At 36.7% G+C, this 1125506-nt stretch overlaps 2 protein-coding genes across 5 annotated transcripts; one reads left to right on the forward strand and one right to left on the reverse strand.

Moving 5' to 3' along the window:
- Window positions 1-232974: 232974 nt before the first annotated feature.
- IL1RAPL1 (interleukin 1 receptor accessory protein like 1) lies at window positions 232975-903380 on the forward strand. 4 transcript variants are annotated; one of them, XM_058043156.1, is made up of 11 exons: window positions 232975-233169; window positions 318122-318227; window positions 592718-592997; window positions 643883-644069; window positions 645153-645306; window positions 741912-741986; window positions 874105-874237; window positions 876240-876385; window positions 887977-888120; window positions 897485-897655; window positions 898954-903380. In XM_058043156.1, exons 2-11 carry the CDS (start codon window positions 318146-318148, stop codon window positions 899670-899672), a joined length of 2091 nt encoding a protein of 696 aa, XP_057899139.1. In that variant the 5' UTR covers window positions 232975-233169; window positions 318122-318145; the 3' UTR covers window positions 899673-903380. The 4 variants fall into 4 exon arrangements, with proteins under 4 accessions (XP_057899139.1, XP_057899150.1, XP_057899161.1 ...); XM_058043167.1 differs by lacking the exon at window positions 232975-233169 and adding an exon at window positions 233176-233321; XM_058043178.1 differs by lacking the exon at window positions 232975-233169 and adding an exon at window positions 364040-364110 and having other exon boundaries at window positions 318148-318227.
- Window positions 903381-1032770: 129390 nt separating this feature from the next.
- NR0B1 (nuclear receptor subfamily 0 group B member 1) lies at window positions 1032771-1035284 on the reverse strand. Its single transcript, XM_058045584.1, has 2 exons — window positions 1034711-1035284; window positions 1032771-1033167 (listed from the first exon to the last, which is right to left on the reverse strand). The coding sequence occupies exons 1-2, from the start codon at window positions 1035282-1035284 to the stop codon at window positions 1032923-1032925; spliced, it is 819 nt and encodes a 272-aa protein (XP_057901567.1). The 3' UTR covers window positions 1032771-1032922.
- Window positions 1035285-1125506: the final 90222 nt, after the last annotated feature.

Here is a 1125506-nt window from a genome sequence, read left to right on the forward strand (position 1 = left end):
AAAATGAAAGATATGAATAAGTGGCCATGTTTCCATTTGAAATGACACTACTTTTGTGTGTGTGTCTAACAGCTGATTACAAGCCCATGACCAGATAGTATACTGCTTTCTAGATAAATTAATAAATGCAAAAAATGAGAGCAGTGATGAACTATCGTCTTTTTATCATCATGCTCAAGAGCAAGTCTCTGAAATTGTTTTGGTGGTACCTTTTCTCTCATTGTCAAGAAAAGCTATGCCATTTAGCAGTGTAGTAGGAGTTAGTAGTTAAGTGATATCTGAAACCTGGGTAGACTGCCTTTATGATACTTGTTGATTAATTCGAACAAGAAGAAATTTATATGGAATAATTAAAATTAAATCCTTAATAAATAAGGCAAATTTTATTTCACAGGTTTCACATTAATAGAAAAATCAGTTATTTTTGGGGAGACAATGGTAGCAGTTTAAAGAGGAATTGAAGTATAAGTTTCAATGAAACATAGAATTGTATCTGAAAACTGAGTAATAACAAGCCAAAACAAAAATATTTTGATGAATTGATTAAATAGGAAGATCCAATTTCTTTATAATTGGACACTTTGCTGGGCTATCACATGTAACAAAAATGATCACCTCACAAATGCTACTTTTCTTCCATGTTGTGTCTTACCTCTCAAAACAGAACAAAACAAAACAAACCAACCAACCAAACAAACAAATCTAAAAAGAAAAAAACCCCAAAACACTGAAAATCCAAAACAAACAGAAAATCCCTAACCCCCCAAAAGCACACATAAACAAAAAAACCAAAACCAAAAACAAACACTCCAAGAGTGTTGTGCAATATTTTTCATGTGGTATAGAAGAGTTAGAAAGATTCATAAATACTTGCTGTAAGCTTTTTCTCAGGATATATTCTTCCTTTGTCCAAAATATTCATACTGTGTTTGTACTCAAAATTTCTGATATCTGCTACCAACATTTCAAATTATGAAGTTGTGAAAAGTAAAATCTTCAGAAAAGAGATAAAAATTTTCAAATTAAGAAGTAGGTTGTTACAAATTTATTTTGCTTTAGAGTGGAACACAGATTCTTGGCTTTTTGTTCTTTCAATCACTTCTGCTGGAAGAGAAAAGAAGAAGGAAAGGAAAGGAAAGGAAAGGAAAGGAAAGGAAAGGAAAGGAAAGGAAAGGAAAGGAAAGGAAAGGAAAGGAAAGGAAAGGAAAGGAAAGGAAAGGAAAGGAAAGGAAAGGAAAGGAAAGGAAAGGAAAGGAAAGGAAAGGAAAGGAAAGGAAAGGAAAGGAAAGGAAAGGAAAGGAAAGGAAAGGAAAGAAAAGAAACCAAGAAAATGTTACTGAAAGGCTAATTAAGTAGTTACCAGAGATATTATTTGGCTGATTACATTAGATCTACACTGGCTAATCCAAAATATAGGTTATGTCCCTATTCAACACTGTACACATTTAATTGCATTATATCACAGCTGATTTCACTCCACTTCTATGTTATATACCCCCCCCCCCCCAAAAAAAAAAGAGAAAGGAGATGATCTTTCCCCAGGAATGACACTAAACTTTGATCTATGACCTTAATTGAAAGTGTTAATTAACACTCATGAAATGGTTTTTCTGTGCCTCAAATCCAGAGGTCTTTTAGTACACCTTAAGCCTGTCAGAATAGATAGGCCAAATTTCTCTTGTGGTCAATATATGGTACAACCAAGGAAAAAGGCAGGATTAATAATTATAAATATTATCAAAAAAAGGCAAGAAAACAAAAGAGGATGAAATTGAACTTGTCACCTATTTTTTAAATATGGATTTTCAGGTCACATTGAACTATTCATCCTCTCCCCTCCCTCCCAAAAAAAAAAAAAAAAAAAAAAAGCCATTTAAGATATTTGAATATCCTTGTAGAGGATCCTTAGAACACTGAGCACTGCACTAGGTTCTTATCCCAGAAACAATAATTTTGAATGAAATGTTATGTTATGTACATAACATGCAAATGTGCTACAAAAAAAAAACCGTGAATTTTTGTATATCTGCAGGAATATCATTCCACAGAGAATGTAGAAAAGGGTATATGAGAAATCTTCAGGTTTAGCAGCAAAACTGAGCTACATTTCAAACTGTAGACTTCTGCTGAGTTAAAAAGAAAGAAAGAAGAAATAATCTTCTTCAACACTGGGAAAATGTGGGGAATGGTGTCCCAAACATGGATGGACCTTCTTTATATTCCACTGCTGAAGAGGAAGGGTTGGTCCCAGAACAGATGGTTTCATTGACCTCATCCTGTGGAGGGATCAGTGCCCTCATGTCCATTTAAAATCAGTTCAGGCAATCAGACCTCTGCTGGAGTCAGCCCTCAAATGGCTGTTTCCATTTGGTGTTTCAGATAAAATATGAGATGGGGTCATGGGCACATTCCCTCCTTGCAATGACCTGTGGAACTGAAACAACAGTGGATGGCCTTGCAGAAAGCAGAAATTGCATCTTCTTTCTTTCTTTCTCACTCTTCTCAGGAAGTGCCATAAAAAGAAACAGCACCAGTGACTTCATAAAAGCTCAGAGGAAAGTTTGTTGTTGTCATTTACTTTCTCACGAAAATCTTCACATATATTGTTTGTGGATGACAGCAGAAGAGCTCAGGACAGAATGACTGATACATAGCTGCTATAAAAGTTCTGTCTGCATCAGCAAGAATTCCTCATGACACTTGAAGAAGTGGAATTTTTGCACATTTTTGTGGATATTGCCATAAAATAATCTTCATTTTATATTTTACTCCTGTTATTCAAGAGACAGTAGAGAGATGCACTGTAATGAAAAGAACATGGTATATTTGATACTGTTTTTCTACACTGATATTTTTGTTACATATATTATAGAATACAATATATGGAATAAAATATATTATAAAGAATACATATATTCTTTATCTTTCTAAAATGGCCCCTTTTTGGAGAAGCATGTAATGCTTATATTTAATGTTCAAGTCCTATGTCACATTACATGATTTTCTGGTTATTCTGTTTTGCTTACATATGACATTGAAACCCAGACTGCTCTTTGCTCCTCTGATGTCTAGTTAGCATATATTATAAATACTTGAAAGATCTACACCATTTGCATTTTAGTTTGATATTTTATATCCACATTTACTTAACTAAAGGTCCTATTAATATTTAAAATCTCAAAGATTTAGACAATTGGAACAGTTTCATAATACCCACAGATTTATCTTGAATCTTTTCAGTGAAGAACTCAGCTACCATTTTGATATTATTTGCCCATATTCAGAGCTGTTCTGTCAAAATTTACTGATCTACTGATATAAGCCAGTCTATTCAGACATGATGCTTTTAAATAACAGTAAATGCAGGTTCAGGAATTGTTTGTATATTGGCCTAATATGATAAGAAAATTGCATAAAATCTGTGTAATTATTACCATGTCTTTCAATAACAAGAAATGCAAAGCATCCAGGTTTAGACGAAGATTATTTGCTAAAGGATTTTAGAGAATGTTTATAGGAGCATGCTGAGCAATCACTTTCTGGTTGCAAATGTTTTAGCTCAAATCAACAGATGCCCAAAATCAACAGACACAAACCCAGACAGAAAATTCAAAGAACTTGGAAAAAAGTCTTGAGAAGCATGATTTCATGGAATCATGTAATGGTTTGTGTTGGGAGGGACCATAAAAAGTCTCTTTAGTCCTCCTGTCAAAGTCAAGGACAGCTTTGTCCAGATCTTTGAACATGACCAGGATTCAAGGGCCCATCTCGTATTCAGCCTCTCATCCATCAGCTCTCCCAAGTTATTCTTCCAGGGCTGTTCTCCATCTGTTCACTGTCACAGACATCTTTTGTGAAAAATCCTTTCTTTAGGATTTTTCTCTCTCCTGAGAAGCTGTGGCTGCAGCAACAAAATGTAAACAATGGTTATCTGCTGCTGTGGAATGCAACAGGTGCATCCGTGATTGGTCTCTTGTAGATGCTTGGATTTACTGACCACTCATGGTAGAGCTGGGTCTCGCTTTTTGCTAAGACACAGACTTTTGTTAATAATTTTTTTTTTTATTCTTAACTTAGCTAGCCTTCTGAGAACTTTTCCTTTTATTTCTTTTTATTATAGTCATAATGTAATATATATATGTCATAAAATAATAAATCAAGCCTTCTGAACATGAGGTCAACATTCTCTCCTCTCTCTTCACCCTGAAGACCCTTGTGACCACTGTCACAGTTCACCTCCCAGTGCAGCCTCATCCATAAGAAACTGGTTTTCTGTTTAATGACTCTTTAGCATATCATGTAGATTTCCATCCATGCTGAAAAAAGTAAAAGTGTATGTACAAAAAAGATACTTCATACTTGGAACTAACATAGGAGAAGTTGAGTCATTTTTGACGAAAACTGCAGTTATATTACCTACATCCATAAGTTGTTGGAAGACCACTGCCTTTTAAAAAAATTATTTAGCTTGTTCCAAAAAATAAAAATCCAATAAGAGTTGCTAACTCACTTAAATATAGAGTGTTTCAGGTTTTTTCAAGGCACATTTGGAGACCCCAGTGATAGGCCCAGAGTTATAATCCAATATTTTATATTGGAATTAAAGTTTACTAAGAATGAACTTGACTTCTATATTTCTTGCCTACAGTGATTTTTCAGTTATAAAAGAAGACATCCTGCAAATGCAACTTGTTTGATTTTGCTTTCTTTCTATTTATGTTTTTAAACAGCTCTAGTGCCAAAACAATTATAAGCAGAAAGTTGAAGTTTGACCTTCATTGAGAAATACCTTTGCTCTTGTGAAAATTGATTTTGCTTTGACAAAGGGTTTCTACAAATTGCAGTTCTGATGAGTGAGCAGTTCTTTATGTAAAACTTTAATATTTTTTGTCTGACATTCGTAGTTAAACAAATTAATGACAATTATGACATGAAGCTTTCTGAGATAAAAGAGTGATGCATTTTCATGTAGCCTTCTCTATTTCAGCCTGTGGTTTCATTGACAGTTTTCTTACAATTCTAGAATCAGACAGTTTTTTCTGTTTCTCTATGGCACAAATATAAAATGAAGATACCAGTTGCTCTCACCTTTGATCTAGAGATTTCTAGTCATGCAAGAAAGGTAGAATTTTAGATCTGAAATGTACTACACAAAGTTCCATACAGGTTTTGAATTTCAAAGAGAGTTTCAAAGACTGTTGCAAGGCTATTCATAACTACCACTTACACAGGAGTTCAGTACAAATGTACAAAATAAAAATATCTTATTCTCTAAATTACATAATTTTCTAAAAATTACTTTATTTATCTTTTAATTAATTCAATTCATTATCTGCTCCATGAGTAGCAACAAAAATACCTCTGTGAATAAGGAAGAAATGCCTTCTGGCCTTCTGTTCTTTCATAGGGGTGTAATTGTCATAATAACTAATGCTTTAATGAGCGCCAAAGAGAATACAGATCTATCTGGGTCTGAATGGTCATATAATTTTCAGTTGTAAATTTGATATTGAACACTGGTATAGAGAATGTGTTCATAGAAACAAATGCCATGTATAAATAATAATGAAGAATAGTTCAGCATGAACAGTAGAAAACAAAATTCACCCTACCTGCCTTTCTCCCTGATTGACACTAAGAAAGGAGAGCTACAATATTGAAATAGGCTGTTGGAAAGAATAAGGTGTCTTTATTTTACTTAAAACAGTGGAAAAAAAACAGCAAAAGAAAAAGAGGCAAATACCTGAACATTGTATTTCAATGAGCTTCACTAAATAATTTTAGTGAATGAAGACTTTACCTGCTTGTTGAGGCTCTACTTATTCAAAGAATCATAGAACCATTGAAGTTGGAAAAAACTTTTAAGATAATGTAGTACAACTATTAATCCAGCACTACCATGTTCACTACTAAACCAAGTCCCCAAGTTTAACATCCACACATCTTTTGAATGCTTCCAGGAATGGTGAATCTGCCACTTCCCTGGACAGCCCATTCACACAGCATCCTTTCAGTGAAGAAGTGTTTACTAAGATCCAATCTAAACCTCCCCTGTCACTTGTTAGCTGGGAGAAGAGACCAACCCCCACCTGGCCACATCCTCCTTTCAGGTAATTGTAGAGAATGATAAGGTCTCTTCTCATCCTCCTTTTCTCTTAGTTAAAAATCCCATCTCCATCAGCTGTTCCTCTTAGTGCTTCTGCTCTAGACTCTTCTCCAGCTCCATTGTCCTCTTCTGGACATCCTCCAGCCCCTCAATGCCTTTCTTGTGGTGAGGGACCAAAAACTGAACACAGGATTTGAGGTGTGGCCTCCCCAGTGCCAAGTACAAGAGGTCAAGTTTTGATTTTCAACTACAAAGATGAGTTTTGATCTTCTGAATAGCTATTCTAATTTGCAAGAAACAAGTCAGCTCAAGATCCTAAGCCCCACACATGGTAGGTTTGATCATCAGTGGTTTGGATTAGATTGAAACAGATAATCATGCAAGAGAAACATATAGCAAAAGCTAGATAATTTCAGTGTGTGTAAGTTGTACTTTTGATTTTTCACAGTTTGATGCCCTTATCTTGCCTACATGTATTTTCCAAAAGCAACTTCCTCAGAATCTGATATGGATGTTTATTTAAACAGCTGATAATCTATTTTGCTCAACAAAAGAACAGACACAGCAGCCTCCAAAAGAAGTTGATTAATTTTTAATGACGTGTCAGGAGAAAGTAAAATTCAGTAATAATGCCTGGATATGACTAATACTTGTCTAAGAGATATTATTGCAGGATGTTATTCTAAAATACTCTGAATAGCACCACTGACACTACTACTCAGCACTGAGAGCTCAATCAGCTGATGATGGAATAGTAATTCCTTTGATCTGATTAGCACTTAGAGATGTATCTTCCCACTTATGTTTACAATTAACTCCCTTCTTTTTCATTGATGGGGAGATAAGTCAAACAGCTAGCTGAAGAACATAGTGGAAAATGCTGCTGGAAGAGAGAAAAGGATCATGAACTGGCTGACTTTGGATGTTCAGACTTCAGCAATTAATTGTGTCCTATTGGACACATGTTTTTTACAAAAAGCCTTGAATACCTGTGTCCAAATATGCACAGTTTAATATTATACAAACTTCCCAGAGCTATTTACTCCATGTGTAGAGAAAAAATCTTCATTTCTTAATCAATCAACCCACTGAGACAACATGAAAAATTATCAATTGACTTGTTATGTTATATAACAAATTTTTCAAGGTACATAAAACACAGATTTTGCTTTTTAAAAAGTTTAGAGACCAGGATGAATTTAGGACAATCAGTTCTAAACAGTAGTGGAGATATTCCCAAAAGCAAAAATGTTCTCCCATATTCAAGGCTTCACATCCTATTATCTTCAAACTTGGAAATAATGTTTCCTGAGGACAGAAACCATGTGCAATCATTAGAAAATAAAAAATCACATTGCAAGTGAAAAAGAAAAAATATTATTTGTTGATTTTCTGCCACAGCCTTTCACAGAATTAAGGCTTCAGGGGCTATGGGTCTTTATAGGAACTTCTTTTAGACAAGGAAGGCCATTTTTGAAAGTTTAAATTAGAGAATAAAATAACCAAAAGAAGAAAAATAAAATAATTTTTAAAAGGCTACACCCACTCCCCTCCAAAAAAAAAAGAAAAAACCAACCAAACAACAAAACACCAGATTAGATATTTAATATTTTATAAATCTTATACAGACTTCTTCTCTTAGTTCATCAAGGTATTTTTCTGTCTAAAAATCAATTTGCAAACACTAAAACTGCTCCAATGGGATTTCCTGTGGCTTATCTTTCTGATTTGTTGGAATCCAGCAAACTTTGAATTGGAATGTTCCCTTTGAGGCGTCTCCCTGTGCAACACTAGAGCTGCTTGCTCAAGCAACCCTGGCAGATTTCTCTTAGAGCAATGCAAATTCCCATTGCAAATTCCTTCTTCAATTGGTGCAAAGGGAAAGGACACTGGTCCTGTGATTTCCTTACAGTCCTTATGGAAGGCTGGGTCATATCACACAAGATTTACTTACAATATCAAGCAATCACTTGCACTATCAAACAATTACTTGCACTATCAAACAATAAATTCACAGCCTCAAGAGTACAAACGTCCATTGAATGGTGCAGACTTGGTCAACACATAATTCTGTGGAGGGATGCCACAGGAAATCGTTGTGATAAGGGTAGGAAACCTAACTTTTTGTGATTTACAATAAATTATTGCTGTTTTTCACTAAATCTTGGAGTGTTTCCAAAAAAAAATATATTTTCACAATTCTAGCATTTAAATGTCACAGTCCTGAAAACTCTCTGAATTATTTTAGACATGCAGATTTACCTGAGAATACCAGATGCACCCTGAGAAGCTTTTTAACAGCAGCACAGACTTTGTGACTGTTTCAAAACTAACTTCAGAAAATCCATATGCGTATCACTGTACTGATAATTTGTGTCCCATCCTTGCTTTTTCAACCTTTTCATTCTTTGAGATCTGTGTATCCCAGTCAAATATAGTGAAATATCTAGTCATATATATATATATGTACTTTCCTTTTTGAGATTAATTTGGTTTCTACAGGATGAATGACTAAAAGAATGACTAATCTGTCCTTTTTCTCTATTATAATGCAATATTTTTCTCTCTTAATATGAATTTCTTTGTGATTATTCCATATTTTTGTCAATGTAATGGACAGCTACAATTCGTCCAAGACACATAGTTTTTTTGGTTTTTTTAACAAATCCTTTTTAATACTTCTAGTCTTTAAAACTACACCAGCATTTCTCCCTATTTCTCTCTCTCTCTCTATTTTATTAAAGCATCCGCATTTTTAATAAGCTTTCTGCAGACTTAACTACCTCTTCCCCCAGGAAATAATTCCTGTTCTTATGCCCCAGTGATTTATTTTAGTGTTTCCATGGAATAATCTTGTAGACATTTATTCATGGCCAGTGAAGTCAGTAATGTGTTTTTAACTGCTCCATCCACCCCCATATCAGTGCAGAATATTATTAACACCTGTATTTCTAGTTATGTACATATTTCTTCCACATCAGTTCCACTGCATTGCTCCCTTAGGAGCAGATTAATAAAGGTAGAGTAGTGTTTACAAATTCTAAGAAGCTTTTCTCATATGAGCTTCTTAGTGATAAGCTAAATAATAAATGAGCATGACCTTTATGAATTTGACTTGGCTGCATTTCCTGAAGAACTCCTATGCTCTTTATTGTGTCCTGATTCCTCATGTCACTCCAATCTGAGCTGCAGCAGATAAAGCAAAGTCCTATGAACTACAAGAGCAGCACCAGATATTGCCTTTCTTACAAATGCCACACCAGTGAAGGTGAGTGAGGTTAAAGCCTCCAACTACAGATTTGAATGAGGCCTTTTGAATAACCTTGAGTCTGTGATGAACAGCTTGTGGAATTATTCTTTATTTCTTTGGAAGAAATTTTGATGCAAATCAGAAGGGAAACTTGAAATTTTTGTATTGCAATTTTTCACTCTAGAGAATTCATAAAAATCAGACTACAAACCATTGGCTCAGTTGTGATCTTTGCTACAAGTCTAGCTCACAGTCCCTTATTCCCCACAAAGTTTTGTACATGTGTGGTGAATTAATAAATGCAATCCCACCATGCATACAATTCTATATCTATCTCTATATCTATCTTACTAAAAACTATAAACTGTTTTTAACCAACATCTATGTATAAAGATAGTTTCGACTTATATAATTTCTGTCTACCATATGTTTCATCTTGGCAGTCCTGTTATTGAATTTTAGAGTGTATAATTTCATAGTTACTGACAAGAAATTATACATATACTTCTTTTTGTCTATTTGTTTTCCAAACACACATATATATATATATAGTAGAAAACCAACAAAAATATTATTAATTTGCCTTACCTTTGTGATATTTCTGACAGATAAGAACTTGGGTAGCTGTAACCCAGATTCTGTCCATATAATACCATCACATTGGGAGAAGTCAGCATTTTGTGAAGACTGGTGTACCTCTCAGGGAAGTGACTGACAGACTGTAAACTGGTTTTTTATTATTTAACATACTATACCCTAGTAGACACATGTCATGTAACAAAATATGCTATGCCTTTAACTTCCATCAACAACGGGTCATACACCAAAAATGCCTTTGTTCCTATCTACATTTTATTAAGCTAAAATCCGTTTATCTACAACCACCTGAGGATTATTAAAACCCCACAGAATTAGCCAATAGTCCTTAAAATAAAAGAAGTCCTAAATAACTTTTTCTTAGTTTTTTTAGTAGCTGATGCAGTGCTGTGTTTTGAACTTAATACAAGAATGATGTCAACAACCCATTGATGTTTTAGCTGTAGCTGAACAATGCTTACCCTCAGCCAAGGACTTCTCAGTTTCCCATCTCTGCCCATGCACAGGAAGGCAGGACAGAGCACAGCCAGGAGAGGGGACCTTGTCGGTTTCTCGGCTGTTTAGGTGGCCTGGAAAGGCCCGGGGTGGCCTTGGACAGCCCGCGTTTCAAAGGACGAGAAGAGGCTTCAGATCTTTTCTCGGTCTCGGTGTTTATTAATTGTTTATCTAAAAGATTTTCTCTTGGCCCGACAGAGGTCTGCACAGCAAGTCAGCCATGAGCACACTGCGAGCCCCCGAGGCGGTCACTTATCTTTATACTCGAAATTACATATACAATATTTATCATTTTTTCCCCAAAACCTTTTACCCTTATTAACCAGTGCAATTTTAGTAATAACCAATCCCAAAGTGCCAACATCACCACAGAAGATGGAGGCCAAGAAGAAGAAGAAGAAGAAGGACAGGACACGCCCCAATTCCTCCATCTTACTTCTTTAGACGCCCCTGTACAGAAATCTTAAACCCTGTGTTTCACTCTAACTAACTTATCCCTTCACCATTCACCCCAGTGAAATCCTCCCATCCTCATACAGGTGTCATCTCCTGTGTAGAATCAAAGTCCAGCCACCAGACACTTCTGGCAACATTCCAGGACTCCCGAGCCCCCCAAGGGTGGTCTCGGTCACTCTGCACCTCAGTCCTGAAGCGCTGAGATCCCACAGACCTGGGCTGGCCAAAGGGACATTGCACACCACAGAACGTCAGGGTCACCACACACCCTGGCAGGATTCTCTGGGGTGCTCAGAGATGGGCTGGGGGTTGCTCAGCAAGTGGTGAGCAGCTGCTTCTCTTTGTGTTTATCCACCATCGCCACCTTTTCATTACAATTTGTATTATTACTATTGTTATTTTGTTGTTTCATCGGGGTTTTTTGCTTTGTTTTTGTTTTTCTCATCATTACTGTTAGAAATATTATCTTTATATTTTATGTTATCATTATATTGTGTTTTAAAAATATTATTAACCACTCTTATTAACTCATCAAGCCATGAGTTTGAATTCTTCTTCTCCAATTCTCCTCCTGTAATTAATTGCTGGCTCAAATTAAGCCATAAAAATCTTGATTAGGCTAAGAAAGTAAATTGATGATTGAAGAAAAATGAGGAAAATGCAAGTGAAATATTCACTTTAAGGCTTTTTTCCTCTTTTGCATGGTTTGATACAGAACTGCAAAAGAATAGCAATAAATGAGGAAATAAATAAATGAAAGATTCTCTGTGTTTTCTTACTTTCCTCCATGTACTCCCTGATAATGCAGTTTTATGCCCTCTTCTCACAAATAGTAGTTCTTAAACCACCTAGGTTTCTAAGTTCAGGCATGATGTCTGTACAATCAAGCTTGACTCAGAAAATAAAGTCCAGATGACATTAAACATTATATATTATGACATATACATTATATATTATTTATGACATATATATATGACATAAACATTATATATTAAAAATTGCACTAAGTAATATTTTAAAGAAAAAGTTCTTTAGAAGGCAGCATTAAGAGAAATTATCTCAACTGACAGCTTCCATGAAAGTTTTCAAAATTTGATCAATTACTAGACTGAAAAAAAATCACTGAAAATTGTTTTCTCTTTGATATATATATTGTGATTTGAGGAAAATAAATGATTTTTCTAAAATTTCAAATTTGAATTAAAAAATATTTACAACTAATTAACTCATTTGAATTAGTACTACAATGTGTTATTATTAAAAGTAATTTATTACTACAAGAAGTTCTGAAATGGGCACGGGGTCAAAAAGAACTGCTGTTATCTCTCAGTGACTGGTTTGAGGCTTGTAATAGCATAGACACCTTTTAGTTGCCTCCCTGTTCATATAAATCAAGGTAAAAGTACTGATGACAGCAGTTATATATGGACTTGTAGATGCTGTACATCCATGCTTTTTGCAATCAGAGAAGGCAATACATTAAAAAAAGATGTTCTGAACAGTACAAGTCATAGAACATCATAATTGTGGTGGTTACCTCAGCAATTTACTTGGGGTCCCTCTTTTAAGATGTCATCACATTCAGTCTCATTCTATTTTGTTCCATCCTTTCTGTCCCCTTCTGTTCTGGATGTTTTCAGTCTGAAAATGCATAAAATACCACATACCTGGAATACTGTTCAGTCCTGATCTGGATCAGTATTTTTTTTCTGGTGACTACTTATTTCTCAGTGTAAACTTCACCAATGAGTTTTCAGTCCCTTTCCTGCTGTTTCTACACAAATTGTAGAAACTAAAAACATTTTTTACACTCCAGGAGGTTGTCTCAGTTTAAAGCTAGTATTTTTACTGAAAATCAAACCTTGGAAAAAGCTTATCACCAAAACAAATATTCTTGCTGGTTCTTTTTGTATGGCAAGACCCTCTGTGATGCAGTTAAAACAGCAAAAGAATGCTTTTGTCAGAACTCAGTGTCAATCTCTTAAAAGTTAATGTACATACATCATATTAATTCCTTTTACCAACATGCACATAATATCACATTCTACTACCCCAAATGCAGCAAAAAGTCTCTCTTGTAACAAGTGTAACAAGAACTTGAATAAACTAGAAAACTTTTCCTTCTAATGCATGTTGGCAGAGAGGCAATGCTCTGACAAGAAGTTCTTTTTTGTGCCAGAAATTTTCAGGAAGAAAATGTGACATTTAGCTACAGAATAATAACTATGAAAATAAAAACTGCATTCACAATTGCATTGCTACTAGCAACTGATTTTCAAAATTATTATAATGTAAAAATAAAGCTAAAACAATAACCAGCAATTTTATGCACTATGTCAGCATTCATCAAATATTTCACAACAATGAATTATTTAAGTTTAACTTAAATAATTAAAACTTTAAGTTTAATACTTAAAGTTTCTACAGACTTTTTTGGAGAATAATAGAAAATTATTCAATAACAGAAAGTTGTTAAATGCAATAGTGAAAGAGATTGCAAATCCCAAGAAAAGTTGAAGAATAATTATAGTTCCAATAAATATTAATTGTGGTGTTTTTCCTTTAATCAATTAACAACTGGATATCAACTTACAATTCTAGGACACGGAAAAAATATTTTAGGCCTTTAAAAACAGAAATAATTTTTGATAGAATTACATAATTTCAAGATGCTTACTACGGAAAATAAGTGCCTAAATAACTGCTAACTTTGAATGTCTCCATTTTTCCTAATTTCTTTTCCTAAATCCATCTTAAACCAGCAAAAATTAGAAATCTGAGTTCCACCATCATAATGTCTCAACTCCTTCCTTCTGCTGTGTTACTGAGAACAGAAAGTTCACACCTAATTTCTGATTTTCCTTCCACTCATCTTACAAATTAATTCCAATTACAGCTCTGGAGAAGAGATTGCAACCCATGACTGATAAATTCAAAAGGTTCTGGCAGGTCAACAGAGACATGTAAGTGATGCTTCTTTTTACAAAAGTGACCCACATGCACGTGCATAATAAAACAACAATAAGATTGTAAATGATACAAAGAATAGCAGAAACATTTTTCAAAATGACATTTTATCTTTACCATGTTTATCTCCATGACAGCTCAGTAGTCTGTCACATTAATTGTGTTGATGACCCTTGGGCAAATGCCCCCATTGTATTTAACAGATTGGTTCCCCAAAAAACAACTTGAGGTCAGAGATGTCTTTTCATATACTACAAACCCGCTCTTGAATTTGTATTTAATTATAATTTTCATGGCCAAAACCACAGGACAAATAATGGAGATTAAATTGAAGCAAGTACTTTAATAAAAACAGCATTATCTCAACAGTATTTATACAAACTGTGAGTGCCTATGAATAATTAACATGTTTTTGAAATGCAGTCTAACCAAAACCAAAACAAATCAGCACGAACTACATTACAGTTCAAGAACATTTGGGGTGTAATCTTTTGGGACTCTGCTCTGTTCCAGACCACTTTAAACTCTGTTACCTTCGTTCTTTCCTGCTGAGGATGAATCTGATCTCTGACACCAACAGCTGCTCAAAACATTTTGAGCTCATTATTTGCCAGTTTAATCAGTAACATCAATGCACCACTGGACCCCGTGCAGCCCCACATGCCACCATCCTTTCTTTGTCCCAGCCCGAGTCTCTCTAAGTGATGCCTTCATCTTCTTTGTGCAATTTTACCACAGGGCTCAATGGGTACAGAGGTGCTCACCCTGGCCTGCACAGCACAGACAAATGCTGCCTCAAGGATTAAGGCATTTTTCACAGCAGACTGTTAAGCATTGTCATTCTTTAACCTTCAATCTCTTTTCATGCTTACTCTTCAACTTTTTAGAGCAGTAGGTCATAAAAAAGCTTGAAGCTGAAATGCTGCCTTAAGCTGTTTAATTGTGATATTAATGGGTCATTGTGTTTTTAAATTTGCCATGTACATAGACTAAAAAAATGAAGAAAAAAGTTCTAGAAATCTCTTATAAAAAAAGTTTAGTTTTTCATAGGAGGCTATGGTTGGAAAATCTAGCTAGAGAATGGTGTGAAGGAAATGGCTGGGGGAGTGAAAGACAAAAATGCTTCAATTGGCATAAAGGGTGCCTTTACTCTGGAGAGCACAAGTGGCTCACAGGGGGAACTTTTCTAGAGGAAGAAGAGTGGTTGTTGTCCTGAGCAGAGGATTTTTACATAGTCCTATCAAGAAGCCAAGTTGCTTATATTCTGCTAAGTTGTTACTATGCATCTTGAATAAATTATTCTTTAAAGCAAGGAAAGGTATCCCTTGATGCTGTTACACAACTCAGAGCTTTTTTCCTGCTATTTCAAAGAAAGCCCTATGAGTCACATGAAACCACATTTTTCCAGCTTATTAAGGCTTCATATAAAGAAAATACTGCAGAACAAGTAGCCGAAAATAGTTAATCTGAAATGAGTTACAGGATAAAAGATACATTTATATGCCTTTAAGTAATGAGTTCTTCAAGTCTTTACACATTCATCTCAGCAAAAAATATTGTTTTCAATTCCACATTTCTCATAAAAAATCCATCTAACCAAAACATTTAAATTTCTTCTTTAGCTCTTAATGTTTTAATATATTTATTTAAAAACATTTATTTAAATGTATTTCTGTGTATAGAAATTGTTTTAGTAATGTTCTCCATTCCCATTAATACTTGTGTAATGACAGTACAGCAAGGAAATTATAAGAAAGAAAAAGGGAGGGGGGGTTCTTTTCAGATCAATTTATCACCCAGTCCAAGAAGCAGGAGTTTGGCGTGTAGCCTCAATTTCTGTAGAGCCTCTTGGATTTACACATTTTTCTGTGAATACAGAAAATATTTCATTATTCTAGATAAAACAATCTTTTTCCCAGAAAGAGGAAGGTTATCTGTTGGAAATAAACAAAATAATTAACTTGTTTTAATTATTAAAAGGTGAATGTTACATATTTTTACCCACAAAAACGTATTAATATGCATCATAGGTTTTTTTTTTCTCTTACTATAATATAATTTGATATGGATTGCAGCAAAAAGCCTCACGTTATACTATATGGTGTTATTCCAGATTGAGGATGAGTACAACTCCAAAGGAGAGTCAAAATTATATACTGGAATCAAAATTTGCCTTTTTGGCATTCACAGCTGGATGGATCTTGAAAAGCTTTCACAGCCGACTGAATTCAAGGGCATCCTAACACATGCAGACACACAAACTTTTTTTTAAGGGAAATGTTTAGTAACTAATTCTGTAGGTTAAATCAATCTCCCTCTGCTGGACACACTGCGTGATCCTGTTTGGACACTGCATTATGACCCTGGTGCTCTTTTGCCTTTATTGAATGAAATAAGCTTCAGTTTTCAAGAGCTGTCACTTTCTCTCTCTCCCCCTTCCTCTTTCCCTCCCTCTCTTTCCATCTTTTCCTTTTGTTCTTATCCAAACAAGCATAATAAGAACGTTGGTCCCTCTGAACACTCCCTATATTTTGTTGAACTTCTCTTGTAAATATCAAATCCTTTTGTCTTTCTCTGTGGGGATTCCTTTGCCTCCAAATTTCTTTATGCAGTATAAAGTGGTCAAATTATTTTGCAGAAAAATTTTGCCAATGTGCTCTCCCAGTTTACATATCAAAGGTAAAATACTATTCCTTTATTCTATGCAAATTGTTTGAAGAATCTATTTTGAGATAAAAAAAATCCAAGTGAGTGACATATTGTCTCCAAAACAAAGAAGTAAGAAAATATCTAAAAGATCTTTATAACCATTCTTGTAGTACTAGATTCTCTACATAAATTGGTGTCCTGAAATTTTAGCTGAAGAAACACAAAAATAAAAGCAACTCTCCATACAGAAGAGATCAAGTCTACATACCAGAAGGACAACACAAAATATCTTGGCATGCTTTCCTTTTTAAACACATCTACTCAGGAGAGACAGAGAAAAAAATTCCACTTCTTTTAAAGAGAATTTACAAAATAATGCATGGAGATCCCTGGAAGTTTCCCAGGCTAGATTGGATGGGATTTAGAGCAAACTGACTGAGTGGAAGATGTCTCTGCCCATGGCAGAGAGGCTTGAATTAGATGATCTGTGTTCTTTAAGATCCCATCAAACCCAAATCATCCTATAATTCCATTATCAGTGGTAAAGGAACTTAAAGGAACTGGTTTGTGCAAAACTATGTGTAAGAGGTGTCCTCAAAAATTTAAATTCTAGAAGACACACAGGTGTTTCACAAATAAGAAAGAGCAATAGAAATGCTTTGGTGTATTTGGATAACGGCAGTTGATTCTGTAAGAACTAAAACGAAAGTTAAATTTTGTATGATAAACAGTATATTAGAAAGTAAAAATACAGAAGACAACATCAAACAGTGAAGTCTGATGGATATGTATAGAATTAGCATGGTACTTTTCAGGATGTCAGAATCTGTCTTCTAGAGTCTCTTCCACTTGGGTCAGGTTTAACAAAGGATTAAATAGATCTTGATTTTATGACCTCCTGACCACAATTTTGTTATGAATCTTTTTATGATATTTCTGAGGTTTTGTTTGGTTGATCAGTTTGTTGGATTCTTCTGCCATCCTACAAGATTGCTTCTGTCTTTCAGTTTCTTCTTCCAAACTTCCTACTTTCCACAACAAAGTCACAGTCTGCCACTTCTGATCAGATTTGTTTTCAATACATTTCTTTTTGTTCTCCAGCACTCAGGCTTGTCCTTCTAAATGTTAACCAGTTTGATCCTGTGTCTTTTTCTTGTCTGATTCTTTGCCTGGAATGTTCAATTCCATTTAAACTATTACCTTCCTGGTCAGTCCAATTGTTTATTATAGGTCAAAACTATAAACTGGTGGATGGAAAGTTGTACTGGTGCTTTTATGCCAGCAACCATGAGTCCATTAAGAAGACCTTAACATTAAAAATTAGGCTAAGTAAGAAAGTGCAAGTTTCTGAAGTGGATATGATGATTTTAGCATTTGACTCAGAAAATTTAACAGAAAATATAATAGAAATATTTCCTCAATTTTGTATAAAAAAAAAAATCATTATCTCTATATAATGGGAGATCCAGCCTCCAAATGGAACTAATAGTTCTTTCATCAATGTTTCTGTGACACCTGCAAGAAATTACCCAAGCTATAATGGCTTGGTGCAGAAACTGCAAGAAAAAGTCTGATAGCTATATATCAACAAAATATAAAAGGTGTATAAATAACTCACTGTTTTCTGTCATTACAGTGAATGGTAGAAAAGCATAAACTTATTTTTTAATTAATTTTTTTTTGTTTTTCATGGTTTTGTTGGTATGTGGAATACAATTCCAAGATTTCAGTGCAATTTTGTTTTAGTAAATTTTATGAAAACTGTTAGCAATTTTTTTTGCCTAAACGATTACATTCTAAAGCCATTGGGAAAATGTCTGTTCATATTCATTCAAAAATGTGACATTGTTTAATTTTCTGCTACAAAGAACAGAAAAAAAGGCTTCTGTTTGCTCCAGTAATAATCAAAAAATAAATTCAATAGGGAACTTGTCTGCTGATGCTGTAAGCATGCTACAGACTCCCCATCCACGAGAAAGAAAGGCAATAAAAATGCCTTTCACTAGGTCAACACCTTTAACACAAAACAGATAAACACATTCAGTTTCTGTCTATCACAGAGCATTTTCTGATGGATCTTTAAAACACTGGCATGTAACACCTTCGTGTCCTTAAAATTGTTGGACATTTGGCAGCATTCTATTAGCCCTGTACATACCAAAAATAAACCTTGTTCTTTCCTTCCTGCTTTCATGCTCACATATTTCAAACACCCAAAGCATATGTAATAATGTTGCAAAGGGTTAGAGTTTAACATAGGGTATGATTGTTAGCATTCTTCCTTGTATGTATTCTTTTCCTCATTTTGCATCCTAAATACAGCAAGAGATGGGTGTGCATTCTGAAAGAACAAAAAAATTACAAAGTTAGAACCAAGTAATGTTTTATGTTGCTCTTTGGTGACATTTTTCTGTATAAGAACCTAAAGCTTCACACTGAAAATGGGCATATGCATTTATTTTTTGTTTTTCCTCTCCATATTTTAGTCTGTATGAGCACTGCTCAGCAATAACTAAAACATCCCTGGATTCCCAACACTGTTTTTGTCACAAACCCAAACCATAGCCCCATACAAAGTACCGCAAAGAAAATTAACTCTATAATAGTCAACATCAAACAATGGTGTTAGTCAAATTTTAATAATTATTCAGTAATGTTGCTTTGCTCTGACCCAGACCACAGGGAGTGCAAACAAGTCATTGAAGCACTCTTGCAGACCAATGGACTATGGGACACTTCAATGCTGAGGACAGTGTACAAGCATGGTATCTTTACGTACTTTCTGAGATCATCTCTATAAAACCTCTGTTCAGATAGGAGAATCTGCTGCCAGGCTGTTTATTTTCCCACCTTGGAAATTAGGCCTGAGATTTATTTATATTTTTCAGACATTGAAAGAAAATGCTCAAGAAACTAATTGAGAATATTTGCTACCCCTTGCAACATATTAGGATATTGTTTGATCATGCACAAATAATTATTTATCAAGGTAAAAGCTAGTAAATCGGCCTTCTTAGCATGAGTGTTGGCAGCAAAACTACTTCAACATTTACATTTAATTTTCATTTTTATTTCTATTGCCTCTAATTATGGTGAGCTGGTAACAAAAGAGAAAAAAAATTATTAGTTGTAAAATCAATGCCGTAGAAAATGGATTTTAAAGGACAATCCAAATGCAGTTTTAGATGCAGTTAACATTTGAATGCTGAAATTGCTAAGTGTGATAAAAGTGTGTTAGCTCATCCTATTCCATACATAATTAGACTAGCGGTTCATTAAGAAATTGTACAAATAAATCTTGTCTTCCATATTTTTAAGCTATTGCACTTTAAGCATAATCTGTCACTTGGTGAGTCTTTCAGTTGTGTAGAATATCCTGATAATCTTGCTATTCTATTCCATATACCTTTGTCATAAATGTCCATGTGTGCCTGTGCTTATGACAGACCAGAGCATCTTCATTTTTACATACCTGATAATCCCAGATTGTTAATGGTGTGGAACTGCTTTGCATATCTCCTTGTAGTTTGTAGTTTCCATATTCTCCACATGTAGTCAGTTGGTTCCTTACTCATCTGCTACACATTTCACATAAAAGGTGAGAGATTACTAGAGGGAGCACAGCCTTCTCAATTTGCTTTCAGATGTGTTTGCAACAAAATCCTTGCAAAAATGATCAGGTCTAATATTGACTCCTATCAACATCAAACAAGGAAGCGCTATTAGAGAGAATTATGTGTGTGTTTATTATGGAGCAAGTATTCTAAGACATTAACAAGTCTATAAAACATATAAGGTAGGAATTTTATAGTTGTAAAGAAAAGATTGCGTGTACATTTAGAATGGAAAATCACAGACCTCATGTTTAGGAGAAGGACATACCCAGGTAGCACTGCCACCTCTTGACTCAGTTCCTCATTTGTTTGTTGAAGCTTGAAGTTGTTTATCCTTAGTTAATGAGGTGATGTCTGTACAGCATCTTAAACAACTTTCCAGACATGACTAAGAGTGAGTTGGGAATAAGGATGTACGGTAAAACTGGATTTAGACACATTTTTGTTGGGTCTTTTCTTTGTTGGTTTTGTGTTTGTTTTGTTGTTTTGAGATTTTTTCATTTGCTTAGTAATAAAAAGAGCAAAGCAAGCCATCATTAATATTACACATAAATGTTGAAAACTGATCTGAGACAGGTTACATTAATACATTAGCAATAAAAATATCCACATTTAGGACATTTCCTGAAGGGAGATAGATGACCAAAATAGAAAATAAGTGGATACTGTGCAGACAATGTTAATCAATAAGAAGTTAACCAGAGCAGGACCATGATCATACAAAGTCAAATTCAGTAATATAAAAAAAAAATAATATAATCATAAAATAATCTCTTCTTGTGATACAGCACATCCTTTAAAATTGAATCCTGAATTTTTATAAACATGGGAGGTGAGAAGGTGTCAAAAACAGTAAAGGAGTTTGATGTTGTGGGCTGATGTTGGCCACATATCAGGCAGTGGATATCACCAAGATGTTCTATAATTCAGCAGGAAAATGGGAGCGAAGAAAATAAGAAAAGAACACAGCTCTCATAGGTGAAGATAAAGACAGTTTTAAAAACAAAAAGAAAAGGTCATGCATGGAAGGAAAGGAAAATTCTCTACCTCCCATCAGCAGGCATTGCCCAGCCACATCTTGAGAAGCAGAACTTGAGCTGTGTAGCAATTGCTACAGAAGGCAAATATCATTGCAGCAAATTTGCACCCCTCTCCTCCTCTTTTTCTCAGCATTTGTATCTGAGCAGACATCACATGGTATGGAACACCTCTTTGGTCAGACTGGGCCAGTTTTCCTGGCTGTGTCCACTCCTAGGACCTTTCCCACCCTCAGGTTACTGATGAGGGGGAATTTTGGGGATTCTTGGTGCTGTGTGAGCCCGGCCCAGCAGTAACCCGAGCTCTGCTATGTTATCAACAACTTTCCAGCAAAGCACAGACTCTGAGGGCTGCTGTGGGGAAAGTCAAGTCCATCCCAGACAGACTCAGAACAGATGCACCCTAAATTTAAAAATTATTTTTGTATACATAATGAAGACATTTTCTGTTAAGAGAATGAAGACTCAGAGAAGTAAAGCAAAATTCTGAGATGTGTTCCCCTCCCAGTTTACAGCTCTGAAACATCTTAGCATAACAATGCCTCATAACAATGTTATCAGAATGAAGTAGAGAATTGTTAGAGAAGTAGTTGAGAGAAATTTGCTCTGAATGCTTTTCGTAGGCAGGTGTTCCTTCTCCGCCCTGTAGAGACAGAAAGAAAACAAACAAGAAAACTTTAAATGAAATCCAAACACGATAATGATTACTTCTTAGCTGCTGTTTACTCATCCTGCAGATAGATTCTTCTATATCCAAAGTCATTCAGTCCTCATGAGATAATAACAATTAACATTCTTACAGCAGATTAAAAATTTAATTAAATTTTTTTGAAAAGCTGAAATGGTCAAATGGAAAAAGCAAGCTGAACACAAGTGCTAAGGACTACTTTCTATGATTCTAACTTAGACCTACTGTTTGCCAGTCTTTGTTGCTGTGAGATTTGTGGAAAAAAATGCATGACTGTTTACTTTCTAAATTCACTGTAATTCAATAATTGCCTGCATTAAATGTCTTTTTCTATCACTACTTTATTTGAAGATCAAAATATGCATAATTTTTATGTAAGAAAAACAGTGAAAGCCCTTAAAGTTTTCATCTCTGTAAGTTAAAATACTTTCAAAAATATTAATCTTATTCTATCTTTACAAAATAAACAAATATGTGATATCTAATGTATGTTTTACTTTTTATTTTCTGTACACAAATGAACCAGAAATAAAGTGCAGTTTATTAGGTGTGTTATTTGTTTTTCTTCTTTTTCTCATAATTATTTCCTTTATAATGCTGAGAATAATTTGTAATAATGACATGAATCTCTTGTTTGTGTTGTTCTCCTTTCATCTAACCATTTATGCATTTCTTTTTTATGAGTGGATAATGAGAAATAACAAGTAAAGATTTGCAAAGATGTGCAAATACATGAAACACTGTACTGTCTCATGAAACACTGTAGTGTCTCAGCCTGCTCAGATGCAAGAGGAGCATTTTCAAAATTGTAGCTGAAAATATCCAATTTATAATTTCGTATCTGCACAAAAAATTTGCACATTTTCTTAAGCAGAAATATTTTTTTAAAAGAAATTTTGGAGATGAGCACAAAATTGATATACCTTTAGGTACTCTGCATGCTCAGCTGCTGAAGAATTCTGTGACTGAAGGGTGTTGAGGATTTGAGTGATCAGGTGTGAAGTATGCATGTTTAATTTTGAGGGAAATGTTTATGCTTCTGGGATTTTTTTCTAGTTTTCCTTACTCCACTGTGTTAAGCAAGAACTTATTTACAGTTTGTCCATCAGGTATGTTGAATAATTTTCAAATAAGGAAAAAATTAAATAAAAATGCTACATTTCTTTTTCAAAGTGTCCCATCATTGCCATCTTTGAGATTTGCAGATGCTCCTCAGGTTACAGAACTTGTATGTAAAGCTCTGTGGGAAAAATCAGAATATCACAAAAAATATTTTGTATATGTTTTTAGCGGTGGTAAGTTTAGTTTTTTCATGATATCTGTTTTGGTGCTGTGTTTTGTGAAATTAAGAGGAACATCAATAAGACTCTTATATTAGACTTCCAGAGAGCAGATTTTGGCCTATTCAGAGAGTTAATCAGAGAGTTCCTAGGGAAGCAGCCCTTGAAACCAAGGAGTCCAGGAAAGGTGGTTGTTCTTCAAAACAGAGATCCTGAGGGCACAGGAACAGACTGTCCCTGAGTGCCAAAAGATGAATCAACAAAGCAAACGTCCAGCCTGGATGGGCAACAAGGTTCTGAAGGGTCAGGTCTCTCAGGAAATATTTAATGTTTCTAGGGTATAAAGGAAAAAAACTTGGGAGGCCAAAGCTCAATTTGAACTTAATTTGGCAACTTCTGTGAAGGATAATAAAAAATGTTTTTGCAAATCCATTAATGGCTAATGGAAGGGTAAGACCAACTTTAGCTCCTATTGAGTGCAGGAGGGAATTCAGTACCTGCAGATGAGGAGAAGGCAGAGGGCTTAACATCTTCTTAGCCTCAGTGTTTAGTGGGAACATGGCTTGTCCTCAGGACAGCTGTCCTCCTGGGTTGGTAGAGGGCGTCAGGTCCCTTTTATCTCTGTGATTCTGTGCTTATAATTTAATAACATGGATGTTTTAGGTTCTGCTCAGCAGTGCTCATACAGGGTCAAGGCCTTTTTCACTTTTCACACCACCCACAAGTGACCTGGGAGTGCCCAGGAAGCTGGGAGGGAGCAGAGCCAGGAGAGCTGACCCAGCTGCCCCGCAGGATGTCCCAGACCATTCGGCATCATGCTCAGTGATTAAAACCGGGAGATGGAGAAGAAAGAGGGAGACACATTTGGAATGATGGTGTTTGTCTTGCCAAGTCACTGTTTTGCAGGATGGAACCCAACTTTCCTGGATATTGTTGAACTCCCTGCATTTGGGAAGTGGTGAATGAATTGCTGATTTTTCTTTGCTTGTATGCACAGCTTTTGCTTTTTCTATTAATCTGTCTTTAACGCCACTCATGAATTTTCTCACTTTAATATTTTCTCTCCTCATCCCACTGAAGAGCAAGCATTGAGCAGCTCTACTGTGGGGCTGAGCTCCCCATCTGGGTTTAAACTACAAAATACAATAGGTAAAAATGGCCATTTCAGAGAGGACTCCAGAAAAAAAATTAAGTACATTTTTGAAATTTTAAGTAAAACTTGAGTGTTCCTTTTGGGTACGTATAGATTTTTTTAATTTAGCTTTGATGGAAAGTTTAGTGATCATAAAATGCCTTATCTGTTTTTTAATTCTCTGTTCTTTTTTTCTAAAGGAGAAGCCAAATCTCTCAAACTGTTCCTTTATGCCTGATCTCTTTTGACTTTTTCCAGCTATTTCCTGACATTGATTCTCGTGATTAATATCTTTGTCAGGAACATCACTGCTGTTTTTCTTTGTGTTGCCATCCCTTTCAGCTTCGGCTGTTTATTCTCAACATGCCCCCACTGATGTGGGGCTCTGAGGAGGCACTCGTATCCAATGTCTGGAAGTTGCTGAGGTGCAAGTGACCTTATCAGTGAGTCAGACTTCACTTGGGAAGTGTTAGGCACCACACTGATTTTTAAAACAGATGTTCAATCACACAGGCATGTCGACTGAGATGGAAGATGGGATTGATAATAAGTGGCTGCCTACCCCCATGGCATTTCCACTGTGAGAAGATGGTCTGCTTTCAACAATATACTGTCTGTACCAGAGCATGATGAAACCAAGAGCACTGAGACACACTCCTATGGTAAAGCTTTACAACTGTTTAAGCCAGAACTTGCCTTTGTAACACACTATTGAATTTGTATGTACTTAAACACACAGATGACAGAGGCAGAAGGAAATAGGAAACATAGAATAGAAGAAAATATAACAGGCCACAAAGAAAGCAAAAGCTGAGGATTTTTGCTCCAGGTATCTCCTTGGTTTTGTTTTGATATATGATAGGAAGAAGAGAGCTTCAGAGCAGAGGAGGGTTGGGGACGGACAACTCTTGAGAGTTTTGTGTGGTTACTGTCTGCAGGAGCAACAGACCTTGTCTCATTTTTGGCACTGAGGGCAGAAGGGAATATCAGTGACTCAGGACTGTGCACCCTTATGTAGGTTCTTGCCCTCCTCACCTGTGTGACCCACAAAGGGTCTGCAGCCCCAGCCTGCTCAGGGAGATTCACTCAGGAGGCCAGTCTGACTGTGCCGGGTCTACTGTCCAAGATATGCTGAGGGAGGCAGCATGGACATGCCTAACAGTGCTTTGCTCCTACTTTATTAGTATCTATAAGAAGATTCCAAGGGCAACCACACTATGAATCATTAATTAATCAGTTATGTCTATGGTAGATGTGCTTGTCTGCAAACTATGAGGATTGCATGAAATCCACTGAGATAATGGCATTCATGAATTTCTCACACACACACACTGCCCTTACATACCTTGAGAAGAACTGTATTAGTAACTTCAATTTATTTCTCAGAAATGTTAATTTCTTTCTCTCTGATTTACAATATTGCCTCAGAGATTGGTCACAGTAAGTTTTATACTTCTGTGAAATTCCATGGAGAGAGATTAATTGGAGGAGACTTATTCCAATATATTCTCCTGAGAAGAAGCAGACGGATATTTTATTGTAACAACAGAGTATTCTGCTTTTTCCAAAATACAGGTCAGCTGAATATGTGGCTATTTATTATTTCCTCCATGCAATGTATCAGTTAAATTGTACCATTGGTACTTTCCAAGTGTAATGTCTAAGTTCAACAAGAAAAACTCACAGCTTTTCAGAAAAGCCCAGCATGAGGAACAACCACTTCCAAAAACCTGGAGCAGTTTTCCTGTCCTGGTTTGAGAGTGATGGCGAAGTGTACTCTGAGTGCTCGTGTAAGAAGCTCAGGTTAGATGTCACCTCTGGTGTTACCCCAAGGAGACTTTCAAATGGTTACTAACCAGATCTAGTTGACTTGTGACTTCACTTCAAAAATTTAGGGTAAATGAAAGACAGGATCAAGAATTTGGAGCTAGAGGAATCATTATAGGAAATTAAAGAAAAATGTTACAAGATCATTTGGATCTTGCTGTCACACGAATGTAAGCAAAATTCTTATGCCAAACACATTAATTTATATAAAGAAAAAAAGATGACATAATAAGATAATAGTGGTAAATGAGAGGCAAAACCAAGTTAAGAGGCAAGCAAAGATTTTAAGTAAGATAGTACAATGCCATCTTCAGTTAATCAGTAATATTTCAAATCTGGGAACATTTTTTTTATGATTCAAAGGGAGAAAGACAAAGTGGAGCTCTATTAAATTTGCATGTTTTAATTACCTGGTAAATATAACCTTGACTATACCAGTGCATGAATAGCATCATTATACCAGAACCCAAATCACACAATTTTATTTTTTTTAAAAAACATTTCACTTATTTCAGGAAACCAAATTCTGATTTCAGATATAACACTGTGAGTTCAGCAGCTTACCCAAAATAAAAAAATAAATTTTTAAAAAGAAGATATACTTCTTTCTTATTATTCTTTAGCTATGACATACTAGTCATTGCAGGTTGATGATTTATATTAAATTAATCAGATATGCTTTATCAGTACTTTTATACTTTTTACCTGGGGCTCTAAATATTCTCAGCAGTTAAGGCCAAGCAATGGCCTCCTTGAAAGTCAAAATGTTCTTGCTCCAACTCTTTGTAAGGATGATATCATATGATATTAAATGTTCCTTTGGCTAGTTTGGGTTATTTCTCCCAGCTATGTTTCCTGCCAACCTTTTACCTACTCATGCTTGATAGGCAGGGAGAAGAGTAAGGAAAAGAGAAAGCCTTGACACTGTGTAAGTACTGTTTGCAAGCATCAAAACATTGATGTGTTACCAACACAGCTTTAGCCACAAATCCAAAGCATCATAGAGGCTGTAAAGAAAGACAATGAGCCCAGCCAGACATAGACCAAGTGTTTCAGATCCAACAGATTTAATTAAAAATCAATTCATTTTCCATTAATTTATTCAGCTTTAGTGCTCATTTGGCTTTGAGTTTTATATTTTGACTCATATCTTTCCATGGATGTAACAAGCCTCTTCTAAATAGGGTTTATGCAAAGTCATCAAAGTGTATGCTTTGAAGGCTCCTTTCAGTTAAAACTAGTCTCATACTAAAAAAAGATGTGTTTAAAGATTTTGGGTTTATCACCAGTTTTTAGAAGGCTCCAAGTACAGCAAGTTGATATGAAGCTTGTCTCTTGGTTATCTAATGGCTGTACTAGCAGAATGTTTAATAAGTACAATTACATCACATAATTGCATAAGAATAGCTGTGTGGGATTAGACAAAATCTTATATCAGAAACAATACTGAAATGAATAGAATGGAAATAATATTCTATTCTTGCCATATATCCATGCGGGACAAAGAAGGGTTATTAAAAATGTGGCAATAATTATATGGCATTATTATCTTTCTACTTGTGTGAGCATAATCTTACCAATGTACCCTGCTTAACCAGCATAAGGCAAAAGAATAATGAAGTTTTGTGGATTAATGTGCAGTGTAATCACGGCAATCAACATGAGGTTCTGTTTGTAACTCATTGCTACTGTCACCATAGTTTCCAGTTTTCTGCTTCAGAAGGCAAGTTATTAATATTTTTCCATTGTGACTGACACAACAATATGTAAATCACATGATTGCTGCAGAATATGTTTCAAAAATATATTTTAAAATTACCTTTTCTGAATCAAATGGACCTGAATATGGCATTGAGGGTGAATTTTTGTTCGTGTATAAATGCAAACCCCACAGAAACATGAGCAAATTGCAGCTATGACTTTGATAGCTGTGGGATAGTGCAGGGCTAGATATTCCTCAATTAAATAAATTTTGTTTCCTCTTGTTTAGTAGGAAACACTGCAGGTGCATTGTATGCAGTAATGTGGATTTATGCTGATACTTTTTCTTCTAAATGCAAATGTTTCATTTGAGGGGTTCCACTCAAAATAGCCTTTCACCTTTCTCCAGATTCCCAAACCCAGATTTTAGTCTCCTCTGATTTAATGTTTAAAGGCAAACATATCTTCTACAGTCTCCAAACAAACAAACAAACAAAGAAATGAACAAACAACTATTGTCATATATAAATTGCTCATTTTCTTTTTTTTTTTCTTGAGGAGCTAACATCTGCTTGAAAGATCCTGCAAAAATACCTGCATGGGGTGTTCCCTTTTATTTATAAAATTAATCTGTCATTCATTGAACTGGGAGAAAGAGGCAGTAGTGCTCCTCAGTGTTATTTCAATAGCATTGAATAGTATTTTTGGCTTTCTAAATTTGGAAAGTAGCATGATGCTGCAGTGAATAAACCATTAGCAAAAGGTGCCTAAAAGTAGACAGGCATAGGTGATTTGGCAATTCAGTGTTGACAACTCTGATTTATGTGTTGCTGTAGAAGCCTGAGGAGGCTAGATATCTCTTTTGAAATCAGAAAAAGGAAATACAAAGGTAGCTGACATTTCAGGATGTTATCTAAAGAGATATAATATTTCCTCTTAATTTCCTATAGGGATTATCTTTCCAAATCAGATCTTGCTGCACAAGATCCCATGCTTAAACTACTAGCATAAGATGATTCAAACCAGAGGGAGAGCATAACTGAGAAAACCTTCTTACATATGAAGCTTGACTTAAACTGGATAAAATCTATTCTTCTGAACATAATTTAATGACTTTTAATTATTTCTTCCACCTAAATATTTCTCAATTTTCATATCCTGTCTGAACTACTTGTGAGCTACTGGCTTCAATAGCACATTCAGTTAAAAATAATGTAAAGTTGTATTTATTTTCACAGCTTTTATTTTTCTGGGTTTTTTTTCTTTTGGTTTCAGAACTGCAGAATGAAAGAGGGATTTTTAAATCCATTTTAAAAATCTGTGCCTGTATTTTGAACTGTGTAAATTGTTTTTAAAGTGCCCTGATACTTTCTATATTTCTAACATTTATCATCAAACTTTTGATCTCATCCACTGCGATATAAAGGCATTCTTATAATTGCATCCATCATTAGAAAGGTGTGGTTGTTAATTTTATTTTTTTCTTATATAATCTAACATGGATTATTTCCTAATCACTGATGGTGTCTGGTTTACACTGATAACAGTATGGACTTGATAATTTCCCCTATTTGATCAGGTAATTTAACAAGATCAATGTTTACAGGTTTTTTATGTCATCTCTTGCTATGTATGCTGCTGTGGTTTTGCCCCTAGAGAATTTTGACTACCATCCTATTTATATCTGATTACCATTAGGTCCCCTAGGAGTCTTCACAGCTCTCTGTGACTAATGTATATTTTTGTGATATGCCATTTTGTCAACTCTTTTTCTAGTTGTATATTCAACACAATTCTAGCAATCCTATGTAAGTCTTCTCCTAAGAAAAGATTTACTGACTGATGTTTGGGGCTTAGGCGCTGCTCTGCTTAATAAAGCCAGAAGAATTCTCACTGTCAGTCATCCCAAGTTTCCAGACTAAGTGAAAACCTCTGGAGGCCCTTCCAAAAGGCTCTAACTCGCCTGTTTGCTGCTTGTCTGCAGCTCTGTGTGAAGTATAACACTTTCAGGTCTGAGACATATTCCTTGGCAGCATTCCAGTGACAATTCCATTCCCTACATTTCCATTCACAAGACCAGAAGCAGCAAGTCCTTGCACACCCTATATAAACACATACACCCAGTGTGGGGGGAGCATCACAGCATTAATTATAAGACTGGCCATGGCACCAGACCTTAGAAACCAATTTCATTGCTTCATGTGACCAAAGCACTGAAAAAGAACTTGTTCTTGAAAAAATAATGGGCTAGAAAGGGATTTTAATTTTGTCCAAACTTTTTTACTCAAAAAAAATTTCAGCCTTAGCAAACATCAATTATAATTGAAGACAGACGTGAAATCAAATGCGAGGGTGCAAGGTGTTGCTAAAATGAGTTTCTTGCATTTAATGAATGATATAGGAAGAACTGCTGTAAGAACCCAAATCACTAAATGCAAATGACTGTTCTTGACTGAATATACTGTAATTTAACTGTAGTCTGATTTCAGTGTTAGCTAAAAAGAATCATGAATATGTTGGTGTGTACATTTTCAACACCCCCATCAATATAAATATGAATGAAGAAAAGCTATGCAATGCCTGTGAAAATATTTTACTTATTTTACATTCTTCAAAATCCATATTTTCCTCCTATTTCTTATTTGCACATTTCTTGCTTCTGATATAATCCACTGATTTCTTTATTATATGAGTGTCTCCAGACAGTTATTTCTATTCTGAGTCTGCCTCCACTGTTTCAAGAGACATTCACTCTTTTTTTTTTTGCTGTTCTGCAAGGGTTTTTTCCTCCTTTTTTTCCCTGCCATCAGTGTATTTGGGGATGTCTTAGTTTCATTTAGAAAACATTTTTTTCTTATTTAAAAAATATCAGATTGGATCAGAACCCTCTAATTATTTTTCTTTGCTTTTACTTCCTTCCTATTTTATTTTTTGTTTAAGCATATGCAATTCTGTTCCAACTTAATTTTTTCTATATACATCTTTAATTAGCTGGTGTTCCAAGTCCAAGAAATTAAATTACCTCATGTTTCATTAAGAAATTTTAATTTGCATTGTTACTTGCCATTCATTATCTTGTGTTGTTTTAAATTGCCCTTTGGAATTGCTTTCTCACAAAGTTAAATTTTGCCATGTCTTGCCTCCATACAACACTGAACTTGATACTCAAACCCAGTATTTGACTACATATTCCATAAACCTATGTAACTTATATTTAAGGACACTTTCTTTTATGTTCTAAATTATGGTAATTCAAGAGGCCTAAGAAAACTGATCCATGAAGCCTACTATTCTGTGTATTCTTAAAAATGAAAAGAATAGTAGGCAAAGTAAATTGGTTGTGTACATAAGTGGAATGAAAAGGATACAAATAAAAATATAATATGAAAATTTTGAAAAGGAATATGAACAATCAGAATTTGTCTTCTACATGACAGAGCAAATCTTTTTCTATCTTCACATTATACTTACTCTTGTAATTGTTCTTCTATATAAAATAGATCAGTCCCACACCCTTCTATGGACAAAAAAAAGGTTCTTTCCTGTTTTCAATTTTTTAGTAAAACAAAATTAATTGTTAAGCACAAGCACTTTTTTTTAAGGTTTCAAGGAAAATAATATAGCTTATACATTTTCATCCTATCTATTTTAACATAAAAACATCTCCGTTTTTTACAAACACTTTTACTTTTCTTACCTTGAGGGCAACTAAGCTGATTATTAGCTAAGTAAATCTTTCACTTTATTCAAAACAGCATTTGATTACACTGAGTTTCTTTTTATAATATTGAATTTTTATCACTTGACTTCTGTATGTTTTTCTGATTTTAAAAATACTTTCTCATTACTTACTTTTAAGCAGATACACACTAGTAATAATTTAATGGCTACTGCAGCATTATTGTAACATTAAAGTTGCTGGTATTCACATCAATGCATGGAAATTGAGATTAAATCTTGTGTTCCCAAATAATCACAGAGACTTCCCGAGATTTCTGACAGAGCCTAATCTGAAATATGCAAAGCTGGTGTCAAAACAGCTCAGTTACACAGTTTCAAGTTTCCATCATATAAAACCTGAGTCACTTCAAAAATATTAAAACACACCCATGGTTTCCCTGTGCTTTAACCTGGACTAAGAGTGGTCAGCATCTTCAAAAGTGAAGCCATAATAGATGGCCAGATAAATATTTCTGATTATATTGGCTATATGCATTATATATAATCAGTATATTGATTATATTGCTGATATGCATTCTGAAATACTATCGTCACTGCTGGTGCACATCAGGACTTCTGCCTTTCCTTCAGTATATCTTGAGACAGAAATATGATCATTTCAGATAACATGAAGTGAAACTTGACCTGGCTATTAAGACATCTTTTACAAGTGTTATGCACCTACATTTCTCCTTTCAACTCCTGTGTGCAAGTTCCAGCGAGATCAAAAAAACCTGAGGAAAATCACTATGAAATAAATGTACCATATACTTACCTTCCCAGTTTTTCTTGGACATTTTATAAATATCTTAGCATTACCTGAGCAAATGATTATCTGAATTTTTGTTTATTTGAAATTTTTATTTGTCAAATTTAAAAATTTTTAACAAATCAAAGCAAAAATCCAAACCAAAGAAGGCTGCAAATCCTATTTTTCCTATTTCTTTCCACCAAGGTTATCAATAATAGATACTCTGAGAAGCTAAAACTGAGAACATTAACACTGATACCCACATCACTCTGTGAAATGTCATTATCACAGAAAGAATCGAAAGACAAATTTGAATAGCTGTGTAAGTGAACTCCCTCTTCAGTAAATGTAGAGCCCAAAGTGTGTTTCCGTGTTCAGAAGATAAACACCACAGGATTTCACATTTCATAAGTAGTTTTACTGCATTCATTAGTATAAATACATGTAGGGTTGAATTCTCTAACATAAACATTACATTTTTTCATAGATTTCATCATCCATTGCTCATGTATGTAGTCTTAGCAACATCACTTAATTAATTGCCTGTATAAACACCCATATGCCCAGCTCTAAACAATTCTCAATGCTCAAAAGAAATGCTTCTACATGAAATGATTTCGATATTGATTTTAAAAAATACAAAAGATTTTTCACAAAAATAAAGATCTGCTATTAAACAGACAAATTTTTCTGCTGTTATTTATTTCATATCAAGTTTATTAGCTGTCAAAACTGAATCAATTACCCCACAATATCTCTATAAGTCTTTTATTGATATTCTAGAATCTGAACAGGGTTTAATAAATGGACCAGAATATATCCAGTAAAAGAAATTAACTTTATTTAATTAAATAATAAAAATGTTTACACTTATTATGCCTTTTGTAAAATCTCATACATTTTATTCATTCAAATGGAAAAGAAAATCAATATGAATGGGAAATATTTCTAAGTTATTTATTAATATATTTTTTTCTATTTTACATAACATAATATTCTCCTAGAAGATATGCCAATCCATTACAGAGTACTCCTAATATTAAGGAAGGTTAAACCCTATATAAATCAGCAGAATGTCAAGGGATGCTCTGGAGTCTCTATGACTGGTTTTTAAGAATACCTTTGACAAACTTGTTAGGAACAGTTTAGGCAGAATTTAGCTTGCCTTAGAGCAGAAGTTAGGATGAGATGATCCCTTGAATTTCCTTCCAGTCCTATTTTTGGTGACTCCTAGCCAATTCAGCAATATTATTTCTTGCAACAGTAAGTATATTCCAGGAAGTGGAATGACCTATATCAACGATTTCCAAGATCCTTTCCAAAGCCTTTTCTGTTCACTAAGATTTCATTTGCTTGGAGCTGCAGCAAATTAATTTGAATAGCAGATTTATTACATATGCACATATGCTTGTGTAGTTGTTGGCATTGAATTTATTGTTCTCTATGCATTTAGTCTTCCCCTTTGTCTTTCAGGTGTGCGGAGGACCCACTAGAAAAGAATGTCCACTTACCCTCCTGTGACTTTTCTATGCTCTGGTGCTCAGAGTGAAGGTCTGCTTACACTGGGGGTGAATTTTGGTGAGACAGACCCAGTCCCAAGGAGGGAGGCAGCTGGCACATGGCTCGGTGGCCGCTGTTCCTCCCAGGATGTGCTGTTTGAGCCTCAGCCATCGGCCTCTCCCCCGCTCTGTGGCCCTGACCCCCATGCAGGGCCTCTCATTGCCTGCAGCTGCAGCACCTCCCCAGCACCCAAAATGCCAGGTCATTTATTTTATTTTTCACGCAGTGCAGAGAAGTGGGAGGGGAGAAGAAGCTCTTAACTCCATTATCTTACTGTTCACATAAAAGTCCCAGCACAGTTTGCTGCTCGGTGACAGATTTCTAATCAACCAGAAACTTCAACTGCTCCATTTCTTTTCTATTTTATTCTACACTAGCATGTTCTTCTCTTGATCTGCCTTACAGAAATATTTTAATGACACGTTTTCAGTCTAAACATTTCAGACTCACAGAAGTCTACTTTCAACTCAAATGTGGTCTCCCCCTCCCTTTTCTTTTTTTTTTTTAATTCATTCCTCTATCAATTAAATGATAACTTTGAAACTCATGAGTGGTACTTAGTCACTAAGCTCCACTGACTTTTAATTAAAGGTGGGTGTCTAATTGCCCAGAGTGCAACTGAAAATTGCCCAGAAGCCTTTCTTATATGTAATCATTCCTTTATCAATCTCAAATGCCTTCTTCTTGTACTGTAAGTTCGGAACATAATTTTCTCTGTAAAATCCTTAATAATTTTCATCAAAACTAAACAAAAGGCACAAGAGCAGAGAGGTCAATGAGACCTTCACACCTCTCCAAATTTCTCTGTCAGTGTAGCATGACACTCATAGAGGAGGTGTGCTCTGCTCATGTAGATACCATTGAAAATACTCATTTTATTTGAATAACATATATTCAGTCCCATAAAGGGTATAAATCCTCTCAGAAATTATAATAATAATAATGACTTCAATAGGTTTTTTTCCTACTAGCTATCTCAGATCTTCTATGAACTTTATTAGAAGTACTGTATTTTTATTAAGAGGAAGAAGTGGACCTAAACTCATCATGGATTTTTGAGAAATTATGATCATTTCTGCCTTACAGATGACCTTGGGGATATACACTTATTAGTATAGACATGAAATGACACAAACAAGTTTGGATGAACAGAAAATGGGCTAAATTCCTACAAAAAAGAGAAGAAACTAATTTTCTGTGCAAAGCTTGAAGGTGCATAGGATATTATAAAATCCTAGAAGCATTTAGGTTGAAAAACACCTTTAGATCCAACCATTGATAAAAGACTATCAAGTCCACCACTAAACTACATCCCTAAAGTGCCACATCTACAAGTTTTTAAAATACCTCCAGGGTGGTGACTCCAACACTTCTCTGGGCCGCCTCTTCCACTTTGGTGAACAACATTTTTCCTATTATCCAGTCTAAACTTCCCCTGCTGCAATGTGGGGACATTTTTACTCATCCTATCTCTTGCTCCTTGGGAGAAAAGGCCTTCATCCACCTCACAATAACCTCATTTCAAGTAGTTGTAGAGAACAATTTTTCCTTTTTTCCTCACCTCTCTCAGTGACCCCTCACAGGACTTCTTCTCTAAATACTTCACCAATTTCATTTCTCTTCTTTGGATACAACGATAGACCACAGAAAATGAAATTCTTTATCAGCAAGGATTCACTACATGTTTGGAAAAGATCACTGACAGCTTCTGCAGAGAGCTCCTCTGGTCTTTGAAGAAACCTGCTGTTTTCTAATTGTGTCCAAAATAAAGCTGGATTAGCAATGAAATTCTCAGTGGTCTCTGAGTTCTTTCAGTGACACCAACCAATTCTTCTGTCAGTTCTTTGCTTCATATAACTATGATGAAGCATAGTTACTGCAGGTAAGAATAAGGAAATAAATGCCATGAAGGAAAGGAAGGAAGACTTAAACAGAAAAATCAACAAGTGTTCCGTAAATTCAAGATTTAAGATGTCTTGAAAAGAAATAAACACAACTGCAATCCCAACCCTCCCCCCCCCCAAAAAAAACCAAAAAAACCAAACTACTCAAAACACCACAGGTGCAGTGCTGGAAGTTTATTTATTAGATAATTATTTTTTGCCTAAAATTATTGCAAGAAGCTAATACCACACTAAGCAGTATTAATGTTTATTTAGGAGCTGTTGTTAGGAAACTTATCTTTACTATCATATATTAGCTTCTCTGCTGCAAGTTGTTGATTTTCAATGAGGAAAAAAAGGGTTTTTATTAAATTGAGACAGTGGAGGAAAAAATTGAATGTCAAAGAGAAGCAGTAATTGGGAAGACTAAATGATCAAAACAGTCCAAATGTATTAGTGCTTTAATTTTTCTGACTATAGTTTTTCAATTGGAATATTTGCCAAATTTCAAATTGTCACATATAAGCTTGTTAACTTAATATTGCAGAAGTTGTGGAAGTTTGTGAGGGAAAACTGATTTTTGAAAATTTCGAATTCTGTTTTTATTATAGTTAAAATAGTGGAAGACCATTGAAAAATCCAATTAGTATTAGAAGAACCCAAGATACCTCCTGATCTGTGATTTTCATATCGTGGGTTTTACAAGGCATTTATTAATTCTATTCTTCCTTTGATTTCCATCTCATCTTATATAAAAATGATGATTTCTTCATTAACTATTCATTTTTTATTTTTATTTTTAAAAAATGTAGCTTGATAGGTTAAAACAATTGCGATGATCAACTTGAGAATTTCACTAACCACATCACTTCCATTGCTAATTTCTTCAGGGTCTACAGAATTCCTGCTTTAATACTGCTTCCTAAAGCACAAACTCCTTACTTTGTTTTACTGTACCAGTGATGATTTTTTTTTGTTTATTGCACCAAAAGTAATGTCTTTTGCAAACTAAAGGATGAAAAAAAAGTCAACTGACAGACCTGCTTTCTTTTGGTGAACAATTTTGTTTGAAACATCTATTTTCCTATAATGTTACTGTGAAAACTTACTTCAGTCTAGATAAATATTTATAAAGTAATCAATCCCTACATTCTATAGAATGTAAAATTAATGGAAAAATCTTACATATTTAAGGGTTTCCTATAACTTTTACACTAATATTAAAATGAGATGAATTAAAGTTTAAAATTTTTGCTGTCATTTAATTGTTTCCAACTGCCTGGGATTTAACCTTGGTAGGCAGCTCAGCCTCACACCACTCACTCCCTTATGTTTAGACTGGGGAGAGTATTAGAAGCACAAATTTGAGAAAACTTGTGGTTTGAGATAAAGACAGTTTATTACGTAAAGCAAACGCTGCATGCACAAGCAAAGCAAAGCAGGGATTCATTCTTGCTTCCCATGGGCAGGCAGATGTGCAGCCATTTCCAGGGAAGCCAGGATCCCTCACTTATAACTTGGCAAGACAAAACACTGTAACTCTGAACGTGCCCCTTTTATATTTCCCCCAGCTTTTATTGTGGAGCATGAGGCCAAGGGGTATGGGGTGTCCCTTTGGTCAGCATCAGCTGTCTCAAATGTGTCCCCTCCCAGCCTCTTCTCTGATGGGTGGGGTGAGGATCAGAAAAGGCTTTGACTGTACAAGAACTTTTCAGCAAAAACTGAAACATCCCTGTGTGGTCAACACATCAACACAAACCCAAAACGTAGCACCTCATCAGCTACTGTTGAAGAAATAAACTCCTTTTTAGCCGTAACATGTACTGCAGCAAATGCAAATATGAATTTTAGCAATTTGTTATCTATTCAGACCTTCCAAAGTTATTTATTTCTTACTGAAATTAATATATTTCCCTGTAGATCTCATAATTTAAAAGTACCACTGTGTGCTTTTCACTATCCTGTTTTTATTATGGTGTTGAGCAACACAAACTGACCACCTTCTATTTTGAGTACATAATTAAATCCCAGACCAGGTAGTTATGCAGGGTGTTTATGCACCATAAACTTTTCTGCTTATCACTCTATTGGGCCAAAATTGTATTGTGGTGCACATTTTATTTTGCTTTGAAAACTTGTGTTTTTAAGTTTCTACTAACATCCATAAGGTGATGACCCAGCATATGATATTGGTGTATACTCTTAAGAACATAAATTGTGATATTTCTTTAAATTTGCCTTTATCTTAAATAATTAAATTACTAAATACAGTTTTAAATTTCTTTTTAGAGCTCCTCTTTACCATCCCACTGTATTGGCTCTGTTTCTACTGCACTTGCCCCTTCCTCCATCTTTTTATTAATTTGAAAAGGAGAAAAGGCTCACTAAAGGTGGAAGTCAGTAGAGCTGTGCCATCTTTCAAAACTTTCTATTTCTGATTGCAACAGGTCTAATTAAGAAACAGTAAATCTGCAAAGAAACAATTACTGCTGTTGTTATTGTCTATAATGCCTCACATGGATCTGGTTTTAACTGATAGCTCTTGACATCCCTGCTTTCACTCCTAATTAGTGTTCCAGATATAATTGAAATGTTTCATTTCTCTATCAGTATGATATGGAGTGGTTATTATAAATAAAAATACTGTTAAATATATTATTGTGTATAATTTACATTATCTTTTTTCTTAGGGCTTACTGGCAGATTATTTTTTATTCCATTCCTCAATTCTAACGTGCGGAGTGAGATTAACAAAAATCTAATCTAACACACTGGAGTGGATCAGAAAAAAATACAAAAATACCTCTATGGGTTTGGTTCTGCTTTCCTCTGCTGGACCCACATCCTGATTCATCTTTTCAGAACACAGGAAAAGTAAAAATCCCAGTATGAGCTGGGATTTTTAACACGCATACTTTTAAGAAAGCCAAAGTTGCTGCTGACAACTTCATCATGCTTTGTATATTGATGATACCTGCTTGTACTAGGAGTGTGAAATTATTTTTCAATTCATAGTGCCAAAGCAATTCATAGTGCCAAAGCAACACAGATGTTCTGTTCAGGAGTCTGGGCTTAATTTATTTTTTTTTTTTCAGAGAAGTACAGTGTTAATTCCAGTTTATACAATGAAGAGGAAGCATCTGTCATATAACACATTTATTTTAAAGTATTTGCTGCATTTTTTCTTAATGTGTTTCCTATAGAACTTGAAATCCAAGGTTTAAGAGAATATATACAAATAAATTTATTGGGTAAGGGTAACATAATAATTTCCTATAGATGAATCCCTAAACATAACTCCTTCCAAAATTTACGTGGTTATGGGAGGTACAAGTTTTCTTACTGGTATCTTAACACATTCATGTGCACTTTTTTTTTTTTTAATATCACTGCTTTAACATATTACTACTGTTTTTCTACTATCATATTTGAAATTTCATTCCCCATTTTCAATACTATTAATAGTTCCTGATATAATTATTACCTTATTTCTAAGTGCTGAATTGCCTGTACCTGTTGCAGGTATTAGAATTACTTATGACTGTTGTTTTCAAGGGAGACACCTTATTGGTCAATATTGCCTAAATGGCCTGCTATCTCTGGGTCTTAATCTTTTTTTTTTTTTTTTGGTAAGGGGCACTGTGTAAGTAAGAGGACCATTAAAGTTAAAGCACCATTAGGTGGACCTTCTCATGATGTGCTGAGGATGTCTGTTAGTTGGAGTGCATCTTAGAAAGGAAATAAATAACTTGACCTGACTATTCTGACCAATTTCATGCCTGACAGTCTTGACATCTGGGAAAGGTTTCTGTTTCTGAATGAGACTGCTAACAAAACACTACAAAACACAATCTGTCTGTTGGAAATATTCCAATCTCCTTGACTTTTGTCCGTCTGTGTTGACCCAGTAACTCTTCACTCATTCTGGTTTTCCTCAAAATAAACATTGAACATAAGCTAGAATGTAATTTGATCTACCGAGAAACTTTGATGTCAACGACTCTCAGGCACTGCTGATAATCTTTAGTGCTTTAGTATGAGTAACAGCTGTGTTACCAAGACTTTGTCTTTTCTTGGGCTCTTCAAGAGGCTGGGAAATAATCAGAACAGATTCTTTTCCACAAGGCAGAGCAGCTTCTTTAAAAAAATTATCAGCTTTTTTGTACAATGTTTTTAGGCAGAATAGCTCACAGGAATAGTGTAAAACATGAGTTTATTCTACAGTGCTGCTGTTTCATCTATTGTTTCCTCTGGCTTCAATGGCTGGGGATGATATAGCTGTCAAAAAGTGGCTATGAAAGAAAAGCTATTACCAAGCAGCTCAATAGGAAAAGTAATAGTGATCATTTTAACTAAATGACAATTGTTGACCATTAGTTACCAAAGTCTACAGTGAGAAAGGATGATATTGATTTAAAATGTATTAAATTACAGGAGTTCAAAGTGTTTCTTTTCATGTCTGCACTTTGTTCTCCTTGATGTTCTTTGCTCTCTATTATTTTTTTTCGCTTTAAGAAAATCTGAGCTTCCTTTTCACAGAAAGAATGGTAGGGATGGACATAGACCCATTTAATGAGGTAGGTGTTATAGTCCATGACATAGTAAGTGTATGAGCACTGGAATGCTGTGAATTGCATTTGCTTTTTCTCATTTTCCACACAGCTATCAAACTGAAAACCTTTGATGCCTCAAAGTTTATTCTTTTCCAGTCTGATATAATTAGAGACCCAATTGTTGGAGGTTCAGGGGGAGAGAATCTTTTCAGGAGAGTCATCCTCTGCAAATTGCTTTCATATTTTTAGTGTGGTTTTGCTGATATTTGGGTTCCTGTCTCTTTGGGAAGAGGAGTACTCAAATGTGGGCGCATGAATTTTCCTGCACTAGAGTATTTATCAGGCAGTCAGCTGTGGCACAACATGACTTTGATTCCTTTATCTGGGATATTACAATTCAAAAAGCTCGTAATGCAGCAGTCTGCTTTTTAAGGTGTGCTGGTTCTTGGGATCCTGTGATGCAACCTGAAATAGATGGGATCTCCTTTCACTGCAATTTCCATACAGACAGGTTCCATCAAATAGTCTGGCACCCTTTTACCTCCACTTTGTTCTCTTTTGTGCTAACAAAAGCAGATGCTAGTAGACAAATTAATGTAGTTTTGAGGAAAACCTATTTATCAGGAGAACTTTTTTTTCTCAGCATTTTTTTTGATCAAAAGTTTTATTATATACAAACATATCTCTCTACTCCTCAAAATCTGAGAAACAGCAGGACAATAAACTGAAAAATATGGTTCAGCAATTTACAAAAAAAAAAGTAGGAAGAAAAAAGAAAAGTATTTTTTCTATCAATCAAACACATTACGAAGAATTTAATTAGTTAATCTGGCATCTTTCAGCTTTCACATATCTCTCTATATTTATTATGACTAAAATGCTTATTTTCTGCCAAATGATTCATAGCAAGTTTAGAGAACAAGTTCTGTCATTTTTAATATAAAATGTTTAGAGAGAAAGTACTGAAGAAGTACTAAAAGAATATAAAGGAACGTGATTTTTTGGAGATTTATTTAACTAATGAAAGAATCATGTTATAAATTGGCAGTTGAAAGAAGCACAAAACATATTGCAGATCTTCACTGTTCCCAGAAATTTATATTTCTGAGGTAAAACCTTTACATTTACTTTACTTCTTTCCCTACATTTGAAACCCACACAGGCATATTCGAGATGACCTCAGGAGACTCCCGTCATGCTGCAGGCCAGAGGATCCTTGCTAATGCCACATCATAAGGGTTTGGCACTGTCTGACAACTCAGCCAAGCCATATCTGCCTCCCAGATGGGCAGCCACTATAAAGGGTGACATCCTTACCTGGTTTACTGAAATCTGGGAGTTCATTTCTAATCAGAGTTGACAAAAGCTTGACACAATCAGCAGCGCTGGGGACCGAAATGCAGTTTCTTGAGCATAACAAAGCCTCCAGTTCTTTCCTTTTAACATCATTAAGAGCCCTGAGGATAAATACAGAATATGAGGGAAGGATAATATGATCAAAAAGATGGAATCCTCTGCCATCTTTTTCTCTGGCATGAACCAGGTTTTAACAAAAGTAAATTTCATTCACTGATGCAGTAACAGTAGTAATGAGTACAGTTTCATAAAACTGAGAAAATTAACAAAACAGGATGTTCCAAATACAGTCTTCTATTTTAAAAAAAGACTAATTTTTAAAATATTTTAGAAACATAATAGAGAGAAATCAACACATCGTTGCAGTTTGGATGAAGCAAATATAAAATTTCTTTAGAATTATTCATTAAAAAAATGCAAAATATTCCGACAGTCGTGTATTTATGATAGGTGTAAATTTTCAGTCAACTTTTCTAGGGCTTTGGCTTAGTGCTGCTAAATGAAATACTTTTTCATCAGTACTTTTTAAATGAAAATTACTGTGCCAACAATGTCCTTGTCAGTAGGCACTGGCTGACCCTGCTTGAGCAGAAGATTGGAGTAGATGATCTCAAAAGATGCCTTCTAGCCTCAGCAATTCTGCAAATAAATTAACAAGTGCAGAGAGAGGAGATCAGGGAGTTAAAGAACTAATCCTTAAACTTAGCATTATGCCTCTGGATTTATCTAAAATGAAGATGCATTTGATATTCACATACTTGTACTGCTGCCCATGGAGCAAAACCAAGAGACACAGCTGAATGCATAATGAGCATGTGGTATTTTGCTTCTCCTGACAGGACTAGAAGCAGTCAGTGGTTGAAGCTTTCTGGAGAGCTCTATGTGGATTGATAAGAAAGCTGAAGGAAAGGTCAGGACATGTCATGGGCTCACTGCCAGGAGTATGCAAATGGATGTGCTTGTTACTAGCGGTGTTTTAGTACTGGAGCCCAAAGATTTCAAGATGTCACTAGTAATCTGAAAAAGCACTTGAGTCAAGTTTATTGCCAGTAAGGATATGATGGAGTAGGGAAGAAATGGCTGGAAGACATTGCCAAGCTAGTACTCTTTGGTACTTGTGTCAAGGTACAGGTGATTTAACCTGGTGCTATCTCTAAATGCATAGACAGAAGTTTGAGGTAAACCTGTTTGATGTGTCCTACAGGGTACTCTTGCTGCACTACAACCTAACAAAATTAATGTGCATTGGCTTGGGAAAATGATGCAATTTAAAAAGGAAATTAAATATTCTTAAAAATAAGCAATTTTCATTTACACCTGTGTGACATGACCAAAAGTCAGATATGAGGCACATGCTCCCAATCACATTGTATATGCAGTTCAATATAGGATTGGAGAAGAAAACATAGGCCAGAAGAAACTCTTGAACATTAAAGTTAAGTCTCTGTAATAGCAAGCAGCTATAAAATATACATCAATTCAGAATGGTCTATGGTACTGTATTACTTGTGGGGTTTTTTCAGACATGTCTTCTGTATTATTCACAGACCAGAACAATTAGTTCAGTGTTTGGATTGATGCAGTGAGAAGTAAAGTTTTTGACATCCTCAGTGAAAGACTTTTACCTCTGGAGTCCTTTGCTGAAGGGAAACAGAAGCTATTCTCTAAGCACAACTCCAAACATTCTTTTTTTGCAGCAGGCAAAAATACAACCATTTAACAGATGGATATAGTAACCATAATAGGATTTACTCCATGGAGAAAGCAGAATGTCCTATTCTGCCAGCCAATTAGTCTATCTTCACTTATTCTGTGTCTCAGAGGAAGACTGTTGATTCAGGAATCCCGTTCCCACTTGAGTTTATTTAACTTCAGACCATTTTCTAAGGTTTGACCATTCCATCCTTTAAGACTAACTAATGTTATAGGATTATATACCATTGTGGGAAATTTATTATTTCTATCTGTGCACAATTGATCTATTCCAACTGTAAATGTACTTCATGACAGTAAAAAAACCCAAAAACCAAAAACCTAAACCCAAAGCATTTTGCAATGCATGGAAAGTGAATGCAATGTTTCTCTAACCAACTGGAGGGAAAAAAAGCCCCAAAAAACTCACATTGTTATGGTTTTGAATTTGTGAAAACAGAGGAAATAGCTTAGGAGAGAGGGTGGGAACATGAGGGAGTTTATGATAATAGAATAAAGGCGCCTCACCAAAATACCCCACCCCCCACCACAGTGCTTCACTTTCCAGCTTGGCATCTTAGCACTGGCTCTTGCCAAGATTCTCTTCTCCTGCTCCATTTTAATCCTTTATCTGGAAGCTCTAGCCTTGCCTAGAATTTACCCTTGTAAATGTCTTTGATGTATGTATTTAGGGTTAACAAATCTTTGCAGAACCTTCATAATGACAACTTAGATTTTCAGATTGTGGCTCCTTTTTCAGAAGTAAATGGAATATTTTTTCCCCCAGAAAATACATTTTCAAGGTCAAAATATGAATGCAGAACCATATGTGTTCTAAAAAGCCCCCAAAATTAACAAACCACAAATGAAAAATATGTGGTAGTGTTTTTATTTATAAGAAATGGTGTGATGCCATTCAAATGAGGGCATAATATTTTTTGAATATCCTTTAATTGGAAAATGTTTGTGACTTCTCCAGTACATTAAATATTTTGTCATTCCACAAAATTCATCATAATAAGTTATTAATTTTTTCCAACATACAAGCTGCTTGGAATTGTAGGCACTTAGAAGATAAAAGGAGAGATTAACTATTAATACAATGTGTCATCAATATTTGACACCCTACTTAGCATGACTATTATCTACTACAATCTACAGAAAATATTCTCCATGCTCCCACTGCATTGCTCGAGTGCCATATGGCCATGCTTGTTTTTCTTCAAATAATTTTTACATAAACAGCTGGTGAGCTGTTTTCTTTGTAACATGGCACATATTTTTCAAGACAGTTCGGAAGGACTGATGTAACACCAGTGTCTGCAGTGCTTTTTGTGTCAGGGTTGTAAGGAACCTCCTATTTATTATTCAAAAATTCTGAGCTCATTCTGTGTTTTGGTTGCTTTGGGGGGAGCCTTTTTTTTAAGTGACTGCTGGGTAATTTCCTACATTTCCTACTTTCTTCTGATATAATCTTGGAAAGAAGACTGAGTGTAAATGAATGCTTAATCACACAACAGACAGACAAATTATAAAGTCTTATAGAAGCTCTTTAATATCCATTTAATTAAAAGTGGTGTTCAGCTAACCTAGAGTTTGACCTCTGTCACCCTAGATAAAGGTAAATCTGAGCTGACTGGCAGCACTGGGATTATTTCATTTACATGGTACTCAATTTATTCAATTTACTGTTTTATCCTATGCAATTCTGAGGGAACAGTATTATATAAACAATAACAGAAAATGAGTAAAAGATGGATTTTAAATCTTTCCCTTAGATATCAGTGATGCTTTTTCAAGACTATTCATCAAAGTCTGTTTTACTCTGTGATATTAGGTTGCAACAAGCTTTATGTGATATTTAATTTTCCCAACGTGTTCTCTTGAAAAGCTTTTAAGTAATCCTTCCTTTCACTTGTAAAGACAAAATATAAGAGTTTATCTTTTATAAGAACATGTATATATAAAAGGAAAATCAAAAATTTTAGAGGCAGGACTAAAGGATAAGAAAATGCCTTACAGATTTTCTTCTAAAGCTTTTCTGTTGTTTTCACAAATATAAGGAGTGATAAATATTTTATATGTTTTACTTGTGGCCAAAGCAACCATTTGTGAAGAAAACACCACGTGGTATTTGACAACTGTTGAAAACACCTTAGTGAGATTTGTGGCGAATATAAAATTTCAGGTGACTCAGCTGCTGTCAGAAAGGAAGGGTTGGTTTCCCTGCCTCATGTCACAATGTCACAGTGGTGCAACGGCACCACAAAGATTTCTGGAGGATTACAGAGGGGTAGAACTACTCTGAAATGGTTACTCGATGGCAGGGGAGCAAATTAGCTCCTGACAGCAAGAACCTGCAATAAATTCTTCCATTTGAGGATCTGGTACTTGATTTAGCACTTGTCGTAGATTATCCTACATGTTTCAAAATACATTATCTGCAAATTAAAGCAGTAAACTGATGGATAAATTTGCATGCTCCCAAATTTTACAAGGAATTGCAAACACTCCAGAAAATTAGATAAAATGCTTACCAATAGCAAACAGTTAAAATAAAAAAAAAAAAAGGTACGTTTTGTGGAATGCTCAGAAATTCTTGTTGGGCTTATCTTTGGGGTTCTTTTCTTGTTTTCTTGGCTGGTAGATTTTTTGGGATGCTTTGGGGAGAGGGTAGGTTGGTTTGGTTTGGCTTGGTTTTGGTTTGGGGTTTTTTCTTTCCTATGGACAAGCTATAGCTCTTAATTAAAGCAATTTCAATAAAAATATAAATTTAATTCAAGAATTAAAGGTTAATTAGTTAATTTTACTTAAATTCAATCATTTTTAGGTATCATAAATGACAAATTTAAAATGTGTCAGACCTGTTTAGGCAGATATTCAGCAGCTAGAAGTTACTATTAGGCAGAAGTTATTCAACAGCTAGCTAAAATGAATGAAAGAATGACAATTTATCATTTCCAGAGAGGAAAAATAAATGTCCCCACTGCTATTCTTATTCATCCTGCTCCAAATCCAACAGTCCCTGGTAAGTGCTGCTGCACAGAGATCTATATCACTTTTTGCTTATCAAAGAAACTGATTTTCTCTAGACTGGGGCGTGAAGCAGTCTACTATCTCTGCCGCCAGATGCTGAACAACTGGTGCACAAAAAGAAGAAAATCTCCTGTATTTCTGTCAGAAAAGAATTCTACCAAATAAAAGGCAAAACTGGGTCTATAAATGGCTCACCTCTCCAACTGCATGCATTCCCAAGCAAGCAGAGGAATGGGCACCAGGGAAGACAGAGAATGTCACCGTCAGGCTGTGACACAGACCCAAATGCACCTTCTGCTCAATGGGTGAGTGTTTGCAAGTTCAGAGCATAAGGGGGTCAAAGATGCCAACTGCATACTCAACACACATGTTCCAATTTTCTGTATTGGTGCAGAACATTGTCATAACCACTCAGTGTAATTATTTTGTCCCATAAAACCAAATATATTTGGTAATCTGTTGGCCTATTTCCTTCCCCCCCCAAATTACTTATTACATATTTACTATATTTTCTTATTGAAATTGTGCAGTAATACTGCCTTAGAGTAGTAATAATGTTTATATGGGAGACCACTTTGCATTGTTGAAATTGCTTTTTATGAGACTGTAACCATTTTAATCTGGTATTTATATTCTGCTGTTTAACTTGTGTTTGTACAACATAGCAGTTTATACCCTATCAGTTATAAAAGGCTTACCACTCAAGGGATGAAAAGAATGTCAAACTCTATTATAGCAGTAATAATAATAATAATAATAACAATAACAATAATAATAATAATCTTACAATATTTTTTAAGTAATGGAAAATTATTACAAGAAATATTTGTTGAGGGAATTAGTGAATACAGGAGCACTGAAGTCTCTAAATACTGAGTTTTAGACTGGATGTGATTTGCATCCCCATAAATAAATTTATTTTGGAAAATAAAGGATATTTAAACTTTGAATATCTGCTGCATGTGTAAAAGGTGTTATACATTGACAGTTAAGAAGTATTTTGTTTCCTTGAGTCTTTTAGTGAAAACCTAGTTACTCCTGTAAAAAGTAGAAAAAGAATAGGGAGTGATCGTTTAGCTTCAGTTTTAATCAGGGAATATATATTTTAAATGAAGCTTTAAATGTACTACTCTCACAAGCCTGTAAACATCCACCTTCTAAACAAGATGTATTCACTTGAATAAATATTTTGACACATCAGTCAGACATTGATTAAATTAGTTCTCTAAATCATCATCTAAACACTTCATTGAAACAGGGTAAAGTGATTACATCTTCCACACAGTAAATTCTCATTTAGTTCCAATACTAAAGGGAACAAAAAAAGTCTTTGGGCTGCAGAATTTGAAGTTAAGGTAAAGATTAAAGGGCTGATCACTGAGCTAATCTTCTCTAACCTCACACTGGCAGGCATTGGAATTGACACTATTTAATATTGTGTGAAAAGAGCTCTGGCTTTGATAAGGAACAGCCCATGGTTGTGAGAAAAAAATATATTTTTTCAGAAACAAATAAAAAGGTTTCCTCAAAATATCATTGAAACATTTATCAGCATTTTTTGTTGTGTCAAAACTTCAGGACAAATAGAAGTGCATGTGGACACAAACACAAAGGTATATATAAATTCCTCTTTCATTTTATGATCAATTTAAATAATAATATTAAATCACATGACTCAAGATGTCTCACTATTTGGCTTCTAAGAATCTTTCATGAAAGTAATTTATAGTTTCCTTGATATTCATTTTTTTGTCACAGGCCTTTACACTTGGTCAAAGGTCAAAATAAGTCTCTGAAGGAACATGTCCCATGTCCCTAAGACATTTGAGAACATCTAAGACACATGATTCCCTCTAAGAGGGCTTTTCAGATCTGATCTTGATAGGAGAATTCTCCTGTCCAGTATTTTCACAAAGGAATTAATAAATATTTAATATAATTGAATTTCTATTTTAAGGAAAACTGAAGTTGAAAAATTTTTTTTTATTCTAAAAAAATGATATCAGATTTAATAATTTAAATCCAAATTTAAATGTTGCTGATGCTCAAAAAAATGAGTTAACCAATTTTGCCTCAGAAATGTTTCAATCTGTGCATGTTTTATTACACCATATGTTTTTGTAGCTGAGAGATATTCAAAATTTAATCAATGTTATAACAGAAAATGAAGTTCTACCAGCTTATTAGGCAGTAGGATGTCGAGTTTCTAAAATCTACTCAAAGAAAAGTTTCACATTAAAAAGGTCATATCATGCTATTTGGCTACATTAAATAGAAATTCACTCTTGTGTGATAAAGGGAAAATCATCGGGCGTGCTAAACTTTGCAGAAGTGAGGATTTGACAAAGTCATGGAAGTAATAGCGCAGGAAGATTCTCTGATCTATTGTGTAAAAAATGGGATGCTCATTTTTTCTTACTCCTTGATGAAAACATTTTTTTATCCACAGTTTCTACTGCAGCAGAGGGTTGTTTGCTGTCTTTTGTGCAGACCACACCAAAGAGGTCCCAGGTTTAGCACACACCTTCAGGTGTCACAGGTACCTGTGACGGCCACTTTGGCTCTCTGAGCTGCCTGGTGGGCTGGAGGAGCAGCTCTGAGGTCAGGGCTCTGTGCACTCTGCAGCCTGCACCAGGAGTGAACATCCCCAGGCTTCCTGAAGGAAAAATAATGACAAAAACCCACATGGAAATGCTAGAATGTTCTTTTCTATGAACATCTGACACTTGCAAGGGGATTATGAGCATAGACATTGTTGACATTGGTGGTAGAAGTAGGCAGCTCTCTTTATCTCAAGATAAAGAGAGGATCTTTGAAAATTAGATGAAATAGGCAAGTTACACCTTGTGATAGGCTTGTGAAAAACAAGAGAAGAAAGTCACTTTTTCTTCTTGAGTAGCATTCCTCCTCAGTCACTTTGTGAGCAGGATGTGTGGAAAGAAAGGCTTGATGGATCAGCTCAGGGTGCCATTATGTGGAGACAGGTAGGAGTGGCCCATCTATGCTACTATGGCTTTCACAGATTTCTGTAAAATCTTATTTTTAATTTACTCTGTTAGTACATGTGTATAAAATAGTTTAGGGAGGCAGTCTCTGAATTTGGGGATTTTATGTTTGCAAGGTCGTCTCATCAGTGTATTCAAGAGTCAAAATAGCTGGATAAGCTTTTCTTTATGAGTATTGATCCAACTGAATTAAAACAGTCAAAGAAGATGAAAACTGCAGCAGAAACCAACAGAAATTATATGATTAGTGCTATTTTGGACACAAATTATTCCCTTTTCACAGACCTGCAATACTTCCAGAGAGTGTTTTGGGACAATTCCATAGGGCTAACTGTAGAAAAAGCAACATCAAACTATATTTCATTTATTTACACAGTTTAAGTCTAGAGCAATATATCAGTTGATTTAAGTCTATATGAGAATCTAGAATAATGCTGTGGTTTTATATTGGACAAAGGAAGTATTTAATTTTAAAAATCATCTCAGAATTAGCATATCAAAACAACAACCAAAAAATTAAAGACCAGGAATTAAATGAATAAAAATTAAAAATTAAAATACAAGACAGTATAAATTGTATAAGAATAGAAATTACAGAATCAACTAGGTTGGAAAAGAGCTTTGAGATCGAGTCCAACCTGTGAAGTCATTTAGCTGTCCTAGAAGGAGAAATAAAGTTTTGAACTAAAATGTCAAATTTATTTTTATTGTTAATATCAGTTTATATTTTGTGAATAGTGGAATTTTTTATTTCCATCTCCAAATATTTTGAGTTCCTTCACAGACAACTAAGAAAAATAACGAAAGTTAAGCAGCAGGCTTTTACAAAAAACAAGATGTCATATAGAAATATATTTTTAGGGTAATCCTTCATATTCAGAATAAAACAGACATCAACTGATTGTCATCTATTCTTTTTGAAGTTATCAGGAGTTTTGTTGTTTTTCCTCTGGTCAAAGCCTTGCCAATAGTTGAACTTCTTGTGCAGAAGATGTTTAGAAGAATGGAGCATCTTTCTTATGAGGAAGAGAGCTGGGGAGGTTGCTCATCCTGGAACATAAAGGAGAGTCTCTTCAAGGAGACTTTATTGCTTCTTCCTTTATTGCTTCTACCTAAAGGGTCCACAAGTGAGCTGGAGAGGGACTTCTTCCAAGGGCATTGGTGACAGGACAAAGAACAATGGCTTTAAACTGAAGGAAGTCAGGCTTAGATTAGGTGAAGTTTTTACAATAAGGGTGGTAAAACACTGGAACAGGTTGTCCAGAGAGCTGGTGGATGCCCTGTGCCATGAAACATGCAAGGTCAGGCTGGACAGGGCTCCAAGCAATCTGAGCTGGCTGAAGATGCAGCGATGCTCATTGCAGGGGTGGTGGTGTACTGAGTGACCTTTAAAGGTCCCTTCCAATCCAAACTCTTCCATGATTCTATGATTGGTGGAAGCATTCTCAAGGGTAGTGAGTTAAACATATAAAAACTGGTTTTGTTGTGGCTGAAAGGGAAGCTCTATCTTCTTCCTCTTTTCTCTCTTTCGGAAACATGACATATGGAAAGTAATTAATCTAATTGTGAATGTCTACAGAGAGATGCTCAGTTTTGAACCAGATACCTCAGCTCTGTTATCCATCCTTTAAAAGTCAATGGAGACACAATACTTTTACAGCACAAAACACACAGAGTAATTTAAATATTTATTTCAGATTAAAATAGTCATGTATTATGTCTTTCCACTGCTTACAAAGGGAACTTGAGTAGATTCTTGTAGGTCTTACCCCCACTTGCTCAAATTAGATCAATTTAATTATGTGCTAAGTGTGTGCATATGAATTAACATCTTCATGAAGAAACTTTATGGGTCAAAAGAAAACACCAAGTTTTTATTTTCTTTGAAATGATTCAAACAACTCAGTAGTGTATATTAGTTATGACATCAAGAACTTTAATTAACCTGAATTGTCTTCACTTACCGATGAATATAAATGTTCTTAGACACTGAAGTTGAAATATCACTGTTACTTGCTGGGGCAGTAGGAAGAGATGGTGTAACATGAAATGGGGCGTCCTACTGAGGTAGCAGGAAGAGAATGTGATCCCTGCTGATACCACAGACCAGGATGGTGTGTACGCAACAGATACAAGAGGGAACAGGAGAGACCCCAGCTGAGTGCTTCCTGTTTCTCTTTTAAGACTGTGCTTAATTTTTTCCATTTTCCCTATATCTTTTCCCTTTTTTTTTTTTTTTATAAGTACATAAATAAGTTTAGCTCTAGGTTAAAAGTAGTCACCACAAAGCTGTTGGAGGGGTCTATGAATAAACCAAGAGAATTGTAGGGGTATGGCAAGAGTTCCTGCTGAAACAGGGGGAACATATTTTATTTTTTGACATGCTGAAACCCTCACAGAAACAAGACGAGCAGAAAAATATCTTCATTCTGACTTTAGCTCATGGGTCAGGGGCACAAACTACCTAACAACTGCTCTAGGGAAAAAGAATACTCTAACTGCAGCAGAATGTCATGCAATACATATGCAAATACTTCAATGCTTCCAAAAACCATCATCATCTGTGCCAGTTTCTGTCACTATTCTGTATTACATGCATTTACATTGCCAACACTGCCCCAGGCATCAATGAAAAAACCTTTATTTTGTATGGATTTGTTAGGGCAAGCTTACCTATAAATAGCTAACTTGTAACCGCAGAGAATGCATACAGCAGTAAATATATATTTTTGTGTTCTACGATTCAGATAGTTTTTAGTTTCTATTGAAAATCTGAGTAATGTTATTCAGAATAAATGTTGTATCTCTTTAACATAAACATGTATACACAGACTGATGGATCCCCTTTAATTTAAAGATTGGCACAAGTTGTATTTTCCACCAAGAAGAAAGTTTAAAGTTCTGGGTAGGTTTTGACCCACCACTCACTCAGAGTGGCAAAAAGCCATGTAGACTTGTAGAAAACATGTAGAATATTAGGATCTACATAGAACAAATATTTTGCCACGACCAGGGAGGTGGGAATGTATGATGAATAATTAACTTATTCATAGTTTCTTATCAAATACAAACACCTTTTTATAATTAGAACAGTAGAAGGCAAGATAAAGTTTTCAGATCATTTTTCATGTTGGATGGGAACTGAATGAGTAGAATTTGACCACAAAGTGAACAACAGCAAAAAAGAAATATCAGAGTTATAACTAAAACTGTGTGAATTGTTTTCCTAAGACAATAAACAACTTCTCCTACAGGTGTGGGAAAAGGGAATATTTCATGCTGACTCTTAGCAATGACAGACTATCCATAAAGCTCAAGGAAATCTTGAGTGGGAGAAATGTGTCTGAAATAAAGGTTTTGGTGCTTTAGGAGGACAAAATTGCTCTTCAGGGAAAAGAAATTTCAGGCAGGACTTCGTGACAGTTGCTTCTTTGCCAAAGGTGGGATATTGGTTTTGTTGCCCAAATTGCAGGGTGACTTTTGTTGTTGTTGCTTACAACATCCTCTAAAAATTCACCTTCTCCTTTCAAGTGTTGAATCTGGAAAAATCTGCAGAAATAGATATGTTTGCCACAAGATACTTTTGATACTCCAGGATTTGGCTGACAATACCATGGAGATGTCAGTGGTGATCTTTGCAGGTCTACTGCAGTTGGCACACAGGGGCCCTTTGCTATTAATGGGATTGAGACACAAATCAATGCCTAGAAATGCTGCCAGTGAAATTACAAAAGAAGGAGAAAAGCTTAGATCCAGAAACCCTTACAGAGAGGTGGATTGCTATTTACCACAAACGATCTGGTAATGGAGAGATTTCCAGGAGAAAGGCCGAGCCACCACTTAAAACTGACATTTGTGTTTAGTTTATATAGTCTGAAGGAAGGGAGGGGTGGCCAGCACTTTGCATAATTAGATGTATTTCAAATAGCCCATCTGCACTCTTTTATAACTGTGAGAAATATTTGTGCACACAGTCAGCTTCTGATGAATTTCAAACTGAAATATTTGTTCTTGGGAAAACCACTGTGCTCCTATCTTGGCAATTTATCTGATACAGGCTCTTTGCAATTCATCCATGTAATCACAGTATAACAGGTGAGAATTAGTGGATCAAAGCAAAATGTTCAGGAGCACACAACCTATCTTTTGAGAGAAATAAAAACAAATTGCCTCTCAGCTTAGCATTAGCAGAGATAGCTGCTCTTTATTTACTGCCCAGTGAACCACATGCAGTATTTAGCAAAGAAAATAAGTTTTTAAAAAATCTCGTTCTTTGAAGCATTAATTGACTATTGTTTGATTTTAATTTCCTGAAATAAATAGCAATTAAATCTTGAAAAATTCTTACCAGTTTCTGCTGATGTCTTTGTAGCGCTAGATTAAAAAAAAAAAAAAAGAAAGAATATTTTCCTGGAGTGAATTTTGCATCAAATATGCTACATAAAAATGCACTTCTAGAAAATGAATGTCTCATAGATTTTCTATTGAGAGATGGACTTTATCTCCAAATAGAACCCCAATCCCCAAAACCTAAACAAAGAGCAAAACAAATCTACATACAAAAACCCAACCCAAACCAAAATAACCAACCCTCATTTTAATTAAAGACAGGAAAAGAAAGCAATCCTAAGTCATTTATCTGTTGATGAAAAAGGAAAAGTAAATTATTCAAAATATCATTTAGAGTTTCAAGTATATGTTCAGTATATATTCAGTATCTGATTTATGGTTTAAATGTTTAATGGGGTATAGTAAGAGTCAAGAGAAAGCTCTGACAACTTGAACATATTTTCAGAGTCTGTGCAGGTATATAAAATAGTATGCACTTTCACATAAAAATATTTGACATTTTCTATGAATTACGTTGATAATTAAGTGTAGTCTTTATTCCTGGGAACAGATGTTTTAAATCGCTGTCCTTTTAGCTTCAAACCAGCTCTTTATGTTAACAAACGCTAGTGGCTTTTAAAAGTGCAAGTTGTAACACTGGATAGAAAATATGTATTTGAAAATTCTCTGGTAGAAAATACCCTGCTTGAAAACTGAAATATTTCAGAGAAAAGAAAAAAATTATCAATTTGAAATGAGAAACATCTTGAAAATTACAATACTTCCTGTAAGGAGTACATTTTTGTCCTATTAAATAATATAATAAAAGCATGTAACTGCATAAATGAAGCAGAGAAATATTCCTTCTCCTGCCCACAGTCTTCGCCAAAAACAGAACTCCTTTTCCTAACATTTGAAATACAAATCAGGAAAAATTGATTTTTAAGTCCATCAAGAAGATTTTGGCCAAACCACACTAAGTTAACTATCACATACATGACCTCTCCTTTGCTTTTCTTTAATTCTTTTGTGCTGAAATTAAGAAAGGAATACATCATAATGCTATCTTAAATTAAAAGCTCAAACAATAATAAATTTTTTTAAAAGTTACAAATTACCCCTGTAACCCCCATTTTTTTGCTATGGATTCAGGAAGTGTGTCAACTCATGTATAGATTTCCTATTCCTTCTACTTATCCCCCTTCCCCGCTGTGCAGCCTCACAGATACAACTTCATCAACTGCTGCTTGCTGGGATCTCTAGCTGGTCACTGTGACCCCGAGAAAAGTTGGAAAGTCTCTTTTCCCAGCCCGGCACTTGAAGAAGGAGTCAGAGTTCTCCATTTCTCGGTCTCAAGGTTGTTTATTGTATCTTATCTATAAAAAATTTTCTCCTGCCCTGACGAGGTCAGCGCAGCAGGACAGTCCAGGCACTCTGCCTGCCCCCAGGGTGGTGTTATGTCTTTATACTAAAAATTACATATGCAATGTTTACAATTACTTTCCAATACCTATCACCTATGTTAGACAGTGAGCTTCTGCTCTAAACCAATCTGCAGGTGCCAACATCACAGCAGAAGATGGAGGCCAAGAAGAAGAAGGAGAAAGGCTGGACACACCCAGATCCCTCCATCTTGCCTCCTGAACCCCCATACCAAAAACCATAAAATCTACTTTTCCAACCTGTGATAGCTTCACTAATATTCTACTTAAACTTTTGTGTCTTGCTGATCTTCATCTAAGGTTGGTAATTTGCTCCACGGGTCATAATCAAAACCACAGGCATTTTGGGCTCTGTTCCAGGGTCTCTGAGCCCCCTGGCAGGGGTCTTGGCGGCTCAGGACAGCCAGAGGGATGTCCTGGGTCCTGACACTGCTTACACCCAAGCTTCTTTCAGAATGCTTCTTTCAATACTACTAAATCAGAAAGATGAGGAAAAATACACGCAGAGGGCTTCATGGCATAAAAGTGTAATGATGGAGTCATGCTCAACACCCAATGTAAGAAAGGCTCAGGAATTCTCTTCTTCCTTCATAGCTGTCACTGGAGGTGATATTAGCTCCTAGAAAGACATTTCCTCTCTGATTTAAACACTTGAGAAAGTGAGGGTCTATTCAACTAGCCAGCATTCCAATCTCACATTGCTAGATTTAAGGTTAAACTCAAGTTTTCCCTGTCATCTCATCCTATACTCAATATACAGAATCCTGTTATTTCTCTACTTGTATAGGATCGTGTCAAACCATCAGCCATAAGTGCAAAATACTGGAGAGGAGAATATAATTTTAAGAGGAGATTGATCTTTTTCTTTTCTTCTATCAAAATATCAGAAAGGTCCTGATGGCTTTGCCCTAGAAAGAAATAGTCTCATACTGGTATCATGACTAGGAGACCATCACCTCCAAATCCTATATACATGAAATGTATTCAGGCTTCACTAATTCCATCCTGCATCTCACCAGTACTTATTTTCTGAATTTCTTCTGAAATTGCCTGGTTTTGCATCTGCACCGTACTAAAGGGCAGAGGAAGGAATACTTGCTATTTCAATGGACTGCAGCTATTATCATGCGCTGTTGCAAGGTATACAATAAAATCCTATTTTGGTGGAGCCCATGGATGTCCTTATGATATAATGGAAGGTGCCAAATGTGTACCTTTAATCCTAATGACTTCTATTCTTGGTAAAGAACTAACACGTTCTTTAAAGAAGAGATAAAGAGGTAAAGAGATATTAGAATGTTACATGAAAAGGAAACAAAGAAGTAAAAAGGCTTGGTGCAACTTTGCATTAGTATTCAATGCAGCAGTAAATTATAAAAACAAATTAAGATTATTTAGTTACTTTCAAAATATAAGAAATCGTTAGATATTGAGAAAAAATTTGCAGTATCTTCACCTGAAACTTAAGAAACTACAGAACATTTAAAATTAATGAACTGTTTAAATTTTCTGTGCATTCGTGTGGAAATCATTACAGTGCTATTTTTGTAACGCAAGACAGTAGAAATTAAGGAAAAGAATTTAAATACAGAAAGAAAATTCAACTAATGCAATTAAACATAAAAATAGTTCAAGAGAACATCCCACATTAGCGTAAAATCAAAGTATGTTTGCTAATTATTAGAAATATAAAGAAGGTGGGATTCATTTATATCTTGGTTTATATCTAGGTTTTTATTTGTTCTTCTTACACTCTACACTGAGCTAGCAATTAGCACCAGAAGTCAATAAAAGTGCTTGAAAACCTACTCATGTAAACTAAAAATAGAAACTGCAACTTTGCGTCTTTAGTGATATTTAGAAGTTTCTGGTATCAATTCTAGCAGCTGGGATAGAGAATGAAAATTCATAGGGGAAAAAGTAAATTGAGAAGAAAATAGGAAGGACACAATTAATCTTAAAATAATGCTGTAATGATGTTGATGTGAGAATGAGAGGGTTTTTTTCCCTTATTGCTTTCTCCATGCAAAAAATCTACTCCTATCCTTTCTGAAAAACTGATTAAAATAATCAGCCTCGGATGTTAATTCCAATTAATTCTGAAGTCAAAACTTTGTCATTGCCTGTTATTAAAAATCTTGGCTGATTTTTGCAGAATTCGGGTTCTTCTAGTCCTCACTACACCTACAAGAATCTAAGTGCATGAAATCCACAATGCTTGCTCATTCTGAAGTGACCTTACTTTTTCACAGGATAGATAGATAGATAGATAGATAGATAGATAGATAGATAGATAGATAGATAGATAGATAGATGGATGTATATCTTAGGTATAAAAATACCATGGGTATCAGTTTTTTTCTCTCTCCTCTCTCTCCTGAGATAGCCTAGCATCAAGAATTTTGGTGCCTGTATTTGACAAAGCAGTTCAATGGCTCTTTTAGACTTTAAAATAGGTTTTATATTTCATTAATCTTGGGGAAATGAGTTTCTGTCCTCCTTATTCCTAAAATCTGACCAAATCTCCATGCCTCTCTTCTGAGGTAACACTCATCCTCTCCTAAGGAAGCATAACAGGTATGGGAAAAAAAGGATATTTCAAACGAATGAGTCTGACTCTATCCCAGCTCTCAACATAATTACTTATGCTGAATTCTGCATCTGTGCTAATAGCTAGATAGTTGCATGCATTTTAAACGTCTTTTTTTTTTAAAGAAAAAAATCTATTATGCTCGGTTTGAATTATGAGCAGAATTAGGTAAGTCAGGTAGGTGGGGAGAAATATTTCCCAGGACAGAATGGGTTTTATGAATGTAGTTTCCAATTTACACAAATGTGGGATGCAAGAGTTTCCAGCCCATAGATTTTAGTGAGAGATTTCAGTCTTACTATCTTTTTTTTAATCTTTATTGCCTAAAAATTAATAATCACTTTTCTAAAAAATTGTAATTATTTACAAATGTAAGGAATTAAAGAGTTTATCTTATGTTCCACTGTTTCAGGTTATGTATATTTAATGCTGAAAAAAGGTGAGTAAAAAATGCTATTAAAAATATTTTTTCGGTGATTTGTATCAATTTATTTCTGAAAGGAAACTGTATTTTAATTAGTACTGCGGAAAAATAATCTAATATTTGATTGCTGATTATTTCAATAGAATTTAAAAATACTGTATATAAATGAAATGCAAAATACATGTTTTCAAAAAACCTGGAGCACTTAAAATAAAATATTAATGAACTAATTTCTTTTTGAGGTAGATGGGTTAGTTCCAGTTTTATCAACACGTAATTCTACAAACATCATGTCTCAGCATTTCTAACCTACTTCTTATTCATGGATCAGGAAAGGAAAGCAAGCTTTCATATTTTGTTTCTTAACAAGATGATTTAAAGCTGAAAGGAAGCAAAGATCATGTCTTTATCAGAAGAACAGTCTACAGCTTTCAAAGACTGGGTTGTGTAGTCAATGATATTCTTAATTTACACAGTTTATTTTTTCAAAACTAGAGTGGCTTAAATGAATTTCTTGAATAATTTTTTTGTTCAATTTAAAATTTTACCAAGGACATTAGAATAATTTTATACCAAAATACATTTGGTTCGTCATTTCCTTTTTATCCTGACATTTTTGGGTTGTTTTTTTTAAACAAAAAAGTGTGTGTTTCATCAAATTTATAAAAAAAAAATGCAGAGGAGTTTATTTTTATTCCTCTCCACTGTGTATATTTCAAACTTTTAATTAGGAACATTCGCATCGATGAACATGCTACCTTTACATTCTATTGTCTTCACTTTTCCATTGTAAAACTGTTCTGTGAATCATTTTCTATTGAATGGAAATTATAGAAAAAAATTCCAGAGAATAAAGCATGAATTTACCTCCTTGTGTAATAAAGAAAATACCCTGAATTTGCAGAAATACATTTGCTATTTCGTCACAGCAGTGAATAACCCTATTTTCTCTGAAAATATGGCGTCTGTATCAAAATAAATGAATGTAGGTTAAAAAAAAATGTATAAAATTATAGACACTGTGTAAATCCATATTGCATCCGAGTGCCAGCCTGGCTATAAATGTGGAGATGGGTAACAGTGGAGAAGCTCAGGTTTGAGCCCTGCTGCTCAGTACCAAGCCCTGCCATCTGCGCTGCAAATGCTGGAGTGAAGAGTGCACGGCTCCTCCTGGATGTGCAGAGATGCAGCTGAACGTGGGAGCAGCTCACAGAGATGTGGTCCAACTCTGTGACAGGATGGGTGCCAAAGCACTCCCCACACCACGGAGCAGCAAGCCACACACGAGGGCTGGAGCAGCTTCAGAGCTGCACACAGGTTTTATCTACCACGTTCTGCATGTTGGAGCTTTCTAAGATATTGAAATGCTTTTGACCACTTTCACATCTTCAGTTTTCAGACAGAACATGCGCTACCACCAATAGCTCCAGAAACAAATCCATTTCTAAGTATTGTGAAAAAGAAGAATCAGAAATGTTTCCCTTTGCATACTTTCGAGATAGCACAGGTGAATTATCAGCTAAGCCTGAGTCCTGTGCTTAACTAACATTAAAATGTCAGGGATTCATGGAAACGCCAGTGTTCTTTGCTCTATTCTTCAGTGACACAGTGCTTAAAACATCCTTCTTGCTTTCACACAAAGGATCATGTGTCTCGACAACAAAAAGATGTAGAAAGGTGGTGAGGTCCTGGAATGGGCATTCCAAAGTCTATCCAGGTCGGTACAGGACTAAAAAACTCTTGGTGGTTTGTGCTCTGCAATATCCGTATGCAGGCCCCACGAATGTACCCATGAAAATACACTTAGTGTCTTAATGTGTCATAGTCATGTTCAGGGAGAACAACAGGACAGTGCAGACCCTCATTTAATTAGTCTTCAAAAGTAGAATGTTATTTCTACAGAAAGTTATAAAATGACTGCAATTTTTGCATCCCACTCTTTTTAATTCGCAGGACTGTCATTTGAATGAAGGTTGATTAGTTCTGGCAATTTAATTGCAGAAGCACCTTTGGCCAGAAAAAAAATTAGGCAAATACTTACTTGTTTGGCTTTGTTTTTTACCTCCTCCAACTCCTGTAATGCCTTTAATGGATAAAAATATAAAATACAGGTATGTAGTAAATAGTTCTAATAAATCTCATCAGTGAGTAACAGGAATTTAATGTCTTTATAGTGGAATAATTTTTTTCTACTATTATAATAAATCACTTGGAATTATAATGATGGTTTCATTAGCATGGCTATAGTTTAGATCTGTCAGTTTTTCCATTTAATAAATAAGTATATATTCATACACATATCCCTATTTTTACCATGGGCTTAATTGTATTCTACAATTAAGCCCATGAAAATAACTTCAGACAGAAATTTCAGCTGAGTTTTTTTCCTCTATCATATTGCTGCTCTTGAAATTTCATCATTATGAGCTTACTTTCAGACATTCTGGCCATTTCTATTATGAATAATATGGTCTTGAAATTAAACTAAAACCTCCACATTTTCATTCTGTTCAAATGATTGTGTCATTCCAGAATGGTTTTTTTTAAGCTAATTAATAGTAAGTAATTTTATCAAAAAAGTATTTTCTCATTCTATTAAAAACTTGGTATCAAAAAGTAAATTCACTCCAAGCGATCAGCACATTACTTCGTTTTGAAAACTTTGTCATGATTATTAGTGAATAGACGAATGCTTGTGGGTAACACTGACCTTGACAGAACAGAGATGTCATTGCAGGACCATAAAGAATAGAAAAAAGTCCCTTATTTGGATAAACATCCAAAGACACTTAGTTATTATTGCATGAGAAAGAAAAAGCCCAAATAGTGAATCAAAATTTTAAAAAACACCTCAAATAAAAAAAAAAAAAACCATTACTAAGAGTATTCTTGAAATCGTTGTTCACTAGTAGTGTCAGTCATCACTGTCAGAGAATGTACAAGGTTTTTCACATGACATCACTGGGCAAAATCATTTGCTGAAATAGAAGTAAATATAATGGATTCTGCAATCCAGAAAGGAGATTCCTCCTTAAATTTAAGGTAAAATAAAATCTGATAATAAAAACATCTTCTTTTTTTATTATTTTTTTTAATTTGGAAGCAGAGAAGTGTCTTGAGAAAATCTTATATTCAGCACTTCTCTGATATATATTATGAAAGGTGACAACCTCAAAAACTGTAGGTGGAATATAATTAGGCTTTATTATCCCCATTTTACAGATGGCAGTCTGAGACATATAGCAATCAGAAGCTACATAATGCAGAGATTGTAAGACAGAACCTTTTTTTTTCTTTTTTTCCTGGCATAAAAGAGCTTCCCGTGATTTTATTAAACATTATTTGTATCTCACTGGGGAAAAAAAAAAAAAACCCAAAAAAAAAAAAAAAAACCACAAAAAAAACCCCCAACCAAACAAAAAGAATTCTCAATTTTCCCAGTCCTCAGTCCTACACTAAATCCTCCAGCATTTTATACTGCTTTCAGGTAAGTGGCCTTTTTGCAACCAAACCAATGTTAAAGACAATTTTCAGGGGTTTTCTGTGTTACACCATAAATGAGGCGATCAGCGGGGGTTCCCTCTGGGGTCTGGGTATCCCACAGAGCTGAATTCCTGAGGAGTGAATAATTCCAAGCTCTTTTCTGTCTGGAGAATCTGGGTGTGAGAAAAGGCAGCTGAAGTGCTTTGTGGTTCAGTCAGTAGGGGCAGATTTGTTCTGCAACCACAATGAGCCCAATAAGGAGGTCTGAAAAGGATGAGGGGGCATTTCCAGCTGCATTTTCAAGGAAAGAGGGTGCTAGAGAACACATTGAACACGAAGTTGTACTAGACAGCTGTACATAGCAGGATTTTGGTTTGAACAGGGTCTACTTGTTTAAAAATGCCAACAAATTAAACACGTTTAAAATTCTGGAGGATGCATCTGTGATTATTAACACCTAAATCTGGTATTTTGAATGGGTAAGAAAGAATTCTAAAAATATTTGGATTATCTTTCTTAGAATTTCATTGCTTAAGATTTGTGTGCATCCACCCATAGTTTTCCTTGTTGTCCAAAATACATATTTTTTAGGGTCTTTACAGGAAGAAGAAAAAAAACTACATACAAACGCTAAATCTGGCATATGGAAATTATCTACTTTTGTGAAGCTGCAGAAGACACTAAGTGTTGGAGATGCTGCTCAAAAGTTTATTTCTATATTCTTCTGACATTCTATCTCCCTAGATTTTGGATGTTTTTTGGTTTTACAATGAAATGTTTCCCACTTTATACAATATATTGTGGGCAGACAATTACTCTTCTTTGCTCTGTTTCACCCAGAAATATAAATTTGTGCCTGAGCCGTCATCAGAAAGTGTTGCACCCATTAAAAGCACACTTCAATGCTCTGTAGTAAATATGTTTTTTGCGTAATTCTTTAGAGTTACAGTCCCCATAAATGATATTTCCTATGTAAATTAAGTGTAATAACAAGATCTCTTAATTCACCTCTGAAATGCAACCACTCTTAGAAGGGAGATGTGGTTCAGCAGCTCACAGCAGAACAGTCCCCACCAGCTGGAGTTCAAGGTAGGCTGTGTGTTGTTACTTGCACTGAAATTTGGCAGACACTGACCCCCTACACCTTTGTTCTGTAGGATCCACATTATGAACAGTACCTGAAGATAATACTAGCACTTCTTTCTTCTTATTGCTAAAAAAACAACAAACAAACAAACAAACAAAAAAATAAACCAACAAACAAAAAATCCCCAAATAAATAAAAAAAAAACCAAACCCAACCCAAACCCAAGAGCCACTAAACTCTTGTTACTCATACCATAAATTGCCCAATGCAAGACAAAGCATACTTCTGGATGCAGCAGGTCTCTGGTCTGCAGAACTGCCTCAGAAATTCTTGTATTAACATTGCTCAGTCATAACACTTATGGGAAGAAATACTTTGTTACTATTGGATTATTCTTGAGAAAGTTTTGAGAAAATGAGAAGTGTTTAATGGCAGTTACCTAAAAATGTCTTTTTTGTGCAGTCACACTCAAATCAGTCTGGATCAACTAATTTTAATTATTAGCAAATTATTAGTGGATGACTAAAATTTTAAGGAAGTTTTAAAATCGTATCTGAAATTTTCCTTTCCTTCTAGATTTACTCAAACCTTTACTAGGTATTTCATTTAAATGACATTAATTCAGTCTTCTTACAGTAAGGTAGGTGAGCCTACATGTCTGAAGAGGATTGTTCAATTCCTAACTCAAAGATTTAGGTGTGCTCCTACATTTTGGGGGTGCTCAGACAGAAGGTCTAATCCACTATTCCAGGTGTTTTTCTCTTTTGCTCTCAAAGTTGTCTTCCCATCTTTTTTCCTAATTCATCTTTATAAATTCCTAGTGCCAGGTTGGCCCTTTTCCAACTTATCCAGCAGAGCCTTTGGGGCTAACACGGCCCTTACAGTTTTCCCTCAGGCTCAACATCCCACTCAGTGATGTCAAGCTGAATGTCAAATCTGAACAGGTTTTGGCTATTTTGGGTCCTCCCATGAAAATTTTAGATGATGGCAAGTATATGTCCACAGCCATCCACAGTGCCACAGTGATTGTCCCTTAAACTGGCATTTGTTGTCTGAAAGACTATTGCCTTGTATGCTGAAGAAAAAAAAACTTCTCTCTTTTCCCCTGCCCAACTTATGCCTGCATATACTTTATTCTTCCTTCTCAAAAAAAAAAAAAAAAAGGAAAAAAAGAAGCTTTGCTTATTTCAGCATTTTTCTTGGTTTCTTATAATCATTTGTATGTACATTATATAACACAGTATTAGCTAAAATTAAATTTTAGTATTGCTAGCAAATTCCCACAAAGAAAAATATGTAGATATACATTTCTTCTTAGGTGTGTTTAAAAATAAAATTAATTATCCTTTTCTGTGTATGAGCATTATTGTAGTGTCATCAATGGCAGCACAATTCAGAACCAGTGCTGCCAAAATCTGGTGCTACCCTGCACAGATGATGAGACTTCTGTAAGGATTAAACATTTTATGGAAAATACAGGTAAGTAAAGAAATTTTAGAGAGAAGCTTCCAGCATCTTTTGTGATTCATAATGCCAGTTTGTATAATTTCAATTCCAATGATTGCTGTTTTTAATGGATTAGTTTAAAATATAGTTCAGTATGTGGATATAGAATTTAATTAAAATTTGGTAAACACTCATGAACTAATAAACTCAAGGAAAAAAATTACCTCACTTTTCATTGGTTTTAAAAAATCTCACTTTACTTTCTTTTTTAAATTCAAATTGGTCATCCTTAAAGTTTGCCTGTTGTATTATTGCTCGAATTTTCCAAGTGGAGTAATTGCTCCTATGGTGTCATTTTTTTACATTCATTTTCTACCAATGGTAATAAACTGATTTTCATCCCTCATATATCAGTCCAATTTCTATTTTAAATTTGGTCTTCACAGTTTCCAGCTGGCTTAATTCAGGACCTTAAATAGATCACAAATTAAACTATGCAACTATAAAAATTACCTTTGTTTACTCTATGAATATCTCTGTGACTAATCAAGCACCTGATTAAGCCTGATTTAAGACTAACTGCGTTCTGCAGTCCCTGGACAAGGAATGCTATGTCTGTCTTGTATGTTGCTTGCTTTCAGAATTGCCTCTTTTTCCATTTGAAACCCTGCTGGTTTTATGTATTTAAGGTTCCTGCCACAGTTATTCTTCAAAACTAAAACAAAGAAAATAAGTAATATTATATTATATATGTAATTGACTTATGTCAATAATATTAATGTTATTATCAATATGTTAATATTAATATGTTCACAATATTATTAGGTTCTTGTTAACAAATTTTAACAAATGTTGAGTTTCCAATATGAATTGTGATTTTGGGAAATAGAACAGATAATATCCTGTTACTAGATTATATGAACAATGTCCAAAGGAATCTGTTCTACCAAAATTTCTTTCTTTCATTGGTTTTTCTAGCTCAATAGGATTAAAAAATATTAGTCAATGAAATCCAATAGTTCCTTCAAAGCTTTTTTTTTCTGTTTCATGAATAAACTGAGACTGTCAGGATATATAAATGCTGAAGAAAGGTGCCCAAATACATCAGTATGATGCTGAAAGAAGGTATCCTTTTGTATTGGTTTTGATGGGGTCAGGAAAAACCTTTGGAAGTTTCTTCAAATATTCTTACGACAAGAAATTGAAAAATAAAGTGATTGATGAACACTACGATGTCAATGATCATGTCAACAGTTATTTTTGGTGAAGTATCTAAGGCTATAAATGATATGTTAGATACTTGAACTGGAGTTAAAGACAAGAGAGAGAAACCTACAGAGGATTTTCTCTCCATTGTAATACATTTTAGATCAAGAACCCACAGCTGACTGGCACCAGCTTTTGGAGAGCAGGGTGCTCCTTGAGGACTGTCTGCAGTATTCATCACAGAGTCCTTGAGACACTCCTCCAAGTATTTTGTTACAATACTTTGCCTTGAACAGCTTATCTACTCTTTTTTTTGGTGATGCCTCTTCCACATTGAATTCTTTTTTCTCTGGAAGTAATTTATAGCATTCTGTCAATTTGCTGTCAGACATGATGAAAATGTATTTATTGAGTGTGAACCAAGCTCTACAGACACTACTCTTCAGCAGTCATGTTCATACTGCTCTGAGGTCTTTGACTGGAAAACAAATTGCGGCTATGGAATCCAAATAGATATATGTGGAAAAGTGTATTACTGCAACACAGATATTTGGATTAATTTTTGTAGCATTTTAAAAATAAACATCAGTTTGCTGATACAATATTGAGTAAAGATTTTTAAACTTCAAGTTAATGGAGAATTATAAATAAAGAGGTGCTTGCATTTTAATTTGAGATGAGGCAAAATTTCAAATTACATTATCATATTTCTGATACACATGCAAAATTAATATAAGATAATTGGGCACAGAAGTAAACAGATTTAGAATAAAACTCTGCTGAGTTTGAGAGGTTGATGTATTGTTTTAATTGCCAGAGTATTTTTTTCAGATTCAAAAACAATAAATCACAATCCATATATTAAAATAAAGAAACAAAGAGACCAACAATTCAGTTGAAAAGGTACAATCAGGGTAACAATTCCTTTATTCCTTTATACAGGATCCACAAAAATGAATGGAGCTACATTTTGTGACTTCAGGCATCTTACTTGACTTCTTTTGATATTCTTCAGTTTATCTGTAGCCCAGTGTAACAAGACTGCAATAGCAAAAAAGATGCTTTATCCCCATTATCATTCATGGATAAAGAAAATTAAAATGTGTGAATGGTAATGATTATTGTTTAAATATGAAAGTGCTACACTAAAACCTCACTGTATTGATGTATGTAATGCTTATATAAGCATTAAGGACTATTTACTCAAACTAATGGCAGATAAGCTTCGTGCCATCAAGGACATAAAGGAATTTTTAGCCATTCCAAAATTAAAAAGACCAATCCAAAAAATATTTTCATGAGAGTTCCAGGAATCCTGTGTAAGAATTTCCAAATAATGATTTTTATATTAATAGGAAAATTAATTGTGAATATTGTGAGAAACTTTGTCCTTTCATTGAAGCAGTTAATGAGACAATTAGAGCTGTTAAAAAAATCACATAAGATTAACCTCAGAAGAGCAGCATCCCGAATATCAGGTAGAAAGAATAGAAAACATAAGGTACTCTTAGGAACAATTTTAGTTACCTCTTTAAATATCAGATTAGGTCTCCTGTCACCATAGTTCCTGCATTAACTGCTACTTAGTGAGCACATCAATAATTGAACCAACTCACAGTTTAAAATTCTGAAATACCACTTATATATGTTGTCAATAGTATTTCATAATATTTATATTTTGGATAAATACTTAATTTGCTTATTTAATATTTCCAAAACACAATGAATATATGAATTTTATCTTGTTTTCTTTTTCATTTTGCTGATATTTTTGTGCTGCAGAGAAATTTCTCTTTATTAGATCTGATAATCTTTATAATCATACCTGAAGTAGTGACTACAGAAAAGAATGATGGACTATGTAGTGTGTCTTACTCAGTAAATTTGCATAATTTTTGGCTCTGAGACTGGGACTACTGGCCCTGATGTTTAGGATGACATTTAGCACCTTGTCTGGAACTGAAAATTGCTGGGTTTTTAATCCAAGACCTGTTAAACCTCTATTTACCCCGTCTCAACCCACATAGTCTTTTTGTATTGGGACATTTCATTTTCTGGCCAGATGAGCACCATGGTGCATATTTAAGTGAAATCTTGGTTAAATGCATCATGTCAGGAAGCAGTGGAGGTTGGCTGCCCCACATGACAAGGGGAGATGGGTGCCAGGCAAGACATCAAGCAGCAGCCTCAGAGGCTCAATCATAAATATGTCATTCACCATGAGGTGAGAGAACACGTTCATGATGGCAAACTCATGCAGGTTTGAGCCAGAACTTTAGTCAGCTCCAGTATGATGGCACCAGGCCAAGGACCCTCTGAGAAGTCAGCCTGTGCTCTGGGTCCAATCACACTCTGTTTCAGGTACTGTATTTCCAGCTCTGTGTGAGCCATCGCAGCTGTGGATTTTCCTTTTGGAAGAGTTCTCCAGAGGGTGTTTACCAGGCAAACCTGAAGGAAAATGTTTACTCAGCAGTGAGTCATGGAAAGAGGACAGATACACACAGAAATAAATATTTTCTGTAAAAACAGTCACTATGCTGATTTCATGTTTAATTTCTACTCTTTATGATTAGAAAAAAAACTTCTTTGTTTTCAGGACTTCTTCATCCCATTCCAATTTTTTAGAAACTCTAAATGCAAGACTAAATTATATCCTTCCCCCTATTGGTGAAGAGGATGCTCTCAAAGAGGATATTTCTAATGATTGTTGTTCCTACTAGCTTTTAAAGAACTGGTTTCTGCTGACTCTGACCTGTCAAGGATTCTCAAAGCAGCTGAATAAATGTGATTAACTGCCTTTATTATTATTTTAAAATCAAGTTCATACTTGAGCTAACACCCCAAAGCACCCAATCAAATGTGACGTTCATAAGATATATCTAGAGCTACCTATTATATATTCTTACCTATTTTAAGACATATCCACTTTAAAGTAAGCACCAAGTACTCACCTTACACCCACTTAGCAGAAGTGAGTTCTTGCAGTGAGCATACTGTGTACTGTATAAAATTTTAGTGTAAAAAGTCCTATTTTATGTTGTTGTTGTAGAAATTCAGTTATTTTCTCAGTGTGAGTGTACTAGATATGAAATGTATGCATCAACTGTAAAATGCTAACAAATTAAGCTAATAATCACTTTGGCTAGTCCTGAAAACATTATGTACATTTATTTTTCCTCCTAAATGTAGGCTATTACTGTAAACAGTAATGACCATCTTTTTAGCATTCTGTTATCAATGTAAGCTATCTAATGAGTACAAATCCACTAGTCATATTACATTAAATGGAGCCTGTGACTTTATAGCTTCTAAGAATACACAAATAATTCAATCGAAAATCAAGATATACGCCTGATTTTTAAACTCCTGGAAATTTGAGGTTTTTAATAAAATTCCCAATAAGGACAGCACACAAAGGCTGAGAAAAGTGTTGGACAGGTGCCACAAAACATCCAGGGCTACTACACTACCTAGTTAAAGAACCAGAGTTTACAACCAGAAGTTTAAGCAAGGTCTAGTTTGCATATATTTTAGAAGTTGTACCCAGATGCTGCTTGGAGTACAGAGCACAATATTAACACAGTGTGTTCCAGCTACAGAACTTAGAAGCCTGCTTATCAGTTTGAAACAGACCCTTCTGTAGAAAAGTGAATGCACAAATGTTTCTGGTACCTAGCTTATTAGAATTATAATAAAACTAGTCTGTCAGTATTTAATAAGAAAATGTTTATTTAAAATTCCTATCTTCAAATGCTACAAGTACAGACCAGTGAATCTTCATGAATCTTATGATACAGCTAGTTAAGCATGACTACTATCTTTTATGACTCAAGTAATGCTGCTGGTGAAATTCAGTGCCTTGACATGGGCCGCCCCAAAAGAATCAGTATTGGAGCTGATGAGATTAAAAATGCTCCCTTGGCTTTGTTCATGCTTCAGAACAATTTTGTGCTTCCCTTGTCATTGTTTTCTAACAATTTTTTACCCATGTCTAGCTGAAAGCATGATTTCTGTATAGCTGCTGCTTGACTTGCAGTGTTCTATATCCAAATACCATCCTGGGTGAAGAGAGAGTGGCAAAATCTCTGCATGGGAGCACTCTCACAGAAACACTGTATTTTCCTTTTGTTGTGGTCTGGGACCAAGTTCTATAAACATGTCTTTTCGCTCTGTCATGAGAGACTATAAGTCTCTGACAGACTTTTTATTCTTTAGTGGCTGACGGATGTTGCATGTATCATGGCCAAAGGGAAAGAGCTTACACAATCCTTTATTAAACTGGGAATGCCAAATTTTCAAAAGTACACAGAAGCAAAATATAGTTTTCTTGGGTAAGTATTTATTTGGTTTGGAAGAGGTATATTTCAGCATCCAGTAAAGAAGCACGTTCTGGAAAATACAATCCTTTGCTTGTATTGATTTATTTCATGAAGTCTGAGAACAGACTTAAAAATGACTTGATGCTGTTGACTGAAATAAGTAACTTGCAACTGGTACTACAAATACTGGTGGAACTCAGAAAAATGAAATAGCACTGAGGAATCATAAATATGTCATTCAGCCAGGGATGGATATTTCTGGAATTGTTTTGAGTGGGGGTTGCTTCATCGTAAAGCAAAATGGTTCCTTTTGGAACGCTGCCCAGACTTACCTAACTCTATTAACTCCAAGCAGATATCACTGCATAAATGTCAAGGCAAAATGAGCAATGGTAGACTAGACAGGCCTCTGAGACAACTGTTTTACATAAGAAGTGTTTCTATACCACCACCAAATCTGACTTAAGAGAGAAAATTAAATACTAGGATATCACAAGAAAAAATTTTCATAAATAAAAGTTTGATCAGAAGCATTGTCTTATGTGATTTATAAAAAGGAGCAAGATTGTCCTTCCAAAAATGGATATTTCAATGAGCTTTTGAAAACATGCATATCCAATTTAAAATATTAGAAATGTTTTGGAATTTGAATGTCCTGTTTTAAAGTAACTTATGATATATTTTTGACAGAGAGCATAAACAATGTACAGTAAATATGGTTTTCGTTTGGGATCTTTTTGTGTTAAATCTGATGGAATGTATCATTCAATTGCAAGGTAGTGAGGATAGACTTTGCTGCAAAAATCATTATTCTAATAGATGTCTTCTAATAATGGAAATCTTTCACACCAATTCCTTCCACAGGGTTTTCCTTGGGTGATATTTTATGTAGTTTTATTTATCATAGGAAAAGCAGTGTTCTAGCTGGACTTCATCTCTGTTCCACTCCATATTCAGGACTGATACAAATATACAATGTAAGTTAATCTTGCTTCAGATGCTTCCATTGACGCAAAGCTGCACTTTTTGATTCAGGTACAGGAATAGAAATCTATGCTTTTGAACACATTTTGGTTTAATAAAGATTTTAACATAATTTCTCCTATTTTTTGTTTGTTGTCATAGTTTAACCCCATCCAGCCCCAAAATACCATGCAGCCACTTTCTCACTCCCCCATCAGCAGGATCAAGAACTAAAAGAGTAAAAGCTGGAAAACTTGTGGGTTGAGATAAAGACAGCTCAGTAGGAAAAGAAATAGCTACACACACAAGCAAACCAAAACAAGAAATTCAGTCAGCGCTTCCCATGGGCTGACAGGTGTTCAGCCATCTCCAGGAAAGCCAGGATCCAACTGTGCAACAGTGACTTGGAAAGACAAAACACCACCCACTCCAAAATCCTCCCCTTGCCTCCTTCTTTCCCCCACTTTATACACTGAGCATGATGGTCTGGAATGTCCCTTTGGTCACTGGGGATCACCTGTCCCAGCTGTGTCTCCTCCCAGTTTCCCACCAGTGTGGCAGTACAAAAAACAGGAAAGGCCTTGGCTTGGTGTAAGCCCTGCTCAGAAGCAACAAAACTATCTCAAATCATCAACCCTGTGTATTACGTGTACTATCAAAAATCCAAAACACACCCCCATGCCTGACACTGGAAGAAAATTAAGTCTACCCCAGCCAAAACCAGCACTATTTCATATAGAAAAAGCAGTTCCATAAAAAGATAAATAGTAAAAGTAAACAATTTTTTTCAATTTTTTTTTCTTAGCTATCTTTTGTTTTCCCTTTTTTTCCTAATTTCAAATGAAGGTTGGAATACACACACAAAAAAAAAACCAAACCAAAAAAAAAAAAAACCAAAACCAAATCTTTCTGTGTGCATGTATACCTAATTTTTATCTTTTTTTCTATGTGATATGTACTCTATTACTACAAAAGACAGAAACCTCCTTCAACCTTTATAAACTTATGTAAAGTAGCAGATCTATATTTTTATATTACATGCCACACCTATTGCAAATATGGAAAATTAGCCACTTAAATGGATTTATTCAATATAATATTCTGAAGTTTAGAAAGTAGTGAGATGTCTATTTTTAGGATTGATTTATTAAATATGTCATACATTTCCATGAAACATAGACTGAATCTTTAGCACCTTAATCTAAAATACAAAGGACACATCAAAAGGAGAGAACATACTGCATAACTATTCATGTGTGTGAAGAAAAATTATTAGTGAAAGTATTTCTACAGGAGACTGTTCTAAGAATAGAAGAAAAAGGTTTATCAGAGCAGAAGCAAAGATCTGAATGTGAAAGTTGAAAACTACCATAAAACTTCTGAGAATTAGAACAAGTAAAAGATGTGAGAAAACATTGCATGCAGGGGAAATAAATGCAAAAAGAATGGAGGGACAGATTGATTTATGTCTCTGATGATCAAAAAGCTTGCAAGGCAAGAAACCAATTTAATGAATGATGTAGGACTGACAAAGAGAAAATTCTCATATAACAGTAACTAATGATAAAACCCTTCTGAAAGAGGAAAAGTTGGTATTCAAGGGGAAACTGAAGGCAATGTTGTTTTCTTTTCAATTGAATCTTAAACTGAAGACATTTTCCAGCAGCAATCCCTAACTTATCCTTCAGCTTAGCTATAAACTAAAGCATTTCTGGCCAATTTGTTTGGTAATCAATAAGTACAAACCACAAATAAGTAAATCCCCTGAACTGCCAGATATTGTTGGTACTAACCACTACTTGTACACTGTGTTTTGCCATATACCCTCAGGTCATTGACTCAAACAGGAGCTTTCATCAAACCTTGGACGTTCCAGTCATGTTGAAGAATTTCCAAGTATTTTAACATTGCTGAAACATTTCCCAAAACCCCAGTTTAAATAGTCTTGTCTAAAACTACTTATAACTCATTCTCCAAGATATAGAAAGGAGTTTTGTTGATCTCTGGGAATAGAACTCTTCTGCAAGCATAGAAAACAAGGCTTTTTTTCCTGACTAGTATCTCTTGGTGGTTTCACCAAGAGCTCTACGTGACTAATGGTCTCATCACCAGTCACACCAGTAGCCAAGAGCACAAACCAATGAAAGGAACACTCATATTATTTTCTCTGTCAAACAGTGCATGCCAGGGTACAATAATAAGACATAGTGAGAAGTTACACTACTCAGATAACAATTAAATTATATCTCTGCAACTTAGGAAAAATAATAAAATAAAACAAAATAAATAAGAAAAGTAACAAAAGTAAGTGGTTTGTAACTACAGAATAGGTCTACTGACCTCAAAGCTGAGGAGAAGCCAGATGTGGATTCCAGTGAGACATCTGGATCAAGTGAACCTATCCCATGGTACTCCACCAGCAGTAAAAGGTGAGGGATTATAGTGGGTGACTCCCTGCTGCAAGGCACAGAGGAACCTGTCTGCCAGCCTGACCTGCTGTCTGAAGTTTGCTGCTTATGGATGCCTGGATCCAAGATGTTGCAGAGGGACTGCTGAAGTGCCTCACTCTGAATATTATCCCCAGAAGTTCTCCCTTGTGGGCAACAATGGAAAAATCTGGAAAGCATCCACAGTGACTGCAGAGCTCTAGAGGTCTAGGTGGTGTTCTCAATCCTGAGGCTTAAGGGGCAAAGCTGATACTGTATGCCAAAAATTTTTTGCAGAGTTGATGCCAGAAGCAGGGTTTAGTTTTTATGACTCCAGAAATTATTTAAGAATGGGCATCTGCTCAGGATAAAAATCATTTTGTGGCACATAAAGCACAAGAAGGTCATCAGGAGTAGTCAACTTAGCATCATCAGGGGAAGTCATGACTGACCAAGCTGAGAAACTTCAACAATGAAATGCCTTGGTGAATATCAGGAGAGCAGTGGATTTATTTATGTTGAGTTCAGTAAGAAATTTGGCACTGTCTCCAAGAAGACCCTCATAGAAAGCCTGTTGACATATTGACTGGCCAAAAAGGCAGTGAGGTGGATTGGAAATTAATGGTAGGGCCTAGAGAGTGATGTTCAGTGGCACTAAGTCCAGTTGGAGGCCATAAATTATCAATATAGACCATAGTTCAATCTGGTTCAACATCTTCCTGAATGATCTGGGAGAGGGCCAGAGTGCACCTGCAGTGTGTTTGCTGCAGACCTAAACAGGGAGGAGTAGCTGATATGTCAGAGGGTTGTGCTGCCATCAGAGGGACCTTGACAGCCTGGAGAAATGAGCTGGGCTGTTGGGAACCTCATGCCATTCAACATGGGGAAGTGTAGAGTCCCAAATCTGGGAATAAAAGAACCCATACACCAGTACATGCTGGAGGCCAACCAGCTGGAAAGAAATTTTGCACTCCTTTTAACTCTCCTGACTGTTAGTTTTTGTATCTCAGATAAAGAGTATCTAGTAAATTTTAGAAGTACCAAGTCCAATACACATTTTGAGTTCTAAATATCATGTATGTGGGTCTCTCAATGGCAGTTATAGTGTCACAGTAGATCTGTGATTATTTGTAATGCAAAATTTTATTATTGTTCAGTATTTGAGAAACAAGCTTGTAGGCTTGAGAAGTGACTTGCAGAATTTCTATAGAACTATACATACTACTTTCTTCTGTCTTTGCCCTGTCAGCGCTCAGTTGTCATGGCTGGATAACCCAAATCTAAATGGGAAGCTCCTTCAATGCTCTTGAAAGTGTGACCTGCCAGGCTCTCTTCTGCCTGTTCTATCTCTGTCAGTAACAGATGAGCATGAAGACAATACACAGACAGGAAACTTTACTGTATCTCTGCTTCTTTGACCTAAGAAAGAGATCTGATACCCTTTGGACCTCGTTCCTATGTCTGAGTAAGTAAATCTCTATCACTGTGGGCTGTGTCTTCAGTACAGCACTTGCAAATGTAGTATCTGATTGCTGAATTTCTCTGCAGAAATCTCATTCAGATCCTTCTTTATGATTCATTTCTGCATACTCACAGTTATAGAACTGCTGTAATTATTCAGGGTGGGCTCTGGGATTTCTGGGGACAGGTGTCACCGTTCAGCTACCCTCATCCACTCTGGTGGTTACACTGTGAAGAGCCGTGGGAAAATGTGCCAGTGATTCCAGACCCACAGACAAATCTGCACTGAAATGCTCTCACTGCCTCTGTGTGCAACCTCCCCCAAGCTTCCAGTTTTCAAAAGCCGAGTTTTTGATAACCGCTACTTCCAAGAAATTTTATCACAATCTTCCTCTTCAGTTAAGCTTTGCACTTAACAACTTTCATGTAACTGCAATCTGAAAATTGTAACACATCTACTCTAATTCAGTTTATGAATGTTTTTCAATGCTTGGCATAACTTATGCTATGCCAAGAGGCAGCAATCCTCTTTTTTATTTTTCTTTTGTTTTAAATCAAAACTAGGATTTTTACCCTAGAACTAAGACATTTTACTGTAAGAGAGGAAAAGCACTGTCTTTTTATCCCCTTTCCCCTCAGTCTAGCTAAGGTGTCACTTGTGTCTGCGTAGAGTGACAACAAATTCACTTCATCATACAGCAAGGGTAGCTGCCTTTCTCTATGTTGTGCTATCAGTTTCTGTTAGACACTTGGAATTAGATTCAGTTTCCTAACTAAAAGCACCTGGTGTCATTTTTGGTGTCCTATGACCTTCATTTACTGGTTTAGAAATATTATACTATCTAGAAAATAGTATTTTGTGGGTGTTCTGTGTCCCAAACAGCAGCTACATGCACATGTCCCAGGCATTTTGTAGCTTTCAAAATATCAATTGATATTTTGTATTTAGGGAACAAGATACTGCCCAATGAGTCATACTCGTGACATGGCAGGAGATCTCACTCATGGAATTTGTCTTTATGGACCTCTTGAAATTCCCAATTTCTTTTTAAGTATGGTTACACAGAATTTCATCTTCAGTAAAACAAAATTTAAAATTACTAGCCTTGCTTTGCTGGTATGAGTGTGTAATTCCATGAAATATATATTTAACTCCACAGAGTTTTAATTTATTTTTTTTTAAATATTTTTCATACTGTTTCCTCCCTACTCATTGAATCGAATATGACAGTGACAAGTTGGTACATGTCTTAAGCTGTAGTTGTTTGCAAAATGCTTTAAACTAAAATTCTAAACTTTTCTGTTCTGTTCTAATATTATTTGCTTCAGTATAACCCTTCTAGGAAAAAAATCCACCTACAAACAAGCAATAATAGAAAACCCCAAAAAAACACACAATCTCCCCTATTTTGTATGTACAGTATTATGTTTAGTTCTGATATCCTTTAGTAAAGAGCTTTTTGGAAGGTGCAAATGAAATTGGCAAATAGGCATGTTGCAGTTAATAAAAACAAAGCCACCATGTTCTGCTACAGGCTGACATTGACTTGCTGCTCATTGATTGCATGTATACAATCCCATTTCAGTACCACTCAAAATATCTCTACTGTTCACTTATCCTTTTAATGGCTAAAATTACCTTCATTTTGCTGGTTTTGTATACATTATCCACTTCAGCTGGTCTCCTCATTTGAGTTGGTTTTGTGGGTAGGGAGCATGTTCTCTCTCTCACACATCTGGCACTCTCAATGCTTAAGCAGGAGAAGTTTATTCTTGAAAATAGTATAAATATACACAATTTTAAAAACATTTTTCTTCACTGCATAGTTTTTCACTGTTTTGTGAGGTTGGTCAAAGTCATTTTTTATGACATTTGTCATATGAAACAAATTTCTTGATATTCAGTAGATTAATGAAGTCTAGTTTTCTATTAACTTTTCTTTGATTCTCTGCCTGTTCTCCTTCTATGCACAGCCACAACACAGCACAAGACATGAGCCAAGGCTAATCCAGGCTGCAAGTCTGTGACTGACAAACATTGAAAATGAACTATCTTGCACATGTTGGTTCTCATCTTGTTTCATGGCTGAAGAGTTTTGCACTAATTCTTACCCACAGATGCCTGTCAGTCTAAAATATATATTAGCATATTTTTAATCAGATTAACAGAAATTCTAGACTGATCAAGACCTTTATTAGTCATATCTTGCACTTTCAGATCTTCCTTTGAGGGTTAAGAAACACCAATAATGTCTGCTTTCTCCAAACACCAGCAGATATTGATGCAAAGGCATTCACAGAGTTTCTGAACCACCTCCTCCAGCTTCATGTTGTCTAAATATTGCAAGATTATTTTGTGACATAGGTGGTAAAAAAAATCAATTCCCTTATTTCCATGATAAATCACAGTTATTTAAGCAACAATTACATCTAGCTTTAAAGACTGCAAAAGTTAGCTTTTGGTGTTTTTAAACAAGGCTTTGTCAATCAGAACTGGCTTAGGTGAGAACTCTCCCACATAAAACAAGTCTATACGTAATAATAATAAAAAAGAAAGAAATGTTCATAATTTCATAAATAAGACAGCTGTTAAAATCTTTCCTGGATATCAGTCTTTTAACCATAATTATTCTTATCAGAGCTATCTGTCTATCTACTGTAAGTGTCTATTGCCTCAAGAACAAAGCATCCATACTTCTTCCTTGATATGGGAGCTGTCCAAAGTTCTCACATATAGGCTGAGTGAGGGACCTTCTGTATATTACCTGTGATGTCTGAGTCCATCAGCATGTCTGTATATAAATATATATCTATTCTTCCTCCCCTGTATGGCTCAGGATGTTGAAGCCCCACTGTGTCCTGTAAACTTATAGGAGTTAATTTCCAGACTGTCTCAATAGAAGATTGGTCAAGAGCTGGAAGGTCTGACTGAAAGGGATGATATACAATGTCTGAAAACCTTTATACTTGAATTGAACAAATGCAAATAACAGAGGATCAGGAAAGAGCACTCACTGGTTTTGGAGCTCCATAGGACAGCTGAGGGCAATGCATGTGGGTTTTTTTATCCCCCCACGGCAGAGTTACCTTATATATTTTCTATACTCATCCATGGAGGATGACAATGATGAAATCATATCACTGAGATGCTGGCCTGGAGCCAGTGAGGCTTATAACTAAAATACAGAAAATAATAGGAGCAGGAATTACAAAGGGGAAATGTTTGGTAGCATATAAGAACCAGATAATAATTTTATTCTCAGTTGAGCACTAGGCTTAGCTCCCCCAGTCCTTACCTAGGCCAAAAACTGAACCTGCAATATGTGGAAGAGGAATAGGCACTTTGTTTGAGTGTAAAGATGATCGAAGAAATTTGCAGATCTTTTTCTATAAAGATCTCTGTAAAGAGCTCTACCCAAGATACAAGGAAATTTTTATCAGAACTGAATGTCCCAGACACCATGGTGGGGTGGCTTCCATGAATATGATGGAGAGAAACCCCTCTATGTGCAAGAAGGCAGTGAGAGATGAAGAAATGTGAGAGAGAGATGAAGAGGCCTTGTGGGCAGAGGCTCATGGAGAGCTGTGCCATGGAATGAGTTGAAGACAGAAAAAGTGTGAAAAAACCCAAGTGGGATGGACTTTGCAGAGTTTATGTGGATGGTGTCAGATAGATCTGTCACTTCATAGAAGTCACAGTAACACTCCCTGCAAATTTATTTTGGGGGAGTTCAGAGGTCCTTTCTTGCACAGCTTCATGCAGTGATTCTGCTCAGTATGTGCATTTATGTTGATAAGAAAACTGGTACCTAGGTGTAAGGTAATGTGATGAAAGTCTGATCCCTGTACACACCAGGGCATAAAGGGTAGCCCCAATCACATGTGGGATTATGGATCCTCAGCAACCTCACCTCAGCTAGGCTGCCAGATCTGGCAGCTCCTGACACTGAGAAGCTGCAGCTGACTCTTATGTGTCCAATTATTAATTTTATTTCAGCAACTGATGATGATGAGATCTACTTTTGGGAATAGCAAGGACAATAGGATAAAGCATTATCACCAATACTGCAAGTAATTAAACATCTCAGGATCTCAGATTTTGATAAAATTTTGTAGAATATTGACCTCAAACATTAACACCTTATCTTTGAAACCACTGTCAATCCAAAAGACATTGTAGCCAGCACTGGAAAGACCAAATGGACACTACTGACTGACAAAATACTGAAGCCCAGTAGAGTGCAGCCTATAAAGCCATTTAAAATCAAAAAATTGCTGGCCTCCTCCTGTATATAATGTATTGATGGTTTTAAAGTGAATTTACTGAGGCTAAACCTTTGTCTCACAAACCTGTAAATGTCTAATGAATCTGGCTTTCAGAAGGCACTGATTGTTCTTTCCAAGACTACAATAAGGTAACAGAAAGAAGTGCACTGCCCTGCTTGAGCCTGTTCTACCTCTCACACCTGACTTCATCTGCCCTTCTACACCCTGAAATTAATTGTAGGCTGTGGCTCATCTCACCTTGGTCAAAAACAAGTACAAGCTGTTTTTCATGACCTGAACTGTGAAGGCATGTCAGTCTAAGCTGTGTGTCAGCAGCATCCCACAACTTGGCAAAGAACCCACTAAAATGTTGAAGAATAGAGAAGTGCTACTTTTTATTATGGCAATACTAGTGACAATTGGTAGAAGAGTATGATGAGCAAGGCAAAAAATTAATTAGAAGGTTCTATTTGCCAGATTTACTTTCTTCACCAGTGTTCCTTTTCCCCATCTTCCTATTTTCTCAACCTTGTGAGGTTTTTCAAGGACACTGACATATGGGGCCCATTTTGAAGGACTGTGTGTCAAAGCTAAAAGCATAAATGAAATAAGAATTCTGTCAAGTAAATCTTCCAGCTCAGCTAAGGCAGTGGGAAAGCCTCTTGTGGACATTTCTGAATGCTCCAGCATGAGGAAGCAGTTTTATGGAGCACACAGATAAGATCATGAGATTTCTAAAGCTATAGTCTGTGATATTAGGCAATTAAATTTGCTAAAAGCTGACAGTTTCACAAGCTATGAATAAGAAATTCCACTTGCCCACACTGCCACAATATCTGAACAGCCTGTTCTATATATTTCTTGAGTCCTTTGTACTACCAGATGCCATACATATATTATTTTTTTTAATGCGTTCTTTTTATAGAGGTGTTTCCCATATTCTGAGTTAATTGCAACACAGCATTCATCATTTATTTAGAACTTGGTTTAATGTGTTTCCATGCTTTTTATGTATATTGGTTGCTGATTTTTTTAAGGTGTGATAAAGTCTGGGAATATTTTCTTTCTTTGTCATGTTAGCTTTAGTACTTTTATTTCTGTATGTATGCAATTAACATGAGATTTAACATATTTTCTTATGCAATGGTTATAACAGACAATGCATGTATCAGCAGAACTAAAATAAGTTTCTATGAAAAGATCTCATAAAATAATAGCATGATGTGGTAAAAAGTATTCAAAGGTATTGGAAATAGGACGCACTTACCAACCTTTTATTTAAATGCTCCACAAAGGAGGATCCTGTAGCTTAAGAGATGATATATTTTTTAATATCTTCCCTTGACTCATTTAACCAGATTTTTTGCTCTTATACAAAGGTTTAATTTTACTCTTCCTGTGTTGACGTAGATATACATTTTCCACCATGCTGCCTCAATTGAGTCAATAGAAATTTTATTAATCTGTTTTAAGTATAACATTTTTGCCTTTCAACAGCTTTTCCTACAAAAGTATTTATTTTCCCATATAGCACAATTTCATAATTTGATATATGTTAATTGCAGCTTCCCCAATTAATTTCTTGGCAGGAATGTGATTTAAGCTAGCAGCATCCATTTCCACTTTATATCTGTGCCATAAAGTATAGAATTAATTCAAGAAAAAGCTGTAGACAATGCACAAGTATTTGTATAAAAACAGTTACAATTTTCTAACATTCACACTCATAGAGCTATTTCAATGTAATTTTCCTAGAATAATAAAACCAATATTAATAAATTGAATAGTATAATAAATTTCAAGTTTTAGAAGGATGGAAGTTTAATATAAAATATTAGTATAATATTTAGTATACTATTTATTAATTTGCAGTTAATGATTTGATGAATCATGGAAAAGGCGACACAACGTTTTTCTAATTTAAGTGATTATATATTTTTACATTTAAGAAACTAAAATGATAGCATTAAAATAATACTGTAACTTATTTTTACATTTAAGGTCTTGAAAACTTCTAATTTGACTCAATTTGATGTTTTTTGCTTATTTTTTCCCATGACTTAGACATGCAGACTGAATTCCTAATAAGGCAATATTATCCAACCAGTAGAACAGAAATACTAAATACAAATGTTACTGAGATCTGGTGACTGAACCAACCACTATTTTTGGAGAATGGAGCCAAGTTCAGTGTTGCCCAGTGACAGAATGAGAGGAAATAGACTGAAACAAAAACAAAAAACCAAACCTGAATATAAGCAAAATAAATAAATTGAAATAAACACAGGAGGCTCCACCTGAACATCAGGAAACTCTCTCTGATTGTGAGAGTGACCAAGCCCTGGCACAGATTGCCCAAGAAGACTGTGAAAGTTGTGGATACCCAAAGATTTTGGGGTATCAAAAGATTTTGGGGTATCAAAGGTATCTGGACATGACTGTGACCTGCTGTTAGGTAGCCTGGCTTGGTCTGGGTGGTTGCACACCACGACCTCCAGGGATGCCTTTCAAACTCAGCTCTTCTGTGAATCTGTATGTTCACAGGACATTTTCTTCAAGTGAGATGCAGCATTAGCTTGCATTTGGAGATTGGTGCCCTCAGACCCTACTTTTCTTCCTCTAAAATTGCCTCAAATGTTTTTCTAAAGGAGACAAACTGAATAGAATTAATTTGTAATGGACAAGTCTAATTTAAGAAGTCATTGTGTCTGTCATCAGTGTTAAGGACAGAAAAGGGTAAGGTAAAAGCCAGGTGGCTTCTTCTACCTGCAGAGTGCTACATCGCTGTTAAAACCTACATTTCAAAAAGACTAAACTAGTACTGACAAAAAACCACTTAATACCAATATTAAGGCAAAATTTTCGAGTGTCTAGCTTTACTGTCTTTTTTGTCCCTTCCTTCTTCTCCTATGGTAAAGCTCAAGGTTTCAATATTTTGTTACATAGCCAAGGGAATTGAAGGTTTTTTGAAGTTATAGGATGCTTCATAAATTCTTAGCCTAAAAATCAGTTCCATGTTTCTGTGAGCAACTCAGTAAAGAGGGGGCTAGGATGAATTAGTCACAGCCACTTATGTGACTTTCTGTCCTTCAGCACTTTGCAAACTGAGGTAGATCTTAAAACCATCCATCAGCTGACATATCCCAAATGTCTCAGTGCTTCCAGGTACTTATCCACTTGCCTTTGCTTTATTATTCATCATCCTAGCTTTACTGCTTCCCCTTGCTCTCTTTCCTTGTCAGAAATTTCCTGCTAACAATGCAAACATATTGCTGTAGTTTCTTGCCTTTCTCCAAAACATTTAATGGTTATTTCTATATTTGAAAGTTTTAAAGAATCATTTATAAAACCTTCTGTTTAGCTGAAATCAATTTCATTTGATCTACTTTGTTTATGTCAAGCTTATATCATTTACATTTTCCAGGAAAAGGTGATACTTTGGCTTTTTTTTTTTTTTTTTTTTTTAATATATATATTCAAAAACCTTTGAAAGGAATGAAGTTTTCCTCAATCAAAAGTTTTCAGGAAAAAAAGTATGATGTAGGGTACACCATGCCTGACACACAATGGATCTGGAGTCAGTCTGTAGAGGTTCAATTCTACACATTTGTGCACATCTTTTATTTAGCTTTTTGTTATACTAAGGACTTGGTGACACAGTAAGCTGTTAAGTTGGCCTTTTCACGCTCATATGAGACGTGAACAAAATTCTCTCTAAATAACTGCAAGAAAAGTTGAGAAACTAAATAGAAGTTCCAGTGCATGACAGAGGACAGCAAGCTTTTTTGAAGCAATGGAGGGAGACAATGTTATTAACAGAATTCTGTTTAAAGAAAAGGCATTGACAAAGATTGAGTCTCCATCAGTGGGAACAATGGGAAATCTCCACAAGGGGGGAAACTAATCAGAACTCCCTGCAAATCATAGACTTCATGAAAAAAAAATGTAGCACAGACAACTATTTCAGATGATGGGCTAATATGAAATAATCTTAAACCCATAGGTTTAAGGAAAAAAAGAGGTGTTGAATTAGCATGTAATGGTCCTCTAGAACTGGGTAAAATCACTGAGTGAAACCTCTGAATTCAGTTTTGTCCAACTTGAGACTTAGACTACCCATACAACATTCATTTACTCCCTTGGAGCCTTTATACCTTATTAGTCAGGCACATCATTTGACATAAGAGCCATAGCAGTATTAGCTCCCTTTTTTCCCTGGTTATAATGACAAGAATATGTGTTAATTGGTGTTAGAGTTTTATTTAAGCTTCATATGTTTTAAGATGTCAGTAGAGCCAGTAGTGTTCAAACAAACCCATTATTTTAGAATAATTACCTTCTGTGGTCTCCTATTTGAGATAAAACAGAAGAGAGCACAGCAGGTTATTTTGGGTTTGCAGTGCTTATGTTAAACAATTAGCTGTTATTGTTGATTGCCCCCTTAGAAATAGTCAGGTACTGTTATCTTATGACACATTTCTACAGTTGTTTTCATGTAGACTACACCCCCATGGCTTTACACCTTGGATAGAGAAAACCTGTTTTTCTACCTGCTCCGATCGCATTCCTATTTCAGACTGCAATAGAGCTGCAGTGTGACAGTGTTCACAGGGGTCTTAGGATGAGGGAAGAGATGAGGATCTGACTCCATATTTCAAAAGGCTTGATTTATTATTTTATTATATGTATTACATTAAAACTATACTAAAAGAATAGAAGAAAAAGTTTCATCAGAAGGGTAGTTAAGCTAAGAATAGAAAGGAAAGAAGAATAACAAAGGTTTGTGTCTCGGCTCTCTGTCCAAGCCAGCTGACTGTGATTGGCCATTAATTAGAAACAACCACATGGGACCAATCACAGATGCACCTGTTGCATTCCACAGCAGCAGATAATCAATGTTTACATTTTGTTCCTGAGGTCTCTCAGCTTCTCAGGAGGAAAAATCCTAAGGAAAGGATTTTTCATAAAAAGATGACCAAAACACCAACATGTACCAATACTTGTTGTTGTGATGAGCTCTGGAGCACAGTTTGTGCATGCCTTCAGGGGCTGGAAGATGTAGACATGTGGAGTCAAGAGCCAAAAATTCTCTCCTGAATCCTCAGAAGCTGAGGCTTCTGGTGCCATAAGGTACCAGGTACATATAATTGTGGAAATGTTTTCCAAACCTCTCTTTTGTTACCAATGAACAGCAGTAAATCTTCACTAAATCATCACAAAATACTGTGGGTCTGTCTAGAAGCTCTTAAATGGCAAAAAAAGGAAAAGCTATATATTCACTGAAATTGTGGTAATATATTCAAATAACAAGACAGATCAGAATGCCTTGCACATAAAATCAAGTAATTATGTTTATTTGAGGTGGAAAAGGGAAATCTGAAGATTACTTTGAAAATTTCTGTATACTAAAGATTTTCCATCACTCTGTGATGAGCTTGGGCCTCCTGTGAGGACTCCTGTCCCCTGCAAAATAACATACATTGTCCATATATATATGGAGACACTAATAGAGTTATAGTTACAAAATTAACAAATAATGAAATAATAGACTTTTACTTTCATCAGTTTCTCTGAAATGGTCACTGTTATTGTTTTTAATGCAGAAAGCTTTATGCTTATGTATATAAATATGTAAATATTTTTTGGTTGTTTCATGTCTCTACAGGAATCTCTGTGGTAGTAACTACCATAGTATCTGACTCTATCATATTTAATAACAGGTATATTAATTACTACTTTCAATGAAAATCATGAAAATCAAGAAAATTTCCCATTTTAAAAATTTATTTTTGTAAAATGTACTTTGAACAAAATAATTGTTTATTTAAAACAGACGGTAACTACTTTTTTCCTGAAAATAAATGCTGAAAAAGAAAACACTTTCAGACTTCTCAATAAATGTCCTAAGATTCTCAATACATGCCCTAAAAAATAAAAAAAAAATCTATATATGAAAAACCAAAAGGGTTAAAATAATGAAATTTTTAGAAATCCCAACTGGGTCTAGGCTGGTTCTCCTTTCACTTTTGCTCAGAGTCACAGAAGAAGTTCTGGTAATAGTTAAATTGATTTCCAGGTAAATCTGAATAGAGAATTTATTTTGCTACTGTTTTTAATTCTGAATGCTGACCTCAGTAAGAATAACACTTACTCTGAGTAGCAGTTTCAAGTGGTGCTTTCCAGAAGTGAAAGCCTTACACTCAACCAAGGACATATGACACACCTTATTGAAAAACATTTCTGTTTTTGTTTGCTTGCTTTCAGCATTTTAACATTCCACATATCTGACAGTTTATGTTGGCTTTAGTCCTGCCATGTATTGTCAGAGGAAGACAAACTATTAGAAGCAGAAGACAGATTTCTTCCTCAGATAAGAAGAAAAAAGAGAAACTAAGAGAAGAAAGATGAAATGCAGAATTTGCATTTGAATGTTTAATATTTGACAAATTAAAAATCAGCTTTTTCTTGACTTCTGCCATTTTCCTTCAGTTAAGGTTGAAAGGTTTCTTCTTATTCCCTGCCTCAGGTTACTTGTATAGATTTTCTTTTAAATGATTGGTAGAATCATTTAATACCACTTAATTTATTTGCTTTGGAAAAAAGAAAAACACAACAAAAAACCAAAAAGGAATAAAACACATTATTTTACTAAAAATAAAGAAAAGCCATTCCAATGTTATGCCAATTTATTATGCTTTATTACTTTCCCAGCATTTTAATCTCTGTTATACTTTATGAAAACACACAGCACATCTCTGCATTTCCTTCTGAGTGACTGAGTCAATTACAATCTCTCTGCTGACCTCACTTGTGAAAGCTGTAACATTCTTTCCTAGTGATCACTCTTATGGGATAAAGAACTTCAATTAAAAATCAAGAGCAGAGGAACAAAATAGCAAACACAAACTTTGATTACTAAAGAACTCAAGCTGAAAGGTTCAGAATTTCACGGTCATTTAGAACAGCTTTGGTTCTGTCATAAAACAATTGCTCAGTAAATTTGAAACTATTTTTCTCTTAATATGGATCACATAAAAGGTTAGTTGTGGTTTATTTCCTCTTTCTATTTCAAAATGACATTTTTAAAAAAATTTGCATATTTTGAAAACAAATGTCACGCTTCCTCTCTGTCACTTTCTCTCTTTTTCTGTCACAATAAATATTTTATAATCACACAAGACATTATTGTATTTCCTGGCGTGTTACTGTCACTGCTGGAGTTATTCTCATTTGTCCTTATAAATTCTACTTACAAAGTCAGAACAACTGAGAAAAACTTTTATTAATACTGCATAATCTTTACAAATTTTAGTATGAAACTAATTTTAAAATTTGATTAAGAATCAATTGAAATACTCATGGTAGGATTGTTCACTTGAAGTGGTTATTTTTGAGCCAATGTGTGGAAGTTCCATTTTCTAGCCTAGGGCTACCACATATATCTGGCTGAAGCCAGAAAGCAGGACACTTACTTATGCCTTTAGTTATTTCAAGATTGATGATTCATCCATTTACGTAAAAAAACTGGAAAGAAGAAAAGTCTGTTTTCATTTTGTGTTGGTCCTATCAAGAAGTGACTTCTGAGAAATCAAAATGCCACCAAGTAATGTAATGGTGTTATAGCTGACTAGTATGAATAATAGAATTTTTAAAATGTTATTTCCAGAAGGCTGATATTTCACAAGTAATTTCCACAGGAGTTCATGTTGTCACAGAGTGAGCTCTAAAATCCATTCTACAAGTGAAAACGCACCAGTGATTTCCAGGAGTGGTAGGTCAGCCACCACCCTTCATGATAATTCCTTGACCGAGTAATGACTTGTGTACACACTCTTCTTGCGCATAAAAAAATAATAATTTAAATTTCTAAACAACAGCAGGACTTTTTTCTAGCTTTGTTCCATGTCTCCATGTCAAGAAAATGTCTCCTTTTTTCCATATTCAAATTTAATTTGGGATACTATGGAGCATTACAATCCTCTCTGTACTGTGAAAACATTATCCTTTTTCTTTTTAACAGGCATAAAAAGAAAATAAAATTCTTCCATTATTGTTGCTGTAGCCAACACGCACCTCACTTGTTTCCCTAAAACTTCTCTAGTTTATTGAGTATTTCAAAGACTTTCAATTTGGTTTAATTGATGCCTTGGAATGGGTACCTAGAACAGAGGCTAGACAGAGAATAAAGTAGATATTTATTAAAGGCCTTCCATAGATTCACCTGGGCAGTGCAAAAGCCTCACAAGGGCTACACCCATAGTGGGGGACAGTCACGAGTTTTTCAGACAGATACAAGTTTGGTCTATTTGCATATCAGGGGTTATTGTCCAACTACAGCTTTAGGTAATGCAGTCACATTCTCACAGTTTGCTCTTCCCCCCATTCACTTTTGTTTATACTTTTCAGGGCCTGAGGCCAAGAATGTCCTTGGTTCTCAGGCTTAGAAGGGTTGTTTAGTCTGAGCAAACTGTGAAGAGACCTCACTAACACTCTATGGAGTTCAGAGCTATACACTAATGCAGTACAGGATCTGAAAAGTAAAAAGCTAAAAACTTAACGCATCATTTTCAAATTTTAGGTTTGTAGTAAAACATTGTAACACCTGTATTCCATGTTTGTGATCTTTCGTCCCTCCAATTCTTTTAATACCAACCACAGGAAAATTGTAAAATAGCGCCTATGTGTCTGTCCTACACTTTAGCAAGTGGGCCACCACAAAACCACCACTAACAAGTACTTCTGTGATTATATTGATCTATATCAAGCTATTACAAATTAATATGGCAATCAATTATATAGTCTCAATCAATATTATTTAGTAATGAGCAACAACAAAATCAAGGAGGTATGGACATTTCTACGACAGTAAAACCCAGAAGGTATATCACAGGTTACTACAAACTTATAATTTGTGAATCCACTTTATCACCAATATAACAGCACATATCCTCATCTGTGTGCAGCATGGGAAGTTCCCAGAGCCAGAGGCTCAACTTTGGATAAAAATTTAGTCCATTTTCAAGTCGTTGATATACAACATGGCATGGAACATCACCACTTTGGACAGTCAATATTTGCTATTTATTTTTATTTTACACCTGTCATGATGTTTTTTATTCTTTCAGGCCCATTTTATATTTCCAGATTATTTCCACCTTTTCAGAAAACAAGTTGGCATTACAATTCCTTGATTTTGCAATTTCAGTGGTATCTGAGGAAATCTCTGGTTTCTAGGTTACCCAGCTGTACTTCAGAGAGGCCACCTGTACTTTTCAAGTTTCCAGCTCTCAGGCCTAGCCCTGGGCTCACAGCTTCCAGGCTGGGAAATCCCTTCTCTGTCACTGTTTCTCAGTTTACAGTTCCTTCTGTCCAGTATATTTGTCCTTCTAACAAGCCAAATTTAAGGCTATTTACATCCATCTTATTTTACATATTTAGTGACATCTTCCTATAAGTACATAATTGACCTTCAGTTCAACATTTTAATTAGCATTTTTCACTTCCATGACCTAACACGCAACCTTAAAAAGTCTTGGCAAATAGCGCAAAAAAACTATTAGTTGAAAATGCAGACACAAATTTAATTTCTAAAGAGTATAATTTATGGGGTTTTTTTGGTACAGAAATCTAATTTTTAAAATAAACCATTTCGAAACATATTCTAAGAAGTTTTAATACCTTGTTGTGCAAAAGAGTAATGTGATTCATTCAGTGTATTCCTTCCTGGTATTTGAAGGGTAGGAGGTTGATTACTTGTTTAATGGATCTTCAATCATTCTGCATAGAAAACTTGAAGACATGTTCAGTTTGTTGCTCTATTAATGTCTTTCAAATGCATCTAGTGCTTGTTCTGCATACACCTCCTCCCCGTTCCTTTCAACAAAATTCTGGGTAAACAGGAATTGTTGAGTATATACAGCCTGTAGCATATTAAATGTAAAACGTCTTTCACTGGATGTGAGTGAAAAGGTTCCTCAGAATACCTGAATAATAAGTTTGCTATATTCTATATTCTAGTAAATGTGCATGACAGCTTATAACTTCAATTTTTGGTGGAACAATGACTCATGCCAATGATTATTCTATATTCTCCTCTAACATGTGTTAATGATAAGAAATGTGATAAGTACCAACATAAAATATTACCCTTCTATTTTTAATTAGATGACAGAGAAAATAGGTTGGGATTATAGCCACAGACAGAAAAAAATTTGCATTTGGGACAGGAGAAAAAAAAGCTGTCTGGATTAGCAGCAGGGTTAGGATGAAGCAAAGTCTCTACTTTTAAATGTCTACACCTTTCAGCAGCTGAGGTTTTATGAGGACTACTTGTACCAGTACGTGGTGGCTTGTCTCCAAACAGCATGAATGGTTGAAATGTTTTTGTTATGAAGAGAGCTCAGAGAAGCAGGCTGCCAGAGTATCCATGCTCAAGGGTTTTGAATTATGAAGTCAAGAAACACCTGCATCAGGTTCACCTCAAAGACCACGAACTGGGACAATGTAAAGTCAGACAAGGACAGGAAGAAGAAGACACCCCAATTAGTGACAATTAATCAATCCTGTGAATTAGAAACAACAAGAACTTGAATTCAGCTCTCATAAAGGAGTGATTTTACAATTTTAAGATATTGTTCTCTGGAATTCCTGTCCAGGTTTGACCAGAAATCCTATTCCTTTAAAGAAAACACTCCTATTAGCAGTGTCAAGCAGACATGCTTGTTGTCAGCAGCTTCTCTTTTGAAAAGACAACACAATCTTTAAAAGAGACATTTCTGTTTTCAAATATCAATAAACTCCCCACAACTTTCCCTGAAACAAAAGGGAGAATGCAAAATTACAGGGAATGAATGCTCAAGATGGCAGTGTGGTTTTCTTTTCTGAAGAATTTTTTCCTCCAGTAGTCACTGAGAATGATGTGGAACATATTTCTCACGAAGTCTACCTGATAATTATACTGCATCCATAACAGTACACACAAATGGTATTGCATTATTCATGTGAAAAGCACATTTCTTGTCTTGCAGAGTACTAGCATTTATTTAAAAATACTATTATTTCAATTATTTATGCCCTGTTGTTGTGCTTCATACTTATTAGCCCACAGAAATAAACCCAAGAATTGCCAGTGACAGCAGTAACACAGCAGCTGAAGAGCAAGGAGATTCATTTTTGATTCAAAAGTCTCACGTCAAACTACTGAATCAATGGAAAAAAAAGTCCATCTTTTCATTAATGTCCCTGTTGAACAGAAGGTACCTTGGAACTGAAATTATCCGGCTAAAATTTGACATAAACCTGTGAGAAGACATTTCTTTCAGGATTTAAGATCACTAACTAATCTTTTTCCTGCTGAGTCTGGCCCTAATCTTGTATTCTAGGGATGATGAGGAAGACTGATACTCTGCATGTCCTCTCTGGGCAAGTTTTCTTACACTCTGTAGTTGCCTAAGAAGTTAATAGCATGTTGTGCTCTGTCCCAGAGCTGATGCAGAAATTTAACTCTCAGTCACTTGGATCAGAATCCTATCTGCAGTAATTCAGCACATTTTAATTGCATTCAAGCAACATTTTATGAGCTATTGATCCAGCATGGTATAGCTAGGTGTCAAGAAAGAGTGTTCACGCAGAATTAGCCTCTTTACGCTACACATTGGCAGTCTGAGCTAAACAGATTTATTTATTCTTCTTTTCTATATTACATTTTCCTCTCTGAAATTTTCACACGTGCACTTTACACTGAGAAACTTCAGTTAGCCCACTGATGAGAATTTTGCAAGCTTTGATTTCTGCCTGCTATGAAATAAATAATAAGGTTATTACCTGATTCTTATCAGTCTTTTTCTTTTCTTAAGAGATAAAAACCTCCCACATTTCCTATCTCATTCATAAAATATATATATATATGTCAAAATTCCCACAAAAATTATCAAAAATATTCTTGCATTTGAAAGAAAAAGATAAAGAAAGCAAAACCTAGCAATGGGAGTAGCATGAAAGACCAATGAACACTTTCTCTGATATTTTGCCCTTTAGAGTTACCTGAGTAAAAGCTAAGAAAAACTTTAAAATTTTATTTCTTTAGTTGATCTTTGTTTCATTAGAGCATGAATTCCAAAATGGCTGAAGATGACAGTGAGACCATAAGATGTGTTATTGCATTATACAGTTAGGGATAATTACAAATTTTGTTCCCTTAAAGTTGATTGTACCCAGGAAGAAAACTTAGAAGGGCATATTTGGTGCATCTGCCATGTAATTATGGCTACAACAAACTGCTGTTTTATGGGCGATGTTTTTAAAAGCTATTTCTGTCAATTTAGACAGTACTTCTGAAAACCAGAAGTTTTTAATTAGAGCTGGAAATGCTCTAAATGAGAAAGGTTCATCTTAGTATTTTGTCTTGTATCAAATGTACTATTTAAAGCAAATCTCTTGGATTTAACACTCATCTGTTTTTACTACACATCACCGAGTAGACTCAGAATGCAGTTTGGATTTCCTTGGGATGCAAGTAAATCAGATGTTTTCCAACAGCCCACAAAGAGCAACTCCACTACTCCGATCTATCAAAAGAAGACTAGAAACAGCAGTAGTAAAACACTGTAATTCTGATTACATGAATGTCATGTCATTAACACTAACATTTTGTTCTCCAGAAAGTTTTATTGGTTGGCACTAATTTTCCTCATTGCCAGATCAGAAGTAAAGCAGACATGCAATTTTTTAATGGATCAGTCTAACTTCAAGGGAAGAACTGTTTTATATGAATACATGTAAGTTTTAGCTATGACCATCTCCCAGCAACACAATGGGAAATGCTGATCACTTTTTTTTTCTCTTTATCAGAAATTTGTATATTTGAATAATAGAGTACTTTGAAATGACTCCCCATGTTTACTCCAGTGGACTAACGCCCTTTCATATAATGAAGCAACATTATTTCCGAAAAAAAACCCAAACCAAAAAAACAAGCCAACTGTTATAGGTAAAAGTTAAGTTAAGTTAAAATAGGATATAGTTCAATTATATTGTATTAATTATATTATTTGTATTATTTTAAAGCGGGGGCTTATAAGAATGTGCTAGAAGGGTCCAGGGTTTGGTGAAACAGGGGTCTGATGGGGCAAGGCAAGGTCGAAGAGAGATTGGATGAAACATCTGACCAATCATTCAAAGCCCTGCAGAAACGATTGGTCCAGAATGAACGGCAGTAAAGACCAATGAGAAGCCTGGAAATGGACCAATCATCATGAGGATCCAAAATGCACCAATCCTGGACTCCAGGGGGACTATAAATATGGGGAGTTCGTTTGGGTCAGAGTTCTTCTTCTTTTGGGGTACTTGTTGTTTGGGAGAACCCAGTGCACTTGGGGTGAGCGCACTGTTTTCATTTTTGGCTCGCTGTGTGGGTGCCTGGGCTTATCCTGGGCACTCCGTTCCTTGTAGCTATTTTAAAAAATGAGAACTTCTTTCTCTGGAGAAAGTTTGGCCTCGTTCATATCCGTAACAAACAAGAATAGTGGTATTGCTATTACTGGAAGAAATTATTTTTGCTTCTGTATTCGTTATTCAAACATGTTCATGTACTGGCCAAATTCCTGAAATTCCATGCTGATTGTGTGTATAAGCATTTCTTTTTTTTTTTTTTTTTTTTTTTTTTTTCTTTTTTTGGAGAAGGGAAAGGTTTGTATTGGATTGAGCTGGTCTGGGTTTTTTGCTTGCCTTTCTCTTTTTTGTAATTTTTATTTTCTTGATTTTTATTCTGATTGCTCCATGAATATTCTGTTCTCTGTTTTGTTATGAAAATATACCTGAAGTCAGTAGCCACTGTCAAAGACTGGCATGTCTTTATTTTTAAAAATACTATTTCTGAGTCCTTTATACTGCTGAGCACAAATGCATCCATCCTTTTGTGCAAACCTTTTATCACTCACACAGTTTCATACAAAGCCTGGCTAATCCTATAATGTATCTTCCAGTGCTAAACCTAACCTTCTCAAGTTGTAAAAATAATAGTGTTTACTTCTTTGTAGAATGACACTTGAAACAGTTTGTTATCCTTAAGAAATTACGTTTTCCAAAATATCTATTTTGTTGTTACTTAAAAGAACTCGAGGTCTATTTTTCAGTAATCAAATGCTATTCACACAGAACTGACTTTGAAGTGTTTGACAGAAAGATAATTGTAAGCGTTTGGCCCACTTGACACCTTGCAGTAATCTGGGCTCTTTTTTTTGAGGCTGTACTTAATCCAGTCAAAATCCTCTTTGTGTTTTTCAAAATCAAGAAAGAAACATGGAGAAGTCTTTCTCAGGTTTTTCATCACTCAGAGAATGAGGTTTTCTTCTCAGTAGAAGAGAAGCAATAGCAGATTACTAGCACAAATGGAAGAATGCTTAAAGAAATGTCTTTTCATCAAAATATGCTGATAAAATATTGAGGTTTGAAAACATGATCCTCAACAAGGTTTAAGAGAGAAAGTGTCTGAGGGCCAAGTCAAACCCCCTATGTCACTTCTCATGAAAGAACTGAGTGAAAACACTGGGGTTTTGGTTGTTTGCTTTTATTAATCTGGAGGTGTACACTTCAAATTTATTCCATTTTATGAAATATAGCAAAGTTAGTTTGTGTTGGTTTAGTTTATTTTGTGGGGAGGGCAGGAATCAAAACAAAACAAAATATAAAAAAGCTTCAAACCACAAAAGCATCTCACTTTCTTAGAATGGTGAAAGGAAACCGAGTTTTCATTCTCTTGTCAATTCTAATATATGTAATTTATTTACTGTTGTTTTTGATCCACAAATGAAATTTCCATATGAGGATTAGACCATTGGATCAGTTTAGATTGCTATCATTTCTTATTCTGCTCCTTAAAATCAGCCATCCTTCACATTAAAAAAAAAAGTTTTAGGAGAAAACCAGAGCCTACAGCTGTCCAAAAAAATACAGCAGAGCAAAGCTGAATAACAGACTAAATACAAAGGATGGTTATATTTCCTTTTTCTTTCAGACCTTTAGAAATAAATAAGCATAGTGCTGGAGACAATTGCACTGTGATGATTTCATCTCTGTAGCAGACATTTAAGGTTGATATTGCAACAGTAACTCAAAAGATTTAACTCTAATATGATATGGCTGATATGTTATTGCTTTTCTTAAGAAAAGGAAAAATGGTATTGCTTGCTAATAAATATACTTAACAATCACGGCAATAGAAATGGTCAGAGTAAATAAAAACGAGATTATCTTTCAACAGATGTAACAACAGACAAACACATAAAGCACAGTTCATTGGAGAAAATTACATTTTTTTCATTGCCAAATCACCTGCAAAACCACAACACATATTTTAAAACAGTTTGTTGGGTTTTTTTTTTCCTGGGAAAATTATGATAGCTACTTCTACACCAGCTGTTTGATACCTTCCCTTCTTGCAAATTGATTTAACTACTCATATGGCAAAAGACTTCCCTTTCCAAAATTTACATATGCAAATGATGAACTTCCCACCCTCAAGTGGCATCTCTATTTACTTATTATTGTCTTTATAGCATCCAGAGATTGACACAAAATTGAAGACTCTTCCAGATTTGGTTTTGTAGCAATAAAAAGAAAATATTTTTTCTGCTTCAAAGGGCACAGCAACACATGTTGGAAGAACAGAAAGGAATAAAATAAGAGCAGGTATGAACAGGGAATTGCACTGGCTGTGTAATCATGTGGATTTTTGTTGGCTACTTAAACACACATCCATACATATATATATATACTTATATATGTGTCCTTATGTATGTATATACATAAATACATATATATATATATGTAGGTATATGTACATATTTCACTCTTTTTTTGTGGCAACTATAATTACATATCATTCATAAGGGTCAAGCATGAGCAGAATAATGAGTGGAGATCTCTCTGCAGAGAGTGTTTCATGCAAAATTCACTTTGGACTGAGGAGGTAAGATCGAGTGATTCAGGCTGACAGCATTCACCAGAACATCAATTGTAATAAATATATTTAGTAGACCACATAAAATAACATTAGAAATAGAGTTATGATAGATAATACTCGACAAGAAAATAGTAGAAGCCAAGTTTGTGTAAACCTGTATCTAAGGTTAGCAGGAAAATAGAAGATATAAGTTAAGAATACTGTGTCCAATTCTGGACAGGAAAGGCATTGAGGGGCTGGGACATGTCCAGAGCAGGGCAGCAGAGCTGGGGAAGGGTTTGGAGCACAGGACTGATGAGGAGCAGTAGAGGGAGCTGGGGGTGTTCATTGTGGAGAAAAGGAGACTCGGGGGAGACCTTATTGCCTTCTACAACTGCCTAAAAAGAGGCTGTGGAGAGATTGGCTTCTCCTTCCAGAGACAGAACAAGGGGAAATGGTCTCATGGTAAGCCAGTGGAGGTTTAGGTTGGATATATGGAAAACATTCTACCCTGAAAGAGTGGTTAAGTTTTGGAACAGGCTGCCCATGGTGGTGGTGGAGCCACCATCGCTGGAAGTGTTAAAAAAATGAGTAGACATGACACTTCATTATATGGTTTAGTGGGTATGGTGGTATTCAATCAAAAGTTTAACTTAATGATCTTGGAGGTCTTTTCCAGTCTCATTAATTCTGTGTGGACAGTTGGGAATTGTTCACGTGGCTATTATTGTTTACTCCAAATAAAAAAATTCATCCTGCAGAATTACTGTCTTCATGGCATTCAGGACTTCTGAAGAGTGTGTGTGAACCAATGGAGCAGGAGCCAAAGAGATGGATTATCAGGGAAAATTATGGTGTCAGTAAAGACAAAAGGTACCCTACAAAAATGTAAACTGATAACTTTTTCTAATAAATACCATCAGTGGTTTCTTTTTCTCAATGTTAAATTTAACTTCCTGAAGAAGTCTCCAGGAGTGGATGTGAAAAGGGAAGGGATAGTTGGGAGGTTTGAGGTTAGGAAGCTAGAGGATTGGGAGAATTGAAAAGCTGTAGAAACATGATTGAAAATTACGATCACAACCATATTACCATTCTCCTAGCATCAGAGAGAAAGACTGGAAGGAGGACTGACATCAGACATGCAAATGAGATACATATATTAATTAATTAGTACTTTCCTTTTATTAATGAAAATAAAATTATGACCTACAGTTGCATTAAGGCAGAAACTACTTCTGATGCAGACTATGTGAGATCCTCTACTGTGAAACCTAAGGTTTACACTATCTTGTGTGTGTATCCAAGAATGTACACAGGCATGTGTGCTTCCTTAGTGATCCCATCAATATTTTTCAACTCGAATTTAAGAGTTAGAATGCATGCATTGGCATTTACAGCTGACTGGTTGAAATTACCTGAGATAATTCTAATTTTATTTTGTTTTAATAACACTTCAGACATGACCTGGCTGTAAAAAATTTATTCAATTACTTTTACATCAGCACATCCTAGTCGAAAAATGAACACATGAAGCAATTGTAATTAGTAGTTTCCCATTCCACTTGGCATAAAAATCTTCAGACAGCTGTATCAGTCAAAAATTATTTATGGAAGATGTCATTTATTGCCAGTTAAGTATTCTAGGCCTTGTAAAATATTTAGAAGAGCACAGTAGATGCACTGCAGCATTCACCCACCAGGTCCCTTTCCTTCAAGCATGCCGAGAGAAGCTTCCCAAGCAGAGAATACCTAAGTAAGAGCACACAAAAATACACAGAGCTAATGAGACACAAAGCTAAGGATTAATACTGTGTCCCACTGCCAGTGAGATTGCCATGGAGCCTTTGGCAGCCAGGAAGTCAGCTGGGTGGGAAAGAATTCCCCTTGAGTGCAGAGACTTGCTGATGATAAATTGCCAACTTTGAATTCTACCTAATTTTTCCACAATATATTTTCTGTCTGTATTTTTCCTCTCAAATCTGAAAGGACCTAAATACCTTCTCAGCAACTGTATGTATTTATGTTTCTGTGTTTTTCTATTATGCCAGGCTTCAGCCTGCACATCTCACTGCAACTATAATGTTATCACCAAAACGTAGCCAAGGTCAAAGAGCTATATGGCAACAAACAAAACCTTTAATCACCAGGATCTGAATTATGGGGATACAGATTGCATCCATTTTTAGACATCCAGAAAATTTTTGCTGAAACCAATATTTTCTTAAAAAAGAAATTTCCTTTTGTCATACTCTTTGGTTTTTTTACTCAGATTCCAAGAAAAACTCACTAATTTCCCACTCCTCTCTAAGCATCAGCTTCTCCATCTCTCAAAAGTTTACCACATAAATTTGGAGCACTTTAGCAAGAAACAAGTGAAGAAAAGTCAGTGTTTTTCTGTAGCATCAATTTCTTTCTGCCTGATAGAAAACTTTTACAATTTCCAATCTTTTCCTCCATTGTTAAATTTTACTAATGTATTTTAAATCCATTAAATTCCATCATATTCCATATTATGATTAGATTTATGATCTCTTCTACTTTTAATTCTGATTGTTCAGTTCTAAGCAGCACATGATGAACATTTAGACAACAATTAGACAAACCTGTCCACAATTATACTTTCCTAAACAGGTTAAATGAACTTATGGGATACTTCCTGTTATTTCAGTACCTATCTAGACATTTCTGGTCTCTTCTAGCAAAGTTCTTCTGCTTTAATTCCAATTAACTTTGCTTTATTTCAAATGCTTTTCCCTGGAGTTGTGTGTTCTACTCTTCAAAAAAAAAAAAACAAACCAACAACAAAACCTCATCTCCCCCAAAAAACTCCAACAAACCAAAACCAAGAAAAAAAAAAAAAAACCAAACAAAGACAAGAAAAAAAGATCATTTCTGTGTTCCATGTTAGCTAAATAAAAATATAAAGTTATGTGCACTGCTGGGTAAATAAACAAAAAAACAAGAAAACCACATAATAAAGTAACTTTGGGATATATACGTGGAATAATGCCAAAGTAGAAACTCTTCTTCACTAAAAAATGAGGAAAAAAAAGGTAATAAAAAGTATAAAAAGTAATATAAAAAGTATCTTTACAGCTTCTTTATCAGTAGCAAGTGGTGAGATAAGAGAAACAGGAAATAGTTACCACGTGGGTCTGTGTGTTTTGCCTTCCAGGTTATGTGAGTAAATGATCTGAAGGAGCAGTTTGTTACCTCTTGCTGCTTCCCTCCTGCAGAGAATTGCATTTCAGCAACAAGTGGACAGTCACAAGGACAACTCATTGAAATATCCCAGGGGAATTTTAAGAAGACTATGACTTCCACAATGACAAGAATCAGAAGCAGTAGAGAAGGAAATGGGGCTCCTGAAAATTACAATAGAGCAACCAGATCTGATTTGTCCAAGTAAGGAAGAATAATGAACTGCTCTCCGCCACTTTTCTAGAAATATTCTTTCAAATACATAGAGTTTCATAGTCAAAGCATTTGTTCTTTTAGTATTATAAATTTCTTTTTGTATTAGTTTTTTGGGAGGGTTTTTTACCATCCTATATCCCAAAAGATGATGGAAAACAAACAGAAAATTACGTAATGCAAAGGAGCTTTAGTACCTATGCCAGCTGGAATTATACCACTTTCTCATAAGAAGTTATTCTTCCATCAATTTCAGTTCCAAAACTAATCTTCAAGATGCCTTGAGCTATGCTATTAAAATAGTATAAATTATGTCTTGTATCAATACATGCACTTTAGGAGTAAAAATGAAATTATACAAATGGGACACATCATAATATTCAAAATATTTCCAGACTGAGACTTTGAGGGGCACTTAGGAATGCCTTCCTACTGCTTTGTGACCACAAACTGGGATGGAGTGAATTGCGTTAAATCTCACAGTGCCAAATGCCCCAGTAACTTCTGGCTATCTTACAGACAGGCATCTTATACACAGACATGAAAAGTGCTTTGCATATACCCTGCATGTCTGCTGCCTTATTTAGATTTAATTCAGTTTCATTAAATTGAATTAAACACAAATTGCTTACTTTATAACTGCTAATTTATAAGTTGGCTTGAGGATGGCATGAAATGGAAAAGGATCTGTAGGAGAAAAGGAAACAGGAGGAAAATCAGAACATTCTACAGGATTTTTGCTTATCAAAAATTGGCTGTTGGAGACATAATTGCGTTCTTTCTTTGTATCCTACCTGCAAGAAGAAAAGAAAATATGTTTTATTCAAGGTAATTTCCACAATGCTATCTAAAAAAATATTTTATCACAAGTATATTTTACAGGTTGGTGTGAGTTAGAACATATTTCATTTATCAAAAATAAATCTCAAGGGAATACACTTGCCCACTTTATTCTTGTTTTAAAGTTGCATTGTTTTTGGGGTTTTTATTTGTTGGTGGTGGGTGTGAGGGTTTTTTCTTTCTTTTCATATTATTTTGGCATGGTTTGTATTGTAAAAAAAAACATTAAAATTAATCTTATATACTCTCAATTCTTTTTCTTGCACAAAATGCATTATTAGCACTGTGCAAACTGAGTGTTTCCAGCTCTGTCAGTTATGTGAAGAATGCAGGTGCATGTAAACAACTCTGGGCTCATTGAAGAGTTAGTGTCTCTCTTCACCTGTGTGTTGGATTGCAGGCTGAATAATGGATGTGCTGTGTTTTATTGGTGTTCCAAAAGTGGTGTTTGCTACAGAACTACAAAGGAATTTTAGAGAAACCACATATCTTTGTTACAAGACTTACTAAGTCCATTGATTGCTTTAGTTTGATTGTGTGTATGCAGCTTAAATTTTTAAATATATTGTTGAGCAGAACAGCAGTTCAGAGACATTACATATCATACTTGTTCAGTTTGAAAATGATTTAGTGCTTGCAGGTCTTGTAAGAGGTAGCCAATGCTCTTGAACTCTGCTTGGCAGGGGAGAAAACAAAAAACTGTAATTCAATTGTGTTATATTTAGACATTAACTCAATAAGAGCACCTCCCAAAAGACTCTTTTAATGTCTGTGTTCAGGTAGCCCCAGCAGAGAAAACTGCATTGAGAGAGATATAGTCATTTGAACATTGCCTTAAAGGTTATTCCTGCTTTTACAGAGTCTCATGGTATCTCTGAGTCTTCAAAAGTGTTCCTTTCCCTTATTATTGCAATTAAACAGCAAAGGGTACATTTTAGATTTAGACAGTAAATTTGGAGAAAAGGTAAAATTGTTTGCCTGTATTGAAATGTGAGTGGGACGTGCACAGGCTGTCATGGGTACCTGCCATTGCAGCTGTCCAACATCTGCTCACACCACCCAGCCTGAAATCCTTCTGGCACACTCACATGCTCTCCTCAAAATGCAAATCTGCAGGTAATTTTAAAAAGCAAGGTTCATTATGACAGATTTCTTGTCCTGGTTTGTCACTGGATCTCACAAAATCAGGTATTTCCATGTGCCAGAATTAATTTTCAGTACAGATAGTGAGTTTGAATATTGCAATTTTCAAATGTTTACAAAAGATATCTGGAAAAAAATTGGTTTCATTTTCAGGAATATTTAGATTTAAAAAAGCAAAATTTTATGGCTTATTTCCTTAAGACCTTGGAAACTTAAGCAAGTCTCCAAGACCCAACATAGGAACAAAATTTTCCTGTCTTTTCCTCTGCTTTATATAATCATTATATTATTATTATTTTATAATATTTCATAGTATAAATTGCTTAACTTAGTGACTTTTGATATAGACAAAATTTGAGGACAGTTCTTATCACATGGAGCGAAATAAATCAGTATTAAGCTATTGTCACGTGACTTATTAATGATGGCAGAGAGATTTTGCAAAAATTTATTACTTAGAAAGATTGAGTTGTTTATAAAAAATAATTTTCTAATATAAATATGCATATTTACATTCCTAAAGGCAGTTCTACCTGGGTATTTTCAAATTTTCACAACTTTAAACATATCTTTTCTGTGAGGTGGCCAGTTTTTTGTAAAAGATAGCATAGATCATGAACATCATCTTTATAAACCTAGTTTAAAAGTTGAACAATATTCATGACTTGCTTCCAATATTTCACATTTATAGAAACAAAGCAATTTGCCAAACTTACTTACTTCTAAACACCTACCTTCCAAATGACTCCTGTAGTCAAATCAGTCACATTTTGTTTTCTATGGAAAAGCATTATGGGAGAGGAAAAAATCATCAGGATTACAGGAATAAGAGCAGGATAAGATAAAAGACCCTTTCCAAATTCTGTAGGCTTCCAGTAGCATACTTAATTAGATTAAATTATTTTTTAGAAGACAATAATTGTTTCTGGAAACCTGATTACCTATTATGCATAATGAGTTTTACATTTTTCTGCCCAGTGTCCAGTCACTAAAACATGGGGACATTTGCTGTGGCTTGCTACTCCTGGCAGTATAAGGGGCCATATAAAGCTATAAAGAACCACATAAATCAAAATGTGTTTTAACATCAGGCCATTAAAAAATAAATTCCCTTTTTTTCCTTGCGTATTCTTAAGTAGCTTGTGAGAGAAATAATCAGCTGTTAGAGTATTACTTTGTTGAAGCTAGCTCTGAATTGTCTTATTTATTTGATTTGAGCATGGTTAAAATAGCATCATTTAAAAATTAGGATCCGGTATACACAGATTTATAGCTGTCTTCTAATAAATGCACAATTTGCATACAAGATTGTGTATTCTCTAAGCAACTGAGATTCATATTCACTCAGACAAGAACTAAAATACCAGCCTCTTTAAATATGCCACATTAAAAGAAAATGCTGTTGACAGCAATTCCTTCTGTAGCTCAGTATGTGAAGTTGTGAAGAATGACAAGAAAATTATCTCTATGGTGGGAAAAAAATAAATAAAATGAAATTACATTAAAAAAATAAATCCAAGGGAATATTTTTAATGAATGTCCTATGAAAACACCAGATCTCTCTTCCTTCAATTACATAAAAAGTTTATCTATTTATGTCTGAGCAATTCTGCAATCACTGAAAACAAATGGTTTGGCTAATAAAACAATCACCCTTTCCAGATGAGATTTATTCAGCAGTTGTCACATAATCTGCAAATAAAGCTCCTAGATAGTTATGACATGTTGTATCCAGTGATATTGAATTACTTCAATAATGATTTTTAGCTCCAGATCCTTACAGATATTAAAGCTCTTCTCTTTAAACCTTCTCTCCATCATTAGGGGAATAAAACTGTGACTGTGATAGTGCACTTTTCAAACTGGGAGCAAACCATTCAAATATTATTTTGTTGAAATTGTTCAACATTCTGGTTTAGATAACAATAGATTTGTTTAAAGTGGCTCTTTTCCAAAGTGTAGTTTGGTGATGAGACTCCAACAAAATCATGGTCACACTATGATTTAGAACGAGGTAGCGAAGGATAGTTAATTTATTTTCAGATTTTCTTCTCTGATGCTGGGACCAGTTGCATTTTATTGACATCAAGAGTCATTGCGCATTTGGTGGGTGGGTTTGTTTTTATTTTTGGTTTGTTTTTTGGGGGTTGTTGTTTTTGGTGTTTTGTTTGGTTGGTTTGTTGGTTGTTTTATTCAGAAGGGAGGTTAATAAACTTTGCACAGCCAGGGTTGAGGGGACTACAATAATTTTCTTCTCAATCAGTTTACTAAGTTTCTGCACCCTGAGTTTAGGTTTCTGGGTGGAACTGTCCTGCATGTCTATCCTCTCCTTACTCCCAGTGGAGTTCTAATCATGGTTGTCAACAGACCCTAGAGGAAAATATTCATCTATATACAGGTGGATACCTGAAAAGCCACTGAACCAAAATGCCTTTTGGATAAAGTGAGTACCTCTTTCACTGATAGTATCAGAGGCATAAAGACTGTACCCACTTGTACCCACACCCACAGTGATGACACCAGAATCCAACTTTCCACCAGTGAAGGTGAAAGTCAAAGATTAAACAACTCTGTAATCAGATAAACCCTTACTCACTGGAACACCTGAACATCCACAAAGTTTCCGCATTACTATTCTAGTGATGGTGCCAGTTAGGATGGTACTTCAGTTTTCAGTGGCATTTACAACATTAAGCCTTGCAGAAGCAATTTAAAACAAAATTTTATTTGCTACATGTATCTAGAGTGTATTATTATGCAATAAGTTATTACACTCCACACACAGCAAATTATTTAAAACATTTATCAGTGTATCATTCACTGTTAAACAAACGAAAAGTATTTGAAGATGAAAACACTCATCACATGATCCATGTTTCACATCTGTCATAGTCATTGATCTTTTATTTCCAGTAAAAGATATGTATTTCTTTTTATGCTTTAATACATGGTGGTAATTATCTTTATAGTCTAGGCGGTTAATTCCCATACATATTTTCATTCAAATGAATTATGTTGATTTACATTTAGATAATTTCTTTACTTTGGCTGCAATAAACTTTCAATCTAAATTTCAGCATTCTAAATTCTGTTTTGGCAAGTGATAATGATCTAACACACAGTTTGGTCTGATATTTTTTAATCAAGTAATTTAGGACTAAAAATGTAAACATTTATAGATAAACTGCTAGTTAATATGTGTTCTTCACAGATGTAGCTTCAATAGAGGAGATATTTAATACTTAGGTTTTTCCCTGAATTTCAGAGCAAGTACTAGAGATTGTTTTTTATTATACAAGTGCATCTATTGCTTTGATACAAGTGTAACAAATTTAATGAAAATTGATGTATCTTTACCTAGTATATATTTTTTATTCTTAATAATAAATTGAAAGGATCTTGGAAAGGTTGCAGTCAAAGAAAACGTCACCGATTTTTTGATGCTGATGTGGAATAAATAAATCTTTATTTTCAAATAAAGATTTATTGAAATCTATTTTCAAAAAATCTTCAATATGAAGTTGAGATCAGGCTGGAATACAATTTCCTGAAGAACTGTTTTAAGACTTGAAAACTTTTGTCTAGAAAAAAAAAGAATTCTGTTCATATAAATTATGTGTAATCCTGGAATAGTAGAGGAGATCATAGAAGTAATTTATGTTAACTTAACTCTGCATTTGGTGTACATGAGGAAAGGAAAAAAAAATTTAATAATTTCATAAAGTTATTATAGAGGGTTTTCTTGCCTGTATTTATTAACAGCTTTGAATAACCAAGGTTTTTCTTAAAATATGGTTTCAACAGGTTTTTAAAAGTAGATATCAAAATAATCTGCTGGCTTCAATTTAAAAGTTACACAAATGGATTCCTTTCTATACCTAATCAATTAAAGTTTCATATGTCATGCGGCTCACCTCTTTAATTCTCTGCAAACCTCATTATTTTCAACATCTTGCTTTGACACCTTATATAGTCAATACATGAGTTCCATTTTTAGTAGCAATGCATGGTCTACCTTAAAAAAATGAAGGAAAAGTATATATGTTAATATTTATTTTTAAACATTCAAAGTATTACCTTTGACCATATTCTGAAAATGCCATTCCTGATCAGCCTTATTTAGCCATGAAGATGTGAAAATTTTGATAGTAATTTATAGCTGATTTTGTCAGAATCTTATTTGCTTTTCACTTGTTTTGTGCATTGAGAGAATCCATTGTTCATACAAAGGTGCTTTAAGTCTGTTTTGCTTCATTTCACATTTGCCTTATGAAAGTCATAAACTTAGGTTTCCATGTGCATGGGCCAGAAGAATATGTACTATGTAGTCCTGCAAATAATTTAATCTCATGACCAATATTAGAAGGAAATGTAATATTTACCTGAAACTATTATGAATCTTGTGTGTGTGTATGTGTGTGTGTGTGAGATTATTTTAATATTCTATTTAAAACTAAAGGTAAGTGTTAAAAGACAAAATATGTTGGGATTTTCAATTAATTTTAGGGCTAGTACATGGTAGAAAGGGCTTCTGTTAATACTTAAAATGAAAAGACATCACCTTGAGATATCTATCTTTTCAGTAAGTACTCAATTGCAAGCATTTCTGTTCTACACCAGAAAATCATAAGTGATATACATATATATTAGAAGAAATACACATTTTTATTTCTACTTTTATTGAACAGAATGCATGCCAGTTTTTGCTCTTGAATACCTCACATTTATGCATAAGTCTACTGAATTTTTGAAATTTCTGTATTACATATTCTTATTCTAATATGGCTTCAGATAGAGGAGGATATAATACATTTCTTTTCCCTGATGACATGCTTCACCCAAATGACCAGGCTTTTCAGGCAGTATTTTGGTGCCTGACTGAAGTTAACACCTTTTCTTATTCACCACTGGAAGAGATTCAGATGCAATACAAACTACTTTGGTTATACTTCGTTGACTATATTGACTTTTCCTTCACCATCCTGTGCAAACGAGAGTTTAATTTCTAAACAGGAATATTAAATTTGCATTGTAAAATTCTCTGTTTAACAAAAAAAAACATGTGTCTCCTTCCTAATCTACAGATTATTAACATAAATCTTCTCTATAAACTACTTCTTAGGTATTTCTATTTCTGCTGGAGTTAACTGTTTTCATAAACCTGTCTGAATATTTTCTTAAATCCAAATTCCTAAGACATGGGTATACAGTCAATATTTTAAATCTTAAATACCACTTGCATCTTTTTTAAATTACATGTTTTTCTCCTTTTTTAGCAAGCTGTTGCAGATCTACCAAGCTCTTTGAAAATAGCCTATTGCCCTTTGTACTGATCACGGATATGAAAGAAAAAAATAAAACCTAAACTCCCTCAGTTAGTTATGTAAATTCAGATCCCTAGACATGTCAAGCTGATTTAGATAATTATGAAAGTTGATCCCACTTGAGTCACTCAAATATGGTGTAACATTTCAAATTATAAAGCATATGTGAAATATAGTTTATTAAAACAAGTTATACTGTATCTTTCTTTCTAATTATGTTTTCCCTGAGATAAAAATACGACTGCAAGTTTATACCAAGTATTTGCTCTTGGTTTTACAAAGCCATAAGCTTCTGTTTCAAACTTATATCACTTGTCTGTACTTCCATCCAATTATACTTCTAAAATAAATGCATAAGGCAGTAGGTTACTTTTTCACACAGCTCTAGCTGATATAGCTCTGAGAATAGGAATAGACTTGATGTTAGGAAGATTTTCTTACTGTGGGGTTGGTGAGGCTCTGGAACAGTTTTCCCAGAGAAGCTGTGAACGCCCCATTCCTGGAAGTGTTTGAGGCCAGGTTGGATGGGGCTCTGAGCAAGCTGGACTGATGGAAAATTCCTCTGTCCACGTCAGGGCAGTTGAAATTAGATGATCTGGAAGGTCCCTTCCAACCCAAACCATTCTGTGACTCTAACACAGTGGAATTTTTTTATAGACTTTTTTCAACACTGAACTCATTTGAACAGAAACCGATGCAAGGAGCGAAGGAGCTGAGGCTCTCTCAGCTGGGTGCTCCCAGCTCTTGCCCCATCCAGCAGGTCTGAGTTTATTTGTCTCTGTTTTAAGCATCTTATGATGCTTATGATGAGAAGCACTTTCATCTGTGAAACTCCTTTCATCAGGATGCTCCTAGTCCCTTTCCTCCCAATGATCTCTCTCTGGGAAAGAGTCAGTATAATCATAGACCCATTAAGGTTTGAAAACCCATCTAGGAACATCAAATCCAGCCATCAATGTAGTATCACTGACATCTTCACCACTAAATCATGTTCCCAAGTGCCATATTCAAACATTCTTTGAACACTTTCAGGAATGGTGACCCAACCACTTCTCTGAGCAGAGTGTTCCCATGCTTAACTCTTTTAGTGAAGAAATTGTCCCTGATATCCAACCTGAATATCCTGTAGCACCCCTTGAAAACCTTTTGGCTTACTTTAAGAGATTTGCACATGATTTGGTGTTGTAGTGTGTTCATTAAGTTCATTTAATTCCTCCCCCATTTTATGTTAAATGGTTCTGCCCTCCTCAGTTTTCCCGCCACAGCCCTGCCAGTTCTATTGTCAATCTGTTAGGTTATATAATTCCTCCTCCCCTTTTTCCCTTATATGTATGCTTTTTCTCCTCCCTGGGCCAAGTCAATCACCCCCCCACTCCACCTAGCACTCCAGAAGCTTCTCCTCTTTGGGGGTTGCGGTTGGCTGTGGTCCCGGGACCCCTCCCATACCTGGTACCTATTGGGCTCTCCACTATGTCATTTGTGTTAAGTTCATCCCCTCTTCTCCCCCCATTGGTCTTCTGTAAACCGCTCCCGGGTCCACTCCTTCCCTTTATAACTCCTAAGCACCCTTTGTTCTTGGTCGTTCGCTGGGACATCGTGGGCTTCTCAATAAAGTTTAGCCCCCCTGGCAAGTGTCCAGCTCCTTCCTTCTTGTCATTTAGCAGTGATCCAGTCCGCAACCAGCACAGCCTGAGGCCTTACGATGCTGAGGGGTGCTGGCAGGATATGCAGCTGGGTGTCGGCCTTAACCTCAGCTAGCCGGACTCTGACCTTCTCTGCTCTAGAAGGCTAAACACACGTCGCTGGCATTTGGTTATTGAATCTAAGTTTAATAAGGTTCACATTAACGACAAAACCATCCTCCTATCCACAACAATAACCACATTTGCTTAGCTCTAATTTCTATTAGCTTATGCAGGGTGCAGAAGGGGGTGGCTTATCACACAACATCCAGCTGGCAAAAGTCAGTTATGTCATGGTCAAAACAAATGTGAGTGTTGCAGTCGAGACTGAGAAGAGAATGCCAGTAAAATTGTTGAGCCCTGTTCTAAAAGGCTACCAATGGAAAATTCTGTTAAACATCATTGTAGCAGATAGACCTCACTCTTCTGACTGTGACAGCTTTGGGTCTCAGAAATCAACTTTCCACTGGGAGCTCACAAATGACTTGTAGCCAGGGTGCCTGTCTTTGTAAGGACACTGGCAGGCTGCGTTCTGGGCAGCTTGAGCCCACATTGACCCTTGAAGTCTCTGCATTAAATGTTGCTTCAAGAGACTCAGTGGAGAAAATCAGTCATACTTACTAATGAAAATATTACTGTGACAGTTACTGTTGGAGATGTGAAATAATAAGGTAGGGCAAGGTACATAATCAGAGTATGCCCAAAACTAGCATTTCAGCATATCTCTTCAGTCAAGTTTTCCTTATAGTTTCTCAGAATATGTTTTCCTTTTTGCTCGCTCAGCATAGCATTTATTGCTCTCCTTCCTAACTTTCAGTCATATACATATATTAAGAAACTGATAGCTAGTAATTTTCAAAATGGCTTTATTTGGTAAATAATAGCCCTATATTGGAAAATAAATAAAATTATTCATTTTGCATAAAAAAGTTGGTGTCGATGGAGATGAGTAGTAAACAATATGTGGGTATTACAGCTATTAAGCTTTAAAAATAAAAGTTTCACATTTTAATTTTATAAAACCTACCCCCCCATATATATAAATGTAGGAATTTATGTATGTATTGCATTGCTGTAATAGTCATTCAACACATAGTTTCTATCTTTTTGTTTTCTGCATCTCCCCTTTCTCTTTGCACTGAAAACTATATTAATAGATTTGTTAATTATTTGTTGTATATACTAAAGTGAACAAGGTACTATTATCAGCACTACTACTATAATGACTAAAACATATAAACTTGTAAGATACTTTTTAAACTAGGGTGTTAAATTTTATCTACTAAACAGATTATTAAGTTAAGTTCTATTATTTATTCATTCTTATTTTTGTTATATCTTCTTTGAATAGTTGCATGCATTTATAAATAGATTCTGAGTGATTAGAATGTTTAGTGATTAGATGGCTGACTTCTTTCAGAAACTCAAACAAAAACAGGTCTAGAGGAAAGATTGTGTTGCAGTGAAGAGGGAGGTCAACTGAAAGAGGAACTGCAGATTGGTGAACTCAAGATGACCTTGATAGCATTTGTATGTCTACTTTATCAAGTACACCACATTGAAGCAGCTAAATGAAACACAATTTTTCAAAGTAATGCCAGCTGTAAGAAAGACCTCTCTAGGCAGTGTAAGTTTCCATACACACATCTCTCAAAACAGTGTTGTTGCTAAGCTCTTCACATATATTACAGTTTTTTTTGTTCTCAGTAAATATGCTTGAGGACACAGTGAAGTGTTTTCATTCCTTGATTATATATAATATAGAAAAACTGTTAAGAAAAAGAAGAGGAGAGGAGAGGAGAGGAGAGGAGAGGAGAGGAGAGGAGAGGAGAGGAGAGGAGAGGAGAGGAGAGGAGAGGAGAGGAGAGGAGAGGAGAGGAGAGGAGAGGAGAGGAGAGGAGAGGAGAGGAGAGGAGAGGAGAGGAGAGGAGAGGAGAGGAGAGGAGAGGAGAGGAGAGGAGAGGAGAGGAGAGGAGAGGAGAGGAGAGGAGAGGAGAGGAGAGGAGAGGAGAGGAGAGGAGAGGAGAGGAGAGGAGAGGAGAGGAGAGGAGAGGAGAGGAGAGGAGAGGAGAGGAGAGGAGAGGAGAGGAGAGGAGAGGAGAGGAGAGGAGAGGAGAGGAGAGGGAGATAGTTAAATTTAGATATTTCAGGAAGTGGACAGCAAGTTCAAACTGATTGTCTTGAAAATACCTTGTGTCATATCTCCTACTTTTGAAGATCCCGAAAGCCACATTTTTTTTCACTTTCGTACTTTCAAAAAAAAAAAAAAGTTTTGCTTTTGCTTTTCAGTTAGGATAAAAGAACTTCAGATTTGATAAATTATAGCTACACACAGATCCTCAAGGATGTTTCGAGGTGCGTGATTAGAAATCGGTGGATTTCAATCTTTTTATACTTTCAGTTAAATTCAAGTAATCCTGACAGCCACATTCATCATCCTGCAGTGTTTGTCTGCAAATTAAGTACATGGGAATGCTTTGTGGTAAAGTTTCAGTGTTAGGTACACATTTTTGTAACCCAGAAATCATATGCCTACATTAGTGTGTTCTGCCAAATAATCATGCCCTGGTTTTTCCTGCTGCAAAATTTTCAAACCAAGTCCAGTTTGGATCCAGGCAGAGCAATCTCAAATATTTGCACTGCTTCTATATGGAAGCAACTAAGATAATGCTTGTATACAAATGTCCCTAGTAGAACACATTCCCCAACATAAAAGAGCCCTTACACTCCATATTAAAGAAATGCAAAACTCTGAGGAGCAAACCATGAAATCCCTGAATATTAAACTTGAAGCTGAAAGATGTGTATGTGAAATCTTTCAGCTATTCCCCAGATTTACTGTTAATTGACATTGAGGATAATGGGCTAATATTTTAGCCATTACACTGTTTTCTAAGGCTGTCTTGGATTTCTTTTTCTTCCAGAAATATCTTAAATAGACTGAAATCTCATGTTGCTGGAAAGAAACTGCGCAGGTGTTTTTCACAAGACGCACCTTGAGTGACACAAGCAAAAGTTGGCTGAGGAAGAATCAGATTTAGGTCTGAGTTTGCCCATCCTGTCTGCTGTCAGTTATCCTGCTGCCTTTCAGTCTTGATGCTCTTTTGGACTGATTTAGCATTTGGTAACTGAGTTTATGTTCCAGTTCTGTTTTTCTGTCACCTGATTTTTAGCTTTGTCCTCTGTTTCTTGATCTTTTTTCCCTGTGTAATTATCTTTGCAAACTTCTGAGCAATCCTTTCCTGTATGACTCCAATATTTTGACAATATTTGTTTCCTCTGAGGATTTCTTGATGGTTTCAATATAGCAAGGAAAAAAGCAGCCTATGTTACCACACCAGTAGTCTTGCAATCTGCACCATAAAGCTCCTGCAACAATTGTACCATTGGAAAACTCAAATGTGAAGTCCTAAGTTTTCCTTCTAAATAATCAAAGGATATGGACATAAGTGAAAGAATGATGACCACAGAATTTATTTTTGGGTGTAGCATTCTAATTTTAATCAGAATTTTTAAATAGAAATAAAAGAGGGGGGGAAAAAAGATAAATAGAGGAATCCTTTATTGATTTGAACTTCTACTCCCCATAAATGTTATCTGCAATAATTTCTAGTTGATCCTTGTGACGTTTTCTCCAAGGTCATTAAAACACTGACAAAAATAATTTACATGTGTGACTACAGTGGAGTATCTCGTTGCTCCCACCACTATTAGATGAATGCTCTTTATCTCATATTAAACCCGATAAACAAAAAAAATTTCCAAGTTACTAATTTTTTCCATGTCAAGGACCTTATATTTGTGATTTTATGGGGAAATGCATCAACTGACCCCTACATGGTTCTTGTGCAAAGAGGGTATTACTTACCATCTATATGACTACTACTGTTAATGTCTGAGACTGTTGCAGCCTTAAAAATGCACAGTTCATTCTGCAGATGGTGATAGCTCTACTAACACTTCTATTGTTAGTTTGAAAGTCAAGTGATGATATGTGTAGGCGTATGTGTGGGAGCAGTGCAAAGAATTACAAGGATTTTCTCCCACACTAACGATCCACATGGAAAAGAGGGCCTTATGAAACAATGTTCTGTTCCCCTGGTATTTTTAATCAGTCTGATATTTTGTTAGAATAGCATTTTATTACACAGCTTGTCATTTTTCTATCTATGGACTATCTTTTTAAATTAAAAAAAAAATCCTGTATGGTTTTTCTTCACACTTTCATATGTCACGATTTAAAAAAAAAATAAGCTGTGTCAAAGCAGAAAAAATAGCTGGAAAATTAATGATTTATTCTGACACACATGTAATTTACTCTTCTAGGTTTTTTTCATAATTATGCATTTGTTGTACCTGCTAGTAATTGGAATTTCCTTAAAAGACAGTGGCTGTCAGTTTTGCCATCTTTGCAAATTCAGTGGTGGCTGCAAAAGAGGAAATACATCAGTATTTGATTGTAAACACATCCTTCATGGTGCAGTCAGATGAGGATAAGGCACCTGACCTGGATAACCCAGATACACACTTTAGCCCCCACAGCCTGATTCCCACAGCTCAGTTCCATTTGATTCCTACAGCTCATCCAGGATATTTTTGTGTCCTGTTTGGATTCTTATTGTTTCTGATTACACACCCAAATTACCTGTTCACTCTCAGGAAAAACCATTTTCTTCAAGTAGGATATGAATTTCTTCTGCACCATTGTCTTTTTTGTTTTGGCTTTGGGTTTTTTGTTTTGTTTTGATTTTGATTTGTTTTCTTTTAGTTTTGGTCTGTTTTGAGTTTTTTTTTTTTTTTTGGTTTTATACACATGTAGATAAACATATGTGTGAGTATATATTTATAAATATATAAACAAATATTTTGTTACACAGACAAGCATAGCCATGCATATTCATATATACATCTAAATTTTGCATAGTTTTTGGCTCTTCTTCAGACATTATATAAACTCAGGTAACAGAAAAAACTACTCCATCCAAATATTTCCTTGTCTTCCTTCTCTACTTCATTCTTCTACTTTCATTCCTGGATTAGGCTATTTTTTCTCAATGCTCAGAAAAAACCACCTTATCTGTGCATTTTGAATAATGAAGGCCCAGAAAAATCAGCCTTGGCTTATCTGCAGTACTCTAATTATTTTGTTCTTTTGATGGCAACTGTGATTATACCTGCTGATAAATGTCCAACAAAAACTTATGCTCTATTAGAATTAAATAATCCAGCTACATACTTCCATCTAACTGTATCTGTTTTAGATTTATTGAGTCTTTGGTTGAAAGGCTTAGTTAAAGTCCATTCAAAATAGTCTTGCCCACACCCTGAGATGAAATATGTACTTTACTGTTTTATATGGGAATGTCTTTTGGTTTTATTTTTTTCTGAAATTAACATTCTGTCATTAAAAATAATTTTCTTTACATTGATATTTCTGTTGGTAAACTTTCTTTAGGAAATGCATTGTTCATTTAACCACAAACTTTAAAAATGTACACAACTTGCAAATTGTCTTTTATTTGAATGGCCAGAACCTGCACAGGGTAGGGATCCTCTCCTGGTGCACACATTGTTAAGTGGCACAAAGTGACACAGCACTTAAAAATGATAATATACCTCTGACTAACTCACTGTATATTGCATATCCACCCATTTTGTAGACTTGAATGAGTCAGGGTTCTCCTGGTACAAAGAGATTCTTGGGAATTATGAATGTGATAAGGGAATTATTTCTCATAAGGGAATTATTTCATTTATTGTATATAATTTTATTTCCCTACTTGTCTCATTCAGTAGAACTCAATGTCTTTGCATTTTCATAATTAATTAACTACATAATAAAATATATCTGCAAGGATCTATATCTTTTCTGGCTGAAAGAATTAAACATAATCTTCATTTGATTTTACCAACTATAACTTCTAACTTTGCATTTAAATTTACAGTTTGAGTCTTATTTTTCATCATTATTTTTTGTACTGCTATGGACTCGGTGGATAGATTTGGGAAGGGCTTAGGAAAAAAAAACTGATAGGAAAGAATTTTGGGTAGAAAATTAATAATGTATATATATAAATGATCTGTAGAGAATATGTGAAGACAAGGTAAAATGTGGTCCTACCTGACTATGAGATTGGAATTATATCTAGGCATAGGGTTTGTGGCTTCAAGGGGTTTTTGTGCATGGTTTATTGGATTTTTTTTTTTAATTATTATTGTGAGGGGGAATTTTTAAAATGTTTTGCGGGGTTTTTTGTGTGGTGGATTTTTGGGGTTTTTTTTTAGTATTTCATTGTAAGGAAAGGAGTGCAGTAGAAAAAACCAGTAGAATTAAATCTAAGTTGAATAATATTTATCAGTTAAATTTGTATTAAAAAGAGTTTCTAAGGGTGCCTGCTCTTCAACAGTGCTCTTGTCAGTAATGTGAAACCAACCCAGCCTGCATGCTTTGTCTTTTACTGCACAGTGCTGTATGTTTACAAAGGGTGACAAGAGAATAATAACTATTGTGTTTTCTAATCACTTTTGAGGTTTTGATTGCCTTTCTCTGTTTTCCCCTTTTTTCAATCTGAAAGTAAAGGCCTTCAGGGAATGAGGATCAAAGGAGAATGGTGTATGTTCTGAGACACAGACAAAATGAGAATAATTTTATGATTGTCTTCAATCTCCCAATAGTCTACAACTCAAGTGATGTAAATAACACATTTTAATAAGTATTGAGTCATATTTAGTGTTACGTTTTAGGGAGAAATAAAAACAAGCAAGTGAAAATTGAAAAATAGTTTTAAGAAATATAAAATAAAAGTCATCTGACAAAAAAGATCAATATTCAGGAATATGATTTCTTAATACATCAGAATTCCCTGACAACTAGCATCTTGATTTCTTATTCATTATACATGTACTTTAGAGATTCTATTGAGATTCTGTCTCCTGGCACTAAGCACTACGTAAATGCACAGTAATATTACATTGATTTCTCAGTCTGAAGGTGAGAGTTTAGTCCTCTTCATGTACCTGGCTAGAGAGGTGAGAGATGGAAAACATCATCCCCTTCTGCCACTTGCCAGCTGCATCCGAGACTGAAGTGAGAGAGAAGCCACTCACAGGCAGTAAACAAACAAAGGGAAGAACAGGCAATAGCCCAGTTGTCCTCGTTTAGAGCAAATTTGGGAGAGAATCCCCAAAGGGGCTCTGGTAGGAAAGCAAATTCAATCGGCCCCTCCCCTCAGCTGGTCCGGGAGAAAATACCTCCTTAGAGAAAAGTGGAAAAAAACTGTTTATTAAACAATAAAACTAAAACAATATTAATCAATAAAACCCCTTGCTGCTCCAAAAGAGATGACAAACTGAGAAAGTCCCTCCCTGGGTTTGCAGCTCGCTCAGTCTCTGATCAGTCCCTCAGTGCTGGAATTGTCGCAGGCCCGGCCCGGCCCGGTGGGCCACAGGTGCAGCTGCCGGTGCTCCCCTGGGTGTTCAGGCCAGAGCAGGTTTAAACAGGTCCAAAGAAAAGGGAAAAAACCACAGTCCAGGGAACTTCTTTGCCTCAGCTAGCTAAAACTAACTAAAAGCAAAAGAGAGCTCTGTCCCGCTGTCTGTCCATCCGCAGACAACACAGTCCAGGAGCAGGAATGTGTAGGAGTGAGAGCAGTGTCTGAAAACAAACCTGTGCACTTCTCTCCCCCCTTCACTCTCTGGAACAAGTCTTAAAGGTGCAAAACTTATTATTCAGCATAACAGAACGAGACTATTGGGAATAAAAATAGTCAACCCAGGACACCAGTGAAGGGTCAGACACTCTGTTTGAAGGCCTAACCTACATCAGGTAATGGTCTGAGACAGACAATTCAGAATAGCAGAGAGGAATGTGACTGATGCTAGTAAAACTGTTGTTTATCCCTCTGTCAGACCTAGGTGCAAAAGCCAGAATGCAAACGCTGAAACATGATCCAGACAAAACTGGGGAAATATAGTTATCTCCTATTTTTCCCACAGGGAAGCAAAGCTTTCTGAGTGTGGGGATTTGAGTAAAAGAAGCATGTGACACCTCTGAAAAAGTTCAACTACAAGACATTAAATTATTTTTATGCCTGAACTTTGAAGTGTTTTACATCTCCTCTGGCTTCAGATGTTTGTCATCTTGTCAGAAATCACAGAACCTTGCAGATAAGCAAAAAGTGTATAATGTTCATCGGATACTTGCTTATCCTATCTTACTGTGTCTGAATTATTTCCAGCTAATATTATACCATTTCTGCAAAAATTTTTATTGATATGCATATTTGCAACTTACAAGTAGTTGGAAATGAGCTCAGAAAGAAATTACAGGGTTCAGCAAAGTGGCTCAGAAATTCTTGCCAGAAGCATGTCGGCTTTATTTTGTTTTTCTTTGGTTTGATATTCACATGTTCTGCAGGTAAAGCAGAACCCAGTTTCATCTCCATTCTTGTGTTTTATGTTTCTTTGTATCGGTTACAGTTGTTACTTGCTGCTCCTTTGTGAAATGAGAGGGAGTTCTAATACAACAACTTACAGATGATGAAACTGTAAACGCTTAAAACATCAGTTATGAAATACTGCCCTTGATCACAGTTCATTGAAGTTCTCTGATTCTTGCTTTTTAGGAGAAAAAAAATTGTAGAAGAAATTTCACTATTGAATTCTCAGTGATTTTTGTGATCTGAGTAAAATCAAGTTCTGCTGGTGATCATGTTGCCTTCGTTTTTGCTTTGCAAATTAGAATCTAATTGCATCCTTCTACATTATTCAGTATGATGAGAAAGACAATTTTAATGCTTCCACCACCCCATGACTCTGTGTGTAACCTTTGCTAATCCTGCCCTTGGCTGCAATGCAGAGAAGTAAGCTGGGGCCATTGTTAGCATGATTTAATAATTCTGCACTGGCAAATGAGATAGGCAGAGACTTGGTTTTTCTGTGAGACTTGTTTTGTTTCTACAGTTCTAAGAGGAATGAGAAGATTAAAACACTTACATTTATTCTCAGTTGTGAAAAAGTTGGATCTTTTGATAATAAAATAATGTGGTGTTTTCATGATTTAGTAAGAATTGCCTTGTGAGATTTAATGCAGGATGCCAGTTGGAGATAAAGGTGCAGATGTTCCTATGCTTTTATTCGGTGTTTGTGTCAGGTTTAGGGATTACTTTGGTGAGAGAGGACCTCAAGTAACAAAAAAATTACAGCAAATGATTAAAATGTGAACAGGTCTAGAAGTGCAGTGAACAGAGTGAGTGTGTGGATAATGAAGCTAAGATTCTTCCAGTATTTGATCTCCAGATGAGGTCTGTTTTCTTTTCATTAGAGATACAGTCAACTTTCATTTCTTTATAATATTTTAATATTTTTTGTACTGTATGTCCACATTATAATACTTTCAGGACTTAATAGGTAGATACTATAATATAGTTTGATTTTATTTAAATAAATTTGACCTGCTCAAGATAACCATTAATCAAAGCAAAAATTTCATGAATGGTTCCATTTGGACATGCTGTGACTAGACTGAAAATATTAGGGTTGCAAATCATATTCATGCATGTGTATTTGAGATCTTTGTGCCAATAGTTACATTTAGAAATAATTATAGCAAGTGGTAAAAGGTAAAAAAGACACCAAAGATCACTCTTTGATCTTTTTCTTGAATAATAATTACTTATTCTAACAAAGTTCTCAATTTTCTTCCAACTTACAGAGGAAATTAAGAGAGCTACCCAGGTAAAATACTGATAAATTTTCTGCCTACTGGAATATCTAGACTACTTGCTGCTGTAGGTATTACACATTTTTTTTCAATTTATTCCCTTATATTAATTAAATTTATGCTTTTAAAAATTAAATATTTACAATTATACAAATCTCTGGTTTATTATTAATATTCTTGGACATCCAATAAGTCAAGAAGTAAAGTTTGAGATTTTTTCTAAGTTGAAATCTATACCAAAATTCCTCTTGTTAGATCCAAGTCTATAAAAATATTCAGGACATTCTAGGTAATAGGGACAGAACCAATCTTATTCCCCTGTGGCATATTAAATTACAAATCTATTAAACTGCAAACTACCTCCCAAATTCATAGCAAATTAACTCTCAATGATATGTCCACTTGCCAACACAAAGGGCATATTTGCAAGTTAAATGAGACTTTCAAAATATGTTTTTATTTTTTTGTGATGTTGCTTCTCTTATAGACATGATTAGCATCATTTGGCAAAAACATTGCATAGTCAGTTCAGGAGAGAAAATAGGATACTGAGATGCTAAGTGGAAAGAGGTCAACAAATTCTCGACTAGTACAAAAAAACCTGGTACTTTTCACTACTACATAATTTGCAGTTTCTTGAGATTTTTTCCCCCTTCTCCTGAAGCATTACTCTAAGTTTTAACTGGATTTAAAAAAAATTAAAAAACAACAAAACCAAACAAATAATAGTATAAAAAAACCCTGACCCTGAGTTCTTGTTGAAATGAGAAAATAAAGTATAGTCTTAAATTAGTTCAAATGCTTAAGAGAACAAATTTTGACAAGATGAAAGGTCTATTTTCTGTCTTCCTCAGGCAAGTCAAGGATAATTCCACAAGTGTTAACCAGTATGTATACAGTGTGAGAGAAAAGCAAGTGCCTAATCTCCTAAAGGTTCCTGTGAGATTATGAATATAATTTTCTTTAGCCACTACATTTTGTCCCACCCACTAGCTGAGTTCTCTGTGGAACTGAGTATGAGGTCCATTTACTCCCCAGTGTATAATTTTAGATGGTTAGTTTACTCAGGAAAAATATTCAGAAGAAATCTCAATTTATTTTAGGCAATCAGAGGGGAAAAAAGCTAGAAAGACCAGACAGAATATGAGATATTAGCAGATGATACAACCAGGTCATTTTCCCCCAATCTTTGGAAATGATCTTTGAAGCTAATTTTAATTGTGGACACCTTTTTTTCACAACTCTGCTCTTACTGAAGTGCAACAGGCCCTTTCCTTAATGGCTGACATAAACATGGGTTTCTGTCTGATTGGTACAAACACTGTCTGCCTTTTGCTGCACTCAACACATGCATTTTCTTTCTTCCTGAGAATAATACACGCTGCCCACAACATTTTCATACTGCCTTGCTTCACATAAATACTACTAATTTTATACATTACCACTAATCTCATCTAACAATACATTTTAAAATTTTTGATTGTTTATTTAAATTGTATGGCTACACTTCTGGTGTTGATTAAAACACACCTGTTCTCAAAAAAGGCAGAGAATTGTAATTACATTTTGCATTGGCAGCGCCTCAGCTAAGCCTCACCAAACAGGCCTAGAAGGGAGATTATGCTGTATTTTACCTCCTTTCAGCCAAAAGGTATAGAAGTATTTTGGCATTAGAAAAATGGGATTTTAATCATTCAAGTACTGGAATAGTCTTTTAATTAAAATGGTAGGAGCAAGGCATTAAATACATTTTAAGATGTAGCTTGGCAAAGTCAGGGAGAACAGTGCAGATACTTTAAAAGAGATTGTCTGAAGGTGAGATATTTCTACTGTGTTGTTACCTTGGACTATTCCTTAAGTAGTCTCCATTGATTTCATAAATTACTCAAATTATTCTGTTCCTCAGGTTTTTTTTGTTGCCTTCTGACAAAGAAGGATTCCTCCTATTCTCAATACATGGTGAGGTTTCTCTTGATTTTTTTTTCTTTTTTTTTTAAACTCTTCTTTTTTTTTTAAACTCTTCTTAGACCTTCACGGTTGACTACATCTATATAAGCTGTGAACAGTTACTTCTAAAGGGGGTAATTCTCATTAGATCACTTCCATCCTGCTCACAAATTTGAATTGGAAGCTAATACCAAATTTGTAGAGTTGAGGTGGACCTTTTTCCTCTTGTCATATTGTTGTCACATATCAGGTTTTTTCCATCCTTAGGGCATTAAAAATTACCCTTCTCCTAGAAAATATACATGTGGAAATTTTTGGGTTTTCATCTTTTCAATGACACTTGTGCCTTTTATAGGTGTGGGGTATTTTTGTCTTATATTGGCTATTTTACCTAACTGCTGGTTCTAGAATTCAGTTGTGCATGCTTCAGCTATTTTTACTGCCGAGAATGTTGTATCAAAAACATACTATGAGCTATATAGTAAAAATAAACAAAACACTCGATTTTGAACCTATCATCTTACTTTTTTCCTTCTAATTCCATATTTAGGAGCAAAAGCTTTTTTTTTTTTTTCCAAGAAAGTTAGTTATATGGCTGCGAATGTAAACCTTCACAGAGTGGTGAGAACCTACCACGTTAGCATCAATAGTTATTGCATAAAAGCTTTCAATTTAATTTGAAATGGGACTGCAAAGTGGCTCATATGCTGACATATCCAAATGAATAATTTATTACTCAGTAGGAGAAAGTATTTCAATGGTAGGATGCCAACATTCTGGTATTCACCCAGGAGTTCTTTAGCTTAAACAGTAGATATGTTTAGGCAGGTAAAAAATTATTAATGCGCTTGTAGGAGATAGAATCCTAGAAATTCTTCTTACATTATGCATTTACTTCCAATGGAAGAATTAGAAAGTTTTTTTCAGACCTAAAATAAAGATGGTGAACAAAGAGCATCAGAAATTCCATTGTATTCCTCTAGCAAAATCAACATATCCTTCATAAAATCTTCTATGCTTTCTCCCATTTGCAGTGCCTTGAATGACACAGCCAAACAGTAGGATTTCAAAACATGTCCAAAATGTAGAAAGCTTTTTTATGTTGGTGTTAATTAGAAATTTTATAAACACACTTGCATTTGGAATGGAGTGGCATGGAGTGGAATGGAATGGAATGGAATGGAATGGAATGGAATAGAATAGAATAGAATAGAATAGAATAGAATAGAATAGAATAGAATAGAATAGAATAGAATAGAATAGAATAGAATAGAATAGCTCAGCTGGAAGGGGCCTAACAAAACATCTATTCTAACTATCCAAGCACATCAGGGCAGACCAAAAGTTAATGCATGTTGATGACATTGTCCAAATGTCTCTTAATTACTGAGAACCCTGGGGCATAAAACACCTTCACCAGGAAGCCTGTCACTATTTGCCCACTCTCTTCTTGGTAAAGAAATCCTTCCTAATGTCCAGTCTAAACATCCTCTGATGATGCAGCTGTGAACTGTTCCCACATATTCCATCTCTGGAACCCAGGGGGAATAAATCAGCATCTCACTCTCCCCTTCTCCTCCTCAGAAAGCTGTAGAGAGCAATGAGGTTCCCTCTCAGCCTCCTTTTCCCAAAACTACGCAACCCCAAAGTCCTTAGCCACGTCTTCAGCAGCTTAATTCTTTCCCTCCCTGGCTGGGGAGGACCTTTACATCCTTTTTAAGTGGTGGGGCCCAGAATTGCACAAAAAAACCACTCAAGGTGAGGCCACACCAGTGCTGAATACAGCAGAATGATCTCTTTTGAGCCAGCTGTCAAACAGCACCCACACATCCCTTTTGCAAACTGGAAAAAAAATTAGTTCTTCTTATCTTAATAGGTTTGTATCTTCTTAACCTGTATGTGTTAAAACTAAGCAAATAAGCTAATTCTGATTATCTAACATCACTTTTGGTTAATAATTCAATCTGTTTGTTGTCAGGATAGAAAGTTCAGATGGGGTTTGCATTTAAAGTTCTGCTACCTTTTTTCCCTTCATGTTGCTTAATAAGCTCCAAATTCAAAAAGAAGCCTTATCTGGAATTAGTGGCCTTTGTGGTTTAAAAATAATCCCACTGCACTGAGGGTAGTCTATTGATTGCCTTAAGGGAAGATGGAGTGTCTGTGCACAGTATAGTCAGATCACTGCACCAAAAGACATGGTTCTTCAGGTCAGGCATACTGGACTGGGAAAGCTTAGAAAGATATGGAATTAACACCAGGAAATCTTTCAGAAACTATAAAGCACTCTGAAATCAAACAGTACCTTCATCTTGTCAGATCCTCATATCTCAACACAAAAGCTGCCATACTAAACTGGTCAGAAAGTTCATTTAAAACTACAAAGAGCTGAAGTAACTGTTTAGAAAAAGAAGATGGAAATGTTATTGTCCTTCTTGTGTACTACAGCCTGTAAGAAAGCCTGACTACATTTTCCCTGGTTTTCATGATTTTATATGTAGCTCTATCCTATGATAGTCCTTTATTTTGTAAACTAAAGAGCTCTTATCTGTTTTGTCTCTTCTCAGTCAAAACCCATTTCACACTTGATTCTCTTTCCTGTACTGTGTCTAGCTGTACTATATCCTTCCTGATATAGAAGAATAATAGAGGCCTGGAGAAGAACTGCACAAGGAATGTGATGAATGGATTTATACAGTGAGACATATCATGGTGGCTTTTATTCTTTCATTTCCTATTCATTTTAGAGCATCTATCTGTTATTTTGCAAATCTAAGCACAACTGTTCAAATCTTTCCCCATGCCAGTAGCTAGTATAGAACCTCTGATTTCACATTATTTTAATTACTTCAGGCATTTCATCCCTCACTCAATCACTATTATACTATCTTTAATAAGCTTTCATACTGAATTATTGTTCCTGCTTCCTTGAAAAACACTGTGTCAGTTAACTGGGTAACCATACTTTTTCCCAGATTACTCAGGGATATGTTGAATAGCATCAACTCCCAAGGATCTCTCAATAATGGCAAAGCAATCATCTTTTCCAACAGTTTATTTTTCTTCTTTAACCACATATTAATGACTACAGGAAGACTGTATCTCTTCTACCACAGCACCCTCTTTTACAGAGATGCTTTTTCAAAATTATTTTTGAAAACCAAGTAGGTATATCAACAGTTATCTCTATCTACTTTATCACCTTCATTATCTAAATTTGCGCTATATTTGTGCAGCAGAACTACAGAATCAGTGTTGATTTTCTGCTACATCATATTTAGTCATTTATTCTCTATTGCAAGTTCAACAGTTTGCTGAGTGCAGATATAGACTTTCCATTTTATAGTCCTCCAAAGCCCTTTTAAAAAATTTGTATCGCATTTGCCATTTTCTACTCCTCCAGTACAAAGGACATTTTAAGTGATAAATTACACTCTATAGTTAATAACTCAGCACTTTCATATTTCATTTTCCTTAGAACCCTATGTGAATACCATCTGGTTTCTGGAAGTTTGCTGGTATTAATTTTATTAATTTATTTGAAAACTCTTTTTATTAACATTTCATATGAGACGGTTTCTGAGCAGTGACTTTTGCTGCAATAAATTTTAATGTGTGATGTTCCTAAACTTTTTTACAGTAAAGAGATTAATTCATTTTAGTTTTGTCCTATGGCTTCTTTTTACTCAAAAATCCTTTGTATCAATCTATGGCCATACAGAATCTTGGAAGACTTCTTGGTTTTGGTATTGGAATTTCTTTGAATACATTATTATAGGGGTTAAATATTTTCCTAGGACATAATGTTTCAAAAGCCTCATTTTCCCTGTTTTAATAAAACACATTTTAGAGTTAAGTTATGGTTACAATATTTGTATCCAGTTTCTTTTGCTTAAATAAGCCTTTGTATTTTCAAATGGTCTTTCTCAAATTTGTTTGGGCATGACAGCTTTTTGGTGTCATTTATAAAAATTTTTTTCAAGAAGAAATACAATTTTAGAATAAAATTCTCATACAGGAGTAGTATTTTCAATACAAGAATTTTATTTCACTAGAATTTGATTCTTCTGGCTGCTTGTTCTACTTTCTTCAGCTTTACAAGCCTACTGTTTTTAACATGTTCTTGTATTTCATTTTTTTACCCCTGCTTTTAACCTCTTTATTCATTCACATATACTGAATACATGATGGTATTTTCTCAGTTTAGCTTTTTGCTAATTATTAACTTCTGAGGCATATAAATAATATGTAAGTAAATAAGTAAATAATATGTAAATAAATAAGTAAAAAAAAGTAATAATTGAGTGTTGATTCAATACAAGCAAAACAAAGGAGAAAAAAAGCTTACAGAAAGCAAAGACATGTTAGAAAAGACAAACACCCACAAGGATGAAAACAAAGCCAAAATAGAAAGAGATAAACTGCTCCCACACCGTAGTCCCAGCCCACCAGGATGCTGTGTCTCATAAATTCCTTAACTTAGTGCTTGTCATGCCACATCTGGGATGCAGTGCTCAGTTTTGGTCCCCATTATACAAAGGAGATGCGGACAGGCTGCAGAGGGTTCAGAGAAAGGCCCCAAAGATCCTTGTAACAACGTTATACATATTTTCTAATATCCCTTTGTATGCTGCCATTGTGATAGCTTCATTTACATGACAATTTTATTTTTTTAAATACATTTTTCATGTAAATATGGCATTGAATCACTCATCTGGGAAGCATCCTAGTCTTGCTTGTAATTCAATAAATTCAGTACAGTAACTACAACATAGACAAAGAACAAACAGCAATCAATAAAGATTCTCACAAAATTAATAAAAGCAGTAATCTACTTCTTTTCCTAAACTTTTTCTGTGACTTTATTTGTCACATTTCCTGAAAAGATCACAGACAATAAAATGCTTTATGCATACAAAATTTGGAGACAATGTGAAATAATATTTTAATTTCAACAAAATTAACCTAAAATAAAACATAACATAGCTGTAAGATGAAGCACTCACATATTCAGATCTGAAAGACTGCTGAACTGAGATTGAGCTTTGTGCCCTAGTTCCTACTTATATATATATATTAAAAAATATATAGGAAGTTTAATGAATTGCAGACCTCTATGAATATGACATCTACAGTCTTATCTTACCAAGTAATTCAGCATTTTCAAAATTAGAAATATGAAACATGAGTTTTACAGGCTTTTAGCATTGTTTGTGTTGGTACTTTATTACTTAAAAATCTTCAGAAATTTTATTAGACTGCACTTTTAAGAGTTGGAAAAAACATTGAATTCAAAGTCTTCATTTCTATATTCCTTAATTTTTTCATTATATTATTTTAATTATGTTTATTTATTTCGATTACATTATTTTTGCTGGGGTCCACGGTGCAGGACAAAATGTTTGACCACACTGTTTCATGTACTTGCATACAAAAGTATTCAGATTACTGGTAAAAATAAATGACAAAGTCTGAGTCTCCAGCAGTTCATACAGCAGCTGATGCTGGCCTGTCTTTATCTGCTCAGTCTTTGTGACACTTGGTTAGCTTCTTCTTACTCTTTCATACCAAAATATATTTAAATATCACAATTTAAATACTGCACTATTTGAACCTCCTGTCTCAAGCATTCAGTCTTCTGACATTTCTTGCCATTCATGTTTCCAAGGCTGCATCTGTGTCAAAGCTTTCATCCTCTAAGAGAAAAACAAGCATGTCTTTTGCAATGCCGTGAAGTTCAAGTGCCTTCAGAAGCTATTCATGAAGATCTACATTTTGTAGTGCCTTACAATATCATACTTTTTCCCTTTCTTTCTAAACACCTACAAAAAAATCTATATGTCCCAAAATATACATTACCAAATACACATTTTTAAAAGAGAACTGCTTTATACATTTGTTTCTGTAAGGTAAAGAAATACGTTTTGTTTGCAAAATGTCATCCCTTTAAAGTATTTGCAACTGTACTTGGAGGCAAAACAAATGTAACACTGTCCCTACAAGATTCTTGAATTTGAAAGAGGAAAAATATGCTATTTTTAGGGCAAAGAAATTACATTGCACCATGAAATGTACTATTCTGCTTGCTACCTAGTAGGGTGCCTTTGTAAATGCTGATAAAATGTATTTATTCCAAACTTTACTGTTAACAGCTCATTGCCTAACTGAAAATAGTTTCCCTCAATAGGTGTCTTTCTGCCCAAATTAAATTCAAGCAATTCATCTGATAAATTCAAAGATAGTACTCTAACCACCTCATGCTAAATTGTATATCAAAGCTGTAAGTAGTCTGAATCCATAATGTGCAAGCTGTGAATACTTAATAAAATTATTAGAAGTGAGGAAAGTTAAACTGCCTTTAACTCATCACCTGATAAGTTATTTGCTATTAAAAAAAAAAAATCATAATTACAAGCTAATTAGGGCATTCTTCTTAAATCTGAATGGCCATTGACACATCACAAGAATATTTTGGTGGTAGCAGTAGGAATCCAAAATTGTGCAAGTTGTTATACTGATTATATTATTGTATGAAGGACTCTGTTCTGCAATCTAATTATTTTCAACTAAATTTATCTACTTATGAAGGAAATAGACAAAAACAACCTCATGATTTTTTCAACAGTACCACTAGGTTTTAAATTTTTATTGCTTTTTTATTGTATTTTGTTAAAGAAAAAAAAAGTGTTTTATAAAGCCACAGACTCGTTTCTTCTACTAAAAACTTACAGTTCTATGGCATGTAATGCAGTTGCTAAGTACATATTCCTTACCAGGCTATGTGATTGAAATGTATTTTGTTTTTTTTCCATAGAACTTATCTGCCAAAAAATGCTGAACTAAATGTCACATGCTCCAAAGGATGAAGGGTGATAGATTTTCCTGGAAATATAAATGGTATATGGAAGACACGTACAAGTCTTAAAAGTGAGTTACAGCTTTGACACTGTCATGTCTATGAGACTGAATATTTTGTTAGACTTCTGACAAGCAGAGATATCCTTTCTTGGAAATACAAATTGAGAAGCAGTTGCCACATCAAGTCCCATGGTGCTAATTTTTGTAAGCAGCAAATGTCTGGGAATGTGTTCTTTGATCTTTGGTCTTGGCTTTTTTCTTTTTTCTTTTTTTTTTTTTTTTTTTTTTATTTTATTGTCATTATTACTTATTAACTGTGTCACCATTTCAGAAATATATGAAGTTGGTAAAAACTCTGAGACCTCATGTTGGAGTCATAGGTGCCTCCACAGCTCTGAGCTCTTGATGAAGTTGTGAAGAGCTACTCAGCGAATTTATAGTCTGCAGCATATTTCAGCTCACACTAAAGGAGATAGCTGGGTCTGATCTACAATAAAATTATCTGTTTACTGCATCAAAAATATCTCCATTGAACTCTATAGGACCTAGACTTCATGAAGACTCTCAGATTGCAAATTAGCTGCCCAGAAGAATTTAATGTTTTCTGAAAGGCCCTTGGGAGTCCAAGAACTTAATGTGACCCTGACTGGTATGACTCAGACACTGAATGAATTGTACTCTGCTCTGGGGGTAGCTGAATTAGGATGTGTGGAAAAGGCCAGCAGGCACATGAGGACCACACATGCATGAAAGCACATGCAGACACCTTGATCTGAGATCTGCTAAACCTAAGCTGTGCCTTCCAGTACCACTCTAGATGCCTTAGATTCTCCCACCTTATTTCCACATGCACACCAAAACCAGGTGAAACACTTGGTGATCTGCTAGTGGCTCTATTATCTCCATGAAAGTGCCTTGGACAGCGATGGACTGGGAGTCTCCCTCCAGGCAGGATCAGATCATTGCTGTCCATGCCTGTGTGCACATACAGTGTGGGCTGATTCCCTCTCTACATTCTAGCACCAAGTTCTCCTTATTTTCTCCTTTACTATAACGGGGTTGAACAGCTTCTGAAAGAATAACTTGTTGGAGAATCTCCTTCACATTAAATATGTATACAAAAAACTCAAAAAACTTTGCTTTTTAATTACTCCTGTTATCTAGGTTTTTTTTTTTTTTCCCAAAATTGACCAAAGTCACATTTAGAAATATTTTCTCACTTTTTCAGAAGAAGTCAATAACTACAGCATGTGAACACTCTTCAAGTATGCATTTACAGCATGCTAGGAGAAGTCCCTTCAAGTACATACCCCTATGCTTTTTCAACTTTTTCCTAAACAAAATAGACTGGCTCATTCCCAAGTTGATTTCTCTGTCCTGCGCTGGCTGATGCAGGTTCCTGGCTGCATAACTGTAGCTAACAGCAGCCGACCTCTCTGCAGAGTCTGAGCTCTAGAGATAGAAACCTGAACAGATTTATGTACCTCATCTTGGTTTCTATGCTGAACTGAAATGTTCATCTTCCATACATTTTCATCCAAAATCAGTGCATTAACTAATAATAAAAAAATTGAATGGCTAAGACTCTCAGACCTGTTTGAGAAACTTCCATGAAAGTGTAAAAGATTAAATTCTATATTTTGAACATTAGATTTATAGAATAATATTTAAGGTCTCCTTTTACAAATCATGTGAAAACACTTGTGTGATCCTTTCCTACAAGAAGCAGAGGAGAAATGCTTTTGAGGTAATCTGTGAGTGGGACAGTCTAGTATGCAGAAAATTCTGCTGTGGAGCAGAACGTCTCTGTACTACTCACTAAATGGCAGACAGAATTCCACTGGTTTTGAGTTACGTTTTTCCATTTAGCTACTTAAGAGAGAAACAAATAAGCACAAAACCAAAAGGCAACAAAAATAAAATATTGACTTCATTTCAGTTCTCTAGCTAGGAAAAACAAAAAAAAAGGGTTATCCAAAGCAATGAAGCCACACTGCAGATATTTGGACACATCCTGCATGATGTGAAGAAGTGGCTCTGCAACAGTGGGAATTCCTGGAGTCTTTCCTATTTATTCTGCCAACATTCCTCTAGGACTAATGAGGTAGGACGCAGCAGAGCATGGAATGCTAAGCAGTCTGAGGTATCCATTCATAAGAGAAATACTAAGAGAAATACTTAGACTCTGCAGGCTACATAAACAATAGCTCTGCTTCTAGACAAAGTGTAAACTCCATAAATAATTGAGACTGCTCTGAAGAACTCTAAGCAGTGCAGGACAGGCGCTACACATATATATATATTATTTTTGAAATAATAAGTCTTCCTGTCTCATGAGTGTGACACATATCTGGCAGGACCTGAAGCATGGAGAATGAAAAAGACCTGGCCAAAATCCATGACACAGACCAAATGTACTACAAAGTAGCTAAATGCCATCCTAAAATTTTATTTTCCCTCAATGATGAAAAATATTCTCCCTCACCCTTTTTCTCATGAGGACTTTAATACCCTTTGCTGATAATTGCTAAAATGAGCCTTTTGATGTGGTATTTTAGGTATCTTTGTCTTTTGGGGAAGGTTTGGGATTTGGTGGTTCTGATAGTTTTTGGGGTTTTTTTAAATTTCTCTTGAAGCCTGTCCTGCATATGACCATTCACTAAGTCAAAGAGTATCTGGCTTTCAGTGTGAGCTTTGATTTAGGTGGCCAGAGCAACAGGGAACACTGTGCACCTAAATAAATAGCTTATAAGCCATACTACTTTCATTCATCTGTCTGTAAGTGCTATGCATCCATTGTTGATGTAGATTATCATGTTAAATGCTACAAGAGGCTTTTTCAGAGTATGAACTGATCTTCTGCACAAAAGAAATGCTATTCTTTTGATGACCATTGCCACCAAAAATTTCCTTTTACATAATCCTCCAGAAAGAATAAAAACCTCTATCATGTTATTTTACAGAATAAGTTTGGTGACAGTTTTGCTGTGTGGTAACTTGCAATGACCTTGCCTCTAATCAAGCTTAAAAATTTATAACAGTGTTGTGATAAACACTGAAACATTTTCTAAATGCCCCATGCATAGTTTGAGTGAATAGAATTATTCAAGACTCCTGCTTAGAAGCTTTCAATCTCAAATTACTCCCTAATTTAGGCTATCACAGGAAAACAATACTTTACTATTCATGCAATTGAATAATCATTAATTAACTGCTCTAAACCACTAATATTTCAGCTAATCCACAAAGCAGCTTATATTGTGTGTGGGCTGTTACCAGAGATGAACTGGGAATGTCAGTCAAGTTTAGAAAAACCTACAAAGCTGAATAACCTGCAACAACTCCTTATTTTTCATGTTTAATATCATGTAGGCAACATTCTTTTGCAAGATGTTCTCTACTCAGAGATTGACTACAGCCTAAGTACAGCACTAAAAGAAACCTGCAGAGGATTGTCCATCTATTGTAAAACCCTGACACCATAAAGTAGAATGGCTAGAATCTACATGCTGTTATAAGTGTATAGTTAAATACTATGATACTCCTTTATTTTTAGTATCATTTTATAATAATACCTTTAGCAACATGTCATAGAAAAAGGAAATAAATTGTAGCTTATGAGTGGTTCTAAACAAAATTATTCTGGGAATTAATTGGGACACAAATATTCAGATCCAAGAGAACACAATCCTCTGGATGCTTTACTGCTTTCATCTCTCTATCCCTTGAAAGTATATCTTGCTCTTATCAGGCAAGGATCTTACCTTTTTTCTTCTTCCTTAGAAGGTGATGGGTTTTCACCTCAAGAATGGAGGAACTGACCTCTTCTTTATGAAAAAAAAATGGAAAAAGAAATTATAAGAATCCATCTCTTGAAAGACACATTTTAAGGCTCACTGTATTCTTACTACGGCAAGTTATTTTGTCTCGGTCTGCAACTCCCCTTTGAAACATTTTATTGGTGTAAGAAGAGCTATTGGTTAGCATAGTTCAATGGAATTGAAAGGTTCCTTCCTGAAAACACAAATTAAGTTATTAATTAGCTTCACACAGAAACAGGGAATCCTTGGAAAACATTTCTGAGAACATCAAGTCCAGCCTATGACCAGATACCAACCTGTTAACTAGACCATGGCTCTGAGTGCTGCATCAGCCTTTCCTTAAACACCTCCAGGGATGGCGACTCCATCACCTCCCTGGCAGCTCAATCCAGTGTCTAAACCACCCTTTCTGTGAAGGAAATTTTTCTAACATCCAACCTAAAATTTGGAGATTATGTTGTGTTTCTGCTTGTCTGGGAGTATAAACCAACCCCCACCTGGCTGGAACTTCCTGTTAGGGAGCTGTAGAGAGTGACAATGTCTCCCTGGAACTGTCTTTGTTCCAGGCTAAATAAACCCAGCCTCTACAGCCACTCCTCGCAGGACTTGTGGTCAAGAATCTTCATCAGCCTCATCATCCTTCTCTAGACTCCAACCCTCCAATATCCAGAATTCGCGGAATTCGGGGACCCAGAACTGGACACAGGGCTCCAGGTGTGGCCTCAGCAGTACCGAGTACAGGGGGGTGAATCACTTCTGATACCAAACCTGCTACATTTGGAATAATAGCATATTTTCTCCTTTTCTTAAAAAAAAAACCAAAAAAACAACAAAAAACAACAACAAAAAAAAAAAAAAAAAAAAAAAAAAAAAAAAAAAAAAAAACCAAACTAGATGACTATAAGCATGATCAGACTTTTATTTTAGTATTTTAGTAGTACTTAATTTTCTTCTTTCTTCAACAATCACTCTGTTGCAGATAATGATGAAAATTTCCAGCCCAAATTACTCAAAAAATTAATAATTGAATTGTATTCTAAATGTGCATACAGACTAAGAATAAAATTTAGAATAGACCACAGTTCAGTTTTGTTCTATTTATTTTGTGATTCTCAGATGATCCATTAACTTGTTTTTCCTCCTCCAGCAGAGTTTCTCCTAACATAAATTCCCAGCTAACAAAAGGTGATTGGAGTGGGCACCATGCCACAGAGTCTTCTGCAAGATATGTGCTGTAAATCAAGAAGGGTGTCACTGGCTCTCCACTGAACCTATTTTCAGTTGCAAAGCTGGTCCCATTTCCTCTAATAAACCAGAGCTATGCTAAATCTTGATTGAGGACGCCTCGTCTCAAGCTGCACACCACAGACATTGTCTGCAGTTCCGCATCTGGACAATTGTCTCAATACTTACAGCCCCAGGGAAATGTAAATTTAAAATGCAGTCCTGAAATGGTGAAAATGTTAAATGTCCTGCAGGAAATTATTACCATTTCTACAGGCATTGCAATGTATTTTGCCAGGGAGGACATGCCAGGTCAAATAAATAGGAAGGCAATACAGTAGAATAGAATCAGAGAAATACAATGAAAGTATAATTGTAAAGGTTCACAGGATTTGTTTTGTTTTGGCTTTTTTTTCATTTATCTGAACGAGATGGTTGGATGTCATTTGCTTGCTTGTTTGTTTCCTGCCATCCTCCAACATTTGAGATGTGACTATTTGCAAAGTATAAATTCAAAATTATTTCTTTATGCACAACTGTATATTTTAGATACATTTCATTAAAGCTACTGTTCTTAGTTTATTGTATCCAAGTGTCATTTTTTATTAGATTTCACTGACTTTAGAATTGTTTTTATAGCATAAGTTTATTCCAAGTATGCCACAAATTATACAATTATTTAAATGTTTGGCAAAAAGCTCTGCTGCCATAAGTATTTTGATGTTTTTGCTCAAGCATATTTGACACAAGAACTTTTTTTACATAGTAGAGGAAAATAGTTTAAGGCACCTTCTGAGGTAAGAGATAAATTAAACCATTCAAAAGCTCCAGAATTGAAATAAGTATGGAAATTTAGTAACCCAGGGTCAACTGATCCATTGTTTTATCAGACAGAAAGAGGGTAAATCATTTGTTAGGAAGAAAAATTAAATGTACATACAGTTGACAAAAATGATAGTGAGATGGATTGTTATTAAAGTGATCCCTTTTAGCCCAATGACATCTTCTAAGGTATTAAATAGTTTAGAACTCCTTCTGAGATCAGGCTGATATAAAATATTCAACATCTGTCCACTTCATGCCAAAAATATTTCACTATAATTAGAGTCAGACATATTTAAAATAATTGGTAATATCAGCTTTGCACAGGAAGGCAAGAGGCCTGGGAGATTTAATAATACTTTCATTGATCTTTGCATATGAGAGTAATCCTCTTTGGAAATGAGGTTGCTAATGCAGGAATGAGCTTTCCTTTTTTCTGGCTGTACACAGATTAACGATCAAATGCTTCTTCACAAAGTACTTCTGGTAAAGAAGAAACTTATGCACTGTGTATGAGTGAGGTAAAAAGAAGCTATCTAGTTCAAAATAAATCCCAGGTATATCTGAGCACTCATGGGAAAATGCCTATTCCATATGCCTTTTTAATTTTTTTAATTATTTAATGGCACAGGAAAGTTAGTTCTGACAATGTTAGAATTCAAGAAACAGCTGAAAACAGTAATTTCTGAATGAACAAAGTATTCTGGAAAAACAATTGAAATAAAATCAAACTTCGTTTAAGAAAAAATGCCATTGAAAAGATCTTGGCACTTTCTACATGAATTCTTGAAACTGTCAGAGATTGACATTGTCTTTTTTAGACAATTAAAACTCATGAGATGCTAAGTAGTGTTTGAAAGACATCAGACATTCAGTATTTCTTCAAGCAGTATTTCTAAACCCTGCCAAGATGGTGTCTGACTATTTAAAATGTTATGTTTGTAAAAGTGTAATTTATGAACAAACAACACATCTTGATCTGAGAAATGACAGCACTTCATACACTCACACAAAGACTTGCAGAAAAGCAATTTCAGAATCCAAATGGTGCCGTTGAATAATCACAGACTCATAGAACGTTTTGGGCTGAATGGAGCCTTAAAGATCATTTATTCCAACCTCCCCGCTATGGGCAGGGACACCTTTCACTAAATCAGGTTGCTCAGGCCCCTGTAACCTGGCCTTGAGCACTTCCAGGCATGGGGCATCAGCCACATCTCTGGGCAACCTGTGCCAGTGTCTCACCACCCTTATAAACTAAGATTTCCTTTCTAACATTTAACATTAACCTGCCCCCTCCCAGTTCAGAGCCATTCCCCCTTGTCCTGTCACTACATGCCCTTGCAAACAATCCCTCTCCAGCCTTTTTGGAAGATCCCTTGTTACTGTAAGGCTGCTAAGAAATCTTCCTGGAGCCTTCTCTTTTCCAGGCTGAGCAAGCCCAAGAGTCCCAAATTTACAGGAGAGGTGCTCCAGCCCCCAGAATGTCTTCATGGCCCTTCTCTGGACTTGCTGCAATAATTCCACATCCTTCTTGTGTTGATAACTCCAATCATATTAGCCAAATATACCAAGGGATCAATAGGACCCTAGAGTTTGCAGGAGTCCAACTAGATATGTGGATTCCCATGCATTTACTGCACTCACTTTTTTTTTTTTTTTTTTTAATCTACTGGCAAACACAGTGCAGAGTATCAACATGTGTATTTTGGAATGCGGTCTAAACTGTATTTTAATCTTAACTCCTTGAGAGTTGTAGTTTCCTATCTGTGCTTAAATCAATAGTATTTCAATAGGCTGAATAAAGGAAGAAGTGGAAATTTTGGTGTGAAACTTGGCTAGCAAAGTGAGAGATTGAAATTGAAAAGAAAACCAACCAAGACAAACAAACAAACAAACAAAAAACCTGAAAATTAATAACAAAAAAACTTATGTATGGAGGTGAAAAGATAAAAATGGTCATAGTTTCAGAAGACACAGACTTTAAAAAAAAATGCCAAGCTGACCTGAAATCTGATCAAAGAAATAAGATTTTGCACTGGCAAAAGTATGGAAGAAGAGAAAAGGGAATTTTCCACAGCAGTGAAGTTTTTATACTGGCTATGGTTTAGTCATACTGATTTGGATCTGAAGTTCATTACACTCATTGAATATATATTTTCTGAACTTTAAACAGTTTTAATAGAGTTTAAAGTAACTTTTCCATAATTAAATGAAATTTAAAGAAACAAGCAAGCACTGACATACTCAAGCATTGTTCAGCAAATGCAAAAAAAAATCAATAAACATAATGTAAAAATTCCTGAGGCAGAGGAGGGGGGAAAAACAAAAGTGAAAGAAAACCAATGCTTAATGGAGTTAAGAAAAACCAAAATGCATTTTCAGAGGGAATAAAATCAAATGGAGATTTGGTCCTGTTAGAGAACTGGCAAATTGTAGATCATAAAATTGAAAGAAGTAAAGCAAAAATCCCTCACTTGCAGTTGAATGAAAATATGCGTATACATCCATTACGGATGACATAATGAATTACATTACATGATGGAAATCTCCTTAGGAAAATGTTAAACATCTCTTCTCCATTGAGATTAAAAAAGAGGTTCTGTTCCAAATGAGGCAGTATTGTTCCAAAATTTATTGCAATTTTTTAAAGACTTAATATTACAATTATTTAAACTATTTAGAATTAATATTAATTACTTCCAATTTAAACATAGCTAAACCAATAAAGTATTGTATTATCTAAACTTATATAGATATGTTGCATAGTCTAGGGCTTTTTAGCTTTTGTAATGGCAAATCTGTACAACTATATGTCAAATGTTTTTAGTACATAGGAAAAATTTTATAAAACAATCAGAAAATTTTGAAAATAGTGGTTGAAAGGCTAAGAATATAAAGCTTGAGATGTCAGATTTAAGAAAATCAACTTATTCTGACTATTTGAGGGAATATTTGAAGGTGATTTCTTTGTGAAAATTACACCTACTTATGAGAAAAATATTCAACCTTTCTGACAAATGCATAGAAATATCTGAACACTGAAATTAGATTAATTGGTCTTGAAAATAAGGCTTATTATCTTCTTAGCATGGGAAATTTTCTTTACAACCATGTTATTAGAGTATCTTTTAATTATGACAATTTAAGTTGGCAAGATTTTTTTAACTATATCTTTCCAGTATATACATATGTGATTCAGCCCAGCAGTGAGATACTTATCTTCAGTTCACCACCAGCAATATCCTGATCTTTAGCACATGTACTCATTTTGCCAATTCTATATTTGTTATATAATAAATTACTACATATAAAGCTGCTCTGTCACTCCCCTCCTCAGCTGGACATGGATAAGAAAATATATTGAAAGAACCATAGGTTGAGATAAGGACAGGGAGAGATCACTCACCAGTTACTGTCACAGGCAGAGCAGGCCTGATTTAGAGATATGAGTATATAACCAACCAAAGCCACAGCAAGATAATGAGAATGAAAACAAATATTATAGCCATTCGCCCCATCTCTCCCTCTTTCCCAGCTCTACCTCATCCCCCAGCAGTGCAGGGAGATGGGAATGGGGGTTATGGTTGGTTCATCACAGTTGTTCCACTGCCCAAGGAGAGGGGTTCTTCCTCTTCCCCAGCATGGGGTCCCTCCCATGGTTCTCCATGAACTTCTCCAGCATGAATCCTTCCCATGAGCTACAGTTCCTCATAAGCAGCCCCAGCTTGGGTCCCTTCCACAGGGTCATTAGTCCTAGCAAGAAACCTGCTCCAGCGTGGGCTTCTCTCTCCACAGGTCTGCGGATCCCTCTCAGGAGCCTGCTCCAGCATGAGTTCCACATGGATTCATAGCCTTCGTTCAGGCACGCATGTGCTCCTGCATGGATCTCCTCCATGGGCTGCCTGTGGATGTCTGCTTCCCTGTGGAACTCCGTGGGCTTCAGGGGCAGCTGCTTCACCCTATCCTTCTCCACGGCCTGCAAGGAAATCTCTCTCCTGGGCCTGGACCCCTCCTTGGTGACTGACCTTGGTGCCTGCAGAGTTGATTCTCTCATATATTCTCACTCCACTCTTCTCCGGATGCAATCACATCTGCACAATAATTTTTTCACCTTCTTAAATATAATATTGCAGAGGGGTTACCACCATTTCTGACTGGTCCAGTGTTGGCAGCAGCAGGCTGGTCCATCCTGGATTCATCATTGGCTTTGTCCAACACAGAGGAAGATTTTGGCAGCTGCTTACAGAAGCCACCCCTGTTGTCCCCCTCCTGCTACCAAAAACCTGCCACACAAACCCTATGCACAGTGTAGGAATAAAACTGATGTTTGGATTAGAAGAAGGTAATAGCTTTGTTGCTGGCTACCTTGGAATGCTTTCTCTCCATGAGCAGCAGAGACATGATCTGTGCAGATCACCAACCGGAATAATCCGTGCACACCTTATCTCATTTCTTCCTTCTCTGTTCTGGTGCCTTTTATGATTGCAACACTTTATTCTCATCTGTGCTTCAGAAGATAAAATTTTTATCTTCTCAAAGGCTTTGATTTAACCTAAATTATCATGGATAGCACTGTTATGGGATAAAGAATTCTGTTATGTGATAAAGAATTGCCATACAAACAAAGCAGGCAGAAGTTTGAGGGTAACCTGTCTCAGCCACAGAAAGTGATCAGCACCACAGCCAGGATGGACACCCATTACCATGAGGCCAGAGGAAGACTTGCAGATACCTTTGGGATTTAGAGTGGCTGGAGAAGGAACAAGGGAATTAGAAAGATAAGGGGATGAAGGAGGTTAGCTGTGTAAGCAGCAGCTGGTTACAGTGCTTGAATGGCTGTGCCCTGTGCTGGATCTGCCATTTCTTCCATCAAACATTAAAAAAGGTCTTCTCCTGACATTTCAGTCTGTCATTTCTTCCCATTAAACTTAATTTCTGACTATTTTTCTGGATAATACAGGGTCTCTTCCTGTGTGCACAAGACCATGGGAATTTCTGAGCGAAAGCAGCCAGAGTAGTGCCCGAGCTCATGAGGGCTGTGTGTGAGGATGCAAGATCTAGCTAGTCTCATTCCTAGAGAGAAACATTTCCCAAAAGAAATTGAGATAATTTGTCATCAGTCATTCAGTTTGGTGAAAAATTGTTGATTGTTATGTATAGGTTCTGTATTTTGCTGAATTAGGACCTTCAAGAGAAATGGCTCATGTTTAAAAAAATGTCCTTGATGGAAATAAGAGAACAGTATTTGTATTGCCTGCATAAGTTATCAGGCATGGTACAGATGGTGAGGGACTTTGCACTGCAGATGGGAATGATTCAGAAGATGATAAAAGTGCTAAATCCAAACCCTAACTCCATCACGGTCTAGGGATACACATTGTTACAGGAAAGTTTACATATAAAGTTTACTTTCAGCAAATATGCATACTTGTGGGAGTGAAAGTTAGAGGACAAGAAAATGAAAGCTTTTCCAATGGTAATGGGAATCTTTCTGGTACTAAAATAATAAGTAAGTTAAACATAGTATACAGTTCTTGAGATACTGTGAAGATGATGATATCAGCAAATGAAACTGCTTTGGGGAACTTTAACCTCAGTTAAAGTAATTAAGTGAGCAGTGAGTAATTTAAGGACATCAGGATGAAACTCTATTCAGATCACTAACATCTAAAATCTTCCCAACCTCTACTGAACTGGACAAATCTGCAAGCAAAACAAAAAGGTATAATAGAGGCACTTCTGTGGCAACAGGTATAGCATGTAAAATAATCCTCAAAACAACTAGCAAACTAATACCATCACTTACCTGCAGTTTATCAACTGTTTGATTTCTATGACAGTTTATATGAAGTAAAACAACCATGCATATTTCACGCCAGCAATGTCTTCCAAGAAGGCATGTTATTGAAAAAAGCAATACATCTATCCAATGAATCTTTTCTTTTCCAAAATCATAATAGGATCCTTATACAGAGAAGGAAAATATTGCTCTTTCTTAGGTATTTTTTAGCCAAGACATACAGCTGCTCTAAGAGAACTAGAAACTTGTAGTAACAAAAATACTTTCCTAATTTAATTTCCTTTTCTAAATTTTTTTTCCCAGAGGTATTGTAATAGTACTAAATTTTGGAAAGTTGTGATGACCATTTTGAATAGTGAAGGTGAAAAATAGGCCAAATGTCTTTTCTGGTAAATTTAGTTTTCTTTGGGATGTTCTAAAAAGTCAAGAAGTAAATGTGGCAGATTTTTGATAGCACTGTATTCTGCAAGGGGATAATAAGAGTGAGTACATTTTCACTATTTTTCTTGAACTTGGAAGCGTGATATGTCATAGAATTTCTGTTTTATGCACAATTTAAAATTTCCTTGGGTTCTAGTTGATATTTTATTTTGTGGACAAGTCTACACTTAAAAAAGGAAAAGCATTTAATTTTCTGGAAATAGGCTTGCAGGGTTTTCTAAATAGTATTCATGTCTAGACAAGAATTTTGCCAAGTTTCTCATGAGGTTAAAGATTCAGCACTGTGCTGCTTTTGGCTGGGGTAGAGTTAATTTTCTTCCCAGTGGCTGGTGGGGGGCTGTGTATTGGATTTGTGTTGAACAAAGGGTTGATCATGCAGAGATGTTTTTGTTATTGCTGAGTGGGGCTTACACAGAGCCAAGGCCTTTTCTGCTTTTCCTGCAGCCACACTGATGAGGAGACTGGTGTGGTTGGGAGGAGACAGAGCTGGGACAGGGGACCCCAGCTGACCACAGGGATATTCCAGACATCATGCTCAATATTTAAAGTGGTAAGAAGAAGGAGGAAGGGGATAATGCTTGGAGTGATGGTGTTTGTCTTCCCAGGTTACTGTCAGGTGTGATGGGGTTCTGCTCTCCTCAGGAGGCTGAAACCCTTCCTGCCCTTGGGAAGCAGTGAATGAATTCCTTGTTTTGCTTTGCTAGTGAGCACAGGTTTTTCTTTCTCTATTAAGATGTCTTTATCTCAACCCACAAGTTTTCCAGCTTTTACCCTTCTGATTCTGTCCCTGATCCTGCTGGAGGGGAGTGAGTGAGCAGCTGCCTGGGACTTGGCTGCTGGTTGGGGTTTAAACTACAACAAACACCACAAAGTGCTTCTTATAAAACCTCTCTGCTATTATGGATAAAAATGTTCTGCAGTCAAAACTATCAGTTCTTACAGTAGAATGTCTCCTAGTATTTTTTTTTATTTTCTCTGTCAAGTTGCTTAGAACTTATGGTGCACAAATATCTACTTCTTTCTGGGAACAAGGAGCTATCCCTAAAATTTATTACTTCTGGCTCATATAATTAATCTCATTTTGAGTTATTGAGAAGTGAGAACTAGATATGCAAGCAGACAATTAACATAACAAGTAACATTCAACTATAGCATTCCAGGGACTAACACAAAATGTTTTTTCTTAGAAGCAAATTGTTTTCTATTTATGGAGATACTTAGAAATCTCTTAAGACGGGAGTTTACATAATCAAAGAGGCTACTTACACAGGCTTAAGTGTATTTACCACTTACTCATATTCAAAGTGCTTTGAAACATCAAGTAAAAAGCATAGAAAATAGTCCCATGAAATAAAGACACCATTTACAGCACAGAACTGCAAAAAAGTGGTGTGTAAGGTCACTTGATGGGCAGAAATTTAACAAAGTCTTTGAAACCTTTTGTTTGTGTATCCTGCCCATGCAGACTCTGTACAAAGCTTTACATAGTCAAGATACAGAGAGAAATCCAAGAGTCACATTTTTTGAACACATTTTGAATTCAGAAAGATTTCAAACACCTTTTAGTTTCATGCTCTTGAAACTTACACGTTTCTTACAAGGGTATAGGTGAAAGCCAAAGATTGTGTTAGATTCTTACTCTGTTCATGTAACCCCATGGAAACCCATGACTGCATAATGTGAAACTGAGAATGGCTGTTCTGTGTTCCTACCCATAAACACCTTATGAGAAGGCACCGAGGAGCAGAATAAATGAGCTTGCAGAGATTTGTGCCGGGCAGGTCTGTGGGATTGCCTCGCTGGGACATGTAAGAACCATTGATAATTCACTGGGGGTTTAGCAGCTCACTCTAAGCCAAGAACTTTTCCACGCCTCATGCTCAGCCAGTGAGGAGCTGCATGAGCAGCTGGGGGGAAGGAGCAGGAGCAGGGCAGGTGACCCAAACTGGCCAAAGGGATATTCCACACCACAGAACATGATGCCAAATCAATCAACAGGGGGAAGTTGGCCGGGAGGGGTTGATGGCTGCTAGGAAATTGGCTGAGCATCAGTCAGTGGTGAGCAATTGCATTGTTCACCACATTTTTCATGGGGTTTTTATGGGTTTTATTCCTTTCTCTTTATCTTTTCCATTACAATTATAACTTAACATAAAATAATAATTATAATTATTATATTGTAGTTCATTTCAACTATTAAACTGCTCTTAATTGAAGCCATGAGTATTTACTTTAATTTCCACTCAGGACTGGGAGTGACTGAGTGGTATCTAGTTGCTGGGTGGGGTTAAACCAACAATGAAGTTGGCCCTCTTTGGTGCAGGTTGATGTTTACCTGGTCTTTTTTTGGCAAAACTAATTCTTAGTCAGTGTGCCTTGGCTTGTACTGGTGAATGAGGATATTTATCCTATTGAGCTTTGCATTCTCCTTTGCTTGTATTTTTTATGCCTTTTTATTTTTTTTTTTAATTATTATTTATTTTGTTGATGTCACTTCAGGTAGCAATGAACCACTTCCCCCATTTTGATATGATCTGTGAGCTGGGTGAGGGTGCACACCATTCCATCACCAAGGTTGTTAACAAACAGTATTTGCTGCAATGCATATCCATGAATGGCTGCCATTTGGACATTGAACCAATGATGAAAATAAGCTTTCAACCTGATAGTTTAGCCAGTTTTGCACCCATTTATCAGCCTGTGTGAATGCTAGTGAAGATCATGCTGAAACCTGGCTAAAGGCCTTTTGGTACAGAGTTCTCAGGCAAGGCCTCGGGAGAAAAAGCTTATTATAATAATATAGATAATAGTGACCCTGACTGTCCTTCACTGGAATTGATCTTTATAAAATGATGTATATGTATTGTGGGCAGAACACCTTCATTGTGGAAAATAAATAGAAAATGCATACAAGGATACTTACAATGATAAAAATAAATACTTCCAGTATCACAAACTGCACAAGAGCCTCCTGTTCATAGCTATGACAAATTACTATCTAAGAAACAATATACTTGACTATACAAAGCAAAAATAGAAGCCTTATTACACTTCTTTGCTTACAGTATTGATTCAAAGCTAGAATATATGTTGATAATCTGCTGTTAGAAATTTCATCGGTCAAAAATATTCTCAAAGGGTTAAAGACAACAATTTGTAGCTATTCTGCAATGTTATAGTCATAAAGAGGAGAGAAGGCAGAACAGAATATATATTTCCATAAAAAATGTTTAAGACATTAAGTGTTAAGTATGTAGCCCACATCTTTTCTCTGTAATCACACTATTTTATGTCTGCTACATGAAAAACACAGTGGCAAATGTACTAAATGTCTTTATATTCCAAGGTAAATGGTCTGCTTTGTAAGTGAAAATGAGTGTTCATGCTTCACTTACTTCAAAATACTATGCCAGTAGAAAATGAAAAAGGAAATGAAAGAGAAAAGAAATAAAAAATACAGAGAAAAATCATAGACCTTATGTTGATGAAATAGTCCTGCTAGTTCAAGTTAACACTATCTTTATGACTGGCAACTTAATAGAAGCAATCAACTAAAAAAACCTTAAATAATATTTTATTGCGTATAATTCATTATCAATGAAACTTTCCATTTTCATTAAAAAAAAAATTGGGGCCCCTCTTTGGACTACTGCAAACTCTACATTTTCATTTATGGAGCCTGTATACATGGAAATAGGTCAATTTATCTCAGTTAGAAATTTCCTTCACATACCTTTAGATTGTTTTGTTCTCCTCCCCCCAAAAAAGACAAAACAGTTGGACATGAACCCAGAATAAATAGGAAACAAAATCTGTTTGGTTTTTTGGTTTTTTTTTCCAAAATTGAATTTTCCATGGTTACATTAATAATAGAGAATAAATATAAATTATATAAATATAGTTACAGGTCATCTTTGCATTATTTCTCATTGAAAAATAAATTAATACTTTGAAATAAAACACCTAGTAAAAGTTTTGACGTAAATCACTCAAATAGCCTGACTCAAGACAAGAAAGATTACACTGGCATGAAAAGCTTGAGTAAAGCCTGACATTTTTCCCAAAATGGAATTTGTGACAGCCAAAGAAAGAAAAACCATTAGAGCAAGCAAAAAGAGCTCCACAACATCATATGAGAGCAAATAAAGACAGGACATGTAAACAGAAGAACTTGTCTGATAAATCTGAAAAAGAAAAAAAACAACAAACCAACAAACTACATCAGTTTATAGTCAGACTGAAATTTGATTATGGCATATATCAAGTAAGACTGCCCATCATAATCTGTATACAGAACCCAAATTAAAAGCTTGCATGAAACCAAACTTAGAAAAAAATAAAATATAGTATCTCTGACTCTGAAAATCTCTTAAGGCTTTTCTTTTTTTAATATAGAAAGCAACTAATGAGCTAGGAAACTAAGCAGTTGAAACAGTAAAATGCATTTGTTTAATGTTCAGACTGTCACTGAGAAAACAGAAATTACAAAGCTTATCTGGGATCTCTGTGTGTGTAACCCAGGTAATATCAGAAATTGTTCAGAAGACCTTTTCAGATTTTAAAAGGGGATATACAGAATGGAGACAGATTAGAAAACCTTGTAAAAGACAGCTGGCACAAGGAATTAGACAAAAACTAATGGGAAACACTTTTTCTGCCTCCAAGTGAGCATTAAATAAGGCAAGTTCCAAAATGTAACTCTTGCAATGGACTGGAAACCATTTGCATTGATTCTACAATAAACTGGGAGCATCTAAAAGCCTGTAGTGTTTTGATGATTGTCAGAGGGTTTTACAGAAAAGTGTTTAATCACAGGTTTGATCAATGGATAGGCCCCTCAAATTCACCATTGCAAGTAGCCATAATGGGCAAATTCAAAACAGAGTTTATAAAAGAACGAGTTCAATTGAACTAAGAAAAAGCATTTTTGTGTTTGGGTCACCAGTCTAGGAGTGGAAAGAATTCCTGACCTGCTTGGCTTCCTTTTGTGACCCTACCAAACTCATTCAGACCAAATCCATGCGAGGCTATGGGTAGAACTTAGGCGTCAAAAGTTTAAATTCTCAAAAACTCTGTTTATTTGATGGCCAAAGACACAAGAAATTAACATAAAATACACTTGAATATCAAAGCTATTCCCTTTTACCTCTGGTTACACTCCAAAGTCTCTTAGCTTGGAGAATATTTGAGATATTTCAGGTACTTAAAATATTTCCTGCTGGAATAAAAAAATTCTAAGGATGACAATACAAACAAAAAGGGGGCTTATGAAGTGTTAGGAATGAGCAATAATGCAATATGGCAGACACTGAGACTTTTATTAAAAAAGCATTACATTACATGAAATTCATGCTTGTGCAATGTAACCTTTTATTTATGCTACCCATTCAGCAGATAAACATGAGAAGTCAATGTACAATGGCATTAAATAGTTAATATTTTTCAAGGAAAATAAATGAAGTACATATGTTGTACCTCACATCTCACCTCTGAAGACAATTAGAAAATTCACATACAGCACAGAAAAATGGTCTGGTGTTAGTGGTCTTTATGCCAACACATTACCAGAAATAACATCAAAAGTTAAAGACATTTCCAAAGTGAAATTGTAGAGAAGTAGGAAGAACTACTGAGTTATCCAGTCTGCTTCTGTTTCAGGACCTTGAATTCCCAACTTTATTTTACCTTCAGAAGGCATCTGCTGCTTGTATGACACATTTATAATAGCAAGAACTTAGCATATCTATTAATCAGTGTCATTTTTTACCAAGAAAACTTATCAATGTGTACCATGAATCATCGTGATCAGAAACTATTCTAACAACATCCAGCTATTAAGCAAGATTTAAAGTTATATATATACGTGTGTGTATATATATAAATATATATCTCACATATATATATATATATATATATATATACATATCTTGCATATATTTGCACATATATAGAGATAGGCATAGAATGTCAAGGAGATCAATGATAATTAATTTCTACAGTCTAGGAAATTATATCTATCTACCTCAGGCAATCAAAGATTTCTTTAATAATTGCCCTGGAACCTGTTTTTCAAGCAATTAGAATTTAGTTGCCAGCAAACATCTTAGATTAAAAGAAATGGCATTTTAAAATTACATGAATAAAAATTAAGTGGAAATTAAGACTACCGTTGTCTAATAGGCAATCAGAAACACAGGAAGAGACAAATTCCCAGGACTACTAGAATAAGTTTAGTTCTGTATTTCACAAGTTTTTCAGTAATTTGAAGTGATATCATGGGAGTGATCTTGTATGTACTGATTACCAAGAGTTCCAGTGCCTTCAGTAGGAATTCTGCATGTCCTGTACCAAGGGAGGTAAATCTATGGGACAAAAAGTTTCCTGTCAATTCCTAGAAGTGTACAAACCAGAGAACAGACACAAAATCTTTTTCATTCTGATGTTATTTGCTGCTGAGGACTTGCAATCCTAGTTGTCAATGTTGGAAATCTATAACGTGCTGCAATATGCTATCAACGGGTAATTGAGCTTGAATATTATTTATTGATAATTAAACCTGACAGTCAAAAGGATAGGCCTCAGATATTATGTTTAATACATGGTCCCATAGGATGCTTTGAATATTTTTTTAAAAATTTAATGTGCTGTTATTATCAATGCAGCAGACATAAAATTAATAAAAAATCCTAATGAGAATTGGGTGGGTTTAGATAATTCTCCAATGGATTTATTATCTCAGAAAAGTGGTGTTCTAAGGCATTTTGATGACTCAAGGGATCATCAACAAAACGGAGTTTCTCTCGTATCTTGGTTTCCAAACCATTTCATGTTAGTGCCTGAAGTTAGCATACAATGACTATTTAAGGCCCATAAGAACTGAGCAGTATCCTTGACCCCATTTGAAAAAATTACAGAATATTAGAAATTTAAGAGTTAGTCTGAGCTCTCAATGAACTATAGTGTTCTGAGGAGAAATCTGACTGACAAAAACCAGTCAAGTGATAAGGCAGTTTGATTTTCCCAGGCTTTAGTTCCTCTAGATAGCCATTGTCCTGCTGCAGGATTTCATTATGAATTAAATTAATTCTGACATTGGATAGACTGATGTTCATTAAGCTTTTATATTTCTATGATCCCCAGTTATGGATTAGAATCCGTATGGAAAAAAAGGCAAAGCACTATACATGTTGTAGAAACAAGAAAATTTATTTCCTGCTTTTAGAAGAACTGAAAATTTTACATTATGCTGAAGACTTATGCATGTGGCTAAGTGCAAACACAAAAGAATTAGTCACGCACTTAAAAGTTTAGCTGTGAAAAATGGTTTCCATTGGTGTAGATGGGAAAATAAGTAATTCACAAAGATTTAAAGGAGAAAAAAATAAAAGTCCTTTATAGATAAGATTGAGATTTTTTTTTATAGATATAGATATTATAGACATTTTTATGCTAAAGATCAAGTAAGAATCCATCAGTTACAGCTACTGGTCCTGCTCTGAGAGCTGGTTATAAAGGACTTGGACTAATGCTTACACATTGATTATAGCTGTGTATGATGATTCATAGTAAAGTCTTCAGACTATTATAGATGCATTTCATTTGTAAACTCAAAGTATCTAACTGCATTTTTGGGGAACAAGACAGGAAGTGAAAGAAGGAAATGCAGGAGGATGCATTTGCAGGGATATGAGTAGAAGATAAACTATATTTTTTTTTTAACTAAGACCATATAGAAAATGAAATTGTATCAGGTTAAGCCATTTGACCTTAGGTCAGTAATATGAGAGAAACCACAGGGTTTCTTACAATGAGATTAAGTGGAGTTTTTTTAAAATACATTTCTAGGACATACTATTCACTAGAAGGTGTTACAGTTCAGGAAAAGCAAGAAATAAATTCAAAAGATGATAAATAACACTAATAAATATTTTCTTATACACATAGTTTATCTGGTCAGTCATAAATTTTCTGGAAGCAAATTTTGTTTCTTCTCTACTAGCAGAATGATTAATGTTGAACACTCATGGCTACTCATGTCCCATCTCAGCTGATTCAGAATACCTTTTGCTATGAATTTAATAAATAACACTTTGAGTCCCTTAAATTTTAATTGTGATTTATACAAACCATCACCAAATCCATGATTTTTCCATTAAATAGATTTGTGACAATATCCTTCTTTCTGATAATATGTTAAAAAAGCCAATATAGTCTGTAGATGATCTGTGTCTTGCACCTTGGAAAAATAAGCCTTTCTTTCTAATGGTTTGGAGGTTAAATATTGACTTATAAAAAGTTAATTCCACAACACCTTTCCTGTTGGGAAAAAAGCAGTCTCTTTCAAAATGCCAGTAAGAATTTTCCCTAACATGTGCATCAACATGACTCGTCTGAAAGTGACTGGCAAACCTGATTTCAGGAAAAGACTTTCAGACAGTTTTTGAGAACATGAAAACAACCCACAAGCAAACCAACCAACCAAAAACAACCCAGAAACTATAACTCACATGTTTATGAATCATCTGAAGCATTCTGTTCACCTGTTTTATTTATTTATTTAATTTTTTATCTCTCAGGAAACAAGTATGGCTCAATAGGTGCTAAAATGATCTAGCAGGCCAACATTTACACTGCTTGAGCACTGATGGAAGAGATTTGTGCCACGATAAACTTAAATACCAAATAAAATTTAAAAGTCTCCCTCAGCATGGAAGGAAGTAGACCAAGTGGTTGTTGTGATTAGATGGTTTGAGAGCAATATTTAACTTGAAATCTGCTCAGAGATCGAAAGCAAAATCTAACTGCTTATGAATTTAGAGTGGAGCTTGGAGGGATAGGAGACTGTCAGTACGAGTCTCAAGCAGCAAAGTTATAAAAGCTGGTGGAATGCATTTTTTTCAAAGGATTCATTTTGAGGACTTTTGTCACATAGTTTAATATTGGGAAAATGGAAGGTTTTAATATTCTACTTAGCTTGATGGAGAATGGGGGCACTAACAAGGAGCAGTAAAGACTATTCTAAGATGAGCACTGCACAAATATCATGCTATCAAATTTCATGGTGCTCTTCATTTGTTTCACATGTGATAAGCAGAAGAATTGACAAGAAAAATGAAGACACCCACAAAACTGCTGCTCGGAGATACATTGTGGAATTGTTAATATAACACCAAAACCAGAGAGAAATCAAAGAGAAATCAGAAAGAAACATTTTCTCAGGAATATGTGCAATAAAATATTAAATGTACTTACTGTGTCACCATAATACTTTCTCTAGGACTCCCTCAGAACAATTAATTTTTGTCAAAAACTACAACATAAATAGTGAGCTAAATCAAGTATTTGGTGAAGCACAACAGCAAATGCTGAATACATGTATTGACAATGTTCATGCTTTGCTTCTTTACAGCTACCTTAGCTGCGAGAGATATTTATAACCATAAAAATTAAAACATTTATTGTGAGGGGTGAGGTCAAAGTGATTGCACTGAGTCCAGAAAACACCCCAGGGAGCGTTCCAGGGGAAACCAGGAGAGGGGACAGCATTGCTTTCCTTGGTGTCACTTCCCTTGATTGACTGATGTCTCAACCATTCCTGGAACTGTAACAAGAGAAGGCTCCTGAAGTCTGAGACCTTCATCATCAAGTGCTAATGTCTTCATGTCCTCTTGCAACTCCAGCTATTGTCAGGATACCTCTTTTCACATTCTGCTGACTGGGATTTATGTGCTCTGGTAACCCTTAAAAGCTTTTTTGGTTATCTTTGGTTTTTGTTTTTTTTTTCCAGGACAAATACATAAAAGCAGCTGTCTCAGTAGCAGAATATTTTCAGAATACAGGCTAAATGAGAATATCATTTTTAGACTGTTGGTAACATTTTGTGATTTACTCTGCATCCAGCCTGCCAGTGCTCTCTTAGAGAATGACAAGTGATTACACCATTACCTTTCTGAAAACAATATTCCATTTTGTTTCTCTCTGAACAGCATAATGCCTTATCTGATGAGAAGGGAAAGTTTAAATGAAGATATTGGTCCTAATTTGAGAGTTTAGAGATTCTAGATCCATAACTGGTAATATATCCCCACACAGATAGGGCACACTGCCAACATCTCTTTTGACAGCCTTCAGATTTTGCTCAGTCCAGGGTAGACATTTATTTCCATCTTCTTATCTTCAAATACTGTCACAACCATCCATGTTCCTGGCTATAGACAGGCAGTCTTATGAATCAGATTGACATCATTCAGGTCTGCACCTTCCTTATTAGTCATGAGACCATTGGCCCAGCTGTTTCCAGGTACTATGTTCAATTCTTAGAGGCAGAATGAAAAATTCAGTATAAATTATTCAAGTTCTTTTTTTTTTTTTTTTAATATAAAACACTGATTGATTACTTGCAGATCACAGACCCCTTTCACACCTGTATACTGACAATAGCTCCAAACCAAGCTGAGGTAAGCTTTGCATTTCTAAGTAGCCATTTCTTTTTATGAATTATATTTAATCATGCTTCAGGGTATCATTTTCACCTCTTACTGCTTTCTCTATTGTTCTATTTTTTCATGTCACTCTCTCTCTTGTTCTTCCATTTTCCTTCCATTTAGTTTTTTGCTACATTGTTTATTATTAGCTTGAAGAACTTTAACAAAATTTTTTTCTCTCCCCTTCATATATAGTCTCATTTCCTTGTATCGTTTCTTATTTGCAATAGTCTAGATGGTGACAGACAAACAAATGTGATTAGCATTACATTAATGGCTGAGAAGAAGTGTGCTCATATAAAATCTGTGGAGTCCAGTGTATAGATTATTTCATTAGAAAGACAGCATTTACAGAAGGTATTTATTACAAGATTTGTCTTTACTCTTCCCATTGTCAATAGCATGATACAGGAACTCAGGGCAAATCATCTTACTGATGCCATGAACTACCATGTATTTTTCATTAGCCAGAAATGGCCTGAATTCAAATCATAGTCCTTAAACATGAAATGATCCCATTTAGAAGTCCAGATGGACTCTGCCCGCTGCCTTCATGGAAACACTGCTGCTGGCTGATGCAAATGTTCAGCAAGATCCCTGGACTGGCTATTGAAAATCTGATATTGCACATGAGATCTTCTGTGCCCAAAGTGTTCCTACTGCAAACACAGAAAACATAGCCCTATGGGTTATTTGTAGAAATGTCTCATATCTTGTTAAAGATACTGGTATAGACCGTGCAGAGCTCTTAAAAATTGTCCTTTTTACCTACTTCTGTTTCTATTTATTTTCTTATTTCTTGTCTTTTTCTATTTCTCCAGCAGACCTTCTTTTTGGTTCTTCATTGTCATATTGTTTCTTTCTCTCATTGTCTCCACGTCTGAACTTAAATTGTGTTTTTTTAACAATCATTGCACAGATTTTTAGAAGAATGAGATTGATGGAGACATATCACTGTAAGCACAACATTAGTTTCTCTCATGTCATTGTCTGGCTATGTCCTTTTTTCCTAAGTCAGCCAGAAAACTCAGCCTGGTGAAAAGAGGGGGCAAGAAATAAATGAGGTCTTTAAGCAAAAAGCATGTTCATATTTAGAAAGAATTTGCCTAGCTCCTGGAATAAATACCAATGTTATTCTAAATATTTGCATTGTTCTCATAGGAAATAATTCTAAAATTACCAAATTAAACGAATTATTTTTTGCATTACAAAAATTTTCCCTCCCTCCCTCCCTCCCTTTTTCCTTTTCCCTTTTCCCTTTTCCTTTCTCCTTTCCCCTAAATTTTTCCTTATTTGTCTCTCTTCCCTCCTCTTCTCTTCTTTTCCTCATTGTTCCACATCCAGTCGATTCCATTTTTTATACCTTTACCCTTATGCAAAGTTTACAGTGTTGTTCTGTGAGCAGCAGAGCAAATACACTCACATTTTATCTGGTATTTCCCTTAGCTCTGTGCTAACCTTGCAGTGGGTGAGTTGTGCATCTGATCTAACAAGTGCTCCACACTATTGATGTCTTTCCTTTGTTGTCCTCATGCCCTGTTTGATATCGTGGCTTCATGGGGAGTGCGGCTCTGCTTGAATCTTTGCATTTTTCTGCTGGTGATGTTTTGTTAAATGTTGTTCAATGATTTTTAGAATTGCTTTGATTTTGATGATATTCTGAGTGTATCCCTCTCCTTGACCTAGCTGAAAGTTCAGTTTCTTTTTCACCTGCTTTTTCACTTAAACTTATCACAAGGTTCTGTTTCACTGTTCATCTTTCTTCTTAATTTTTCCTTTTTCTACTGTTGTCAAACATTTTGTCTAAATTGTGAGTTTTCTGCCAGTTGATCTGTGGCCCTCATATGCTCAGTGTTAGCTTGGACTCTGTGGCCTGCAGCATTTGTCAGTGGGTATATTTTCAGTTCTTAATTGTCTGACTGTTTTCACTTGGCAAACTGAGAAGATTTTGGGCAAAGCCTGAGGAGAGGTTTTAGTCCCAGAGAGAGCATCTTGGTAGCAGAAAAAAGAATGAGAAGATTCTGAACTATTCTAAACAGATTAAGTGCAGGGAAACATTATGATGATGATGATGATGATGGTTATGGTTGTGATAGATAAAGAGATAGTAGGAAGTCAAGCAACACCCTATTCTGAGAAAATAATTTTGATAACAATGTATGTCTAATGAACAAGAAAAATATTTTATGAGGTTCAGAGGGTGGAGATATTGGGTGGGATAAACATGGAATTTCCTGCTCCTTTTGGTATAATCTCTGCTGCAACACCTGAATTCATCTTTTGTGGGTTACTGGGCAACAACTTGGCCTCTTCAGTACTAAGACACTCCAAAGCACCAAGATTGCAATGTATTTTCTCACCAGACCAGATTCACTGGGCAAAAGATTTTGGATAGGTCCATTCTGTTTACTGCCCAGGAACAGACTCCACCATGAGTAGTATAAATTTCTGACCTCACCAGAACCTTGTATAAATCTGACAGGAATCTGTCAATTTATTCAATTCCACCATAAATTCAAAATATTTTCCCTTTTTACTCCCTTTAAAATTGTGGAAATACTCTGCAGCCACCAGTTGCTGTGGAAATAGATTCTTTTCTATAGAATTTATACACACCAAAAATATTGTCTAGATGGTTTATCAGAAGCTGCTGGGTGACTGCATGGGTGGTTTTAACTTTCAGCTACTGTTACACTTCACAGAACCACTGCACTTTTTCTCATGGGTTGTATCTATTAGCCATTATGTATTATTCAGTCTTTCAGTGATTATCTCTCCAGGTATTAAAAAAATCCATTTTTCCAGGTGCCAAACTCCACAACTCCTACTTTTTAAAACAGAACAATCACAGTATCTGTGTTTTGTAGCTTCCTTTTACTGTCTGTGTCATTAAATCACCTTTCTGTAGTTCCTTCTGTTTCACAATTCTGGCGAATGTCTTACTCTCCTATCTTACTTTTTCATGCCCTTTGGAGAAAAAAAAATATGCTAATAACCCTGTTTAAGGTTGGACAGAGTGGAACCTAAACCATTACAAACCTCACTGACCATCTATCTCAGAACTTAGAGAGCAAAATAGGAATCACAATTTCATAAAGAAATGCTAAAAATGTCATCAGCAGTCCATGAAAGTACATATTTTCCAAAGTTACTGTGCTTTGATTTGAAAGAGGTGTTTAAAGCATTAGGTTACATGCATTACATAACTGCACTGTAGGAACAAATACATATTACTGGGTTTTTTTTAAACCTGTTTAATAGAACAAAAAGAAAACCATCAAATAGAAATGAAACAGTTATTGATGCAACTCATTATGATGGTGTTGGCAATTGGTGCACTTACAAGAAATCTTAGTGCTCACCATGTTCTACAGATAAACACAAAAAAGTCACATCCATTGGCTGCAAATCAGGTGAGATGACAAAGGTTTGTTAGGGGAAGAGATACCCTAGGGGCAGTATGGAAGTGAAAAATCTTCAGCACCAAAGTGCTCAGACGTTCTCCCAAGAGCACAGCCCTTTTGTATTCATCCCTCTACAAAACAAGGTGAACACTGCCTGTGCTCTGGAATATAAGACTAGGCACTACAAGAAGGGTACAAATTGTTGAGAAGAAGCAGGCCAAGAATTCAACTAAATATTGGTGGTTTGTTATGTACATGAGTCTAAATCATCTGTACAGGGCAAGTAAATGAAACAATATGCCACACCCCTTAGTCTGAGTCTAAACTTATGCAGTTGGTGTGTCAAAAAGGCAAGAACCAGACAAGATTACTTGAAAAGCTATTACTTAGAAAAGGGGAAATTTGCATCAATGGTGCAAATGTAACTCCAGACATCAGAATATAATGGCACTATTAATAAGAAGATTTAGGTGGAAAGAATATCTTTAAGAATCTGATTGGAGGGTGATTTCTTTGATTTCACCTTTTTAAGTAATTTTATTTATTCATTGGTTATTTTTTGTGTAATTATTTATTGGTTCTGTAGAGAATGTTTTGGGACTTTTTTTCATTGGTTTTGTATTATCTTGGGCTGCTGCTTGCAGATGCCACAATATAAAGTCTGGATGGATTTTGCTTTATGGGCCAGGAGGAAATTGATGGTGGTTAGCTAAATCATGCTATAGTAGTTGTCAGTGTGCAACATCACTCCATAGCCATTCAATTTCAGATTTCTAGATACAAGGTTACTGTATGAATGTTTGGTAAAGAGCTGTTATCACAAAGACAGCATTATAATGAAAGTCAGATACTATCATTCATCTTTCACTGGCAGTGTAGTGTAACTACTACACTTTTTACTTTGGGAAGAAGTGAGAAGATATTTAATCTTCCTCAATATGTAAAACTGACATGAGTTCAAATGTTACATCCCTGCAACTGAGATACAAACTGCAGCAATGGTAACAGGGTAATTTGTCTTAGCTTATTTTTTTCTTTAAATTGTTTTCTTTTAGGTTTTGCTTTCTTTTATTTTTTGTTTTCATCTTTTTTAAAGCTGATGCTAAAAGGTCTTCCAAAAATGAGTTCACTGAACTTATTTTACATGATTACTTTATTACTTGCTTTAAGTATAGGCACAAGTTTGCAAAATGTTTCAGCTTCTTAATAGATATTTATTTAAATAAAGCACTACAGAGATGGCTGCAAATTTAAAAAGAAGTCATAACTTTGCACATCACATTGGAAAGGTGAACTTGATTTTATTATGATTGAACAACCCATTAGGCATGGAGTATGCTAGCTAGCTAGTAATCCAAAAAGAAACTGAATATTTGTACATGCTTCATTAAGAAATTATCATTGCAATTTATTTTAATTTTTAAGGGAGAAAGGATTTTTCGGGAGCAATGTTTACTTAGAAAGTATACAATTATGTCATGTAAAATAGATGGTTCTACCACTGTGTAATGTTACGTTTTTAAATCAATAACATTTATTAATTGACTAATCATATTTGCTCAGCCTTTTAGTCTGCATTTAATTATTTAAGGCCATGAAAAATGTCAATCCTCATAAACTGTTTTTCAAGTGATACGTGTAACAAGTATAATAATTAGCCTTCTATTTTTTTTCTTTTAACTTTTCCTTTTTCTTTCCCCTTCTTTTAGTTGAAATTACATTCTATAGTATACGTAGCAGTAAAGTTGTAAGACAAAAGACATTTTGAAACAAGAAAAAAAATTTACACCTCTCATATTTAATGCTTAATCATTTCTCAATGACAATTTGATGGACAGTAGTTTGAGTCTCCAAAATTATTGTTTTATTAATAGCAGAGGATCAGTTTGGATTCTTTCTTTCACTGAATTTTGAAAATTTGATCTTTTTAATCAAAAGTCTTTTTACAGTTGGTGGGAGAAGAATCAAGTCTTTTCATTTTCTTTCCTTTTTTTTTTTTAATTACAAGCAATGTTTTTATAATCTTTTTAGAATTATCTGAAGAGTTTGATGACAAGTGATACCCCATAGTCATTCCTTTTCTTCCTGCCTGTTTTTTTAACCAGGTTTCCACTGTTTAATAATAGATCTATGTAGTAAATGCAGTAACCATTTCTAACTAATTTTATAAATATTAAATTTTATTGGGAAATGTCCCAAAATGTGACAGAAAAGACAAAAAAATATTATCTTCCTTTGCTGGAGAAAAGTAATTTTTAGAGCTAAACATAAATTTGAGTTTCTTCCATAATGATTTTTGTATTTGCTTCTTGACAGCTTGTTTCTAATTTTGCTGGCAACATTATCATTGCTAGTTTTGATTGATGATCATGCTTTGGGAAGACATTTACAATTTATGTAATGTCCTGTAAGAGAGTACCTTACTGCCAGCACAAAATTGCTGTAATTTAAGACATATCACTTTCAACAACACATAAGGGTTAAGTACATATAATAAATACTTAATACCTCCTTAGTCACACTATTGTAAATGCTTTAAATGGTATTAATCTGACATTTTCTTTAAACATGAAAAAGCATGAATCCAGATTGGTGCATGACTGCAGACTATGTCTAAAAGAAAGGTTATTCTTTACACTTACAAAACATAGTTGTGACTTCTGGAAGTCACCAATGGCTTCTGAAAGACTTGACAGAGCCCATAAGAGGGTTAGTTCAGCTTCTGTGAAAAGGTGGGAATTCAATTGAAGCCATACACAAAGAAAAAAAAAAAGGAAAAAAAATAGTGGGGTAAAATGTAGTCTTTGATGGAAGTAAAATAAGGTTTTGAACCAGCACTATTTGACAAATCACTCAAGTGTGCTCAGAAAAGATGACAATTCCTTTTTTTTTTTTTTTTACTTTGGTGTAGTGAAAAAGAATAGATTAAGGAAAATAAAATGCAATACAGTACAATGTGGAGGTATAAGAGGCAATTGTAGCAGATAGAAAATAAAAAAGAAGAACCATTCTACCTGTGAAAAATAAAACGTACCTTTTGATTCCATAGCAGTAAAGCTGCTTGCCATTTGTGAGTAATGTGAAAAAGCAAGTGATCAGTGAGAGTGTCAATGAAACAAAGGGAAAAGTCAGACTGGATGGGTAACCTCTGTGGTTAAACACCTGCTGCCAAGCACCACACCCACAGGCTGGGGGAGAGAACCAGAGCAGTGAGAGTGAGGAAACCTGTGGGTTATGTAAGGGCAGTTTAATGGGGAAAGCCAAAGCTGAGCACACGAGCAACGCAAAACAAGGAATTCATTCACCTCTTGCCAAGGGCAGGCAGGTGTTCAGCCATTGCCAGGAGAGCAGGGCCCCACCTGGCAATGGTGACTTGGGAAGGAGAGCACCACACTTGGAATGTTTGCTCTTCCTCCTTCTTCCCTCCACATACTGAGCATGGTGGCACATGTTCTGGGATATCCCCTTTGTCACTTGGGGTCACTGGACCTGTGTCCTCTCCCAGCTTTTTGTGCACCTGCCGCCTCCTCACCCGTGGTGTGGCACAAGGAGCAGAAGGGGCCTTGCTTCTGTGCAAGTAGTGCCCAGCAAGAACAGAAATACACCTGTTATCAACACTGTTTTCAGAAAAAATTCAAACCACTGCCCCCATACTGGGCACTGTGAAAAAAACACTGCTCCAAGTCATAATCAGCATAATTGAGTGGCCCACACAAATTACATGAATATCATCATGGCAAGTAAAACTGGCATAGACATGCCACATGATTCATATTGGAAAGAATACTTGACTGAAAACTGTCGGTAAACATAAAATAGAGAAATACAAGAGTCTTCAGCATGAATCTAGAAGTTTGTTTAAAATTACTCTGCATATCTAGAAGAAAATATGACAGTACTGTCACAATAAAAAAGACAGATGTGGAAGAAAATATAAATTAATAGTAAAAGTAGTACAAGCTTTTCCATGATGAGACATCTGCATCTGAAATTGACTGCTTGGTTCTCATTCTATTTATGGAAAAGAAGGTAGATATTAAATTAAAAGGTTTTAGGATTTTGTGCCATGAATAAAGGCACAGAGGATCTCCAGAAAATGGGAAGACTGATATTTTGACCACAGAGAGGTGCTGATGCCGGTTATGTTTGAATTAGCTGTTCACTAAAATCTTTTCCTCCTGATTAAACAGGAGCAGATCATTAGGTAAAATAGACGGTTCTGTTGTTCCATATTTTTCTGTTGTACGTGGTTCATGGAGTTTACATTAGATAAATCTGGATACTTGGGTGAAATGTGCCTATATACATATGGTTTCAAGTTCTCTGATGAAAGCTTACTCAGTAAACCTTTGTTTCTTTGGCTACACACACTTCCACATATCTGCTTAGCAATCACAGTTTCGTTTCATCTATTTTATGTGGATAATTAGCAGATTGCATTTGTGTGTCCTACCGCCTTTACCTTTATATCCATATAAGAATAAAATATAATTTATATTCATTATGTTGCTGCTGCTAAACCATATTTCAAAATTACATTGTGTGGTGGCTGCTGCCCAACCAACTGTTCTTTTTGTTTTCTCAATGTCCACAGAAAGTGTCAGAGTGAAGTGTTCATCATTTGACTGCAGCAAGTAATACAGTACACTGGATTGCCAGTTCTGTTATACTCCAGTTTGAAAAGTAAACCAGTATTTGCCAGTTCTTCCTTTCGAGTGATTTTATTGAAGAACTGTCCCAGTTTATGCAGAAATGTTTAGTGGCGAGGGAACAGCTCAGGTGCCCTGCCATGAGCTGTTTTTTGCCCTCCTCCCTTCCTAGTTTCTAAGGCTACATTCATCTTCGAATCGAGAGTGGGGGAGAGCTGCTCTTCAGGTGAATTTTGCAGCCCATGACTTATCATTAAGTGGCAATCAGATCTGAGTGGGCAAAACTCTCTCGGTTCAAGTGATGACCAAGGTCTCTGAGATGGAAGAGCAGTTCCAGGCTTATGAGCAGAAGCCTAGAAGATGCTGAGTGCGGTGCTTGCCCCTTTTATGACACACAAGGACCACTTCAGGCGGTCAGAGCAGCTCAAGAGCCTTGTTGTCGGCATGTGAACAGAGTCTGTGTCATGGTACCCATTGGCTGCGTGACCATGACCCAATTCACAGCTTGATGCCCCCTTGGAACAGGAGAGAATATTTGGGTCTTGTGGTGAGATTCCTGACAGGCTTTTTCACTAGGGAACATGTGCAAAAGAGAAAAGCTGCTCTGCCAAAACAGTCTGCAAACCAAATGCAGAAAAGGGGCATAAGGGCAGAATTATCTTCAAAACCCTAGTATTGCCTCATTTTAAATTGTTACTGTAGAGATGCCTATAAAGCTATAGAGATTCAGAAATTACAGGTAAATCTGAATCTAGTTCTTTTAACCTTTGTCATTATACAATGAAAAAAAATTAGTGTAAATGGAAATTGATACATTAAAAACTCATTGTCTTGAGATATAATTGAGGCCAAGAGCTTAGCAAGATTCAGTGAAGGATTAGACACATGTGGATAATAAGAACATTCACTGTTATTTCACATATATTAATTTTCTTTTTCTTAAGACAGTATTTACACTTTAAAAATTCTAATAACTGATAGGGATTATGAAAAGTAACCTCTAGGAAGATTATTTTATTCCTGGGCACTACAGAGTTTATTTTTCTCATTCCTTTTATGATTGACAGACAGAATTGGGGGTTTGCCTGGTTACGCATGCAGCACAGTAAGAGAGTTGATATTCTAACATGCACTTTACTGCCCCAAGGTAACTGTGTCAAGTTTATCAATACTGAAAATTTTGATTGCAAACTGTAACTAAGTTTTGAGACAGATAGAATAAGATGTGAACCTTGCTGTCAATATTCTGAAACAATTTTTGTATTAGTCCTCTTTCTTCCTCACCATCTCAGTAACATATAAATTAGCCCTGTGGACAAAGCAAAAAAAAAGAATGAAAATGTTACAGTTTCTAACCCTGCAGAGATTGCATTAGCAGGGAATAAATTTCTACCAAATGCTTTGCAGCAGCTTTAAAAACCCTTTTTTGTTTTTTTTTTAGAGATCTCTTGATTTTGGTGTGCATATTTCTCTACCTGAGATACTTTTAAGTCAGCTCCCTGAAAGCTATACTGCTGTTATATTTATATATATATTTTATATCCACAGATTGGTTTAATCTATGGAAAAAATTTGTAAATTTAATGTTGTAATGAAATGGGCCTCCAGAGCAGCAAATTAATGTAGTTAAATGGGTTTAAGTTGGTCATAATTTGAGATTTTTTCTTTAGAATGATTGGTCAGGCATATTCTAATTAATTCAATGGTATTCTACAGGTGCAGTCTCTTGTGTATACCTTTTCCAGCTTTTTATTCCTGAATGAAAGAGCATAGCAGCATTAGAATGATGTTTCATCATGACTATCAAAGGAGTGAGCTATAAACAAGGGTTAGAAGGGAAGAACTTGACACTATCTAAAAATTAAAGAGCACAGGGAGAGAAAATGAGTCTCTTTTTTCCTTCTTTTGTGGGGATAAGAAACAATAAACTAAGTTTAGGTTTGTTTTTTTTTTCCTTGGTGTAGTTTTTTGTTTTATTTTTTGGGGGTATTTTTGCCCCAAGTGGAAAAAAAAAACCCAAAAGCATTGTGTTGTATTTAAGGTGGTAACCTGAAGTGATTTTTTTCTCTCAGTTTTCATCAGGAATTTTCTAGTTTCCCCAATGTCTGCTTCAGGATACTGACTATCTGGAGAGTGGGGACATGTTTTTTAAAAGTCAGGTTTTGGAGGTTGGAGCATGGAGACAATTTCAAGGATTTACACACTAACATAGCTCTATATATACTTCTTGGTGGATCTTGAGTTTTGAGAGCTTGGGAATCAAAACAGTAAATAGATGTCTGGTGATTTTCTTGTTATACTTCTATTTGATGAGTCACTCTGTCTTCTTTATGCTACATCACTGCAAAGCCTTTTCATTCATTGAAAATGTGTAGTTTGATCTAGTGAAAATGAGTATACATTATTGGACAGGACAATGCACAGGTGAAAATTCTGCTTCTGAATTTTTCCATTAACCCAGGAATGTGAGAAGTTAGTTGCACAGAATGTCAGAAAACAAAAGCTTATTATGTGATGAAAAACTGGAACACACAGTGAACCTACTCATATTAAACAATTATTGACAAATATTATCAGCAACTTATACTAGGTTTTGTGCGTGAATTTGCTTAGGAGGTACCTTAATTTAAAAAATGTATGATATCAAATGTAGTCTGAAAGATTACAATTCATTATTTTAGCTTAAGAAATAAGGAGAGCAGACAAGTTTTGGGGTTGAGGGTTTAGTTGTTTGTGGTTTTTAAATTAAATGTTAAGGTTTTATTACATAAACCAAAGTAGACATTCACAGTATGTCAAAAGTCACATATCTCTGTAAACCTTGAAATCAGACAAGATGTTTCTGCCTAGAACATTAAGATTTTAATATTAAGGATCTCTAAATAAAATCTTTTAAGTTTCAAGTTAGATTATTAAATTGTGAACATTGACTCTGGAACTCAACTGTTGATTAATCCTGAATGCAATCTCATTTAATCCAGTTTTTTGAAGGTTTTCCATCTGGTGTAAGTTTTTTAATCAGGTAATTGTTGCCTCAAAGGTTGGTTATTACCCTCCTAAAGCAGTTTAAATGAAATACTGACTGGGTTACCTAGGTAGTTTCTTAATCCTAAAGAACTTGCCTAGCATCACCCAATACAGGAATGACAAAGTAAGGATTTTAAGATTCTCTAAGTTTTAGGCTGTTCTTATACATTTAATGGAAACTTTTCTCTTTTTTTTTAATGCTGCTAGCTGTATAATTACTTAGATACACATACATTTTTCTGAAATTGGTCTTAACTTTGAAAGGATTTGTCACCTTTTTTCCCTCATCCAGTGTTATTGTGATTTTTTATGTATTTTGGTTGAGTAATTGCAATTTGGTGAAATTTATGGGTATTTTTATAAGAATTGGAGGAGTTATTTTGTGTTTGTAAAGTGAATTTATGATTATTGAATAGGTTTTGAAGTATTGTCCAACAATCCAGTGCATTAGTTTCGCCACACACAGAAAGTAATTTAGAGTTGATAGGTTTTCCTTGGGGTTTATATTTGGGGTTTTTTGGTGTTGATTGTTTTGTCGTTGCTTGTTTGCTATCTTTAATTATAAAAAAGGCACATTTTCAAAATTTTCTGGTGCAGGACTAGCTACTATATTGTCTGATATATCTGAATGTCCTTCAAGACTTTATCATTAAGAAAAAATGCTTAATAAAAACCTATATTTCTGGTATCTTTCCAAGTTGAACTTGTGGGCCACAGCTTATCCATCTTTCATCAACCAAAAAAATAAAGGTTTTTGTAATAAAATTTCAATTAGTAAGCAAAACTATGTCTGACTTAGAAAATATGCATAGTCATAGATGCTTCTTTCATAATGATTTCCCAAAAAATAATGAAACATATGCAATGAGATTTTCTGGAATTGTTCAATATTTTGTTACCAGGTGTTTGGACTTGTACTTTAATTGCCTTTTTACTATAGTACTTTTAAGATAATTCTTTTGCTTGACACAGGGAACCATTGAATCTTTTAGACTACTCCTATTGTTTATTTACATACAAAACCATCAGTATATTCATGCTTTAGAAAAGATATATAAAATCTAAATCACTTCCTTTAAAGGTGTATAATCTATGGAAGATTGCCATGCTATCTGTACTGTAAAACTCCCATTGATTTTTTTGAGGATCATTAGGTGCTTTTGAGAATATCATCCAATAGCTGCAGTTTCAAGGTACTGGATATTTAGTTGACTAAAAGCAAAGTTTTGTATCTCTTGTGCTTGTATCATTAATTTTATACTATCCTATTTTCAATTATCTACTCCTCTTTCTGCAGGAACTTTCATAATGATTAAATGTCCCGAGTAAAACATGTCAGATCTTATTATAGGAGAAGAATTTATGGTGAGGGAAATAAAATTACAATGTGTAAGAAAATAACATAAATTATGCCAATGGACTTAAATAATCGAAAATCTTATTGAATTTTGGTGTTGCCTCTTAATCAAGACACTAATCTGTAACCAGTTTCCACCATCATCACTATCAAAAGGTACTAGAGTTTATTATTATTATTATTATTATTATTGTTATTTCTGTGTAATGATCACTACAAAAAATGGAACAGATGCAATTGTTCTTCTGATGTAATTTTGGCTTACACTTGAGCAAAAAAGCAGAGAAACTGCTAAACAGCATATCAATAAATAATCCATCAACATAAATAACAATCTAGAATATAGTTTTGCCAAAAAAGTGCACAAAATGAGATGGAAAAAAAGAGTTTGCTGTACCCATCTGTGACTCTTTAATTTCTTAACTTCTCAGGATCTAACTGCAAAACTGGACACTTAGACTGCTTAAATGTTTTGGGAAACTGCTTTCTATCATTCGGGGCTCCGTCATAGTTCTTTTTGTAGTATAATCCATCTTTAATTGCAGCACTAAATGTGATGTAGGTATGTGGGAAGGAGTGCACAGCACAAAGAAACACAGACAAAATTAGTGAGGCAAAATGAATTAATGTAAAGAGGGAGAAGCTCAGAGATATCAGAATGTGTTCATCATATTGTCTCTAGCTGAGAACTTATTTAAGAGAGAGGCCAATCTGTAAATGTAATCAACATTATTAATTAATGATGATGATGATGATGATAATAATAGTAGCAATAAAAAGGATTATCCCTGAATGCATAACTGCAATTTTTATTTATACACTATATAATACATTTAAGGGAAATAGAATACATGACAACATGAAAAAGACTTTTGGAAGCACATTACTATAAAATATCCTTTAGTTATAAATAAACCCATATTTCCTGAAGAATTGCGTAATCATTAACATCTCTTTTATACTCAAACATGAAAACTGGATAATATTTTTTTTTTATTTCTGCAGTTGCATTTGGAAAAAAAGAAGATATTGGAAAATTTTCAAAATGCATTTGAAAGCATGGCTTTGGTGCATTCATGTAGGTCTGCATGCATTGAATATACAGAACTTGTTTTGTTCTTTGGTGTAATGCTGTGACTTACAGTTGCTAGGGAATAGAAAGCTCAAAATCAAAACAAGATTGGCACAGGCTGTTTTGCAAACACATTATTCAGATCTTAGTTTCTGATTTGTCTCTCTTTAATGATTGACAGACTTCTTTCAAATGTGGAATGTACTGGCTGTCGTGTGTACAAACTATTCATCACAGGAAGCATAAAAGAAAGAATGCATCCATGTATTGTAATAGTTTACTCAATGCTATTTGACATGTTGGTTTGTGTTCCCCTGATTCAGTGGTCAAAGAAGAGGAACATATCAAATTGTGCCAAAGAGCGTCACACTAGCAATAGTTGTCTTGTGTCAGCTTGATGAGACTCCATCACAGTGACATCAAATCAAGATATAGATTAGAGTAAAATCAAAAAGCTAGTGTGTTGCAAAATGTCCAGTAAGCAAAAAAACACAATGCTCTATAAAAAAATGAATTACAGTTGAAGTATACATATCTGAATTCTAATATGGCTGTGCCTTTCTACATTGCTCTTGTTTAGGATATGCTGCTGGAAAAAGGTCATGTAAACTGAAAATAGTTGCAAATCTGGGCATCCTAATCATTCAGTGTGGTCTAATTAGTGCAGGATCTAACAAAAAAAATCCGTAATGAAAGAAACTGTGGTAGTTTAGTCTGGAGAAGAGGAATTACAACATGGATATGATAAAAACAGTTGTAAAGAAAAAAGAAAGAAACCACTGCCCATGAGCCCTTCTGAATAGGGCAAGAAGTAGCCACCATATTTAAGCCAAGAAAGATTTTGAATGTAACATAACGAAATGTTTTTAAGAGTAAAAATTTAAGCACTTTAATATACTGGCCAAGGCAGTCCACAGAATTTCTTTCAGAAGCTCCAAACACAATTAGTCAAGTGCCAGATCTGCCCATATGTCTCAATGATTCCTTGATACAGTTCTTAAACACAAATTTTGATTTCTATATAATTATATTATGCATTATAAGCTTGAGTTATTTCACCATAAATGGGTGTTGATATCAAATAAATAGTTTCTAACCATCTGCATTTTTGGTGACTGTTACTTGTGACCAGTTTAGGCAAAAGCAAAAAAGATTGGCTGTCATAAATGTAGTACAATGACACATTTTATTCTGGTCTAAATTTGTCTTAGAATTCCATTTATCTGACATCCTTCTGTTTACTTAGGCTCAGTAGATGCTAGCTTTTTGGAATAAAATTGTACATGATTTCTATGACTAGTGAAGTGTGTGAATAAACAGCAGTACAAGTTTCACTGAAATTCTGTTCAAATTCAGCAGATTGTTGGAACTGACCCTTTTTCCCCCTTGCAAAAGTAAATTGTTCAGCTAGATTAAAATCAGACCAGCAAATCCTCAAGGTCAAAGTGTATATCTGCTATGTGTCTTTGACAGATGAAATATCTCAGGCAAGAGAATCATAGACTCATAGAATATGCTGAGTGGGAAAGGACCCAAGGGATCATGGAGTCCCACTCCTGGCCCTGCACAGGACATCCCGAGAGTCACACCATGTGCCCAAGAGTGCTGTCCAAACAGTTCTTGAACTCAGAGTTGGTGCTGTGACCACTGCACTGGGGAGCCTGCTCCAGTGCTTGATCCTCATTTGGGTGAGAAACTTTTCCTGATACCTAACCTAAATCTGCCCTTGAGGCCATTGCCTCAAGTCCTGTCACCGGCCACAAGAGTGATGAGATCAGTATCTACCCTTCAGCTTCTCCTCATGAGGATGTTGAAGACCACAATGAGGTCTCGCCTCAGTCTCCTCTTCCTCAGGCTGAACAAGCCAAATGTCCTCAGATGCTCCTCATGAGGAGGACACAGTCGGCCCTCCTGGCTGCCAGGGCATTGCTGACTCACCTTTAGCTTGCCATTGACCAGAATCTCTTGGTACCTTTCCACTTTCCAGCCTCCCATTCCCCATCCTCACACACATCCAGGGCTGCCCCATCCAAGGTACAAAATTCAGCACTTTCCCCTGTTAAACTTCACAGAGTTGCTGATTTCCCATCTCTCTTATTTGTCAAGGTCTCTCTTCAGGGCCTCTCTGCCCTCAAGGACAGCTTCTCCCAATTTAGTGCTGTTGGCAAATTCAATATTTTTTCAAGTCGTGTGTCCAGGTCATTAATGAAAACTATTGAACAGAAATGGGCCAAGGATGGAGCTCTGCAGAGCCCCACAAGTGACTGGACACCAGCCTGATGTCATTCATTGCCACTCTGTGCCTGATCCATGATTCAGTTGCTCACACATCACGTAACAAAGTTATCCAGCTGTGTGCAGGACATTTGTTCCCGAAGGATCCTGTGAGAGACAGTACCAAAAGCTTTGCTGAAGTCCAAAAAGATCACATCTACTGGCTTTCCTAGATCAGCTAGGTGGGTTACATTGTTGGAGAAGAAAATCACATTCCACAAGCAGGTCTCCCCTCACATGCAGCTGTGCTGGTTGTAACCAGTGACTGCATTTTTTTTCTTTTTGGTAACATTTACCAGGGATAAACCAGCATGAAATGAATAAAAGATTATTAATGAAATGTTTATTTCTTAGAGGAAGGAAAAAATATTCTTTTTTGTATTTAGTGAAAAGCTAAATATTCTTTTTTGTATTTAGTGGGATATTAGGGAAATTATTTTTTGTATTCAGTGAAAAGCTCTCCTAATGCAACACTCTGATTCTAAATGACTCTGCTATTATAAATACATTTCTGTCCTCTTAGATTAATTTTTAAGCTTTTTTTTCAGGCAGTGTCCAGCTTTGAAAGGGGAACTAACTGCAGGTGAGTTTAGCATGCACTCATGTAAATAATCTGTCAATATTCTGAGTGAACTTTACTCAGCTGCCAGAACAACATTGTCTCCCGTGGCATCCCCTCCTGTGCTGGGGTCGTGACAGGCAGAGGACATTTCTGCCAGTGCAGGCTGTTGCCTTCTTGGGCAGCCCCATGGGAGTGCTCTGTAGGTGGTGTCACTGGCTGAGTCCAAGGGCTGGACTGAATGGGGAAAGACACTCAGAAAAATCATTCTGAATCAGTTATTTAAGTCATATGAGTAATTTGTGCTGAACCCCTGATTGGACTGTCTCACAGAAAACTGTAATGACCTTAATTTGATTTGGCTTGATTTACTTTGGAAGCAATTTGAACTCATTGAATTAAACCATAGTTAATTTTCATTATAGCTTTCACACAGGGATTTTATGCAGTTTAACTAAACCACCCGTTATTTACTCAGTATGTTAACTGGAATTAACTATCTTGAATTACCTTGTGTAGGAGATATGTAAGTGAAACCAGGAAAAATTATAAGAATTACTTTATTCATTATTTCAGATACTGATTTTACACATGACTTTCCCACCTCTCCCCATCAAATCATCACACATATTTACTTGCTTAGAGTTACCTAAAAACTGTTGGGTTGCTTTTGGACCGACAGTTTTATTAAAAGAATTCTTCAGAATTTAACAAAACAATTCAATAAAAAACATTTCCAAATTTCGCAAAAATATTGTTTTTGTTTAAACCTTATTCACAAATTCCTGTTCTTGAGAAAGTTTGTAAGTTTTAATTACTAGGAAGGAAAGTAATGCAAGTTAATAATAAAGTGAGCATATACATGTTTTTACCTAAGCCTCGCCTCTCCTCTCCTCTCCTCTCCTCTCCTCTCCTCTCCTCTCCTCTCCTCTCCTCTCCTCTCCTCTCCTCTCCTCTCCTCTCCTCTCCTCTCCTCTCCTCTCCTCTCCTCTCCTCTCCTCTCCTCTCCTCTCCTCTCCTCTCCTCTCCTCTCCTCTCCTCTCCTCTCCTCTCCTCTCCTCTCCTCTCCTCTCCTCTCCTCTCCTCTCCTCTCCTCTCCTCTCCTCTCCTCTCCTCTCCTCTCCTCTCCTCTCCTCTCCTCTCCTCTCCTCTCCCATACATCAATCTCATATCCTTCAGTTTGTGGTTTTCTGGAAGCTCTCTTGTTTTTCCTTGTCAATGGCCAAATTTTGTGTGCTTTTTCTCCTTCCAGAACCAACCAATGCCTGGAATCACACTATCCAGTATTGTCTCTGGATGGACAATAGGAAAGGAGCTTCCTGGCTCAAGCACCTCCAGATATTTAAGGATCCAGAGGATCAGGGTTTCTGCATGACCAGGTTTCTGAGGCTTTGACACTTGGCTCTCCTGAAACCTGGAGCTCTGAATCAGTGATAAGTGCTGAAAATGAACTCTAACACCAAAGGCAGTGTGCTGCCTTTCTAAAATCCTACCTCAAAGGAAGATCTGGAATCTGTTCTTAAGTCTCAGATTATATTTGCATATGCTTTACTAAATCTATAAGATATTGGCAGAGCAGAGTTATTAGACTTTCTACTGGACTCTTATACATCTATATCATGGATAAATATTTCTCAGAAGTTCTGCTTTGTGCCCATGTCATTACTTGCACCATCAGATCGTGCTTACAAAGAAAGTGTTTTAAACCCACGTACTTACTATAATCTGGGTTACTTTGTGAGCTTTGGGGACTTTCTTCCACTTAAATAAGGCTTTTGTTAAATGGCAAAATTATTGGTCCTGAAATTGTGCGTGGCAGTGCCTGAAAAGAGGTAATGAAACTGAGATCTTTTGAGGTGTTGTTAATCACAGAAAAGCACTATTATTGTATGATTTATGAGTAGCACTTTCGCATGAAGTTCTGACTTTAATGCAGAATACATTAAAATCTACCATTCAAAGGATAACTTAAACACTGGTTTGTGGAAAAATATCAGGAAGTTTGCACAAGGTATCAATACTCTCTGCTGGCTGTATTTTTACTCATAAGTGCACCCTTGATAATGACCATCCTTCACATCACTCATGGAGTGTTTACAGCAAAGATTTAACATTGAGAAACCCAGTGGTATCATAGCCACTTATAGTTATCTTTGCTAGTTAAAACTGCACAAGGCACACACATTTGGACAGGTATCTTCTTTTTGGATTTAAAAATATTTTTGCAAGGACCGCAGGTTTAGTCTAACAGACAAGAGGGCCTGATGCTTGCAGACCTACACCCTCACTGGGGAAGGGCTGTAAAGATTTTCTGTCACTTGCACTTCCACTCATGAAGGAGAGGAACTTTCACACTTGGTCATTGTAGGAAGCCTTCAACTCCCACATTGGAAGAGTTTATTTATGCAGCAAGAAACATAATGTTTATGGATATCCCTGCCAGATGATCTGTTCCAGGGGTTAGAAATAGACAAAGCAATTCAGATTCCTACTGAAAAGATGAGAATGCATCAGTATATAAGAAGTTTCCATGGGATCAGGAAGAAGATCCTAAGTAGAAAATACATTAAAATGGAATATTGGAGTTAAAGAATATGTTGTTTTGACAGTTTTGATCTTTTTTTTTTTTTCAGTTAGGGAATTGAAATATACTGACACAGGAAAATTTAAGCTATGTACACCTCTGAAGTGTTAATTTGTTGAAACACATCTTCCCCCCAGTTCCGTGATTTTATTCAGCAGAATACAGAGGAAATAGACTTATCACACAAAGAAAGAGTGGGACTAAGATGAGTTTTATGATCCTTTATGGGTCAGGAATATAACTAAGTTTTCTTGACCATTTTTTGCTAGGTTGACCCTGGCCAGGTGCAGCCGGGTGCCCACCAAAGCCACTCTGTCACTTTGTGTCTCAGCTGGATGGGAAGGAGAAAACAAAACAACAGGTTTGGGGATCAGCATAAGAACAGGGAGAGATCACTCACCATGTACCATCATAGGCAAAACAAACCCAGCTTGGGGAAATTAATTTAATTTATCCAAAATGAAATCAGAGTAGGATAATGAGAAATAAACCCAAATCTTAAAAACACCTTCCTCCCATCCCTCTCTCCCTCCCTCTTCCCCAGGCTTAACTTTATTCCCTATTTCTTCGGTCAGCTCATCACACATTTTCCCTGTCTCTTCTTCCTCCTCAGGGGGAGAGCTCCTCACACTCTTCCCCTGCTCCCACCCACCACCAAACTCCAAAGCCTTGCCACATCAACCTAATACATAACTTATTTTGCATAACACAGGGTTGTTTGGAAATGGAAGATACTTTGCTCCTGCAACAGTCTCTGAGCAGATTATTGCTAGAGAAAGGAGGGTCCTTCTAGCCTGGGGACCTCACAGCTGCTCATCACACACAGCTATTTGGGTTCTCAGGCTGGGAAATGGGATTGTAAAAAGAAGTAGCTGCCTTTTGGGAATAAATCTTACCAGCATTTCAACTTAAACTCTTTTAGTAACTCTCTTTACCTAGAAAGATGATTTCATGTTTGGTGTTTTGACTACCTCGTATTGCCTATTTAAAACAAAATGTGATAGTTTATTATATTATACTGCATTATATTATGTAGGAAAGATAACAATATAGCAGTTGAACTCATGGGAAAATGGAACATTACAATGAATTGTGATCTTGAACTGTATTATGATTTTATTTTTAAGAGTTGATGAATATCAAACCACTTGATTTATCTGAAATGAAGTATATGCTAATGTACCAAAACATTCATGAGAACATCTGTAACAGCATATCTCTGCTAGGTATATTGTTCTTGATGACTAGCAAATGAAGATTGTAGAGAGTTGAGATCAAAAAGAAAAGTTATTTGTATGATATAACTTCCCCTTTCATTAAACCATTCCAAGTGTAATGCTTCTAATTATATTTGCATATTATGACTAAAGAGCAAGATTCATAAATATAATGAGTCAGAGAAAGTTCCTGAAGTGAAGAAGTTATTTTGATTTACACCAGCTTAAGTTGGGCCAGAGGTGCAATTTGCAAAAATCATTGATTACTTTCATCCTACCACCTTAACTGTTGCATATTTTATTGTACTTCTTACTGTAACTAGAGTATTAAATTAGAATTTCAACATTATGATCCATGAAATTTTGTGTATATAAATCAGGAAACTAAACTGGAAGTTTAACAGAAAGATTTATATACTCACATACTAAATCAGAACTCTAAAATTTAAGATTTTTAAATAAGTTTTATATGCAGCATACATAAATCAGCACAATATATCTGATTCTGAAAGTAAATGTGCACAAATCAAAATTCTGACAGTATATAATAATGAATGTATATATTAATGAATCATGGTAAATAAGTTATACTTAGAAAAGCAATTTAGAACTTTATTTCACAGCAGATAGGCTTGCTTGAAGCATTCCTTTCCCTTTTACATTTTTGATGCAACAAAAATACCAACTGTGCTCATCATTCAAGAGAAGAAACTAGCAGTCAAAAAACTAAAACACCAGGCATGGACCAAATGTGTCATACACCCAGATTGTCACCTAAACATAAAATCAACTAACATAAAATCAAGGATATGTAGCAACTGGAGGCCAAGTACCTAGTCCAGCTTAATACAGTTTATACTGCATATAGACACTCTTGGTAGTGTTTCCTTTAGCTAGGTAATTTTAAAGGCTTGGAAACACCCAGTTAGAAAATGGGATGACTGAGTCTTAGTCAATATTCAGTTCTGTGTTTATTGTTCAGTGTTTTGTTTATTGTTGCCGCTTGCAAGCCTTTCCCACAGCATGAGCCAAGGAGTAAAACTGTGATAATTTCTCTGTCCACTGAGAATCGACATCAGTATAATCTGTTTTGGTGAAATAATGAACCTGCACCTAAGTTGGAAGACAGCTTAATATTTTTTTCAGAGATAACATCCTTTAGGACAACATATTATTGCTTTTATTTCAGATTTATACCAACATACCAGTCAGAACAGAACCTGGCAATGATCAGCTATGCAGCCTTGTCACTGGGTGGCTGCTGCTTCATCATCACCAACACCAAGGACACTTCCCTTCCATGCATTGTTCTAAATTCTTTGCTCTGACATTCATATATGCATCCTTTCACTCTCAATTTCCCCATCTCAATCCAGTCAAACTTTGCAAGATAGAGAACTCTACATTCCTACATACACTCATTTTACCCTATTTTGAATTATTATTCACACTTATGTATCACACAAAATTGTTGAGCCCAGTTTAGGATTTAAAATAGGAATTGTATGTCATTAAAATTCTATGAGGGAAAGACCCTGTTCATTGTCATTTTTGGTAGAATTTTGTCCTCACTGGGGATGTAGTGAGCATCACAAAAAAGTTTTGCATTCACTCTACCCTCTGAGCACAAGGTCATAGAAAGTGTAACAAAGCTTCTTGTCAAGAAAATTCAGTCCCTATGGAAACTTTGCTCACCTTAACACTACTCAAGACAAATATAGAACCTGAGCCTTGTTTTGAAAATCATGGATTTACTTCACAACTACTTACACTCTGTGACCGTCAACACATGGTAGTTGTCATGAGTGTCACTTCTTATCAGATGTGTTCTTTCACCCTTTCTGCATCCCTTGCTCTGTTTTCTTCTTTGACATGAAAAAATACAAATCCTGGAATATTTACACAGCAGTGTCAGTAGAAATCTAAGTAGTAATCAAGTATAAACTCAAGATATATGGGGCAGTTATTTGTAACCCCAAAAATCGTTGATTACAGTGTGAATTCTATACCCACACAATTTTGTAAATCTGATCCTTTGGCCCATGGTGGAAAGCAGATACCACATGGTTCTTTTTGCAGATGGATCATATAAACTGTGCATCTGTGAATAAGTGTCACAGAGGTATTTCAGCTTCCTTTTGCCAGCTGACAAACAGAAATCAAACGCAGATGTTTCAGCGGGAAGAGGGAAAGAGAGGGAGAGAAGTCAATTCTCAAGGAATACATGGAGCCAGCCTAACCCTCTGGGGCATGCGTTAGAAAAGCAGGCATATGTGTAACTGGGGAATTTTTCCAGACTGATTTAAAAAGATGTGATGAGCTCCATATTGTCAGCAGGAAGTTGAATCCTTCTGTGTATAGCACTGGAGCTTGCAGCATCGGAGGAGCATTCATGGAGCACAGTGAATATGAATAGCTTACACAAGAGATTTTTTTTCATACATAATTTCATATTTTCTCTAAACCTTCAAGGTAGTAGAGTATTTCTACAGAGTAGGGGAAATGTGCAGCATTACATTACTTGTTTTAATTTCTGTTACTCTTTGGTCTTTCCACTATATGAAATCAAATTGGAAAACAGCAAAAGAAAACCATTAAAGAGGAGGTTGAGTTCATAAAAGGGTGATTCACCTGTGTTAATGACCAGAGACAAACATGTCATGTTTGCATGAATATTCATATCTATGTAACATCTAGAAAAAAAACACAGTAAAATGTGTTAAATAAATATATTCAACAGGGAAAGTCAAGAATTTTGGTGTCTTTTTAAAGGAGAAACAGTGGAAGGTGTCTTCATATATTTTTGCCTCCGGCAAGAAAAATAGGAAGCATATTCTAGGTCATACAGTCTTTTATCTTACATGTGGGGGAATAATTCTTTTTACATTGCTGTTTCATATTCAATGCAGCAATACAATTCATTTTGAAAGTGAGCACAAAGAAAATGAGACAGACAGGGAGACAGGGAGGAAGGCCATAATTCCTTTACTGGGAGCATATGAGACTGCTGAGCTGGCTGATATTTCCTAGGACATCTTAAGTGACTTCCTACTGCACAAAAATGATTTCTCTCTCAGTAAGGGATAAAAGTAGGTACACACTCATGAAGGAATGGTGAAAATGTTAAAGCTATATTCTTTAATTTTTGTGGTATCTTTGTGTTTAGATTTACTAATAAATTCCCAACCCCGTTGAACTACCTTTCAGATCTCAGTGACTCAGAACAGGGTAAGCCTCAACTCTACTCTGATACCACCTTTCCTTTGTTTTCCTTGTTACCAAAAGTTGTGTCACCTCCACACCAGTTCCTGGGAATCCATGTGCACCTGTACATTCCTTTTCCATACTTAGCCCTCAACAGTAACTGTGGAACACTGAAAGGTGTTTGGGGAACCATCTCTACAGACCCATTCTGAGAAAATGTTGTCCTTGATTAAGTTGAAGGCATCTACTGCTGAAATCAAAGCACATATGGGTTAATAAGATAAATTTCTAGCAACTTCTGGTCAGAAGAAGAGATAGAAACATGTTCCCTGTAAGCCAAGTCATCGTGATAGAAGTTACCATCTCGCAATGGAGAGACTAGTACATGTGACACAAGTAATGCACAGAAGGAAGCAAAAAAGAAAAACGATAACTACTGTGCTGAGGGAAATATGTACATGGGCCATACAAAAAACTATCTCTTGAACCACTTTTGCCTGAATTTCCTGTAAAATTCTGATTGCATTACACATATTGAATGCCACATCAGCTATTAATTTCTCTTCTGCAAAATGTATGTAAATTCTTTTCCCCAGCTATTTCCAAGGTAAGGCCAAGGAAAGTGGATTAACCTGTATTATCATACAACTGCTTGTATCATAACTTTCTTTGGCTTATTTGCTTTCTTTGATAATTCCAACAAAGTAGCTCTTACATTTTGATTAAATTAATGTGAATGTGAGGGAAGCAATGTAAGAGCAGCATGTGCAACACAGTATTGTTTTACAAGAGGGTATTATGGACTAGGCCATAGCCCACCAATTTAAATATTTAATATTTCTATGCTAGTGTGATAATAAAGTTTGCTTCTTTGCATAAAATAAATTGAATGGGACAGACACAGTTGCACTTTCTTTTACATAGAAAACTAAATAGCATTCATCATGTTTTTTGTGCATGTTAACCACAATGAAAATCAACATGAATGGATGATAAAATATGTTTAGAAATTACAATATGCATAAGATGTATAAATTTTATTCATATGAATGTTCTTTTCTTGAACACAGTTAGCTGAGTGATCAAATGTTTGCTTCCACTTTAAAGCCTTTTATTAATTTTTAACCATTTTTTGTTGTATTCTACTCAAGGGATTTTGTAATTAAAAACAAACAAACAAACAAACAAGACCCCAATATCCAATAATATCCATTACCTCACTCCAATACATCTATCTCTTGTACTGGGGAGCCCAGCACTGAATACAGATCTCCAGATGTGTCTCACCAGGGCTAAGACACCCTTGCAAGGTCACTGTGACTCAGGTCCCAGCCCCAGCCCCTGGATTCTGCCTCCCCTGTCCCCATTTCCCAGCTTCAGACAAGCGGAGAAATCAAAGCAGCACATCCAGAGCAGTTTGTGTGTCTGTAGAAATTTCAGAAATACTGTAATAAATGGCAGTCAAATGCTAAACAAAGCTTGATGGGGGACACAGCCTCTTGCAGGATCCAGCCATGTTCGCTAAAAATCCAGGAGCACCCTGATCCCTGCTGAGAATAAAGCCTGCTACTGCAGATGAAACAGCACAGATTCAACAGTATGTATGGCAATTAGCAGGTGCAGCAAACATCAGCTGGTATTTCAACCAGTCCCCTGTGGCTTCAGATTTGGAAGCAACGAGACAAATCTTATTTGTACATCAGTGTTTTGCTCTTTGGGGCACTAAGTTTGATTTTATATTCTTGTGATGTTTTTACTGTGGAATCATTTGTCCTTTACTCTTGTGAAGAATGGTGGCTCTGATATTTTGTCAAATTTTAGTAAAACTTTTATAAACATCAAAATATGATGAGATTTAGGCCTCAGGAAATTAAATATGTTTTGAATCTGGCTACTGTGATGAAAATGAATGAAAAAAAAAGATTCCAGAGAATAGTTATTTACCAAAAGAAAAACAAAGTAGCTGCATATCTTTCACTTTAATCAGCACATGTTATCTAATTAACATATTCCTTTGTTCTTTAGTCTCTGTAATTTTAAAAGCAGATTTAGATGTACAATCAAGCTCTATAAAATGCACACCACTGTTTATGCCCTACCTCTTCAATGTGCTTCCCCCACTTCAACCCCAGTCTCCATACTCCAGCATGGCAATTAATGGCAATTAATATGCAGAGTAAGACTCAAACCACCTTTTTCCTGTATCTCAGTCAAACTCCCTTCTCCCCTGGAATATATGAGAGAGTGAAAGTGTCAAAACATGTGAAATACTGTAACCTTCAGATCAAACCTTGACAAGCTTGAGGTGTGGGCCCATGAAGGCCAAACTCAAGGTCCTGCTTCTGGGCCAGGGCAGTCCCTGATACCAACACAGACTGGGGAAAAATGGGTTTAGACCAGCCCTGCAGAGAAGGACTTGGGGGATTCTGGTGGGTGGAAAACTGGAGATGAACTAGCAGTATGTGCTGGCAGCCCATCCCAGACTGCATAAAAAGAAGTGTGACCAGAGTCAAGAGAAATAATCTACCTCCTCTCCTCTCAAAACCCACATCCAGAGTACTGACTCCAATACATGCGCTCCCAGTAAAATAATATCACTAATCTGTAAAGGGGAGGCCAGAGGAGGGCCGCAAAATTGATTTTGGAAATTGATTTTTGATGGGAATCTCTCCTTTGGAGACAGGCAGAGAGAGCTGTGGTTGTTCAGCACAGAGAAGGCTTTGGGGAGACCTTATTGTGGCCTTTCAATATATAAAGATATATTTCAATATATAAGAGAGGTGGAGTAGCTTTTTACCAAGGCCTGTAGTAACAGTACAAGGATTAATGGGGTTAGACTAAAAAGGGTAGCTAAAAATGTATTAGAGAGTGGATATAAGGAAGAATTTTTTTTCTGTGGGGAAGGTGAGGCCCTGGCACACATTAGCCAGAGAAGTTGTCAGTGCTCCATCCCTGGAAATGTTGAAGGCCAGGTGGGGCTTTGAGCAACCTGGTCTAGTGGAATGTATCCATGCCCATGTCAGGGAGGTTAGAACTAAATGACTTTTATGGTCCTTTCCAACCCAAACCATTCTGTGATTCAGACACAGGAGGCTCTAGCTCTTGGTTTAGAGGTGGATAGTTACCCATTACGATGAACAGGGAATTTCCTAGGAAGAAACAAAGATGATCTTGAGAAAAATAGATATAAAACAGATAAAACAGATATAAAACACCATGATACCTCTTAAACTGGAATAAGGCAAGCACTGGTTCACAATTGGTCATGATTCTAGTTGAATTATGAAAGACTATGGGTAAATGTGTTAGTACTCAAGTTTTACCTCTGGCATCACTAAAAATCCAAAGAGAAGAGGACTATCACATTTTGGAATAAATTAGATGGAGCAAATAGAACTAGGATTTAAAGGTAAACTACAGTGTCAAATTTAAGCTAAACATGAATAAAATAATCTTCTTAACAATAAGAACTTTAAGACAGTAGAATGTTCTCCTGGGAAAAGTGATGGAAAGCCTCTCACTTCAGCAATGCACACGGAAAGGGGTTTTAAATGTTGTTTGATCTGTGATAGAAAGAAATTGGTGAGTCATTACAATGTACTTTGAAGTCCTACAGAAAAAGATTTTTAAAAAATCGATGCCTTCCAGTCAAGTGTTGTAGCTGCCTCACTGCTCAGTTCTTGATATGGAGATAACCACAAGCATTTTAAGAACTGATTTTTATGTGATGCCAGTTACCACTAGGATCTGAAACAAAATGTTATGGACAGATGAACAGATTCATGTGGTTTTCCTACCAGCTACCTAAAGAGCCCACCAGGCAGTATAAATTACTCAATCCCACAGCTGCATTTGACCTCCTTTCTGCAATGAAATTGCTCTGGATACGTCTGTTCTGAATGCAGGAAAAAAGCAGCAAGTTAGGTATATATCAACTACCCACAGTGGTTATTTAAATAACCTGGCCCAGAACTGCTAGGGGTGAGCACAAACCAATACAGGCTGCAATAACAGCTGAGGCATTCAGACTCCAGAGAGTCTCTGCAGCCCCTTCAGAAGTCCCAGCTGCCCCGTGTCCCCTCCCTGTGGAACACATACTGACTAGGTTGCAACCAGGTATTGCTGGTCTTCCTGCAAGCTCTTGTTCTGGCTCCATGCTAAAATTGACTTGAGAGCCAGTCACAAAATTTTTCCCCCTGAATTGTCTTGAAATTAAAAAAAAAAAAAAAATGTATTCTTGAATCTTTTGCTGAAATTTGGGGTGACTTGGTGAAAAGAAGAGAAACAGGCAGGGGTAAAAAATATTCTTTTTATCCTGAGAAGAATAAAAGAGATGAAAATTCTGGTTTCAAAAGAAATATTTTAACTAATTCACAATTTTATCTACTTTACTTGTGGCCACAAATGTCCATGCTGGTAACCTCAGCACAGTGTGAGAAGTCACACCCTGTTCCTGTGGTGATCAATGCAGAGGTGCCTGTACAACCCACTTTTGGCAAATTATCTGTTCTGGTGAGAATGTGAGAGTGTGAGTACTGGGGATGTGTGAGTGTGTGTGTTTTTGTGGATGTGTTGAATACAGAAACCTGGTTTTTAGAATCTTCCCCCAAAACTGATCATGCTCAAGAAGAAAATGATTGTCAGCTGGATTAAATAGTAATGGGGGAATTATAAAGAGGATTTGACACAAAGAAGCAGTCACTGGGAATTGTATAAAGAAGCATAAAAATTCATAACCAGAGGGAAAGACTGCAGTGAAAAGGACAGAAATGAAACCTGGTTTGGCAGTGATAGAAGTTGCCCTGGTCCATCTCAGCCCCTGTCCAGCCCAGAGGGATGTCCCTATCCCTGTCCCTGTCCCTGCCCTATGCTGGGAGTGTCCTGACCTGGTGAGCAGCTGCTCCTGCAGGTGGTACCCATTTTTGGTGTGTGCCAACAACCTCTTTGAGCCTTTCCCATCAGTGTCAGGTTCCTGGGGCTTCCACCTCTCTACAGGAGGAGAATGCAGGCAGGGCAGCCCCCGTCTATGTGGGTGGGGGTTACTGGTTACACCCCTGTCTTGGTGAGGGGTGTGAGCATATTGCATGGGTGCATGTGTGGTATGAAGATTTTGGGACTAGTTACAGAAGAATGTTTAGGATGTTTGTTTTATCATTATTATCATTATTGGCATTTTTGTCAGTATCTGTTATTTCTTTTGAAAATGTGTAATATTGCAGATTATCTACTGTATCAGACATGACTCCTGGATGTATTGTTTGTCAATTGGCAATTATTTACATGTTGTTCAAAAATCAACTGCTTTGATTCTTTGATTTAATTTAGACTTTGTGAAACGAAGAGTTTTTCCCTTTGTCTATCAGAAAGCATTCAAATAATTTCTACTGGCCAAAGGAAAACCTAAAAAAAAACTTTGGAAAACCTGCCAGAAGGAGGATCTGGAGAACATAGATGCCAATCAGCCCAACCCCAGGGTCCAACAAGGTTATGGATCAGATCATCTTGAGTGTGATCACACAGCACATACAGGACCAGCAAGTGATCAAGCCCAGTCACATGGATTCAGGAAAGGCAGGTCCTGCCTGAACAGCCTGATCTCCTTTTATGACCAGGTGACCTTCCTGGTGGATGAAAGACTATGAGTTTTGTCTAGCCAGGCCTCAGCAAAGCCTTTGGTGCTGTCTCCCACAGCATTGTCCTGAAAAGGCTGTCGGCCCACAGCTTGGACAGGTGGACCCTTCACTGGGATGAGAGCTGTCTGGATGACCAGATCCAGGTAGTGGTGGGAATTTGTGTTGCATCCAGTCAGTGGCCAGTCCCCAGTGGTGGTTTCCAGGGCTCAGTATTGGGTCCAGTGCTGCTCAGTGATTTTATTGATGGTCTGGATAAGAGGATTGAGCAAACCCTCAGTAAATTCACAGAGGGGACAGAGCTTGGTGGGATTGTTGATTTGCTGGAGGGTAGGAAGGCTCTGCAGAGGAACCTGGACAGGCTGAACAGAGGAAATGAGAGCTCTGTGGTGTTCAAGAAGACCAGGTGCCGAGTCCTACACTTTAGCCACAATAAACCCCTACAGTGCTACAGGCTGCGGGAAGAGGGGCTGGAAAACTGCAAAGAGGAAAAGGAGCTGGGGATGCTAGGTGACAGCTGAACATGATCCAGGTGTGCCCAGGGGGCCAGGGAGGCCAATGGCACCTGGCCTGGATCAGCAATAGTGTGGCAGCAGGACCAGGGCAGGGATTGTCCCCCTGTGCTCGGCACTGGTGAGGCCACACCTCAAATCCTGTGTCCAGTTTGGGGCCTCTCACTGCAGGAAAGGCATTGAGGGGCTGGAGGGAGTGCAGAGCAGGGCAGCAGAGCTGGGGAAGGGTCTGGAGCACAGGACTGATGAGGAGCAGCTGAGGGAGCTGGGGGTGTTTGGCCTGGAGAAAAGGAGGCTCCAGAGGGACCTTATTGATCTCTACAACTGCCTCAAGCTGCGCTAGGGGTGGTTCAGGCTGGAGGAATTGCTTCTTGGAAAGGATTGTTAAGGAAAGGGTTGTTAAACACTGGAATGGGCTTTCTGGGGAGGTGGTGGAGTCACCACCCCTGGAGGTGCTCACGAAACTATGGGATGTGTCACTTGGTGCCATGGTCTGGTTGACAAGTCCAAAGGTTGGACTCAATCTCAAAGGTGTTTTCCAATCTAAATGATTCCATGAAAAATTGAAGATTTTAAAAATACTTTCTTAATGGCATAAATATTCATTTATATCTCTTTACTTCTTCTTCAAAACATGGTGTTGGATGCATAGGCTAAATTTACACTATTTTCCCTTTAAAGGTTTTTGAGAATTTTTCATAGGAGATACTGACTTTTGTGAAGGTAAAAACAATCCATCAGATTTTGGCAAAGATACATGTTTACCCACAGACACAACATGAGACATGTGGTGTTAAAAAACTTCAATATTCTATTTTATGCATTAAGATCAATTCCTCCCTAAATCAAATGCCAGAGCTGGAAAATTAATTTAAATTCTGTCCTCACAAAAAAAAAATAGATATTTTCTTTCAAAATTTTTCATTATAGATTTTTTCAGAGTGAAAGTGTAAATCATAATGCTTACAAGAGGATACATGTATTTACAAGAAGCCTCTGGACAGTTTCAATAAGTCTAAATTGGCACTTATTAAATGAAATCTAGTGTCAGTTCACAACATCTTGTGAAGTTTTATGCCAAGACTTTGTATGACAAATTGCAACAATATGAAATAATACTTCTAAGTAATTCCACTGGGAAATTCACTTTTCTGTTTTCTCTGGCTTTTGACTGTAGGTAGTTATTTTAGAAGATTCTGGTTTACTAATGATATAGGAGATATGTTTGGAAGGCATTTTCATACAAAAGAGAAGAAGAAGGAGCTCAAATGTCTGTAGAAATCTGTGTGAAATCCCTTCACAAACTGGAAGCACTATCACATCCTCAGGCAATTGTCTTAGGAGCACCACAGTTCTGGTGTGGAAATTAGATATTTACTTGCAAATGACTCAGGAAGGGAGGTTTCCATGAAAATCATACTCTGTAAAAAAAGCCCACCACACCAACCCTCCCAAAAAACCTCAACAAACTTAAAATTTCTAAAAGACTTGCGAGAAGTAATCATCAAGATATCATTTCAATGCCATCTGTCTAACTTTCCAATACCTGCTGCATGCCTGGTATGAATGAGCTCAAGGTTTATCATCTCAAAAATTTGCGCATTTTCTACACCCATTGTTCAATTTGATATTTTTTTGTTTTCCAACTGTGACAAAGTCTATGAAATCTATCAAATAATTTTAAATATTATCAATTTCTACTGGGCAGCTGAATGCTACTGTGTGAACAAACAAGAAAAACAAAAAAGATTAAAAGAAAAACCACTTATCTTCATTCAAAGATTCAGTATGCTTATATTGGAAAGCTGAGGCTTGTTCCACTTCACTAAGAATATTTGGTTCACTGAGATTTATGAATTCAACTGCTTTCAAAAAAAAACAAATTCAAAATTTCATTTTGTGCAAATGCATATGTTGAAGCACAAATTCTCAATGAAGGCACTTATATTTTTAGTAAAATAAGAACCTGGTAAACAGCCAGAACATGCAGAGGCACCAAATTGTAAGAGTCTGATACTGTCTCAGATTATTCATGATCAGCTCAGTGTGTATTAATCTAACTGCAAAACAAGAATCCAATAAGATGTTCAGAGGTTTTAGTAAGCAGTCAGAAACTAGAACTGAACAAAACAATTTTTTTCTTCAGTATTGTTTTAATTAAAAAAAAGCAAAATTTTGTTCCATTTTTTATTAGAATATAAAGCTTTGTTGAAGTTTTTTGGAGATTAAAGCCAAAATTAATTTCTATTTCCGTTATGGGGTGGGGACATATGTGCATATAAGTATGTTTTAAATATCTTCTCTTCTGTTTTTCGCTTTTAATGTGGTCCCTTTTTATGGCACATCTTAAAGTTATGTAATAAATCAGATGGGAAGAGCTTTCTAGTCCAGGCCTGTGTTCACAGCATTGTTAGGCATAAGATCAGACCAGACCTCCTGGACTTTTTCTTGAAAGACCTACAAGAATGGTGACTGCCCAAATTCCCTGGATCATGGTTTACTTCTTAACTACTCGGACGAACCTGGACATCTGTTGTTATCTTATTGCAAAGGTTCCATACCTTCTTGGTGATTTCTCATGTGCAGCTTCTCACAGCACTGACGCCTTCTCCCTCACAGCACAGCCAACAAACTCCAACTCTCCTCAGCCTGCTGACCCACTCTTTTATAGCACTTGTCTTCTTAGTGGACATAGCTGCGGCCTATTAAGGGCAGGCTTGTTTCTAATCTTCCGTGATAAGCACAGTTGCAACTCCTCAGGTGTGAGACTACCTTCTGCACTATCTTTATTTTCTTACATTCTATCCCTCCACAGACCTCCAGTGTTTCCTGCCCACTGTTCCTGATGAGAAATGCTGATGTCCTTGGCCTGGATAGAGGCAGGTGGCTGTTGGGACCCTGCAACAAGCCCAGCTTCCCTGGCACCTTCTCGCACAGCCACTGCTCCCATCCTGACCACCCTGAGGGTCCTCCTGGACTTGTCTTGGTTGATCAAAGTCTGCTTTTTACTGGCAGAGCCAACTGGATGCAGGACTCCAGGTGGAGGGATGGGATGGTGTTGCGGTGTGATGTAATAGCCTGTTTCAGTCATCCTGGTTCTTTCCCCAGGTGTGCCAATCACCTCTCCTTTCCCCTCTCCTTGCCCCCTGCTGAGGGCTGTCTGTCAGTCCTGGCTTTCCAGCAAGGGCATCGTGTGATTGGCAGAGTTCAAAAGATGCCTCTCAGCCCTGGGGACATTGGGCCATCCAGGTGCCATTTGTCCCCTGAGACTCTCCCCCCTTACCTGGTTGGTGGGATCCCTGCCCCTTCCCTCCCCTCTCCCTGGGGTTAAAAGACACAGCAACCATGGGGTCTGGGGTTCTGTTGGGGCTGTTGCTGCCTTCAGAGGCCTGTGGGCCAGGAATAAAGCTCTGGATTGAAACCCTCCAGCAGAACCCGACTCCTTTTTCCTTCACCTCACCTAAAGCCTTTCCACCAGAGGTAAACCTGAGCTCCTGCCTGCCTGGACTTGTCCCAAGCACCCAGCTGCAGCATCCAGCCAGCCAAAGGTGTCTCTGAGGTGAAACCACCACAGCTGCCGCCTCTGGTCAAGCAGCAAGGCCCAGACGAGCCCAGGCATGTTCCATCCGGTTATATTGGTATTAAATTCCAGTAGGATGGTCCCTTCCCTCAGTCTGAAGGTGGTGGTGCTGCTAAAGCAGCCCAGGGAGCTGCCACATCATGCCCAGTGTCCCAGGGGTGCCAGCTGGGACCCCAGAGCCTTTCCCACAGAGCAGCTCCCAAGCCTGCAGGTCCTTCACCCCTAGGGCAGGACTTGGCATTCCTGGTTGAATTGCCTAAGGCCTTTGTGTTCTCCTCCCTCTCACCTGGAGCTTTCTCTGAGCAGAAATCCTGCCCTTGAATTTATCCACTCTTCCTACTGCTCCCTCCTGTTGGATGTCATCTGCAAATCTGACGTGTGTCCTTTAAGCCACCATCAAGATTGTTGACAGAAATATTAAGCCAGACAGATCCATTCTTGTTCCTTGGTTTTTTGTTGCACTTTTTAAAAAGTGTTTCCTTAAATATTTAAATGAGGGGAAAAAAGACTAATTTTCACCCTTACAATGCTTATGGGGTTTTAGCCTTTTTTTTGGTTAATTTTTTTTCCCATTTTTTTTCATTTGTAGTAAAAGGTGAAAATTAGAATACATGGTAAAAGGGGAAAAAAACCCTAAAAAGAAAATCTTGACTTGAAAAATCAAGGTTATTTTCAAAAATATTTACAATGTAAAATACAAGTTGATAGGAGAAGAAACCTTGCAAAATAGAATAGATTTTGCTTTTTAAAAATAATTTTTAAATTACTATTCTTATTTCTTCCAAAATAACATCCCCCTCTGAAAACTGCATTTAAATGACACAATTTTAAAAATGCTAGGTTTATACTTACACAGAGTTGATTAAATTGAGCAAGGAACCAGCCACATCCAGAAGAACTGGACACAATTATTCTGAATCTATGATTGTGATAAAGACAGAAAATCATAATCTGACTAATGAAATACCCTTGATATATTTGTTGGATGAAAATTGCTTTTCATACTGTACAGATTGGGGATATGGTCCTGTTGTCATTGCCAAAGAATTAGCATAGAATCAAATAATTAGCCAGGCAAGAATGTTACTAAACCTTTTGCAATCAGGGAATGTGCAAGCAATTATTTTATCTCAGTGTGACAAGAGAAAATTACATTTAAACTGTGCTGCCAATAAACACAGCAACTTTCGCTTTTCCAGGATTGGTGCCTCAAGCAAGACCCGAGTGATTCAGACTGGAAAAGTTTCTGAGCGTTTAAAAAATTCATTAATCCTGATTATCTGACACCTCCCCTGATAGATAAAAGCCCTAAAAGGATTCCTTAAACCTTTTCTCTGCCACAGCTTTACTTTGAGCTCTGGAATCATAGAACAGGACAGTGAGGATACTGAAAAACACCTGGTCTGGTTGTTTGGTGAAAGCAGGGACTTAAATGAGATTATCTGTGACCCTGGCAAGACAAGAACAGGCATTTCTGGTGAAGGGAACCACACCAGTTCTCTGTGTAATTTATTCAAATGTTTAATTGTTCCCACCATGAAGATTTCTTTCATGTAGCAGGACAGAATTTGCCCCTGTGCCCACAGCATCTTGACCCTTGTTTCCTTGTGCAGGAAGTAGCTTCTCTTCTCTGTTGCTACTTTTGAGGTATTGAAAGGCTGTGATTACATCCCCCTCCTGAGTTTTCCCTAGGCTGGATGGTCACAACTTTTTCAAACTTTGTGTGCTTCACTCATCTTGGGGACTCTGTTTTGTTTTTTTTTTTCCTTTTGAATGGAGGGTGGACCAAAACTGAGCACTCTATTTCATGTCTGGCCTAAATAAACACACCTTATCACCTGCTGAATATATTCTTACTGATCCATGCAGCAAAACCAGAGTTTTCTTCAAGGGTTCAACTTGCTCCTCACAGCCCTCTAGGTCTTTTCCAAAATATCTGCATCCTAGACATCCATCCCCAGCTGTTATTGCTGCTTGGGATTATTTCAGTCCAGGTTTCCATTTCTCTTTGTTAAACATCATGCATTAAATGGTTTGCAGATCTTTCACCTTGTCAACATATCCCTATATGGTAGCTCTTCCATCTCTACTGTCTGCTTCAAAACCCAGTTTGGTACCTACCTACCCAGTCACTGAACAGAAGTCAAGCGTTTCCACCTACCCAACATAGTTCAGATTAGAAAATCTAAAGAAAAAAAATATAATAAAATTTTTCAATCAGGAAAATACAAGTAAAAAGAATAAATAACAACTGTACAATATGTTTGAAGACACAGCATGAAAGTATATGAAGACTATGTGGAAGGATCAGACAGAATTTTAGAGCTATGCAATCCGTTCTTCTATGTAAACAATAATGGTTGATTAATAATACAGAAAATAGAATAAAGACACTGTTGACACATAGAACTCATATTTGTATTCTGTTAAAATACTGTTATGGCAATTAGCCTACCTCAGAAAAATGTACTTACAGAAAACAGGTAATAAATAGGCCATAAAATTAAAGAGAAGGAGAAATGGAGATGCCATGCTTCCTCCAGTTGGTGAAGAAATGTCTGTAAAAATGCCTCTGGCCTTGGGTATGACTGAAGTGTTCATGAGAGCTGGTTGCATTAACTGTGCAAGGCTACCACCCATAACTTTGCTGATGGAAGATGAAGGAATTCACACCAAAGCAAAGCTCTGAGTTCCTGCCTCTGAGCTGGAGAAGTTCACGGTGCCTGGATCAAACGGATGCTCAAGCAGCTGATGCTCAACAGATGCTGTAACATGTTCTATTTGGAATCAGGACCTTCAGCAGTGCCCTTGGGATGCCACACTGTCAAAACAGGCTTTGTTTTAAAATTATTTGCACCTTTATCTTTCAATAATTTGGATTCTATGACCTTTATTAGCCAAGAGTATTGTCTCACTGAAATATGGCAGCTAAGAATATAGTCCAGCATACAGGAGTTAGAAGTCTAAAATTTAGATATTCTGTTGATACTCCAAAATTCCTTCATCTTTGAAAGTTTCTACCTTCTTTCTCAAATGTTTTAAGAGTTTCTTTTATTTTTCCCCCTCTAAAAAATAGATAACAAGCTCAGTAATATATTTATATATATTTAAAAACTCCAAATTTAAACCAAAATAATTTAATTGCTTCTCATGAAACATTCAGACATAAAAGCCTTTCAATTTCTTAGACACTTGCACCTCTTCACTAAATTTCTGCAGGTGTTTCTGGATGTTTTTCTTTATTTGAACATTTTCTCTACACCTCTAGTACTGTTACAACTATGTTGAGAAATGTATTTGGAATGACAAGTGTAAACACAGCCAAATTGTTTATAAATTTCACTTCTTAATTCTCTTCATCATACATTTCCATTCACTTACTTAGCATTTAATTTCCAGTCAGAGAAAACTTTAATAAGATTAATTCATTAATTTCTCAGTCTGTCGCTGCCTCACTTTGCCTGGCCTCTCAGACACATAAAAAATATTAACAAGAATTTGCTGATTACAGAATCTTAATATTGGTCAATTAATATACCAGTAGTAACCATACCACCCAGAGTTTACTTCTCAAAATTGCAATTTTTCATTGGGACAGACTTACTACTTCCATGTTCTCTCTACACAGGTAACTAGCAATTTTCTATGTTAATGTGAATAAATAGATGCACTTCTAAATAAATAGATGTACGTCTTGTCTTTTTCAGGCAAGTGCATTACCCACTGAGAACTGTTTTGGTTGGACATAGAGCTGGTCAAACACAATTTCTAGTTTATTAACTGTAAATCAAAATATATTATGGCTGTGTACGACAATCCAGGAAAAAAAAGAAAAAAAGAATGCATAGAATTACTTACCTTAGTATCTTTTCTCTCTTTCCTGACAGATATTAAGAAAAAGGGAGCTCTAGAACTAAGAATACAATTTGATAAATATCCTATACTAATTGATTTAATGATTTCATGTTATTGCTGCTCTTCTTTTTAATCAGTAAAGAAAAGAACATTTTATGGATTATTATCTCTGGGGGAAATTTTGTTACATGATCCAATAAAGAAAGAAAACTACACCACTACAGAAAATATTGTTTGGTTGTCATCAATAAACATTCTAAAAAACCTTTGCCATATCTTTTGATTTTCTCATATCGCACGACTATAATTTTTATCTTCAGAGAGATACATCAGAGGGTTATGTTAGCACAGAATGACAGCCATCCTGGGACTCAGGAAACAAAGATTTTGCTCAACTAAGCCAAAAATATTATTCACATGAAAAAATTCCCAAAGCAATGAAGACAAATCCTTGTCTGGAGACAGTGTGTAGTTCAACAGCAGCACACTTTGCGATCAGAAAACACAAAGTGTCGATCCTCTAAAAATTCCTGCTCAGCAGTTGTACAGTCAGAAACTATGCTTAAGCTGTCTTTGGTGAAATGAAATGATGGAGAAATTTGAAAGCTCAAAATGTCCCACAATTTAGTAAATAAGCCCTTCTGAAAGTATCCACTCGCAGTTCAGCGCTGGTGGCAATTCACCCAGAAGGAATGGTGTGGGGATGCCAAGGAAAGGCTGCTCTCAAGGATGTCCCTGAGCCCCTGGGGGGAGTCACATGCCAGTGGTGTCTGTGTGCCAGAGGTGGGGAGGGACACTGAACCATGCTCACATTGTTTTAAGTAAACAAAACAATTATTTTAACAAATGTGAAGGAAATTGAAACACAGGCACAGGGATGGATTTAAAAGTGCAATGTTTCAGTATTTAACTTTTCATTTTATTAGAGAAAATCAGAGTGGCTCATCCTGCCAAGATTTATGTAGAACCTTGTGGCATTTGTAGTTAGACTAAGCACACAGCACAACCTGTGGAGAAATAATTTTAATAATTTTTGAAATTTTAAGGTTTTTGAAAACACACCTTTTAGCGACTTACAGAGACTTACTGATGTTATAGATAATGCTGCAACTCAGAAGATCTCTGAGGATTTTCAGATTTTGTGTGTCACAGGTGTGAATAGCAATAAATGAATAATGCAACATTGTTCAGTAGAAAGACTCTGAAGTAATGAGTCAGCTTAATCTAGGAGATGCTGTTCCCTGGTTTCTCTACAGGGAAAGGAAATGACACTAGAAAATGCAAAAGGGCAAAAAAAGGAAAGAAATGTGCATGACGGGTCAGAGACCCAAGGGCCTGGCAGAGTAAGACAGGAAGCTTTGGGCAGTGAAGGAGTCTGCACAAGTTTGCAGTGATTAACCGCGACAGTGCCTTCACCTCTGGGCTTGGATGTGTTTTTCTGTTGTTGGTTCCAGGGACAAACCCTGTCTGTGTCTGCTCCCACTGCAGGGACAAAGTCTAGCACCTTGCCTCCTCTCTTCACACTCTGCTCTGCATAAGGGAACTCCTCTCTTCCTGCAGGCTTGCAGTGGCCACAAGGTGCTGTCAGGGGCAGTGGAGCCCAGGATCCCAGGCTGAGCAGTGACTCTCACATCCAGGCAATGCCACCTGAGGAGCCACCTGCCAGGAGAAGATGGTGCAGCACTGAGACAGGCTGCAGGCTCAGTGGTTACATTGGAAACAAAACCAAGCTGAATGCTGGGGGCTGATCATCCCTACAGCCTAATTTCTAACACATCCACAAGGCACAATTGTGGCTGAAGCAAACTAGATTTCTGTGACGGTGGTCACAAGGGTTTTCAGGGTGAAGAGAGAGAAGAGAATGTTGACCTCATGTTCAGCAGGCTTGATTTATTATTTTATTATATATATATTACTTCATAACTATACTAAAAAGAAATAGAAGGAAAAGTTCTCAGAAGGCTAGCTAAGCTAAGAGTAGAAAAGAATGAATAACAAAGGTCTGTGTCTCAGCACAGAGTGAGACCCAGCTCTGCTGTGAGTGGTCAGTAAATCCAAACATCCACGAGGAGACCAATCACGGATGCACCTGTTGCATTCCACAGCAGCAGATAACCATTGTTTATATTTTGTTGCTGAGGCCACAGAAGGGAGAAAAATCCTAAAGAAAGGATTTTAATGAAAAGATGTCTGTGACAGATTTCTGCTGGACAATTCCTGGCCACGATCCAGACAAGAGCATGCACCATTAGGGGCCAGTGAACTCCACAGGCACAGGGAAAAATGTGCACCAGCTTTGTTTCTCTTTAGTGTATGAGGTCCTCTAATCATATCTGGTATCTCAGCACACAACTGCATTCCCACCTTTTGTTTCAACACTCTGCTAAGCTGTGACATTTTGCCCACATTATTGCAGGTATTTTGGACTGAACAAACTACTCACAGAAATTATTTATGTATTAGAGCCACAGAGCAGCATGTGGGGCATTGCCTTACAGTTGAACACCATGCACTGTGGACATGTATTACCATGTGTTATCATTCATCTCAGAAAAGAACAGAATCCCTTTATTTAGGAGTACAACTCCATCCAATGATTCAGGTGTTGTAGGTCTCAACACAGTTAATGCTGGGAAAGTGATTATGATTGAAGATTCTTTGTGGCAGTGGTCACAGGGGTTCTTGGATGAGGGAAGAGACGAAAATGTTGACTCCATGTCCAGAAGGCTTGATTTATTATTTTAGGATATATATATTACATTATAACTATACCAAAAGGAATAGAAATAAAGGTTTCCTCTCAGAAGGCTAGCTAAGAATAGCATAGAAAAGAATGACAACAAAAGGCAGCTCTCTTGGACTCAGTCTGAGATAGCTTGGCCTTGATTGGCCATTAATTATAAACATCCAAGATGGGTCAATCAAAAATCCACCTGTTGCATTCCACAGCAGCAGATAACCATTGTTTACATTTTGTTTCTGAGGCCTCAGCTTCTCAGAAGGGGACAAAACCCTAAGAAAGGATTTTCACAAAAAGATGTCTACTACAATTCTTTTTAGGTTGTGAGCCTGTTCCTAAACCATAAATCAGAACATCCTCATGGATGCAATCTACATAAGCAACATTAACTACAGTGAGCTGAGTACAGCAAGGCAGCATGCTCCACACAAGCCTGAGGAGTCAGCCCTGGAGTCGCATTGTCATAAAGGGATCAGAAAAATAAAGTTCACATCTAGGAATGGAGCCAGAGGAACTGCTTACTGATCTAGGCAAACACACTGAGATTCAGTGTATAAGGGCCTGATTCATCAGCTTGTTAAAAATCCAACAGCTTTTACCAGATTGCAAACTTTCAGTTCAATTCCTGCTGCTGAATAACTGGGGATAGGCTTTGATGACAAAAGGCAATACAAATAAATATATAAATAAAACCACTGGAAATCTTATAGATGCTGCTTTCATAGAATTCTTCCCTGAGTCTGGAATCTCAACATTGGCCAGTGCTGTCACATAGCAAAAATGTCACAGTATTTTCCAAAAGAAGGGCAGTAAGGCAGCTCCTCAGTTTAAGAGAGCTTCCTACTCAGAAAGATGTCTAAGGGTTGTACAGTTTCCCCCCAGCAGAACTAGTGGCAACAGGAAAAGGTGAGAAAAACTTTTTCCTCTCACCATCTGATATTCAAATAGGATCTTCTTTAGTGTTTTGTATGGAATGGGGGCTGAGGTATAAGGAAAAGGCTGAGAGGCCATTTCCTTTAACACACACACACACAAAATTCTCAAGTTCCTTTTCCTTACTGGCATATCTCTCCTGAAAATATAGCAATTGTGTTCACTTTTGTGATAAGTCAGAAGCCTGGTAAAATAAATTACCCTTCTTAGACTTTACTCTATATATACATATATATATATGCCCAGTATACTGGATATACTTTCAAAATATAGAAATTGTTGCACAAGCTTAACATTATACCCATGTCAGCACACTCCATCTTTCAAATCCCAATACAGGGAAAAAAAAATCAGTTATTCATGCACCACATTCAGCATTCAGAAGCTAAGAAATCTTTCTTGAAGTCAGCCATTACATGGCTCTTCTTTATTCAGTTCTCAAGAGGAAAGAAAGGCCTGTGAGGACAGCAACAATATGTGTTATGCTGTGTTGAAATTTGGAATTCCTTTGTAGTGCTGTATTAAGTGCAACCATAAGGAAAGATGAGGTCAAGGGGAAAAAAGTCCTGCAGGATTCCATAAGGCCACAGCTTCCACTGAAGTGCTGAAGCTCCGATTGTCACTGTGAAAAAGCTGTTAGATAAATACACAAAGGGCATTTTAAAATCATTTTAATAATAAAATATATGTCAGAACCATACTGAAAACTAGACTTCAGCTCAGTGAACTGTGTTTTCATGCATTATACAATGCCAATTGCCATGCAAATAGCTATGAAATAGAGCTAAATATAATTTAGGAGGTCTGTGTTTCATCAAGTAAGTGTCAGAATGCACTTGGTGCATTACATTAAAAAAATATGACAATTAAAGTGGGCAAGTACAGAAAGGCTGGGGAACAGAAGAGACCACTAAAAGTCCATTTTGAATTATGGGGCAGAGATTGCCTTCACCTCAAAGATTACCTTCAATTTAAAAAAATTCTTTGGGATTAAAGACACACCTGAATCTTTAAGAACTCCTTAAGACTCTAAGGAGTGAAACACACTAAAGATGTGGAGACTCTTTGCCATAACAACAGAATATTAAAGCTTATGTTTTTAGGTACGAAGTACTTTTTTATCTGTTTAAATGCAATAGAGATTTCATCTTTCAGGATAAAAATATAGTATGACTTTTCTCCTCAAAGTAGCTATATCATGATTGTCCAGTCATGCACACTATCTGTCTGACATTGTGCTTGGCCTCTGCTTTAACTTACACCAGTAACTTCACTTGGCAGAGGAACCTGCACATGGTGGAGAGACTAATCTACCCTTTGGGTGGCATGAACCTGACTGAAGCAGGCCTGGCACCAACTTTGCTGTGACCAAGTTTTTCTAAAGACATTTCAGCAGATCTTTGCCCTTAGATATGCCTCAAGGATCAGTATTTCTGCTCTACACCTCTGTCTCTAAAAAGACAAAAAGAGCGGAGGACCTGTGTCCACTAAGTGTGAAGATGCTGGAAAGGACTCTCTTGTCAGACAGTTCCAGTGATATGAGCCTGCCTAATGCCTTCTGCTAGCAAGGAAACCAGTTATTACAGGTACCAAGACTTTTTTTTCAGTTGATTCAAAGATGCAAAAATTTGTTGCAAGTATTTTATGAAGTAGTAAAACAATGCTACCAGTGCAGTGACCACAGAATGACAGAACATGCTGAATTAGAGGGGAATCATCAGGATCACTGAGTCCAACTCTTGGCCCTGCACAGGGCACCTCAAGAACTATACCATGTGCCCAAGAGCATTCTCCAAATGCTTCCTGAACCCAGTCAGGCTTGGTGCTGTGACCACTGCCCTGGGGAGCCTGTCCCAGTGGCCAACCGCCCTCAGGGTGAAGAACCTTTCCCTGATACCCAACCTAAACCTCCCTGACTCAGCTTCAGGTGCTGTCACTGTCACCACAGAGCAGAGATCAGTGCCTGCCCCTTCTCTTCCCCCCATGAGGAAGCTGTGACTGCAGTGAGGTCTCCCCTCAGTCTCCTCCAGGCTGAACAGATCAAGTGCCCTCAGCCCCTCCTCACACGGCTTCCCCTCCAAACCCTTCACCTTCCTCATGGCCTCCTTTGGATGCTCTCTGAGAGCTGAATGTCTTTTTGGTATTATGGTAACCAAAAGTGCACACAGGACTCGAGGTGAGCCACACCAGTGCAGAGCAGAGCAGGACGTGATGTGTTAATGAAATAATAACTGGTTGCATACACATCTGCAGTTCTTCTCCTCCTTCCTTGAAAGAGGCTTCTACAGCACTAACTATATCTCTAAGTACAAGTGCACAGTTTTTGCTGCTTGGTTTGGGGATTTGTTTTTTGGTTTTTGTTTTTTGTTTTTTTTTTTTATTATATTATCCACAGAGTTTATCTAAAAGAAGAGAGGCAGAGCTAAAGGTCACAACTGAATAGGAAAAAAAAAAAGCAATGGTACAACTCCTCTCCTTCCTTAAACTCATGGGTCCTAGCAGTCATCAATGGAAAAACACATTCTTGTCTTTTCAGATGCCTTTAGAGGCAAACCATTAGTCAGGATTGTAGCAAGGTAAGGTGAGTGACAAGGTGTGTCTCCTGGCACTTGACAAAGGCTGATGTGGCACACACCAGCCCCGGGGAGAATTGCAGCTTTGGGCTGCTTTTTGGGGTATAATGGGCACTCAGTGTGCTAGGAAAGAGTGTTCAAGAAGTTCCTGCTTGCCTGTTTTTCAGGCAAAGTTCAGTCTCCACTGAATACTGAGTGAAGCCAGAAACATCTGCTAAAGCTGCCATGGGAACTCTAGTTTGAGTAATGTGTGCTGAGAGAGGAGAGAAATGGATGTTCAACAGGTGCCTCGTGGAGGCTGTTTCAACATCTAAAAAAAAAAACCAAAACTTTCTGAAGACAAGTTAAGGACAGGAGATTGTGTGATCCCAGAAACACTTACTTAAAACAGTTCTAATAGAGCAAAAGTTATTACATAAAGAAGAAATTTCATATGTTAGAGGTCTTAGGGGAAATGGATCAAAAATACTTTAAGATCACAGAGACATGTATTTCAAAGGCAAAGTTCAGGTAAAAACAAAGTCAATTACAGGCTTGAATGACACAATGGATGGTGTTAGAAACACCCAACATTTTCAGAATTCGGATTATAAAGATGACAGAAATATTTTGACTTACAGGAAGTCTAAGAATCATCAATATGATGGTAAAAGTTATAGAATAGGGTCAGTCATATATCTCAATCAGATAATAAGTTATGAAAGAGCCATTGGAGCTTCTTGTACAGAAGAAATAAAGAAATTAAATTAAATAGAACAAGATATACAATTATATTAGAGGATGGATATATACTGCTGAGTATAGCTCTATTTGCAAGAATAGAATATTGTAAAACTTCAACTTTTTTAAAGTTTAAAAGGACACAATTAAAATAATTAACCTGGAAATGGAATTAAATTTTTAAATGTGGAAAATGTCACAGGCAAAATGAGGAACTGGAACAAAAATCCCTGAAGTTTTGAGGAGCGTGTAGTTGTATTTGCAGAAACTAGATCTCCAAATTTAATTGAAAATTTTACAGTAAAGAAGTATATGTCTTGGCCTAAATCTGGAAATATACCTGGTTTTGCCTTCCAACATCCTTAAAGCTCTAATTTTAACTAAGCCATTAGCTGGTGTGGCAGTTTCTGTCAGACAAAATCGTTTCTTCAGTCTTCATTGCTACGCATCATCAGTACTACACAACAAAGAATATTAGTGTCACAGATGAATAACTATGAAATAATTTAAAGATACCAATCTTTAAATGCCAGATATTACTACTGTAAGCAAAGGGCAAGAGATATCTAACAGAAAAGTGGGTTGGTAAGTAACAAACCCCCTGGTTGCACCCTCTGATAACAAGATAGCAGCACAGCCTGTATTTAAAGAAAGCAAATTCCTTCTCACCTTCTTTTTCTGTGAAAAAAATTAAGCAAAAAAAAAAAAAGTTTGTGCTACTTCTTTCTCTATTCACACTCAAGCTGAAAATAAGCAGCATTTTAAAAACACCCAGGCAGTGCATTTTTATTTCTGTTCAGCAGATAAGCCATTCTGTGTGAAAGTTTCACTCTGGAAATTGTTATTGCATTCTGCATATGTTACTCTACAATTTCAGAGGAAAAGATAAACTTATCACCTTAGTTTTTGTTAAGTTTTTTTTTCTACATTAGGATGCCTATATGTCTCCATCCTGCTTCTTGTCTGTAAACAGTTTCACTGCATTAAATAAGAAAGGACAGGAGAATAAATAATTTTTTCTGGGAGAATAAATAAAATTTTCTCTGCCCTTGAAATCATACTGCTTTTAACCTAAAGGAGTCTGGGTGTTTCCACTCTGCCCTGAGCAGCTTTAAAAGTGATAGTGGAAGGTGACAACATAAACTGTTACAATAATTCTCTTAGGAGCTGCCTTGCTGCAGATGGATTTGATAGTAATGTGTTTGTCAGGCTGTAGCACATCAGCTAAGGACAGTCCTGGGTGAGTGTCGTGAGTGCTGTGCAGAGCAATTGCACCAGTGAACTTTCTCATCTGGCCAAATGGGCATGAATGGGTTTTATTGCTTAATGAAGAGATTATGTTATTAAATACTCTGGCAAGTTTTATTTTTCTGTTTTATTTTTATTTTCTCTATTAATGTGAATGGAAAGTATTCACTGTGTCTGAAAAAATGAGGTAATTGCAAAAGGCCAAGGCCACATCATGATCTCAAATTGAACAATTCTGTTACTACAGATTAGATGCCTGGAAATTATTTGATGTTGAGTAAGAAGCAATATCTTTTTCCTCCTGCCCCCTAGTACAAAATATTGAATAAAAAACATTTAATTAAGGCTATCCTCCAGGCTACTGAATTGTTTCCATTAAATGTCCACCTTTCTGACTTCTGCTCATTTTGGGAAATTAATTGAAAGCAATTATGTCTTAGAACTGTTTTGTCTTTTTGCTTTAATCAGTCGACTCCTATGCAGGTCTCCTACCTCTTAATGATGATATTTTATCTTGTAATCAGTGTATGAGATGTTCTTTATATTGATATGCACTTCAAGCTGTGTCTATTTGTTAGCTTTGTGCAAAGTTAAAGAGCATCCTATTTCAATCGGAGCCAGACTCTAAATGAAATATAGAAATGGAATGTGAGCATTTTGCAGAAGAACTAGCAGAGGTATTATTTGTCTTTATTTAAACATAGTCCAATTTTAGGGGTTTTTTTGGGGGTGTGTGTGTATATATACATATATGCATATATATAAAAATAATGTGTGTGCAGGTGGAGAGGAGTTGAGTGAGAACATCGTGGTTAACCTGTGCCACCCAGGAAAGGACACAATACATTGGTAGTATGTTATGTTCTGGAGAGGGGTAATACCTACACTTTAGATTTGGTCATTGAAAAATGGCAGAGATCTTACTTCTAGTTTCAGATACCAATTTTTCCCCAAAAACTGAATAACAAAAAAAAAACTGAATAACAACCATATCAGCATTGGATTTTAATATCTTTGTATATTAACATATCATATCTCAAAACCAAGACTCTTTTCACAGAAAGGTCCTCGGAGAAAAGGAATATTTCCTTTGGCAAAGTATTAAGTGTCACATCTTTGAGAACACACAGTCTTAATGACTGCACTGGAATCTCTGAGTTGTACATTTAGATTCAAAACTCAAAAATGCTCTGAAAGTAAGTAATCTTATCAGGCTAGTATTTGAAAGCCTCAGGTGCTCTACCAAGCCTTATCTTTACTTATATTGTAGTATTTTTTTAGTTGTAAGGACTGGAAAAAATCCCTTTTAAAATATAAAATGAAAGTGAGTGTTAAAAAATATCAGCAAGATTCTAAAGTACAGTGAGACAGGAAAATAGACCTGGCAGCTGAGAACTCTCTCAGATGTTTTAACTGTAGTGCCGAACAATCACTCAGGTGCAATACACTCTTTTTTTATGATGAAAAGAGATCACTACATTGGGAAAAATATCCCAGATTTAACACCCTAAAGGATTTAAGGATAGATAACACACCAGATGAAGGTTTACTGAATGTCCACCCCAAGTACAAATATATGCATAAACCATTATAAGATTAATATTTCCTTTGTGATTCAATGCACATCCCAGCTTAACCTTTGCTTAATTTTTGCAGTGTATTTAAGTACATTGCTGAATCAGTGCCTCAAGTAGAATAATTACATTGATGGCATTGGATCAGCTGGATGCCTGGAGGTTCAGTTTTCCCCAATACCACCCTTTGAAGCAGTTGTACAGACTTGTTACTGCTAGAGGTACCCAGACCCAGGGGATTTCAGGACATAGCAGGTATTCCCCACCCCATCTGATTGTTCATATAGGATTCTCAAAAGAGCAGCTGAGAGAAAAAGCCCCTTCTAGCAGTTTTGATGGACATGCAGCATCTAAGAGTAAATTTGGCTGCTGGATCTGATATCAAATGACTGCATTTAACTGTTATTCTGAGAGAAACTGAAGTCTTTGTAGCTTTCTGCTTCACTCTAAATCAAGTGCACACTCACACAGAGGACTCTGTGGTCTCTCACCTGCACCACAGCCAGTGGCTGCCCCTGGAGCTGCACATCTGCAGCAGCTGGCCTGGGCCCCACAGTCCCTTCAACCTCGTGCCTCTCTTGTAGACTGGCACTTGGCATAACCTCAGGCCCCTCAGCCGAGCTGCCTTGCTGTTCATCTGTGCTCTTGCACACAGATCACTAACACAGAGTGCACACACAGTTAAAGCAATTAGAAATAGGATTCAGTGAGAGGATAGGATAAACTGTACTGCCAGTAACCTGTTTGGGTATCACTAGCTCCTTTTAATCTCCTTTTCCTTTTATTTTCTCATATTTGTGCCTCTTGTACCTGCTTAGCTCCTTCCCCCAAACAATCTTTAAAACCCGCCACAAAAGGTTTTACACAAGGCCAAAATGCCCTTCCATCCTGGATCCTATAGAGAGGAGTCTAGTTTACATGACAATGAAAAGACAGTTTTGTTCTCTGAGTCATGTCATCAACCAGATTCAGCAGTCCTGTCCTCCTTCTTTGATAGCTTTAAGGACAGCTGGTTCAGTGTTCTGTAATTTTTACCATTAGATTTTCACTACATGAAAATCTAGATGAGGCTACTACAAGCCCTCCACCTGTCACTGCTCCCCTGGTCCTTGTGGGGTCTCTCTGATCTGCACAGTTTTTCTTTAGAAAACCCAGGAGTCACGATCCTTTCCTTCAGTTTCCTTTCCTTCAGTTTCGGGCCTGGCGGGGGAAGGACTCTTGTACCAGAGGCAAACCTTTGCACTTCCTATTTTCACCCACGTGTTTCAGTCAGGACTATGATTTCTAAAACATTTTATGGAGTGACTGGAAGGAGGTGACCTCAGAAGATAACTCCATGCTGGTTAAAGATGAAGATTCTACTTAGCTGATCTTTATGCTCGGCCTTTTGTAGCTGGGGGCATGGTTTGCTCTGTCCACTGTATGTAGGAAGTGTTTTAGGAACCCGTGTCAGGCAACAGAGTTAGTAGTGCACATGTACTTACTCCCAGAACTAGAAAAGTTCAATAAAAGATACAGGAATCTCAGAAAAACAAATAGCAGTACAATAATAGCAATTTTTGGTCGCTGGCCTTGCCTAATATCACATATTTTGGCTTCTGTCTGACATCAGTTACATTTCCTATATACACTCAATCTGGGCACACATATTGTGAGCACTACTTGTGAACTTCAGGAAGGATTTAGGTCAGAGATTAATGTACTTTTGGAAGAAAAGTAATGTTAATCCTTGTGGTATTGTCTATTGATAATATGTTAATCCTCACAGTATTGTCTGTGGATAATTTAAAGCAACCAAGAAAAATGAATATATTTTGCTCTAGGGAGAAAAGCATATAACGACAGCTTCTTTTGTCAGCCACCAACCTACTGGGCTGATGCTGCAACAGTAGAAAACAAAAAAATATTCTCACTGACCTAGAATGTTAAGAAATATATTCCATTTCACTTTGAGATGGTAGCAGCATCACAGTGCTACCAGTGAAAAAAATGCTCTAAAAGTATTTAAGGAGAATATTTGAAGAGATCTATTGTGTGATAGAAATACAAAGGATTTTTTCACTGGATAAGATACACCAGAGCATTTTTAGAGCTTCCACTTGTAATTCTGCAGAGGATTAAATTATATTCTTTTTGATTTTATTTTTTTAAGCAATAGAGAATGTGCTGCATAGACATGTAAGGGAAAAGCACTGGGTCTGCACTGTTTTTGTTTCCATATTTGCATGGGTAAGACCTTAGAAACTGAGAGCTGTTGGACTGCAGGAGAAACCAGATCTACAAAAGAAAACTGTGGCTTTTAAGCACTTTTCAAATACAACCTGGAAGTCACAGACTACAATGCTAATGATATTCCAATGCAACTCTAATGATAACCAATGCTGTGCTGGCTCTTATTGAGAACTCTTTCCCCCTGCAGTTACTAATATAACAGGAAGGTATTTGAGAAACTAAGGCAACAGAGTCACTGCAAGCTGCTGTGATGCAGAGAGCAGCTGAAAGCCACCAAAAAAACCATCAGAAATAACAATAACACCATCAGATTCTAGAGATGAGGAAGGGTTGACAGTACAGCATTAAGCTATGGGATAACTATTCTGTCATGCAATAGTCCTTTGAATTTATGAGCATTAGAGCACCAGGTTTACCTTTATAAACTTTAAATGTTCATCCATACAAGGGTTTGTTTTTCAGTTCAACCTGCTTCATAGACTGGAAGAACCTGATTTGGGCTTACTGAGAACTACTTTAAGTTGTGACAATTTATCCTGGAAGCATTTTTTTTTTTTTTTTGCAACAGTTTGTTAGTAGAAAAAAAAAATGTTTTGAACATTTACCTAAACTGATAATTTATCCTTTGTTCAGTAGTATGTGTGTGCACATGTACAAGTTTACCCCAGTAAACTTGTTTAGGTATTTTTATTAGCACATTTTTTTCCTGATTTGTATGCCTACATTGCATTTTTTTTAAACTACGTTTACCATTAAATGTAAATAATACTCTTTTTAAAAACTTTGAGCTTTAAAAAAGTGAACAATTCCTTCCTCTTATAAATCTCTACTTTGTAACCCAACATGATGTAGGGCTTAGATGTTTGCCTTAAGAATGAACACAGGATATCTACAGATCAAATTTTTTATGGTTGTAATCAACTCTGATTCAATGTGAAGTAGAAATTTTCAAAGACTTCAGTTGCTCTGAGTGTAATAGTTGAATGCAATTATTTTCCATTAGATGCAAGCTGCCAAGTTCACTCTTAGGAGGCTCTGTACGCCTCAAATAAAATCTGCTAAAAGGACCCTTTCCTCTCTGCTGCTGCACTGTTCTGGGATTTCTAGATGAACCAATACATGACAAAAGGTTGTTCACTCAGTGTTAGCACATGTAGCCCAGTGCACCCAAAAGGCAGTAGATTAAATCTTAGAATTCCAGTCAGAAGTAAAAAACAGCTGAAACGACTTCAGCTTTGAAACTCATTATGTGTGATCCTTCAAGCAGTGTCCATAGTGAGGAGGGTTTCCTAGTCCCAGCCACTACCACAGCTGATGGGAACAAAAGGAACAATATCTGACTTGAACTGCATTCTTTTACACAGAGCCTGCAGTGGAGGTGTTGCTCTGCCACCTCCTGTGAACGTAACTGTGAGCACCATCAAAAGTGATCAATGGCACGAATACAGAGTAATAAAAAGACAGAAAGAAGAAGCAGTGCACAACCTCATCCATTTTACAACAATCTAACATTTCTGACTGCCAGGGATTGATTTTTTTGTTGTCACATTAACACAGGACAACATGTATCAGCTAACTCATTTCCAGTTTTCTGCTATTAAAACCAGGAATTCTTTCTTGGAATCTATTAGTAAATCTGGCTTCAGTGAGCCAAAAAGGCTCAGCTGAAAAATTTTACTGGAATTAGATTTTTGAAACTGTGGGGCATAAGGTATTCTCTTCCTCTTGAATTCCCAGTTTAATTACATTATAATAGGCATGCTGACAACAGAAAAAACATCTTTTCAATAAATGCTTTAAATCCGTACAAAACAGAGTAGCTGTGGAGAGCTCTGTGGGGCCATAGCCTTTTACACAGTCTTTTAAGGTTACTCCTGTTCATTAGAAAAAACCACAAATGAATAATTAAGGAAAAATGGAAAGAGAATCTAGCCTTCTGTATCCTAGCTGAACACACCAATGCTTTTTGTTGGCGTGTAGTAACCACTGCCTACTGCAATGGATATTTTAGAAATCTGAGTATGTACTTCTGTCATTTGTTGAGTCAGACAGCCAGAATAGATTTTTGAGTTTAGTTTTGACAAAAACTAAACTAACTTCATCAGTTTGTCAGGCAACTATACTTATTCAGTCTTATTTAGGCTGATTTTCATCAGGAGAGCTCTCTGTGCTTTGCTAAAATGAGAAAGCAAATCATCAAGTGCAAAAATGAATATGGAAAATGGGAATTTTTTTGCTCTTTAAGCAGGGGCATTAGACATTAAGACTGGAGTAGGAAAAGTATAGATTATAAGATCTCTGTACTGCTCAGTCAGAGTTACTCTTGAGTGCAGGGGACAAGGACCCTTCCTCTCTTTAAGTAGCAAATTGACTTAATTAAAGCTCCATGGAGGCAGACCAGAGCAATTCAACTTAGCGAATTTATCACTCAGAATGTGCACTATATTGCCCCAAACTTTGCAAAAGTACTACATTTGATAAATTGTGCTATCAGAAATCTGTGTTGCAGAAGCTGTTGCAGAAGAGAGGAGGCTGCTAATGCAAGCTAGGCTGAGTTTACAGATCCTTTACATCTGGAGAACAGAAACGTGAATCTGTGGCACCAACAGGCATCGGCGTGACGTGCAACACTTTGGTACCACAAGGGAGGAAGTGACTTTTGGCAGTCATCCTGATGCATTCAAGCTTTCAGCAAAATTTCTAGATATATCAGTTTCTGCTTCTGCACGAGCCTGGAAGTATGATTCAGCCTTTACAGATGATGACATGTCCCAATCTAGTTCATTCTCAATTCATTTTGGGTTTGCTAAATTAAGTTTTCCCTCTGCAGCCCCTTCAGAGCTCAGTTCAGGAAGATTCTTCCACTTGTTCTTCTTACAAAAGCAGAAAAAGCAGAAAGTGTTTCTATTTTCCTGGCTATCAAGCTTCATTTGATCACCTATCTGTTACAGAAAAAAAAATCTTGACATTATATATTAATGGCAGAACAGCTAGTGATGTGAGACATATAGGAACTTCATTCTGTTATTTTTTTATTTTTCCTTTTTTTCATTTTGAATAAATATTTTAGTCCTCAATCAAAACCTTTTTGTGCTGACAGATGGACCTGATTTTTCCCCAGTTCACAGCAGGTTAAATGAGGTGAAAAAATAATTATACACTGATTGAGAAGAGTGCAGATTAGATTGAAAGGAGACTTAATCACATAATTTTGAAGAGGTAGTTCCCTTGATGTAGCACCTGTGGAGGGGGTCTCCTTTCCTGTTTTTTTCTCTTTTTTAGGCTTCTTTGGATTTTTCCTATTGGTTTCATATTAAGGTTTTAAAATCAAGTAATTTGAGATTTTTTTTCCTCTTCGTCTGAGCTCATATTTAATTAATACATGCTCAAAAACTAAGACTTTGCATAATTTACCCTCACTGAATGCCAGCTTAGACTTTCTTAAAGCAGCAGATATTGCTTAAAGGTGGACATGTAGTTTTGCCCTTTTTTGTCAGAAAGGAGTATAGAATACTTCCTTGACTTAGAGAGATGGATTAAAAAATAGGTGCATCTTATTGTGATTCTGAAATAAAAGTCTGCTTTGCTGCAGGATACTAGAATACATATGAGAGAGCATTTTCTTGTAATAAAAGCTGGCAGCTGAGCTTTCATTACCTAGTCACAAAAAATGACATCTGGACTGAGACAAAGTCAGACACATAGATGAAGAGAGGTTAAAAATCACTAGATCAGAGATAAAAATTGAGGTAAAACCATGACCAAGAGGTGACAAATGCCAAAGACAAGGGGAGTAAATTTCCCTGCCAAGGGATATAACCCTGAATAGCAAAGAATTCAGAATTCTAAGGCCTACAGATAATCTGTTTTCTGTATGAGACTAATCATAAATTTATCTGTGTCAAAATGGATAAAAATATGTGCATCCAAGTCTCAGAGCTCCTGCAGTTACACAATGGAGTTCTGCAGTGCCCAGGGGAAACTTTCAGGCCAATATTGCTTGAGGCTAAAATGAAATTAGCAGCATGGGCCTGATAGATCTCCTCCTAAAATAAAGTGGAAGCTTTCCATTCACATTTATGAGAGCTAGATTAGGTCTGATATTTATTTCTGAGATCCAGTACACTGACCATCCTCAATATGGCTCTTTTGGTTCAAATCAAATTCATACCTGAGCTTTTAATTTACAGATAGCATGACTCCCAAAGCTACCATGAAAAAAGGGTTTCTAGACTTTTTTCTACTCTTTTCTATCCAGCCTCATGGATCCCAGGTACAAATTGCTTGAAGTTATTCAGAAATTAATATTCTGTGTCTTCTTTGTCTTTTTCTCTGTCAAATATTGTAGAAATTTATTTTGCAAAGAGGTGCATAATAATAAATTTAAACATTGCACCTTTTAAACTGAATTACACAGTGAGTAATGTGGTTTGAGATATAATACAAAGGGAACTGGGGATTAGAGGGAATGATTTTGGATTTTTAAGTAAACATTTTAGCATGTCACTTTAAGTATCAGACCATCCAACAGTTGTATTTATTGCTGTATTTTTTTATCTAAGTATGAAAACACATTAATATTGACACTTTATGGACAGAAGAGGCTCCTGTTCCTGCCAAATGTTGCACAAATTATTAATGTTTGTTAGGGGTGGTATTGTACAAAGACCCTGTGTATATTGTCTTTATTCACATAAATTAGCATTTTACATCCAATAGCAGCCTCTTAACATCTAACCCAATGAATGCTGGAAAGGGAGCAGATTGCAACTCTTGAGTTTAATGTTTTATTTTAAGGTCTAGTAAAACATTTCTAATGTATTTTTAAAACTCATTGGTATTCTCCTCCTCACAATCAGTGAAACAGTCTGTTGCTAATGTGGAATGAAGTACTGTTTTACCTGCAAAAAAGATGTCATTGCTTTAAACAGGCTGGGCCAAATCAGCTTCTTAAATCTTAACTGTGCAAGGCAAAAGGCTGAGAGATAGTTTATCACTGTCTGCAACAGGTGTGCTTCCAGCCACTGCCATTCCTGTCGGGCTGGCATTCACAAATTATCTGCAATAATGCAAAGAGAATCTTACTTAATTTGTAGTCCAACTAATTGTTTCATGGCTTATGAGCTCAGCATTTCAACAAACAGGAACAAAGCCAAATTCTGTTCAGAAGCTACCTGCCTGAAAATAGATATTGTAAGGGATTCAACATTCTGTTTTCTATTTAATTAAAACCAGGAGCATTATTTCTAATATCCCAATTAAACCTTTTTCTGCCTTAAAATCGTCGGGTGGAAAAAGTTGCAAAAATAATGTTTTGAAAACATTAGCAGGTATCTGCAAATCTTATTGTGAAAATGTTGCTTTCTAAAAGAAACTAGAGACAAGATGGTGCCTTTCAGAGGATCAGAAAGGAAGTGTTCTTAAGATAAAACTGGGCCAGTTTCATTGACTTATTCACCCAAAGCCTTCAGTGATTGTTTCTAATATCATGTTGCAGTGTCTCTCATCTGCCAGTGAATGCTCTGCTGCATTCAATCACCATAATTCAGGTTGACTCAAATGCAGTTGCCAGGTTCAGAACCTGGAACATCCTCTTGAAAGGCAGGGGTTTATTTTTCTTCCATTTTTAAATGCCATCCAAAAAATGTTCAGGGTAGCTATTTCACTTAAATTCTTCAGAAATGTAAGGACAAACACAGTAATGAAGGGATCAGGAGGTACATGTGTGATCAGTGCAGAATGATCCACTTTTATTTGCTATAGAAAGAATGAACCTGAAAGAGGTTTACAGATTTCTCTGGAACTGTTGGGATAACAAGAGGCCAAAGCACAGAAGCAAGGAAGGGTGGGTGCAGTTAGGACTGCCATTTTTGAAAGCCTTTAAGCAAAGCTGATGGTACAAGAAAAAGAGTAACTGCAAGTGTAACTACAAGTGTAACTGCACTTTGTGATTCAGGGCTCACCTCTTGTGGAAAGAGAACATTTCTGATTCAGACCTTCTCCAAAACACAAGTAAATAAGGCTACAAAATATATTAGTGAGGATTACAACACAGGCTTGTGTCTCATACTTCCACCAAGTGAAAGTCCTTCAAAAAACAGTAAATACAAACCTATTAAGGGGAAACCTCTGGGGGAAAAAAGTCAGTGTGGCTGTTTGAAAGCTAAACACAAAAACCATATTTCAATATTGCAAAAGTGATTAGGTTAATGACATTTAGACAGAATATAGCTAATATTTTTTCTTAGCTTAGGAAATTGAGACACAGATGATTTCCTTATTTGCATATAAATTACATTAAAAATTGTTTAACCAAGACTTTTGGCCCCATAGAACATGAAATTGAATTAAAGGGGTTTTTTGTGGGTTTGTGGGTTTTTAAACATAGAAGAAGAAATCTCTTGGGGTTTTGTTGTTGTATTTGTTTCTGGATAACAACTTAGACTTCATTAGAAGTCTGAAGATTCAATATTAGTAAGACACAAAATTATATGAATTATTAATTCAGGTCCTCTGTCTCAAGTTATCCACTTTGGATGTCTGCATCTTTCTACAAGCATCCTTTGCTGCTTAAGCCACACTCAGGTGGGTGAGAGAAACTGTGAATTAAAGGCAGACTTCCCTATGAGAGGATTAGAACCCCTGAATGTGGAGGTGGTCCTTATTAAACAAGCTCAAATTAAGCTCTACAGGGCTGAGTGCACAAAATGGAAGAAATGGGGTTTTTAATCTGCCTTTTGTATGGGAGTTAGCCAATGGCAATGGCAAATGCCTACACACATCTGGCTAGGGAGGGTGTAACACCTTTGCTTACCATTGCTGTATGCCTGTGTACCTGTTCAGCAGAGACACAGCAGTCTTGACTCTATGATCATATCTTGCCATTGTTTGAAAGGACATAACATTTCAATTAGATCATGATTTAATACTTTAAATTATTTGCTTCAGTCAAACTATTTGCAATTTTGTTGTGTAGCTTTTGGAGCATTGATACACGGTGGCAATAATGGATTCAAACAGACATATCGGTATTGGAAATAGCATCCTGTTGCAGCTATTATGCCATGGATTTAAAAAAGCATTTAGCATCTTTTCCAACCATTATGAAAATTCAGCAACACATTTTCAAGCATAAGACTGCTTTTCAAAAATTGTGCAGTTAGTGCTTTGTAATCTCTTATGTGAATATTTCTCTACACAGCTCTCTTCTTCTTGGTTTCACGTCACTTTCTAATCTATTCACAGTAAATGTGCTTTCTTTGTCAAGTAATAGTCTGCATTATTGTATACCAGTGTGTACTAGAGATGCAGAATAGAGCCACGGAGAGCCACATAAAATTTATTCCCAGTGCAGTTCTGCATCCTTTTCCCGCAGTAGAATTCCACGCTGTCATAACAAAGACCTCCTGGGCAGTGGAACAGTATTGCCCAAATCTGAAATCTTTTTAAAATAAAAATAAAAAAAAAATTCTAATAGCTTTAATGATCTCAAACCTGAGGGGGAAAGTAATTTCACTAAAGGATTCAAAAACTTGTATTTTTTATTTTGACTTCTAACTTCTTTGTATTAGTCTCTGTAGTGGAACTGCAGAAAATTTAAAATGGCTCTTTGAAATTAATTTGAAACTATTTTTTATGCTGGCCCCTTGCTTGAATATTAGGTTTCAATCTAGAAAATACTTAAGTATCCTCACCCTGATTAACTGTACCTAGTGTCAAGGGAACTCATTAAACTAAACACTGAAATGTTAGTAATGTTTTTATAAATTTAGCTGACACAATTGTAAAAGAAACCCCAAAACCCTCCTTTGGACAGAAAGCTCTTTTTTTCAGGTCTACTAAACATGTGTGCAAGGCTTTTTTAACATTATAATTATTTGTCATTTAGTCAATTCTCACTCTTTTAAAATTAGAATAGCTTTTTCTGTCTACAGTAATTAAGTCCCTCTCTGACTTAGCACTTCAGATGGTTTTGCTTATACCATCAAAACAGGTATTTCAGATTGTTTGGAATATTGAGCATTAACAAGAGAAGAGTCTTGATTTCCTCTTCATTTGTGCTCCCAGGGCTTTTTCTGTCTTTTTTTTTTTTCTAATATTGTTTCCCTGTCCTTGACACTTTCACAGTTTTTCAATACTCTACTTCCAAGGGAAATGCAGTAGATATGGTCTTAGTATGTTGGACTTTTTTTTGTTTTTTGGGTTTTTTTCCCAAATATTAATGCTGCACCATGCTAAATAGCTTACACAATAGTTTCCTCCAAAACTATATCAAGCACTAGAGGGATTAATTCCATTAAACATATTGCAGTAGAACAATTATTAATTTTCTCCTCATCTGTAATAAAAAAAAAAACTGGCTTATGTTGACCTACACGCAAACATGACAAGGGAGTTTATGGGGACATTTATGTAGAAAAACATATTGCTATTATTTCGCATTGGTTAAAAAAATTGACAACACTTCAGTCTCTTCCTCCCTTTAGAAAAATTTAAATCACCTTCAAATAACATGAAGAAGGATACTTTAAAGAAATGTTTTAAATTTTGTATTGTCCTTCACTCTCACGGACTTGTTTTCTCCAAAGATAAAAGGTTCCATATAAAAGTAAGGTTGGAAATAGATTTCCCATTCCTAGTGAAGTCTTGAGAGTAAGAAATGGCTAATAAAGATGTGATTTTTTTTTTCTTTTCTTTCACTTTTGAGATACCCTGAAAATTTTTTCAAGAACAATGTCTACTAAAAATCAAGTAAAACAAAATTATGCAAGCTACCCATTCACTCATGTACTGGGGATGTTATTAGAACTAAAGATAACTATTTTTTCCCATTCTCACATTTACAGAGTTTCTGAAAATGTGCACATGCTACAGGCAAAATGTTAACCTTAAGAAGGTGTTGAGACAACAAGAGAGTGAAAAAAGATAATTCTGCAGCAATTCTAGTACGACACTGGTGTACCTTTCTTTCTCCCAGTTAATAGACAAAGAGGTTGGGAAGATGCCATGAAAACTCTGAGTTTAACAAGAACCCTTCCTTCTTCTTCTATTTTTTACAACTCATTGTATTCACTGGTAAGCAAGAAACAAGGTAAAAGGAGAGAATAAAACAGGCACATTCCAGCATCTTCCTGGTTCTGAGCCTTGCTGGGACTTCAGTTGTGCTGCTGAAGATGAGGCTGCAGAGCATTTCCATGGGATCTCTTTTTCTTGTCTACAATAATTCATTAAATGCAGAAATCCTGCTGTCATTTAATAGAGTAGATTTGGATGTTTCAAGAAACAAATTTCTTTATATTTTGTAATAATAGAGAAGGTATATGAAAAACATTTGTAAACTGTGTGATTATGAAAAGAAATGTAAGATTTTAATTTTAAAATATTTCCTCTCTTTCCATTTTATAGCCTCAAAAAAATGTTTTGTGTGACTTATTCACACAAACAGTGAAGGTGTATAAACTTTTAAGAGGTACCAAACTGAGGTGCAATAAGAATACTTAAGGGCTAGAGGTTTTCAGCTTCCTGCAGATAGCCTGAAGTATTTTTTAGTGATATGTTCAAGCTTGATATTTGCAAATAAGTTTATTTCAATATGTTATAATTTTAATTGCAGCCTGCTAAACCTGACAGTGAGGTAGATTTCCCGAACACATATACAAAGATGTTGCACTAACTTTATTATTTTTTCCTTCCACTCTTTTTTTTTTCCTTAAATTATTCAATTTATAAGGGCAAACATGGTTACTTTTGCCCAGTGCTATCTATGACATAGACACTCAATGAGATCCCAGCGATGACTGATCTTGAATAAAGTTTAATTTCTTAAAGTAGGTATTGGATTGGCATTATTATTATTATTATTATTATTATTATTATTATTATTATTATTATTATTATTATATGATTATTATTATTGTTGTTTTGTTGTTGTTGTTGTTGTTGATGATGATGACGATGATGTTGTTGTTGTTTTGTAGTTACGATTCTATTCCATGTGTCTAAATTGATTACATTCTCTATACATTTTTAATTGATTACATTCAAATCTTCAGCATTCTAGATATGTAGCAATCATCCTGTTACCCTGTGAGGGTGACTGGGCCCTGGACCAGGCTGCTCAGCAGAGATTGTGGAGTCTCTGTCATTGGAGATATTCAAAATTCTCTTAGCACTGTCCTGGGTAACCAGCTCTAAGTGGCCCTGCTTGAGCAGGTGCAGGAGAATGTAACCTCCAGGAGCCAATTTTGTACTTAGATTTGCTCATTATTTTAACCAAAGTTTTTAAACTGTATTGTTTTTTTAAAGAGTTAAAGAATTTGAAGTTTATATATTTGACCTGAGGGAATTATGATTGGATAATTCACAATGAAAGAAGTTCAAGTTAGTTAATGGATTTCTGTAGCAGAGCACTTCTTGCTCCCATACATGCAGAAACTCTGCTGTGGTGAAAAATGGGGAAAGATGAGCAGGGTAGATACAACAATATTATAAAAGGGAGAAGAAAAATCATGAAGGCAAAGTAATTTACAGAAAGAGTCTGCACTATCACAAAGCAGCAGAGATACTGTATACCCACAATAATGCTTTTGCAATAAATCTGGAGTTCCAGACTAGGCTGACAAATTTTGCAGCTATTATACAATGGTAAAGTCATAGAATGGTTTGGGTTGGAAGAAACTTTAAAGATCATCTAGCTCCAACCTCCCTGCCATGAGCAGGAAGAACTGTCACTAGACCAGGCTACTCTGATTCCCATCCAACCTGGCCTTGAACACTTTAAGGGTGTTACTAGTTCTTGGATTATAATGGTATTAACTAATTCTTGGGTTTAGTGTTGATGTGGCAACAATTTCCAATGAAACAAAGAAGTGAAACGCAACAACAAAAAAAAAAAAAAGTAGAAATGAGCCTTGGTTAAAGGTTCTTAAGAACATGGGGGCAACATTGAGATTTTTTAAGGAAAATCACTTAGGGGTGGTTGTTTCCTTTATCAGAGTGGGCAGAATGGCCAATGAAACTAAAAACCAAAGTCTAAACTAACAACCTCAGATTGCCTTTAAAGAGACAAGGAAAATGCATGTCCAGTAAATTGTCCAATAAAGAAGCATCTATGAATTTCTGTGAATTTCTGTATTCAGAAATAAAATTTAAGTGCCCAGTATATGAATAGATGGTCTAAAATTAAACAAATCACAGAACGTGCTGAGCTGGAATTGACCCCACAAGGATCCAAGTCCAGCTGCTGGCCCTGCACAGACACCCCAAGGGTCACACCCTGGTCCAAGCACGTCCTGAACCCAGGCTTGGTGCTGTGATCACTGCCCTGGGAGCCTGTTCCAGGGCCCAGCCACCCTCAGGATGAAGAACCTTTTCCTGATGCCCAACCTAAACCTCTCCTGACACAGCTTCATACCATAAAAATATACCAGTTAGACTAAAAACATGGTCTGAAAGCAAACCTTCTTTGTCCAAGGGGGGCTTCAAGTTATTTTGGATATTCAGTATAATACTTGAGAATGCAAGGACCAGAAGAGAGCATTAATAAGCTCACCCTTCAAAAATATGTTTATGTACTAAGCAGAAATAATATTTTAAGTACTTGGTCTGTTAAAAAAATTATAGTCATGACATTTTTTCTCTTTTTTCCATAACCCCCAACATAAATCACACTGTTCCAATGAAAACACACAGAAAGCAGCAGAGCAGTATCCTTGCTAGCATGTCACAATCCACTAACTGCAAGATTTTCTGCATTTTATCTGACAACAATATGCATTCTCTTTCTTTTATTTTCAGCTTTACTAAATCAAGAGTCTTTTTAGAATAAAGAACATGGAATGAGAATTATAAACAAAAGCTGATATTAGATTCTGAGCATAGTTGGATGTTTATACAATGTGACTTGCTGACCAATTGGCAACTAATATTTAACAGTGAGGTGGAATGTAGAATCTGTTTCATTTTTCTGTTTTATCTCCTGTTATGTTTCTGTTATTTTTTTTTCCAGCAGAAATGGTTTCTAGAAACACATTGTTGATACAAAAGACCAGAATTTTTTTCCATTGGAATATACCCTCATCAGGTAAATATTCATATGACTCAATTAAAGCTAATTTCTTCTTGCTCTATGTATAGACCAAATTGAGATTTCTTAGAAAAAAATTAATTTAGAAACTAACAGTAGACATCCTAAAGTAAAGGATTTGTATGCAGTTTTAATATTCTCCATCTGTCACAATGGCATGAGGAAAACAATACCAAATCTCCCTCTTTTTGCCTTTCTCATTCTTTTCATTCAAGGATAGCTGAATAAGGAAATATGAAAAGTTGACTACAAATTTACAATTCTTTGGGCTACCATGTAAAGACTTACAGAATTTTCCATCTGTCCTAACAGCTGGAGACTTAGTCAGATCCCTGGCAGGAACTGTAATCTTTCCTTTCTAATTTTTTTTCCTTTGGTGGAAGATTGAAGAGGTCCATAATTTACCATGATTGCTTTAAGAAACGATGCTATGTAATGAAACATTCTGGCATATTATTCTTTAAACATGGAAGGAATGGGAAATATGGAGGGCTAACTTGACTAAATGAGAAATAGTATATAATGACAGATCTGAAAATTGCTCCAAGAAATATTTCAGAAAAACAGAATTATCATATTTTTATGCTAAACATATATGTATATAAGTAAATAACTATATTTCTGTTTTCTCTTGTTCATTTATGCCTTGATACAAACAAAAAGCACAGTAATTTCATTAACTTCAAGCTGGAAGCTGAATGTTGTTTATGGGGCAAGGGGGTGGAATATCAGGCCACAGAAAATACTGCATTTCTCAAAAATGAAAACATATAACAATTGTCTTTGATTTTTTACATTGGAAATGTATAATTAAGTAATCAAAACTTTCTTTCTATATTTTATGGAATTATTTTATGTTTTCTCTCTTTCAAGTTAAATAAGAAAGATGAAAAATACCACTTGTGAACACTGTGATATTTTGTACCTAAAGTTGCATACCCTCTTATGCACTTTGAGTTTCTAAAACCTCTATTCCCTGAAATAATGTTGGCCATTATATAATTTCACCAAATTTACAAAAATGGTTTTTTGAGTAAATATTCAGCCACGTGAAGGCAGCCAAATCTTGCCTTTTGTAGTTTCCTTTCAGCACGTATATTTGAGAGGCTATTTTGAACATTAGCAATATAAATGTTTTATGGAAATTTTGAGAGAATAGGGGTTCCAACCATTCTTGAAGAAACAATCTGATGAATAAAGAACCAGAGATGCAATTTTTTTCATAACTAGAGCAGCATTGTTTTCAAGTTGATAAAAGCACTGGAATACGTAAATGGTCTATTGCTTGTCAGGATACTTTGTGCTATACACTTCTACTAAATATAGTTAAACACACCAATTAAAAATCCAGGTTAGTGAGGGCAAAGTTTATCTACCTTTCTGCTAAAAACTATTTATCTTATACTCACTAAATGTTTTATTTTTCTTCCTAAAAGCTTGAGAATGTGATTTATTGTATTTAAAAACATACAGCAAATACAGGAAGGATCCTACTACTTTAGCTGGGAGAAAATATGACATGACAGGCAAGCAATAATACTTCTAATTTTTCCCCCCCTTTTTTCTTTTACTTTCCTTGCTTACAAAAGGAGGGGATAAGCTTGTGTATATATACAAACATATATACATATAACCCTAAAAAGACAATTTTTTTAATCTTTACTGCTTATGTAATAATAATTTTAGTAAAGAACATCTCTTTGTGACTATTTTTGAAAACCTTCCGCAATTTTTTAAAAAATTTTCTTCCTAATGTGAGTGAGGAAAAGCCTTTATATCCATGGATTAAACTTCAGGGATTTAGTATCTCCATTCAGATTGCAGCCTAATTTCATTTAAAATATAACTTCATATATCTTTAAGAAAAAAATGGTGCAGAAATACAAAAATATATTTTATTATGTTCTTAAGAAAAAAAATAGTGAAATATTAACCACATATGAACAAATTTAGTGGTATTTCCCCAACCACAAACATTTTTCCCTCAATATTGTTTGCTTCTGCTATTAGCAAAAAATAAACTCAGATTTTTTTTATAGAGGAAACCACTAAAACCACTGGTGTACACTGAATAACCAGGGTCTCGTAGTACTGAATTTAAGAGCACCACAGCCAAGATTTGTAATCATGTATAATTCCCAACAGTGCATTGTACAAGGTGTGTATGTATATGCAGTGACAAACAGACATTTTAATTGGGCTAATTCTAATTAATTTGACCAGTCAGAAAAAAGACATTTTTTGGTTACTGTTTTACATCTCTGACAGGCAGCACAACTGACATGCATAAATTCAGTGTTATGTCATTTTGGAAAACAGCTCAATGTCTAACAGGAGACAAAAAAATAAAGGCATCTAGTATTCCATTCTATGCATTTTTTGGCCTATTTTCAGACTTTACTTCAACCCTTTAACATTAAGCCCATATAATTTCATTTCAAGAAGCATTAGAACTAGATTTGCCTTTGGATATTGGGTGTCCTGTAACTTCAAGGATTCAATATTTGATTAAAAAACCCCAACAAAACAACAAATACATATGCCAAAAAACAAAACAAAAAAAAAAAAAAAAACACACAAAATCAAGCCAAAACCCAAAGCAAGAAAACCTTTAAAAGAACAGCTAAGTCTGTATAGGCTTGCTTTGATGTTTTCTTTATCTTAAATACATTTATAAACCTGGGGGAAGATGTTTTATCATAGAAGAGCCCTGAGATAATAAATAGACAGTCCAGCATACCAAACTTTCATTGTTACATAAAGATTTGTTTACAGTACTTTAAAAATAGTTAAAATTTCTCCATTAAAAACAAATTAAAATCATTAGGCATTATAACAGAGTAATGAATTAAAACCCAAGCAAAGGTCTTCTCTGACAATTTCATATAGATTAAAGAAGTGCATTTACATTTCTTAACATTTACTTAATACTTTACCCTGAAGTAAAAATTTTGATTTTTCAGTCAGGATAAGTTGTTACTTTCCCCATTTGCAGTCAGATGAACAATAACAAAAGGTAAATAATTCAGCAAACAGATATTTTATTGAAGATACAGAGCTGAATAAAGCTATTACTTGGATTTGTGGACACCATGGACTACAGGATATTGTTCTTCAATACCTTTGGTGGCACAAAAACTTTTGTGAGTAGTTCAGACAAAATCAAGCAAAAGCATCAAAATAGCTATTTGGTATAAAAAGCTTAGCTGCCTGGTTTCATGTAAATGAGGTTATAAACTGCTCCTGTGCTCCTTCTCCCATCGCAGCTGAGGATGATAGGCATATGGATGGTGTTAAAGACTTTAACTGAAGCAGCTGTTTGCAAAATGAGCACCTGCTAATGGCAAAAGGGTAGGTTCTCACCTTCATTGTTTTGAAATGTAGAGAGACATGGCTAAACGTTTTCAGCGTGCAATGAAAGCCATAAATCTTTAAGTTCTGCTTTTGCCTCAAACGTGCAAACATTGCCACAGCTTTTTGACTTCATCCACAGACTCATGGTGGAATAAAAACATTTAAAAGTAAATCAAGTCATTGATTCTATCACAGGTTTTATGGTTCTTTGTGCATTTGTATCACAAGTAACAATGCAGCATGAGGGAAGCCAAGTGCAAAAATGTCACTGGACTTGGGATGTCTTTCAGCTTTTTATTCACTCAAATTACAGGGCCCAATTCATTTTTGCTGTCCTATCCCGTTTTCCTCTGAAGCTGAATTTGCAGCTTTCCATCTGTGTTGAAAAGAGATCTTCCAGGTACTTTGTTTCTGTCAGGTGACAATGCTCAGTCCACGAACTCTCCAGTGTAATTGACATCCCCACAAAGTTAAAAAGGCCAAAATGAACCCGAAGGAACACTAAAGTGTGATGCTGTGGGCCATGCAGTCTTCCAGATGCAAACAGACTGTGCTGCAGAGCAGGATAAGAGGTGATTATGGAAGACAAATTATTGAAAATCTTTCTTCACACAGAAACACAGCACTAGAATTTATCAGAAGACTCAAGAACCCCTGCCTTTTGCATTCACAGGTAAAGGTCCAAGATCTAGTCAAAAAAAAAAAACAAACAAACCATTTCTCAGCTTCCACTGAATTTTACACTTCAGACAGCGTTAAATTTCAGCATTTATAGCAAAAGACAGCAAGTGAGCTCTCCTTCTCAGTCTTGAATAAAACTGCTCAGTCGATACCTACGGTGTCAAACATAGGTTTAAAGTTCAAGTGATATAAAATTCTACCTAAATAACATCTTAGAGAGGACACTGCAGGCTTTCTTGTCATAAGGAATAACAGATAAGGAAAGAAGAGATGTGAAGACCTGGATCCGCCTCCATTCCTGGCCTTGCTACAAACTATCTGACCACTGGTGAAATGCTTAAACATTCTACAAAATAGGGATAAACTGTTTTACCTCCTAAGGACTAGGAGAAGATAGGCTCTTGCATTCCCTAGCCTTAAAAATATGCCATACTGAAAGAAAATTTTGACCCACAGTAATTGATTTGCTCTGTACATACATGTGTATATAGAGAGAAATGCATGCACAAGTGTATTAAGCTAACTTCTGAAATATATCCAACTTTTTGGTTTTCAAGTATCTTTGGGCTTTTAGAAAGAAACTCCCTTTTTTGTTTTGTTTTGGTTTTTTGGGGTTTTTTTGTTTTTTTTTTTTGTTTTTTTTTTTTTTTTTTTTTGTGGGAGGGTATTCTTGCTTGTTTATAACAGGAGAAATTGAACATGAATGTCACAGTAGGCATACATCGCAATTGCTACTCAGGCTTTAAGGTATAGCCATGCTTTTTTACACCCCCTATGATATGTGTTTGTGTGTTACATGATGACCTGTAGCATTCACAAGAGCTGAAGCCAGAATAATAAGTCTAAACATAAAGAACATTTACAATTGAATGTGGTGAAGTTATTGTGCCCAACAACATTATTTTTTCAAAATTTGTTGCACATTTTTAATGACTACGCATCCCAATAATCTCAGTTTCTGTATCTTATCAGTTTTAAAACAATGGCTGCTCCAAAACCAAACTTCATTTTCTGCTCTTCTGGTTTCAGTGCTAAGCCAGAGGGAAGACTGCCACCTAATGATCTGTAGGTGAGTGCAGGTTACAGCTGGTAACTTTTGGTTCCAAGTTTTTGCATCCTCCACTGCTGGTGGCCTTAATAGACATCCAGGGGTGGACAGTCACTTTTATGGTTGGTTGTATTTGCAAACGTAACTGTGGAGCTGCTTGAATTAAAAAATGGAATGGGGAACAGTGAGCAGCTTTCCATTTGGCTTTCTAACAATAAACAAGCTTGAAAGCATCTCAGCCTTCCTCTGAAAGGTTTTTGAGTGCAGCAGTAAGGCAAAGTCATCATGGGGAAAAAAATGAAAATCCTGAAGTATCCTAGTTTGCTTTGCTAAATTCATGGAGTTAGGCAATAAAATTATGACAGAAAGGAAGAGCAAATGAATTAGGAAAATATCACAATCTAATTGTAGGTTTACAGAGAAAACTTCTCCCATCACAAACCTGAGAATTACTTGGTGGAAAGAAAAGATAAATACTTTCATGGTACATTTGAAAAAATTGCATGTAAATTGCAAAGTTGTATTCAGTAGGAGTCTTATTTCAACGTATTGAGACATTGCAGGGGGTGTCAGCCACATTAATACATGCCTCGGGTGGTTGAACGTTCAAGCATCCCTTGTCTCCCATTGCACCAGAGGAATGTGTTAATGAGCCCATAGAACATAATCCTGCCATATTTTAATGCTATGTTAATTTGAACGGCTGAGGAACAAATCCTGGGGCTAGGAAGATCCATAGCATGGAGCCAACTGAAGCCATGCATTTTGTCTTCATCCTCTGGTCACACAGACCTGGTTCTTGTGATGAGAAGTTTCCAAAGACATCTTGAGGGAGGGGGAGTTTCTGTGTAGCTGCCTTACTCTCAGCTCTGCTGTCCTCAGGGATCAGTGATAATAAGACTGCTCTACTGAGGATTATTTGGGGGTGGATTGAGTATGAATTTTTGGCAATCCTGCTGCTTCACAGAAAAGTTGAAGGATTTTTTATATCTCCTCTTTGTTGTGTGTTCTTAGCTAACAATTCTAAGGGAAAAAATGAGGAAAAAAGTATTAAAAGGCCTTTGCTGCTCAGCAGTTCAAATACAGCCTTTTAACAAATGTTACAACTCCTCTTTTCAAAATGTAGTTTATTTTAAATATTGTAAGAATGAGAAGACCCATTCTGGCTTCAGCCTTCCCCCAGATCTAGGGCAGGCATGACTGCTTAACTGGGCCAAGAATATCCTAAGTTACCCTGTGCTGGCTGAAGACTGATAAGGATTTGGCTGAATCCTTTTCTTATAAGCAGAGGTTGCCTGCTCAGAGCTTACCTGACATGGGGAATACTTGGTTCTACATTGGTGACATCAAATTCTTTCATTATTTCGGGTGTAGATAAAAGGATACAGGTGTCATCCCCCAGCCCTCCTCCTACTCAGAAGCTCCCAAGGGAGTTGTAAGCAAATTGAGTGAAACATAGGGGGTCTTTGAACAAATTTCAGCTCCATTTTAAATACAGAGAGCCAAACATGGGAATTTCTGAACAGCACACAGTAATTGTGAAAAAATACCAAAGCAGGAGAGACGCAAATCATATGATATGTCCTTAAGGATATGAAAATTTCAGCATTCTCACGACTCCCAAAGTCAGCTGGAAATTTAGATATCATAGCAATTTGAAGGTTCAGCAGCCTGAGAAGGGAATGGACACAAATATATCTACTCTAAATACAATTAATGGGGAAGACCAAATTGCAAAATTGTGGTCACTTTGTCTCAGTTGTCATGTCCTTTCTTCATTCAACAAGTTGGAAGAAGACCTTACAAAACATTTTCTGAAATAGACCTTGTACTTTTTTCAACATGATTCCTGTTATGTTCCTTAGAGACCATGTGCTCTGAGAAGTAATTGATAGACATTGCAAGCAGATGACCTGTACCCTCACCATAACCCTATCTCATTGTCCTGTTTCACCTCCAATTTCCTATCAGCTTCTCACACAAAAAAAAAAAAAAAAAAAAAAAAAAAAGTGCAGGTCCTCCTAAAAGTGTCCTTTCTACCACTAATTGGTGAAAAATCAGATTGGATTAATATGGAGAAAGAATGTTTGTGTGTATGTGTGTGTGTGTTTGTTTGTTCAGAGTTCCAACTGTAAGGAGGAAGTTCTAATTTATAAAAATTTCAAATGTGAACTGGGAATTTCCTTAATTTCTTTCTGTCTTTCTAAACCACTTCTCCTGGTAATGAGCACATATCTTTTCCAAAAAGTCATTGTTTCTCTGCTGTCTCAAGTAAAACTGAAGAGCCTCTCTCTCTGTCTTAGGCTAAACTTGCTTCATTTACAGTCAAGTTATAATTAACCAACCTTTAAAAAATCAATTAATGATCAAATAGTTGTAACCACATAAAATAGAAGTGTATTTGTAAGAGAAAAGGACATTGATTACAATTCAAAGATATCTTAAGCACTTTCAACCACTGCTTGACAAAACAAATGAGCTACAACCTTAGCTCTGATGTTTTTTTGCTTCAGTGTCCATTAAATTGGAATTTTATTGGCAGACTATAGCTTAGTTAAGAATTTATTCATGCTATGTCATGCTGTCCTTTTGGCAAGGAGAGAAATTTGGAGAAAGATTTTTAATTAAGTTTGGGGATTTTTTTCCTTTTGGCTTTAATGGACAAAGGTGACATTCCCCCTAAAAACTGAGTTCTTTTCTCTGATATTTACCTGTAAAAACATCCAAAAGTATGGCAGCAGGTACAAATGTCAAAATCAATAACCTCAAGCAATAAAACTGCTTCAAAAATTGCTGCTTTTTTCACAATTAAACAGTAGCCATATATGCCTTTAGATGCCATTTTATGGAAGTATAATCTCCTGTATCATTACTTGTTTATATGGGTAGATTTTTATAAGCCAGTGACACCCTTATTGCCTGATAACATCAAGCAGTGTTAATCTTTGAGGCTAAATAAATGTTATGAGTGCAAGCCAAAGTCCAGTCTGGAAAAGAGGAAAAAGTGACTTGATAAATATTCCATACTGTTGAAACCTTCCAATTTTGTTCTCTTGAGCAACTGAAAATTGCAGCACCTTGCCAGTTAGAAGAGAGAAAGAAATTTAATCTGGTTATGAATGATTAAAAAAAAAAACTAGCTAAAGTGGCATAACCCTGGGGAAAAGTAATACTTTTTGGAGGGTTTTTTTTGGATTATGTCCTGGGAAGCAAGCATAGGAGATGCATAAGTTTTTCTCCAGTTCTGGGTCTATTTTCTATCCTCTCTGACAAAAAATCACTCATAAAAGTTAAAATAACTTAAGTTGCAAATTTAGAGGAAATGAGTTGAAGTCTCCAAGGAATAATCCCATGCAAAACCAGATATATGTAGTATTTAATACCTACTTTCTGATGTAAACCATGTATCATGTGCTTTATCATCCTTGGCCACAGGTAACCTGAAGAAACCAGTGAAACAATATCAAAAAGCTTGGTCTTGAAAAGAGAGGGACTTCACTTGTTTCTCTCCATTTGGAGATGCAGTATTCACTGAAAAAGAAAAGTGACATTGTTTACCTGAGTTTTACTGATGATCACTGACACAGCACAATGGATGCTGGAGCACATTTCAACAGTGACTTTCCTTAGAAACTTTATCATAACCTTCACTTTATTCTCATTTTTAAAGAAATAAATAGGTTCCTTCTATAAGGCTTTGATCACCAAGTCAGATGCAAGCAGAAAGTACAAGAAGGGATCTATTTGTGGGTTACAAAGAAGTGCCTTTAGGTTTATTTTTAGAGCTGATGGCTATTAGTCACAATTCCATAATTGCTCTTCAGGTGTTTAGAGATTTCAGGATATTAGCACTGAGTTCCTATTCTGAAATAGTCACTGAGTGTGTGTATAAGTACTCTATTATGAACCATCACAAAAACCCAACAAAAATATGGTTTTCTATTTCAATGTTCCTAGCTATGTAAAAACCTATTCCTGCAAGTGAGCAGGATTTTCTAGCAACCCCTTGGAATCCTTGTATTGCATTCATAGCAACAAAGATAGAGTAATTTTTTTTAATATTCTGCAGAAATTTTACTAAAATTTTACTTGCAAACACTATTGTAACCATTGTAAAATCACTTTTTTTGTGCAATGTTGTACTTTCTAAATTTAGAAACTCACTTCTGCTTATTATTTTATATCCTCTTTACATATTAATGACAGGAATAACCTCATGCAGACTTAGGCATCTGTCATATACCTTCTATTTCCAAGCTTTTAATCCACTTTCCTGTCTAGTTGAGAGAATGAAATAGATCCTTCAAAGGTGAGAATCACTTAAGATGTCTACACTAGAATGAGCTGAATCATTCTAATGCAGTTTCTGTTTCTCCCCCATGACTAGAAAGGTTCTCTGGAGCTCAGGATGATGATGATACTCTGATGATGATGATGAGAGCCTAAAGTTATGGAAGATTAGTTCTGCCCTAATTACCAGAGTTAGCATCACAAATTGCAGTAGCAGAAGATTTGTTTTAATTTGTTACAATACATTGCCAAGTTGTCTTGGTATTGATTCAGACAAATCTTTGAAACCCAATATAAGTATTCAATTTGTGATCCTCTGACAGAGATCAATGTTTCCACAGTCAACAATGATAGTCAGACCTCTATTTAAAACCAAAGACTAGATTAAGAATGTTTTACTTTTCCTCTTAAGGGACTTTCCGACATATATATATATATATATATATATATATATATATATATATATATATATATATATATACACACACACATACATACATATACATATATATACACATACATACATATACATATATATATATACGTATATATATACATATACATATATATATGCACCCTTGTGGAAACACCTGAAACTGTTTCCATAATTGATGATATCACTAAATCAGATTTTGATTCGTATAGAAGTTAAAGTTTGGCTTGGTTAGGTATTTGGTTTTCAGGAGGTTTTTGGCTTTTTTTTCCAGTCTTTATCTGGGAATTTTACTATAAGTATTTCCATTTTAAAAATTCATAAATATGCAGTCAGACATAAGCCACAGATCTAGAATAATCTGACAGTTACATACTGGTCATTTATTTCAGTGGGATATTTTAAATTTAATGTCAAGCCACACAAAATAAATATGTAAGAGAGAGGCCATTGTGGGGAAGAAATGCAGGGAAATGAAACAGGAGAGAGGAAACAAATTACCTAAAAAAACCTCTCCATCTGTAATCCTTCAATTAAGTTTAAATCTGTCACTGTTTTATCTGTCTGTAACAGCAGGAAGATGCCCCTACTACAAAGCATGAAAATGTGTGCGATATAGTGCAAAACTAGTGACCAGAGAGAGTAAAATTATTGCAAATTTACAGAGTATTCACGGACCCATGAATTCCAAATCCCTGTCTCCTGAGAAAATACATTGCTCATTAATAGCTTGTAATACCAAACCCTAATAATACATGAAGTTATAAAAGAGAAGTACAATTTTTCATATGTGATTTATGTTGGTTTTTTTTTTTAATGGGGCATTGCTAGTAAGTGTTTTCAGCCTGGTTTGGAATTTTAATTGTCCATAAAATACATTGATGTAGAAAACATAACAGCAAATAATTCAAAGACATTCTGCCTTTGAATTTGTTCTTCTACCTGTCAGGTATTCTGTTCAGAACTGAAAATGTGAATTTTCAAATAAACTTGATCTAACTTATGATTTTGCTTGTTTTTTCTCTGTACTTTCCCTATCTTCATAATATGGTTGGCAACAAAGATTTTAATTTCCTAATTATCCTAATAGATTAGTGTTGAATTAACATCATCAGCCTCTTTTGCAATTTTTACCTTTTGCTCAGACTGGGTGTGATCAGATTAAGATGTGATAGCAGTGACAGTACCGTGACACACTGATCTTTGCATGGGAGCAGATGAAGGTGAGGTTGGGCAGTTATAATTTCTTCTAGAGCAAATTTGTGCTTCTCAGTGGAATACTTAGTTTTGAATTTTATTCCTCAGAAGATGAGAAGTCCAGATTCAATGCACCTCCACAAATCCATGTTACCACACGGTCAGCAGAAAACCTGGATTTCTGAGGCTCTAACATGGCAAAGCAGGAAGCAAGTTTACAGCCATTTTATAGTACCCACAAGTCTGATGTTCCTGGCAACTGCCTACCACCTAACAATTTTGTTTGAGATGTCCTAGCAATTTTGCATCCTCAGCAGTCATATTTATTTTCTGTAACTGTACATGGGCAAATTTAAACAACCTTTTCTTTTTAGTGGTGAAATAACAGTATACACACAGATATACATCAAGGTAACAAACCTGCTTTGATTCAAGCATCTCAATAAATCACAGTGGATTCAAGACCTACTGAATTTCAAGGAAGCCTTCCAGGAGTGCCTTTAAAAATTCTAATAAAACTGTTCTGCATACTACTTGCTGTTAAATATTCAACAATAATAAAATGTGCTTTACCTTTATGAAGAGCTACAGAAGTATTAACTAACTAAACCTCATGACTCCTGTATTTAATTCAGATAAATGTATAATTTAATTTTACTCTTCTTAGTCAAATTAGCTACAATAGTGAACAAGCCTTTTACTAAAGAGTGAAGGATTTGAGAAAGGACCTTGGCTTCCTTGATTTTCTTCACTGATCCCAGAGAAATCACAATTTCCCTCTAGCTGTACTATAAAGAGGGAAAAACTACAAAGCTTCTTATGCACTGGCTTTAAAAAGTCATTATACAGAAGGACAATAAAGCCAGTACTACCTCAGATACAACATAAAATTTAGATTTTTTTTTTAATCTCAAGGCACAGTTTTGTTGTCTGTATATTGCATACTTCACATTTACTTCACATACTTCATATGACAACACATTTAGGTCCATGTTATACATATACTGATATCCGCCACTATAGGCTGTTCTACACTGCAAAAAAGTATTTTCTGGGAGAATACACACTGTTCTGAGCCTCAGCAGCAGCTGATTCTTTGAAAGGAACTGCCATCAAAACCAATGGCTTGATGGCTGGAGAGTGACATTTTCCCCAATGCATGTGTTGAAGCAAGAATTTAAGTTGATCTCCTGTATCTATGTCTTAGGTTGGAAATGCAAGATGTGGCTGGGGGTGTGAATTCTATTCCCATCTGTCAGAAGTGAGGCAATTTTCTTCTGCTAATAGAGCCACCTGTTAAAACCAGGCGGGGAGGTTTTCTTCATCTCTTCCACAAGCAATCCTCCCTCTGGGAAATATTTTCTGTTAATGGCCCACTGAGTCTCACTGCATGACTGATAAAATTACATCATCCCATTGTGAGATGCTCCACCCTGAGGGAGGAGCCAAGCATTCCTACCTGGATATAATCTGAGGTTTGGAACAGCACAGCCAGCCTTTTCCCACTGGATTCCCAGTGGGAAGACTTCTCCACTGGATTCCCAGAGGAAGACCAGGCCCATCTATACCACCACTGGACCTTCAGAGAAAAACTCCACCCTTCTACAGGATCACTGCTCCAACAGAGCCACACCTGTCACTGCAGGAGGGCTGCAGCCACCGTTTAATGGGACTGCTACCAACCAACAAGTTGTCAAGTCATATTCTGACTCTGTCAGTGTTTTATATCACTGTATCTTTATTTTTATTTTTCCTAATAAAGAACTCTTATTCCTACTCCCATATCTTTGCCTGAGAGCCCTTTAATTCAAAATATCAAAATTATAATAATTCAGAGGGAGGGGTTTTACATTTTCCTGCCTTCTTTAGCAGACACCTATCTTTTCAAACCAAGACAGTCTACTATTAAAAGTGAGGGTTTTTTGATTTTTAAAGTTTGGCAAACTTCTATTTTCAAACATAATATGTCTGCTTTTTTTTTTGTTGTTTTGTTTTAAAAACCAGGATTTCCTGTGAGTACAGATATCCAACACAGAACTATGTTACATTATGAATACACATAAATGACATATAAGTAAAATACCTGAATATTTAACTATACCGTATGCCCTGCAGAGTGGGTGTGAATTGTGAGTACTCAAGGACCTCCTGTATTTGTAATCAGCCTAAATTACTCAGAGAAGCATCCTCAAACCTTGATATAGTCTAGTTACATGGACTGAAGGGTTGCAAAAGTGGGGGAGACTGTTGAGCCCTTCCCTTAGCAACTATATTTCACAGGGCTGCATCACAACCACTGATTGTGAATCCTGTTTGTTCCAGTTTTGTGATATAAAAAGAGTGCAAGAGCGTGTCAACAGGACAGATTTTACCCACTGGAAATGAGAGAGCGAGAGCGCGACAGAGAGAGATCTTTCATCTTGTCAATGCCTCTTCATCAACATTCAGATCACATTGCCTTCATTTCAGACCTCGCCACTATCCTCTGCCTTCATTCTTTTTTCTTATTCGGATTCCTCTCTCTTCATGGCTGAAAACAAAACTTTCTCCTTTGCTTTGACAGTTGTCTCTCTTCTTTCACAAAATGCTATACCATCAATGTTGCTCTCATAAGGAGCAGCTTGTTGTCCCATTAGAAGAAAGAATCCTGGTCTTAGGAAAAAAATAGCATTTTAAGATCAAGCAAGGCAAAACTACACATTGAAATGGAAGTTACATTTTTTCAAGGTCTCTTGAAAAAAGTAATACTGGATTGTTCTTTTAAATCTTGCCAATTGCCAATCCTTCATTTTTCATTGTCTGCAGCTTGCTTTCTGTGCTGTCACAGACCTTCTGTAACAATCATGCTAACATTGTAGCATTTATTTTTGCTGTTTATTTCAAGAGAATATTTAATGCAAAAAATAAAGCCAGAAGATGAAAATGTTGGACGTGGGAAATATGAATTTTACACTATGGATAACAAAAGTTAGAATTGTTTACAGATTCACATCAGGAAAGGCTGGCACTCTTACTGAGCTGTGTGAGACTTCAAATCTGTTTGTGCTGTAAAGTTTTCCTGTAGCTACACAGCATTTCAGGAGGGTACAATACTCTCCTACCAAGGCTCTCTTCTTCTTGTACAGACTTGAAGAAAGATTCAGAGAGAAACAGAACCCCCACACAGCCATAATAAAGCCCATTTCCTTTAACCCCTTTGCTTCCAATAATACAAAGGTCCTGCCATGCTGCCATCACCCACAAACACATTTTAGTCTCTCCAGATTTCAGGGGATGTTAGGAAGGTTTCTGTCCTATGAACATATTTTTTAACCTTCCTCAATTACTAGAAGCTTTATTAGTAAAGTTACAGGTTGTCGGCCCTGAATAAATTGATTTAAAAAAAACCCCCAAAAAATATGTAAAAGTGAGGGAGTTTGTACCATTTTGAAGGGAGTGGTATAGTTAATATGGCTGAATATCTTTATTAACAGTGCTTCACAGGCAGAAGTAAAATTGAGCCTGAATTTCCTGCTTTTTCAGGATGTCTCATCTTTCTTCCTATTGCATCATAATGTCTGCTTACTTATACCTGTAACATGAGCATTGAATGAATTTAGGAATTCTTACCTGGTAGCAGATTTTACTCCCTTTTTATGTAGAAGTAAACACCCATGGAAAATGAGATTTCTGTACATTAACCCAGGCAAATGACATTCCTTGCCATTTGTTTCCAGATTCTGTGTTGTGTTAACTGTGCATAATATGCATTAACTCTTTCAATAATGCAAACTTTCAAGTTCCATATACCATAAAAGAGAAAACAAAAAACATATCCATGGGGATTCAGCACAAAGACCCAGCTAGCCCAATGTAACATCTCTAAAAATGACTGGTAAAAGAAACCTAGGCAAAGGGTGAAAGAAACAAGTGAAGCAGACTGTCTTTTTCTGGTGTGCCCTTCTGCCTTGGCTGCACACAGTTTAGGCATTTTCTGACTGGGAACTTGTAGTCAGATTATTGTTTAATACAAGAGAGAAGCCTCTCCAACAAGAATGTACTTAATCTTTCAAAACTGATTTATAGTTTGGCCTTCAACATGTCCTGAGGCAATGAATGAATTATACAATTTACTTGTTTGTTATGCATCTGTTTTAAAAATGTCATAGCATAATTTCACTGGCTGCCTCCTCATTCTTATGTACTGAAAACAGTGGTCCTTACAGTGTAAATTTACAGATCTCACATATTTCTCCTTGTATCATCTTTTGCAAAACAAATGGGCCTGCTCTGTTCAGTCATGCTCCCCTTTTCTGAGCAAACATGTTCCATTTGACTACTCCCTTGCTAGCTACTTTGCTTAATACTAATGACCAATCAAGACATTTTTTTGAGACAGGGTGACCCAGTCGTGCACCATATTACAGAACAAAGTTCACTATGGATTGATACTGTGGTATAATGCTTCTTTTCAATTTTGTTTTCATTTCTAGTCCAAATAATTCTTGATGTTTTGATTGATTATTGGAAATTGTTTAATATTAATCTGACATTTTTGAGAAACTTTGATAGTGATATTGATAGTTTCCTTTGTGAGTACTACAAGATTTTTGTGAAACCAAAAATACTTTAAACTATGGTAGCAATAATAATTTTAACACCCTTAGATGCTAAAACATCTCCTATGTACTAGAACAATATCTATAAATTGACTCTTTTTTGACTTGTTATTGCTCTATTGACTGGAGGTTTTTTTTCTGCTAATTCTCATCCTACTGAATCATCTGCTATTATCAATGATGGCAAACTTCATCTTGAAATGAGTTTGAAAATATTTTTTCTCTATGTTATATGCTGTTAGGGGGTTGATTCTCAACATTTTTATCAGGGCTGAGTTGCTATAGCTTTACATTTAATTTACTATATAAAATTTCCAATTATTTGGCTGTGATTTTCATGTTAGGAAGAAGGGGCTTATTTTAATCTCCAAAAGACTCTTTACTATTTTTCAGGATCAAGCTAGCCCTTTTACATGGATCTGATAGGCTCTTTCACTTGACTGTAACATGATGTCTGAACAGCATCCTTTGCACCAGCTAATATTTTGCTGTTTGGAGTGAATTTTTTAAAGTAACTTCCATTATATTTACATATTGCATCTCTTTACAGTAAAACAATATTTCAGTAAGGGAAGGTGAGATTATTTTGATTTGCTTCAGGAATATGCATACCTCACAATGATTATTGCACAGTGGTACTTAAATAATTGGCTCTTGAACTGGGTCTTGTGCACTGTTAAAAGGTAAAGACATGCTTCTTGCTTAGTTGTTCCAAAGAGTAAGTGTTTATTATGTCCTAAACTTTAATCACCATGTTCCACCATAACACCCAAGGTGAGGTTTGGTATTCCTATCATCTTTAATTTTTTTTTGCTTGCCTGCAAAATCTTTCTAATCTCCTTTACAGTCATTTTCCCCACCTTAGTTAGGGGATCCACAGTACACCTGTATTGATACATTCTTCTCAGCCAGGTTTTGCAATCAAGACCTGTCATACAAGTAATAAAGATGCTGATTTTTCCCTCTCCCTTTCCCCTGCCTGCCCTCAGTAAGTTATTCCCCAGGTGCAGCCCAGGTCTGTGTGCAGAGGACTTTATCTCCCCATGGCATCCAAACAGCAAAATGAAGCTACAAAACATTGACTGCAGATGACTCTAATCGCTTATATTAATAGCTGGGACAAACCTTTGCAGCTGCTAAATTGATGCATTGGTAAGCACAAAATCAAGTTCCTTGCTATGCACACGTGTGTGTGTGTATAGTGGGGAGGCAGAAAATCAACAACACTGAATAATAAACATTTCTTAGGTTAATTAATTTTGACGTATAGCTTTATATGTAATTGATTCACGAGCTCTGTGAGGTAGATAATTCACACATCTTTGATTTCAGCAATCTCTTATTCTGCTTCATAACTTTCTAAAGGATATTTTTACTCAGGAACATTAAACCACTTAAATTTTAGTCTGTTCCTGTCAAAGTGGTTTACATCTACACAGGCAATTTCTGGACTTCATTTTGTTTTTGTCAGTCATGCTCTTTGATATATGAAAGTTTAGTACTTAATGTGCATCAGGATGAAAGTAGCCATGGTTGTTTGGGAGCTTGCTCATATGGAGCTGTATCTGAGTTAGCACATTATTGCTCCTGGCAGTCCCACTGCTCCCCTGGCCTGCATGACTCCACATTTTGGCTGGCCAACCTGCACCAAGGCTGCAGAAGTAATTTCAGTGGTGAGGGAGTGAATGATTCAACAAATGACTTTGCAGTCAAAGGAAAAAAAAATTGTATTACGCACCCATTAATGACATGATGACCACAGACACCCCATTTATGCAAACAGGACTGATACCACATCTCAGAGCAAGAATGGGCAGGTGCTGACAGACATCCAGGAGTGCACAGAAATGATATTTATTAAATTGTGTATAGTATCCACATGGATGGATAGGACAGATGTGCTGGGGAAGGTCCCTGATGCCTGGCCCTGCCACTGCCAGCCATGGCTTGCCCACAGGTAGCCGGGAGGCCATGGAAACATCCCTGTCCTGCTGAGAAAAGCTTTCAGCAACACAAGGGTTGAGTGGCTGGAGTGGGCTGGGAAGGAGGAGCTGGGCAGGGGGAGCAGCACAGCAGGGAGGGGGTGGCAGCCCATGGGAGCTGCTTGTCACAGACATCTTTTATGGAAAATCCTTTCCTTAGGATTTTTCCTCCTGAGAAGCTGGGAGGCCTCAGGAACAAAATGTAAACAATGGTTATCTGCTGCTGTGGAATGCAACAGGTGCATCTGGGATTGGTCTCATGTGGTTGTTTCTAATTAATGGCCAATCACAGTGAGCTGGCTTGGACTCTGTCCAAGACACAAGCTTTTGTTATTATTCTTTCTGATTCTATTCTTACCTAGCCTTCTGATGAAATTCTTTCTTCTATTCTTTTAGTATAGTTTTAATGTAATATATATAATAAAATAATAAATCAAGGCTTCTGAAACATGGAGTCAGATCCTCCTCTCTTCCCCAATCCGAAAACCCCTGTGAATGCCGTCACAGCTGCTCTTTTCCCACCTTCTGGCAATTTTAGAATGAAAAAAATAAACAAAAATTAATAGATTTTTTTTTCACAAATAGCTGTTTGACTCAACAAAGTTTTGCTTGTGGTCTTGCTTTTTCCTTTAGGGTTTGGGTGTTGGGTTGTTTGGGGTTTTTTTCAGATCAATTTGTCTCTTAAGTACTAACACTTTTCACATTCTTGACTAGCATTTTCTCATGATGAAAAGTGAAAATCCCTGTACTGGCAGCTGTCAGAAGTTGGGAGGGCATTACATGAGAATTGCTTTTGGTTGGCAGCAGCCCTGCCTTTTTCACCTGCAGCCATCCAGCCCTGGCCACTGCTGGGACACATCACTGCCTAAAGGAATACTCTGATAATTTGGGTCACTTGTTCTTGTGCAACTTTTTTCTGAATAATTCTTGTATTTAAAATCTCCAGTTTGTGATCTTTGGTTAGACAACAGTAGTGCAAGACTACTGTAACACCTACTGAAGCAATAGGAGTCTTTCTATAGACTTTATAGGAATTGGATGATATTTATAATACTGAATACTTTAAAACTAAACAGATCTGCAAAGAAAAATAATCCCTTTATTGCTGCCTTCTGTTAGTTCCTTAGGGGAAAAAAAATAAAGCAACTCTGAACTGAAACATACAGATTTTTTTAAATGCATGAATGCACCCTATCATTTTACTTTTCTCATCCTGTGATAGAGTACTGTTTAATTAAATAGATGAGGTATATGTTCTAAGCAGCTTATGGATGGGCATTATCTTCATTTGAGATACTCTAATGAGAGACTAGGGGAACAACAAGTAACCATTTATTCTGCAAAATGAAAAATGGGAAAGAGATGAACATTTAATTACCTTGACATTATCTTTTGCTATATTAGGTTAAAGCATTAAGTTGAAGGACAACAAAGCTAATAAGTATTTTTTAAAATATTATATTTATATTTATATATGTATACATATAGATATGAGATAGAGATGTTCCCACCATTCCTGATGGGCTCAGCCTTGGCCAGCTGTGGGTCCATCCTGGAGCTGGCATTGGCTCTGCTGGACGTGGAGGAAGCTTCCAGAAGCTTCTCACCCCTGTAGCTCTTTCCCCTGCTACCGAAATCTGAGCATGCAAACCCAACAGCGGCTCAGGAAAAGAAAAATATAATGGCAATTACAACTATAAGCAAGAATTTTTGTGATTAAATCTCTTCATTATTAGATGAGTATTATTCCCTGACTAGATATGTACTCGTTAGAATCAGGCTCCTCTGTAAAGGAAATTGCTTTCAAAATTTTCACATGACACAGAATTAGGGATTATTCTTTCTAAAATATCTTCTTTCTTGAACACTCTTGCCTAAATTTATGAAAAGGATATATATACATGTATATACAATATATAAAGCACTCAACAAATAAAATGCAATTATATATAACATAAAATATACAAAATTTAAAAATATAAAATATACACAAGAACCCAAGAACTAGGAAGTTAATCACATGGCAGATTTCATGTTTTCTTTTGTTCTCTCTGAAGCTTTCAAGGCCACTTAGTCTGCCAAAACTGGGCAAAAGGGAACCTGTTTCTAATAAGATCAATGCAATTGTGTTTTGAAAAGGGGAAAAGAAAAAAGCTAGACAAAATGCTGATCTTTTTTCTTTGCTGAAACTGTTTAGTGATTACATTGAGAATGCAGTTTACATGATCAAAGGGCTTGGAAGCAGATTTTTACATGAGCAGGGGTTCTGTTTGGTGTTTTTATTGGGGGAGTGAAGGCATATTTTGGAAACTGTGATTTCATTACTTTTTAAATCTAAAAATCTATGCTTGTTTTTCATGCTGTCAGATTCATATCATGTCATAGTTCTATTGTATATGCACACTCAGCAAGAGAATGTGCAAGTGCTGGTGTTTTGTGTTACCCTGTTTCTCCCTGCATTTGCTAAGAAGTGGAAAATAAATACTCAAATGGAAACAATATTTACTACCTAAAATCCACAGGCAGGTAGCAAGAAATCAAGACCTGCCAGTCTCTGGACCCTCAGGACAGATTTGCTGGGTAAGCATGAGGCCATGAAGTTGTGTAGAACCCCTGGCAGCTAAGGGGGTTGTGGATATCAGCTCCTGGGCAGTACCCATCCAAGCAATTTGGATTTACCAACCAAGAGCATTCTGCATGAAGTTAACGTCCTTCAGACCCACATACCCTGTCAGCCCTTTCATTTTAGATACGTATTACTTTTAGAAAAGGAAGCTTACTTTGGCTGCACTGTTTCACTTAACACACACTAAATGTGATGATCCTTTTAAGGACACACACTGAGGTATATATGGGGATGTGGTTTGTGCCTCTTCCTTCTTTCAACGGACTCAAGGCATCAAGATCACACACATGGTTCAGGTACAAGATACACTACTCATTCATATTAAACATTTCAGCATGCACTGAATGCCATGGAATTAAAACAGACAAGATTATGCTCTTCTCTTTGGTGAAATTTCTTGAAAACACAAGTCAGGATGAGGACAAAGGGGAGATCCCCTTCTATATCCTAAAAACCATACTTATTAAGGGGAGGATGAAGCCAATTAGAGATTAAGTATGTGGCAGAGAAAAAAAAAAATAAAATCTCTTATGCTTGTATCCATACACCTACATTGCTCCTCATAGCAATTCAGTAACTGAGAAATGAACAGAATCTAGTTTCTTTAACCCTGGGATAAATTTAACTCAAGAACACAGGTGGTTTGTATTCTGCACATGTGAATGGTCTACAGTTTTCTGTGTTATTAGTCTGATTTCAGCCATTTTAGCAATTCCATTGTATTTTGCTCACAGCTTTTGGCTTCCACCCTTTTTCATTTTCCGTTTCTTCTGCCAGACCCTTAATCAGCCTCTCTGGGAACTTATGTAGCTCCCATGACCACTGTGTAAGAACACCTAACAAACATTAATGCCTTTTTATCTTCACTGCACCCTTATGAGCAGGAACAGTGTTAATTCACATTATACAGAGAAGGAACAAAAGGATGGAGACATAAAATGGCTTGGCTATCAGTGGAAGAGAAATCTGTGAAGCATCAGGAACTGAAGGCAAATTGGGTTAGGGCTAGCCCAAGCATCTCCTTCCTACTCTCTGCCCTTTGCAGACTATGAGCAGCCTCAAGCATCTGTCGCTCTGTCAAGGCACAAGGAAGACTCTTGGAATTCCCGTGATGGAGGTGCCTGTGCTGGGAGTCTGTTGTCACATCCCCATGGTGAGAAAGCAGCTCTCCCAAAGGATAATGGTGAGAACCAAAGTTGGGAACCCCTCTGTCTTTCCCTCTCACTTTGTCAAACAGCTAGGATGCCCAGGCTTCTAAATCAAGCACCCAAACCTGCTCTCTAAAGTATACGGTATGAGTCACTTAGCTAACATAAAATGCCCTATACTGATCCACAAAGAGAATCCCATAAAGTTTCTCATGTCTCTTTTACCTGCCCATGCATATGGATCAATCATCATAGTAGTATCTGAATGCATGGTTTAACGAGTCACATTAATTTTTTTGTTTTAACATTGGATTCTGACTACTGGTTGCTGCACTCATTTCTAGTTTCATCTATTTTTTTATCTGACATGAAGAACGCCATTCTGTTATAAGGCGAGGTGGGGTGGGGTGTGAGCAAGTTCCACAAATTCTGCAACAGCTCCCACCCCTCCTGCAACCCACTGACTCTACATGCCATGTTATCTGCTATTGATAATCCTTTATTCATATTCCATAACATAATCATATTCTTCCATGGGCTGCTTTTTCTTTCCTCCCTTCTCTTGTAAGATATTGGGGGTTTAATAACTGCAGCAGTTTGGATTCCTCTCTGTGACCCTACAAGGAGCCAGGATGGATGAAGAGGTAAGTAAACATTGTCTAGTCTCTTTGTCCCGGTTTGGGAGAGTGTTATTTACAATGAAATAAACAGATACGTAACTGTACACACTTATCTCATATTGCTCAGCTATTTCCTGCTCCTCCACACTCCCACCCCATGCAATGGGTTGTAAGAGTTCAAAATGCCTCCCATCCAACCCTGTACCTATGCAACTCCATCTCTTCCCTGTGTGTGTGCACCTGGAAGGTAAATGTAATGGAAGAAAGGGTGCCTCCTCCCCTGCACCTTTGTGCAGGAATGGGAACAAATGTATTGAGGGGACTGTCAGAATTTGAGTTATGTTTTATAGAACATTTGTTTAGTATAATAAACATCCGCAAATGACAATTTATTTCATGAAGTAATTAACATTCCTAATTAGATGCACCTTGCAGCTGCTGTTAACCTTAATTGGCAACAATGCAGTTACATTTTGATACATATCTTCAGAAGAGTTGCAGAAGAGAAGGGGGGAAAAAAAATAAAGACAAAAATCTGAAGGGAAGGAAATAAAACTGTTCCCACACAGTTCAGAGAGTTCGCACAAAGAAGATCCCATGGCAACAGCGAGGCCCACAGTTTGCCTTATAAAAATCCAAGAATAGATAATGTATCATCTCTCCTAAAACACTTCGCTTGGGAAACCGGAGGGGAAGAGGGGGGGAGAAAAATAAAACGGAGCACAGGAGGTGAAGTGAAGCCGGGTGACCCCCGCGCGTGTTGCGCGTCCGGCCGTGCCCCCGCCGCTGCCCCGGCGGAGCGGAGCGGAGCCGAACCGAGCGGAGCGGAGCGGCCCCGGCGCTGCGGACCGAGGCGGCGCGGGGAGGCGGGCGGCGCCGGGGCGGAGGGAGAGCAGAGCAGAGAAGAGCAGAGCAGAGCAGGAGGGAGGCCCCGCTCGCCAGGAGTTTCTCCAGGATCCCTCCGGCAGGGCCCTCCCCGGCGGCTCCCCCCGCAGCGGCGCGGCGAGCGAGTGCGGCGCCGTCCATCGGGGGGCAGTGCCGGCCCCTTCCTGCCGGCCCGGCGGAGGGCGCGTTCCGCCGAGCGAGCGAGCGAGCGAGCGAGCCCGTCTCGTAGGAGCACAGGGATCGTTTATGCACTGCAGTTTCTCTCGCCTCTCTCCCTCCCTCTCTTCCTCTGCTCCCGAGGATATTTTGGGTGGATTGTGGTTATCAATCAAGACCTCCTCTTCTTCTTTGCTGATCACTTGTCATTTTCACCGGGAATTAGTATCGTTCGGGGCAAGCGGACAACTGATTTTTTTTTTTTTCCTTCCTTCTTTTCCATTTGGAGAATTTCCCCCCAAACCTCCCCCCTCATTTTTTTTTTTTCATTCCTTTTTTTTTTTTTTTTTTTTTGGCGCTGCGGTGCGGGTGCTAGGACCCGTCAGGCACCCTCCCCCGGCCCCCCCCCGGAGCGTTTTCCCCACATTCGCCCAGCGCCAGGAAAGGAGCCCCCCCTCCGGATCGTCGCTCGCCGGATACTTGTGCGGGCAGCCGGGATCGGGCGCGCTGGGCGCGGAGCTGCCCGCGGGCGGCGCGGGGGCCCCAGGCCGGCCGCCCCTTTCCCCCCGCCCCCCCTCGCCGCACCTGGATGGTACCTCCCGCCGGCGACGCGGGCACTTTCTGAACTAGGAAGGAAGGGGCGACTCGGGGGGGGGTGGGGGGCGCCGAAGTCTGTATGGAATTACCTGCGCCCCCGGCGGAGCTGGCAGCGGTGGATGGATGGGCGCCGCGTCCGCGGCACTCGCGGCCAGCTGAGCCCCAGGAGTAAACACGGGGCTCCTCCGGCCGAGTGCGCAGTGTGGTGACCGGCACTCGCCTCGCTGACTGATCGCACCGGAGGAATATTTCGGGAGACTCCTGTGGGTAAGGTCATTTTATCCAGGCAAAAGCCCGGCATTGCTAAACTTGGTGGAGGGTGACTGAAATGGGCACTTTCGGGATTGCTGCATTACCCTGATGCGAGGGGCTCCAGCCGCTATTGGCAGTTGAGTGGAATAACTGCAGTGGGTCTTCTGGTGAGTGCTTTTTGCGATAAATTGAAAAAAATCTCCCCCCTCTGTATTTATGCACCCTCTGGATTTGGGAGAGTACTGTCAGAGCAAGGAGTCTTTAATTTTACCTCTTTTAATTTTTTATTTCCTTGGTTGTAATATATTTGACTGGAAAGGTTATGTGACAGCAAAGAAGCTCTCTGTGATGGAATCTAATTAATATGAGGTCGGATCCTATCCTCTGGTTAAATAGATCTTTCCAACTCTGTGCAGCGTTCTGCTGCATTTCATAGCTGCAATGGAGGTAGAGAAAATCTGCTTTTCAAGTTGTTAAACTTTAAGGTGGTGATCCTTATTGATCGTGGTACAGTGCACTGGTGCTAAAGGGGTTAAATGCCATTGGTAATTTGGGATTACAATGTTCCTGTAAATCCTGCAAGGAAATTATAAACTGAGAGGTGCTAAGGACAGAATCCCCTCAGCTTCATAGTAGAGAAAGACCATAAATGTCACTAGCCTGAAAATATCTCATCCAGCTGCTCTTACAAAATATCTTTTTTACCCAATAACTTACCTACTGAAACCTCGGACCACGTGTATGGGAGTTGGAAGATGTGCAAACAGAGATGCTATCTTCGGTATTTCATACATACATGCATCTGGCTGAGGGACTGTGTGGGAATTCATTCCTGTTACTTGTGGTGTGAAACGAGACGAGAGAAAAAGGAAAGATCATCTTCTTAAGAACAGAAGCGAGTGAGGGAAGCACTTCAGCCTTTAAAGATTTAAAGGGATCCGAGCAATGCACATTGGTAATCTCTCTCTGCAAAATCAGTTCTGATAAGAGGGAATGGGAGAAGGTTGAGGGAATCGATAGTGATGACGTTGTGCAGTGCAATGCACTGCAATGCTAAAGTTACACAGTGTGTGCGAAAATATGTACCCTCATGTACTGCTGGTGAGTTCATGCATAATGGATGCAAGAAGATATGCAGATCTGTCTGTAGGAAGATGGATGTATTTGTGCAAAGACGGCGATTATGTAACTTGATTACATCAGTGGCATCAGTCGCCGATAGTGGAATAATATTCTCCTATAGCGTATCGATCACTTGGCTTAACTTTGTAGCGCTCCCGGCAGCGAGGGATGGAGACCTGGGCAGAGGAGGGGAGATCCTTGCTCAGCTCCCGACGCGGGGTTTGCCTCTTGCAGGCTGCCTTTGCATCAGCGTGCTGCTGGCGGAGTTTCCCCGGGACAGGGAGTTCACGGAGGACGAGGAGGAGGAGGAGGAGGGGGAGGCTGCCGAGGGCTGGCTCAGCCACACCCGGGAGAGGCTCCCGAGGAGCCCCGGCCGGGCTGCACAATGCTCCCACTGAGCGGCCCCGGCTCCCTCGCAAGGTCACACCGCAACCTGGGCTCGGGTGCGTGGCAACAGCTGAGCGGAGGAGGAACAAAACCGAAATTAAAATTGATCCTCCTCCTCCTCCTGTCCCTGGCCATCGGCTGGCTCCAGCACGGCGTTCTGCTGACCCCTGTGCTCCGGGCAGAGCCGGAGCCGCTTTGCCCGGGTGTGTGCGGCGCTGGGAGCCGTGAGCTGAGCCTCTCTCGGTGCGAGCAGCCGCTGCTCTCAGCTTTGGCAGGGTGCTGCTGCACGGTGTTACAATACAGCCTGGCTGACGGGGGAAAAGTATTGTCAGATACAACAGCTTCGTGCACCTGTTACATTTGCAGGAACCCAAAGGTGGTCTGTTATTGCATTTCAAATACCACAGAAGTGAGTGGAAGAGCAAAGGTGTAACAGGAGTCCCATTGGTTTAACTCAGACTTTTTTAGCAAATTGTCCTCAAAGATAGCAGTATCAGGATATGCCTTAATGCCCCTTTTAGAATCCTGAATCACTTTTCCTATCTGTTCAGGGAGAGGAGGGGGAAGAGCACTCCTTGGAGACAGATAAGCTCACAAAGGCACTGCTGAGGGCCCATACCTCTAACACATGCATTTTCTGAAAAATGTAAGCCTGATGAAATCTTAACTCAGCTGAAATGAGTGATCTTATCATCACTGACCTGTGTCCTTCCCCACTTCACTCTGAATCCATTCCAGCAAAATGTCACTGAAATACTTTTCAGTTAAGAAGAGGTGAGGGCAGAGTGGGTTTTACATCTCTTGATAAACATGATCTTCACATACCTACTAGATTTAATGCACTATCAAACTCACAGTAATTTTACCCTACAGCAGCCTGAAAAATCATTTTTTCCTGCTTCCCTGAAAACATCAGTATTTTAAAGTAGATTCACCATTAGTTCATGACTATATTCATATTTCTGGAGGATAGGTCTGGGCAAGCACTAAAATATCCTGCTAATGCAGTTTAGAGTTTGACATTCATAGAGTATACTGAGTAAATTGGGAAAAAAAGGATAAGAAGTTAACTCTGTTTCCATCCTTCAGGGGTCAGAATAACACTATGGCAACTCCTATGCATTGCTACAGCTCTTATAATATTCAGAAATGTCCATTGCATATTCTCCCCCACACAAAATTACAGGCATGCTCCTTTCACTGATTGCTTACAGGACCCCTTGTGACACACAGGCCACACACCTGTACCACCCATCTCAAAGGAGAGCACAATTGTCTCCTGAAGGTGTTATAAAACTGCTGCTGTAGAGGAGTAGGCACTGACAGTGTGGGAATGCATCACATGGTACATGTAAAGTGGCATGCAGCATGCAAGGATTTGCAAATTCAGGACAATAGAGAATGGTAAGCAACCGAGTTTTATTTATAGATTAATTTTATTGGTGTAGTTAGCCATGCCCACTAGGTAAAAATAGAGGGTTTCAGCTCCAATGCAACATCTCTTCAGTTTGCACCAAATGTAGCTTTTTTGAGAGGAAACTTTCCTTGCTGAAGTAAAGCTGTAAATCACTCGGACAAATGAAGAGAAAATGTGAAGAGAAATATTTACATAAAACATTCCCAGGCTCCGAATCTCAGACCACTGAAAGCAGTGAGATTTTGGCCACCCACTCCTCGCTATTGCTGGAGAGCTGGCTTTTAAAGAAAACAGCAGTGCATGAAGAATAATCTCAGTGCCTTCCTCTGAAAGAGGAGGCTTCTTCTGGCTGTCATTGTCACAGAAAACAGCAGACTTGTTTTAGTGCTGATAGGAAAATTTGAAACAGGGCAGATCTTAATGAAACTTTTTTTACTGTTCAGTGATATTCTTGTAATGTATTCAGAGTACTTTCTGTGGCCATTATGTTGAACTCATGTATTAGGAAAAAACAAAAAAAAATGGATAATTAACTGAGGCTTTCCTTCAGTGTATTTGCACTTACAGAGAAGTGTTTGAATATACTTCTGTGTTTCATAACAGCTGTGATATTTAGCGGCTGGGAATCTTTTTATTTTTATAGTTCACACTGCATGATAATATATGGCAATTGAAACATGAAGCTCTGATTAATATGATTAAAAAGTAGCAACTTATCTAGTGGTGCTGAAGTTGTAAAGTTTAATTATAGAAGCACCATTTGCACAGCTATAGGTAAGGTTGTGTCAGCCTTTCTATTATAAAACTCTGTCCTGTTTCCATCCATTGTGTCAGGGGTCTATGAAATAAGAATTCACAGTAGAGACCATGATGGCTGTTTAGGTTACTGATATGGCCTGTCAGGTCAGTAATCCATGTGTTTCTTTAAGTCCTTATATGAATATCTACAGCAGCACCAAAGCAGCCATTATGCTTTATCAATTCAAGTATATTCTTTTATTTTAAAATGTAATTAAATATGCAGTGATGGACCACAGTGACCTTAGTGACTCAGGAGGGAGCATTTAACATGTAATTTTTAATGTACTTTCATGTAGTTTTCATACTCCTAAAACAAAAACAGATTAAGTGCAGCAATTAATTCTTTTTGTGACAGTTTAAAATTAATTTGCATTTAGGTGAAAACTCTTTTGGGGGGGGGGGAGGAAGGAGAAAACGATGAAGATGAAAATTTGTTGGTTTTGAATGCTAATATTCAAGCTTTGCATATTCCCCTGAGGGTGTCACACGTGGAACTCCATCCTGCAGAAGGGGAAAGTACTGTGTCATTTGCCACAGCTCTGTAAGACCTGGGCAATCAAGGAAATCAGGTAGTGCTGGCTCTCTGTTTTAACACTGAGCACTCCGTTTTTCTAGGTCTCAGTGTACCTGTGTGTTATAGGCACTCCTAGGTCAGTTCAGGGTGTTACACAGCACACTATTTATGCCTCAATAACTGGGTCTGAACAAATGAACCAAGGACATCACTCATTACTGCTGTATGTGCTTTAAAGTTTCATGTTTGTAGGAACAGCACACAGACATAAGGATGATCCTTAAACAGCTGTAGCATCAACTGCAGCATTACTCACAAAGACTTTTCAATTGGGAATGAAGAAAAAGAAAGGGAGAACATGAAATCATTTAGATTTTTGCCACTGCAGTAGATATTGTTTCCATTTTATTTTTTACTTCTGGGAATAATTTAGGAAATGCTTAGTGTAGCTTATGAAAAGAACTACAGAAAGCTAATTCATGTGTTAAGAAGACCAATACCATCTATACAAATCTATACAATCAGCAGGCAGACAAGGGGTGGTGGTGTCACAAAGTTTTCTGTTCTCTGGTCCTTTACAGCTGAGCATGGTGAATAGAGCATTGTGAAAGAGGAAGAAGATGGAGACTGCAGAATGGGTTAATAAAAGCGGGGCAAAAAAGCTTGTAAATGTACAGACAGTGGTGGGGTATCTTCTCTGTCTTATGAGATGGAATATATTTCTGTATTCCTCTTGTCTGCTCTTTACTAGGGATATCTAGCTGCTTAAAGTTATTGCAGTTCCCAACACCCACTGCTCTTTTTTTTTTTTTTTTTTTGGAAAATCCTTAAAATCTTCAGGACAAGGGCCATCAACTTTTCGGTTTCATGTTTTCATGCCTGTTTCCAGTCACGCAATGAGACGGTGATCTCTCATTTGAGGTAACTTGAGGTCTTTCTCCACAAAATAATAAATTAATGTCAGGAATATGACAGAAATAATGTTTTCTGTTAAATGGAAAGACTGAAAAGGTCTATAATTTTAGAAAAGGCTGATAATTTGGAGAAATCAGACTTTGTTCTGACAAAGTACAAACCTTTGAATTTCCAACCAGGATTTCACAATACTCCTGCAAGACTGACACCAAGGTAGTGCAGCTGCTGTTCTTGGAGTGTCAGTAGCAATTTCTTTTCAATCCCAACCAAAAGTTTAGACTGTTTCAGGGAAAATGAAGTCATAGTGATGTGCATCCATTGTCATGTGCAGGGAAAGGCTTCTGCTGCTGGTTAGGAGTGGGCTTAACCACTCTGAGTTCCCAGTGGGCTTAACCAGCTCTGACCTGTCTGAGTTCCCAGACCATTTGCACCTGACTGAGAATTGCTGGGCCTGAATGGTGCAAGGAACCTGAGAGTATGTCTGTGCCCTGCCTACATCCATTCGACAGTGCACCTTTGCTGGATTTGACTCTGAGCTCAGATCATATGCCTCAGAGATAATTCCTACACCAGGATCTGTTGGTATGATGGAAACCTTGGGATAGAGCCACATTGTCTGCACAGGAATGTGTTTGGCCAGGATGCTTTTGTGTGGCATTGATCCCTGGCAGCAGTTTTAGCCCTGTGTCTGTCAGGTTGCTGCTCAGTGCACAGACTTTCAGGATGGCAGCAGAGCACAGCTGTTACCATACAGCACCTTGGCATTCTGCATCTTCCATTTTCCTTTAATGCTTTCTGTCTCTTCCCACATTAAATCTTTTTTCTCCCTCCCCCCTCCACCTCCCTCCCCTCCCCCCCCCCCCCCAAACTCTTTTGCTTATTTTAGAGTAATATAACTGGAAATGCATGGCATTTCCTTTTCAGCAAGTTGTGACTGTGATGGAGATACATATGCTTGTGCACCTATCTGTCAATAAGATCTGCATGTTCAGTATCCACAGAGCTTTTTAATTCAACATCTCCTAAGAACAGACAGGGCCTGTGAACTTTCTCTTAGACATTTCTTTGGGGAATCCCATAGCTGAAAGTGGTGTGCTTGCACCAATGTTAAATCAGGCTGGCTGATTGGCACTGTCTCTCTGCACATACATGTATATTTATTTATCATAAAATCAATAGAATATGCTGAATTGAAACAGACCCATCAGGATCATTCGGTCCAACTCATTGGCCCTGCACAGGACACCCCAAAAGTCACACCAGGTATCTGAGAACATTGTCCAAACGCTTTTTGGTCTCAGTCAGGCTTGGTGCTGTGACCACTTCCCTGAGGAGCGCGTTCCAGTGACTGACAACCCTCTGGGTGAAAAATGTTTTCCTGATATCCAACCTAAACTTCCTTTTACACAGCTCTAGGCCATTTCCTTGAGTCCTGTCACTGGTCATGAGAGTGAAGAGATCATCACTGTCTCCTCCACTTCTCCTCAGGGGGAATTTGTCACTGCACTGAGGTCTCCCCTCAGTCTCCTCCTGGCTGAACAGACCCAGTGCCCTCAGCTGCTCCTCACAAGAATTCCCCTCCTGACCCTTCCCCATCCTTGTAGCCCTACTGTGGATGTCTCTAATACCTTAATGTACACTTTAAGGGATCATTTCTGTAGCTGGTCACTAGAGGAGAGTTATGCACATGTACACAGGCACAGATACAGGTACCTGTGTGTGCCTGTGCAGGCACATGCCTTTACCTGTGCACTCACTCGTATACCCAAAGGAAGACTGAGAGCAAGACATGAAGAGGAAATACTGTAGTTATTCCTTATAAAGGAAAACAAGCATCATTCAAACAAGCCATGAGGCAGTAGCTGGTTTTTAGGGTTGATTTAGTATTTATTTTTTAATGATCTGTAAACGCGGCATATTTGAAGACAACACAAATGTATTTTGGAATGTCAAAGCAGAAACATACTTTGAAAGGACTATTGAAGGGCTATATGGTATCAAATGTAATTTTAGAAATCTACATGGAAAAACTTTGAAAGATACAATCTAAATGTTTCCTGTAGATCTCTCCTAACAGAACAGGATACCATCAAAAAATCTTACCCCTTGTTGTGAAGAAACTCTAGAAGGGTATTTTCTCAGTTCATAGTAGAAGAAAGTTTCATATGTATTATAAAAGAAATGTAAGACTTTGTGTAGTTTTTCTTGTGTAACACTTAGGAACTCTTCACTGTCATACTCATTATGAGTAATCCATCTGCCTTTGGTAACTTCTTATCCAGAAACCTATTAAGTAGGAAGAAAAGACCAGAGAATCACAGCCAAAAAAAAAAAGTCTTCCATATGAAAAGATTCCCATGTGAAGAAAGAGGTGAAGGTTTTATTTATTCAAAGAAAAAAAGAAGATACAGTATGGAAGAACAGGTGATGCAGGGAATATTGAAGGCTATGGAAAGATCTTTGGCTTATTTTATATATAGTTTTCCTGATGACCAGTAAAATTTAATTGTGGAAAATGTAAAATAAGTTAAGGAGAACACTCCTTTACATAGTTCATTCAAATCCTTTGTCTCATATGGACAAGGATACACTGAAGAGAAAACTCTAGTAAAATAGAATGGCTAGATAAAGACAGAATTTTGAAATGTTGCATTGCAATAGATACCTAGGTAAGAAGATTATCAAGCTACGTAACAGTGGGCTCTCACCTTGTGTACCCCAGTTGTGGTGTAGCCAGTGAATGTATTTGTCTGTCATTTCTGAAGTGTTAAAGGATGCTTCTTCTTCTTCCAAAGGATTTCGTATTGGCTTCCCTTGGAGATGTCCTGTCTGAGATGGACTGTGTGTTCTGGAGACTTCACTCTCTGTTCATTTTACAAACCCAGCAATTGTACTACTGCTTAATAAAGATTTATTAATGTTGACTGAACAGCCTAATTTTGCTGTTTAAGTCTTCATTACTAAAGTCTTGGTCCAAAACACAGTGATGGAAATGGAACGAGGCCTACTGCACTCTGTAGGTATTGGATCAGTCTCCAACTTTATCATCTAATTTCCTAATTTTTGTTATTTTCTGTGGGAAAACCCCCTCATTCTGCTTATGTTTAGTAGGTTAACATTGATTACAAAAAGAAAATCTTGTAAACTTTAACAGAATCCAATAAAGCTTATATTAAAGCTATATTATTGACAGTATAAATGGTCTTAGTAATTTCCATCATTAAGGGATATGCAACCCCCATATTTTGGTCAGTCACTGAAAGGAATATCTCATTTCTTAAAAGGTTGTTACACCATCCCTGGTCTCTGGTACTTTCAGTTGCTGTGATGGAAAACTCAGATCTTTAAAATCAATCCCTAAAAATATATGCAGCGTTAGTGTACATCCTGAGCTAGTTCTTTCTAAAAAATTGTCAGGTTAATCAAAATACAAATAGGTTTCAGTCTTTAGTTAGTTTAACTTATCCTCCTTCGTACTGATTCTTCACTACTTTATATGTATAATGATGTATAATATATTCTTTATATATAATAATGTAAATTCTGTCAAAGGACAGTCACATGGCTCAATGGACAGACACTACATCTGACTGTTCAGTTACAAGGGACCTTCCTTAATTACTGTTTTCTCTGGATTTTGTCCATCTGTAGTATCAATGCTCAAGACTTCTATATTAGCTAATGCAGTGTATGTCTTTTATTTCTTTGGTGTCTGAAATCAGGCTCTTTCACTAGTTCCAAATATTGCTTCTCTGTAAAATTTTGCTAAATTTGTCCATACTTCAGTTTCTTGTCTCTGAAGACTGAAAGACATAAACACATTCTGCCTTCATGTCTTTTTAAGTGTTTTATCTATTTATAATATAAACTCTTTGCTTAATATTTCCATTTTATTATCTATGAAGTAGGGCTAGAGAAAAAGTTAATGCCAATATCTTCTTCCTGCCTCTGTGGAAATGAAATTTTTTGCCAGCCCTTGGAAATCATAGAAAGTATTTCCATTCTTCTGGCCTCCAGAAAAAAAGTAATTTCCATTTTGGTTGGAGGGTGGATTTTTAAATATTTTTTATTTATTTAGCACTTCGATTTTGGGAGGATTGAATCAAAAGAGGCCACTTTAGACATAAAAATTTATTGAAAACGTTTTTTGCTCAGCAGAAAATTAATCAGGGAAGATATTTTCAGAGTACTTAATGCAAGTTCTTAGCAGAACAGGACTCTCAGCTAAGGTCTTTACATGCTAAATAATACAAATATGAAAATAGTATTGTGAGTCATACTACTGGGGGTGGCTGGGTCAGCTGCCTGTTTCCTAAATATTAATCAATCTTTTTTAATTTGAGATTACTTCACTATTCATCTTCTAATTTTTCCCCTGTTGCCTGAATTAATTATAAATAAAATATGGATGGTCACGAATCAAATGCAGCTCGTGGCTTTCCTTTCTGCCAAGGTTCAGGTGTAACCCACCTGGTTAACAGAACAAAAATGTTGATGGTGATGGGGCTTTCTGATGCTGAACTTCGGCTCTGTGTTGGCTCTTACTCATCAAGTCTTAATCCAGTGCCCGGGGTGCTGTGGGAAGGGCTGCTGGGTGTGGAGCGAATTAGATTTGGGAATTTTCACTCCTAGCAGCGAGGCTGTGTTGCTGCCTGCAGCTCGGCTGCCGGCGCGGAGCCATCACCTGCTGCCTGCCCGCAGGTACCGCGGAGAGTTTTCCATGCGGAATAACGGGACCGCCGGAGCGGGGCCGCTCCTGCTCCTCCGGGAGCAAATCCCAGCGGTGAGGGCATCTCGGGTTTCGTGCATGAAACCTCTGCTGTTTCTTTCATGTCTTGTTACTGGAATGGACGAGCCGTGCTCGGTGCCATGCTCTGGGCTAATTCCAGCCGATTCCCGGCTGCGCAGCGCTCCGCGGTGATGCGGGCGGCATTTCCCCATCCCGGCAGGAATGCCCAGCCCGCGGGCTCCGCGCCCGCCGCAACCTGTGCCTGCACACTTGTGGTTTCCATAGCCCTGTTTAATGGAAGACATTTTTGTCTGCTCTGAAGATGCTCGTGCTCGCTGGTTTGGAATAATATTAAGTGAAGCAAGGGTAAACCGATTTCACACAGAATCTCCTGTCAGAGCTCCGTTCCGTCAAGAATAATGTTAGAGTAACTCCAGTGAAGCTGTTTCATTCGGCTTGCCAGATTGAGTACAATGTGAACCTTCAACATAGATATTATTGCATTAATTTTAATGAATAAAGATCACAGACTTATTTAATTAACATAGCAAAAACCATTGTCAACAAGCAAAGAAGTTATACTGCACAGCCACTCTAATGCAATCACAAGAGTATACTTTATGGCTATGAGAATATAATTTTCTTGTTAAAGACCTTTGATGTTTCTTTAAATATATAAAAATACAGGAAATGTGTAAAATAAGGCTTGCCAGCCATCTCGAATGCCTCGTGTTAAAATTAATCTTTTAGCTTTAATTTGTGTTCGTTTAGACGGGTTTCAGATAATACTGGTGTATATATACAAGCATATATATAAATATAAGTAGAGGTATGCATGTACATACATAACTTTTGTTATGAAATCATAGGTGTTAATATTGAAAACACAACTATTATGTCAATTTGCATATGTTATTTTTTCCATTCTTTTTATCATTTTATTTGTTAAGGACTGTTTGACCACTAGAGTTTTACCTTCCTTGTGCTTTCCTGCCTGGTCCAACTACATAGGAAATGCTCCTTTAATTTGTTCTTGGGGAATTCAAGAGCACTCTGTTGGAGGTTTGCCTCCTCCACCAAGACCCACTGTGCAGTCCCACCTGCACGTCTGGTTCAGACCTACACACGTTCGTCTATCCAAGCTCCCTCATGCATTGCCACAGGAGCTGGTTCAATGTTTCTGGAAGTCAAGGAGTCAAGGAGCCACCAGCCACCTGAATGGCAGTACCTTGTCATGTGAATGGCAGCATCTTGTCTCTGTGCTAGTCCTGGATTCATAACTCAGAGGGAGTCTGTGTTTCGTAATAGGGGAAGCTGTGGGCAGTGCGTCTCATAGTTTGGCAGGAGCTGCTTGCTGTGTAGATGGCTTTAGATTACTGTTGGTGTCAAGATTTCAACATATATTTGGTATGTTTAATCCCACACTGAGACAGAGTATGAAAACCATTGCTTGAAAGCAATATGTATGTGTATAAATATAAGCCAGACTCTAGCTTATCTAATAATGAAACCTGAATGCAGGAATGCAAATGTTTAATGTCGCCCAAAGTGTATCAGGCTGTATCAGTGCCACCTGAAATATGTAAATAAGAGACTTTATTGCTTATTTGGCAGGGACTGTGGTTCTACAGTCCTCACTTTTACTATCATTTTTATTGACCTCTCAGAATGCTCTCAAAAGAGCTTGCAACCTTATGCTTTGTTTTGATGAATGAATGTTCAACTAGAGACAGTTTACTATAGAATTATCTTGTATTTTTTTCTACCAAGATTGGCACAATATTCTTAGCTTAAGAAAAAAGGTTTTTTTCTTTATTATTCTTTTACTGGAAATTTATACTATATATTTATACTATATATTGTAGGATAGAGGAAAAATACAGTAAAAATATAATACAGTAAGACTGTGTTCATATAATAGCAATTTTTTGCACCCATAAACTTTATAGTTTGTTTTGAGGATTATCTATTAAGGCTCTAAATAAAAAGAAAAAAATAACTTGCATAACTTCCATTCAGAAAATTTAGAGAGGACACACTAGAAAAAAAAATTTTTTTTTGTAATTAAATTTAGATACCCATTTAAGTCCATAATTTGTTTTAAAGTACAAATTGTCTTTCTGCTTATCTTAGAGGACAGACAGACCCTCTTACTATTTAAAGCTTATTTTAAAAATAGCTTCATTATCAAGGGGCACAATTTTTGCTCAGTCCTTATCAAAGAATAAAATTAAACAAAAATATGCTGTCAACAAACACTCACTTTCCTGTAGATGGTCAGAAATAAAGCAGAGAACCATCACTGATCTCACTATCAAAATAGTATATTTTGATATACTGTTCTCCTAGGAGTTTCCATAAAATTTAGCTTATGGAACTCAAAGGTTTTATAACAAGTGTTATGGGAGTTTTACATATGGAATAACTGATTTTAGCAGGAGGTTTTGTTTTGTTGATGCCAGGAATTCTAGCTCACTTTTTCTGTTACATGGTGTGTAACATACACTTGGTGAATACATGGAACATGGTGAATACACACATGAAACAGGAACTAATTTATCAGTTCCCATGAGTGAATGGCTCTGCATACCTCTTTTATTAGGGAAAACTAAATTGCATTTGAAAACAAAGACATAGAGGAGAAAATATCCTTAAATGGTCCTTTATTTTATATGCTGTGATACACAAATAAATCCATGAGTTACCTTCAGCAATGTGGAATTTATTTATCAGATGAGACGTTCTGGCTGTCACCAGTCACCGACAGTGATTGTGACACCCTGCTGCACACACTGCTTACACTGTACAAAAATTCTCTATTTGTGTAGCACCTTGTTCCTGAGATTTCATACCACAGGTGAACAATTAGCTGCATACCTGCCAGTTAAGATAACTGAGCTCTGCAATTCGATTGTGTGACAGGTTTTGATGAAGTTCTGCCTCGTTCCAGAGGCAGGATGTGAGCTGGCAGGGAGGGTGTGGGGTGCCCCAGGTGAGCAGGCACAGGGTGTGCAGGCAGTGCAGCAAGAAGGGGGCTTGGAAGGGCACAGCAGTGGTCAGCAGAGAGCTGCCTCCCCATTTGTGCAGCCCTGTGGTTACCACATGTCCTGTGCAGCAACTGGCAGGCATGGGGAAGGCTGCTCTTAGGATGGGTATTAAAGAAAAGCTATGAATAGTGAAGACAGAGAAATGTTTGGTGTTGGTCAGTGTCCTCTGGCATGACTTTGGTTTGATCACATCTTTTCTGTTGCATACATCATGACTAAGGAGAGATTCGGCCTCCTTGGCCAGTGTCATCCCTTGGTTTCACATCAGCTCCCAAGTGAAGGAGAGCTGGGCTGGGAGGTTGTCCCCCCACTGCTGTACTCTGGGGCTGGCTGGCTGGGTGGCAGGAAGGGAGACCAACTTGTGCTGGTTTTGGCTGCAATACAGATAATTTTCTGCAAGTGATGGAGAGCAGTTCATAGCCACACTGGCTGATGCCCATACCCTCTCAAACAGATTGCCTGGGACTACAGTATTTGTCATTTGGCTTTGGGTTCCTTCTCAGCCACCTGTGATGGACTCCTTGTCTTAGTTATTACTCTTAGAGTTGGTTTTTTAATGTAGGTTTATGGAGTTATTTTTAGTTTTGTTTGTGTGAAGTGCAGCCTCCCCTGCCTTGTCGTTTTGTCAGGCACAAAACTGGTAGCTGTTGTGTCCTAGGCTACGTGCAGGGCTCAGCTTAGGGATAGGATGGAATCAGAGGACTGAATGTTCAGTACAGACCAAAGCTACTTGTTACCTTGGTGTTAGAGGCAATCTGTGGAGTGAGCTGCCTTCCCTCACCTGTTGACTCCAGTGAACTCACACCCTGCAGTGTGGATGCTCCCTGTGAGGAGTTTACTCAAGGGCTGAGCTGCTTGGCAGTGCAGACGTGTTGCCTGACGTGGATTCCCAGGAGCAGAACGGGGTGATAGCGTTTCTCACCTCCCTGGCACACTGAGGGAACAGACACATTAGAGACTGTGAGATGTGAAGATATGGTAAGATGTGGTGTTTTGTGGTGTGATGAGGGCGCAAATGACAGACTCCTGTCTGAGAAGATGGATGAGTTCCCTTCAGTAAAGCATTAATATGTGCTGTATGCTCTGAAATGTGAGCTGTTTGTCACAGGCTCTGCAGTTGTTCCTGGGGATTTTGTTATGCAGATGGTACTTTCTGATTATCACATTTTAAGACTCACGCACACATGAAAGGGAATAGTGAAATGGAGAGGGGTAATCTTACTGAATAAGAAAAGCATTTTTATAAACAGATTTTTTTCCCCTGAGATAAATCAGCTCACTCTCGGCCTTACATCCTGAAGCTCAGTCTGGCTATATCTGAGCTTATGAGATAACTATGCATCTTTTTTATTACTGCCCTTTGAAACGCCCAGAACATGGCTGTCATCACTGACATGCTGTGGAGACAGGTCTGTGCAGAGCTCAGTACCATTCCCCTGCCTGTTTCTCTCCATCAGGCTGGTTGGTGTGTGCCTGCTGCTCTCTGAATCAGGACTGGGAAGGCAAATGGGTCTCCAATGCAGGTCCCATGCAGGGCATCACTCTGTAACACAGATACTCTTCAGAAGTAAGCTACAAAGCTTCTTGGTCTTGTACACTCCTTTCCACAGACTGCCCTGCCAAAAAAGGGCTGGTGAAACAAAGGTTTGGTGAAATAATCCCATTTGACACAGCCATACTTTCCATTTGTAGGAGAACTTGCACTGCATTCAGCACTCAGCAGATCATGTTTGTTCAGCAGATTTCAATTAAAGGTGTTAGTGCTTTTAGAGGCTGAGCTGGACTTCTTCCAGAGCAGATTTTTTATTTTCCACTCCATACACAGTTCCATAAAAGATCTTTGTATAGACAAAATGTGCATCTCCCTATACCCTTAGAAAGCTTTTGTGATTAAATTGTGGAAGAAATTCTTTTACCTTGCCCTGTCTGAATTGGAAATAGTGTCGGCATGTGGGAGGAAGCAGACATTGTAGTTCAGGTTTGGATGGGAATTGGGATCTTAATGTTGGTGAAGGAATTACTGTGACTTCTTTCTATTAAAGAATTGCCCATAATCACCCAGTTCCATTTCTCTGTGTGTTGTGCATGCTCAGAACCCATGCCATGGGGTTTACAAGGGAGAGAAATTGGATTGGGGCAGCTGGGGAGCACGAGGTAATAACAAAACCATATTGGCAGCACTCTTGACAGTTGCCATCAGCTTCCTTCCTTCTCAATTTTTCACAGACATCATAGTGGAGAAGGGATTTGAAGGAACAGAGAATGGAGTTCATTGTCTTTTTAGTCTGCTCAAATGATTGAGGAAGGCTATAAAAAGCCACCTCAGGCCTAATTTCGTAGTAGCCAATTCTCACAAATTGTCTGTCTGTAGGAAGAGCACAAAGCTTCAGCAATGCCAGGCCACCTGCAGATTTCACTTAAGAAGAACACAGCCCAGATTTCATTGGACTATCAAAACAATTAACTTGCTCAAAATTATGATGGTTCTGTGAGTTGATTTTAGCTACAGAAGAATAAATTTCTGCAAAAATCTCTATGAGCCTTTCAGAATTCTGTATCATAAATTACACCCCCATCGGTGAAATCTCAGTTTAGAAAATAGAAAACTAAGCTATCACTAATGAGGAGTTAAACATAATTTTATACTGCACAGTATTGAGCATATTTAAAATATTTGGGCTCTTAGTTTGAATTTGGACTTCTGACCTCATATTAATAAGCAAGATTTAATTTGAAGGGTTTTTAATTTTTAATGTAGTTTGTGTCATTTTACTTCCTTAATAATCAGAAGGTCACATGGTACCAAATGAAACACCTTATGACAATCTAAATTGATTATATAATCATTATTACCTTTATCAGTCAGAAATAATTAATTGAATAGTGTGTATTGCTCATAGATCATGATGTCTGCTTCTGAAAAATGCATTGACCTGTAAATTGTCCTCCAGTAGCCCTCCCCAGACTAGACAGGAGTTGCCAGAAGAAATTTGTAGAAAGATGTCTTCTGAATGATGGGTGTTTGCACAGTAAAGCTGAGTAAGAAGGCAGCTACTCAGAGCCTCTTTTTAAAGGTTTCCTGTTAGATCCTTTTTTAAAAAATACAGTTTTCTATTTCTAGCATGAATTAACATAAATCACATATGAGATATATTTAATTTTTTTATTTCTGTCTAGTTATTTCCATGTAAGACAGGACACAGTTGGAAGATAATACTAACCACCATATGAATTTATAGCTACATGTTCCTGGTGCCACATTAAGTTTTACCCAAATACAGTAAAATTGTTCAGCAGATAATTCCTGCAACAGCTTATCTTTGTATTTATTTTTAAAGGTTTATTTTACAGTGAGCCATAAACTTTAATTTCCAACTGTTTATCATTTGTTTCTCGGGATATACTCCAGTTTTTATTATATACACCCATTCTTAGGAATAGAGGACAGGGCCTTATTGTTATGCAGTGCCTACTCTCCCTTAAAACAGCTTCCTTTTAGGCTTGTCCTTCTAATCTGTTTTCTGCTTTCAAGGCCAAAATCCTTGCTGGACAGCTCAGATTCAATGCCCTTTAATTGACATGACTTTTCCTCTGTCTCATGTCTGTTCTCTGATGGTATACAGAAGGAAATCATAACTTCTCTGATATTTATCACAATAAGAAAGCTAAAATATTCTACTCCAATTAGACTTCTGTTCCCCTTGCATGCTTTAACAGCTGCCTTTGCATTTGTGGTCTGAGTTCTCTTGGAGAACACTGACCAGAAGCCTCTACATTGTGCTAGATGAGGTCTGGCTGGTGCTGGTGCCGTTTGCAGTAGTTCTCCCACACACCTGCCTTCAAAGGCAGATGCTAAATTTGCAACTTTTCGGTACTTTGTCATTCTGATTTGTCACTTAGGGTACTGTACTCACTGCAGGCATGTTTTCTGACAGCCGTGCTTTGCTCTCAGTCTGTGGCTGCCCCAGCTTGTGATGCTTTACCACTTAGTGCTGAGAACCTACCTAGAATCTGAACAGCAGCAAAAAGTATTGCCCTCTCTGCTCTGGTGAGTTGTCCTTACGGGTGGGCTTTCTTCTGGCAATGTGAGGAATGCAATTAATTGTTCATAAATTGGCTTTAAAATTCATCCTAATACCAGAAGGATGGGATATTTCAGTGCTATTTCATAGCATATATTGTGTAGGATATCATGGCAGCTTCTAGCACACAGGTGTGTAAGATTGAACAGGTCATTCTTGCTCATGGAATCTGAGTACATTCACTGGATCACCAGAAGTAGTGGTATGTGTGAAGCTCAGACCTCACTGAATGTATCTTATTTTCCCATAACAAGGCACTATATTTCTCATTGCTTCCTATAGTTACCAGATACTATTTAAAAATCCCCTCCTCTCAGCTCCAAAACCATGCCAGAGAATCTGGCATTTTAATGCAAGTCACAAATTCAGCTAAGAAAAAATGTATTCCTTTTTTTACTTCAGACCTGCAGAAACTTCACATGGCATATGCTTAGAGATGCAATACTCAGATACTTCATTATTAAAAAGTCAAGAAAGGGAAGAACAATCCACTTGGCATAGGAGGAGTACTAGCCTCCAAAAAAAAAGGGATTCTAGGAAAGTCAAGTGGTGGTAAAGTGTAATATCAGCATAATTTCAAGTAATAAACCCCCAGGATTTGGCTAAGTTTATTTGGGAGTAATGTAAATGAGCCTTTGTAGAGCATTTGCATGTTTAGAGCAATGGTAGAGCAAATCCTGTGTTTAATGTCCTAAATACTTTGTTTGTGGCTCCTCAGCCTTATGGCCTCATCATATACCAAATTTTTGTGAAAAAACACTTCAACTTACATGCAATTAAGCTTTACTGAGGATGTAAAATTACAGTATAGCCAGTGTGAAATGGGATCATCAATGATGGTGACATCTGTCAGACACAAGAATAAAACTGCATTATGAACCCCCAGCCATGATTGTATCATCTCATTTGCATAACCAGTGTTAAAAAATCCAGTTTATGTTAGGCACTTAGCATTTCAGAATGGCCTTTAAGCACAGGAGTGAGGCTAGGAGGGGGCACCAGATAATTTTAAATTGTAGGATTAAGATGCCAGAAACCATCTGGATAAGCAGCCATGCATGCAGTGGTGAATACAGCAGATCCATGGACCACTTCAGTCCCCCCCTCAAGATATAGCTGTGCCAGGGAGAGCACTAGCAGGGAAATGGCTGCAGATCCAGCATTTGAGCTTTCTTCCTGGCTTTATTTTCTTTTTTACTGGTGCAGCCAGGGAGTCTAACTGACTGCAAAAATGTAATACACAGTTGGTTTAAAAAGGACTTCAGAGCACCAACCCCACACCACTTACACACAAAAAGTTCCAAGCTAATAACTCCCAACATCCTATAATTAATTAGAATAAAAAAAGCCCTAGAAATTACAATGTGCCACAGAAAGACAGCAGGAGAAATCAAGGGCATTGAGGGTGTCCTAGTATATATATGGTGCAATGGTGAGAGTACGGACATAAAATCCTTTATTAAAGTAAATTAAGAAGTTTAAAAGAAGAAATTACTAAAGCTATAATATAGGAACAAGTCCCATGTTGCATAAAAATGGTATAATTTTTCTTCATTACTGTGTAAGATGGGAAAGGACAGATAGGAAAAAGCAGTCCAGAAACAATATGTTATTAGCTACATCAGACAAAGGAGAGCCAAATGAGGCACATCTAGGTGGGGAGCAGCTTCACAGGCTCTTCTGCCTCACCACTGGGCATGTAGTGAGAATTGCTTTTCTTACTAATCTCAGGTATATTTAATCAGCTAGGAAAAGGTGTATTCACCCTGGCACAAGATGTAATGATTGCCCAAGGAAGCAGCAGGAGGAGGAAGGATTGCTTTAAGGCAGTTGCAGAAGTCTGGAGGAGCTAGCCAGGGGTGAAACATTATTTCCAGAAGAGCAAGGCCACTGATTGTTCAGGCTTGTGTCTTCTCCCCATCACCTTAGGTAAAACTGCTTGGCACTTATTAGTAGTAATATACCCACATCAAATGAATCTCTCCAGACACCACCTGAAGAAAAATGACAGGAAAGAAATAGATGCTTGTTAAACTTTATTTTGGTTTGATTTTACTTTGCATTGCAGAAATTAGTATTGTGCATTTAGTGGAGTTAATAAATGTGAGGTTGATGTATTCAAAACATTTACACATAATTTTGAATATTTTCAAGGTAAACAGAGTACACATTTCTGTATCACTAGAGGAAACAAACTACAAGTAGAACACAGGAAATTAGTATGTTTCCCCAAGCAGTAATTTTACAATATTTCTTTTCCAGTTTCTAAAAAGAGAGGATTTATATTGCTCCATGAAGTAAAGTTTAAACCACTCTTGTATACAAAAAAAAGTGAAATGTTAAATTTTTGATGAAGTATGATGTTCTTTTTACATGAGATTCCAAAGAGAATTCATGCACTTTTCTCTCAAATAATTTATCCAAAATTCATATAAACAAAGAACAGAAGAACAACGGAAAAATATCTGAAGAACAACTAAACAAACCCAACAAAAACCCCCAAACCTATTTAGTTTTGTGCTGGGTTGGCCCTGGCTTGATGCCAAAGCTGCTCTCTCACTGCCCTCCTGAGCTGGACAGGGAAAATCAAATGAAAGGCACATGGCTTGAGAGATAAGGACAGGGAGAGATCACTCACACGTTACTGTCATGGGCAAAACAGACTCAGCTTGTGGAAATTAATTGGATTTACTACTAGGTGAATCAGAGTAGGATGTTGAGCAATAAAACCAAATCCTAGAAAACACCTTCCCCTCACCCCTCTCTTCTTCCTGGGCTCAACTTCATTCCTGATTTCTCTGCCTCCTTTTGCCAGTGGCAGGAGGGGACAGAGAGTGGGACCTGCGGTCTCTGTTGGTCCTTCCTCCTCAAGCTCTGATCCTATTCCAATGTGGGTCCCTCCCACAAGAGGCCGTCCTCAATCAGCTTCTGTAATGTGAGTCCTCCCCATGGGCTGAGTTCTTCACAAACCTCTCCCCTGTTGGTCTGCTCCAAGGGGCGCAGTCCTTCAGGAAAGGGCTGCTCCATTGTGGGCTTTTCTCTCCGTGGGCCCTGCTTGGGGCCTGCTCCAGCACGGGCTTCCCTGAGGGTCACAGTCTCCCTGGGGCATCCCCCTGCTCCAGTGTGGGGTCCCTCAGTGGGCTGCAGGTGGGTCTTGGCTCCCAAGGGACCTCCATGGGCTGCAGGGGCACAGCTGCCTCACCGTGTTCTTCCCCACAGGCTGCAGGGAATCGCTGCTCCAGCACCTGGAGCACCTCCTGCCCCTTCTTCTTCACTGACCTTGGTGCCTGCAGGGATATTGCTCTCGCATATTCTCATTCCTCTCTTTGGCTGTTGTTACACAGCATATTGGGGTTTTTTCCCCTTTTCTTAAATGTTATCCCAGAGGTGCTGCTGCTGTCACTGGTTGCCTTGGCCAGCAGTGGGTCTGTCTGCCTTTAGCTGGCTGGCTTTGGCCCTGGCAGCTTGTCAGAGAAGCCACCCCTGTGTCCCCCCCACTACCAAAACCCTGCCACATAAACCCAGTACATCTGGGTCAGAGTGAATGTTGCTCTGGGCTGAATGGTAATTAAGCTGAGTGTTGGAGAATGTTCTCAGTTACATGAGTTGCAGTGGGCTCTGTCTGCCTTTGCATTTTGGTTTGAAGCAGTAGCACAGTCTTGAAGGAAATCCCTTGGTTGTTCCCACTTCCCACATGTCAGCTCAGTTTCCACGGCAGCTTTTGTATGATGTGAAACAGGTGGCCCATAGAGCAGAGCACTGTGGGCAGCTCCTTTCCCCTCTGCAGCAGCAGATTTCTGATCCCCATCAGGCATGTGAGGGTAAAAGCCCCAGGCTGAACTTCCCAGCAGCCTGGAGCTGGTTCCAGGGACAAGATAAAACCTATTCTGAAGTGCAGTCAACTTCACAGTGCAGAAATCAGGGCTTTCATGGCGCGTGATCTCATTATTGTTTCACTCTCTTCGCCAGGAATTTAATTAGCAGATAATATGGAAGGGGTTTGGTTTGGTTTTTTGGGTTATTTTTAGTTGTTGCTGTTAAAAAGGAGGAGGGAAAGACCAATGATATGAAACCAGAATAAATGAAGAAAAAGTATTTTATGTGGGTACTGGTAAATGCATGAAGGGTATCACATGCAGACCTGTAAAAAAAGTTAATTGAGGTGAATAAGAAGCACCTTTACCTTTCTGGAAGAAATTAGCTTCCTAGTAAAAACTGAAAATGAGTAAATAAGTAAATTTCAACAAGATACTGCCATGTGGGCTAATCTTTTTTAAATGTTCAGCCCAATTTTTATTTTTTTTTCTAGAGCTGCCATTGCTCCTGTTAAAACAGGAGCATCAGCTGTGGGCATGCACGTTCCAGCCTCCCCATCCAGCCCTTCCAGGTTAAAAGAGATTTCTGCTCCTTCAGATGATCTGTAAATCTGACAACCAAATTTTCTTAAGCAGAGTTTGGTTTAGGAATTTGACCCAGTTTTGCAAATAGTCTTAAAAGAGCTGAAATGACATTTTGGCTCAAGAAGAAAAGAAAGGAAAAAAAACCCCTGAAAATAGGAAGAGGAGATTTACACATTTCATAGCACTATTTTGTCAGGTTTTGTAAGAAATGCATTATATAATTCAGCCCTGTAATCCATAACAAGATTAAAAGTAATTGTTTTCCCATGTTCTGCTTTCCTCTGAGGCTGGTTCAGTACATATCCCATTGTTTGTGTAGTATTGCATTATTTAGTAAAATCCTCAGATATTGAACAGCTGTTTGTTGGATTTGACCTGCAACATTGGAGTTGTGGTACTACAAAGACAACAGATTTTGGCAGCTGTAATTTCTGTACAGCTGAACTATGATATTTGCAATAATATGTTGCTGGCAAAATTGTGTCTGCTTATTTTTTGTTTCTGACTGTTTTTAAAGTAGCACCATTTATTAGACCTAAGAAATTTTGGAGATGTGTACATCATTATTATAATGAATTTGCATTTATTGCATTATACATTTCATATCCAAATCTAAATTTGGAGTTCTAAATTGCTCTGTAGAATTTAAGAACTAGTTGATACTCAGTGCTGTCTTAATAGCAAATGCTGTCTTCATAGTAAAATTACAATGCAGATGTTAAATTTTACATTTTCTTCTGTAAATGTGTATTACATTACTTTTTCAAGTGGCACTTGTCCCTGTTATTTTAATTGCAGTAATTGCAAAGTAGAGTCCAGATAGAGGACTATAATTTAATGCTAGGAATTTATTGACATAAATTCTGTTCTCTGCTTAACTCTGAACTGTAATTTGTCCTAATGAGGTTAGTTGATGGTCATTCCTTTACTGAAGGGAGGAGATGTTATATTATGAGCTGGAGGATGGCGACTTGAGGAAACTTCCCCAGCTGTATGACAAACAAGGCTTGCTTTATCATTGCCTTAATAACAGCTATTGAGCCCTGAGTACGAGCAGCTCCTGGCACCTCCTTCCCAGTGTGCAGGGCTCCCACTAAGTGGTCTGCTCGGTTACCCTTCATTTCTCCAGCCCGTTTCCCATTGCCTTCCAGCCATCCTCTACTCTCACTAAACAGGTTCCCAAGCGACTGCAATAAAACTCTTCCAAAATATAAAAACCATCCAGGAGGAGGGTGCTGCTCCATTGGATTGGCTTGCAGTGCAGCAGGAAAGGGGCACCCAGCCTGGTGAGGGAGCTGGCAGGAGCTTCTGTGAGGTTTAACACTCCATGGCCTCTTATTGGAAGTGAAATTTGCACTCCCATGGAATAGCTCCAGGAGCTAAAAAGTCTGCAAGATTGGTTCTTCATGTATTTCTTTTTATCTAGTTTCTAAAGAAGATTTTGTATTAGCTAAACTGTGTTTTCATTACCCCCAAAAATAAGTAAATTTACCTGTATCATAAACTCTTCACCTTTTTTATATTGTCTTGATATATTGCTTAGTACTGTCAGAATCTTGACACCCTGGTATGATGTATTTCCAAAGAGAAATTTTAACCATGACAACTATTTTAATTACTTAAAGAATGCTAATTCATGGTAAACAAAAAGAAATATTTAAAAAAACCCCTATTTTGTACAAAAGTAAGGAACAAAATTTAACCTCATGACAGTCTTGTAAAATAAGAGTGAGAACGTATTTGAGTATTACACAAAATATTCAAAATAGTTCTAATGAATAGGTTTTTTAGTCTTGTTCACAAATGAAAAATATATCATCTGTGCTTAACTATTTAATAGCCATTCAGAGAACTCTGCACTTGATCAATATTCCAGACGAAGGTTGATTAATATTCATTGTGTTTCACAATAAGCAATCTAGAAAGAGGTGATGAATCAGTTTGCAGTCCTGGAACAAAAGATAACACTGTAGCAGTCTGAACTTCGCCAGCCTGTCTCGGTTCATAATTCCTAGTTAACTCTTTTTGATTTTTAGCTGTAACTGAGGTTGATTGTAACTGTTGAGTAGAACAAGGGATTGTGTTGTTGTTCTGGCATGTGAAATGATTCAACAGGTTGCCAAGTGCTCTGGCACTCATGCAACAAAGCACATGCTCAAGTCCTTAAATGCCTTCACTCAAGCCTTCAGTTGTTCTTGCTGGTTTGAGTTAGGCAGATGAAGAACATTTTTGCTGGAGATATAAATAAATCATCCTAGCATGTTTCTCTGTAAATTAGTGTGCCGGATTAAGCTTGTTTTATTTACTTCGTTGCCTTAGGGTGAGCCATTTGATAGAATCACTGTAGTTTCTTTGATTTTGATTAATCAAGGGTGGGGATATTTTTGGTGGTTCCCTGTTACTATCACAAAACAGAGCAAGTGTTTTGTGATCCTGGAGAGTATTATTTTTTTTCAGTATTCACATTGGAAAGAGCTTGTAGAAGACATTCTCAAGTATGTCGTACTCAAGTTGCATTTAATGTCAAAAATTTTTCAAATATATTATTTTACAAGGTTTTTTTATTTGTATAGCTTATGGGAAATGCAATACATGTCCCTTAATGATTGATATAAAAACTATTGGACATTTAAGTTCTACAGAACTGCAAAGTTTATTTTAAATTTTGTTTCCAGACCTCAAAAAGGTACAATTTTCCTGATTTAATCTGCTATGATTTTTTTTCCTCTATGCCTTGAAATAGCCCCAATTATCCTGTTATTAAAAATCTTGAATGACACCTGCAGTTAGTTGTTCTTGCTGGTTTTATCATCTCTGTGCTGCAATAGTTTGCCATACATTTAAGTCTGACCAGATGTGTATATGTATATATATATATATATATATGTATGTATATATGTGTATATGTAAATATATATATATGTGTGTGTGTATATACAAATACACATATATAAGTATCTACATTTCCTATTGCTTTTTCAATGTAGATCTATCTCTTTCCAGAGATAGTGAGGCAGTGAAACAAGGTAATGGAAAGCCAAACATGAGGTGAAGAAGTGAGGACCATGCTGTGTGTGCCTCCTTCACTCCACTTGACAGTGTGAGAGAGGAAGGGCTAAGGGCAAAGCAGTGCTGTGATCTGAGCTGGAGGGAGACCAGGCTCTCTCCTCCTCCCACCCAGGCAGGAGCATCCCCAGGAATCCCCAGAGCTCGCTTGTAGCATGACAGATGATGTAGGAAAAGACAGCTTTAATTAAAACAAAAGAGAGTGTCTGTCAGATGCATCTATTTATGGATTAGGTAAATATGTTCATCTTTTCTTTGACGTCTTTGAAGAACTGTAAGGATCGTTACTATTAACATATGAATATCAGCTTGGCTTTCATGTGTTGGCTTGGAGCCAGTTCTGTGAGTTTTTAATGATGCTGCCAAGTTTATAAGGTTCTCTCATGTAACTGAGGTTGTTCATGTGGATAAGTGGTTATAGGGTCAAGGAAAAGAGGCTCAATGGCAGAACTCTCAGACAGTGCCTCCAGCCTGACTGCTTTAACAGTTATTGGTGTAGCTGATAGTGTTTGATTGATAATGGCACTTAGTAAGTGAGAGATTCCGTTTTTTTCATGCAGAAAGAAAATAATATTCAGTTTTTGTATTCAGTGAGTTTCTGTCTACCTTTCATCAGTGGTAAAAGAAAAAATATAAAGAAAAGAAACAAAAAAAGATAGCTGTTCCTTCCTCCTAGTCATTTAACTGGGTTACAAGAATTAGTGCAACAGTATGGCAGAGAGTTTGTTTGTTTGTTTGTTTTTATTGTAGGCTAGGTTCACAAAATGGATTAATTGAAATTCAGTGCAAGTTAGGTTTCTTTTGTGTGGGCCTAAGTTGGTAATGCTCAGACTGAAAGGTATCTGAGGATGAGGACAAACTGTAGAGAGCCTGTCATGATGGTGCACCTACACTAACTATGCAAATAATAATATTTAAAGAAAGAGGATGTTTTCATGTATGTTTTTACTAATGTTTTCTTATTGGTATTTTGGAAAATAGGAAAATATATTTTTAAAAAATCAAACAATTAATTGAGATGCTCAAGCACTCAAATATGCTAATTTAAAATTTCAAACAAGAAGATGGAAGGGGTCTTCAAAATTTTCTTCCTATTATTTTTATTTTACAGCAGATATTTATAGTTTTTTAAATGAAAATTTATAGCAAAAAAAAAAAAACAGAACAGGTCAAGATATCTGTGCTGCAACAGAGAAATTCTAGTAACATGCACTAAAATATTAATGAGTCATTATGCTTCATTGGTTCCAAATTTATTGTAAAGCTGCTTAGTAGTTTCTGCTGTCCAGGAATATGCATATTTATCCTACCTTATCTACAAGTTCATGTAAAACTTGATCAATATTTAGCAACTGATTTAAAATATGTGCAGGGTTTCATGCACAACAAGGGGCTTCAGCTTTAAAAGGCATGCCATCATGTAACTTCTACAGGGTACCATACAGACAATTTTGAAGTAACCAATCTCATAATATTTTCCTTGATGTTTATTGATGTTTAGATAAACCTCTTTATTATTCCCACACTTGGATATTAATGCTTAAGTTTTCAAAGCATCCAGTGTGAAATTTCTGGAAGTTTATGAAAGGCTGGTCCTTCATGACTAACAGGTCTCCTTCTATGATACGGTGATGCTTGGAGAATGAGGGAAAGGCTGTGGGTGTCTAACCTAGCCTGTGTAGTCTAGCCTAACTAGGCATCAGTAAAGCATTTAAAAAGTGTGTCCCACAGCATTGTCCTGGAGGATCTGTCTGTTCATGGCTTGGTTGTATTCACTGTTGGGTAAGGAAATGGTTGGATGGTAGATCACAGAGATTGGTGGGGAATGGAATTACATCCAGCTGGGGTCGGTTCCCCAGGGCTCGGCGCTCGGGCCACTCCTGTTTAACATCTTTATCAATGATCTGGACAAGGGGATTGGGACCACCCTCAGTCAGTTTGCAGATAACCCCACGCTAGGCAGGAGTGTGGATCTGCTGGAGGGCAGGAAGGCTCTGAAGAGGGATCTGCACAGGCTGGATTGATTGGCCAAGGCAAATTGCGTGAGGTTCAACACTTGAACTGCACTTGGATGACAAACCCATGAAATATTGCAGGTTTGGGGAAGAGTGGCTGAGAAACTGCCCATTGGAAAATAACCTGGGGGAGGCTGGTCAGGAGCTGACTGATTGTGAGCTGGAAGGCTGCCCAGGGGCCAAGAAGGGCAGTGGCATCCTGGCCTGAAACAGTCTGGCCAGCAGCACCAGGGCAGGGACCATCTCCTTGTACTCAGCACTCTTCAGGCTGTTAATCAAATGCTGTGTTCAGTTTTGAGTCCTTCTCTACAAGGAGTTTTATCATCTCTATGCTGCAATAGTTTGCCATACATTTAAGTCTGACAGATGCAATGTAAGTATTGGAGGACATGGAGGTGCTGGACTGGGTCCAGAGAAGGGCAGCAGAGCTGGGGTAGGGTCTGGAGCACAGGACTGATGAGGAGCAGCTGGAGGACTTGGAGGGGTTTAGCCAGGAGAAAAGGAGGCTCAAGGGGACCTTATCACTCTGTAGAACTACCTGAAAAGTGGGTTTAATGAGGTAGAGATTGTCTCTTCTCCCACATAACAAGGGGCAGGACAAGAAGAAATGGCCTCAGACTGCACCCATGAATTTTGGATTGGATTATAGGAAATACTTCTTTAAAAGAGTTGTCAAGCATTGGAACAGATGTCCAGGGAAGTGGCTGAGACACTTCAAGAGCGTGTTCAAGAGGTATCTGGATGTGACACTCAGGGACCTGATTTAGTGATGGATTTGGCAGTGCTGAGTTACCAGTTAGGCTTGACAGATCTTAAGTTTTTTCCAACCTAAGTGATTCTGTGAAATATTACAGGCTAGAGTTCCTTTTAATATAAAGGAATCTTACATACCAAGCCAAAGTATCACGAAATTGAAGATGCAAAGGTTTGGAAAGAGGGAGATGTGTCTTCTGTAAGTGACCTAGCTCCTAGAGTGGTACTTCAGCTGGAACATATGGCATGTAGTTTATCAGAATTTAGATATCCTCTGCTGTTCTGTTACCATGATGTAAATTTTTTAATAGGCTCTGGAGTCAAAGAAGGTTTCCCACATATTCCTAGAAAATGCCAGAAAATGAAGCCGGCACTCCTAGGTACTGATTGATATTATATTTATAGAAATAGTACAATTAATAGCAGAGATTTGTTCCCCACAGTAGCAAGATAAGACTTTCCTCCAGGTTTGAGGAATTTTAGAAATAAAAGTGGATTCTCAAAGTGCTGTGGTTACACAGATCACATCAAACTCAAAATAATACAGAACCCTGAGATGTTTCTCCCCATGCTGAGAGATGCTTACGTAAGGTGGGAATTAACCTCTCCCAAATGCAAACATTTGTAGGCTGTTTTTTTAGGAGATAATGTAAATTTTATTATTTGCTTACACCTTGTGCATATAGGGGTTGATTTTTGATGTTTGTTTCCATCTCTCACCACTTTTTTAATCAGCTTGCTGTTTATTTTGGGCTTTCTAATTATTTCCCTTATGAAAAATATGTACTTTTCCATGCCAGAACATGACAATTGCAAATATTGAACTATCTTCTTCCAGATAAAACTTCTATTTCAGCATATGTTAACATTTTCCTGTCTGCCATACTCTATGGCTCATTTTGGTTTCAAGATACTAAAATGCCCTACTTGATGTTTTACACAGGGCAAATATGATTTTTTAATGTGGAGACATCAGGATTTCAGTACAATTTCGATTGTTTGCTTTAAGGTCTGAGGCTTCATAGAAATATCAGACCTGACTGTGGGTGTGGAAGAGCCAGTGAACCACACACTCCTGTAGGGAACAGCAGCTCTCTAAGGACAGGGTCCCCAGAGTTTGGCAAACATCTTAGAGTATCCTCACAGCTGTCATCCTCACAGCCATTAGGGCTTGAACTTACATACATAAAAAAATTTATTACAACTGTAGGTAAAAACTCCACTTTGAGAGCTGGCAAGGAGAACATTTTTTTTCCCCTCTATTGATCAAAGAGCTTTTATCAGAAAGGCTTATTTCCATCTAGAAGAGTCATGGCTAGGATCCAGAAAAGTTTATGCTTAGCTTTCTTTGCATTCTGGATCAACACTGGCATATATGTGAGAGTAAATGTGGGTGTAGATAGATGGTAAAACTAAAATTATGTAAAAATCAATATATACGCATAGTGTTTGCAGAGACAACATTTGGGAGACAGGTAAAATCCTTACAAACTCCATTTTAGCACAGAGTTATAGAGTGGTGTGTGTTGTAAGAGAACTTCTGGGGTTTTCTAGGGCAATGTCATAGGCAGGCATCTTTAACCTGTCTAAGTTGCTCAAAGCCCACCCAGCCTCACTTCAAGTCATAGAGTATCCACAATTTCTCTGGGAAAACTGTCAATGTCTCACTACTCTCATTGTAAAAAAAAAAAAAAACAAAAACAAAAATCATCCTTGCGATCTAAATGTACTCACTTTTGGTTTACAGTTTTTGCCCTTTGCATCCTTTGTTCTAAGAAATACAGAATGGTTGAGGTTGGAAGAGAGTTCTGGAGGTCATCTGGTCCAAGCTCTTGCTAAAGCAGATTCTGCTTCCTTATACACTGCAAAAAATTGAATCTTCTGTAACAGGCCTGACCTTTGTGTTTATGTGTGTCACCTCTGTTGAGTTCTCTGAGATAATTTTGGCTACTTGTCACTTCTGCTGGCACTAAAGGTTCAGTACAATTCAGGCAAAGCCACGTGGTTCCACTCTAAGCCCCTCAAATTAACGTCAGGATAAGGTGCTGTTACTGCAAAAGATAGTAAGTAAGGGAAGGAAAAATTTATCTATATTTTGATGATCATAAAGAGATGAGGAGGAGAGGAACAGACTGACTTGCATATTCAAGAATGTATCTGCATAGCTGGCAATTCAAAATCTTATTTCTAGTTTAAATCCAAGAGGCTTTGACCTGAGCCTATAATAGGAAAACTGTAATAATATCACAATATTTAAATAACTTTTTGGACTAGAAGTAGCTTTTAAGTTATGCATACAAGCAGCTAATACCTAGTTACAAAAAATTAGAATAAAAGGTAAACTTCATCTGAGCTGATAGGGATGTTCCTCTATTCCCATGGCTACACCTTTCCATGCAGAGTTCCAAGGTTTGGTTTAAAGGTGACTCATCTGACTTATGGCCTTCATTATTTTACTTTTCCATGCATTAGTTGACTTATCTTTAAAACATGCAAAGTTCAACTTCTCTGAGTTCTCTCAATAGGAATAGTAGTGATGATATCAGTCATTCCCACTTGCAGAGTTTTTTAGAACCTGAGTTTGAGAGGAACTTGCTAGCCGGGGTTCCAGTATTTTCTCATAACATTTACCTTTTATTGAATAAAATACACATTTTGAGTGGAAAAATTGTCATTGCATCCCCAGGTACTTCCTGCAGTGATTTCCATTGACTGGAGTACATGAGCTTGTGAAAACAGAGATGATCGACTGCACTGAGTCAACAACACACTCATTATACTACCAGATGCTTTTATTTTCACATAGCAAGAGGAGCATTATGGACCACTGTTTTCTTTTTCTCCCAGAAGGATTTTTCAGTGTACTTATAATTCCAGAAATGAATGCTCTATTGCATATTTAAAGAAATTCCTGTCAAGACCTTCAGAAATACAGGCTGTGCTACATAGACACATTCTTTATGAAGGTACCAAACTCTCAGCATTTGTTTTAAGAGGTAATTCTGGGGAAAACCACCAACAACATCAACAACAAACAAACAACACCCCCTCCACACCTTCTTATCTCATGACAATAATATATTACCTGATTACTGCTTTTGTACTCCATCATCCCTCATGTCTCTCTGTATGAACACAAATAACACTACCTGAACCTCACCCCTGAGAGGTGATTTCTGTGCTTTCTCTGTGTTTACAAACAAAGTGTACTGTTTTCCCTCACACATATGTTATTATCTTTCTCTAAGTACCTGTTACAAATCGACTGTAATTTATCAAGTGCCTGTAATGGATGTTGCGTATTTGGGTATAGTTGGATTTCTAAAGGTCATGTTTATTACATCTTTGGGAAGCCTATTGTAAAAGTTTATCAAAGCCTTTCAGACCTGCTGGTGGGTGTGGGAATATCAGCAGATTACTAATGCATTCTGCTTCTGCTGGTCTAGTCAGCAAATGAGAAATGTAATAAACCTCTGGTACTTTGTACTTCAGCTTGAAGCTAAAGCAAGAAGTACAGAATGAACATGTTCCGAAAAATAGGCTGTGCTCTTCTGAATGCTAAGAAGCAAACACATGGATTGAAAAGTTACTGTTTGAATAAAGATATAATATCTTTTTTCTTTTTTTACAAATAAATCGAAAATTTTTTGTGATGTCACACATAAACTTTTAAATGTTTACTCATTATTCTTACTATCCTGGATTAAATTCAGCTTTAGTACAAGAAATGCCATCACATTAAACTAAGGAAGACAGGGAGAAATATAGATTTCCACATCTGTTAGAGAATTTATAGAAGTCATTAGAGCTGTAATAACATATAATTATATAGTTCTGACTGCAGTCAGAATCAAGACAAGTAAATGCTGGTATGCTAATAGCATTTCCAAAAAAAAAAAAAAAAAGAAAAAAGAGAAAAAAGAATGCTAGTCTTTTATTCCTCCATGCTCATCAAACAGGTCAGACAGTCATGGATGGATGCAACCACAGATGGAGGTGTGAAAGGTCCCTTTTTGCAGAGTAGCCAAAAAACTTGTCTGTGACACTGTTCACTTGGAAGGAAGTGTGAATGTTTGTAGTATTTGCTAGGAAAGGAACGAAATACAAAATATGAGCATGAAAAGTACTTTTTATAATGTTTAACCAGAAAGAATGAAGTGTCACTATCTTCTTTACCTGTAGAAAGGTCTCAGATTTCTGTACTTATTCCCACCAAACTGGAGGCATTTTGGTCTTACACACTGCTGTGTTTCTTGGAGCGCTTCAGAGTGGGCTCTGAGACTGGCTGCTTGTGATAGAGGATAAACTATTCACAGTTATGTTCTTTCTGCTTGGATCTGAGCTTAATATTGCAGATACACACATGAACTAGTGTGAGAACTAAGAGCACTAAGAGCAGAGCAGTTATTGCACACCACACAGAAGGCAAGTATATTTTAACGTCTTTTTCATGCATCATTTAGTGCTCAAGTCTTTAATTTTGCATATCTCTTCAGTAATCAAGGTGTAAAGATAGAAGGGAATTAAGAAATAAATAAAAGGAGGCTATGAAAGAAAGAATGAAAAGCAAGCATGAAGGAAAACATTAAGTTAGGTGAAGTACCAGTTGGAACATGTCACTCTCTTGCACTCGTGTCATGTATCCTTGAGTTTCAGACATAATTTGTGTATCTTGTAATGAGAGGGGAGCAGAAAACACAGCAGGCAATTACATTCAATCCTTGGGAATTCCAGCTTCTGCCAGTTAACAAGTTAACTGGTATGTGAAAGGATTTCTAAGACAGAAAAGCTCACTGGAGGAAGGATCACAGTCAGGTCTGCAGCTGCCTTCCATGGCCCTGGGGGTGCCATGCCCTTTCACTGCCTACAGAATGACCAAAGCAGTAGTGCCTTTATTCCTTACAGCAGTCTTGATAAAAAATTAATCTTAAATCTCCACTGTAATTTTAAGGTGCTGTTTAATACAGAAATGCAATACTCTAGTATGACATCATTAGCACTGGCTGTTGTCATCAAACACAAATCTCTTCTGGACTGAGCACATCAGACCAGAGAATAGATAAATGTAATAGGGACATCATCTGTCTGACCACTGCAATATGTTAAATAGTCCTTTGTTTTGTGTTATGTCTCAGAAAGGATCTTTGAAGGTAAAATCCATTTTCCATGGATTTTTAAAAATAAATTTTCTCATCTGTACTTCAGTTGTGGAGACTGAGTTCTAATAAATATATCTGATTTCTGTGTCATTCATTTTGGAATAAATACACTAAACTCATATATATAAAACTACCATATTAAACCTCTCATTGCATCATTGCATATTTTTAAGATTTTTCAAAACATTAACCTAGTTGTGAGAAATTGAAAATAGCACAATACTTTGGAAAAAACAAATTATCTTGAAGCTTACGTTCCTGCCATGGAAACCTGGTGTCAAAATTCAAAATACAGACACTTCACCTCAACTGTAGAGAAAGCAAATTTGATGGTAAGAAATCACAGAAGCACAGAAGGCTGTTTGGAAGAGACTGGTGGATGTCAGCTGCTGGATCTTTGCTCCAGCAGGGTGAGTTGGAGCCATGTCCAGATGGCTGTTTAGTACCTCCAAGGCTGAAGATGCCACAGCCTCCCTGGTCAGGCTGTGCCAGAGCTTAGTCACCCTCAGAGTGAAAGGGTTTGGGAGAACCTCCTGTGTTTCATCTTGCTCCTGTTGCATGCCCCTTAAGCAGAACATGACTCACCCAGACACCAACATTCAGGAGATGTATATGCTGAGTTTCTTCATGCTGTGCTTCAGGCATTCATACAGAACTAACATTTCATGTTCCTTCTGCATAGATAAAGGAGCAGGTACTGTGGAGCCAGTGGCTGAACTTGATCACTCATATCCTGAATGGTTTCCTGCATTGCAGGGTATTCTGAGTAATAATTCCTTAGTAGTACCTCTTGAATTTAATCTCCACTGGATAAAATACTGACGTATTCCTTGTAACAAAACCTGAAATTCTGGACTTGTAGATGTGTACTGTGGTTAAAAATATTATCCATCCTGCCCAGTGTGTTGTAAATGGTATATTTTAAACAGTATGAGAATATTGTAGGGGAAAATTGTCAAGAAACACCACAGTTTGGTGATTAAACCAATCATGTAGCAGGACAGGGATGTAAATTCAGTGTTCTCCAGCTTACGCAGAGATGGGGTCAAAGCCTGGTTCTTGCCAGTTTTTAACTGCAGCTTCCATATTTCAACTTTAAAATCTTATCTTAGTTGTGGTCCCTAAATCCAAGAGAAGACTAAGAGTAATATCCTCTTACCTTATCCCGCCTGCAAGGCTTAAGATTCAGGAAGTATCTTCTTGCATTCATGAGGAACCTGTTCAGTTAAATCAGGTGTGCAGACACTGCTAGGCCAGAGGTGGCCAGGTGGGAAACTCTAAAAAACTTGGTTTGCAGTGACTGAATATCTTTGTTGACTGGGCCTTTTTATCCTATTTGGTTCTGCCTTTTGGTATGGCACCATCTACCCTCTCTCCAAATAACAGTGCTAAAAGCCTTTCCAGCTCTTAACACCTTCCAGGTCATACCAGCCCAACCTTCTAGATACCAGCTCCAACCTCCTGAACAAAGCATTTGCCAACAATGCAATGTGTACCTTGCTTAGTCCCCCTTAGATGTAGGGTTTGATATGAACAATGAGCTGACATATATGTGTATAGACTCTCTTGTATGTTCTTGTTTCTGCTTTATGTCACCTTTATGGTCTTTTGTCAGAGTTGGCACGGTTATTGGTGATATGTTGGTGTAGTTGTGTAGAAGTATGTACTGGATCTAGAAATTAATGGAAACACATTCCTTTATCTACAAATCACCTACAGTATGGCAATGTCAAATTTTAGAGACACCTGCATTTAAATTTATATTTATGAGATATGATTTTGAGGTTAAACAACTTAGATTGTTATGACAGGAAATATTTATTAATGGGCTAACTTTTTGAAAACTTTCAAAAAATCTTGTGACCTTCATGGCCACGGATAGTTGCGATGTCAGAGCCCTTTCCTTTCCCTCCTTACACCACTCCCATCAATATAAGACCTGTTAGAAGCCAGCAAAAAAAAAAAGGTAATGTGTATGGGATTCAACTCCAAACTTAGATTTAAATACTACATACAAAGCTCTTCTCCAATTAATGTCCCAGTAGAAATGCTGCTAGACCATTACTGAATTTAGAAATTAAGTGGAGCATTGTCCTCTCTGGTCTTCCATACTTATTCATTCTTACAACTTTCTTTGGGAACACTGTCAACTCTTTCCTTCACACTATTTAACATTTGGAAGAGAACATTTTCCTAATGACAAAAATGAAAATTGTCTTACCATCTATTCAAGAGATGTAACTTCCATAGAAAATGATGGTATCTTTTTTTCTGTATAGACATTGCCTCATGCAGCCTATACTTAAGTAAAGGAGCTATGCAATCATGAGAAATATAAGTACAAGGTAAAACAAAAAAGTAGAACTAGTCTTCGTTATTCCTCAGCTATGAAGCTTGCTCTGTAGTCTTCTCATTAATGTCAAGGCTGCAAACTAGAGAAAAGCTGAGTAACAAGAAAGCTATTTAATTTGTTTTGACTGAAAACAGTTCTTTAAATTATTTAATTTCATCCAAGCTGTTTAAGCACTAGTGGAAACAAACATGCTAAGAAAAGCTTCATAATGTTTCAGTTCAGATTAGACAGTAAGGAAGCATCTTCTTCCTTTAAATATGGATATATCAGAGGTGGAACACAGGGGGTGGAAACAAAGATCCTGCATTACAAATTTGTTGGGATTAATCGTGCCTTTCCTGTGAAAATGTTTTAATATAGTTAAATGTGAACCAGTTTCAAGCAATTTTGTAGCTATATGGTTTATGTTAGATAATAAATAAATGATTGTAATTAATGGAGGACTTAACATTTCAGCACATGTACCTGAGGGCTAACAGTCTGAAATATAAAAATACTCCCCCAGTTTTGTAGGTCAAGGTGTATTCAATCAATCCAGTAACAGCCCTGGATATTTTTTTATAACTGTATAATCCTGAGAAATGATCAGCAATCTCTAGGTTGGGGGCATTATCTAACATTTTACAAGCATATAATGCATTTTGTACTTTCAATTGCCTTTGATAAGCACTATTTATGTTGTGGCAAAAATAAATAGTGGCACTATTTATGTAGTGGCTTCTGATGATCTTGCTGTTGTCTCTACTGCTAAGGAGCCATAATGTAATAATTTCTATTGAAACTATGAGGGTTCTTTTAAAAATTTAAAGTGAAGACTATTCCAAGCCACTATTAAAAAATGGTCCTGGCCTAAATTTGGAAACCTGGAAAACAAATACAGATTCTAAATGGGATTTTTTTTGTAAGGTAGTCTTTGAAGTTATTGTAGAAGTGCTATGGTTTTGAAATGCTTTTTTTTTTTTTTTTTTTTTTGCTTCAAATAACTAAGAGTACTTGTGTTTAGCACATAATGTATCTACATCCTGAAATAGTGTTTTTTTAAAAAAAAAGAAGTCATGAAAGAGAAACTGATTGAAAACCAAGGTCACATGTCCAATATTTAAATTTGAGTACTATAGGAGTTTCACTAGGATAAGAAAAAAACTTTTTTCTTTTTCTGTTGATATTATCTTATTGGGTGAATAAGTTTAGCAAAGAAAAGATTGAACTTTCCAGTGCTTAAAGGATGGGTAAGGTTCTTGGGGCTTAGAGGAATAGGGACAGAAAGGTTCAGTAGGTGGCACTCTTTCCTTTGAATATTTTCAGCACCAAAACCTCTTAAGTTGCTTTTTAAAGCTGATACCTTTTAAAACGACCTTACAATAAAGATGTGCCCTCAAGTGGTTGTTCTACATTGGATGGGAAGCTTTAGACAAACCATGCTTGCCCTAAACAATTATTATATCATAAAATTATACTCTATTGACTTCCATTTCCTCAGTTGTGTCAGTTGGTTGTGGTTCCTTTTCCAAAATATGGAGAATCATTGTTCTTCTTGAAAATATGGCATTCTCTCTCAACAGTTATTGCAAGGAATTTAAGAAAATGCAGGTCCTTGTAACACTATAGTCATGTACTGGTTGTTTTTTAGTATCACTGAAGAATGAGTGGATTACAAAAGCTGAGTGGTTTTTTTGCCTGGATAGGACTTGAACAACCTAGATTCACCCTTTCCTAGGAAAAAAAAATCACATTTTCTTAGGAAAACATTGTGTTTACCTCGAAGTAATCAAAATGATCTGACATTTAAGAGCTGACAAACACTTCTCAAAACTATCAAAAATTCAGGCTTTTTTCACAGACCTGAACACTTGGTAGACAGTTGTATTTTTATTTAACTAGACAAGCTGTAAAAGGCTGTATGGGTATAATAAACAGAAGATGCTTGGGACTGGTCAAATCAAAGACACAAAACTTTAGTGCTGATGCATGTGTTCTCAGAAATCAGTGCACATTTACACACACACAGCTTTGAAATACTGCCCATTGCATTTTGTTTTCTCTTGTCTGTTCATCTCAGTTGTTTTACTTGTCATGTATTTACTGGTGCTGTAAGAAACAAGAAACATACAGCTTTCCTGCACTGGTGCACACTGGGATGAGGTGGAGTGCTCTAGGAGGAGCCCAGAAAGAGGTCCCAAGGTAGATGAAATGTCAGTACAAACCATGATCAAGTTTCCAGCAGGCTCTTGTGTAACTCCCAGTCTAGCTCTTCTGGTATCTGGTAGCATTCACAGACAAAATGTTGGGCTTATCCATCCATGAGAAATCTTTGTGCAGATTTGCCATTTCATTCCCTTTTGGTGTTCTTGTGGCTTAACTGAATTACAACTCCAATACTAATAGTGCTGGAGTGAGAATGAGATTTATTATACAGACACTTCTCTTTTACTCCTCTAGGCATTGACATAATTTCTCTATTGAAGAGCACTTTTTTTTTAAAATTCATATTTGGAAAATGTCTTATTACTATGATTTGCAGTCTTATAGTTTTATTTCAAGGATAAATGCACACTTTTGTTCAGGCTAATTTTCCAGAGACAATGTGCTTCAAAGTGAGATTTATTCCTTCTCTTATACAATTAGTCTTACTTAACTAAGTTTCCATTTTAAGACCTATTTTCTTCCCTTCATATGAAGGTTTAAGAGAAGTGAAGGATTAATGAATTGAGTAAATGTAGGAGCTGGGCTAGTCTGTTTTCACTCCTAGCAGTTGTTTTACTAGCAGAAAATACCCACTATATGGTCAGTGAGGTAGTGAAGGAAAATAGTCACTTTCATGCTGAAAGAATTCAGTTCAATATACTTGTAGTGCCTTTCTCTCTTTTCTGTACAAAGTGATTAGATACCATCTTGGCACTGTCTGGGAAATAGAAAAAGTCAAGAATACAACTGGCCAGTTTCTAAGGTCTGCTTCATACAATGCTGTGGAGCTTTCTCTGATGGATGATTACATTTTGGATAGAGGCTGGGGTGCTGACCTTGGCCTACAGAACCTGATATAATTTAGGGCCTGGATTGGTGGTGCAATCACAGCTGAAATTATTTCTCCTTCTTAAGAAAGGGTAAGTTGGTGTCAAGTCATCTTTATTTGTTAATCATTATTTTTTGAGGGTAAGGAAGAAAACCTAAAACGGGCAAGTTGACATGTTGATTATCACTCATCTGTTACGAGTTTTGAAATACAACAAAGATGGGTAAAAATACAGATAGCACATTTATTTGTTTTGGAAAAAAAATTGACTTGACTTCTGTGCTGTGTGTGATGCTGTCCAGTCACTGAATATTCACAGAGATGATTTACTCATGTAGGAATAAATGTTGAATTCAAAATGGTCCAATAAGAAATAAGAATCCATATAAAGTTTTGCACCACAGGACACTTTGCTGTCTGATCCCATAAATGCTCCTTTTGCTGGCATTCTCAACCTTCAAATCCGTAAGTAGAAAAACATGAGATATTACATAAGGCTAAGCAGGTGACAAGTACTAGGAGTATAGAATTCTAACAGTTAGTATCACACTTCCCAAGTTAAAATACATTCCTATAAAATGTTTAGATTCCAATTTTCAATGCATTGAAAATATGATGGTGTTTTGTTTACCCCTCAATTTTTTAATATATTATAAAAATATTTCTTTTACCTAGGAGTTTCATAAATGGGAATTAACCAAGATCAAGCATCAGAGCACTGTCTGTGTTTGCTCTTAAAAGAGATTTCAATTCATTGCCTTCAGAACATTGGTCTTTGAGTTTGTCATGAGGAATAGCTGGGTTATTATTATTAAATACTGCTGTTTGTCACAGAAAAAAGAAAGCTGGACTTACCTCATTCTTTCTGTAGATGTTTCAAAGGTTTGAAATGGTAGATTCCTTGGGAATGAAGTAGTATGTGAAGCATTTCACACTTCTTAAAGCTGCCCTCAGTGATTTGGAGAAGCTGGTTATAGTCAAGTCTGCTTTCCTTGCATTCACTGTGCATTCATTTAACACTCACTATTTTACAATCTACCTGCACAGCACCACAAGTGCCAACAATGTTGAATAGTTGTCTTATGTTAGATTTAACAGAAACTTAACCTTAACTTCTGCTATTACCCCTGACACCTAAAATGAGCGCCTGCTTGAATCTGTTTGATCTGAACAGGTATTCAAGAGTACATGTGTTTGAACCTGGAGAAAATAGAGAAATTATTATGAAATGAAGACGTGATGTCTTCATTGATGAAATTATTATGAAATGAAGATGTCAAACATCTGACATATCATGCCACCAGCTGGATAGAAAAAAAAACTTCGTCTGTTTCTGAGGTATTTTGCTTCGCATCAGTCAAACAGCAAAGAAAGCAACCTTTCATTTGGAATCAGCAAAGTTCTGTATCATCACTAAGATTTCCAGGCTCAATGATGAGCTGATCAGCAATGCAGCCAAGTCACTGAGAAGCCCTCTTGAATAGCTGGCACCAGACCAGAGGAGACACAGAGTTTGGGGAGTTCTGAGTTACTGGAGTGTTTTAACTAGAAAAACGAAGTAACAAAAAGGCGAAATCTGAAAATCAGAATCCAGACTACTGCTTAAAGTGCACTAATCCATATTTTGTTCATGCTTCAAGTTATCCACGTATAACAAATCTACATGAGAGCTAGCTAAGATTTCCCTTTCTGCAGCTACTTATTTCAGGAACTAAATATTATTTAAAACTTAAAAATATAACTTACTTTAAATTCAGAATTTTCAATATTCCTGCATGAAAGAGTGAATTATTCTGGTTTATATAAATTGAGATATTGTGCAAGAAGTGACAAACTATTCCAGATGGGATACTTGATAAGAAAGAGCACTTAGTATTCTTTTTTTTAAATAATCCTTCTAATATCTGAGTATTCTTTAGTCAGTTGTTTTGAAGTTAAATGTAGAAATTAGCACACAGAGGTTTTACTTCAGAAAACACAAATTCAGCTTTTAATTTAGGTCAGTTTATCTCCGCTTCCTTCCTGTGTGCTCACTTCCAGAAGACTGGAACATAATGTGACTCAGCTTGACTCTCTGGCAGTATCTCCTCAACAGAGGTTCAGTGTTCAGAGTGTTAAGACATTAGCAGGTCAGAGCTGATGAGCACTGATGGGGCATGGCAAGCATTAGTGTGTCTATCTGCTCAAAGTCAGAGTTATTAGTGCTTTGCTTTTTATTAGGATAAGTTCATTCTTCTTCCTGTTTATCTGTTGTTCCAGTAATTAACTTATAGTGATACTTCTATTTGCTAAATGACCCTTTTTTTGACCTAATTCTAAGTATTGCTGCAAACATTGCCCCTTAGCCTGTGTTCCAGATTAGCACCTAAAAGAATTTCTGCAGCTTCCTGCTTTAACACTTTACCAGTCAAATGATTATTTCTGCTTTTAACTGGATTTTTATCCTCAAAGTGGGTCAGAGTCATCTGCCAGCCTAAACTGGTTATATGCAAACATGCATGCACAAATGCAGGTGCATTTCCATGTCTCTGACTTAGCTGTGGAGCAAAGCATTTGGATAATAAAATTGATTCAGAGAGCCTGCTTTTCAGTAGCAGGGATTTAAGCAAATATCCAGCATGTCACTTCTCACAGGCCTTCTCTTCTTCACTTTTCTGACATGTGCCTGAAGGAGTGATCAAGAGACAAGTGTCTCTTTGAGGAGAATAGTAGTAAAATGACATAAGTGAGAAGAGGAAAAGAGACATCAGATGATACTTCAAATAGAAGCAGAAAAGCTGCACAGACTGCAGCAGCACGAAACAACGTCAGTACATGGTCGCCCTACACTGAAAAAAAGAAAGCTTCAATAGAGCAGTGTCAGCATGAAGTAACAAAACAGAGTTTGCCCAGTAAAGATTTTATTATTTCTTTTCACCTTGTCTCAGGGACAGGAGAGAGCACTCTCCAGCTTTTCAAAACTGAGGCTTTGCATCATAAAGAACACTTTTTTATATTAGTTAATTTTTTCATTCTGGAAGATAATGTCAACTAGATTTTTATTTTTAAAATTTTCTTTATTTATTCTTTCTTTATTTTCTTTTTCTGTTGTCTTTTTATTACTTAAAAAAAAACCAAAACAACAAAACTGATTGTAAAGTTGAAACTCATCTTACCTAAATGCCAAAACTTCACCAATAAAAGCATATTCATACCAGCACATGTAAAATAATTCAAATTTCTCTGAGTAAAGCTTTGAGCTTTAATCAAGTTATAATACTTTGCTTTTTCGTTGGGATTGATCCACTAGCTGATTTTTTATATTTCCTGTGTTTTTACATATTATCAGAAGATCTACCCAGTTACATATTGCATATTACATGGCTTATCTGCATGTTCCTTTACATCTGGGCAGCAGGGACACAATGTAAAGAATAATACATGGCCTAAAATACCCTTCTGTAAAAATTCATCAAATTTCTATAAAGTACCTGTGGAGTTCTACCAGCTGAGAGTCAGCACAGTGAACCTGCTCACTGAAAGCTGCTGCCCTGGGCTTTTATAGCACTGCCTCTCTTCACTGACAATTCACTTCTCAAGATTTCTACTATGTTCACACTATTACTCATTGTTGTCACTCGCATGTCACTGTTACCTGAAAGCTATCCTTCCTATATTTGTAAAGCAAATTATATTTTCTACAGGTCTTATTCTTGATTTCGTTTTTCACCTTGTAGTTCCATAATTAGGATCTCTGTGTTTGTAGAATGCAATGTAAACTGTTTTCATTAAGCCTCTGGTTTTGAAACCAAAATGGGCTATGGTTGTCTCCAAATATATTTGTGTGCTAATTAAAACTGTTGAAATGCAAAGTTCTGAAGTCATAGAATAATAGAGTAGTTTGGGTTGGAAGGGACCTTTAAAGATCATCTGGTTCCACTCCCCTTCACTTTCAAACACTTCCACTGGACCAGGTTGCTCTAAGCCCCATCTAGCCTGGCCTGGGCTGCAAGGCCACATTGCTGGTTCATGTTGAACTTCTTGAACATTACCAAAGAATCCCCGTGTAATGTTTTAAGTTCATTTACTAAAAAATTAAATATATTAAGTTCATTTGCTATGATAAATTGAAGGAGTATTTTGATAACCTTCCCCCTGCAGACTGTGGATATATCCATGTAACCACAGTGCTGCTGAAGGGTACTTCAAACTGCAGTACAAAGTCAGCATCACACAAAACATTGTTTAAAAGAGAAGAAAATTCTAAAACATACGTGCAGCCTTATTTCAACTGCTTAAGGTTTAAAGGTTTATTGTGTACTTTCTTCTATGTTCAATCAATTTTATTCCAGCAGAGAATCTAAGAGGTGAGAAAAGCACAGGGAGAAGCTTCTTCACAATCCCTCCTATAGCAATAGTCGCCTGAAATTGGGCTGGAAAAGAAAATGATATCCTTAATCCTTGAGCTATGAACATAAATTAAAGAGGAGCTAGGGAGGAAAAGGTATTTTTTTTACATCCTTTCATTCCTTTATACTTACGAGACTCATTTTTGGAAATAGGCCTTCAAAGACTCTGTTTGCAAGAACAGTAACTGTAGTTTTTAAGGATATTATACCTTTTTAGATAGGCAAGGTATATCTCATTTCTTTTGAGCTGAAAGTACAGCTTGCAGAGGTCTTTGCAAAAATTTAGTCTCAATTTCTTCATGAACAATTTGCAGCTGTTAGTTTTCTGAAAGACTTAATTTGGAGAAGGTATTTCCCTACCACTTTCTGCTTGCAAGTGCTTAAACCATGTTACTTTCAGAACGTTTAAAATGCTGGCATAGAAACAGCTGAACTTCTAAGTGTTTCACTGAAACTTACTCCACACCCCTCATTGCCTGGAGGATGTTGTTCAAGTTCAAATTAATTATACTTTAATGTTAAAATAGCTCCTACTCTTACTCTACTTTCCCCCAAGCTGACTTAAAGATAATTTGCATATGAAGGTTTTATAGACAGTATAGTAAGATTTGCATCCTGGTAAGAGGTTGTATTTATTGATGGTTGTGCTCAACGTGTTTGGTATATTCTCTTTGGAGTTTTTTAATGTATGTGATAGGTGTATATTGGTGTTTGGTTTTTCAGTGCTTTGCTCTTGTGCAGATGCAATGGAAGCCCATGATTTTCACACTGAATTTTAGCTTTTTAAGCAGAAGTAAAGATGAAGGGTCTAATTGCTTCAGCACTGTAATTAAGTCTTTCTGGTAGGCATGGATACCTCTCAATCATAATTCATTGTAAATACATGGATTTGTGTTTGATTATTTGTTTGTTTGTTTTTCCTGGTCAGTTAATATATGTAATAAAGAGGAACAGTTTCAAAATATTTAGTTTAGCCAGTCTGAAAGGACGAGCAAATAAACATTTGATTAGAAGATTGAGGAAAATCCACATTTCTATATGACTAGCTTTAAGTCTTCATGGCCATTGACTCAGACAATCAAACATTGAATGACACAAACTAAGGTGTGACTGTTGCAGTCAGAAACTTTATGATCATATGCATGTAGCCAAGCAGTCATGTGTCTTATGGAATGACCATAAATGATTAATAGAGCTGAAAAGCTGGGCCAAATGTCTCCGCAGATTTGTTTCCTCTCCTCTACTTTCAGCCAGCAAATCCACTGCTCAGTTTTTCAACATTTTATTCTATTGTGTCTCAGCTCATAAATCTATCACTGGATCTCTTACTTGTGAGGGCTGACCATTTGCTACTTACCTGAAATACACTGTATGCATAGACAGACATTGTGCTTGGACAACATTAATTTTTTATTTCCTTGTGTTTAGTAAGTTCAATTGTTCAATACACATTTTGAAGAGTTGGTTTTCTTTTTTGTGTTTTTTTTTTTCTTAATCCATATCTGATAGATGAAGTTCATTTACTAAATTTACTCAGCCACAGTATTTTCCAATTTTGGCACACTAGTTTAGTACTTCCAGACATATTTACAATCTATTCATTGAGTGCTTGGCACATTCTCCTGATGAATCCTTGTCACGAAGCACAGTTCCTACCTTGCTCAACTGGATTGCTGACTAGGTTAGAAACTATGGCACCAATCTAATCCATCCAGAGCAATCCAGAAACTTTCTTTTCCATTCCACTTAATTCCAAGTTTTTCCCTGTGAGGCTGGGGAGGCCCTGGCACAGGTTGCCCAGAGAAGCTGTGGCTGCCCCATCCCTGGAAGTGTCCCATGCAGGATGGATGGGGCTTGGAGCAACCTGGTCAAGTGGAAGGTGTCCCTGCCTGTGTCAGGGGGGTGGATGATCTTTAAGGTCCATTCCAACCCAAACCATCCTGGGATTTAATTACTCTGTCAAAGAGCAGATTCAGGGATGCCTCAAGGATGCTATCAGAGCCACACATGTGCTTGAGCTTCCAGCCCCGGGGGACCCAGCCCTTGGGCAGACTCCATGTGGGAGAGTGTAGGGTGATACAGTATGAATAAATAAAGGTAGTATAGAATATAATCTTACCCCCTAAAGAGTTGCAGCTCAGCCAATTATTAAGGATTAGGAGCAGGCCTGATGTTAACAGGCCACACCTGTAGCAAATCAGAAGCGTTTTATAAAAGAGTGGATGGGTTGGTTCAGGGAATTGGAGTCAGTTGGCTGCTGTGAGGACAAGGAAGAGTCAGTGCCTAGAGGAGATGCCTGCAAGAAACATCAAGGGGGTGTGAAACTCTGGCAATATGGAACCCTTGCACTATAATGACAACAGGAGAGAGCACCCAGCCCTGCTCCCTGCCTCAGCCTGGGACCCCAGTGCAGCTGGAAAATGCAGGCATTTACATCTTGAAACTGTTATTGTTTTTGTCAAAGAATTTGGAATTCCATTCTAGTAAGCTTTTAAATTTTCCTGAATCCATGGAATATCTGTGTCAATTGTAGGCAGCAAATACTGATGTTGGTCCTGTCATCCGATGAAGGAGTGATCCCACCAGCTACATAGCCACATCACTACTTATGTTAAAGGAACAAGAGGGTGTGGGGATTGGTTGGTTTGCTTGTTTGTGTTCTGTTTTTAATTCAGTTCTTTCTACCAAGGTAACCCTCCTGTTAAATGGAGAAAAACATCTCTGATTCACTTTGCTTACTGTTGGCCTTTTATGAGAACATCATGATTTTTAGAAATTTAGTCCAGCATGACCTGAAATTCCTCCCTCAAGTCTGACTTCTGTTACACATAATACTATTATTTTATGATAGCACTACTATATTGGCTATGTTTTCTTGTTATCATCACTCATAGCTCTGGTCACTCTGAGGTGACAGTGTATGCCTGTGCAAGAGCTGTATTCTGCAGGAACTGCCCTAGTGAGGTAACACTACCAGGCACTAGTGTGGGTGGTGGTGAAGAGTTTCCTAACTGCTTTCCACCTCGAAAATCAGGTGTTTAATTTGCATCGTGAAGGAGGTGGGGTTTATCCACTGAGCAGTGTGAGCCTGTTCCTGCATAAGTGCTGCTGTGCTGGCTCCTCAAAGTTGACTTCGTCTTTCCTATTTTACTTTCTCCTCCTCCAGAATTACTCTGACTGCAGCAGCAAGCCCAGCCTTTCTCCCAGGATGCTTACTGGAGATCTGACATACAAACAGATTAAAGGACAGAACTGTGTTTGAGTTCTGTAGGAAGCAGAACAGAACATCAGAGCTCTGGGGTCACCAAACCCCAATTCCTGATTGTAACTGCAACCAAGTCAATGAAAGATGAGCAGTAGTCTAAAGCAGTTTTGAATCATTGACATAATTTACTGAGGATCTATAGAAGTAAGAAATGGATGTGGACTCCCCTAGCCATATCATTCTGGAAAACAGAGCCTTGCAGCTTCAAGATGTTGGTCAATTTCCCTTCCTGTAGGTAACTCTCCCCATACTCTCTCTGTGTCCTATTTATTTATTTTTAGCCCTTCCATTGACTGCAAATCTCTAACCATAATATGACATCTGGTCTCTTCATGTTACACTATATAGGAATGTCTCAAAGCCTGCCAATAGAGAAGATTCGTGTGTCTGGTTTTATGGCAAATTTTAAAGAGATTTTTGTCAACTCTTCTTGCAACACATTATTGTATTTGTCTTTTATTCTTCTGGCTGTTTTCCTTTTCAAACCCTAAGCAACTGCAATTCACCCTGACTCTCCACATGCTTGACTAGTCACTTTTTTCTTCTTGGTGGTTGTCATCCTGCCAGCGCCCAGGGAGAGCTCTGAACCAGATCCCTACCTGCATTTGCTCAGCACCTTATTCCCCATCTGGTGTTGTGAATTCCTGTTTATTTTCTGGCCTGCTAGTTGGGACAGAAAAGTGTACCTTCACACCCTGAGGAGGTGTGATTTGACTGCTTGACAAATAGCCATCCCAGTAAAGGTTTGGAAACATAGGTGAGGAAAATATGGTTGGTTATACACCATGTGATTTCACTGTGCTAAATTGTAATTGTTGTCAACAAAAATCACAATGGCAACTTCTAAACTGCCATTGGAAGAATATCCTTCTAGTATCCTGACCAGCTGAATCTCGGTTACAGTGCTGACCAAGCCAGAGAGGTTTGAAAGCCTTGTTCCCAGGGTCTTACAGTGTCAAATGAAACTGGTCCTACTGATGGTCATGATCTCCATATTCCCCAAGGCACTGTGCTGTCAGCTGCTGTGACAGGGCTGACCCTGACATTAACCCCAGTGAAATACTGCCACATACCAGCAGTTTGCTTATCCTCATGCAATTATCACTACAGAGGCTTACATCTGTAACATCTCCTAAAGAAATAAAAGTAGCATTAGTAGCCATGCTGCAAACATATGGTGCCTCAGAGCAGCTGGGAAAACACGGTGCTCCAGCTTTCTTGATGGAAAGCACTTTTCCTCTGCCAACTGCATTTTGTAAAACAGTTCAAAGCCTTTTACCAGCTTTCAGGGAGCTGCTTGCCACAGGGAAATGCTTGTGAAAGGAGTGGGCAGGCAGGCACCCAAACAGCAGAAGTCATAAGCTGCCTTGCTACCTCTCCCCATCTTCCAGTTTCTACACAGAGTGCTCGGATTATCTGCTGAGAGGAAAAATTACAAAAGGTATTTGGATACAAGTAAGCCTCCTACATCTGTAGGATGGCCAATTCAGATAATCAGATTAACTGAGCATTGGCCTTTCAAACATGCATTCTCTAGGAATGGTATTGCTAAATCAACGTCTTCCTGCCTTCTTTTGCTGTGCCTCATTGAAATTCTGTGTCTTTTTAGCCCACCTTTCTTCTCTGTGGTCAAATATCTCCTGATCCAGTGTCTTGACCAGTTTGTTTTCATACTGCTAACTTTAGATCTAACACTTTTGCAAATGCAACCCCATGGTAGGTCCTAAAGATCTGATGGACTAAGAGCCTCCTTTCACCTTCTCCTCAAAGGCATTTCTGTATTAGGTTCTATCAAATACTGATCTGATCTCCAGGTAGTGGCACTGTCTGTTCAACTTCTTGTTCAGCTTATTGCACTTCTCCTTCAGACTTAGACCCTCAAAACCATAGATCAGCCCAGGTCAGAAAGTCCTCAGAAGTTCATCTGGTCCCACCTTCTGTAGGAAAGAAAACCTACAAAGAAAGGAAGACGTAAGAAGGGAAGGATATTATGAATATCAAGTCCATCTGTAGAAGACATCCTACAGTAGATAGGGAAAATAGGAATCATTGGAAAAATATTTTCTTAGGTCTACTCAATATAAAATCCTCTCATGGGATGGCCACAACACATTTTATTTTCCCAGCTCAGAACATTAGCATCATATGGCAGCTGCTCCTGAAAGAGCAGAATAACCAGAGGAAATATAGAATTACTCATAGGAATTATATGTTCTTTGTGTATCCTTAGTTACTATGTTCCCATTCAGGATGGGGATCCATATTACATATTCTGAAATCTTCCTGAACAGTTTTCCTTCAAATTAAATGAATATATCTCATGACAATAAAGCATCATTCTAAAGCATTTCAGTGAGAACAGCATCTTTGATAAAAATTCCTCTTCTCTCTCAAAATACTAAAGAAAAGAAGATAAAATAAAGGAAAAGGTAGAGACACAGGTTCTAAGAAATTCAAGGAAGGAAAGCTTTCCTTATTAAAGCAACATAGATTTGTGATGCAACCTAATGAGTGATTACCAAGTAATTACTTGAACCATTGGGTGTACCTTCTACGTCTCTTCTTTCAAGGTTTTAATAAATGTTTAGTATATATTCTACACATCCTGTAGCTGCAGTTTAATTATCACAAAGTGTACTTATGGTATTTGGTATATATAATCTTTATAATATATGCCTCATAGACTTCTGTAAAACAGACATCCTCCCTAGATAGAAACATTTTCAACAATTCTTTAATGTGTTATTCAACTCAAAAATAAGTAAGAGCAATTGAAAGCAGACCTCTCTTGGTGTTTCAGAGCAGTAAATGTTAACAGATGAAATACTTAAAATACAGTGAGGCTCCTGTTAGTACCTGTGGACCTGGGCAGAAAGGAGCCCATGCTGGAGCAGGTTTGCTGGCAGGGCTTATGACCTTGCAGGGGTCCCACACTGGAACAGCCTCTTCCTGAAGGAGTGTGTCCTCTCTTAGAGCAGTTTCTGAAGAACTGCAGCCTGTGGGATGGACCCAGCTCGGGGCAGTGCCAGAAGATCTGCCTTCCATTAGTGGAAGCCCATGCTGGAGCAGGGAAGGGTTGGAGGAGGAAGGAGTGCAGAGACAATGTGCAATGGACTGACCTCAGCCCCCATTCCCTTTGCCCCTGCACTGCTGCTTGGGGAAGGAGATGAAGACATTGGGAGTGAAGCTGAGCCCTAGAAAAAAAGTAGGTGTTTTTACCTTGATTCTTATTATCATTATCAATGAATTACACCATTATCAATGAATTACATCATTATTATTCATTCTATTAATTTCTCCCAGCTGAGTTTTTCCTATGGTGGTACTCGATAAGTAATACCCCAGTCCCTGTATTAACTCACAAGCTTATTGTTGAATTTTCTCCCTTGGTTTTGTTGGGTGTGGTGTGATATTTTAGCTTGGTGGACCCTTGTCAGTTAGGCAAGGTTGACCTGCCACACAGCAAAGAGTGACTTCACAGGAAGTAGGCGAATGTAGGGAGTTTGGACTCCTTTTGTTGTATATTTCAAGTAATTCACCTTGCAGAGTCAGTCACAGTAAAGTGTATGTAAATAGAGTATCAAACTTAACTTTTGCATGTCCAAAAAATGATAGACCATTACTTCAGTTCCCATGACCGTCATGCAAGAGTTGGAAGGGAAACTTATTATTTTAAACTGCTGTTCAAATCAGTCAGTGTTCAACATACATTTAAGCAAGGAGGTTAAAAAAAACCATGTTCATTTATAATAATTTAGAGCTATTCAAATTCTACAGTTTATCTTACTGCAATAAATCAGTGGGATTCCCAACAGAAATAGTATTCAGGGTTAATACAGCATAATGAGGAAAAGGTTACTTGACACAAGCTAGTAGACATCTCCAGGCAGTTTTCAAAGATGTTCCTAGTCACCCTGTTAATTACATTCAGCCTTGCTAAACTGTCTCTTGGTTTCAGTCATTTAGTGTTTTTTCTCTTGACGAAGTTACTTTCTTTCCTCTGTTCCTTAAAATACATATGAGCAACAGATTGAGTTAAATTGCATTGTCACAAAAAACAAGCCTGAAAAATTACCTTCTGAATTCCGGTGAATTTCGGATATCATTCATTGTAAAACTGCTAGAAAATTTGAATTCAGGTTTTCAGTTTTCAAATTTTCTCAGAAATTTATGAAGGATGATACTTTACCAAGCTGTTATACTTGTGAACTAAATGGTACACATGTGGATCTTAATTCAGGGTTTAAAATTAAGCACATGGAACAAATATTGCACATCTGGATGCAGCATGGAAAGGAGGAGAAAAGCAATTGTCTTAGGTAGATGACTATAAAATATTACTGTATAGGAATCATGAGTAATGGTCATGACTATGCAGTGATCTTATGTTAGAATAACTGATTTTTGCAATAAAACCTGAGTCTTTGAGGAAAAGGAGAATGGACAGCAGATTCATAGTTTTCTCTGGATGTTTTGTTCACTGTGAAAAGAATTCTTGCCTATTTGCAGACTTATGGTTTGTTTTACAGATTAGTTGCTCTGGGATTCTTCTCATGTCAACATAACAACTACTTATTGGAATAAAAATAGAAAGTTCTTTGCTGTGGTATTTGGAAATTTTGGTGACGAATGACGTATACTAAAAAGAGATAATACCTGACTCAAAGAGAAAAGTATGGGGAAATAATTACAGCAATCAGGTTCCTGGAAGAAAAATGGTGATCAAGAAATCTCTAACGATTGACAAAGATAGATGAGGAACATTCAGAATGCAAAAAAAGTTGCAGCAACTGCTTTGGGAGTCACCCATGTATACAGAATTTCACTGGAATGAAACATTTGCAGCGTTACCCTTAAGTGCAGTAGAGTGGAAGGAATAAGTATCCATGGACCACGTTGTTCCACCCCTCTCCCAAAGGCAGGATATAATTGAGGTGAAGAGGTGCAAAATTAACTGAGACTTGTGTTTAACAAAGCTTTTGTGTGTGTGTGTGTGTGGATGTGAGGGGTCTGGAGCACAAGAGCTGAGGGGTCTGGGGTTGTTTCACCTGGACAAAAGGAGGTTCATTACCAGTCCTTATCACTCCCTTCAACTGCACAAAGGGAAGTGTAGAGAGGTGCAGGGAGGTCTCATCTCCCAACAAGCAAGAGCACAAGAGGAAAATGCCTCAGATTGAGCCAGGAGAGGTTAGGAGTGGGCATTAGGAAAAACCTCTTCAGAGAAAGTGTTACCACGCATTGAAAAGAGGCTTCCCAGGGAAGTGGTTGCCTCACCCTCCCTGGAGGTATTTAAAAGATGTGTAGATGAGGCCTTAGGGATGTGTTAGTGGTGGATTTGGCAGTGCTGTGTACCAATTGGCCTGCATGATCTTAGAGGTCAGTTCTAACCCAAATGATTCCATGTGCATATGAAAAGTTACCAAAGGCGCAGGAGACCATAGGCAGAATGAATGTGGACTTTAAAAAGCACTGATACAATTCTGCCCAAAAGGCTTGTGTGCCAGGTATCATATCAAGGATGATATATACCTAGGATAACTTCATGGAGATATATTTCATTCATAGTTCTGAATAAAAACTTTAATGCATAGCACATGAAAAGAAATGCAGATTGGCTGATGAAATTACAGAAGAATTAATATTAGGGTTATCATTTACCCTTTATAAGAAAGGCAAGGAAAGATGTATCTGTTACCTTGGTTTTTTAATATTTTCTAAGCTTTCTGATGTTGACATTCTTGTACTGAACTTTCTCACACACTTTTTGTAAATAACTCATTGTTTTGCATTTTTTTTATAGAAGAGGAGAGAGTTGATAGACTGTTGGTTTGACTAGTGTCATTGAAGAGGTGTCACTGTCACCCTCCAATCCACTGTCACTTGGAAAACTATAAATGTTAGAGTCAGAAAATAAACTTCCCTTTTTTCCTTTCACCTTGAGAACAGTGGTGTGCTTGCATTCTTTCGTGTCCTTCAGTGACCTGTATCTTTCAGCAAGAAAACTTTGTACTTGAGAATGGGTAAACAAGCATGGTCAGCAACTGAAATGCAGGTTAGGCTTGGTTATATTCACATCTTAACTCATATGGATATGGAGGGCTCATTTCTGGGTTTCAGGCTTGTCCCCAGTGGGATCACAACTAAGAAAAAGAAAGTTAGTCTTAGAGTTATTCTTTCAAAGGATTAGTATATTCCAGGATTTGAGTGTAATTTAAGCTTCTTACCCATGCATATGTATTCAGCAGATTATAAAAAACAAAACTAAATTTCCATTGTCACTATAAGCTATTAATTATATATTGCAATTCTTCTCACACAGCAGTGGGTATGAGTGAAGTTGTCTCTGGAGCAGTTTTATCATAGACTGTTCAAAAATGTAATGGATGGAGAAGGAGAAGTGGGAGGGAAAGCGATAGGTATGTCACAGGGCAAGGAGGTGATAAAAGAGGTGTATATAGAAGAATAATTAATATAAAAAATAAGCCTGCATGGGGAGGGAAAGGAATGAACTGTTGTGGACAGCACACATTTCAACAGCAAGATGAATTGCAGCATTTCTAACCATTGGAGTTGGATTCAAATGAAAGCTACAGTGATTAGTTTGCTTTATGGATTGGTTTTTTTTTGGTTCATTGGAGTTTTGTTTTTTTTATGTAAACAAAACATTAAAGAAATGTTTGAAGCAATAAATTGAGATTTATAGGAACATATAGCTGTAGACAAGAGAAAAAAAATAAGCCTAAAGTTCATAGATGTCCTATTGATAGAAAGTTTAGACAAGAAATTATTGCATAGGAATAAAAAGCCCATTAATAGCTACATGTAGCTCAAATTGTTTTATCAGAAAACCAAACATGTCTACTGCTGCAACTGACTGGCTGTGAATAATTCCCTCACTCTTTGGTTTCAGCTGATGGCACCTTGGCAATTCCATGTTTATGAAATCAGATACATAATCATTATTAAAAGATTTTGACATTCGTATGCAATCATAAAACATCACTGATGAATGTGCTGTTTATTGTAAAAACAGCATAATAATGGTTTTGGACTGACTGGCATGATGCTATTTGGAGAACACTTTACTTCTCAGCAAAAACATTTTCCAGTCCTTAAGCTTCTGGGAGGTTCTGAGAATTCAATATTAACAGTAGCTCCAGTCAAGAGACAGATGAGCTCAGTACCTGTCAGGATTAAGCCTCGTTTGCATTTCAAAATTCAAGGTTGGACAAGGTTACTTTTTGTTTTTCTTTTCTTTTCCCTATAACAATAGGGAATAACAATGTAGCACTTCTGAAAGTGTCTCCAAGAAATATGAATTAATCTGTTCTGCCTCTGTGAAGACTTTCTCTACATGTGTCATATACTGATAACATTACTCAAGTAATTATCATTATCTCTGAGCAAGTGTTTTCAAACATTTGATATCTTTTAATAAGGAAAACACAGTGCATTTTGCATAGAAAAGCTGGCAAGATCCAGGTGATATGGTTACCCAGGAAGATAACTAGGGGAACAGGAGATATATTGGGGATAAAAAAAAAAAAAAAAAGGCAAAAAAGGAAAAAAAAAAAAGCAGAAATTGAATACATAAAAGAATACTGCTCCTGCACAGCATTATTGGTTAATAAACATCATGATGTCTCACAGGGGTACTGAAGGGATTTAGCAGTGGGCTGTAGTTGCCCATTGGATGTAACAGTAAAACAGTTCACAGAACTGTAAACCACAGTTCACAGAGTGGAACACGTCACTGAATTAACAAAATACCCAATTCACTGTATATATGCATGGCACCTTTTTAAACTTGTTTACTTCACAAAAGCACTGCAACTGTTTACTTTAATTACTTCATTTTCACTTTCAGCATAATTTAAGTTCAACACTCCAGCTGCAAGAATGATTAATGAACCTGCAATTAATTACCATAATGGTGTTAAATAATAATGTATAAAATAGTGTGAAAGCACCACAGTGCTTTTTACCATATTCCAAAGATGTCACACTTTCTTGGGAAACATTTTACATCGTTGAGAGTTAAATATAAGTTAATTTGTCTTCCTTTGCCTTTTCCAAAGCCAACTAAAAAGTTAGATGTGCTGTTACAGAACTGTTATTTAGAATTATATAAAGGAGTGTAGCAATCTTCTGATCTCTCTTTTTCTTCAAAACTATTCGCTGAAATAGCTGCAATTTAATTAGAAGAAGAGAATAGTATAGTTTTTTTACCTGTTTATAATCAGGACGCAGTGAAAATTTTACTGTCATTAACAAAAAACAATGATTGTTTTTTTTCGCTACTATGAGTCATCATGCCACTTCCATAATTAAATAACTGATTGGTTTTTTCAGTCTCTGGGAAGAAAAATAGGGTATTGTTTCTATTTCTTCTGTTTCTTCAGCATTGTTGCTACCTAAATAGCAGTGGGGTGGATGGTACCCCAGCAATGAACACATTCCATTCACTTTAGCTTTAAAATTTTGGTTGAGCAAGGCGTTCATTGAAGGATCTCTTTTCCCTTTTGTTGTGCATAATAATAGCAAGTTTGTAAACAAGCCTATCCCATGCCAGCTGTGTCATTGCAAGCAAAATCCATTCCTTCAGGCTGGGTGTCAGCCTGAAAACCTGCTGAGAGTTTCTAGTTTCATCAAACGCTGGTGAAATCCATAAGGATCCTGCAGTCCTTCCATTGCCTCTGAAAATTTGCTGTGGACTTGCTCCCAGCTGCAAGCAGTGCTCTGTTTCCCTCAAAAGTGTCCCAGGGAAAGGGAGGCAGCAGTGCACACAAGGTTTTATTTTAGATCCTGAAGCCCTTCAGTACTGTCTAAATCTTCAATGCAGGCCACCTGCTCATTGTACCTTCCAAGCAGATTTCTCCAAAGGGAGGAGGCAAAGTTGCTCTCAGCGAAGCAAACTCTCCTCTCTGGTGCTGGAGCAGAGTGGAAGGAGCAAACCAACAGCAGCTGTGCTGCTATTTGCATCTTTTTGTGTAGAATTAAACATGCAGTAGAGGTACAAGGAGCTGTGAGCAGGCAGGTTGTTACAGCAGTCGCTGTACCAGCTGATCTAGATTAAATGACCAGCTCAGTAATGCTGGTTGATAAATCACATCTGAATTTGACATTCCCACTGCATCTTATGAGACCTGAAATATCCATGACGCTGTGCAGGTCTGACTTCACCTTTCTCAGAGTGGGCAGGTCCAGGAGCTGACAGCACTGCAGCATTTACCAGGCTCCATTGTGAGCTTACCAGGTTTCCCTGCATAATTGCTTGGAGAACATGTGGAACTTAGTTTTTTATATTCCTACTGGGGTGTGTGTCTTAAATTATGAGAAGGTACTTCAAAAGTTAGTGTTTCAGTGGGAATTGTGTGCTCTGCTCTTGCTCTATTATGTTGAATAATATGTTCAGAGACTTTCTGGGCTCCTGCTCTTCTTTCTGAATATCAGAAACAAAGAAGATATCAGGCAGGTGAAAATCACTGGGAGAGAAGGTAAAGGTTGAGGAAGTGCAATGACTCAGGCCTTTCAGAGGCAGGGGAAGGAAAGAATGCATTTCTTCACCTTTATGAATACTTGCTGGATGAAAGAAATCTGACAGATAATAACAAGCCTTCTCCCTGCTTGTCTTTAGCATATCTCTGTGTAAGCTCCCCCTCTCATAACCATTTTGTATTCAATCACAGGAATGATTTAGTGATGAACAAAGGCTGCACCGCTGCTGTCACTGTCTGCTGATCCTTGTCATCCTCCTGCAGTGTGTGCTGAGCTGCCACGGTTTAAGATAAAGCTCTATTATTCTAAATCACTGAAATGAGAGTGACACTGTACAGCAGGAAAATGCACAAGGCGAAATTGTTTTAAACAAGCCTTATGGTTGGCCCTATGCCCTTTGGTTGTCAATGAGGAGCTGGGCAGACTGTAATAACCTTCAGGCTTAGTTAAACAAAACAAAAAAAAAAAAAAAAAAAAAAAAAAAAAAAAAAAAAAGAAAGCATTGAAATAGCAGTAAAATAAGGAGACAATATGCTCTCCTTCAGGGAATAAAGCTGTCTATAAAGCTGTCTAGAAAACCATTGGTGAATTATGAACTGGTGACTGAGAAAATTCATGATTCCTGACTGACCTGGACAGAAGGCATTGCTTTTGAATTATCTGCTTTACATTTTCTTCCTTCTTCTCTCCCATCCAGCTCTTACACCCCCAACCGAGTATGTGGAACTGAAAAAAAAGGCAAAACAGTCAAAATGTAATTTCAGAGTTCACTGATTTAGCTTCAGTTGGACCTCTGACACTTGAAATATTTAGAGGCTCTGGAAGGAGAAAACAGTCTGGAGAGAGTAGACATGATACTCAAAGGGACAGGATTTGTAAAGTCTAAATGGAAGTCAAACGGTGTGTATGAAAATGTGATAATAGCCTCTTAAGCTGTAAGGAAAGAAAACTCATTTTCTTTTCCATAAACTTATCCTTAAAGTGTTACCAGTCTGTATGTCGATGGCTTCTTATACAGTACACAGATTTTATGTCCATAAGCAATGTGTTTTATATATATATGAATTCAATTATTTCTGTTTCCATCAACCACTGCAGGTCAATGCTTTCAGATTCTATGATTCTATATTTTGAGCTGTGGCATGAAAGATGCTAAAGAAAATGCTTAGAGCTCATGCACCTCTACCTCTACAAAAATTGGTTTTGCTTCCAGAAACGGAGTAAAATCATAATACTTTGTATTGCTTTGATCTCTCTGATGCTGCTCATATTAAAGGACAGGAAGCTCTGTAGATTTACTATATATTAAAAGACTATGTTTGGAAAAAGGTTCACAATGTAAAACATTAAAGAATTGCTGATACTGTTTGCATGTTGCTGCTGAATGTGGTTGCTTAGTTAGTGAAACTTTTATCTACAATTTCTCCTATAGAGTCATATCTGAGAGCCTGGATACAAATAGTTATAAAATTACTTAGATTATCTTGGCAATGAACATCACTTTTAGTAAGGTTGTGCAACAGTCAGTTAAAAGAAAAAAGCTAAGAATTGCCTGTGTTTTTAAATTTTATAGTATCTCCATGCTTTGCAAGATGAATCTGTAGTTCAGTGTGTGCTTTTTCTTATATATAGCATATCCTATGTGAAAATGCATATTAGGTTTAATCAGTCTGCATATGCTGCAAATCTGCTCATGTTTATAGAGCATTTCTATTCTGACCTCACATGGCTTCTGACTGCAGGAACTGAACAGGAATTCCTTGCAGATCTTCCCCCCAGGAGGTTTTGCAATGCTTGAAGGTATAGGCAAAGACATTTATGGTCACACAGAAACCCTGTAATTGTGTAGTGCCAGAGGGAAGGGAAGAGATATGAACAGTATGGTGGATGGAGAAAGAAATAAGACCTGCAGCAAGTTGTTTTGGGAAGATAATCAAAAGTAAAGAAGACTAAGGAGCACAGATGACACAGACTAAGCAGGAACTATGGATGTCAGAAAAGGTTAGAGGAGAGGGAAACTATTCTATAAATAATAAAGCACTGATCCTTGCAAGTAATGGAAATGTGGAGTTGTGAATAGTTTCATTAAAGAGCTGTCATATATACTGGTAAAACTCATGTTGCCACTCCAGTAAATCTCTATTAGGGAAGTCAGCAACTCTCTACTGCTATCTGCTACTGCCTTTTTGACATAAAGTCCACTGACCTGATTATTCAAGGTTAGGATGTTTCTGTGTTAACAAAGTCAACATTTCTTCTTCATTTCGCTTAAAACAGAGAAAAAGGAATGTAAGTTCTATGGCCCTGAGTCTTTTTAAAGAACATTAGGGTTTTGGTTTTTTTTACCATGAATAACTAAAATCTTACACCGCTCAAGAATATAGCCAAATGCTCAATCTTCACTTATCTCTAGTACCTATATTCATCATGAAAAACTAATTCTGTTACCTGTTTCCAAATGGTTTTTGGATAAGAGGTAGCATTGGTTTTGCAAGTTCCATTGACACAGATTTGGAGAGCCTTGCTGCTGAGGTAAGAGGGCCAAGTGTTGCGTGTGGAGTCTCTAACCTGCCTCCCTGCTCCAGGGCTCTGCAGGGAGCACTCACAGGGAGCTCAGGTGGGAGCTGGAAGGGAGCTGTAGGGAGGCCAGAGAGCTGCAAGTGCTGCTGCTGAAGGTGTATCCTTAGGACACAGAAAACATAATTAGGCTTTACTGGGTTTCTCAGGCAGTCATAGATCATCTCTGGCAAATTTAGAGAGTGCTAAGTTTGAATTCAAGTCCCCCCATCACACACGCTCACCTGCAAGATCAAGGGACATCACAACACTGTGGGTGGTTTTGTTTCTCAGCTGCTCCAAGCTGTTGCAGGAGGTGCTGTGGAGGCATGTTTTCTGAGGGGATATGAGAGTGGAGGAGGTCTTGGGAAATGATGGATCATACAGACATGAAGCATAGAATATGAATTTAAAATTCTTGTAGTTGTCTGGAGATAGATTTTTTTCCAGTGTTTGTCAGAATTCATGCAGGAGATATTTTTTATTTGCTTTTTGTGCCTGTCAGGGAGAATTGGGGTAAGTACTTTTGTTCTTTGTGATGTTCCTGGTCACAGGAAGCAACAGCTGTCATGAATAGAAAAATATTTTTCTTCCTTTGCCTTTGTAGAATTGCTTCATGAAAAATATTTACCTCGGAGGAAAGACGCAAATTGTTCATCATGAATCTTAAAAAGAAGCAAAGGCAAACTTTATTTCTCAACACATCAGAGAAAATGAGAATTTTGGGAAAACACTGGAAAATATGAGAGTTCTACCACAGCACATGTTCCTTTTAGTTCTTATTCTTCTGTCTGACTAAAATGATTCTTATTTTTCACCTTTCTGTATACTCACCTTGTATTGCTGTTTCAAGGTGAGGGATTTATTTTCTGTTGAATGCTATATAGCTTTTCCCAGTGAAGGCATTAATTTATTCCACACTAGGGAGACATTGTCTCTTTAGTTTAATTTTCATTGAAATCTTTCACTGTGTTATCTACATTAATCTGAAAGCTGAGTAAAATCAATGTACACAGAAAATGAAATGATTTATTCAGCGCTTGTTCAATCTTATCAGTCATGTAAAGATTCTAACATACAAAGCAGATCTATATCTATTTCTTTCTCCTGTTTCCTTTCAAAAACTTTATTCCTGTCTCCTTGATACTATCATTTCATGCCTACAGGATGCAGAAGAACATGTTTTGTGCTGGTTTATATACTCTGCATTCTCACTGAAATAGGTGGAATTCTGGAGATATTAAATTTGTATCAAAACCTTTTGTATCACTGAAGTGTCAGAGAATATTTATAACACGCTTGAAAATAATTCTCAGTGATACAGTTTTTGATAACATGATAATTTATTACAATTTTGTGATAATTTCCTTTTGTCTTTAGCACACCCTCAGTGTTGCAAAATAAAAACCTATAGTCTGCTTCTGTATGCAAGAGACACGGTCCCAGTTCTGTTCCAGAAACGTGTACACTTCAAAGAATGCACATACTGGGGCTGACTTACCGATGCTTATCCACTCGTATAATCTTTACTTGCACAAACAGTCCTGTTGAAGCTAAAACTCCCAGATACAACACAATTACTCACATGCTTTAAGGTTGCATGGATCTTGACAATTGTATTCTGCCCTCCAGCTAAAGGTTTGCCTTAGCTTCATCTGATAAAGCCTTCTAGCTGAGTGCTCCCTGCTGTGAATATACATTCTGAAAGCTGGCAAGTCTATGGCTTAAGAAGTAGAGAGCCAATTATTAACTGCCACACATTTTTTTATGGAAAAACAAGTCTATCTAGCTTTTAATATTATAGCTCTCTTTTCAATGCTGTTGAGCTTTGCTGTTTACCTCACTTTACAGCATTTTTTCTCAAGGAAGAAATGTCTGATTCTAGATTTCTTGCTGATGGCAGGAGAAGGAAGAAAGAAGATGCGAACATTTTCAATAACAGTCTTAACAATGACTTTCGTTGTTGGGGCAAGAACTGAGGTCATATTTGGCACTTAGCCCCAGACTGTTCTGCAACAGTGCTCTGTCCCAGAGTAGACCTTACCAAAGAATTCTGCTCTCAAAACTGGAGGCAACTATTTGCAAAACAGCAGTGCCAAAGCTGAATTTTCTAGTCTCTCAAGGACAATAGTAGGCTGGCTGCATTCTGGGTTATATTGTGTCGTGGCTGCTGGGTACCCACTGCACTTATACAAACAGGCTGTACACAGAATTTGTCTTCCCTATGATGCTAATAATGATAAAGCTTTCAAAGTGAATGGTGCACAGTCTAGTGCATTATCTGGCTTGGCTTTGCTATGATAGCTGTCATAAATTGATTTTACATGTCAATAGTGGCTATTAGCTAATTGCATAATCTGGCTTTTGGATGTGCTTCACATGCAGCCTTACATTTAAACAAAGCTGCCAGTTGAAGAAGGAATGTAATTTCCTGTTTTAGTTCCCCTCCTTTGAATTACTTAACTACATAACCATATCCTTATCTTCCACTGAATGTAATTAAATGATTCTTAGAAAATATTAAGTCAAGGAGTCTTTGGAAAACAGTTACACTTGTGAATGAGTGAGTGCATGTGTGTGTGAAGCAAAAAGGGAGTGATGCTGGGAGTGGGGGTGTCTTCGTTGTGATTTGAACAAACTGAGTTAATGAGTGTTTTCCTGCAAATACCCAGCTCTACAAAGCATTTCCCCTCAGAGTATTACTGTAATAAGCATTGTCCTTCGGGAGCTCCAATTCTCCATGCTGAATTTCTCTCCACGGTACAGTGGGATTTTTGGCAGGAGCTGCAAGTAGCATATGGGATCTCAGTATTAGACAGAGATCTACTGCTGATGGAGAAAACCATTGCCCTTACCTTGCAAAGATATGTTATCATGCATGAGAATTATGTTGGGGTATTGGAACATCATTCCTGGTTTAATCAGTTCCAAAAGAACAACACTGAAGTACATCAGTCAAAATGTTGTAGAACTAGAAAAATTAAGTCTACTATCTATTTATATTCTGTAAAGTCAGCCTATAAAAGACTTGTGGTATTTGCATGGCCATTTGAATCAAATGTGTATTTTTCGCCGTAAAATGAGCATGTACCTCTGCTCACACTCTGCCACAGGAGTTTCCAGAGCTCCGTGCAAGTGAGCGAAATAGGGCAAATTTATACCAGTAACACTGTGACCCAAATACTAGCTAAGCTTGTACGTGTCACCTCATTAGATGCAAACTTGCTACTGTGGATTTTTAATATCAGCTGGCTGCAGCATTTTTCCAGCTGTTTAGCCCATGTGTCTGTTTAGCAGGCTGTATAATTCCTGCTGTATGTGTAAAGACAGGTGATAAGATCTTGTTCTAGGGTGATAAGATTTTGTTCCCCTACTCCATTTCCCATACAAGGAAAACAAAAGAGCAACTTGATGTTACTTCTTTTACACTGGTGCATATTTACAGCAACCTTCCTAAGGTGAAATTGCCAGTTTACAGATAAGGGCAATGGTGAAAAAATTGCCCTCGTCCATGTCACGTGTAACACTGCCAATCTTCTCTTCTCTTTTGCAGTTCTACCCACAAAACTAACTTAGCATTCTTGGTGTGATAAAGCCCATCTGAATTACTATAGTTGCAATGTACTTTCCTCTGTGATTTAGACATGTTTTATTGCTCCAAACACTTTTTTTGAAAATAAATTGACAAATAAATGAAAACCTTCTAGCTGCTTATTTACTTCATGAAGAGTTCATTTTAATAGTCAGAAAATTGACTATAACATGGGATGAAATACTGTATGGAGATAGTTCAGTGACATTGTTTACATACTTCAGGTCTCATTCACCTGGATTAATTCATTTGTTCAATATGAATCCTTTATATGCATTAAAAATAATTTGACACAACTTTTCTGTCTCATCTGCATTAGACAGCTTGTAGAACATAATTTGCAGAGCACTGTGGCCAGCAGAATTTCTTAAGCAGTCTTAGCATATTTCTTTTAAAATAAAAGCCAGCCACAAACTTCACCTAAATAGTAGTCTTGTTTTTGTAATGGTTGTGAGATTGAGTTCTCTTTGCCTTTAAAACTTCAGTAAATGCCATAAGCCTGAAGGAATAATTGAGAAAGATTATTTACCTTTACCCTATTATTCTTTCTCTATTTGTATTTTTTAAAAGAAGATAGGTAGGGCTACTAAATAGTCCTTCTCAGTGCTTTCAGAAGGCATGGATAGAAAAGAAAGTAATGTAACTTTGAAAATAATGTAATTTTCCATGTTTCTACTAAGAAAAAATAACATCTCATTAGAGATCTCAGAATATCAGCGTATTTGATGATAAGTAATTGAAAGAAAATGTTACATTTTCCAGACTGGGCTTCATTATGGACAGGATGTTAACTTGTGAATGTCTGACATGTTGGACAGAGACATGTGGCACTGGACAAAGGGCTGAAATAGCTTAAATTCTTGATTCTGTTCCTGATGAAGCTTTTCTCAACTAAATACCAGACAGTTAAATACAATTTATAAGCCTTCAACCTCTATGAAAAGTGTATCCCTTCTGAAGGGATTTTACTCTTTTGGTCCATTTCTATTACACATCAGTATTTCATGGAGCAGCATGAATATTTTACACTTACCTATGGGATATATATTACCAGGGATATCAGTCTGGGAATGGAAATATTTGGGGAGTACAGGAACAATTGTATTTCATAGAAACAAGTTCTAAGTAACATAGCCAGAAATGAAGAAGACAGCTGCTAGCCCAGGAACTGGGAAGCAGCTCTTCATTTGCAAAGATCCACTGGAAATGTGTATGGTTTATTCCTCTAGGTTAGGAACCAACAAAGTTGCTGCAGAATCTCATATTCTATTGACCTTCAAAAATACTCAATTCCCATTAAAAAGTTTCAGTTTTTTAAAAGCAGGCAGGGAGGTCTATTTCAACACTATTTTAATTTTCTTGTCTCCTGGGGACAAATACACAGGTAGAAGAGAAAGGGAATCTTTCTCATTGAATTCTCAAGTAAATGAAGGAAAAAGGAAAACACTCAAGAAATTTACTCTAGGGCGTTATTTAGAGGAATATATTTCTGTTGGTGCCTTACCTAGAAGAATGTATTATCCAGAGGTCACCCAAGAGGTGTCATTGGTGAAACTGCTGTGCCACACCAACCTCAGTGTAATAAGGGCACGGTTTTTTGCTACTTTTAATCTGCTGCAGGGGTGTAGGGACATAATGAGCTTCTTTAGGAAAGAAAAAAAAGAAGAATTAACAAAATCAGATTGCCTAGAAACTATTTGTTCTTTGAAATGAACAGCTATTGTTGGTGCTGCCATAGAGATTATACTTTAAAAAGACTAATGCTTCCTCTCTGCATTGCATTTATTTTATTTTATTTTATAATCCTGTGAGAAGAAGCATTTTGAAAAATTCTATGGAATGTCATGATTCCAACGGATCTCCTTTGTTTCTGCTATTAGTTCTGTTATTAGATTAGATTTCTCCAGTCCCAAACTTCTGCAATAGCCCTTGAAAGAATATGCAGCTGCTAGTATAAAAGTCAGACATTTTCTGTGTTAGAAGATTATTCTCTGCTTTTATGAGAAGATGTGCATCTTTTAAACATTTGAAATCTGCTGCCAAGGAGAGTTCGTAGTGTGAAGATAAATAATGTCATTAAACTAAAAAAAACCCTTTAATGATTTGTGGCTATTCAGTGGGCTTAGCAATTTAAACAAACACTTCCTCAGAATAATCACCACAGTTACTCGAAGTTCTAAGCCCAACAATCATTTCAAGACAATGTGGCAGCATTCTTTTGTAAAGTGGGTCACTACTGATTTCCTGAAAGCTCAGCCCAGTAATTTTCATATTCTTTTTATTGCTGTGTCGGAGAAGAAACACAAAATGTGATTTGTGTTGTTAAAACCCTAGTGCCATATAACATTATTTCAATTTAGCAGGGACTGTCTAGGAATAAGGCATGCTTTGGAGGTCATTCTTAATTCCCTTGATTCCCAGTTGCTGTGAGCTGACAGATTTATACTTTGCCAGCCCATTGTTTTTGCCCTTTGTAATGGTGAAGGAAGAGATCAAGCAAATTGTGACTACAGAGTTTTTCTGTTCACTCCAGTTTTTATTGTTTACTGTGTCTTTTACTGCTGAGTATCAGCAAATTAAAGAGACTAGCACTTAGCTCTTGTACCTTTTTTATTTTACACATGCATAGGAAATATTTTCTTTCTAGGAAAACGCAGAATATTTGTAATTTTTAATTTTTTAATTGAAGAGATGTTTACTAAATCTTAAAGCACAGGAAAGCAGGGAAACACTCAATGCTAAAGTGAATAAGTGATGGGTGTATATGAACAATTTTACCAGTAAGTAAAACTAAATCTTTCTGCCATCCTAAACATGAAACAATTCAGCATTTATTCATTTGCATCTTAAAAAGCAGAAATAGGGAATAAAAGATTAAGATGTTAAGAAGTTAGTAAGTTAAGACAATAAAAAGAAAATAAACTTGCCTTTTTATTGCTATTATTCTAAATGCAAAAATCCTAAATTTAGGTCAAAATTTGTCAATCAAACATTAATCTAAAAATTCTCTTCCATTTGTAGCAGAGAAGGTGTACTCAGAATTATGCCACATATTAAAGATAAGATCAGAGTGCATTTTTGCTGATTCCATAGCACAGCCTGCAAGGAATGATGCACTGTAATGGATATTCCCTGCAAGGCTCAGCATATCCCTCCTCTTGGGCCCTTTTGCAATTTGATATCTCTTCTTTCCACACACACGTCCTAACTTCTAGAATCTAAAACACATTAGTGCTTAATTACAATTTTGGTTAATTTATTCTCTTGTCCACTCTGCTGTATCACTCAGAATTTATTAGGCTGATATTAAACACCAAAATTATGTTTACTCTGGCATTTCCTAAAATATAGATGCAATTGTAAGCAAAGCATTCACACTTTTGTAACTAATTGATTTGTTTGAAAGGTCAGAGATTGTTCAAAACAGGATTTTAGCAGAACTATTCAGAATTCTCCAAGTTTACTTTCCTAGAAGTCATATGCCCAAACACTGAAGCTTGTGAGAACTTGAAAATATTTTATTACTGTGATCTTTTCTGTTTCAGATTCCTAAGTGACTCATTATTCTTTGCTTGAAAATAAGTGATGCTGTTTGACAAATGTGTTTTTCTGTGAAAATGGAATCTCTAGACAGGTTTTCAGAGAGATCAGTACCTTCTTTTGATTTTTTTGCCTAAACTATAAAAATCTGAAGGCATGGTGTCACATCCCTTGTGAAGATTAATTATTAAATTTCATAAACTCCTTTCAAACTCTCACAAGGGCTTTCAGAAAGCCCTGTAATTTCAGAATGTATTCAAATAAGCTTTGATTCTATTTTTCAACCTTTGAATAGGCATGACAGTGGCAAATATTTTTGTTCAGGGTTTTCTGTTAGTGGGGTTTTGGTTGTTTTCTATTTTTCACTCTTTTTGGTTTTAATTTACCCTTTTTTGTTTATCTGTCAAAGAGTATTTCCACACTCTTTCCAAGTTTGCCCTTCACATACTGGATGGAGTCTCTCCTTATACAAATCAACAAATGATTTGGTTTTTTTTTATTTGTTAAATAACAAACATTATGTTATATTTATCTAGAACAGTACTCAGCAACAGACCTATGAGCTAGTGGCTTGAGATTACATCTTTGGATCTATATGAGCTGTAATGAGTGAAGGAAATAGTTAGATGTCCAGAAAAATATTAATGTGTACTGTTGATATGTTTAAAGGTTTGTTTCTTTATCAGATTCTTGATTTTAGTGAAGGGTAGCAAACCTGGAAAACAAATACTTTTGAGAACAATTAATTCCAAAAGGTCATCATGACAAGAAAATAAATTATGAAGAAGTTCTTGAGTTTTTATATCTGTGCTCTCATCCAAAGTGAGAGTTTATTCTGGTGGAGTTTATGCAGATTATTATCTTCAGAGACTTTGGTCAGCACTTCAGCTTGTAGGAACAAAACAGGAATTCTCATCTTCTTGGAAACAATTTGCCTTGTAAAAAAGGGCAAAGGAAAACAAGAGAGAACTATTAATCCTAAAACTGGTCCTTTCTGAGTGTTCTTCTGACTAAGGTCCTCAGATTTGGTTTTGGAGTGGTGGTGAGAGGATAACTCTTTTACGTGATCTGGCTCCTTGTCTTGCCTGTTTTGGTACTCAAACTGTGCTGAGAGCAGGATTACAAACTGAAGCCCTTTTGTTTCAGACAATATCACACAAGCATCATCTGTTGTTAGGGAGATAGTCATCCAGGGAACAGTCATCAAAGACAGCATGATGTCTCTACCAAATTCAAGCCCATAAAGACTGTTCTATTGAAAGCAGAATGGTCCCTTCCCATTTTATTTTAAGCTACACTAGCAGATGTTGTAATACATAAACCAGCTAAATTATTTCAAAACAACATTAATGAATTTAAATGAGACCTACAATCTGCTCTTCTTCAGTCCAAACTTTCAACTACTTGGATGAACAGGGACTACAACTTGAAGGATGTCATTCCTGTCATCTAAAAAAACTCCCATTGGGAATTACATATGTTCTCGAATAATGGAGAATTAGCCCTGTTGAGAAAACTGTAAACCAAATAATTCTAAACTAGCAACAGTCAGAGGAAGGACATTCTTGGCTGTAATACTGATATTTTCCACAGCGGGGAGACAAAATTATTAGCAAATTGGTGTGGATGATGAACCAGAGAAGATAATATGTAGACATCGTTGCAAAGCTGCCATTCAATGTACGGTTTAGAGGAAAAGATGCATGAAACATTCTAGCTAAGGTAAGCACAACCAAAAAAATCTTGCATATTTAATTTTGACAATATATTTTTTAATAATTCAGTAGGAAATATGTCTCTAAAGGATTACTAAATTATTACAGTAAAGTTTTTGTAGCTTATTTTCATTGAAAATATTGACATGTGCCAAAGCTTCTTATAACAGCAACAGCTTTAGGTACATGTCACAATCTCTGCTCCCTCTCTAAATACATGTTTATATTGAGAGACATGGATTTGATGGATGGACCAGTTGGTGAATAAGGATTTGACTGGATGGCGACACTCAAAGGGTTGTGGTTGGCATCTTGATGTCCAAGTGTAACCCAATGACAAGTGGCATCCTCAGGAGTCGGAACTGGGACCAACAACACATGTAGTGGGATTGAGGGCACCCTCAGCAGGTTTGTCAGCCCGTGACACCAAACTGTGTTGTGTGGTCAGTGTGCTGAAGGACAGGGACGCCATCCAGAGAAACCTCGACAGGCTCGAGGGGTGGGTCTGTGCAAACCTACTGGAGTCCAGCAAGGCCCCTGGGTCAGAGCAGCACAGATACATCCCAAGCACAGGCTGGACAGAGAATGGATTGAAAGCTTCCCTGAGGAGAAGGACTTGGGGTTGTTGCTTGTTGAGAAGCTCAACATGAGCTGTTACTGTGTGCTTGCAGCCCAGGAAGCCAACTGTCCTGGGCTGTATCAAGAAAAAGTGTTACCAGCAGGTCAGAGAAGGTGTTTCTATCTATTTTTACTTTTTAAAAGAAACAAAAACCATGACTTTGACAGCATTCTGATTTGGTCAGGTTCATACTACTACAAAATATCTTTAGTCCATGTTTATTGAAAAATATTTTCCCTCATCTACTTACAAGATGAAAATACTGTAGACCAATCAAACTAGGATTTAGTTTGTTTAGTAAAAGTCTTATTAAGCATACCCTTAAATTCAAGGTCTTTGCTCTGTTGGTTCAGATGCAGTCTTTTAAATTCAGAAACTGTTTCATAAACACTGGATATTTGAGGAGAGCTCTTTTTGTATGCATGGAGTCAGGACCTCTCAGCAAGCTAAAAATGTAATTCTCTTCTGAGGTGACTGTTTTGTCTGAAGAGAACTACTTGTTTGTGAACTATACAGACAGTTCATTGCTGCCGGATATCCCAGAATATTAATCCAGAATTACCAAATGCATTGCCCAGTTCCCTAATTTGCTTTGCTATGCAAAGCTGCACTCAGAGATTGCAGTAAGTCAGGTTAGTCAGCAAGATAAAAGGATGGCATCATGAACTTCGTAAGCAAGTTAAAGCAAAGGTTCAGTGAGTCCTAGAGACCTAAGTGATGATGTCTGTAGCTCTGCTTTCATCTCTTCTTTCTCTCCCACATCATCTCATGCTTCATTCAAGATTCCTCGTTTACAGCAAAAGCGAGTAGCATGCCCACACAGTTCGGGAAGGTAAATGTATGCTCAGTGCTGGCCCAAAGTCAGGTAGAGGCAAAAGTGGAAGTAGAACAACTCATTAGATGTTTTTCAACTGTAGAATCAAACCAGGAAAACATTAGGAGTTAAAATCTAGGGAAGATTTATGTGCCTTCAATGTGTTTGAAAGACAAATATTTAATTAAGTAAGCATAAGGATTTACCTACACTATAATCTTCATGATGGATCTGACTCGTTTTACTTTAACAAATCAATCTTTTCATCTACCTGTGACAATTGAAGTTAAATTTCTTTTGGTGGACACCTGTCAAACTGCTGTAGAGTTTCATTATTTTAAGTCCCTGTGTCTAAAATTTGAGGAGTCTGAATGGCATCTTGCATTGACTTTTACCATACCTTCTGTTTTACGCAGTGCTAATTAGCCACTTCATTTATAGTGAGGTATTATAACCTGACTTTCCTGCCTTTCACCTTCTCTTTAGAACTCTCTGCAAAGCTTCTAAGTTACCACACCACCACCTTGATCCCAGTTGTCCTGTCTTGGGAGATGCACCAGCAAAGAAAATACAACATTTAGAATTTCTTAACTAGTACAAAATGCATATACAAGATTAAGGGAACCACAAGCAGTGTGTGATGGAGCAAGACAACATTTTAAGACTCCTGTTTGACTGTGCAATGTCTGCAGCAGTGCCTCAAGCCTCCATCTGCTCCTCCTCTGATTCTGCTGTATTTGTCCCTATGCTGTTTGAGTTCTTTCTCTCAGCCTTTTTAAGTCCTATAGTTTGCTTTTTTTATGAGGAGGGGATGTCTTTGTCTTTTTCTTCAAACAAGTGGTTTTGTTAACTCTGCTTTGGGAACTGCTGTCCCCGGATCAGTTCCCTGTACTTCCAGACATAGAGTGGAGAAAATACATTTTTTTCTCGAATGTGGTAAATACTTTAATTCCCCTAGCTCCTGAGTCGTGTTTCAGATATCCAGTGTATGAGAATATACTGATATTTCTGTCAGGATAGTCCCTGAGAATATCCTTGGTACAACTCTTGTCTCAGCTTATGAAGCATGATGGAGGTCAGAGTAAGGATAGTGTTAGAAATAAAGACCCTGTTGATTCAGTAGATCAAACTGAAATTTGGAAATAGATTTTCCTCAGTGCATACACTCATCTACCTTTTATATTGGATTTTTATCAGAAGTAATGAAAAGTTCTTGTTTTTATGTGGTTTGAAAAGATTAAGCCTACAGGAGAGTGCAGTGGATTGTAAGCTTCCATGATACTTTGGTGCCGTTCTAAAGAGCCTTCATTAACTCGTGTGCAGGTACTCAATACACGGGCCTGTGCAGTGCCATGTGAGCAGGTTTGTGGAGGAATTGAGCCATGGGTTCAGGCTCCTCTACCTGACCCTGAGAGTGGCCCCACAGGAGCTGCCCAGTGCCTGGGACTGCCCTGGTGCCACAGCTGCTCCTGGCTGGGGTGTGGGACGTGGGGACCCCGCAATGGCCCAGCCCATGGGGACCTGCGGCCCTCATGGTGCCCCCAGTGAGCCTGTCAGAGCAGAAGACACTGCTTCACACAGTTGTTCAGCCTGGAGAAGAGGAGGCTTAGAGATGATCTTATTGCTCTCAACAACTTCCTGAAGGGAGGTTGTAGACAGGTGGGGGTCTACAGCTGTTCAACACCTTAGTTAAACACAGACAGTGGGATTGGGGCACTCTCAGCAGTCTCTTCCACCAGGCAGCAACAGACACAACAAGAGGACACAGTCTCAAGCTACGTCAGGGAAGGTGTAGGTTGGATATTAGGAAAAAAATTTTCACCAAAAGAACTGGAAAATACTGGAATGCTCTTCCCAGGGAGGTGGTAGACTCACCATCTCTGGATGTGTTTAAAAAAAGACTGGACATGGCACTTGGTGCTACAGCCTAGTGGAGGTGTTAGGGCACAGGTTGGACTCGATGATCTTAGAGGTCTCTTCCAACCTCATTATTCTGTGATTCTGTGATTTGTTTAATGGTTTTAAAGAAAAAAAATAAATGCAGTGCAGTAAGAGATTTAAAGATTATTTTGATGTTCCTTAGCCCTTACTGTCGTATATGTTCCTCTAGGCTTTGTGTCATAAAACTGAGAAGGAGGAAATGAGGATTTCTGTCATAATGCAAGCTGGGGTGCTCTGTTCATTATTGAAACCATAGCTTCACCCTACATTAGCTATATAATTAGCAAATTATAAAAAAAGTAAAATGAATCCTGTGGCAGCAGCTCTCTGGCCACAGAGAGCAAGACACAACTTTCCCAGGCATTGTCCTGCGGAAGACTCTGAGAAGATCAGAGAAAAAAAGAATAAACAATTCTTATCTTCACTTGCTGCACCTGTTGTTGTGAACATGTGGAATGTGTTATGGAGAGTTGTTTACCAGAGGGTGGTTTCTTAATTCACCAATAGTGATGGTGTTGAGGTTGAAGGACCAGTTGGGTCCCCCTGTATCATGACTGTCAGTAAGGGCAATGAGTTTGTAAATAAGTATAGTATAATCAAGTAATTGATCAGCCTCCTAGAATCATAGAGTCAATGCTAATTATTACTCATCTGGGGGCCTACATAATCCTGTTTCCAAAAAAAAAAAAAAAAGAAAAGGCAAGGTATTTTTGTGCAGGAAGGAGCCATTTTACTAATTGCCTGACCTGCAATAAGTAAACAATTGAGAACCCTTGATAATTCATATCTCATTAAATTGTTTTCATGAATCTGTGTGGGTGTAAGATTTAGTAGCAGTGCTAAGAATAAGTTTTCCTCTCTCTTGGTAATAGGAGTCATAAGCTCCTCATCTACCTCTGTACTCTCTGGAAAAAGTAGCTAGCATTGACAAGCCCTCAAATCAGTAGTTATGAAAGGGATATATTCTGCCATGGTCACACTGAACATGCATAGACCTAATATTTGCTTAAAAATAACATTATTTTAGGGGTTTTTGTCAGGGTAAATAGCATCTCCATTTCTCTGGCAATTGTCCTCTACTTAAGCTACTATATGTTTCAGCAAAGTTTTTTTGATATATTTTCTTTAAGTTTGCAAGAAAGACTGAAATGTGTACACATAGTTAAACTAAGGGAATTACCTTGCCTGTCCAGTTATACATACCTAAAAAAATCCCCTATCCTTGTAGAAAATTAGTTTTTAGATATTGTAGACTGAAATATCTTGAAATACTGCATATGCTTATAAGATTTCATTAAAAAAAAGTTTCAGTGACTATCTGACAGCAGATACAAAACCCAGAGTATATCAGAGAATGCTAAATGCTTATCACGACTTCTAACTTAAAAGCTGGAAATTAATTGATATGGGACCAGAGCACATTTTAAAAGTATATTTATATTACAAATTGAAGTTCATAGAGTCATTCAGTGGTTTGGGTTGGAAAGGACCTTAAAGTTAATCCAGCCTTACCTTGGGCAAGGACATTTTACACTGGCCCAGGATGCTCCAAGCCCTGTCCAACCTGGCCTGCAGCAGTTCCAGAGGTGGGCACTGACAGCTTCTCTGGGCTGAGGTGCCTCAGCACTCTTACAATGAAGCACTTCAAGTTAGTTGATTGAGACAGGATAATAGTCAAAACTCTGTCAGTATCCAATGGCTTGTATGGAATAGAGCTAAAAGCTTCTTGGTGAACAGCTAATACTTGTTCCATTAGAGCTGTGCTAAGATCCTCAATTGTTAAAACCCCAGAATTTTCTTACTACACTTGTTTTCATTAACTGTTCATTTGCACATAATTACTGACAATGCATGCACATTAAACAGAAAATAGGCTTCTGTCCTAAATGGACAAACCTCAGTAAAGAATGTCCTGACTCCTTTAGCTGGGGCTCCATTGTATGCAATGATTGCAGCTATTAGGCTTCACAAAGCAGTAAAGTGTGCACAACTGGGAGCAGGGTGTGTAAGGCAATGAATAATGGTCAATGGCTGGAGCAAGGATGTTATACCTGTATCTTCTGTTTAAATGGGATCTAATGCAGATATCTGAGGCACCTCACTCTGATTTTTTACATTCTTCTTATATTGTCTCCAGTGAGACTAAGGATGGAAGTTACTATGGAGGCATTTCAAGCATGATTGTCTCTGCCTGACACAATACCAGCAAGTAAAAACCTTTAATTTAACAGATCTTTTAATTCTGATTTCTTTCACTCTCCTAAATCACGTTTTATCATAAACCAATGACACTGATGTAATGAGTGTGTTTTCATCTCCTCTAAACCCTTGCCTTGCCTTGCCTTGCCTTGCCTTGCCTTGCCTTGCCTTGCCTTCCCTTCCCTTCCCTTCCCTTTTTATTTTTAAGCTCTACACACCATCATGAGCCACAATGCCATAGCAAATGAAGCACACGTCTTTTAGATCCACCTCAGAATTTCTCATCCCAGAATGGTGGGCGAACATCAGCAATGGCAGTATTTGTTCTAGGAATGTTATTGTCTCCAAATAATTTTGAACAGGTGAAACAAAATCAGTATTTCTACCTGTAATGACTGCACTGGCTGCTGAATGAATCCTCGTAGTACCATCATTTGTTTCAAAATGACACATTCTGGGCAGTGGCTGCTGCCAGTACTGGTGGACTGTCCATGCTTTACACTCTTGCTCTCTCTCTTAAACAACTCTTATGTTCCTTGTTTGTTTTCTTATTTTGAAGTGTTTTCCAGAATGTGTGGACTTCATATACATCCAGCTCCTATTTTCAGAGGAAGTTTTATGCAATCAAAAGTATGGAATGAAACTATTCCAGCTGTACTCAGTCATTGTGTATAAATGTTAAACATACTTTTTAAAAGATTTCTGGATCCTAAAGATAAAGGTTTTGCAATTACCCTGCTCTGTGCACATCTCAGGATGTCAACTTTATTTTAGGAAGTGTAGGCTGCCTGGTATTCAGCTTCTAATTTACTGTCATCGATAGATCCTTTCCTACGGAACCAATACCTGGGCAGCTGTTATTCATCCTCCCTGCATTTGGTTGATTAGATCTTCTTAATTTGTCAATTTACATTTGTTTCTCTGGAGTTTTTTGCCTTTTTTTTTTTTTTAATATGATTTCTGTAGTCTGTCAGCATAATTTTCAATGCTGTCACTGACTTCAAACAGTTATGCAAATCATTGCACTTTGTTTAATCTGGAAATGTAACAATCAAAATATTTTTCCCATCATGTAAACCATTATTAAATAATGCTGAGCTAACAGCAGGAAGTGTAGAAGTCCATTTGGTATCTGGCCTTCCAGAGAATCATCCTTGGTCATCCTGATGAAAAAATGGGAGACTTTTATTACAGAATTGATTTTGGAAGCTCTAGTTCACAATTCTTTATGAGAATAATCTCCTTTAACTAAATGTAAAAAGAAAATAAAAAAAAAAAAAAGATAAAGTAATGCAACCCCATAAACTTTTACTTCTGGTTTACTTAATACCTCTTATAGCTCTTATTAATCTCCTGGTGTTATAATCAATGAAGAGTGAATAAGATTTGTGTGTGCGGTATGAAATTCACTGCCTGTGAAATAAATTTACCTTGCATCTGCATCCCCTTCTAATCCCTCAATCGATGTGTGAGCACAACAGCCCCAAGCTACTGGGAGGCAGGAACAGAGAGGTGACTGTCACTTCCTGTGGGTCAGGAGTAATCCAAAAAAATACTGTGTTCCCAGCTCATTTACAGAGGCTGGGCTGGCTGCTATTGGAGAGGGAGTGAGCATGTTCTTTTTCAGAGTGCCTGTGAGGAGCATGTACTAGAATCCAAACCCTGTGTAAATAATATAAGCATCAACTGTTGTTGCACGTATCTTTAGAATGTACCGAGAATTTATTTTAGACATCATTTCTCAAGGAAGTAAAACCTCAGCAGTGTTATTGTAAGATAGATTTTGTATTTATGATTTATTGGCATAATAGTAGTCAGTCAATAGCATAGATTCATGGGCAAATACACTTATGCTAAGTTTTGAATTCTGCAGAAACTAGATGCATTTCTGGTGAGCTTTTAAAGCTTCCTGGGGGCTTTCACAATAGCAGCTGATAAAATTTTATGGAATGCTCCACTTTTATGATTAGAGCATGATGGGAATCATTCTACCCAGTACAACAGGGCAGAAATTAACAGAATAGTTTTGAATGAGCTACCCATAAACATTTGCTGCATTTATTTTACAAGTTAACATTTTGCTCATCGCAAACTGTTCCTCTAAAAGCACACAATGTGTGTGTATGTATTATGGAAGTACAGCACATGCCCAGGAAACGGAGGCATTATTTTGTAAGTCTTCTTGATTTGAAGGAGTTGAACTCACATGTCCCAAATGCCTCATCCAATTATTTTGATGACAGCAATCTCTATAATTTCTGGAGAAAACAAGGTGCTGTGCAGCTGTGCATGCTAAATCCAGGGGCCTGGAAAAAGAAGCAAAAGGAGACAAGTTCTGGCTTAATAGTTTTAACACCTCCATAGAAAAGAAAGAGTCCCAGGGTTATTGTATTTTCTCCTGTTATTTCTGATGTTCATTTCATCCATTTTAAGACAGAAGGTTTTGAATTAGTGGCTTGGAATCCCAAGCCTGATCTACCACAGGTAAGACCAGAGTGATTCTCAGTCCATGTGTATTTGAAATTCCAGTTTTGAAAGGCTACATAAATATTTGTCATGGTGGGAGAAAATATTACTGTTTTCCAGAGAAGTTATTTTTGAGAAGGTTTTTTTATTTTTAATCATTATTCTCAAATCAAGATTTTGAAGAATGTCTTATAATATCTCTCAGCTGTGAAAATTGCTAGCAGCATGCTAAATATACTGCAACTTAGTTTGTGACCTGATACTTGTGATACTTAGCTTGTGACCTGAATATATGTAAATCTTAACTTGATTTATATGTTCCACTTATATAGTCTGAAATTTTAATTTTGGAACAGCTATTGTTAATTATCAGGATGTTGTGGCATTAAGGTCAGATATTATGTATTTAATGAGTTCTTATTAGTAATACATAATTGGTAAACTGGAAGCTCTGCCTCTTCTGAAACCATCTAAGAGCTTCCTCTTAGTGTCAAACCATAAAATGCAGCTATTAATAAACAGTACTCTTCAGCAGCTTAAAACTGTAAATGTCTGTGAGGAAGTTAAATGCAGTAGTTTTTTAGACCAGCCACACTGCTTTGTGACCTTGGATCTCAGTACAGGCTGAGATTGAAGCTGAAGGTAAGCAATAGTCATAGATCTGCTACTTTCCACTGAAGCAGTGAAAGCTTCTCCTATGTTGGGATTATTAGGTAGCTGGTTGGTGCTAGGGCAGTGAAATAGCAAGCAGAGTTTGGCTAGGAATTAAAGGCATTAAGATATGCTTATCAAAAACCAGCTAAACAAAGCAACGAGATCACCACTAGAAATGAAGCAGGGCTAAGGAAAGGCATCCCAGATGGAAAGAAGAGTCTGGGCAGTTTCAAAGTTACCTCGTTCAGTGCAGCTAAATGCTCTACAATTTTAACAGGAGAAGTTTTGGTCCTATTTGCAATCCTTTCTTCTTTTTTACACTTCTACTCTTCTTCATAGTAATAGATCAGGACTCATGAAATTGTGATGTGATTGCCAGTACTGCAGGAAAGCTGATTTACATTGATAGGGTGCAGAACAGAGCAGAAAGAGCTGCTCTGCTGTACCCACCACTGGTATAGTTGCCTATCATCAATGCTTGAATTATGTACAAACCAATTAAATGGTGAGAATATTTGGAGAAATTGCTCTGCTTTAAATTATGGTACACAAGATGTATCAAATTGGTAAAGCTGCCTTATCCTTTGTATGCATATATCTCTTCAGGTCCTTGTTCATATTCAAATGGCACATTCATCATTTGGACTCTTGTCTTCGGCAGGCAGTAACTTTCCTGTGAAATGTCACTCACATACTGAATTGTTGCTACTCAAATGTTTTTATATGTGATCTTGCTTATAGTCTGCTAAATCTTAAAAGAATTATATCATAGATGATTGATAAAATAGTGAAATTTTAAAGTGTTTTATCATTGTTTCTATAAACACAAAACTGCTTTCAATCTCTGCATTTTCAAGGGGAACAGCAACTTTTCTCAAGTTATTTATAGTGTTAAAATGTAAGAAATTTTCTCCCCTTTGAAATGACCAGGTCTGAGACAGACATTGGTGGATAGTTTTTCTGGATTTCAGACCCTTTTGAGGAGCAAGCTGTCAGGGTGTGGTGAAGGTGGACTGTCCAGCCCCAAGAGTGACACTGGGGTAGCCTGTGCCCTCACCCATGGGGTGCAGTTTCACGCTCTTTGAACATTGTGGGGTGGTTATGGGGTCTGTCACATGGCATGGCATGCTGAGCCATGGCCAGGGGCTCTGGCCTGGAGCAGATGACATGAGAGAGGGCTGGGGGTAGCACATGTGTGAGGAATCCATGCTGAGATGGCCTGCCTCGAGTGCTGGCAGCATCCAGGTGGGGCCAGAGGTGGAGCTGAGCCCAGCAGCCCTGCAGGGTCACCGAGGCAGGGACTGACATCCCTGAATGAGCTTGTCCCTGGCCCAGCCGGGGAGGGCTCAGGGTAGGCCGGGCAGGGACACCCAGGCCCACTGCTGATCCCAGGACCTGACAGCAGGTTGTCAAAATCTGGTTTGAAGAAGTGTAAAGGGCTTGTCAGTTAGTCTATGAGAGAGAGGGGATAAATGAAACACTTGTTTCTCCCTTTTCACAGCTCTAAAGTGCACAGGGAGCTCACATAGTATGAAGTGTAATGTAAAATTACACAACTTCCATAACATCTCAAATGGCAGGATAGGGCAAGCATTAAATTAGAAACAGGTCATGTGTCAGGCTCTCAGATTACCTTGTGGTAGCAAAAATGTGTTTCAAGTATCAGCTGTGGAAAACCATTGATGTTGGTGTGATGTAAACTGATAACCTGAGTGATGGTAAGGGTGGGGGGTTATTATTTTGTATATAAACATTCTGTCAGAATATCCACAGTGGAGCTTCATCCTCCACATCCTTCTGTCCTTCATCTTGAGGGATAATATCTTTCTCATTAGTAACTCAGATGGATACTGGTAGATACTGATGCCTTAAGTTGTAGCTTTCATATTTTCTAGATTCTGTACTGCATTAGTGTGCAACCCGGAGCTTCATATAAAGTTTAGTAAGTTCTCTTCACAGTTTAGTCAGACAAAACAATCCTTTTCCAGCCTGAAAACCAAGGAAACCATTGTAGCTTTGAGCCCAAAAAACTGTAAACAATGGAGAATTGAAGAGAGCAATCTGGAAGGATGAGACATCATAACCTGAAGCTGTAATTGGACAATTAACCCCAACATGTAACTGGACCAAAACTTACAAAAGTATGAAAGCTTGTGACATGGAGTCCATCTTGGGCGGAACCATGGCCAGGCTCTTGTACTGCCCAAGGTTTATCCTTTGAAAACCTTTTTAAAATATACCCACTTTAATCCTTTAACACTGTCTTGCCTCTGTTCTAGGTAACCTCTTTAGGCATCAATACTATTCAGGGAATTCTTGGAAATAAATAATTCTTTTAATGTTTATTGATAAGCCAAATGCTTAAAAACTTCTGTTACTGTCTGGAAAAGAACTTGCTTATTTTATCAAGCAACTATTGAGAAAATTTTTTGAAGACTGAACTTTTTCAAAAATGCTTTTATCATAACATAAGCTCAAAATTAGAGTTAATTTAAGTTACATCTTGCAGATTTATTTTTCAAACATATTATGTTGTTATATAACTGCTACTATTAATAAATTAGAAAATGCAAGAAAACTACTTACATAGGAAACTAGAGAATCCAGCTGTTCTGCCATGATTTTGCTGCAAATGGCTAGTCTTTGAGAACTTGCCATAAAAAGGAGTTTAAATTCCACAAACCCATAGGGTGAATACACTTAGATTGGAAAAGGGGTAATATAGCCTCAATTTTTAAAAAGGGAAATAGAGAAGGCCTCAGAAACTATAGGGTGGTCATTCTTACCGTGGTGCCTGGCAAGATCATGGAGCAGATCCACCTGGAGTCTGTGCTAAGGCACATGGAAAATAAGGAGGTGATTGCTGACAGCCAACATGGCTTCACTAAGGGCAAATCGTGCCTAACAAATTTGAGAGTCTTCTGTGTCAGGTTTACAGAGGTGTTGGATGGGGGAAGAGCAGTTGATGTCCTCTACCTGGAGCTGTGCAAAGCATTTGACACATGATGTCCTTGTCTGTAAAGTGGAGAGATATTAATTTGATGGGTGGGTCAGTCAGTGGATAAAGAATTGTCTGCATGGTCTCACTGAAAGAGCTGTGGTCAGTGGCTTGATGTCCAAGTGGGGACCAGTGACAGGTGTCATTCCTTGGGGGGGTGGTACTGGGACCAACATTGTTTAACATCTTCATCGGTGACATGGACATGTCAGCAAGTTTAAGGTCCCTTCCAACTCAAACCATTGTGTGATTTTATGTTTCTGTTATTCTACTGCTACTGTAAATATTTCAGGAGCTCATTTAGGTGCCTGAAAACACAAACATAATTATCCAACAAAATTTTACTTGCAGTATTGAAACCTTGTCAGTTTAGGCAGAGGTGGAATTTCATCTCTATACAAGAACAAGGCCACTAACCCTCAAAAGGTGAAGATACAGAGTGGTCAAGGAACCAACGCAAGAGCAGATAAGTGGTGTTAGATATCTTGCATCCCAAAATGATGCCATAAGTTGAGTGATGGTCACCAATGCACACAGATTTGAAAGGAAGGCCTTTTTCTTTATTTGGAAGGGCAGCATTTCAAAATCACATGGATATCTTTGAATTTTTCATCTTTATCTGACTTTATGTATTTAAGACTATAAAAAGGGATAGCTCTTTTGTTTATTATCTTCTACATCTCTCTTTAGAAGTTATGTAACACAGCAATCATCTTCCAAGTATCTTTGTTTAAACATTGCTGTTGAGCTAAACTTTTTGATTATTGCCTGTCAGGTTGCTGCCAGGTTGTTGTAATGTTTTTTCTTTGCTGTCCAGAAAAAGAAATTGTGGTTTCAGACTTTTCATTGATCCATTGACCTAATTTGCATCATGAGAACACATTTCTTATATATCCTACTAGATATGTTGGAAACATCAAGTATGTTAGTCTAGTTTGGTTATATTTTTTGTTGAAAAAAACCTTTCCTTAGTTTCAGATTCTTATTTCTTTATGATCATGAGTTGTGAACTATTACCTACTTCTAATAACAATCCAAGATTGTTTTAAACTTAGACTGATGTCTTTTTTATCTCAAGTTAAGGCTCCTAGAAATGAACAGAGACTTCTCTCCATCCTTTGTTCCCTTACCCTGATAGTAAATTACTCACTGCATCACTATCCAAGGATTTTCTTTCTTGCTCTGTTTGCATCAGTACTTCTGACTGACTGAGCCACCTTGGTGAATTATCTGGGACTCTCAAGGGTGCCCTGCTGACCTGGATCCCACAGGGTCCCATCCTATGAGACCATTGGAAAGAGACCATCATCTCTCTTTTGAATGTCTTTGCTGAATCTGTGCTTCCTCTTCTTAGCCCCTGCGGTTCCCCAAAATATGTATTGTATAGTTTTCAGCTATGTGACTATTTCAGTCTGTGGTTCAGAAGGACAAGATGTCCAACTGTTTCTTCAGAAGAAGTTCCTCAAGCAAATGACATGTTAAATTTCAGGTATCTGCAATCTGCTACAATTTATTTGTCTCATAATGGAAAAAGCACAATCCAGAAATCTTTTTCATTACATAGTACAGAAAAAAGAACTTAGTGAAATATTTAGGAACACGTTAAGCAATCTAAACAGTATGCAAAAGATGAATGTTTGCTAGTCCATGTTCTGTTCAAATACTATTGTTGACATTACTTTTTTCCATAAGGCTAAGAAAATAAATATTCAGTCCATATCAGGATTCTTTTTCATTGTAGAATAATTTTAAATTCTTTTATTTATTTAAGTGATGCATGTTTCTTAATGGAAACTTTTGGGAAAAGTAGATTATATTTTCATATACAGAGATACATGGAATAATCCTAAATTTCTCCAGATAGATTGCCTAGTTTACCATACCTTGTATGATGGATGGAGTCAATAAAAAGTATCTTTAAAGGAAGACAATAAAGACTACCAGGTTTAATAGGGAAAGTCATAACGCTGTTGGTTGGAAACCTCTCCAAAGGCTCCATTGAGTTTCTGTTCACAATGTGCCCTGCAGGACAGGTGGCATATTGGCTTTTACTTGTGTCAGTTTAAAATACTGTCACAATTCCTTCAACCCTTTCTCCTTGCTTAAACTTCTTCTTTCTTTTTCTTTTTTTTTTTTTTTTTTTTTTTTTTTTTTTTTTTTTTTTTTTTTGTCATCTACCACAACATGCTTGAACTTAGGAATGCTGCTTAGCATGGACGAACAGGGATGATTTGGAAAGCAAATACAGTAGTTATTTGCTTCCTGTTGCTTTTGACTGGTTTTTCATGAGTTCTTCATAATTTGATTGCTAAATCCTTTTGTTCATTGGGGCTCTGGAAAGGACTAATTTTATGGAGTTTTGTATTTGAAACAGGTATATTTTTTTTTAGCTACCATTTTAAGAATTGCTAGGGTTGTCTTACTGTTTTAGGTCAGCTCATGACAATGAATTGACACGTTTATAAAATCACATTGATTCTCATTTTAGTTTTTCCTTGCATTTTAGGAATTTAAAGCTTTTCTTTTCGTCCCCAAGATGTTTGAATTGTGTTCTGGACATATCAAGCTGTCCTTTACACCTTGTGAGATCTAATATCATTCTTTTCAGGTGTTTGTAAAGAACTACCACATAAAAAGAGAATATTACTGAGCAGGCATTTTTGTCATTACTGCTGATCAGTCATGAAATATCTTGAAGATATCAGAGGATGTTGCAATAATCTTTTGCTTTTTTCTTTTTCTTTGAAGGGCATATGATGGAGAAAGATAATGCAGCAGTCTTTAACATGTATAAAAAAACATTCTTCAAAGTTAGAATAGCAGTATGGGAAGAAAAATTATTTTCAACTAATTAGTCAACAAACATCAGCTAGCAGTTATAGGCTAACTGAGAATCATCCCCTTAAAGTTATTCTAAGGGACTGAGCCCGACAATTTCTTTCTTCAGTTAAATTTGATTCAAGTGGTGGGAAAGGCCCATAGTAAGTACAGTAAGGAAATAAAATTTTTCTACTTTCCTGCCTTATCAGGAACTGCCTTACTATAGTTAATTTAATGTCTGCTGAGCTGTTTTGGGAAGGATGTGTCTATGTGTATGCATTTTCCTCACAGTGAGTATTTATGACAATTGAAGAGAAAAAGCATTCTTGGCATTTCCCCAAAGAATGTTAGTCTTGATATACAGCTATATTTCTATTTCTGTCTCAACTGGAAAATTAGATACTTTCGGATGCAAATGCTGTGCTATGGCATTCTTGTGTCAAGCAGTGACACCTTCTACAGAAAAGAATTTTTTTAAAAAAGTTATTCATATGCCCAGCTAAAATTTGTGTGCAATATATTTCTGCAGAAATATTTAACATTTTTTCAGTGCTTTGGTTCACACAAGAATACAACCCCCTACTGAAAATCTGAAGTTGTAAATACTGCTTAAAGATGAAAAAACATTTCATCTATGGTATTGTATAAAGAAAAGGCAGCCAAAAGTCCCTGGTTCTAAAAGACTTTCTTAGTCTACTATTCACCCTTGGAGTGTAGCAGTCTTATACTCAAAGGGTATGTAAAACATGTTAAAATAGATTCAGCTTAAAAAACAGCAATTAAGTTTATAACTACCATACATTGTCTTGGCTTTTTAGTGGAAGTAACTGAAAATCAGAAAAAAGAACAACCATAAAAATTAGTTTTGTGCATGTATATGTAAACTGTCTCACTATTGCTTAAAGAAACAGCAGACTTGTTCTGCTTGTTAAAATCAGAATTTCTTAATGATTTTTTAAAAAAAAGAAATAAATTCCAGCTAAGCAACTAGTAAAATAGTCTCTTTCTTAAAAAATTCCTTGCTGAAAGAAGGCTATTTCCAATGCATGAGATATCACACTCCACTTAGTGTTAAGAATTTGACTTTTCAGAATTATGCCTTTTATTTTGTTTTCTTTTTTAAAAGCTACCTGAATATGTTAGTGTCTAGGCCTCGGGCATACTCATTGCAGGAGTGAAGGCATTTCCTGTTGGCTTTGTTGACTTGTTGTGAGATTCCCCTTGGGATGTTCCATTTATATTTTCTTCTGACTTGCTGATTTTGTTTTCACAACCAATTTCACAAGGGTGACATTTTCTAGAATAGTCAATTTCTGAGGCATTCACCCGGAACAAGGGACAAGAGATGTTAAATATCTGTTTTGAATCACTCATCTGAATAACCTGAGGCACATTTCCCAGCCGCTCAGACAACTTCCAGAGCTGTGAGGCACCAGCTCCAGCAAACTGATCTTTACTTCTTTGCATTTTCTTTGGTTGAGCATTTGGTTTTTAAAATGTAGAGAGGACCAGAAATAGTTCTCCTCCTTCACGAAAGGGAGTGTAAACAGAAGAGAAGGGTTGGAAGGCTCCGGGGAGAGCCTATGCAAGATCTGATGTGTTGCTTATATTGCTGTAAGGAGGCAGTGGCTGCTGTTGGGAGTCATCCCTCCCTTTTTTTTCCCTTTGGCAGTAAGTTCTTTCTGGTATTTCCAAAGACAGCAGCAGACTTTACTTTCTAGGGATTTATCACAAGTCATGTAGGCAGCAGCCAGTTTAGCTTATGCCTTTAAGTCAGACCTGAATCTCTGAGAATAAGTGCACATGAGAATGTCTTCCATGGTGATATGTTTAAAATGCAATTCCTGCTGTATTATTATAATAATATTCCCCTTATTGGCTTGACAACCTATATTAGTGATATATGCATGGACCAAGAAAAGATTTTCACTTACTGAACAGTTTCTTATTGGTATTATTGTATTTACTGAGACTTGCTTTGATAGCATCAATCTTTATAGCCGCTCCATGGCTTCCCTACACAAAGATCTATAAATACAAATAAATGCATGCATACACATACATATGCAAATATATGTATATATTTGCATTTATTCACAGTGATCAGCAATATTATCTTTTGATGTGTGGTCAAAAAGGATGTCTTTGGATATGCTTTCACAGTCAGAACCTATTTACTGGATTTGTAATTGCGTAGTAAGATCCTGTGGATCTTTGGGCAATATTTATTAGGCTCACACAGAGCAAGGAGCTGACTCTTGCTAGTTCCCTGGAGGCTGAAGATATCAGCTTCAGGATTTCCTGCGGCATCAGTTAGTGCAGTGACTGAGAAATGAGATTTTGATTTCAGAAAGCTTGACTAAGGTCTGCAGTAAAATGTGGCATAACACATTTTGGTATCTACTCACTGTGCTCCTGGAAAATTAACCTTTATTGCTAGCTTCTAAATTTCTGAAGATCTCTGTTATTTATAACTGCCAGTGGTCATGCTACTTTGTTAAATTTTGAAGTTAACTAAAAATGTTAGTATTACACATACTTTACCTCCTAGCAATCCCATATTTCACATTTAATTTCTAATTTGCCTAAATTTTCTGAAGTAGCGTGTGAATGTAGGTGAGTCTTTCATTATTCTAGAATGCTGAAGCTCGTTAAAGACCATGAAAGAACAAACATTTGTGTATTTGTCTGAGTACAAGTATTGTTGTAAAAAATAAGATATACAAACTTGTCAAAATATATTATCTCACTTCCTCATCTTTATTTAATACATAGTAATGAATGTAGTAGATTTGTGCTTAGTTTTGAAATGTCATGACATGTAAAGCTTTAATATGAATTATATATAAAGTCATAATTTTTTAAGCAATTCTTCCCATAATGTCCTTTTTTATACCCCTGATATTTCTTATTTCTAACCTGTTCTCTTCTAAGATGAAGATATTTTAAGATACTGTTTTCAAAAAATGTCTTGGGTACTCAGTAACCTGATTATCAATGGAAGTGCAAAAGATTCACAGTCTCTTTAGAAATCAAAACTTGTACTATGTGGCCCCTTCTGAGAATTTTTTTCAGTTGCTGTCCAGTGCTATGATTAATGGAGGTGAATATCAAAACCACATTGGTTTAGTCTGGGTCTTAGTTATAATATTAAAGAACCATTGATCCCAGCCCTTTCTCGTCCCCATTAGACAAGATTTTTTTTTGTGTAAGCTACTCTAATGAATATAGATAGCATAGATAGGCTGCTGTCTAGCTTGAATAGGCAGATTTGTCCTCCTTTCCTCTTTCAACACACTGAAATACAAGATATTAGCCCTATCAACTTATCCTGAAGAAAACTGATAATCATCATGAGTAGATGACATTAATTCCTCTCACTTATATGAGGAATTAACAAAATGTTTAGTCCCTGCTTACACCAGCAGTTCACAGCACTTAATACCCAGAGTAAATAAATAGAAATGCAAATCTTGTATTCACGTGTTGGAGGTGAAGGCTAAAGCACAGTCTGTGCTCTGCTTATCTCCATTCTAATTAACATTCACTTCTGATTTAGTGCAGTGAATATGTTAGTTTGAACTTGCATGGAAACTTGCTCACCTAAAAGGAAGTTGCAAATGTCTATGCTTTGATGTTCTCTTATTTCCCCCCTTTCTCTGTTCCCAAGAAGATGATCATATTTTTTTTTAAATCAAATGTTCATTTTATTGTGAATCTTCTGCTCAATTTGTGATATTAATAAATGAGACCAAAAGTAATGAAGAAGGGCATTATTTTCTTTTTCATGTTGATGGGTGGAAAAGGTTGTATGATAAACAGAAATAAATAGATGTTTCAGGAGGTCTGTTATAAAGTTTTAGCAGGGACCCCATGGATTTTCAATATGTAGACAAAGTTGTAGCTGAAGTTCCAAGGTTAAATGTAGTGTGTGCATGTGTTTGCTTTATAATGATTTTGGTTTGCATACTTTTTAAAAGAAAGAATAAAACATTTTTAGTGCTTTAAATTGCTCACAAAAACAGTATTTAGCTGTTCCACAATGTCACTATTATGATTATTTACTTCAAGGTTGTTTCAGCACCAGTGTACAACCAGTGTTTCTTTCTATTTTTTTTTGGTACTCCAGGAAGCAGCCACGGAAAGACAGAAGATGAAAGCTCCTATTCCCAACTTGATTCTCTTGTATGCTACTCTGACTCAGAGCCTGAAGGTTGTAACCAAAAGGGGATCAGGTAAGTAAATCTTTATCTCTGTGGTTACAGTGTGGCTTGGAAAGAGGCGCTTAATGTTTGCAAGCATACACCAGGATGTTGTTTTGATGGTTTGGAATACAGTTAAGAGGATTTCAAATTCTGCAGCAAGAAGAGTTGGCAGCTTCTATATGTTTTTTCACTTTTGTTTTATGTGGACTTAATGAAAAAAATCAGATGTGTAATGTGAAATGAATAGAACCTTTCACCTGCTGAAGGAAAGTTATTCCTAGAACTTTTTAACTTAATTAAAAGACTACATTGCAGTCAGTGTTGTTGGGTTACCAGATTTATCTGTTTTACTATATACTTTGGAAAACTAAGATCATAGAATTTGGATTTAACAACAACAAATAGACAAAACACATTAAATTTAATAACCATGAAAAGTGAACTGCAAAATGTGGTTTTGAAAGGGATACCTAATACGTGGTTGAAAAGTCTAATTCAGCAAAGAGAAATAGTCGGTATTCAGGAGTTGGGTAGTTTTGGATTAATTTTTTCCTCTGTCACCCTGAAATTCTAATTTTACTCTATTTGGCTTTTCACTGGGTAATGAAAATATAGAATTCTACTTCTGCAACCTATCTTGTTATACTGCACTAAAGAAAATGAAATCCTTAATGAAAGCCTTAATTCCTTGTTGGTGGATTAATGAAAGTCTTAATCCCATGTTGATTGAATTAGTTAATTGGGTTTGTTGTTAGTTGTAAGTTTCCTGTTGGCATTGGAGTGTTTTGGGTAGCTTTTGTTGTGCTTTTCCAGAAGTCTGTCTCTGATTTATTTTTGTCTTCTGGTTGGTAGTAGTTGTAAACTGGTGCTTGGGGAGAACACAGCTCTTTATACATTTTTGGCAACATCTTAAATTATACCTTGCCTTTTCAATGGATTATATTTGTAACAGCAGAATGAAATAGATTATGTCTCCAATATTTTAGTAGCTGGAAATATTGACATAGGAAAGGCAAACATGTAGTACTACTACAAAGTAAGGTATTCCTTAATGAAAACTTGAGAATAAAGTATGTTTGGGGTTATTTAAACTCAGGAAAACTGAAATACACACTGTGTGCAGAGCAAAGGATCTGTCAATAAGTTGAAGTGTTTATAAGCTGTTGTAGCCTTGATAGATAATGTAGATATCCTTTGAATATGTCTGGCTAAGATTGTCGTGTTTGATTAGGATTTTATACTTTTCAGCTTGAAGTCAAGTCCCCTTAATTCAAATATCGTAAAAACATTATTGATCTTAAAGTAAATTTTACAAAGACATCCATTCTTAAGGAACTAAAAGAAGTCCAGCTATCACCCGTTACGTGAAAGTGACGATGATAAATTTGGTTGTCTTTGCATTTTATTTCATAACTTTTTACCTGTATCCTCTTCATCTGATTAACCAACGCAAGGAAAAAATGGTAAATATACAATGAAATTTATTTTTGGGAAAGTAATATAATTACTGTCCAGCAAAAAAAAAAAAAAAAAAAAAAAAAAAAAAAAAAATCAAATTTTTTCAAATATATAGAATTTGTTCTCATGCTGATGCTGTAAGAAAAAGGAAAAAGTATAATGGAAATCTTTCTATCATATCTTACTGTAACATGGGGTCTTGAGATTTTTGCATGCTTCTCCTGTGTAAAGCTTCAATTAGACGTATCAACAAGGGAGCAGTTTGTCATAATGTGTGTGCAAAGGCAAAAAATCTCTGATTTACTGAAACCTCAGATCCTTCTGCCTTTGGCCATGCTGCTTTGTGATTTAAGATTTGAAGAACTTCTTTGGTGCTAGGTGGAATGTAGTAGTGTGTGATGGTTCTTGGTTTGCTTTTGTTGTTGTTTGTTTGATTTGGTTTGGCTTGGTTTAGTTTTTACATACCTTGGGTGCTCAGGAGGGCTATTTTTGCAATGCTGAAGTGTTTCTACAATGAAAACTTTATTTAACAGGAGTTTTAACGAAATAAGATTGACTTACGTGTACTGTGAAAATATAAATGGTTTCCTAATATTAGTGCAATTCATAATTGTGAGTAGGAAAAAATAGTGACTTGGAAAGTAGAACTTGAGTTTTATGTGAAAATGTTAGCCAGAGGCAGAGTGTGGTGAGGGCATGGTTTAAATCTCTTCAGTCAGTTCCACTTGTGAGTGCATTTTGTTCTTGAAATGTCACAATGAAAGCAAAGAAAAAAAATTAAAAAGTAATATTTTGTACTTATGAGTTGTTATAAATATGGAGTTGCAGTATCCACCTTTTGAGATGTACTGCTTTAATTTACTTCCTTCTCTGTCATAAATTACAGGAATGCAATAAAGTTAAAAAGTTGACATCGCTATGCTAAATAATTGTTTTAATTGGGATTTATTCCTTCTAATTCACTTTTGTTGAACCTGTTTCTGATGTCCAAACCTAAAAACACAGAACTTGTGTTCTTTATTTATTTATTTTTTTAATGTATATATTTTCATTTATATTAGATATTTAAAATATTTATTAAATATATAATATGGTTTATTTTATGTTTATTTTATATTTTCAGTATTTAATATAAAAAAGAGATCTGTCCTTGAAAATATGTCAATATGGTCAGAGTACTTGACTTGTTTTCTATGTTTATTTAGCAGTTCTGCTAAAAAGATAATGATTAATAAAATAATGAGTTTGTCAATCTGGTGGAGATACATTTCCAACAACTTCTCTGATTTTTCAAGAATTTCAGAAAGTCACTTTCTAAAAATCCATAGCAGTTCTGGCCATCTATTGGCTTATAGGACTGAAGTTATACCAAGCAATTAGCTATATGTGGAAACAAGTATAATCAGAATAGTATTCTTTGTTTTGTTTGTTTGAGAAGAGGATTAAAAAGACTTTACAACAGAAGAAATCTTTGGTCGTGCTGCATTAGATTTAATCTCTGATCATGAGAGCAGTCCTTATACAAAACTCTTAAATTATTTCAAGGTAGTCTTTGAATCACCGCTTTGTGCTACAAATCAAATAAATATAATAATATAGGGAATAAAGGGAACAGTGTTAATCAGATATTTATTACATTATACAAAAGACATACTTTAAATTAGTTTGGTCACAGCTTTTCAACTCAACCTGTTCAACACTTTCTCTCGTATGATTGTCTCTATCTGACAGAAGAGAATTTTTTTTCCCGGTTACTATTATAGATAAGTTCTGAACAGTTTCAAGTTACTTTTTAATATGTGTTGGATTTCTTTTACATTAAGAGCATATCATGACTGTACTTGTTACATGAGAATGGATAGGTGAGCAGCTGTAGTAAAAATTGCATTACTAAATGTAGATGATACAAGAAACTTCTTCCTAACCCATGTATGCAAAAGACTTGTAAGCACCCCTTAACTTTTCCTGTCAAGTAGAGTTGACCATACAACACCTACAGGTTGCAATGCCTTCTCAAGAAAGAAAGAAAGGATTCTTTGCTGTAAGCTTCCCTTCTCCAACCACTAACTCCACATGGACACCATGGTTATTAATTGGGCGTTTCAGGTGTTCAGTGAAGCCTCCTTTAACTGTAGAGGCTTCGGAGCCTGCAACAGAAACTGCAAAGAGGAAGTTTCTTTTGTCAAGTAGTAGATCTCAGAAAAGATTTGCTAAACAGGAAGCTGTTTCTTGCACTACTTCTCAGCTCCTTTACATATCTTAAAGCATCTTCCTTCATGAAACTGTTCCTGTCTGATCACAGTGATCTGTTTGATGCAAAAGAAGAATAAATACTGAAAGCCTACATATTTTGATTCATTCAGCACATAGTTTGACAGGATTTGAGTTTTACAGGAATTGAATTAAACTTAAAAAATGTAGAAGAAAATGCCAGTTTCTTAGCATGAAACCAAACTACAAATAAATTTGTGCTGTGCCTAAGTGTGTAGATTTACTTTCTGTGTAATTTAGTTCTGTCCTTGATAGTATTTTGAGAACTTTATGGTAATGCATTTCTAAATGTTTTCCTTTCAGTGACTTTTTCTGAAATTATTCAGTTTCATAGTTTGAACTAAATTGCTGGTATTCTTTTTTTTTTCTTTTTTTTTTCTTTTTTTTTTGTCATGTGGTTTTACATTCATAGAACTTAGATTTCTAAAAGTCTCTGCTTTACAGGTTGAATGGTATTTAATCGCTTACTTCTGCTGAACAGAATTTTGGCTTATGAATTATTTAATATTCATCAAAGAGGAAGTAGGTTAGGAGAGAGAGCCTCATGCTGATGCATATAGACTTTTTTCTCTATAAGATATATGTTAAATGAAATACTCGAACACTGCATTGCCATCTGGTGGTTTTTTCCAAGGATGCTGAGTAGACAAAAGAAAGAAAGGTTTGGGATTTTTTTCTTTTAGAAAAAAACCCATAACCCACAAATGTGGTAAAAGGGAAAATGTGGAAAAAAGTATGAAAAGAGACCTCGTTACGTAAAACAATTATGAGCTGATCAGTTTATTCAGACAGTATTATTGTAGTCTCTTTTTTCACGCTTAGATGGCTTAATAACAATCTGGCTGCCTTGTATCAAAGAGGTGAGAGTTGCTATTATTGCCTCTAGTTTTCTGCTTTTCTGCAGATTATTCTGTATTATGGGTTAATTAATATTCTGTGTTCAGTTCTGCTGTTGTGAATAGAAAATTTCTTTTCTAGATCAAATTTATTCTACGGTAGAATGATTTAACAGGAAGGAAAATATTTCCACTGATGGGTTTTTGGGATATGCATATGAACCTTCACATCATTATGATGAGATTAAAGTCTAGATATGTATTTTGTTGTGTAGCAGTAGATTGCTTCTCTTTTTAAAGTCTAGTATTTTTTGCCTTAGCTATTATTACTCAATATGGGTGGTTCTTGCCATACTTGGATGAAAGATCAATATTATGAAAATAAGGTAGTGAAGACTTTGACACCGAGATGCTATGTTTGAAATTTTTTTTTTGTATGAGCGAAATATTAATTTTAATGAGGGAAAAATTATTCCAGATTTTTTTTCCTAAAAATAGTGTAACTCTGAGGAACAGACTGGAAATACATAATAAAATTTCAAGTTGTTATGCTTTAAGAAATATAAGGTTATATTTTTCCAAGTTATTGCCATCCATGATTTTTTAGGATTTATTGCTCATGAAATAATAAGTATATTTTAGATAATTATAGCAGTTGTATAAAAAATATCTCTGAATAAAAAGACAGTTGCTGTTTTCTGACTTTTTTTTAACTGGAAAAGGAACATATCTGTGCAATACCACAGCAACAAAGCCAAGGTTTTGCGCCTAATGAGGAATGTCAATGAGAACTCAACAATGTAGTTAAAAAAAGAGTGATGAATATAAGTCAGTCAAGACAGTATGAGAACATTTTGCATCTAGGAAGAGTTTTTGAATTGACTTTACTCATCTCTGCTTAATAATTGAACTGTCACTCTTTTATAGAACATAGATATATAATCCAGCTTATAAAAACACTTTGAGAAATTGCACATAATTAAGTGCTAAGCCTTAGCAGAGATCTGGTACCCAGTATTTGAGTATTTGTACTTTTAATTTATTTTTTGTAACCCTTCCAGGTGAGATTTGGTGTCCTAATTGCGTAGTACTACATAAATAGTCCTATTCTTCTTAGTATCCCACTTTCAGTAATTCCATTCTGTTTTTAATTCTGCTTGTGTTTTGGTTGCGTAAGTATTTTCCTTTTGGCTTCTTGTCAAAAGGTAATTAGTTGATGGATGTCATATTGGATCTGGTACGCACTGAATAGTAATGAGAAGGTTCAAAAATAAATTAATATACCTGTTGTTCTTTTTTCTTATACAATTTATGAGCAGAACATTCATATTTGCTGTATTCCAGGTACTGTGAGCTTGGAGCAAAGCAATATGTATATAAATAAAGGATATGCTTCTCGTAAACCAGAGGAGTTTATGTCAATTGATATTAATGGCTCCTAGCTGTTGTTTTCACTCTGTTACAGAATGTTAATTTTCCATTATTAATTGATGAGACTTGTGGCTTGTTGTGTGGTTATGTAGAAACTGAAATAATATTTAGAATCTGTATCTATTTGATGTACAAGATTAACTTCCACGAGCAATGACTTTTAAACTGGAACAATCAAGACTACTGTTATTACTATGAAAACGGTTTTTCTATCTCTCTGTTTGGTGACAGGAAGAAAAAGTATGGTGAATATCAGTCCTAAGCAAATATGTGTGTACCTTTCTTATTGCACCGGGGAATGGAAATATTTTTGCATCATGACCTGATTAAGAAGTGAACCTTGCTTCTTATGAGGATTGTTTCAAAAAACTCATTTTGAATTGGCATATAAATATGCAACCTAGTTTATGGTTGTAGCTGTGGGGCTCAATGGGGAAAACTGTGAAATATTTTTCTTTTTGAGGTAGAAGAGACAAAAAGATGAGGGTGAATCTTTACAGTTAAAATAGAGATAAACAGAAATCCTTGTTTCATTCTTAAGCAACTTTCTTATATTGTGATCTATTAATTAATTCCACATTGATTTTATTAACACTAATATTTTTCAGGTTTTCATCCTGAGAATAAAATATGTTTTAGTTGCACCTGTTCTGTTTTATTTAAAGCTGGTTATTCCTCCCCATTTAAATGTGTAGTAGGAATCACTGTTTAATTTTTAATGCTACAACTTCATCTTCATAGTTGAAGAATTAATTAACTGAGTGTATCCACTTTCCTGGATTTTTTTCTAATTACTCTGCAAGTTGTATGTCAGTGGAGGAGGGAGTTTCTTGCTTTCCTACTTGCACATTTCTTTTAATGATAAAAACCTTCAAAAGCAATACAGTAATGGGGTCAGCTGAGATGAATGATTTCTTGTGCCTGCTGGGAGGAAAGCCTAGATGATCTAGAAATGCAGAGACTGTGTAAGTGCTCTGCCTCCTTCTTCAACACTTGCACTCTTTGTCCTGAACTTCTGCTATCTGTATAATTCTGGAGGAAATTGAGAGGCCTTCCGTAATTAATATAACCCTCAGAAAATTTTTGCATCTTGCTATTACTACATGGCACCAGGATGTCAGGAGAGCAACTAATGTCCTTTAGCACCTTATTTAGACATCAAAAGTATCCATATCCCCATCCTGCAGCAATTCTGACAAAGCCACTTACACCAATTTTGGTTTGATCCTCAGCTTCTTTCTTCATTTATGGAGGTAAACCTCCATTTGATTATTGGTAGGTTAAAAGGCATGACTTGCTGTTTGTGTATCCTGTCTTTTGTTTGTATATCAAGAGATACTGGAGGAAAGCAGGAGTGATGAATCAACTTATTTAGTAAATTTCTTATTTAGTAAATTTCATATTCAGGAAGTTAGAGGGTTCCTTTAGAATATGATTTTGAGACAGATTTTGGTTCTTTTCTGTTTGCTGTTTGTTTATGCCAACAGTGTATGGGAAGCATTAGATTTTTTTAAAAGAATGATCTTTTACAATACTACATATTTATTTAGCTACAGAATGTGTATGTGTTGCATTACTATGAAGTAATTTTCAATGTCCAGTTTTCATTTGAAAAATGCTGAATAATAGTGTTGCTAGAAAGAACACCAAGTTTTGCTAGTTACCTGTTCTTGGGCAAGGGGATGGTTTGGCTCCAATGGTCTCTACTCTGCTTTTATAAGTGAAGGATGCTATTCAATATGTCAGATGAACAGCAAATTTGGGGATTGTATACCAAAGGGTGGCAGAGAGACTATACTGTAAAGAAAAAGATGAAAGAAAGGAAGGAAGGAAGGAAGGAAGGAAGGAAGGAAGGAAGGAAGGAAGGAAGGAAGGAAGGAAGGAAGGAAGGAAGGAAGGAAGGAAGGAAGGAAGGAAGGAAGGAAGGAAGGAAGGAAGGAAGGAAGGAAGGAAGGAAGGAAGGAAGGAAGGAAGGAAGGAAGGAAGGAAGGAAGGAAGGAAGGAAGGAAGGAAGGAAGGAAGGAAGGAAGGAAGGAAGGAAGGAAGGAAGGAAGGAAGGAAGGAAGGAAGGAAGGAAGGAAGGAAGGAAGGAAGAAAGGAAGAAAGAAAGAAAGAAAGAAAGAAAGAAAGAAAGAAAGAAAGAAAGAAAGAAAGAAAGAAAGAAAGAAAGAAAGAAAGAAAGAAAGAAAGAAAGAAAGAAAGAAAGAAAGAAAGAAAGAAAGAAAGAAAGAAAGAAAATATAAATCTTGTCCACTGGAGGATTTGGGCAGTAAGGAATGATTGCATCTCAAGCATAAATCCTTTGTGACACATTACTTATTTTGGAGACACTTTGAAAACAGTAACTGTTACTTGTTCTGTGAGCATTTATGAACAGGATGGCTGGCATTTTAAAAATAGTTATATGACCTTTTGTTGTTTCTAGGATCCATCCTGGTACTTTTCAGAGTCCTGGGAGATTGTGAATAATACCACAGTATGTGAAAAGACTGTCTGTGTTCTGGCAAAGGGTCAATGTTTTAGAGTGTGCAATATATATTAAGAAATGACTAATGATAGGAAAGGAGACAAAACAAAATCAGAAGCCAAAAGGACAGTAATAGATATTCTTACATAGTTTGGTCACTGAGTTTTAGTAGCTGCTTAGGAAAGATGACTCTTTTCTTCCAGTCCCTATGTTCCCAGGGGAGCCATTAGGGATTGCTTTACTGATTGGCATCTGTTGGTAAACAGCCTAAAAGATTTAAAAGAGCTAGTGACCTTTGATCAGAAATCACTGTTGTAGAAGATTTATTTATTTGAATATTTTCTTGTCAATTTTATGTAGAATAATGACTGTGGAAAATAAGAAGGCAAAAAACCCTCAAGGACAAGTAATGACCATAAGATATATTTCTCTTTTTTATTTAAATGTACTCGTTAGTGAAAATTTTTAAAATATAAAAATATTAGCCATGAAAATAAATTCTACCCATTAGAATATAATTTGTTGTCATACTTAAAGGACGTTAAAATTGATGAAATCTGTCTTATTAAAATACTTCCTGACTTGCTCTTCCTGAAGGCTGGAGGGAGAAAGTGCTGTAAGTGCTATATACACAGATACACAGACATATGGGAACTAACTTAGCATGAAAAGAAGAGGTTGTCCTTTAGATTGCAGTTCTGGATTCTTCAGACGTTCTTGCTCAGACTTGTTTCAGCTGTTATGGTCTTTTTTCAAAGCATTTTTTTTTTGCAATTATGAGGAGAATTATCAGACTGCAGCAATGGTAAATTACAAGACAGTTATGTTAGTTGAGAGGTGAGTGCTTCTGTAATTTCATCTCCTTGCTCTGAAGGCATAACTCATTTCAGGAAACTGTTAGCTTCCATGAGAACGGTATATTTATAAAAATATAAATAAAAATATAAAATTCTCAGTCTTTAGTCTACCAAGATAATTTTATAGCTTTTAACTAAATGCAGTCTTGTATTCTTTACCTTTTCAAGTGCATTATTTCCTCCTTTCTGGATACCCTCCTTTCCACCCAACAATCCAATTTTTTGGCAAGTTTCCATTTTCTCTTTTAAGCTGTTATTTAGCTTCTGGCATTGACAGTTTCTGTGATTAGAAAGTACTTCCTCTAGATGCATTTCAAGATCACTGCCCTTGACAATCAAACTCCTCAAAAATCCTCAGAATATGTTTAGAACAGATGTAAAATATTTCAGCTCAGAGAAACTCAGTGGATTTCTGGTGAATTGTACATCACTTTGAGCTTTGAAACCAGCAGAAGAAACAAAATGGCAAATCACTCAATTATAGTCCTTAGGGATCACAGAATGGATAAGGTTGGAAGGCACCACATCTGGCCATCTGGCCTACCTCCCTGCTCAAGCAGGGCCAACCCAGGGCACAAGGCACAGGACTGCATTCAGTTTGCTGAGTAACTCCAGTGAGGGAGACTCCACAACCTCTCTGCAGAGTCAGTGCACAGTGAAGAAGTTCTTCCTCGTGTTCGGGTAGAACTCCCTGTGCATCAGTTTCTGCCTCTTGTCTATTGCTTGGCACCACTGAGAAGAGCCAGTGAATAAAATTGCCACGCTGCCCCTCCATACCAAGTGAGCATTGCATTAAGGCACCCATTAAAGTGACCCTTGGGGATCTGGGATCAGGCTTCACATGACTGTAGGAACAGCTGCAGAGGTTATGAAACCTTTTTCCTCTCCCTGCATCTCATTGAAGGGCGAATGCAAGCTGCCCTTTTCTTCCAGGTTCCTCATCATGTCCGCTGCTGAGGAGAATAAGGTATAAAAAGGTATAAAGGTACAAAAATACCTTTCCATGTTTCATTGTGTCTGCAGCCTGCAACATCCATTCAGAGCTAAGGACTTTCTGAAAACCATGCTGGATGACTGTTGTTATCAGGAGGAGGTTTGTGATCGAGGAAGGAAATTTGATTTAGATAGTAAATAAAAGTTTCAGAATTCTTTCTTTCTGTCCCATTCCTTTTCAGTAAGTTCTGCTTTGGTTTTCAGAGTGTCACCTTCTCAGATTAGTGCTCTTTGTGTCTTTTTTTTGCCCCTCTTCTTCCTTCCTTTGTCTGCTCTGTTTCTTTCCTAGAGTCTATCTGTATCCATGGCAGCTCCAGCCAAAGGCCCTCACCACTTTTCCCAATTCACATGCTAAAACAATGCTTGATTAAGTTATGAAGGCTGGTTGTGAAATGTCATTGTAAGATCTTTCTCCCCTTGGGTTTTGGCCCTTTCAGAGCCTTGCCTTAGAGGTCAGGAAGATCTTCTCCTTGCTGGAAACTGGAATTCCAGACCATTGCAGTGTGTGCCACAGATCACAGAGGGGAATTACTGAGGTGCCCGGGGTGCTGCTTCTGCCTTGGCACCCAAGGGAGATGTCCTGGTGCAGGTGACAAGGTCTTGAAGCTGTGAGGCTTCCCAGAGCAGATAGCAAATGTTTGTTTGCTGGACATTTTCAAGCACATTCCCAGCTTGAAGCAGAGGGAAGAAGAAAAGGGAAGCAAGGAGCTTACAGAATCATAGAATGCTTGCAGCTGGAAGGGACCCTGTGCAGGTGTTACAATCCCATTCAGCATTTACAGGTTGGGAATGGCCAGAAGGTACAGAGAACATAAATGGACATGAGCAAACATTAGCCCCTGGTGTAGCTGGAGACACCTGGTGGGAAACACAGATTTGTGTCAGCAGCAAACTCACTGGAGGCACACTCTGCCCTGCCATCCAAAAGGGGCAGAACAGGGGCAAGGAGAGTGCTTCCAAGGATGGGCAAAAGGGAACTTTCCTTAGGGAGAGTGGAGCAGGAGAGGTATTCTTCTTCAGCCCACCAATGACACCAGTGTCAAACTCAGAGGATTTGTTGGTTTTCATGGAACAAAAGGTTTCCCCTTCCCTCAGTGTTATAGAGTGGTGCTGTTTGCTCACTAAGCAGCAGCTGCAAAGAGTTCTGTGAACAGTCCCACATCTTTTCATGTGATAAATAACCCTTTTATTGCCATCTGTGGGCGCTTGGCTTTGGTTACCAATGGGCCAGTCTTTTTCCCCCAAGAATGAAAGATCATAGAATCTTTTTGCCCAGGAGGCTGAGGCCCCCCTCACCTGACTTGTGGTAGAATTACCTTCAGATACTTACACTGATATGGTCCCCTATGTATTTTAAAACAACCTGAGCTTTTTTATAGCTTCTCCCAATAACTGAATCTAGCATTGCATTGCCTTTATTAAGCATAGAAAGTGCAGCAGTTTAACTACATTATTTCATGAGATGCCCTAAAGCCATGTGGGCAACCTGTCTGAGTCACGGTGTCGTTCTTGCTCTGGGCAAGGTGGTAGCGATTTGTTGCTGGCCTAATTTTACTAGCTCAAAGTTTCCAGTTTCTCCCTGCCTTCTCTTCCTGTCTGTGTAGCCTCACTTCTCTGGCCAGGAAAAGCTCACTGATCCAAGTTTTTGACAGACTGAACAAGGAATGAAGGGAGAATGTTGCATTGCATTAGTGGTGAGGAAGTGCCTTGTTCAGGAGCAGCTGAGCCCTTCAATTTTCGTCTCCCTCCTGTAGGAGCTCTGTTGTGTTTTGACATTTATGAGTACATATTAGAAACCAACAAACAATATACCAGTGATGTTAAATGAGTTTTGCTGGTAGTTCAGCTTTTCGTGTACACTTTTCATGTGTTTACTTAATGTTTTAAAGAATTTCTAATCTTTTGGTGGCAGCCAGCTTTCCTTCAGTGTCTTCAAAACAACATCAACAACAGAAAATCAGTGGCACTATGGATTGCTTTTAAGAAAATAAATATCAAATGTCAGAAGTCAGACTTTGACTTCCAGAATTCTCATTTTGACCATCAAAGAGGATTTTTCTAATTGTTTGTTTCTCTATGCTTGGCTATACACCTTTTAATTTATTTTACTGTGCTGTACTGCACATCCCTGATATGCTGACAGAGAACGTTTTGTAAAGTAATATAACATTTCCTGAAATATTTTGGTTCTAGGAGAGATTCTATTATACAATAGCACATTTATTTCTGTTCTTTGGAGTGTATGCTTGTGCAATCTAGTCTGAAATAGGTTAGTAGATCAAAAATAACACAATGGGATAACCTGTGTAATAGATGATAGAGAGGACTGGCAGGGCAGCAGTCAAGCAGACTGCGTGGTATATTTGGCATTTCTAAAAAATCATTGTGTTAAATTAATAGCCACATCATTTTCAATCCCATAAAACTTGGCTCCACTTTTAAATTTATGTTATGATTACAGGGAGGACTAATTTTCTTTTCTGATGTTTGACTTTTATAAATGTACCATAATTCAAAGCCATGACAGTGTAGTGTTATATTACTAAGGAATGAAGTTAAGCAAAGACCTTTTAGCTGATTTCAGGTTTTACAAAATGCTCTGAGACAAAATTTAGATATTAAAAGTTACTTGTCACATAGCATTTTGGACTCAGGTACTTCTTGATTTAATTATCTCAGATAGGACATGTGTCTCAACTATTTTTGAACCTTTTCTGCCATGGGAGCTCATATGGTATAGATGCTGTCAATTACCAGCTAAAAAGTTGACTTATAGTAATTTTTAAAAATAGATGTGGCAGTCAATTCAGATTTTACATTCAACAGAGCAGAAAAAGAAAGTTTGAAACATGGATTTTAACTGAAATGGTAAAAACTATCCTAAACCCAACATATGTTGTTATAGTATTGAGTTAATTAATGCATTGAGGAAAAAATCTTGTTCAACTCCATTTTTAACATAATTCAGAATTCTCTTACTTCTCTGTGGGTTTTTTCAGGATTTGGGGATGTGGACTATTTTTATTCTGGAGATGAATTTCATAATTTCTAATTTGAAGAAGTTAAGCAGATAGTGTTGAAGCAGATTTTCCTTTATGAAGTTTTATTAAGCCAGCATAACATAGTTAAAGTCTTCCTATTTACCTAAACACTTTATATTTTGAGAATAGAGTTAAAAATTACTTGGAATAAAGGCAGTGACCCCGTTTTTAGGTATGAGTGTGGTTAACTATTTTTAATACATGTGGCTACCATTTATGTGAAAATGTTTGCACACGTTTTGAAATTTTGGCTTTATTTTGACAGAGAAAGTTAAAAATTGCAGAGAAACACAACTGAGGTCTCAGCAATGGTGGTTTGGTGGAAACTCTTTATTTGTAGCATCAAGAGCACGGGACCAGTTTACACATTCAGTTCCACAAAACAGAAGAGAAGCTGTAGAAGAGGAGCCCTCTTTGCAAGGGAACATAAGAGATGTTCCTCTATGGATCCTCTAAAGATCCACCTCTATGGATCCTCTAAAGATCCACCTCTATGGATCTTTAGCCTTAGAGGCTTCTCAATCCCCTAGGACATCTAAGCCTCACTGATGCCAGTACCATGGACTTCCATGAATGGTTTGAAGCACTTCCCTCCCTTCCTTTCCTCCAATATCCAGTCAGTTGATAAAACTGTCTGGTAGTCTGTGAAGGAGACACATTTCTTCCTTGATGTATGTGCAGAGCAGGAAACAATGGTCTTTATTCAAGCTTGTTTTTCATCTTTTCAGGACCTGTATCCCTACTAGAATTTTCTAAAGAATCTAACATTTTTCTCATTGCCCTTAAGAACCCGGAGTGATCTAATGAAGGTAGCATTCTGCTGAGTAATATGATGTAGTATTTAATCTCAGTGTTCCAAGGAAAAGAAGTTTTGTTCTTCTCCTCTGAGCTCCTGACTGCATTGCACATTGCTTCGCATTTATTTTCCACAGGCAGAAACTGACCATTAAATATATTTATGTACCTTTGTCCAGCTTCAGTTATCAGTTTGCTTACTATAATATTTTAAAATATTTTCCTTGACTCTAATTATATAATAATATATAACTTTAATAATGCGTCCATTCCTACTTGCTTAAATGAAGTATGCAGAGTGAAGAGAAGATAAAAATCGCTGAAAGTATCTTATTTTTCCTATCAGTTTTTCAAATACTCAGAAGTTGAATTTAAATTTATGAAATTTGTATAATTACCTTCATATTCAAACTTCTTCAAAAGGTTGAGAATTAAGTCAATATTTTAATTTCTTTGATTACTGAATTAATCTGTCTTTGAAGTAAGCAGACCTACAAAACTGTGTTTAAAAGCTACATCACAGAATCATAGAATCACTAGGTTGGAAGAGACCTTCAAGATCATTGAGTCCAACCCATGCCCTCAACTAAACCATGGCACCAAGTGCCACATCCAATCTTTTTTGAACCACATCCAGGGATGGTGACTCCACCACCCCCACGGGCTGACCATTCCAGTACTTTATTTCTATTTCTGCAAAAAACCTTTTCCCTAATATCCAACCTATATTTCCCTTGGCTCAGCTTAAGACTGTGTCCTCTCATTCTGTTAGTTGCTGCCTGGAGAAAGAGACCAACCCCACCTGACTGCAACCACCTTTCAGGGAGCTGTAGAGTGATAAGGTCACCCCTGAGTCTCCTTTCCTCCAGGCTAAACACCCCCAGCTCCCTCAGTCGTTCCTCACAGGTTTGTGTTCCCAGCCCCTCTCCAGCCTCGTTGCCTCCTCTGGATGTGCTCAAGTGTCCCAACGTCCTTCCCAAACTGAGGGGCCAGAACTGGACACAGCACTCAAAGTGTGGCCTCACCAGTGCTGAGTACAGGGGCAGAATGACCTCCCTGCTCCTGCTGGCCACACCATTCCTGATCCAGGCCAGGAGCCATTGGCCTTCTTGGCCACCTGGGCACACTGCTGGCTCATGTTCATCTGGGCACTGTCCAGCCACACCATCCCCAGCCTGTAACACTGCAGGGGTTATTGAGGCCAACATTTAGGACTCAGCACTTGGACTTATTAAACTTCATCTTACTGGACTCTGTCTATGCATCCAACTGTTCCAGGTCTTTCTGCAGAGCCCTCCTACCTTCCAACAGATCAACACACACTCCCAGCTTAGTGTCATCTGCAAATTTACTAGTGAAAGACTCAATACCCTCGTCCATGTCTTCAATAAAAATATTGAGCAGAGCTGGTCTCAGCACAGAGCCCTGAGGGACACCCCTGGTGCCTGGCCCCAGCTGGATGCAGCATTGCTCACCACCACTCTCTGGGCCAGCCATCCAGCCAGTTCTGAGCCCAGCACAGAGTGCTCCTGTCCCAGCCATGGGCTGCAGCTTTTCCAGGAGTGTGCTGTGGGAGACAGTGCTAAAGGCCTTGCTGAAGTCCAAATAGACAACATCCATAGGTGGGTCCCACATCCACGAGGTGGGTCACTTGGTCATAAAAGGAGATCAGGTTGGTCAAACATGACCTTCTCTAGTTTTAAAATCCTCTGAATGAGTTCTGCCAGTTCATGAGCTCTTAGCAGAGAGATGGAGCCCATCCAGTTCCTTTCTGCTCTTAGCAGAGAGATGGAGCCCATCCAGTTCCAGGAGGCCAGGTGCCAGAAAAGTTGCCCCGTGATCAAAGAACACAAAATTCTGCCCATGACACCAACCCTTTAGCCACTTGTTGATAATGGGGGCTCTCCTGTTTCTTTCATCATTTTTCTCTGCCACCAAAGGGACTGAGCAAAATCCTACCTGTGCTCCTGCCCTGTGAACCACTTGACCCAGTGTCCTAAAGTCCTTTTTAATTGCCCTGATGCTCCTCTTCTTAATCTCACCACTGCCAGCCTGGAGTATCAGCAGTGTGTAATAATCAGGGGGTTGAATCAGCCCAGGGAGTCTCTCTGTACATCTATTTAAAAATGTCAGGTTTTAATTTCCACATATGAAACATATGAAAACAAAACACCTACAAAAAGTATATTTTCTTTTTTGAAAATTTGGTGCTTAGGTTTACAGTCCATCAACATTTCTGTCCCATTTGCATCTTTAGTATTATATTGCTCAATCATGTATATTTTGGTGTATTCTGGGAGTAACTGCCCAGTCTTTTCTCATTTCTTTGTGAAGAACAAGGATGCCTTCAGTTTAGTCCTGTCCTTTAGAAAGGGAAGCATGTATTTATGTTCCCAACACAAGTCTTAATGGCATCTCAAGGGAATCAAATTCTGGAACAAAAATGTTTTCGTTTTTATTTAACCATACTAATGTAGACATTTACCTTGAAGTTTCCAGAAGAATATGTCTGTCTGTGGTTGTATATTTACCCATATATTTGAATGAAAACAACAAGGTTATTTTCAATAGGATGATGCATGTTTTACCTGCAAGAATGGAGCATACACTTGAACATTCACAGGCATTTTGTATCTTTCTCAAAGAATTTGCTGGAAGTTAAACCAAAGACAAAAATCAACATCTGAGCACTGATGTAAATAAAATATACAAATACTTGAAGCCACAAGGATTCATCAGAGAACCACTTGACACATTATTTTAGTCAGAAGTAAAAAAAAAAAAAATACAATTTATTCAATTTTGACATATTCTGTCACATCCTCTATAGAAACCTATTCAGTTGTTGAATGCAGAACGCCACCACTCTAGTTTCCATTAATTTATTGTGAATCTTATTTAATTCTTCAAAATTCTCTTTAGCCAATTTAGCTTCATCAGAAGAACAATGTTCATCTGGATCAGTCCTGTGGGGATGATATTTTACAGATAATTAGGCATTCATTAGCTACTAGCCCATAGAAAGCAGGATGTTTCTTGGTTTAACTGTTAATCAATAGATTAACCCTGTTCTTCCTGTTCTATTTTGTAGACACTGAAAAATTTGTAGACACTGAAAAATTAAATTCAAAGGAAATACCCTTTCAGTCTTCTTGGAAACACACCTAAGTTCTAAAATAAATGCTGAAGAGGGTATGATAAACATTTTTTTCTCACTGAAGTCAAAATAAGTATTCAAAAAATCAAAGAATTATGATTTCTTTAGATTTTTTCCCTTGACTACGCTGACATTATGGAAATTGAGTTTTACTTTATGTAATGTCTGATTTTACAAGCTATGGCATTTGATTCCACATTCTGGAATGAGTCAGTATTAGCACTCCCTTTCACATAGGTACATTCCCTTAAAATAATGGAACACTTTTTCAGCTACACAGATTACTTATATTTCTAAATATACTCAAGTAAAAGTAAGTTTCAATAATTTCAGCTCTTATTTCTGGCAATTTTTGATTTCCAATGTTTTTGTTTCATTCAACACATGGAGATTTTTCATGTTTATTATCCTGTAATGGAAACTAGACTTATCCTTCTGATTTCTGCTCTCCTTGGAGCTTCAGAGAATTGAAAAGAAAAATAAATCAAGCTTGTTTTAAATGACCAGTCTACTGTAGATTGATTCTTCTCATTTGAACCAATTTAACAAGGTCTTTCTGATTCTCAAAGAGTTATTATCTCCTGATTACTTGTGAGTCAGACCCTCAGACAAAGGTCTGACATGGCAATGCTAATCGGAAACTAAATTGTTATATTATGTATTTTAATAATTGCTAGAGACAAGTCAATGGAAATTACTGTGATACAGTGATTCAGTGAAGAAAATAGTCTCACCAGAATCCATAGAGTTTTTAATGAATTAGAATGACATGCAATCCAATGGTGTTCAGTAATTTCAGCATTCCATAGGGCATTTCAGGGGTTTGTCTGAGATTCAGAGGAACAAATGATACAAGACACAGAATAGTGAAATGAAATATGAGTATTTTTCATTTATTTGACAATTTACACCAAATTCAGTAAACTACTTTTTCCTTTAAAGCATTTTTGAAATGAGCATTGAGGTGTTCATAAACATTTACAAAAGCTGCATTCCCGTGTCATTTTGCCTACACATTAATGATAAAAGTAATCTATGTATCTGTTAGAGTAGTTAGAAAAAATAAGAAAATTGTGTAAAGGATACTTTAATATAAATACTTCCTTAATCTTCAAGCAAAGAAGTCTTGCAGTGTGATGTTTGTTGTTTCCAACAGATTTAAGTAGTGTAAGATCTCTGTGTAACTCTAGAAACAAAACAATTCTTAGCTCTTTAGCTGTTCATGTTGTAGTGAAATAAGAGATGCTACAGGAAAGGTAAATAACTTTTTTTTTAAACAATAGAACTACTCCTTTTTACAAAGTCTGTCAAAGATAATAGAAATGGGAAAATGGAATACTGTAGCATCTCTGCATGTTATTCATTAAGGTAAAGACTAATTTAAATTTACAGGAAGAATAAATCACATTTTGCTCCAATTTTTTCTTCATTTAGTTCCTTTTTCTGAAGTTGTTATGTGTTAAGATTATTCATTTTATTTCAAAGTTCCTCTTCTAGAAATGCAGTTAGTCACACAACTGGTACTATGTAAGCTGTCCTCTAATGTGTGCATCAGATTATTTTTTTTTTCTGTGATAATTAATTCTGATTTTGGTCTTCATCACTGAATCTTCATATACTTGTTAGCATGAAAGGTGCTGAAGTCACCTGAGAGAAGCAGAAGATTTTGAATGAAGAAGAATTTAAAGAATCTGAGAACAAATCAAGACTCTTTATCTCTGGAGAGGGTTTTTTTATGCTTTTAGAGATCAATAAAGTTGAACTTGTCACTGTTCTATTTGTCTAAATGAAGGATTGTTTCATAGGGATGCTTTCTCTCAAGGATTAAATTTAAAGAAAAAGTTAAGGGGAAAAAGACAGTGAAGCAATTCCTAGGTTTTTTCAGCATTATTGTTTTCACATGGAATTCCTAGAAACAAATAATGTAATACTGTACCTCTAAAAAAGCATATTAATAATTTTGTGTCAAAATAATACTTTCTTTTTTAGAATTAGAATTTCTTATTTTCTTGGCTATAAATATAAAACTTTTCAATAGTAATAGGGCAATTCAGGACTTGGCTGAATATGTTTGAATGGAAACATGTCTTTGGTTTTGTTAGCAAAGTGTGTTCATATTTCAAAGCCAATTTGGTCTTTTTTGTCTCTGTGAAAATGAAAGCATTTGAGAAAAGGAAGGAAACAGAATATTAGAGTAAATACAGTTTAATATGAGCCTTTGTACCTGACCTGGGGGTCATTTAGCCATTGAGCCAGTACAAAGCTAGCAGTTTCAAGTTCATGTTTTTAATGATAAATATAGATAATGTTATGTTTTTAAAGATAAATATATATAAAGAAGGGAAGGGAAGGGAAGGGAAGGGAAGGGAAGGGAAGGGAAGGGAAGGGAAGGGAAGGGAAGGGAAGGGAAGGGAAGGGAAGGGAAGGGAAGGGAAGGGAAGGGAAGGGAAGGGAAGGGAAGGGAAGGGAAGGGAAGGGAAGGGAAGGGAAGGGAAGGGAAGGGAAGGGAAGGGAAGGGAAGGGAAGGGAAGGTGTGTTAGAAGCTGAAGGATTTCTATTAAGTTAGGGAAGATTTAGTGGGCCAGAAAAAGAAATACACACATACGTGACTTCTGAGGATAAAAACCTCACAACAAATTGTATGTCTTGTATCGAAGTAATGAAAAAACAGTCACTAAATGAAAGTATACTAGTTATCCATCTTCTCTTGTCTTTCAGAATGTGAAACAAAACACTATAATGTATTTCCATGAGTATTTATCATTACTGTAAAACAAAATTAGATTATTTGGGCTATGAATGCATAATTAATTATTTTATTCATTTAACTGATTTATTATGTTGTTGAGATTAATTTTTGGTAGATGGTGGTGCTCTCAGGTTTAGGGTAAAATTAAATATCAGAAACAAAAACTGGAATTTGGATTGTTCTGATTTCCAAATTCTATTCTAGCTGCTATAATTAAAAACATGGTAATCTTTGCTTATTACAAAATTTATAGCAGTTTTCCTTATAAAATTTGGAAATAGATGCAGAACGCATTTTTTATAGCTCACAAAATCCCTCCTCTACTGTTCCATTGCTTTGATCAAGGGCACAGCGTGGTCACAATCTCAATTTTCCTGGTTATATCATAATAGTGTACCTACACTTCCCAAGAGGTTGGTAAGATAAAACTGTAGAAAATAACTAGAGGTTAATTTTTTTATTTTTGTTTTTCCATGTGCTGTATCAATTTTCATCAGGTCACAGTAAAGCACAGTGAAAATGCAATTATAGCAAAGACAGATATTTCACAAAGTATCCTCAAACTCCTAAGGAACTGCTGGAGGTGCTGCAATAAAAATGTTTATGCTCTGTGTTCTTATTAAACCCTGTTTTTTCTAAGATTTATGAGCATCAGTAATCAGGAAATAATTTCCTGTAAAAAAGAGAGACTTGGGCTTTTTTTTTTCAACTTTTGAACAAGTAGAACAATAGGGTGAGATCTGGTTACCAGGGAGTCTTTGTGGATCTCAGCACTTCACACGAGAGAGGAAAATGTACAATACAAACAACTTGTGGCACTGCTGTTTGCTTTGTAGATTTTTGGGGGCAGGTATGAAGATTCTTTTCATTAGAACCCCAGGCCACTCCAAAATGATACAGAAGATTTTCAGATGGGTAATATGATATTCTTTAGCTGATTCTCCAGAAAAAAAGATTCTTTTAAATTACAGTGTTGACTATATGGACGTTATCCATAGTGTTTTGTGTAAATTACTTGGTATACACTTTTCTGGGAGTGGAAATATTTCAGATATTTCTATTTATATTCAATGGAAATAAAAATAAAAAGTTGATGTTTTATCACATTTTAAAATATTTTATTCTTTTACACTTAATGAATACTGCCTGAGTAATTTAAAATTATAGGTAACTTGAAGGTAGGGGAAACTAATATTTCTTGGAAAAATTGAAATTCACACCTCTTTAGCAGCATCTCAAATGATATGTGGCCAATTTGCTGTTGCTACATGATCCTCATAACCTCTCCTGAGTTTTAAAGAATATATCTTAGGAGTTTTGCACTGCAAACCCTCACTAATGTAAAAGGCTCTTTTTCTGCCAGGAAACAGACAATGCATTTTAGCTCAGTTGGAAAATTAATAGCTCAGCAAGATTTGCTTTAAGAAGGTCAAGTATTGTCTAAGATTGTACCTCTCATTCTATGAATATATTTTCATGGACTGAAAATTCCTATATACAGCCTGATACCCCGTACTAGTTTATAAATACAGTTACAGCCAATACTTGTGGAAATCCAGAGTTTTAAATACAGTCAGGTCATTCAGGAGATAAATAAGTCTGTCCAGAAATACTTCAGGACTATATCACAGCATCTTTTCATAATGTAAGTTATTCTAGTACAAACTGAATCTTGATAACATAATGCAATTTTTAACACTTACTTTTGACTTTTTGTCAGGATCAGCATCAGAATCAGTTTTTAAACAGCTCATTGAGACTGAATTCAGAATTTGGCAGTCTCAAAGTAGCTTGGATTATGTGAGATCTGTGCAGTAGTAAATTAGCCTTTCCTGTCCTTTCAGACCTTGCTACTACAATATAAAATTGACAACCCACATGCAATTAATAAATAAAGAGTGTTTACTTATATTTTAAGAGCTCTGTTTCAGAATTTAATGTGTAGTAAGAACAGACTCAATATGGCATGCAGAGAGCTTGAGTGACCTAATTAAATTATTCAAACATTTGTTAAAATCAAAGGATATGAAGACATCTTCATCTTTTTTCATAGTTTCCCTGAAATCTGGAATAAAAAAGTCCCATCACTTTACATTTACTGGCAAGGTCTTTGAAAACATTTAATATTATGCCCTAGTTATACGTGCATTTAATGAAATCTACCTGTCAGCAGTACTGAAAAGACTTACTTATCGATAAGTGCAGCTAGGATAAAGTTAGAAAAGTGACTACAATGCAGACTCTGTCATCTCTTACTACAATTATTAAATCAAGTTAGCATTTTAGTATATTTTCTCCCTTTTTTTTTCCTAGTTTAAGTAAAAGTAACTTGCTTAATCACTGTTTGTCAGATGCAGTAATTGACATTTCATTAAGTACTAATAAATCCAGTAATGACCATGGAGTGGTTTCTCTTTTTAAATGTGAAAAAAAATATTCTCGTGGTGTCACCTTTTCCCATCTTTTCATTCTAATTAGAGTGCTGTCATCTTTCATGACAATCAAAATACATTTACTGATTTTTTTTTCATCTACTAGAGCAGAGGCAACAGATTCAGTCCAACTTAGAAGTCCTCACCTGATACTTTTATTTTAATAATAAATTTCTAAATGGAATAATTTAAGAATAGCCTGCTCTAGATAACTGTGTGAAATACCAATAATTACTGTGAGACCAGACAAAATTTTGTAGTAAAAGATTTGTTTTACTAAAATCTATTAAATTAAAGCCTTAAGGGGGGGGGGGGGGGGGAATATTGCATTAGCTGATCTCTTATGGTACAAACTGTAAAATTCCATGTAGTCACTTTCTGCACTCAGTTGCGTACTTGCATAAAAAGAATGTATTTTTCAGAATTATAACTACTATTTTGTCATCTTCTGGTTCTCAAGTTTCAGATTTCAGTGTTTAAGCTTAACAGAAGTAGATGTTCAGGTTGTTTTGTTTGCTTTCTTTTGTGGTTTCTTTTTTTTTAAGGAAAGAAAAAATACTTCCTATCTTAAAATTTCTGATCTTTGAGGAAAAGAAAAAGAATGAACTGATGAATGAAGGGACAAAGAAAGTATGATCTTTATCTTCTAATGCTCCACTAACAATTTAAAAAGGAGCAAAATAATTTGGAAAGTCACAGCACATGCAAACAAAAGGGGGTTTCAGTTTGATTTTTCTTGAGAGATTACATCTGCAGATCTTGGTGCCGTCTTGTATAAATAGTAGCAGAAAGTTAAAAGTACATTGTGTTGCTTCTTTATGAATACTTTAGTCAATAAGCTTTTCAACTAATAAGCTGCTGCTTTTTCACATTTGAAAATCAAAAGCATTGTATTTTAAAATGGAATATATTTATCACTACATTTGTCAATATGTGAGGATTTGATTTATTGTAGAGCTGTTAATGGGTCTATTTAGGCACTTTCATTTTTTGTCCTATTTTTCTTAGAGGAAGATTGTTGTTTTTTGGGGTTTTTTCTTACAAATTCAATAGGGTTTTCATACTTGTCACTTAAGAAACCTGAAAAACCTCCCCTACTTCTAGTTCTTTACTGTCACGTTTTAACCAGTGTCTGGTTCAACCTGCTACATCCACAACTCCAAAACAACTTCTTTAATTATGAAATCGAGTAAAGCAATATACTCACCAACTTGTCAAATACAATTTTTTTAGCAGTAGCAGTTACTTTTTTTCAAACGTAGAAAGGGTCAAAATATGTTCTAAACACACATGTAGGATTGCCTTTTAGTCTAATTATTTTAACTTAAAAAACCTCCAAAGCATGTAGCTGGGACCAAGACACTGCTGTAGTGGTGCATGTTTAATTACTTAAATGTAAACTCTGCCTTCCTTTGTGTTTTTTGTTGGTGTGAGCACAGCTTTAGAGAACAGTGTATGATGCTATTATACACTGAAATAAGTCCATCAATAAAGTTTAACCAATTTAATTTAGCTAAGGAGCTGAAATTCACTGGTTTTAAATCCCCCAAATTCTCTGGTGGTTCACAAACCCTTACCACATGAGAGACAAAGAGAATTGTTTAACTTCTCTGTAATTACTCAGGGCAGTTCTGTAAACATTTTAGTCCAGCTGATTTGGATGCACTGTCAGAGGGTACCTGTGTGTGTCGGGATGTGACTTCTGGGGCCAAATCACATGAGTACATGCTTGTACCACCAAAGAAGAAGGAGTTGTTACAGAAAACAAGTAACTTGAGATATTCCCCAAAAACTACTGAGCTTTCTGCAGCAGTCACCTTTGCATCAGTTCTCATTCTCTTCAGCAAGACTGAATGACTTTTCTCTCACTCCAATTAGATAACATTGTATTAGTAGGTTTCATGTTTAATTACAGATTGTGCTTTCCTCCAAGCCTTGTGTTTTGAGACATCTGCTGAGACTAGATGGAGTATTCTTTACCTGGCTCTCTCCCCACACGTGTTTATGCTTGTGGTAGTTCTTGGAAACTGTGGGACATCCTCCATGCTCCCCTTCTGAGGCTCTCAAAACTTCTAAAATCTGACATGTGGTGATATATTGGGTTGAGTTAAATTAGGTAATGTAACTGAGCTTGTTTAATTCATGTACTCCTTTTCATGAAACATGCATTACTTCACTCACAAAGCTTGTAATGAATTATTTTTGTTATAGCTTCTTGAAGTAACGAGCTGTGAGTGTAACTGAGGTACCATAAGAGGACAAAGTAAATAAGCAATAGTTTTTGTGAAAGAATTCAGACTGAATTTTGTTTAGAACTCACTTCTACAAATAATTCTTTTGGTTAAGAACTGATATTTTTTTCTGTCCTTAGTATGTGCTGCAATTGTGGTCTTGGTTAGGTAATAATTGTTTGTTTTTTGTAAAATAGAACAACTCAGATTATGACAGTGTTTGAATCAACCCAGAAAGCATAAAATATGCTGGTTAAGTATGCTCTGGGTTTTGTTTGTTTTTTTTAGTGGTTTGTTTTTATTTTTGGTGTTGTTTTTTTTAATGGAAGATGACAAAAATTATAAGCCCTATGATCAGCAGAAGTGGTCTTTCTCAAAAGTTGCACAAAGTGAAAGCTTTTCTGTGAAGAAATTTTATTAAAGATAGTTGGATTAATTTTGTACCAACTATGCCTGATATTTAACTGGCCAATAAACTGTACATTTATTGTACTCATAAAGGTATTTGAGGATTGCCTGGGCCAAATGATGGACTTGTTACTCAAAAACTTCTGGGTTCTTGTGGATGTTTTGCAGCATGTTTTGTGGAAGTTTTCATCTGAGAGGTTGCCAGTGCCATAAGGAGGAATAAACTCTGAATGGTTCAAGAAGGTCTGGGAATTTAAGAGCCAACCTAACTTAGTACCAAATGCATGCATATTGACATTATTTGTGAATATATTGATATAATTTTTTTTCCTAATTATATTTTTTTTTTCAATTTTTGCTTAGGTTCCTCAAAACTAAATTTGATTTCTTACTTTTCCTGTCATGAGGATTAGGTCAATGAGAAGTAGCCCTTTGTGAATGCAGCTCAATGACTGGAAGGATTAACAATATTAACAATCATTTTGAGGACATTTTAAATAGTCTTGTAAAATTGTAGAGCTGAATTAATCTGTGCCCTCAACAGATTTGCCACAGCAAAAAGAGTTTTTTACCATATAAATGTTATAAATGTTTCTTTTCTAAAGGCTTAATATTATTTTTTGCTGAGGAAGGATATTTTATGTATTTCTTAAAATAGAAATGAAAGATTTATTGTTTCATTTCTTATTTGTGGTGGGTCTCAGTTAATAGAATTACACATTTATGAAGATAATATAATTTGAAAATCAAATGACCTCGTAAAAATTTTTTACTGTCCCATAGGTCCTATTAACAAACTCAGTGCTTAGTTCACTTACCAACTCCTCTCCCTTTCCTTTTCTTGTGTTAAAAGAAGTGTCTATACTTGAAGTGCTGCTGTTTAATTTAAACTGAGATGTAATTTATTTTTCCTTCGTGCTGAAGGAGCCTCAATATGGAAAGATTTTCCTAAGTAAAATTCTGTTGTGTGCCAGTGTAATTCCTGGTCCCATGTGAAAATAGCTGCTTCCATAAAGCGCTATTTAATAAAATGAATTAATCCCCCCCCTAGGAAGTGTAACTGGCAAAGGCAAAGCAAGGAAACATTTTAGTGTACAAAGCCCTAGCAGAGATGGACGCACAACTGTATTTCAACCCTCTCCTTGTGCTGAGCTGATGAAAGAGTGCTTTGCCAAAGGCCTGTGCTGCCTGATTCCGATGCTCCTGATTTTCCACACTGTCCAAGTCCCTTCTTTGCTCCCTGACTCACACAGTTAAATGGCAGAGCCAGAGCAGGGGGCACTGGGATGGCAGAGAGCCCCAGGCAGGAGCCAGAGGTGTTGGCCCTGGAGCTGGAGGCCCAAACAGAGCAGGGACCCTCATCTCAGAGAGGGCACAAATAAGAGCTTCTTCTGAAACACACAAACAAAAACCAAATAGAACTCACTGACAAATAAAATAAAAGGAAGGAATCAAAACTTTGCAGGCTGAAGCAAATCAGTTATTCTGGCGATTACCTGTACAAACTACCATGTGATTTTATATATAACTTTTTCTCCTTTATATTTAACTATTTGACCTTGATTCATATAGGTGAAACTTGCTGTAGGTTGACATATTGAAAATTCTAACATTAAGGTATGTTGTACAAGAGTTTTCTAGAGAAATAGAAAGAGCCACCATGCATTTTAAATGCCTTGAAAGAATTCCAGGTTTAGGGTTTTTTTTGTCTAGGTAGGCAGCATATACCTTTAAATATTATTTTGAGTAATTACAGGAGTAAGAACAATCATAAGTTTTAACAAAAGGCATGAATACGCTCCATATGGCCTGTCTAGAAAAAAATCAACACAACTCAGGTATTTTATCATAAATATTGGTTTCACCCAGCAACCATTTCTTCAAAAAATATTTATGACTTAGTGTTTGTACTGCAGTTTTACAGCAAAAAACACTCAGGTCACTAAAGCGGGTGTTTTAGAAATGTTTTCATCTCCTATCAATAGTCATATCAAATACAACTGTCAGATAATTTAATAGAAAAGGTTGTTTATGTAGATTCTGTCTTATATAGACTTTTCTGCTTTTCACTGTATTATTCCTTAATATCTCATTGCTGCAATCATCTCTTGAGCTCTTTTGTGTCATAGAGGAATCTCGGGATTGGAGCCAGTTCAGGAGAGCAATGACAAATGGTGTACTGACTGTGAAAAGCTCCTAGGTAAAATATGAGTTTCATGTCATCCAGTTTAATAACTCTTTAGTTAAACATGTCAGATATTCTCTTGACCTTTCACAACCTAATTTTGAACATTATATGATGATGTAACAAGATAAAAATTGGGACATACTCATAGCAGCAGAACTTTCAGATAAAGAAGTCTTTTAAGAAAACCCTGAAACAAATATCTTTCTTCTAGAAATGCTACTGTGAAGGTAACAAATACAAGCACATACATTATATCAGATGGATTGAAGAGAATCCAGGAAACTCAATGTAACCCTCACATGAGTGTGGTGAAGGCAATTCAGAATGAGTATAGTCATTACTAGAGGCTGCCAGAAAGAATGCCAAAAACTTTCTTCAAGTTTTTAACCCCTTCTCTTGTAGTGGAGATGCTGTATGACTTCTGGATGTTTCCCATTATTCCGTGTTTCCATTAATATGTGTGTACATTTGTAAGTATTAGTATTAGCTGCCATTTAAGTACATAAGCGGAATAATTCACTGCTGTAAACACTGTATACAAATGCATGTCTGAATTTATTAGCAGGGAAATGAATAATTTAAAAGATACAATATGAAAAAAAAATTGGCAAACTTCTGAAGCTCTATGTGTAACTGGAGAAATACTAAGATAGGGAGAAAGATAAACTGAAATTTACCTAGTGTGGCATAGAAGTGATTCATAGTTCTGCACAAGCTATTTTTATACCTCCTGATATTAAAAGTGACAAGAATGCTCTCCTGAGGAAATTCTCTTCTTAAACAAAACAAACAACTTCATTGTCAGCCACTTACCAGAAGAGAAGTTGTTAGGGATAGGTTTCCATTTCTGACATTTTTGCTGTCACCTTTGGTCACTGCTAGAGGAGGGCCAAGATACTTAGAGATGGTGACTCTCTCCTATGAGGAAAGACTGAGAGAATTGGAATTACTCAGCTTGGAGAAGGCTTCAAGGGGACATAATTGTGGCCTTCCAGTACCTGAAGGGAGACTACAAGGAACATGGAGACAGACTTTTTACCAGAGTGTGTAGTAACAGGACAAGGGGGACTGGCTTCACACTGAAACAGAGTAGGTTTAGATGAGCTGTTGGGAATAAATTCTTTACTGTGGGTGTGCTGAGGCACTGGCATGGGTTGCCCAGAGAAGTTGTGGGTTTCTCATCCCTGGAAGTGTTCAAGGCCAGGTTGGGTGTGACTCTGAGCAGCCTTGTCTAGGGAGAGGTACCCCTGTGCACAGCAGGGCTTTGGAACTATGTGATCTCATGGGTCCCTTCCAACCCAACCACTCTTAACATTCCGTGATTCTGGGAACCAGCACTGCAGAGCTAAGAGTGACAATTTACTGCAATAATTGTTGGAATGGAATGGGGAAATCAGTATCTGAGAGCCAGCCTGGGATATAAGGAGACTTGGAGCTGATTGCCTCCTCCTTTTGCTGGGCTGCTTGTGTGAATTATGGCATATCTGGCAACCTAAATGCCATTTTTCAAAGCTGTTTAAACACCTCAAGCTAGTTGTAATTAGTGGTGGTAAAATATCTGTTAGAAGAATGTGTTGTTCATTTCCATTTTTCCCGTGGGTGTTGTGATATTAGGGATAATGGTGCTCCAAGAAGAAAATTAAGTTTCAGTGTTTAAACTGGTGAACCAAAAGGTGAGACCTTTCTTATTTATATATAGTTAAGAACTTATTTTCTTTTGTTAGTGATGGAATAGTTTTTCAGGGCTGTACTCAGGTGCCTAAATATGAGTGTATAGCAGTGTTTAAGATGCTGTGAGGAATCCAGCTTGGCCTCTAGCTGCCCATGCAGAGCCTTCCTCCACTCCAGCATCACATCTGTCAACCACATGCAAGTGGGAAATTTTAGTCTCTAAATGTGTGAGCTTCTGCCTGACCATCTGGCATGAGGTACTAAAGAAAAAAAATGTTGGAAAAGACGATAAGTCTGATATTTTCTGTATTATGTTGTATTAAAATTTTAACTAGTCTCCAAGTATCAAATACATCTGGTAGGAAAGTTATCATTGTATTTATATAAGGAGCTGGCACATGTGTGTGTGTGTGTGTAACTTTAATTTTATATTTGTGTTTGTGTGTATAAGCTTTTCAGAGTTTAGGATTATGCAATGATTTTCTTATAAGAGAGTAGTTTATAATTTTTCTCTGAACTATGCCTCTTTTTAATGCAAAAAATATAACCTGTAGATTGATTCATTATTTTGTTGCATAGCAAACACATTGTAATGACCATCAGTCATACTACCCTGAGGGGGATTTTACAAATGCCATAGAGAATTCAATGTTTTTTCTGCCTTATGCTTTTGTCCCTGGTGCCACAGCTAAAGCTGGAGTGGCTCTGGTGTTGTAAAGCTGATGGTGACAAAGGAGATTCTGCCCCACCTGACAACTCTGGAATCAGCCCTGGCAATTACATGTCCATGCAGAGAGTCACATAGGGTGACAAATCTGACAGAAGGGAAATGTCCAAAATGAGCTAAAGGTGGGAATAACTGGACAAGGGCTGGGAATAAGGAGAAGAAAAATTGCAGGTAGATAATATCAAGCCATTTGTAAAACTTTGTCTCAAAATACACAGAAACAAAAATTATTGTCTTAGTACCAGCCATACTTTAGTAAAACAGCATTTTTATGTGTAACATCACAGACTGATATTGCTGTACTTTTCTGTTGTCTGAAAGCTTGCAACTTTGGTTCAATGATGAGAGACATAAGGCCAGAGCAAGGCACATCTCAAAAATGTTCTCCTACAAGTCATAATGAAGAATATGTACTTTGTTCTAATTATTTCTACGGTTTACAAGTGAAGCCAGAAATTAATCTAAGTACAGATAGAATGTTTGAAACTCAGGATGTGTTTCCAGTAGGACTTTTTTTGTAGTTTTATAGCACAAAAATGAATACTTGGAAGATGTAACAATTCTGATATGTTCCACTTTATAAAAAAAAAACAAAAAAACTTCATGCAAGTAATACAAAAAGGAAAAAAATTGGCTTTTAATTTTTCACAATACTCATGAGAAAGTCCACAGGAGGGCTACCAAAATGAATAGAAAATTGGAGCACTTCTCCTGTGAGGAAAGGCTGAGAATGGTTATGTTTGTTCAGACAGGAGAAGGCTTTCGGATGACTTCAGAGCACCTTCCAGTGCCTGAAAGGAGCCTTCAAGAAAGATGGAGTGAGACTTTTTACAATGGCAAGTAGTTACAAGACAAGGGATAATGGCTTGAAATGAAAGAAGGCAGGTTTAGATTAAATATTAGGAAGAAATTCTTTACTGCAAGAGTTGTGAGGCACTGGAAGAGGTTGCCAGAGAAGTTGTGAATGCTGTGTCCCTGGAGGTATTCAAGGCCAGGTTGGATGGAACTTTAAGCAACCTGATCTAATAAAGGTTGCTTTATTAGATCAGGCATGGAAGGGTCATTGTATCTATATGGTCTTTAAGGTCCCTTCCAACCTAAACAGTTCTATAATCCTGTGAATCTATGATTCTGTGTAAGGGACTGTGGTGGTTGACCCTGGCTGGATGGCAGACACCAAAGCTGCTCAGTCCTTCCACACCTCAGCTGGATGGGGGAGAGAAAATGTGGCAAATGGCTTGTGAGTGAACATAAACACCGTGAGATCACTCATCAGTTGCCATCACAGGCAGGACAGACTCGGGGCTTACAGTCAGTGCATCCCACATTTGTCTGTGCCACTCCTGCCTCTGCAGGGGGAGGACTGCTCCCACTCTCAACCTGTTCAAGTGCAGGGTCTTTCCCACAGGAGCCAGTTCTCCGTTTCTCCTACAGACTTCTTCCCACAGGCTGCAGCTCTTCACAAACTGCTCCAGTGTGGGTCTCCCTTGGGTCACAAGTCCTACCAGGAAACCTGCTCCATTGTGAGCTCCCCGCCCCACAGGGACACAGGTCCTGCCTGGAACCTGCTCCAGTGAGGCCTTCCCACAAGTCACAGCCTCCTTCAGGCCCAACTGCCTGCTCCAGTGTGGGGTCATCCAGGGGCTGCAGTTCCATCTCTGCTTTGCTGTGGGCCTCCATGGCCTGCAGGGACACAGCCGTGTCACCCTGGTCTGCACCATGGGCTGCAGGGGAGTCTGTGCTCTGGTGCCTGGAGCACCTCCTGGCCCTCCTTCTGCTCCGACCTGGGTGCCTGCAGGGCTGCTGCGCCCACGTTCCCACACTCCTCTCTTCAGCAGCTTGGCTTTTCCCCCTTTCTTGACACATTATCCCAGAGCCACTACCAGCACTGCTGATGGGCTTTGCTTGGCCTGCAGCAGGTCCATCTTGGGGCAGTTTCTCTCTTGGACAGCTTCTGGCAGCTTCTCAGAGAAGCCACCACTGCAGTCCCCTGCTGCCAGACCATACCATGCAAAGCCAATACAGCAGTCTCTGCAGAGCCTGTGACTAAACCATTTAGTGATTCTTGTGGTTGTACAATACTCTTAAATCAGAACATATTTCCCAATTAATTTACTTAATGATAATTTAAGTGTATTTCTCCTGAAAAATTGTCACAGACATCTTTTCATAAAAATCTTTTCTTTAAGATTTTCCCTTCTGAGAAGCTGAGGCCCCAGATAAAGAATGTAAACAATGGTTATCTGCTGCTGTGGAATGCAACAGGTGCATCTGTGATTGGCCCATCTTAGATATTTACAAATAATGGCAAAGACCGAGCTCTCTCTGGGAAAGTCGGAGAGAACTCCTTTGTTATCATTCTTTTATATTCTTAACTTAGCTAGCCTTCTGAGAACTTTTCCTTCTATTCCTTTTAGTATAGTCATAATGTAATATATATATATATATATATATCATAAAATAATAAATCAAGCCTTCTGATGATAGAATCAACATTCTCGTCTCCTCTCTTCACCTGAAAACCCTTGTGACCACTGTCGCAAATAATTTTCACTAAAAGTCTACAGTCCTGTCATTTACTCTAATACTCACTTTTAGCCTTTTCATCCATAGATATACTCACATCATCAAGACATTATCCAGCTACATTATTCTAAATTTGTGTATATTTTTGATTCCCTTAGTTAACTTTTTTTATATAGGAAACACAGAAAGGAAGACAATTTTTCACCTAAGAGCTATGGTCTTCAAAAGAAATTATTCAGAAAAGTATTTCTTTATTACTTTTACGTGTGGATTTAAAGTTCAAATTCAAACTTGAATTTAAAACAGAAATGCACAACACACAGTCTTAAAAGTAACATTGTAGGAAGGATGAAAGATGTAAAGGTCTTTGAAAATATGAAGTGCTACAGAAGAGCACTATTGTGAGGGAGAGCAAGTAGCCATCAAATAATAATCCATTGCCCTCTACTACTAGTATCATTTAATCAAGTTTATTAATATTTGGATTTAAAAAATCATAAACAGATGAGAAATATGTAAGTAAATATCTGCACAAGTCTAGATCCATGTAACTTACTAGGGAAAGAAATAATATTAGCTACATGAACTTCTGCATCCTCTGGTCTCTACTTGCAAATTCCATTGCAAAAAGCAATAATTGGTTTTGTATACACTAACTATGAATTTAAGACACAATAGTTACCAAATCTTGGATATCCCAGTTTAAAAATTGGTAAATAGATAATCAAATTACATGTAATTGAACAGGAATATGAGAAATAACTTTCTCAGAAAACATTATTAAAAAATTAATAAAGAAAAAAGAAAAAAGAAAAAAGAAAAAAGAAAAAAGAAAAAAGAAAAAAGAAAAAAGAAAAAAGAAAACCACTTAAAATTAACACTGTACTGTTCAATTACAAAAACAATCCCCACTGGGCATTCTTTATATCAGAAAGAGGCAATCAGAAGAAAAAATTCAAGTATTTAATTGCTCGGAAACCTGCATCACCATAAATATGATGCATAATAACATATTTTATGATTTCAGATTAAGGTCATTGAACAGAATCATAGACCTCAGGAATATTTATCTCTTTATCTGGCTTTTTTTGTTTTTGCTTTTTTTTAGCTGAGTCCTTTATGTTTGATGTACAGGGTTGAGGTAGTAGGCAGTAGTCATTCTACAGAAAGATGAATTCAAATCAAAACCTGGATTTCTCTTACTAACAATTTATAACAAGTTCTGAAGCTTTGATATTTGTGTGACAGAATCGATATTCTGTCTATTTTTTTTATAATTTGCATATTCCCAATGAAGCTTGTGAGATCTAAGGTTCTGCTGAACCATGTATCTGCACATCTGCATATATAGGCATATTTGGATTCAAATGTTCCTCTTCTAGAATATGACTGTCAAAGCATAAAAAGATTTCCTTGTTGATGTTTGCCAGTTTATAGGATCTGTGCTTCTATATTAATCATGCACACAGTCCCTGTATTTTACTCTGAATCCAATCATATTCTTTTTTTCAAAATGTCAAACTGTGCATCTCCAGAATTCATGGAGGGATAAAATGTGGAATACCTGGGAAGCTTACTGTATAAAACAGAATATAAGAGTGAAACAGCAAATATATGGCTGAAACTCTACAGCAAAGTATTAAACCAGAAATATTTAGGAAACAAAATATCTTGGATATTTCTACCATAACTAAATACTTTTCCCTTTAAATGAAATAATTAGAAACCTAACGTGGAAGAGATTAGCCTTTTTTTCTTTTTTGTAATCATATCTGTTTAGAAACCTCTATTCAGAGAATTTTTTACTTCCCAGGGTTGAAGAAGGAGCTGCAGGATTCTGTCTGGATAGGACACACATAATCTAAAATAACTGCACCATATTCTTTCACTATGAAAGGAAACTACTCTGTAACAAATGGATAAGATTTCAGTTCTACTAGAAATTGACACAAAAGCATTTAAAAATAGAAGGCATAAGTAGAATTTGTTGTTCTTCATTCCAATTACAAAGATGAAATTAATTTTCCTACAATAAAGAACCCTTCATACATGATTTATTCATAGCCACCACTTATCCAGCAATAATGCTGCCATTATTAAAAGGAATATTGATGAGTTAGATTAAAACTGCCTATATGTGCAAACAAATGTGATTAATTCCCCTTTTTTTTATTGCATGTTTTCTTTGCACTTTGTGTCAGAGGCTTGTGTATTTCAGGCATGTTTTCATGTTGCATGTGCTGTCATATTGTTGTACCAAATGATTTTCTTTTTCCATTGTGTTTCTTATCTTGCTTGTGAAATGTGAGAAAATTATTACAAATATTTAGGGAAAGGATAACTTTTCAATAATGTGAAAAATAGTGTTTGGAGTGTTGTCTGAAATATGATGAGTTTTATATTTTCGATTCTTCAAGCTTCTGAGTAGAAGGACCTTCATTTTTGCCCTTTTTTTTAAACCACAAAATCTCCTTTTTCAGCATCTATTGTATCTGTTGTATGTGATGGTTAATATTCCAGTAGACTACAGAGCCAACACATTTACAGTTACTCAAGTCACCCTTGGGCATTTTTTGAAGTTGGTGACTGAGGAAGCTTTATGCTACCATGCTCCATTGTAGGATTTCAGCACTAAGCATATTTTACCTTGAGAGAAAATGCTCGCTGCAGTTCCTGATTTCAGAAGCAAATTCTGACCTTGGCTTTTACCAGCCTCAGAGGAAGATTGGAGCTGCCCAGACCACTGGTTAATGGGGAAAGGAGGCACCAGACTGGGAGTTCAAGAGAAGAATAAACAAGGATGGAGTAAATGAAGTGAAACAACTGCTTTCCTTCTGCATCAGTTAGAATGGTTATGAGTTGCAGTGAACCATTCGTCCATGCTCTATCTTACTTCTGAAGGATTTGAGTAGTTAAAATCAATTTCCAGCTTCACTTCTGGTTGTGACCCTGCAGTGGTGTAGCATGTACTGCTTCCCTTAGTCCAGCACAATCCTAAGGGGATCTATCTGCTATTTCTCTTGCCAAAAATTATTGGGTTTTTTATGTCAGTTCTTTGCAGTAAGATCTAAAGAAGTACAGGTATTCCATACATAAATATTTACAGAGAAGCCTCTGTAAAACCCAGTTAACTTTCTTAGAAGGCAAACTGAAAAAGTCACAGTTGGCTTGCAACAACGTTTAATGGGAGCTTGATGAAATAATGAAAAATTTAATGTGAGCATGAATCACTCCAGAGAATACCAATCTGCAACCAGGAATTTTACTGTCAGAACCTAGAGATTACACCAACAGGTACTGTACAGGCACTAAAATTAGAAAAAAATATTATGTCCTTTGAAAAGACATTAGATCCATAGATTACTCATGGCTGTAGTAGAAAAAATTTACTTGCAGCTTTCTTCAGGGTAATAGAACTGCTGATTCCATATGGAGACAGTGATTTGTTCTTACTCAGACATCCCTAATGTTGACTAAATATTATTTTAGTATTATTAATGCCTTTTTTAAATCCACAAACTAAAATAATGTAGAATGATTGAAATTCTAAGTTCAGGTAAATTATTGCTGCTGTACCTATAGATAAGCTGCAGAGCCAGTGAATAATGCAAGGAATGAAATTAGGAAGTCTCAAAAGTCTTCATCGGGAACAGTTTGAATCTCTTTTGCATGTTAATTCACTATTCATGATGCTGAATATTATTACTTTTTTTGGATTTGCAACCTTTAAAAAAGAAAAATGTGTAAAAACGAAGTATGCTTTCAACTTCTGTCATATTTACACTTATTTGTTGCCTTTTGATGATTTAACAATACTTAATTTTGAATATAATATATATGCTTAATACATTAATAATATACATTGAAAATACTATTACATTCATTATCTCTAGGTATTTTGTATGACATCAATATTGCAACCTCTATGTGACCTAACCCACTTCATGCCTAAAAGCAAACTGGAGTTTTAAAGAAGAATTCCATCTGCCCAAACCATTGGACTATTCCCTGTGTGACTCTGTGTTGGTGTAGGTCAGCAGAAATGAATATAAATGAAACAGTGGACAGTCATATGTTGATTACCAAGTGATTAAGGTCATGCTCAGTGACAGTTGATATGTATGTGTATTTCTGATTTTAGAAATTTTTTAGCAATTTTAGAAACAAACATTTAGAAAGCTTCCTATATTACAAAATTCTTGTAACAAAGTTATTTCAATAAATTTATTGATATTGAAGCAAAGTGAAGATTCAGTGACGTTAGTAGGAGACCTGTTTGAAATTCTGTGTGAAAGACTGAGTTTCTAGATTTTAAAAGTGGTGTTCTATGGAAATGTATGGTATTTGAAACAGACAACATGTTAAAGACAGGAAATACTACATAGTTTCAGACAAAGCAATGAAATAAGGAGCCAATGATTATCAGAGAAATTCTAATAATTTAGCTGTGTGATATGAGTATGCAATCTTTGGTGGTGTCTGTGAATTAGAAATCCCTTTTGTTTTATCTTTGTGAAAGGTCTTGCTAGATTAAAACTTAAAAAGAAAAAAAATGGAAAAGGAAGGATGTTGAAGATATTCACACTCTGAGAATATGTTTCTTTTATTTCTTTCCAGTGGAATAATATCTGTGCCCATAAAAACTCCATGATGCTTTCAAGAGTGGGAGGGCGTAATTTAAAAATTAGGTTTTTCCTAATTAGGCTTTCCCTTGAACATCTTTTTCCATTCCTTTAGGTGACAGGTCTCTAGAATGTTTGCAAAGCCTTCATTATTAGGCTGTCTTTTCAAAAGAATCGGTTTAAGGGGACACATGTTTAATTTCTACTGGACTATCTTTCCTGAAAGGAAATAAATGTTAACTGCTGAATACTTTCCTGTATTCATTGCTAAGTTCCAACTGGGAATCTGAAATGTGTGCACACATTTTCTTGCAGTTCAGCTACACTAGTAGATCCAGCTACCTAATAGATACGGCTGGCAATCTCTATCACAAAATGGGAAAGAGCCCTTCAGTACAAGAATGCAAAACCTACTTTCTGGCACTGTATTCTGAATTAACTTGAGCATATGTTTTACATCTGTGTAAGTGACAAGTAGTGAGATATTATGCTGACAATTCTATGCCTTAAAAAGATGATGATGATGATGATCATCATCATCATCATTATTATTGTTGTTATCATTGTTATAATTCTTATCATTGTTATCTAGGACACTTCAGTAGTCATTGATCCAAGAGGTTAAGATCCTAAAACTACTGTACAGAAAAAACTTCCACTTCAATTAAACTCTCCTACTGATTAACTGAAGTCATTATAAATTTTTAATATTCAGTTGAACACTTGAGTAAAACTTTTCTTTTTACTATAATGTAAGTTACATAAGCTACAATTTGGTTGTGATTTTTTTGTAACTTTTCCAGTTGAAGTCTTTTCTTATGGCAAAAAAGGTAGCAAAACCAATTTCCCATGAGAATAGAGGATAAATTAATAAGCATATGGTGTCTTTTGTTTCCTCAAAGCAGCTGTAGTTTTACTTTCAGTTTTACAATTATCTTCACATCATTCTTGATTACTCATTTTACCTTTGCTGTGATCATGTTGGGAATAAAGAAAGCAAGACCATATTAATGATTTTTAAAGATAGAAGAAAATATAGGTTGTTCTGCATTATAAAAATGAGAACATTGTCAAGCTTATGACTTGTGTAACAGCCTTGAAGATAGAAAAAACCCCACACCAAAATCTTAACGAAGCATGCCCTCAGATTATCTTTTCATTTTAGGAAGATTGCATAAAATGATTGAAATGGAAATTGTTACTGTTGCTGGCATATATTCTTAGTAAAATTATTAAATTTTTTAGTTCTCCTTTCACCTGCACCAGAAGGGTAGAATCATTCTCAGAGATAAATATTAAGAGTTTTAACTCAGGGAAGTGCTTAAAAACCCATTAAACTTGTAGTTTACTATGACCTAAGCTATTTAAATAGATGGTTTAAAATTTACATATAATTAAGTGAAAACAAGTCTACATATTTGGGTCATATGTATATTTGTATATTTTTAAAAAATGTACGTTGACAATAGGACACTCAATAACTTGGCAATGGATTGGTTTTCATGTTAAAGATTGGATTTCTGGAGCATTCTGTAAGTGCTCAGGATAATATCCCTGAAGAACTCTGTAATATGTGAAGTTCTCAAATAAAGAAGATAAGGAGGATGATCTAATTACTTGCAACAGAGCTGGTAAGTGAGTCAGTATCTCCAGCCCCGAAAAAGTTGATGGAATTGAAATCACAGATTGTTCACAAAGCAAACAAATCTGGATAAGTTTGAGGTTGTTGATGAACTCATCCAAAAGCAGAGGTTTTCTGCTAAAATCAAAAGTTTAACCATCATACCTAATAATGTTTGCCAACTTTGATGAGTAAAAGGTGTGAAAATTAATTTTGTTTATTCTGCAAGGGTGGGAGGTTGTTAAATCTAGGCAAGTGTCTAATATATTTAAAAAGACAAGAATCAGCTATCCTAACACTAACCTCTAATGAAATACCCAACTAAAGATTAGGAAAACGTACTGAACATAATAGTGTTATCTTAGTGCATCTGATAAAGGCGAAACATTGCCAGTGTTGATAGGTCTTTCATGTCCTGTTAAACTGTTAAACTGTTAAACTGAAACTTATACCAAATTTAACTTACTTTTAATGACTTTCCTTTAAATTCTTTATGAGGCAAGGATCCTTGGAATGTCTCACTAGCTTTGTTGATCTGTTCTGTGTTGTCTGTCTGCTGTTGTTGTAGGTGTTGCTCCGAAAAATTTATTATCAAAATTTTCTATTAACAGAACATAGTTATATAATTTCCTAAATATTTTTGTTTCATTTTTTCTTCCTCTTGATGAAAGCTGAGACTTTACAGTATTATTGGGGAGGGGCTGGGAATGTGTGGTTTTCCTGTCATCACAAGAATAAGCAGAATCCAACCAGCAAAAAATGAGGTCTTTCAGTTAGATAAAAATGCAGCATTATGGTATTTGGACTATTGAAGCAACTGAAATATCTGGGGGAAAAGTAGTGTGAAATAGCTACATGTTCTGTTGGAAAATTTTGCAGTTTTGCATCATAACAAAATTCTCAAGTTTCTAACATATTGAAGTAAAAAACATTCTGGCAAATTTCCGTTCCTTCATGTTCTTTTTAGTAAACTGTTTTGACACTACTTCAATTCCTCTTCTGGTCCATATATCAAATAGGCAAGCTCTGCTGGAAACCTTACTAAAATAACCATCTGATTTTATACACACTGTGGACTTAAAAAACTTACTTGTTGATGTCTCTCACTCATTTCATACTGTTTTTTCAACTTTATTTAAATACCAAGATTTTTCCCTCCCTTTCTACTTCTTGCCCCAATTTTCCTTCTCATTGCCTTGATTTTTGCCACTAATTTATCTTGCTTCTCTTTTCTTTGGTAGATTATGCTTAATATGAATCCATTAGAAAACATTCTCCTTCCTTTATTATAATACTACAAAATATTTGTGAATACCTCTATTATGTGTAACTCCATGTAAATGTGGCCCTTGATGGAAACATTAATATTAAAAGCTCCTGCATTGTAATTTCGCTGTGTATTCTCAGCAGAAATTAAATGAACATATCACATTATCAAGAAATGGCTGAGAATCAAGGAATAAAATACAGTTCTGATATCAATAATATATTTCCTGTGAGGAAGCAACACATTACATGTGGAATGCACGCTTGGTAATTCAGTTGTCAGGTAATTTTGTTGAGTAACTAGGGAAGAACTGGGGAATGTGGAGCAGGGGCAAACTTCTTTTGATGCTGTCCTAAGATCCTAAACAAAGCAGGTAAAAAATCACTTATGACCACTAGACTGAGTCTGCTACATTTTGTTTTTCTACATAATTGTTTTGTAGGCAGAGTTGAGCTCTTCAGACTTGGTGCAGTGAGGATAAATTACTTCAATAAAAATTCTGTTAAAACTACAGAAAGTTATCTCTAAGATTCTGACACATTTGAGTGGATGAATGAATATGTGAAATCTAGTAATCCCTGCTTTAATGAACAACAGTAGAACTTTAGGAGCCTTCTTCTTGGTCCAGATGACTTAAATGCAAAGAATTACATTTATAAGAGCAATAGAATTGTTCACAGCTGTTAATAGTTGCTGTCTTACATTAATATAGATCACTGTAAAAACCTTTTCTTTAGAGCTAGTGAAAAGTATTTCTTTTGCTGGTTTACCTTTATCCCTAAGCATAAGTAATTTATGTCTTAAGTAGAATCATGTAATGATTAAAATGTTATTTGAATAATGTGGATTAATTAATTAATATAGATAGATCGCTCCCTTATGATCACTCCCATATGTTATTTCTCTCACTACACCACACAAATTCAGAATAGTTTTTCCCCACAAGACAAGGTTACGTTTAGTGCATTGCTGCCTCCCTACCTCCTTTTTCTTCCTTTCTTGAGAAAGGGGACAGCAGTGCATGGCCTGTGGTCAGCCCATAAATAACACACTGAAGTTGAGAAGCCTCAAGGTCTCCCCTTTGACCTGAAGTTCTGGCACCTGAATCTAAATAAGTCAATATAAGAAGGTAGACATGCCAGAGTGGTAACATTTGGTGAATGGTGACATTTTCTTTCTGAGGACTGTCATACTTAGCCTTACTGTAAATTATAGTAGCAATATTTATATATAGGAGAAGAAAATAAAAACCAACTCAACAAGAAAATATAAGCAAGTAAATGCAAGATTTACGTGCTGAAACAAGTACCTGAATACTGGTGGTGCATTTTGCTGTGGCAGTATCATTTAAAGATGACTGAATACTCAACACTCTTAGGATGCTAGCTGTTGGAAGCAAGTAAAGCAATGCATTTTTAAGGATAAATGGTAATTGTTAGCTGTTGTTATGTAAGATCCATGATGCAAATTACATCAAATTAGTCACATCATGTTTCATCTCTGTGATGCCATTTTTCCACCTCTGAGAACATTTTACAGAAGTTAAGAGACTGATGAAAGCAAGCATATCATTTGTATGAAAGTTGGAGGAAAAAAAAAATCTTAATTATACTTAACCAACAAAAGAATTTGGGAGGAAAGTCTGTGAAGACCACTGAGAAAAGCTAAGATGACTTAATTAGATATTAAGAAGTATAATCCCAAAATCCCTATCATTCATTGTAATTAGTTGGTGATTGCTGTTCAGTTTTTGACTACTCTCTGATTGTGATCTTATTTTTGTTTTTCAGAAGATTATTTAATGTTCATGAATTTATTTTAATTACAATTTTTAGTTTTCTGTTAATTTTTTTTTATCTCCTTGTACCCTGTGTGCATACATGTTTTACAGATCAGTCATGATAGAGTGATCACAAGAAATTGTTCATAGGAGAACAGAGTTGCCAGACTGTCTGTCAGTCCCTAGACTGAATGTGGTCTCAGCAGAAATTCCCATGAAGCCAGGAATTTAGGGATTTCTTTTACTTTGATCATTAAGGAGGCTGCTATAAATTCTGTTGTCCAATGAAATAACTGCTGAAGAAATTATTAGGGGAAAAAAAATTCTAAATGAATTTTATATAAGAGCATATAATGTAGATAATGAAATATCTAATATCATATTCATCGTACTTTTATGTTTTAACACATAGTAGAATATTGTTATAATAGAATATTTTACAAGAAATAGAATTTAATCATTTAACAGACGTATTTTCACTGAAATATTTCAGTTTAATGTCTTGTTCAAGCCTAATCATTAAGACTTTCCAGTTGTCTAATTTATATTTTTTCAAATTGAATACCTTGCATGATGATTGAAGAACTTCCTGATATTTACATGCCTTGAATATTTAAGACAAATATTAAAATCCATCTATTGTAAATATTTCTTTCATTGTTCTCTGGAGTCAATTAAAAGGTGCTCCTGGACTTTGTTGAGCTACCTATGAAACTGGATTATATAGATGAACTCAATTTTTTTAAATAATGAATATCCTGATTTTGGAAAGAATTCTGTCAAGATACTTTTATATAATTTTGCATCTGTGCCTATGTTGTGACATTCCTTCTGGTTTCAAGGACTATTCCTACAATTTGTCCCCTAAATTAGGGTAGAGCTACCCCTCTACTTCCTTGTTTACTTCACAGAGTTCAGGTGTATTCCAGGGAGCTGTACATTTGTCACCTGCTGCCTGCTCCACAGTGGCCACTGGAATCACAGGGCCACTCTCTCCTGATTGCATTTGGGCAACAAATAAAGGTGGTGTGAACCTGTATGCTGAGAAGTGCAACAGCCTCTAATGTAATTTCAACCATGCACTCATTTTTCTGAGTAAAAGTTGACAATTTCCCAAAGGCTAAAGTCAAGTCTGTTGAACATCTATATAATATATTTCAATGGGTGCTTGTTCAGAGCCTTCAAAGTCAAATATGGTAAATATAAGCAGTAATTTTACTGGTGAAAAAAATCTCAATGAAAATAAATTTTCTATCTTTATTCATCTTTATAGACATTTGTGAAATAATTAACATTTTTATTGATTTCAGTCATTGAAAATAGCACCATCTAACCCATGAAAGAAAGAGTCATTAAAGATCAATAAGGAAAAAAAGGAAAAAATACCAGGCACTGATGGATCTGCCAACAGTTAAAATATCCAGGCTTTGTGTCACTTCTTTTCCTTTGTAAGTTGTTTTCTGCATCCTGCTTTGATGTCAATATGCACTGTAATTGAAACTAATACTGACACAGACTTGTACAAAATCAGTATGTCTAACATGACTACTTAATGGTAATTCAAGGTTCAGGATTACCAGCTAAGTGAAGTCCTGTGGAGTGTATTCATTAAACAAGTAGAGATTTCTTTTCCTATAGATTTGCTTGGGCGTTTTTATTTTGTTTGATTGTACATTTTTTGGTATTTTTAAAACCTAAGTACTTAAATTGTTATTTTTTTCTTTGTTTTCTTGGTTTTCACCATCTGGATATTGGCAGCTGGCAGTCACTGTTCCAAAAAGCATTTAGCTAAGGATCCAAAATATAATAGAGGCCTCTTGGAAGATTTCTAGACTTTAAAGAGCCTCCAAGATTTTGTAATACTTCTGAGGGCTGTATTTAGTGATGCCTGTCAAAATGTTTACTCTAGTGCCTTTACCAAAATTGATAAAAGCACAGCATTTAACAAAAGAATTGGATATTTCATGGAATTTCACCATCAGGTGGTGTCTCTTTCCATACATACAGGTATCCCCTGGTAAGCAGCTTCTTACTTTTTATATTGATCAGTAAATACAACATTTTTGATTAAGACACAATGCAGCTTTGCAGCCTGAAGTAAGGTTCCTTGTGCCAAAATGATTTTTAAGGGGAAATGTGTCTTGTACTTCAGAACATTTTGCCATATCAGGAAGATTGTGTAGACGGTCAATGAGATGTGTGAAAATGTTGGAGGAAGAAAAATAACAACACTTCTATTTACCAAAGAGAACTCTTTGTGTTTATTCACAATAGTGAATAAACATCTTGTCAGCTTGAGTTACAAAGTGCAGTTTAATTATTTTTATCTCCAACAGACCATTTAATATCAATAACAGCTTTAAGTGGGGCTTGTGCAGCTTTTTATCACAAGTAAATGCTGAGAAGACACATGTAAATGGTATCTATTGTATTTTTTTTTTTTTTTTTTATGCTGGGCATGATGCAAATGTACAACTTCCTGAGATCAAATATCTGTGTGGCTGAAGAAAGAAAATAAAGGAAACTATTAAGTTTTTCAATAATGCACACTGCTTAAGTTGCTTGTTTGTGGGATCTAAGTATTTAAGGGAATTTTTATTCATTTTGTACTAGGAAAGGTGCAAGAAAGTTATGCATCTATTGAAAAGGTAATGAGATAATAGTGCTTGAAGTGTTATCTTAATTCTCAGCAGTTTTTTGATATCTTAAATTTTCTTCTTCATTCATCCATTACTTAATTCTCAAACAATCCTTCTGTGGCAGTAATGTACTCTCTTGGTTTGGCAAGACAGGTTTCTGCTACAGAAGGCAGGAGCTTCTCTTGAAATTGAAAATGTAAATCCCCACCCTCTGAATTATTATAATTTAGAATTTAAGGGGCTCTCAGGCAAAGATATGGGAGTAGGAATAACAGCTCTTTAATAGGAAAAATAAAAGTAAAAATGCAGTAATACAAAACAACACTGGCAGAGTCAGAATACAACCTGACACCTTGTTGGTCAGGGTGTTGGTAGCAGTCCCATTAAATGGTGGCTGCAGTCCTCCTGCAGTGACAGATGTGGTTCTGTTGAAGCAGTGATCCTGTACAAGGGTGTAGTTTTCCTCTGAAGGTCCAGTGGTGGCATAGAGGGGTCTGATCTTCCCCTGGGAATCCAGTGGGAAAAGGCTGCCTGTGCTGTTCAAAGCTCAGATTATATCCAGGTAGGAATGCTTGGCTCCTCCCCCTGGGCAGAGCATCTCACAATGGGATGAGGTAATTTTATCAGTTGTGCTGTGGCACTCAATGGCCCATTTACAGCAGATATCTCCTGGAGGGGGGATTGGTTGTGGAAGAGTTAAAGAACACTGCCCCACCTGGTTTTAACAGGTCGCTCAATTAACAGAAGAAAACTGTCCACCTCTAACAGTCGGCAAGAGAATACACACCCCCAGCCATATCTTGCAACCTAAGACCTGTACGCATATTTTTTCTCACTGTCTTGGCATGAGGAATATGTGGGAGTTAGCCATGAATATTTACTTCCTAATAGGTTTGCCTGTGTCAGTGAAAAGCATGGCATAATGCTCAAAAATTTTTTTCTTTCCCTTTCAGGTTGCCTAAAAGAATATTTCAAGTATTGTTGATCAACCTAAATATCATAATCATATATTACATCTTTCACAGAAAAGTTGAACTTCCTACATTGCTGGGTTATTGATGACTCAGAAGTGGCATTTGTTTACTGTCATGTACAGATGAGAGCTCACTTCCCAGCAAACAGGGACTCTAAAAATAGCCTTTAAAAGGTGCCAGGAATCTTCTATCCAGTGCACTGATGCACCCATCCCCTTCAGATATGGCTGATAGGAATGAACCCTAAAGCTTATCAGTGAGGCAGAGAAGCATTTTTTAATTTTTTTCTTTTTCAGGTTAAATTTAGTGAACTGAGAGTTTGCTCAGGAAGGTTTTTTTGCAGACATCCCAGAATAGCCTGAAATTAAAAATGTTAAATATTTCAGCTACAGAAGCGTCATGTCTAAAGTGTGTATTTGAAACTGTGTACATTTATTTGAAACTATACCTTAATCAGGATGTCTCATGACTGACTTGTTCTGTTCATGTAAACAGGTGTTTCTGAGTGGTGATACTCAGGGTCGTGGCCATCCCAGGAAGTGTTCAAAATGTGATTATGGGCTTGGACACATGGTTTAGTGGTGAATTCCAATGGTGCTGAGTTAATGGCTGTACTCGATGATCTTGGAGGTCTTTTCCAACTTAGTGATCTATGATTCTGTGATTCTGTATTGATCTTTCCTGATTTTGGTTTGTTCTAGTCCTTCCATCTTCCTGTTTGAAGTCTGGGGGAGAGAGAATTCTATCCAGAGGTGGATACTCTCAGGATGAAGTGAGTCTTTTGTTAGAGCCTTTTTTTATTATTCTACTTGCAGGTCACATTAGGTGCAGATGAATACATGGAAAATACAGACTAGGAAAACTGGAGTCCCAACAAAAGTGGAAACAATCAAATCCTATTAACACAGCCATAGATCACTCCATGTAAGGCTTGCATGTGAACTATTATGCCCATATAATAAACTGCAAGGAATCTTCAGCCTTAGGCTTTTCAGGTTGGATACCATGTTGAAGAATACAACCAGTGGTGGTTATTCCTGTGAACTGTTTCTCTGCTTATGTTGTTAATTTCATGATCTTCCAGTACAGATCACATTGTTTGCTAATATATTATGTATCAGCCATAACATTGGTATCTAAGAAGGTGTTAGGCTTGCAAAGGTTCAAGATCTTGCCCATGTTTGGCTTCAGCTAACACATATTGCAGCATATTGGTGCTTCATGGATGTGAGCAATTTATAATGTGAAACACTTGTATGAAAAATTTGATGCAGAATATTATTTTGTGAGAAATTTTAAACCCATTGGAAGATATCTGTTCTGTGGATTAATCTATTACCTTTATTGCAGAGAAGGCCAATGTGGTAGATTTGTGTGGCAGTACAATGAGGTACCAACTTGCTGTTCCTCTCTGTTGGATGACTGAGTGTCTGGCTTTCTAATGACTGCTGTGGACAAACAAATGTAATGAAATAAAAGTGTATCTGCCTCATGAGAACCTTTGACTTGTTCTCCATACAATTTTGATAGGGTAGAACTCCTGTGGACAGAACTGCTTTTGGCTTTAGATTAGGAAAAAGTCAGCATTCCATACTTACATATGCAGAAGGTCTGTTATTGAGTAGTGTTTCAGGTTATTTTCATTTGGATATAGAATAGGACTTCATTTAATAAAATTACAGAGATGTTTAGTAAAAAGGGCTACGTAAGTACTGTGATGAAGCAAATAATGAGAGCCTTTACCAATGGCAGTATTCATAGAGGTTATTGCTTTCCCTAACTTTCCTTCTCAATCAATTTTCTACTTTCCTTCTGTGAGTTCCCAGCTTTCAAGCTGATTATCCTTTGACGTGACATCCTGTAATTTTGACACATTTTCCTTATTGTCTGCAGCTTGACATCAAAGCTCTCTGCAACTCCTTCATTACAAAATAGTGATCTTCTTGTGTATAGTGTAAAGGTATAAACTGGTGTTATTTTTCATGGAAAAAAAAAAAAAAACCAAAAACATTTAATTTTGTTTAACTAAGGATATAAAAATTGAGAATAATACAGGGAAAAATTCTGTTTTCAGAAGTACAGATTCTTCCACTTAATTTCTCACAGTCATTTTCTGGACAGGCTTCTTTTACCAGCATGAGCACCTGTTAACTGTTACCAAATTTTCCAGTTCGTTAAGAAAGTTCTTGTCCTACTAATATTACTGTGGATGGAATAATGAATCACCAGTGACAGGGAAGAGCCCCATCCAATAACACTGTGAAAGGAACTAATGGCCAGAGGTACACCTGTGGTGGAATTCAACTTCTGAAGCCAATTTTGTTCATCAACAAATCCTAGATATTTTGGATCTGGCAGATCAATACAAAGTGTTTAAAAATAAGTCTTCCCAATCTGCTGTGTCCTGTCAGGAGAGGTCCTCATTCCAGTAGTTTTCAGTGACTCCTTGGTTTGCAAAAATTTTATAGTCTTCTCTGCATCTCTAAGAAAATTTTGCATTCTTGATATACTTTTGAAACTTCAGGGACTGCTGGCCTTCACTGTCAGCTGCACGGCTGTATTGATCCCATGATTTGTTCTGAGCTGTGCATTTGCACTCAGAGATTATTTCTGAGCCCACACCATTACTGTCAAGATGAGAACTATGCCCTTTTACTCCAGAAGCATCCCCATTTGACCCACAGTGCAGCAGTCAGGATAAAGCAGATGACCTTTCTGGGTATCCTGTCTCACGTCTAAAAGTAACGCCAAATTATACAATGCATGTTAAACAAACAAATAAAAATCCGTGTTTCAGCTCAATGACCTGGCAGTGAGATAAAATTCCACTTAAGGGTGTTTCACTGGTGCAAAATGGTGGCAATTCATCCATAATGTGGAAATTTTGCATTTTGTGTTTTAGAGTTTGATCTGCATAATTTTGTTGAGATTTTTAAAAATCAAAACCATCAATTCCTGCTGTGGATTTGACTTTTATATAATTTGATGGACTGAAGAAATATTATTGTCGCTTTTCTATCCACCATTCCTTCACTGCTGATCAGAGAGGCAAGATGACTTCTCTACATATTTTATTTTTACTATTTTATGTAGAAATGCTGTAAACATTTCTCAGTCACTGCGATTCTGAAGCTAAGAAGGCATCGTAGGATTTCATCATAAATATTACCTAGGGAAGGAAAGGGCAATTCTTTTGCTTTTCCTATCTTGCTCAATATGTGCAAATGGCTTATAAAATACATTGAGAGATTGGTGGTGAGAAAAGCATTACTTTCCATTCCATTTGGTTCTGGAAAAGCAGAGGAATGTAAGCCAAGTTTTTTTCTACTGCCAAGAAAATTCAGTCTTATTAATAGTCTTTCTAAGTGTTTAGTGAATTCATCTTGGTGGCACTACTTATTAACTAAGGCCCAGTGCAGCATGAGCTGAAATAGAATAATTGGTAATTCATTGTAAACATGACTAGTTTTATGTCCATTTTTCATTTCTTCTTGACTGGTGTTTAGTATTTTTACTCCAAAGTAATTGGCTCTCTCCCCATCTTTCAGCTGTGGGCCTTGAGGAATTTCTTTTCCAGGGTGAGGTGTGTGTCCTGTATTTAAAGTGTTCACTTTGAGGTTTGTGGAAAACTCCTCTTTGTTTCAAGTAAAAAAAAAAGTTTCAAACTCACCGCACCAGACAGAATCAGACTTTTGAATGCTTTCTCAGAGATGATAGCTTGCATGGTAAAAAGTGGTGGTAAAGGAATGTATGTTTAATGTGAAAAGCATCTCATAGCAACAGATAAAATAATTGAACACAGAACAGGAACATGCAAAAACTTAATATGATATTGTGATGGATTAACCTTGACTGGATGCCAGGCGCCCCCAAGCTGCTCTACCACTTCTCAAGTGGATAGGGTAACAAAATATGGCAAAAGGCTCATGAATCAGGATAAAGAACTGCAAGAGATCTCTTATCAGTAACTGTCATAGGTAAAACAGACTCAAATTGAGAAAATTAATGGAATTTATTGATAAGATAGTAAGACAATAGGATAACATTGATAAGATAGTAAGAGAACAGGATAATACAAACCAATCTAAAAAGCGCCTTCCTCCCTCCTTCCCTTCTTACCAGACTCAACTTCACTCTCGATTCCTCCATCTCATCTGCCCAGGCAGTGCAGGTGCACAGGGAATGGGGGTTGTAGTCAGTTCATCACACATTGTCACTCTTTCCTCCTCAAACTGCCCACTCCAGTGTAGTGTCCTTCCCATGGGACATAATCCTTCACAAACTGCTCCAACAGGAAAATTTTCCACAGGGTGAATTCCTTCTGGAAGAGGCTGCTTTGGCCTGGATCCCCCATGGCATCACAAGCTGTGTCAGCAAACCTATTCTGGTGCGGCATCCTCTCTGCAGAGCCAAAGGTATCCCAGGAGAACTGCTCCAGTGTGGGCTCTCCACAGGGCCACAGCTTCCTGCAGGGCACATCTGCCTGCCCTGTCGTGGGGTCCTCCCTAGGCTGCATGTGGATAACTCCTCCTCTGAGAACTTCTGTGGGCTGCAGGAGAGCATCCTTCCTCACCATGGACTGCAGGGAATCTCTGCTCCTGGGGGCCTGTATCACCTCCTGCTCCTCCTTCTTCACTGGTGTCTGCAGGACCACTTCTCTCACATATCTGAACACCTCTTTCCCAGCTACATTTGTGTATCATTGTTTCCCCTTTTTAAACATGTTCTCCCATGGTCACTCTCAGTGCAGCCCATGAGCTCAGCCTTGGCCAGTGATGGATCAGTCCTGGGGCTGTGTGGAAGGGCTGTGTTGGACATGGGGGAAGCTTCTGGCATCTCACAGAATCCAGCCTTGTGGCTCTCCCACTACCAAAAGTTTGCCAAGTGCATCCCATACATGCACAATGAAAGAATACCCTTCAGAGAAAACCCCCAGCCTAGGTTATGCATTCTCCCCTTTCCACCCTCTTGTGTGTCACAAAAGCTTTCTATATGGTGAAGCAAATTAATTCTAGAGGTCAAAATTTCTTTTTCCTGCATTTTTTTTTTCTGTTCCAAAGCTAAGAAAAAGTCAGAGAAGGAGAAAGACCTTGCAAGGTTTAGTGGCTGGGTTAAATATTAACATGATCAGGGTGTTTGGGTTTTAGGGGTTTTCTATAGTAAGGATCAAAGAAAACCTGCTTTGTTTAAATAATAACGCATACATTGTACTGTTGTAATGCCATTACAACCTAGTGTTAAAACCTTCTTCTTAATGCAGCCATATTTGCTGCTGACATGTTTGCCATAATTTAAGCATTTAAATAAGGTTTGCCACAATTTAAACATTTAAATAAGGTTATTTTTATTAGACCAAAGTGTTAAAATATCCGCTTTTTGTATGCATAATATTTTCTCTTTTCTAAAGAAATTTATCAGAGCACAAGCTTTACAGAAATTTACTCAAAAAATACCATTTCCTACGTGGTAGTAGAGGATGTCTTTGTGAAATGAATGCATTCAAGTAGATTGTTTCTCTTCCTTTTTCAGAACAGAAAAAGAACAGGCCTGCAGACAGTATCTAAGATATTAGCTCATCTACAACATATTTTTGAAGTAAGGAGAGCATAGGAAACAAAAGTAACTGATGAAAAATATGTTACTTTTCATTCATCTGTTTTAAAGGAAACTATTTACTAAAAACTTCTGTTCCCAAAAGGGTACCTGGGTTTTACTGTATTATGGTTCAGCTGATGAAGTGCATCACTAGTTGTATTTGGGTTTTCTGTTCATTTTCACTACTCTTTTCTCAGAGAGGATCCTAGTATATTTTTAAAACATTAAACAAAATTTACAACTAGCTTACCTTCATTCCTTTACACCTTACAAGTCACCCTTTAAAAAAGGTAGAATGCATCTTTAGTAGGTATAAATTCACTGTCCTTATTGATTGCAATAAACGTTTGCAATTTATATCGCTAAATGTCTGAACAGTGAGCCTTCCTTCAGCTGTAAATATAGGAAATACACTGTAATAATAAAAGAGATAGACTGTAAATACAATCAACACTTCCCTTTACTTGTTCAGAAAGAAATATAATCATGAGTTTAAGAGTACATGGTATAACTTACACTTGAAGTACTTAATGTCCAATGTGTTTTCATAGAAAGCTCAATGATTACAGTTTATTCACTGAAGTAATTGTGAACATGTAATTATTTCTTCCATTACTAATAATTACCTACCCATTTTACTTGGACATAAAAACCAAGACAAAATAAAATTAAATTAAGGCAGCCTGAAAAAGAGGAAAAATTTATGTTCTTTAGTTGTCAACTCTAAAATAAAATATACAGAGCCAATGGGCCAAAAAATTGCTTTTGCTAAGCAGTTACATAACCCTCATTTCTTATTTTGACTTTCTGTAGAACTCCAGTCAAATGGAAATCTGCATATTTAACTTTTTTTTTTTTTGTCTATTTTTTTTTCTGGTATTCAATTTCTTATCTCATTATATATCTTGCAAAATAATGTGTGCATGTGTAGAGTGCTGCTTTTTGTATTAGTGATTTTCTCTTGTGAATATTGATACCATTACCCATGCATCAAATTGCAGCTGGGAAGATGGAACTTCCAGAGGTATCTATATAAATGAAAGAACAAGTCCTACCTTAGTGAAAACCTTAGTCTCTGAACAGAATTATTGTCAGCTTGCAATGAAAGCTATTGCAGGGAAATATAAAATATTGCTATAAAAAACACAGATTGGAGTGTAGGTTCTTTGGGAAAGGGATCTTTCTTGGACTACAAAGTTGGGAAGGAAGTTGGGATCCACAGCCTGTAGTTTATCTAGATACAAATATTATTAACTCCTCTTACGTAGGACCCATTTTTCCTTCCTGAATAGTGTTTGTTTTCAGACTTGATGCTGTAGATTGGCTGTCTAGGTACTCTCAGAAAGAATAGGTAATTGAATCCCCCCAAAAAACATAAGGCATATTCATGCCACAATCCTTTATCTTTATTTTGAGTTAAAGGGTTGAGGAAGAGAGAAATCTTCAGTACACTGAAATGTTTAGCCTCTAACTCTCACTACTTTCTGACAAAGTTTTTTCCATATCATTGTCATAAGAGAACTGGCAAACTCTCTGAGTATGTTTACTGGATCATGCCACAGAACTGATTACTTTAATACAATCAGCAGTGGAGCAGAGATCCCTTCTAACCCTCCAATCCCCTCTCCTCCTCCCATGGCAATGGGGTGTTACACACTGTTATTTGTTTTTCATACATTAAAGCATTAAAAAAACCAAAAAAACCCACCAGCATTCTCTCTAAAGCTTTCTTCCCACACCTGAACTGAAAGCAAAGTGTATTAGTCTGATTTTTGGATAACCTAGTTCCAAGCAATAACTGCATAGAGTTTATCTATGCAATGGCAGTTTACAGTGAAGTATTTATCCTGAAAAATTGAACAAATCGTAGACATTTTTTTTCTTTTCCTCTGAAATATACTGAAACCTATTAAGTACAAGACAGATTTTGTAAGTGTGATAGCAGTATATCTCTTGAGAGTAAATTAAAAACAATTATGGGAACCTCTTCAAAAGGTTCACATCAACTTTTCAGCATTGTTGCTAACTTAATGAGTATTTTTCAGTATAACTCATGCTAAACACCATGGGAGGAATCAATTGTGACAAGCAGGAGGACTAGTTATTGAGATGTCATCAGACTGCTCATAATCACTTATTTTCCCTGTGGATTTGTGCTTCAGTTCACACTCTTAAAGTCCATTCACATTTTAATGTAATTAAACCTTTGCTGTGTCTGTTTGGTAGGTTGTATTTGATTACACCAACTATGTGTATTTTAAAATAAACCAGTGTAATAAACCCAAACCAAATCCACATCTGTTTCTAGCATCCATTCTTCTCATTCTTCAAAATAAATATCCTTAAGACAGCCTAGGTACTTTTCCTATGGCCCAAATTTCTCTTATTTTTTCTTGCTTAACCTGTTGAAATCCCACAGCTTCACTGGTTATTTGCGTAGTGCCAACCAACCTGGTGGTTAGGTCATGCCTCCCTCTTTTACTGGATTTCCTCTCCAAAGTTAAGGAGGAAACCCTAAATGGAACTACAGCTTTCTTCCTCCAACATACTCTTAGCTTGTTTAGGTTAGTTTTTTTTAATTACCATTTTTTTATCATCACTGAGGTGGTGAAAAGGCATTTTACAAAAAATACCTGATGAGAGATAGAACACTGTCAGCAGCAGTAAAAATTATAGAAGGAAAAATAGTAAAAGTCCATTTTGAGGCATCTCACCTAACTAGAGACAGCATTTCTGTGTTCATTTATCACCAAAAGGTGATAGCTCTCTATCAAATGTTAACTTCCACTGGAAGAAAAGCAGAGAGCAAAGAGAAAATGTGATCAGATTCCAATTTTTTAACTTTTCCTTTGATTTTTTTAACGGATCACTACAAGGTCTCAGTTATGAAGCCAAATCATGCACTCTCTCTGACAAATGCATCAAGGCTTGACACGTCTTCTGGTCAGGTTTCATTTGTGTGTGATGAAATTTCTGCACTTATTCAGGCAAACTGAAAACATCACTGTTTAGGGATTTTTAAGCATAAGGCTTTCATACTGAAACTGTGTGTATGTGAGTTTGAGTGAGGCTTTTGTCACCTGTGAAAGATAGCTTGGCTTATAAAAATTGATTGTGTCATGGAAATTAATTTTTATCAGATGAGAAACAAAATACAAGGATAAAGAAAAGAAAATCTAGATAGATTTTTTGAAATCATCCTGTATTCAAATAATTGTCACCTTATGTGTTATAAATTCTCCCTTCTGTAATAAGTTCATTAGTAAGTCCTTCATTCCTAAAGAAAATTAGGCAAACATCTTTTTATTCAACACCTTTAACACTAGAATTCCTTTCAAAAAAAGAGAGGGATATCTAAATTTAGGGGGTTTTGACTTAATTTTCCTTGAGGAATAATTATGTATGGAATTTTATAGGTTTCTTTGCAGAAATGACAAGAGACAATGACCCAAATGAACAGTTTATACAATAAATATTGGCTTCTTTGTTCCTTGTTTGTTGTGAAACAAAAGAAATTATGCTACTTAGAGTTCTACTGAAAATCTGAAATGCCTGTACATATCAATTAGATTGTCTTCCCATAAAATTATATTTTAACCCAACAGCATTTATCTTCATCAAAGATAATATATTTTGTATTCTGTATGTACTTTTCATAATGACATACAGAGTCCTAATAAATCTAAAACAGGAGTACCATAAATTTATTTACAATTTTTTATTGCTTAATGTCTTGCCCATTACTGCTATTAATGTAGTCTGGTTTCAATATTTTGTGCTAAGCCAGTAATATTTTAATTTGCTTTTATTTTTCATTTTACAGAAACTCTGACATCTGTCCTGTCCAAGTCCTTTTTCCTTGCACATCTTAGCAGTTTGGCATTGCATCCCATGTCCCATGAAGAAGAAAGTTTCTCTATATCCAGGTGACTGCTTATGGAAAATAAAAGCCACAGACAAACAAACAAACAAACAAAAAACCAAAACAAACCCCAACACCAGCAACCAAACAAACAAAAACCCCCAAAACCAACCAACAAAAAAACAAACCCCAAAAAAACCACAAACCATTTTAATAAGATTCACCTCTAAAAACAGGTATTCAACTCAAAGTTGAGACTCAAAGTCTTGAGCTCTTGCAATAAGCACACCATGAATTTTAAAAAGATGTTCCTGGTTCCTGAAGGGTAACAGTAATTCTCTGTGATTTCTGGGACATGGGGTATGTCAGTATTCAGAACATCTAATTTTGTCATTTGTCATGCCTTGGCAGTGCTGGGTGTGGGAATTCTGATGCTTTTGCCACTAACAGAAAGCCTAAATCATCAGCATGTCTAAGACAACAAAACAAAATCTGTTTATTCTGGTCTCTCACGTCTAGATTTCATCCTTTCAGCAGCCAATGGATTTCTTACAAAACTATTGACTGGCAATGCACAGCTAAGACACTAGAACAGTGAACATTTAATGTTAAAATTATGAAACTCAAATTTTAGACATTTAAGTTAATTGGCTATTAAAAACTTCAGGCACACCAGCAGTATTAAATCTGAATTCTGTAATTACACATGGTGTTCCTAAGTATGAATAGATCCTCCTGAGACACAGTCAAGTTGCTTGGTTAGCAAAATCTTTAGTTAACCCTGCTTATTTCCATGAATTTCAAGGGGGAAAAAAATCCTCAAAGATGGAGATTTCAGTCAATCAAAAATGTTCACAGAAAATTGGAGTAAAAGAAGTGTTCCTGGAGGCCGTTGGATGAGGCTCTGTTTCCGTCTTATTGTAGTAGATTTCCTGCTCAGTGGAGGCATCCTCATCTTTGGAAACCTTCCAGGAAAGCAGATCGACAACCTCACCATTGTAAAAATTCTCTTCTACTCACATCCTGAATGTGAGAATTTTTAGTCGTTGCTCTGTTCCTTCCCCTACCCCCAAGAGCTGATCTCAGTGAGTGTTTGGGTCTCTGAGGCATATTAGGGTTTGTCTGCTGGGCTGGTTCTTGCATGGACATGCAGAACTGCTCTGTGCTTTTGTGAAATTAGTGCCACTTCCTGTCAGTCTTAATTCATGCATAATGTTTATATATTTTTGTGTCCTAATGATTTACCATGGTAGAGAGACAACTTCTCTTTCTAAATGCTGTCACTCAGGTTATACTGTTAGACTCCTCAGAGAGACTAATTAACCTGAGCAATCTGGCATGAAATTCTGGTTTACTCTGTTTTTGAAAACCTTTAATCAGTGAATCACCAAAACAGCTGTTAGAGGGCAGTTTTATCCTCATTTATTTTGCAAACTGATTCCTCCTTCACTTACTGCATGATGGTGAAAGAGTTAGCTGAAACAAGTATGACACTGACATTTAAATAATTCTGAAGAACTGATAATTATGTATTAAAAAAAAAACCACAAAACAAGCCAACAAACAAGACCTTCTATTCTGCTAGCATTTAATCATTCTTCACTTCTTTTTAAATGACAAAGTTAAAAAGGTATGTTGAAATGCTGGGAGAAATTTCAAGACTAGAAAGTCTCCAAAATTCATGTCAGAGATCTGTCAATATTTTTCTATGATATTAAAAAATTCTATAAAACAAGAGGTATAGTTATCCTTACTCCTTCATTTTAAATAACTTTTTTTCTTAAACAATCTTTATTTTTAGTTTTCTATCTTATTGTTTTGTTGTGCTTTAAACATAAACAAAAAGGGTTTTTTGTGGAAAAAAGATACTTTTTCCATTATAGTGGATATGATTGTTGTGAGAAGGAATCCTTGGTGTTCATTGCATCCTCAGAGGAAAGGGCGTCCCACATTTTAGTATTTCAAAATGGACTAACTGATAATTCTATATGTAGTTAGAGATTTGTTAGGCAGAAGCTGAACAGTCAGGGATGGATTTTTGAGTGCTGATGTTTATTTATTTATTACAGGATGTTATTACAGAATTTAATCAGTTAAACCTTCCTGGTGATGGTGAGTTTTGGGATGATCTACACAGCCTCTATGGAGTCATTTTTTAATGAATAATCAGGCAATTATTTGCTAAGATTGTCTACATGTCTACAATACAAATGTTTAATAATTTGTGTGGTGGCACCTAATTTCAGGAGTAAACCAGTGTAGATTAGAAGAAAGATTTTTTGGAAATAGGTATGGCGTCTGCATTACTACAAAAAAAAAAAATTCAACTACTATTATTGTAGAGAATAGAAAATGAAATTATGCAAATGAATGCTTGAAGTCATCATTCTTTCTAATAACCACTGACATTAATGCAAATATCCATGATGTAGGAGGAAAAATCATGAATACTGGGAGTTCCAAGATGGCTGGAAGTGGGAGCTAGAAAACTGGATTAGCTGTCAGGCAAACATTTTTATAGAGTGATTGTTTAACCTTTGGAAAAATGATTGTGGTGGTTTCTTTTTTATAACAGAGATTGCTGTGTGGGTTTCAGGCAGCCAAGGTCAACCCACCACACGGAGTTTGTTCCTCCTGAAAATATTTTCCAGTTTGAATAAAAATAATTTTAAAGCTGTCTTCTAACTACTTTTACATATGTGTTGTGATAATTATGGACCTTTTTTTGTTTTGGAATTTTTGAACTGTTGATAAACACAGCACAAAAGTACAGTGACAGATTTCAGTTCTTAAAGCTGAAGAAACTACTGCACAGTATTACAAAACTACATTTATGTATATCTTCCCATTGAATATTTTTAACATTATGTTGGTTTTTTAAAGATAAAATGAATATGACATTGTTTTGTCTACTCTGCCTGAGAAGCATAGAAGAGTTTCAGCTGATCTGACAAAACAGTTATTCTATTTGTGAATTTTCAGTGTGAATATTTCTAATTGTCAAAGAACATTTCTTATGTCTCAATTCAGTCTTTTAATCTTTTTAAAAAGTATACTTATATTTAAGATACATCATAAATGCTACCCTGATAGTCTCAGTACTTTTTCAAAGCTCTGTGATTATCTTATCAACCTTCGGAAATTAAAGTTTTGATTAGAAATATTAGGCTTAAAATAAATCTGTCTTTTGCTATTTATTCTATTGGATTTTTTATCTGGATTCATTTGATCTGTCTCTCCTTTTTTCATCTTAATCCCTACATTCCTCTGTATTTCCAAATGCAAGAGACTAAATGCATTGTTAGACTTGGGCTAAGAATTTATCCTCTTCCCTGTCACTCCCTTCTTTCTCCCTATCTCAGACAGATTAAAGGTCTGTCTTCTTTTTTTCCTTTCCTTTTCTTTTCAAAGCATTTGACTTCAGGAATTCGGGGCCTGATAAAGGGTTCAAGTTTTTGGTATTTTTGGTGGTTTAGCTTTGCTATAGTTTTGCAAAGAACATTGGCAAAAAAGTTTCAGGGCTAAATATAGGGCATGCAATCAATTTCTGTAAAAACAAATAGATATTTTGAGGGAAAAAAAACTGTAACTGGCTCAAATCAAGCCCTAAATTTGGGTAACATCTGCAAGCCTGAAACAGCCTTTCTTCTCTCCCACTCTTATTTATGATCATTTGCTTGGTGATTGTGCCAATGGATATGTAATCACGAATTGTGTACTTTTCTCTGAGTAGATAATTTAAGTGTCTGAGGAATAGGACCTTATCTATATCATATATAAACAGTCATGTGTCTATTAAGCCAAAAGAATTTCACGAAGTGCTAATCCCAAAGGTGTCTTTCATGCCTGCAGGCAACTGTGTGTGGTTTTTATTTGATGGTTGTAAATAGAAGTCTATCCATTCAGTGTTCCAGGTTATTTCCTTGTCTTTGGGCAAGGACAAAGAAAAATAATTCAATCTTATAATTCCTTTATGATAGGAAATATGAATTAATTTAAAAATTGAAGTACATTCAGGTTTTTCATGGGTTACAATTAAATGGGCATACAGTTAAAATATACCTCTATGATCTTTGTAGGCTTGTGTGAACTTTCTGTTGGATATATTTGGCACATTGAATCCTGCAGTTGTTCTGAACAGTAAAAAAGCCCTTTTAATATGAGATTATAACAGTTTACCAGCAGTGAATGTTAATTGGGAGTCTTTCAATCACAGTCACCTTTTATCATGTACTTGACAGTCTATTTTTTTCTGTATGGGCACTGTTATACTAAAGATTCACAATTTTCCTTTAGTCCTCTGACATTTTGAGTTTATTGATTGGATTAACATTCCTAAAGATGCCATGGCACTTCCTCAGATATCTAAGAAAATATATGCCTTTATCACTGTATGTTCCCACATAAACCCTAAAATTTAAACGGAGAAAAACAATAAGTGATATCTTTGGTACACAGCACTGAATATAACCTCAGTTTATTTTTTATTGTGAAGTGGCAATATGGCTTATGAAGCACAGCTTGAGCATGGGAGAGAAGTGTGATTGTGCTCTGTCTGATGTGCCAGCAGCCTGCTGCATCTCTCAGGAAAAACCACCAGACTGGTGGTATCTGTTACTATTTGTAGGATTAACACCCCATGTTAATTCCAGCTGTTGCTCAAGCCATTTTGTTCTTGGTAATAAAGTGAGTGGTTCCAGTGCCCAGCTAGGGCAACTGTGTGTCTACTTGGCATTTAAAAAGTCCTTCTTGAATTATTCAGAAATATTCTCTCTCTCTGTGCATCAGAAGTCCCCTTCCTATGTAATTATAAGAGTAGAATAGCACGAATAGCTGATACATTATGTTACATTATGTAGATGATATGTTGCTTACTGTGCTTTAATTCTTCATGTTAAAAGTGCTCCTCTTTTTCATTTGCTTGTCCAGGACATTTTCTGGCTTTTCCTGCCTAGGAGCATAGTGTGTGCAGTGAGACATAAGGAGGATTCTAGTGAAAACACTTTTCATTCTTTCCATTTTGCATCAGTCTGGAGGACTGATCTCATCTGGATGGCAGAGAGTCGTGGCATCATCAGCGCTGCTGATTTTTGAGTGCCAGAGGCAGTCTGAGTGACTCAGAGCTGAGACAGTAGGGCTTTTGAGAGCTGCCTCTGGGGCAGAGCCACATGGAGTCTCACAATCACTGTGCTATCAAACACAACAATAGAGCTTCACAATGCCTGTGTGTGAAAATACCAAACTCTGAGGGGTTGCTTTCTCATACTGATAAGAGCTGTGAATGGTGCGAAAGTTCAAACTCACATGGTTGGATTTATTTTCCTCATGACTGAAATCATAGTAACAGATTTCAAATCTCTTATTTAATTCCCAAACCTGGCTGTTTCAATGATTTCTTCCAGATCTCCCTGTCTTTATCACCGTTGCCTCCAGCAACAGAGGCGCACCTGCCAGCATGAGTCAGAAGAAGTTAGCAGCCCATTGCTAATAAGAAGCACTCAATTAATCACCATCTTGCTGACAAGCTTGTGTGTGATGTATGTGTGTGGGCTGCTAGCAGATTAGTACCTTGTGTAAGTATATACATAACACACAAGCCTGGGATTTCATTAATATCTCTAAAATTTCTCTTACAGTAAGGAGTCTCTTCAGTGCAGCTTATTATACCAGACACAGATGTCCTAAACAAAAAACAAGCTAATGAACAAAAAATGCTCTGTTCATCCTTGTATTCTCTTGGTGTCAAGAGATTCTATGTTTTTTACAAACTCTTTTTTGTTTGCTTTTGAAAGCCTTTTTGCAGAAAAATTGCTAGTGCTCTAAACAGATAATTGAAAATTTCATGTGGTGTTTAGGCTTTTTTTGTTAATTGAAATGTTTAATTCTATGTATTCTGCAAAGAATTTGAGGTGAGGCATACCTTTTCCTTTTTTTCTCCATAACATTTTAATTCACTTAAAAGTGAAAATCTAGAAGCTACTCTTCCACATTTTTCCTGAGTGATCAGATAATGTCCTTAGGTCCTGCACTTTTATTTCTTTTTATTCAGCCTTTCCTTTCTTCCTTGCCAATAGGCCTTTTGGCTTTATCTCTTCTCTAATAACAGACATTTTTTATTTCTCTGGCTATTATCCTTTCCTGAAATTAAACTCTCACTCATTTTGTAGAAGGGAAAATACCAAAAAGAAAATTCCAGAGATGTAGGACAGGGCTGAATAACTGCTGAGATTCACTGAGTGCAGAACTCCTACCCTAGTACCTCACCAACAGGCCAAATGAATGGCCTTAATCTGGAAAATGAAATATTAAATTTCCAAAACTGGAATACCACAGTGCTGCATTCTGCTGTGTAGCAAAGCATACCAGCATAAAGAAGAAGGTCATTATTGTTCATGCAAGATCCTCTGTGACAAGGTTGTGTTTTCTGGGGGTCCTGAATATTGGTTTAATTTTCCTGGTTTAGATTACTTCAGTTTCTTAAAATTCCTGTATTTAACACGTGATTTTAATTTTTTAAATGAAATCCCAGGGTTCACCTTACAATGTAGCAATGGAAAACCATAAGGCAGATTCAGCTGCTTTTTAAAATTTATTTTGACATTTAATGTCAAGAATACAACAAAAAATTAACTTGTTTTTTGTGTATTTTGGACTACAAAGCTACATAATGGAACCATTCTTGTACCTGTATCCAAGCATCTGCAGTTGCTTATAAGAACCCTAGAAGCATAGCAGAGGACAATATTACTAGTATTTCCCTACAGTTATTAAATATCATTCTAAATAGATTTTGAATTAGAGGAAATAATGAGAGAGAAAAACGTGTGATATTCAGACAGACATGAAAGGAAAGGCTTTCATGGGAACAAATAAAATGCTTAAATTGTAATGGATTCTACAAATTTGTTTTGATTTTACAGTTTTCTGATGGGATAATATATATTAGGGAAATGATATTGTAGTGCTCTCAAGTGTATGAACTTCATTGTGCTAACATATATATATATTTATATATAAAGAAACAATCTTATGTGCAACTATGCTAGTAGAAATTATCTGCAGGAAAAGATTTTATTTCAGGTTTATGTTGGGGAAAAAAGGTATGGAGAGGACTGCATTAAGAAGAGAATGGGATGTACAGTAGTCCCCTGATGTGGGGAAATGATTGCTGTTGTCAGCTACACCTGTACAGAAGAACTGATGGCTTGATTTGTGATACAAGAATCAGAGCTCTGGGGATCCGTCGCTGCTGTTGATGTCCCACCTGAAGTGATTTCTGTTTGGGCAGTTATGGGCTGAGGTACAGTGGCAAAAGAATATCTGGAGTGAACTCTATTTTATGGAGCAGGCCTATCAAACACCAATAATTTCTTACCCTGTACTGAATCATGGCAAGAGAATCCTTCATTGCAGCCACTTTTGCTGTTTTGTGCAGGTTAGATGATATCTCTGACATTGTGGTATATGAATTCACAATGTTGGGAAAAAACAAATAGCTTAAGAACATGTTTAGAATTAATTTTATATTCCTCCAAAATATTGATAGATGTTCTAAGTTGTCTGTCTGTTATCAGCCAGGGAAGCACACAAACAAAATCTCACTTTTCAGTGATCAGTAAACTTTAGTTGCCACTTGTCATTTTGCTTCTATTAATTTGTTTTTCATGGACAGTCAACAGAAGCCTTTCCAGGAATGTTAGTGAGGATGTTCAATGGCAGATTCCTGCAATGGCAGCAACAGTTCAGCAAAATGTTTGCTGGGCTGCCTCTGCAGAGGATGCTTCAAAGCAGTTTTGTTACTTATGATAAGCATGTTTTATTCCAAATAGTGTAGGACAACAAAAAATATCTCCTTGAACATCTGTGAAGATGTAATTTGCTTTCAGATCTTTACTAACAATTATTTATATAAGTTAGTCATTCCAATTAGTGTTCAAGATAAAAAGGGCAGATAAGTTCAGAACTTTGGTGTGCTTGTATGTCAAATTCATGTCAAAATGTTATTCCATGACAGTTTAAAAAAAAAAACAAAAAACCCTAAAAAATGGAAAAAAATGTTTTGGGAAGTTTTTCTCACTGGAAAGATAAAATAAAATAAAACAAAATAAAATAAAATAAAATAAAATAAAATAAAATAAAATAAAATAAAATAAAATAAAATAAAATAAAATAAAATAAAATAAAATAAATTTTGTTTTTAGATAAGATAAATGGCCTTTTAAAAAGATGTGATACACTTTCATTTCTCCATACCTTTTCCATTTCAATCATATTTAGCACAGGCACATATTCTTTCTGAATCTATGAAAATCAGACTATCAGGCTTTTTGTTTATGTGTTGTTATTCCATATTTTCACTAAATCTTGCATTTCTGCTGTCTCGTTTCTCTATTATGGTCCCATCCTTCCTCAAATAATCACTTTACTGTGACAAAATCCTTCTTCATAGAAATACTGGTTACTCTTTGGCCTGTGTTTTCAGCATACTCAATGTCCATTGTCCAATACAGAAATTATTAATGCATTTTATATCTGTTCTGAAGAAAAATAGATACAAATTTATGAGAAAGAGTTTGGCTATTAGATTTACCTTCTAATGTTTAGGAGTTTATTTTTTATAATAATAAATTTTCTGGACTATTAGTTTACAATTTAATTGTAAATCCTTCTTAAGGTAAGTAGGTCTCCAAAAGCATGGTAAAACACAAGAATCCATGTAACTAAAGGTATTATATTCTGAAGAAGGAATTGTCATTTAATCTGGTAATACAATAATTATATTCATGGAATGGCTAGATACCTATTACACTGTATATAGAACCATAGAATATTTTGCATTTGAAGAGACCTTAAAGATCATCCTGGTTCCACCCCCTGCCATGGGCAGGGTCACCTTCCCTAGGCCAGGTCTCTCAAAGCCCCATCCAACCTGGCCTTGAACACTTCAGGGGATGGAGCATCCAGAACTTCCCTGGAAAACTTTAAAATTGACAAATTTTATCTTCTTTTTTCAAGTAAATATTTGTACCTTGTCATAAGCAGCTTTGGAATTCAGAAGCTATCATGGGGGAGTAAAGCAATAATGAAAAAAAATCTGTATGTTTTATATGCAATACATGACATACATATTTGTGTAAATTCATATGTGTTATGTATGTGCTTGTGGTTTTACATTTATGTAAATATCTCTTGTAATGTCCTATGAAAGAGGATCCCATTGGTAAGTGAAACATGAAAAAATGAAAAAAGGAAAGATCAGGTTTCTTGACCCAATAATTTTTCTTTCCCATTAGATTTTTGTGTAAGCTGCATAAGGTTTATCACTTTCTGCACTGTTCTTGGTGCTGTCAGCCAGTTTCTCCAAGGACATCAGCTGTCCTAATTCTGACCTGTAGGCTGCTGTGGTTGTCTGCCATCATGAAAGAATTTATTTGCTTGACTTCATGATTCCCTTGACTGTATTTTCCTTCAAGTGGGGTGTAGCTCTGTTTAATACTCATGGTGCTGCTCCACAGTCAAGAATTCTTAAAGTTACTGTTTGAGTGTATAAATTATGTCAACAAAAGAGTAAAAGTAATCAGGGACTTGAGTAATTGCATTCTGAAAGACACATATTATTTTATATGAAGTATTTTAACTCTAAATCACATTTATTAGTCTACTATTTATTGCTTATAAAATATGTAAGAGTGATCTTTTTTTTCCTTCTATATTTTACTGAAGAATCCCCTTTTAATGGGCTGTGTTAATCTTCACATACAGTATAAAAGGACATAGGTGTAGTGGTTTGCTCTGACTTCAAAGGCTATCCAAAAAACTTTACCAGATAAAATAGGTTTTATGGTGGAGTGCAGCTGTGCCTGATATCTCTTATTATTATTTAGTTTCAGTAACCGATTTAGAATGTTTTATTGACCAACTTCTGTGGGCAAGTTTTGCTTTTCCCGACAATTCATATAGGAATGCAGACATTTTGAACAAATACTTAACAGTGGTAGGCAGCTGGAGTCTCAAGAGAGAAAAGCACAGTCTAAAATAAAATAAAGACATATTCCATTAAAAATATAAGGGATTATAAATTTTACCTGCAATGGCAGGGTTTCAGATGGAAATACACCTTGATCTTGCCTTATACACACCTGAAACTCAGCCTCTGACATCCTGCTCTGAGTTTTTCTTTTCCCCACAGGCCCAGCAGTGCTTTGCTGACCTGAGTGTTTATGCTATTGGTATGTAGTAGGATACACACAAACTGAAGTTTGAAAGACCTTAAATCCAGGGTTATGGCACTGTTAATCCACAGCTGGTACAAATGGAGGCAGCCTGGAGCCCACAGCTGGCACAGCTGGGACCTGGCTGTGCAGAGCCAGGCAGGCGCTCCTCTGGCTGTGCTCTGAGCAAGACATGCCTTCAGAAGATAAAGCTCCTTCCATTTTCCTGCCTACTTTTTCTATTGAATTTACCTTTTTACCTTGTAGGCTTCCTTTCAAAAAAATGCATCCCACAGTTTCTTCCTAGCTCCTGTGGAAGCAATTCTGTGAAAGAAAATACCTCAAAAGAAAGCTGAATTTTTCCAATCGTACATGCCCAAGGCTGTTAAGTAAATCTATTATATAAGTAGAAGTACAAAGTCCTCTAATTCTTTTAGGGGTGCCTTTGAAAACTACCTCTGGCATTTACTTTCTGTCATTTAACTGCAACTCTCCTGGACCAGAGGAAATCCTTTAATAATCTGCAAGTGCTAAAGGCCTCTCTCCGTGTGGAGCACTAACTAGTGAGTCAAAGAGATTACTTATCTTGCTTGGACTGAAATTGTGTGTCAGGGCATAGTTATTAAGAAACAGAAAATAAAATTATTTTCTTTCTGATTTTGAGTATTATATAAATCCAGTTGTCATTTCAGATGGTCGCTGAAGAAAAGAGGGGCAGATGAAAAAACTTAAGATTCAGGGCTCTACTTTATGTTCAGTCAAGTAAAAGGTACATTATTTAAATGATTACTCGCCCATGCTTTTCCCACTTTCATAATCTCCAAATTCAGGTGATTATAAATCGAGGAAATCTATCTTTCATATACAATTAAACTTGCTATAAATTTTGGCTTTCAAAAACAATTCCTCACTGTGCATGCAGAATTATATTTGGTTTATGTTATTCTATAAAGGGCAGAGCATTCTCCTTCTTCCAGTTGTCTTAAAGGAAAATATGTATGCATACTTGTAAGTATACAGCACTTATATATATATATATATATATATATATATATATATATATATGCATGTGTGTTTTTATGTATTTGGGGTTTTGTTAGTTTTCTGTTAGTCTCATTATAATTTTGCATTTTTTCATGTAATAATGTTGTCAGAGCTTGAATATGTAGACAGTTCTTACTGATTGGTTCTTTGAAGATCCAAAGCAAAGTTGTGCTTTTATGCATTCATACTTTTGTCCTCCATTTCCTGGTTTAGCAGACATATTCCTGACTTGGATATTCTTCATTTTTACCAAGTACCATCCCACCAGTCTTTCACTTTCTGTTTACGGCATACGTTGTCATCACATTTTCAAACCTGCAAAATTTCAATTTCATTTCTGTTCATAGACCTTGAAAAGTATAATTAAGTAATTAAGGGAACATATGGAGAGAGATTATTTTTTTCTATACTGTGCTAGAATTCCAACCATTTTCTTCCAGTTGAGTAGTCTTAGTACAGAAGAAATCTTAGCAATCATTTGCATCAAATGAAGAAGAATGCATCTACAGATCTGCATTTCTATACTAACCTCACTGAAATATCACAGTGCTTTAAAAGTTGCTTTCTTTCTACATATGAAAGATGAGCTATATTTTAAAGGACTGAGTCCTTACTGGTGGTAGAGTCATCTACTGACACCCAGTAAAATCCTGCTTAATAAGTATTTATGTATTTTTTAGAGGATACCTGTGAGAGAAGAAAATAACATTAATCCTCTTGCTCTTTTAGCACACAAAGACAAAAAGTGACAAATTTCAATTCAGACTTGGGTTTCTGCTAGTGGACCTATTTTTGTGTTAATCTAATATACAAAGCTCTCTGTGTGTGGTAAGTAAATCACATCTTCGTATATGTCAAGATCACTTATGGTACTTTAAGCAGTCTTTTTGTTGGTGAAATAGACTTTGGAGCTGAATCAGAGTTCAGGATAAAAGACATCTTTTGAAAATATCTTATATATGGTAATGAACCATGATATAGCAATTTATTTGACTTATTTGTACATGAAATTGCTGTGACTTGAATTCTCTTAAACTCCAACCTCTGTTCTATTAAGGTGTCAGGGTGTCTTGGAACAGGTGGTTTCATTGTTTCTCTTGAGAATTTCTGAGTATAAGAAGAAATAGCTGAAAGAAACCACTTTTTTCACTGTATGATTTAAAATTTCAGATAACTCAGGGATGTTTCTTTTATAATCCTATGAGTTTAATCTCCTTTCCTAACTGGAAAACATGAATAAAACTTCAGATCCCTGTTATCCATACATTTTAGAAGGTATAGAAAGTAATTAATCTTACAGATTTCTTTCTTTTACAAATAGACATGAAATCAAACCACTATAAATTCCAGACTGGTACAGCTTTTAGAAACAAATTTAGCAGCACATAGCACCTTTTAGGTGACTGATAGGTAATTCTTTTTTAATTTCCCTCTTATGGAAGTTATGTAATAAATTATATTTCGTAACTCAGGATGACTGAAAGACTAATTTTAGCTCTGAAGTGTTTTTACATCTAAATTAGATGAATTAATTAATTTCTGCTATCAGGGACAAGGACTATCAGTGCATGTAACCTTGCTGATGTATGATTTATTAATTTTTCAAACAATAACTTTTTTTAACTCTCTGAATATCTCCCATTTTTGCTCTTTGAAATGGCTACTGCAAAGAATAAAATTTCATCCTATTAGTAAGATGTGGAAGTTCTGTCAGTAACACAGACCAGCACTAACCTGCAAAAAGATGATAAAACTCAGGATAAATGCAATTTATTTCTGAGAACTGCATAAATTCAAAAGAAGTTTCCTGAAAAATGAACATTATTACATTTTTTCCATATAGCCAAGGTTTTACCTGATCAGAATGAAATTATGTGAGTGAAAATAGAAGAATTACTGATACATGAACAAATATACAGGAATTCCCATTAATTGAATGAGAAATCTTTTATGTTTGGTGGAGGTTTTTGAAAATATTTAGCTTAAAAGAAGATATCATTCTCCTGTTCATAATTTTCATAAGTCACAATTAATTCTGAATCAAACCTAAACAAACCAGTACCTAAGGAACACCAGGGCTCTTTCCACACACATCAAATCCTGGAATATGCTAAACCATCAGAACTCTAAGGAATCATGCCAAGGATTGGGCTACAAGTTCCAGCAATTCTGTCTCTGAGGAATAATTCCTTTAAAGAATAGACATATCTTCTAAAATGTTGTGTTTTAATGACAAATGTATACAAGGGAAATTAACCATAGATACTTGGTAAAAGTCTGTAGCAATTCTAGAAAAATCCTCCAGAAATGAAGTGTAATTCTTCAATTTACTCTCTGTATCTCCTAAACTTCAGTTATGTTTCTTTTAAATTCCTCTATATTTGAAATTTAATTGAGTAAATGAAAAAATGCATGAGAAACCATGTAAAAATTACATACCATATATAAGTTCCAGACTATAATTTGAGAAATAAAATGAACACTTTAGCAGGAAAACAGAATAAAATGCATTATGCAGATTTTTTTATAAGAAAACATGAAATATACTCATGTAATCATAATGCCCAATGTATGTTTTCTATATAATGTACCATTTCAAAGCAGTAGTTTATATAATATTTGTATCATATACATTGATTCTTCATTTTGCCCCAATGGTTCCATCACTGACTGCTGAATAAGCAAGTTACAGTATTTCTGAATAAATTACCTTGATTTGGGATTCTTACTGAAAATATCTTAACTTCATCTGAATCTTCAGTACTTGTTTTTGTTAAGCAAACCCATTTACCTTGGGTTGATAACCCTTCATTCTGCTGATCTGTAAAACATTTTAGGTAAGTTGATTTATGATTAGTGGTCAAGTTGATTTATGATTAGTGGTCAGTCTGTTAGATAAAAGCCCTGGTTTGTGTGTTTGCATATCTGTGTTTTCACAGCAGATACAGGGCATATATTTCCATCAGGACAGTTTGGGGTGTTGAAAACTGACAAGTTCTTACATACCCAGTCTTCTCTTTCTCATAAATAGGACATTAAAATGTGAATAATCTTTATTTCTTTCAATTTACACTTATAAACTTGAAATTGCTATAAGATTTATGAGGTTCTGATTATGATTTCTGTAAAGTGTAACTGGTGTCAGTAGAGATAGGTGGGTTTTTTTTAAGGGATTTTTCTTGGTCAGCTAATCAAATGGACACATACAGAAGTAAAAAAAAATAATTAAAAATGAGCTGGTCCTTAGCAAAATTTCATTCTTACCAATTTCCTCTTTTCATTATTCTCTCTTCTATCCTACCCTGACTTAATATGCTTTATGATTATTAGTGAATTTTTGCCCTTCAATCTCTGCTTAAGAAATCATTTGAAGAATATCAGTATAAAATTAATACACTAAATAATTACAAAATATTTCATTTATATTCTTAATTTTAAGACTGTGGGAACTAGAAAATACATGCATGATGACAGATCTTCCTTTAGCCAAATCTTAGTGAGCAGTTGTGACCTTCTAGGAACAAGTGAATTTCAGTAGACTCCAGTACACCCCATTCAAACCAAAATCTTCCCACCTGAGATGTTTTTCACCATATTTTGTGTTTCATTTGTTATTTAGTTATGATAATAGGGTTTCAAGATAGTTCATTTCAGTGCAAAAATCTATTTACATCTCAGAGAAACTTTTACTACTTACATGTAGCTGTGGGCAGTTTCTCTTGCTTTCTATCAGCATTTTTAAATTTCTATCAACTACTCCAACTTTCTTGTAAAAAGTTTGTGTTTGGGTTAGACCTTCACAGTCAGGTAATACCTGGCTGAAGCTTATGATGCCATTACAACAAGATATTAGAGTTCTCTTTACTTAAAATGAAAGACTAGAAACGAGAGAGAAGTGCCATGTGTCAGAGCCCACCCTTGGCACTGCATTTCTCTGAATCCAGTGCAGATTTTGGAATGCTGGGCTGTAAGGTCTGCATGCCTGACTTGCACACCCTAAAAAACCCAGCAAGGGCCGAGCTGCATCATGAAATGCCTAAATGTCTTTAATGGTCTTGGTCTTGTTTTTCCAGAATTTATCTAATGAAAGAAATAGTTGTGGTGAAATGACTCAAGAAAACAGTATCTGTAATGTGTTCAAAAATCATATAAAGGTGCATATATTTATTGGAGGGGTACATGATCCCTCTGTTAATGTGAGGATAAAAATATTATGGCATGTAAGGTGAAGTTTCCAAAACTTTGAAAACACTCCTAGGCTCTTGCTAGATGACCTTCATTAGTATATTTCCTGAGTACATAACTAACTTTAGAAAATATTACACTTTGACAAATTTAGTTTTCATATTATGATAAAGTAATGAAGTTCTCTTTTAACTTGCTAAATTAAAACCAATACTGCACAAAAAATTACAATGGCGTGATAAAAGCATTAATTTAGTCTTAAGTATTTAAAATATATTTCTTTGAAGTAGTAACTATATATGTAAATATCACAGCAAGATGAACAGAGCATTTTGAAAGCCTATTGCATATTCTTATATTTTGGAGTCTGGGTGCACTCCGTAATCATACTCCTAAACTGTGCTGCCAAGATTTGCATGCAAAAATCTATTATGGAATTTTTTTTGTTCCAGTGGAAAAAAAGGAATGAGAACACATCCATTTATTGGTGACCTTTTTTTCCTCCTCTCTTTTCTGCCAGTAGTCACAAAGTAGAGACAATTCAGTCCAGGAAATAAAAAATCCTTCTGTAAGTAACTTTTGTTTTTCTCCAAGGAATTATCTCCATATTTCTGCAATATTTAAAGTACAGATCATGTAGCTCAGCCCTATCAAGCCCCATGAATTTGGCACAATTCTTTTCCTATTGCATCCTTGCAGTGCCTGCAATTTAAGCTTTCCCAGCCCTGCACAGGGGTGTCTCACTGGGTGGAATGTGCAAGACAAGGCACCATTTGTGTCTTTGTTTTTCTTGCTAGGTCATAGTAAGGAAGGAGGATCTGTCTGTAGCACAGATTGTTGTAGTTGATTTTTGAAATGAATGAGGATCTGGCCAAGCCACCTTTGAGTCAAATTATATGGGGAAAGAAATGGGTAAAAATTGAAGAAAGTAAAGGTGCATTTATTTTCTTCTTTTTTGCCACATTATTAATACACATTTTTTTCCCGTGAATTAGCTGCAAAGTTCACTGTACACCAAACATTCCCATTTCTACCTAACGAGTGGGATTCTTTTTGTGTTTGAAAATGTTTTTGCTTTCATAGTAGAGACCTCTCAACAGAGTTGCAAAATTAACCAAACTACAACTGCTTTGCCAATTAAGTTTCCAGAAATTGCATGTGGTTCTGCTTTCTAAAATTTTTCAACATAATACTGTTGCAACAGTATAAAGTTTATTCTCCAACTTCAGGTGTCATGATCACCAACTTCTCTCTGGAAGAGCTCTTCACACTTGATTTATTGATAAATTTGCAGTACTACTCTCCTCATGGCTTGCAGTTGTTCTGTAGAAAATAATGAGGTGTTTGAGTTGTATTATGAAAGAAAAACCACAGCCCACTGGTCCTGAACTCTGAAAAGATTTTCCCTTACTGGTTCAAGGAGAAAATTACCCCCCTCTGCTAGACCCCAACCTGAGCATTCTGGTTTGGGATGAGCAGTCTTAACAAGCCTTGGCTATTTAATTATCTGAAAATCTCCATTGGTAATTTAGAGGCATGGGAAAAAAATTGCAAGATCAAATATTTTATTTAATTATGAGCACTGAAATATTTGTATTCTTATGGAGATTGGGAAAAATCCCTTGCTGTAAAGGGAAACATTACATCCTTAAAGCTTAAAGTGTATTTTCCTGTCAAAGTTTAAATTTAAGAGATTGGCTTGTTTTATTTTGGTAAAGTTGATATGCACATTCAGATTAAGGGAGAGTTTTAAATTGGAAATTAGGAATATAAGTAGAGGAGCACGTCACTGCTTGTTAGAAGAGTATAGAATCAAATCGTAAACAAATAAATACAAATTTTTAGAGCACATTGGCAAGTTTTCTGGAATAATCAATGGCTATGATGATGTAGAATTCTTAAGAGCTATCTACATTGTTTTCTATATTTATTACTATGATGTACTTGTTCATTTTAGAGATGAATATTGCTTGAAAAAATATTTTCCAAGTCACAGACTACAGAATTGATGTATCTGTTCTGTTCCCTACCATATGGAAATGCTTAAAGCAATGCATTATACCAGAATACTTCATCTCCAATGCTTTCAGTACTACTTGCTCTGTGATTTCTTGAAGTATTCATTAATTAAGGAAGCATAATGCAAATTATTGAATTTCAGACCAAGACCAAAGTAAATGAATGTACCTTTAAAAGGAGAAAAAGGCTATTCTTAGAATACTTCTAACTTAGTTTATTTAAATTATTTGCATAGCTGCAATTAAGCTATAGTGCACTTCATTTCTGCATTAAAATTAAGTAGAATAAAATTATCACTTTTTAATAACATCCAATTAAATGTCATTAATAAGAATTTAATCACCATGTTTCATATTAGATATAATTAGCTAATGATCCGTAAATCTGTCTGAAACACACCTTAACAATATAACCCTTTGCATAATAAAATAACCTATCTAAGCCCAAGAAGTAATTAGAAAATGTCATATCTGCCATATTTCACTGTCCATGAGAGAAGACAATTGAAGCTCTGATAAAGTATACAATATTAAATTTGACTTGCCCAAAGCCCTCTCTACCATTATTTATGCTTTTATTTGGCACTTTCTATTTAAATTATCCTAATCATCTTATATTTCTTTACATTTGTGTTTTGATAATTTGTGGCAAATTGGGGGTTACTCCATTAAACTATTGCATAGACTATGCTGGAGGAGTTGGCTTCAGTTTTCTTGGTTTGTTCTTTACATTAAAAATTTTCACCAGATAATTAATTTTATTAAAATAAAAATTTTCTAAGAGAGAATTTTGTGATTTCTGGGATGAATTTTCTCAGATTCTCTGGGTACAACTTATGCTTAAAATCAGTGAGAAAAAAAACTTCTATTTAGTTCATTGCATCAGTGCTACCATAGGATTTCAACTTTGATGACACTGTGAGCTAAACTATCCTGCAAGTCTGCTCAAGTCCTGTCATATTTTTGGTTTTTCCAGTCATCAAAGAAATCAAAGCCATGCAAACCCTAAGAAATCAAATGCCCACACTTTATTGCTATTTCCTTTGGAAATAAAAAATATTGATAAAAAAATACTGTTGAAATGTATTTTTTAACTTGCACCCTCTTAGTTTATTGAGTTTTCTCATCTCTATAACTCAGATATTTAAAAGCTGTCTGGACATGGTCCTGGGCAATCAGCTCTGTGTGTCCCTGCTTGATCTCCTGAGGCAGCTTCTGACCTCAGACATTCTGTGACTCTCTAATTGCTTTGGTACCACCTTGTTATGAATATCCTGTGCACTCTCAGAATCCCAACAAGAGATAAGCACGTTCTGTCAGTCAGCTCTGATTAGATGCTGTGAAATACCAAGTTAAAACTGAGACTCTTGTTTGCTTTTAATAAATGCACCTGTCCTTGAAGCTGTCCCATCAAAAGACAGAAGAGCCCTTTAGTAAATATATTGCTATTCAGGGCAGACTTTGCACTGGTATTTCATTTTTAACCTCATCTTTACCTTCTTTTATTCATTGATTTATCTGTCTTTGGAGGCTGAAACAGAAATTGAATTCCTTTGCACATGTTTTAGTATGTCATAAAGTTACATACTCCCTTACTTACTTAATAAAGATTTAGAGAAGTAAAATTATTTCATTGATCCAGACATGTTAGATTTTTAAATGTGTGTTGTTATATCATGTCACTCATGTCAAACCTTGCTTAGAAATTCTTAGTAATCAAAATCATCAACATTAGTCTTAAAGAAGGAGAGCAATGTTTTTCATTACTATAAATGATAGCTAAAAATCCCTGTCATATTTTAAATAATTCAAAATTATTTTCTGTTAAGAATTCTTAAGATTGTTCCTAAATACTGACTGGTACATCATGAAACTACATTTATTCAGAAAAAAATAATCAAATTACTTTCTAAATTTTTGTCTCAGAATAAAGCATGGAGTTTCTCCATTAATGCATTGAAAGAAAAATATTTTTTAACTCATGTAATAGTTTCCCTCATTATAAATATTTTCTCTGTAACTCCCACATCATAAAAAGTGCACCTATATAAAACTGAAAGCCTACTCTTAAAATTTCACAACCTCATAATAATTGAATTGGATGTCTGAATGTTCTTTGGGTTTCTGTTCATTTCATACTGCATTCCTAACCTAACAAATTTAAATTTTATGCTTTTATAAATGTTATGTTTGGATTCTCAATTACAAAATGTTATATTCTTTGATTTCTTGAAGATCAATAGAAATCTTTTATCACAGAACAAAGGCACAGGTAGCAATTCATTAGAGATCATTGCTAGATTGGGTGCAAGATGATTAGCACATGAAAGAGTGCTAATTAAGGGTCCATTAAGGGATATTGAAACCTGAGTTTATAACCCCTGTCCTGGGGAGTCCTTGGGCCACCAGGGGCTGGAGGGGCTGGCTGGGATGGGATCGTTCTGCAGTGGGCACTCCACCAGCTCAGCCTTGCTGCCAAGATCAAGCCCAGCTCTCAGCTCCCTACTGATCCTGTGCCTGCCTGTTGGGACTCTTGATTTCTCAGCTGAGAATCCTCCTTCTGTGAGGTCAGGGAACGTCCTGTCCTCAAAACATGGCTGTAATCAGCAATCACTCGGTTCAGAGTGTGATGATAATCATTCACTTTCATCATGGATTTGCAACACGAGGTCAGACTTTTTTCTCCTCAAGGCATTTGAAGGGTGCAATTGTGTGCATTGATTAGGGTAAAACGAGCTTATGTACTCTAAAATGATTGAGAAAAATCTATTAAAGGAAGCATTTCTCTGGTGTCTGGAATACATATTTCGCCTTTTAAAAATTAAAATGGGGGAGAATACAGACACCATAATCTATTACAAATTATATAAATGAAGAAGACTGATTTTATGTAGCTTTTCTATTCACATTTTCAGAAAAGATAATTAGAAATGCTTAATTCCTAGAAAAGTTTAGCCAGGGAAAAAGAAGACAGATATTCATAATTGCATCTGTGAGGAAAATCAGCATAAGATGGCAAATTGCACAACTTCGGTCCTTTCATTTTGCATTTCATTTGCCTGGATGTACTTTTGTCCTTTAATATGTCTTTCTGGGGCCTGAACTTCTAGTTCCTCATGGGAGATGGAGGATAGGATGTGCTGCTGGATCTTTTCAAGCCAGAGGAGCACTCAGAGGTTTGGCGTGAGATATTTGATTTTCAGTATGAAGAAGGATATGAGATGAAAGGTGTGAGAACGCACCCTAGTATGTTTGGTAGGACATAAGCACTGCTAGCTAAGTCAAAAAGTGGAAGGATATTTGGCAATATCATATTTTCTGCATAGCAATGTGTGTAAATTTGTTTGGCATTCAGTGGAAGTAAAGATGTTTCCAGGACATTTGGAATTATCACCCCTATTCTCTGCTGTTCAAGATTCTAGATCCTCCAGAGACGCCTGTTATTTGTTGATTTTTAGCTGCACAATTAAACCAGCAACATGACTGGCATCAGGTTTCACTTCTTCACCTAATAATTTTGAGAAAACCCTAAAAATTAAAAGATGACCAGATGTTTAAAAAGCAGATACTTTAGACTAATTCAATAGGTGATTTGGCTGCAGATATCATAATATCCCATAATATCATAATATGCTCATCAGATGAGGCATATCCCGTGACATAGTGGTAAAGAGGGTATAATTTCCAACTTTAGTAACTGGTAGCTGCTGGTAAGCACCTTCCTTTTGAAACTGGAATGTTGCAGGTTCTAGCTTGGTTCTTGCCATTTCAGCAAAATACTCTCAATTCTGCCTAAAGCAAGATTTTCCAAAAAATGAACTTCTCTTCCTTATTCTCATTTCCCTGTTCCAGAAGTTTCAACAGATTAGTAGAACTATAAATCACAGGGAGGAATTCATAGGAAAATAATTGCAGTGTGTAGCCAAAACAGTCTCTCAAAGAAGCAGTGTTTTAGAGTCAGGTGGAGAAGCAGACTTGACTTTTCAACATTCACAGTTTGTGAATATTTAGTCTAGGTTTTCTTCATCTTTATTCTCAGGGTCACAGCCTGTAGAGGGATAGAACATAAGTAAATAAAGGTAGTATAGAAAGTAATCTTACCCCCTAAAGAGTTGCAGCTGAGCCAATTATTAAGGATTAGGGGCAGGCCTGATGTTAACAGGCCACAGCTGTAGCCAATCAGAAGAGTGTTATAAAAGAGTGGATTGGTGGGAGCTGGAGTCAGTTGGCTGCTGTGGGGACAAGGAAGAGTCAGTGCCTAGAGGAACTGCCTACAAGAAACATCAAGGAGGTATGAAACTCTAGTAATATGAAGCCCTTGCAATATAATGACACTAGAACTCTTGCAGTATAATGACGACAACAGCCCCTCAAGCTCATTAATAACCAAGAATCTTCTCCAGCCTGGTCATTAAATGTAATATTTACCTGAGTTTCCAAGAAGTTACTTTAAGACTGTATTATGAGTTAACATAGCAGTCCTAAAAAAAAAACCCAAAAAAACAAACCAGAACCCTCGTGTTGGTTTATGTGGAAAGCCTAAAGTTTAGGTGTTTTGTTATCAATTCCATTAGATCCTGCAATGCATTTATTGCCTGGCAGGGAGTAAATTGTTGCTCAATTCAAACTGTAGGCTCAGACTTCTGCCTTTTCTCCATGCCCTGTCTATTAAACATATTTGTTTATTGCACATTACCCATTTGGAGTCCTGCAGTGTTCAATAGGAGAGCGGAATCTATCTGGGAAAAAGACTGTCATTTTTGCATTCTTATACGAGTTACTCTCTAGGAAGCAGTTTCTGATGTTGGAAATTAAATACTGCCATAGCATGCATTTTAACTAATCAGACCCATTCAAAACTCTATCTGGGGGACGTTTCTGAGTCATGAAATGCTGATGGCTGACTTTCATTGAAGGTTTCAGCTTAAGTACTGTTAGTTTTATTTGAAACCTCAACTTGCATTTAACAGTATTTAAGAAATAGAAAACTTTGATTTGAATACTAAAAACTCTACTAATCTTTGAGAATCGTATGTACAATGGAGTTTTCAGATTGGCAGCTTTATAATAAAAGATTAAGACCAGAAGTGAAAAAGGACACTAATCTTCAGTTACCTTATGTCAATCAGGAGAGGTTGCTGTGAAGGAACATTCTTGTATAACCTCAACAGCTGCATGCCAGGAATGTGGCATTAATGTGGTTTGAATTCTGCTTGCACTAAACAAGTACTTTTCTTCAAAACGCTACATTTTCTGAGGCCAGTATGAGATGTTATCTCACTATTTTATTTCGCCCTATTCAAGTGAATTCCATAGATTTTAAACTTTTTTTTTTCCTACAGCATTTTAAGACAATAACATAGTGCCTTTAAGTAAAAATCTCTTTTATTTTGTTGTGTGTCTGTTAAATTGATGAAAGGGTTGCAAGCACAGTGTCTGGGGCATTCTTTATTGCTACCCCTACTTATTTTCTTTAGTGTTCCATCATAACTGATATTACAGGCAATAACAGTCAAAGCCAAGAGATTTTGTTGTTTCCTTTGTGTTGCAAGTGTCTGAAGCCCAGCTCTCAAATTCTGTAGTTCCAAAGAAATATTTGTCTCCAGCCTTGGAGGAGACTGGCTGCTCTGCTTTCTAACAATAGTGCCAAGTAATTCATATATACTTAAACATGACACCTATTTAGCAATAGAAACAGACAGCGTTAGTACTGGAAGAAGGAAAGCAATATTAGACTTCAGGTAGGTGGACCTTTCCATTTCTGTATAATAATGAAATTTCCTGGTTTTCCACGTGATATCTGGAAATATCTCCTCCTGTCTCATGAATTTTGTAACACATTTCAAAAAGAAATCATCCTTTTAGTGAAACAAAGAATTATGACATAATGTTATCCCAATAATCCATACTTGCTATGCATTATTGCATAGTCCCAGTGTATTTTTGCTAACTGACACCTCTATAGTGTTTAACGCCGTTAACTTTCACTGGGGTTTTGTTTTGTTTGTTTTTTTTTTTTCTTGGTATTAATATCATTATATTATTAGCTACATAGAGACTTACTCTGTACAGTACTTGTGACCTTTTCCCTAATGGGATAGGCGTGGTTGGTTTCCAGAAGGTTGGTGTCCTTTCCCAAAGCTTTGTCCATTCTCTGTGTGAAGAGATCTTTAACCCAGATGCACGCTTGCCACATTCTACCAGCAACACACATAATTTGCTGAAGCTTGAAAACTTTTGCAAAGCAGTTTAATGCTGGGGAGCTTTAGAATGCTTTTTGAGATGCAAGAATATTTGTTCATGCTGCTTGCCACATCACAGGTTGTATCCATGAGCTATGCTCTTGTGGAATCCAGCTGAAAACTTTACATATTTCAATTGCAGAAGGCTTTTCCTAAGTTTTGAATCCTAACAAGTTTGCAAAGATGTCAAAGCTCAAGACACACATCCCATGAACTTTGTTGTAGAAGTGGTGATTTATTTTTATCAGCAAATGTACATGTAAAACTTTAAAGGAATAGCTGCAGTTCATGCATTACTTCTTTCTGATTTATTTTTTCCAGATTCAGTGATGATGCTATTTCTTCTTTAAAATCTTTGAAAACTGAGAAATTATCTCTAACTTGTGTGTTGAAGCCTATTCCTTGTCCTGCTTGGTTTTTTTGTAAATTATCTGTTTCATAATCCCTTGCTTAATTTGTATGTGCATTAAATTTCAGTTGTTAAATTTTGCAACATAATTTCAGTATCATGTTTTTCAGAGAGAGGTATTGTGAGAATCACATATATTTCATTAATATGTTTATCCCTCTGCCTTTTCTGGATTGGTCTTTCTAGGATCTCTTTAAAGTGAACTGTTTATACAGGAATGGGCAGATGGGAAGGAATACTTCTGGCCATGAATTTTGCTGCTCTGTGTATGCAGATTATTGATTGCACATGAATGTTTTATTATTTCTGAGGCAGAACGATTTTTCAGACTTCATATCCTTGATGTAGTTTACTTTTCAATTACTTTAGGATAAACTAGAAACAAAAGCAGAAGAAATCCCTTGAAGGAAAGTGAATTAACAAGCTAGGCATGAGGTCAAACAGAAAGTAAATGTACAGCTGAGCACTTCAGAACCATTCTGGAGAAACAAATATAAGCACGCTTGGGTGCTCCCATATATTACATAGGCAAAAACCAATAAAACGAAATCAACCTTGACCCAAAAAAGTTGAAATTAAATGGAAGAGAGGGAAGTTAAAAGAAAAAACATATGTTGTGTATTCATTCATCATTAGACAAATAGAAGTGTATTTTTAAAAAGGTTTACATAAAGAAACTTACATTTAAGCCTTCTCATTTCAAAACCTCTGATAAAAACTTATTTTTCTCTTTGTTTGTAAGTGTACTCATTGCTCAAAATATATGCAGTGAATGTTAAAATGACATTTAAAAGCACTGAGTTTTGTTACCTCTAGTCATTGCATAGTGTGTTTAAACTTCAAATTATGTTTAATCAATATTGTACAGTTGTAAAATTTTTAATGAATTGTGAACTTCTGGAAATTTAACTTTAAGAAGGGAGCTGGAGTTTGAGTCATTAAAAAAAATCCACAAAACCAGCTAACCAAACAAGAAGAAAAAACCAAAAACAAACAAAAAAAAAAAAAAACCAAAGCAAAACGACAACAAAAAAAATGCACTGCCCAATGCGCAGTTCTTGTTCTGTTCCAACGAACAAGAACAACCTTAAATAAGAAATTAGGAATTCAAGTTAAGTATAAGAGCACTTTGATATTACATGCACATTAAACTGAAAAAACCAATTGATAGTTACTTGAGAATCCCAGATTCAGTTTAAATCCGCAATATTTGAACCTTACCATATTTTGAAAAAAAAAAAAAAAAAAAAAAAAAAAGAAAAAACAAACAAAACAACTCAACCCAACAAAAAACATCGAGCCAGTTTGGAAAATACTGAGTTAAGGAAAGTAATTCCCTGTGGAACTGTCAAGTGGGCATGTTCTTCTTTCCTCTAAGGATTTGCCTGTAATTTATCTGCTAGTTTCACACAGATCTTCATTGCCCTGGTGAAACAAAGAAGAAACAGCAATGTTTAGACTCTAATATGTCAAGTATTCTGTCAGAACTTGGTTCTGGCAACCTCTGCTCATACATTGCAGAGCCATATTTTATGAGTGATTTCTTTCTAGTGTGCAGATTTCTTGGTGCTAGTAAGGAACATTATAATAACAACCTCTCCGTTAACATCAGTAGTAGAACACAGAGTGACTGCGGCTATTTGTAGCCCTAGACTGAAAACAGAATATGAACTCTTATGGTGTGAAGATAGAAAATTAATTTTGAGTCACTCTGATGCTTTTTAATTCTCTGTATTTTGTTGTTGTTCTCCAAGGATAAAAGATTTAGAAAGCAAAGCCAAATCCAGAAATTCTACCATTAGGCTCTCCCCCTCACACTGATTCTGCCCTGTGTCTGTTTTCTCCTCAGGTTTTACTGTGATTACCATGTAGGGGGCTGCAGATCAGTCCAGAGGGGCCAGAGACATATTCCTGGATCACTTATGAATGGCTGTGGCTCCTTTGTTTCCATATTGGCCTAGCTTGAAAAATGAAAATATTAAATACCAATAACTTTGTGGTAAATCTTCTGTGCTGAATACACAGACTGTAAGTTCCTTTCTCTGTCTTTAATTAAAAAGAAGAACAAAACCCCAGATAATCTATTTCTGAAAGGTCCAGAAAGACTTTACTGAAGATGGAATTGGAGCTGTTATTGTGTTAGAGCGTTATGTGCACTTTAAAATTAAAGAGCTGTAGAAAATAGATACAGAAATTGATCTCTCATGTCTAAAATAGCAGGAAAAAAAACCCCCAAAAAACAAAACAAAACAAACCCAAACACCCCCCCCCCCCAAAAATGTACAAGAAAAAACCAAACCACAACAAAAATCAAACCAAACCACAACACCAAAACAAAACAAAAAAATGAAAAAACCCACAAAACTCCTGATTGCTTGCAGTCTTGTTTATGTGTGGGTAATTAGACAGGTTTTACAGGCCCAAAGCCAAAGAATGGATTGATGACACAACTAAGAGTAGCTAATAAAGATTCCCTCAAAACTTACTCTTTTAGAATATGTCTTCTCTGGGACATAGAGTAGTGTATTTTTTTAACACACTATATAGGTTAAAAGACCTTTTAATGTATGTCTGGGAATTGAACCAACATAATTCAAAGCCTGTTTTTAAAAAAGTCAGCATGAAAATGGAAAATTATACATTTTTTTCTTCTCAGGGGGTGAGTTTCTGTAATGAAATTATGATCAAATATACTCTTTTAAAAAGTTTTTTCTTTAGCTTTGCATCATTTTGGGTAAAGTATTCAAATACTGTGGTTATAATCACAGAAAATAATTTCACATTAGTAGGAAATTCCATGTAAATTCAGAAAGCTGAAATACTTGAAATACTGGAATTATGGTAGACAGTGTACACAAATTCCTGTAATTATGGACTTATTCTGAAGAATAAGATCAAAGACTAGATTTGCAAGGAATTCAAACCTTAGGATAAATCCCAAGCAATATTTTGTTACCTAGTGTTTAATTGAAAAATGAATTTCTGTTTTTTGTTGCTGATGGTGGGCTACTGGGTAAATTATAAGGAAGGAGCAACATATGAAAGGACGTGTTTTGCACAGCTAAATGAGCTGCAGTGTTGGTGTTAACAGAATTAGAATATCTGTCCTTGATGCAATATGTACACTCTGCTACATAAAAAATGCCTCACAGATTAAAATATTGATATTTAATAAATGGATCAAAATGCCAGCAAAGAATATGCAACAACATATTTTATGTTTAAATTTATGGTAAACAAAAGGTCAGTTGGCATAATGTTTGTGCCAGATTTATTGCTAACATGCTGTGCTTCTTACAAAATAAATAGAATGTTCCCATCTTTGAGTCCAATTTTGCTTGCAAATCCTTTACAAATTTTAAAGGTTTACTTCAGTGGGCCTTGCAAATCTCAATTTAGGAATTTTGACATTTCATCTATTTACTCACAAGGACTTTAGAGCTCCTTTATGATTCCTACACCAAAAGAAAATTCAAAAGGGAGTGATCCATAATACCTGTATAGCTAACAAACTGCCAAGCTGAACCTCTCCTTTCATTCAGATGTTTAGACATGAATAATTGGAAATCTGGTACTGAAAGTTGTCGGGAGCCAACTACCCATTGATCTGCGTTTCAGTCTGTGAAGTAGAAGGACAGAATAACTGATAAGTTGTTCATTTTTTAATCAGTTGTTTTATTAATCTTCATTTCTCACATCCTGTTCTCTTTGTATATTAGGTAAAAATTCATGCAACCCTCCATAGTTGTATAAGAAAGCATATACAAATCAGACGTCATATATAAATCATTAAACTGTAAAATTTTTAAGAGAAAAACCATCAATTGATTTAGCATTTATTTAAACCTCACTGAGTGGTTCTGATAGTGTTATATGAGATTGGAAGCCAAGTAGTGAAATTAAGAATTAAGCAAGGAATTCAGATAGGAATTACAAACTTCCATTTTACCAAACAACTTGCTTTACATAAATGTATTTCTGCATATGCTAGGATCATTTCTTGGGTCCAATATGGAATTTTGTAACCTAAGAGTAAAAAAGACTGAGGAGTTGATTGAGAGTGAGTCACAATATTCATAATCCTTCACTGGCTGAAAGATGGGCTTGGGAGATGGTACACTCTTCCTTTTTTTACCCTTCTCTACTGTGGTTGGGATATTAATGTATTTCAAACCCTCATAGCTTTCATATAATTGAGTGATATTCCCCTAGCCAGTAACATTTAGGGCTTTTTTGAGATGTTACTCACTTCAGGGACATTCTTACTCTATCAACAGAAAATATGGCGAGAACATCTACTCTGAGCTGTTTTTATGGCATGTCTTAAAATACCCACCTGGAAGTTTATATTATCAGAGGAATTCTTAAGCCTAAACAGTTGACACAGGGAGAAGATTTCTTACATTTTGTGTTATTTTCAAAATAAATTCTAAGTATACAATGATAGAAAGTTATATTAGTTTAATCTCAAGCAAATGGATTTTCTCTTTTCCTCAATATAGCTGGTGAATATAGTAATTGCAACTTGAACAAGTAATAATTAGCAATTCATTCAAAAATCTGGGAAGAAAATCTCTTTTCTGAATAGCAAGATTTTTGAGGCATAAAAGAAAAAGCAGGCTTGATCTTTTCCTTGTAATTGTGCTCTTTTCTTTCTATAAATATATTTCTATTGATACTGCTTTAAACTGTGTGTCATGACACTTCTGCAGATCTGGTCCTCCACATTTGCTGTATAATTCATCACCTATGAGGCTAATTATAGGATTCACTATTTTAGCCCTTATTCTCTTGTGAGGAGAGTAAATGTTAACACACATTGCTGCTTGGTCTTACTAAGACCAAGATTCAGACAAATCAGACTGATCACTTTCACAGGTAAAATCTGATTAAAATTATTTTAAATGCTCAAGATCTGAAGTAAACTTGCATAATCTTAGGTGTATTTAAACATATGCAGACTATCTCATGCAGAATTAAAATTACTTTAGAAAGGCTCTAGTTCATTTTTCAACAGAGTGAGCTGCAACTGGGCAGCTGCTTTAAATAATAAATATCTTGTGTTTATGAGTAGAGATTGTGGTGCTGATGTGGATGTGGAGGGAGCTGAAGGAAGCAGGGCAGAACTCTCAGGATACTTCACACTTTATTCTCCAGTGTCCTGCCTGCACAGCTTAGCTGTGTGGTGAGGCTGAAAGGAAGTTATTTCTGCATCCTGTCAGGTAACTATCAACCAGCTCTAAGTTAAACTGAGAATATTTCTTAACATTCATAAGATTTTCCCTAAAACTGATTTTTTTGTGCCTTAGTCATTACTACTCCTTTCAGATGTTGTAAAAGATTGTCCAGGTGGAATGTATGGAATAAGATTGCATGCATGAGAGGCATGATTTAATTTAAAACTTTATTTCTTGTAGAAAGTAGTATTGCAGTTCTTTTCTGCTTACCATATTATTTAAATGCCTGAAAAGCTCAATATCTTTTCCACAGGTAAAATTCAGTATGAAGTTGAAGAGAAGATATAAGCAGATAAATCTACACTGTCAGAGATTTTCAGAATCACATGTTTTTTTAGAACCGAGCTGCTTTTAATGTATCACTTTGAGGAAGTTTAATTCCAGAAAAGACAGGCATGCAAAATTTGGCTTGTTTGGGGTTTTTCTTTCTTCCCTGTAACCCTCATAATAGAAATACTGACATCATGATAAGTGAGCACGCAGTCCAGAATGGCACATTTTCTGTATCAGATTTGTTGAAACATTAGTGTGATAAACATCTAGTGATGAAATAAGAGAGGGGTTCAGGAGTGTATTTAAGCGTTCAGTTTTTAAAACATCTTTAGAAGACTTATTCTTCTAGAATTATTAAACTATGCGTTGGAAATCAGTCTTTTTCTAGTCTCCAAAAGGTGCTGCATTTTGTTCAATTACATTAAAGTGCTTTCAGATGATTTTCTGAGAAAGGTTATGAACTGTCATTACATTTTGAGATTTCATATTTTCTGTTTCAACTGATTCAAGTAACAGGCAAGTATTTGTGACTCAGCTGTAGACTCCTGTTCCCTAGAGATGCTGTTGTTCCCAGTGAGAATTGTCATAGTTTGAAGGTTGTTGTACCTACAGAGGATTATCTGGAACATAATAGATAATGTGATTTGTCCTGGCCGCTGCAGGACCACCAACATTATCAGTTAGGCAACTACATCCATGTTGCTTGCAAATATTTCTGTATGATGCTTCTCATCATGCATCTCATGATGTTCTCTCATTTATGATTTTTTAATTTATCCCAATCAACACTTTTTCTTCCATGGGTGATTGTTCTTCATTTCTCTGTTTCAGAGAAAGAGCAATTTCATTTCTATTCTTACCTTGAAGATATGATCCCTTCCCTGGAGTTTTCAGGTTTTGTAGAGATTACTCTGTTTCTTTATCACTCAGTTTTCCTTGCACATTTTATCTTTTTTATCCTCTTTATCCTTTTTGGTTGCTGTTCTTTGCATTTTGTCTAACTCTTCAGTAGTTTTATATAAGCTATGCAACCAAGCATCACAAAGTAAAACTTACACTTAATAAAATTCAGGCAAAAAGCTCCAAACACCAAATATCTACAGTCAAGCTTGAGGATACTTAACCTCACTGGGAATACCAGTCCTCAGTACAAATTGATGTGTGTCCATGGCATTTTCAACCTCTGACCTTTAAGGAAATGTATCAGAAATGCAATGAAATACCTCAGAAGCAAAGTGAAATGTTTTTTTCAAGTGCCTATGCTACTCTGAGACAACATCTTAAGTAAAAATTAACATGAGAAGGATAGAACAGTGCTGGCATCTATGCTATGAGGTGAAACCAGTACCTTCTGGAGGAGAAATTTTGTTCATCACCACTGCATTTACATGTAAACTGCTGTGATGAGATAAGCAGAACACACTCATACACTTCTGACTTTTTACCCTCCTAATTTAAATGTAGATGTGTTAAATCATTTGCCAGTAGAAACAGAATAAAAAAAGAGCACCAGCATTTCAGGGTATGTAAATGCTGGCTAAATATTTTATCTTGCATGAATCTTTTTGGTTAGTGTTTCAGTGAAATATACTTACAGCCAAAACATTATATGGCTTAAAAATTATTTGGGGGGTTTTTGTATCTTTTTCTGTTGCTTTAGGATTTAATGGAAATATAAGAACTTTATGAAAATATTTTGAGAACCAGCCAAAGGTGTCACTGGATTTAAACAAAGTACCAGAAAATTCCACAAAACATTGGCATTTTTCCTGAACTTTAGGCAATATTATGTACAATTTTCCTTTTAATAATTATGAAAGTAACTGTAAAACTCATTTATAATTATGGCAAATTTCCATGAGGTTTCTGAGATTTTATGTAAGAAAATAGTTCTTCTCATAGGCAAAGCACTGACTAATATAAGTTGGGCCTACTTTTCTGACCTCGCTGGTGATTTTAATGTTTGTAACCATTAAAAAGATTAAAAAGTGACCGTTGAGTTTTTAAACTTATACTAATTTTCACTTTAGTGACAATTTTTTTTTTTAGTATTTATAGCTGAATATATATTATACACATTTTGCTTGTAATTATTCTGAGGTATTGAATGAAATAATGTGCAGCACTTTTCATAATGGAAAGTTTTGCAGCTTTGTTCTCTCATCCTAAATTGTGCCAGCTTCCCTGAAATTATGCTCAAATACTGAAAGAAAACTTTTTTGCTTTATTCATCTTAACAGAACAACAAAAGCCTGAGCTAGACAAGCAGCGGAGTAAAACTTAGTGTAATGCAGAAGAAATATTCACAAAGTCCACAAGACTTCATCATCAGTAAGCTCAAACACACACACACACAGTGGAGTACCTGCCTTTTGCTCTCTGTATGCACTAATAGCTTACAAAGACAGTAATTTTAAGAAAAAATTCTGGATTCATAGTGATAATTTGATATTTGATGCACAGAAAACAAATACTGAAGACACATATTTTTTAAAAGTGTTATTTGATTGTCAGGATATCTGTTTTTATTACATTTTAGTTTGTTTTGAATTTCATTTTAAAGCCACAATTACTTTTTCTCAACAGATTCTACTGATAGTGAAAATAACATTAAAGACCTGTTAACTGAGAAAATAGACCCATGATCTCAAGTTATATGAAGGTCCCAAAGTGCCTTTCTTATTCTGACAAGATAAGCAAAAATATGGAAAGTCTGTAATTAGAAATTTGATCATTTATATTCCAGAAAGGGATTGATAAATTATGGCATCACAATGGTATAAATATGTAGCCACATTTTCATTCCTCCTAAGCCCAGAACAATGTGAGAATAAGGAGTACATATTTTTCTTCCACTTCATAATCTGAAATGTGTTCCAAGGAGAATATAGTGCTATATAATTGGAATTGTCAGCGGGATTTGCAGAATATTAATTACTGCTTTTTGAATTGTTAACCATTAGTGAATCATAGGACATGTCTACTTGAAATTTTTCAACCTGCAAATATTAAATTAAAAAATACAGACTATCAAAATAATGGTAGGAGTAGAGAGAAACCTAATTCCTTTTCTATGGCAACTTGGAATTTACTGACAATAATGGAAATATCTGGAAAGTTCTAACTTTTTCATGAGCATTTAGGCAAATCAAAATGCCTATGGCAGGGTGGCTATGGGATTTAGGTCAGTTTTGGTGATTAATGTTAATGCTGTGAGGATGTACAGTCTTCTAGACTTGAGAAGAATATGCTTTATGTTTCATAGTTTTTACTTTAGCCAAGGAAGTAAAACCATGGAATTTCTCTAACTCTGCTGAGTACTCCAAATATATAAATAAAGAAGCAAAACCCTTTCTTTCCAGTCTGTGTATCCCCCTGATTCTGAAATTGAGAGATTTAGGTGAAAACAAAGAAATGAAGCCTAACATTTTGTGTCTGTGTAGAGCTGATGTGAAGCAAACCTCTTGAGACCCTTCAGATCAGCAGATATTGATCCAGGATGCAGCCAGGACTGTTCAGATGGGTGCACAGGTTTGAGAGGGGTGCAGGGGTAATGTACAGAGTAAATACCTGAGGAAAATTCAATTTGCTCTGTAATTAAGCAGGACGTTCTTTCCTCACCTCCTTCTTCTCAGTCTCTGGCACAGGGATTAGTGCTTTACTGCCGATTCACCTCAAGGCAGTTTCCACTCATTTGGGACCAAACTGGTGGGCAGATTTCCAGACAAATAACAGGGAAAAGATGCAGATTTACCCCTCTTAAAAGTAATAATTCCAGCAGCTGTTTGTTGGAAAGGTCTGGCACGTGTTACAGGCGCTTGAGCCTTGGCAGGGATTTTGTTCAGGGCGTCTCTCTTGCCTTTCCCAGGATGTCACAGCCCGGCTGATGAAGGTGTGACAGAGGTGCTGGTGCAGTGGGAGCCCTGGATGGCTGGAGTGTGACCTTGTGGGGCAGGAAGAGACTTTCCTTGGGCCAGACTAAGTCTAGATTCAAGCACCTGAACCAAAGCAAGTGAAAGGAGGAAACAGACTGTTCTGTGCTGTAAATAAGAGCCTCCTACCCTAAGTAAAGAAAAGCATCATGCAGCCAATGTGTTCATATGCTCACCCTGTGTGTACATAATGCTAATGACAATCTGGTGCATTAGATATCAACACTATCAATAATGAAATATTATAAATTGCAGTCATCTTGCTCTCTTACTCTACTTTTCCAGGCCTGATTTCAGCAATTCTGTATTTTTGCTGTCTCCCTCTTATCCAAAGAAAACCCAGCCAGGCTCTGTAGGGTTACCATGGAGCTCCTTTCCCACTGGAGAGTAAGGTTATATGAGAGTCCTGACTTCTTTCCTGTCTCTTACATCCACTAATACATCCCTCTGAAATGTGACTGGGGGTCTGTGAGTCCCAGGAGAGAGGCCCCAAGGAGGGGAGGAGTGGTGTGAGGGAGTGCACAATGTTTAAGGGAGTGAAAAGCTCAGGAAGTAACCTTGACCCTTTTCATGGGAAGGGAATTGGAGCAGGTAGATATGGGAGGCATCCTTCAAATCCCACTGGGAGGCTGAGAGAGAAACTTGAGCAAAAGGAGGAAAAAGGATGGAGATGGCAAACAGGAGGGTGGGTCTGAGGGGGAGACCCAAGCGGACAATGGGACTGAAAGGACTGTGGCTGGTGTTAGTGGATGGGCATGGAGGAGTGCCTGGAAGGGGAGATGTGAGCAGCAGCACAGCTGTTGGAGCTGGGTTTGGGAGATCAGGTGCAGAAATGGGGCATCTGGCCAGTGAACATGGGTCAAGGAATCTGAGACAAAACCAGGGCAATGACTGTAAAAGAAAAGGGGAGAAACATCATGAACTGCTTGGATGGTGGTGTTTGGATGAAGCATATAAAGCAAAATGACAGTCTGAGGCAAGGAGTGGACACTTGAGTGAAAAGTCACAATAGGTAGAAAAAAATCTATTTCTATTTGAAGGCAAGTCCACATTTAAGCATTCCTCTGATGTTAGAAAATAGACATATTTTTCAAACAATGTCTCATTACATAGTTTGGAGATGTAAATTGCTAGTCTTGTCAGTTTCTCTGTTTCATATATCTGTCAATAATAATTTGTATCTTTAGTCAGGATTAATTAGATATATTTTGTCCAACTAATTGCTATTAAAATAATAGAAATTCAATGTATAACATGCACTAAAATAACAGATTAAATGTTGGTTTAGTTAATATTGTAGAAATACAAGAAGTCATTAGGAAGTTCACAGCTTTGGTGCTGCTGCATTTGCATACTTACTATAAATATTTAATAAAAGCACTAAATCTGTACAGATCTGAGTGGTCAGTTTGGTCTAATTTGAGCTCCTGCATACAGGAGCATGAATAAATATATTAGGACGAGGCATTTATGTAATACCTGACTTTAATGATTGTTGGAGTAAGAGCATGTCAGTAAACAATTCCTAAATTAAGAGATCCTTCTTCATCTAGAAAAAAAAAAAAAAAAGAAAACTCTCTGCCAGAGTTTCAATGTGAATAGCTTCTCAGAACCTCAGAACCACCATTTTTCTGTGTAATAATCAATGAGGTTTTTTTTTTTCAAATTTTGGACTTCAGATTTGAAGTCTGATTATTAACCAGTGGGAACATGTCACTGAAAAAATCAAGTACTTGTTGTAAATTTAGACACCTGAAATTAGAAGACACTTCTAATTTTCTTTCTGTGGTTCTATTTCTCTTCTGTAGAATGGGATAGTAATGAACTCTTCTCTCATAATGGCGCAGAAATTAATTTATCGATAGCTATGTAGAGTCAAAAAATCTGATGAGATATTGCAATTTGTTTGCAGAAAATGATTTGAAGCATCTAACAATGAAGATGAAAGAGGATATTGAGTGATTTGTCATTAAACAAGTACCACCCATTATAAGATTGAATGCAGCAGGTCTCTAGGGGAAAAAATGATGTATTACCATGTCAATAAAACATGCATGGGCAAAGGGGTAAGAATATTCAGGACTCAGTTAGTTTAGCAGTACTCTGGGTGTTTTTAGAATAGTTGGTTAGTTTCTAATAAGTGAATCTTTACTCATAGTTTGAGTTCAATGGAGAAAAAATTAATTTCTTCTTTATGCAGGCACAACTAAAGGCACAGCTAAGCAGATACATGTGCCACAGAGGGAACTGCTAATTCTTCACTTATACTTTCTGAGTCCATTGATAACCATGAAAAACTTGAAGCAAGTTAGCAGTGAAAGGATTTCACTCCAAGAGATTTTTATTTATTTTTCTTTACTGATTTTAGACATAAGAATTAAACATTTTATGTTTTAAGTAAATAAACAAATTTGAGTCTTGGACAGTGCTCAGGTAAAAAAAATCTTTTTTAAGTTTTAAAGATTTTATGTGAAAAATAGCTACCTTTTATATATATATATAAATACACATATATATATATATATATATATCTTTAAATTATGGACATTTTTTCCCTTGGTTACCTACACTGTAGAAAGTACAGAAAGTTTAAAATCAGTGGAATATACTGTGAATATTTGAACTGTATGTGCACAAAAAGAAAAAAGAATAATAGATATTTCAAGCCTGATTCTGGAAATTCTAGGGGGATTTTTGGTGGTTTTTTTTCCTCTGAATATTGAAGTTTTATATTTTCTTTTCCTGTTCAAAGATGGTTGAAAGTGATATTTCACTATTTCTTATTTTTAAAAAAGTACAGAGAGTGCTATTGTTTTTCCAGGAAAATGGTTTGAATTTATTGAAATGAGGCAAAACAGTTACCTATGCAACTTAAGACCCGAAATGTCACTTAAAACATAAATAAATCCCATTAATTTATAGGGAGACATTTTTCTATCACTATTCATAACACATGAAATTGAGCAGAGCATGTCAGAACCAGTACTGATTTGGGGAATTATATGTATTGAGCACTTCAATGTTCTGGTTATTTATTTAGGAGAGAAAAAGAGGAAGAAGAAATGGAGCTAAGAGAATGCCAATTTCTTCACTGCCTTGAGTGCAAAATAGTAATCAGTAATCTGACAATACAAAATTCTGTTCGCAAAATATGCAATTGGTTTAAATCTTCTTTTTCTTGTCCTTACCTCATCCATTCATTTCCTTTCACCTAGAAACCGAAGACCTGAAATAAACTCTTCCTTCCATTTACATAGTCTGACAGCTTTCAGCAATGAGATGACAGGTTTGGTGGATGAGGGTAGAGGAGTAAGATTTGTCTTGATGTAGCAAGACTTTTGAGGCTGCCTCTCAGCATCATCATAGACAGGCTGATGAAGTTTGGCTTAAACAAGGGGACAGTGAGGTGGACTGAAATCCAGCTGAACATCTGTGCCCCGAGTTTTGTGAAGAGTGGTATGATATTCAGAAAAAGGAAGAGCCAAGTCCTGCCCATGGGGTGGAACAGCCCCAGCCACCAGTGCAGACCAGGGGTGGCTGGAAGGCAGCTCAGCAAATATTTAATGGGAAGGAATCCAGAGGAAACCAAACTCTTCTCAGTGGTGCCCTCTGGCAGGGCAGATGCCATTGGGCACAAAACAAAACTCCTGAGATTCCTTGGGAACACAAGAGGTGATTTATGCTGTGAGGATAAACAGTGGGACCGGTTTCCCAGAGAGGCAGCGTGAAGTCTCCATCCCTGGAGATATTTAAAACCCTGGACACAGCCTGGATGCTGCTCTGGGCACGAGATGGGGCTAAAATATCCATGGATTTGCCTCATTGTTTCTGTGAGTCCGTGCCATGGACTTCAGATAAGGCTTGTGTTATGTCTCTGTGAAAGACTGATCAGAACTGAGGCAGTATTTTGTCCCTGTTAAAAATGTCTTTGTCTTCTTACCCATGTTGCTTAATTTTCTGTACTTTGGGAAGATTACACCTGTGTGCTCTTTTTTTTCTTGTTTTTCTTGTCATGTTCTTGTTGCTTGTCAGAGAAAAAAGTGGTCACAAATTTTGAAATTACAGGAGACCTAATGAAATTATTGTGTTTGGAGACCAAATGTTGCTTCACTGCCAGTTAGTTCATCTCTCTATTGGGGCCTACATGGTGAAGACAATGGATTTAATTTTTATTTGCCTTTGAGTTGGTATGTGCACCATGTATGTACCATGACTTTTTTGAAAAGTAAAGAAGGGTATGCTGTGAATTTTCTTTACTTTCATTATCAAATCAGAAGCTTCAGGCACAGAAAAAAATAGCGGAGGCAGTATTGTAAAATGCAGGTCTGCCAACGAGGGGAGAGAATGATGCATCTGACTCCATCTTATCACAAGGCTAACTTATTACTTTATTATGCTATATTATATTAAAGAATACTACACTATACTAAAGAATACAGAAAAGATACTTCAGAATGCTAAAAAGATAATAATCAAAACTCGTGACTCTTTCCAGAGTCCTGACACAGCTTGGCCAAAGAGTCAAAACAACTCACAGCAGAGTCAAATCAAGCAATCACCTGTGGGTAAACAATCTCCAAACACATTCCAGACAAGCCCAACACAGGAGAAGCAAATGAGATAAGAATTGTTTTCCTTTTCTCTGTGGCCTCTGTTGCTGACTTCCAGCTTCCCAGGAGAAAACTGTGGGCAAAGGAATTTTTTCAGAGAATGTGAATGCCACAGGCAGAAGAAGTCAATATCTCTGTGCATTCACAGTCATGTGCTGAGTGTGCATTTATACAAGCATTGGGACAGAAACTGAGTGTGCAGGCAAGTATGACACTGTGCATCACTTCTTCATTTTTAAGCAGTTTTCCTGAGAGATTTTCCAAGAATGTTTTGTATTTAAAGAAGGAGCAATCAAAAGGTTTTCAGACCAGGTACTAAACAGTTAATGGAATATATTCATTATGTCTTATTTTTAGAAAAACAAATTCAAGGAAAATTTTTCCCAATTATCTGTCATAAATAATTTAAAAAGAAATCATTCTTCTAACCTACACTACACTCAACTCACTTTTTATTCTTAAAAGGACATGAGAATATTCTAGCTTTAGATTTTTTTGAAAGCATTGGTGTGAATTTTGCTTTTTTTTCTATTTTCACTTTCTCCTTACTTGTCAAGAACAGTAAAGAGGAAAGCTATTAAATTAACTCATAAATCTTAGAAATACCATTTATACTTGGGCTTCAGGAGTAGTAGGGCATCCATTCTGGCCTTAATATCACATGTTTTTGTAGCTGCCATTAAAATGTCAACATTTACTATCAATTACCCCAGAATCATACTTGCAGTATTTCTCAGTAGCTAAAATAGGAAATAGCAGTAGTATTTCAAATAATGTAGGGCTTAAATTGTTAGAAAAATCCACCATAATTGATACTTTCAGGATTCTTGAAAATCATAAAAGGCTAAGGAGCAGTAATCATAAAAGATCAGATGAAATATACATACAGTGAAAATTCAAGTTATTAGCAGCTTGCTAATTTTCTTGTTTAAAAAATCAGTAATAAGTTTGTGTTAGAAAAATGATAGGCTATTAGGAGATTTAGTTTCCCTTTCTGCTGTGTTGTGTAAGATTTTGAATTATAGGACACTGCCACTTTTGCAAGATTTTTTTCTAATTTGCTAAGTGTAACTGAAAATTATTCTTTATGAAGTCATTAAAAATACATCTTTAGTAATATTTTACTATAACATAACATTTATTCCAAGGAGATAAAGAGGACACAGATAAAAAAGGAGCTATGTCTTTTTGAATCAATCAGCATTATTCTTATAATTTACTCACAACAACAATTTCTTTGTGATTTGTTTATTTTTTGCTTAATTTAAACTATTATAAGTAGAAGTGAAACTTGAATAGAAATGAGGAAGTCTATAGTGATGCACAACTATTCTGAGACACCCCAAACTCCTTCTCTGAGGAATTGATGCTGTTCATATTAATGTCAAGTATAATATTCTAATTTGATTTCTGTTGAAATAAAATGGAACCCTCATTTTGAAAGATCTCAAAGACCTGGTTTTCCACTCTGCTATAACCAGGCAGCAATGACTAGAGGTCAGAGAAAAGAAAAAAAACTGTTTCTATATAGGCACTTAAACAGTACACTAGGTTTTGTTTCCTTATTTCTCAAGCTAATAACAACCATCAGTGTTTACTACAGATTTTCCAACATGGTAGAATTGTTTCATGCCCTCCACTTCTATCTCTGCAAAGACAACATGAGCAAACCTTTGCTGTATAATGTGTGAGCATTACCCATTAACTAACATCAGTTTCTGTCATTCAGAATATAAATGCTTGCTCTTCTTTACATACGTTCTTCAAGGAATGAGTTTGTCTTGTCCATGACATTTTTCTAAAAAAACCTGGATGTGCTGTAACTGTTCTGCATGACAAATTGGGGGTGCATGTTTTGTAAATAATTGTCTTTCTCATTTGGGAATTACCTTCTTTTTGCGTTTTTGTAAGAGTTCTGTGCTCTCCAACCAGGTTCTTTCAGATATTCCACATAATATGTGGAGGGATATCTAATTCACTTGTATGAAGGCAGTTGATGTTCCATGGGATTTCTGATCTAGCAGGACAGTACAGAATGTACCATATAACACAGTAAAAATCTAAATTACCTTAGAGAAACACAGCAGTACCTACATTCCAGTCACAAGTCTGTACTCTCACCATCATCATGCTGAGCATCCCCCCTCGTCAGGAAGGCATATGGGAAGGTTAAGTCAACTCAAACCTCTGGAGCTCTTCAAAATTTCTTTGTTAATTTTGTGAGTTTTACACTCTTTGCTGGACTAATCCACAGCTTCTCTTCCTTAGATATTCAGTCTCACCTGTGCTAAACTGGCCAACTCAGGGAGACATTCCAACTCTTCTAATGAACTTTTACAATGCCAGTTGATCCACCCAGCTGTTGATGGCTGCTTTCCTGAAACAAAGGCCAACTATGGTCCCCTTGGGGCTGAGTCAGCTTCTGTATAATAGCTTTGGTCAGCCAAACCCTGCATTTTTCTCTGAGCTTCCTGGAATATCTCCTTGCCCATCACCTCTACACCTCCTTCCATTGTAGGGTTTCTTGGTCAGTCATAATGCTTTTAGAAAAGGGTCTTGGGTATGAAGATGACAAGGAATTCACAGAACATTTTGCAGTGGAGTTAAATATTTCAGAAACACATTATTTGGTTTATAAAGTCCAAAACCAGCCATCCTCATTAAATAAAGTTAGATTCCTCAGCCTGTTTCTGTAGTACTCATGTATTTGCCAGATCAACAAGATATTTGATTTTAAGAGCTAAAGTAAAAGGACTTGATATAACAAAAACTCCTGTGTTTCTTGAAAATGAAGCTGTAAGTTTTATTACTTTGTCATGTAAACTTTCTAAATGTCAGTGTACTTCCATGGTATTTTCAAGAAAACCCTAATAATCCAGGGAAAGTAGACTAGCTTCTATTTATGTCAGACCTGTGGACATAATTTGTAGATCCAGAGCAGTTCTTACATGGCTGTTGCAATTTAAGTGATGATTTCCCACGTCTCCTCAGAACAAGCTTCTGCTGCAATGTAACCTTTCTCTTTTTCTTTCTCTGTGCACAAAGACATGCACACCCATGCAAGTACATCTATAAAAATAGATGACCCAAAAATCTCTCTAATTTTTGCTTCAGCTGGACTTGTGCTTGTTGAATGTACTTCAGCTTGATTTTTGCATATAATTTCATAAGTAAAAAATTATTTTCATTAGTTAAAAAAAACTTTTAAATATTTGTGACTATCTTTTATTCTTTCCACGTGACTTTATAAGAAAAATCTTGAAGGAAATGTTCATTTCATTGCTTTAATCTTCCCTTTTTTGATAAACAGTAGATAATGTACTGTCCATGAAGATGTGCTTTAATTAATTGTGAAAGCAAATGTTCTGTTAATACAGTTTCTAACTGCAGAACATCACTGTCTCCATCTGTGTGTGCATGTGTAGGTGAGCTTTTCCCTCCTTAAGGTTTCTTGCTATTCTGAAACAATGCAAATTCTCTTTGTTTGTTTGCCAATAAGTGTGGTGATATCAAGATATATCAGGATGTCAGTGACTGTTTCTTATTAATACAGTTGGAAGTGGGTTACAACAGATACTCTCAAGACACAAACTGGACGTGGTAAAAACTGCACATGATATTTTCAGAACTTGTCTCTAGTGGTGGAAATGTAGAGAATTTCTGAATTATGAGATGAAATGGCTATCTTATTTCCACTCTGCCATTTTTTCCCTTCCCTTTTTATTCATTTCCCCATCCAATGTGTTTGTCCAAGCTCCAGAGTTGAGCAAAGACAAGAATTAAATAACCAACCTTCACTCCTACTGTCTGCTTTTTATTCCTAGTATTTGTCTCTGGGTAATTGGAACTTTTAACATATGCATTATATGTTAGATATACCACTTATAACATTAGATAACCAGACAACTCAAGACATAGTCTTTGAGAAATGCCTCAATCAAACAATTTGTCTTTAACAACAAATCACAAATCTAACATAGGGATGTCCCAAGTTGAAGTGTCAGCTGTTTAGAGTTTGGTTTTGGACCTGTGGCATAGTGATTCTGCTGAAAATAGGAAGAATTCTGCAATATTTCTTTATCAATAGATTCTCTGTTATAAATGCAAAAGAAATGATGACCAGAAAAATCTGTCATTCATGCAGAGACCTTAATAATTTAATTATCAGAGTAATAAAAACGTATTTTTTGTGGTGTCACATCTTAAATCTCTTTTTACGCCCTTAATATTTTGAATAAAAATTAGTTCTGATGCCTTGTTACCCACTGGAAAGTATTACATCACATCACACTTGTGAATTATTTATGCTTGCTTGCAGTAGCAGAATTTTTTATGTTGGTTTCTCTAACTTTGTGACCCTTGAGTAGTCCCAAAAATTGCTTGAGGTTTGAACTTAAAACATTTATTCGCCTTGTCAAAGGTGATCTTCAAACCCTGGTCTGTGAATGAGGGCTCTGAGCCTCAGTCTCTCACCCTCAGCGTTACCACGTTCACTCCCTGGAGATCACAGACCTGGATCATGAGAGCCACAGCCTTTACAACAATTCAAATTTAATTTTTTTTTCCCCTAGGATTCAGGGACAATTTCAGCACCTTCTTTTCATGGGGCTTTCCCCTAATCTTGCCACAAGGGAGAGCCTAAAAGTCTTAGCTTGAAAGTGAAGTTGTGAAAGTAACAAGATTAGAGAACTGCATGGAAAAAAGTGTAGAACCTGAAATGTTTCCATGCAGCAATTTCTGTCAACCTAATTGACTGAGAAAAATTTATTAAATTGCTGGAGAGCCTGAGGGCTCATAGGTCAAGTGGACCTCAAGGTACCATTTCTGTAAAACAGCAACAGATGGAAGGTATCTCTCTTGGAAAGCCGCCAAAATCATAATGATAGTGATGGGCAGAGACCTGCTGAGAACAAATACCTTGATAGGTTTCAAAAAAATTGCCATTAACAGTGCTCTTTTAGGATTAAAAAAAAAAGATGACTATTTTGATGTTGAAATAGAACCTACAAAATCTCTTCCAAAAAAATTTATTTGGAATTGTAGAAAAACAAAGGATAAATCCTTACTGTTGATAGAGGTAGCTTTAATTGTATCAAATTAAATCCATCTATAACTTTATTATAAATAGTTTCAATAATGCTTTCATGCCCATCATGTTCTTCTAGACATAGACCCTATATGCTAGCAATTTTCAGATCATTTTGGAAAAAAAAATCCATAAAGTTAAACAATTATTATATATTTGAATATTATTTATTCTCTTTTTTACTTCTTTTGTGACCTTGATCTGTCTACTGGACAATCTAATGTAATATTGATCCTAAGTCTGTAGGTTTTTTAAAATAAAAATATACATACTATCTCTGTGGCAAAAAGATATAGGATGAAAAATTAGAATAATGAGTTGCCTTAAGCTCAATGACCCTTATATTTCTTGATTAAAAAAACCCCACTAATAGTGGGATTTGCTTTATAAATATGGATTGAAATGGGTGAAGCTAGGCAGTTACTCAGGAAAGAATTTGCATAACAAAGGTACAACAGTCAAAGGGAAGTTCCTGTAAACAGCATCATAAAGTCAGATTTTGGAATATCCTAATTATTTTCTACACTTCATCAGTTCTTTGAAAAATAAACACTTCATACTAAATAAGACACTACCTGGGGGATATGACTGACCTTTGTAAAAGTGACAATGTGAAAATGCTGTGGATAGCAGCAGTGACCACAGTGATGACAGTGCTTCTAAGTGTTCTTTGCCCCTTTTATGTGTCAGTGACACTCCAGAAAAGAAATTTAAATACTTCTACTCCAAGCAAAATGTTTGGTAGCTAATATTTCTGAAATTTTCTGTATACTGCACGTCATATTTCTTTGTAGTTAGATTAAGTAAGCAGTAAGCAGTAAAAGGGCTTTGTGTTATTTGGTTTGGAGGTTTTGGGGTTTTTTTTGGTTTTTTTTGTTTTTTTTTTTGTTTTTTTTTTTTTTTATTTGTTTGTTTTTGATGTTGTTTTTGTCCAATTCTGATATGCTTATTAAATCTTTTTCTTAGGCAAATATCCCCAATTAATAAGAAAATAGTAAGGATCACATAGGGGTTGTCTTCATAACTTGATGAATAACAAAGAAGAGTAATTACAAGAGACTGAGGGAAGGGCGTAATCAACAATATTTTTTAAAACTCTGTGTTGAATTAGTCTGTTTCCTTGTCTTTTGCCTGTAGACAAAGTCCCCTAAGACAATTTTTTATCCCAGGTGTTCTGTATTTTTGCTACCCTCAGCCTAGAATTAGGCCACCAAAACCTATGAAAATTGCTGTTTTGCAGTGAAATCAAATATTACACCATCTTTCCTACCCTTTGCTTTTGTGTATTAGTTGGACTAAAGGACACTAAATCACAAATTTTCTACCCTTCATTTAACTGTATGTATTCCATTTTCACACAATACATCTTCCCCATTTCTGTTTTCCACACCTTTTCATTTAGAGGGAAGGCAACTCTTTGCTCTTTGCAATTCAGTATTTAAATGTTGTGGTTTGTGGTAATTTATTCACTATTCTTGCTTCTGCTGCAAGTCACTCTTGTTTACACTGGGATTTTTTGATCATTGAAGTTCAGTCACTGTGTAAAGAATTTTTATCTTTGTAGTTAAAATTTTGTTTATGTACCAGCTTGACACTAAACAACTTGAAATGAATGCAAATTCTGTTAATTTTGTTGAACTCTTCATATCCTTTCATGACAAAAAATTTAAGTTACATCCAAAGAATATCAATGGTTTTATCCACCTTGTTTGCCTTTTTTGTTAGTACTATTCCTTTTCCCTAGGGATTAGAGGTAGGTTGACGTGACAGGTATTATACATTTCTTCATTATACATTACAATCCTTTTTTTCCCCCGGAACTTGTGTTAATAGGTAAGAGAAAACAGCAAAACCAGCACTCCTAAGCATGAGGAATGCACAGGAGTGTACTAAGGACAATGCTACTAAGGCAAAATCCACCTGACTATTAAACTTGTAAGAAATGAAACTGCCACTCTCACAGAGAAGGGAGATAAAGAATATTTGGGTTTGCAATTCATAGTCACGCTTCACAGGAAAGATTGAAGATATAGGATATATGTATATTTATGCATATATATAGAGAGAGGATATTCTAATGTCATAAACTGGAGAGAGGTCCCAGTATCTTTTCTATGAAAAAGCAAAAAGTCATCTGTAAGAAGGCATCCACTTGCATACATATTTAATGTTACCCTGCAGAGACCATGGAAACTTCTCTTCACTGGGCTGTGATTTTATGGGGGAATACTTTAGTGGAACAAAATTCATATCTTGGTGATTTAATTTTGATGAATATGAACACTGAATTGCTCTTCAGTATACTTCATTATTACAATACCAAAAAATCTTTTCTAACCATGTTGAATACATGAAACAACAAGACTGCCAATGAAAAGAGGTGATGACATTCTGTTTTTTTCACATTTAACTATTTTACAAGAATCTATTAATTGCCTCTGTCAGTTGTTAAAATAAGTAAGCAAGATGCCCTCTGCACGTCTATCAGGATGACTGGCCTAATCAGGCTCAGCAAATTCAATGAGTATTTTGCTAAGCTTAATTAAAATTCAGCCCTGCGTTTGAGTAAGCCGCAGTGGTTTGGCAGACCTTCAAAGGGCTACACTGCAGCACAACAATAAAAGTGATAAAGGCACACAAGAACAATAAATATAATGCAAATGTTCCCATTATTACAAATCAGGTATGCTATTGCTCCTTTAACTAGTTTCTGTTTTCTGTGGTGATAAAATTCAAAGTTTTGCATTTTAAGTTTTCAATCTCTGTGAGTGTTATTCTTAGCCACATACCATTTTATGATTCTAAGTAATTGAAGTGAAATAATTCTAACAATTTAATAAAAATATGTATATTATTGCCAGTGCTGAGAGAATTGCATGGTTTTCTTTGGAAAAAATTTCAACAGGACTTTTGCTTTGCAGTGGCAAAACTTCAGACCCTTGGGGGGTAACACCTCAGCTCGACCAGTTACTCCTTCAGGTATATTCTTCATTTACATTTCTTGACTGTGTGACCTCAGGTCTAGATTTCTCCTAGCATTATGTAAATTGCAGTTCTTCAATATTAGACATTAAATGGAGCCTTCCCTGCAGGTACTTCAGTTTTGATTTATAAATTAGATTTGAATACCATCACAGATACTTTTCTTTTGTTACAACATTTCTACCATATATGTTAAATACTTTTGGAATGCTTATTTTTCACGCCTCATGAAAAAATGTTGGTTAGACTATATTATTTTTTCATAATTCAAGTTTCTATTTGAAGAAAAAATTGTTTTACTTCTTTTGAATGGCAAGGACTCTGCATCCCAAATAATTTACAGCCCACTCCTGTCTTGTACATCATGATGGTTCCCTTACCCTTAGCTTTGTATCCTGGTTTAGGCCACTGATATTTTAATATTTTGTTTTCATTCTTAGAAAATGCTACATGAACAGTCAATCTTGGCTGAAGATTTTTTTTTCCTTGAAAAAGTCATTATTTGGAAGAGTTATGTCATTCCCTATCTTCTGTGAAAAGGAAACTAACAATTATGGTAGCAGATTTTATAACAACAAACAAACCCATTTTTCAACAACTAGAGAAGCAAAAGGGGAGCAATCAGCAAAAACTGAAGCAAATGGCCATTACTATTGAGCACTGTTACTAAAATCAGATTTTGGTCATAGGAAATAAATATTAGGATTATTTAGAATGAAAAATGGTAATTCAGAGATAAACAATGATAGAAATATCACAGAGTGAAGTGGCATTCCTAGCTAATGGCATTTTGTGTACTTTGATGTTTAGTATTTGCTGAAATTCATTATCTCTGTAGTGGCTTTTACAATCAGAATCATAATTGTTTTTCAAGATAAGTAAAAAACCACTTAAATGCCTATAAAACATAAGAAAACATACCTAACAATAAGAAAATTTCTGCGTTTGATATTGAAAGTATTCTTCTTTAAAATAATTCAACATGCTGCTAATGATACTACTTTCACAACTGAACATAGAATAGAGTCCTTATTCATGTGAACTCCATAAACCCTGACAAAGCAGTACAAGTCTGAAGCTTCTTCCCATTTCCATGGGAGCAGATGATCTCTCTGCCATTTTTTCATTTCCCTTTTCTGCAAATCCAATCTGGGCTTTGTTAAATGAAAACCTTTGCTTTTCTTCAGCAGATGTGCAGAGAGCAGATCCTTTACCAGGTAGCTCAGTCACTGGCCGTTTGTCCTGCCTCCATTCAGCATTTCTGTTGTACAAAGATAGAAATGCTTCCAGAACATTTAGGATATTTACAGGTAATGGCAAGAGGAATAAAAGAAAATTGCAGAGCTTATGTTTTTTAATTTTTTTTTTAAATTCACTTTATTATTTTGTTTTTAAATATATGAAAATATCTTGTTAAATGAGGAAGATTACTAAGCATCCAAGGTGCTGAAAGATTGTGAGTACTGCCTACAAACTATGACTAAACATTTAATTCATATTAAAAGCCATTCTTTACAATTCAGTATTTTTCCACACATCGTGACTAAGGATACAAAGTTATGTAAATCTTTATAAATGAGGATTCTTTCTAACTGTTTTCCCCAAACTTCCTTCTAATAGCATGAACAATTAATCACTGTCAGTAAAAGGATCACTTAGAGGCAAATTTTTTTTTCATAGAAGTAAAGACTCATAAAGAATCAGATTATTTTCTAAATACTTACCTCAGTTCTCTTTGTGCTTTGAGAGATAAAGTGTGACTAACACAGTGAATGCTAAAAACTTACATTTACATAATAAATTAGAATAATGTTACAGATCTATTGAAATATTTTAAACGTTTTTTCCAGAAAAGTTTGATATGGAATTAACATAGGTCTAAAATAACTTGTAATTTAATGTTTTTCTGAGCATTAAAACAATATTTGGTTGGATGTTCTGCTTGGTCCATGACAAAATGACTTTCAATAAACTAACTTTGAATATGCTATGAGAAATTTTTAAAATAATAGAGGTCAAAGAAGTTGGAAGATTGTTCAAGTAGCTTGTTAGACAGCTGAATTTCCCATGTAAGAGTATGGAATGTGAAATTCCAGAGCAAAAATTCTTTGTTCATACAAATATCTGTCTTTCTAAGTGTGAAATTCTCGAGACCACCTCAAAGTAGCATTAATATTAAGTAATTTTAACATCAAGGCCCTGACTTTTACAAGACAAAAATGGGACATTAGTGGAATTGAGGAACTAAGTTAGATCTTACCTTTAATACAGATGTTGTATAACAGTCAGGTGTGTACCTGTATATAATATTTAAACTGAGATACAGTTGCCTTTAATCAGACTTTCCTTGCACAAGTCTGTAGCAGCATCTAAAGAGCAATGCCCATGAAAACTTTCTGGATGATCTTTCTGTATTGATCCTCTCTTTTCTCCAAGCAGGAAAGGTTTTCCAGGTGCTGGCAGCATTCATCAAAACCGCTGTACAAGCCATAGAAATTACTCTTTTGTTTCCCATTTCAGTGCTCACAATTGCTTTCTCCTCTTCCCTTCAGTGCTTGCCACAGTTTTCACCTTGTAAAAGTTTGGGAGCTTTTTTACCAATCAGAGGTTCAGGGTTTCCACAGTAATTATATAATACAATATATCCCAAAGCACTTTACCAGTTTGTGCAACTTTTTCATTGTCTTTGTCTGCTTTCATAAGAACATTAGGAGTGATCCTCTCCAACTCTTTGGGGTGCAGTTTTGTCTGAGATTACCACATACAGCATTTTGCAAATTAGGAAGGAAAAACAGCATAGAATTCATAGCTGATTTTTGTATTATTAATGGGTATCAGTTTAACTTTAATTAATCTGAAGAGACCTTATTAGAAAAACTAAATTGGAAACTAAATAAGAAATGAAATGGAATTGAAGATTTGTTTGATACTATGTCAAATCTCTGATCTGACTCAGTGGGCTGGTGTGCAAGTGCCTGTGCCAGGGAATAAGTGAAATTTTACCTTTGGGTCAGAGTTGTAGGGGCAGATAAACTTCAAACAATAGGGCAGCCACCATCAGTAAGTGGTCAGATCTGACTGTCTGCAAGCAAAGTGTCACTCACAGCTGAAATTAGTATAAATCAATCATGAGATTTATAATTACAGATATTACAATACTTGGCATTATTAAAATTCACAAAAGCTAACAGCTAAACATTCTAGCCCCCAGAGGAGTGCTGGGAGATGATCAACAGAAAACTGTTAGTGTAGTAGTTTAATAGTATTAGTTGAAGCTTTAAGGAAAAGGTGACAGCTGATGCACAGAAGCAGAAATTTGCTTCCAGTTGTTCCACTAGCATTTACTGATAAATCTGCAGTTTTTACTTTGTATTTTGTCTTGTTTCTGAAATTGCAAGATTAGTAACAAACTGAACTCAGAGCTAGACAATAAAGAGGGAAAAAAGAGAAGCTGTTCCCAGAGCCCTCACACATGATGCAGGAAAAGGAGAGGTGCATGGTGAAAATTCTGGCAGTCAGGACCATGGATATCAAATTTTTTGTATGACACTACTGTTACTACTATGTTCATTTATGTATTTTAAAAATAAAATACGTGGTCATTTGTTGTGGTTGGTATGCAGTTTGTTGTCTTGGGTCTGGGTTTTGGAGGTTTGGTTTATTTGTTTATTTGGGTTTTGTTTGTTTGGGGGGTTTTTGAGTTGTTTTTTTTTTTTTTTTTTTATTGTTTTGTTATTTTTTTAAGATATGCATTTACATATGGTTAAAGCAGAAAAGTATTCATGGAACCTAAAAGCTCAGCAAGCAATGGAAAAATATCAGGTAAAATCATGGATAAAGCAGTAAATAAGTGCTTCAAACGCTTTGAGTATTTCAAGTTTGACAGTTTAGTAGACTTTAGTAAACTTTAGTTTACTTCTACACCAAGGCTTGAGAGTACCTTTATGGAAATTAGTAAAATCTACATCCCCTCCTAGAATTTAGTTTTATGTGCAGTACTTCATAACTGCAACAAAGGTAAAATAACAGCAAAAATAAACATGACCCCTGTGTGGGTTTGCATTCAGCCCCAGTGCTCTGCCACATTCACCTCTGTGAATCAGCTCACCAGGATTTAGGGGCAATTTAAAACTGTACAGGCTGCCTGAGCTACTCCTGCATATTTGTTCATCACACACAAAAATCTCATGGTGTGCCTGGGTGCCATTCATGTGAACACCACGTTCATATCTATCTCATGCATGTTTAATAAGTACGTGCATCACATTTCATGTCTATTTTACTGTGCTCATGCGGATTTAGTCTACCTTCAGACACATGATACTTGCCTATGTCTTACTTCTTATTAGAAAGTATTTGTCTGCAAGGTGGAATTTGGCTAAAGTGTATTTCACTATTTAAGTGTTCAGCAGCTGTAAGCCTAAAAATCAGTGTCATTTTAGGAAACATCATCTTATTTTACCCCGATATTTATAGATTGAATCATTTAATAATGCTGAAATTTATATTGATAATTTTCATTCCAGTTCAGATTATTTTAATATTTAAAATTTGAGGGGAATGAGCAGGTAAAGATTTTTATTTTGCTTTCTCACTCTTCATCTGGTAGTGTGGGAAGAAGCAAAACACCATTGCTATTGAATTACTTTCCACTGACAAAAATAGATCTTTTCATATTTTTTTCTTTTTCAAAATTAAAACTTTGCCAGTGACCTATTTATAGCTCATTTCACTTTATGTTCTTTTGTTCTGTTATTTTGGGCATTACAAATTTCAGAGCACAAAAGGGATGAGAAATGTTTTGCACTTAGTTCAGCATGGCTTTAAAATTCACAACTTTTCTGAAACACATGGGTATATGCTGAAACTTAAGTTATTTTATGATCTTTGAACCCAAGAATATGTCAAACTCACTGCATTAATTTACTTGTTGTTGTGCCTTCTATTTAATTATATCATCTCATGTCTATACACTTGAAAAAATGGTTGGACTGTTAGGTTCTAATCCTATAAATTTCTCTCGGTGCAATTATTTAGGCAAAAATTGTGTTCCTAGGAGTTTCTGGGTGGGATGAAGTCTGTGGTCCTGTGAGATAAGCACCTAGAGAGCCATAGAAAAAATTACTTTGTCTTCTTACTTTGTTGATCGTGACATTTATGATAAATTACTGTTTTGATAAATGTGGCTGGTTGAAGTGGATTTTGATACATGAGATTAAAATGATGCTAAGAGTGATATCTGAAAACAGTATTTGAACATTTATTTTCCAGTAGCTTCAAAACCTGATAAGATGGCATGTGTTCCTATGCTGCTATGTTTCTGAAGCTATTGTTTTCTCTCACAGAAGTAAATAAAAAAAATTCTTTCTGAGTCATAGGCATGAAGAAAATTGTGCAAGTATTGTTTTCCTGCCCCACCCAGTAAAAAAATTGATGTGGTTATAAGATTATATGGTAAGATCCATTAATGGATTTATTTTTTCAGAAGTATTAATATTACTGTAAAGTGCAAAGCCTGACTATCTCCTCAAGTGTAATAGCAACACAAGTCCTTATCTGGAATCAGTCAAGGATAAATGTACACATAAATGTACAAGGCACTCTGTAAGTGGAGCTCACTGTTTTACACCAGTAAGAAACTCTTTCACATAAATGTGATGAACCAATCCTCCCAGTCAGTGCTGATCTAATCCTAAATATTCTTCTTGGTTGGGAAATGCAAAACTCTGTCTTGTGGATGTGAGAAAAGGAGAGAAAATGACTCTTAGTGATTTGCACAAGGCTACATAGTAAATGAGACGAGGCTAGAGCTTCTGAATCTCTTATTATGAAATCATAATAAATTTTATTAAATTATTGATATTTTAAGTATAATTCTGTTTATATATTTATAAAATAGCTTCTTAAATTTTAAGTTACATGAGTCCTTTAGCTGCAGCCTCCTGATGTTACTAGCTGTGCAATTAAAAAATGCCAGGCATATAAACATATGCTTAACTATATCAAATTAATAACTGTCAAGAAGTAATTAGCAGAAATTAATTTAATATTATATCTTTGCTGTAGACTTAAAAATTCACATAAGAAAACGTTGATTTATATGTTGAACTTCAGATTTTGCTGAGGAAAGTTTTAGGGAAAGGTCTTTCATCCCCTTTTGCCTTCAAATTTTCACTTAGTATTCTGTTCATACTCAGTTTTAATTGCCACGTTATAGTTTGCAAAGATGGTGTGCAGCTGTAAAATGCTGCACTTTATTGCAGCAAGAGGAATATTTATCTGAACAGATACATTACTGTTACTGTAAAGAATGAGCCTATTTTACTTTATCAGCAGCTGAGGGGAAGGTTAATGGCTGTGATGTATCTTTTACGTTGTCTGTGAAACATGGAGTGCTCTGCACTGTTAAGATTTACAATGTGGAAGACAAAGCCTGTGCTATTCCAAGCACTCTCTTAACAGCACACTGTAAACTTGGGAATTAACTTCAAAACCCCTACATATCTTAAAAAAAAATTAAGACTGGAAAAGAAAATAATTTCTTCTCATAAATCCATACTTTTAAGCCTAAGTGCATGGAAAGACCTTATAAATTTTCCAGATGTCCTATGCAAGCAAAGAATGCAAATGACCAGGATGTTTTCAATATTCATTGTATTTTCATCTGTAGTGCAGCAGGATAGAGGAACAAAATCATACAAAAATTGTTTAATTTTTACTGGAGAAAGAGTCAGTACCTTCAGAGAGGACATGATCATCCTTTAGCCTGTTATTGGGAGGTCAGGTCTATTCAGCAAGAGTATTCAGCTTAGGTCTACGTGAATACAGTGACAAATATCAGGGGTAAGGAAGATACTCAGCTCTTGGGGTTTCCATCTTTTTTTTCTTGTAGCTGAATAGCAACAGAATGGTGACACACCATCCCAGTGGGATGAGGTGTCCCTGTGACTGCTGTCTGGGCTGCTGTGATGCCATTCTAATGCCATTCAGTACAGGAATAATTGGGGCTATGTCCATTGAAGATTATGTATTCTGTACTTGTGAAAGCTAGTGATAGCACATGTAGAGCCTGATCACTTGAACACGATTCAGAGCTGTCTTTTAAATAACTCTGTCATACCTCACATAGGAATGGTTGAGCAAGTTTTAGTTGAGCATGGTTTAGTTGAGGTGTTAGGGTATGGGTTGGACTCGGTGATCTTTAAGGTCTCTTCCAACCTTGTGATTCTATGAATTCTGTGAACTCTGTGAATGCAGGAGTAGCATTATAAGTCACCAAAAAGCCAACTGAGAAGAGTCCCAAATGAGTGTGTTTATTAGAAATATCCAGTAAGACAGAAATGCGACATTTGTTTTATCATTCTGTTTTCTAGAGTCTAGATAACTCCTTTGTATGGCTTGAGCTCTCATTTATGAGTCTGATTTTTTGAGAGGGCTTTTATCCCACACCTGTGCAAAAAGATTCTGCACTTCCACCGTGCAGTTCTTCTGTACTGGAGAAGAAGGGAAGTTTCATTAGGTGTGCAAAAGAACATGAAAGACAGTAATTTTCCCAGTAAACAATTCAAGTTTTTGGAATTGTCAGTTTTACCTCTTTCTTCCATAGGCATCAATATATTTGTACAAATTTGGTAATTTGGGCCAGGAATCAGATCCCACACCTCCATCCTCCCAGCTAAAGGGATATACCACTGAAAAACAGTGTCAAGTTCCTGTTTCTCTACTGTTTTCTCTGCTGTACTGGAGTTCCCTTCAGCAAGCTGACCCACCTTTAATTTCAAGCAGATGAGTAATTCTGACTTCCTCTGTAGGACAATCATAATTAGTCTTTACAAACATTTCCTACAGCTTTGATTTAAAATACAATTCTGTTGGATGCTGCAAACTGTAATAGTACCCAACTGTGTTCTCTTAGGATTAAAAATTTATGTTCCTGGGTCATGTTCTATTTTCTTCCTGATCTAGGATCATAGTATTTCTGAACAAGTTCAAATGTAGAAGGAGCATCAGAACAAGAAGCCACTTTGAAGTTCCTCTGGTAATAGTAATGATATTAATTACTAAGTACAAAGTTTCAGAAGATAAGTTAAATATCTCAGAATCATACCTGTTAAGGGGTGACTTTAGAAAGACACCTGAGACTGTTCTCATCATGTAGCAATCAGAGTATGGCTTTCTTTTTGCCATATAATTAGTTACCATAAAATGTTACCATAAAACCAGCCTTTGTTACCTGCAGGAGAGTCTGTCTGTGGATTTCAGCTGTGTTAGCAGACAGTTCTTGTGCATTGTAGAGAGAGTTGGAACCACCAAAATATCTCAGTAAATAATTTGGTACATTTTCAGGTTTTGAAATGTAAAAGTTTGTTCTGAGAAGTAGAAGGAAGGATATCAACAGGGTCATATTGATATTGCTTATTAGAGTTTGTGCATTGAACTCTCTGACTTTCTGTTTCGTAGCTAAGAGAATAATGTTCAACAGATTCACATTATTAAGTTTTCTCTATTTTATTTGTACATCCTTAATTTACACTGAAAGTCTTGAACTAAAAGCTAGGATTATCCTGATAAAATCTTCCAATGATGATTAATTTTGTTTCCTGAAATATACTGGATTTTTATTTTCCACTAAGCCATTTTGGTCTGGTTAGGTTTCCAAGATTCTTTTAATATATTGTACTTTTTAAAATGTAATCCATTATTATAGCTCCAGAGCTTCAGTTTGAGTATTTTTGGAATGGTGTATAGTTCAATGGAAGAAATAAGTGTTTACCTAGTAAAAAAATTACTATTTTGTTTTTGTTAAGTACCACATCAACCAGAGAAAACTAATTGTAGTTTTATGTATTAAAATTATCTTTCCACAAAATGATAAAGAGAAAGATAACTTTCTCCCTTTAGTGAAGCTTTCTCAGTCCACAGGGAAGATATCATTAATTGCCTGCTTCTCTTTCTTCTCATTTGATTATTTCAGATAACCTTCACAGACTTTCCAAACTTTTCAAATGAGAACATCCTTCTTTTCTTTAGAGTAAAGTGTTAAGAACATTAACAACCTTCCATCTGCAATATTTCATCGTCTGTCAGACTTAACAGAGACCTAAAAAAAAAAAGAAAGATAAATGTTTTGGGATAATTCTGTAATACTTTTCTTTTGACATTAAATATCTTTGTGAGAAAGAGCTGTAATAGCCAATGTTGCTATAAATGTATATATGTGCTAAAAGTAAGGGTGTAAAATATAAGGCTTTTTCTTTAATCAAGTAAACAGACACTGGTTTGTTTATTAAATATATAATTTTTTGTTTCTCATACACAGTGCTGAAAGGAGGAGGTCAGTGTGGGAAGCAGCTGGGAAATTTGGTTGTAGGTGCAAGTCTGAGATCCTAACTTATCTGCTCTTCAGCTTCAGGAAAACTTCACACTTCTTATATCTCATTTTTGATAACCAACGGGATTAAAAAAAAAAAACCAAAAAACAAAAAACATGTGCTGTGCAATTAATACTGTGTTCATAGAAAAAAACCAGAATATTTTGGATTTGAAGAGGCTTTTAAAAGCCATCTAGTCCACCCTCCCTGCAATGATCAGGGACATCTTCAACTGGATCTGGTTGCTCAGAGCCCCTCCAGCCTGGAATGTGTCCAGAGAAGGGGCACCTACCATCTGCCTCTCTGGGTTATCTGAACAATCTGTTCCATTGTTTCACACACTTCATTGTAAAAGATTTAATCCTCATATCTAGTCTGTATCTGCCCTCTTTTTGTTTAAAGCCAGTACCCCTTTTAAAAGAAGTCCAGCCAAATTCTACATTTCCAATTTGACTTTATGGCTCTTCCCATTCTTTTTAGTATTTTGTGGTAGCTAGAAAATGTCCTTTCTTTTTAGCAGAAGGAAATGCATTATTTTAACTTTCTTTTGTCCATCTTTGTTGCTTCTGGTGACATAAAGGCTTCCTTGTCCCCAAGATCAGCTCAGCTGCTCAGGGCATGGTGCTAAATAATTATAGGTTTGTGGGTTTAGTCCCTGCACGGGCCATTCACTTAAGAGCTAGATTTGATGATCCTTGTTGGTCCCTTCCAACTCAGAATATTCTGTGGCATTTTGTGATGTATTTAATGCCTCTCTTTCAGGGATCATGTTGTCATGATACTTGCTTGAGAGCAAACTTCCTAGAAACTGTTTGAATGTTTTGTATTATTTCTTTGTTTTATTGCTAATTTCAGTCTCAGTTTGTTGGACTACTCTCTGATTTTGCTAGGTCTACTATCCATATTGCTCAAACTGATGGCAGGTTTCCCAATCCTTCTTTGTAGAAACTATATTCCAACATATTCCAAGGAGTACAGTGTCTATGCATTTCTCTCTTTCTTGCAGCCAAACTCAGAACATGCCTTTCCAAGATGAGTGATGATACAAGTAAATCATTTGTGACCCCTGCAGCAATGCCAAAGCTGAAAAAAACAATCCCGTTGAAGGCCATTAACAGCCATAACATCCTGGATTCATAAATCATCTGGTTCAGTTTTTAACTGCTAGTTTTTGGGTTTTTTCACTCCAGCCCTTAAGGAAAGAAGATGCCACAAAGCAGAACTGTATAAGGCTTAGGTGTGAATGCCCTAAATTCATTCCATGGCTCCCTGTTCCTGCATCTGTTCCACTTGGTAAGGCTATCTGCAAGCCTTCAGGTGAGAAAACCAGATGATGTAAGTGAAAAGACACAATAGTGTTCTGCTAGCATCATGAAAATACCAGCTTTTTCAAAAAACAAACAAACAAACCGAAAAAAACTCCAAAACAATAACAAAACCAACCAGAGATTTCAGTTTAAATTACAACTCTTAAAAAACACTACAGAATAGAATTTAAATAATGAAACTTCTACTAGAATAGCTACAGATTTAAATAGTACACTTAGTTTCTGGAAGCTACATAATTCCCTCCAAGCTAAAGTTATCATAAGCAAGTAGGTCTGGAATTAAAATATTAATAATGAGACCACTTTAGGCAACCCAGAACTGCTCACTCTTCAGAAATTTGGTTCCCAGCACTGAATTTTGCAATCAAATTAAAGGAATTATCCTGCCATTTAAGTTAGATGCAAGCTTTGTCTCACACTACAGTGGTATCAAAATTTAGGAGCAACAAGATGTTCCTTTCCAACCCTGAGGGTTTTTCCACATCTTGTTGCCCTTCTAAAGGCCTCATTATATTCAGGTTCCATTTCCATTTTTTCTTTTATAAAACCTCTCTCAGTGTAATGCTATCAGTGAGAAGAAATATATACTATAAACCTGGGATAAATAATGAGAATTGACATTACCAGGTCAGAGTAATTTTTTTACTTTTTTCTGGTTCTGTTTTTTTCTTGATTACAAATATTCTTCAGAATTCTCATCTACTAAGGTCTAGCTGCTGTATGTAAATGAAATATACTAGTGGTTAATAATGGTTGGAGATATATGTGCCGCTGAGGGTTTTCACAGAGCAAGTATTATAGATCTGAAAGATCCCTAGTTCAAAATGTATGGTTAATTATGCTGGAAAATATTTCTGAAATTTCTTACTTTCCAAAGTGTATTGATCAAAATCACAAGATTGTTTTTTCTCAATTGTTAAACATTTTAATAATATCACCAGTCTCATTATTTGAACTGTAGTTATGATCACTATGGAAACTCAGATTTTTTTTCAGATTCAAAGGGCTTATTTCATCTAATTTAGGTAAATAAAATGAGATTAGCATCTCTCCTGAAAGAAAAAAAAGGCTTTGTGTTTTTTGTTTGCTATCACAGAAATATCTAGTGTTTTTTGATTTTTCTATTTCAGCTATTTTAGTAACCTAACACTAAAAAGACATAGCAAAAAGCTGCCTAAAACAATGCAGATGGTTCTATTGAACAAGAGAAAAGCAGTCACAATATATTGGTATGTAGACCTTTTTAAAAACATTGAATAAAGGTCAAACTATTTTGAGAGACAGATTACTGAGGTAAAAATATATTTTCCATATGTTGAACTCTGTTTCTTCTGTTCTTCTTGCCTTTCCTTCTTCTCTTTCCTCTTCCTAATTCCTATTTGGAAGATAAGGACCAAATACGATTGTTATACTGCTGCTATTGTTATCACTATGGCAAGCCATATCACTATTACTTCGATTTTTCTTTATTCACAGGTCTGAGGAGCTAGAATGTGGTGTAAAACATCATACATAGATGAAGTTCTTCTTTGAGACATTTTTATTCCAGAAGTTATTCATTATGTAATCCAAAAGCATTGCCAAAATTAAACCTTCCTAACTATTGCAAGAGTGAGATAGTCTTTCTGCATCACTTATATCCAAATGCATCTGCTTAACAGCAGAACTTACCTCACCCTAAAAGTGCACATCTGTAGTGCTTCTCTTAAAAAAGCAAGTTGAGATACTATTTAAAACTCAATCTCAAGTTTGAATTAAGTAAATGAGAATTCAGATGTGTCAGTTTTGTGTATTGGGGACAAGGGGAAGATGTTTTAAGGAGAAGTTAACAAAACATGCTGGAGTTTTTCCCATCAATGGACAAGCAAATTAGGGAAAGGAATTACAGTTACTCAACATTTTCTTTTCTTCATGTCTGCTTTGCCTGGGAGCTTGGGGAAATGTGGATGTGCCTGTGCCTGTGGGGTCTCTCTTTCTTCCTTCAGCCTTGATGTTCTGCCCTTTCTTTCCCTGCAATTGCCTGGTGGTTGAACCCAATGGAAAATCCTACAACCCCAATAAGACAATATTTCGTTATGTCCAGATCAGAGAATTGGCAAATTTCAAGGATTTTCTTTTCTGTCATCTCTTGATGTCACCCTGAACCTCTAGTGCATTTTTGCTATGATACTTTTAACTAACCCTTTGAAGGAGAACTATATGAGGACAAAAAACCTGAAATTGATATAAAACTTCTCTTGAAGGCATACTTAGATTCAGTTTGCTACAACTGCATGTATTTTCTCCTAGATTTAGCATACTTCATTGAAAATTTAATTTAATTTTTATGCCACTACTTAGAATAGTAGGCTACTATTTATCTTGCATTTTTACTAGGCTTAAATAATTGTGATTATGTAAGAACAAAGATATAGTGATAATAAATCTATTAAGTACTGTATTTTTAATCAAACATTGTATGATTGTTACAGATTTCAAAAATAGAAAACTAAAGGAGAAAACATGAACTGATTGAAGTGTCCATGCATTGGTTAGTATGGATAGTCTCCAAAATTAGAGAATTATTTTAATTTTTTAGTTAACAGTTATTGAACTTCCTTACAGAAACTTCCTGCCTTCCTTTGCTTTCTATTGAAAGAAATGGAGAAGTGACACAAAGTGTTCCCATTGCCAGTCAAGCATCCATTCCACAGGTTTACAAAAACTGTTTGTGTTTTTATGGGGCAGTTTCAATACAGAAATGTGGAAAATAACAGGAATGCATGCCTGAGAAATTTTATTTACAAGGTCAAAATCCTATAGTGCAGAAAGATAGATTTGCTCTCGTTGCTATAGATTTTTTGCTTGACCTACTCATAGACCTAGAACTGCACCGTTACCTTCCTTATCCTCAATATTACATATGAGAAAAAATGAAAAGGTTTGTTTGATAGTCTATGTTCTCTGACAGGAAAAAATAAAAGGCATTTTCTCTTCAAGCTAAAGTAGTTAATTTATTTGTTCTTTCATATTGTTTTTAAAGCTGACTTCTTCAGATAAAGAGATTCAGACTTTTCCTCTACAATCGTGTACAGAATCTAGAATAAAATCTTTCAACAATTTTAATTTAAAGTACATTAGTAACTTAACTATATTTTCTTATTCCTGTAAGAAAATCAGAACTGTAAAAGGATCATCAATGTTGAAATGAATATACAGAGACTTTTGTCATACTGAGCACCACATTTTCCTGTGATTGTAAATTTTTTAGTGATAAGAGATTTGCACCTTATGAGGTCTAATTTCTCCCTCAGATCTTGGAGAGTTTTTTTTATTAAGAAAATAAGAGGAAGTTTTCAAAACTGGTTTGAGTGCTTGGGGCATAAAGAAAGAAATATAATTTTAGCTAGGGGTTGAGTCCAAGATGCTCACAGCAGTTTACTATGGCAGAAAGGGATTTGTAGTAATGTGAGTTCAGAATTGTATGGTCTGAAACACATGGGCAGCAGTCAGAAAACTTTGACGTTCAAGCCAATTCCATGCTTAACATTTGCTGAGCTTTTTATCTTCATGCAACAATGATCTTTTTACTAATACCTGCTTTTAATCCAACCAGTGACATTGTTTTCAAGCTGCCTCATGAGCTTATTTAAACATATATTCGGGCAAGGTGGACATTCAAGTGTGCAAAAAAAATAGCTAAAATACAAAGTTTTTCAGCAGTCACTGCATTAAGAATTAAGAAATGAAGATTAAGATTATCTAGGTAAAGTCTATCTAGTTTCAACCCTCCTGCCTTGGGCAGGGACAGCTTCCACTAGACTGGGCTGCTCGAAGCTCTGTCCAGCCTGGCTTTGAACAGTGACAGGGATAGGGCTTCTCTGGGCAACCTGTGCCAGTGCCTCACCACCCTGACAGAGAAGAATTTTCTCCTAATATTTGATCTATCCTACCCTCTTTCAATTTGAAGCCATTTCCCCTTGTCCTGTCACTTCATGCCCCTGTGAAAAGCATCGGTGGCTGTTTCGTAGCTCCCTTTAGGCTCTGGAAGGTGCTAAAAGGTCACCCTAAATTCCTCAATTCTCTCAACCTTTCTTCATAGCAGAGGTGCTCAATCATCTTTGTGCCTCCTCTGGGCTCACTCCGACAGGGCCCTGTCCCTTTTGTGTTGATAATCCAAGACCTGAATGCATCACTCTGGGTGGGGGTTCAGTACACTGGGATTAAAACCATTTAGATGTGAACATTCTTCATGTTCTGAGGTTGGAAGAAGATTTTTTTTTGCAGTTCAGCCTGGCATCTTGAATTGAGGTTGGAAGAAGATTTTGTTTTGCAGTTCAGCCTGGCATCTTGAATTGATTCAGCTTAATCAATGCATTGAGATAATTTTCCAGCACTGCAGTGTAGAGCTATGAAAGGTACTTCCAGGGATTATAGCTTGCAGGTATTTTATCTGAGATCAAGAGACAATTGACAGTACACTATCTGGGTATTTAATGATTTTCTCAAAATTAATTACTTCCTTTTTAATATAAAAAGGTAAACATGGTCATCAATCTGCTATGAAAGAAGCAATTCTTTGTTCAGGTGCTCAGCTACTGAATGAATGAAAAGTGCATTATACCTTTATTTATTTTATGATGCTTTTATTATGCAAATATTACACCAATATATTTCTATAAAATATACTCACATTTAAAGTAAAGATTTTACTTTTTCCTCTGCTGTTAAAAAACTTGTTAGGTTCCTTTTCTGGTAGGCTCCCTGTAAAGACACCTTGTTACGCTGAGCCAGCAGAGATTAGACTAAATGAGAACACACTCGCTATAAATTTAACAAGGTTCATTTTCTAAAGCAACTGCTTTATGCATCTGCAAATGGAAAGAAATAGAGCAGACAACTCCTAGTTTTTCCTACACATATAAAAACTGAACAGTGAATGTCTTGATTTAAATCTTCAAAGAAATACTATTTTTATTACTTCTAGAACAGAGTACAACTCTCAGAAAAGGGGGAGATGATGGAGGATTTTGGGGTTTTGCACCTGCATAAAAAAAATGACTGTTTGGCTTTTTACTTCTCCACAACATTTTTATAAATGTTGGAGTGCAAATCACTGGATTGTACCATTCTGTAAACTCCTCGATTAGTGATTGTATGAGGCTAAAATGTTCCTTAAGTTTCAGTAGTGCATGTAAAAACTGCTTCTGCAGCATGTTTATTCTATCCATTTTGAGATCCATCCAGATTCGATCCATTTCCATTTCAAGTCACTAATAATAATTCTACTGACTGGAATGCAACAGGATCACTAGGTTGCATATCAATTGCTGTTAGCCCATAAGGTGATTGAGTTTAAAGGCAGGAGTAGCCTTTCTAGCAATTGACTTTTCAAACTATCCAAGATAGTTTTAGGTGTGTACTTGAAAGATAAGCATTAAAAAATTGTCCTTCTGCACATTTCCTGCTTCTAAGTCAGCTTTTGTAGGCGTCGAACAGCGAAATGAAAATATAGTGTGTGGTCATGAATGCTTAATGTAGACTTAAATCTTAAGAATTCTTTTTGCCAGAAAGTATTACATGCCATGAGTTTGGAGCTTTTAAGTTATATTCTACAAACTCAGAGATACTACTCTTTACATATAATAACATTAAAAAAAATAAAATCAGGCTACTCAAAAGTTGCATGTCTAGATAGGTCTTGGACAAAATGAAAAGAAGGAAAGAGCAGGAGAATAAAGAAGCTATTAATCCAAAAGATATGTAAGATAACTGTCTTTCACAAGGAAGTAAAGTAACTTGTGTAAAAGAAATGTCAGACAGTAATGACACTACAAAAAGCAGTAAAATAATATCTGATTGTAAAGATTATAATTAATGCATTTTCAGGCCAGATAAAATAACTTTTAAGCTATTTTTCTAGAAATAAATATTAAATACTTGGGTAGCTAACCTTGAGATGGCACTAGACTTTTTTTCATTTATTTCATAGAAATTTTCTGCATGGTATGTTAGATTTTTAGAAGAATTTTTCAACCTAAAATCAGAAAATATTTTCATAATGGTATCTGTATAAAATCTTTCAAATCTGTGTATTGTTCTTCATGATAAAATTCCATGTGTCGTTTCTCCCTCTTTTGAAGTGCAGTCTGATGTAGGGGTAGAATATCTTGTGTAGAATACCGATAATAACCAGCAAAAATAGTGATTCAGCATTGTACAAAAATAAAATTTCAGCATGGTAATTTTTTACATTTTATTCTGACATTAATATATGTTAATTTCAACTTAACTATAGTCTGACTATCACATCGAGTAACATTTAGTACTTTTTTACTGATTAACTATGAGTCACATATGGAAGTCTTCTGCCAGGAAAAGTGACTGAATAAAAGGAAACCAATACTATTAAAGGATGTATATATGTATATGAATGATGTATTTATATTCTGGAAGAAATTGGTGTTGCAGATTTGTATTACTAGAAGCTACAATGTGTAACTTTCAAGGAAAATGTTATTTATGTATGTTTTACAGTGTGCATTAACTTTATAGTGGCCTTGTATATTGATTGCATCTTATTTGTATATAGTATTAATATGATCACCTGGAATATAGACGTGAACAAAACAGGTGCTTAATATTGCAGTCTTAATCTATTGTACTCCAAAGCTATAGAAAGCAGTATGAATGCAATCAGTTTCTTTTACAAAATCTATACTATTTTATGAAAAAAAAATCTGGAATTTTTAAATTAATTGTGCAGAAGTAGTTTCATGCTACCTTTTCTCCTTTATTTGAATATGCGGACTGGTTGTCATAGCTCTGAAAGGGAAAATAGGTAATAAAAATACCTGATTGTACTTTTTTGCCACAGCTGAGGATGAGAGAGGAAGGATAGAGCAAGGAATCAGCTGTAAAAGGCGAAAATGCCAAGAGGACATGCATATCAGGGCTTTCCAAGGTCTGTGGGGACTAGAAATGCATTCAGAACTTTCAGTGTTTTGGTTTCAGTGTCAGCTTCTTGGGCTGAGAGGGAGATCTTCCAGCTCAGAGAGGGGGGTGCGGAAGTCAGAACAGCTGCACTACAGGGTGCATCAAAATAAAAAGGCAAATTTGTCTGTCTGGAATTTTAGTTTTAGATGCTTCTCTGAGCATGACTTCATTGCACAGGTCCTAAATAGCCTATGTCAAGGCTTGTAAGTCACTGAGGCCTCTGTAGCTTCCAGCTTCTTGGTTTTTTCATTAGAAAGTCTCCTCTCTCTGTGAGTTGCACAACTTTGTGTCATCATTAAAGTGATTATATTCAATAATTTCTTTTCTCTGGATCAGTTGCCCCAAATGATGTACTGACCTGTAAGCAATTGAAATGTTCATGTTCAAACAAAAATAACTGATCTCAGTTCTCTATCTTTGTAAATGACATTTAATTACATGCCATATCAAGTTTCCTGGACATGGAGGAGATCAGGACCCTACTATTTCCTGTGAAAAAGGAAAAGCTTGTCTCTCTCAGTGCTACCAACAGGTGCTGTCTGTTCAGCAGAGTGCTATTAAATAGGAAGTTGTGGTAACTCACACAAGCTAAAATTGCTTAAATTATCATATCCTAGTATGTAGAAATAGCAAAATTAAAGTGTAAACGTTTTCCTCAGTCTTTGATATGATTATTGATGCAGATAATGATGACTCATTTCGCTAAATGTTTGGAATTTCATTTGCTTTTGTCTTACTAAAGCAGAGATTTGTGTGATTTTGTTCAGCTTAAGTAGACCTTTCATTTAAAAGAATATTGTGTGTTGGAGCCTTATTGGCAATGAAATACAAGAGGGAACATCACATTACTCTTTCCAACTATAAGAGCACGTGCACACCCTTTCAGGCCCCACGGCTTAACAGCCTGCATGGGGCCACCCTGGGGAGGCTGGCACGTCTTGGGAATGTGCCCTAGGAATTGGGGCACGTGCCTGAATAGAAGAAACTATTCCAGAAAATTTAGTGATCTTTTCAGGGCAAGATGAACATACTAGGTTTGGTTTTTTGGTTTTTTTTTTTTTTTTTTTTGTATGTAGATTTGAAAATAGGTAAATGGTTTCAGTAATTGTTGTAAATTTACAACTTTTCTTAACCCGTGAAAGAAGAAATAGTCTTCTAATATACTGTCTTCTTTTACTCTCACCTTTAGCTAGTTGATTCCAATTATGAATAAAATTCAACATTTTTTTTCAAAATGGTTCTAAAGTTTTTCTTTTCAAATTTGCAACTCTTCAGACACCACAGATATATAGCATGTGGATCATATATTCTTGACGTAGATGATGCTTTCTTTGGTGTTGTGGCTTTGAGCTTCTGATAACAGCATTCAAAGAGGTGAAAATAGCCAAGAGTTCTTTAACCAATGCTGTGTGCTTTAATTGAATAGAATATTCCCCTTTCATTATGGATACCAAAGCTAAATTAAATAACTCAGTGAGGACATCTCATTTTACAGTAGTGCTAAAGCAACAATAAATATTACATCGTTAAGTCAATGGCCTTATTTTCCCCACTCATTGTACTTTGATTTGTGTCTTTGGACATTCTTGGAAGGAATAGTTTGTCTTCTTTTGCATGAAACTGAATCCAAATCTCTAGTTGTGATTTTTGTGTTCAGTCTGTGAAGGTAGAAGAAAACAGTCTAAAGTAAAACCTGGAAAAATGAATAACAGAGGTAAAGTACCCTTTGCTGTCCACATCAATTTTGGTGGTACATATGGATGTATACTAAATACTGTATTTATTTATTATAGCATTTAGAAACCAGGAATTTTTGATGTCAAGAGGGATTGGCCTACATTGTATTTTTTGTATTCTTTGATGAACGAAACTAGAAATTTGCTAAAATCTGCATACTTTTGCTGTTATAAATAAATCTGTTCCTGTCCACAAGCAGTAAAGGAGTAAATGCAATTATTGCATTAGTTAGATATTATTAAGGCAAATCTCTGATGCATTATTGACACTCTACAAGGTCTTTGGAACTTATGAATTCTTAAATTAGCTTTAGTTATTAGACAAGCTGATGAAGCAAACCTTCCATAATGTACTTACAGTCTTTGGAGAGCAGATTCAACTTAAAAGCTTGGATTGAAAAGACTGAAATTACTATTTCATTGAATATTTTTTTTGGGTATGCTTGAACATAAATATCACATAGATTTCTATATATCTGTAGTCAAATCTTCTTACATATATAAGTAAACTTCTGGCCCTGAGTCATACCTTCCATTTTAAACTACTGCAGACACTAAATCTCTCCTTCCCATTTTTTATGGCTCTCATCTTCTGTAAACATGCATATGCACAGACTGCTGGGTGCCCAGAAACTGTAATGGGCTGTAAGATGTATGGAACTTTAATGAGTTTCTTTGTCATCCTCAGGGTTGTTTAGGCAGGTTTCAAAGTGTTACATATTCCCACTGCCCAACTCCTGGTAATGGAACCATGAGTCTAATGTAATTTCAGTCTCTCTGTGGACAATGGGAAACCACAATCACTCCCACAATGAAAATGGAAACACTTCCTGATTCAGGCCCCTAGTTCAGCATAAAAGCTGTGTCCCCTCCTGCCCCCAAAGTGAAACATCCTTCTAGAACCTGAAAGAAAGAGTAACAAGTTAGCAGAAGATACATGGACAGGAGCAGTGAGAGAGCTGATAAAGCTGTTTTCATTATCGATTTCACTTGCTGTTGCAATTCACCAATCATTGCCATTTTAAATTTTTAAACAACTCTGTTGTGAAGAAAATAGAGTTGCATGTCAAGGTGAATTCCTGCCTCTAATGATTTTCACTCTGAAGAAAGAGACAGGGGTAAGAAAAAGCAGCAGCTGATTTTCTATCTAAAATACAGTGCCTAATGTGCCTAAAGTTTGATCTCATTTTTATACCAGCAGCAATTTTAACAAAAATGAGGAAAAAAGCTCCAATGTTAACACTAATAGGAGAAACAGCAGCACAGGATTTTTTGATCTGAGAAATCTTTTAATATAGTGTAACTGAAAACATATTGTGAAGTTGTAAAGATTTCAGAAAATGGCTTTGCTCTGTGCATGACAATAGACCAGTACTTTAAAATGATCATTTTGTAGCTGAAAATACTGTATAGGATTAGCTTTACCTTCTAGAATTCACTGAAATACAGAAGAGGGGATTAATGTTCTAACTATGTGCCACAGTTCTCAGTGATTTGATTTTAGTTTGTTCTAAACAATATTAGCAGTAGTACTGTGCTACATGAAAAGTTCACCTCAATGAAAATGCAGTGCCTGGAAAGGCACAGACTTCACATTTTTTATACCCTCCATCACCAGTTCTCCTCCCTTTGGTGCTGTGGCTTCTCCCCCTGATTTCTTCCAGGTAAATAAAAACCTGTGCACATGAATCTGCTGCAGCACACAAAGTCTAAACACAGCTGTCTTTTTCCAAGACTGTTTTCCTTCCACTTTACAATAAACAATGTTGTTCTTGTGACCTATTGATGTTCAATTCCATCTTAGAGTTAGTTAAAGAGGACAGTAATTGCTTTGTGGCAATGAATACTTAAGTGGCTTAATATACTTATATAGCCATTTCTTCTTATCTCATGAAACCTGAAGCAAAAGTTTCCTTGTAGAATAGCAGAGCTGGGGACAGGGACAGTGCTGCACACACCATTCTGGGATGTTGTTTTTCTAATTTAGTCATCTCCTGCTGGCCACTCGGGGAAGGAAACTGGGCCTGATGTGATTCTGATCTGACAGAAGCCATTTCTGTGTTCTTTTATACCTTCAGAATACAGTATGTGCCAAATACAGTATGAACAGCTCTTCCATGAAATGAAAGCCCAGAAATATTTAAGAAAATTCTGCAGCAAAAATATCAGTAATTTCTTCCCACTTTCTGCTTGTTCATGAACATTATGTCTATTCAAAATGCAAAATTCTTAACCATTCTGAAACTCAATGATGTCTGCAGCACACAGCCTGTTAGTGGCAGTATGTAAACTGCATCTGCTCTTTGTTGGAAGGGTCCATTTGATTAGTGTTAGTGACAAGAGGAAAGAGTTAAAACTCTATAAATTGTATTATAATGTTAATTGTGAACTTACTTAAAACAATACATAGTTTAGCATCTTGAAATGATACCTGTTTTTTCCTCTGGAGAGTCACTGCAAATCTTCACATATTTTCATTTCAGAGATATTACGAGATATAAAATTGTCCTTTCAAACAAAAATATATGTTTTAAGGTAACGATTTTTAATTTCTGTAGGTCCATGGGTTTTTGTCCCATCTAAATGCTCGAAAATTCTAATCATTAAAGCAACATTCATTTCATAATACTAATCTCCTAAGAGAAAATCCTGAGGTTTCTCTGAGGAAAGTGTTTTTCTCGATTTGTTGGGCTTTACAAATCCCACACAGAGTCCAATAGAAGCCTTGCAATGCCAAGTTGGCAGAGGCTGCAGCATTAGCTACAAGAAGGCTTAAGAAAGAGACTGTCAACATTTCCTCCTACAGACCCTAAATAGCTTTGGGACATGAACAGAGCTTTGTATAAAAATGTGCTCTTGTCCAGCAAGTAAAGAAAATCAATTCTGAATTCATGCTATGGCCTATCATGACAGTGCCTCTGCTCCTCTTCACTTGTTTTTTCTCAGTAGAATTGCAGCAGAATATAGGCTTGGCCTGTCCTTTTTTAACATTTGTAATTTCAGTCAACTCAAGTGATTTCTAGTAGAAAGACAAGGATTAGTTTTTGAAAGAATAATGTCTTTCTTTCTCTCTCCTTTCCTCTATTATAAATAAAGAGACAGACTGAAAAAATGCTGGTAGTTAGGAACAGTGAAGTACATTAAGCTTAGAAAGCCTTGGATCATGATTCCACTTCATCATTTGATTTTGGGAATAACTCAAATTCAAAGTCTGTGACATGAGCAAAAATGCTGCTGCTTCTGGCCTGACAGACATAAATCCATGTAGCTGTGCTGCTTTCCTTTTTCTCTTTAAGCAGTCAGATCTCTTTGTGATAAATGCCTTTGTTTTCTTCCACCTGTCCAGTAGACTGGTTGTTATATATTGCCGTGGAACATCATCTCATTTTAAATAGAATTCAAGACTTTCATCTTTGAAAACAAGCCAGTATAATGTCACTATGCAAGATTAGACATTCAGTCTTTCCTATGACAACTCCCAGTGAAACTGATGTTCACAAGGCATTATTCTGTTAATTTCTTACATTCTATAAAATAAAACAGCCACCTGAGAGTAAACAGTTTTTATGAAATGAAACCTCAAATATTACTTTGGTAGTTGCTGAACTGTTAAACAAAACACAGAGAACAATTAAACTAGGACTGATTTTTTTTTTTTTTTTGGCTATGTGTAAGAACACATTTTTAAACAATATAAGTCTCCTTCTGCCATGGCATTTTAACTACCGTGTAAATACAAATATTTTATTTCTAGCAGAAATGTTTTTTTTTCTTCACACTACAGAGGAAGAACTCTTGCAAGTTCAAGCTCAATATGGATGTGCCTGTTTTAAGTGCTGATTGTTCTCACCAAATTATCTACATTTTGTGTCAAAATGACATTTATCCACCATTTGGATTTTATGCATGGTTTATGTGCTTCTACTTCTTAGAATAAAGCTTTTTTTTTGAATTTTGAAAGCGTTTTTTGTGAAATGATTGTGATATATTGCAGCAAGATGACTTTTCTGAAATCAAGCTTCTCTTATGAACTTCTGATGTGATATTTCAAAATTAAGTTTTCTTTTAGACTTAAAATGGTAAATCAAATTTTTGTCTTCTTCATGAGGAAAATAAAGGCCCTGGGGAGTCTTCTTTTGACCTTTCAAACTCTAAATGCTTATGTTTTTTAGGACTTCTCAAGATAAATAGAAGAAAATAACATTTCTTGCCCCTCAAAAGAATACATTTTCCCCAGCTCCTTCAGAACTCAGCTATTACATTGGAAAATAATTGGTAATAATAATTGGTAATTTTCAGCAGTTTTTTTTCCATACTCAGGAAATCATTTGTTCTTGGCTCTTTTTACTTTCTTACAATTTCACTTAGGCTTTCATACTCATACTTGATTTTAACAGAGATTACAATCGGTATAATTTCACTTTTTGACACCTCTTTGAAAAGACATTTCATTAGTCTTTACTACATTTATGATCAATTGGCCGGCACTCGTATTTATTTTGGGGGCTCTGTGACACTGAATATCTGAGGCAGGGATGCCATTCTGGAATGAGTTATCTGTCTTCAGGTGTCTACAGGAATAACCACAGCTCTGCCCTGTGTTCAGAATTCCATTATCATAAATGGGCACCTGCTAAACTGAATATTTAAAGAGCAATTGCTCTCCTTCTGAAGTGGTCACACTGAGCAGTGAAACGAATCTCTTGCCTCAGGCCGATGCCTGTGTTGGTTAGGGCTGGGGTTTCCAGGTGGTCCCTGTTGGTGTTTGGGGTGTGCTGGGGTAGCTGAGGGACCCCAGTGATGCTGTGTGGCACAGCCTGCAGAGACTTGCAGCTCTCTGGATGGTGTGAGAGAGGCAATTTGGGCATCTGCTCAGCCACCTTCCACCTGGCAATTTGTGCATCTGCCCAGGCTCCTGAACCAGGCTTCTGTGCAGGGTTTGCTGGCTTCTGGTGCAGTGCTGGCCACAATGCTCAGTATTGCTGTCTAATATATCTGTTCAAAGGTATTTTACTATTCTGAGGTAGAATCTTCTCTTGTTAAACAAGTTTATTCTTCTCCAAGTGAAAGATGTTTGTGACTGGAGAGTTGTTTGGTTGTTTGAGTACTTAAGAGAAGCACCTGCTGAAGCATCTGTAAGTGCTGCTTTCTTATGTTTGCATAGATTTATATTCCCAACTTCATGTTCAAACTGAGGGACTGACTTTTTTGTCTTTTTAGTTTTTCTTTTAGCACAAACATTGAGGTACTTGACTAGATCTAGAATACTCTGTATTTTACAGAATCACAGAATCAGAATCACAGAATTTCTAGGTTGGAAGAAACCTTTAAGATCATCGAGTCCAACCCATGTTCTAACACCTCAACTAGATCATGGCACCAAGTGCCACATCCAGTCTTTTTTTAAACTCTTCGAGGGATGGTGACTCTACCACCTCCCTGGGTAGATGATTCCAGTATTTGACCACTCTTTCTGTAAAATACTTCCTCCTTAATTCTAGCCTGTATCTCCCTTGGCGCAGCTTGAGACTGTGTCCTCTTGTTCTGTCTGTTCTTTTATTTTGCTCTTTATCTATTTCTAAAGGTAAGATGATAAATTACTAACAAAGCCAAGTAAATGAAACAGCTGCAAACTTTTCTAATGGATACAGAAAGAAATACCTGATTTTATTACAGTTACAATGAAGTCAGGCTGTGATGTTTGAGTTTATGTAAAGATAATAAGAACTTCTGTAAATGTTACTTCAAAAGAAATAGAAGATTTATAATGTTATCAGATAAATTCACTTTTCTTTCCTAGGATGTGCATTGTCTTGAATTACTGGATTGCCAGTTTATATTTTGTGTTGTCAGAAATTGCAAAAACATAATTTTATCAGCAGAGATTGTTTCAGTTGCATTTGCTTTCAGTTAATATGACCATATTATGTGTGGGTTTTTCTGTGTGGGTTTGTCCCCACATCAGATTGTAAATGAAGAATGACAGAGGATAAAAGCCACTTAGTTTTATCATTTTTAAACCAAAATAAAGCTGTCTGATGAATGACAATAAAATATCACACAACTGCCAATGTTACTAATTAGTAGAATTTACAGGGTTTGATATATTCAGCAGTATGACTTGTGTTTGTGGTTAAAAATGAATGCTAATGATCTGAGTGGTGTTAAAATACAGATACTGCATTGTCAAAAACTGTTATAAATGTAAAGACTCTTTTGTGCAAAATCTTGAAAGAGAAATAAATGCAGCTGTAATTCCCAGAAAAAGTTATTGTCTTCTCAGTTATGTGTGCAGAAAACTTGTTCCAAATCAAAGTGTGGCTATTTTCATATGTTTATTTTCACATGAGTTTCTTGATCAGGTTTAGAAAATTTTGTACTGATTTTGCTTTCTGTTTCAAGAGAGGATGAGTGAAATCAAGTAAATAAAATAGATGGAAACAAGTGGACATTTGATTTCAATGTTCTTTGAGAATTCTCTATCTGATTATATCTTGTATTTACTTGTTTATCAAACTTAGGTCCAGCTCTTTTCCTTCTGAAATGAATATAAATATCTTCATTCATTGTGCTGGTTATGAGTTTCACATTCCATTTTTCTGGTACTAACTCCATTGAAAAGTCACCAATGCATTTGTTTTCTACAAAAGGAAATTAGCCAAGGAATAATTACATTTTTTTATTATTGTTTTTTAAACAGTGAACACAAGCATCTTTTTAAATGCACACAATAATCCTACATAAAGTAGATACATAAAAGCTATGATCAAGATATGATAATATATCATATCAATAAAAACTATGATAATATTACATTCTTTCCTTTGAGAGAAATAATGCATTTCAATACTTGGTATAGTTCTTCAGATTTCTAATTTTCTGGAACACAAATGAGTCATGGGAGACAAGCAAATGTTAATTCAAAAATACAATTATGTATCTGATATTTAATCACTCAAAATAAAAACTCCACTTAAGAGGAAAATATAAAGATTTAGGAGAAAGTGATTGAATAGAAAGCTGTTCTAATAGAAATAGAGAGGAAAAGGAGACTCACTTCAGTTTTAGGCTTTCCTTGCAATTTACATCTCTCCAATCAAAGAATAAAGGAGAATCAAATGTCAGCTGTATTCACCTGTTGCTCAAACAGTCACTATTGGCAAATTTTAAATATACCAAATTATACTTCAGCATCAGAATATCCTTGAGTTTTGACATACTGATTAATGTCCGAGAATTATATTTGTCATATGGCAGTACTTAAGAAAGGATGGCAGTATTCTAAACTTCTCTGAGTCCAGGTTTGTCTGTCTTTAAAATTCATGTGACTTTTGAGGGGAATAATCCCAAGACCACTCAAGATGGAAAGAGGAGGAGTTGACAAGATCTTATTGCAATGTTGCAATGTTTTGGGGTGGTGTAGATTTGGCAGAGTAAATGATATTTGAGAGACGAGGATTGATAAAAATTGAAGAAACTAGAAGTCCAACTGAAGCTGGGAACTTTAGTAAGGAATATGATGAATAAGGTTTAGAAGGCAATGAGAACAAGTCAGGATGGCAAGCCTAAAGAAATGTGGGGATAAAAAGCTGTATTGCAAAACTGGAAGACCTTGTATGTAGGAAATCAATCCAATGCAAGCTACAGGAGCCTGAATAAGAAACTGAAAGATAAGAGGAGGAAGAGAATGAACTGACTTAGCAAAGGACCAGGCTTTAGATAGGGTCACAACTGTAATTTCTACCTGTCAAAGAATTTCATGCAGCTCCCTAAAAGTTCATTTGTCTATGACAACTTATTACAGACATATTACCCTGAGAGGAGTAAGGACTTTTAAATACCAAGTTAGATGCCTGAAAGTTAGTTTATTCTTCCTTCTTCTTGAAGAATTCTCTTGATTTATTGAGACCTTTCACTAAATCAGTAATACAGTAGTTTTATTTGCGAGAATGAAACAAATTTTTAAAAATCTGCATCTTGTAGAAGATAAAGGAAACAACTTTCTTCAACATAATTATACAGCAGCAATTGCACCTTGAGTTAGGGGACTTGTAGGAGTAGAAAGATACAGTGTTCAGATTGAGGAAAGACAACAAAACTGAGAAATGGATTTTAGTAGCAACTGTTGCCTCTCTGAGAAAGACAGAAAAGAAAGAAAGATTTTCCTAATCTCTCCTTTTCCTTTGGAAAGAAAGATTAAACAAGACTTGGTTACTTTATCAACTGTGAGTATTTATCTTTTATGGGAAGAATTCCAGTCACCTACTATGCATCCTGCTAATACCAGTACATGCTTGATACTTAGTTATTGCACATGCTGCACTTTGTTCTCTAAAATCTGAACTGTCTAGTTTCAAAGTTGTGTTTTTAAGTGGAATTTTGATTAAACAAAAGTTTTTTGATCTCTTTTTTGAATAAGCAAAGATGAATCTTTCATTTCAGAGTTATGTCCATCACTTTCTTTGTTATCTGGTGGTAGACATATTATCATTTTAGTGGTCATGTCTAAATACAGTCAGAATATAGTGAAGTATTTTGTGATGTATGTAATTTGAAAATGCATGTCCCTTTTAAAAGGGTATATTTCTCTATGGTTATGTTTTCACTGTAAAGTTAATTCATGTTCTTAAGGACAATCAAGATATATCAATCTGTGAGTGTCATACTGAATCTAATTAGTATTGATTCTAATAAGTACTGGTTGGCTGTCTTTTTTAAGACCAATTTGAGCCTGAGCACGGACATTTTGTAAAACACATTTTGCAAAACATTGGAAAAACATCTGTGTACTCTTATGTTGGCAGAGGAAATTGATATTTTGGAGTGAAATTAAAGTATTTTCATTCTTCACAGTCTAACTCTTGTGACCCATGCACCTTCTTTTATACTCTCTATTTATTCCAAAGTTAGTGCTTTATAACTGAGTTTGTTAAAGACTCTAGTGATTTGCAGAGGGCGTTGCATTTCAGATCCCAGTTTTTGATCCTGGTAGGTACTGTATCCATTCATACAATATAGTTGGTTTTTTGGGTTTTTTTTTTTTGGTTTTGGTTTTTCTTTCTGATGTTCTTGTGATGTTTGCTGCGTTCTTTGTTGCCTCAAGAGTTGCAGGAACTGGAAAACGTAGTACACAAAGAAAGTTTTGAATTATGAGTTTCCTAAATTATTAAATTACATTAAGTATTGCATCCCCTCTGGTCGGCCTATTACCTGGCTTAGGAAGTTATTCTCCATGCATCCCAAGAGTCTTCTGGAATGCCTACAGGTCGCTGGGCTGCTTGTCCAGCAGATGTTGAGGTGTTTGATGTCCCCCAGCAGGACAAGACCCAAAGAAGGCTCTGGCAACAGACCCCCCTTGACTGAGCAGCATGCAGCAAACTCCAAACACTGGTTTCCCTTTGTTGCCTTGGTCTCTGACCCTTACCCATGAGTTTCCAGCCTGCTCATGCCTATTCCTCGGAATTTGCTTCTATCTTGATATAGAGTGAAGTATTTCAAGACTTCTAATATGTCTAAAGAGTATCTAGAATAAATGTATGGAAGACAAACTTTTAACACAGCATGCATCTCTAAGACAGTCTTCACGCTTTTTGAAAGTGATAAATCACATGAAGGATAAAAGAAATCTTTGCAGAACTACCCTTGAATGTAATAGGGCTTTTCTTTTTATATATACAATTTTAATTGAAATAATACAATGTACAGGGTACAGGGGTCAGTTCCAGCAGTTATATGGACACTGAATTTGCTGTCAGAATGTGAAGGGAGGAGCTGGATGTAAGCTGGTCTCCCTGCTCTCTGCTCAGGTGAGGACAGTGTGTGAGCAGAGAGGGCACCAGCAACTGCATTTACCTAAACTAAATGAATCATTCTCTCTAGAGCAATGGAGTGGAGGAAAATAACAACATAAACCTTTTTGTAATTTTGTCCCTAAATACATGGTTGGATAAACACAGGATTATTTCCACTGTAATGGATATTTTTCATCAGATTTTAAAGGTTAGGATGATAGGCAAGCTATTGACTTTCCTTTCAAAATGTAATATGTGTTAAATTATATGTAATTGCTGGAAGTATACAGTAAAGTTATTGCAAGGAAAAATTTGAGCCTTTGGGGATTGTCCAAAAAGCCTTTGCTGCTTTTCATGGCAAAGAAGTCTTGATATCAAACAGATTGCTATGCAATTAAAATATTTCTGAAAGGAAATTCATTTCATCTATCGCAAAGCCTGCTTATACAAGAAAGGACTTGACTGAAATAATTTCATAGTCCTGTAGTTACTGATCCTGGCTGTATTGATCCAGAGAATTGTTGGCTTTCAGTTACTTCAGTGGGAGGTAAATGCACTCATGATTTTAAGAGCAGGACATTTGCCAAATGTCATAAATATATAAAAGAGATCTACTGTCTATGGAAGCAGAAGTTTTTATTGCCAGTCACTTTACCACCTGGACTATTCTAACAGAAAACATGTTCATCCATATAGAAACTGTCTGCAGACAGCTGAAAACTCTGACATAGTAACTGGGAAAAATCTCCTGTGAATTGAAATATTTATAAGCTAGTTGTCCTTTCTAAGGTATTTCCCTCATTTTAGTTACCCCAAAGTTTTTAAGTGTATTTTTTTCTTCACAGGTTATTCCTAGCAGAGCAATGGGTAAATTGTCTAGATGTCATGTCTAGATTCTGAGGATGTACAGAACATTGTCAGCTTGGATCCAGACCCATCCATCAATTTCAAACATGTAGAATGCTTCTGTTGCCCTTGAGATTTTATTTAATCATTTACTTGAACGAACATAATTTTTTTATTTTTAGATTAAGGTCCACCACTTACAGCTCAGAAGTATTCTAAATAATATTGGAAACTAAAAAAAACATGTTGCTTGAATATAGATTTCCCAAATATTCTTTTAAGTATCATGCTACTCACTCAAATGAGCATCTAATAAGAATGATTTACCATTTTCCTTGCATATGAGAATAAATAAAAGATGTCAGGAAAGAAAAGTAGCATGAAAGGCAATCAAAACTCTTTTTAAAAACAAGCTTGTGCCATTTTCACCCTCAAAATGACTTTTTTCAGTTTACATGTTTGGAACAAGTGTGTTTGGAAGCACCTCTTCATGAAAACAGTGAGTTAGAAGTAACTTTTCTCAGCTTTTCTCTTAGACTCAAAAGAATTTCAGAAACTTCAACCACTATTGCCCATACCACTGTCTTGTAGCAAAGGTGAAAACAGCATGACTTCTCATACTTGTATACTGTTGATTCCTTAGCAGGAAATTATGTCTATCTTCAGAATATCCCGTGCTAATTACTTAAAAAGAAAAAGACAATTCCCTCAATAACAATGGCAAAGATCCAGTGACTTAAAAATACTCTTTGTTGTTAATGTTCATTGCAAACAAGTTTAATAGAAGAAGATTTGGCAATAGATTCATTGGTTATACCCTACTTTTGTATCCTATTAAAACACACAGTGTAAAAAATCAGATATGTCGGGGTTAATATTGAACCACTGATCCATTTTTACTCTTTATCTTCTATATTTTGTACTAAGAGAAATGACTCATTGCTAATATAAGTCTTAGTGATTTTAACATCTATCCTAGAGGCATTACAGGTGTTTCAGCCTGTTTCATTTATTAGAGCATTTTGTATTTATCTCTCAAGTATCTTCCTTCAAAAGGGATATCTGCTGCATTTCTGCATCATACCCAGCATCAATCACTTTGATTAGGGTCTCACTCCACAAACCAAACAGCTTTTCTTCCATGGCAGCTCCATATGTTTGCTGCAGCTGTTGCAGTTTCCAGGCAGAATGCGACTGTACTCTGCTCAGAGTTTGTGTCCCTGTCAAAGAGGCAGGAAATTATTCCTCTCTGCTTTGATTTGCCTTGAAGTTGAGTGACTTGAAATCTGCCCTACAGCTAGACTAGGGTTGCCTACAAAAACGTACAGAAAATTGCATCTGTGTTACTTTTCTCACAACTGAGTCCAAAGAGTGCGCACTGCCAGGGCTTGGTCCCACAGCACTGATTGAATATCAGCTCAAAGGGGTTTCACTGATGGAGAGGTTCCTCCATGGAGTTTTTAGCCCAGATCCAATGATAGAAGAATGCTATCACAGCTATGAGACTGAAATGTGCTGACATTTATTAATGATTTTATGGTTTCTAACTCAGGAAAATATTTCTCTTTTGTTCTTATTTTTTGTCTTGCACTAGGACAGCATGTAAAGCTACGTAATACACTGTACGCTGCAGTACAGAATTAGTACTATCACAGCACACTGAACACGGTACACAGGGCAAAAAATGTACCAGTTAGGAGATCCATCTCTGTTGGAAGAAATACTACATACTTCTGTGAAGAGCACCTTAAAGATCCCCAGCTCACTATGATTTAATTACATCTAAGATGAAACAGAGAACTCAGGTTATTAAAACGCATATGTATGAAGTTCACCATCATTTCTCCTTCACCAGAAAGGAGAAATGATTTTTAAAATTCTGATCACTGGCTAAGTCTGACAGTCATCAGCTTTGTAAGAACTTTATTCATCCTGAAAAAAACAAGCACTTGTCAGCAACTAGGCATTGCCGTGTCACTTTTCTTTGCATTTCATTAGCTGGCTGCAAAAATAAATATGCAATGGATCATTAAGTTTTGGTGACGAAAAACACAGTTTGGCATGCATTGAATATGTTTTTAATGAAATTTGTAATAGTGCACATGTTCTGATGACAAGTATTTTTAAAAGTCCTGTGAGTCCTTAAACTCAGTTTGACAATTAAGGTTCGACACAGATGAATGAATGTAATGTATTCCCTTTACTGCAGGTGTGAAAAATGACTTCAATATCACAATATCTTACTGTTCACTGATCCTCTGTCTCTGTGATTGCACATTACTACTCTGGTTTTTGCAACTCAGTAGCTGGAAACAAAAGTTGTTCCTGATGGTACCTGGACACTGTTCCTCTGTGTGTGTGTGACTGTAAATAGTTGAGCTGTCACAGAACAGAATTTTTCTGTTTCCCACCAAGAAAGAAAAGCAGGAAGCACGTGCAGAATATCAAACACATGCACCATGGCAGCAATGCAGCAGCTCTCACAAGAGCTAAGACTGTTTTTATAAGGAAACTAGCTCAATGAAAAATCCTTCTCACAAAGCAAAACACTATCTAGAATTTTTAATTGATTGATGCAGGTTCTTTATTGGATCATTTTGTTCCCTCCTTCCCAGGAAATGTAAATTTTGGCTGATTATTAAAAAAATGTCTTTAAACACTTTTATTTTTTCTGATGTACAGAAAACAGGCATCTAAAAGCAACAGAAGCAAAAGCAATCTGGGTTTTGGTTTTCAATTTCCTGATGAAATGCTTAGCCTTTTCACTGGAGGAGGAAATTTTCTATCCTAGTTCAAAGTCAAAATAACTTTTTTGTTGTTATAGTAAAAAGGCTTTCTAAAAATTTTTTCTTAGTTATTGCAAAAAAAAAAGTTGTTGGACTCCTGGTTGGGAATAGGAAAAGTACATTTATTATCTGTATAAATACCCTTTTCTAACAAAGCACTTAACTTTAAAGTGTGGTTAAAGCCACAGATTTCAGAGAAACTTAAGTGCTGCTCTGAACAAGGCTGTAGAGGGAAAATTTTTAATTCGTAAATTAGCACAGGGACATATTTAGTTTAGTTCTCTGCCCCTCACATGCCTATTTCCCTAGTCATTAAGTGCAAAAGAGAGGGTTCTTGTTTAAGTGAGGAATAGGAAATGAGAGGAATGAAAGCATGCTGAGAACACCAGGGAGGGGAAAAGCCCATCTGGGGAGTCCCAAAGCCCAATTGGTGCCCAGTGGTGCCCTTGGGTTTCCAGGGGCTCAGGTCCTGTGTTGAGCCCTCAGCCGTAATTGCAGTCTGGCAGTGTTTTACTATGTGAACAGCTAATATAATTTCTGGTCCCTCAGGAATATTAAATGCTTGCAGATCTGTGCTGGCTATAAACCAGTTTGTGTTCTGGATCCAAATGCTGGGATTCTAGCTAAAATCATCTTCCCTCTGTAACTGTGAAACAGATGACATTAGGAAATCAGTTGTGGTTATTGGCTCAGACCTCAAATGCCAACACTCTGTAAAGGCCCCTTCCCTAACTCAGATTGCAAAGCATTTTTAAAGGAGTAGACTGTGTATATTACTTATGTGCAGAGAATCAAAATAGATGTATAGGGAATGCTTTCAGAATGTAATTACTGATTATTTTGTGTAGGAATCATGAATGGTGAGAAGGGTGTATGCAGTGTTTATGAATAATTCAGATATCATCAAAAAATCTAAATGTTTTCTGGTAATCTTTGCTAATTAAATATCAAATTTACCTGTATTATACTCTATGAACTGATACTTACTATGTTTTAATTGTGGTAAGTCAAAATCTAGTCACAGAATCACACTAAAGAGGAAAGATTTTCTGCTAGATTTTCTAGAATGTCAATAGTCAACAGATGTATATTGAACTCCTACATTTGTATTTCGTTAAATAAAAAAGCAAAGTTAATTTAAAGGTAAACTTATGCTCAATTTATGTGTGCACAAAGACAATCAATTAATATATCTATTCCATCTATCCAATATCTATTCAACAAAATGCTTTAGTTGCACTCATTTTAAGAAGTAGGCAGTAATTTTGTAGTTGGTAAGGCTCTTTTGGAGCTTTTCAGACCAGAAACAGGGCATGGTACTGTCCCTCACACAACTGCTGACTAACGTGGTTCTTCATTAGGATAAAATATAAAATATTGTCATTTCTTGTTTTATTGTATACATGAATCTTTGTACAAAGTATTGTACCTTGTAACATAACATTTGAATGAAACCAAAAAATCTAAATTAAGATGGGAACAATGGGGCAGACTGCTTCCAGATCAGACATTATATGTCCTAGATTCAAGAGCAGTGGTTACCATGAAAACTCCATAAGTCTCAAGCACTTGGATCCTGTATCACTTAATACTTGGCAATATTTTATTTCATCTGTTCAAATTAATTCTCAATAGCTGTAATGAATCTTTTCCTTTCTGGCAGGGAATTACATGATTCCCTAATATTGACTCAGTTCCCTTGAATATTCAATGCAAAATCATTGGACATTTGTTAATAGAAGAATTAACATGTACCAAAAAGGAATTGCATCAGGGAGATTATATTTGCTAATAGATTTTTTTTCTGCTATGCTGAATTATATTCTTTCCTTATAAATCTTTATTAAACGCTGCCAATTCAGCATCTTTAACCTGATTGTTTCATTTGCATGCTTTGCCTTTGTGATTGGATTACAGTTTGTTGTACTTTACTCTTCATTATCATCTCTCTGGATGTGTAATTATGCATTATTACTTAATATTCAATTTACTTTGTCCAGTATTTGAGTATAAGGTATTGAGGCAATAATATGCAAAAATTTTTTTCTGCTTCTTCAAGCCCTTCTGCAATTCTTCACCTCAGCCTCTATAACTGAGGAAAAAATTAACTGGCATTAATTTTGATGCCCAAATTTCAAAAGTGTTTTAATATATTCTCAAGAACAGCAAATTAGCACAAGGAAACAAATAGTGATAAAATATACAAGATTATATGAAAGGCTTTTTATTTAAAATGTTATTATTTTTATTTAGCAATAATTATTATTTAGTAAATTATTATTATCATTATTATTATTATTTATTATTAATTAAAAATGCTTTTATAGCAAATAAAACTCAAATTCAAACTTAAAAAATATGTGTTTTCTCACTTACTTAGATTTAAATCAAGAATTTACTCAATTGCTACAAGAGAGTGACTTAAAGTGTACCTCACAGAAATAAAGTGAAGAGCAGTAAGAAAGATAAAGCACTGGCTGACCAAGAGAATGCAAAATGTTTATGTTAAGAGTTCTCTAAAGAAGGATTAGTAATGAAATTTTTCAAGGATAATTTTTCATGTTCATTCATTAGAATGTTGATTAATGACATTACAGGAAGAATGACAAATATGCCAAAGGGAGCTTTGGTGATACTGAAAAGAACTGGGGTAGTTCATAGCTAGTAATGATACAACCCAAAAGCACACCACTTTGAGATGGCAATTCAGGAAATCTCTCTCCTTGAATCAGTCTCTTATGGATGACCAAACTGTAAATATTATATACCTCTGGAAAAGTCTGTCCTGATTTTAGTCACTCATAGGGCCTCACTTATAGAACTGTTTATATTCTGGTCTCTTAAACTAGAAAAGAACACTGTTTCTTCACCAGTCACATGAACGAGGTAAAGGCAGCAGGTACAAGTTGCACTGGGACAGACTAGCTCAACATAGGAAAGAAATTTTTATATCAGGAACAATCAACAACTTTCCAAGAGACACAGAACCATAGAATGGTTTGGGTTGGAAGCAGACATTGGAGGTCACGTAGTTCTAAACCCTCTGCCATGGGGCACCTTCCACTAGAGCAGGTTGCTCAGACCCCAGTCCAGCCTGGCCTTGAACCCTTCCAGGGATGTGGCGTGCACAGCTTCTCTCTTCCAGTGCATACTTTCATATATCTAATCTAAACCCAGTCTCGTTCAGTTTGAAGCCCTTCTGCCTTGTCCTGCCACTATGTGCAGGTAAATTCTCTTGTTCCATCTTTCCTGCAAGCTCCCTTCCAGGTACTGGAAGGCTGCAGTTAGATCACCCCAAAGCCTTCTTTTTTCTAGGCATGGTAGAGTCTCTACTGCTACTTTCCACATATGTTTCTAATTGCCTTCTAATTATGTACTCTCGTGTCAAGACAAAACCCATGGGACATGTCAGAAAAAATTACTCTATTACTAGACAATTCTCTAAGTCTTTGTCTTCCAGTTTCAACCAAAAGCCATTTCAGTAGAAGAACTGGGCACTGAACAATGTTAGGACAAATTAGAAGAATGGATTTGATCATCTAGTTGAATCTCAAATTTCTGAGCCTCATCAGTGAGTCATGAGGCATTAAGATGGTAGCTTGCTTCTTTGTGTTTTAAAGGGTCTTCTTTAAGGTCATTTACTCATGGATCTGGAAGAAAAAGTATTCATTGTAGGTCAGTTTTAGCAGAAGTACTTGGGATTTCTTTGCAGACTTGATCTCAAAATTATGCCTGAAAATCAGCTCTGAATTTAAATAACAAAGCTGTAAAGTCTGTTATCTGCAGGTACAACTACAGCAAGCTGGTAAACATTTAATAGTTTGTAATACAACCTGTGAGATTAAGCAGCATCATTATGCCTAGCCTTCTGTATCGACTCCTAATGAGTGACTGTCTGAAAGAAATCAGCAAATACAAATTTGAATATGAATGCTGACTAGGTAAAACCATTTTGTAAAATGAGAAACAAAATAATTTAATTGAGGATGCTAACCTTAGATATAATTTCTGTTCTGAAATACTAAAATTTAGGGAAGATACTAAGGAAGGGTTCATCTTTAACTTTTCCTAGTACATAGCAATAAACAGCCTGACAGAAAAAATTAAAGCAACCTCATTTTTTCCAGCCCATCGCTAAAAACTTGGATTTGTACAATCCCTGTTTGGAAAAGCCATCTGTGTTATCTATAACTTTGTAGCATTCAATATTGATAGAACTCTTTGTGACAGACAAGAAAGTGTCTTCCCTGAGGTTGTTGTGGTTGATAAAGCCCATCACCCTTGTATTTCAGTTTGGCTTTTACTTTTCTTTCCTTGTAAACCTACTGGGTTTCCTGTCATAGCCTATAGCCTTGCTGTAGATGAACATCCTAAATTACTTTTCAGAAAACCGCTTTAAATCATGTCTGAACTAACATTGTTTATTTCTTTTTCTTTTTTTCCTTCTTCTCTTTAAAAATGAGAATTGTCCAGAGTATTATATGTGTGTGTAGATAGATAGATAGATAGATAGATAGATAGATAGATAGATAGATAGATAGATAGATAGATAGATAGATGAATGGAGGCACCCACAGAAATACAAATGAACCCCTACATATGTTTACAGGACCAGGCACTTTTCCTTCCAGGTTGCTATTGCTAAGCAACCAGTTCCTCCTGCCTGCTGCTCTAATAAAAAGTGTTCTTAACAGAGCTGCATGAAATTGTATTTCCCCTGAAAAACCCTTGTGGTCAATGTTGGAGGGCTTCAGTGCTAGGCTTTTTTAAAATCATGAGTGGAATGTTGTTAGATTTGACTCTTTAACAATAGTGTTGAGGTACCCCAGATAATTGTTCAAAAGCTTGCTTCAGATGTGTCTTGGTAATTTTAACAATTTTAAAACCACCTTGAGTGGCTCTAACTTTTATCAGCAGAGTCATGTATGTTTTTTTGAATGGGTTGATGCCCTTATTGTATATAAGTATGTCTGTGTTTGTAATACAAACTCAATGTCCTATTCAAAGAGTCACTAAAAATATATGATTGCTATAGAAACATATTTCCCTATTTAGTTTGCACTTTAAGGATTTTTTCACTTTGTTAACTGTTCCAGCTGTTCACGGTCCTTCTCCAAAAAAGACTAATCAGTCACCACACAATGCCTGGAGATGCCTCAGAGCATGGAAACTTCAGACTGACAAAACCAGAAGTGTTTAGCAGAACCTCCTTGTAAATCTTTCAAGTGCTACAGGAAGAGGTAAATAAGTAATAGAGTGACAAGAATATGAAAGAATCCCCCAGTTATTTTTTAAAATACAGGATCAATGTCATCCACCTCAGGAATCTATACTCAAAGTATCAGCTCTTGTCATGTCTCTTGGCTTTTTCAGCGAGCCCTGCATTTAGACCCTACACCTGAAACAATACTTCTGTAAATTCATAATCCTTCAAGTGGTCCAATTACAAATCCTCAGTTATCCCTGCACTATGTTCATGGATTCCTCCTGATCCCTCATAAGGGACCTATTTAGTTGTTCTGCACAGGATTTTCAGGTCCTTAGCAGACCTGACCTGCTCAAGTGCTATTATAAACAATCTTTCTGAGCTTCTGCTGATAGAGCAGTTTCCACAGGTTTCCAACTGAATAATGTTTACATCCTGAGCTTTTCAAATTGGAAGAGTTTTCCTGGTAGCAACTTTTTGTGACAGGTAGATGATAACAACTTACACGTGAAAATGAACATTCTTGGTGTATGGACTAATGTGCCCCATTCTGTCACCACCCCTGAGCCCTGCTGTGATGGAGAATAAGCCATTCACTGACCATGGGTGAAATGTTCAATGTCTCCATGCAGCAGTAGTTCTGTGTTTAAAAAGAGAATACAGATTACTTAGACATTTTTGTACATTGTATTCAGAGCTCTGGGCCGGAATGTGCTGCACAAGTAGGAGCGTTACATCCGCTCTCAGTGCACGTGTAATGGATTCACCCTCACTGCATGGAGGGAGGAAAGACATCCTGAGTAGCAATTTCAAAGGAAGGCAGTGCATTTATTATGCTTTTAGGGTTTCCATTTGCCTGCTACCCAACTGATTTTCTAAATGCCACCATACTGTGATGTCCATGTCATCATCTATTATGGAGAAAAAGAAAAAAAAAAAAGCTGTACTTAACATTATTCATACTTTTAGCTGCAATTCAGAAACTTCCTGACTGCTTCTTGGATGAAAATCAGAAAAGCTACTCTAGTGGCAGTAAGTAAATACTTAGGAAGAAAGAAAAGAGAAAAATCACCAGAAAGGTGATTTCATAGGCAACATGCAAGAGTTTTTTGCAAGTATGAATTCAAAATCTGCTTTTCATCAAATATAATTTTAAAGTGTGCTTTTTACTTTTTTAATTAAAAAAATATATATGAAATTTGTTGTGTATGAAGTTGTCTCCCAACTTAGAAACTTATAAATTTACAAACCTAACACTGCACTCTAAGACAGTACACTACAATTGTTGCACTATATTTCAAATGAGAAAGCAGATTTCCTACTCTTTTGAACAGGCTCTTTTAGAAAACAAAGCCAAAACTGTGTATGTGTGTATGAGGTGGGGGGAAGGGAAGGGTATCATCCTGAGTGTCTGAGGATGTGTGCAGTAATTTATTTTTCAAATCACATTTTTAGTAGAAAAAGGTAATTTTTTAACAATTTTGTCCAGTCATTTAGCCATTATACTTAGCTAGATAACATCATATTTCTGTTATCAGTGGAAATTATTAGCTGCAAGAATAAAAAATATCTTTTGACTTAGAAACAATTGCACCTGCTACTTATTTGTAAGAGGTGTAGTGATGGCTAAGCGTTGCCCTAAGAAAACATAAAAATCTGCTGGTAGAGTGATGGACAGAAAAATGCAAGCATGAAAGAAAAATGTTCATTTTCAATAGCTGAAGAACTCGGTTACTTTTAGGCTTGTGGAATTTAAAAGAATTTATTAAACATTTCAAGTTTCTTAAAATATTTAAAGAATTTAAGCATTGATACTTATGGAAGTAAAATGTTAACTGAAATGTTAACTAAATTTCCAATTATTTAATATTATTCTAATTGTGACTTCCTTAATGTGACTTCCTTAAGGCTTCTTTTCATGCAAGTGTTTGGTATACTGTAAAGCAGAGTCTCTGTCAAGTCTCCCCATTACTGAAATGCCAATATGTGGTGCCCTTCAGTTCAGGGAAAATAGCAAATGCAAGCAGAAACATGCTGAGCATAAAAAATTATATATTTTTTATTTCTGAAGAATCTGAGATTGCTAACCATTGCAGGTTATATCTGTTGGTCCACCACTGAAGTGCAAAGTGGCAGCTGCTCAGGAGCACTGAGCAGAATTCCCTTTCTCTCACTGCCAAGCAGAGAATTCTGCTGCCAACTTAAATTGCAAGTGGAGCAAGAAAAACAGGAGGTATTTACTCAGGATGTCTTGGGAATAACACTTTTAATCCTGTGAAAAGTGTTGTGGGATACTTAGTGACCCACATACTTAAAGTGTCTGTCACCTATCTTCCATCTAGAAACAAATGTTTCACCTCCATTCAGTTTTTAGAATAGGTTTGGGATATTTGTGGGTTCAAAAGAAAAGCTGTGTCTTCTGTGATTTTAGATTGCATCTTGGCCTTTCTAGCTGCACAAACCCATGAAATTCATCTAGGAAGTAATGAAATATATCTTGACTTTGGATGTAGAGTCACAACATATAGATTGGTTAGGGTAATACTGCTTTATGTTTGGAATTGCATTAGGACTTGTCTACATTAATGCAATTGTGAAAGTTAACCCAAATTGACTAAAGTCGTGAATTCAGAGCATCATTAATTAAAGTAGATTAGTGGATTCACATCCTGAATAAATTAAATTAAACCAAATGCAAGCCCTCCTTAATTCTGAATGAGAGTGTCCAGGCAGGAGTTTAATATAGTTTAACTAATCCATTTTAAAAGATAATTCTGATTGATCTTAATGGGTGTCCATGAAAATGAGGCATACGAAGGTGGATATCTGTATGTGTGGGTGAACTCATACAGAAACTCAAAGAAATATGATCAAATTAACAAAATACAACTTTGTTCATTTGCATTTTCCATTTCAGGAAGTATGCTGATTAAAAATTCAAAATTGTAGATGTGGCCAAGATAAAAGAGTTTAGTGTTTCCAGCAATATTAGGTTTCAAGAATAATGAACTTTTCAGGTCAAACTGTATGTAGGAAAACTTTATTCACTTTTGTATGTGGATCAATCCTTTAATAAATATGTCAGTCTACAGAGGCAACATAAATAATTGTACATACAGAAAACCTTAAACGTGGTAGCACTGCAGACAATAAAAGAAACCAGACAAACTTGAACATCATACACACTCTGTTCCCTTCACAAGGCCCAGCCTGTCCTCAGTGCTGCAGCGACACAAGCTGGGGAAAATAGAAGGGGATAAGGACTTGAGGTTTAAGGACAAAATAGATTGCAAGACTCTTCACAGCTTGTTTATTTTTAATTTCCCATTTAATTTGCAATATATATTCCCCTTCCGTCTTCTATTGCTGAAAAAGTTTCCTCATTGTGCAGATTGTAAGTCATGTTTCCAGCCCAGCTGGAAGGACTCTTGCATTTCCTTGCTGTAAATGGTCCTTCATACTAATGTGGTGACATACACAGCATTTGTTATTGCAGTTTCTACTTTCTGAATAATATTAATTATTATTCATGACAATTATTACCTGTTTGTTCGGAAAACTTTTTCAGCTGAAAAGAAATTACTGGGGAAGCAAACTTTATATGCTGCACTGTTAAACTAGTCATGATGTGTGGGGTTTAGAGTGGAATGAATAATTTCTATTTTTATAATATTTTCTGCTAATCTTCAATTCATTATTCTTCTCTGAATCAACACCTTGCAGCAATGAAACAATGCACACAAGAAATGTATTCTCAATGATTGCATATTTGAGCCAAAAATATGGGCTATTTCATGTAAAAATGGAATACTGTCATATGCAAATTGATAAACTACAGAGAATAGGGTGTGTGAAAGAAGGAACACTGATTCTTAAGCAGAATGTTAATATGCTGAACATCTAGATCACTTAATCATTAAAAATAACAGTAATATGTAATGTCACTTAATCGTTAAAAAAAATAACAGTTATATGTAATGTGGAAAGTTTAACACTCAGTAGTGTGAACAATGGAAAAGGTCAGATGTCTAATTACTGAGTTTATCATTGCCTGGAAGGATTTGTAGGAACTGTAATGGTAAAATCTGTTTTTATATTGATTTTATGACTGGTCCCAGTTTTTCTTTCTGTATTTGCCAAGTTCCTCACTGGGTATTAGATCATACTTAGACTTCTTAAGAGAACTGTAATCTCACATTTCAGGGCTAAAATGCCAGTTAGATAAAAGTGAGAAATTTGTTAATACTTTCCTTTTAAACAGAATCTGATAGCATACAAATCAATTTCTAGCTTTTAGCCTCTGAAGTACATTTGCTTTAGAATTATATTGTATAAACTTTATGAGAAGTATTAAGCTAAAATGAAATTCTGAAGTTTCACCTGTCAGTTTAGCATAATGAAACTTTAGCCATTGTAGCCAAATAATTTCTATAACATTTCTTGAAAATCCAACTCCCTAAGATTATATTTTGACTCTGTATATTGGAACAATTGCCATCTCCTATATCTTGAAATGATGTCTGGGTTGCATCCTGCCCCCACGCAGGCAAGACTGGATAACGTGCAGTCTTCCCTCTTTGCCCTGATCTCTGTGAAAAGGACATGGAGATTTGCAGTCCAAAGTGGTCCACAGCTCATGGAAGAGTTCAAAACTTTGGGACAACAACAGATCTGTATTTGCTGTACAATTTCAAGAAACCCTTCCTGCCTTCAGAAGAAGACATTTAGTATTTTTTTTGGTCAGACTGTTTTAAAAGCTCTGGGAAACTGGTCTCTGTATCTATGAACTGGCTAGGCTGACTAGAATCCTTCTTGTATGAGGTGTGGGGAGTCTTATTTCAGGGAGAAAGTAATATTAAGTTGCATGCTAAGTTTTTAGTCAATAGGAAATACTGCATACAGATTACAGAGGTACATCTTAGTGCCTTTTGCTCTTTGAGTGTCTTCAGTATGGAACTTGTGAGTGGTGAAATACCCTGTGTTGGGTTGTCTCTGTTTAGGCACCTAAGTTATCTATTTTAAAAATGGCGTAGAGATTATATCTCTGTTCTTAATCTCAGTGGGAATTTAGTACTGCTTTTCTGCAGACCCCTGCTATCATCTGAAAGCTTCTTGGTGGATTGCAGTAACCCACACTGTGGGACCCCTGTGCTCTGCCCTCTGCACTACAGGAGGCTGATGCCCATGCCTGCCCCTCTTTCTTCTGAGCTAGGGGCTCTAATTCATCTCTGGTGGGTGATTGTGTTTTCAAAAGGCAAGAATGCAAATTACGGTGTGCCAAAGCCAAGACACACAAAGAAATGTGACATCCAAGTTTTTGAGTTATCACGTTAGAAATCAGTTTTGGAGACTGCAAATGGATTTTATCCAAAAGGTTTAGTACAATCTGGGTTTAAATATGTGCTCTGAATCTTCTATGTGTTGAACTTTTTGGCAAATTCTTCACTTTAGGAAAAAATAAATATTTTTAAAATATATATATACATTATTCTGGAGAGTCATTTAATGTGATGTCATCTCATGTAAAGTATGGATTTGTGTACAGCGCTCTATCTCATTAAAAAACGGTTAAAACAAGGACAGCAGCTATTTATTTTTTGATGCTTTAAGCATATTAGGAAAGGTTAAGCACTTAAAATTATATTGTTCAGTATGACACAGAAGAATTAGTTTTCTCTTTTGCCCTATTTCCATTTTCACAAAGAGAAATGAAATGAAAGTTTATAAGAGAGATTATGTCAAATAGGCCAAAATTATATCAAAACTTGATGGCATATGGAGCCAGAAATTCTCCTAAACAGGAAAACAAAGGATTCCTGAGAGGTCATAGAGTACTAGGCTCAAATAAAGGCATTGCAGCTAATATCTTGTGTGCTTTGATAGGTGAGGACAATGTAATGGCCCCTGTGAGACAATCATTAGGCAAAACCATTTGAAGCCGTTTTGTGGTTGCTCTGTCTTACAAAACAAATTAGACTGCAGCTGCCAAAGGGATTTAGACAATACAAATATCATCACATTTTTCCCTGTTTTTCTCTTTTAGTTCTGACAAAAAAAATCTGCAGATGTACTCAGAAATCTGTCCAGTAGTAATTAGATTAACATGGTAATTAGACTGTAACTTCATTTATTCATGCAAATGAAGACTAATCCATTTTTTCAACTATTTTTTTTTTTTAACAAATAGAGCAACTTCTTTGGTATTACATTTAGTTTACTTTTTTTTTTTTTTTTGGATATGATATTTTTCAGTAGATGAGAAAGTTTCTTGAGGCTTAAAGGTCATATCATTGTATATGAACACAAGGTCTTGTCCCTTCAGTGAAGTAACATATTAAGAAATATATAATAAGCAAACCCAAGTATGAGGGTTAATTTCATTGAGTATAATTTGGAATGACCTTGGGGTACTATTTACTTTTTGCATTTCATATTATTTATCAAGTGAGAAAATGAAAAAAGTAGAGAAGATAGTGACCTATTTAAGTCTTAATGTCAATATTAGATGTACATTTTGGTCAATTTTAATGATGTATATTTGACCTAACCTTACAGGTCATGAGTTTCTGAACTGAGTTCTTCCTCAATATTGTTAGTATATAATTAGCTGTAATCTTCTATGAGGATAATTTTTTTTTCTCAACTGAGATGCTTATCTATTCACATGCATGCATACATGCACATACACACACACACACACATATTTCAACTCCGGTTGAATAATAACAGTTTTCAAATTATGCATTGTCACTCTCAACACCTGAAGGACAAAAAAGAAAGCTCACCTGATCTGTGAACATTTTAGGGGTTGTTCGACTGAAGGATTGTTTTTCACTAAACTTTGTATTTTGAAACACACTTACCCTGTAAAATTCAAATGCCTTCAAACTGCAAATGCAGAAGTCTTGCACATGCAATGCAAACACTTGAATTTGCAAAAATGCCAGAACTGACAGGAAGAACTGCAGGGTAAAATTTATTTGACAAAGTTGAAGAGATTCATATGTTGTGGAAGAATGTAATTTATGCTAAGCACGTTCTGTGGTTGGAGAAACAAAGTCTGACTTCACCTCAACACCCTGACACAGTTTGATTGCCTGCTGGAAGAACAGTGTTGATAAAACTTGTAGGATATTTATGTCTAGCAATGTTGAAACAGAGGTGGACATTTAGTCTGAAGTCTGTGATTATCTGTAGTATAAACAAAGATATACCCTTGCCCTTTTGAAAAGGTCAGGTGCAACGTTTCCTAAGATGCTGGGCAAACTTGCAGAGCAAGAAAGGGCAAAGAAGGAAGTATTCAGAGGCAATGTGGGATGCATAATCAGAAATGCCATGTCAGCATGGCTGTGTGACCAGGGGAAATAGGCATAAACAGAGTAATCTGTCTAATCTGATGAAATTAGAGGAAACTAGGTGATCTGTGTTAATAATAATGTAGTTTCTTTATTTTAAAACTGATAAATCTTGGCTAGTAAGGATAGGTACTAGGACAATTCAGTCAATGATTCAGAGAGGAACAGAGCATGCTGGCATGCAGAGGAAGAGGGGAATGCTCAGGAGGTGTCAGAAGGTGACAGATTTGTTTCCCAGGTGTTGTTGCTGGTGGTTCACCGCTGTGTCTGCCTTGTTCTTTGGGGGCTGTGGCACCAGGTGCACTCTGCAAGGCACAGGGCAGGGGTGATCAAGAGCTCATATGGATTAAAGTGATTGAAAGAGAAAGGAAGGTTAAATCTGAACTAAGAGAATCTGTTTTACTCCATTTCAGTGTCTGCTGAGAGCACCAACTGCCTGAAGCCATACTCTGTTAGGTTAGCTGAGCCTTTTCAGCAGTGCCATGCTCCCTAAAAACTGTCAGCAGGGCCTGGCTAAATGCTATCTGTGACCATCATATTGAAATTTACAGTTTTAGTCCTTTTTTTTTCCCCACTGGGAAGAAAAGACAAGAGGATGCTGGGACTACTTCACTCTACCATGACCTCCAGAACCACAAGCTTTTGTAATAAAAATGTCTTTCCAAGAACCTTATATTTAAAAACATTGTGTTGCTATGTTAGAAAAACTCAGTGACAACATATGGAATTCAGGATTACATTAAAAAAAAAAATTCAAAAAAATTCAATGTTTTAAAGTGTATCAGAGACATAAAAGTTTTGTTTTAATCGAATGTGATTTAAAACATGTTGGACAAGTCAAAATACTTCATTGGATCTTGATTAATAATGAAATGTAGCCCAGCATTTTTCTGCTACCAATGGGGTTTATTTTTTTGCCTTTATACACTATCTTGCAATTCAATCTTTCTTTTTTTTTTTCTTGTTTTGTAAATGTCCTGATAAGATTTTAAATACCATTTTGTTTATCAATATTCTTTGAGAAGGATACGTGTCTGCAGTAGTCTTTCCTTATAAGTAATTCTGAAAAAGTTTCAGAAAGACAAAAATGTTAAACTTCAGTGGTAGGTCCAGGCCTACACACAATCCTGGGACTTACTTTGTGACCATCCACCAATTCTTGTGACCAGCAGTAATCACAAAATCAATAACTATTGCCCATCAGAATAGAAAAAAAATTCATCCAAAGATATATTAGAGCAAAGGAAAAAATTAAAGAGAAGAACAAACAAATCCTTTTGGACTCACAAAGAACACAAAATGTCAAATGGAAAAGATTATTTTATGATCCTCACATGCTGAAATCCCCTTTAAGGCCAACTGTTCTATTTACTGAATAAATTTATCATTATTTCCATTCAGCACTCAACATGAAACACAAGTAGCATGACATTAATTTGCTTTTCAGGATGATTTGTATTTTTCTGTGAGGTACCCTAGATTTAGGAATTCACTGTTTTGCTGTGACAGACTCTGATCTAATGACTTTGAGGTACTAACATAGCATTCTTCAGTTTTCCCATGATGGGTTGAAAGGATATATTAAGGAAAATATAAAAGGAAAAAACCCAGTTAGTGTCTATAGGAAATAGCAAAGTATGAAACATAGTGGGGGTACATGCAGTAAGAGGTGGCTGGTAAGTTCATATGCTGTGATTTCTTTATTCTGCATTTCATAAAAGCTTCTATATCTTGGAGTGAAGACTAAAATTAATTACACCTAAACACAAGTGAGTGCAGGCCTTTCATGTATGTGAAATCCCTGCTATTTTTAATATACATTATTTCCTTGTGAGCTGTATTTTATGCCAAAATATTCTCAAAAAGCATGCTGTCTAAGGAACAAGCTGAGAGTCAAAAGTGGTGCAAACTAAGAGAAAAGAAGCTGACAAGAAACCTGGTGTTTTGGAGTTCTAAAGTGATATCTTGGGTCTTGCTTGCATTTTGAAAAATCCTTCCACTGCAAAAAGGTGATTTTTGAGGACAGCGAACATATCAGACTCCCAGTAAGAATTCTAATAAAACACATTGCATCAGTGGGAGTTCATGGGCTGAAAATAAGCTAGAAACCTCTGTTTAGAGCAGAATTCTCATGCATAGTAAGACCACAAATATCTATTGCCCCTTTCCAATGAAGTCAAATGAATTCTTTCATAAGTGCCTCTAGTACCTTTGAAATACCTGTCAGAAAGTACCTCTTGCTAAGACTAATTGCATTTATGTCATATGTAAAGTGCATCTGCAGAAAAAGAAAAAAGATGAGAGAAAATGACAAGAACTGTTGAAATTAGCAACTTATACTTTTCTATTGCTTCATATTTCTGTTTTCCATTTATGTGAGATTAAATACGGCATTTAAGTGTAACATAGATGCATACCACGGAAGAGTTGGAGTAAAGTCTAGGAATTTGTGATGGAAAGTTGCCTTCTTCCTCTTTGAACCATGTATTCTTTTATCAACATTATGGGTAGAGTTTTGCCATTTGTCCTCCTCTATAATCTGAAATCCATTACCATCTCATAGAAGTTTAATATAGTGGGGAAAAAAGTGTTACAAATTAACAGGGCAAGGAAGAGATCATTGGATGAAAGATATGTAGAAAATTTTCAAGTAAATTTTTAATTGGATAAGAGATAGTAGTCATTCAAACAGCCATTTTTTATTTAACTTACTTAATTCAAATCACAATTTTTAAGTCCTAAATTTATGAAAATTAGGCCCTTTCTTTTTCAGAATGAAAAACTAATTTTCCTCCACATCACATTTAACTTGGCAGCATAGCTACTGCATGCTTGAATAAAGAGAAGTAAAAGGATAATTATTTATGTGAAATATTTTTGAAGTCAAGTACCATACAATTATAAATTGCTATTTGTTTTTTCTTTTGCAGTTTGCCATAGCTGATCTCATACTCTTTTGGGACAGACAACTTTCCCAGCCTTTTTGTTTAGGGCACTGTAAATCTGAGAGACAAAAAAACAGCTAAGAGAAAATAATCAGTCAAATTTTTATGAGCAATCTCTGTGTTCAGAACATTATAAAATAACTAAGATAATGAAATATTTTTTTTCTGCATAAGTTTCTGTAAAACTTGATAGAGTTTATGAAAAAATTTTGAAAAATTGCATTTGTCAGAAAAGTTTGGATTAAATTCTTTATGTTAAGATTTTTCGTATGTTAATATTAGAAAAATATTGTGTTTAAGCAAGTTTGTCACAGTGAATCATGCTAAAGCAGGGTCTATGTGTTCTGAGAATGTTGTTCCTGGTATATTATGTCCTAGGAAGCTAAAAAAAACCCCAAGGTTTTATCCCATCAAGCAGCCTTTGACTTCTCATGGAATGCTCCCCACACATTTGTTAGGGGAAAAAAAAACCTGCCAGGAGAAAGCAGAAGACACATAGAGTCAACTCACATTTGGGTAGAATGCATTCCCTCCTCTGTATATTTGGTGTGTTCTATTTTTGCTTTACCTGCCGAGTCTGAAATACCTTGATTGGTTCCCCTGCAGGACTGCAGTGGTGGTCTCAGAGAAATGACTCCACTTAAGTGTTTCTTGGACAAGGTCACAAAAGGATTCAAAAGTGCTTGCAAATATTTGGAAAATACATTTTTAAGGAAAAAAAATAGAAATTTTTATATCTATATAATCAATGTCTATAAATGCACTATTTATATGTCATTCCCTAAAGTTATGCTCCATTAGTTGTTTGACATTCCACTAATTTGAACCATTAGGAGATTACAAAAAGATGGCAAGTTAAAACAGAGAATCACATTTTCAGAACACTTGAGTTGAGCTGTTCCAAATCATACCAAAACGTGAAAATTATAATGTTCAAGAATCACCTAGAAACAGAAGGACCTAATTATTATCCCTGATACATTAATTCCCTTCTCTGCTCTTTATTAAACCCCTTCTAGCTGCTCTTCTGCAACATAGCTGATCCTCCATTCAGCTCTACAGGTGTTTCCCATGTCTGAAATTGTTCCCATCCACATATATTTGACTAGGCCACTTTTAACCTCCAAAGGAAAAAAGCAGTGCCTGCTTCTTACCATCATGCTAGCAGGGAAATGTTAGCAAGGAACTGGGAGCTATTTTTATCCTTTTCCTGGATGATGAGCATTTTGTTATTTCCCACTTACTCTCATTCGATATATCACAGTACAAAATTGCATTTTCTCAGATGCATCTGAGGACTGAGTTCAGTTTGCTTGGTTATAGTTTGCTTGGTTATAAGGGACAGTATCACAACCATTAATTTTGATCATGTAATCACGTGCTCTGCAGCACCTTCAAAAAATATGAATCTCCTGCCATATGAAGAAATAGTAATACTAGCTTCATAACATTCCTGTTTAATCATTTTTGCAGCATATGGTTCTGCAAAAAACCTTGCAGAACTTTTAAAACTTTAAAAAGTTTTTAAAAAGCCTTAAAACCTTATAAAACTCTGTAATTTTAATAATTACTATAAAATGCTCTGTAAAATGCTGTTGACACAATTGAAATTGCTCAATCATGTCTTGCCCACTTTTAGAGCAAGAAGTCATTGAACATAAACTTCCAAAAATCAGAATATGAAATATTAAGGCAAGCCACAGATTTATTCTGTGAGACTTGATATATGGATTGACATCTTTCCCCACTATTAGTATTGTTCAATTACTTATGCTGTTTCCTGCACATTGTGGAAATACCTTCATGGCCACACAGCTTCACTATTCTCTCTTTCCCTGGGCACCATTGGTGCCTCAGTTTAGGCAAGAGAGCTCTGAGAAGATGGGGCCAGAGAAAACACTGTTCCTTCCTCTGTGTCCTCTGGAAACAATACTGAGAGCAAGAAGAGGTTCAAATGTTCACAAGCTTCCAGTTTATAGCAGATTCTTCATCTTTTTTGGGGAATACAGGCTGTCAGAATGTGGTAAATTTAACACATAAAAGCAGTAATAATTTAACAGCCTCTGCTAAGGGATAGCATGAATTAGTTATGTTTTCTGGCTAGAAAACTTATGAAGAAATGTGGAAAACATACAAGGAAATGCAAGGAAAAGGCAGTTTTGTTTAAACTGATATGTATTATAGATGTTGTTACTCAGAGGTGCAACCACACTGATTGATAGGCTTGCTTGAGAGAGAATTCAAGACCTTTTCATGCATTTGGAACAAACATATATTAGGGAAGTATATGTGTCTATTTTGCTTCTGGCTACTGTAGATATAAGGGTTTTGCCTCAGATTGCTATTTTTCATGATTTAGTGAGCACTGAAAAAATATAAATATGCGTATGTGTGTGTTTAGAAGACAAAAACCCAGAAGCAGCTTTAGTACACCACTGGAAGAGTATTAATATTAGGCTTGAATAAGCCAAATGCAGTCAGGAAGAAGCCTGAATTTTAGAATTTTGTCCTAATATGGTCATGAATTATGTACAGGACTTACTCATCAGTGTGTCAGATGAGTGTTGAAATTTAAGAAAGTAGGGGTGTTCTCCACAGAATACTACTAAAGAAATATTAGACAAATTAAACAGAAATTTCATGTTGCCTTGCTATAAACTTTTCCTTTCAGAAAAAGATTGTACAGAAGGAATCAGGGGATAACCTCAATTTCATTCATTCATTCAGTTGAATTTATTACAAATTCAACTGAGTTGAAGTGTAGTAAAAATATTTTCATTTGATTGCCATTATGGTTACATAATGATGTAAGGTCTTAAAAACACCTTGTTAAGACAAGACTGTGTTGAATAAAATCTGGTCATTTTTGTTATGCTTCAATATCTACTATTTCTATACTATTTAAAAAACATCTTCGCCAAATATAAATGCTTTAGGACTGTATACATTTTGAAAAGCAAAATATTTGAAAAGATCAGATCACTGCCAGTGCACGCTGTATTTTAAAATAGCTACTCAATCTCTTTTTTGGAGAGTGGGCCAAATATAGGTACTGACATTTCTTCAGCACAAAACTGTGTTTGGTTGTCATTAACATATATGAACTGCCACAAAATTTCATTGCATATTTCCCAATTTTGGCAACAGGACTGCAGAGAATTCTTTATCCCAGACCATCTTAATGTGGAAGAATTCTCATTTGTCAAAATATCTCTTCTCTCAGTTCCACTCTATCTGTCAGCTTTAAGCTGTAGATCTATACTTGAGTTCTGCCCTACAGTGCACTTTCCCTCACTTTCTTTCTTGTGAGTAATGTACAACAACTATTTTAGTGAACACTGTTTTTTGCTTGTCACAACACAAACTAGAGTGAGGTCTTTTAGAAGGATACTGATTTTTATGAACACAGTTCACAAAATTCTCCCTCATCTTCGTGACTAAAATCAGGGACACTGACACTCCTTCATCCCTATTCTTAGTAAATATGAAAAAACCTCCCAGCTGTTACATAGAACACTATAATTTTATACAAGAAAAAACACCAGTACTCCTGCTGTAAGTGAACTAAGAGAAGTTGTGGAAGAATAGACCAAGGATCTTTTATCTCAGGAATCTAAAAATTAAAATACCGGTTTGCAATTGTGGCTTTTACACACACTTTGTGTGTGTCTGTGAGCATGTACAAAAATTTCTCCACAAAGTTATCTAGAGAAGGAGAAAATAAACAGTATCAACACTATGCTTTTAAAGAGTTGAATTTAAGTTGCTATCCTTAGTCTTAGAATTGATTTTTCTTTGAATGAACAAACAGCTTTCCATATTTCAAGTGTCATAATCTTTGATCCAGTAATAAAAGTCTTCACATTTCTTCTCTAGCGTATTTGCAGGCTTTCTCTTTTCTATTTTGTTGTTGCTGTTGTTGTTGTTGATTTGCCCACTGGAACTCTTATCCCAGCTGAGAAACAGCAAGATATTTTTCTGTGACAGAAGCAGCTCTAGATCCAGTTGTGAAGAGGTAGCACAGGGATGGAGAGCACAGTGAGTTGGTTTAGGATGAGTGGGAAAAGGTTATGATAATATAGTGGCAAAAAGAAGTAAAAAGTAAAGCATTTCTTGAGAAATGCTTTTCTGTAATAGATGAATTATAATGTAATCTTTAATTACTTGATCATTTACTTTTGCTGTCTGTGAAAGAGAAAAATAGTACAACTTCATCAAATCTTAATGAGTTTACATGAAACCGAGAAATAATGTTTCTTAGATGTGCGATCCAGACCTTACAGAATGCAAAATTCTGCCTTCATCTAAGAAATTCCTTCCATAGAGATTTTATTGAAGATTTTTTTTCTTTAGAGTATCTAAACAAATTACTGTTCCTGCAGCTTGTACGAAATACAAGGCTTGTGAGCAGGAGTGCATAGAAATTCTGATATCAGGGAGAGAATCCTGGATGTTCATTTTCCCATAAGCTTTACAGAAAGGCTTCAATGCGATAAATCCTCTTGGTTTTCACAGAGTAACAAAATTTATTGCCCATGGTGTAAGAGAAAAAGCAATAGGAGCAGTCCTAGCCAAAGGAGTTTTCAGATACTCTTTTGAGCATCGGCTCTCATTCCCCGCCCTTGTATCTCGCTCTGTCCCACTAGTCTGCATCACTTGTCTCTTTTATTTGTCTCCATCTTCTCTCCCAAGCTATCCACCACTGTGGCAGAAAATGTATGCATTGCAAGGAGCTCCTTCATTCCTACTTTCACCTCTATCTCAAATCTTAATATTCTGTGGCTGGTGTGTTCTTTGGGGAAATCTGCCTGGTTTGGGTTCACAGCCCCCCTCAAGCCTCCCATGTACTCTAGGCAGGCACACACAAAGAACCTAAAAATCCTCTGCTAAGCCCTCATGATCTTCTGTTTGATTTTGCAAGAACTGTGTTTTCATTATTCTGTTGTCTTTTCTTTTCTCTCCAAGTTAATTAAAGTTAATTGATGAATTGGTACTCTGCTATAGCAACTACCCAGCTGGAAAAGCACCAATCTGCAGTGATCATATGTGTAGAGCATGTCTAATTTGTTGTCCTATGTGGAAAGGCCAGAACTCCTTGTAAATTAGCTTGAACAATGTGTATTTTTGCAGGAGAAGCAGTAAGATAGAATACAACATAGGTACTCACGGGTTCTACAAAGCTTTCTGCAGCAGAGGCACTTGAAATCAGGTGCAGCTTTGTTTCCAGCCAGGCAACTTCAGGACTCCCTCTCCTGTTAAAATGGTTTTTCTGGCTTCATGCATTTCATATTGCCACCAGTACGCCTGGCAGACTCTCTGGTGCATAAGCAATCTGCACATTTATGGGGAAAAAAGCCCCAACTTCCTTTAATAATATTGTGGCAGTGGGAGCTGGGCACTTCCATATCAATGGTGGCAATTGAAATTACAGGTTTAGAGCTGTACTTTCAGTATTCTTTGCATGCTACAATCAAAGGTATTCCTCTTTGAAGAGGAATTTGGAGAGGGAATTTGTAAAAATTGGGGCATTTGTTTCAGTTCATGGCATTTGCAAGTATGTGCAGAGTCCACTGTTCCCATGATTCATTCTGGGCCATACATATTACCAGTCATCCTTATCTACTATATAAGAAAACTTTAAATTGGTCCAAATTAATCTCTTAAATGATGAATATACTGGAAGTGTTGTCTTGATTTGAAATGTCTCCTTATATTTTCATTTTGTAATCTGTTCCAAAATTTTCTGTTCTCCTGATTCAAAAATTTGAAAACACAAATTCCAAGTTATATTTTGCCTCGACAAAAAGTAATTTTCTTGCTATTTTGTTTATTTGAGCAATTGAGTAAAACAAAGAAATTAAAAAATATTCTCTGCCCATTGCAGTTTCTGTAGAAAGAAGGATTTGCTATTGTTCAGAATATGGTAGTAAGATACCCATATATTCACCTCTGTAAAGTTCTTCCAGTATCTGTCAGAGGGTCAGGGTAAACCTGAGTTTGATGGTTTTCTCTGATCTGCACACTAATGTGTTTGCTTTCTGTAGAATAACTTGGTTTTGTGCCAAAGGTGAGCTAGAAAATTAATTTCTGAAGGCATCTTTTCCTTACTTTCCCAGAAAATGGGGTAGAGTATATGGTGTGTCTCTGTAACTTGTGGGAAGGAGAAATTATGAAAGTTGGGAGAACATGTCAATTTATGAATTATTTATTTTAATAAACTATAGATTCACTTACAGTCTCTTTCTAAAATCACAGATTTGTTCCTAAATATTTTCATGTGTATTCAAAGGTGTAGTGTCATACCTAACCTTATCCAATGCCTACAAAATATCTAATGTATTAGGTAGGTTGAGTTGTGAAATGATTACTTCTCTATTAAACACAGAAATTTCATTTCACTTTATGCTAATGTAATGATTTTGTGATTAAAAATGTTTATTAACACATTTTCCCTCATTTTATTTTATTATTTTCTCTAAAGCTTAAAAAGAATATTCAGATTCAAATGGATATGTCACATTTGAGCAAATAATTATTAGTACTTTTATCAGATAAGCAGATCACTGGAAAAAAATGACCTTATCCTTTTCAGCAGTGAACACTAACATTAAGGAGTTTATATTCTTCAAGTCCACTTTCTTTTTAGAAATATTTAAGAACTTACAAAATTTTTCAGGGAAATACAATTTTTCCAGCCCAAAGAATTAAAGGTCAGACCTCAATGTAACCATAAATAGAAGTTTTGACATCTAAGCAAATGATAAGATAGATATGCATTCAGATTAAATTTAAAATTATTGCAGTTTATTTATTTAAAGGAAAGTGATAGCAATTAAAATACAATAGAAAAAGACGTCACTGGAAGAAAAATCAATATTGTTCCTATTTACAGATTCTAATGTTAAAATCATCATTTAGAAAAAAGAGCATGTTAATTTGGTAGGAAAGAAATCACTATCACTTAGAAACACCACCACCAAAATCAGGTAAAGTACATAATTGGAATAAATTATATATATTTTTTTTAAATAACTAAAACATTTCCAAACCCTGATAGAAATCATTAAACATTTGCTTAAGCAGTATCTAGTTCAGTTGTTGGGGTTATGTAATTTCATATTTGGATGGACATAGTTACATTACATTTATTAAGCCTGTATAATTTTGTTCACGTGTATTCTTCATTGGAGACAGAATAAATCTACTTTCCCTTAACAACTTTATTAACTGGTGGTGGTTCCTGGAACAAGACACACAAAAGGGACTTTGAAAAATGTCTGTTATTGCCAATAATTGTTTTGCTAGGTTTTGTAGAGAACTGTAGCATGTGGAACAATAAATTAAGACATGATAGATTTGCTATAAATAAGAGCATCAAGATTAATTGATTTGGGAAGATAACTTAGTTGAAAAAGCTCAAGTAAAAACTTTAGCAGACGTTGGCATAACATGACCCATTCTGACATGGATCCATCATTGTCTGTAAACATGAATATCAAACAAACTACACACCTCAATCATGAGTGTGTGGGGAGTGTGGGCCCTGCATGAAACTGGCTGGAATTGTTTTTAACAGTCATTGTTTGTCATCAGTTGAATAAATGTGAAGTGAGTAATATGTTTAGTAGTCCAGTCGTGTCAATATTGAAGGTAAGGACATAAAGAAACAAAGGAGAGCAGAGTCGCTGTCTGACTCTCTCCACCTCTTATAAAGCTGAGCCCTGGATGATTTCTTGCAGGAGAGATGAACCTCACTCCCTCAGTGCCTCTGTGTGCTTTACAAGGAGGCAACATTTCATGTAATACTCAGTTCTGTGGGCTGGACCCACATAATTATGTGACATCAAACTCGTATAGGAGGTGCCAATTAGTTGCTGTTCATGTGCTACAAGCCCATAAAGCCTGGAAGGAATTATTAATGAAAGAGAACTTTGCTGTCCCTTCCACCTCATGAAAGGTGGAGCTTCGTGTGTTATCCCCTGGATGCACCCGTGGGGGTTGCAATTGGTGGTTAAGTTTTTGTGGATGAAATGTTGGCCAAAGAGCAAAATCTGCTGTTTTGACTGACAGAATTAAATATAACAGCTCCTTGTTGAAGCAATTGTGGACTGCAGTGTAATTCCGTGTAACGACAGGAATTTTAGAAATAATGTCATCCTTAAGTGACCGTGTCTGATCATGGTCCTTACAAACTCACCAGAGTAACAAAAGATGCCTACAAGGGAGAATAATGTATGGAATATCTAACATTAGTTGAAAAGTCACCGGAGAACTTCTTTCTAGAGTGTCACTATTTCATACTTAACACGTAAATGATTATATAAACCAAAGATAAATATTTTATTATGATATATTACTTGTTTTGTAGTTGTCCTGGTTTAGGACAAATTAGGGGAAATCTCCAAAAGGGAGCCCCCCAAACAAAACAAACCTCCAGCCACCCCTCCCCCAACACCGGGTTCGGGAAGGAATTTCTCGGAGGAGCAAAGTGGAAAACAAAACCTATTTATTTACAAGTAACAAAAGAACACTCCCCAACACAAGAAAAGGAAAGAAACAGACTGTGTATGGTGAGGGCTTCAAGCTTCTCTTGCAAGCTCCAGGTGTCCTGGACGTCTCAGGTCAGGTCCAGAACCGGTCCAGTATCTTCAGGGGAGGGTAAGAAAGAGGGAACAAAAGAAAAGAAAAAAACAGTGCAAAAAGCAGAAAGCAAGCAAGCAAAGCGGCTAGCCAAGCCAAGCAGGAAAAAGCCAAAAGCAAAAAGGCCTGGTCAAACACTCCCCCCCTCTCTTCCCCGCCCCACCGCAGCAAGACGGCCGGGGGGGGGGGAAGAGAGAAAAGGCACAGCTGCCAGACACAACACACGATATTGGGATAAAGGCTGTCAACCCACGACAGTAGTGAATGTTGCTAGGTGGTATAAAAAGTTTGGGTTTTTTTACAAAAAAAAGAGTTATGAAGACACAGACAAAGTCTGTCAGCTAACATTCTACTATTTAGTGAGTTAATCTTGCATAAGGGCTCCTAGGAAGCAATTCTGTAATGTAAATATTTAGCATTCTATTAGACACTCCACAGTGCTTTTTCTGGTCTCCAGTTGCCAGCCCAGAAGGTGAAATACTCCTTCTGTGATCCATGCCTGCCAAACACCTCAGCAAACTGAAACAGCATCAAACATGCCTAATCTGTGTGTGAGCAGCTGAACCCCCTCCATGAGATTCAGCCTTGTGTCACATTAACAAGACACAGATATTTATAACAAGATATTAAATATAACAAGATTTACCGTGGCTGGCTTATAGGACCATATTTTGCTTATTTTAGGACAATAAAATGCACGTAAATCATGATCTTTGGTCACTTGTGTTTCAGGTAAACCTAATTTAAAAGGTCAAGATAATTACTATTTTCTTTGAAAAGTAGTATTTTTGATGACTCATATTAAACAGTGAATGCTAGGCAGAAGAAAGGCTACATTTTACAGCAGGTGATTAAAAATATATATATTCTGAAATAGATTTTAGACTGAGTAATAAAAATTTAAACCTTCAATTCAAAGAGTAGTCAATTTAAGGCTAATTTGAAATGCATATGCATTCACTAAAATTAAGGTAAGTGGATAGCTGCGTTTTTCAGATGAAGAGAAATAGGGTGAGCAAATAATTCTCATTAAAGCTTAGTAACTGGGCACTTTGGAAAACAGCCCAGTATCTAACTGTATTGTAGTCATCTAAGTCTATGCAAAAATATGACCTTCAGATCTCAGGAATCTTTCCAACTTATTTTAAATCATTACAAAGATCAGCACACTAAATGAGTACTTAATGCATTCCTATTTGCCTTTTATTTTGAAGTGTGTGGGGTTTTTTTGAAATCTTTAAAAACATGAGTATCAATTTTATGAGTTAGCAAGTCATGTGCAAGTAACTATCTGGTCCAGAAAACACACATCCTTAAAATCATACTGACTTTACAGGTGGAGGAAAGCTTTCTTCTGTGCAATCCAAACACAGCAGCTCACCCCTGATGCCATGCTGAGCTATGGACTGATTTCCGAATCCTGATCTGAATCCTGATCTAAGCATTTTGCTGCACTGACAAGTCTTGGGGTCACTCAGGAGGGAAGAGACCACAGAAGTTGCTAACACAACCTTTGCTCAGCCAGGAGCTCCCTACAATACTGAATTCAAATCAGGTCCTTAGGGCTTTGTTGTGTCAGCCCTTGGAAAACCTCCAAGAATGAATATTCCACAGCTCCTTTGGATGACCTGAATCATTACTTAATTATCTTCAGAGGGAAATTTTTAAACATAAATGTGGTTGAAATTTCCCATTTCAGTTTATCACATTTATATGCGATGTAAAATAATAAGACTTCCTTTCCTTGATAGTTTGTTGGGTTTTTTTTTTGTTTTTTTTTTTTTTTTTTACTGTCTGTGCATTATCTCTAAAGAAAAATGCATCTGTTCTCCCATCTTTGAATGACAGGAGAAGGAGGTTTAGGAGGAATGAATGTCATTTATTGATCATTTTCATCACTGGATCTTTTCAGCATCCACTTCCTACAAAAAAATGTACCCAATGCAAAACTGTGATAGAAACTGAGCTTTCCCTGAGATATTTGGGTATATAAAAAATTGGTGGGTTTTTGTGCTATATTATATCACAACTTTTTCATGAGAAGGACACTTTAATCAATGAATTGTTAAATCTACTGAATTTCTATCGGCTTTTCAGAAGGGTAGGTTAGTATGGTTTATTCTCCAAAATAAATAAATGACACTTTGTCTACCTAAGCACAGAATGCACTTTCAGGGTTATTATAATTCAAGTAAAAAAGTGCTGGAACCCACATGATAACAATTTTGATAGAGGAACGTCAACTAGATCTGTATGAAAAAAATCTAGTGCAAAAGTAAGGAAAAAATAGTTCTTATCTCAATTAGGAAAGTTGTTAGATTATAGTTCTTATAAGGAAGTAGTTTTATTCCCTCTGGAAAAAAAAAAAAAAAAAAAAAAAAAAAACAAAAACCAAAAAACAAAAAAACAAACCAACAAAACAAAAAAATCTATGCAGAAGGACATTATTTTAGAAATCAGGCATAATGTAGCAGGGGGTGACATCAGAGGAAAGTGTGGCTCATATGAAGGCAAGACTAAAGTTTAGAAGGAGAATTTCCTGAGTCTAGAGTGACTGGAGAATAATGCCTTATTTGCAGATCTGTTCCTTCCTGTGCTAAGGAGGAGACATTGCCTATATTATTAAACTTGATCCTGATGATATATATTGATGTGAAATTCAGTGTACATGAAATTCTGTGTTAGAACTGTTAAGCATTGCAGTTCCTGGTGTGCAAAGTAGAAAGGAATCATGATTTCACAATTTACTCTGCTGCGTTTTTGACAACTACTAACAATAATTAAAAAAAAAAAAAAGAGAGCCCAGGCTGCATACCTTATGTTATGATTTAATTTTGATTTCCCTACTACCTAGAGAAAGATGCAATAATCACAATCTTCAAAATCTCACAAATTTTTATAGTGCATTACATTCTAAAATAAAGACATAGAAATATATAACAAAGCAATTACTTGGCTGAGCACTGGAGAGTTTTTATCAGAGAATTGGAAGCATCAGCAAGATAATCCCTGATTTAGTCTTGGCATATTATCTCAGATTCTCCACTCTTTGAGCTGTTATGTGCTGACTTCAGCATGGACATGGTTAATCTGGAGCATGATTACACATTTCCTTACAGAAAGTGAGGGAGCAATCCAGAAGTCAGAAAGTGTGCAATTCAAGTGGCATAGTGAATACAAGGAGAGTGTCGCAGACATTTTTTTCACAGAAATCCTTTCTTTGGGATTTGTGCATCTTCTGGGAAGCAAGGGCCCCAGAAGAAGAATGTAAACAATCGTTATTGGCTGCTGTGGAATGTAGCAGGTGCTCCTGTGATTGGATCATGTTCCGTGTTTACAACTGGGGGCCAATCACAGGACCAGCTCGGGGACAGATTCCCTGGACACAGAACTTTGTTATTCATTCTTTTCTATTCTATTCTTAGCTTAGCAGCTCTGCAACGTCTCTTCTTATTCTTATTAGTATAGTTATAATGTATTATATAGCATATATCAATAAATCCAGCCTTCTGATCATCAAACAAGATTCTCATCCTTCTCTCACCCCAGCGACCTCCTCAGGTTGCTGTAATAGAGAGAGGGAAAGAATATGTAAATAAGCATTGAAAGGTAGGAAATTTGGTAGGTGAAAGAAGAATCTATTTTTTGTTTATTTTGCTGGTCAGTCTTTTTTCTTTCTCTTCCTTCACTTCTAAAACTGCTGAGCTCTCACATGAATAACAGTGCGATAGCAGTAACCCTTCAAAAGATTGGACTTTTTTAGTGGTTGACAGTGTGTTTGTTAAAAGACAAGTATTTTTACTGGGATATTGATGAAAAAATTTTAAAGATGAGATCCTGAAATAAAATATAAACCATTTTTAGGTGATAATGATATTTAACAATGCCAGAATCTAAAGTACAAATATGACTATTTGAATCCATGTTATGACTCCTGCAGGATTGCACCAGGCAGAGATGCCGTGTCTCGGGAATACCTAGTAAGACTCTAGGGAGTCCTAAAGAAAAACATGCACCAAGAAGGAAAACATTAATGTGTAATAACTCCAAAACCTGAAAATCAAGACAGCAGAAAGGGAATCTTATATTCTCTTGCTTCCTTGCTTTCTTACCCCAGCTGCAAGTTGAAGTCCCTCAGAGGACTGTGAGACTTTTGCCTTTACAATTTGACCATATTAGCAATAAAGTGGTGAAGATGAGGGAAGAAATTTCTGGCACTGTACTCAGCCCCAAAAGCTCTCATGCAAAATGGATAATGCATTAGGGGTGCTTGCCATAGATATTTTCTTTGGTTTGTGTTTCATGCAGAGCTTAGCTGGTATCTCCAGTATCATGACAGACTTACTATGCAAGGTGTAGAATTTTTGCTGGATTCCTAGTTGCTGTCCTTCTTTTCTTCAAATTATATTCGTATATTTTGACAGTAGGCAGAATATCTACTGTGGACCATTTGTCCATGTTCTTAAAGATCCTCTTAATTAATGTTGGAAAATGAAATATTTTCTTCTAAACGTAGCCTTTGTTTGTGTGGGACTGGGTTTGGTTCACTGAATGGAGTCCTGAACATACCGGAACCATATATTAATTGTAACAGCAGTATGTATCTCAAAAGTTCTAGAAAGAAGATTTAAGATTGCCTGAGGTCAATTCATTTCCTGTCTCTGATAGAATGATAAAAATATGAAGAGCTAATGAAGCAAAAGAGTCTTTTGCAACTTTCAGAACATTCAAAGACTTTCTTGCAAAGAGCTACAAGAGGAAACTTAATAGAAAAAAAAGCTTTGACTTCTTTTTACAGTAGTAAATTTGTGGAATATAAATGCCTGGCTATTTTATATCAAAATACAGTGATCTTAATTCTATCAGATTTGTCTATAACTGCTTTATTATCACAACTCACTAAAGCAGAATGAAGAACTTGTTCATGAAAAGAAAGAATGTTTCCCAAAACAAAGTTTTTAAACCCAAGAATAAATTAAAGTATTTTTAATGAATAACTGTGAATTACAGTGTGGTCTAGTAATATGTCCTTTAAAATATAAGATGCTGGAAAAATGTTATCTGCAGGAATGATAATTTGCCGTGCTACAATATTTCTAAATGACTAGAGAATTTTTCTGCATTAAAATAAAGAATGAAATACATAAATGTTAATATATTTTAGCATCATTAGAATTTCACCAATAACTCCTTCAAAGGTTGGATTATTTGTGCTTGCTTTAATATAGTTAATCAACATAAATAGATGTGGCAATGCTTAGCTCAGTTAAGATGAAAAAATCAGTAGTGGGAAGAAAAGTTACCTTCAGATATGACTGTTATTTTGGGGATATTTTAATTAATTTTTTGAATATTTGTAAAAAAGTTGTTTATCTTTCTCTTAAGATAGTTCATAGAATTCTAATGAAATATTAATATATAAATGCAACATTTCTTATAATAAAGCAGCCTGTTAGTGGCCTAGAACTTGCTTCTGCTTCCACAGGACCTTTTTAAAATTATTCATAATCCTGAAGGATCTTCCAGAAGGTCAAGTAATCCACTTTTCTAATTAGTTATCATCTCATTATGATGAGCTTGTCATTAACTGTCACAATCCTGTACATGATCTGCCCTGTGAGTGGAGAGTGACAAAGTTCCACTTTGTCTCCTGGACCCCAGCAGCAGCAGTGCCTGTCCCCAGCAGGGAGGGCAGAGATCAGGGTGCATCATCTGAAGGACAAATCATTTTTGATTGTTTGCTGGGTTTTTTGAGTATGATGAGGAAATAGAAATTCATGGTTTTTATTGCAGATTTCTGTTTGTTGAAGGTGGGTTTTAAATTAAGCAATACTGCATAGACCAGAGTGCAAAGAATAGTGAACTCTTTCCAACATGGAAATCCCAGCCTGCTCTTTGAGTGTCTGTTTCAAATGAAGAAAACTTCCAGATTAAATTACAAAAATAAGGATTATGAATCTTTGACGTGAGTTGTTCACACTAATTTCCCAGAAATCATTTACTACAAGTGCATACTTAAGTGATTGTCTCTTCTTTGGTACATTTTTGAGAGTTTTTGAATAAGCTCCGCAGCTGCAGTTTCTTCTCTGTTCGTGCTGAGGTACCAATCTCTGTGCACATATCCTTTCACCTTATACTACTACTACTACTACTACTACTACTACTACTACTACTACTAATAATAATAATAATAATAATAATAATAATAATAATGATGATGATGATGATGATGATGATGATGATGATGATGATGATGATGATGATGATGGAGTATTTTAGTGACTATTGAATTGAGGTTTAAAGGGTTGAATTATAGCATGGCAGACTACCAATTACTTTCATACAGGCAGTAGCTACAAATGCATTCACCACGACTTTCATTCTGAGCCATAAGTTAAATTTTAGAAAGGAACATTGTAATCTAAATGCTGAAATGATGTTAGGAGTGAGAAATCAAAGAAATGGTGTCTAATCTTTTCCTTCATGACATGCTAATCAGTGACTTTTATTAGACACTTAACAGCAAATCCTTACAGGTATTAAATATCAGAAATCTGTGTGCTGGAAACTGCTGTACTGACAGAACTCAGATGGCTCTAATCTAACCTTCACATTTAATCAGTACATTTCTCTGCTTAATAGTGCTTTTTCTCCTACTGTTAGCTTTGTGATGATGAAAAACACATTTTGGTTTATGTGTCAGTACTGGAAATAGGACTTGCAATCATAAAATCTTTTGCCACTCTGTGCTGTGCAAGTGATTGAACAAAAAATTCAATCTGTCAAGCAACAGCCAGTAGCCATTGTGGCATCTGATTTTGTGCTGATCAAGGCTTCTGGAGTGAAAGCTTGTATTGTCCTGGCAATGCTGATGTCCTCAACTGCCCAGAAAAGTTAAAGATGAGTAGAGTTAAATGTAAGGTAAAATTTGTTATACAATAATGTTTGTTATATGATGACCTTATTTATATAACTTCACATATTTATTTATGTAAATCATGGGTGGTATAGACTATAACAGTAAATATTAAGGTTTATATGCTACAATTTGTAGTAGTAGTGGAAGAGGAAGGGATTACATTTTCTTAACCGTTTACCTTCTCACTTTACCATCATTAAATCCCTTACATTGCATTTCTATACATGATTTTTTGACCTTAATCATTCACTATGTTTTAGGGTATTATTGGTTGTTTTCTTGGAGTTACCTTGTGAGACTGCAATGCTATAATTTTGGAAATGCTGTTGGTATAAGTTACTGCAGAATAAAACAGCTGCTTTATTAACAGCTTCAAATATAAGCTATTTAATTCTAAGGATAATTCTGGTTTTCAACTGGAGAAAAACTTGTAAAATCATGTTAGGGAATATGAGTTCTGGTAATATCAAACTTAGCACTGCTGAAATGCTTACCTTTTCTCCTGTATTCCATTGAAATGTAAAGCCTCCAAGTTGGCAAAGCAATAAACAACCATTTAAAAAGAAAACTTTAGAGCTAGAAAATAAGCATTGGGTTTTATTTTGTCTCTAATGTGTTTCTTTAATCATTTTCCCCTATCCAGTATAAACCAATTCAAAACCCATGGTAGCTGACCATAACATCTAGTCTAGGATGTCTTTTGTGAGACCGTGTCCACCAGTCTGTGACTGATATTTCTTAGGGAAAAAGAGCTCAATTGATTTGGAAGGAGTTTCTACAAACCCATTGATGACGTGCAGCTTGAGCAGCCTCACTGCAAAGCTGGAACTGCTAAATAGAACTGGGAAGCTACAGGACACTTGGCAAAGAAACAATGGTCATTTCTTTTCCTGCAGCAAGCACTTAGATGTCATGTTGGGTTGTCAGAGCTGAGGAAAAAACATCATTCAATCTTTACTGAGGATAAAACGTAATACAAATTTCCTTGGAAAATGATTCTTAGCTGAATTGAAACCAGGAAGAGACAATACAGGTAACTAGGCAGATGGACTTCTCAATTTTATTTTTTAAAGTAATCAAAACAAAACAGTAATAAAGGAGCCATTCTATAAATATAACCACGTTGCAAAAACAAAATTCTTTAGGATGTTTCTGGGTATCTTCTTTCCTTGCTATTTGTTTTGTACTTTTATTTACTTTTGGCAATATTTCATGTATATATCTACAGGGAAAAACACTCCTGCTGTGGACTCTTCACATGTTCTTGCATACTCTCAGTGAGAACAGGGGAAAAATAACTTTTTATAATTTTGCCCAGTTTCGATAAGATTGGAAAGAAAACCAAACCAATCAAACCAAAACATTTCTGCTGTGCCACAGAAAACGGTGGCAAGGAATCAGTACATTCAAGGGCAAAATCCAGGCAAGGATTGGCAAGCAGAACCTGTGAGAAATGTCACACAAGCCCTTCTTTTGGGGATGCTCACCCACACACAGGTGACAGAGGTGTGGGGATGCAGAGTGTCGTTCTGGGGCTGGGCTGGGACTGGAGGGACGTTTGGAGGGACATGGCCACCACTGGTCCACTCCTGCTCTGCTGCTGAATTAAGGACAAGAATTTAATGGGTTTGATTTGAATTAATGGGTATTCTCTGAGGATGTAAGGAAGAGATGGAAAGAGGAGAATAAGGAAGGTCTTTTTACACTGAAGTGTAGACCCTGCTGGGCTGGGTTTTTATGATCCGCCTGCGTTTGTTCCTAGAGTTGGGTGTTCCTGGTAAAGGTGGTGGGATGGAGCTGAGCTAAGGCTATGCATATAATAAACATATTACATAATTGAATTACTGGAGGGGAGTTTTGTTTTGTTTAATGTAGAAATTCTACAAGTAAATTTAAAGTACCAATTTTGAAAAACATGGTTATGTTACTTATGTCTTGTTACATTCCAGTATGAGCAAAATGGAATTCAAGTAACGTTCTTACCTTTTGTTTATTTTATTTATCATAATTTTCTATATTTGTGTTTGGATTAAAGTCTTAGTTGAAAACATTCTTTTAATGTATAATTTGCCACTTCTGCAAAAAGTGTGTTTCGCTCACCTAATTGAAATTGTGCTTCGAAGTATGTTTGGTGAAATGATGTCTTGAGAATGCCAAATGGTTTGTTTCCATGAAACTTTAAGTGAATTCAGATTGCCAGGCATCATTATAATTTAACAGTGACTAAAACACATATATTTCTATTTTTATGTAAATGAAACAAGCAGCATTATCCTGCATATGTGGGGTTCTCTAGAGGTTCTCTACAGATCATCATTTCACTGCCTATAATGAAAAGTTTGCCTTGGTGGCTTTTTAAATAGGTATTGTTGCTTCTTCAAAGTGTTAAGGCAGTAAGGAACAGTATGTCTTGGATTACCATAAATAGGATAAGAGCACACTGAAATTGTACCTTCAAACGCTACCTCCAGAGCAATGTGTTTGGAACTTCGATAAGTTCCACAGTCATTTAAAAACATAAACCAGAGAAATAAGAAGGAAAATGAGACATTTTATAATCTGATTATAACTATGTGGTTTTTTCTATTTAAAAATGGGCTCCTATTCCAAGAGAACAATGGAAAAAGGTGGGGTCTCCTAACCAAAAGGGGAAAGTTCACAAAAATTTTTTTGTTTGTCTTGAAGTCCAGTCAACAGAATAAATATATTACCTTTCATTCTACTTACTGATTCTATTAAAACACTTAGAGACTTAAAAATAAGTGTTTATATTTTGAAATATGGCCTAGAATATCAATCACAGACATGACTATATAATAAAAAAGGAAAGTCATAAATCAGCTCTGTCTCATGTCTTGTCAGAATTTAGGACAAAATCTGTTGCAGGAAGCTGGAAGACATTCATGGTTGTTATTTTGGAGCAGTAATATTTTGCCAGGAGGGAAAATGCCTGAAATCAGTGTCAAATTTTGCAGCTGAATCCAAAACTTTCTTATGACTAAAGTTTTTGTTTTTCTCAGTTAGTTTCTTGAGCTTGGAATTCAGTAGAAAGTATTAAAAGGATGCAAATTCCTCATTAAAGTTCAGAAATTAATTCTACAACCACACCACCCACTATCGTGAAATTATCTAGTAGTTCCTAATATCCCATGAGCCAAGCAGAAAAGTACTAAGAATAACTATATTAAAGCTATACGTAAAATTTTGTGTGTAGGTATCATATATATATATATAAAAATATGTGATATATACAATATATGTATATAAGATGTGAGATATATATATATACGTAAACACAACATATGTGTTTCTAAATGTATAGGAACATTTGAAAATGAGACATGACTAAAGATGGAATTAAAACCAGTCCCTTAATAAGAAGCAAATAAAGCAAGGATAATGGTATAATAGTAGATGGCAAGATACAGGAAGCAATTATGGTGAGATTGGGAAAACATTGTAATAGTTTGAATTTGCTATTGGGTTGTATGAAATTGGCAATACCAAGTCAAAAAACAGTTACATCTCTTTCAGTACCTCAGTTTTGATCCCAGTCTGTAGCAGACGGAGAAGCAGCAAGGGGCAACCATACTATTATATTTTTTAGGTGCACTCATATGCTCTGTTAGTCAGCTATTACTGTCTTGACTCATTCCTTAGCGTTTTTTTCTCCCACGAATTAGGAGAAATGTTTTCAGCCTATGCAAGCTAAGGCAATCATTTACCAGCATGCACAGAGTTCATCTTTGAGGAAAGTGATAGCATACCAAATTCCTGTTTTGAAACCCTAGTCTGATGATTTCAGTCCTTTGATTCCATTTTTGTTTCATGACAAGAACTAAGCACTCAATCCTTATTCACTTTCTTCTTAGCAGCCACAATTTCAGAGACTTCTGTTGCATGCCTGAGGTTTAAAGGTCAGCTCTCATTCGGAAGTGTTTGTGTATCTTCGAGAATTCTTTCTGCCTTTCACTTCTTTTCAAATCTTATTATCCTTTTGGGATATGTTCATCATAAATATTTTGTACTCTCTTCCTTTCCTTATAATTTTTATGTGTTTTGGATTTATTTTTCACTCTTTACCCTTTTTACTCTTTCCTCTTTAGATAATGCTTTCATAGAACTCTTCATTATAATTTCAAATCGTTGACTAAATAGTAAGGTAAAACTGGTGTTTTCTGACTACCAGTGGTAACTCCTTTTCACTATTTCCCTGAAAAAAAAAAATCAGGATTGTTTTCTTTAGTGTGCACAATTTCAATGTGTTCAGTATTTGTTTATCCATTGTACTACCAAGTACTATCATGTTGTTCTTTTTCACCTCTTGACGCTTTTCCCAACACTCTGCTCATTTACTGGAAAAAAGTATTCATTTGAGGTTGGGACAAGTAAAAATATTCAATGTTTTAACTCTGACATTGACACATTTGTACCACAGATTATGATACATCTTATACCCATTCCTAGAACACAGTTGTTTACAAAATAATTCTTCTCACAATTGACTACCCTTATAGATATAAAATTGTATAATAAAATAGCTGAAGTATAGTAAGAAATTTTCCTTATTGTAAAGGAAATAGAAAGTGGATATGACCAATCTGGCAGCCCATCTAATCCAGTATTTTCTTTCTGGTGCTGTTGCAGATAGTATATTTTGAAGAGTGCTGTAGCAGACATATTTGCAATATCCCGTTTGGAGAGTGTCTTTCTTTTTGTGTTTATCTGACTTTACAGCTTGAAACAAGAAGCTTCAATCCTTCATCCTTTAGGTAATTTCCATTTCTCTTCAGGGTACAAGGTAATCTTTAGCTGACAAGGGCACAAAGCCACATTTTAGGGAGGCAGGTTGCTCCATCATTTTCCACACGAGTACTTTGCATCTTTCTCTGATGTATGTGGCCCTGGCCCATGTTAGAGACAGAGTGCTGAGCTAACCACAGGTCTGTTCCAGCACAGCACATCCTGGAAGATAACAGATGATCCACAATGAGTACAGAATTTCCTGTCAATAGTACATAATTCCATCTGAAAACTTGTAGTAATGCATGTCAAAAAAGCCAATTGACTGTACTTGTAGGTCATTTTATACCTTATCTCTTTGTAAATATATGTGCTGGAATGAAATTCAGTATATATAATACTGGATTTTATAACCTTGATTCAAATTGTGCAAGTATTCATGACTGGTTTTTCTTAGAAGGGAAGGTTATAATAATTTTCAAAAAGCTTTTTTTATGACATCTGTAATTTAATTTTTTTTATAAATATTTTTCTTGTCTCTGTGGAATGGAGAAGAAAACTCCAGCAGACTGGAATTGCAGCTTGCTGTTACCTTTAATTTAAAAGTGCTGGCCTGATAAGTGAAAATAATAACTGTTCTTTGAGTACTTTCAACAACCAAATGAAAATTGGGACAGTTTGATTTCCTGCACCATCATGAGTAAATCTCCATTCTTTCTTCAGTAAATCATTTGGCACCTTCTTGACAACTGAAAATGGGAACAATGATCTCTTTGTAACTCACAGAAGTGGTGTGATGGACTAAAACCACTAATCACACTAAGCGGTTATCTGATTAAAGATCTGAAACCAGTGATAATCCTAATCTAGCAGTTTTCTCAGTTAAAATCCTCAACTGTCCCTTAGTTAAATTGCTTTAAAAAAAGAGACATTGATTCACCAGGAAAATCAAATATGTATTAATAGCATGCATGTTTTAGGGGCTTTATTTTGAATAAGATGCAGAGTGCTTGAAGTGTTCTTGAGTTATCTGTTAATTTTTAAAATTTTTTTATATTTTTCATTAGGTCATTTCATGTAACTGTCTAGAAGCCATATATCAAGATACTCCTTCAGGAAATACATTAAATTTTGTCTTAGTAGAGGATGACTTGTAGATTGGCTAGCGCACATTTTTCAAAAAGACTCTAGTTTGGAATTTAAGCCATATGAAGAGGATATGCTATTTTCCATGGAATGTGTGTCAATTACAGGAATTGAGGGAAGATATTTTTATACCATTTTTTTCCCCTTACACAATGTAGAGCAACACATCAAACAGACAAACTGAAAATTTTGCAGGAGGAATAGGTGGCTCACATGGATACCATTATTTTCATAAAATTTCCAGTATGGCCAATGAATAAGAGGCAGAATGCAGTCTTAGCCTTAAACATCTACACATTGTCTACATTAAAAACAGAATGAGAAACTTAGGGTTATATGGGTTATATTTTTAAGAATTGTTTCTTTTTTTTTTTTAAATGGATTCAGTCTATCAGTTCGGTTTCTCTTACTCTAGAAATAAATGTAACTCATAACTTCCAAACCTGAATATCTTCAATTTGAATTGAAAAAATTCAGATAACATGTACCTGAAGAAGTTACTTTGTTCCTATTTCATTCAAGAATTCAGATGTTTATTGTTCTGTATATATACTATTCCTTAACTCCAAAAAATATCTTCATGCCTCTTGTAAATTCAGTTTTAATTTTTTTGTAATTATGGAAGTAGAAAAAAATTTAAAAGACATTTAAGGACATGTGGAGCAGTCTATTTCTACACTTAACTTCTGAGACTATTGGCCCCTTTTTTAATGCAGTGTGGACTCACAGAAATGATCAACCTTATTTGTACATAGATTTTCCACTAATTGCCACATGACTGATTTAAAATTTTGAAAAGCATCCCATATATTAGATAACAGGGTAATGGAATCAGTGCCAATTAGAGATATCATTGCTATAGAGACTTAGATATCCCTGAGAAGGGCAGTACTAGTCTCCAGTAAATAAGGTGTGTCTTGATCATGCTGTCAGTTGACACATCGGTGCTCATATAATTTTGTGGGTTTTTTGGCTATAAAGCCCTGTATACTCACTATATTAATTATTATCTTAAATGTATATTTTTAATTGTGTATTTTTATATAACATCCTACCTTTATTTCTATTTGCTAGTTTTCAGTGTTTTTTGCGATTCTGCTGATGATATAAATCACAGGAACTTTGGTTTCTTATACTGAGTGCACAGAAAAAAGTATATTCAACTCAAATATATTCTCACTGTCTTCCACCAAAAGGTATCCTAACTACCAGACTTACTCAAGTCTTTTCAACCAACAGTGAGCACAGAATATAAAAATATTAAACTCCTTTGCATGTGTTTAAGGACAAAACGTGTGTGTACATGATATTTCTGAAAAGAAAAGGAGGTCCCTGATGTGATGTTTTCACCTGTGTAAAGCAGAATAAGCAGCACAGCTTGAGTAAGAAACACACATCAGATAAGGAAGAAAAACACTGGTGGATAAGGAAATTAAAATTACATTTTGTCATGTTTCTTCATTCCTTTTCTGGAAGTGCTGACCAGAATGGTGATGGCTTTTAGCAGCTATTGCATCAAATTCTACAATCAGAAGTGCAGGAATGTTTTTTATGACAGCATGCTGTTAAAGACACAAACTCTAATTCATTATTTTCTAAAATTTCTGACTTCCTAGCAAATATAATTCTTCAGTTTCATCCACAGTGAGACATTTTCGGCATTAGCAGGTCAAATCCTTGTTTTTTTTGAAGTCAGTGCTCCTGTGACATAAATTTATTTCTCATCATCATCTAAATTTCTCAAAAATCTCAGCTCATAAGCCTGTGAAGATAAATATTGAAAGACTTTCTCTCTCTGATTGCCATTACTGTAAGAAATTACTGGCTTTTAAACAGCTTTATTGACCTTTTATGCCCTGGAGTCATTTCTCTCAACATCTTCCACAGAACAATTTGTGGATTTGTTAATTTTGCACTTGCATGATAGCTCTGGAAAGCTATGCAGAATGCATTCGTCCTCCTGATCCTTCTTTTATCAGAGCATGCTAAATTTTCAAACCTTGATGCTATTTTACTCTTTTTATATTTGTTACTGGAACTCTTAATGTGCTTGGAGTCTTTGATAAGCTTCACATAATTGTTCTCATCTCTTTTGAGGGTTCCTATATTTTTTGTACCTATTGTAGTTCTTTTTGAAGGATTTTCTAGGAACTATGAGCTCTTCTCTTATGATTCTTCATGATCAATCATTGTGCTTTCCAGTTTGCCATCTTGGATGAATATATACTGCAAATACACAAGTTTGTGTGCAGATATATAAATGTGTGTTTGTGTATGCACACGTGTATGGGCATAGGCATATGAACAAATGTGAATACACGCTTGTATGGGGATGCATAAAATATATAGAATTTATATATATATATGGATATTCATATTGGCATATTTAGGCATATAGGAGGCACACAGCCCCTAGCTGCCAGAGTGGCTAGTTCTATAAAACTATCACAAAACATGATTTTCCTTTGGTGCTCTTTCTAAGGACTCCAGCTCTTCATGGCACTTTCAGAACTCTAGAGTACAGTATTATCTGTGCATCACTGTGACAAAGCACTTCTTGTCTCCTGCAAATTGAAGTTCATTGCATTAGTGCTGATGTTCTCTCAGCAGGTGGTCGATGTCAATTATTTTTTTGCTTCTGTGTAATGAAAGCTGCTACATATTCATTTCAATTCTGTTACAGACCTCTGAAGTTCTGACAAGCTGTGAGCAGTTCTTCTATCAGGTAAACTTATGAACAGCTTCCTAATAGTTGGAATCATCTTGTCCTGACTAACCTGGATTTCTCACAACTTGTCTCTATGTTTGCCTCATACACAGTTGAGGTTGTCCTTTTCCTTTCTCAATTTTTAGAGCTTGTTGCAGAAGACAGGCATCCAAACCTCACTTGCTCCCTTGCAACAGCTGTTTCCAAGTGTTGGACAAGGTGATTTTATTTTAGCAGGTGCATGCACAAGATAATTTACATTGATCTGAGACTTGGACTATGTCCACATGAGAAACTTACCTTGCCCTTGTCCAAGCCAGCACGAAGTCTCTAGTCAGATCAAGCTGAGTTCTGTTCCTCTGGAAATAACAGCCTCAAGACAATGTGACAAAGTCACATGGACACAAAACAACCTAGTCCTGAATCTTTAGCAAAGTGCTTCTTGAGTATACACTATTCAGATAAAAAACAAAACAAAACAAAGCAAAAAACCCACTAAACCAGAGAATAGTATTACATTAAAAGTCTCTTTCTAGTCTTCAAACTGCTGTAGTACTGAAATTCCCAGTTACATTTCTAGGATTTTGCTATGACTTTGATATATTTTACACACATACATACACACACACACACACACACACACACACACACACACACACGCACATATATATAATTCCTAACCCTGTACCTATGGATCAATGGTGTTTTTAAAAAAAACATTTTTTAGGTATTAAAAAAAATGTCTGAAACAATGGATCTTTTTCAAAGCCTTTGTTTGTCTTGTGACTCATTTGAGGGACAGTAACTCATTGGGCACTCAAATTACACTGGCAACTAAATCTGTTGAGAAATATCCAAGTTATGTTCATATAAATCTCCCTAACAGCCAACTAGGGCACTCCCTCTTCTATGTGCACACACACTGCCAGGCATAAAGATGGTTGAAAAGTTTTACTTTGTGTCCCTCTAGGCAATAAGTCATCAGAATTCATTTTTATGACTGAAGACATAAAGAGTTTAGTGGCTGTGGAGCTGCCTCTGTTTACCGGAATTGGCTTTCTGGACTTGCACAATGCAGTGTGCATTAGGCAGGTAGAAATTTGTTATCAGCAGTATAAAAACATCTGTCATGCTGTCAAGTTTAATGAGAGGGAGGCATGGAAGAAAAGATTGCGATCTGGAGATGCAATTAGATATCTGGAAAACAAGTTTGAGCCGTATAACTCGTTCATGGAAACACAGAATGACCAACTCACACTCTGGCTGGGGCAGGAAGGCACCTCTGGAGATCACCTGGTCCAAGCCTCTGCTCAGAGCAGGGTCAGCAAGAGCAGGGCAGCCAGGAGTGTGTCCAGCTGGGTTTTTAATATCTCTGAGTATAGAGACTCCACAGCTTCTCTCGACAGCCTTTCTAGGTGTGACCTTCCTCCTCTCAAAGAGGATTTTACTTATGTTTAAGTCTCATTTGGTGCCCTATGCCTGAGAAACATTTGTGCCGTTTAGTCCATCATCAGGAAGTGTGATTCCTCTGAGTCTTCTCTTTTCCAGACTGACAAGTCACAGCTCTTTCAGCCTCTTATGCCAGATGCTCCAGTCCTTGAGCCCCTTTGTTGGACTCACTCCAGTACGCTCACATCTCTCTCATACTGGGAAGCCCAGTAGTGGACCCGGCACTTTAGATTTGACTTTCCAGAGTAGAGAAAGAGGATCACTTCGCTCCATCTGCTATCAAGACTTTTGCAAAATGCAGCCCAGGGCTCCTTTAGACTTCTTGGCTGCAAAGGCAAACTGCAAACTCATGTCCAGACTTTGTGTCCACCAGGACACCCACAACATTCCCTGCAAATGCTTTCCAGATGGGCATACACTGGTGCTTGGATTATTCCTCTCCATGGTCAGGACATGGTCTTTACCATTGTTGATCTCTAAAACTTTTGGCCCATTTCTCCAGCCTCTTGAGTGAGCAAATTTTTCATCACTCAGGGTCACCAGTTGTGGTGGTGTTCACAGGGGTCCCAGAATGAGGGAAGAGATGAGGATCTGACTCCATGTTTCAGAAGGCTTGATTTATTATTTTATTATATATATGACATTAAAACTATACTAAAAAGAATAGAAGAAAGGATTTCATCAGAAGGCTAGCAAGCAAAGGAAAGGAATGGAATGATAACGAAAGCTTGTGTCTGACCAAGAATCCAAGACAGCTGGACTGTGATTGCCATTAATTAGAAACAACCACATGGGCCAATCACAGATCCACCAGTTGCATTCCACAGCAGCAGATAACCATTGTTTACATTTTGTTCCTGCGGCCTCTCAGCTTCTCAGGAGAAAAAGTCCTAAGGAAAGGATTTTTCATAAAACTTGTCTGTGACACTTGAGGTCTTCCTGAATAATAGGACGCCAATCTGGTGCATCAGCCACTCTTTGAAGTATTGTATCATCTGCAAAGTCACTGAGGGTGTGCTCCATTCCATCATCTGGATCATTAAATATAATGCTGAACAGTATTGGCACTATTACAATTACCCAAGGGAGAATCTGTGTGATGTTGTAGAACTGACATTCATTGCTGATGAAAAAAGTTATATTCAGACATTTCAGACATTCAACAGCTTTTCTGCCATCTTGACTACCAGATCAAAATGTTTCCATTAGTTTTTTGAGTTGTCATTTTCACTTCTTCTATTTTTAAGAAAGCTCTTCTTTATTGATGAAAAAAGTAATGTTTACAAAAAAAAGCCTAACATTGTTTAAACTATCATGAGATTGATCTTAAGCTATGAAAACCTTGAATAATATTGTTCATCTCTTTGTGTTGGACTTTGTTTTGATTAACCTAATTTCAGTTTTCAGAACTGTAGTTTACAGTAGATGGTCATCTAAAAGGTACATCAATGTCCAATGATAAAGAGATAAGTTATTATAATTTATGTGAGTCTTCCTTTTCAAACCTTTGTGGTCACTCTATTTTTTAGTTCAGAAGACTTTTGTATTTACTTTGTTTAGTTCTTCAAGAAGTTCAATGATGTTTCAGTAATTTAACTTCATTATGCTTCCTGCTAGAGCTTTTGCACTAGACTAAAATTCAGCTGCTGTCTTCTTGAATGACTTTTATTACTCTTGTTCATGTTGTGTCCTTGGAAATTGAACATTAGCAAAGATTTCTCCATCAGGAGTGACAATGTGTTAGACCATAAGGTGATAAAAAGGAAAGGGATGGCAAACATAAAAGGAAGTGTTTGTTTGTCTGTAAATACTGCTAAAACTACATCAGAAAATATTTTAGTACCAAGCTTCAAGTAAGCCCTGCTCCTTTGATGTCCACATTAACCTTTTTTTCCCCAGAAATTGTTATTTCATAGGCATGTATTATCCAAGTGCACAATGTGTTGCTGTTTTCTTGTATCCATGACTTATGGCCAGATAGGATCCAACCATGAAAGGCAGCAAAACATATTAGGATACTGCCACTGTAATGCTTCACATATACTTGATAAGTATAGATCTGCAAACATACTTGAATCAGCATATAGATCATAAAATAATGGAATCAAAATTATTAAGGCTGGAAAAGATCTCAAAGGTCATTGAGTTCAACCATTAACCAGATAATATTTATTATTCTGTTGGCATCTAAAAGAGATACTCTGATAATCGTGCTTCTTCAGAACAAGAGGACATTCAGGGTAATCAAGTCTAATTCTTTTTAACTCTGGGATATCACACCTTCAGCAATTGGCAAAAGCCCACCTTAGCTTTGTTGTCCACCTCCCTATAAAATCACACTTCTGTCTTCCTGGTTACTTGCATCCATTTATATTTGCGTCAGTCTGGTCCTTTAGTTTACAGAGGAGTTTTCACCTTATGTTCTTTCTTTTTTCTCTGAACCCCTGTCCTTCCCACTCCCTGCTAGAAGGAAATATCACAAGCCATCTTCCCTCATTGGTTTTGTAGCCTTATTATGCCACATGTTAGTCTTCCAGACTAGTATCATCCTTCTTCCATTTGATAACTGTTTCTGTTTAATAAAGAAATCTAGTAAAGTCCTGCCCCGGAGTGCTCCTGTGGCTCTGCCCATGGGAAATGGGCAGACAGAGAAGTACAGACACTGTAGTATCATTGCTAATATTAATTTTTTGTGTATTTAAGTTCTTAAAAATTCTTGTAGGCTGTTATCTTCCTGATCTAAAAAGAAAATGAATAAAGGGAAAGAGAAGAGAGGAAAAAGCTCAAGCTCCTAAATTTCACTACTATCTTTGCTCAGAGTAACTGCAGTTTTTCAAAATTTGTAATTAAATGAAGTATCAGTTAATTACAGCACAGTCTACTGTAGTAATGTAGCTCTATTTTCATGGACATTGTACCTACATGTCTTGCCTTTTCCTGTATATTAAGTAGCAGTCATTCAGCATTTTTTCTGCAAAGTTTAAAAGACATTTTCAAAAGACAAAATATTCAAAATCCCACTTTTCCTCTAATCTCTAGTTCATTTCCTTTCCCTCCCTTGTGCCTAAAAATTTGGTCTTTGTCTTAGTCTGTGCAATCAGAAAACCCTGCAGGGCTTACACAACAATTGTGTTTCCAAGTAGTTTGATAAGATTGTTTTTGGGTGAAACCTCAGGAATACCAGTCAGCAATGTCAACTGAAAGATCTGTCACAGTTCTAAAGGATGTACATAAATAGTGCAGTGCACTGGCTTCATATAGGAAAAATAATGAGCTGCTTCCATGACACTGTGTACAGCAATGTTTATCAGGCTGTGATTTCTGGATCAATGGATGTTCTTAGGTATTCAGAAGGAGTGCAGCAAAATGTCTTTTTTTTCTGATATGGAAGAAATACAGGAATGTTGCAAATGTAATCTACATTCTGTACAGCAGTAATTGAATTTTGTTTTGGCATTATTTCATATTACGGGTGGATTTTTTGTGTTTGTTTGCATGTGTGTGCTTGTGCATGCATATACTATATTTCTGTGTTTGTATGTTTCTATATTTTGACAAGGTATCCTGCAAATTTGAAAAGTGTGAAAACCAAAGCAGTTGTTCCTAATTATTCCTTCTATCTCTATCACAGCATACAAGTGCAGTAATGAAGAAAGCCAAGAGCTGTGCATGCCACCAGCAATATCAATGCTGAGGAAGTCATGCAGCTTGTCTGAACCTTCATCATTCCTTTCCAGCAGGTCAAGGACTAGTTCAAAAGTAATGATTCTCTTGAATGACAGTGATTGTGAGAGGATGCCCTTCCAGGCACTGTGCTCGTTCTTGATTTTTCCTTTTAGAAAGTTAGAACTAAAGGTATTCCTGCATTCCCAAGTTTTTGTGCCAGACTTGAATCACATTGACAGGCATTATGACCAATATTTTTTTCCTCATTGATAGGTAGGTGACAAACAAACTTTACCCCAAATAGCTATTTTTTTTGCTTTTCAAATTTAAGAAAGGATTCTGTGTTTCCAATTCTAATTGGATTGTAGGTTTGGAAAAAGAAAAATTGCAAAAGTTTATGAGACATCATTATACCTATAAGACATTAAGAAGTATTCTGGCTGACTCCTTCCCTTTACCCTCAATCTCAAATGACTAAAATACATTCTCTTGGACTTCTTCACTCTACTCCTATATTTATCTGCAGGATTATATTGAATTACATAAAGGAAACTTATTCAAGTTCTTAGAGGAATAGTCCACATAATAATGATAACATTCATTTGAATTCTAAGTTTCTTCTTTTATAGTTTTATGTGTAATATCTGTTTTCTTCTGTCGATTGCAGTTTGATAATGGTAATCCTTCTTGAAGAGATAAAAGGATAAGCCCTTACAATGTACTCCCTGCATTCCTTCACTCATATATATTGAAGTAGTCAAATCAACATTTAGCTTTTCCTTTAACACTAAATTTCTGTTTTAAAAGATGAGAAATTGAATACTTGACTGCTATCAAAATTAAGTCTAACACAGATTCTGGCAAGGATCATCTCTTTCTCGAACGGGGAAGAATAGTAAGAGGAAATATTCCTGCTTCTGAGGTATCCTTTAGATCAGTTCAGCCAAGTCATGCCTCATGCAATGTTATCAAGATCAATAAAACTTGTTATAGAGTGACTTAGTGAAGTCACTTTGGATAAATTATTCACCAAGAACTTCACAGTTTTTATGGTGTTTTAAGACAATGATTTAACAAATCTCAAAGGCATGTCAATTAAAAGTATTGATCCAAAGCTTGCAGTTTCAGCTAATTATACCCAAAGATCACAGGTTGATAAAGTTTTCAAAACTAGGCTAAAAAGTTAGGTGGATTAATTCAAGTGATGTATAACATTAGGGTCAAACTTAAAACACTGTGGAAATGTCCTTTACAGCAATGGCAGCACTTTTGCCTCTTGCCAAAAGTGGGAAGTGTATAAAGCCTGAAGAGAAAAGAGATGCATATTAGGAGAATTCAGCAAATTTCCTGGAACTTCAGTCCCCTCTTATGTGTTCAGAAATTTAATTTATTATCATATTGCCCTAAAGATATAATTTAATTTGAAATAATTCTGCTGTAATTTCAACCTTTTAACATATTTAACTCTTTTTACTTTGGGACTGCATCCTTTTGTGAGTGTCAAATACCAAGTATTTAGAAAAATCTACATAGACTGGTTATAGTTAATGAAAAAACCACAACTTTGCATTTCAAATGCAAAAATAAAACCTAGTTTTGACACAGTTAAGAGAGGGAAAACATAGCATAGAACATTCAGAAAATGCTTCAAATAAATTGAAAACTCTTTTACAACCTTCTTTTTTTTTTACTAAATTGCAGAGAAAATAGCTTTATTTGGCTTTATTATTATTTTAAAGTCTTATATACTTTGAAAATATATTTTTAGTGGTCAAAGATAAAATATATTGCATTCTGCTATCCAGCTATACTGAAATACCCTTGTTAAAAAGAGCCTTCAATAAATGCTACTTTGAAACTGAGCCTGAAAAGTGACAAATCTTAAAGCAGCTTTTTTGTTGTTTAAAACAATAAGTGATCAACTGTTCCACTACTGTCCACTCTTGCCTAAAAACCCTTTTGGGGAAAAGTGTGAAAAATTAGTGGAGGATAAAATAACTTCTAGATAAAATTAGCTTTTTTGGTTAAAGCGAACAGAAGCAAACAGAAGGAGAATAAACATGATTTATGGTTCTGTTTTGTTCCATATGCACCAATTGCAAACAAGTTTAACTTCTGGTGTCCAGAAACCCCAAAGATCTTGTGATGTGTGTTCCTGTTTGTCTCTAATCCTATATTAAATATTGTACTGAGGCCTGTTAAACATTGATAAGCTTTTTTTGCACTGTAAGGTCAGCCAAGATCATTGTGCCTAAATACCATAAAGACCTAGATTAGGTTTATGCATTATTATGGTGATTTAGATACATCTTAGCCCTCAGTCCTGTCTCTCCAAGGGAGAAAGTCAGCCTGACTGTGTATTAACATTGGTATCATTGTACTGATTAGTTGTTCAAATCTGAAAAAAAAAAAAAAAAAAAATGCAATTCAGTGTAGTTTTCTGATGCTCATTCTTTACTATGAAAGGAATTTTGTCAATCCTATATGGGAAATTTACAAAAAATTGCAGAATTGCATATTTATCACTTTTTGTGTATGAACCTTTGTAAAGAACTCTACTTTTTTAAACTCTTACAAAGCAATTGTTTGGAAATATTTTTTCTCTATTTCCTTTGGTTTTATTCTCAGAGTTAGAACCTTCTGTTTTGGTAAAATATTTATTTCCTCATTGCCAGTCCTTTCTGACTTTTTAATGTATGGAACAGAACTCAGTGCAGGGCTGATTTTAGATTTTTTTTTCCCAAGAGATGCTTTTAAGGACAGAAAAAAACCCTAAGAATATCAAACTACACCCAGACTTGAATTTTCAGTGCCATTTTTTGAGTTTTTACATTTTGATTGAGATTGGTCCATACAACCTTTACATATACATAAAAGGTATGTGCTTTTATGCCTATTGATACAAATCATCACAGGATAGAGACTATTTTCTGGGTGCAAATGGGAGAAGGACAGAATGGCACCACATATTTCTGTGTCTGCAGCTTAGAGCAGTTTAGTTTTCCATCTCCAAAACCAGCAGCTGTTGTTTATCCTTCAGTATCTTTTTAATAAAGCTATACTGCTAAATACACAAGAAGTGTGTCCAATATGTCTTTACTCACTCTTCACTGGGATGTGCTGGTGTGTAGATGATTCCAGGATTTCTAAAAGCAGCTGAGTCCAGGGATATTGTGCTCTGTATCTCAGAATCACTGTTGTTCGAGGCAATCTCCCTAACAAGATAAATATATTTGCTGACATCTATAAGTGGCTTACTACCAAGTGGGATGTTAGCCTGATCATTCTCTACTCTTTAACAGAATGACACAGCTCTCTCCAGAGCACAATATTTCCTGACACAAATTTTCTGTGCTTAACCCTTAATAGCACAAAGCCCCCCCATAATCAGAGAAAAAAATATTTTTTCTAAAGCGCATTTATCTTGATATGTATCTGTTCAATTTTCTAAACAAAGGATTATAATGTAATTTTGGAGCTTTAGATTCTCAGCTTTAGAAATACATACAGGAGTCTTTAGTGTGTGTGTGTGTGTGTGTGTGTGTGTTTGTGTTTCAGATTACAGCAATAACAGCTTATTTTATAACACCTAAGTCTTTTCTATTGTGGATTCATTAAAGTCAATGCCTTAAAGAATTAGAAGTAAATAAAAGATCTCACTTTAGCTTTGAAATTATTTGCTTGAAAACCTACAGGAAGGCATGGCAGGCTAAAAAACCAAACAAAACTTAAACAACAAGAAACCTGAGTTTTGCTTTTCTTACTTTTAGCTATCTCAGGATAGTAAGAGGACAAATTAATATTAAGGAGGATTTCAGAAGCAGCCCACTGACTTTATTCTGAATAGTAAATATCCCTTCTCTTTTCAAAAATCCCATTTCCATTTTCAGTCAAAATTGTGAGTTTTCTCAATCATTAGAAATATTTTTAAGTTCTCTACAGAGTCCAGCAAATATTCCCATCAGCCTAATGGGAAGTCAGAAGTAGGTCATGGAAGAGTAATGCCATTTTTTTGGCACAGCATAGTAAAACCTAGAACAAATTAATTGCTTTCAAAATGCTGTGCCAGTAGAGAGCTGTGCAGCTCCAAATTCTGAGGTTATATACACATTCATTTGCTTTAAATGTGGGTGATAGTAAACCCAGAAACTTAGTTGGAGTCTAATGTCTGCTCTTTTTTATTATTTTTTCTTCTTCTTTTCTTCTTTCTTTTCTTCTTCTCATAACTATTATTTCATTCCTGTGGGTATCTCCACAGACTTTTTTGTTGTCTTCAAAATAGGATATATAATGCTTAAATCTAGATGGCTGAAACAGACAGAAAAATATAACCACCAAATCCCCAATTTAGATTCTCTTATTTAGTGGTCGTAATGCCTTGAAAAACTTTACCAGCTCTGGCTGATACAAATTTCTGCTGAGGGACTTGCTGAAATTGGAACTTTTGTTTTAGGGATTGTCCGTTGACAAGCTTGAAATTATTTAGGTTATTCCTGAGTGAAAGCATGTCTGAAAACACAGAGGAAGCAGAGACAAGCTAAAGCATTGTTGGGTGTCAGTGTAATGACCTGTCCTTGGTTAGGCACTGTCTGTGAGCCCTAGTGCTGCTGCAGGTCAACATTTTCATGACAACATGGAAAAAAGAAAACATGTTTTGACCGTTCTTTTTATCCCCCTTTCACTGTGACACTCCTTTAAACTATTTTATTTTCTTTATTCCTTTTCTTTTTTCTTTTTCTTTTCTTATGGGACATAACGCCGATAGTCCTGGAATGAGCTGTGTCAGTCAGCTTGACAACTACTCACAGGGTTGTGGTTTTTTTTAATTTCCATCAAATTTCATGTCAACCCGGGCATGTTGCTGACTAAGAACTTTGCTGCACAAACTGAGCTGCTGCAATAACTCACTGCTGCCATTGAAATCCTGTTGCTCCTTCTGTCTTCACTGGTATCAGCCCCAAAGTCCTGCTTCATTTCCACCAATCTGACACCACTGTTAAAGTAAATTCCCACTCAGAAAGACAGGAGGTAAAAATAACTCGAGATTGCAACAAAGAGCCAGGCAAAGAGCAGAAAACAGTTCTGCATTCACTTCTGTCATAGTCCTATGAAACTGAAGGGAGAGGGCAGCAGCCTGCCTGTTTTCATGTGACAATCCTGGACTTTTCTACTTTGAGAATACAGAGAGGTCTTTCTCATTCTTATAACCACCTTAAAAAATTTTAAAAAAATATATATTTTTTTTAATGATGAGAACAAAAATTACTAGATACTTAATATTTATTACACAGGAGAGGGATAAGGACAATGTGTTCACCTGAACCTCACACTCTACCTTTCCACATTTGCATTCTCAAGATTATTGGAATATTTACAGGAAATTTGGGGCCCCATGCTTCTATGCCAAAAGTGCATGTAAAAGCAGTGTAGGTATATCTTAGAGAAGTAATAAAGCACAAATTATGCTTTAAAACTCTTAAAACTTCTTACTTTTAGCTATCTCAGGAGAGTAAGAGGACAAATTAATATTAAGGAGAATTTCAGAAGCAGCCCACTGACTATATAGTTCGTCTGTTGGCAACTTCATGGTCACTGACTGAAATAAATTGCTTTTTTGCCTAAAGCTTGTACAATCAGGAAAATCATGGTATTGTTTTCTAAAATGCTTAGATTCAAATGATTTAGGTGGTGATGCATGAAGTTTTAAATATTTTCTATATTTAAAAAACGAGTATTTGATTGTTTTTTACTAAACTAATTTTACTACAATGCATTGCAATAATACTTACAAATAGGTATTCTTGTGCAGCTGACATTGTGGGTTAACTTACAAGAAAATAAATATATAGGCTGCACATTAGACTGTGTCTATTCCTATGAAATTACATGAGTGGATGAACTTTTCAGGTGAAATTTGAAAAGTTCAGAGTTTTGGAACTCATGAAAGAGAAAGGAAGTAGATCTTGAAAGAAAGGCACAGATATGTGGTATTATTTAGACTCCAGAAATGCAAGTCACAAAAACTTCATGTGGATTCAATTGAAAGATATTTTGAGTTATTTGTGCAATTGTCTTTTTGGTCATCTGAGTTTCTGATTAATAGTTTTTCAATAGAAATCTCACATATGTGTTGGCAATTTTTCATAATGAGGGTGGCAAAGTGATTTTGTTTCCAGTTTGAAATTCTTTAAATTGATGAGAGTGCAACCTGAACCTAAAATAACAGAACCTGCATTTATAAAAAGACTGTCATTCAAAAAAAGAGTTTCAGAAAGCAGTTCTTATGAAGTATTCTGTTTTTTCTGTAGAATATTTTATCTTGAACTTTGGGAAATGTTTATAGGTTCTAAGATCTTTTTTTTCTTTCTCTTATTTATGTTGAATACTTCTTATAAGGGATATAATTCTACTGAATCAAGAAGCTTGTTTATCAGATAGACAAGTAGGTACTACTCCACAGAAGTGGTAGAATCGGTTCCAATTGATTTTTAGCCCTGTCAAGCAATTTCTTTTCTTATATATATATATATGAAAAATCTGAGGTTCCAGAGTCCTATTATTTCTTGAAAGGAAATAATAATACAATTTCCATCCCTGTTCATAAACAGATCCTTTACCCAGATACCACCACAACTACAATTGGCATCAGTAGCAGCTGTGCATGTGTACCTTGGGCAAAGCCTGGCCCTTAATCAAAATCAGCTTCTGTGGAAAAAATATCCATTTATGATTATTCAGTTTATATTTTAGATGAGCCATTCAGTTATCTCTCTTCCTTCAGTAGCTTAACATAAATTCTAAACCTCCAGTAACTTTGCTGTGTATTTTTCCATTGCATTGTCAAATTAATTAATATATATTTATATTATTCTGCAAAAATCCGTCATATATTCTAGGCAAGTCTTGCTATTCTGCATGTTTATGAGACAATCTAAGCGTTAAGCCCTGTAACCCAATAAATACATTATTGACCTTGCTAGTGACAGATTTCAGGCTTCACAGTAGCTCTGCAAATCCTCAGGACTTTTTAGGCTTTGTCAGGATTTCTCTTGGCTTGCTCAGAACTATGTTTCACAATGTTCAGCTGTAAAAGCAATATTCTAATGACCTATTTTCTAATGGCTATTTCCTAATTTGTTTTAGTTTTGCTGAGCTTTTTGCAACCAAGTAGTATTGTTTTTGTATAGATAGTACTACTAAGTAATTTTTTTTTGGTGTAGAATGAGCTTTTTATGATAACGATGCAGAGTGTAATGGAATAAAAGACTGGGAGTGAAGCAGAGCCCCCTGGGAATGTGGGGGAAGATGATGCAGTGTGGAGGGCATACATGGATGGGATGGTGACAGAGGGGGCACCTGGTGATATGAGGACCTTGAGGGCTATAAAAAACTCATGAGTGGTCACTTATTTATGGATAGAGAAATATTGCCTTCACACCTGTGTAAAACCAGTTTTTTAGAAGTAACAAAACGGTGAACAAGTATGTGAGATAGGAAAGATATTTGTTTGACATATGGGAAATTAAGATATATTAGGGACAAATAAACCACCATAAAAACCCAACAAAATAAAACCCAAACAAAAAAAAGAAAGAAACCCCCCAAAAATAAAACAAAACAAACCCAAAACACAACAACACCAAAACAAACAAAAATAAAACAAACAAACAAACACCCAAAACAAAAACCAGAAATATAACCCCGCAACCAAATGAGGGGGAGTAACTGTTAGAAATTTACATTTGACCTGAAATGGGGAGCAAGAAGCTGTTGAACTCAACATGATGCACCTGAGAGAAGCGCATGGATTGATGATGCCATGCTACAGTGTTCCACTCCTGCTATGATGCTGCAAACTCTAAGACCTATAGAAGCAATAGAGAGGGAAGAATAACCCCACAGAAAAGAGTACAAAATCCAAGAAGTTTCTGCATAACAATTATAACAGTATTATTTTTGAGATTTTTCTCTAAAATACTTTTCTCTGTTTTTTTTCTTTTAATTTCTATCACACAGCTAAATAAATTAATGATACTGTATAAAAAGGTGGAGATTTTTTCTTTTTATTGAAATAAATATTTTGAACATAACAATTACACTTTAATGTTTTTCAGCAGGGCATGGAGCCCTTGTGCCATCTGCTTGTGCACTTGGGAAATTTCTGAGTCTCAGAGGTACTCCCCATGTGGCACATTAATTTAGTCCATTAAATATAGCTATATGGAAGATCATGGAATATTTTCCAAGTCATGATTTGAGTAGAATCTTCCTAGAACTGAAATTTTATGGAGGAGCAAAACAGTGAGATGACTAACTGAAAATATTTTCGTAGACATTTACTGAAAGAAATAATACCTAAAAGGCTGTCAGCCTTTATCTACCCTCAGCAATGATTTTATCTTCACTGTAATGTCCTTAAATCCCATTACTTCCTTTTATCTATTGTGACTCAGAAAGTGATCTGTGTTATTCTCCATTAATTCTGGAAACATAAGATGGCTTTTTATAGGACACTCGGAACATAAAGCAACAAAACAAAGACAGATTTGGATCCTAGACCTCATCCTTGGAGAAAGATGCAGGTCACATGCCTTAGTGCACGCTGTCATTGTATTGCAAGGGTTCCACATTGTTGTTTCCTTATTGCAAGAGTTTCACACCTCCTTGATGCTTCTCGTAGGCAGCTCCTCTAAGCATCGACAGACTCTGGTTCCCCCTCACCCAGCCACCCCACTCTTATATAGCACTCTTCTTCTTATTGGCTACAACCGTGGCCTGCTAACGTCAGGCCTGCTCCTAATCTTTAATAATTAGCCCAGATGCAGCTTCTTAGGGGTAAGATTACTTTCTATACTACCTTTATTGTCTTATATTCTATCTTCTTAAAAGTGCACGATGGCAGGGGGGTAAGAGTGGGATAACAGAAATAAAGATACTTGAAGTGCATCCAGCACCTTCAGCCAGCAGGGCTGCAAACTGCTGCCTGCAGCAGTGTTTGAGAGGATGTACAGGTGTGTGCTTGTGGAAAGCTGCCTTCCCACTGGGGAAGGGTTAAGGAGGAATGGTCACTGGTCAGGGTGTGATCCAAGGGGCAAAGTTAACCCCAATGTCTTTACCCAGGAGCAGTGAGCAAAACCATGGTAACAGCGCTTGGAAATCACTTCCTGTGATATTTCTTCCTGAATTCATCTTCATTTTTGGAGCCATGTTTTTGAAGTTTGACAGGTATTTACTGAGTTATGAATGGCAGCATAACATTTATGCTGGAGGCAACATTCTGCATCTGCAGGAACCTGCATATGTGAGATCATACATCTACCCTTTCTAGACCAAGCTAATACCCACAATCCTGCCTTTTTTTTTCCTTTACTTTTTCAAATAATAGCTACTTGAATTTCAGTTGTTACAAAACAAAAGTTTATAAAATTTATTGTGAAAGATATTTGACACTTCCATGCTCCCATGGAAGTATCTAGCTTATTACAAATTTGTTTCTTGCTGCTATATTATCTTTAAAGGAAAGCCCTCTCAAGTGTCATGGCAATTATTGCTCTTCCTCTTCATAATATTTCAATCATTATGAATTAAGAAACTTTATTTACTGTCATTAGAATTTCTTCTTTTAATTAAAAAACATTCATGCCAATTAGGGCAACACTGTTCTGTATTTTTTAATATATATTGGTAGATCATTGTTCTGATCTAAAACTTTACTAGTATTGGTAGAAAATGTTGGACCAAGTCCAAGGCAGTGAACATAAATAGGTAGAAATGGAAATGAAACTCACAGAAAATCTTAAATATTATCATAATCTATTTCCTATTTGCATTTCTGTCCATCCCCCTTCAGTATTTCTAATGAAAGAAAACACATTGAATATCAAGAGCTAAACAAGAACTGAAATTCATTTTAAGGATAAGGAAAGTGACATGAAATTGAATAGAACTTTTGCCATCAACATTATTCATAAGGACCGTTTGTTGATTAAACTATCTGTTGTACTCTCAGCATGTCATATCACATCAATCACATATGAATTTAAATTAAAGCCATATTCCAAAAAATAATAATTGCCAAGTTTCCACATGTGCCATCTGAGTGCTAAATTTAAGCTTTTGCAGTACTCCAGCAGCTGCATGAACCTATGAATAATTCATTAACTGTGTGAAATAGTAGATTAGAATTAACTAACTAGTTGCATATTTTAGCTAATGTTTGGAATTGAAGGAATATAAGTAGCTAATTCACAAGATACTTCCTAATGAAAAGCAATTATTTTGTGCAACATTTTGCAAGATCTACTTAATCCTTAATGTAAGCTTTAGGCAAACAGAGAGGAATTGAGCTAAAATTCAAAATTACCAGAAGAAAAAGAATGTAAGAAATGATATGCAGAGGAAGAAAAGGTCTTCAGCTAGATATGCACAAGTGGCTTGTATATAGCTTCAGGGATTCTTGTTCTTGTATTCTACAGACAACAGGTGATTTTTTTAGGCTTGCTTATGTTCCAATTTTTTTTAGATTGAAGTGATAATGATAAACTTTCTATGCACATCAGAAGTTGTCTTTTTTTCTAACTAACTAGCATTAAAACCCATATTTCCAGTTGCCAGAGATATGCTGGTACTGGGCTTGCCTGCTTTGTGTGGCTGGTAAGAAACAGCAAATATCTGATGGAAGGGAACTTAAAAGTTTCTTTGCAGGCATTAGACATTCTTGTTCTCAAAAAAACTGCCAACACATAAAAAGCTCATTTTATACCTATGGGCTCAAAAGTAATGCATTTTTAAAGCCAGGAAAAGGGGTGTAATTTCACACTGAGGTGTGACTGAAATCACATGATTTTATAGAATCTTAAAATATCTCGAGGTAAAAGGAACCCATGAAGATCATCAAGTAGTCATTGCAGGACCACTTAAAAGTAAGCCATAGGACAAAGTGCGTGGTTTAGACATTCCTTGAACTGCAAGAGGCTTGGTGACATGACCACTTCCCTGGGGAGTCTGTTCCAGTGGAAAACCTTTTCCTAATGTTCATTTTGAGCTTCCCCTGACTGCAGCAGAAATCCAACTGCCTGGGGAAAGGTTTTCCCTTTTCAGGAAACTGCTGGCTTAGGAAGCTGCCAGGGTATTTTTCTTCTCATCACAGGGACAAGTGTGACTCTTGAATATTTCATTGTGCTTTATGTTGACCTCAGGCCTCTGGGTTGGTCCTCTGTAAACTGGGAGCTTAAAGAATTAGATTGTGGAGCTCATGGACATATGTGATTGCCACTTTTTTGTTTGTTTGTTTGTTTTTGTTTTTTTTTCTTTTTATAGTTATCATAATGGTATTCCTTTTTTAATCTGTGAGAGCAGATACCACAACACATTATGCAAATTTGTGACCAAGACTGCATCATGACTCTTTAAGGGGAAATAAGAATTAATAGCACCATGTCCTGTGTTTGGAAGGAGAAGCCCCAATACTGAGCAGCAGTATGAAACCTCATTCCTAAATGACCCCTTGCCTGCTTTCTTCGAAATCCATCCTTTAATGTGCAAAGCAGGATGGGAAGGAGTTTGTGTCTGTAACTTGTGTGGTTTTTAACTTGCTTTTATTGTTAACACAGATGCTTACTCATTCTTAGTGAGATGTCATTTTTATCTAACTATAATTTTTGATTTATTTGTAGCAGTCATATCCAGGCCTTCACTTCTGGATTATACTGCTGTCTGCAACTAGTAGAGAATCATTTATTCAATCTGCTATGAAGGGGTTAGGTCATGCCAAGTGGAATTTAGGAAATTGTCTAGTTTAGAATATGACACAGAAATGAGTTTCCTTGCTTTAAAATTACTTTACTGCTTTAAAATAGTAGTAGTAGTAGAAATTATGATATTATTATTATTATTATTATTAGTAGTAGTAGTAGTAGTAGTAGTAGTAGTAGTAGTAGTAGTAGTAATGATGATATCATTATTATTATTATTATTATTATTATTATTATTAGTAGTAGTAGTAGTAGTAGTAGTAGTAGTAGTAGTAGTAGTAGTAATGAAGGGAGTAAGTGGGGAGAGAGAGATGAAAGAGCCATCGGGACTGCTACCAGTATAGCAGAAGCAAGTTGGTAATAATACAAAATTATATCATTTTTATTTAGAGTAATATCTGGGTCCTTTGGTATAAAATAATTAAGGTGATGCAATACTCTCATAAAAGGAACTATTTAGAAGAGATTAAGATACTCCAGAATTGTTTTTATTTGTGTTACAGCTGCTTATACATAATGTATCAGGGGTTTGCAATGGCCAATGCTTTAAAGATATCTAAATGGGAAAACTCCTAGGCCAGGCAAAACACTTTGGAGAAATAAGTGAAAGTGAAGTGGCAAAATGAAGTAACAGTGCAGTGGGTATTTTAATTAAAAGCGATGGATGAAGGTGGTGGTTGGTCTGATTAAATGGCAGAACAATTGGCCTGGCAAAATTTAATTCATTGTTGTTAACAGGAACAACTTTCTACACAGATACCCTGCTTTGCTGGCCTCTTACTTCAGCTTTTTCTCACCCTGTCAAGAAGATAATTGAATAACATATTAAGGGTTCCATAATGCATTACTGTTTCTAACGTCATTTTTGGATGTGATTTTTTAATAGTGTTATCAAGCATTTACGTAGGGAGAGATTTGTTCCATCACCTAAGCCTGTTTCTGCAGTAATTTAAAAAATCTCCCAGTGTGATATATTTCTCAGGATCTCAAATAATTAGGACAACTGGTCAAATGGCACATTCCTGATTCCACAGGGGAATATTGCAATTAAGAAAATTCTGCTCTATTAAGGTAATTTCACAGTGACAAAAAGATGTATTAGTACATATAATTATGTTTAGCATTTACAATATGCCTTCTACCTTAGAATCTAAAAAGTTTTTCAGAAGAATTTGTTTTGCATTCAGACTGTGATACATCTGCTGCTACCTCTGTGATGCAGATAAGGAAAGTAAATTGCAGAAAGTTAAAATATGTGCAAAAGCATATGTATTAAGCCACTGAAAGAGGCTGATTGAAAGAACTAGAAGCAAAGTTTTGTCTCTGCTTTGATTCACTATTTCTGATGCATTCAAAGGTCTAGATTGCAAGTTGAGCTGTGCATCTCAGGCATGTGCCCTAAGAGTCCCCTTTAGAGTGTTCACACAGAGAATGTTTGACTTTAACCAACTTTATACATGTTTCAAAGAGATGAATCCAAATTTGCACATCATAATTTAAATCTGGCAAAAAAAATGGAAGAATCATGGCCTACAGACTTGTCTAAGAAGGGTGACAGCTCAGAACATCTCTTGGAGCAGCAGTTTCCTTTCTACCTCCTCCTCAGGTCTTGTCTGAGTCACAGTTGTCTCCACACCCTCCAAAATATATCTTTAATGCACAGATCCTCCAATGAAAGGAATTGGAATTATGAAATCATTGGCAATGCTGAGGGAACACACCACTTCTGACAGATGAAAAGTGTACAGGAACAAAGACATTACATAATTTTGTATTAGAATTTAAAGTTTTCTCTTTTCAAGTTATAAAAATAGTAACAAACAAAAAAAATATATTTCAAATATTTCAGTTAAAATTTTATTTCCATCTCCAATACTTATCTCTATATCATCAACTTCTATGTAGCTCCAAATACCTATGGTGTCTTTCAGATATGATGTTTCAGTGCAAGTCTACTCTTTTCTTCCTGTAATGTCATTTCAGCTTCCTCCTAGTAAAAATATACTTAAAATGTTTCTGTTCCATGGTAATAATTTTTTGAAAATGTACAATCTGTGAAGCAAACACAGAAAATTCCCCAGTCATATAGGCTCTGGCTAGGTAATAGGGAAAGAACCTCCGTGAGGCTAAAATAAATTAATTAATGTTACAGTCATTCCCAAGATAGACTACATGAGTGACATAAAGATCATCTGGGGTTGTGGAGTTAATAACCAATAAATCAATAGTCCTCATAATCCACACTTCAAATGTTTTGCAGTTATTAGATCTTTAGGTATGTGTAGAAGAATCAGAGAATCAGAATAAAATTATCAGGAGGAAAAGAAGATTTTAAATAAACTTTGGGAAGGTACTATTTTTCATTAGAAAGAAAGACAAAATAGAAGGATAAAGAATAAATTTCCCATATTAACAGCAGGAAGTGAACGAGTAATGGCCATGAACTAAACCAAAAGAAGTTCCACCTCAAGATGAGGAAAAACTTCTTTCCATTGAGGATGGCAGAGCACCGGAACAGCTGCCCGGGGAGGTTGTGGAGCCTCCTTCTCTGTAGGGGTTCAAAACCCACCTGGATGTTCCTGTGTCACCTGCTCCAGCTGACCCTGCCTTGGCAGGGGGTTGGACTGGGTGACCTTCCCCTCTAGAGCTTCTTTCCAGCCAGAATAATTCTGTGGTTCTGTGATCATAGCAATTGAAAAAAGAAATACTTTCTCAAGCATCTTCATCACGAAATGTGCGATTCATGGTCTCTGTGTTGTATCAGGGATTTAGGAAAAATGGTAAGAATTGATATAGAATGCAAACCTTTTAGGTATTAAAACGTTAACTATTGATATTGAAATGGGTAAAACAAGATGTAGGACATAAGTCAGACTTTCTCTGATTTTACAGATTTAAGATGAGTCTTTCCTTCACAGCTACCCTATGTATGTCTAAAACAGAAAACCTTCCTTCAAATCCAGCTTGGAGGTGGGATGGGAAACAATATGTTGTGTTGAGCCACTGCCAAGCCCTGTGTGCTTTCTGCTACACAGCTCTGGGATGGGGAGGAAAGGGGAGAATAAAAACCCTTGCCTTTGCTATAGGGTCAAAGTAAGTATTTGGGTCATGTTTTTCCTCTCATTCAAGGACCCAGGATGTAATTATTGGTCATTCTGAACTTGCCCTTTGTCCACAAAATATATATTTCTGCAAGATACTTACAGATAACTACTGTGCAGAAAAATGCTGCTTAGACTTTTCCTTCTGTTACTGTCATTTCAAACCTGAGTCCCTTAGTTCAAATCTCTTGTTTCTTTCCAACTGAATGGAACAACATGCCAATGTTGTGATGTGAAAAAACAAGGACAAGGAAAATGTTTCTAACAAAATTTTGCTTGACACCTAAATTATAGTCATGTTGGGTTCAGAAAGTAAAGAATGCAGCAGAAACTGAATGGGTTTGTTTTTTTTCTTTAGTGCCAGTACATTCTCTGTTGTTATTTTGTGCATATCAAAAAAAACAAAGATTTTCTTCTGAACTAATCAAAATGAATTAAAATTTTAGGTCAAAAATATTTCTCCCTAGAACTACTTTGATCTTACAACTACCTTATTAGATTGAAAAAATAGTCAGTTCTAGTTTATCCTACTAATCTTAATATTACTATGTTAGATTGTCACTAAATCTGCTTTCATTTATTTTTCATGTTAGCTGGAAAGCTCATACAATTTTTGATTTGTACAAATAGTCTTCAAAACTAAAACAAATTAGTACATTTTAATTCTATACAATGAAAGCTTTCATTAAATCCAATGCAAAATTGGATTGAATGTTTTATGCAACTTTTTTGTCTTTTTTAAAAAAGAAATGTAACTTTGCATGATATTCCACTGCTGTACTGATCACTGACCTATCAGAATTCATGCTATCATTTTAATGCATGTCTAACCTAGTACTGAATACAGACCTACGTGTGATGTAAAAAACACATAAGGAAGCTCCGCATTGCTTCCAGACTCTTGTAGATGTCGAATGAATGTAATTTCTAGAGAAATTACTTTTTATTTTATTCTGAGGAGTTGAACTGTTCCAATTCCTGTTTCCTTGTTCACCTGACTATTGAGGCTAAGGCTGACCACAGGCAGATTAGAGGGAGTGTTGCTGCTCACGTGAGTGCAGAACAAGGCATTGCCCCGAGAGCCCAAACGGACACAGACAACCCAATTTATCTCCCTCTTTGCATCTTGGGCTAACATAATCTCTGTGGGCTTGTCTAAAAAAAAATCTGACTTTCTTTTCTAATTGCTCCAAACTTTCTCCATTTCATCAATTTTCCCTGCCTGGAAAGTGCTGATAAAAGGCCCTCATTCTCGCTGACTGGGAAATGAATGAAAAGACACCGCTTCTACTTTTCTTTCCAATATTAATATTAAAGTTTGAGGGATTTTGAAGAAAATTAAATTTCGAGATGATTAGCTAAACCTGCAGCTCTAATTAATCACAGCCTTAATCCATCATAAAGCTTATGCATACATCAAGATTTTAAGCATGTGGACAGGAGTTCACACAAGTGGGGGTTTTTTTAGAAAAGAAAAATGTCTGAGTAAAGTTTAAAGTGAGTTTTCTGAATTTTCCTGTACTTATATAAAATTTTGAAAAGTTGGATCTTCCACAAAATATAGAAAAAAATATTCCTTTTTGTCTGATTTACAGTTGCTGGAAACATCCAAATATTGTAAAGGTAGATAAAAAAAAAAAAAACCACAACAAAAACCCAGCAAATCTAAATTATTCTGTTTCAAAGAACTAGAAATATGAAAAGAAAATCAGAAATTCTGCTCTAATTCTATTTATTGCTTCACAATGTAGTCACAAAAGGGCCTTGATTTAGTGTCTCATCCTTATTCTTCAGGCTTGTTCTGGAATTCTCATCAAGGCTAGAGTGATATCACCAGGCTGACCAGAGACATGATGAAATTCCTATTTACAAAAAAAAATGGTTGTCCCTTGTCTACTAAGAAGAAAAATGCCTTGACTGATACATCACTGTCAACATTTTCTGCCATTATTTATTCCTTTCTGTTTTCTGTGGAAGCCCTTCAGACTCTCTCAGTCCATAAATCATTGGTTATTCTACTGCTTGAAGATACTGGGGCAGCATAATACATTCAAAGTCTATTCATGCAAGATTGTAGAATATTTCCTTAGAAATCAGAGAGGTCCACATTAATGAATATCTGTGTTACAAGAAAGATGTGTGGAAAATGCATGAAATGCATTAATTCCTATTTCAGAGGTTTTTTGTTTTGATTGGTTTGATAAAATACAAGCCATGTGAATCTTTGGATGCTGAATTGCTGACAACCTAATTTTTTGTGTTTTGTTTTGGGTTTTCCCTTTTTTTTTTTTTTTTTTTTTTTTAATATGCAGACAAGTGATTGAAAAGCTATATTAAGTTTTGGAAAGCTGTAAAATTTCCTGGTCAATCTAGAGGAGGATAAAACAAATTGTAAAAGAAGCAGTTAAAGGAAGAAAATGTGGCCCACAGGGATGGGCTCATTGACACTGCCCAAACAGGGTGGATTAGGTGACATGTTTAAATCCTTTACAGCTGTTTGAGCCTATGGAAGAAGGAAAAAAAAAGAAAATAAAAGAAAAAGAAAAGAAGCTTGTGTGGTAAATAAAAGTCATGGAAGAGGGAAAGGTAATAGGACGCAATATTCAACAGTGAATGATTGATTTTACAAGTCAAAGAGTAATGGTATCTTGTTTTCACAATGTTTAAGTCCCAATCCTTTGTAATCAGCCTGTTTGAAGAGGGCTTTGTAGGCAGCTGGCAAGGCCCAGAAGACCTCTGTGTCAAGAGTATAAAGGTTTCCATTATCTTAGAGCAATTTTTTGCTCTGAGATGAAAAAACCTTTTCCTTTTCCTTTTCTTTGTTTTGTTGTTGCAATTATGAAGTTCATAGAAGTTATCTGATTTGGGGTTTTATCACAAAACATCTTGTAATCAGAATAGATTGAATATACATTCACAAGTTGAATAGATGCCTATTAGATTATTAAAGAAAGATCTTCCTACCTCACTTCAAAATTATGTGCAGTCTTGGAGGTGCATTCTTGTCCTCAGAGCCTTAAACTGTGATCTGCTCCTGCCCCCTTTGACAGTGCCACTGAGATCACTCTCCTTTCCCTTTTGTGAGGGCACTCCGGTAAAGCAGAACACGACTCTTGACCTTTAAGAGAGTGTTCCAATACTTCTGAAATATGTAGGGTGGCACAAAAAGTGCTTAAAAGAATCTCATTTAGGATTTGGTTTTGTTTCTTCATTTGGTTGGGGGTTTGTTTTGTTTTGTTTTGTTTTGTTTTGTTTTGTTTTGTTTTGTTTTGTTTTGTTTTTAATGAGCACTATCTATATCAGGGTGTCCTGCATTTCTTAAAAAGTTTCAGGTTCTAAATACTTTTAGAAAAGAAGTGCAGCTTCCTTCAGGACCCTGTACAGTACTCTCTGTTCGTGTTGCAGAGCCAGCAGCATACCATGCACATGGGTTTGCCTCTTTCCCAGCATAAAAGGCCTTCTGTACCACTTACATACCCAGACCCTCTAAATGTGCTGGATTTTACAGCATGGGCTGTTTATTCCTCTTCTTTGCAGTTGGTCTGTTGCTTAAGTCACAACAACATTAGAAATCTGCCTTATGTTTTCTTGTCTTCCCCTTTTTAATCCCAAATATATCCTCCTTTTCTAAAATCACAATAAATTTAGTAACATTGAAAGATTTTTTTTTTAAGATTTATTTAAAGATTTTTTTATTTGTTTGTATGTTTGTTTCAAAACTCAATCAAAAAGGAGAATCATTTGAAAGTGCTAGGCACTGAAAAGAGGTGCTTGGGCTTCATGGCCATATCTATTCTTGACAATGTTTACTATGTTACTATGGGGAAATTGTTTATATACATGAAGCAGAGCACACCATACTTTCACATATGCTAAAAGCCAGACTCCCACTGCAAGGTTCATAATAGCAATCAAGCTGTTCAGAAATCTAGTTTCTTTAACAAGACTCAGACATAATTTGACTGGTGTGGATTGGCTTTAAGAGAACCTGGGTTACTAGTGCTTTTTGGAATGAAACCCTCTTTTGTGGGAATTTCTCACCTCATTTTTTCTTTATGAATTACACAAATCTGTTACTTTCTCTGAAGTGAAGTGCTAGTGTCACTTTCTGGAGGTCACTTTCTAGGTTGTTGGGGTGCCAGACTCTTGGATGGATCCAGTCAGGGTCATGCAGATCTCAGCTTGCCTTGTGGAGCCTCTGGGAGTTACTGCTTTTGGAAGATGATAACATCACCCTGAGCTGCTCAGGGTACATGAGGAGGAATCATTAACCTTTCGGTACAGTGCAGCATGCCCTGTCAGTATGTCTGGCACCTCTGCTGGCCAAGGGAGAGATGGGACAGCAGAGAAAGATGCTGACTCCTATCCCACCCTTCACGTTCACTGCTTGAAAACAGGGAGCAGTGCGGAGATTTTGGGATGAAGAAACATAACTGCCTCCATGCACAGTGCCACTCTGCTCACACCTGGGTTACCTGGTCCTGAGTTTGGCTCTCTTTGCCTGGACAATGTCACGCCCCATGGCTGCAGGGCACTCTACCCCAGGGGAATTTAATTTTAAAACTCCATAGTTGACAGATGGGCATTTGATGCAGTGTGGTTGCATGGTTCTTGAAAAGGCAAAGGCTCGAGTATTCTAGCCCCTTTATATGGTTTCAAAACACTGAATATAATAGAGGCTTAGCTTTGTTGCTGCAGGATTACATTTTTGTACTGAAACACAGGTGTGTTCTGGGGTTTCTTTGCTTTCTGACAAATGACTAGGGCTGTTCACACTAATGGTTAGCTACTGGCCATGCAACACCCTGAATAGATTTCCTTACAGTAATTATAATACTCAGACAAAAAAACTAGACTTTTAAATTACTGGACTGACTTGTTGAAGTGCTGAAGGTAAGACATTGTAGCTATCTGAGAAAACTTTAAGTATGTGCTTGCATTTCTATTTGTAGACTGGTATATTTTTAATTATATATTTATGGTTTTAAGTGAGTAATGTTTTATATACAGGAGAAATAGTTAATTTGCTTAGATGACTCATGCATTAAGCCTAACATCATTGAATTTTACTTCTGCCTCCATTTCCTGGGAAATAAAACTCTCTCCTGTTTAAAAAAAACCAAACTGAAACAACATCTTACTGAAGTCTGCAACGCAGGTGACACTTTTTTACTTCCTTCATCCTCTTAGGAGAAGCACATGGGAAATATTAAGATCCAGCAATGCAAACACTTTACATTGACCTCTTTAAAGGAACAAAATCAGTTTACTGCAGGAAAAAACAGTGCACAAAAATGTATTTCTATTGAGTCATTTATGAGTCCCCTGCAAGTGTTAGACCAGATTGCAGTTCCATTTGCACAGCTATACAGAGGAAATACAGCACACAGTTTTTTTCAGATAAAGAGGGCCAAATTTGTTGATCCTACTATATCATATCTTTGGACTTCCTATTGATTTTCCCATAGAACAACTTCACATGAGAAACTAAGGAAACTGAAATGGATAAAGCCTGGGGCCAGGCTGAGAGTGATTGTGAGAGTAATTTTTTTTTCTTATAAGAACTCCTGAGAGCCACAGTCACTAGGAGCATGGCTGTGTGGGAGTGATGATACTCACAAGGCTGTGCTAAGGCATTACCAGAGATGTGTCCCATCAAAACAATATTTTTCTGGGCAATATCTCAGTCATCGGGTTTTGATGATGGATTATATAAATGTTCTGTCAGATCCTGGGGCATTTTGTGGGAGACTGGGGCATTTTGGAATGGCTGCTAATATTATACAGGAATTTATCCTCTGTAAGAATGGTTCTGATAACAATCTGAACAGGTGCTTTGTCAAAGTATTAACAGGACACAAAGCTTTGACTTACTAAAACTAAAGACTTTTGGACTCTGTAACTCAGGCACAAATTGCAAGAGTTCAAAAGTGAAGTCTGAATCCTATATTGTTGTCACTTATTATTCTCAATACACATTAGGTGAAAGGTTTATAATGTAATATATCAATATTACAGGCAATAAAATCTTTGCTATTTTTCTGTTACATGATACTTACCCCCATTCTTTTCCTAATTATTTGGTAAATTCCATAATATTGAGTCTAAATTTTAAAAGTCTCTGTTTTCTAGTGTTAAACGTATGCCCTTGTATACAGAGTTTTTGGAGACACTGTCCAAAAGCATTACACAGAGGATGCATTATTTAATAGACCAAAGGCCAAAATGTTCATGATTCAATATGCCATAGGTCACTACATTTCAAAATGACTGCATATTTCCAAAATGATGCCTAGTTCTGTAATATATTTAAGGAACTGACAACACATCTTCTACTTTGCAAAAACACGAAGACTTCAGAAATTCTTTGAATGATGAGTTATGGGGTTTAGGGAGTATATATTTCTTTTGTCATATCCTTGGTGGGAAAGCAGATTTTCAGATTCTCTATCACTGTTTAGCATTATTTTTGCATTTAATATGGTCCATGAGGAGTTCTTCTCACTTTTAGGCCATATTTTTTATTTGTGTTGCAACTCTAAATGACATTTTGATAGGTCCATAATGAGTCAGAGTTTTTTTTTTATGCCCTATGCATTTTCTTCTTTCAAAGGGATAAATGTGGTTGTCTGGCTGCTCTGACATGATATATTTTAGAAATAAACAGTCCTAATATCCCAGTGAGTTACCGTCCCTTCTCTTCCTTCCCTTTGCCAACACAGAGTCTCATATTTTTGTGGTTGGGTCTGGTTGGTTTCTTGCTTGCTTTCAGTGTGGGCCACTTGTCATATTAATTTGAGGTTTCAGGACCTGAGAGGAGAAGATACTTAGGTCAGTTTTGGATGAGTGTTTACACAAAGATTATGTCTTTTGTTATCATTAAATGACTGATAACCACTGCTCTTTTTTTCTGCCTTTATTTTCTTTTAAATACAGCAATTTTTGAAACTTTTCATAGACTATATGAGGGTCCTGATGGAAAGTGAAAGGAAAATTTTAATGTAAGATTTTTTTTGTATGCAAAAGAAAATGATATCTTTTTTAAGATACATCAAAAATTCAATCTTTCAGCCACTGTAAATGCTGCCACAGATAGCCATTTGTTATTTATTTTCATCTGCCTTGTGTATCCTGAAGGATTATTATGAACTACATTAAAAAATTACTAATTTATCAATCTAAAGATACTTGATGGAATCTATACTTACAAAATAAAAACCCCTCTAAACTTTTCTGGTTTATATTTTTAAGAATATTGTCAATACAATCCTATTACATTGAGGTGTGTACAAAACTACCTTGTATTCAGCACATTATAATAGAATGCTGGGTGCAGCAATTGGTGTTTTCCATTAGAAATTATTTGCACAAATATGAAAATTTTTCGTTTTCATAATGTCCAGGAGATGCATTGACTCATGATTACCAAAGCCAGGTGATTCTTAAACTTCTTCTGCCTTTTGGGACTAATAATAAATTTGCAATTTTCCACAGGACATGAAAAATCACAATACTGCCTGTAAAAGTTATCTCTGTTGTAGCTCCATTCCTGCCAGTCCCACCAGAAAGTCTGAATAGTGGACTGGCTAAGCACTGCTGCTTTTCTCCAGTGCCTGTGCAAGAGATTGGTGTAAACAGCTCCTGACCTTTAACTGTGAGCATTCTTTTTGCATCTTATTTACCTAGTTGTAAAATGAAAAAATATGCAAGGGCACTAAAAGGTGCAGCACAAATTGTCTTTAAATTACTTTGACAACACTTGATAATTTTCATTATATCAGTTTTATCAGTCAGTGTCATCCCACAAGAGCATGAAAGTTCCTGTCCATCATACTCAAGGCCGATGTCCTTTCATCTTGTCACACTTAAGTAATGTAGGTTGACAAGCCCCTGTATGATGAAGAATCCCCATAAAAACCACTGAAAAGGCTGAACAGTGCACCCAGGCTGTGCCTGCAGATCACAGTGTCAAAGGCCCAGTCCTCTTTGACAGTGAGGTGAACTCAGCTTGTAGCATCCTAGAGAAAGACTGCTGTGGATAAGGCTTCTAGCTGTCAGAGATGATTAATGAGACAGATAAGAGAACATCCTCCTCTGGACACTAAGGGGCAGATAGAAGAGAATGAAAGAGTGAAGGAAAGCAAAACATTTATGTCTGAAAAATAACGAGGGTCAGCAAAGCTCTGGTCTCAAATTAGAGTTGTGTGTTGGTCCATTTGTCCTTGTGACTTGACCCTTTCTATCTGATAAAGGACTTTTAAGGGGAGATGCTAACAAAATGTCCCCTACAGAGAAACAAAAAGGATGAATAGCTTTAATGGAAAGAAACTCAGTAAGAGGAAAGCAGAATGCAAGCAAAAACCCAGAACTAGGTGTTTCTCAGAACGAGCTATTTTTTTCTTCGGCTCTCAGATGGCTTTGTGGAGACAGAAAAAGATTAAGGCAAGTATCTTCAGCAAGGCTTAATTGAAAAAAAACCCCACACATAAAAGACTAGTAACAGAAACAAGTATTGCTGAAAATAGTTTATAAAATACATAGCAAGTTCTAACAGTGCAGGGGAGTTCATGACCCACTCCCTCAGCTTCTTGGAGGGGGTGGATCAAAAGAACACAGTCAATATAAAAGCCAAAAGTCATGAAGGAACTTCCTGTTAATGCAGATGCAACGTTCATGTTGCAAAAGAAAAAGATCATTCCTCATTCACTGAACTTATTCAAATGAATACTTTTGTTATTAGCAGAAAATTTCTAGGCAGAAAATTACTTTTTGAGATGCAAGAGTTTGTCATAATCAGAATCATTGAGTAATTTGCCATCTGTGTAAAAGGCATGAGACCTCACGAGAAACTTGAATGGCAGAGTAAATTAGATGAATTCCCTTGATTTGGGAGTGTGTAGCAATACATTTATTAAACAGCAAAATTAGCCCTTGAGATGCTGGAATATGTGTACTACAATGAAGAAGGCACTCATATTTTAAGAAAATCAAAATTTTAGAAGGACTTATGCCTCTAAAATGTTATAATTTTTATTTATGAAAAAGAGCAAGAAATTAATACATTAAGAAAAAAATTTAAAACAAAAATTAAAACCTTGATGTTGGTAACTTATGAGTTGGTTAAAACTTGCATTTATTTGTATTATAGTTAATTTGAGACTTCCATTGGAGAATATGCAGTAATCTCAAAACATCTTAAAATGGAGATTCTTCCAGAACAGTTTATTTTTAACATATTACAAATAGCTACTGATACTGTAATTGAATCACATTTGTTTAGCAAACTGGTTTTCCCAGTGCTTTTTGAGCATCTCTTTCTGTTCATTAAACAGCAATGTTATATAAGATTAGTGCAGCAGATAAGTAACTCATATGAAATAATAGCAAAAGCTTAGTACATTTTAAAATAACATGGTGAGCTTCAAACCTGAGATGTCATTTACAAGACAGAAAATATGAATGTACTGTTTTCACAGCTATAATGATACAGCCTATCAGTGCAAACTAGTTTATATATATATATATAGTTGTTAAATAGCTTTCATTTTGCTTTGGTTTATCAAATCGATCAGTGTGAAAGTACTTTTTGTTATAGACAGAGATAACAAAAAACACTTTCCAGGAGAAAAGAAATGAAAAAGTGACGTTCTTAGTTGTTCCAATTCATCTCAAAAAAGGGAGAGTTAAATATTTCTCCAGACTGGCCTCATCTCAGGATTTGGAGCCTCACACCAAATTCTACCTGTGTGGGGGGTGAGGGGGAAAGCATGGAAGAAATAGATACTTTTACCCAAAACATAAAAGGCATAAAAATAGACATGATTTATCTTCACCATGTTTGGAAAAGGGATGTGTGTTGAAATTCAAGTAGATCTATACTTAAGCAGAAAGATTTAGTGGATAAAAAGCAAAAGACATTTACGTGCTTTATCTTGCATGAGAAACTCTAATATTCTAGTCGGGTTATGTAAGGTAGCTCAAAAGTCTTAATTTGGCACTATATAGAATTGTTTCACTAGGAAGAAAGAGAACATAATACAGAATGAATACTCATTCTGCAGCAGTCTTTACATCAGTTCAGAATTTTGTTTCAGAAATTGGATCATTAATACCTAAATAACAAAAGTAATATCACAAGTTCTTCCGTGTTTCAGAGACAGAAGCCTTACCTCTTTTTAATTATGTTTTTTCAAGAGATTGCACTATTCTTTTCCTCTTTATAACAGAATCATTCCCAAACTTTACAGTAATGGAAATATCCTCAGTTTTGCCTTTTATTTTTAGAAGCTTCCTATTTACTTAATCTTCCCATTTATCTTGGTTTAGGAAAGACAATTTATTGAAACTTTTATTTCAAGATTCCAATTTAATGAAATGCAAATTCTCTAGACCTAAAAGATAATTTTCAACGAGATGAAGTAGGAAATGAACTTTTATTTTACAATCATGAGTGTAAAGCAAGTTACAAATTCTTGGAACCTGGATGAGAGAAGGCCTCTGAGGGGCCAGTACAAGAGTCCATATCACAAAATAGACTTTAACTGTCACTTTTACAATAGCCTCCTATCATATTTTAGTTTCATAAAGACTTATCAGTTGAGAAAAAAATGAGATAGAAGGATGATAGGCAGATGGTAATATTCAAATTCTGCGTATTAGGATCTTCCTTTCCATAGCGAAGCCAAGGTGTATCACCCTATTTCCACCAGTCTTAAAGAAATCCAAAGAGGACTCATTGATATGAGCTTCTGATGGGGAAAGGTGAGGACCAGAAGCATCTGGAGGAAGTACATGCAGGAATGGAGTGACACACAGGAAATGCAAGAGTTTGTCTTCTGGAACAGGGTGTGAAATTCTTCTGGCATATTGACACCTTTACAGTGAAACAGAATCACCAAATACACAGCTAGGAGAGAAAATTTTGTGAATATGCCTATATTAATGTAGATTATTTTCTGGACCACTGAAAATTTCTTTTTCACTTCTTATTTCCCTCAGCACATTTGTATTTAATTGAAAGATAAAAGGGACACAATATTTGTGAACTAAAATTAATAGAAAATCTGAAGTAGAAACAAACCCACCTAAGAGGTCAGCAAACCTGGTGAAAATGTCATTAAGAAAGAGCACTTCTCATCCAGTTTTTTCTTTTTGTTTTTATAGAAATGAATGAAGACCTTTTTTCACCAATAGCCATTTATGGAGAAAAGTAATATAGAAAAAAATGTAAGAGAGAAAGCTATAAAAAGAGTCAACACCTACAAGCTAGTGCCAAATTCAAACAGTGAGTAAGGCCTGTATTTTTTTAATACTGAGTTGTTGGAATCCTGGATGCTGAGAATTTTAAACTTTCTGTGCTTAAGGGCACAGACCCACAAGAGAACAGTGCATTTGACCTGGGGCCATGGAACTGGCTTCCAAAGTTGATTGATAGGACTGGGATTATGGGTGCATAGTTATTTAGAAGTGTGTAATACCACAGGGTGGAACACTTAGAGTTTGGGTCTTTAGAATGTAGAAATAAATATGAAGCAAGATGGGAGTTTTAGGGTGGAGGCAGGTTATTCTTCTTTACCTTCTTCTTCCTTCTTCTTCATGGGTTTGGGTGATGTTTTGTAATTGGACAGAAAAGTCCCCATTGCGGGCTTCAAGGGATCAGTTATTGGGTTAAAAGGGAAAATAATCTCGGTGTAATTTCTTAATTAGATATTTTAGTCTTAAAAGGCCTTGTAACAAGACATAGTTAGCCATTTTGTGCCTTGATAATGAAAGGCTGCCAAACTCATGGTTCTGAGACTGTTTCACTGACAAGAAATAATAAACACCTGAGTCTGAACATGAACTACTGTCTCAAGTGCCTGCAATTCTGACCTCAAGAAACCGATACTGCGTGTATTTATCTACTCAAGAAACTTCCTAAAAGTTATTAAATTTAGAAAATAAATAAATTATTGAAGTGAGGTTTGACCAGATATACAAAGTTCTTTCTTCACTTAATTTTCATTAATGTGTGATAGTGCTTTACAGAGTGGCACACTTTGTAAACGCAGCTGTCTGCATTTAAAGTGAAAGCTCTAATAATAGTTTTTATTTTGGCAAATCACTACAATGAACAAAGAAAGACTAACTGTACTCTCACACATTTTGAATTATGGAGAAATTCCACTTGCTTCAAGTTGCTCTTCATCCGTACAAAAGATATACTTTGAACTTGGTTTACATGATACCAATTTCATTTTTCAGTATCTCCAGATGCTTATGATTTTTTTATTTAACATCTTTAACTGGATCTGCATGTACGTGCTGAGATTTCTATCCAAGGCACGCATTTGCATTTCCTTTCTATCAAAACCACAGTTCGGCTGAGAGGTTGATGAACTTGGGGCTTAGTCCAAAGTGAAAACAGAATGTGGCTGCAAACTTCTAAATCCGGTAGCTCAGATGCTCTCTCTATAAACTCTTAAAGCCTTTTTAAAATAGAAAAAAATATGCTTTCATTGCATGAATAATAGAGCAAAGGTTTGGGACAAAAACACAACACAAAAATATTGCCATGATCATTATCAGTATTTGTTTTACTTATTTTTATGAGCACATTAGAATTAAAAAATTTGTCTTATTCTACTAGAATAACCCATATTAGAATTTCCCATATGGAGTATGAAGATACCATAGACTAAGAATACCTACCAAGACTTCACACCAAGATTGTAAAACCTCTGTTTTAGTTCATATTAATGATTTGTTACTGGAGTGCCGTATTTCACAAGATAAGGAGAAAAAGGATGTGATCTGATTGTGCTCATTCCTTCTTTTGTTGTATTCACTTCTTAGAGGAGAGGTCTTGAAGCAACCTTACCATTTATGGCCTCAAGTAATATGTGTGCATCTTATATTATCCTGATTATTGCTTGTGTTGTAGTGACTGTTGCTTATTTTGTACTGACTCAGCTCTGAATCTTCTCAGGAATTCTGGAGATTCTCATTCAAATTAGACCACAACTTCATTTAAATCTTCTCCAAGCTGAGAACTGAAATCTTGGGTAGGATAATTGTGATGGGAATATGGGAAGCTATGCATTCAAAAATATTCAAGGTCATTTTTAAAAAAAAAATGTTTGAAAGGAAATTGCAGCAACAGAGCATGACAAGATGTAAAAACTTTAAAATTTAACTGACTGCCTTCTTTCTCACATTTCAGAAAACATGCCCATACTCTTCCTTACACTGTCTTTCCCTATTGATGTATTTAGTTAAAGCATTTCAAAGCTTTGAAATAAAGACATGGTCTACTGAATTCTGTGATGCTGTGAGGTACTCAGTTTTTCACTTAAATAAAAACCTATATATTATCAGGCTTCTGGATGCATATAAATGAATCAATGCTTAAAAGCCAATAGGTTCTTGGATGCTTTCAATTAAATTTAGTGCATGAAAATAGTTTTTTCCTGGCCAATGCTCACATATGCTCTTAACACAGCATCAGTAATCTTCTTATATGTCTATGTATAAATCAGGAGTAACTCTAATAGTCTTAAGGGCCATGTACTGGAGAAACCCCAGAATGAGACTAGAATCAGGATTCAAAATTCCTTCATGACTGTGAACTAATCAATAATGAATTTGCATTAGTTTTGGAAATGTTAAAGTGAGGAAATGGTATCAGACTAATTTATTTTAGTAGATGCATGTGAGTTAGTCACAGGGTCCAGAAATCAAAGTAATGTACACCTGGGAGCTCTGCAACCAAATGAGCTCATCTAAGTGTGGGATGCAAATAGAGCAAACCTGGTGAACAGCTTGTCAGTGTGCAGTCTACAGCCCTGGAGCCTGTTCCTCACATGGGCCCAAATTTCCTCAACCCAGATTTTATGAAAGCACATTCTGTATGCAATAAGCAGAGTTAGCCTTGGTATTGATTCAAAACTAGTTTATAAAAGCCAGGAGCCATTCCATTTTAGCCTCTTGAAAATGACTCAAGATTTTGTCCACAGGAATTGGATTTAATGATCTTTATAGCTACTGACACATCAGTCTTTTCAGAGTCCTTTCTGTCTGGATAATTAAATTGAAAGCTGGCACCAGGGAATCTCAGGCTCTGTCAGGTAGTATATGTTTTTCCTGGCCTAGAATGTACAGGAAAGACTGTACAGGCAATGAGGTATTATTCTGCCTCAGTGGACTGGAGGAAAAGAAAGAGAGATTGGTGGTAACCTCTTTGTCCATGGGCTGATTCAGTGTTCCATTCACTAGGCTATCATGTTGAGGGCTCCTGTCTGAGGACTGTTTTCTCTGACGTACTTCATTTGCATGTGATTGTTTTAAACAACATGCTATATTTTTATGCAAATTGAAATCAAAGAAGAAAGTCTGCCTTTTTGTTCTGCAGTGAAGTTCCCTCCATTTTCCTCTCTTTGTAGCTGTTGGCAGGTCTAATTTGTCAACTGTGTGACCATACACCATTTACAGTCCAGCTGCCGTGTAGATTTATAGCAAGGTTGGCACATTAGAAGACACACAGACTTTTGCTCCTAGAATGCTATTTCTCCATCCTAATTTGTCTGTTTTCTTTAATCATTACTTCTCCATTCCATGCATACAAATATATAGGTATATGATCAAGAAATTATAATTTAAAATGTAATAACTGAATAGATAGATGTTAATAAAATAATGCTTGTCTCCAAATATCTTCAAAATAGAGACAAAAGAAATTGAGTGATGGCAATGCAGTTGCTTTTTAAATAATTTTAATGCAAATTTTCACTGAAGGGGGAAAAAAAAATATTCTGATAGAAGAGAATAATTTTTCCTGATTTATACCAAGTCTGAGTCTGGAAAGTACTTTCCAAAGAGATAAACTAATAGAGCTGGTGGATAATAATAGAACCACATTTTTAAGCATTCTTTGCTGTCAAAAAGTTGAAAAGATGGAAGAGAAGAAAACTCATCTATATTTTGGGAAAACAAATGTTATAGCTTCCCTCCAGATTTACAGTCAGGTCATTTCAGGATGTCTATGGAAGCATGCAAATCAAGTCACTAAATATTTATAAGATGTTAACAAGCAATAATTACATATAAACATCACGTAGATATTTGTGATGACAAATCTTACATCCCTAGAATTCAATTTGTAGGCTGTTTTTTCAGAATGTACCATGCAATAATTTTCTCTTTTGTACATAAAAAATGTGTGCAGGAAATTCTGTCATCTGGGAAAGCAGTAAAACCGGACTGTACTCTTTTAAACAGAACACTACTACTAAAATGATGTATATTATGATGCACACACATACCATCTGCAGTGCCTCTTCACCTATTAATTCAACTTCTTTTTAATCCTACAGTGTATTTTTGTGTATTTTGACTGTATTAAGGACCTTGACCATTGACAACAAAATGGGGCCTGTAATGCCACAGGCAGAGCATTCATTCTGTTCCCTCACAGAGGAGTTAATGTGACATGATAAAGAAGGTTATGAACAGCAACAGAAGTTCAAACTCCCCTTGGGAAAATTGCTCCTTCTACTCATGCATTTGAGAGTTTTTAGACAACTGAAGACTGACTGGAAATTTATTACCTTTCTCTGCTATAGCTGTGCTTAATCTGCAATTGGAAAGGTCTGGTGGGACCTTCCAAACTATGGTAGATCTTGAAGGTGACACCACACAGAGTGGTGATCTAGAAATGTGCATCTTCTTAAGCATTTCTGAGTTAGTGTTGCTGGAGGAAAATGCTAGAAATTAAGTGTCTATTATTTTATGGGCAGGGGAGGAAAAGTAAAAATTCTTCTCTATTAGAATGACTAAAGTGAGATGCATTGGAAATTGTGCCTCATAAAACTGGTAAAACATTGTGATTGTTCTTACTGTTACTTCTTTTATATATTATGTCTAGATTTAAGTAGTAATTCAGATAAAAACTCCTATGTCATACAAGTAATTGCTTCTGCTTCCCTGGCGTTGGTCTGAACTACCGCAGCTAGTCAGTTGTTCAACAACCACTGCTTTTAGGGCTTCACACTGAGAATTGGCTCTGGTGTGATAAAGCAAAAAACCCACACATTCTCTTTTCAATGCTCTCCTAATTTTTCCCTTTAGAGCAGTCTGAATCTCTTCTTGGCTTTCATTAAGCAGGTCCTTCTTGAACTAAGTAAATAACAATATTTCTTGCTTTGTGGTTACTAGATTGTCCCTTTGTGACCATCAAGAACTTAAATGTATGGAAAGGCCTGCAAAAATGCTCAAATTTTATAGAAGCAAGATTATTTAATTTTTTATAGGGATGTAGAATTTTATTGATCTTAAACACAATCTGAAGACTCTATTGTATTGTAAAAATGATTACTAAAGTAGCCTTGTTGTTGCATGACATATTGAAAAAGAGAAAAAGTTCAAGAAAGGTGGTTCACAGTATTTGCTCAAGAAAAATACATTTAAAATATTGAAGATTTCAAGAGATATGCCAAACTCTGCTTTAAATTGTTTTCATACATGTAATTTTATTTAAAAGGGTTTATAATTTGAGATTTGAGTTTGTGATTTACATTACATGTAATTTTTTTAATAACAGAAGTCCAATATATGCTGAACGTTCGCCAAGTTCCATTATTTTCTTTGCCCTTTTGAAGGAATTTTCAGTAAAATGAGCTTTACTTTTAAACTCATTTTGTTGCAGAGGCAGGCATTTATTACATTTACACTTATATTTCATCAGACAGTAGTTCTGTTTATCATCTATGAATATTTAGATGTTCCATTGTCAGGCTATTCCATTATGAATATCTTCAATCCTATTCTTCCCATGAAAAAGAAGGAATAAATACTGGAAAACATGTCATTCACCTGTAAAACCCATTTGGAAGGGTGAGTAAGGGGGGAAATTAGTTTGTGCAGTTACAAATAATGAACAAGAGAGCTGTCCAGAAGAGAGGAAGAGAGCTGCCCTGCTTCTGTCAGTTTTGGTCTAAAAAGACCTTTGGAGTCTTGGAGATACTGGACAAAAAGAAATATCTCCAGTATCCTGGAGATAATGGGCCTTTTTTCAAGGTCCAGTGGATGCTTACCTTTTTATTTGTCAACAGTAGAACAACGTGTTAAACAGAGTGCTGACTTCTTGTTCTCTGAAATCTTTGTTCATGTCCCTTGGAGGGTCTCACTCTCGTCAGATCATTTCCCTCCTCCCCAGCACAAGAACTTTTAATAGGGGCCTGACTGACCATCTGTAAAGCAGTTCAAATGTTTTATTCCAGCTGGGAGGAATTTCATGTTGTTGTGGTTCCGTGATCTGAGATTCAATGCCTTGACATTTTGTAGATGGATCTAACAAATTGATGTGAGCAAACAGAAGATAAAAAGGCAAAGTCAGGTAAATAATAAAACAGAATGTATGCTGCCTACTTGCTCTAAACCTTTCTAACCAGAGGTAGAGATGCAAACGCTGATTTTATAGATCTAAATATGTATATTTAGCCCTTAGTAGACTTATTAGTCTTTTTTCCCTTATTTTGCCTACAATCTCCTTCTTTATGTGTATATATGTGTGTGTATGTGTATACATATAAGTATGCATGTACATGTGTGCATAAATTAAACTTTATCTTTATTAGCCTTTTGCAGCTCTTTGAAGTAGTCTAATAATCCAGTGTTCTTCAAAGTGTTGCCAAGGGATCAAAAAACCTCAAAAATCTCAATTTCTTCATCCTTATGGCAGCTTAAGTGAAGGCTACATTGTGTCTTGGTTCTTATCTGTAAAAAGGACTCTTAAACCCCCTTTAACCTCCCTGAAGATGTTTTAACCATCCCAGAATATGAGATAAGACTTCAAAATGAGACTGTTTTCAGAGCTTTACTTCTTGGAGCTATTAAAAATAAAATCTAAAGCTCAGGAGAGGATGCATGTTATGATAAAAGAACTGAGGGCTCACATCGAGTGTGATTTTGGGTCTTTCTCCTCAGGTTAGTCATTTTACTATTGGGCTTAGTGTAGTCACACAAGTTACATACTGACTCCAACTATATGAAACACAAACATCTTACTTGACACTTTTGTCATGTAAAGTTGATGGTTAAAATGCCAGGTAAAAGTCACAAGTCTGTACAACCCATAAGAGTTCCACTAATTTCTTATAGGTTTTAAAATAGCATAATACTCATTCTCCACTCCTATTTTCCAAGGAACATAGTATGTTATTAGTATGATATTAGTATGTTATTAATATGATATTAGTATGATAAAGATATATCTCTGTCTGTAATTTCTTACTGCATTAAGAAGACATGGGAGTTTTATGTATAAGGAATTTGTCAACATTGTGATGTCACTAATTACTAAAGCAAACTAATGAAGAATTCTGAATGCTGTGAAGTCCTGAGGATATTTTTTTCTCTCCCATGATCCTCCTACAAAGTAAAGAGATTATACAAATAAAAGATTTATTTTTATTGGACTTTTCTAATGCAATCTTTCATCTTTCCTTCTATTTCTGTTTCTGGAAAAATATCCTTCTAAGCTCATTAATTTCCCTCAGAGCACATGGTATGCAGCTATACAGCATATTCAGTAAGAATTTTTTTCACAATTGAAGAAGTCTTATAAATTTGGAACTTGCTGTAGGTGGGTAGATTTTGTAAGACATTAGGTACACTCAGTGTCGTGTTCTAACTCAAAATGAGATGAAAAATTTATTTAAAGCTCAAGAACCTGTCTAAGTTCTGTGACTTAAAACTGTCACCAGTGTAAGTCTTAATTAAAACATGCTCTACTTGTTCATACTGCAAATCCTCAGCCCATAGAATCATAGAATGTCCTGGGGTTGAAAGGGACCCTCAAGGATCACTGAATCCACCTCCTGGTCCTGCTCAGGATGGCCCCAAAAATAACACCATGTGCTGAAAGAGTTTTCAGAGAATTTCTTGCAGTCTGTCAATCTTGGTCATGATCAGCCCTGTGGGGAGCCTGTTCCAGAGCCCAGCCACGCTCTGTCTGATATTTTTAGCCTTTAGCTCAGAAAATTAGTGAAACTTTCTAGTTTGAACCTGAATTGTGACAATGAATGGCTAAGAAGCCTTGCTGTTGTTTCCTTCAGAGCTGTGCTGAGCGTGATGTTTGCAGGGATGCCTTATCGCTTCATGAGCCTGATAAACGTGGCAGGTTGGATGTGACTGTTCCATAGTGCTGCAGCTCCAGAGAAACAGTCCTGTTGGAGACTTGGCTGCTGCACTTCTTCAGCTGTGAATGCAGCTGATGTGAGCTGTGGCAGTCACAGGAATTTCTTAAGGGGACTGGAAGAATTGTGTGCGTCCCTTCACTTTGCTTCCCGCTGCTCTCTCTCCACAGTTGGGTCGAAGGTTCTCAGTAGACTCAGAAGATAGCAGGGGAGGAAGACAGAGAGAGACAGCAGAAATTATTATTTAATGAGTGTAAGCTTCATAGTCTTCAGGTATTAACAGGTGAGTAACACACCTGAGGTCTATAAGTGATAAAATTTGAAAGAAAAACGTAAACCAGAAAATCTGAGTTATCAAAGGGAAAACAAAAAAGAGAAGGCTGAAGAAATTATTTTCAATCATTTTGTGCATGGGTATTTTGAATTGTATCTTTCAGTCCTGTGGTCTCAAATTTTATTAGGTCCTCAGAAGAAGCTAATAATTTTCAATACAAGCTGTACTATTTTTGAGCTCCTAAGACAGCATTTCCTGCTCACAAGTGACTCTTATCCAAAAGTGTTTCCTAATTCGGTATTTTTGGGTTTGCATTTTTGCTGCATATCATTGACTTTCAGCTCAAAGCTGTTTGAATTAGCACTTGATATTATGAAGTTTTTAAACTGTTTTTCCTGCAGAAAAAACAAGAGAAAGTCCTGCTGTGTTCTGACTTGTTTTGCAATGCAGTTTGTTGTACTAACCTAGAACAACTGGTATCGTGTTTAATGACTAGCTATAGAAGCACGCACACATTTTTTGTTCAAAGTAGCTTGTGTTCCCTTCCAACAGTTTAACTTTTCTTCTGGGTGTTCTCTTGGAGAAGGGAAGCTTGGTTCAAAATAAATTGTGGTATTCCTCTTTTTGCATGGAAAACTGCAAAACCGTGTGACAGAAATAGATAAAAAGCCAAATTAACCATTCTGTTTCAAATTCAGAACATTTTTTTTTAAATTATGTTCCCACTTTTCTTGTTGCTGTCAGTAATCCTGCAGTTTAAACTGAGGTCAGAGTTTTGCTTTACCATTCATAAAACATGAGAGGTTCCAGCTGTCTTTCACATCAGCAAATTGGCTATGCAGGGCCATTAGAAACCAACAGGGAAGAAAAAAAGTAAAACTAGCTTAGTCATTAAACTGAGTGGGTAAATTATAATTCTATATTTGTCACTCTCATTCAGAAGAACAATGTCAAATGTCAATAGACACATTTTAGAAGTTGAATCACTACTTTACAACTCGTTTAACTTTTAGAGCAAATTGTATACTGTTTTAAGGACATCAGCTGGTTCAAGGGCTTGTCTGAGTTAAAGCAGCTTAATTGAGTTTCACCATGTTAAACTAAGCAGATGCACACTGCAGGACCTAATTAAGAATGTCCTACATAAGCAGTATCAGATCTTCTCCTTGTATAATATCTATCACATCTTGTTTCTTTGGGAAAGAAATAAAATGTTATTATTAGTTGTCAGTTAAACAACTCTATAGATCTAGCTCAGCTCAGGGATGCTCAGAAGAATTTTCTTTTAGCTTATGAATCACCCAGTTCCTGTTAGCATTGTTAAAGATTCTTTATTTGCATGTTGTCCCCATATGGTGTTGCTGAAATGTTTTTCTGTGGTTCCACAGGTGTAGAGGGCATTGCTCAACATTAACAGACTGTTTCTTTGTGGGTAAAGTTAATAATAGGAAGGGGCAGGGTGAATTTATTTTCCTTCTATTTGATGCTGATAGAACTTGAGATGTAAGTAACCTGACCTATATATCAAATCTTTTCTGTAATTTATAGTAACTGTTATTTAAAGAGACTCAAGTTTGGATTTCCCAGAAGCAGAAAAATAACAGATAAACTACTTTAAATACTCAAGAACTCATTTAATTTAAATCAAAAGAGGTTCCTTAAAACCCTAAACTGAAACAATGTTAGCTAAAGGGCTTTCATAAAAGGATTAATTCTGTGAGAATTAACTAGCTTGAGCCTAGGTGTTAAGCTCCTAAAACTTCCTGAATCGTTAGGATGGGCTTAAATACCTGAATTCATCAGTAATACCTTAGTTAAATACCAACTTCATGCTGAACTGCCTTAAAGACCCTTCAAAAAGAGAAGTATTTTCTCATTAGCTTTTTGTCATAATTAGGTCAGCTTAATTAAAAGAACATTAAATTCTCAGAGAAATTATAGATTTGAGTGATTTTCATAAGCTGTCAAAAGTTGTTTCTTTTGAAATTTTGGGTTAAAAGCTTTGAAAGCATAAAATGTAGGAATGTGGTAAGTAAGAACAAGAAAAAAAACACTGCTAGATAAGACTGAGAAAACTTGTGAGATGAATAAGTCAGACACTCAAGGCTGTATTTGTAAAATATCTTTCAGTGGGTTTCAAGGATGATGGAGACTGAAAAGAGGAAGATTTTTAAGAATAAATTTGGTACTGCAAACATCCAATAAGAAGGTGAAAAATCCTGCGAAGTTATAGATAAGGAAAACAGAAGAAGAAATATTGTGTTGTGTGTTAGAAGTAGAGCAAGTATTCCAAATAAAAAATTTTAAAAATATATAAAACTTGTAAAACTGTATTTTATTAAATTTTAGAGAAAATGATCAGTCAAAACAAACAAACAAGCAAAGCTAAATTTTCTCTGAAACTGACTAGAATGAAGTTTTTATTTACTAGGAAAAATTTTTTCACAGAGGGATGGCTGGGCACTGAAATGGGCTCCCCAGGGATGTGGTCACAGCACCAAGCTGAGAGAGCTCAAGAAGTTTTTGGATGCTCCCAGGCACATGGGGTGACTCATGGGTTTGTCTTGTGCAAAACCAGAAGCTGGAATTGATGATCTGTGTGGGTCCCTTCCAACTCAGGATGTTCTGTGATGCTGTGTCATGCACTGAGTGACTTTTGGAATTGCCATTATATTTGCTGCAGTGCCAAGAGCTGTGAATTCCAAATTTCTAGCATGAATTCTGAAGCATTTATGAGAAGTAAATCTTCCTCAGTCTGTAATTATTAATTTAATGAGATCTTGTAATATTCTTAACTTAAACTGTTGCATAAATTCATCAAAATATCAAACCAGCGAGTTCAGTACTGTCAATCCATTTCTTTCAAAGCTTCGTGTTCAGTAAAATGTTCAACAAATTATTATCAAGCTCATTTATGCCATCAAGCCTGAAGAAGAAAGGTTCCATAAATCCTTAGCAGAAGGGTGAAACTCACTTGTATACACATGCAGCATTATTTTTGCATTTTCTTGCAGTCTCTTCTGAAGCTGTGTTTAGTCTGCTTGAGTGTGTTTGTGTATATATCAGAGGTGTTACGTGTTTGCTAGTGAAATTAGGCTGCTGTACAATAAAAGCTGTGATCTTACAAACTGGAGTACAATTGATGAGCCAATGAGAGATCCATTTGGAAAGAGAGAGGTGACAACATGCAGGGCTTTTCTTGTTCTCTGTGTCAATAATTATTGCAAGAAAGGATATCAATGTATCAACTCCCAGTCATGATTATCAGACTTGGCTGCATCTTTAGTTATGCAAACAAGTGAAATCATAGGATCACCACTTATTTTTGACTCTCTCAGAAGAACTGAAATAGGGGAAGCTTGTCAAAATCAATACATAGAGACAAGGTAGCTTATTTATATCAAGTCACTCTACTATACCATCTGTGTTTTCTCACACATATGAAAACTACTGCTGTAGTCAAGCTTGGTGACAAAAAATAGTTTTCCAAGAAAAATGGCTGTAAAGGTATTATCTCTGACTTCATCAACATAATTTCATAGGAACTTTGGCTTTACTATAAGCCTACCTTCTCATATTTAATATTAATTCCATTCTTATAAGTATGGAATGATCTGAGGTGAAAGAAGTTTGGTGAAACTAAGAACTTAGGAGCTTTCAAGGACCATAATAAAGCCATGAAAAGAGAAGCAATGAAAAGGTATTGTAACTTAAGTGCAGATGAAAATTAGTCAGTTCCAGCTTATTGAAGAGTTTGTCTTAAGGTTCCTGTAACTACCATTTAAATCAGATGTCACTTAAAAATATGACTAGAGAAAACAAGCAAAATACTCCCTCATCTCAAGCTGTGAGACAAAGTATTTCAGTGTTATTTTTTGAAAACTTAAACATATTTGATTTATAAAGCTACCTTAAGTTGATTAGAATTTTACCATTCATGAGTAGCGTCATAATTTGATGTGAAATTATTACATGTATGAAAAATAAATTTGGTTTGGTTTATTTATCCCGTTAACTTCAGTTTATGATGCAAACATGAATCACTGGAAGCAATAATAGCAAATAAAAGGTTTAAATTTAGCAATTTTAATGTGGTACAATACATTCTTTCTGTCACTTTTTGTGAGTGCGAGAGTAACTCAGGTTCTTTTATTTGTATTTGTTAGCAAATGAAAGCTCAGCCTTGAAAAATTCAGATAAATTTTATTGTACCTTATATGGTAAATGCATTCTAATTTACTTTGGTGTATTCATGGGTATTACATTTGGACAATAAACTAATATTTTAGCATTATTCCTTAGGTATGATCTCTAAGTTGAATCTTTCCCAATTAAATAACATTCTTGTTTGTTATAATAAAGTGTTCCTTGATTATTTTGACAGGCAAATAAGATCTGGGTAACATCAGGCTGGATCTTATAATTAAAACATTTTTAGCAGTATAGTATCTATTAAGGGGAAAGAGTAAATCCAGTGGATCAGTTTTTATGCAGAAAACTTCATATTCCTAGATTCAAGCTGGAAGAAATAATATAATCTTATACAATTATAAATATGCACTTGATTTTGCAAATAGTCATTTAGAGATAGTTTTATCAAGTCTCTCAGAAGCTAAATGCTTCTATTTTGGCATATAAATTAGCAGTCTCATTTTCTGGAATGCTGGCAGCTGCCAATTTTAAATAGAAATCATTGCATAATTTAAAATAAAATTGAATATTTCCTTTATTGTTTATATCCCCAAACTGAAAGCATGACCAGCCATTAAATACCTGGTTCTAAAACCCACTCAAACTGAAATCAATTAGGAAATTTACAGTGAATTCAGTTGGATGAGAACCTGTTTTTAACAATTTCCAGATTACATTGTACAGGAGGTACAGTCATCTTTCATTTACATCTCTGCTTTACAGCTTTAGTATGATTTTTGGATCTGGCTTTCACAGTCTAACTGGTCTGAGTAGTTAAAATGTATATTACATCCTACTCCTGTATTAATAGGGGGATGAATGGCACCCCATTGAGAATTTAGAACTTCAATAAGAGGGTAATTAGTAAGTTTTTGTATGACATCAAACTATTTTTTAATCCATATCAATGAATTGACAGAAGAGTAAAATAACAAACATACCCAGAATTGTGTTCAACTTTTTATAAATAAGTGTAAGATTTTATTATGTAAAAAAGTTAATCTACTCTCTGCATCTACAGAAACTTGCCATGACCATCTCCTTTCATAACCCTTCATTACGACTGGAAGCTCCCTGAGCTCATTTTTACTCTTTGTGGGTCAGTCCAGGTGGGGGTGCCAGGAATCCTGCTATCGGCTTAATAAATTTAAGTTAGATAATAAAAGCCACAGGAAAAAAAATAATAGAGTCCTGGCCAATACCCTGAGCAATGGAAATCTGTCAGAAAGGTTTGAGGGACTTTTGAACAGCCAGAATTCAAATTCAAAGTGTAAACCCTTTTTATTGGCCAAATGTGCATGTGCATGTGAAGATGTACGGTAGGAAGCTTCTTTTTTTTTTGTTTTGCCTACCTCCCAATTGTACTTTCATGTCAAAAATAGCGGTAGGCCTCCCTTGGCATGGAAGAGCAAATATTTCATTTCTTCCCATATTCTATTTATTTCTTTTGCTCATTCTGAAGAGAACTGTGTCATGACAAAGGTTTATTTTTCATGTTTTTTCAAGGGTGTAATTGAATAATCTTTGAGAGTAGTGTTGATCTTGGGTTTTGTGTACCTGGATAGAGCTAACAAGGTAGGACAAAGACAACTGAAAGGATAAAAGAGAGCTTTGTTCCTAAAATTGTATGAAGATAATCTCTCAGATCTTTAAGCTGAATTCCATAGGAGGTACACCAGTTTTGATGTGATACCTAAAAATAGATATTGGTCACTTTATGGCTCATTTATACAAGTTCTGTTAATGTTTTCCTTAAAACCCTGCTTCTCAGAAAAACAGGACTCAGAAATTTGCATTTCAAAGCTAGTTATCAAATTAAAGAAGTGGTTCTTGTTTCACTTTTAGAGTTATGAAATAATGGCACTGTTTATGATACTTACTTAAACTATTCTGTATTTTTTTATTATCTGAAATTCTTAAGACTATGAAAACAGATGCAACTGTGAGTTATATTAAGCTTCATGGCAAGCTTCCTGCCAGGATAGAGCTTTACTCCAGATTTTTCAGCAGAATTAGTACAAAGATTTATTCAGCTATTTGTTTATGCGGATCATTTGTGTTAGTATAGCTTTTGTAATAAAGTTCCTGAGTCTGCAGCACCACTGAAGTGCCTTGAGGTGCTAAGAAGATACAGTCCTTTTATTCTACATGTGAAGAGTGTTATTTTGATAAAGCTTTAATTAAAAAAGAAACAGGAAAAAAAAAGAAAAACAGCAATCAAACAAATAAAAAAACTAAAACAAAATCCCCAAAAAGGAAGAAGATTTTAAATTTCAATTATAATTGCCTTTTGTTACAACTGGTGGTGGATAATTTTTTAAATTGTTTAGCTCAGTTCATTGACATCTAAATAATATGTTAATATTTTACAATAATAGTAAATCAACTAATTCCAAATAAAACAAAAAATTTAATTTCTTTTCATGTGCAATACTAAAAAAGATGTTTACTGTTGTTTTAGTCAATTAAAAAATATGAGGTTCTATGGAAAACTACAGACAGTGCATGATGATTATTCGTAATATATAAACATTGATAAACTTTTTTTTTAAGGGTTTTCTTATAGCTTCACCAAAAATAGTTTTCATTAATTAAACAACATCAATTGAAGTCATTATATTTTAACACTTGTGGCATGAGATATGTGAACTGTATCTGCTTTTGGGTTTCAGATCTTGACAGGAGCTGGAGTAAATAAAATGATCTCAGCAGGATTTATCTTGGTGTATTTATTCTCATTAGATATTTATCACAAACCTCAGGTATCCACAGATCAATCTGTGTTGAAGACAAAATTTTAAACAACTAGTTTTAAGCTATCAACCAAATAATTTTAATTCATAGAGCCTAATATTACACTACAAGCTGTGTTCTCGGTTTTTTGTTGTTCTATTTGTTTGTTTGTTTTGTTTTCCTTATAATTATTATTAACCACTTATTCTCACAGAAGAAAAAGCTCTACTTATGTACAATATATCATGGCTATTGGCAGGGAAACGAAAATGTTTCCCTGAATGTTTTAAGACTCTAGAAGCCACAAATTCTACAAAGCAGAGATCCATTAAGTGATAACTGTAAGTGGCACGCTAACCTGCTCGAGATTCTGATGCAGAGTAAATATTTGGCAGGGTTGTTTAATAATAATAAAAAAATGCATATTTTTAAATTAGTAACCTAAGATTTGTAATAATGATTCTAACGGTGACTGACTACTCATTACATCAGAAGTTTGTTCAGAGCTGTCAGAAAGGCGTGGTTTTTAACTGGGTTTTGTCAGTGGTTACTCACTGAAGCCCCAGCTTTAGAAAGACTCAGTGGGGGAATACCTCAGGTTATATAGATTTCTTGAACATCTTGTTCCAATGTTTGGTGAATGACATACTGAAGAAAGTTTCTGTATTGGTTTAATGAAACACCTGTAACAGGGCAAATTTAACCTAGTAATTTTGAAAGGAGTCTACAGAATTTCTGAATACAATTTAATAAAAAATACTGTATGATGGATGATAAATTCAGTTTCATGAACTGCTGCTTTTATCCTCTACTGGAGCTGCGTTTAGGAGCTAGTTTCTGAATACTGGATTTTGGATGAAAAAGTATGTAGATCTAAGAGTATAATTTCTGTTCTATTCTAGTCTTATAGGTTTAGGTGCTGCTTTGTTTTAAAGTATTATTCTGGAAAACTGATATCTGTGACATCCTAGGGAATTAGTGCCTGCTACAACTTCATACCTATAGATGATTATATAATTTAAAAAGGAGGAAAAAAAAACCAACCCTCCTAAAATGGTAAAGTTTTGGTGAACTTAGACCTAATTTTATGATCAACCAACTCATTAGCAATAATACAAATTTCACAAGATAAACAGACCTAATTGAAAATATTATTTAGAAGAATACTGAAAATTTTTAATTGTGTTTTTACTTAAAGATTTTATAAATCTTAAAGTGTTTCATCAATTTGTGTTAGGATTTTTAAATATACTTCTTCATTTATTATTCTTTTGATGAACTTCAGGTTTACTTCTGCAACACATTGTGCTTAACCTACATTTATATCTGCCCTGTAGATAAACATTATCTCAGTATATTTTGACAGTGAGAATGAGCAAATGCACAGAATTTAAAATTTAACGTTAAATTTATATTCCTAGATCTTAGCATTTCCTCAGATATGATGACAGGAGGGGAAGAAATTTTTGTTCTCTCTTGAAATACTGCATTACTCAAGATTCCCTTAAATGATATTGAATTAAGCAAGCAAAGCCTCTCTATCATAAAATCATAGTGAATATAGAATAAAGAGAATCAGAATGGACCCATCAGGGTCATCAAGTCCAACTCCTGGCCCTGTGCAGGACACCCCAAAAGGCCACACCATGTCCCTGACCACATCTCTTGAGCTCTGTCAGGCTTGGTGCTGTGACCACTTCCATGGGGAGCCTGTTCCAGTGCCCAGCCATCCTCTGGCTGAAAAACCTTTTCAAAGACATCAGGTAAAACTAGAATGGGGAAATTATTGGCATTCAATATTAGAAAAACTATTGAGAATTCAATAAAATTAAACTTTTTGTCAGCACCTTCAACCTATTCAAAAGCAGCAGGATAGAGCGTCTATCCTAATGTTAGGAATACATTTGGGACTGGTTTCATCACCCCTGCAAGCTTTTGTTTCAGGTATCTCTACAAAATGCACTGATTTGGTCAATATCTAAATAATTTACATCTGGCTTACAGAGGCTTCATTTAAGAGAGTTATAAATTGTGCAAGTTCTCTTACCTGTGTTTGCTATATAAAACATTGCCTTATGAAACAACTCACCACAAAGCACCCAGTACTACTAAGCAGAATATAGAACTGAGTTTAAAGAGCAATTCTTACAAAGATACTCTTTTGATTCTGGATTTGAGGTTTTGGTGGGAATTTTTTTTTGTGTGTTTTTTTTTTGTTTGGTTTTGTTGTTTTTTTTTTTTTAATTTTTTTCTGAGTGGTCTTGTTTTAGCAATAAAGACATGAAGAGAAGAAAACATAAATGGGGTAAAAAAGGAAAAGTGAGAAATATGAAAAGTTGAGAAAATAGTGAAAGACATTGCTTGGATAGTCAAGCTGTTATAAAATATTCATAAAAGAGGAACTTGTCTGTTTCATTTTCCATGCCTTATGTTTCATAGTGATTTCCATTCCTGTGTGATCAAATTGTTTTCTTGAGATGACACAGAGCATCTGATTGAAGAAAAGAAAATGAAAAACAAAAAGTAGATTTTTAGCTGTAATAGAAGAGAACCAGGATTATGTTCTTCACTCAGATCACTGCCAGCTGACACTGCTTGTAATTGCATAGGAGTCTTAATCTTGGAACATTAGGTAGAATATTTCAAGAAGCAAGATCTGATGCACGAATGGGGAAGAATATAGCATAGGCAATTTAATAACTTTGTTTTGTTTCTGTCCTAAAGAGCTATATATAACTTTTTTTCTTCCCCATAAGAATAATTAAAAATATATTACAACCTTGCACTATAGCTACTCTGTCTTTTAGGTAGTTAGGGATTCTTATTTAATGAAACCATTACTTTAATAAAATTATATATAACATTACTTCTAAGGATGCATTTCATAATTATATTTCTGGTATTAGACTGGTTTAATTACAAATTTTCATATACTCTTTACTGGCATATTTCAATTAAGAGAATTTTATGTGTCCACACAAAAACATAAATATACATACACATTTAATTAAAAAAGCCCTCTACTTTTAGTCAATTAAGTGTGCTTGGGAAGTGAATAATGTATGCGCAGATTATTTTCAACTATTGCTAAGGTTGCATTTTTAATTATAATTTTATTATCAGAAAGATTTATTGTAAATTAAATTTGCATTTAAAATATTTTAATCTGCTGACATGGACTCTAGTTAGATTCTATTATAGATTCTATTTTCATAAAGTTTTTGTTATTAAACATAATAGTTTAAGGTTTGGATTATGTTTTTTTGCTTGGCGTTGGAACACTTAACTCCTACTGTATTTTTATGTTATGTCTAAAACCTGGATTGAGTCCCCATGTTTCAAGCATTACTGGAAAATATTTCTGTCAGTTTCTAAAGATTTTTAGCATGTAAAAAATGTGTGTAAAAAAAATAGTTTTTATATTATAAGCATACTACTTTCTATAGGTAAGAGGATTTGTTGTTAAATTGAAGACTTGGCCATCAGTAACTAAGATATGGGATGAACTTACATGTGTGTTCAGGTAGGGGTTGGGTCCTGTAGGGTTCTTCTGTTCAGTTTTCTTAAATAATCACGGAGGCAATAAATTTCTCCAGTCTTTACATTTTTCCTCTTTCTTTTTTCCTTTTTTAATCAATGCATATGCCTTTAAAAGAAAAATTGCAAAAAAGTTGAAAATCAAGGCAGTTTAATTTTCTGTTATACTGGTAATGATAAAATGAACAACTTGTCTGAATCTTCTGTTTCTCAGTCAAGTTATTTTTTTGGGGAGGCATATCAGTAGCATGGTCTGTATATCATCCTTCTGGTATCCTGGGGAGGAAGGTCCTGAACCCTTGAAAAGTAATAAAGTTGTGACTAATGGGTTGCTGGTAAGTAGACAGATTTTATCTAGGCAGCAATGCCTAGAAGTGAAAAATTATGCTATAGTTTTCTGAATTTTTTTCATGTCATAGACTTCTAATACCATTTTGTAAATTATGATAATAGAAAATCTCTAACTTTGTTACTAAAACAAGAATTTTAGTTTTTATTTTCAGTGGTACTGATGCCTCAGGTTTTATTTTTTATATTTTTCATATTCTGTTCTACTTTAATGTGTAAGTCTAGCTTCATATTAGGGGATAGTAAGCTCTTTTTATAGAGTAGAGAGACAAAACAATTCCTTCTCTAGCTGCGGACAGTCGATCCATATCTCAGGCCCAAGAGCATAAACAATGGTGGAATGAAGAGAGAAAAACAAGCAGGATGGGACTTCATAACCTAAAGCTATAACTGGACAATTAACTCCAATATGCCAATGGACCAGAACTTTTCTAAGTTCTGGTTATAAGAGACCCAATGGACAACTGGTTACAAGAGACCGTGCAAACACTTGTCCATTTTGTGACCATTTTTGTTCATCTTGGGTGTAGCGCTGGCTGGGCTCTTGTGCTGCCCAAGGTGGATCTGTTGAGGCCTTCCAATAAATCCCTACTTTCTTTTTTATCTCCCTCTAGTCTCTGCTCTAGGTCAGCCTTTACAAGGCATCAGTACTAGTAGCACATTTGAGAAGGAGCCTCAGAAATTAGAGAGCTGAAAAAAAACCAATCATTATTACTCAAATTTATTAAAAAATAAAAGAGAGGCTACAATTTTTTATACACTGATGTTAACCTTCAAAAGTAGCTTTTCTCTCTTTTAAAAGGTTAATAGTGTTCTTAATTTAACATTAACACATTTGCTACTCTTCTTTCCTTAGAATATATTAAAAGGATGAATTTTTTAATTTCTGTGACTTCAGCTGTATTAAAAGTGTAGTTCTAGCTTCAAAATTAGAACTAGAGCAATGTAGTCTTGTACTTTCATTTGTTTGAAATTGCTCCTAGAGATGAGATACAATACAGGCTCTCATTTTACATTTAGTCTTTTCTCTGCCACAGAATTTGTAGATGTAAGGAAAACTTACATACTTGTCACTGCAAGCAAATTAATTTATCAGGACAAATGATGAATCTCATCTACTTCATAATATGGCATTGCAAATATGGAAAATTTATTTTAAAAGAATCCATGAAAACAAAGACCTTTATTGAAGTACACCTTTTTTCTTCATTTATCATGACTGCCATCTTTTCTGAATTTAAAACTGAGTCACTTATTCACACTAAAATCATAGTAACATAGTGTGGTTGTATCAAAGCACCAGTCTTTAGTCACTTCCTTTTTAAAATTTTTTTTCAGTAAACTAGAGATTCTGAGTTTTCAGTTGGACTTATTCAACTGTTTCCTTTGACCTGCAGGTTTTTCTTTTCCTAACTGAAAGGATCTCATTCAAGGTATCCTTCTGGTATTCAGAACATAAGGTTTGCCCAGCTGCCCATCGAAAATGTTATCTTCTCTGATTTCATAAGCCAATGTACACATATATCAGAGCACTCAGTCTGCCTATTTGTACAGTCCTGTGAAATTCAGATTTACAGTTAAGATTTTCTTTCAAGTTGCATAATATGCTGTCACCTTTGCACAACGTGGCAAGGGAAGAAGTTAATACCTAAACTAAGCGTGTGGCACAAGGTACATTGTGATTTAATGGGGGCTTCATGTAGAGCGGTACAGTCTGGGTAAATGAAGATGGTATAGAAAGTAATCTTATCCCCTAAAGAGTTGCAGCTGAACCAATTAATAAAGATTAGGAGCAGGCCTGATGTTAACAGGCCACACCTGCAGCCAATCAGAAGAGTGTTATAAAAGAGTGGGTTGGTGGGAGCTGGAGTCAGTTGGCTGCTGTGAGGACAAGGAAGAGTCAGTGCCTGGAGGAGCTGCCTACAAGAAACATCAAGGAGGTGTGAAACTCTGGCAATATGGAACCCTTGGAATGTACTGATAATAGAACTTCTGCAGTATAATGACAACACAGCCATACCTAGAGAAGATCTTGAACTGTTATGGGTGGTGCCAACCCAGTAGTGACTGTGTCAGTTCCTGGAGTTAAAGCAGAAGGTATGATCACATGTGAAATGTTGACTATCTGGATTTACTTGATAAAGAAGTAATCAGAATACCAGGAGAAAGAAAAGATCCCCCCTACAGAGAAGTCGCTAATATCACCAGGTCTTCTGGCACACAAACCTCCATCCAGGTTTGTGTAGCATCGATAAGTCTGGTTCCAGCCCAATCCACTTGATCTTGGGCAGGGAAATGCACGGCCCAAACCTAACACAAGACATTTCCACAGGAAACACTGAGTTCAGCTCAGGAAGCAAATCTCTGAGCTGCCTCTGCTCCCAGCATTGCAGGGGCTGAGGGTCCCCAGGCACACCCAGCTGCAGCCCCAGCCAGCTCAAAGCAGGAGCTCCCTGAAGGACTGTGTGACTCCAGAGCTGGCTGTCTACATCAGGCTGCAGGTTTGCAGAACTCACTGAGGTCTCTGAGCTACTTATTTCAGGAAAATATGCAGTGAAATATCTGTTTTGATGGGGGTTTGGTGTGAAAATAAAATGTAAAGTAATACATTTTGAACGCATATTTAGTGAAATATCTGTTTTGATGGGGGTTTGGTGTGAAAATAAAATGTAAAGTAATACATTTTGAACACATATTTTTCCAGTAAAACCTGTAGAAAGCTGCTAACAAAAATAAGTTCAGTGAAGCTTTTACGAAAAGCCTTTCTTTCTGCCTGCAGAGATTCACTCCTATTTATACACTCACTCCTACTTATAAACTCCTCAATCACAAAACTCTTTTTAGGATTTCTTTGATCAATTCATTAAGATTTGAGAAAAATGAAGCTATCTTTTTTTAATATGGGGTTTATTTCCAATATCACTTCCTTAGAATTTGATTTTGATCAAATGTGTGTGATGAGTCTATACTCATCCTGGAGAAAATGTAGAAGGTAGTTCAATTGATAATGCAGAAGAAAAAGGTTTTTGGTGTTTAGTAAAATTTAGCAAGGGCTTTTAAAATAATAGTCTTCTGCAAATTCTTAAACATGAAAGTAGTCAACATGAAGTTTTTGGAGCAGTAATGCTCTGGGTATGTTTTCCTGTGGTGATATTTTGCGACATAATTTTTTTGGCTATAAATATTGGTAACGTATCTGTCATATCAGAAAGAATTATCTGGTTTATTTTTAAGATAAGTTTGTGCTTTCTTCAAAATGCTAGCTATCGCTCTACTGAACTCAGATGTTCTGCTCTGTAAGAGAAAATCCTGTATATCATTATGTACATGCATCAGGGGTATTTAAAAGCTTGTGCATCTTGGGCCATAAATTTTGCTACAATGCTTAAGTTCCTCATTTGTTTTACAGTTTAAAATACAAGTCAGATACAGATATATTAAATATCATCTCAATATCTCTGAAGCTTTGTACTCATCTTCTCAATTTCCTTTGAAGTATTATCCTGAAAGGAACTTTCTGAGAAGTTATTCACACCCACTTGAGGTGTGTAATTAATTTTCTTATTTGCCTGTACCTTTAAGTGAAACAAAGCAGAAAGAGGTTTGCTGCCACTTTCATTGTTGTTCCTATTTGTGTAACAACAGGGGTTTAGAGATCGAATATTTTGCTTTATGGACATGTTTAATGATCCTTTTTAAAATAAGATATATGCCATTTTTTTTCTATGTTCAAAACAAACTCAAAATAATTATAGCACTAAAAAGTATAACATTTGCATTCTCCTTTTTTCGGAAAGTTATATCAAGTTAGGATTTAAAAACAATCCATTGATTTAAAAGCCAAATTTGATCTCACTATGACTTTTCTAATAAAAAGCTAAATGTTTAGGAACATTAAAAACACTATGGTTGAGAGACAAGAAGTAAAACAAGCAATCAAGAATTTTTTCACAAAAGACATTTCTAAAACTTTCTTTATCTGTTTTCATCATCATATTCCCTAATACCCCTTTACTCCAAACTCAGTGATTGATCAGTCATGGGTTTTAATTTTTAAGAGATGTTTTTCTTTCCAAGCTGAACACCACTACTACGACCATTCCTGACACAACAGAACACAATATAAAATTTTGCCCCAGAAAAAGACAAAAGTGTAGATAAGACTATCTGAGGAACTCTTATGCTGATGTTAGCGACCCCAGGAAAGACTGAACAATCATGCCAAGTTTGAAACTCAGCTCTTCAGAGAAGGTTGTTCGAAGTGTTTTTATCTCCAGAATTACAGGGTGTTTAGGTATAAAAATATTGGGGTGAAAAAAATGTTGTGGCACAGTAATTTTAAAATGTATATTTGATTTTTTCCTCTCACACTTTTCTAACACTGATTTCAGGTTGAGATTTCAAAGAACATTTTGTTAATACTGTGTTTTGGTGCCAGAAAAGAAAAGCATTTAACTTCAGTTCATGCAACAGTTTTGGAATAGGATGTTACTAACACAGGATGATGTGAGCAAAGCTTTTAAACCATTGCTCTTTAACCTGCTAACTGCCATATTTTTTTTGTGAAAATCTAATACAATTTGTGTGATTTCTACCAGTACTTTTAATAAGATGAGGGTTTTTTTTTTCCTTGACATTTTTGAAGAATTGTCCTGGCAAGAGCTCTGGACTTGCAGTTAGCTGAGGATGTATATGATGTGGTATTCTTTCTGAAACTTTGGAGAGGCAAGGGAGATCCAAGCAAGTGGGGGATAGACTTATAGCTGTAAACCATTGCTGAATTAAAATGGCATGCAATAGAGAAGCTTTTCCTTTTAAAACCTACCCACGGAATTTAGCAGAATACATAGAAACTGAATTTTTTAAAATAAAAAAATAAAAAAAAAATATATAAAAAAATTAAAATAAAAAGTCCAGGTAGATGACACCAGTGGGTCTCCCCTATCCACCAATACTGTGAACCCACCAGAGAAAACAAGCAGATTTGAGAGGCACAATTTGCCCTCAGTGAAGCCATGAGAGCTGTCACACATTCCCTCTCTGTTTTCCATGTTTCTTCCATAGTTTCCAGGAGGATCTTTTGCAGGGCTCCAAAGTGAGACACATTGGTCTGCAGTTGTTTTTGTCTTTCTCTATTTTATAAGACTATAACAAGTCTCACCAAGGCAGTCTATGAGAGTAAAAATATTTTCCACTCTGGATATAATTCTTCATTTGAGAGGAAGAAAAGAAAACACAATAAATCTTTAGTTAATTTTATCATTGTGAAATTGCATCCAAACAATTTCAAATTGCATCTAATGAATTTCAAATCTGAATTAAAAAATCAAATCAATGCAAGAAACAAATATTTGTCTGAAGTACCTTAAATTGTGTGATGATTACATAGAATTATGGAATTGTTTGGGTTAAAAAAGACCTTTAAGATCATTGAGTCCAGCCATTAATGTAGCACTGCCAAGTTCACCACTAAACCATGTCTTTTAAGTGCCACTCTACACATCCTTCAGATAACTCCAGGGGTGGTGACTCCACCACTTCCCCAGGCATCATGTTCAAATGCTCAATCACCCTTTCAAAGAAGAATTTAACTAATAATTAAATTTAACCTCCCCTGGTGCAACTTGAGGCCGTTCCCTCTCATCCTGTCACTTGTTACCTGGCAGAAGAGACCAATGCCTTCCTTGCTATCACCTCCTTTCAAGCACTTGTTGAGTGCTAAGGCTTCCCTTGAGCTTATTTCTCTCCAGATTAAACAACCCCAGTTCCCATAAGACTTTTCCTCCAGAACTTTCACCTGAATGTAACAAAGAGGAACAGATGAGCTGGTAACTGATGCAGATTAATAATATTTAAAACTAAGCCCCTGGGACCACAGCAATTAAAAAGTTGAGAAACTATTATTGGTAGTCGATGAATACAAAAAAGAAGTGGTCAGAAATAATGGAATAAAGATTAAAAGCAATGCAGGAAACCACATTGGCTTTGGCCGTCTAACTGCAGTGTAGAGCTGTCACTTAATATCTAATCCAATAAAACTGATGCCAGTGGGAGTTTGCTGTGAAGTTCAATGAATTTAAAATAAAGTTCTTACTAAATCAGTTTAAAATTATAACCTCATTTTCTCTTTATGTTCTTTAATGTTCTTTAAATATTTTGTGTTCTTAAAGCTGAACTATGGTTCCTTAGCAGAAGCACCATATTCTTGTATTTGCAGAGGTCACCTTTGCAATTCATTAGTATTCAAAAAAGTTGTATGAAACATTGTACTCAATTTATATGGATGGATGCCCAGTATATTCTAAAAACAAAAGGCTTTCTACAAAGAACCATGAATTCAGCAGGTTTCCATAGTTTAAGAAAATCCATTCGAATGAAACAAAAGATACAAAAGACACAAATCAAATGCTGCATAAACTAGATTTAAAATATGCAACAATTTAGACCCAAGAACTTGCATTATTTAATAATATTAGGCTTTACCAGAACATACTCCACTCTAACTTGTGTGATTAACTGACAGCTTATTCCCTTCTCATATTAACAAAACACAGGGTGGTTAAGATTTAAGTGCTTATTGATGCTTTGCAGTTGCAGCTGTAGCATGCAGTAAAAATTATGTATGATGCTCTCTTTTGAAACATTCTGTCTTGGCAAAAAAGCAGCAATCCCCTCCATATTTATATTTTATCCATGATACAAAGACAGTAATCCTTTCTGGGCATGAGAAAGCATATAATTGAGCATGCTTAGGAATCCAAACTAGTGATGTTTAGGAATTAGTTCTTAAGGTTCAGTTCATTATGAAGCCATAAAGAGCAAAGACCAACTGTTACTCCAAATATGTGGTAATTCGAAACAGATGTTATAGTACCAGGGAGGACTGTACTTCAAATTTGTTTTAATTACTCTTGAGTGCACCTTCTAATGACAAATCTTGTTTTCTGCTCCTCATTCTGAGTAGAAGCCATACCACCTAGCCACTTTAAAATGCATCATTAGGCTGAAATCTTGCTGGTTCTAAAATCCATTAGCCTGGGGCCAAATCAAAGGCCCATGAGCCTTCAAAAAATAAATTTGTGATGAAACAACTTCTTCATCAGAGAAACAACCATAAGATTTTCCCACATATAGTTCATTCATCCATCCCAAGTTATACAACATAGAGAAAATTAAAACCAAAAAATACAGAATACTTGCATCTCATGCCTAAACTGAGATACTTCCTTGTGTGCTTTTGACAATTCCTTTTAGACCAATTTATCCCATTTTCCTTGATTAGACTGACTTTGCCTTTCAATGGACTGCTTGCAACTCAACCTTGAGCAGGTGTCAGGCTGAGGTTTACTTCATGTCCCTCATGAAACAGCACAGCAATGTCATCCTTGACTTTTTTTTTTAAATAGGCTTTGCCTTTCTCTTACCTTCCTCATTTGATTCAGCTTTTTATATTGAACCAGGGTGGCAACATTTAAGTAAATACATGTATGCAGCATTCATATAATCATGTGCTCAAAGCTGTCAATCTCTACAGCAACATTTTAGTCTTTTCCTAGATATTTGAGCTATTTAGGTTAAAAATAAAAGGAAACTAGGTCAAGAACATCTAAATTTAAATAACTGAAATTATATATGCAGCTAATAATGAAAAATGACTGTTGACATCAGTGGAACTGCTATTACTGCTATTGGTAGGGATATTTCTGCCCCTGTCAAGATTAAGATTAGTGTTTCATGGGAGAAAAATTTTAAAATAGTAAATTTTCCTAAAAGCTGTAAATATATTGATTGGAGTTAAATGAATTTAAATGAATTTAAACTCCATGACAAATGGAGTTCATTTTTTACAAACCAGAAACGATTTGATATGATATGCTGGGTTTTTCACACTGAAGTCACTGACATCTCATAAGCATCATAATTAAATCATCAAATTGTCATGACCCCCTGGCACTGGTATTGGGATCAATAGTGCTAAATATCTTCAGCAATGCTATAGACAGTGGGATTGAATGCACCTTCAGCCAGTCTGCAGCTGACACTGAGCTGAGTGGTGTGGGTGACATGTCTGAGGGACACAGTGCCATCCACAGGGACCTGGACAAGCTCCAGGAGTGGCCCATGGGAACTTCATGAGGTTCAACAAGACCTGAGCCTGGGTGTGGGCAAGGCCTGGTTTCCATTAAGGTTGGGGGTGAACAGAGGGAGGGCAGCTCTTCTGAGAAGGATTTGGGGGTGTTGGGAGGTGAGAGGCTGGACATGAGCCATCAATGTGCCCCTGCAGCCCAGAAAAACAAATGTGTCCTGGGCTGGAACCAAAGCAGCGTGGGCAGCAGGGGAGGGAGGGAGGGGATTCTGCCCCTCTGCTCTGCTCTGCTCTGCTCAGACCCCACCTGCAGGGCTGCATCAGCTCTGGGGTCCCTGCACAGGAAGGACATGGAGCTGTTGGAGTGAATCCAGAGTAGGACACAAAAATGATCAGAGGGATGGAGCATCTCTGCTATGGAGACAGCCTGGGATTGTTCAGCCTGGATAAGGCTGCAGAGAAACTACATTGCAGCTTTTAGTATTTAAAGGAGGCTTAAAAGGGGGAGCAACTTTTCAGCAGGGGTAGTGCTAAAGGAGAAGGGATAAAAGTTTTAAACCCAAAGAGGCTAGATTTAACTAGATATAAGGAAGAGGGGGATTTTTTGCTATGAGGCTGGTAAAACTCTGGAAGAAGTTGTCCAAAAAAGTAGTAAATGCTCCAAGGTCAGGTTGGACTGGGCTCTTAGCAACCTGATGTCTTTGGGGATGTCCCTGCTCATTGCAGATGGGTTGGACCTGAGATGACTTCTAAAGTTCCCTTCTAACAGAAGATATTTTGTGTTTCTATGATTCTATGATATTTAGAAATGCATAGATGAATAAAATGTCTTAACAAATTATGAAATTATTCTAAAGTATTCTAAAGTAGAGCTGATATTTTATATTATTAATTTATATTGATATTTGAAAAAGTAGATTCAGAGCTACGCGTTTTTTTTTGAAGGACATCATGAGCATAAAAAGAAACTTCAATTATCAATACAGATCCCCAGAGTTTCACGATATCAAATGCGAATTTTGCTGATTGTGGAAAAATGATGTTTATATATACATAAGCAAATGTAACATATGTATTGATGCTGATCTTCATGCCATCTTATACAACTATTTCAGTTTTATTCTGAGTAGAATCCTGTGTATCTCCCATAGCTCATTGTAAATCAAGGGATGTTTGTTCACCTGGGAACAGCTGTTCACAGCTCTGTGGCTGTTTTCTGAGCTGCAGCTCCCACGAACCATAGCAATAACATCACATACCCAGTGCTTCTGGTTTTCCCTTCATTCACAGAAAGGAATACATTTTCTCTGGAGCATACAAAAAAGATGTGGCATTATCCTTTGACAAGCACTAATAACTGACTTATTTCATCATATTGTAAAGAAAGGAGATAGGGATTCCAGTCATGAAGGTTGTATTGTGTTTAGTTCCTCTGGCTTTCTCAGATATGGATTGATTTCTAGAGAAGCCATGCTGAATGCATTTGTAACAGAAGAGTGACACATGAGACAGCAGATATTACTTCAAGGAATTCACTACTGAAACATATATTCTAACAGCTAATATATCAGTAGTATATTGCAAGATCACAGTTGTCTTGGGTGGGAGGACAGCAGTCAGTTTTGCTATTTCTGGGTCACAATTGTTCCCATTTAAGTAAGTTCAGAACAGCATCCTAGGAGACACCTTGACAGACTGACTTGACAAACTGCTCCATGGTGTGGCCTGTCAAAATCAGCACAGACCCCGTGGGGCAGGAAGAGACAAAGCTGAGGATTTCCACATGCCATCACCCAGCTGCTTCATGTCCTGTGTTAGAATGAAGTTCCCTTGTGTTACCCCAGCATCTGCAAAGTAAAGCATTTGAGTCCCAATACCTCTTACAGGCATTTCTACATTCCCACACTTGGGGACTTACCTAAGGATGACTTAAGAATCTGTTTTGTCCCTGCAAGGGTACCAGGGGGACCCAAAATGTAAGAAGAAAAATGTGGAATGCAAAGACACCCTTGATGTCCCTCTCTCCTTCAGCTTCTTGAAGGGAAGGTCAGAAATATGTGGGAATTTATAATTTTTCAACTTAAATATGCCATTTGCCACTTAGCAAGGGAAGTATTTCAGTGATAATTGTTAGTAAATGAGGAATTCTATAAATCATAAACATTCAAGAATATGAATAAAAATTATTTGGAAATATGCTAATTCACTTAAATACCAAATCAGGGATGTTCTGTCATTAAATATAAAATTAGGTGCTTGTGTTGTTTATCACCGACGGGGGGCTATGTTCAAATCATGAATGGGATGGGGCTGCTGTGGAATATGCTTTGAGCTGTTTTATTTTCCAGCATCAGTCTCATTACATGGTTATGACAGTGGGAAGATGCCAGCAGCTCACATCCCAGGCAGCAGACAAAGAACTTAGTGCTACAACTTATTTTAAGTTTTTTTACCAATCACACAAAGCAAAAACACATTGACAGCTGTTCTCTCCAACCACTATAAGTACACATAGCTTTAGTTAAAACAATGCTTGCTTATTTCAAATACAGTACTTGTAAGCTTTAAAACACAATGCACAGAGCTCCATTATTAAGCTTCAACCTTCCTAATATCTTGCTAGATAAAATTTTCTGTAGCTTAGGGAGTTATTCTAGACAAGTGTTAATACACAGACCATTGTTCTATTTGTCCTTGCTTTTCTACTTTTTAAATAATTTTTCTTCTGACCTATCTCATGGCTGCTACTTAGCTCTAATCACACTTTTACTGTCTCTAAAGCTTGCCTTTTGCAGTTTTCCCAAAACCCTCTAATTTTCTGTATTCCCACAATGTACATAAAAGTAATACTGCTTTAACCCTTTCTAATTTTAATGCATGAAAATTTTATATATGCCCTCCAGCAAGGAGGACTGTATGAGGTTTCAACCAAAGGGAGTACATTAGTTTTTAGTTTAAGGACCAGTAAGGAGGAGAAAGAAGAAAAGGATGAGGAAGAGGAGAAGGAAGATGATGGTGTCCCTAGAAAAGCCCTGGCATGATTGGAACAAGGCTGTATTTCCAGGAGAGAGCCACATTCTCATATCCCAAAGGCAGAGAATGTGCAGCTGATGGATTCCAGCAGGTGGAGGGTGCTTTCACCAGTTGTGCCAGAGCCTCTGTCAGGGAAGAGAAATAATACTAGAATGAAGGCTTAAAATGAAAGGAGATACATAATTAAAAAGTTGAGACTCCTTATCATCATGTCATTTTAACCTTGTTCCATTAGCAAAAATAAAATAAGTCACTCAAGACCAACTGTATTTGAAAGCATCTATTTTAAACTTGTTCCAAATTGCCTCTGAGCTTATAATAAGCTGCACTGCTTTTTACTGACAGTAATTTCCTTTTACTGTGCTTTCTGTGCTGACATATTGTGATAAAACCTTGTATATTGAGGTAGAGGACTACACTTACAATGGGTTCCAATTGACAATAATGAAAATATATTAAACAAGTTAATAAATATCCTATTTCCCCCATTTTGGCTGTTACTCTTATATTCCAAATCATCACAGGCATTTAAAGAGATTGCTGCCCTGCAGACACACCAGAGGCAAGTAAAAGAACTGAATAGTTTCTTGGAGCAGTTTGAACATTTTTTCTGATTTCACACATGGCTCTCAGTAGGGAAAGACATACAGATTATTAGCAAAGAGACAGAGTTACTGCCCTTTGTGGTTTGGGCCTGGGAGCTCATTTCAGATCTATGAAGCAGTAAATGTCAGATCTTGGTTTAGATGTGGCTGTTAGAAATCTTTATAAATATTTTCAGGGTGAAAATTCCAGTGGATCTTGTTTGTAGGCTATGTTTAAAGGCTCTCAAAATTATGCCATAACTGAGAGGTAAAATAGTGCTTTATATCAGGACCAGAGCATTCTCCAACAGCTCCTCTGATGAAAACAACTGCATGTTACTTTTCAGAAACCAGCTGAATACACAGAACTTTTCTCTTAATTTTGACATGGTCCTCAGTGCAGATAAAATGTACTTTGTTCTGTAAGGTGTGTGTACAATACCTGCATAACTCAACAAGTGAAAGGGCTCTAAGATTTGAGATTTAAAGTCAGCAGGAGAGTTATGCCCTCAGCCTTGGGAGAGGGGGCAAGGTAGTTTGATGCTGGAGTTCACGCAAGTAGGTATTCTTCAAGGAGTGTATGACAAAAATTTTATTCAACTTCCTTCTTGAAACATCTGTTTTCAGGTACTTCTCTTTGCAACAGGGAATTTCACACAGCCCAATGAAAATACCACATAAAACCCCCAAAAACCAAAATAGAAAAAAAAAAAAACCACAGAAGGAAAAGAGAAGACCAGCTGTTCATTCTACATACTAAAATGACAGAGCCTCAGAAGACCCATTGCTCTGTCATTGGGTTAAAACAGACTGTTGGATTTCTTTCAAACCCCTTTCTATTTCATTAAAGTAAGTTGTATGCTTTATATTGCTGATGCAGTCAGCATTGTTAGAGTAGTATAATATAAATTCTCCAAGCCATTGATGTCATTTTTCTTGTTCCATCTTAAAACTGATTTACTTAATCACTCTTAACTTCTATAAGTGTGGAAGGTAGGATCTGTTTGTGAAAATGAAGGAAATGAAAGTGACTAAGAAAATTCAGTGTAAGTTATTCTCTTCCATAACTTGGATGAAAGTTCCCTGAAGTTGCCTGGAGCCTGTTATAAGTATATGAATCTTCCATACTTCATTTTCAAACTATTTCCTCTTGCTTTTCCAAAATTGAAATTCTCAGACTTTGCATGAAAAAAAAATCTTTTTTGGATAAGGTCTGATTCATGGGACTTCTGAAATAGTTTCAGGAAGGAGAAATTTGCTATCAGAAGCAACTTAACAAGCAAATATTATTGAGTCTTCCTATCTGTCAGATAGAAGGGTAAGTAGCTCTTCTTTATTGCTTGTTAAAGATACAAAGTTATTATTCATCTTACAGCTGGCTTTGGTGCTTTGGATGAAACTAAATTTTTAACAACTTTTCTTTCTTGAAAAAGAGAAAACCATATTCTTGCATAATTCAAATTACATGTAAGATATTCCTCCTGGTACATTTGATCAAAAGTCTTGGAGCTAGTAACAGCTATTTAAAAAATCTTCATATTAAAAACAGAATTATTTGTCTTTGAAGAGGAAACATTTTTACTTGTCAAATATTTTGCTCCAAGAACAAAATTATTTGAACAAGATAATATTCAGTTTCTTGGCTAGAGAGAGATATTTGAAACTGTTTAATATTATTATAATAGGAACTAACCATTAACTGATAAAATAGAGTACACGTGTAGTGTGGCAATGATGTCAACATCTCATTGCACTGGCACAGGTTTTCCACCTTGTTTCAGTCAAGAAAAACAGTTTAAGGTATTTATGGTGCCATCATGTGGAGACTTCTGAGCATTGAAGAGCTTGAATTAGAAGAGCTCTGTCACAAGAAAAAGGAAGATAGACCCTAAAGTAGTGCTGGTGTGCTTGAGCTATAAACAGCCGCTTGAAATTAAGAAATACTAGCTCATTTCTGAGTCAAATTTCTGATCTGCCTGCCGTCCTTATGTATCTTCTCATGACAGCCACACAGTCTACCAGAATTTATGTATTTTACTGTAAAGAAAAAAAAAAAAAGGCTGTATTTTTTTCCCAACAGGAAAGAATATAATTTTGTCTCAGACTAGTATACATGAGGAAAAGCAATGACATAGTTAAATAAACATAAATACAAGTTACATATTTTCTTCAAAGCATTCATGGTTTTTTCTGGACAGGACAGAGTAGTCTAAGATTAAAGCTATGCAGGAACACACAGGCTGAAAGATTTTCTGTGAGTGTATTAAAAAGACTAGGTCAAAGTTGCAAGAATCCAGGCTTACAGAGATGGAGGGAAGCAAGCATGCTTCTTTGTTCATAATCTTAAAAAATGTAAACCAGAAAATATTTATCAAGTAGTAATTTTAATGTCTTTAATTTTTTTCCATTTTTTCATGGACAAAACTATTTAATCTACCTAGGAAGAGACTGACCTAGGTCACTTCCTTTTTTTCCCCCAAGATTCAAGATGGAATATTGTAATAGCTCCTTTTAATTCTATGTAGATTGGCCTGCACAAATGCTGTGATTCATCGTGTGAGCCTATTTATGCTCTTTTATTTTGCTGCATAGGACAAGTTGTTCTTTATCAGTTCTTTTATGAGCATCCCATTGAATACCTCTATGCATGCAGAATGGTATATTGTTTCCTAGACCTATTTTTTTCTCTCTCAAGAGAAAAGGGAAAAAAATGAGCCCCCTAAAGCTGCAGTAGATATTTTCCCACTTTTCTGCTCAAAGCATTTAATTTTCCTAGTTTTTCTTTAGAGAACATTACATTCAGTCCTTCTCCTGTTTGCAATGAAGAAACCTCCTGGTTGCTACAACTGATGTCTCAACAGCTGTTTATCAGATTTTTTTAGATCTCTGTATTATTTTTTTTTCTTTTTAGATAAAAAGTCATCCTCCTATATGCAGTCTAGGTTTGAGAATAAGGACTTCTTTTTTTTAAGTGTGCCTGCAAGAAATTTATACAACAAATCCAAACATGGTGGAGTTGCTTTCCTGTAGCACATTTACCCTAATGATAAAAAGTAACCTCTTACACAGACTAATCTGCCTAAGAGGTTATCTGGATAATTTCTAGGCATGTATCTTATGATTTCACATGATTATGGAAAAGAAAGCCATGTTTTCATCATCAAGTATTTAATTTACCCATTTTGATTTTTCAAGAGTGATCAGGTATTTAGTTTATGGATATAGTTTGAAAAAATTCAATTATTGAGGTTTAGACCATGTGAAAAATCTTGGTAACTAAAATATGTTGTCAGGAGATGAAGATTTATGTAAGAGGATGTCAGGCAATCATTTTATCTTTCTGAATTTTTAATAAAATTTTGATGGAGTGATAGATGGGCCTTAAGTGGACTCTACAGGTATTTCTGTATTACTACAAATATGTTTTGCATCAATCTCCAGTCTCTTTTTCTGCAGGGTGTTAATTTTGAAACTTGTAGCCAAGATGTTGAGATAAGAGGTAGTACAGTATGTGGCATTAGAAAATTATTGTTGTCTTGTGAAGTCAGCTTAGGAAAGAGAGGAATTGTGTACAGGCAAAATAAGTGCAGTAGATAAATTGTAATGTAAGCTGGCTAAGAAAATACAGTTGATCAGGAAGAAAAAGAAAAGTATGAGAAATGAATAAACCCAACCAGACTGTTGGCTTGGGAAGTATCCTTTGCAAGTAACAACAAGTTCTGGTTGGGCCACATCTCAAAATCCCAAACTTCCCTTTTTTTTCACCCCAGTACATATTATTCTTACATAGAAAGATAAATGAGCATTGAGTCTAATGGGTCTCTAGGAAGTTACATAAAAAAAATTATTGTAAAATTACTGCTTAGCCTCTGGTAACAAGGAGAATTGGGAATCTGGGTAACTGTGGTACTTCAGAACTGTAGTACAGTTACTGGCCTGTGTGACTTTGTGTTTTTCAGGGTTAGCATCCTGGTAAAAATATGGGATTTGTAATGGTTTGTAGTCAGCTGGAGAAGGCACTATTAACATTATGTTTTCTGGCAGTCTGAGACTTGAGGAGGAACAGCAGTTTCCTTTTGACCTTAATTTATGTGCTGATAAAATGAACTTTGGACAGACAAATGTTTTGCCTTTCAAATTAGATTTGCATACTCAGATTTGCATCAGCAACCCAGTTACAAATGCAATGATGAGAAAATTCCAAACTTTCCCTAAAATACCCAGTCAAATTTCAGCCCAAGTCGGTGTCTCTTTCAAACTATAGAAGAAAGATTTAGTAGGTTTTTTGCACTATCTGGAAATGGAAAAATTAATTGAAAAAATATAGGGAGAAACAGGGAAAGTTCCCCTTTTCAGTAAATTAAAATTAATTTCCTAAAAGGTTGCTAATACGAAATTATTAAATTATATTTATTTAATCAGTTCTTTTGATTGTACTTGTGAACAACTGCTAGTGATAAAGCTCATAACCTAAACGGTTTATAAACCATCAGCTTTACTGAGTTTGGATAGACAAATAGAGAAAAAATTGGGAGACAAAGGTGTTAAAAGCTGTTTAAATATTGCTGTTACGTTTTGGTATTTATATTGTACATGCACGGCTGAAGGGGACAGTGGCATGAATGTGTACATGAAGAGATGGTCATACTCACAGAGTTGAAAGTCCAAAATAGAAAAGCAGGACATTATTGGAAAAAAAAAAAAACTATAAGGAGAGCCAAGAAATAGTTAACAAGTCTGGTTAATATGACATATGACAGTGAAGGTAAATTCATAGTGTTATATATCTGTCAATACGGTTGACAGACTTTACAGCTAACATATTCCAGACTTTCTCTCTTTTGGAGGGGAGGGAAAAAGAAAACAAACAAACAAATAAACCAAACTCCAGCAACTTACTGAGTACATAAGCTAAGCAAATACCTTTTTAAAGAAAGATTAATTGTTCAAGTTAAAATTGTGACTGAGCAGTCTGTCAGAGGCTGCCAGAAAGGTTCATCCCAGTCATACGTAGTGAAAGTAAATTCAGAATTACTGCTGAGGGTTATGGGACTGTTCTGGGCTCAGAGCACAGAGGTCAGAGATTAGAGAAGTATGTTATGTGATAAGCAGAATTTTTTACAGTACTGATGCTCTTGATAATGGGAAAGAAACAGCAAAATCAGAATAAAATCACAGTAAAACCAAGAACTATTGTGGGTTTTTTAACTTCCTTTAAGGCAAATCTAGGGAGAAACTGAAATACTAATAAGTGGGGGTGTTTCCAGGATTGTTATTATAATTAATCTTGGTTACTTATGTGGCATAGTGTGAGTACATGAGTCTGTTTTCTGACAGAGCACAAATTATGTACGGCTTGACTTGAGAAATAGATCATCTTTGTGGGTAATAGGAGAGCACTAAGGAGGCCCTTAAACAATATTATTTTTTAGTTGCAAACCAGTCCTTGATAAAATTTTCCAATCCTATTGAGAGCTGTAGACTGATTTCTTACATTACTGGAACTAAGGAGTGTGAAAATAAAATTGATTTTTTAAAAATTTTGCATGTTACACAACAACTCTCAGCACTATATTTTAGCCTAGGCTTTCTTTTCACAGAAATATCATTTAATAGGCATTTCATCCTTGGTTTAGTAATAGTTCTCATCTCTATTCCCTAAATAATTATTAAAAATTCTCTGGTTTGACAGAGATATAAAAAGAGTGTTCTATAATAATTCTCCACCTGTGTTCTTATCATAAAGCAGCATTTAATTGTGCCTTTTGAGGTTTTTAGCTCTTTTTTAAATCTCAAGAGACTGTTGCCAAGTTAAAAGTGTCTTCTCATATTTGTCATAATAAAAAAATATGTATCAAAAGCAATACCAATTTGAAGTTGTTTTGTAAGACTCTTCATGGATGAAAGGAGTGTGATAAGTCATAATCATAGAATCACAATGGTTTCTGCTACAGGCCAGTCTGGCAGTGGTCAGCACTGTGGGTACATGTCCATTAAAGCTCTATCCCAGCCCTAAATACCTTGAAAATTCCATGGAACCAATTGAAAGAAAGCTATGAGAGAACAATTTTCAATATGAAGAACTGGTGAAGGGCGGAATTTGCTAAGGGCTGCAATGTAAGTTTGTAATAGTTGGACTATACTGAGTGACACCAGTGACATCCTTCTGCAGGTAATAAGATCAAAAGTATCACTGCTATTCATTGTACTTACCATCTAACATAAAATGTGATTTTTTTGTTCAAACCTTGAGCTTCCTGATTTAATTTATTGTTGTCTCACAGCAAGATACTAATGGTGAATTTCCCTTATGAGAATGTAGTTAATTACAAATATATCTTCTGATAATCTTAAAAAGATTTTTTTTTACCTTTGAGTTTCTTTCTTTATGTGCCAATAACATTATATAATCAAAATTAGCAAACTAGTATACCTAGCATGAAATAACTCCTCTACTTTGTGTTTACCTCCTGTAGTGAATTCTATTATGAAACTGTCATTTACTGCCTTTCTGAGGCATAAAGGAACCCTTTCTGACTCAGCAGTATCCAAAGATCCTCTGTTTTTTTCAGGCTTAGGACTGAGTAGTGCCTGTCCTAGATCTCACAAAAATGTCAACTGGTTGGGGGGAAAAAAAAATCAGCATTTGTTGGAGAAAAAGCCAGATAGTTTGGTAATAACATGCTTCTGAACACATGCAGAGATCAGTGTCATTAAAACAATTGAGAGAGGAGAAGATATATTAATGATTATAATGCAGATGAGAAGCTCAAAAGTGCAGAATAAATGTTCCTTGTGCAGATGTTTGCAACCTATCCATGGGATTCATTCATCATGGTTTTAGCAAGCCAGCTAGACCTTTACTGCCTGATAGTTCAATCCTAATGTTTAAAGATGTCATTTTTGTGAAGTGGGGAACAACACATGGAAAGATGTTAAAAACCTGTTCTTATCTGTAAACACATGTAAAAAGGACTGTCTTGTGTACAGAAATTTGTGGTTTTCCCATATATGCGCAGACAACAGAATGTAAATTAAATCTCTATGACATTTTGTTTTCCTGTCTAACTTTTGTGGCTGTGAGGATGCATGATAATGTTTGCCTAAAAATAAATGCTTGCTCTCATAGACAGGACTTTTTTTTGCATTAAATAATATCAATGAACTGGTATCAAGTTCTGTTACACAAGCTGGTCTTTAATTTGCATTGTATTTTCAAGGAGTCACTTAAAGCAAAACATTGCCAGCTGGAAGTACATTTTAATGTAACTTACTATTCACTCTTGTAGTCATTCTTTTTATTCCAGATTGTACCTCATAATGTTATACCAACATTATAATTGAAAAATCTAATGGAAACAATTAGCATCAGAAATGCTTCATGTGTAATATGTGTAATATGCATGTATTGGTACAGATTGTGGCATAACTTCTTAAAGGAGAACAGAAATATTTTTTACTCTGCCCAAATGTGGGCTTTCAACAAAGAGGTATGGCAGTGCTTTGGGAAAAAAAAAAAAAGTAATCAATCCATCCTGTTCTCTTATCCTTATTTCCATCTCCTTCTTTACTAAAGTCTTAAAACTTGTACTTTTCATTCTTCAAGAATTTATTTACATCTGACAAGTTAAGCAAGTAAGCAAAGGCTAAGGTCGGATCAAAAGGCAGATCTAAAGGAACTTTAAAGCTTGACTACATGGCCTCAGCCTAAGCTGGCATTTCTGGTTTAACTATGCATCACAGTATCAGAGTCACCCTATGATTTCATCACTGTAAACTTTAATCCTAGTCACAAGAGTCACTGAATGATAGAATGAATCATAAAATGGTTTGGCACCAAAGGAGCCTTCAAACACCATCTAGTTCCAACCCTCTGCTGTGGGCAGTGTCATCTTCCAGTTCACTGAATTGCTCAGGGCTCCACCCAACCTGCCTTGAACACTTTCAGGGATGATGCATAAAATTCTCTGGGCAACCTCTTCCATTTCCTCACCACCTCCTGAGTAGAGTTTCCCCCAACATCTAACTCAAATCTTTTCTCTTTCAGTTTAAAGCCATTCCCACTTGTCCTATCAACACATGCCCATGTAAAAAGTCTCTCTTTTTTAGGCCCCAACTGCAAAGTTTTTATGAGATCTGCCTGGAGCCTTCTCTTCTCCAGGCTGTACAACCCCAACTCCCTCAGCCTGTCTTCCTAGGAGAGGTTCTCCAGTCCTCTGATCACCCTTGTGGTCTACCTCTGCATTGCTCCAAAAGGACCATGCCCTTCCTAAGATGAGGTCCCCATGGCTGGACACAGGGCTCCAGGTAGGATCTCATTAGAGCAGAGTAGAGGGACAAATCCCCTCCCAGGATCTGCTGCCCAAGTGGTTTTGGATGCAGCCCAGGACACAATTGTCTTTCTTGGCTGTGGTTGTTCACTGTTGGCTCATGTCCAGCTCCTTGTCCACCTTAACTCCAAGTCCACCTGCACAGGGTGCTCTCAGTGAGTTGTTCTCCCAGTCTGTACTAATGTCTGGGATTGCCCCGACTGAGGAGCAGCACTTGGCCTTTTTGAATCCATGAATACAACCTGGGCCCACTTATTGAGCTTGTTCAGGGGCCTCTGGATGGCATCCTGTCCTTCTGGTGTGCCAGTTGCACTGCTTAGCTTTACATCATCCGCAAACCTGCTGAGGAGGCACTCGATCTCATTCTCTGTGTCGTTGACAAATATATTAAAGAACATCCATTCCAAGAAGAGCCCTCAGGGAAAGCCCTGGTCTCTGGCCTCTGCCTGGACAAAGAAAGATTGATCACAGCTCCCTTCACCCATCCAGGCAAGTCCTTATGCACCATCCTTCAAATGGTCCTTAGTCCATCCTTCAAATCCACTGCTCTCCAGTTTAGAGATGTGGATGTCATGTGGGACCATGTCAAAGGCCTTGAAGAGGTCTGGGTAGATGACATCAGTCAGTCTTTCCTCATCAGCTTTCCAGTCATTCCATCATAGAGTGACTGAAATACCATATACCATTATCCATGGATAAATCATCCCTATAAGGATTCCATCACCTGTCTTAGCTTGAATTATTTCTTCCATGGTTTTCAACTTTACCAAAAGACCTGACCAATAATCAATTGTTCTGCCTTAGGTGGAACACATTAGTACTGAAAGTAATAATGAGGAACAATTGCTCTGGGCTTAATCTGGTTGTGACCTCTGTGCTTCTGTTTAGGATAACTGCAGAGCACTTCAAGTCAGCATGCTACAGCAGTTTTCCTGTCCAGAATAGTGAAAACAAAATTCAAGTGATCAGTGCTGAGAAGAACAGGTCCAGAAAACAAGAAGCAGGAGCCTGTTACAGTGAACTTCATTTTCCAGCAAGAGTATTTTGCTGAAGATCAATCGGTGTATTGATATTAGTATAAAATAGGTTAGAGAGAAGCTTTATCCATAATTTAAGTTACTCTCTTTGAGAAAATGCAAGTAAACTGATGGAGTCAGAGAAAAATATCTCTACAGGGTGGCAAAGAAATATCTGCTGTAGCTACTTACCTGAAATATCTTTTCCCAGTGGCCCAATTAACTTTATAGCGTGGTACTAAGACTCAATTTTTTCACCACCAGAAAAGGTTTTTGTGCTCTGAATTATACAGTGACCTTGTTTATATCACAAACTCCAAAATAAGGTGACAATTCTATCATGTATTTCATGTAAAACATTTCAAAGAAGAAACTTGAAACTGTAAAATAAAGTAGAGGCTTTTAGATAATATAAATTGTGTATTTGGTGTCTTTAAAAAGTGACTAATAGTGTGTTCCTTTTCTTGAATTCATATATTTTGAGGGAAAGTGAAGAGCCTATAAAATGCAAATGTAAAATTAATTTGTTTTGCGGTTATCTATTTTTAGAAAGCAGAGCAGCCTCCACAATTACTTCTCTCTAAATGAACTGAAAAAAAAAGCCTGCCATCTCTATGGAGCATTATGATTTCCAGCTGTGTCATTTGATTTTTGGCAGCAGGATTTCCTGAAAACAGCAAAATAAACCAAAACCTTTTTTTATTTTTACTTTTTTTTTGGTGTCTAAGAGCTTTAGTAATCATGTGTGTCTAATTCCTGATCATATTTCAGAGTGGAGTTTTTTCACTATACTCAAATTCAGTGGCACTTGAATGGTTGGGGAGGAAGACTGGGACAACTGGAAAGTTTCATGAATGACTCATCAGAGAACTGTCTGGCTTCCCTGTTGTGGAAAAGCTAGAGGAAATACACTGAGGAAATACACCTTAGAGTACTCCTTGAGTAAATACATCCTTATTTGCCTTGATGTTAGGTTGCTTACCGCTAGACTTTGTGCCTGGGAGTAAAGCAAAGCTGTAAAACAAGGTGCAAAATTCAAAAACCCTTGGAAGAAATGGCATGGCAAGACTTCCAATTAAGTTATACTCAGAGAACTTTATCTCTGAGAAAGAGATGATCCAAGTACCTCTGCAGGTTGCAAATCAAATTCAAATCAAATAAAGTGAATAAAATTAACTGTCTCTTAGCTTAGGTTATTTTGCTTCAGAACAATTTTTTGGAGGGAAAGCCATGAATGATACCACTGTGAGAAGTCCAAAACTGAATTTGTCACTTCCCATGCAAACAAAAAGCTGCCTCTGGTAACAATCAAGTATTTACCAATTAGATTTTCAGTCCTTTTGGGGCTTGCCCAGCAGAGCCGTCAGACAAGAAATGACTTTTAAATAACTGGAGATCTTAGAGATTCAGAACCAATATTCAGAACCTACAATGTCTCTTTTCTGCCATCTTTCCCACCATTTTTCTCTTTAACCTGCTGCATACACTGGTGTTGCAAATATTTAAGTTGGGCTTTTTTGAATTCTACTTGTAACTTTCACAAGATAGTCTAAACTAAGTAATTTTTATTTTATGACAAAAGAACAATGGAAAAGTCATAGAGTTTTTATTGACTCTAATGCTTGCATGCAAGGCAATGAATATTAGAAAAAATACTGCTTTCTATGATAAAAATTCATATTTTAGACAGTAAGGTGCCATTGTGAAGATTTTGTTATGCAATCTTGCACAACACCCAGAGAAAAACTAGTTGAGGTTTCAACAAATAATATAGGCATGGTAAGTTGTTAAAAGAAACTAAGGTGTTTAAAATAACAGTTTGTACAGCATAACTGAATGTAGGTTTTATATTCAAGGAGCTGTTGGTAGCTCAACTAGATAACATTCTGCAAGAAATATATTACTTTGATATATATTTTTAAAATATTTTTGGGAAACACCATAGGGTTTCAACATAAATGACAGTAAAAATCCAATACCACGTTTGTGTCTTTTGAATGATCTTGGTGTCCATAAATTAAAACTATAATCACATAAAAATGTGCTTCACAGTAAGTTGATAAAACTAATAAGGTCCTTCTGAGGGAAAAAGCACTTCTGCCATAGGACACAAAAATATTTTAGAAAATACCTTGTGTTATGTGTAGCTATTTTACCAGACTTCACAGATTTGCTGAAGTTATTCACAAAGATCTATTCAATGTCTCTAATTTGTGTAAATGTTAATATAAGAACTTGGCTTTTATCCTGTGTTTCTTCCTTCTTCACTTGAACACAATACGTTCATGTGAAAAACACTGTAACAAGCTAAAGGATTTAAACATTATTATGAAATACTGCATTCATTTGTTTCTTTAAATGTGTCAGAACTGATTTTCAAGATATTGTGATAGCTGTTTCCTGGGAAATATATGACCTGGTGGCTGAGGTGAACTGCAATTGCTCTGGTTTCTTTTGGCTGCCGGCAGCTCCCCTTGGGCTATCACAGCCCTTTTGTGCTCACATGTAACCATCTCAGAACATCCCTCACCTGAGAGGGGAATAGGTACCTGAGGAAGGCAATATAAAATATAAATATAAAACTATTATTACTTTTAATTGAAAGCAATTTCTTATGAATTTATTTTTTTCTTCTGAGTTAAAGAATTGCACAAATTTTCTGTTTTCCAGTAAAAAATAGAAAGAAGTTTTCAGGTTCCACATGAATTTTTTATTTTTATAGTCAATCTGAAGAAAGATTATGGTAAAAATAATAGTCAGACCTCTGGAGCTGAGCAGGCACTAGGGCAAAGAAAGCACAGAAGTGATTTCATGGCCCAGGCACTGCTGAAAGGTTCAGCACATGATCTTGTTTGACTTACAAGAAAAAAGAGAAATGAGGCTAATAGCAATGTTTAAATGCTTATCTAAAAAGCATTTTGAATTTGAAAGTATCTAAGGGTAGGGTAAATTTCTGAAACATCTCTCCATTTCTGATATTAAGGTGATGCCAGCATGCTAAGGCTCTTGGGGAGAATGTTTAATAAGGCATTATTTTCAAATGTTCGTCTGTAATTTGCCTGGTATGTACTTATCTTTTGAAGAGTTGCTACATCATTTGGAGTCTAATTTTAATCACTGAAGGATGAAATGGGAGAATTTTAATCCTGCTTTAAGTGCTCATTTCAATGCAGCATTAACTGTAGTGTTGCTACTGATACCACTGTAATATATCTGACAAAAACAGCTTGGACAAGTTGGATCAATCATTGCTCCAAACTCAATGAATTTTTTTCTTCCAACCATCTTTTCTTATACTTCATGAGAATCCTGTGGATTTTTCATGACTTAGGTTAAAATGAATAGTAGAAAATGGGTCATGGTGTAAATATAATAAGAGGATGAAAAAGTAATTAACCCAACATATGTGTGTGAAACAGTACCAAGAAAGTAAAAGGTTATGTATGACTTGATGTTTTCCATTTCATGATCTTGAGCTGTTTTTCATGGGTTTTTGGTTTGGGTTTTTTTTTTTTTTGGAGGGGGGTGTTGGGTGCTTGGTTGATTATTTTCGCAAGGGTTTTTTCTTTGGTTGAAATTATTTTTTATTGTTTTTGTTTTATTTTTGTTTTGTTTTGTTTTGTGGTTTGTTTTTGCTTGTTTTTCTTGAGTCTCAGACCAGGGTTTGATTTTTTAAACAATTTCTGGTTTGGCTCTTTTTTATTTTTTTTTGTCTATGCATGGATGTGTTTGTTTTTCTGGCAAGTGTTTTTCTTGTTCATTTTTGAATAAGGGGGGAAGGAGGCCTTCTTTGAAATGAGGAAGTAAATATAAGAAAATAGAAAAATCTTCTATCTTAAATGTTTCTTGTTACCAGATTAGAAGCATCCATAACACTCAGTCATACATATACTTACACTTATGCTTATACAGACACAATGAATTATATGCCAGAGAAAAATGATTCAAAATTCTAACTTTCACCTGCAAATTTAATGTGTTTGAAAGCATAACATGAATTGGTTTTCTTACACAATTCCTTTTTTCCCCTAATGAGGTAAGACTTGTGATAGGTAAATCTGAAGTCTGCTGCACTGAATTTTTCTGAATATGTAATTACATGAAGCTTAGAGGGAGGAAAAAGAGCTCTATTATGAAAGTATGGACAACTCATGCTGATATAAGGGGTTTTATTGCCGCAACAACAAATGGTTCTCAGGTAGGGATTAATTCCTCTGTATGCTTCCTGACTAAATAATTACTGATGTCTAAGGCATTGAAAGATTTTGAGAGCCTCTGTGCTGCAAGATGCTGGCTCATTTCTACCTACTCTGACAAAAGCTTCAGAAAATGGGACTTCTCATTGGCACTTGGGAAGGCACACTAATCCCACTGTGGGTTTCTGTAAGCCAAGGATACAACAGAGAGAGGAAGATTAGCTTCTGCCAAGCAAATTAAAACTGCAAATACAATTCAAAAACCTGTCCCTGCCTTCGTGTGCTTTGCCATATAAAAATCTGCCTCACAGCTTCTTACCTGCTTGAAATACTTGAAGGGAAGATGAAAGAGCAGCAAATAGATAGAAGTTAAAAAGAGACAATTTGGTCTCAGTTTTGCTGACATTTGACATCTGAAAAACCCTCAGCATGAGGGAGGACTTATTAATTTTCATCATCAAATTCTTTAATATAAACTTTTGTGTATGTATTTTCGAACCAAGGTTGTAATATGCCATGAATACAAACGTGCCCAGGGGGCCAGGGAGGCCAATGGCACCTGGCCTGGATCAGCAATAGTGTGGCAGCAGGACCAGGACAGGGATTGTCCCCCTGTGCTGGGCACTGGTGAGGCCACACCTCAAATCCTGTGTCCAGTTTTGGGCCTCTCACTGCAGGAAAGGCACTGAGGGGCTGGAATGAGACCAGAGCAGGGCAGCAGAGCTGGGGAAGGGTGAGGAGAGTCAGTCCCATGAGGAGCAGCTGAGGGAGCTGGGGGTGCTTAACCTGGAGAAAGGCTCAGGGCAGGCCTCATTGCCCTCTCCCTGAAAGGAGGTTATAGCAAAGACAGGAATCAGCCTTTTCTCCCCAGGAACTAGAGACAGGACAAGACAAAATGGCCTCAAGCTGCATCAGAGGAGGTTCAGGCTGGACATGAGGATGAATTCCTTCACAGAAAGGGTAGTTGAGCACTGGAATGGACCGCTCAGGAAAGTAGTGGAGTCACTGCCATTGGAGGTGTTCAAGAAATGACTGGATGTGGCACTTAACTGCTGTGGCCTAATTTGCAAGGTTTACAGAGTCTAGTTGATTGGTCAAGGTTTGGGCTCCATGACAATGCAGGTTTTTCCAATCTTTATTGATTCTATGATTTTTCCCTGTCAGGTTCAGTTCTCCCTGGAGGAACCCTTGGCAAACCGCCAAAGTGGGAAAGCTAGATTATAAACATTAATAAAAACGTTTATAACTAAGAATAGAACTCAGTAAGGAAACATATACTTTCAAGTGAAGGGAAAGAAATTTGGAAAGGAAAATAAAAGTGAAAACCAAGTATTTTTTATGTCTCCTGAACTTCAACTACCAGCACAGTATAGTGGAAGTGTTGTCAATGAATATATTCAGGGCAGGTAGCTCAGAGTGCAGCTGCAGAGAGAGCAGCAGGCTGAGCTTTGAGGGTCAGGAGCATGAGGAAAGGGGCTGTGAAGGGGTGATGACCCTTTGTTTAACAAATAAATGGCCCAGGACCTGTGGCCCAGCCAGGTGAAGGACACCCAGAGACATGTCAGGAGCCACCGAGCCCCAGACTTTCCAGCATTTAGACTGTGAGGAATTAGAACCTCAGGGTTTCCTCTGGTCAAGATCCCTTCTCAGAGGCACCCATCTCGAGCTGTCATATCATTCCTGCACATGATTAAATTGTTTTAAGGATTGAGGTGTCTGAGACTCTGATCTGGGAAAACTGGGGTTGAGTTAGTAAGGAAACCTTGTCTGGCTGGGACTGTGGCCTGTGTCACTGGGAAAGGTCCTTGGTGCCAGGTCAGGTGGTGACAGAATGGCTGAGAGTGGCACATGGATGGTCAGACAGGAAAGTAGTGGGAGTAGACTGGTTTTTTTTTCCCTACATGAATACATTGATGGCACAGTGCCTCATCCAATATCTAAAATGTCTTTTTAGTATGTAGGGGGAAAAAGGCATGATCTGAATTATTTCAAGAAAAAGATGTTTCACTGATTTGTTTTACTGGATTTATAAATCAATGCTTGGGGCTTTAAAACATTAATTGACCTTATCTCTATAGATATTCTCTTACTGCTCTTTGGGAATCCTGACATACATATCTGGAGTACTTCATCTGATGTGTGAGAGAAGTGCCACTTTCAATGAATTCCAATACATGTACGTCATGTTCAGCTTTGTCTTGCACAATGCACAACTGCAGATTTTCTGGTTTTTTGGTTTTGTTTGTTTTTTTTTTTTTTTAAGAGCACTAAATATTCTGGTAAGAGATTTCGAATAATTTAGCAAGAGAGAGGTAGTGCTTTTTCAAGACACATCGGGAAGGGGAAAAGCATATTTTTGACGACTTGTCATCTGAAATTATGAAAATTGAGCTAATCATTCCTGTTTAAAAATGAAACACAATACAGATAAAAGCTTGTTTACCTGCACTGTTATTTTTTTGTTTAATAGCCAGGTAAGTACCCCAAACTCTAAGTGGTCACTTATCTTTAAGCAAAAAAGGTGTGAAACTGAAGAGTGAGGAATGCTCACTTAAGGGACTTCTGAACACTCAGAAGGCAAAAGTAATTGTGTGCTAAGTGTAGGTAATAAGGAAAAGTTATGAGCTTTTGAGTTTTTTCATCAGCTCACTTAATGCACCATACCTGTAAAATTCAAGCTCTCTGTCAAAGGAGAGAAAATATGATTTGGTATTATCTTTTGTGATGCTCATTCTGCCCTACATTTATTATAATGCAGTTTTTAATATTTAATTATTAATATTGATAATTATTATTGCAATAATCATGTATGTTGGAGTGCTGTTGCTTTGTAAATGCTACTAAAAATTTTGTTTTCTTAGTCAACAATAAATCTGATTTCCCCTGAACTGCATGCCAGCAGGAGACCAACAGGAAAAATTAATTTTATACCAAAATATGTATGGACATGCCTATGTCTTCTGTGCAAAACAGTAAACATCAATGCTCATAAAGATTTTATTTATTTCCAGTTATGCCTTTGATTGCAAACTAATTAATTATAAACTAATGATGCTGCAGTGACTTCTCTTTAAAAATATATGTAACAACTTTATTCTTTGAGAAGATAGCACACGTTTGAAATACTGCTTTTCAACGATACAAGCACTGCATCACATCTATAAAAAGGATGAAAAAAGTGCTGAACAGGTCTAGTTATCAAAGGGAATATCCAGCTGGAAATTGTAATGGCCTTTAAAAGACTTGATCATAGTGGTGAAATGCTATTTCTGATTTTCACAATGGCTAACAGGAAACTGCCTATGACACTTCACTCACTTTAATCAGAATTTAGATTCTGAATCCGTTTGACCAAATAACCCCTGGAAAATGGTTAGTGAGAGACAGTGAGGTAGTTTCTATGTCTGTCAAACTCATTTTTTTGCTTTTGCTATCCTATAGTTTTCTTTCTAAAAAAGATTATTATTAATACCATTACTATCACTACTACTGCTACTACTACTACTAAGTTTTAATACTACCATTACTGTTAATCAAAATTAGCAGCTAACATCATCAGTCTCTTTTTATATTATGTTGATCTACAGATGGGTGAAAGATAAACTCTTCAGGGAAAGGGAAAGGGGCAAGGTATTGGGATTATCTTGCAGAAACTTACAAAATTAATAGAAAACACATGTATGTTGTGTTACAGGTTTTATGCCACTTAGAGTGTGCTTTGTGGTTTGTTTTTTAGGTTTTTTTTTCTTTGAAGTTCAAATCTTTTCTTAGTTTCTTCCAAAACCAAAAGACAAAAGACATTATCTTTGTAAGCTTCAGACTCTATCATGTGAAAGGTCTGGTGAACTGAAGAACCATGGAATTATTTGAAGTAGCATCTCCTTCCTTTGTTTGAGACCCATCTGTTCAGGTATTTCTCATTTAGCAATGATAACGTGGCTGTTGCCCAGCAGTTTAATTAGTACTTGCCTGCCTAATCTCTTACAGCAGATATTATTACTGAATTCAGGGCCTCTGAAATTCCCATATCTGAGGAAGCAGGCTTAATGGTAAAAATCACTATGTTTTTAAATTTTATTTGTCTTGGCAAGAACACCTACAAGAACACATACATTTTTCACTAGCTAGAAAACATGCAGTTCAGAGCTGCAATCCCCGAATTGTTCACTCTTCAGAAAAACAGACTTGAGGAGGAATTAAAATTGAATGAAAACTGGAAGGGGACTTGCAGAGAGAGACAAAGTGTACAACACAGCATCATTTTCTAGACAGATGTTAATTTGTTTCTCACTGGGTGAAACTGATCTGCTGTAATGTATCTGTGTGTATATTTTGAAATGGTTTTGAGCAGAATATCTGTGAAGCACCGGGGGTTGATTTCAGCCCATGGGTTTGTTCAGTTGTCTGGTTTCTTCACATAGGCTAGCTTGCTTGGCTCCAGCTTTAGAGCTGTTGAGAGCTTATTTTCGGCAACTTATGCTCTCTGGAAGTGGGAAAGGGAGGTGGGAAAACTCCTTTTCTGTTTTGCTGAAAGGAGGGGAAACATGCTTAGCCAGTGGTGTTCAGAAGCTATGCCACTTTGGTATTATCTCTTCCTCTCTAGCCCCGCTCTTGTCAGGGGTGTAGGGAAAGGCAGAATGAAGGATATTGTTCGTGACTATGTACAGACTACAAAACCAAGGTATGGAGACATGATTTTCTTTCACTGGCAATCTGGGGATTGCTGTGTTCTTACAGCAAAAAGTCCTTTTTGTGTGTGCTCTGCTGTAAAAGTGGTGACTCTCTGTCTTAGAAATTGTAGGGGGTCCTACCTGTGGCTACGTAGCAAAACATTCCTTCGTGTTTTCCCACCCACGTTACAGGGCCCACCACAGTTCATGATCTGATATCATTGTATAAACTGGAAACAATCTTGGTTTCAGTTCATCGCTTGTGCTGTTCTTTGTCCTTGTTCATTGAGATGACCTGTCCCACGAGCAGAGACGCAGAGGACAGGAAGGGCAGGTGCTGCTGTTGCAACCCTGTGGTGAGGTCTCTCCTCCAGGATTCAGTGCTCAAGGTCTCCATCTGCAAACATGGGCAATTTAGTCATCACCTAATTTTAACTTTAATTTTCACATTCCAGCTTGCCTCCTTGCTAACCTTTCTCTTTGGAGTAGTCAGGAAACCAAGTTTCTGTTGGGCACTCAAATCAGATACCTAAAGTACACATTCAGAGTAATCAGCACCCAAACTCTCAATTTTCCATATGTTTTAAAATATATGAATTAAATAATTCTTAATAACCACCTTGTGGTAAAATGAAGAAAATAGAATGCTTATATATATTTTTTCTCTTACAAGAGCATGTCTCCAATCTTTGATACTGTTGTATTGAGATTCACTACTTCTGTGTGTGTACTTTAGCAATAGATGTAAAATGCCAATAATAAATTATAATGAGGAAATGGGTAATGAAAATAGAATGTAATGGTTCTCTTGGAGTGATCTCGAATTCTCTCAGGCAGCATATACTTGTTTTAATCAAACTGGAGAAAACCTGAAGGAAATAACTGACTATAGTCTGATGTGATCATATTGAATATTGTTAAAGATATTGATAAAGTTTTCTTGAAGCCTTTTATTGAAATTAATACGTTTGCATTTTTCTTTTGACAATGCTAGACCCATCTGGCTGCAACTTATAGCATCAGTGGCTGAAGCAATTATTTTCAGTACTGCTGTTTTTTAAATCTGCCTTTGAAGTGCACTGGTTCCAATATTTTTAATGTATCTTAAAAAAAAAGAACGATTTTTGTTAGTATAATTTGATGTTACAAAGAAACTTCTTAGTACCACTAGTAATATTCCACATGTTCCAGGGGAGTGTTCCTTGGACTGCAGTGATCAAGATACACATTGATGAGTCAGACTGGTTTTTCTCTCCTGTTCCTTTCAGATGAGCATAGGAGATGACCATAAGGCGGCTGTAGGGCTTTCCCAAATTACTAGTCACAAATAAGAGATGATAAATTAAGTACACTTGCACAAAGAAGGGTAGATGTAAACTGACCACAGATAAATGTAAGGTATAAATTAAATATGGGCTGTGAAATACCAGAGTTTCTAAACAATCAATGATGGAGACTCTGCAGCAATTTCCAGTAGGATTTTCAGGAAAAAAAAAACAAAGTAGTCTTAACATAAGAATTACTATAAGAATCTCTATTTCCTTCTTTGATAGATCTGATAGACAACAAGATACATTGACTCAGAAGACCTGGGCTTGCTTTACCATTAAAAATATTGGATTACTTTATAATGGAAGAGAAAAATGGGCATTTTTAAATTCTTTCCAAGTCTGTATATGTGCACTGTACAATACTGTTTAGGAGTAGTGTTATTGTGATAAAACTTGATGAATTTCATTTTGTTTGTGCATAATTGATTTTCTTTAATATTCAAGTATATATCACATATTTCCCCATGGAAGGTTATTTTCATTAGCCTCCAGTATCTCTACATGTTTATTTCAGTGAAATAGTTCTTATGATTTTTCTGATAAAAGATAGAATGCATTTATATGCAGATAGATCAAAATACTAACTCATGAAATCTTCAGTTCCTCATTTACTTTTGGATGGTTTTTCATTACCTTATATTTACTATGTACCTTTTTTGATTCTAACATTTTAGAATTTAATTTCAATGTCTTTTATTCACAGTGGTTAATTCTTTTACTATTACATTATGTAGCCTCCTTTTCAATAGGGCTTGATTCACAAAGAAGTTAATAATTCTACATCATTGAATGCCTTGGTGTAATCTGATATTCTAATGGTCTTTAAAACATGCTTTTCACAATAGATCTGCAGGATATTTCACACTGGAAACAAAATATCTGTCACATAACACTATGAGTTAGTTCTGAAAACTTTTTTTTCTGTTTCCTTGTTAAGAGGTTTATTTGTATCATAATAGGAACAATTTTGTATTGTACTGATAGTTTTCCATAGCAGACTATTTATTAACACCGTTGTGTGATGTTGGATACATGTGGCAAAATAAAACAAATGAAAAAACCCAAAACCAAAAAACCACAACCAACAACAAAAACAAAATAAAAACCAAACAAACAAAAGAGAAAAAAGAACAAACCAACCAAAGGACCAAAAAAAAAAAAAAAACACCGAACAAAAAAACCCCAGACAGAATACTTTGAATAAAAAGCAGCTAAATCAAAGATTAATTTAAATCCTTATAAATTAATTCATTTTCTAGTCATGCTGAAAAGTTCCCATATGCCTGAAAATCAGAGAACAGCACAAAAACCCATAAAAAATACTATATTTCTAAAATATTTTTGCCAGAGTGAAACACCCACTCTCTCATGAGTGTTTTGGGCACTTACTAATTTGATCCTTTCAGACAGTTTTACTATACTTGGCTGTAGTGGAGTGAATTCTGCTCTTTTTTAGACAAATACGTCTTTTAATACCTTTGTCAGCTAGCTGGGGTGTTGTTCATCTGTTGTGCTGGCCCCCTCCAGCAACATCAGAACAGGGAAATATTAAGATAACCAAGAAAAGATGTATACCTGGCATCTCTGTAATGGACTAGACACAAAATTTGAATGCCCCTTTTCCCACTAATGAGAAAACACACTCCTATACAGACAGGAACATGATGAGATGGAACGAAAAGGCATTTCTTCAGCAACCAACAGGCCTGTTGTTCATGAAGAGCTTTATTGCATGGGATTCACATTGGAGAAGTTTGTGGAGGGTTTTCTCCTGTGGGAGGGACCCCATGCTGGAGCAGGGGCAGGATTCCTTTCCCTGAGGAGGAAGCAGGAGCAGATGTGATCAACAGGTGATGAACTGACCACAACAATTCCCAGTGCCCATCTCCCTGTGCCACTGTGGGGATGGAAATAGAGAATTGGTATTACAGCGACCTGAGGTGGTCGCTGGGGTGAGAGAAAGACGAGAATCTTGTTTCTTGATCAGAAGGCTGGATTTATTGATATATGGTATATAATACATTATGACTATACTAAATAGAATAAAGAGAGAAGTTTCAGAGGCTGCTAAGCTAAGCTAAGAATAGAAAGAATCTAAAAACAAGAGAATTCTCTGTCCCTGTGTTCCAGAGAGTTTGCCCTGTGATTGGCTCTTAACGGTACACATGGAACATGGACCAATCACAGGTGCATCCTATTGCATTTCACAGCAGCTGATAACAATTGTTTACATTCACTTTCTGGGGCCCTTCTTCCCAGAAAATGCAGGAATCTGAAAGAAAGGATTTCTGTGAAAAATGTCTGCGACAAATTGGGAGTGAAATTAAGCTCACGGTATTTTTGAAATTTGGTTTGCATCCCATTATCCTACTCTGATTTTGATTGGTAATAAATTAGTTTTCCCACACTGAATGTGTCTTGCCTGTGGCAGTATTTGTTGAGGGATCTCTCCCTGTCCTTACCTCAGCTCATGAGCCTTTTGTTATATTTATTTTCTTTTCCCTGTCCAGCTGAGGAGGGAGTTGTAGAGCAGCTCTGTGGGCACCTGGCATCTGGCTGGGGTGAACCCATCACAGCAGTGCATGTGCAGGCCCTTGAGTGACTCCTGACTGAGCATCAGCTCAGGGAACTTCTGTATAGGAGGGGAGCTTTCCAACAAAAAGAAAACAGGGATTTTTCCTATGTAAGGCAAGTCCAGAGGGCTGGTAATATAATTTTGCTGAGGAGTGTTCATTTTAAAATCTGGATTTCCCACGAATAGCAATGTTAGACCTTTTTATCATAAACAAAAGATAAAAAAACTGAAGTCTAATATATGTTATATTTCAAGTACTGATATTTTGCATTAAGTTCTATGTTGTCGTGTAGTAGTATGAATATAAAATATAATTATTTGACAGGAAAAAGTGAATATATTTTTGAGTTTAATGTTATACATTTGTTCTATTTTCCAGCTTCCATTCTAAAAGCATTTTTTATTAAGACTGACCCAATTTTGAAGGCACCCTGATTTCAGTGAATTGAACAGATAATTTTGCTGGTTTCTCTAGTTATCTCTTCTTCAAAAAAACTGGATAAAAGGTAATGATAGAGATAGGGTGAGATGCTGAATTTTAGAAAAGAGAAAAGAAGATTTAGGCTTCTAATTCAACTTTTGTGAGGGGGATATAATGCATGAATAGAATAAAATATTTTGACATGTAACCTGTCTAAAATGTGGTTACATACAAAGCTGTATAATGTAAGTTTGAACTGTGTGATTTTCATGATTTTGAGAAGGAACATAGGAAGCATTTAGATGATAAAAGAAAAATCCAGAAGGAATTGATTTAATGTTTGTTTTTTTTTTTTTCCTCTGTGAGATGTTTTTGAAAAAAAGAAAATCAGTTCTGCTATGAAGATACTGTGTTAACTCTAACCAAAGATTAAACCAGTGAAGTGTGAAATGGAAGAATTTTAATCACTTTCAGCAAAAATCTCAGTGTGTCCTTAACTATGGAGTTACTAATAATATTTTAATAATAACGAAAATGTCATATCACCTAGAGTTCATAAATAATCATCTAAAGCAGGCCAAGTTAAATAGGAGACCTTGATTTTAATTTTGATCACTCAATTCCTATAACTAAAAATAGTCTCTCAATGTCTTTCTTTATTTCTTTTTTTAATCATCATTTTAAAAAATCTCTTCTGAGAAAACAGATAAACAGCTTCCTGAGGATGAAGTCTGTGAGAATTTTGGGATTAATATTTACTTGCCTTATCCTGTTTATTTCCTTAATTATGTGTGAAATAATACAGAATGTGCCATACAGTAAGGTTTAATTACATCAAATTTCACACATGCTATACAGTGGCTGTGTTTTAGTTTTGATTTTATTTCCTTACCTGCCCCTCAGGGTTAGTGGCACATTAAAGAACGGATTTGCAATTGCCATTTAAGTAGGCATAAAATCTTACCTTAAATTTTCTTTTTTCTGTCTTGCTGCTAGTAGGTCTGTGTATCATGATATGATTTTATTCTAAATAAAAAAATCCTCTAGAAAAGTGTTGGCCTCAATTTCAAAGGTTAGCGGAAAGAAAAAGAGATTTATTTCAAAATTCTACATGTCAGGGTCATTTGTATTAATCAGCCTTTTCTGTAAAGCTATGATCTTTTTATTCATGTTGGTTGTTTGCTATGGTTAAGCTACCGAAATAATTAAACCTTTTCCTTGGTTAGAATTTTTGTCATTAAAGATCAAGCCCTTTTAGAGGGCAGTGCTAATTAAGCTGCTGATGACCAGTGTGAGAATTAAGTTCACTTACACTCTCAACATAGCAGTGCAGAAAACATCTCTCAACTAGAGACAATTGTACTCTCAAAGACAATTTTCCCTTGATATTAAGAAGACTCTGTTGAGGAGAAGCTTGATAAATACTATTTCTTACTCTGTTGGCAAACCCAAGTGTGAAATGAGACTCAAGTGTCAAATGAGAGACACGTGTGGCTTCTCCTGCTGCTTGGCTAATGTGCTGAGAAATACCGTGTGAGCAGCAAGCCCGAGCTGCTGGAGTGGCACTAATTTATTGCTGTAAAATGGGACAATGAATGGCAGCACGCAGGAAACCCCGGGGAAGGTGTGTGAGAGAATGAATGAGGGGTTGCTGTGACTGCTCTGACTGCTTTGAGAGGCTGAGCTCGTCTGGAAAGGGGAGGTAGAAATTCTGTGTTCCTTGTGGAGGCCCACACTGACAGTGGCGAGCTGTGCAGCTTTCCGGGCTGGAAGCTGTGCGGTCTCATTAGCACAGAGCTGCTCCCAACCTGAAGTACAAAACTTTACAGCTCGTGCACTACTGTGCTAATATTGGGCTGTTTCATGCCCAGTCAGTGCAGGCCAGGTAAAGTGAGCCAAATTTATCCTACCTTATATATGTAAATATATGTAAGCTGTGTATACATATACTTTAGGTATATATATCTTTTCCTTACTCAAGACAGGAAAAAAAAACAAACAAGGAAGACGAAAACAAAACAAAAAAAAAAATCTAAACCAGACAAAAACCCCTAAAAGAGCCAAACAAAAAAATAAAAAAAGTAAATGTGTATACCTGTATGTGTTGTTTTGTTTTTCTCTCCTGGTTTCTTAGAGAGTCCTGGTAGGCTGTTGTTCTCCTGCTGTATCTCTATTTCAGGCAGTTAACCTGGTGTCTAAACACAGATTGAAGACACTGGAATGACCCAAGAACTTTTATCCAGAGGCATAAAGGCTGTAGGAAGTGCAAGCAAAATAAATAACTTGTTTATCACAAGGGAACTTGTATTCAGGCTAAATTTCTTCCCCACTGCTTCAATTGCTTAGAAATTCAGAAGTCAGTGTTGCAGTTTTAGGCTTTTCTGTTTCTTCATCTATCTGTCTACCAGGAATTGCAGTCCTCTCCAAAAAGAGACAGACCTTGAGTTTAACACATACTAAAACAGTCAAACATGTTCATGCATGAACTTTGTGATGGAAAATGTTCTAAATTTATATGTATTACTTACCCCAGAAGGAATGTATGGGGGGATAATATGAACTATTAAAAGAATTCACTTGTTTGCTATTGTATTCACATGAAAAAAGCTTGAATTCTGAGGAGGAAAATAACAAAACAAAACTAAACAAGGAGCAATATAAGCACTTCTGTTAGTGAAAAGCATATGAAACTTCATCAACTATGTTGTTTTTCATGTGTTTTCTCAGCCTTTCAGGATTCCAGTCTTGGCTCTCTCATTTTTTTGATATACTCTTTTTTCTACTTCATTACCTTTAATTTTATTTCTTTTAGTTCAGAAGAGGAAAAGATGGAAGCAATTTCTTTTTTTTTCCTAATAGAAAAAGTCTATTTTCTCCTCTCCATCTGGACATAAACCCAGAAATTCATGTTTGTTTGTACAGATGAAAGTATCTATTTCTATTTGTCTACTTCAGTCATGTCTCCTTTCTTCTGACATAGATCTGATCCTATATTTGTGCATTCCACGTGTTGCCTTCCTACAGTATTAGCAGAGGGCTGTGACACCAGTGACCCTCAAATTGCACAGCTCCAGATTGCACTCAGATTTTATTCTCATTGGCATTTCTTATACTGTGCAAGAAAATTCATCATTAATAATTGAATTGTATATTTAAGGGTGCCTATATGTGTAGAGGAGGACAGTGAAGATACATAGAAGGTGAATCACTTCTAAAATTGAAAAATCCCTGAAGAAGTTTTAAATATTCACAGATCAAAATCTATTTCAGCTCTGTGACCTTATCTTGAAAAATATACAAGAGTTTTCTTTACCTCCGTGCATTAGAGGTAGCAAAAAGACTGTACAGAGATCAAACAGAGTGAAGCATCACTCAATAAAAGTGAGTCTCAGAGGAATATTTGGGTTATAAGGTGCTCTTACAACCATTTGTAATTTCATTGAATTCCTTTGTACAAATGTTCATTTCTTCAGTGGCTGGAAAGGCGCAGTGTGGGTTTGCAGGCCGGGTTCCTTCAGAAAGGTGCAGAGCAGGATTGTGAGAATGAGAGTGGGTGTGCAAGCAGGGCACCCCTGTGAGTGTGCAAAGAGGCACAGCCCCACTGAGTGTGAGTGTGCACAGCTCACTGCTCTGAGCACCAGTGCACTGCTGCAGCGTGGTGTGAAGGGTGCAGGGGCAGCAGAGGAGTGTGCAAGGCTCCCTTGTGATTGTCTGGTGCAGTGCTGCAGGGCGTGAGTGCAGGGCACTGCTGTAGTGTATGAGTGTGCAAGGGCTGCAGTGTGAGAGTGTGCAAGGCACTGCTGCAGGGTGTGAGTGTGCAAAAGCTGCTGCAGTATGTGAGTGTCCAAGTGTGCAAGGACTGCTTTAGTGTGTGTGTGCAGGGCACTGCTGCAGGGTGTGAGTGTGCAAGGCATCACTGAAGTGTGTGAGTGTGCAAGGGCTGCAGCGTGTGAGTGTGCAAGGCACTACTGAAGTGTGTGAGTGTGTAAGGGCTGCAGTGTGTGAGTGTGCAAGGGCTGCAGTGTGTGAGCATGCAAGGCACTGCTACAGCATGTGAGCATGCAAGGACTGCTGCAGTGTGAGAGTGTGCACGGCACTGCTGCAGTGCGTGAGTGCAGGGCACTGCTACAGCATGTGAGTGTGCAATGATTGCTGCGGTGAGTGTGCAAGGACTGCTGCAGTGTATGAGTGTGTAGGGCACCATTGGGAGTGTGCAGGGCACTGCTGCAGTGTGTGTGTGCAGGACACTGTTGTGAGCGTTGGATGTAATGGAGGGGCTGCAACGTCCAGGCCTCTGTGTAAGGACTGAGGGAAAAACAAATGATGTGACTGTCATCATGGGAAGCTGCTCTTGGACACACAGCCAAGACAGTGGCACCAAAAATTTCTTGTTTATGGAACCAAGGGATGCCTCCAAATCAACCACCCTTGTCATTATGGGGGAATTGAACTTGTGGGTGTTAATTGAGAACACCAGAAAACTGGTGGAAACAGGTCCAGGAGATTCCCAATACAGCTGGATGACAGCTTTTTGGTACAGGACTCAGGGAGCTGACTCAGAGAGGTGACCTCTGTGATTTGTCACTTGTTCCCAGAGAGACTCTTGTGGGTGAACTGGTGAATGGTGACCAGCTTGGCCACAGTGACTGTACAGCAATTAAATCTGAAATCTCAGTTGTCTTGTCTGCACCTGTCTTGCACCCAATATGAACTAGGCACAGGCTAGCATGGTTGGAAAACCATCATGCTTTATTAATGTGTCCATGGCAAAGCTGTTATCCCAAAATTTGTTCTTTCCCATGGTGTACATGAAACCCAATCCCCCAGAGAGTGGAAGTATAATCCCTTACAGAGTGAAAGTATTTGATTTATTTTCAGTTCTGCACAGAAAGCGGGGCTGGAGTGCTGGATGGCAAATCCTCAAGGCCAGCATCAGGACTATCAATGCTTTTCATTATTTACATATATTAACAAACCAATTATGTGGCTCTCTAAGTATTTAATATTCTATCTTCTATTGTTTAAAAAATTCCCTTGTATTTTATGCAAATTAGTCTGCTTGCTCAGTCTTCCTCTTCCCTAGGGTCAGTGGGTTTCTTGGATTGGTGAGCCAGGAGCCAGTGGCCATGAACAACCCCTGCCAGAAGCTCCTGTTATCCAGCTGGGGAGTTGAGTTTATGAATTTCTTTCTGCCATTGTCTACCCTTTGGGACAACCCCTTGCTGTCTCTCATTTTCCCACTGGGACAGCTCCTGGTATCTCATCTACCCATCTATCCCATCTGCCCAGCTTTTGGGTACTCCATTTCCCATTGGGACAGCTGTAGCTAGGGCAAATTTGAGCCATCCAACCTGATCATGAGTCCCAATGTAACTGAAGGAAAAACTATTCCACCATCAATCTTGTGTCTGTTTGTTTAACCAGAATGAGAAGTTTGTTTTATAATACATCAGAAAATTGTCTTTCAGTTGAAGATGACATATTTTTCTCATTTGAAATGTTTTCAAAATTTCAGTCAAAAAATATTTCTATGATGTTCATAGAATCAGGATGCAAAAATGTATTTCAGTATAATAATGTATTTTGTTTGCTTTATCTAATGTGTTTTAATTTTGAATGTATTCTAGAATATAAGATATGTAGAGGAAAGGAAGTGCTCTGATGTTTTGATTTTTGTCTTTGAAATTTAATGCAGCTAAGCACATCAGTGTGCTTACCTGATCCACAAAGGTACCTGAGGAAGCTTTTATCTGAGTCTTGTGGGATTTGGATTCCTAACTCAATTAAATCCTTTCTCTTTCTTTAGATTTGCTTCAACCAAAACATTCATACTAAGCCTTAAAGTAAACTTTGGTGAAAGGTGTAAAGTTTTCTGCTCAAACTCAAATATTAGTGATTTAAATTTCCTTTGCCTAATGAGATTGAGGTAGTGAACTACTGTATTACTCTGGTGACCTCTTTCTCTTTGGTAAGCTGTCTTAAGTGTGGCAAACATGTGGCATGTGGATGTGGGAAGAGAAAATGTCAAAGACAGGAGCAAAGATTTACAAAACTTAATAACTTTCATAAGCTTTAGCTTCTTGACTTAATATGGACCCAAAGAAAAGGAAGGAAAATGCCAGATGCTGTAATAATATGGGTTCTTCTAAAACAGAGAAGAAGTGTACAAATAGAGAAGAAGTGTACAAATAGATTTATAATGACTTTTTGTAATCCTGGAGTGCAGATTTGCTATAGTTAATATTTTCTCTTTAAAGTTCAGTTAATATCGTTGTTTCTTGCTAAGTCTTTCATGAAGTTCCTTTTGGCTTAAACTATCATGCTTGCACTTAGTAACATCTGCAGTAAAGGGGAATACATCATAAAAGCATCTTCAATTAAAAATTAGTTTCTGTTTCATAAGAAAATATGTCCTTTCTTTAGGCATTTGATGATAAATTATCCCAGTGTTATACATTAATAGAAGGTTTTCTTGAAGTTTTGGAAAATAAGAATAATTTTTTTCTTGTTCCCAGAATCTGTTAGTAGTCCCAGAGTTTTTGGTAGACATTAAATAATGGGTTTTTTTGTATAAAAGCAGATCTACAAACTGACAATGACTACATTTCTTATATTTGCTTAATACATATTTCCTAATCATTATGGTAGTTGGTGTTGGTAGTGAGGTTCAGGGAAATGTCAAGGATTTATTTTTCCTTTCAGTCATTCACACAGAAAATCTTAAAGGGCTCTTGGGACTAAAAATGCAAAAGAGACGGAAAATGTGTCCTTCCCAGAAGCTGGATCTGGATGCTTATCCACATGTACACAAACCAGAGTACCAGAACCTATTACCAGTGTAATAGATTCTGCATTAGCAGATTTTTTGAAACTGGTTAATATATGTAATGACAGAACAGAATAGACTGTTACAAGGGCAGTAATTTTTTAGAATGCCACCTGCTGAAGATACAGCCTCCTGGAGGGAGCATTTTGTGGGGATTTCCTCCATCTTTAATCATTATTTGCCCCAGTCTGGTGGCAGCACAGTGCTGACCTCTGCTGTGCAGAATCCCTCTGGTTTCCCAGAGCTTTGCTGGTCATTCCCAGGCCACCAGGCTGCCCTGACAGCCATAGCCAGGGCACAGAGCCACTGCCCTGCCAGACATCTCTGCCCTGGGCCTCCTTCCCTCCTCCCCGACTCGGCCTTTCCATCCAGCTCTGCTCCACCAACCTGCCCCAAAACATCCGTGGGAAGAGGACACTGTTCTCTCTTCAAGTGTTTAAATGTTTCTGGACTGTCTCAAAACTGCTGATGATTACTAAAGCCTTGCTTAGCAGGTTCCTAATGGCACCATACATTTGTATTAACATACTGATATAAATATTGACATGATATCCTTATCATCCATATCAAGAACACTGCAATTACTAGGTCAATTATTTTCTCATGCACACACACAGTAAATAAAATTGAAACAGTGATATATGCTACAGATTATTTAAAAAAATTATTCCCAGCTTTGGGAAAAATAAATTACTTTGTCATATTGAGTAAAGAAAAATAAAAACTTCCTAGAGCTTCTTTGTGCTCTCTAATGCTATACTACATTCTAGCTTCTATTTAATTGCGGTTCTAAACACAAATAGCTGTCTGACACATATATGGCTTTAAATAAATCCATATCTGCAGTTTCAGTCTAGCAGGATACGTGTAGGCAAGAAACAGCCATCAAAACCACAGTGACCTGTACGCAGTTAACATATTCTTTCACAAAGAATATTGATACTTTAAATCCTAGATCCCAGTTTCCATATATTAAATTTCTCCTAGTATTTTAGGAGTTAAAGTAATGTAGAACAGAATAATAATGTATTTTTTTAAAATATGCATATTCCTTGTAACATCATGGCCTATTTATACTTAATAATTATGTGGTTAGGACTTTTAATCTCTGAAATTTTAAAGTAACAATGATACTTTGATTCAAATTCCATTTGAAATAAAGTATTTATTTGGGTTTTAGCTCTTTCTGAAGCTCTCACTGCAATCCTTTGCATTTCTGCACAGTATTAGTCACATAGTCATGATAATGCAGTTTAAGAAATTTCCACTAGATAAGTCACAGCATCAAGGTAATTGTAATCTCCTATGCACATATTGTCATTTGATTAATTTTAATCCTCTTGTATTATAAACTAATCTGCTGATTTTTCTTATATTTACTGCAAGTGGACAGTTCTCACATATTTAGTTATCACAGTTCAGCTGATATTCAGCAACTTTGTGATTTAAGTGATTGAGTTCTTCATGGAAACAGTTTAGAGGTATCCAGTGCAGCTGTTACTTGAGTGCTACTGAAATTCCAACATGAAAAAATCCTTGATCTTCCTCATAATCTCCAAAATGAAACTACTGGTGAACAGAATGTATTTCAGAAGCAGTTTCAATAATTGAGAGATTATGGAAGAGATGAAATAATTTGCCATCTGCTATGCAACATGATACCCCAGTATGGCCCAGAGATTCTTTTCTCTGGGAAATCGCCTTCCTACCCTTACATGTGCTTGTTCAATTTTTAGAAATTAGTTCAACCTCTCCCCAGTTCTCTTCAGGCTGAGTTACTATTTTGTTTCAGTCACTTGTTTAGTCATTCCAGAAAGAGTTTTAATACCAGCATGTACCAGACTTGAATTCACATCCTCATGGTGAGATTCTTTATCTAAACATAAATGTGTAATATATATAATATTACATAAAAAGTTATACATTATGTAGAAATGGTGTGAAAGTGAGACTGGATGGAAGTTGTCTTTCAAAATAAATCAGTCTAGCAGGACAGAATGTTTGGGGAGCAGGGAGGAAAGAAACTTGAACTCTTAAAGTTCAGAAAGGACTGCAGATAATCTGGTATAGCCACATAAGGATTTGCTGCTAACAACACCAAAATTGTGAGTTTGATCCCAATATGGGCCATTTACTTAAGAGCTGAACTCAATTATCCTTGTGGGTCACTTCCATCTCAGACTATTCTGTCATTCTGTGAAAGAAACAGAGGATGTTTCTTTCTGTTCACCCTCAAATAAAGTTTTATAGTAAATATAACAAAGAAGAACTAATTAATTGCAGATGGGCACAGAAATTAATGCAGTTTAATATCAGGCTTTGGAAATTAATCTAATAAACAAACTTGTGTTTTGTGGCTGTTGATTAAATTATGCCTCCATCCCTATGCTGTAGCTGTAAATGTACAGACAGTCACTGAGCTGGAAATGAATAATTGAAAAAAGGTAGCAGATAGAAACAAAGAGATTAAGAATCTGTACACCAGGTCTGGGCAAGATGGAGTTTTGTTTATTCACAGCAGCCTTTATGGTGCTATGTTTTGGATTTGTGACTAAAAAAGTGTTGGTAACACACCAGTATTCTGACTATTGCTGAGCAGTGCTTGTGTCACAAGAATTCTCTTTTTCCCATTCTACTCCCCAGGTGTGGGGCACAAGGGACTGAGAGGGGACACTGCTGGGACAACTCACCCAAATTGGCCAAAGGGATGTTCCATGCCAAATAACACCATGATCAGAAATAAATTTGTGAGGTTTTGGCTTTTGAGGTAGCCATTGTTCAGACACCAGCTGGGCATTTTTCTGTTTGTGGGAGATAGTGAGGAAGTGCTTATACATCACTTGTGGGTCTTTTCTCTTCTACTTTTATCTTGACCAATTACTTTTCTTTTGCTTTTCCTATTCTCTCCCCTGTTTTGTTTGTTGCACGTGTGGCTTGGTAATTGAGAAGCTGTGTGGGTTCTTGCTGCTGGCCTGGGGTCAATCCAGCAGATCCTGGTCAGTCCAGTCCAGCCAGGACACCTTTAAAGTTTGGGTTTACAGAGCTTCCTAATTTATATGACATGGTAAAACAGAATAGGAGGGTTGGAAAGGTGCAAAAGGGACTGAATAAGCAACTGGGAAAAACTCTTGGTTTAGAGTAGGAACTTAGGAAGTGCAGCATGTGCTCCTGCATTGGTCTATCTTGAACAGTTTTATTTTTTTCCTCTTAAAATAGCTTTTGTGATTTAACATTTTCTACAAAATACTTGTGGTAATTAAAGGAATAGTAATAATTCAGAAAAAAATTCTATTTGATTTGGCTTGGATTAGGTAAAAGAGAGAATGACATAAAAAAACTTCCCACCAGACTGACATAAAGCTATTTTCATGCTTATTATGTCTCTAAGTAGCCCAGTACCTAGACATATATACCCTGTTTCTTGTTAGTACAGTATTCTGAAGCTGAAAAGCAGTATTTTTAATTAATTTATGGCAAGACATAGATTTCTTTTTTCATTATTCCTCGTCCTATGAGCTAATACATTTGCCAAAATTCCTCAACCACCACAACCACCCCTTTCACAACTTGTCTGGGGTTTGGAAAAATGCAATTTTTAGGAACTAACTTCTTTAATAGATGATGATATCCAAAATAATTTTTCTGTTTCCCTGAAATGTCATTCAACATCTTTTCCTATACTGGCGCCCTTTCCTGACAGCCCCTACACAGTTTTAGACTGAGAACAAAATATGTGTTTTTATCCTAAACCATAATTTTACATGAGTTTTCAAGAGAATGAAAAATGCCTTTTCAAAACAAAAATGCTGTATCCACCAGGAGTGCAGTATAGCAATATGTAAAGCTGTAACAACAGTCAGTGCAAAAAGAAATTTAATTGCATATAAAATACCTGATGTGGTCATTTGATAACATTAATATTAATTTTTTTTTTATTTTCCCAATTTCATACTGGTAGTACTTTGAAAAAATAAAATCTAAGGAGTCTAAGAATAGAACTGACCATGTTCTCTCTCATCTCCATAATGTGTTGTTTCTAAGCTCTGCTTCTTCATTCCTGTCAGAGCTTATTTTTGTATCAAATAAAAGCATACGCACACCAAAAATAGACAATCTTTGCATGTCTTCATAATGAGAACCCACACCAGAATACCATGTGTTATGTTGGATAGAGGTAATTGGCTCAGGCACTGTAATGAGTGTGCTATAATCTATAAAATCTAAATTTTTATTTTATTATTTTAATGCTTGCTAGTCTAAGCAAAAATCAGAAGTTACAAGGATGATAACGTGTAAAGTAATCCAGAACAGACTGTGATTTTGATGGTAAAATATTGTTGTGGAAATTGTTTTAAAGAAAGTAATCCCGAGTCTTATGCATCACTTAATGAACTTTTAAAATGCTGTTTTATGAGCAGCCAATTAAGGAAAGCCTATTTTCTTGACCTTGCTATTTGCCACCCTACCCAAAAATCCTACAGCACGTATACAGCATCCTTTGATTTCTCTACCCATCATATTTACTCTCCCTACGTACTTATAAATAAGATGCCATCTTATTTCTGCATCCCTTAGTGCCCTCCTTGACAATTTTTCAGCTTTAGAAGCAAGACCAGGTGCTTCCTCCTTTACATGCCCACTTTTCAAAATTTTTTGTGATTTGTGATATCACTTCTTTGTCAGGTTTGCAAATGCCTTATTAAAAAAACCAAAAGTAGCTGAAAAATAAATAGAAGAGACAGTGATATTGCATAATCCTTTGTATATAAAATTCAGAGCAGAATTACGAACAGAGATGACCAGGAAAAAGTAAATCTGTTGCTAATTTTTATTTAATTATATATAATTACGTGAAAAACAATTAGGATAATTTGCTATTTCTTTTAACAATGTTTTAGGATAACTGATTTTAACCATCAGACCTATTTTCTATCTGGAAATCAGATTTTAACCAATGTATTGAAAAAGTGAAGACCTTTACTAGCCCTGAAACCTATATATTTAATTGGAGCTTTTAAATGAGAACAGACTGCAGCAGCAGACCCAGGAGTTATTGACTTCATATTTTTGTCTTTTTCAGCACTGAATTTTACCTTGAAAATGATACATATGATACCAAAAATTAAGGGGAAGGCCTTTTTAGTAATGTTAGATATTCTGTGAGTTGGTTCCTATCCAGCAGATACAGCCTGCAAGACACTTGTGTATTGAGCAGAACGGTCTCATTATTAGGAGAGTGATGCAGTGTGGTTTATTTCATACCCTGAAATCACTCATGGAAATAACTGAGTGGGTTATATTTATTCTGGACGCTGTATTGTGCTATTATGTGTAGCAATAACAGACAGCATATTAAAACAGAGATTAGGGACTACAACCATTCTTTTGAAGGCAGTTCTGAAATTTCAAAGCTGTTGAATTATTCAAGTATATTTCAATTTATAAAACATGAGTGACTGTTGATGATGTGACGGTATAAATAAAAACATTGAAAAGTATGGAGTCTAATTTTTTCCCCGTAGTTGTTTTGAACCATCGTAACTGAAGGTGTTGATTTTGTGTCAGTAGCAGGCATAAGTAAGAGAAGAAACATTAGACAATTTATTTGGTCAATGCCCTACTTTTCCACAAACAAAAAAAAAAAAATCCAGTCAAGATAGAAATGGACACAGTTACAATATGAAACTGACTAGAAATATTCAATCTATTTAGCATTAAAAAATCTGAATGAATATTAAAATTTTGTTGTTTTCTGACCCTATTTACAAAGCCAGTGGCACACATTTAACATGTATATATGTAACATTTTTAAGGTAGCAATGTCAATATAAAAATCAAAAGAATTCTCTGAATATATGTTTGGGTCTTTTAAAGTGTATCTTTATGTTCCTCAAGGAATCTAGATATTGGGCTTTTAATTAGTTTTTGATACATCCAAGTTTTTCTAGACTGAAGAAATCAGGTGTGCTCTACACACCACATGCAGAAAGGGCTGGCTATGTTGCATGCATGCTATCATCATCATCTGAATGTTCACAGTATTATTTTCAAGGACATGACAGTCTGTTTTCCTTTTCATTATAGGGTTTTAAGCTTCTGTTTATGTTTCTCAGTTAGTGTGGAACTGGGAGCATTTTATGCAGAGATCGACAGTTATCTCCTGAAATATCAGCTATCAGAAAATATCACAGTGTGCCTTATGATGGGAATGATGATTTTCTATTATATCTGACAAAATTGAATTAGCACCTTCACATAGATTAGCACATTGGCTGAGTGTGAGGATTTTCCTGGAAGATTTTTAAGGCATTAAGCCTTCCAGCTGTAATAAGGTTAACAAGTTCTAAGTGACTTGAATGTCAGTGTTGGCAGTTTAAGTGGTATAATATTTCTGAAAGCAGGAAGAGAAACAGTCTCATGTTCACTTCATTCAAAGACCACTTTAAGAAGAGGACATATGTTTCTTTAAGGTTATCACTGAGTGTAACTGTAATAAAGCACAGAATTACAGAATGATTGAGGTTGAAGACACCTCTGTAGGTCATACCGTCCAACCAGAAATGGTTTTTCAGCACTACGTCTCTCTGGCTTCTAAATATCTCCAAGAATGGAGGGTTCACAACCTCCTGTCTGAATTTTCAGTAAACCTTACAGAAAAAGATATTTCCTGGTGTTCAGAAAGAGCCTGCTGTGTTTCAATATGCGCCCATTGCCTCTTGTCCTATTACTGGGCACCAGTGGAAAGAGCCTGGCTCTTTGCACCTTCCCTTCAGGTTTTTGTAATGAATACAAAAGATCCCCCCTAAGCCTTCTCCAAGCAGAACAGTCTCAGCTCTCAGCCTGTGCTCACAGCAGGGATGCTCCAGTCCTTTAATCAGCTTTGTGGGCCTTTGCTGGACGCTGCAGTCTGTACATATCATTTGTATTCAGGAGCCCAGAGCTGGACACAGCACTCCAGGTGTGGGCTCGTTAGTTCTGAATCCAAAACACAGCACTTGTAACAGCTGCTGAAAAGAAATTAACTCTTCCCAGCTGAATCCAGGACAAGTAGACATTCTCTTCAAATATCTGGTGGGACATTTTGATGTGGTTTGTTCCAAAAAATGAACAAATAGTTCCGCGAATATATAGATAATTCAGATGATCCCTAGAAGGCTTTTCTAGAATCATAGAATATGCTGAGTTAGAAGGCATCTACCAGATCATGGAGTCCAACTCCTGGCCTGCACAGGACACCCCAAGAATCACACCAAGTGCCTGAGAGTGCTGCCCAAACACTACTTGAACTCTGTCATGCTTGGTACTGTGACTGCTTTTCTGGGGAGCCTGTTCCAGGCTGAAAAGCAGTTTCTGATATCCAACCTCAACTCCACTGACACAACTTCATGCCTCAAGTCCTGTCATGTGTCATGAGAGTGAAGAAATTGGGACCTGCCCTTCTGTTTCCCTTCATGAGGATGTTGAAGATGCCAATGATATCTCCCCTTGTTCTCTTCTCCAGGCTAAGCAAGACAAGTAACCTCATACAGTCTCCCCTCCAGTCCTGTCACCATCCTCATTGCCCTCCTTTGGATGTTCTCTAACAGTTTATTTTCTTTCCTGTATTGTGGCACCCAAAACTGTCCCCAGCACTTGAGGTGAGGCCCCTCCAGTGAAAAGCAGAGCAGGACAATTCCCTCTCTTGCCTGGCTGGCCATGCTGTCCCTGATGCCTCCAGGACAGGGATGTCCCTCCTGACTGCCAGGGCCCTGCTGGCTCATTTTGCCATCAGCCAGGACCCCCAGGTCCCTTATGAAAAATATGCTGAAACAAAGCCAGTGTCATCCACCCTGCATATTTAATCCTTCCTCCAATACATAGAACTCGAGATGGTGTTATTCAGCAATATATTCTCATGGATTCTGCAAGTTAAAGGAACTGGGAACAATTAGAAGTGAATATCCTGAGAGAGAAGACTTACAAACTAATAATGTAAACCATCATGTACTAGTTAAATTAAGCAGTGAAAAGCAAGATTACAATCTGATGATAAAGTATAATGAAGAAGTTATTACCTGGTAACTTATATAATGAAATTAACACTGCTTAGAGCTGGCTGTTAATTCAGTTTTGGCATTGGGATTTAGAAGCAGAGAGAAATAAAATCAGGTGAGAGAGAATGCTCTTTCAGAGAGGTAAAAATGAAATGATAAAAGATGTAATTGAATCCTGGACTACATGAAAGTTAGTTTCTTTGGTCCTAAGGGGAAGGTAATAGTGTAGCTTTGTTTCCATTCCCTTCAATTTATGCATGAGTACAAGTCTTATTAGGGCCTTGTAACAACACTTACTAATCTTTAGGAACTGTTGTGTAGGAAAATTGGAACAGGGACATATTATTTTCCCTTCCTGGTCATAAAAGTTATTGCAGGAGGAGATGGTCCAAAGATATATGAAATATCTGTCTGTGTGAATTCTGTTCACAATGCAAATTCATTCTAAATTTTCACTCACTCCATTCACTCACTTTTCCCCCAACTTTCTATGTTGGATCAACTTAGGGTATTGCTTACACAGGAATGTGTGAAAATGTCTGAGTCTTTCTTATTTTGCAATATATAATAAGTACTGTGGCATTACCTAAATACAGAACTCAAAAAATCACTATATAGTATATTTTTCTCCCAAGCGGCAGATCAGAATATTGTCTAAGTTTTAAGTGCAAATACTTCTTTACCTTGCACGGTAGCTGGAATTCTCTGTTAGAGTCAGAACAATTCCAGGATGAAAATAGAGCTTTTCAAAAGTTGATTTTCTAAGATGGTTATCTAGCTATCTCAGCTCTTTCAAAGTTAATAAAGTGTCAAATTCAAAACCAAAATATTTATATGAGACATAGTATTGAGAAGAAATAAATTGTCCTTTGGATGCACTGATTGCTTTCTACTGACTGGATTGGGGCCTGGTTAACTAGCTGAGACTGGACTCTGAGTTTTTCAGTGTATGAACCTAATGGTGAATTTTCATGGTTGAAATAGCTTTAAAATTACAAACTTTTGATGAGGAAGGAATTGTAGAAAATAGCTCTTTTCCTTTTGTTGTTTTGGTATTCTTAACTAAAAATACAGGGGACAAGGGTGTGAGTTTGGTGGATTTTTTTTGGACTTGGGGTTTAGTTATGTTACTGGGGTTTGGCATGTCAAATAAATTTAGTTTTGCTTTCTGATAAGCAGTTATTGTGGGACAGTATTGGTAAGGGATGATGTTATTTCAACTGGAAAAAAAAAAAGAAAATATTAATAACCCTAATTTGTAATGTAGTTCTGGAAAGTCAGGAATTCCAACTAAGATCTGTTTAACATGTTTTTGAATAATCCATTTATATTACTGATAGTAATTTTCCTAAAAGTAACTTTTTGTGCATCTGGTCTTATTGTAAAGACAGTTTTTTCTCTTCCTTCAAATCTATCCCAAACTTTCATACAATTTGGTTCAGACCACAACTCATTGTCCTAATATCTTCTGAGGCTTTCACTTACATGGTAACACTGAAGATATTTGAGTGATGAAATTTAGATGGTGACACACTGTGAACCATATGCCCTCTGTGTTGCAATAATTTCACTTCAGCATTTTGTAACTGGTCATGCTGGAGTTCCACAAAATATAAAAGAGCAATTTTTCAGTTACTGCTCAGAGATTATCAACATTTAGCAATATATATCCTAACAGCTCTGTCCACTATAGACAAGTACAAGACATAAGCATAATGAAAATGGAGTTAATTTTTCAGGGACAAAAAGCATACTGCTAGTCCCTCAAAGGACTTTTTTTTCAAATACAATACTTTCCCACAATAAAGATTGCTTTGTGAATAGTGCTTTCCAAAGCCTTTGACAATCTCTTGTCATTTTCTCTTCTCTTGTAGCTGATGGATGCACTGACTGGTCTGTGGATTACAAGAAATATCAAGTTCTAGTGGGAGAACCTGTTCGTATAAAATGTGCACTCTTTTATGGATATATTAGAGCTAATTACTCCCTAGCCCAAAGTGCTGGACTTAGTTTGATGTGGTACAAAAGCTCTGGACCTGGAGATTTTGAGGAACCTATAGCTTTTGATGGAACCAGAATGAGCAAGGAAGAAGACTCCATTTGGTTCAGACCAACAGTGGTACAAGACAGCGGGCTCTATGCATGTGTTATAAGGTACTATATTTTAATATACTGCATTTTAATTGACCAAACATGAAACAAGGCTCTTAATAGTGAGACTTTAATGCCAAAGAAAAGTTTTCTGACTGTGTTCTTGTTTCTTCTTCTCCCGGCATTCCCTTCCCTGAAGGTTTTTATGCCTGACTGGAAATTGCTATTGAATGTCTTGAACATATTAAACTTGCTTTTGTATAAATTCAGTCATTTATAACAAAATCTAAAATTCATAAGGTGGTTGGGACTGGATGAATAAGTCATCTGTTCCTTTCTCTGATTCTGGTTTTACTCTTGGAATCACTATCCCAGAGTAAAAAAGAATTCTTTTTTTTACATTCAGATTTAATTTTACGTAGATTTCATTAAGTGATTTAACTGAATTGACTTTTCTTCTGTAAAAAAAATTTTGCTATTTGATGTAAAGTAGAAATCAAGAAAAAACAGAAGGTGAAATTTCAGCATTTTTGCATACATCCTTTAGAATTACATCTGGCTGAACCTGATAATAGAGGCTGGGTGCCAGATGTCTTCCAAAAAATTTAACCTTCTGATTCATCAAGTTTTATCACCAGAAACTGGATTCTGCTTCTGCTTTCTGCAACAGGTTTCAGCTTCTTTTTGCATCTTTAATATGGTTTACACAGAGATATTTTTCCAGCCCTTTACAGTATTCCTCTCTATCTGGGTAACTATAAACGTGGTCTTGCTACTAATACATGATAGAAAGAGTCAAAAAGCAAAATGTAGAGCAACTGAGTGGCTAGAAAAGGAATGCACAATGCAGCTAGCACAGTGATGCAAGGAAAATGTGGAAATTGTTTTATCAGCACTTGGAATGGTTTACTGTCTGCCTTTTTTTTTAATGGGGTTTTTTTGGTTGTTTGGTTTTGGCTTTTTGTCTTGGACAGAGGGAGGGGGAGCCCAGATTGGTGTCTGGCTTGTGTGTGCTGAAGGAGATTTTTACTAAATAATGCGTTTATAAAACCATTGTTCTATGAGCTCTTTATATAACCTGTGAAACATTTCATATCACATTGTTTGTCCAATAGCATATTCAACATGGTTTTTCTGATGATGACAGTTTTCTTTAAAAGAAAACCACAAAAACCTACAACTTAAGCTCATTTGGGAGAATTTTTAGTTATATTTGGATTAATATTTTCTGATAAGTGTTTAACAGTAGCCATGAAAATGAAAACAGTTTTGTCAATTATTCCATAATGGTATTTAAAATACCATAATTAATTTCTTCTGTTTATATAAAGAAAACCTTAATTATCTGATGTTGCAATTTCCAGCAAGTAGAGATAAATGCTGAATTTAGCTTCTCAGACATAGTTTTATGTTTATCATCTCAACCTGTATTCATGGCTTTTTTTACATGAATTTTTATTTAATCCAGAGGTATGCAGGACCATGTAATCTGCTTTAAACTACTATGGTTGTTTTCTGCCAGTGAGAAATTAGACCTAAAAACAAACCAGTCCTCTTCCCACCACCCCCTTTGGCAAGAGAGGGGCCAAGGCAGAGACTGTGGGTTGAGATATCTGTTTACTGAAAGCAAACAGCAGTGGAGTAAGAAATGTATAATAGCAGCAATATTAATAATAAATAAAGAGGTGCTTGTCTTGGTTTGAAAAGACAGATGTCTGCTAAGAAAGGTGGGACCCTCCCTTGGAATGAAAAATGTAAACCTCCTCCCTCTGAATTATTATAATTTTGAAATTAAGGGGCTGTCAGGCAAATATATGGGAGTAGGAATAACAGTTCTTTTTTAGGAAAAAAAAGATAAATAAAGTAATACAAAACAACACTGACAGAATCAGAATATGACCTGACACCCTTGGGGTCAGGGTGTTGGTAGCAGTCCCATTAAATGGTGGTTGCAGTCCTCCTGGAGTGTCAGGCGTGGTTTTGCTGAGGCAGTGATCCCGTACAAGGGTGTAGTTTTCCTCTGAAGGTCCAGTGGTGGTGTAGATTGGCCTGATCTTCCCCTGGGAATCCAGTGGAAAAGGCTGCCTGTGATGTTCCAAGTCTCAGATGATATCCAGGTAGGAATGCTTGGCTCTTCCCCCTGGGTGGAGCATCTCACAATGGGATGATGTAATTTTGTCAGTCATGCAGTGAGACTCAGTGGCCGATTAACAGAAGATATTTCCCAGAGGGAGGATTGGTTGTGGAAGATATAAAGAAAACTGCCCCACCTGCTTTTAACAGGTAGCTCAATTAATAGAAGATAACTGCCCCACCTCTATCAGACGGCAATAGAATACACACCCCAGCCACATCTTGCAACCGAAGACATTGTGTTCATCACCTTGACCCAGTTCTGTGTGTCCACCAGGACTAAGACAAGATGCTGGCACTCTCCTTAGGGTGCACCCTGTGGCTTTCCCAACACAAAGATAAGATGGCAGCTGTTCCTGTGCCCAGCACCATGTGCATTTTCCCAGACAAAGACGAGATGGTAGGAGCTTCCCACAGATGGCTTTCCCTGCCTCTAAGCCCAAGACAATGGAAAACAATGATAGACAAACCTCTGACAGCTAAATTGTTCATGTCTCACTGTGCTGCCACTCTGTTGCTCTGGGCTTTGCCCCTCTTGGCTTGGTTCAGCTGCTGTTTTGTTCCCTGCAGCTGCTTCCCACACCAGTACTGTCACTTTTGACCACTCTGCTCCACTGGGGTGCAGGCTGCATTTCCTGCTGGTCAGAACCACATCCCAGAGCCACACCTGAGGAATGGGAAGGAATTGGTGATAGAGAAGATGGGGTCAATTCTAGAAACCCCCCCGTCATGAAGAGAGGAATGCCACATCACAAGGTTGCTTGTCATTTATCATGTATGGACAGTGAATATAGCTGGATAAGCTGCACTAAGAGTTAAAGTAAATATTCAAGTGCAGCTCTCAGAAATTATGTATATGTTACATATACCTGGTATAATAGTAAATAATAAGTAGCTTCTGTCAAAAATTCTGCCTTTAAAGTTTCAAAAATAGCTGAAATACTGTTCCTATCAAGAGAACACTTCCTTCAAGTATTCTTTTCCTTCCCTGGGCAATTACAATGTCTCTTGTAGTTGCCCAACATAATATCAGCATAGATCAGTGGAACTGGAGTTCTATAGTTAGGTGTTAGTGAAGATTTATGTGATTGAAAATCATAGAATCATAGTATCATTTGTGTTGGAAAAGATCTCCAAGATCACCGAGTCCAACATTTCAACAAGGAGCTCTACATCAACTAAAACATTGCATAAAGTGCCACATCCAGTTGTTTCTTGAATGCTTTCAGGGATGGTGACTCCGTTTCCCTGGGCACTCCATTCCAGTGCTTAACTACCCTTTCAGTGAAGAAATTATTCCTGATGTCCAACCTGAACTTCCCCTGATGCAGCTTGAGGCCATTTCCTCTTGTCCTGTTGCTGGTTGTGACAAATTTTAGTTGCAAGGGAGAAAAGGTTGCTTGGGAGAAAAGGCCAGCCCCCACCTGGCTGCAACCTCCTTTAGGATAGTTTTGGGGTGATAAGATCTCTCCTGAACCTCCTCTTCCTTTCACTAAACAATCCCAGATCATTCCGCAATTTCTATTATGATTCTATCTCTAGACCTTTCACCAGCTCCACAACCCTTTCCTGGACATGCTCCAGCCACTTAAAGCCTTTCTTGCTGTGAGTGGCTCAAAAGTGGACATAAGATTGGAGGTATGGCCTCACCTTTGCTGAATACAGGGGGACAGTCTCTGCCCTGCTCCTGCTGCCCACATTGTAGCTGATCCAGGCCAGGTGCCATTTGCCTTCTTGGTCACCTGGGCTGTTGACCAGAACTCCAAGATTCTTTGCTGCTGGGCTGCTTTGAGCCACTCTTTCCCCATCCTGTAGCACTGCATGGGGCTGTTGTGACCGAAGTGCAGGACCCATCACTTCACTTTTTTTAACCTCATGCAGCTGGCCTCAGCCCATTGATCCAGCCTGGCCCAAACTCTCTGCAGGGCCTTTGTATCATTCAACAGACCAGCACTTCTGCCCAACTCACTGTCATCTGCAGAATTACTGACGGTGCACTCATTGCCCTCTTCTAAACCATCAATAGAAATATAAATAGAACTGGCCCCAGTAGTGAACTTTGGGGAACCCCACTAATGATGGCCAACAACTGGATGTAGCACCATTCACCATGACCCTTGGGATCCAGCCATCCAGCCATGGTTTATATTTATGAACGTTTAATGTTTCTGAACATTAATTGCTTTGTTAAGCTGTAACATTTAGTGGAGAAAAATGCATATGAACAATTCTTGTTCAGAAACATAGAAGTGTCTATCAAGAATGCTTAGGATACAGACAAATAGGGATAACAATAGAAGTTTAAATAAAGCATTACAAATTATATTATAGATGAAAAACCTTCTCCATCTTTAACATACTTAAATTAATTAGGTGCTTATTAGCCATAAAAATACTATCTATAATTAATTTAGTGACATTCAGCTTTCAAGATTCAAATTCAGATGACAGCAAGGTTCAGACAGGGAATAACAGCATCTATGGAGATTGTTCAAATCTATTTTCATCCCCAGCTGGTAAAAAAACCTGAAGACCTGCTTCAGTATGCTTAACTGTTTCCATTAGTAACACACAGTGCAAGAATTTAGAGAAAAAGAGGTAAATTCTGAAATAGTGTGAAGTGTACAGAATTTCTGGATGGATGGATGGATGGATGGATGGAAGGAAGGAAGGAAGGAAGGAAGGAAGGAAGGAAGGAAGGAAGGAAGGAAGGAAGGAAGGAAGGAAATCAGATTATTGTCTACTCTTGCATTTAGCTTCATTCCCCTTCCTATGGTCTTGCATGTCTGAAGGTAAAGGCTTCAAATGTAGCAGTATTTCTAACTAATTTCTAAGGTCAGCTTTTATTTTTGCTGTTTAGCCATGTTTAAAATATCACTATTCAAATTCATAGCGGTTGTATTTTCTGTTTTTATATTTACACATTGATAAGTACATGCATCCACACATACAGATATTACATTATTGAATCACATAACTTCCCTGCTATATAATTGATGATATATATTTATTTGAGAAATAAAATATTATGTCATAGAGATATTTTAAATAACAGACTATTAATATTCTCCAAAAATTTTCAGTTAAACCTGCTTCCAAATTATCTTTAAAAAGTATCACTATCACAATATAGAATACCTTTTTTCCCTGAGAAATGTGAGATAGTTTAGTTTATGAAAAACAGTTCTTTATCTTCATCATCTGAAAATTAATTTTAGGTTTAGATAGCATAAGTTTATCTTTTTAGATAGGATGTGTCATTTTCAAATATAACGTATTGTTTTTCTGTAATTTAAAGATCTAATTTTGTCAAATCATGTCAATTATTTTGCCTTAATTAATATTACTATTTAACTGTTAATTTCTGTATAGTTAGCTAAAATAATCACAGCTCTACGAATGATGCATTGTTGTCAACACATAGTTATTCTTTAAATAAATCTGAAATAATAAATGGGAATTTTAAAATAACCTGTGTAATTATTTTTAGTGAAAACTCCCTTAGTCCTTCCTTCCTTCCTTCCTTCCTTCCTTCCTTCCTTCCTTCCTTCCTTCCTTCCTTCCTTCCTTCCTTCCTTCCTTCCTTCCTTCCTTCCTTCCTTCCTTCCTTCCTTCCTTCCTTCCTTCCTTCCTTCCTTCCTTCCTTCCTTCCTTCCTTCCTTCCTTCCTTCCTTCCTTCCTTCCTTCCTTCCTTCCTTCCTTCCTTCCTTCCTTCCTTCCTTCCTTCCTTCCTTCCTTCCTTCCTTCCTTCCTTCCTTCCTTCCTTCCTTCCTTCCTTCCTTCCTTCCTTCCTTCCTTCCTTCCTTCCTTCCTTCCTTCCTTCCTTCCTTCCTTCCTTCCTTCCTTCCTTCCTTCCTTCCTTCCTTCCTTCCTTCCTTCCTCCCTCCCTCCCTCCCTCCCTCCCTCCCTCTCTTTTTCTCTTGCTTTCTCATTTTCTTTCTTTCTTGCTTTCTTTTCCATGAAGGCTAACCATCCACAGTAGGAACATGCTAAATTACCAATTCAATTCAGAAGAACATATATTTTTACATATTTCATGTATTCACAATTGTTTAATTAATTGTCAGAAATCTTGTGAACGCACAATGTGTAAGGAAATCTTTGCTGTTCTGAAGGAAATGGTGAGCAAGAAAAGAAATAGAATAAATTTTTCATAAACCTGGTGGAAGCATAATTTCTTCATCATCTTGAATAATGTAAAACACATTTACAAACGGCAATTGCTACTTCTGGGTACCAACCATTTTTGAAATTTGTCTTGCGCAATGTGGGCCTTTTTATCCTGGCTATATATGCCTATAAAAATTTTTATTTCTTTAAAGAGTTTTTAAAAGTTATTACCTTAATAAAAGAGTAAGCATTCATATAACAACTGCATATTAAATCTCAATTTAAAAAAGCAAAACAAAACCCCCAAAACACAACAACGAAACAAACACCCGCCCCCCCAAAAAAATGGAGTAAGTATCTGAAAAATCTGCAAATAAGTCTTAAATCAGTTTGTCTTTATAATCATGGTGTTCCCTAGATCTTTGGTTAGGTTTATGTGTATTACTGACAAAGGAATCTCAAAATGGATAAGAGAAATAAGCTTTCTCAAAGGAATACTACGAAGTGAGCTAGCAATACTCAGAAGGAAGGAAGTTTCAGAAGAGCCTGTTATTTTAATTCCTTTAGGACACTAACACCACTCACTGTCCTGGATAACAAGTGACGGGACACGGCTGCACAGTGCTGACTGTGGAAGTGCTGTGTCAACAGTTGGACTCCAGCATCTTAGAGGTCTTTGACAACGTTAGCAATCCTATGGCTCTAAGGAAACAACAATTCTGACAGCCCCTTGAAGTGGTGTGCAAGTTCAGGAGAACCTTGTTCAACACATGAGACGGACTTTTCTTAGTCCTTGCCTTTGTGGTCATTTGGTTTATAGAGAGCGTGGGGGGCAATTAGCTGTGTCTTCGTTATTTTTACACTCCGTTTGTAAGCTTGTGAGTTTTGTGAGTTTTTTTCCCAAGGTCTTTTCATTTTGTGAGGATGGTAACCATCACAAGCTATCTGGCTCTTATTTTCTTATGTTTGCTCCATCTCCTATTCAAATGCAAGCTTGGTAGGCTAGTCAAATATCCATGTAATTTTTGACTGTCACTTAGAGAGGCTTGGTGAGTTGAAAAAGCCTTCGAGCTAACATTAGGAATTTATACAGGTTGGGTAGCTGGAGCTTACATTAAGTGCTCTGTACAGATGGCAAAACCAGTTGCTTTTAGAAATAAATGTGGGATTTTCTTGAAGTTAATGCTTGTTGAAAGTCAGGAGATTGAAATTTACTTTTTCTCCACTCCCCTGTCCTGACACTGCAGGAGGTCAGCTGTCTGACATTAGCATCTTCATTGTACATGATAAACCCCTTCCACATGTGTTAGGGCAAAACAAATACCTAATACTGAGGAGAGGAGCAGGTGAGTGCAGGGTACATCTTCTCATTGTGGAGCTGGTGTAACTTATGCATAAAGCTAAATTCCATTGTGCATTTGCTATTTGCTTGGCTGGATGAGAACTGAATGAAAAGCAAGCATGATGATGAGTAGAAAAAGGAGCAATAGGACCCTTATGGTCAGTGGGTGGAATCATGAATATGTGAGAAGTCTTGATGGGCTAGAACTGAACAGGTTAGTCCAGATAATTCTTTTATGTAGGACTTCAAGGTTTTCTATAAAGACTTATATTATTTTTATGAGGGCAAAATAGCAATGCCTATACTTTCACAGAATAGGGGAAGAATTTTGATATTGGAAAAGAAGAAGAAGAAATTAATGTATTTGAACTGAGCAGAAGGCATTATTAATATTGCATTTTACCATCTCTCAACTTATAGGCGTGGTGTAAATAATACTTGAAAAAAGATTTTTTAAAAAGCCTTTCATGTTAAATCCAGGTTCTTTTGCTGCTAATTCTTTTGTTGTAGAGATATTTGCTTAAATTCAGCAGTGTAACAAATAGCAATTTGACTAATTCTTCCACTGTTTTATTAGAGGTTTGTTCGTTTCTCCTTAAGAACACTTTCAGCAAACTAGATTTGCCCTTTGATTGTCAAAGTTCTTCTGCTCACAACTAAATTAATAATTCTGACCAAAAAAGTAACACTTGAGATCTCATTTCAATAAAATAATAAAATATGACTGTGATGTTTAGTTTTGCATGGGTAATTTAAGAGAAGAAAGTCCTAACACGTATTTGGGTTGTATTACTATGCATTGTTCATAGAAAAAACCTATAGTTTCTATTTTTTTAAAGAGTAAGCAGTATTTTTTCTGTTTTACACTTTGCTTCTAATTGCATTCATCTTAGAAAAAATAAAAAAAAATTGCAACAGAATGGAAGAAGTGGCTTTACAGCTGCCTCTTTAGCAAATGCAGGAGAAAGAGAAAACACAAATAAAGTTAATTCCATATAATAGATATTTAAGCAAAGTATCAATTTTTTTCTTCACAATGCTACAAAAAAATGGAAGACAAAGGCAAAGAACTAAAATTATTTTCACTCATTTTCAAAACAGTGGCTTTTAATTTTTTTCAAATTTTTATAGATATTTTTGTTTCCTCTCACAGAATTCAAAACAACCAAGTTGTATTGCTATTAGTAATATGGGCCACCTACTTGGTCATTTGAATTTGCTCTTAATATCAAATATTGTATTTTTAATCTGCCCTGCAAGTGCTTACTTCTTTGTATATAAGCTATCTGTGGATATCAAATTCAGTTTAAGCATCTAGGTTCTAAAAAGCTGCATGTCAGTTGTTTCCTTTTTTAATTCTCCTTGTTCTCAGGACAGAAGGCAATTTAAGTGATGCTAAAATATAGCTAAGATTTGATTCCATTATACGAGGATAGGTGTGTAGTGCTGTTTTAGAGGCTCTAGGAGCATTTCCAGGACACTTCCAAGGGAATGACATATTGACACTAGATCTGGAGGAGGCTGAATGTGGGATACATTTGGGTAAGCCACATGCCACTACTCACCCACTCTAAGGTAAATAAAATGAGCTTTTTGTGGCTTTTAAGCTAAACCATTTTCTAGTCTCCATCAGGCAGACTGACAGCTACAGTAGGAGTTTAGATGTAGCACACAGGTGTATGAATGTAAGTGGATGACAGAACTGAAATGTCTTAAACTGCATTCTAAACTAAATTAACTTTGTGTGTTTCCATCACATACATTGAAATGCAGTGTCTGATATAAAAGTCAAGGGACATATGCCTGTACTTGAGTGCTAGGACACGAAGCTGGCATTTTAAAATATTAAACTTACTGGATGCGTTTATAATACAAGAAAGTAATGGAATTGAATTAATTTATGATCTTTTTTTCTGAAATACAAATGTAAAATAGTGATTGATACTCACAAAATTTATAAAACTGACTTAAAAGCCATCAGTACAACAAGTAAGTCTTTTAGTAATTAGTTTAGTATTTCCAAGATTTCTGACCAAAAATTATTACAAATAATACTTTAGAAAGTGGAAAGAAAAGGAGCAGTTGTTAGTCTTTAGTCAAACTCCCAGAAGTATGAAATACCAGATGATCTCTGGTGAAGAGAGATGATGTTTTCATGACTTTTTCAGAAGGGTTCAATCTGAAAAGGGGGTGTGTGCCATGACCCAGAAAGGTTACTAATACAGCAGAGACACTGCAGGGAATTTGCCTGCTGACTTCTTTCTGCTACCACTATGGTAAGAGTGCCTGAAGTTGGGAAGGAGGTGCTGTGTTTTCAGGATGTCTTTGGAACAGTTCCATTAACATCTACTTCCCGCATCAATTAGACTATTACCCCCAGGCCAGTACTGAGTTAAAGCAGTCCTAGCAGGAGGGAGAAGTTCTTCCATGGTACTTTTTCTGACCCCTCCTTGTCTCTCCTCTTCCTTCACAAAGCCGAGACAGGCAGCCAATATTCCCAGTAATGATAAAGAGGTTGTGTAGTTCCCAGCATAAAGAAGAGTGGAAAGGTGAAGGCCTCCGTTCCTCATTCCTTTCTCTTCAATCTTCTCCTCTATTAAAAAAAAATTTAAAAAAAGCTGGGATGTCATCTGTATCTGCCATAGAAAGAAAGAAGAAACATCTTAATCAAAAGTCTTCAATCTAAAGATTAATTATTTGTCTAGGACTTGTTTGTGTATGCTATGGAAAATTGAGTAAATTTAAGAGGATGTCATGGTGAGAAAAATATTTTAAAAATTGTTTGGAGGGTTTTTTGTTTTATACGTGTGAGGAAAAATGTTCAGGAAAATTCAGATGCAAATCAGGTGGACATTTGGAAACTTGTTATAGTCATAAAAAAATCAATGAAGGAAAAAACAGTGGTAAGATTAGCAGTGAAAAATAAGTACACAGCAATTTAAAAGAATTTAATTAATTAATTAATTAATTTCTTTGAAGTTTTCCGATGCATCTAAGAGATTCTTTTTATTTTTGGCTGTCTAGTAAATAATTTTATACAAATTCTGTCTCCTAGTCAAAAGCACAAGTAAGAGAGAGTATGGAGGGAACTGGAGGAAAAAAATACTTATACTGAGGGTAAAGAAATATTGCCTTGGAAATGTAGGGCATGAAAGAAGCAAGTTACTTGCTGAGTCTGGCGATGTCAAAATAGCAGGTTTTTCAAAGGATTGCTGATGCACATGAATCAATAGTTCATTGTGAAGAGAGTGCTTGGAGAAGTCATGTGAGATCTCAAAGTGACTCCAGATTTGATGTGCAAGAAGTAATAAAATGACATCTTGTAACACCTAAATAATTTGGATTAAAATATTTCACTTCCTTGTTCTATTATCATAAAGTCAGAGTTCACAAGTAAGCAAGAGGTAAATAACGACCCATGCAAAGATTCCATTTGATAAGGAATTGTTTCTTCAGTTCCAATGGTGTCTACAGAATGACTAAAGAGTAACTCGTTTTTAGTAAATATATCCTGAATTGATAGCACTATGAAAAGAAATTAATTTGCTTTAGTTCTTTAATGTCGTCTTTTAAAGCCTACAGGCCGACTTAACAGATAGAAGTTATTTGTAACACCGAAAAAAAATATTGTTTGGATTTTCCTACTACAGAGAGAAAGTAATAAAATTTGCATATTTGGTGCATGTTTAGTGTTACCATCTGTCAAAGTAGTGTAGCCTGGTGGTGCTAATTTCAAAGGTGATGAGAGTGACCAAACAAATCTTGTGGTATTTAATTGCAAAAGCTGAGAAGATTAAAGGTCAAGGATGTCTCTGTAATCTTCATTCAGCCTTTTAATGTAGCAAGCATTATGATAGAGCATTTAGCATTTGAGTGCTAAATTTGGTCTTCATTTAGAAAATTAATCACGATTATACAGTGAGAAGGGCTTCTTTTTCATTTTTTTGCAAGAGCTAGTTTGTGCATGTAAATACACACTATAATACACACATACATCCATAATTGTTTAACTATGCATATATATCTATACATACAGATTTGAATATGAAAATATGTGCAATATTTGAAGATATATCTCTTTGTATATAATAATAAAATCACGGGGGTTGGAAGGAACCTTAAAGATTATCGATTTCCAACCCTTTGCCATGGGCAGGGACACCTTCCACAAGAGCAGGTTGTTCAGAGCCCCATCCAGCCTAGTCTTGAACACTTCCAGGGATGGGGCATCCACAGCTCTTTGGGCAACCTGTGCCAGTGCCTCACTACCCCCTGGATAAAGAATTTCTTTCTAACACATAAATTAAACCTACCCTCTTTCAGCTTAAAACCATTCCTCCTTGTCATATCGCTCTCTACCCATGGAAAAACTCTCTCTCCATCTTTTTTGAAGCTCCCTTCAAGGAGACTGGAAAGTATCCTCAGAGTCTTCTCATTGCCAGGCTGAACTAACAAAGCTCTCTCAGCCTGTCCATAGCAGAGGTGCCACAGATCACCTTCATGGCCTTTCTCTGGACCCTCTCCTTCCCTCTCTAACCTCTCACATCTCTCTTGTGCTGAAGGCCCCAGACATACATGTATCTGTAGATGCAGGATATAATGGGATTAATGACTTTCGGGTTCAGAGCTATTCTCAATCTAGATACCATGAATGTAATTCTTAGTGTTTCAAATAGCTGTCAGTAACCCCCAGATGTGAGATGTTATAAAATAAAGAGCACATAGTCAAATACACCCTTGTGGTGGTTGATAATCAGTAATGACACTCACAGGCAGTTTCTCTATGTGTGACATTATATCTACTGAAATAGTTTTTGTTCATGTTATCAGTAGTGCCGTTTAAAGTACGGCTATTAATATGGTACTTTACAGGCAAAGTTTAATCAAAATGCATTCAAATTTGTGTGCTCATTATCAGTGTTACATACTAAAATTAACTTTGCTAGTAACATCCTTGCTTATGGCTATACTTTTCTTGTACTATTTCTCTGTTTGTGGATCCTTGGACAAAGGCAAGGCTTAATAAAAATTAAATTTATTTCAGCATAACATTTTATATTGAGGCAAATGAAAAATAAAAGCCTTGATCTCATCTTTTAATGAAAGTATACTTCCAGAATCCCTTTTCTCTCAATGCTGAGGAAAGAAGGATAAGGTGCATAGACCCTCAGGCCTTGTGTCTCTTCAGCAGCAGAACAGAGAAGATTCTCAGCCTCAGAAACCCCCAGATGTTTCTACCAGAATACAGGCAAGGCATGTGAGTGATACCCTGTCCTTCAGTATGATTCTGCATAATGCTAATAACAAGGTGCAAAAACCAAAAGATGAGGTTTCTAAACCAGCATCTTTGTTGAATTTGCTTCAGGACCCCTGAATAGGCAATATTCCAGGACTGACAGGCATTGGATTTGTCACTATTCTCAGCTGAGCTGGAAAAGAGTATCTGGAGAATGAGCACTTAAACTAATACTGGAAAAAAAAAAAAAAAAAAAAAAAGGCTTTAACTGAGCTACTGTTCTGGCTTCAAGGCATCTGAATCTCATTTGCTTTATGAGCAGTTCTTTCCCCAGCAGGAAAGGGCTTACACTGCTACCAAAGTGCAGAAAATACAAGTACTTTGCAATATAAAACTCTTCCCTCTCAAAGTGTCTGAGTTTTTGACTGAGATTCTGACTTCTTAGCCACTGGAAAATGGCTGATAAATCCAGTGGGACCTGGATTTGCAGTTACCCATTTGTATTAAAAGCTTCAGAGCTCTTAGAAACTACAAACACTTTCTTTCCAGCAACACGAATGTGTTTTCATTTGACGTAAAATTCAAGAGTTGCTGGAAATGTCCTTCATAACCATTTAGAGTCTAAACATGAATGTGAGAGTCCTCACAGCACTCACTGAGTACACAGTAAAGCAGCTGGAACTCAAGAATTGAGTCTACATTATTTACCCATGGAGTAAGCTTTTTCAGCTGCTCATGCAGTCATTCCAAGTATATGTAATTTAATAGTCATTTTCATTCAGTCAAGGCTTATTTGAGAGGAGTTAATCTAAGGATCAAAAATTTCAGTTAATTTTGCAGTGCATAAAATTATCTCTTTAAGAATTGTTTGGCCTAAGTTTTCAGGTTGGGCAGAAAAAGGGAAAATATTTTCCTTGTGAGATTGCAGCCAAATATTCTCGTTTGAAAGGTGAAAGTTTAATGAAAAACCTGGATAGTGAAGTGATAAAACTATATGCGAGTTTATAAGGAAATGAAATCCTTTGTATTCAGCTCAGGATATGGAGCAAGTCAAACCAGGACCGGCATACTGAGCAGTCAGATGGGAAGAAAGATGAGATCAGAGAACATTTACTGGGGCTTTCACATCCAGAGTACCAAATCTGAAAAGAAAGTGGCTGAGGGGAGGAAAGACTGGGGAAAAAGAAGTTCTCATGCTATTTAAAGATAACATTGTAATATAGGCACACAGGGTGGCAGGATTAAGGAACCTTTAATTACTGCATTCCCTTAAATCTAAGTTTTTTACTTCACATTTTTGTTCAGGTATTTAAAATATACAGATTACATGGCAGCAGAGTTATATGATTTTAATTTCAATGAGGTGTGCATACCTTGCTAAAATTAATATATTATCTCCCACTCTTCTCTCCTATGAATTTTACCCTAGGCTCTGTAACACTATAGGTAGAAAAGTTATTAATAAATTGTATGGCTTTACTGCTATGCAAAATTATATCGAGTCCTTGTCCTTGTTAAAAACACCTCTAAGACGGCAGTGAGATTTAGTAGGGACACACTCAGATTTCACTTTTTTAGGGTGTACCATTCTTAGTGTCCCAGGTAAGGAATGAGAGGGCCAAGTGCCCCCAGGCAGGCAGAGGTGATGCAGGAGGGCACACTGAGTGTGTGTCCAATCTCCCTGCTGCAGAACATTTGCTGTTACAGGCCAAAATACCCTCTCCCCAAAAGGTTTCCTTCACAGTAACACTGCTTTTATTCTTGGTAAGTGACAGTTCCTTTTCCTGCAGCAGCAATGTTGTATTGATCCGTTCATCACTCAAACTGAGAAGAAGAACGGCCTCAAACAATGTGAGATCTGCTGGACTGTTATGGGACACTGACAGTAAATGCTCCATTTGTGCTTATTGAAATTGTTAATTTTTCCATTTGGCTCTCAAGTGCTGAAGCCAAAACAGCATGCAGACTCTTTATGGGCCTCAGGAGCCCTCTCTCAAACTCAAGCCCGTTCATTATTCAAGAGGAGTTATATTAGAAAAGTTGTCTGGCTGGAAATATTTTCAACTATTTAAAAAAAAAATTCGGCTTTCCCACTACAAATAGTTTTCCTTATCATAGCAGGTTGCTTTGTTGTTTTAGTTTTTTTTTTTTTTGTTTTGTTTTGGGAACTCTATTTAGGGAATCATTCTAAAATCAGTCTAAGGTTCTAGCATTAAACGTGTTGCTTGCAGGAAGTGTTCAGTAGGGAATGAATGAAAACAAGGACTCTGTTAACCTCTCATATTGCTCACCAGAGAGAAAATACCCAGTTGTTAATTAGGGCGATAAACTGACAGTATATACAATAATGTGTAATTTGTTAGAGTGCTACTTTTAAGCTGTGCTTTACTATTATTTATGAGAAAAATACAGCCACAGCTTCAAATCTTGTGGGTGTTTAGCACATGTGGAAAATCAGAAAAGGCCAAATGAAATTAAATCCGCTAAAATAGAAGAGTTTGGATTAATGTGTTTATAGTCAAAATAATATGATCAACAAGATTAATTAGTAAATGCCATTTCTGTGGACATGATATGGTCTGAAGACATGAATTTTGCCAGGTTTAATGACAGTTACATTGTGTCAGTGAAAGAGACAAAATGCAATTACTTATGAGGAAGATATGTTATGGTCCAGACTTTTGGAATGTGTTCTTCAAGCACTGAAAATCAGAGTCCCTCAGTCCCATCAGGGCAGAACAGGCATGGCTGGCTGACAGATAAGATAAGCTGGGCTGGACAGTGGATTCCTACTGTATCTCATAGAAAAGGCTTGGCATAAAGTCATTTACACAGGACGGTGGGTGTTTTATGTGGGATGTGGAGGGTACCCAGCAGTGTGTGTCTTCCCTCTACAATGATAGGAGGAGAAATAAATATATGGATGAGGCTCTGTAGCAGACTGCAGTGTAATGTTTGTGTATGACACAGAACAGCAGATACTGCGTTAAAACCTTAACTCTGGGAAACCGCAGCAAATTCGAGTCTCTCCTCTCAAAGTCTCATTTAAATGTGGCTTTAAATGAGCAATCTGCTTGTGTTTCAGTCCTTTGCTGCCACTGAGAATCTCATTGACATGCAGTACTTTGACCATCATGTTTTGCTCTTTGGTGTTTAGAAAATGCAGCAAAGAAATTTAACGTGAGTGACAGAATAACTATTATAGACTCTCAACAGTGAAGAGTGCTAAAGGGGAAGTAATGCTTCTGAGTGAACAGCTACATGATTAATAGAGTTTTGAACATTTTACGTGAACCGGTATCTAGCTCCTTCTGATTCTTCAATAGTTCTATTTGGAAGACATGTGAGAGTCAAAGTTATGTTTGCTGAAGCGCTGTATATCAAATTTGCAGACTCTGCAAGTTATAATGCATAAATTATATATCTTTGTATAAATCTTAATCATACAGTGGATATGATATTTCTTGAAAGTGTACAAATAGTCACTGTGAATTGCATGATGAGTTTGACTTTCTGTCATCAAAAAGTAAAAAAAAAAAAGGATGAAATATTTAGTTCAAGGCACTAAATAATCGTTAAATAAAAATTGGGAAGTAATTTTTGTGTGTTTAGAGTAAATTTGGTGTCACAATATAGATAAAAATCACAATCATTTTGGGTGATTTGCTTCTCATGTACTACACGCAGAATTTTTGCAGCATTTTTTTATACTCTTTTTAAGTGCATAAAAGGTATATTTATTTCAGTTATTTTAACTTCATTAATTGGCAAATTACCACTTCAGTTAAAAGTTAGAGGTCAACATGCAGGTCATGTCAAAAATCTTTATGATCCTAACGAGTTATGAACTTTATATGAATTAGTGCATTTAGGAAAGAAACAGAACTGGAAATTATGCAAAAAAAAATTCTCCATCTTGTTTAAAATGAGTCAAACATCCAAAGATCACTAATAAACAAGGATATCATGATTCACATTATTTATATTTACTTACAATTTCTGTGTTTAGCACTGTGTCCCTACAAAATTTAGATTTGGGTGGCCCTGTGAGGAACAGAGAGTTGCACTCAATCATTATTTGTCCACCCCAATTTTAGATAATCCATGACATTATGATCACCATGGAATTTTGATCTTATAGTCTTGAAGAGATGTATTTCTCTACAGGGACAATGAAAATGATGTGTTCCCTATTTAAACTTTTACAGCTTAGAGGGCAAGCAGTATGGACAGGCACGGTTATCTTCTGTCAGTCTGACAGGTGAGCTGCTTGACAGGGATAAAAGGCTTCACCTGGAGAACTGCCCAACATTTCCAAAAAGTAATGTAATATGTTTCCAGTTCTCTGTGGTATGCATAAGAAAGGAGGAAGAGGGGGAGATACGTGTTTCGAACTTTCTCTAGAAAATATAAGAATAGAAATAGAAAATATAAGAAATATATTTTCTTTCTCTAGAAAATATATTTTCTATTAAAAAAGTATTCATAACTCAGTGAAATAGAGGCAATTAAAGGTATTCTCTTCCAGTTTGTAGCCCATTAGTTCTTCTATTACTTAGTACCCTCAGTGAAGAAAGTTTAAGTGGATTGACACAGTTAGAGATCACTGGCTTATCTAATTGTAAGAATTTTGAGCTTTAGGAAACTTAAAACCATATTTTAACTAACTATATTATGCTTTCAAAATATTTTTAATTTCAGTAAAGGAAGCAAAACAAACATCTCTGGCTAAAAGTAGTAAAATATTATGAAAAACAGTCTGATCAATACAATGCTGTCTTGAATCCAAATAAAATTAAGAATGCAATATATTAAGTGTAAAGAAGTGTAGTATAAAACCAGCTATTTAACGAAACCATACTGTGATCCATGTTTTTCTGCTTTCTTTGATTGTGCAAACACTATTGTAGTTGCTACCGTTATAAACACAAAACACTGGCAGACAAGCATTTTGCCAGTACCTGAAAATTTTGTTTCAGCTTGAAAAGTTTAAGTGTATAGCCAGGTCTATAAATATGTAGCTACTTGATTATTGTTATATATGCATTTTTTTAAAATGAGGAAATATTAGGAGTTAGTTGAAATATGTGCACCACTGCATCAGTTATGCCATGTCCAGCAGAGGTAATTAATCAGCTAAATGGCATCCAGGATGATATGAGATAAGGTTGAGAATCTTGATAGACAACAGCCAAAGACAGCCCTACTGTGTTAGCACTGTACATTTGTTTAGACATTTCAATCCCTTCTCTGGCTATTACAGATCTCCTTTTTCTGGAGAAAATATACAGCTACTCCTGGCAGATCTGTACAAGTGAGACATTTGGCAGATGATAAATTAGATTAGTGTAAACACTGATTTTAATTTTCATAATGTAAGCCTATTGCAAAATGTGACCATTTAATCCCACCATATATGCATTAAAATTTCTAGAACAGAGGATGCTTCACATGCACAGGATGAGGAACTCTGCCCAGAAATGAAATGACTGAGAAAAGGTCTATGTAGTAATTTTAAATAATGCTTAGACTTGAACTCATGTTTTATTTCTGCATCTATTATCCTAAATATGTGACAGAGGACAGGAACATCAAGTAGAATTTCTCTGTGAAAGGCAGTATGAGGTTTTGTGGCCAGCAAGTTCAGCAACATGCACTCAGGCTAGAAAAAATTATTGACTTCTGGCTAGTGCAGCCAGAGCCTTTGGTTTGGTGAATTCTTAATTTGCAGGAACATTTAATCTGAATAAAATCATCTTTGTAAAATACATGCTACACCTCAAACATTCCAGTACTAAAATCATGCAGTTCATAGTGCACTTCAGATAGGTGATTAGACTACAGGATTATAGTATGACTTCTTTAGATGTAAGAAAAAAAAGAATTGAAAATGGAACCACAGCTTTTATTCCTCAGGATGCACCATAATATTGTTATTTAGAAATGGATCCTTCCCTGAGAAGGAGCCTAAAATAGTTATCCAGGAATCTTAACAAGAGGCCTGAGGAAAATCATTGTGAAATAGTTGGGGTTTGCATTGTGCTAAATAAGTGTTTGCATCTGACCCATAGCCTTGCTATTCATTCATACATATTCATTTTTCACTTTCCTTTCATTCAATTTTTTTAATATTGTAGTGAAAGAGGACATGATGTGTGCATGATAAAATGTAAATGCCCAGTCATACAAGATAAAAAAAGAAAAAGAAATTATGAACAGCAAAAAAAAAAAAAAGGTTCCAAAGAATTCCAGGTCAAAGGATATACTTCTTTATGTGCTTTGAACAACTACAGGAATTCTAAGGCAGATTATTGTAAATGTTTATCAGACTTTGAATTTATAATCACTTGTCTAGTCTTGTATGTTAGTTTGATGGTTACCTAATTAATATTATATATGAAAAGACAAGACTGCATGGGTGATTTTGATAAGATGCTTCACTGAAGTTAATAGGCAGCTAAGGTGGCCTGTGAATTTTTTTGTGAAATGCAACAAATAACGTAAATAAGATGAATGATGTTGATTAATTGTGATTTTATCAGAAAATGAACTTTATTTCTTTTTTCTGCATGAGAGAGTATGTATGAGAAACAAAAATAATGTGAAACCAATTAATAAATGTTATTTATGTACATAGGTAAGATTGGATTGTGAAGAACATTGCAGATTACATTGCAGAATTGTGTAACTGCCGCCACACATTTAAATCTTGGAAAATAAGAAATGGACTGTATGAATAGGGGGAGTTTATAAGATCATGCTGTCCATAAGTTTTTTTATTTTTGTCAGAGTATCACTAGCATCCATGACAGTGAAATGTTCAGACAACATTCAAGGTTTTCATGCATTGATTGCTTATGATTTAGTTTATTGGCTTTGGTCTAGTATTTAATGAACTGCCAGAAAAAATTATTGCTTAGCAAACACACGCGCCATGAATATTATCTATTCATCCTGATAATATAGACACAGCAAATGCAAATGTTCTTGGAATCAGCAAACTAAAAATCTGAGGTGTTTTAATATATACATACAGTGCTTCTGTGTTCATGTATGTGCACATAAAAGTCAGGATAAGATTGGGCTATCATAATACATTAATAAAGGCAACTACCCTCCTTGAGGAATTGTCTCCTACTGTTAACATATTTATCATTATAAAAGCTCAAAAATTGTAGTTGAAAATTTAAATTCAAATATAAATAATACAATTTTAAAAAATCACGGTATGCACTATATAACACAGTGCTTGTAGATCCTTTTAAACATTATTTTAATGATTCCCTTGCAAGGTCAGAATGATAAGCTTTCCACACCATTTCCTATTACATTTTTAAAAATTGTGATCAATTGCATCTCCTTGTTGAAACTGGATTCTTCTGACACAGGAATAAATGACTTAATTTTGATGACAAAAGATGGGGCACTCATCCAAGTCTTGAGGCATCAGCCCTGTGAGTTAGAAGGGCAAAAACTAAATAAAATAGCATCTTATCCTGTCTCATCTAGAAGAGCTGAATTTCTTCCTTGATACCAGAGTGCCCCTAAAAATATATAATGCATGTATCATAGAAATTAGTTCATGTGATATTCTAAGAACAGACAGTTAATGTTAGCCTTCATTTTTCTTGCAGTTACATTTATAAACTGCTGACATGGAACTGTTTGCAAGAAGAAGATCCTAATCCACTCTAACTAATCCCTGTGGCAGCTGCTGTGTTTCCCCAAACACTTGTCTCATAATGGCAGCCTCGATCTCAAGAGCATAGGACATAAAAAGGAAATAGATAAAGGTGCTTCCTGACATTTGGACAGAAGTTTCTCTGTTTCTTTTCCTGTGTCAAGGCATCACTGAAAAAAGCCAGGCTCCTTCTTGTTCACACCCTCCCTTCTGGTATTTATATACATCAGTGAGATCCCCCTGGCACTTTTCTTCTGGCTAGAAAGTCCCAGCTCTCTTTGCCTTTCCTTAATGAGGAGGGGCTCCAGTCTCCTCAATCCAGTGGCCCTTCCAGAGTGTCCCTGTCTCTCTTGACCTTGGAAAGGCAGAGCTGGACACTGCTCCAGGTGTGGCACCACCTCCATCTGCTGGCACTGCTCCATCTCAGGCACTCAAGGATGTCATTGGCCTGTTTTTCTGCAAGGGCACATTGCTGGTTCATGTGCAAATTGATGTTCCCCAGGACCCTCTGGCCATGTCAGGATCCGTCCTAGTGAACGGATGACCTTATGGTTCGTAGGAGTCATCTCAGAGTGCAAAAACCAACACGGTACAAGGGGGTTTGCAGTGATAATCAAAACAAATGCAGTTTTATTGAATGATCACAGCAAAAATGCGATAGAGGGATTAAGGGAGAGAAAAAGAGAGAGAAGAGAGAGAGGGAGGGGATACAGCTACCAACGCAGAGACGAAGTCCTTTGGTCCACTCCAGTTGAGCTTCCGCCTGTTACGCTGGGGAGAGCTCAAAGGCATGGCTGAATTGCACCCCAATTATACTCTTTTTGTTGGGGGAAGGGAGAATAAATTTCACAACTGAAACAAAGGCCTCAAGGGGAAGAATAGAAAGGGATGTACACAGAATTCAAGCTAGGCAGCAGGCAAGAACCATTGTGTTCTTGCCAGTGGTCACAACCTGCAGGCAAACATCTTGCTTTTGTCACCTTGCCTCCCCCACACACCTCCCCCGGGCTGGGGGTTTCAGTCCCAGTCCTTGTAAGGAACAGAGAGGCCTTTTAGGAGTTTCATGCCTCAGTCCTTGGTGGGGAAGCTTCTTACATCTCAGTCTGTCAGGGTGGTTGTAAAACAGATGAGGGTCTTCTGTGGGAGACCACCTGAAACTCAGGAGAAGTCCAGCCAGGCCGAGAGGTGGGGCAGCTTCCAGAGCTGCTATTGTTGCTAACTTGGCACGGTGCCCCTTTCTTAGCATACAGCAAACACACCTGTGAAAACAAATAACACTGTGCTTTCAGGTCTCAGGGCCTTTGGCATGTGAATTTCTCCTTCAGAGCCAGAGATTGTAGACAGGGGGGAGTCTTCTCTTCAGTGGTCCCCCAATGACGATCATGAGGCAGATGAGGGAAAATTTGGACAGACTCTCACAGGCCCTTTGCCCCAAAGCTGCTGGGTGTGTCCCAGAACAATTTTGTACCCAGAGTTGTTCCTTTCCAGATGCAGGACTTATCCTTCTTGAGCTAGATAATAGACCTGATATGAATAATATTATTATGATATGAATCAGATAATAGACCTGATATGAATAATAAGGTATTCCTGCAGATTGCCCATTTGTTAAACAAAATAACCAAAAGCTTATAATTGGTCTTCTATCAACTCACTGTTATTTTAGTTTGAGTTTCCTAATATTTTCTTTAGAGACTGATTCACTGAGAGGGGCTCAGTTCTTTCTATTCCTCTTTCTCTCTGTCATGAAATCTGAACTCTCTGCCAAAGAATGCAATAAATAGCACGCCATCAATCAATAAGGCCTTCTTGTGCAAATACTTGAAATTTTTTCCCTGTGTTTATTAACAACTAAGTTTCAAGCTCTCTTCTGTCAGTAACTAAAATCACTAGAGAATCACAGAAGGCTTTGGAAAAATAAACCAGGTCAAACAATGTTTGAAAGCTTGATTAACTAACAATCATAAAGTCCTGGTGAAATAATTATCACACTAACAAATCTGCTTGTGCATCATCAGTCTCTGATCTGAAGTCTGTAACGTCTCTGGTCTGCTTCCTTCTCTAATTTTTGGTCTGTGTTTCCCAATAGAAACATTCAGTACCTTGCCATAAAGATTTTTGGGTGGTGTTTTAAAAGTAGAAAACATGAAAAAGAGAAATTTTGTGTTCAAAGAAACGCTAAAAAATTTAGGATTATTTCAGACAACTTCTATTTCAGTGGTTCAAGAAAAATCATCTCTAAATTACTAAAACTAATACTAACCAAAGGAGATGTAAATGGAGAAAAGTAAAAGTTTTTGAAAGTTTTTCCTCCACATTATATACAGTTGTGATATTCTTGCTCTATGTCATATTTAAAACTTCTACGATATTATAGCATCTCTTTCTGTGATAGAAGCATTTTAGAGTTTACTCATTCAGATGTTTATAATTGCTAAAATTCTAGAAAATGTTGAGAAGGTGAATTAGTTAAAAGCATATTTCAATAACAAGTTTCGAGACACATGGTGGTTTTCTGACAATTAGGAATTAGTTGAACTTGGTTTTGTCAGTTGCCAGTTCCATTTCCACCCTAAAAAATCATTGTAATAACTCTTAAAGTATCTTATAAATAAGGTAGAAAAAGCAGGAAAATATAATGGTTTCTTATCTGTTTCTGTTTATTATTCATACTTGCCAGTAGATGCTAAAAATTCTGGTTATGAATATTTCAATTGATAAAACATTCTAAATGATAAAAATAAAGAGAAACATTTATTTTATTAATGAAGCTTTGTGTCAGATTAATAAATTTTTAGCCTTATATTCCCTCTTTGACTTTAATATTATCAGAATGAATAGCTTTATTTTCTAGCTGTCATTTATCTGTCCTCTTGCCATCATTTTTCTTTGCCAAAATCTAAATGGTGAAAAATGTGTTGTATTAAATGGAGATTTTTAACACAACTACAGATGGTATTTATCAAATTTCCATATAACAATTAAATATGAAGATGAGATGTCAATTTTAAAACTATATTTGGAAATCAGAGGATTGTGTCTCTGGTTCAAAATAACTCCAGAGAAGGAAGTTGCTGGACCAGTTGAAATACCAGCTGTGGAGAGAGACCATCTTTAAAATGGAGAAGAGAGAACAACTTCTAAAATACATTCCCCTCACAACAACATGAGCCAAACCTAAACTAGTGGTAATTTTCTTTTCTTTTAGTCACATACAAAAACTCTATTGTTTTTTACCTCATCCTGTATGGTGTAAATTTTAATTCCCTATATCACCTTTGAGACAGTGTTTACAAAGGAGTCTAAAGGCAGAGTTATGCTCTAGTAATTCCTACTGTAATTTGCAGTTTAATCATGGATACATATGTTCCAAACTAGGATTACATAACAGTTTGAAATATGGTTTTGAGAGAGGAATGTGATATTCAAAGTAAAAATACACTAATTTTAATTATTTATGTGTGCCTCTGGACAGTTACAATTTTTAAATTATTTATTGTTGCAGTTGAGATTGCAGATTTTATTTTAGGGCCATTTTCCATGACACCTTTCCCCACAATAGTTTCAGCTGAGCTGAATCCATCAATGGTTTGACAACTCAGGGTATTCTTTGGGCAAGTGTTTTTTCCACATTGCCTACAATTCTGCATATGGCTTTCAGACAGAGAAGTAGTCAGTTGATGTAATGAGTTCAGTAAGAAATTATTTTGTCCTGTAGCAAAAGCAAGAAGTTTTATTTAAACTTTACTGCTTGAGTTATTATTAAATTTTAACTTGTTGATATTGTTAAAATAAGTCAGTTTGTTAAGATGAGATCAATTCTAAAATATTTTGCTCTTCTGTTATTTGCATTTTCATTTTAATGTATTTTCTTCCATTTTACTTAATGGTTATTCTTCATTAACACAAGTAACCCAAGTAATCTGCTGCTGTGGCTGCTGACATAATTTCCTACTGAGAGAGTTTCATTGATTAGTTTATTTCTGTTTGTATTTTTGCCCTATTGGGGGAAACAGAGGTTTATAGATGTGATAGTCCTGAGCTGTAATTCTCAGTGAGCCTACATCTGGGTGATTGCAGACAAGCCACTTGACCTCAATATGACTCAATTAACCCAGCAGCAAAATTGGGTAAACATCAAAATCACATTGAAAAGCAGCTGCTGCAGCATCTAAATTAAATTGTCTAAAATTGTATTGTGACAGCATTGCCATTGGGTCTCTAAAGAACTGAATTTTAATTGTTTTCCAGTCATAGCACTACATGAAAATGGCTCTAAAAGACATGCAAATAACGATGTCTCCATAGTTTTGCAATGACATTGCCTGTATGGTCAACGGAGGCATTTAGATCAATTGTATAAAGTGATTTTGGCAGTTTTCAGATTTTTTTCACAACCATTTCCATGTATATCTACTTGCAAATGGCATGTGTTTTTTATGATTTTGGATCAGATAGCAGGAATTTCATCTTTAATTCATCATACAACACACTTAAGAATTTATTGATCTTGAGGGAAACTTAGAAAAAAATGAAGATTAAAAGCAGTTTTATGAGGTTTTGGAAAATGAATGGTTCAGTTTTGGGAAATATTCCATGGCAGTCTTTTTTTTCCAGTAATGGTGGAGTCCACTCTTAAGAAGCCATGCAGGGCCTAGCTACTGTCTCTCCTGGCACAAGCAGTAGTAAGGTTTTGACAGGATTTGACTTAATATTTTAAGGAAACTTTTTTCATCGTAATTAATTTAAATTATGATTTTTATCTATCTATATCTATCTCTATCTATCTATCTATCTATCTATCTATCTATCTATCTATCTATCTATCTTCAAGCTTATCTTAAGCAGTCCTTTTATAGGATTGTACTTTAAGATTTTGATTGCTATTTTAATCATCATAGTGAAGACCTGTGCTATTCTGGGATGTTTTATGATCAGCCACATGAAAAATATTGACTGTTAATCTCTCCAGTATTCTTCTCTGTCACTAAAAAAAAAAGACCTTTAGCTTACTTGGTAAACCCTAAATACAGGTTTAAATCTGAGCTTGTCCTGCAGGACACCTTATTCAACTACAACGGCTAATAGCAAGCAAAAATGCTATTTTTTTCTCATGCTGAAATTTTTAGTGCTCAGTGAAGTCAAACCTCCAAACAGCTGAGATGCAAACCTGGAATCCTGTTTTCTATTGTTTATATACCATTCCTTAGGTGCCACATCAAGATTTTTATCTCCTAATTATCTTTTATTGTGAATTTCTCATTGCAATGAATACACTCATTGTTTTTTATCCACATGCAATGCACACCTAAAGTGCCAATCAGTACAGTAGTGGCTGTCTGGACAGAACACCTTTAATACCCTACTTGGTTATTTTTTTATTCTATATGTTTTTCTTTTATGACCAGGAACCCCATGGAAGGGATAATTTTGTGAGTCACTTGTTAACCTACAGAAAATTTTGTTTCATATAATCAAAAAGAGCTTCTGAGTTTATCAGTCATATATTCTCACTCAATACATTTCCTAAACACAATCAATCACATAAGGGAAATCTGGTCTTTATTTCAGTATAGAAGCAGCTTTATAGAGTATAATTGCCTCTGTGTGTGAAAAACAATTTGATCATTGTTTACTATCAATGGTCTGCTTACCTATGTAGCAGCAGAGAGATCAAATTCCTCTCAATGTTTTAATAATTAATTAAAATTTCTCATTTTGAAAATCAAAGAAACAGCATACATCTGTTAGTGTATGTGCTCAATTATTCAATGCCATATCCTGTTCTACTGTATTTACTATACCAGGGTAGCCATAGCCAGATGATATTAACAAAATTAAAATTATACTCCTGATAGGGGTTAATGAAGAGGCTTTATATTAACTTTAAAAGAGTTAAACATTTGGCATTTGGTCTCGTAAAAAAAAACCCACTGTGATTTTAAAACTATCTTCAATGTAATGGGTAAGTAGAAATCTCAGTGGGAATCTTGAAGATGACTTTAGTAATGTAAAAATACCACAAAATGTACTAAATATAGAATCAATTAATACATATCATAAATTGGACAAGAGCACAACATGAATTTCAAGAATGTACGTCCTGTGTCTGGCAGTGCAGACAATGCTTTAGGTAGTCTGATTAAATAAGAATATTTATTTATGAAATGGTCAGAAAAAGACTTATTTTGGCCTGAGTTGGTTTCTTATATAAGGCATCTTATGTAGAGCCAAAAGACACAGCAGCTCCAAAGGGACACACAATATAGAAAACCAGCTCAGCTGGGAATCCAGGTTTTCTATGGACACTTAGAGCCTTTCACCTCTGATTCTTTTTTGCTCCTGTGTGACTGAAATTACTGTAAGGAGCTAAAAGATTATCCAGAATATGACTCTCCTGAACTGAGAAGTGTGTGCAGGGGTGCCTGGGGATGGATGTTTCAGTGGATGGTTATATAAAAGATGGAGCAGGAAACAGTTCATTTCCCACCAGTAATAATAGAGCACTTCTTTATACAGCCTGGTTGCTATCCCTTTCTGAGAAAATCAATAGGAGTTACAGCCACAATTGTATGCTCAGAGAAGAATAATAACAGAAGAAACAGTTTTCATGGAGCACAATACATGAGCACACCACTTGATGTATATAGTAAATTTGATATATGTATTGCTGACTTCTGCAAAGGTAGACAGCAGCTCAGTCAGCACAAGCTTTTCTAAGGCAGATGACATTCTGTTACTTTGCAGGATATCTTTCAGGGTTTATTTGAGCCTATTACTTTCTTCTGTTTCAATAGAAAGAACCAGCACGTAGTCCTCAGGATCTTGTAATTCTTGTTATTTATGAAAAAGAAACAAAGAAATATAAAAATAATTACATCGTGGACAAAAATTAATCTTATTTTGTTGCTTATTTTCTAGGCAGCCTACATTTAAATTTAAAATACAATACATTTCCAAAGTTTTATCGATACTAACACATATCCTCTCCATGCAAGACATCTTTAAGAGCTACACTGCACATATATGCCTGTGGATTAGATAGTTGAATCCCTGGTCTGAGGAGGACACAGATATCCAAACAAAATGTAAAATTTAGACTGTTCTAGTGAAGTACATGCACCATCATCCATGTACCAAATTTCTCCTGGAAGGAATTCACAAGCCAATGAGGAACATTAGTAGTTAGGAAAAGAATTTTTTTCAATTATCTTTGAGATTTCCTAATGTACCATTCCTTCTGAAATGTCTCCATCTAATAATAGCAACACTCAAAAAGCTGCTAAAGAGGGTATCAAATCCCCAGTATAGACTTTAAAAGACTGAGGATTTTGCTTTATAGGCAATCTTTTGATTTAGTGGCTTTTTGGGGGTGGAATATGGATTTCATGGTACAAAATTGTATTCATGGCTCAGCTGCTGTAGTTGTAACAGTGAAAAATGCACACTCATGGAAATACTCAGGAAGGGACAAATAAACCTTACTTTTAACTCATCGTGGTTAAACTTTTCAAGGCCCTCACCTCTCAGATTCTTACTCATTTTACTGAATTTATTATATTTGATTTAAATTATCTATGGACATTAATGTCATTTTTATGCTTATAAAATGTCATTTTCCTTTTTATGTAAAATATCAAATTAAATTTTGAAAGGTTTCAGACTGAGTTTTTAATATTGCTCTTCTGACAATGTCAGTCATCTCTTTAACGATTTTCAATAGTCCCCTAGCTATGGAATTTATCCTTACTATTCTCTGACCAATTAATGATTGCACATTGTCACATGAAAATGTTCTGACTTTTAAAGCCAGAATGAGAAGATAACCTTGCATCTACAGGTATGAATTGCTGTTTATTAAGTTGAAGAGCAGGAAATTTAATATAGAAATGTACAGATCTAGTATCTGATCATGAAGCATAAAACTAATCATGAAGCATAAACAACATAACTACATTACTGTAAATGGAGTTATAAAATAAATAAAATCAATAAAATTTTGATGAAAATGTTATTTGAAAAGATATTACGAACACTGAAACTTTGTAAAGTGGAGTAGGAGAAAAAGGCTAAGTTTTCCAAATCCAAGGAATGGATACAGTGAAATAATGCACATTAAATTCCCACATCCAGATATTATGGGTGTAAAAAAGGACCAGACCCAAGGCTTAGCCCTGGGAGCACCCTTGGTGACTGCCTGGCTGAGGCTGTTGTGCTTCCTGAGCCTTGTCTACTTGGTCACAACTTTGAATTTTTGCTCCATAATCTTCATTCATATCTGATTAGTTCCATAGCTGAGATTCATGTTCCTGATGTTCCTGTAATCCCAGGTCACTGAAAATATCTACTTTCCCTTGAGAGGATACCTTCTGTGGCAAATCATGGAAAAATTGGTCTTTCCACAGGTAAATAAGCTGTACGTGGTTGGACTACTGGATAGTTACTCTGGGTGTTTTTTGTTTGGCTGATTTTTTTTTTTACTAATGTAAATATTTTATTTTCCTCAAAGTAATTGCAGATTTTTTTTTACATGGAAAATATCTTTCTTTTAAATCCTTGATTTTCTTTGAAAGAGTGTGTGCTTGCAGTCACTAGAGATTGTTTATTATAGTACATCCTGTGTGATTTTGTTTCTGTGTACACAACTGTTACTATTTTGGGTGGGTTTTATATTGACATATGGGTTTTTAGTCTGTTAGCTTTGACTCTTATAAGTAACTTTAAGTTCTACTCAGTTTTAGTTTCAGTATTCTTCTGAACAGAATTCAAGTAATAAATACCTGACTATCAAAATTACACATTATACTGTACTATATCTGAAGAAGCATATGTTTTCTTGGCACCATATGTAAGAAATTTGAGTAACAACTGCTGACAAAAGCAATAATTCTTAATATGAGGTTTTTTCTGTCTGCTCTCAAGGCTATTTTGTTTCATTACTCTGAAAACAAGAAATTGTACTATCACAGCATTTTCTCCAATGTGATAAGGAAGGTATTTAAAAATGCATTCCACAGAGGTGGGCTGGTTTTGGGTGTCTTTGCCACATCTTCTCTGTATTGTCTTTCCCATTTTATAAATATACTACCTGGAAGTGCAGATCTCTCATATAACCTATATGTCATGAGATGCTGACTTGATTGTAACTTAAAGACCCAGAAAAATACATATTTTACTGATTGTTTCTGAAGCAAAGTGTCCACTTCATGTTGCAGCTTATCCCATTCCTATCTGCTTAAAAGATATAAGTGCCATAGAGCAGCAGCTCTTTATGGATTTAATTTGTACATTAATATTATTTTAAGGGATTTCTTTTTCTATCCTCAGCTCTTCAGGCAAAAATGCTGTTGGAAATTAAGATATTATGCACCAACTTCTGACTTAGGAATGCAATTCCCTAACCCTGTATAGTTTCCTTAGGAATGCAATTCCCTAACCCTGTATCAATTGTAGCAAGATTTTTTTTTAATTTTATTTTGGGGTATTGAGGGCCTCAGAAAATCCGTCAGACAAGTGGCCTTGAGAGCAGTGCTGGGTGTTGTTTCTATGGGGCAGTCCTGGATAACCCTGCTCATGGAGCAGCCCCTGCTCACCTAAACTATGGCATTCCCAGTGCTGCACAGAGATCACTCAGGAGGTTTTATACTCCCGTTTCCAATATCAGCTCTTGCGGGGTGAGCAGAGGAGACCTGGAGTCTAATTAAGCCCTTTTGAAGCGACATGGTATGAAGCTGATTGATTTTTTAAAGAATTTAATCCATCTTTTCTTCCTCCTCAGGCAGAAAAGAAACAAAAAAAGAACCCCAGCCGCGCTACTAACTTATAGAGTTAAGTTTAAAAAATCTTGTTCATTGTAACTTCTTTAAATCAGGAACTTTTCTGTGACACTTCAGAGATCACTCATCTCAGAACTGGCCTTCCTCTAGGTCTCTCCTCCTGTCAGGCTTTCTGCCCTCTCTGCCTACATTCTGCTTTTCCTTGAGATACAAATGCTTTCAAAAACTTCCTTAAAGGTCCAGGTTTTTCTTTTTATTGGTGATCTACCTGTCACCAGTTACAGTCTAAGCGCACTCATCTTACTTATTTTTTTTCAATTTTAGAATAAAAAAAAATTTCTGAAACAAGAAGTAAAACAAACCATGTAACTTTTTGTCCTAACCACTCTTCCTTCTCTTTATGAAAGGTCTATTCTTCTTTTGTATAAGACCTTCAGTCATGTGTTTTCTTCTCAAGTGTTTATACACAACACCTAAAATAGGGAGGCATTCATTTTGACTGGTGAATTTGATGTTACTAGAATACAAATAATACATTACAATTCTAAGACTTGAGCTATGGGAAAAAAAACAAGGGATTTCTCTTAATTTTCAGTATAAAGGAGTTTGTAAGACTGGGTTTAAAACTGGTGTGTAGAGAGATTTTGTAAAATGTGTGCTCTGTTAAATTTATGTCTTTAATGTTGGTTATCTCTGACCCATTAAAGTGATCACAGAGGCCAGCCTGCTTAGTAAATAGCAGCTGCATCCAAGTTGCCTCAGCTGGCTAGGAAATGAAAGCATCCAAACTCCTGATTCAACCTTTCAGAAATACAGAATGCTATGTCCCATTCAGTGTTCTTCCCTGGGGAGCAGGCCAGATTGTTTGCATGCAGTGTGACACCGCTCCCTCTTGGGACCTGGAGCAGTAACTGTGCTGGCTCTGCTGTGCACTAATGCTGCTTGGCCTCCTTTCCTGTTACTCCTGTGTGCTAATTAGAATATAAGATTAAATGAAATAGACGTTTCACAGAGAGATGCAATGTGTTTGAATAACAACATCAAAGTATGGCTAAGCAGGATTGCTCCATGTCTTTGGGAGTGATTTATTTTGAATGATCCATCAATTAAAATTATTTTTTGTCACTTTTAGTTGTTTACTGTTGTTCTTGCTGTTATCATTATTAATACTATACTGACAGCAGTGATGGTTGAAAGTAATTTTGAAAAGCACCAAGTATTTTATTTTAAAAAAATGAATTTTCTAACTATATATTGTTGCATACTGGAGAGGTGGCTCTGTACTGTACCTGCAGCTACTCCTTTATCTCAAGACACATCACATTTGAGCCAGTACTACTAATGTTTTGGAAAGCATCTGAGAATTGAAAACTTGTGTGAGTCTGCATTTATTTGTTTGTTCATCGCTTTATATGACAGATTAAGATAACATTCAATGTGGTTTTGCTATTGCTGCAGGCTAGATTAAAAAAAAAAAACCAGGAAGACAAAGTTAAAATGTCAGTAATAGTTAGATAAAGAGAAAGCAGGAAACAAATCTTTAAAAATTAATAGACAAGAGAAATTAGTTCAAATTTAGAAAAGATCTCTGGCTTCATCCAGCTGTAGATATAGTCCTTTTACAATCCTTCCTATACGACCCCCCAAGTTTGTTCAAATTTCTTTTGCAATGCATTTTTATTCTTGTCTTCCTAAAGACAGATTTTCAGTCATGCTACATCTTTTTCTGCTTTTATTATTGTAAAAAACTTGATATTGTACATCAAAGTGATGTTCTTGTCTAGTCTCCAAAAGTGATGCTCAAACAAGTATTGCTCTTGCCTACCATGTCATCTTTGTGTTCATTCTGTAACCCTGCAGAAAATCATGCAAGTCATGTCCAATTTTTCAAGCTTACAATATAAAATAGCCCATGTAAAACAAAGTCATTTTTTTCTAATATATGAGGGTATTGCTGAGGAGGATGGTATAACTAATAAAATATCATGAGAGAATTAAACGGCAGTAAAAATTAAACTCAAATATTTTATCATAGCTTTGGGATTCAAAATTACTTTCAGTGCCATTAGGAAGTTAATGATTTGCCCTTGTGTTGTGTTAAACTTGGCTGGCTGCCATATGCCCACCCAACTGCTCTCACTCCCCTCTCTCAATGGGATGGGGGGAAAAAAGGATGAAAAGGCTTGTGGGTCAAGATAAAAACAGGGAAATCATTTGCCAGTTACCTTCATGGGAAAATCAGACTTGACTGGGGGAAAATTAAATGTAGAATTGTGAGAAAAAAAAGGCAAAACTAAGAACAGCTTCCCCCAGTTTCCTCTTTTTCCCCAGCATCAACTTCATTCCTCTTTCTCAAGTCCTCTCTCTCATCTCCACCAATCCAGTGTGGCACAGGGGAATGAGAAATGAGGGTGGTTGTCAGTCCATAGCAGTTCATCTTTGCCACTCCTTCCTCACACCTTTACCCTGCTCCAGTGTGGGGCCCCTTCCATGGGATGCAGTCTTTCATGAGGATACCCAGTGTGGCTTCTTCTGTGGGCTGTGATTCTTCAGGATTTACTCCCCATGGGTGTTTTCCTCAGTGTAGGGGCCTTCAGGAACAGATTGCTTTAGCATGGGTCCCCTGACCTATGCTAAATGAGCCTAAATGAGAGATATGGGACTCCAGGGGCTCTCCAAAATGCAGTTTATCACATCCAAGAGGTTACAGCAGTCCAGGGTGGTGGGTGACAGAGCTGTCAGCTCCAACTGCAGGCCTGGAGACCCTTTGGTTTTGGTTACAATGCATTATGTACTTTTCTTTGCTTAGCATCTTAATAGAGTAGAACCAATTCATACCTTAACTTTTATCTATAGCCTATCATAACAACTAGAATTGCCATATTCATGTCACTATTCTCCAATCACTAAAAGTTAGTACATTACAGTTTAAGCTAGAAGTTGTTTTTCAGTTTTCTTGCAGTGGAAAATTCTGAGACCTTTTTCCTACTTGCAACTTTGCTGACTTGTTTGGCTGTGCTATCTTTCTGCTTGGTAAAAACATCTTCTTGTTTAGGGTTGGTTTATCCTTTGCTCTAAGCCATAAAAACCCCTTCTAACTAACACACCCTTTGCCTCCTTGGTTAGCCAGTAAGACTGGCTCAGCAATTCTTCTATATCAAAAGTTGCTTCCATCTCTATTCCTTCATCAGAGTCTACATTTAAAAGTCTTTCTGCTAAGCATACATATCCGTGAGACTTTTTTGTCAAACTTTCATCCTTCCCAACACCCCATGAAATGCATCTCCTGCCAGAAAACCTGCTTCTGCACAGGATCTCCCCAGGCTGCACATTCCTTCATGGATTGTGCTCCTGCATGGGGCCTTCCATGGGCTGCAGGTGGATTTGTGCTCCAACATGATCCTCTGTGATAGCAAGGAGACAGCCTGTGTCACCATGGTCATCTGCAGGAGATTCTCTGCTCCAGGGAAGATGGCTCTATGAAATACATCTATGAATACCACGAGGTCAAATGTCATTCTGAGGGGCTACTGTAATCACAAACCTATTCTCAGCTATCCCCTACATTAGACATACACTAGTTGAATGAGCCTGAGGTGGGTTCTCTGTCGATAACCCCACACTAACTCAATTCTTTGCCCTTCATTTCCTCCTCCCATTCGTCATCGTAGGCCTCACACTCGTCCATCTCACCTCCCTCCACGGAACAGCCTCAAATAACCCACTAGGCATCCCCTCAGACTGTGACAAAATCCCTTTCCACCCATACTATACTATTAAAGACATTCTAGGATTAGTACTAATACTTTCCCTACTCGTCTCCCTGGCCCTGTTCTCCCCCAGCCTCCTAGGAGACCCAGAAAACTTTACACCAGCTAACCCACTAGTCATCCCTCCCTTTTTCACCGTGTTTAGAGTCTGCAAGGCTGCTTCTTCCAGTTGTCTCAAAGTCCTGTCCCACAGCAGTTGCACTGTGTTTTTCTGAAATTCATTCTTAAATAAGTTGTCCTAGGAACATGGCCTGCTTGGCAGCTGAGCTCAGCTGTGTCCTGAGGCAGATCTATGGGAGGTGGCTGGAGCAGGGTCTGTCTGATGTGGCTCAGCCTTGTCCCTTCTCACACAGGACACCTCTGCAGCCCTCTGCTGCTGACACCTCACCACACAAACCCAACAGAGCCCTTTATTTTGTTTGGTTCTTCTAATCTACCTGCCCTTCTTCTAATCTACCTGCCCTTCTCCTAATCGACCTGCCCTTCTCCTAAACTATCTGCTGTTTGCCACAGGCCCTGCTATTTAGTCTATCTGCACCTTGATTTCTCTCCTGCTATTTTCCTGATGTTACCAGCCTGTTTTTACACATGGCTGTGAATAGTTTGTATAAAGGTGGAACAAGTGGAGGAAAAAATGGTACAGTCACAAGGATGCTGCAAATGAAGTAGGAAGATGATAGCTTTTTCTTTCATATATTCTTTCTGGCTTTTTCATCCTGTGGTGTGTTAATTTAGAAACAGGGTTGATTTTGGAGGGTAAATGTTTAGGCCTGGATTGAAATTATTTTTATGATATTTTCTCATATTGCTATTTGTGAGGAGTGGGGAAATAGTCTTTCTGTTTCAGTTCCTCCTCTGCCAAATAACACTTTAACACTTCACAGATGATGAGGTAAATGTATTGCAGAGTGTGAAACACTTGGCTGCCTTTGGCTGAGGTCACAGGCAACTACCTGAGCAGAAGATGGATGGCATTCTGTGTCAGAAAACCTCTTGTGGCAAAGTGTACCCCACTTAATTTGGGGGAGATTTTTTTCTACTGGTGGTAATGATCAAGATGTTGCCATTCTGACAGCATATTGTTCATGGTTCAAGATGGATGCTTACTGAATTATTTTGTGTGCTATACTCTCTGTGTCTCCGTTGGATTGCTGGATTGGTTTCAGAGACAAACAGGGAAAAATAAATCTGAATTTTCTTCCTTTTTTATTTTCCTCTTTGCTGAGATTTATTTTTAAAGAGGGAAGATGGCTCTATGAAATAAATCTGGATTAAGGTGGTTATCAGATATTTTTGTGAATACAATATCACTTTACTGGATGTTTCTATTTAGTGAATAAAAAAGTTGTTAATTTTTATAATGGTCAAATAGAGCAGCTGTTTTGAAATCCAAACTGAATATTCATAAACTCTCTCCCTGTTCGATTTAACTGATTTGAGCTTTCAAAGTCTAATGTTTCTTTAGAAGTTGTGCTAGAATTGTAACCAGTAATCTTCCCATGTTCATAAAATATGCAAACACACATATGGTACATATAGAGGCATTTTCTTCATATTGGCTAGATTTTGTTGACAAAGAGAAGATACATCATTCAACAGATATATAACTTGCTGTCTTCCTTGCAGTTTTATAAGAGACACTGTTATAAAAATGAGTATGACATTTGCATTTCTGTTTAATTGCTCTGGAGTGAACATAAAAAGATAAGAGAGCCAAGAGAGCTTATTAAAACTGAAATGAGGGCAAGCGATAAAAGAATGATATTTTAGTGGTGCTGCAGTCAGATCTGACACTTTCCCCACAAAAACAATCTTATTCAGGGATTTTTTTGTGAGGAGAGAGGATATAGGGATTATATAACAACTCTCTTCTGTTCTGAGCTACACTTGATATACAGGATCTCTTCATGCCTGTATTTTAACTTGAGGGCCTCAGTAGCCTTGGGGACATTGAGGAAAATGATGTGACTTTCTCTCTGCCCTGAAGTAGCTTCCTTTTTTCTCTTTTTCTTTTCTTTTTCTTTTCTTTTTTTCTTTTTTTCCCTTTTTCTTTACTGTGTCAGATTACACCGTGCTGCATGTAGGGGCTCTCCATGGCATGCCTCATAGCAACATCTCTGAAATTCAACCCATCCAATGAGATTTTGTAATTGAGAATAATGTCTGAAAGTATTGAAGCCATGTTTTATAGTCTGAAATGTTAAGTGTTGGGAAACACTAGTCTATACTGGGCTTATAAATGAGTTAAATTAAAAATGAAAAGTAAAGTATAATCATATAGCTAATAACTTTCTTATAATGTAAGTACACAGGTAGAGCTAAAGGTATATAGTAATCATTAAAGTCAGGGACTTGCTACTTTTTGTTTTAATGACATAATCAAGGCAAAGAAAAAGTCAAATTCTTTATAAAAAATTAGTAAAAATTCTCCTAGTTTTAAAACATTAAGTATCTATACATAGATGTGCATATGCTGCTGTAGGGACTTCCCTCTGCTTTTGAATATCAAAAACCATCTTGCTGGCTGAAACCACCACTGATATTTTAACTTGAGACTTGAGTCTAGCTGTGCAGGGAGCTGCACCAGGGAAGTGTCCTGAAGGAATCTGTGTGCTGAAACAGGCAGCCTGTCCCTCCTCTGGCTGGGCATTACTGCGGATTGTGGCAAAATTCTGCTTTGTCAACAGAATAAGCCCAGTTCTGCCAAGTGTTCAGCACAGCCTTCAGTCACAAAGTAATGATGAGCTGTCGCTGAGCTGATACAGGAACAGAACTCCATTGCACAGCTTTACCCCACCAAAACCAAAAAATTCAATTCTGTTCTCTGCAGGGAGATTCATAGTTCCTGACATGAAGCTGTATTAGCTTGCACAAAACTTGAAAAAATCTGCTCAAATAAGTAAAATCTTCCCAAACCAGACTTGCTTTTATGTGTCTAATCTTGCTTCTCTGGAAATGATAGCTTACAAGAAATTTAAAAAGGAGGGACATTTCCCCAAAATTCAAGAGCTTTCTGGGGCTATCTTATAGATAGTGATATAGCCTCAATTATATCTAAACCAGTATAACCACTGGATATTGCTTTTCCTTCAAGTACACATCTTTTTTGGATAATTGTGTATGCTGATGCTCTGAAGGAAGAATGCACACAAACCCCTCAATTTGTGGAATTAAGTCATCCTACTAGTTTGGTTTAGGTCTGAGCGAGAATAAGGAACAACCAAAAATTTAATTTCTACTGAACTTTTATCTTGCTGTCACACATAAGATTCATGTGCTGGTAGTACTTTTCAGTGCAAGTTTGATTTTCGTTTGTTATGGTCTTTTGCAGTTCCTGTGTTTACTGTGAAAGAGTAATATCATTAGTATGCATTGTGAAATAGCTGAAAAACTAAAAAAAACCATGTATGAATCCAGGAAAGCTATTCTGATATTGTTTTGCTATGAGTGTTTATACTGTGTGAAGGAAACTGGTTTTATAACTATTTTATTTTAAAAACTAATAGACTGAGTTGTTTCCATGGTAAAGGGATCCCGGAGTAACCCTGATGCTTATCAGGGCTATCATACATCAAAATTGCTGCTTACCTTTTTGTTGCAATATATTTGAACATATTTTTGAGTCTTGGCCTTCTACATAAAACTCCCGTGTTTCGGATATTTTGACTTTAGGAGAAATGAGCTAATTCATTTTCTGATTCAAACATATATAAAACATAAAACTTCTCTTTATTATTCCACTTTTGATAGCATAGCTTTCATTTCTGAGGCAATTTAGGTTTCAATATACATATATGTATGCACTTCACTGTACTAGAGTCATTGGAATTTTATGACATGTTCAAAAATTATCTATTTATAAAATGATTTAATAAAATAACAAAAAACTTGGTAACTTAATGTGAACCCTTAAAGATGGTGCAAATAAATTCTTAAGGGCCAAATATTCTGTTGTCAACACATTTTATGATAACAATAACAATGTTGTCACTAACACCAATGAGCAGGAAATTGTAACATAGAAAAATCTGCCTCTGTAGATTGAAGTCATTAGAGCTTCTGCTGTTGTTCTTTATAGTATCAAGATTATCTCATATATTTCAACCTGCAGATGAAGGAAGCAGAATGTAATATGAGGGCTTCAAAGTCATGTTTCTCAAACATTTGTGTCACTTGAGTGTCTTTAAAAAAGTCTGTTTGTTTGAGTTTAAAAAAACCACTTTCCTTGGGTATTTTCTTTGGTGTACTACAGTTTGTACTCTTAAAGAACTCAGCATTTCACTGTTACTCTTCATCTTTCAGAAACTGGAAATTGAAATATTTATGAGTTATTTTTATCCTCAAAATAAAAGAGGAAATGGAAAAAATATATAGAAAGCATCAATATTTTGGAGTAACAGTAGCTCATGCATAATTACAATGGAAGATTTCCCATAACAAGCTCTATTAAAAAACAAACAACTCCTAAGTGGCTCAGGAAGGAAAGAACTTTTCTGATTTTTGTCTGCTTTCAGTTCTTCCTCACAGTACATTTTTTTTGGTGATAGTTATAATTACTCTATCCTGAAATTTTAGCTGGCATTTTTGATAGTATTTTATATTTATTTTGTTTGTAGTAGCTCCAAAATGGGTTAGCTTAGGAGATAAATATTTCTGTGGGGTTTTCTTCTTAAAAGTTTTAAGAATATCTAGGCTTTAAGGAATTTATATTGGTACATTATATATATGTTTATAATTATTTATATACTGATGTAAATATGATGCTTACATAGTGTAGACAAAATCGTGGCTGAAATATATTATAATGGGAGTAAAAATGGTAGGTAAAAGGAAATTAAAACTTCGGAGAAAACCTGGTAGAAGAAATACTGCTGTAAAGCTCAAGTTTAAGAAAATAGAAGTTGTATTTCAATTTTTTTTAGGAAGATTCAGAAACTGATTAGATATTTTGTGTGCATTTGCTTTGGATTATAGAAACTTTCAGAAAATCATTTAAAAACAGTATTACCAGAATATGAAGCATTCAAAAGTAGTTATGATTACGCTCACAAACTGACTACTTTTTGCCACAACATGCTGTGATTTTGAAGTGTTTAGATTAAGTAGCAAAGAAAGGACAGTGAACACTTTATAAAAAAAATAGTCTTAGAGAGAAACCTGATGGGATCTTTGCCAGGAGAGTGACTAAGTGAACAGAGGGGAGCATTTATAAAGAGAGGCAAGGAAAGACCCAGATAGGAAAACAAGGGTTACTGGGAAGAAATCAGTAACTTGTCAATTACGTTACCCTGCATGGTCTTTGAGAACTGGCTGATGGTCTTTGTTTTAAAATGAATATACTGATACCTTGTCTGCTATCACACATGTAGTGCCAAGTTAGTCACACTCTAGTGCCTAAAGATGATTGTGGAAAACACAAAGACTCAGTGAGGGGTTAGAGAAGCAGAGATGGGTAACAAATCCCCATGACCTGTAAGCAGAAAATCACCCAATCTCTTGGAGATGTTCCCTCCTGGAAAGGCCTTTGGACTGAAGAGTATGTTGGGCTTCCTATGGGATGCAGGGAGGAAAAGCTTTTTTTTTATGTAAAATTATTGCTGAATGATCTTCTGAAGTGATTCTGAGGATGCATGTATCTTATTTAGGGAAGAAGCAGAGGTACAGAGGGACTAATGTACAGGAAAGAAATAAAGTAGAATATAAAAGGATAGTAGAGACAGGAGATAAAATGCTGTTCAGTGTAAATATGCTCATGGTAAGTACTCTAGTTTGAACTATATAATTTGTCCCATCTTCTCATAAAATGGCAGTTCAGTTCAGTTCTCCCTGTGGGTGTGCTGCCTCCACTAAGCAGAGCTTGGTTCATGCTGGTGAGCTTTGAGCTGGCCTGGCTGGGGAGCAGGGTAAGCTATCTGATGGGAACTGCAAACCTCCTGTGCCAGTGCCAGCATCTGGGGCAAGCAGAGCTCCTGGGGCAGCTCCTGGGATGAGAGGCTAAAAGCAGTGGCTGGAAGCACCCACAGTTTGTGTATGTGTGCATTCCACTGGCTGGCTTCTGATTGATAGCTGGAGGGGAGGCACTGGGCTGGGACAGCTCTGCAGTTCATTATTTCAGCAGGCACAGGGCATCTGTGTAGGTGTGTGACCGTGTTCACAGGGGTCTTAGGGTGAGGGAAGAGGTGAGGATCTGACTCCATGTTTCAGAAGGCTTGATTTATTATTTTATGATATATATTAAACTTTATGAAACATTAAAACTATACTAAAAGAACAGAAGAAAGGATTTCATCAGAAGGCTTGCTAAGAATAGAAAAAGAAGGAATGATAACAAAAACTTGTGTCGTGGACTCTGTCTGAGCCAGCTGACAGTGATTGGCCATTAATTAGAAACAACCACATGAGACTAATCACAGATGCACCTGTTGCATTCCACAGCAGCAGATAACCATTGTTTACATTTTGTTCCTGAGGCCTCTCAGCTTCTCAGGAGGAAGAATCCTAAGGAAAGGATTTTTCATAAAAGATGTCTGTGACATAGGTGTGTGTGTGTGTGAGCAGCCCTGTGAGCTCCTCTGTGCATGAGTGTGTGTCTGTGTGTGTGTGCCCACCTGTGGATACCAGTGCTTCACCCAGCTGCTGGATGAACCTTCAGCCTCTCTCCTCATCCCTCTGGTTTTAGCTTCACCTGACTCTAACAAAGACATCAAGAGCACAAGCAGAAGTCATGTTTCTGAACAAATGTCAAGAAAATAGCTATTTAATTCAAATTTCTCTGAATATTAAATGCTTGCAAATTAATTCATGAACATCATGAAAAATGTGACAAAGTGTTTAATCAATACAGGAATTCACAGGTTCTCTTTGTTCTTTCCCAATATGGAGGAAGAAAATGTGACTGAAATAGATTGCAGGAACAAAAATAGAAACCAGAAAATGTGGTACATAAATGACAATGTAGGTTTTTTACTCATAAATAGTTTATATATTCATTCATTCTCTACGTATTGTAAAACTGGTGGCAGGGTTTTGTGCCAAAGTGTATTTATAAATGGAATTGAACTGTTTTATATAGCTATTCCTATATTTAGATAGTGGGGAATTTGTGGGTGAAGCTAGGTGATAAAGAACAGCAGATGATTAGGGAACCAGCACCAGCCCAGGTGGAAGCTGTGTCCTGCTATAGGATGAAGCAGGCAGACAAGCCCAAGTGGAGATTCTGCATTTCTGACAAATGGAGTGGACTTTTCTGTGAGACCACCACCAAGAAAAATATGTCTGAGAGAGATGTGTCTCCTACTGTCCCTGTGTCTCCTGCTGCACCTGTAGTGAAAGGTGCTGTATATAAAGACTCTGGCACATTAATGCTACATCATAGTCCAACTGAAAAAGAAGTGACTTTCAATTATCTGAAATGTATTGAAACTTGTTCAGCTTACCTCTTATGTTTGAGGTATGAATTAAAATGTGTAAAGCAAACCTCATTTTTGTGAAATGAAAATAGCTTACACAAGCACACTTGATTTAGGTGAAATTATTCAAGGCTTCTGTGTAGAAAGCTGTCATACATTCATTTTGCTGCTGTTCATATGACTTTGGATTTTCATGCCTGGATGTTCTGGGTGATTCATGCTTCTGAGGATGACACATAGCAGCAAGTTTGAAAGCTAAATCAAGAAATGAAAATATATAGCAATAATGTCTGGCACCTGCCTGTGCCTTATCCTCACACTCTGTTTGTTTGGGCAGCCACAACCTTTTCATTTGGCACATCAGAGTTGTTTACTTTGGTGGTAGACAATAACAAATAATAGTATAATTTCATATACTTGCTGAGTATATACTGACTTCTGTCTCTGCTGGGTTCTCAAATGTGTTGTGTTGTACTTAGGCTCAGTCACTGGAGATGGAAATGTGACATTAGGAGTGAAAGTCCATAGGTATTGGTTTTATGCTGAGGAAAAGAAAAACTAATTCATTTGGGGATTCTGTATAAGAAAGGAATTAATAATTCTTTAGCATGGAGTCTCAACTTATGCTTTGAAAGCCTTACAACAGAGTGCATCCTTCTGGCTGTCCCAGCCTCCTCAGTGAAATATTTCCAAAGATCCTCAAATAATGCTAACCTGAAATGGCTCACCGAGTTCTTTTATCTTCTCTGTAGAGATGATTATTTTTCTACAATTTCCCTTTACTGCATGGACTTAATGATGGTGTTTAGCAGATTTAAAGGCAGAAATGCAAACTGGATAGAAGCTCTGGAGGCTGAACTGAGAACACTTTCAGAGCTGGGCAGAGTTGGTAGCTCGGGTGGGTGAAGTCATTGCTTGCCCATGTTTGTGTTCAGGGATGATGTTGGTATGAACATAGTGCAAATACTGGTTTATATTGCTTGAGCTTCCATAAGCCTCATCTTCAGCTACTGCCTGAAGTGTATCAGGAGCACATTTTAGAGCTTAAAATTAGAGTGAAATAAAAATATTTATTATGTCGTTACTGATCACATTGAGACAATTTTGGAAACTGTTTTGAGGTAAAGCTGTTCGTATGAACACAGTCAAAAATGGTTAAAAGCTAAGTTTCCTGTATTCTTTATGGTTCTCAAATGAAGGACAAGTCCAAATTGTGTATATCCTTTTGTTTATTGATTTGTGCCTTCAAATCCTGCTGCCTTTGGAAATTCAGGACTTGCTCTGAGGTCTTCAGTTATACAAATATAAATTTCGTACAAATTCTTGCACATTTCTAAATTTCTGCTTTAGTGGAAGCAGTAGCAACTTTTCCAAAGACTGACTTTTCTGCAGAAAGTTGCTGCTTTCTTTAGAGTTCTGGCTCAATCTGTACACAGCAATGTTCTTACTGAGATGTCATATTACTGTCTTCCTTTTAATCCTGTGACTGGGAAGGAAGACTGCCTGGTATCTGAATTGTTTCTTCTTAGGAAAGTAGGTGTAAAACAAGTATAATTAAAGCTGTAGGGATTTGGGTTTTTTGGGAGGGGGTTATTTCAGTTTTTTGGGGGGAGGGGTTTGGGGTTTTTTGTTTCTTTGTTTTGTTTTGTTTATTTTAACAAGTATAGGAGTCATAATTTTAGGAATTATTTAGGTTTTTTTAAATTCAGAATTGTCATTAAATCCCATTAGAGAATTTTCAGGAGTCTGGAAAAGTTTCATTAGTATGCTAGGAAACTGCCTTGAAATGTGATGATATTTTATGTATTCCCATTTTTACTGGGTAGATATGGGAAAGAGTTATGGAGAGATTTTCAAGCGAATATTTTTCATGTGAAAATGTCATTCTTCTAATATCTATAATAAATGTTGTAATTGTTCAATATCTCGGTCCATATCTCCTGTTAATGAGTAACTTTTCTATTCAGAAAATAACAGACATGCAGAGTTAGCAACAGATAAATATCTAATCATTTGGAAACAAGACAGATACCTTCATGGGATATTCTTTCTGCATGTGCTTGACAGCAGAACAGAAAACTAACTTAGCATTTGAGACTGAATGACAGGATCTGTCTTTATCTGAGAACTGTGTGAGTTCATCAAGCAAAGAGAGGGAGCAAGGGAGAAGCCTTTTAGCAGCACTACATTTTCAATGTTTTCAGCTTTAGTGCTATAAAAGAAGGCATTTGCAAAAGGGATGATTTGGTGATAAAGACATTCCAGTATTTGTTGACCTTCTGAGTCATCAGGATGTAGTAATACTCGATTGTTCCTGAGCACAGAAGCACAGCTGCTGGAGCAGGCTCCATAAAGTCTGCATTTTTTCAGCCCTATTATTTTTTGTCCTTTTTACTTGGGCAAAGTTGGGGTTTTTTTGTGGGTTTTTTTTTTTTTTTTTTTTTTTCTTTTTTTAATGATTCCCCTCCATCCCCCGTGGGTGAAAAAAGGAACAAAAATATATACAACTTCGAAGAAAAGAACTTGGGGGTTCTGGTGAAAAGCAAGCTGAGCATGAACAAGCCATGTACCCCTGCAACAAAAAAGGTGGATTATGAGCTGTGCTGTGTTAATATTGTGAGCACACCAAGGGAGGTGACCCTTCTTCTTCACTCAGCACTGGTGAGGCCGCTGAAGTTCAGTGCCCAGCTCCAGACTCACTGGGGCAAGAGAAACATGGAAGGAGCTTCTTCCAATGCAGAAGCATGAAGATGATAAAGGAACTGGAGCATCTCTGCTGTGAGCACAGGCTGGGAGAGCTGGGACTCTCTACCCTGGAGCAGGCACAGAGAATCTCACTGACAGATATGTTTCTGAAGGATGGGTGCCAACAGAATGGAGCCAGGCTCTTTCCAGTGTTGCCTGGTTACAGGACCAGAGACAATGGGCACAAACTGGAATACAGAATATTCCATTTGAACATCAGGAAACACTTTTTACCATGAGAGTAACTGAACCCTGGAGCAGGTTGCACAGGAAGGTTGTGGAGTCTCCATCCTTGGCAATATATAACAGGTGTCTGAACATGCTCCTGGGCAAGCAGAGCTAAGTGTCTCTCCTTGATCAGGGGGTTGGACAAGATGGTATCCAGAGTTCCCTTCTGAACTCAAACATTTTGTGATTCTGTGATTCTATAAATGAAAGAAATGGGAAGAGTAACATAACTCTGTTACCTTGCAATTTTCAAAAGAAGCATTTCTGCTATTCTGGCATATGGTGCTAAGTAAGGGTACAAAAATTACTCTTCTTCAGGATCCTTGCTTCCCAAGAAAAAGCAAGTGCCATCGCCTCCTGTATTGAGGACAGAGCATACCTAGAGGCATTTCATGCTCTGGTATTATCTCCCCAGTGCAGTTTGTTGAAAGCTGAAGGGATTTTCATCTCTAAGGGCACACCTTTGCACAGCTCTTCATACTTCTGTCTCCTCTGGGAATATACATTGATCTGCTGCAGTGAAAACGTTTAGTATCATTCTGACACATCTCCATTGTAGCACTTTATGACTCACTGCCCCAAAATTCCTTCACTAATGATCCTGGGAAGCCTTACTGAAATGAGGAGCTAATTTAGCACTAAATTTGTAACTAGCACTAAAATATCAAATGTGAAATTAAATTCAGACTAGTGGCAATCCATATTTTACTCACCCTATATGCCCTGTGCAGTACAATGCTTTTCTTATTTACTACTATTCTTTGTAACTACCTCTAACATTTCTACCTGCAATCCATAAGTGCTATTCTCTGAATTTTTGATACCAAATATTTTAATAGAAAGTTATTTTTAAAATCAAAATTTTCTCATACTTAATAACATATAGTTGTACTATAAATATGCTTTTAAAATTTTTGTGTCTTTCTTGAATCACATACCTCTAGTATTATTTTTACAACACTGGAATCCCAAACATACCCATATGTTTATATGACTGATTTATAGACACGTACGTATACACATATAAACACATTTTCTCTGTAAGAAATATTTAACTTCAAATTAATTTTATTTATATTTATATTCAGATGCTGTAGGAATGAAGACAGAGTTACATTACAGGAATACTTTTGTATACCTGTAAAGTAAGATTATGGATTTTTTTCTTTTAATGTATTTGAAAGGAAGCTTTAATTTGAAAGAGAATGTTTGATGGGAAAATTAGGGAAATGAGTAAATTTTATGTAATTTTGCCTTCCATGTAATTGCCAGTACAAATTCATAATTAAGGTTATTGCCATAATGTTTTTGAGTATTTTTGACTAAGAAAGTGAAGTTTCATTAAAATGTAGAAATCAATATCAGATTGATTCCCATTCTTATAAAGAAATGTTTCACTTTGACTTTAAAAAAGACGGAGATCATACAGAAAAATCAGTAACATAAACATTTACACCTTTTTTTCTAGTTTACTCAAAAAAAATGAAGGCTTAAGGTATTATAGGGATGAGAAAATTAAATTCCCTTTGTAAAGGCTAATTTAATTTAGTTTTTATTTTTCAGAACATCAATAAAAGGCCTTTCACATCAGTCACTAGCTTCCTCTTACACAAGGAAAGCATTATTCTAATGCATTTAGACTTTGCATTTTGACATTCTCTTTTGACAGGTTTGGAGTGAAGGGGAAGCTCAGGATGGCAGTGTGTGCCACTTGTGTCAGAAAAAGACAAAATGTGAAGGTTTGGCTTCCAAGGATAGAAGCAGGCATTAACACTAAACAATATTTCCTGGTGTGTCTAATTCAAACCTATTGGAACAAGTATCTTGTAGACTATTGATATTCAAATAGTCCTGGAGGCTCGTGTGCACTGGGTTATTTCAGAGTATCATGCACATAATTAGGTGACCCTTGAGGGAAGAAATCAGTGCTTATGTAATTCAATTGAGGTCAAAAGCAGTTTCCAAACTGGGTTGGCCCCCCAGGGTATGGAAGCAGGAGATAATTTCTAAGGCACAGAGGAAAATTCCAGCTGGCTTCTGTCCATCTCCCTCCACTTTTCTTCTCTTTTCCCCAAGCCTGAAGCACTGCCCCAGCTCTTGCAGCTCTGCCGGCTCTGGAAGCTTTGTGCAAAAGGCAATCTGTGATCCCGGATATCAGAACCAGTGAGAGTGGGAGTCAGCCATTCCACAGCCTGGGGGGAAAAAACCAAACGCAAATAGCGAACCAAACCCCAATCCAATAAAAGGGAATCCTGCTTATAAAGTTTGGGAAGTGCTGTCCTGCATGAATGCTCCAGAGGCCCCTGGGGGGGCAGTGACCTGCTGGGGCCATCGGATCCTGCCACCAAGGGGACCTGAGAGCACGAGAGTGATCCTGGCTGCCCCAAGGTGCCCTGGCCTTCCTCCCTCACCACGTGCCCAAGGCCTCAGGGGTGTCCTCAGAAAACCCTGCTGCTGTGCAGAGGCTTTAAAAATTTTTGTGTGAAAGTTTAAAAGCTCACAAAGAGCCTTTGGAGCCACGGGCCCGGAGCACGAGTAGATTATCAATAACATGGTTTTGTTTCTGTCTTGAATGAATTCTTTGCTCTCCAGCTTTCAGGCATCCAAATAACTGTAGCACAAGTTACTTGGACTGAAAAAGGACAAAACTGTGTCTGCAAAATTAAGAAAAAAACTAATTAATGATGTCAACAAAAGTTTTTCCCAGAAATGTGGTGAACCATTTATAGAAAGTGGATATTGACATCACTGGCTAAGTTCTCTTATTAGAATTTTAAATAAAACTGCAAATAAAATATTTTTCTCAGACTTTTCTTTTAAATGTCCAGTTCAGAAGGAATTAGAAATAAAGTTACTTTTCCAACTCGGTTGGAAATACGTTACTTTTCAACTTTGTATGAGGAAGAGAAACATAAGAGAGATTTTCTGGCTTCCTGTTTGCTCTCCAGTTTGTTTACTCTGTAAATAGCATAATGGCAAAGCACTGGAGTGGACAAGGAACAGGAAGAGTCCCACTTTCCCTTCTGTCATGAATAGGGATGATGAGGGGTGCTGCCTGGACAGTACTGAGCTGTGTGAATCCATCACTGAGCTCTCTCTGGTGAGGCTGGAGACTCACAATTATCAGAGGTCTTTTTCTGAGGAAAAAAAAAAAAGCAGTTTTGTAAGTGCAAACCCATCTGGCCCATTTTAGAGATGTATTTATAAAGAAACCATGCTTTAAGTGCTTAATTCTCAGAGCAACTCCTTTAAATGTAGATGGGAATGTTGTAAAAGCCCAAGCTTAGAGAACATGCTCTTAGTCTGTGTGTGTTCTCTTGTCAGTTTTACCCCTTGTGTCTCCTTTTCTCTCTAACAAGTTACCTGTTCATTTAACTTTGTTTTAAGGCAAATTTGATTTAAATTGGTTTGGTGTCTTAAATAAAAACTACCAAACAGCTTTTTTCTTTCTCTTATTGTATTTTGTATTTTAAGATCTTATTATTTTCGCACTTGAAAATCTATTGAATAACAGATGAAAATGAAAACCTTCACTTATATGTACAAAAAGGTTCTTGCTAACTTTATATTTTTGAACATTTGGGACTGGTCAGACTAGGGATAAATTAATTCGCTAATTTATCACCTCTTCTTATCACCATATTCAGGAAAAAAAATAAAGGCAAACAAACAAAAGAAACTCCCAAAAAGTATCATGTGATAAGTGAGTTAAAGCACAGTTTAGGGAAATAATTTTTGGGAAAAAGAATCCTCAAATAACATAAAAAACCCCAAATCCAGTAAAAGGGAATCCTGCATATGAAGTTTCTGAACTGCTGTCCTGAAGGAATGCTCCAGAAGCCACTGGGGGGGCCAGTGACCTGCTGGGCCAACTGGCCTACACCAATTTTTAAACTTCCTTAAACTCTTGCTGTTGGCTTTTCTTTTGTTTTATTTGCTGCTTATCTGCTCCCTCAAGTGAGAGACATAGGGAAAACTGTTTTACTTCTAACACATGAGCATTTTCTACCCCCTGTCCTATGTGCATGCACCAGAGGGCTCTGCTGCCACATTTTCTGTGCCTGAGAGGTTTGACATCCACTGTATCCTTCATGCTCTGGCTGTAAGGCTGTAACCAGCAAACTCAGCCCCTTCTTCTTCTTCTTCTTCTTCTTCTTCTTCTTCTTCTTCTTCTTCTTCTTCTTCTTCTTCTTCTTCTTCTTCTTCTTCTTCTTCTTCTTCGTCTTCTTCTTCTTCTTCTTCTTCGTCTTCTTCTTCTTCTTCTTCTTCTTCTTCTTCTTCTTCTTCTTCCTCTTCATCTTCTTCCTCTTCATCTTCTTCCTCCTCTTCCTCTTCCACTTCCTCTTCTTCATTATTCCTACCTGGGGACTTTTTAATTTTCTTTTTCTCTTTCTGTACTGTGAGCCCATTATCTTGGTTTTCCTACCTCATATTGTTTGTGTTGCTCTGCTTCCTGTACCTGCCTTTTTGAGTTTTGTTTCATCCCAACAGCCTTGGTTTGTGACAAAGAGCATGAGATGAGTCAGACTGACTGTGCAGTTGGTATTTAGAATTGAAATAAGGAAGTCACCAGTGGGTATCTGGAATTTTATGATTTTTTTGATAATGTTTTGAGCTTTTGAAAAAAAATTCTGTTGGGGAGCTCAGCTGACAAAAATCCACCCAAAATTTTTGAGTACCTTGTATCTGACAGTTTAGAAGTATCCACTTCAAACAATGAATTTAAACATTCTGAAATTTTTCCAGAATGCTTCTGTTATGGAGCAGGAAGCCTTAGCTGCATCTGCTAAAGGATCTGCTGTTGCGATGGAAACTTGGATGTGCCTCAGACAAAATTCTGTCTCTGGCAATTGACACTGTGACTGTTGCAGAACAGAGTTCTTTAGTGGATCAAAACATTTAATCATAATTTTTGCAAAATTCACTCTGATACTGAAGGATGCCTATGCAAAAATTATACTAACCTTTCTTTTTCAGAGACTGGGAAAACAGTAAATTGTCCTTCCTTTTTTTTCCCCCTGCCATGTCCTCCTATAAATATTTAAATGATGAGATTCAGTAACATGAACTAAACATGATGCTTAAACATACAGGAAGGAATTAAAGAGAATATTTAAATGGGAAAATTGTATAGCCAAACAGCTCCCTATATACTGGTCCCTGTCATCTGATAAGAGGACACTCCCATCTAGTTAGTTTACACTTAAACCTCAGAGTTTGATGAGTTTTTCAGAACCTGTTCCCAGGGGATGAGTCTTCCAAGAACAAAAAAAAAAAGCATTTTACCAATTTGGAAAAACAGATTTAAGTGACTTTATATGATATTTTCAAGACACATGATAAAAACCCAAATAAATAAAATATTCCAAGTAATACCTTAATGGAGAAATTACATAATTTACACCAATAAAAAATATTCTTCAAAAGGTGAGTGATTTTCAATTACATGTACAGGTAAGAATGGGAATTGGCTCTTTACCAGCTTAAATGCAGCAAGAGTGATCCATATTCGGTGGATCCTACCTTTGAGTCGCATCAACCTTATTTGCTTTATACAGTCAGTTTCTCAAACATGGTAACAAATTATACTTACTTCTTCATTATAAGGAAATAATTTTGTGTTTGATTGCCTTACAAGTCCATGAATTAGATCAACAGCTAAGGGTCATTCTGTTCAAAAATTTATGTTTCTAACACTATTCTCTAATTTGATAGTTACTTACAGGGTTGCATTTTCTGTAGAAAACTGGACTCTAGTGTTTTGTAAATTAATTTTTTTTCTTATTCTTTATCCCAAAGTATTTCTATTCCCTCTTATTGAACAGAAAAAGGAAACAGATATCAAGAATTTGATCTTTGAGATTCTGCCATGTTTCATACACACAAGTCCATTATAAATAAGAAATTAGGTCATAGAGGATGAGAATGGTGATAAGGAGGTGAATCTTCCCTCAGTGCTCTCTGCAGGATCCTCTGTCAGCAGGCCAGGGGTAAAATGCATTTACAGAACAGTAGGAGAGAAATCTTACACCATCACAGTATGCTCCTGGGCAGTACTCAACTTTATTCACTCATTTTCTCCCCACCTGGAAACTCAAATGAAAAAAACCACCAAAATTCAAGCAGTTTTGTCTTTTTGCCTGATTGAATCACATAGTGGAATGTGGGAAGACAGACAGAGTTCCCTAATATCTCCCTGCCTTGCTTATCAACATCCAGAAGCAGATGTAGCAACAAGTTTCCGGAGAGAACACAAGCTTATGAAGCCTGTAGGTAATGCAGAACATTTTGTCCTGGGAGTAGATTATGGGCATTGTAGGCTATGGTCAAACTGGCAGTGCCTTAGATAGAAACATCCTTCATTCTATAATTAATCGCAAGATTAGTTTTAATTAACGTCTGTAAAATGTTGCCACTTCAGGTTTAAGGTATACTCAGTGCTGATGAATATGTGGTTCTTGGTGTGTTTCTCAATTTCCAAATTATTAGACTTTTTTTCTATTTTCATTGCATTACAGAAACTCAACTTACTGTATGAAAGTGTCCATTTCGCTGACGGTGGGTGAAAACGACACCGGACTCTGCTACAATTCAAAGATGAAATATTTTGAAAAAGCTGAACTTAGCAAAAGCAAGGAAATCTCATGTCCTGAAATTGAGGATTTTTTATTTCCATTTAGGGAGCCTGAAATTCTGTGGTATAAGGTAAGGAATGCAAGAGATTTGCACCTTCAAATGTATATTATGCAATGTTCTTATGATTCTCTTGATCTAAATGTGTTATGAAGCTTGGGTTGTTTTTAATCTTGTCAAGAAAAGACAACAGAACCAATGGTAGAAAAGAATTAACTAATTGAGAAATTAAAATGCTTACTTTACTAAACTGCATGGGAAATCTATGTCTGCTTTACCTGAATAAACAGCTTAATTTTGCAGCATAAAATTCAGCAAACACTACCAAAATTTTTGTTTTTAAATGTATACTTAAAGTTATATTTGCAAATATAGTTTCATTGTTTTTATCAATGCGTTTATTTCAATATTGTGTTATGATTTCTAGATCATTACTTAAGGGCCAAGTTCTTGCAAGTAGTGTTGCCTGTGGGCAGTGCAGTAGAATTAATTACGGTATACAAGACTGTGCTACCTAAAAATTAAAATTTGTGGCCTGAAAAGATAATGTCCAAATTAACTGATAGCATATCTAAGATAGAAGAAGGGTAGCCAACTATTTTCTTATTCTCATCTTGTATTTTGTGTCTTTAATAAAATACTTTTTTATATTAAGAATGCATCTTTTCTAGGTACACAGAGCTTTGATTCTAAGATTTTTTTAGAGAGAGATATATAGCATCCTTATTTCTCCTCATTCTCATCTTCTGTTTCTCTACATTTTTTAGTTATGTTTTTTTAAAAAAGGAATTAAAAAAAATTATTCCCTGCAGCTTGAGCTACTGGTAATATAAAAGTCATAGATTGCAGACATAAGTGTAATGCTAAATAAGTCAATTAAATATGAGCAAGTCAGCAAACCAATGTCAAAAAAAAAAAAAACCACCAAAGGAATCAACTCCCTTTTCTAGCCAGAGGCATAAATATCAAGTCTGGTGATAAAATTAGTTTTAACCAACATCTAAATGGGCTGGATTTTTACATATTTAGTTTATATACATTTATATCTAGCCTGGGTACTTACCTAACCACCTTTACTTTGAGCAGCATTGTCCACAGTGATCCATTTTAAGTGTAAGCACAAAATCCCTGAAGTTTTATGTTCTGTTTAAACAGGAATGCAAGTCAAAGACATGGAGATCAAGTATTGTGTTTAAAAAGGACACTCTTGTCATTCGGGAAGTTAGAGAGGATGACATTGGAAATTACACTTGTGAGCTAAAATATGGATTTTTTGTTGTCAGAAGAACTACGGAGTTGACAGTCACAGGTAATTACAGGTTCTTTCTATCTCTTCTATTTTGAAAAAATGCCCACTGAATATTGTGGTTCAAGTTGTGTGGTTTTTGAGTCATACCATTTGCACACATTTTTGCTGTGTGTCTAGGTATGAACGGTTGATACATTAAAACTGTTCTGTATACTTCAGAGTGGTATCTGTAATACCTTGGCAAGTGTAAGTTTTGCTCTGTTTGAAAAGCTTGTGGTCAGCTTTTTTTTTTTTATGTTTGTTTTTTTTTAAGTGCAACGTGTGGTCAAGGAATGGGTAAATTCAGAAAGCATGTCCTCTTACAGAAAAAAAAAAATGTCTATCATATTCTGTCATGCTATTAAATTACTTGGGACATAAAAAAAGCTGAAGCTATAACTCCATGGTACAACCTCTAATTGTCTTTGGACATGAGAACAGCTGTAGCCACAACCCAAGAGCAGTAGCTCTGTCCCAGTGAGACCATTTCAAGTGTTGAGCCGTGCATGATGAGGGACAGGAGCATTTTTCCTCTGTTATTCTCTCCCCACTTTCTCTAGTTTATAGTTCAAGAACTTCCTGATCTCAATCATCATGCACTTTAGTTACCGATTAATCTATTTTTCATTCATCTGATTATTTTTTTAATCCATTTAGTCTTGGCTTCGAAAACATTTTGAAGTATTAAGTTCCACATAGTAATTATGTAACATGAATAAACTCTATAATTCAGCAAACAGCAATTGCATAAGATGCATTTAATATAACATGCTTTTAAAACTACCACATCAATATTTAAAATCCATTATGAATTAAAGCAAAATATATGCTGTAATAGTTGCATCCACAGCAGCAGAACAATGTGAAGAATGGTCCATTGAATTTTCAATTCCTCACCAGACCTTTAACTTCCATTTTACAATTATGTAAAACATATAGCTGAACATACATGTAAGGTAACTATGAGCTTTTACAATTATAGGATTACAATGTTAGGCAGGTGCATCCTGATATCTGTAATGCTCTATAGTTTCACAATATATTTCCTAAAAGAAGGCAGAAGGAGGATTTTTCTGGCAAATTAGAGGTGAAATAGATCCATATGGTTGACAAATAGGATTGTGTGTATAAGTTCTTGCATGTTCAAAATATATAGTAAACAAAGAAAAGTCTTCCAGAATAATTATGTGGGTTGTTCTTAATCCTTTTCTTGTATCTAATATATAAATATGAGGCACAGCAATAACTTGTAACACACCTATGTTAAGCATTAGGTTGAATTGTAACAGTTTTCTTTAATGGTAAAAAGTTTGTTTTCTCATTCACTGTAACCCATTTTCCCTCGACATTAACAGAAATATGGTCAATTAAGGAATGCAATTTTACACTGTTGGATGTGTCTGGAAATCATACTGTTTATGTTGTTTTGGGAGATTCAAGTAATCAATCATATTTATTTAAACTCAATAACCAGGATCTCTTTGTTGTTGTACAACATTGATTTGTTTCGTCAGTACAGATAGGCAATTACTGTCAAGTGATTAACCTCACCATAAACACCCATGTATTCTGTTTGATTGACTCTGATATAAAGAAAGCAGAGAAAGATTCTTCAAGTGTGTGATTTATACCAGAATAATCTCAATTATCTTTTGCAATATTTGATACCTGGATTTCAAAAGAACATATTTACTGTATTTTTAAGTGATGCCTTCTGTCCTTTTGGTTGGTGCTCCACTGCACAGCAGTATTTCAACAAGCTCAGACTGACAGAAAAGAAAAAGAAAAGAGGCATTGGAATCAGATTCATGTTACTATTTGTAGGAATAGTTTTTAAAAAATGCAATTCATCACTTGTAGTGTAGGTAGGAGTTCAGTATTTAATGTTTAACTAGACAAAGACAGAAAGAGACTTGGCTGATTTTGATGTGCTAAAAATGAATTAATTCATAGGGAGGGAACTGTTCAATTTCCACCTCTGCAAACCCCAGCAGATTTAAGGACAACCTCCAAATTAGCAAACTCCATAAAATCTTTATAATATCATATGAATAAACAGAACAAGCAGATAGATTTAGTCATAGTACTAAATTTTTACACCTGTTCCTCACCACCTCTTCTCTCTGGGCAACTGTGGACAGTCACCACTTAAGGATTCCCTTCCTTTCTCCCACACAATGTGTTCTGTCAGAATTGCTGTCACCTTTAGGGAAACCTGCTGCTCTTACAGACCATTAACTATGGATGCAATTATAAACATGTTATTTTCAATACTGGTGTTGTATATTCATGCTATAACCTCCCTGCTTTAGACGTTAAATATCTGTGTGCCTCATAGTGAAACATGGAATGGCTCGTATTCTGATTTATCATTAAAGTTGAAAAATAGGAAGGGAATCCACACATTTAGAAAAAGATCAAACTCACTTAATAGGCAGTATCCATCTCATCTAAGTATAGCAGTTGAAAACCCCTAAGCCATGGAGAAAGATAATTTCCTTTCTGTTTAAAAAAATGAGAAAAGAAATTGCCACTTCTTAGCTTAAATTATAAGCACTCAATGTCACCTTGGGTACACCTTTATAATACACCTTTAGAGTAACAACTATTTCATGGCTTACATTTTTATTGTTGTTGTTTTGGGGTTATTTTGTTGTTTTTTTTTTTCTTTGGTCTTAATGGAAACATTTTTAAATATTTTGAAGATCTTTGTCTCATGCTGAAAACATATGAGTGATTTGAATCAATTTCTTTATTGTTCTGAGATGGGAATTATAAATTCCCTGTTTTTCAAAACAAAAACTATATACTGATTATCTTAACTTGTAACTAATCAAAATATTCACATAAAAAGCATAATTGGTAGGTTTTTTGGGTTTTGGTTATGCAATTACACATTCTACAATGTCCTGCAATGTACAAAGTCATTTGTAGGCTTTTATAGTTCAGATTAGCAGGTTTTCTTTTATATGTGGAATTTTAATTAAGGCATTCCTGCTGTCTCTGACATAATTAATTAAGAATGTTTTGAGTATTGGGAAAGAATCCTATTAGAAAGGTACAGTGTTAATTTAGTCGTAGTGCACAACATGGGTCAAAAATACTTTTGGTGATTTATTTTATTTAAATTTTAGGTTTAACAACTATTGGGTTTTTTTTTTTTACCTATAGTACTAAGTCATTTGCAAACTCTTTCTTCTTTTGAAGGGTTTCCTTCAGGTCAAATGAAGTCCAGCCTGTGTCAGAGAGAATGTACCTGTTCCCACTGCAATAGCATATAGTTCTCCATCATGAACATCATAAAACAAACAGACCCTATCAGCCTTGCAGTTGGGACTTTACTTATTTTGTTTTAGTTTTAAATATTAGAATACTTTTTTCCATTCTGTCAGAAGTAAGAAAACCTTATACCTTGCAGATGGAACCAGAGCTAATCAGTAGGTCCTTAATCCTGAAGCCTTTCCTCAGAGATACCCTTTGTTTTCTTTATTCAGTGATTGGACCCTGAGAAGTTCCCTTGGAAACAATTCCTGCTGGAATGAGCACAGTTTTAGATTTACAGATTCCAGCATGTTTACAATCAAGCTATAGGAATAATAAATTGACAGAGTAATTTTTTTATTATTTAAATTCAGCCTGCTTGGTTTATCAAATTTCTGCAATAATCTTGAAAGTGCCAGTTTACTCTTTTCTGTCTTCAACCCATGACTTTTTTCATCTTTAGGTTTTCTTAGGCAATAAAAAAGGAATGCATTCTTTCTCATTCAGTTATACTGTAGTCAACTCTTAGTGCTGTTAAAAGTTTGGGTCATATTGAATAAGCTTTGTCTCTTTTGCTTTCTGACAGATTTAGTCCTCATTAGCAAAATGGGAAATCTTAAATAACTACATGTATGTATGTATTTTTAGAGATGAAAAGATCACAGTAAAAATAAATAGTATGAAGAAATAATTATGATTAAATTAAATACCTAGCCTCACAGCTCAAAACATTTTAATCTTTTATATACAGCTAGCCACCATATATTGTGAATAAAAAACAAACAAAAAAAATCCTGAAAGAGGACGCACACGCACACATACTTTGAAGGTTATAGCCGGCTTTAAGTGGTCTGTACTTTAACTGTGTAAGACAAAATGTTCACCATTTTTCCCCCCAAAAAATTGGCTTCAATTCCTTCCAGGTGTGCTGCTCTTTCACATTCAATACATCAGAATGCAGAGAGGTGCTGCCATAAGTATGTTCCTCTTTATTTTTAGCAGGCGCTAGGTGAGAAAAGTATTAAAGAACAAAGAGAGTTGTTTTCCAAGCATTTAGAGATTTAGCACAGACTCTGCTTGGTTTCTGAAGTTAATGACTGGTATGAACCATATTGAATGCACCCAGTGACTACTTGATTCGGCTGATCCCAATAATTATCAGAGCTGATGTTCATTCCTTTGGCTCATCATTAATTTAATTCAATTCCAGAACATACTCAGATAGAAGTTCTATTTACCATTATTCTGTGCAAGGACTAATAAAATATAAAGCAAACAATAGACTCATTATGAAAGCAGCATGTTCAAAATACTAACCTAGCATTTTAAAATGCATAAAATCCTGTAGGTTTAACACAGTTATGGCTGAACAGTAGGATGATTTTTTTTTTTGTAAATTAGAAATGAGTGATTTGCAATCATTTTATGTGCAATCATTTTAATGCACCTGAAAACAAGGATCTAAATTAATTTCCTGTGTGTATTTGAATAATAATAATCAAAACATTATGTTGATGTTGGATAAAATGTTCTCTATAAATTTTTATTTTACATATTTATTGTAAATGGGTTTAGAGTGTCATTCAAAAGCAGGCATATGAAAACAGCAATGAGCAAAGCTTTATGTATTTTACTTCAAAGGAAATGAAGATGATGTCATGTACTCTGTGTTATAAATTGCAATGATGAATTAGAAAACCAGCTTCAGCACTTTGGCAAAGAGATGAAAAAGTTAAAGTGAGAAACAATTCCAGATTTTCAACCTTGCTTCTGGTGACCTTTTGACATTCCTCCCTTTGTCATATGCTGCTCACAAAGACCAGACTTAATTATTAGAATTTATTCCTATCATGGTTAGGGTAGAGAGAAGATCCTCTAGAAAGTAATTCAAAGAAGTAGGCAAAGCAGGGTGGTCAGATGAATAAAGACCTGATGGATAATTTGTTCCCTTTGGGTGATACGTTTGTGTGCTCATCATTCTGGACAATGTCCAATTTCATGCACAGGATGCTGCTCTCTTTCTGTTATTTACCAAAAGTCCTCCAGGATGTGGCCAATAGTAGTTGATGATGCTGTCATGATTTCTGCTGGAGCCCTGTACTCCCTGTGGACAATACAGTGACAGTAAAAGTGAGGGGGATGTTTCAGTAATTGGTAAGAAATAGAAGAAATCTTAGTCCATCATCTCAATGAAGAATTCCACTTAAATTAGCAAATTAGATATTATGCAAGAGGTGCAGTGCATTACCGTGCATACTGTTGTTAAATTTACAACAATTTTCTTTACTTCTAAGTGTTATTATAAACCTTATATATTTTTAAATTTATACTACTTTTTCCTGAATATTTTTTTCCTTCAATTTTGGCTTTGTGGGTAAGGTTAAAGACTAATATAAAATAATAAGTCAAAAAAAGTTGCTTTTCTACTTCAGGTGAGGGGAAAAAATAAGGAAATGACATTTCCAAAATAGAAGTTTGTTTGTGTGAGTCAATTTTCCTTTCTTCATGAGTCATAGGAGAATACTGAAATAAAAACAATGTGAATGGATGTTGTTACCAGGATCATTGTTTCAGTTTAGTGTAGTGAAATTGTTAAGATGAATTCTACAGAGAGAAAGAATTTGCAGACAAAAGTTTATAGCAAAAAAGTGCTAGTGACTACTAAAAATATAAAAGACTTATAAACTTGTAGTTCAATAATATCTCACAAAATTAAATAAATCTGTTATTAAGGCACCCAAGATGCTTGTTAAACAACCTTTGAAAAAGTAGATTACACTGAATGTTAATGTTTCACGTTATTGCTATGGAATCTGAAGACTTCATTTTACTTTTACATTCCCCTAGAGTATGTTAAATCCACCTATACTGTCCTAACTGAGCATTTGTCATTTCCAAAGCTTTTCTTATACTGCTTTAGATAATTTATATGTACAGTAGAGTCTTCCAGGATGGTACTTTGATAAACCAGAGTATAAAATGTACTCGTACAATAGCATAAAGACCTTGTGTTGTCCCCATCCTAAAAACAATCTGTACACATTCTTAAAAACAGTCTATACACAATTAGACTGACTAAATATTTAGGTTTAAAATAGAGATGATTTTTCTAATGCTTTCAGTGTCTTTCAAATGGTTTAGGCAAGTTCTAAACTCAGAGCTGCTAAGCAAAGTTATGTTGTTAATACATATGTTCAAAGAGAAATTCCAGGCAATACATGTACCTGAAATCATTGCAATTGTTTTTAAAAGCAGAATTTTTTTACAGAAGAAAAGGAAAGACACCTCACTTTGACTGCAGCAATATCCCATGGAGACATGCGTGTTAATAGAATAGTAGCCTCAAAATCATCTAGAAGGTATCTAATATATGTTCCACTATATGAAAAGAGTAACTTCTCTTAAATAGTATTGACATCCTCCGAAATATTGTCATCTTCCATCCACCAACACCCCAAGGGAAAAAAAGGCTTTTTTCATGCTGTTGTCTCAAAGTATTAATAAATTACCCAAAACGTTCTATTGTTTACAGTATATAAACAATAGGAAAACAGTGCATACCAAATTTAAGAAACAAGTTTTACTTGGAATTCTATTTTATTTGCAAGGATCCCTGTGGCAAGAAGGAAGGAATGATGAATCTGACTCCATGTTCTCAGAAGGCTAATTTATTATTTTATGATACTATATTATATTAAAGACTGCTATACTAAACTATGCTAAAGAATACAGAAAGGATACTTACAGAAGGCTAAAAAGATAATAATGAAAACTCATGACTCTCTCCAGAGTCCCAACACAGGTTGGCCCTGCTTGGCTAACGAGCAAAAACACTCACCCCAGAAACCAATGAAACAATCACCTGTTGGATAAACATCTCCAAACACAATCTCCATGAGCAAAACAGAGGAGAAGCAAATGAGATAATTATTGTGTTTTCATTTTTCTCTGAGACTTCTCAGCTTCCCAGGAGAAAAATCCTGGGCAAAGTGATTTTTCAGAAAATGTGAATGTGACAGAACTCTATTATTACAAGTGTGAATCAAGACTGAAATCTTAGTTTTTCTGAGATTGGTGTCCATTTGCCCATTGACTTAAAGAGTCAATATTTTGTCCTTTGACTTTCTGGTTATGAAAGATCAGAACTGATGTTAATTTTAAAAATTGAAATAAATTTTTAAAAAATCCAGCTCTGCAAATCACCCTGATGTTTTATTTGTTATTCTGTCATGCAATTGTTTTCAATTAATGAATGAAACAATTTTATAAAAGTAATTAAAATATTCTTTCTTCATGCATTAGGAACAGGCAAAATGCATGGTAGCTGCATAGTGATCCTCCAAAAGAGGATAAACCAGAGATTTTTTTTTTACTGTAATAAAAAGGAAAAACATACCCATCTATTTCTACATGACTATAAAGTACAAATTTTAATTCTGAATGTCTGAAACTATAGTTCCTCCTAGTGTACTCACTTTCGTAAACAGTTTGTTTCAATGTTTACTGGAATAAATTTGGGCAAAACACCTACTGACTTACCGTAAAAATAGAACTAAAATTCAGCAGTCAAGAGAAATAACTCTAGGGTACTTTATCTGAAAAGTTTAAAACTTAAAGTTATGTTAAAGGGAATAGAAATTACTACATCAAAATTGTGTAAGAATTTAACTTCTGATGCTTTACTTATCTACGTGAGAGCTTAATGTAGGAAAACAATTTCACCAGCTTTTTTTTTTCTCTGTGGAATGTGATAACACATAATAATTGTTTGAGTGTGAAAAAGAAATTGAAAGCAGCAATTTCATTTTTTCCATTTCTATAATGCAGTTTTTCCTTTTGCTTTGGAGTATTATATTCACACCTAGAACAGGATTAATTTAAAAATATTAGATATAACTTTATAGAAATATGACTGAGGAGCGATATAAAACAGTGAATTTCCTTCACATTCTTTAAACAAAGTAAAGATGGAAGAACTAGAGTAGAAAGCTGCCCGTGAGTTTTCCCCCTTTCTAAATCATTCTGTTTCACCTCACTGCATTCTTCCCATGTTCAACAAGAGGATTATATTTCTCCAGACACTTGATATGACAATGAACATTTCCAGCCCTTAACAAGCCCTTTGTGGAGCTACTAGTCCCACAGCATAGTTTTACTCAAGTTGTGGAAGGTTTATTTATGGTGCATACATGACCTGTTGTGTACTCTTTTCCCTTAGAGGTAAGACTCCTCTCGCCTAAGTTTAATATTTACACCCACTGGCATATGAGCTGCTGCTCCTCCTGGCAATTCTGTGATGTGACTGATATCCTCTTTATGTCAATGCGTGGAACATCAGATGAGCTGAGTTTTATAGAATTCCACTTCCATCTCTTCACTATCCAAGGTTTTAGTTGACAAACTTAAATGTAAATTTATAATATAGGCATCTAAATCACATGAATTCTACTCTAAGGTTTCATGGCTGTTATGGTTATAACCTTTGGAAATGGCAAGCTGGCTCTACATTATATTTTCTTCTTATAAAATAAGTGTAAAATTTCATGTCAGCTTTTCAAAGCAGACAAGTACAAATCTGTAGTAAAAATATTATTTGTTTTTTAAACAAGATGTACAGCTGAGGAAAAAAAAAGCACAAGCTTTTGGATGTACAAGGCTGTCTTTAAATCTCAGGGGCTTAATGTACCAGTTGGTCTAATAAAATCTATTGCTTTTACCTTCATATGCCTAAAGAAACATTACTGTTATTATTTTTCATGGTATTTAAGTTTTCTTAGGATGGAATCACAGCATGCATTTCTTTAAGCTAGCTGCAGTGTGAAAAATAAGTATAGGGTTTTTTATTAAAAATATTTCTGTTTTGATTAATTTTGGCAGTTAGAATAAACTGTGCTGCAGCGTGTTACTTGTGTTACCGAGTTTCCCTTTTTCATTTTGAGTTTTATTTGAAAGTGATGATTGTGACTACAAGACAACTGGAAGCTTTCCTTTTATGCTTCACTATTCTCAATTCAGTGCAAACTAAATATAAAGAAAAATGAGTCCTCTTTGAAAACAATGGTTTTGGCTTGAGAGCTGCAGTAAACAGAATAAATGTTTTATTATAAAGTAGATGGGTTACGACGCTTCAGTGTAGAGATGGAAAATTTATGTTAAGCTCCTATTTCTGTTCAGTACTTACACACATCTTCTAACAGGGCATTTTTTATGTTCCTGTCAATAGTCTCTAATGTCCAGCTGAGTAAAGAACTGAGGAGAGAGGTGATTTTTGTTTTCTTGTGGTATAGCTCTGCCAGGGAACCTTGTGTCTTCCATGCACATCCAAGTGAGAAGTGCAACTTGCCATGAACATCTGGTTCCTCCAGAGCTTTGAGCCCGGCACTAGAGCCCCAGTACCAGCTGCCTTATGGAATCCTGTGCTGGACCTGTTCTAACATGAACTGGTCAGACCCTCTGACTCCTTGCATTTTCACCGAAATGAAAATGCACGTGTCTTTGTAATTGCCTCTCACTTTGTGATTTCAGTGGCCCAAGCCATTCTCTCTCAAAGCCTCTTTGCCCAGCCTGCCCCAGTGACGCATTTTGGGTCTTGGTGTCGCATCTAAGAGGTGCAGCATCAGGAGGAACCTTTGAGGGGCCACTCTGCCTCCCCACAAACACTGCCCTGGCTGTTCCTGCCCTCCAGCAAACCTCCCATCTGCCCATCCCTCCCTGGGCGAAATGTGGGTAGTGGCAGTGGAAGAGCCAAATCTTGGGAAGAAAGGCAGCAGAAAAATAATCCCCTGAGATGGAGGGAGCAAGGGCCACTGCTCCTGTGGGGCCAAAGTGAGCACCTTCCCACCTGGCCACAGCCTCCAGCCCAGCAGCAACCCCTCCATGCAGCAGCAGAGCCTTGCTGATGTCCTGTTTTGAATTTTCAGGTGTTTTGTTCCTTCAAAGCAATTCCATTGGTTTTTCGGAGTTTTTGAGCTAGCGTTCAGAATTCAAGAAGTCACTCATGAATAAAGAGGCAAAGGGCAAAAAATGCATTGTGATAAGCTCATTTAAATAGAAATAGGTTCACTCCTTTGTGTGGGTTGCATATGCTTTTTTATTCTTTTAATTTAATATCTAGATTTTTATGAGTAAATTCAGTTTTCTGAGGAGCTACTCTGACACCATGAGGAAAAACGAAAAATTAAGGCTAGGTGAGCTGTTTATCATTTTCATACAGCTAGCCCTGTCAAGACTTTTTGCTTACATATGAGCAGTGACAGTTTATTAGGATGAATGGGAGGGCAGGAATAGAGATTTAGGAAGAAAAGACACTTGCAAAATATGGATAATGTGACTTTTAGTGGAGATTAAGAGGAACCATTAGGAGGAAGCACAAGGAAAAGCATTTATTGTTTTTCCTATTCTCATCCACAAATAAAAAGCTGAACTCTTATATAGGAAATAGCCCTCTGCAGCTATTCCTCTTACTAAGAGAACCTCCAAAGACTGAAGAGAAATGCTTGAAAGATCTAGTCTGGCTTTTGAAAAGTCAAGGACATTTCAAAATGCTTTTGCACATATTCTTTAATGTCTTATATATTATAAATGGTAGTTGGCAGATTACATCTCGTATTTTCAAAAGCTAATGTCTGTACTGTTCTGCTCTAGATGTCTTCTTGTCTATGTGGTTCAAAAACATCTTTGTGATCTGTCAGAGTAGTTTTGATATGCACATAAAGCTGAGAGAACAAGGATTTACAAACTCTACTCGAAAGACATACAGGTAGAACTGCCTGCTAGGGGCTGGGCAGAGAGCATAAAGCACTGAAGGTGTCTTACTTTAGACTATAGTATAAATAAATAGGAATAGAACGTTATAAATACAAGTTCAGGGTTCTATTTTTACTTAATAGTTCCATAAGACACGTGATAACTGTCAGTATTGGTTTTTTATAATCTGTCCTTTGAAAACAGCAGTCCTTAAAAATGCCACTGTATTAAAAAAGAAAACAAATCCAAACAAGATAAATTATGGGAGGGTTGAGCCTTACAGGCCAAATTAAAAGACTTTCACGACTTGAAAGTTTTCTTTCTACTTCTGAATGTATGGCAAAGTCACTCTTCTAAGAAAACATGAGCTGATCTAGTTCCCTTATTAAACTGAGTGCTTCAGAGTACCAAAGGGCAGAAAACTTGCATTAACTTGATTAAAAATACTATACAGAGTCAACAGAAAAATGAAAAATTTACTTCTGTAATTTTAAAAGGATTTTGTGGGCCGAAAGGAGGGTTTTTTAATAAGTTAATTGTTGCAGAATGAATAACTACATGTGTGGAAGGTCCTTGTAGCTCCTGCTCATGTATATTATGGAAGAGGAAATAAAATTAGTAGAGTAAGAAATGCAATTCTGATTCAAAAACTGAATTGGAGGTGGTCTTAATTCTTGTTTGTTTATGGAAATTGATAACATCTAGTTAAATTAACTGAACTACTGTTCCATTTTCAGGATGTGGATTGTACCTTCAACACGCGTAGAAAAAAGGGTATTTATTCTTTTAGAGGCCTTTTAGCATTGTCAGCAAGTTAGGACAGAAAATTTTTTTTATGCCATTTCAGCCATTAAAAGAGAAGCTAACCAAGTGCTAAACCTCTAATCTGTAAGGGATTTTGAGAAAAGAAAAAAATCGCTTGTACTGGATTGGTGGGCTGTTATGTTAAAAATTTGAAAGAGGGTGAAAAGTGCACTCATCTACAGCTAAGACACATTTGGTGATTTTTTTTTTACCTATTTTACCTCTAATAAAAACAATAGTCATATTATATTAAAATCAGTTTTACCTCTTCTACTTTTTATTATAAATATTCAAGTGTTTTAATTAAACACATGCACACACCCGTTCATTAAATTTGAATGGAGTTTGCTGACTACCGACAGGAAGAAATCTCAAGAAGAGAGGAGAGGAATACACAGGTTGCTTTTGTGGTTTTTTGTTTGTTTGTTTTGTGAGGAGAAAAGAAAAAAAAAACAACAACTTTTAATACTGCTTAGCTGCATGTGACCTTTACCAAATTTTGAGTAACACATCATTTAAGAAATATATGGAACTTTCTGCCCTGGAAGGAAAATACACTTTTAACAAAAGAAAGATGATTTTAAATCCAGCTGTGTTTTTAGGAAGTTCTATCAAATAAGAGGCAGACTATTGATTCCTATAGTAATTAATACACCAACTCTTTTTCCTAAATAACATGATGGTTTTGCCGGGTGCAGGAGAAGAGTAGCTGTGAATTCAAACCAAGGCAGCAGAATAGCTGTGGACAGAACATTTATTTAAGACATACATATATTTCTTTCAACACTGCACTGGGAGCCTGGGAAGACTGCAACACATTTGTGGTGTACAGGAGAAAATGAATATGCAAATACAGAAGGAGTAAGAGGCTTCCACCAGTAGAGATAGGAAAAGTACATGTAGAAAAGACAGTGATTTATTCTTTTACTACAGGAAGCCCAATGTAAATGCAACTATGATTTTCCCTACTGTGGGATTTTCACAAGATAGTATTGACACTAAAGACTGGTGGGGTAGTCAGAAGTTCTGAATATATTTAAATGAATACAGTTGTAGCTGTCATCATGAATGGCTGCTATAATCACAGCTTTTAAAACCCACTGTTGGCTTCAACACTCCATGGTACAATGGAGCTCTTCAGAACTGGAATAGTTGTTGACATTCCATTAAAGAAAACAATAGAAGTGGAATGAATATGCTTAGATTTCTTTTTACTCTGTACAACTGATTTATAAAAAGAAATAGCAGAGGGAGAGAAAAACAAGACAAACCACTGTGAAAAGTAATTAAAGATATGAATAATTGTGAAGAGTAAAATACAGCTATGATAGAGAATATTTGTCATTATTTAAACTATGAAATGGATTTTTTAAAATTGAATATTTTTATTTTCATTAGGATTGTAATAGCTATCCCACTGAATTTTGTTTCTAATTTCTGTTAAAAAATAAGGTTATGTAAGGTTTTTAATTTATCATTTATGTACCAGTGGGCTGTATAACTGTTATACAAGATTTGTTCAGTTTAAGTTATAAGTATTTAGATGCTAACTGCTGAGAAGTTCAAAAGTGATAGATTTTTAGTTAAACTTTTGCATTATGCATTTCTGTTTAAATTAGCTGGTGATGAATGTACTGTACCTGAATCTCACTTAAATGATGCTTTCATGAAAGTTTTCTGCCCAAGTTTGTATAGAAAGATACAGTGAAAACATCAGGCAAAAACAAATCTAGATATCCTTTACTTGTTTAAAAAATCATGATTTCCCTCTCCTTCTCCAAAGGGTAGCTCTCAAAATCATTTTAGAATTTAGATGAAATACGTTGAAGAGCTTTGCCTTTACCTGTCAGCTTTACCTTTACCTGTCATCATGAAATACTTCAACTGCAGCATGCAGCCTTTCCTGTTTGAAAACCTTTATAATTGTGCTCATTCTAAGGAATATAGAAAGTGAGAGGCTCCAAATTGCCTTTGAAGCTATTACTACATAATCCACTGCATGATGTTCCTTTACTTGCTTTGTTGCTTTTATTCTGGAAATGGCATTATAGCAAAGTAAACAGCACTGTCAAATATATAAACCTGTTTTTCTCCCTCCCTAAGGTTATGTTAGATACCTACACAGACATTTGAGAAATATCTTTGCATCTTATGCACAAATGGTAAACAATATTGAAATATAAATGCATGAAGAATATTGGAATAGGTTTGTAAAAAACTAAATTAATGTTTAATATGTCTTTATTATACAAATAATCTGTCGCAGCTTGTAAACTCTCCTCCTCCTGCTGCACTGAGTAAAAGCAGAACACCTTAGCTAGGAAAAATCAGAAATACCTTTAGTTTTGTCTGCTAAATTTAAGGTGGGACTTTTGCATCCACATACCAAATTGCTTTTAAATAACCTTGATTGTCCTTTGAGACTTGATCCACATGCTTGGAACTTCACCAAGCATTGTTAAACAGGTTAGAGTGCAGGCTGTAAATGTTGAAATTGTGAGTCTGAGGCAGCTTGACAACTAGATAAGCATTTAGAATTCTTCTAATCTTTTTTTCATATGTCATCTGTAAAGAAGTGAATGGTTACATGAGAAATCAAGCCTATAAAATTGCTTGCTATTCCCCAGATTTCATTCTGGAAAATGTATCTGTGCCTAACACAGGAAAAATTGAATACAATTATTTAGAATCTCTTTTTTTTCAGAGCAAAATCATAATGTTCAATGAAATATGAATGCATAAGTAAATGAAAAAAATATAATTAAGAACTTGGACTGTGTGGAAGTAAAGAAATGTGGGAGGAGGAAACGTTAGAGAAGGCAGATATTGCAGCAAATGACTCAAAAACTCTTAGTAGTACTTGTGGGAATTAACTATTAGGATGTGCTGCCTGAAAGATCACAATGTTCACAAATTCTTTTTTTCTGAATGACATAATTTTGTTACTTGCATAGTAGTTCCATCAAATGATGATTTTTGTGACACTTGCTGGAGTCTGAAATGTCACCCCTGTCTGGCAGTCATTCTTGAAAACAAGCTTACCAACAAAATAAATAAAACCACATTCTAAACAGCTACTGCAATACTGCATTACAAGAGCAGTCATAGGCAGGAGCTTTCTGAGTGTGTTTAGACAGTTCCAGGTTTGGAGATATTTTTAAAAGAGTAATAATAGTTTCACTGCTGATGAATTCAAAGTTTCGGAACTCAAAATCTCTCTTAATCTCTCAGTCATCTGTACTAGATTCATGAGAAGAGGGACAAAACCACACAAAATTCCTGTTAATAAATTAATATCTCATTGTGATTCCTGTCTGACCATGTCTACATCACAGAAAATGCCATTACAGTCACCAATAACTGGCACCATCTTGGGTCATCTCAGAGAAGATGAGACTTGGATGGTTTTGGAGGTTGCACTGCCAGCCTCACTATTGGGCAGAGTCCCAAAAATACATTAGAGTACAGAGAGGATGAAGAAACCTCTCTGCTCTGGTTTGTAGATAAAGAATTTGGTTCATGACATCATGATTCTTTGCTACTCAGGATAAAAAAATTAATTTGAAATTAAATGGTCTGTGTCTGATTTCTAGACATCTTTCAATAGTTTGCCTGCGGCTGATTTAGAAATGGAAAAAAATAACTCTTGAATGGCAAATCAAGATGTTTACTGAAGTGTTGCCTAGATTCAAATTCGGTTGGTTTGTTTGTTTGTTTTTCACATGGAAAAGAAGAAAATTGCATTACCTGAATTAGAATTTAATTTAAATGTATTGATCCCTACTTAGGGAGATACCCAAATTACTCCTAGATGGTGATCTGCCTGGGGATCAGGCAGAGTTGGGCTAAACTGCAAACTTTTATGTTCAAGGACTGTGATATTTTCTGCTCAGTTTGTGCCCTGTGTCAGATTTAATATTTGTTTAACAGCATTTTTAGCTGTTGGGCTTTATGAATTTAAGCATCAAGTCCAACTTAAACATCTTTTTCAACCTAAGCAATTCTGTGATACTATGATTCTATGAAAATAGCTGTGATATTCTCTTATGTCACTACAAGATCCCTTCAGCCCAGCCATATTTTGCAGCCACACAGTCCAGCAGCAGGTATCAGTATTAGTGTGTGCACTAACTCTTGACAATATCCCGAATAGAAGGTGATTCTTTGCTCTTTGCATTTGAAGTTTATCATTGCTCTGTCAGGATCCCAGATTTCACTTAGTATTCTCTGAATATTTTTCAAATTTCAAATAGTATTTTGGACATTTAAAATTGAATTGGAGACAGTTGTCATGAAACCAAGTACTTTTTGCTTCAATCATAGATAATTCTTTTCAAATAGCAATTGATAAGGTAAAAAAATCAGTATTTGCGCTCAGAAAGGCAGTATTACTTCAAAACAAAGAAACAGAACCCCACCAGCTAACAGCAGAAATCAGTGTTGCCTGTTCTGCCTTGGAAAACCATTCAGCATATTTTCCAAGCAGTCTCATTTCTAATTTCATTCTTTGAGATGTCTTTGATATAGATTCTTTCATATAGATTAAGTAATAATGACAGGGACCAAGAAAGGAAAAAGGAACATGAATTTGTGTGCAATCTTAGCTGTATTCTCAAAGAAGAGAAATGTACACTGGCAAATATAGGATGGCATTACAGGCTCCTTTGACAGCAGCTTCTTCTGTATTACTGTTTCACAGGACATGAGAAATGATGGTTCTTTCTTCATAGTGAGAGATGAGGTCAGTAGAGTGTTTCCTCTCTGAAAAGAATTGAAAGATGCTGCCTCTCAGATGAATGTGCATTGGTGTTAGTATCATAGTTTATGGAACAAAAGCCAATTTTGGGCAGTAGGGCTGTGGTTTGGCAAGTCAAACCTCACTGACCCAATTAATTGTCTTCTTATAAGCACTGACATTACTGCCCAGTATGTGTCAGAATTATGGTCCAAAGCATAATGAGCCCTAGGCCTAATTGTGATTTTAGATCAGCTTTAGCTGTAAGAAGGGAGAAAAAATTCTCATAAATTGCTTTTTTATTTTGATATCCATGCAACTATTTCCAGCTTCCTTCATAAGGCATTTCTGTCCATCAAAAACTCCACTCTCCAATAAACTTCCCTAAGAAAAAATATATTATTCATGCAAAAGAGTATTTAAAGGCTTGTATTGCTGTGAGACTGTTTTAGTTGGCACTGGAACTGCCTTATGTTTGCATCTATCAGGGACTTAGAGCATATTTGATCCTCTCTAGGGAAATACATCCATGATCCAGTGATCCAGCTGCCTGGAAGTCCCTGTAATCACAGAGTCTGCTGCCAATAGCTGACATCACTTTGGGCTGTATCTGAATTTTAGTTCTTGAATAGCTTTTAATGGGGCATGATATTTCTATTTATTATGTGATTTCTATATTAATCTTTTTTTGCATTCCTCATTTTTCCCATTGTTATCCAGTCTCGTCTCTTAGTTAAATCAGAACCAGAGGGTACATTTAGATTTATTGTAGTGAAAACATGGGTATGTGCTCTGCTTTTGAAATGGTAGGAGTGCATTGAATAGTGAAAGAAGAAATCCAACAAAAGTAGCCTAGCTCTTGCTTTTAAATAATTAATTTATAGGATAAAAATGGATATATCTTAATACCAAATATCTTCATTAAATTAGTAGTTTCCAGAAGAGTAGGTGTGACATGACTTACAAACCCAATATATTCTTTTACAAACCCAAATATATAATTATTAATGAGATACTAATTTAGTAATGCCCAAAACTTCTTGAAGATTTTGTTTTATCTTTGTAAAGTTTTCCTGGCATATTCATCACTCTAACTTAGGAGTGTTTCAATGAATATAATTTATTTTTTAACCTTTTATGAGCACATCTATCACTTTCTTAATAGACAGATATCCTGCTTTCTATGCTTTTAGAATAGTTAAGAGTATTTGAGGAATTCTGAATACTTTGAATTGAAATACAAAAAGAAAAAAGAAATAGAAGTCTTGTGTTGCAGTAGTAACTAAATATGGAGTGATTTCATCTTATAACTGATACTATTGACCAGGGGTACTGCTCTTAGAGCTATAAACAAATAGCATATACAAGTAGTTTTGGATTAAATTTATGTAAAACAAGATGAATAATCAGCTTTCCTTCATGTTCTCTCTCTCGCTCCCTGAACACCCAAATAATTTCAAAAAGCAGAATTGCAACACTGATTTCCCAATAGATAGCAAACCTAGTGAACAAAACTTAGATTTGTAGCCTAAGACATGAATTTTTCATTGAAGTAATAAGAGAGTAGTTACTGTATGTATTTATGTTTTCTCTTAGACAAATGAAGTAGCTGCTGAATTCTGCACAGAAGGCAAATACTGAGAAATTTAAATAGGACACATTCATACAGAATATGTTTATTATTGGTTGCATATATCATTTAATATTTAAAAGCCCTTTTATCATGTACTGTAGCTCATGGAAATAAGCTTTCCTCTTGTTTTTAGTCTTGGGAAATGGTTTTTAGTTAGAGGATTCAGGGATTTAATTACAGAACTTTTCAGAAGCTCTTGTTAAAGGTACTAATTCCACCCTGAAAGGGTCCATCGCCATTTGGTCTCTAGTAGATACATAAGGAGAAATGAAAGAACTGAATGTCATGACCATGACATTTCCCAAGAATAACTTTCAGTCTTCTTCTTCTTACTTGGAGTTCAGGGAATTTTTCCACTGCTGTCTGCAATAATAGTCTTTTTCCAAACTCCATTTCACAATTTTTTACAGTTCTATGTACTTTTAAAGCCTCTACAAGATCTTGCGGGAAGGAATTCAACTCTTGCAATCAAGCACTGTGTGAAAAATTGTATTTTTTTCTTGGTTTGAAACTTTTTTCTGTTAGTAGTTAGTGACTGATTCTATTCTAAGTTACATTGCTGAAAACCAAGAGCAAAGCTGCTTTAAAAGTTTTAACAGAGAGAGTTAAAAAAGAGATGCAGTTGTTTTGCTGTTGAATAATCTGGTTCTCAAATATAAAAGTATATTATTTCAAATTTTCCAGCTAAATGGTACTGCAAAGGTAATGCATTGGTAACTCAAACCAATGAAAATAGTAGGTGAAAGGGTGCTGCCTATCTGAATCCATTTGACCACAGTGGGAATGTATTTATGTGAAGATGTAGAATCATAGAAGTAGAGCAACAATGTCCAGTGCCCATTTCATGTCCTTCTGAGTGTTACCATCAGCATGAAAAAATATAAAGAAAGAAAATTGCACCAAAGGATTTGGAGCAGTCATCAGCCTCAGGTACTGCACACTGGACTCTGTGTGTGGGAGTTAAATGAGAAAGAGGAAGAAGAAATTAAGAGTAGGGAAAATGAACACACAATGGAAAAATTGATGAACCATTTGAAAACCATCAGTAGAAAAATTGCTGCTAAACATTTCTATAATATTTATGGAAAAATTCTCTTCAGTAAAAAATATTTCACTTGGCAAATTCAAGAACAACTACTGATGACTTAATGTAATGTAATGTAATGTAATGTAATGTGATGTAATGTAATGTAATGTAATGTAATGCATTAGTAACTCAAACCACTAAAAATACTTCGTAATTCTCAGAGTTACCAATAGGTCTCAAAAATTCTGCACCCTGGGATTTTAAGTTGCTCAAGAAGGATGTAAAGTCAGACTTTGGCTGCTTTGGAGTTCTTCAACCTGTCACTATTTATGCCAGCTTTACTTAGAGTTTTTTTTTTATTTTGCAGCTCCAGAACTTTAAGCATACAGATAAAACAGTGATCAATTTAAAATACTAATTGTGTAAGGCACTCACCTAGATACACTCCCAAAGTGTGAAGTTATCTTGATGACCCTCAGAAGAAATAAATTTCGCAAAAGCACAGACAAAGACACACAATGTATGTGGTGGTGGTCAGTACATGGCTTTGTCTGGGCTCCTGCCACTATCAGGGGCCGGCTGATTCACACAGGTGTGTTTGTTTCTTGCTTGCTTCATTAGAGCAGAGTGTGTTGGTGAGGTTACATCCATTCAGGGTCAGCAGAGACCACCAGTCTCAGAACTGAAGGCAGCTGAACAGTTATAGATGAGACAAAGAGCAGACTCGTGGCTGATATGCTCAGGTGCTCTCAGCTTTTCAACGCTGTTTTTCATTCTGACATTTATCTTATGTGTACCTTCGTTTTCCTTTGAAAAGAGGACACAATTGAACTTTCCTTTTCTTGCTTTTTGAACAATATATCTCTTTACATTGTCTTTTTCTTTTTTACTGTGTGTTGAATTCTCTTGCAAGTGACAGTATTCCCTATCAGATATGCCAGATTTAAGACACATAATCTTTTAAAAAAATCATCACTTTCTCATCTAACCCTTTTTCCTTGTCACTCCCAATAGGATAGCAAATTCAATACCAAGTTACTCATAGAAAATTACAGATACCTAAATATTCAAATCCACCAAATAAGCTTTCAATTGCTCGCATGTAAGGATCTCACATTATTTGCCATCAAATGAAGAAAATTAAAGCACCCCTTTTTTTTTTTTTTAATTTAATAAAAATGACCAGTGCATAGTTGTCATTAAGCAAGGTAAAAGAGTTCCAGCATCTGGTAAAACTAGAACAAGTTTTTCTATTTGATCAGATTCTTCCACTCTACCCTTGGTGTCATACTTGAATCTATACCAGTGTAAAATAATTGTAGTGTCACCCTGGAGAGATGAAGGCCATGCACTTCTCATGTAGAGGTGCCACAGCACACAAGAATTAAAACCTGATCACATAATTACAAAGATCTTGTCACATAAAATGACTACTCAGAAAGAATGTGTTAGGCCAGGATTTGAAACTGATCAACAATTTCCTGTGTCTCTGTTGTACAGCACAATTAGGATGAGGAGAATGCTAATAAGAACTACTCCCTTCTGGTAGTATGTATTTTAACCTCATTAAACACTCAGTGAATAGAGTTAGGCTTATGTCTGAAAAATAAACACTGATGCCTACAAAATATGCTTCTTGATGCAGCTAATATTGGAGAATTTCTATAATGGAAACATTAAATCTGTTCTAAATAAATTTTTGAGGCAATAGAAAGAGTTTCAAGGATTAAAAATCTGTCATATTTTAGTTTTTGACACTACTTATAAATTTCTTTTATTAGTTTTGCTGCTGAATTTATATGGCTGCAGCATCTTTAGAAACTCACTGTGCCCATTAACATGCAGCAGCCTTCAGCTCCTTGCACTCCAACATAAGCAGCCCAGATTTCCAAACTCTCCTCTCTGTTTATATAGGTCCTGATGTGAGATTAATAGGATTTCTTGAGGATCTAGCTCCACATTAAAAGGAATAGAAAAGATCTCTTTGCAGTGATTTTACTGTTTAATTGGTAGGAGGAGCACCTTCTGGCTGAGCTGTAAATTACTCAGCAAAGAGTAAGTTATCAGAATGTAAGGTCTGTTTGGGATTTGAATGATGTCAAGATGGCCCACATTCTCAAATAATTTTACAAAAGTGCAGAGGTAGTTTGGGGTTGAAAGTTATTCCCTAATATAAAATACAATAAAATGAGATGTGAAGGATTCTATTGTACTGTTCAGTGTACAATATATTTAATATTCTTAAGCTCCTATGATAAAATTCTCATTGATTATTCAAATGAAATTGTGATACTATTTTAACTAGAAGTCAAATGAATTACAAAATATTTCCATTATAATATCTTGTGCTATCTTAAATATAATTTAAATATTTTTCCTAAGAGTTTATTTATCATTATGGTTACAGTTTATGTCCTTTTTAAGCACTACAGGAAAGCTGAAATTTTCAAGTGACTGAATATAGGATCAAATTAGTAGTGCCAAATGGAACTGTATGTGAATTTTGGAGATATTCAGTGTATGTAGCAACAAATTTACATGGATCCATTGTTGGATCCATCCAAAATTAGCTGTATTATCATTTGGAGATGGGAGTTGTGACTCTTTTTTGATGACACCATCTACAGAACATTAGTTATTTTTTCTATAGAGGCCAATATATCTATTCCTGTTCTAGAGAGAGCATGCAGTCCCAGTAAGGGTTTGTAATTGGTGTGATGGCTTGGGAAAAAGCAGCAATAGGTCCCAGAGAGTCATAAAACACTTAGCTCTCCTGCTTATTTCTAAACTGTTTGTATGCCCTCCTGAAACATTACATTAAGTCATCAGCAGTTGTTCTTGAATTTTCCAAGTGAAATATTTTTTACTGAGGAGAATAAATTTTCCATAAACATTATAGAAATGTTTAGCAGCAATTTTTCTACTGATGGTTTTCAAATGGTTCATCAATTTTTGCATTGTGTGTTCATTTTCCCTACTCTTAATTTCTTCTTCCTCTTTCTCATTTAACTCCCACACACAGAGTCCAGTGTGCAGTACCTGAAGCTGATGACTGCTGCAAATCCTTTGGTGGAATTTTCTTTCTTTATGTTTTTTCATGCTGATGATAACACTCAGAAAGACATTGCTCTACTTCTGTGACTCTACATCTTCACATAAATACATTCCCACTGTGGTCAAAGGGGTTCGGATAGGGCAGCACCCTTTCACCTACTGTGTCTTCCAAAACATTCTCTGCTGGATCCACCCTGAACCAGAAAGAAAACTTCACATAGTTGATTCAATTAACCACCTAATTTCCTAAATGCATTTACAGTACTTAATGGTTTTATGGTAATTAATCCCAACAATATTTTTGGATAAACATGATGAAAGAGGCATGACTATAATATTGTTCTTAAATACTTTAGAATACATCAGTACTATTATTTTATAAGAAGCATTTTCATCCCTTTATCATTCATGTTCAAATCCATTTCTTTTTTTTTTTTCTGGAAATGCTGGAACTTCTGGGATGAAATGCAAACAAACTTTGACTTAGATGTGAAAATGATATAATATTTCCATGATTTTATGTATTAACTAGTAAATACAAGCATTAAATACAGTAATAAACCCTAAGGTATGATATTATCCATATTTTTTCACAGGGACAAACCCATTCATCATTCATTACAAATATTCTTTTACCTCAGCAACAAGCTGGAGAAAAACACATAAACAGTTTAATATATCCTGAGACTCAATACTCTTTAAGCCTTTTGATTTGTAAAGTTTTTTTACTTGCAAAAAATGAATTAGATAGGTTTGAATAACTTATTACGTATATAATAGAACATAGAAATCAGCAGTATCAAAAGAAGTGCTTCCATTGAGAAGCAAACTGAAATTAAGCTACAAAATTACAAGAGATTCATAGTAAAATGAGTAATTATGGATAGCAAAAATAGAAACTGAATTAAAAACTTAGTTATGTACAAAATATGTTCATTTATTTAGAAAACTCCTTTGTGAATGTGGTGTTTTTATTGACGATGATAATAAATTTCAGGATCTGTATTTTAGGTATGTTGCTGCTGTTTTTGGACCATAAAATTAAATTGTAGCTACTTCTCCAAATGGATGTGACAGCACAGCTGTACTTCTTTTCTTAGAAAATAAATCTCAGAAAATTAGCTAAAAAAATGGGGCTTATGAATTAAAGTGAGATATTTCTTAGTAGAGTAAGCCCAGGGAAGGGATTTAAATTAAGGATTCAAATTAGGGATCCTAACTATTAAATCAAGATCCCTAAATTAAGGATCCAAATTAAGAATCTTCAGCATCTGACAAATGAGGAGAGGCTGAGGGAGCTGGGACCACTCAGCCTGGAGAAGAGAGGGCTCAGGGGGGACTTACACATGCCCATAAATATGTGATTGAGCAGTAAAGACAGCAGAGACAGATTCTTCTCTGTGGTGCCCAGAGGCAGATGAGAGGCAAGAGACACAAATGGAAACACAGGAAATTCCACTTCAAAATAAAAAAAAAATAAAGTGTTCACTACGAGGGTCGTCGCACACAAGAGCAGGTTGTCCAGAGATGTTGTGGAGTCTCCATCCTTGGAGATGTTCAAAACTCAGCTTGAGCAACCTGCTGTCATGGACCCTGCTCTAAGCAGAACTTGGACCAGGCAATCCCCAGAGATCCCTGCCAGGCTCCTCCAGATTCTGTATCTTTGAGAATATATCAGTGAACCAAACATGGTAACATGAATAGATGTTGATAAGAATTAATGCCTTTGTTGAACATTGCTGTGTCCCATGCTTCTTGCCCCATCCATTTCATTTATTTACTGAGAGGATGCTGAGGTCATTGCAAGCAAATACAAAAGGAGGTAGAAAAAGCACAAGAGTTCTGAGTTTAGGTTATACCTTAAAGTTTTAGGTTTATGCCCTAAAGTTTTAGCCTATTTGTCTTATATATGGCTACTAATGCTGGTAAAGAATTCACCTTTTTTACTTGGTGAATTCTTTACCAGCTTTAGTAGCCATATATAAGATAAATACGATGTCAATGTCATAAAAAAATAGGTGTCTGATAGACTCATTCAGAAAATGTTGAGTTAACTTGACTGTCAGTATAATAGCTTCTAGAATTTTGGTGATGCCAGATGGAAAAAGTCAAAGTTATGTCAGTGGTGGCTTTTTGAAGCTTCATTGAAATTACCAATCAGCTGAAACGTCTATTGACTGAAGCACCTTTAATTGTGACAATTATTTAGTCAGCTGATACGCAGAAAGGAAGTACACGCCTGGAAAAAAGTACAGAGATGAGGTTTAATTATGGCCTGGTGGATGCTGACAGTCTCTTTTTGCTGCACCATTCTTGTGACAGCTTCGTTGGCCAGCTCGTGAGTAAGCAGCTGCTTGTGTGAAAGCCAATGCTCAGCACACTCACCCTGGGCACTTGCTCTTTGGAACCAGCTTCCAGACTAACTGAGCTGCTGGTCTGGACCTGTGCTCTGGGCGGATTCCAGCAAGGGTTTGCAGTCTGCCAAATGTAATTATCCTCTGCACTTTTAATTGGCTGTAATAATCACTTCCGGTTTTATGCAGTTCTGTGAACTGTTGTTAATTGCTTCATTTTATACCAGAGAATGCTGCATTTCAGTAGAAAATGAAATTATTCTTCCCCCTCTTCCTCCCTTTCCCTCCTCCTCTCTGCATATATGTGTGTGTATTTATTAACACAATTGGCTCCTCTTATTACAAGCTCCTGCTAAATAAAAATTGCAATATAGCTTATCAGTTATTTATGGTATGTAGTTTAATAATTTTCAGATTCACTGCTTTCCTAAGTATTTCAAAGAGAATGAGAGAGCAGAAAGTAGAATAGCTGATGTCTCAGGTCTCCAGTACAGGAAGGCATGGAATTTTTCCCTTACATTCAGTGATAGAAGTATACTATAGCTGTGTCACAGTTACAGCATTTTTGTGGAAAATGCAAATTGTGTGTTTTGTCACCTCTCTATCTCGCCAGCCACTTCAAAGTCTTTTAAGCCTCTGCTGATGAAACTGATATTTAAAGGGCACTACCTTAGCAATACTGCAGTAATCTAGAAAACCTATGTACATCTATAGATGTACAGATTATATTTTTAATGCAAGATAAAATTAAATCAAAATAGCAGAGAGGACATACATATCAGTGGCTGATTTACAGGGGTAAATGTAGGGGAGGCTGGTGGGGAAAACTAATCTGTCATTTTCAATGAGATTGAAGCCTCCAACACAGATAAATTTAAAGAAAATTTACTGTATAGCTTGAAACTGCAGGTCTGTTCTGAAATTTGCCTCTGTTTTACTCCCAAAGATATAATTCACTCCCTGAAACCAGGTCTTGGCTTGAGCTTCTGATTAAGTGTTCACAATAGAGTCTCTTAAGTAAGAATACTGATTTTACTGGAAAAAAACTAACATAATATGCCAAAATTCACAGTCTTGTGTTGTTTTTTTCCTATTCCTTTGAAATAACACTGACATCAGAAACCTCATTTAGTTTGCTTTTTCATTGTTTACCATGAGTCAAATCCCAAATGATATTGAGATGCCTGACTTTCAATTCAATCTATATTTACTGAGAGTTGCTTGGACTGAGTTTAATATTAGATACCTATTACATTTGAGTATGTGAGCATAAATGGTTGTGGAAAAAAACTTAGAAATCATTATTTTATTTTAAAAGAAATGGCATATTTTCCAGTAATCTAATATGCATTTGACAGTAGCCAAAATTAGGGGCAAGTTATTTTTCTGCCTCCTTGGTAACCTAATTTCATTTATGATTTTTATCATAGATGTACAGCTAAGGACATCAGAACACTTTAATTCTATGTGAACTCAGACATTTGCAGATCCTCTTTATTTTGTAAGCATTTTTAATCTGAGTGAAAATATAGAAATAGATGCATCATTTTTCACATTTCTGAAGGTTAAATTTAGATTTTTAGCATCACTCTATTTCAGCAATAGTTATAAATGTTCCTTACTTTCATATGCAGCATAAGTATGCAAGAGAGCTGAACGCTATCTCATTTATGGTGCTAAAAAGAAAATGCCTGAAGCACATTTTGCAATATCAACTAGGCTGAAGGGATTACTTGATTTGAAGAGAGATGTTAAAGTTTGCAGTGTCCTAGTCATGTCAATGAGAAATAACTTTTAGAGCTGAGCTTCAAAGGTAATAAAAAATATACAAGTTGCCATGCAGTATTAGATATTACTGCATACTGTCCAAGATAACCATGAAGAAACTGCTAAAAATGTTTTAACTTTAGATTAATGTTAAAAATTATGCCCTAAATTTTGACTTCTGAACATAAGACAGTTGTAGTCATTCTATTTTCTACTACTGAATATTTACCTGCAAGTCTTCTCAAATGATGTTTTATTGTTCTGTGTCATTGCCCTTCTTGTGTCACGTAAAGAAAGTGATGCCATCCAATGTTGCACAAGTGCTGAGTGTAGCATTAATAAGTTAATGACCTTTATGTACCTTGCTGATGGCATTTGGTGTCAGATTGTTTCCACTTATCTTGGTTAATGGGCAATTCAGATACAACATAGAGAAAAATGTCATGCTTTGGATATAGTTGGAAGGCTCACTGTCTGAATGGGTCTGTTCATCTCTGTCACTGGAATTTATCAAAATTCCGGGTACATGACTTCTCCTGACAACTATTTGAAAAGCTCATTACCGCTTAATATAGCTGATACGTAGGAGAAACTCCTCATCCTACAGTTCAGCATCTGTTTATGAATTAACATATGGTGACATGAGTAATTGTTTTAATGAAAATTTTACCTCAGAACCACTTTCCTCTGAGTTCATTGTGAATATAATTAGGTCTGCCATAGTCTTCTCCCTCTGAGACTGAAGATAAGGCACAGAAAAAAATATTTCTTTGCTATAATCCTTCTGCTTAAAGATGATAGGGAGGTACTGATGAATTTAGTGCCATTCATGTTCTCTGAACTAGAACTCTTTAAATAATAAAATATCATATAATGTCTTTTTTAAGAAGAATTTGATTTTTTTGAACAAAGAAGGAATAAATCTTTAAAGCAAAGGCATTATAAGGCGCCCATTAAAAGAAATGGAGAAATGCATCTCATATTCTTCAGTCCTATGCAAACAATGACTTGGTCATGCATTTCATTTAAGCTTTCTGTAGTAATGAATAAAGGAACATGTCTTCCCCTCTCTGTATGCCAGCTTACAGTGGGGGTTTGTAAAACACATTAATGTGACAGTAATCATAAAGAGAATTGTTATTTGTTATTTGTGTAAATATTCCTGAAGAACTCTTCTTTGGTTGTTTGTTTAGATGTGAGCTACCTGATCAGAGATGACTGGTCAGCTGGCAACACCAATTTTTCACTCAGAAGCCAGAATAAGTCATTTGGAAGTTGAATGCTCTCTGGAGGCTGGAAAAGCCAATTTCTGCCCATTTTAGTCAATTAAATAAATTGGATGTAGGAACATAATAACTGGCATTACAGAATGGTTGTTCATGCTGAAGTAAAACAATTCAATATAATCAGACAAATGATTAGTGAAAAAAAGGAGGTGGGTCAGCAGAACTGCTATTTTGACTTTTGGAGTCTATGTAAAGGACTGTTTGACAAAGTCCCTTTGGAGGTAGTACTGAAGGAGAGAGGAGTCCAGGAAGGCTGGACATTCCTCAAGGTGGAAGATTTCAAGGGGCAGGAGTGTCTATGTGCCGAAAGGGGAGCCAACAGGGAAGATTGGCTTGGCTGAACTGAAATATTCAGCTGAAAACCAGCTGGAATTCAGGATGCAAGGTTTACCACCATTGGAAGAGGGGGAGAGACCACTTAGGAGTATTACAAGGATGTCAAGAGGTTATAGAGGCATAAAATCAGAAAGGCTGAGGCCAACTAGAAGTTAATTTTTCTATTGTCGTAAAAGGCTGTAAAAATATTTCTATAAATACATTAGCAACCAAAGCAGGGCTAAGGAGACTCTTCATCCTTTATGTGTGGAGAGAAATATAATGACAAAGTAGTAGGAAAAGGTTGAGGTGTTTAATGCAAGTCCCACTTGACTCACCTGATCTCTTTCTATGACATGACCCACTTAGTAGGTAAAGGAGAGGCTGTGGATATTGCTTCCCTGGCTTTAGAAAAGCATTTGACATCATTTCCAACAGCATCTGCTGGAGAAATTGGCTGCTCATAGCTTGCACAGGTGCCCATTTTCCTAGATAAACTGACTGGATGACTGAGCCCAGAAACTGATGGGAGATGGAGTTACATCCAGCTGGAGATGGACACCAGGGTGTTCCCCAGGACTCAGCACTGGGGCCAGTCCTGTTGATTCGTTTTTGATGATCTGTATGTGAAGATCCAGGGCACCCACAGTCAGTTTGCAGATGACCACAAACTGGGCAGGAGTGTGGGAAGGCTCTGCAGAGGGATCTGAACAGGCTGGATTGATTGATTGAAGCAAAATTGCATGAGTTTCAACAAGGTCAAATGCTGGATCCTGTGCTTGGATCTCAACAATCTCAGACAATGCTCCAGGTTTGGAGGTAGAGTGGCTGGAAAGCTGCCCAAAGGAAAAGGACCTTGGTCAGCAGCAGCTGGACATGATCCAGGTGTGCCCAGGGCACCAGGGAGGCCAATGGCACCTGGCCTGCATCAGTAATAGTGTGGCAGCAGGACCAGGGCAGGGATTGTCCCCCTGTGCTCGGCACTGGTGAGGCCACACCTCAAATCCTGTGTCCAGTTTAGGGCCTGGGATGCTAGGAAGGTCACCTGAGGAGCTGGGCTTGTTTAGTATGGAGAAAAGAGGGTTCAGGGGAGACCTTATCACTCTCTACAAGCACCTGAAAGATGATTGTAGCAAGGCAGGGGACAGTCTCTTCTCCCAAGCTCAAAGTAATAGGACAAGAAGAAAAGGTCTCAAGTTGCACCAAGGGAAGTTTCTATTAAATATCAGGAAAAAAATCCTTCATGGGAAAGGGAGCATCAAACACTGGGACAGGTTCCCAAGAAACTGTGGAATTACCATCCCTGGAGACATTTAAAAGATTTGTAGGTGTGGCACATAGATTCAATGGTGAAAACAGTTTGCTGGGTTAACAGCTGGACTCAATAGTCTTAGTAGCATTTTCCAAACTTAACAATTCTGTGGGTTTACGAAAAGATAAAAAACAGAGATAAAACCAGGGAGGAGCCAGCAATCTTCAATGAATCTATTTTAAAACTACCAGAAGTCTATATTATTAGTCTGGAATGATGGTCAATCAAAATATATCTCCTTCAAAATGTCTGCATTGTGTTAATTTTTTTAAATTATTTTCATTAATTTTCTAATATATTTCTGCATACCTCAGTGGTAGAATTGGAGTTGGAATTTAGCTATTGCATTTATGAATGCTTGTCAACTTGGATCTTCTACATAGCTTATAAAGCCAGATATCTAATAGCTCCATGACATGATGGCCATTTATCAATATCTTAATCTTTTTATCAAGAGTTGCTGAAAATAAATGTATTTTCATAAAGGTTTTAGTATATATTGTCTGATCCATGTTTATGCCATGCAAAGATCACTATGCTTTTATCTATTTCAAAAAAGTAATTCCAAATGCCAAATTGCTATCTTCAAGAAGTCATAGGGGGATATATGATCTGTCATGTTCAGGTCATGAGTTTAAATTCACACAGGTCAATTGCATCTGAAGATCATTATTATTTCATATCTTGCTGAGATAAGAAACTTGTACCACAGTAGTTTTGGTAAATAAAGTTTCCATTACTGATATTCCGCACTTTTCATCTTCTCTGAAGTGATTGCATCCATGTCAGAACCTAAAACTCCTTTAGTTTTGCAGTTCTTTATGCAATCTGTCTTCCTGGCCCTTGAGTTCCAGACATCTCTGAATAATGCATGGTTTTCTTCGTAGACCTCAAACTGAGTTAAATGCCCCGACAGTGCTTTTGATCGATTAGGGGCTGGCATGATCAATGTCACCAGGTAAAGCACAGCTCCTTCATGATTAATGAGTTTCAGGTCTTGCACTTCATTTGGAGGAGCAAAGCACAAAGCTGTAGATTTATGTTTATTCAATAGCTACACTTAAAAAAAAAAAAAAAAAAAAAAAACAAACCAAAGAACCCAAACAACCAAACAAATGAACAAGCAAAAACCCCACCCAAAATAAATCAAGCAAGCAAAATTCAACAACCTAAACAAAACAGAAAAATAATTATGAAAGAAAATATACTTAAAATCAATTTTTTCCCTCTATGTGATATTAATTTTTAAGTTGTTCAGATGTTGAAGCTAAAAGAATGGACAATCGTTCTTGAAGTCCCAGTTTGTGGCTCAAACAAAATGCAAATTCACCCGGAATCATTAAAATTAAAGCAGATGTTTTTGAGCTCATTGAAGAAAAAAATACCATTAAAATAAGTAAGGGCAATATTTGATTCTTCTGGATCTCTCTTCATGATCTGAAAAAAAGTTGTCAAGTTACATACTTAACATATTTCATATAGAGAAAAGTAACATGATGCGTTTTTATTATTTCTCTAGTTTGACAACTGATGATGTAAAGGAAGAACTAACAAATTGAAACAAGACAGAGCTGATGTTCATGTATCCCATCAAAATTTATGATTATAAGAGCTCATTAGCATAAGAATGCAGTAGCTTGTGTCTATATATGTGTTGGTATATTCTATATAAGTAAAGATTTTATAAGGTTCACATATTGTTATTTCTCATGATTCTCTGCTTGCCACTAAAAAAAAACATAATATTTTTTTAATAATTAGTTTTATTTTTATTTTTAAATTGTAAATTTTTAAGTCCTTTGTCTTACAATACCACAACAGGTTTTTACAGAATGGTAATTACTAGGGATTAATCATTGTTTGTTTTGTGAACATTGACTAAGACTGTTGAGCATATTTTATGAAGTCTCATTATTCTGCCCATGTTAATTCATCTTGAGAGACATAGACATGCATTATATAAATTAAATACTTGAAAAGAACACCTTTTTGTTTATGTGCGTTCTTAAATATAGTGTATTACCCTTTACAAATGTTTCTGAAAACTGAGGTAGAAAAGATTGTGAAAATATTTTGGTGTGCAAATCCAGAACTTATGGAGGGAGGTATGACTGTTCAGGGTTTTCTTAGTGATCTCCTAGCACTTAAAAATTGCACAGAAGTCTTTTAATGAACAATTAAAGTGCACTTCTTTATATTTTCCTTTTCAAAAGTTGATTTCTGACAGGAGTTAGGAAGGGGATTGAATATTAAATAAAAAACCTGAAGTGTGAATTCTGTTAAGGAGCCAAATTGAGGATTAAAACTTAAAAGACCAGCTGTGAAAACAAGCTGTCATGGAGATAAAAGTTAATTTATATGTACAGCAAAAAACATTTTAAAGAAAGCAATATTTTTTTTTTTATTTCAACCTTAGAATGATAGTAAGTATAAATTTTAAGGAATGCCCTCATTGTTTTACTACACTAAGATGTTTCAGCCTGGAACTTGCAAAGAAACATCTGTAATCAGTAGTTGGTTTTGTATTCATTTTTCCTGAAAACTCAGACTTGTAGGTTAGGTTTCACATACCTCCTGCCTCTGTGCTCTCCCCCCGAAGATGGTTTCGTATGCTATGCAAGCTACTCAAAAAATTGTAGGGGCAAAATATCAATTGATTCACTAATTATATGTCCCACATAAACCTCAGTTTAGGAATTGATCTGATTTGCACAGGTGGACTCTTGCTTAGCTCGTAGCAGCTGAGTAGAATTTAGAAAACAGAAAGATCCATGAAAATGTCCTTCAAGAATGGTATCTGGGGCTCTTAGTTAAAATTTCTTTTCCTGCTCTGTTGCTGTGAAACATGGATGTGCCTCCTGTATATGTGCCTCAAGCACCAGCTGTGTGATGTCAGCTCTTTGTGAATGGTTGCTCTGCTGTATTTATGTCTGGGCTGATAATCTTGTGGATGTTTTCTCAGAGGCTGCGCCGGGTGCCCTGACACTGGGTGCAGTTGTGAATTTGGTCAGAGGTGACCTAAGTGTACACTCACTTGCCCTTTCTGTGGCTTTACATGGAAATCTCAGGTACTGCATCATACCACGGTAGAGTGGTAGATTAATTCCTGATCCTAAATATGTCAGATGAACTTCCTGTGCAACACTCAAATTTTCCATTATTTCAGCCCATTGATAAGAATCCACCTTTATGGTACCCTCTGGTGACATTAAAAACCCATCAATGATAACAACTTTCATCACTCTGAAGTAGTTTTCTTGCTTCTGGACTGTTTCTTTTGATTTCATTAAATTAATCAAGTAATTATGTGGTTTTTCCTCATTTTACCATTTGCATTAATGTTTAAAACTAGATCACAACTAATAGCAAAAGAAAACCAAAAAAGGAACTTACATTTCATGTTATTGTCAGAATATTGGAATTATTTCATTCCATTTGAATGAGAAGAACCCTAGAAGGTAAAAATGTTGCATTCATAATAGAAAATAGTTTTACTTTTCATGGCTATATTAATATCTAATATTTATATCAATGTAATTGTCATAATATGACAGTACAGGTCACAGAATACCAATGGACTGTACTTTGCTAGGTTTACTTTAATTAAAGTAATTTTTAGAGAGCAATTGAGAATTTAATAACAAGGATTCAGAGATATGAATTTATTGAACTAATTAATTTAATGGTGGGTCACAGAACATCCATTGACGAAGAGAAATAATCTCTCCCCGTGTCTTGTCATGACATTATGGTATGAAACTTTCCTGTTATACACAGCATGCACCCAAAATTGTGCATAAAAAATGTATAGTTTTCATTTTATAATTCTATTTGCACAATAGAAAAAGGTCTTGTCCAGACCCCACTTGAGAGGGGTTTGTACAATGAAGCAAAGCTTTCCCTTCCCTAAATAGTTTGCAAGTGTGAAAAAGAACCCATAATGTTATTATGATTAATACATAAACAATCACAAGGAAACAATAATTCATTGTTAATTATAAATAGGGAACTGCCCTTGAGGACATGGAGAGGGAATTACTTTGTGAGGACTTTGTGAGTGGCAAGTGCAAGGTGAAATTTTGATATTGAAGGATAAATGGAAATACTATTGACATACTGTGAAGCCTTTTTTTTCTGCACTTTCATTTATGATATGATAAAGAGGGGAATCCAACAGAGAAATAAAGAGGGAATTTGTATCATCAAAGCAATAGGAGTGAATTATGAATTTGTCCTGTGCATCTTGAATAGCTTTTCATTTGAGATGGAACAAAAAAAGCTAATAAAGGTTAAAATGATAGACATTCATTGTCTCAGTTATAAAAATAAAACTTGTCAAGATATAGATAACCTAGATAAGATGACTAGAGTACAAAATATGATTTGAAGTTGACATGCAAGAAAAAAGTCTGGATGGATGAAGATGGATAGACATTATTGGTGACAAGAGCAAGGCAGTAAAAAAGAATAGTGTGAAAAAATGTGGTTTAGGCAACTGAAATGAAATTTACAGTTGAGAATCCAGTAAAATATTAATCTAAAGTCAAATGGAGATCTTAGCTTTGATATCCTGAATGGGGATACATGACTCTAATGAGTAACCACCCAAACTCTTTCATAGCTGAAATAAGATGCAATGAGGAAGCCATTCTTTCTAAAATAGTCATCTGAAACAGATCAATGCCAACACTGGGTTTATTTGGTTTTTTGGTTTTTTTCTGCAATAAATATTAGGAGAGTTGAGATTTTCTACTACAGTTAAAATCCGATAGTTACATGTGGTAAATTTTTTGGGCAAAAAATACAGTTCTGGGATGTGTTGCCATGTATATAGAAAGTAAAGAAAGTAATAGAAAGTAAATTTGTTTTCTGAGAAGAGGTTTCGTGAAATAAATAATTTAAAAGGAAAATGCACAAAGCCAAGGGAACTCTGGTAACCATGGAGAAAATTATGACAGGATTTGAGATCATATTTTTATGTTTATAATGGACTGAAATAGTGATTTATGTGATATAAAAGGAAATCTGAGAAAGGATCAAATAGCAGAAGACAGTGACGGGGGAAAAATTTGGCTTAAGGAAGATATTAAATTTAAAAAAAATTAAATAAAATGGGGTATTTCTTTTCATGTAATCTGTAGAGTGTACTAAGGACTTTGTTGTAGTGGTTTCTGGAAAATATACGGAAACTCAGCTAGGGATAACTATTGTAATATTCTGTGCCCATAGTAATTGAAGAGAAAGGACAAAAAAAATGTTGCTGGAGAGGAACATTGAATGTCTTTTTTTTTTAGAGAATGGAGGTGACTTGACCATGTTTGTACAAAATGAAAGGGGACAAAGGATGATCAACTCTGTGGGAGAATGGTTTGCAGAAAGTGTCAAGTCTTTTAATAACATTTCCTATTGATGTTTCTCAGCTAGATGAAACCAGATTTCAGAGCTAGAAGCAATATTTTCGGACACAGTTGGATATTTATTATGCTCTTAGAGTAAAATGCAATTGAGGAGAGTGAAAACTAAAAGAGAAATGTGGGGTGTAATTTAGATTAGGCATGATAAGCTGCAGTAGAAAAATTAAATCTTTTTTCATGTCAGGAAAGGATTGTGACCATATCTGGAGGAATGGCAGGTGCTGAGGTGAGGAGGGTCTGGAAACAAATTGTCAACCCAGCACAAACTTATGATTGCTTGTGGCAGGACAGAATCCAGCCATTGTTTGTTGAATTCCTGAATGAACATAGATACCAATTCATTAGGTTACACATTGATAGCATGACACCATCGTGGCTAAAACAGCCTCAGAACTCATTATCTATGGAGATCACTCCTGGAGCTGCAACCCCCAGATGAAGAATGCAGCCAAGGGAGATGGATCACAGCAAGAGATATCTTGCTGTCTCACTGGGAGCAGTGAGCCATCTGCCAGGAGAAGCTGGGGCAGGACATGGAGCTGCAGGTCCCAGAGAGAGGGAGGGAAGCTGGCGAGGCCGCCCAAGCGCTGTGGTAGGGAAGGGAAGAGCAGAGAGAATGAGCCTTGCAGAGCCGGGCTGTGAGCATCACCTGGTACCAGGGAGGGGAGCACCTTCGCCTGGCAGCCTCTGCACACCAGCAGGACACCTGTGGGCTTGCAGGGCTGGCCAAGAGGTTGTGCAGTCCTTTGCAGGCTGAGGTGAACTCGGGAAACTCAAACTGCTCATCCTAAAGGATCTGATCGTGCTTACAGTAACCACAACACTACAATACTAATACTCATCATGATTGTGTGCCACTGGGTTTATTGGAGTTATCCTCTGTCAAGTCAAACTTATTTCAATTACAGATTGTGAAATTTAAGGAAAAGTAGCTGATATAACTTCTAACCTTTATAGCTCTGCTTGCTCATTGCATTCTATGTAAGCTGTTGGAATTAACTGCATATATGATTCATATGGAAACATTTTTTTTTCCTTAAACAGCTATAAACTTTTCTCCCCCAATATCAGCATTAAAAGGCTTAATGTTATTTATTATTTATTATTTAATATTATTTATTTTTTAATAAAATACAAATGGTGATTGAGGCAAGCGTGACATAAACAGATAATTCTGTGTCCCAATGAGAAGTAGAGTGGAAGAAAGCAATAAAAGGGTAATGTTATGTATTCTTTCATTTCATCTACAAAACAGAGTGATCCTGTTTATAGGGGAAAAATAATGGTATTGCTACAAAAAATGATAGCACCTTATGAACAAAATTGGATTTGGCAGGTGCTAAAAGGTATGAGAGAATGGATTTAAACTTGAAAAAAATTAAATGCATTGCTAGGAAAGTGTGTGAATTGAATGTAAAGGAATCAAATTCTTCAAAGAGAAAAAACTAAGATTAAGAGAAAGGACGGACAAAGCTGAGACTTGGGAAAATCCACCTTAGCCATGAAGCAGGGATGAAGATTTTTTTCTAGAGTGAGGTCTTTGAAGCTACAGAAAAATTAGTGGTAAAATCTAGTTTTATTAAGGTTCTGGTGGCAGATAGGGGGATAACTAAAACACATATTGAGGACAAAAAATATGCAGTAAATATGAATCAGAAGTAATGACGAAAAGTGAGAGAGAAGTTCAGTGATTCTAGCAGAATCATAGGAAAGAAGAGATTCTGATGGACATGACTGGCAAACATAAAGACAGCTGATGCACACATGATGCAGTGTAGACCTGTATGCACACAGTGGTCTTGAAATGGTGTGGATGCTCCTTACCTGGGTGCGCTGCCATGGTCTGCCTTGGTCTCATGGATCTATGGATCTGTCAGGGACATGGTGAGCACCAAGCTATTTGCTTATTATTATTATTATTATTAAAAATCACCTAAAATATCCTTATGTAATTGATTATCAAAATTAGAAGGATAAGAATTAACAATTTGATATAGTTGATGGACCCAGAAATTCTGCCTGACTTGGTCTGGCTGCATTGCAATCTAGTCTGTAGTACTCAGTTTCTACAAAGATTTATTTTGGAAAAGTTTGAGTGGAAAGAACATATTTGAATAATTTATAGGAGGCCCATTTAAGTGTAGAAAATATGCGGCTATCTTCACTGTACAGATATGTTGCGATTAAAGTGTGCACTTATCTTATTTTCCAGTCAAGTTTCTAGAAAGGACATGAGATTCTGACAAGCAAATACATTTAGTCAAGCTTGCTTTATTCCCTATTCCTTTACTCCAGTCCACCAATCTTCCAACAGATTCTTAATTCAACAGAGCACATTTATTCTGGAAATCACCCCAGAGAACATATGATTACTGAAATGTTTTTTCCTGATATGAAATTTAGACAAAAAGACCAGTGAATCAGCGTGGTAGCTGTTAACAAAAGATGATGGCAAAATGCATTTTGTATTACAATTTTCCCTCATAAACAGTATATAATATCAGCATTTTACCAATTCTGCCATAATATTTGATTATAGGCTTTACAACTCCAATAGATAAAAATGGTATGTACAAATTTGTTTAAACTGAGCTATTTTACAGTCTTTTCCATGGCCATTTTTACTGATTTACTCTTAGCAATTATTTTTAAAAAATAGTAAAGTTGCTACATTTTCTTTTGTCAGAGTGGAAGAAAGAAGAAATATGTGTTAGAGAAAGGGATTGAGTGCTTAATCTCCACACAGAGAGAGGAAAGGTTAATGGGAACCAGAAAACCTTTCCAAGGAGCCCAAGAATATGGGCAGATAATGAAAGTATTACTGTCTGTTTCCTTTGAGTCCTTTTAAAAGTAGATGGAGAAGAAAACAGAACAGAGAAATTTTAGGAGTCTATGTTTCAAGATAAACTGGAAACTTGGAACATATCCAGCATACGTGGAGAGGATTAGAAAATTACACTTGGGGAAGACTGAAAATGTTCAGTCCCTGGAAAGTTACTGTGCTAGAGGACCCTAAGGGCAGGACAAGATTTACTGAAAGAAAATGACTAAAAGATGTGTTAGAAATTCAAATCAGGAACTTCAGCTTCCTACATAAACACAAGGGATTTGCTCTTCTGGAAGAGGTATGTTTCATTCCTTCTTAAATGCTAATATACATATATATATATATTTGGCAAAATAAGGCAATCAGCTGATATTTTGTCTTCTTTAATGAGGCATCTTAGCTAACAAAACAGGACTCTCTCTTTTGATTTTCCAGTAAATTTATTGATACAAACAGTTCTAAAAAACTAAGAAAAACCCCATAATCCTCAAAATCTCATAGAAACATAGAAATCCTGAGCTAGAAGGGACCCAGAAGGACCATGTCCAGCTCCTGGCCCAGCACAACATAACCCCAAGAATGACACCATACCCAAGAGTATTGCTGAAATGTTTCTTGAGCTCTGTCAGGCTTGGTGTTGTGACCGCTTCCCTGGAGAGCCTGTTCCAGTGCCCAGCCACCCTCTGGGTGAAGAACCCTTTTCCAACATCCAGACTAAACCTCCCCTGACACAGCTTCAGACCATTCCCTTGAGTCCTCTCACTGGTCAAAGAGAAAAGACATCAATATCTTTTCTGTACTGTGGCACCCAAAACTGTCCCCAGCACTTGATGTGAGGCCCCCCCCCCAGAGCAGAGCAGGGCAATTCCCTCCCTTGCCTGGCTGGCCATGCTGTCCCTGATGCCCCAGGACAGGGATGCCCCTCCTGGCTGCCAGGGCCCTGCTGGCTCACACCCAACTTTCCACCAACCAGAACCTCCAGGTCCCTTTCCACATCACCGCTCTCCATCCTCTCATTTGTGTGTACCTTCAGAGTTGCCCTGTCCCAGATGCAGGATGTGGTGCTAGAGAGGCCAACCCTGGCTTTTCCTTAAAGTCCAGCAATGAACTGTGTGGGGAGCAGCAAGGATTTTTGCTCTGGCAGACCCAGGTAGAGTAATATAATGTGAGATTTAAAGTCCTCTATGCTTCATTTCTGGTTGTTGGGAGCTTTCTTTCTCTCGCCTCAGGAAAACCAATCTCAAATCAACTTTGTCTTTCCAATATTTTTTTTTAATCATGTCTCTTTCTGGCTTTCACCAGAAGCACCAAAATGGAAAGGTGAATTCTTCCTGGAAAGCCTCACATAATTTGACACATTATGCTTTTGGTGTGAGCCTTTGCTGGGATCTCCCACATTGTCTCCCACATGCACACACCCATACCACACAGGGCAGCCCTGCAGCACCCTGCCAGCTCAGGCTTCATCCAGCCTATTTATATTGTGGTCTTTTAGAGTATCCTGCTACTGAATAATTCATTATTCAGTGGTGGCACACAGAGAATGTTGTTGTCTTTCAAGATTCTTTTAGTTATTCCAAGTTATTTCCAAGTTCTCTTTAAAAAATACATCTCCTAAACAGGGCATGATCCCATATAAATTTCATTTGGGTTGCAGTATTCAGCACTAAAGCACTGTGTATTCTTTCACTCTCTCTAGCAGTCGTATTTGGAGTATAAGCATCCCGTCAAAGGGAAAACATTTGCTGGTGCATGAACTATTGTAACCCTGAATGGAGGCTTTAAAGATACATTTTAATGTTCTTAAGGCATACTTAAGCCAATAATGCTTTATTTTTTTTTTTCTAGAATTATTTCTGTGCAATGTTTTGGTAAGCTGCTGTATCAAGAATATAATTTGCAATATATGCAGATTTTTTTGACTTTTTAATGAGGATGGCTGTTTCTCAGGATACCTATTTCTAAATGTACACAAACAAGCAAATTTTTTATGAAATCACAATGGAACTGATGTTACTTAGAAATTTCTCTAGCTTATAAAATATTTAGTTTCTTCCATCCTTGGGTTTTGCTTGTATTGTACAGCCTAATGTCTGAACTACTTATTAAATCATTTGTTAAATAATGAGCCTTGAAAATTCTGAAAGAGTCATGAGTACTGCAGTCAATGAAAGACTTTATTCTTCAGACTATGAACGAGAAAACAAACTAAATAATGTTACTTCTCAGTTCCCCTGCCCCCTCTTCCATTGCAGAATTACACATCTGCTCTTGGCTGAGTGCTTTATTTAACTCAGTCAGGAAACTGTGAAAAAAAACTTAGCCAGGTTCATAAAGTTTGAAGGGTAGTTTCAATAGTCATAAAGATGAATCTTAAAAGGTACATTTGAATTTTGATTCCATTTTTGCAAAGCTAAGTTTATAGTTTTTCATACCTTATGAGTACAATTACAGCTAAATAGCTGAAGTTAGCATTAAGTATAAACATTTATTAATTTAAAAAAATAATTATTTTAAAAAGACAATTATCATGGCTTTTATGATTTTCCTCTGAACTGATGCACAGCACTTGTCAAGAATCCAGGTTAAACTGAGCTATTTGTAGATGGCTGCAACAATCTTCAGAAGTTGCAGCAAGAAAAGCTTAAAGTTTTTGTTGTGTGCCTCTAAGATATTGTGATTCTTGAGATGTCAGAGATGATAATTTGCTGAATAGATTCAACTTGAAACCAGTTGTAAGCAGTCACTTCTGTAATGATACAGCTTGTTATGAGACAAGATCAAGACATATTTGCATTTTGGCATAAATTATTTATTATATATAGTCAATATAACAAAAAATCTAGTCCACACTATTCCCTAAATGATAAATTATGTTGATTTTATTTATTTTAAATAAGCTTTCTGAAACAATAATATTTTGTTGATATTTAGTGCTAATAATAGACAGAGCTAGTGAAAACAAGAATATGGACTGATTAAGCCAGTGCAAATAATTGCATTTTAAAACTTGAAGTCTAAAGAAATGTTGGAAGACAGAACATTGTGTCAACTACCATCTTTCCATAGCTTCTGGAAATATTTCACTGTTTTGAAATAATGTTTTCAAATACCTTTTTCTTCTTTAATGTGTGTATTCCTGCTCATATTTTCAATGGAATGCCAGAGTGCATGGGGCCCATCCACTCACTGTTCAGCAAAAGTATTGCAATTAATTTAAAGCAGAATAATTTAAAATGCTAAAATCACTGACAGTCTGATACAGGTCTGATAGGAGCTGTGGACAGTCACAACCACTTTGAATAGGAGTGTGGTGAGAGCCAAAGAGAGCTGCTGGGAAACCGAGCTGGAGATGGGAGAAATCCTGCATGTCAGCAGAATATTCTACACTGATGTACAAGAGATGTTTTCTCTTAAAAGTTAGAGGTTTTCCCCCTTTTCCTCATATATATCTTGCCTTAAACTTGTTTGCATCAGTCCAGCAGTTTAATTTATGTATTCAGAAAACTATTTGGTTTTGGGAGCTGATGTTATAATAGCCGTGCCTTTAGTGCAGTGCTTATTGAACAAGCAATCAGTTCCATCTCAAAATATCACACTTGATAAATCTCTCTTTTTTCTTCTTGTTCAACACAATGGGTTATTCAAGACCTGTAAACCCAGAGCAGAATACACTATCAGCTTCAAAATAACTGCTAGATTAACCTAGATGAGATGGAGGGAAGATTTAGACACTACAGTAAAGTAGTCTCTCTGGAAATAAGGGAAAGTGGTTTCAAGTATTATACGCTGGCTTTTTAGATCAGTATCACATATTATTTTGCTGTATGCCTATATGATCCAGTATGCACAAAAAGCTTTAATGAATGCAGGTCTAGTGAAAAATTTTCAAAATAACATTAAAGCTTTTCCCATTGTTTTTCTTAATTTACAAAAATGTTATGTTTGCAATGAACTGTGGACATTAATTAACATGTTCTGCAGTTCAAGTATATTATAATTAAAGGAGTGGGTTCAGGGGAAATTTTCCCTAAAACTATGTTTCAGGTGTTAATGAGGGATAATTCTTCTATATTTTTCAGCTATCAATCGTCTCACATTTAAATAGCTGCTATTTATAAGCAACTGGTTCTGTTTCTCTTTTTTCTCTTCTTTCATTCTGTGACAATTTGTGCATAATATTCTCTGCTCTTTTTTCTAAAATTACCTTATAAATTTAATTTTTTTTAAACAGTCATATCAATGCAATGATTATTACATAATAAATACAGAGAATTAAAGGTATTTAGTGTTATTTATTTTAGGATTTATATTTATAAAATTTATTTATTTAATTTTATTTTTATGAAATGTAAAGTCATGCAAAACTATAATCAAGTTATTTGCTTGTTTTCTGATTATAAGATAGGAAATTCACTAAGCAGCCACTGAACTAAATGTGTCATGTAAATACAAATTTCACAGTAGTTTTCTGTATTTAGACTACAGTACCATAAAGGTTTTCATAATTCTTTATGGTTTGTAAAGGTGTGAAGAAGAAGAGACCCTGATCTGCTCCACTATAAAATAAATTGCCATTGGTGTTTTTATGCTAAGGTTATTGAGCTGTGTCTGATCAAGCAGTAACTTAGAAGTCTGAGACACAACAAACAACTATGCTAAAAATTTCCAAAGCATTTTAGTCCAAAGGAAACCAACAAAATGACTTCTAAATGCCACTTACTTAGTTTAAATGCTACACGGATGAGAAAAGGCTTAAAATAAACCTTGAGGAGCTGTGATCTTAAGTATGAGTCCACCAACCCATAAACATCAGTTCTCACATTACATTGCACATGTTAATACACACCAGCTGTAAAAGCTGCAAATGGTCACTTACAGATCTCTGGGATCAGAATAGGGCTAATTGTAATTACTGCTCCTGTTATTTTTGTCCAGCTGCATTCATATATAAACTATACTTTGATTAGTTTAATGATAAGGTAAATGCAACAGGAAAAATGCATGTAAATACATGTAGGAGGAGAGCCACCAAGATAATTAAAAGTATGGAGCACCTCTCCCATGAGGAAAAGCTGGTAAAATTTAGATTCTTCAGCTTGGAAAAGACAAGGCTTAGGGATTACCTACTTGTGGCATTCCAGTATCTGAAAGGAGTCTACAAAAAATGGAGAAAGACTTTTGCAAGGGCTGGGAGTGACAGGACAAGGGGAATGTCTTCAAGGTGAAACAGAGTGGGTTTAGATGAGATATTAGGAATAAAGTCTTTACTGTGAAGGAGACACTGGCACTGTTTTCTCAGAGAAGTTGTGGATGCTCCATCCCTGGAAGTGCTCAAGACCTAGCTGGCTGGGGCTCTGAGTAACGTGGTGCAGTGAGAGCTGTCCCTGCTCACAGCAGCAGGGCTGGAGGGAGATGATCTTTAAGGCTCCTTCCAACCCAAACCATTCTGCAATTCTACGATTCTATAAAAATACCTATAGTCTCTAAGATTTTGTTTGATGTGATTAATGTACCAATATTTAGACAATCTGATGCAGACTGAAAATGGTCAATGGAGTATTTTTTATGTCTCAGATATTCCCATCTAGATCAAAGCAGATTTTTCTGCTTAAAAAAAGAAGTTTCAACTGGGCCATGATTTACACAAACACCTCCATTTACCATTTAAATTAATCTATTATAAATGAACTCACTCCAACACCAATTGCCTGCCAAATGTAATTATTATATATAACACTTCATTTTACTTCTTTTTTTTTTCTTTTTTTTTTTTTTTCGGTGAAGGTACTTTCATGAGGAACACTTGAAAAGGCACTTAAGTAATCTCTCATAGCATCATTTACTCCCTTTTCTAAATTCCAGTCACAGCATCAGTCTGGAAGTACAACATACTTTCTCACAAGTCAACTCCTGCATACAAAACATTTTTCCTAAGCTAATTTAGATGAGTGTGCTTCTATTTAGCACAGATTTCTTCAAGGCTGAATTAATTGCAAGCACTTCCTTACATGTAAAAATGGCTTTAGTCTTTGCTGAATCTCTCTCTGGTCTTATCTCTTACACTGCAAATTTTCCCCCAAGCCTAAATTTCACTTAGGCCTCTGCCTAAATTCCTACTAGGACTCACCTCTCATGTTTTTACATCATGGTATGCTTGCCAAATTCTTGGTTTTTATACAAAAGAATGACTTACAGGAATTACATGAAAAATTAATTACAAAATCAGAAGGAGTTTTTAACATATCCTACAGAAAATTTTGCAAGGACCCTCAAATACTTCTACATAGTACTAATCACACAGTTGGCTATTTAGAAATATCACACTTTTTTAGAAGTGTATCCTTCTGATCATATTATAGCTAATTTAATTTTTTTCCTTTTCATATTTAAAATGTATATTTTATTAAGGAACCAAAATACTGGCATCTGATATTCATATATCAGTATCAATATTTTAAATAACACATGTTGCCAGAATTTTTAATAAAAGAAATAACCATCACCATACAAGTTTTATCTCTGTATTTTGCTATATGTCTTTGTCCTTGCTTATTTTCTCCCAAAATTTTGTATTTTGTATGTAAAGTTATTAGAGGTTTTACTTATCTCAAATGAAACAAGTGACAATTGATTGCAAAACAGAATTGCTTAACCAACACCCTTGGTATTACATTAATCTAAACAGTTTGCATTTGCAGTCTTTATTATCTCCCATTTGCTAGTACTTAAATTGCATCATACTGTGTGGCTTAATTACCTAAGGAATTAAATAAGAATATTATAAGATTTGAACTATATTTCTGAATTTGTGTAAAAACTGCATCCTTATTACTTATGATTTGAGTACATTTAGTATAGCACGGATTGTAAATGGGGCAACAATCAGAACAGCATCCTCTGTCAGTATGGGTACGTGAGTATGGGTACGTGACTATGCAATGCACAGGAGAAATAAAAAACTCAGCATAGAGAGAAAATCAATTTTTAATGAAAAGTCAACATTTATAGTGAGTTTTCCATTGTTGTTGCTGTTATTAATAAAACTAAATGTCTTTTAAATTATTTCTTTTTACTTGACATTCTATTGTATATGCACTGTTGGATGATCTAATGATTCATGAAACTCTTCAAAATGGAAGCAGAGATATAACAAAAAACATCTTCAGTAAATCAGTAAAACATGGCTCATTTGTGTTTATAGTTAATGTGTTTGTACAACAAGAACACGGTATCAATATAAATAAAGATACTAAGTTTATAAGGCTTCTTTTCTTGAACAAAATTTTCCATAGTTTAAAGTCCTCACAATGAAAATCCAGAAAGTTTTATCAACAGAGAAATAGAGAAGATGAAGGATTTTTTCAATTGGCAGTACCATACATTTTTTAAAAATCAGGCAAAAAGACCTGATTTATGAGCTCAGATTTTTCATTTATCAGGTAAGTGACAGTGCATGGGTGTGTGTTTTCACTTTTGTATAGAAAATCAAGAGAGTTTCTGGTGGCTTTGCTGAGGTCCTTGCTGCAGGCCGGGCAGAGGAAGGAGCTGAGCCTCAGCCATGGGAAGCAGAGCATCCCCTCACTGGAGGGGTTGCCTTGGACCAAGGCAGGGAAATACAGAGCAGAAAGGCACAGAAGGATGAAAACTGCCACTGCTATTGCAGCTCTGTCTTCTCTAATGACTTTAAGTTGTTCATTGAAAAAATCTAAAGCTTCTAGTGTTAATCTAATAAAGCAAAGCACTTCTGAGTCTAAAAATAGGGGAGCTGGAGAGGAATGGGTGGATCTAAGTGTTTTTGGGAGCTTAATGTATTTGGTCTAGACATTTACTACAACATTTTGTTTATAATTTAAATGTTTTAGTTAAGACAGACATAATTCTCACCATTATGCTTCTTAATTAAAATGTTTTCGAATTTGCTGGTAGTACCTCATTATAAATGGCTACATCATTACATTTGTACAGGCACATATAATTAAAAATTATGTTCTCTGTCTCATAAAGAAGTAAACTTCTGTTGCCACTAATTTAGTATTGTTTCCACATAATTTCTGAACCGCTGGTTCAGAATGGATGTGGATTAGAAGTCTAGCATATACAAAATTGATATTACAAAGTAATCATTTTTTAATACTTCTCTTAATTGGCAGAGAATATTTTATGTCAGAGAAGTGTTGTGGGAAATAAAGTGAACCTAAGCTCTATGAAAGCATTGCATTCCTGCAAATGTAACAATTTTTTACTGGAAACAGTAAAAAACAAATGTGTTTGTTTGTTTGTTTGTTTGTTTGTTTGTTTGTTTGTTTGTTTGTTTGTTTTTAATACCATTTAAATGAGGCTTTGCTTTTATAATATGGGGAGAAGATAATTTTATTTTAAGTGTGAAGAAACACAATCAGAATCAGGGCAGAAATCTGCTCTGTGTTGTGCAAAAGGTCAGATTATATTATGCAAAATTCTGCTGTCTGGATTTAAATTAGAAATATCTCTAGCCTGTATAATTAGCTTTAATAGTTCATGGATTGATCACTTATATCAGGGAAGATGAGACTGGGTTTTATTCTATATATGGTTCTAGAAAGGACTGTTGCATTTTGGAAAAAACAACTTTTCAGTTCTGGAAGTTGTGCTAATCAGTGTCTTTGTACCTTAGGAGCAGAAATGCCTTTCTCCGCTCCCTCTGAAATGCAGAGGTGGCCCCCTGCACTCAGGGGGCTCTCTGGGGGTCACAGATGGATTCTAGGGGAGAATGCAGCAGAAAATTTCCAGGGGAGAGACGATGCCTGCCAGGGGAAGGCAAGTGCTGCAGGTGGCTTTAGAGATCAGAGCAGAGGGGTTGAGCTGATCCCTCAGTTCATCTGGGCCAAAGCATGCCCAAGGAGGGGCACTGTGTTCCCTGGCTGCTTGGCAGATGGCCTTTTGCATTTTGTGCTAATTATGGCTGTTCTTCTTGATGGTTGCTTCTGTACCTGAGCTGGGGTAATCAAGGCTCATGGCACAAAATATCTGGTCTGCTCAGACTTTTGTATGAAGAGGAGTGAAGTCTTGACCAGGCCTGGGCTGTTGGTACCTGAGCATCCTTTACTAGTGCAGAATCAAGAAGGAAACCCTTCAACTTATCCTTAAGATGTCAGTGGGCAGATGGAGCCATAACCATCCTATCCTAGGCCATCACCATAGTCATAGAAAGCATCTCCTATTCTTTCCAAAAATGTCAATGCAGTCACAGCTTGATTGACTTATAACAAGTTTTTTTGAGGTCATTAATCTCCTACAGCCTCCTTAGAAGCTGAGAGGAAGCCAAAAGTATAATATTTTGTAAGATACTAAGTCAATAAAACTCTATGGGATCTCATTCACAACATGGCAGCTTTTTTGTCTGACCACCTTTCTGAACTCTGGGTTGAACTCGACATTTTATTTTTTTTTAAGTATGGAGATATTTAAAGGAATACAGGATTCGAACCACCTATAGAAAGGGTTACTTTGATCGGAGCATTAAGTCTTGTGCCTTCAGCCTTCAGTTCTTAAGTATTACAGTCAGTGAAACTTTCATTTTCATGCACGGGTGTCTTTTTCCACAGCACTTTTTTTCTCATCAGCTTCAATATTCCCAGGGAAAAGGGCAAGAGAAAATTACCTTGTTGGGTATGTAAAATCTGTACATACATGAACAAACCATCTTCCTTCACCATAGGAATAGTTCTTAAATTAATTCACAGAAGGATATCCTCTGGAGATAAACATCAGTCAACTCTGTTAGTTATTTTATGGGGAGGAGTTTGGGCTTTTTAAAATTGATTTCAGATGGGTAATGAATAATTTAGGCTTTCAGCAATTTGTTTGGACTTGATCAAATGAGTGACATATTTCTTTGAAATAAACATTTTAGAGTAAATTAAAATTATAGCAGCTATTTTACATCCCAAAACCAGACAGAAAATAAAATAGAAAATATTAGTGTTTGTACTCTTGTCCACATCTAAACCTTTTATAAGCACCAATTTATACATATTTCTATGTGTAAATAAGTCAAAGCTGGAGAAGTGAAACTTCTGTTTTAATGTTGTAACCTAATGTTATAACTTTTAGTAAACTAGTTTATTTGAAAGGTGCAATTCCTCTCATTGCCTCAACACATAAGATAGAGGGAGGCTGTTTGTGTAACTGGGTTTGTCAGCTTTCCTGTCACAACTATTGGTTCTGTTTCAGCAAAATGTTTTCCAGCATTTCCTGACACATCAGCAAAACTTTTTTCTGCTCTTGCTTGTTTTATTCTTTATCCAGTTCCCTTCCTGTCTCCCCTCTTATTTCATCAATGATTATCCGTGGTTTGACCAAGAGAGTTTGGACCAGGTGATCCTTAAAGGCTTTTTCCAATCTTGATTTAATATGCTTGAGGAGTCAGGGACTATTTTTTGTGATATCAATTGAACAAAACTCTGGTGGTTAAGTCCTGCAATATTTATGAAAGGCAGATAAGAATGTCTAACAAGGACTTCATCACATCTAACTGTTGCACCAGTGCTAGGATGATAGGATGCTAAGATGATAGGAGCTCCAGGAGAAAATCAGCTGGTTACAATAGTTATTTCCTTAACTTTTACATCTCTGAAGCTGAATGGCACAAATACTGCAGTAACTTTAGGGCTTTTTGATGCAGCTTTAGAGTTCTGTGTCAATGTTGTGGTTTATGAGGTTAATAACACGTTTATTTCAACTGGATAATGTCTCTTTCTTTCTTTCTCTTTCTTTCTTTCTTTCTTTCTTTCTTTCTTTCTTTCTTTCTTTCTTTCTTTCTTTCTTTCTTTCTTTCTTTCTTTCTTTCTTTCTTTCTTTCTTTCTTTCTTTCTTTCTTTCTTTCTTTCTTTCTTTCTTTCTTTCTTTCTTTCTTTCTTTCTTTCTTTCTTTCTTTCTTTCTTTTCCTTCCTTCCTTCCTTCCTTCCTTCCTTCCTTCCTTCCTTCCTTCCTTCCTTCCTTCCTTCCTTCCTTCCTTCCTTCCTTCCTTCCTTCCTTCCTTCCTTCCTTCCTTCCTTCCTTCCTTCCTTCCTTCCTTCCTTCCTTCCTTCCTTTTCTTTCTTTCTTATTTGGATGTTTTGGGAACATCATTACCTGTTCATATATATATTTAAAAAACTAAACCAGGATAATATATTTCTGTTTACTAATTTCCAGCAATCTAATTTCTCTCTGAGTCGTGTGTATACTGAATATATATGGAAAAAAGGAGGTTTAATTTCTTTATCCAGACTTGCTAGGGTACATATGAAATCACAAATAAATAGAAAATATTAAAAACTCCTACCCTGTTGACACAGTTTTTTGTGCTGTAACTTTGGTGGCGAGAGGCATTAGGGGAAGGATGACACTAAAAACCTGACCAGTTTTTTTTTGGTTTAGGTTTTCTGACTTGAAACTCTTAGAGTGATTTTTAATGTCTGTGATTACTTTTCACCTAAAAATCTTCTCTACACTCCAGCCATTTTCAGAGTCATTCTGGATCTACCACTGTAATACTGCAAGCTTTTACAGGAGAAAATGCTCTCCTCATGCAGTTCTACAGGCCCATGGAGCATTGTTAAAACAAGCAAATGTTAAGTGTTAATCTTTATTGGTCTGTGAAATTAGTCATGCATAACCAGGAAGAGTTCATTTTTTTAATTAAATCACCACCCATTCATTACTTATGTTATCCTCAAAGGAATATCAGTGAAAGGGTCAAAGTCTGCTGGACCTCTTGCTGTTCATTTAAATTAACACATCTTCTGATCACAGGTGTACATCTTGTGCTAACTTTGAAGATTTCTACATATTAGAAAAATGGGATTTTTTTTCTGAATGACAGAATGAGATCAGGATTTCTGGAAAAACTCTTTTCCTGCAGCCTGTGTTTGTGAGTAATGTGCCCATTATTTTATAGTAGCTGACATCTATGAAAATTCTGGAGCAATAAAATGTCTGTTGCAAATTGCTTTTAAAAAATTATACAGGCAACTTTAATAGTGTCTGAAGAAAAATATATCTTCTTTTATTAGATTGTCTGTGGCAGAACTAAATAACTGTTTGAAAACAATCTTGTAGAGGGAAATAAAAGGGAGGACTTTACCTCTGTTCATATACTTCTTATATTTATAAATATCACTCTCTGAGAACCTAAAATTTTTTCTTCATTCACATAGCATTTACTTTTCCTAGAGGCTTGCCAAACTACATATCAGAACAAGGATTATTCACTTGCATATGTTCTTCTCAGAAAGTATTGTTGAATTTTGTGTTGATTGTTTCATTTTTGAAAGGCATTTTTCAGTGGCTTGTAACTTCCTGACATGTGCCAACCAGATTTTTTAAGAACAGGTGATTTATTATGGCTTCCTCATTGAGAAAAGAATTCCACAAAAACCTCACCAGTTTGTGGGCTAGGTACCATAAAACAGATTACTATAAGGAAAATTTCATCAGTTTACAATTTGTTTTCAGAGAACAGAATCAAGGATACACAAGGGTTTTGTGCTGAATATCTAAAAAATAATTTATTGTCATTTTGCATTATTTCACATGGCGATGGCACTGTCAACTAACTCAATGATTGCAGGATGCTACGGATTTTGCTAAAATCATTGCAACTCTTCAGTCTCCCCGCTAAAAACGATCAGTTTGTAAACCAGCTTCTTTTACATCTTTAAAGATTCTCTAGAAGAAAAGACTATGTCATATCTCTGCTGTTTTCAGTCCTCTTGTACCTATTTTGAATGCATGTAAGTAAACAAGAAACGATATACCTTATTTTGAGTATCCATGCAGCAGTGGTTTTGCCCTGATTTTCTGCTGTGTTTGATACTTTGTTAGCATTGCAAAATGTCCTTGCTGTTGTTGTTTCTCACTGCTTCAGATGTGTCTGCATGGAGTCACAGGGCTGAGACCCCAGATGGAATGGGCAGCTGTAACACAACAGCATCCCCAGGAGGACATCCTGGAGCCAGGGTGGATCCCACTGGGAGGGCCCTGGGTGACTGAGAGACACCTGGCAGGCCCATGTGAGCTTGGTCTGGGCACAGCTTGGTGCAGCTTGGGATCCACATCAAAACAAGTTGCCTTTGTGGCTGTGTTTGCCCTTTTATTGGCAAAATAGTGTCAATTGAGTGCTGCAGAAGAGATAAAGAAACCCTGGCTGATCAAGCTAATTCTGCCCCTTTTAATTATTCAAAAATTACAATACTTTCCTCCATTAATAATTTATAATTTCCTGTTCTGGGAATGTGGTCTTTACTGACACATCCCCAGATGTGTCCTTACTTCCAGCCTTATTCTCTCTAGAGTAGAGTGTCATTTCACTGTGCACCACATGGCCAGGGAGAGGCATCTGTACTTGTCCCATATGTATTTTAACCAATAAATATATACCCAGGGTCGACATCTGCTCTGTTCCATTGAACTAATTGAGATTATATAACATTTTCATGCAAAGGAGTAAGCAAGATAGAATTTTCTGCTTTCTAAATATTCATAAATTCTCATCAAAATTGTATAAAGGGTTATCATCTTCCTTAAAAGTGATGAAAGACAACATTGTCCAGCCAAAATTCACATAGAATTTTTTGGCCAAGCTAGTGCATTTGCTGATGGAAAACCAGACAAAGTTCTTCACAACTTCCTTTCAATCAATTCTGGTGTTTGGCAGTCTCAATTATGCCTGTAGCCTGAGGCAGTCAAGAGATAAAAACCAACAACTTTAGAGAAGCTTCCAGTTAATAAATTGCAGGTTATCACAGAGGATGAGCTACTAACTAATCCTATCTAACTGGAATGAAAATAAAAATATAACTGAAAGAATTTGTTGCTGGTCTCATTTTAAAAGCCCTCCTGATAGGTACACGTTATGGAAACATCTGTTACTTGCCCCAGTAGTTCATTTACACTCCTTTGCTTAAAAGTTGTAATCTTGCCAAATATTTACTTTTGCATTTTACTTGCTAATTAACTGTCATTGCTGTGAATAGTGTATTTAGTATAAAGAGAATTACATATTCTGTTCCTTATTAGTGTGCTTTAAAGCCACACCAAAAATACACTGATACTTGGCTGCTGCTTTGTACTCTTTCAGAACTAAGTTTGCAGTTTGATTGATTAGTTTCCACCAGCAAAGAGAAGCAGCTGCAGCTCTGAATAAAATTGTGCTAATGAAGATTTCAAAGCGGTGATCAAAAGCAGACTTTGCTCTTTCAATTGTACACTTTTCTGAAGATAAATAATTGTGCTGCTTCAGCAAAATGTGCATATCAAAGCAGCTGAATCATACATTTCAGTGGGAACTTTAAAGCATGTTGAACACATTATGACGGCGAATCTTTGTCACATTTGGTCTGTCAGTTGCACAAGAGTAGAAAGTGATTAACTATTTTTAGCACTGATTCATGTAGTCAATCAAGAGTCTGAATATGAAGAATTTTCTATATTTGCTCATAGACAACTATACTTACATGACTGTGAAGACCCACGTGTCTAGATGACTGTTACCTTCTTCAACAGTTTTGGTAAAACGTACAAATCCCAAAACTTCGTGAAGCATTTTGGTCTGCTGGACAAAGGTAACAAAGCTGTGTCAAGGGTTTGGGCACAATGCCATGGTCTACCACAAGTTTTCTGACAGATTTCCTGAAATATTCTGACAGAATTTAATTCTTAACACATTTAGGCATCTAAAGACAAAGCCATGAACCTTCAGGAATTTCCATTTATATGTTCAAGCAAAGGTAAACTGTTCTCAGTCCAGCTAAAAATCTTTGTATTTCTGCACTTAATTTTAGAAGGCAAATTTTAACGGCCTTACTCAGTTCTCCAAAGATGTTTTCAGAGTGCTCAATCACTGGAGCCACTAACCTCACACTAATTCTTCCACTTTCTGAAACACACTTCTAGTCCCTTCTTCACTGAGAGAAGGCAAAAAATACCTGGGGCATGCTTTGTCATGCTAAAACTATCAACAATATAAATAATTTTTTAAAAAAATCAAATAAAACCCAGAAACATAATAAAATGAACTAATTAAAGTATTTTTTAAAATCCTACATGGACTAAACTGTTGAACTGAATTACTTGCAATGATATTTTATATCATTTTTGAGCTTATTTTATAAATTTAAATGAGGCTAACACACTTTTCAAAACATACAGCAAGAACTTCTGGCAGAGCTGCTCAGCTCACTTGAAAAAAGATTTTTTTTCTGTTCAGTGGTTGTTAATTGCTTTTAGTTAAGGGATTTGTCCATTTATTTAAAAATGTCTGGATGTAAGGTTTGAAGTGAAGTTTTTCTTGCTATTAAAATTTTAGTAATAATTTCATATCCATAGTGCAGTATCTTTTTCTTGGTCATTTCTGCACTCGACTTTAAAACTGAAGTCTCCGTGAAGATCCCATAGACAAAATATTGTATTCTAAATTATTAAAAATGGTTTAAAATGTTGGCAAAACAGCATGCCAAATAATATTTTCATGTTTTGTATAAGTAGAGGGTAATTTGGATGGTATATAGAAAATCCTGACCTTCCTAAATGCTTATCAGACTAGTAATAGGAATTATTAGTGCAGCAATGTTCTACATGGCCTTCACAAAAAAGATTAATTTGTTCTTTCATTCTGTCTTCCTTCTGTTTCTCTGTGTTATGTATCTTTTTTGACTGAGTTATGATTCAGAAAAATTACATTATTAAATCCTTGTTTTACAAAAGTAATCTTCCTGAACTTCAGTGAATTATTTTACTCACAAAGATAATACCATGAAGACAGACAAGAGAAAGGTCAAACTAAGACAAAACTTCAAATTCTTTTGCTATCTGTTAAATTTGATTCATCTATAATATATTCAAAATCACTATCTTTATTTCCATTTCTTATGAAGCCAGAAATTAAGTGGGAAACTTTCCTTCCATTAGCACTGTTATAAATGCTTGGCCAACTCTGCTTTCCATTCCCTATTATTCAGTATGAAGCAATACTTTCCAATAATTCCTACTATTTTGTAAATTTTCAACAGCAATATAAAAATACTTTTTAGATTAAGTATTTCCAGAATATGCTGGTGGTGTTTTTTGCCCATAAATTTAGGAAATCAGCCTAAATGTTACCAAAGTGTCCAGACTAGTGAAATAAATTATTAGTATCTGAATACTCCAGAAGTTGAAAAAGGAAGACAAAGCAAGGAATAAACAATAAGTGCTAATTAAAAATACAGTGGTAAAGAAAATTCAATTTCATCTACATCTTCTGCAATTTTCATGTAAAGCATGTCCAGTTAAAGCAATTCTGTTATTCTCCTTTTATCTGTACTCAAATGCCATTATTTATTGCACTTTTCAAAAATCTTAATATTGAGATCTGTTTAGCTCTTTTAAGGATGTGAGCATAGAAAACTAAACTAGTTTAGTTTATGTGAGCATAAACTAAAGCGGTGACATCTTAAATGGAATGCCTTTGATTAATTTATTTGAGGTACATGCTTAATATGTCAGATTCCAATAATATAAGTTGATTTATGATGAGAGTAAAATCAAAAATATAAAATATCAGGGTGTCTCTGCATGTCAAAATTGAGCCTATAGTTATTTATTTAATTATGTATAGATATAGTTATCTATCAGTTACACGTAAATATACACGTAAATATTTGCTTCTATTTCATGCTTTATATTGCAGCTGTCAATTGAAATAATGCATTGCTCTAAAACATAAATCATCATTTAAGTACATAGCCATTCATTAGAGCTATTTTAGAGGGTTTTTTGTCTTGTGATTCTTACAAGGTTTTCCTAGATTACCTCATTATTTCACTTGCTCTTTGCACTCTCTTCACTGTTGATATGATCTTTTTCAATGAAAGTTATTAAAAATGGACAAATTACATGCTCTCTATTTGAGAACTATTTAAACAGAACCTCTGTTGAAATCCAGGTTGCTGACAAGTATATTTGCAATCAAGATGCCCTCACACCAATTAGTTTGAAGAACCTTTGCAGAGATGAATTAGCAACGCAGGTAACGAGGTCAGTGGTTTGCACAGGGTTCCCAGAGAGCACATGGTTTACTGATGCCATTTATGGGTTTTTCGGTTTTTCCTCATATTCTCTTCTGTTACACTGGAGATTTTTTCTAAGCATAAGCATATTCTTATACTTAGAGCTGATCTGGCAACAAGAACCTTGAGGGTAATGTGGGAATCCCTTCTGCCATTGCCCAAACTCAAAGCTGTAAAATAGTTATGAGAACAAGGGGTTGTTTCCTCAAATAATCTTGGGGAGTTATCTATTTAACCTAATTTTGCTAATTGAAAAGTTGCTTCCAATTGCTGCTTATAAGGTTTTCATATGACAGCTTAGTGGGGTAAAAGTGAGCTGAGTCTTGTGAAATAGATGTGAATTGTGGCAATATTCAGATTTTGCCAAGTATGATGTTCATTTGACTTTAAAAGCGTTTTCTGGATTTGAAAAAGCAAAAAGTATATTCAGTGATATGCCTCCTTTCCATCCTTAAACTTTCTCCATCCAACTAAAGCTATTCACAAAAAAAACTTTTATAAAAACACCACCTTAGTATTGAATTAAGAGAATATTTTTATTCTACCACCTTGTTAAGTTAAAAATAAAAAACTTATTTATGTCACTGGTTTAGAATCCACTTATTTTCTTTTACTGTTGTCTAAAAAGAGGAGTTTATAATTGTTTTCACGTACATGCACTTTAAAATTTCCTTTTCTTTTATCTTTCAAAATACACTGTTAACCTGCAGTTTATTTGCTAAGATAGAATTTTAAAAAAATGGGTTGCATAAGTATCTTGGTGAGAAAATGTTAACTTTTCTGCTGCTGTTCATAGGAAAAAACATTAATACAAAAATGAAGTCACTTTTCATGTCCAGTGAGTATAAAATTTTTTATATCTTGAATGTCATAATATGTTTGCCTTATTTCTTCCTGCGAGAACAAAAAATGCCATTGCAAAGTCTTCTATAGTGAATAAAGCACTTCAGAAATGAAAAGAATGTGTATGACAGATCTGGAAAAAACCATCAGCTGTTGTAATTCCTATAAAAGAAAAAGAAAAATTACGCTGCGCATCAGAAAGATTTTTCTTTTCAAGGTCTCCAACCCAAGACCCTATATCATCCCTCCATTTGCTGCCCCTGAGACACCGGTGTTTTTTCCTTGATTTCACCCTAATCTTGAAACAATTCCTTGAGTAATCCCAATGCAGGGAATAAAGGACAGGGCTCAGTAGAACCCTTTTCTCTCATTTATGGCATGTTCAGTACTACCTGGATTGTCTATCCCACTCTTTTGTGTCTGTCTTTCTGTGAAGCTTAGTGCTAATGACCTGCACAAAATCTACATGGAAAAAAAATGATTGTGGGGCAGAAAATAGGAACTGCATAGTGCTGCTACATAACATCTTAGGCCCTTGTGCCTCAAAGTGCTTTTGCTCATTGCATGATCAGAATAAGAGTAGGAGCTGGAGAGTTACTCACCATCAGCCAGACACTTGACAAGGTGCTGGGAACTGATTTTTTTTTCCTCTCAGAAAATGCGTCATTAGTTAATTCCAGGGTACAAGAGAACCTTCATTATTATTTATAGTCTCAGATTTCAGACTCTGTAGAGATTTCTTTAATTTCCATACCTTATGATTGCAGTTAGAGAAAAGCACCCCATTATCCTCATTATTCCTGGGCAGACAAAGCTGCAGGAATGCTAATGATCAAAAGCAGAAATCTCACCACATGTCACATAGTACTAATTATATTCTCATTATCTACATTTCTTTATGTCTTTTATCCTCAGACATTTTACATTACTAAGATGTTTTTTCTCGCTTTTTTTTTTAATAAATGACTTTGTAAATGTGAATCTTGTCTATGCTGTATTAAACACTTGCTGAAACAGAACAGCATACAGGCCATAGGAAATAAGCTTGCTAGAAAGTTAGTGCCATTAAAATGACTGGAGTTACTTCTTAAAGGAATGTCCATAACTACTGAAGTGAACATGAAAGTAGAGCTGAAGCTAAGCAGAAGACAGATGGAGAACCAGGATTTCCAGTGAAATTTTGGCTTAGTTCGCTTCTCATCTCACTTGCTCTTTCTTGCCTTAGCCTGAGATCCACTCTACCAGCACTTCTGGAAAGCTGGTTTCAGCCACCCAGCTGTGCCTCATTTCAAGAGTCTCAGGTGGAGTGATGCTCTGCCTGCAAAAGCTGTGTTGGTATGGATGCTCCCCTGGGGAAAACAGAGCAAAAGATTACTTTTTATTCGCCTTTCTCTTTGCAAGCTCTAATGAGGTGGAATATCTGGGAGAATCCAATAGTAAAATATTTCTGAGTTGAAACAAAAAAGAAATAGACTTTTTTTTTTTAAAAAAAAAGTTCTTCAGACTCTTCTTACAAGTGATCAAAAATATATTTCAACATTACTACTTATTCTAGTTATTATTTTCCAACCCAGTTGTCTTACCCTGATACAGAGCATGGACTAATGATTAAACAGACTCTCCCTTTCCACTTCTGTATCCAGGGCCCATGCCAAAAGGGTATAACATCTCTGGTGCAGTTACCATATGCCACAGTTTAATCCTGATTCAATGTGACAGCAAGATCCTTTTCCTTCTGTCACGGTATTGTGCCTGCTGATGTCAGTTTGTATCCCCATTCCACCTTTCCTTCCCAGCACTCCCTGAGCTGTGCAGGTACAGAGCACTGCTTGCATCCAGCCCTGCAGCTGGAGGAAGGCACAGGTCTTTTCTGCCCTTTCTGTCTGTGATAGAAGGACATGGTAATGAATTCTGGAAACCATGAGAATTTTTCAGTTAGTTTGTAATGCTATATTTTTTGATTTTTTGTTTATGATTTTTTTTTCCTAAATCATCTGCTGACAAAATCTACTGGGCATGCAAACAGCATGTCTGATATATTTGGTTGGTGCCAAATTCGTGCCTGTTTCTGGCTGCAGAGCTCATTACCACACATTTGATAGGAAAAGTGTTTTCCAACAACGGCTTCATTATAAAATATGCTGTCAGAAAATTCCTAGTTACTGATTTTTTTCTGGCATAAAAACAATAAGGTCAGCATAAGTGCAAGCATAAGAGTACATAATATTCTTTTATTTTTCTTTTTCTTACCTCAAAATTTTCTTGACAAATTTCCATTTAAGATTTGCATTTATGCATACTTTACATGGCATTATGACTTTAATAAATTACAGTGTATATCTCTACATCATGGAGGGAAAACCTCAAGTACATAAGTGAGCACTTAACTGAATTTGTGGTGCAGTTCTTCTGAAGGTTTGTTAGGACATGAGCCTAGGCATGTGACATATCTTGGTTTCCAGTATTCCTAAAGGCATACTGTATCACCTTGGGTGCATGAATTAAAGTTTCTGCACTTTACCTACAAAGCAATAATTTCATACCTCATGTGTGAGATAAGGGAATATTGATTTGTGAAGTTCCCTGCTCACAGGATAGCAATATCTGATTCTGTTTTAAATATGAGCTATTAATCCCTTTTCTGATTCTGGTGGGCTCAAAGTTCTGTAGTGATAGCTCAGCACTGAGATCCACATGGAGAAAACACTGGTGACTGCCCAATGCTGTCACTCTGTTTAACCATCCATAGCTGTGGGTTGTGCAAACAGGCAGCACTAAACCTGCCCACAGACCAGAACTCTCATTTTTAAATTGTCTCTGCCTCCTCCTTTTCCATTTTTTAGGTTGCCTGTTCTCTCCATTCACCCCTGCATCCTTCCTGAACATCTCTTTCACAGCATCTCACAGTGGTTTTGAGCCCCTGTGGGTACCTCACCCTTCACCTCTGCCAGCCCAGTCCCACCTGTCCCCAGCTCTGGGTGCTCTGTGAGTGCCCCCAAATGGGTTTATTTCCCTCCTCCCAGCCTTGCAAATATACATGTTGGTGTGCTGCTGCCCTCCTGCCAACCCCATATGCTTTCACAGACGTCTCATGCCCTTCTTTTAATCCTCTGTAATGTCAGGGAACATAAACAAATGCAGCCTTCTCTCTGCTCTGAGCTTGGAGAATGGACCCTGGGAGCCTTTCCTGGACATGCAGCCCCATAAAGAGCTGCTTTTGCTTTTTATCACTTGGGGCTGATAGGAAATTTTGTTTTCCTCTCAGTTCACCACTTGCTATTCTCACATTTTCAATTATCTAGGAAAAATTATTCCATTCCATTCAATCTATGTACACAAATCTCTGCTAAACAAAGGGAAATTTCACGGATCTTTGGATGGTTGGACAAGGTCTGCATTTTTTCAGTCAACTGTATTGTGTGAATGTATACAGAATGTTGAGATTTATTTTTTAATTAGGGTTGTAGATTTTTTTATGCTTAGGAGAGGATTGGTAACTTTGTAGATCATTCTTTTCATGGAATAATTCTGTGTTGTTTGGTTGTTGCTTTTAATTACCACGGAAAAAAAATGTGAACAGAACTCTGTATATCTCTCTGAGTAGAATTAATCTCCTGGTTATGAACCTGCTCAAAATGGAAATATTCTTAAAAATCACCAAAAAAAAGACCCTTTGCGATTTGTTGGTTTTTGTGGTTTTTTGTTTGGTTTTTTTTTTTCCTTTGAGAAATGAAAGAGCAGCAAGTAATTTTTACAAAGTATTAACAGAGATGATTGTGTTGTGTGAAAACAGTGATTGCTGTTTATCCTTAATAGGTCTTTGATAACCTTTCTCCATTTTAAATGAACTTTGTGTGGGAGAAGAACACTTCAGGAAGGAAATAATGAGCCAGTGCTACCACAGCTTTTCCCCCATCACCCTTCCCTCTTTCAACAGCCTGCAGCATATCTATATGAAATTTGTTTCTTTTTCTCATTCCTTTCCCAGTTTCCTCCCAGTTTGCAAAGGTATAAGAAAATGTTCAGTGTCTTCTTTTGTCTGTGTCAGTGGGATGTTGTGATGGTCTGTCTGGACAGTGTATCAGATCCTGTAGATCAGCAGTGTTCTGTAACAAAAAGTGGTGATGCTTTCCTTCTTTGCCTCTATCTCTTGTATCTTTAATACCTGTATGGATAAGTTTACAGTGTGGAAATTATTTTGTACATCTTGTATGTCTTCTGTGGTTAGTTTGGTGGGATTTTTGTCTTGGGTTTTTTTTTTGTTTATTTTTTTAAATTTATTGTTGTTGTTGTTGTTGTTGTTGTTGTGTTTACTAGAAGAGGAACTTGCCCAAGGAAAGCCAAAAAATATAATGAAATTTAGACTGTACAGACAAGAGACCTGGGAAAATAATTTCTGAACTTAGGAACCCATTGTAGCAATTATGTAAATTTTGTACAGTATGGTCATGTTTTATGTAAGTACAGTAATAAGGAAATGACTTGAGAAAACCAGCATCTATTCTATTTGTGTCTTTCTACTACATAAAATGCTGTTTGTGTCCTTGTAAATTAGTCTTTAACTGCTGCTGTGTCACAACCATTCAGGTTTAATGCTAATGAATCGATAAGAAATGTGAAGGATAGACGAGCCATTCATCCCACTGTGTTTGCTAAAAGGAAACTGGAGGACTGAGGAGCAGAAACACTGGCAGTCTTTTAAAGTTTATTTCTGAAAGCTGTGAACTGTAAATATAACATTGTGCATTTTCTTCTGTTTTGTGTTTCAGCTTTACTTCCTATAAAAACAACATTAGAGACTTTGCAATTATTTTTTAACACCCTATACAATTACTTTTCTGGGTATTTTTATTTTTTGAATGCACATTCATATGTTGTTCTCATTTCAATATAAACATTTTCCTAATGAGTTTATTCCTATAAAACATCAATCTAGTGGTTTAAGGGTAAAATTTTCTCTTCTGAAGACAGTTTTTTAACTTTGAACCTGTTAGCTAGATAAACATATTCATTGTTGCCATGGTTATCTACAGGGATATAACTAACTCATCAGAAAAATCCATAAAATCAAAGTGTCTGAAAGTATTGTGGGATTCCACTGAGGACATATCAATGTTACTGCTTTATAGGAGAATTTCATGGTTGTTATTTACCAAGAGCAATGTATAATTATCATGAGATAAGTTAAACTAGAACTTGAGAAACTGCAGTTCTTGTAAAAAAATTCTGATATTTATGAATTGGAAAAATTTCGCTGTTACATAGTGCAAAAATCCTTCAGTTACATTTCTATTATCTTTAATTAGACAGAAATCTTTGTTTGGAGCATTTTGTATAAACCCCATTAAAACCTAATTCCTTTTAATATGTTTCCAAATAAATTATTATTTAAGAGACAGTAATCTTGCAGTTAAATTGAAAAATATTAAGTATTTGTGCACAGCAGATATTCGATAAATGCACCATTTGAAGTGAAGAAATTAAGTCCATATAAGATATATGCTGTTCTTCCTGTCTTTCCTGTATTAAATCTTGTCTTTCATTTATGACTTTACATTTATGTCAAATACTTTGGTTTTGTTTTCCATGACTTTTGCATTATGTACAAACAATTTTATTTTCAGAGACTAAAGCATGAAATTGGAAAAAATCATCTGTTTCTATTTATTTTGTTCTGATTAGTTAGGGATCAGCACTTTTAAATTTTGTGTCCTGTGATCACAGACCTGAGGAAGAGAAGCAGACATGTTCAAGCTGTTACTAAATGACAATCCTATTTTCATGCCACTTTAGACTTGTCTCTACTAAGACAAGATACTTCAGAAATTCAGAGTGCTAAAACATTCCTAAATGTAGTGGCTTAGGGTTCTGCCCATGAAAAATGGTGCCGAGAGAATTCTCAGAAGAATTTTTATATCCAAGGCCTATCTAATCTACATTGCTCCAGCTGCAATAAATGAGATAGGTTTAAAAAGTTATACATTAAGATAACTCCAAGACATGACTCCAAAATCCAGCTATTAAACTGGAGAAATCAATCTAATTATACAAACACCTTGAGACTGTTTATCAATAGCTATCAAATTAAAGGAAGGAAAAATCCCAAACCAACAAACAAGTAACCAAAACTTTTCTTAAAGGAGAGTTATTTAGACAATATGGATTTATCAGTGCTCTAGTAATTCTGCTGAAAATGTATCACTTGTGGTTTTTTTTAAATTTCTATTTTTAATTTCTATTTTGTTATCAGTTTTCTTTGACAATGCAGCTCCCCAAGCTGCACAGCTGCAAAGTAAAAATGATTAAAAGTTCTAAAATATGCAAAATTGGCTCCTCCTCAAGGATTAGCAGAGTCCTGTAGCACACGCTGGTCTTACTACTCTGCTAAGGCAGAAATTTGGTCTTGCTAGACGCTCTGTATGGGGATGTGAGCACCACATATTATTCTTCTGAGGTATTTTTTGTCTTATAATTGTGTTCATGAGAATATCAGAGAACATGATGTATAAGCTCTATAAATTATATGTAAGTGATGGTATCCATATCTTTCTAATTCCAATGCCAGTCTAACGATATCATAAATCACATTTCTAATATATCATCAATATATGTGTGGAAAAAAAAAAATTCCATGTGAGAAATCTAAAATATTGCATAATTATCATAATTATTTCTATAGGTCCAGTGGGAGTTCTTGGCTGCATTCAAATACAGTGTTATATGTTATATATATATATATATATATATATATATATATATATAAACAATGTTTTTTATCCTGGTGAAAAACTAATTATTTAAATCTCAGAATTTTCATATTGCTTCTTTATTTAGAAAATATTATATATTCCCTGTTAAAATGTATTTGGTATCAAATTTCATATGAGTGGTATTTGATGCTGTTAAACTACTGCCTACTTGAATCTGGCTCTAAGTAGGAAGAAAATATTCTTGATTTTGTTCTCACTCTTGATTTTCTTGTTATTTTTTAGAAAACTGATTATGAAATTTGAGATCTATTTGGGTTGATCCTGGATATTGTTGTTGCAATTATCTTTCAACCTGAGAGGGTAAAAAAAGTGGTTTCATTGTTTTAATTTTGTTCTAGTTTCATGTGACTCTGTCTCTCCATTATTCTTTATCTCTTTAGGTTGGCTTGTGGTTTTTTCATACAGGACAAAAATGCCATCCCTTTTTAATTTTCTTGCAGGCTGTCATAAGTGTGTTAATGCAATCTCCACCTTTTGTGGTAACTCGGAGTTTTCATCTTGGTTACCTTGTAGGAACAAGGTGTGTAATAAAATATAGGAATACTTAGTAGTACTGAGTTCTGATAGTAATGTTTGTAAGCTGAAAGCCATCAACATGTTTTCTGTGCAAAATATATCTTCCCAGGTCATGAAATCGTGGCAGAATATCCATATGTTGTATACAGGACAGGACAAAATCCACTAATGTCTGGTGAATACTCAGATCTGGTAACACTGAGAGAAACATTCTGGAAAATATAAATTCGTCCAAATGTCAATGTTTTCTTGCTGCTAGTTATTTCCATGCTGTTTTGGTGTGTTGCAGTGTAGGATAATGCCACAGAGGAATGTTTGGTTGTAAAAAACAAATCAGAAATATATGCAGATGAGCTCTCTAACCTCTTAATCATCGTAAAATTGCAGCAGTGTAATAGGGACAGTTGAGTGTGTGTGTGTGAATTTATAACAGTATAATCTCTTCTGAAGTGCAGAGCAATCTATCTTCTTGGACTAATTTAAGAAAATTTTGTGCAAATGCACGTAACAGCTTCCAAGCACTTCCATCCTGACTAAAATGAAACAAACACTTGTTTGGTGGGTCCAATGAATTAGTCAAGCCTTTGTCAGTAAACCTATATTAGGATTAAATATTGTTTTATTAAAGGCAAAAATAATTTATTTTGTACATATATTTTATTTTTTCTTTTAACTTTACTTTGTGCAGCTTTCTCTTTTTGTCTGTTCCATTACATTTGCTTTGGTCAGGTCAACAAAAGGGCTCCATGATTAAAGCAGAAAGTCATAATTTGGCTTAATCGATTGGGTCAGAATTTTCATAGAGAATTAAGTATTTTCTGTTCTTTCTAATTCCCTTTTTTTTAACTAGGCTGCATCAAGACATTTTTTCACACACAAATTAAAAAGTTGAAAGGATCTCATAACTGATGATGTGTAATGTGTCAGCTTCATTCTTCGTCTTTCTTGTCCCATTGGCATGCCAGTCTTTGTGTTCAATTTTTCTGTGTACTGTTAAGTGAACGACAGCATTTTTGTGAAAAGATGATGTGTCCTAAACTAGTTGTACCAAACAATGAATAATTTTTGCTCAATTTTTTAGCCACAATCATCTTCAAAACATTGGGGTTTTGGGGTTTTTTGTTTGGTTGGTTGGTTTTTTTGTTTTGTTTTGGGTGTAGGTCTTTTTTGTGGTTTTTTTTTTTTTTTTTTTGCTTACTTAATCTTTTATTTGGTATCTTATTTTCCTTGTGTCAGAGAACCTGACTGGCAAGTGTTTTTCCCAGTTCCTATAGGGATTGATTTGCTGTGAGTACTGCAAGAAAAGAGGAGTTTGCCAGTTTTATTTGTTAGAATTTAGAGATTAAAACACACATGATGAGTTTTTCATCAATTAGTACAACAAAGGAAACTTTCCCATTTAATTATATGACTACAAAGATTTTACAATTTATCTCTGGCTCTGAATGTGCAATCATTTTTATTGGCCTTTTTCCAGGCCTTCTAAAAACTCATAAAGCTGTATTGTCAAAGAGGAGATGGTAATGTCAGTGCCTCGATGGGAATTGCCATTAGTTCATCCAAACAAATGTAAATCAATGTTATTATTTGCTGCAGCTGAATGTATTCCATACCTGCAGCTCATACTGAAAGAGAAATATTCTTTTATCCTGCTGTATCCTTCAATCAATTACTCTCATCTGTAATGATTTCCATATCATTCTTCATATTGATTAAGTCTCCTGGAAGGATTTGTTCTTTTCTAAAACATCAACATGAAGCTTTTGTTTCAATTTTCACACTTCTGTCAATCCTGAGATGCATGCCCTGATGTGTGCATTTCAATGAATATTTTATGTAGGAAACAGGTGAGAATGGTGCAGTACTACAATGGAAACTGGTTATAAACAGACTAAAACAACTGATGCCTAATCACTTTCACATTGCAGAACTACAGAAGTACACTACTCTTCCACATGGCAATTTTCTTCACATTCACCAGAAAATTCATGGTTACTGAATAATAAAGTAGAACTCTACATTTAGACAGAAGATATAACTCCATCAGTTCAGACAGCTAGAAATAGGTCTCTAAAACAAGGAAATTATGCAATTTTGAATATACATTTGAGTAATTTTAAAATAATTGACTAATGACCATATTATTCATAAAAACCCATTCAATGCATGATGGCTTCTGAGGGGAGAGATAACATTTGTTTCCACTTCACATGGATTGCAAATATGCTCAGTAGTTTTACATTATATGTAAAGAAAAACAAATATATTAAGACAGAATTTGTTTTAAAATCACATATCAGTAGTTTCAGGCCTTTTTAAACCAAGCATTTAAAAGAAACCTGTGCGAGAATAATTTTGCCTGGTAGAATCATTGTTTAGCTCCTTATTCATGTATAAATATTGATTGTTTAAAAAAAAATCAATAAAATAGCAAAAAAGCAAAGACCAATGTTCTCTCAATTGGTTTTAAGCTATTAAATGTCATTTAGGTATTCCTAAAAGTCTATATTTTATAGTTATCAAAGAAGAGTTACAGTACACATTAAACTATTTGTCAATATCAATTTCCCCAGGATGGAGGGACAAAACTTCCTTCACTTTAAACTAAAATTAGTCTCCCTGTCTCTCAGATGTAGAGTCATTGCTCCAACTGATGTCCAGTAATTAACATGACAGGTTTGAGATCCTGTTATGCTCCAGCCCACATCAGATGTTCCAGTCACAGTGCCTGGAATCTTTTCATACTCCCACTTTCTTCATGACTAATATGAATATTGGGCTGCCCAGCATCCCTATCTCCTTCATTTCATTTCATTTCATTTCATTTCATTTCATTTCATTTCATTTCATTTCATTTCATTTCATTTCATTTCCAGCTTCCCCATCTCCTTCATTTCATGGGTGGAACTGCTCAGGAACTAAAAGGGAAAGCCATAAAGCACTTACTAGTAGAATTCTACTTGAAAATTCAGAAAAGACATGGCTTTGATTTAATGGGGAAAAGATCTAAGGAATGGAGATATGTTTAAATTCTGGCAGTGGTGATACCATCAGAAAGGAAAATTAGGAAATTTTCTGATAAAAATAAATTTAGTTATTCCGGGACATTTGTTTATGCACTCATCATAATTGTGTATTTACTTGCCATTAAAAGAGGAGGTGATGCAGCTGTCAACCTCATGTGCTGTATCTTAGGATACACTCTGATTGTATTACATGTTTGTTTATTTATGAAATCAGAGCCTCAAACATACACAGAATGAATTGGTATCTAAGTGGAGAGTCATTCCTCTTGTCCATAATGTCATGGACTATGCTAAGATACTTTGCAAATTACAAAAAGTAATTTTTGTTGAGAGCAGAGGTGATTTTTGTTGTTGTTGTTTGTTTTTTTTTTTAACTGAAGTACTTGCAAAATGCAGAATTCAGGGCATCTCATGTCTTTAAAAAAACCTGAAAAGCAAACTAATACATCATATAAAACTGTATTTTGTGTTCTTTGATTCCTGAGAGGAAAATAATGCTTTTTGTTTGCTTTTTCATTTCACTGGAGTTTATATAAATCTTGATACTCTGTTTGATTATTTCAATTTTATCAGACAGTTTGTACCAGTATAATGCATTTCTCATCCAAAGATGAATTAATAGCTTATTGCCATTACAAAGAGAAGGTACAGCACTTTATTTGGATTCATTTTTCTGCATGGATGAATAACACAGAAGCTAGGATGTGGGTAGGCCTTGATACTGCTGTGGGGATTGCCTACTCATTACCTCAACATATTTCTACCAATACCTTAATGAAGGACCCTGCAGGACACACAACACTGCTGGTTTTGGAACTCACTCTCTGCTTTTTCTAGTTGGAAACTACAACACAGAATGTAATCAAAGTGCCACTGCACCTAGGTACCAGTGAGTAATATGGGTTAACATAGCTTTAAATTTTGCCTCCTTTTAGGAGCTAATAAATAGTGGAGAATCACCCATCTGGTGCTGTCAGTCTCATAGTGTATGCCTACATTCTGAAAATAAACCTAGTTTAAGCTAGATTATTTTGGAAACATACAGATGGAGATTTCCTTGAACTTCCATCATCTGCAGAAACAGAAAACATGAGTTCTTGTGATTTCAGTCAGTCCATTGGAACAAAAATTTCCCACTAAAGTTTATTTTTTGACAGTTAAATAAACTGTGCTGAGGTGCAGATCCAGCAGATGAGTGCCATAATCTGTCACCAAGAGGTGAATTTTACACTGTGAAATAATTTTATTTGAAAACAAATCTTTCTTTTACATTTTCCTATGCTCCCTGTGTTCCCAGGACTTCATAAACATTATTTCTTTAAATGAGTTAATACTGGTAAATAAATATTACACTGATTAGAAATTAAGTACATCTTCTTTACTGTGCAGGAGATCTCCTCTATCTGTCCTCACCTGACATTTTTCCTTCTATGTCCTCAGCTGTACTGCAAAAGGGTTTAGCAGGTTCTACAGACTGAGGAGGAGATCTCTCAGTTTTTGATTTTCTCTCTCCACACTTCTTTTCAACCTCTTCTGCTCCTCTCTGTACTGCAGTAGGTTCTTTAAATTTGCAATAAAGTTATTTTGAAACACCCCAGAAAATGATACCCACGAAAATATACCTGTTATGTGTGCAATATGACCCTTCTTGGTAACAACTTCATTAGCTGTAGCCAGAAAAACACTATTAAATTATGAGGGTTTTTTCCCACATATTTCCATTCTGGTCACACTCAGATCTTGCAGCTCCTGATTGGAGAGCTGTGATGAGCTGTGAGCTGCACTAAAGTATCCTGATGGTGTAGGTGACATCAGGGACAAGGCAGAGAAGGCAGGCAATGCTGGCTTTGTTTAATAGCAGCACATCACAGTAAAGTGGATTACGGTTCATCATGGCTGTGGGATTTTATAAATGAAGTGGTAATATAACTTGAAATGGATGGGGGGTTTTATGCATTCTCCAGAAAGATTATCCAGAGATTATATCCTGCAACCCTTGCTGAAGGTTGTTTTATGGTAAACGAGCTGGAGAGCTTTACAACATAGTTTTAATATAGATAAACTACAATTAAAAATTTACTATGAAAATAGCTCATTATGTGGTAAACTTTTGCCATACTACCACCATCAATTACTAGCATAAAATTTTATTGTTTAGCTGCAGCAAGAGAAGAGAGCTGTATGAGCATGATGTCCTGAGTTTATCACTTCCACTTTTGAAATTAGTCACTCTTTTCCCCTGAATTCCTCAGCAAGACATCAGCAGGAGAGGATTGTAGGAACAAGCTACAGATGCAAAAAAGTCTGGTGAGAACTAATAGCATTTATAAAATTCCATTACCAAGTTTCTGTAATAATTTTTTATACTGCTGTGAATTCAGAAATTAAAATTAGAGTTAGGTTCAGTTTGCAAAATGAAAAGTAAGTCCATGGGGCAATATAACATCCGTAAATATATAGACATGCACACACAGTGATTACTTCTTGCTGAATTTCCAATGTACCATCATACTTGAGAGATTTTTCTGTAGCTATCATAAAAGTTGTTCTAGGCAGGCTCATTCTTTTACTCACTGGCATAGAGATGAGGAAAAAATGTTTTAAAAATAGTGAGATGGTACAAAATTCAGTGGGATCATCATGGTCAAAATTCTAAAAAATGTGTCATAGTTGCTGAACAAAGTCATGACTTGCATCTTCCCTGGTTCCTCTCCTGTACTGTAGATATGCTGTAGGTCTGCATAGAGATTGTAACAAAGTCCAAGTATGACAGGGTCATGCATAAAGTAAAATTGGATGCCTAAACCCAGCCAACATTTGTAAGGTTTATTTGAATTTTTAAAATTATGACATGAATTAATGTTCTTTACATGAATCTCAGAGAGAGCATTCAGTTTTAGGAGTCCTTCAAAAACAAAAACATTTTCTGCAATCTCACCGTGTTTTCTGCTTGCTTATTGTTCATCTTTAATGTTTCCACCACTCACTTTAGTCATGTAGCTGATTCAGTCTTAGGTTTTGTGGTGATGGGGAAAGTCTCTTACATTTCTGACTTTGCATTTCCCTTGTCTTCATTGATTCATGGTGAGTAAAATGGTAAAATTAACAACATAATCTTGGCCAGAACAACATTAGTGAGACTTTTATTAATAAATTTGTCCACTGTAAAGTCAACCCAATTTTTAAAATTATTATTATTTCTCTTCAATTACTCAAATATTGGAATTACCTGTATTTGCTAAAGGGGTGTAAGCAAAACAAAAACCAGCATTCAACGAGTTCCTAAATTAAAAAAAAATATATATATATCAGACACAAATGGCAGATAAAAGTAGTGTTGCCGTTATATCTGTCTCTCAGGCAGACATCATTCCTTCCATCAGTAAAACTGCTGTATAGATTTTCTTCTGTTACTTTTTTAATGATCTTGCAGAGTTACATTTACGAAACAACAGCTGTCACTGATGAACAGCCAAGGGGACACTGGTACTGATGAAATACCTGCCTTGTGATGAATGTCATAAGGAGCTATCCTGTGTCTCCAGACTCTATAATTTCACATTTGGAATCAATAACTCCAATCCAAGTGGAGCAACAAAAGCAACAGACAGCTAGAAATACAATTTAGAAATTACTGGGTTGTTTTTTACAAAATTTCCAAAAGACAAATACTGCAATTTAAAAATACTTTGTCTGATTTATTGAGAATTTGGTATGGGAGGCAGTTGCCTCTATGAGACATAAGCTGACAATTTATAGGCTTTTTGTCAGCTCAATACATGGTTAATGACACAAGCTCCTGTCACTGTAAGCAGTAAGAAACAAAACTTTAATTTGTCATAGCAGTATATGTGGATTGATAACCTTTATGATAGTTTAAAAATAGGATTAAGGTTTCTAATACTGATGCTGTTCAGTTGAACTCTGAGGGCAATGCTCATGAGTAGAACTAGTTTCAAAATAGGGTTAAAATTTAAAATCTATATAGTAAAATACGTTTTGGTTTGGTGGGGGAATTTGGGAGATTTATGTAGCTTGACCTCTACACAGTGACAGTCCCACAATGACAGGAACTTTATAGACTACAAGTGTTTGGTGCATCTGATGACAGTCAAAAAACATCCTGTTTGGTTTGGGCTGGACAAAAGCTTGCATACAGGCACATCTTTGTACACTCTGTCCAGTCACACTCAGCCCTGTGCCCTTACCTGGGTTAGATAATTCTGAGAGTAGAATCCCAATAAATGCAAAACATTGATTTTTCAAATACTTCAGTACGTGTGTCTTAGATCAGATAACCCAAATCATGTGGTCAAAGATGGTTTCACACTTTCAGGAGTGTAACAGCTGAGATATTATGCTAATAGGAAAGATGCCAGTGAATTGACATTGATTTCATTGAGAATTATAGCAAAAAATAATTAATAACTCATGTTTTTATGATGATTGTAGCATGTGTGAAAATTGCTTCTAGCAGGACTGAAATTAGAATCAGGATGCCCTCTTTTATCTCCTTTGTAATCACATTTTAGACACGATATGATTTACTGAATTTATTACTCTGCAAATAGGTCTAACTATGTATCTTTGTTCTTATTATAAGCACTATATTCAAATAAAATTTCAAATGTAGTAGTAATTTCAGCCCTATAGAGCACATAGTAGAGAAGAATATCACTCCCCTTCAAATGTGTCTGTTACAACAAACTGATTAAACAAATATCCTGGGAAAAGCATCATTAGGTTTGTGAACAGAACTGGTTTCACTGGTTTTAGGAGGGACTTCAATTTTATGTCATTCTTCTATTGCAAATCAGAAAATAAACCCACTAAGCAATTTTATACAGGGGAAAACATGCATAGATCTGTGTTTTAATTGTCCCATAACATAATAATACAACTATGCTGGTAATTGTCTCTTTTATAGCACTTTAAAATACTTCAGAATCATTAGGTAATTAGTATAGTACTTCCAAAGAGCCACAGTACATGAACACATTGAGAGTGTGTTGAGCCGCTCAGGGATATTCTGCTTTTCAGCACAAGTATATCTCTACTTCAGAATATATACTCTGATAATTCCTCTCATTCTTAAAATGAATGTTTAGTACTTTTACTGGAGTCCATCCATTTCTGGAAATAAGTTATCTTTTGTTTGTGTATTTGTAACTCTTCCCCAAACTGAAGGGAAGTGTTTTTGTTAACCTTCATCTTTCATGTGTACCTTTGTTACTTTGCCTGTATGGACTGTGGACACAAAATTTGAACGAGAAAGAAGGACTCTAAGGGGCCAGGTTTCATTTCTGTTAGCAGAGGTGTTGAGAAGAAGGCACCTTACTAAGTCTGGGCTTTGCACTGACAGTTCTGTTCAGACTGCAGCTGATTTGAGCAGCTGGTTCAGGTGTTCCTACACCTAAAAGTAAGCCCTAAGCACTGACATCATGATTGAGTGTCCATGCCAAGCACTGACCCTTCTTGCACTGCCAGATGCATACAAGACAAATGGATGGGACAAGTTTAGAAGAAAAGAAATGTTCTATAAGTATTGTCAAAAGTGAAAACAGACCCCGGAAAATTGTATTCTGAGGTGGACCAAGGTTTCTTTGGCAATCATGATTTGGTAGCTGGAAGACTTTTTACTGGGGATCCATGAGGCCACAAACTGGTTAATCCTCAGTGACTACTATGGAGAGAAATCTCTTTGGGTTTCTAACAGAAAATGATAGATGGTCATGTTTTTAAAAGCTTCTCATTTCTACTTCCATATATGATAGTAATGAATACATAAGGAGCCTATTTATATTAGACTCCTGATGTTATGCAGCAATAGTTTTTTATAAGCAAAATGCAGGAAATCTCTAGATATAATTGCCACATATGATAATGTGACTTCAGCCTATTACTCTTTAAATGACTCATAATTTCTTAATACTTCAGCATTTCATTGCGCTTTTCAACATATCATTCTACAGCATGCTTATCTAAAAAATCATCAAGCCCACATCAATGAAACAGCTCTTATTTTTAACCTGTATGAAGAACTTGAAGTACAGGAACAGAGTTGTTAAATGATTTTTTCCCTTTATCAACACTTTTAATACCGTTGACTTTGGAAAAAAAAAGAAAGTAAAGGGTCTGTACTCATCTGCATTCCATAAGTCATCATGTATATAGAAGTCACCACTATGGTGCTTTTCACAGACTTCAGATATCATTCTGATTCAATAGAAATCTAAAATATTAGTTGGATGTTGAATGTTTATTGGATGCTATTCTAAACCACCACTTTTCCATCGTAGCTGAGGAAATACTCGATGAATGATCTTCCCCTAACTTTTCACTATATGGGAACACGAAGAGCAATGGGGAAAAACTGAAAATATAAAGAATTCTTTTCTAATTCTATTCAAGTATTTGTAACATTAGGTGGGCATTCAAGGGAACTTCCACAAGTTTTTTAATTCAAATTGCTTACCTAAACATAATAACAAAGTATTTAATGGTTGTTTGACAAGATAACCTATAACAACTGCATGGCACTGAAATTTTTATTGAATGTATCCATTTGGGCTTTAACATAAATTATTATGCTTTGATGCTTAAAATATTGAAACTGAATATTTCACATTTACTTGTAAGTATAGATAATTTTATATGGGATATAAATATAATGCATACAATACATTCCAGATGTATTTACAGGAGGTGTATTATTACAACTGTAAGTATGATACATAACAAATACAGGGTTGGTTTTAGCAAAAATACTCAGATTCATAAATTATATGTGTTTCTTTGCTAATTTTATAAAAGTATTACTTTTTTGGATTCCAGAATATATATTAGAACAGCATACAGAAGAGAAAAGAATTTTTGAAAATATATTTATGGCTTACATATTGCATGAAGTTAAAGAGAGGCTGCAACCAGTCTATTCTTTTATTTATCATAACTGACAGTCTGAAGTTGCTTCAAGAGGAAATGTTAAATAATGAATTTCATGATTTATAGAGCTAACCAACTTTACATCAAATTTTTGAAGTTTTTTTCTTCACAACTGGCATCTGTTGTGAAGTGAAGTGATTGGAATCCATGTGTTTGCAGCAAAGACATACATCTTCACCCAATTTGGTTTGCTACTGAGTGCCTAGATGATTTGTGATTAAAAAACAAAAACAAAAAAACAAACCAAACCAAACAAACAAAAAAACAAACAAAAAAACCCCACAAAAGCAACCTGCTGATATAACTGCTGGCAGAAAGTACAACCATTTAAGTCATGTATAATGTATGTTTTATCATCTGCTTGAGACCAGTGGTGGGAGAAGGCTTTGGGTTAATTATAAATACCTTCCTGTCGGACTGAGAGAATAAATTTTCTAATTTTATTGCAAAATATAGATTTCTTGTAAAGGAGAATTTACCTAGCTACCTACTTTTTAGTATTACACATGGATATAATTAATTTTGCAAGACACTTTCATGTTTTTTCTATATTTATAAATATTTGTAGGTACATGAAATAATTGTTTGCTTAGAGCTGATTGACTTTTTGGAATAAAAAGGAAACTAGAGTTGCTATTTTTTAAATTCTCACATGAAAACTCTTATAAGATCTCTGGATCTCTTTGGTTACCATGGCAATGATTATCAGTTTGTCTTTAATATAGGTCATAGTAGTGCTACAAGTGCGTAAATTCGGTCTCCACGGTAAACTTAATAAAAACATAATGCGCTTCTTTTGGATATTCTGAATCTCTCCAAAAGGCTGTATTCAAGACAGATTTCATTAACAAATGTATTTTTAATCTTTAGCAAAGATCAGAGGTTGTTTGCAACTAATTAGCCAAGTAAATGAATGTGATCTCCATGTAGTATATGGCAGCAAATTTGAAAGTAGCAAAAAAGTTAAAATCAAGATATTTGCTGTTGTTTTTATCCCAATCTGTTGATGAGCCAATGACAGTATAATTTTTCCTGGCTTTTTGATGAGGACACAATGATCTGAAGAACATCTCATCAAGTTAAAAATACTCAATCTCATCTGTGTAACCTTCTGAAAGTTTGATGCGGTGCGAATGTGATAAGAAATTAATCTACTATCTAAGACAGGAGCTGACAATGCAGCCTGGTCAACAGGGCACTTCAGGATGTGTGGCCAGCAGCTTCAGGCAGACCTTCTGAAAGCTGGAAAGGAGCTGATGCTTTCACACACCCATGTGCAGCCCCTGGCCAGAAAGGGCAGTGGGACTCAGGCTGCACACCAGGGTACAGCTCCTGCCCCAGACATCTATTGTCAGTTATGGTAATCCTACAAAATTTGGAACAAGCTTCCTTAGCCCAGAGCATGTTTAATTCCTCTTTATACAGGGTGACTGGGGGCAGTTTGAGGGGAGTAAACCCTGTAAGAGATTGCTGCTTCAGAGGCTTTGCTCTCCTGGCCTTGGGGGAGCAAGGTGCACCTCAGCCTAAGAGTTACTAGCTCTTAATTGCAAATAACTCCCCACATTTAAATGTCTAAGGTATTCCTGTCAGGGCTTTTTACCACTGACATTCCCAAAACAGCTAGCTGTAGTTCAGGCAGTAGAGAAGAAAACTCTGTCACCAGCTTACCATTAGTTAAGCTGCAACTGCTCACATCAGGGGCACTTGGCAGCTGAGATGCCATTTTAGGATTACAGCACAGAGCTACAGTGTGCTTTTAGCTGAGTGAAATAGTGGGTTGTTTAATATTTGAATGACCTTTTTCAGATTCCTGGGAAATTCACTGTGATGAATCAGAACACATAATACTTTCAGCATTTATGATTTCAGGCTGGTAGAGGCGTGACTCCATTTGTTGCTTTGCTTACTTCTGATTCATTTCACATATTATTTGAGTATTACAAGAGAGAGAAAGTTCTTTCTTTTCTTCTAAAAGAACTCTTACTCCTTAGGAGCATATTTATTTCATGGGCTGGTGACTCAGAGAGGAAAATTTGTAAAGAAAAATGTTGAAGCAGCCTTGTACTTTGTATCTCAACCTTAATTCTGTAATCTTCTTTGGAAAAAAAATTTACATTTTAAAAATTTGCTTTGTGTCTTTCACAAGCCTGGAAGGTTAGCATAGCCCTTGTTTGGGACTTAATCCAGAGTGGTTGCAGTACTCCAAAATCTCTCTGTTCCTCGGTTCTTCAGAAAATGGATTAGTTGAGTTAGTTGTATTTATGAATGAGAAGCACATTCACAAACTGCCTTTGCAAATGTGTTTTTGAATATACATATATACACATGATCATATATACTGGGCAGTGGAAAAATCTTTATAGATTTCTGTTAAGCCTTCTGATAGGAACTTCCTGTCTATATTGACTACATTTGAAGATATGTGGCCAGTGGTAGAAATCCATGCATCAGAATTCATATTTGACCATCTTTCAGAACCAGGTAGTGACCTATTTGTGATAACCCTTCCTTAAAATGTCTGATTAAAAGCTGCTGTGTCTGTGCCTGCACACCTCTTTACTGTGATTTCTGGTCTGTCCTTCCCCACCACACCAGTGAAAGTGTGCTACCAGAACAGATACTAAAATTATTGGTTTGGTTTGGTCTGACCTCTAACCTCAGATAGGGTCTCTCGAAAGAAAAAGCAGGGCTTACATTCAAGCAACAGATCTCCTGAAGTCTACCTAATATAATTTGGTTTTAAAATATATTTTTCTAGTTTTTAATTATCTATAATTTTTTTAACCCCTTTGGCTGCACACCAGGTAGGGATAGTTGCTGATGTTAACAATTCACAAGTCCTTTCCCATATGTAACCACGTGGTTATTACTGAGCAGATGAAAGTGTTTACAGCTGAGTGCCCCAAGAATATTTTTTTTGTGGATGTGTTGGTGACATTTTCCATCATTGCCATAGCTGTGAATATCAATGTTAATATGGAATGGGATTTTATGTCGAACAGGAAGCGCATTAGGATTTTGATCTCCTTTGTTTGTTGTTCTGTTCTTTACTTGCTCTGACTTACTTTTACATTTGCATTTGACATTTCTATCCATAATACCTATGAAATTAAGTTTGAAGTTTTAATACCGACAAGCAGCGCTCTGATAAGCTTTTGCATTTCAGTGAAAAAGACGACATTATTAGACAGGAGGGTTTTGCCTTGCCCCCTTCCCCCTCCAAGAAGAAAAGACAAAGGTCAAAAGTGGCAGTTCTGTCTCACTTCTCTGAGCAACAGAAGAAAGCAAACCCCATATTCAAGATTGTAACCTCTCTACTTAGAAGGAGAGGTTAATCTGATAATATTCGCTGTACCAAAAATTTGTTTGGAGAGGATTTCTTTGTGCTTAGATGAATTGTCTCATGAAGTTAGAGAAATCACGTCTTCAATTGCTGCTTAACTTGAAAGAGTAAATAAACATGCAAGCTTAATGTATATTCTTGTGAATGTTGAGATTAATAAAGTATATATGACTAAGGAAATGTTGCAAATATAGATAGACTGCAACTGATTTTAAGTAAAATAAATAAAATTTTGACTAGTTTCCCTTGCAGCAATTCCAGATGAGACTAGATCTTTGAATGTCACATCAAGAATTTGAATAAATAACTTACTTGATGTAGTTTTATTCTGATGTTCCTGTATTGCTCACAAACTTGCTCTTGCTTACACAGCCCTATAATATTTGCTACACATATTTAAGAAAGAGAAGCACATTGACACCAATCACTGCTTGTCCCAGGTGTCTGAACAAGATAAATAATTTCAAAATACAACTAAGGTTTTATAAGTCATGCATGAACTGAGTATATTTTTTTTAGGTAAAACAGAGACCATAGATTCTTATGCAGAAGAATATATGTTGTGAAAAAAGGTTGTTTGTTTTGGTTTTTTTTTTTTTTTTTTTTTTTTTTGTGGGAGTAATAATGCATTCAGATGTCCTTGCCAATTTTTATAAGAAGATTGAATAATTTAATAATTTTCCTGATTATGATTTTATTTGGAGAAAAGTATAGAGGGAGATAGAAGGTTATTATTAGATGCCATGTGTCTGCCTATGAATCAATAAATACTTCAATCATAAAGAAAACTTAGTTTAATGACAACTTGGTCCTGTTTCAGAAAATATAAGTGTAAACAAAACCCAAGTTTAATTTTGCTGCTGAAAAAGACTATACTTTTGTATGAAAATTCCTAGTGTGTCGCAGACATTTTTTCACAGAAATCCTTTCTTTCAGATTTCTGTGTCTTCTGGAGGGCAGAGGCCTCAGAAGAGAATGTAAACAATTGTTATCAGGTGCGGTGGAATGCGATAGGATGCACCTATTTTGATTGGTGATTGGTTCATGTTCCCATGTTTATAATTAAGGGCCAATCACAAGGAACAAGCTGGGGACAGAGTCCTTGGACACAACTTTGTTATATATTCTTTCTTGCTATTCTTAGCCTAGCAGCTCTGCAAACTTCTCTCTTATTTCTATTTAGTATAGTTATAATGTATTATATATCATATATCAATAAATCAGCCTTCTGATCTAGAAACAAGATTCACCGTCTCTCTCTCACCAGCAGCGACCCACTCAGGTCGCTGTAATATCTGGAGCTGCTAGGCTAAGAATAGAAAAGAAAGAATCTATAACAAAGTTGTGTCCAAGGTCTCTGTCCCTAGCTTGTTCCTTGTGATTGGCCCTTAATTATAAACATGGGAACATGAACCAATCACCAATCAAAATAGGTGCATCCTATCGCATTCCACCGCAGCTGATAACAATTGTTTACATTCTCTTCTGAGGCCTCTGCCCTCCAGAAGACACAGAAATCTGAAAGAAAGGATTTCTGTGAAAAAATGTCTGCGACACTAGGGGACATATTTGGTCAATAGCTGGGAAACTTTAAATTGTGTGGTTTAACATATTTTGCTGTTTGTCTAGTTCATGAGATAAATAATTTTATGCAATAAATGCCAAATAAATTTATGTTTCAAGCTAGAGAGGTGTTTCAGTTAGTAAGGAATTGTTCTTCCAAAGCAAAATAAAGCTTGTGTGTTTTCATAAAAACAAAGGATACAGGAGGTGGTGTTCAATATATTCATTATATGCCTTGAAAGAAAGATGAAGTAGGAGATGACACAGATGAAACAATGACACAGTTCGCTGCCTGAGAGGTTATTCAAGGTAATAGAATTATAATTCAGTAAATTGTGGATTTTCTAATCTGATTTGTAAATTGATCTGATTTGTAAATACAAATCTAATCTGATTTGTAAATTGTCTAGTTGTATTAACTTTCTTTTGTTCTGCTTATTTGCAAGGATAGTTTGTCATTGTGAATATCCCTACTGTGCTTTGTTACAGAATACCTAGTCTAAAGACAGCACTTTTTTATTATATTTCACTTCTACATGTAGTCAACAAGAGAGAAACACATTTTTTCAATAAAAACCTACATCACAGCATTTTTTTGCCAGCAGTTTATAATATCGTTACATTTTATGTATTATTTTGCTTTTTATTAATAAATTGAAAGGAAAAAACCCAAGAAATATAACCATCTCCTAAGAAATTTGATGGTTACTACAGAGTTAGAAAAATCTGTCACAAAAAGCCATTCTTTAGTATGGATGCATTATTAATTTCATAATACTTTCTTCTCTTTTTCTTCTTTTCTCCCCCACAAGTAGAGTTTGCATATTTCATAGGTTTGGTAGGTTTTTTCTGGTTAATTCATTATGTGAACCAAGAATATTTTGCATTTTCATTTTCCACATGCTTTTCAAACAAGAGCTGGCTTCATTGTCATTCCATTTCCTCTTCTTAAGACATAGGATGTTCAAAAAGTATTAATTTTCCTAAAAATCTATCCTAAGATTTCTCTTCATTTCTATATTATTCCCCTCCCTCTCCCAAATACTGCTTGATGAACTGCTAGCAGCAAAAATTAAAGTGACTAATTACATTGCATTCTCTGAAGCTCTAGAGTGTTGCAGTGCAGGTAAGAAAATGAGTAAGAAAAAGGGAAAGAAAAAGAGTTTCTGGAAAAGAGTTGTGGCTTCAGGAGCCAGGTCGGTGACAGAATGGCCAGACAGAGGAAGAGCACTCGTCCTTGATTGATGTGATGTGAACTTTTCCAAAAGCATCCTCCCCAGCCATCCAGCTGAAGGCAAAGACTTTATGCATGCTGCCTCCAGCAAAATGCAAGTGAATTAATCAGGAGACAGTGGGAAGAAACTTGAGGATTAATGTAATTTGGAAAGGGTCATTAAAAAAGTTCTCAGTGATTCACGCAGCATTAAGGAATTATCATGGTCAGAGCGTTGGTGTTTCATAAAACTGGTGTACTTTATTCAGCAGTATGCCTATAGGTAAATGTATAAATTGCTTGAATAAAAAAATAAAAAGCAGTTTAAAGGTTTAATCCATCATTTCTGTCAAGAATATATATTTTAAATTTTTGTTATTAAAATATTCAGAAGAACATGGAATCAGTTCTAAAGTTAAATTAATAAATCATGATTGTTGAAAATATGCTTTCACTGTTAGAATTTGTGGAGTGACAAGGCTATTTCAGGCAAATGCAAGACATCAGATTGTGACCTTTTACTAAACAAGCAGTTCTTGTAATTGTAATTGCCTTGGGCTAGTGAGTGCTACTATTACATTCATTTTCACAATAACTGTACAAGTATTTGAAAAGATGTGTCATATATCTTGAATGCCCACTTACAATAGTTTGGTATGATTACAGCTAATTAAATCAGATGGGAAAACTGTGCTTAATCGAGTTAATTACTTGAATGAAAAGATACAGAAATTTGTGGATAAAACCTAAATGTTTCCTATATTCTCACTTTCCAGACTGCGAGCTTTTTCTTTTTTCTTTAAAATTTATATCCTGTATTGTTCACAGTTCAGAGAAACAGGGATCTCTTAATGGTTTTTCTTCATTCTAATATAGAATTATCTATTTATTTTTCATTTATTATGCAAGAATTCTTTTTCAAACTATCTAAGCCAGTGCTGCCTACCAAATAAAATTTAAAAAAACAGCTTCCATTCCTAGTGAAACAAGCAATTTTAGAGGAGCTCCATGATGATGCATTAGTTTTCTCAGTGCACCTGTTAACTACAGATAAAGAAGAGTTAACTACAGATAAAACAGAAGAACAGACTGCGGGTTTTGCACCAGCTGGCACATTATGAGACCACACTGGTCTCAGACTGGACCAATGGGTCCAGAGGCAGAACTTGCCCTCTCTAAACCTCTGGGGAAGTTGTCAGCACTGCTCAAGACTTTAGTGCAAGCCATCCACACCTCTAAAGAGCTGGGGGTCCTGAATACTCATACAATTTAAAAATCTGTGGGAATTATTTCCGCTGAGAAGTTGAATGTAAAATATGGACAAGAATGCTGAGCAGCAGGAAAATCTTTAAGAAAAATGAATAATTTGAGACATTACTTTATTGACATAATTAGTTTAATTCTTTATTTAGAACGAAATAATTGTCAACAGAAGAAGGACAGTGTGGGTTTTGCCCATTATAATTTTCAAAACCAGCATTTTTTTCTGCTTATAGACAGAAGATAATAGAGAGTCTATTATATTAACATGCAAGTCCTACTTACTTTAGAGGACAATGTTTATATCTCTACCTATTGTTCCAACTTTTAGCCATCCCAGAGTTACAGAAATGTGACATTGTCGTTATTAACTCCATCTGACCATCAAAAATTTCTTACTTATTTTGAAATAACTATATAGCCATCCATCTATGTTTTCTGTATTCAATTCGTGTCTTTTTTCATTTGCATATGTTCAAAACACAACAAGAAATGCACATTTAACCTACTTAAATATCTGGGAAGGATGGGAGATGCAGAAGCTAAACCATATCTGCAGACAATACAGAAAACAGTTTATACAGAAGAGTACAAGAGTACAATGCTTATTAAGGAGGTAAAAATCATTTTACTAAGTGCATCTTAAGGTGCATTTACAATAATAAAAATTCTAGCATGCACTAAAAATTATTTCAGAATATCTGATTTTTCTTGACATCAAAGTAACATTTTCTAAGGCTGAATAATAAAATCTATAGTATGAAATAATTATTGAGATTAAAAACATATTTTAAATGTTCCTAGGGCTGCTGCCAATGCTCATCTATTAATAACTTGGCTATCACTTGCAGGCAGCTTTTAGTAAGTCTGTTTTTTTCAAAAAATGACAACACTTGGCAGAGAAATTAGCCCTTATTTTCTTTGCAAAAAGTTTAGCAGTGTAAAACCTGTTTCAGAAGAGTCTGGAAGAGTTTCACAGTCTCGTGAGTTCCTATGTCAGAACTCCAGCATGAGGCTGTTCTCTCATGGGCAAAGCAGAAGTGGATTGGAATTAAAGAGCCTCCTTTCTTCATTCAAAACATATTTATCAAAGAAAAGAAGCAAGATGAAAAGAAAGATTAAAATTTATTAATATAACAAACATTTTTGTTGAAATTTCCTAGAACAGGAGCTGGTAATTTTGCCCTGTTTTGAGCAGGGATTTTGGACTAGATGACCTCCAGGTTGCAGTTCTTTGCAGCCTCACCTAGCTGTGATTCTGATATTTCACACAATAAGTGCACACTTAGAAACTCTTTGAAATATCTACATGTTGATGAGGTATTCTGATTAATATTTGAATAGGGCTCCTGTTATAGAAAAATTTACAATTTTTCAGTGACTCTTTTCAAAAATATTTATTTCATGCAGCCTGTTTTTAATATATTTACAATATTTGTTTATGAAATATGTTTTTTGAAGTCTGTCCAATATTACACTTGACAATTTTCTATCATGATTTTCTATATACTATTTTTTTTTTTTTTTGCTTTTCCTTGCATTGCTTTTTTTGTTCTCTGGTGAATATGGTTTAGTTTAATTTGAAATATGTACCAAGGGTAAATCTTCTCCTTTCCTGCCTTTCCCTTTAAAAAATAAGAAAGCAGGAGCAAAAAAGATGTGAATATATCAAGGATCACACATTCACTGACTCCTTTTGCTTTCCACATTTGCTTCCTAGTATGAGGTCTTCCCCTGGAATTTGACTATGTCATGGCTCCAGAGTTCTTCCACCCCCAAAATTCCTTCAGTTTCTTTCTTGTTGATTTCTGATAGTTTGAATCTACCTGATACTATAAAGTGAATTCTACTCTCAGAAAGAAATCCCAGAAAAAAATGTATCTGGCTCAGCATAGTTTTTATGTTTTGAATTATTTATATTTCTGTTGCTGTCACAAGTAAAATATATTTAAATTCAAATTTATCACTAATCTGGATGAAGAATACCTAATCTGTAGCATATTGATAAATATTGTTTTCAATATGCATGAAGGATAAAGATATACATATGGAATTGTTTTGGGACCCCACCAACACTTGATAAATTCACTTTTATCAGAATAAGTAGTGAAGCAACAATAGAGGGAAAAGCTCCAAGTGCTGCAAGTTGCACTTATACATCAAGTACATAATTTCACTAGAAATGTGTGATGCTTTCATGTTTTCCTCCACTCTTTCTAATGCAAAGTGAATTTGGGAGTGATTTTCTTTCCTTTCTCTTAATTTTTAGCTTTGAATACGCATGATGCATAGTCCTAACACAGAAGGCACCCTCAAGTTTCCTTTTTTTGGAGTGCTTTTTCAATCTTTTAAACCTCCATTGTGGTGGGCTCTACATTAGCAATCTGTGATTATTTCACTCAATAACTAATTTAAGTTAGTGCCCTAGAGCCTACTAAGCTTGCCACCTCCTGGCTGAGGTACCATTCCCCATTATACCTTTTACTGCATGTTCCCCAGTAATCACCACTGAACAACTACAGTGAGATTCACCTGAATTTATTAGACAAAAAGGAAAACTGAACAGAAGGGAAGAAAGCAGAGAACGCCATAAACATGGCGTTTCTCAAAAAGCTTAAAAAAAAGGGGGGGGATAGTAGTTACCTTTTTTTGTTTTTTTGAAAAATAGTGTCATTTTTTATTTTTCTGCACTGATTTGCTACTTTCAGTGTTTCTGCCCAGGATTATATATTATGAATCAGGCATGAAAAGGACTTTCATAATATATGAAAAGGTAGTCCTTTTGAAGTCCTGGTAAAACCCATTTGCAATAGTAAAACCTAAGACATCTTTCCTGTATAGTGTATGATAAAATACCAGGGACGTGTTCCATGTCTCCATTAACAAATGTTAAAATTAAAACTCTGACAGAGGCAATAATTTCTGGATCCTCTCTAGAAGTTACATGGAAGAAAACAACAAATATTGTAATTATATATAGCAGAGATGTAACTCAGTCAGAAAGAAAATGTTAGAACTTTCATTATAGTTAACAAGATTTTGACAAGTCTTTTGACTCTTTACACATAAGTCTGTCTAGTTTTCCTAAATGCCAGATATCTGTGGGGTACAATGGTAATGTGATACCCAGTGATTTTGAAGTTCCATCTAATCATGAAAATCCATCTGCATATTTTAGTAATTAAAATACAGAGCTCGTTATGTTTGCTGTGGGGGTGGTAGGACACTGGAGCAGGTTGCCCAGAGGAGTCAGGGATGCCCTGTTCCCAGAAGTGCTCCAAGCTGAGTTGGATGCAGCTCTGAGCAGCTTGGTCTAGTGGAAGGTGTCCCTGCTGTGTTGAAGGAGTGGTGGAAATAGATGATCTGAGAGATTCCTTCCAACCCAGCATGGCTCTATGAATGTAACGTAGCAGCAGAAAGTATCATCTGTTGTTCATTTGACTTAGGAGATCCTTTTTTCTTCCTCTCATACAGTAGCTTGCTGTCCTGTCTGTGGAGACCTTGTGTACTAATCTTTATTGCCTAAACTTTAATGGGACTTTTTTTGTTACTAAGAATTTAAAAATGTTAAATGGAGGTATCAGACTTTTGGACAGACTATTCTGTCAGTGCACTACATAGAAAATATATGGCTGTTACTGCTGGGTGATAACTTTCACTTGCCTTTTTCTCTCCTTAAAAGACCCAGAGCCATGTAAAATAATAGCTACTACACTCAGCTGTTTGTGGAAAGAAAATTTTTTCTTTGCTATCAAAACGGAACACAAGGATGAAATATTTCTGAGGAGCAATCCCTCAATCAATATAAGAATGAGTATTTCCTCATAGAAGCAAAGTTTTCCTATTCTCTCTGTAATTTTTATTTGTCATCTGCAAAAATTGATGTACTTCTGATATGATCTTTTTCTTTCTCTAGTTACTTGTAAAAACAACTTCATTTCTTGTAGGAGAGCTACAGATATACATTTTGAAGGTTCCATACAGGTTTGGGGGTTTTGTTATCTTGCATTTGAGGTAACAGCTAATTTTCTCTTTTCACTAGCATGGCATGTAATGTACTTGGAGAATTCAGAGAAAAGTCAGCCATATAAACAGAAGCCAAGAGTATTTGTATGCAAAATGGGTTGTGGTGCTACTTTGTACAGACTCTGCATCCCAGGTTTCTTATCCATTTGTAAAGAGTTTAACTTGATAGAAAATTGCATTTTCCAAAAAAAAAAAAAAAAAAAAAAAAAACCTTTACATGCAAGTCACTTGTTTTATGGGAATTTATATTCCTGCTCCTAGACTTACACAAGGATTATGGCACCAAGTAGGATTTACAAAAGCACAAGAATTAAACAAAGGGGATCCATAACAAGTTTTTGAGGACTGACATGACAGTTGGGCTCCTAAGTATCTACACCATTTTTGGAAACTGGATAAAGGCTCCTGAATCCCTGATGACATGCTGTAGCATGTGCAGTGGCATGGAGCTCAAACACTAGAAGCAGCATGGATTTGTTAGCACTGAACCTTTCCCTTGCTCACCAGCACACGTTACTGATAGAGTATTTTAGCACAGACATGTCCTTTCTAATGGGGATCCTCTGTATGACCCTGAATAGTGCCTTGTAGACAAACACTGAAAGAGATTAGAAAATTCTAACATATTTAACTAGGCCCTTTGCTAAATAAGTTTGGAATTTGCTTTACACACAATTAGTATATACACAACTAGGGTGGATTTTTTTATGCATCAAGCTTTAAATATGGTTGTGTAATCACCAGCTCTGGTAACATTTCTGCAGACCAAATGTTTATGATGTCCAATCTCTGTTTGTTGCCAAGTAACCGTATGATATGTGCTAATATAACATCTGCCACACTGGGCTTGTAGACAGAGCTTTATTTAAAGCTTGGCACATTAAATGGACAATATGTGTCAGATATTATTGTTCTCAGGCATGTTCTTCTCCCTCTCCTTACATGGACTGTGTAACTTTTTTGGTTTTCATGTCCTGTGGTAGACCTTGATTTCCTACCATGTTGAGAACCAGAAAATGTATGGAAACAAAAACTGCACAGCTGAGACTTCAGACAAGATTTGTACAGAGATGATGCAAACCTGAAGTCCTCTGTGCCAGGGTGTCTGCTGCTACAATGGAAGGATCTGTACACACAGTATAAAACCAGGCACAACATCTGTATGATCAAATTTGGAGCTCTACAGTGGAATTTGCAGGGCACATCCCCCATCCCACCTGCTGCACAGACACTGAGTACTCAGGATACCTGGGGAATTCTCCAGGCTTTCCAAACCTGATTGTACAGTGCTAATATTTGCTGAAAATTATATGACAAGTGGAGACCTGCTAGAGATATTTTGTTCCAGTCATCTGCTCAGAATAGGGACAGAGAGGGCAGGCTGCTGAGGGTTATGTCCAGTTGGTTTTAAATCTCCAATAATGAAGACAATGAAGTATCTCTGGGCAACCTGTTCCTGTGGGTCACCATCTATGAAGTGAACAATATTTTTCTCATGTTTAAGTGGAATTTCCTGTGGGGTTTTTTTTCCTGTGTCATTGCCTCTTCTCCTGTCCCTTACCCTGAGAAGAGCATGATTCTGTTATCTTGACTTCAGCCATCATGGGTTCTTAGACATGGACAAGATCCCTTTGAGGAATCTCTTCTTCAGGCTGAGCAGTCTCAGTTCTCCTGGTCTCTCCTTGTCTGAAATGCTCCAATCCCTGTCATCACTGTGGCCCTTCACTCTCCTGAGCCCTGAATGTTGATATCTCTCTCGTGTGGGAGAGTCCAGAACCAGGCCCAACACTCCAGATTGTGTCTCATCACAGCTGAGAAAAGGGGAAGGATCCCCTTCAGCCTTCTGGCCGTGCTCTGCTTGATGCAGCCCAGGGTGCTGCTGGATTTCACTGCTGCAAGAGCTCAGTGCTGGCCCACAGCTAACCTGTGTTCTATGGATCCAAGGCCCTTCCATGACCATCCGATGTTCAGCTGCTCGGCTCCAGGCCTGTATTGAAGTTTGGGAATATTGTTCCCCTGGGACAGGACTTGGCAATTCACCTTGTTGATCTTCATGGTGTTCCTGTCAGCCAGACCATTTCTGCAGCCTGTCAGGGTCCCCCTGAGTGGCACCAGCCCTGCTGGTCATCAACCACTCTTCCCAGTTTTTTGCTCCATTACCCAGATCACCAAAGAAGTGCTGAACCAGCACTGACCCTAGTGGTGCAGGCCGCCCCAAAATCTTTGTGCTGCTCATTGCAGCCCTCTGAGTCCATCAATTCACTCAGTTGTCACCCCATCTCCCTATCCACACACAAAATCTATTGAGCCTGCCAGTGAGACAAAGCCCTTCAAGCCTTCCTCAAGCCAAGATAAACAGCACCAGCTGCTGTCTGCAGGCCCACTGAGCCCATCATCTCATTATCAAAGGCTACCAGGTGGGTTAAGCACAATTTTACTTTTGTAAATCCATGCTGACTGTTCTCAATCATCATCTTGTTCTTAATAATCTTGGTAATGGTTTTCAGGACTGTTTGTTCCATCATCTTCTTAGAGATCAAGGAAAGGTTGGCCAGCCTATGTTGCCAAGATGCTTCTTCTAGCCTTTCTTGAAGATTAGGAGTGATATTTGCTTTCTTACAATCCAAAATCTCCCAACTTAGAAGCAAAACCCTTGTCTCAATGGAGTAGATTAAAAAAAGCTGCCTGAGAGGATAGAAAAAAACATGTGCACCAAATAAGAAGTACAAAAAGAAAATAAAAATCTTCTTATTCATGAAAGTGGAATTTTTTCAGTTTTTAGGTCACAAGAAATAACACTATGTCCAAATTCCTAGCAGACCAAAGGCAGAATCAGAGGACTAAATCACTGCAATTACTTGGAGAACAAAGTAAGTGTTCTAATCTTACAGGTCTAAGACAGAAACTGAATAGAGAATGAGAGCTGGTCGCCTTTTAAATCAGATGATTTTTAAATAAAGCAACAGAATTAAAAGGTTGAATACAAATTCTGAAAGAGAAAACTCTATGAAATATGTAAAATCTTTAATTGTAAGACATTTAAATGTCAGCTCACTGGAAGATTTGAAGTGGTCAGGGTGATTAGGGTCCTCTTCTCTTTACAAGGCCTCCTCAGAGGCTGAGAAATCTTACTTTGAAATGTCAGCATTATCAGCAGATTTATATCAGATTTAATTAATAAAAAAAAATAGAGTATCTAGAATTTGTCTGCAAAGGTCATGAGCTAGTGTATATATAAGAACTATCTGCCCTAACTCCAAGAAAAAAAGGAAGAAATAATAAAAGCAAGGCAGGAACAAGTTTCCCATTATTACCATTCATTTCCTAAACATCATTCTTCTACTGATGCTACCTTCAATGGGGTACTTTAAATTGTGGCTGAAAAATCTTCCTGGTGGGAAAAACCCTGGGGGTGCTGGTCAACAGCAGCTGGACATGATCCAGGTGTGCCCAGGGGCCAGGGAGGCCAATGGCACCTGGCCTGGGTCAGCAATAGTGTGGCAGCAGGACCAGGGCAGGGATTGTCCCCCTGTGCTGGGCACTGGTGAGGCCACACCTCAAATCCTGTGTCCAGTTTGGGGCCTCTCACTGCAGGAAAGGCACTGAGGGGCTGGAGAGGGTCCACAAAACAGGCATTGGAACAGGAGGTACTTAAAAGACCTGTAGATGTGGCACCTGGGGACATGGTTTCTTGGATTGCACAGTGCTGGGTTGGCAGTTGGACTTGACGATCTTAAAGATCTTCTCCAGGCTTCTTTTTGATTCCAATGATTCTAAAATTCACTCCATTCCTTGGGTTTGAACTCTAAATCTGAGACAGGGTACACAAATAATATGCAAAAAAAAAAAAAAAAAAAAAAGGAAATTATTGCTAAATTTCAGGGGGAAGTTTTAATGATTGTGAAAATATTGAGGACAAGAAATAATAGTAAATACTTATATTCAATGACAAGTGTGAAGGTAGGGCTGAATAAGACAATGTAAGTATCACTGAATAATTGGACTATATAAATGAGGCAATCTTGGGGTCATCTGGAAAGAACTATGGAGTAATTGTTAAAAATATATATTTTTTCTAGTCATGGAAGCTATAGCCTTATGATACTTCCATCCCCATATTTTCTGTGTTTTAACCTAGAGATAAAAAGAAGGAGAACAGGTTAACTATATGAGGAGGATGAATCTTTTATTCATCCTGGAATGAATCATGCTAGAACTTAGGATGATATGCAGAGAAATTTTAATAGTGTGATGCAGAATGCTTGCTTGATGATAATTTTTTAGTCTGGCTTTTCTAATAAGTTTGCCTAAATCATTATTATTTATATAAATATGTTTTGCTTGGTGAATATGACATCTTTTCAGGTAGCCTCATTGGGGGCTACTGTGTGTTTCTATTTGTTTCACAACCCTTATACAAGAGTTATAAACACACCACTTCCCTAAAGACTCTTCAAAACAAAGGCCTGAGCTAACAGGTAGGCACAGGAGCAGATCCCCTACAGGCTCTGCATTGCTGCTGAATGACAGGCTGGTGAGCTGCTTCAAGCTGAAACACCAGAGGAGTTGCTGGTGGAAATGCTTCTTGATATATCATTCAATTATTTTTCTAAGAAGAGATTTTATTTTTAAAAAATGCACTGAAAATATATAATCTGACTTTTTGTAAAAACAAGATTATTTTTTTTCCCCAGATGATTTGATACCTCTAATACCCAAGTGCAGGGAAAAATTTAACAGCTCATGGAAGTAGACCAGGCTGTAGCATGACATCCTTTTAATAACCCTACTTAGGAAATCTCATTGCCATTATCTTGCTTTAGAAATCAATTTTGTACAAAAAACAGTGGTGTGGTGTAGAGAAACTACAGGCAAAGGAGAAAAAATATTTTGGATCTTTTTAGATACTTTAATATTTATATCTGGCTTTCTGTACTATGGGTCTTTTTTTTGTTTGGGGTTTTTTGTGGGAGACGGGGAATCCTGTCACTGTAATTTTAAAAACTCTCTTAAAATTAAAGCTTTGCTTTATTCCTTCCCTTTTTCTTCATGAAATCAATATATCAATCCCAAATCTGCCACACAGAAAGAGACCAAGAGCATCTCAAGATATTAGGCTGATATTTCACTCGATTGTTTAGCTACATATATTCTTTTGTTCTTTTGTATTTCAAGACGGCATTAACATCTGCCATGGCAACCTTTTGATTATTTGTACTTTTTCCATGGAGATGATCTCTGGGAAATGTCACTGTGTGTTCAAGAAAACTAACATCTCCTCTGAAGTCATAAGGATAGCACAAGTGTCACATCAGATTCAATTAGAGATGAGCAGATAATGAAAACCTCAACATCTGGCTTCATTTACCCTTCTCCAGTATTTAGTGTGTTGTTAATCTCAGGGGACTCACAGGCTTAAAACATTTTAAAAGGCTTCTTGCAAATATTCTTCTCACCTTTTATATTTCATTTTAGTAATGTCTCTTCTCAATATGCATCATGAAAACTTTTGCAACCACTTTATTGAATACAAGTTTAGCTGTTTCTGCACTTTCTTTTAGGAAGGGCTGATATTCTATTCAAAGGACTATAAAGGTTTTTATTTTTGAAAAAAATGCTTATTGAAAAAATTAAAGATTATGGCCTGTTTGCAAAAATCATCAGAAGCAATGATTAGGTGGAAACAATAAAAACCATTTTCATTTATATGCCCAAAGCAGTAGGGGTGGGGAATTGTTGTTTTGTTGTTTTTGTGGGTTTTTAATGTGTGGTAAGGAGAAGACAATGAGAAAGACATAAACTGAAAGGAGAGACATTTTTGTCTTGCAATGCAAGATTTATGGGAACATTTCAGAAGATAAAAGATATGACTGACTGATCTTGAGTCAGTCGTGGTGGAAACGAAGTCACATTAGACAGCTCATTTACAGTCATATGCCTATGGCTTTGCACACATAACTTGAGTGTCCTTATAAGTATCTGCCCCCAGTTTGAACTGCTTGATTCAGCATGCACACAGCGAGGCAGAATATTCTTACAGGGCTGCTGTGCAATTCATGGCATATGTGACTTTAAATGATGCCCTTGTGAGTGAAAACCAATCTGAATGTAACTGAGAGGAGAGATTTAAGGCTGTTAAGTCTCAAGCAGGTACAAAGAATTCCCTTCTTATGAAAGACCTTGCCATATATTTAGTTTTTAAAAGGTATTGATGTCTCTATTGATAGGTCCAAATACATAGGACTATAGCTATGTATGGAGAAATAAGTAAAAAAAATACCTTTTCTCAGCTCACATTTACTCTCCAGAATCTCAGATTTCTCAGTATCAACACTCATCTGGACAGTGACTGTGTAGATTAATGTTTCAAGACTGTAGCTTCAGGCTGGACATAATTTTATTGCAATCTACTGTAGACTACTGCTATGGCATTACTGCATTTTCTTTTTCAGACATTTCTATTAAAACAAAGAAACCAAACATAAAAGTATGCATCAGAGTTTTTCAAGGCACTGTAAATATCAGCTGGAATGCTATAGTTTTTCCATCTATTATTATAATTATTTATGATTCCTGAATAGGGCCATCAATATAAACTTTTCATAACTGAGGGCTTTCCAATGACAGTGCTTTATTTTCAGAGCCCCCTCATGACACTTTAACATAGGAACCTAAACCCCAGTCCATTGTTTTACTCTAGATTCAAACCTTCTCCACTGATGTTGGCATAAGATAGTCATGCTCGGCAATGCTTGAATAAATGTTCAGATGAGATAGCTGGAAGGGTGAGTGCACCCCATGCACTTGACAGCCAGGCCCAGGACAGCTCTGAGAGCGTGTGGAGCAGGCAGCAGTGCTGCCTCTGCTGCAGAATTGTAGAATGGGTTGTGCTGGAAGGGACTTCAGACATTTTCTGGTTTCAGTCCTTCTGCCATGGACAGGGTCGCCTTCCACTAGACCAGGTTGCTCAGGGCCCCATCCAGCGTATTCTTGAACATTTCCAGGGTTGGGGAAGCCATGGATTCTATGGGCAGCTTGTTCAGCTTTACAGTCAGACCTCCTCTATATCCTCCTCAGATATCCCTCCCCTGACAGAAGTACCTTGTCTTCACAATTATCAGTCTATGACAAAATTGGCACAACAAATATAGGAGAAAAAGCAACACAAGCTCAGAAAATTAGCAAGTGAGGAATTCTCTTAAGTTTCTAAACACAAACCAAGAGATGGAGTCTTTTTGAACTGTGGATTGAATTCAAAGAAACAGCGCAGACTTCATGAAAAGAACTCTATGTCTCTGATGTCCTTTGATTTCAAAGTGTAGGAATATTTTCCCTTTGCATAGCAATGAATTCTTCCCCCTATTTAATCCTGTGCTATAGTTACAATATCTTCCAGGGACATGTCAGTCATTTTTTCTAAAAAGGTATAAATTCATAAACGTAAGATGTTTAATCTCACCACATTATCTCAAATCTCAGAAAGATCAGAAGGATTTTCATCCTCAAAATGTAGTTTTTACTTCAATAAATCTTTTGAACCAGAAATGTTCTAAAATATATATAACTCAGGCTGGACAAGTTAGGCAACTATTCCTGTGAATTTTTGCCTGGAATGAAATGTCCAGACAATAAACTGGCTTTCTGATTTTCAGACATTTCCAGAAAACCCTGTCTTCCTCTAACAAATTAAAACATTTTTGTAGTTATTTTCAAGGGAGAATCTGAGAGCACTTCATAAAACACACATAAACCTAAATCTTTGAAATTATATTTTTTTCTATTATTAAGTTTGTTCATTTTGAGGCAGCTGCATTTTGATGCCCAGATAAGTGCTGTTTTGATATACAGGTTGAATTAAGATTTCTTCATTGCATGTGTTAAAATCTAGCAGTTGGCTGGTCTCTCCAAATGATGGTGTTTTGCACAGAGCAAGTGTATGTACCTATCATGTGACCACATTCATCTAAAGCTAAAGCAGCAGCGTAGGAAGAGGAGCATGGAAGTCAGTGGCTGATGTAAAAATATTGTCTTCTGGCTGGTTTCCAGCAGGGTGACTGATGTGGTGGCTCTCACTTTCATTACCGCCAGAAAAATTGTTCAATGTATTTTAAATGTACATCCAATCTGATAGACACGGAATGTGAATTTAGCCACTTTTTCTCTGAGCAGGATCAATATGTCTGCAGCTGACTGGTATTTCTGAAGTTGTATATTAATTTTTAATAAATCTTCAGAATTGGTTACTTCACCTTTTTTATTTTTTAGCTTTAGTTTACTTCAAGTTTGACACATATTTGTTTTCAAACCATTCATCAATGATGGTTCAGAAGTCAAACATAAGATGAGCTGTAAACTTGATTTATGATCAAACAGCTTTCCTTTAAAAGGCACTGACCTATCAATCCCCATTGTTTTTAAAGAGGAATATACCAATTTTGATTAAAATGACTCCTTGATTCTAAAGTGGTGGGGGTGGACATTGGAGGGAGGAGGGGTGGTGCGAGGGTGGTGAAAAACAAAGGAAAAAAAGAAGTGAGAAGGAAAGAGAAAGAAAAAACCAAGAGGGAGGAAGGGAGAAGTGAATCCATGCATGAGTAGATAATAATATCCAGGAACTAAGATTCTTGCCAAGAGACTTGAGAATTCTCTCATGCAAGAATAGGAACCTGAGCGCTCTGCTCCTCCTGTGTGACAGCCATGTTGATAAGCACTACCTGGTGGGAAGAGGGTCCTCTCTTTATATTTTTAAACATATTCAAAGGATTTTTGTTCTCTGCATACAGTACAGAACAGGAAGTACTTTCAAATCGTGGATATTTCTGTAGGACACGAAAATTATTGCCTTTGTGCATCTATTTATAAAAAAAAAAAGAATAAAAGTTATTTAACTTATTTAAGAAACCAGACGTAGTTGTGAGTTTTATGAATTTTCTTGAGTTCTTGCTATTTAGTAAAATTTTAGTAAGAAAGTATTAAATTATGCTTTTGCTGTTCAATTTAGTAGATAACTGTGGCTCAATATATCTGTCTGAAAATAATATTGATTTTCATCAGACTCTCATATGGCTTAGTTAAGTCATTCTGCATGATTTTAAGGATATGAAAAAGTTTATAGGAGATACATAGGTCTACTCCAGAGATTCTAAACTAAATGAAGATTGCAGTAACTCTGTGTTGTCCATTAATGCTGACTCTCCATAATGGAGAGTGTACACATGAGAGGTGTAGAGGCAGCTAGAGAAATTCTCACCTCCTCCTCAGTCCACTGGAATTAATATGCCAGAACAAACTTACATACATTTTCAGGCTAAGAAATGGATCAAATAACAGACACTAAAGGCCCTGTTTGACTAAAGAAAAGTTTCAGATCACCCTGGAAAATTTTATATTTAAGCACGTATAGTTATTTAAATTCTTTTCCTTGCTTATATAACTCCTATTCACAGTAATTCCCTACAGTCTAAAGCTCCAGAATGAAGAGTACCCAAAGATATTTTTACTTTTCTAGACAGGTGAAGGAGTTGGCCCTGGAAAATGTGATTGCTTATAGGACAGACATACAAAAGTGTGAGATTGGTAGACATCTAAACGAATACAATGCTGGGATACTTTCCCCAGTTTAGAATTTTTAGTTACATTTCTTACTAAATATAAAGTCTTATGGTTACAAACATTGGTAACTATTCTTTTAAAATAAGAACATGATGCAATTAACTTCTGTTGAATCTTTGTTTTACTAGGGAGGTTTTGATTAGGGAGGTTTTGTACTCCTGGGGGATGGGACAGAGTGCACTCTAAGTAAAATGGGAGGAATGGGTGAAATAGTAGAGAACAGAGATGCTCCTTCAGGAAGCCTTGAGAGTCTATTAAAGGCAAAAGCAGCATCTTGGTCTAGAAATGGAATAATCTCGTGCAACAGAGCAGAACCTGGGACTGACTGAGTAGGAGAAAACTTTGCATAAATGGTCCTGTCAGTCTAGGTGGACAATAAATTGAGCATGAGTTGGTAAATCCCAACTGCACAGCTCTTGGCAAGACTTTAGCCAGCATGTCCAGGAGGGTGATCCTTCCCCATCCTGGGGCCACACCTGGGACACTGAGAAATTTTCAGCTTCTTGCTGTTCAAAAAGACAGATGTAGTGAACCAAGTTCAGTGCAGGGCCACTGGGTGGTTGGCAGCTGGAACACCCCAGGTGGTGAAATCTGCACCCACAGAGATCTTCAAAATGTGACTGGAGGAGGTCCTGACAATCTGCTCTATTGGACTTGCTTCCAACAGGAGGTTGGGTCACTCAGCTTCCAAAGGATCCTTCCACCTACATGCTCCTATGATTCTGATGCATCAGTTATGTGTCTAATTTATTGTTTTCAGTAGCATTTTATTTGTTTAATTGCGTATTAAATCTCATAAATTAAACTGGACATTAATTTTATAACAACTTCATACTTCTGTTGAAGGATAATTTTTCTCCATGTCCTGGGTCTTTTAATTTTAAAGTAGAAAGCTTCTTAGAGACCTGAGATACAGGATCATAAAAGTAATGTTGGTCTTTGCTTAAACTGAAAAAATGCTGGTTTTTAATCTACTTATTCATTGCATTCATATTAACTCCACAAGTTACTATATCTTTACTTACAATGGGGGAACTTTTCTCGCAGTTTCAAAACAGATTTAGAAAAACAGTGACTCAGAAGACATTATCTGATGAATAATAATTGAGTTGAGAATGACAGAAATGCAAAATTAAATTTAAATTCATAGTGGATGTTGAAAAAATGGCAATGTGCTGACGAATTATGAGCCTTTACAGAGAAGTTAAGAAATGGGAATGACGAATTTTACAGTTTAAGAAGAAAATATATTTTGAATCCTTTTCCTTTCCACCCACTTTAGCCTTTAAGGAAAAAAAAATAGAGAGAGAAAAACAGATAAAAAGAATTAGCATTGGTGTAAAGAAAAGTAGCAAGCCAGAGATGTTGCCAAAAATCTTTCAGCTCTCTCCAAAGCCTGTAGAGCAGAATGATTTCCCATAGACACTAGGAGCTGTAAGAAGCATGAACTGAGAGAGGGTTTTTGACCAAGTACACGTGTTTTACCACTCCCCTGAATTTTGATTCATTGCTAGGTCTGATGGGTTAACATCTTTGATACCAACTGAGTGGGTTTATGCTTTTATCATATAAAGGATAATGTCTGTAAAGCAGAAACACAAGTTGATAATGGTTCCATTCTCTAATTGTTGCAAAGTTTAAATTAATGCTGTACCTTTTAAAGAACATTGATAATTTACTAAAAGACCAGAGGAAACATAATGAAGAGAATGCAAATAAACTTCTCCTGCTATTCCACTGACAGGAGACAAGTGTGTTTAGTAGATTAAGCCCATACACATATGGGTATGTGTGTGTGTCAGTAAGAAAAGGAGCATTGATTTTGACAAGTTGAAGGGAACAAATATTCTAGAGCTATATCAAAATGTCAAATGTATTTTAAATCTGCGACAGCCCATAATCTGTGTTAGAAACTGAAGTATGAATTGATGTTGAAAAGCAGAATATCAAAATGTTGCAGGTGACTAGAAAAGTTGGAAACTTCCCATGAATGTTTACTACCAGAATTAAAGGGGAAAAATTATTTTTTGTTTCATATGGCATGCACTCATCTCTCAGACACTGTAAAAAGTACACTTGCTAACAACAACAACAACAAAAGTAGTAATAATCAATGTCACTTCTATGAATCAAGTAAGCAGATGTTATATTTAGTAGAATAGGAGGATTTATATACATGCATGGTTTGAACACATTTCAACAACCTTCAGAAGGTTTTTTACCACTACAAAACTCATCCTATTCTATTACTGCATAAAAATCTACTAATATTATTTCAGGGTAGACCAAAAGGTAAAAGAGAAGCCATTGTATTAGGAATCTTGACATTATTTCACTGTATCCATTCATTGGATTTTGAAAACTTATCTGGTATTCCACTTTACAAAGTTTCAGTGTTGGGACTATCTTTCAAATAAAATTGTCATCAAATATTCTAAGTTGTTTTACAGTAACTTATGTTCTTTACCTTTTAATGACTATACCATACAAAAAAGTAATTAAATATCACAGCAAACTGAAATTCTCAATAATATTTACCAAAAGAGAAAATTGCAATGTCAGTGCATTCTTGGTTTATGGTTTTGTTGGTTGGTTGGTTTGGGGTTTTTGGTTGGTTTTGTTTTATTGCTTGGTTGCTTTTTTGGTGGTGTTTTTTTTTTTTTTTTTTTTTTTTTTGTTTGTTTTTGTGGGGGTTCAAAGAAATTACTTTCTTAATACAAGGACCTTTAATTTTGGTGCTATATTTACTGTCTAAGCAAAAACATTTACAGCTACTGAAGGCATGAACATTATTAAAACAAAAGAAAACCAAAGCCTTCTTGAAATAATAGGTATAAAACCAAGTCTTAGTCTACCCAATAATAATCAGAACACTACATATGTGAATTTCTTTCTTTTCTAGCGCCACTAACAGATAAACCACCAAAGCTTTTACACCCCTTGGAGAGTAAGCTAACAATTCAGGAGACCCAGTTAGGTAAGTAGCAAACATAACCTCTGTTCAAATTGTATGAAGGAATTTGATGTGTTAATGGTAATGTGATGGCATGTTGACATCAATAATTTAATTGAAAAGACATTAGACACATGTTGATTCCATGCAGAGATGTATGCTATATCATTGACAAGATTGTTGTTGACAAAAAAATTCTTAATAATTAATACTGAATGCTGAGCTTTTGGTTACTGATACTAGGTTTTATCTTGATGAAAGTCAAACAGTGACCAGAGTATCTGAACTTTTCTTCCTAAACTTTCCCTTCTCTGTATATTTATACATACTTACTCTGCGATTCATTGGGATTTTGTAGTTTAAGTTCTGCTCAGAAGACTTCTGTGCTTTGTTTGCAGCAAAGATATTCTGTAATTACAAAGGCTGTGCTGGGCAAATTATCCAGCAAACAGTAGTGTTATCATAGTAGCATCTGATAATTCTGAATGTATGGACATTCATGCATAAGTGAATGAAGAGAAATTGATGCATGAAGAAAGCATTTTGTTTCACTTTTTCTAGTCTAGTGGATGGTGGCTATGATTGGTCATTTTTGTGTCCTACTGCTGCAGAGGTAATGAGGGCTCCAAAACTGTGTGCATGTGTTACTAGATTTTGCAGGATATAGCAATTTATCTCTCTTGTGGATTGGCAATGAGGACAGCTTGTAAGAAAGAAACAGTAGGTTCCACTGGAGTTATGCTTTGGTGTCAGAACAGTAACCTATTGATAGATTTTCTGGCATGTTGGCTACAGGAGAAAATGGAAACCAATCTGGTGGAAACAAATCTCGTAGGAAAAAATATATATAAATCTCATAGAAAAAAACTCTGCAAGCAAAGCTCAGTACATTCTGCAACACAACATCAGAAAAAGCAGAAGGCTTGCAAATTAATTCTGACAGTCATTGGCAGAGCATTTTATGGTGATTACCAGCTTATGGCTAATAGTGGCCAGAGAATAACTCATATTTTCTTTGATATTAGTAAACTATTACTTTGAATGATTCAGGCTATGCAGGTAAATTTCTGATATGCTGATATACCGTTTTTTTAGAAACTATTGCATAGAAAAGGAGACGTGTAGCATGTTTCCTTCTAGAGCTTTCTATTGTTCTGAAGGTATTGTTTCTGATACACTGATTCAGAAAATCTTTCCTGGATGCCAGCCCTAAATGATTTTAGGTTGTTTGAACACAAGACTAGGGAACAGAGAGCAAAGTGACTGCATATTTGTTTTTTTAACTAATGTGGCTTACTGAGATATTTTTGATGAAAAAAAAGAAAAAACAAAACCAAAAGGCAGAACCTTTCTGGGTTTTGATGTTGTCCTGCTAAATATACTTTATGGTGAGACTATTTCAAGAAGAGTGTAATTATTAATGGCCAGCTAGAGGCTTTTTTCTATGAGTTTAAGAATTAATCTCAGTTTTGATTTTTCATAGTTCTAAAAAATCAAATAATTTGAAAAGAACTGGGTTTGAAAAAGACACTTTTCAGAAAACTAAATAGATTTTGGTGAATATAAAAGAGAAAAGTTGAAAACATCACTTTCAGACACGGATGGGAAAGTCTGACCATAAATTAATGTGATGTTACAGTACTTAGCCTTATATCAAGAAGATACAAGAATATATTAATTTGTTGTTTAAAAGCCTGTAAAAAACCTGTGAGAACTGGAACAAGTGAAAAAAACTGATGGTTCCCTAACATAAAACTGTGTTTTTCTGCACTTAGATTTAATGCCTTAGTCCTGCTGGATAACCTTTGAAAGGTCTATGTTTCCCTGAGGAAAGCCAATGTTCATTTCTGGGGGTCAGTTCATAGCTTGCAGAGATGCAGAATATTTAAATGTTGGAATAATGCCAAGGTTCACTCAGATAGCTGTTGAAGCCAGGAGAATCCTACTCAGCTGAGACTTGGGGTGGTCTCATCTTGTGACTGGTATAAACACTGCCAGAAAATGTTAATCCTCCAGAATGTATTTGGGATGGTGTGTTTGTCCCTTACTTGGAAAATAAAAGTGCTGGTGGATGCTGGAGAAGTGGAATGGGTGGTAGTCCTATTCCCAAAGTGAAGACAGAGCAAGGAACTAGGAGCTTGGGGCAGTCCAGGATTTCTTTAGCAGATAACAAATTGCTGAGGAGCTGGGGCAATCCCTGCTCTCCTGCCACATTTCTGTCCTTCTCACCTCACAGTCCTGCAGCTGGAGTTGGAAATTAAAGAGGTTATGTGTGTGTGTCTGGGAATGTTCAGGAGGTCACACCTACCTTACAGGGACGTGTGTGGCTCCAGGTGCACAGGATGTACTGAAAAGTCAATGGTGATGGTTCACCTCCAAATCTTCCCCTGTGGAGCAGTGCTGGGCACACTTCTGAGGAGGATCACAGTAATAACAGTGTATTTCCACTGAAAGAGCTACTGGAATTCAGTTCTTAAACAGAACACCTCCATGCAGTATCTAACTGGAGGTGTATCCAGCTCCCAGGACATATCTAAGACACATCTCATTCATTTGGCTCCAGCACTGCTGGGTGACAGACACATGAGGCATTGTGGGCTCTTCCACACACAGCAGTTAAAACTAAAGCCGTGGGATCACAATCCTATTGGGTTATTATCTTGCTTGGCTTCCATGAAACAACATCAGAGCAGGATGTGACTGCAGGGAGGAGTTTCTCTAAGGGGTGACTGGTATGGCTTAAGTCAGGCTTGCTGAGGCAAAAGGTGAGAAACCAGAGCAGGAGAATCTGCACACCTCAATCCTAGGAACCCACAGGCTCTCATCATGCTCAAGCTATCCAGAGCTGTTAGAGGAAAAGAGGTCAGGCTCTTCAGCTGGTATTTGGGTGTGTGTGAAGCGTGGCTGTGCTGCAAACAGTCACTTTAGAGAGTCACAGGTATCTTGATATATCGAGGTATCTTGATATATCATCAGAAATATCTGTTTATTTCACCGAATAGTAACCAGAAATGCATGAGATAGAAGGACAGGATAAAAATTGAAGGAGAATTTAATTTCTCAAAGGTTTTTCATGTAAAATAGCATGGGAGAGCTAAGGAATGAAGTACAAAAACCTAGATGAGGAAAGAAAGATAAGTTTCTGGACTTTATGTTTTCTGTTTGTTATTTCGCTTCCAATTTTGCTATCAATTACTTAATCCTGTTGCAGGGATAAAAAAATGCTAAATACATTCAAGATTTTCCCCTGTTAAAAAGGCTTTAAGGTAGATATGTGACCCCACTACCAACTACTTCTCTGGAAACATCTCCAGATAAAACATTATGTTAAATACTCTCTTCAAAAGATTGTGTCCTGCAAAGCTTGGAGCTGTGGGAAGATGCAGAGTGTTTTCTGCTCTGAGCCCCTCTGTGGTCTGGCAGCAGCATGGGCCAGGAGAGAAAAGCTGCAATGAGCAGGAGGCCAGGGGAGACAGGGCACGGGAACGAGGAGCACAATGACCAAGGAACTGAGTTCCACAATATCCTTCTTCTTACCTTCAACATGCTAACCAAATCAAATGTACAAATCCCTGATAACATAAGATCCCCTTGTAATAGTAATGAAAACACAAACATAAAAACATTAACACAGACCTGTTCAGGAAGGATTTAATTAACCTTACCCCTTATATATAGTTACCCTAGGACTTTGGGTACAATATTTTTAATTATAGAGTCATGCAGATGTTATGTGTTTACGATAGAAGTATATTATATCCATTATCTGTAAATTTATTTTAAAAATTATATTCCAGGATTTTTTATTGGTAACTTCTGAGTCTTTTCAGATTCATCTTTCAGGTTACAATGTTTTTCACACCAACACTACCCAAAATCTGCCCCCCTCAAGGAAAGAAAGAATACTATTAGCCTGACTCAAAAAAATCTGACTTTAGGAACCAGTTGGTTCATGTCATATTACTAAAGATGACAAATGTGATTCCACAATAGACAATAATGGATCTGGATTAAAAAAATACAGAAACTGAAATAATTATTTTAAACATATCACAAGCTAGTTAGCCTCTGCCCTCCCCACTTTTTCAGTGTGTCTCCTGGTTCTGCACAAGGCTGTAATTTGACATGCCAAAATTAACCCAGAAATATAAAACTATTGTTGAATTATTTTTAGCTAAGTAGGCGTGATGTTAGAAAAGAGAAACAAACAAACAAACAAACAAACAAACAATCCCACAAACAATCAAACAAAAAAGGAATAACGTATTTCCAGCACAATATGAATGGACCTTAAAGGTAAGTTTGTACAGGAACCAAGAGACTTTCTCTGTCATCTGAATAAAGTGAATTTTCCTAAATTCCATCCAATCCAAAACATTACTTGTGACCAAGTAATTTTTTTATCTAGGACATTATTTTGATGAAATTGAATTAACTATCATGTAGTGAATTGGGGATTTCTTCTTTCTCACCCTTCCCTGCACAGATTCAAGAAAAAATTTAATGGAAATACTTTAGTATATTATTTCTAAGGCAGTAATAGGAAACAGCTGCCCCATCAGGGACAGAAGAATGCTGATGCATTTATAGCACCACATTGTCATAAAAATCTTCCACAGAAATTGACCTTGACAAAAGCCATCCTTAACTAGATTAATCAGTAGATGTATAAATAAATTAACTAAAGTGATATGCAATAACTAGCAATCAGTGACTCCTTTCAGGATGGAGATTGAATTGAAAGAATATTGAGAACTTTAATTTCTTCAGATTTCATGTAAATGTTCTATCCACTCTGCAATACAAATATATTTTTTTCATTTTATGAAGAATTTCTCATTTATATGATTATAAAAGACAGACATCAACTGTCTTTGAACAAAATCAGACTTTTTTTGATCATGTGTACCAATTGGACACTTGCTCTTTGATATATTCTATGATCGGATTAATGTAATATAGGCAACAGTTACACATGGGAATAATTAAAACTGTAAATTCAAAATTTACCTCCCCAGTGCCATCTAATTTATTTAATATTTATTTAAGAATTTGGATTATCCTTTCAAAAAACAACTTGGATTCTTCTGAAAAAAAAAGAAAAATTAAAAGACTTTTTTCTGTTTAAACTATTTATTGCAAAAAGTTAGATTTAAACAGGCTAATATTTTAAGAGGCTTTTTTCATTGAGAATTTTATAACCTCACTGTTCTGAAACAATTTATTTTTATATTATATCAATTCCTGGACTATACTCACCTAGTGAAACATTAGGAAAAGTCTTTGCTTAAAATCTCACATAGTTCATGACTTAACTGCAGGCTAGTTCATAAAAAGTGAAATATTTTAAATCTAGTGTAAATGGATAAAGAATATATATGCTATCAGCATATGAAAAAAACAAAACCACAACAATACCTCAAGCAAACAAACAAAAACAAATAAAGAAACAAAACTAAAAGCGTTTTTGACAATTTTTCCTACCATGATATAAATGAAAATATAAACCAACTATTCAGGAAAATCTTACACAGGGAAATATTTATCTGATTGGGGCAGAAGTTTGCATTTTGCTGTTAATTTTGCTGTGTTTTTGTCAATGATAACAGTTAGATATGCCAAGCAGCTCAAGCCCTGTTTTTGTAGGCTCTGAGGACCATTATGGGAGAGACACATTGAAAATGGAGAGCCTGTGAAGTGCCAGAAGCAGCAATAATAACAGCAGTGAGGGGTTTTTACGAAGTTTAAGCAAATTTAATAAATGTCTTATTGTCTGCTTTTTTATAAATGTGCTCAAACAGGATCATTTAGTTGGAAGGGAAGAAATTATTAAAAAAAGTTCTCTTTATTTCTCTGAAGCAGTGCTATTAGGAAGTTCAGAACATCAAAATACCTACTTGAGCATGGATGTACACTATTTTCAGTCAAGCCAGATGCAGCCTGACCAAAATTGCACACAGACTCTTTTACATGTTCTAATTTAAATAGGGAAAATAACTTTTAATTTTATTCTTGGCATTTTCAGCTTTCAAGTTACAAAGGCAGAAGCAAAACATGAAAGTAGGCTCCAAACAAGGGTCTTAACTTAGGAAAAATAAAAAATCTAGTAAAGAGGGTGATAACAGAAGTTTTAATCTCTAAAATCTAACTTTTTGGGGAAAAAAAAAAAAAAAGTGTTTTCAAGGTAGCCTACACTCCCATCTTAAAATTTTTAACCTTCAGATTGCATTAACCCAACTATTCTGTAGCTGAGGCTGTCCATGAAGGGCCCAATAGAGTTTACTGAAGGGACAGTGAGTGAGTCAGAAATGTTCAACTGCACCAAGGAAAAGTTTGTGGTTACAGCTCAGTGACAATGTGTCAACTGATTTTCCTTCCACTCCTTTTCCTAATTTGATCAAATCCTAAAAGGTCATGGTTAAGATATTAAAAATAGCATATATAGTTTAAAGCCTTCTTTTTCTCTCTTTATGCATTTGTGTGTGTCTGAGAATAAATACATATAGATGTATAACTAATCTCTCCCTATATATTATATTTATTTATTTATTTACATATGGACAAAATTTGACAATGCATTTGTTCAAGTTTTATCCCTCTATATCAATGCTTTTTCTGGGACATATGTATCTGATATAATGGTGGAAGAATAAAACTTTTTTATTCGTGCTAGGTTATAATCCATTGAGAAATGTCTGGTCTAGATGCTATATAGCATGCTTATCTGTGCTAAACATCTAAACAGGATTTAATGAAATCAAAAATGTCTGTTCAGTATCTCTGCAACTATGCCAACTTGATTCTTTATGTACAGACTAGATATATGAGAATATTCTATTTCATATTGCTTGTGCAATACAACCCAGTTTATTTTGATAATATGAGAGAAGACTGCATATCAGTTGGATTATACTGGATCATTTATGACTTAAACAATCAAAACTTATATGCTCCTTATTCTTGGAGTGAAATATACTGAGATGCAGCAAGACCTTTTTAGTAATGCTCTGTGGCAGACTGGAGGATAGAAATTATTGTAACCAAGATCATATTAATTACACACAGAAATAAATGCAATTTAGGCACATATAGTACATTTTTTCATGTGACATTGTAGCCCTAGAAAAACTTTAATTTTATACATTTAAAAAATTACGAATCATATTGTTCTGTGATAATTTGTACCAGATTTTTTGCTTCAAGCTGTACCTAATGTTTCTGAATTATATGTAGGGACTCCATCATATATGATGCTGAAAAACAAACAAACAAGTGCTTATTTGTGTTAAAAAAAACACCCAAATCATCATACAATGGTGCTATGCACAAGCATTAAAATATTAAACAGAAAATGTCAAACTCAAAAGTTTACTATTGTGCACCATCATTTATAACTGCATTTAAATTAACTAACTCCTCCAGAATTTCTTACCATAGGGATACAGTTCTCTTGTGAGCCGCAAAGTTAATCGTATATAAAGCTTATTTCAAGAATAATGTATTGGAGAAATGACAAACATTAGCACAGTTTTTACCCAGGAATTTACAGTTTTTACAGGAATTATTCTGTTTTCCAGCTCTAGGATAAATGATTTCCAGCCCTATAGGTTAAGTCAGCATGTGCTCATGTGGTTCAAAGAAGCAGAATGAAGCTGCATTGAACACTGGTTTTGCCTCAGACATACTGTGGATTTGGATTTAGATTTGGTGCTGCACACAGGTTTCATTCTGAAAAATCCATCTAAATCTGCATGCATTCTTAATAGCAAAAGTTATCAGGGATTTGAGAGCTTGTCAGGTCATTGGAAAATACAAGGTTGTGTGAAGGAACACTGAGGGTCTGAAGGGTTTAAGGTTTAAATGCTTTTGATAAACTCTTATACTTTAGAACATAGTAGTGTGAATATTTTGAAGCAATCAGCTGAACAGGATCTTTTTTTACATTTGTTAACATATGAGTAACACTGAGACTCCAGATTGTGCATTCTGAAGTGCTATTCTTGTCTGTTTTCATAAGATATTATGGATGAATACACAGTCTATATAATCTCAAGATGTAATCAACACGTATTTTTAATAAATATTCAATTTGCTACCTACATAATTTAACATATTTAATATCTGAGGAACTTGGAAATAAAAAAATAATGTTCACAGAAATTAAACTTGATGCCACACAGCATAATTGATATTAAAAAATGAAAATAATTCCAACAGTTTACATATGGCATGTATTATAAAGCTTCATATAGTATTTTTTTAGTAATGAAGGCATGATGAACTATAGGTCAATGCATTCCTTTGTTTTGGTATAGGCTTGAGAATTATTAGGGTAAACATGGTTATTGGTATAAATTTCATATTGACAAATAAGGCTGACAGTGTGTTCAACGTTCACATGCCAACCAGAACTGGTGTCCTGTACCTGTCTGAGAATGCTTTAAAGAGCTATAGACAAAAGGTAACACAGCAGTATTTTCCACAATCTGTCCTCTTTTAATTTTTTATTCTTTTGCCTGAGGTTAAATTGTGACAATGGACTACTTAGGTACTTTTGTTCTTTTCCACACAAGACAGTAAAATATCACCTGAAACAAGAAGTCTATTGAATATTTAAGTTTCATGCCAATCTGAAAATATACACAAAGAAAAGACCAAATGCAAAAAATCCCAGATGTTAAACACTTGTTTCACTGCTCAGAGGTAACTCTTGAGAACCATGGAGCTAGGAAGTCAAAGGAAAGAGAAGGCATTCAGTTCAGTAGACCCCAAATTTAAATTTACAGGATTTTTTTTGTGTTTGTGAGGTCTCTGAGCTTTTACCTGGAGCTCTGCAGCAAATGCCGCCTTCTACTGAATCAGAAATTTCAGCTGCTTCAAGTGTCCTTCACCTAGTTATATGTTAAATTACCAGTATGCTGGTGTCATTCCAACAGCAAGTTTACAATAATTGAAAATATTGGAAAATAAATAGTAGACAAATTTTATATTTATCATTAAAAAAGCCCTATCAAGCAACTATTCGTGTTCACTACAGAAGTAAATGAAGCACATACTTCAGTTAACCACATTAGGCATATTTAGAAAAATTTATAACAACCATTGCAAAATTACTTCTCTGTACACTAATGTAATGAATAGATTGGAGATGTGAGACTGTGGGGTTATAAACTGAGTTTCTTTCACAGCTTTCAAAGCAATTAATTTGAAGTAATAAATGCTTGTAATTTTTAATCATTCGTTCATGGTCAGATTTTCACGAGATATCTAAGAGCATGCATGGTACATTTCTCCTCATTAAAAATCAAATGAACACTAGCTTCTTGGTGCTGGTTTTATATGTTTAGGGATTGATACAAAGATACCTATGGGTTTATAGTAGAGAATTTTTGTGGGTTTCTTGTGTGTGGTTTTAATCTCCCATAAGTTTATAATAAACAGAGAATTCATCCCACTTAAATCAAAATTAGAGGATTTCTATTTGGAAGACCTTTTCAACTTTTAATAAAGATATTCAATACTCATATAAAGGAAGACAACTTAAAAATACAGCAACCAATATTTCATTTGTTTAACCTTTGTCAAGCGGCAGTTAACATAGCTGATATCTTATCATAGCAACATTTTCCAAAGTGCCATTTACAGTCTCCCAATGCTTTGGAAAGGTCAGGCACCTAAAAAAGCTTACAAATGCAAATAATTTCCATTATGAGATACTCAAATCAGTAAGATTATTCTTCTTAGTAAAAACAAACAAACAGAAATTAAAAGGCAGAATCCAAGACAAAATATTTTGGAACTGCTGTTGGGGAATAAATTATCTTAAGGGATTTTTTAGAACATTCAGAATACTTACTATAGTGGACACACATGCAAATGTGTTACCAACAATAATAGCTCAACCTATTTTATATCAAAAACTAAAATGAGTACTAAAATGTTATTGTAGTAGTTACTGGAGGGACACAGACAAGGCATAACTCAGTGTAGTTGAAAGACTTTTCTAGTTGATACCCATTACAATTCACTGCCTGCATTTTAGTTTTATGAATACTCACCTTTTCAGAGTTGTTTTATTGGGGGAGTTCCTTTTATCAACCTGCCCCTGAGGAAAGGAGGAAAATGGAGGTAGAAAATGGAGTGTGGTTTCCAGGGCAGACTGAGCCACCAGTTCAAGAGACTCCTACATTTACAGCAGAAAGAGGTCTGGGGAGGACAAAAATTTTGCTACTGTTTCCTGCAATTTCTGGCCATGCAAACCCATTGGTCTAGTTGTTTTCTGTTTAAAATTATTCTGACACAGTTACACTGAAAGAAAAAAATTACCCCAAACCCCCCTACATAAACCCCCTTTTAGAGTAAGATGCACAAAACCCATTAAGATGCCTAACTTCTGCTGCTGTCATACCTTTGTGTTCCTGCTATTTATACACTATGAAGAGTGTTCACTTTTTCAGTTGGGATCTCTGGCTCAAATAGGCTCCTGAATTAGTCAGTAGAGTCTCTTGAGAGGATACAGAGCTTCACCTGGCAGCTATGCCAGCCATTAATGGTGTGATGTTTCATGACTGCTTTAAAGAGGTGCAAATCTGTGCTGCTCTGACACCTGCCTCCCCTTACACTCCTCTTATTTCATCCAGCTTCAGCACTCTTCCTTGCAAGGCTGAAAAGCAATTTAAAGGAAAGGAAACCAATTTAAGCTGGATAACTTTCTGTACTGATGGTGCCATGAGTGCAGCAAACCCTCATGCCAATACATGGTCAGAGTGAGAACTGCAGCCAGGGAGAAAAGGTGGAAGAAGGTGTTTTGACTCAAACTTATTATGAAACATCACTCTAAGTCTAGACTTAGTCACAGTAACTTCCCAAAGAATATCAATTTAGATCAAGAGGCACCTGCATTATATAAATCATATCACACCAGAGTGGAACTGCTTTGCAGCTACCTGCATCTTCCCATCACAAGGGCTTTGCCTGGTCTTTGGCAAACTGACAACTTGTTGCCTTCCCTGTACAGGATTTTAGAGTATTTTTTTTCAGACATCTGAGATGACAAAGCTGAACTTGGAGTGTGTGAATGTGTTCTGTCATGATACCTCTACATAACAGGTGAATGAACACCAAATTCCAAAAATATATTAAATATGGCTTTCAGAAACATTTTATAAGAGGAAATGGAAAAGGTGTGGTATATCACAGAAATTTATAGCCCAGGTTTTCTAATATGTTTACATTTTTGACTGCTAAATTTTTTGAAATGTAGGTCCATTTATTAAGATAATGTGCTAATGATTTGCCATGAGCATGATGAGGACATCATTATTTTGATATTATATAAAGATATATTCAATCACACCACTACTTATTTGACTATCTTGTATCCAGTTAAAGAGGCTTGAGAGCAAAGGAGACATTTAATTGTGATAAAAGCAAAAAAGGTATTACTCATAACAACTTTTTAATTAGATGTTAACTTTTTTTAGCCATTGTTCTTGTTCCATCTCCTTTTTACTCATCAATATGAGTAACAAGCACATTGGATGATGGTTCTTGTTTTTCTGCAGAAGTGCACATGATAGATTAATGATACTGAGAACAACATAACAAATAATTTTCATACTTCCACAGCTCGGAAAAATTGAAAGATAATTTTAATTTAGGAATATGATATTTTATTTGGTACATTTTAAGTCTCTTAATGCTATCATGTAAGAAGACTTTCAGGCATTTTTTTAGTTTTTCCTCTTAGTGGTATGAAAAAATAAAGCTGTTTCTGCATTTGAAACGTTGCTTTGCTATGAAAAATGCATTGATTTGAATACAACTGCAACAGTAAGATTGTTGACTCAACCTTATCTGTATAATACATTGAAAAAGTACAATTCATATAATACATTGTTATGGTAAATGTAAGGATTGAGTGATATCTTATTTTTACTTTTGTCTGACTTTATGTTGCAGGCAATTATCAGTGAAAATGGTTCCAAATTGTCATTTTTAATTAGTAATATTTTGAAATGCTTTCCTCTTTCAGTCAAAGCTATATTTTTCTTCAGGAAAGTTGAGGAGCTGCTGTGTCTTCACTGCTCATGCCAAACTACCAAAGCCCCACTCTCACTGTGTTCAGTGAGTCTTTGCACACATCCTTTTTCTCAACTCCATCTTCATGTAATCAGAAAATAGAGTTCCAGCCTGAAGCAAACCAAAAGAGAAGACTCTACCCAGTCAGTATCTCTCTGAGTTTGAGGATCCCCTCTGCTGAACTTTGCTTGTCATTTAGAAGTGTTATCTTTGTAATGGCAAGATGGTGTCACTGCCTGATCCATCGCCCACCCCTCTGCAGTACCCCTGCCCCAATCTCAGGTTTTGCTTTGTGGCAATCTGTTAACAAGTGTGGGTGTGGACCAACTCCTCTGAGCTGTCATAATATCCCAAGGCATGAAATGTAATTCATGAGGATCTGTGTCCTGAATTCAGTATGATTCATTCCGAATTAACCTAATGGATGAGGAGACACAAAGTGTTGAACTGCCGGTAGGAATTTACAAGCAGCCCACGGATGGGAAAATAAGGAGTTCAGTAGTTTGAGATGTCAGAAGAGGGAAGCTGGTGCAGGTATTGCTGGTTACTTCAAAGCCACTTAATTTGGGTCTCAAGTGGGACTGACTTGGGGATGAGCTGAGTCTCAGTTCTTGACCCCAGCAGCATTTCCTGAGTCATGGAAGGTAAATCATTGCTGAAGTTTAAGGCTGTGGGGTTTTCTTTGCTTTCCAAAAGGCTCACAGTACTTGTTACCACTTGCTGTGGCACAAATGTTTTGCAATTCTTTGACACACACATTTATGATTTAAAGAACAATATACAGTCCTTACTAAATAATCTAATATCGTGTTTGTCTATTCAATATGAAAAAGCTTCTTCACTGTTAGTAATGATTACTTTATTTGTTTATGATCGGTAATTTACCTACCCCCAAATACATTATCTATCACATAGGCAAACCTATAGATAAATTTGCCTTGATCATGAAAATACAACATAATATTATATTTAAATTAAAATTCTGGGGGTATTTGAAAATTAATTACAAAACCCAACACAGACAATAATCTAAAAATTATTACCAGCTGTTCCTGGGGTTCATCTTTTGCAGCACAGAAATACATGCAAATAGATTAAAAGACAAAAGTGTTAAAATTTGAGCAAAAGAAAAGCTATTTTTTATAAGTTTTTTACAGTCCCAACTAGAAAAAATGGGACTAGAGGGTCTATAGAATGAAAATCCAATGATATGTATCATCAGTTTTATTCCCTAGTAAATTTGATACATAATTTTTTTTTTAATGAAGTATATAAAAAGATAAATTATTTTAAAGCCAGCAGTCTACCTTTAAAAGTAGATTTTTTTAAAGGGAAAATGTTTGATTGGCATTCACATATAACCTATGTATATTATAGGCATAAATGGGACCAGATTACTGTAGCTGTAGATTTTACAGGCTGTATGGAATAACAATAAACTAAAAATCCAAACATTTTTTCATGCAGACATTAAAACCCATGTCCTGCATAATTTTCCTTATGGTAGTAAGCCATAAATGTGTTTTGAAAGACAAGGAGAAGTTGGATTTTAAGAGTTGTGTGTTTTCTAATAGAGAAGAAAAAATCTTTTTAAACAATTGTTAAATTTTGTGTCTTAAATTAAATTGTGTCTTAAATTACCTGTGTCTTAAATCCCTTTAAAATTAAACAGGGGAAAGACCATAAAAAGATGGGGTTTATTTCTATAGCTTTCATCCTTCCTCATGCACCTGTGCTACTCAGTTCTGTCTACTTAAACATTTATCTAAAGAATATTTATTTTGCTCTAAGACTGGAGAAGGAAAAAAATAAAAGGAATCAGTCAATAATTAATAAAGGTCAAGACTTGTAAAGGTCTGTGCTGCCTCCTTAAAAACATAAGATGATAACAGGAATAGGTGGCTTGAGAGAGCATCTCTGATGTGCAGCTAAATTAAATAACTTATGTAGCATTAATGTTAGGATTTTTTTGCTTTAAAGACTAATCCCGGGAAAAAGTGACTGTGAAAATCTATACATTAATTTTGATTTAAGTAGAAAATACTACTAAGAATGTTTAAATTAAACATGTTTTTCTTAAAATTTCACTTTTAAAAACAAACTGCTTGGAGTCATAAGTTAAAAATATCGTGAGGTAGAAGTCTGGCATATTTAAGTAATGATAAGCTTATTTCAGAAGCGTGGTATTGGAGGGCGTTGTAAGAGTTTCTCCTGTCTCAAACTTCTTCTGATTCTCTAAAGTTAATCATCTTGAGTTGTCTTTGCAATTCAAACCCTTTTCAGTACATGAGATTCAAGATTGTGATCTCTGTATGGAGGTAAAGGTTTCAGAAGCCTGAGGGCAATTAAAAAAATTCTGTACTAGAAAAACAATGTAATTGATTCTTTAAAGACTTAAAAAGCACTCTCAATATTTTATGCTAACTGCATGTGAAATGTACCTTCTCTCCTTCCCAGGCTTCACTGACCAGAGGACTGTACACTTCTCCCTTTAGTAATCTTCCTTGCCTGCTGGAGATAGAGACTTACACCCAATACTGCTACCACCTATTTCCTTCCCATAAAGGGCATAGCCCTTTTTTGTGGTTTTGTGGATTCCAGTTCTGTTTCTTACTTTTCAAACATAGCTAGCTTTCTCTATTTAGACAATCTCTACCACATTTATGATAAATATATTTGTCTCTTGTCCTGAATAACTGTGATTTTCTAGTCTGGGTTCTGCCTTCTTTTACTGTTACTATTCTTGAGAGTTATTCTAATGTAACTAATGGAAAAGATTACCTGGAATTCAAACACTGTGCCTTTTGCAGAGCTATAATACCTGCCAGCAATGGACTGTTCTCCACTTTTCTATCTGAGAGTTCAGTTTCCAATTAGTCTCTGGTTATACTGCTAGCAGAGGTGGGACAGACACTTCTGGTATCAGTAAAGCAAGGAAGATTTCTGTGAAAGGGCATATTCTGGAACAGCAGAGTCTTCACAAGTGGTAGTTCTGGTAATGAAAGGGACTTCCTCTCCTGCTGAAGTTTCACCCAAATACTCTGAAAGTAGAAGAGACTTCTCCTTCCCCAGTATCTTCCATAAAAGTGACAGTCATTGAACACAAGAAAGTCATTATCTCAGAAACATCCTCATTCTCCCACATACTTACGTTAACGCATCAGAAATTCAAGAACTCTGAACTTCAAGAATGTACCTCTGAACATCAAGAATCCTCTAACACTCACTTGTGCATTTCATACATGGCAGATATAGCTAAGACAAGTATCATCTGCTTTCAGACCACTTATCAATGAAATACATTTATTGATGATGGCCAGATGGGATGAAATGTAACTGAAATTATTGCTTGATTCACAGTCTCCACATGAATTTCTATATGTTAGCTCACCCCAAAGACTGCAAATTTCTTGAGGAAATCCTTCTATTCCACTATGCACAGACTCTGTAGAGCCACACCAACCAGTCATATCTGGTCATGGGAGCTGCTACCACAAGAGCAATAATATTTTTTGCTTTTTCCTTTGAAAGAGCTTTAGATTACAGTTATTGCTCCTCAGGTCCTCCTTCTTCAGTGCACACCATGAACCCTATATTGGTCTAAACCCTGTAAAGGACATTGCCTTCTTCCTCATTCCCTTACCACACTCTCCTCAGACAAGAAGAGAAAGAAAGGCAATGAGTAAACTTATTCCATACACTAAAAATGCCACTAAAAATTAAACTGGATAAATAAAAAGTTCTATACAATCTATTCAATGCCTTTCTTATTAGAGGACATTTTACACCTGCCAGGCATCCCACAGGGACTCTACAAAGATGGAAGCTACCAGTGAGCCTTTGTAGTTTTCATTTGATTGGCATCTCTGGATACTGAAAACTCTTTCAGGTTATGGAGTAATCTCAGCATGAGTCCTTGCACTAAGATCCAAATACATACTGCTTAGCATAGTTTTCATTTGATGTTTCAGCAAATTTTCAAAGAATCACACCATGGGTTTGGGTGCATTCACTATCTGCCACACCGCCAATTTTAGTGGGAAACAATATCTTCCACATGCAAATGTGCAGTGGAATCTGTAATCTCTGCAGGAATTGCAGATTTCAAAGCAGTATTTATTAGTACTCTGCTCTACACTGATCCCAAATGATCCCATTATTTGCAGGCTGAAGCCTCCTTATGTTTTAGCAAAACAGAGAACACTACCTTACTTCTGGAAGGGATTAGGTGATGAGTAATTAGTCTGATATGACTGATACTAAATGCATACTATGGAGTTTGGCCCACCTGATTTTTAATGATAATTGTGGCATTTACAAATAGTCCAATAAGTCAGATCTGCTGTTCTGGTCAAGTTCCAGTGAACAACCTAAACTGTAGAAATAACTTCAGAGGAATTTGCAGTGTCCCTGAAAGACCTCTAGTCAGACAACTGGCTCTGAGAAAGCTGAAAAAATCATGTGGCAATTAGTGCAGTAAATAAGAAGTAGATTAGGTGTAGGTGTAACAGGCATAAACTGAGAGCCTCCAGCAAAATGAAAAATACATTTCATTTTGTACAGCCTGTTCAAAACCAGAAGTTCAGGCATCAGGCAGTTGGAATGCAGGAAGCCCACAAAATCTCTACAGGGGTTGAGTTAGAACAAGTAAACACTGGCAGAGAGCAGGAAAGGAGAAGGGAATCTTGGGGTGAAACAAAACCACTTCAGTCCTTTACAGAGAACATCATTAGGACAGCACATGGTGCCTGTATTGTGGCAGAGGGAAGGGAAATCCACAGACTCTCTCTTTGGGGTACTGGAACATGATACAAACAACAGCTAAATGCAGAAAAGAAGGAGGATGTACATTGTGTGGTTGGGTTATGACTCTAATGAGAGAGCAGAAAGAATCTGTCTTGTTCATGAAGCCAGGATGACAACACATATTTAGTGAGAGATTCCTTAATAACATTCTACTTAGGTTAATGTCGGCCTGCAAAGCTAATACTGATTTCTTCTGTTTCTTAGATAAAAACTGAAAGAAATGCAAATAAATTCTGTTGCAGGTAATATATTAATGTGTGAATTATATTGGACCATGATGGGTATATAATTTTCTAGTTGTGTTTCTGTTGAATACTTATACATAAAAGCAGATTTCAATTAGTAGGTATCAGAAAATAGGATGCACGTATAAGAAAATAGGAGAAAAACAAAGAAAAATAGATAAGATGAAGAAAAAAGGTGGTCAGCAAGTGCTCTGTCTTTTGAGAATCATTGATAGGGCACTCTTCACTTGGCCTTTGAAGCTTTGGCATTTCAATATCCATTTATCTTAACTATTGTTTTTCCGTTTAAAAGTTATTACTGTCACATAAGATTTGCGAGAATGACTGCTCATGACTAAAATCAGCTATAGAGGATGATGTAGACCCTGCCTGAGGGAGAGCTCTGCACTATCTTTGACAAGGGTGTGCTTGCCTTCTTGTTTCTCTGTACCTCTCATGGACCATTGCATTGTTTCTGTATTGGTCTGTGATATTCTGTGTCAAATTCTCTCTGTTGCTCACATTTTTTTTTCTGTGCTTGCTAGTAAAATCTGTGCAATCATCAAATCCAACTAGAACAGGAATGCTTTTAGAGGCCAGAAGTAGTTTAGAAATTATCATCAGGTAGAGAGTCTGTTCCTGATGTTTCAGTGTCCACCCCTGCCCCTTTACATATATTCATTCACCCACTGATATCCACAAACAGTTCTTTGATAAAGAGAGATTTTGTCAGGCAATTTGTAACATTGACAAAGCTTTGATAACCTGAGTCCTGGAACTTCTAAGAGCTAATTCCTCATTAAAGTTTTGTCTCAGTTGATTGAAACGGCTGAGAAATGCGTAATTTTTTTTCCCCCCAGAAGTAATTTGTGTGAATCCAACTCATTAGCTCACCAGGCAAGGCTTTTACGTAGGGTCTAACTGTAGGCCACCAATATTCATATTGTAGTCCTCACAGAGAGGCAAAGGCTTAGGTTAGTTGCAGAAAAGGAATTACTGTGACCTCCCAGGATGGGCCAGGAGCTGTGGGCACTTCCTCAGTGATCCTGGTGGTCTTTGGTAGTCAAGTGACCTTCCCTTCCCTTCCCTTCCCTTCCCTTCCCTTCCCTTCCCTTCCCTTCCCTTCCCTTCCCTTCCCTTCCCTTCCCTTCCCTTCCCTTCCCTTCCCTTCCCTTCCCTTCCCTTCCCTTCCCTTCCCTTCCCTTCCCTTCCCTTCCCTTCCCTTCCCTTCCCTTCCCTTCCCTTCCCTTCCCTTCCCTTCCCTTCCCTTCCCTTCCCTTCCCTTCCCTTCCCTTCCCTTCCCTTCCCTTCCCTTCCCTTCCCTTCCCCACTTCCATTGTACACATTCAGGGCTATCCCTTGTCAGGAAAGAGCAGAAAGAGCCATTGCAGAGTTACCAAAAACTAATCAATTCCTTGCATAGAGCTGTCTCTTTCAGGTTAGGGGTGTCATTAGTCAGGAGGAGTTCCTTCAGTGTCCCTGTAACAACTTATTTTGAAAAATGCTGATGAAAAAGTGCTCCACAGCTTGAGGTTTGGTTGCAGCAGAGGCACAATGTCAAAGTCATGTCAGAATGAGAAACACGAATGCTGCTTGAGTCTAAGTGTCTAAATAGAATAGGACAACCATGATAAAGTCATATTTTTAAAATCAAAATACATATCTTTAAAGGGGAGGAAACAAGATAATCCTGGTTAAGTAGTCATTTCCTCTTATGCCTGCGAGGTTTGAAAAATGGGAAATATTTTTCCATTAAAAGCTGTGGGAGTTAGTGCTGAGAATATTATATTTACTGGTAACACTCTTCCTTCTTCAGACATAATGGAGTACATAATAATGGGTTCTTAGCTTTCCTGACATTTTCACTGTATATAAAACCACTGGAGTTTTTTTTCCATTTCTAAATTCTGAAAAGGTTTAGAAAATCTTTTAATGAATGCAACATTTCAAAGGATTTTTATATATGTGTGACTCTTACAGATCTCTGTCAAGGGAATACAAGACATGAAAGCTGAATATTTAACAACTCACCTCTTTTCCATTAATCACTGAGTTGTCAGGAAAGCACCTTTACAGGGATAAAGGGCTAATATCAGAGCAGCATAGTGGAAAAGCACAATGGGAATCCTTGGTTATTTCAGAGTGGCTACTTATTGTGGAATGTTCTCCAAGAGTAAAAAGTTATTTTTAAAAAGCTGTTAGAAAATAAGCTTTAATCAAATATTCATAAATTATTTTAATTTTTAACACATACCCTTTGTGGTTTCTTGTTCAGGTCTATAGGTACAACAGATATCCTATAATTTGTCCGTAATCTATATTTTCCAGGATATTTCATTATTTTCATAGCATGAGCAATGGGTACTTAAAATATGATCTCAGGACAAAAAAAGAAAGGCAGGGAGGACAGCAATTTTCTATTGAGTCACAGTATGTGAAAGATGTGTTCTTCTTTAGGCAGAATAAAAATCTGAGTCAAAGGAAGATAGAAAGCTCGCTTATCATGCTGGTGCTGGGAAAACTTGGTACATGAAACTCTGTTGGTCATGCAGCAAGGAAGGACATTAGAGATGCTGTGGGCATCCTGCCTCCCTATGGAAAATAACTTACTGCTCACTTTTGTCCCCAGCATTTGAAACAGAGCTTCTCCAATGCATTGACAAAATTCCTTCCCTTATATAAGAACAGTTTAGGGATTTTCTAATTCCTATGTCCTGAATCATGGGGATATAAATTACTTCTTTGTACCTATTTGAGCAGCAAAGGTAACTCTTTTATATGAGACTCTAGGTTTTAATGTTAAGTAAAACCTTAAGGTCTTCCATGTTTTTGAAAAAAAATTCTCTAAAAGGGTTTGATTTAAAGCACTAATTCCATGTGATATGTGCACAAGGATTTTCTTTAAACCCATAAATACTTTCAGGCTGTGTAATGGAAATATTTTCATGAGAACTATACCTAATTTGTGATGAAAGAGTAAAAAAAAACTAGGTGGAATACACAGAGAAAGGAATTCCTTGTAGGCTTACCTTAATCTGCTTGTTTCTCTTGCATATCTCAGGTTGCCATCCCCATGGGTAAGCAGGGCTGACCCTCTCTAAGTGTCCCCTCATTTCAGTCACCACACACAGGATGGTGACACCCCCATCTGTGCCCATGGGGGTAATGGAATCATTTTGTTAAAACATTCAACCTCCACCCAGGAGAGTCCACCTCCTGGTACAGAACCTCATGCCAAAATTTCTCTTTTAATAGCAAATACATCCACCTGCTTTGCAAAGGCCAGATGATCTATTGTAGTGTTATATCTTACAGTGTCCTGGGAAGAGAGATCCAACATGGCCATTCATGAATAAAAGCTACAGGAACTGCCTGCCACTCTAAAAGAATCTACAAATCATAACTCAGTAGTTAACACTGTAAATACTGTATTTCAGTTTTTATAGAGGAGTTATGCTTTCAAAGTATTCAACAATTTCATATTGTAAATTATTAGAATCAACAGCACTGTGGTCCATTTTTCCTTCAAAAGAATTTAAATTTTTTGCCCTACCTCCTTTTCATCTCTTAATATCTGTGTCAGATGGGTTGCTATTTCCTTCCATGAAGTCTGCTGTATATATGAGCTGCTCAGTAGCAGTGAGGGGTGGATGCTTTCATGATGCTGTTCACTGTGTTTTTTCATCATCCTGAAGAGATTTATTTTCTTATCCTATTTCCACTCCTATTGCTTACTCTGCCTGTATGGCTGTTTCTGAAGCTGTTCTTTTAGTATTTGTTTTATAGTTTGTCTCAGAAAGCTGTTAAACTAGTGACAAGCAATCTATCAATAGGGTGATAGCACAGCAATTTTAAATTTGCATTAGCTGAAAGATACCAGATTTTCTCATTGCTGAAGCAATTTTGTGACCCAACCATCTTGTATATCCTACTCCACCTGCAGGCTGGCCTTTTCCTGTGCCTCTTCACTTCCCCTGTGTCTAGAGTAACAATCCTGTCTTTCCCACCCTACCAGGAGCTGGGATCACAAAAGCTAGGTTTATTCTTTCCCTATTGCTGCAATAAAGTTGCTCATCAGCAGCACAAAGGGTGAGATTCTGGGTCCTTAGATGGTTTGTCTGGAGTGCAATAACCTTAACAGAGAGAAGGGAAGGAGAGAATTCCAGGGCTGTCATGGGCTATGACAGAATTTTACCTGTGGAGAATCTTGTGCTCTTAAGGACATTAAAGATGAGAGAGCCATGGCCTTGGTCACACAGTCATTTTCTGACCTGCCTTAGTCCTTTGTGCATGAAGGTGATAATAAATAATGCTGAAGCATTGGTGTTGGTGGGTGGGTGTTTTGGTGGGCATGCAAGTCATTAAACTTGTCATTGGTAAAATTCTACCACTACCCTGAGCACACCTAAATAAAGACACGTGCCTGTGCCTTACTGAGTGTATGTGTGTACCTCAGACTGCCCATAAAAACTGAAAAAGCACCTAAAAATGATCTAGTGGTTGCTGAGGCTTTTGTGCTTTTTGCACATGCCAGGCTCTATCCTGTACTGTCCAGTCTGCCCTAAAGCCCAGGTTTGGAGGCTCTTGCACTTGGCACTGGACAGCTGTGCCAGACAGGTAGAACTTTGTGATTTACAGCAAACTCACCAAAATTCTAAAAATCAGGTCTCACATTTCTAGGTTATACTTTGGCTATTTTTATTTTCCCCCAGGGTCCTGAATTCCATCTCAAGAAAAGCTGATTTAAAGGTATCTCTCTTGTGGAATCTGTCTAAAAGCCACACATTTGTCAGGGCCAGAGGCAAAATCAAATCTCCTCCTCTCGCCCAGTCCAGAGGCAGAGTGCTCAGCCTTTCCTTGTGAAAGATTCACAAAGGTGCTCCCAGGGACTGTGTCCTCAGTAATCCATATATTGGTCACTGAAAAGCCACTGCAATTACTGGCCTGTGTATTCCTGGGATGAGCAGGGAACAGGAATGCCAAGTGGTTCCACTGTGGTGTTGTTAAATGTCAAATGGGATGAGAAGAGAGCCAGCACCAAGCATGGGCAGGAACACCTTCATCCACCTGTTGGCAGTGACTGTCATGAACTTTCCCTATCTGGAATAACTCAAAGAAAATCAAAAGCTAAATCAAAAGTATTAGCATGTTGACAAAACAGAGAGCTATGTATTTTTGAACATATTAATTCCTGAATTTAAAAAAATATATGTAAGTACACACTTGAAAATTTATTTCTGTAAGGGAACAGTCAGGTTTCAGATTTCTTACTGAATATTTGGGCTCTTTTTCTTATGTGCTGTGTTATGAAGAGCTAAAATATACCCCCAACATCACTACCATCAAATAAAAAAGAAGATAATTGTAATTGTTCATTTCCTTTTTCAAGACTAATTTCCAGTGGCTTTAAAATAAACTCAGATGGGATTATTTTTAGAAGTTCGGTCACATCCTTGAAACCAGTACTGAGCTGTATTCTGAAGAGTCCCATTTGTGTGTGTAGTTAACTGTCCTTTTATTGCCTTTTTTTTGTTTATCTGTGTATTGAGATACACCAAGGCAATTAACTTTCAGCACTTTTTAGGCTATGAAACACCTGAGATTTTTTTATTTTTACCTAATGCATTTATTTAAAAGAGGTAAATATTTTAATTACATCTTTATATTGCTGCTTACTGACATGAATTAGGTTTAGAAGATATGTCATGGTTTTGCAGTTGTTTTTCAGAACAGTTGAAAAAAAGAACCTATTTCAAAACAGGTTCTCTGTGTTCCCATTTGCATAACTTTCTTGTGTGTCTCTTTCCTGTGCTGTAATAGCTTGCTTTTGAATAGCAGTACAAGCATGGCTCCTGTGTGTGTGTTAACCTACAGTTCACTCACAATTCACTTAAAATTCACTTACAGTTGCAGTACTGGCTGATATTTTACAGGTGCTACCAAGCTGTTCTTGTGAACATTCACAGAGGTAAAATTATTGTATTTATAAGTGGATTGTGGATAGAAGAAAATCCCATAGACCTTCTAAAGGAGCTATTCAATTATTGACTTTAAATTATGAACAACTATGCTCCATATTTTCCCATTGTAGTTACATTTTTGGAAATTCACTATAGACCCACACCAAGGTTTGATGATCAATGAAATAAATATCCAATGCATTGTGACTACACACCATTACTTTATATGAGAGTGATTTCATGTTCCATTACATTCAATAAAATATGATTTTTAAAATGTAAACAACAACAAAACACCCATCATTTAACAAATATCAAGTACATTGTACTTCTCAAAATCCATTTGATTTTAAACCTGGTTAAAAAAGGGGAAAAAAAGGATACTATTATAACAAGTTTTACTTCAAATATAAGATGTCATGAAATACATTGTTTAAGTGAATAACAGGAAAATAAAGTTTCTTCTGGATAACTGCTTGTTTCCTATTTCTGTGTGCTAAGAATCTTTTATAACAGCAGAGAAAGCTCCAGTGTGCACACAATCCTTACATATTTGCTAGCAATACCAGTGCAACGAAAAGCCAAAGGGAAGAAAAGAATATGTCAAATTAATGGGTCAGCGAGTTAATATTTCAACAGAAATAATAGAACAGATCAAATGAAAAACAACAAATCCATTAAAAACAGAAATTACCTACAGCTGACAGAAACCCACCACTGGACAAACAGGTTAAATTTTCTACTTTGTATAATTGCAATTTAATTAGTTTTTTAATTAAATTAATTAGACTTTAACTGCTGCCTAAGCAGATGTAATAACACATATCACAAGCATGAATTCAAAGCGTAACTCTCAGATACATTTGCTAAGTTTGTAAGGTTTATTTTCCTGAGGGGTCTTCTTTTCTTGTAAAGCTCATCCCACGCTCTTGATGTATGAAGATAACTGAAAAATTAGTATAAAATCTATGAAGTTAGAATGCATTATTAATTAATACGTCCCTGCTTGAGTCAGTAGATTTGAAAGCTAAGAAAACAATACCTAAGTCTATTTTGCAGAATAACTGAAAGTGGTTTCTTTGCACTTTTTGAAAGATCATATTTCTTTGATTTATCATTATTTACTTAAACATGCAGCCATGAGATAGGCACAGTTATATTACCTAAATAGCATTAATAGAGAGGATAATTTTCAGTTGCCCAAGGTATAGACATAGGCAAAAGACTTTTATGTAACTGCCTTTTGTGGCCAATTGCATCCATACACAGCCTTATTTTCCCCTGTTTTTGAGACTGAAGTACTGTCTCTTGGCTAATTGGAACAGAATTTTCAAAGTTCAGATATTCTCTTGTTGAGTGAAGGTTATACTCTTATTTCAGTATTAATATATTAATTTTATAAATGAAACTAGCAGAAAATGTGGTAATTCCAAATGTAGCTCAAGCTCAGGCAGACATATGAAAACCCGAGCAGATTATGTGTTCTATCAATTCCATGTAAGTATTTTAGGACAATCAGTAATAGACAGGGTAATCTTTGAAACACTTATGTACATGTGTTTACATTGTAGCTGTACCCTTTCTAGTATTGGTGACTTTATCTTCACTGATAAAAGCAAACCTTTTACCATGTTCCCAAACAAATATCCCAGGACAATTGTTGTATTTCCCCTCAGCAGTACAGCTGCAGACCAGAGGAGTCACTCAGCAGAGGACAATCTCTTTAAGTAGCAAAGCTTAAAACAATTTATAGGCACAAATCCACTGTTCTTCACACAGTACTGTGGATTTCAATGTACACATTCTGGCCTCATATGAATACCCTACTGCTGAATTTGAGAGGTGGAAGATGTAAATGGAAGTGTCTGCTAAAATCATCCCTGTGTTTATTCTGGTCCAGGTTTGCTGGAGCTGGGGAGCAATGAAACAAGATCAATATCTGCTTGAATCTTGGTCCTGTGCTGCCTCTGCATTTCAGAAAACTTTTGATCAATGAATAGGTCTGCCTGAATACCTGGGAATGCTTAAGACTTTTTTTCTCTTACAAGAACAAAAAGGGTTTGGATCACCCTTTCTCTGTTTCATGAAAGGGGATTGGAAAGAGTTGATAAACTGTAGTATTAAAGCCTGGCAAGAAGGCCAGCAAAACTGAAATAGATTTTATGAGAGTATATTTGTTTTAGTGTCAAGAAATTAGATGTTAACTCTCAAATAGGAAGAATAAGCATGGCTTGTACTCTGGAAACAAATCATGAAGCTTGAAGAGACATAAAGAGAACAAGTTTGAAACAAAGCACAGTTCCTTGTTTTGTTGTTCTTTTCTCAACTTTGGGCCAGATTCCTTAGAATCATAGAATCATTTAGGATGGAAAAAACCCCTTCAAAATCGCTGATTCCAACCATTACTTCAGCACTGCCAAATCCACCATTAAAACCCATTCCCAAGTGCCACATCTGCACATCACCTGGTCCTGCATGGACCATGGGATGGCACTCAAGAGGAGCTGCTCCATGATCCCCCTGGCGCTGATGTGTGTCCAAGTGGTGCTGCCCTGCAACAAAACATAGGATGGGAAAAGAAAAATCTCTGCTTGCTACTCTGATAACACACTTTAGCTTTCATATTTCATTGTGTCAATTAGGGTCTAAAATTTTCTTTTCATGGAATTTTAGTTTATAAATTTCAGTAATCAATGGAAGTATTTATTCTTCACTTACATTGACTAGATAATAACATAGTTTTACCACTGAGAATGTGCAGTTTCTTGACATCTCATAAATAATGCACTTTAAAGCTTTTTTTTTTTCCAAATTTGAGGTCAAACTCCATTGTTGTGTAGCATTTAAATGATTATTCATGGTTAATGCTCAAGCACATAAGCTTTTTGTAATGAGTTTTATGGGACATGCTGTCACTGCAAGGAGGATTGTCTCTTTTTTCACAGTTCAGAAGGAAAGCTGGAAACATTAGCGCAGCAGAGGAGCCCTGGCTGTCTGTCTGCCTTCTTCTCATGATGTACAGAATAATGTCCCAGATTAGTGTGTGGCCTTCAGGGAAGATGACAAAGCACTGTTTACCCTTTGTCAGTAACTGATTGCATTATTGCATGAAAAACTCAAAACTCTTTCACCCACTACTTTGCACATGACATTTCACCCATCCCTCTTACCAATGGATGTGCTGTGGGCTGTTTCTTCAAAGCTCAGAAAGATTTTGGGTATCTCTTCATTCCTCCTTTGTGCAGCTGTTAAGGTGCCTCCTCTCCTTCGTGAGTCAAAAGCTTCCCAGAGGCAGAACAGAGCATTTTGAATAATTTCTTACTCTCCATCTCTGAAAATACCTGTTTCTCTTCACTGCTTATTTAGGTAATTTGCCCTTAAATTTTAGATCTATTTATGTTAATAATCTGAAGAACTACTCCTTTCCAGGATACCTATCCACTCTGGAAAAGCCCCTTGGTGATGCAGAATGAAGTATAACCTGAGTTTATCACTCCTGCACAGAACTCACAGAGATGCCTCCTCCTTCAGGGGGCCTCCTGAGGGAGCAGTTAAGCAAGGTGCCAAAAGGAAGGGAAACCTAGGACTGAATTTTGGCCCTGTACAGTGGACTGGAGCTGCCCAAAAGAAAGCCTTAGAGCAAGGTTTACCATCCCTTTATAGCAAAAGAGACTAACTCAAGGTAAATTCACTTCTCTTAAAAGGGCTCACACCAGCCTCATACTGTGAAAGAAAACAAGGAGCACAGGGTGGAAAAGGATGGAAAATGTGGCATGTGTAAGAATCCAGCAAAGCTTCTTTTACCAATGTCATCTTTAAATGCTAGAAAAGGAAATTAAAGTGCAGTGTGTCGGAATAGAGACTAAAGCTTGAATTGGTCCAGGTTTCTTAGAAGGAGTCCATTGGAGTGGTTCACAAACTCTCATTTTTAGTATCAAAACTGAGTTGTTCACATAAATTGCACCTTTGAGTTATTTTGATTTATGCAGCTTTGCATTCAACTTCAATTTATACCTTTTGTACATTTTTTCCTATTAGTATTGATGCAAGATGGCATTCAATTTGCTTAACCACTCCAAACATAAGAAGAATCTGTTCCCACTACGTAACATGCACAACCCAAGATCATGTTTACAGAACCTTCATTTGCAGAGCAAGGTAGTAATAAAATCCATCAGGCTCTTAAATATTGAAATTTGCCTCTTTAAAGAAAAATTCAGGGATCCCTGGTATGGTGTCCAAAGAACAATAAAGTAACAAAGCATGGGCTTTTCCTTTCAGAAGTGAAATTTTCATAAGTAAATCTGTAAATTCATCAATTCTGTAAAAGCTTTCTGACTAAAAGTTTCAATAAAGAAAAAAAACAAGAAAGCATTTTTTAGCATCCATGGCTCTCTGGAGTACAATAGCAATTCCACAGTTTTAAGATACAAGTGGAACTAGATGCTAAACTCATGGACATTTTTTATGTTCTCTGAATTATTCAGAGTACCATAGTGTGAGTTAATGGATTATGCTTTTGTATTCAATAGCATCTAATAGAGTTTCCATTAAAAGCAATCAAAATTGGAAGTTATTTAAACATTTTGGTTGGTGAGGCCTTTTAAGTATTAGCAGCAACATGAATGCTTAGTATTGCATATATATATCCTTTGCTTTATATTAGAAATCGTTCAAGTAAAATTATAAATGCCAATGTACATAAGGATTTCAGTGGCAGTGATGACCATAAATTATACATTTCTTTAAACTTTGCTTCATGTTTTCTGTTGTAATTCAATTCTATTGATATTTCTACCAAATATGTACTTGGTAATTAAATTAAATTATATTATCAATATTTGAAAAACAATACACATAAACTTTGTGCTGCTGACCAGGCGTCTTTATTCTCACACACAAGGATATATCAAGCAGTCAGCCAACAAATATTGTGAAAAATCTGTACTTTTATGAACTCTGTACTCTCACTTGCTGTCTCTGTGTGTTCCTGTGTGCATGTATCTTTAAATCTCAAATTTGTGTTGCTTCATAGAGTTTCCTTGGATATTTTTTTTTTCTCAAGAACAGAATTGAGTAAACATCCTAAGCAGTCTAATTACTTGTAGGTCAACTTTGCTGGTTAATGTGGTTGCGTTCTTTACAGCTCTGCACTTATTCTTCTCATCCTCTCTCCATAAACCTCTACATCTTCATCCAGCCTGGCGTTCCCTTGTGGGCGGCTTCATGGCAGCACCTGCTCTTGGAGCACAATGCTTAGGACTCAAGGCAGCTTCTGCTCTGCTTCCAACACAAGGGTGGTTTTGCTCTTGGTAATATTCTCAGGTTGCCCAAATGTTCTGCCGTTCCCCTCAGAGGGACCTCAGAGAACACCAAATGACATTTTCTAGTTTGTCAAACTAAGTAGCTTGAGGAAATCAGTGGAAAAGAATGAGCAAGAGAAACATTTGCAAAGTGTATTAATTAGTGTTGTGAAAAGAAAAGCTAAATTCTTTCTCAGCTTTCAAGTAGGACATACGCCCATAGAAACTCCTGATTACCTTTTGGCAGATAGTTTCTCTTGTATTTATACCAAACTAATAAGTCCATAAGGAGTCAAGGAAGCTCCTTGCTACCTGCTAAGAAGTAGAAATGATTCAACTGCAGTGATCCATCTTTCTATCTCCAAGTCAAGTCAAACCCTTCCCCTCTGACAAGTGGTGAGAATAGCATTTTTTATTACCTGCCATTGCAGGGGGGGGAGTAATATGCATGCTTTTGATAGAGTGCTGGTAGTACCAGCCAACTATTTTGCAAGCGAAGTCAAATACCAAGCACAATAGAAGCTGGACATTAGGTAGTCAAGACTTTCATGGCATGTCTTGAAAGCCTTTTCAGAAGAAGCATAATACCACTTCCTCTCCTCTCTAAATGGATTCCAGCCTTAGTTACTTGGATGTCAGCTCATGTCAGCAGAAATGCCGCCACACATGGCAGTGTAAGTGAGAAACTCAAATATCTTGCCTTTCAATCCAGAGTAGATTTTCATCTGGCTTGTGAAGCCTAAGAGCAAAGCAAGTCTCTATCTGCCTGGAAATTTAAGACATTTAAAATTTGGGAAAGATTTTAAGAGACTGATCTGAGATGGAATCATCATTTTTAGACTCTGGAGTAGGATGGGATCCACCAGGAACAAGATTCTCTGTTTTCTCATTTGGAATCTGATCCTGTTGTGCTGCTCTTTAAATCCATATCATTACTTGTTTCCTTTGATTTCTTTTGAAAGTCTTATAACCCATGCTCATCTATGGATAGCTGGCCCCATCTAGATTTATAGACTAATCCACAGTTGGCCTATTTCAGGCCTTTTATTCTTCTGTCAGATGAATGCTTCACTCATAAGGTGCAAGTTATCAAGAAAGAATTTTTCAGCTTTCTTTTGTGGTGTAGTTGCTGCTAGAAGGAACTTCTACAAAGCTATGTTAACATTCTCCTTCAAAATCCAAAATCCTTTGCTGTGATAATGTGATGAAATTTGGGAAACAGATAACTGCTATGAGAATACTACTGTTTTAATGCCATCATCTCATTTTCTCTTGCATTTTTTCATCTCCTTATAATAATCTGTTGCCTTTCATCTTAAATGTATATTACAGATTTAGGAACATCAAGATAAAGGTCAGCTGTGAGTGTTGTAGTTTGCAAGGATAATGGTCTGTTACATTCCTGAAATTCTTAGGCATTATAATAATGTCAATTATCATAATTTGTCAGAGCCCAGAGGTTATGATTTCTTTCTCCTGTACTTACAGCTAAAAGCTAGAAAATGTAAAATTATAATTCCATTTTATAAACTATTTTTCATATATTAAAGAGGATAGCTGTTTATAACATTGCTGCAAAGACAGCAACAAGGAAAGCTCATGTCAACCCAGAAATGTTTCATTATGAAAAACCATATGTGAAAGGGGGTCCTATTGCTGCTTTTAAAAAAATCCCACAATATGTCTATTTTTATTCGTAGACAGTAAGATGTCTTTAAAAGAGACATGACTTAGGAGATTGAATCAAACAGAACCATGAAGCTCTATTCATGCTATTTCTGCATGCAAACCCAGAGTACAAGGAGTGGCCAAAATGACACCCTCTCAGGTGAAGGGAAAACAAAAAAATTTTAAAAATTGTGGTGGAGAAATCTTTAATCAAAAAGTAATGCAATAGTTCTGTCATGTAATAGATGATATCTTTTTCAAAGTGTTTACTCTGTGATAAAATTAGGAAAATAATTTACTGTCTCTGTTGCTGTCTTGTGAGGCAGCAATGATGTCCCAAAAACACTTTCAGACCCTCAGGCAGAATATATCAAAATCACCTGCACTCAACCTTTTTAAAATACATATCCTTAGCAATAAATTATTTTGATAATTGGAAAATATTTTAGATTTTTATGATTTTATTATCATTTTCATGGCTATGTGAATTTATTATTAGTACATATATAGAGAATGAATGAATGAATGAATGAATGAATGAATGAATGAATGAATGAATGAATGAATGAATAAATTTTGCAAGCCAGCAGTAAGGAAATATTCCAGTGTGTTTTGAAAAGTTCACAATTTAAAATGATCGACAGAAGACCCTGCAGCTACCTGCTTTTACAGGGTGCACAGAAATCTAAGTGAGTATACAAAATCTTGGGAGGTGTGAATTGCGTAGAGGAATTGGGTTTTTTCTTTTTACATGTATTTAAGATTTTCTAAAGCTTGCCAGCAGATTTTAATGAATATTTAGAAAAAAATATAAAAGGCATGAACTCATGTTAAAACCCACTAAATACTTTAACTGGTATTTTTCTTGTTATCTGAAATCTTTCTTTTATAGATATGTTGGTTTTCTTTCAAGTAATTGTTGCATAATAGACTCTCTAATGGCTGTGCACAGATAACTGAATGTTTAGAAAATATTTGTAAACTCTATTAAATCTCCTATATTTTGCTATCAGCTGTCTATATAGGTTTGCAATCAAATCAGTAATTCTGGCTTTTCACTACCAGTTCTTAACCAGCTACATGTTACAAGCTGCTAAAAGACAAAATCTGTGAAAGAAATGATATTTTAGGAAGTCCTAACAGTGTTGGTGATGCTTTCCCTGTGCCGGGGAGGTGCTTGGCCCTCCAAGGAGCAAAGGCTGGGATCTGTAAGTGCTCTGAAGGGCACCAGGGAATGAGCTCTCCTGAGCTTCAGGATATCCCTTACACTCATACTCCACTCATGGTGCTTGACACCTTTCCCACAGTGAAGGAGCCTCCACTTCCAGATAAATACAATGACCAGTTTTATCTGTTGCTTAAATCCTCTTTTTTTTTTGGCGGTAATAGTTGAATATCGGTTGTTGAATAACAGTTGCATAGCAACCAGCAGCTCTGATCAGGAAGAGGAATATAAACATAATAATTCAGATAATCAGCAAGATCTGAAGCAAGTGAAATAAGCAGTAAGAGAATTAGGCACTTGAGAAAACTCACAAAATGCAATACAGGTTAATAAAATGTGTGGGTTAGAATAATGGCAATATCTGCAAAAATTAATGCTGTGCAACTGAAAAACAATGGGAAATGTTTATGCGAAAAAATATCCCTACTTGCTGTAGTTAAATGATAATTGGAATTTTAGAGAAGTTGGATTTTAGAAAATGTTTTCCTCTTTAGTCATCAAGCCACTTATTCAAAGAAAAGATACAAAATAGATATAAGGCAGATGATCTCTGATATAACTAACATTTCAGGGTCATCTTTCCTTGAAGCACTTGGAGCAGGTTAATATTTACTGGTCAGTAATGAAATTTTTTTTTTTTTTCAAAAAACAACCATGTATTTCTGAATCATGTCAAAAAGATTAAACAAAACACCTCCAAACTTTTATCCTTTTTGAAATATAAGTCAGTCTCATAATAATCGCAGTATCCCTGTTTGCATTCCTGTTGGAATCATCATCCAGGAATCAAGGCCTCCTTGCATTGCTGCTCCATAAGAAAAAGTATTAAAGGTATATGACAATGCTATAACATCTCCTGGAGAAAAAGTCAGTCTTAGGATTAGGCAAGAAAAGTTATATCTCCTCTAAGTCATACAATCCTCTAATTTCCCTACTCTTGCTTCCCAGAGGACTAACCCTTTTCTCCTTTGTCATGGAGTATCCTCTGCGATACTCCTGATTCTCAAGGATTCAGAATGTATTTATTAGTGCTCGTGATTAGTCTTAAATCTGAAATCATAGCCTTGAGGAAGGTAAGTCTGAAGCATATAAAATCTCCACCTCAGCATCCCCAGACCAAGTGCTCAGCTGTATAATAAGAATTTTAGGCTTCTTCCTGGGGTAAAATAAGGAATATCTCTAAGTAGTTTGGACCTCAGGCACCTAATCTCTCCAGAAGTGACTATTATTGTATGTGAAGGAAAATTTTATTTATTGACTCTGTCTCGTACTCTTCTCAAATGAAAATAACTATCTCTGAACACAAGTAGAGAACTACATGTTGCAACACTTTCTTCCTCAATTTGTAAATGCTGTGCTTCTTCAGAGAACAAAAATACTCCTTTAAAACTAAAAGCCATTACTTAAAGTTTGTCAGACTGGAAGAAAGTAGCTTATCAATTATGCAAGACCAAGATATTTGCCCAAGCCAAAAGTACCTGTCTAGTAACTTCCTCTGAAGTCCTGACAATCCTCTTTCCATTTCCCCTTTGTCACGCAATCCTGAGGTGATGCTGCAGATTGCAGCCCCACAGCCTGTAACAGAGTGTTCTGACAGTGCATCAAGCATTTTCTGTTCAGCATGTGACTGCTATCAGACACTGATAACATATTTTCCTCCTTGCTCACTACTGACAGGTCCTCAGTCCCCCAGAGACTTGATGGAGTCCAGGATTAGCTCTTTACCCAGGTGTCCTGTTTTACAAGGCAGCAAGTGAAGCTCCTTTAGCAGCAGTTTCCCACAAAGGAGATCTTGCTTGTTAGGAGGAAAAGAAACCACTGGAAAATTGAGGAAGCCTTAGGACAGATATTGAATTTAGCAGTGATTTATGTTTAACAACAGGTGGAATAACCAGAGTAGCAACCAAGCTTTCTTTGCGTCCCCAAAGATCAGAGATTTTTCTTTATTCCCTTAAGGATGCGCACAAGGATGTGCCCCCCCCAACCAACTTGTTTGAGCCAAACAAGTCCTGTCACACTGCGAACAGGTCATGAGACTGATTAAACTATTTACTGCCAGTGTTACATGGTAGTTCTCTGGTCTTAATAGAGTTTATGAAGTGGTGGGAAAAGAGATCCCCTTTGGAATTGAACGTGAGGACATTATGTTTGCAGATGTATCCCTTTCTCATTCTATTGGGTTTTTTTTCTCACTGTGGTATAGCTTCCATCTTCTTGGACATGAAAGTCAATTTATGAGGAAACTGGACAGAGTGTCTAATATATTCTTATTCTTCAAGAAACATTTTAAATAAGGATTCATATAATATTTTCATTCATTTGTTTTTTACCATGGAGTTATCTGGTTTTGTAATATTTCAATTAATAGTTAGAAAATATTTTTAAATTAAATTCTCAGATAAACACATATGTGCAAATGATAGAGGCAGAACATTTACTCAAACCAGTGTTTGTTATCATACATTCATTTTCAATTTATAGCATCTTCTTATTTCTGTAAAAAACTGTTTTCATAAATCACATTTAAGTACGATATAAAACTGCTTACTTATATCAAATTGAAAGCCTCTCATGGCAAATTTTATCAATAATATGTATTTTCTTCAAGAGGGTTTACATTGTGTGTTAGTTTTATGATCATATTGAAAATTACTACTTTTTTATGGCATTAGTCATTTAGAAATGAAAATGGAAGAAAATGAAGCATCTTATTGTTATAAATAACTTTCTTCTGTAAAAGTTAGCAGGTGATCTTCCAGTGCTGACTTTTTTCAGAAATTCCATGTTCTTACGCCTAAATACCATGACTAGATAAAATAGAAAAAAAGGATGGTATTTTTCCTCTGAGAGTCCCAGAAAGCTGTGATTTGTCGCATCACAGATGCATGTAATATCAACTCTCTCACCATGCACTGGGTATAATTTAGGCTGCCACAGGAATGATGTGTCTGCTTTTACACACTTTCCGAGATTAACCATTTTGAGAGCCCTAATATCTGTCTGTAATACATGGTTATATATAGTTGTTTTTCTAAAGAGATATTTATACGTGCACATACACATATATATACACTTAGTATAAAATCACACATATATACATATGTTTACATGCATGTATATACATACATCTATTTACATATAAGTTTGTATATATAAAGACACAAATGTTTAAAAATGTGCATTAATAGTGGTACAAATCAAAGATAATAGCAATAATGATCCTACTGCTAGTACCACTAATGCTATATGATGTATTACTAAATATAAATACAAAAATAAATATCCTGTTGGGAATAATTCACATAATGTTTCACCCATTCAAAAGTCTTTAAAGGTGCTATATAAAAGAAAAATCAGTTTAGGAGCAGTTTAAGGAAATGTTTTTAAGGCCCGTATCCAAGCCTAAAAGAGGCATACTGGGAACTCTAATATTGCCAGCCTAAAAAGCTGGTAGGAATTCCCATCTGGTATAAATCTGTGCACCACAGGGACTTCAGTTTACTTTGTCTGCAGCCTGGTTTCTAGTGAGAAGCAAAACTTTTTGGCTCCAGTGTAAAAAACTGATTTTTGATATCCTAGTTAGGTATTTCTGTGTCCGTACTGGCATTAGGTTTGCAACAGAAAAATCCAAATCTCCTCCTTAAAATTATGCCTCTTTCTGCTCTATTCATTCTGAAGCTTTTATATGAGAGATTGATAGAGGCAAATTCTTTCAATGTGTTCCATTTTCACAAGGAATAATATACTGTGTCTTTGTTTAATGTAGATAAAGCAAAACTACTCAGAAAAGCTGTTTCAGCTGTTGAAATGTCCATAAGTTTTATTTATTTCTAAATAAAATCATATGCAGAATGACTTCTGGGATCACACTGAGAGGATATTTCTTGTAGTTCTCACTCTCTCAATCTATCAGTAGAGAAGTCTAAGTGCAATATAACCTGTGTACTAAAGATTGAAGAGAAGGAAAACTACTCCCATTACAAAGCAAAAACATACATTAGGAAAACCCTTAAACAGCATTATTGGCTGTCAGTCTTGTTTTTCTCTAAGTTTGGGATGAATATCCCATCTGTTGGCTGCAGTAGGAGAAGGCTGATTAGGTAATTGTCTGGAGCTACTGTGATGTCTTAGCTGGAATAAGGATGCAGCTCCTGAAATTGGAGGGCACCCTTTGTGCTTTTGCCAATTAGAACACAAAGCCATCAAATCCTTTGGCTCTTCTTTGTCAGCTCTTGGGTGAGATATATAGTGCATGCCAACCATAAGCTTACTTTCTGGCATCTATATGTATTTTAAGTTCAGAAGCTTTTATACTTAGTGGCCCAAAGATCACTGCTGAACACAACATGTTACCATAAAATCAGTGCAAAGCAGCCAATAACAGCTTTTGAAATCAGTGTTAGGATATTTATTCTTAGACACATTCTGCAGCAAACTAAAACTCCTCTTTCTTTTGCTGTGAGCAGGCTTCACTGGGAAAAGAGCTGATAAGGAAACTTAGGAAACAGAGATATTTTGACATTTTGAGGTTAAACTGAAAAGACACTTCCTGGCAGGGAGCACATTTCATGTTCGACAAAGTGTTGCATAAGTACTGACAATTGTCGCCTTTTCCCTTCCTACAAAGTCAGAATGAGTAAAGCTGCTATCATACACACTGAAGGAACTGTGCTCTATTCTGTAATTCAGCCTGGCTCAGACTTGTTTACTTTTTTACACCTATTTAGGAATCCATGAATGATATAAAATACTTCAATAAAATACATGAATGATATAAAGATTTTAGGCATGAAAATGTCTAGTGTGCTCATCATCTTTCATTCAAAACCACTTGGGGATCCTACAATTTCTTATATTCTGATGCCTAATTTCCTGATTTTCTGTTGAAGCACGACTAGCAAAATTTGCTGCCAAATTCATCGGGGCAGCAATGGATGTACATTCACAGGGGCAGCCCATACATTTTTCTAAATGCAACTTTGACAATCATTGTAAAGTAATAGTGCCGTACTTTGTATCCCATTATGGATAATTATATTTTATCACATTCACAAGTTGCTGACATAAAAAAATACTTTGCAAAAGCATGGAGGAACACAGAGGGTTTGGCAAATGTGGTTGCCAAAATGGTGATATCTATTTGGTGTGAAGCCAAGTAACCAGCTTCCCTATAGCATGGTTTTCCTCTAACCACAGCCTATAAATTCAGCTCTGTGGCAGAGCTTGACTTCAGGACATATGCTGAAATCATTTTAAAGGGCAGTGAGGGCAGAGGAAAACTTTTTGTCTGTGTACTGTTAACCAAGTTCAGTGTGCCTGTTCCCAGTGATCTCTTATAAAGCTCCTTTACATAAGCAAAATCAGCTAAAAACTTGAGTTAATTTGGCCATGCTATAGTGAGAAATTTTGAACTGCACTTAAAGCAAAATAGGCTGCAACATGGTGAAAAACAAGAGCACTGAATACAAATCATCTTACTGCTAACTTCAAGGGAAAAAAAAAAAACAGAAGAAGCAGCACAGAACATTCTGTACTTGTCATGATCCCTGATTTGTAAATGTCTCGTAGCAGAGTTCTGGCAGATGCTTTGTGTAAGAGTGATTGACTCCAGTGAAGTAGTTAGCCCAGCCCAGCCCTCCCTAGTGATCTGAAACTGCTTCTCCTTTGCTGCAGGCTGGGTTCAAGCTCTTGTAATAAATCATGCTGATGCCTATCCCTAGGATATACAGGTTGGACAATGGGGTGTCTCTTCACCTCCTGTTGCAGTTCACTGAAGCTGTTAAAATACTCTAAAGAGTAGCTCATTTGTCACATTGGCCTGGTTAGGAAAAATGCTTTACACTGCTGTCTTACTACTTACCCAAGAAACTCAATGTTTTCTCTGCACTGAAGGCTTCTAGGACTCCTGTGAATTAAAAAAGGGTTACTATTCATATTCCAAAAGTAAGCAATTTGTATAGAAAATATGTTGGCATCCTTCTGATCAACTTGGAGTGGTCAGAATGATGTGGAGTCTCATTTTCAATAACTGGATTGATCTTTCTCAGAAATTCCTCAACTAATTGAAACATTCCATATTTCTATGTGTATAAGTTGTTTTAATACATTTTTGTATGCTTATCTATGACCACTGCTTGAGATGTCAGAGATGTAGAATCATAAAATCACTGAATGGTTTGGGTTTGAAGAGATCTTAACAATCACCTAGTTCCAACTTTCCTGCAATGGGCAGGGACATCTTGAACTGCACCAGGTAATGCTGCTCAAAGACCTGTCCCACCTGGCCTTCAACAATTCCAGAGATGGGGATAATATTGCTTTATCACAAACTGTGTGAAATTCCTTAATTGCTGGTGAATACTAAGATTTAATATCAATTTTTATCATATTTTATATCAATTACTGTATTTGATAATAGAAGGAATAACCACTGAGACCTATGTTCAATCCAGAAAATCATGCAATAAACCCTATCTTATAAATTAATATGAAAATAAATATATAAAGAAAAAACAAAAGAAAAACTTATAAAAGCATATAAATAACAGTGACAAATGCTGAAGTTTTCAGAAATTCTATGCAAAAGACACTAATATTCTTGGGTGAATTGGTAGTGGCTTTTTAATTGGGAATCTTACTTGTTGCATCCTGACTGACTGATTTGTTCATGTGTCATCCACTTAGTATTTCACCTAGACTGGCTCTGGTAGAGGTTGAGCTTCATCTTTCATTGGAAGAGAATTAATAGTCATTGAAATGCAAATTGCTTTCTTTTTTAGGGGTTTAGATGTACTCGTGTCTGTTAAATCTCAGGAGTTAAGGTGTGAGCCAAACAATTTAAAGATGGTCTTCATTTGCACACTAATTTTTTTGCCTACAAGCTGGACAAAAGTGAAGAATGCCCATAATATCATTCATAAGTCCACTGTTGAAAATAGAGTTGATTGGCAAAACTTAGCTATCTTGTCAAATACAATTATCAAATAGCCTTTAAAATTCTAAATTTTATTCAAGTTTTCCAGGTAGCAAAAAGTGAAGAGCATAAGAAAGATTGGACCTCACATGGGATAGATGACTCTTTTAGGAATTGCACTATATCTGACTCTCAGATGAGAGAGCTGACATTGGGAATGTGTTGACCCTTGAGGATGATATCTTCAAAGACAGCAGAAGCAGTGGGCCATAAATTTCAGGATGGAGAGGATTGATTTTTATTTTAATGTTTTCTGAACAGCTTCTCTGGGAGTCTGAAGAGCCTTGAGTAGTTTCTCACACACATAATTTTTAAGTGTTTAAATGTTTTTTGTTATCTTTCGCACTCGTTTTAAAACATTATTTGTGTATTTGCATAGAAGAGGAATGTTAATTTTAGATGTAATACTAACCACTTTATGGAAAATAGGAAAGCGGCTGCATCATGGAAAAGGCATTCAGTTTTTACACAAGTTACACAAAGGAAAAAAAAAAAGAGGGAAAAATGTCACCTTAAAAAAAAAAAACAACACAAAACCAAACACACCAAAAAACCCTCTGCAATGGAATTCTTGCCTTGTATTGCTTATAGTTGAGCCTAGGGACTTGATAGTCTGTGACTTGATAGTCTGTGAATTGATACTCTGTGATATAAAAGATTTGTTATTTACTAGACCATTTATATTTTGTCTGTAACTTTTGCAGGCTCTCAAAGACCATGTAACATTTCTGGAACAAGTGTGTAAAATATCACAGAAACAGTAAAGATTGTAATTTTTCCTCTACTTTCCTCTACTTTCTACATTGTATCTAGAGACCATGAGCTATTTTCCAGAGCTGGTATTGACAACAATACATATACATGAAATCATAATTTACTATTTTTTTTGCGTGCATCTATTACTGAATATTCTCTTTTCCCCCAAACAGAGAACAAAAAATTTAAAATAAAAGTGTTGAGTCTGTAATTTAAAGCATAAAAATATTAATTATATCTCACTTAAGAAAAAAATCTAAAATCTCTTAGTTCTTTGCTGTGATGTATTTTTATGTTTGCAAAGAGTAAAATATCTCTGTGGTGTCACTATCATCTAGAAAAAAATCAGCTCTAATTTGTAAAAAATATTGTCTCCTTTTTAATGCAGTTTTATTAGCTATAATTGCAGAGATGAATTATTCATTTTCTTCGACACCAAAAAATTACTAGAAAAGCCATCCAGGTTAATTATCAAGGAGTATTTTAATATTGTTGTAATGAAAACCAGAAGAAAGCTTGCCCATAGCTGTTTTTCCTGTTGGCACATCTGATTCAGGTGAGCAAGACACAGACTCAAAGTTAGAGCAGGGAAGGTTGGAAAGGGAATCTGCAGGGTTCCTGCCTCACAGCTTTCAGAGAGGTGCTCTCCTCTAAACACGGGGTAAAGGCTGATGGCTTTGGTGTGAGGCCCAGGATCCTCTCAGTGTTTATTCCTGTGAGAATTTCCATACTATCCCTACTTCAGAAAGGAATTTGGAGTCATGTTAAAGGTGTCCACATTAAAGGAGTGGTCACTGAAGTAATATTTATAAACTTTTAATAGTTACTCCTTACTGTTGTTCAATGCCACCCCATGCTAGATCCTCTAGAATAATTTAAATTATTTTTACAACCACGTGATACTTCTATGGTCTTGAATATGGTATCAAACAGAACAAAGGTTTACTGTAGTGAAAATTAAATATCTCCTAAGCCTTAGGAAAGAACAGTATGTCCTAGGAATGTTGTTGAACCTCACTCTTCACCAGGCATGTGTGAGTATGTGTTATTACATGGATGAAAATTTTGCAATTTTTTCTGCCTTCTTGACTTTAATTACTACTGACTATAGTATATAAGACTGTCAGAGTGGGTGATTTTATTTACCAGACTTGCTTGTATTCTGTGTAAGTTAATTATTATTCTGACAATACTGCAGCATACTGATTAATGGCAATAAATGCACTGGAGGGTCAGGAGTGAAGGTATGTGATAAGAACCATCAAAGTGCTTATTTTTCATCTATTTACTTATTCAACCTAACTAAAATTTGTTAATTATTTTTTAGAAATGTTTAATGAATTTTTAAGAATATTAAGGCTTGTGTAATAAACCTAAAATAATTCCCCCCACCCTGGTTTTTATAGCTATTTGTTTTGTGTAGTTTCTCAATTCAGCTTGTTTGAAGTAAATTCACTTTATATGAAAGACTTGTCTCCATTTTGCTAGTGTTGGAGAACCACTTTCAAGTAGCAGAAAATTTTGCCCAAAATTCATTTTACAGTTGAAAACGCCCAACAGTGATCTGGTTTTGTATATATCTTTGTTGGTGATGGTTTTAGTTCTGTTTTATTGGTGGTGTTTTGGTCTTATTTCCTCTTTGGAGAAGAAACATCCCTGTCAGTAACATCAAATGAACCCATTATCATTCGTGGACCTAATTTCTCTATTTCCACCTGAAAGGAGATATTGAGGTGGGGGAAGATCTCTTTTACCATGCCTGCAGTGAGGGCACCAGAGGAAATGGCTTTAACTTGAGACAGGGGAGATTCAGATTAGATATTAGAACCTTTTTAGAATGGTCAGGCATTGGAATGAGCTGCCTAGGGAGGAGTGGAGTCACCATCCCTGGAGGTGCTCAAGAGGTGTCTGGATCTGGTGCTGGGTGATGTGGTTTAAGGGTACAGTAGGTAGTGTTGGGGTCACAGTGGGACTGGATGATCTTAAAGGTCCCTTTCAGCCTTGATGATTCCATTATTCTATGATTCTATGAACTGTGACTATATTAGGCAGATTTGCTAAATGTAATACTTTTGAGCTTTGTTTCAAGTTAGTTCTTTAATTAGTGATATTCAGGTTTTCTTTCTGACACTGAATTTTGGCACCTAGACAAGTACATTAATACCTGAAGAGCAGTAAGTATCTAAAGTGGATGATTTATCCCTTCCTGACACTGCTGTAAAGTAATTGGCTGAATTCCCTAAGGAAATATATTATACCCTTCAATGACTGCTGAGGCATCCTTGATTGGCCAGCTTTGGCATTTAAATGCTGTTAGCACTGCATTTCCCATCTAAATGGACCAGTGTAATTCCTGCAAATTACAGGAAGCCCAGAATACAGCTTCTGTATCAGGTCAGGCATTTGTGTAGCAGGATGTGAGATCTACTTAACCAATGCTGTAATCGTCCTAACCCCTCCCATGTGGAGAAGAATTTCCTTCAAATGACCTCCTCCTTCAGAAGCTTCAGGGTTTGTCCAGGAAACTCCTGGGACCTGCCTAGGGAATAGGCAGGGCTTGGTTTGGCCCTCTTACAAATCCTGTTGCATTAAAGGGCATAAGTAGCCTAAGCAAGGACATAAGTTGCTTTGCCTAATGGCTAATCTTGCTTCTAATGTTGCAAAAAAGTGGTCGAGTATCTTCTATAGCAAGTTGTTCTCACTCTGGATGGGATGGAGTTAACTTTCCTTATAACAGCCCACATGCTATGTGGGATTTGCATCTAAAACAGTGTTGGTTGGTAATATTTTGGCTTTCACTGAACTGTGCTAGCAGAGCAGTGAGGCTTTCTCTTTTTCCCACTCTGTCTCCTTCCTCCAAGCAAGCAGGCAGGCTGGGAATGGGTAAGAAGGTAGGAAGGGGCACAGCTTGAGCAGCTGATCCAGACTGGACAATGGGATATTCAATGCTGTGTTATTATCATACAAAAAAGCAACAAAAACTGAAGTAAAGAAAAGGATTTTCATTTTGGTTTCCAAGGTGGCCATTGTTCAGAACTGGTTGGGCATCAGTTTACTTATAGGATGGTGTGAGGGATCTTCTTTGCATTGCTTATTTTTAAATTTTTTTTTCTGTTTCTTTCACTTGAAAAATTGTCTTTACTTGACCCAAAACTTTTCTTAGTGTTTTTTCCTCCTATTCTTGGCCCTGTCCCTCTGGAGCAGGGACTGAGTGAGCACTGGTGTAGATGTTTGGCTGCTGGTAGTGACGACCCAGCGTAGATCTATCTGGCTCTAGGGATTCCAGATAATGGCAGGTCTGATCAGTGTTCTAGACTGAATGTGAAGCTGTTATAGGAGTTTTGCTCTGACTTGAAGGGCTGTTATTTTCTCTTGCTGGTCACAGTGTTGACTTAATTGCTCCTTCACCTGACCTTTTGCTGTCATGATCCAATGTACTGAAAGATGCCGCTGCCTGAATAAAGGTGCAAATGAGATCATGTGTTAAAGTACAGGGTTTTTTAACAGTAAGTGTGAGGTAGAGAGATAGAAATAAACAGGGAGTGGCAGAAGGCTGAAGAGAGACAGAGAGGGGAGACAGAGATCAAGCAGGAGATAATTACCACCTCATGGATCCTGGAGCATTGCTTCCTTCCCTGCAGTCTGCCACAGTGGGAATTTCTGTCTGGATGTATTAACTTGGGTGTGCCCACCTCTGCTAGGTTTGGAATTAGGGCTTTCCTGTTACAAGTTCCTCTCTTTGCAGATTTCAGGTTGCTGCTGTGGTAGCTTATGGCAAGTTCCTTCTGTGGCCCTGGCAGTGTTTAATGCAGTTGTGATCTTTCAGTCTCTTAGAGTAGCTCACTCTTTTTCTTACTGTACATTAAATTCCAGGGATTGTTTGTCACTGCTTTCTGCTTTTGCAGTTTATACTGATTTTAGGTTTTTCTCTTCACTTATAAAACTTTCTCAACTCACAACTTTTTTTTCTTTTTGTCTTCCCATTGTCTCCCCCATCCCTCTGTAGGGAAGGAGTGAGTGAGCAGTTATACAAATGATGATTAGCTGCTGGCTGCCATCAATTCACTGCACAAGCCAAGCCTTTAAATTCAACTGTTATCAAACAAATAGAATTGCAAATTGACGTTGCATTCCCTATTTTACACCATATTGATATCAATTAAACCAGTAGGACTCCACAGTTTTATATCAGAAAGTTTTTTGAGTTTCTCCAGTACCAGGGTCAATGAGCAAGGCACAAACATTTATGGCAGTGAGGCCACGAGCTGGGCCTGCCCCACCTGGGCTGGTGGTGTGGCACTGCACGAGGGCAGCCTGCAATGTTCAGAATCAATTCTCAGCAGAGCTCAGGAGACAAATACATTTTTTCTACTATTCTTGCTGGCTTATACTTTCTCTGCTTTCACTGCACACCCCACTACAGCATCATAGCATTTAAAGCCTACAATTAAGAGGGAAGTTGGTTGTAAATGGGTTCAGTTTTTTACTACATTTGTTTCTGAAAACCTAAAAATACACATTTAATGCTGCTTTTGCAGATGTTTTGAAATACAAGCAAATATATTTATCTGTGTATTTATATTTAGTCTAGAGATGCTTTAATTTATTCTGTAATTTTCTGGAAAAAAAAAATCTTAGTTTCCCACAGGTATTTAAAATAATTAAATTAAGTTCCTATTCCAAATAACTGAGATGGAAACTAATGATTTCATAAAAAAAATTGTTAAGAGTTGATTTTATTTGGTTGTTGGTTTTGTTGGGGTTTTTCCCCCTGGTAAATTAAAATTAGATTGTATTTTAAACTGCTTTGGAACCATGCTAAAGACATTTGCTATATACTAGATAAAAAAAAGTAAAAGTATCATGCAAGGTCAACATGTGCCGTCAGAAACATTTGATATTTGTGCCAAAAGTCAGTGGAGGATGACACTAACTGGCTTTTCTATTAAAAAAAATCTTTGAAATAAGAGCAAGTGTCATAGTTTAACCATAGAAAAGGTGTATGAACATGAAGTTTCCTCCTCTTTATGTTAGATAACTAAGCACACTGAACTGCAACACTCTTGTCAGTCCTGACCTGGAGAGACTCCTGATTTGACATATGTTTTCCAAATTACAAAGATATTCAGGAATTCATAAAAGAAAGTTGAGGGGAAATGTTCCTTTATTAAGTTTTTATGTAGTTCTGTTTAGTTTCTTCTCAAGTAGAAGTATCTTTTCCTCAACATGTATTTTCAAATCATACTTTTTCATAACACAATTGCAAATACTATTTTAATTTTATAAATTAAGCCTTAGAAAATGCCACTAGGGAATAAAGCTACCATCATAATTTATTTTATGGCTGCTTGTATAGATATAGCTGAGATTTTAATTACAAATGGGAATAACTATAGGAACAGATTGTCTGGGATCTAAATGGATCTGGCATGGCAGCAAATAATAGATCTCTTGGTTATGGACAGATCAAGAATCCTATTGGGATCTGTAGGTTTGGGATTAGCAGAATCAAATGCCAGAGTAAACAGGAATCCCTGTTCCTTCTGCTTCTCTCCTGTCATATTCCCTTCAATGCATTTCCACCATCCCACATCTGACTCATTTCTGCACACCCACATTTCCAGATTATTGAAGTCAATAATCCACACAGGCTTTTCCATCACAGGCAGACTGAGGAATTCTTTTGAACAGATCTGGCATTGTATTTCCCATATTTCAGGGATAGGAAAATGAGTGCAAGAATGCACAGCCTTGTTCTCATAACACATTAGGGAAAGAGCAATATCAGAAGCAGGGAATGAATGCTGTTCTGGATGCCTGATGCCTGCAGCCTTCATAAAACCTCCTCTCTAAATAAGGAAACACAAATATGAACAAATTATCTTCCCTGGAAAAAAAAATGCCTTCTCTGATCTAAATAGAGACGAAATATTATTTTTAGAAGTAATTAAGACATTATAAACAGGTAAGAAAATGTAATTCACCAATACCTCAGTATTACCTCAGAATACACAGTAAAAGGCCCACTGAAATTTTTTAGACAACAATTTTCTGTACAATTCTTGTCCTAAATATTTTTTTAAGAAATTATTACACTGGAGAGTCCAGAGGAATGCTGAGTCCCTTGAAGTCAGAGCTAGGGAGAAGAGCAACACTTTGCCATGCATTGGAAACTGAAAGTGAACTTCTGTCATGACAAATACCATGACTGACATTGTGTGACGATCAGTAGGCTGGTCACCATCTTCCTTTGCCTCATTTTCCTATTAAGAAACAGCAATGATAACTGACCTGTCTTTGAATGTTTAAAGATTCATGTTTAAAGATTGAAAATATAATAAAAACAGAATTAAAATATGGGTGATATTCTGAAAAGCATGATGAGCACCATAATAAACTGAGAACATGAAAGGAATGGAAACAACTCAAGAATTATTTTTAGGTTCTTGTTTTTTTCATTTCAGGGATTTGTGTATATGCACACATGTGCATGCACAAAATAGGCAATTTGCTGTGTTGTTTTAATTCAAAGTAATATTTTATAACAACAAGACAACAAAAGCAGAAAACCAAAACAATAACAATAACAAAATGCTATAAAGATTTGTTTTCTGCAACTGTGCATATTCATCATGAAAACAGCAGATTTCCTGTGGCTATTTGTATTGTATAAATAATAGTTTATTAGGTATGTATTGCAACATATATATTGATATGATGCAAATATAGTACGGATTTGGGACGAGCTAGTGTTTTGCTGAAGTCAGATATTTGTAGAGGACACGATTTCCTGACAGCTCCAGCTTGTCACCACATTTTCAGTGAGCAGTGCAGTGGAGAAGTTGGCAGTAGTAAGATCAGCGAGTGTTCTTACACGATAAGAAGTGGCAGTTGCTCACGCTGATCCTTTGAAACAGGAATGCACGGAAGGGATACTGTCAGAACTGGTAGGCTTGAAGTGTGACCTGCCTCCATAGCATTTCCCTACAGCAAATCTCACTGCAAAGGTTGTAAACATTTAAGGCAATGGGATTTTAGAGAAGTAATACAGGGTTGCAATTCAGGAAATTTTGATTTCTGGTCACTGTGCCCCTGACAGTATGTGCCCTGACACAGGGAAAGTCATTGGGTAAGTTATACCTCTATGGCATCTATTTATTTTGGTGGACATCCACTTTACTCAGGGCAAGCACCTGCGAGATTTCCATAGCACAAACTCCTGCAGCAGCAGGGCAGGGACCCCATCAGGAAAATGTGTCTTTTTCAGCCCCAGTTCTTAGCCAGACTGCATGGGAAGTTTGGCTTTTCCCCTGCTTTTCTAGGAGCCTGGGCTGTACAAGTGTACTGGCTAGATTTTATGCTTTCATCTTTCTTGCTCTGCAAAATGTGTGCAGTAAAACAGGGCATGCACTGGTGTCAGAACTGCTGGAGATGTACACAGTACAACATATGCTTATGCTTTTGAAATCCCAATTGCTCTGAAAAACTTGATTTCTTATAGGCTTAATGTGGCTTTTCTTTTTAACTGGGGAAGAATTTTGTCTTTTACTCATCCTTAAGCCTGATATTTCTGAATTTAAATAATTCAAGGTCAAGAATATCTTACTTTCCTCAAATCTTTATAAATTATAGGCAGTTTTGGAACAGATAAATTATATTACCCCTACTTAGATCAAAATTTCTGTCTGTTCTGTTCTTCTTTTGAGAACCTTTGAATAAAATATGATAACTATGGGAACAACAGAGTTCAAATAACTTTAGCTGCTTAGGTAGACATATCTTTTTACCCAGCTCAGAACATCTTTCCTATAATATTATGCGTCTGTAAATTTACAACAAACATAAATCAGATATATGAGCCATGACGCAGGAATTTCTCACCAATTATTATCTTCAAAAATGAATAGATAAAAAAGAAAGTGTGATATTTTTGAATGGTGTCTTAAATTATGTGTCCACAGATACCTGTTTTTACAGTGAAGGTAATTGCACTAATTCTTTTCTCCAGCCCACTTCCAAATTAATAGTACACATAATTACTGGGGTAGGATAGCCTCAAGTTTTATAACAAAATTTATCAATTAAAATGTATTTTGAATAATATCTTCACTTAAAAATGTCAGAGCAGTTATTAGGGAGCTGCAGATTTCAACTTCCCTTGTTGAAATCTTCCTGCTTTAACATTTCTGAATCATTTCAATGATTTAATATGTCTATAAGATTATAGACTTCTTATGGGAGGGGTGAATCCCAGAGAAGTGATAATCTTACCCCAGAAACAGTTAATCATGGATAATTTGCACATACTGTTATTATTTATATTTATTGCTGTGATGATGCATGGAAACAAACAAGAATAGCGCCTGATTGTACCAGACAGAAACAAAGCAAAAAGAAAAAAAAAAACAAATACCAAGAAGGATATGTGCTTTGCATCCAGCAAATTTCAGTCTGGATGAAATACATGCATGGGAAATTAATACTTCACAGAATGTTGTGTAAGCAGAGCTAGAAGAAAATTGACATTAATTCCATGGCTGTGAGCAGGGGGAGGAGGAAAAGGGAGAAGGCAAGAACAGGAGGGGAAGGAAGGGAGTCAGAGAGGTGGGAGTGGAGCTGGGGCTGTGGGGAGCACCCTGGTACCTGACTGGCACAGCCAAGCAGGTTCTCTCCCCCAGGCTCCCTGACACCATGTGAGAGCAACAGAGGTTTCTTGGGTGGCAGGCATCACCCCAGAAAAGCTGCCTTCAAAGATTATGGTGCTGCCAGCACTATACTCATCTTCTGTCGCAGACATCTTTTATGAAAAATCCTTTCCTTAGGGTTTTTCCTCCTGAGAAGCAGAGAGGCCTCAGGAACAAAATGTAAACAATGGTTATCTGCTGCTGTGGAATGCAACAGGTGCATCTGTGATTGGCCGATGTTGATTGTTTCTACTTAATGGCCAATCACAACCCAGCTGGCTCAGACAGAGAGTCCAAGCCACAAACCTTTGTTATCATTCCTTCTTAATTCTATTCTTAGCTAGCCTTCTGATGAAATCCTTTCTTCTATTTTTTTAGTATAGTTTTTATCTAACATATATAATAAAATAATAAATCAAGCCTTCTGAAACATGGAGTCAAATCCTTGTCTCTTCCCTCAACCTGAGACCCCTGTGAACACCGTCACAATCTTCCTTTCTTGCAGGAGATGGAAACAGGGCAGGAAGGGATACAAAAATAAAATATTGTGTGTAGCTTTCTCAGCAACTACCTGAACAAATGTGGATTTCTCAAACTGATCCTCAGCTCAGTCTTTGCATTTTGCTCTGTTCCCTCGCCTTGCTTAAGGGATTCAGGTCAAATAAATCCATTTCTTCAGTTGTATTTACTGTTTCCTGGCAACCACCCACCTTGGAAAAATAAAACCCTGTGCAATGAGAAAGAATGCAAGGCCATATCCTACCCCCAAAACCCACCTCTGGCAAGGCTTTCTGTGCTTAATTCCATATGCAGTCAGACAGTCTGTATCTAAGTTTCTTTCCTGAGATAATGGTTATGCAAGTTAGGGGCATGTCAAGTCAGTTTGTTATTTAAACTCTACAAAGCTTAATCATATGAATAATTCTGATTTATAAAATTAAAGATGTGAAGTTTTCCTTTCATTTTCTCAGCCTGTTCATGCAGATGGCCTTTTTCAGAAAGGAAACTGAATTTTAAAAAGATGGCCTCATACAAATAGCTTTCCCATATAGCATAAGAAAATATGGCAGAAAATTAATTTAAGCATAAAATTAGTGATGACAGAATATTAAACAATAAACAGATTTTTTGAGTTAAATTCACATAATGATGGGTTTTTTTATTATATACCAACAAAGTGCATAGGTAACACATATGCAGACATTCATCCAGGAAGCCATCCTGCAGAGTTCATGGGGAATTCACTTGCAAGGGGAAACCAAGATTTTCACTGCAGTTTGTGCATGTTTGTGCTCAGGTGTGTGAAAGGGTGGATCTCTCAATCTGTTGTTTCTTTTCCTTTTGTTGTAGTCAAATGTTTTGTATTTCTCATCCTTTATCATACAGTTAACTTGTTCTTGGGCATAGCTAACAACACATTTGAAGAACACTTCAAGAAGGTGAAAAATAAAAGGATGCCAGCAGTGAACCACACCAAAACAAAGATCTTTATTTCTTTGTTCTTATTTAAAGACAGACTGTAACAAAAGCATGGAGGACAGCAAATATATATTAGTTCCCCAGTATAGTCTCAACTTCATTAACTTGCACATCAGGGGCTTGAATCCTTAAGTTTAACTTTTTCAGGGAACAAAAAGAGACAAATGCAGCTACACACAACCAGTATAAATTACAGTAAATTGTGAAGAGTAAGAATCAGATAACTTCCTGAAACTAGGTGAGGTTCACCAAAAGCCTAATGACCCACCTAGAAGAAGAAAAACATTTCATTGAATCCCAGAATCACTTAGGTTGGAAAAGACCTCTAAGATCATCAGGTCCAACCATTAACCCAGCATTTCCAAGTTCACCACTAAACCAGGTTCCCAGGTGCCACATCTACATGCTTTTTTGAACACTTCCTGGGATGCTGACTCCCCCACCTCCCTGGGCAGCCTTTTGTGATGCCTGACTGCCACTTCAGTGAAGAAATTTTCCTCAATATCCAGTCCAAACACCCCCTGGTGTGGCTTGAGGCCATTTCCCTTCAGCCTATCACCTGGCCCTTGGTGAAGAGACCGATGCCCCAGCTCCTACAAATCCTTTCAGGCAACTTTAGAGAGCAATTAGGTCCCCTCTCAGCCTCCTTCTCCCCAGGCTAAGCATCCCCAGCTCCCTGAGCTGCTCCCTTAACTGGCACAGGCCTCAGTGGTGTGTCCTTTGTGCAGAGATGGAATCATTTAGGTTGGAAAAGCCATCTGAGATCAAGTAAAACCATAAACGTGCTACAGCGTGGAAACAGAACCTATATGGGTGTGTTTGGATACATCAGTATCTTGCAGATCCTCATGGGGCAACACTCCTGTATGGCACAGCACAGCGAGACCTGAGGTGCAGCTGAGAGTTCAAAGAGCCACTGCCTTCTAGAAGGACAGAAAGAAAGCTTCGGGAAAAGGAAGGGAAAAATCCTTCTTCCCAGTTTTTCCAAATGTCTTAAATTTTCGTTCCTTTCAAAAGACTTAGGCTAATAGTAAGAAGGCAGTTTAAAATAGCATATTATTGATGCAATTAAGTTTAAAATCTATGGCAAAAGATGCTAGATGATATCTTGCAAAGAGAGGAACAGATGAGGTGGAAGTTTTGATACTAGCTGTTCTCAGTCATTTGCAATGGGATTTAGACATACAAGTCTATTTTAGCTAATATCACAAATATATTGAATTCAAAAAATTCAGTAAAGGACTGCAAAACTCTGTTTTGAGACAGGATCAGCAGAAGCTTTTATTTTAAGAGACTATGTAGACTAATCCTATTTACTGTGAGAAGAAAAGCAAACTTTATATCGTGTGATTTATAAGATCATGAATCATACAGACTAAAATCTATGGCCTTTTTCAATACCAAATGAAGAAGAGGTCATTTAAAATGAAAATGCAACAGACTAAAAACAAGAGGTCCTGCTTTATATAACATGTAAATAATCTCTGGAACTCTGTAGCATATAGAACAGTGTTCAAACAAATAAAATTCTAGGATTTAAAGTCATATTTATGTAAGACCACTATTAGTCTGTGAGATTAACATTAAATAGACTGTTAAGCAAACTATTTCAGTGTACTGAGACAGCAAGAAATTTTCTCTCCAACTTTTTTTTCTTTTAATTTCTAAAACAAAGACTCAGATTTCCATTCAAAATTTACTTAAAATCTTTTTATATTCTAGTTAGCTACTGGGAGTTTTTGTGTGTCAAAAAAAACCCCACCAGAAGTAACACTGAATTCTCATTTTATTACAATAGAAGAAAGATGTGTATTTATGGTAAAATGGAGAACCACATAAAGGGAGGAATCTTACAGATGAAGATGAGATTTCCTATTGATTAAAGAAATCCATGATTTGTAGTAAGAGGGAACTTGATGTACTCGGGCAGCCACTAGATGAAGAATGTAGCAAAGCACAAAGTGTCTGACACTGCTTGAAGTTGTTTTTGTTTTTTTTTTTTCTTTTCCTTGCAAAAGGGAGGGACAAACACACCTTTTCAGTTTGACTGATCACTGAAATGAATTAGTTGATTCTGACTCATGAGGCCCCATGGTTCTCAAGGAAAAGAGGAGAAAAAAACATCACAACAGAGAGAAGAAGCCTAAAGAAAGAAAATTTAAAACTCCAGGGACTGGAATGTTAGACTATTAGAGGAAATACTAACTTTTGAAAAAAGGGAAGCTTGGGAGAGATCTGAATTCCTTAATGACGCTTTATTGAGGACATATTAATATTTTGCAATGTAGAAAGTTGGATCAGAATTTTAAAAAGGAACCATTGTGACTGAATCAAAAACTGTTCAACTACATGGAGCTCAAGCTTAAAGTAGGAAAAAAGTTTAGTTTATTAGAGATGAGTACAGCAGGATGCTCACATGTGTGGACAAAATATCAGAAAAAACACAAATCTTTCCACAGCTAACAAGAGACATAAATAATATTATGGAAACATTTTTTAATTCTAGAAGGACCAAAACTCTGTTTCTATCACAAATGTGTTTTATTGTTGCAATAGACAACCTTCTGCTGCCTGTGAAGTAAAACACCTTTTTTCCCTTAAACTTTGGATGATCTTGGATTTCCTTATTTGAGAAAGGCTAGGACTAAAACTGTTGCATTTTTCTATTGAAAGAAAATTCACACTATGCTTCTAGCAGCTGTCTTTTTTTTTTTTTTCAACTTGAATTGCAAAATATTCCCCTTTAATTTTTACTCCAGGTAATGCATGATGGGAATAATCTGAGAAGCTTGAAACTCTACCTTATGCTGCATAGACAAATGTATTCCTCTAGAAAAAAGATATCAAGGCCTGGATTAAGGAGATCAAATTTTAATGGAGTCAAAATTAATTCCTTTTCCAACACACAGCAGTAGTATAATTGACAGACGATTATATATCAGCCTTTGCCAAGAATATTGCTAAGCACTGTAAGTCTGGCAAACTGTGTTACTTTGTGATTGGTAGAAAAATCTATAATTTTCTCTTGGGGTAAGGCCAATCTTATATCAACTCAAATTTTACACCACGTTTTTTCCTTCACAAAATTCCAGCTGCACACACTGGACGTGCTCTTAAAATTATGGATTTAATTTATTTTTAATAGAATTGAAAATTTATTTATGGAAACTAGCTGACCAAACTTGACTTTCTAACTCAACATTTTTGAAGATGTCAGATGCTCTTGGCTTCTCCTCTGGATTTCAACTCACAACTGACTTATTAAATTAATGGTAGCAATTCATTATCAAGTATGTCATTGAGCCTCTGGAGCCTTTTCCTGTCACTGAGTCTGAGTCTGAGTAAGTTTCTGCTTGTGCAACCCAAATACTTATACTCTGAAAAGCTTTTGGTCATATGCTTTTGTGATTATTTTGTTTGGTCTATTGGGATATTTGGGATTATGAGATCTTTTGAAATGTGAACCACTGTAGATAGCAATTGCTTGAACAGTATCTCACATTGCCATATCATGTTTGTAATGTAGGATTATCTATATACATGTGGGCAGAAAAGAAACTGCTGAAGTCAATTTTGTGAGAACTTAGTACATTTAAATAGTCAGTTGTACTGTGTTATTCAAAGAAAAAGTTTTCACCCTTCTTTCTAGAAGAAGGCATTGACTATCTCGGGCCAAAAGGCACATACAGTTTATCAATGGCTTCCTTCATCAACCAAATAATTTTGCAGAGATTTGCATTAAGAAAGAATCAAAATCAAATTCAAATCTCATGAAGTTATTTTTTAATGCAAATTTAAATAAGTACTCAAATATACTCATGCCTTTTTTTTTTTTTTTTTGTCATTGATCTTTTTACATTTCCCTCTCTGGCAGTTTTGATTCAATGAACTGAGCAGAAACACCCAACGTCCATGAAGAGAAGTTGTCTCATTAACTTGGGCATGGTTTGAGGGGTCTCTAAAGGCTTGTTCACCCTCATGTGTACAGGCAGGCTGATGGAGCCTTGATATTCTTTTATTCAAAGCATATAAAGATATAATTTAATTTAAGTAATAATTGTGGGTCTTGGCCAATTTGACCCTGCCTAGAGGCAGTTGCATCTAATTTCCTGTTGAATAGCTGAGTGCCATCTCATCCTCTGATATCTGGGCTGAAAACGCGCGGCTGGACCAATGGGCCAATTGCTTCTACTTGAATGGGAAACTATATTACTGATGCTAACTACAGGGTACTTTGGGGTTATAGAACCAAGGAGAGAGAACCATAGGAGGGTACAGTTAATTACAAAGACAAATTAACTGACTGATTATGGCCTACATTTCTTGCTAACCTGCCTTAGTTATTTGTCACTGATCAAAATAATTAAATTGCAGTTATGCATATATTCAAATGCAAGTCATTTGCTGTCTCAATAAAAAAGGAGACCAGCAATGTGTTAATGCTTTTCTTTAAATTAAACAGTCTCTTTGCTGTCAGTTGCCATCCTTTAGGACAAATAATCCATGTACTTCATGCAGAAAAATAATCAAAAATGCCTGCATAATTCTTCCTTGAAAAAGTACTTTTGGAATACTAGTGCAAAAACTCTTCTGAGACAAAATTGGTGAAGCAGTTCATTTTTAACCAAAGGATAGCTTTTCCCAAAGTACACCCATATTCTGGTATGATCAGAAGGTGTGTTTGACTGCAGAGAGTCCAGATCCATATGTCATTAAAAGAACAAGCATAAGTAACCTTTTCTTTTCTAGAAATACTTCAAATGCTTAATTAGGATTGAAGTTGTCTCTGGGGTGACTGTACCTCTACATATATCCTAAATGACATTTATTACCAGAAACTCATGCATTGAAATGCAAGAAAAACAGGGAGCAACCTTAGCTGTGAGCACTGGAAGGAAGCTCAGTAATGAATCCTGGCAATGAGGCTCTGATCATTGCTTTCATGGCAATTATGCAGTGTACTGAGCAGGACTTCAGCTCATAGAGAAAGATGGACAATGAATACTAAATTTTAACCTGCCTTTTAAGACATTCTAAACTAATTTAATTGGGATCACATAATTACTCAAAAGGCAATCTCAAGTGCATTATCATCCTCCTGTGTCAGCCTTCCATGCCTTGTTATCCTGTTAGAGTGTGTCAAAAAATTGTCACAGGAGACTGAATCTTACAGAGGATAATAACCCTACTGCTGCTTCTTCAAGCCTTAAACCTGAGATTTGAAATAATGAGAGGGCTGTGCTGCTGGGAAGAAACCTTTTTTATTTTGGGGGAATTTTTTTCTTTTTCAGCTAGACCACCCATCATGGGGCTTTAAAAACAAAATTTTGAACAGTGGAATCTTCATGGCTTTTGTTCACTGATTTATTATGCATTATTTGCAGAGATATCCAGCAGTCCCTTGCTTGCTGGGCTATATATATTCCTAATGATCCCTTTCCATCTCTGTAGAAAAGAAAGAACATGGAAATTATAGTTCTTAGGATGGCATCTCATCTGTTTTTTACAGAAAGTTTACAAGTAGAATATATTCTGGTTTTCCTTTCCCTTTCATTTGAATCCAAAATGAAATTTGATAGCATACTGCAGCAATATATATCTTGGTGTTGCTGTTTGTACCATTTGTTACCTAAGAGAGAAAAAGGCAAATGAGCATTACCAACTAAATTCCTTGTTTACTTGTTATTCATGCCCACTCCCAAAAGCTTTGAATTCTACCAAAATTAAGGAATCTGATGGAACAGCTAAGATAAATAATTTTCAGACAAAATCTTCCATCAAACTTAACTTTTATGTGTCAAAAAGCAAGATAAAAAATTCTGCCACTGCCATCAGTATTCGGATTGGGAGCTTAATGATGCACAGGGACACTGTCATTGCCACTCTGTCCTCAAAAGTGAATATTAGACTGTCTTTCCTGCATTTATTTTTACTTGGTAATCATTCATTTCACCAGCAGCATCTGTAGCTCTTCCTGAACTGCTCCCTCCCCCATTTCCAGGGGCCATAGGTAACCATGTTTTATCTCTACAAACACTTTAAATTTTAACAGTACTCCCCAGCTGGAAGTCATTGTGGATTCTTAAATTTTACCTACGAGTTCATTGCTTTGCATTCTTTTGCCAGACCATACAAAGTTCTGTACATGCATGGTGTGGGATTCAGAAAGGAGAAGCATCCCTTTTCATTTTGCTAATTTTCTGGGTGATGCTTTTAAAATCAGCTGAAAGAGAGACAAGCTATTGCTGACAGCAGGCTTGGCTTGAACAAAAGAGATCAATCTACAGCCAGATCAGTCACTGCTGCAAGTGCTCCCAGCAGCATTCATATCTTTTTACTTGAAGTGCTTCCATTTGGAACTGTTATGCACAGATTTTCTTCCTCTCCACTTTTATCAGCAATGGTGATTTGATGTCAGGTTTTAAGGACAAGTAAATCAGCATAGAGCAATTTGAAAATGACAGAATTACTCTGTTTTTAAATTTTTTTCAGACAGAACACCGTAGGTTTTGGGAACAGTTATAGATCAGGTTTAATGTGGTGACTGGGCATTGCTTTATGACCCATAAGTGAGAGTGGATGCACACTAACAAAGGTGGTTCAGCATATAATGGGCTCAGAGATGAGTGAAGGGCATTATTGGCACACAGAACTCCGTGTACAACCCAGCTGAATCAATCCTTGCTGCACAGCCAGACAAATACCTCAGTGTATTTTCATGACCTGATGTGATGGTGAAAATTGGCAGAATTTAGGGGCAGAAGTGTAGCAGTATAAATAACCTGTGAGTCGTGATGGTATTTCTGGCATGGTGAGAAGCAGTTAGAACCTCCCTAATGCAGAAGGGCTTGGAGCACTTTGGAAAGGACAATGGCTTCATGCTATTTTGACTTCTTAGGAGAGGAAAAGGAGAGGAAAATCAGTAGAACACGTGTCTTCCATGGACACACTACAGAAATGACCAGGGGAGGCCACTATAGGCAGAACCTGATACCATTGTATATCTATTTATTTTACACTTCTGAGCAAATGTGGTAAATTCATCTCATTATCTAGAATAAATAAACATGTCAGCAATGTGACCAATGAAAATTAACTTATGTTACAATTGAAAAAAAAAAACAAAACAACCAAACTCAAACTGATTGACACAATTACTGGTGTTTGTTTCCTGGGCAGTACATGAAGGAAATAATTATTTAATACTTTATAACTTTGTCAATATATCACCAACACATGTGATGACATTTTAATTAATAACAATTGTACAACAGTGAAACAGGCAGTCCCATGTCTTTATGTAAACAGCATTAAAAGTTTGGAGCTCTTAATAGATAAATTAGTATGTTTAACATGCTTCAATTTGCTAACATCCTTCAATTTGCTGACAACATCCTTCAATTTGCTGAAAACTGAAAACCACTACTTTTGGATCAAATTAACAAAAAAACAAGATAGCTGTATGACAATTATACTATTTTAATAAATTCTGCTTACATTTATTTAAATAAGATTTGAAGAAACTGCAAATCAATCCAAATTATACTAGTTTAAAATGTTTTAAAATATTTTTACTTTTTAAGCACATGCATTTTTAAATCTAAGCAGTTTTCCATTGCAAAATTAATTAAGAAATTATTTCATATTTACGGAATTTTAGTCCTTATTTATTCACAAACTCCAACAATTACCAAATGAAACACATCAACAAAAAAACAAAACTTAAATAATAGCTGTTGCCTCTAATTCTCATCTTTCATCAAACACAGCATAATTAAAACCTGTATCACCATAAGTTAGAGTTCATTGCATGTAATCATCAGAAAAATGATTATATTTTTCTTTCTTTCTTATTGCTTTGTTTTCTATACTGAATTGTGTTGTGCATTCATTAAACATATAATAAACTGGATTGATATGAGCATGTGAAAAAATATTTTGGGGTTTCACTTCAAAAGAGCTTTCTCTTTTAATAGGTATAACTCATTCCTCAATTGTTTTTCAGGTATAATGCTAATAGCAGTAATTATACACTCCTTTATCAACCTATTCTTGTCACTCACAGTTATTTACATCTGAATTCAGAAATGGCATTTTACTTACTGCTAGGCAGCTGAGCAGTGTCATTTGTATAATTTATAACAGGACTAATTAAAATGAATGAGTTTTTTTATAATTTTCTTTTCAGTTTTTACTGCATGAAGTTTATTAAAATATTCAATGCAATAACAATAAAATCCTTATTCAAAGTAATAATAGGCATATATATTTAATTCAATGTTAACTTGCTTTCTGTTAAACTGAAAGTAGATTGAAAACTCTTTAATGGCACCATGGTGTTTTTGTTTATCTTCTTAATATTTTTAAATACTCCTCTGGAGGAGTGTCCTCATAGATTAGAATCATAGAATGGTTTGGGTTAGAATGAGGCCTTGAAGATCATCCAGTTCAAACCCCCCTGGCAGGGATGATTTCAACAGCACCATGTAGCCCAGAGCCCCATCCAACCTGGCCTTGAATTTACCAGCTCGGCTTCACCCTCCTGGTTATTCATCCCTGGAATGAAAGCCTTAAAAGGACTTTTTGTGTAATCCAACTTACTGTGTTTTTCATTTTTTCTTAGTTGCTAGGGAAAACAAGGGTGTTATTGGTATGAATTTAAACAGCCTGTAGCTGTCATTGTTTTAAATATTTTTTGCTAAATGTCATTTTCACGAAGTGCTACTGGTTATTTTCTCCTAACTACATAAATGGCTCTTGTCACCTCTTTGCATCCATCTCTGAGGACAATGCATTTCCCTCCTTTATCATAGTCATGAAAAGGCAGTAATAGCATTCAGTGTTGAACAAGGTCACCAACTCTTCCACCATAACCAAATGTAGAAGACTATGCTTTAATAAATTACTTGCTACAAATGCTCTAAAGATACATTCTCGCTGTGAGACCATTCTATTACCACAAAGCATCAAACTAATTAGGAACAGCACACATGCAAATGAAGTTGTTCATCTTAAAGAACTTTGAATAATGCCCCTATGATTAGCAAAGCAATTAAAATAGCAATTCCATGTCATTATTAATCTTTTTTAATAAATTCTGTACACTAGATTTAGTTCATTTTTTAAGTCCTAAATCAAAATATTTCTTTGCATTATAGACAAGCATTGTTTCTTGGTTATATTATTAGTTTGTGTATTTTTAATTAATAACCCAGCCACTTAATTAAAAAAGTTTTTCATTGCTTCTCATACTTAAGAACAAACATTTACAAGAATATTGTCCTAATATGAAAAAGTGGCTATAGAATGGCTGTATCTTTATGACTCATTTATTCTACCAAGAGAGAGCATTTGCATTATGAATTTCTATCCAGTCTTTTTATGAGAGACAGAAATAGTTCTGAGCTTAAACAGAAAGGAAAGAAATTACTTTTTTCATTCTCATTCTCTCACCTACTCCCAGTTTCATGCCCAGGTTGCAATGCAGTGAATTCAAACCCTTGTTTACTGCTCACTGACTCCAGGGATAAAAAGTTTGGGTCTGTGGCTGTGGAGACAAGTTCACCTCTGTGCTGCAGGTTGTTTTTCAGGAAAAACCATTTCCACAGCCATGTAGAAAGATATAAGGTGAGAAGTACCAGCAGCCAGCCCTTCATCTGTTTGCTAAATCCCCTCTCTGCTCTGTGTATTAATGAGGCTGTATGCCTAACATACTGATCTCTTTAATTTATCAGTGTTTAAAAAATAAAATCAGTTCTATCTTCAGAAAGGGGCTGGTGTAACATTTCTTGCTGCTTTGTCTCATATCCTCTCTTCATGTAACCTGTGCGCCCTTCTCAAGATGAGAAGGAAAAGCTGAAGGTGTTGCACTGAAAGATGCTCTGTGTGGGCAAGGGGTGAATCCTTTTGCTTTGGAATGGCATGAATGTCCTGGTTTAGGGCAAATTTGGCAGAAAACTTCCAAAGGGGCCCCTCCAGAAAGCAAACCCACACAGCACCAGCCCGCCCCCCCCCCAACTGGTTCGGGAAGGATTCCTTGGAGAGAAGTGGAAAGAACCTGTTTATTTAACAGGCAAAACACCCCCCAGCACACAAAATGAATAATTTTGGATGACACCACTCTTTCACTGCTCTGACAAAGATGACAAATTCAGAAAGTCTCTCTTGGGGGTGGTCACTCTGTTCTCAGTCCCTCCGGCGCTGGGGCAGCTGCTGCCCAGAGTAGGCCCCGCTGGGCCGCAGGGTGCAAACTCTCAGTGCTCCCAGGTCCCAGTCCTGAGCAGGCTTGAGTGGTTCCAAAAAAAGGAAAGGAAAAACAGTCCAGGGAAAATTTGTAATGCCTAGCTACACTAACTAACAAGCAAAAGCAAAAAGCAAAGCAGGAGCAAGAGCAAAAAGCCAAAAGCAGCACTATGTACTGCCCCGTCTGTGTCCCGCTGACTGTGGGGGAGTGAGCAGCTGATAACAAAACTTCGCTTTTCAGAGCCAGTCTTGATGGAACGTAATATCCAGCATAAACAGAACAGATGACTGGGGATACAAGCATCATAACGTCACCCTAGGACAACGAAGCAACCCAAGGTGGGAGAGAACTGCTGGGGAAAGCTCTGCAGAAGAGGTCCAGAGAACCCAGTTTAACACGAGCCAGCAGTAGGGCCAGTGGCAAAGGCAGCCCCAGCACCCTGGGCTGTGTTGGCAGTGGTGGAGCCAGCATGTCTGTGGAAATGATCCTTTCCCTTCACTGGACATCAGTGAGTGCATCTGGAGTAGTATCCAACTGCTGAGGAAAAGAGGAAAAGTGGTGCTCTGGGGCTCCAGGCAGGACCTCCCAAAGTGGCCTGTGCTCTGTATACCATGGAAAGAGAGAGGCTGTGTCCCATTCCATTTCATTTCTCCAATTCACACTGGTACAGATCATCTGGTATGAAACGGGAATTTCCTCATGATCTCCTTGTATCTCTCCAAGTTCCCACTCTGCCCACTGTCACTCAGGATGCCCTCTAGGGGAATTCTACAACCAGTGCTGTTTCATTCTCTTAATTTCTGTCAAAAAGGGAGGCAAGTCAACTTTACACAAAATAGCCCAAACCCAAATGCTGAAAGAGTATCTCTATTTTAACTAAACATTAGGATCTGCCTTGAATTCCCCCTGAAAAACAATATTAAAAAGAAATACACAGGGTAGCCAAGATTCTGCTCTGGTCATTAAGAGCCATGCACACGTTCTGTAGCCTTTTCTCTGATCCATAAGTTCCTTTCTTTGCCTTCCAAATCAATATAACTGACTGCTATTCCTGAAAGCTTTTTCAAAATGCTTTCTGTCTCAGAGATTAGTGCACTGTATTGCTCTCCTTTATCCCATGTCCTTAAAGCCAAATGGTTTTCATTTAAAAATGGCACTATATCTGAGAGCAGTGGAAAAAATGAGCACTGGAAGTTTTAGACTCCAAGATACTTCTTCCTTTGCTGACCAAGTTGAAAATTCATATAACATAGTTCCTAGCACAGCACATCTTTACATTGAATCAATATGGATGTGTTGGATACTGAAGAGTGCTTTGATCTTGTGTTCTTTCCCCCAAAGAAAACTTATACAGGGTATGATAAATATGTAGCTCTTTTTCAGCTTTTTCTTTAGCTCAGATGACATGATGTACCTTGATAAGGAATGCTGCTCAAAAAATGTGGGAAGGGAAAGGGAAAGGGTAATATGAAGGTGCTGGGACTTTCGGTTTTGTTAGGTTTTTTTCTTTTGAAATTTGTTTTTGGAAGATGAACAAAACCCTTAAACAATTTTGAATATCAGGATTATACTGGTTGAACATTTTGGATGAGAATGTGGGTATCTTTATGCCTGTACCCTAAATTCTTTCTCTCTCTCTCTCTTCATACACTTCTTCTTTTAAAAAAACTTATCTTTATCTAAACTGACATATCTCTGGGCAGTTTTTCATCTTTGCAAAAACTATTTTGATATTTGCCTAACTGTGCTTTAAAGCAACTTATCCTCCTCTTGCAAATACTATGGTCTGTATAAGGCTCCCAAGGATCCATTTGAATTAATCATGACAGTTTAAATCTTACAGAAGGGTAGAAGGTATTTTGGGTGTGGTGCAGAGCACGGAGAAGGTAAGGGAAGGACAGTGCCTGTCCCAGTGTGTCTCTGCTGCTCATGTGTGAGGGTGACAGAGAGCTTTGCTTGCTGAGGACAGCTCTGCTTGACCCCAAGCAGGAGATGAAAGAAGCTGTGCAGCATGACCCTCTTCCTTTCACAGGAAGGTCAGTCACGGTAACGTTTGTTTGTAAAGAGAAACTTTTAGATTTTTACTTCTACTGGCTGCTTCGAAAGTTTTCACTGGGGAATCCATGCCTAAGGTGTTTCTGAGTTCAGACCAAATGTTTCTGTTTCATCTAAACCTTCTAGTGTTACCAGCCATATTCAACTTTCCATTACATCTTCCAAACCCCAAATTGCTTAGAGAAGAAAACAGAAGCTTTTACAATGTCAAGTATTTCCAAAGTCAAAGGTCTTGGCATAAAAATAAGAACTGGAAGTTTATAACAAATTCTCACATTTTTCAATAAGGAGGAAAGAGGCATACTGCCATTTATAGAAATTTATTGCCAGCATATTTTTGTTTGCTACAATCTCTCACCAGATGAGCTACATAACTAAAGGTGAACTCTTCAGATTACCTATTCTTTTTCACTGTCTCAGACTTTATGAGCAGAACATTTACCCTTCTTGAAGATGTCATTACTGCTTTCCAGATTGGTTCCTATTGCAAAATCAACAATTACACAAGAAGTGCTACAATTCAAGCTTTTCAGAGGGTGGCAAAATACCACTGGAGAAATGAAACTGTAGAAGATGTCAGCCATCTGTTGTTTAACCCAACTAAAATGTATTTATTGCGATTCTTTCATGAGGACTGTGTCTTTAGAAGCCAACACAAGTGCATTTGTTGGCAGCAGAAGGCGTCCTTTAATTGTAATAGGAAGAGGAAACATTCCTCTTTCTCTGATGATACAGAATTTGTATCAACAAACCCAGAAACATCCTAAATGAAGAATCCAGCTAACAAACACATTGTACTCTCTTGTGTGGCTGACAAGATGTTCTAATATGAATCAGTCAGATGTTAGGTTATAAACAGAAGTCTGCAACACATTCCCTCTTACTGACTCACTGTATTTCATCCAACATGATATTGTCAGAAATAGTGAAAGATGGCAGCAAAATGAAAATCAAATGTGAAAAAGACCTGAAAGAGATGCTAAAAATGCATCTATCTTTATTAAATTTCAAGACTTCAAAGACCTTTATAAAAGTGTCTCAGCTCAGAAAAAAAAATCTGATATTGACTTATTTATTAAGATATTAACGACCCTCCCAAAGCAAGTTAATCACCAAAATGATAGACATATTTTTCAAGAATGGATTTGACTGATGACAACAATTAGCAGCATAATAACATATTTGTTTCAAGTCCAAGTTAAAATTACAGATTCAAGAAGCTGTTGTTCTTTGGAAACCTATCTAAGTACATCACAAGGACTTTTTGATACTTCTAAAGTGAGAAAATTCAGCAGTTCTCATTGTACTGAAAATGAAGCCAATATTTTCAAATATAGAAAGCAGGACACAGAGAAATATGTAATAAATTAAAACATTATTTAGCATTCTTCTGAAATAGCATTGAAAAAATATCAGGTGGATTAGTGTATAGCATTGTAGTACACAATTATACTTAATTTATTCTTTAAATTATTTTTTCCCTTTTGTTTGTATCACCATAGGATTTTTTTTTTTACTTTCATTGTCCTTTTCTTTATTCTGCATAAAGAGGTCACTTTACCTATAGCAAAGTGAGAAAAATTGTTCACTATTATGTTATTAAAAGCATCAGGAAACAAGCAAAATTCTGCCTCTCAAAGCTGCATTTCCTACAGTAAGAATTTTAAAAATAATTTGAGCTTGTGTTATGAAATTCTGTTGCCACAGAAATATTGCTATCCATGTAAATTGAACCAGGATGTCATCTATAAAGTAATTTCCTCCTTAGCAGAAAAGCTGATTTAAATATGGAACTTACAACAAGCCCAGTAGAAGAACTAGAGTCAAGAGCTGCATGAAGGAAAAGCAATTTGAGTTTTGATGTTTTTATCAGCATGAAGGGAAGCAAGGGAAACAGGGTGCTCTCCAAAGGGCTACCAGTAAAAGCTGATTATCCCATACCACAGTAATGTATATGTTGTATGTATATGCTGTATATGCTGTCAAAATATTCTTAAAACTTTGATGTCAGTCTTAGTACCTGTGACTCCTTTGCCATTAGAAAAATTAGGTGCTGCCATCATTGTAATTGTCTTTCCATGTCTGAAATGGATCTTTTAACTCATGATTAATTGAAACACAGCACAGGTTTTAGTCAGAATCTTTCTGGTTGTGAAAGCAAGTGAGACCAAGACATTTTGTTTCTTCTTTCTATAAAGCTACCATTATAATTACAATTTGTGACCTCTGTATGTGGAGCCATCAGGTTTCATCCCTAGTTTGGTCTTTCCATTGGAGTGTTTTACTCCTGTGAGCTTCTTTGGAAGGAGCATTGGAGCAGTGAGGCGGCAGCAGCCTTGTGGTTCTGTCAGTGGTGTGAAGATGAAATCCATCCCACTGCAAGAAAGGGAGAACAGATAAAATCAGAAGCCACTGATGATCACAGAATGAGTCTCAGGAAAGCAGGCTGATAGATATCCTGTGTGAGAGACAGCAAAGTTCCTGGGTGCCCACGAGCAGCAGCAACAGTCACAGCAGCAAACCCATGGGGTAAATCTGAACCTGTGCTGAATGTCAGGGACAGGTGTCCTGTACCTGCCTGGACATGAAATGCAGTAAGCTGATCATAATGCATGTTTTGCATTTGAATAAACTTCAATTGAGATTATTTCCAAATTAATTCATATATTTTTAATTACTTGCATCTAAAGGCTGTGTAAAACATCACAAGTCCTTTCATACATAATGAATTGTTTGGTACATTTTTTTAAAGATTCATAAATGTCATTAAGTACCTCTTCCCTTTGATCTGCTTGTTGCTTCATCTTTAGGTATTTGAAAGGACTGGGTGTATAATCCTACACATAAACCCATATTTTCACCTGTACCATAACTAAAAGTTAAAGCATGAAGTTTGGTGATTTTTTTGCAGCAAAGAACATCTGAAAAGAAGTAGCAACATTTTCTGTTCTACAGCCTACTTTGAAAATTGTTCTTTTAGACAAACAAAACTTCCTGCATTAAATATTGTTTACACTTATAGGTTAGTAAAATATAAGCTTTCCTATGTCTTTACTTAATGTCATCAAATAGGGTACACCTGAATATAAAATCCATAACATCAAATTTTATTATTATTTGAAAGAAAATGCTATTAAGAGCAAATGTATCATTCAATAGCCTAGCAAATGAACAAATGTATAATCACACAAGCTCTGATGCTTATTTGATTCTGCTTTGTTTCCATAGTAACTATAAATAGCTAATTGTAGTACTCTTACAAATATTTTTGCCTTTTTCTTTCCTAACAATGCATGCTGGTTGTTTTATGGAGGGCAAGAGTCTGTGCAGGAAATATTAACCAATTGCTTTATGTTATTCAGAAGTCCAAGCTGATTTATTTATATAATTAACCTTTATTATAGCTTAATTTATCCTAAGTTAATAATGATAATAAATAGCATTTTGTTGACTGCAGGTATCTAGTGGCTTTCCATAGGACATGACTTTATTATCCATCTTGATTAATATCTTAATTTTTGCTATGGAAGCTGGAATTATTCTCACATGAATGGTTTTTACTGATGATACATAAAACAGGAGAGAGAATTAATATGTGGTAATATTGCTACAAAGAAATAATAAAATTTATAATGAGATACTGTATCTATGGGAAGATTAGAAATTTAGCCTAAAAATATTAGCTTGAAAAATAAAATGTGAACAAATGCACTTCAAGCAAAATAGCATAGTTTCAGTTCAAGACATGAAACAAAGTCTAGCAACATCCTAAAATGTATTCCAGGGACCATAATGATGGACAGCAGGTGAAGCCAACCTTCCATGTAATACAGGTGCTCAGAAGGCTTACAAAACTATTCTGAGTCTGACAGGAATTATTTATATCTCAGCATGGAGCAGGGCAGAACTCACATTCAGTCTAGAATACCTCTCTGGGAAAACGAAACAGATGAGCATCCTGTGATGTTTGGATAAGAAATCCTTACAAATAGCAGCAAATATTTGTACTTGGAATTCATTGTGTGACTTTGCAAGTTTCCTAGCAGAAATGTTTTGTTTTCTATGACTAGACCCATGATCAAGATACCTACCTACAGCAATGCTTATAAGTATGATTTACATCATTTACTACAATCAATACTTCCAAGAAGGATCCCACATGGAGCACCTTAAAACTCTACAGGGCTTCAAATTTACCTTTGTCTATGAAAATGGTTATATGTTAGCACCATGCAAAACTTTAAACCCAGTGTAAGAGAACAGAGGATCTGGAGGGCTGCACAGCCCCTGGGAATTCATCCAGATTTGACTCTAAAAAGCATGTGAGTCGTGTACTAAGATGCTATTTGCAATTCTGTAAGGAGTTCATGGCTTTGCATAGTTTCCTACGTAAAAGTGAACCAGAATTTGCCAATCTGTCATAATCTGGCTCTCACAGAACTTCCTCAGCATGCACAAGCAGAACAGCAATGAGAAAAAGTCAAAGAAACACGAACTTAAGGCACGCTTTCCAGCAAGTGAGGATTTCTGTTTCACACTGCTTTACTAATGAGAAAGCAGCTAATCATTTTTTATAAATAATTGCCAAACATCACGAGGAAAGTAAGGAAAATACGCCCAGTTTTGTGTCAGTGAAGCAATTTCTAGTAATTTCTTTAGAAACAGAATATAAAACATACAGTTCACCTACCAAATGTCACTAGTCCATAGATGTGCAGCAGCTTCTCTTACCTGTGTGAAAATTAGAGGCTGTTTCAGAATATCAAAAAAGCAGCAGTTATATTGAAGAAAAACCAGCAGCTGTACAGCCACCTCTTTCTAAGGAGCAATCTGAACATGTGAAGGATGGATCAGGACAAGTCTGTGCATTCTCCTAGGGTGTCTAATATAAGAGAGAAAGCAGAAATAGGAAAGTGATAATGGTCGTTCCCAGCAGCTCTTTTGTGCGGCTGTCTGTTCATAAGGAATCTGAAGAAAGGTAGATGGTTCTCGGTCCAAGGTCTTGACAAGTTTAAAGTCCCACAGAAGCAGAATATGTAGACTACAAACCTATGTAAGGAACTAACTACTGTCCTTTGTCCATTCCACAAAACACATAGAGCAGCAAAGTGAGAAGGAGGTAGGAATAAGTATGGTACAAAGGAAAATATGTTCCCCAGAATCCTCATTCACAAGAAGGAAACCTTTATTTCCTTCAGGATCAGCCTAGAGGATCAGCCTAGCCCTCAAGAAAATGGACAATCATTACAACAGATGCCAAGAAAAATGTTTCTTTACCACTAGACTATGAATTGTAAAATCATGTTCAAAATTGATTTGGAACAAAACCAGTTCAGCCACTGATTCAAACTTTAATTCATGTTCAAGCAGTTGTCATGTAGCAGAATACATCAATAGGCTCTGACGACAGTAATTATGCTCTAAAAAAGCCCTGACAGGAGTAACCCCCATAACTAGTATCTTTCTGCTTCTTGGGTACCAAAACATGGGTGGTAAAAATATTATAAGAGAAAATCTGAAAATATCTCTTTTTATCTTGCCTACTTACTTGGAGGAAAAGTAATGCTTTCCTTTCAGTTTGACTGCAAACAAAAAGGTTTTAGATACAGAGAAGACATTTAATACTTGAAACTGATTTCTTGGACTGGCATTTTTAATTTAAAAACTCTTTTTGTCAGAGCTATTCATCATATCCTTCAATGTCAGCTTAGTAAGCATAGAGTTGTTTATACATTTAATGGCTGATAGTTAAACCCCCTGACTTACCCAAGGGGAAATTGTTTATTAAACAATTAAGCAATAATTTATAGTAATTTTATTTTTTCTGATTAATTAATTAAAATTTTATAATCAATAAAAATATTAATTCTATCTAGGACTGAATTATTGTCTATTCAGCTAATGAATTGTTCTATTCCCAGAATAATACATGCATAATAGAAGGTGGCTTTTTGACTTTTTCCATATGTACAAGAATTCCTTAACCTGGTTCTGTTTGAAAGTTATTTAGAAGTACAGTTTAAAGGCATCTCTAGCTAAAGTAAAAGATTTTAAAAGAGCCTTTACCAGTTCCCATACAGCAGTTGGAGGTCACAGTGCACACCCATCTGAACCTGAGGTTACAAAGTGATTTTGTGGCTCTGAAGCCTAGCATGGACTTTGTGTCACACCTTTAATAAAAGTGAGACTAACAAGGAGGTGGTTAGTGCTATCCATGATAGCAAGAACTTACTGAAATTCTTTGTACAGTTTTCATTTAAAGAGTATAAAAAAAATGTCAGCAGTTTGGAAATGATTTATAAAAAAAAGATTGATATAAGGTTGAAAAATCTGTCTCAACTGTAAAAGACTTTAAAAAAGAGTTAATCTATTTAACTAAACAAAAAGAAGGTTAGGAGGTGAATTGTTTGTAGTCTGCAGCTGCCCACATGAGGAAAGTATTCTGCTGGTAGAAAGCTCTTTAATCTTGCAGATGAATGGAGAATGAGACCCAGTGGCTAGAATCAGAAGCTTAATAAATTCAAAGTCAAAATGAGGCAGACTTTTCAGCAATAAAATTTAATTAAACAGTGCAAAACATGCTGGAGTTTGTAGTGCATCTTTCAGCATTTAAACTCTGTAAATTAAGATTAGCTTTCATTTTAAAAGACGTGCTCAAACACCAGCATGGTGGGCAAAATGAAGAAATCAGCAGTTGAAGTTTTTGGAGCTGTTTTGCAGGAAATCAGATTTGGATGATCATAATGGTTCCCTCTGGATAAAATCCTATGAAACTTCTGAGGCTTATATTCCGTTGTCCTTTCTCGTAGTAAACATTATTTTCCTTTGCAATTAACCTCTTTTGAAGCCATTGGCACTTCATGTCCAATGTGTGTAACAGAATCTGGCTCTCAGGAATACTTCTCTGCAACTTTGTTCTATTTTAGCACCAGTAAGAAAAATAACATTTGAATTTGTAAGACATATAGTCCCTAAGTTTATTATGATTGTGACAGAAATCATTGTGCAGTGTTAGTTCACTGTTTTCCCACCTCCATTCCACCCTGGCACGTCGTTGTGCAGGGTCATGAGTGACCTCTGCTCACTGAGAAGAAAGCCAGGAGAATTTTTAAGCCTGATTACCCAGGATTCCTCAAGCCATGGAAGCATCCTGAGTTCTACTCAGTGAAGCCACTGGAACCTCCTTTTTGCAGTGTAACCTTTTCTACACTCTGCACTTCAGTGCCCCAAGAACTAGCTAGTGACACTTTTTCTGTTCCATTTACAATGGGCCTGAACACGACTTCCAGAGCAGTGATTCATCTTCTCCAGATAGGAATGCCACATTTCTGCCTTGATCATATATATATAAATAGAATTGTACATTTATAATGAGCTTTTTTTTTGCTAGGACACAAAAGACCTACTTAAATACAAAACATGCATAAAATAAAGAGGGCTCCATCGTGAAGAGGGCTCTGAGATACCTGGTGGGATTTATAGCATGCTCAAAGAAAGGGATTTTAGCACACTCATGAAGTTTTCCGTGGTAAATATATTATGTTAACTGCAACTGAAAAATTATTCACAATAATTGATCAGTGTTATATAAGTACAGTAGACCAAAGAGATCTTAGGGACTTCTTAAAGAAGTAAATATTCAAATGTACACTAACTGAAGGAATGGATATATGAAACCCTGATTCACCCCCCACCCAGGTAAAATAACCCAAACTAGGTGGAAGATGAGTTGGGTCAGAGGACAATATTTATCCTTTATGACAGCCAATTTTTTAATGCTCTGGTATGTACTCTTTAACTGGCTAAAATAAATCCAGTTGATATTGCAGTGTACAAAAATTCTCTTCCAGTACATAACTTTACACATGCAATAATGGTAATTCTACAGACAGGTAATTTTCATCACCTAAACTGCAGCATATTCTGTAGTTAAGTATTTAAAACAGACTCCTAAAAAAGGTTAAATTGAATCCACAAATGTCACTTAACTGATTAAAATTTTCCATTGAGCAAATGTGGTGTTCCCTATTTGTGATAAACAAGATGGTATTCCAAATGCTTACCTTCCACTAAAATAAGAAAATTGCTTTGTAATTTAGAGGGCAGCTTGCACTCATTTTATGGGACTATTTCCTGAAGGCATAACTAGCAAACTGACAACATGCTTTTGAAATAGCTCATATACTTTCTTGTAAAAAACTGTACTGCACAAATGTTATTAACTTGCCTCTCTGTTTTATATTTGCATGATAATGCTGCTCTATCTAAAGCATGTTATGCAAAAACCAGCACATAGCCTAAGTCATACACATAGAATATAGGCAGGTATTCAGATTGTATATTTTATTCTTAATTTAAGAAACTATTTTAAATTTTATGTTTACTTAATATTTCCTTATTTTATTTTCTAAATGCAAAAAGCATAATTATTGCATAAAGATCCAATCCTATTAAACAGTTATTGTGCAATTCAACAATAATACCCTCAGATTTTGATATTATTACATAATTATTTGAAATTACATGAACTGATGTTAAAATGTTTCACAAACAAGTGTCTGCAGAAATCTACCCATCAAAATCTTGCATACCTTCATAGTATAAATTGCACTCCATAAGGAATGTTTGGATTTAAAATTTCTGTCTCTGTAAAGGCGGTCCTGAGATGGTCAGCAGTGTTGTGGTTAAAGCCCTTTGGGTAGACAAGCAGCACACAGCACCTCAGTCACTCCTTCTGCAGTGGGGTGGAAGGACAGAAGTGAGAGATCTCATGGACTGAGATAAAGGCAGTTTGACAGGTAAAACAAAAGCCACACACACGAGCAAACCAAACAATGAATTCATTCACCACTTCCAGTGGGCAGGCAGGGGTTCAGCCATCTGCAGGAAACCTGGGCTCCATCAATGCAGTGGTGGCTTAGAGAAACAAATATCATAACTCTGAGTGCTCCCCTTCCTTCTTGGCTGTCCAGATTTTATTGCTGGGCATGAGCTCCAAATGGGACATCCCTGTGGTCATTTGGGTCATTTGTGTCTCAGCTGTGTCTCCTCACAATTTCCTCTGAGGTACAGGCCTGCTCCCAGGGGAATGGGGCAAGAGACAGAGGAGGTCCTGGCACCGTGAGCTCAGCTCAGCAGCTAAACAACTGAAACAAGCCTGTGTTATCAACTCTGATTTCAGCACCATTCGAAACCACAGCAACCTATGGGTTGCTAAAAAGAAAGTCAACTTTATCCCAACCAAAACAATGAGAAAATATAGTTGTGCCTAAGTTTACAATAATGGAATAATTAAGTTTAATAATGCAAATTCTGCAAATACAGTGTCAAATCTGACTTTTATAGACACTGCCCCTTTGGTGACAAAAAATTGATTTTTTAAAAACAGTTTTTATGCCATCAAGCAATGAAAGCTATATCCCTTGAGTCCTTTAACGAAGAAGAGCATGTCTGGCATTTACCATTTTCACCTACCTGGAAAACAGTCTGACCTAAAAGCAGATGTTCATTAATAATACAAGAAATAACCCAGAATTGTTTTGAACCAGATACACAGTTTTCAGATGTCTGTCAGGCACTATGAGGAGCACATGAAAAGTCCTGTGCTACAAATATTCCTACAAATACCATCTGTATTTTTCCATAGTGCCCATGGTGAAATAAGCAGAGGAGGAATCTCACCACAACTTCAATACTGGAGTACCAGGTGCTGGCATCTGAATGAAATTCCTCCCAGCTCAGCAGAGCTCTTGTGAGAGGTGGCCATATTTCTTGCTACAGCTGTCTCAGATTAGATCCTGCTGCTGTGTCCATCCCTGTGATCTCTTCCCTGACTGTTGCTGGAATGCTGTGCTCTTTGTAGTCCCACCTCAGTGGGCACTCCACATCCCACCCCTCCAGCTTTTTTAGTGAGCTGTTGTACCTTTGGGGTCACTACTGTTGTCGCAAGTGGAGCAAGAGACTCTTTGCCCTTAGACACCAGTGCAGGTAGCAGTGAGTTATAAGGAACTGCAGCAAAATAATATCTTAGCAAGTGAAAAGAATTTCAATTTTGGGCAAAAGATATTTTAGAAATTTTCTGGGTTTAAAAATTTAGAAATTTCTGTTCTGTTTAGAAAATTATATCTTAAACTGGAATTTAAATTATTAAAGGGAGTGTTTTTTCAGCTTAGAGGCTTTCTCATTATCTTAGATTTTAAGTATGATTGTGGGATTTCCAGCAGAGAGAAACAGTTGTGAAAAACATTTTGCTACAGTTAGTTAATTCTTCTCTATATGTGCTATATTCAATGTGTCCATTTTAAAACCAAATGAGTCAGCTCTGTCTTCTTTAGAATCTACAGCAAACCCTAGATGTGCCAATTTCAGAGTACACTCATTTCTGTGGGAATATGATTTCCTAATCTTTATTACATATTAAAATTAAAACAATAAAAAATAGAATTTTTCATAATAGCAGGAAATACACAGGTGGCTGAAGGATTTTTATAGTTCTTCTTCAGCTCAGGTCTTAAAACTAAAAAATATAATTTGTAGAAGTGTGTTAAGTAACAAAACCCATGCTTGTAGAATTTTATCAGAAGACAATTTGGGATGCTCAACTCATTAACCTCTGAGTATTCATGATACCAGATTGAAAATAAAGTGCCATAAATCAAAACAAAACCAAACCAAACCCAAAAAAAAAAATAAAAACCATCTTAAAAATCTTGTTCTTCCTCCTAAAATAGGGTCTGTTACAAGAAGTTAGGCACTGAAAGGTATAGGGGATCTTCAGGCCTTCTATAGGAGGAATTGTGATATTTGAAGTAGCACTTCATTGCCACCTCTAGTAGGAAGCCTCAGCTTTATTTGAGAGCAGTTATTTGTTTTCATTACCAGACACATCTGTGGCTACACACCAGTGCCCAGAATTCTCTGCCATACAGTGTAGTCAAGTTCTATACAATCCAAAGAAAGGAGCGAAAGTCGTCTTAAAAATTAAGCAATCTTCAATGTAGGTATTTTCTTCTGATCTAATTGACCTGGATGTCCTTTTGAATAAACACAATTAGTATCCAAAACATGCCAGATGTATTGCATCTCACAAGTCCCAATTTAATTCCATTGACCAAGGGCCAGTTAGCTTCGTGGTAGACTGTGCAAATGTAGAATTTGCAAAGGTTAAAGTAAGATCCAGTCCTAGCTCTTCCTTTTCTACGAAAAGAATTTAAATTCCCTGTCTCTTCTCACGTTTCTCATTAAGGAATCACAAGTGTGACTAGTGCTGGGCTCCATCAATGATCTCTCCTCTCTTGTCATGAAGGAGTGTTCTAGGCCACTTAAAGAGTCATTGTCAAAGGTACTGGGCAAAGCAGATTTTACCATAAATTTGTGACTTTAACAGAGTCAATGGCAAGGTTTACTCTATTGCTTACTACATAGTGAAACATGCAAAGGTGTTGGAGAATTTTGCTCAGAAATGGCTTATAGAGTTTTGTTCAGACATGCCATAATCATATACAGCTGATGGAAAAGTAAAAGGCAGCTGTGAGGAGCAAATTCTCACAGCCTGTTTCTGTAAACAGCTAAGTTCTCAGGCAGTCTTCTCATAACAGGTAAACATTCTGTCCTTGGCTGTTTTGGGAACAGACATGGAGGTTTTGAGAACCATTCAAATCAGGGTGAGAACACAAATCTTGGTTTCAATAACAAACCACAGGTATTGAAAACAAAAGGAGGGGTTGATGTTTAATCTGTAACCAATGATGAGCTTGGGTTTTGCAATATGCATGAACTTAATTAACACGATTATAAAAATGTGCATGTTGGATCAATAAATGGGAGTTCGATGCTGATCAAAGGATGGGTCGTCTCCCTTCATTTCTACACAAAAGAAAATCAAGTTAGAAGCAATTTAGAATGACTTACATTGAAACCAGGGTTGCAAAAGGGTAAAGGTGCAAAAGGGTTTAACAGTACTCAATCATTGACTAATTCGACATTTACAAAGTGTTTTGATAGAGTTTACTACAATTGCAACAGTGATTTAATTATAGATTTGAGCACCAACATTCATACTGTACTAGCTAGAGGGTATTTAAATCAATATATACTTACACATGGACACAGAGCTCTAGACATTTAATTGCATAAAGGCATACCTGTTAAAAACTCCCCAGTCCATCTTGCCCCACAGAGTGGCAGTGTGATTGCCTCTGTGCCTTTAAACAGATTAATGCCCTATTAATTTGTAATATGAGGGATTTTTATTTTTTTTATATTACCTAATTATCAAGGTTTTGCTAAATGTGAGTATAAATGTGAATAAGTAGTATTGTATATGCAAAATGATCTTTGGAACAGTGTCACCCCCTAGCTTTTCTCCATATTTTAACATACAAAATGGTATTCAATAACAAGTATAATACAATGGAAGTTAACAAAGTGATTATCGGGTGCAGCATCTGATTTAGAGTTTCTGTTACTGTTGGTAACCATATGAACGAGGTGCCCCACCAGCACTGATTTCATTCTTCACTCTTTCCAGGACATAGTATAGCTTCTCTGTGTCATGGTGAACATGGATTAAAGCTTTCTGTCCATTGTTTCAAGTATGTTCTAGCAGTTGGCACAGGCCATCATGTTGCAGTAGTTTCTTTACCAATGCAAGGTTCATTCCAATGTGGGGTAGGCAGTAAATCTTTATATGATGTGCAGTTAGATTACAACAGTTGGTAGGTTGTGACATGAGCTGAATAACTAAAGTCACTTCCCACAATTCTGGTAAAATTACAGATATTTGAGTGATTGCTCATCTCTACAGCGGTGTTGTCTGTAAGGAGACTGCCACAAATAGTTCTCATACAGACACATCTATTTCCAACATATACAAGTACAGTTTCAGGAGTTTTTTCAGGATGTATTTCAAAATGGTATTTTGTCAGTGTCAAAGACAAATGTCTCAGGCCCTGATGGTATTGCTTTCACAAATAAATCCTTGTTTTTCCCATACAACACATGCATCAACATTGACAACGTAACATTTGTTCCTGTTTTGTTGGGCTTGTACTCCCTCTTCTTCGGGTTAGAGTACAGTTCCATTGTGATTTAATCCCAGTGCAATGATCTCTCTACAACCTTCTCTTCTCCAGGCTGAGCAGCCCTAAATTTATCCACCTGCTTCATAAAGGAGGTGATTGCATCCTCTTATCAATGTTATGGTCTTCTCTGGATTTACCCCAACAGTTCCATGTCTTTCTCACATTGAGGACACCAAAACTGTACACACAACTCCAGGTGGGGTGTCACAAGAGCAGAGCAGAGGGACAGAATCCCTTCCTTTGACACGCTGCCTATGCTGCTTGTGATGCAGACCTAGATTTGATTTGCTTTCTGAGGTGGGAGTGCTCAGATAGAATTACTGTTGGATATAGTTTATTTTGATGTAGCATCAGCTAACCTCATGACACCACCCTTAAAGGCCTCCTGTCACTAGGATTTTTGCAGACCATTTGCTACTGTCATTGTTCCAAATTCATCTGCTTTAGAGTCTGATGCTGTTGGGAAACCTGTAGCAAATAACAGTGCTTATTTCTGTTGATTGAGCTGTTGATCCTCACATATAGTGTAAGTTTTTGCTCTAGGACTGGTACAATTTTACGTCCTCATTCTCATATTTTCTCATTCTTTTGTGGTCACTTCTCCCAGTAGCAGTTTTTCTGAGACTGAAAGCAACAGGATACAATTGGAAGCTACTACTAATTTAGTATTACTGCTTTAAAAAAAAAAAATTATTACATGAAATTTTGTCTGTGTTCATCCCTGTCCATTTGGATTAGAAGTTACCTGTTATTTTCCATTGTCTCTCCCAGTGAAAGACTGGCAGTTCTTGAGAAAAAAGAAAGAAAGGACACGTGATTTCATAGAACTAGATTGGTAAATTTAGAACTATCATCCCTATTCACACATGCTTCAGTGTTCATATAAACTATGACCTGGATGTTCAAAATCATCTATTTATGTGTTCTTTGTCTACACTGAGGGGTTACAAAGGTACCTTAAGGGAATGGTAGGGCTGCTTATAGAAAGTCTTGACAAGGTGCACTTTAGGAAAAGTGATAGCAAGTTGTGTGCAAAGGTGTAGGCACTCAAACGATTTCGTGCTTTTAAGGATCAGTGTTTCTGATAATGGATCTGCCTCATCCCATATACATTCAGTACTCCCTTTGTATCAAAGATCAAAAGCCTAAAAATATCTAGGGAGACAATGCACAGGTTTTCCTAACTAAAAGTGATTTAATCCTTAGTCATTTTTCTGAAAGGAATTGTTATAAACCCACTCACATTCCATGCACTAGACCATCAGAGACAGATCTGCAATACAGCCTAATTTATAGCTTCTGAATGCCAAAACTGTACTTTGCCCATATTTAGCTCATATAAAATATAAAAAAGTGAGATAACTTTTATCTCTAATAATTTTCCCCAGAACTATAAGTTTTACTATGTCATCTTTAACATCACGATTCAAAAAAAAAATCACCACAAAATCTTTGCAGAAGAAAACACTCATATCAGTATTGTAGATTCATAATTTTACATAGCTGAAAAATAGCTGTTACATCTTCTCTAGCAATATGTAATTTCAGAATCATGACATCTTTGTCCTCTGACTTAACTGGAGAATAACCAACACGTTTGAAATTTATAGTCTTTATGATATTCATTCATCTAAGTTTCTTTTTGTGTTCTTATAGCATATAGTTCATGAGATCTATCAAGATTTAAGTGTACTCCTTAAGTGTAACTTCCTTTAGAAAAGAGAAATTTCTCAGCTGAGAACAGTTGCCAGTTCATGTCAGACCCATTTATACATCACAGTGGTGTCTCTCAAACTCATCTGTGCAGAAGCATGATGTGGATTATCTGCTGAAATTTGATGTGCTGTAAGAATATCTTGGAAGTATATCCCTGAAGTGTGTGTGATCCATGCATCTTTAAATCATTCTAAATAAATGCTATACCATTTTGAAAACAAATTAATTTACAAAACCAAAAAAATGAGCAGCCAAAGTTATAAAGACAGAAGCATCAGAAAAGAAAAATTTGGATTATTTCAAAATCAAATCCCTTTAAAGCTGGATGAAGATCTCTCTAGAGATTGTACCAAATTGACACATTCTTACTCTGAATTTCAGGAACTTATATCTCCTGCCAGCTATGCATCTTCAGATTATGTTCATAAGATATTTTGAACAGAATGCTAACTTGCATGTTTATGCCATTTTTATTTAACTTCAAAAAATCTCTTCTTGTTATTGAAAATAATGACAGCTTACCTTGGAGAAGTTTCTTTTCTGGATCACCAGTGGCTCTTAGTTCTCTCTAAATGCTAATGTAGTTGGGGCAGGATCAGTGCAGACATCTCTCTCTTCCTCAAACCAGCAGGTCATTAACCTCTGAGTAAAATGTTCTTTCTTACCTAGTACAGAAATACAGATATTTTAATTTGCATTTATTTCCATTTATCAAATATTATACTTTATCAAATTATATAAAACAACAGTTATGATTGTTGCAAACTTCATTCATACAAATAAAGAAGGCCAATATTTTTTTCATTATGAGCTCATAACTGAGACCAGATGTGATTGTAGATTAATGTCTCTGAAGTGATGGTCACATTTATGACAACTGACTCCAACTTTTGCCTTTGAAGAACTTTATAACATGCTCTTTTTTTTTCCAAATACAGTATAAGACCTAGCCTAAAGCATAAAGCAAAAGGAAGGGTAGAGAAAAAATAATGAATTCTTCTGAGAAAAAAAAAAGCCTGAAAAATGTTTCTAAGCTTTCACATGTTCAAGATATAGATAAACTAATTTATCACTGGTTACATTACACAATTAATATTAATTTCAAATCTTTAACAGGAGGATGAGTTGCTTCTCCAAAGCACAAAAAAGAAAAAAAAAAAAAAAGGCAGAAAGCTTTGCTTTGATACCATTTCAGTCAATTTCAATGATGCCAAGAAAACTGCTGTTCATTTTTTCAAGTTTACTAACATTCTCTCTTCATCTTTTACTGGAGGAATTTGAGGACTGCAACAGCCTGTTTTTTTCTCCTATTTTTGATTCAAAAGCTATTGTATAACTCTCACTGCTTGGCGACCTTTTCCTCCTGGCGTGTGAAGTTTCTCTTGCAATGCCTCTTGCTTTATTGCCCTGTGAAATAACACCAGCCAAAACAGTGGGAATGCAAACCTCTTCATGCTATCTAAGAGTACCCACAGGATACTGACAGTCTATTTTAAAATAATGTTTATAATTGTTCACCATTGCAGTTACTCCAGCATCTGCGTGGATTTGTTTCAGAAGAATACCGTGTGCCTTTTCCTGAATTAAAATACTTTAGGTTTATAGAAGTCTTAATTAATTTTATGGAAGAGAATATACAGCATGCCACTAGGCAAGCTGGCAACAAATGTATCCATAACTATCCATACCTTCCATTTTCCTTGTAAGAATTAGCAAATTTTAAAAAGCAAAGAATAATTACCTCCTGTAATCCACCATTCTTGCCAATGTTTTTGGATGTTTTCTAAAGATCTGAAGTCTGTTATACTTTTATTTCCATCCTTTCCCAAGAAGAATATTGCCCATCCCAGAAGAAATGCTAATTCCTTTTTTTCTTTCAACACTCATGTGTTCTTGTGTAGCCTTTTAAATTGATGGCTTTCCTGCTTTTATGAAGTGCCCTTGTGTCTCCTATGTATCAATTTCACCTTTAACTGGTTTCCAGAAGAGATGCTATATCTGCAGTTAATGTTCTGTTCAAGTACAAATTTACCAGCCTCCATACAATTATACTGTGTTTTATGCTCAAATCAAAGCTGAATAATGGAGAGTGAATTCAATAATCAGAAAGAGGCTTGGGAAAGACTTCAACTCATAAACATCTTTTGGTTTCCTATTAGCATACAACTTGCTGTCAAGAGTCCCACTTGTCTGCTTTGGCTTTTGATCTAAAATGAAAAGCTGTATTTGTGCCCCTGAATGGTTTAATAATACTGACAGTTGAAAGATAGATGCAACATACACAATCCTAATGTTTTCCTTCCAGTGTGGGGAATTCTGAGATTTAAGAAGCCGAAAATCACTTTCATACTGGAGTTTATAAACTGAAATCAGAAGCTTGGAGGCAGTGAGTATCTCTACCTTAACAAATAATTTGGTGCAATATCAGCAGTCAAATAGACTGAGCTGGTTTGTGTCAAGGCCTGAATTTTGCATCTTTTTACATTTTGGAGTTTTACTGCAGAATAGATTCAGGCCCATCCCTGTGGCTGCATTCCACCACCATGTGTGTGCTCAGAGCTGCCCACAGGGAGCAGATCTGGGGCACACATGGGGTTCTCTTTGGAAAGAGTGCAATTCAAGCCTTCTCTGTAAACTCTGTCTGTACATGGTAAATAGAGAAAATAGCCTGTAGAACTGCATGGCAGCTCTGAACAGCTTGATGAAATGCACAGGAAGAACTTATTATTCGGCTGTAGATTCATGGTTTCTCCATACAGTCCCAATTGTATTTATTCACTCTACAGAACATGACTAAGAACAAGCAGATTTAAATCCTAGGGGAAGAGAAGACTTTCACAAGCTTTGAGACCATGGTCAAGAAAGAATCTACATGCCCTAACATACACTGCAATATTTTCTTAATTGCAGAACAAGCATTGTTTCTGCTCCAGTTTTAACCTCTGTGGCCCTCTAGTTGTCCACCATGAAGTCTGGGTACTGGGCTAGAGAGAACTTTGAACTGACCCATTATGAGCAGTCTCAGCCCCAGTCAATCATGGTAACCTTTAAAACAGAAGTTTTTAAAATGTGTGTGGAGAGTGCCAGTTGCCACTGAAAGACTCACTATTATTGCAGTTTCTTGTTAGCCTGGAACTTATCAGAAGTGCCAAAATTTGCAAGAGTACATATACATATGTATTTTTATATTTATTTATATTTATATATTTGGCATCCTGAACTCTGTACCAACTGAGTAACCCATTACTGTGAAGACAGTCAAACTATTTTCTTAGTGCTTGTGTTTTGACTAAAGTTGCAGAACTGACTGATTATTTTTCCAGCATATTTAAATTCATGTGTCTCACAAAAAAAAAGCCAAAAACATAACCAACCAACAAACCAACCAACCAACTAACCAACAAACCAACCAAAAAAACCTTTCTAGTTAATTGTGCAGAACTTGCTCCATGGAGAGTTAACTGATGGTGAGTTTTTAAGTATCACTAAAAGAGAATGTAAGCAACAGTAATATTTTTATAAGGGGGCAAGTATTACTGCAATGTAAACAGAAGAATCAGCTTCAAATTCCAACTCTTGATAGGAGGAAATTGCGGATTTTGAATTGAACATGTCAGATAGATAGGGAAGGATTCACTAGCATTTATGATCATTCTTTCTGCAATTGCAAGGCCACAGGTCTCCCAAACCCATCCCACAAAGCACCCTGTGGAACTGGAATGGCACTTGATGCATATGCAGTGCTCTCTGGCCTGAGTCACAGGCACCACCTCCTGCCATCGTGGAGTGGTCAAATGCTGAAAAGAGCCAAGTACAAATTGTTGTGCACTAATACTTTCATCAGCAAGTAATACCCAGATCCTTCTCTATTTGATTTAACAGTCCTCTGCAGTCAGGCAGCAAATGAACTAAGGTCAAGGGCTGATCATGCAGCAGAAATGTAAGACATGAATGTGAAAAAGAGCAAAGTGTCACTTAAGTCACGAAGTGGTTTAGCTAGTGATTCAAGAAAGATAATTTCATTTAAGCAGGCAAAAGGTTATGCTTAAGACTCTCAACTGTTTCTAAGCATGAACCACATGAACACAATAACAGAATAACTGTTGCAATAACCCCTTATTTAAAATATATTTTAGCTTAAATACTCTTATCCTAAAAATTTTGTATGTAACAGTTAAAGTGAAAGTCTTTGCTGGTATAGTCATAGAGAACTGAAAAGGATGACTGTTTTTTTTAAATTTCAAATGGAAAACAAAAGCCACTTTGGCCTAGATCTACAGTACTTCACTCCATTCTGTTAATTTATCCCAATTAGCAGGATTTGCATTTTTTGGTTTGTTTGTATAGAAACATTTGTGACTGATCTTGGATTGAAACAACAGAACCATGGGTCTGAAATTTGAAATGCAACCAATAAAATGTAACATTCTAAGACTTAGTAAGATCAGGAAAGAGGAATCTCAAATAAATAGAAAGATTGTACTAAATCCAGGAAAAACATTCTCATTTGTGATGCAGGGGAATAGTAAAACTGCCCTTTGAGCAGCAGGAGATAAATAGAAGAAAAATCTCAAATGAATGCTCCAAAATGTTTCCTCTATATATAATGTAACAATAAAATCTTAACAAAAGACAAAAAAGCAGGGTACTGTGAAGAATTGTAATTATTAGTATTTCAAAAGTGATACAAAAAGTTAAGTTGTTTGAGAAAAACTGGTAGTTGCATTGGACGTCATCATCAACTCTATTTTTTCTGGATGAATTTTGTCTGAAAGAATTCAGGGGAGGATGGAGTGAAAAAAAATGCTTTTCTGATGCTACCTTGCTTTTGGAAACACATCTTGCAACTACCTCTCTTTAAAATCTGGGAGTTTCTAGATACCTCCATAAGGAAAATGTCCAAACACTTCCTCTGAAAAGCAAATTTGATTTGAAAGTGCACTGGATACATGCAATTATTAGACAAAACATGAGTTAGCTATTGCTATTATTTTTTCCTGTCAATGCTGAGGTTGTGATAAACATGCAGTGCTTCTCAACAGGCTTCTCAAAATGCTGCACACTGTTATTTTTTCCATTAGTTTCTTCATACTACCCTGGTCATGAACCTAGTTTGTCTTCCTGGGAAAATCAAACAACATAAAATACACATGGAGTTTGTTTAGATAAAAGCAGATAAAATGGAGGATGTACAAGTGTTGCATTTCTCTGATTTTTGTGACAAGATACCTGGTATATAAGAGCTTCAGAAATTAATATTCTGCTCAAGTTCTGATGCTGCACCTACTATCTGATTTTCTAAACACTTACACAGCTTGATAATTTTGCTCAGTATCTCCTCATAAATTGTAAAATCTCTCCTTATATTTCCTGAGGTATTGCAATTTTGTTACTGATATTGAATCTACAAATTAAGATATCTACCTGTGCATGTCTAGACATGAGCCAGGCTTCTTGCTATTGTTGTCAATGCAGGTGCAGACAACACAGTAGACTCCAATACATAATTAATCTCATTGTTAATTAGACACCAGGACAAACTAGTCATCCCTACTGCCTTTTTCATGAATCAGAAAAAAAAATTAGATGATCAGTGTTCCTTTTTCTCTGAAAGGTGAAATGTGCCATGAGAGGACACTTATTCTGCACTGCCATTTGGGGGGCTCACTAGAAGCTTACCCACAATGGCACATTTCATGCTAAGCATTTATAGCCATTTTTCCATCAATACATTCTTCTGGGATATTCGGTGCAGCCTCTCGTAATTACATTCAGATGTAAAGAAAACTAAAAAAACGTTTCATGGCTGAATAGTTTGAGAAAATCTTAAAAATAATTACTTAGATATGGGATCACTCCTAGTAGTTATGCTAACAAGATTAAATCTCATGTAGAATGTCAATGTACATCTGATTCACTGTTCCCTTTCAGATACCCAAAATACACATAAAGGCTTGTTGTACAGACCTTCTGAGTCATAATGACCTGTGTGGTTTCTTCACACTCCAAAACGTGTATTTTACCCACCTAAAAGCATCTTTGGAAAAATCACTTGCAGACTGAAGCACATCCATTCCCTGTTAGCAGCAAAATTGTACCCAGGGAGGAGAGGTTGTGCACCCTCATCCCTCTCTCAAGGACAGATGAAGATTCAACTTCCCTATTGATCTTTATGAAAGAAGGCATAGATATAAGGGATACATTCCAATTATTTGAGCATGTTCATGTTGGTTTAGCTGTTCTTCATCTAAGGCTTGCTGATTTTAGACAGAGAGAGGCATTACCAAGGAAAAGATACATCTGAGCATCACAAGACAATATATTGATGAAAAAAATTCTGTTTCACTAGTGCTTATCATGACATCAATAATGTTCTGAGGTAATGACTGGCAAAGATCAATCAGTTAACAGGAATCTAATCCACAGAAATGTAATTTAACAGCACTGACAAAGTATGCCTAATATCAAACATAAAAGACAACCTTTCCTTTTCTTCTTCATTGGTGGAACTGTGACAATAACCATGCAGAGAATTTAATAATATTGTTCCCTGGAGAAAACTAGTTTGAATGATTGAAGAACATTTTTCTAATAAGGTTTAAAAGGACAATATATTCAAGAGAATTATTGTAAACTCCTCCATTTTCTTTTCTCTTGTTTTATACCATTTCTCGTGGATTTAAATACATGGGGGACAGGTCCCTTTTTATTACTGGTACTTCACATGTAGTATGTTTTAATAGTAATATTTTTGTTTTCATCTGATAATGACAAGCATTTTGGTTACAATATTCAACTGTTCTCTTGTGTTTATGTGGAGATCTGAATAAATGTATTAACTTCAAATTCAGCTTCATAAAGCAGTGAGTTATTGATTCAGTATCTGCAGCTAGCTCTCCTTTACAGGTAGCATAAACATCTCATTTATCTTTAATACATAGTCCTTTGTTATGGAAATAAGTCACAGGTGTTTCCAAATTATAATCATTATAATATATTTTGCTCGTTTGACCCTCCATTTTCTGCAAAATATCATCTATGAAAAAAAAGTTGATGAATCTTTTATTGACCTCTTTCTTTTTTCCTGTAAGCAAATACACACATTTTGTACTCTCATATACAGGAGATTTTGAGACTTCCATGTGTTTTTCTATATACTTTCTGCTTAAATTGATTAAAAATTTATTTTTGATTAGGTACCTCAGTGATAAGCACTGGGTTTAAATCCACTGTGCATGGAAGATGTGTACTTTTATTTTTGTCCTTCTGTAATGCCATCCATAACAAAACAATGCAAAAGTGTAGCCATTTTTTCAAACCAGTTTCTTTTCAGGGAATCATAGAGTCACAGAATACTTTGGGTTTTAAGGGACCTTTAAAGGTCATGTAGTCAAACCCCCCTGCAGTGAGCAAAGACATCCCCAGCTCAGTCAGGCTGCCCAGAGCTCTGCACAACCTGGCTTTTAGTGCTGCCAGGGCTGGACATTTCACCTCCCTGGGCAATCTGCCCCTGTGTTTCACCACCCTCATTGTAAAAAATTTCCTCCTTGTATCTTGGGAGCTTGTTCTCTGCTGTTCTAATAGCTGGTTTGATCGAAATATTGATTTTCTCTCTGTGAGGGAACACTAACTTGCTACAGAATCACCACAGTTATTCCTTTACACTGCATTCAGCTACTGACAGAGAGGCATAGGCAGAGCAACATATTGTATTTTCCTGTCCTTCTTTGAACAGATATTTTTTGTTCTGTTCTATTTAGCAAACTGGGAAGAAGGGTGCAGAGCAACAGCCCTGAACTTTGACCAAGACCATTATAACAGCTCTTCAGCTGTGATTTGGTTATAATGAAATGTGTAGAAATATGCACATAATGGGCAAATAAATAACCCAAATGGACCCCTTTTTTTCCATTCCAATACACTTATGTAAATTAAAATGGACTTAACAGAAGAAAACAGCATATACCCATGTGAAAACCTTGTAAATGGGAGCAGAAACAGCCCCAATTTTCTATTGTTAAATGCCATTAGTTCCCCATAATTTGTTGCAACACTTAGGAGATTTTCAAGACACACAAGTTCAAACTTAAAAATCCCAATACATGGCCCTTTTTACAAAATCTGTCCAGAGAAATCTTTCAACTCCTTTTTTACATGAACTTCTTTCCTCACTGAATCTATACTTCAGTAAAATAGAAATAATAGGAAAATATTTACTTAAGGAATGGTGAACACCACTTAATTATTAAGTAGGTTCAACAAAATTTCATTCTCTCTTAAATATTTTCCGTACTTAAAGCTCACTAAAAGAAAATGTCTTTTCCTTATGAGAATTCACAAAATTATGGGGAGTCCAACACTAAATAGAGATGCTAATTGTTTTTGTTTTTTTTTTTTTTTTTATTAGGACACCAATTAAATGAAGATCTAATATAAAGCTTCATTATGAAAAATGTCTAAATGAACAATTAAACTGTATTTGAACACTCATTTTAAAAAGAAGTGACATGTTGTGGGGTCTGACACAGCTTAGTTATCACCCAGTACTTTGAATGTTCTTCCTCGTTAATGTTCACTACAGAGCTGCTCTCATTGGTTTCATTACTTTGGCAATTAATGGTACTGACTATAAATTACTCAACAAACACAGATAAAATGGGAAAATTTAGAGTCAGTGTGCACTCCAGCAAATATGCAGAGCTAAAAACCAGTAACAGGACTTGTTTTTTCCTTCTTCATATTTCATTCTGTCACCTTCACTATCTTGAGGTGATAAAGAATGAGCTTTTGAGAATAATGTAAATCATTTTATATGCAGGCTGAAGTGAAATTTTCACTTTCTTAGGACACTTTCTTTGCATAATACACTGATATGAGAAGAGGAAAAAAAATGCCAAAAAATTGATTGAATTCAATTTTTCCCCAACATCTTTCTTTTTATCCTTTAATGAAAAAAAAAAAAAGGCTCACAAAGATCCATCTCACGTTGCATTAGAAGGACATCAGAAATATTCTTTTAACTGCTCAGCATCATGCTGAGGTTAAAGTCTAACTTTCAACTTGCTCATCATTAACATTTTGACATTCACTTAGCCTGTCTGTTCAGAGAAAGATGAATTCATTAGAGATAGGTAAATAATAAAAAAAAGTTATTTTCTCTCTAAATTAATATAATGACACACTTTCATGATGAATTTTCTAAATTATTTCCAGCTTATACTTTCCCCTCTATGGGTTCAATTATCTCTGTCATAAAAAAGAGCTTTTTCATTGACAACCTTTAGCCATTTTTCATGGCCTAATTTAACTATAAAGCTGTTAACATCACATTTCAAAGATGATGATAGATTGCCTTTTAACCTATTAGAAATTTTCAGATTTGGTATTATAATATTCATAGATATAACCTTAAAAATTGGGAAGAAAACCTCTGAAAACATAAATATGACTTTAACCTTGAAACCTGACTGGATTTCAGATATGAAGCTGTCATGTCCTATGAGTGCTTTGTCACTGCAAGTTCTGTGATGTCTTGAATTGACTTAGAGATGTGAAGGCCAGATTCTTCTGAGACTTTGGTTTGATTCTTTTGTTGTAGCTGATTTTATGGCCAGTTCCCTCAGGTATTTAAGATAGGCTTTTTTCCCACTCTTTACTTTTCCACTAAAATGGCTCCTTTCATTTGTTTTGAAAAGAGGATGGAATTCAGTTGTTTTTGCTCTCAATTTTGCTCTCAAAAGTTAGAGGGTGTGTTTTAACAAAATAAATAATAACATACTTACACAATTCACTGGATTTCTTTCTGAGTACTTGAATAGTAACATTCATCACAGGAGAACTGCAATGTTTCTGTGATGGAAAAGAGTCTGAATTCAGAAATACAGCTAAGTTACATGTTGAAATTTCACTGAGATGTCTTATATAGACCCCCAAAGAGAAAGATCTGTACACCAGCTCTAACAGCCAAGTCTTTTCCCAGGTGACTCATGCTCATGAGTCAATGACAATCCTCCTTTCACCTGTGGAACCTTTTCTCAGAGCACAGGAAAGACAGTTTTATAAAGTGATAAAAACAAAAGAAGCAACTTTTTATCTATGCCTGTGAAAGTTTCTATTGAGCTAAGACTTTTGTTTGTTAAAAAAGAATTTTACAATTTATCAAGCCATGCAAGTTAATTTTATCTGCCTGATGTGGTCACTGTGTCAAAGTCCATCCCACTTGCCTCATTAGATTGGCTTTCATTATGGCACTTGCTTCAGTGTTTAGAATTCTTTGCCTAATTAACCTCTCTGATGCCTTTTTCCTTTTTGGAAAGTCTCACTGTGTTATCAATACAAGCCTGCAGGTATCTGGGGTGCAAAGACCAGTAGCAGTTCCCTGGAACTCCCTCAGTTGGCAAACAGGAACACAAAGCAGCAGCAGCAGCAGCACCTCCTGCAGATAAGAGCTGCAGCTCTTGCACACCTTCCCTGGTTCAGTTGTATTGAACAGACAGAAAAATGAGGTTCCAGCCCACCCAAAAGAGTGTGGCTTCCTTGTGACCATCCTTGCTGAATATCAGGACTTGTGGCTGGTGGCCCTGTCCCCCTGGCCTCATGGCAAAGAAACTCAGCAGCAGCCAAAGCAGCCTGTCGTGGGCAGTGGTGCTGTGACAAAGCTGCCAGCTACCTGTTCTCCTTCTATGGCTGAAGAATATCATTGCAGCAATGGAAAATATTATATGTGATCAAGGGTTTAAGCTAAATCCATTAGGGTAATGAGGGCTAGAGTTCAAGATGACGACTTGAAGTATGTCCTTCATTCAGGATTCTTGGAAGAAATTTAATTTTACACTGTGAATGTGTCTTCCAGTGAGGTACAGACACACTTTTGGTATGTTTTTACTGTGTTTTTAAAACAAAAATATACTCAGACAGAATATGCAATTGTTTTCCCATTTAATGTTTCTGGGAGTCACTGGTCTCAGAGTACTACATTGCTGAAATCCAAGTATGTTTACAAGTTAGGCATATCTTGATTTGATTTCTTGAAATTATCTATCCCCCACTGCCTACTACTCTGTTCCATTTTAATTTGAGTGTCCTTACCAAAGAAAACGTCCTCTCCTATCTCTTGCTCTGATCACATCACTTGTTCTCAATCCCATTATTGACTGTTTGTCTCCTTTCTGTCATGGTAAAACTATTAATTACTGATGACAAAACCCTGTGCAATTGCACTGATATCTCTATTTCTAGTTTCTTTTCATCTGCACATATTTTACTTCTCCTTTACCCTTTGATTTCTTCTCTTGACTTAGCTTCCTATCACATTCTCATCCCCCAGTAAAATCAGGCATCCTTTTTCTGCTGCTCTTTTCCATCATTCACAGACCACTCCCAAGCTTCCTTCAGCCAGTCATTTCTTGTTGTCATGAATAACCATCCCACCCAGTACTGCCCAGTGCCTGGAGTTGGCTGTCACTGGCAGCTCTTTAATAAAATGCCTTTAAATACATTTGTACAACATTGTGTAACCAACCAAGCACAGTGCAGAGCTATTTCAACTCAGAATAAGTGCATATAAACAGCTTGGTCTGATGTGAATATCAAGTCAAGGCTCAAGATCATAAAGTAAACCAGAGAAACAAATTGCAGTCATTCTCCATTATGCTTCTATTGCCTGTTTTCATCTTGATTACGCTCCCAGAATTCACATCTGAAAATTTTTAACAGGGCTTTTTAGCAGACCACAGCATCTGACACCTTGAAATCTGGGTAAAGCCAGTGTTTAGCTCACAAATCCCTGTAGAGCAGTTTTAGTAAAATCTATTTAAGCACTTATGCATGTAGCCTGAATACCCAAAGCACCCAAAAATAAGGACACCTAAAGGTGAACACAGACACCACTTGTCCTGAGCTGCAGAGTGCCCAGCACTTTAGAAAATCAATGCTCTAAGTGGTTCACAGCTAGAATTTAGGAATCTTCTTAAAGGTATCATTTTTATGTTCTTAGCTACCAGGCTTAAAGCAGACCTTTAATGGAAAGTTGCACCTATTTTTCTCAGCTCAACAGTCTGAAAGCTGACAAGGTGAGACATGCTTGTAGCCCTGAATAAATTGCAGCATGTTTACTTTCAGGAAGCTTTAGTTGTCAATATAATTTTCTCCTGAAGTGTTGTGTCATTTATAAGGAGTTTGATATGAGGGTAAGGGCGGGGTTTGTGGCCCACTTAAATACAGATTTAAGAAACATTAAAAATATATTAAAATCTAAGTCCTTAGATTTAGATTGGTCTTTTATGCCAGCTTCTGCAATTGCTGAAATAGAACCAAAGTGTGTTTACAGATTCCTGCATTGAACTCTCACACCACCACTGTCACAAATCACATTGTTTTTCAACAATGGGTCACTTCTAGCACTCAAGAATGGAAAGTTGTTTGAAATGAAATATTGCTGTGAATTCACAACAATTTATTTGCTGCCTTTAATATGCTCTTGGGTGACACTTCTTTTTTTTGGCATTTTACAATGTCTTGCCTATTTTTCTTTGCAGTATTACAGTAAAAGGGAAGCAGAGCTTTTATCCAAAGATTTATTTTACAAGTAGAGAGTTTGCACTAAAAATTCAGCTGGCGTGCAAGATTTTGGAGTACCTATACATTATACATTTGGCATCTGCATAACTTATTTATTTATTTTATGCAAAATGTGTGATGAGATTGTTATTGTTTCTAATGGAGACTTACAAAGATAGAGTAAGGGAAGGGGAAGCTCAAAAACTCAGCTCTTGATGTAGAACATTTCTTGTCCCCAGATTCAGTCAACCCAGGATAGAACCTATCTGATTTGACTGTCATATGCTTAAATATACACAATATATTGCTAAAAGGAATAAGAACTTATTCCAAAAAACAGTCAATTTTCTTCTCTTTTGGTCATAGTAGCTATAAATCCAAGGCTTTGCTTTTTAAATTAAATCAGATAATTTCAGCTAGCTAAGAATCCTTTTATTTATTCTCTCTTAAAATATAGGTCCAGATGAGGACTTTATGTATCACTAAAGCAAAGATGCCTGTCCTGCCCAAACTTTAAAAACATGCAGTGCTTTCTTCTTCCTGCTGCCAGATTTTAATCTGAAATGCTGTTTTCTACTTAGATTACAATATTGGTTTATACTCCATGTGATATGAAAAAAACACGTTGAGCATGATGGAGGAAATGTCATAAATCTTCACTGTATCATTGTAAGAGTTCCTGAATGAGTTCAGAAAAAGAAATTCTCAACCACAGAATTCAGATATAAGATGTGGGTTTGTTGCCCATGCTGGGAATTGAAAGGAATCTGAGAAGAATAAAGGTTAAAGACAAAGTATAAAAAGTTTTGACTGATGAAGGACTGATGGCTAAAATGAACCAGCATTTCTCAGTGTTACTGGCTTACTAAAAAGGACTCAAAACTAATAGCTATTATGCAGCTTTTCAACTCCTTTACCAAAAGCAAAGTTGAAATACCCACTTGGAGAATGTGCCAAACCCCAAATCCTAATTTTTTCAGAATTTTGGGTTTTTCAGTTCCAGGATCTTTGTTCAGAGTTATTCTATTATGAAGGTTTGCTACAAAAGATGTGTCATGAACTTAACATCCTATACCTTGTAGGACCAGATGTCTTGTTGAGCAAATTCTCATTTGAGACTTATGCTTACAGAAATAATGCATCTGTTTCTACTTAAACATAATGCTGTTGTAAAATGTTAAAAAGCTGGACACCACCAGCTGATTGGGAGTAAAATACAAAGCTTCTGGTTCCCTTTGCTACCATATGTGTCTTTGCTTTTGCATTTATTAGCTGCCTTGACACACAAGCTTTTACCCTCTTATTTTCTTCCCCTACTGATTTTCTTCTCTTTTGGTCATCGTGGCTATAAATCCAAGATTTTGCTTTTCAAATTAAATCAGATAATTTCAGTTGGCTAAGAATCCTTTCATTTATTCTCTCTTAAAATATTGGTACAGGTGAGGACTCAATATATCACTGGCTGATGGGAAAAACAAGGACTTGGTGGGCACCTGATGTTCATCCAAGGTTAACCCACCACAGTCTCCGTTTGGTGCCCAACATGGGGCACGAGGATTTTGAGATAATGATAGTAACTGGGAGAGGCAACAGGCAAAACATGTACTGAACAATGCTAGAGAGCAGAATGAGGAATGAGGAATCCTTCCCTGAGGGGGACAGAGTGGCAGAAACTTGTGAGGAACTGACCATATTCCCCTTTTGCAGTCCCCCCTCACTGCTGTGAGGAAGAGGCAGAGAAATCTGGAATGAAGTTGAGCCTGGGAAGAAGGAGGGAATGTATTATATAGTTTGGCTTTATTTCTACTTACTCTACTCTGATTTTATTGTTAATGAGTTAATTTCTCCAAGCCAATTCTTTTTTGCCCATGATGGTAACTGGTGAGTGATCTCCCCACCTTTTTGCCAACCCTTGAACCTTTAGTTATATTTTCTCTCTCCTGTCCAGCTGAGTTGGGAGTGGCAGAGAGGCCTTGGTGGGCACCTGGAGCCCAGCCAGGGTCAGCCTACCACAGCCAATCAAAAGTTCAGACTAGTCATGTGTATTATCATCACTTCTCACTCAGGCAATGGCCTGGGCTGGGAGGAAGGGCATTTATTTCTCAGAGCACAAGTGCACGGGTTAGAGCACGTGTTACAAGATCTGCATGAACTGACCTGGACCAGCCCAAGAACTGGTGTCAGCATTACTAACTGCATTCAGGGTTGAAGACCTCGAATTCACACTGCTAACATGCCTATGACACATTTAGGACACTAGCTGCCATCCCTACACAGCTGTGTCACACTGATGCCTCCTCCTGTTGGGAAGTGACACAAAGTTCCTGGATTGCATGGTGCAGGCACACCTGTTGCTTTGGGGACAGGGGAAGGCTTCTCCTAATCAGCCTGCTCTTAGTTAATGTAACAGATTGCATTATTTTGGTTTCTATTAAGGATATTTTATTAGGCTTCACCAGTAAATATATTAAAAAATGAAAATATGTTCAGTTTCTATGACAGATCAAAACCAATAATGAAGTGATAGATAAATATTTTGCAGAAGAAAAAATATATTAAACATATATTTCAAGTAAGAGAAGTCTCAGATGGACAGAGAAAGAAGAAAGAAAGAATTTCATATCAGGGTGGCCTCAACACAACCATATTTTTATCAGGGAACAAGTTGAAAGAGACCAAATATCTCAAAGGGGAAAAGCAGCTTTGTTTGAAGCATAAACAGGATTTCTGACCCTCTGTAAGTTAATTAAAGTTCAAGGAAAACGAGTCATAAATGGAATAAATTCCTTTTTTTTTGTTTCTTAAATGATAGGCATATCTTGCTCACAGAAATGGTGTGACAATTTTGTCAGGGCTTTTGATCTTTAAAAGGAGGTCGTGCCCTCCCCTGTGTGCTGCTTGCAGTGCCAGTTCTGCAGTAGAGAGAAGTTGATGGTCATTTCATGAAAGTAAATTTCCATTTCTCCAATGCATAAAATTTTAACAGAACCTGGGAGCAAGCATTTCATAAATAAGAACGCATGAATTAATTCACTCACTTATCTGTCTGCTGCCCTTCTGAAATATTTATTGCTTGAATGAGGTGTCTGGGTGAGCTGCATATCAAAGTTATGGGGCATTACAGGTCTGGTAACATCTTCCAGCCTTTGATGGCTCAATAGCTGCCTCTGCAGGGCAGGATCGGAGCGGGAGAAGGACAGAAAAGCTGCTGACTCCCTGCCATGGTTTAACCTCAGCCAGCAGCTGAGCCCTAGGCAGCTGCTGGCTCACTCCCCACCAGAGAGACTGGGGAGAGAATCAGAAGCGTAAAAGCTGGAAAAATCATGGGTTGAGATAAAGACAGTTCAATATGGAAAGCAAAAGCTGCATGTGGAAAAGCAAAACAAGGAATTAATTCAGTGCTTCCCATGGCTGGGCAGGTTTTCAGCCACCCCAGGAGAGCAGGGCCCCATCACAGGTAATGGTGACTGGGGAAGACAAACCCCATCACTCCAAACATCTTCCCCTTGCTCCTTCTTCCCCCCATTTTATGAACTGATCCATGATGTCTCAGGGTCTGGGATATCCCTGTGGTCAGTTTGGGTCCCCTGTCCCAGCTCTGTCTCCTCCCAACCACACCAGTCTCCTCACCAGTGTGGCTGCAGGAAAAGCAGAAAAAGCCTTGGCTCTGTGTAAGCCCTGCTCAGCAATAACGAAAACATCTCTGTATGATCAGCCCTGTGTTCAGCACAAATCCAAACCACAGCCCCACACCAGCCACTGGGAAGAAAGTTAACTCTACCCAAGTCAAAACCAGCACACTCATGCACCTCATTTATAATTAATGAAAATTGCATATTATCACACCAACAGCACATTCAAATGAAGTAGGTTGTGATAAAGACAATTCATTTCTCTGTGACCCACACAGGAAATGAGTTAGGTCAGAAATACATTGGAACAGGTAAGTTTTTCTTTCTTAAATAGGACGCAGAGGAAAGCTTTTTAGGTCTAAGCTTTGCCAAAGAATCTCTTGCCTCAGATTTGAAATTCTGGCAATATGGGAAGCTGCTGGATCAGATTCCTGCTTAGTGACTTGTAACTTTTGATGTTGAAGGGTAGGGAATATGCTGTCCCAGTGCTTATGCATTGCCAACAGAAATGTAGCCATCATCCTGCCTAGCTAACACAGTAAAAATAATTGTGATAAAATTAGTGCTACCCTGTTTTCCCTTGTTATGTTGGGAAAATGAGAAAAAACATATTTTATATTTTTTTAATATATAAATGGCTGAATTCCTATATGGCCTATTTTATGACTAAGAAAAATAACACAGGGTTTTAAGCAAACACTGGAAAATGCCTGAGGCAGATCACACTTTGTTTAATGTGAGCTATCTAATTCTAGCTTGCCTAACAGTTGACATTGGTGCATCTTAATACAAAATTGGATGACAAATTTCCCAGCATTCTGTGTCCACAACGACCAGAACTGTTTTGGGGTTTTTTTAAAATATTTTAACCTATTCTAAAGGTTAGTACTAATTCACTGTAGGTGAAATGGAAGTGGGAAAAGGGGAGAAGCTGCTTTGAAAATTTTGCTTTCTAAATTTGTATAGAAATCTTGCCTTCTGAAGGAGGAATATGCCACTTTGCAAGGGCCAGTAATGATCTATTGAGACAAACCAGTTTTTTGGTTTGCCTGGAAACACATGGAAAACACATATCCAGTTCTTTCATTTCCATCTCTTAGTTAAAAGTTACTGTGAATTCTTGAGTCTCTGTTGTTTAGTGAAACTGTTACTCTTAACCTGAAGGTACAGGTTTTGCACATCCTAAGGAAAGGGTGCTACCTTATGGGTGCTGTCTCTATTTGCTGACAATGTGAGAGAATTAAATCTGATTACCTAAGCCATTTCTCTTCATCTTTTCATTAATTACTCCTGATCAGAATCTTTAGCAGTTTTCTCTCCAGTGCTTTCACTCCTGAAGTCCTCACCATTGCATCTGAAATCTATAAAGATCTTGAAAGATAGACACATAATCCATTCTTTGTGCAAAATATTTTATAAGATATATTATATGCTGTGACCTTATGTTTCGGAGGATTCTGTTTAATTCAATACATTCACATGTAATATGCTTCTTCTTGTCACCTTAATTTGAATCTCTGTATTTTTAAGATTTTATTAACCTTCTTGAGTACTAGGATAATGTTATCTCTTCCATCTTCTAAAAATAAAGTTATATAAATGCTAATGAAAAAGTTACTTTTGCCTTCAAAAATATTAGAAGTCAGGAAAAATAAACTTCAGAAACTTGAAAGCATAAGGTAATAAAGACCAAAATGAAGACCAGGGAGACAGAAGAGATGAGAACAAAACAACCCAGAAGATACCTGGTTCATCATGGGAAATTTCCTATTCTGAACATTTGCTCACTTGAAACACCTGTACCCACTCTCAAATCTAGAAAGTCAAATAAATAAGTACAAGAGCCTAAATTTTATATGTGGAAAACTTTAAAAAAAAAATCTTGTGTATGAGACACATACAAAAAAAAATATCTACCCAAAGCCAAAACAAACAAAACTGAAAGAAACCCCTGATAATCTCCATCAAAATAAAAGGAATAAGAACCCCAGAAACACGTAGACAGAGGATATAAGAGTGTGTGTGTGTATGTGTGTGTGTGTGTTTACGTGTTTGTTACTTTTCCCTTGGCTCATGTCTAAAGCTGATTTCAGCAATTTTATTTTCGCCCTTTTTTTGGGTTGTCATTTTGTGGAGTTTTTTCCTACTGGTCCAAAACCAATAAAAGTAAAATCCAAGAGATAACTGAGACAATTTTTGTTTATGTGTGGTTTTGTGGCCACGTATATTAATCAGAAGTAGAAAATAAGAAAGAATGTGGACAGTATGTGGGTAAACATTTTCACCTTTGGTGGATTTGTGTTACTGATTTTTTGTGGGAGAGAGAATTCTAACTGAATCAAAGCACAGAAAATTTCGGGTTGGAGACAAGAGTAAAGTGATGTGTGGTCAGTGATACATAAGCAAACAACTGAGCATCAGATTTTTCTTATTACAATAATTTGAAGTGAGTGTTGTTTATAGTTAGATGAACAGCAACAGTACTGAAGAACTTTGGTTCTAAATTATGCATGCATTTGTTAGAACTGTACATAATCAAATGGCTTGTCAACATCCTAAGAATTCACCTGATGCTTGTCTGGTCCTACATCTTCTCTCTGTCACTCTTACCAGGCAACACAACCCAAATGGAAATACAAAATGGTTTCAAATCATAGTATTTGTCTTATTGATTCACATCTGCAATTAATAAGAATAACTTGTGTCCATTCCAAAAAATAAAATATTGATCATCTTCAAAGATACACAGTTATTTGCTTTATGGCTCCTCAATCCCATTAACAGCTTGCTTAGCTCCAGTAATTGTAATTCATAACTACAAAAAATAAAATTGCTGGTAAAGACTCCTGACATATATTTAGATACATATGAGAATTAATGATGATTTACAAGGTATAGATCATAGAAATAAACATTTTCCTACATGGAATAGACCAAATATTGCATTTTGAGCTGGACTTGTGATGTAGTCAATTCCTAAATTTGATTTTCACCTTTTCGTCTACACTGAATTCATCTCTCCCATCTCCTAGGAGAAAGAATAATGCTGCAAAGATCAAACCAGAGAATATGAGAGTAGAAACATAGAAGATGGAGGTCAAATATGAAGAATTATTAGTTCAGTTAATTAACCAGATGCAACTCTATTTAATTATGCAGAATAAGTAATGTAAAGAATAAAATCTCTGTAAATAACTGGGCAAGCCAGTGAAGAAGAAGAAAGCTATTCTTTTTCAGGAACAGAATCTGTTTTTATAAAGCTGGTGGTGATTAAAATATTACTTCTCAATAGTTTTAGTTTTTTTGAGGTTGACAGTGTTGATATGTGGTTTTTTATAATGGCCTACCTTGAAGATGCTCACATTGGAGCAGAGCTCAGGACCTTGAGGGCATGGTCTCTCCACTGGGATTCTGGCTTCAAGTTCTACTTTTAACAGTCATGGTCATGTATCACTGACATTAATAATATAGTTTATATCCATTGTCTCACTTACATTATATTTTATAAACTTATGCTTGAAAATATCTAAAAATTTTAATGTCAGTGTGTTATTTTTTAAGCAATTTCCCTTTTTCACTTCTGCAATGGTCATGGGAAAATAAGTAAGCATCTGTGGGAGATTAAACTGTGCTGTTTAGTGCACTCTAAAGCCACACTTAAGTCATCTTACAATCATCTTATATTCTTTTTGGCTTGAAAGTGGTAGTAAGATGTTAACAATGTGAAAGGCAGCAGATACAGCTACATATTATATCATAAGAAGAGACAATTAGAAAACGGGTATGAGATGAAGTACCTGCTTAGAAAGCTGTAATTTTGACTGGTAATTAAACTCAAGTGTTTCATTTTCCCAGTCAGCTCATCAGTGACTCTAGAAAATAAATGACCTGAAATTGAAATCTGTTAGCTGAAACAATAGTAATTTATTACATTTTTCAAGGGACAATATATTCTCAAAGCCTGTTTCTGGATAAGCTCTTGAGCAATATATACTACAATGTACAGGTGGCAAACGAGGGACAATAAGGAAAAAAGATAACTTAATCTTAATATTCATGAAGCTTGCAGATTAGCATACAGCCTAACATATTTTTCGTAGAACACATAGAATTAGGAAAATTTTCCTGTAGTATGACATGGTTAATAGTTACCACATTTGCTCATGTGAATGTGAGACAGTATTCTAAGGATTTGCTGCAGTGTTGTTGCTGTTAATTACATATACAGACAAATTGGTGATAAAAAGGACCTAGTAGGTAAGAAAGTAATATTTCTTTGCAATGAGGGAATTCTCCCAAGAGAACACCCTCTTATATTTTTCTTCTATATTGGATTTAAGGCTTGAAGTGCTGGGAATTCCCCTTTTGTTCTGGGAAATTAATCGATTCTACTTTTCCTAATTTTTTTCAGACTAATTTTTCTTCTGATTAATTTCCTTCAGTTGCCTCAAGTTATTGTGTTTACTCCCTGCATGACTATCAATCCCTTCTCAGTTTTTGTTTAGCTACTCTACACATATTAAAATTTTAATCTATTCTTGTATGTCAATCCCTTCAGACCCCTTATATGTTTCAGTATTTTTCTCCATAATCCTTCTGTTCTGCATACTCATTCCACTTATCAATCATCCACAGCGAGTGTTGCATTTAAAGCCTCTATTATCAACCCAGAGATTTTATAGAGTGAAGTAAAGACAGCTTCCAAATGAGAACCAGCAGTTTTGAAATTGTTGAGGTAAAATACCAACCTGTTCTTTCCTACCTGCGGAAAAGGTGCAAAACTGCACCTTTAATGACTACCTCAAGTTGTTTGTGTGTTATGATAATAGCTTTAAAAGATGAACTGGAATGAAACTTTCCATGATGAGACATTTGAGAAGCAGACGAGATGTTTCCCAGCCCACATGGAAGATAAACAAGCGTGCTGCCAACAGCACCTCCCAGCACAGGCCACAGAGACAGCTGTGATAAGAATTACAGATTTTCACCTTCAACAGAGCTCCACAATAATTTGGATTAATTTATTCTGGGATGTGGATGAGTTTCCTGCTTGCAGCAGCTTTAACTCTACTTAGCTATATCAACCTGGTTACCACAGCTCCCCAGCTGTCCAGGAAAAGCCAGGCAAGAAGAGTTCAATATCATCCTTCTACACCAGCCCATCACTCAGGCTCCAAAGTAGATTTTTTGCTCTTTTCAGTAAGCCAGAATGCAGAATCCTTCAGAATACAGGGCCCCATGTGAGAGTGTTCACAGTGCCCTGATCAAGCACTAGATAAGGTTGGGAGTGAAAAACAATATTTCTTACTAAATGACCAAAATTATCAATAAAACAAACAAACAAACAAACAAAACCATGATAAAATATAGAGAATTTTATGCATTATTCATGGAACACCAGCATTTTGTACCTTATTAACATAATTTTTTTCTGCCCTTGCCATTGGAGATTGCTCAGTCTTGTCCTATCTTCACCAAATGGTCTCTCCCATAAAGATCAGACAGATCAAATCACTTGAGAATCCATCAAAACCTTTATGTATGAGACATTTATTTGATAAATTACTACCCTATACCTCCTTAAAAACTTCTTGGCTTGTTGTAGACAAAAGCTCACCCATCATTCCCATATCAAAAATAGTATGGTTTTAAATTTTCAATTCCCTGAAATTAAAAAATTTTAGCAGCATAACAGAATAATAGAATAATTTAAGTAGAAAAATGAAAGAAACCAAGAAGATATCAAGCTGTTCCTAATCATCGGAGAATATCCTTTTACCTTAAATTGCCTCTTAAAATTTCAATTATTAAGAGGAAAAATTCATATGTCTGTTAATTAGGCTACTTTTATAGCTGAAAGCTAGTGCTAGAACATCATTCATACTTAAAGTAGACAAAGTTACGAAATAGCTTGTATGGAAAAGTCCCTAGTGTTTCAAGCAGATAAGTGTCACAAAAAGAAAAACTATGAAAAAGCAGAGTTTGTCTGACACCAGTTTTAAATCAGTGGCCTGTGGATAGAATCCAGCTGTTTTGAGACAGATTTTCAACACAGAATTCCTAAAGATTTGGTGAGTCCAATGCACCAAGATGACACCATTTGTGTGGCACTCAGTGACTGGCAATAATCATACTGACGCATGCAGAAGCAGTGTTCCCATCCTTGCAAGATGTCTGAAGAGCAAAGACAGGATGGCAAAAGCAACAAGACTCAAACCCGAGAATAATAAATCATATTTATACATAATTCAGTGGACAAGAATATTTCTCTGAATTTCTAAGTCAAAACTTTAGTAACAGATTATTAACCCAAATTTCCTACAAGATTTCAAAAAATGAGGCATATTAAAACATCTGAACAGACTTGCAGTGTTGGATTTCCTGTTTATTTATTTAAGCATTTCTTTGTATTGTGTTGGTGCCCTGGAATAATTGCACTAGACAATAGGCAAGTACATTATAGAGATATTGCCATTTGCCAGGAAAGCTTGGATTGTAATATACAACAAGAAGAACACACAGGGAGCTTTATCACTGAGCTGTCTCCTCTCAACTGCAGTTCTCAGGGCACATCAGAGATCTGAGAGTAAAATCAGAAAAGAAAAAGGCGCAAAAGAAGCACAGAAAGTACAAGGTTGTGTGATTGTAGCAGTATATGAAGAGCTCTGATGAAGAAAACAAACATATTCTTAGCTGCTGGCTTATCACATTAACATTGTTTTATGAAAATTGGATAGAAAAACTATAAAAATATAAGATTAAAAAGTAAAAAATTAATAAAATTCTCTTAAGCAGTTTTGAATCTGGTAAGGTCTTTGAACTTTAATTTTGCCAACTATTGCTTAATCAGTATCTATATTTACATGAAAATAATACTTAAAATATTCTAATGATCTGAAATATCACTGTATAAATTCAGTGTTTCATTACTCCATTCTTATTTGAAAGTTTGAAACTCTCTAAAGACAAAATATTTGCCAATATTTTTTTGCTATCCCTTTACATATGTTAATGCCACGCTACCATAGCCATAGGAATTTCAGATGCCATTTAGCAGAATATCTCAATTAAGAATTCACATAACCTACAGCATTCTTTCTCACCTCACAAAATACAAAATGTTGTATCCCTCATAAGCAAGGCACTTCTGGCTCAAAGCAACTTCCCTTGACAAATAAGAAGAAATTAGTTATATTAGGCATATAATGATTGTAAAAAATCATGGAATAATATCACTCAAATGACGGAAAAGGAACAAGCCAAGAACACAACTATGTAACTACACAGCCACAACTACATACTGAAATTCCCTCTTAATAAAATATTAATAATTTGGACATAAGAACTGACAGCTTCACTTCAAATCTTAATTCATAATAATTTATAACTTTGCTACGGGAAGTTAATTGGTAAAGTAATATAAATTCTTGTTTTTAAATTGCCATATGATCAAAATCCAAACACATAGAAAACTGCCATAAGAACATATTAGTATTGAATCCCAATGATTTACTATGGTCATTTGGAAGTTTTTTAACTGTATGTTATTTGCAGACTTTATTAGCCTCCAGTGACATATAGAAGAAAAATCTGACTTTGATGTTTTAGGTGAATAATTTTTCTGCTTTTAATGTCTTCAAACTATTACCTAGGAAAATCGGATTTAAAAAATCAAATGGGATTAGAGGACAGTCTTTGGCAAACGTTGAAGTTGAGGAAGTTCATGTTGTGATGAGAGGAAACAAGATAATTTTCTTTTTCTGCCTGATGAAGAGAAAATATTTTGTTTCTCCTATGATTTCTCTTAGGCATCTAGGCAGTACATTAGAACAAATTCCCTTGGAAACTGGAACAGGTTTAAAGCTTTTTTTAAATTGTGAAACTGAACGAAAGCATTTTTTGTTTGGGTTTTCTGAGCCTAACAGTTATCACTGAAAATAAAAATAACTGGAAACTAAATTTTCACCCTTATTTTCACAGTTTTGGAAGTTTTTTAGAAGTATTGTCCTTGTGTTTGTTGAAGAGGAAAAATCCTTAGGTTAGCAGTCTATCTGCACAGAACAGTTGAGAGGAAGGAATTTCCTTGACCCTTGGTTTCTTACAGACAGACTGCTCACTGAGGAACAGTCCTACCAAAATGAAACAGATTCATTATGCTAATTTTGTACAGACATTAATGGCCTCAGAAAACAAAGAATGAAGACCAGAGTAAGATCATGTGTATGTAACCAATTTTGTTTGCTAAAATAGACATTTGTTCATGTATGCTACAGATATTGTAAGAGAAGAGAAAAAAAATCCCATTTCTGATGTATGGAAAAGGAATCAAATGGAAATTTATCTGACCACATAAAATCATCCAAAATTTCCTGCAACTCATTTTGAGCTGCGTGGCCACATCCAAAGTCAATAGCAGCAGACAAAACAAGCAGTTCACTTTGAATACTGGTTTAGCCTAAATTAACATGCAAAATTTGTAAGTATTTTTTCTGGTTTTGCACAATTATAAGACTAGAAGAGAAAAATTAAAATCAGTCATTATGAAAAATTGCAAACCAAAAAAGCAAATGACAGATTTATTACTTTAAATCAGAGGAAGTGTTTTAAAGGGAAATTTATATTCATTAATTAAAATTTTTCTGAGAAAGTTTTGGTGCTCATTTAAAATAAAACAGAAAATCTTGTACAGATCATCTCAAAACTCACTATGACTTTAATAAAGAATTTTTGCACTATTAATTTTTTCATTATATTTCCTGTTGGAATACTTTTAATTCTATTATGGTTAAATAGTTGGCTTTTTTAAAAGAAAATTTTCATAGTTTTTAGTTTTGATTATAAAATTAGCTTTTTGAAGCCTTCTCTGTTGAACAAGTATTTATCAACATGGCACAGATTTTTATTTTAAAGGATTTGCTTTTCCTAAATGTTACACCTTATGATCTATTCTCTCTTCAGCAATTAGTGGCCTATGTTGTAGCAGTTCAATCACATCCTCCAGATCTTGCAGTTTCCTTTGAAATGTTCTGAAGTTTTTTGTGTTCCCAGCTCAAGAGCTGCTGAGGGCTCTGATCACTATTTGTCATTTATTGTGATGATCCATTTTTGGGTAGCACTCACATCCAGCTCCACATGCTATAGAATGTAAAATGCATAGGTCTTGCCCAAAAATTTTAAGACAAAGTGGATGAGCAATGACTGAGTGGATATGTTAGACACAAAAATGACAATAAATTTTATTTTCTGATGCTCTTAAAAAGGTTCATATCCAGATGACTATGCTAGTCTACTACTTATAAGCTCCTGTACTTTCCTTTGAAATACCATTAATCCATCTGGTTAGAGTTTGTGGATGTTCTTTAAGGAGGGATGTCAAGGAGGAATCTGAAAGAAAAGGGAAGAGATGGAGCACATGTTGCATTAACATCTGTGTAAAAAACAGGAACTGAAAGAGAAAGTTGTACAGGCAAAGTGAAAGATTAAATTTGATATGTAAATTGCAAAAATGCCAAACATAGATACTTCATGGAATATTAGAGTGGCACAAGGAGTTCTGATTTTCTCCTTTTCCTGCAATATTTTTTTGAAAAACTTTTTGGATGGTACATAGAAGAGGGTAGAGAAAGTCAGCCCCTCTTGGGATGCAGATATTACTCTGGTAGAACGAACAAGGAGTTGTGATTTAGCACCTAAATAAAGCAGCTAGTGGCAGCAGAGTGTAAGGAAAATAACGATCTGACCTTTGTGCTTGCCATGACTTTTCAGCCCAGGAAGAACAGAGAAGGGATTGTCACAACTGCTGCTCCTCCTCAGCTGTTGACTCAGTAAAAAGGCTCGAACTAGCTATTAGGATGAAATTGGCAGGAAAATGCATTAATACAATGGTGATATGTTACTGGGGTTTGTATCTGTTTTCCTTAGTTTTAAACTTTTCTCATACTAAAAATTCTAATAAACCTTTGAAGGCAAATAGCATACCATCACAAAAGTTCTTTTAAATTATTTTCTCCCTTGCTTTTCAACAAAGATTGAAAAAGCTATTCCTATAATTTTCTCATTTTATTTTTTTCGCTATTACCACACAATAAATAAAATACTTGGTTCTGACTCTTTATTATTTGTTGATTTATAGCATATGCTTCACACCCACAAATACCCTTTTTTTCAATATATCAGAACACAAAACATAACATGACATAAAACATAATTGATAAATTGCAAAAATGAAATGACAGAAGAGGCAGCACTGTGGGTTGAACCTTTGAGGGACTGAGACATCTGAAAAATGTTACATTCTGCACTCCAAAGAATATTTCCAGACTGCTCTCCAAGTTCATATTATTTAACTCAGAAATTCTGTGAAATAGTCCAGCTTACATACTGAAGGCATGTTGTGAAATCAATAGAATTTAGCCTCAGCAGCAGCTGTAAGATTTGGCCTCTGGACAGTGTAAGAGAAGAAAAAATTATTCAGGAAGAGCATATATTTTATGAGTAGAAACAGCAATGCTAATTGAATTCTACAAAGAGACTATCATTGAAATGTGAAGAGCCTTTGAGCAAATTTATGGCCACATTATGCCTTCTTTTTGCATCCCATTGTGCTCATCTGGCTCATAACTTGGCTTCAAGAGCCAGATCCTCAGCTGCTATAAATTGGTGTCATTCCACTGAAGACAGAGAAGCTGCACTGATTTATACCAGCTGTGGACCAGGCATGTTTATTCCTTCTATTTTTTCCCTCTATTTGAATGAAGGTGTAGCCAGAAAAGCTACTATGGTCTCAACAGCAGATGAATAAACATAGCTGGAAGCATATCCAGCATGGCTGTAACATTTCCATTGTTTGAATAAAAAGAGAAGACCCAAACTATAACTGGAAGTCGGTTAATTGGACATTCAGACACCTCCCTCATTTAGAGACCTCCCTCCCTCACTAATTACCTATCATACATACAGGCACATGCATTTAAAACTTCATTTTATTGGTAGAAAACCAAATGAAAATGTGAATTTGTTCTGAGCACATTTAGTTCTTGTGTGTTTGGTTTTGTGGTTTTGGTTTGGTTTTTTTGTTTTGTTGAGATTTTTTCCCTTAAATCAATGAGTCATCATATAGCTTTCGGAATTTCTGTGTTGATTTTTGAAACTCAAGGTCATAGTTTTATAATTAGTCATAATTAAATGTGTATGGCATGTGTTTATAAACACAGTCTAACCTTGGGTAATACATATTGGCTTCTGAAATCAGAGTTCTCAGTTTTATTACATCCACTCTCCTTTTGTTTGTATCCTGTTTCATGTTAATTTAGTGAAAAAGAGCATCTTAAACTAAAAAATGGAAATGAATATTGCTATTATTTTTCCTTAACAAAAACTCAGTATTATTTTTCCTCAGTAACACCTTTATGATGAAGACTCCTGGACTTATGAATGCACTTTACAGCCTGAAAGTTCAGCATGACTCACTCAAATTTAAGATTTGTGTATTATGCCCAGAGAAAATAAGATAGCATTTCCTGATATACTCTCTGCACTCTGACATATACCTTCAAAGCTTTAGATATACTTAGAAGAGCAGCTCTATTCTTGGCTTCTCCACAAATTAATCTGTGAGATCTGTTATGCATCAGGCTGCCTCTGCCTGGATAGATCCTCAGCACGGTGAAAAGAGACTCCTCATTTCTGGGTGACACATCCCATTCTTTGGTACTCAAAACTAAGAAAGCTAAAAGTGTATACATCAGAACATTGAAAAAAGAAGGTTTCTGAAAGGCTTTCATTGAAGGCTTGAAATTTCCTGAAGTGACACTCAGTTCTTTGGAATAGGCAAAAGCTGTACTCAAATACTGAAGTACAACTTCAGTGATGGGCCTTTTTTTTTTTTATCTTTAATTTTTGCTTCTTTTAAATGCATCTTCTTTCATTGGAACAAGTTAATTAGCCAAGACAAATTAAGGGTAAGAGTCTAATTTGTGGCAGGCTGGAGCTGGCCCAAATGAGAGGCTCCAAGGACACATCATTGGGAGCAGGGGTTCCTTCTTTAAAAGTATGAGGAAGAAAATAAATATGAAAGAAGTTTGAAAAATATTAAAAGCATCTCTTTGTGAGGATTATTACCTTTAGGTAATTAATAATAATAGGTTATAAACGATTAGTTGATTAAAACTGATCAGTTAATGAATAATTAATATTTAGGTGGATGTGATCAGTTACTAAATAATTATTGACTGACTAATGATTAATGGTGATCATTATTTTTTATTGTAATTATAAATTTCACTTCTTGTGTTTCTGCAGTAAAATTATTCATCCCTTTCCCTAAGCATCCATCCCCACAGCATCTAAAGTGCAGATCAATCACATTACAGGGAAATGAGCTCCTTGTTCTCCTTAAGAATGTATCTAAGTGACTTTACAACTGTTGGGTAAATGGATGGAGCCTTTGGTTTGTCTGTAATATCCATTTGGATACAATATCTATAGTTCCTGTTGGATTTTTTTTTACCAATCCTATGCCAACAGGACATGACTCTGCTGTTGAGGTAATGTGCTTGTAATAATCTAAAATGCTACTTTATAGCGGACGTGTGGAAATGTCCTTTATGGTATGCATTTAGTTTGCCATTCAAGGAAAAAAAGGCAATTCAACACAGTTGAAATGAAATTACAGCTATTAACAGGGTAACAGATGAGACAGTAAAACGAAGCTTGTAGAATTTTTTCAGGTAAAATTCTACAGATTGAGTTGTTCATCATAAAACCCAGAGTTGGAGTAATAAGGTGTAACTTCAGAGTTTTAAACTCAGCTGCTGTTAGGCAAGGACAATGTGAAATTTGAGAAGGGAAAAAGATCCATTTTAGGCATTTGGATTAGATCCTTTTGAAATAAATGCATAAACTAGATGTTTTAGAGTCAATATGGCTGAATACCAAGAAAATATGTATATGGCAACAGAACCTTCAACAGCAAGTGGTGAAGCTGAATTACAAGTACTACATAGTGCCATCAAATTTGGACCTGGTTCAACATTGGCTTCACTGAAACTTTTGAATTTTAGCTATTTACCACTCCATCAGCCTCCAGAACCCCAGACCACTGAAACTCTCAACTCATCTGTGACCATGATCTGCTCAGTACCCCCAGAGAAATAAAGAGGAGTCAGCCTGGATCACAGATCTGAATTTTAACCCCTTTCTAAATTTGGTAATTTTGATATTACCTCCTTAGGGACTTAAATGCCAAAACCAGACATATTGCTATCTCCAGCTATACATACTTTGCATCTAGGGAGAGTTGGATCATATTTGAGTTCTTCCTAGGGAATCAGAAGCTTAAACATGGCAAAATCCTGGTCTGTCGTGCAAACCAGCTCCAGGCATGTTTGCTCCATGATCATTGGTGTGTCTGGCACCCCTGGGTGAAGTTTCACCTCATTTCTTGTGTGGAGTCAATGAAGAGCAGAATTGTTAATGTCACTGTAAGCAACATGATGGCAGCAAGAGCTCCGAACTCCATCCTGTGGGCAAGGCTCTGCTCTGGATCTCTGTCCCCTCAAGTGAGGTCAAAGGCTGAAACTCACGGGTGCTTCCCCCTGTGCTGCTAAAAACACTGCATCAAGCTGCACACACAGAACTATTCGGTGTGTCCAGAGCGTGCTCACCCATTGCCATTCTGAAGATGTGCCAGTTCTTTGGTGTATGAAATGGAAAGTGACAGTAGGTTATAAAATTGTGATGGATGATTTAGGTGGCTGTATTCAGCTGTAAGCAATAAATGCTGAGCTCGGCAGAAACTACTAAAGGCAAAACTGCAAGTGATTTACTAGCAATTTAAAGCACATGAGATTTGTAATGCATGAGGCCCTCAGGCCCAAAACTTCTCTTCAGTAATGGGAAACAATATTTTGGTGGAAAATGGCATGTTTAGTTTCAAGTTTGTGCTGCAAAATATGTGGGTAGCCTAGTTTTCTTCATTTCTAAGGGTGGCAGCTATTTGCATCTTATTCAAACTGCAAGTTTATGTTCAAAAAAAGTTGGCAATATTAATATTCCTTGAATGAGTTTTGATACGAAGGAAAATCAATACTTCAGGATAACTAAAGCAGTGCAGTTTTAAAACTTCTGGTCTGTGATTCACATTTCATCTTATGTTTGATAAACTTGTGTGAGATTAACTCCATAGTGAACCAATGCAGGTATCCTTTGAAGGAAAAAATGAAAATGTCATCTATTTCTGCACATGTACCAATGCAGTTAAGTAGTTCAAATACTAATTCTCATTTAAGAGGGCAGTGGTGGGTGAAGAGTTGCTGGCATGAAGCTGGATACTGAGATATCACATATTTGGTGTGACAGAGATAAACACCATCCAGCTGGGGGCTTATGCTGAAGTTTTCCTAACATATCAGTTTTTAAGTTCATGAGACAGCCTTCAAAATGCTGTTCCATTTTGAACAGTGAGCATGTGAAAATGATGCAGGGAATGTCACTGTGGGTTTGGAGGACCAGGAGCTCAGGTAAAATCCATGTCTTAGTTTTCCAAGTATGTATGACCTAAACAGTGGAAGGTACAATAAGCACAGAGCACAGTCTGAGCCAAAGGCACTTCCACTCATCAGAGCTAATCAGGCCATGCCACTTTTCCTTGGGTTGTTTTCAACATGGTCGTGTTATCTTAACTCATGGGTTACAACCTCTTCTCTGTCAAAGGCTTACATGGTAGATGAGTTCTGCAAACAACCCCGTGGTGACCTAATGACTACAAATCCTTCCCTAGTTAGCAAGGATCTGGTGTCTGGTTTCTCCTATGGTACCAATAGCTGAGCAACAGTCTACTGATAATCCAGGATGGAGATGAATGGTTTGTCTTGGCTGGCTCTGAGTGCTGCCCCAAATATCCCACCTTCTGTCTGTTCCTGTGTCAGCTCTGCCTGCCACACATCTCCTTGTGTGCACCTTTGCAGAAAGGATTGTGTTAGTTATAGCAGAGCTGTTGCAAACATCCTGTAAGAGCCAAAATGTGGGACTCCAGGGGCTCTCCAAAATGCAGTTTATTCCATCCAAGTCATTACAGCAGTCCAGGGGCATGGGTGACAGAGCCTGTGACAGCTGTCAGGTCCAGCTGCAGGCAGGCCTGGAGACCCTTAGTTTAGTTTACAAATGCATTATATACTTCTCTTTGCTGAGCATCTTCATACAGCAGAACAAATCTATACCTTAACTTTGATCTGTAGCCTATCATAACTACTAGAATTGCCATATCCCTGTTCGTATTCTCCAATCTCTAAAGGTGAGTACATTACAGTTTAAGCTAGAAATTGCTTTTCTGTTTTCTTGCAATGGGAAATTCTGAGACTTTTTTCTACTTGCAACATCGGCAGGCTTGTTTGCCTGCGCTATCTTTCTGCTTGGTAGTAACATCTTCTTGTTTGAGGTGGGTCTATCCTTTGCTCTAAGCTATTAAAACCCTTTCTAACTAACACACCCTTTGCCTCCTTGGTTAGCCTATAAGACTGGCTCAGCAACTCTTTTCTTCTATATCAAAACTTGCTTCCATCTCTGTTGCTTCTTCAGATTTTACATTCAAAAATCTTTCTGTCAACATACCTATCTGTGAGATTTTCTTGTGAAACTTTCATCCTTCCCAACACATCCCTAATTTCAAAGCTAGTTCAAAGGTTGTGAAATATTTCTTCTGCATAGGTAAATAAATAGGTGAAAATTGTATCCATTCATCCATATGCTGATGAAGATTAGAGCCCACTAGTAGGCAGTGAAATTATTGTTGGAATTATGCTTCTACTTTTTTTTTTCAAATCTCTGTTTAAGAATTTCCTTCACTGAAAACTTGAAGTTTTTTAAACTTTATTTATCACAACTAAACTCTAAAAAAATTTATCTCCAGAAATACAAGTTACTTGACACTCCAAATCCTTAGATTGGCAGCATGAGGCAGGAGGGAGGAAGTTAAAGCTATGAACTAGATATTTATGCTTTTATCCTGAATCTATTGAAACCATGGCAATACATCAATCATTTCTGTGTTGCCAATGAAACCCCTCCTAACTTGGTCAATAGAAAGTATTAGGATGAAAGGAAAGTCCTAAAAGCACTTTCTGTCTAGTGGCAATGTACATACCCACTTAGAATCAAATACAAGGAGCTATAACTACTGAGAGGCAGTTTTCATGTCCTACAATGACTTTTCCCCCATATTATTCAATTGGAATTAAAAAACATCAAAATCCCAAAAGCTTTCAAGAACTAAAACCTGAAGGTAAATCAGATCAATCAAAACTTTTCACCATAGTTTCTGAGTGAATTTTTTACAGTTTTGTTTCCTTTTTTAAACAAAGCTTCCATTTATTTTTTCAGCAAAAGGTTGACTTTTAAAATGTTGTGTTGGACTTTCTTATTTGGAGTTATTCAGGAGTGGCAAAATGTTTAGATAACTAAACAAACAAACAAAAAAAGATTGAAAAATGAGAGAATTAAATTATTTTGGATAGCCTTGAAGGTAGAGACATGAAGAATTTTTGATAGTCAAAACTGCTTTAAAAGAAGCAGATCTTAGTAATCAGGTTTTAGGGCAATGGTGAGAAAATTTTACAGGACTGCTAGAGAGAAGGCTGATGTAGAAATTACATGAGATGTGGCTCGTCAGAGGTTAGGGATGTCCAGAAAGGGCAAATATGACAAATGCTATTGAAGAAAATAACAAGATTTAGGCACATTCATGGCATGAGGAAGAACAAGATCTGGATATGCTCAGAGTTGCTTTCCTTCCTTCACACACAAACAATTTTCATCAGTCAAAGTGTTTTTTCCCATGTGTGGGTGCAGAAAACAAATGGTATTTTCATCAATTTCTTCTATTTCTGATTTCCTCATTTTTAAGTGTCTAAACAGCCAAAGCTTTGAAGACGTGAGGCAATTTTCTTTTGATTTCTTTAATGTAATTGCCCCTTTTACTCTCCTCCTCATCTAAATTCTGTGGAGACTTTTTTTTTTCTTTTTATTTTTCATTTTTTATGAGCAGTGTGTTTACAACATTTTAAATCAAAGGGATTGGATCCTGGAATACCTGAGATCACTATTTTTCTGAATTCGTACTTCAAAGGAAGTTCAGAAATAGGAAAGGCTTTGCAATTTCTGTTCAATAATTGCAGTGGAGCACCTGCTAAGGCAGAATATTAGATTGTTTCATATAGTGACAAATGATGAAACACTGATGTCCAATGACTCTTGTAATGTAAATTGATTTCAGATTACTGCAGAGTCTCTCTAGTTGACAGTGATTGTGCAGACTGCTTTGAAAAAGAGTTAGTGTGCTCTAAATCCATGGGTTTTTACTCAGTGTTTAGAGGTTTCAGTAGCATGGTTTTAATGAAGACTGTTGAAGCCGTGACCATATAGAATTTGCTTTGAATAAAACCCTTTTCCATACCAGGAGATTTCATTTTTGTTTCTCCCCATGAGCGATGTGGCCACAGCAGTTAGTCACTGTCATTTCACACTCCAGAGCCTGCTGAGAGATAGCAGTCACATTTTTCTTTCCTCTTTCTCTGGACTTCTGCCTGAAGTCTTTCTTCCATGGAACACTCCATTACAAGCTGCTCAGGAGCAGCAGGGAAGGAGCCAAGAGATGCGGAGCCCAAAGAGGAGGGACCCATAAGTTGTGCCTGCTTAAAATGTACCTGGTGTTCAGATGAAACCGTGGCATGTACAGGAACATTTCTGCAAGTGTTTACACCTAGAGAGATTGTGGTAGCTATTTATCATATCATGTCAATCTATTTCAAACTTCCTGTCATAATAATAGAAAACCAAAAGAAGATCCAGATTGTGATTGTAAAGAATTCTTTTTTTTTTAAAGGACAACAGCAAAAGTAATAACTTTCAAGGAAAATATATTTTTTAGATCTATTTCCCTCAATTCCCCTTTTTGTAGGATAGGTATCCCATTCTGCTTTGAGTTTTATTAATGACAGTAGGTCTCAAGACTAATGGTGCCTGTTTTCAGAAATTTTGTCATATGTGAATAGTATTTGAATAGACTCTTATCTATCAGGGTGGGATGGGAAGATACAGGAGGATTAAATAGGTTTTTATAACATTTTTGTCAGTCATTTGAAATATTTCACACTTTAATAAAGGGCACATTAAATGCAGACATACTTATAATCTGAAGATTTATCCAGTAGTCACTGAAAGCCAAAACTGTACAAATTAATATTTCAGAATAAACTGCATGTAAGCAGATTGTGTCTTTCTTTTTGCATGTACAAATTCCATTTGTGTACACCCCTAAACCTAATATTTTTAAAGAAGGCTTACTGTATTATGTAATTCATTCTTTTGCTGATAATTACTCTGCAATCAAGAAAAAAGATTAACTTACAGGTTTGGAGGGACTTGGTGATTGGCAAGGACAGTCACCTTTTATAACGAAAATCTGTGTTAAGTAAGCCCATGCTTAAAATATGAAAATGTACTTCTTTCTTCACTTGCACAACTTAAATATGGTTAATGAAAGAACAGTGTGGTCTACTTTAGATTACATATTTATTTCCATATATTTTTATTACATGAAATTCTTTTAATTAATCTTTTCATCATAAAAATGAATTTTACCAAATACTTATCATTCATTCTTTTTGGAAAAATTGTACTACTTTTCAATATTCAGATATATGTTATGTCAAACATGGTAAATTATGATTCTTTTTTTTTTTTTCACAAATATATTCCCACTACAGGAATTAAAACTATAATGAAAAATTATAAAAATGCTCATGAATAAAACTTTTGAATTGGATTTAAAAATAGGGGCTTTATTTATTTTTTTTGTCACTGAGCTGGAAATAACCTGTAATGTTTTTCTCAAGTATACTATTCTGTTTGATTAACTTTTTTTTGTTTTGTGTATACAGTTCATTTATTCTTAATTAAGCAATGGTAATGGTCATGAGTGACACTGAGACCGCTCTTGGAAAAATTTTAGAGACAAATGAATATTTTTCCCCAGAAGTTAAAATTTATTGAATTTGAAAAGTCTGATGAAGTCTTAATTACAGAGAATCTCTACTGGGACAATTCAAAACTGTGAGATAGTTGTCCAACAAAAAAAAATCCAAACCAAAACTTTGTTCAACATAAATAATCTTAATAAGGCAGTAAGAGCAGCTTAAATTTAAGCAAACACAATCACCTGTGTACATCTTTAATCTATTTCAATAATTTATGTCAAATCTTTTGATGAATGAGTTTAATGCCTGTAATAAGGACCATTGCAAGAAAGGCTAAAAATGTGCTATGGGTTTTCTGTAATTCTGTGGTATTGTTACAATGTTTATTACACCATCACTGAGATATGCATGGAAATTATCTTTTCCCCCTAGGCAGTTTGATACTAGTTCAATTTAGCTCTTAATTACTCACTTTCTATTGTAACCTGTGATTTTTACTTAATTGATTTTGTGTGAGTCCAGCAGAGAGAGGAGTGGAATGTTTAAAGGTAATCCATGTTCCTCACCACAGTGCTGAATCAAAACCACAATCAGATATAAAACAAGAGTTCATCTCCAGAGTATTTAGACTTGGCCAATGTGAAAGAATCTTGTCCTACATCTGCGGTTAATTGTGTCTGTTTGAGGGTTTCACCAGACCCTGGAGTTATCCTCACAGCACCTTGGAATGGGGAAACATCAGTTGCCCATTTGTTTCAGTAAATTACCTCTGTTTATGTGAGAATATGTGAAAGTTGTGATATGTCCTTGGTTACTTGTATGGTTACACTGACAGCTTCTTCGTAAATTTGCTTTCTGGTTAAGACTTTTCTGATGAATTACAGGGCAGAATTCCCAGCATGGCCCTCCAAGTGCCTGGGACATTTCTTCAACTCAGCTTCTGTAATACGAATCCAAAGTGCATTGTGCACTAAAAAAAACCCCAAAAAACAGACCACAAAAGAAAAATAAAACCCACACACAAAAAAAACCCCAACCAACCAAAACCCAACAAAAAAGCCACAACCAAAAGAAAACACAAAACACCAATAACACCAAAACCACCTAAACAAACCTTTCCATAAACTAGAATTCAATCCAGCTCATCTAGTGGGGGTAGAGCAGGCATTGGTTATTCATGAGTTAGTACCCTATTTGAGAAGATTACATCTGAATGCCAGAGGTGCATGGAATATGGCAGAAAATAATTTTTAATTTGGAATTCAAGTCAAACTCCAAACAAAGCATTGTCTCCATGGATCAGGAGATTTTAACACCTTTTGCATATTCTTATGACACTTATAAGTAATTCTCCAGGCTTTATATAGAATAGAAGTATTAAAATAAAGGTCAAAATGACCTTAACTTAAGATGTTGAAAGCTCAGTAACCTGGATAGAAAATGTTCTGGTATGGCATATTTTGTTCCAGGTCAAAGGATTCATATTCCATTTTTGTTTTGATATATCACCAAAAAAAAATTATGGAGTATTTTTTGTTATAGATGGTAGCAGGTAAACTTATGGTTATCTGTTAAAATTATTACAGTAAACTCCTCTTTACTGTAAAGATTGTTTCATCTGGGGAGATGTTTTGTGAAAAAAAAATCAGGAAGGATATACAGAAAATTTCTTGACATGTGGTCTTTCCAAGTACTTGCCTTCACTCTGCTGTTTTTAGAATACTGAGAATTCAAAAAAAGCCCATGCAGGCTCCTCCATGATTTTAGGCTCTCTATAATTCAATGTCCACACTGCTTTTCATTGACACAAGATGACAGTGACCATACAAACATGCAAACTGTCACTGTCACTCAGATGGTGTAGCTCAAAGGAAATTTGAACTCACAGGAGATTGCTTAATCTGAGTCTAAGGGGCTTGAAGGAACGGAAAGTATTAAATAGTGTTTACACATCTCACGTCTTGACAGAGCTCAGAACTCATCTCACCTGGAGATGCAACACCCCTCCCTTCCTCCCTGCTGTAAAAATGCCATTTGCATGAGGGTAGGAAAGGACAATTTAGACATGGGAACTTCAAACATTAAAGAAGTCTGTTGTCACAATAATTTGCACAATTCAGCCATTGTGATTTGAATCTGCCAAGGATCAATACTTGGCTAAGAAATGAGTGCACTTTTTAGGGTTGAAATTAGATAACCTTTTCAGGAATATTAGATGTAACAATGATGTCATGCAGTGTCTCATTTTGGAGAAGCCTACTATGTCTTTCAGCACAAAATAACAAGTGGCACTTCCTTTCCAGTTTTTCAATCCCCTTTGAAAAATCCTTCCTTTGTCAGGGTAGGTCACTTCCCAAATTAAAGTAAGAAATATTGAAAAACTTTTTTTGAAAATATAAGAAATACCTCTCTTGATATTTTCTACCCTTCTTTAGCCAAAATTCATCTTAATTCACAAATAATTTTGCGTCTTTCTTCCTTTCTGCAACTAGACATTCACTGAAAAAAAAAATCATTTTCAAGGCAAATTGCATTGTGTAAAAGCTTTGTGCACATCTGAGGAAGCAGGGACAGTCATGGTCTATATATTTTACTGGGAACTGTGTTCCTTGCCATCTCATAAGTAACTGGGACTATCGCAATTCTAAATGAGTGCAAATGAACCTTGTTTAGGCCGTGTCTCTTTGCAAAAGACTCTATAGTGGGTATTTCTGCCTTTTACCCACTCCAGTTTCTTCTGTTTGTAAAGAAGTTTCCGTCTTTACCAACAGGATTACAAATTCCACTATATTTTTATCATCCTTGAATAGCTCCAAGCAATTTATATGCATGAACCTTTTAATTGACTTAACATGCCTTTCTTAGGAGGATAAGAATTAGTTATGAAGCATTACTAAATGGGTCAATTCCCACGATGTTATAGTCTCTGGTTAGTCCTCCATTTTATGCATAAAAAAAGCAAAGGCTTTTCTTACCATATCTTTAATGTGTAGAAACCTTATGTTTTCTGTGAAATCAGAAGAGGAAGACAGAATTATTATTTAAACTGAGTTATTATCCATAAATCCACAAGGAGGTATAGATTGTATCCAAGCAAGCCACAGAGATTACTGGCAAAACTGGAAAAGGAACAATTTCTGTTTTATCAGGCAGCTGGAAAGACAATGGGAATACATATTTACTTCATGAGGGCAAATATTCCTACTAAAACTCTCCCAAAGGGAGTATATTTCAATCTACCAATAAAGGGGATAAATTCTAGAGAATGTTAAAGTGAATTAAAACTAATTATATGGCATTTAATCAAAAAGCATTAGTCTTGGCTTCTTTCCAAATTATACAACTTTCTTGCTGGTCTTTTGGCTAGGCTCCAGTAAAATACACTGAGTATGTTAGAAGTATGAAAAGTATATCCTGCATGAAGGATGTGGACTCAGTGATCTGAAAGGTCTTTGCTGCAGCCACCGTGTTTCTATGACTTCCTTTCAAATTAGCAGGAAATGTTCATCCCCTAACACCAGAAATAAAATCCTCTCTTGCAAGGTATGAGTTGATTTTGTTTCTCTCTCTTCACAATTAGGCCAAGACTTAATCATCCATCTTGGCTCCCAAAGGAGCTAATGTCATATTTCTTTTCCCACTTCAGCATGGTCTTCTTTTGTCTGTGGTCATCACAAAGGCAATTGGTGGGGATGACAGGCAGCACTGGACAGGACTCTTCTTGCAGCACGAGCGAGAAATACAAGAAGCACATCAGTAATTGTTGTGAGCAGTGAAAATTATTCAGAGACTCATGGAGGAGTGATTGACTAAACCCCTTGTTCTTAGTCCACAAAAACACCCAGATTCCATTTCTCTGCTGTTCACCCACTGCAAAAGACTCCAAAGTGATGCACCTTTGCATAGGACCAGTTATGTGGATTGAACTCCTGCATTTATCTCACAGCAATAGGAGCTTTAAATGGCTTTATATTTCATTACACTATTACAGCTGCTGAGCTGGGCAGTGCTAATGATGAGGGTTATTTTGCCAGCCATAAACAGATGGAGCATTACTGTGCAAAATGCTGTAGTGCTGGGAGGACAGTGGGTGAAATTCCAGACCAGGATGGGAGTTCTGCTGGCAGCCCAGAGAGTTCTTCTGCAGTTGGCCTCTCACAATATTAGCCACCATAGAAGTGTATTACTTGTGCTCAACTGAACAGAAAATACAAACCCGGCCATTTGTATCAGAAAAGTTGTTGTACTTTTTAACAACACTGCAGAATAATTTAGGTGATCTATATAAAGGCACTCTAGAGATACAAAATGCTATCCATATAAGATATGAAACTAATATATTTGTAAATATAAAAATATATGTTTTTATGTAATTTGGGAACCCAAATTTTCCCAGTGGACTGCAAAAATAGGAAAAACAGGAAAAAAAATAGGACCCCGCTTCATCATTGTAGTGAGGTTGGACTTCATGGTTTTGGGAGGGCTCTTCCAATACAAAATGCCCCATGATTCTATGAATTAATAAAATATGGGAGACACACCAGCTTTATAGCATGGAAGTCAGAATGATTTTAATTAGAGGTGAACAGGACAAGTGTTTGTCCTAACTTTGAGATGAACGTTTCCAGTCCTTCACATCATCATCTTCCAGCAAATATTGTCTCTAACCAATAAAACCCCATCAGGTTATATTGTTAGGGTCCAAATTTATCACTATTACAATGCCACCCACAAGATGAATTATGCTTACAGGTTGTATTTTAAAAGGTGTATTCAAATAAAACCTGAGGCATTAAGGAGCACATGAACATCCATGTAAGAACATCTACCTATTTCTACATCATACTTTTAATCTAAATTGTAGGTTAACGACATGCAATATCAATATATGACAGAGCAATGACCAGTACCCATTTTTTATTCCACACATATTTCCTTCCTTAATACAATTAATTACCTTGCAAAATGTTTTCCCTGATTTGTATCTTTACTACTTTGCATTTTTTTTCATTTTACCTCTGCCTTTCTGGTACAAAAGCATCCCAAAAGCACTATGTTTACTGCAAGTCAGTAGTGGGAAAAAAAGAAAAAAAAGTAAAAAGACACCTGGGATGCTATTACTTAAACTACAAAGATATTCCTACTAGAAGCAGGAAGACTTCTAGAAACAAATTAAATTTTTGGTGTGTAATGATCATGGGAGAGATTATTCTCTTCCCCCATGGAGGCTATGATGCAATGCCCCCAGCCTGTAAACAGTTATGTAAATGCTTAATTTGAAGTATATGAGTCATCTCAGAGCTTACAGAGTGTTAAGCAGTTTCCTCATTGCAGAAGTGTAGCCTAGACAAGAGTGATAACAAGGGTGCTTTGCTAAGGTTTCACTAGCAATTTGTTTAGAGCCCTTTCCAGTGCCTAGACACTCTGATTTTATTTATTCTTTCCCTAATAAGTTGAAAGTAATATTGCCCTACAGATGATACTGAATTTAACTTGACACCCTTTATGTAAATGCATTAATAAATATTCTCCTTTCTTCACACTTCTTCAAGTAGCCTGCCAAAAACAAATGACCTCTTTGAGGAACAGATAAAGAAATAGTGAAGGAAAAAATGAGCAATCACAAATGTAACTAGCAGTGCTTGTTATCACAGTGACATTTACTGGCCTCCACCAGAAGGAGGTTCCATTGCAATTTAAATCCAATTTGCACAGAGGAAACAGCGCTCATAGACCTACAGCAAGCAATGCATGCTACTCTTATAACACCAATGGGGTCCAGAATAAATAAATAAGCTCTGGTACAGGAGCAGTGCAGATGATCCAATACAGCATTTTACAGGTGTATTCATTTCAGGATTTTAGCTATTATTTTCTGAGTATTGTTTTACTGTGGGACATACTCAGGCCTATCATGACCCTGAGGGTCTCTTTTGTGGAATCTCATCGCCTTGCTGCCCTTGTAGTTGAATTAAACTAAACAGAGGATTAGAGGACAAATTTCTCTGAGCCCTGGTGGCAGGTAAATTGGAACAGCAAGTGACAGAAAGTATCCCAAAGTCCTACAGAACACATGAAGTAGATCTGAAACTACACCTAAATGTCAAGGTCAGTAATTTTTGGGAAAAGATAGTCTCAGACAGAACAAATGGGCTTCACAGCATTTTGGTAAATAAAACAGTTTAGATCCATGGCAAGTCAGTAAAGATCACCAAGGTTACAAAGCCCTGGTTATGAATACTGATAGTTGTGAGGGATGTTTCCTACCTGACCAATAGAGCTGGAAGTCAGAATTTTCTGTGGGCTACAAATGTCACTTTGGAAGATGCCTTCCCGTCCAACATGACCACTGTGGTCTTGGTTCATCCTGGGTTTTGAGGTGGTCAACAGGAAGGCAATCTAGAAGCTACAGCTCTGAGAAGCTCAAGCTGGACTTTCAAGGACTGTGTTTCCAGGCAGAAAGACAAATAAGATTTTCCAAGATCAGTGATATGGAGCTTGCTAGCAGGAAAACCTTGAGATCCCTAGCCCCAAGTAATTTACTTTCCTTAAAAGAATTTTAAAACTCCGAGAAAATAGGTGGTCAAGGTCCAAGTGGGTTACCAAACTTCTTCCTGCATCACTTGAATACAAATTCTGAAAGTCCTGGGAGAGATCCCACAATCTTGTTTAGCACGCCAGCCTTGCTTTTGTGACTATCCTGGTCTAACAGCTCTAAGGTGCTGATCTATTCAAATTAAATAAACTAGCAGACGGGAGGGGGGGAATCAATAAAATAAAATGGAAAATATTTTTTATCAGAAATCTTGTCTCCTGGAAATCTCTGCTTTTCATACCACTGTCTAAGCCACAGAAAATTAATTCTGTTGAACCCAGTGCGTCCACTCTATGAATTATTCATTTGTGAGCAGTAGATAAATAAAACTGTAAAAAATCATATCAAAGATTAATTTATTCCTGTCTAACTTATTTAACAATTTGCCTTTGTAATTTTAAATAATCTATTGGAGCTTTTCATGTTCTCACTTAGTGAAAGGATGGGCTAGTAGCTCCGCATTTTTTCCTTTCTTAGTGAAAATCTATGAGTTTTCAGTTCTTTACATAAACAAGAGCTCATCTGCAACATCTCCTATGGCACCAAGACTAGTTTTTATTCATAAAAGTGACATTTGAGTAACTAATAGCTTCTTAATAGAAATACCTCTACAATGAACATAGAAAGCAGAGGGTTTTTTTCCTTGTAAGTCTTCATTTATGAAGAAAATGTCATGTCAACCTTTTTCTTCTGCCTTTTCAACAAATGCTCTTTTCAAACTTAAATTTCATATTCATTCTAATATGTAACATGTGCTAATCATATTAGGAATGATTCATTTTATTCAGAATGGCAAACTGCTGCTCTTAGCTAGTTCTTATTAGTAATGCCATTCCTAAAGTTCCAGCAGAAGAATCTTTCTCAAGGATGAAGGAAAGTGGCTGTTCTCAGCCAGTTCTCCCACACGCCTTCTACAGTGTCTTATTTTGTTGACTTTGTTATCTTTTATGATCACACCTCAAAGTAATTTCATAATATTTAATGATCTCTTATGTTGGAGGTCTGGCAGGTTCCAGACTCCCTCAGTTTATGTGTGAAGACAGAGGTGTAAGGTGAATTTCCATGTTAGCAGGATTCAGGCTGCCTCTTGCCTGTCCTGGGTGCTGGAGATCAAGGCCTGGAGTTGTCTCCAGGCAGGGAGATGGTGGAGGTTGCAGGACACCTTTAGGATGGGGAGGAGGGATGGGATGAGACAGGCTGGCTGTGGGAACAGGACCACAGGAGTTTTGAGGGCTTTTGTTTTGAAGAGAAACAGCAAAATCCTCTTCTTTCAGCTCAGCCTTTTTCGGAACCTGGTTTTAGGCTATTGCACTGTCACTGGGTAAGTGCCAGTAGCCCATCTCTGAGATTCCTTATTCCCACCATCCAGCTTTCCATGTCCTGAAGAGGTCAGGTCCTAACCTAAAAGCAATTATTTTCTGCTTCTCAGCTACTCCTTCCACACAATACTGACCTAAACATTCAAGATGGAAATATCTTTTAGAAGAATTCCTTATTGCAGTATAAGAGGGGAAAAACGAGCAGGACATTGAAAAGTTATTGCTGTTCCTATTGAATTAGATTTTTCCTCACACTCATCAGAACAGGTATTCGTTTCAGAGACTGGCTGAAATGAAATAGAAAAGATACAGGACCAAACACCCTTTGTCATCCTATTACCTGCCTTTGACACCAAGGAACTGCTGCCTGACATCTCAGTCTTGAAAAAAAATCCTCACTTCATCTTTAAATGATGACCTAGAACAGGAACAATTTTGCCTCTTTTCCCCCTGCCTTTTATTATTCTCCTCTGTTTTTTCATGATTCTTAAATGAGCTCATTATTTATCAGTTGAACTTTAGCATCTCACACTGCAAAATGTTTTAGAACAACAATTTATGTATAGTTTAGCATACTTGCTATCCAAAATCTAATGCTTTTAGAAAGAAAAATCCTTAACAGTTCTCTCCAAACTTGAGTTTTAGCAATCTTTGATTATACTGAAACATGGAGAAAATAAATGATAACAAGTTGGATGCAAAGCACTCAATTGGATAAAATCACTTAGCTGCTTCTTATACCAATAAATTTACATCTTTTAAATTCTCTTATAAATGCATGCTTTCTTTAAAAAGCACATTGTTGAACTTCCATCAGAAGATCTATTTTTTTTCTTTTTCTTTTTGCGTCCCAGTGCTAATGAAACTTATTTCTGGTCCTATTTTATATGCACATCCTGTTAGAACAGACAAACTGTTTACAAAGGACAGATATATGACCTTGCTTTTTTATTATTTGCATTGCTGTAGTTAAAGTCTGTCAAAATTTTCATCATAAAACTTGGGTTTCTTTCAGGGACTGTGACACTCATACCTAGATATTTGCCTCTCATGCTATTCAATGGTACAGGTACAGGATGCTGGGGTAGTAAATCTTTGCTCTAATTCAGTATGGATGACTGTTTTCTTTCCCACTTCTTGTGTTTGTAGATCAATGATCCTAAATAACCATTACAGTGTTTTAAAGAGGTTTTTTTTGTCTCATTATTCTCACCTCAGATGATTCATATGACTTCCTTTAAGTATGGATTTTTGAGAGTCCACACTATACATATACAGGAAACTTGCTGTATATGTGATCATGCAGTACTTAATGCTTATCACCATCCATTTTGGACTGTTTTATAAATAATTTTCATGTCTCCATTTATGACACATTTTTAAAGGGATGGATGTCATTTAGATGGCAAAAGACTGAAAGCAAACACTGTACTAAACACTTTCTAAAAATCCATCAATGTTTTACTATCCAGTAGTTTGTAACAGCACTTGCAAATAATTGCATCAATAAAAATCAAAGCCTGTAGCTGCTGTGGTATTCTTTTCAGCTGGTGATGGGCTATGTAGTGCAAGGGTTAACACACCCTCTTCTTATTCCTCAGACTTGGACTAAATTTCTAGCTCTGAGCCAGAAGTGCAAATGGGTTTTACAGAGTTACTCTGGTCCCCTGTGGACAGGTGTCCCCATTAAAAAGCCACCACACAGCTTGGGGTGAGTGTCAGCCTCAGCTCTGGGGAACAGGCACTGGGTGAGTGGTGTCACACCCAGCTCTGCAGAGACCTGTGCTGCACAGACACCAGCCTGCCACCTCTCTCCTTGGACATTTTGTGTCATAAATATTGCATCATGAATATTTGTCTCTGTTCCTGTAACCAGCAGCTGTCGTACCCGATATTTCCATTGTCACTCAAACTCTGCTTTCAGTCCTTGCTTTGAGACCTCCAGAAACTCCTAAAAGCACAAACAGCATTGTAGACACAGTGTTCTGTATTCCCAGAGCTTGAATGGAACAAGGTGAAATTTTCCTTCATTTTCCTCTACTTTTTAGAAATGCCATAATTCAGAACACTTAGAAAATATAAAAAGAAAAACAAAACAAGAACAAACAAACAAAAAAACAAAACAAAAAATCACCCAAACATCAACAACAAAACCAAACACAAAACAAACAAAAAAACACAGAAAAGCTGCCCAAACAAAGAAAAAAGAGGAAAAACAAAAAAAAAAAAAAGGCAACCAAAACAAAAAACACTACAAGGAGAAATTACAGCATTGGTGGGCATATGCAGCATGAGGAGGGTGGGTTTTGTAGATTGTTCTGGAAATTCACAATTATGTAAATAAAGAAGGTTAATATCCTGCTTGCTGACCTCAAGCATTTGGCTTCAGACACCGGAGCCCTAAACCTCTCAGAAGGTTTGTGCCAAGACCCTGTGCTGTGCAACCATGGAAATTACAACTAAAGGAGAATGAAGATGGACTAGAGAAATGAGGCCCACATGGCTTCTGCAAGAAGATAAATTTCGGCCTTGCTGCTGTTCAGACTTTCCAGTATTGAAGAGCGTCTCCTCTTGACAAAAATATTCAACAAACCAAAATAATTTAATGACTAATTGTTCTTGGGAAGGAAGTTGTTTTGGGAGAATCACATTTTATGATGCCCAGAACTGCACCTACTTCAAACACAGACGGGGACATGAGGCTGTGCTTCCTCCTACAGTGCCTCCAGTCTGGCCAGGTCATTTTCTGTTAAAGAGGAAAAGCTGATGTGAAGCCAGCCCTTGATCAGGTGTTATTTAGGAGTACAAGAAACTCTCCCCCTCTGTCTTGAGAGGTAGAAGAATAGCTATTCTTTGCAGAGGGGAATGAAGTTCTCTGGTCTTCAGTCACATCAAAACCAGAGTGAGATCAGGGGTTGGGAGCAGTGGGCAGGCTCTGCCATAGAAGAGGAGGTTTCATACACAGTGAGGACCTGCAAGGTGGAGCTGTACGGTTCAGGAATGTGTGGCAGGAATCCTCCCTTTGGCCAGACACGTATTTTCTTTCCCCTGTGGGAATTCTTGTAACTCAGGTCCTCTGCTCCCCAGGTCAGAAAGCAGAGTACAGCATCAAGAATTCAAACTTGCTCCCATTTATAAACTTCGTTAAAGTTTAAGTTTTCTTTAAACTTCAGGGATCACATATACAGTGCTAGCTGGATTTTTTTATTCTATTTGTGGTATTTATGCCGCTGCCTTCACCAAGCATTGTCTCTCAATCTGCAATTTCTTGAGGTATAATCAAAAACTGCCTGGGTGCTTTTCATGTGGAAAGGGATTCAATCAATAGCATTGGATTATTCCAGCACGTGTATGGTCCAAGAGTATAGCACTTTTGTCACTGGGAAGCAAATGAGTTTCTCCATTTGCATCTTTGTGAACCAGAGGGTTTTGTTCTAATGGATTTTGTTTCAGTGTTTTCTTAGGAAAGCACTTATTAACCAAAGGTTAATTTCTTAACACGTGTAAGAGAAATAGAAAGACTACATAATGTAATGACTACAGTGTAAAAGCAGAAAGCCCAGTGCTCCTAGGAACAGCATGCATTTACACTTTATGCAATAGAAACATTTGATGTGCTAGGATTTTAACATTTTTTGAGCAGATACTAGTCCATATGATATTTAATTAAATGGCAAATTGTTTCTAAAGTTATGCTAAGAATTAGTATTTTCTCCGTCCATTGCTTTACACCTTCTTGATTTAAAGCAGAAGCACATTTAAACTACACCCTTTTTATTCTTTTCTTCAAGTAGAAAAACTCAGTATGAATAAACATAAAATCCCTTTCTACCATCAGAGGCTTTACTGCAGTAAACTGAAAGTTGGTACTGATTTTATTTATCTGTTTTATTAGTAATCAGTAGGTTCATTTCATCAGGGCTCCAACTTTCAGAGGTTCTTAATGGCTTTCCTGGTGAAAATTTGAACAGAGTAGTGCTGTCACATATTTTAGAACCAAATTGAAGTATTTTGATTTACATAATAGATGTGGTTTATTTCAATTATATTTATCCTGCTGTGCCACATTGCTTCATGGGAGCAGTAGTTTTCCCCATTCAAATGTTTGCCAAACTAGTCTAGGTCTTTTCCAAATGACATTTTGTGTCGTGAGTTGATCTGAAAGAACAGATTAATTCATTAAAATCTTAGAACTGGTGATGTTCACAGTGTGTGCTGAAGAGAAAGACCACCAGAGTAAGACAGAGTGTTTACTTGTTGCTTGGAGTCCCAGGAGTCTCTTTATAAGAGCCCAGGTGTATGTGACACTGTGCATGCTACTTTCAAACACTCTAATTTTATTTTCTTTTTTATATCTTCAATATGCAGCCCATCTCTACAGCATTTTTCTCAGAATACCTTCTTACCCAAATAATTCCATGCAGCCTGCTCAGTCCTACTCAGTGGTAAACTTGTTTATGAAGAAAGAGCAAAGAGAGGAAAAGAATAGTCAGGCTGACCAATGGAAAATAAACACACAATTTATTATTTAGTATATATGCATGACTCCAAAGGTGAGAATTTGATGTATGCACTCAGATTACCTAATGATGATATAAACACTGCAGTCCCTCTCTTCAAAGCAGCTAAAGAGCAGCTATTATAAGACATTCCAGTAAAACATATTTTCTAATGCTGCTTATTAAATTCTGTGTCCAAAGACATCAACAGGATGAACAGGTAGGAGATGAAAGAGCCACAAGAAGTTGAATTTGTATTTAGCCTGAATTGATAAAGCTGATCCTTAATATTGTTGATATTTACATTTAAGTGTGATCTGACATTAGGTTGCTTGCAAAGTTTGGGAAAAGAAGTATGTCATTCATCACTATCTAGAATCCAGAGCATCATCTGCTATTCTTTGTACAGAACATATTGCTCAGTGCACCTGAGAGGGAGGCTGGGAGAAGGTACTGCTTGTGATGATTTATGAGCAGAGTTTTTGACATGGACTAGCACCCACCAGAGGCCTAAGCAAACCCACCATAGTCTGTTCAGAGAGAAGAGGAAAACAGGATTTATAAAAAAACCTCCACAGCAAGGCATTTGAATGCTTTTGTCGGCTGGAACAACACAGTTCAGGTTAAAAAAAAAAAAAAGAAAGGCAATTGTATCAACGGTTTTCACAAGCAAAATAAAGCAGAAAGGGAGCTGTGCTGTTATGTGTTATTCAAGTAGTTCCTCAGCAAAACAAGTCCAGCAAAAGCTGTGTTCTGAGCAAGAGAGCCACTCAAGTCCCTCTTTGAGCCTGCTGCTGCTTTACCTCTGGATTCTGTTTGGGATGGAGAAATATGCAGTGAGAGAACTTACTCTAGCTTTGTAGTTTCTTGAGGCCCAGAGTCACTAACAGAACTGCAGGAGCTTATAGGTCCTATTGCATTTCTTGCCAGTAAATATTCTTTACCAGAGGGACACACATTGATTTTTAATTTTTTTTTTAACTCTCCAAAACATGAAGGCCTTAAGCAAGAAACCTCTCTTGCATAAAAACATGACTCAGAGCAGTACTCCACAAAGCCAAAGACACAAAGCCTTTCTGGAGGTCAGTGACTGCTGAGGGCAGTGGCAGCCCCAGGTGTGGGACCTGGGGACTCTGCAGGCACAGGAAGGAACCACAAGGTCCCTTATGGGAGCCCTTTTGGACCCCTTTGTGCAATGGGAAATTGAGGCTGTCAGCACAAAGGCTGTTTGTTTGTTTTTTTTTTTACCATGTAACTTCATTCAAATGAAAATACCACAACACCATAATCAAAGGCAGTGTGGTTTAAAGGGAATCCAGAAACAAAATACTGAACAATATTGAGCTGTGCATGGCATGAACACATTTAAAGTTCCCAAGACACAAGTCTCTGAGTGGTAGCAAAGATGTGCATTTTGACATTTAGAGCTACCTCTTCCTCTTTTCCTTTGTTTTCAATTAGAGATATTTTGTTACCTAGGATATTTTCTAGTGACTTTTATCTAAAAACAGCTTAGCTTTTAAAAAACAAATTATCTTTAGATCTCACAGAGAGGGCACAATAAAAAAGTGTTTATAAATGCATTTTTAAAAATTAAAATAATAATTTCTAGAGTAAAAGTTAAGTCAAGCTTGTTAAACAATTGCAGTGGCTCTCCTTTTCTTTAGCAATACTTGCTTTATGCTTGTGATAGCTGTCTTCCACTCCAGCCTCTACTTCTGAAGAGGAAGGAGTGAAAAAATACTTGATGAACAGCTAATTTATCAGCCTGACATTACCATCTATCAAGAGGAGAGGCCTGCTGTTAGGAAAATCAAGATTATTGGTTCAGAGGTTTTGTTACCTCTTGTGAAACGAGGGCAAGTTTGACAATCTATGCACCTGAGAGGTTCTGGACATCCTGAGCCCCAAGTCCCATACATCACTGCAGCTTCTGCAGTCTGCTCTGGTGGTTGCTGTCTTCATTTACTCTTTCTGAGTCTTTCTGACCCATTCAAAGCAGAAAGGATCTGGGTTTCTTTTCCTTCACAAGCCATGAAGAAACCCACTACAAAATTTTTGTACGCATAGGTGAATCTTGGATCTCACTGTATATATTTGAGTTCAGCACCTTATAAAGGTGCTGAACTATCTCAGGGCTGATCAGCAGGAACACATAGACAGGAACATACAGACCTTTCCTTCAGGGGACCTGCTGCTGAGTTGGAATTCAGCAGATAGAAGCCCTGGAAGGCAAAGGGCTTTTCATGTGGTAATGGGTAACTGTGAACAGGGGAATGACTTCAGCTCTATGGTGAACCAGGACTATCTGCTTGGTGAAAAAAAAAACCAAAAAAACCCACGGAAAAATCTAATGGATAAGAATTAGGTTTTTGGTTTTTTTCTTTCCAATAAAAAAAAAAAAAAAAAAAAAAAAACCTCCAGAAATGGAAAGAAGGGATTTGTTTAACCTCTTCCCTAAGCAGTGATATTTACAAACTCTAGAATTTTAAAAACTGCAATCTCTGGTCTTGTTGAGCACCTTCTCCTGATTTGTCCTGATATTTTTTTTTTATTGTAGAGGAATGTAGCGTGTACTCTAAGTTTACACTATTGTGGTCTGAAGGACATGTTCATAACATAAAATGTTTTTTAGATTCCAATGTAATCAAAATTCAACTCTGCAGCACAGCAAAATATGGACAGGCCTATTAATGAAGAAATATAGCTGTGTAATCACACTCAGCACTTTGTATGATGCTTGCATGATAACACTTAGTGAATGATTATGTCGAACCCTCTCAAACTTACATATACTGAATTCAAAATAGACAGCATTTGTACATTGTACCTTCACAACTGTATGGAGGCAAAACCTGATGACTTGCCAAAAACACAAAAAAACTACTACTCAGTGCTGAGATTAGAATATTGCAATTCCCAGGTTACAGTTATGTTTCAGAAAATAATATTTGGTTTTGCTTGGTTTTGTTTTGGTTGGCTGGTTCGTTGTTCCATTTTTCCTAACTCGCTATGGGAAATGTGCAGCAGGACATTTACATTATGTTAAGGGAGCACAAGATATCAAGATGCAAGAATGTGTATGGAAACTGGATGGTACACAGCAATAGGGGGTGCTTTGTGCATGCAGGGAAGGAACCCAAAAGAATCTCTGCAGTTCACCCTCTTCTAAGAGGATCCTTACAGATCAAGGGTAGATGATGATTTGATCAAGTCACACAGCTGAAAACTACATGGTACCTATGGTACCTCTTTTATTTTTTTGGGTTTTTTTTCTTAATCACATTTGCATGAAGGCTTTCAAATACTGTTGAATTGTTTTAGGACACAAGACTTCTCTGAAAATGAGAGCAGCTTCTACTTACCTGCCCGCTGGCCTTGTCAGATGACATTGGCAAAACAAGTGGGTCATTGACTTGTTTCTGTCAGTGCTGATCTGTCACACCTGGGAAGTTACCAGCTTTCATTGCCCTCCACTTGGAAGACTGATAATTTGGCAGTATTTTTTTCCTCAAATATGAATGGAAATAATAGTATTTAATTCCTGTGTGCAAGATTTTGATTGCATCTCTCTTGACCTTTTACAATTTCATTTTGAGAAGTGAACATTACAAATAAATGGCATACTTGTAAGTCTGTAGGTATTGCCTAGACATTTCCTGTATATAAGTTGTACAGTAAAAGAAAGTCCCACATTTCAGTGCACTTAACATTTTCAGTCTTTTGGCCCTCAATATTACTAGATGTTGAGCATGGCTCTCAAACACTTCTATAATATGTTTTTGAGAAATCTTCTAAAAAGAGGTTGCAGAGCATTTTTTATTATTACAGTTGCTGCCATCAAGAAATGGTTGCCCTTCACTGTGGAATCTGTCAAATCAAAGGAGAGGAAGGTGCTGTCCTGCTCCACGGTAACTTGTGTGAGCAGCAGTGTGAGTGGAATCTCAGCTGACCACACAAGATGGCATTTCAGCAATCACAAAACATTCACTATTTTCTAATTACAGCTAGCCCGTTCTTAGCAGGCTGATGTTTTTAACGAGAAGTTATTCGCTAGGAATTTCCTCTTTTATTTTTTAATAATGTTTGGAAGTTAGACAGTGCCCTCTGCTGGGCACAGGCTCCCCAGCAGTACTTTGCAAAGAGCCCCAAATGTTGATAATTTGTGAAAATGAACAAAAAAATTTGTATTGTTCTGCTCGAGATATTTGCTGGTTTCAAGGAAAAACACCTTTTTGTGGTCTCTTCTTGCATTCTGCTCTACTTGAAAGCATACTGTGCAACAAAAACGGGTCTGAGTTTGGATGGCAAAGAGCTTTTTACTAATTAAATTTGAACCCAGTTGGCCTTAGCTGAGTGTGATTTTATCACAGGGAGCAGCAGGAGCATGTAGTGCTATACATTCAAATTTTTACAAAAATAAACTCAATACTGTAAGAGCATATTGATCAGAAAAAAAGGTCCTGTTTTTCTGTGTAGAGAAAAACACAGTTGAATTTACTTCTTATGTGTTCTCTTGCATGTCTTTGGTGCATTATTTCACAGATTTAAAAATTTATAATTATACTGAGAAGTCAAAAGTGTTATTTTTCTCTTTATGATTTAAGTTGTTTTGCTTTTCTGTTTGTTGTTTTGAGGGGATGCCAATAAAATTAGCAACACTGTAAGTTTCACTTAATAATTCTATTCTGATGCCTTTGGATTTTTCCAGGGTCCATTAAAAATATGAAGCAAAACAAAAAAACCACCACAAACAAACCAAAACAAAGCATTTAACTCAGGATATAACTTGAATTTACATCTTACAGCAAAGGGGACAGAAGTAGATGAATTTCCCTAGTAATTTAATTGAAAATGTTTAGTAAATTTCAAACGTGAAATTAAAATCCTTCAAAAACAGGCTAGGAAACTGTAGTAATCCAGCATTTACAGAAAAGTTTAAAGTAATGGCATAGAAAGCATTATATATCCTTTCATGAAACTTGTATGGCTTTCAGATCTGTCCTCTGGTTTTACTCAGTACAGAAAATACATGGAGAGAAACAGTTGCCTAAGGTTAACTGCGAGGGATTTCTATTAATTGATTGATAGGTTTTTTTATACCTTAGCTTAAAGATGAAGCGCAGCAGCTCCTGTATTTATTACATGTTTCATGTTTCTACAAATCTGCAGACTTTTAAAAGCAGGATGTCCATGCAGAACAGCTGCTTGGTGCCACAACAGAGATTGTGTCTGCTCACTTCAAAGCTGAACTTTGGGGGTAAAACACAGCCCCTCCTACAGCATTCAATCACTCTCATGGTGGCAGCTCTGCGTATAAATCAAGATGTGATCCCAAAATACTCTGTCCATTCCTGGCATGGCCCTGCAGTCAGGTTTTATTTACATGAGCCTGCAGCTGGAAGCCTCTTTGCTTCTCCAAGGGAGCTCCGTGCCCTCTGCCCAGAGCTGTGAGTTCTGGATAGCAGAGCCCCTTATTAATGGTCACAGTCGGTCATTAGCTGGTCACTGAATCTTCCTTGATGGCCAGCTAATGAACATCCCACTGGCTTATTGTGAAGATTGGTCAAGATAGACAGAACAGGTAATTTATAGCTGAAGCCCCAGCATGCTAATGGCCTTCCCTGAGTACCTGCAATCAACACAGTGCTGCTAAGTGGCATTGCATTCTTCCTAATTTATTCCTCACTGGCAACTATTTCACGTTGAATGGAGACCAGATTCTACACTTAAAGATATGTTTGCATGTTTTATTTAGGGAGAAAATTTCTTTAAGAATTTAATACAGAAAACAACCTTAATCTTAAAAACGCTCTGGTTTTCTTAAGTTTTGCCCTTATCAGAAGATGTTTATTTTAAAAAAACGAATCTATGTTCATAACATTCTTCTATAAAAGGCTCAGAAGCCCAGCCAGAGCAAAAATTATGTCTCAGGGGTACCTGTTAGCTGCAGGAGCCTGGAGAGCTTTGATGGTTCAGCACCTGTGGTGTGTAATCTCTGTGAATCGTGGATAAATTGGCCAGAAGTTACAGCCTCTCTAACTGTGATCTTGCCAGCTCTTAAAAGCTATAAAGTTTCAACCAAGCCTTGGCTTGGTAGGAAAGCCCTGGAAAAAGCCCAAGTGGCAGTGATGCATTAGGTAGCACTCTGAGTCTGGTGGATAATGCCATAGGGGTTGTCCAATTATCACAGAAACCTTCTTTGGCTTTACATGTGCAGGTACTTTCTCCCATTTCAAGAATGCACGGATTCCACTGTGGCCAAGACTTTCATAATCCTTTAAGGTTTTATATTTTCATTTTCACAAGTTCAAGCATCATAATTATGATGCAAAACCAAAACAAAAGCAAACAACCCCACCTTCCAGTTGGTATATAGCTGCATGCAACTGTTATAAGAAACCAGGTTTGCACGGCAAGGAACCAAGAAATTCATCGTGTTCCACTACAGATTTTCATGCACTTGACCTACAATATGTCCCCATGCTCATCTCATTCCCTTCAAATGGCTTCAAGATCCCAAAAATCTTTCTCCCAGTGGTTCCAAATTGCACTTCTTGAGCCATGAAGAGATTGAGAAATTGAGTTTCCAAGGAGGTGTCCTGACCATGGCTCCCTGGGGTTTGAAAACAGGAGCTGTGCTTGTCTTTAGAAAGAGAGGCTTTGCCTTCTCTCAAGAGACTTATCTTATATTTGGCAGCTTTGTTCTAGAATAAGTAAGATTATTAAAATTTCTCATTATTCAGAGATTCCATTTCATACTTTTTGATTATAAAGGAGACACTTCTCTCCATCCTAGTTTCAAGTACTGGAATACTCCTGTCTCTTTAGCAAGCATTGCTTGCAAAAGGTATGGTAGCAACCAAACCTTCCTGAAATGACTAAAAGAAAATGAGATCCTAAAGTTCCAAAACACATTGTGTGAGTAGCACAAATGGTATTTGCCTTGATGTTGCACATTTGGAACAAAAACATTTGATTCTGTACCTTTCGTGCCATGGATGTGAGAGTTCAAGCCAGTCATTTATGAGACATTTATTGTCTTAGAAATGTTTATTTATTAGTCATTTATAAGACATTTATTTAATAATTACTTGTCTTGTTACACAGAATCCTGCATTTGTTTTCATGCTAAAAAGTAAATATGAAATTCAAATATTAATGTTGTATGTTTGAGAAAGACCAGGTCCTGACCCAGAACAGTGTATTTTTGAGGAAATTAATTGAACCTAGATGGACTTAAGGCATCTTGGTACAGATGCAGTAGTGGTAAAAACACTTTTCTCTTATTTTTTGTCCAGGAGCTGTGGTCTGTGTTAGGTTTAAAGTCCAAAAATTAAAAACTGAAAGTGTCAATAAAATGTTAATTTGGTCTTAGCAGTAATATAAACTCCATGGAAATACTCTCTTCATGAGGGGAAAAGACCTCTTCTTAAATCCCCACACTTCCTTAAGTTACTGTGCAATTATCCCCTAAAGGAATGCGTGTGGCAGTTTAGAAGAGTTGCTGCATGTTGAGACAAATCTCTTTGCAGCAACCAATGGGAGATCTTCAGCTGTGTCTGTCCTCTTGCTTTATCCAGTCTTGCCAACACACAAAAACTGTGCAAATTGCCATTTCAATCCCTGCATGTGCTCAAGGTAAAGCCCAAAGCCAAGTGGTACAGAGTGTAAGGTTCTGTATGAAAATAAACAAAGTGAAGACATATTAGTTTCTTAAATCCTCGTTATAATGTTTAAATAAGTAATGCTATGCATATATATGAAATTTCTGCTCCCCGCTGCATGTTCTGCTAATGGTTCTTCCCATTCTAATGGCTTATAATGCTCAGAATTAGTACACAGGGGCTTTTTCCAAACTTTCCTGCTAAAGTATAGCAATGAGCACACATCTTTCTACCAGAAATCCCTTGGGAGTGGAACTCGACAGGAATATACCAGCCTCTTTGCAGAAACCATTGCAAGGCTGAACTAACACAGATGTAATTGCACGTCTATTTTACCTAACTTTTATCTTTTTCAGAGTAAAAGAAGAATTTGTTAAGTTAGCTCCTTTTGAAAAGACATAATCTCTGATATCCTTACCAAACAGAAAATGTATTGAAAAAAATTAATCCTGTTTTTACATATAATTTAATTTCATTTTTATTACATTTATTTTCAGAAAATGTATTGTGTCAAGAGAAGCAGATAGTCTTGGAAACTTTCAACAGCAGCTGGAAATTGAGGAGCCCTCTGAATATTATGTTTTTTTAAAAGCAACTGATTTTATGTTTTGATATAAACATATTTTCTTACATTTTTTTGCAACAGGTGGTTCTGCTAATCTAACCTGCAGAGCTTTCTTTGGATACAGTGGAGATGTCAGTCCTTTAATCTACTGGATGAAAGGGGAGAAGTTTATTGAAGATTTGGATGATAATCGAGTCTGGGAAAGTGACATTAGGTAAAAGGTTTTTTCTTTTTTTCTCTATATTTTTTATAGTTAATGTTATACTTTTTATCAGAGACTAACCAAGGAGAATATTTGGTCTGATCTTTTTTTTTTGCAACATCATCCGTTTGCTTTTTGACTCCACCAGTAAAGAACAGAAAAATGCCCTCTTCAGCCAAATCTAATGTTAGAGACTTGCAAAAGCAGAATAGCTACCCAAAAAGAGCTGTAATCTTGACCAGCTGGAATTTACCTTTTCACAATGTGTGCTGGAATTTACCTTTTTCAAAATGTGGCAATCTACAAAAACAATCACGAGGACACTTAGTAAGATGAAATAAAGAAAAATTAATATCTTCAGAAAATCAGATTAAAAAGTATTTTCAACATTAAACCTTAACTAAATGGTGAAGTTTGACTTCCCTTTTGGAATGTTTTAATTTCTTCTTTAAAAATACCTGAGTTCCTTGGGATGTTATCTGGCTTGTGAGAGCCAAGCATCCTGTTATGTGGGCTGCTTATATCTGCTGAAATACTTGTTTTGGAGAGGATCTGGTAATTCATGCCATATACTTCTACTGCTCCTAAAAGTGCTGCCTCATTTAGAAATTAAGGACAAATGTGGATTCGTATTGAGAATTACATGCTTGACGTAGCTTACTAAATCCTAGCCAATATGAAATATCTGCTTGGATCTAAAGAGATTCCTTTTTCATTTATAACTCTGTATGTATGAATATCTCTGTTTCTATGTATCACAGAAATTAAAACTCGGAAATTCAGGCAAATCTTAGTGTGCATGTAATGGTTTAACCTCAGCCAGCAAGTTCCTCACAGCCACTCACTCACTCACCTCCCTGTTATCCCCCTCAGGTGGGGAGACGTACGAGAATAGAACTTGTGGGTTGAGATAAAAACAGTTTAATATTTGAGAAAAAATTAGAGATTATAATAGCAGCAATAATATTAATTATAATAGTAAACATATATTAATAATAATTGTAATGAAAATGAGACATAGAGGAATAGAACCCAAGAAAAAGAAATTATGCACAATATTATCACAATTAGCAAAAGCAAGTAGACCTCAGTGACCTTCAAGGTCATGATCCCCAGACATAGGCAAGAAGGAAGTGTATTTTATCCCAGAGTACTTCAAGTTTATTTTACAAAAGTCAAGATCAAGACATTAAATGGCTTGTGACAATAAATTCAGCTATATTTTTTAAAACTTTCCCAACTCCTTCATCCAGTGACTTGGCTAGCTGATGACTGACAAAAAAGTGACAATAAACCTGTTACAACTTTCTTGTTTTGTGGAGGGAGGAGCAGAAAAGCTCATTTCCATTTCATTTGTCAGGTCTGCAATCATTTGTCATTTCCTTTCCTGAGTTCATGAAACCACTGATGGTCTTGTTAAGAGGGAAAGAAAGTAATGGGAAGACAGGTGGGGTCTAACATAGAAAGCTTTTTATTTATAATCTCTGTGAGCTAGCAGCACCTGGTGTACCAGTTCTTCCTACTGTTTGATAAAACGTTATAAAATTTTGTCATGTATTCCAGAAATTCTTTCTCCAACCATGGCATGAACACATTGTTCCTGAGTGGCATGTTGAAAAGCCTCAGAAAAAGGACAAATATTGTGTTTGGCCCAGACTCCTGGTGTGAGTCTAAAAGCCCAGAATAACTGTTTTCAGTTTTCTCCCTTCTACCATTCCAAGACTTCATGGATCAGAGTCTCCATCAAAGTGTGCAATGATATATTATCCGTGTGCATATCATTCTTCTTTAAAAAGACAATGAACTGCAGCTCTCATTAACATTTACAAAGCCAAACCTCCTCATTAGAAGTGAGGAAGAAAAGGGCATGATATAATAAATTAAGATTGCATCAAACCATAACCAAATTTGAAGCCAGAGAGTTGTGAGTTGCAAGCAGCATTGTTATGTCATGATTATCTAAAGCTTCACTGTGGTACAAGCAGAACAGCATCAATGGTTGTTTTTTCCTCAGGGTTCTCAAGGAACATCTCGGGGAACAGGAGGTTTCCATCTCATTGATTCTTGACTCAGTTGAAGAGGCAGACCTGGGAAATTATTCCTGCTACGTCGAGAATGGGAATGGACGCCGCCATGCCAGTATTCTTCTACACAAAAGGGGTAAATATGCAGCTTTTCTCCATAAAAGGGTAAAGTGTAGGGGTGGTCACTTTGTAGAGATTCCCTCTGATGCAGGCATGAATTTTAGGTCCCTAAGAATTAATAGTCGATGGTTATTTTTCCCGAAGGAATTTGTACAACTTGCAAAATAAAAGAGGAAGAATGTTGTTAATTATGGCTGTCATTGGAAAAAAATACAGTAACCCCTTCTAACTAGATCTCTATAAAAGATGCATTTAATAATTCATTAACTTTAAAATTTATGAAGGCTCAATAGTAGGAAACTACAGGTGATACAACTGTAATAATTTTCAGTAAGAAAAAGAAATTAAATTTTAGGAAAACCAAAAAAAACCCACCTTCTACATCTTTCAGAAATGCCACCTAAACCCCAAGCCAGGGGGGTTCCTGCATAGCCTGACATGGACATTTTCCTTCCAACACTTTTGTTTAACATCAACATTTCTGAAGTGAAACATCATGAGAGAAGCTTCTAAGAACCTCCCTGCTTCCCCTCACCACTCACATCCCATGATCCCAGCCTGCCTAATGGGATCTCCCACCGAGATAATTACAGGGAGATGGAAAATCTCCTGCAAATCGAAGCTCCCAGACCCATTTTGTCCACTTTACCTCGCAGAGGGGGCTCCACATCCCTGGGACTGACACTCCCTGCTCTCATGAAGCTTCCTGTTGACTTCAGAAAGCAAAGAATAAGCAGGAGCAGTGTCTGCATTTTGCTGACATTCCTGTGCTTTTTTTGGATTGTTTGTAAAAGTCAGCAAACCAGGATCTTACTGTGGTGCTGAAGTACTTGTGGCATCTCAATTTATATCAAAGCAGTGGTATCTTCCCTAAATTTAGTTTTGTAGTATGAAAAGTCTGTCTAAGCTTAGAAAGAAACCATAAATCAAGAGAGTGTGACCAATTTATTTAAAAGTATTGTTGGGTACCTCCAATTGCTTGAATAGAACTTTATTTGTCATCATTTTTCTAAACTGTTTTGCTTCTTAAAAAGATGCAGATGTTAATTACCAGATATTCAGCTTAGCCTGGCATTTATCATATTTTCTTGAATTTTCTGAGATGAGGAATTAACTTCTTAAGTAGTTGAACCTCAACAATATACCAGCTAGTAGTCATATACTCTGGTTCAGAGACATTTGAACCCAGAGCAAGAACTTAACCCAAAAAACACTGAAATCCAACAACTTTCTCTAAGCAATCAAATTACTTGATGGAATACTGAAAATATAAAAATTTAAAGCTCAAATTACTTTAAAACCAATACTTATTTAACTGACACCTATTAAGTCACATGCTGATGCTTAGTCCCTATTTACTCTTCCATACAAGCAGTAGCTCCAAGACTGAAAACATGTAAGTCTTCTCTGTTCTGTGACAACCAGATCTTTAATTTAACTTTGTGCATGCATGAATTTTGCAAGAATCTACTTTCCTTGCTCCCTTTCTTAGAGAACTCAGTAAGTCAGACATACTAAAGTATGTGGCCTCATGGCAACATGCTTAAGAGGAAGTAATCTCAATATTTAATTGCCCTTATAAATAGTAAAAGGACAAAAATAGCAGAAAAACTCCCAAAAATATTTTTTTCCTCTTTAAGTAAGGCTGAATCTGAAATAGATCAGGAAGCAAAATCTGTTTTGCCCTCGAAAGACAAAAGGTGCCAGATACAAGCCCTCTGCACATTTTGCATGTTGAAAAGTGTTTCAGTGAAATGATAAATTAAGCATGGCAGATAAAAATTTGAGCTAGTCTCTCAGGTCTCCTAGGAAGAGGAGTTTTGCACTGCTTTCTTAGTCTCATGTACATCACCATGACAACCTTTCAGTTTAGATTTCCTTGTTTAGATCCATATTTAGCCTCTGCTAGGAATGAGTTAGCTGTTTATTAATTTCTGATTTTTTGGCTGACTTAGACCAATTGGGACCCAACAATTGGGTAAATTTGCTTCCTGAACACCAAGATATTTGCAGATGTAGTAGTTTTGGCTGGTTTTCTAGCTAGTGATCCTTTTTTTCAGCAGTATAAGAGTACAAAAATGATGAATCTGGAATGTTCATTGCATACCTGAGAAAGAAATTATAATCCTTCTTCAACTTCCTGTGTGGAACATTATCACCAGGATCAGAAGGGATAGCAAAGCGGAAAACTCTGCTGCTGAATAGAGAGTTCCTGAGAAAAGAGGTATTTAGGGCTAAATGCTGCAGTGGGTATTCAGGTACAAAGTTTAAGCCTTTCTAACACCCTTGCAACTGCTGCTTCACCCTGGTCAGTAGAGCCTCTGTACACTTAAAAGTCCAGGTGGAGATTTTAGACATACCTACGCTTAGGCCCTGAAAGCATAAGAAGCCGACAGTCTAAATCACCACAAAAAGCCTGGATACATCTTCCTTCACATTGCCCCTGTCAGCCCCACAGGGACACACTCTCACCTCACAGAATCCCTGAGCAGGCTCCACCAGAGGCTGGTCCTGGCCCAAACCAGAGCCTGGCACATTCCCCAGGGACAAGGGGCTGCTGCCCTTCCCCTGATGTGGCGCTGGAATGGGAAGCCAGAGCCTCTCCTGTCCATGAGCTCATTTCAGGAGGGGAGCAGAGCACAGCACCCCTGGATTCCACCAGGACCTGTGCAGGAAAAGTGAACCCAATGTCAGCATCCAGCGCTGGGGAAAGCTGGGGCCTGGTACCTCCCTCTGGTGCAAACACCAGTGCTCTGTGTCTCAGGGATCCCAGCTCTCATTTTCTCCTGAACTACTGCTACTTTTTGACATCAGTGGATAAACCCTATGATCTATGTTTTTCTGCTGCCAGCTAACAATTTTTAGAGTCCTTAATTTTCTCAGATACTCTGCAAAAGGAGCATTTAACTCAAAGCTAAAGGCAGTAGAGTATTTTAAGTATGACAATGACAATGCTGTTTCCTTTCTCTCATTCATTCCAACAAAATTTGTAAAAAATAGGAAAAATCAATCAGAACCCAAAAGATATAACTTTCATCCCTTCCTGCACCTTCTGACCAAATCCCTTTCACTCTTACAATAATCAAGTTATTTTCTCTTTTATGTGGGGAAAAAAACAACCTACTTGTAATAATCTAAGGTTGATTTTGTTACTTACTGGTAGTAGGTGGCATTGATCATCCAGAGCAATTACAGCAATTAATATTCAGCTAGGTAGAGGAACCTTCTAGAAATTAGTTTTGAGAGTGGTACTGACAGCAGCTAAGCAGAAATTTATTAATGACGGACCAGATTGCGGATGATATAACAGGTGGATAACAGATTACAAGTCCATTTTTTCATAAGTTTTTTAACTAAAGAAGAAAAACTTATAGTCTATCAATGTAGTAGATAAAAATTCAATGCATAAGGAAAAAGAATGCTTTTCTGGAATGTTATGTATTGACAAGTATGACTTTCATGCAGGATCAAAGTCTTCATAATCTTATTTTATCATAGACTGTGTTGTAAATACAGTTTATTATCTAATTATGTGATTATTTTTTTGAAAGTCCTCTCTGTATGTCTTCAAGTAGAACTCTACAGCAAAAATAATCTCAAATTCCATCTTGGCATTATTCTTTAAGTAGTATGGATATTATTTTAAAGGCTTAATAATATTACTGGCATTTTTCCTGGGACAGACAGCAGAACTAAGGTAACATGCTTTCATGCATTTTTAAAAGTATCTAGTTCCCTTTCTTCCCATTGTCATCAACACAGCATTATCATCTAATTTCCTACCCTTACCTCTTTTATGGTTTCAGTTTGTTTTTCTCTGTCATAGGTGTTCTCAGTGGGCATATATGAATCTTGTTGACTGTAAGTTAATGAGGGGTAGTAAAAACAAGTTTGGGGTTTTTTCCTGTCACGAAAAATAAATATTTTCACTGAAATATATTGTTTAGAGAAAGAGTATGTTTAAATTGCCCATGAAAATATATGTCTGAAAAATATGCAAGGTAATATTTCCTGGATGGAATGCATCTTGAGGAACACTACCTTTTTTTAAACTCGTCATTTCTTAATTCATAAACACTATATTAATATTTCCTGTACAATGTAATAGAAAATTTTGAATAGAAAGTAATTCCAAATTATCTTCATATGGTTATTAATGATAACAGAATGGCTGACAAGCACCTTAAGTTGCATTCACTCACATAATAGAGAATATCTGGTTTATTACTTACAGACTTGAATGTGTTATATGCATTTTCAGTCAGTTAGACACAATTTCACACAGTGGTAGTGATGAGTGACAATTAAGACTTAAAAGAGAAAAGAAACTAGTTCTTTTCTACCCTCTGCAAAGAAACCCCAGGTGTTATATCTCCTTTCACCAAAAAGCTTCACAATGCTTCTGAAATTTCTGAAAGAAAACTCATCATATGAAATATGAGAACAATGAGTTATATTTCAGCTTCTGCTAGCTGGACCTGAGTATTTGTTCACTGCAGTAAATCTCTGAGTCTCAGTGGAAGCTTAACTGGAAGAGCTCCAACCCACTTGGTCAGTTCCGACCTTACATGAATCTATCTTCCACTGCATAAAGTATTCAGTTTTTATTTTGCACTGCAGGAAAGGCTTTTCCAAGACCTTCATCAGGTTTTAGAACTGGAATTGAAATTGGATTGGACGGAAATTGATTTTTCATTCACCTATGGCCACTGAAGAAGCCTTCACGTTGTCACTGTGCTCAGCAATGCAAATGTTCATTCTCCCAAGAGGTTCAGGACACAGGCCCAAAGTTCAAATATCAGCTCCCTTCTTGTCCCAAACCTAACTAAACGTGACTGTCCTTTCACACTCAACCTCATCTAAAATCAGTCAAGGAATAGAATACTAAAGACCTCTGCCTGAAAGAAACTCTTCATAAGACCACTCTTTTAATCAGTCAGGTTTTTCTCATCCTTTAGAAAACTGGACTAAGATAACTCCAGTAAGACAGTTTGTAAGATTACTCAGCATGAGTTTTAATCTAACTTCATCTCACAATTCTTCATGCTGACAATGTGTCAAACAAGTTGGTTTGTTTAACAGATTACTTTTTAAAACAACTTTTGTACTACTTTTGTCATAGTACTTCCTTTTATGTAATGTCTAAGTGCAAGTATAACCTTGAATGGCAAGGATGAAAATATTTTCAAATAAAATGTCACAAATTTTCTCACATAATCCATGCATAGCTAAATTATTCTTTACTGTTATCCTCAGGAAAAAAAAAATGCAAACAGTATGTTTTATGATCTTACATCCTTGGAACTCAGTACTCAATTTTTTCCCCACATTTTTAGCACTCCTCGGTGCCTCTTACATTCATTTCTTTAAGAAATTCTAAGTAGAGTAATAGTGTGGGCTTGTCTGATTTCTGTAGTACAATTAACAAATAGAAGTGTCTTGGTTTAGGGTAAATTTGGGAGAAAATTTTCAAAGGGGTTCCTTTAGAAAGCAAATTTCATCAGCCCCTCCTCCAACTGATTCGGGAAAAGATTTCTTTGGAGAGAAGTGGAAAAAAAATGTTTATTTAACAGGCAAAATATTCACTAGAACAAAAAATGAAAATTGAACAATAAAACAATGAACAATATCAAACAATAAAACTTCTTGTCACCCAGAAGAGATGACAAACTCACAAAGTCCTTCTGTGGGCTGTAGCTTGGCTCTCCCAGTCTCTTGTCAGTCCTTCCAGTGCTGGAAATGCCATGGCCCAGGTCAGGCCCTGGTGGCCACAGGTGTGAGCTCCTGGTGCTCTTCTGGGTTTTTAGTCTAGAGAAGGTTTGAACAATTCTAAGAAAAAGAAAAACCATAGTCAAGGGAAGATCTCTACCGTAGCTAGCTAAAAATTAACTAAAAGCAAAGGAGAGCTCTGTCCCGCTGTCTGTCCATGTGGGAGACAACACAGCCCAGGAGAAGGATGCAGTTTCTGATAACAAACTCAGCACTTCTTATCTCCCTTCTTTTGCTCTTGGAACTAGTCTTAAAGGTGCAAAACTTATTTTTAGGCCAAACAGATGAATGGGGATGCAATCATCATAAAGGACAAGAAGTTCTCCTAATGAGGAAAATTTCAGGTCATACACAATTCATTAATTTGGGGAAGATAACCAAAGATTACTGCAGCTCCACACTATGACACTTTCCCCCTTCAATCTGTACCATAAAGTGCCTTTAAAATGCATTTTTATATATTTAAATGTAGTAAGCTTCAGTAACATTGCAGCATTCATATTTTCCCAACCTTACCCTCTTTTGAGCTAACATACTGTTGGGATAGTCAGTGTAATTGCTCTGCTACTGGGAACTTGTCAGCAGAAGTAAAAATGCCATCAGTAAGAATATATTTCTATTATAATAATTTACAATCTCTCTTCTAATAACACTGGAAATCCATCAGCACCAAGGCTCAGATATGTTTTCTGCCCTACTAATGAATAGATTAACAAGATCCCTGTGTTGCATTTGCACACATACATGTTAATGTATATATAATCCCAAACATGACTAGTTCTTTTTCATAAGGGAATTAGGAATATATATTATTTATTGTTATAAAAAATAAAGAAAGAAAATGAGGTCCCAATAGTTCTAATGAATAAAATGAAATTACTGCATTGAAAACCATATGAAAAGCATAACTAAATTCAGCCAGTTTCAGTCAGTTCTGCAGACATCCACAGGCATGGGTGGCCCGTGCTGGCAGAAAGCATATACTTTGTGCTAAGAAATTATTTCATAATCAAGGTAATAAGTAGCTCAAATCTGCTTCTACTGCAATCAGAAGTACTATTGTCCTACAGAATCAATCAGTAATTATTCATAACAGTATCCATGTAGGATATCCATATAGGATATTCACACATACCCATCTAGATACCTTTAGCACAACCAGATTTTTTTATTTTTTTACATTTTGAAACAAGCAAACAAAAGTCCTAAAAAGTAGAGAAAATATTTTATACATACATGTATTGGATATGTGTATGCTGTATAAAGCTGTGGTTCCACATACTTTGGGAAGATTATTTGTTTTACAGCTATGCCATAACAAATACTGTACTTAGCAGGGAAAAAAGAAAGAAAGTAAACAAAAAAAAAAAAAAAAAAAAAAAAGAAAAAAATACATAAATACATGCTTCTTAATTTTAAAACTGTGATTATGGGTTTCTTTGCTGCTAGCTTAAAAGTTTGCCTACTGTTTACGGCTGATCTCTGAAATGAGACTCAGACAAGTGTTCCTGTGTTAGGCAGCTTTCTTCTTCCTTTAGAAGAAAGACACCTGTTTGTAACCAAACCTGCATGTTACAACACTGCAGTCCCTGCTCCCCTTCCAAATTATATTTATTATCTTTATGGTTCCTTTAATAATTGAAGTCTTTGAAAGTATACCCAAACAAACTGAGAACTGCCTCTAACCAAGCCCTATCTCTTTGTGAGTTAAATTATCCAAGACAAGCAGAGAATGGAAATCAGTTTAGGCCACAAAGTTGCAAAGATTTATTTATGTGCTAACCTGAAGCTCTGTGAATAGTCCTGTTGACTTCAGAGGGATTACTTATAGTCCATGAAGTTGAGCAATCTGCGTAAGTGATTGCAAAATTGAAACCTTAGATAGACTGTAATTGGATTTTGAAAAAGGCTCAGAAACTGAATACACAGCTATAAATCACATGTGCTCAAAGTGTTATAAATCACCAAAAAAAAGAATGTTTGAAATAGAATTCTTTTTCTTAGCAGTTCAGCTGTATGAGGGCTAATCAGTGAAAAAAATTAATTTTAAATTTTTACAGATCATTAAATGTAAAGCCCCTGAAGCATGTCATATAAGTCAAAAGATATGCATCTTTGACAGAACACTTTTATTTACTTTCTTCTTACAACTTCAGTTATGATAAGTGAATTACCTGTATGACAGAGTGAAAGGAAGTTCATAAAATATTAGATCTAGGTGAAGATCAAATAGATAACCAACAAAGGTGTCCAATAATTAAGAAGGAAAAGGTATAAAATGAGTGCATTTATTTCAAGCCATATATGCTTGATATTTCGGAAGGACACATGCTTTGTTTTAATTAGCTGTCTCTCACTGAGTTGCTTGGCCAAAGCCTCCTGATAAGGAAAAAAAATTGTAGCCATTGGTCAAAATGCTTGTAACAAATCTTGTTTTAAATTGAAGCTATTTATTCAGAAACCAATCTACTACTGCTGCAGCAATCAATGTGTTTTCCTTGGAGTAGAACTACTCCTGAGCTACTGGAAGACTCTTGTTAATTGCCTGTAACTAAATGATTGCTGTGCTTCTGGATGTAACTCTCTGGCACTTGCTCGTTTGTTGTGTTTAACAGAATGCCTGTCGCCCTAAGGGTTAGCCGAGTAATTTTCCTTTACTATTTTCTACGTTCAGTCTCAGTTCCTTAAGGAGAGACAGGTCTGTAATTTGAGCAACACAGCACTGGGGCTAACTAGACTTTAAAAGGTTTGCACTTCTCATATCTTGCTTCTGATGTGGAATTGTGAAGAAATGGAATCTTTTTAGTATGTAGCCACCACAGAAAACTTGAATTTCAGCAGGAAAAACAGATCACACTTCAAAAGGAGTGTAATGCCTGCTGCAGCAACTGTGCTCAAATCACGCTGTAAAAGGCAGAATAAAGCAGCAGAAAAAAAGGCTATTGTGAAGGTAGCCATGAGCTGCAACCTTGCTCTGCTCTTTACCTTGTCTTTAAAAGTCACTACATCGTTGTTGAAACTGCTGACAGACACATCACCCACACCCTTGGCACCCACAGAGCATTTTTCAGGAGTAAGCTCTGCCTGGGAGGAGCCAGAGCACCTTCCCCAGTTCACGCTGGGAAAACCGAGGCACAGAAACGTGAAATGGCTTCAGTCACTTGAGGGGCCCACAGCAGAGGCAGGACTGAGCCTTCTGCTTCTTCCACCTTCAGTTCAGCTCAACACAGAGTAACACTGTTCCTAAAACCCCTGAGGCATCTCAGAGCCAGCCAGTGGCCTTTTAGGGCACAGCTCAGCATCCTGAAGAAAAACAAACTGAAAACAATCAACCTGGTGTAGCGCTGTGCTGAGGCCAGTCCTCCTGCCTCCATGGTGCTGCATGGAGGTGGCTGTCCCACTTCCAGCACTTCCCATTTCCAGCTCTTCCCACTTCCAGCACTTCCCATTTCCCGCTCTTCCCACTTCCAGCACTTCCCATTTCCAGCTCTTCCCACTTCCAGCACCTTGGGGTGAGCTCAGGCACCTCGTGGGCTGGGTGTAAGGATGCAGCAATCTGCTGGGCTGATCACTGCCCCTCGCTGCCTCTGACCCCTGACAAACTGCACCCAAAGCACAGAGTGAACATGTGCTGGTAGATGCTGTCCAGCACAGAGGAAAGCACAAGCTGGCTCTGCTAGGTCAATAGACCATGAAACTTCCTTTGCAAACAAATCTGTTTAAGAAAGAGCCACTTTGTCTGTGTACCATCACGATGGCTCAGCAGCAACACATGAAAAGGTAATTGCTTATGTTTCAGGCTGACTAGAGAATTTTGTTGTTTGCTTTGATGGCCTAATTAAGGACACTTTCATGTGCTTTCAGATAGATTTTACTGAAGCAAACATAAAGGCATAATCTTACTTTATGGGGAAACATATAACTAAGGGGGACTCTGATGGCAAAAGTGATGCAGTGTATTAGTCTGATTTCATGCACAATGACAGAAAACAGATGAATACCTGCAGTTATTTCTTTCCATTTAATATAAAAATCATTAGTTGAGAAAAAACTTCTGTTTTCCAGTTGCAAAGTTTTTCTTTGCCTTTAGTGAGTCATAGCAGCAGGCACATAAATAGAGTACTTTGTGCCTAGCAACCCGAAATATTAAAGCCTTTCTTCTAGTTACCATTGAACAGCTGCATCACCTGTATTACAAAATGATAAACAGGATATAGTAAGCCAGTGCAGAGTAATTTCCATTTCCATTTATATTCTAAAATACTGCATTACTTGTCTATGCAAACCACATTTTATCAAATGTTTTTAATAACATTTCCCTCTCTGGACCAGAAAAGTATTGGGAGTTTGAAATAACCACGCCAGTCTTAAAAATATCTAACACAAAAGAGTTTCCAGCACAGTTTTGGAACGAATGACATGGAATATAAATGCCTTTTTATTTTATTTTATTACACTTTTAGTGTCTTCTAGAGAGCAATGAAATCTTCTTACAGTTGCCTCATAATAATATAAAAAAGGTGTGTGATTCTCAGTAGATGCTGTAAAATAAATGAAATTTTCAATTTTTCCTCTAACCTTTTATTTCTCTAATTGAATTGTATTGTGCTGGATTATCAAATCTACACAACTAGACACAGAAAAGGTTACTCCAAGTCCACACTACTTCACTCAGACAGAAGCTGCCCCTCTGAAGAGGACACTGCGAAAATAACACTTGTTCCAGCACAGATCTTTTATGAAACAAACTCTGTACCTCAGATGTCCAAGATCTGGTATTTCATCATTCCTCAAAACTGAGTGATTTGGAAAAGCATGGAAGCTCTTCAGACTTGCCCCATCTAGTGATTTCCAATTACAAAACTGTTAACAACTCTCTTACTACCCTCCTTTTTTGACACTACCAGTTTTCAGTCAATGAGCAAATGAAAAGTAACGAAGCTCTGCGATCTTCCTACAAACTGGGGGAGGCAAAAAGGAAATATTCCATGGTGGTATATTTCCTTTGGTTTGAAAAGTGGCTCCACTGCTGGTGCTGGACGCCTGTGGTGGCCACAACTGACCAGTCCCTGTCCTCAGGAACGGAGCTCCTTGGTGGTGGCCCCAATCCATCCTGTCAGCAGATGCAGCAGAGACACCAGGGGTCTGAATGTCACAGCAGACTAACCAGGACTGTTTGCTGTGTCTGCACATCAGCTAAGCCCACTGGGGAAAAGTGAGAATAAAACGCAGACCTCTGGGAAACTATTAAAAATATTAACATAAATATAACTGAGATGGGAGGTTGTAGGGTTCCTTGGATAACGTGTCTTCACATCTCTCAAGTGTTTTGTGGGGTTTCTAAAATTATTTTTATTTTTATTTTTATTTTGGAAAAAATAATGAAATTCTTAATCTTGCCCAGTTTGCCCACATTCTGTTTGTATATAGTCCTCAAGAAGGAAACATTCGCCTTTGCTTTCACTCTAAGTCAAATGACAACATTTATCTAGGTAAAGCAAACTGTGATCTATCAACAGAAAGAAAAAAGGAAGAGAATTACAAAATATACCACATATATGCACATACTCATAGACAAACACACACACACACATCCCCAGCAAAATTTAGTTTTTAAATGAGCAATTCATATGGTGTATCAGAGGGAAAAAACATCTTATTGAAGAATAAAAAACCCATCAATCAGGTATTCATTCAAGGGCTTTATAATGAAATAAATACATAAAATAACCCATCATTCATTATTTTATTTTAATGTTCAACAGAAATGCAAGGTCTGCTGCTAATCTTTCTGTGGTTTGGAATGTGGTTGTTACTGCATTTTGTAATTCTTTGCAGAGCTGATGTACACAGTTGAGCTTGCTGGTGGGCTTGGTGCTATTCTGCTGCTGCTTGTTTGTTTAGTGACTATCTACAAGTGTTACAAGATAGAGATTATGCTCTTCTACAGAAATCATTTTGGAGCTGAAGAACTAGATGGAGGTAAGGCAGATTCTTAGCACATTTCCTACTTTCTAAGAATATCTGTCTTTTATTTCTTTCCACCAAGGCCCAAATTTCATTTCAGTTCAAGATGTATTAACAACTGCAATTTTAGGTGCTGACTTGAATATACATTCCTCATGGAGCACATAAACACAGTCACTGCTGAGCTGATGTATGTGCTGTTCTCTGGAGCTCCAGAAGACATCCATGTCTTTTGGTTTTTTATTCCCAACACTGAATGCAAATTGCCAACATCTGTGCATTAAAGATTTTCACTTCCTGTCAGCTCTGAAAGCCAGCTTTACTTTTCTGTGAGCAAGGGGGTGTTTTTCCTAATTGTATTGAACAAATAGGTAGAGGTGGAAGTATATCTCAATTTACTGCTTGTTTAAACTGATCAGTTTCAATAAACTGTACTGAGTGTTTGGGAATGTACCCAGTAGTTCCTTTGCTTGAGTTCATTTACTTAATCACTGAGCAGGCTGCAAATGGTTATTAAAGTTGTTCTGTGGTTCAAGGATGTCCAGCCTAAAAAAAAGTAATCCACATTATAGGCACCAGCTCTGTCAAACATATACACAAATTTTCATCTTTACCTTTTTAAGGACTGAAGGAAGACATAATCTTTGCCTCTAGCCTTACTAATCAAAATTCTTGTTGAACAGCAAACTGGGTTGAGCTGAAGGCTCTGATTAATTAGATTTGGTTTATTGGGTCAGAGTTCCTGATGTTTTGGGCTACCACTATGTCTTTGGTGACAGGACCTTTTTTTCCTACAGAAATACTAATAAAAGGTTTTTTTGCAGGTCGAGATAATAGCCTGTAGACAGAAGCCACTGTGATATCTGTGATATATTAAAATAAATATGTACTGATAAACAAGTGATAGCTAAATCTGTCACTGATAAGGAAAAGAGCAGTTGCAGAATTACAGGTCCTTATATAAGACTTCCATAATAAAATCACTAGGGAATGACCCATTTCTGCCTCCCATCTAAAAATGCACAAGGATTCAAAATAGAAAATGCTCAGAACAACAAGCCAAAGAACATCAGAACATTTTGTAACCTTCTACGGGATTTACAAAAAGATGCATTAATGTAGCAGCTCAGTGAGGAAAAAAGTCAGGTTATTCTATTTATTTTACTGAGGAGGAAACTGAGGCCCAGAGGGACTGTGAGTCATGGAGGATTTTGACAGACACCTTTTTTACGGAAGCTGAGATCCTCTCCTATCCACAAAGCAGCTGCCAGTTTAAATGTGCATGCTTACTTCCATAAATTATGTGAATTTAATAATAGTCATATTAGAATATGCAGAAATAGACACTTAAAAATTCTTTCGATAGATGTAATTTTTTTTTCTCTTAGTATCAGTAAGTAATTCTTGCTTTTATAGTTGTCATTTATCTTTTTCTCAAATAATTCCAATTAATTTGAGGAATTACACTGCCAGGTGTTATACTCTTGCCTCTCTCTCTTGTCCCATCCCAACCATTGGTCACTTGGGAACAGCAATACTTGAATAGCGGATTTTAAACATCAAAAAAAGTTACCTCTAAAAGATTCTATTATTCAAAAGGAGGAAAACCAATATCCATTCAGTTTATCCTTCTGAGCAAAAGTCATTGTTAAAGAAGGTCAAGCATGGATTTTCCTTAGAAGATCAGGGTAAACACTGATACCTTGAGTGCTTAACCACAGCAATATAAAAAGAAAAATACTATTTATAAATTCCTAGTGCAAACATGTAGCTTCTACCATGTTCAATATGATAGCAACATGGATAAAACCCATTGTGCTAATGAAATGACTGCAGCTGCACATTTCACTCTGTCTCTTTCACTTCCACTCATGCAAAAGATGGAAGATGGAGAGAAAATGTTCCACAGAAGCTCAAGACATGGCTTGTGCAGAAATAAATTGCAGACATAGACCGAGATCCCTTCCTTGGGCTTAGTTAGTTACTGACAGACACAAAATGCTGAACTCTAAAATCCTATTCTAACCACATCTCCTGCAGTGCAGCAGCAGAGCGCCCACGTTCTATTCATAATTTACACCATGTTCTGTCATACTTCAGGACAGCATGGAGATAAGCAAACATCAAAATATCACAGTCTTTTTTTTTTTTTTGTGTGCACTGTATTGTACCCAGAGAGGATTTGAAATGCTTTAAAGGTGAAGTCCAATTAAAATTTTCAGTTGAAAATCTCTTTTAAAATTCAATGCTTCATTTCTTCCCTGATCAGAGAACAAGCCCTTCAGGATGTCAAATCTCATCACAATTCCTTTTTCCTTCCCAAGCCTTAGACGCATCAGTTTTTCTGAGGCTAACTAAAATACGCATTTTTGTGGGAGGCATGGGTAAATTGTGAGAAGTATTTGAAAACAAAGTATTTAACCCTTACAGCTAATGCAACTCAATTTATTACTTTCTGTAGGGATACTGCAGATTAAAGAAGTGCCTGCAGCTGTCAATTCCTCATTTCTCTAACTTACACTGTTGAATTTCCCAGTGTTTTTTTCTCAGCCTAAGGACAAGGCTCTCCTGTTTTTCTCTCTCCTTCAGACACTCCTGCTCAGTCCTGAGAATGGGAATTGAAGCCTCCTTTTATGTTTTTATGGTTGATTCCCTGCCTTTCCTGCTAGTTTGGAATACAGTAATATTGCTGCTTCACCTCTCACTCTATTCCTGTGCTCTCCAACTGCATGGGAGCTGGCTCCTCACAAGGGGATGGGGTGATGGACCCCACAACGTGTCCCTCAGTGCAGAGGAGCACAGGGTGCCCCTGTCCACTCAGGGACCTCACTGTGGGTGTCTGACAGCTCCCCAGTCACTGGAGCACAGGGAAAAGGGAAACACTCTGACCCTTGACAAAGCAGTAGCTTCTTTACCTGCAGGTGTTTGATGTGACCTTGCATCTCTGAGCCATAACTCACCACTACTGGTTTGGTGGCCAGAAACTCCCAAATCTGTTTAGGTGGAAAAATCCAGTTTAAGATCTTTCTGCATACACAATAAAGATGATAGCTTGAAGTGCCCTGCAAACAAAGCACACTCTAGGGACTAAAATTATATTACTGAAAGCCACTCTTAGAAGTGATGATTTCTTTTGTTTTGTTGCATATTGTGCTCCAACAAAACAGATTTTATACCACGTTCATTCTCTGTGTAGATTTTTAGCAGTGCCTTTTCATGTATTTTTTACTTGAAGGACCTTCTCTTGCTGTTGTTCCCAGTTTTTAAATGACTTTGTGAAAAGAAGTACTGTACTTTAACTGACAGAGTGAAAATGTAAATAGCCATTTACAAGTAGCAGTGATCAACACGTGCCCTGACTTCTTTCTAGCTTGCGCTCTATGACTTTAAATGCTAATTGTATCAGAAGACATATTACCACTATGCAGAAATCTGCTTTTTATCTAAATTTAAGCTGATTTCTAGACACCCAAAAGTCAGTGGAAATTTTCCCATTATTTTACCTGGGACAGCTTTCTCCTTTTACTTTTCCTGCTCATCAAATTGTGCAAGGAGCAATCCCCAGGCACATCAACCACAGTGAGGGTGGAGAGGAGAATAATTTCTCTCAGTAGTGCAGTTATGATCCTGCCTCAGAGTGGATAGGAGGCTCAAAGTGACCAAATTAGCTGGTTTTGATTTTTTTTTGTTTGTCTTTCTAGATCTAAGAGGTTCCAGTGCATATGTGAATGACTGTATGCCAGTTTTAATTTACATTATGGATAAACCCAGAAGTCAATGGGTGACAAGCTAAAAACCATTGGACATGGTCAGATAGGCAAACATACTCAAGAACTTTTACACGTGTTTGTGTTTTAAATTCTAGTTTCAGAGGCAAGACCATACAGTACAGCTAATAGAAACAGTTTGCAGGTATCTGCTGCTCCATCACCTGGGTAGATTTTTAACATTTTAAAATGGTGAAAGTTTTTTATCAAGGATTTGCTAAGCAAAGGTGAACACAATCTTAAAAAAAGACAGAAAAGAAGAAATTTTACACTAGGAGGATGGCAAAAACAAGAAGTAATTGAAGACAAAACCTGACTAAACGTGTTTTAAACAGAAGTCAAACTTTAGGCTCAAGGAATAAAAAAGACTGTAGGCCGCTGATAGCTAAAAAGCGAGAGTTTTGTTTGAGAGCTCAAATTATGACCTTCACAATGACCCTTGGTGCTTTTAGGTTCCATCAGCTGTTTCTAAAATATTGGTCAGGGGCTCATTGTGGTGTCCTCAGTCTTCTGCTCAGCTCTCTGTGCCATGGAAACCTTGTTGAATGGAAGGAAGCCATGGCCTCTGTGCAGCTCTGTTACAGGGAAGGCCACTGGGCCAGGCCTGGGGAGTTTCTGTTCTGGAAAAGTGGCTGCTTGTTTGTTTGTTTGTTTGTTTTCCACCATATTTCTGAAATAAAGAAATAAAGCCAAGTGCTCCCAATAAGATCAAAACGTGCCACTGCTGAGCTCTCCCAGTTCCGGAAATCTTGTTTGGGTTTGGTACATGACATCTGCAATGTTTCTTGGCTGGGCTGTTTGCCCTTTCATGAGAGATGAATTTCTGCTTCGTGCTGAGGGAAAGCAAATCAATGCTCAAATTAGGAGATTGATGAAACTGGCTCTTCCTTGTAGTTCCTGTTGCACCTGGGAGTCCTTATGTAATCATGATTTTGTCCTTGCTATTATTTAACTGCAAAAGACTAGCAGGGTTCATGGGTGAACCTATGGGAATGCCCAGATAATGTCTTATTAATTGTCCAGGACAAGAGCAGATAAGAGATACTTCTTGGTGGTGTCCTGGGTTTCATCCCAGTGAAACTCTTAAGCAGCAAGTATTGGCAGTGCTTTAAGATTCTTCAGGTTTCTGTGTGACTAAGTTATTAACTTTCAAATATAACTTTTACCAGTGGTTTAAGCACCACCAAAGCACTTGTGTTAATGATTATGCTATGCAGGTATAGCTAGACTGAAATTACTGCTGAAGTTAGTGACTTTGCAATTACTGAATCTTCCCTGGGGATGCACAAAATAAGTTTGCAATAGCAGTCTCACCACTCGTTTATATATTCTTATTGGCTATTGGCAAATTGTGACGATAAGAAGTCCTGCTCTATGAATATCAATTTAAAATTCTATTAAAATCACCTTAGAAAAATGCAGCTCTCTTCTTTCTAAACATTACTGGTTACAAAAAGGGATTTTTCTCTTATTTAATTACAATTTTATTGCTGGAAAACTGTTTCCTTTAACTCTTCTTGTTTATGCTATTTATTTACATCTGAAATGCAATTCAAACAATAAAAACTGAATTTATGTCTCTACTGAATATGAGATTTTTCTAGATTCTGCACATGAAATGTCCTAATTTAAAGGAAAATTCCTTATTTTTTCTCTCTTCCTATTTCACAGAATTTAAAGTGCATGTGCAATTTATTATATATATATATATATATATATATATATATTTAAAAATAAAATATTACCAAGATCATCTTTGAATTTCAAACTAAGAGATTGTTATAGGTTAAAAAGTTCAGATGCAAAGTAGAAAAAAAAGATATTCCCATACAATTCAACATCACTCACTTGCACAAGAATGTGAACTATCATGAGGAATGCTACATTTAAAATATACTATGCTATGGAAAAATTGTGTGGGTAGTTCTTAATTTTTATTAACATTAAAAGGGCTTGACATTTAAAAATAATAGAAAATGTTACATCAGCAACAGTAAATAGTGTGAAGAAAAGTAGAAGTATTTTTGAAAGACCTAGGATTTGAGTGGTTATTCAACTCAGCATTAAATGACATTTTTTCATTATATTAAGGATAACCACTATCCCAATCTATATATTAAATGTAGCCCCTAAAATAGTGAAGCAAATACAGATTAAGAAATGCCATAATTTTTAAGCAACTACAGTCTCTGAGAAATTTTGACAGGTTCTTTGTAACCTTTCCTGAACAGATCATGTGTTTTGAAGACAAAAGTTTCCTGTATCAGTTTGACTCCAGCTCCCTGCAGCATATGGAAGGATCCAATCTCCTGTTTCCCCTCGAAATCCTGTGCATGGTCAGCTGCCTCCACTGCACTGAATGTGTCTGAAGGCACTGGCAAAATAATCTGAGGATTTCAGGATGCACAGACACATAAACTGACTCCATCCTCTAGGTCTTAGAGCTTAATTGAAATAAGGTTCATTATGAAAGACAACATTGTGGGGTTTCTCCTTATTTTGATCTCTTAATCTGTCATGTGCTAAAATCTATCATGCCAGCTAAAAGTCAGAATTTGTCACTGGCTTGAACATGGCTGATAAGAAAAAAAAATACTCTAGAAAGTTTTGGGTTTTTTTTTAATTTTTCATTATGATTTATCTGTCCCACATTAGCAGGAATATCTTCAATGTTTAAGTTTATTAAACCCTCAAAGGCCCAAACTGCTGACTTCTTGCAGTGCAACATGGAAATCATTAGAAAACACATACATCTATAATGCAAATTTGATGTTAAATGTGCTTGGTGGTCCCTGTAGAAGAGGGAGTTTTATCTTTCTTTCTGTAGGCACCAGCTTATCATTTCTTCATGTGTAGCTGTTAAGAGAGCATGCATACAGATGAGTTCTTAGATGTCTGATAGCAATTTACTTACCCAAAGATCCCATTTGCATGTGAAAAAGTAGATGCATATAGAGTCTGGGTTTCATTTTATGCTTACACTGAGCCTTTAAGTGACTGCTGCTGAGCACATCCTCGGAATAACAAGAAGCATTTACAGCTTCATCCCCTAAAAATTTATATCACTTCTGTTGGATTAACATTGTAGAAAGTTACAGAGAGCATGACAGCATACTCTGCATTTAGATGAGTACCAAAAGGAATGGGCAGGATTAAAGGATGCGTGCTCCAATGATGCAATGGGTGCTTTGCCTAGAAACCTGGGCCACTAAGTGAAGTAATGTTTCCATGTGTTATTAATAGAGATGAGGTTTGACCCTCAGTGTTTACCCCTAAGGTCTATATAAACCTGTGGCTGAGTGTAGCTCCATGACCATTGCTCACTTAAAATCTTCTCCTTTTCAGCTCCATAGAATGGTTGAGTTGATAGGACAGTTTGTAACTCAGTTTGTTTTGCCTGGAGTCTTGCAGTACTCGTGGTTTGGGGCTGACAAGCATTTGTGGACTGAAGGCATCACACCTTGAGCAAAAGCTGCATTTGACCTCATTGTGATGAATTAATCCAGAGCTGCCCCTTGCCTGATGCCTGAAAACATCTCTGCAGATATACCCTAGATCCCAACCATTCTTTGCCCTACAAATACTAGTAAAACTAGGAGGGAAAGATATTTTTCCTGCAATGCAGGATGATGTAGCTGTAGTTAGGGGAGATGCTGAGATGCTGGAGCCTCCATGATATGAAAAAATGTGTACTTTGACTAAATGCATAAGTGCAATATTTGCATATGCAATAAAACAATCTCACAGCACAAATAATCCCCTCCAAGTAAGAATGTGTGCTTGTATCTTAGCAGGCATTACTCAGCCTTTAAAACAGTTTGAATTCTACATTATTTATCTCTTTGAAAAATGATGCATTCTCATCTTTACTCAAAGACTGAACAGAGCAGCACTTGTCTCAAGCATGTACCATGGTCATGACCATTAATGTCTGACAATAGAATATGTCATTGCAGCATCAGCAATTTTCAGTTGTAATAATTTCCCCATATATTTGTTGACCTCACTGTGTGGTAACTCTTTTGCTGGGTTATCACTGTCCAACTGCAGAAACAAAAACCTGCAGTGTATGTCCTTCTATACTTGATCAAATCCATCTTATTTTAAGGCATTATCAAAGACAGGAGATGCTTTTCTGTTGTTAAAGGACATGTTTTTATAAATACTCCCAAAAAATTCTGGAAAGTGTGACCCATGAAAGGCAGTGCTTCTCTTTTTCTTAGTTTCTATTTTTTTTGCTGTTGTTTTGGTTGGGTTTGTTTTTTCTTTCACTTGTTTTGTTTGTGTTTTTTTTTTTCCTTTTGGCTATAACAATGCAATAGATAATACTGCACAAAAGATGTGCGGGGCACAGAATGAGCACAGAATGGCCATTTCATGGGTTTAGAAAGTTTAAAAGTAGTAACAGTGCAACCACATTTGTTCTGTCATCTGCAAATGTTAATAAGCATAGTGAACATGGTCCCTCAGAAGGGAGAGAGGACTGCTCAAGATTAGCACTGCTCCATTAATTTCATTTACACTCTTTCCATCCACCCTACAGCTGGCAGGTTTTTCAAAATAATGCTACCAGACTACAAAAAGGTGTAAAATGAAGAAAGGAGCTGCTCAATAAGTAAATGAAGTCAGCACTGACTGAATATAACATTACTTATGACACACAGTATTTAGAATATTCAATCAGATCTCTTTTATAAGCGATTGATATTCTGGGTAGTCTGTTCATAATGTTGTCAAGAGAGTTAGAAGGATGTTAACATTTCATTACTCTTGTCATTGATTTTCCTCTGCTTTCTTCACAACAAAAATCAGAACGTGACCTCTTATTCCACTGAATTAGTTCCAGAACACTTGGCATTATTGACCTCCTAATGAAAATTAATGGCAGCCCTTTTGATTCAGTCTTTCAAGTAGGCACACCAAGCACATTTAAAACACAGGCATGGTTATTTCTCATATTGAAGTAACACACTGTTAAGTAATGAAATTTACATTAATACAATATTAAATTTGCAAATTTAAGTGCACAGAATTCAAGAAATTTAAATTACATTATCAGGAGCTGATGCTGGAAAGATTTAAGCTTGGCAATAATTTCAGACCTGGAGAATTAAAGAGTTTTACAAGGAATGCTATATGTACACTTAAAGCATTTCAGCCTCAGGTCCTAAATTTATAGTAAAATTCTGGTAAAACTGAAATACTTTTACTATGCAGCAGAGACATTTACATTAGCCCAGTTATTTCCATGCTCTTCATTCTCCTCTTATGCTAGAGAAGAATGCAAATTCTCAGTGACTTTTGACTTTTGTGCTCATGAGCTGTCACCCTGCTGTTGAATGGATTTCCTTCATTCAGATCCTTACATAAACTGACTTCTGTCTATGGACATGGAGCCTTTCTTCCTTGTGTCTGTGTAACTCAGGATTATCCCTACCAGGTGAAACAGGAAAGCTGAATGAATGCGTATCTGGAGACTGGGTGAAAGCTCGCCATTTTATCTAAACCATTTCCTCTTCCCGGAAAATTCTCCTAGAAATAATACCTGGGGAAATATCTGGGAAAACTGCTAAAATAAGGAATAAACTAACTTAATTTCCCTCTTTCCTTAGACAACAAAGATTATGATGCATATCTATCTTATACCAAAGTGGATCCTGACCAGTGGAATCAAGAAACTGGAGAAGAAGAAAGATTTGCTCTTGAGATTCTACCAGATATGCTGGAAAAGCATTATGGATACAAGTTGTTCATACCAGACAGAGATTTGATTCCCACAGGAAGTAAGTAATATCTTTATTTTCATGTGATATTGAATGAGAAAATGAGTGATTGCAGGGATTGTTTTAGTCTTGCTTCTAAATCTACTCCTTCAGAATGTGATCTTTTCTCCCATGTCTTCGAGAATGGTGAGGATAAGCAACCAAACCTTAATGTGCATTTCCCAGATAAGAGGATCATTGTTTAGTAATTGTATTGTTTTAATTGAAGGTAAAACAGTGCAGAAAGGGGATGCATAAGTAAAGGAAATGAAAGAAACTAACATTTTTCAGATTTTTTGAGAACTTGCACATCTAGGAATGAATACCAAGTTCTGTGTTTTCAGTTCCTTAGATTTTGTTTGGAAATATATCCATGATTCTAAATATTACAGAAATTCACACAGGAAGGAAAAAACTGTGTTTGGACTAAGATTATGGTTGAGAAATACACTAGAAAAAAATGTAGTGAATTCTGTCAGTGTCCACTGTAGCCAATTCTATAGCGGATGTACTTGATCATTCTCAGAGACTGAATACTAGAATTGATTCCAGCTGGTACAAGTAGATCTTTTTCATGTTCCTCTCACATATTCCAACATAAGTGCAGTATTTTGTTAGTTGTTGTAATATTCTTCATGACTTCAGTGTAACCATATAGACAGTGACTAAGTTCAATACCTTTAATGAAAGATAAAAGAAAGGATGCTTGGTATAGACAAACAACATAGAACATCAAGCAATCTAATGGATATTTTTTAAATCTACAGCACACTAAACACTAATTTGCAGGAAATAACAATTTTTATGAATGCATGTGGAAGGGGCATGTAGGAAAAACAGAATCTTAGCCTACCAAAATAACTTAGAGTATCATTTGGATTTGAGACTGAGGTCCTGAAGCACATGGCTGCTGCTCTGTTGTCTAACTGGATGACTTTGCCTTTTTAAAAGTAAAAATCATGATGGGCATATTTGTTCCAATAGCAATATAGATGATACAAAGCCACAGCTCATGAAGAAACACTCACAATCCATAGCACGTGTGAGAATAGATGTTTTGCAGGATCACAGAATGGCTGAGGTTGGAAGGGGCCTGTGGAAATCATCTCTTCCAAACTCTCTGATCAAGCAGGTCCATTTAGAGCAGGTTGCTCAAGACCACGTTCTGCCAGACCAGCCTGGCACATTTATAAATTATATTTTTGCATATTTCAGTGAGATCTTCAGGGAGCAGGGATTTGCCTCTGTTCTTTCTAACCAGTTTATGAGAGCAGACAGTTTTGTTAGATTGCTTTTTGAGAAATTGTTTTGTTTTGTAGCCTACATTGAAGACGTGGCAAGATGTGTAGACCAAAGCAAGCGACTGATCATCGTCATGACTCCAAGTTACGTGGTAAGAAGAGGTTGGAGCATCTTTGAACTGGAAACAAGGCTTCGAAATATGTTAGTCACGGGAGAAATCAAAGTGATACTGATTGAATGCAGTGAACTACGAGGAGTTATGAACTACCAGGAGGTTGAGGCCCTAAAGCATACCATCAAGCTCCTCACTGTCATTAAATGGCACGGACCAAAATGCAACAAGTTGAATTCCAAGTTCTGGAAACGTTTACAGTACGAAATGCCTTTTAAGAGGATTGAACCCATGACAAACGAGCAGGTTTTAGATGTCAGTGAGCAGGGGCCCTTTGGGGAACTGCAGACAGTCTCCGCAATTTCCATGGCTGCTGCCACCTCCACTGCTCTTGCCACTGCCCATCCAGACCTGCGCTCCACCTTTCATAACACATATCATTCACAGATGCGCCAGAAACACTATTACCGGAGCTATGAGTACGATGTACCTCCTGCTGGCACCCTGCCTCTTACCTCAATAGGTAACCAGCACACCTACTGCAACATCCCCATGACACTTATAAACGGGCAGCGGCCGCAGACAAAAACTAACAGGGAGCAGAACCCCGAAGAGGCTCACACAAACAGTGCCATACTGCCCCTCCTGCCACGGGAGACCAGTATATCCAGTGTCATTTGGTGACCGACATGCAAGGGGCTGCCAATCCCCTTGAGTAGGAGCAGAGTCTGCAGTCTGGTGCCTGGAACTACATCCTCGACTGCTGCTGTTAAACATGCATTACAATCGATAACAAACGAGGAAAAACAGGGTCTTGTACATATGTTTTTGCAATTTCTTTGTAGCATCAGTCTTCCTGTTTTACCCATGTCTCTTCCCATTCACATTTTTGACTTTGTTTTATATGTCATTGGAATTTGTATATTTACATTTTTTTTAAATGAAGAGACTGCTGTATAGATAGGAAACTTTTTTGCTTCATTAGTATAGTTTTAGACTTTTTTGTTTATTTGTTTATAACCTCTCTTGGGAATGCTTGGACAAAGCTATGTTGATATCAGAAGCACCATCCATTTTGTTGGCCTGCCTAGCCATGCCTGCTGCAGCTCACCTCTTTTGGAGAGTTTTTGTTCTTATAAGGACCCCACTGCTCACTGAGAGCTCCAGTTTCATTTCTACTCCCGTAATGTGCACTGCTCCTTCCCTGCCCTTACAAAGACCCCCATTTGGGGTAACACTACAGTCTGACCATCTAACATGTAACTTGGTAGATACCTGTCAAACAAGAGAAAATACCCAATCTGTATCGGTTGCTTCACAGTAGTCACTAGAGTGTGTAGAAACTATAGCCGGTTTGGTTTTTGCTTTCTTGGGTTTGGTTTCTTTCTTAATTCTTATTTTAAGAATGAGTTGGTTGTATGCCTTTTATAAATATAAAAGCAACCCTATTTTTAACACGTCCTGGAAAAGTATTAATGTGGTTGTGGATTTTATTTTTTAAGCACTCTTTTTTTTTTTTCCTTTCTCAACTTTCAAAATCTTGCAAATAACATTTGCAAATGTCAGGCGAGTAAGACAAGTGAGGCAATAGACACTGAAGTGCAGAGTCCTGCTGATATGTACAGTGATGACTTTCAAACCAAAGGGGAATAAAAAAGACAGTATTGTAGATGGTTTGTCACTTTGTATTATAGAAAGTGTTATTTTCAAAAAAAAAAAAGTAAGAGCAAAACATTATTTTCCTGTGGATTTCAGAGTCCCTTGTATTTTAATGTTCCAAAAACTGTATTTGCTTTAAAATTATATATTCAAGATTAAGAAATCTTCTTTCATTTGGTTTTAGCTTGTAATGATAAATAAAACTTTATTAATTTCAACATGATTTCAGTAAGAACTCAGGCAGAAAAAATGACGTGATTACCAGAAATATAACTGTTTTCAGAATAAACTTTATTTATACAAAATTAATATTTAAATCAGACCTGGAAGTATTAAAAAAATTTATCCACTTTAATGAATAAATAAATTAGTTTTATTTTTATGTATGATTCCATCTTTGAGGAGTTGCAAATAATGCATGTACCATGGCTGACAGGGAAGAATAAAAGCCCACCACTGTGTTTACATCCAGACATCTTTGAGACAAATTAAATAAGCACCTTGCTCATACTTATGTTTTAAATAACGGAAAGTCCTTTCTGGTTTTAGAAGGAGAGAAGAGTGGTGCAGCTCTACAACAAATTCAGGCCAAGCTCTCTGCTGGCAGAAGCAGAGGAGCTGGAGTAGAGTTACTGGTTGCAGCACACTGTCATAGAGCCTTGGGTTTGATTTACCCTGGCAGAAGTGTAACTGGTGTCCTGGCACACAGGCCTCAAAGTCTATTTATGTAATTAATTAGCTGTAGGTGTTTTTGTGGCAGCTGAATGATATCGGCCAATATAATGGATGTTGTGGGGTTTGCTCATCATGATTGTCACAACAAGAAAAGTAGAGCTTATAATATTTTGGTCTTAATGAGAAGTGAGTGGAGAAGCTGCAGTTTGGGGGATATTTGTGGGAGCAATCCAGAACTGACAGTGTGGGAGGAAATGACTGTGCTTCTGTTGTGAAAGTCAAGAAATCTCAGCATCTGCATAAGAAGCTAATAGACCTTTGAGGTGTACACTTTTATTTGCTTAAAATGTTTATTTCTCTGAGATTAAGCTCAAGTCCTTTTCTACAATGCATTCTTTATTATAGTGTCTCTGGACATGTGCCAAACATCCACAAAATGGAAATTAGGCTGCCAGGTCACATACAATTTTAAGAGAACTTTGCACGTTTGCTTTAAGAAAGCTATTATTTATTTGCTCTTACAGACACCTGTCAGGCACTGATGGCATTTTCCTTCATTCATTTGGATGCCTGTCCTGGTTTTCACTGGGCTGAGGGGAGGAGAAGGGGAGGGGTTGAGTGAGTGGCAGTGCGGTGCTTAATTTCCATCTGGGCTTAAATCACAACAGTCCCAAATACCCCAGGATCCCCTGAAAGCAATGCATTATTCTTTTCCCCTTTACATGCCCTGGTGTAAAGACTGGGATGTGGAATAAATGTAGGATGTAATTATTTGACAATGGGTAGGTCTTTCCTTAGCCACATGGGAAGTAATTTTCTGTTCTTCTATTTTTAGTGTAGATTTAAGCACTTTGAATAGCATGATTCAGGGATTGACAAATACTATTTGATATTCACACTACTTAAAGGAAGATTTTCTTATAATGTTTTGTCATAATATTAAATATAAGAAAAACAAGCAAACAAAAAAAAGAGAAACCACAAAACCTGAAATAAGTGGAGAAGTTGTCTGTGGCTTTAGAAACATTCCTCCTTAGTATTCCCCTTCTGTGAACAGCTCTGTGTGGGGAACAGTGAAGGAAAGTGTTGTGTGTTCACGTGCTCTGTGTTTGACAAACATTCTGTTGGAATGCAAAATAAAATGGAAACAAACAAACAAGCAAACAAACCAAAACCAACAAAAATTGTCATTGCCCTAGTGCTTAGGCTCCATCATTTTTGGTGAAGGTGTTTTAGTTTTTGACAATGCAGCCTGAAATGTGCATGCAATAGCCACATATAAGGTTTAGCCATAAGCAAATAGCACTTTATTTTAAAAAAGGCACAGTGTGATGATCAGAAAAACTTACTCTGCCTGGTCAATAACTTTGGGTCTGTATGTGGATTCTATGCACGTGAATTATTCAAGTGTGGTGCTCTGTCTTTATAAGGCTCTCTCCAATCATGGTAGTCCATGTTATAAAAGGACTCTTCTTACACAGCTTGTGTAAATTCAGTATATAGGTTCTTCAGAGAGGATACATAGCTGGAAAGAAATGGGAGACTGTATAGAATGCAGCTAATTGTTTTGAAGACAAAATGCATTGCTGGGTCTAATTCTGTTCTCAGTTACAGCACTATGATTTGAGAGTAAATCTAATAAAACTGAATGAGTGCAGGATTGATTTGTGTTGGAGAAGAAAGCTGGAAAAACAAAGAGAAAAAGGAATTCATATTTGCAGTCTGTGACAAGCTGAAATCTTGGCTGCAAGGAAAGGAACAGCAAAATGCCTTCTGGATTTCAGTGGGGACCCAGTTCTCACCTGGCAGCCAACATCAAACGCTTTCTATATGATCTGTTTCAGAGTTCAGCATTGTTAGGCTAAGACACAAACTAAGATTTTTCTATTTCTGCACAGCTTTGAAAACCATGTGTATTTTACATAATGGGTGATAATCAGTTCCATAATAGTCAGAAAGCTTGTTATACCCGCCTGATCCAAATTCACAAGGCTTTATTTGGATATTGTGCATTAATGACTCATTTAAATTATAGATAGAGCAGTGAGATTTGGGAAAAGTGGCCTAGTAAAAAGGATTCCTTCATTTTTACACCAAAAAAAAAAAAAAAAAAGAAAAAAAAAAGAAGAAGAAAATGTCAAGCTAGTAAGCCTAAGGAGAATTTAATTAAAATCCAAAGAAGGAAAAAAACCACAGTAGTAAAGTAAGCTCAAAAATAGAACAATGGTCAATGGAGAATAAAGGGTAAAATACCCACTTGCTTTTTGACTGTGTTGTGGTTTCTTTTGTCATGCAAAGCTCTGTACTCTGGCTGACCTACATCAAGCAACTGGCTTTTTTGGAGGCCATCCAGACAGATCAGCAACACAAATATGTCCCTGTATGTCTAATACACTTCCGAATGATTTTGTACTTGTTGATAGTCCAGCACAGTCCTTCCATTGTTGTTATAAAGAGGAAGGCAAAAATCTGTCAGCACTAAAAAAAAATCTCTGTAACAGACTTAGTTTATTAACTAGAATAACTAAATTCCTTCACTCCTACCCCCTACCTGGTTTGTTGTTATTGGGACACATTTTCTAACCCAGCTGAGAAATAGGATAAAGTGGCTGGCAACAGAAAAACTGTAAGCAACTTCATAAGAATGTTTCCTTGTATTATGAGGGTTGAAAGTTCCCTGGCTTTTTTTTTTTTTTTTTTTTCCCCACAGGCACATCTCTTCACCTCCTAAATAGCCCTCTGAGTGGAGGTTGAAGAACACCATTGTGTCTTTAATTTCAGATTCACTGAATTTAGCAAGGATATTGAGCTGTTGTTTGTGATGTAATTCTGCTGGGCCATTTTCCATTGACTCTGTCCCTATCCTCCAATACGTTGGCAGCATCACACTTCACCAAAGAGCTTTGACTTGATGTTCCAAAACTCAGAGTTGTTGTCCTAGGGAGCAAAAATGATAAAAATGTTTCATCTATTAAAAGTTTTCTTATGTTTTTTTTTGTTGTTGTTTTTTTTTTGGGTTTTTTTTTTTTTTTTAATTCTGATTATAGCAAAGTTTGACTTTTGCTCTGGACTAATAAGCTCTGGTGTATGTTTAGAGTCCATAGGGTCATGAAGTAGTTAGGGAAGAAATTACAAAGGCAGATCTGATATCTTATGTGGGAAACACGGCAATTCTGAAGCTGTTCAGGTTACTGAAAAATGAGTATATTTTTATTGAGGCTTTTTCAAGGGACATATTCAACCTGTAATTACAACCAGACTCATCCCAAAAGCTTATCAGCATTCTTAACATTAAATAGCTAATACCTTAAATAACATAATTTCAGAATCATTCAACAGTCAATTCAAGTATTGTTATTTGGGGGGACTAAGAGTTTCATGATTATCTAGGATCTAAATGTTAAATAGTTTATCTAGTATTGAGGTTATAGAGAGTACAAACATTTTTCTTGATCACTAGTCTAAGGAAAATAATTTGAAAAAAAAATGTGAGAGCTAAGAATTTGAGGGAGTTATTGATATCTTTTATAAAGACTTCTCTTAACCATCAGAACATGCCAAAAGGAAGAGACAAATTATGAAAAAATAAAATATATCTGTTTTTTAACCTTCTCTTTCTCTGTTAATCAAATACTAGCTCTCCTTCTGCCCTCCTCAAAAATACAAAGTCATCCAGGATCAATTAATATCTACTGAGCCCATACTCTCAAACTCATTTTGTGACAAAGTGCAAGCCAGAGCAGGAAGCTGCACCTTATGTCTATGACTGAGAAGCTCCACAGAGGGGAAAGTGTGTTCCTGTGCATGGAGGAGGACAGCACAGACTCCTCAGGACCCATGTTTAGCTGCTCCTGTGTGGGTGGGTGCAGAAGGAACCTCTGGCATCACCACTGTCCTACCTGCTGTAGGCAGCACACAGGGAAGGTGGGCAGAAAATAGCTACTGATGTTAGTGAAAATAAGCATGAGAATTATCAGATGTTGAGGGACAGATATCCTGGGGCAAAGCAGCTGGAAGAGCAGGAACAGCTGGCAATATTTTCCATTTGCTCCATGTTCAAAGTAAGCACCAGCACCGAGCACAGGAAGAGGTCAGCTTGCTTGGTTAGTGTGCAATGCACTACATGGCAGCTACAGGAAATTGCCATCTCAATCAGGTAACACCACACCTGAGCACTCTTGCAGGAATTTCCACCCCATCCTGTCCCTCCCATCCTATCTGGTCCCATCCCCTCCTCTCATATCTGTTTACCTTGCAGACTGAAGTAGAAGCACTCAAAGCTTGCTGTAAGGCTTCAGGTTGAGGTTCACACAAAAACTCTTTGCAGAGATGTTTAGGGTGAGTAGATGTCTTCTTTCCTGTGACTTGCAGGAGTAAAACTTCGAGCTGAAAAAAGGCTGTATTTTTTGTTCTCAGTATACCATTTTTCACATCCACATAGAATGCTCATGTGAAGCAACATCCTGATACTATTCTGATCTTCTCTGAGATAAAAAATACTTAAAATGTCAGTTATAGAGTCAAGATATTCCTTTAAGCTGCAGTCTGCACACACACACTTGAAAAACAAGCATAAAGAAAGAAAAGCAAATTAACAATGCAATTACTTAATCTTTTTTAACCTGGGTTTATAGGATTTTTGTTCAAAGGAAGGTTGTTTTCGCCTGATGTTTTGTAGGAAGTTAAGTAACAGTCTTTTCTGAATTTTCTCTACATTCTTTGCGTGACAGGTAAATCATAGAGATATTTGTTTAGAAAATCCCATTATTCATTGTATATTTAAAACACAAGTGGCAACGAATTTACAGACATACAAGAAGTTGTTTGCCAGAGTTAATATTCTGTGGCGAACAGCTCACTGCAGCCCTAATTGAGTTCTTAGGAATGTTTCAGCAGAAAATTTAAACAATGAGTATTATATGTTTACCTTCAGCATCACATTAGAACACTGTACATTTTCCATCTTAACATCTAGGCAACTTCATGTGGAACAATTATGTAAATACAAAGCAGTGAGGAGAACAGTGACGCAACTGCCTCTCCATCTATCTTAGCAAAATATTTCAGTGACACCAGGCTCCTTCTTTGACACCACTAACTTATGCCTACCTCAGCAAAACACATGAATCTGCAAACTGTGCGGATATCTGGGACAAAATTGTTGCAATAATCACTCTCAAAACTTACTTACATCACAGAAAGCACTTTATGCAATTTTATTCCTGTACATTGGTATTTTAACTTGTTGGTTAAATGGTTATTTAATCATAGAACTGTACAACAAAATAAAATAAGTAGCACTCAAAAAAAGGCAAGGAAATCCCGAAAATTTTTCATAGCAAGGTATTTCCCATGTGCAGCAAGGAGATGACAAACTTGTAACCAAGGCATTGCTAGGGATGCTGTGACACAGGTACATTGCTGGGCTGACACGGGGTGGGAGAGGTACAGGGAAGATTTTTATTGGTCATGTCATGACCAGGTAGGTTAACACAACTAGCATTCATCAAGTCCTGCTGCCACAGGAAATTACAGATATCTTTTGCCTAGAATCCCAAATTTAGAAGATACTTCCTTCACCAACTGTTTGCTATCTGAAGCCTTGTTAGATATAGGATTTTTTTTTCCTACTTAATAGGACCTACCTGATTATCTGCCAAATTTCCTCTTGTAAATAATGCTGTCAGGACAGTTCATCTCTTATTTTTGCCAATTACCTCTTCACTCTTCTAAACAAAAGAGTGTGAATAGCTTGTGAATAGCTTTCAGTACCACACAGCAAATACTATTCCTACATTTTTTAAATGTTTTTAGTTGTTTGAAGAGTGAGAAGCAGCAGCAAAGATGCTATCTTCTTGAAATGACACTTGCCAAAATGTTCTTTAGGGAATGTTGAAGAAAAATTCCCTTTTAGTCATCCTGGGCACCTTACCAGATATACAACCTTCAAGATCCCCTCAGACAGTAATCTAGAGCATAAGAAGTTGGACAGAGACTGAGATAATTAATTTTCAAGAATGTTTTGATTCCTTGTAGCTCCTTGAATTGTGTTTTTGTTTGCTTGGACTTGCTTTGTTTTGTTCTGATTTGCTTTCCCAAGGACACATCAGGACTAAGATACCATTGCACTACATGAGTTTATTAGAAAGAATGGAGTGGAAGTCCAGAGAACTGGAGTAAAATAGTCATAAACGAGTCTGAAAGTCAGGAGACTTTCAACACAAATGTGCACATGGAAACTGTTCAAAGAGCTGTTGGATTTCCTTAGCTCCCACTTCAGTCAGTTCTCCACTTTATAGCCAATCCAAAAAATAGGTATTTTAAGGGAAAATTGTCCTTTCAGGTGCTATTATACTTGGAGTCTCAGGCACAGTGAGTCTGATTCCCTCTGCTCACTGAGACATGAGCTTCCTTTGAAAAGCTGAGGTTTTTCCAGCCTTCTGATTGCTACCTGTTGGTTTTCTAAGGCTCTCCAAAGTCTTGAAAAATAAATAAATTAAATATTTCAAAGTCAAGTTGAATCCATAGGAACTTATAAAATTATCATTGGTTATTTCAAATACTTTACTAGAACACAGCTATCTTCCCCTTCTTCCTGTAACTCTTATGGTTCTTCTGCTCTAGGTAATTTGCTGTAATTTATTTTACATTTCCTGTAAAAATATGACCTAAGATATTTTTATGTTATTCAGAAAACTCATAAATAATTTGTGACAGCTTCATTATAAAGGTTTGAAGACTTGTTAATGATACATGTTCAGCATGCCAATAAAGTTAAAGAAGGAAGCTGCCCAGGGCTGGGCAGTGGTGAAGCAGCAACAAGCAATGAGTGGAGTATACTAAAAGAAAGAATACTAATCTTAGCTTTTAGAGTGAAAGGGATTATCTCCCAACAATGCAGCTAAATATCCCCTGCTGTCACTCATGGCAGTTTTGAGCCACCTCTGAATTTTGCAAGAAAAACATATTATTAAAGTCTTTGCAGTTACTAGTGTCATGAACCCTTTGATAATATATAAAATTAAGCATATGCACCATTTCAACAGTAAATCTTTTTATTGGCATATTGTGCGTTCTGCACCTTCTTCAGATAACAAGTAAACTAAATGACCAAAAAGATCTTTAATGGAAAGAACATATGTCTATTTCAAATGCTAGAAGAAAAATTTCATCACTTGCTCTTTCTTAAAAAAAAGCTGCAAAAGTAATACAAATAAAGCAATTTTTCTAGAGGATTTAGTTTCTTTAATTTTATTTAGTTCCTTTACTCATCTCAGAAGGACCTGACTGTCCACAAGCAGAATGCACAACTCAACTCAAGCAGTGATATTCCCTTCTTGGGAACCTGCTGTTCAAAGTTATCACCTGGATAGGCATCTTGATAAAGCACTTTGTTAATAAAGCTCTCAGCTGGACTCCCATAATCTGAGGAGCCAGCAGAGTGGAATTGCTTTGCAGCTCCTGTTGAATACATGCACATACATTGAAGAGATAAATGTCTACTTACCATCTTTAATTTTGCATTGATGGAATGGAGCAAGGAAGTGCCATGCTAGGCTTTGGCACCTTTTATCTTAATTCTCTTTATAGCTGATTAAAGTAAAAAAAAAAATACTTCTACTGGAGTCAGCAGAACTACCTGTAGGTCAGTATAAATGGTGCAAAAATAAAGAGCAGAATCAGGCCCAGTATTTATAAACATGAATTTCTGTTTATTCTACAATTTAATTGAAGTTTTAGCATCATTGCCTTTTCTAAATGTCCATAACTACTGCCATACAAACCATAAATTAACATATGCATTTTTTCAAGGTTTTCTTTAAGGCTACAGGTATGACTATAAATTGGAAAATATGTCTCTTCCTTTATACACTTTGTTCAAAATGATTAAAGTTAAAAGTATAAGCACTAAAGTTAAGCAGAAATACATCAACCTATATTTATGCCTACTGTATATTAAAGATTTTACCTAAAGAGATTTACTTATATTTATTTTTTAAAAAATTAGATGGGTCATAGCTAAAAGGAACTGCATTTTTGTAGTAACACTATACTTATTGCTGAGAAGCAAGAGAGTCATGATCAAAATGTTACCTAGTTTTAGTGTATGTTGCTTTAAAATGAACACGGTTTATGTTATCCTAACTTTTGGAAAATTCACCAAGCCTGGTATAAAAAAAATGAAGACCTTATTGTAATAGCTATAACATATTAAGCATTTTGTATTTTCATCAATTTTATTCTTACAAGAGAAAAGACATCACTCACTAAATATGAATGCTGCACATGTTAGCAATAGAAACATTGATTTTTGTAACTTTGATTGCACTTGCCTTAACTTTTCCACACATATATACAAACACAATTAACACATAGAGCGGGGAAAAGAGGATTAAGAGAAATAAAACCCACAAAAGTAGGCAAGTTTTACATTATTTAATGGATAACAACACATGAGCTTTTTCAATGGAAGCCTTGTAAAGAGCACATGTTGCCATAAGTTTGTTAAAGCACAAGGTGTACTTTGTCTAGATGAAAAAAACCCAACAAAATAACACAAAACCAAACAAAAAAAAAACCCTTTTGGTGTGACTTTGATTTAGGTTTAAAAAAGTTGGATGTTTAAAAAAAATTCTTTATTACTTGCATATGAATATTTTTGTATGATAATATACGAAGAAAGTTTTAAAACAAAACAAAAAAAAAACCCCACTTGCTTTATAGTGTGCAAATTTTAGAGGAAAGTAAACAGGGTATGTGTCCAATTTGTAAAACAATGTCCTCCTTTCAAGATTACTCTTTCACTGACTAAATGCAAGGTTATGACAACTTGAAATACTTTTTTTTGTGAACTGACAAAGAAAAAATAAAGCAATGTGAATAATTTGCGTATGCAAATTTTTTTTTTTTAATAAATTTTTGCTGGTAGCAATACAAATTTAACAGCATCATAGGGAAAGCTTTGAAGGTACCAGTTCAGTGATTTGACTAGAAGGGCATACTGGGCATATGTACTGCATAAGCTGGCACAGCTCCCCTGGAGGCAATGGAGCTGCTCCAGCTTACATCAGCTGAAAATCTGACCTCTAATATTTTCTTTCTTGTTGTTTCCTCTTGTTCGGCTGTTTTATTTCTTAAGGATATTTTGTTTAGGATATGTTTTGGGGTTTTTTTCCCCTGTGTTCTCTTTTTTTCTTAAAAACTCTAAGGGTTATGGTTCTAATCATTGTAAAGCAAGAAATGCAGTCTCACAACTCTCCGGGGCAAAGATTTTGTGTGTGGGTGGCGCAAGCTTGTTTGATTTGTTACACCACTGCTCAAGTTTTGTGACAGTTTAGCTCCACTGGAACCACAGGGTGGCAGGGGAATAGAACAACATGGTGGGGAGCAGAGTAACGTGGTAGGGAATAATTTTTAGCACTCCATGTGCGTGTGTGGTGTGTTTGTGTGAGCATCATGGAAGGCCATGACTGATACAGGAACTGTAGTGGAGCAGGAGGAGCTCAAATCACAGCACCAATGAAAGCTAACAAGAAAATGTCAAAAAGGGCATTACTGAAAACCTGGATGAATGCTTTTCTTTTTTGAAGTTTGTTGAATATGACATCATGCCTTGGTCAGGGCAAATTCCATCCTTGGGTTTCTGAGCAGACTGTAAGCTTTGTGGCTCTCATCTAAAGTGCAGTGGCATAAATCATTATCCAAAGCAATGTGTTTTTACCCATGTTACACCACAAAAATGAATAGCAATCAGCTTCTTTTTTTACCTTCCTATCAAGACCCTCACCTTCAGAAGTCCTGAAAGATGCAAGAAACATTGAACTTGTTTCCACTCTTTTATTATTTTTAAAGCCGTGATGCTCCTCAGATGCCAGGGAATTGCTCCAAATTTGAACCTCTGTAACACAAGAATTTGGGGCCTTGCAATAAGAGACAGGCACCAGTGCACAGCAGCTCTTACAAAGTTCTATTTTATGTCATAGCTAGAGCTTAAATTTTCAAAAGGGCTGGTGGTCTCCTGGCTCCAGAAGTGCAGACCAGTGCCAGGCCTGTGTCTCTGTAGCTCATGAGTATCACAAGACTTTTAAAATGTGACAAATGAATTGGTTCACCTGCAGCAACTCATATTTAAATACATTTTTAATATTACTGTATTTTGCACCTGCAATCTGAAGTCAAGGTGAGCTATATTAAAAAATATTGTTTCTACAGGCAGTCACCCTTTTGATCTTTGTCTGCTTCATCTACTTCTCATGAGATTTTTATCTTTGCTCTACAAAATATTAGCAAGATCGTTTGAATAAATGATCATGGTTTCACCAGTATTAACATGATTCCTTGGCCTGGTATGGTGGCAGGAAATGCATTTAGCATTTGATTAGACATCATAAGAGTTATGATTACTCAACTACCAGCATGTGACGTGCACAGAAATATGGTATCCACTGTAAATTCAAAAAATATTTATGTATATTTAGTTACATTTTTTAAATATTGCTATTTAACAGACATTAATAAAAAAATTGAAGAACATAATTCTCTATTCTTTACTGCATTACTCTTCATTCCTTGCAATTCTTAGACACATGACTGAGACAAGTACAAGAGCAAATACTTTATTAATTGCGGTGTTCTCTCCCAAAATCATGTATGTGTGAGCAGGCTGGGAAGCCACATAGGGCTGCAAGCTTGAAGAGGGACAATCACAGGAAAAAAGTAAGTACACAAGATGTTGCTTGAAGAGTGATGGAGTCTTGGTTTCAAAAAATAAATAAATAAAAATAAAGAGACAAATAAACAGAAAGAATAAAAGCACCAACAAGCATTAATATTGATCAAAACATTTAGAATACCTCTGGACATCTTTCTTGGATTCTCCTGACATGTTCCACTTATAATCATTTGCATTGAGTGATTAAATTCAATTTTCCCTCTATTTACAAGTACTTATTTTCACTTTTTATTTTTCCCAATGTCCTGGGGTGATTTTATGTTGTACCCTGATATCCCCATCAATCCCTTCCAAATTTGTCCCAAACCAGGACATCCAACCTATGTTGTTTTTATTTGGGAGCAGGTTTTCTTCATATTTATTTTGCAAAGATAATTGCATTTTGTATTTAGTGGGGAAAAAGTATCATTTAAATACCAAATTTGTGTTGTTAGGAGTTTAGTGTAGTATCTGTAACTAAAACATGGGTTTATGAACAGACCTGTGAAATGCAACTGTTCCCACGCTGGGAGCCTACGTGTTAACTACTGGATCGGGGAGATCAGAATGTCATTTGAAGAAATACATACATAACTGAACATTAAATGCTCAGGTATTTACAGAATCCATTGAAGTGCAAATAAAACTCTTGTTTGCAAGAAAAAAGCTGTTTTATTTCAACTGGAGAATCTTAAAAAAGGGTCTTCTGTTAAACAAGAAACATAAAAGACACCCTGACAGTCATATACTATAAAAGGTGATGCTGAGAAAAAGAGACATTATGATACAAGATAGATCTGTAATTGTAGTTTAAGTTTTCAAAATTGCTCCAAAAGGTCTGGGAAATACATTCTCACTTCAAATGGACTCATAGATTGTACACAGGTTAGTTTCAAAGCTCAGTGAAAACAAATGTCAAAAGTAAAATGAACAGTAAACATATTTTTCTGCAGAACAGGAACTGCAGTATTGAGAATAATGTGAACAGAGGAGATAAAACAGTAATGTAGAAGTGACGTCCAAATGTATTGTCTGGAGATTGAAAAATAGGCTCCAGAAAATTAGTCAGAGATCTTTAAAGTGTTTTACTTTCCAGTTGCATGCAGAATGGGTTAATTCTTTTAAATCAAAATGCAAACCACAAAATCAAATAGCTCTTCTTCTCCGAATGCTGATGAACCTTACCCAGGTCAGCACGTTTTCTCTGCTTATACTGCAGGGAAATAAGCACTGAGCAAGGTAAAGCTAGGACAAAGCCTGGGCCCCTTATGATTACTTCATATAGCACTCTCATTTCTGTCTTGAGAAATTAGGCGTTGACTGTCTTCAGACTTAGTACTGGCTGTGGTGGAGACAGCTGTCAGAAGCAACACAGCCTAAATATTTGATGTGGGAATATACTGTGGCTTTTCTGTCAGCAGCACTGGATACACTGCCAACAACAAGTACAAGATTTTTGTTCTCCTGTGAGCATCATCTTGCACCTGATGGTAGCACCACATCTACTGGAGAGAACGGAAAGAATACAAAAAAGCATTAAAGGAAGAATATACTATGAAAGAAATGCAAGAAAAAGGACTATTGCTCCTATGCTGGTTGACTTCTCATCCCACATGATAGATAAATTCCTTGTTGCCTCCTTCAGCTCTTTCTCGATCCTGATTTCTGGCCCCAGGTGAATGAGATCCATAGGCACAAATGCCTATGGCTGAATCACAACATTTGAACCTCCGGGCAGTACCAGCTCAGCCACCTTTACACTCCCCACTGCAAGAGATGGCTTCCTCCAAGTTAATTTCCAAAATTCCCTTAACTGTAACTAATTATTAAAAGTTCTGTTTGGCCACAGAATTTTGTGTGCTATCAGCACACTACATTTCTGTCTTTGGTTTTTGATTTTGATATCCTGCTTCTTAATATGTCTAAGAGGACATTTTTGTTATGAAGAATTGGTTGTAAAGCTAAAAAGTATAAATTTGTTTGAACAAACAAAAAAGGGGATCTTGTTATGTGGTTGTCTGACCTTGATTGGACAACAGATGCCCACCCCAGCCACTGTCACTGCCCTCCTCATCTGGATAGGGGAGGGAAAATATAACAAAAGGCTCGTGTGTTAAGATAAGGACAGGGAGAGATCACTCATCATTCTTCCTCCTTCTATGCAAGGTCACAGGGAATGGGGGCTGTAGTAATTTTGTCACACATTGTCTCTGCTGCTCCTTCCTTCTCAAGGGGAGGACTCTTCACATTCATTCTGTTCCAGTCTGGGTTGCCTTCTAGAGGATAGTCCTCCATGAACTTCTTCAACATGAATCCTTCCCTTAGGCTACAGCCCTTCACAAGCTTCAGCATGGATCCCTCCTGTGGAGTGCAGCCCTTCAGGAACGGACTGCTCCAGCATGGGTTCCCCATGGATCCACAGACCCTGCCAGGAACTTGCTCTAGCACAGGCTTCCTGTGGTGTTACAGCTTCCTTTGAACATCCACCTGCTGTGGAACAGGATCCTCCATGGGCTTCAGGCGGATACCTGCTCCATCGTGGAGCTCCACGGGCAGCAGGGGCACAGCTCCCACACCATGTTCTTCATCTCTGCTCTGACACCTGGAGCACCTCTTTCCACTTCTGCTTCACCGGCCCTGGGTGCCTGCAGGTCTGTTGCTCAAATATTCTCACTATTTTCTTCTCTTCTCTGGCTGTTTGTTGCACATTTTGGACTTTTTCCTGCTTTGCTATCCTGGTGGCACTGCCACCATTACTGGTGGACTCAGCCTTGGATGGTGGCAGGTCTCTCCTGTAGGCAGGAGCCTTTGGCTCTGTCAGACATAAGAGAAGCTTCTGGCAGCTTCTCAGAGAAGTTAACCCTGTAGCTCCCAAAAGTTATCCCTATGGCTCCCCTGCTACCAAAACCTTGTTATGCAAACCCAAGTGGTAGGAGTTTGCAATCGTAGTAACATAAGATGCGATGATTTTAAGGCTGAAACCAGGATATTAGTGCAGCATTTATTCTAATGATTTAAATGACAGAAAATATTCTTCCAAGTAAATAGTTAATTAGCAATTTATGTAATCAATAGATGACTGGGAAAAAAAAAATCTCCTTAGGTTATATGTAAGTGAAATACAAAAGGTCGTAGCCATGATATTTTCTGAAAAATCCTTTCCTTAGGATTTTTCCTCCTGAGAAGCTGCGAGGCCTCAGGAACAAAATGTAAACAATGGTTATCTGCTGCTGTGGAATGCAACAGGTGCATCTGTGATTGGTGTCATGTGGTTGTTTCTAATTAATGGCAATCACAGTCCAGCTGGCTTGGACTCTCTATCTGAGACGCAAGCCTTTGTTTTTGATTCTTTCTTTTGCTATTCTTCTGATGAAATAATTTCTTCTATTCGTTTAGTATAGTTTTAATATAATATATATCGTAAAATAATAAATCAAGCCTTCTGAAACATGGAGTCACATCCTCGTCTCTTCCCTCATCCTCAGACCCCTGTGAACACCGTCACAAAAGGTAACAACCTAAACAATCATTTGCTAAAAAAGGTTTGAGCACCTTCTAAAAAAACTGTTTCAAGCTATTAAGTTTTTTTAAAAAGCCTCAAAAACTATGTTTTTATCCATAATAACTTTGTAGAAGTTGTCTCAGTCTCTCTGGTAAATAATTATAATTTTTAAACTGATTAAATAAATATTTATATTAGAGATTAGAAGGGGTTTCAAGGACTTATTACAGACTCTCTTTGTTGTAAATAGGATGAAATGGCTCTGATCTAATCTCCTGGGTAAATAACAGATTTTATAACTTTTAATTAAAATAGGAGAAGTGAGATCATTTTAAACAAACACTAAATACCATCAAGGATTTGATTCAAAAGTGACAAAAAACATCAGATATAAAAAAACAAAAGAATATTCTATCCTAGATAAAATAAAATGCCAGCTGCTGACAGTTCCCTTCAGAGCTTGTAATGTGGGACTGAAAAACAAGGTCTGAAAACAAGGGTTCAAATCTGTATGGACCATTTTACAGAAACTATTGTGGTTTAAAGCCAGCTTAACTGTGAGCAGACAATTTTTAAGATTTGATGTCCAATATGTTCTGTACATCAGCAGAATCTGGAGAACACAGGACAGAGTTTCAAAGATTTTTAGTTCAGTGTGGAAAGAGACAGCTTTGTTCCTGAAGAGATTACTCTCACAGGTCAGGAATTTTAGTCACTGTTCATCCCTATACTAGTCTTGATTTAAAAAAAACGCATGCAGAAACAACAGGAAACAAGTTGATTTTCCTTCTAACTACTACTTGTAGGTCACTTAATCATATGAGGGAGAGACTTTCACCATCTTTCCAGAACTATGAATGAATAATTGGTGGTTGTGAATAAGTGGTTATGGTGAATTAATTTCCCCACCCATTACTCAATTGTGAAATTATTTCTGGGAAAACTTTTCTCCCTTGAGAATCGTGTTGTCTTACAATAATTTGAAGGTGTCAGAGAGGAGAAATAAAGTACAGTTGTACAAATATTGTGTTAGGTGAAATGCTACTGGCCGTCAAGTCCAGTCCTTACTATAAGTGCCTTAAGTATCCAATGTGGTACATTTCTTAAACTAAAATCCAAGTAGTTTTTTATTATTACTCTCTTATATTTATTGTTCCAGGCCATCAATTTCCACCATTCTCAAGTCACTATATATTTACCCTGAATTTATTTTTTCTGTGCCAATTTTGTTTTTATGCATAATTAATTAATTCTCTCATTCTTTGCATTTACTGACAATATATTAGGTATTATGTATCATTCATTCATCTTGGCTTTTTTTAAATTATGATAAACACGACAAGATAGTCTGGTCTTCCCATAATTCTCTTCCCCCTCAGCATCTAAAAGGTTCCTCTGTGGCAGTTCTGATGTGGTATTCTGTTGAAGATCTACAAGAAATCTTCCACCAAGGCTTTGTAAAATGTCACTGATATGTCTATTTCACATGGAGTTTTCTTGATTATTTTTTTTTTCTTATGAATGTTTTGAACAAAGACTTAGAATTGCCTAATGGCGAACTACTTGCTCTATACATAATGTTCTATATATAAGGTTTTGGGCTTGGTCATTATTTTAAGTGGTTGTTTTTTTGGATGCAATTGTTACAATCCCTCATCAGCTTCCAGGTTTTAGTTAATTCTTTAAGCCCTCTGTTGTTCGTGTGTGGTATTCTTACCCAATGCACTCATTGACAGTGCATCCCTCCCAAAGCTGTGAATCAGAACTTTTCCAAATTTAAGCAAGGTCAGGATGCAAAGACTCAATACTCACCTAAGGGCTTCATTACCAGCCTCTCCTGACTAAAAGGTTTGCTTTCAATATCATCATCCTCTTTTTCTATTATTTTATCAAATTTTCTGTATTGTCTAATAATGTCCCATGTGTGTTTTACTGAAATCTGGATTGATAAGTGTCACGACCCAATGGTGGTGTTTGGTAAATTCCCATTAGGCTGAAGAAAGACGCCAGACCTCATTGTCAGGGGACTCTTAGACTTTATTGTACAGTCACCATAATTTTGGCAACCAGCCCACTGTTTAGACTGGAAGGACACTGGTTAACAAGCCCTTAAATTTGTATAACAGATTTCTCCAAAAGTGGAGGCAAACAAGCCCTTAATTTTGTATGGTACCCTTCAGTATTCACCTGTTCTGGCTCACAAGTCACACCACACCTCCATAAACCCCCAGCTCCCACAACAGTGTTCAGTATGGAGTAAGGGGTAAAATAAGATATACATGTTTTCCTCAGAGGACAAAGAATGTCAGCAGCCTTTATATCCCACATTGGTCCTGCCATGTGGATGGTCCAGAGCTGGAATTGAGAGACAAAGTGAAAGAGAGGAAAGGAGAGGGGAAGGAGAAGAGAGGAAAAGAGCAGGAGAGGGCCCAATCCACTCCCTTATTTAGTTCACCAGGTGCACACCTCTTATGAAAATTAGCCTTTTCATGCATTTGGCTCATGTGTGCCCAGCTGACCCTTTTGCAGGAGGTGATTTGGCGGTGGCAGGAGCTGAGAATGAGACTGAAGGTGAAGCAGAAAGTCAGCTGAGACCAGCACTGCCTCACCTCCACAATACCCTCTGCTCTAATAGCATTTTTCCTGTCATAACAGTCAGAATTTTAGAAAAAAACATGCTTTGGTCTGGTTCTCTACAATTAGTTATATTTTATTTTCATTTTCATATATTTTCATTTTCTTTTTCATATATTTTATTTTCATATTTTATTTTCTAAGTCCTCTACAATTAATTATATTTTATTTTAATTTTCATATATTTTCTTTTTCATTTTCATATACTTTATTTTCATATTTTATTTTCTAAATTCTCTACAATTAGTTATATTTCATTTTCATTTTCTAAGAGACCTTACCTGGATGGTATTGCACAATGCACAGATGATAGACACACACTACTCATCATCATTTTTATTTGTTTCCATACCTTTCAGAAGTTTCTTTAAATAATCCAAAGCCCAGCCTACTGTTTAAGTCAGATAAGGGACTGAATTCAGCTGTTGCTCTTTTTCCATTTATTAAATGTAGAGGCTACTATTCCAATTGTTGCCAAGAGGTACAGTTGTCAGCCTTATAAATGTATTAACAGTTCTTGGTATTTGACTTAGATTAAACGTGCAAATTTTTTACACCTCTGGAATGGATATCTCCAAATTGAGTTTTACTTCAGTCTTATATTTAGTAATTCTGCCTCCCTACTGTGTCTCCCGTTATTTTGGGGGATAGTTAACTAATCTTTTTCATCAATCATACCAGAAAAAAGACAAAGCTTTAATTTACATTTGGGTGCATGCCAACACTGCCTTTAATTTGTGCTCTATCCTTGCCATATAGCAGGAGTCAGGGAAGAGATGGGACACCTTTATTGGTATTGATTATTATTATGACAATTTTTATGGTATAAGTTAATTTGCAAGTTGTAAATCAGCTTGACTTTTTGGTGTTGTTGATATTATCTGACCATAGACTTCTAAGTTCACTTTACAAATATGTATCTCATGTATTATATTTCTTGGTTAGTTTTTTGCTTATTCTTTATTTATTCTTTATGTAGTGACCCTACTGCTTTTCCCTACAGATTTTCCAAATGTATTTTCACAAGGGTTCCTCACTTTGGTCACCTTGAAAGTAGCAAAGGAAATGGTGTCTGCCCCATTCTTTGGCCCTGTGCATCAATACAATTAAAACTCTTCTGGCATCAAAAAGAGATGTCTTATCCAAATTGTCTATTAGGAGCAATCATTCAGACTTGCTTGGGCACTGACTAGGAGAGCCCTTGGTGGCCCAGAGTAAAATCATGCCAGAGACCCTTTTAACAGCATGAGAGTGAGATAATAGAGAACCACAGGCAATGTTTAATTAACTCATGTAGATGAGTCACTGTGTGCCCCAGCTCCTCCTGCACATTTCCTGCAAACCAGGACAGAAAGTTGTTAATTCTCATGATCTTATAATGAGTTTCACATATTTTGGAGTATACCTTAAAGCACAAATACTCTAAAAGAAGTATTTTGGGATAGTTTTACTTTACATTCTAGAAAAAAAAAATCTAATTTCTTTTTTTTTTGGATGGTTGGTTGGTTTGGGGTTTTGTTTGGTTTTTTTGGTGGTTTTGTTTTGTTGTTTCAGTTTGTTTGTTTGTTCCTTTGTTTGCTTTAATTCACCAGTGGAGAAAGAAAAAATATCACTTACTATTTAACCACAAGACTTTCCATAAAAGGCATTCTGAATCCTGATTTTTATTTTCTCCTCATTTCTATACCAGAAATAAGAAAGGTGCTCTGAGTATTTTCTTCTGCATTTTCAATCTAACTGCTGACCTAATTTAACTGTAATCTTGAGTGTTTTTCTGGAGAAAACAGAGCTGGAACATGAATCAGCACATATGCTTCTCAAAGGCTGCAGCAACTTCTGATGTGAAGTATCAAACCGTGACAGGTTATGGATAAACTGAAAGCACAGAATAACAACACAAGTAATGCTTGAAACATGCCTTTCATGGGTTTGAGAGAACAGCCAACTAAAAGAAAAAACAAAACAAAACAAAACAAAGCTAACAACAGCAACAAAACAAAAAGAACCCAAAACCACAAAAAAACCCACAAAAAATCTATTGGAAAGCAAAACAGGAGATTTATTGTGCGCCACCTGAAAATGAGACTCAGCTAATTCACAAGTTGAAACAAAAATACATTATTAGTAGTGCAATATGAGGGGAAAAAAAAAAAAAAAGAGAGGGGAAAAAGCTGATAGATGTCAGTAAATCTTTCACTTTGCATTTGAAATGCCAGTCTTTAGCTTTTTGGGGGGTTTTGTTGTTTTGTTGGGGTTTTTTATTCTATTGAACAAGCTTTTTTAAGACGTGATTTAGGCCTCAAAAAGAAGTTTGAATATCCTTCAGTTCCTAATCTGAATCAACGCACTAAAAATTAAGTTAAAAAACAAAAAGTGAAGCTATTGTTTTGTTTTCTTTTCCCATGAGGCGTTTCTATGCAATGCAACTATTGAGGTGCTATCTTGTGCAGCTATTCCTAATACTAGCAGCTTTCAAGATAAGATTTCAAGACAGACCACTAAAGATATTTTGTTTTGATTGTAACTGAATTTTCTGGTTTGCTGAATGATTCTCTTATTTCACATATCTCAATCCATACTGCTATGGTGATTTTATTTTGTTTGTTTGTTGTTGATTGTGAAACTATTCCTGTAGAATCTCAGATTTTCTCTCTATTCTCATTTGGTGAACTGATCTTGGCTGACTGCTGGCTACCCCCAAGCTGAACTTTCTCTCCCCCTCCTGAGCACAAGAAGGAGAGAAAATTCAATGGAATGCTTCTTTGTTGAGATAAGGACAGGGAGAGGTCAATCCTCAGTTACTGTCATGAACGAAAGAGATTAAATTTGGGGAAATCAGTTTAATTTATTAATTATCAAATCAGAGTAGAATAATGAGAAATGTAAACAATGTGACAGCAACCCCTGGCGCTAGTAGGATGGCAGTGTTTAAGAGTGGAATTTCTATAGGGTTTAATTCTGACGGGCAGTCATTGTCCTCCTAGCTCTGGTGTAGGGGCCAGGCTTGAGTGGAAAAAACCCAGAAGAAGCCTAGAAAGAAGAAGGCTTCTGATGTGATGACTAAGTCTATTCCATAGCATAGTCCTTTTTGTACAGTGGGAGTGTGGTGGCCTTAGAATGTGCTGTCTCGTACAATGTCGTGTCATCATTGGAACGTGATGAGAGTAGTGGAGAGTAGGCCTAGAATGAGGAGTCAAGGGGAAACAAAATCTATAAACACGTCTCTATTCTTCACAGGCTCAGCTTCACTCCCAACTTCTGTACCCCCTCTCTCTGAGTAGCCCAGGGGGCCATTTCTTTCTCCACATACTTTTCCTCTGCTCCAGGATGGAGACCTTCCCATGGGAGACTGTTCTCTCAAAGCCTCTCCAGAGTGAGCCCTTCTCACAAGCTGCAGTTTCTCATTAATTGCTCCAGTGTGGGTCCCCTGTGGGGCCACAGCTCTGCCAGCAGCCCTGGTGCAGCGTGGGGTCTCTGGGGTCACAGCTTCCCTGCCACCAGAGCCTTGCCAGGTTGTCCTGGATTAGGGCAAATTCGGGAGAGAATCTCCAAAAGGAGCCCCTCCAGAAAGCAAACCCACACAGCCCCTCCCCCAACCAGTTCAGAAAGGATTCCTTGGAGAGAAGTGCAAAGAACCTGTTTATTTAACAGGCACAGCACCCCCCAGCACACAGAATGAACAATACAGGATGACACCACTCTGTCACCGCTCTGACAAAGATGACAAATTCAGAAAGTCTCTCTTGGGGGTGGTCACTCTGTTCTCAGTCCCTCGGGCGCTGGGGCAGCTGCTGCCCAGAGTAGGCCCCGCTGGGCCACAGGGTGCAAACTCTCGGTGTTCCCAGGGCCCAGCCCGGAGCAGGTTCAAGTAGGTCCAAAAAAAGGGAAAGGAGAAACAGTTCAGGAAGAAATTTGGAATGTTTAGCTAAACTAGCTAATGAGCAAAAGCGAGAGCAAGCAGAAGGAAAGCAGAAGCAAGAGCAAGAGAGCAAAGCAAAAAGCAAAAGCGAAAAGCAAAAGCAGCACCATGTACTGCCCTGTCTCTGTGTCCCACCAGCCATGGGGGAGTGGTTCATAAGAAACCAAAACAAAACTTTCACTCTTCAGAGCCAGTCTTGAAGGCACAGAACATAATATCCAGCATAAACAGAACACACAAATGGGGATACAAGCATCATAATGTCACCCTAGGACAGAGGTACACCCATGACATTGAAGCGCTGTGATCTGCAAGGAGATCATCTCATCATTTTCTGGAAAGCTTTCCTGTTTCTCTTCTAAGTTGTTAATGTGTGTATTTGCCAAGAAAATAATGACAGTTTACAGAGGTTCGGTGCTTATGTAAGTCAGCATTATGTTGAAAGAAGATTGATGTTCTCTAGAAAGAGCTGGTTATCTAGGTTTATTATCAACCAAATAATCACAGCCAAATAAATACCAATTCAGGTACTTTTAACTGAATTTCGAGCCTTCAATATTTCCCTAGTAAAATCTGTGCACAGATGATTCAATATTATTTTGGTTTTCTTCACCCAGGGCAAGCATCTTTCATTTATCTCAGCTTCTACATCGTTTAACCCCATCCCACTCTTAGGAATTCCTTTCTTGGTTCTTTGTGCCTGTGTGTACTCTCTTTCCACACAGAAGTACCTCTCTAGTTATGGAATGTTCCAATTAAATGCAAATTATCCCAGTGGTCTAAGAGAATCCAGAAATCTGAGATAAAGGCAGCTGACATGTCCTTGCCACCTGCCACTGTATTGATCTAAATAAAAAGAGGGCAAGAAGATGGCATCACAGTAAGGATTATGGATGACATGTCAGGCATTATTTTAAATCTTTTCATCTTCTGTCAGCTTAAATCACATTCTTGAAAAGGTGCTGGGGCAGAGAACAGGACTGCAGTACTACCTAAATTAAAAATTTTCATTTTTATTTATGAAACAGGATAATTTCTGTTACTTATTCAGAGTATTATCTGTTAAATGTGGTTAAAAATTTTGTTTCCCCTGCTGTTAGAGGCAGATACAGCTGTGTTCAAATGAAGGTTTCTCCCCAGAAATAAACAAAATAACACCGAGTGCAATCTGAGGCAATGATCCAATTTACTGAAGCCCTCGGGTTGCCTAGGTGCCACAACTGACTCTAAATGAAGGTAATGTGACTACACAGCTGTCACCAAGGGAATGGGGAAATGAGTGGGGTTCCAAAAATATACACAGGGGTAGGATTTGACCTGGAGAACAAAGAATGAAGAAGGAGGTTGGAAAGGACCGATTTTGGTACCTCAAGCTGGATGGAGAAGGAAAAACAAAAGTCTCATTTTGTCAGCATGCTCTGCCCATCGCTGGGTATTTCGGTGTCAGCGTCACTGGCACCTGTCAAAACACAGGTGTGTGCTGAGTCCTTATGGAGGAATTTGGCACAGCTCAGGAGAAGTTAATCTCAAAATGCAGACTGACAGTTCAATGCCCAGGTTTACAGTGCACAGTTACCTGGCAACATTCACAGCCCTTCCTAAGGGTTTATGTTCTTTGTGCTGTACAGGAATAAAACCTCGTGTTTAAGAAGGCAAATCACAGAAAATAGCACACAGAGTAATGAGCATTTATGCCAGAGGATACAGAACTGTGAGAACAAACATATATAATAAAATGTGCCTTTCTTTCAGAGTTAGACACTTCCCTCAGGTCAATATAGATTGTCTGTCCCCAGCAGAAATTCAGCCCCTGAGCTCTGTGTGTACGAAAACTCCTTCTCAAACTCAGACTGGTGCAAGGCTTGTGATGGCTTTGCTTTTTCCTCCTCTGTTCCTGCCAAGGGCAATGGGACTGATTTAAGCATTAACAGGTAAGGATTTTTGAGGCTGGGTAGATTCCTTCCATTGAAGCCGTTCTACTTCATATACAGTAATTAAATATTCAGTAGTCCAAAGGAAAAATGACTGTAGCCTGTGGGTAAGCAGCTTGTTTATGAAGAAGATGTCCAAATTCATATACCTCCTCTCTTCATTCCTTTCAAACGTTGCCTAAAGTTTGCAGTTTCAACCTCTCCAACAAATTAACTATTAGATTTTCCCAACAAACATGAGGCAGCCAAAGGCATTGGGTTTCAGAATGTACTGGGGTTTTTTCAGTGGATGCAGCCTTCCTTTTGTTTTGTAGATGGATATTTTTTTGCAATGCTCTTTTCTTCAGTCACATATTGTTTCATACACTTTTCCAAAGCAATTAAGTAAAGTAGTAACAGCAAATTTTATTTTTCTAAGACAAGATAAAAATACCACTGGGGATTTTTTCTACAGTTTATTTCTACTTGGAGATTGAGAAAAAAAACCTGGATACAATTTCTTCAAGAATTTGACACCAGATTATTGCAGAGTTTTCAGAAGTCCCTCATGACTTCATTGTAAATCCATAAAACATATGCATGGATGGAACAGAACATGAGACTAATACCTGAGAAGAGATGTTTAACCATGGAAAGATTTCAGTGGGAGGTGAGTATCCAGAAAATCCCTTAGGTAGGATTTTTGGCTATTTTTAGCATATCTGAGAACATGTCTCAAGAAGAAGGGATTTCTTACAGCTTTGATTAAAGGTTAGAAAGTCCCCAGAGTCCTTTCTTTTCCTTATACTACTTTATTGTGCTTTCTTCAATTTAATTTATTTGTTGTTGTGAAGTTTGAAGGTTTTTATAAAAACCTGGAAAACATACTTCTTCATTAATTTACTGGCTCTTAAATTGAGAAAAATTTTATAGTTGCTTAGGCATGAAAAGAAAACTGTATTGAGACTACCTACCTTAAAGGACAATTCACATCTATTAATAAAAACTTTTTCCAATACTCTCTTTGTCTACCTTTAAGTCTCAGAATCTCTTGCTAGCCCTTTTATGTGGATGGAATTAAATGGGTTTATTTTAATGTTGTTGGTTCTTTCCCGTTCTGAATTTCCTGAAAGATTAACGGAGAAAAGGTATGCCCAAAAGGAACAAGTAATTTATAAATATATGACAGGAGTAGTTATGCAAACAAACAAAATATCTGATGTATTAAAGTAGGTGAAGTGACTTCATAAAATTTGCAATGTTTTATGAGTCAGATACATATTTTAATGGATTTTCATTGTTATTGGGTTGAGATATATGGAGAAAACACAGCAATTTAAATTTCTTGAAATCTACCATGATACAGATGGCAGGTGCACTAAAGAAGACAGCGCTACAGACTGTGAAAACAGGGCAAAAATTCTTCCTTCTGATTTAACATCTTCAGAAAAACCTTTATTTTTCCTATTCTTATCTTCTTGTTTTCTTGGTCGTGCTGTACTAATGCTGATGGCAACTACTGCACTAATCCCACTGAGATCTGAAAATTTACTAGAGCCTGTATTTAGGCTCAATTTTCTCATGTTAGGCTTTGCATATCTTTTGTATACAATCTTCTAAACACAATCTGACAAGGCTCTGTGCCATCAAGCAAGCTCAGGTCTGACAGATACCTAGCTTGAAAAAGGCACAGTGTTGTCAGCAATGTTTTCTGCGCCAAGCATAGCATCTTTCAGCTGGAGCTCTCTGGCATCTATTGGGTGCAGAATACATGACATACCTCTCAAATATACAATTTATTGTGCCACTCTCATGGTTTACCCCAGCAGGCAACTAAGCCCCCTGTAGTCACTTATTTACTTGCTCCTGGTCAAAAGGAGAAGAGAAACAAATGAGTAAAAGTAAGAAAATCTCATGGGTTGAGATAAAGACAATTTAATGAGTAAACAAAAGCTGTGCACACAAGCAAAGCTGAGAAAAGGAAGGAATTAATTCAGTGCTTCCCATGGGCACCAGGTGTTCAGCCATCCCAGGAAAGCTGGGCTCCACCATGCACTGACAAACACCGTCACTGAACATCCTCCCGTTCCCTCTCTGTGCTGAGCCACACATTCCAGAGGGTCTGGGATGTCCCTGTGGTCAGCTGGGGTCAGCTGTCCCTGCTGTGACCACACAACATCTTGTGCACCCCAACCTCCTCACTGGCGGGGTGGGTGAGAAACAGGGGAGGCCCTGACACTGCACAAACACAGCTCAGAAATAAGCAAAACATCCCTGTGTAGCCAGCACTGTGTCCAGCATGAAACCAGAACACAGTCCCATTCCAGCTACTGTGGAGAAAATTTGCTCTACCAAAACCAAAATTAGCTCTGTCCAAGCCAAAACCACCACAAGCAGGCATATGAAAAGTTCACCAAAAAAATAACCCCCAAGGGAATAAAAGAATAATCCTCATTTGAGCAAATTCAGCACTAACCTAAACATTTTAGGCATGAAACAGTAATTTTGTAACAATCTGAAAGTGATAAAGATCTCTAAAGCAATTCTAAGTAAAATTATGTATGGGTACATAATTTCTTGTTAGATTAAGTCATCATCAAAAGTAAATTTTAAAAATCTATGCATACATATATTTAATTTTTTTTCTAATCTTCATAGTCCACATTCAGGCTGAGTATCCAGATTTCCTCTTCTATCTGATGGTTCTTGCTCCAGCAATAAGGAATATCATGTACCTTCTGGGGGCAGGCTTGACATCAGACTCTGCCATCTAGGACAGAGAGAAATTTCACAACAAATTACTTTGAAGGTAATTCATAGGATATTATTGTCGAGAATTGTGTTCATTCATTTTTCAGATGGATGATTTTTCATATAACGCTGATCTGTCCCTTGTTTCCCTCTCCCTATTCAGTATCTTCCAATATCATCATCTTGCTGGTAAGAAAAAATCCATTTTGGTAACAGAGTGATTCTCCAGCTACCTTAGAGCATAACCTAAATTATCACCTCCACAAGCAGTACAAAGTCATAAGTTCCTTCTGTGTTCATTCTTGTGATCACATGAATGAGCAGTACACGATGTTTCTGCAGCATCTTTAGTAGATTGTCTCAAACTAATTTTCCAGCAATTACCAATTATAACACACGTGAGCTAAGATTTTCAGTAGTCCCACTTGTTTCAACGGCAAACTTCATGTTCTTATAGTTTAGAAGATTAATTTTAAAGATACTTTAATTACTTTTATCAAATTAAGAAAATTTAATCGCTTTCAAAAATTGAAACTTAAATAGTAATAGAATTTTAAATGCATAATTATACAGTTTTATGAAGTCGTTATATTTATTAAAATCATGAACCTTCTAAAATTCTGAAATGTGAAGTTACCCTAGACAAATAGCTTAATCATTTTCTATCAATGTTTATATCTGTTTTCAATAACAATAAAGAATCCAAACTTCAGTTGAGCAATGTAGAAAAGTGGAACTAAAACCAGAGTGACTTTAAATATTACTCACACAGCATATCTCTCAAAATTATTACCCTAAATGACATGGAGTACTAGGTATTAACTATTTATGTGCATTTGTTCCTTTAAAAAGTAGCAACAAACTAAACCCTGCTTTGCAGTTGTCACTTAGGTTTGCATCCAGAGCGAGGCAACAGAGTAGGAATTCACCAAAATTCCCTTTTAGTCACTGTCATACTCCAGACATGAGCCTTGCTAGGAAGGTGATGTGGATTCACTAGAGCAGGATGGGGTTCCCCTTTGATGAGAGCCTAAATTCAGAAAAGCAGTGAGTATCATGGTAGACTGTTACCACAAACCATGTCACCATCCAGAATAAACACTACAGTCCCAGTTTGGGAAAATAGAACGAGGGCTCTGAGCAGCCATGACAGAAGCACTCAAAGGACTTGGAATGGAAAATCATCTTCAACATGAAGCTGTATGCACCCCCAAGTGTTGAAAACTTCTACTTTTAATTTGCTTGATTGCTCTTTAAAAGAGCTGCACAGAAATTGCTGACAGTTTTAACAGAGCAGCTCTTTTTCTTTCAAGAATTAGATGCACCTGTTGTTCCATATATACAGCAATAAAAATTATTCTAAGTGTAAAACACAGTGAGTGTGATTCTTAACCCCATTATTGCTTATGTAGCCTTTCAGGGTCCAACACAACGGGCAGGTAACAGAAAATGAGATTTGTGACAGTGTTCACGGGGGTCCAAGGATGAGGGAAGAGATGAGGCTCTCACTCCATGTTTCAGAAGGCTTGATTTATTATTTTATGATATATATTATATTAAAACTATACTAAAGGACTAGAATAAAGGATTTCAGCAGCTAGCTAGCTAGGAATAGAAAAAGAAGGAATGATAACAAAAGCTTGTGTCTTGGACAGAGATTCTGAGCCAGCTGACTGTGATTGGCCATTAATTAGAAACAACTACATGAGACCAATCACAGATCCACCTGTTGCATTCCAGAGCAGCAGATAACCAATTTTTAAATTTTGTTCCTGAGGCCTCTCAGCTTCTCAGGAGAAAAAATCCTAAGGAAAGGATTTTTCAGAAAATATCATGGCTACAGAAATTCAGGTGAAACATGTACATAATATCATGGACTTAACTTTTATGGTGTCTGCTGATGTTTTTCAGGAGGCATTGCTGTTGGGTTAGTTGAAATGGAGTATCCTGGTCTCTTAAACAGAACACTCTCTAGTGTGTGTAAGGGGGAGTTGATTGTTATTATTCCTTTCATGGTCATATTTTGGAAAAACTGTGCATTTTCTTGCAGACAGGATACCTACCATGTTTACTTAATTTCTATATCCTTCAAACATGCTTTGGGGCCATGTTCTGGAATAATCCATACTAGTGGCTCCTTAAGAAACCTGCCAGCATATTGCGTCACTTGAGTTATTTTTCAGCACAAGCTTATTAAATGGATTTTCCTGGCGCTCTGTAAAAGCTCCAGATGCCCTTGCAGAGATGGCACCTGATGCAGAAGACTGTCACAGCCTTTCCTAGAAACTCCCTGATATTGGCTGCACAACATTGGGCCTGTCAGCAGCTGGAGCTCACTGAACTCGGGCAGTGTGCCATGAATGAGTGATGGAATGTGACAGGGCTTTTTGGGAACACACCCAAGTGTGGGCACACATCACTACTTTCCTTAATATCTCTGCATATCAGGCTGTATATATAGCTGGTTAATATACATGACATACATTTTATCATCAATATAATTGGATTAGATATAAATAACTTCTTTTAATAAAACATAATTCAGCTTCAATGACAGTAGCCTTCCATTTATATGGTGTGGGGACCTCAGAGAGAGAATTATCCCTTAAGAACACGTAATGATAATGATGAAGCTGAGACAAAGGTAACATTTTGAGTTTACCGAGAGGAACAGGAACATTTACATTAGCAACAGAAAAAGTGGCTAAAAATAAGCTGAGCCACAAATATATATTGCAAAGAATCGAAAACAGCTCCACACCAATCTCTTTTTTCCTCTTCAGTTTGCTTCCTCTGGATTTTTGTCTCCAGGACTATCTTCTCTTTAATATATGGGGGGAAAAGTCTTTCCTAAAGTTTTAGAGGAATTTAGATACAAATGAAGGATAAATCTTTTTAATTTAAAATCCTTGGGTAAATATTTGCTTTCACTTTAGAGAAGTTACAGTAAGGTTGTGTTTAACCCATTGCCTTCATCCATACGAATTAGAGTGGAAGGATCCAAGTTTGAAAGCTCAGAAGCCTGCATAGATTGCCTTGTGGCCCTTGAAGAAGGCCTCTCCCTGCATGCCAAGGCAGTGCACATCTGCCTAAGGGTTTTGGGGAGGCAGAGACCTGTTTCTGCCTCTCCCTGATGTGGGCAGGTGCTGGGAAGAGTGGCAGCAGCAGTGCAGGTTTCCTCTCCCTTCCTCTTCTCTTTCCCTCAGTCCTCCTCTGGAAGAATCTGTAAGTACAGATATTCTCTAAAAACATTAATAATCTGGTCATCATGAAAATGTGCAATCTTGTGAATGCTTACTCATTTTCACAACTTTATCCTTCCTCCTGAAGATAAAACTGATGGGAATAATTATACAACTTTTGCATGTAAGCACATAGAGTTTACATTTAACACTTTGAAACAATTAAATATGTTCTCATTTCTAGATTTTGCATACCTAGGTCTTTGGGGCATATATGGGAAGTTGGAAAGCTATCTGCTTTAGTTTCTAGGAACAAAATGAATTTCAGAAGCCCTTTTTCCTAGCCTTTGGGTATTGTGCAAAAGCTGAGGATCCTGAAGAAAGCCTTATGTGCATCTCAGCAAGGCTGGCTGTCATGGCTTGGGCCAGTGGAATTTGTTATTTATGACCATTCCCATTTCAAAGGACACCCACAGCATCCAATGAAACACATGACACTGAGAGCATACCCTGGTACCATGACACTGATCAGCTTTTTCTTAGCAGGAACCTGACTTGAAATATTCTAATGAAGCACTTTTAAAGAAAGATTAATGTTTCTGTTGAGGAGAAAGTAAATCAAGATCCTCTTAATTTCAGTGTTTGATTAAGTTCCCCAAGATTTTATTCTTCTAAAGTTTAAATCTAAAATTACACAAAGGTTCGCATCAATTAATTCCTGAAAAGCACAGGTCTATTAGAAGATCCCTAAACACAGTGGCACCTTACATTTTTCTTCTGTGTTAGAGACAAAAACCTCTTTTTCTGGACACTGTAGCATATAAAATTTGATTTTATTGACTTACGCTTTTAAAACTAAAAATAGCACTTCTAACTTATATTTACAATGGCAATCCAGTACCAGTACATTATCACATTTGATTTATTTTGATGGCTAACCAAGCTCATAGCAAATCAAAAGTGAATGCAGTAGGTTGTGGAAGAGAAAATGGAAGTTTAAATGGAAGAAGTAGCAAGTTTGATTCAGTAGTTGAAAAACAGTAATGCTATTTGCTATTTTATCTGAGGTTATGGTCTGTTCAGCATGTCTTACCACAGAAGGGGAGAAAAAAAAAACAAACACAAAACCCAGTGTGTTCATTTTAAACTCCATGATTCTGTCTCCAATATTAACTGGTAAATATGCTAATGCTTCACATTTCATGATGGGCTATGACTGGCTACATGACTTGTAAGTCATGTGAAATCCTTAAAAATTAATGCCCTTGAGAGCTGTAAATTTTATGAACCAAAACTGGGTATTTTAAACAACCTTCTAGTGGTTTTTATGAGACTTTTCTATACCTCATTAAAAATCTGGTTTGTGCTTTGACTAACACAAATTTTCTTTTATTTTTTCCCTATTGCAGTACTTAAAAAATGCCCTCCAAGCTGAAATTATGTACTTGTAGTGATTGCAGTGATATTTTCTTGTCTTTCATTCTTTTAACAGTTTGTGATTCTATGAAACTGAAACTTGCCCTTCTCACAAATTAGAATATGGCTTTTACTCTTCATTTTATCCAAGTCATTAATTCTCAGAATTAAACAACATTAACTATCACAAACAGTAAACAATTGCTTCTGTGTATTGATTAAACCATAATATGTTACTGTGACCTAAATGACAGCATTTAAACTCATATCCCCAGTGTAATTTTGGGCTAAACTGCTGAATACCAGCATTTCAAAATCTATTTGAGTGTTTAGGCCCAAGTGATAGATCACAGATGTCTTACCTATTAAGAAAGTGCAACGACACTATATTAAAAACAAGTCTCTTGCTAAATACACTTGCAGTTTTCATGCTCAGAAAATATTTCTTTTTTCTTTTCATATATAACTGTCTCTTGTGACAGAATGATAACTCACTTGTCATCAATCAGTTCTGGGACATCCAGGAAATTGTGAATACACAACAGAGATTCCTCAGCGTTTGACTGAAGCAGAACATTTTGAAATTCAATTAAATTTTAAATCAGTAAAAGGCCTTTTCACATTGACATTTTCCATAGTCCGTATTTATTCTGTTTAAGTCATTTATAATTCATCTTCTCATATTTTAATTTTTTTCAGGCCATAATTATATATCAAACTCAAAGGACAATCTGCTTCTTATATTATACATTTCTTTAGTTGCTTCCAGTTTGGTGATTTCAACAAAGGTTTGTGACAACAGATAGAGTAAGTAGCATTAGCTTTTCAACAGTTCACAAAGGAAAAACTTTTGCTTGGGTGCCTGGCAATTTTGTCCCAGAGTGCCTTGATGCCCATAACACTTCTGCTGCTAATGAAAGAAGAGGGTAACCTGACTCTCTGAATCAGCAATTTGTTCAATAAGAAAGGGATTATTTCCACAGCTGTTCACTTAATAAGGACTTTATTTCCACACCTGGATATGTTTTGGTATCATGTCTGCAATTATCAGTGTTAGCACAAGTCTCAAAATTTCCTGTTATAGTGCCAGCAAGCAGACTTTAAGATAATTCAATTTCTGTAAGCAAACAGGAAAGGAATGTCTTTACTTCATCTCCATTGCCAGCTGGTGATGGTGAGAGGGAAATTGACTCTTGTGTCTTCAAGGCTCAAAGCAGGTGAAAACAACATTTGTTTTATTTTCATTAATATTTTCCTGAGGCTTATTCTCACTGAGCATTGATTACTGCTTTACCTGGATCAGGAATACCATGTCAAAATGTTTCTCCAATGCCCCCTCCTTACCATGCTTTGGCGCACACTAAGGATTTGGCTCAGCATGCTTGATCTGAACTTCCTTTGGATGGAACTGAACTTCAGTGAGCTATCCAGGTATTCACTGGGTGGGAACTCAGGCCATGGAACCAGACAAGACTTGGCCTGAAACCTCCTTTTCCTCCCATGCTTGAAATGTATGTACCATGGACAAGGCGTGATCAATATGGTTTGCCCACCAGGGCTGTTCACATTGCTAAGGCTGAGGGAGGAAGAGAAAAATTAACCCACCTTTTTCCTTCACTCTGCTTACAAAATAAAGTTGTTATGAAATGTAAATGCCTGAGAACATGAACCCTGGAAAAACTTGATGTGCATCAGTCTATGCTAATATATATGTAATGAAGTGCAAGCGTCTGTTTACAAAATTAGTTTCACAAGGAATTGCTTAATGTCTGTTGGCCTGATATTTTTCAAAGATCAAGATCAAAGCAGAATATGCACGTTACTTTTCACTTAAGTGGACAAGATTACACAAAGTTGATTGTAGAACAGCCATCCTTACCGTAGGCTACATCACAGCAGTTAAGATTGTTTTATATTTGACATTTTTTAGAAAATCATTTCATATTCAGAAAGATGAGTAGGTTTACCTGACAGGAACAGGAACATACTGACCTCATCTAAATGGGCAAAGGCTCATGGGAGCACTTCTGATGAAGGTTTTATAAAAATGTCAGACAGAATGATTTTAGACAGCAGACCCCATGAACCCTGATATGGTATTTTCAAAAGTACTTGCGTGCACTTGTAAGATGATGAATGCACTAATAATGTGAGAGAGAAATAAAGTAGGCTGCAGAAGATCTAGCTGGGTCTCTAAGTTAAAGATCAAAAAAATATTTCCTGTTGCTCAGATTTTTTAAATTTTAATTTTAAAACTATCCAAATGTCAGAGGCAGGTTTATGACCTCTTTAAACTTGCTACCATTCTAATATTGGAGTGCTTGCAACTGAAATATTATGGTTCAATTTCAACAGACAAACAGGTAAATACAGATAAAAACACATACTTTCTTCCCTGCTCTGTTATTACTTTAAACAAACTTGGGAGGCTAGGGTGTCTCCAGAGGGTAATCCATCCAGAGATTATTCAAGAGCTAAAGCAGGAGGAATTGTTCCAATTGTGAAAATGCCTCTCTCAATTTGAAAAGGGAACAAAATATGTAGTATATGCTGACTATTTAGGTAACCATAGTTCAGTATGAAAATTCCCATTCTCAGTCTTCATTTAAAATTTTTTGTGGTGGATGAGAAAATTCCCTTAAAAATCTTTCTCTCAGTGCTAGCTTCTGTTCTCAAGTGCTAATTCTTTCCTCTTTTTAACTTATTAGGATCACACATATGATATCACTGCATTGACACAAAGGGGTGTTTGATCAGGTTTCTGAGCTCAGGTCAATGCTGGTCACCCTTAACCATGAGCTTTTCTTCCTTTCCAGCATTGTCCTTGTCTGGAATGAGCCCAGACTCCATTAATTAAACATAATTGTCAGCGCTGTTTCATTATCTGACTGCTCAGAAATGCTCGGATCAGCTGCTCTCTGATGCTCAGATGGGACCAAAGAAGAAACAGAGTTTTGGGCAGCAGTGGCTTGTGCAGTATTGTCACCTCAGGGCATTTCCTGACCTTCATTGCTCTACCAACCTCTCTGCAACACTGCGGGTGCCAGTGAGAAAATGAAAAGGTAAATTCAGTGTAACCACTGCTGGCTGGGGCACTGTACTAAATCCTTCTGCCCCACCTGGAATGTTTAACCTTGTTTACCCCGTGTTTCCTTGGGTAGGAATGGAGGTTTCTGTGCTGCTTTAGTACAAGTGTACATTCTCACTCATCACAGAACCAAAGGCAAAGAAATCTTCATGGTCAGCCAGCTGAATTTTCCTGGTTTTGCAATAGGGCTTCACCTACTCAGTGTGTGTAAAAGGTGCTACAACCTTCTCAAAACCCAAAATTACATCACATGACTTCTGAATAGAGAGTAATTAATTTTATTTCATGGAGAAAATTAGTAAATTTAGTAAATTCATTTTAATTCAGTCTATCCCTCTTTAAAGCAAGTGTTCAAAACCATTTTACAAAGTTTTTATATGAGTTTACACATTAATTTAGATCCTTTCAGCTGCTATATGGCTACATATAGAATATTTATGTCATAATAAAAATTAAAATTTCTGGGATTTAGAAAAACTTGTTTTATTTTTTCAACTGAAAGTTCCATTTAAAACAAAGGTAGATAGTTATATTTTATGAATATTTTATTAATATTACAGTAGTGGAATTAGAATTATAATTTCTTCTAGTGGCTTTTTATTAAAAAAAATTAGGAAAGGAAAATCTATATTTGTAGAAAAATCTGAATTCCACATATTTCATTTACAATAGTCACACCATGGTTGCAAAGGAGCATATTCTTAACTTTATTTCCATATCACAGAATATTCTGTTGGAAAAGAAACACAAGGATTATCAATTCCAAATTTTCTTGCAATTATGTTCTCAACTTTTGTATAATCAGATTTGTGTGTTTTGGTTGGACTTCTTCAATTTTTTGAGGGGGATGCTTGATTTGTCTTGTTTTGTTTTTTCCTGAGATCTGCTTTAAAACAGTGATGTGTTTGGGGGCAATCTCATGTATATCTGAAATAATAAGTCCTGATGTGCCTCAGGTGCAGAATGAATCTGTGCCCAGCCAGAGCTGTCCAGTGCTCTAAATTTCAGAATGCTTATTAGCCTAAATCCACTGCTGTACCTGAGCAGGATAAATCTGTTCTTGGTACATTTATTTGAGCTATGCAACATTTCCAGCTTCAAAGTGAAAGGGGCTCGTGGAAGCCTGAGCTTTATAAACTGTAATAAAGGCAAGGTTATGCAATGAGTTTCAAGGCATGGGTATTATGAGAATTCTTCATCACTTGGACTATCCCATCCCCCTTGTTTTTTTCTTTTAATCTACATAGTTATCCTATCAGGTATGTCACAGCCCAGAGATAATTACATCCAAAACAAACAACAAGCCTACCTTCTCAGTTTGACTCCTCTCCAGCCTGCTGGCCTCAGCTCTTTAGTTCTTGACACAGCAAATTCTAATCAAAAACTTAACTCAGAAGAGCAGCAATTCTTGTTAGTCCCTGTGCTTAGTATGACCTATTTAAGATATCATCCCAGCCCTGCTAATCTCGGAAATTCAATCGATAAACCTGGCTCTGCTCTTTCAGGTGCCTGCCCTAACACAACCATTAAATGCAAGTGCAGCGACCTTCCCCAGTCCTGATATCAATCAAATGCCAAATGCCACTGCTGACATTGACCTTCATCTTATCTCTGCAGGCTTTGTAGGATCTCTCAGCGAAACACAGTGGTCAGACTTGATTCTAATTCTAAACCACATTCTGTCATTGGGATAAAAACAAGGTACTGTAATGTCCTTGATTAACTCAAGTGATAATCACAACTAAATAGCTCACTTGATTTGTTGTTTTCCAGCCATACCTTCTTTACAGTGACTGTATCTGAATCAAAGAAAAAGCATGGTTTTTATCTCACGCTCGTTTATTCTCATATAGTCAAGCAATTAAGCTAACTCCAGGTAAATTCAACCAGTTTTCCCAAAGACTAAGTCTGACTCAAATGTAACACAACCTTTAACAAAAGTCAATCAGCAGCCCTCTCTTGGCATTCACTCCTACTTAGTACAATAAAATACAGTAATTCTCCTTCCTAAAGCCCAATGCCAAACCTATATTTAACATAGGAGTTTATTGGCTCCATTTAACCAGGACCAGAACAAAATGTATCTAAAAGTCCCACTCTGTGTGCTAGGCAGAATTCCTACTTGACATTAATTCTCATACTTCAGCTGTCCCAAACCCCACTAGAGGCCTAAAAATAGCCTTATCACAACAAAGCACTGACCCCTCACTCATTTAGTCTAGGAATAAATTGTAGGCTGAATGTGGTAGAATTAATCCAGGAGATAGTCCTTCAACCTCTGCTATCCTGTGATCTAACTCTGGGGTAATAATCCCTCCCCTGAATCTTGCAGGATCAAACCAGCCTTTCCTCCTCTCCCAGGGATGATCTGGAAGTCCTCAAACACTCCATGATTCACCTTCCCTCTTCCAGGACTGCTCATCACCTTTAGGCATGCAGCACTTTCAGGCAGAAGCATAGGATTGTTCCACACCTAACCACAGCCATAATGCAAACTGCTCTAATTCATTCTCCCCCTGAATTCTGTGTAAGATATTGGCCCATGTCAGCAACAACCTTTATTGATCTTAGCAGTACCAAGATATACAGCTGTCTCCACTGTTCTAAATTTTGCTGCTGCTGTAGCAGTGGTAGTAGAGATCTCCTGACAGCTCCTGGTCGGACAAAGTGTCCCAGCTGGGCATTTTCAGAGGAGTCAGTCACAGCACTAACGTGCAGCTTAATGCTAATTCTTGAGCCAGTGACAGATTTGGCTGTATACTGTCAGGAAGAGATTAAGACTAGAGTTAGAGGACTGGAGAGCAAGAAGGCACTGGGAGATTTATTACTCACTCCTGTGAGGCTGGGGTAGGAGTTTTTCACAAGTGAATGTTTTAAGACTGTTAGGAATTGATGAGTGGTGGCACTGTAATTTCATTAGGGTTAAGACTAGAAGTAATAGGATTTAAAGAACAAAATGTATCTATATCATGACAGATCCACAGAGTTAGGATGTAACTTTTATGTGATTATAATATAATATATAAGATCTTTCCCCTTTGCTCTGATGGGCTTCAGGGAGAAAACCAGCTTCCACCCTCATAAGGGCAGCAGTCATGAGCTCCAGTCTTAATCACAAATTCTAATACAAATTCTGCTGGATAAAATCCGGCTGTTAACATCAATATCTCCAGTTCTCCATCAGTTCCTGGACTTCATGTTGGTCACAGGCCACAGATGGCCTGGAGGCAGTCATACTGGCATTATAGAATCAAGCAGGTCATTGGATCAGAAATCTTGTGCTTTCAGATTTTCAGTTTCAGAAGAGACTCAGGCAGCATTCATAAAGGCAGGAACCAAGTATATTTAATAGAAATAGTAGTCAGCTTTATTTAATGAATCAAAAGTAATGTTTGGATTGTCAAATTACAGTCTCACAAATAATGACTAAACCATTCTTTCCATCAAACACCCAGCTCCTCCTTGGTTCCTGCAGAGGGCAAAGAAATGTTCGACTCTGTTATTTTATATATAGAAGAATTATTCTTATTCTTTAGAAAGCCACAGGTATTTCTAGTTAGATAAAGCTTTCCCCATTGGTTTTCCACTTCTTAAAATTTATATAAATAGCTATAAGAACAGCAATCTAACCATAATACATCCACAAAAAAAAAAAAAAAAAAAAAAAAAAAAGGGAAAAAAGAAAATAAAACTATAAAACTCTTATTCTCTAATTTTTCTTTTTGACACATAATCAAGACCAAGTATCTACACATTTTCCAATTCATACATGATTATATGTTTATACCTGTTCATCCTCTGAGCCATCACTTGTTAAAATAGCCTCTAAGGCTAGTTAACTTGAAGATTAGGGCCTTCATATATTAAAGTTCATTCCTCCCAACCCCTGCTGTCTTAAATGGTACAGCAAATTCTAGTTCTAAATCAAACCTTGCCAGTCTCAAATAGAACACCTTGTTTGTTCTTACTCCATGCTCATCTGCTTGCCAAAGCAGGAGGGAAGAGTGCTCACAGATGAGAAAGACAATTACTGATCTAACATGTGCAATTGTTTCAGAGTGAGGACTAGCCTAGGTTACATTTTAGAAGGATTTAGTTCACAGGACTAATTAAAATATTGTGGTAAATTTAATGTCTTGGATACCATTTGAGAAAAGAAGAATAATGGATAAACTGAGTCACACAAGGCTGGTGAGAATGCTCTGGTGGAGAGAAATAAGTATCATACTTTAGTTCGGACCAGGATGGGTTCACTTGTCAGTAAAATATATTAAAGTTTAAATTTAATGTCTAAATAAATAGTTTTACTGCTTAAATCATTTTATATCCTTGTGGTTAAGATGATGAAAATTTACAGAAAATCTTAATATATTTTGGTAAATTCTGGATGAAGAAGATGTGGCTCAGCTTCAATTCAGGGTCAGGGCAGGAAAGACTGAGTAGCTACAATTATTGCTATGGTCAGAAAAAGTTTTGCATTTAGTAACAAGGAATATGATAATCTCTGGGCTAAGGGCAGACTTTTTGCTTTTTGAGAGAAGCAAGATACAAGGCTTGTAAGATTGGGCTGAGCTGCAGTGGTGTAGTTTTAACTTGAGGCGTAGTCCTGAACAGGAAAAGGAAGGCTGTTAGAGTTCAGAAGAGCAGAGAAAGTTACTTGGTGTTCAGAGATAAATTACAGTTTGAGACTTAGGTTTGTGTCTGTAGCCTTCCAAATATATAGACTCAAGATCCTGGGTGTCAGCAGGAGCTGAGATTATGATTTATGGTTCTAACATGTATTGGTGTAACTAGGCCATGATTTTGGTACAGCATGGATCAGTTCTCGAGCTGAAAGCAGCAGTTGATCAGGTGCATTAAATTCTGTATCCTCCTGAGCAGTCAATACTGGGATCAGAGGCATTGGCAGAAACAAATGATTCAAAATCTGATTTTCAGGGATATGCTATTTACCCATGGCGTTTTGTAGACTAATTATGTTTAAAGTTGCATTATGGGTTTGGCTGAGTTAAAGGCAAGAGGCCTAAATCATCTGTTGGGAAGCTCAAGGAAGGAGGACTCACACGAGGCCTCTGAAAGTGCAAAATGTTGTGGCACCTTTCTGACAGCAGGTAGGACTTACTGCACCTCTGGAAGTTTCATGTTGATGTTGGTGCTAGATTTGGAGTTAGGACTCAGCAGAGCCTGAAATGCCAGGGTTTTTTTCTCAAACACCACAGGACAAAAGTAAAGGTTTGTAACAAACAATGCATTGCCATCAGCCAAAGGAATATTGAGGTCCTCTGCTGTAGCAGTAATTTGCTCCAGTGTAGATTGCAGCCACAAATGCCTACACAGGAAATATCCTAAATTCAAATACCAAACTGAGGATGAGTGACAATAGGAATGTTTAAGGGACACACGTGTGAGTCACAAGGTTATGACAGTTAATTCAGAGTCAGGAATTCATTTTAGGGGAGCAGGGACTAATGATTGCTTTGAATTCATTGCTGGCCCTGGCTGGGCAAAGGCAGTTGTCAGTAAGTTGAATTTTGTTGTCATTCTGGGGTAATAGCAGTCTCTGTGGTACATGAGTGGGCATGATCCCACATGTGTATATGTAAAGATCTATTTGTATAAAATATATGTATCTATACATGTATGTAGGTACTCACAGAGTTGAATTTTGACTTAGGGCTGAATCTAAGTTAGTTTTCAGTAACAGTTCCAAACTGAATGACCTGAATAATTGACTATGGTGTCTTAATTCCTTACATTATTAAACGAAGAAATAATTTTGAGGGAGTCTTTGTTATTAAGCATGGAAATAGAATCCAAGCCACCAGACTTCCCAGAACACTGACTTGTAGCTGAATTCAGAGAGCCCTTCTGTGTCCCTGAGACATAAACAAATTCTATACATTTCAAAAACCAAACAGGGCTCACCTGGCTTTGAAATTAACATGTATGTGCAGCTGTGAAGGCGATAAAATTCAGTACTGCCTTTAACCATAGCTAAAGGGAGCAGCAAGAGTGTTTCCTTTAGACCCCAGCTAAAGCTGTGTTAGTAAAGGCATTGAATTTTATTTCCTTTCAGCCTAGGACAGCTCATCCAAGCAGGAAAGGGTAAAAAGGTTTCAATTTCTACAGTAGTCTGTTCATTGACCTGTTTGTTGTTTCCTCTCCTCAACACTCATTACATGAATACATGCAGAAGAAAGGAGCATTTAGCTTAATTATTCCACTGAAAACATCAATTTGGGGCTCCAGAATATAAAGAGTAAGTAGAAGAAGAATTTTAAAATGATTAGTTCAGGGTTTAACTTTGTTTCTTACAAAAATAGGGATCAGATAGAAGCAAGTAATTACTTCATTGGTTACATTGTTCTCTCTTGTTAACATATAAAACCAATTATGAAAAATGTAGATATTTTAATATAATTACCACATTGATTCATTTTTTCTTTTTATTTCAAAAGAGCATGACAGATAAGTTGCTACTATAATCAGTTTGAAGTGAATTCTGTGCTGGTAAATGAGGTCAGACTAATGGCCTTCATAAATGAAGTTTTCAGAAGTAGTGCTAGTTAAAAAATTTTTATTACTTCTTCTACAGAAAATTTTGATTTAAAAAAAAATATAAATTGAAATGCTTCATTTATTGTATTTATTTAGAAATGTGACAATGATTCCCTATAAGACTGAGAATATAAATGTGATTTTACTACATTCTCCTATCAGTTGGGTCTACCATGCAACTGTAGCTATATATATAAATGTATACACTGCCTATTTTCTCATTATTTTCATAGTTAAAGAAAATTTTGCATCATTTAAACCATTTAAACCAAATGTTTTTTAATTTGGTGAAATACATGATATTTAATAAGGCAGAGTTTGTCCAAATAGGGCACCTAACACGGGTAATTTCTTAGTCTCTGATTGAAATGGAAACCAAAATATTCATAGGATGGCTGAAGCTGAATGGAAAAAAGCTTTCAAAGTGAATTTCCATTATTGCATTTGACACTCCCTATGGTAAACTACATTCCAATCTAATAAATGTATTTGTGAAAAAAGTTCCCTAGATCTAACTGAAAACCCATTTCCATTGAAATCAGCACATAACCTCTCGTAGGCTATGGAGGGTCTGAGACTTCCGTTATTCTTGTAAATATTTTTATACCGAGTCAGGCACAGGCAGAGGGTCCCTGCCTGAGTAAAGTGGACCATGGTAGTGTGGGTTTCTAAAATCCTCATTCCTCTGCCCATCCCTGCCTATCTCTCTCCTTGGAAAGCTACAGGTGTTTCTGTGTAAGAGAGGATCCTCATGAGCTCATAATCTCAAATCAGGCTCAAGAGGAAGAACCACAGCCAGAATGAGGCACCTACTCTTCTCTTTTCAGCTGCCTTGGACAGCTCTTCTCAGCCCTTTGCCCTTTGTGGCAGGGACCCTCAGGATGAGACACTTTACCCATGGCTTTAGCTCCTAAAGGATTGGAAACCTCATTTCTCATGCCTCCCATCAACGGAACTTAAGAAATTAATTTTTTAGTATTTTAGGCAAAGCATTTAATTTTTTTAGGAGAAAAAGAAAGATTTAAAGCACTGTAAATCTTATTTTCTGTCATAATTTTGGAGCTGTTAAATAAAATTCATTACTTTTGGTTCGTTTTGTGGGAAGTGTTAATCAGAAAAGCAGTGCAACTATAGAAGGCTTTTCATCACATATAAGCACTTTCATCATTAAATGTGGACTCCAATCCTATTTAAGTAAAAGACATTTTGGCAGCAGTACCCATGTGTTGTTTAAAAAGTGTCCATCCTTCCCTATGGTTCTTTATGGCATAAGGAATTATTTCACAGATAAAATTGATCAGCTGAAACTCACTGTTCTACAGTGGAAAGGTTCAGGGTTATAACAAAACATTGCCAGTCTCAGAGCTAGTTCCTGTTTTACATTTCTCAGTAGGAACACAGTTTTTGTCTAATAATTACAAATTCTTTTGTGGATAGATGATGTCACCTGAGCACATGGATACAGCTGAATAAATACTGTCAAGAAATGGACAGAAGTAACCTTTAGCTGGATAAAGATTGACACAGTCCCATTCCAAACCCTTGCAAGCACTTGCCATGTGGCAAATTCAAAGCTTTAGTAACTTCTAGCCAAAAAGAGAAATCAATTACGCCTGCCTGCATAGAAAAAAAAAATTTCTGAAGTTGTCTATTTTTCTAGTCCTGAGGAAAAGTGACAGAAAAATCTGTCCTAAACATCAAAAAAGAGAAAAAAAAAATCAGAGTTAACACAGTCTAACAATTAACAAATTACAGATTGGGAAGATAAAAGCCCTGGGTTCCTCCTGCAAACAATTTTACAGCATGGAGTCTTCACAATGCTTTTGAAGTGTTGCTCTCAAAAAAATGACTCTACTCTTGTAGGTGTCAGTGGGAATTTCACTGTGAATCCTGAAGAGCTACACCATTACTTTTGAAACTATAATTTGGTAGATATCTACATTTAAAATTTTCAGGGAAAAAAAAGGCATCACCACTATGAGGCAGTTTTTGATTTCATGTAATGGATATCAATATATGTGTATACACAAATTTCAGTTAAAACTATGTAAGATCATGGCAATGTGCAAGTGGGGAGACTGAAATTAAAGTTAATAATAATGAACATGCCTGTCCCATTTGGAAAGGTTTGAAAAAAGTGATCATTCAAAATCGCAATATGGGAACTACTTTGTTTAATGCATACTTCTGGGTATTGAATGAATGAAAGCAAATTGAAATGCCTTCAATAAGGAGAAAAGGGAAAAAAGGAAGAAAAAGAATCACCCCTGCATATATTATTTTCAGATGCAAACTCTATTTTCTGTGTCTCTGGTCTTGACTCTAAGGTTCTGCAAATATGAAGAAGAAAATAAGAAAAATAAAGATGAGCTTAGATGGAGATGCTTAGATTATAACAGTTACTGTTGCTTTCCTAGCACCAGTAGTATTTTCAGTAGTATTTTCTCACATTCTGTCTAACGACGGTAATTAAGAGAAATGTCTAAAAATTTTATAACTTAATTATTTGTGATGGACTTCAATGGGCAAGCCTTTTTAATGTGCTTACAATAAAAAGGGTATATGATAGAAATACATACAAAGCAAATATACTGAAAGGAATATATGAAATAACAGGTGCCATTGCAAATATTCCTGTTTCATAAAACAAAATGTGAAGAGTTTCTTTCTTTCTGGAGGAAAAGGCAATTTTTGGGACATGCAAGAAACTTTTACGTGGATAATAATAACATCCATACTGTGTCAGTCAAGAAAAGGGATTGAGCATTAAATTTCTATCCTTAATGTCTTAAACTAAAGAGGAAAATAAACCATAGTAATTTCTATTGCTAAGAGAGAATCTATCCAGGTGGATCCCAGAACAGAAAATAGTTGAGGTTTTGCAGTGACAAATGCTACCTCAGGAGAGGAGGCTCTATGGGATCAGCTGGCTGGTGCTGAGGGCACCCCTCTGGGGAGCAGGAAGGGGGGCAAACCCCAAATGCTTTTTCCTGAAGTATAGGAAAATCCTTGACAGCGGAATTTTTTTTACTGTCATTTTTCTTGCTTATTTATTCTGAACTTATGCCTGACCAGACTGCAGCACATGCCCAGGTGCAGGATGTGCATGGTGAGATTCAGAGAGGAGTCACCATCAGGCCATGATTGCCAGTAAGCGCCTGCTGCTTTACTTCATTAGGCAAGAGCAAAGAAAGCAATACATTCTGCAATTTATAGCCCTCAAAAACATTATTATTGACCATACTGAAACATATATGAGCTGTCTTGAAAGGAAGAATTCGAATTTCCCACTACGAGTAAAGCACCTGCTCTGATGATTTTAGAGGAATTAATGAAACCCCTGAATCTCAGAGCACTTTCCTGATAGACTTAATGAATAGCTGACAGCACAGCTGGCACTAATTGGCATGCTTCTGGGTACCCTGAAGGAGAAGGAGCCAAGTGGATAATAATCTCATACTTCTGTGATTTATACATGTTCAGAGTCAGACTGACACTTAATTTCTAGGGCAGTGCATTGATACTTGTATTTTTGTTTGTGTGCTGATCCTTTTTCTGTGCACATGCAGGGATGATAATGTCTCCAAAATGTCAGTTTTGTATTTTTCCAGAAACACAAATTCTTCCTGTGGAAGAATTTTAACAAAAATGATTGTGTGGGCAGGAAGGAAAATGAAAAACCTTCAAGTTGTAAAAGGAAAAAATATCTAAATTGCTTGTGATGCTTATAACCTCAGTTTCATCAATCATCTAGCTATTGTGCTAATTTAAGTAAATCTAGATATCATTGAGTTCTCTAGCTTTCAAAACTTTGCCACAGTCAGAAGTTTCTCACAAGTGAGTGAGATTTAAATGCAGGTTGCACGCTTGACAGGTTATACCTGTCTCAAAGAGAGAAAAGGATCTTTACACAGGAGTTATTAGGGGTCAGTTAAAGAACTTTAAATGGATTTTAAGGGGAAAAGGGATAAAACCAAACTCACTCAAGCCCTGGGTTCACCACACCAGTGTTTGGGGGATGGTTGCTGGTGATGTTCTTTGGTCTGCTGTCTCCATGGGGCTGGAGATCTAAGAAACAGTAAAGACACGAGGGTTATTGATGTGTTAGGAATTGTGGAAGTGCTTGAGACAGCTCACACAGGAATTAGGGCAATTAAGCATTCAAAAGGATGCTGGGATTAACAGCCCAGCTAAAATCTCCCCACATTAATGCACAGGAGAAATTGGAAACTATTGTGCAACTGAAAATGAAAATGATCATATAGCTGTCATCACAAGATGTGGTAGTATGACTCACACAACTATTACAGAGCTCCCACCCAGGAGGAAGAGGAAGATTAAATATTCTTCATATTCTTCATATTCTTCTTCACAGTAACCAGCTGTGAGAAGTCTCACTAGTCCTTGTTCTCATGGAAGATTTTAGCTTACCAGATAGACACCTGATAAGACATCTGGAAATACACTTCAGAAATTTTCACAGCAGAAAGGAAATTATGTATAAGTTTCCAGGAGTCTCTGGAAGATAACTCCCTGATACAGCTGGTGAGAGACCCACCTAAGGAAGGTGCTCTGCTGGGCTTGCTGTTTGGGATAAGAGAGGGATTGGAGGGTGACATGATGTTTATCAGCCATCTCGTGATCAGAAATTCTCAATTCTCAGAGAAGTAAAAGGATGGTCAGCACAACTGCCACCTTGGACTACTGTAGGGCAGTCTTTGGCTTGTTTTGGAGACTGTTTGAGAGTCCTCCAAGGGACAGTCTTTTAGATATCCTTTGACTTTAGAGGATACTGAGGGAGCTGGAAGAACTCACTGATCCACTTTCTGTCATTTACCAGTAGTCACGGATAACCAGGAAAGTTCCAGTTGACCAGAGCTCAGCAAATGTGATGCCAATCTACAAAAAGGTCTAGAAGGAGAATGCCTGTGTGCCAGGGAAGGACATGGAACAGATCATCCTGAATGCCATCATGGGTAGGACAATCTGGGGAGCAGTCCAAGCCAGTATGGATTTATGGAGGGTAGGTCCTACTTGACCAACCTAATCTCCTATGACAAGGTTGCCTGTTCAATGGAGGATGGAAATGTCATGGATGTTGTCTACCTGGACTTCAGTAAAGCCTTTGACACTATTTCCCACACCATTCTCCTGTAGGAAATTGGCTGTTGGATAGGATGGGTGCTCTGTTTCCTGGGTAAAAACTGGCTGTGGGACCAGGCCCAGAGAGTGGTGGGGGATGGAGTTACATCCAGCTGGGGCCAGGCATCAGTGGTGTTCCCCAGGGCTCCAGTCCTGTTCCACCTCTTTACTGATAATCTGGAGGGGGGGAGCAGAAGTACCCTGAGGATCTTTGCAGACCACACAAAGGTGATTAGGAGTGTTGATCTGCTGGAGGGTAGGAATGCTCTAAAGAGAGATCTGACCAGGCTGTGTGGATGGTCCAAAGCCAATTGTATGAGGTTCAAGAAGGCAAAGTGCCCTTGGATTACAAACAACCCCAGGCAGAACTGCAGGCTGGGGGAAGAGTGCCTGGAAAGGTGCCTGGAGGAAAAGGAGCTGGGGGTGCTGGTCAGCAGCAGCTGGACATGATCCAGGTGTGCCCAGGGGCCAGGGAGGCCAATGGCACCTGGCCTGGGTCAGCAATAGTGTGGCAGCAGGACCAGGGCAGGGATTGTCCCCCTGTGCTCGGCACTGGTGAGGCCACACCTCAAATCCTGTGTCCAGTTTGGGGCCTCTCACTGCAGGAAAGGCACTGAGGGGCTGGAGTGAGTGCAGAGAAGGGCAGCAGAGCTGGGGAAGGGTCTGGAGCACAGGACTGATGAGGAGCAGCTGAGGGAGCTGGGGGTGTTTGGCCTGGAGAAAAGGAGGCTCAGTGGGGATCTCATTGCTCTCTCCAACTGCCTAAAAGGAGGTTGGGGCGAGGTGGGGGTCAGACTCTTCTTCCACATAACAAGTGACAAGAGCAGAGGAAATGGCTTTAAGTTGCACCAGGGGAGGTGTAGATTGTGAAGGTCAGGAAAATTTTCTTCAGGGAAAGGGTTGTATGGCGATGGAACAGACTGCCCAGGGAACTAGTTGAACCACCATCCCCGGAGGTATTTAAAAGACATGTAGTTGTGGCATTTAGGAACATGTTTTATGGTAGACTTAGCAGTACTGAGGTTGAATACAATGATCTTAGAGTTATTTTCCAACCTAAATTACTCTGTGATTGCATGACAGGTTATTTATATTTCAGATTTTCCCAAAATAACGTGTTTGCAGATGCCTTTTGAAGCACCATTCTTGCCTGAGAGTGGTAGCCATGCTTAGAAGATAATCAGTCTCAGTAACATTTTCACTCTGCTCATGTTAAAATGCTGATGGTTTTGTTCTTATATTTAACAGAAATTGACCCAAATGATTATTTAGATCTGCTCTATTCACAGAAGTTATAGTGAAGGTTACCATATCCTCAGACAGGTTCTCTCAAAAAGCTCAGTATTAGTTGCCATGTAGCAGAAAGTGATTAATTTTTAAAATCTATTCAACATTTCATTTCTACTGGTGGATTTTTGGCTGAAATCCAGGATTAGAGAAAAAATCTGGTAGTAACACTGGTAACAGCAGCTTTTCCTATATAAAGATATGTGTTTTCTCTTGATTGTCTAATTTTTGGGACCAATAATAATGTTTAAAAACATTCAAAACTGCAAAGAAATCAAAATTTGTTACGATAATGTAACAACTTAAAAATGGAAATTTGAAATGTAAGGATAATATACTAATATAATTGAATCAAAAGAAAAGGAAATGCAATTCTCTTCTTGGAACAAGAGCTTTTTAATTATAATGGTGGCTGCATTAATCAGATGTCATATTAATACCTGTAATAAAATGCCTTATGGTGCTTTCTCAGCCTACAGAAAATGTACAGAAGAGTGATGAAACTAAATGTTAAAAGAATAAAATTATCTTGAAGTCTGGATGGATTAAAAAGGATGGATAGAGTCGTGTGAACTCAGGGGGATAATTTTTTTTTTAATTCCTAGAAGTTAGAAAACAAGAAGAGAAAAAATTTATCTTTTAAAGCAATGTTAAAATCAAAGGGTGTCCTTAGACTTCTAAAAGGAATTGTAAGAATTGGTCAGTCATATACTCTGCTGTTAATCTACACAGGCATCCTATCAATTGCACTTTATCAGAGGCATGCTGAAGGAGACACCAACTACCTGCAACTGGAAATTCTGTCCAGCTGACTAGATGCAGTACCATTTTAAGGCTGTCTGGATAATGACAGTGAAAGCCACTGTTTTGTTCCCTTGTGGATGTAAAAATGATTATATTCCAGGCATGGCACTGGCTTTGTGTGAATCCCCTGGATGCTGCCTCTTCAGGGCACTCCCCTGAGGATGGGCACTGATGCCCTCCTCCTCCTCCTCCTCCTCCTCCTCCTCAGCAGACAGGAAGCACAGCCTGCTCCTGGGTACCCCCATGCCTCTCCCAGCAGCAGCACTAAATACACACTTTTTCAAATACTTCAGGGGATTTAAGTTGGTGAAATCCAGGCATGTTCTGTAGCCTAATTTTCATTTGGTCTTGTTTCATTTTCTCTCCTGCATAATGCATGAAATGGCACATAAGAAAGCAAGATATAATGAAAGCAGCAGCTATAAATAAACATGAAAACTTACCCACATGTTTTCTTAAAGGAAATCAGATAATGGAATCAGACTCTCTTACGAAGATGGATTCTTGTCTTTTCAAGCAGTAGTCTTATGAATATTTTCATGACAATATTTTGAATGTTTCAATACCTACAACTACCATGTTTGGAGTACTGAAGAGATATTCTTCAGGCAAGAGATATTTTCAGAAGAAATCCAATGCCATTAATGCTACCTCTAGCTGCAGCATTACTTGCTGAAAGACAAAGACCTTAAAGGTTTCAATTCACTTCCATTTTCAATTCAATTGAATTCTGTTCCACTGGATCAAGCCCTATCATTTCATTAGACCATTTCTTGCTTTCTGCTTGAACAAAGCAATGAACTCAAAAGTGCTTTTAATCATAATGAACACAGAATTTGGTTAGGTTCCCTATTAAATTTTTTTTGCATATTGGCAACAGATAATTGTATCTCACTTTAAAATGTTTCTGAAAATGTTCTTGACTGATCCACTAAATTTAATACACATATAGCAAAAAGAAAATTTAGGATCCATGGTTTTAGAAAAGTTTGGTCTGACAATGTTTGCTTAATTACAGCAGCTGTAAAATTCTAAGATGCTTGGGCTTATTTTAGTTGAGCAGATCCTGTGCTATGGTGAATAATGCTTCATTAAAGAAGAGCCTCCTGGGAGAGAAGTTGTCTAAAGCATAATGACTCAGATTAGCTTTTCAAAGGAATTTGGAATAGTCAGAGCCATCTTTGATCTTGTTTAGTACACCAAAATGAGGATTTTGTATATCAAGTCTGCAAGCTAAATCCATGGCAAAGGAAATTGAATAAAATGGATTATTTCCTGTGTGAGGTCATTTGGTAGATTAGTTCTAAATGCTCTCTCTCTGGAATTGCATGAGATCCTGAAAGCTGGAGAACACACAAGCAGGAAGATGTGAATAAGGCTGCCTGGTTAAATCCATCAGCAGCTGAGAGACTCTGAGACAAAAAAATCTTGAGTGGATTTTTCAAAGTGGAATCATAAGGCGAGTAAGGAAGTTGCTAATATTTCTTAAAGGGTACATTTTGATCCAGCTTCAATGAAAAAGCATAATACAGCACCCATGCTAACCCAACCCCCTGCAGTGCTCTTCTCAGGCTGTTGGAGACTTAAAGATGGATCTGTGTTTCTACCAAAACTTTCTTATGTTGTCAAGATAAATCCATGAAATCTTTGACCAGGTAGTGATACAGATATATGATCTCAGGTTGCTCTTATCTTCAATCTCCTTGTTTTCTTTCTCAGGTCACATTCTCTCCCACACTGGAAGCATTTTTACATTTTCTTTTATAGGACATATATTTCTTCTGCCAAATAGTTTTGTACTTGTATTTCATTTGTCTTATTTCTTTGGCAAAATCATAGAATAATTTTTCATTCTTTAACTGTGCTTCAAATTTGGCATTTGATCAAGTAATCTGGTGATTGGACATCAAATTTGATGATTGAACATGTCTGAAAATTTGAAAATTAGCTGGGGATTTACCATGCTGCAGAATTATTTTAAAAGTCCATGTACATAAATTCTTTAATATGCACTAACTTCTTGGGAGAAAGGGGAAATTATGTTATAGAAATATTCTTTTAACAGCATATCTGCTCAAAGATATTTAGTCTGGATGCGCTACATTGAAAATGTTAGTACATTCAAGAATATAAGATTGATCTTAAACTTTATACCATCACTATGATTTCTTGAAATCCTGAATATATAAATTCAGATTCAATATATTTGACAACCTATAAAAAGGCAATATAATTTTGGCAATTTCTGAAAAGTTGAAAGAGTCCTTTAATAAGGTAATGTAAACCACTTTCATGGAAAACTAAGGGTTTTTTTTTTTTTCTTTAAATCCAAAACAGTTTGGGGTAAATATACAACCATCTCTAGCAACAAAAAATAGGTTCATAGTTTTTATTCAAAGTTTAATATAGCTTTCCCACATGCAAAAGTCATATATATCTAACCACCACAAAACAGAGTGTTTCCTGACCCTCAGAACAGCCCGTATCTTGTGCCTTTCTTTTGATACAATAGTTTTCTTTTCATTACCATAGTTCTGTGTTTACTCACCATATTATCAACTATACAGATTTGTTTGCTAGTTATTTCAAGAGACCTCCACATTTTCATTCCAATATCCTTTCTCTCATCACCATGGGAACCACTGTCTTTTTTATCCTTCAAGAATATTATGTTTTAGAAAAGCTCTCATCCTTGTAATGGAAATTTGCAGGTGAGAACAGCTTCATTCTGTATTCTTAACTTCCAGACAGGTTTGCTGCTTGCAGTGATTTATCATCTCTGTTGGTTTTGTCTCCACTGTAGCCAAAGGTACCATTGCACCTCCTGAAATGCAGTCACAGTGTCCAGGTGAATACTCACTGCAGTTTTAGCACTGGACAAGGGTGAGCCTGCAGCAGCAGCAAAGGGCTCTGCAGCTGCTATAAAAGCTGCTCCATAAATCTTAGCTGCTTCCAAACGTGCAAATTTTACAGCTACTTTGGGTATTCCTATGTAATCTGCAGCTATTACAGGTTCTCCACTGCAGATGTTATTTTTGGAGCCATCTCTGTATTTTTCTTATTTAGTAGTTTGCATTGATAAACAATAGGGAAGCCAGGGGAAAAATCTAGGAGGAGAATTGGAGTATTAAAAGATCTCATTACTGAATTAACATTGAAAATAAAAGAAACTGGAAGGGATATGAATATAATTTTCAAGGCTTAAAAGAAATTTTAAATTGCCCTGAAGGATAAATAGAAGAAAGAAAAATGTATTCCCAGAACAAAATGTTCTGTGCTGGGTTTCCCTCTCCTTCACACACTCTGGTTGTGGGACCTTGGGGGCAGTAATGTCTCAGAGGCCATGGCAGTAAGGAAACTACAGTAGATTTGGGAAAGATAGCTTATATTTGCTTCCTTTAGGGTCACCTAGGCTTTCACATCCATGAACTACAACTGTCAGATGACACTGTTATCCTCTCCTGATAAACTACATGATAATTCCTCATGGATTTGTTAAATGTTTGGGGTTTTAGCCATAGTTTTTCTGACATGTGAGAGAAGGGGATGAAGAAAGAAGGTAACTGTTTCCTAATCAGCTCAATTTGTCACCCAGGTTTCTGGTGACACTCAGCTCCCACCTGAACCCAGCATAGAAAATAGCTCCCACTTCTGTGTTAGGGAAGAAGGCAATGATGGGTTTGGTTCCAAATCTGAGGTGGCTGAAACATTCCTCAAGACACCTCTTTTCTATGTGCAGGCACACAGTAAAATTCAACTTAGCCTCCAACTGGATCCCCCCAAGCACTGCCATAATCTAAATATCAGCAGTTTATCTCATGGCAGTCAGGTACAGCCTGCCCACAGCAGTAATCATATTTCCCATTCTGGTTCTACAAATCCCCTGTCAAAGCCTTTCAGTCTTTGAGTATCTGTGGACATAAGCCTTAGACAGTAGGAGAACTGTGCTTCATCTCCATTCTTTAGTGTCCATGCTGCCCTTCCCACCACCATTCTTCAGGCACACAGACCAAGGGCTGCTACTTTGAAAGCAGAGAAACAGCTTAGATATTTAGGTGAGATGTTTTTCTTTTTTATATTTTTTTCAAAGAGATAAGCTATTTGGTGCATTAATTCCCATCCACATAAAATCCTCAGACTCCATGTCATGTGTCAGAGTCCTTGTCTTTCCTGCAGAAGGCAAAGTATCTCTTTAAGTAAGCAAACTAGTCAGTTTATGATTTACTGGTGTAACTCAAAGATATTTTTATCTGCTAATTCCTTTTGGAACCCTGGATGCTGAGAATTTTAAACTTTCTGTGCTTAAAGGCACAGACCCACAAGAGAACAGTGCATTTAACCTGAAGCTGAGGAGAAGATTTCAAAAATTAATTTATAGAACCGGGTTACCGATGTGTAGTTAGTTAAAAGTGTGTAATATCACAAGGTAGAAAATTTAGAGCTTGAGGTTTTAGAATATAGAAAAAAACATGAAGCAAGATGGAGGTTTTAAGGCAGAGGCAAGTTGTTCTTCTTTACCTTCTTCTTCCTTCTTCACCTTCTTCTTCCTTCTTCTTCATGAGTTTGGATGATGTTTTGTAATTGGACAGAAAAGTCCCCATTGCAGGCTTTGAGAAATCAGTTAATTGGGTTAAAAGAGGAAATAATTTAAGTGTCCTTTCTTAATTGGATAGTTTAGTCTTAAAAGACCTTTGTCACAAGAGATTGTTAGCCATTTTGTACATTACAAATGAAAAACTACCAAACTTATAGTTCTGAGACTGTTTCACTGGTAAGAAATAATAAACACTTGAGTCCAAACATAAACTACCATCTCAAGTGCTGCCAATCCCAACCTCAAAAAAAAACTATAAATTCCCTTTTAGTTTCCTGGACCTTACACATTCAGAGAGAAGTTTGAATCTGTGATTCATCAGATTTTCAAAAACTTCTGAAAAAGTACATTATAAGATGCTAGCAAGAAAATAAGTTGTCATGATATGAAAGATAAAGTGCTGTTAGGGAGTAAGAAAAGCTAAAGACATAAAACTAAGTAAGAAAAGAAAAGTCATTTTTCAGCAGGGAGAAAGGGTAATGATGGAGTGTGACCACAGACTTGCAGCACTGCTCTGGTTATCCAAACTAAATATAATGTTACATAAGTTGTGACTGTTCCATGAAAAGTAATAAGAACCATTATAAAAGTAAAAAAGTTCAAAGACATTAATTAGAAGATTAACCTACTTTTGTATAAATGTACTGAAGAAGATAAAAACTTATGTAGTTGGTAAATAAAGCAAATAATTGTAAAACTCCTTTCTTTGTCACTTACACAAATACAAAGTGTCAGATTCTAAACTGATGAAAAGCTTATTTTAGACAATTTACAGATAATCTGTAAAATTCATGTGGTGATTCAAAATAAACAGTAGACACTTCAGTAGAATAAGAACTGTTTATAATTTTTCCATCAATCACCACTTTGTTGAAAAGCAACACTTCAAACATATCAAAAATTTTACTTTTTGTATTGACTTTCCCTTTAAGTAGAAAGATTTTATGTGTGTTTCCTAAGAGAAATCACACAAACTAAAAATAATGCTTACAGACTGTTTAATTCAAACTTTTCCATCTCATTATTATCTGATTTTTATTTTCTTATTTTCTTATATATTTCTGCATAAATTTATTTCATTTGTTTTCCTTTCATTTCAAAAATTGAAGAATTGAAAGAACCGGTGTATGAAGATTTATGAGAGAGAAAAAAATAGCCATTTTTGGCTGAGTGTTTTGATCCAAAATGTATCACCATGCAAGTTTCATAGAATCATAAAATCATGAAATCATAAAATATGCCAGGTTTGAAGGGACCCATCAGGATCATCAGGTCCAGTTCCTGGCCCTGCACTGGGCATGCCAAGAATCACCTCATGTGCCTGACAGTCCAAACTATTCCTTTAAGACCTTTTTAGTTTTATTTTGAAAACTATTACTAGAAAATATTTAGCACACTTTCAGTTATTCAGGACAATTCCAAAGTTAAAGGATGCCATTATGTGAGGATACAAGCTGCATCCTTACAGTAGAATTTATATGGTAATTCTTTTATATTATGAAAAAAGGATTTCCTGTGAGTGGGTCACATGGGTTTTTCAAGCTTTGTCCAAAGCAGTGGTGCCAGTTCATCAGGAAACAGGCACACACTCACTGCAAGGTTTGGAGGTGCTTACAGAGCTGTAACTTCTTATTTCTTGTCCAGGGGACTGTCACACATTGCACAGTGACTGGCTGTGTCTAATGCTCCACACTGCCTCTCCTCTCCCGCCATCCCTCCTCTCCATCTTCTTGCATTGGACTCTGGCACCAAAGTCTGAAAATGCAGACAAATATCCTTCATGACCAAAAGTTTTCAGAGGCATAAGAGAATATCTAAAGCTGTGGCACTGACCAGACTCAAACAGAAATATCTGCAGCCTCTCAGCCTCAGTGAGAGCAGAGCACACATCCTGTGCTCCCCAGGCTGCACCTGGGTGCCTGTGTGTGTGTTTGTGTGTTATAAAACACCCAAAACCACCCATCCACCAGGATTTGTGTGGCACAGAGGCCTGGTGCAGGCCAGCAGGTACAGAGGGGGCTCCCCAGATGGTGACAGTGGCACAGAATGTGCAGGGGATTTTGGGAGGAGGGCAGGATGGGGTGTGAGGGGTGATCTGGCACTGTGATGGTGTCACCAAACTCAGGCCATTTGGGCAGCTTCTGGTGGGGAGCAGGTGCTGGTCTGGAGAGTTTGGAAAGAATTAAGGATTAAGGATTTATGAGGCAGTAGCAGGAGATAGGAGAAGGAACAGACTTCAAGTCCTACCTCAACAGAGTTAGGAACAGAGTTCAAGTGGGGCAAGAATTCAGTGGGAAGAAGACAAAAGTTTGATATACATATATGTGCATATACAAATAAATAATATACATATATAAAATTATATATATATAAAATAAATATCATAGTATCTATTATATTTATATATAATAAATAAATAAAATATATAATTGTTATTATATATTTTATTATTATATAATAAATATATTTGATGTATTTATTATATAATGATAATATATTATCTATAATATATTGTATATAGATATAATAATTATTAAAATAATTCATTAATATAATATAATATAATATAATATAATATAATATAATATAATATAAAATATAAATATAAATATAATATAATATATTTATTTTATATAATGAAATAAAATTATATTTTAATATATAAATAATAAATCTATTTAATATATTTATATAGAATATATACTTATAATAATATGTATAAATAAATTAATTAAAAATAAATATAAACACACAAATGCATCCATGAGTAAGTGGGAGGGTCATGCTGGGGTGCATTTTGAACATTCTCTGTGGAGCATCCACACAATAGCATGGACTCCTGGCAGTAAGAAAATGTCTTTCTCTCATCCTGCCCACATACCACACTGCCCTGCAGGAGAGCCATCATTAAAGGATTCTCAGCCCCACAGCCATGCCAGGCACTGATCTTCTGTCCAGATTTGCTACACAGAAGTGGAGAGGCAAACATTTCCTCTGTGCCCTCTGAGCACATTTTAGGAGCATGAAAATGTCACATTTCCTGCTGATCAAGGTGCCAGGGGAATTCCATACAGTGAGAGCCATTTGAGGTTCATTTTATTGGGATGGCAGGAGGAAAGGAGAGACAAAAGGCCAAATTTTACAAGAGGCAGAACTGTAAACTGCAATTCTGTGATTTCAGCACTTCTACAGAGAGTCTTTTCTATAACAAAAATAAAAACATGTGTACGTTTTTAAGAGACTGATAAATTCTTTTTTCTGATATCTTGAGTTTTACAATTCCCAATAAAAATTTGCATGATGTTTGGAGAACATTTCATCTTCAAAATGGTGAATTAATTCTTATTATTTTTCTATGGGAATATATTCTTGTCATTCCTTCATCTTGAGAAGCTTTCCATTTCTCTGTTTTTCATTAAGATTTTTATCCTGAATTCATAGAAATTAAATTATATGATATGCAAATATAAGAATAAAATATAAAAACTTTAACACAGTCTTCAGAATGCCTAAAAATAATGGGATAAAAATCTTCCTTTAGATTTCAATAGTCATTAGATGCAACAAAGGTTAATTCCTCAAATCAAAGATAAAATCTGACATTCTTTTTTCTTTTCTACATTACATTCTTCTCACTGATACTTCTTGTCTAATGTAAAACTTTCACTTCTTACATCGAATTTTTGTCTATAGACAAAAAAAAATTCGACAGTACTAAAGGAATCTATTGCAAAATTTTCCTGCACTGATTTTTTTTTTAATTGTATTTTTGTTCTAAATCCATCCTGTGTTCTCCACGAAGTTTTTGACAATATCTCATCAGAATTGTCCAGGAGTATTCAGTTTACCAGTCTATTCCCATCTATGCAAACTTGTTCTCTTTCCTACAACTTTTTCCAGTATTTTGCCGATAATATCTGGCATGGGAAAAGCCCTGGGGATTCCACAAATTCTCCTGGGAGTAAAAGCCTTCACATTTCGTGAGGTTGTTTGTAAAGTCTACTGAATTTGCAGGACAGGAGGATTTCTTTTGGATTTATCATTCAAATTCCCGTGCTACTAAAAAATATTTGCTGGCACATACCAGGGTCTTATATTTGCAGATTCTATTAACAAATCTGGCAGCTTTATGGAGCATGAGTTGAGCTGCAGTCTCTTTCATGAAACAAGACACAAATCACACCTCAGATCAAGTAGTATAATTTTCATAAATGTTTAATCTACAAGCACAACTGAAAGGATAAAAAGAAGTTTTTATTTCGTAATATATGGTGATGCACATATACACAGTTGGCACTTATTCCAGATACAGTTTCCCTTAGGCAAGTAAAGGTCAGGAAAACCTCAAACATTACCAAAGAACTTTCCCAGACCAAGACATTTAACTTCTTAGATTCAATTTTAAAAGCTGATTTTCTGCATGGCAGAAGCGCTTTCCCTCTGTAAAGTCTCTTTTCACAGTTATGGGAGGTGTCATTTGAACAGGAATTACAGTTCCCTGTAGAACATCCTGTTGACTGACATTCTCTCCTTCATTCTATCTTGTAAATGCTTTTAAATCCCATCTCTGTAAAGTTTTCTCTCCCTTCTATATCATTATTTAAATGAACTCTGACATTTCCAAGTACAAATCGATGGGAGACTTAGCTGCATTACAGAAGAGATGGTGGAACAAAATGCCTACCTAATATACTAAGTGCAGTAAGATATCTCAGATTGGCAAATTTACCTTTTTTCCCTGTTCCACTTTATCAGGTTAAGCCTCTGTTCATGTTATCTACGGTTAAATTGTCTCACTGGTCATAAAGTTGGTTTCTTGTACCACCACAACTGACAGAGGGGACATGAGGATGCATGAGGATGCTCATGTGTGAATGTGTGAGCAAATGCATATGTATGTACATAAAAGTGTACACAGACATGTGTGCAAATTTAGACATATTTTATATGTATAGTAAAATATATAAATATATACTTATGTATAAATATATAGAAATATAAATATACAAATGAAAATATATGAAAATTTTTTGCCATAATCAGGATTGTGACAACTTAGGGCATTTGCATACCAACAAAGATTATGCTGGAAATTCCCTGCAGGGGCAGCCTTTTTGGAACTCAAGCAGAGATAGTAGCTGGTATCAGAGGAGGAGCATAACCATGAGATAAAAATCCCTGTCCCAGTGAGCATGCCTTCCTCTCCCCACCGCAGCACCTTTTGGACACAACTGTGGCATTTCCACTCCCAAAGCTAATTTTCTTTTGTTGCACATATGGTGCAAAGGACTCTGCACCAATGATGAGAGTAGACTCAGGATTTTGTCTGAGGCAGCCTCATAGCCCTGTGTGTTTTCTTTATCATCCTGGGGATTTTTGTGTCATTCAGGTACCAAATATGCTCCAGAGTGAAAGCAAATGGAGGATAGGAGAGGAGACAAAGAGACAGATCATTTGTCTTCAGGTTTATGTGAAATAATTGGCTAGAGAGACAGAAAGAAGGCAGTGAGACAGCTTTTCTATCCACTTTTTCCTCCCAGCAGGGAGAAGTAATGAGGAATGTTTTGAAATGAGAAATCTTTTCTGATGCAGAGCAAAGGCACATCTCCATGAATTCAAACAAGCCTTTAGATTGATTATGTGCTGTGAGTAACAAATTACATTGCAAAGAGAAAAAGAACAATGTTTATTTCAGTGTCCAAAGTAATTTATATCTCCTCAAACACTTTGAGGAGTATCTGATGCTGTCAGAACTATTTTTCAGTATTATTTGTCTTGAACTGAACCTTTCTGTGATTTCAGGCAGCACTTTCAACACAGCACATGCTGTACACATCTTCATGGTGTGCCCTGGTCCTTTTTAACCACTTATTTAAATTGAGTAATTTGTGATTGTTTTGGGAAGATAAAAACTACTACACCTGAGCAAAATAGCATTGAATGCAATTGTAATTGTTATTAGCAGTCTTCATTTGTCACTGATTACATCAGAATCAGAGTGTTCCCAGTTGCACTTCCCTGGGAACAGTGCATCAAGTCCAATGATCTTGCCACCCTCCTTCCCTTGTCCTTCTATGGGTTTGGCTGAGGGGGAGCAGATTTCCTAAGGTTTACTAAACCTTTCCTCCAGAAAACTTAGGAATAGTGGGTCCAAGTGTCAGGGAGGAGAGAATGAACTTGCATCTGATTATGCCAGCAATGCAGAGCAGGGACTGATGAGAGAGGACTTAAGTATTTTCCTCAACATCAATCCATCTCAAAAAATATGTGCAGTGCTCTGGGACAACAGATAAGTGTTATCAGCATTTAGGAGAAAAAGCCAGCGGGAGGTGAAAGGCTCTCACAGTTGCACTTTCACAGCACTCTGTGCTGAGAGAAATGCTTTCCAGTCCCCTGATGAAAACTGCTATGGACAGACAAAAGATATGTGGGAAAGGAAATAGGGATGTGCTCACTTGGAGATGATGAAACTGAAAAACATAAAACTGTCTTGGATGTGGAACTTGAACAGATTCTCACAGCTGGAGTGGCAAAATGGGAACCTGACAGCAGCAGAATGGGGCTGCAGCAGAAACAGTGCTGAGGACAGGCTGGTGACTGGGAGACAGGACAAGCTGTAATGTCAGGTCTTGGTTTCCTGACCTCTCTGGAAGACACCTACACATCTGGGACAAAATTTGTTGAGATGAGGCACAATCTCAGTCAAAAATATATTTTAACATTGCCTTGCTCTTTACTCTGTTACCTAAAAAACCATATCTGCTTTTCATTTGCACCTGCAGCTATTAATAACTTGGTTTTTAGTGAAAGCAAAATCTTTGATTACAGCCCCTGTGCTCTGCAAGGAGCTGCACATACAGACACAACCATATCCCACTGGATGTACCAGCTCTGCCTCGGTGGCCAGCAGGACTTCTCCTGAAATAACCAGCTGAAATAAATTATGATTCAGTGTATGTAAGACTTGGATGAACCAGCTCATCAAAGGCACTGTAAGTGTTCTTGTTTGAGGTACTCACCATGGCTATTTTCCAGCTATTGCCAGCAGGTCTAAATGGAATAGGATTGCTGATCTGTGGCACTTAGAGCTTTCAGCCACAGCAGTTGCATTGAAAAAGACTCTGCTAAGATGCAGCTCATTATGTCACCTTTGTGGCTCTCCTGTTTTGGCAGCAAGTGGTTGAGATTCTTCATTCTTTATTTGATGTTTGTTGGGTTGGGTTTCTTCCAGCAAAAAATCACAACTGAAATCTGAAATCAGAAAAGGATACTCCAGAATCATTGTAACAATTACTATCAATTGTTTAATTTTTTAACAGTGTCTACCCTGTCTTTAGTGATTTTGCATTTGCCCTAAAATCTGGTTTTTGTCAGAGAATATTTTTTCTTTTTCTTGATTACCAGAGAACTTGTTACTAGAAAGAACATATTTTCAAATATCTTCCAAAATTAACATGTTTGGTGTCTTAAATAAATACCATGTAATGGTAGGAAATGTCCTGTTTGTCTTAGTTTTGAACTGTAATTGCACACATTTAATTTTTAGGGTAGTAATTAACACTAATGATTTTTATAACAATCTCTTAATATGACTGCACCCTACATCCCAACTATCTAGCAATTAGAAAATATTGTGTAAATCTTTAAACAGAAAATGCTGATATGTGAAAAACAACCTAGCTGGTTTAAAAACGTTGAAAAATATTTCTAATTTGGCGTTTGATCTCCTGTAATTCCCCTCCACCCAAACACTCACCAGCAGACATTTCCATAGCAGTTAGTAACTTAGTGGTGAGAGAGGAAACCTACAGTTTGATATTCTGAATTAATTCTGTCATTCAAACCAGGGTCTTGAATTGTGGTGTCCTGCATCCATGCCTGTTTGATCCAGCTAAGTCCAGAAGCAGCCTTTAGCTCTTGAATTTATATGATGAAGTTTCTTGTGTCCCCAGTGTTGTTAGGGGCAAGGCACACAACAGACTCACAGGATGGTTGATGGCGAAAGGAACATTTGGATGTCATCTGGTCCAACCTCTCTGCTCAGGACCATGTCTAAATGAATTTTTGACTGGATTACAAAACAGAAAGACTTGCAAAACTAACATATCATTGATTTTTAGTCTGTCCGAAAATGCCCATGTTTCATCCACTTGTACCTGTCATAAAATCTACTGTGTATTGCAAAAGAATATTTTCAATAATTTTTTTGCATATCAAAAGATTAATCCAAAGATAAATGCTATGCAAACTAATCCGTGCTATTGAGGTCAAATTTTGACTTTTAAAACTAAAGTAAACAGATTTGGGACAAAAAAATCATGATTGCATAGTGAGCTTACCACTCAAAGCTATGAATATTGGATGCTTATGAGTGAGAAAATATCAAATCTGAGCAGAAAGATAGTCCATGATACTTGGCATCCAGCTTTAGGAATGGCAGAATGAGAACTTGGCATTGGCTCAGGAAAAAATGGAGCTGCAGTGGAGCACAGGATTGAGGGTGATGGGCTCAAATGGGGAATTGACAATGTCATTTGTGATGTGATCATTGCAAATATTGCAGATATTCTTAAGACATACAGCCCATGTGGAGTATTGTCACATGCCAGTTAGATTCTGTTAGGATTGACCAGGATTTAGCATGTGAAGACAATTGAAATTTATATATATATATATATGTGTGTGGATGGTTTTGGTTTGGTTGTTGGATTTTTTTGGTGTATATTTTTTGTTGGTTCTTGTTTGATTGTTTTGTTATGGGGTTGTTTTTTTGTTGTTTGTTTGGTTTTTCTTTTTCCTTTGGAAAATTTATTTTTAAACTTTCAGAGACACAGAAGAGCAAGATTCACCTCTGCAGATGTTCTTGTTTTGGCTGGGGTAGAATTAATTTTGTTCACAGTGACTAATACAGGGCTAGGCTTTGGATTTGTGCTGAACACAGTGATGATAATTTAGGGATATTTTTGTTATTGCTGAGCAGGGCTTACCCAGAGCCAAGGCCTTTTCTGCTTTTCCTGCAGCCACACTGGAGAGGAGACTGGGGGTGCCTGGGAGGAGACACAGCCAGGACAGGGGACCCCAGCTGACCACAGGGATATCCCAGACTGTGCAGCATCATGGATCAGTGCAGAAAGTGGGGGAAGAAAGAGGAAGGTGGGAGTGTTTGGAGTGATGGGGTTTGTCTTCCCAACTCACCATTACTCATGAAGGATCCTGGTTTTCCTGGAGATGGCTGAACATCTGCCAGCCCACAGGAAGCAGTGAATTAATTCTTTGTTTTTCTTTGCTTATGTGCATGGCTTTTGCTTTTCCAATTAAACTGCCTTTATCTTAACCCATGGGTCCTCCAACTTTTACTGTTCCAGTTCTCTCACTGATCATGCTTGTGGGGGAGTGGGTGTCAAAAGAAGTGTAGAGCATAGAGATTTTGAGCTCTACAAAAACGGGAAAAGGAAGAAGTGAATTATGGTGTTGAAACAGATGAAAGTGACTGGAGCTGGAAAGTTATTTCAATTGTCCTTGTCCCTCCACTGGACCATACCTCTGCAGTTGACCTGGAGATGACTGGTGGGAGGGCAAACAATATTCTTCTTTGCTGAAATGGCTGGCATTTAGCACACACAGTTTACACAAAGCTGAAATAAAGCTTTTAATTAAACCAGAGAGACCCGCTTCAGGGCAGGCTGTTTCTCTTACTGTTTTAGTTAGAAAAGACGTCAAAAATGCAAGGTGAGAGAGAGCACAGACCTGAAAATGTGACAAAGTGCACTTGTTCATTCTAAAGCTTTGAACTATTCATGGTGTCTTTCTCATTCAATCCACCTGTGGGAAGATGAAGAGAATGTCTTCTGGCCTGATTGCCAAAGGTGCTGAGTGCTTGCCACAGTATTGACTTTTTGCTCTGTTTGCCTGGCTTCTTGGGGTGAAGCATCTCAGGCTCCTCACAGGAGCAGCCCCTTCTCACTTTATCTGTGGCAATTTGGAGATCAGCTCCACCTGAGGCAGGAAAGTGAGAACTCTCTAGAGCTGTTCAGCGTGGCTGTAAATGCTCAAGACTGTACACCAAGAGCAGCACTCCAAGGCACTTCACTTTACCCTTGACATATCTCTATATAATAAATATTTGTAGCTAGTATTGGCAGCAACTTCTCCTCTTCTTGGTATATAGTAGGCACTAGGAAAATGTACAAGCACTGGGTTTTTACATTTTGCAGCTCCTTGCATCTTTTGTGGTGCCCAAAAACATTAGCATTCTCCATTTGAGAGCATTGTGCTAGACTGGCAAAACACCAGGGTTGAAATCAGGGCTATGTCTACCACTAAATTGATGGTACTTGTAGTATGTAAAGTGAAAACTGTTTGTTTCCCTTTCAAATAATCTGAAAAGAGCCAGTTCATTAGTCCCCCTCCAAATAATAAAGAAAATTATTTATTTTGCATTTTTTGCTTTTCTGTGAGAAAAAAATGACTGGCTTATTAGCTGTTTGTTCATTTACTGTCATAGGGTATGCATCCATTTTTAGGAAATTAGTCTGTATTTAATGGACAAAAAAAAATTGTTACATGAAAAATACAAGCAGTCAATTCTGTCAAGGTGACAGGGTGCAAATTAACTTTGATCCATTTTTATTTTAGTAATCATGGGGCCCCTCAAAAGCCAAATGGTGGTGGTTTTGCTTGAAGAGGGGATCTGTTCTGCATAGTGCTCTATCATTTTAAGCAGAGGAGTGGCAGTTTTCTATTGTGCATTAGCATATATATTAGATCAAATCTATGCACAATTTTTACATTAGCTTGCATTGATTGCAACATGAAAGGGGCTGGTAACACAATGCTGCATCCCAGGCAGTTATACCAGAGCTTCCTGCTGGTACAACTTGCCCACTGTAGCATGCAAACTTTCCCAGTGCAATTGACTTTGTTGCTAAGAGAGATGAAGATGTGGAGATTCATTTGTAGTCAGGCTTTGGTATATGAATTGTGGTGAACAACCCACCACAAAGCTAGAGAGTGAATTTACAGAGCCAGGTCATTTGCACAATTATTCATTGGAAAATGCAAATTCATGTTAAGTTGCTTGCCTTTGAGCAAAAACAACATTTGCTACCCCACAGTACATTGTGTGAGAGGAGTCTGCCCAGGGCAGTTAGCACAGATTAATTGCTTGTCTGTGACTACATAGACTGTAGCATGTTTGTCACACACTCATATCTCTGCATTACAATTTCTTATTTTAATGTAAATAAACTTAACATGGGGAAGGGAATCATTACCTGGCTGATATAGGTGGATTTACCAGTATCTGAATTGCCTTTTATCATATCAAGCCCACATTTGTCATTCATGGTACACTGGAAAAATTATTAATGAGGTCTGCCATCTATAGTCTGTCCCAAAATAAAACATAGCTCAGAAACAGGGTTAGTGGATATTCGATTTCCCCAGAAAAATAGGCAAATGGAGTTGGCATCCCACACATGGGAGAGTCTGCTCTTGCTAATTTTGCTCTTTAAAAAGCTGAATGAAACACAATTTATTTGCTAAGGAAGTCAGCACTTTATATTATCAAACTTTCACCAGTTTTCCTCCTATGACTTCCTATATGAAAGAATTTGTTACCCCACAACAGTCATAACTAGGGAGTAATTAACATAATTTTTTTTCTATTCCTGTGTTGAGCTGGATGGATCTGGGATAATAGATATAATGAGAGTAATCACAGGGCTGTATTTCAGTCTTGAGAGATCTGCTGACAGCAGAAACTGCCAGGATGGCAACACTGCCAAGCTGCCATGAGCTGCCACCAGGCCCAGGGCATAAACAAGGTCTGGGCAATTCCTCCCCTGAGGACAATACTGCTCCCAGGGATTTTCTCCAAGCCAGACACTTTCCCGAGCTGCAGGGGTGAGCTCTGGTGTGACAAAATGTGACTGCACCTTCTCTTTTTGCTGCTCTTTAACTTCCCCAAGGAACAGCAGAGAAAGAATATTTCCTGGAAACCAAGACAACCGATAATATAAATGTCATATCTTGAAAACCAGATCATTTACTTAGAATTTGATATACAATAGTAACACCAAAAAAAAAAAAAAAAAAAAAAAAAAAAAAAAAAAAAGCTATGTAGAAAATAAACTAACAAACAAACAAGCAAATAGTTGCTTGTTAAAAACATGCTTTTGCTTTACATTTCCCTACTTTCCTTCCTGTCTGTTAGCCAGAGAAGACAGTTTTGAAAATATTTGTTTCAGGTCACACTGAGTATCATAACAGAGCATAATAAAATGATACCTACATTTGTACATGTAGACCTAAATCAGAATTTTGATTTAAATTGGGTATGATTGCATTTTTGTGTTAGATATATCCTCTAATTATTTTCTTTCTGCAACTGTACTAGTGTACAGGAAAAAAAACCCAAACTCCAGTTATAGAGTTTCTGAGGTTTCAGCAGAAAATTGATGCCTTGAACGACCACCTTCAGGCATTTCCATTTTCTGGGGTTTTTTTTTCAGCATTATATAAAGTGTGACTATTTGCAGAACAGGGCTCTCCCATTTTTCTCTGAAATAACAGTGCTCAGACTTCAACTAGGATTATTGAAAACATTTCAGAACATCTCAAAAGTATGCTTGAAATATAGATAATATGTCTTTTTTTATATTCTTGTTCTATACAATTAGGGTGATAATGATTTCAATGAGGGAGATTTTGGTTATTTTTAGAAAAGTGAAAACTCATTTTGAACTACCACAGTCTTTATTTCTAAAAAAAAATCAGATGAAGATAATACATATTTTTTAGTTCTGAACAATTTCAAAGCAGTTCTGGACTGGAAGTCCCTGCCCTGTATTTAATTTAATTATGTTAGTCAATTAGACAATCTGAAAGAAAAATGTGGATGTCACCAGTCAGGAAAAAGGAGATGTTAGAAAAAGAGGAGATGATAAGGTCATCATCTCCCGAGAGACAAAAAGAGAAATTGGTAATTATCAACTATGGAACACTGAGTTATCAGGAAACAGCTCGGGAAAAACTGCAGTATGCCATGCCACTAATATCTCAATTGACTCAATGGCTTTTAGTATTTTTGGAGGTCATTCAACTTTGAAAGGTATATTTTGTGAATTCCTGCTGCTACAGTGACATCAACAGCTCCACACAAAGTTCCAGTCAAGGAGGTTATGTCTAGATGAGTTGGCCTTATATCTAGCATCCATTGGAATAAATGGGAAAATTCTCAGTCACCAAAACCAGAGTTAATCATCATTATAATGAAATTATTTATTGCTACTCTTATTGCTGTCACTACTACTACCATGACTTGTTATTCTGTAGATTGTAAGCCATCATTTAGAAAAAAAAGAGTAAGAGTCACTTAGATGAAGTCAAATATTTGGTCTGGAAACTTCACTGAGGTGCTTGAAACCACTGAAGATGCTACAAATGTTCTCAGTGTGAATTTATTAAACAAAAGATGCCTCAAAATTATGTATTCAAGACCATGGTTACGACTGTTCACAAGTGCTCTCATTTCAGCTAAACAACACTGTTTAAAAATTATAAAGGAGAATGATTTGTAAACCTTAAGTAGGTCACCTCCCACACTATCTCTAAAATGCAGGTAAATTAGCATTCCTTTTTTTTTTGAATGGAAAACTGAAGCGGAAGTCATTAAAACTTCTGATTTCACAGAGATGATGACTGTTTGCACATTTTCTGCTCTAGAGGACTCTTCCCCAGGAAGGGAATATTTCATATTGCAATATTTCACACGGCTTTCATACCTCTCCAGAACTGCAAACTATGGGAGGAACCAGAGCCCAAAGCACCAATCACATGCAATGACTTTTCATTACATGAGATTTAGTTACTCAAACACAGCACAAATTCCCTCTCACGCATGCATCCTGAATAGAAGCAAATGCCAAGTTGAGGCATTCCACACAACTGCTTTCCTCTCCTATCACAAGGCAGTGGTTCATACAGGAATAATGGCAGCTGGAAGCCAGCAAGGAGAACTTGAAACCCAGACAAACTGAGTCACTGAGCAGGGGTGACTGTTAGCCAACCTCTGCATTAGATTAAAATGTGCTGAAAACAGTGAGGGTTGTTTTAAAGTGATTGCTTTCAGTACCAAACTAAGCTTTCTCAAGTTCTAGCTTAGGTGATGTTGGTTTCCTTTCATCAATTTACTCAGCTTCCAGGAACTCACTCAGATAAAACCAAACCAACTCAAGTTACAGCTTTTTTTGGCTACTCAGGGAATATTCCAAAAACTAAGGTCTGTAGAGTGTTCAAAATATTTTGAAACTGAGGACTTAAAGTTAGTTATCAAAACATTTAGAAGATACCCTGCAAGATGAATCATCCAATACAGATCTTTCCCAAATTTTGCTGGTATTTTAAATTTTCCTGGAGGCTAACTTACACATTTTTCACATAAATCCTCTGCTTTGTTTGTCACCACTGGAAATTCTCTCATCTCCTGTAGTCATCAGTGTCACAAAGTTGGTGCTCTTTTTTTTAACTTCTTCCTTCCCTTCTTTTCCCCTTGTATTGTCATTAAATCCTGCTGCTATTTCTAATATATCTGAGAAATCCAGTGATTCCTCTCTGTCCCTACCAGCAAAACATGTGTTCCAACTACATTTTGCTTGTTTGCTGCAGCAGAAACATTTCACTTAATAGTGTTGTCATTAAACCTAGCTCGTATTCATTCCTCTCAGCAAAGGAGCTTGATCCAAACTCATCTTTGTTTTCTCTGCCTCATTCTGCAGCCCAAGCTCTGCTGCCTTCTGTGCATTTGACTTTTCAGATGATGTCCATTGCTTTCCTCCCCTCAAGGGAATCCTGCAGGACTTCCTATATTGTTGATATTTTCCCTGGTGTGGTTAGTTCTCTATGTCTTCCATTATTTTGGTAGCCTCTCACCTTTAGAAGAGAAACTAGTTAGAAAAGGAAAAAAAGAGGAAACTGTTATTATGGAGAGGCAATGGGAAGAAGAAGACAAAATTTTGATGTACATAGAAGAGCGTGCAAATAAAAAATATATAAAATATATAAATTAATAAACAGATACAAATGCATCCATGAGTAAGTGGGAGGGTCATGCTGGGGTGCATTTTGAACATTCTCTGTGGAGCACCCACACAATGGCACAGGCTCCTGACAGTAAGAAAATGCCTTTCTCTCATCCTGCCCACATACCACACTGCCCTGCAGGAGAGGCATCATTACAGGACTCTCAGCCCCACAGCCATGCCAGGCACTGATCTTCTGTCCAGATTTGCTACACAGAAGTAGAGAGGCAAACATTTCCTCTGTGCCCTCTGAGCACATTTTAGGAGCATGAAAATGTCACATTTCCTGCTGATGAAGGTGCCAAGGGAATTCCATACAGTGAGAACCATTTGAGGTTCATTTTATTGGGAATGTGGGAGGAAAGGAGAGACAAAAGGCCAAATTTTACAGAAGACAGAACTGTAAGCTGTGATTCTTTGACTTTAGAGATTCTACAAGGACCCTTTTCTATGAGAAAAATAAAAACCTGTGTATGTTGTTAAGAGAGTGATAAATTCTCTTTTCTAATTTCTTGAGTTTTACAGATCTCAATAATAACTTGCACAATGTTTGGAGAACATTTCATCTTCAAAATGGTGAATTAATTCTTATTATTTTTCTCTAGGAATACATTCTTATCATTCCTTCATCTTCAAGAAAGCTTTCCATTTCTCTGCTTTTCATTAAGAGTCTTATCTGATTCCCATGCAAGTAAATGGAAAAATAGTACTTATATAAATAAAAGAATAAGGGAATAATGCTTATATAAATAAAGTACAAATAAAGGAAGATGTACTTGGATTTCTCCTTCTCCTCTGGGATATTGTTTACATAATTCTTTCCTTTTTCTTTTGATTTTTTGTCATCTGTGGTCCCTTAGAAGATTTTAAAACCCTTTGTTTAGCTTGTGTCAGTACATAATTTATTCTTCTCTCTATACTGTTCATCTCATCCTCCTTTATTTACTTTAGGTATTTTATTAGTGTTACTTGTCTGAATATGTCCTGTTTCCCTTCTCCTTTTGATCATTCATTTTCCTCTCTCTTTTTATACTTCTTCCACTAAAGCAGATATTGTGAAATGTTGGTCATGTAGGAAAAGCATGATGGTTTTGAGTTCTTTGGGTCAATAAGGTTGGAAAAAAATAAAATATGCAGGCATGTGAATAAATCTGTTATGCCTCCAAACTATTTTTATGAGTCATTTAAAACTGTTTTTTCTGAAAACATGTACCTCTGTGAAACTCTACGGCGCCACAAATAAACACTGAGATAAAAAATTCTAACCAGCATCTCTGAAAAAGGTTGGGGAGAAAATCAGAACAGTGCCAGTGGTTTTTAGGGGTCATATGTTGTGTGGGCACTGTTCATTTGGATGGCTGTTTTTTTTTCTTTACAAAGCCTATTCTTACATTTAAGCTGTGGTGTCATTGCTCTGTGTTGGCAGTGAAAATTAAAACCCAGCACTGGATTCCTTATATAACAGAATAATGCAGCAATTCCTGAATAAAAAAACCATCACCTTTTGTGCTAATATGCACAGCCAAAGGAGTTTTTCCTGTTTTGCCTACCACGTTTTGAAGCCATATGCAATCAGAAGCTGACTTTAAACAGCTGGAGGTAATGCTCTACTGGTGTACCAAGGGGCAGGATCAAGCCCTTGATATTTGTCTCACATTTATCATACTGCTATTCTGAATCCCACAGGTCATTAAATAGGATAACTCTGTTCCATGGTTTCAAAAGACACTACAAATTCCTTGCATTTCAGTTTTAGAGAGAGGACTTTTAGAAGCTGATGAACTAAATTACATTCTTTTTTTATCCTTAATGTCTAAAAGCATCTGGGATTCTTCTTTTTTGAGAATTGCAGTTGTACTTCTTTTTCTCTCAGTAGGCTTGGTTTTTGGGCTTTGGTTTGGTTTTTTTAAGGTAAATGAGCTATTGCCTTAGAGGCTAAGCCAGGTGAGGGGTGAGCAAGGCACCTTTCTACAGCTCCTTCTGCACTGTGATCTGTAAGAATTTGGACAGAAGGAAGAAAGAATAAGCCAAGAATATGGGGTCAGAGCCACTGAGATAAAACAAGCTTCTTCCCAAAAGAAATGTGTAGACAATTTCAAGCAGGTTCTGCATAGGCACCAAATGAAGAGGATGCAAGTTAACCCCATTCAGACATGCAGGTTTGGGGCTGTGCCCCCATTCAGTGGGCTCTGAAAATGGGGCTGGCTCACTGCCCACACTTTGGCCTCAGCAAACCTGAGTCCTTGCTTTGGCACTGAACTCTAAAAATAAATGCATATTTCCATTAGGTTCTATAGCTGCAGGAATTCTGGAAATTATTTTTAATATTCTATATAAGAGAGATTGGTGATTTTGACTGTGTGTGGGAAATGGGAGGGTGGTAGGCCTGTCTGGTCAGTAGATATGAAAATAACAAAAAACTCTCAACCATGACTCAGCATCTCTTAAACACTATGGAAAGCAAAGGCCATGTGCCCAAGCAAAGCAAAACAAGGAATTAATTCAGTGCTGCCATGGCTGGGCAGGTGTTCAGCCACCCCAGGAGAGCAGGGCTCCATCACAGGTAATGGTGACTGGGGAAGACAAATTCCATCTCTCCAAACTTCCCTACCTTCCTCCTTCTTCCCCCCACTTTGTATAATGATCATGATGTCACATGGTCTGGAATATCCTTTTGGTCAGTTGGGGTCACCTGTCCGGGCTGATGATTCATAAGAAACCACCTAGCTCACATGCAGCTAACTCTCAAGAAATTGTCCCTCTCCAAGATGGGAGGTATCAGAGGGACAGGGTCAAACATGCTGAAACATAAGAGATGGCCCTTAATACAAGTCAGTTTCTGAATTATTAATCTTTTCAGTATGCATTTGTTTATTTTAAAGTGCACTCAAAATATGGCAAGTTCTATGTTTCTTTTAAGAAAGATGTCAGCTTTTTAATTTAGCTGGTAAAGGGTACATAAGGAATGGCTGAGCACCGTATCCTCCATCTGCAGCCCTGCTGCACCAGGGCTGTATTGCCAGGTCAGGAGAGTTGTAATTTTCCCCCTGCTTTCCCTCCCCTTTGACTGAGAGCTTACATCTTCTCTTCTTCCCTTTAGATAATTTTTACAGTATTAGTCATTATTTCAGCCACTCTGATTGCTAATGAAGACAGCAGAGAGTACTGTAAATACAATTTAAGGATCCAAGGCATGCCAACTGCTCTCTAGCCCAGCTCTCATCAAGACGCACAGAGAAAGTCACTATAGCACACCTCCACTCCATTAGCACTGAGGGGAGATAAGGTCAAGGGCAGTTCTTTGTGCTCCTTACGCTATTCTATGAACGTTTTTGCAAAAGCTGCTGAGCTTGTTTGGTCTCTAAAACCTATTTGCCTTTTTGCTCTGTTTTGGCAACTTGAGGGAACATAAAGAAGCTCAAAGCGTACATGTGCCGAAATATCTAGCAGTCATTTCTGTGAGAAAAGAGCTGAAAGTAAAATTTACACTGATGTGAGTTGCAGCAACACCACTTACCGTACCTGAAGTGCTCATCTCATTTCTTTTGCTGCAGAATTGCAGATCAGGGAGGCTGAGGTAGATACAGTGTGAAATTAATGTCATTTATCTTTAAGTGTCAGGATAACGTTACACTTGATGTCTGCATTTTTATATATTGTGCTATGCCACCTACATTTTTAACATTTCTTTAACCTGGGGTATTAGATTTTTTGGAAAGCTGAAAGTGAACATGGATATGCAAATCGAAGCTCTCTTCAGGAATACAGACACACACACAAAATGATGGAGGCAGTAGTATAATCTCCTCACTCACTCCTATGGACACTTCCATCACAGCAGATTTTGTCCAAACTTTTTATTCTATTTCTTCCTTCTTTTCCCCTTTTGCTTAGAACAGCACACTAACAGCAAACCTGTACCATGAGCAACTTCTTCCTTCCCTGCTTTCTTTTTTTAATACCATTTGATTTGATAATTCCATATTGGCTTCCTTTAGCACTTTACACTCTTCTATAATGAGCTAATTAAAGGTATACGAGATCTCTTTATTGAGGCATATGCAGGCTGTTCTTTTTGCAGTACTTTTTTGTTTCTGCTGTGAGTCAGACCTTTTTTTCCTCCCACAGTCTCCTCTTACTGGGTGGGAAGTGGATGGAGGTCAGAGAAGGTTATTCTGAAGCTCGTTCCCCCACTTATCTTCTGGCACTGTACTAAAAGGTTCCCCATGTTCCCTGGGATTTCTTTTTTTTTTTTGCCTTGTCAAATAAAGCACACCAACAGCACTTCATTGCCGAGTTCAGCTGCCTTGCTTACCAAAAAAGAGAAACCCTCAGCTGAGCATGAATCTGCTGTATTTGCTTTCTGGAAGAGCAGAAATGGGACTTCAACCTCCTTTCCCACAATTAACACCAGTACCAGTTATTTGTTCCTCTTGCAAAGATGTTCCATGACTGTTGTAGCTTTCTGCAGGTGTTATCTCCCATTCATATTAAAAAATCTCACTGGTAAACTCTGTTGGTATGGAGTGGCAGACGCTTAAGGCCAGACTTTTAACTTGAAAGCAGAAGTTTTGTGTTGTGCTGCTACATGAACTCATTATTTTCCCCTGTGTTGATTGGTATATTCTCTTAAGTTGAACTGAAAACCTTGCGAATCCAGGTTTTTTGAAGCTTCCTGGTGAGATGCAAGGAATACTCACATCTTTTCTGGGATAAGAACAGTATGCTGGTGGGTGTCCTTCTCAAGTTTCAGGCTGAAGGGAAGATCCAAACTTTGTGAAGTGCAAAAATTCAATCCACAGTCTGCAGGAGACCAAGCCATGATCTCCATTTGGGCCTTTAATTTTTCTGGGTCTGTTCTGGGTCTGGAGACATTAGAGTAGACCATGCAGCTCCATTGTGCTAGGATAGTTTGAAAATTATGCTGAACTCTGCCTAAGCAAAGGAAATTGGTCAGTGTGATCTTGGGATGCAGCTGTAAGCTGCCAGTTCCTGGTGGCACAGTTTATGGTAAGTAGAAGGACAGATAAGCTGGCCAGCACATAAAGACGGATATGCAGTGTCCTCCAGAGATGTCTCCTTGTGGGACATACAGCATCTTTTTTGCACACATCCTGTCACTAAGACAGGACAAGTCAGGAAATTTGTAGCTATCTATTCCCTTCTTGAACAACTCATCTGTGAGGAGTAAGGGAACATTTAGATTTGTCCATTTCCCTTCCCTCCACCTTTACTTAAAGCAAGAGGTCCCTCACTCAAATTTCCAAGTTCTTTCTTTGATCAAAGCCACTTGGCAGAGTTATTTAGAAAAGAAAAGCTGTATTTTAACAAATGTTCTGGTCATCTCTTTATCTCATGCACCACACAATGTTGTCTTTATCATCAACAGGAAGGTATTGTCACCCATGCACTACAGTGTGATGAGCAAACTAATCAGCCTATACCTCTTCTCTTCCAGTAAAGTAAAATAAAACCATTCTCTGTTCCTTACTTTCAGTATTTTATTTTAGCTGGAACTGTCAATGATTTCAGCTATCCTAAAAACATCTTCCTTATTCATTCCTCAGGCAGCCATAGAGATGTGTGTTCTGAATCCCCCCACACTTTATATCTTCTCTGCACACCTGCAGAAGGACCTTTTTGCCCCAGTAGCCTGAGTACTATAATGTCTTTATATACATTGGTAGAATAGCAAGAGTTTTATTATGGACCGTATCAGCAGTTCTGAGATAAGAGAAGAAATGGGAAAATATGAAAAATAGTAGACCTTTACGTCTCTTAATGCTGGTTTCCTAGGTTACCTTAATCCCCTATTACATATGGACAGCCAGCATGATAGTCAGAGGAGAATTGCCTAAAACCAATAATTTCCCTGGGGAAAGAAATTTTTGGGTTTTATCTGTCACAAATCAAAACCAGGGAATTTTTAAACCTCAGTCTCAGTAAAAATGGCATTGTAAGACACTGAACTTATTATCCTACCATGATTTCCACATTTCATTTTATTATTTCACAAGCCAAAACAATTAAACACAGTGTTTACTTGTACAAGGCAGTACAGGAAATTCTATGAAAATTTCATAAGCATGTTTGCTACATTTAAGTGGTAAATGAATTCAAGAGGACATATAAAAATTATAAAACTTTTAAACTAGTGTAACAATTAAATCTGACATTTTGTGCATGAGATTATGCTGAGAGTTAATATAGTAATTTGTGATCAGTTGACTTGTACATTCCTAGTGTTGAGTTTTATGCTGTTACTTAATTTAATTCCCATTTTGTTCCCAGATTTCAACAAAGTACAGTACTCTTCTAGTTATGTTTATACCCATTATTATGCCTCTGGCATTACACATCATTATGTCTCTGACATTATGTATAAATCATGTACAGGATTACCTACCTGTTAAAATTTTTCTGCCAAAAAATGGGGCTGAATTAGTAATAAAGACAAGAAACCTCCAGTTCAGTTTTGCAGCAACTTCAAGGATTCTGTTGTAATGCTGTGGCAACTGGGACAGGGTACCCATTAAGTTTTCTTTTCCTAGGGTTAATGCATTAAACCAAGCATATAAAAGGATATAAAAGGATGGAAGTGCCTATGCCTTCCCTCACCTAGAGACAGCTGAGCTAGCTATAAACACAAGAGTATGGGCTGTAAAAATAGGGTATCTTCAGCAGCACACACCTTAAGGAAATCCCAAATTGTGGCAATGAGGTTGTTTCTGGTACTTGAGCTAAGCTAATATAAAGCTGATGACACTGAAGAATAGACATAGGCTTTTAGGGCTTCTTGCTGTAATCATGTTTTCAGAGCTTCACAGGTGGCTTCTGAATGTTCTGTTATGCTGGAGATTATTTAATGGTGCTTGTTTTGCCACTAAAATTGGAATTCGGGTTTGTATAAAATATCTAACTCAAAAAAGCTGATTCTATTCTCACTTATCATATTTTTTCCTGTTGATATATGAATATATATATATATATATATGTTGAAATATTTAATTGCAGATAGATATTGACATACCTGTTTATATATGAAGATATATATATATTCGTATATATATATATATATAATCTTTAAAAGGAATCAACCAGTTACACATCGCCATCAGATCTTTTGTAGCAAATGTATCCTTTCCCTGACCTTTATTTGTAGAACAGAGTATGCCCAATGTACTTACTGAAATGTTTGCTTCTGACATACAGTGATAACACAGCTGTCCTGAGAAATGGGGTTTACAGGTCTGATCTGAAATGCATAAAATAATATAGCTCCAGGTATGCTGACTGTAAGAAGTTGTTTCAAGCACTGACAGCTCTTTAAATTCTGCCCCATCTCTGAAGTTCTCCAGAGAACTGGCTGTTACCAAGACCATCATATAATATCTCCCCAGTAAGCAAAAAAATCTGGGCTTTGCTGACCAGCAGGCTGAGTTACAGCATATACATGACCAATATGCACACAACTGAAAAGTTACTCTCAGTTAATCCCCAGATTTACCTTTCAAAAAGAAATAAAACAAAGATGATTTTAGATGTTTTCCTAAGGCAAAAGTATTGGTAAAACCCATCAACTAGAAACCCTAAATTTCACCTTAAAGGTCTTTGTGAAACTCAGCTTTTTGCCCTGAAGCTATAAAGACATCAAATTGGATTCATCTTTACATTAAGTTATGCTAGTATAATTGCATCCCTTCCAGTGGATTTGCATAAATGCAAATCAGGCTCTCTCTATCTTACATGAAAGTAAAGAGATTTTTCAAGTTCTTTAAGGCATTATCTCTTTGCCCTTAATGAGTTAATTCTCCTCTCTTACCATTTTAGCCATAAATTGTAGGAATAAAGCAAGGTGAAATGTGATAAGTTATCATTTAGAGTCTCATGTTTCATTTTTCCATCTATATTTATAACTCCTGAGAGTCATCTTAAGGATTAGAGAACACAAAAAGAAGCTCAGGCGAGTTTTACAGTCTCTCACATGAGAATGGCAAAGACTAGCATTTTTTTTTCAATGCTTTTGCTATAAATACCAATTTTTCTCTTCTTGACAAAGATCCACTTTCATTCAAAAGCTTTTTGTGAATCTCAACAATGCTACAGAAATTCTTTCATTTTCAATGAAAAGTAAGAAGCAAGCACATTTCACATCATTTATAGTACTACTAGGCACATTTTCTTCACCTCTACTGCAGCCAAGCAAGTAATTATCAACAGAAGGACTTGACTGTAGTATTCATGAGATGGTGTTGGCACCAGAATCCTTTCAGAGATTGGTTTTCCTGGACCTTTCATCTTGTTTTATTTCGCCTTTGATAGTAATGTGATGACTGAACCCATTCTTTAGTAAAACCCAGTAATGTGATTTCTATAGGCACAAACATAACTATCCTAGGAAGATTTGAGATAAGTCTGTAGAATTTAATCCTACTTAGTATCTACAAGTTCAGAAACCCTGCTATGTAGAGCTGATATTCCTCTTTTTCCCAGGAAGTTGGGTCCCTGAGGCTGGGGCTCAATTCAGCTACTGCCATGTGCTGGCAGCAATATCCCTTCTTCCATTCTGTGTCCTGAAATGAAAACTCAAAATCTCTTATTCAGTTTCTCTTGCAATCATGTAAGCCATACTATGTATTTAAGAACAAGCGTGTGTATTTAAAGTGGATATAACATAGGACTTTTAGGTAGACTTTTCACAATCCACTGGTAGAGAAGCTCAAGCCTTCATGTGCTACAGCTGAGTTTAAGGAGTGGATAATCTTATGAGCAATGTTTGCAGTTACACATAATAAGCTGGATAATCAAAATTCATGTGACAGAGGATAAAGTAAATCACATTGGGTTCAAACAAGAATTTATAAGCCATAGAACATATTGAAAAACATGATCAGGTGCATTATATAATTTTAAATATTGCCTTTTCCTTAAATATCAGTCAGTGATCATTGGCAAAGCATGAAACAACACTCATCTGACCAAGCTCAACATTCTGCTCTGAGAACTGAGCTCTCAGCCAGCTTTAATTACACCCTGCTTTGGATAAAATCCAGTGGCAGGGTGTAACAGCAACAATAAAAGGTATTTAGGAAAAGACACATAAGAGAAAATTGTTGCAAGGCACATGAATCCTCTAATTCATAGGCATTGTTAGTGTGGGCAACATCATTAAATAGCTTATCACAGTCAAAAACATTCTCTGAAGGCAGATGGTCTAAAATTGCATGATTTTATTTAGGTTTTGATTTACATACTGATCTGAAAGGACTTTATTTTATTTCATTTCACATGAAAATGAAAAAGTTAGTCGCATTCTTGTACAGATAATTCCATATGCTTAATTATCTCAGTAGGATATGTTTTATTAATATACATGTTTTTCCTTTGAACATATTTTAATTTGCATTTGTGGCAAGAAGTTTCGGTCTTCCTTCTGCACTATTTCCTGTCCAACCAACATCACTCTTTGGTTGGAGACCAAAGGATATTTTGTTGCTTGTTGACTTTAACGAGTATTTCTGAACCCAGTTTACTGCCAGGGTCCTGAGTGCCCTAATGTTTCTTGATGGCCCTGACCAGCATCACCAGAGTCCTCCTCTCACAAAGCCTCATCCTCCTTGCCCAGGAGTGCCCCAGGTCAGACTCTCCTGGTCCTGGCTTGGGCAGTGCTCCTGCCAGCCCAGGTCCTTGTCAGACCCTGACTCACCAGCCCTGGTCACCATTGCCAGCACCTCTGCTGAGTTGGGGCCACTGCAGAAGGTCCCTGTCCCATCCCCCGCCACTGCCTGTCCCACCAGTTCTGCATCCTGATGGTCACTAAGACATGGACATTTTTAACAGTTAAATTGTTCCATGAGGAAGTTAGAGGTGTGATGATCATTTCCCAAAAAAGCCTTCAGGCAGCTCCAGCACTCAGTGACAATTAACTGACCATGAGCTCATTTGTGTTGAAGATTGGGGCTGGGATTTACATTCTGTTGTCACCATATTTTCTGAAAAATCCCTTCACCAGGATTTTTCTCCTGGAGAAAGCTGAGAAGCCTCAGAAAAGAAATGCAACTAATCATTGTCTGATTGCTTGGAATGTGGTCTGGAGGTTGCTTACCAACAGGTGCATCTTTGATTGGTTCCATGTGAGTTTTTTTAAATTAATGACTAATCCAAGTCCAGCTGTGTCAGACTCTCCGGTCAGTCACAGGTTTTTATTATCATTCTTGTCTAGCCTTCTGATGTCTCCTTTCTCTTTCTTTAGTATAGTTTTAGTATATAATTTCTATAATTAATATAATATAATATAATATAATATAATATAATATAATATAATATAATATAATATAATATAATATAATATAATATAATATAATATAATATAATATAATATAATATAATATAATATAATATAATATAATATAATATACCAGCCTTCTGAGAACTTGAAGTGAGATTCTCATCTCTCACCTCATCCTGGGGACCCTCACAATACCTCAACAATTGGTGACCCCGAGTGGGTGACACCACAACACCCTGTTTTTGTCTGTAATGAAAATTGTACCCATCTACTTTGAGAGGTAATTTTTTTGTGTCAGGATGCAGAGTAATTAAATGCAGCTCCTCTCAAACTCAAGAAATACTTAAGTGTTTAGGCAGAAAGAGGCCAAAGGATTTTAAGACCCTACAGCCTCCCTGTGAAGGTGAATCTTTCATCTGTCCAATGACAAGGAATCTGGATGAGCACAAAATCCCAGACATCCTTGTCCAACTCTAGAAACAGAACCAATGTCTTAATGAGACATTGTCTGATAGTGCCAAGGAGTGTCCCTCTGGCCAGGGGAATGTTAGAGATTTCATCTCACCTTGGGATGGTGACTTCCAAGCTGGAGGAGATGTTCTCATTTTGAGAGCTTACACTTAGCCTTTATTGTAGAATCACACACCCTCTGCCTCCACACAGTCACAAGATCCCCATGTCCTGAAGCAGTGCCTAAAGGTGATATCAAGAAATATTTCTCCTCTAAAATTGGGACAAAACCATCCCATTTCAAAGTTAAAGAAAAGAAGGCATTCCTGGCCTCTCCAGGATAATGCTGAGGATGGGAAGCACATCTGCAATTCAAATGTTAGAGGAAGATGGCCAGCTGTCCTGTTTGATGAGATGATCTTTTTGTAGTCAGGTGTCCTGATGTTTTGATGAGTTTATTACAGGCTGCCATTTGTCTTGCATTGTGGCTTTAGGATAAATATTTTAAATTGTCCGTTTCATAATGCAGATGTGAGGTGTTCCTGATCACCCTAAAGAAGCTTGCTGAGCAATTTTATTTTAATGTTGGAAAAAATGAGCTGGAAATTATCTTGGCATCATACCAAAATCTATAGAATTAAAAAGCAGGTTGATTGGGTTTTATGTGTTTATTCAGACTGGGAGTGCTTTAATGAAGGTTTTGCTTTGTTTCATCTGCTCTTTCTTCTGCACTTCTTTGCAAGTGGTTTTGAAGAAATGAGCCTTATTTGGTCTCCTGGTCATGTGTTTATCAGTTTATTATCACTTTTCAGTACAACACAGATAAACCCTAATTTGATCATTTAATGACATTTTAATTGCTTAACTTTTGTTTTGGTAGCTTTAGACTTAAATAGAATAAAAATATTTTTGGGAAGTCATTTGGATATCATGAAACACAAATAAACTCAGCAGTCACAATATAATTAATTTTATTTGAAAAAAATATGTTTGGGGTGAACAGAGTCAGGATTGTTTCCTCTCACTTCCCTTAAATAAAAAAAAAAAAAACCAGCAGCTGGTATACCCTGGAGGGTAAGTGAACTTGCTCAGGAAACAAATGGTTCTAGATGCTGCCAAGTGTGGCAGGAGAATAAAATTCTCAGCAAGGAGTAAATCAAGCAGGTCTCAAGGTCAAATTCTTCTGGTACAAGATCAAACTCGTGTACAGAGAGCAATCAGCAAGAAAGAACTGACATAGAGGTATAATCATGGTTAGGATACCTCTCACTGCTTTTCCAGTTACCTTACCAGTTAGTATTAGCTTTCTCTGTTCAGAAACCTCATCATTCTAATTTCAGCATAAAAGAAAATATCTTGCTGGACCTTAAAGTAGCTCTCTGTATGGGAAAGATTTGCATGGACTGATCTCAAAATGCTAGGTCCTAGCATAAACCAAAGATTTCCCTGCATCAGAAGGTGATGAAAGACCTCAGTATAAAACTGAAAGTGCAGACCTAAGCAGACTAATTCTGTATGCTGTGCAAGAACTTTGGGGTGATTTGGTTTATGAAACTCTCTTCTCTCCTGGATGTTGCTTCAAGTGACATTTAGCTATTTTTGCATCAGCTATACACCTGGAAGAGCAGTGCGTTCAGAGATTTTAACTTTTCAGATTTAAACTGTGATAATGCAGAAGATATGCCACAGAAATCAGGAAAAAAGAAAAAACAAAATCTATTTAACATATATTTTTGCTGCCTTTTAAGATGACAATCTCAACCCACTTTTCCATAGGTCAGGAAGAACCAACACAACAGGCATATAGAGAAAGCTAAATAAAATTTTGAAAAGTAGCATCCTGGTATAGATCATTTTGTCAGAACTGCTGGGAAAACTAGGATAACTTCTCTGTTCAGTCCAACAGTTTTGCACTTGGATCTTTCAGCTGTTGACTTGGTCAGTATATTGCTGAAGATTTGCTCGTCCCTGACTGGGGAATGCCATAGGCAGGTTTTCTTGCCAGTCACCTCCAGCCTGAATTGCTGTTCATCCAGCAATGTTTGAACAAGCAACACGGATTTATGTGGCTTGTCTCACAAAAACTCAGACTCTCAGTCCAGAGGTAGTTATAGATTAACTTTTAAAGGAAAAATTACTATAAGAGGTGTGCTGGTTTGCCTGCCCTGCCTGCTAAAAGATCATAAATCAATGTACTGGGTTGTAATTCACATCCTTTGGGAAATCCAGCCACCAGCATCATGCAAAATCTGAGATCATCATGAATGTGTCAACTGGGAGATGGTACAACTAGTCTTGCTGTCAATTAGAAATAACTTCTGACTCAATTGTAACATAGCAATTATATTTCAGTCCACTCCCTGACATTGGACTGAAACCTGTTCCCACCTCCAAGAAACACACAGGCAGAGGAATAATCATTTTGAAACTCATCATTTATAACAAACTACAGAAGGAGGAATCCCTTGGAGTCTCAGCATGCAATCTGTTTTCACTGCAGTCACACCTGCAGGAGGTCAGCCCTGGAGCACACTTGGAGCAGGGTGCTGGGATTAGATGATCTGCTGATCCCTTCCAACTTGGATGCGCCCTGTGATTGTGTGAGGCATGGTCTGGTGTCATGGACACTCAGGGCTGAGCTGTGCTGCCCTGCCCTGGCGGCACTCATCCCTGATGGAGCCCTGCCACTCACCAGCTGACTCCTCAGTCACCACCATGCTCTGCTCCACTCTCATTTCTCTTTGAAAAATACTTCTGAGAGCCCACTGACCTTCAGAGGGACTTCACAGATTGGTTAACTTATTTTTGCTTTGACACAGGGACAAAGAAACATTCCCTGACAAGGTCAGTAAAGCTGTGTGACACTGGCTGCTGGTATCAAAGCTTGGTGTATCTCTTTTATGAACAGCAGCTCTCGCTGGCTTTCCTCAGCAGCATGAGACTGCAGGGCTGGGAAATATAAACCAGGGGAATTTCTGTTGTGTTCTGTTCTTTAGGTCTACTTCATTTTTTCCCATATTTAAAAACAAACAGGATAATTTGTTAGGCCTTTATTGTTTTTCTTCTGCAAGTATCCCACAGTGTGGTGTGCAGGGCACACAGAGATTTGAGCTGGTCCTCTGATTCTCTCCCATCAGCTGCAAGGAAGGGCAGCCAAGGCACCTCTTCCCCCAAACTCCACAGCTCCAATAATCAGTACAAACCAGGTCACTCTACAGCTTGACAAATATTACAAGGGTTAGTTACCTCTGCAACTTCATTCTAATCTAAATCAATAAGCATGTTGATATAAATGATATTTTCTTCTTCTCAGGGGGAAATCTGAGATGTTCAACAATCCTGCTGTGGCTATGTTTAATGGTTTTGTGGTGGCTAGAAAATGCTTCTCACGATAACAAAAAAATAGAAGATAATAATATTCTGGCTTGTGAAATGGGGGAAGAGTTTAATTTTTCTAATTATGAGATTTAAAAACAAGGACAAAGAAAAATTTTAGACAACAGTGATCAACTTTTTGCAAGTAAAGCTCGAATTTTCTGCAATATCTCTCAAAGAAAAGCAACTGCTCTTCCATAGTTCCTTTTGAACTAATTAAAAAAATTAACTTCTTGGCAAAAAAGCTAAAGATTTTGTGACTTGCATTAATGAATTTAATAACAATACACATAGAAGAAGCTAACCTTTTTTATCAGTTTAAAATGAAAGAAATGAAGTGCCAAGTGACAGTGGAAAATAAATATCAAGATAATATTGATGCAGATAAAGAATGAATAGATGTATTCAAATATTTGGATACACTGCATGTACCTCGTAAAAACATGAAAGCAGAAACTGAATTTTCATTGGCAGAGGTAAGAACTACTGCATAATTAAAAATGTTGCTTTCACCTATGAATTCTTTATGAAGAGATGAAAAGTTTTAGTTTAGCATTGGAATTATTAATATTGTTATCATAAACCAATATTTTTCAATATTTTTCCTACTGAATATTTTATTCTGCTTTTTCAAAATCTTAGATTTTAAGAAGAGATACATTGTTCAAAGGAAGACCAGAACTGAGAAGTCTCAGTCCTACAGCTGCAGAGTATTTATGTAATTGTAACATTCAGTAAGCAATTCAGTAGTGTTACCTAAAAAAGTTGTAGAAAGTGCTTTCCAAGACATAACACTTGGCTTCATTACTCCTATTGTTTCCAGTAGTTACCACTTTAGATAGATAGACAGATACTTAGATAGATATAAATATAGATATAAATATAGTTACTGATATAGATATAGGTATATATATAGATATATATATAGATATAGATAGATATAGATATAGATATAGATATAGATATAGATATAGATATAGATATAGATATAGATTATATAGATATAGATATAGATATAGATATAGATATAGATATAGATATAGATATAGATATAGATATAGATAGATATAGACACAAATATAGATATAGATATATAGATACAAATATGTCTTGACTCTAATGAAGTAAAAATAATTAGTTCATTTAGCCTAAACTATTTAGTATATTAAACCTATGTACTCCCTATACTTCATCAAGTGTGAAGATGTGGAAGGCTGAGCATTTAAGAAGTCATGGTATGAACCAGCTGCAAGCACTGGTTATGTTCTGCAGAGGACAATGTGATCTAATGCTGAATATTTAGAATTATTAGACATGTAATTTTTATTTGGCTCATAAAGAATTTGGAATAATCACAAGGCAAGCACAATTCATTTTTTAATTGGCATAGTTCCTTGTGTCTTTTATCTGATCCAAGAATAATTTTCACTCCAAGGCTTTCTATTTTATTCCTTTTTTCCTCAAAGCAACACAGTTCCATGTCTTCATCATCTCTAGCTATGAGAAACCTTTTTTTAGTTGTTTTGCTGTATGTTTTAAAGTTATTTGTCTCATTAATTAATCTTTAAAAAAATTGAAAGTAAAATCTCTATAAAATATCTGTGTGTTAAACTTACCTGTTGTAAGCTAAAAATCATGCTCATGATAAAACACACAAACACATTAACAGGCACAGTTTTTACTGTATTAACATTGAATTTAACTTTATTAATGCCAAAGAAAACCATTGTTAACAAGTAAAGATCAACACTTAGCCAATCAATGAAAGCCTAGTAACCATCACTGCACAATAAAAGTGGAACACCACAAATTGATGGGAACCTACCAGTTATTGTTAGAGAAAAAAGTCAGTGGGAGATAGTTAAGTAATTAGAAACAACTTAAAGAAGACAAGCATTTTATGGTGCAGTTTCTCTTCAGCCAGGGAATTCAATATCAAGTATTTACTGAACCCCTGACAAGCTGAGGAAATGCTGAAACTGGGCTGCATATTTGGGGCCTAGCGCTGTGGGCACCTGAAGAGGAGGTGGCTCTTAGGGGCTGCTGGAGGCAAACACTGCTCAATTTTCATTTACTGACTATTTCCTATGGAGAGCCCTGTGCACAGGGATACCATAACATTTCCAGAGCTTCCATGCAAAGTCCATTCATCACAGGATTGATTCCTGACTATGTCTGAGGTGTACCAGAGAAGAGAGAAACCAATAATGAGCTGCAGCCAGCAGAGAAATCCACATGAACTGCTGCAAGACCTCCTCTGCCTGGGAACTGCAGGGGAGACCCAGAATAACTGTTTTGGCAATGACAGAGGCAGATCCTTCCTAGATTTTATATTTCCCAAGGTCATTTATTCCTTTCTCATTTATGACTTCCTGTCTGGGCATGTTGTACAGTCAAGAGCAATCACAGGGCTCCCAGGAAAAATTAAAACCAGAATGAGATGTCACTGCCAGCAGAGCAGTTTGTCAAGCCTGCAGATGGGTTTGGAGGAGCTGTTGGGAAAGATACTCAAGCAGGGAAAGAAGGTTATTAGCTGGATGAACTAAGCAGCAAAATCCACTCTAAAATGCCATTCTTTTGCCGTAAATATCCACCAGAATCCATGCCCTCAATGCTTTCCTCTTATTTCTGTGTGGTATTTATGATCTCCAGCCTGCATAGATAATCCTTTCACCATGAGAAGCAATTCTCATGAGAAGAAAGGAAGGGTAAATCCAATCCATATGTCTCTCACAGAGTATTTGTCACTGTGAGCAGAGCTTCATGTCTGTGAGGACCACAGAGCTGCCTGTGTCCATTCTGGATTTCTGCCTGCAATCCATGAGTCTCCTGTCAGGGCAGGTAGCAAAGGGTCCCATGGGACAGACTTGGACCTTTCCTGGCAGCCTTGTCCCTCTGTGAGGAGCAGAGCTGAGCCAGGGGTGGTGATGGGGCACACCAAGAACCTCCCACATATCAGTGCACACAGGAGGTCAACCCAAATGTCCTAGCGTGACGTTATGATGCTTGTACCCCCATTCATCCGTTCTGTTTATGCTGGATATTATGTTCTGTGCCTTCAAGACTGGCTCTGAAGAGTGAAAGTTTTGTTTTGGTTTCTTATGAGCCACTCCCCCATGGCTGGTGGGACACAGAGACAGGGCAGTACATGGTGCTGCTTTTGCTTTTTGCTTTGCTTTTCGCTTTGCTCTTCCTTCTGCTTTGCTCTGCTTTATGCTTCTGCTCATTACTTAGTAGCTAAGCAGTCCAAATTTTCCCTGGACTGTTTCTCCTTTTCGTTTTTTTGGACCTACTCGAGCCTGCTCCAGACTGGGGCCTGGGAACACCGAGAGTTTGCACCCTGTGGCCCAGCGGGGCCTACTCTGGGCAGCAGCTGCCCCAGCGCCGGAGGGACTGAGAACAGAGCAACCGCCCCCAAGAGAGACTTTCTGAATTTGTCATCTTTTTCAGAGTGCTGAAAGAGTGGTGTCATCCTGTATTGTTCATTTTGTGTTCTGGGGGGTGCTGTGCCTGTTAAATAAACAGGCTCTTTCCACTTCTCTCCAAGGAATCCCTCCTGAACCAGTTGTGGGGAGGGGCTGTGTGGGTTTGCTTTCTGGAGGGGCCCCTTTGGAGGTTTTCTCCCAAATTTGCTCTAAACCAGGAAACCAGGATTTCTCAAATGAGCCAATTCAAATTGCCATATGCTACCCAAAGAGTAGAAATTAGTTTGTAGGGAAAACATGAAGCAGGAAGAAAGACATTCTCAGCATCTCTGAGTGTCCTGCTCACTGCCCTGTTCATGTCCTCGCAACCTGAGTTCATGTCCTTGCAGCAGCAAGGAGACAGGGGGTCAGCAGCTGCTGGGGAGGAGGCTCTCACCCTAAACTGGGCACTGCAGCAGCTGAGCAAGAGAGCCCTGGCAGAGCAGGACTGCCCAAAAGCTCTGCTGGGTGCTGGGAGCATCTGACACAGCTTGTACAGAGTGATTTATAAATGGAAGAGAGGAGGCCTGTGACGAAGAGCCTGTTGCAAAGGGAGAAACACGAGGAGATGCTGCTGTCATTGCTATGGTAGAGGAGTGATTCACCTGGCAGTTGTTCAGATATACTGCTGCTACTTTCATTTTCAGATGAAGTTTTCTGTATTTCCTAGTAGAACTGAGAGCTTATGAATAGAAATGTGTTGTCTATGAATGTAAAGCACACTGTAAACAAAGTTTAGTGAATTCAGAAGCACCACGTAGAAGGATCAAGCAAGTTATACAGTTATGTTTATATTTTAATAAGTATCTCAGCTATTTAAGCCCACCTCATATTTCTGTCTACCATATCTCACTGCAGGCTCCTTTAACTTGCTGAAAAAAACTGGTTTTGCTGAAGTCTTCCACACAATATCTAGAGGAACAGTGATGCTATGGCCCAGTGAGCTGTATATCCACTGTGTGTGGAAGATAGAGGACTATAGCTGACTGGGCTTTGTCAACAAAGGGATCCAAAAGTGCAGTCAGACCACACACACACCACTAGCACATGGCTCCACAGTAAAAAAAAGTTCAGTAAATGCCACTGGTCAAGTCATGTCTCTGGGTCTCATCCCTCCTGCCTAAAAAACTGAATGGATGCAGAAGTTACAGCCACTGAATTGAGGGCAGAGATTTAATTTTGGCAGAGAATAGGCTCATTAAGTATATTTCACCCATGTTTCTAACATTGTTAATCTTTTTTAAAGTGCTGTGAAATTTGAAGGCACACATAAAAAAATTCTGCTGAAAACATATCCATTAACCCAGACTACAATGACATCTCTAAAGCTTTTGCATCATTTCAGCAGTACTGTTTATCACATGTATATACTAGGCAATTTATTTTTCAACCACAGATAGTTAAGGGATAATAAAACAGAAGTCACCTTTATAAGGTAACAATCCAGTTGCAGATCCCAAGTGCAGCACCCACAAGGACATGGCTCAATTTCTATCAATATTGTTTTGGATAACTGTGAAATGGCATTAATTTCACCTTTCCTTGCTTCTCCCATTGCTCATGGCACTTCCTCATGCTGAGTTCAGATGCAGAGCTGAGAAACTTTGAAAATACCCAAGGGTCAAGGAGTAATGTGTCAGCTTGAGAACAGAAGGGATAATATTGCTAATGCTTAATGTTTTCTAAATTGTCAACACTGAACAATGAAAAGGGGAATAAAATAACTGATTACCTTTTGGCAGAATAGCAATAAAGTTAAAGATGAAGGAAATTTAGGAAATGATTTTGAGGATCTGAAAACAGCTGGTGACCAGAATGAGATGTGTCAAAGAAAGGCGGTGAAGAAATCCACACTGCAGCCTTTGTGCAGGAGGACTGGGAATACTTTCTCAGTTTCTTTTTCCATTTGGTACATTTGATAGGCTAGATTAAGTAATAGCAACCCAAGAGTTGTAATTAGCATCTGCTGATGGTGCTCCCTGGAGAAAGTAACCATTTAAGTGTTTAACCAAGGAGTAGAGGCTTGTAAGGTTCTTCAGAACACCTGTTGGAAACAAGAGAAATGCTGCATAGGCAAACTCTGTGATTGCCTGATCTTCCTCATTGCTCTGCTTCCCACATGTCCTGCTGATGTTCCCAGGGGTGTTTTCCTATCCAGACCTGAGCCTTTCAAGTAGACAAGCATGCTACATCTCAGAACTGCAAGGATCACAGAACCTTCTGGCAGGATGGATTCAGAAAAAATACCATTAATCCCATTTAGTACACTTATTACTGCCATTTAATTATGGGAGTATTTATTATGGTAAATATTCCAGACATCTATAACCTTTAGAATGAAAACCCAGATTCAGGAACAGCTACTCCAAGGCAATTGCAGAAAATTTACAGCTTGTCTGCTGTACTCAGCTTTACCTCTGTAGGTTGCAAAAGCTATCACCTTTAAGTACAGAAGATGCCACTGTTAGGAGAGTAGGAGGGCAGAATGTTGAGTTACTGTTATGAATGAAGTCATCAATCCTTTAGTTGAACTGAAAATAAAGGGATGACTTAGAAAATTCCCTCCAGAGTGATTACTGTGTGCCATCAGTCAGAGCGACACCCACTGTTCAGAGGCAAAGGCAGAGGACAAGAAGCTCACCAGCTTCAGAGCTTCAGGAGATAAGAAGAGGCCATGGACTGATGATGCAACTGATGAGGCAATTGATAATGCAGGACTGATGATGCAGCAATTCAGCATTCAGCCAAGACAACACAACAAGGGAACTCCAGACACCTTGAGTTTCAATACCACCAGTGCAGATTCTGAAACCTGAGACAGACTCCCAGATGTGCTAGTCCCACATGACTCCCTTCTGTGTCTCAAAATCTCACAGTGTCACTTCACTATCTTTATGTTATATTTATGATATTTGTTCTTTGCACAGCTTTACTCATCGATTTTCTTTTGGAAGAGAAATTACTACAGCTTTCCATCTGATTTTGTCTTTGCTGTCTACAGTGGATTTTTGGTTTAAAAAATAATGCATCTGTTGCCCCAGTAAGAGTTACATAATTCTCCATTTACCCATACAGTTTTGCTCACTCTTTTATGTTTTCCTGCTCATCAGTATGCACACCATCTGTGCCTCTACTACAATGTTCTGACATGGCCTCCAGACTTAATGGTTTTAAAGTTTTATTACTTTGCCCTTCAGTCTCATGTGGATAATTTTGTTCACTGTTTAAAAACCTGCCCTTTCAAACCTTGCTCTTAGCATGTCACCCATTGAGAAATTCAGCCCCCTCACCCCTACAGGATATCAAACCTCATTGTATGGTATGGCTGGCAACCAGTAGAAATACTGCAATAACAAGAACTGAACATAGCAGTTATATTCTAGACGACACAAATTTATTAATTACAGAAGACAAGGATAGCATGCAAAGAACACAGGGGAAGAGCTATTACCAATGAGTATAAATGAAGAAATGCTTTTAAAATTAACTGGGTCACTTTTTTTTAATGTAATGATTGAGAGATTTCATATAGCACCTACAGCTAATGTATGTGATGTGAGCTGGAAATACATTGTCACAGTTGTGCTAAATCCCCTCAGTCTCTAGTAATGTGCATTGTGAATCCTGCTAATTGACCCTCAAATTTAAACTCTGCCCAGTTTAGCTAGGGAGATTTTGGAGACTGGGAACTCTTGCAGGCAGATTTCATGGAACACTTGGACTCAGAAGGGCTGGACAATATTATTTCCTCAGACCCAGGAATGTTTTGCAGCCAAGCTGGTCATTTTCAGACTGCAAGAGGAATAAAGGTTTTCTTATTAAGGCACTGAGCAGTAAGATGAAAGCGTAAATCCCAGCCCTGCCAGAGGTTGCATGTATATCCCTGGGCAAGTCACATCACCTTTCTGTGATTTGTGTCTGCAGCTACAAAAAGTGAATCATTATTTTTCCATCCTCAAGCATTTCTGAGTGATAGCTCCTTTGGAGTTGGACTTTTTCCAACAGTATGTTTGTAAGGACCTAACACAAAAGCATTTTATCCAACTGAGACTTCTAAACGTTCTGTGGAATAGACCATCAAGGCTTCTACTTAATGCATAGTATGAAAAAGAAAAACTGCAAATGATCTTTCCATTTTTCTTTTGTAATGTGAGCTAGGAATAATGTACACTGGGATATTTGGATTTATATATGTTGGTATAAAGGCACAAATGAGAGCACAATCATGACTTAATCATTCTGAAAGATTTTGCTCTCTAAATCTGATTTTGTTTATTGGTGTTTTCAAGTTTGTGGAACACGAAAAAGAAAACACGAGATGCTTCATTTTGAAACTGATGAACACATTAACATTTATTGTGGAAACATCAACCAATTTTTCAAGAATACAGACTGCTTCTTTTGTACCCTATCAGTATTCTTGAAAGAGAGCACAGTGGAGGACTTGCCTTCAAAGTTATTCTCAATGACAACTGAGTTAATTTGCAGTGCTTTATTTCATATTAAATATGGTTATATTTTATTATCTTCTACAAAATTCTCTTCATTGTTTTCATTTAAACAACTAAATCCTTTCCATGTTAAAAAAAGATATAATTTTAAAAATTTATGCCATTTTTATCCAATTCCATCTGTTCAATTTTCATTATCACTGTTCCAGTGTATTAGTATTTCTTTTCTATCAGAAATAATGAAAACCTAAATAGAAACAGTTGTTATTTGTAAGAAAAGCATTTGCCAACCCAAGGGCTTCAGCAAAGATTATTTTAAATTTAAATTTAGTTAATTATCAGAACTGCAACAGTTGACTACAAGGTAAATAAATATATGCATAAAAATTTGGAAGAAACCAATTCTAGTGCAGTTTTATAGCACTGAAAAGATAGCACAATCCTAAATTTCCAAATATCTAAATTGAATTGAGGTTTTATTTCCCAACAGGATGAATGTTGGGAAAATTGTGACACAAGCAACAGTAAAGTAATTTTAAAATTATTACTAATTACAACAATTTGGAAATATATATTCTATGTTTGAAATACACATTGGCCAGTGCCCAGAAATGAAACAATGAAATTCTGTTAAAAATGTAACCAGATCACAATGACAGAAGAAGAACATTATCCAGCAGAACTTTTTCCCTCCTTTCACTTAATCCAGAAATTACTGCCTGTTCTCTCATGTAAAATTGTTTACCTAAATTTTGAATCTACTGGAAATTTTATAAAATTTTCCTTGTTTAATTAGTTTATAAAGGAGTTTTCCAAATTAGTTCTTTTTAACCTAGGGGAGGCCAAGTGTTTTCATCATTTATTGGTGAAACACACAAAATGTTCTGTTCCTTTCCAGTATGGATTTTTCCTTCAGGGTCTTCCATGAGGTTTGCCACCTTAGACTTACATATAAAGGCACATGTAGAGACTTTTATTCTAAACAGTGTGATGATATATTGATTTTGTTCTAGCCATACCTCCCATTTCAGCAGCTCGTTAAAATTTCACTTTTGCTATTTGCTGAACACTGGAATTCTTGCTCATCGCTTTAAGCTTTTCTCTTTCAGACTAATTGAGAATGCTCACTCTGTCTGTCAGCAAAATGGCATGCTCTTAGGGCATTTTTGGGACCTAAATATCTGAGACAATCAGATGGTTTTCCAAAGGGCTTGATGAAAAACATTATTTTGTTAACAGTGCATATGCAAGCAAGCATCAGCCTGATGGCTATAGACAGAATTATCTGTTCTTGAAAGTGAATCTGGATCTGGTCAGGTGAGAAACACATCAGCTATTGCAGAATAACAGCCTGTATAGCTCAGCCCTGCATTGCAATCAGCTCTCCCCAGATCCTAAATAACAACAATCCATTTGCTGAGCTCTGCCTGAATTACAGCTGCTTTCAAATGGACAATAATATTTGTTGATTTTTCACTTCTCTCAACTGTGTTTTCCAAAATGACTGCAAGCTGCCAGCATGGTACTCTGCCACTAAATTAAATGAAATGCTCTCCCTGCTTTTTTAAGGACCTGAATCTTGGAAAATATCAGTCTGGTCTCCCACCCACATGCTCTCATCCCATTTCCCTCATCCACAGAGCATATGCTTCAGATCAGGTTGGCTCTAGTGAGCAGCCAAACAGGAATGTGTGTCTGGAGCAAATGAAATTAATGTCTCCATGGGCAGGGGAATGGTCAGTGTGGCACAACACCATGCACAGCAGTCACAGTTATATTCAATTCTATAATATTCTATTACATTGTAGGTATATAATATCTATATCATAGATATTATATATCTACAGTATTTAGACTGCTGTGCAGTCACAGTTATATCTAAATACTGTAGTCTATATCTAAATACTGTAATCTAGATTTCAATGAAGAAATCACACATTGCCACATTCAGCTGGGCCCTTTCTAAGGCCCACTGGCCTTCCTGGGCAGTGTAACCAAAGGACTATTAAATGGTCCTGAGATTAAAGTTACAATTCATTCCCTAATGAGGTAATAGAAATTTTTTAACCTGTAGGACTGACCATAAAATTGCATCTTTTTTTAAGGCGCTTAAGTGATGTTATTTAGAGCATGAGTCTGGTGAAAGATAGGCAATGTGGAAGTCTCCATGATCATTTGGTCTCAAAAATAATTAAAACAAACATACATATAAAAAAACAAACTCAAAAGTTAAAGTACCTAAAGCATGTAAGAAGGCAAAGATTTTTATGAAAATATTTTAGTTTATTTTTAGGAAAATGCAAATCCATAACGCTTAGCCAGACTTCAGTATGTCTTGCTGGCTTTGTTTCTATAAAATATAAAACACAGTCACTCTTCTGATCACAGACATGCAGTGAAGCCTCCTGGAGCCTGTCACTGGAACTAACAGTTTTAGGGGTAAAGCTGTGATTCGCCCTTCTTACCATCCTTGCCCCTGGAATACAAGAGTCCCTGAAGTCACTTTCACAAACTTGTCTGCAGAGCCCCTGTCCCCTGCACTGGCACAGTGACATTTCTGGACCCTCGCTGGTGACAGGTCAGATCTCCCTCTCTGGCTGGTCTCTGTCACACTCCAGCACCAGGACACTGTAAGTAAACCATGTTCCACTCTGGAAGCACAAACCAAGATTACAAGAGAAGAGATGACAGGCACCTGCCTGTCTTTCTTATCCTACAGACTTATATTTATCTGTAACCAGCAGTTTGTCCAAATGTCCTCTTATGTTTAGGTTACAAACTTTATGGTGAAGGGCATGTCCTGATGTTGGTGTCCAACACCAACACCAGGCTTCTAATTACTGCAACTTTACCCATCAAGTCTCCCCAAATTCTTGTGGATTACAGGGAATTGCTCAAGAAGCATTAGAAACAATCCCCTGGTCTTCAGAACATTTTTGCTGTGGGCCCTGTAAGTGCTGATGGTCAGACACCTTGTTGGTTCTTGTGGTTCTGAAACACAACTACTAGTTTTGAAATATATTGCACCTTTCTGAAAGTGCTGCCCAAGGACAAACTAAGGTCATACAAAATCAGATTAGCAAAGCTTTACTTTTATGTAGCATTTCTTTTTCAATAAGAACCTCTCTGACATGTTAATGTTTCTCAGATTGAAGCACCTTGAAAGATAATTTCAACATAAATGAGAGCTGCTTCCTCACTGCCAGGGGTGCAGTTCTCCCTACTGGCATCAACTGCTTTTGTTACCTATGAACTTGCTCTCTTCCCCTTGGATGTCATCTTCAGCCTTCTTAGTACAGAAATTTTGTTTCTTTCCAAGACTATTTGTGTAACTCAGAATAATTAAAAATTCAGCAGTATTCATGAGATTAAATTAGTTTTTGAATCATTCTGTCAGGACACCAAACAAATTTTTTTTCTGAAATTATATATTTACTTTTAAGAAGTTTGATTGTTCAGACTACTTATTAGACTCATTAACATAACTTAATTATGCTGACACAGAACACAGTGTTTCTGTACTTATATAAGTGACTAATTAGGTTTGTAACACCTTGATAAACCTTCAGAACACTCTTAAAATGGCTATTAAAAAATGAGGTTCCATGATAATTTTTCCTTTATTTAATGGGATGTGTATGGTGGGCTTCCTGACTAAATAAAACCCAGGAATAAATTAGAGAAAATAGTAGAAAATAATAAATAATTTAGCAAGCATAATCTAAAAAGTGACAGGAAAGGAGTGCAACCTGTACAGCCATGAGAAAAATGGAAAAGAGCAGGTATGGTAAGTGTGCCTAACTACTTCAGGAGAAGTAGCATAAAATATGGGGAGAAAGTATTTCAAGTTATAAGATCAATATAATAAGAAGCAATGGCTGAAACTTGAAGAATGAAAATTAATTTAGGTTATGCATAAGGAATAAAAATGCTAGAAACAAGGACAATTAGGCAATGGAAAGTTCTACCAAGAGGGGTAATTGCAGGACTACCATTAGGAATACTCCAGAGTAGACTAGATAAAACAGGCACAGATTTTACACTGAGAGTAAATCCTGCCCTAGTGCAGAGTGATGGTAACCCTTCCTAAGCTATTATCAAACTGATTGTCACAAAAAAAGAGTTGAGGCACAGATGAAGGCGTTTTAGTTGAGTTCTGATTTAGCAACTTTCAGAGAGTGATTTCCTGAGCTGAATTCCTCCCAGAGAGCCTGAAGAGGGAAATGAAGATTGACAAAGCTAAGCATGGAAACCTGACAGAGGATGTCAGACAGAAATGAGAAGAAAAAAATCAGAAGAAGCAAATATATCTTCCACAGCCATATGCTGCAGTCGTAGTGGCTGCCTCACTCCTCCTGCAGACGCAGCCCCGTGGACGGACAGACACATGGACGTGTGCCCCAGTGCTCAGGCCTCCAGAGCTGCAGCCCAGCAGCCTCGCAACTGCAACACGGCCCTCAGCAGCACTCTCAAATGTGCATTAATTACTGGATGTGTACTTAGCTAAGGCGAGCTGTAATTCCATTTAATTTCTATTTTTTTTAGCCAAAATTGCCCTGGCACTAAGCAGAGGATATTAAGTGCATCTCTCGGGTGTGGAGTATACAGTAGCTCTATTATGAGCCCATGATAATTCACAAGCAGTTTTACTCCTCATCTTAATCTGTGATCTAATTTGGGATCTAATTTTCCTCCATCCTTATCCCATCTCCCCCTACATTATCCTCCAAATAATATACGCTCTCAGAATACCAGAATAGAAATAGAAGTCTATAAATCTTTCAGAAGCATTTATAGAGCTGCTCTGCACTGTGGCATGCATTCAACTGACAGCTGCTGCATGCCTTTGCGTTCTCATTCATTAGACATTGCTGTCTGGATTACATTGGCATAGTAGGGTTCTCTATATCCTAATTATCCTTCTGCTCTTTCACTTGCTTCACAAGGTAGGTGCTTTGTAGGCGTATTAGGAAGAATGTCTGAAGTATTGCTCTGCTTAACCAGTAAAACATCAAATGTTCTGCCATACCTTCTGACAATTAAAAAAAATCTGAGCAGTAGGTTGGTGTGGGTCAGTTTGTTTAGGGAAGGAATTAATAATAGACATTCAGAAGCACAATTAAAGTAAGTGAAATAATGGCCTTCCTTTGACCTCATTATTTAAAGAACTTTGGGTATTTTCTAAAAAAGAAAAATAAAAATGAGAAAGGTCAAGTGAGTAGCATAAAAGGGCTGTGGTCCTAAGATCAGAGAGAAAAGAGCTTTGTTAGTTTAACTTAGCTTGTCTGTCAGCTGTGCCACAAGTTTCAAAAGTATTGATGAAAATGTAGCTTTGAGAAGAACACCTCCATATAAACTTAAGTGCTTTGCCTTTATCTAAATACCAAGGATCTCACTATGTCATATCTGGTAGCAAATGAGAGATATGTCATCCAAAAAAAGGATCAGAGATGTGTTGGACGAGAATAGCTGATGCACTGCATTTTTAATTTCTCCAATTTACTAATTCAAAACCCTCCTTGCACAAATGCCAGTTAGTGGTATTAAAATAACACATCATTTCTCAAGTGATGGTTTATTAAAACATCCACATGCCATTTGATTTTCATACTTCCAGCTCCACTCAGAATCTTATTAACAATAAATATGTTGTGTTTATTAACAAATAATACAATAATCATGTTTTCAGCCTTAAAGAATTGTGATTTCTTCAGCAATGTGAAAGAGCTGTTTCTCTTTGCTGCATGTTAATGGGCACCATTTCCTGCATTGCATATCTTCAGGGCCTGCTGGCCTGGAGGCTGAGTGTGACCACATCCCAGGGGATGATAAAACAAAGATAACACAGGGTGTACAACTCTGGCAGTGGGCTCTCAAATGGAAGAATGACAGCGACCTACTCCCTCAGTACACTGAGCAAAGAATAAAGCTGATGCCTGTTACAGTTTTTAAGTAAAAATGTCACCTTTTCTCTCAAAGTCTGCTTTTTGCCTCATTAAGGCTTTGTTTAGGTGCTTGGATTAGCTTGTATTTTCACAAGAAAATGGTTTCTAAGTTGTTGAAGGGAAGGATGAGGCTGAGCTGCACTTTGTAAGTCAGCCATTCTTAGGAAATGAGTTGAAATTAGTGAATGTCACTATATACACATTTATGTCCATTATTTCCTGGACCATCTTTATATACAAGGAGGTGCTGCAGTGGCCACCTCTTTCTCACAGTCCAAACCTAAGCTAGATGCACTTTTCTCTCACTTGTCACCAGTGGTACCATTTCCCCATCTTTAAATGTTTACAAATTAGGATGTCTCACCATTACACCATTCAGGCTAAAAGGCAGAGGCCAGGAGCAACAGAAACCCAGACTTTTATTAAATGCAGTGGTGAGCAATGAGATTCACAGCAGCTCAGGGCACTTCATACTCACGACTGTGATTTAACAGTGAATGGGCACAAAGGAGGTGAGACATTGGGTAGAAAAGGATTTAGTCCTGCATGTGGTTAACTGCTGAGTGAGGGGAGTAGAGAAGGCACTACCACAGCAACAGCTGAGTCTGTACCAACCCTGTATGGATACCTTCAGGGGTTTTCTCAGCCACTGAAACAGTAGGACTCACAGGGGGATGTGCAGGCCAGAGAATGACCAAAGTCAGACCAACACAGCATTTGCATGACCAATCATGTGGTGATAGCTGGACTGCATGCTCAGAAGATTACTCTGTAAAAAATTTTACTAAGAAATGCATGGCCAGTACGAAAAAAGGCCAGGTGTTTCTTTTTTACTGCAGAAACAGAGAACATATTATTAAAAACTAATGCACCAGCAGTGCCTCTATCTTTTATTACAGAATAGTGAATCCACCAGGCTTTGTAACAACAGAAATGGCTTCTTTTAAGACCTGTGGTTTCTGCAATGAAAATAGACCAGCTTCAGAATGTTAATTCATTAGTTGTAGATTATTTTAGCATTCCTCCTCATGCAGTTGCCAAGCCCTCTGGCCAAAAACACTGAGACATCAAAGGTCATTTGGGCCAATGATTACTTTTGTCAGCTGGGTAGTTTCTTTCACTTGGTTAATTAATCATGCTCTGCATATTTCTCAGCCTCAGCTTGTCTCAGGGAAACAGTATGTGTCATTATTGGTACTGGGTTTATTAAAGGCACAGCAAAGAAACTAATTTGCAGATAATACAAAATTACAACTACAAAGGATACTATCACAATATTGGACATTGCATAATTGCCTGAAAGGATGATGTAAATATTTTGCTTTTCTTGCAATTCAGATATTACCTAGTGGGGCATACAGAAGGACAGGCAAATAAATCTGGGAGTCAAATAGTTTAAATTCTCAAATAATTTAAATCCTTGTCAGATTGTAATTTGATTTATAATAATTTTGAAAAATTGTCCACTTACTGTGGTGTACAGTTGACTCCCATTCCATAACTTAAGATAGAAAAGAAAGATATTTTGAAACAAGAAAGAGTAAAAATCCTGAGATATTGAGGACTACAGGCAGAATTATAAAAATTATGACAGTATTTTAGAGATAAACATATTCTTGTAGAGAAAATACACATTTTGGGACAGATTTCATGTTGCATACTTCAACATTTACAATTGCAGTTAGAAGTTGTCTATTGTTTATTTCACATTAGAAGTCAGTCTAAGCTTAACATTTCTCTAGTACTATGAATGCAAAAAGCTGTGGACAATAAAACCAAATAAAAAAACACAAGTAAATGTAGAAAGTAACTCCTCTTAACACCTTACAAGTTAGATCTACAAATTGAAAAAGCACATAAAGGAATGAGGTAACTAACATCAAACTGTGGATAGTAAGCTCAGTTTTTCATCACTTGTCTTTCCTTCTTTTAACAATTGAGATCTTTATTTTGGAAGACTGACATAAGCTGTATATAGAAAAATGTTTGCATTTTGGCAAAGATTGGAAAGATTAAAGGACATCCTTAAGTTTATATTTGGGAGAGCTCTAAAAACTTAATTTCCTGTTTTCCTTTGTAGTTCTTTACCTACAAAACTACATTCTTCTTTCTATGGGACAGCACCAGTAGCTTTAGAGTTGTGTTTAGAAATGTATCTTTAAAAACCAAAGAAAATATTGAAAGATGTGTAGGCAAAATTAATAGATGAGAATTTAATTAGTAGACATAGGAGAGGTGGAAACTTCTACTGTTAAACTTTTTTCAGTGCTTCCCATAAGGAAGCAATTTTCAGGTGCCTGCAGTATTTTCTCTTAATGTTATTTATTCCACCTAAGGTGAACACATCATTTAGCAAATGTTAAAAAAATATGCAGAAATTTCATTTGAAAAGCTGTGACTGTGCTGTGGTTTCATACTTGGCAATATCAGGAGTGGTCTTCCCATGAAAATATTGTGATATCTGGACTAAAATCAGCATTTGAAAATAAGAATTACTGATGTTGTTCAGCTGGAAATAACTTCTTCCCCTCTCAACCCATACAGTTGAGAAGACAGTGAGTGCATAGTCTCTGCAGAAAAAGAAGAAGCAGCTTGCAACAAAGGGCTAAGAGGATTTGGGAACATCTTTCCTGCAGGGAAATCCTGCAGTAACTCCAGCATCCTCCAAGTTCCCAGGGATGCTGGAGGTACTGAGGATAATGAAATTGAATATGGAAAGTTTATTCTCTTGTCTCTCCCTCAATATTTGTGAGAATGATTCTAAAACCTGCACTTTGTTGCCCTAGAAACATTCTCTTTCCTGATGGGTACTGTGGCACAGTCAAATGCAGAGTGGCCTCATGCAGGAACTGGGGAGAAGTCCAGCACAGGACCAAGGAAGGATCCTGTGGGATGAGAGACTGGGGAGCCCTGCCTGGAGAAGGAGGCTGAGGCATCTCAGGAGACAGGACTTGGGGAGGGAAATTCTGAAGGCAGAGGAGAGGTGATGATACCAGAGAGAAACAAGCAGAAGAAGACATACCCAGCAGAACATATGCCTGGAGCCTGGAACAGAAAACATGACTCCAGTTTTAGGTTTCTCTGCTATCAGCTGATAACTGTGAAACTTGCCGTAGAGCATCTTGCCCCTAGCTGAGTGTTGCTCTGCCAAGGAGGGGAAAGCTATTCTATCCAAAATTCTGTCAGCTCAGAGGGCCTTGGTCTCTGGAACGGAGGCACAGACTGCAGTAGATGGATGATTGTTTTTCTGTTTTTCTTCTTTCTATAAATTGACAATTTCACCCCAAGAAGTTTAAAAATGCAAAATATCATTGTTTATAAATTGGGTGAGAGTTAGGTATCATTTTTGTTTTAGTTTTCTGCTGATAGCTGTGGATGTTGCAGATATGGTTATCTTTATTTACATGTCACACACAAGTTTACATTTAATTTTTTTCCAAAGGAACCCAACTGCACTAACACCAATAGATAATTCTTTAACTGAATCAAGGATTTTATAGATATATTTATGTATTTATTTATTTATGTGTAACAGTGTTCTGTGTGCATTTTTATATATTTATATTTTCTGTTTAACAGTGGCCTTGTGTCTTATTTTACTGCACATTATTAATTCCCTGCTATGAAAATAAAGTATTATTAACTTCCTCAGAGGGTTTACTATAGCTATCTGCATTAATGCATCTCAGAGCTTGACAGCTATTTTGGTCACATCATCACAGTGGTGGCTGAAATGAGAAGGAACCAAATCCCATTCCACAGAAAGCTCTGAAATTATTTATGTCCAAAATTATCAATCATTTTCATTATGTCTTTGACTCAGAGGTTTTGATAATCCATTTCTATACAGTGTGTAATGCATTCACAGTAGTTGCAGAGATATATATCCATAGTCAAGCTGAACTGGTGGTTTGCCTCTGCAAAGCAGCACAGCCAAGGTGCGTCTACTTTGCCACAGGGACAGAAGAAGCCAGAGGCTGAGGCAAAACTGTGGGGGTGGCATCGGAGGAGGGCTGAGAGAAAAACATTTTCCTCCCTGAAACTGTCAGAATCAAGTGGATTCTGGAGAACCAGGTTTGCTGCTCCTGCTGCAGCCAGAGGTAGAGCAAGAGATGTAGGAATAACTGGTACTTCTAAGAGGAGTTTTACTTCTTCACAGCCACATTTACTGCCCTACATCCACAAAGTTTCTCACAGTCACAGCAAATGTCAAATGACAAATCTTTGTCTTTGCAGGACCTCGACCAGCGCAGAGCAGTCAGGAGGGCACAGCCACTTTGCAATTTTCCTTTTCCCTACTTTTACTCTGCTGATCTGCTCTACTGCCTTTTCTTAGCATGCTTGAAGCCAACCCTACATACAGCACTTATCAAACAATGTTCTGTGTGTGCCATAGTTTTTCAAGTTCTCTGACAACTTTATTTTTCTCAGTATTAAAACCTATTCATTTTTAAAGGGAATTAGCACATACCTTTGTTAGGGAATCAACAATTCAAGCTTTTCTCTTGTAATATTAATTATGCAACAGGTGTTCCAAATACCTCAGTCCAATTGTTTCTTTTAAAAGACAGCAGTAATTGTCAATCAGCTTTCATTACCTGAACTGCTTACTTTTAAGCCCTGATAAATATTTTCCTTCTCTTTCTTGCTTAAAAAAGCTCCATTTGGAACATCATATAAATTGTGTTGGGTTGTTTTTTTTTTTTTTTCTGTTTTTAAATAGTCCAGTTAAAAGCCTTTTTACACGGAGATAAATGCTGTTCAAACCCACAGGGGTGGCTATAAGGAAAAAGCTGTCAAAGGAACAAGGAAAATTGCTCATCTACCTTACATAAAGGCATGAAATGGAAAAGTCAAGAAAGAGTAGTAAGGAAAGGTCAAGGAAACTTCAGAAGAGTCAGATTAGAATGAGTCAGAGGGAAACAAGGTGGGGTAGGTGAGACTAGGAGAGGTTTTCAAAGGAGAATGCATATAGGGTGTCTTCATATGTCCAACACACATATCTTTATTCAGATAAGTATCTCTTCCTTATGTGTTTAGGTCACTGGCTTTTTCCAAGAATTCTTCAAGCACAGGATATTAATTTTTTTTTCTTCTCAAAGTAACACATTTGGAGTGATGAATTCTGTAGAGACAATAGAACAAAGAATCCTCATCTAAAACTCATTTTAGCATATTTGAGTTTAAATCAGCAAGAGTCACAGCTGGGGTAGATAGCAAAATAACACTTCTATTATTCTGGTGAATTTACAGAGATAATTCAAACAGAAGCATTAAAGAAAATGGTGAGCTTGTTTGTTCATTGAGAGGGGAAATGGCAGCCATCATTAAGCAAACACAAAGAAAAAAGACAATCAAGCTGCGAGCAGAAAAAGCATAGCAGGAGTGTGAGAAAAGGCAAAGGATGGAATTATTCAGCAGCTCCTCAGGAATATGTCAGGTTCAATCTGCTTTGAGCTTTATTCTGCTCGTTGACTTCAATGATAGGTGTATCTAGCTAAGCTCTGGGCAAATAACCCATCAGAGTTTCTGTCTTTAACAGGACACATGCCTCCCAATTTGCTAACAGATTATAATTTACTGGACTTGAAAAAAATGTGACAAGTCAAGAATTTGGGCTTCCCCTTGTTCTATGCACCTGAAGGAGCAGAAACAACAAATGGATTTGCCCAGACATGGCAAACTCCTTGTGATATGCAACAAGGAGAAGTGGCTACAACCTCAGTACTTAGTACCAGTATGCGGGGAGCAAAAAGAGTCATCATCTTTCCTCCCTATCAAATAGGTTGCTTGTCACTGCCTTGTTAGGAGCCCTTAAAAGCTGCTATTCATATTGACCCCTTGAGATCTGCTGTGGTGTAGAAATCCCTTGCTGGCATCCATCCTGTGTCATGTGTGTTCATTCAGGGCAGGCTCTGCAGTTCAGTCTATGCAGCATTAGGAGCTGTACCTGCAGCAGCAGGATTCAGTCTATTTTTTAAGCTTTGCTTGAGACAGATACCTGCAGAGCCTTCTGTAGAGTTGAGTGCATGCCTAGCACAAATTGAACGCTGCAAGATTTTTACAGCCAGTCTCTAAAGAGTTCTGCTAAGCATGTAAGAACATGGTTTTTGAAAGGCTTTATAGGCTGGTGAAATCCGTGTAAACAATCAAGCAGAAGCAGTGGCCACCTTCATGTCCTCAAGATTAGTCCCCTGTGAAAACTGAAATCTGGTGCCTAAAAAACAAAGAAAATTGTGCTCATCAAAGAAACAACTGGCAATGCTGTAACTTAGGCAAACCATTTCTTTTTCTAACTGTAGTCTGGAAAACACTATGAAACATTAACTGCAAGCATTACTGCTCTCTCTGCAGATAGATAAAAGGAGAGCATGCAGTCACCAAATTACTACAGCATGCTGCTTCCCTTGCCACAGTCTGGTGTTAAATTCTACCTAGCATTGTTTACTGAGGTGCCACTGCAGAGAACAGAGGAAAACTCTTCCTTGTCCAATTTACTTGCTAGCTTTGTATCTTCAGTGAAAGCCTGATCAAACATAAGCTGCTTCCTGAAGTAGGACACATTTGTTTATTTTCCCTTTGTATGCGTGTGTGTGTGTTTAAATGTATTAATTTAATCAATTCACCTGTTTGCTTATCAATTGACAGATATTTTTGTTTTTCTTAAAGAGACACCCAGGTTTTCATGCCACTGCAAGGTCTGTAATTTTTCAGTGGTTTTCCTTTTTTTCTAGAAACAAAGGAATTCCATACTAAATGGGACAGAAGGCAAGGGCTTTAGTCCACTGAACCAGGAAGAGCAATTTTATTTAATTGTATGAGCAGCCTGGTGCAAAAGGCAAATGAAACATGGCCCATCCCAATCTTTAAAGGTTTAACAGGATTTTCATTGCTAATATTGCATTGAAGAAGAGCTCATTTTTCTGTTTATGGCTCAGGATGCACAAAGTAAACATGTCCCCAGGAGAAAAAATAATATCTTCAGTGCAAACTGTGAGTCACGGCTGGCTTGAGAAGAGAACTAGTGAGGGAGCAGTGCCATCTGCGGGCGGCATCCCTGCATCCCTCAGCAGGGCTGCTCATCATGGTCCTCTCCTTCAAGCTCTGACATGAATAAATAAAGCAGGGTCTCTGAGTAATCTGCCATATGTACTTGGCTACCTGTTGGGAATGCACAGAAAAAATTTTGTTCTCAATTTTTTTTCTCTGCTTGTGATCTCTTTCTAGCATGCCCAAAAATCTGGCAGCCTTTCTGAAGAAGGAAGAGTACTTTATTCTGGAATTGAAATCTGCAGGACTTCAATATGCTCTGAGAGCAAGAGGTTTCAGTGCTGAAAGGAAAATACTTTTTTCCATAATACAAGTTTATACAGACAAATCTTCAGGGCTGAGGAGATTTCAGATGAGCAATGTGTATCCATGATGTCCTACCAGAAGATTAAATGTCCCTGCTAGGTGCCAAAGCAATGACTATGAAGAATATTAAATAAACAAAAAAGCACACTGATTGTTGAATTTACTGCCAGATGTTACCCTGGAACCAGGATTTATATATGTTCAGAAAGGAGTTAGACCCCTGCACAGATGAGAACAGCTGGTCCTTATGTGCTAGGAAAAGGAGTAGTCTGGGGGTCATTTTTTTTGAGAAAGTCTCTAAATTTCTATGCTCCTTTGAGTGAATTCTTGTGCACTCTTTCTTGTATTTGTTCTCTGTCAGCTGTATTTGCTACCAACAGGGAGAAGACAACCAAGCACAGAGGAATTTCACCTCACTCAGTGCATCCATTACATCTCTATTTATAGAAATACCTGAGTGTGCTTGCAGGAACTAATCCTAATAAAACACTAAAATCTCAAATACAAAGGAATTTTTTAAAAGGCTAATAAAGTTCTAAACCATAATTCATGCTAAGCTACATAATGGGCTATACCTGGAACTTTCATATCAGAAACCGTACCATATCAGAAAAATATATGTTATCTTGCTAGATTGTTTCCAAAAAACAAGCAGCCCAAAATTTAGGCAAGCAAGCTAGGAGAGAAGCCTGCTGCAACAGAAGATATGAGAAAATGAGTAAATTGTCACTCTGGGCTCATATTACATAAGGATAAAAGGAATTTATGAAAGTGATTACATAAATAGGCCTATTGTCCCTTTTTGGGAGAACCCAAATAAGCATTTTCCTACATTTGCCCCAATTCTTTAAACTCGTGAGGAGTCTGCAATTGGCAGAAATTTAGATCTCATCAAAAGTTGTTGGCTAAGAAATATGTGTTTTCTTTCATTTCCTTTGATGCCTAAAAGCAAATCCTTGCTGTTACTCATGGTATGGATCAGTACAAATAATCTTAAAAGTGACGTTCTATTTTTCTCTTATTCAGTTCATGATTTTTCCCTATTATGAGCAGAGACAGATGTGCTGCCCACCACCAGTGTTTTGCACTTTCCTTTGCTTCTTGCTCTCACATTTTCCTTTGGCCTTTGGAATGGCAGCAGTCCTGAAGTGGTTAGTGAATATCAGATAGGCTGCATGATATTCACATGGTACCAGTTTGAAGCTATTCTTTTTTCTGCCTTCAAAGGAGTGAGAGACCTGATACCCTCCATTTAAATTGTGTTCATTTAAAGGCTATCACATTCCCCCTGGAGTTCTCATACAACTTCACATCTTCTCAGATATAATCAGAGGAGACTCGCAATGTTAATCTCAGTTCTCTAATCAAAAGAATGCAAATTTTATTGCCCTATCTCAGTTTGACATCAGTAGGACTACTGATTACTACTAAGGGACAAGGGTTATGCTAAGCTTGCTCTTCCAAGACAGAAATATTTTATGGCTTTATGCTGTGGGTAAGATGTTACCCTATTTCCCTTCCTCATCATCATCATCAGTGGTAGTCATAGAATAGAATTATAGGATCATTTTGATTGGAAAAGGTATTTAAGTCCATCGAGTCTAACCATTATCCCAGTATTGCCAAGTCCATCAATAGAAGAGGTCCCCAGCTGTCACATCTACAGATCACTTGAATATCTCCTGTGATGGTGATTCAACCACCTTCCTGGGCGGCCTGTTCCAGCATTTTACAGCCCTTTCCTTGAAGAAAATTTTCCAAATATCTCAAATAAATCTTGCCTGGCATGACTTGAGGCCATTTCCTCTGCTCCTGCCATTTTTTCCTCTTTTTTTCCTCTGCTCCTCCATTTTTTTTCCTCTTCTCCATTGGGAGAAGAGACCAACCCCCACCTCACCACAACTTCCTGTCAGGGAGTTGTAGAGAGTGATAAGGTCTTCCCTGAGCCTCCTTTTCTCCAGGCTAAACATTCCCAGATCCATCAGCTTCTCCTTATCAGACTCCAGACCCTTCCCCAGCTCTGCTGCCCTTCTCTGCACTCACTCCAGCCCCTCAGTGCCTTTCCTGCAGTGAGAGGCCCCAAACTGGACACAGGATTTGAGGTGTGGCCTCACCAGTGCCGAGCACAGGGGAACAATCCCTGCCCTGGTCCTGCTGCCACACTATTGCTGATCCAGGCCAGGTGCCTTTGGCCTCCCTAGCCCCCTGGGCACACCTGGATCATGTCCAGCTGCTGCTGACCAGCACCCCCAGCTCCTTTTCCTCCAGGCCTTTCCAGGTCAGTCTTCCCCAAGCCTGCAGCTCTGCCTGGAATTGTGACTCAAGTGCAGAATGCAGCACTTGGTCTTGTTGAGCCTCATGCGATTGGCTTTGGACCACCAACCTCAGATCCCTCTTTAAAGCCCTCTTGCCCTCCAGCAGATCAACACTCCTGCCCAATATGTCATTTTCTGGAAACAGTGCAGTTGTCCAAGCCATGTGCAGAGTTTCTCCAAGAAAATTCTGTGAGAAATGGTATTCAAGGCTTTACTGAAGTCCAGTAAACAGTCACAGCCTCTTTCTCACCTACTAAGTGGGGCACCTCGTCATAGAAGCAGATCAGGTTTGTCAAGTAGAACCTGCCATTCCTAAACCCATGCTGGCTGGGCCTGATCCCCTGGCTGTCCCATTTGTGCCACATGATGGCACTCAGGATGATCTATTCCACATCCTTCACTGGCACTGAGGTCAGGCTGAGAGGCCTGTAGTTCCCTGGATCTTCCTCACAGTCCTTCTTGTAGATGGACATTAGGTCCCTTCCAGTCAGCTGGGATCTCCCTGGGATTTACCAGGACTGCTGGTAAATCATGGAAAGCGGCTTGCTGAGCACTTCCACCGGGTCCCTCAGTACCCTTGGGTGGTTCCCATCTGGCCTCATAGACCTTTGTGTATCTAAGGGGCATAGCAGGCCACTGAACATTTACTCTTGGATCACAGGGGCTTCATTCTGCTCCCCTTCCCTCTCTTGCAGGTCAGGGTGCTCAGCACCCAGAGAAAAACTGGTCTTACTGCTACAGACCAAGGCATGAAGCACCTCAGTCTTTTCCTCAGCCTTTGGCACTGTTTACCCCCACTCTGTGGATCCAATAAAAGGTGAGGACTCCCTTTGGCCCTCCTTTGGTTTCTAATGTATTAATAGAACAGGTTTTATTGTCTTTTACAGCAGTATTCAGACAATTTCTGGTCAAGGTTTGGCTTTTCACATTTTCTCCCTGCATAGCCTTAAAACATCCTTGTAGTCCTTTTACATAACCTGCTCCTTCAAAAAGTCATAAACTCGCCTTTTAGTCATGAGTTTCAGCCAAATATCTCTGTTTAGCCAGGCCAATTTTGTTCCTCTGCTCATGTTTGACTCAACATTATCATTAGATCACACAGTAGGGGTACAGAATGACCATTTTTATTGCAAAGACTATATATGCCCTTTTCCCTAACTGTTTTATCCCTGCTAGGGATTTACAACAAACTGAAATTTAATGCAGGGTATGTTTTCTATTGTGAACTGCATATATATGCTCTGGAAGTGATAATCAATAAAGATGATGTGCCACATTGCTTGCTGCATATGGACTTGTTAAATTTTTGATGCACGTTTCTGGTTGCTTAAAAAAGTAATTCTGCTTTTTCTGCCTATATGCTGCTGAAGATCATTTCTGCATTTCCTGCTGCTGTTTTCACTACTGTTCACATATTCCCTGGATGCTATGAATGGAAACATAGCAACCATTCTGGATGGGATTGCCAACTGAAAACAGCTAAAACATGGAGATATCCTAGTGATTCAACTATTCAGAAATCAGACTGGGGGCAGAAATAGATGAATTGTAGTCCTATTGCATTTGATTTGAGTAGAACTCAGTGCTTTACCTTGGCCCTTTCAAGATCATAGTATCACTTGTACCCCTATAAGTATTCAGTATTATGCAAAGGTAAATCTCTAATATGAGAACTGACAGTAAGTAAGTCGAGTGTAAGCTTGACTTTTCATTGATGAATTGTGGATGTGCTTCAGTGTAGTGCAGGAATAAAAATCTGACATAGAAGCAGGAGCTGTAAATGGATCTTCCATTATCTTCAAGTTGATAAATATGCAGCCAATTTCAGATATGATAAAACCTGCTCTTTGGAAGAGGTTTTTACTTATCCAGTCATCTCATCTGTACTGGGCCACACTGACTCTTATCCAAAAGTGTTCTTTGGATATACACAATCCACAGATTCAAGTTTTAAAGTAAGGTTATTAGCAGTGAAGTGTCCTCCCACTTAGTCCACTTCAAAATATGCATGTATTGAAAAGTCTGATTTCAGAACAGTGGATGAGTGAACAATGGAGCAAAGCAGCAGAACAAATAATCGTCCTTTTTTTCCATTTTATTTTTGGCTTAAACCAGAACAAAAAGCAAATTCTATTTCAAAGTTCTGAGAGGTTTGTACTGGAACTGAAACTGAACCAGCTGGAGCCACAACTGAACTCAAAATGATCTAGGGAAAATGTATTTGTTATGTGGGACCCAGAGGTCAGATGCTGAAGAACAAGAATGTGGTCCCAATATGATTTTATAAACTCAGTGATGTTCTGGTGATTTTGCTCTGGTCATTCTCATCTGTCTAATATCTTTCTTTTAGCCCACTTTTCTACCAATTTAATGCAATATCCTTTTGGTTTATGCAAAATTTTCACATGTGAACTGTATAGTGAATATTTTTAAATAGTAAAAAATTTACAGGAGTTGCTTTCCTCCTGTTGCACTTTCCAGGGAAGCTAGTCAAAATTGCCCTACCCATAAAGACTTTATTTTATTTTATACTCTCTATCAGACTAGAGATAACATTATGGAATCTGACTCAGAAAACAAGAATATTTAGAAGTTGATTCTGCCCCTTTTGAGCCTTTGCAGCACAAAGTATCATTCAGGGAAGCTTGGATTGAAAAAAAACCAAATGTACAGAAGCCAGCCTACAGTCAGTTGAAAAAGCCCTGCACAGACTTCCCTTGAACCTCCCTGGGAAGGAGTGGAAAAGTGGGGGAAGAGTGAGAAGAATCACACTGAGTGTTCCAGGACAATTTAAGCTAGTTTGAGGCCCGATTTCTATCCTGGAAAACTTGTTTCATGTTGTAATTTAGCCAGATACTTTGTAAGAACAAGAAGCAGAACCTGAAATCCAAAAATTCTATATAATCTTTTATGCTGGCAGATCCAATATTGCATTCTCCCAATAAAATATTTAGCAAAATGCAATTTTGCATTGTCAAAAAGCTTTATTTTTAGTCTTTCTGGCACTCCTCTTAATATGGGCTTGTTTATCAGCATCATTTCTCCTGGACTGCCTCTGTAGGGATATAATGTATTCTGATTGCATAGTGCCTATTCATCTATAATGCTGTTGAGCCAGTTGCAGACATATTTGAGTATTTGGTAGTTTAACCTTGAAATAAATGGTAGAGGCATCTCTTTTCACCACACCCAAATGTGTTCCTGACTAATCATTTTTTTTTTCTTTTACTTCTATTCCCTTGTCATTATTACAATTCCATTTTTACAGCAGGAAATAATCTTCTTTAAAATATTTTCCATTATCCATAAATAAATGACCCCCACCATCATGCTTAATATGCACCCATTTTGTGGGAGTGTTTGCAGTGTTTGTGGGTGTGGGTGTGAATGAATGTTCTTTCTGAAATTTCATCTCAAAGTTCAGCTGAAAATCTGTGCTTTAGTTCCAGGCAGGGATGCAGCTGCCTATTTCCTCAGGGAAATAGGGACCCTAACAGCTGGCCCTGGAAAAGCAAAACAGATATTTGGCTTCAACAGCATCAGGATTTTGGGGGTTAAAGAATGCAACTTCATGAAGCCATTGTAGCTGGGCCACTCTGCAGGAGAAAGTGTGAACCCTTGTCAGCCAAGAAGAGGTTTCAATGTCCTAAGGAGATGTGCGTAAGGAAATGACTGAATATTAAATTAAAAAGATACAGGGTCAGCAAGGCAGCACTTCTCCTTATTGTAACATATTCTTATTGTTACATATCTTTATTGTCAATTTACATATTCCTACACAGAAATCTGTCTGGACTTAGCTTAGTAGGCTATAATTTATAACTTTTTCTATCTATAATTGTCGGATTCCAGGGTTTTCTCTTTTTGCTAATTTAGGCTGATTTAGGCTTGATTTATGCTGGTTTAGGTTGATTTATAGTTGATTTATGCTTGTTGGTTGTCTGTTTCTCCCGGCTGGCTGATTTATGTCCGGAGATAGCTCAGGGATGCCACTTGCTCGGTTTCTCGGCTGTTTCAAAGACCTGGAAAGGCCCAGAGTGGCCTTGGACAGCCCGCGCTTCAAAGGACGAGGAGAGACTTCTGATCTTGTTTCGGTCTCGGTGTTTATTAATTGTTTATCTAAAAGATTTTCTTTCAGCCCAACAGAGGTCTGCACAGCAAGTCAGCCATGGGCACACTCCCCCAGCCCCTGGGGCGGTCACTTATCTTTATACCCAAAGTTACGTGTACAATATTTATGATTTTTCTCCAATACCTTCTACTCTTATTAACCGGTGCACTTCTAGTAAAGACCAATCCCAAAGTGCCACCATCACCACAGAAGATGGAGGCCAAGAAGAAGAAGAAGAAGGACAGGACACGCCCCAATTCCTCCATCTTACTTCTTTAGACCCCCCTGTACAGAAATCCTAAACCCTGTGTTCTACACCTTAATTAACTTATCCCTTCACCATTCACCCAGTGAAATCCTCCCAGTCCTCATACAGGTGTCATCTCCTGTGTAGGATCAAAGTCCAGCCACCAGACACTTCTGGCAACGTTCCAGGACTCCTGAGCCCCCCAAGGGTGTTCTTGGCCTCTGCACCCTCATCCTGAGGTGCTGAGATCCCACATATAATAAGCATATATTGCTGATCTCTTCCCCTATCTTCCCTATTTTTTTTTTAATTTACTGTATGAAAAGAGTTACCAAGGAATCTGAAAGAAGCTTGCATTTCAGGTCAACTGGCAAAGAGAATGATGATGATGATGATGATGATGATGATGATGATGATGATGATGATGATGATGATGATGATGATGATATATACTGTGCAGACTGTTTACATTTTTCTCTGGAAGATTAGGTATTTGGCAGTAATTCAATGAAGTATAGTAGACCCATAAAACTGAAAAGTTAGAGGGTCTATGGTTGATAAAAACGGAAACTCATTAAATGTACGTAATAATGGTAATAAAAGTTTTTATGTATTACAGTCCATAAAAATAAGACAGTCATAATTAACCAATAATGAAATATTCAGGAAAAAAAGAGTTAAATGATAGAAGAAATGTTAATTTTCTTTATAATTCTGTGTTACTGAAAAAGAATTAAGCTTGTTCGGACAAGATTGGTTTAATTGACATTCCTTGTTTATCATAACATTTCTTCAAATGTGCTCCAAAATTTTTAGACTTATTAGTGTTGATCTCCAGGATCATGACTAAAATTGATTGAATTAAGTTTTTAAGTCACCTAATTATAGTAAATTATATATATTTTTTTATAAAAGATTAATTAATTAGAATGGAATAAATTATTTTGTAAAGTGACATAATCATGTCAAATATTACAATTTCTCAAACTTAGATTGTCTCTTCCCCAGTATCATCTCTTTTATTTGTGTTCCCTGCAGGGGTCACTGAATGTTTCAGCATAGCTTTGTATTCTGACACTGATTTTCCCACAGTGCTTTCTCACTGGTGCCTGGTAAATTTAGCAGCCAACAAGGTGATTGCCTTGTAGGTTGGGTTGATTGCTTTCCTTCTAAATGATAAACTGTTTTTATATTTCTGATAGTTTTTGACAGTTCACACTGTTCTGAAATGATTGCTTACTGAGTTCTCAAAATTTTCCAAATAAAAATTTTAGACTTAAAATGTTGATATGGAGCAATACTATCTCAGGGGAAGAAGAGTTTACTGGTGTAAGCAGGATGGCTCTGAGATAAAGTAATAAAATTATGCAGTACCCTAAATAATTTATAAAGAAGATGATAATATAAGACAATAAAATAACTTGTAATACTTAGCAATAACTCTTCCTTAAAAAGTCTGTAAAAAATTATGAGTCTGCAGAAAATTATTAGAAAGTCTGTAAAAAATTATGGGGAAAAAAAGTCAGTATCTAGGAAGCTAATACAAAAAAAAATTTTCCTGCCTACCTCACAAAATAGATCAAAGGCAGTAATGAGGATAAAATCTGGACAGTTGCCTGTGAGGAGTCAAATATTTCAATGATGCTTGACAAACAATACAACCTGAATATTATTTTATTTAATAAAATTTCTTAATATTGGGAAGACAAAGAGATGCTTTTTATCGTTCTGAGCATACAGAAATCCTATTTATTGCTGTAGTAAGCCATTTAAAATATCAAGGAAGACAAACAGGAGATCAGATGAGATGATGGGTAAACAATTTTTCTAACAATACAGTGTACTACTTCTGGTTTTGTTCCCAGGTATCTGTGAAATTCTCATTAGCAGATTAATTTTTTAATTAGTTAATGAGCATTTCTAGTCAGTCCTTAGTAAATGCTATGGTTTAGGATATATTTGTTTATTCAGTTGTTAACCTCAAAATTGCTCTTACAGGGCTTCCAAATTCAGTCAAAAGTTGATACTGCAAATCCTCCTGCTTCTTGCTCCCTGTTCCAATATTTCAGCCCAGTTCCAGTGACTCTTTCACCTGCTCAGTTTTCAAAGCTCTGCCTAGGGTACAAAACCTGTTCTTCACCAGTTTCACATTTCACATCTGCCACAGAAGTCTGTTTAACTGTGCTTCCCAAAAGCAGTGATCCATTCTCCCCTCTACCACCTTCTTAATGCATTTTTATTTTCTTTATTACAAGAGCAGCAAAGATCGCTGTACTTTGTAGGCTAGAGACAACTTACAAGAAAATTAGTGTTTTAAAGGTACTGTCATAGTGTCTGAAAACTGGCAAGAGGGCAAGACACTGAAATACATATCTGGGACATGAGAGCACCAAATGTCATATGCAGAGAGGTTTTGATAAAAATAAAATATATAATAAATGGATGCTTTACAAGAATACTCAGAGGAATCCTCAGACAACTCAGGCAGAGATTTCAAAGGCATCCCTCAACCTCCTCCTCAAATGCTGGAACACAAATTTCCTGTTCCTCAGCAGCTCCTCTGCAGACAGGGGTCATTTGCAGAACCTTACCAGAACTATGTATATAAGGCCACATAATTCTACCCTTCTGATAAACTTAAACAACAAACACATATGTTCAGTCAGCTCATTTCTACATTTCTGAGGGACCCAGCTGGCTGTGTGACATAGCTCCTTTATTCAGAGCAAGACATGAACCAAAATTTCAGATGTAAGTGCATAAAGCGCATGGCTTCAGGTTCCCAAAGCAGGGGGTAAGTTCTGCCATAGTTTTGTTTAGAGAGTTTAATGATCATCCTGCATCCCTGTTTCACAGAGGTGAAATATAAATGGTGCTCCAATAGGAAAACAAAGCCAAATTTACTCTGCCACTAAAGCAGAGCTCTCAGACCTTAAGAGGGTGAAGAGAACAAGACCTGGCATATCCTCTGCAGTTAAAAGAGGAGCAGGGGATGTGCTGCAGCTCTGCTCCTGCTCTGCACTCCTCAACACAGTGCACCACCATGTGTTCTGGGCTGCAAAGGCCAAAATAAGAAGCTCACCTATTTAATCATTCCTGCCACTTACAATTTTTACATTGTATAAATGTTTATTTATATAAATGTTATACCATCCAAATTAAATTCATAATAAAAATTTACTGCAAGAGCATCTTATTAATGTAAATCTATGCAAAAGTATAATTTTATATAAATTCAATGTAATTATATTTACATAAATGCATTAAATACTTATATTTTTAAAAAGTAAATGTAACTATACAAATATATATGCTCACCTTGAAATGACTGAAATTTCAAAACTCCTTTTTCTATATAATTTAAAAACAATACTCCGTAGGACACTCAGTGAATGGTATTTGAGGTATTTCTCTATATTAGAAGTATGCATGACAGAACTATTTCATGTCAAGTTTGTTCATTGGAGGATACAGAATTAAAACTAAAATATTCCCAGTTCAGTTATGGAGTTTGATTTGCTGTGTCTTTCATGCCTTTTGTGCTTACCATTGGTATTAGTATTATGGGAATAAAAAGGAATATTTCAAGAAGATCACTTTTTCACAACAGAAAATTCAGACACTATTTCTTTACAATTTAAACATAAAAATTTTATTTCAAAATTGGGAATTTCTATATTTAAAAATAAATACTAAAAAATAAAAAAATAGCTCTTTGGTTTATTTATTTTTCTGAAGGACTACACAGCCTGTTTCCTAATATTTCGACTTCCATGAAATTTAGTGTTCCACTGCAGTACAGGAAACAGCAGTCACAAAATACTGCCTGGTAAAAAAAATTTGATTCCCTTGTGACAAATTGCACTGCTTGTGGAGAAGCCCTGTATTGGTTTAAAACCTGACAGAAAAATACCACAAATTTCCTCCAAGGAGAGTGATTGTATTTAACAACTTGCCCTTCACATCTTTTGTATCTCTGATGGCATCTTCTTTCACTTACTGGAATGTGCCCAATATTACAGGAGAAATATTTGCAATACAGGGAGCTGCTGGCTTTGTGCATAACAATCAAAAAAAAACCAGTATTCAAAAGGCTTTTCATGTGGGGTTGTTGTTTTTTTTTTTTACCTCTCCTAGGATCTTTAGCATCAATGTGTCACAGAAAAGTCACTTTCTGTTTGTCTGGGAGCCTGTGTGACCTTCAGTGGATTTCCTAGGGAAGGAACCACGGTGGCCTGTTCACTCTGGCCAACTTGGGTGACCTGTAGGTGACCATTGACCAGGTCCACATCTGCACCTGCCCTGTAACCCCCAGAACTGGTGGTGCTCAGCTGCACAAAATTCCGTTCCCTTCCCTCCTCTCCCCAAGTTATCTCAGATTTCCAGATTTCATACCTTATTTATGTATTTGCTGCAGCTAACAGTCCTCTCTTCTAATTACTTATGGAAATCATGCAAATGTGGATGTCATCTTATTATGTAGATGTTGTAATTGTGTTTCCCTGTGGACATGTAATCTTACAGCTGGGAGCATCATCTTCCATCCATCATGCTAAGGAAATAACCAATCCTACCCACAATAAAGGAGAAAATTCACAAGAGCTTTGGCCCAGCCTGAGCACTAAGCCAGATGGGCCATACTGTTATGGGGATTATAGAAGATATCAACTGCAGGGAGAGTTCTGTGTTCTGAGAAGGCAATAGGAAAAGAGAGAGGATGTAGTAGGTTGGCCCTGGCTGGATTTTAGTCACCCACCAAAGCCTCTCAATCACTCCCTTTCACAGCTGGACAGGGGAGAGAAAATAAAAAGAAGGGTTCATGGATTGAGATAAAGACCAGGAGAAATCACACATCAAATGCCATTATTGGTAAAACCAGGCCAGACCTAGATATCTTATTTGAATTTGTTACTAACAAAATCAAAGCAGGATATTAAGTAAAAATAAGACCTTAAAAACACCTTCCTTGCACCCCTCCCTTCTTCCCAGTTCTAACTCCTCCCCCTGCAGTGCAGGGAGATGGGAATGGGGATTATGGTCAGCTCATCATGGGTCATTCCTGCTGCTGCTCAAGGAGAGGAGCACTTTCCCTGATTAGCCTGAGGTCCCTTCCACAGGAGACAGCTCTCCATGAAGTTCTCCAACCTGAGTCCATCTCACAGGAACAGTTCTCCACAGACTGCTGCAATGTGGGTCACCCTTCCACAGGGTCAGTCCTCCAAGGACAGATTGCTCCCGTGTGGGTCCCCCACAGGGTGACAAATCCTACCCGGAAACCTGCCAGGAGCCTGTTCCACCACGAGCCTCCCACAAGTTCACAGCCTCCCCTGAGGCATCCCCCTGCCCCAGCCTGGGTCTCCTCTGTGGGCTGTGGGTGGATCTCAGCATCCCCTGCCCTCCATGGGCTGCAGGGGCACAGCTGCCTCACCATGGGCTGCACCTGGGCCTGCAGAGCAATCTCAGCTCTGGCACCTGGAGCACCTCCTGCCCCCCTTCTCCCCTGACCTTGGTGTCTGCACTGCTGCTCCTCTCACACGTTCTCACTCTTTTCTTCTCTGGCTGCAATTGTATCTGCAAAATATTTTTCTTTTTCTTAAATATGTTATCACAGAGGTGTTCCCACCATTCCTGGTGGGCTCAGCCTTGGCCAGCTGTGGGTCCATCCTGGAGCTGGCATTGGCTCTGCTGGACATGGAGGAAGCTTCCAGCAGCTGCTCACAGAAGCCACCCCTGTAGCCCCCCGTTACCAAATCTGGCCATGCAAATACAACACAGGGGCACAGACTGTCCTCCCTTTCCCATGAAACAAGCACACCAAACACCAAAGGAACTTTAATTTCCCCTTTTCCTTAGGATATCCTCAAAATCAGAGCCGAGAGAGGGAAACAGTCTCTGTGATCAGTGAGTATATGACACGTTGGCTTTTCCAAAACAGATTTAGTTAAGCATTAATCTACCCAACTAGCAGCAGGTTTGGTTCTGTTTGGTATTCCCCAGCAGTGTCAGGAGGGATTCCAGGCTCCAGAGCTAGTTCATGCCCAGTCACATGAATGTCCACAAGCAGCTGAGCTCACCCCCCAGCTCGGTTCCATCTGAAGGGAATCCACTCCTGCTCTTTAAGAGCTTTCCATGGTCTGAGCCAAGGCATGGTAAAAGGGGGGGACTGGAAAATCCCCTTTCAAAGGCAAGCTCCCAATCCAAGTGATGCTGCTAAGGATGGCGACTCTTATGCTGTGTGAAGGCACAGAAGCATGCAGATAAAGACATTTTTTGAAAACAGGACTTCACATCTACTACCATATTGAGAGAAATAAGAGATTTTCAGGTGCAAAGCAAAATTGCAGATATTTTACATTAGTTTGAGAATGGATTGGGGGTGGCCTTTGTGTGGGTAGGGTATTTATATATATATATATATATATATACACATATATATATATATATGAATTCCACATATCTAATTTAATTCTCCTTCAGGCCTAAAAAATGCAGGAGCTCTGACTGAAATAATTATGTCTATGTGTTCCCTGGCTCAAGTCAATTCTGTTGGTTCCAATTTTCCCATTACCACACATTTTTAAAAACTAATATTCAGAACAAAACCTGCATTTTTTTTCCATTTTTGATTTTTAAATTAAAAAATTCGGAAGAAAAGAAGACAATATACCTACATAATGACAAAAGTTACAACACTATAGTCATTATCTTCTTGTATTTAATTTTGAAGGAAATGAATTTTACACAAGTTACAATGCTGAAGGGAAAAGAATATGAGCTTGTAAGAACTTTTATTTTTGTTGGGAATTAATATACCTTAGACATCAGTAAACATTCACATGAAATAGGAGCTGAAGCAGTAGTGCATAAAGTTAATATGCATCAAATGACAAACAGGAGATGATCTGTTGATAGGCTGATCCATAAAGTTTGTATGCATAATTCAAATTATGTTTAGCAATTCATATATCTCAGTTATAGCCCCTTTTTATTGCCAAGTCACAGACTGTATTTGTTCAAGTATTAATATCACTTCGTTTCATGGCAAAGTTTAAACAATTCAGATGTCAAGTATTTTATCTGCCCGTGAGTCCTTTAGAAATGGAGGACAGGACTGGGACTAAATAAATGTAGCAAAAATTTTACTGAATACAATGACAACAGAGCAACTTGTCACTGTTAGTTTTTTTTTTTTTTTCTTTTTTGGCAAAATAACATCAGCATAACTTCAGCTCCTGGAGAGAGGCTTGTAGTAAAACTGAGAAGTATTTCAGTTTTCAAGTTGATTATTTGAACATTACCGAGACATAAATGCCTGCAATTTAAGCTGTGAATAATGAGACTACTGCCTATAGAAAAGACTTGAAAAGGGCTGAGATACAAAACGTTTGTATGTGGCATAGAAAGAACTTATTTTTAGTAATTGAGAAGGAGTCTGACATATTCTGTTGACATATTTGCATTTGATATCCAGATAGGGGCAAATTGTTTTTCTTAATGCAAAAAATCTTGAGCTTTAGTCCTTTCAGCCTGAGATTTATAACGTGGGCACAAAGTGACTCTGGTATTTGAGTCTTCAAGAACAGTCAGCAGCAAAAATGCCACAACAGTGTAACAGTGACAGATATCACAGAATGATATGTTCCCATTATACATCTGAGAACATGGATGGATTCATGAACAAGGGAGGTGAAGGTAGAAAAGGAAGAGGCATACATTAGATTATTACACAATCATGCAGTTCTCTGCTAGCAGGTGTAAGAAGTGCACTGAAGTTAGAATTCTACAGAATTTAGATTTCACTAACTTTTTTGTTTTGTTTTTAGAAATCAACTGGGCAGTTGAATAGGAAAGAGTGCAGTCAGATGGACTTTGAAGAGTCAATATAAAGGTGATTATTATTGTCTAAGTGTTGATGTGCCCTCTTATCACCACAGATTTTAAACTAAAGAATTTCTCTTACTCTGAGACTTTGAGGAGACTCTTCCAAGTTGAGAATGCCTGGGAGAGGCAAAATTAAGTTAATATATTGGTTTACTGAAAAGTTATTAACCAGAAGAGAATATCCAAATAAAAATACTTTCCCAGTGTGTCCAAATATTTCACCTGCCATTAGTGAAAGAAAAGTCCAATGGCAAAGCTGTACAAAATATGCAAATTCTGTTCCACAGAGAATTTCATTTTTTTTCTTTGTTTTGACTGTAAATCAAACACAATTTTTTTTACACAAACTGCAGAGGAGCTCAGTTAGGGGAGGAGAGGAAGAATGCTGTCTGTCAACCAAACTACATCTTGCTACTTTATACTGATGGCCATCAAAGCCAAATGTAAAACTAAAAACAAAGTGAGACAAGCAATTTGAAAAAAATGCATCTCATTTCAGTGCCTTTAAGAAGGATATTTGACTATAAAAAAAGGAATAGATTTCCTTTCAAATAAAATTGCTGTCAAATGCACACAGTTCCTGAAGCTTTAATATTGATAGAATCACACATTCTCAGAGGGTTTAGCTCTTCTGACTGAGAAGCTGCATCTAAAGAAAGGTAACCACTAGGGCCCACATATTAGGAAAAAACCAAAAAACCTCAATTGAGCCACATGCCTGTGCTGCCTATAGAAATAGAAGATTCATGCAGCTGCATTGCTGAATGGGCCCCATGAAGACATTGGACTGTGTAGCCCTGAAAATATAGTTGATGTACATCAGATTTTTGAATATATTCTCCCTCTCTAGAGGCACTGTATGATTTACATAGTGCTCCAAATTAGTCATTAAAAAAAATAAAGAAAAATGTATTAAGCTTATTTGGAGTTCTTTTTGGACACTTTTAGTCACTTGGAATGAAATCCTAGTTATGCTGATTTTGCAGGAAGGCTTGATGATGATTTTTAAATACTCATGATTTCTTTCACCCCTTAGTGTCTATTTCAGCTTTGCAAACTTGAATTTAGCCTTCTTAGGCATTTAGATTCTCCCCTACTGACAAGAAGAGAATGATTTAATATTGTGAGGATAAGAGTAGATATCCCAGAGCGTTACGTATTTTTTTTCCTTTGATTACGTGCTCTCATTTTCTTGTGATTTTATCCCTTTGTCCGCTTCTATTTGATTTTCTTGCTGAGCATCCATTGTAATAAAGTGCCATGTTCAATGAAGTTGCAGTGAGCAATTTAAATAATAGCAGGTGTAGATGTGTAGGAATTTTGATTGTAATGCACTGCTGTGAAGAGCTCATGCATTTATAGTGCAGTATATTTCTGAAACCATTATGGCAATAAGCCAATCAACTCAAAAGTGCCAGGGGCAGTGCTGCAAATGTATAGAGCTGATGGAATTCATTTCAGTCACTTATTCTTGAGGTAGGATTAGAGGAAATTTTGATCAGTTCATGCATCTCCAATTTGGCCTGCAGCTTTGAGCTCTGGCTGCAGCAGAGCTCTCAAGCTGAGCACAGATGGGGCTGGATAGTATCTGGGTGAGAAGCTTTCCAAAAAATCAAAATGCTGCAGTGTGTAGGTGTTGGTAACTCACTAGGCAGCACACTTCCCTCGGGTCTGCTCCTTAAATTCCTGCCTTTCACCATGTTGGAAAATGCCATCTTGTTAGAGGTATTTCCTTTGAAGATAAGAGTTAAGATCAAGTTCCTTATCAGTTGAAAATCCTATTGTATATTCTCCACCACTAGCCTTGATATTATGTCTAGCTTCCAGCTCTAGCAATTCCATTACATTCTGTCTGCTTTTTCCATTTCATTTTCAAAAGGAGCAAGGTTAGGACTGCTGTCAATATAAAACAGCTATGACTACATTTTACAGAGAATTAGTTGAGGCTGTTTGTGTAAGAAGAAAGGGGTTTTTTTTTCTGAGTACTAGTCAAAACCTACTGCAAAAGCTCCCTTTCATACATACCTGTTGAGAAAATTTAGGGCAGTTACTTTGATAATATAATCTCTTCAAGTTATCCCTTCTCTTGCAGTTTGAGTCAAGCCTTAGTTTTCACACTTAGTTTTCAGTTGTGCTAGGGGAATTTGGTTAAAAGTTCAAGCACTGCAGCTGGGAACACTTTCAGCATCCTATGCAGGTAAACATAACGTCTTACAACTTCTGTACTCCATGGAGCACTTGCTCACCCACTGCACACAATGCTGAACAAAAATTTATATTGAATTATCTGGTGCAAAGTAGAAAAGGCCATTTTTTCCAGGTGCTTAACAGCATTTCTTACCCATTGGTTTTAACACTACTTTGCAGTCCAGGGTAAGTGTCTCTCAGATCCACTTCTGAGAGACTTGCCACTTAGGAAACTCTGTTAAGCTCTTCAAACCTGAAGGAGGTTTTTACTGAGCTCTCTCACACCACAACTGTGCGAGGAAGCTGGGGAGTGAGTTTGGTGCTCAGAAGCTGAGCTGAAATACGCTGGGGACAGGGGTGGGCGAAGTGGCACCAGGGCTGTGTGAAATGTCACTCATGCCACGGGCCAAGTTCTGCTCAAGTTGCTTCTCCAGCCTGTAGAAAAGTCAGTGAAGTTGCATGAATATATGAATAGCAACTGAGAGCCTCATCTTAGCCTGAATTTGCTAAGCTGATGACCTTACTTTGTAATTACCCAATGGATCTTTGACTTTTTTCTGCTTTACATTGTTTGCAGGTTAAGTGTGTTGGTCAAGGTATGGTGGAGGAAGTATAGGTGACACTGTGAAGTTACATGCAGGAGCATTACTTTTATAAAGTACTTAGGAATCAAAATGCACCCATTGACACGCCATCATCACATCTCAGTAACACGCCCCCAAAACTAACAAATGTAGACAAGATGATAACTGATGTAATTTTGGTGAAAATATCTGTGATCTACCAAAATTTAATCAAGAGATGTTATCATCCTGAACTTCTTCAAAGAAATACAGAAAAAAATATTTTCTGTAGTGGTGGAAGTGCATTTTGAAAGATGGGAGATAAAGCAGCCTAACATGCAAATAATAACTGTAGTAGAATGGCCCTAGCTATCATATATTACTAAAAAAAAACACATGGGATATCTCAGAAGGCAGAAGCTTAAGATCTATTTTATTCTCTTACAGCTGAGAGATTTTCTTAGCCTTACTGAATTTCTGGTCCATGTAGTTACAGGACAAAATGAACGTGTTGGGTTATCTGAGAAAAGCTCACCTGCACAACCATGGAAGGGCCCAGAGAGACAATGGAGCAGACACACCCCAAACAACACCCTGTCCAGCCAGCTCCAAGCCCACCCCTGCAGCCATAAACCCAGAGGAGCACAGAAGGAAAACATCAGGCAGGGGAGAAATCCCAATTCAAGACTCAAGAGGGAAGGGAATCCTGTCTGGGCCCTGTGCAGAGCTGTCCCAGCAAAGGCTTAGTGCCAATGTCCAGGTGTGAAAACTGGTCCTTGTTTGGGTTGAGATGTGGAGGAAGGCTAGTTCAGGGAGGTTTAGTCCAGTTGTGACTATTATTAGCCCCAGTTGGCTTGAAGTAGAGAAGGCAATGATTTTTTTGATGTCGTTTTGAGTAAGGGCGCATGTGGCTGCAAATAGCGTGTATAGGGTTAGGGCAGTTTGGTTGTTGCTGAATAGGGGATGGGTCACTGCCTGAGCCATCTTTTGGATAAAGGATGGCTCCTGTCTAGGGGTGGGACATATCACGGGATGCAGGGGAAGAACATTTTAGGATTGCACAGGATTTCTATGGGATTCTTAAGGGAGGATTCAAAGATCAGTAAAAGGAAAGTATTTGGAGAGCTTGAGGGGGAAGAAGGGAGCAAAAGGGTCCATGAACACATAAGCAAGGTCTGGTCAGTGCAGTTGTCTGGCCCTGTTTTGATCATCATAGTCTGACTCTCTACTTCATAAAGTGCACCTCCAAGTGCTTTCCAGCAAGGCTTTTCATGCTCTGTGTGTGTCCCTGCCTGCCTGCCTGTGAATCTGCCAGCAGCTGGAGTGGGGCTACATCCCTGGGAGCCCCCTGTGCAGGTGCCCTCAGTGAGACTGAGAAAACCTCCCAGATGTAAGAGCAGCCCTGCTGCTGGCTGGATCCACCCAGTGCATGGATTCCTGGACTCCCACGTTTGGTCTGCAGTCCTGCCCAGCCAGACAGGGAGCTGGACAGGGCTGGGGGTGCTGCCTGTGCTTTGGGAATGCCCTGGGTTCTGTCACTGACCTGCACTGCCATACATGTGTCCCGTGCCTGCTGGCAATAATTTTTCAGCTTGTTATCAGTTGGATTTGGCAGCAGCTCTGTCTTCCTTAAGCTGTCAGGTCCAGCATGATACACTTTATATATCTGGAATTTCCAATTCCAAATACCTCCAAGAGAATGACCAGCAGTTTTAACAAGTCTGAGCAGATCTGCTGCTTAGCTTCCTGAAGGCAGCCTTTTCCATTGACAGGACAGATTTATTTAACTTGTCAGAACAAATGTCTACCCTGAGAGCCCACTGGTCACCATGATTGCCATGAGATTCTCACTTGGTGCTGGCAGCCTCAGTGTGCAGACTTAAAAATCCCTGTTAAACTATTCAAATACATGAATGCATCTTAATGTACCCTGCCACTTAAATGTGTTAGATCATGAAATGTCAGGCAGCTGAGTTACAAATGGAAGAAGGTTCTTCAAGTTACCAAGTATCATTTTCAAAACTCTGTGTCTAGAAGTGGTTTTTCTTCAAAGTTAATAACAGGCACATTAATAAGAACTTGCTTAGGTACACAAAATTTATGTGAATGCATTTGCCTGTGATAGTACTGGAAAATGTGCAGCAGGAATCATACTAATATTCTTATGCAAAATATTTTAGGAAGAAAACTATTAAAGCTAAGAAAAAAATAATCAATAGAGATTTTAAAAATAAGATTTTAAGGAAAACCACAGGATGTCACAGAATAAAATAGATAAAAATAGATAATAGATAAAAGTACTGACTTTCATGAAGCAGCACTGTAAGTTACAGATGATTTGTATTCATTGTGCAGATTATTGAAAAAAAAACCCCATAGATGTTTAAAAACCTTAATTGGCTATTCCAGTCTCGAGAGAGAGAGAAAATAAGCCTGTTATTGAAAAGTACATGTGCAAGAAAGAAAGCTTTTGATAATGTCAGCATGGATCCCAATCATTCTTCTACAGGCTTAAGGTGAATATTGATTAGTGTAATTTCCTTGCCTTTTGGACTGTGCTTTTTCTCACATTTCTCTAAGGAAGTTTCAAAACAGCCTTCAGTTTATTTTTTTTCCTTCTCATTTCTTAGTATGCATATGAACAGCATCTGCTTTCTTCCCCAGCAATAGCAATGATAGGTTTCTGCTGCCTCAGTTCTAACCAGTTTAATGTGCTGGAAGCACAGTGTTGCACGATAACAGCAATTCTGCAGAGCAAAATGTTGATGGAAATGGCAGGCTGCTGTTAGAGGCAATGATGGGGTTATGGGAAGCCCAGATTTCCTGTGAAAGGAGCCGCTGAGGGTCTCTGAGAAAATATGGAGCAGCAACATCTGTGTTTCACTAAGCTTTCATGAGGGAAAATGTTCTGGATGTATTTTATTGCAGGTTTTTGATGAAACTGAGATGGCACCACTGAATACATCCAAGATTAGAAATGTTAACATTTCCTTCACCACACTTGGGAGCTGCTTTTGACAGAGTATGGCACAGCAGACACAGGAGACCTGCTGTGTAGCAGATTTTGCCAGGCTCTATAGCAGCCATCATATGCTCCTTTAATCTTTCTGCCTTCTTTTTATTTTATTTCATTTTTCCTCTTCTCCAGCAAAATTCCTGATGTAGGAAAGCCTCTGTTGTTTGTGAAGTAAAAGGTCTGCAGAAATTATAGTGTTTCACTTTTGATGTAAATCATTGTTCTTGTTGCAAACAAAATTAGCTGTTTTCCTTTCATATTCTCTGCATACTAATTCCAGAGGAACTGCTATGTGACACATGCACTTGGTTCCTTTTCCTTTTTTTGTTTAAGACAATTTAAATAAGCAAATTAAAATCTACCATAAAGTGCTGCCTATTTGTGTCAAGAAAACAAAATAATGGTCATTGAGACAATGACATATGCTAATGGTACAAAATGAACTGCATTTCATAGATTCAGGGCAATTAGGCACTGAAAACTATCCATCCACCAAGCTCATCCACCCACACTGACAGTTTAAGAACAGTCCCACTAGGGAATTTCTAAGTGTTTTGAACAGTCTTATTTATAAATTTCACAAGTGTCAAGACCACCTTGAATAAAGAAAGTCCAAGAGATATTTCAAATATAACTGCATATAACAGCAAATACGACAGCCATGAGGTTAGAAAAGTAAAAATGCAATCTGTGCATGTTGTTTAGAACTGAAGCTGGAAAATATGTTTTAACTGTGATTATTGACTGTCAGAAAGTGCTAGAGTGATATAAAAGAAGTACATATAAAAATGTTTAGGAAGAGTTCATTGTGATGCTTAAAAATTGATGATAAGATAGTGTAAATGGATCATAGACGAGTATAATTCTTAATTTGCATTTTTTTTCTATTCCAGTGGAAAATCTGTGAGTTGCAGATTTTGACTGACCAAATCGGTCTGTAGAGAAAGTTCTAGGGAACATGAGTGACTGAAAGAATCCTGATAAGAAGCTTTCCACAAAATGTAAGTTTAACAGCCTTCAAATATGCCAGAGTCTTCTGCCACAAAGTTTGTCCACGTGGCTGGTGAGCTAGTTAAGAAAAAGGGAGATTATGCTACAATATAGAAGGGCCGGCTCAGATGCCTGGAAAACTTTAGAATTTTAAGGGTAGTGTCACAAAAATAGACTGAATGGAGGTGTTATAGAGTCCCCATCACTAAAATGTTTAAAGACAGATTAGACAAGCTCTTGCCATGTATGACATGGTGTACAATTCATCCTGTCAGGACAGCAGGATGGATTAGATGACACCATGAAATCCCTTCCAGCCATATGACTATGGAGAAGAACGGCGTATACATCCACTGTAATTTATAGCCTGTTTCAGCTTTACTGCTTCTCTTCATATTTTTTTCTTGTCACCTTTACTGTTCTGTGATAAAATAACTGATAGAAAAAGGGGTTATTTGCTGAATTACTTCTATGGTTTGCATTAAGGAAACGTTGAGACCATAGCAACTCCAAGAACGCTGGACTCTTCAGGAGCCAGGCAAAACTAAACAAGCCATCCTCCTTCATGATATCAGTAATTGCTTTACACTTACAAGGGCTCTCTGTTTGTACCATAAATAAGGTAGAAAATACTTTTAAAGTTTTGTCCCAACATGTAACACAGTGACAAGAAGGGAAAGACATGGATAACAGGAATATGAATTGCTCAGTACTGAGAAAAGGAGTGGTATACAACTTCCCCAATGCATCTGGAGAAAGCAAGGCAAGCTGCCATGTGTGGAGTTGTCCATAGCAACAACCTAAGTGGAAGGAGCCACGACTTCCTTTCAGCCCATATATCTGATGCACTTCCCACATTTCTTTTAATATCAATTTACTTTATATCTTAAATGATTCCTAATTTGACTGGGATAACATTATTTCTTAAAATACTTTTTAAGAAGTTATTTAGAAAAAAAACCCCGATGCTAAAATAAAAGCTAAGCAGCAGTGCTTTGATAAGGGTACATAAAAACCAAAGCACTGCAAGGGAGGGAGGGAAGGAGAGAAATGAGAGAGGAAACTGCAGCATCACACTCAGATTTCACCCCAGATCAGGGCTGGACTGGGCTGCAGCTTGGGTGTGCCTCTGGTTAGAGTAGGGCACCCTTCTAATTGAGCTGGAATCTTCTGAGCAGGATTTCTAGACACAATAACTAGTTCCAGCTGATGGCCATTAAGAGTCTTAGAGTTCAGCTGTATGATGTACTCACCTTTATTCAAAGTGCTAACTAGGCTGTGATAATTTGACCACAGCAAATGACAGTGGAAGCTTTCTGTTCACAACTTAAAATCTCAGAAATTATAGGAAGGACCTGTTGAAAATCAGTTTAAAGGCGGTAACTTCTTGAGTTTTGGGACTTCTTTATCAGAAACCCATTCAAGCATCATTCTTACCTCCCTCAATTTCTGCACAGATTAGCGTGTCTGGAAATCAGCTAGAAATAACATATAAATTACAGGTCATAAATGATCTCAACCATTTGATCTTGTTTAGGAACAGCTGAAATTCCCAGCTCAGATGACCTCTGATCCCACTGCAATAGGATTTGTTCTCTTTACCTCGTTTGAGGGTCAGCTGATGGAGAACCAGGACTTCCACTTAATTATTCTAGAGTTAGAAGCACTGCTTCTCAGCTTTGTGGAAAATCTTAAAGATCTCCTCCGGCTCTGGTTCTTCAGGATACCAAAGTGTACTCAACAAGAAGCAATATACTGAATGGCTGCTGCTGGCTAAGTTGCAACATTTTGAAGACAGAGTCACATCTATTCCTATATCTCCCTGATCTGGTGAACAGAGTATGGGAAAAGAAAAAAAAATTAAAGCCCCTATCATAATAACAATAAAACCACTTAGTTCCAGTACTGATTTTTTTGGTCATTTGATCAGTCAACCCTATCTGCTGATTCCAGTTTCAAAGAGACAAAATAAACTGGATTGTCTCTTTCTTTGAAAAACAGATTCATTTTCTTCTGCTACTTTTTACTTAGAGGTGGCAGATATTAGTTGTGTACTTAAAATTTGGAACTGCAGGCCTGCTCCTAGGGCAAATATAGTTACGTGTACAAAAGGGCTTTTTCTAAATACTTTTTCTCTACATTTGGAGGCTTTACTGACTTTTTTGTTATTTCTGTTAACTCAGTCCCACCAGAAGAACAGAATATGAATTGTCCTGCTACATTTTGCTATGTGTGTGTGTATGGGTATGTGCATATGTGAGAAGTTTTATTATGGTCTCAGCTGAGAGAAGATGGCTGATGGTTTCCCAGAAGTTTCACTTTACCAAACTGTAGTGATTGACAGTTCCGTGTTTAACTTGAATCAAGCCTTATTCTGCAAAGTACAAATCCATGATGCCACCCTACAGTAGGGATGCTGAGATCAAAAGGAACCTGAAGATCTTTGTGCCTCCCCATCCTATCCACCACAGCCCAGATGCCCCAAGGAGACTAGATGTTAAATTTTCAGACAGCTCAGTTTCAGGAAGGTGAAATTCATCCCATGTGACCAAACAGTGAGTGCTTCTATACAATTAAAGATCAGACTCTTTTTTCCTGAACCTGGAATGAATATAATTTCCCTTATACAAAAAGTAAATAACAACTACACACAGAAGAAAAAGGGTCTGTGTATCACATATGTTTGCATAACACTTGTGTGGTTATTTACTACATCTAGGCATGTTGTGAATATGTAAATGAAGATGGACCAATTTCATACAGACACAAGCAGTGAAATGGCTACCCATTACTATCAACAATGTGAATGATTTGTGGATTTGCATAGAGCTAACAAGTTATAGCCCTGTGACCCCACAGAGCTTGTAGATTTAGGAATATTTTCATCAAAATTTCTCTGACAGCCTCTGTTTGTCTCATCTATTGAATTGTACTCATGTACTTTCAGATTTAAAATACTACACTTCCATAATCTAAAACAAATATTAGGAGTCCTAAGACAATATATGTGTTCAAATCTCAAGCTGCATCTCAAAATTTCAATTTTTTTTTTATATAATATTTGCTTGCACTGTTCAGGACTTTTTTTCAGTGAATTAAAAACTGATAAATTGCAATTCCCAGAAGGTCCACTGGAGGAATAAATTCTGTCTGAAAAGAGATGAAAGAGACTGACTACCATAATTTCAAGCCAGTATTTGAGGCCAATTCAAAACAAGAAAATTTAAATGGCAGAATACCACCTTTGGTAGGAAAGTTGCTATTCATTAGGCATTAACAAGGTTCACAGTCTACACAAAACAGCAAAATGCTGCAAAGTTTAAAGCAAACTATTAGAAAGGTTACCAAACCAAAGGTTATATATTAAACTTGGAAAAGTGAGATTATAAATAAATGCTATGCTTTTCCTTATCTAAAAGAAGCACTCATACAACTGAAAATGCAACTTGGTTTTTAAATTATCCTGTCTCAGATCTCTTCAGAGAGAAGGACAGGGCAAGGCTGCTCTGGCACATGGTGCTTTGTGATTAGAAGCCAGTCTGGGCTGCTGGAGGGGCAGGCCTGGCCAGGAGCAATGGGAATCTCTGCTGAGCTGGCTGGGAATGGTTCTGTACAGCACTGCCTCTGCCTGAGACACACTCTGGGCATTGCAGGGTTAAATTGCTTGGGACACTGCTCTTAATTAAAGTGTCTCTAACTTCCTGCAGGGCTGAAAAAAAATGGTGCCTGAAATGACAGGGATAGAGACCAAGCAGAGAAAATGCTAAAATATCCTCAGAAGCCATGTCAATATTTGATCTGAAAAGCTGTTGGGATCTCTCTCTGGTCAGAGCGACCCTGAGAAATGTTAGAAAGTCTCTTTTCCCAGCCCAGCACTTGAAGAAGGAGTCAGAGCTCTTCATTTCTTGGTCTCAAGGTTGTTTATTGTTTCTTATCTATAAAATTCTTTCTCCTGCCCTGCCGAGATCCATCCAGCAGGACAGTCCAGGCACTCTGCCTGCCCCCAGGGTGGTGTTATGTCTTTGTACTAAAAACTACGTATACAATGTTTACAATCAGTTTCCAATACCTATCACCTATGTTAGACAATGAGCTTCTACTGTAAACCAATCTAAAAGTGCCAACATCACAGCAGAAGATGGAGGCCAAGAAGAAGAAGGAGAAAGGCAGGACGTGCCCAGATCCCTCCATCTTTTCCCCTGAACCCCCATTCTAGAAACCCCAAAATCTACTTTTCCACATTGTGATAAGTTCACTATTGTTCTACTTAATTTGTTGTGACCTGGCAGGGGTCTTGACTAGGGATGTTCTGGGTTCCTACAAAAAGCAGTCTTTACTGGTACATTTAGGAACATGACAAGAAATTCTGTGCGGCATGTGACAGTGCAGAGCTCCCAGCACATTTCAGAGCTCCCAGCACACACTGCTCAGCAGCAGGCAGGGCTGGAAGCTTTTATCTCCTCAGGAGTCCCAGGCAGCTGACAAACAGAGCACTCACACACTGCCTGAGGCTGTGGGAGGGTGTTGACCTGCCCCCCTTCTTCTAGTAAAGGCTACATCACCAAGAAGCATCCTTGAATGGCCACTTTGCCTCCCACCCTGCCTCCCTGAGGCCTCCAGTGCTTTGTCCTATTCCTGCTGCCCAGGATAACCAGAAAGATCACCCCTTGTGCCACAGCAGTGGCCATGGCCATCTGAGACTACCTGAGCCAGAGTTCACCCACCCTGCACAGGACAGAAAGAGATCTAGCTCAGTACTTCTCCTACCCAGCAGAAAAACCTGCTGTAGAGCACCCAGGGCCAAAGATCTGAGGAGTTTTGCTTAATTCTGTGACCATTGCATGCTGTCAAAGGCTGAGAAGCTCACTCTTCACCCCTGAGCAGCTGCCATCAGGGGCCTTTCTGCAGCAGCAGCAGTGGAGAGAGCAGGGAGAGAACAAGGAGAGAGCAGGGAGAGAACAGGGGGAGAGCAGGGAGAGAGCAGGGAGAGAACAGGGAGAGAGCAGGGAGAGAGCAGGGAGAGAACAGGGAGAGAGCAGGGAGAGAGCAGGGAGAGAACAAGGAGAGAGCAGGGAGAGAACAGGGGGAGAGCAGGGAGAGAGCAGGGAGAGAACAGGGAGAGAACAGGGGGAGAGCAGGGAGAGAACAAGGAGAGAGCAGAGAGCAGGGAGAGAGCAGGGAGAGAACAAGGAGAGAGCAGGGAGAGAACAGGGAGAGAGCAGGGAGAGAGCAGGGAGAGAACAGGGAGAGAACAGGGAGAGAGCAGGGAGAGAACAGGGAGAAAGCAGAGAACAGGGAGAGGACAGGGGGAGAGCAGAGAACAGGGAGAGAACAGGGAGAGAAAAGGGAGAGAACAGGGAGAGAGCAGGGAGAGAGCAGGGAGAGCAGGGAGAGCAGGGAGAGAAAAGGGAGAGAGAAGGGGAAGAGCAGGAGAGAGCAGAGAGAGAACAGGGAGAGCAAAGGGAGAGAACAGGGAGAGAGCAGAGAGAGAGCAGGGAGAGAACAAGGAGAAAGCAGGGAGAGAACAAGCAGAGAGCAGGGACAGAACAGGGAGAGAACAGGCCGCTTGTCCCAGCAGGTCAGGGGGGACGCCTTTGTCCTCTCCAGTGTCAGCTTCTGGGGTGGGCTCTTGCCTGCCCTATAAATCTTCTGGACTTGACAGATGAATCCTCCCACATTGACCTTTTCCTCTAGCTTGTTCTGTGAGTTACAATCTCCCTCCAGCTTCTCCTACTCAGCTCCTAGCACATTGTCCCCACACTGAAATCAGACCCTTCCCCACTGCATTTCAGAACCACACCAATTCTTCATTCTTGCACAGTTCTCCCAAGTCTTCAGCTTGGTTCCTCCTACAAATCTCTTTTTAATGTCTTGCTTTGTCATTCCTCTTACTCTGGCCTACAAAGACACTTTTTTTGCCAGTTCTCTGCAAAAACCTTGACAAAATTAGTTTCCCATTCAGATTTCCTGCTTACCATTCCCAGGTGCTTCCATTAGAATAGACAACAGCTGAATGACTAACAGTATTGCTGCTCCAAGTGCAATATGATAGAGTACAGTTCAAGGTGGATTTGCAGTGCACATTTTTCATGACAACTTCAGAAAATTGAGTAGAACATAGAATTTGTTGAGACATCAAACCTGGGGATGTAGGCAGGTACCCCTGAGTCATGAAAACTACAGTATTGAGCGGCACAATAGACCCAAGATGTCTCAAGGTGACTGTTCAGCTGAAAATGCTGGCCTGTGACCAAGGCTTAGCTATTAAAATTCATTGTTAGGAGTACTGCAAACAAGTCTCTTCTGCCACTTAGCAGAGAAGTCTGAACACTAGTGTGAGTATTAATGAATTCCATGTGGCAACGAAGTTGTTTCAGTCTGTGGCTGTTGGAGTTCTCTTTAGTCCTTACCCAAGATACACCATCTGCCACTAACAACTATTTAAATGTTTTAGCATCATGCTTTCTCCTTTTGTGGAAAGAGGTTTTTGTCAGACACCCTTGAAAACTAACCATTGTAAGCTCATATGCTGCCTACAAAGAGGGAAACATAGATACACATTTATGGTAAAGAGATACCAGGTGAGTTCAAAAGCTATTGTAAATTCACAGAGCATTTAACATGCACAATAAATATTATCCACATGTAGATGTTTGTTATAGGTGTCCATATACATGTGTGTACATATTAAAGGATCAATCTAACATAAAAACTAAGCCTGCTTTATTATGGTCTGACCTGATCTGAAGTCTGCACTGGTAGTAAACACTTTACTTACATTTTTTTCTTCTTTTGAATTTTTGGGACATTCCTCAAGCCAACACAGAGCTATGTGAGCACCAGAACACTGCTCATTTATGGACCACCATCGTTTTTTGGGATGGGGGTTGTGTTTCTTGCTCAGTTACTTTTCCTCAGTGACAGTGTCAAAGCCCATGAGGATATCCTTAGTGCCATGGCAATACAAATTTCAGTGATATTTCTGAATGAACTTGTACACTTAGGATTGTTTGGCTATTTCTCAAACAATTTCTGCTTCCCACAAGTTCTATCTGGGGAGGTACAAGACAAGAGTGCCCCTGCTCCTTACCTCAGCAGGAGCTGTGATTGTCCTTTGCGCAAGGTGGCAGCAAAAGAAAGTTCTTCCAGCTCTGTCCCCTCTCCCTGCTAAGGAGAGCAACTCCTTCAACTTTATTAATTGTGTTTTAAAAACCAACTGTTGCTGATGGTTAATATATGTCTGAACAATACATGGAGTTACTGATGCCTTTTACTTTGGGAAAACATCACATTTCAATCTCCATTTCATTACCAATATTCCCCTGGGGAAAAGCTAGAAAACTGAATGCAAAGAAAGGAAAACTATGAGACAAATCCCCCTTAAATCACTGATTTTCCCTTTCTAATTTTATTTCTAAAAGAGGGTATTTTTCCAATGAAAACACAATGACTTTGGGAGAAAAAAATCGAGTCCAAGAAAAATAAAATAAAATAAAATAAAATAAAATAAAATAAAATAAAATAAAATAAAATAAAATAAAATAAAATAAAATAAAATAAAATAATAAAATGTTGAGCTCTATGCTTAATTAAGGCATTGTCACATGTCAAATTGTGACAAATTAGGATGGAAGTACCTGTGGAACACCAAGTTTCAGCATAATAATTTGGTTTGTCAATAGGAATAAATAATCTGGAGAATCTGACTACTGAAGTCCCAGTTAGCAGTTATCTAGAAGAAATAAAAGTGTGGAGTCCACCCTGCTAGTTCTCCTGATCCTAATTAACATTTGCTGTTTGGATATTTTTTGAGGGGGTTTTTATTTGCTTGTTGTTTTGGGGAAAAGATTTATTTAATTGAATGGAATGTTTTACTGCAAATATTAGAGTTGATGAAGCGACTTTAAGGTTCATTAAGCCTCAAAACACTCCTAATACATATTCCCCATATGGAAGAAAACCTTGGGTGAATATTTAATAGCCTTCACAGATTTGACTCTGTTAAAGTCAATAGAAGTAATAAGAATAGCAGCAAGACTGTGCTTATTTTGAAAAACCAAGGATTACTCACCTTGAAAGTACAAATATAGTAAATATGTTTTATATTCTAGAGGCATGGTAAAAGAATAGCCAGTCAGCTTTAGATATGAATATTCTCTACAACCTTAGAGCTTGTTTTGATGATGATAACCTTATTCCAAAACTATTGTGTTTAATAAAAATTACTTCCAGAACTTGAAGAATATTTTATTATGGAATACAAAAATACTATCTATGTAAAAACAATAAGTTAGTTTATTTACAATACTTTACACTATCCTGCTCTGGGGCTTCCTTTGCACCGGACTTCTTGTCATTACTTTACACACCTTTATAATTTTAATTATAATTTTGCACAAAGCATTTCCAAAAGCATGTCATCCATGTTCACAGCTCCAATGATGGGCCTGAAGAATAATTCAGCAACCACATTAGCATTAATAGATCTCAACAAGGAGAGAACAACATTGAGCTTGGCAAATCTGGCTTCATCACCTCTGTGAATGAGTCTGACGTGTTCATTTAGAGCTTGTTGTGCTTCCCTCTGCAATCCTTCAATGTACTGTGTACACTGCAGTCCAGGTAGATCTGAAAAGAAAAATAAATTATTTTGTTTATATATTTTTGTTTATAAAACAACATTATTCTTACAGAACAACTCCTAACAGCTCACAGACTGTAATTATCACTTAAGGAAAGAAGCAACTTAAATTGCTAGAGGGCTTCTTGTATGCAAAGCCAAGATGCCAAATTTTATTGGGAAGGTCAAATTCTTATCATAGTGATGTTCTGGATATTTAATACTCTTTTTCACAAATGTAAAACATGTTGTTTGTCAACATTCACTTAGGTGTTAAACAAATAAGTTGATAAAAACTTTGATTGAAGAAAGGTCTCCAAAACACTATTACAGAGGCAAAGACAACAAAAATAACTTTTTCAATTTTTCACTTCTACAAAAATGCGCGGTTTACACTTAAGGCTTCTTTTGACTGCTGTTTCTAGTCCAGTTTATCAGTGGCAGGAACTGACTCCAGCGTGAGACAGGAAGTTTTCCAATGAACCACAGTAAGGATATTGGAAGATGGAAGGTGCAGAATTAAGGCTATATGTGACCATAGAATCATTTTGGGTGGAAAAACCTCCAAGATCGCTGAGTCCAACCATTAGCCAGGTCCACCACTAAACCATTCTCCTGAGCAACATATCTACACATTTCTGAACACTTTCAGGGAGGGTGATTCAACCACTTCCTTGGACAACCTATTCAAATGCTTGACTACCCTTTCAGAGAAGAAATTTTTCCTTCCAGAGCAATTCCTCTATCTTTTTGCATTAGACCAGCTTCCAAATTTGACTTGTGTAACATAAGCTTCACCTTAACTATTGTAACTTTTCTCTCTTATCTGTATAGAGAGCAAAGCTACAGGAGCGGGATGATAAATGCAAAGCACCACTACAGGAACCTAACCACCAATAACTCCCAGTTTGGCAGCGGGAGCGCCAGCAGAGCCCTGTCCCATTTCACAGGATACTGCCGTGCTTGGGAAGGGCCACATCCAGCCTGCCCTATCCTGACTGCCTTTCAGGTCAGTCACCGACGCGATAATAAGCGACTTGGCAGAGCTGCATCTATGGGATTCTCCACAAAGATGGGGGAAAAAAAATTAAAAAAAAAAAAAAAAAAACACCAAAAAAAAAACCTATAAACCTCCACGATCATAAGTGCTATACCCAAAGCCACACAGCACTTTGTGGCTGGAAGCCCTGAGCTTTCCCTGCGCTGCGGGGCGCGCCGCTCCCATCGGGCCGGGCAGGAGAGATCCCGCAGCTCCAGGGAAAGGAGCAAGGAGCCGCTGCTGCCTCCCAGCCTTCTCTAACCGACTGCCAGGCGCCTGGAATTCGCTTTGTTCGTGGAAAGCATCTCTGGAAAGCGCCAGCCCTCCGGACCCCAGACCGAGCTGCCGCCGGACCGCCTCCCGGGTCTTGAGGAAGGAGCAGAAGGTGAAACCTTGCTCCGCGTCCCTCTCCTCCAGCACCTTTCTCACCCCGAGGAAAGCCCCGGCCCTGCCCCGCTTCCCGGGGGATGCAGGCGGGCAGAGAGACCCCGCTGCCCCGCCCGGCCACTCACCCGGGTTGAAGAGCACCGTCCCCTTGAGGTAGGCGTACTCTTTGGTGCTGATGTCCAGGCTCCAGCACTTGGCCAGGAAGCCCTTGATGGCCTGGATGTCCCCGGCCGAGGGCGAGTGCGGGCCGTGGTGCGGCCGGCCCGGTGCCGGTGCCGGTGCCGGTGCCGGTGCCGGTGCCGGTGCCGGCGGGCGCTCGCCGTGCTGCCGGGCGGTGAGGATGCGCTGCAGCATGCTGGGCTCCGCGCTCTCCACCGTCTCCAGGTGCACCCGCTCCTGCGCCAGCCCCAGCAGCAGCAGGGGCGCCCAGCAGCTGCGCACCAGCAGCAGCTGCTCGTCCAGCGGCAGCTCCTGGAAGCAGGGCACGTTCTGCACGAAGCGCAGCGTCTTCACCAGCACGGCCGAGGCCGCCTTGCAAGCCACCTGCGGGCTCCGCAGGGCCACCCTGCGCCGCGACCCGCACGGGCAGCCCCGGGGCGCCGGCCCGGCCGCCGGCACGGCCCGCTCCTCCTGGCTGCGGAGGATGCTGTAGAGGATGCTGCTGCGCCGCCGGCCCTCCGAGCAGCAGCGGCACGCCATGGCCCCGCGGGGCCGGGCTGAGCCGGGGGAGGCTCGGCGGGGCTGTCCCGGCCTCCCGGTGCCGCCAGTAGATGCGCTCCGCTCGCCTCTGCCCGGCTCCGAAACTTATTTATAGCGGCGGGGGCGTGTGCGTGTCTGGGTGTGCGTGTCTGGGTGTGCGTGTCTGTGTGCGTGTGTGCCGCCGCAGGCGCTGTGCCGGCCGCTCAAAGGGGCAGACACTCTTCACGGGCTGGAAAAGAGGCGGGGGGAAGGAGGGGAGATGGAAAACATAACCAAACCCTGCTCCTCCTTCCCGGCGATACCCAGAGGGAGCCGCCTCTGCCCTCAGCCTGCGGCGCGATCCGGTGTGAAAAATGCATGTATTCTATGATTGGCTTTTCGCAAAAATTAAAATTAATATTATATGTGTTGTGTTAGAAAGTGATGCTGTATTAATTCTTTTAAGTAGTGTGTTAAATATAGTTTTAGAAAAATGTTACAATAGAAGCTATGCTATGCAGGATACTTTTTTAAAAGAAAGACTCGCAGCGAGATAGCAGCCACGGGACACCTAAATCTTTCAGAGAAAAAGAATTTATTGCTCTCTTATCAGAAGAAACGAGCTTCTTCCTGCCTCAAAGGCGCTGTCAGGATTCGGAGGAAGCAGTTGACGATGACCAGACAGAATCCTGTATTTGAATGGAATTTATGCATCATGTATGAAATGTATGAATATGCAACAGGCTATTGTTTTTAAGGGTTAATCTTTTGTTAACGTGTGTCTTTTTTCGGGCTCGTTCTGCCCAGAAAGAGGTACCCGGACGTCCGTAACTCTTTGTCTCTATTGTCTCATAATCCAAACTGTCCACATTTTTATTATTCTAATTGTATTACTAATTTTATAACCAATTTATTACTATTAAACTTTTAAAATTTTAAAAACAAGCGATTGGCGTTTTCCACATCCGGCACATCGCAGCCTCCTCTCCCAGCGCGGGTCCGCGGGATGTCCCTTCCCGGCCCCTCTTCCCGAGTCCCATCCTGGCTGGTGTTATGCCGGGATGCTTCGAACCGGGCAGGGCAGGGCAGGGAAGGGAAGGGAAGCTCCCGCCGCTCTCTCGTTTTGCCACCATAGGGAGCAGCTCCCCGCCCTGCAGGACCCCACCGAGAAATGACAAGCGGCCCCGCTGCCTTCACAAGCACACGAGGTCTGGGCAGGAGAGAGAAAGGGTGTATTGCTGAAGAAAGAGCGCTGAACTGGGCCAGATTATTAAGTTCCCACCGGAGGGGGAAAAGGTGACACCACTAATGACATCGAGGACTTTTGTCAATGCCCGCCCTAAGGAATGATGCCTTGTGTGCCAAATAAGCTCCGCAGTGCTGCCGTGTGGGAGGGAGAATCGGGCATGTCCCTGCCCAAATGGGGGCTCTGTGCAGGTTGCAAACTTCACAGAGCTCTGTGAAGGCTCTGTCAGGATGCCCTGGGGCTGGTGCAGCTGCAGCACCCACTGGGATCTCCCATGGAACCACTCCCATCAATAATTCCTTTGCTCTGCCTGTCAACACCTCGCCCACCGTTCTGATGCCACGTTGGTCCATCCATTTTCACTATCCCTTGAGGCTCTGCTTCTCCATAAATCTCTCCTCTTAGATGTTTACTTTTCTGTGACCCGTGTCCTCCAAGTGTCATATGAACTCCAGAGCAAGGAAGCCTTCCTTCCTTCCAGGCCTTGATGTTTGCACAGGAGGGACAGGGGAATCGTGATTGTCAGATATGGATTCTTGGATGAAAAATAAACACCTTCTCAGCTGGGCTAAATACAAGTGGGCGAAGCAGAATGGAGGAAATAAACACTACAGAAAGTTACTTCTATCTGCTGCATATGGGCTAAAACAGAAACATTTTCTGGTTCATGTGATCTGGAAGAACCTTGACAGAGAGTTAGAGAAAGTAGCCAGTTTTAAGCAAAATTCTGTACCTTCTCCACCAATATCTGCTACCAAGAGAAGACTAAATCAGCCTTGGAAAGCTGCATTTTCTTTCTGCAAAAGTGTGTTTTTCTTTGTTGTTGTTTTTTGGGTTTTGAGGTTTTTTGTTTTGGTTTTTTGGTGGGTTTTTTTTGTTCGTTTGTTTTGGTTTTTTGGTGTTTTTTGTTTGGTTGGCTGGTTGTTTTTTGTTTTGTTTTGTTTTTTAAAGTAAATACCATTGAGTACTTTGGATTTTGTAGAAACAAAACAATTTTGAGCTGGATCTTGGCAATTCTTTTTTCCTGTGAAGTCGGTCCTACCCTATCAGTTTACACAGATATAGAGTCACATAGTATTTTCCCTCTAAGTCTTTCTTCACAATTGGACTCAGAGGGGATATTCTTTAAAAACGACTTGTGCTTTTTTGTAAGGCACTTTTTTATAAACTTATATAGAACACTGATGGTCTACCTCTCTCAGGTAAACCTTGTTTTACAAATACAAGCTGCCCAAAACCTAGATTATCATACTTTTGGTTTTACCTATGAAACACATTTTCCACAGACCCAAACATGAAAAAGCCCTTTATTGGCTTTGCAGTAGAAGAGAACTGCCACATTGCACCAATTAAGTGATGTCTAAAGTTTGCTGACAGGTCAGTGGTTCCACCAAACGTCCTTTAAGAAAGAAAAGATGCTAGATTTGCAAAACAAATGTACTACTAATAAATATTACCAATTTCTTTCATTTGGATAGTATAAGTGGCAATGACAAAACAGACATTCATTTGTCTAGAATATTTCTTTGCCATTCTAGGTAGTTTCCTGTTAGAGTCATCAGTGTTTCCTCAGCATTAGATTTTAGATGGTTTCTTTCAGCCTTTTTAGTCTTCTTCCTTTTCATTTCTTTTTTTGGGGGAGGGGTTTTTCACTAACTTCAGAGGTAAGTCTTGTCAATTTTTAGAAAAAGAGCATCACTAAGCTTTTAGTTGTCTTTAGTAGCATTTATCCTATGAGGTACAGATGAGTAGTCTGACCATGGAATCTAGGTGTGTTTTTTATGAGTTTGTAACTTGGAAAATATCTCTGGGAAAGCACGGTGCAGCTGAGACCGGAATCATTGCCTTTGCAGCTTTGACCTTGGACTCCAACTGTGGGAATGTTCTGCTTATTATGGGAGGATGCTGCTTACACAGGGCTATAGACAAAGGAAATATTTGCAAATATAACTTTTATACCAAGTCTACAATAGATTTTTTTCCCTGTGTAGCAATATTGGTTGCAGGTGTTTAATTTTTCAAGGTATTTCTTTTTCAAACAAGTCTCAAATGCAGATGCAATATGCCTGTTATATAATGATTTTGCTGACTCTTCATTTTCTAAACAAACTTATACAAAAAGACTTTGTCTTTGATAATTATAACAAAATGTGTACCTCACACTGTAACCAAACTTGGTTTACTATTCAGTGCCAGAAATCACATTGCTGTAGTTACAAGTGTACTTCCTTCTCTGACAAGTGCATGTAAACACTCATTTCTCTCATTCTAATTCTTAATGTACTCTGATATTCATGGAAGTTTATTTTATTCAGGATAGATCATCTATTTCCAAGCTAAAACATTAGGAATGTTTTAATTTATTTATCCTATAAATATTTGTGTTTTTCATGTTGGTATTTAGCAATTTGTACAGTCTCTGTTTAAAAATCTGGGTTCTGCCTGTCCATAGCATTCAAGCTAAATTAACAACAAAGCATTCTATTCACAACCAAAACCAAAATCCCTAACAGAAATCAAATTGTTTGATGGAAAATGCATGAAAACCCTTTTAGAATAAAGGGAAAGTGCCTGGTTTCTGCTGGGAGATCTGGTGTTACACGGGCATTACCAAGCTCCTTGTAGTACATTCATGATTAGGATTACAAGCTTCCAGACAAAGGATTACGTGTTTGTATAGTTTGGGGCTTTTTTGGATTGCTTTTGTTTTGGGTTGGTTTTGTGTGTGTGCGTTTGTGGTTACAGGGTTTTTTTAACTCAGACAAAGCCTTGGAGCAGTCTTGGCAGCCTCACTCTCTCATGTTGCTGCTCAGTGTCTCCCTATCACTCATCTGGTAGCACATTTGGTTCTTGGCCAGAGGGCAAGACTTCAGTTTCAGAACAAGACCAAACAAGCATTTGTTTTTATGCCATCAGTGCTTCAGTGCACCATTAGCTTGAGAAAAGCTTTTTTCCAGTGTAGAATTTGATCCTGATGTCCTATAAATAAACACTATTCCTTTTAGTGTAAGTGCTGAAAAATAATATTTGATTTTAAGATCAGATGTAAAGCAGACTCGATTTGGTGATTAGCATAAGAGAAGTTAACTTTTTTCTACAGTAAAACAAAGTTTAATGTGGAATATTGTTATAAGGATATGATAAGCAATATGTCTTTTGTAAAAATAAATGCTTTATTAAAACAAAGTTTTGGAGTTTAAGTATATTGCTGCTTTTCATTCTTTTCTCATTGTGACTATCCATTAGTTAGACTGACCATCATTCACATTTCCCTTATTTTTTCCTGGGGTGTTTTTTGAAATAAGTGGGGATTAAGGGAAAAGTAGTTACCTATGTGCTGTACCAAATACTCCTGATGGCACCGTTGTCCCCTTCCTGGAGGGACAATGGATTCCTGAGGAGGAGCACACTGGGAACCTGGGACAAAGCTGGTTGAGGTGGACCCAGGTCCAGAGAGATGATGACCAGAATTTCCAGAACTTTTTCAGCTTCCCAAAGACTGTGATTTGACAGTGTTTCTGTATCCCACCACCAGTTCACCTAACAGTATGTGCTCATTCTGGAGCAGGATGAGCATGTGGTGACATTTTTATGGAATTAGCCAGAGTACATAAACAGGAGTTTATCCCAGGTTTAGACCTTCCTGCCAGCTGCTTGAAAGCAGATGATATCTAATCTGGTATAAATTGTAATGGTACAAAATCAGCCTTTTAACACATCTTAAAGAAACAAGAACATTCAAAAGGGAATAATAATAATAATAATAATAATAATAATAATAATAATAATAATAATTTGTTGTTGTTGTTGTTGTTGCTGTTGTTGCTGTTGCTGTTGTTGCTGTTGTTGTTGTTATCAGATCAGTTGTTTGTAAAATGTGGCCATGGCAGTTTGGATGCAGAAATAGTAATTCTGAATTTCAATTTACTCTTATTGGACCATGCACTCCACTGTTATATTTCCACTGGCAGATAGCAAATTTGAGGAGGCCTCACATACCCCAGGCCTGGCCTTTTTTCCTTGTACCCATACGTTAATTCACCTTACCTAATGCTAGGTTACTCTGTTAGAGTTAACTAGGTTTTGGGGTAGGCAGAATTAGGGAAAGAAGCAAACTTGTAAACCTTTTACAGTGAAAGGCACTCAGTTGTTTCCCATTAAAAAAAGATTAATAGATCTTTGGGATCTGTAGGCCCCAGCAATCCAAAACTGCACATTTAGATACGCTATTGGGGTTTCAGTGTTTAGATATAAGTAATAACTTATATTTTGGCCCAAAGTGGGTTGATGGGTCTCCCAAACAGTGTGTGTCTCTCTGTCAGTGTGCAATGCTTCAGGGTGCAGTCCCCTAATCCCTCCTGAGCCAATGTAGCATCTCACTGGAGGTGAGAGGTGAATCCCACAGAAATGTTGCTGTCGTTTTCCTTGCCCCAGCTCTGGCACACACCCGATCCTTTGGTAAACCAAATCTTCTTTCTAACCTGGTAGCATTTTTTGTGACACCTATTACAAGAAAAATAGCAGAGAATTGAGGTACCCTGAAATGTGCTTTCCATGTTTTATTTTACCCAGTCACACTTCTGGAGGTTCTGCCCCACCTGAGAAGTTGGAACACTCGTGATACAGCAGAATTGTCCCTGGTGAGTCAACAAAAAACTGACACATCAAGGAAAAAAAACATGTGGTATTCTGCTAATTGAGCTGAACTGTATTCAGCTAGGGCTAACAAGGGTGCCAGAGCAGGTGGAGAGGTGTGGTCTTACCACCCTTCCAGGAGAATGGGGAAAGAGCAGGAAATACCTCTGCAAACCTGTATTCCACTCAGCCACCGAGTGGAACTGCTCCCCCAGGAAGGTAAAGCCCTAAATCTTTACAGCAGAAAATAATAGGTGTTATGGGAGAGGGCTTGTAACGTGCTTTGGTTTTAAATTATTCTTTTAAATATCATGCAAAATTGATCTCTACTCTTGCTAATGGCACTTGAATAAGGGGCTTGTGTTATAAAATACTAGTGTAGAAAATAGCTCTCAGTTACTTACCTTGAAGAACACATTGCTGATACAGAACAACAGATGGGGAACAGGCAAAAAGCTCAGTTAAGTTAGATACTGTTCAAGGCTGTGGCTTAAAGAATAAAACACATTCTAGCTCTACAGTGGCAGGAGGATACTATGTATCCATTGCCCCAATTTTTAAGTTCAAAGTTCTGTATGTTACTGCAGTTAATTGTCTGAGGCTGGTGAGTTCACAGATACACTTTCATTTGTGACTAATATCAGAGGATACTCTGCTAATAAAATTTCCATTCAAATAGGCCTATAATTTGCCATGTATTTTATCTGAATATCAACGCGCAGATTTTTAAAATCCATATATCTTTCTATAGGTTTTAATTCAGACACATTTCATCCAAGCTGGGTATTTAAAATACCCAGCTGTCCTCTGGTGAATCAGTGATATAATTTCTCATTAGATCAAACTTGTGTTATGGTATTGAAGCTGTATTTCTTTCTTTTTTTACTATTCTTCAAACATGAGTTTGAAAGGTACATATTTAATTTTAAGCTTCACCTATAATCTGTATCACAAACACTTATGATCTTCAAATATCTTCAGCACTTCCTTGTGCTCTTTGCTACAATCACCATTCACCAGGTTTCTAAATTTTCTACCCATTCTGTAGCTAGCAGGGAAATCATTTGGCATTCTGTTCTGCTGGCAGGCAAGGCAGACTGTATCTTCAGTTTTGTCAAAATAATCACGTTATCTTACCCTCTTTAAAGGAGGGATTTTTCTAACCCAGATCTTTCCAACGCAGGCGGATTAGGGAGTGACCCAGCAGTGCTGTTGGTACATTCAGTGCACTTGCAGCCATTGATAGCCCAAAGCACAGGGGGAAGTGCTGGCACCTTAATCTAGCCAAGCTGCAGCCAGACAGCATCCTTGGCTGGCTACGGCTCAGATTTGAGCCTGAGAGGGACCATCAGCTCCCCTTTCTGCCTTCCTGGGGGCACTGCTAAACTCAGAGCTGTGCTGACTGAGTGCAGCTTGTGCTCAGCTCTGTGCCTTGGCAGGGCAGCATCCCTCCCAGTCTGCAAACCCAGCCCAAGACATTAAATCTCGCCAGTCCACTGGCTGTTTATCCAGGTTTTTGCAACTCTTGCTGTATAAAATTAGCACTGTGTTACTACTTTCCAGACTCTGCTTACAGTGGCTAGGCTCCTGATACACATTTCCCTATTAATTTAAAGTCACAGGAATAATCCCTGTCAATACTCACCCCCTTTTTAATGAGTAAAACATATTGTATCTGATAAACAACTTTCAAGCTAAAACTTTGAAGGTTCTTTTTTTCTTTAGACCTGTTTCTTAGATATCCTTTGTGCCCATTGCAACACTTTTGCCACTTTCTAAAAGCCTTTGAAGTGTGGACATCAGAACTTTACAGAAGGTGCCACTTATGCTGTTCCCACCAGTGCCAGAGAGAGACAGTAACTCCCCAACTCACACTCATTATTCTACCCTCCTACATTAAAGAATCATTAGTCTTTGGGGTCATAATTTCATATTGCACTGGGAACTCCTGTCAGACTGCTCCCCTTCTATGGCATCCTATTTAGCTTTCTGATCTTCTTTCAATAACAGAGCTGTTTATTAGCAGAGGTAGGATGTCTTTCTTGTTTCAATTATTTGTTTGGCTGCATTACCATGTGTTCCATGAGAACAGGTTCAACAATCCAAAGGGAGAGCTTTTCTGGCCTTCAATTACTTCTCCTCATCACCACTGATCCCCATTTTCATCCATAATGCCTACACATCTCTTGAGTTGGAGATGGAAATTTTTTCCTCAGTAAGTGGGTTTTGCTCATTGTAATTTTGTGAATTTCTTAAGTTGCTTTTTGCTATTGCATAGTGCTGATGTTTTAAATGGCATATCATGTCACTCAGAAAAATGTCTTACCAGAATTCTAAAGAATATTGTATCTGAGTAGTTTCTTTTGGCTTGACCTAGACAGAGTTGATTATACTGCGCTACTATAAAAATCTATTTAGGCTCCCCATAACTGAAAATATTCATATAATGTGTTATGTTAGAAAAATGCATGCAGTATTATATGATAAAAAGAAAAAAAAAAAAAAAAAAAGAAGAGAAAAGATTGTGAGCTTGACTCTTCTGGTGCTTCTAATATCTAAAGACTTGAGTGGTAAAAGTGCATTTTTTAGGTCCACTTCTTGAAACATTCTGAAACCTCTATATACTGGTATACTGGTATATACATCTATATACCTCTTACATGAGGGTTAGTTTGAGTAAAACTGTCATATTTGCTTTTGATTTGAAATACGACTTTTTAGTTTTTTATCAACTATGTTCTATCCTTGCAATAAAGGTTTCCACAGAAAGTATAGAAAATTTAATCTGATATTTTGTAGCTTTTTTTTTACTTCTCCTGAAGCAAATTTTTGTGTTTTCCTTTACTAAACTTAGCAAGAGTTAGTGCTGGAGATGTTTTCCTCCCGTCAGCCTCCTTCCCCTCCACCTCCAAAACCTTTGCCAGTTCAGGTCTTTTAAAAATTTAAGTCATGGCCGGCCTGAATCTTTGACAGACTTTCCTGGTAAGGAAAGATTGTTTAACTTGGAAGCAGGTCAGGCTACAATTAAAAATGTGTAAAGGAGAAAAAGAAAAATCACTTTACTGTAAGAGAAACTGGCTGAATGAGTTTTTTTCCAAGGTGCTGCTTACCAAAGGATATAAAGAATCTGAGCCACTGCCACAGTAGATGTTGAAGTCCTGCCTGACTCCTGGCATTCTTCTCTGATCACTGGAATTACACCAGTGTTAGGGCTATGTAAAATTGTGATGTGTTGGACTGCTCAAAGAAAGTCCTCTAAGGTTGCTTCCATTCCACAAAATTAAACAATAGTAGTTTTATTAAGTCTAGGAGGAGTAGCAATGACCCAGTGGAAATGGCAGTCACTCTCCAAGTCCTCTAGGCTGTGAGCTGTGTCACCCTCATTCTAATGGTTAAATTAAATCTGCAGTGGCTTCCCATCTTCATTTTGATGAGTAGAGACACTCTTAATAACTTTGACTTGTTCCCAGTGATAACTATGACTCCTGAAGTTGTGAAGTAACAGAAAAAAGAAATCTAATATGTTCCCAATATATGGAGACTGTGCTATTCTCTGAGACTGTAATTTGGGAAGGATAATACACTACTAAAAGAAAATTAACAGTGTTTTCCCAAAACATTTAAAAGCTGAGGTGATGTTGCTGAAGCACCATCATTTCATGTCTCTGTTGCTGACACAGCTTGTATAGAAACAGTTTTAATAAAGTCATTACAGGGTCAATGGAAAATCTCTGTACATATCAGAAGTATTTTGAGTGATTTATGTAAGTCCATGGATATTCATTATAATGATGTTCTTTCATGTTTCCATTGACAGGCAGAGCAATGTCACCGGTAATGTCCAAAATAAATTATATCATCATTAAACTGGACCTTAAATGCAACAGAATTAAATTTAAGGTAACTGCTAAAGTCTGATAATTAAGGAAAGTTAAAGGACATATTTCAAACAGTAAATTGCCCTGCTCTGGGTAAGTGTTGTCATTCAGTGGGCTTTGTGACACAGAAACAGACACATCATCTGTAATCCGTGCTACAAGTGCAAGGAAGGGAATGCAGTGAGAGAGCCAATTCTAAATACCCTCACCTTGCCTGGTTTATGGGCATTTTGTATCAATACACTGTTCTCAATGCCCTGTGTCTCTGAGCACTTCAGTTTTCTGTATTAGGTGTTCACCATTGTCTGTAACCATCAAAAGATTCCTCAGTGAGGGTTCACGTGTAAGTACTCATAATTATCCCCAGCAATTGTGCAACTGGCCCCAGAGAAAATAAGGAGTGCTCAGGATTTCCTGATCCAGCCCGCTTTTATGTTGCCATTTATGTGGGATGATGACAACTAAAGACAGAGATGTGTGTCATTGTGCTTAGGATCTCTGACTAGTAATAAGAAACTGTCAACAGTTTGGCACAGGGATTATCACAATTGGCTGAAGAGGATCAAAACCTCAAGGACAAGCAACAAAGATATGAATTTTTTTGCCTGAGATTATTTATAATCAAAAACAGAATTCTGAAGCAAATCAGCTGGTTTGTTTAAGCCAGCAATAAATTTTTCCTTGGGTTCAGTGAGGCCAAGGTTCATCCCACATATTATGGATTTCCCAGTTTATCCTCCCTTCCACACCAGGCCTAGCATACACCTTAATTTTAAAATACTGCAGGCCATGTTCAACACAGTGTGTTCACTTCACTGAATATACAAAACCAAACTGGAAACTTGGTTCTCTGATCAGCTGAAACAGAGGTTAGCCAATTTCTTCACCATGAAACACTGAGAAATGTGAGCAGTGTTCATAAAGGTCTGAATCATGATGGCTATTAAATGTTCTGGATCAGACTGCCACTTTCAGAGAAACAGTGGAAACTAACATAAAAGGGTTTTCTGTAAAATCCCTTTAAAAAGTCAGCATTTCTGGCTACTATACCAACACAGGGAACATTTACCTTTATATCCATCACTGGTGATGTGCCAGAGCCCTTTCCATCCAGTAAATAGTCCAGAGCAGAATCAATTCTGCAAATTTTCCCATTTCACTTTCATTAATCCTGAGTTTTTCCTCTGAAAATGCTTCTGTAGGCATTACAGGGCCCCTAACTTCAGGATCCAGTCATATTTGTAGTAGTTTTTCCCAAAATATAGAAGATACCAATACACATCTGTGCCACATTTCTTGAAAGCTTTCACTGCTCCTGGGGACAAGTAAAAATGCTTAGAAAAGCTGGGTAGGAGGGCTTGTTCCTTCATAATCATCTAAAGGCATCAGAGTGGTGTTTCAGTTCTTTGTGATAAATGAGAACAAGCAGGAAGAAAATCAAGTGAAAGAGAAGATAATTTTTCTATGTTGAAACCTATCATTATGATGAAATTAAGAATATTATTAATATCCTCAAGGGCACAATCTGAAAAAAAAAGGCCAACATTTTGAGACTCCAACTTAATACACACAATTTGCATGCTGTTATCCTAGATTTGACGGCTATAAAAGAGTGAAAGCTTCAGTATTTTAATCCAGTCATAAATTTTGGGTCAAAGAAAAAGGAGAGGTTTTATTTTCCCCAACTTTAAAAGTTGTACCTGCATGAAAGCCTTGCTGTATATCCCATATCTACTATCAGGGCATGTAACTGCTCAGCCCACTGATTTTGATCAGTGAAACACTACAACTTAAGGGTCCTATGGGAAACTGATGAAAAAAAAGTATAAAAATAATAAATCTTGGAGTTATGTATAGAGAAAACATTGCTCTTTGCTTTAGCAGCTTTACAGTTGTTCAGCTGCTCCATTGCAGGCCAAGAGCCATGCAGAGAGGAATGGAAACAAGATGGGTGGAAACTGGCAGAGTAAAATTCACAGAGCCAAACATGCCTGCAGTTTCTCACTAGGTAACACTGTTTGCTAATATCAAAAGCTTTATTTGATTCTTAATTATATGCAAGAGTAATGTGATTTTTAAAATTAAAATGTAAATAATAAGAAAGAAGTCTGTGATTTTTTATTTCCATTAAATTCACCCTTGAATGAGTGATTCAGACTGAATACTTTTGTGGACTTTTTTCAGTAAAATGGTTCAGTTGTGCTCGAATTGAAATAGTTTTATGGTCATATGATCTTACACTCCTAGCCCTTTATTCTGGTTCTGAGATTTCAGTGTTTAACTCAGGGTAATGAAGAAAATCCAGCTTCTCTACTTTTCTTTGTTTGTGTCAAGAGAAAATAAGCTATTTCCATAAATTTATATACCAATAAATTTATAGCAATTTTTGGACCAGGGATGATATTAAATTTGCTTCAGAAATATTTATTCATACATATTCCTACATGGATGTGCTTTACTCATTCAGAAACAATGCAGCTGCTTCTGAAGAAGACCATGGCTAGATTAATGAACTGAAAGTTTCAAGATTTTATGGCTGCTAAAAAGTCAATTGCTTCCTTAAAACATTCTAATCAGCTAGAGAGACCATCACAGAGCAACACAGATTCATCTGATTCACAATCAGATACACATATTTTAATGTAGCCTTCTCTGCCAACTTTAGTTTTTACTTTCATTTATATCCTACAAGTGTGTAATAGGAATAAAATCAATTTTCCAGTATTTTTGTAAATGAACAAGTAAAATGCTTGAACCTTGTAGCTCAATGTTCAATTTACCAGTCTGAGGATGCTCTTAATCTTTTGGTTAAAAATTTGTGATCACTTAAGTAAACCCACTGTTTTGAAAATTAATTAGATAAGGGGAAAAAAATACAACAACCAAAAAGCAGAAATGCCCAAGAAAATGCATTCTTTTGAGAGATGGAAAAATGCATCAAGATACCATGAGTGACTGAAAAACAATTCATGACCCACGGTGTGATTCAGACAAATAGTTCATCAGAAAGTTGTTCCAGAGGTTGTGAACCCCTTGATTTGCCCTTTAGCTCATTTTATTTTGACTCTGGGAGCCATTCATCATCCATCCATCCATCCATCCACCCATCCATCCTTTTCCCCCTACAGCTACTAGTTTCTTCTATGACTAATATATTTTATGGTTTTGAGTTAGTTTCTACTAAATCCTCTAGTTAAGGTGATTTTTTTATTCTCTAATTCAGATTCTGTACAGTATGAATGGGTCACAGGTGAGCCAAGTCTTTGCAGTGCTCAGCCAGTAACGAGAGGGAGCAGAAGCTTGACCAGTGTTCATATAAATTGCATCCTACCTTTCCAGGGTCGAGTCAGTCCCTAGTTTTACATTTCAAATACTGTGTTTTGCCGTGGCTTTTAACAGCCTCACTAAAAGACCTAAACCTTTGGAGAGTTCTCTCAGTACTTAACTTTCAACTCATTTCTTTAACTTTAAAAAATCTGATTATTTACATTAATTCAAGAAAACTGCCCTAAGCATAATATTTGAAATCTTGGGATGTTGGAGAATGTGCCTTTCTGACTCCTAATAAATTAAATTAAATCTCTCCCTGTCAGTTCACCTCTTTATCATAACCTTACAATTTAGTTCTGTAATACCTAAATTCAAACCAAATTACTCAGAGAGATTTGGATACTTGGCTAGGTTTATTCCAGCCTTCTTGGCTGCACTTCTGCTGTCAGTGCTTTTCACTGAAATAAAATGAAATAAAGAAAATCTGCCTTATTTGTGTCTTTCTGTCCTAGCTTCATGTAGTGAGAAATGGATGGGAATGGCATAAAGAGGCTCAGAGCAAAAGGAGTTCTAGCAGAAGAATGCAGCAGAAGCATTCTGCAATAATTTATTACAATACTGGACCACTCTGTGGCTTACAATTCAGACCATACAAACAGGACTTTATGTTCTGTATGAAAATATCCAAGAGCACAGATAAAGTAGAGACCTAATCAATTTTGGTTTCTTTCCCCCTCCCTGTACTTGTGTGACACTAGACTGTGTCCAGCCAGGCCTAACACAAACTATCTCAAAGCAATTTGTGTTACCACAATATGGGGAAGTTTGGGGGTTTTTATTCCTTAAATAAAATTTCATCAGCAAACAAAAACGTCTGGGCCATTTTTCAGGTAAGAGGCAGTAATATGTTCCTGTCACTACTGGATAAACAGAAATGCAGACTGTATCATGCATCACTGGTGGAGCAGAACTACAGTGTTTGTTTCACCTGCAGTGTCAAACACTTCAAGTGCTGTCACGGGCAGAAAAACTGTGAATAACCAGAGGTTATTTCAGCAAAGCTTCTACTGCCCATTTTCCACTATTTTTATTTTTATTATTATCCCCATACTAAAAAACAAGCAAGAGAAGCCTTTTGTCTAGAAAATGTGTGATAAGGCAGTGCAGGTGTGGTTCAACTGTGTCATTTTAAAATAAACAGGAGGCAATTTTTCCTGATATACAACAGCTGTCTGATATCAGTTCTATTTGTTATCATTGCTATTAGAAGAATGATCTATTAGGACTTCTCTTTCCCCTAGAGAAGCCTAAGTTAAAACTCCAAGGACATTCCCAAATAGACTGTAATAGTTCAGACACTCTTATCAGCAGCACATGATGAAACTGTGCTGGCTTTCTCTTGCTTTTCCTACAAGCCTATGAGACTTTTCTCAAAACATCAGCAAAGGAAGGGCAAATTCTATGCTCAGAAGTGCAAAAACAACACTACCAACCTGCATGGTGCTAGCATACACCCAGCTGTAGGTGACTTTGCACCTTTTCTGAGCACCCAGTCTTCCACAGCTATTGTCTGTAAGTTATCTGTCAAAATTCCGTTTGTAAAGGAGTTGCCCATACCCCAAAGAAAGCTGCAGCAGATTCACAGGAGGATGATGTGTTTTGTGAAATGCAATGAGCAGCTTGTGGTCTTAGTGATGAGGCTAGCACTATTTAGAAAAACATATTCAGTATGGCCCTCCACATACTCACAAATGCTATTTCAGACTAGATCATTCAAGTCCTAAGCATGCCAAATCCTGCATTGCTAGGACTATGGACTCTTTTGACTTTGGAAAATAATATCTGATATTTAAAAGAGTATCTGCTTTATAATGATATTAAAAGCAAATATATCCACCAGATTAGGATCAGAATTTAAGCAACAGAGTAGGCTAGTAAATTCTTATTGCATGTTAGAGCCATTTCTTCTACTTTTTTGTCTGTTGATACTTCATGAACTGTGCATAAAATCACCATTTTTTTCTGATTGCCTTTCACAGCATCCTTGTTCACTCATGTCCACTACACCACATGCATTGTTTATATGACACAGTTTTTTGAGAGAATTTTTCAATTCTGCTTTCTTGAAATTCACCTTACTCTATGCCCTCTTTTGTGATGGCCATTGGGCAATGGAAGTGCAGTGCTTGAGAACTGCATCACAGAGCACAGACACAGGTAGGGTGAAGGGAAATGTGATACAGCTCTAAATTACCTCAAAAGACAGCATTTCAGCACACTCTCAATGCTGTTTCCAGGCCGCTGTTTGTGGCATGTAGCTGTCAGTGTAATGGTTTCAAGCACACCACACAGGCACACTCGGTCACATGCACTCACACTGGGTTGTGCTGTGAACAGAAAGGAGCAAAGGCCCAGGGATTCAGGAGAGAAAATAGCAAAGGCCCAGGTTAGGGATTTAGAATTTAGGATTTAGAAAAGAGCAAAGGCCCAGACACAATAGTCTGATACATTTTCTTTAATGAAAAGCAATCATTCAGAGCAGAGGCATTTTGTATTTGACATATGATACTGATAGGTATCATAGGTTATAAATTTATAGGGTAATTCACAGAACTGTAGAAGTGCAGGCTGCTGTCCAGAGGAGTTTATTGCATTTGTTAAAGGCGTCCTGGGTTACCCTGAGCTCTGTTAGCAGGAATGGAGCTTTGCTTGGATATTGTGCACTGTGACTGTCTTTATCTGCATCACCATAACATGGTGACAGCAGAGACTAGAACTTGGTTTGTAATATTGTGATTTGCCTTTTCCCACATAACTCAATAATGAAAAAATATCCTGTATTTGCTTATTTATTGCTACATTTCCTTGCTTTCCTTGACTTAGGGATTGTATAGAAATTTCTTTATTCTTCTGAGTTTTAAAGGAGTCATGGGCAGTGCAAAAACGTAAGAAGAACAGCCCTGCTTCTATCTCACTGTTTGTGCTTTGATTGTCAGGTAAACAGAAATGGAAACCAAAAATGTTTATGACTTGGTACACCTAAGTAAGGGGAAAAAGAAAAGCTTGTTTACTAAAAGTTCCATCTATGACCTTTAAAAACATGATTACATTATTCAGAAAGTAAAGAACAGTGACAAGCCAAGTGTTCTTTTCACTAGAAACACTCTTCTGAAATTATTTCATAATTACAAAATTTTATGAGATACCAAGGGCAATAGAAATATAATGTTCCTCAGAGACAAAGAAAAAGGCATTGTTTAACAAAAGTGCTGGCAGTGCAGTGAAGCAATTCAAGAAACTCACAATAATATGTTAATTTAATTTGTCTCTTGTGCTCTCTTAACAGAACCCTTTATGTGTTTCTGTTTGCCACCTGTTTCATCCTTCTGCTTACCATTAGATGCTAAATTATTTCTTCCACATGTTAATGGTTCTCTAGCTAATCACTATGCTAAAGCATGGTGTAAGATGTTTTGGCTATTTTTGTTTCTGATGTTTTTTCAGACAAAGAAAATGAAAATTATGGATATACAAACTGAAAGTGTTATAACTTTTACCTTGATTTTAAAGATCTACATAGTTGGCTTAATAATACAAATATGACACTATTAATTTCCAGTGTTAGATTTAACATATTTTACCATGCTATAAGAAAAAAGGACCCTGGGATATTATGGGCTTTTTGGAAGCAGTCAAAGAGCTCATGTTAGAATTGTGAAGAGTTGAAAAGAAATTCTATTTCCATATTAGCACTATATTTAAAAATATAGTCTGGAACATAACAAAATAGGATTATTCTCCTGGTGAATTAAATATTAACTTTGATTAACTTTGTGTTGCTGTACCATTCAATCCTTGGTATTGACCTACTTTTCTCATTAATCATTTGAAAAAGTTATTGCATTGAGACTTATGTCCTTGTTGTTTGGAGAAAAAAATGTCATGCTTTAGTGGCCTGTAATTAAAATAAATCGTATTTACTGAAAGCTTTAGCCTGGCAGTGTTAACTCCTTACAGGCTTGCAAGGAGGCTTGCAGGCAGCAGATTATTTTAAGGTGATAGCAAGTCTAAATTAAGGTCATATTCAATGCAAACACAGTGATAGAACTGGATGGAATGCTGGCAGGGAGCGGGTGCAGGGCGGCGCAGGTCTGCTCATTCCCAGCTCAGACAGCAGATACTGAGCCTGACCTTGGATAAAACAGTCTGTCTCAGGCTCCAATTTCCCTCCTGCGAGAGGGGACTGAACATCTTCCTGCTGCAGAGCTCTGTTTGGAAAGGAGTGTTTATTCATGACAGAGGAGCAGTTACTCAGGGAGGTGTGTACAGATCCTCGATGGTTGCACCAGCCCCGAGGCAAGGAGGTGGGGCAGGTTATGAACAGAGTGCCTGGGAAAGGGGGTTCTACCTGCCAGAATTGGTTACTCCTGCACAGCATCTCAGAAATCCATCATCTTTATGGTCATACTATTCTTTTATTTTCTTTCTTTTCTGTATCATATTTTTCATCTGTATTTGAGTGTACTCTCCCTCATGATTTTCTAAGTCTGTAAATTAAGATTAAACCAGACTCCCCAATAAAGCCCCAAAGGGCAAAAGGTGCAGAGGAGATGGGCAAGGAAATATTCCCAATGAAGCTTGGGAAAAATGCGGGGTTTGGCTGACCAAAGCAGTTCTACAGAAGCTGACTCAGCCCCAAGGGGAGCAGAGGGTGGCCTTTGTTTCAGGCAAGCAGATATCAACAGCTGGGTGGATCAACAGCATGGTAGAAGTTTCTCCCTGAGCTCATAAGAAGAGTGGGAATACCTCCCTAAATTAGCCAGACCAGGAGAATACCTGGCTTACCCCAGCAAAGAGTACAAAAACTGAAAAAATAACAACAGAATTTCAAAGAGAACAAAAGGCTTGTGGTGGCTCTACAACTTCCTAGTGACAGGGGAATTTCCTTATCTTCGTGGTGGTGAGCATTTTCTAAAGGCCAGTAATGGGAACCATGATGATATTGTGATTGAACTCCATATTCAGTTCCTATTCATGCACTTGGCCAAGTGAGCTGACATTTGTATTGTGCTGTGCAATATATTTTGTATCACTCTGACAAATCAGAAATCCCATGTAGCATAACCTTTAAATACATTTGATATTAAACATTACATCTCCCATGGAATATCTAAAAGAACCTGATAATGATCTGACATTATTGGGCTTTGGTGCTGCTTCACACCCAGATTCTGACATATGTAAAAGAGAGTGGTGGCCAATGAAAGTGCCTAAAAATAAACTTAGAAGTAAGAATTCCTCTGCCATTTAATAGGTGTTAGTCAACAATTTTGATGTCTGAACACAGTGGCTTTTTTTAAAACATATGTTTTCCCTTTTGTTTTCAGAGCAGTTCCCTAGGCATGCCAAAGTTTTTAGCTGCTGTGCAGAGACTCCTGTTTGGCTTTCCTCATGTTTTGCAAGGACAGCATCTTTTAAAAAAAACAGTTGCAGGAAGGTCAGAGATGCTGTTGTTGGCAATAAGAAAGTTGGGGTGGTGTATAAAATGTAAGGGATTGTAATAATATAATAATTATAATAATAATAATAGAAAGGGCTCTGCTGCTACCACACTATGTTTAACAAGTGTTCCAATTATAAAAATGTATTTAAACCTAAATAATGCCACACTGCAGACATAGATAGTATTTTAAAATTTATTTCAGGCTGTGTTACTATCTCCTGGTCATCAAAATAATCCCAAATAGGAAAAGGATTTGCATTGTATTTTAAAAGAGGGCAACTATTTACAGCTTCTTGTGATAACAGCTCATGTATGGACTCCAAAATATAGGAGAATGTTGTTGTAGAGTACACTCCAAACAGGAGCTACAGGGTTTATACTTTTGTTCTTGATCAAGAATTCTCAAACAGTGTTGAAGAATCATCCCTTGCTACTAACACAAAGCACATGCTGGTCTGTCAGGATGGGTCAGAAATTACCCCTAGCAGAAGGAAGGCAGGAGGGAAAGGAGGAAATGCAACTTCTGCAAGACATTTCCACTTCGCTGACATTAGAGATGAACACCTTTTTGTCAAAGGTTTCTGACTAATATAGCTTGTTTGCAGCCGGGACTTTGTCTGAAGGCTGAAATTCATGAGATTCATAGTGGGCTTCTAAATAGAACTCTGATCCCAAGCTATACACTAATGGCTAAAGAAGACCCATTAATTACAGAAAATTCAGTTACTGACCTTTACAAACTTTTGGTTTTCATTAAACTTTCTTTTTAAGCACCACAAGCAAACCTAGGTGGAGTTTCTATTTTTAAATAGATACACATAAAAGATAATGTGCCCAAATGCTTCAGATAGCCCTAAAGGTAGCTGGCAATGAAGAGCCCCACCAGATCCCTTCCTTCATTGCATTTTTAGTATCGTAAATCTAAAAATGTAAATCTTTCTCCTATCTGTAGGCCAATCCTCAGACCAGTAGTGAGGCAAAAGATACCATGGGTCACTGCGAAATCCACGGTTTGCATTGGCCATGAGCTGTCAGTGGGACATAGGAGGAGGTTGGACTGAATTATTTTAAGTGGTTATGTTGAGAATTTCTACTGCTTAATATTGGCATACCATGACTGGGTGGAATTTAGGGGTATTTTCCCCTTAGACTCTGGGTTTATATTGTAAACAATGTTCAGTAGAGTTTCTGGAGGGAGCATTGTTCAAATTCCAAGCCTGCTCTAAGGAAAGACTACATTAAAATAAATGCTCTCAGCAGCTCAGTGCTGGGTGCATTTGGGCTGAGCACTAAACCTAATCTCACACTGCCTTTAGCTCATAATAATAATTTCAGATTTTTATATCTGTCCATACCCATTCATTCTCCTGTGCTCTAGAATTTCTGAGGAGTATGATCACTTTTTCCTCAGATAGTGACATATGGTTTAAGGTCTGTACTAATGAAAATGTGTATAAACTGCTGAGGGAAATTATTTTTATTACTATTTTATAACTTTCTAGTTGATTAAATTAGTAAATACACCATCTTTTGTAGATAAGAGTAGGTTTTCTTAATTTTTTCTTGGATGTGGTTAATTTGCACCATTTCAAAGTAATTAGAAATTAGGAATAAGAAATCTTAATTTCTTTCTAGGTTTACAGTGAAAATTCTTATCCATAAAAAGAACTTAGTATTATTGGGGCTAAATGGAGTTGTAAAATTTTTTTGCTTTAACTCTGAAATTGTATGGAGACAAAAAAATAATTCTGGGAAGGCGTAGGTGTTGAAATTACACAGGCAATTTCCTAGCATTCAGTATTTTTTTCTTCAGGGATTAGTCTATTTTTGCTGTGTTTTCCTCACAAAGATACTATAACAGCATGCCTGACCAACCTTAAGTTGGCTGCAGATGAGTGAAAACTCCAAGTTAATTGCTTCTTTCTGTCAAGGTCGGGAAAATCTTAATTTGGATCCACTGAGGGAGAAAGTTTTTCAACCAACAAGTTCAACCTATTAGAGAGTCCTCAGCTTTGTGTGACTGAGAGCTTCCAACAGCACACAAGGGCAAGCTGACCTCATCTTTCTTGTGAAAACTTATTGCCAATTTATACTTTTTTATCATCTGAGAAGTGCATGTGCACTGCAGTGTTGTGAATCTGATCTTGTCTTTTTCCAAAGCCTGAGGTTTGAATCCCTTTCCTTCTTCAGCACAGCCTGATGTGGGGGATCCCAGCCTTTTATGCACACAAGAAAAGTGCAGCAGCAAACTCATGTGTGGGGTTTTAGTGAGCATTTTGAAAGTTTTAAATATGAATTGTCTTTTACATGTTCAAACCATGATACTGTAATTTTTATATTCTAAATTTTTGATTGGAAACCATGAAATTTAAATAGGAAAAGTAAGAGAGAGCAGGGAAATCATAAGGGAAGTACCAAATCTCCTGAACTCTTAAGAGATACTGGCTTCATACAGGTTTATCCTGCATGCATTCAATAATGGGTCTCTGCTGACAACTTCTATATCATCCAAAGGAGGCCTTGCACTGAACATTCATTTTTTTGGAGGCAGTAAGAGGCAAATTTAATACCCAGAACAAAGAACTTTACTGCAGTGCAGCCTCACGATGTGTTGTTTTTCCTTACTTCTTCAACTCAGATATTTTTTCCTACAAAGATGCTTACAAATAAATTGCATTATCAGCAAGAGAAAATTGTGGCATTGTAAGAAAAACAGTGATATTTTTTAAGGAATATAGTAATCACGTTCATTTTTAATTGATTCGTGTGTTCACAATTTCTTGCAGTGATTTGAGATGATAATGGCCACTCTATTTCTAGTGTTTCCTGGGATTTTCTTTTGTCATTCTCCCTGCTGGGTTCCTCAGTGTTTGATTGCAGGTAAAGTGAAAAGTAAAAGCAGTAGCTTCAGTGAGAAGAGCAAACCCATTCAGGGGACAGCTCCAAGGCCCCTCTCTGAAGCTACAGATCAGTCTTTCTTTAAAGGGAATATGTTTTCCTACATGCCTTCAGACTGTTACTTTGAAATTCACCTTTGTCTATATATTAATTGATATACTTATTTTCTGGAACTTTTAAGTCACAATTTTCAACTTGCACTCTGCTACTTTCTTCATACCATGTTCATCAGCTAAAATGCAAATTTTGATTCATTTGCCTTGTCCAGGATGCTATGAATAAATATTTACTATATTTGGCTTGCTTATCTTTAAAAATCTTGCTTCATTTAATAGTTGATGCTGTTTCTTCCCTTCCCAGCTTGTTTTGGTGACAGTTATGCATTCACTAGTCTTCTTTTTAACTTAGACAGCTCTGCCAGTTCAATTTATTGATCACATTTCTTAAGAATCAGCTTGTTCTCTGATATCAATGAACAAGCCACCTCTAATAGCTCAGAAACACCCAAAATAGTATATAGGCATAATAAATGTCAAATTCAAAGGTGGTATTTGAAATATACTTTGCTTTCCTGTGTGCATTCTTTCACAATGATTTAGCTGTTTTCTTCTAGTATTGTGATGTCTTTGCATGACACTTTTTTGAAAAATATTCAAGACAGTACTTGACTATCTGCTTCTGCAAATATTAAGCAGAAAATCAAGAGAAGGAAAGCGCAGCAGAGCTGAAAATATTACCTGAGCTGTGGCTTCCACCATCACAGGAGCTATTGCTGGTGAGAATACGCTATTTATTTATCTATCTCAGAGGGCTTTGCTTCACTCTGCTTGCTTCACTCACAATTCAGTTGAATGAAGAAATGTGGGGAAAAAGGAATCTTAATACAGCAGTCTAGTCAGTATTTTAGCTCAGCTCATCATCCCTGCAGACTGTTTGTGTTGCAGAGTGGTTTTGGATTGTGCCAACAAGATTCTTCTGGGTGAAGCTAGACTGAGATACGTAGGAGAATAGAATAAAGGTGGTATAGAATGCAATCTTACCCCCTAAAGAGTTGCAGCTTAGCCAATTATTAAGGATTAGGAGCAGGGCTGATTTTAACAGCCCACACCTGTAGCCAATAAGAAGAGTGTTATAAAAGAATGGATTGGTTGGTTGAGGGTACTGGAGTCAGTTGGCTGCTGTGAGAAGAAGGAAGGGTTACTACCTAGAGGAGCTGCCTACATGAAACATCAAGGAGGCATGAAACTCGAGCAATATAGAACTCTAGCACTCTAATGGCAACAGAGATATTATCCCCAGAAATGTGCCTGATGCTCTTCAGCTGCCAGTGGGATTGGTTCAGGTGACCAGAGTGGAGCCAGCCCAAAGGAGAGCCCCTGGAATCCAGAGAGCTCCACTGCTGCACCCCCAGCACTGTTTGTTCCACACCCTGCTCCCACTGCTGAGCTTGCTAACGTGGCTACAACAGGATTCTGTTCCACTTCATACAGAGCTGACCAGCTACCCCTGACTAAACTGCTGCAGCAAGTGCCAGTAAGGGGCAAATGAGAGACAAAATTCTTCCAAGGGAAGGAAGGGCAATGTTGTCATTATATTACAAAAGTTCTATTGTTGTTACATTCCAAGGGTTCCACATTGCCAGAGTTTCATATCTCCTTGATGTTTCTTGTAGGCATCTCTTCTAGCATTGACTCCTCCTTGTCCTTACAATAGCCAACTGACTCCAGTTCCCACCAACCCACTCTTTTATAACACTCTTCTGATTGTCTACAGGCCTGTTAACATCAGGCCTGCTCCTAATCTTTAGTAATTGGTTCAGCTGCAACTCTTTAGGGGGTAAGATTACATTCTATACCACCTTCATTTACCCATACTGTATCCCCCTACAGGGTAAGGCTGCATTTCAACAACTAGAATTGCTCTGTGTGGAAGATGCTCTTGGGGCTCTATTACATAGAGAACTCTTAGAGAAAAGTAGAATAAACTGGATTCCTGCAAGAGATTACTTTTCAGAAAAGGAGCATTTTATGTGATCAGGCCAGGGTTCAGAAACAGAATGAATAGAAAAAACATAAATACAGATAGAAACCAAGAACTCTTTTTTTTTTTCTCTGATATTTTGGTTTCAGAAAGAACAAAGTTTTTGGAGGAAAGAGACAGTCAAAGGAGGGCATTGCTTCTTCCCCTGCATGTAGTTTTTCCTCAGCAGCAGCATCAATCATCATGCATAGTTTTTTACAGATTTCCTCGATGTGCATTTAAAATAATAATATATATATTATTTATATATATATATATATATATATATATAAGTAACTTGTTGACAAGCAAGATTTTTGAATCAAAGGCTGGGACAAAAGTCTCACTTTTGCAGGCACAAAGTCAGTCTGTGGGGTGACCTCCCAAGCCACGGACATCACATATTCCTGTACAAGCATCAGTCCCAGAGTGCCTGTACTATGATTTAAACCCCCATGACAAAACTGAACATGGAAAAGTTCTCCTGGAAAGCCAAGCTGCATCTTACCACAGGGAAAAAGACCTCAATGTTTAATGATAGAAAATCCTGAAGATGTGTAAAATCCTCCCTCTTTCCTGAAAAGACATGATGTGGAGTGCCATCCCTTTCACGAGTAAGTCTTTCTAAAATAAATTTACACCTATAAAATTGTCTTTATTTATATCTAATAACTGATTTCATCTGGTCATCAGCTTATGTCTCAGAGCCTTTTTCCTGTATGATTGAGGATGTCTGTTACATAAAATTTACTTTTAAATGTTTTTTTCTGCTGGCAGATTCAACTAAACACAGTAGGGAGATAATAATAGTAAATGTACTCTAACTTCTGGATTGTCATGAACAAAACATATCTTCTGCAACTAAATTTTTTTCCCCAACATCTTTTTTGGATGCCATCTATTTCTATAATATCTTATAGCCCATCTTAAAACTTGCTTTATTTTTCCTAAACTTCATTTTCATCCTTTCTTTCTCTTATATTTTGGTAGCATGCAGGCTTAGGTTCAGCTCTGCAGAGGAAAGAATTGCAGCTGCAGCTGTATTCAAAATTCAAAATAGCCTTAAAAGTCTGAGGCAAACATTTTAATGTCAGTATTTCCTCTAAATGGATTCTTGCCCTAAATAAAATTACTTCTCCAATGATTGATCAACAGACACTAACAGCTTCTTATGAAGTAAGAAATAAATCAGAAAAGAGTAAATTGGTATTGCAATACTTTAAAGTAATGGAGCTAAACTTGAGTCATTAAAAACTTTTCCATGATTCACTTTATCAGGGTTTAATTTTAAAAGTTAATAAGAAAGCCAACTCTCAAAGTCACCCTTACCCTACCCACACTGTCCCCTCTTTGAAGTTTCTGGTTTCCAATACTGTCCATGTTCATGCATTCCCAGCTGTCCTATTCATCTTTTTCTATTTCTTATTGATGGTATAGAAAATCTGTGGATGCAACACCAACCTCTGATTTCTATTGAAATACAATTCTTTCTCTTAGCTGTTATTCTTTATTACATGATAAACAGATATATGATGTTCCAAAAGCCCTTCAAGGGGTGGAAAATACAGAAGTACTTTCTTGAATTATCCAGGAACTCGTCACTGAAGAAGTAATGCAAGGAAATGAAGGAATGCAAGTATTGGACTCACAATAAATCCTGTAGTTTGATATAACTATGCTTATAATCTCCTGTTTGTAAGAATTTTGTCTTTGTGATAGCACTTAATGGTTGAGTTTTTAATTTTCACACCATATATATATATATATATTCTAGTCACTCTTTTATATCTATGTAACCAAACCTAGTGTTACTCCCTTTCAAAAGTTTTTAAAAAGAGAACAATGAAATCTTATAATGAATCTTCATCTTTTTAAAATAAATATTTTAATTATGGTCAAGAATTCAAACAAAAATTCTATATTGATGACAGGTTTGAAATCCATCCACAACATTTGTACAGGTTCTGTACAGTGCAATTGTGTTCCAGGGATCTGTGAGGATGCTCACAAATTGCTACTGCAATAACCTTATACTTCTGGGGATGAAGTTAGTGTCATCTCTTATCTTCTCTACTACTGTGGATATAGTCCTGAAACTTCTCTTATTGGGAATTGCTAAATTACTACATTAAGAAATGTGTTCAGTATCATACTGAGTCTGTCTTGCAAAATGAAATTCAGGATGACTTCTTCCAAGGCTGCCTGAAAAGTTTCTTGGACAACATCCAGAGACTGCAAAAGCATTTCCAGGATTATCAGAGAGTGAGGAATTTCCCAAATGTTCAGGAAGGCAAAAGCCCCAGGAATGTTTGAATGCTCCCTGTTTGTGGCACACACACACTTCCCACACAGAGTTCTCAGTGCCACCTAAAAATAAAACAAGGTCTGCCTTTGGGTCTCAGAGGAGGTACCAATACAGATTTTTTGGATGTCTAAAATGACAGAAACATGTAAATTAGCCCTTTTTTTTTCCATTATTAGATTCCTTCCCCCTGCATGAAGCTACTTCACATATTACAGAGAAATGTAGTGCTTTCACGACTTAAAAGTTGCTGAGATGGAGAACAGCTACACAGATTGCTGAGCAGATTTAGGGTGATTGCCTAATTGTTATTCTTTGCCTTAGAAATACAAGCTAAAATTCAGGTGAAGTTACAGTTCATAAATGACTAACAGATATTTCATACATCTCTGTCCCCATCATGTCTCTGTATAGATTATAGTAAAAATTTATCAACTTTAAAGTATTTTTCTGCATAAGCTCACAGAGCTGTCTTGTAGTCTCCAAGCCCTATGTGACTTATGAAATTTATGTGCTGCAAGCAGGTTTGGATCATCCACCCCAGAAACTCTAATGTGGAAATGCTGGTTATTTCAGCATGAATCCAGTAAAAATGGCCTCATCTGCTGCTTTCTGTCCTACAGACTAATGATACAAACTAAATATCCCTTTTAGGAGGAATCAGTGCTCAGAGTCCTTTGGTTACAGCTTGGAGTGCTCTTGAAGGGCAGCAGAGATGAATCAGAATTCCTTTCATTCTCATGAAATAATTGAGATAAATACTTGTTAACCTGGTGGGTGTTTGGCACAAGAGTGTGACTGTAAATGGTAAACTCAAAATGACTATTTTGTATTTTTCAATGACTGGATGCTTATTTATTTTAGTGCTGTAAGTGTTTATGTTGTTGATAGGCCATGCATTCATGCAGGTTTTGTCAATAGGATTATGTTGCAGCAATTGATTTTCTTTCAATGAGTAAATAACAAAATAATCTTGTTTTGCCAAGGCCTTAATCAAATATAGGTCTGATATTTTTCTGTGGGAGGTTGCATACTCTTATCTTTCAATAGGTTATGTGTGCACTGATGAACTATTTCTGCAAGTAGCACATGCCTTCAAAAGTCACCTGTTCCTACTCATGTTTCCCCATATACAACATCAACAAACTCTATTTTTCCAGGGAGGCACTATCTCTATGGTGTCAGCCTGATTGCCTTGTGGTATATCAGGTACTGCTCATTCTTAAACATCTTAAAAATAGGCCTTTCTCTGCTGTGGTAGGTTAAAAAAAGGGATTACTTTTCATTTTAAGGACAGGAATGCTATTTATTTGAAAGGAATAGCACCTGATTATTCCTTTCTACTGTGTATGCATTACAAAAACCTTTACAATAGGAAGCTAACATAATTTCATTATTTCAGTGGAAGTGCATCAGTTCACAAACAAGTTAAGATCTTTTCCTTATACTGCATATCACAACAGAATACATATAACTAAAGTGCTTGTATTCTCAACATGGCATATATGTGATGATGGGGGGAAGTGAAATGTAAGCAACAGTGTAGTAATTTGTGAAAGGGTTTTTCATTTGTGCTTTTTTTTTTTTTTTTTATAGATACTAGAAACAAGTTGAAAAATCATAAAAAGATTGAGAATATCCTGATTGGTCTTTGAAAATGAATGCTGAACACTGTTTCAGTAATCAGTGTGAAACAAAAAATAGTGTCAGATTTGCAGCTTAAAAAAAGTTTTTCTTAAATTTCTTTGTGTAACTTCCTCTGTAACTGAGTCTCTGCTGGACCAAACTTCTGCAGAGGGTGGAAAAAAGAGGTGATAATGTGTGTCATCCTATTTAAAATAAAGGGATTGAGTGGGCGTCCTTCAATATGCTGAGGAGGATGACTGGCAAAGATATGGAGATATCAAAAGGTTCTGTGACCCTACAGCTAAAATTCCATTTCAGAATAGACTTTCTGTGAAATACAAATCTAGTTCTTAAAAAGCCTTTATTGTAAATTTTCATACAGAATTATGGCACTGGATAAAATTAGCAGAACAGCATTTTACATACTTTACATACAGAGACATTGTGTGAAATCCTTGTTGTATCTCCAGATCACTACTGCTCTTTTTTCCAAAGCTGCTCACAAAATCTTTATCCATCCTCATTGGTAGATCTGAAGGCTTTTACCAAGCATTAAAAATTTCTAAAAATATATCTATGAAAAACTGTTCTTTGAAGCTTTCAAAATTACTCACAGAACCTTCCTGCAAAGAGCAGTAATGCCATAACTGCACATTTTCTTCAGAGACACTGGAACAGTCTCAGTGAGATCACTAAACTTTTGTCATTTCCTCTCCCATTCAGTCTTCTCTCAGACCAACAGGCTCTGGGCCAGGCTCCTCAGCAGCTCATAAGAATAACTGATCAGGATATAACAATGAGTAAGGAGAAATAAAACTCCATTAATTTACCCTTTTCTAACATGTTGTGGTAAGAGGAATGGATATGTTTTAATTTTATTTCTTTGTTTTTGCAAGACTGATTAAATTGTATGGACTATGAATTTCCTAATAATTTACAAGCTGATAAAATTCTTTCATATAGAAACCTCTCTTATGATTTTTAACACTAGCCTTGCCATAAGGAAAGATCACTGACCTACTGCTTTTTCCAAAGTGAAAGCAGAAGTAGAGCTTCAGCAAATCTGCATTTTGCAATTCCCTCAGAGTAGTGAAGATCAAAATCAGCTTTGTTTGGCATCTCCTGCTGTAGCTGAGATCCTGGGAGCAACATGGAAGTTTTTATAAGACATTTTAAAGGTGAGTGAAATCACAGTTTGAGCAAGCAGCAGGAAGAGCTGGCATCCTGTGGAGGGATGTTATTGAGCAGACCTCTGTTCTGAAAGGCAACAAGAGAAAATTGAGGCCAGACCAAAGAATATATGGGTTTTTGGAGGGTGAAGACATTAGAGAAGTCACAGTACACAGAACAGGCAAATAGTAAGTTGCAAACAAAGTTTATATTTGCAACCTACATTTTTTTGTCCATTATTTGTTCTCCTATGAATTAAAGATTATATTTTAAGTGTAGCTGACAGCTGTTGTGAGATGTTATTACCTGAAGTACATAATCTGACAAAATGAAACATTCATTTGCCCTTAATAATCACACAGTAAATGCATGGAAAGTTCATTAAATTAATCTATTTCCTGTCAAACCTACAGTGGAAAATCCCTGAGTGAGGTGAACTATATAAATATGTTTGCATAAGTCAAACCAAGGTTTTCTGTGATGTTTACTCAGCAAACAAGCCCAGTATCTTTTCTGCATTATCAGTGGCTGAGATGCATTTAGAGAAGTTCACTTTTAAATCTTTCATCAGTGTGCAGTGTTCCAGGTTTCTTTGACAAATGAAAGGTGACTTTGGACACATTTTTGTGTCTCCATTTTATTCCTTTGTTTGTGGGACAGCTTATTTTGATATTGATGGCTGCTGCTGATTTGCTTTTTTTGGATTATCAGCCTTTTTTTTCTTTTTTAATCCATGAGGTCATTGGATTCCAAGTTTGTGTGAGAAATGAAAATCCTCAGATAGACCCAGTGGTAATGCATTTGAATTAAAGGAATTGAATGATAGGTTGCCTAACTGGGTGGGAGTAAAAAAGAATGCAAACAGAATTACAATAGTCAGGAAACTGGAATAACTGCTCCTCTGGAGGCCTCCTCAGAACTCTTCTGAGGTGTTTCCCTCTTTAGGTGAGGGATATCCAGCACAGCTGTGAAAGTCTAGAACATAGTCAGTACCTAAGTGGGAGAAAAAAAAACCTTCATATTTAAAAATTAAATTAAAATTATTTAAAATTATTTAAAATATTAAAATAAGTAAAAAATACTTTATATTTATTTCTTAATGTGTTAATTGAATTTAATTTTTTTTCCATTTAGAGCATTCATATTTTGAACTTTGTGATTAAAACCAGAGAACATAAGTGACAATGAATTATCTCCTTTCTTTTATCAAAAAAATCTGGAGTATGAAGATATGTGTATTTTAATGATCCATGCTAACAAATAGCATGATTTATTGTATAGATAGTATCCTCTCCTTTCTATCTGTGATCAAAATCAAAAAACTGAGCCCCAAATAACATTGGGCTCTGATCCATGTCAACTCTTCATTTTCTTAATAAATTTTTAATGCACTATCAGTCTAAGAAATATGAAAATCAAAACTAGAAACTTCATTTTGACAAATAATCATGTCTATTTTCTTTTAATGAAATATCAAATGGCTTTGTGTAACAAAACTGGAAGGCATCATATTTACGTTACCCCATATTTACATTACCCTATTTACATATTATCCCATTTTCAGAAGTTTGTGTTACATTTTCCCTCAGAAAACAGGCATGAAAAACTTCTACTACTTCTAAAAAAATGTAAAAACAATATAAATGAATTTTATTTGCTAATGAAACAGTTAATTATAATTTTGGAAAAAGTCCTAGAGTTTTGACCAGAAAAGATGTTTTGTGGTAGAATGAAATACAACAGAAAACTCTCAAACTCTTCAAGTGTTCTGCTGCATGGTTCACAAGTAAATGTCATTGCTCACAAATATTTCAAATAAATTGTGTTCACTTTCTGGCACCTCCTTCTGCACTTCCACATAGGATTTCTTGTAACTTCAGAGAGAATAAGAGGAGAGCAATCCGCCAAAGGAACACTAGAAATAAGAAGTGTCATTCAAGTTCAAGCCTGCCAGAGCTCAGGAAGCGTTTGGACACTCTCAGGCTCATGGTGTGACTCTTGGTGTGTCTGTGCAGGCCCACGAGTTGAACTTGATGATTTTTGTGGTTCCCTTCCAGCACAGGATATTCTAGGATTCTATTTCTATATTTATGGGAGATACCAAGGAAGAAAATACAAAAGTGAGAGTCTAAAGGAATGAACAAAAAGCTACTTGAAGGCTTTTTCTGTTTTCAGTTAACTTGTCAAAAACCCTAAGCAAAACTGTCAAAAGATGCTGGAGATATTTGATTAAAAACCATAAAGGTACTGAAATGGAAAATGATGCCATTCCTTTTATATGTATATAACTTATTGTTCTTTCCCAGTCAAGGAAAAGAATGGGGAAAAGACAAGAAAATCATGAGGAAATAAGAATTACCTGTGATTAAAGCAAATTTTCTAGTGAGATTTTAGTCTCCCGTGAAATTCCCTGGGTGATTTAACTGTGGGATCCAAGCTGGGCCAAACTCTTTCCATAGTTGTGGGGTTTTCTGGAGCTTTCCAAAGATATTTCTTACCTGTGCCAAGAAAAGGATAAAAAATGTTGCAATTAAAAGCATCTTTCTGGGTTTATATCACAAATATAGTTTTGAAGGCCTTCATTAGCTATTTTGCTAGTACAGTGCTTGAATGAATTATGGCTGAAAGTGTTATCTATAAAGAATTTCTGCTCTCAAAGCAAAGATGACATAACAGAAAAAGATCCAATTTATTCTCAAAGGGTTGTAAGAGCTCAGAACTCCATTTTGTAAAGATCTGACAATCAGATTGTGGCTTCCTATTATATTACTGCCCATCACCTGTATCAGTGCTGCTGCATGATGCCCTTCCTTTATTCAGGGCAAACCTTTGATATTTCGGCTGAGCAGTACAACAGGGATGAGCTCACACCTCATGAGGTGAAATTCATCTCAAACCAAAGGCAGAATAATCAAAGTATTTTAGTAATTCAGAGGGTCAGTGCAGAGACAGAGGTGCCCTTTGCAATCATTCATCCCATCCTGGACTGCTGTCCTGAGGTAAGAATGATGAACTCAGTCTGGAAAGTTTCCTGATGGGCTGCTGTAAGTCATTCATGGGCCTGAGCCCTAAAGCAGCTCTTCAAACTGCTCTCCAGCCTGTAGGATGGATAAATTGATAAATTTAAATAAATGCATACATTCCCTCAGAGGACCTGTCAAACAACTGCTCTAATGCTCTGTTCACCACCTGTCCCTTCAGTATTATATTGAAGTGGACAGAGGTGGCTTAATGCATTATTTCTGGCACATGAAGTTATTTCCTTATGTCTTCTACCCTGTTCTGTGTCCAAAATGCCTTCATTTCTGTCACGTGGCAGATGCAACCAACATTTGAGAGGGGGTCTGCCCAATGAACTTGTACTGCCTCATCATGTATTGAAATTCTGTCTCTGAATCATCTGTTCTCCCTTGTCTTTGTCCAGTTACAATAAGGAAAACAATGTTTTGCCTCTCCACCTTATGTAAATGGTGCCTGTGGTCATTATTTTTTCCTAATATATTAGCAGGACCATTCTGTAAATGTCACAGGACAAGTTTTTATATTTATCGAATTCCCTTTTAAAGACAAGGTTGACACAAGAGGAAGAGCTGACACATTAGAAAAGCTAACAAGAGAAAAAACTCTTCACTCTATAAAACATCATTACAGTGAGAGATTTAAAGCTTGATGAAGGTGCTGCAAGCAGTAGAAAATATTTTACATTGTGCAGCAGATCAAACCATGTGATCATGTTCCATCCTTCCCAAAATCCATGGCTTTAGTCTGCTTATTCTTCCCTATTGGAACTGTATTTCTCTAGAGGTGATTGAGATGCCAGACTAATTGAAATTTAGGGTTATGAAGGAGTTTTAGTTGTTATGGAAATAGGAATAGTCTGTGTTAGATAGCTTGAAAGAATTTCCTCTCAGAAGGAAAGAGCAGTGAAAAACAGCAACCCACCAGGAATATGAGAGAGCAGACACTTAACTGTGCTACAGACATTTCTGTGTCAATCACACAGTTATGGCTGCACAAGCCTAGAGGAAATTAATGTTGTAAATCCTGGATTATTATTTTGTTTGTAATTGCTACTTATTATTTCCATAATTATTACAGTCCTGATCTTTATGGAAGGAAGGCAAACTTTCTAAAACATGGAAACATTAGAGATTTTTAGCGTCATATATTTTGTTTAAGTTTCTGAAGATCCACAGGGCAACTGGTAAGGAAAGCAATTAATCTAATCTCTGAATTGAGCTCAGATTCCCTGTGAAGAAGGTCAGAAATATCTGATAATCTTTGCTAAGACTCTACTGTGTGTTTAATTTCTTTCTGCCAAGAGATAACTTAGCCTCAAGAAGCAGATTTGTGAGTCTTTAAGTCAGTAATTGCCTACTGATTGTCTAAACACTGATACTGAGATGCACAGGGAGGCCAAGAACTGCTCTCATATTGTCCATTTTCAAAGGGATCACATCCCTACACTTCTGCAAAGACAGGACAATCTGTTAATGGGCTACTACCCTATCTGGTGAGGTTCTAAGCAATTTCCAGCCTCAGCTTCAGAATGAGGGCACCTAGAAACAATCCTTCCTCAAGCTTTTTATGCCCTTGCATCTCTGAAGTATATTCTCCCTGACTGTCTTTCCTCCCTTTATTTCATACCAATAAACTTGTAGAAAATAAGTTTCTACTGTGCACTGAACCAACAAAAATAAAAGACCTTTCCAGCCTCTTATCATTTTTTCATAGCTGGGATCTCAGAGCAGCAAAGAATTTATCAATATGTCTGAAAGATGGACTTCAGCTTCTACCATCTTTTCTAACCAAAGAACTGAAATACAGATTAAGAGTATAAACCATTTAAGGTTAAAATATGTACTGTAAATCAGACACCAGCAGATGACCCCAAACTGGATCTACAGCTGAATTAATTTTGGTTTCATGTGACGTCAGTGGCCCATAGAGTGAGTTACAGCCTTGCATTCAGTCTGGGACTATCTATTATCTAACATGTCTTGCTTGATTTTCAGTTCCAGGCAGGCAAATTGACCATGTGTACTTGCTTGTGTCAGTAGCTAATTTTAGGTAGCTAGTTTAATTGAAGATGTTATGCTCCTTTAGCTTGTCAAATAGAAATTCACATTTTCTGATTAATGTGATTCACTTGTATCAGATTTGACTTGACAGGACTGACAATGTGTAATATAGCACACAAGGATGGCAGGGTTCTCCATCTCCTCTTCTGTCACATTTCATTATGAATTTTCTAGTCAAGGCTGTGGCTTCAGTTTCTCACCTGAGATATGATAAGATCTGAGAAGTGCTGCAGCCACATATGGCCAGCACAATCTGTTCCCACAGCTGGGGATGTGCTCTCAGGAGGGTGACAAGCTAAACTGCTTTCTTGCATTTGTAACAATTATGCACAACTGGCGTTGTGACATTTGGGTATGACTGAAAAATTACTGAGCAAAACTTCAAGATAAAGACAAAATCCTTAAAAGAAAGCTTAAAAAAGATTAAATTATACAAAACAGCAAACATATTTTGAAGGGGGGAAGTATACAAGGAAAGTTATTGCTAACTAACACATCAGCTGTTGGAAGGGAGAATGTGTTACATGGAACAGTATCTAGAACTTGAAAAACGTGTCAAGAAATAAAAGCATGGGCACAAATAAAAGAATACCAGCAGTTCAGGCCCAGAGGAAAATGAGGGAAAAGCAGTAGAAAATAGAAAAGGGCTCCACAGCTGTGTCCCTGGAGAAGGAATACACACATAAAACCATCTGCAGCAAAGGGCTGTGAGTCAGAGATGCAGAGGGTGGTCTGTCAGCCCAGAGCCTCTCACACCCAAGGACAAAACAGCAAAATCTCACTAAGACTACAGATAATATAAAATATGCGGGATTGAGTGGAAAATTGTGTATGATGTTGCCTCTATAGGTTAAATGCCTTGCAGACATAGAGTGCATCTGGAATACTCAATTTCCTGTGCCACAACAGTGTCCTTTCTAACAGTGCTGGTAATCTCACTGCCTTCCTGATAATTGTGGCAAGGGCAGGACTTCATCTGCTGAATTAGATCAATCTGCAGAGACAACCCTGCCTCTTCTGGCCCACTGGTGCTACCAAACTCTCACCAGAGCTGCACCCATACTGACAGCTGTCCCTGACTCATAGACCCACTCCGTTTGGATGAACCCTTGAAACACATCTGGTTCAATCTCCTGCTCAAATTAGGTTCAACACTGAATTTTGGGTTTCAGGGGCTTTGCCCAAGTGGATCTTTGAAGGAAGAACTGTCCTCAAGGACAGAGATCCACAGCCTCTGAAATATCCAGGTAAAAGCCCTTATCTCCCTTCTGTTCAAGCCCTTCCCTACTTTCTGCAAAACTGGATGTTCTCCCCATGCTTACTCAACCCTCCTCATGCTACAGCACAATAAGAGAGTGAGAACAGAGAAAACAGGAATTAAATGGAGCCCAGTCAAGGTGAAGGCCATTTTCAAAAATTAGTAGCACTGCTACAGACAAAATGGATAAAAACAAGGCATAGTGCTAAAGAAAAATCTTTTACTACAACCATCTGGGATTTCAGGGAAAATAAATAAACATTGGCATTTCCTACCAATCAGTACATCATAAATACAAAATACGTCCTTCAAAAATCAGACACTTGTTTGAGATTCTTTGTTCTTTATGCATATTCTTATACTTTCATCTTTGCAATTTTGTAGTTGCAATGTTGTTGTAGCTTAATGATCTAAGGAAATTTTCTGCAGGTATATTACATTAAATAACTCTATTTTTGAAACACAGGAGAGTATCTTGGTGTTTTAGGCCAGGGAAAATATGCATAATTACTGAAAAAAATTTTGAAGTACACTTAAAACAGATAAATTCTTGAAAGTGAGGGACACCTACACCACATGCTCTATGTAATGTGGAGATTGCAGAAGATGTAAGAAGCAGCTGGTGGGGATCTATTTTTTTTTAATAGATAAATTTTTTTTGTCTAATCTTTTTTTCCAAATAGTAAAATTTACCCCCCATTCTCCCCATCCTTAGTTATTAAAGAGAAGCTAAAAAAAGATGAAAAATATCTAGTTGTGTTTAAAAATAATTATTTTATATTGTATGAATGTCATTTTTCAATGAAAAAAAGGTTCATATTCCACACAGATATTTCAGTTAGCATATTAGTGCTAATATTTGTGAATGGTAATAAAGATCTAAAGGTAACTTAAATGAAATTTGCAAGAAACTTGAGTTGTGCCTCTATTTCTTCATAAATACAGCAAAAGGTTGCCTCTGTTTTTTAAAAGTAATATATGTGACAGTACATACAGAACTATAAATAAGAACACAAGAATAATGCAAGTTGTGTGGAAAAACTCAGAGCTGTGTTTGGATGGGTCAAGTATAAGTGGAATCCACTGTTCAGGAATCCACAGAGGATAACCAGGGTAGGTTTGACATTGTGTTCCACTGTTGCCAAACAAAAGATGCTCCCCTTTTATAAATCCTTGTTAAAAGGATTTTTCCAAAGAGCTATGATTCAGCCTGATCTTAAGAGCACTTCTCCTGTTACCTGCTCTCAGCTCATCTAATCAGGGTCCTTGGAGCTTGAGTGACAAGGCCAGTCCAATTTCATTCCTCCATAAAAATATAGCACAGGTAGAATTATCCCAATGTCATCATTGATGCTACCCTTTCATCAATTTCTGCTTCTTGTTTCCTTTTTTATCATTAAATAAAGTCTGGTGTCTCGGTACATATTGTAACTTTTGCACAGATTGTATTTATTTGAGAATTCCTGAGACAATCAGGTGTGCAATGATGATATTCTTTTCACAAGTACCTCTGTGGTAGTGGATACAGGTTTGGAGGCCAGATAACGAAACCAGAAAGTTTATGGTAATAATGGATCTCTTTCTCTTCATTACCTGAGGTATTCTAATTCATGTAATGTTCCTTCTCCAGTGGAGGACTGCAGCAGATTGCCCATTTTTGAGCTCAGTATTAATTATGCTTACTAGTGATTCTGCAGTTGAAGGTCCCGTGATAAACTCCTATTTTATTTTTAGGGGTTCATAATTCATCTTTAAAAGCCCACTTTGGACTGAAATATGTCACCACTATCCAACACCAACTTATCTGACCCAGCAGTAATATATGATAGATATGGAAGGAGGAAGCTGCACTTTGAATAATTCAAGGTGATTATCTCATGTGCAAAATAATTCTTTTCATGTGCATGTCATCAGAATGGCCATATAACTTTGCACCCAGCATTGACAGGCTGTATCTCACCACAGCATTCTGTCAATAACACAGCCTGGGTCCTCCAACCTACTTTTTCTTCCCAGTACAATTTGCATAACAAGAACTGAATTACATATTTTGTAAAAGTCAACAGAAAATGTGGAAAAAACTAAATTTGTCAGCCTTTGGACATTCCCAGTGCTAGGATAGATGGTAGAAAGGTTTTTAATAGGAACCTTAAATTGTGTGTCACCAAAGGAAAAATAATCTCCTTCAATTCTTATATAGGGGTTTCTTTTGTGAATTATGCAGTTATTTGATTTCAGAGCAGAGTTACAGATTTAGAGGACAGGTGTGTGAATCACAAAGCCTGACACTAATGAATCTTGATCTCAACAAAATTATCAGACTTAGTACTCTTTTTCCAATCTATAGACTCAGCTCAAAATTGAGTATCAACCTCTTTCTGTCAAAGAATACAGTAAATTATAAATCAATGGAGCCTGTAGCTGTCAGAATCATCAGAATAGTGATTAAACTGCCCTTTGTGCAAAGGAAATTAAGCTGCTATTTAATCAACCTGCATCCCTAGGGATTATGAAATAATGCCCTCTGCATTTTTCCCCCAGTCCTGGTAGTGATGGGGAGCAGAGCAGGAGCTCACAAAGAGCTGGGAGCCATTAACCCAACATAAATCTACCAGACTATAAGATACAACACTCTCCTCATTTTGTTTGTGCACTCGTCTGTGTTTATCTGCTATCCTTCTCAAAAATTTACATTGTACACCAGGAAAAGCCCTCCAAAAATTTAAGGATGGAAACATGGATGTAGTTATAACAATGGAAATAAACATGCTACAGAGAAATAGAGATCTTTTCTCCTCTAGAAACTATTGCAACATAGTTTTGATTCTTCATTTACCAGCTTTTACTGCACTGAAAATGAGGTAATGTTTTAGAATAATTTAAATTCAGAATTAAAGTAGTTGCAACACTGCTGCTGTACCCATCTCTTTCTCATCTTTTCCTATTATAATCTTTACTTCCATAATTTTTTAATATTAGTGGACAGAAATGCATCGGTGAAAAATGGGATTTTATATATTTGCTAACTATTTTACATTGATCCCCCCCTTTTAAAGTTCACCATGTACTTTGCTCATTCCAGAGCACAGCTGTTTGCACCTTCCCTTAATCTGCACACACTGCATACCCTTCCTGGGTAATTTGCTTTTCAGACATTCTTTGCTCTGATGAACTAGACCATCAATAATTCTGGTTTTTTCATTTGGGTGTAGACTTACCAGATAGCTCCATAACTGAGACAGGTCACAGTACACTTCACTTCCAGAGCTCTCTGTGCCACAACTATTGGGACTGGAGCACTTGCATTTTAAATATATTCCTGTGGTATCAGCCTTCAAATACATGTAGTATGAGGAGAACCTCCCAAAGAAAAAATAATGCTAGCTATTAAGAAACACCAGGGAAGGCAGTAAATATCTCAGCCAGGCCCTGTGTTTTTAAAATATATGGACAAAAGCTATCTTAAAAGATGATTCTTCAGGATTCTGCAGTCCATTGCAGTCATATGGAATGCTTATTATTTCATGGCTTCTATTTGAGACAGTATGGTCCTCATAAATTTTTTTAAGAATTTAACTTGAAATGGTTCAAGAGTATTGAGGAACATCTAAAGAAAATAATTTTATCATGTGTGGAACTGAGGACGAAATATTCTTTATGATGAGATAACTATGTACAGTCAGTAAAATGTGTTTGATTTTTCAAATATGTTTTCATTTAATAAATAATTCCTAACTGGTGTTCAAAATGTAAGTTTAAAAGCATACAGATTAGTACACTCTAATAGCATCTTTCTGAAATTATTCCATTGTCTCTTATTGTAAAGTCCAGATTTAAATACCTTGCTTATTCCCTACTGTTATTGGATGATGTATAGAATACAGCTTCAAAAGCTGACAACAAGGTGTACTTAAGAGTTTAAAATTTAACATTTTTCTCATCAATAAAAATAGTAGATATTCCTCATTAATAAAAATAGTAGAAATAAACAATGTCATATTCAAAATGATCAGTGTAAATTAAAATCAAAACATATTTCTAAATATTTTAAATTATTCCAGGATCCTGAGTAAACTTAAAAATCACAAATTAATTAACATTTTAGGCTTCCCTTCACCCCCAAAATCTGACAACTGTGCATCATTTGCTCATTCTCAAAAGGGTGAATTTAAATTTCTAAAAAAAATATCCAAAACATTGAACAGGACTGAAAAATTCCCTTTAAGAGAGTTCACCATCTCTCTTAGAGACAGCACTGCAAACCCGTGTGTACTTTGAAATCAATTTGTGCTTTTCAAAGATATCATATATTAAAATATAAATATATGAAAAGTCACTGCTAAAATACAGCTAGATTTAAAATGAACAACAGGTGTATTGTGACTTTTGTGAGTCACACCTGATGGTGTCACCATGGCTATATTACACCTCTGATGCTTTCCCTTTTCTGTTAGATTAATAAAATGTGAAAAAACAGCCACAGCAAGGAAACCCACCACTGCTGCCATAAAACAACTCTTGTTTCCTCAGTAATTCTGGCACAGAATGAAGAATCATGCTTGGGAGCAGTGGATATTCTGGCTTAATGAAGCTGATAAGGGGAAAGCAAGAAGCTTCCTCTAGCAGTGCGCATTTTCTGGCTGTCTGTGTCTCTCACATTTTGCTTTCAGGGAAACTGTCCTCATCTGATGTTGTTCAATGTCATTTTATCAAAGCTCTTATTTAAGGAACTTGTTGAGAAAATTAGAAGTGATGAAGTAGCCCAAGGAGGTAATGCCAGACTGCACAGGAGATTCTGATGTGAAGCCCTGGCTTCCTAATTGTTATTATGTTTACAAGGACGCCCTTAAAAGAAAAATGAATGCCTTGTTGCACACCTGCTGTAAAAGGTGCTGCAAGTCTGGAGCTTGCTTAAATCATTCTTCCTGCAGCAAACTACAGAATGAAACTCAGGCCATTTAATTTCCAAATACCAGTAATTAAAATGAGTCACATCATCAGGGTTTGGCAGGGTTACAGCTTCCTTTTATTTTTTCATTTTCACATAAATTTCAGCGAAGGTCAGACTTGTTGGGGGAGGAAAAGAACCTGCCTGCTTTTGTGCTCAGAGGAGGTTAAAATATGACTTGTTCACCGTGTCCCTCATAGTTCAGGACTTAATGGTCCTTGACGGGGATAACCTAGAAGTTAATTTTACTTTGTGTCCCAAAAGCACTCATTGTCACTGTAATCCTTCTTGCAGGCTGAAGGGTATCTTCACCACCTGATCAGACTTTCAATAGCAATTGATGAGCGATATCACAGCCAGGAAGAACTTTCCTGGTGTTTTCTGGCAAAAGACAAAAATAAAAAGAAAGAATTGTGCTAGTACACCATTTCATAAATGTAATCCTTTTCAATGCTCCTTACTTTAAATGTAAGATTTTACTGTTTGTAAAAATCGAAGTCAAGTACTGCAAAACAAGAAACTGCTTCCTCTTTGTTTCCTTTGTATTGTTTGAGGCCTGCCAGGGAGAGGGATGAGTGCATAATGGAGGTATACACCCTCTTTCCAGTTTTTTTATCCAGAGAAAAGGAATACTTGAAACCAAAGACCAGCACTATCAGGAAGACCTCTTCTCTAACCTCCTGACAGCAAAGTGTCCCATTGTACAAAGGAACCTCCAAATGAATTGATTTCCTGACTGATAATCTCTAACTAAGCCAGTTTAGTTAACACACCTTTGAAACACATACACATGTGATTTCTTCTTTGCTTAAACTTTTCCAGATTCAGGAATGCCTACATGGCAGGCAGAGCTCTGGCAGAAGAGCTGCCCTCCAGCCCTGATTAAAGTCACTCTTCTGAGACCCAAACAAAAAATCTTCCCAAATCAACAGCTGTAAAAGAATTTTAACAAAGGCATAACAGAATGCTTTTTTTCTTCCCAGACTTCTGTACTAAAACTGAAAAATCTAATGTTTAATTCAGAATTCTGTGCTATAAAGGATTTCCTCAACTGGACTCAACTACAAAAGCACTGGCTTTAGGACAGCTCTGGCCTTGCAGCAGCAGGGCATTTCTCTCTACAAAACTGCACTAAATGGTTTAAAATTATGGAAACAGAAAACTTTGCTGTGTGATGGATTTTGTATGTGTTTCTATTAAATTCTGTGGAGATTGGACAGAATCACTTAAATTGAGTTATAGAAAAGAACCCCCACATTCAAATTTCTCTAATTGTGAAAGTATTGTTTCAATGGCATCTATGATCCTATTCTTATTTCTCAAAGAAAATGCCTTTGATTTTTTTTTACCCCAATGAACATGTTAACATGATAATTATATTTATTCCTTTGAATGCTACTTTCTGTTGGGAAGATTTACAGGATGCTTTGATGGGATTATTTAATGGTTCTTCAAGGGCATGTGGCTCCAAAAGCATCTCTGTAAGCAAGGTGAGATATTTATTGGAATTGTCAAAATAAAAAAATCACGATGAAAATTGTTTCAGTTCTATTGCTGGAGAAGTCAATCTGACTTCTTTTTCCTAGAAGGGCTTTGGGATTTCAGCAGAGCCCCTGAAAACAGCAGATCACCTGCACAAAGGATCAGCTGGTGCTGTGGCTGACAGTTCCACCCTACCCATGTGTAGGGGCTGCCAGACCAACCCTAAACATCCTTTGGCATTTGAGGAGGGACTCACTGGCAAATTTTGCACTGTAGGAATTGAATGAACATGAAAATTATGTATTTTTAAAGATGTTTAATGTTAAATAAGAATCCATTTTAAATATACCTACAAATGGGTGGAATAGTTTTAAATGCTAGAAGTTTTTCTCACAGCTGATGTCATTAGAACTAAAGCTGAATTGTTTTGTATGACTAGTAGTAAACATTCCAAACACAGTTCAGTTTGTTTTCTGTTACAGCAGAAAGTTTAGGTTCATGTAACATTGTCTCCTAACTATGATAAAACCTTCTGGCCTTGAAAGATAAGAAAATATGTTTTCTTGGTCCCTGTTACCCTTAGTAACTGATAACATCACTTTATGAGTATTAGTGACTGGAAAGGTGAAAGCAGTTTGTGTGTTCAAGGGGAAATAGACAACTTTTTTCCCAATTATATGAAAATGGAATTTTTACTCTGATCAGCTGGTATGGTGGGGATCAGCCTCTCTCAATAAGCATCAAGTTACTTATCAACCAGGATATGCAGTTAGAACTGGTTTTAAGTATGAAAAAGAGTAAGAAAACAAAATAATTTCTTTTTATACAAAGCAAATAATGTTTAAATAGTCAGCTCTGAGGAAAATGTGCTTCCCTGACACTGCTCACATGAGTGAGGATTATTCTGTTTCACAGGCCCTGTCCTTGAATTATTTTTCACTGGAGTCATCTCTTGTAGGGGATTAACACAAAGAAGCATTTAGCAGTACCAGGAATGATCAAGCATATTCCCTAAGCTGAAATTTCATAGTAGTGATAATAACAGACTAAAGTTGAAAAGGAAAAAAAAAAAAAAAGCCAAATATTCCCTAAGGATGCATAAAAGCAACACAGAGTCCATTAGACCAGAGACCATTATCATCCTCTTTGACCTCCCCTACTATTTCCAGTTTGGCTGCCGCTGAACAACATGAATTTCCAATTCAAACACTATTTGCCTTTCTGAACACCCAAAACTGAATTAATATCATTATTACAGGATTAACAGAGTAGAATATATTGAGAGTGAAAATTAAACATGACCTGGTTTGATGTAAAATAAATATATGCTTATGAGGTGGTGCTCATTTCTGGGGTTTGACACCTCCCAGCACATCCCAACACAGCCTGATCTCCCAGCTCAGAGCTCCTGTGTGACAGTGTTCACAGGGGTTCTTGGATGAGGGAAGAGACGAGAATGTTGACTCTGTGTTTCAGAAGGCTTGATTTATTATTTTATTATATATATTACATTAAAACTACACTAAAAGAGTAGAAGAAAAGGTTTCATCGGAAGGCCAGCTAAGAATAGAAAGGAATGATAACAAAGGTTTGTGACTCGGACAGAGAGTCCAAGCCAGCTGACTGTGATTGGCCATTAACTAGAAACAACCACATGAGACCAATCCCAGATCCACCTCTTGCATCCACAGCAGCAGATAATCATTGTCCACACCCTGCTCCTGAGGCTTCCCAGCCCCCCAGGAGGAAAAATCCCAAGGAAAGGACTTTTCCCAAAAGATGTCTGTGACACTCCTGCTCCCTGGCACAGCCCCCCTGCAGTTTTTGGGGGCAGGCTCGTGTTTCCAGCGCTGGCACAGAGCAGGGCCCATGGTGGCTGCGGGGCTGTGAGTCCCTCCCAGCTCCATCCCTCCTGTGCCAGGCTCAGGGCCCCCAGAGCCCCCAGAGCTGCTCTGGGCTCTCTTGCTGCTCTCACAGGGAGGGCGGCTCTGTGGGGCTCCCACAGCTGGGTCCTCCTGTGAGATGGAAGGAACCCATGAGGAACAGGATGATAGGTGGGTTTAGCCCCTTACTGCACAAAGTTTCAAAAGCTATTTAAAGTGAAGAGGGAAAATAAAAGTATTTTTCCAGTACATGCTGGAAGCTCCTCAATTTCTCCTCTTTTCTCCATTAGTCTCCTCATTAAAACAGGTTTTTCTGTGATGCCCTGGTAGCTCATAGTGGGCATCAGAGCTCCTCTGAAGGAGGCTTTGCCCAGGAGCACCCTCAGGCCCTGTCAGGTGTGAATTCTCTGCTGTCTGCTAAAGTGAGGTCACATTGCTCTCCTCTCTTAACACTTCCTCTGAAGTTATTTATAGGAAACTAATTGTCTTTGAGATGTCTGTCCCCTGACAAATTTAGATAAAATTGGTCAATGAACTGAACATCATTATAAATTGACATATGAGGGTATAGAGGCATCTACAAAGAAGGTGAGTTCGCGTACAAGCCTTAGGAAACCAAGCTAAAAAAAAAATTAAAAAGTGAGAGTGGGGAATGATGAACAGAAATTAATGGGTCATGATTTTCCTTTTCAAACAAAGACTTATAAGAATGTTTTTAAAAAAAGAAAAAGTAGGAACCAGTTATACAACAGAATGAAGAAAACAGAGGGGGCCAACTAAGCCTTCCTGTTTTGAAGGACAAGAGGGCCCTCCATGAAAACACAAGGTAATAAACCCAAAATAGAATGTACTTGAAGTAAATTGCTTACATTTTTAAAGAGCTCCAACATACAAAGGACAGCATTTGCAATTGCCATAGCTGAGATGACAATTAAAGTAATTATTCATCTTAATAATTTGGAGAATAGAATAAGTGCCATGATCCAAAAAGTCAATCTTTTCTCCAGGATACATTATAAGCTCATATTAGTCAGGTTACAGAACAAAGCACAGGGGAATCACCTAAAATTCACTGTGGGCTGAGCATCCTGGGGAGGATGGGGAGAGCTCTGCCCTGCCTTGCTCCTCTCCCTCAGCTGCCACCCTAAGAGACTCAACAGTGAATTTTAGCAATACCCAACAGTGAATTTTAGCAATACTCAACTGTGAATTTTAGGGAACAACATCTCCTTTCTTATTTCCTTTGTTTGTAAGAGTAGGCACATCCTGCTACTCTTTCAGCTGCCTTGCTTGGTGAAGAATTCAAAAGGTTTGAAATAAACAGCGCTTCTCCTTTGCAAGAGAGAACAGCTAGGTTTGACTGCTGAAACCATAAATATTGATTATTCTTGGAACTACAACTTCTTCATTTTATTGTGGATCATTTTGGGGATTTATTATTATATCTATAATTATATAAAATTATATATAATTATATGTATTATATATAAAGTATATAACTTTATTATGAAGTTATATACTTCAGGAGTATATAACATATACTCCTGAAGACAGCAGAGAAATACCACTCAGACCTCCTCTAGGAGAGCTCCATTTTGGAAAAGTCATCATAGTATTTGGGCTGGCCTCTACAGTGTTCTCATATTTACACTGTGATTGGTATTATCTTATTTCATGCTTCATTTTGACCTTGTTCACCCAGATACCATGAAAACAAGCTTATTATTTTTCCCCTGACAAATATGCTGAGGCTATTACTGAATCCATCACAAGTACTAACAGGACTCCTTCAAATGAAATTGTCTCTAAAATAAATTGTAATTCTTCAGTATATTGTGGCATTTGTTTTATGCTTCTGCACTGAACTCTCAGTTTTATGCAATCTGCTGTTGGTTAGTCTCCTGTGATCTTCCAAACTTTGCTGTTTAGTGCTTGAAGGAACAAATAAAGTGACCTTTGTACTCCAATTTTCAAATTCACCCAACCTAGGGTGTACCTAGACAAAAGTCTAAATATATTTTAAATTACTTGTGGTGTTACAGAAAAACTTGCTTGAGAAATCTGAAATTGTATTAAGCACCTCAACAATCTCGATAATTATTTTTACATTGCAATAAAGCCCTCTTTCATATTTTATATAAAAAGGGAGGGGAAAGAGGTTATTTTTCCACAAGTTTAAAAACTTATAATTGTGTTTTTATGTAATTTTTGCTCCTGATTTATTTACAAGAACTTAAAACTGTAAAACTGAGGGTTCCTGAAATAATGCCCTTGATGCTTTTAAAAGAGTTAATTTACTCCTTAGAAAAAAATACAGATTCACCTGCTGGTTTACCTTTAATACCCATCTAATCCCTATCCATTTGAAACATCTCAAAATATTTATGCATTCATTCTCACAACATTCTGTGAGCTACAGAGTTCCATTTTACAAGAGCCTCAGGTCATAGAAGTGTGTTTCAAAGCAAGAAACTGAAAGAGCCTACAAATTACAGGCTAGCTCAGTGCCTTAAATATTTGTATCTCTGAATTTTTGTCCTCTCTTAAGATGAATAAAAATTGTGAAGCAGAGCAAACAAAAAATCAGTGGATTAACACTGTTATCTGTTCAGCTTTGGTATTTCTATCAACTCCTTTCTGGTTAATCTTGTAAGAAGCAGGAGATAGTGAAAACTGAAAATATTAGCATAGGTGGTAGAATGGGCTAATATGCATTAAAATTTGCATTTTGCTCACAGTTTAAACAAATTCAAATGTTGAAGGGAAGGGAAGGGAAGGGAAGGGAAGGGAAGGGAAGGGAAGGGAAGGGAAGGGAAGGGAAGGGAAGGGAAGGGAAGGGAAGGGAAGGGAAGGGAAGGGAAGGGAAGGGAAGGGAAGGGAAGGGAAGGGAAGGGAAGGGAAGGGAAGGGAAGGGAAGGGAAGGGAAGGGAAGGGAAGGGAAGGGAAGGGAAGGGAAGGGAAGGGAAGGGAAGGGAAGGGAAGGGAAGGGAAGGGAAGGGAAGGGAAGGGAAGGGAAGGGAAGGGAAGGGAAGGGAAGGGAAGGGAAGGGAAGGGAAGGGAAGGAACAACCTAACTTTAATGTAATTTCTCTTCCAGTACTAAGACACTCAGAAGCTACCATTAACCCACCAGAAAATATGTAACTATTGACATGAAGAACACCAACAGTCTGTGTGTGCTTCTCTTCAGCTTCTTTCAGAATGGAATTGTAAGATTAGGACTTCTTTGCAGCTCACAAAATCAGCACTGGAGTTCAGTTTGATAACAGGCAAGAAACTAAAGAAACTTGTGGTGTAGATAATTAAGTAATATCTTACTGTTTAAAACTTCTGCTCATGGAAAATGGAAGATAGATGCAAGCAACCATACTGAATCTGGATTTCAAGTTGCAATCTGATGCATTTCAGTGTGGGATGAAGGTCCTCAAATACCATAAAGCAGCTTTTCTCACCCCAGCTCCACCATTTCAGTAGTGTTCACAGTTCCAGCTTAAGGAATTTTTTCCATAAAACTTTATTTTTTTTATTATTTGTACAATTTGAATTGCTTTCACTCTTACGTACAGCTTTGATTTTAAACATGCACAGAATTCAGGAGCTTTGGACCTTGGGAAAAAGGGAAGCACTTTCAGTTCTGCCTTTGACCATACTGTTCAAAAAGACATAGCTAGACAAGCAAAAGAAAACAAAACAAAAAAACAAACAAACAAAAAAACAATAAAACCACAACCAAACCAAAAACTTTAATTCATCACCATATTTTCATCACCAGAGAAAGACTGGGCACACTGAAAACATTAGCAAGTACACTTTGCTGCTATCTGCCTATGCACTCACTCTCCCACCTGCCTGTGCTGGCCAGCATGGCAATCAGGTTGAGAAAGGACAGGAGGACACACAGAGTGCATCACAAAGGGGACAGCACACATCACAGGGGATAACACAGTGTGTTATCTCAGAATAATGCACCCCACTGCCTCAGTGGCATCATGGGCACGTCCAGCACCTTTTGGGATGTGCGAGGATCCTCCACCCTTTGCCTTGGGGTGCTGCCAGGAAGGAGCCAGATATAAAAATGTGTCTCTTGCTGGGTACTTTGCTCTTTCTGGCTTGCTTGTTTCTGTTGTGTGCACCTTGAAATCAGGGAGTCATTTAACAGACTTTTCCAGAAGGCTGCAGGAAAGACCTTCAAATCCAGGACTACACTGAGCACGTACGTTACAGATTTCCATGGGAGGCAAAAGGGATGAAGTTAAACAACTTTAAGTTGGTTCACCTTGTGAAATTCCAAAAAAAAAGGGCCAATGGCAGAAGGTTTACCTGGGTACTATGTCTAACTCATCATAACTGCCAAGGATTTCTTAATACTTTACACAAAGTTAGAGAACATACATTATATACTCAAGAGAACAAAAGAACATTTTTCATTACAGAACTTCTGTATGTAATGTTATGGAAGCTCACCTGCATATTGCACTTCTAAGCTCTGGTTCCAAAAAACAGATGACATGAAATCATATTGCCCTGCTCCTTTATATCCCTGATGGAAAAAGAAGTCATTCCTAAAGCCCAGCAGTCAAGCCTGCTGCCAAATCCCCTCAAGAATTCTTTCCCAGACAAATGACTCACAAGAAAAACAGAAAAAAATTAATAATGAAATGCCAAAAATGCTTTAAATCAGCACTGGTAAGGAATATGTTTCTGGGGCAGGATGACCCAACAACCACCCTTATTTATAACAGCATAAATTAGGCTAAATTATGATTATTTGTACTGCCTACTGCTAGGCTCTGCAAACACTGTCCTCCAAGAGAGTTCTCATCCAAAGAGTTTGCTGACTAAGAGCAATTTACCTCTAAAAACCACCACCAACAACAAAAAATACCACAAGATAATTGGGTCAAACCTATGACATTGCCATAATTAAATCCATAATTCCACAAAAGGCACACCTCACTTATAGGTAATTACCAAAGACTTTTAAAATGTTTATTAAAGCCCTTTGATTTCTAAGGAATAATACTCATTAAATTATTTTCTCCTTCATTTTCTTATTTTCTATATTTTTTATGTTTTGTAATGGCACGAAGCAAAACAATCTGGACTACCTAGATTTATTTTGTTTTCCTAAGGACTTGAGTTGTAATAAGATTGGAGAGCAATGTGTGGAATATGAACTTTTTTTCCCACTGATGTTTAAATTAAGATTTCTGTTTTGTTCATTTTACAGAAGTCTGTTTATGTTCAGTAGAACAAACACATTAGTCAAGAGAGTTGGGTACACACAAGATAGAGCTGTGAGTCTACCACCCTAACAGAACATTAATCCTACACATATAAGGGATTTGTGTTTTTTACCATATAATAGTCTAAAAAAATATTATTACTGGAGTTTTTCATTATTATTTTCATGCCCAAAGGACCAAGCTGGCAAGGGTTTTGCAAAAATGTATTTTGAGAAAGTTCCTTTCTTGTAAAAATTTCAATTTAAGTAGAAAAGAGAAAAATTGGAAGGGGAGGTCTGACAATAGAGACATTACCCAGAGTTTTGCAGAATTTTTATAGTGTTTAATTATTATATTTATTGGTATCTAATCCCAACAGCAGCTCTGTTCTAAAACCAGGAACAGTAATGACTAAATCTTGTATTTGAGGTTTCACTGAACACTGAGAAAGAACTAAAATTTTTGTTTGTGTGTGTGTGCATGAAATATATTAAAACAGGCTGAGTCTTAGAGAATAGCATGTGGGACTTGCTGGGGGTGTTTTTCAAATGTCATTTCTCACAGAATTGCTGCTCTTGCATTTCTTGGCCCAGGGAGCACATCCTGCATGAACACAATCAGAAATAATAGCTTGGAATTATAACATATGTGGGCCATGGACATAAACACAACGTCTCTGAGGCCATGACATGTCTGTCACTGTTACTGGAATTTTAAAAATGTTTAAGGAGGAATAACAGACAGATGGCAAACTCACAAAAGCTATCATTGGCTAGGAATTTATGCTGAAAATTTTTAAAAATGTACCAAGCTTTCGTATCTTGAAGGATGGTTATTTTTCCCTTTGGTTTGAGTTTTGAATTAAGACATGTCAGGAGCTGAGATCTCACCTGAATCTGTTAGATTAGTCCTAATCAGTTTGTAAGTCCTACATGTGTTGACTCCTTAAGGTTTGGATATCCCAGCTGGGATGTTGGGCTCTACATGAAGTGTGTACATGAAGGTGTTACCTTTGATCAGGTTGTGGCATGATAGCCATGTCCAGACACAAAGGACTTAGCTGTAAACCTTCAAAAACTTTTGAAAAAAAGATTATTTTAAAATCCTTTTTACATTCAGAGCCTTCTGGCTGATAGGCATGAACTTCAAATAAAGCACCAGCTCATCTTAACACTATGGCATCATATGGAACTGTCCATTGAATTTTTAGAAGGAGACTTGAAATGCCTAAAGGGTATTCTATAGATAATTTCAATAGGCCAGTAATACTGTAGAACTTGGATTGGCAAGGGATTCACTCTCAGATACCTGTACCATACTACACTCTGCTGATAAATCAGGCACAAAGGAATTTGTGATTCAAATTTAAACTTCTTTCAAGCACGAGATACACTTTATCTCTGCTGAATCCTGAAGAAAGGTAGTTTAGCTGTGACAAGTCTGCCACACTTTTTTGTGAAACATATGTAATAGTATTAAATAAATTATAGAGTCACACATTCCTGGTTCCATAAGGGAAGGAAAGCAGGGAGAGGCTCACATTCAGCAGGCTTATACTGCCTCCTGCAAAACAGGATGCACACCAACATGCTCCCAGGAGAGAAAAGGCTAAGAAGTTCAAGCAGACCTGATCAAACATCAAAGGAAAACACCTACTGTCAGAGATCTTTTCTCTCTTCTCACAGCTCCCAGCTAGGGAGCAGATAGGAGGGTGAGCTGCCAGTGAGATTGATGTACCACCAGGATTTACTGTAGATTCCCTCCTCACTGACACTACAAGACCACAGTCTTGACACTGGAAAACATCTCAAATCCCAATAGCCTGGCATTTAAATTCATTTAAATTAAGTTTTCATTCAAATAGAAGGATTACAGTGCTGTAACTGCTCTTTACTCATCCTGATCTACAAAACAACCCTCTGGGTTTGGCACGCTGTCTGAGGAAACTCCAGCCCAGGGTTTTGCACAGGGCCCCATGGGTTGGAAGGGACCACGAGAGGCCCAACCTGCTGCTTGAAGGAGGTCTGGTTACAGCAGGTGGCTCTGGGCTGTGTCCTGTTGCACTTTTAAACCTCTCCAAGGATGGAGATTATGAACCTCAAGGGTCACAGATGCTACCCTGCTGCTGGCTGGACTCTGCCCTGCTGATCATCCCAGTTTTAGCCCAACAGCCCAGACAATTTGCAACTCACCATCCAACCTATGACTCAACAGTTTAAGAATAATATTGGAGATCCTGGCAAAAGTCTTGCTAAAGGCAAGGTAAATACCCACTGCTCATCCACACTGTCAGCTCCTCAGAGAAATCAGGTTAGTCAGGCATAATCTGCCCTTAGCAAATCCACCTTCATGTTTCATGTGGCAGGAGGTGACTTCAAAATTATTGGTACCCCAGAGACTGAGCAGCCTGTGGTTCCCTGGCTCTTCCTTCTTTCCCATCATCTTTCCAAGAAAGTCCTCCCTAAAAAGCATGGAGGCAAATCAAAATTCTGCTAAGTAACAGCATCCAAAATTCATACCTCCAAGATTCTTGCTTGCTTTCAACTCATCTCTGAGAGCACCTGAACCTAGGAGCTTTCATGGATATTTCTTCACAGGAACATAAAAGATACTTGAGGGCATGCTCAAAAAACCCCTATGTTGGACAGTGTTTAGCTGAAAACTGAAAACTCACTCCAGTAAAGTCCCAGCCACTTCCCTTTACGGACTCAGCTGAACATGTGAAGCAGACTTCACAAATCATGACTTGTTCCCTTTCGCCTGGAAGTTGGTTGAGTAAAATTTATGCAAAATGAGAATTACACAGATTTCCTCCTCTGCCTGAGGAAACCAAAGCTGTATATATAATTTTTACCCGAGCTATCTTGCTCTTAAAATGCTACATGGATGGAATTTCCTTGACTTACCAAAACAATTTGCTTTCCTGGTACAAAGTTCTCCATCCTTTATTTTAATCTTTTTTTATGAAAATTTAAGACAGTGCTTCTTGTTTCCAGAGTGGAGAATACTACTCACACTTGCTGTGGATTTCCACACCAGGAGTGTAAGAATCATTTTGATCATCCTGTTACCCATCTTGCACACTCTCTGTACTTTGAGCACAGTGTCCAGAGTTGGATACAGCCAAGCCTCCACTATGCTGAGCAAAGGAGGAACAGCCTTTGACAAGCCTTAAATACAACAGCTTTGTTCATGCATCCTAATTTGTAGTATGCCTTTTTCACAGCATGGCATTCCTGACTTACACTGAATTTGTCCCCCACTGTTGTCCCCAGAACATTTTTGATGGTCTGGGGCTACCCAGAAGTTCCCTACGTGAAACATTAAATTCTCCTTCTCTTTCTGCTTTGTAGAGTTTAGGTTTGGGGTTTTTTTGTCCTTTGGGGTTTTGAGTTGGCTTTTTGGTTGGTTTTGGTTTTGGGAGGTGGGGAGGGACAGGGGGGGAACTTGTCTTAGGGGTTTTAGGGGATGCCACAATGTTTCATTTGAAAGGTTATAAGTGCAGCTATTCAAGAGGGATTTGAGCTTGTGGAACCCAGAAGACTGAGATGTCTCTGTACAGCACAGTGGTGAATTAGTCACCTGTGTCTCTGTTACTGAAATGTTTCTGTCACAACAGCGTTTTGAAAATAAAATCCTCAAAGGATCTGGAGACTCAAAGACTCTGCTGAGGCATCTGGTGCCCTTTGTGTAGATCACTGCTTCCCGAGCCACAAAGACTGGACCTGGTTACCTGCTCCTGTAGGGATCAGACATTTGAGTGAAGTCCCCATGTGAGTTGTTTTCAGCTCTATTCACTGAAACCTTACTGGCACAAAGAAAACTGCCAAGAGTGAAGTTCTGATGAAAGCCAGCATTTAGAAAAAAAATACAGACAAAAACCCTTCTGGATCCTCTGACATTTCTCTTTGAAAGTCACATTTGACTCTCTGTGAATTCTAGCAACATATGCTGGCTGTAATGAACAATGCATGCCCTGTTTGTATTTAACCTGAAAGTTAAAGTGATTTTGAAGTACTAGGAAGCAAGCAACATCAAATATCCTCAGTTAAATACCTTACTGTAGTGGCCTGAAATGAATGTGACCCAATCTTTGTCTGAAGCCAAGGATTTTTTTTGAAATTATGAATCTGTTCTTGTCCATGGCGCACACACACTAATTTTTGCTACCCGACAAAGCAGTCTGGAAGTGCCCCCTTTAGCATTTCACAGCAGGCTTTTTTTAAATACTAACTGGACAAGCTTTTGTCCTAACAAGGGGCACACCTGGAGAGGACATGAAGTGTTTCAGAGGTGCTGCCTCTTCCTCAGGTGCGGGGAGAGAAGGGGATAGGCAGGAATCCACCATCCTTCTCTTGGCTTCTCTCCACCTTTGGCCTCTAGCATTGGCTCCACACAACAGAGGAGCATAAAGGGTGTTGAGTACCCCCATCTGCCCCTAGATTTGAAGGCAATTGAGTGTTTTATTTTGGTAAATCACTGGTAGTTGTGAGTTTGGGTGCTGTGACAGCAGCTCTGAGGTGCATAGGCACACACAAAGACCTGCAGGAAGCAATGCTGTTCCACACTCCCTGTCCCTCCCAGGTTACATCCTTCTGAAGGCACCCCACTGAAATAAAACATCAGGGTGTTTTTGTTGCGTTGGTCTGGAATTTTCTCCTAAGTGAAACCAGAAGTTACAGTGACATGAGAGGCTGGGTGTGATCTGATTGAGTTAAAAGGGTAAGGAACCATGGTGCCTGCAAAGAATTCAGCAGCACAAGGTGAAACTGAGGCAGTGTTGGTTTCTCTGGGTCTGGATTGAAGGCAGTGAGATCATTTTCATGTTTGGACTCAGGTGTTTATTATTTCTTATCAGTAAAACAGTCTCACTACTGTGAGTTCGACAGCTTTTCATTAGAAGGCACAAAATGGCAACAATCTCTTGTTACAAGGTTTTTGAGACTAAACTAACCAATTAAGAGCTGACACCTGGATTATTTTCCCTTTTAACCCAATAACTGATCCCACAGAGCTGCAATGTGGACTTTTCTACTCAACTACAAGATGCCACCCAAACCCATGAAGGAAGACGAAGGAAGAAGAAGCATGAAGAAGAAACCCAGGACAGCACCCTGTGCCCCCCATCTTGCTTCTATCCACAACATACTAAAAATCCCAAAACCTCAATTTCTCACCAAGTGATACACCTACACTACTCTCTATAATCTGTTTCACACTTTTGTGGATTCCAGTCTATCTTGAAGCCTGGGAAACTTTCTCCATGAATGAGGGTCAAAGTCAGTGCTCCCCTGGGGGTCAGGGCACCCCACAAGGCAGCATCCCTTGGAAAAAGCTTTTACAAAAAGCATAGAGGTCATTTAGAAAATGAGGACAGTGAAGAAACATGCTGGTAACTTGTGGGCAATCAGCACATGGATAAGAAAGTGTAAGAGGAGCTGAGGAGCACCCAGGGCTGGGCAGACACTGCAAGGGCAAGTGGCAGCCATAGGAGGAGAAGAAACAGGGGATGTAGGTGGAGGGTGCAGTGCTGGAGACATGGCTGGAGGCACACACCTTTATGGGAGAAGATTCTGGGGCCTGGCACTGTGCTCACACCTGCTAAACCCCTGCTGGATGTGATGGCTTCACACACAGTTTGAGTTATGCCTGCTGCTGGCCCTGGCCAGCAGGATGTCTTCACACAGGCAGCAGTAATTCGGGTATCTTATAGCCGAGATCAGGATTGAATACAATTTTTGAACCATGCTGTCCAGAAGCAGGATGCTGGCCACAACTTAATTGTCAGTAGAGAACTGAGCAGAGTGATTTTTCTTATCATTCAGTTATTAAAAGTTCAAAGAAACAGCTCAGATTTTATTCTTTACTGGTGTTGAATAAAACCTCTAAAATTTTCTGAAGGCATCTCCTGATGCCTTCAACCAATCACTAATTATTGGTAACCAATCACTAGTTATTGGCAGGAGTATAAACAGTAACACTGGAAGGTGCTGGGAGCAGGGAGGAGAAAGGAAAAGAGTGTCAAAGTTTTCCATGATGTCTTATGTACTTTTCATGAACCATTCCAGAAAAAATCTGAATCCTGAACTGTTCTGTAAATCCTGCAGTACCCACATGGGGTGCTCCTGTTACTTCTATTTGACCAACTGATTCTGTAGCAGGAGCTATTATTTTTTCTGCTTCTCAAAGAATTATGACAGTACAAAAGTGATTAGAATTGCCAGCCAACTGGCATGGTGCTAATGTGAGCTCTCCAACTGTGCAGCTGCTGCCCTGGCACCCTCTGCTCTTTAGATAGCAACAGTTGCATATATTAATTATGCCAGCAGGGAGACAGCAAATTTATGACAGTGCTTAGGGGAAAGCTGAATGCACCTGGCATTTACACAGAAGAGCAGAAAAGGGAGCAAGCAATGATCTTGCCTTTTTACTGGTAATTTAAACAGTTATTCTTATAACTTAGGCACTCTGCCATAGGTTGAGGTGAGTGGAAATGTGTTTTTAAGGTAAATGCATAGATTAAATCCTTAAAATGCTTTTAATTACCTCTGTTCCAAGGTCTTTAGCATGTGTCAGATAACTCAGATAACTGGATAGCTCATGCCTGCAGTGTCCTGCTTGCTTGTGTGTTGGTGTGAAGACGCTTTGCAGATTCCTAGAGGTGAACCCTGGGCTGTCACAGCCTCTGGGGGCTGCCCAGAGCCCCCAAAGCCAGAAGCTGATTAATCCTGGCCTCAGGAGGAGCTCCTGCCTTGGCAGCCCCTGCCCCTCCCTGCTGCTCGAACAAAGCATCACCCCTGCATTGTTTGCTGCAGCAGCTCAGCCAAGGGAGCCAGGACAAGACAATAGACACATAACTGATAACCTTGTTAACATGGTCGAATCTGAGCTCCTAACAAGTAGAAGAGGTTTGTAAAGTGGAATAAAAATATTACAAATATTTGTTGTCAATGGCTTTTCAGCTGTGCCTTTGAAAACATAGTGTTTCTTGTGCTTTTATTTAAGATTAAAGCTAAGCTCAAGGACACTAAACAACGGGAACAAGGACAGAAATTACTTTAAAAAACCCCTACTACAAATGCTAACTACAGCAGGCAGGCAGATTTCATTGTGTTCAAACATCAGCAACTAAAATGACATAAAAAAATATGGATGTGCCATTCCAAAAATCCCTGTGAAGTAACAATCTACAATGAGCTGTTTCATATTTTATTAGGACTAGGCTGTGACAGTGCCAGAAATCCTAAATGAAGGGCAGGGTGTATTAACAGTGTCACATTAGCAGGTGAAGAGCAAATTGGTGATCCCAAACACATCCATCACCCATTGCTCCTCTCAGAAAAGGGTCTGAGTTTCCCTTCCCACAGCAGCTGCCCTGATCTGACTGATGTCCCACAGCAAGAGAGAAGGCAGAAGGCAGCACACCCCACAGCTCTGCTCCTCCTGGGCTGTGCTTCCTGACACACAGCGTGCACACACGTGTGTCCTGGTTAATTAACAACCAGCAATCCACAAATCCCACTTTTCTGTGATTGTTAGTTTTTTCTCCATTACCTAACTATAGTAATCATATCTTTCATTTCAAAGCATTCTGCTTTAAAGATCACTGAAGACATTTCTAAATACTTGAACAAAAAGTTGTATGCAGTGCATATGTCTACAAAATGTCTACAAAAACTAGAAAGAGAGAATGTGTTATCTGTGGTCTTGACTTTCTTCCCTTGGAAGATTCATGGATCATATGGGATAAGAATGTCATTTTGCTTGTAGCATTTCCCAGAGGCAAGCGAAGAGTCATAATGTGACATGCTGTTTAAGCAAGGGATTTTTTTTAAATTCAGGGAATTAAAATTAATTAAATTGGTATAAATTGTTCTATTTTTAGGCAAGATGAGCAGAAAAAAACCACTACAATATAGAAATAGTTGGAGGAAACCCTTCAACCCAGATTTGTCTTTCAGTGTTTCTAAAAGTGGTATTAATTAGTAAAAAGTAAACAGTTTTCTGGGAATCTGCCTAGTGCTGAGCGATCATGAAAATCAGATCACTTGTCTACATGCCAGAAAATAGATTGAGAGATCTAACATCAGGTAGCCAGACTTGAAAGGGAAGAATCAATCCTGAGGAATCTAACTGCTCCATCTTTACAGTTACATCAGTGTAATTTTTGGTGTAGGCATTATTTTTGTAGAAGAAATTGTCTTGTTTATCTTGGAGAAGCTATTTTGGGTTCTGCTTTCCCTGGCAGAAGGCAGTTGCAGTTATATTTGTAGGTCTGTGGCTTAGAAAAGCAGCACAGTAAAGCCATGAATTTTGAGGAAAAGTAGCTATATTTTTTAAATGCATTTTTTGTAGCAGAAGTGTAACTCCCTTGGATGTCCCACTGACACAACTGCCTTGAAAATTGCAATTTTTGCCTCTTCAAACTGTGCTACGTGAGCTTTCAAGAATGTGTGATGGCAGGACAAGGTCTCCTGCATTGGATGGGAAGAGGAGGGGGAGCTTCAAATCTGTTTCACATGACCAGAGAGGCAGAGGAAATATCCCTCATGGGACTGCTGGGGAGTGTCAGGATCCATCCTTACGAATGGGATTCATGATGGTTCGTGGATTGATCTCAGGGTGCAAAAAACCAACACGGTATAAGGGGGTTTGCAGTGATAATCAAAACAAATGCAATTTATCAAATGATCACAGGAAAATACGATAGAGGGATTAAAGGAGAGAAAAATATAGAGAAAGAGAGAGAAAAGAGAGAGAGAAGGGGGTGGGGGGGATATAGCTACCAAACGCAGAGACAAAGTCCTTTGGTCCAGTCTAGTCGAGGATCCGCCTGTTACTCTGGGGAGATCTCAAAATCTCTAGGTAACCAGAGGTTTTTATTACGATAACTCTATTGGAAATTGTGAGGGGGGAGGAAATAAGGAATAGATGTAACAGGTAGTCCGTGTTCTCAGCAGTCCAGTGGGCACAACCTGCAGGCAAACATCTCGCTTTGGTCAGCTTGCCTCCCCCTCACACCTTCCCCGGGTTGGGGATTTCAATCCCGGTCCTTGGAAAGAGCCAGGGGTCCTTTTCACATCATGGTTTTTAATGGAGCGGCTTCTTACACTTCAGTCTCTCTGTCACGGTGGTTGCAAATGAGTGAGAGGGCTCTTCTGCAAGGGACCACCCAGAACTCAGGAAAAGTCCAGCCAGGCCGAGAGGTGGGACAGCTTCCAGGGCTGTTGTTGCAAAAAGGGCACGGTGCCCCCTTCCTCTTCTCATTGGGCTCAGTGTGGCATACAGCAAACAACGCCTGTAAACAATAGCTTAGTGCTGTGCCCAGGTCTCCAGGCCCATGGCGTGTGTAACTTTCTCCTACAGAGAAGATGGGGGGGTCTTCTCTTCAGTGGTCCTCAAATGGTGATCGTGAGGCAGATGAGGGAAAATTCTGACAGACTCTCACGAGGAGAGAGAAGTGGGCTCAGATTTCCCTGATCTTTTGGGGCAAGGGGATAAAAATTTTGTGAGAGTTTTCTTCAGCCACAGCCTGGGACTGTTGTTAGGAGGGGCAGGGTTCAGCCCCTTCTCTGGTGCTGCTGTGGCCCAGGACAGGGGGGGTGGCCAGGCCTGGGCAGCCTGGTCTGACACCAAAATCAGCCTGCTCCAACCAGGAGTCTGCAGAGGTTCCTTGCATCTTAGTTCATTTTAGGATTTTGCAGTGACACAGTTCCAGAGAAAGGAAGGAATCAGCTCTCCTTCCTGTCTCCTCTGTCATGAGCAGGGTGATGTGCAAGAAATTATTTAGGAGTCAGGAGATTATTCCAACTATAAAAAGACAGTCACATAGTAAGCATTTTCCTTCACAAGTTTCTCCTCAGCCTCATAAACTGGGTTTGAATGCTCTTTGCATCTTTTAAAATCTCATTGTTTAACAGGAATCTTTAAATTATTTTATCAATTTCCAGTGGAATACTTGGAATTTTCTGTGCTGAGTGCATTGTTGAAGCCCTGCTTCAAATCACAGAACTTAGGACTACTGAGAAAAAGGCTTTTGGGGGAAGTTTCTTGATTTTATTTTTCACAGATGACAAAACAATTTAGCAGCTTTTTTTTTAATAAATACAGCTGCTACAAAGTCAATATCATTTCACTGAATCCCCGTGTGCCTCTGAAAAATAATCTTATGCTGAAAATCAAGAACCCCAGTGACAGTCTTGATCTAGCAAACAATGTAAGTATGGGTTTAAAGTGAATGTTATCCACTTCACCAGGAAGGATAACATTTCTGTTCCAGCAGGCAACCTTACGAATAATAGAGATGGGAAATGTATGGTTTCTGTCTGAAACCATACAACCAGCTGCTTCATTTCTGCTACTGTGCTCCAAAACCTTGTAGAATATGAGAAATTTTAGTTCTGCTAACAATGCATCATATGAAAGATTAATGTTTGGATGGCCTTAAATCCCCTGGAACTTCTATTAAGAAAGAATAACTCTTCACTGAACTGTATTAAATAGTATGAAAATACCTCCACTTTTTAGAAAAATCTCAAAGAATTAAAAGAAAAGAAATTTATATTTCTGAATAATTCTTTATTAGACCTACAGTATGTGATGGCATTGTAGTGGATATTTTTAAGATTACAGAAAGTATCCTTTCTTATGTGGTTAAATATTATTTATCATCTGTCTTTGTTTAACACTAGAAGAGGAAAAGTACTCTTAATTTCTACCTCCTTTATTTTTTTAATTAGGGGTACATGTGTGTCACAGACATTTTTTCACAGAAATCCTTTCTTTGGGATCTGTGCGTCTTCTGGGGAGCAAGGGCCCCAGAAGTAGAATGTAAACAATGATTATCAGCTGCTGTGAAATGCAATAGGATGCACCTGTGATTGGTTCATGTTCCATGTGTACCGTTAAGAGCCAATCACAGGGCAAGCTCTCTGGAACACAGGGACAGAGAATTCTCTTGTTTTTAGATTCTATTCTATTCTTAGCTTAGCTTAGCAGCCTCTGCAACTTCTCTCTTTATTCTATTTAGTATAGTCATAATGTATTATATAGCATATATCAATAAATCCAGCCTTCTGATCAAGAAACAAGATTCGCGTCCTTCTCTCTCACCCCAGTGACCACCTCAGGTCGCTGTAATACATGGGGTGAAACAGTATATCTGCATGATTTTTATAAGTTCTCTCTTATTATATTTTCCAATATTTGCAAGTCCTGTGTGATTTGTTGCTTTTCTCCAAACTTTGAATAAAATAACATTTACTATATCCTAGTTTAATGTTTAGTGTTTGTTTTACTATTTTTCACCTTAATGAATGTCAGGTTTAAAAAAAAACAAAGTCCTTTTCAGCCTTGAATGTTAAGCCTGCAAAAGCAGATTTTGTAAAGAATTTTAGAGTCACTTTACATATTAGCAAAATAGACAAAAGTCTGGGGCACATTGATATATCCCCTCTGGATTTCTGAAGGTGCTGAGTGCTCACATCCTGTGGGTCTAAAGAGGAGCTGGACCTACTTTGTGCAATCTCCTCCTTGATGGCTCAAGACATGCAGGCTGACTTTGTTACCACGTTCTCATGGTGCATGTAGATAAAATTCTTGCACAGAGTAGCCATTTGCCTCATTAAACATACTCAGAAGAAACTGATATTTTGTAATTTCTGCTGTAAATTTGTTTACATTATTTTGATTGAAGATAAAATTACAATAAAAATTTAAAAATGCAGCCTGGAATTAGCTCAGATTTCACTAAGGAGCCTTCCAAGGTTAGTAAGGAAATAGAAGCTACTCTTGGCACTACCAGTGAACTTTTTGTTGGTGCCTATGTGCAGTCTTTGGACACAGCTAGAAAACAGCACAGGTCCTTCTGTCCCACCATGCTGCTGGTCCCAAATGTGGAAAGCAAAGAAGATTTGCTTTCCCCATGAAGGAAACTTGACTTATCCCTTTGGTTTGGAATTTTCTTTGTCTTACTAAAATCTGCCTTTGCTAGAAGCAGCTCCAGCCTGAGGATATATAATCTATACATAAACGTTACAATATAAAGATGTATCCTATAGAACACATCCTCAAGAGCTGCTGAAGCCATGAGGGGCATTGTTTTTCCTTATCTCCTGTTAATGGGCTCATCAATGTCTTGCCAATGACTCAGAGATAACTCCCTCTGGAGCCATTTCTGTGTAATTGGTAATCAATGACCCATCTAGTGACTCAGAACGATTTCAGCCCATTGAGAGATGCTCCGCCCAGGGGGAAGGAGCTCAGCATCCCCACCTGGATATAATCTGGGCTTTGGGACAGAATAGGCAGCCCTTACCCCCTGGTTTCCAGAAGACAAGACAAGACCAGATCTTTTCTATGGAATCACCATTTCAATAAGACAATTTCATCTGGACTGTTACTACCACACTAACTAGCAGGGTGTCAGGTTGTGTTCTGACTCTGTCAGTGCTTTTTCTTTTGTATTATTGCATGTATTTTGTTCCTTTTCCTAATAAATTGTATTTCTGACTCGGGGTCTCTCACTGGTTTTGCTTTCAAACCAGAACAATACATGAGCAGAGCTAAGCAGCTCCCTTGCAGCATCAGCCAGAGCTCTGTCTGAGCTTTGAGATTCTCAGTTGTTGTGCCTGTTTACAGCCACACTGCAGGTCAGACAGGGCAACAGAAACCAATCCCTAGAGTGAAGCTATTCCAGCTGGAGACTTGGCACTCACCCTCTGAGTGCAGAGTTTCAATAGTTCACTCCAGATCCAAATTAGAATGGTAATTTAAATACATCTAGTAGACTGGAAGAAATGTGATATCCTTTTACTCTTTCCCAGAAATAAGAGTTGCTAAATTAAAATTTAGACTCCATCACTGGAGGACATGCATTTTCTGCACTGTGAACTTGATACTTTTCCACCTCTGAAAGTATTTGTCTTGCCACTTGCTTATCTTGTCTGACAATTCATCAAAGTGGCAGGAAAAGGATGAAAGCAAGCAGATTAAAGCTTGGAAAGCTATTTGCAACTTTTCTAGTTAATTGAAGGGCTGCTAAGGAGGTTATAAGGAACTCAGTTTGGCCAGATGCAGTGGTGCTGTAGCCCATGTTAAGAGGGAAGGATCAGTGGCTGTCAGCCCCTGCAGTTTCATTTATGGCTGGGGACTGCTTTAAGCTACCATGCAACTGGAATGACTTGGCAGGAAATAAATTCTTCGTGTCCACCACTCCTTTCCTCCAAATACCCTCATTTGGGGTTGCAGAAACAGCAGTGCAAACAAATGCAGGTAAGGGAGCTGCCTCTGCCTGGTGACCCAAGGGGAATCCATGTGGTCCATGCCCCCACAGCACAGCCCCCTTCTCCAGAGGTTTGGCAAAGCTCCCATTCCTGCTTAGTGTGGTGTGAAATAAGGTCATAGCAAGTAGTAACTATTAATGAAGCAAAAGTTAGAGAATTTAATGATGCTTTTCATTGGCCACAGTTGCAGAGATCAGCCTGTTTGCTAGTATCCCACTCACTCTCACTAGGATGTGGGTAAAGCCTATCACCTCTTCACTTCCATAAACTTCCATACACTCCTCCATAAAGGAGGTTTTCCAGTTAATTTCCCTAAATCCTTACAAGCAGGTTCTGAAATCTGAGTGGAATCATGGTTGAGGTGAACACTGAGCAAAAGGTGAAAAAGACTGAATGACAAATTGAGAAAAAAATGCCTCTAAAGACTATATCAGGTAAAATCCCATTATCTTTTTATTAATGTGATGTTTGACTGGTAAGGATTATCAACTCCATATCATATTGCTCAGTAGCTTCTCTTTTTTGAAAAAAGCCCAGGACCTTTTGTTTGCCATAGAATGTAGGTTTGTAAATCCATATAGTTTGTAAGGTCATAGAATACATTATTGCCACATCTGCAATACCAGCTGCATTCTGGCGCTCCTTTACCTCCCCCCACCTACTGTTATTTCATTAAATTCCAGATAAAATATACAAAGGTAGGGAAGGTGTCTTTGAATATAAAGAGATTAAAGTCATTCTTGACATATCCCCAAATCTATTGTGTTTTATAGCTCAATTGACCCAAATGAAAAAAGAAAAAATAAAAAGGTGTTAAGTCTAATGAGATGAAACCCAGTGAACCAACAAGGTTTTATAATATGGCAAAAATATCCTGTTTTACCCTTTGTATACAGAGAGTATTGTTGCTATTATTATTGAGCAAGTATGTCAAGGGCATGAATGCAACATTCATATCAAAGGGGAACATTCATATTAAGCATTCAAATTAAAAGGAACTCTTATTAAAAAGCCGAGTGAAGTTGTTTTTCATGCAGAAGTCACTGGGGTTTATCTGCTGCTGTGATGTTGCTGTGCTCAACAGCATGTATTAAGCAATAAAGTGTGACAGAGAATGCAATGCTGAAGGTTAAAATATGACTAAAGGTGCATTATGAGTCACAAGGCTGAGAGAATAGAGATTTCAGTCTGGAGAGCAAGGCAGTCACCTTCTGAAAATGGACTGCCCAAAGTGACTTACGATTATTGTATAAATGCAGAATACCTGTAATGGTATGGGTAACTATGGATTCCCAGATCCAGGTCATTCTGTTACCTGGTTGGAGGTGAGCACTGACAAGGGAGGCAGCTGCCTGCACTGTCAGTAAAGTATGGCCAAATCCAGATAGACATATTGGCCAGGAATTATAGATTTGAGTTGTTAATTTCTTAAAAATTCCTAAATGCTTGAAGTCTAACTTGCTGAACTGCTTAACTCAGCTGATAAGCAGGAACTTCATGTTTTGCTCCATATTTTCAAATATTACATAAATCACATTATTTTGGAAGGAAAGATAGCTTTAATGTTTAAACAGTAGTCTGGATATATTAATTTCAAGATAGATCATTAAAAAATTCAATTTCTGACCTAAGATCTTGAACAAAGCCAAAGTTAAAACCTTATTTATTTCAGTGTAATGTAAGACTTATTATAGAACCTCATTTAAAATAGAAAAAAACCCCTGTTGCCAAATTGCAATCTAGAAGATGGCAGTAAAATTAAACTCTCAGCTGTTACTTAGAAAATCAAGGTATTGTTTTTTTTCCTTTTGAATCAAGCTTTTTGATGTTCTTCTAAGCTCTGAATTGATACAGAAATCTAATTAAGACAGTGTCTCCTATGTATTTCAATATTCTGAAGTCCATTTCTTATTTCTCAGTGATCAGTACACATTTCAGAGCATATGAATAATTGTCCTCTCTTTATTTATAGAGTTCTCTTTATTCATAGAACTGTCAGTGCTTTGTGTTTGCCTACAAGAACTTTAGGTTAATTTAAACCTGAACCAGACTCCTTGAGCTACACCACTACAAAAGATAAGAAAATGACACCTGGCCCATTCATGAATAGTTCTTCAAAAAGAACAGAAGCTTCCAATGGGAAATTTCTACCTGTGAGCAAGCAGCTTAAAGAATCATTCTAAAACTAAAATATAAAGCAAAGGTTTTGCCAAGTGCATAAGCCTGTGAAGGTCAGTTCATGTAAAAAACCCCAAAACATCATCTCTGACTGGTTTCATTGTTTTGAAGAGTGAAACACATCCCTTGCTACCCAATTAATGGTGGTTTAGTGCAGTAGAAGCAGTGGCACATCCTACCCAGCATGACAGCTGAAGAAATCGGTCCCCAGGTTTTGTTCCAGCAACCTAAGGGTGGAAAACTGGTCAGAGGATCAGCAATGCATTCCCCAGGAGATATTTGTTCTTGCATTACAAAGTCTCTTCCTTTAACCTTTCCCTAAAACTGTGAAAGCCACACAATAATTTAGAAGTCTAACTGACAAAAAAAAACTGTTGATATTTGTCCTTCTCTTCCTGTGATCAATTGACTTTCCCTTTAATTGCGCTGTCTCAGCTGAGGTCTGCAATGCACCATTTCTTAGGCTGCTTTGATAAAAATACCTCAGCCTCCTCTTACTCATCTCTCAGGTTAGGAGATTATTTTGCCTTCCAGAACATGCTATAGGGAATTTATGATTTTATAGATTAAATGGTCTTAACTAAACATTAATTTAAAATGTTTAACAATAAAAAGAAATAAGAAGAGAAAAATGCAAGCATGAAAATTCAGTGAAGTATTTTCTGTCTCTGCCAGCATTCACTCTTGTAATTAGGTGTAATTGATAAAATTACTTAAATAAAGTTTATGGTTCAGATTCAATAGTATGCTCCCAGGCCTGTGTGAAATTTCCAGGATTTTTTCTGCCTTTTTTTCAGTGCCTTTATTCTTCTATCTACCTTGCTTCTCTTCTCATTGCTCTTGTAATTATCAGACATTTTGTGCTTAGAGCTCTCATTATTACCAGCACATTTTCCTACAGAAAAATTCAATTTTATAAAGAAGAAAATAGAAAAGGAAAAAAAAAGCTGTATGTAGAGTCTCCTATTCAACTATACATAATTGTATTCCCAGAATAAATAAAGCACTTTCTTTCCTATATTTTACTTAGCTTTACAATCAAACATTTTGGAGCTTCTGATGTATCCAAGTATGGGTGTGAATGTATTGAGTATGTGTGCATTCAGAAATGGAAGCAAAGATTAAATAGAGCTTACTAAATCAGCATGACAAAGACTGTCTGGCTATACCTGAGGGCAGTGATCCCTAAAGAAATGAAGAATGAATCTCCTATTAAAAGTGAAAAAGAGAAGTTTGGTCTGTGCTGAACTGTGAGCCCAGCCATGACAGGGTGATGCCTGAAAGCAGCAGAAGGAAGCTTGAAACATCAAGCAATTCCTGCCTTTGCAGGGCCTAATTACGGGCCTTGAGGGCATCATCAGACTAGAAGTAAATTGGATAAATAGAAACATTGGGAAAGGGATTGGAAAGAAACCACACTGGTGATTTGAGGTCCATAAAGATGCCCATTGCAGAAAAGAGGATGGTGTGATACTTACCGTGTGATGGAGAAACCTCTGGATGTCTGCTTGCTGCTTTTATGTCATTTACAGAATGGCACCATTTCAGAAATTCTCTAACAATCTTTAACCTTCTACATGAAACTAGTAAAAGTCTGTGCATGTGCACTGGAAAACAGTTCTATTTTCACAATTTGAGGAATTTGAGTCATGTGTTACTAGATTTTATAATGCTCATGAAAAAGAAAGGAATAGTCCTTTCTGTTGCAGAAATGTCTTGAGGCATGACAGAAAGATTCAATTGTCACAACAATTAATTCCTTCCATTTTTCCAATTTGTTAGCTATCTTTTGCTTTGCAAAGTTGGCTCAAGAGTTGTTGTTATATTGTGTCTTCAAGCATTTGTAATTGTAATTAATTTATGTGCTTAATTGTAAAACTTTTGTAAGACAAAGAAAATTCCAAACCAAAGGAATAGGTGAATTAATTGTCATTAATTTTCATGTGCTTCCAAAATTCAAACATTCACTCTGTGATTCTTTAAATTATACACATCACTAGAAAGGTCTTCAGGACCTTCCTGTCTTTACAAACCATACCCACACACTCTGATGAAGAATGGACTCTGGATGTGTACACTGTCTGCCAGTGTTCCCACAACAATTATAAGTATCTTTTTCTATCCTTTTAGAATACCCCCCTTTTTCCACTCAAATACAATGCCAGTCCTTTTTAGCACTATTCTAAGTTGACTTTTTTTAAGTGTTGCTGCTTTCCTTATGAACACTGTCCTATATTCTTTTTCCCTATGCTTTAGCAGTATTAAGACATTCCTTCTTTAGTCACCAACAGCTTGAGCAATCCAGAATACCCAATCTGCCTCTTCATTATTTAAACACCCATTGATTTTTTTTGCCAAGAATAGCAGCAAAGGTTTATTTTTTCTTCCTAATAAAAGCACCGAATTACCAACCAATATCAGCAAAGGTTTATATTTTCTTGTCTATACAAGGACCAAACAATGCAGTGTCAAGCAGTCATTCTGGTGGGAAGACTTCAGCAGACTTCTGTCTCTTCAGCCATCATTTCCCATGGACAAGTGCAGCTGGAGAGCCAGGCAGGGGTTTGTCCATTCCATGGACCCACACCAGTGACACGTGGCATGGTCTCAAACACTGTTCCCCACTTTGTAAAGATAATTGTTTTCCTTCCCCTCCAGAAAACAAGAAGCCCATTAAGCCCTACCTAAGATTAGGCGGCTTGAGACAAAGCATAAAATTGAAAAGTAATGTAAGACAAAAGCAGCTCCTTGAGGTCACATTGCTGTGTGTCATCTATCTATATTGCAGTTTTGTAACCTTCCTGTCCAAATATTATGAAATAAAATGCCTCTTCCAGGAATCTTCCATTAAAAAGGGTCATCTTAAGGCCACAGCCCTTTGTTGTGTTACTTCCACATTGTCCTCCTGCTACCCTGCCCAAAGGGAGGAATAATGTAGACATTGCTAGTGACTGTAGTCACAATGTTATCCAATCAAAACTTGATTGGAGTATTAAATGTATGATACTTGTGTGAAGGACAGTCTGTACCTTGGGATTTTTTTTAAGAACTGATAATAGTCAGGCTGTTAAAAAAAAAAAAAAAAAAGGATTAAAATTAAATGTGTATTTTTCTCCATTGTGCTGCATCTGTTTTCTGTCAGAATGAATCCTGCTGATCTTGGTTTCAAGGTTTCCATTCTGTGTGCTTTTAAACCAAGGTCAAGCAGTAGGCAGCAGAGGAACCTTGAAGGTGTCATTGGCTAGAAATACATAAGCTTTATAGCTACACCACTAATTATTTATCATTCATAGAAAGAAATATAGATGGGCAAAATGATATAGATACTGATACTTCTATAGCTGTACACAAATCAGAATAGCAAAAGACAGAAGCTTATTTGGCTGTGCATGTGAGTATACATGTTCTTTTATTAATGAGTGCAGATGTCTATATGGTGATATGTGTTCCTACCTCTGTGTCCAGAATGAAAATGTTTCCTGTATGTGCTATATTGCTCACACATATGGTATAAGATGCCTGAGAAATCTATGAAGGGAAAAATCATTTAACAAAGCTGTCTGCCTAGTGTGGTTATATACTACTGTGTGCTTTTTCAAGGTGGTTTCTTCTCGTTAAAAATAAAGCCCTTGGAATGAGGCCTTACACCTGAGAAAGGAGACATTTTTTTAGTGAAAAAAAAAAAGAAAATGTTACTTTAATTAATTGGTCCCTTCTCTTTATTCCTTGCTCTGTTTTTCCTTAACTTTGTGTTTGCCTTGAAGAAGGTACAACATCCTTGTACACATTACCAGTAACTTATGGCTTCTCATGCATTATCTGTTTAACCTGAATTTAAAGCAGAGTTTATAGGAATGCCTATTTTTCTGAGGCAGATGTGACTTCTGAAAAGCAGCAGAAGCAGGGCTTTCTATTTGTCAGACAGGCACCATGCAGACTGACACATTGGGCTCTCAGGAGACATAAAAACAAACCCCAAATAACTCATCCTCTGAGTATCCAAGCATAGGGGCAGTTTTTGCTCTCCAGCTGTGCCTGCACTCCTGGACAAGCAGTCTCTGCCAGGCTAACAGAGAAAGGAGATAACAGACCAAACCATCCTGACCCCAAGGTGTGCAGGGCAGGAGCTCTAGAGCTGCACCCTGGCTCAGCCCCTGGCTGTGGGTCCAGGTGTCCAACGGGACAGGCTGGGCATCCCCTGCCAGCACTGGGAAATGCACTTTAACCCCAGTGAGCTGGTGCTGCATGGAGCACTGAGTGCTGGCACTTTTGAGCTGTTTCCATCACCAGGACAGCTGATGCAGATCTGCTGATTGCAGCAGTCCAGGTCAAACCCACCTCAGGAATCTGGGGGGGCACTCCCAGAGCAGCTTTGCTCTGGCTTTGTGCAATAATTGCTCATTAGCAGCTGAAGTGCCTTGCACAATCACTGGGGCAGTGTCTGCCAGTTCACTTTCATCAAGGAATCTGTTTGCATGCTCCAGGACAAATCTCTGATGTGAGATACAGCAAGCAAGACAAAAAAGTGCAATCCTGGTTCAAGCTAAAATACCACACATGGTCATTTCATGGATGTGGCATGTTGATTTACTGCACCTGTGTGACTTCCTGCATTTTCTGTAAGCAAAGTATGCAAAAATATTCAGGCTTCACAAATATAGATATTTTTCATAAGAAAAATAGTGTTTGAAAGAGGACATGATTTTGATTCACACAGTATATGGCTTTTTTATTCAAACTGCCAAAAACTGCTGATTTTATGTTGACCTAATAAAAAAATTGGAAGAAAAATGCCTTTAATAAACTTCCTTCTCTTTAATGTATGACTGAAAATGTTTCAGTCTATCTATCAAAATTATCACTCATGTTAACAAACTCATATTTCACAGATTTGCCAGGGAACCATGACATTCCCTTATTAGGGAATAAAAATTCAAAAATACCCCATCTTAATTTAAGGGAAAAAAAATATACTTAATTTAGGCCACAGTACAGCGCACTGTTTTTCCTTCCTTTATTGCCTTGTCCTCTCTAAACAATTCTGTGAGATAAAGATCAGCTCCCAAAACTTCTCCTTTTATAGAAGAAGCACCAACACCTACATTTGGTGACCATTAGTACTGTGTCATGCTTTCTCAGTTTCTTCAAGTTCTTCCTCTCAAATGAGGATGATATTTTCTCCCTCCCTTCCACCCCCTGAATCCCCTATATTTTCATGATTACTTCCAATTTTGTCTGCCTTGTCTGCTGCTTGCTTTCTTCCCACTCATCCAGAGTGCTGAGACAGTGGGGTAGCATTTCTGTCACTGATAAGAACAAAGAAAGCCCAGCTATTTTTAAGACTGATAATTACTGCCTGCAGGAACGTGACGAAGGTTCACAAGAAGCTCAGCATGACCCGGCAATGTGCACTCACAGCCCAGAAAGGCAAATGTATCCTGGACTGTCACATCAGCAGTGGGTCAAGGGAGGGGATTCAGCCCCTCTGCCCTGGTGAGACCCTCCTGGGGTCATCCATGAAGTTCTGGGACCCCAGCAAAGGAAAAACATGGACCTGAGAAGTGGGTCCTGAGAAAGACCATGAGCATGATCAGAGTGTGACAGTGTTCACAGGGCTTTGCAGATGAGGGAAGAGACGAGGATTTGACTCCATGCTTGATTTATTATTTTATTATATATATTACATTAAAACTATACTAAAAGAATAGAAGAAAAGGTTTCATCTCAGAAGGCTAGCTAAGCTAAGAATAGACTCAGCAAGAATCATAACAAAGGCAGCTGGCTCAGACTCTCTCTGAGCCAGCTGACTGTGTTTGGCCATTAATTACAAACATCCAAGATAGGCCAATCAAAGACCCACCTGTTGCATTCCACAGCAGCAGATAACCACTGTTTACATTTTGTCCCTGAGGCCTCTCAGCTTCTCAGGAGGAAAAAAATCCTAAGGAAAGGATTTTTCATTAAAAGAAAGATGTCTGCGACATCAGAAGAACAGAACACCTCTCCCATGAAGATGGGCTGAGAGTTGAGGTTTTCATCTTCATGAAGAGAAGGTTCCAGGGAGACCTTACAGCTCCTTCCAGTACCTAAAGGGAGCCCACAAGAGAGACAGAGAGACAAGGGTTTTTTACAAGGACATGGGAGAATGGTCTTAAGCAGAGGAGAGTAGATTTAACTTAGATATTAGGAAGAAATTCTTTACTGAGAGGATGGTGGGGCACTGGCAGAGGTTGTGGATGCCCCATCCCTAGAGGTTTTCCAGGCCAGGTTAATGGAGCCTTGGGTCTGGTCTAGGGGAAGGTTTCCCTGCCCTTGGCAGCAGGGTTGGAAGCAGATGATCTAAAAGATCCCCTCCAACCCAAAACATTCTGTGATTCTACAATCACTTGGCACAGAAGTCAGGAAATTTTGTTTAGTTTCTACTGTCATGAGAATGGGAATTAATGGATTGTGGCTTCCACAGGATTAATTGCTTAGAAGTTTTGTTGAGTTTCTGATGACCAAGGTGATGAGGCATTAACTGTCCCTGAAATGTTTCCTCTGGGACAGGCATCCACATTTCTCTGTGTATGGAGCCTCAGATACACATCAACTGGATATTTACTTCAGCCTTTTTTCAAAGTGGGCCTGAAAAGCATTTTCCCCATCCACACAGCTCCCTCATATGTGAAAATATGACAGCTGAGATTTCCACAGGTTGGTCAATCTGAAATCTGCAAACAGATTCAGATTTATGGTGGAAAAACTAGGTAGAACTAGGTCCAAAAATATTTTCATTTTTACTTGGGGAGAAGGGAAGGAGTGGAAGGCTAAAGCTCAGCATATATTGACAAATTATTTTGATTTCTCTACAGATACATTTCAAGAGAGTAATGTATTAAATTTGAAAAATTCCACGTAGCTGTATTTGTGATTTGCAGTGTCCTGACTGGACCCCATACCTTCACCCAGCACTGCTGCAGCTTCAATTCATACACCAAGGCTTGGGCACCCCAGAATTTACACACTATGGCCCAGCTGCAGCAGTTTTGCATGAGATTCTTTACAACTGAAAAATAGCTCAAATAGCATGTTTTATCAGAAATGGGTTTTGATAAAAAATGCACTCCACAGGGAGCACATCTAAAATGGAGCTTTCTCCACAGGCACTCTCCTTTCATGCACATACAGCATCTGTAATGGAAATGAGCCTCCCAAACTGCTGCTTTTAGGTGGAGAAAATGGGAGGGCAAAGTGAACCCACAAGGCAGTTTTGTTATTCAGAAGGCAAATGGATGTATACAGGATTTATAAAACTTTTTCAAATTGATCACTGAGCTTGCTAATGTCTTGTTCTGCTAACTGGGAGTAGACATATGACATCTGTGTTGCTTTAAATGTGTTGGGAGTTTCTTAGTATCAGTTCTTCCATTGTCAATACTGCCAGCAAGTTGTTGCTCATGTGGGGTCATCACAATCCTGGATATGAACATCAAGACTTCAGATTAATTTGATTTGTCGGGAATAGCACCACTTGGGCAACTCTTAAAGTGAGCTTGCACCCTGACAAGATTTAGTTAACAACAATATCTTTGCTTCTTCATTATTTTTCCCCTGCTAATTAGAGTGAGCATATTCCTTTCTTTTACTGTCTTTCACATCACACCACAGATTGGCAGCGTGGCAAGGTGGCTGCATCCTGCAGAGAGAGTGAGAAGTTGATCTATTTCTTCTCAGGAGAGGTGTGCTGGATGGGAGGGATCCCAGCAGGCACCAGCACTGGCATGCTCTCCCAGCCAGACTTCCCTCCTTCCTTTTCCATTCTGGTGACTCCTCTCCTCATGAGTGTAGAATGTAGCCATGATATTTTCTGAAAAATCCTTTCCTTAGGATTTTTTTTCCCTGAGAAGATGAGAGGCCTCAGGAACAAAATGTAAACAATGGTTATCTGCTGCTGTGGAATGCAACAGGTGCATCTGGGATTGGCCCATGTTGGTTGTTTCTAATTAATGGCCAATCACAGTCAGCTGGCTCGGACTCTGTCCAAGACACAAGCTTTTGTTATCATTCCTTCCTATTCTATTCTTAGCTAGCCTTCTGATGAAATCCTTTCTTCTATGCTTTTAGTATCGTTTTAACATAATTTATATAATAAAATAATAAATCAAGCCTTCAGATCCTCGTCTCTTCCCTCATCCTGGGACCCCTGCAAACACCATCACACGTGAGGTCCCTTTCTCCCCATGTGATAAGCACCTCCTTGTTCACTCTCTTTCTCTACCATCAAATTAAATTATGCTTGTTGATCGAGTGTAAAATTAAATACAATCTGTACTAAATAATTCCTGTGTCATAAACCCATTTCTGTGGGGTTTTTTTCCCAGACATATTAAAATAAGCAGCAGTCTGGTCACTGAAACTGGTGAGAGCCCCTAACATCTAATTTGTGTTTTCATTTCTATTGTGGGAATTGTAATTCCTGAAAAATTTCACTTTATAAAACTAATTTCTGGATTTTTTTCATACAAGAACACCAAAGAATGATTGAACTGTTAAGCACAAACTCATCCAGGCTGATATCTGACTGCTACAGATGTGTGCTGGAAAATTATTGCATCTGTGTTGAACCAGGCAAAGATTCATATATTTTAATCCATGTTGATTAAAGGAATATTTTTCCAGTGACATTTTACATTGCACAGGCAATCTGGTCTCTTCGAGGTTCCAAGAAACATTAATTGTAAAGGGGATCTACAAGTCTTTACTAACAATTTAATTTCTCTAGGGTATTTAATTCAGAGCCCTTTAATACTGTGTCTGACCTTTCCTTTCCTACAAACTTATTTAATACTGCTCCTAAAAGTGATTTTTGGCATACTGTATTTTTAACTTTTTTTTGACTGTGAAATGGAGCTTATTCTCATTATTTGTTTCCAAAAGCCAGCTTGGAATCCACAGACAAGGGCTTAGAATCTTCAGAAGTAATTCTCTTCAGTTTCCTAATGTACACTCTTAAGCTTCAGTCTCCCTTGAGAAATAATGAGCCAAAACACACAAATGAAATTTCCTACCATTTGGTAGGAAATTAAACACAGGTGTTACCTGTGTTTAAATGAGGCCATGTGAAATTTTAGCTCAATTAAAATGCCCATTTATATATCAAATAGATAAAAAATTACACTTTCTTTAATTTGTTTCAAATTAATGGTTTTTGACACATTGCAAAAATTGCAGATAAGCAAAGAAACCATATTATACCACCCTGTGCTGGTCTTAGCAAAAAAGAATTTTGCTTAGCAAATGATACTCTGTTTCCTCTTGTATTACAATATAGTGTGGGGATTGAAAAAAAATAGATAGTGAAATGTTAAAAAGATCTTTCAGTTTTCCTGTATTAATTTGTGCTGTGACTATTTTATCCCACGTGGATTTTAGCACAAATTCTGCCCCCTGGCTCACTCTGCAGGGAAATAACAAGCTGGACAGGACCCCAAGCCCAGGACCAGGTCCCAAACCAAGAGCCAGGTCAGGACCTAAATCCATCAACACATCCAAGTGTTGAGGCATCCCCTCCTTCCTCCTGCTCCTTCCTCTCCCTCCCCACCTCCAATTAAAGTGAGATCCCCTTGTTTCCACCTGAAGGGAAACCCAGGGAGCCCCAGCCTGTTCCCTAGGGTAATTCCCAGCCCCCAGTTTGTATTTGCTGTCTGCTGCTCTGCTGTGTCACACTCTGCAGGGCCTGGGTCCTTGGGATACAATTATTACTTCTTAACCCTTCAAGCAGAAAATTTCTGGAATTATCATTTATTCCAAACTGAGACAAGCATCTCTACTTATCTCCTTCCTTTCACACAGTGAAATGTATCCCTTTTATTTCAAATAAACGCAAATATTTATTAGCAATGTGTGCAGCCATTATTATTGTTGTCCTGGTTAATGCTGTCTCTGAGGCAATGGCATATGAAATACTGCTTATGGCATCCCCAAGTGGAAGCAAAACTGCTCTTAAAATGTTCTTTGCAGAGTTTAATACAAAGAGTGAAAATAAATAATGTCAGGTCCTTGCCATGATCTGCCCATTTTAAACTTTTCGATGGCACAAATCATCATTAATGAAGCACTTAACATTACACTCCCGACAGCACAGCATAAAAATTACTGCAGTCATCCAGAGGATAAGAAGAAACATGGCAGATAACTTCTGGAGGGGAAAGATTTACACTCTTTTGATGAAACTTTATGGGTTCAAGTTTACATTAGAATAAAGCAGGGAAAAAATGCTTATCTCTTGAAAGCTTTTAGGAGAGATATTTGGAAGGAAATTGTGGGCTTTTTCCCCAAATGAATGAAGAAATGTCAGAGAGCAAGGTCTCAGCAGCAGTGAAATCTGGTTTGCATCATCAGCTATTTTGGTATAAAATACTGTAGCTGGAGTAATAGGACACAGAGATTTGCATTATAATGAAGAATAAAGTAAATTCTTTTATGCAAGTCCCCTTTGTTACATAGATTTAGTCACAGTTTGCTCCAAAATAGCTGACAGTAAGCCCAACAGCTGTTACCTAATGCCTAATTCCTTCCTGTTTATTTGTAAAAGCAGAATATCATGCTCTTTGTATAAAATTACGCATAGAGGACAATCTCAAATTCATATGCCTGAAAGGCACGGATCAGCACAAAGACGTGATAAAGGATGTGACAGTCCAGGTGAGGGTCTGTGAGAAGCAAGAGTTTCACTCAGCTGCACTCAGAGGTGTGGCAGGATTTCTGTGGAGCTGGGATGGAGCCTGAGCAGGTCCCATGATGGAGGGGGACAGGCCTGGTGGCACAAGCTGATCAGTGCCATGAGAGAAAACCACTCAGCACAGACTGCTCCCTGGTGGGACATGGGTTAAACTAGGACCTGGTGAAAGGGGAAGAGGAATAACTAGAGTAGTAATCAGCATTTGTGATCAGAGGACAGAAAAGTATAAGGATGGAGGTATCATTGAGCAAAACCAAAATGAACAAATTAAAAATTTCAATGCTGCATTTCGTCACGCAGTGATTTTGAACAGAACCAGAATAAGAAAGAGGTAACCTTTAGCTTGGTTCCACAATGCATATAAACAGAAACAGGTGCTATGTTGCCTTCCAGGTGGAGAAAGAAAAAAAAAAAGGCAAAAACCCCCAACCAACCACCCAAAACCCCTACCCATTCATCAACATTTCACACTATTCAGCCCAGTGAGCACAGAATTCTGTTCTCCCATAGAAAGTGTTTTGAGAAAAACTAAGCAATCTATTATATTCAGAGAAATGGTTTGCTCTCCCGAGCTTATAAAGATGGCATCTAGGTTCTGAAATTCAATTTGTCTGCTTATCAAGAGGAACATTTACTTTCCTCATTGCAATCAATTCCTACTCAAAATAAGGTGATGATGTTAAACACATCTATTTTCTCAAACTTGATCCACTTGATTGAAAATTTGGGATTTTCTCTCTATTTATTAACTAAAGTGTTTATAAATTCAATCCTACTTTATTTTCTATGCAAATATGTTATCTATTTAAACCCTCTTTGTATTGCTTCACACTTTCTCAGAGATTCACCTCATTTGCTAACATATCTCATTTATCCTTTGTGAAGAACAGATTGTCTTTGTGGAAGGATCATAACCATCTTAAATTCTTCTCTGCTCTCTGTGTTCTACAGAGTAATCCTCCAGAGTATCACAGACTCTCCCAAATGCTTCTGGGATGAAACAACAAATAGCAGCACAAAAAGCAACACCAAATTATGATGTATTCACTTGTTACTAACCAAGGAAACTGTAAAAGAAAGGTAGCCAAAATTAAATTCCTGTTGATCCAAGATCAATATTTTGTTGTTATCTGCACTATAGATTGTTGTAGCTGTCAAATTTATAATCATTATAACAATATCCCAAACAGGAAACACAGAATTAACTCTATTCATAAGTTTCTAGAAAATGTATCACTAAAGCACCACACAAAGGTGACAGTGTTGCTTTTCTTTGACCTGTTAATTTTGGTCTCTATCAAAATAGGTCAAACATTCCTACAGGATAATCCTTTCTTTTTTTTAAATTAGAATAATTTAGAGGAATTGGTGTGTAATGCACATCATTTTAACAATAGCGCAACCAGCTTTCAGAATAAAACTATGATAACTTTGCCTCTGATTTTGTCATGGAATAATGTTTTCATTTGACCTATTTTCTTCCAGTATTCCTAATGGTTGCTGTGGGAAACCAAGACAATCCTGAGCTTCTGCTAAGTTGAAATGTGTCCCTGTGGTTATTAATTTTTTTGAAATATAGGGCTAATGTTTTTCAGCACAGAAGCTGGAGAAATAGGGATTACTGGGTATGTGATAAATGCTGAATATGACAGACTGCTGGAAATGTGCTCAATACCATGAGGGGAGAATTTCAAAGGCAAAAATAGGAACTAAGCTCCTTTGAACATTAATTGGTAGATGAGCACCCGTATCCTTGATTAGCATAATGAGAGTAGGAAAGAATAAAAAATAATTTGGTCACTAGAAACCTGTTTCTTACACAGTCTTCAGTACCTCTTGATACTGAGACTAGAGGTTCTAAGGGATCACATAATTTTTCTCTTAATTTTTCCACAGAGGAAAATCATGCACTTGACTCACTTGTCCAGTTAATCACAACAGTCTGGTTTGGAGCTGAAAATTCAGGTTAAACCTGGTGAGTGTAAAACTTGGCTAAGGAAAGTCCCCTGTAATCTCACTGATTTTCTCTTCTCCATGTTGAAGATAATTTTGATTTTACCTGCTTCTGCACTCAGCATCCACACAGCTCTATTCTAATGTTTGGCACAATGTGACAAAGGGAAGGCCAGAACTGGGCAGTCAGACTGACACCTCTGTCATCATGTCACTGTGACTCCTAACCACTATGGCCAGTGGTTATTCTCCATGAATACATATTTCAGAAATAATATCTGACCAAGCACTGAGTGATTCTGCTAAGGGGTTGCAGGGGGGGAAGGCTGTTTAGCCTGGAAGGACTCTGAAAAGACAAATACTTTGATTTTTGTCTTTTTCTCTGATTCATGGCAGCTTGAGTGCTCTCAGTGAATCTACACATACCCCACTGTGCACCAAGCAGGACACACAAACAATGTACATGGTCAGCCCCTGCCTGGAAGGTGCTCAAGGACCAAGCTGTGCCTTCATAGGCTGCTCCGGAGCAGCTGCTGAAAATCTGGCAAATGCAGAAAGTGTTTAAGAAATGAGTCTTGTCAAGCCCTGCAAAGAGCCAGGGCATTTCTTTGCCTTGCTGCTCTGGAGGCCAGAGAAATGTTTTCAGTGAGGCTGAGGCAGCACCGGGGCCCTCGAGCTGTTTCTCCCAGGGCAGCAGAGGAAGAGGGGCCATGCTGAGACCTTTGGCCAGCAGCAGACTGAGGTTCAGCTCCAGAAATCCCCAAATGCCATCACAGCCCCAGCTGTAAGCTGTGACCAGAGCCTCCACTGCTGCCTCTGCACTGGCACACAGGGAGGGAAAAGAGAAGGCTGAAGCCTCACCTCTACCTACAAATAAAGTGCACTGTAAATGCTCCTGAGAGTTTTTTATGATGGATGAAACATTATCTTTGTGACTGTTACGTGGCATTTTGAGCCCTTCTGTGGAAAGCCTTTTCCATCAGAAATGTTATTACTATTTATTATTTTCCATTTGGTTTGAGGCGCAGCTTATACACAAGTTATCTCTCTCAAGAGAAATAGACATCCATGGCTCACAGTTTGAGCTGAAAAGAGATCATTAACATGGTGACCTTTGTGGAATAATTAGCAAAGGTGATGGGTACCCTTGGCAGCCTGGGGAAAGATTTTATACTGTGCATAAAGGTCCTAAAGGCATTCCTCATGAAGACCATAAAGACCTGTCCCAGTGACACAAGTCATGCTCTGACTGACAGCACAAGATTTAACACTGCTTCTGTGAAGACTGATTTTCAATTTAGATACTTAAAAGCGTGCAGATGTTGGTTAGGGAAGCCTAATGAAAGCAGAAATAAAAGCAGGATGAAAAAGCAGAGAAACCTATCAGAGGAGATGTGAGCTGGAAGTAGGGCCAGGTGAGAGAGCAGCGCACAGTGCAGAGGATGCCACGCTGTTCAACACCTGCAGGAACTTCTGTGAGAGACATGGCACAAAAAGTGGGACTTGTTTTGTGTATTAAATCAAAGACAAAAAGATATGTTTGGTAAGAAAAGAAAAGCAGAAGGCCCAGAGAGAATAATGTGTGTGCTTTTTTACTACTCTTTTAGTATCAATACTGAATGACAGCTCTCTGGCTGCTCAAAAAATCTATCTCTAACCAACCAGTGATAAAATTCAGAAGAAAAGTTGAAGCAACAGAGCCATAATTTCCTGTCCCTACAGCAAACTGACTGAGGCAATTACACAGCCTAATGTCTTTCTGACATCCAGCAAACTCCTGTGGATAAATCCTCTCTTTTCCACACTTCAACACTCTTCAGAGTGTCACTCTTTGTGCGCAGAAAAGGTAATGATTTAGACAGCAATTTCCAGAAAACTTTTCACATGCCATTCTGTCAGTAATCTTCATTCCAGGATGAAGAAACATTTCCAATGGTTTTGAAGTTTTGGAAGGTCCACTGAGATTCCCAAGACCAATTACAAAATGAAATACCTACTCACTACTTTAAACCTCCATTTTCAGCTCAGAGTGACACGATTTAATGCCTCGCACATCTGGGTATATTTTATTTTATTTTTATTTTATTTAAGCAATATGTTGCTAGATTTATAACTTATGGATACACATAAGATGGTTGTATTTGGACTTCTTAACTCACAGTCTTTGTCTCAACACTGAATGCCTGTGTAACACACCAACAGGCTCCTATTGACACATCAACATTTCCTGTTAAACCATCCCATGGTGGGAACCTCAAGTGTCCTCCCCAAGGTCATAAGTACCTGGGCAAAAAATTCCATGTAATAGCTCCTCACTCACTGCACAACATTCCTTTACAACTCTCTTGTTACGTCCTCTTTCCCAACACTTCTTCCAGCGTGGCAATTGGATGTTGGATCTCTCCTGCTGTATTTGTGAGCCAGCTCATCCTATTCCCTCCTTTTCCCTCCCTCAGCACCAATCTTTTCTCAAGGTTTTTGCATCATGACCTTTTTGGAGATAGTGTTTCTGGCTGCCCTGAGCACAGAGCAAACAGCTCAGGGGCTGAGCAGCTCCCTGCTGGTTCCCATTCAGAACAGAGAGATCCTGGCTGAGCAGCCAACCCCAGGCAAGCCCTGCAAAAGTGATGGATACTTGCTTTCCCCCAGGCTTTCCCTGAGAAATTTAGCCATGTTTTGGCAACTAGGCATCTATCTGGAAAGTCTCCTGAATGCATAAATGATCCTGGGGTTTACTAGTGCTAATGCTCGAGTCCATTCTCTCCCTGTATGTACTTGACAGTGGAATTTCTTCTTGGCAGTCGTGGCTGCTGTGTGTGTGACAGGCTCAGCTCACACAGAGCTCTGCTCTGGTAGCACCAGCACAGCTGCACAGGCTGGGAGCTGGGGCTAGCAGCCTGGAGAGGACAAGGCTCCTCCTGAGAGACCTTAGAGCCCCTTTCAGTACCTTAAAGGGATACAAGAGAGAAAAAGAGAAGCTTTTTACAAGGACTGCAGGACAAGGGGAGATGGCTTTAAATGGAAAGAGGTTTAGATTAGATGTTAGGAAGAAATTATTTCGATGAGGGGAACGAGGCACTGGAACAGGTTGCCCCAAAAAGTAATGGAAGCTCCATCCTTGGAAACGTCAGAGCCCATTTTGGTGGCGCTGTGAGCAGCCTGGCCTGGGGAAGGTATCCCAGACCATGGCAGAGAGGGTGGACCAGGTGCCCCTTAAGGTCCTTTCCAACCCAAATCAGCCCAGGATCAAGACAGCAGAGGGGCAGGGGCTGCAGCAGGAGGGAACCTGCCCTTCTCTGCCTGGGGCACAGAAACCTGGCTTTGCCCAAAGGGCATTTCCATCCTCTGAGCCTCCCAAACACAGCTGGAGCTCCTCACCTCCTGCCCAGGTAAGGGGATCAAATGGCCACACAAAATTCTTCTATATCAGGAAGCAAAAAACCAACAAGCCTGAAGACCTTGAAGGCCTGCTGGGACATTAGTAGGTGTCAGAGATCTTTCTGATCTAGTCTTTGACAGGTTGCTATTTTTTACATTCCTCAAGAAACTAAAACCCAGATAATTATCTGTGTCTCTTTACAAGTTCTTAAAATGCCAGACAAGGGAATTTTTTTGCAGATTTTCCTACGGTGTGAATTTTTAAAGCTGATCGTGGTAAAACAATGACACCTTGTGGCACAGAAGAGCAATCAAACACACACAGCCACAGGTTAAGATAAACCATTGCCAAGAAATAGATTACATTTCACAGAACTACTTAGAATGATTGATGAGCAAAGTTTTCAGCTACAAGTTTTTGCTTACATATTTATTCTAAAATTTTTCTTCGGGTTCAAAACTTTTGAAAGCATCCTTCTAATGATGGGAATAATTTAGACAGTTCTATTCAAGAATATAGCAAACTTCAAAAAAATTTCTGTAACTATTCTTGCAGAGAATAATTTTTTTTCACGTATCTACCATGTTCATGTTGTTAAAAAACACTCAGAGTACTTGGTCACATTTTAAATGACACTGACTTTACTTCAGGCAATCAGGAGATTTAAAATGCACTGGCTGGCAAGAGAAAGGTTGTGCAGAATTACTCACAAGAATGATGTGAGGAAGCTTCATTTCCTTTCGGGAAGGGAAAGGGAATCTTGCGATTTCAATGGGGACCAATAGGGGAATCTTTGGTGCATGTCCCTGCACTTGATGCCATGCCATGCCTTTGCATGGCTTTGACTATGCAAAAATATTTTTTTCTTTTTTTGACTATCCACAGCATGTCCCTCATATCTTCCCCCTTGACTTTTTCCCCTGCATTTGCAGCATCTGCGAGCTTAGTTTTGGCCTGTTTTGGACCTTTCCACTGCGCTGGATAGAATGCCGGTCCATTTCCTTGTAGTCACAAAATTTCCAAAATGTTTTTTTTTTTCTCCTCCAGTTGCAGTTGCTTTGATGGTATTTCCTTTCCAGAGTGTTTCTAAGTCCTTCTTTTTTGTTTTGGCCTTCAGCGTGGATCAATTTAGGCAAGCTTTAGTGCATGTCCCTGCACTTGATGCTATGTTATGCCTTTGCATGGCTTTGACTTTGCGAAAATTTTTTTTTCTTTTTTTCAACTATCCATAGCATGTCTGAGATAACTTCCCCTCCAAGCCATGTCTTCCTCCTTGACGTTTTCCCCTGATTTTGCAGCATCTGCGAGCTTAGTTTTGGCCTGTTTTTGTCCTTTGCACTGCGCTGGATAGAATGCCGGTCCATTTCCTTGTAGTCACAAAATTTCCAAAATTATTTTTTTTTCTCCTCCAATTGCAGTTGCTTTGTTGGTATCTCCTTTCCAGAGCATTTGTAAGTCCTTCTTTTCTGTTTTGGCCTTAAACGGGGATCAATTCAGGCAAGCTTTGGTGCATGTCCCTGCACTTGATGGCATATGGCCTGCCTTTTTATGGGCTTGACTCTGGGAATTTTTTTTTTTTTATTTATTTATTTTTAAGTATCCATGCCACTTCCTTCATATCTTGCCCTCCAAGTTGTGTCTTCCTCTTCGACTTTTTCCCCTGCTTTTGCAACTTCTCTGAGCTTCGTTTGGGCATGTTTGGTGTTTTGCACTGCAACTCACCTCCTCACAGACCATTTTTTGAAGACACTAAATCTGCCGATTTTCTGGGTTTTTTTCAATTGCATTTCATTTGATCCTATATCCTTTCCAGAGTGTTTGTAAGCCTTTCTTTTCGGGGTCGCAAGATTTCGTTTCCCTTCCCGAATGGAAATGAAATTTCCTTTCGGGAAGGGAAACGGAATCTTGCCACTTCAATAGGGACCAATAGGGTAATCTTTGGTGTATGTCCCCACACTTTGTGGCATGCTGGATAACTCAGCACATTCCTCCGGTTGTCCAGAGTTACCGAGAGGACCCTTGCGGTGTTCGGAAAGTCTCGAATTTTTCCAGATGTTCCTCGTGGCTCGTCGTTGATCCCAAGAGGGATTTTCCATGTGTCTATGAGGACGTGGGAGTCACACAAGTTTGAATGGTGCATGAATGGTATAATCACAGGGTTAAACGTAGATTTTAGATTTTTGGAACAGTGGGGTTACGGAGAGAAGATGGAGGTATCGTAGTCTGTCTCATACTTCTTTCTTTTTCTTGTCATCCATCTTCTGTGGTGATGTTGGCACTTTTGGATTAGTTTATAGTAAAGGTCTACTTGCTGACATGGGTGAATGGTATTGGAAAATAAAGGTAATTATCATACGTAGTTTGATACGTAGTTTTTAGTATAACAAGATACGACTGCCCCATGGGTGGTCATAGTGCCCTTGGCTGCCTTGCTGGTCAGACCTCGGCTGGGCAGAGAGAACACTTTATAGATAAGTAATAATAAACAATCTGAAGACTCAAATCTGAAGAGTCCTGAGTCGTCTTTTGCAACCGTGGGCTACCCAAGAATCATCCTACAAGTGTCCGGACAGACACACACAGCCGAAACCGGACAATCAGGACCTCCCTGCTCCTTTATTTTCTATTTCCAGCGCCCTTTCTCCCTCAGAAGTTTGTTGATTTCATCATTCAGGTCCTGAATTCTGAATTCACCCAATCCAGCATTTTGGATCTGTGCCACTTCCTTTGAGATCTCCCCAGTGATCTGTCTCCTCCATTTCTCAGCTTTTGGCAGCTCATTACACTCTGATGCAAGGAAAGGCCTTCGCTCCTTGACTTTCCGTCTTCAAGCTGGGCTTGCCGAAATCTTGCCAAGGCTGTCATGGCCTTCTCTGCCTTGTGAACCATGTTCCTGCTGTGCCCCTCAGTCCCACCAAACACAGCAGGCACACAGCAGCTCCAAGCCCCAGAACTGAACCTGGCCCCACTTTGCTGTAGGCCTGTGGCTCTCTCTTCTCCCAAGATTATTTGCAGCAATTAATTTTAAGTTCTTAAGTCCTATAACTTTGAATTTTATCTGCAGCAGTTTAGAAATAATTAGCTCACAAAAAAAAAAAAATTACTGCTGAAACAGATAAAGTAAGAATACAACCTGATACCCTGTGGGTCAGGGTGGTGGTAGCAGTCCAAGTAAATGGTAGCTGCAGTCCACCTGGAGTGACAGATGTGGTTCTGTTGAAGCAGGGATCCTGTAGAAAGGTGTAGTTTTCCTCTGAAGGTCCAGTGGTGGTATAGATGGGCCTGGTCTTCCTCTGGGAATCCAGTGGAAAAGGCTGCCTGTGATGTTCTGAATCTCAGTTTATATCCAGGTAGGAATGCTTGGCTCCTCCCCCTGGGTGGAGCATCTCACAATGGGTTGAGGTAATTTTATCAGTCATGCAGAAAGACTCAATGGGCCATTAAGAGAAGAGATCTCCTGGAGGGAGAGATCATGGGAGGGTCATGGAAGAGATAAAGAACACTGCCCCACCTGGTTTTAACAGATGGTGATAGAATACATCTGGTTACATCTTGCATCACAATCTAAGACAGCTAAATATTACTTTTTTACATTGTAAGATATATAGTTGTTTTCTTTTAAAGGATGACTGACTAAAACAGCTGTGATGAAGCACTGACAAACACCTGTTTGTGCATAACGACAGTGAGTTCACCCTTGATTTTTTCAAAGATTCAATTGCTCATTACAATCTCTGCTGTTTTATCTTCCATAAATGGAAGAGTCTGTTGTGATTCTACATTATGCCTGTTACTGATTGTAAGCTGTTTTAATGTCTTCCTTTGTTTCAATTTACTGTCATAGGTACATGACTGTTTAGAAATGTGTAATCTCAAATTCCTAAGATGGTCACTGCTGATACATCGATTACATGATGTGAATTTACTAATTTTATTATAGGCATTATTCATAAGATGTTATTACTGTATTTATAGCCGGCTTCTTATATGCTTTAACATCTCTTTGCATAGTTATCTTAGAGACACATGTCATTTCAGGATCCTTCTTTTTTTCTCTAGCTGCTTAGGTATCTCTTGGACCAGGTTAGATCTCTGGCTAGTCCCTCACTGGCTCTATGGTTTGACCCAATGCTGTCTCATAATTTTTTTTCAGACTTCCAAGAAAAGATATCTGAGCTTTGTTGAAAGCCTCCTCTGAACTGCTAATCTAGTGGTTTTCCCTAGTTATTATTTCAGATGCATTCCAGCAGTTTGCTGTGTTTGAAGCATCTCTATCCTGAAGGAAACTTTGGAGGGATCCAGGTACTAGATGGTTTGATTAGTCTTTAACCCCAAGGCCTTTACTCATAACTGCTATTCTTACGAGCCTTGTTTTAAAAAGTGTTTAGGGAACTCCCTCCCAGTTGGAGCTTGGGCAGTGGCCAGGCCTTGGCTCTACCTGGATGGAGAATCTGCCAATAAACCCAGATGTTATCTGCATCAAAACTGGATTCAGATCACTTTGACTTGGCAATCTGACCCTTTATATATGACAGCTGAACCTAATTTCAGAGTGAGCTTGTGAATTATTATCTGGAAATAATTATCCAAGCCCTCATTAAATCGAGGTTTGTCAGCTGTTTGCAGACTCTGGGATGATGTTACAATATTTCAGAGATTCCTAATTACCTAATTTCACATGCATTATTTGAAATATTCTTAATTGTTGTACCTGACTTATCCCTGATTGCTGTCAGTTTCTTGTTCATTACATGTATTGTTTTGCCTTTATGTTTCTTCATTGTCACAACCAAAGACGTGTATCTCATTTTAAGAAAATGAAAAGATAGGGAATTTAGTGCCTTAAGAACATCCAAGTAACGTAATATGTACATTAGAAATTTAGACAACAAATCATTTTGAATAATGCAATATTTGCATTAGAAATGTGGAAAAAAGATCATCAAATCTAAATCCCAAGTGAGTGTGGCACAGCAAAGCCTAATGGATTCATTGCCTTGAAGAGAGGGTGTGCTTGTGCTTTATCATCAGCAGGTTCAAAGCAGTCACCTGTTCGTTCAATCTGACACTGATCACCTCCAAGAAAATGAGACCAAGTGGAAAGAGAACAAAACCTGATCACCATGCAGCCTTTGTGGCCAGAGCAGGAACAGAAGTAGGACTGCCAAGACATAGCTGTGTCTGCAAACTACAGGGGCAATTTGCCAACAAAAGCCTTATGTCGTCATTGTGGTATAGTGTTCCTACTAACCTTCATGGAAGGTTCCTTATTCCCTGTTCCAGGATCCAGGGGGACATCTAGTGATGTCAAAGACCACCATTTCCAGCTAATGAACTTTCTCCTGAGTCTCAGCTATGTGGACTTTAAAACAATGGTCATTTGTTTCCATTTCCCTAAGAGACATTGGACATTATTCTTTTGTTTTCTCATGCTGTGAAACCCTATGTCAATGACATGATAGAATTTTATATGTTTTGTTGATTGTAATCTTTTATATATCTTATCCCATATCTAATAGATAACCAGTGCTAACGTTAAGGAGATAAAACCCTCACAAGAGCAAGCTGTTTTAACATCAGAACATATGAGCCTTTTTTAAGTTATGAAAAGGGTGAGATGTTGTAGACAGGTAGAATAATTAGGAAAGAAAGACCTTATGAAATCAGGCCTATCTCTGCTAAAATTGCCAAAGCTGGCATGTCATTTCTTCTAAGTGCAGCTTACAATAAATTTGCAAGTTCCCTTGTGGAACTTTGAGAATTTTGAGAATTAGAAATTGTTTAACACAACAATTCTGAGAGTGAAAAACAAATACACCTGTGTAAATAATATTTGTCTCATGAGACCCCACAAAGGAAAACTGTAAACATATCTAGAGATAGAAAATTTGATAGATATTTACAATAGCCCTTTCTGAACAATGAACTGAGTTTCACTGTATTGCCAACCAGTTAGGTTTAACACAGTGCCTTCTGATATTTCCTACAAATATGAGCTTTGTGAATGAAGAATTGGTTTTCTGCATGAAGAAAATGGAGTCTTGGCTGATTTATTCCAACACTCAAGTAACTGCCTTTCCTTGCAAATTTGTCATTGTGCATCCTGGATCAAATCACTTCCTGGGAGTCTCACGTTTCTTTTTTATTCATCACTTCTGTTGTCTCTTTCTTTGCTCTCTTTTTTCTCATCTAAATGCAATTTTTTAAGGTTTTCTCTCCTCATACCTCCCAATTCCTGTGATCTGAACCCATGAGTTTTTTTTCCCCAATTTCATTCTACATTCCCATTTTCTCTCTCTGGTCTCTGCCTCCAATTCCTGTGGCAGATGTTGACACAAGCCCTGTGCTGTACATTTCACCACACATGGGGCAGCCCCACTCAGCTCTCCAGGGCTGTTTTCACCAAACATTGGCCTCTTCTGATCTGTTTGTGACTTACAATCTTGTCATTTCCTCTGCTTCTTTTCCACTTGTCCCTAGCCAACAGTACTGCATACTTTTATATGGCCACCCGTCCTTCCAGTTCAATGACATTTTTTTCATCCTAAAATATCTTCTTTCTATTCCCTTTCCTTTCTTCTATGAGCATAATTGTTGGTTTTCCCTGAAGCCATGACTTCTAAGTGTTCCTAGACAAATGACTTTTGCAACTCCGTTGACCACAGCTCTGGATCCTTTCACCTTTTACCTGACATCACACTTTTTCCTATTTCCCTCTTCATGATTTTTCTTGGTAAAATAACTGTTGAGCATGTCAAATTAAAATTACATTTTAACCTTTTGATTACATTACACTTTACCTTTTCATGCCCTCATTCTTATGGTAAAATTTTGCCCTTCCTTTTAAATTCAATGTCCTCTGATTGTCTCCATGTCCCCAGTATATTTTCTTTTGCATTTCTCCTGAATTCTTTTTTATCTTTACCTACACAGTGCAAAGATGTTTTTTTTCTACTCTGCCTAAACAACAATTTAAAAAGCCCTTTAATTCTATTTGGTTTCACAATGGCTACATCTTCAGTTGTCCTTTTACCTTTAGTTTATTCCGCATGCCAAATACAAATCTGTTGCTGTGTCCATCAGCCAACACAGATGGCTCTTGTCCAAGTTCTCAGCTTCTGCATTCTCAAGCACTACAACATCCTTGACTAATTCAGTCCTGCCTTCCCCACCCTTTTACAAAAACAGTTGTACTAGTTCCTTGTTTTGAGCACATCAATCTTCTCTCTTAAAACCTCCACTGCTATCCTGCCTTCATATCATCAAACATGAATAAAACTGAAGCGTTACATCTCCTCACAGCCTTACCCTATTCTATCTATCAAAAGCAAGACAAATAAATAAATAATAATAGGAATAACAAATCATGCATGGAAACACACTACCTCCAAGCTTATGAGATTGGAATGTCTAATTTTAAAAACATCAATCTAACTCGGTACATCTAACAGAAAGCTTCTCTCCTGGTCACATCACTGAAGTTACTGCTCATATATTTTGGATAAATTTTCCTTTTTTATATTAAAGGTTTGCATCTGGTACCTTACTTAAACTGACTAATATTGTGTTTAATGACTCCACTGAGGTCATGGCTTGCAAAGAAAAGTGCTATTTAATTGGAGCCAAGATGAGGCAACTTGCCTATAACAAAACTTGGCTTTTAAATATTTTTAAATTTGTACTTGAAAGATCATACTTTTCCCCTCCTCTTTTACTTTACTGTTTTTTGAAATATGTTAATCACATCTAACAGTCAAGGATCAGAGACTATGTGACTTCATTAGATAAAAATACAATTAATGGAATTTTCCCATATGCTGTTGTTTGTGTGAGCAGAATAAGGAAACAAGCCACTGATGAACTTCATTTCACAGTACATGACAACTGGCATGCAAGCAAAATGCAATCTCAAACTGGTTTATCTTCTTACTAGTGCCTTTGATCTTCAATTGCATACTTCTATACATCAATGGTTCAATAACCTTTATAGTGCATGCAATGGCAGCTGACATCAGATTAATTGATCATTACACAAGTACCTTAGAAATATGATGAAATAATTATTAAATAATCATGTTACTGACTGAAAGGCAATGTATTCTTTTAAAAAGGGATGAATCTAGTATTTTAATAATTTCAAATTGATTTAATGAATGGGATTCTATCAGACACCATTGTGCTTTGCTCTAGTCTTCAAAAGTACACTTATTAATAGACCTTCTGTTTTCTACAGGAGTGCTCTGGACTCTGTGTTCAGTCTGGATTTTTTTTTTTTGCAATAGGTCATAGGCTAAAAGAAATAAACTTTACTTGTTTTAAAAAGCTTATGTTGTTGTAATATATTCATTTTAATAGTATTTCCAATGACTAAACCTCTAGCTTCTTATCTAAGTTTAGCTGGTCAAGGCCTGAACTAAAAGTAGGATGAAGGGGAAAAAAGCTACCTTAGATCTGCTCTGTGCATCACCATTGATTCAGTTGTGTAACATCCCTGTGACATCCTTATGCCAAAGGAGAGCACATTGCAAGTCACCTGCACCAAAGGGATGCATCCAAACGACAAAGTAACAGAAGAACAAAATAGCAAGACCAAAGGAAAGGAAATCAAATTAAGAGCTCACAGATCAGAGTCGCTAAGATAAGATGATAAACAAATTGTATAAAAACAGCTGGTAGCCTCATTGGAGATAAAACTGTAAATTTGATACTATGGGTTTGAAGAACATAATTTGAAGCAAAAATTAGTTCTGTGAATTAAAAAAATTAACTAGTTCTTTTTTCTACTAATATTTCCTTCTACCACTGTAACCAATCCAAATGTCACATCTGCCTATAATGAACTGTGAATATTTATATAAAATTGAATGCCTTAATAGCAATTTGAGTTGCACACTTTTATGGCTTTGAATGTGTACTTTAGTCAAGCACTGGTCTTCTGAAGTGACACTTTGGCTGGCTTTTGCTAAATAGGTCACCTAAACCCTGAGATTAATTGATTTAAAATGCTGTCACTGAAAACCTCTAACCTCTCTTTCTTAAAACTGGTGAGCCTACCTTCATTAAGATCTTTCTTTTTTTCTTTTGATATGGTTTCTATGTAGAAATGCATAGGAATATGTCACCTGTGTTAAAATGGCACTGATCAGATTATTACTGGTTGGCTTCTATCCTGTTCCATCTCCACCCTCCAAACAGGATCCATTTTCAGTCAAGGGAGTTTGTGCATAAAGATGAACATTAGACAACTGCATCAATGAAAATAACAAAGTCAGTCATCATACAAACTATGATAATATTCTCATAGTCTAGCTCTGGTTACAGAAAAATTAATTTGTAAAAAAAGCCACTACATGGCCTGACTGTAATTCCTGTCTTTCCCATTCTCATTGCTTGTTCCAAAGAAAGGTCTCCTATCCCACTTTGCGTTTAGCAAGCAAAGTTCAGTAAAGGAGGGAAATAGAGCTGAGACAGCCAGTGTGGGGTCTGGAGGAAGGTTGTGGAGTTGCTGATGCTCCAGGAGCAGCATCAGCAGCTGCTGCAGCCCCCAGGCCCCACTGTCACCCCCAGGACAGGGGTGGAGGCTGGAACACTCTGTCCAGCAGAGCTGGTGGGCACTGCTGTGGCCAGAGCCCCCTGGAGTGTCCTGCCCAGGTGTGGCTGCAAAGGGAAGGAACAAAACCCCAAGTGGGATCCTACAACTCTTTATGCTTGAAAAATGCCATGGGTGGAGCTGGGGAGATTGCTGTCTTTACAGTACAGAGACACTCCTTCCATGCAGGGAGTGGCTGGAAATGCTGCCATCCCTCAGGCCTGCCTTCCCTGGGGAGGTTGTGAAACCTCTTTCCTCAGCTGCCCAACACCTCCCAGTATGTTTCACAAACTCAGCTCTGCAAGGGCTTCCTCCGCCTTCACAGGAATCCCTCACTTCTCCCACAGGACCTCAGGCCATCACGGGCTTTTGTCTCCCCATCTCCCTTTGCCAGTGGTTCCTTCCAGATGTTCAGGATCTCACTCTGCCATCAGACTGGTTGTTCTGGCTGTTAGGGGAGCCAGGATCATCTTCTTTTCAGGATCTCACTCTGCCATCAGACTGGTTGTTCTGGCTGTTAGGGGAGCCAGGATCATCTTCTGTGAGGGGGGATTGTAGGGGACAAGGGGAGAGGGGAGGTTAGAGAGCACAGCTTGCAAAACCACCAAATGCAGGGTTGCATGGCAGGAGGATGGAGGGAAATGCTGGGGCAGTCCTGGAGGTTTTGACATGGCAGAAATGCAGGAGTGACCGCCTGTGTGGAAAGCTAAAACTG

The sequence above is a fragment of the Melospiza georgiana genome, chromosome 2, assembly GCF_028018845.1.
Source record: "Melospiza georgiana isolate bMelGeo1 chromosome 2, bMelGeo1.pri, whole genome shotgun sequence".
Lineage (NCBI taxonomy): Eukaryota > Metazoa > Chordata > Aves > Passeriformes > Passerellidae > Melospiza > Melospiza georgiana.

Excerpts from the sequence above, each read along its gene's own strand:
- IL1RAPL1 (XM_058043156.1), top strand. The coding sequence starts at position 318,146 with ATGAAAGCTCCTATTCCCAACTTGATTCTCTTGTATGCTACTCTGACT. Across the intron at positions 645,307-741,911 it reads TACGGAGTTGACAGTCACAG|CGCCACTAACAGATAAACCA; the intron begins GTAATTACAGGT and ends TTTCTTTTCTAG. Across the intron at positions 888,121-897,484 it reads AGCTGAAGAACTAGATGGAG|ACAACAAAGATTATGATGCA; the intron begins GTAAGGCAGATT and ends CTCTTTCCTTAG.
- NR0B1 (XM_058045584.1), bottom strand. The coding sequence starts at position 1,035,284 with ATGGCGTGCCGCTGCTGCTCGGAGGGCCGGCGGCGCAGCAGCATCCTC. Across the intron at positions 1,033,168-1,034,710 it reads GACGGTGCTCTTCAACCCGG|ATCTACCTGGACTGCAGTGT; the intron begins GTGAGTGGCCGG and ends TTTTCTTTTCAG.